Genomic DNA, 946,896 nt, shown 5'->3' with positions numbered 1-946,896 from the left:
AGAAGATTGGTGGTAACAAGAAGATTGGGCTCTAGGCCGGGCGCGGTGGCTCACACCTGTAATCCCAGCACTTTCGGAGGCCAAGGTGGGCGGATCATGAGGTCAAGAGATCGAGACCATCCTGGCCAACATGGTGAAACCCCGTCTCTACTAAAAACACAAAAATTAGCTGGACGTGGTGGTGCCTGCCTATAGTCCCAGCTACTCCGGAGGCTGAGGCAGGGGAATCGCTTGAACCCGGGAGGCGGAGGTTGCAGTGAACTGAGATGGCGCCACTGTACTCCAGCCTGGCAACAGAGCGAGACTCCATCTCAAAAAAAAAGAGGATTGGGCTCTAGTTGGATTTTTGCCTATTTGTCAAGCTTCCTTTAATGCACTCATGCTACCTTTTTAAATATCATATTTGTCTGGGTGAGGTGGCTCACGCCTGTAATCCCAGAATTTGGAAGGTGGAGGTGGGCAGATCACTTGAGGCTGGGAGTTGGAGACCAGCCTGGCCAACATGGTGAAACCCCATCCCTACTAAAAAAAAAATTAAATTAGCCTGGTGTGGTGGCACGCACCTGTAATCCCAGCTATTCAGGAGGCTGAGGCAAGAGAATGGCTTGAACCCAGGAGGTGGAGGTTGCAGTGAGCTGAGATTGTACCACTGCACTCCAGCCTGGGCGACAGAGTGAGACTCCATCTCAATAAATAAATAAATACAATAAATATCATTTTTCCTTTTACTTTTTTTTTTCTTCGTCAGGGTCTTTTTCTGTCACCCAGGCTGGAGTGTAGTGGCACGATCACAGTTCACTGCAGCCTTGACCTCCCAGGCTCAATCAGTCCTCCAGCCTCGGCCTCCCTAGCAGCTGGAACTACAGGTGTAAGCCACCACACTTGGCTAATATATGTAAAATAGAGATGGGATCTCATTATGTTGCCCAAGCTGGCCTTGAACTCCTGGGCTGAAGCGATCCTCCTGCCTTGGCCTCCCAAAGTGCTGGGATTACAGGCATGAGCCACCGCTCCTGGCCCAGGCCATCTTTATAGTAACAAATAATAACCATAAAAGACCAAGAATCCTGATCGGGCCGGGCGCGGTGGCTCATGCCTGTAATCCCAGCACTTTAAGAGGCTGAGGTGCGTGGATCACTTGAGGTCAGGAGTTCGAGAACAGCCTGGCCAACAAGGTGAAACCTCGCCTCTACTAAAAATACAAAAATTAGCTGGGTGTGGTGGCATGAACCTGTAATCCCAGCTACTCAGAAGGCTGAGGTAGGAGAATCACTTGAACCTAGGAGGCAGAGGTTGCAGTGAGCCGAGATAGGGCCACTGCACTCCTGCCTGGCGACAGAGCAAGACTCCAACTCCATCTCAAAAAAAAAAGAATCCTGATAGGAAGTAAAAAAAGACCTGAATTAGGGCATTTGTGTTGGGCCTGGGGAAGAAAAGAGAGGAATGGATACAATTCTATTCCTTACTGAGTCATAGGTGGTGAGTGGTGGGAAGGATGGATGGCAATGCTGATGTTTGAAGGAACTGGAAGGATGCCAGTGCCATGAACTCAAATGGGGATCCCCAGAGGAATCACAGCACTGTGGTTCAGAGGACAGGCTCCTGCAATAGACACCCCTATTTTGAATCCTTGCCCAACCGGGATTATAGACGGCTAACCCTGAGCAAGTTATTTAACCTCTTTGACCTTACTTCCTTCTGTCTAAAGTGGAGATAATAATAGCATTTGTTTTAGAGGGTTGTTAGGAGGATGAACTGATATAGAGAATTTAGAAAGTGTCTGGCACAGAATAAACTTTCGATAAAAATTAGGTATTGTGATACGCCCAGCAGCCCTGGGAGATCTGGGGCTAGGACTTCTCTGTCCCCAGCCACCTATCAGACAAAAAATAGTTCCTCTACCTTTCCTGGGTCAGCCAGTTCACTGCCAGGAGGTGGCCCCAGGGGATGCTCTAAAACCCACAGGAGTGAGAATAGTTGGAAGCCTGAAGTGGGACAGGTGGGAGGACTGGAGGCAGGAAGAATCAGGAATGGGATGGAGTTATGATTTAGGAAATTGCAAGTTAGGTAGGCCAGGCTAGCAGTAAAGCAGAGATGCCCTGAAGCACCCCATTGAAGCCCTCCTATTCCATGTCAGTATATCAAGATACAACCTGGCATGAAGATGGGGTGCAGGAGGGGCTGTCCTTTGCCTAATAGGTGCTGGCTAATTGGGTACATTCTTCCTCCTCCTCCACCTGGACCTAGACTTACTGAGAGAATAAACCACAAGGAGAGGACTGGGTGCAGTGGCTCATGCCTGTAATCCCAGCACTTTGGGAGGCTGAGGCAGGAGGATCACTTGAGCCCAGGAGTTTGAGACCAGGCTAGGCAATATGGCGAGGCCTCATCTCCACTTAAAAAAATTAATAATAATAATAAATGTGATAAATGACTAGGTCATCATCTCTTCTATCATTCATTCCCAAATCTTCCAACATGGTTTTGATAGTCACGGATTGTTTGGCAATTTCCACCTCAACTTCAAATATCTCTCCATCAGAACTCTGCACCTTAATTGAAGGCACGCTGTTTGGTCCCAAGGAGACTGGCCAGCTTGAGGTGGCATCAACACAGAAGACAAAGGCAGAGGACAAGGCTACTTGAAGGCCGGTTTTTCTAACTCTATTTTACACAGGAGGAAATGGAGGCTCAGAGGTTAAACGACTGAGAAAAGGTCACAAAATAAAGCAGAATTATAATGTACAAAGAGATTAGGTTCTAATGTCAATACATAGGTCAAAAATGGAATATTTTCAAAACAAACCATGGCAATTTCTTAAATCATCCATAAAATAAGTAGAGCTGGCCTCTCAATAAATCCAACTCAGTCTGGTTTTTGTCCATCATTGGAACAAATTGCTCGTTTCAGTGGTTGAGCACCAGATTTGAAGTTGGCTTGCATTAAGGGTCCCTGTTATGTAAAAAATGCTCGAATCACTAAACTCACACTTAGTGTCTCTGAGATGCTGTCTCCCTTCTTACCCTGCCAGCTGTTTACAACGAAATTGCCCTTTACTGAATGCACATAGCTATCCTGGCCCTGAGTTAAATGTGCCAGTGATGTGACTCCATTGTGGTTAAAGTGAGATTTAAACCTAAAAGCTGTGCCTCCCTCCCAAGCATTTATTTTTCTAGCTAGAGGGTCCTGAATATGTCAGTGTGAGCTTCAAACTGCTCTTTACTGAGCCTGCTTTGGGTTGCTCCCCATGACCCCTACCCCTATCCACTCCCTCAAACCATCCTCATGGAGCCAGTCTTGTTGAGGCTCTTCTTGACTGCTTACTCCAACTCAGCTTGAACAAGCATCCCAGCGTGAACTTTTTTTTTTTTTTGTGACAGAGTCTCACTCTGTCGCCCAGGCTGGAGTGCAATGGTGCAATCTAGGCTCACTGCAACCTCCACTTCCCAGGTTCAAGCTATTCTCCTGCCTCAGCCTCCCTAGTAGCTGGGACTACAGGCACCTGTCACCACACCCGGCTAATTTTTTTGTATTTTTAGTAGAGACAGGGTTTCACCATGTTGGCCAGGCTGGTCTGGAACTCCTGATCTCAAGTGATCTGCCCGCCTTGGCCTCTCGAAGTGCCGGGATTACAGGCATGAGCCACCGTGCCCGGCCTAGCATGAACTTTTGAGGCCCATGGAGGACAATCCCATCTGTTGATCCTCGGTGAGGGCTAAAGTCTGGGGGAGACAGGATAAAGATGAACCATCAGAGAGCACCACCCTTTCTGGTCCCACTGAAGACTAGTTCCACCTCACCCAGCAGGTTGGATTGGATTTTTCTGATGGGCTTCCATCCAAAGATAGAAATGCCCAGAAATAATCCCCTAGGGAGAAGGGATAGAGAAATGAGATTGGGTGGGCTGGGGTCTGGTTCCTGGGACTGTGAAGCCTAGAATCTGACACTCCTGTGGGTGTGAACCCAGGCGCTCTGGGAGACCGGGATTCTGGAATAGGGGTATGAGTAGAGCTGAGCTGGGGGAAAAGAGGGAAATTCCCAGGGGTGGAGGAAGAGTCAAGTCCCCCTCTACACCTAGAGGATGAACTTAAGGAAGGAGTGAAGGTCATATGTGTTGTTCCTGAGGAAAAGGCCGCTGTAGAAAATGGCCTCATACAGCTCCCCATTGCTTATGAAGCAGCAGATGTTCCAGTCTATGGGGAAATAAGGCAGGAGGGAGGGGCTTAGGGAACTCAAGGCTGGGTCAGAATGGGGAGAAGAGTAGAGTCAGGAGAGGAAAATGGGGTAAGGGACAAGTGGAGGGCGGGAAGTTAGGAGAGGATGATGGAGGTGAAGGAGTCAAGGATGGGAGAGAGGAAAATGGAAGAGGGATCGGGGCAGATGAGAGAGGAGGCAGAGTATGGGCAGGATTGGATTTGGGGAGTACTGGGTAATGAAAGGGAATGGTTCTCAGAGGAATGGGGCAAGGATAGCCCAGGCGGGGAACAAGACTCACAAGGTATGGAGGGGTTACAGGTTAGGATCTTCCTGAGGAGACCAGAGGTGGCTCTTGGCCTGAGGGATCAGTTTTTAGAGAGGAGGGGTGGGCTCTGGGTAGGGGAAGGCTAATGTATAGCAGGAGCCCAGTCATGACCAGCAGGAAGCAAGCAGGCAGGTGGTGCTGGGAAATGGGCTGAGGGAACACACAGCCCCTGCAGAACCTGCACAGGTAGCAGCCAGACAGCTGAGGCTGGACAGGAAGAGCAGCAGAGCAAAGGCCGGCCGCAGTACCTCACGTCTATAATTCCAGCATTTTGAAAGGTGAGGCAGGAGGATCTCTTGAGCCCAGGAATTCAAGACAGCCTGGGCAACATAGTGAGACCTCATCTCTACAAAAAATAAATAAATAAATACATTGTTTTAATAAGCAGGGCAAGGGATGGGCACAGTGGCTCACGCCTGTAATCCCAGCACTTTGGGAGGCCGAGGCAGGCGGATCACCAGAGGTCAGGAGTTCGAGACCAGCCTGGCCAACATGGTGAAACCCCATCTCTACTAAAAATACAAAAATTAGCTGGGCGTGGTGGCATGCGCCTGTAATCCCAGCTACCCAGGAGGCTGAGGCAGGAGAATTGCTGGAACCCGGGACGCGGAGGCTGCAGTGAGCCGAAATCGTGCCACTGCACTCCAGCCTGCGAGACAGAGCAAGACTCCGTCTCAATAAATAAATAAATAAATAAATAAATAAATAAGCAGAGCACAGTGGTGCATGCCTGTAGTCCCAGCTACTCTAGAGGCTGAAGTGGGAGGATCGCTTGAGCCCAGGAGGTCAAGGCTGCAGTGAGCCTTGATCACACCCTGCACTCCAGCTTGGGCAACAGAATGATACTTGTCTCAAAAAAAAAAAAAGAAAGGCCGGCACGGTGGCTCACGCCTGTAATCCCAGCACTTTGGGAGGCTGAGGGGGGCAGATCACGAGGTCAGGAGATCGAGACCCTACTGGCTAACACGGTGAAACTCCGTCTCTACCAAAAATACAAAAAAAAGAAATTAGCCGGGCGTGGTGGCGGGCGCCTGTAGTCCCAGCTACTCGGGAGGCTGAGGCAGGAGAATGGCGTGAACCCGGGAGGCGGAGCTGCAGTGAGCCAAGATCGCGCCACTGCACTCCACCCTGGGCGACAGAGCGAGACTCCGTCTCAAAAAAAAAAAAAGAGCACTGGCCGGGTGCGGTGGCTCACGCCTGTAATCCCAGCACTTTGGGAGGCCTAGGCGGGCTGATCACGAGGTCAGGAGATCGAGACCATCCTGGCCAACATGGTGAAACCCCGTCTCTACTAAAAATACAAAAAAAAATTAGCTGGGCATGGTGGCGGCGCCTGTAGTCCCAGCTACTTGGGAGGCTGAGGCAGGAGAATGGAGTGAACCGGAAAGGTGGAGCTTGCAGTGAGCCGAGATCACACCACTGCACTCCAGCCTGGACGACACAGCGAGACTCCGTCTCAAAAAAAAAAAAAAAATAAAAATAAAAAAATAAAAAAAGAGCACCAAAGGAACAATGAAGGCGAGCACCAAAGGAACAATGAAGGCAAACACCAGGCACATCAGCACATCAGGTAGCCAGCCTTATCTTTCAAGACCTGGGAGCGGCGCAGTGGGGAATGTTGCCTTGGGCTTCAGTTAGACATCTGGGTAACTGCTCATATGTCCTCCTTCCTGGGTGTGCAGGGTAGGGAGGGGAAGTGGCAGCCGTGGCCTCTAGAAGCCGGACCTGCAAACAGAGCTCTCCTTATCTTCTTGTAGATGTTCCACCTGTTGTTCTCCTTGTTTTGTTTTTGGTTGCAGGGGTGGGGTGGCATTATGTTGCCCAAGCTGGTCTTGAACTACTGTCCTCAAAGGATTTTCCTGTCTTGGCCTCCCAAAGTGCTGGGATTACAGGAGTGAGCCACCACACCCAGCCTCACTTTGTTTTTTTTTTTTGTTATTGTTGTTTTTGAAACAGGGTCTCACTCCATCACCAGGCTGGAGTCCAGTGGCACGTTCACAGCTCACTGCAGCCTCGACCTCCTGAGCTCAAGTGATCCTCCTACCTCAGCCTCCCAAGTAGCTGGGTCTACAGGCGTGTGCCACCATACCTGGCTAATTTTTGTATTTTTTTGTAGAGACGGAGTTTTGTCATGTTGCCCAGGCTGGTCCCCAACTCCTAGGCTCAAGAGATCCTCCCTCCTCAACCCACCAAAGTGCTGGGATTACAGGCATGAGCGATTGCACTGGCCCTCTGCACATGACAAGGACGGCCCTCCTCCTTCTGAGGATAATGAGAATAAAGAAAAGCGAACAGATGATATCTCTGTTTGGGACCAGGAATTCCTGAAAGTTGACCAAGGAACACTTTTTGAATTTATTCTGGCTGCAAACTCCTGAGACATCAAAGGTTTGCTTGGTATTACATGCAAGACCATTGCCAATACTATCAAGGGGAAAGCTCCTGAGGAGATTTGCAAGAATTTCAACATCAAAAATGACATTACTGAAAAGCAGGAAGCCCAGGCACACAAAGAGAACCAGTGATGTGAAGAGAAGTCAGATGTTGCGCCTGACTCTGTAGCACTGCAAGGATTGTTTCAAATACGAGTTGCACTGCTGTTTATAATCATGAATATTAGACAAACAGTAGACAAATGCAACTGCAAATCAATTATACCAGCAGAATATTGTGCTCATTGCATGCATCGTTTGAGTACAGATTCCAAACCTATGGCTGAGTTTCTTCCAGTGTGATAGAAAGTTCCTGTCTTCTTTGCTATACATAAAACTGAAATGTGGGTTCTCTAAAGAAAGTGGCATTTTGGGCTTTCCCCCTTTTTTGTAAAGTGATGTCTGCCTAGTTTATTGTCCAGTTAACTTTAGTCACCTTTTTAAAAGTTGGCATTGTAGGCCGGGCGTGGTGGCTCACGCCTGTAATCCCAGCACTTTGGGAGGCCAAGGCCGGCTTATCACCTGAGCTCAGGAGTTTGAGACCAGGTGGGCTAACATGGTAAAACCCCGTTTCTACTAAAAATACAAAAAATTAGCCAGGCGTGGTGGCATGCACCTGTAATCCCAGCTACACGGGAGGCTGAGGCAGGAGAATTGCTTGAACCTGGGAGGTGGAGGTTGCAGTGAGCCAAGATCACGCCATTGTACTCCAGCTTGGGCAACAAGAGCGAAACTCCATCTCAAAAAAAAAAAAAAAAAAGTTGGGATTGTAAGTAAAACAACTTGCAAAACATTTTCTGAAATAGAATTTAAAACAATTATCTTTTTTTTTTTTTTTTTTGAGACAGAGTCTCGCTCTGTCGCCCAGGCTGGAGTGCCGTGGCGCAATCTCGGCTCACTGCAAGCTCTGCCTCCCGAGTTCATGCCATTCTCCTGCCTCAGCCTCCTGAGTAGCTGGGACTACAGGCACCCGCCACTATGCCTGGCTAATTTTTGTATTTTTTTAGTAGAGACGGGGTTTCACTGCATTAGCCAAGATGGTCTCGATCTCCTGACCTCGTGATCCGCCCGCCTCAGCCTCCCAAAGTGCTGGGATTACAGGTGTGAGCCACCTGGCCTTTTTTTTTTTTTTTTTTTCGAGACAGGGACTCACTCTGTCACTCAGGCTGGAGTGTAATGGCACCATCTTGGCTCACTGTAGCCTCGACCTCCTGGGCTCAGATGATCCTCCCACCTCATCCTCCCGAGTAGCTGGGACTACAGGTGCACACCACCACAACTGCCGAAATTTTGTAATTTTTGTTCAGATAGGGTTTTGCCATGTTGCCCAGGCTGGTCTTGAACTCCTGGGCTCAAGTGATCTGCCCACTTTCACCTCCCAAAGTGCTAAGATGACAGGTGTGAGCCACCACACCTAGCCACAAAATATTATCTTTACTCATGAGTTGGAAACTGGAAAAAGGCTACTTGAAACAATTGATGTGAGTGGGGTTACTAGGATATCTTCCAGCCTCCTAGAGTCAAGGGGTATTACTGATATTGATTAACCTGTATGTAGCAGGGCTTTCCTTAACTGCATCTGAGGACTTTAAAAAAAAATCCTCTTAGCTTTGAGTATATTGCTGAGAGACTCAGTTACTACACAGTTTGTGGGTTTTTTTGGAGAAATGGACTTGGAAAATTTGTTAGCTTTTCAATTAAAAAAGACACCCCACCCCCACCAAAAAAAAAAAAAAAAAAAAAAAAAAAAAAGCCGCGTGTGGTCACCCATGCCTATAATCCCAGCACTTTGGGAGGCTGAGGTGGAAGGATCATTTGAAGCCAGATGTTTGAGAGCAGCCTGGGCAACATGATAAGATCCTGTTTCTACACAAAATAAAAATTAGCTTGGCATAGTGGCAAGTGCTTATAGTCCCAGCTACTTGGGAGGCTGAAGCAGGAGAATTGCTTGAGCCTAGGAGTTCGAGGTTGCAATGAGCTATCATCACACCACTGCACCATAGCCTAGGTGACAGAGCAAGACCCTGTCTCTAAAATAACTAACTAAAATAAAAATAAAGAGACTGATTTTAGCAACCCCTAAAAATCCTATTAGTGTCTCCAACTGATATGTAAAGAACTTATAAGCTTACAAATAATTTTCTCCACATTTATTCTCTCTTTTAATCCTTAAGACTGTCCTGTAAAATACTATTCTTATCTTTCATTTTTTGTGGCTGAGGAAATTGAAGCTCAGGTGTCACTGAACCAAACTGGGTTCATTTGCCCACGTGCAATGGAAAGCCAAACACCAAAGCATCAAGTTTTTGCAGTGAGAAAAGTTAATTGCAAGTCAACTGGAAAGGAGACAGGAGGAAACTCTCAAATCTGTCTCCCTGAGCTGGGGGATGGGTCAGGTTTTATAAACATAGGATAAGAAGGTGAGAACTGATTGGATCTTTTGATGAGGAGATGCCAGGAGGCAGGATCTGACTGGATCCTGCCATGGGGTGATGCCAGGGCTCCATCTTACTGAATCTTGGATCCCGCCATGGTGTCCACCTCTTAATTCAGTCCCTGCTCCTTGATCTGAGCACTTAGGTTCCATCATTGGCTGCATGCTTGGATCATCTGGTCATGCTCAGTTTACATGATCTTCAACCTGGGGTCCGTGGCAACTGAAAAACAACTCGCAACTTTGTTACATAAAAGTTGGACCAGGCTAGGTGCAGTGGGAGTGGTGGCTCCCGCCTGTAATCTCAGAACTTTGGGAGGCCAAGGCAAATGGATTGCTTGAGCCCAGGAGTTCCAGACTAGCCTGGGCAACATGGCGAAACCCTGTCTCTACAAAAACTGGCCAGGTATGGTGGTGTGCATCTGTAGTCCCAGCTACTTGGGGGGCTGAGGCAGGAGGATCGCCTGAGATGAGAAAGTCGAGGCTGCAGTGAGCAGTGATCGAGCCACTGCACTCCAGCCTGGGCGACAAGTGAGATCCTGTCTCATAAAAAATAAAGTTGGCCAGGCGCAGTGGCTCATGCTTGTAATCCCAGCACTTTGGGAGGCCGAGGCGGGTGGATCATGAGGTCAGGAGATCGAGACCATCCTGGCTAATATGGTGAAACCCCATCTCTACTAAAAAATACAAAAAATTAGCTGGGCGTGGTGGCGGGCACCTGTAGTCCCAGCTACTTGGGAGGCTGAGGCAGGAGAATGGCATGAACCTGGGAGGCAGAGGTTGCAGCGAGTGGAGATCATGCCACTGCACTCCAGCCTGGGCGACAGCAAGACTCCATCTCAAAAAATAAATAAATAAATAAAAATAAAAATTAATTAATTAATTAAGTTGGACGAGATTGGTCTGATGTGGTTATACAGAGAGGTTAAGAAAATTACCTAAGGTTACACAGCCAATAGGTGGTGAAGGAGGGATTAAATTCTCATGAATTCTTATCCAGTGAGCCTCTAGGTACACTACTAACAGTTCAGAATGCAATCCAAACAGGTCAGCAGCATGCAGAAATGCCCCAGGCCTGAGTGGGCAGCTGAGCTTCCTTCAAGAAGCAAAGACAGTCATAAAATGGAAGGATATAATTTTACATACACCTCCTTTGCTTTCTAACTTGTAAAGCTCTCGGTCCTTTGGTCACACATCTGCTTTCCCCAAGTCCAAAGTTAAAATTATGCAGCTAGGCTGGGCACAGTGGCTCATGCCTATAATCCCAGCACTTTGGGAGGCCAAGGCGGGTGGATCACCTAAGGTCAGGAGTTCGAGACCAGCCTGACCAATATGGAGAAACCCCGTCTCTACTGAAAATACAAAATTAGCTGGGCGTGGTGGCACATGCCTGTAATCCCAGCTACTCAGGAGGCTGAGGCAGGAGTCTTGCTTGAACCAGGAAGCGGAGGTTGCAGTGAGCCGAGATCGTGCCATTGCACTCCAGCCTGGGCAACAAGAGTGAAACTCTGTCTCAAAAAAAACAAAAAAAAAATTTTGCAGCTATGGCAGTCCAGCCATGGCTGGGGTCCTACTCTGCAGCTGAGAGGAGTCCATGGGGAAAGGTTCTGGCCTTAAGCCTGCAGACCCATCTTCTTTCTAGTCCCAGCTCTCTCATCTGCTAGCCAAGGAGCCAGTGTGCTGTTTGTAGCTTAGTTTTCTCATCTGTAATCTGAGCATCATAACCCCTGCCCTGTGGGCTTCAGGGATAGGAGGATCAGATGAAGTGACTGACAGGGAGGTGCTTTGAGGTATGAAATGCTCTTCAGTGTGTTAGTGGGGAGGATGGAAGTTATCCAAAGAGTCTCCAGGATTGTGGCTCCAGCTTGGCCTGGCAGAGCAGTGCCTCCTTGGGCTGGGGTCAAAGCCAAGTCATCTTTCCACTGTCAATGCCAGGATCTATATTCCATTTATTGTTCTTGACTCCTTTCCTAGCAACCAAAGCTTTGAAAAGGTTCTGCAGAGCATCAGGGACCTTGCCCTTCAGCTCACTATGGAGAGGGACCAGCTGGACCAAGAGCTTCAGACACAGGGCAGCAACATCCAGGCTACCCTGGGCAAGTAAGGGAGCTCGGCCAGGAACTGCAAATTCACAGCCTAAAGCTCAACCTCAGTCTGAGCCTGGTGAAGCCTCTCCTGAGACTCTCAGCCTTTCCCTGGCATCCTGAGTCTGACCCACAAAAGACAGCCTTTACCCAAGATATAATATCCATCCCTCCTTAGGGAGCTGCAGTTATGAGGGAGACCTCACTCTTGTACAGTAGATGCATTTATTTGGGCTGCTATAACAAATTACCACACACTTGGTTTATAGCAACAGAAATTTTCTCACAGTTCTGGAGGCCAGAAGTCCCAAACCAAGGTGTCAGTAGTGCAGGTTTGTTCGGGAGGCTCCAGGAGAGAATCTGCCTCATGCCACTTTCCCAGCTTCTGGTGGCTGTCAGCAATTCTTGGTGTTTTTGGCTTGTAGACCCATCGCTCCAGTCTCTGTCTCTGCCTCTGCCTTCACATGGCTTTCTCCTTCTGTGTCTTTGTGTTTTCTTCTTTTCTGTCTTATTAGAAATATTCATTATTGGGGCTGGGCACAGTGGCTCACACCTGTAATCCCAGCAGTTTGGGAGGCTGAGGTAGGCAGATCACTTGAGTTTAGGAGTTCAAGACCAGCCTGGCCAACAAGGTGAAACCCCATCTCTACTAAAAATACAAAAACTAGGCTGGGCACAGTGGCTCACACCTGTAATCCCAGCACTTTGGGAGGCCCAGGAGGGCAGATCACCAGGTCAGGAGATCAAGACCATCCTGGCCAACATTGTGAAACCCCATCTCTACTAAAAATACAAAAATTAGCTGGGTGTGGTAGTGCGTGCCTATCATTCCAGCATTCCAGCTACTCAGGAGGCTGAGGCAGGAGAATCTCTTGAACCCAGGAGGCGGAGGTTGCAGTGAGCCGAGATTGCGCCAGTGCACTCCAGCCTGGTGACAGGGTGAGACACTGCCAAAAAAAAAAAAAAATTAGCTGGATGTGGTGGCCGGCGCCTGTAATTCCACCTACTCAGGAGACTGAAGCAGGAGAATTGCTTGACCCTGGGAGGCGGAGGTTGCAGTGAGCTGAGATCGTGCCACTGCACTACTCCAGCCTGGGCAACAGAGCAAGACTCCATCTCCAAAAAGAAGAAATTAAAAAAAAAAGAAAAGAAATACTCATTATTGGATTTAGGGCTCTTCTTAATCTAGAATGATCTTCTCTTGAGATCCTCACTTTAATTACATCTGCAAATACCCTTTTTCCAAATAAAGTCACATTCTGAGGTTCTAGGTGGATGCCTTTTGGGAGTCACAACTTGGTTTGTAACAAGGAGCCTCCAGTTTGATGGGAGAGACCTAACCCCACTCTTGGAGAGTCCTCTAGTCTTAGAGGTGAAATCTGCTCCTACTTTAAGAAGCCCTTGTATGACAAGGAAGACCTTGATTCGCAGCCTGGTCCTCAGGAGCCTTTAAATTGAGATAGGGCTGGGTGTGGTGGCTCACACCTGTAATCCCAGTGGAGGACTGCTTGAGCCCAGGAGTTGGAGACCAGCCTGGGCAACATGGTGAAACCCTATCTCTATTTAAAAAAAAAAAAAAAAAGAGACAGGCCCACAAATGTTGATGACAAGGAACGGTCAGCACTGGCAAACATCCAGACCACTATTCTCTACAGAACAATGCGAGGACATTGGTCAGGATTTGGAAGAGTAAGGGCATTCATGTCAGAATTTGGAGGGGTTGGTTCTGCCTTGACAAGGCAAGTGAGGCAAGCCAGACATCTAGTCCTAATATATATATATTTGTGTGTGTGTGTGTGTGTGTGTGGAGATGGAGTCTTGCTCTGTCGCCCAGGCTGGAGTGCAGTGGCGTGATCTCGGTTCACTGCAACCTCTGCCTCCCTGGTTCAAGTGATTTTCCTGCCTCCCAAAGTGCTGAGATTACAGGTGTGAGCCACCGCACCCAGCCTTGTCCATCTTTTTTTTTTTTTTTTTTTTTTTTTTTTACTTTCCTCAGCTCCCAGATGTAAAAGAACAGGTATCATTGTTGAATACCTTTTTGAAAATGAACCTCCATGTGATCAACAACAAAATGGGACTGTTCTCTAGGATGGGAGGTGTCCCAATATGGGTGGGGAAGCCATCAGGGTTAAACCCCTAGGAAGATCCTTCTGTCAATTCAAGCTAGCTCCCTGAACACTGTTTTGTCCTATCTTACAAGGACAAGACCATTCAGCTGGGTTCCTTTTCTTTCCACTCTGGCGATTCCTCTCCCCTCCCCTCCCCTTCCCTTTTCTTTCTTTCTTTTTTTTTGAGGCAGGGTCTCTCCCTGTCACCCAGGCCGGAGTACAGTGGTGCAATCACAGCTCACTGTAGCCTTGACCTCCTGGGCTCAAGCAGTCCACCTCAGCCTCCCGAGTAGCTGGGACTATAGGTGTGCACCACCATGCCCGGCTAATTTTTTTTTACTTTTCATAGAGACAAGGTCTCACTATGTTGCCCAGGCTGGTCTCGTACTCCTGAGCTTAAGTGATCTTCCTGCCTCGACCTCCCAAACTGCTGAGATTACAAGTATGAGCCACTGTGCCCAACGACTCTGGGGATTTTTTTCCTGAACTGGGAGCCATATAATATCCAAATTGATAATCTGCACCCTCTTTCTTCCTTCCTACAAGCTGCAAGAGCCTCAGCCTGCTTACTGTCTACTTACTCAATCCCTGGGACTCCTCATTCCTCTAGATTGGAAGCTGAGGGGGGTACCATCTCCTCAGCTCTCCCCACACTTATTTGCCTCCCTGTTCACATCTCCCTAAAGAAAACTACATGGTACCTTTTCCTTTGAAGGATTTTACAGTTGATCATTGTGGGGAAAGAGACCCAAGGTTACCAAGTCGCTAGTCTGGGGGAAGGTGTGAAAATTTAGGAAATCTAGGAAACTTCTGCCAGCCCTGGTCTCTAGAATGAAAGGGCAGCCAGTAGTGTGGCTCTTTCTCCTCTCCTCTTAGTCCTGGCTTGAAGACACCAAGCAGGGCAACTGTTCATGTCCTCCTTGCCTCAGACATGACTGCATTTGAGCTTCTTCCAATTGGTTATTTATTTATTTATTTATTTATTTTTCTTGAGACGGAATCTTGCTCTGTCGCCCAGGCTGGAGTGCAGTGGCGCGATCTCGGCTCACTGCAATCTCTGCCTCCTGGGTTCAAGGGATTCTCCTGGCTCAGCCTCCCAAGTAGCTGGGATTACAGGCACCCGCCACCACACCTGGCTAATTTTTGTATTTTTAGTAGAGAGGGGGTTTCATCATGTTGGTCAGGCTGGTCTCAAACTCCTGACCTCAGGTGATCTGCCTGCCTCAGCCTCCCAAAGTGCTGGGATTACAGGCGTGAGCCTCCGTGCCTGGTCCTAATTTGTTATTCTCACCTCTGTATTTCCTCAGCCCCATGCGGGAACAGACCCCTTAAGGAAATATTTCTAGGAGAGCCACAAAGACTAAAGAATCTCAGTCCAAGGAGGTCTTAGTAGGGCTGACCTCCAATCTCCCTTTTCCTATAATCAGTCCCATGGAGTTGGGGTTAGAGAAAATTGCGATATTATCAGGGGACCCGTAGTCTCTCTATGGTACCCCAAAAATAGTGAACAAGAAGGCACAGATGTTGTAGTAGGTATGGGATGGGGGTATCTTCTGAGCTCCAGATCCCACTTTTACATTACCATCCCATTTCTACCATCTGCCCCCATCATTGTGAATACGCAGCTGGAAGACATTGGGATGTCAACAGAATTGATGAAACAGAAGATTTGCTGAATTCAAATTTTAAGAAATTTGGCCAGGCATGGTGGCTCACTCCTGTAATCCCAGCACTTTGGGAGGCCAAGGCAGAAGGATCACAAGGTCATGAGATGGAGACCATCTTGGCCAACATGGTGAAACCCCATCCATACTAAAATACAAAAAAAATTAGCGGGTATGGTGGCACACACCTGTAGTTCCAGCTACTCGGGAGGCTGAGGCAGGGGAATTGCTTGAACCCAGGAGGTGGAGGTTGCAGTGAGCCAAGATCACGCCACTGCACTCCAGCCTGGTGACAAAGCGAGGCTCCATATCATTTAAAAAAAAAAAAATTGGGGCCAGATGTGGTGGCTCATCCCTGTAATTCCAGCACTTTGGGAGGCCAAGGAGGGTGGATCACCCGAGGTAAGGAGTTCGAGACCAGCCTCGCCAACATAGAGAAACCCTGTCTCTACTAAAAATACAAAAATTAGCCAGGCGTGGTGGCTGCGCGCCTGTAATCCCAGCTACTTTGGAGGCTGAGGCAGGAGAATCACTTGAACCCGGGAGGCGGAGGTTGCAGTGAGCTGAGATCGCGCCACTGCACTCTAGCCTGAGTGACAGCAAGATTCCATCTCAAAAAAAAAAAAAAAAAGAAATTTGGTGTACTGATAGACTCTGTGGATTTGACTATTAATATGCACAAGTTCAGAATCCATCCCTTTGAGAGACAGGGATATGAGCACTGACCTGGGATAGATGTGAGGAAAGAAAAGGGGTGACCAGGGCTTGACAGGGTATGATGGGCAACTGAAGCTGGGCGACAGAGCTGGGAGGCACAGGGCAGACTTGCAACTGACTGAGATCTGCTGCTCTTTTGTTTTCTTTTTCTTTTCTTTTTTTATTTTTATTTTTATTTTATTTTTTGAGATGGAGTCTCATTCTGTTGCCCATGCTGGAGTGCAGTTGTATAGTCTCTGGTCACTGCAACCTCTCATTCCAGGTTCAAGCGATTCTCCTACCTCAGCCTCCCAAGTAGTTGGGATTACAGGCACATGCCACCACGCCCAGCTAATTTTTGTATTTTTAGTAGAGATGGGGTTTCACCGTGTTGGCCAGGATGGTGTCGATCTCCTGACCTTGTGATCCCCCCGCCTCGGCCTCTCAAAGTGCTGGGATTACAGGCATGAGCCACCACTCCCGGCCAGCCTTTTTTTTTTTAATAGATGAGGTCTTGCTCTATCACTCAGGCTGAGTAGCAAGATCATAGCTCTCTGCAGCCTCAAACTCCTGGGCTCAAGTGATCCTCCTGCCTTAGCCTCTTGGTAGCTAGGATTACACTGCTCCCAGACCTTTTGTTTTATTGATGACTCCTCAGCTGTCCCCTGCCTCCTTGACCCCTTGGAGCTTAGATTCCAAAACACTATTCAGAAGAGAAAAATGGATGGACCTCAAGTTCTCTTCTGGTGTTCCCTCATGCCAAGCACTGAGGTCTCTACCCCTTGTGGGTCTGACTGCTGATATTAAGGGGATGATGAACAGGCTAACAGAGTGAGAAACATGGGATCAAGAGCCCATTCCCAGCTCCAGTTAGATTTGCCATGAAAACAAAACCACAACCCTTCAACGTTTTCTGGGGCCACCTGGGAAGGTGCTGCATTCTACAAAGAGAAACTCTATCATTTATTAGAGAAGCCACAGAGGTTTAGGAAATCCAGTGTTCCCTCCCTCCTTTCCTCCCTCCCTCTCTCTCTCTCTCTCTCTTTCTGACAAGGTCCTGCTCTGTCACCCAGGCTGCAGTGGCATGATCTCGATTCAGTGCAGCCTCAACCTGCCAGGCCCAAGTGATCCTCCTACCTCAACCTCCCGAGTAGCTGGGACTACAGGTGCATACCACCATGCCTGGCTGATTTTTTGTATTTTTTATGGAGACGGGGGTCTTACTATGTTTCCCAGCTGGTCTTGAACTCCTGACCTCAAGCGATCCACCCACCTCGGCCTCCCAAAGTGTTAGGATTACAGGCGTGAGCCACCATGCCTGATCCTCGCTCTCTTTCTGACTCCCCTTTTCTGGTTTGATGCTTCCTGGCTATCCACTTCCAACCTTCCACTTTGGAGCCATTTCCATCTCTTCTTCCCAAGCAACTCTTTTTTTTTTTTTTGAGATGGAGTCTCGCTCTGTCGCCCAGACTGGAGTGCAGTGGCACGATCTCGGCTCACTGCAGGCTCCGCCTCCTGGGTTCAGGCCATTCTTCTGCCTCAGCCTCCCAAGTAGCTGGGACTACAGGCGCCCACCAACACGCCTGGCTAATTTTTGTATTTTTAGTAGAGATGGGGTTTCACCGTGTTAGCCAGGATGGTCTCCATCTCCTGACCTCATGATCCACCTGCCTCGGCCTCCCAAAGTGCTGGGATTACAGGTGTGAGCCACCACGCCTGGCTGCAATCCTTTCTTTATTCCCAGAAAAGCCACATTATGTCCTTCCCTTTCCCAATATTCACAGGGGAGACCTACTCACTAGGGAATTCACTATGGTCTGACCAGTATGGTGGAGGGAAGAAGTGGTTGCTGATGTGTCCCTCCCCACTCCTTAGGCTCCCTGTAAATTCCATACCCCACACTGACCCTCCACTATCCCAAAGAAGCTATGAGAACAACGAGCTTATCTAGTCAGTCATAAGCAGTCACTTGATTTCCCATCTGGACAACTATCTCAGTGATACCTAGATCAGCATCCCCCCTGCCCTGTCCTAGGACCTGGCCTAGGATCTCTGTGTCCCCCTGACCCAATACCTCCCCTCAGTCTACCCTTCCTTCCCTTTCTCTACTGTGGCTCCCAATAGCCTTCCCACCCCAGCAACAGGGCTCTGTAGGAAAGGCCTGCCCCTCAATTCTGAGGCTCCGGGCTGTTCCTAGAGCTTGCCTGGGGCTGTTAGGGATAAGGGCAATGCCCACCTTCCCTACTTTTCTCCAGAATAAAACAAAAATAATAGAATTTGAGATGACTGCATATCACCTTGGAATCCAAATGGCTGCCAAAGCCTGAGGACCTGAAATCTATGTAAAGCCTGAACAGTTTGCTCCTCCAGGGCCTCCAGGAGGCCCAGGATGAGATGGGTCTTCCACTTTCTTGGTGGAGGTCACCATTCCCCTTTCCTCAGCCAATCACAGCTCCTTCCCTTTTCCTCTATTCTCTAGATAATGGAAACTTCTGGAAGACCAGATCTAGCTCAGCTGCCCCATTGGCTTTATGCATTGGCCATAATTCTGGTGACAGGCCCCAAAGGACCTTCTCTCTGTGCCTTCCTTCATCCTCCCAGCATTCATACCTGAGAGCCTCCTCTGCTCCCCAGAGTGAGCAAATGTCCCTGTTTCTCCCTCCTAGGCCCCTCTCCCCATGCCCATCTGTTGTCTCTCCTTTTCATTCTCTGCATCCAGTCCAGCCCCATCTTCTTCCTCATCTCTCTGATTCTGTCTCTCCTCGCCTTTGTTCTTGCTCCTGTCCTGTCTTGCTCTTGTGCAGAGACCTTCAGAGCCAGGCCCAGGCCCTCTGTTTGGGAATTACAGGAGAAAGCACTCTAAGTCTTCTATCCACCACTGGGAGTGACCCTAGGCACTCAGTCCTGACCTCACAGCCCGATTCATTCTCTCTCCCCACCTGAATTTTTATTTAAAGCAGAAATGGGAACCCATGCAGTAATAGTGTAAGCAAAGCTTATAATTCTCATGGTCTGTGAGCCCTGAAATTGTGATTCTGGAAAATATTTTTATTGGGGGGGCTCACCTCTATTTCACATTTCGTGCATTAAGTGAGACTTTATTTATTTTGAAAAAGTCCCAGCATCTTCCTGTACTTCAAATTCATATAAAATGTGAACTTGCTATGCCCTCCCAGGAAACTCTGCTGTGTGCCCTCAACTTCCTCCCCAGTTGGACCAAATTATCTAAGTCAGGTTGGTAGCTGGAATAGACTTCCAATCCTGGAGACGAAGAATCCTGCCAGCCCAGGTCCCCTTTCTTCTGGGTGATAACCATCCTAGTACAAGTCCAGGGCCCTTTCCCTTCTCCATAATTCTGTTCCTTGAATCTCTCCTTCCCTCTTCTCCTCTCTTGCTCTAAGAGAAGCTCCATTTACTACATCCAGAGGCTTCCTCAGTTCTTAGTTAAAAATGGGCAAGTGTGCATGTTTGAGGGCAATGGGTGGAGTTGGCAGTGACAAGAGTAACCACCAGGGGGAGCCTGTGCCTAAGAAGAGACTGAGGTGGCATAGTGGAGCCACTCAGGACTTTTTCCCCTTCATTCTGGGGCAGTAAGGCTGCCAAGCATTCCAGCCCAGGGTGGCTCCTTATAGACCTGGGAATCTAGAGCTCCTTCCTCCCCCCTTTCTGGCTCTCCTCTTTTCCTGATTACCCGGGTCAGTGTGAACCAAACTGCTACATCTACACAATGTGAACACTTCCTAAGGACAGGTTAGGAAGAACATGGCCCCTGGAGGGCCTTATTATTTATTTATTTATTTATTTATTTAGACAGGGTCTCACTCTATTACTGGAGTGCAGTAGTGTGATCACAGCTCACTGCAGCCTGGACCTCCTGGGCTCAAGCAATCCTCCCACCTCAACCTCCCGAGAAGCTGGGACGACAGGCGTGTGCCACCATACCTGGCTAATTTTTTTGTTTTTTTGTAGAGACAGGATTTTGCCATGTTGCCCAGGCTGGTTTTGAACTCCTGGGCTCAATCTATTTGCCTGCCTCAGCCTCCCAAAGTGCTGGGATTATAGGCGTGAGCCACAGTGCCCAGCCTGGATGGCCATATTCAACGTAGGGATCGATCTTCCAGACCTTTGACCTCAACCCACAATTTCCACTAGCCCCTGTCACCAGTCTCTTCCTTGGAACCTCATTGACTCAGGCTTTCCTATCCCTTCTCAAACTCTCCTGGTTTGGGGATCGGGGGCACTGGGTAGTACCAGTTATGTCCATTGCTTTCACCTCCACCTCAACTCCCAAGATGGTCCGAGCTCAGTGGCTTCTTCACCCCTGCCACTGTCCTTGGTGGCTAGGTTCTGCCTTCAGATCCACCTGACTTACTGCCATCAATTTCAGGGCTGGATCAACCAAAGAGTCAGTCTGGCTTATGAAAAGAAAGGAAGAGAGCCAGAGAATCTCTACAGGCCAGAGCTTAATCCCTTCTTTTCACCCCAGGTCATAGGGCCTTGTCAGTTCCTGCATTCACAATAATAATTAGGCTGGTCGCAGTGGCTCACACCTGTAATCCCAGCACTCTGGGAGGCCGAGGCAGGCAGATCACCTGAGGTCAGGAGTTCGAGACCAGCCTGACCAACATGGAGAAACCCCGTCTCTACTAAAAATACAAAATTAGCCAGGCATGGTTGTGCATGAGTGTAATCCCAGCTACTTGGGAGGCTGAGGCAGGAGAATCGCTTGAACCCGGGAGGCAGAGGTTGCGACGAGCCAAGATCACACCATTGCCCTCCAGCCTGGGTAACAAAAGCAAAACTCTGTCTCAAAAATAATAATAATAACAATAATAATTAAACCTACTATGAACCTGGCACTGTGATACATGCTGAGGATACCAAAATACAAATAACCATGGTCTGTGTCTTCAAGGGACTTGTATACTAATCAGGGAAATGAACAAATAACTAGGCAATCACAGTATAAAAAAAGAGAAGACTGGAAGAGAAGACTGGAGAGGCAGGGCCAGACACAAAGGAAGGGATGGCTTTCTTAGGAGTTTGGCCTTTACCCTGAATGTTGGGGTAGGTGATGAACTTGATCAGATTTGCTGTAGTATACAATACTCTCGGTAACCAAGGTTAGATTTGAGGAGACAGGGATGCCAATTAGAAAGCCAGTATAGGCCGGGTGCGGTGGCTCACGCCTGTAATCCCAGCACTTTGGGAGGCCAAGGCGGGCGGATCACAAGGTCAGGAGTTCAAGACCAGCCTGGGCAACATAGTGAAAATCCATCTCTACTAAAAATACAAAGATTAACCGGGCATGGTGGTGCACGTCTGTAGTCCCAGCTACTCGGAAGGAAGGAGAATCGCTTGAACCCGGGAGGCGGAGGTTGCAGTGAGCTAAGATTGCGCCATTGCACTCCAGCCTGGGTGACAGAGCAAGACTCCATCCCCTCCCCCCAAAAAAAAAAAAAGAAAAGAAAAGAAAGGCCGGGCGCAGTGGCTCATGCCTGTAATCCCAGCACTTTGGGAGGCCAGGGTGGGCGGATCACGAGGTCAGGAGATCCAGACCACCCTGGCTAACATGTGAAACCCCATCTCTACTAAAAATACAAAATAAAATAAAATAAAATAAAAAGCCAGAGTGATGGCAGGCACCTGTGGTCCTAGCTACTCAGGAGGCTGAGGTAGGAGAATGGTGTGAACCTGGGAGGCGGAGCTTGCAGTGAGGTGAGATAGCGCCACTGCACTCCAGCCTGGGAGACAGAGCGAGACTCTGTCTCAAAAAAAAAAAAAAAAAAAAAAAATTAAAAAAAGAAAGAAAAAGGGAGGCTTGGGTCCCTGAGGCCACATAGGCAGTTGAAGGAGCCTTGCGCCCTGCTTCCTCGCCTTCACCCAGGATGCTTGCTGGGACTACTGTGCAGTACTCCTTGTGCCTAGCTTTACTGCCATGTGAACCTGAGAGAGCTCCTGAGGTGAGGCACACCTATGGAAATGCTCCTGCCCACTGGCTTAGGATCCTCCCCTCACCTTCCCAGGGACTTCAGACCCCCCTACTCCAGTCCTGCCTGTGGACCTTGGATCTGAGACCTTGTTCACCACTCAAAACCTTCAGCAGCTGGGTGCGGTGGCATGTTCCTAAAATCCCAGCTACTTGAGAGGCTGAGGTAGGAGGAGTGCTCGAGTCCAGGGGTTCAAGTCCAGCCTGGGCAACATAGCAAGAAATTGTCTCAAAAAAAAGAAAAGAAAAAAGGCAACCAAGCCAGGCATAGTGGCCTGTGTCTGTAGTTCCAGCTACTTAGGAGGCTGAGGCAGGAGGATGGCTTGAGCCCATAAGCCATTGCACTCCAGGCTGGGCAACATAGCAAGATCCTGTCTCTTAAAAACAGAAGCAAAAAGCTGGGCATGGTGGCTCATGCCTGTAATCCCAGCACTTTGGGAGGCCAAGGTGGACGGATCACCTGAGGTCAGGAGTTCGAGAGCAGCCTGACCAACATGGAGAAACCCCATCTCTACCAAAAATACAAAATTAGCTGGGTGTGGTGGTGCATGCCTGTAATCCCAGCTACTCAGGAGGCTGAGGCAGGAGAATCGCTTGAACCCGGGAGGTGGAGATTGTGGTGAGTCAAGATCGCACCATTGCACTCCAGCCTGGACAAGAGTGAAGCTTCGTCTCAAAAAAAAAAAATAGAATTAAATTAAATAAATAAATAAATAAATAAGAAACCCATCAATGCCAGAACTTACCCCTTTCTCAGGTACTCAAGGCCAAGGACTTTGGCTTAAGATCTCCACCCTCCTATTCAGAGACCTCTGTCTGATAACCCTCTCAGGAACTCCATTAAAACTCAGTCACACGGTGATCCCTGTGCTGTTTCCAAAGTCCTGCATCCCTGAGCTGTCTTCCAAAGTCCTGAGATGCAGCTGGGATCACTTGCACCCTCCACATTGAAAGGAAGGATAAGGCTAGTGTGATCAAGCACTGAGCCTGTAAAAGCAGGTAAAAGTCACCATCTAAGCCCACCTGCTCTGCTCAGAGCTGCTGGGCTGGGTGGCCTTCATCTGGAGGCCCTACTAGTGGGTGGTCCCAGGGAACTTCCTTAAGCCATACAACCTTAATGAAAAACCTGGCTTCCTTCTCTTACCCATGCCCCAGGGGCCCACTGAGTAGAATTCCTTCTCTCCTGGGCACAGGAGGACCAAGCCAAATCTCAGGCTTGGGAGATTTGAGAAGCAACAATGATTAAGCAGGATCATGAACAGGAAGCAGCCTCCCATTGAGGAGCCATGATGAGCCCAGTTTCAAGACCAAGAAGAGGAACTCCTTCCAGACCAGGAAGGGGCTGAGGTGGAGGCCAAGACTGGAACTGTCCCTACCCCTGGGCCTCTGGCAAGAACAGTAGCTTGACTCCAGGTATTGGTAGGCAGCCTGGCTTGAGGGCCAGGACAAGGGCCATCCAAGTTCTGGAGGAGGCCAAGATGGTACCTCAGGACTTGGCCATGTAGATGAGCCACCTCAGGACCTCTATGAGGCTGAAGAGTTAACACCAGCCACAGATAAGACTAAGTAAGCTACTTCTCTCCCCTGAGAGACAGGAACTGTCCCTAGTCTCACTAGTCCTAGCCTGAGTCCACCTTAAGCCCAGGTTAAGGCTACCAGAATCTAAGCTGCAGGTCCCAGCTGAGGACAAAGCTGAGCAGCAGCCCTAACCTTGGCCCCAACCCTGGACAAGGGGTATCTGGGACTGCGGATGATGCTGAGTAGCTGCATCCAGGGTCCTAACCTAAGCTAGAACCAGGGGTCTATCCTACGCTAGGCTGAGGGGTTACTTGGGTAGAAGTGAGCATGGGGCAAAGGCCTCTTCAGAGTTGAGCCTGTTGAATACATCCAGACAAGCAGAGATCTGTGTTGCAGACGCTCTTATTTCTTGACTTGGGAGAGTCAGCAGGAATATGGGGCTCTCCAGATAGCTCTGCTCCCAGTGAATTTTGTTACTGAGCCAGAGAGCTCTGCAGGCAGCTCTCCTGTCTGTGGCAAATCTTCCCCTAAACTAGAAGCTGCTTCAGAAATCCTGGTGGAGACAGGCAAGGACCCAGGGCCCAGTAAAGTTCCTACTCCGGAGCAGAGGAGTCCTGGGGAAAGGAAGGGTGGAGCTCTGTAGTCCTCCTCCTCTTAGCAGGCCAGGGAAGCTGGCATGGAGCCAGGGATGGGGAGTACATCCAAGCCCAAGCAGGTGGGAGCTACTGGGCTGTTCAGTGAGGTGGCTCCAATCTTTGAGGTGCTACTTTCTAGCCAAATGAACTTGGTCAAGTCATTTAATTTTTCTAAACTTCTATTTCCTGTAAAATGGGAATAACATCAGTACTTTCCCCACTGGGGTTATGAGAAGCTAGCTGAGGGATTATATAAAGATGAGTAGAATGCCTGGCTTCTATTAAATGCTCATAAATGTTAACTATTTTCATGATTGGAAGTGGGGACTTTAGCCAAAAGATCCAGATCCAACCACTCCCTCTATAACCTGCATCCTCTGAGACCTGTACCTGTTTAAAAACACACAACTGTGTATATATTAAACTATGTATATATTTAACACACACATCTTAAAAATAGCTCCAGATGACAGAACAGTATTGCATACACAGGTCCATACATGGGACCCTCCAAGTCCCAGGCACCCTTCCCTGATCACTGTGTCCTAGAAATGATTTCCTGTGTCAGTGACACAGAGGAACTGTCCAAGCAAGCCTCCAGTCCCAAGCAAGCCTCCAGGCCCTGAGTGTTCTGATGCCTGAAGGGTAGTCATAGGTCCCGAGGTGGAGTCGGGGGTGGAGTGCTGGGGTCCCATAGGATGTCCTCATATGGGCTTAGAACTGGGCCCGACAGCCATCCTTGAGCCCCAGTCTGCTCCAGCAGGGCTTTGAGCAAGCCCACAGTGAGAGGGGGCTCTGCTCCAGGCTCAGGGAATGGGGTTGGGGGCCCCACCTCATCTGGGAGGTATGTCCTCAGTAGAAGCAGGAGCTCAGCTGGAGCCAGTTCTGGTGGGCACAGGCGGCAAAGGAGGGGGAGGTGAGCATCAAGCCGGCGGTGCTGGGCAAACTCGGCCAGCAGCAGTTTGAAGATTTCACTTCGAAGCAGGGGACTGGAGGGGCCGAGGGCCAGGCCAGCATCCAGAGCCCGATCCCATTGTTCCTTTTGCACCAGCTGCCCGACAGCTTGGAGCACAGCTTTAGGCCGCCCACTGCTCAAGAGCAGCTCTAGCTCCAGAGCCTCAGGCCTGGTCCCCTCCTCACCTAGCACTGCCAGAGCTCGGCGATACAGGGGCAGTCCTGGGCCCCCTGCCCCCCAGCCCGGCCCGCCCTGCTGCTGTGCCAGCTCCACAAAGGGTGGCAGCCATCGAGGCTCCAGCTGGCACAGACACTGGCACAGGAGTTCAAAGGGGGGCAGTATTCCATTGGGGGGTTCCTTTCCAGCGGTTATTCCCCCTAACACTTTCTTCCACACATCAGGGGGTGCTTGGGACCTCAGCTTGCCATTCCCATCTAGCTGGAGCTGCAGGGCCCTGAGGGTGGCACCCCAGGCTGCTGTAGGAAGGGCTTGGAAAACGGTGTTGAGCTGGGCTAGCTGGTCTCCTATCAACTCAGTCCTCAGCAGGCGTGCCACTTCCTGCTCCGCCAGCTCAGTCCAACCAGCCTCCTCATCATCCCCAGCCACCAGCTGGGCCTTCAGCTGTTCTAAGCCTCGGTAATCCCGAAGCTCGGTCCTCAACATGGTCAGCAGTGCAGATGGGGGCAGGTGGCCCTGGAGGATGGAGGCCAGAGCCTGAGGTGCCCGGAATGTGCTGCTGTGTCTCAGTTCTTCTGGAGTGAGCTGGGCACCCCGCAGGCTCCGCCGCTGGTAGTACCCGCAGGCCTCCTCAAACACCAGATCCTTGGCTGAAGGCAACTCAACACCCTGTGGGGCTTCCCAGCCCACACAAAACAGACCCAAGGCTGAAAGCAGACGAAGATTCCCTCGGGTCTCCAGCTCTTCCTCATCCTCCATGCCGGGGGCTGGCGGTTCTAGCAGATGTACCCTGTCTGTACTTAGGACCTTCCTCTCCAGCAGCTGCCCACTGCCCATGTCCAGCAGTTCCAATGTGGAGCCCAGCACACAGGCCAGAGTGCCCTGAAATGTGCCTAGGGCTGCAGACCCCCACGGGCCTACAGGTGCCTCCTGCAGGGTGCCCACAGCCCGCGTACCACCGTGGGACTGCAATAGGCTCACAGTGCCCCCGAAGTCAAGCAACAGCAGGCCCTGGGGAGTTGGGGCCCAGGTGTGTACAGCCAGTGGCTCCCTGGGGGACAGCAACCCAGGAAGGCCTCGGAGCAGGGTCCGGAAGTCCCATGTGTCCCCTCGTCCAGGATTCAGACTCTTACTGTAGGAGAGACCAAGCCGTGGGGCAGCCACCATCACTTTGCCCTTGCCTGGGCTCCAGATGAGTAGAACGTGGGCCACGCCAGGCCAGGTGGTGGCAGTGGGCACCAGGAAGAGTTGTCTGCAGGAGGCCAGCAGCCCGAAGGCAGGGCAGTGGTGCAGCAGGACGTGTGTGCGGCCCAGGCTGGTGCTAGCTTCCCCGCTGGGCTCCAGAGTCCGGACGCACACACAGTGGCTGAAAGCGGCTGCTGGCGACCCTGACGGGCCCTCGGCCCGGGCCTGCCGCTCCTCGCACCACACCAGGCGGCCTCGGAGCGCCGCCACTGCCACAACGCGGGCTCCCCCGCCCGGACACAGCTCGGTGCTCTGCAGCGGCCGCCAGCCAGGCCCCACGCCCGCGCCCCACACCTCGGCCAGGCCACTCTCCCACACCAGCACCAGCGCCGGCCGCGCTGGCCACGGCAGGAAGAAGGCGTCCAGCGGGGAGGGCTGGCCGGCCGGCCAGGCCCGCTCTAGCTCCGCGCCGGGCCCTCGCGACGCGACTAGCAGCTGTGGGGCTACCGCCCCAGGGGGTCGCAGGAGCAGCAAGTGGCGGCCGTCCGGACTGCCACGGACTCGGACCGCTGAGTCCCCGGCCACCAGCTCCCGGAGCCGCGCCGCGCCGCCGAAGGCGCTCAGGTCCGAGAGCAGCCGCAGAGTCCCCGAGCGCTTCATGGCGCCGCTGCGCGGGAGCGCGCCCAGGCTTTGCCCAGGTCCAGCCGCCCAGCAGGGCGAGGCCCGATTCTCGGGGGAGCGGAGCAGGGCCAAGACTTCCGTCTCCCGTGGATGAGGTGAGCAGAGGCCGGGCCGAGCGTCGACTCCGCCCCGCCCGGCCGGCTCCGGGATGCCTCCCGCAGTCGCTGGGCCGACACTACACGCCCGCCGGGGGAGGAGCCACGGGAGCGCCCCAGGGGCTCAGCGCCTGGACCGCGCCCGCCCGGGCACGCTCTCGGCGCAGGGGGAGGCCCTTCCCCAGACCCCAGGACGCCGCCCAGTGGCCCGGAGTCCCACGCAGGAATAGGGATTCCAGCCCCCTGAGCCCCTCTCCCAAGAATTTCACCCCAATTTACTCATTCAGGAAATTTTCGTTGAGCACATGCTTTGTGCCAGGCTCTGAGTAGACAGCCCTAAACAAAATAGAAAACCTCAACCTCATGGAGATGACAATCTAGTGGAAATAGTAAACATGGCTGGGCGCGGTGGCTCACGCCTATAATCTTAGCACTTTGGGAGGCTGAGGTGGGAGGATTGCTTGAGGCCAGGCGTTCGAGACCAGCCTGAGCAACATAGGCAGACCTTGTCTCTATAAAAATTTTAAAAAGACAGAAAGAAAGAAAGAGAGAGAGAGAGAAGGAAGGAAGGAAAGAAAACCACTTCCATATCACTATGTGACAGCCTTCTCTATCCCCTAGTCCCTTTTACAGATAAGGAGGATGAAGCACAGAGAGATTACGTAACTTAACTAAGATCAAGCAGGTATTAAGTGGTGGAGGTGGGATTTCAACCACAGGCACTCTGGCTCCAGAGTCAGTGCAACAAATCACTTTATCATATCAACAACTCATCACCCAAACCAAAACAGAGAAACATAATTTAGAAGCACTGAGCCTGTGTACCGACTCTTCAGTAACACCTACAAATTTGTATGCAGGGGTCCTTCCACCCCTTGACTGCCTTTTCAGGTGAGCAGTTTTCCTCCTCTCTCCAAGGCCAATCCCTCTTTATGAGCCCTGCCTCTCCTCCCCGGCCCCTACCTTCCTTGAGAACTTGCATCCATTTCTGTTTCACTGCCCTCATTCCGTCCTCAGCATAGAAATACCCTGTCATCTCTCCTGTCTTGGAATTCGTTCTTTCATCCTCATCTCCCCACTTCCACCTCCATCACTCCCTCCCCTTTTCCTTTCTCAGTCAATTTTCTTGCAAGGATGCTACATTTGCCACCTCCACTTTCTTTCCTTCTATCCTCAACCCACTACTTCCCTGAAGTAGCTTTTGCTGAGGTCTTCAAGGACATTTTTATTTGACAGCCTTCTCATTGAAAGTCCCTCCTGTGGTTTGCACTGCATCTTTCCTGGCTGGTTTTCCTTTCCTTTTATTTTATTTTATTTTTTTATTTTTATTTTTAGATAGCACTGCCTTCAGAGTTTTATTTGCCTTTGGTTCATCTTCCTCCATCCTTTATTGATTGATTGATTGAGATAGAGTCTCACTCTGTCGCCCACGTTTGAGTGAAGTGGCACCATCTTGGCTCAGTGCAACCTCTGCCTCCTGGGTTCAAGCGATTCTCCTGCCCAGCCTCCCGAGTAGCTGGGATTAGAGGCACCCACCACCACGCCCACCTAATTTTTGTATTTTCAGTAGAGACAGGGTTTCACCTTGCTGGCCGGGATGGTCTTGATCTCTTGACCTCGTGATCCACATGCCTTGGCCTCCCAAAGTGCTGGGATTACAGGCATGAGCCACCGTGCCTGGCCTATTTATTTATTTATTGAGACAGAGTCTTGCTCCGTTGCCCAGGTTGAAGTGCAGTGGCGCAATCTCGGCTCACTGCTATCTCCATGTCCCAGGTTCAAGCGATTCTCCTGCCTAAGCCTCCCTCCCTAGTAGCTGGGATTTCAGAAGTGCACCACCATGCCCAGCTACTTTTTATATTTTTAGTAGAGGTCGGGTTTTGCTATGTTGGTTGGCCAGGCTGGTCTCGAACTCCAGGCCTCAAGTGATCTGCCCGCCTTAGCCTCTCAAAATGTTAGAATTACAGGTGTGAGCCACTGTACCCGGCCCCTCCATCATCCTTTAAATGTGCTCTTCCTCCTATATCCTGATTCCACTTTGAGCCCCTTTATTTTTTTCTTTTGCCTACAGCTCAGACGTCTCTGCTAAGCTCCACACAAAAAAAGAGCATCCAAATGTCTACTAAATATTTATTTCTGCCTAAGATGTCTCATCTCACAGACATTTCATTCTCAACATGTCCTAAACATCATCTTCCTGCCCCAAACTGCTCCTCCTTCAGTTGCTCTTAGTTGACATAGATTTCTTTTGTTTTTGTATCCTATCCTCATATTTAGAGTAGAGCCTGACACAAAGTCTCCACAGATGTTTGGTGAAGGAATCATTACGTTTTCATGGGCACATGTTTGTGTGTGTGATATCACTTAGAAAACTTTTCCTTAAAAATTACAGAAGTAGGCCAGGCACGGTGGTTCACGCATGCAGTTCCAGCTACTCAGGAGGCTGAGGCAAGAGGATTACTTGAGGCCAGGAGTTGGAGTCTGTGGTGTGCAATGATTGTGCCTGTGAATAGCCACTGCACTACAGCCTGGGCAACATGGCAAGCATCCTGTCTCTTTAAAAAAAAAAATTACAGAAACAGACCATGGCTGTCTTAAGCAAAAATGAAGTTATTTAGAAGAACATAGGGGACTCACAGAATCTTCAGGAGAAAGGAAGAACAGGTGTGGCAAATGGTCATGAACCAAGACACCCACACCCACCAAATACTAAGAAGTAGGAAGCACGACTTTTTTTTTTTTTTTTTTAGACAGAGTCTTGCTGTCTCCCCAGGCTGGAGTGCAGTGGCACAATCTTGGCTCACTGCAACCTCTGCCTCCTGGGATCAAGCAATTCTTCCACCTCAGCCTCCCGAGTAGCTGGTATCACAGGTGCACACCACCATGCCCTGCTAATTTTTGTATTTTTTGTAGAGACGGGGTTTTGCCATGTTGGCCAGGCTGGTCTTGAAGGTCCTGGCCTCAGGTGATCCACCTGCCTCGGCCTCCCAAAGTGCTGGGATTACAGGTATGAGCCACTGTGCCTGGCCACAACTGTTTTTTTAGCCGGAACAATTTGTTAAAGATACCATGATCTCTGGTGCTATACAAGCTGATCACTGCACTGGAAGACAGCACCTGTTATGAATAAATTCTGATCATACCTTCTATTGGGGTTCACCTCATTACACCTTTCTCTTACACCTGCCTACTTTTTTATATTCTATTAGGGTACAACTTTGATTTTTTTAAAAAACTGCAAATTGGCTGGGTGCGGTAGCTCACACCTGTAGTCCCAGCACTTTGGGGGGCTGAGGCAGGCGGATCACCTGAGTTCGGGAGTTCTAGACCAGCCTGACTAACATGGAGAAACCCTGTCTCCACTAAAAGTACAAAATTAGCCCAGCGTGGTGGTGCATGCCCGTAATCCTAGCTACTCAGGAGGCTGAGGCAGGAGAATCGCTTGAACCCAGGAGGCGGAGGTTGCCGTGAGCCGAAGTCACGCCATTGCACTCCAGCCTGGACAACAAGAGCGAAATTGTGTCTCAGAAAAAAAAAAAAACAAACCAAAAAAACCCCTGCTAATCATGTCTTTCTTTTTCTTTTTTTTTTTTTTTTTTGAGACGGAGTCTTGCTCTGTCACCCAGGCTAGAGTGCAGTGGTGCGATGTCAGCTCACTGCAACCTCCGCCTCCCAGGTTCAAGCGATTCTCCTGCCTTAGCCTCCCAAGTAGCTGGGATTACAGGCGCCCACCACTGTGCCTGGCTAATTTTTGTAGTTTTAGTAGAGACAGGGTTTCACCATCTTGGCCAGGCTGGTCTCGAACTCCTGACCTCAGGTGATCCACCCGCCTCGGCTTCCCAAAGTGCTGGGATTACAGGCATAAGCCCCCGCCCCAGGCCAATCATGTCTTATACTATTGTGTAAGTAGACAAGAAAAATAAAACTCTACCAAGGAAGAACCTGAACTTCTGTGTTAAGAGGTGTTTCCTAATAGATCTGGATTCAAACCCTTCTCCACTTCTCACTAACTTTACATCTCTCTCTCTCTGTCTTTTTTTTTTTTTTTTTGAGATGGGCTCTTGCTCTGTTGCCTAGGCTGGAGTGCAGTGGCACGATCTCTACTCACTGCAACCTCCGCCTCCTGGGTTCAAGCGACTCTCCTGCCTCAGCTTCCCGAGTACAGGCACCTGCCACCATGCCCGGCTAATTTTTGTATATGTATATTTTTTTAGTAGAGAGAGGGTTTCCCCATGTTGGCCAGGCTGGCCTCGAACTCCTGACCTCAAGTAATCCACCGGTCTTGGCCTCCCAAAGTGCTAGGATTACAGGCGTGGGCCACTGCACTCTCTCTCTCTCTCATTCTCTTTCTCTCTCTTTTTTTTTTTTTGACAGGGAGTCTCATTGTCACCCAGGCTGGAGTGCAGTGGCGCGATTTTGGCTCACTGCAACCTCTGCCTCCCGGGTTCAAGCTATTCTCCTGCCTCAGCCTCCCGAGTAGCTGGGACTACAGTTGCATGCCACCACACCTGGCTAATTTTTTGTATTTTTAGTAGAGACGGAGTTTCACCGTGTTTGCCAGGATGGGCTCGATCTCCTGACCTGGTGATCCACCTGCCTTGGCCTCCCACAGTGCTGGGATTACAGTCGTGAGCCACCGCACCCAGCCCACATCTCTTGATGAAGAACTAAGTGCCAGGTGCATTGGCTCATACCTGTAATCCCAGCACTTTGGGAGGCCGAGGCAGGTGGATCACGAGGTCAGGAGATTGAGACCATCCTGGCTAACATGGTGAAACCCCGTCTCTACTAAAAATACAAAAAATTAGCCAGGCGTGGTGGTGGGTGCCTGTAGTCCCAGCTACTCGGGAGGCTGAGGCAGGAGAATGGTGTGAACTGAGGAGGTGGAGCTTGCAGTGAGTTGAAATTGTGCCACTGCACTCCAGCCTGGGTGACAGAGCAAGACTCCGTCTCAAAAAAAAAAAAGAAAAAAAAAAGAAAAAAGAAATAAAGCCCTTGAAAGCTGCACCTAGTGTCTGAACCCAGGTCACATGCCCTCACTTATCTTGGTTGCCCAGGGCATAGTTTTCCATTGAGACTATGCCCAAGGAGGAATCTTCCAGAATAAAGGAGGAAGAATTCAATGCTGAATAACCTAAACAATATGACATAGGGTTTTTGTTATCCCCATTTTCTAGATGAGGAAACTAAGTCTCAGAGAGCTCAAGTAATTGCTCAGTCTTAGAGTTAGTGGGTAGCAGATCTGGGATCCCTTCTCATAGTTTTCCAGAGGTAGTGCTCTTACCTACTCAGTATATGGCCTTCTATATTTATTCTAGTCTGCATCTGTATGAAATTGACTTCCCTGGCATAGATGTGGGCAATGTATTGTGCTGCTTCATTCTCATACCTTCTTTCTTTTTCTCCTCTCCTCTAACGCTTGACTCAATCTTCACCTTTCTCAGAAAGCCTCTGGAGATTCACATGACATTTTCCCTTCTCTGAATTTTCAAGGCATTTACAACTTCAGCCTTTGTATTCCAGCTTGTATTCATTGAGATTTAAAACATTTAATTGTGTATATCTCTATCTCTGTACCTATCACTTTGTTACAATATACTCTCAGAATTGCTATTTTTCTTTTTACTGCTCCCAGGATTGGATATTCAGTAGGTGCCACGGGGAAAAGTGTTGTTTATTTTATTTTATTTTATTTGAGACAGGGTCTCACTCAGTTGCCCAGGCTGGAGTGCAGTGGTTCACTCTAGCCTCTACCTCCCAGGCTCAAGCGATCCTCCAACCTCAGCCTCCCAAGTAGCTGGGACTATAGGTGCACTCAGCTAATTTTTTAAATTTTTAGTAGAGATGAGATCTCATTATATTTCCCGAGCTGGTCTCAAACTCCTGAGCTCAAGCAGTCCTCCTGCCTTGACCTCCCAAAGATTACAGGCATGTAATTGCTGTAATTACAGCTGGGATTACAGGCATGAGCCACGGCAGCATGCCAGAAAAATAATTTTGTTAAAAAGAAATCAGATACGCCCGGGCATGGTGGCCCGGGCCTGTAACCCCAGCACTTTGGGAGGCCGAGATGGGTGGATCACCTGAAGTCAGGAGTTCGAGACTAGCCTGACCAACATGAAGAAACCCCGCCTCTACTAAAAATACAAAAACTAGCTGGGCGTGGTGGCACATGCCTATAATGCCAGCTACTTGGGAGGCTGAGGGAGAATTGCTTGAACCTAGGAGGCGGAGGTTGCAGTGAGCCAAGATGGTGCCATTGCGCTTCAGCTTGGGCAATAGAGTGAGGCTCCATCTCAAAACAAAAAATCAGGTATAGAACAGGGTTCTTTTAGCTGAACACAGGCTTCTAACTGGTATTCAAGAACTATTGGGGTTCACCTCATGATACCTTTCTCTTGCCCCTGCCCACTCTTTTATATTCTATTAGAGTACAGCTTTAATTTTTTTTTTTTTTTTTTGAGAGGGAGTCTCGCTCTGTTGCCCAGGTTGGAGTGCAGTGGCACCATCTCGGCTCACTGCAAGCTCCGCCTCCTGGGTTCACGCCATTCTCCTGCCTCAGCCTCCCAAGTAGCTGGGACTACAGGCGCCCACCACCACGCCCGGCTAATTTTTTGTATTTTTAGTAGAGATGGGGTTTCACCGTTTTAGCCAGGATGGTCTCGATCTCCTGGCCTCGTGATCCGCCCGCCTCGGCCTCCCAAAGTGCTGGGATTACAGGCGTGAGCCACCGCGCCCGGCCCGCTTTAATTTTTTTAACAGCCAATCATGTCTTACACTGCTGTGTAAGTAGACGAGAAAAATAAAACTCTACCAAGGTAGAACCTGAACTTCTGGATTGAGAGGTCTTTCCTGACAGATCTGGGTTTGAACTCTGTAGGGTCTAGCCCTACAGGGCCTGTGGGTTTTCTCTTCGTGTGTGGAGACGAGAGATGGTAGAAATAAAGACACAAGACAAAGAGAAGAAAAGACAGCTGGGCCCGGGGGACCACTACCACCAAGACGCAGAGACTGGTAGTGGCCCCGAATGCCTGGCCACGCTGCTATTTATTGTGTACAAGGCAAGGGGGCAGGGTAAGGAGTGTGAGTCATCTCCAATGATAGGTAAGGTTACACAAGTCACGTGTCTGCCGGACAGGGGGCCCTTCCCTATTTGGTAGCCGAAGCAGAGAGAGAGGGGACAGCTTACGTCATTATTTCTTCTGTGCATTTCTCAGAAAGATCAAAGACTTTAATACTTTTACTAGTTCTGCTACTGCTATCTAGGTACAGAGCGGAACAGGAAAGTGAACCAGGAGCGTGACCGCTGAAGCACAGCATCTCGGAGAGGTTTAAGCCTCCGGTTGGCTGCGGGTAGGCCTGGCTGATGTCAGGCTTCCAACAAGAGGTGGTGAAGCAGAGTGTTCTCTAACTTCCTCAGGGAAAGGCCCGTCTGCTAAGTAACAGGTGCCTTCCCAGGCACTGGCGCTATGGCTAGTCCAAGGTCTGCTAAGTAACGGGTGCCTTCTTAGGCACTGGCATTACCGCTAGACCAAGGAGTCCTCTAGTGGCCCTGTCTGGGCGTGACAGAGGGCTCACACTCTTGCCTTCTGGTCACTTCTCACCGTGTCCCTTCAGCTCCTAACTCTGTATGGCCTGGTTTTCCTAAATTATAATTGTAAAATATAAGTTATTAATAAAAGTAATGCTACAAACTAATGATTACTAATATTCATATATAATCACATCTATATTCTATTTCTAATATAGCTATTCTTATTTTAATTATTTTCTTTATTATACTGGAACAGCTTGTGTCTTCGGTCTCTTGACTCGGCACCTGGGTGGCTTGCCGCCCACAGAACTCTTCTCCACTTCTTTTTTGTTTTGAGACGGAGTCTCGCTCTGTCGCCCAGGTTGGAGTGCGATGGCGCGATCTTGGCTCACTGCAACCTTCGCCTCCCAGGTTCAAGCGATTCTCCTGCCTCAGCCTCCCGAGTAGCTGGGATTACAGAGGACTGCCAACACGCCCGGCCATTTTTTGTATTTTTAGTAGAGATGGGGTTTCACCATGTTGGCCAGGCTGGTCTCGAACTCCTGACCTCAGGTGATCCACCCGCCTTTGCCTTCCAAAGTGTTGGGATTACAGGTGTGAGCCACCGCGCCTGGCTTATTTTATTTTTTTTACTTGTTTTTTCTTTTTAATAGTATTCTTGCTGTTATAGCACATCTTTTTAAACCTTCCATTTGTGTATAAAAAAACAGAGACTCAGGCTGGGTGCGGTGGCTCACGCCTGTAATCCCAGCATTTTGGGAGGCAGAGGCGGGTGGATCACCTGAGGCCAGGAGCTTGAGACCAGCCTGGCAACATGGTGAAACCTTGTCTCTACTAAAAAATACAAAAATTAGCCGGGCGTGGTGGTACACTCCTGTAATCCCAGCTACTGGGGAGGCTGAGGCAGGAGACTCTCTTGAACCCGGGAGGCAGAGGTTGCAGTGAGCCGAGATCGCACCACTGCACTCCAGCCTGGGCAATAGAGTGAGACACCATCTCGAAAAAAAAAAAAAAAAAGAAAACAAAGACTCAGAGGCAGGGAGTGGTGGCACGTGCCTGTAATCCCAGCTACCAGAGGCAGAGGCAGGAGGACTGCTTGAGCCTAGGAGGTGGAGGCTGCACTGAGCTGTAATTGTGCCACTGCGGCACTCCAGCCTGGGCAAGGGCAAGATCCTGTCTCAAAAAAAAAAAAAAGGAAAAGAAAAGAAAATAGATTTCTGGCCAAGTTAATAGAGCTTTACACGCTACTTTGCACTTATCAGGCACACACGTATTTGTTGAAAGAATGAGTTTGTTTTCAATCTTTCACGTACAAAGTTGTAATACACATTTGGAAAATATATCTTTCCAAACTTCGCCAGTATTTCTAGAGGATACATGTATTCCTAGAAGTAAAATTGCTGAGGTCAAAGAGTCGGCCATGTTTCGGAAAACTGCTATTGCGACCCAGTAGGCCCTCAATAGACAAGTCCACTGCGAATTTATTTCTCGCGATGCCTTTCGGGAGTTGTAGTCTTTGCGATGCTTGCTGGGAATCGTGGTCTGAGCCGGTCTCAGGAAGCGGGCGTGGACTAACCCATTGCGCGCCGGGCTTTAGGACCCGGCGGGGCGCGGGGACACGGGAAGGGTCGGGGAGGTCGGGAGCGCGCCCGTGAGCCCGGAGCAGCGGCAGCGTCGGTGGCGTCGAGAGCGAGCGGGCCCGGGAACGGCGCGGGTGGTAGAGGAGGAGCCGCGGGCTCGGTAAGCGGCGGCGGCCAGGCCCGGCCCGGTCCTCGAACCTGACCAACCCTGCGGGTCCTGCCATACTAGGCCTTGGCCCCGAGGCGGTTCTGGGGGCGGGGCCTGCGCTGGCCGCGGGGACGACGAGGACGCGAGGGGAGAGGGAGGGAGGACGGCTGCTGAAGCTGCGTATGCCGGGGAGGGCTGGGCCTGGGGGCGGCCGAGCCTAGAGAGAAACGGCTTCGCTCTTCCAGCGGCCGGTCCCTCGGACCACACGGTCCCGGTCACGTCCCTCTCCCGCATCCCTGCGGGGCCTTCTGGCTTCCGAGGTGCTGACCTTTGACCCCGCCAGCTGCCCCGAGAGCTTCCTCTCCTGCTGTTCTTGGTCCTGGGGTGCGGGCGTAGGGCAAGGCACCTCTGAGAATCTCAGGGATAGAGGAAAGCGGGTTTGTGCGAAGTCTTCAGGTGTCCCGGAAGGGCTCCAGTCCTGTCCCTCTCCAGGCTCTGACAGGCTTTAACCCACTCTTCACACGGAATCAGTGAAGCTACTGTGTTTTCTTTGGGTTACTCGGCGAGAGCCCAGGAAAGGAACCTGTTCCCAGGAGGGTATAGGGAAGGAAAAAGTAGAGAGAAACCTGGTCCCCTGGAGAAGGAGAAGCTGAGGCGTGCTGCCCCTGGCGAATGGGGAAGCAGAAACTTGGGCCATACCCAAATGTATGTCACTGGATCATCCGACCCTCCGCAGTTCTTCCTCTCCAGAAAGTTTTTTATTTTATTTTATTTATTTATTTATTTATTTATTTATTTTGAGATGGAGTTTCGCTGTTGTCGCCCAGTCTGGAGTGCAGTTGCCCGATCTCGGCTTACCACAACCTCTGCCTCCGGGGTTCAAGCGATTCTCCTGCCTCAGCCTTGCGCTACCACGCCCAGCTAATTTTATATTTTTGATAGAGACGGGATTTCTCCATGTTGGTCAGGCTGGTCTCGAACTCCCAACCTCAGGTGATCCGCCCGCCTCGGCCTCCCAAAGTGCTGTGATTAAAGGCGTGAGCCACCGCGCCCGGCCTTTTTTTTTTTGTTTGTTTGTTTGTTTTGTTTTTTGTTTTTTTGAGACGGAGTTTCGCTCTCGTTGCCCAGGCTGGAGTGCAATGGCGTGATCTCGGCTCACTGCAACCTCCGCCTTCCAGGTTCGAGCGATTCTTCCCCGTCAGCCCCCCAAGCAGCTGGGATTACAGACGTGAGCTACCACGCCCGGCTAATTTTTGTATTTTTAGTAGAGACAGGGTTTCGCCATGTTGGCCAGGCTGGTCTCAAACTTCTGACCTCAGATGATTCACCCACCTCGATCTCCCAAAGTGTTCGGATTACAGGTGTGAGCCACTGCGCCCGGCCAGAAAAAGTTTTGAGCTTAGTGAGAGCTTTTTCTTTGCTATCCTTTAGTTGCTTTGTAAACTAGGGTAAATATGATTTGTGTCCCTGCCCGTAACTTAGCAGGATTGGAATTATTTTGGGTGTACCTTAAGTTGGATTTGTGTGCACAATAGCTTCTGTGTGAAGACTTTCAGGATATCAGATCACAGTCAAGGGAAAGAGGGATCCCTCTTGTTACGACTGTAAAGGGGGAATACCCATTTCAGTGACTAGAGAAGCCTTTAAGGTGTTTTCATTGGACTTTTAGGTATTACAATTTATTGTTCAACTTTTTTTTTTTTTTTTTGAGACGGAGTCTCGCTCTGTCGCCCAGGCTGGAGTGCAGTGGCATGATCTTGGCTCACTGCAACCTCCGTCTCTCGGGTTCCAGCGATTCTTCTGCCTTAGCCTTCTGAGTAGCTGTGACTACAGGCGCGCACCACCATGCCTGGCTAATTTTTGTGTTTTTAGTAATGACGGAGTTTCACCATATTGGCCAGGCTGGTCTCCAACTCCTGACCTCGTGATCCACCCGTCTCAGCCTCCCAAAGTGCTGGGATTACAGGAGTGAGTCACTGCCCCCAGCCGACTTGTTCAACATTTGGATAATTAAAACAAGGTGAAAACCTCAAAGCAGTCATTATGAAATTTGGAATCTCACACTGAGCACAGTTTAGGAATCTGTAACATTTGGGGAAAATGGCCAAAAATTGATCCAGGATATATAAGGGTGAACTGTTTATTCAACACATTTATTGAGCACTTACTATGTAACTTTGGGAGGCGGAGGCCGGCGGATCACAAGGTCAGGAGATCAAGACCATCCTGGCTAACATGGTGAAACCCCGTCTCTACTAAAAATACAAAAAATTAGCCGGGTGTGGTGGCGGGCGCCTGTAGTGCCAGCTACTAGGAGGCTGAGGCAGGAGAATGGCATGAACCCAGGAGGCGGAGCTTGCAGTGAGCCGGGATGGTGCCACTGCACTCCAGCCTGGGCGACAGAGCGAGACTCCCTCTCAAAAAAAAAAAAAAAAATTTATACAGTGTAATGGGAATACTGCCATTGCTTGGGAGAGTCAGGGAAATCTTTGCAGGGGGGAGATACTTGAGTTGGGTGTTGAAGGATGAGTAGGAGATTGCACAAGTAAGAAAAGGCATTTTTACTCGGCCTGGTGGCTTATACCTGTAATCCTAGCACTTTGGGAGGCCTAGGCAGGTAGATTGCCTGAGCCCAGGAGTTTGAGACGAGCTGGCTCAACATGGCGAGACCCCATCTCTGAAAAAGAAAAGGCATTTCATTTGGAGAGAACAGTACTTGCAAAGGCTTGGTGAGGATGTGAGAGGAAAAAAAATTATTTTAAATCTCAGAAATTTGTCCCAAACAGGATGTGTGGTGGGGAAACTGCTAGGAGGTGAGACTGAAAAGAAAGTGGGGAGTCATTGGAATTTTTTTCTCTTTTTTTTTTTTTTTTTTTTTTTTTAGCTTCTGAGGAGTTTTTTTTAAGTTAGGGAGTGACAGAAATGCAGATTAAAGTAATGAAGAATGAGGCAGTGAGACTAATTAGAGTTGTTGCAATTGACTGAGAGTCTGAAGAAAGTGTAGCTGTGGGAATGAAGAGGAGGGGATTTTGGAAATACTGTACTTCTGAGATTGATTCAACTTCTTAGGAAGAGAGTGGGCTAGGATTTCTAATTTGAGAGAGTGGATGTATGGGGATTTCATTGACAGGATATGGATTAGAAAAAGTAGAGCAGGTTTCCAAAGGTTAGGGTATGGAAAGAGGCATAGGGGATATGGTTTGGTATGCCGAGCTCAGGTTGCTTGTAGGATGTACCGATGGAGACCTTAGTAGGCAGCTGGAAGTGAGAGACCTGGTGAGCTTAATGTATTGGCACCAGCTTTGAGTGAGGGCATATATGAAAAAAGTCTTGGGGAAAAAAAAATGTTTATTTTATTTGTCTATAAGGAAGTAGCAGATTATGCACTTCCTCCACTTAATAGTGAGCTTCTCAAGGCAGGGACTGTAATTTAGTAATTTTTTGGTCCCTTTCTGTCTTACACTATGCTTATGTAATTTATAAGGTCTTAATAAGTGTTATTCAAGTAGCAGGAAATCAGTTTACTTTGCAAGATTGCAGGTACCTTTTGGGCTTCCTTTATGAAGATTATGGGGTCAGGCAAGGTGTCTCATGCCTGTAATCCCAGCACTTTGGGAGGCCGAGGCTGGTGGATTGCTTGAGCTCAAGAGTTCAAGATTAGCCTGGGCAAGATAGCAAAACCCTGTCTCTACAAAAAATACAAAAATGAGCCGGGTGTGGCAGTGTGAGCCTGTAGTGCCAGCTACTAAGGAGGCTGAGGTGGGAGGGTCGTGTAAGCCCAGGAGGTTGAGGCTGCAGTGAGCTGTGATTGTGCCACTGCATTCCAGCTTGGGCAACAGAGGGAGACTGTCTTTCGGTGGGGCGGGGGAGTGGGGGAAGAAGATGATTATGGGACTTTATCTTATAATTTTCATTTTATATTTAGGTGGTGTTCATGAGGCTTGTATAATTGAGCAGGGGAAGAAATGAGAAGATATGAGTGACAGTGTGCCGTTTGAATAAGTTCAGGGCTGGAGCAGGAGAAAGTATTAATTTACAGGAATCTCCTGCTCATTGAGAAGATCTTACCATGAATTTTCATTCTGGGATGTGTCAGAAAATGTGGTTTCTAATCAGAATTTCCTGAAATACTGTCAATTTGGAGCTGGTTCCCCCTTCGGAAGGAGGAATGCCTTCCTTCTTGTGTAGGATAATTTGAAAGGGAACCAAAGGTGGTCATGTTTATTTAAATGAACGAGAGCTCATCTTCATTGATCATTTGTAACATTAGGCAAACTGAGTAGATGCTGATGGGACCAGATTAAATTGTCTTTTGTGAAGCTAGTTGACCTGTAGTAGGTACAGACTGGCTGATACCTGGGAATAGTCCTGGTTTTGCCATTTGCTTCTTAGTCTTGGGAAAGTCTCTGAGTTACTTCCATTTTCAGGTATAGGCTGAACACCCATTCTGAGGGGAGCATTGTCTAGAGCACACAAGCTATGGACCCTGCCTTGTAGTGGTTTGTGTGCTTCCTTAATCAGTCTGGTTCTGTCCTAGCTTCTAGAAAATAGAGATGATGCTTGTCAGGTGATGTCCTGAGTTGACTGACTTCTTTCTTTTTCTTTTTCTTTTTTTTTTTTTTCCGAAATGGAGTCTCCCTCTGTTGCCCAGGCTGTAGTGCAGTGGCCCAGTCTTGGCTCACTGCAACTTCCGCCTCTTGGGTTCAAGTGATTCTCCTGCCTCAGCCTCCTGAGTAGCTGGGATTACAGACCCCCTCCACCACACCCAGCTACTTTTTGTATTTTTAGTAGAGATGGTGTTTCACAGTGTTGGCCAGGCTGGTCTCGAACTCTTGACCTCAGATGATCCGCCGGCCTTGGCCTCCCAAAGTGCTGATATTACAGGCATGAGCCACTGCGCCCACTTGACTTTTCTTTCTTTCTTTTTTTTTTTTTTTTTGAGACAGAGTCTTGCTCTGTCGCCCAGCAGGGTGGAGTACAAGTGGCACAATCTTTGCTCACTGCAACCTCCCTCTCCCGGGTTCAAGTGATTCTCCTGCCTCAGCCTCTTGAATAGCTGGGATTACAGGTGCTTGCCACCATGCCCAGCTAATTTTTATATTTTTAGTAGAGGCAGGGTTTCACCATGTTGGCCAGGACAGCCTTGAATTCTTACTCTTAAGTGATCTGCCTCGGCCTCCCAAAGTGCTGAGATTACAGGCGTGAGCCACCATGCCTGGCCTTTTTTTTTTTTTTTTTCTGAGATGGAGTCTTGTTCTGTCACCCAGGCTGGAGTGCAGTGGCGTGATCTCAGCTCAGCGCAACCTCTACCTCCCAGGTTCAAGCAATTCTCGTGCCTCAGCATCCCAAGTGGCTGGGACTACAGGCATGTGCCACCACGCTGACTAATTTTTGTATATTTAGTAGAGATGGGGTTTTACCATGTTGGCCAGGCTGGTTTCGAACTCCCGACCTCAAGTGATCCACCTGCCTCGGCCTCCAAGAGTGTTGGGATTACCGACTTGAGCCACCACATTTGGTGACTTTTCTTGGATAAAATGGGAGTGTTGATATTATGGATGTCAGTTTGGAGTTTCTATAGAAGTGTAACTTTAACTGAATCTTTTTATTTATTTATGTATGTATGTATTTATTTATTTATTTGAGACAGAGTCTTGCTCTGTTGCCCAGGCTGGGGCTGGAGTGCAGTGGCGCGATCTCGGCTTACTGCAAGCTCCACCTCTCGGGTTCAGCCATTCTCTTGCCTCAGCCTCCCGAGTAGCTGGGACTACAGGTGCCCACCACCACGCCTGGCTAATTTTTGTTTTTTTGTATTTTTAGTAGAGACGGGGTTTCACCGTGTTAGCCAGGATGGTCTCAATCTCCTGACCTTGTGATCTGCCCTCCTCGGCCTCCCAAAGTGTTGGGATTACAGGCATGAGCCACAGCGCCTGGCTCTATTTTTTTTATTTTTTGAGACTGAGTCTGGCTCTATCGCCCAGGCTGGAGTACAGTGGCGCGATCTCAGCTCGTTGCAACCACCGCCTCCCGGGTTCAAGCGATTCTCGTGCCTCAGACTCCCGAGTAGCTGGGATTACAGTGAATCTGGTTTTTAATGGTCTAGTTAGCTCCTGATGTTTTGCACTAACAGGACATTCTGATAGGGAGAAGCGCTACCAGAGAGAAAGATTTAATGGCTTTATCACTTACTAGTTGTGTTACTTTGGGCAAAGTAATATCCTCATTGTAAAAATAGGTTGGGGCCGGGTGCAGTGGCTCATGCCTGTAATTCTAGCACTTTGGGGGGCCTAGGTGGGAGGATTGCTTGAGCCCAGGAGTTTGAGACCAACCTGGGCAACATGGTGAAACTCAATCTCTACAAAAAATATGAAAAGTTAGCCAGGCCTGGTGGCATGTGCCTGTAGTCCCAGCTACCCAGGAGGCTGAGGTCAGAGGATCCCTGAGGCTGCAGTGAGCCATGATTGTGCCACTGCACTTCAGCCTTGAGACCCTATCTCAAAAAAAAAAAAAAAAAGTTGCAGGCCCTACTCTATTTTCTTTCTTTCTTTTTTTTTGGAAACAGAGTCTCGCTCTATCCCCCAGGCTGGAGTGCAGTGGCGCGATCTTGGCTCACTGCAACCTCCGCCTCCTGGGTTCAAGCAATTCTCCTGCCTCAGCCTCCTGAGTAGCTGGGATTACAGGCACTTGCCACGATGCGTGGCTAATTTTTGTATTTTTAGTAGAGACGGGGTTTCTGCATGTTGGCCAGGCTGGTCTGGAACTCCTGACCTCAAGTGATCCGCCCGCCTCAGCCTCCCAAAGTACTGGGATTACAGGCGTGAGCCACCGTGCCAGCCCTATTTTCATTTTGGATCTATAGAATCCTTGGAGTGAACTAGCAGTAGAAATTCATTAAAATAGAAAGGGGTTATTTGCTTGTCTTAGAGCCAGTCTTTTGGATGGAAGTGGGGGAACCTGTCCCATGCTACTGAAAGAAGCTGTGCTAAGGAACCATGTGGAACAGTAGGATGTGATCTAGCAAGTGAGCTAAATACCTGGGGCTTTTAGAAAAGAAGAAAGAATGATGCCCACATTCTTCACAAAGGAAAAAAAAAAAGAAAGTGAGAGGCATATTAGGAGATAGCTTGAAGGGCTGGGGCTTGGAGATAGAAAAACTGCATTCTCCTTAAGTTCTTATAGTGCTAATGTTTACCTCCAGGTAGTATGTTAGGTCCTGCAGAGAGGCTTAGGGAGCAGGTAACTTTTGCGTAAAGGTTTTTTAAAAAACCCTGTATCTAGAGAAACTAGGGAATTTTTAGGAGATCAGGACAGGAGACTTACTGGAAAGTCAGGGTAGGGGACTATTGCTGGCTTGATATAAACATGTTGTCTCAGCTGGGTGCGGTGGCTCATGCCTGTAATCTCAGCACTTTGGGAGGCTGAGGCAGGCGGATAACTTAAGATGAGTTCGAGACCAGCCTGGCCAACTTGGTGAAGCCCTGACTCTACAAAAAAATACTAAAATTAGCTGGGTGTGGTGGCATGCGCCTGTAGTCCCAGCTACTTGGGAGGCTGAGGCAGGAGAATTGCTGGAACCCAGGAAGCGGAGGTTGCAGTGAACTGAAATCGTGCCATTGCACTCCAGCCTGGGCGACACAGTGAGACACTGTCTCAAAATGAAACAAAACAAAAACGTGTTGCCTCCTTTGTATATTGGGTGAATGGCTCATGGTCAGATAATGGTAATATTTTCTTTGACTTAGCCACAACTCTTGGACAGATAGCTACATAAGATTTTCATCTCCATCACTAAGTATTGTGGATACTATAGTCAGTGTGTCTTGTAGTGATCTTCTTTCACATATGGGGAAATGGGCTACAGTCCCAAAGGAAGTGTGATTTAATGTGGGGAGAATGATATGTGATAAGGTGAGTGTTGCTTCAACGCCCTTTTTAGAGACTGCAGAGGTTTCATTTATTCTCTCAGTATCATCTGTCTAGATACTCCTTCCTTTTCCAAGTCTGGTTTAAGGCTGGGATGAGTACTTCTCAAACTTTAATGGTCATCAGAATTACTTGGGGCAGGGCTTTTTAACCTCTTTGATATTGACATGTTGGGCTGGATAATTCTTTGTTGTGGGAGGCTGCCTCGAGTATTGTATGATGTTTAACAGCATCCCTGGCCTCTACCTAGTAGGTGCCAGTAGTACCTCCTCTCCCAGTTGTGACAATCAAAAATGTCTCCAGACATTGACAAATGTCCCCTGGGAGGCAAAATTGCACCAGTTGAGAATCACTGATCTGGAGTGATTGTTAAAAATGTAGACCCAAGCTAGGCACTGTGGCTTATGCCTGTAATCCCAGCACTTTGGGAGGCCAAGTGGGCAGATCACTTGAGCTCAGGAGTTTTGAGACCAGCCTGGGCAACATGGCGAAATCTCGTTTCTACAAAAAAATGCAAAAATTAGCCAGGTGTGGTGGTGTGTGCCTGTAGTCCCAGCTACTTGGGAGGCTGAGGTGGAAGGATCACTTGAGCCTGGGATGCGGAGGTTGCCGTGAGCCGAGATCATGCCACTGCACCCCAGCCTGGGTGACAGAGTGAGAGGTTGTCTCTCAAAAAAAAAAAAAAAAGTTTGGTTCAATAGAATGGTAGGAAGGCTTAAGAATTTACATATTTAGGAGGCACCCCAGGAGATTCTGAAATAGGGGATCACAGCTCATCAGTATTAAAACATACTCCCTCCTAAGCTGAGGATTGTACAGACTCTTAGTTGACTTGTTTTCCATTTCTTTTTTCTGTCCTGTTTTATAGTATCTTTCTATTCATTATAAAGTTGAGGGAGAATTATCCTCAGAACACTGACTATACTCAATTAAAATAGTGAAAAAAAATTAAAAATCCTCAAAGATAGTGGGAGAGTTTAAAAAAAAATCAATTAAATCCTGTAGTGGACATTAGGGTGTTTTATCCTTAAAAAAATTACCATGTTGGATACATCTATCAACTTGACTAGACACTCAGATTCTTCTCCTGTTTTTCCCTCCAAGTTTTCTGCCATTCCTGTGAATTTGTCTATTTCTGTCTGTTTCACTTTACTATTACCTACATTTACAGACAGATGTATCTACATCAGACAATTATCTTTTACTTTCTACCATGGCACCTTCATCCACTGACAAACTAGAGTGGTGGCTACTCAAGATATCTAGACATTTCACAGTTTGTTCATTAAAGCCCATGAGTACATACTCCCCCTTACTCACCTAGAACCTCTTCACAGTTTCTCTGTAGGCCCTCAGCTTTGTTTATGTATAGATGACTCTGCTCCTGCTCATTCCTCTGCCTTTTGAGATACAGTATAGCATAGTGGAGAAGAACAGGAACTCTAATATCAGGCTGCCTGGGTTTGAGTCCCTACACTCACTTATCTGTACAAGTTTATTTTCTTTTCAATTTTTCTTTTTTTGAAATGGAGTTTCATTCGTTGCCCAGGCTGGAGTGCAGTGGTGCAATCTCGGCTCACTGCAACCTCCGCCTCCTCGGTTCAAGCGATTCTTCTGTCTCAGCCTCTCGAGTAGCTGAGATTACAGGCATGTGCTACCATGCCCGGCTAATTTTGTATTTTTAGTAGAGATGGGGTTTCTCCATGTTGGTCAGGCTGGTCTCAAACTCCTGACCTCAGGTGATCTGCCCGCCTCGGCCTCCAAAGTGCTGGGATTACAGGCATGAGCCACCAGTCTGGCCCATCTTTTCTTTTCTTTTTCTTTTTTTTTTCTTTTTCTCTTTTCTCTTTCTCTCTCTTTTCTCTCTTTCTCTCTTTCTTTCTCTCTCTCCCTCTCTTTCTCTCTTTTTCTCTCTTTCTTTTCCAGTTCATGCTTTAGTTTTCTCATTGTAAACTTTCTGGATCATAGGGTTGATATGAGGATAAAATGAATTAATATATATAAAGTGCTTAGAACAGTGCCTGGTACATAATAAGAGCTAAATAGACTCTGGTTGTTATTTTATTTTTATTTTTTTTGAAATGGAGTTTAACTGTTGTTGCCCAGGCTGGAGTGCAATGGTGCGATCTCGTCTCACTGTAACCTCCTCCACCTGACTTCAAGCGATTCTCCTGCCTCAGCCTCCTGAGTAGCTGGGATTACAGGAATGCGCCACCATGCCCGTCTAATTTTTGTATTTTTAGTAGAGATGGGGTTTCTCCATGTTGGTTAGGCTGGTCTCGAACTCCCAACCTCAAGTGATCCACCTACCTCGGCCTCCCAAAGTGCTGGGATTACAGGTGTGAGCCACCGCGCCTGGCCCTCATTCAATATTTTCTATGTAACTTACTCACATTGCTTCATGTATCAGTAATAGGCTCTTGTAAATTTCTATGTGGTATTCTATTGTATGACTGTATCATAATTGTCCCATTTACTGCTGATGGATATTTGGATTCTTCTTATATATTAAAAAAATTCACAAACACAAAAGACCCACTTTAATAAACTTTACAAAAACATTTCAGAAAAGGAATGTTTATGCTCTGTTTAGGCACGGTGGCATTTCTGTTTCCTGAACACGCCAAGTGCATTCAAATCTTGAGGTCTTTGCACTTGACATTCCATCTCGAACAATTTTCTCAAGATTTTTACTTGCCTGGTTTCTTCCTGTTATTCCAGATCTTAGCCCAAGTGCCATTTCCTCAAAGAGGCCTACTTTAATCTCTCAGTTGAGAGTAGTCCCCTTTGCAATTTGTCTTCAGGGCCCTTATCACTGTCTCAGTTTATCTTATTTGTTGTCTGTTTCCCTTCTACTGGAATGAAAATTCTGTGAGAGCAGGGATCTTTTCTGTCATGTTTACTGCTGTGTTCCCAGTGCTTGTGCCCAAAAGGTACTCAAAAAAAATTTGTCGAATGAATGAGTGAATAAATGTCGGATCTGTACATATTTTTCCCCCTAAACTATTTACTTTTGTTTCGCTCTTTTTTTTTTTTTTTTTTTTGAGACAAGGGCTGGCTCTGTTGCTCAGGCTGGATGCAGTGATGTTAGCTCACTGCAACCTTTGCCTCCTGGGCTCAAGACATCCTCCTGTTTCAGCGTCCCGAGTATCTGGGATTACAGGCTCCCGCCATCACGCCTGTCTAATTTTCATATTTTTAGTAGAGACGGGGTTTTGCCATGTTGCCCAGGCTGTTCTCGAACTCCTGAGCTCATGTGATCTGCCCGCCTCGGCTTCCTAAAGTGCTGGGATTACAGGTGTGAGCCACCACGCCTGGTGTGCACATTTACTTTTATTCATTTTCCTTCTTTCCCCTTCCTTTTTTCTTTTCTTCTCTTCTTTTCCTTCTATACTGGTTGAAGTATTTTAGGATGTTTACCTTAGCATCTAGCTATAACATTGTTTTTGTTTGCCTCAATGTGAAGAGAGGGTGATACTTGGTGACAGTCCATTACAAATGTGAACCTAAGGCTGGGTGCAGTGGCTCACGCCTGCAATTCTAGCACTTTGGGAGGCTGAGGCAGGTGGATTGCTTGAGTTTGAGACCAGCCAGGGCAACATGGCAAAATCCTGTTTCTATAAAAAATACAAAAAATTAGCTGGGTGTGGTGGCGCGCACCTATAGTTCTAGCTACTTGGGAGGCTGAAGCGAGAGGATGGCTTGAGCCCAGGAGGTGGAGGTTGCAGTAAGCTGAGATCATGTCACTGCATCCAGCCTGGACAACAGAGCCAGACTCTGTCTCAAAAAAAAAAAAAAAGGCCGGGCATGGTGGCTCATGCCTGTAATCCCAGCACTTTGGGAGGCCAAGGCGGGTGGATCACGAGGTCAGGAGATCGAGACCATCCTGGCTAACATGGTGAAACTCCGTCTCTACTAAAAATACAACAAAATTAGCCAGGTGTCTCAGCTACTGGGGAGGCTGAGGCAGGAGAATGGCGTGAACCCAGGAGGCGGAGCTTGCAGTGAGCTGAGATGGCGCTGCTGCACTCCAGCCTGGGCGACAGAGCGAGACTCCGTCTCCAAAAAAAAAAAAAAAAAAAGAAAAAAATTAGCTGGGTGTGGTGGCACACATCTGTAGTCCCAGCTACTCACAAGGCTGAGGCACAAGAATTACTTAAACCCAGGAGGCGGAGGTTGCAGTGAGCCGAGATTGCACCACTGCACTCCAGCCTGGGTGACAGAGTGAGACTCTGTCTCAAAAAACAAAAAAAAGTTGTATAACTTGTATCTTCCAGAGAGAAGTGACAGCAGCTCACGTGACTAACAGTCTTTCAGGTTTAGGAATAAAAGCCTTCATTGATTTACCATTCAGTTGAGGGGATTTGAAACCATTTGTAAGTTTGATAGTAGGTGAAATTAGTATTGAAAAGTTGCCTGATTCTTTTTTATAATTTGTCTATGTCTTATGTCTGAGACACTGCCTTAAAGCCTAAACTGACATTTCTGTGGGATTACTGTGCCTTTGCTGTATTTGCTTCTTTGCCAGAAGGATTTAAAAGCTTGGATCAACAGGGGTCATAGCATAGTCACAGAATGTTTCTTTCTCTCCTTTATTATCCCATAGCATTTTCTTTGTACTTCTACTCCATTTATTTCTCATGATTTGCTTTGCACTATGGGTTGTTATGTGTCTGTCTGTGCCAGTAGATTATGAGCTCCCAGAGAATCAAGTCTGGAGTTTCCTCTCTTTAATCCTATAGTGCCTAAACTAGGGCTTTAGGTGCTTTTTATATATTTGTGGTATTTCAGTGATGCTGAGAGAATCATTAGATAATAGTCTGGTTCAATCCTCTTGTTTTACTTGTGAGGAAACTGAGAAGCACAGTAACTTGTCCATGTCACCGAGTTGGTTGGGAGACCTGTGTTCTAATCTCAGTTCTGCTGGTTGCTTGTTCCATTATGCCTTGCAATTTCTCAGCTGATGGTGGTTCTCTCCTCTGGGAAGGAGGGGGATGGTTGTGAAATAGGAAAAAAGTGCTTGAGAATGTACAGATTACACTCACATTACTGATCTGCTGCAACTTTCTGCTCTACCAATCAGATATTTTACTTTTTCTTAGAGATGGAGTTTCACTCTTGTTGCCCAGGCTGGAGTGCAGTGGCGCAATCTCGTCTCACCGCAACCTCTACCTCCCAGGTTCAAGCGATTCTCCTGCCTCAGCCTCCTGAGTGGCTGGGATTACAGGCATGAGCCATCATGCCTGGCTAATTTTGTATTTTTAGTAGAGACGGGGTTTCTGCATGTTGGTCAGGCTGATCTCGAACTCCCAACCTCAGGTGATCCGCCCACCTTGGCCTCCCAAAGTGCTGCGATTACAGGCGTGAGCCACTGCACCCGGCCGATATTTTACTTTCAAAATTAGGAGCATAGGCTTAATTTCTGAGACCCAAGGAAAAAGTTTTGTTAGAGTTCTGTAGTTCTCCCAGTCTGCCACCTTAGAAACTCCCTGGGTAGGAGTGCTGGCAGGAGGAGAAGACTTTATGTTGTCATTTTCCAGTCACATTTCAGGCAGCTTGGGTGGTAAATTTCAGTTGCCTGTGATGACAGAGAGTAGTGAGTTGAGGCCTTGGCTGATTTTCCTGCTGCTCCACATGGAAGGAGTAAAATGATGAAAAGAATTTAATTTCTTAGGAAATTTGGTAGTTTGGATTGGAATTGTTTTTCCCTCCTCTCCTATTCCCTTTGCTTATTAGAAAGTATTGATTCTGAAATAGAGAAAGTGAATTTATTAGATTTGGGGTGGACATTGATTAGCTGTAACCCAATTATAAATCCTCAGAAGGGGATATTTGTAAACATGTACTTATCACGTCTAAGAACTTGTGGTTCCCACTCTTCCTGCTAATCAACTGGTTGAAGCTGAGCACAGGCAAGATCCATATCCACTAAGTTTAGAATTGCATTGCTTTTGATTTATTCTAATAGGATTCTCTTGATTTCCAATTTATTTTTCCTGGATAAAGACATCTTCCTCTTGACAACATGTTTAAAAGACATGTTGAATGGAGGCTGTATTTCATGCTTTAAGGAAAAGCCATGATCAATACAATGTAAATTGTCCCAAAGAGTCTTCTCTTTTCGTTATTGTTATTATTTTTTTCATCAGTTTTCTCTGGACCATAACAGAATTTGAGGGCTAAATTAAGCCTCAGTAGAGATATGTCTTAGTAAAATTTTAGGTCAGGCTGGGGACAGTGGCTCATGCCTGTAATCCCAGCACTTTGGGAGGCCGAGGCAGGCGGATCATGAGGTCAGGAGTTTGAGAGCAGCCTGGCCAACATAGTGAAACCCCGTCTCTACTAAAGATACAAAAAATTAGCCAGGCATGGTGGTACACACCTGTAATCCCAGCTACTTGGGAGGCTGAGGCAGGAGAATCACTTGAACCTGGGAGACAGGTTTCAGTAAGCTGAGATCACGCCATTGTACTCCAGCCTGGGTGACAGGGTGAGACTCCATATCAAAAAAAAAAAAAGTCTAAAAATAAAATAAAAATACCTAGTTGGAGAAATTTCCTGTGCTTTAGTGTATGCTCAAAGATGAATCTCCTCTCTTTGCTATATGTGTTAGAGAAGGACAATGTCTAAGATACAATCTTTTGTACTATTGGATACATCTCTTCCTTAAACAAAATTTTGATTTTGATCAGAAAGATAGTGCACATTTTCCAAAAGTCACTGATCAAAATTAGTTCTGCTGTGTCGGTTTTGTCTGGAAGTAAAATCTGGCCTCTCCCTATCTCACATACTTGTCATTGGATGAGATTAAGTTTCATATCTAGAGCGTAGGATTTAAAGGAAAGAGAGGAAATTTGTTAATAATGAAAAGAACCTGGGAGGTGAAGGGAATATGTGTAAATTCGCAGTAAAGACCTGTGGGATTTCGGGTTCTCAATTGAAAAAAAAAATCGAGAATTCCGTGAAGCAAGATGGGAACATTTGGCCATGATTCATGAAACTACTTTTATATAGAATTGAAAAATACCTTGGAGTTTGATCTGCAATAGTGTTTTACCTACATATATATATATATATATATATTATATATATATATATGTACACACAATTAAATTTGAAAGTAGTATATTACTCTATTCAGTTATTTTAAATCGGATTTTTTTGGCCTCTTAGCTGCTATTTTCTGCCTTGGGTCTCTTTCCAGAGGAATTTCTAAAGACAGTCAAGTGCAGTGTGATTTATGAGGCAGTAAAGGCCAAGTACTTTGCAGTGACGAGGACCTACTTACTTTGGGGAAATCAATGAAGCACATCAGTCTGCAGCACACTTCCTGCCTTAATGGTCCTAAGCTCGATCAATATTTGAAATTTAACTTCACCATCAGTCTGTGGGCAGTGTGTGCTTTGCTGCCTTCCTTCCATCAACCTCAAATATATGGCCAGACCTATTACAGATGGAGCGAGTTACACTTTTGTGTTTGGTTTTGGATCTGCTTTAAGCCTTGTCCACTGGCACATTTTAAGAATGTAAAATGTGTTGTGCTGTTGGCCAAGTAATGATTTAAACCTTGACATTACCTAGTCAGGGAGGGGAGTGTTGGACAGATGCACAAGCTCTGTAGCATGGTTGTTTATCAGTTCTTCTTCCTAAACGTTGTCTCATTAAGTGGTACGTCAGTGACTCCAGCACCTTGGAGAGCATTCTGGCACTGACTGGCTTTCTTTTCTTTTCTAAGATTTAATTTTTTTAGAGCTGTTTTTAGGTTCACAGCAAAATTGAAAGGAGAGGGCAGAGATAGCCCATACGTCTGCTTCCTTCACACATGCATTGCCTCCTCTATTGACAACATCCCCCACTAGAGTGGCATTTGTTATAAATGATGAACTTACATTCATATATTGTTACCACCCAAAGTCCACAGTTTACATTAGGATTCACTCTTGGTGTTGTATATTCTATGGGCTTGGACAAATGTATGACATATATCTGCCATTATAGTATCATACTGAGTATTTTCACTATTCTAAAATGTGACTTTCTGTTCACAGATTCTCTAACCATGGCACAGGTAGAGAAACGTGGAGGTTTGCTCCGGAAATCTTCAGCCTCCAAAAAACCACTGAAGGAAAAAGTGGTGCTGATGTATGATGAGATCTTCATGGTAAGGCCTGCGGCCTTGTTGTGTACAGCTTGAGTCTTTAGTTTCTTAGTCCAAGATGAGAAATACCCTTACCTCTGCCTGCTACCTTCAGGTTCCTTGGGGGATGTGGGACAGGGGAGAGAAAGAGGGTTTGAGGGCAAAAATGAAAGCTGTCAGAGTAGAGATTATAATCATGTATTAATTAATATAGGTTGTTATTGTGTTGTCCTTATAGGTTGTTGCCATGAGCCAGGTAAAACAATTGAAAGGAGGGAGGAAGGCTGGGGAAGCTCCTTTTCTGAATATTTTAAAGAAAGACTTGCTCTCCTTATGCTCTAACTTAGGGCTATCTTATCCTAGATGTCTCATGAAGTTTCTTTTGGACCTAGAATTCTATAATTCAGATACTTTTAAAGGATACATTATTATATTCCATCTCAAGTTGTTGGTGAAGGAAATAATTACTTAGGACTATCTCATTCTCCAACTATAGGGGATAACTGAGGAATTATTAGTAATTGGGTGGGGGATTTCTTTGGGTCTTCAGAACTGATTGGTCCAAGCCTATATTGTAAAATATACCCTATCAGGGGCTGGGCGCGGTGGCTCCCGCCTGTAATCCCAGCACTTTGGGAGGGTGAGGTGGGTGGATCACAAGGTCAAGAGTTCGAGACCAGCCTGACCAACATGGTGAAACCCCGTTTCTACTAAAAATACAAAACTTAGCCGGGCATGGTGGTGCGCTCCTGTAATCTCAGCTATTCGGGAGGCTGAGGCACAAGAATCACTTGAACCCGGGAGGCAGAGGTTGCAGTGAGCCGAGATTGTGCCACTACACTCCAGCCTGGGCAACAGAGTAAGACCCTATCTCAAAAAAAAAAAATACACTATCAAGGAAGATTAATTAGATATGCTGCAGGGGTACTTGCCTTCTGAAATTCTGGTCATAAGTAGTACGCATAAAGTAGAATAATACTTACAAAAAGAATTACTGGCTGGGTGTAGTGGCCCATGCCTGTAATCCTAGCACTTTGGGAGGCTGAGTGGGTGGATCTCTTGAGCCCAGGAGTTCAAGACCAGCCTGGGCAACATGGCAAAACCTCATCTCTACAAAAAAAATACAAAAATTATCCAGGTGTGGTGGCGTGTGCATGTAGTCCCAGCTACTTGGGAGGCTGAAGTGGGAGGATTGCTTAAGCCCAGGAGGTCAAGGCTGCAGTGAACTGTGATCATGCCACTGCATTCTAGCTTGGGCAAGAGTGAGACCCTATCTCAAAAAAAAGAAAAAAAAAAAAGACCATATATTGGGTTTCTATTATGTGCCTGGAGCATTCTAAATGTATCACTAAATATAGAGGAGTTCTAATTCTGACAGGAATTCTGTGAGGGCACTGGTAGTATCCTCATTTAACAGATGAAGTAATTTGAGATCTCTGCTGGAAGGTGATGGAGCTGTGATTTGAACCCTGGTGCCTGATTCCAAAGCCATGGCTAAGAATAAATAATTCAGTCCACTAAAATACCTAACTTTGGCAAGCCTTGGAAACAGAGTGCAGAAGATTAATACAGATTGCCCAGGCCAGTACAAGCAGCTATACAGAGAAAATAAGTAGGTGCTAGGATCCTATTAGGATTCTTTTGGCTGGGCGTGGTGGCTCATGCCTGTAATCTCAGCACTTTGGGAGGCCGAGGTGGGCGGATCACGAGGTCAGGAGATCGAGACCTTCCTGGCTAACATGGCGAAACCCTGTCTCTACTAAAAATACAAAAAATTAGCTGAGCATGGTGGTGGGCGCCTGTAGTCCCAGCTACTTGGGAGGCTGAGGTAGGAGAATGGCATGAACCAGGGAGGTGGAGCTTGCAGTGAGCTGAGATCGCGCCACTGCACTCCAGCCTGGGCGACAGAGCGAGACTCCATCTCAAAAAAAAAAAAAAAAAAAAAAAGGATTCTTTCTTTTTTACGCAAGCTTGGTGTATACAACTCCTGCTTGAGTGAGCTTTGGGGATGGGAAGTGCCAGTTCCATGAATTCCCTCCGTTTCATTTGTAGACAATACAGTGATATTACAGAAGTGTGAGGGTCAAACTGTGACCTCTGCTTGGGAGCAGGACTTGAGAGAAAGTGATAGATAGAATCCATTAAGTGGCTGGGTGTGGTAGCTCACACCTGTAATCCCAGCTACCCTGGGAGGCTGAGGTGCATGGATTGCTTGCGGCCAGAAGTTTGAGACCATCTCGGGCAACATATCGAGACTCCCCTCTCTAATAACAAAATTAAGTGGGTGTAGTGGTATGTATCTGTAGTCCCAGGTAGTACCAGCTACTCCTAGCTACTATAGGAGGCTGAGGTGGGAGGATCCCTTGAGCCTAGGAGTTCAAGGCAGCAGCTAGCTATAATTGCACCATTGCATCCAGCCTGGGTGACAGAGTGAGAACTTGTCTCTAAAATAAGTAAATAAATAAAATAAATAATTAATTTAAAAATGAGGACGTTGTGAGAAGGCCAGAGATGTTGCTTCTTTATGCCATTCTCCATTAAAAATCCAGAAGAGGCTAGGTGTGGTGGCTCACGCCTGTAATCCCAGCAGTTTGTGAGGCCAAGGGGGGCAGATCACATGAGGTCAGATGTTTGAGACCAGCCTGACCAAGGTAGTAAAACCCCATGTCTACTAAAAATGCAAAAATTAACTGGGCGTGGTGGTGCATGCTTATAATCCCAGCTATTTATGTGAGTCCAAGGCAGGAGAATCGCTTGAACCCGGGAGGCAGAGGTTGCAGTGAGCTGAGATCTTGCCATTGCACTACAGCCTGGGTGACAGAGCAAGAATCCATCTCAAAAAAAAAAAAAAAAGAAAACAAAATCCAGAAGAGATTATTAATATTTTATTAGATCAGGACTTAACTAGTGATGACATTAGTTACTGGTAGTAATTTTATGCTGTTTTATTTTAATTAATCAATTATTTATTTATTTATTTATTTTGAGGTGGTGTCTTGCTCTGTCGCCCAAGCTGGAGTGCAGTGGCGTGATCTCGGCTCACTACAGCCTCCACCTCCTGGGTTCAAGCAATTCTCCTGCCTCAGCCTCCCAAGTAGCTGGGATTATAGGCGCATGCCACCATGCCTGGCTAATTTTTGTTTTGTTTTCTTTCTTTTTTTTTTTTTTTTATTGATCATTCTTGGGTGTTTCTCGGAGAGGGGGATTTGGCAGGGTCATAGGACAATAGTGGAGGGAAGGTCAGCAGATAAACAAGTGAACAAAGGTCTCTGGTTTTCCTAGGCAGAGGACCCTGCAGCCGCAGTGTTTGTGTCCCTGGGTACTTGAGATTAGGGAGTGGTGATGACTCTTAACGAGCCTGCTGCCTTCAAGCATCTGTTTAACAAAGCACATCTTGCACCGCCCTTAATCCATTTAACCCTGAGTGGACACAGCACATGCCCCAGAGAGCACAGGGCTGGGGGCAAGGTCACAGATCAACAGCATCCCAAGGCAGAAGAACCCCTCCCAGTACAGAACAAAATGAAGTCTCCCATGTCTTCTACTTTCTACACAGACACAGCAACAATCTGATTTCTCTAGCTTTTCCCCACCTTTCCCCCTTTTCTATTCCACAAAACCGCCATCGTCATCATGGCCCGTTCTTAATGAGCTGTTGGGTACACCTCCCAGACGGGGTGGTGGCCGGGCAGAGGGGCTCCTCACTTCCCAGAAGGGGCGGCCGGGCAGAGGCGCCCCCCACCTCCTGGACGGGGCGGCGGCCGGGCGGATGTGCCCCCCCATCTCCCTCCCGGACGGGGCGGCTGGCCGGGCGGGGGCTGACCCCCCACTTCCCTCCCGGACGGGGCGGCTGGCCGGGCGGGGGCTGACCCCCCACCTCCCTCCCGGATGGGGCGGCTGGCCGGGCGGGGGCTGCCCCCCACCTCCCTCCCAGACGGGGTGGCTGCCGGGCGGAGGTGCTCCTCACTTCCCAGACGGGGCGGCCGGGCGGAGACGCTCCCCACCTCCCAGTCGGGGTCGCGGCCGGGCAGAGGTGCTCCCCACATCTCAGACGATGGGCGGCTGGGCAGAGACGCTCCTCACTTCCTAGACGGGATGGCCGCTGGGAAGAGGCGCTCCTCACTTCCCAGACTGGGCAGCTGGGCAGAGGGGCTCCTCACATCCCAGAGGATGGGCGGCCATGCGGAGACGCTCCTCACTTCCCAGTCGGGGTGGCGGCCGGGCAGAGGCTGCAATCTCGGCACTTTGGGAGGCCAAGGCAGGCGGCTGGGAGGTGGAGGATGTAGCGAGCCGAGATCACACCACTGCACTCCAGCCTGGGCAACATTGAGCGCTGAGTGAACGAGACTCCGTCTGCAATCCCGGCACCTCGGGAGGCCGAGGCTGGCGGATCACTCGCGGTTAGGAGCTGGAGACCAGCCCGGCCAACACAGCGAAACCCCGTCTCCACCAAAAAAATACGAAAACCAGTCAGGCGTGGCAGCGCGCGCCTGCAATCGCAGGCACTCCGCAGGCTGAGGCAGGAGAATCAGGCAGGGAGGTTGCAGTGAGCCGAGATGGCAGCAGTACAGTCCAGCTTCGGCTCGGCATCAGAGGGAGACTGTGGAAAGAGAGGGAGAGGGAGACCGTGGGGAGAGGGAGAAGGGAGAAGGGAGAGCTTGTTTTCTTTTTTGAGACTGAGTCTCGCTCTGTTGCCCAGGCCGGAGTGTAGTGGCACAATCGTGGCTCACTGCAACCTCCACCTCCCGGGTTCAAGCCATTCTCCTGCCTCAGCCTCCTGAGTAGCTGGGACTACAGGCTCCTTGCACCACACCTGGCTAATTTTTTGTATTTTTTATTTCACTGTGTTAGCCAGGATGGCCTCCATCTCCTGACCTCGTGATCCGGGCGCCTCGGACTCAGCCTGCCAAAGTGCTGGGATTACAGGTGTGAGCCACTGTGCCCAGCTATTTTTGTATTTTCAGTAGAGATGGGGTTTCACCGTGTTCGCCAGGCTGGTCTCAAACTCTTGACCTCAGGTGATCCACCCGCCTCAGCCCTACAAAATGCTGACGTTACAGGTGTGAGCCACTGTGCCTGGCCTATTTACTTATTTATTTTTATTTTTTATTTATTTATTTTTGTTTTTGAGATGGAGTTTTGCTCTTGTTGCCCAGGGTGGAGTGCAATGGCATGATCTCAGCTCTCCGTGACCTCTGCCTCCTGGGTTCAAGCGATTCTCCTGCCTCAGCCTCCCGAGTAGCTGGGATTACAGGCATGGGCCACTGCACCTGGCTGTCTCCTGGTAGTAGTTTTAAAAGGTCAGCTTAAAATAAGGTGGTAGTGGGCTATTGACCTACTTATTTTATGCCATTCCCCTTTCTTTAAAGTAGGGCTTCTCTTTTTTTTCTTTTTTTTTTTTGAGATGGAGTCTCGCTCTGTGGCCCAGGCTGGAGTGCAGCAGTGTGATCTCGGCTCACTGCAAGCTCCGCCTCCCAGGTTCACGCCATTCTCCTGCCTCAGCCTCCCTAGTAGCTGGGACTACAGGTGCCCACCACCACGCCCGGCTAATTTTTTGTATTTTTAGTAGAGATGGGGTGTCACCGTGTTAGCCAGGATGGTCTCGATCTCCTGACCTCGTGATCTGCCCACCTCAGCCTCCCAAAGTGCTAGGATTACAGGCATGGGCCACCGTGCCTGGCCGGGGTTCTCTTTTTCTTGTTTTACCCATTAACCAGCAGCTTCTGACTTCCTAGAATTTGTTTGAACATTATTGCTAGGAAATTTTGGATTTTAGCATGATAATTTTGCTTACTCTTTGGACCAATTTAAATTAAGAAATTTAGAGCACATTAAAAGCTCTGTACAGAATACTAAATGCATATGGAGGGCAAGTAGAAGCAGTCAACACAGCATGCTGTAAAAACCACTGTGGTATTACTGAGGTGATCTGAATTCTGGCTCCTGAACTTGTGTAAGTCACTTAACTTGTGTACTCTCTTTCCTAAAATGGGAGGACGGTGATAATATCTGTCCTTCCTGGCTCACTGGATTGTATTTCACATATGTGAATAGGTTTGAAAACAACACTGTACCAATGCACGGGAGGCATGTTGTGATGTGACTAACTTATTCTGATGTTTATGTTCATTTCTTGCTAGAAGATAAATATTTTAGGGAAGTTCTTTGAGCTATTATTTAACTTTTGGTGCAGAGAATATATATCCATGCACACAGTTTTCCACTTGGGAAAAAAAACACAAAGAGATAAGTGTTCTTTTTCCCCTTCTAGCAGTTTAGAATGACCAAGAATTTTCAAAGTTAATTTTGAAAACTAAGGGGCCGGGTGCGGTGGCTCACGCCTGTAATCCCAGCACTTTGGGAGTCTGAGGCGGGCGGATCATGAGGTCAGGAGATCAAGACCATCCTGGCTAACATGGTGAAACCCTGTCTCTACTGAAAATACAAAAAATTAGCCGGGCGAGGTGGTGGGCGCCTGTAGTCCCAGCTACTCAGGAGGCTGAGGCGGGGGAATGGCGTGAACCCTGGGGGGCGGAGCCTGCAGTGAGCCGAGATCACGCCACTGTACTCCAGCCTGGGCGACAGCGAGATTCCATCTCAAAAAAAAAAAAAGAAAACTAAGGTTGACTATGTATAGTATTCTTAATGCTTTTGGTGTTAGCTGGGAAGGCTGAATGTGCTTATATTCTGGTTTCAGACAGAGGACCCCAGTAAGTGCAGTCCTCGGTTTTGGGAGGAGCTCTTTCTCATGAAGGTAAGAGTTGGTGGCATCTGTGGAATTTCCTGGTAACTAAAATTGCCTTCTCATATATTCTAGGCGCTAAGCTAAAAATGCACTCTGCCCCTTATTTGTTTCCTTGGCAGGTGAATTTAGAGTACCTAGAAGGCAAGCTGGAATCTCTTGATGGTGAGGAGTTAATGAAGATCAAGGACAATATTAATTGCTTATTCCAACACTGCATCCAGGCTCTGGGAGAGGAGCATCCAATTCGGGTTGTCAATGCATTGCAGGTACAAGGCTGGGAGACTGGGGAAGTCTTGTTTAACAGGAGAAAGGAATTGTAACACATCTGTTTGAACTGAGGAACCTAGAGTTGCTCTGAGGTATGAGGTTTTCTTTTTTATTTCTGTAAGTTACCAAATATTTATGCCACGTTTGTTTAGCCATCTTTCTATTTATACAAATTGACACTTAGGAGTAATCGTATCCATTTGTATAATTTGATCTAATGCTAAAGTAGATTCTTAGACAGAATTCTTGTTTTTGCTTGAGAAAGGGAAGAAGTAGAGAGGAAACTGAGGCAAGAATGATTAGTCTTTATCAAAAATCAGAAGACTGCTGGGCACGGTGGTTCACGCCTGTAATCCTAGCACTTTGGGAGGCTGAGGTGGGCAGATCACTTGAGGTCAGGAGTTCGAGACCAGCCTGACCAACATGGTGAAACCCACCTCTACTAAAAATACAAAAATTAGCCGGGCATGGTGGTGGGCACCTGTAATCCCATCTACTCAGGAGGTTGAGGCAGGAGAATTGCTTGAACTCGGGAGGCGGAGGTTGCAGTGAGCCGAGATTGCACCACTGCACCCCAGCCTGGGCAACAGAGCGAGACTCCATCTCAAAAACCAAAGATTTTGAAAGGAATCTGTAATTCAGAAAACATTAAGAAACTGTTCTTTATGTTAGGTGGCATGATCATAAAATTCATTCAACAACTATTCCTTGAATTGTTATGTGCCAGGCATTGGGCTGGATGATAGAGATATACTACAGAGTTCTTGAGGGAAGAGACTTTGAGAGTTTCATTCAGTAGTTTGTTTCCAGTGAGTAGAATACTCCTTGTGCCCAGAGAGCAGTGCATAGCAAATAGTACTCTAGAAGTAAGTTCTTATTGAATGAATGGTGACAAAGTTTCTAAAATTTAGTCTAGTAAGTTTAGTATAGTCTAGATTGAGAGTACTTAGGGCAGTGATTGATAGGTTTAGAATATGAAGAATCCTGGGCTGGGCGCGGTGGCTCATGCCTGTAATCCGAGCACTTTGGGAGGCCAAGGCGGGAGGATCACGAGATCAGGAGATCGAGACCATCCTGGCTAACAGGGGGAAACCCCATCTCTACTAAAAATACAAAAAATTAGCCGGGCGTGGTGGCGCATGCCTGTAATCCCAGCTACTTGGGAGGCTGAGGTGAGAGAATGGTGTGAACTGGGAGACGGAGCTTGCAGTGAGCTGACATGGTGCCACTGCACTCCAGCCTGGGCGACAGAGCGAGACTCCGTCTCAAAAAAAAAAGAATATGAAGAATCCATGATAGGATACATAATTTTATTGGAACTTGTGATAGATTGGGTTTAAGTTTCTAACATACTAGTTAGGCAGATCACTTTGTGAGCCCCAGTTTTCTCATCTGTAGAATGGCAATAATAATTACCTCTTGAGTTGATGTCCCAGAAAGATGGACCATGTTTATTCTATAGCTTTGTTAACTTTTGGCACAATAAGTTCCACCTTTTAAGTTGTAGCATAGGGGCTCAATGAAAGTTGGAAATTGTACTTCCAGTAATTGCAGTGCTCATTGTGTGGGCATGAATTGTAGACTGTTTTATTTCAGTGGAAATAAGTTGACATTAAGCCACTTAGTGACCCATAAAATATTGTACATTGTTATAATAGCTTATACTTACTGAGCTCTAACAGAGTTCCAGGGACTAAGTACTTTACAGTATTATTTCACATAGCCCTCATAATGTTCCTACAAGATGGATGCTATTATTATCATTCCTACTTTATAGATGAGAAAACTGAGCCACTGGAAAGTTAACTAATGTGTGTGTCTGGGTTCTCACAGCTAGTAAGTAGTGGATGAGGATTATGAAGATTTTAAGATTTGAAGCAGTTGGCTATTATATAAGGGACTTAACTGTTATAGTTATTAAAAATAATTATAAAAACTGTTGGCCAGGCGTGGTGGCTCACGCCTGTAATCCCAACACTTTGGGAGGCTGAGGGGGGCAGATCACTGGCAGGAGTTCGATACCAGCCTGGCCAACATGATGAAAACCTGTCTCTATTAAAAAACTACAAAAATTAGCCAGGCGTGGTGGTGCACACCTGTAACTCCAGCTACTAGGAAGACCGAAGCATGGGAATCACTTGAACCCAGGAGGTGGAGGTTGCAGTGAGGCGGGATCACTCACGCCACTGCACTCCAGCCTGGGTGACAGAGTGAGACTCCGTCTCAAACAAAAACAAAAACAAGACAAAACAAAACAAAAAAAACTGTTAAACTGTAATATAAATGCCAAAATTATTATTATTATTATTATTTTTGAGACGGAGTTTCACTCTTGTTGCCCAGGCTGGAGTGCAATGGAGCGATCTCGGCTCACTGCAACATCCGTCTCCTGGGTTCAAGGATTCTCCTGCCTCAGCCTGCTGAATAGCTGGGATTACAGGCATCTGCCTCCACACTTGGCTAATTTTTTGTATTTTTAATAGAGACTGGGTTTCACCATGTTGGCCAAGCTGGTCTCGAACTCCTGACCTCAGGTGATCCACTTGCCTCAGCCTCCCAAAGTGTTGGGATTACAGGCTTGAGCCACTGCGTCCGGCCCCAAAATTAATTTTAAATAAAGGAAAACTCCACCAATCCCATGATTGAACTCAAGAACTATTTTTAATCTTTGAATATCACCTCCCAGTCTGCTTTATAATTTTTAAAAACAAGATGACAAGAAAATAAAAAATGAGGATGACAGCAGTCTCAGTTACTGTTCCTCTTTTATTTGCTGGATTTTGCACATACTGAGACTCAGACTGGGCTGGGCACAGTGGCTCACATTTCTAATTCCAGAACTTTGGGAGGCTGAGGCAGGAGGATCACTGGAGCCCAGGTGTTGGAGACCAGTCTGGGCAACATGGTGAGACCCTGTCTCTACAAAAAATAAAAAAATTAACCAGGTGTGGTGGAGCACACCTGTCATCTCAGCTACTTGGAAGGCTGAGGTGGGAGGATCACCTGAGCCCAGGAGGTCAAGGCTGTAGTGAGCTGTGATTATGCCACTGCACTACAGTCTTGGTGAAGAGCGAGACCTTGTCTCAAAAAAAAAAACAAACAAACAAAAAAACCGAACCAAACGGAAAAAACCAAAAAAACTCAGACTGTGTTTTGGAGCTCAGAACTCAGAGAAATTGAATTTATTCAGTGTCAGCTGTGTAAGGATGAGGCTGCAATGTGGGTCTACAGACCCTGAGACTTCCTCTCCAGAAAGAATTCTTTCTCTCATTTCTGCAGACCCTGTGCGCACTCATTCGAGGAGTCCATCAAAAGAATAAGTCTACCTCTGGGTTTGACATTATCAACATGCTGATGGGCTTTGACAAGGCGGAGCTGTGCATGAAGGTGAGGCATAAGCTGCAGATGTGCCTGTGGATGGCAGCTTCTGACAGCTGTTCCTGGACACTATCAGCAGACAAATGTACTCAAAGATTTGGACTCAGAAAGATACAGATGATTGAATTTGGCCTTGCATTTAGATGTTTTTATTTCACAGATTTGCTTTATCTGAATAAAGGAAAATTTTAAATTCAAATTTGAATGGAGGTATTCTTTCCCTGCGGGATAAAGACAGAATAGTTTATTTTATTACTCGTATCATATGATCATACATTCTTAAGAACATTTATGAATTTAAATAAAATATAACAACATACAAGGGTAACTTTAATTCTAAACTTTAAGCTTATTTAACACAATTACTTTGATTTTATCAGAATTTTTCTTTCTGCTGTTTGACACTATCTTTTTAAAATAACAGCCTTATAATTCATATAGCATAAATCCACCCTTTTAGATTGTACAATCTGACCAGGCGCCATGGCTCATGCCTGTAATCCTAGCGCTTTGGGAGGCCAAGGCAGGCGGATTGCTTGAGCTAAGGAGTTTGAGACCAGCGTGGGCAACATGGCAAAACCTCGTCTCCACAAAAAATACAAAAATTATCTGCGTATGGTGGCACGTGCCTGTAAGTCCCAGCTAGTTGGGGGAGGCTGAAGTGGTAGGACTGCTTGAACCTGGGAGGTGGAGGTTGCAGTGAGCCAAGATCATGCCACTGCACTCCAGGCTGGGCAACAGAGCAAGACCCTGTCTCAAAAAGAAGAAAATAAATAAAGTGTACAATCCAGTGGATTTTAGTATATTCATAGAATTATACAATTATCATCACTATTAATTTCAGAACATTTTCATCACCCTAGAAAGAAAACCTGTACCCATTAGCAGTCATTCCCCAATTCTCCACTCTTCTCAACCCTTGGCAAGCATTAATCTGCTTTATGTCTCTATGGGTTTAGCTGTTCTGGACACCTCATATAAATGGAATCATATCATATGTAGCCTTTTGAGTCTGGCAGTTACTTCACATAATGTTTTTGTGGTTCCTCCATATTATAGGATGTATTAGTATTTCATTCCTTTTTATTGCCTAATAATATTCCTTTGGCTGGAGATACTCACTATATTTTGTTTAGCCATTCCTCAGTTGATAGGTATTTGGGTCCTTTCAACATTTTGGCTATTAGGAATAATGCTGCTATGAATGTTCATGTATAAGTTTCTGTATGGATGTATGCTCGTATTTATTTATTTATTTATTCATGAGATGAGGTCTTGCTATGTTGACCCAGCTGGTCTTGAACTCCTGGCCTCAGGTGATCCTCCTGCCTCAGCCTTCCAAAGTGCTGAGATTATAAGCATGACCCACTGCACTCAGGCCACACATATGTTTTAAATTCTCTTGGGCATATACCTAGGTGTAGAATTGCTGGGTCACATGGTAACTCTATATTTGACATTTTAGGAACTACCAAACCATTTTTCCATAGGGGCTGTTCCATTTTATAATTTCACTAGCAATGTATGAGGGTTCAAGTTTCTGCACATTATGTCAACAGTTGTTTTTGTCTGTCTTTTCTTTATTTTTTTTTTTTGGAGAAAAGTCTTTCATATCCTTTGTCCATTTCTAGATGGGGGTGTCTTTTTTTGTTGAGTTATAAGAGTTCTTTTCGTATTCTGAATATGTCCCTTATCAGATATATGATTTGCAGTGTTGGACACCATATTGAATGAATGTTATTTGAACTTTGAAGAACAGTCTTCTGTCACTCATTAAATTTAAAATAAATCTGTATACCAGAGAATCTTTATAATGATTAGGTTACAAAAAAAGTTATTAATATATAATTATAAATATACAAATATTTAATACTTAGAGTTATTTTTAAATTCTGGCCTTTTGCAGTTCATATATATGTCATGGTAAAATCCCAGATAGCTCCTCATTCTCATAATTCTAACTACTGCTTGTATGTTGATGACTGCTAAGTGTCTGTCTTTAGCCTTAATGTCTCTTCATGATCTCAGAGTTGTATCCTCTGCAAGTACTTGCTGAGTGTACTCACTGACACATCCCATAAGTACTTCTTGCTTGATATATCCAGAATGGAGCTCACTGTTTCTCCTGCATCTCTTCTTCCTCATTCATTCTCTTTCAGAATGGGAGCAGCTGTCTTCACAGGCCCCACGCTGTGATGAGGGGACTTCTCATCTTTTATCTCCAGATGATCACCAAGTTCAGCTAATTTTACCTCAGTTCATATTCCTCATACTTGTCTTCTTCTGTTACCACCATCTCTATTATGCTATCTCTCACCAGAACTATTACAGTGATGCCTTCATTCATTCTTTTTTTTTTTTTTTTTTTGAGACGGAATCTCACTCTGTCACCTAGGCTGGAGTCCAGTGGTGCAATCTCGGCTCACTGCAACCTCCCTGTCCTGGGTTCAAGCGATTCTCCTGCCTCAGCCACCTGAGTAGCTGGGATTACAGGCATGCGCCACCACACTCAGCTAATTTTTGTATTTGTAGTAGAGACAGGGTTTCACCCTGTTGGCCAGGCTGGTCTCGAACTCCTAACCTCAGGTGATCTGCCTGCCTTGGCCTCCCAAAGTGCTGGGATTACAGGCATGAGCCACTGCACCCAGCCCATTCATTCTTTTGACAAATATTTGTTGGGCCCCTATATGCCAGGTACTGTGGTAGGCACTGAGGATACAAGAGGCAAATAAGACATGGCAACTGTCTCAGGAAATTGAAGTCCTCATTAGTCTCCATGCTTACAAGCTTACCATCTTTAAATCCATCATCCACACTGACACCACAACTGTGTGGCATTAGTGTATATATCTTACGCTAGTGTGTACATCTTTCCTGCTTAAAATCCTTCATTAGTCTCCTGTCACTAACAGGATAAAGACCAAACTCCCTAGTTAGACTTATAAAACTTTCAAAATCTGCACCATATTTACTTCCCCAGGCTTATATCTCACCACTGTGCCTCATTCTTTATACTCCCTTAAAAACAAACTACTTTTATTCCAACCCCACACCAGGGCCATTTCTTTCCTTATGTGTCTTTGATGATGCTAATACCTGTCTGGAATTCCTTTCCTCCCCAATTCCTATTGAATTTTCAAAATATAACTCACTCCTGAGGGGTCTTGGAATAGGTGACTTTAGAGCAAATTCCATTCCTCTGTGTATATTTCCATCATAGTAACCACTGAATTGAAACTGTTGGCTTGTTTTTCTCTCCCATAAGACTAAAAGCACCTTGAGAGCAAGGGTCATGGTCTGAGTTTTTTCGTATATTCTTTTAAAGCACAATATTCAGCACAGAGTAGATGCTCACATATTTATTGAATTGAACTGAAGCAGCTTACCTTGGCCTTCCAGCATGCTTAAATCCTTATTCTCCATCTATTCTCCTTCCTCATTTAATGTAGAATATTTCTTTTCATCTTCTCTTTATTGTAGTATACAAGGGTTTCATCTTTTGATTAGTTTGGATTTGTCAGCTGGCTTTTAGTGCAGTGATAAATTCCAATTACATTGCCAAGCGGAGACCAGGATGGACGCAAGTTAGCTTCGTTGGATAGTTTATATGGCTAGTGATAGCCTGTAATGATACTGTTTCTTTTTCATTTATTCAGTGTGCCTGAATCAAGTGTTATGCTTTCTTTACCAAATAACGAAACTTGCCAGGCATAGTGGTTCACACCTGCAGTGCCAACTCTTTGGGAGGCTGAGGATCACTTGAGCCCAGGAGTTCGAGACCACCCTGGGCAACATGGCGAGACCTTGTCTCTATAAAGAAAAAGAAAAAAAAACCTGGGTGTGGTGGCACACATCTGTGGTCCTAGCTATTCAGGAGGCTGAGGTGGGAGGATGACTTGATCCCAGCAGTTTGAGGTTGCAGTGTGCTATGAACATGCCCTGCTTTCCAGCCTGACTGACAGACAGAGTGAGACTCTGTCTCAAAAAGAAAAGAAAAGAAAAGAAAAGAAAAGAAACATATACAATTATTTAACCATTAGGTTTCCCTTTTTTTATTTGCTTCCTTGTAATCTAAACGTTTATATGGGGATGACAGACTGCAAACATTCATTAATTTGGTAGAACAGTGAATTCTTTACTCTCTTGTGCAACTGTTCTAAAGCATTTTTCTCAATATAGCTAGATTTTGAAGTCTTCCTATTTTTCTTTCTTAGCAACCCCAGCCTGAGAAAAAGGTCCTCCTTTTCTTTATTTAATCTTGTAAGTTCTGGGCCTAAGGAAATGATGTTGTTGCTTTATTGTGTGTTATTCACATTACCCTGTATAACATAACCCAGAGTTAGACAAAGGTGGGGTGTTATCTGGTATGGTTTAATGCTTATTGGTTCTCTTTCTCAGAACTTGATGGAGAGTTTGGATTCATTGCTTTGTGCAGAAGGTTCTGAAAGTCTGAAGAGTTTATGTCTGAAACTTCTCCTTTGCTTAGTGACCGTAAGTGACCTATGTTTGTCAAGGGTATTAATTGACAGGAGGGGCAATCCTGTTTGAATACTTGAGCCCAAAGATAGAAGGAAAAAGAGAAGAAATATTCTCAATGAGGGTATTACATCACTCCCTCGTGTCTGGATGTATAGGAAGTTAGCTGCATGGTCTTTTGCTTCCTCTTTGGAGCAATTACTGGCATTTTTGGCCTGCAGGCTATGTGATATTTTACTTTAGAAGTTTCACTTCAGGAGAACAAGTGTCTTCTGGGTTGTCAGACTTGTCCTTATCAGGTCTCATTTGGAAATAGTTTTTGTGATTCTGAGTAATTTTTTTTTTTTTTTTTGAGACAGAGTCTTGCTCCGTCGCCCAGGCTGGAGTGCAATGGCGTGATCTCGGCTCACTTCAACGTCTGCCTCCTGGGTTCAAACAATTCTCCTGCCTCAGCCTCCCAAGTAGCTGGGATTACAGGCATGTGCCACCATGCCCAGATAATTTTTTTTTTTTTGTACTTTTAGTAGAGATGGGGTTTCGCCATGTTGGCCAGCCTGATCTTGAACTCCTGACCTTAGGTGATCCACCCGCTTGAACTCTTGACCTTAGGTGATCCACCTGCCTTGGCCTCCCAAAGTGCTGGGATTACAGGTGTGAGCCACCGCGCCCGGAGGATTCTGAGTATTTTTATTTGTTTTGGCTTTTATTTATTTATTTTTCAAGGTGGAGTCTTGCTCTGTCGCCTAGGCTGGAGAGTGCAATGGCATGATCCTGGCTCACTGCAACCACCATCTCCCGGGTTTGAACAGTTCTCCTGCCTCAGCCTCCCGAGTAGCTGGGATTACAGGCATGTACAACCACGCCTGGCTAATTTTTGTATTTTTAGTAGAGATGGGGTTTCACCATGTTGGCCAGGTTGGTCTTGAACTCCTGACCTTGTGATCCACCCACTTCAGCCTCCCTAAGTGCTGGGATTCCAGGCGTGAGCCACTGCGCTCAGGTAGTTTTGATTTTATAACTGTAGGCTGCCTGTATTTCTAGTGGAAGGAGGGTGGGGTGTTGATTATTTACTTTAGGAGGGTCCCTTTCCCTGCCACCTCTTGAAGACTTCTGCATTCATAAACCTCCTCCTGTGCACTTGAGGAATGAAACCCAAGAAACTGTTAAGCGAATGCATGTGTGAGGATATGAGAGAAACAATGAGGAGTTCAAAGACTTAGGAAGTTTTAACTTGCTGATTTCCTACCCTTATGTTGTCTATTCAGACTCTCATGACTTAAGGGGCACTTGTGAAAGGTCAGCTAAGTTATCTAGTAGAAATATTTTAATATTTTTGTTTCTCTTAGATGTTAGGGGAGGAGATTACACAAGATATCAGAATACCTCAGAACAGACTTTAAAAAGCCTTTTATTACATTCAGGTGACAGATAACATCAGCCAGAACACTATTCTCGAGTATGTAATGATCAACAGCATATTTGAAGCAATTTTACAGGTAGGTCCCTTGTTACCTCCTCTCTTTGGGGTAAACCACCTCTTCAAATTTTCTCTGTGTTCTCAGGAACCAGGAGTTAGCAGTCTCATGCATTTTTGGTTCTTGTTACAGATACTTTCCCATCCCCCAAGTCGTAGGGAGCATGGGTATGATGCTGTCGTCCTCTTGGCTTTGCTGGTGAACTATAGAAAATATGAGGTAACTGGGCTCCTTAGTGGACAGTTGTTATCTGCCTATAATCTTCTTAAATGCGGCCCCTCCTAAAGGACTTTGCTTAATGTAGAAGACGTTCTTGGTAAATGGTATATTGATTAATTTTGATAATCCAGATTCTAAAAATCCTATATTAAATGCATGGGGCAGAGGATCTAGTTGTTTAAAGGAATCCTGTGATGCAACTTCTAATGAAGTGAGTAAGTACGCCCTAATGTAGTGATTCCCATACCAGCTTATTAGAATCACCTAAGAACTTTTTTTTTTTTTTTTTGAGACGGATTTTCGCTCTTGTTGCCCAGGCTGGAGTGCAATGGCACGATCTTGGCTCACTGTAACCTCCGCCTCCCGGCTTCAAGCAATTCTCCTGCCTCAGCCTCCCAAGTAGTTGGGATTACAGGCATGCGGCATCATGCCCTGCTAATTTTGTATTTTTAGTGGAGATAGGTTTCTCCATGTTGGTCAGGCTGGTCTCAAACTCCCAATGTCAGGTGATCTGCCCACCTTGGCCTCCCAAAGTGCTGGGATTACAGGCATGAGCCACCGCACCTGGCCTAGAACTTTTTAAAAAGAAAAAATTTCGGCCGGGCACGGTGGCTCACGCCTGTAATCCCAGCACTTTGGGAGGCCGAGGTGGGTGGATCACGAGGTCAGGAGATCGAGACCATCCTGGCTAACACGGTGAAACCCCGTCTCTACTAAAAATACAAAAAATTAGCTGGGTGTGGCAGTGTGCGCCTGTGGTCCCAGCTACTCGGGAGGCTGAGGCAGGAGAATGGCATGAACCCGGGAGGCGGAGTTTGTAGTGAGCCCAGATTGCACCACTGCACTCCAGCCTGGGCGACAGAGTGAGACTCCATCTCAGAAAAAAAGAAAAAAATTCTGGATCTTATCCTGGACACAGTAAATCAGTCTTTTGGTTGTGGGGGAAACAGGAACCTGGGAATTTTTTTTTTTTTTTTTTTTTTTTAAGTCAGAGTCTCGCTCTGTCGCCCAGGCTGGAGTGCAGTGGTGCGATCTTGGCTCACTGCAAGCTCCGCCTCCTGGGTTCACGCCATTCTTTTGCCTCAGCCTCCCCAGTAGCTGGGACTACAGGCGCCCACCACCACGCCCGGCTAATTTTTTGTATTTTTTAGTTGTTTTTTTTTGAAGTTCCCCTATTGAGTATGATGATTAGCCCAGGATTGAGAACCACTGACCTAGTTCATCTGTTTAGAAAGATTTGATTTTTTTGTGGTCATGTGTCACTTAACAAGGATACATTCTGAGAAATGTGTCATTAGGCAGTTTTGTTGTCGTGAACATGAGAGAGCGTCTTTATACAAATTTAGATGGTATAGCCTACTACATACCTAGGCTGCATGATATAGCCTATTTCTCCTAGGCTGCAAACCTGGATAGTGTATGACTATATTGAATACTGTAGGCAATTATAACACAATAGTAATTATTTATGTATTTAAGCATATCTAGGCTGGGCATGGTGATTCACACCTGTAATCCTAGTGCTTTGGGAGGCTGAGGTGGGAGGATCGCTTGAGGCCAGGAATTTGAGACCAGTCTTACTCAAATAGTAAGACAGTCTCTACAAAAAAAAATTTAAAAATTAGCTGGTTGGCCGGGCGCGATGGCTTATGCCTGTAATCCCAGCACTTTGGGAGGCTGAGGCGGGTGGATCACGAGGTTGGGAGATCGAGACCATCCTGGCTAACACAGTGAAACCCCGTCTCTACTAAAAATACAAAAATTAGCCGGGCGTAGTGGCGGGCACCTGTAGTCCCAGCTACTCGGGAGGCTGAAGCAGAAGAATGGTGTGAACCCAGGAGGCGGAGCTTGCAGTGAGTGGAGATTGCACCACTGCACTCCAGCCTAGGTGACAGAGCGAGACTCCGTCTCAAAAAAAAAAAAAAAATTAGCTGGTTGTGGTGATATGCATCTGTAGTCTCAGCTACTTGAGAGGCTGAAGCAGGAGGATTGCTTGAGCCCAGGAGTTTGAGGCTACAGTGAGCCATGATTACACCACTGCACTCCAGTCTGGGTGACATAGTGAGACCCTGTCTTTAAAAAAAAAAAAAAATCTAAGGCTGGGGACGGTAGCTTACGCCTGTAATCTCAGCACTTTGGGAGGCTAAGGCTAGTGGATTGCTTGAGCCCAGGAGTTCGAGACCAGCCTGGCCAACATGGCAAAACTCCATCTATATTTTTAAAAATACAAAAATTAGCCCAGCATGGTGGCACATGCCTGAAGTCTCAGCTACTCAGGAGGCTGAGGTGGGAGGGAGGCTTGAGCCCAGGAGGTGGAGGTTACAGTGAGCTGATGTCACGCCCCTGCACTCCAGCCTGGGTGACAAAGCCACATCCTGTCTCAAAAACAAACACACACACAAAACCTAAACCTAGAAAAGGTATGGTATAAAAGATATAAAATAGTTGTTGATCTTCATGAAACATGAAAAAAACTGTAAAAAAATCATACACCTGAATAGGGCACTTACTATGAATGGAGCTTGCAGGACTGGAAATTGCTCTGGGTGAGTCTGAGTGAGTGGTGAGTGAATGTGAAGGCCTAGGACATTACTGTATACTACTATAGACTTTTTTTTTTTTTTTTTTTGAGACAGAGTCTTAGTCTGTTGCCCAGGCTGTAGTGCAGTGGTGCGATCTCACTGCAATCTCTGCCTCCCAGGTTCAAGTGATTGTCCTGCCTTAGCCTCCTGAGTAGCTGGGATTACAGGCACCTGCCACAATACTCGGCTAATTTTTTTTTTTTTTTTTTTTCTGAGATGGAGTCTCTGTCGCCCAGGCTGGAGTGCAGTTGTGTGATCTCGGGTCACTGCAAGCTCCGCCTCCTGGGTTCACGCCATTCTCCTGCCTCAGCCTCCCAAGTAGCTGGGACTACAGGCGCCCGCCACCACGCCTGGCTAATTTTTTTGTATTTTTAGTAGAGACGGGGTTTCACCGTGTTAGCTAGGGTGGCCAGGATGGTCTCGATCTCCTGACCTCGTGATCCACCCGCCTCGGCCTCCCAAAGTGCTTGGATTATAGGTGTGAGCCACCGCGCCCGGCCGTGCTCGGCTAATTTTTGTATTTTTAGTAGAGACAGGGTTTTACCATGTTGGCCAGGCTGATCTTGAACTGACCTCAAGTGATCTGCCTGCCTTGGCCTCCCAAAGTTCTGGGATTACAGGTGTGAGCTACCGTGCCTGGCCAACTATCGACTTGATAAACATTGTATACTTAGGCTACGTTAAATTTATTAAATTTTTTCTTTCTTCAATAGTAAATTAACTTACTGTAACTGTTTTACTTTATAAACTTTAAACATTTTTTAAAGCTTTTTAACTCTTTTGTAATAACATTTAGCTTGAAACACAAACACATTGTACTATATTTTGTGATGTTTGAGATGACATGTTTGACATGTTTGAGACCAGGCTGGTCTCAAACTCCTGACCTCACGTGATCCACCTGCCTTGGCCTCCTAAAGAATAAAAAGAATATATCTTTATTCTATAAGCTTTTTTTTTTTTTTTTGAGACAGAGTCTCACTCTGTCTCCCAGGCTGGAGTGCAGTGGCGTGATCTTGGCTCACTGCAAGCTCTGCCTCCTGGGTTCATGCCATTCTCCTGCCTCAGCCTCCGGAGTAGCTGGGATTACAAGTGCCTGCCACCACGCCCGGCTAATTTTTTTGTATTTTTAGTAGAGACGGGGTTTCACCATGTTAGCCAGCATGGTCTCGATCTCCTGACCTTGTGATCCGCCCGCCTCGGCCTCCCAAAGTGCTGGGATTACAGGCGTGAGCCACCGCGCCCGGCCCAGCTTTTTTTAGTTAAACAATTTTTAAAACTTTTTAGTTAAAAACTGAGACACACACACACAAATTAGCATAGGCCTATACAGGGTCCAGATGATCAATATCACTGTCTTTCACCTCCGCATTTGGAAGATCTTCAGGGAAATAACACACATGAAGCTGTTACCTCCTATGATAATAATGCCTTCCTCTGGAATACCTGCTCAAGGACCTGCCTTCAGCTGTCTTACAGTTAACTTTTTTTTTTTTAAATAAGTAGAAGGAGTACACTAGAAAATAACAATAAAAAGTATAGTATAGGCTGGGTGTGGTGGCTTATGCCTGTAATCCCAGCACTTTGGGAGGCTGAGGTGGGTGGATCACATGAGGTCAGGAGTTTGAGACCAGCCTGGCCAACATGGCAAAACCCGATCTCTACTAAAAATACAAAAATTAGCTGGGCATGGTGGTGTGCACCTGTAATCCCAACTACTTGGGAGGCTGATGCACGAGAGTTGCTTGAACCCAGGAGGTGGAGGTTGCAGTGAGCTGAGATCGCACCACTACACTCCAGCCTGAGTGAAAGAGCAAAATTCCATCTCAAAAAAAAAAGTATAGTATAGTAAATACATAAACCAGTAACATAGTCGTTTATTGTCATTATCAAGTAGTAGGTACTATACATGATTGTATGTGTTATACTTTTTTTTTTGAGACGGAGTCTCACTCCGTTGCCCAGGATGGAGTGCAATGGCATGATCTTGGCTCACTGCAACCTCTGTTTCCCGGGCTCTAATGATCCTCCTGCCTCAGCCTTCTGAGCAGCTGGGACTACAGGCATGCGCCACCATGCCCAGCTAATTTTTTTGTATTTTTGATAGAGATGGAGTTCACCATATTATTTAGGCTGGTCTCAAACTCCTGACCTCAAGTGATCTGCCCACTTCAGCCTCCCAAAGTGCTGGGATTACAGGAGTGAGCCACCGTGCCTGGCTGATAATTGTATGTGCTACACTTTTATATGACTGGCAGCACAGTAGGTTTCTTTACACCATTATCACCAGAAATATGTGAGTAATGAATGCGTTGCACTATGTTATAATGGCTAAAATGTCACTAGGTTATAGGGATTTTTCAGTTCCATTATAATCTCATGGGACCACCATAGTATATGCAGTCCATTATGGACCAAAATGTCCTTATGCAGCACATCACTGTGTATCACATCTTCTTATGCAATCTGCTTATGTAAGTATCGCTGTTGGCCTAGAAACTCCTTCTGATTTTAATGAAAAATTGAAGACAGTGCCTTATTCATATGAGTTCTGGAGTTCTTTTTGCCCCTGAATTAATCAAGGTGCAGATTTATAGGTTTTTGAGATGAAGAGCAGAACCCAGAGATTTATACTTGGGTTGGCACATATATTTGATTCCCTTCAAAAGGCAGAATACACAGAAAAGGAAGGGGACCACTCAAGGAAGACCGGGGGCTTCATTGGAGATTGCTTTTGAGGAGTAGGAAGCATTTGGCACTGAGTCCTGGTAACTAGGAGTACATTACTGAACCCAAAAGTCAGGAGCTGCACTGAGGCAACCTGACTTTCTTCACTTAATAAATAGCAGTACTGTGAGAACTGGGCCAGCTGGAGAGAGAATTTTCTTTTTTGAGCTTCTGGATCTTCACCTAGTGATTTTTGATATGAGTCCTAGTTGGGCTTTATTTGGCCGGGTTGAAAGTGATGGGTAACACAAAATCTGGAGCTTATTCTTATAAGAAGAGATATGGAAGAAGGGGAGGCCGTGAGAAAGGAATACTTAAAGAGGGACTAGAATATGCAGAGCAATGTGAATGTGTTATAAATTCCAGGATCTGATTGTTTTCATTGTCTTGGAGGAACTGATGAATGGTGGGTAGAGCTCCTAATAAATATGAAATTTATTCCCAACACCTATTTTACTGATGATCTGGAGGGGCTGGCATGGTAGCCATTTTGATCTCTGTCATGTGTAATAGCCTCTGGGGCCTCATTACAACAGCAAGAAAAATAGCTGTGGAAAAATGCTGAGGATAGTTAAAGAGAGGTGAGGGTTATATGTGATAGGAACACACTATCATCAGTAATGAATATTTTTGGAGCATTCTACTGGATGCAGTCCACTCTGAGGCAATGGCTTGGCTTCATGATTGTGATCCGAATCCTGGCTCAGCTCAGTAGGGCTCTCTGAAATGTCAGTCTGAAATATTGGACATGGCCAAGGAACTGGAGAGAATCATATTTCTGGAATGAAGTATGCATCTCTAGTCTTTCAGAAGCCCCCAGAAGAATTAATGTAGTGGGCAAGGGCGAGCTGGTGGGCCTAATTTATCTGGGCTTTGCAGCTTTTGATATAAATCATTCACCAGAAACCATTAAGGAAGCCTGGTGATCATGGAGTAGGAAGGTTTTTGACAAGAACGTGAAGAATTCCAGATGAACACAGCAAAACCAAAGCTGGTGAAATTCTGTGCAAACTAGCATGAGGCAGTGTGCTGGGGAGAATAGCATTCTAGCCACCAGTACAATCAATCTCATGACCAATGGGGTAAGTTGTAACCTTTCCAGAAAGGTACCGAGGCACAGAGAGGTTGGGTACCCAACTAAGCACAGAGAAAGTGAAGAAGTTGTTGGACTTAAGCAATAAAAGTGATAGAAAAGATACCATGTAGTAAATGTGTAGTTCTTCCTCACTTCAAGTAATGTGTTCCATTTTAATCATTTCATCCAAAAAGACAAAAGAGCCCCCAAAAAAGGTCTAGGGAAGAGCAATGGAAAACGTTAAGTGTACCTGCAATCAAATAAAGGCAGGACCCTAGTAGAGTGATACTGTGAAGACTCAAAGATTTTGTAATTCTGTCTTGTGGATGAAAAGTAGATTTCCTCCAGTTTTAAAAAGTGACCAGTACAACAGTGGTATAGTTTAAATAATTGGCCTCTGGTAAAATAGAAATTTTCACAACATAAGATCCTGGCTTTCTAGGCTGGCCAAGTCTCCTGAGATGAAGTGACTCAGATCCCAACTGTTTCCTAGAGCATGACATTTCTCAGAAATTAACACATTGTTTGTTATGTCTAATTAAGTTGTTCCTTTTCTCCCCACACTGCCTTTTTCCTAAAGAGCTTTCCTTTGAATGTGATAATAATGTAAAAGAGGAAAACACACAGCTACCTGTACCAATTATTAAGCCTTTAGCATGTACCAGGTATTGTGCTAAGGATTTGATGTGTCTTACTTCATTTAAGCCTTTTAGCAACCCCAGGAGAAAAAATACAGGTTGACCATTTCTTATCTGAAAATCTGAAATTCAAAATGCCCCCAAATCTGAAACTTTTTGAATACCAACATGACACTCAAAGGAAGTGCTCATTGGAGTATTTCAGATTTTTGGATTAGGGATGCTTAACAGCTAAGTGTAATGCACATATTCCAAAATGTTAAAAAAAAATCCAAAATCCTAAGTACTTCTATCCCAAATGTTTGTTTGATTGATTGATCGAGACAGGGTCTCACTCTGTTACCCAGGCTGGAGTGGAAGGACGTGATCACAGCTCACTGCAGCCTTGACCTCCTGGACTCAAGTGATCCTCACACTTCATCCTTCCGAGTAGCTGGGACTACAGGCGTGTGCCACTATGCCTGGCTAGCTTTTTAAATTTTTTGTAGAGATAGGGTTTTGCCATGTTGCCCAAGCTGGTCTTGAACTCCTGGGCTCAAGTGATCCTCCCACCTTGGCCTACCAAAGCGTTAGGATTACAGGCATGAGCCACCGTGCCCAGCCCTAAAGCATTTTAGATGAGATACTCAATCTATATCCTCATTTTACAGATGAGGAAATAGAAACTTAGCTTTATGTGCCTAATTCGTCACAATTAATAAGCAGAAGAACTAGAATGCAAACGTTTGCTTGGAAATCAGATGACCCCAATTAAAACCTAAAACAGGCTGGGTGCAGTGGCTCACGCCTGTATTCCCAGCACTTTGGGAGGCCGAGACAGGCGGACCACCTGAGGTCAGGAGTTTGAGACCAGCCTGACCAACATGGAGAAACCCTGTCTCTACTAAAAATACAAAATTAGCTGGGCGTGGTGGCACATGCCTGTAATCCCAGCTACTCAGGAGGCTGAGGCAGGAGAATCGCTTGAACCTGGGAGGCAGAGGTTGTGGTGAGCTGAGATCATGCCATTGCACTCCAGCCTGGGCAACAAGAGCAAAATTCCGTCTCAAAAAAAAAAAAAAAATCCCAAAACCTTAAACAGTCTACTTTTGGGTGACTAGAACCTTCAAAAATTATGCCAAGAAATAGTGGTCTGCTCTTTCTAGTGTTACTCTCATCATGGCAGCATATCTAAGTCAGCCGATTTTGCTTGATTTTCTTTTCCAAGGACCCACTTGCATGGGAGCTTCCTTGAGGTCTGTAGAATCAGCAGAATTTGACTGTTGGTTATAGGAAGAAATGTTGAGAGCCTTCCTTCTGTCAGATCAAGTAACAAATGGAGTGGGTTTTACCCCTTAAGTTGTGTTGCATTAAACCTTATAAACATTTGGGCTGTTAAGAAAGCAAAGCTGTCTCTTTCTCTGTTCCCAGTTGACGTGCGAAAGATGCCCTCAGAAGCTTGGTTAAATAGGTCTGTGTGGGGAATGAGCCTTTCAGTTGGGTTTTCAAGTTTCTTAGTTATGAGTTTTTTTGGTAGCTGTAGAAACTGCCAGTCTGAGAACTATTGTTCCTTGCCTCTCTTGGATTAGAATTGGTGCCTGATTTATATGAAATTTTTCCTCACATCCCATAGGTGTAAGGAGAGGTCATTGGTTCTCATCCCCCTTGTAGGAGATGATCCAGTTGCTTTATGAGTTTAAATATATGACCATTTATGCTGCCCAACTGAGATTGGGTCTGGAAAAACCCAAGAACTCTTCCAGTGCTCTAAGTGATGGGACAATCATTAAATTCCAGTGTCCTGACCAGATTGTTGTTTGGGTAATTACATCCTTTTTTTCAGTTCTCCCTGCAGTGTTATTTGGGTATCAGATCTCCATAAATGACCTCTCTGGCTGTTAAGCAGCTGCCACTTTCCACCCCAAGGTGGCTTTGCTTTACGGGTGGGTGAATCAGTCCTTGCATGTAGTTTGTGAAATGGTTAGGGAGCCTTTGGGATGAAAATATAAGTTAGCAACTTATAAATATGTGCCTTATGGCAAGAAGCTTTTATGTTCCCCAAAAGACAGCTATCTGTATGGACTTAGTAAATTATTGGTAGGGTAGGACAAAATGAGTGTTGTGGAGCACTCACTTACTTTTTAGATGCAAGTAAGAGGGAAAGATCGTAGAAGTGATGGACATAAGGCCTGCACTGATTTAGCCTAATGGTAGAACAGAACTGAGGTGTGTATGTGTATTTGTGTGTACACTTGATGAATGCCCAGACACACTGAAAAATTAACTGGAAATGGGAGGAGTCAGCAGGCAATATGGATTGGGACTGTGTATCAGGAGCATCACTGTAGAGAGAGGGCCTTATGGAAGCATTTTTGTTAACACTTTAAAGATAGCTAACGGGCTTTCTTAACTAGGTCAGACTTACCTGGAGTCTCTTCTCTTATTTAACAGTCTGTGAATCCTTATATTGTGAAGCTGTCTATCGTGGATGATGAGGCCACACTCAATGTGAGTATCTGGATCCTTGTGTATTGTCTTACTTATTTGCATTCAATGGTATTACTTTCAGTGAAAGTACATTTAGAACAGAGAGCAGAGAGCTATTCTGTCAATTTCATCCGGTTATAGAGAGGGAATTAATATTTCTTTTTAGTGCGTCAGTGCTACCGTTTTACTGTCTTCTGACTTATTATCATGGAAGGAAGATTTGAGGGGACATTTGCTTGCTAATCATGATGAAGTGGTTATGTTTCATGTTATAGTGTGCTGAAGTTGATTATCCTACGATGTCAATAAATTACACATTCAAGAATAAGAAAGCTTAGATGACTAAATGATGGGAGATTCCTTCTTTTAGAACTAGCCAGATAGTATTTATAGCCTGACTTGGTGAAACTGAAACAGGGGGATGATCTGTATCTACTATATGTATCCTTGAAAGTTTGAGAAATAACATCTGATCTCTGAATATAGGGAGGAAGAAGATGACCAGGTGTCTTGCTTTATTCCCTTTCCATCATACCCTATTCCTTCTTTCCAATTTCCTTTATGGAAAAAATGCACACGTGATTCATGCTGTGGCCTTAATTGATCTTTGTGTTATGCATCACAGGTTCTGGGGGAAAGTTGATAAGTCACTTTAACATTTATTGAATGCTACTTGCCTTTACATTCCTGTGGCTTTAAAGAAAGTGGCTTATCTATGTGCACCTTCATTTAGCATGGACTCATTGTCACCTTGCTGTGACTGTTTTGGAGACATTTGAGGGCTTTTTGTTTGAAGATTCTAACTGGATCTTCTCTTTCAAAGTGAAAATGATCCCAGTGAAATTGTCAACAATCTGGGCTGGTCTGTTTCACCGCTTGATAATCCATTTTAATTGTACCTGGGAACATTAAGATAATTAGATACGAAAAGTCTTCCCAAAGAACTTCCTTTTGATGCTTTGACAGTGCCTCTCAGAATTTCTGTCCTTGTCGCCAACTTTCAGGCAGGACTTCTTGGGCTAATTAGTGTTCTTTCTGACCTTGTTCTAGCATCATCACCAACTCCCAAAGGCTACTGTCTTATTTCACCTGTGCTATCTTTTCCCTTCTAGGGAATGGGACTTGTAATTGCTCAGGCTTTATCTGAGTACAACAGGTAAGTCCACCTTTCCAGAATGGAAGGGGGTCTGATTTTCATTTGAATTGGTTGTTAGAGTTTTGTTAGAGTTCTTGGGTCAAATTCCCTTACCTAGTCTAAGAGTATTCAGATGTACAGCCCCTGGCAGATGTATTTGCTCTAGCTTTGCTTGATGGCCTTAGCAGGGATTGTTTTTAACACCAGGGGAAAAGTAGCCACCAGATTAGTGTCTCTTTAGGCAGTTAGGCACATTCCTTTGCAACTTTTGGTATTTTATTACAGAGCATTTTAACTAGTCTTCCAGCCACAAGTGGGCACTTCCATTTAGTCCAGTGTATCATACAAGTATTTTCCATGTAAAAAAGGTTGTGGAGACTGCTTTTTTGTTATCTTAAAAAATATATAAAAGGAGAAAGTATATTAGGTAGCCCTAGTTTGACAGATGTTTCTTATTTATTGGGAATGAACCTCAACTTCCCAGAGTCCCTGTTTCTCCTGGGGGCTCCCTTCATTGATGCTTGCTTTCCCTTTTGCTGGAAGGATCTGACATTAGTGAATGGAAACCAGAAGTATCCCTAATTCTGGCAAGGGCCAGGCAGGATCTTTCATGCTCCTCTCTAGACTTTTCTCACACACAATTGGGTATCAGAACTTCAAATCTGTCCCATCTCTGCAGAGAGTTTAGTTTACTGATTTCCTTCCTCCTCCTTTAAAAAGAAACAAGATTTTCAGTGTTGTAGCCCTAAAGTAATTTTACTGTCACACTTTTCAAGTAATAGATTGTTTGAGAAGTAACTGGATCAGCTATATGTTAGGGCACTTTTGCAGCCTGCTTTCTAAGTCTAAGTCTCTCCCAAAGTAGCCAGGCATTTTGGTACACACTACCTCAAGAGCAGACAGGTGACTCTTAGCTTGCAGGGATTGTCATGATGCTTGATTGTCATAATGCTTTAGTTTTCTGGAGTCAGAGAATTTTAAGAGTGCTCTGCCCTGATTACCCCAAATGTCAAGGACAAAGACATAATTGATAAACAATCCTAAAGTTGAATTTAGTTCTTTTTGTTTAGGCAGTATAAAGACAAGGAAGAAGAACACCAAAGTGGTTTTTTCTCTGCTTTAACAAATATGGTAAGTCCTGCTTTTTTTTTTTCTCCTGAAAAAAACAGAAACAGTGTGGTCTGCAGGGGTGGACAAATCGGGCTCCGAAGTTCAGATATTTGAAGTGATGGCATGATGACAAGAGAGAGGCTGCTCAGAGCAGATTTTCTTGGGGAGTGTATTTCCTTTACTGAGTTTCTTTCTTTTTTTTTTGAATCCCCACTTTTGATGTACCTTTAGTGAGATTCAAAACCAAGTGAGATGGGGAAAGGAGAGCTTTGGTTTCTCTGGCACTTAGTTTTTCCACATTAATTAATTAATTAATTAATTTTTTAAAGGCTAAAGAAAAGGTACACATTAAGCCAGAATTTGCTTCCTAAAGAGTTGGCTCCGTTTAGGCACTGACCTTGTGGAACACGGTATAGTAGGGTTTGGATCTGAGTGCTCTCCTGAATGCTCCTTTGCTGTCTGCCATGGCTGTTTGATCCTCATAGCTGGTCCTAGGGTTGAGCGATCGTGCAGTAGATCTGTGCCACTCTTCTAATAGCTTAGGGTTTGGGCTTAGAGGTCTGAATTTTAGGGAAGTTATTGGTCCAGCTGGCAAGACTCCAGGGCAAGGTTTCTTGGCATTTGGTACCAGATAATCTGGGACTGATTTTGAAGAGATAAATCTAGGAGATTCTAGAATCTAGGCAGATTCAGAAAGTCTGTCTTTCGGGCATTATTATCCAAGTATTCAGCTCTAGGGCAAGACAATTTTTTGGTTAGTTGCAAGAAGTAGTTGCCCCCTCTCCTCCTCCACTTCTGCAATTCTTTTTCCTCCACTGCTTACGAATTGTTCCTTCTGCCTTCTCAGCCTGTTCTCAGGAAGGGGCCTGATAAACTCTTTAACTCCAAAATGTAAATGAGTGAAGTCTCTCAGGGGCTAGAGAAGTATGAGTTTTGTACTGGTGTTTGATGAAATGAATTAGATACAATTATACTGCTCCCAGATATCTCTGCCTTTCAGTCAAGTTTTCAGAAAGTTTTGTACCAAACACATGAAGCTCTAGGAGCATAGGTTTGTGTATAGTTTCAAGCATAATTAAGGAGGTGGAAGAGGTATTTTTTAGTGGGTGTAGGCATCTTAGTGCTTCTGATATCATACACATTAGAGGCAGCCTACTCCATTTACTTATTCACTTGCTCTGACTAGGACACAAACTAAAGATTTTGTTATCTGAAAAATGGAGAGTGGATCTCATATAGACAGCTTTGGTCTGAAACCTGAATATTGTTCCCAAAGATAGCTTTATGTTGGTTGAAGTCAGCCTGCTTCCTGTGAAGTTTTTCCTAAGTTAGTTTCTGACTTCAAATAAGCAACTTCTAGGAAAGATACAGAGTGATGAAGATGTGTAGGTTAACTGTCAGAGGGACTAAACTTACACACTGAAAAGGAGAGTTGGACAAAAGTACTAGGCTTTTTCTTTAAAGCGAGGTGATTTAGTAGGCAAGATGATTTACTAGGCAAGATGATTTAGTAGGATTCTCATTATTTCATTTATTACTTATGAGTCTTTTAAGATTTTCAAAGTGGGCTGGTTTTGGTGTGTGTGACTTATGGCCTAGAGTTCCAAGTTCTCCCCAGGTGGAAGCAGCTTGTTTTCTTCACTGATAAAAGGCTTCCTAGGCATAAAGCTCCTCTCATATCCTCCTGCTATAAGTTTGCAATTCCCCTTTTCTTCCACAGGTGGGCAGCATGTTCATAGCAGATGCCCATGAGAAAATCTCAGTACAGTAAGTGCCTGACATTCTTGTGCAGTGACTTGGACTTTAGTGTGGGCTGTCCTGCTGGATATGAGAGTGTGCAGTGTTACCTCTTGCTAATCTTTTACAGAATCATACTTTTTTGGTGATTTTCAAATGTTTCATGGGTTTTGAACATTAATGGACCCTTAGAAATTTCTGCTTTTCATATGTATTGAGCGACAATAAGCTGAACAACTGTTGCCAGACTATCTCTGCAATGAAACAAAAGAGGGATGGGTGTCTGAGCCAGTTGAGGACTTAACTGGGTTGAGGTGGAAAAACAGAGGGAAGATAATGAAGTAGATGAGAACTGGTCCTAAGGAATTAAAGTGAAGGCCCTGACTCCTGCCTATACACTTTTGCATACGCCCAAATGGCAAGTAAAGGGGAACTTTAGAAATGCAAAGGAATTGATAATGAGGCGCTGGGGTGCAATCCAATCTTATCTTCATGGTTATACTGTTTTAACTCCCCCCACTATAAAAACTGCTCCAATTTGTTCTCTTTTTCTTTAGAACCAATGAGGCCATTCTTCTGGCACTTTATGAAGCTGTTCATTTAAATCGCAACTTCATCACAGTATTAGCTCAGGTTGGTCACATTAAAAATCCCAGTGTTTTTTTCTCTCTAAATTTCATACCGATTAATTCCATTGAAAAGCCTATCTGGCTGTACTTGTTTAAACCCTGCTTTGCATTGGTAAGTGGTAGTAACAAGGAGTTGAATCAGTTGCCTTTGTTTCCTGCTGTCCTCAAATATGTATGTTTCCATTGGTGCTGAAATGGGTCTAATAACGTGCAAAGTTAGTTTTTTTGGCCAATTTATTGATCCTGTTAACCCAAATGAATTGTCATGACTTCATTTTGCTCACTAGAAATCCCTGGTATTATCCGCTATGTGGATTTTTATATTGGGCTTTCTGCTTTCCACACCACTGTGGAATTACAACTGGAGATAAAATAGGCCAAGCCACTCACCTTATTATCTCACCAATTTCCAGAGGAAAAAAGTAAAAAATATCCTGGCCAGGTTAAGGTTAGCTGTTAACAGATAACGTGGTTTACATACATTGAAAGGAAGTCATAGAATACTGAGCGCTGGGCCCTGCGCTGTGGCTCACGCCTGTAATCCCAGCACTTTGGGAGGCTGAGGTGGGCGGATCACAAGGTCAGGAGATCAAGACCATCCTGGCTAACACGGTGAAACCCTGTCTCTTCTAAAAATAAAAAAAAAATTAAAAAAAAAATAGCTGGGCGTGGTGGCGGACGCCTGTAGTCCCAGCTACTTGGGAGGCTGAGGCAGGAGAATGACGTGAACCCAGGAGGCAGAGCTTGCAGTGAGCCGAAGTCGCGCCATTGCACTCCAGCCTGGGTGACAGAGTGAGACTCTGTCTCAAAAAAAAATAAAATAAAAACAAAACATAACAAAATAAAACAAAATAAAAAAACAAACAAAAATACCCCCAGAATACTGAGCGATGGGTCACATGCCTGAGGGATAGCCACAGTAATTGGCATAGAAGAGGACTAAAGTAGACCAAGAACTCAAGAGCTGTCCATGAAAGCCATTTTAAAAAATTGATAAAGTGTTATTATCTTAAAGCCAGACTGTTTAAAATATGTATGTAGGGTTATTTTAAGGGAAAGTTTGCTTATGCTTTTTCTCAAAGGGTAGATGTATATGGAATCTATTGATTTGAATTTTAACACAAAAATAAGGTCATGCTTAAAAAGCATCATGCTGGTTTGAGATCTGCTTCATAGAACACTTAAGAGTTTTCATGACTGATAACATAGAGACTTTAGTTATTATTTTCACTCGTTTCTTATCTGCTCTCCAAATCCTATAACTGATTGTAAAGGAAGAGGTGAGGAAGGTAAAGTGCTGGTAAAGCTGTTAGGGAAGAAAAGGGAAGTTAAAAACAGCTATCACTCAGCTTAATTCTCAAGAGCTGATGTGGGAGGGATGGCTAAGAAAGGTTAGGGACAGAAGAGTCATCTGTTTTGGTCCCTACTGGGTGTCTCACCATGTCTTTGCCTCCCAATGAAGGCACACACACTTTTGTTTGTTGTGGAACAGGAAGGCCGCCATCTGAATAGCTCTTTTGCTTTTTTTTTTTTTTTTTTTTTTTGGAGATGGTGTCTCGCTCTGTCACCCAGGCTGGAGTGCAGTGGCACGATCTCTGCTCACTGCAAGCTCTGCCTCCCGGGTTCACGCCATTCTCCTGCCTCAGCCTCCCGAGTAGCTGGGACTACAGGTGCCTGCCACCACACCTGGCTAATTTTTTTTTTTTTTTTTTTTTTTTTTTAGTAGAGACAGAGTTTCACTGTGTTAGCCAGGATGGTCTTGATCCCCTGACCTCGTGGTCCATCTGCCTCGGCCTCCCAAAAGTGCTGGGATTACTGGTGTGAGCCACCGCACCCGGCTGAATAGCTCTTTTTATAGTACCTGGTATCCCCTTGACTCATCTACATCTGCTAGTCAATTATTTGGTTATCAGAACAGCCTATTGATGTGTTTTAGGTTGATCTGATGAGATCCCAGGTCTGGATGGGATTGCAAATGTTCTCTGCTCTCTTGTAGAATAATCCTGTATATTTGTTGACCCCAGTTTTTTTTTTTTTTTTTAAATGTCTGTGGTGCCACAGAAAAACTTATGTAATGGGAACCTAGTTGCTTAAGATAAATTAGCACACAGAGCTTATTAGAGATTAGCAAGCATCAGTCGTAATCAAGTACTCATGAGAACGAAATACAGAAGTAGTCCCTTCTCAGCTTTTTTTTTCTTTTTTTTTTTTTTTTTTTGAGATAGAGTCTTGCTGTGTCACCAGGCTGGAGTGCAGTGGCGTGATATCACCTCACTGCAACCTCCGCCTCCTGGGTTCAAGTGATTCTCCTGCCTCAGCCTTCCAAGTAGTTGGGACTACAGGCATGCACCACCATGCCTGGCTAATTTTTTGTATTTTAGTAGAGACGGGGTTTCACCGTGTTGGCCAGGATGGTCTCGATCTCCTGACCTTGTGATCTGCCCAGGCCTCCCTAAGTGCTGGGATTATGGGTGTGATCCACTGTGCCCAGCCTCAGTGAGCTTTCTAATTATGAGACTAGGGGCACAGTGGCATGCATCTGTAGTCCTACGTACACAGGAGGCTGAGGCAGGAGAGTGCTTGAGCCTAGGATTTCGAGACCAGCTTGGACAACATAGCAAGATGCTGTCTCAAAAAAAAAAAATTATAAGGTCCAGAATACCAGTCCTTATTGGTATTAGGCACTTGATACTCAGGGAGAACTGGATTTTCTGTTTTCTTACACATCTGTGTATCTTTTTCAGAGCCATCCAGAAATGGGCTTGGTGACGACCCCTGTCAGTCCTGCTCCTACAACCCCAGTCACACCACTTGGGACCACACCGCCTTCCTCTGATGGTGAGCCCACCACCACTTTGTTTTTCTTGGTTAATATGATCTTAGATCTCTCAGAGTGAGCATAGCTGTGTTCAACAAAGAACCTACGTAGTTGTTAATTTTTCCCACTAAATTGGTCTGTAGTACTATCCTTCAGGCCTCCTAAATTTCCAAAGAAAACTTTGGAAAAAGACAGTCCAGTGATTTTCTCTGTAAAAGAAGCTTACATAACTCTAGCTTTTCCTCCTCAGGGAGTAGTTGTAGAGGCATGGAGTGCTAGACCTGCAAGGTCAGTAATGCCTGTCCTGCCACACTCTCAGAGTCCTTGTGAGGCTCAGATGAGATATTTTGTGAAAAATGTCACCTTGTGATTATAAAGCACTGAAATGAATGTAAAATAGTAATGTTATCTGATGTTACCATTTGATCAATGAGGGAATTAAGGCCAGAGAAATGAAGCAGTTTGCCTAAGATTAGTGAGAGTAGAGACTGAGAACCCAAACATGTAAGCAGGATCTTGTCTATTTTGTTTACTACTAAATGCCTAGCATAGTGCCCAGCATGGTACTTGCTTAATAAATATTTGTTGAATAAATGAATGAGAATGTGAACCTGGCACTCACTCACTGTTATGTGTCTATCAGCCACTCCCAGTTGGAAAGGACAGGCTTTGAGTGTATTATAATTGGGAGTTTGGTGGATACGTAAGATTTATCTCCCTCAAGACAACAACGGTGAAAATTTCCCCTTCATAAATCTTATGGCTGGAACCTAAGAAAAAGGCAACAGAAAAGAAATTATGAATTTTTGCCAAAAATTTTGAGGTCTATTATAGGCTGAGTGTGTTTGGTGGAATATTGTAACCTAAAAACAATCTATGTTAATATTTGATGTTGTAGCTCAAAGATTGACCTTGTTTTGGTAAAGAAGTACAGACAATCCAACTTTGATACTTTCTTTTTGCCTCCCCACTGTTTGTACGTGAAATGACCTTCTTTATTCTTTCTCTCCTTTAAGTTTTCATATACCACCCGTGGCAGTAACATTTCCAGGCAGTATAAACAGTACAGAACTATGACAGGGAGGTGCCATTGTTAGTTATATATATGGTAGCAAATTGGATCTGTTTAGAATTGAAAGCCAAATCCCAAAATATCTTTTTTTTTTTTTTTTTTTTTTTGAGACAGAGTCTTGCTGTCATTTAGGCTAGAGTGTGGTAGTGTGATCTCGGCTCACTGCAACCTCTGCCTCCCAGATTCAGGCGATTCTCATGCCTCAGCCTTCTGAGTAGCTGAGATTACAGGCATGTACCACAATGCCCGGCTAATTTTTGTATGTTTATTTTTATTTATTTATTTGTTTTTGAGACGGAGTCTCGCACTGTTGCCTAGGCTGGAGTGCAGGGGTGCGATCTCAGCTCACCGCAACCTCCACCTCCCAGGTTCAAGTGATTCTCCTGCCTCAGCCTCCCTGGGACTACAGGTGTGTGCCACCATGCCCGGCTAATTTTTTGTATTTTTAGTAGAGATGGGGTTTCACAGTGTTAGCCAGGATGATCTCGATCTCCTGACCTCGTGATCCGCCTGCCTCGGCCTCCCAAAGTGCTGGGATTACAGGCGTGAGCCACCACGCCTGGCCAATTTTTGTATTTTTAGTAGAGATGGGGTTTCACTGTATTGGCCAGGCTGGTCCCGAACTCCTGACCTCAGGTGATCCGCCTGCCTCGGGCTCCCAAAGTGCTGGGATTACACCCATGAGCCACCATGCCCAGCCCCAAAATATCTTACTGAGAAGGAGCAAGTAGTAAGGATTGCCTACTTGTCTCTGTTTATTCAGGCCACAGAATAACCCAATGGAAATACAGTACTTTCTCTTTAAGAATGAACCCTGCCTGGTTACCATGGATATCAAAAGCCATATATATATATATGAGTTCCATGTGATGTTGGGGTTTGGATGCTTCAGAGAACTGCCTTTCAAACTGTTCATTGTGAACACTTCCACCCACACACTTGATTATGCAATGGTAGGATTTGTGCTTACTTACCTACAACCAGTGAGCTTTTATTTTTTCTAGTGGGAAGATCAAGTCAGCCCACTTTCAAATGACTGTCTCCCTTGACAAAAGCTGCTGGGAAGAATTATGAAGCCAAAGATCAAGGAATGACTCTTCCTTAGGAAGAAGATTTTAATTTGTGAGGGATTTTATTCTGTCTCTGTTCTATTTGTTCTTTTCCCTGTCTCCTAACTCATTTCCTTCTGTAGGGTTCCTAAGTATTACAACCTTGTTTTTAATTTTTAGATCTTAATTATAGTGGTGTTCAGTAGCCCACTTATATTTAAAGGTATGTCACCAGAGCCATATTTTTAAAAGCCGGCAGTTTAGCTATAACATTTGTTCTCAGCTCAGACTTGACATTTGACAACTCAGCCTTGGCATGAGAGGACTTTCTGGTAAACTAAAAATACATATACTTCTATATTTCTACATATTATATAAGATAGTTTTCCAGTTATTGCTGTGTATGAGCAGGAAAAAAGCCCCACTTACCAGTTAGGTGCCTCCTTGTATTGGACAAAGGGATGATTACGGGTTCTGAGCTTCAAAACAGGCTGTGGTTTGAAATGACAGTCTTGGGTCATTAACCCATAACATGAATTAAAACCTTTTAGTATTTCAACATAAAAATATATTTGTCTTATATTAGCTCTTGGAGGCCTAACTGGGAAAATAGCCAGGGGTTGGGCATGCTGATTTCTTTTCATAAGGCTTTTTGTTGTGCTTGCTGTTTATTATGGGTTCATAAAATGCAAATGTTTCTCACTGTTCATAAATGTTCTCTGCATATGTCGTAATAACTCCAGAGGGATCTGTTATGGTTATGAATACATATTATGAGTAATATCCCAAAGTCAACTGAGTCTTCATGGCTGAAAATGTAGCAGAAAGCCATAGATTCTCTAGCTTTTTTGGGCCATTATAAGACTCCTTTTAACTTATATATTGTGTCTTAGGCAGTGTAAAAGCACTTAACAAGAGGTCTGAGTCTAATTTAAAGTCTTAGAATTTTGGGAAGCCTACATTAAGACTTTGTTCTGGGCCAGGCACAGTGGCTCATGCCTTAATCCCAACACTTTGGGAGGCCCGAGGTGGGTGGATTGCTTGAGGTCAGGAGTTCAAGACCAGCCTGGCCAACATGGTGAAACCCTGTTTCTACTAAAATACAAAAATTAGCTGGGCATGGTGGTGGGTGCCTGTAATCCAAGCTATTTGGGAGGCGGAGGCAGGAGAATTGCTTGAACCCAGGAGACGGAGGTTGCAGTGAGCTGAGATGGCACCACTGCACTCTAGCCTGGGCAACAGAGCGAGACTCTGTCTCAAAAAAAAAGAAAATACTGTGTTCTGTGGTCAGCCCTGGTCATTAGAGGCCAATTATCTGTCATTGTTCATTGGGACTGTGGCTCAGAGAACTGGGTGGGGGATTTCTCTTAGAAACATCAGCTAGGTATGTAAAACTCAGTTCCCAGGCTGTTCCAATCAGTAATGTTCATCTGTTTTTATTTATTTATTTATTTATTTATTTATTTATTTATTTATTTGTGACAGAGTCTCGCTGTGTCACCCAGGCTGGAGTGCAGTGGCGCCATCTCGGCTCACTACAACCTCCGCCTCCCGGTTTCAAGCAATTCTCCTGCCTCAGCTTCCCTAGTAGGTGGGATTATAGGCACCGACCACCATGCCCAGCTAATTTTTGTATTTTTAGTAGAGATGGGGTTTCACCATGTTGGCCAGGCTGACCTCGAACTCCTGACCTTAGGTGATGTGCCCAACTCGGGCTCCCAAAGTGCTGGGATTACAGGCGTGAGCCACTGCGCTTGACCTGTTCATCTGTTTTCAGTCTACTATTACTTTCAGTTCCCTTAAGCGGGGAAGGGAAGTCTGCCACTTAATAGTGGTAGAATTTGAATATAGTTCTGCCTTAACATTTTCCCCTCTCTATCATGGGTACGTCCAGCCTAAAGACTTGTTCTCAAAATTCAGCAAGATTTCTCCTTGTTAGGGAGGAATCTTCACTGATTTCAAGCAGGAGACCCATCAAAGTAAAACTCATTTATATTCAATACAGATCTTTCCTTCAGGTAGAAATCGAAGTTTCTTTAAGAAGGGCCTTAAACTCTTTGGGGATACTTGGGGCAGGAAGTGGAATCAACATACCCTTCCCAGGATGTTGGGAGAAAAAGCACCGTTCTTGGAGACTGGCCCTAGATAGGAGAGCAGGTCACTGGGCTTAATTTGGGGAATAGGAAGGGGGCTCTACAGGCTTAGGAAGAGTAGATAAAAGTTTTGTGATGAGCACTTGGTCCTCCCTCTGTTGTGGAAAAAGCTTATTTAGTGATTTTTTTGCCTGCTGGCAAATTGGCTATGTGGGTAGAAGTGTTAGATGGAATATGTTGCAGGCTAAGTGCATTTTATCTGTTCTATTCCAGTTATAAGTTCTGTGGAACTCCCACTGGATGCAGATGTACAGACCAGTAATCTACTGATAACCTTTTTAAAGTATAGCTCAATTGTCATGCAGGACACCAAAGGTAAGCCATAGCTATTTTGGGGGCTCAGGAAGTCAAAGGTGTGGCAGGCAGCTAGCATCAAAGAGCAACATTAATATTTTGAAGCTTTGACAAGATGAACTATTGGGGCCTTGTGTACATGGTCTTCATTGCTGGAAAATAGTGATGTCTCACCTAATTGCTAGATGGCAATTAGGTGGTGTTGGGAAAACCTGAAGCTGGAGGGGAGTACTCAAAAATAGAACAGGAAAAAAATTGGTCTCTTTGAAAGCTAGCAAATCTTCTTAGCAGATCTTGGTAAGTAGATGCAGACTCTTATGTGTGGGAAGTGGAGGGATTAGCACGCTTCAGGGAATTCCCTTTTGAGGACAGGAACTGAAAGCATCAGCTCGTGGTGAGAATTAGAGGACTGTCGTACACAGTACAGTAGGAAGAGGTGAGATTCAGAGGGACTCTGTTCTTGAACACTTAAAATAGAAGTGTCAATACCCATCCTAGAAATGCAAGAGTGGAAGTGGGAGAGGATTGAGTGTTGGAAAAGTTTGAGGTTTTGTTGTGTGATTTCCTGTTTTTCCTCTGTTTGTGATTTTGCCATGGCCTTTTACTTGGTGGTAGAGTAGTGGAGTAGTTGTCCTAGGATTGAGAAGGGGTTGGAAGGAGACACAGCAAATTCTATCCAGTATATATCTTAGTTTTGTTTTTTTTCCCCTACTTAGCATTTTTCTTTATACAGGATTTATGTGAGTGTTCACAATTTTTATGTTTGTTTTTATTGTGGTAAAGTATATATAACAAAATTTACCATCTTAACCATATTTAAATGTACTATTTAGTTGCATTACCTACTTCCATATTTTTGTACAACCATCATCACTGGCTGGGTACGGTGGCTCATGCCTGTAATCCCAGCCCTTTGGGAGGCTGAGGCGGGAGGATCACTTGAGGCCAGGAGTTCAAGACCAGCCTGGCCAACATGGTGAAACCTTGTCTGTACTAAAAATACAAAAATTAGCCGGCCGTGGTGGCATGTGCCTGTAATCCCAGCTACTCGAGAGGCTGATACAGGAGAATTGCTTGAACCCGGGAGGTGGAGGTTGTAGAGAGTTGAGATCGCGCCACTGTACCCCAGCTTGCATGACAGAGTGAGACTCCATCTCAAAAAAAAAACAACAAAACTATCATCACCATCCATCTCTAGAACTTTTTATTTTTCTGTTTTTTGAAGGCAGGGTCTCAGTCTGTCAGCCAGGCTGGAGTGCAGTAGTGTGGTTTCAGCTCACTGCAGCCTTGACTTCCTGGGCTCAGGTGATTCTCCCACCTCAGGCTCCTGAGTAGCTGGGACTACAGGTGTGCACCATTATACCTGGATAATATTTTTTTTGTGTGTGTATTTTTTGTAGATACGGGGTTTCGCCATGTTGCCCAGGCTGGTCTTGAACTCCTGGGCTCAAGTGATCTGCCCGCCTTGGCCTCCCAAAGTACTGGGATTACAGGTGTGAGCCACCGCACCTGGCCTCAGAACTTTTTCATCTTACAAAATGGAAACTCTATACCCATTAAACACTAATACCCCATCCTCCTCTTGCCCCAAGGCCTGACAGCAACCATTCTGCTTTCTGCCTCTATAAATTTGACTGCTCTAGGAACCTGATATAAGTGGAATATATCCCAGTTTTAGGATTGCCTGGAAGTAAGCCTTTGATTTCATGGTGACACTGAGCTAGCATTTTTTCTTCCATTTTTTGTAATGAAAAAATTCTAGTATACAGAAGTTGAAAATAATTGTGAAGTGATTTACCTATATACTCATGAACATTTTACCATACTTGGTTTGCACTTAAATTTCTTTCTGTGTGTTGTTGTTGTTATTTTGGCTGAATCATTTTATTTTATTTTATTTTTTATTTTTTTGAGACAGAATCTTGCTCTGTTGCCTAGGCTAGAGTGCAATTGCAACCAAGGCTCACTGCAACCTCCGCCTCCTAGGTTCAAGCCATTCTCCTGCCTTAGCTTCTGGAGTAGCTGGGACTACAGGCATGTGGCACAACACCTGGCTAATTTTTGTATTTTTAGTAGAGACGGGGTTTCATTGTGTTGACCAGGCTGGTCTCAAACCCCTGACCTTGTGATCCGCCCACCTCAGCCTCCCAAAGTGCCGGGATTACAGGTATGGGCCACCACGCCCGGCCTGGCTGAATCATTTTAAATGAAGTTGCAGACATCATGATTCTGCTTTACACATAAATATTTTAACATGTATCACCTAAAGTTAAGGACATTTTCCTAGATATCCAGAATACCATTATTATATCTAAGAAAGTCAACAATAATTCTGTAGTATCATGTAATATTTAGTCCCTATTTCAGTATCCCCATTTGTCCCCAAAATGCTTGCTTTTTTGGGACACAAAGCTAGCATTTTAATGAACATTTTTATTAGCATTTCTTTTGGTACCTACAGATTGATCCAGTGGGCTTCTCCTATTTAAAAGGATTTTTTGGCTGGGCGCTGTGGCTCACACCTGTAATCCCAGCACTTTGGGAGGCCTAGGTGGGAGGATCACCTGAGGTCAGGACTTTGAGACCAGCCTGGCCAACATGGTGAAACCCTGTCTCTACTAAAAATACAAAAATCAGCCAAGCATGGTGGTGGGTGCCTGTAATCTCAGCTGCTTGGGAGGCTGAGGCATAAGAATCGCTTGAATGCGGGAGGCGGAGGTTGCAGTGAGCCAAAATCATGCCACTGCACTCTAGCCTGGGCAACAAGGGCAAAACTCTGTTTCAAAAAAAAAAAAGGATTTTTTTTCCTAATTACAAAAATAATTGAAATATTCTTATTAAAAATTAAAACATTCTAGCAATAGTTAACTTAGAAAGTGAAAGTTCTTTGTAATTTAAACTCTCCAGAGTTAATCACTCTTAACAATTTGGCATAGATTCTTCCTTTTTAAGGCTTCTTTATAAGAATCTTTAAATCCTTTTTAGGAACTAACTGTCCAGTAGTTTATATTTGGGTTCTTAAATTATGGTCCACAGATGAACTTCAGATTCCTAAATAACAAAAAAACCATTTCCACTTTAGAAGCAAAATTGCTGAAATACTATGGTTTTTGCCACTTTACTTTCTGTGAGGAGAGATTAATGCCTTGTAGGTGGTTTAAGTTTCCCTTAGGCATTAAGTATACTCTAGAAGTCTCTTATTTGCCAAGTGAGGTAGGTAGGTTTCTGGTTGGAGAGTTTTCAGAAGTCTAAGAATGGAGCTGAAAGGCAAGAACTGCATAGGAGGAGAAGACCAGGATTCGGAGACTTTTAGAGTGAGAAAGAAACATTGGTAGACAGAGACAGGAGAGCTAAAAGGTAAGTATGGGAAATGAAGAATTGCCAGAGCAGAAAGGAGCCTGGGTGGGCAGAGTCTAAGATATGTTACACTCAGACATATTGTATTAGCTCTTGGAGATTTCTGCCTTGCAAACTTAGACTTTTTTCTTCCTTTATGTTTTGCAAGTGTTCTCTTTCAAGAAAGAGAGAGCTATATCAGGGATGAGATAGATTTAAGTAGTCCATGTCACTAACTCCTAACATAAAACAGTCCATTGGGAGCTGCAGAGATAGCTGAACCTCTGAGACTTGGCAAGAGAGATCTGGTAAGCAAGGATAACCAGACTTGTGTATCACTTTCTTGAAGCCATTGCTTCTTTATGGAAATGGTAACCTCTTCCTTTCTCTAGAAGTATTGCAGCAACCACAGAATAGAGACACTGCATGGATGTGACCTAGAAAATGAACTTTTAGCTTTGCCGGATATAACACAGTGAACTGAGGCCCTTGGAACTCATTTTTAGCTTTAGTGATTATATAAGCTTCTTTGTCTTGGTCACTTGCCATCCATAAAATGGAAGGCAAAATTAAAGGCTGATTAATTGTAGAATGAGTGGTCTTGGCCAACAGGCAACCTAAATATGGCAAAGGGCAAGGTTAGGAATGAAGAGTTAATTTCAAAAATGACTCCTGTGTGGCTTTATTGGCCCAGCTTTCTTCCTGCCTCAGCCCCTGCTGCATGCCTTGGCTAACAGCATCTCATTATGTTTTTAGCAGCAATAGAAGCAACTTTTTCTTGGCTCTGTTTCCACCACCGCCATGAGGATATTATCTTTTTCCTTTTTCTTATATATTTATCCTTTAAACCCAAAAAGATACTTTTAATAGATATGTATAATAAGGTATAAAGTTTATAATAACTATAATAAATAGCATAACTTATAAAGTATAATAATAAAATGAACATATGTGAACCTACCACCCAACTTAAATAAAACAACATTAATGCTGTTGAAGCTACCTGTGTGTCCCTCCCCAATCACTTCTCTCCTCTCCATTCTCCAGAATTTTTTTTTTTTTTTTGAGACGGAGTCTTGCTCTGTCGCCAGGCTGGAATGCAGTGGCACGATCTCAGCTCACTGCAACCTCTGCCTCCCGGGTTCAAGCGATTCCCCTGCCTCAGCCTCCTGAGTAGCTGGAATTACAGGCTTGCGCCACCATGCCCAGCTAATTTTTTGTATTTTAGTAGAGATGGGGTTTCACCATGTTGGCCAGGATGGTCTCGATCTCCTGACCTTGTGATCCACCCGCCTCGGCCTCCCAAAGTGCTGGGATTACAGGCATGAGCCACCACGCGTGGCCCAGAATTTTGTATTTATCATTCCTTTGGTTTTGTTTGTTTGTTTGAGACAGAGTCTCACTCTGTCACCCAGGCTGGAGTGCAGTGGCATGATCTTCTCGGCTCACTGCAACCTCTGCCTTGTGGATTCAAGCGATTCTCTTGCCTCAGCCTCCTGAGTAGCTGGGATTACAGGTGCATGCCACCACGCCTGGCTGATTTTTGTATCTTTAGTAGAGAAGGGGTTTCACCATGTTGGCCAAGCTTGTCTCCAACTCCTGACCTCAGGTGATCATCCCACCTCAGCCTCCCAAAGTGCTGGGATTAGAGGTGTGAGCCACTGAGCCCAGCCCCTATTCCCTTGGGTTTTCCCCTGCTTTTAAAGCCTTTATTACTTGGGATTTTTCTGACTTTGGTGGTGTCACCTTAAAGAAGCTTCTGCTCAACCTTTATAATAGATACTAGGCAAAAAATTGTAAAAACCATGTATATCTATGCATAGACTTAAAGTTGATTCACCAAAGTCTTAACAGTTATAACATTTGGGTGGTATGATTAAATTTGATTTTCATTGTTTTGTGTGTATATGCTTTTTTAGAGTTTAAAAGACTGTCTATAATGAAATAAGCCTAGTTTTGTATTCATAAACACTTTAATTTTAAAATTAAAAAAAATTTTAAGTGGAGAGATAGCTGCAGGCTTTTCTGTGGGAGTTGCGTATCAGTTTGTGGGAGGATAGTGCCATAGAAACTGGCTAAAGGTGGGTAGAAGAGTTGTGAATCTAGTTTTCTGGAGGCAAGGGCATTACTCTTTGGCTATATCGGGGCTTTGATGAAGCTCCAGGGAGTGTCAGATAGGGATTGTCACCATTACTCTTTTTGCATTGCCTATCTCTGAGGAGATGTGAGTATATTTGTGGATTGTAATCCCCATTATGCCATCTAATTGTCAGGTTTTAATTGATAGATCCCATTTTTGAGAAAGAAGCAGGTCAATGTCAGGGTAAATAGTAATAGCTAACTTCTACAGCACTCTAATCCATTAAGAGGTCTTCTCTCTAGATTGGACTTCATTCTGGGTCCTGTTGAAGCTAATTTGAAAATCATGAGCCATTTGTCTGTTTTGGCTATGCTGGCATGATCCTCTTCTTACTTCCTTTTCACTCCTTCACCCACAGAGTTTCTGGAAAGTAACATAAGCTTGATGGGTTCTCGTACTTGGCAGTAATGGATTAGCTCTTTTTTGTCCTTTTGTGTGTGGGCTTAGAGCCCTGCTACTGAGGTTGTCTTCTTCTTTTTTAATAACTAGAATGTGAGTTGTGAGAGACCAGGGACCTTTGTCTGTTTTATTCAGTGCTATATCTCTAGTGCCTTGCACAGTGCCTGCCACATAGTAGTGCTAAGTAAATATTTGTTGAATGAGTAACTTTGACAGGAAGAAAAATGATCAAGAGTTCACAGCTTTCTAGGGCATAAGTATACAATTGCAAGGAGAAGCGTGGGCTGGACCCTAGTCTCCAGTTAATTTCTTTTTGATTTCATTGCCAGTTTGCTATGAGCAGTCATGAAATCTTTCTAGATTTTGTGGTAGGTGGTGCTTAGAGCTGGCAGATGAGAGGGTGGGTGGAAAAGGAAATGGACCTGACTATTCAAGTTCTATCAGCAAAGGGCTGATGTGAGAGTACTGGCCACTATTTGAGCCATGACAGTAGGAACCATTGTGAGTTAGATGGCTTTCAGGAAGGTGGTTAGCCATTTAACAGACTACCAGGATATTAAAAAAATAAATCTTCTGGGGGAATTCTTTTGCCTAGGAGGGAAGCAAGAATTACTATAGTAGTACCTTGATTTTCATTTATGGATTTTGTGGGAAGAGAAAGTGTGAATGTTTCCTTTTATGATATACGTCCTTGTTCTGTATTGAAACAGATGATGTAAATCTGGATGATTTACAGAGAAGAGTTTCTTTTTTCTTTACAGATGAACACAGGCTTCACAGTGGCAAACTCTGTCTGATTATCCTTACATGTATTGCAGAGGTAGGTCTCACGAGCCTTCTGCTATTAGGCAGTCTTTTACAAAGTGCTATCTTTCCCTGCCTCCCCTCACCCCATTACTGTCTCATGACATTTAGGGTCCTAAAGTTTAGGAGAGAAAATCTTCCCCCTTTGTATTATCTGTCTTCTCCCACTAGAGTGTAGTCTTCGATGAAGCCATGGATAGACAGGGTCTTGTCTGCTTCCACGCTGTTTAGCACTGTGTTTTTAAACTGTGGAGCAGTTTGTTTGTTTGTTTGTTTTGAGACGGAGTATCGCTCTGTTGCCCAGGCTGGAGTGCAGTGGCATGATCTTGGCTCACTGCAACCTCCACCTCCCAGGTTCAAGCGATCCTCGTGCCTCGGCCCCTCTAGTAGCTGGGATTACAGGCAGTGCCACCTTGCCCGGCTAATTTTTGTAATTTTAGTAGAGATGGGGTTTTGCCATGTTGGCCAGGCTGGTGTCAAACTCCTGACCTCAGGTGATCCACCCACCTCGGCCTCCCAAAGTGCTGGGATTACAGGCGTGAGCCACCATGCTCGGCAGTGGAGCAGTTTAAAAAATAAAAAAGGAGCTCAGGTTTCCTGTGATGGGGTGAAGGGGTGGATAGTAAAGCCAGAGAGGGGAATTGGAAACTCAGTAATTGCAGTTTGCCGAGGAACAAGAGCTGAGGGGAAAAAAGAAGAGATGCTTTGGCTTTTTAAGAAGCCACTTTTGGTTGGACTAATTAGGTTCAAACTCACCATGTATCTTGGTGACACACAGGCATGGCAGAACTTGAGTGAGTTTAGAGCTAAATTTATAGCTTCAACCTCCCCCTTTACTATTCCCCACTCTGCTCTTTTCTCTCTTAAGAAAAATGGTGAAGATATTCCACATGAAGTAGAGATCTCTCTCAGTCTCTCTCTCTTCATGTTCTCTGTGGAAAGATGACCTCCTTTTCACAAGATTAGGGGTGGCTGGTTATGGAAGAGCTGCTTATTAGCAGTGGGCCTGGTATAATTGCTTTTCAAAAATCTTTCTAAGAAAATCTTTAAAGGAGTTGTTTTTCACAAATTGTAACAGTTCCTTGTAATTGGAGTCTGTAGGCTTGTCAGATCTTCAGAAAAGGTATTGGGAAAGGGCCAAGGGATGTTTATTACTAATCCATGGTAAGAGGTTTTTGATTTTCTGTCAGTCTTCAGGAAAGCCCGGAATAGACAGGGTCTTGCCTGCTTCCACGCTGCCTGTGTAGCAGTTTGCTTCTGTTGGGCTGAACCCATTCCCAGCAGAGCACAGATTTTTCTTCTTGCTCCTAAACCCTCATGTGGAGCCTGCACATGAATCCTGCAGCCTCTGTGAAAACCTTAAACTATCACAAACAGAGCCAGCTCCTTGGGCAGATGGGACGGAAGAGGGAATAGGAAAACAGATTACTCTCATTCCTCTCAGCATCTGCCTTAAGTCCCTGCGTCTTAATTTTTATTGTTTTTGCTTGGAAATTTTTGACCAGTTAGAGATACACTGGGAAATTACACTAAAGAAAAATCTCATGGCTTAAGTAGGGTTTGACATAAGGCTCTAGGCTCATCCTATTAGCTGTCCAGCTGATCCTTGAAAGTAGTTCTCAAAGTCCAAGGATTTGTACGAAGTGTGATAGATTACAGTTTCTTAAATATAGCTCTCGCTTCTTACTTTTTCTCTATATTTTTATTAGGATCAATATGCCAATGCATTTTTGCATGATGACAACATGAATTTTCGAGTAAACTTACATAGAATGGTAGGTGTTTCTTTTGCTTCTTGTTTTTTCTTAGAGGAAATTTTTTGTATGTCGGCAGGGTTGGGATGAAATTGATCTTACTAGAACAAATGTGGGTGGAAAGTTGTGCCAAAGGGCTTTGCATGACGGCTGTTCAACAGACCCATGCTTGTTGTTGGGATTTTTGTGTGTCATGGAGCTGTTTCTTAATCAAGAGTTTTGGAAGATTCACAAGCGTGGCAATGATACTGGATTTCTTTTTTTTTTTTTTTCTTTTTTTGAGGGAGAGTCTCTCTCTCTCTCTCTCCCCCCCAGGCTGGAGTGCAATGGTGTGATCTCTGCTCACTGCAACCTCTGCCTCTTGGGCTCAAGCAGTTCTTCTGCCTCAGCCTCCTGAGTAGCTGGGATTACAGGTGGCTGCCACCACGCTCGGCTAATTTTTGTATTTTCGTTACAGATGGGGTTTCACCACGTTGGCCAGGCTGGTCTCCAGCTCCTGACCTCAGATGATCTGCCCGCCTTGGCCTGCCAAAGTGCTGAGATTACAGGTGTGAGCCACCGCGCCTGGCCTGATACTGGATTTCAATAATATAGGTTTCAGCAAGGAAATGGTTCTAAGCCTTTTGTTTTCAAAATGTAGTATAATTTTTGAGTGGCTAAGACTAGCTGCTGCTCAGATTTGTTCATCTGAGAAGTGGGCAAATAGAATATGGAGGATCAGGGAATTTCTTAAAGCTTGGAGGTATGTTAAAAAATATCACATTGAGGGCCGGGCTTGGTGGCTCATACCTGTAATCCCAACACTTTGGGAGGCCAAGGCGGGATCACAAGGTCAGGAGATTGAGACCACCCTGGCTAACAGGATGAAACCCCGTTTCTACTAAAAGTACAAAAAATTAGCCGGGTGTGGTGGCAGGCACCTGTAGTCCCAGCTACTCAAGAGGCTGAGTCAGGAGAATGGCGCGAATCCAGGAGACAGAGCTTGCAGTGAGCCGAGATCGTGCCACTTCACTCCAGCCTGGGCAACAGAGCGAGACTCCGTCTCAAAAAAAAAAAAAAAATTACATTGAGGTTTAGATGTAAAACTTTCTTTATTTTTTTGCAACTACTACTGTTGCTGCTTCTATAGGTGGCACCATCACTTCCTCTTTTTTTTATTATTATTATTTATCGTCAAAGAAAAACACCAGTGTACCTCTTTTGTCGTTAGTAATGCCACTTATATAACTAAAAGCAAAGTAAAACCAACAGTTTTCCCATTGTAGTATTCTCTAGTGCCCTTTGAGGTTGTGAATTGTAATTTTGTAACAGGCGTGCATTGATAACTGAAGCATTCACAAGTCCTCCCTTCCCCGCCTCATCCCATGCTACCTCATTCCTCTCCCACCATGTGAAAAAGAGAAAGAAAAGGAAGTATCCCTGTAATAGTGATTTTATTTGCACAAGGAACATGATGATGGGCCATTGGATGTCAGTGCCGGTGTCTACTAATTTCCTTTCTTCATTTTTTTGGTGTGAAGCCTATGAGACACAGGAAGAAGGCAGCAGACAAGAATCTTCCCTGCCGTCCTTTAGTATGTGCAGTACTGGGTGAGTGAGTATCATCAACATTGACATTGTTCTGTGACAGCGATAGGCTTTCATGATGAAGATGAAGAGTAGAACCTGTTTGATGTGCTTCTTCCGCAAATAAATTATTAGTTGTGTTTTTTCCCTGGCCTAAGAATCATGTTTATTGTTGTGTTTGGTAAAGCAACCCCAGTTATAGAGTGGTCAATAAAAGGGTCCTGTTGTTCAAAGAAAAAAGTCATTCCAGTGAGACAAATGGCTGTGTCTAAACTTGATACATGATTTACAAGATACATGATCAAGATTTCAGGCTGGGCGCAGTGGCTCACACCTGTAATCACAGCACTTTGGGAGGCTGAGGTGGGCGGATCACTTGAGGTCAGGAGTTTGAGATCAGCTTGGCCAACATGGTGAAAACCTGTCTGTACTGAAAATACAAAAATTAGCTGGTCGTGTTGGCGTGCGCCTGTAATCCCAGCTACTCAGGAGGCCGAGGCAGGAGAATCGCTTGAACCCAGGAGGCAGAGGTTGCAGTGAGCCAAGATCACGGCATTGCACTCCAGCTGGGGCGAGACTGCATCTCAAAAAAAAAAAAGATTTCAAATTCTTCCCATCCTTTCTTGGTTTGAATTGATGTGCTGGCTGGCCAGGAGGCTTGAAGTTCATGGTTTACATATACAAAACTTCCCCTGAGTATATTAAACTGAGATGAGGCTGACTGAGTTGACAGGTAGGGGGCTGTATCTTGGGTAATTTTGTCTGTCCAGAATTCTGCATTTTCCTCAGGGAATTAGCTGAATTCTTAATCCCATTTCACTTGGATATTCAGCCCCAGTTTCTAAATCTACTTAATTTTAGAAACAGTAATTAAGGCTGTATAATAAGCCTCTCTTGACCCAAAGCCCCACAGCCCATTTCAGTCAATATCTGTCTAACTGAGCATGATAGTAAGATGAGATTGACTGACATAGCTTTAGAGCTGAGTCTCTGGTTACACAAATGTGATCCATAATTTCTTCTCAGAGCTTGCTTCATTGTCTAGTCTCAGAATATGATTTCCCTTTGGCAGTCTGCATTAATGCCATGGGATGAAATATCTATACAATGAAATTTTCCATTTATCTGAATTTATTGGCAGGTCAGGGTATCCTTCTGGAGGTCAGCAAGTGAAATAATTTCTTATTACTTTACAAGTGGCAGGTGGTGAACAGTGTTACACAAAATGCGTTATATAAAATAAGTGTATATGAATAAAGATGTGGTTAGTGGATGCCGTTCAGTGTGAGTGCAAGGTGTACTCAGAAGCTTTTTTTCCAACTCAAAGACAAGAAATGAATTCCATTGTAATTGATCCAGTTTTTCTCTATTCCCCTTTCAGACCTGATGGTAGAGTTTATTGTAACACACATGATGAAGGAGTTTCCTATGGATCTCTATATGTAAGTACAAATATGTACACATTTAATGTGTACAAATCTATTTTAAAGAACTGAATGTTAGAAAATTCATGGTCTGTGTAGGCCGGGCGCCATGGCTCACGCCTGTAATACCAGCACCTTGGGAGGCCGAGGCGGGCGGATCACAAGGTCAGGAGATCGAGACCACGGTGAAACCCCGTCTCTACAAAAAATACAAAAAATTATCTGGGCGCAGTGGTGGGCGCCTGTAGTCTCAGCTACTTGGGAGGCTGAGGCAGGAGTATGGCGTGAACCCAGGAGGCGGAGCTTGCAGTCAGCTGAGATTGTGCCACTGCACTCCAGCCTGGGCGACAGAGCGAAGACTCTGTCTGGGAAAAAAAAAAAAAAAAAAAGAAAGTTCATGGTCTGTGTATACTTTAAGAAAAACACATTTGCATGTGGAGAAGTGTTAGGGAACATTTTCTGGCCTGGATCTGTACATCTTTTCAGAAGAGGTAATAAGCACAAACCACAATGTGGATTCTGCACATATCCGCATGATCACTTCTAGGCACACTGCATGAAGAGGGAGCCGACACATGAATATAGTGATCGCAGGGGTCTGTTGTAATCAAAGATATGCAATACCAGCAGACCACTTAGTTGTCTCTGAGCTTTCGCATTAGGTAGGACGAATTTAGAGAGAGATAGCGCTTCTGATCCATTCTTAGCCTACATTGTCCTGACAGCCTAGCTGGAGCCCTATTATCTGGGCAGATTATGTCTCCAGTGGCCTCGCCGGGAGAGTCCTGCCTCCTGAGGAGAACTGTTTGACCATCACAGTTTTTTGTTTTTGTTTTTGTTTTTGTTTTGAGACGGAGTCTCACTCTGTTGCCTAGGCTGGAGTGCAGTGGCATGATCTCGGCTCACTGCAACCTCTGCTTCCCAGGTTCAAGTGATTCTTCTGCCTCAGCCTCCCAAGTAGCTGGGATTACAGGTGCACACCACCATGCCCTGCTAATTTTTGTATTTTTACTAGAGATGGGGTTTCACCATCTTGGCCAGGCTGGTCTCTAACTCCTGACTTCAGGTGATCCGCCCACTTCAGCCTCCCAGTGTGCTGGGACTACAGGCATGAGCCACCACACCTGGCCGACCATCACAATTCTTTATAATGAGCACAACTGGAGGCAACTCAGAATCATCATATTTTCTTTTTACTTTGTGACAGGGCCTCACTGTGTTGCCCAGGCTGGTCTTCAACTCCTAGGCTCAAGCAGTCCTCCCACCTCAGCCTCCCAAAGTAGCTGGGACTACAGGTGTGTGCCATTACACCTAGCCATTATCATATTTTAATAAAGTTTAAACCTTAAGAGTTTTGTTTCTCCTTTGCCACTCCTCCTACATTCTTCTCTTTAACACCCAAGAACAGCTGTGCCACATTAATGTGATCTCAAATATGTATATTATCTTTAGTCCTTATAAAACATCTGAATTGAGTGTGACATCAGAATTGCTCCCTCCGATTTTTGGGCAAGAGGGTAATTTGGTGAACAGCAAATTGAGTAAAGCCCATTGCAGTGCCAGGCCTGGGATCTAGGGAGGTATAAAGGATTTCAGTCTAAATAGAGTAGACCTCTAGCTTGCTTTTTTTTTTTTTTTTTTTTTTTGAGACAGAGTCTTATTCTGTTGCCTAGGCTGGAGTGCAGTGGCATGATCTCAGCTCACTGCAACCTCTGCCTCCTGGATTCAAGTGATTCACCTGCCTCAGCTTCCCGAGTAGCTGGGACTACAGTCGCGCACCACCATGTTGGCTAATTTTTGTATTTTTTAGTAGAGACAGGGTTTCACCACATTGGCCAGGCTGGTCTAGAACTCCTGACCTTAGGTGATCTGCCTGCCTTGGCTTCCCAAAGTGCTGGGATTACAGGCGTGAGCCACTGTGCCCAACCTTCCGGCTTCTTAGATTGCTTATAAACTATATAGTCTTGCTTTCGTAGGTCTGAAATAATGATACAAATTTTACTTTTAGGTAAGTAGGTTGCAGTTTGCATTTTTCCATACCTTTTGGGTGTTTAGAAGTAAGTCTGATCCTTTATTTCAATTCAAAGACCATGAACAGTTGCTTTTTATAACACTTAACAGATGAGTGTTCAGCTTATTTTAGCTGGGGTCCCTGAACTTCATTATCTTAGGGTTCAGATTTGTTTTTGCTATGGACTTTATTTCTGGCTTATTTTATATCCTAGTTTTAGGATGTGCTATTTACTTTGTAACACGTATTACTGTAGTTTCAATTTTTTCATTTTAAAAGAAAGGAAACTGAGGCTCAGGAGATTAATTACTTTGCCCAGGGTTATTCTGTTAGTAAGCATCATTGCCTAGATTTGAACCCAAATTTTCTTACTATAAATTCTGAACTGTTACATTCCCAGGTGTATTAGTTATCTACTGCTGTGTAACAAACTACCCTAGACGTAGTGGTTTAAAACAAACATTTATCACCTCACAGTTTCTGTGGTTCAGGAATCCAGGAGAAACTTAACTGGATAGTTTTGGCATAGGGCCTCTCAAAAGGATGCTTTTTAAGGAATAAAGGTAATATGCATACTTGAGGATCACATTAACGTGGCACAGCTTTTCTTAAAGAGTGTTAAAGAGAAGAATGCAGAAGTGGCAAAGAATTAAAAAAAACCTTAAGGCTTAAACTTTATTAAAATAAGATGATGACCAGGTTAGTTGGGGCAGCAAGTATCTGAGATTCTACTGGGGCTCAAAAATCTGCTTTCAGGCTCACCTAATGGTTGTTGGTAAGCCTCAGTTCTTCACCACGTGGGTCTCTCCGTAGGGTTGGTAGGCATGGCAGCTGTCTTTCCCCAAAGCAGTTAATCTAAGAGAGAAAAGGGGAGCGAGAGCCCAGGATGGAAGCCATAGTATCATGTATAACCTAATCTCAAGTAACATATCATTTCTAATGGTCACACAGACCAACCCTGTTGCAATGTGGAAAGGGACTATATGAGTGTGTGAATACCAGATTGGGGTCCATCTTGCAGGCTGGTACCACAGTTGCACAGCTAGTAAGCTGCATAACTAAGGTTAAAATTCATGTCTGACCCCGGAGGCTGTTCTCTTAATCATGTCTGTGATAAGTGATGGAGGAAAGATTTGTATAGAGTGACTATGCTGACTGGAGCATTAGAGAAGATATCGGAAGGTTGCATTTGACCTGAGTCATGAAGAAACACTAGGGATTTTCTGTGTGGAGGAGTCAGGGAAGGACATACCACGTAGGGGACCAGCATGTTTAGGTGCTTGGAGGCTAGAAAATGTGGTATGTTTGGAGAATAGAGCATAATTCCAGGTGGTTAGAGTGTAGAGTGCATGGAGGGAGGATAAGAGAGTAGAAAAAAAGCTTGCCCAAGATTAAGTGGATGATGAGGAACAGTTGAAGGTGGGGCTGATATGATAAGATTGTATGTTCATTACTGTAAAGTTACAGGTATATTATCTGTTTACCCAAACCCCCACATTTCTAGCCAATGAACCTGGTCTACCCAAATGTTCTAACTCCCTCCTCGCCCTTGTTCATAACTTCACCCTCAAAAGAGTTTTTATCTTGCCTTGCTTTCTTAGGCGCTTTTTCCACCTGCTCCTTAATTTACTGCCCTGGGGTTAGGGAAGATGGAGAAGATAACGAGGCATCAAGTTGACAGAGGCTGGGCAGAAGGTCCCACCCTCAGGCTGAATTCACTTTCTTCATTACTACCCCTGGGCATGTTTCCAGATCTTCCTTCCCCCACTTCTAGCTCCCTTTCCAGTTTTTAGAATTTGAAGCATCAAGTCCTTATCAGGTGAACTTCCTGCTTCCAGCTGGGCAGCAGGCCAGGCTGCTGCTCTCACTTCTCATTATGTACCCCTTTTCGGCAGTATACAGCAGAATGAGAAATTGAAAGCAAAATGAATTTCTGCCATTTCAGATAAGTTTATAATCTTCCTAGTGAAATATGAAGAAATATGGAGTTTGGAAAGACTTAATACTCAAAGCCAGAATCTGGGTCAGAAATGAAACAATTTCACATCTGTGTGTGAATGCTGTAGGTAATGATGGGGGAAGGTGCTTATACTGAAGAAAAAAAAAAAAAGAAAGGTCTTGCCTGGAGCAGTTAAGAGGTAGCAAAACCGAACCAATTACTTTCACCTCCTAGCTGTACTCCTTGATTCTTGCTGCCACTCTCACTGCCACCACAGGATTGGGGAGTGAGGGGATATAGTCTCTGGGAGAGTAAATTTTCCTTTAAGTTACTCTTACATCGAAAACTTGGACTCTTCTTAAGTCACATATTTCCAAACCTGTAGGTAGGCATCAGAAGAAAGGTACAGACTTCAGTGGGTCCTACAGGAAGATTTCAGGAGAAAGTGGAACTCATTTTGTGTTGAAATAGGAAATTGCTACAAGCATGAAAGAAGCCCCACAAGAAGCACTAAATTTAGAGTCATTCTGCCAGTACATACATATGTGTGTGTGTGTTTGTGTGTGTGTGTGTATTTTATTTCATTTATTTTTATTTTTTTTTGAGACAGAGTCTCTGTGTTGCCCAGGCTGGAGTGCAGTGGCATGATCTTGGCTCACTGCAACCTCCGCCCCCCAGGTTCAAATGATTCTCATGTCTCAGCTTCCTGAGTAGCTGGGATTACAGGTGCCCACCACCACACCCGGCTAATTTTTTGTATTTTTAGTAGAGACAGGGTTTCACCATGTTGGCCAGGATGGTCTTGAACTCCTGACCTCCGGTGACCCATCCACCTCGGCCTCCCAAAGTGCTGGGATTACAGGAGTGAGCCACCGCGCCTGGCCTATGTGTGTAATTTTTTTTTAGAGGCAGGGTCTTGCTTTGTCGTCCAGGATGTAATGCAGTGGCACGATTATGGCTCACTCTAACTTGGAACTCCTGGGTGCAAGCAATCCTCCCACCTCAGTCTCATGAGTAACTAGGACTACAGGCTTGCACCACCATGCCTGGCTATTTTTATATTTTTTGTAGAGATGGGAGTTTTGCTGTGTTGCCTAGGCTGTCTTGAACTCCTGGCCACAAGTGATCCCCCTGCCTCAGCCTCCCAAAATGTTGGGATTTACAGGCATGAACCACTATGCCTGGCCTCCAGTATATATATATGCACACACATATACACATGTATGTATGTATATATACGTATTATATATACATGTATACATATATGTGTATATATAAACCCATGCGATCTGTATATATATATGTATATACATGTATATATACGTGTGTATATACGTATATACACATACGTATATACACATATATATACACACGTATATATACATGTATATACGTATATATATACATATATACGTATATATATACACACATATATATTCATATATGTGTACACGTATATATACATTATATTTATATATGTACACATGTGTGTATATATATGTACACGTGTGTGTGTGTGTGTGTGTGTGTGTGTGTGTGTATATATATTTTTAGATGGAGTCTCTTTCTGTTGCCCAGGATAGAGTGCAGTGGTGCTATTTCAGCTCACTGCAACCTCCGCCTCCCAGGTTCAAGCAATTCTCTGCCTCAACCTCCCAAGTAGCTGGGATTATAGGCAAGCACCACCACGCCCGGCTAATTTTTGTATTTTTGGTAGAGACGGGGTTTCACCATCTTGGCCAGGCTGGTCTTGAATTCCTGACCTCGTGATCGACCTGCCTCATCCTCCCAAAGTGCTGGGATTACAGGCGTGAGCCACTGTGCCTGGCCTCCAGTATATATATATATTTTTAAGGCCATAGCAGTGGTTAAAATTTTCATTCTGCTTGATAAATAGTATAAATTATTGAAACCACAAGGCTAATGATGTCACCTGTTGGTGACTGTGGAGACAGGAACAGAATCTAGGAGCAGTGCTGGAGTGGATGTGGATAGATGGCCGCAGGGGTTGGGGATGTAGGTCGCATCTCATTGGTGCTCTGGAGTGGCTCAGTGTTGGTGGGATGGCGTTATCAAAGGGGGCCAAATATAGGCCGTCCAGACCCAGGCCATACGAGAGGTGCTGGCATTCAGGAATGTACTGTGTGTGCATAGGTAGTCATGTATGGGCAGCATCTAGTCACATTTGCTGGCTGCAACAAAGCCATTAGCACCAGGAACCTCATGACTCTCAAGTTCATGGGAAAATTGACAGATGAGTTTGTAGATTGCTAAGGCAAATCATGCTCAAACAAGGGCATCATTAAGTGACAACTGTATCAAACAGGATCACATCACAATTTCTAAAAATCAGCAAATTATTTGGAAACAATTAGGATGATTTATATTGCAACTTATGTCACTTGGTAAGCAATTTTGGTACAGGCTTATGAGTGTAAAAAAACATAGTGTTTTTTCTGTTTTCTCACTCAACAACGACAATCAACACAGAAGACTTCTATGACCAAATGTGGGGAGGGTTTAGTCCCTACACACCAAGCAAGCAATCAGTTCTGTAGCAGATAGCAGCTGGGTGTACTGTATTTCAATTCTGACACTATCTACCTGGAGGTAGTTTCAGATCCCATGGGTTTAGGGCTCAGTCCCTAAGACTACCCCTGGCTTTCAAAGCCAATCAGAAGCCCAAGGTTATTTTGCCTGTGTTTCTGATGGACCGGCTATAAATTGGGGTTCCTACAACCTCCTCCTTAGGTTTGATTAATTTGCTAGAGTGGCTCACAGAATTCAGGGAAACACATTTACCAGTTTATTACAAAGGATATTTTAAAGAAACATATAAACAGTCAGATGAAGAGATACATAGGGTGAGGTCTGAAAGGGTCTGGAGCCCAGGAGCTTCTGACCCCATGGAGTTGGGGTGTGCCAACCTCCCTGCACGTAGATGAATTCTTGTTCGCCTTCCTGTAGGCCTCCATGTGTTTAGCTATCCAGAAGCTCTCCAAACCCTGTACTTTTGGTTTCTTATGGAGATTTCATTATGTAGGCATGTTTGATTAAACCATTGGCTGGCCATGGTTCATGCCTGTAATCCTAGCACTTTGGGAGGCTGAGGTAGATGGATCACTTGAGCCCAGCCTGAGCAACTTGGTGACACCTTGTCTCTACAAAAATTAGTTAGGTGTGGTAGTGTGTGCTTGTAGTCCCAGCTACTTGGGAGGCTGAGGAGGGAGGATGGTTTGAGCCGTGGAGGTCAAGGCTGCGGTGAGCCGTGATTGCACCACTGCATTCCAGCCTAGGTGACAGAGTGAGACCTTGTCTCAAAAAATAAATAAAATAAAATAAAAACCACTGGCCATTGGTAATCAACTTAACCTTCAGCCCCTCTTCTCTCCCTGGAAGTCAGGGCTAGGGCTGAAAGCCCAGCTCGCTAATCATGCCTTGGTCTCCCTGGTGACCAACCCTCATTCTGAAGCTACCTAGGGGAGGCCAGCCGTCAGTCACCTCAACATACAAACAGACATCACTTTGGAGATTCTAAGGATTTTAGGAGTTGTATGTCAGGAAACAGGGTTGAAGACCAAATATATATTTTAGAACAGTGGTCCCCAACCTTTTTGGCACCAGGAACCAGTTTCATGGAAGACAATTTTTTCACAGATCTGGGGGCAGTGATGGTTTCGAGATGATCCAAGTGCATAACATTTATTGTGTATTTTATTTGTTATTATTACATCGTAATATATAATGAAATAATTCTGTAACTCACCATAATGTAGAATCAGTGGGAGCCTTAAGCTTGTTTTCCTGCAACTAGATGGTCCTGTCTGGGAGTGATGGGAGACAGTGACAGATCATGAGGCATTAGATTATCATAAGGAGCCACAACCTAGATCCCTTGCATGCGCAGTTCACAATAGGGTTTGTGCTCCTATGAGAATCTAATGCTGCCACTGATCTGACAGGAGGCAGAGTTCAGGTGGTAATGCAGACCATGGGCAGCAGCTGTAAATACAGTTGAAGTTTCCCTTGCTCACCTGCCACTCACCTCCTGCTGTGCAGCCTGGTTTCTAACCAGTACTCGTCCATGGCCTGGGTGTTGGGGACCCTTTTTACAATATCACAAGGTTAGTTTATTAGAGAATAAAAGGGAATGACTTAAAATTTTTCCATGTATGTATTGATTTATAGATTATTTTTCTGTACGGTTTGTAAAATACATGTTTTTTTCTTTTTTTGAGACAGTCTTACTCTGGCATCTAGGCTGGAGTGCAATGGCGCAATCTCAGCTCACTGTAACCTCCGCCTCCCGGGTTCAAGCAATTCTTGTGCCTCAGCCTCCCAAGTAGTTGGGATTACAGGCCTGCACTACCACTCCTGGCCAATTTTTGTGTTTTTTTTTTGGTAGAGATGGCATTTCACCATGTTGACTAGGTTGGTGTCAAACTCCTGACCTCAGGTGATCCACCCACCTTGGCTTCCCAAAGTGCTGGGATTACAGGTGTGAGCCACTATACCCGCTATACCCGGCCTGTAAAATATTTTTAATATCACTGCTGAAGGTACCCCAGTCTTTGTTTTTTTTTTTTTTTTTTTTTTTGAGATAGAGTCTCGCTCTGTCGCCCAGGCTGGAGTGCAGTGGTGCGATCTTGGCTCACTGCAAGCTCCACCTCACTGCAAGTTCACGCCATTCTCCTGCCTCAGCCTCCCGAGTACCTGGGACTACAGGCACCCACCACCGCGCCCAGCTAATTTTTTGTATTTTTAGATAGAGACGGGGTTTCACCGTGCTAGCCAAGATGGTCTCAATCTCCTGACCTCGTGATCCACCCGCCTCTACCTCCCAAAGTGCTGGGATTACAGGCGTGAGCCACCATGCCCGGCCTGTACCCAAGTCTTTTAAGAGAGTACTGTTTAAATAGTTTTTACTAAATTCTGTCTGAGAGGCTCCTGCAAGACCACTTAGGGAGTGAGAAGAACAGAGAGAGATGTGAATAATGGAGCAAGTAGAATAAGCTAATAAGGTAGCAATGGAGGCTTATTATTCGGAGTGCTATGAAAATATCTGGAGAAGAGTAATTTTAGGACTTTAGCTTATAAATTTAGTTCAATTCACTTGTATCCTTGGTACGTTGTTAGGCATTTTGTTTATTTATTTATTTTTAAGACGGGCTATCACTATGTTGGCCAGGTTGGTCTTGAACTCTTGGCCTCAAGCAGTCCTACTGCCTCAGCCTCCCAAAGTGCTAGGATTACAGGCGTGAGCCACCAAGCCTGGTCAGTTGTTAGGCATTTTAATTCCTCTACCTGGTGTCTCTGGCTCTCATTCTGCAGAGAGAGGTTAGTAGTGTTTTCTCTGCTTTCTTCTTTTCTCCTCTGGTAAGAAGCCCAAGAAATTAGCTACCCCTGTTTTTTTTCTTTTTCTTTTTTTTTCATTATTTCTTCTTAAAAAAACAAAAAAACGATTACATGTGCAGAATGTGCAGGTTTGTTACATAGGTATATGCGTGCCATGGCCTATTGACCCATCCTCCGAGTTCCCTCCCCTCACCCCCCAACCCCCCAACAGGCCCTAGTGTGTGTTGTTCCCCTCTCTGTGTGCATGTGTTCTCAATGTTCAGCTCCCACTTATGAGTGAGAGCATGCAGTGTTTGGTTGTCTGTTCTTGTGTTAGTTTGCTGAGGATGATGGCTTCCAGCTTCATCCATGTCGCTGCAAAGGACATGATCTCATTCCTTTTTCTGGCTGCATAGTATTTCATGGTGTATATGTACCACATTTTCTTGATCCAGTCTATCATTGATGGGCATTTGGGTTGGTTCCATGTCTTAGCTATTGTGAATAGTGCTGCAGTGAACATACATGTGCATGTGTCTTTATAGTAGTAGCTACCCCTATTTTAGCTTGATTCCGTCAGCTGTCAGATTGATACCCCACAGATTAATGTGGTGTCTGCTAAAGTCAGTAGGGTCTTGGGATATTCTTTGTCTCGGGTTATAGCCATAGAACTTGAAAGAGTCTCAGGCTGGGCACGGTGGCTCCCGCCTGTAATCCTAGCACTTTGGGAGGCTGAGGTGGGCGGACCGCCTGACGTTGGGAGTTTGAGACCAGCCTGGCCAACATGGTAAAACCCCATCTCTACTAAAAATATAAAAATCAGCCAGGCATGGTGGCAGGCATCTGTAATCCGAGCTACTTAGGAGGCTGAGGCATGAGAATCACTTGAACCCAGGAGGCAGAGGTTGCAGTGAGCCGAGATCATGCCACTGCACTCCAGCCACTGTGACAGAGTGAGACTCTATCTCAAAAACAAAAACAAAACAAAACCCCCGAAAGACAAAAGGAGGAGCCGGTTTCATTTACCTGAAACTAGCAGTTTACCTAGGTTCAGTTTTCTAGGAACTTTATAGCTTAGTATAATAAGACTTAAGCAATAGCATTCAGTTGGTATACAGTCAAGATTTGTTGAATGAATGAATGAAAAGGGTAGGTCTGACAGTTTCTTCTAAACCTTTTGGTTTGTGTGATGAGCCTGGAGTTCCAGAGGGGTACAGTCCAAGCCTTGGGCCTGTGGTTGACCAAACCCTCCCTTAACTAAAAAAGTCCTAATTTAAGTACTTTTAAGGCAGCGAGGATATGACAAAGTGAGACTTAGAATCTGGATTTAGTTAAGACATTGCATTTTAGGCCATTTAGAAACCTCTATACACTAGGGATTCTAAGGGCTGAGATCATAGTTAATTGAATGTTGAATTTGTGAATTTAAATTGAAAATAGGAAATATAAAAGCTAATCCTCTCAAATGAAGAGTATCAATTTATCCACCTAACATAGGCTATTAAAGTGGACATTTAATGGCTTAATCAAGAATCCAAGCATACCTAGTTATAGAATATATGAAATGAACATTGCCGTGAAAGCTGTAAATTGCATATCTTGACAAATATTTGGAAAACGTAGGCCACAGAGTTTTTTTTAAGCAGCTTTAAATTATACAATTTAGTGTTTTTAAAATATATTCACAGAGTTGTGCAACTATTACCACAAACTAATTTTAGACCATTTTCAATCGACCCTTGCATAAAGAAATCCTGTACCCAGTAGTAGTTACTCTTCTGTATTTCTTCCTCTGTCCTCTCCCTCAGGCCTAGATAACCCATGTCTACAAAAATTAAAAAATCTACTTTTTGTCTCTATGTATTTGCCTATTCTGGACATTTTATATAAATGAAATAATAGAATATGTGGATTTTTACTACTGACTTATTTAATTTAGCATACTATTTTCCATATTCATCCATGTTGTAGCCATTCCTTTTTATGGTTAATATTTCATTGTCTAGAATACAACATCGTTGTATTTATTCATTCACTAATTGATAGACATTTGGGTTGTTTAGACTTTTTGGGTATTAGGAATGCCACCATTACTGTTTGTATACCAGTTTTTGTGTGGACATATATTTTGTTTTATTTTTATTTTTTCTAGAGACAGGGTCTTACTCTGTTATCTGGGCTGGGGTGCAGTGGTGCAATCATAGCTTCAAACTCTGGAGCTCAGGCGATCCTCCTGTTTCAGCCTTCTGAGTAGCTGGGACTATAGGTGCATGCCACTGCACCCAGCTATTTTTAAATTTTTATTTATTTTTATTTTATATTAATTTAATTTAATTTTATTTTTTGAGATGGTGTCTCGCTTTGTTGCCCAGGCTGGAGTGCAGTGGCGCCATCTTGGCTCACTGCAACTTCGACCTCCCGGGTTCAAGCAATTCTCTGCCTCAGCCTCCTGAGTAGCTGGGATTACAGGCGCCTGCCACCACGCCCAGCTAATTTTTTGTATTTTTAGTAGAGACGATGTTTCACCATGTTGGCCAGGCTGGTCTTGAACTCCTGACCTCATGATCCACACACCTTGGCCTCCCAAAGTGCTGGGATTACAAGGCATGAGCTACTGCGCCTGGCCTAATTTTTTTAGTTTTTAATTTTTGTAGACATGGGATTCTGCTTTGTTCCCCAGGCTGGTCTGAAATTTCTGGCTTCAAGTGATCCTCCTGCCTTGGCCTCCCAAAGTGTTGGGATTACAGATGTGAGCCACTGCACCTAGCCTGTTTGTGTTTTTCTTTTGTATACACCTAGTAGTGGAATTGCTGGGTTATGTGGTAGCTCTGTATCTAACATTTTGAGAAACTCCAGACTTTTCCAAAGTGGTTGTACTATTTTTATTTTTATCAATATTCTTTGAGGGTTCTAATTTCTCTACTATTAACTTCCCTCTGTGATGTGAGAGCCAGAGACACTAGCTAGAGGAATTGATGTGTATTTATAATTCACCATATGAATTTTGGGGGACAGATGTCAATCTGGAACATGTGTGTAATGATTTACTTGCTCTTCTCCTGGCATCAAATGTTCTTTCCATAGTTGTTTCCAGTTTTCTTTTATTATGAATGCTGTTTCTTTGTAAGCATGAAATCTATGTTCATTTGATATGCAAAAGTAGAATCATGTTTTAATATGCCTTTTAAAAATGAAGTTGAACATTATAGAAAAATGTTGACTTTCCCTGTTCCCCTTTTTTGGGAGATGGAGGAATTTGTTGACTGTTTCCTTGGCCTATCTTTGTTGTTAGAGGTTGTCTTAGTCTGTTTGCTGTTGCTATAACTGAATACCTGAGACTGAAAAATTTATAGAGAAAAGAAATTTATTTAGGTTCACAGTTCTGAAGACTAGGAAGTCCAAGTTCTAGGGGCTACATCTGGGTGAGGATCTTCTTGCTGATGGGGACACTCTGTAGAGTCCCAAGGTGGTGCAAGGTATTGTATGGTGAGGGGGCTCAGGAGAGAAAGCCAGACTGGCTTATATAACAGACTTACTCTCATGATAACTAACCCACTCTCATGATAACCCATTAATCCATTAACCCATGAGTGGATTAATCTATTCCTGAGGGCAGAGCCCTCATGACCCAGTCACCTCTTAAAGGCCCTGCCTTTTAATAATATTACATTTGCAATTACGTTTCAACATGAGTTAGAGAGAGGGCAAACATTCAGACTATAGCAAAGGACACTGTTTTTATCATCTATGTATATAAACTTCTATATATTAAACATAGTAACTCTATTATATCATTTGTTGCAAATGTAATTTCCCATGTAGTTTGCCATTTAATTTTAATCATTGAATTTTTTTTTATTAAATTATTTGTATTTTTAGGAAGTAAGTTTCATCAGTATTTACCTTTATAATTTCGTCTGGCTTTTTAACCTTTCAAAATCCTATCTCAGTCAGAGATGAAAAAAATGTTTTTGGTAGGTTTATAATTTTTAAAAATATCATTTATCTTAACCTCAAGCTACTAACTGCTTATTTGGAAATACTCTCAGAAACATATATGTCATTGAGATGTGAATAACCCTGAATATTCCAATGATCTAGCAGAATGCTGTCCAGTAGAAACTTTTGTGATAATAGAAAAGTTCTATATTTTTTTGTGTTCACTATAGTAGCCATTAGCCACATGTAGCTATTGAGCACTTGAAAGGTGGTTAGCACAACTGACAAACTGCATTTTTAATTTAACTTTTAATATAAATAGAATTTAAATTTTACAGTTTGCAGCAAAAAAAAGAAAAGAAAGGAAAAGAAAGAAAAAGAAACAGAACTTCTGGCTGAGCATGGTGGCTCGTGCCTGTAATCCCAGAACTTGGGGAGGTCAAGGCAGGTGGATCACTTGAGGCCAGGAGTTCTAGACCAACCTGGCCAACATGGTGAAACCCATCTGTACTAAAAGTACAAAAAAAAATTAGCCGGCTATGGTGGTGCATGCCTACAGGGTGGCTGGGAGTATAGGCTTGTGCCACCATGCCCAGCTAATTTTTTAATAGATTTTATTTATAAGTAAGACTGGTATCTTAAATTATATATTTAATTAAAAATTTAATTTAAATAAAAACCACATTCAGATAGATACAGAGAGTTAAGGTCTTTACTTTTGTGTTTTTGCATTCCATGTCACTATACCACTTTGAGTAGAATAGTTTAATTGTGACCCACTGGTTTATCCTTTTCCCCTGGAAAGGTACTCAAGGGAAAGACGTCAGTGGCGCCTAATTGATTATTGACTTATAAGTAGTTATAGCACCCTTTTCCCATTGATAAGGGGAATGGGTAGCACAAGCAGTATGTGATTGCGTGTGTGTGTGTGTGAGAGAGAGAGAGAGAGAGAGAGAGAGAGATTGATTAATCTACTAGAAGAAGGCAGAAGTTCTTTTTTTTTTTTTTGAGACAGTCTTGCCCTTTCGCTCAGGCTGGAGTACAGTGGCCCGATCTTGGTTCACTGCAACCTTTGCTTCCTAGGTTCAAGCGATTCTCCTGCCTCAGCCTCCTGAGTAGCTGGGTCTACAGGCATATGCCACTGCACCTGGCTTTTTTTTTTTTTTTTTTTTTTTTTGAGACAGAGTCTCACTCTGTCACCCAGGCTGGAGCGCAATGGCGTGATCTTGGCTCACCGCAAGCTCCACCTCCTGGGTTCATGCCATTCTCCTGCCTCAGCCACCCCCCTGCCCTCCCCGAATAGCTGGGACTACAGGCGCCCGCCACCACACCCCGCTAATTTTTTGTATATTTTTAGTAGAGGCAGGGTTTCACCTTGTTAGCCAGGATGGTCTTGATCTCCTGACCTCGTGATCTGCCCGCCTCGGCCTCCTAAAGTGCTGGGATTACAGGCGTGAGCCACCGTGCCCAGCCTATTTTTTTTTTTGAGATGTAATCTCGCTCTGTTGCCCAGGCTGGAGTGCAGTGGCACGATCTCGACTCACTGCAACATCTGCCTCCTGGGTTCAAGTGATTCTTCTGCCTCAACCGAGTAGCTGGGACTACAGGTACATGTCACCACACCCAGCTAATTTTTGTATTTTTAGTAGAGATGGGGTTTCACCATATTGGCCAAGCTTGTCTCAAACTCCTGACCTTGTGATCTGCCTGCCTCGGCCTCCCAAAGTGCTGGGATTACAGGCGTGCACCACCACGCCAGGCTTTTTTTTGTACTTTTAGTAGAGATGGGGTTTTGCCATGTTGGCCAGGCTGGTCTTGAACTCCTAGCCTCAAATGATCTACCTGCCTTGGCCTCCTAAAGTGCTAGGATTACAGGTGTGAGCCACCATGCCCGGCCAGAAGTTTTGTATATTTTTTTGCATGTATACATATTCATATCCAGTGTCTTTAGTGGCCTTAGCAAAGCTGGCTCACTAAGAAGGGATCTCTGGTGAGTTGCACTATATTCTCAGGCTTACCCTCATTTTTTGCTTTCCCTGTTACAGACGCTGCATCCAGGTAGTACACAAACTGCTCTGCTACCAGAAGAAGTGTCGGGTACGCCTGCATTACACCTGGCGGGAGCTCTGGTCAGGTAACTTTCTCTCTTGAATTCATCTTCCTTTTTCTATACCTTTTTTGAGCCCCTAGGCCTGGGCTCAAGGTGGATTTTTTGTTTTTTAACCTTTTGGTTTGTTTAGGTTGCCTTTATTTTCAGTTACTCTTTTTGTCTTTTTTTTTTTTTTTTTTTTTTTTTACGTTTTAGCTTTTTTCGAATCCAGACCTGGGTGTGTCACATGTCTATTCTTTACTTTGTCCCTTGTTCCTTCCCCTTCCTATATTTTTTGTCAACTGGTAAAAACAATTGAGTATTTCTTGTGTTCCAATAAATCTTCCTTTGAGTAAGAATGAGGTAGGAGGAGTCGGTACAAACTTGGGTTCTCACTCGGTTTCATTTGATAGCCGCATATGGACTGTAGGGAGGCTTCTGTGTGTTTCTTCAGGAATGTCATAGGGAGAGATGGAGGGATGGGGACGGGGTGGGGAGATGCGGGAATCCTGTTCTTTGTGTTACATCTGGCATTATTACTGTTTACAGACAGTGTCACTTGTACCACTCCCCCTGTGCCAGAGACAAAACAGCAAATTACAGTGTTTACTTTTGTCTTTCTAACCATTTGGTAGCCCAGTAAAGTCACTGCTACCCCTGCAGGGGGGAAGTGCCTCTTCTCTAAGGGTACAATTAATGCTGGCTTGCCACCCCTTTCTTTTGTGTGACTAAGTTGGAGGTTTCAGGAAAGCAGAGGAGACATGTTCCCTGAGGCAGTTGCTTGCTACTAGGTCCTGTGGCTTTTGAGACCTGATGGTACAATAAAATCTTCTCCAGATGATTACAGTGATGAAGGGTTGCCCACCCATGGGAGAGCTGCTCTGTATTTTCAGCAGAATAGGGTGTGTTAGTGTCAGAGCCTTTATAAGAAACAGGCCAGTAACCCAGCCCCCTTCCATGGAATTCATCTCATTCGTTGTGACACATGATTTCCTCCCAACCCAGTTTGGCTTTCTAAATTTAGTCCTCCATAATGGGAAGTAGAGATCTTTAGTTAATGGATTAGCAAGTTTTTGCAGTTACTGCCTATGGTGGTAAAGGGGGAGTAGGAGAATAACATTAAGTGGCAATAGTGGCATTTTGATATTTTAGGAGAGGAGAGTATGATTGTGTGAGAGGTTGAGATTGAAAGAATGTCAGGAGAGTTAAAGAGAGATCAAAAGAGATGGAAATGACCAACAGTAGAATTTCTTAGGTAGCAACACCTCCTTTTAATATAAAGGACTATTATTGCTGCCTATGGATAGTTGTATGATTGTTAGGCTCTAAAAGCATAGGATTAAAGAGAAAACACAATAATGATGCAGATCTTCAGATGTTGGTATAGTTGTTGGATTTATAATAAGTACACATGGTTTATGTCTATAACTTGAATGAAATTACACATTGTAGTACTAAACAAGGTGGTAGTAGTAGTTGTTTCCGCCTGCATCTTCTGATTCCCTTCTGGTTTTACTTTCTCTTTCATTCTATTTTCTTTCCTTTTTGTCCTAGCTATTCTATCTCTGGCCTCTGTGATCTCTGTGGCTTTTCTCTCATTCTCGTGATCTGTTGTCCTCTTCCTCATTATCCTGTTCCATTGTCTTGTCCACATTGCCTTCTATTCTTCGTTCTGGTCTGTCTCCTGAGACTCAGGGCTTCCTGTTATTCTCCTCCTATCCCCATTTTGTATCCTCTGCTCTCTTGATGAATCGACACTTTTATTGGTATGAAGTGTTCTTTGTGTTATTATAGTCATGCATTTTACTTTTTACATGTGTCATAAACTCTAGAATACATTGCCCTCATTTTTGCTTAAACAAGCGATTATCTTTTTTCTTTTTTTTTTTTTTTTTTTGAGACGGAGTCTCGCTCTGTCGCCCAGCCTGGAGCAGTGGCATGATCTCGGTTCACTGCAAGCTCCGCCTCCCGGGTTCACACCATTCTCCTGCCTCACCCTCCTGAGTAGCTGGGACTACAGGCACCCACCACCAGGCCTGGCTAATTTTTTTTGGATTTTTAGTAGAGACGGAGTTTCACCGTGTTAGGCAGGATGGTCTCGAACTCCTGACCTTGTGATCCGCCCACCTCGGCCTCCCAAAGTGCTAGGATTACAGACGTGAGTCACCATGCCTGGCTGCGATTATCTTTGAAAGAGATTTAAAAATGTCTTTTATATTTATCTTTTCTGACTCAGCATTTTTTTCTTCTCACTAGGAAATGGTGAAGAAGAAGGCCATTCTTTATTCTGTGTTGGTCAGTTGACGTTATGTCTTTCAGAACTTTCAGCTCTATTTATAATTATGTCCTATTCTCAGGACTGATTGCATGACAGTCTAAGGCCCTTGATGAGCTGAGGGGAAGTATATATGAGTGTCCTTAGGCATGGACCATTGCTTGTCGCGAAGGCATCTAGACATTTGTACTGGAGTTCTCTGCTAAGTTGACGTTAGCTCCTTTTCCTGTATAGGCTGGGTGAGCCCTCCTGGAACCCTGGCTCCGTGTATTCATATGTGGAACATACAGTGAGATGCAGAGCAGCAGGTGTTAAGGAAAGCTGCAAAACACAACGTTGCATCCTATGCAGTCACATGTATAATATTGCATTCTGTGAATACAAGTGTGTCTATGGCAGATCCACCTACCTCTTAGCAGGCACTACCCCTCGTATGTTGGATTGCTCATGTTTTCACTCTTTCTTTGCCTTCTAGACTTATGGATTTGAGGGAGCTGTGTGAAACTCATCATGGCAAATATGCTTATGTGTATATATCCTTTGCCATACATGTGCTGCAAACTGTAATGAAATGTTATTTATAAGACTGGTAAGGCATGTGTTATTAGACTGGACACACAAAAGCCCTTGATTATCTAGGAAGCAATCCTCTAGGGTCCAGATGTAGTTTGGAATGTGGGTGTTTAGTATCACTGTACTTCATTACTGATTTTTATTTCTATGCTGTTTGACTGTATTAGCTCTTTGTTATTATTGGGGAGGTAGCCAGAGGTCTCCAGATTCCCATAATGAATTTACAGGTGTGATCTTATGGACAAGGAGGAGTCAGCTGTATTAGTTGGGGGTTCAATCTTGCCTGATAAGCTTTTCCTAGTTGGTTTTACAGATACGAGCCCTGATCTACTCCCTGCTGCCACTGTCTGTTTCTATGATGCATGTCACCATGATATCTGAGTATGTATGAAAATATATTTAGGCTAATTTTAACTAGAATATGGAAAGGAAAAAGTTCTATTGCTCTGCATTGCTCTGTTTTCAGCAATCACTGTTTTTCACCACATATAGAAAGTTTGAAAGCTCTTCTCTGATGTCTAGGCAACCCAGATCTCCCAGTCTGAGTAAAAGATTAGATCTTAAAACTCTCCACTGATAGAGGTAGAAAACTGGGTTTTGGGATAAGATCATACTGAAATAGTTCTTTACTTTTGAGAATAGAATGAAAGCTACAGTCATCTTTGTATTCAGAAAAAATGTCCATTTGCACATATATATTTTGCATATAGTTTCACAGAGTTTCTGGATCCTCTGAAGCCCCTTGTGTCAAAAACCTCTGTCTTAATTTTAAGTTCCACAGCCTCCCAATTAATCCTGTTCTCACAGAAATCTTAGTATCTAGGTAAATTATTTTATTTTATTTTATTTTATTTTTTTGAGAAAGAGTCTCACTCTGTTGCCTAAGCTGGAGAGCAGTGGTGTGATTGCGGGTTCAAACAATCCTCCCACCTCAGCTCCTGCCCCAAGTAGCTGGGACTTAAAGGCACACACCATTATGCCTGGCTAACTTTTGTAAAGATGGAGTTTTACCATGTTGGCCAAGCTGGCCTCAAATTTCTGACCTTAGGTGATCTGCCCTCCTCTGTCTCCCAAAGTGCTGGGATTACAGGTGTGAGCCACTGCGCCCGGCCAGTATTTTTTCTTTATTTACTAGTCACACTGCGCTCCTACTGGGAACTTTAGGTTAGCAATCTCCTTTGCACTTCTTGAGGCTATAGACCATTTTGTTCACTATGTCTTATTTTTGGAGTGTTTTCTATAGCATATTGGGCCCCTATTTTAGTGTATCACATTGTTTTGCTATGTTTGCTTTTTTTTTTTTTTTTTTTTTTGGAGACGGTCTCACTCTGTTGCCCAGGCTGGAGTGCAGTGCCACAGTCTCAGCTCACTGCAACCTCTGTCTCCTGGGCTCAAGTGATCCTCCCAACTCAGCCTCCTGAGCAGGTGGGACCATAGATGCAAGCCACCATGCCCCAGCTAATTTCATATGTTTTTACAATGATTTGTTTAAATATCTATATTTCCTCTCAAAAAAGTTCCTGGAGGGCAGGGCCTGTTTTTTAATCATTGTTACATCTCCAGCAGACTGCTTGGCTATTTATTTATTTTTTGAGACAGGGTCTTGCCCAGGCTGGAGTGCAGCGGCACAATCATGGCTCATTGTAGTCGCGACCTCCTGGGCCCAATGGATCCTCCCACCTCAGCCGCCCAAGTAGCTGGGACTACAGATGCGTACTACCATGCCTGGCTTATTTTTGTATTTTTTTTTTTAGAGATGGGGTTTCATCATGTTGCCCAGGCTGGTCTTGAAGTCCTGGACTCAAGTGATCTGCCTGCTTTGGCCTCCCAAATTGTTGGGATTATAGGCATGTGCCACAGCACCCGGCCTACTTAGCTTTTTAATAGGAACTCAGATAACATTTGGATGAACAAATAAATGGATGAATGGATATGTAAGATTTTCATTAATGATGGATCAACATTCTCCAAAAGCAGCACAATGTTGTGTTTGAGCCGAATAATAATAATAATAGAACCCAGTAGGATGTTGTTAATGTTTCTGTTGAGCTGACATCATCACCTTTGATAGGGCCAGCCATCCACCTTAGTTTATTTGATTTGTTGATGTGAGAGAGAGTAGTTAGTAATTTCTTTTGTTTTTCTCATTCTTCCTTACCCACAGGTGCATGGATTGCTTTTAACCAAGTAAAAATGGAAACTTTGATGGTTTCTAAGCCATTAAGCAAAGATTGAGCAGGATGTGCAGAGAGAAGTGTGTAGTTGTTGGAGAGAGAAATACTTGAACAGAGCTTCATGGAGTCAGCTTATTTTACTTCCACTGCAGGAAGAAGGGGCATTGGAGAGGCAGGCTGCATTTAAATAGTATGACTTTCCATCGTCTGAAAACATGGGTTGTTTTAAAGGCAGATTTATACTGACATTTTATATTCAACATTTATCTATGGATCACAGTTGTTACCCTCTCACTCTGCCACATCCCGGTGATAAGTCGTTATTTTTATCCCCATTTGTTGGGGAAGGGAGTAGAGATATAGAAGGGTTAAGTGACTTGCTAAGGATCATGGAACCAGACGCTAAACAGAGTCATGATTAGAACTTAGAGTTCCTGACTCCTATGCTCAGACACAGATCACTAAGCAACATTTGCTTGCCTGCAGGAAGAAAGGCCCCCTAAGCCCCCAGAACAATCTGTTCAGCTTCACTGTGCTAAGTAACATCCAAAGCATTCACAGCTTTGTGAAAAAGAAATTGTACATGGCCTGACCTTTTAGATATCTACTGGGAAAAATGGAAAACCCAGGGAGTATCACAGCGTTCTGGATCCAGCTGGCTCTCCTATTACTGGCAGAGGCCTATGACTTCTTGGTTAGGTACATCTCAAGACTGGCAATTGAGAGCCTTTCGTTGGAAGCTTGTTTTACTTTTAAGTGTTGCCATACAGGACTGAAATTTTTCAAGAGAAAGGCTGACTCAAGCCATAGATTTATCTGGCAGTTCTTGTGTAGATGTAGCTTTGATAGTTCAGCAGCCCCTCTTGATTTTGAGAAACTATGCTTTGAACTTTTCATTGTGTGCTTCTTTTAGTTTAGTTTCTTTTTTAAACTTTTAATTTTGATGTAATTATAGACTTACAGGAAGTTGCAAAAATAGTATATAGAGTTTCATGTACCCTTCACCCAGCTTCCTCCAGTGATGACATCTTATATAACTCTACAACATTGCTTCTTTTAGTTTTGAAGAGAGTATCCAGGCGGGAAAGAACATAGCAGTAAAAACTAGAGTAGATGGGAAGGGGAATTTTGGCAGCTGCTATTTCTATCTTGTTTTTAAAATTGCTCTTCCTCATTCTGCTAAATTTTCTCTGATTTAGGCAAATATGTCACAAGATATATTCTAGGCTGATGTGCCTAATTAAGACTGCTTTAGCTTCCATATGCAAAAATAGAGAGCCTCTTTTCCTCTATGGGTGATCAATTCCTCTCAAAATTAGAATGTTCTAATTCAGGGGCATTAGAAGGTATCTTTCTGGTTCTATAATGTAGTTATGAAATATTGTCTACAGCAGTATAGAAAGCCCAAGGACTAAAAAGGAATGCCAGGAAGCTTTTTTCCCTTTCAAATCACTACATTTGGCTGAATCCAAAATTTACACTATTTTGAATCTTTCTCTCATCCCCTCAGAAACTTGGCAGAAGCAAAAGATAAGAATCTCTAACAGGTTTAGCCTGTTACAGGGAGAAAAAGATTCCCACGTAAAAGCCCCCAAAAGAGCAAGAAATCACTTTGTTCTTTTCTCTGTGCATGCAGTCACTTCCTATCCAGAAAAATGTCAACTCTCATAGGCCCATGAGCATTTTGTCAAGTAAAAGGGACCAGGGAAGGATTAGCTGTGCTTTTGGTTACTCTGCCTATATTAGTTTCAAAGGGACATGTCATGTGGTTTCATAAGGTATCATCCTTCTCTGGATCTCGAGGGAGCAAGACAAGTCTGTTATTGGTCCTACCTCATTTTGGCAAAAAGTAAAGTTATTGGTTCTGTGTCAGATGGCTCCACTGAGACATGGTCTCATTGACTTTTAGATTTCTTAAAGGGTGATTTTGGCTATCACTCCTTTAGGAAACGGTGGGGGGAAAGGAGCAGGTGGTATAGGGCCCTAGAAGAAGGCAGTGGCTCCTGAGCATGCTTGGTTAGAGGCAGCTGCACAGGGACCCTACATTTCCCAAAGTCTAGGATCTGGGAACTTTCATGTGGAAACTCATTTTCATGAAAAAGAAGAGGCTGGGTGCTAATTGTGAGGTTTGCATTGTCTGCAAGAAAATGGGGAATGGAAGATGGTTGAGAACCTTATTTATTTTTTTTTTTTAGCAGATACACATTGACTGCAAGGAAAATGGTAAGGATGGAAGCAGATTTCCGTTTAAAGAAAGGATTTGTTCTATTTCTGACTCATTTAGAGGAATGTGGAGCCTTTAGTCAGTGCAGGCTGTTGACATACTGACTTGTGTGCTGTGTTCACCTGGAGAGGCTGATAGCATACAGCCAGAGCCATTTCATTTTCTTGTTTGATTCTTTGGCCTCTGTGTCAGTGAAGTGCTTAGGCTTGCATCCAGACAGATGCCTGTATTCTGAAAAGCCACCTAGAGTTGTTCCCCGCCCCCTGCTCCCCCCACGACTGAGTCTTGCTCTGTAGCCCAGGCTGGAGTGCCGTGGCGCGATCCCAGCTCACCGTAACCTCTGCCTCCCTGGTTCAAGCAATTCTCCTGCCTCAGCCTCCCGAGTAGCTGGGAATACAGGCGCACACCACCATGCCTGGCTAATTTTTGTATTTTTAGTAGAGACGGGCTTTTACCATGTTGGCCGGGCTGGTCTTGAACTCCTGACCTTGTGATCCACCTACCTTGGCCTCCCAAAGTGTTAGGATTACAGGCTTGAGCCACCGCATCTGGCTGAGTATTTTTAAATTATTCTACTGGCAGGTGTTGGCTTCAGATTCTCTCCTGCACCACTCTGCTGATTGACAGTGAGCCTGCTGATTGCTGGCAATGTCCCTGGGTAATTGGTGATTTTGTCCAGAGATGCTGGAATTGGCTAGAGTTTATAGTGCTTCCAGGGTTTTGGTGGCATGAGCTTGTTACACTAGTGCTATTTTCATCGTGTCCTTTGAGTTTCTTGACTTCTCTCCTAAGCAACTGAGATGGTAATATTATTCTTTTATTAGTCACTGTGAAATTATCCATCTCTCCTAATGAACAGGTTTTGATTTGGGTTCTGTGGTACCTAAACCTAGCTCCATGCCAGGTCACAAAATCAAGTCTGGGTGAGTGTTGTCTTTGCTGTTTGTCTTCATAGCATGTAAAAGCTGCTCAAATAGACAGCTTTCTCTGACCTGATTCTTTGGAGATATTAGTTTGTGCTCTCCTGGAGGCTGTCTCTTTCCTGTTTTTAATCTTATTTAAATGTCATTCACTTGGTTTTATAATTAAGCCTCCCCTCTCCTTTTTTGAGGCAGAGGCCTGAGCTACCACTTAATTGTGTCTTCCTGTGGTTGGCTTGTTCCTCTCTGCACCTGGTTTACCTTAATGTGGGGGACAGGTTTTAGTCCTGGAGAAGTTCTCATATCCATTATTCATTCTACTGCTACATGGCAACACAATTTGCTGCTACCTTTTTTCCCTCCTCCTGAATTCAAAGCAGGATAGAAAAAATTCTGGGAAAGTTCTCATTGTGTATTAATGCTAGGAACAGCTCTGCAAAAAAGGTTCCTTGTGGGGTGTGTGTTGGGGGCACTGTGTAAGATGGCAGGATTCTCAGATGGATCGTATTCAACTCTTCCTATTTGAAAATTAGGGTGGGCTGGGCGCAGGGGCTCACACGTATAATCCCAGCACTTTGGCCGATCACCTGAAGTCAGGAGTTCGAGACCAGCCTGGTGGAGCCCTGTCTCTACTAAAAATACAAAAATTAGCCAGGCGTGGTGGCGGGCGCCTGTAATCCCAGCTACTTGGGAGGCTGAGGCAGAAGAATTGCTTGAACCCGGGAGGCAGAGGTTGCAGTGAGCCAAGATCACACCATTGCACTCCAGCCTGTCTCAAAAAAAAAAAAAAAAAAAAAAAAAAAAACCCAAACCAAAAATTAGCCAGGTGTGGTGGTGCATGCCTGTAATCCCAGCTACTCAGGAAGCTAAGGCACAAGAATCGCTTGAACCCGGGAGGTGGAGGTTGCAGTGAGCCGGGATTGCACCACTGCACCACTCCAGCCTGGGTGACAGAGTGAGACTCTGTCTAAAAAAAAAAAAAAAAAAAGAAAAGAAAAAGAAAAAAAAATTAGATTGTCTGCTTCTATCTCTAGGAATTCACGTGGGACTTAGGGAACCATCAGAGTGCCTGGTCCTGGCTCAGCTTCCCGAACCTGTACACTCTTCTATATTCTATCTGCATGTGCATACAGAAAAGTCAGAACTCTACACACTGTTGTCATACTCTTTCAGCAGATATGATGCACAGGACTCCCCAAGGAAGGGAACATGGGCTGAAGCTGAGTGTGAGACTGATAGTTGCCTCTAGTACAGAGTCAAAAGAGAGCAGTTGTAGCCAATTTGGAGTTCCTGAAAAACAGCCCAGAAAATAAGTTTTCAAGGGGCCTGGTATGAAAGACTTGCCAATGAAGAAATGAGTGTGTATTGAGCACTCACTTCCCTACAACTTAAACGTATTTAATGTGTAATATAATACCTCAAATATTTTACTGCAGTAATTTCTCAGTTCTTCACTTGGTGCAGAGTTAAGAGTACTTGGAACCTCATTAAGTATAACAGATGAAACAGCAAGGATTAGGAATCAAACCCAGAGTCCCTGAGGATTTTGTAGGATAGTGTTGGTATTTAGTGCATTGTTAGTTTGGATGGTGAACTTTGGTGATTATTTTGAAGATTGCCACAGTGTTGCCTTGAAGGCTGCCCGGGGTTCATTTTGAATTTGCATTCCTGCTCAAGTTCATGGGCTCTCTGTTGATTGAGTATATTTGGCTCCTTTCCTTTTACCTATCAGTGAGGAAGCATCTTTGTGTGTTTGTCCCTGTACTTAGTATGGTGTACTTTGACGTGAATGTCAGCCAGTCAGTTATGCAGAGGTTACAGAAAGTGAGACTGGAGTGTTTGTGAGGCTGTTGGGAGTGTCTGTGGAAAGAAAAACATTGACCTTTTGTTTTTCTTTTTAATTGGGGTAAAATAAACATAAAATTTATCATTGTAACTATGTTTAACCATACAGTTCAGTGGCATTAAGTATATTCACATTGTGCAACCATCACTACCTTCCATTTCCAGTACTTTTTTTTATCTTCCCAAACTGAAACTCAGTACTCATTAAACAAAAACTTTTTTTTTTCTTTTTTTGAGATGGAGTCTCACTCTGTCACCCAGGTGGGAGTGCAGTGGTGCAATCTTGGTTCACTGCAACTTCCGCCTCTGGGTTCAAGTGATTCTCCTGCCTCAGCCTCCCGAGTAGCTGGGACTATAGGTGTGTACCACCATGCCAGGCTAATTTTTTTTTTTTTTTTTTGGTAAAGACGGGGTTTCACCATGTTACAGGCTGGTCTTGAACTCCTGACCTCAGGTAATCCACCTTCCTTGGCCTCCAAAGTGCTGGGATTACAGGTGTGAGCCACCGTGTCTGGCCAGCAATAATTCTTAATTCCCCCTCATGCCAGACCCTGGCAACACTAATTCTGAATTTGATTACTCTGGGTATTTCATTTAAGTGGAATTAAACAGCATTTGTCCTTTTGTAACTGGTTTATTTCACTTAGAATAATATCTTCAAGGTTCATCTATGTTGTCAGAATTTTCTTCCTTTTTAAGGCTGAGTAATATTCTGCCATATGTATATACCATATTTTGTTTATTCGTTCATCTTTTGATGGACATTTGGGTTGCTTCCACCTTTTGGCTGTTGTGAATGATGCTGCTGTAAACATGGGTGTACAAATACTTGTTTGAGTTCCTGCAATCGCTTGTTTTTTTGAGATTGTGTGCGTTTAATTATCTTAGGCCAGTGGAGTGAAGTCCTAAGACATTTAGAGACATGTACTCTGAGCTGGCCAGGAGTGATGGCTCATGCCTGTAATCCTAGCACTTTGGGAAGCCAAGGCGGGCAGATCACTTGAGGTCAGGAGTTTGAGACCAGCCTGGCCAACGTGGCGAAACCCTGTCTTTATTAAAAATGCAAAAATTGCCGGGCGCAGTGGCTTACACCTGCAGTCCCAGCACTTTGGGAGGCCGAAGTGGGCGGATCACGAGGTCAGGAGATCGAGACTATCCTGGCTAACACGGTGAAACCCCATCTCTATTAAAAATACAAAAAATTAGCCAGGCGTGGTGGCGGGCGCCTGTAGTCCCAGCTGCTCGGGAGGCTGAGGCAGGAGAATGGCGTGAACCTGGGAGGCGGAGCTTGCAGTGAGCCGAGATCACACCACTGCAGTCCAGCCTGGGCGACAGAGCAAGACTCCGTCTCAAAAAAAAAAAAAAAAGAAAGAAAAAGAGAACCCCTACTTTAACGAAAGGGAAATGGCATAAAATAAGTAGGTCAGTAGCCTACTACCACCTTATTTTAAGTTGACCTTTTAAAACTACTACCAGGAGACAGCCAAGTGCAGTGGCCCATGCCTGTAATCCCAGCTACTCGGGAGGCTGAGGCAGGAGAATCGCTTGAACCCAAGAGACAGAGGTCGCGGAGAGCCGAGATCGTGCCGTTGCACTCCACCCTGGGCAACAAGAGCAAAACTCCATCTCAAAAACAAAAATAAATAAATAAAAAATAAAAACAAATAAGTAAATAGGCCAGGCACAGTGGCTCATGCCTGTAATGTCAGCACTTTGTAGGGCTGAGGCGGGTGGATCACCTGAGGTCAAGAGTTCGAGACCAGCCTGGCCAACATGGTGAAACCCCGTCTCTACTAAAAATACAAAAATGGCTGGGCACGGTGGCTCACACCTGTAATCCCAGCACTTTGGGAGGCCGAGTCCAAGGCGACCGGATCACGAGGTCAGGAGATGGAGGCCATCCTGGCTAACACAGTGAAATAAAAAATACAAAAAATTAGGCAGGTGTGGTGGCAGGTGCCTGTAGTCCCAGCTACTCAGGAGGCTGAGGCAGGAGAATGGCTTGAACCCGGGAGGTGGAGGTTGCAGTGAGCCATGATCGTGCCACTGCACTCCAGCCTCGGCAACAGAGTGAGACTCTGTTTCAAAAAAAAAAAAAAAAATGCAAAATTATCCGGGCATGGTGATGGGTTCCTGTAATCCCAGCTACTTGGGAGGCTAAGGCAGGAGAATCTCTTGAACCCGGGAGGTGGAGGTTGCAGTGGGACAAGATCATGCCACTGCACTTCAGTCTGGGTGACAGAGTTGAGCTCTGTCTCAAAAAAAAAAAAAAAAAGAAAAAAAGACATGTACTCTGAGCTTATAGGATTTTTCCTTTGGTCACTTTGTTATGTGAGGGGCTAATCAGTGGAATTGTGATCAAAGTATGGTTTTTGGTGGCAAATATAGATATTGGCCCTAGATAGCTCCTGTATCCCCAACAAATATTTTTCAAATTGAAGTTTGGGTGGATCCAATACAGTTTCATAGACCTCAGCAGTGGGAGTTCAGAGACCTTCTTCTCCCCAGCATGATTTGTCCTTAATGCAGTTTAGCTCCAACCAGCATATTGGCTTTGGGTAATTTATTTAACCTTTCTGAATTTTGATTTGCTCATCTGTAAAATGGGAACAATAATACCTACTTCATCAGATAGTTAAGAGGATTCAGTGAGAAGAATATAATTTAAGTGCTTTACATAATATCTAGCACCTAGCAAGCACCTAATAAGTGTTACCTTTCCTGCCATTTATGACCATGGTATTTCTTACTTTGAAAAGAGGTGAATGTAGTTTGAGGAAGGTGATTTCTGTAGTTAAGTGTCTTTTTTTAAGGTATCAGATAGAGGGTAAAAAAAAAAAAAGGAAAGTTTGAGATGCTCTGTGTGAGCTTCTGGACACAGTTATTAACTTGTAGTAGTTGTCATTCTTCTGGAGGAAATGATGCATTCCTCTGTGATGTGTCTCTTCACGTTGGTATTTTGGGACAGCGCATTCCCAGGGATGTGGAGTATGGGCCCATGGGCATTATCTCTTCAGGTTTGGAAAGTCTCAACTACCAAGCTTGCCCTTACCCAAAAGGATATTCTCTGCGACAAGCTATGCCATTCTCTTTTGAGGGAGTGAGCAGCCATTGCTCACCTAATGGGCAAAGCTGTTTACACAGTGTTAAGTTTCTATACCATAAGGTCATGCTTCGTTGGAAATCTCTCAGACCAGGAGTCAGGCCTTTGGTGAAGAATCCTGTATTAGCCCTTTTGCCCCACTTCATTTTAGAAACTATTATTTAACAATGAGAAACATGATAAGGCAAAGGATTAAATTAAATGGTACATCCTGTCCCTCATATCTTCATGACTGCAACATTTACTGTACTTGATTGCAAAGTCTTACAGATGTATGACTGATTAACCGTACTATGTTTATGCAATCATCCCCTTATTTTTTAGTTATCTTAATTCTTCCCTGTATGTACTGCTACTTCTGTGAGTGTCCTTGGAACAATTTGGCTGGTCATGTGCCCAGATGACATCAAGTGGACAAGTGGATCAAGGGCAGTTTTCTAAAAATGTGTGTGTATGTAGAGGGGGTGAGTCAGGAGCCTGTTAGCATGAGCTCTGTGTTGGCACTGAGATCCTGAGTGCCAGTTCTCTGCTGTCCTTGAAACTGCTCCTGACACAGGGCATTTTCTTCTTTGGCCTAAACCTGTCTTTTTTGGCATAAACCCTGTGCAAAGCTCGGTCCATAATAGTTTATAAATAAACCTGGTTATTAATTGTTTATACCCATATTTTTTTGTTTTGGTTCTGATTTTTTCTAAAGAAAGGGGATCTTGGCTCCCTTTAATGTCCATATCCAATCATCTTCCATTGGCAGTACCTAATTTTGAAGAAGGCAACACTGACTGAGGGAATTAGGAACAGTTTTAGTTGATAGTTATGTGCTTAAAAAAAAAAAGAGAGAGCAAGCAGCCACAAGGGATAGAGAGGTGGAGGTGAGAGCTGAGATGTAGATAAGACAGCAGAGAGCAGGCCAAGGAGCTGGCAGAGAGGCCTGCTGAGGTGGCTCGTGCTGAGCAAAGCTTCTGGGAGTCTTTTTGTGTTGCCAGTGAGTGACAGGAAGGCGATAATGAGGTATTAAATACTTGTACTTTAACAGGTAGCTGAGGACCAAGGGAAAATGGGGACCAAATACATGAAAATGACGTAGAGCAGCCAACAGGTGGAGAAAGTTATAAACCAGAGTCTAGAGAAGTGCTGATAACAGTATAGTCAGCAGATCTAAGCACACCATTTATAGTAAGCTGTAACCCCACTTTCACGTTCAGCTTGATCTCGCACCTTTATTTGTTTAATCTTCTTTTTTTTTTTTTTTTTTTGAGACGGAGTTTTGCTCTGTCGCCCAGGCTAGAGTGCTGTGGTGCAATCTCGGCTCACTGCAAACTCCGCCTTCCAGGTTCAAGCGATTCTCCTGCCTCAGCCTCACGAGTAGCTGGGATTACAGGTGCCCGCCACCGTGCCTGGCTAATTTTTGTATTTTTTAGTAGAGACGGGGTTTCACCATCTTGGCCGGGCTGGTCTCGAACTCCTGACCTCATGATCAGCCTGCCTCAGCCTCCCAAAGTGCTGGGATTACAGGCATGAGCCACTGTACCTGGCTTATCTTCTTAATGGCATGGTAGAAAGAACACTAAACAGGTGACAAGGTCCTAGTCCCAGCTTAGTCACCAGCTAGTTTGGGGTGAGGGTGGAATGGGGCATGGAGTTTTCTTATCCAAAAATGAGGAAATCGGATTAAATGACCTAAGGCATTTTCTAGCTCTAAAAATCTATAATCAGCTATGTCAAAGCCTCACAGACTTAAAACTCCCATCATATCAGGTCAGAGGCTAGAATCTGTGTGTAGTGGTGTATAGGACACTGAACAGTTGATATAGTGAGTGCAAAGTCAAGGAGATTATGATGGAGAAAAGCACTATTTCATGGGATATTTGGGACATTCTCTCTTGAAGAAGAATTACCATCTGTGATGTCAGAGGCTTCATTTTAGTTGCCTATTAAATTCCCTGTAGATAGTTCTTTTTTTTTTTGGAGAAGGAGTCTTGCTCTGTCGCCCAAGGTGGAGTGCAGTGGTGCGATCTCGGCTCACTGCAGCCTCCGCCTCCCGGGTTTAAGCAATTCTTCTGCCTCAGCCTCTCGAGTAGCTGGGCCTACAGGCGCACACCGCCACGCCCAGCTAATTTTTTGTATTTTAGTAGAGACAGGGTTTCACCGTGTTGCCCAGGCTGTTCTCGAACTCCTGAACTCAGGCAATCTGCCTGCCTTAGCCTCCCAAAGTGCTAGGATTACAGGCGTGAGCCACTGCGCCCAGCCCCTGTAGAGAATTCTTACTTCCAAGTGAGAAGACCTTGGTTCTTGGGGGAGCAGAATATCTGACCTGCATTTTCAGGGGCAGAATGCAAGCCACTCTGGCACTGACTCTCAGAGTATTGTGGTACTGGACTCTCCCTTTCAATACTCTGGCTCCGCTAATGCCTGTGGCAGTTGGGACACAGGTTGCCCGTGCCAGAGTTGCTCTCTTCCTCCTCTAATATTTCTCACTTTGTCATCCTGGATTCTGAATCCCAGAGATCAAGACTAGCTGTAGTCCAGCAGAGGAGCAATAAATCATTGCTCCCACATCCTTTCCTCCAGGTTTCCTGCCCTTTAATTACCACATAGCCACTGCTGAGGCTGCATCTCTGTGCTGTGTGTCCTGGGGACAAAAGCCCTTGTTGATGGGATGTGTGCAAAAGCTGCTTTGTCTCTAGCCATTACGTTTTGCAGAGTGCCAAGCGTGCTGCCCATCCCTTTCTCTCGCCTCTATGATTTTATAGAGTCCGATTGTCAGGTAGTATATCATTAACAGGGCTTGTCTAAACTCTGGGGATTAGGTGGTGGGGTGGGCAGCCCCCACGTAGCTCACTCAGCAAGGTGATCTTCTTTAAGGAGGGAAGTTTGGGTTAGTCATTTTTATGTGAATTTTAGCTAGCCCCATTATTCCTGTGCTCCTGGTAGGAGCTAAGCAGGTTGTGTGATCCTGAATGGGCTCCCTTGGAGCCTTTTTGTCCCCCCAGTCCAACAGATACTTGATCACTTAACAGACACCATTAAAAGGGCCAGCTGCCTATCATTTGCCTTTTCATTATGAAACCCCAGAGAACTCAAGTTGGGGCCGGGGTAAAGAGTTTATAAATGAAGATGCCTATCTCCTTCATGCCTGGCAAGGCTTTTTTTTACTATTTGAGGGGAAGATTCAGGCTTTAGAAACAGAATGTGGGTGAAGCCAGCCTCTTGTACTTTCCTTGCCTGCTGTTTCTTTACTGTACCTGTGCTTTTAAAGGATTGAGAGTGAGGGGTGTTGTGTGGTAGGCAGCAAGAGTCTGGAGAGTCTCACTCCTACTCATCATTCCCTGCTGTTCCAAATCAAAGCTCACATCTCTACTTTAAGAGTAGTAAACTTCACACAAAACTCTGACAGCATGGGAGAATGAACTTCTTTGCTGGCAAAGAAGCAGATATGGTCCTAGAAAAAGAGAGGTCAAGCCTTTTCTTGGGTCTGTGGAAGGTGGGGGTTTGTGGGGGAGAAGACAGAAGGACCACAGATTGCCTGCAGCTGCTGAACCCCTTTATAGTATCCCATCAAGTAGGGGAGGTAGGTACAGGGGCATTATCTGAGATGGGCAGAGAAGCAGGACTCATTTCATGGACAAAATGTGCTAGGTGAATGAGTATAAGGTAACTGATAACTTCTTTTATGCTTAATATTTATTTGCAAAAATGTCTGAAGCTGCACTGCTAAACTAGGGACTTGGCAGTCAGTCTCTTTATTGAGGTTGCTTGGGTTTTAGGAATCTCTCCCCTCGCTAAGAATTGCCAGGCAGAAAGAGATTTCAATAAATGTTGTCACTGTAACGAGAGGTCAGCGCAAGCTTCACTTTGTTTGAATAGTTAGAGCAGTTAAGGGCTTTTTTTCTCTTTATGAGCTCTCCTCATCTAGAGGAGTACATACAGTATAGCTGCTATATCTGGTGACCAGTTAGAATGGATACATTTTCCTCTTAGCAATGATGTCTGAAACAGATACATGTCTAAAGCTTGATGACAATAGAAGCTAGCAGCTGAGGGTGGAAGGGGGACCCTCATTTTCACCTGTAAATTGAGCAAATTTGATGGGGAAATCACCATGTGGGAGTAAATTTGAAACACCAAGATGTCAGTTTTATAGTCAGATTTCTGAGCTTAATTGCTATTTAAGAAGTGGCAAAAAGAAGTAGCTATTTCAAAACCTTCCATGAACAGATAAGCAGACACGTGCTTGGGAAGGTGAGTGCTTTCCTCAAATATACCTACCTTACCTGCTTTTTAAAAGACCTTGGTGGCTGAGACTTACTCACTCTAACCTTCTGGATTTTTTTTAGAGCTAGTCTGTTTTTATTTAACTTTATTAATCATGGTTTGAATAGCTTGTTGATGTCTTTTTTTTTTTTTTTAAAGCCTTGATAAATTTGCTGAAGTTCCTTATGTCAAATGAGACTGTACTTTTGGCCAAACACAACATTTTTACATTAGCCCTTATGGTGAGTATCAAAACAAATACTTCTTTTTCTGAAGCCATATGCTAAGGCAGAAATGCACTGGTTTGAAACAGGAGCTGGTGGTCTGGGGACTAAGCCATAGAGGGAACCAGACCTATATATATTTTTTGGATCCGAATCTGGACTGGTGGTCCCCACTCTCACCTATGTCTTTGGCAAACTCTGCATGACTCTCTTTCCTTCATGAAAATATATTGTCTGGCAGGGGTGGGTATAGGTTAGATCTCTGTGTATGAATAGTGAGCCTTGGTCCCAATTGAGAGACTGCTGTATACTACTGCGGTCTCTATGTTGGTAAATAGCAAACCCTCTGAAGGTTCCATCATGGCTGCACTTGGTTTCTGAGGGACATTACAGATGCTTGCTTATCTGGCTGGTTATTTGGGATAGAAGGAGGCCATTGTGCATTTTGACTATCTTCTTAGGATATTATACAATGTGTTCTTAAATGTTCAACATTAGAGGGAAAAAAAGTCTTGATTCGTAGCATTTGCTGATTTTCATTGTAGAGCTACACCCACCATGGCCAATTTCAAGCTATCAATGTGACATCAGAGTCATGCAGAGTTGGGAAGCAATGTGCAGTAGCACACCATTATATGATGTTTGCACCACACAGATATAATAGTTATAAATCTCCAGAGCATAGGTTAGTAAAAGGTAGAAAATAATTAGGAAGTGATAAGTTTTTAATATTTATTACTTTCATTTTAATATAATTTATTTAATTATAAGTTTATATGAGTGAAATTTTTAATAATGGCTGTGTTTAACAACTGGCTTACAAAATTCCTGAAAATTTTACAGTCAACTCTTGCAAGACAGTAAGAGCTGGCTACAGCATACCACTGATAATTTTTAGTCTTCATAGCCTGATGCCTATATATGGGCCTTTCCTTCTTTTTTAGATTGTGAACCTATTTAATATGTTTATCACATATGGCGACACATTTCTGCCAACCCCCAGCAGCTATGATGAACTTTACTATGAGATTATCCGCATGCACCAGAGCTTTGACAACCTCTACTCCATGGGTAAGCTGCCTTTTCTTTTTACTCCTCTCTCCACCATTTGTCTAGCTTTTGGCATATAAGAGGAAAAGACTACGAAAGATTCTCCTCTAGTTGTTTGGTGCCCTGTGTGGCACAGAAATATAGTAGTCTCCTCTTCTCAGGCAATAGGAAGGTACATGTGGGCCTTTTTGCCTTTAGGAATTCAGATTTCATCTCAGTGTAAAGCTGGTTAGCAGCCCTTTGTTGATGTTGCTGAGAGAGAGAGAGAGAATAGGGAGGCTTGTGGATTCATTGAATGCCAGAGAGAAGGAGGTGAAAGAGTGGGTGGGAATTGACAGCAGCAAATAAAAGAACTTGGATCCCAGAACATTGTGTAATTTGCGGATGTCCAGGATTTTAAGGAATCTTAGTGTACCTATGTATTTTTAGCATAACTTACAAGTGGAAGTGGGCATTAGATAAAAATCTTTTTTTTGCAAATCTTTTGGTGATTGGCTCACTGAAAATGTACTCTCAAGCTACAGCAAGTATAACTTATTTCTGAAAGAATTCATGTGTCCCTATAAGTTTGGAATAGGGGCCTAGTTAATTCTACCTGTAGTATAAAGGTTAAGGAAAAATCTCTGTAGATTGCACAGAAACAGCCACTCAGTAAAACTATCTTATTTTTAAAGCGCAAATTTATTAGCTTTATTGAAGTATAATTGACATATAAACTGCACACATTTTAATTATACAAATTTTAATAAGTCTTGACATATGTGTACGTATGTGAAACTATCACAATCATCAGGATAATAACCATATCCGTCACCTCTGAAAAGTTTCCTTGTATCTCTTTAGAATCCTCTCATGTCTCCTTCACCACCTTCACCCACTGTGCCTCATCCCTGGGCAACCACTGATTTGCCTCTGTCACTGTAGATTGGTTTGCTTCATCCTTTGTGATGAGATTAATTGTGAAAATCCCAACCTCTCCTTGGGACTCCTGTATCATGAGGAAACTGGAGAGGATTTGGAAAAAGTACCAGGAGAAAGAATAGAAGCAGCAGTGGAAAAGAAGGATTGCCTGGGAGGAAAATATTTTTTTTTCTAGTATACTTTATTTTTTAGAGAAGTGAAGGAAAACTTTTAAGAGAACTTTATAAGAGAACCTTTGCTATAATGTCTTAGGCAGTGCAAGTAGGGCCTTGTATTAGTAGGATGTTTTCAATGGCAAGTATCAGAAAACTCGGACTTAAAACCATCTTAAAGAGTAGGAAAATTATATGACAATTCTAGAATGGTATGATCAGTTGCTCAACAATGTCTACAAGGACCCAGGTTTTTAAAATATCTCCTCTCTCTCATTGTAATAGCTTTAGCATCAAGTCAGTTGCCCATGCAACAGCAAATCTCAGTTGTCCCATCAAGACCCATCTCTTTTTTTTAGGAGCTTGGCAGCCTTACATAAGAACTCTCTAATAGACTTCACGTTGGCTAGATGTGCTCAGGTTACCCTAGTGTGGTTTGCATCTGCCTGGCTTCACCAACTTCCTGAGAATGTAGAATGTAGAATTTTCCAAGGGTAAAGAGCAGCCCCAGAGGTTTTAGCACTCATTGGTAGATGAATAAAGATGCTTTTCAACGAGAAAAGGAAAGAGTTGGAGTGGGGGAGATATTTTATAAAAGTCTGACATACCTGCTCAACTGGGCCATATGTAACTAGTCAAATGAGATAAACCCTTGTAGCTACAGCAACAAGATAAGAGAAGATACCTGTGAATGTCCAAATCTGCCAAGGGAGTAAAAATGTTAACTAGGAGGGCACAAATAGGAAAGTGAAACACAGCAAACAATAGGAGATAGCATGTTTCAGTGCTCTGTTTTATATAAAGTATAAACTTATGCTGAAAAAAACTTGTTTTTTATTAACCTTTTTGAGGTTAATAAAATTTTGCCGTAATTTACATATATGGCAAAAACCACCCTTTTAAATGTACAGTTTTGAGTTTTGACAAATTTATATAGTAGTGTAATTATCACAAAAATCAAGATATAGAAGAGTTTCACTATCCAAAAAATTTCATATGAGGTCACCTCCTTTGTCTACGCACAACCCCTAGCAACCACTGATCTGTTTTCTGTTCTCTTGGTTTTGCCTTTTGCAGAACATCTTATAGATGGAATGATATAACCTTTTGAGTCTGGCTTCTTTCATATAGTATTTCATTTGAAATTCATCCTTGTCATTGCATCTATCAGTAGTTCCTTCCTTTTTATTACAGAGTAATATTCCATTGTATGAATTGCCATCTTAGTTTATCCATTTATCAGGTGAAGGACATTTGGAAGGTTTCCAGTTTTTAGCGATGATAAATAAAGCTCCTGTTAACATTCTTGTACCTTATTGAATACAAGGTTTTTTTTTGTTTTTGTTCTTTCTTGAGACAGGGTCTTTCTCTTTCACCCATGGTGGAGTGCAATGGCACAATTATGGCTCACTGGAGCTTTTACCTCCTGAGCTCAAGCAATCCTCCCACTTTAGCCTCCAAAGTAGCTGGGACTACAGGTACATGCCACCACGCCTGGGTCATTTTTGTATTTTTAGTAGAGACAGGGTTTCGCCATGTTGCCCAGGCTGGTCTTGAACTCCTGGGCTCAAGCAACCTGCCCATCTCGGCCTCCCAAAGTGTTGAGATTACAGATGTGAGCCACTGTGCCCAGCATGAACCCAGGTTTTTATTTCACTTGGTTATGTACCTAGCAATGGGATTTTGGGGTATTGTGGTAAGTATGTTTTAACTATATAAGAAACCGCCAAACCGTTTTCCAAAATGCATGTTCTATTTTACATTCTCTCCAGCAATGCATGAAAGTTGTCGTCATTCCATATCATATCCAGCACTTGATATTCTCCACTTTTTTGTTGTTGTTGTTGTTTGCTTCTAGATATATAGTGCTACCTCACTGTTTTTAACTTTGCGTGAATAATGATGTTGAGCATCTTTTCCTGTCCTTATTTGCCATCTATATATCTTCTTTGGAGAAGTATTTGCTCAAATCTTTTGCTCATTAAAAAAAAAAAAAAAAAAAGGCTGGGCACGGTGGCTGACGTTTGTAATCCCAGCACTTTCAGAGTCCCAGGCGGGAGGATCAAGACTAGCTTGGCTAACATGGTGAAACCCTGTCTCTACTAAAAATACAAAAATTAGCCAGGCATGATGGCACACACCTGTAGTCCCAGCACTTTGGGTGGCCAAAGTAGGCAGATCACTTGAGCTCAGGAGTTCGAGACCAGCCAACATGGCAAAACCCTGTCTTTACCAAAGATACAAAAATTTATCTAGGTGTGGCAGTGCATGCTTATGGTCCTAGCAACTTGGGAGGCTAAGGTGGGAGGATCACTGGAGCCCAGGAGGCTGAGGTTGCAGTGAGCTGAGATTGTACCACTGCACTCCAGCCTGTGTGACAGAGTGGTACCCTATCTCAAGAAAAAACAAACACCAGTGCACACCAAAGTTTATAATAGCACCATTCACAAGTGCCAAAAGGTGGAAGCAACTCAAATGTCCATTGACAGATGAATAGATAAACAAAATATGGTATATACACCCAGTGGGATATTATGCAGCCTTCAAAAGGAAAGAAGTCCTGTTACATGTTGCAGTGTGTATGAACCTTGAGGATATTGTGCTAAGTGAAATAAAGCAGTAACAAAGGGGTAGTACTTATATGAGGTATCCAAAGTAGTTAAATTCACAGATATGGAAAGTAGGATGATGATTACCAGGGGCTTTGGGAGGAGACAAAGAGAGTTGCTTAATGTGTGTAGAGTTTCAGTTCTACAAGATGAAAAAGTTCTGGAGATCTGTTTTACAGCAATGTAAATGTACTTAACACCTAAATTGTATGCTTAAAAATGGTTAAGAGGGGCGCCTCCAAAAGTAGAGTATCTTAGTTATTCACAGTCAGTTAAAGATTGAACTTCTCCTCTTTTCCCCCTTCTTACTACTGCCATTGATGAGTCTTTTTTAAAAAAGTGGTTAAGCGGGTAAATTGTATGAGATGTCTTTCTTTTCTTTTCTTTTCTTTTTTTTTACCACAGTAACAACAAACCTAAACTCTAAAGTTTATTTAGATTTTACCAATTTTTCCACTAATGTCTTTTGTATTCCAGGATCCCATCCATGTTACCACATTACATTTAGTCATCGTGACTCCTTAGTCTTCTCTGGTCTGTGACTGTTTGTGTTTCCTTGTTTTTTATGACCCTGATAGTTTTCAAGAATGTTCCTCAATTTGGGTTTGTCTTGTGTTTTACTCATGGTTTGACTTGGATTGTGGATTATAGAGAAAAATGTCACACAGTCCAAGTACCCTGACTTATCACTGATGATACTAACCTTGATCACTTGGTTAAGGTAGTGTTTGCTGTGTTTCTCTACCACAGAGTTGTAATTTTTTCTACTTTTTCATAGTCTGTTCTTTATTTTGTTTTATTTTTGTTTTTATCATGTCTTATTCTTTGGAAGCAAATCACTAAATGCAGCCAACTTGAAAGTTGGGGGACAGGGAGGTTAAGCTCCACCTCCTGCAGAAAAGGGTATCTATATAAATTATTTAGAACTTTTCTGGAAGAATTTGGTTGCTGTTGCTACTGCTGCTGCTGCTGTTCTTATTCCTCTTCTTCCTCCTCCTCATCCTCCGCCCCCCTCCCTCCTTCCCTCCCTCCCTTCCTTCCTTTCTTCTTCTTCTTTTTTTTTTTTTTGAGACGGAGTCTCGCTCTGTGGCCCACACTGGAGTGCAGTGGCACAATCTTGGCTCACTGCAACCTCCACCTGCTGGGTTCCAGGGATTCTCCTGCCTTAGCCTCCCAGGTAAATGGGATTACAGGCCCATGCCTCCACACCTGGCTAATTTTTTTTGTTTTTAGTAGAGATGGGGTTTCACCATGTTGGCCAGTCTGGTCTTGAACTCCCAACCTCAAGTGATTTGCCCTCCTCAGCCTCCCAAAGTGCTGGGATTACAGGTGTGAGCCACTGTGCCTGGCTTTCTTCTTTTTTTGGAGACAGTGTCTTGCTCTGTCACCCAGGCTGGAGTGCAGTGTCAATCACAGCTCATTGCAGCTTTGAACTTCAGGGCTCAAGCAGTCCTCCCACCTTGGCCTCCTGAGTAGCTGGGGTTACAGGTGTGCGTCACCATACCTGGATAATTTATTTTTGTTTTTTTGTATAGATGAGGTTGCCCTATGTTGCCCAGGCAGGTCTCGAACTCTTGGGCTCAAGCGATCCTCCTGCCTTGGCCTCCTAAAGTTCTGGGATTACAGGCATGAGCCACTGCACCCAGCCAGTATAAGTTTTAATCAAAAGCTTACTGGAGTTTTGATTGGGATTATGGCAAATCTATAGATCATTTTGGGGAAAACTGATATCTTGATAATGTACCTTACAATCCCTGACAAAATATATCTATTTATTGAAGTCTGATTTTTCTCACGAATGTTTTGTTGTTTTTACAACATGAAAATCTTGCATATATTCTATTAGATTTATCTTAATGTATTTCATGGCATTTGGTGCTGTTAGTATTTTTGAAAATTTTAATTTTTAACTGTTTATTGCCAATATGCAGAAACACTACTTTTTAAAATTTTTTTAATATGACAGCTTTATGAGATATAATTCACCTACCTTATAATCTGCCCATTAAAGCATACAATTTGGTGAGTTTCACTATAGTCAGAGAGTTGTACCACCATCACCACAATGAACTTTGGAGCATTTTCATCACCCCAACAGGAAACCTACCCATGAGTGGTGACTCCCCATTTACTGCAATCTCCTGAGCTCTAGGCAATCACTAATCTATTCTCTGTGTCTGTAAATTTGCCTATTCTGGACATTTTATATAAATGAAATCATACAATATGTGGTCTCTTGTGACTGGCTTCTTTTATTTTGAATCTTTTCAAGGCTTATCCATGTTGTATCCATGAAGTAACAGTACTTCGTTCCCTTTTTACTGTGGAACAATATTACATTGTATGGATATACCACATTTTATTTATCCATTCATCAATTGGTAGACATTTAGGTTGCTTCTACTTTTTGCTGTTATGAATTATCCTGCTATGAGCATCCATGTACAAATTTTTGTGTGGGCATGTTTTCATTCTGTTGAGTATATACCTAGGAGCAGAATTGCTGGGTCATATGATAACTTTGTGTTTATAACCTTTTGAGGAACTGCCACACTGTTTGACTGTCCTCACTTTTCCAATGTGGGTGTACCATTTTACACAAGCAAGAAACAATGCTGATTTTTAATCTTGTGTCCTGTTATCTTGCTATTTTTGATCTTGTATCCTGTCATCTCACTTATTGGGTTTATTAGTTTTTGTAACCTTTTTGGGATTTTCTACATAGACATTCATGTTGTATGTGAATGTTGTGTGCCTTTTATTTCTTTTTCTTGCCTTATTGTACTGGTTACAGCCTCCACTACTATGTTAAATTAGAGGGTAAAGATGGACATACTTGCCTTGTGTCCAATCTTAAGGTGAAAGGATTAAGGTTATCCTCCATTAAGTGTGATGTTAGCTGTAGGTTGTTCATAGATGCCCTCTATCTGGTTGAGGAAATTCCCTTTTATTTCCTGACAATTGTTGTCATTAATGAATGTTGAATTTTGTTAAACATTCTCTAGCATTTATTGCCATGATTACATGGTTTTCCTACTATTGTCTGTTAGTATAGTGATTGATTTTTAAATGGTGACCAACCCCACATGATTATAACATCATTTTTACATATTGTTGTATTCGATTTGCTAGTATTCATGAGGTATATTGGTCTGTAGTTTTACTTTCTTACAATTTCTTTTTCTGGTTTCAATATTAGTTAATTTTGGCCTCATAATATGAATTGGGAAGTGTTCTCTCATTGCTCATCTTCTGTTTTCTAGAAGAATTTGTTTAAGAGTGGTTTATTTCTTAAATGTTTGGTAAAATTTGCCAGTGAAGCCACTGCGTCTGGAGTTTACTTTCGTGGAAGATTTTAAACCATAAGTTCAATTTATTTAATAGATACAGGACTATTTAAGTTATCTATTTAGCAGTGACCTTTGGAAGCTTGTGTCTTTGAAGAAATTTGTTTTATTTTGTTGTCACTTTTATGGGGCATACAGTTGTTTGTAATATTCATTTTTAATGTCTGTAGGGTCTGTACTTAGCTTCCCTCTTTCATTCCCTATATTGGTAATTTATATTTTCTCTTTTTTTTTTTCTTCATCAGTTTGGATAGATGTTTATCAAGTTTATTGATTTCCCCTCCTCAGAGAACCAGCTTTTGGTTTCATTGATTTTTTTCTCTGCCATTTTTCTGTTTTATTGATTTATGCTCTTTATTTTCTTCTTATTGCTTGCTTTGAGTTTAATTTGCTCTTTTTTTGCTAGTTTTTTAGGGTGCAAGCATAGTTCATTGATATGAGACTTTTCTTTTTTTCTAATATAAATATTTTGTACTATAAATTTCCCTTTAAGTACTGCTTTAGTTGCAGCTCATACATTTTTTTGTTGTATTTTTATTGTCTTTCAAGTTCAGTGTATTTTCTTATTTCCCTTGAATTTCTTCTTTGACTTTTGAATTTTTTTAGAAATGTGTTGCTTAATTTTCAAATACTTGGGGATTTTCCAGATATTCTTCTGTTAGTAATTTCTAGTTTAGTTTTGTTTTGGCCAAAGAATATTGTTTGTATTATTTCAATGCTTCAAAATTTATTGAGACATGTTTTATGGCCCAGAGTATGGTCTATCTTGGTAAATGGTCCATTCCACATGCACTTGTATTTTGTTCTTGGTGGGTGGAGTGTTCTGTAAGTTTCAGTTTGGTTGAGTTGTATGATAATATTGTTCTCTGTTTTCACAAATTGTTCTGTCTACTTATTATAAAGGGACAGAGAAGATTGTTGAAACATTCAGCTGTAATTGTGGGTTTGTCTGTTTTCCCCTTTTGGTTCTTTTTACTTTTTGGTTCATGTGTTTTGTAGCTCTGCTGTTAGATAGATACACATTTAGGATTATTATATCTTGGCAAATTGACTCTTTTATCATTATATAATATCCTCCTTCACCCAGGTAGTATTCCTTGTTCTGAATTCTGTTTTGTCTGACTTTAATGTAGCCACTTTGGCTTTTTAAATTATTAGTATCTGCATGCATACCTTAACTTTTTTTCTTTTTAGAAGTGAGTTCTTGCTATATAGCTTGACTACAGTGGCTATTCACAGATGTGATCATAGTGCAATACATCCTCAAACTCTTGGACTTAACTGATCCTTCTGCCTCAGCCTCCTGAGTAGGTGGGACTACAGGCACATACCACTGTGGCTGGCTTATATATTTTCCTGTTAGCTATATTTTTATATTTAAAGTGTCTGTCTTGTACACAGCTTACAGTTGGGTCGTGTTTATTATCCAGTCTGATAATCTCTGTATCTTATTTGGCATATTATCTATACATATTTACAATGCGATAATCAATATAGTTTCTTTCAGTTCTACCACGTATTTTGTTTGCCCCTCCCCGCACTTTTTGGCTCTTCTGTACCTGCTTTTCTGCTTTCTTTTGGATAATTTGAATATATTTAAATATTCCATTTTAATTTATTAGCTGGCTTTTGGGCTATATTTGTATTTTTTAGCAGTTACTCTAAGATTACATTGTATGTACCTTTTGCAGTCTAAAGTCAGGATTGTACCACTTCAATAAAATGTAGAAACTTTGCTACTATATAGGGTCTATTTATTTATTTATTTATTTATTTATTTATTTATTTATTTTTGAGTTTCGCTCTTGTTGCCCAGGCTGGAGTGCAATGGCATGATCTCGGCTCACTGCAACCTCTGCCTCCCCGGTTCAAGCGATTCTCCTGCCTCAGCCTCCCAAGTAGTTGGGATTACAGGCATGCGCCACCACACCCGGCTAATTTTGTATTTTTAGTAGAGATGGGGTTTCTCCATGTTGGTCAGGCTGGTTTTGAACTCCCAACCTCAGGTGATCCGCCTGCCTTGGCCTCCCAAAGTGCTGGGATTACAGGTGTGAGCCACTGTGCCTGGTCTTTTTTTTTTAGTTTTTAGGAGATGGGGTCTTGCTCTGTTGCTCAAGCAGGAGTGCAGTGGTGTGATTATAGCTCACTGCAGCCTTAAACTCCTGGGCTCAAGTGATCCTCCTGCCTCAACCTCCTGAGTAGCTGGGATTACAGGTGTGAGCCACTGCACCCAGCTGGATATAGAATTTTTAGTTGGTAATTTTTATCTTTAAGTACTTTGAAGCTATTATTCTCCTTTTTCTGGCCTCCATGGTTTCTGAAAATAAATCTGTAGTCATTTGAATAATTGTTCCATTGTTTGTAGTATGTTGTTTTTCTCTAGCTTCTTTTTTTTTATTTTTGAGACAGAGTCTCGCTCTGTCGCCTAGGCTGGAGTGCAGTGGGGTGATTTCAGCTCACTGCAAGCTCTGCCTCCCGGGTTCAAGCTATTCTCTGCCTCAGCCTCCCGAGTAGCTGGGATTACAAGTGCCCACCACCACGCCTGGCTAATTTTTGTATTTTTAGTAGAGACGGGGTTTCACCATCTTGGCCAGGCTGGTCTTGAACTCCTGACCTCGTGATCCACCTGCCTCAGCCTCTCAAAGTGCTGAGCCACCACCGTACCTGTCCTTCTCTAGCTTCTTAAAAGGTTTTTTTTTTTTCCTTATCTTTGGCTTTCAGCAGTGTGATTGTAATATATCTATGCACAATTTTTCTTTGAGTTCATCCTATTTGGGGTTTGCTGAGCTTCTTGACTCTCACCAAATTTGGGGAAGTCTTTAGCCCTTCTTTTTTCACTGGGGACAGAAACTCTGCCCCAATTTCTGTCTCCTCCTTTTCTGAGACTATAGTATCACAAAGATTAGACTTTTCCATATTGTCCCATATGTTTCTGAGGCCCTGTCCCTCCCCTCCCCCATTTGTCTCTATTCTTCGTATTTAATTATTTCTATTATACTTTATGTTCACTGACTCCTTTGTCAGTCTATTCTGCTATTAAGCCCACCCAGTGAATTCTTTATTTCACATAGTACATATTTTACTTCTAAATATGTGTCACCCTGGCTGGAGTGCAGTGGTGCACTCTTGGCTCACTGTAGCCTCAAACTCCTGGGCTCAAGTGATCCTCCTACCTCAGCCTTCCAAAGTGCTGGGATTACAAGGCATTAGCCACTGTGCCCAGCTTTACTTCTAAATATTTTAATTGGTTCTTTGTTATGGCTTCAGTTTCTTTGCTGAACTTGTATCTTTCCATTCATTTCAAGTATGTTTACCTTTTCCTCATGGAGCATAGTTATGATAACTGCTTTAAAGTCCATGATAATTTTAACATATGTGCCATCTCAGATATCTGTTTTTTGTCTTTTCTTTTGAGAATTGGTCACTTTTTTTGTTTTATTATATATTCTGGTTCTTTATGAGTAATTGTGGATTACCTCCTGGACTTTTTTTTTTTTTTTTTTTTTTTTTTTTTTTTGAGGCAGAGTCTTACTCTGTCGCCCAGGCTGGAGTGCAGTGGCCCACTGCAACCTCTGCCTCCTGGGTTCAAGCGATTCTTCTGCCTCATTCTCCCCAGTATCTGAGATTACAAGTGCCTGCCACCATGCCTGGCTAATTTTTTGTATTTTAGTAGAGATGGGGTTTTGTCATGTTGGCCAGGTTGGTCTCGAATTCCTGACCTCAGGTGATCTGCCCACCTTGGCCTCTCAAAATGCTGGGATTACAGACATGAGCCACCGAGCCTGGCCTCCTCCTGGACATTTTTAATGTTATGTTGTATACACTCAGAGATTGGTTATAATCTTCTGGATTTTTTTTTTTCTTTTTTGAGACAGAGTCTCGTTCTGTCACCTAGGCTGGAGTGTCACCCAGGCACGCTCTCAGCTCACTGCAACCTCTGCCTCCTGTGTTCAAGTGATTCTTTTGCCTCAGCCTCTGGAGTAGCTGGGATTACAGGCATGCACCACCACGCCTGGTTAAGTTTTGTATTTTTAGTTGAGGTGGGGTTTCACCATGTTGGTCAGGCTGGTCTCGAACTCCTGACCTTAGGTGATCCACCCGCCTCAGCCTCCCAAAGTGCTGGGATTACAAGCGCGAGCCACCGTGTCCAGCCTAATTTTTGTATTTTTTGTAGAGACAGGATTTCGGCATGTTGCCCAGGCTGGTCTTGAACTCCTGGACTCAAGTGATCTACCCTCCTTGACCTCCCAGAGTGTTGGGATGGCAGGCACGAGGCACTGCGCCTGGCCTCTCAATTTCTTTCTCCAGAAAGATGAGGATTCCTTTTGAGTTTTAGCCATCCACATAGTTCCACTATGCAGCTCTGGAACTGGCTGACCCTTGGGGCAAAGCTGTAAGAGAAAATAGGAAAAATAAAACCTGGAAACTGACCCTCTTGTGAGCGTTTCTCCAAGTTTTGACTTCCCTCTATAATCTGTCTGCTTTTGTTTAATTTTCAGAGCCCTCAGATAATTACTTTTCATGTTTTGTCTAGAGTTTTTAGCTGTAATCAGCAGGAGATAGAGGCTTTAGTGGGCTTACTCTGCCATGCTGGAAGTAGAACACCATTTTTTAAAAAGATATTTTTGTTTAATATAAAATTTTTCATTCATTACTTTAAAAATCTCATTTGATTATTTGCTGGCTTACATAGTTGCTAGTAAGAGGTCCGTTGTTTTCATCTTGTTTCTCTGTGCATAATATCTTTGTTTTTCTCTGGATGCTCTTTTTTTTTTGAGATGGAGTCTCACTCTGTCCCCCAGACTGGAGCATAGTAGTGCCATCTGGGCTCACTGCAACCTCTGTCTCCCGGGTTCAAGCGATTCTTGTGCCTCAGCCTCCCGAGTAGCTGAGATTACAGGTGTGCACCACCATGGTTGGCTAATTTTTGTATTTTTAGTAGAGACAGGGTTTCGCCATGTTGGCCAGGCTGGTCTCGAACTCCTGACCTCAGGTGATCCACCCGCCTCAGCCTCCCAAAGTACTGGGATTACAAGCGTGAGTAACCATGCCTGGCCTCTGAATGCTTTTAATATTTTCTCTTTATCATTGGTTTTCAACAATATGATTATCACATGCCTTGGCGTGGTTTTCTTTATTTTGCTTGGGGTTCTTAGAACTTTTTGAATCTGTACATTTTTAGTTTTCATCAAATGTGGAAATGTTTTGGCTATAATTTCTTCAAATTTTTTGACCCTGCTCTTCTGTTCTCAGTTTGGACTCTCTCTCTCTCTCTCTCTCTCTCTCTCTCTCTCTCTCTCTCTCTCTCTCTCTCTATATATATATATATATATATATATATATATAGGCTCAAGCAATCCTTCTGCCTTAGCCTCCCAAAGTGCTGAGATTATAGGCATTAGCCACTGTGCTTAGCCGTGGGTTTCTTTTTTAATATTTCCATTTCTTTCCTCATCATTTTCAAATTTTCCTCAGTCTTCCTGAATATATCGAACGTATTTCTAATAGATTTTTTTTTTTTTTTTGAGATGGAGTCTTGCTCTGTCACCCAGGCTGGAGTGCAGTGGCAGGATCTCGGCTCACTGCAAGCTCCGCCTCCCAGGTTCACGCCATTCTCCTGCCTCAGCCTCCCGAGTAGCTGGGACTACAGGTGTCCGCCACCACACCCGGCTAATTTTTTGTATTTTTAGTAGAGACGGAGTTTCACCGTGTTTGCCAGGATGGTCTCGATCTCCTGAGCTCGTGATCCACCCACCTCGGCCTCCCAAAGTGCTGGGATTACAGGCATGAACCACCGTGCCTGGCCTCTAATTGCTATTTTATTGTCCTTGTCTTCTCCTTCCATTGTCTTTCTTCACGTCTAGGTCTGTTTCTACTGACTGATTTTCCCTCTGCTTATGCTTCGTATATTTTTTTGTTTCTTATGGTTCATATGTTTTTGTTTCTTTGCATGCCTGGTTATTTTTGTTATTAGAATTTAGAAATTGTGATTTTTATGATGTGGATGCTGGATTTTGTTCTGTTTCTTTTATGTAACATTGGACTTTATTCTGGAATTTGATTATGTTATGTGGAATCAGTTGGATCTTTTCAGGGTTTGCTTTTAAGGGTTGAGGGTAGATCAAGAGCAACCTTGAATGTAGGCTAATTTGTCCCATTACAAATGCAGTACCCATTTCCAGAACCTGCCTGATACTCCATGTGTTACTAGGTCTTTCCACTCTTGCTGGTGGAAACATAAGTTATTTTCTTTGTGGAGCGTGCCGTGAGCTCCTCAGTTTCTTCTCCTTTCTAGTGGTTCTTCGCCCTCGGCCTTGGGTAGTTTCTTCTTCCATATGCATAGATCAGTGTCTGCAAGAGATGTAAGGGATCTGCAGAGCTGTCTGTCAAACTCCCTCCTTGCCAGCTTTCTGCCCCACATCCTCTAGATGTCTTGGCCTCTCCAAATGCTGATCTCTATGTCTACAACTTGGCAAGACTTCTAGCTTCTGTTTAGATTCCTCTTCCCAACCCTGCAGTGTGGGAACTTTTCTGCAGGGCAGTTGTAGGGTTCACCTTCTTTGTTTTCCTCCTTTTAGGGGATCACAATTCTATGCTGCTTGTTTTCCAATGTCTGACAACCATTGTTTCATATGTTTTGTCCAGGTTTCTGTTGTTTAAGGTAGGAGGGTAAGTTACTGCATCTTGGCTAGAAGAGGAAAGACATTTTTTTTTTTTTTTTTTGAGATGGAGTCTTGCTCTGTTGCCTAGGCTGGAGTGCAGTGGTGCAATCTTGGTTCACTGCAACTTGTGCCTCCAGGGTTAAAGCAATTCTCCTGCCTCAGCCTCCTGAGTAGTTGGGACTACTGGCATGTGCCACGGCACCCAGCTAATTTTTTTTTGTATCTTTAGTAGAGATGGGGTTTCACCATGTTGGCTAGGCTGGTCTTGAATGCCTGACCTCAAGTGATCCACCCACTTCAGTCTCCCAAAGTGCTGGGATTACAGGCATGAGCCACTGTGCCCGGCTCACTAAGACATTTTTGATAAAGGCACACACTTAATCTTCCTGTTTGGCTGCAGTGAAGCCCACTGTATGGGAAGGACTTCCACAGAAGCTACCCAGAACCATAAATGACATTATGTTTTAAGCTGTCTTTTCTTGTTTTTAAAATCAAAGGTAATTACCAATACTAAAGAAAAAGCATAGAAAATAATTAAAATCTTATAATTCCTTGGTTCTAGTACTACCACTGTTTTCACTGTTGTATATTAACCCACATGCATGCATAGTTTTACAGAGTTGTAATCATGATATCCTTCTAGCTTGTGTTTTTTAACATACAATTCATTTTTTTTGTAATTTTCATGTCTCTTTTTAAATGGCTGCATATTATTTTTGTGTACTATAATTTACTACATAAATGATGGCTTTAGTTTGAGGCTTTTAGGGAATTTTGAAATAATTTTGTGTTTCAGTTTGGTAGCTTAGAAAAGAATGTAAAAACCAATGGTGTTTCCAAAGGAAATGTAGTGATGAGGTCATCTGGGTGCCTGTTCAGTAAGGAACAGAGCTGACAGGATATTACAGAGAAGTAATCCGTGGACAGAGTTCAATACCTCTGTGAAAATGTGAGGAGGCAAAATTCAGCTCCATTTCATAAATGTCTAGGTTCTACCATCAGAGAACTTGTGATTTTTGTGGGGGATCTGGTGAAAAACCAATGCATCTAAATAAATTTCACAATTGAGGTATAATAATAATAAAATTAAAAAAATAAATTTCACAATTGAGTTGAACAATAAATGTATGGCTTCCTGAAACAATTTTGTTCATTACATGAATAAATTCTCACATGCACTCAGTGAAACCTGAGTTTAGACTGTAGAGCTCTAACTTGGAACTATACCAAATTCCCTTGCACTAAATCTTATAAATTAAAAAAGCAGCACTGTTGATGTGTTTTATTAAGTCTTCTGTCTTCTTTTTCATTAAATTGCATGAATTTATAAATGTGAGACATTGCTGGAACAGACGTAGAGCAGCCAGATGAGCTTTCTTTCCCCCATCACAGCCACAGGCCCTCCCTCTGATAGAGCTTCTGCTGCAGCTCTTCAGAATCTTGGTCAGGCGTACATAGTGATGGTACTCAGCTATGAGGGTCATATACAGATTGGTCACACATTTCTTAATGTTAGTGAGGCCCTACTTTTTTTCTTTTGGGAAAGTCCAGGTACATTCATTCATTCATTTGGGAGGTAGTCTGTTGAAATTAATAATAGCTAAAACTTATTTACTATGTGGCAGGCACTAATCTAAGAGCTTTATATATAACAATTCTTTCATATAGGTATTGCTGTTATTTTCTAGTAGGTGGTAGGGGCTGGACTTGGACCCTGACCATTGGCTTCAGAGATCTTGTAGTTACTTCTCTACATAAATGTAGGCTCTTGAGTCATTTCCCTCCAGGTTTGAATTCCAGCTCCATTACTTACAACTTGTGTGAATGACTGCAATCAGTTACCGTACTTGTCTCCTCTGAGTCTTGGTTTTCCTCATCTGTATGCTACATTACATATAACCTAAGTTGGTCCAGTGCCTGGCACATAGTAAGCTCTCTGCATATTTAGCCCTTATTAATTAGCCATTCATTAAAACATACACTTAGAGTGCCTACCATGTGCTTGCTCTTTCAAGGAGCACTTGTGCTGTTTTGTCTCTTTTCTAAAATGGCATGTGTGGCTCTGAAGATCATAGCTGATAGAGGATATATTCAGGTCTATATTTCTATTATCTTTCCTCTCTGTGTGAGTTTGGAAAAGGGAGAGAATTTGGTCACACAAGGGAAGAACGTTCTTGTAGATTCATTTTGCAGGTCAAACAGTTAAGTCAGAGGAGCAAAAAAAGGTTAATCTGTTCTCACTCATAGGTGGGAATTGAAAAATGAGAACACTTCGACACAGGGTGGGGAACATCACACACCGGGACCTGTTGTGGGGTGGAGGGATGGGGGAGGGATAGCATTAGGAGATATACCTAATGTAAATGACGAGTTATTGGGTGCAGCACACCAACATGGCACATGTATACATATGTAACAAACCTGCACGTTGTGCACATGTACCCTAGAACTTAAAGTATAATTAAAAAAAAAAAGGTTAATCCTTGATTGACACATGACCATCCTCTATGTGGATGTGTCCTGTTTGACTGAGTTTATATGTTAAGGAGTTTATGCATATACATAGAGCAGGAAGGGACATCAACTAAGCCAGCCAGTTCCACTAAATCAGCCCCCACCATTAGGGAAATGATAGATATGGCAACAAGTTTACCCTCACATCACCACCCCAGTGCAGATTGTAAATGCATGCAAAAATTAAGTTATGGAACCCGGTTAGCAGAGGGGAGGGAAAACCTAAGGCAGAGAAGGAGTAGAGTATTTTGATAGAAAGTGAAAAGAAGTTAGAGAAAAAACTGGAGTGAAAATAGTTGCGAGAATTCTATAAGCCCTTGTATTTTTATCTAAGCTGAGGATGTTTTTAACAGAAGATTGGCGCAGGCTTTGTTTGGTTATTCTGAGAGTGCTATTCTGAGATGTGTCTTCATTCCTCATGTTTGTGTTTTATGCCGGGGGTTTGACAGATCTGTGTTCTTTCCTTCTTTGCAGTCCTGAGGCTTTCTACCAATGCAGGCCAGTGGAAGGAAGCAGCTAGCAAGGTGACCCATGCATTGGTTAATATCAGGTAAGGAATGAGAAGTATCTCTTGCAGAGTTCCTTGGCTCTTCCTGAGGTTTATTGTACCTTTCTAAGTAAAGTGTGTTGAACACTACTACTATTTTAAGCCTTGATGTCTGTAGGAGTGGAAGAAAAATTGTCGTACTTGATCAAGAAAAGCAGGAGTACACGAGGCTTTTATTTTATCATATTGAAACAGCTCAAAGTGCTGGCTGTTCTGTGAATTTTTTTACTGAGAGATGGTTATAAGCCCTTTTCAGGCATGCTAGTTGCCAGAGTGTTCTCTATGTATAGGTCATCTGAAAACTTTTCTCCAAAGATTTTCAGCTTTTCTCCATGACTTCAGTGAATGATTCATGGAGATCTAGAATGTTGACCTTTTACTTTACGTGACTATTTCTATTTATGGTAAACAGAGGCAATTGGAGTCCATGGGGCTGAGTCATTTTAGGTTGCTTATGAAACAGCAAGACAATTACAGAGTGCTGTATGTATTGCATAAAGTTGTGTCAGGCATGGAGTTGGTCAGGGTCTTGAGGAGGCACCACCCATGCACAGGTGTGAGCTGTTGGTAAATGGAGAAGAGAAAGTGCTTTCACCATTGGGAAACCTAAATTCGACTTTTCTTCTGTTCGTTGCTCCCTTTGTGCCTTTGATTTTTCATTTTCTCAACAGTTATTACACTGTTCTTATAAACAATTGAAAAATTAACATTGAGTAAAAGAGGCAAACCCAACAGATGGGGAACTTGATTTAGCTCCAGATGTAAGCCTTGCCAGACATTCCTAGTAATAGTAATGCACATTTACAACTTGGTATAGATTCTAATGTGTGACAAAGCTGGTCTGTGATTTTTTTCCTATATCTTTTCTTTCTTTTTATTTAAAGGTAAAATGCCCTGTCCCTGCAGTGATTTACTACCCTGTTTGGCACATCTGGGCATAAAAGGAGAAGTGTGAAATTTGTGTGTTAAGAGGGCTGGGATGAGGGAGCATGGGGTGAGATGTGCTAACAAGATTGCAGTGAAGGTTGGTCTGCCTTACCTGTCACCAGACTCATTTTGCATCAAACACAATTTTATAAATCTCACAAATAAATGCATATCTGCACCTAGCAAATAATCCAGATACTGTGGTGAGGCCTTACGATAAATGCGATTTTCTGTAAGAATCAGGAATTACAAACTGCCTTCTCCCAAATATCTGTTTATGACCCAAGGGCAGCATGACAAATGTGGGTGTTTGAATGAAGCACCAGGTCACCAGGTTCTGGGCTAGGGTATGAAGTGCATATGGGTATAATTTATGTTGTGTTGACTCATTCATGTATTTATGTAGGCCTTCCAGGCAGCTCCTTTTCATCTGGGGCCTGTTTCCTTGATCACATTCCTTTATACTTGCCTTATCTTCTGCTTTTCCTTTCAGTGGTTTCTGGCTTGGCTGCTGTCTGTGTTCTTCCCAAGGGCCATCAAGCAGCTGATTTAAGCTTTTGACCTCTCCTTTTTCCGACAGCTAAGAAAGGACTGGGCTGAGCCTTGTTACCATGTAACTTCTTTCTTCTCTTTGCATGACTGTCAGGCATATACCTTCATTTTCATTCCTTAAATTTCTCTGATGAACTTGCTGCAATAATCACATCATTTTTACTGTTGCTAATAACCGGACTCAGTATACATCTAAAGTAGCAAAAAGATCCAGTCATGGACAGGTTCAGTGGCTCACGCCTGTAATCCTGGCCCTTTGGGAGGCAGAGGTGGGAGGATCACTTGAGCCCAGGAGTTCAAGACCAGCCTGGCCAACATAGTGAGACCCTGTCTCTAAAAAACAAAATAAACAAAGATTAGCTGGGCATGGTGGCACATGCCTGTAGTCCCAGCTACTCAGGATCCTGAGGTGGGAGGATCATTTGAGCCCAGGAGGTCAGGTTGAGGCTACAGTGAGCCAAGATCATGCCACTGCACTCCAGCCTGGGTAACAGTGAGACCCTGTCTCAAAACAAACAAATCAGTTTTCTTAAGAGATTATTGGAAAGAAGTGTTTGAATGTCACCACAGTAAGGCCAGATCAGGGAAAAATACAGGTAGTACTAAGCCTGCAAATGTTTACCCTTTTTTTTTCTGACATCTATTCTCACTTATTAAATGCCAGACTTTGTGCTACTCTTTCTTATGCTACCTTCTTTAATCTTCAAACTCTATAGGGTGTATTATGTACTTTTTAAAATATACTTTTTCCCAGTGAGGAAACTGAGTCTTAAAGATGTTGTATATTGTGGAAGGCCCCATATTTGTTCCTTGGCAAAGCTGAGAATTAATAATAGGTCTTCTTCTTCTTCTTTTTTTTTTTTTTTTGGAGACAGGGTCTGACTCTGTCGCCCAGGCTGGAGTGCAGTGGCGCGATTTCTGCTCACTGCAGCCTCCGCTTCCCAGGCTCAAGCAGTCTTCCCACCTCAGCCTCCCAAGTAGGTGGGACTATAGGCACGTGCCACCAGACCTGGCTAATTTTTGTATTTTTTTGTAGAGATGTGGTTTCACCATGTTGTCCAGGCTGGTCTCAAACTCCTGAGCTCAAATGATCCACCTGCCTTGGCCTCCCAAAGTGCTGGGACTGCAGGCATGAGCCACCATGCCCAGCCTAATCATAGGTCTTCTAAGTCCAAGTTCAGGGCTGCTCTTTCTTGCAAACCATAATGCCTCCTTCTGTAAAGCTGCATTGAAGACTTAACATGGAGGGTTAAACAGAAAACTCACCATGATGTATTGAAAGGAATATGGAAATTTGAGTTGGAAAAACTTATTTTTTTCTTTTGTCTCTACCACTTATTGTGTGACCTTGAGCAAGTTACTTAGCTTCTGTGGGCCTCTATCCACCCTCTGTAAAGTGGGGGTGCTGGTGATAGCAACTATTTCACCAGGTAGTAGTTGTGAGAATTATATAATGTAATGCATATGAAAGCTCCTAGTGAACTATAAAATACTGCTTATTTCACTTGTGTCTTCAAGGTTCATTCCTGTTGTAGCATGTGTCAGAATTCCCTTCATTTTTAGGGTGAATAATCTTCCTCTGTCTGTATGTATCACATTTTACTTATCCATTCATCCGTTGATGGACACTTGAGTTGCTTCTACTTTTTGGTTATTATAAATAATGCTGGTATGAACATGGGTATACAGATACCTGTTTGAGACCCCACTTTCACTTTTTGGGGACATATCCCCAGAGGAGGAATTGCTGTGTCATATGATAATTCTGTATTTAATTTTTTGAGAAATTGCCATAGTTTTTTTTTTTTTAGGTTTAGCATTTTGACCCTTCCTCAGAGTGTTTCCTAAGTACATCTTCATTTCTTCATTTTTCCTTTCTTTTTTTTTTTTTTTTTGAGACAGAGTCTCACTCTGTTGCCCAGGGTGGAGTGCAGTGGCGTGATCTGTACTCACTGCAATCTCTGTCTCTTAGGTTCAAGTGATTCTGCTGCCTCAGCCTCCTGAGTAGCTGGGATTACAGGCACGCACCACTATTCCCGGCTAATTTTTGTATTTTTAGTAGAGATGGGGTTTCACCATGTTGGCCAGGCTGGTCTCGAACTCCTGACCTCGTGATCCACCCACCTCGGCCTCCCAAAGTGCTGGGATTACAGGCATGAGCCACCGCACCCGGCCAATTTTTCTTTTCTATAAAAGTTAAGATATTACCTTAACCTTGAAAGGTGTTTTGCTTTCCTTGGTAGGGAGAACTTGATAGCTTTGAATGAGGGCAGTCCAGGGAGTTTTCTTTTCTCAGTCAGTATTCTCTTAGCAGAGAGCAAAAAATAGTATGACTTGGAAGTACGTACTCCAGTGAACCAATGGTAATGAGTGCTGCCTTAGGCTCCTTTGCCTTTCGCTAATAGCTTGTGTTATATACCCATGACACTACTTTCTGTGGTTTAGAAAACAACCTGTGTCAGAAAATCTGACCTGTGGTTATCCAGGAATACTGTGGGATATTTAACACCAAGTTGATGATCAAGGATAGAGATATAAACACTTAGTAGTAAAATTCTGATGTTGTGCAGCATTTGTTTCTGCTGTTTATAAAAGGTATTTGTGCTGATCCCACACCTGAAAAGGATTTTTAAGGCAGAGTGAACAAACTCTTAGCCACCTCTTCTGTAGTATGTTCTTTAATAACCATGAGAAGGGCTTGGGTTGCATGTGAAGTCTTTAGACAGCAAACAGCTGTGAGGCCTTCCAGACTAGTTTGCCAGTTGACAATAGCTCCAAATTATGTCTTTGAGATCTGGAATGCAGTGCATCTGATGACTACTGTAAGGTAGTGTCTCCCTAGCAGGTGAAAGGCAGCAGGAAGGCTGTAGACCTTTCTGTTCTAAGAATACTTAGTTTAGATTGTGACAGTGAAAGTTAAAAGTACTTCGTCACACTCGGAGCATAAATTTGCTCAAGTGTCAGTCTTTTTGCTTTTCACTTGTCTTTCATGGCTTAGTCATGCTAGTTCTTTAACTGTCAAAGTTATTTGTATTTAAACAATTTGCCTCTCCCTGTTTGATCCTTCAGTGAGATTCTTAAAATGCAGCTGCTTAGAAACTGCTGTCTTTATTGGAACACAAACAGGGCCCTGTATGTTTTCTTCTCTATAGGAGAGTTGTGTCGTTGCTTTGCTATACAAAAAATGTATATATATATATATATATATATATTGCTCCACCTTTGAGATTCCGCTTCTTGGTGTAATTGTTGCTTCAGCTGCTTCCACAGATCTAATGGTTCACAAAGGAGTACTTTGAGGGGCCAGTGCAGGGCTGCTTGGTGAACTGCAGCACAGTAAAGGAGTCTTGGTTTAGGAAATTCAGACATTGTAATTAAATAGTAAGATTTTTAGTTGGGGGCTGCTGTGTTTTAGAGGAGTGTGACTTTAGTATCTAAAACCCGTCCTAAACTTATCCTGAAATTTGGAAACTTTTGTCTGAAGACTTATATGCTAAATATTTCCTGCCAACACTTGGCAGGCAATCCCAGTGAGGTCTTGTACTTTAGGAAGATGTCTGCTATTAACCTTATTAGTCAAAAGAGAGAAAGATAGTAAACTAAAATCTGACCTTCATCTAACCAAACAACTTTCAGGGTAAGTAATTTGAGGCCCTTAATGAATCTCTTCAAATTAAAATTTTAATGCTTTTCACTTAATGAGCATTTTATTAGGACCGAGTTCAAAATCCTGTTCTCTGATTGCTCACAGAAAGAAATAGTGACTGAATCACACTGCAAGTAGGTGATTCTCCTGATCTGTAATTTTCTTAAGTGGATAAGTTTTAACTATGGTTAATGTATTAACTTTTTTCTTTATTTGGAATGCCTTAAGCTGACATTCAGTATTTCTTCAAGAATGACTTTTCAGATATTGTTATGATTAGTGACAAGCCTGGGGTTTGGAATGAGAATTTAGTGTGTTTCTTTTAAATCTCTTAATTATTCACCTAGGGAGTTTGCTTCTTGTCTTCCTGTTCACTTCATGGTCTTTTTGTTCCAGTGCCAAAGTGGTCCCCTCACCCACCCTTCTTACTTGCTTATGTAGCTGTTTTCTTTCACCCTAAAAAACACTCTTCCCCTCATACATGGGTGCGCACATGTGCACGCGCATAGACACACACACACATGGTTAAGTGTACACTGCTGGGGAGGCTGAGGAACAAGAATAGCTTTCAGCAGCCTCTGAGATAATGGGGTTATTGAGTATAACATCCTTTGGAATAGGCTGTGTACAGAATTCTGAATGTCACAGGAAATAAGCCTTCAAGCAGTAATCACTGTCGATAGCAAAGTTAGGGTTAGGAAGGGATGTGAGGTCTCCCCAACTTCCTTTGCCCACTCACCTGTTTGGGCTGAAATCTTTGCTGCATTGCTATAATTCACTTAACAAAATGGTTACCAATGAGAGAGAAGCAGTTTCATGTCCAGGCACTTCAGCTGAAGGATGCAACTTAGTCTAGTGAAAAGTAAATGTGGACTAAATTGATTAATGATAGAAGCAGAGCCATTGGGCTGTTGACTCTTGACTAGCAGGGAGTACATGAACATAACCTTCTATTCTGCAGTTGTCTGCTCTGAGGTGGCAGGTAGGCTCATATTATCTTCACTGAGTTAGAATTTATCAATCATGACCTTTTTTTTTCTGTTAATCAGACCCTGCTGATCTCCCATTAGAGAAAATGAAAAGCATTATGCAGATTAAAACAAAGCACCAAAATGAAGCTGGTATAATATTGTTTACCCAATGACTGGGAGCATTACATATCATTGTAATGGTTGCTGTACCCTAATCTCTTAAGACTACAGCTAGAATTAAAAAACCAAATACTGAATCCCATGTGGTTAATCATCTGTTTTACCTTAGTTTGGTTTATGCTGCAAAATGAAGTTTTACAATAGGTCATAGCTGGACTTGGTGAACTGCAGTGAGGTAAAGAAGTCTTAGTTTAGGAGATTCAGACATTCATAATTAAATATTAAGATTTTTAGCTGGAGGCTGCTGTGTTTTAGATGAGTGTGACTTTAGCATCTAAACCCCCTCCTAAACTTATCCTGAAATTTTCTTAGAGTCTTTTTCTATGTTTGCCCTATTTTTTATTACTTGTGATAAAAATACACATAACATAAAATTTACCATTTTAACGATTTTTTTTTAAATTGAGATAGAGTCTTGCTCTGTCGCCCAGGCTGGAGTGCAGTGGTGCAATCTCCGCTCACTGCAAGCTCCGCCTCCTGGGTTCACGCCATTCTCCTGCCTCAGCCTTCCGAGTAGCTGGGACTACAGGTGCCCACCACCACGCTAGGCTAATTTTTTGTATTTTTAGTAGAGACGGGGTTTCACCGTGTTAGCCAGGATGGTCTCGATCTCCTGACCTCGTAATCCGCCTGCCTCAGTCTCCCAAAGTGCTGGGATTACAGGCGTGAGCCACCGCTCCTGGCCCATTTTAACCATTTTTAAGTGTACAGTTTAATGGTAAGTACATTCACATTGTTGCACAACCATCACCAACATCCATCTCCAGGGCTACTTCTTTTTCTTCAACTGAAACTCTGTACCCATTAAATACAAACTCCCTATTCCCTCTTTCTCCCAGCCTCTGGCTATTATCATTCTGTTTTCTGTTTCTATGAATTTGACTATTTTAGGAACTTTATATAAGAGGAATTATAAAATATTTGTCCTTCGTGACTGGATTATTTTGCCTAATATAATATTCTCAAGGTTCGTCCGTGTTGTAGCATGTAGCAGAATTTCCTTTTTAAGGGTGAATAATATTGCATTGTATGAATATACCACATTTTGTTTCTCCATTTTCGTGTCAACGGACACTTGGGTTGCTTCCACCTTCTAGCTATTGTGACTAATGCTAGTGTGAACATGAGTGTATGTAAATCTCTTTGAGACTCTGCTTTCATTTCTTTTGGGTATGTACCCAGAAGTGTTATTGCTGAATCATATGGTAATTCTCTGTATAACATTTTGAGTAACTGTCACTCAAAGTGGCTGCACCATGTTACTTTCCAATTTCTTCACATTCTTCCCAACACTTGTTTTCTGTTTCTGTTTTTGTTTTTTGCTCTGCCTCTCTCCTGTTTTCCATTTTTTGGTTACTAGCCATCCCAGCGGGTGTGAAGTGCTATCGCATAGTGACTTTAATTTCATTTTTTTAAATAACTAGTGATGTTGAGCATCTTTTTATATGCTTATTGGCCATTTGTATATCTTCTTTGGAGAAATGTCTATTGAAGTCTTCTGCTCATTTTTTAATGGAGTTTTTTGGTGTTTTGTTGTTGAGTTTTAGGAGTTCTTTATTCTAGATATTAATTCATTATCAGGCATATGATGTGCAGATATTTTCTCCCATTCCATGGGTTGCCTTTCATTTCATTGATGGTGTCCTTTGATGCACAAGTTTTTAATTTTGATGAAATTTAACTTAGCTATTTTTTCGCTTGTTGCTTATGTTTTTGTTATCACATCCAAGAAATCATTGCCAAATCCAATGTCATCAGGTTTTCTCCCATGTTTTCTTCTAAGAGTTTTATGTTGTTTTAGCCCTTACATTTAGGTCCTTGATCCTTTTTTGTTTTTTGAGGTAGGGTCTTGCTACGTTGCCCAGGCTAATCTTGAACTCCTGGGCTCAATTGATCCTCCTGCCTCAGCCTCCCTAGTAGCAAGGACTACGGGTATACACCACTACACCCAGCTTCCTTTGATCCATTTTGAGTGAATTTTTATATATGATATAAAGTAAGCATCCAACTTCATTTTTGGGCACGTGGATATCCAGTTTCCCTAATGCCCACTGCTTTTTTTTTTTGTGACAGTTTTGTTCTTGTTGCCCAGGCTGGAGTGCAATGGTGCAGTCTTAGCTCACTGCAACCTCCACCTCTTGGGTTCAAGCGATTCTCCTGCCTCAGCCTCCCGAGTAGCCAGGATTATCGGTGCCCACCACCACACTGGCCTAATTTTTTTGTATTTTTAGTAGAGACAGGGTTTCACCATGTTGGCCAGGCTGGTCTTGAACTACTGACCCTCAGATGTGAGCCTCGGCCTCCCAAAGTGTTGGGATTACAGGCGTGAGCCATCGCACCCGGCCCCCACTGCTTTTCTGAGATAACTACAGCTCAGATTTCTTAACTTGAGTCAGGCTGAATTTGGAACTTAACTGTGATTAGAGATAGAAATGGAGCCTCTCCCGTTTTTTCCTACATATTTCCATTCCTTTTTGTTTCTTAGGTTTGCTCATTCCTCTGCTGTTTAAGAGATAGCATAATGTAGTGGTTAAGAGTGGGGACTCTAGAGTCAGGTTGTCTGAGTTTGAGTCCTTGCTGTACCATTACTTTGGACAAGTTATTTAACCATTCTTTCCTTGAGTTTTCTCAGCTATAAAGTGAGGATAACAATGGACCTATGTCATTATTGAGATTACTAAATGACAATATATATAAAGCATGTAGAATAGTGCCTGGCACATATTCAGTGCTATATACATGTTTATTATTATTATTTTTAAAAATTTGTTGTCCTGATTGTGCAAGTCTGGGAATCTTATCAGCCCCTTCCATACCCAACTTTGTTCAGTCCTTTTTCTGTACTCATCTGGGCTTAGTAGGGACCAGAGACACAAAATAATATTTATTTACAAGCTGACATCAGGGGCAATACTGGAACTTAGGCTGTCAGCCTGAGCCTTTGCATCATTGATGGGAAAATAGTTTGGGTGGGAAGAGTTTGTGTTTTCTATCACTTTCAGTCCTTTGAGGAGATGTCTGACCATGCAACCTTGGCTATATCATTGTGGTAAAAGAATGTCTCCAAAATGAATACACGTATACCTGAGAGGCTATTAACCAACATGTTCTTATCTCTGGTTGGCAGGATTATAGGTGGTTTTATAGGTTGGTGCAAAAGTAATGGCAAAACTGCTATTACTTTTGCACCAACCTAATAAGTTTTCTTTCTTGTATTTTAATTTATTAAAACATTTAGCTGTGAACTTTTTTTGTAGATACTCTTTATCAGGTTGAAGAAAGTCCTTTCTGTTCTTAGTTTGTTGGCTGTTTTTATCATCAAAGGGTGTTGGATTTTGTCAAATGCTTTTTTTGCTTCTATTGAGATGATTTTGTGGTTTCTATTTCTTATTCTATTGATAAAACGTACTACATTAATTGATTTTCAGATGTTAAACCTTGCATTCCTGGGATAAATCCTACTTGGTCATGGTGTATAATTTTTATATTTTGCAGGACTCAGTTTGCTAGTACAGGATGAGCATCTCAGATCTGAAAATCTGAAATCTGAAATGCTTTAAAATCTGAAACTTTTTGAGTACCAACATGATGTTTAAGGGAAATGCTCATTGGAACAATTTGTGTTTCAGATTTCTGGATTAGGGATGCTCAACTGGTAAGTATAATGCAAATATCCAAAATTTAAAAAAAAAATCTGAAACCTAAAACTCTTCTGGTCCCAAGCATTTTGGATAAGGGATATTCAGCCTATGTTTTATGTCCATATGCAATATCTGCAGACCAAAGAGGTATTGCTATCTCATTTTTTGTTCCTCTGATCCTTCTTTACTGCTTTCTTTTGCATTAAGTGAATATTTTCTAAAAAGCGTTTTTATTGCTTTAATTTTTTTTCACTATTTTTTGCGTTATTTCTTTAGTGCTTGCTCTAGGGCTTACCATACATATCTTAATTTATCGGAATTAGCTTCAGATTTATACTAAATTAATTCCAGTGAAATATAGAAATGTTACTCCTATGCAACTGTAAATAACATACACACACAACACCCACTTCAATAAACTTTATTTGCAGAGGACACTCTTTCCTGAGAAAGTGAGGACTCACTAGAAACAGGACTCTAATTTTGTCCACTTTATCATTTCTGGAGCAAGGACTAGATGATAGTGGGGAAAAAGTCTGTATTTAGATTTTAGATACATACATTTCCTTTGTGGGAGATTTTCTCACATGTAGGTGTTAAACACAGCATTTTAGATCCTGCTTTATTCCTTGGTGAGCTAATAGCCCACAGCTATTTCTTTTCCTTTACTCAAAATGTGAGCATTCAGTGCTCATTGGCTCTTAAGGTCTGCATATTGAGCTTTATAACAAAGTACAAGTACAAAAGTAACAGGAATAATATAATTTTGAAAGGACACAGTACTTAGATAATGTAGTCAAAGAAGGAGTTGTTAGGTGTGTTCCTTTATGTCTGGAGTCTTTAGAACTAGAGTCTAGTTCCTTTATGGTTTGTAGAAGACATTCTTGTACTGTGCTCTTTTTAAAAATTTATTTTATTGGCCAGGTGTGGTGGCTCATGCCTATAATCCCAGCACTTTGGGAGGCTGAGGCCGGTGGATCACCTGAGGTCAGGAGTTTGAGACCAGCCTGGCCAACATGATGAAACCCTGTCTCTACTAAAAATACGAAAATTAGCCGGGCATGGTGGTGGGTGCTTGTAATCCCAGCTCCTCGGGAGGCTGAGGCAGGAGAATGGCTTGAATCCGGGAGATGGAGGTTGCAGTGAGCCGAGATCGCACCATTGCACTCCAGCCTGGACAACAAGAGCGAAACTCTGCCTCAAACAAAAACAAAAACAAACAACAACAACAACAAAATATCTTATTGTATTGTATTTTTTGTTTGTTTGTTGTACTTCGAGAGACAAGGCCTCTCTCTCTTGCCCAGGCTGGAGTGCAGTGGCATAATCATAGCTCATTGCGGCCTCAAACTCTGGGGCTCAAGTGATCCTCCTGCCTTAGCCTTCCAAGTACCTGGGACCATAAGCATGTGCCACTGTGCCTGGCTTGTGCCCTGTCTTTTGTATCTCGTTTTCTCCCACTAAGGTAGGGCCTGCCGATTGTGGCCCGTTTTTATTGGCTCAAATTAGGAACTATTTCTAGAATATTGCTCCCAGGAGAAAGGGAGTCAATCTTGAGCTCAGCCCTCTGTCCTGAATCAAGCTACCTGACTATGAAAAAGATCTCTTTAGTGGTTCCAGGTGCATTCTCTGAGAGTATCATTTGAAGCCTTGTAGATATGGGGCCTCACCCTGTGTAAAGTCTCAGATTTTATAAGAACGTGAACAGCCAACCTGAGGAACCTTATAAGAACCTTTCATTATATTTGTGAGTTAGTTGGGAGAGATCTTGTATGTATCTGGTGACCTTACTTTAACTATTGTTTTGGCAAATGATTAAACATTCCTTTTTGTTGGTTAACTACACTGACATTTTCTCTTTCTTATTTTATTTTATTTTTGAGACAGTCTCGCTCTGCCCAGGCGGGAGTGCAGTGACGCAGTCTTGGCTCACTGCGACCTCTGCCTCCCAGGCTCAAGTGATTCTCGTGCCTCAGCCTCCTGAGTAGCTGAGGTTACAGGGATGTGCCACCACACCCGGCTAGTTTTTTGTATTGTTGGTAGAGATGGGGTTTCACTATGTTGGCCAGGCTGGTCTTGAACTCCTGACCTCAAGTGACCCACCTGCCCTGGCCCTCCAAAGTGCTGGGATTATAGGCGTGAGCCACTGCATCCAGCTCTTCTTTTTCTTTTTCTTTTTGTAGTGACAGGATCTCACTATGTTGCCCAGCCAGGTTGGTCTTGAACTCCTGGGCTCAAGCAGTCCTCCTGCCTCAGCCTCCCAAAGTGCTGGGATTATAGGCTGAAACTTAGTGTTCATCCTCTTTCTTAATGAATTATGCCAAATACTTACTTGAGCCTTTTGGAGGTGGCTGGGAAGGACTGCCTGTGTGACTAAGACAGTGATAATGGAGTAGCTGCTTCCTGATGTCTAGTGGTAACTCAGAGTATGGACCTTGAGGTAAATTTAAAGGGCTGTGTTCTGAGCAGACAGTTACAGATGAAATTGCCAAGAACATTGGAGAAGAAATGGATGATTGGCAGTTTGCTGCAGAATATTATAGCTCTTGGTCCCAGGTAGGTAAGTAAATGGCCCCCTGATGGCAGGAGAGTACATTCTCTCCTTCTCTTTAGGTCCACTGTCTCACTTTATTATTTCTGTAAATATGTATTTAGACAGCAGAGGCCTTGGGTTTGCACTTGTGCCATTAGTAATTGATTGGATCTCCTACCTATAATTTTATAGTATGATAAATTAACTTTAATTTTTAGTCTTAGCTTTAACTTTTTATGGGTGTCTGAAGTGAGCCATCTGACATATGCCTTTTATTCTGCTAAGCTTTTAATTAGCAGGACCTACCATATGTTATTTCCAATTTCTTTAGGTAAGCATCAAAATTATGGGAAGAGAGAGATTGAGAGGGGGAGAGTGAATGAGAAGCAGTGTAGAAGAAAGGTATTTCCAGTGGACTCATTCTATAATGGGGTCATAGGGATGAGAAGGGGCTAGAGTCTATATACCAATCCAAACCCTATCATTCCTGGGCGTTTGTTCTTTCCCGGCCAGCTCTCCCGAGCCTCTGGCTCTCTGGAGATGGGCTGCTTTGGCTGGCATAACTATCCCTGATCCTTTAGGGTTGTGCTACTCCCTAATTATTATTAATTCCAAGGTAGGAAAAAAAATTTTGTTTTCACCTGAGAAAAGGTTAATTTTTTTCCCCAAAGGAACTCTTCCTAGGAAATGTAGCCATTGAATTATAAAATACTGGCTACTAGTTATAACTTTTATAAGGTCTAGCCACAAAGTGTATAAACAGGCATAGTTTAGGTCCCTAATTCCTTTCTCTTTTCCATTCTATATCTAGGGTACTTAAAAAATAAATTATTTTAAAACCATGTGCAGTTTTTCATCTTATCCCTTATTTTTCCCTCTCCACATATCTTTCCCAAAAGTTAGAGTAGAGCTCTGGCCATATAACTCAGATATTCAATCACTCTAAATTCTCATGTTTGGCTGCATGTGGTGGTTCACACTTGTAATCCCAGCGCTTTGGGAGGCTGAGGCAAGAGGATCACTAGTTTAGCCTGGACAACATACAAAAAATAAAAAAATAATTAGCTGGGCATGGTAGCACATGCCTGTAGTCTCAGCTGTTCTGGAGGCTGAGGCAGGAGGATTACTTGGGCCCAGGAGTTCGAGGCTGCAGTGAGTTATGATCACACCACTGTACTCCAGCCTGGGCGACAGAGTGAGACCTTGTCTCCAAAAAATAAAATAAAATAATAAAAAATAAATTATCAGGTTTATATCAGAATGGCTAAGGTACCAGAGCTCGTCTTTTCTATTGGGCCTTGCCCCTGCAGGTTAGTAGTTCCTGGATCACAGAACCTTAAACACTGAAAGAACCTAAGAGGCCATCTATGTCAGTCTCCTTCCCAAAGCATAAATCTCATTTGTTGGAGATATATTCAGCTTCTGTTTGAATACTTAGAGAAACAGTGCTTAATACTTTAGGTTCCAGACCATTCATTCATTTTTTATTTATTTATATTTTTTTTGAGAGGGAGTCTTGCTCTGTTGCCCAGGCTGGAATGCAGTAGCACAATCTCGGCTCACTGCAACCTCCGCCTCCTGAGTTCAGGCAATTCCCCTGCCTCAGCCTCCCTGGGTAGCCGGGATTACAGGCACCTGCCACCATGCCCAGCTAATTTTTTGCATTTTTAGTAGAGATGGGATTTCACCATGTTGGCCAGGCTGGTCTCGAACTCCTGTCCTCAGGTGATCTGCCCGCCTTGACCTTCCAAAGTGCTGGGATTACAGGCTGAGCCACGGCCCCCAGCCCGTTCATTCTTTTAAATGATGAGTATCTCATATGTTGCAGTCTTTCTCTTTATAACCTGAACCTGTTGATTCCATTTCTGCCTTTAGTTACAACACTAAAAAATTTACCCTGTTTTCTAAATGTTAACTTCTTCAAAGGAGTAACATGTGTACTACTGCTGAACATTCTTTCTCTCTCAGCTATTCTTCATATGCTATGGTTTCAAAATCTCTGACATACTATGATTGTCCTTTGGACATATTCTTACTTCTTAATTTATCTCCTAAAATATGGTGTTAGGGTCTGCCTTATACCAAATAAGCATTCAGTGAATGTTTCCTGCATTGAATGACATCTAGAACTGGAACCTAGATATGTAGCTCAGATTACAAGGAGACTATTTATACGCATGATATGGACATATTTTATTTGCAGCCTCCAATTGCATTATGTTATTCAGCAGCTGAATCACATTGTTGGTTCATAGCAAACTTGAGTCCCACTAAAACCTTCAAATCTGCTTAAAGTGACCTGCCTTCAAGCTAGTTCTCTCCCGTCCTACACTTGTTCAGTTGATAGTGGTATTTTGTTTTGGTTTGTGTGGTGCTGCTTTTTATTTTATTTATTATTATTATTTTGTTTTGTTTTGTTTTTTGAGACGGAGTCTCTCTCTATTGCCAGGCCAGAGTGCAGTGGCATGATCTCGGCTCACTGCAACTTCCTCCTCCGAGGTTCAAGCAATCCTCCCGCCTCAGCCTCCCAAGTAGCTGGGACTACATGTGCGTGCCACCACACCCAGCTAATTTTTGTATTTTTAGTAGAGATGGGGTTTCACCATGTTGGCCATGATGGTCTTGAACTTCTGACCTCAGGTGATCCGCCCACCTTGGCCTTCCAAAGTGTTGGGATTACAGGCATGAGCCGCTACTCCTGGCCATATTTTATTTTATTTTATTTTAATGCTACTTGCTTATTATTAAGAAAATGTAAGCAGGCTGGGCGTGGTGGCTCACGCCTATAATCCCAACACTTTGGGAGGCCGAGGTGGGCAGATCACGAGGTCAGGAGATTGAGACCGTCCTGGCTAACACGGTGAAACCCCGTCTCTACTAAAAAAAAAAAGCCAGGCATGGTGGCGGGCGCCTGTAGTCCCAGCTACTTGGGAGGCTGAGGCAGGAGAATGGCATGAACCTGGGAGGCGGAGCTTGCAGTGAGCTGAGATCACGCCACTGCACTCTAGCCTGGGCGACAGAGCAAGACTCTGTCTCAAAAAAAAAAAAAAAGCAATGCAGAAAAGCACAAAGACCAAAGTAAAATAAAATTATCTAAAATCTCACCCTTCAAGATAGCTACTATTGTTATTTTGGTGAATCTCCCCTCTGAACATCTACAGTTCGCTTTTTTCTTTTTAAACTAACCTATATGCAACACTTTATTTTTGTTAAATGTATTTTGTTGGTTTCAGCCCATCATTCTAGCTTCTCAGGGTATTTTTCGAATCCTGATTATGTCATTCTGTGTATTTGTTATCTTTTGCAGCTTTGTATCATCAGCACATTTAATAAATACGCCTTCTACATCTTTATCCAGATGCTTTGATCTATTCCTGACTCTGCTACTGATTTGGTGGATAATTTGGGACTAATCTCTCCCCTTTCTGGGCTTTGGCCTGCTGTTATATGAAATGGCCTTGAAGACTGAAAAAATTCCTTACTTAAGAATCAACTGCAAAGCTCTTTGTGAAGAATGAATTTGTGAAGAAATCTGTGGGTGGGGGAATCATCAGGGCTAGACTAGAAAAATAAGACTCTTTTATGGAAAAGTCAGGGATGACAACCTTCATAGGGTGGTTTAAATCTTCCTGTAGCCTCCTACTCTCCCAAAACCGCAACAGAGGGATTCACCATTTGGATAATTTGAAAAAATAAAATAAGATTGTAGCAAGCATTAGTTCTTTTGTTGAGAAATTAGACCATAACAAGTAAAGGGCAGTAAAAAAAGACATTTTTGGAGTGAGAGTAGGTGGGAGAATTTTACTGAGAAAGAAGATGCTCTTCACTGTTTTCTCTTTTAATTAGTAGTAAGCTTGGGGGTTACAATACAGGCTCTTCTGAGTTGGGGTCCTTAGGGAGGGAAAAGTGTGCAACTCACTGCTGCTTGCAAATTCTCCCCTAAACAAGCCTTGCTAGTGTGTGCATTTCTCTGCATTCTTAAAGAAGGTGTGATAATCTGAAACTGAAACTGAGGCAGCATTTTAAGCAGGCAATTAATGACATGGTAAGATTTTTTAGCTCCAGTAGATTAATTGTTAAATGAATTGTGTCTGCATTTTACTGTCATTTTACTGTGCTATCAGCCTAATTATAAATATAGTGTTACATAGTGGAAGATAATAATAAGCAGAATTATGCACTCAGTGATCAGATTTCAGGAATTTCTAACACTGAGGCCTTTTCTTCTTAAACTGTCTCTTGCTGTTCTTTTCATGTAGGTTTTGATTAATTTTACCTCGATTATACATTTCTCCCTGGAGTCCAGATATTGTGCATGCTCTAGCAAAGTGGGCTCCTGTTGTAAGAGGTTTAATGAGAGTTTTTTTTTCTAATTGGTTTCTATATAATTTCTTTTAAAACCACTAACATGTGAGTGGGATGTCAAACATGGAGTGTACTAATGCATTTTCACTACCCAGTGTACCGAAGGACATTAATTTCTCTCTCATTAGACACCATTTTCATATGATGAAAATTCTCAATCTCAAGGAAGCTCCAAAGACAGTTGGTTCCCATTGTTCTCCCCTCACATGCATTCATCTTGGTGACACATCTGAAAAGGCAGCAGGAGTAGCTATCTGTAGTTGGATCTCATTTCTGACCAGTTTTGAATGTACTTCATCTTTCTTGTGAGATAATTTACTAGATGGGATTCAGATAGGGATGGATTAAAATCTGTTCCTTTTACCCAATTAATCTGAACTAATTTCCTACTTATGCAAAAAATGAACTATTTGATAAATTCTATTAATGAATATATATAATAAAACTTGACATAGAATGAACATAGATGAACCACTCACCTTAAGAAATAGAAGGGGCTGGGCACGGTGGCTGTATTACACTTGTAATCCCAGCACTTTGGGAGGCCAAGGCAAGAGGATCACTTGAACTCAAGAGTTTGAGACCAGCCTGGGCAACATAGCAAGACCTTGTTTCTACTAAAAATAATTTTTAAAAAATTAGCTGGGTATAGTGGTATGCACCTGTAATAGTCCCAGCTACTCTGGAGGCTGAGGTGGGAAGATTACTTGAGCCCAGGAGATCGAGGCTGCAATGAGGTATGATTGTGCCACTGCACTCCAGCCTGGGTGACAGAGTAAGACTCTTTCTCAGAAAAACAAAAAAGGAATAGAATGTTACCAACTCACTGAAACTCAATCTTTATTTCCTTTTTAATTGAGATATTGATATATGGTAAAATTTAAAAATCTTAGAAGGTGTGTAACTGGACACCTTTTTAAAATTGATGTATAATATTTATATGTTTTTGTAGGGTACACGTGATATTTGGTTACATGCATAGACTGTATAATGAACAAGTCAGGGTATCTTGGGTGTCCATCATCACCTTGAGTATTTATCATTTCTGTGTTGGGAACAGTTCAAGTCCTCTCTTCTAGCTATTTTAAAATATATAGTACATTGTTGGTAACTGTAGTCACCCTACTCTGCTATTGAACATTAGAACGTATTCCTTCTATCTAACTATATGTTATATCCATTAACGAACCTCTCTTTATCCACTCTATCTGCACCCCTGCCTTCCCAGCCAGCCTCTGGTGTCATTCTACTCTGTACCTTCATGAGGTGAACTTTTTAGCTACTACCTATGAGTGAGAACATGCGAAATTTGTCTTTCTGTGCCTGGCTTATTTCACTTAACATAATGACCTCCTTTTCCATCTGTGTTGTTGCAAATGACTTGATTTTATTCCTTTTTATGGCCAAATAGTATTCCATCATGTGTATATACCACATTTTCTTTATCCATTTGTCCATTCGTAGACACTTAGGTTGATTCCATATCTTTGCTATTGTGAATAGCTGCAGTAAACATAAGAGTGCAGGTATCTCTTTGATATACTGATTTATTTTTCTTTGGATAAATACCCAGTAGCGGTATTCTAAACAGCTTTTTATATATGTATACCACCTATGTAAATCACCATCCAGATCAGGACATAGAACCCCAGAAAGTTCAACCTAGAAAGTTCCCTCATGACCCTTCTTTTCCAGTCAGTAGTCCCTTTCCCCAGAACTATGCCCTCTCCTGATTTCTGTCACCACAAATTAGTTGTACCTGTTCTGGAACTACATATGAACAGAGTCATATAGTGTGCCTTCTTTTGTGTCTGACTTCTTTCACTCAATATCAGGTTTTTGAGATTCATCTACTTTGTGGTATATATCAGTAGTTCAATCCTTTTAAAAAACGTTTTTAAGATTTTAAATTGTGGTAAGAAATATAAAATTTGCCATCCTAATGATTTGTTAAGTTTGGTAGCATTAAGTATATTGACATTGTTGTGCAACAGATCTCTAGAACTTTTTCATCTTGCAAAACTGAAATTGTACTGATTAAACAACTCCCCATTTTCCCCTTCCCCAGCCCCTGCCAACCACCATTCTACTTTGAGTCTCTATAAATTTAACTATTTTAGATACCTTATAGTGGAATCATAGTGTATTTATCTTTTTGTGACTGGCTTATTTTGCTTAGCATAATATCCTCAGGGTTCATCCATGTTGTAGCATATGTCAGAATTTCCTTCCTTTTCAAGGCTGAATAATGTTCCATTGTATGTATATACCACATTTTGTTTATCCAGTTATCTGTTGGTGACCCTTGGGTTGCTTCTGCCTTTTGGCTACTATGAATGATACTGCTCTGAACATTGCTTGTGCAAGTATCTAGTAGTTAGTTCCTTTTTATTGCTGAGCAGTATTTTATTATTGCATAACTGTACCACAGTTTATTTATTGTTCATATTTCTTTTTCACTTGGATTCTCATAGTCTCTGATCTCACCTGTCATCTTGCCTGCCTCTTTCTGTCTCGTTTTTCTCTCTGTGCTTGTCCCCTCGCTGGCCCCTCTCATCACCACAGAAAAACATTTAAGCTCTGTAGGGTAGCCTGCATTGCCATTCTTCATCTTATTTCTAGAATCTCTGTCCTTATCTGTCACCTCACTGCAGCTATGCCAGACCACCTGGAGTTCTCTGGACAAACCAGAGACACTTAGAATTCTCTGGACAAACTGTTTTATAGTCCAGGCCTTTTGGATATACCATTCCTCCCTGCCTAGAATGTCCTTTCCCAACTTGTCAACTCACCTCCTGAAATAGTGCATTTTGAGCATCACTTCATCCTTAGAGCCAGGCCTGGCCACACTACAGCAGCAACTGTCTACTTATCTGTTGTCCTCTTGACTAGGCTGTGAGCTCTTTGAAGGCAGGAAGCATCTATGTCTCACTCATCTTAGTGACACATTGACTCTTTCTCGAAAATAGATAAACAAACATAGAGTTCCTTTCTCTTAGAGAAGTGAGGATTTAGGATATTGGTTGGGCCTGATCTAGGATTAGCTGGGAGTAATGGTACTTCAGTTATTGGGCTGATGGAGGGAGCCAACAAGGGCAATTCAGAGACAGAAGCTCAGAGAAACACTGAACAAAAATGCCAGGCGGACTCTCCAGAAGAGAAATTGACTGAAGGGCCAGGCAGAGGATAAGAATCTACGTTAAGCCAGTGGTACAGCCCAGAAATACTAGAGTAAAAGGTTTGAAGGAAAAAGGTAAGGGTTAAAATCTAGAAGAAATGCTCTGGGATAAATAGGATATCTGCAACAGCATTTCTTAAATAGTGAGCAGAGACAAGGTGGAGTGTGAAAAGCACAACTCTCCCGGTACAGTTTAGTAAGTATTGAATGTTTCGTAGGATCCAGCATTGGAGATCAAGCAGGTCAGTAAAGAACAAACCACTGTGCCGCAGCCACCAGAAGCCTGGAACTTTGCCATGTGCTTCAGCCTACAGGGGTCTGCTAAGAAGAGAAGCAAAGCCCTCTAAGAACAGCACAGAGAGAAATAAAGTCAGCGAGAGATGGGACTATTAAGGGAAAGGCTTATAAAGTGCTGTGAGCTTCGTTGGCAAAGAAAGGGCTGTTCATCTAGTCTCGAATGTAGCCAAGCAGAGAGGGAGCTGGGAAGAAGGAGATATGAAGATAGCCTTAGCTAATGTGTGTCACTCTGCCTTTGAATGACCATTCAAAACATCAGCCTGTTGGTGTTCTTCAAACTGGTGAGGCTGTTGGGGGCTCAAGGAAAATGGGTCATTGTTTAAGACAAAAAGAAAGGAAGGGACGGAGAGAAGGAGAGAAGAAAGGGAGGGAAGGAGGGAACAAAGGAATTTCTTTGAGTTAAATCTCACTGCGTTGATATGCCCCCTCCCCCTTTTTGCTTGTTCTGAAGACCAAAAGCTCTGTTTTCTTCTGCTGAGGGTCCTCCCTTTGGGGTTTTGGTAATATCTGTGATCTATAATTGTTACTCTTAATACTAAATATTTTCACAAGTCATTTAATTATCTATAGATTTGACTAAACTGACCTAGATTTAGATTTAGGTTAAGCCTTCCATGCCTAATGCCACATACCTGTGCCCCACAAACCTGAGCTCTTTGAGTGCTGCAGGACTATAACTTGATTTGAAAAGCTGGATGTTCTTTTTCATCAGAAATCAGTGTTCTACTAAGCCTGTCAATTCATTGTCTCCTAGACAATTTTGAATTGGGATAACAAATTAGAGTTAGGGATACATTACAAATGATAAATGTGACTTCCTTAAAGGGAAATCCATTTGTTTTGCTTAGTGTTTCTGTGATTAATTACTTGCCAGATTAAATTGCTCCATAAAAATGCATAGTATTTTATTCGATTGCTCTTCATGGTGATTAATCAGGCCATACTGTTGCTTCGTATGTTAATTATGCTGACATTTTATTCTGTTCTCTAGTTTAATTAATACAGCATGTATTTGAAAGACTGTTTTTAGGATGGGATACTATCTGTTTTAGGGGTAAGAAAGTCCAAACTTGCTTACAGGCTGATGTTAGGGAATTAACACTTCCAGTTTTCTAAGTGGCCACATTTTTTGCCATGATAGGCAAAAAGTAGACTAACTATGAATGAGTTGGGGAAAGCTCTGTTTGGTTTTCCTATAGTTATTAAAGATAATATACTGGATGGCCAGGCGCAGTGGCTTACGCCTGTAATCCCAGCACTTTGGGAGGCCGAGGGCAGCGGATCACTTGAGGTCAGGAGTTCGAGACCAGCCTGGCCAACATGGTGAAACCCCGTCTCTACTAAAAATACAAAAATCAGCTGGGTGTGGTGGTGCACACCTGTAGTCCCAGCTACTTGGGAGACTGAAGCAGGAGAATCGCCTGAAGCCGGGAGGTGCAGGTTGCAGTCAGCCGAGCCAAGATTGCACCACTGCACTCCAGCCTGGGCCACAGAGCAAGACTCTGTCTAAAAAAACAAACAAACAAACAAACAAAAAACCCCATGATATACTGGAGATTCTTGGCTCAATTGAAAATTGATTATTAAGAACACAGAGAAGAAGCTGTTGATGCAAAATGAACTGCAAAACGACTGTAAACCTAAATGCCAGTGTGGGGGCTGGGGTGGTTGGGAAAGATTGTTATTTCCTGGGATGCTGCAGGGTGCTGATGAGGAACAGGCATATTTAGCATTTGTATTAATGAACTAGGGCTGAAAGTAAACAAAGTATTAATGAAGTTTGTAAGTCATACTGATTTGGAGGTGTTTCCTATACCCGGGAGGGCAGAGAAATGATATTGATGGACCAGAAAGAGAAGCATCACAGAAAATAACCCAGCTATTCCCTTGGGAAATTGCATATCTGCTAAATAGAAATAGCATAAATAGAGTCAGGCAGATATTTTCCAAAGTAGACCTTCCAGCAGTCCACTCCTAAATGTTTACCCAAGTGAAATAAAAACTTGGATTGGACAAATGTTTATAGTGGCTTTATTTATACACTGTCAAAACTGTGGACAACCCAAGTGTCTCTCAACGGCGGAACAGATAAACTATGGTACATCTATATAATGAAATACTATTCTACAGTAAAAAGGAATGAACTACTGATACATGCAACAACCTGGATTAATTCAGTTGCATTATGCAGTATGAAACTATCCAGATCCAAAAGGTTACATGCTGTATGATTCCATTTATATGACATTCTGGAAATGGCAAAACTATAGGGACAGGGTATAGGTCAGTTGTTTTCAGAGGCTGGGGTTGGAAGGAGAGGTTGATTACAAATGGGCACAGGGGAACTTTTGAGGTGATGAAACTGTTCTGTATCTTGACTGTGGTGGTGATTATCTGGATGTATGCATTTTTCAAAACTTGCAGAACTGTATACTTGTATCAGGGTTTTTCAGAAAACAGACCAATAAAATATACATAGTTATACAAGAGGAAATAGGCTATGGGAATTAGTTCACATGATTATGGAGGCCAAGTTGTTTCACAATATGCTGTCTGCAAGCTGTAGAATCAGGGAGCTGATGCTGTAGGCTTCCAATTAAAGGTTGAAGGACTGAGAACTTGGGTGGTACTAGTGTAAGTCCTAGAGTCCAAAAACTGGAGAACCAGGAGCTCCTGATGTCTGATGTCTAAGGGCAAGAGAAGATGGACGTCCCAGCTCAAGAAAAGAGAAACAGAGAATTTGCCCTTCCTCTGCCTTTTGTTCTATTCAGGTGGGCTTTCAACAGACTAGATGATGGCTGCTTATATTGGTGAGGGTGGATCTTCTTTACCCAGTGTATGGATTCAAATGCTAATCTGTCTCCTGGAAATACCCCTGTCAACACACTCAGAAATAATGATTTACCATTAAGGGATCCCTTAATCCAGTCAAGTTGATAATAAAATTAACCATTACAACACTAAAAAGGGTAAGTTTTGCTGTATGAAAGTTATTCCTTAATTTTAAAAATCAGAAAAAGAATAGTTCTTCACAGGGAAGGGTAAGAGATTCAACTTCTGACCATAGTTTCCATACTTTATGTGTGGCAACCTTTTGAAAATAATTTGAATGACAGGAGTTATAATTGGAGGATTTGTATTTTCTTCATATTTCTTACAAATTCCCAGGTTTGTTTTGTTTGTTTGTTTTTGAGTGGGAGCTGGGATGGGGGTGGGGGGTAGGTTGCTGATGGTTTTCCTTAGGTGTTTGCATTATATAAATCTATATACTGATGAGAGGGTTATTTTGAGAAGGAAAGCACAATTAAGATCTTGGACCTCATTGATAGCCATCAGACATAGATCATTTCCCCACTTTATGGATTGAATCTAATTATTTGAGTTCTCTGGATTGAGCTTTCATTTTAAAGCTTTGTTATTTCTTCTGTCTGGGCCCTACTACTGTTGAACTGTGTATTATAAGACTTGGAATAGGCCAGGCGTGCTGGCTCACACTGTAATCCCAGCACTTTGGGAGGCCGGGGCGGGCGGATCACGAGGTCAGGAGATCGAGACCATCCTCGCTAACACGGTGAAACCCCGTCTCTACTAAAAATACAAAAAAATTAGCCAGGCGCCGTGGTGGGCGCCTGTAGTTCCAGCTACTCCGGAGGCTGAGGCAGGAGAATGGCATGAACCCGGGAGGTGGAGCTTGCAGTGAGCCGAGGTAGTGCCACTGCAGTCCAACCTGGGTGAGAGAGCGAGACTCCGTCTCAAAAAAAAAAAAAAAAAAAAAGGACTTGCAATAGTGCCAAGGGATATTGCTGTCCCAGAACTAACTTCAGAGACAACTTCCACTCCCCTCTGTACTTAGACTGGGGCAGAAAGCTTCATCACACTGTGGGTTTGTAAGGCAGATTTGCACAATATCAGGGACCCAGGGATAGGTGAACCATGAATGCTAAACTATTGCAGACAGCTACTGTGCCTCCTTCCTCCCTTTCTGCCACGTCTCCAGTGATCTGAACTGTGTGTATACAGTGTTTGCTTCTCATGGTCAACTTGAAATGCCTTCCCAAATGCCAAACTATCTCTATTCAGTTGCTCAGGAAGGGGGCATACATGGTGATAGTAGTATTGCATTACTTGCAGCAATAATACTGAATATTGCTCTGTGGCTGCAACTTAGTGTGCTCACTGCTGACTACTCTGAGCAGATGTGTAGCCATCATTTTGTCTCAGACCAGGTAGGTTACATTTAGCAAGATGCTGATTCCCTAAGTGACTTGCTGAACAAATGTCCCTGGGTCTTTCAGCTGAATGATTTTCAGCACTGGACCTGAAGAGGCTGCTGGGGCCCTCAACCAAGACCCCATCTGTTAAAGCCTCTTATTGATTTGTATCCCTTTTTATAAAAATCTGTCCCTTCTCCTCCTCCTAGTGTGATAAATAATGCAGATATACTAGATGAAGTCTACTATTGGAGCAGGACTTGAATCATTTTGGTTAGAGTTGAACTAAACTAAACAGAAATGAGACTCTCAAATAGCCATCTATGTCAAATGGTTTCTTATTTTCTTATCCTTATTTATCATGGTTACGAATACTTGCAGAGTGTAGAAAGTAACAAAAAGCTGTAATTAACCTTGTAAAAATAAGTTTTAATAGGGAAATAAATTATAAGAATTATAAGATGGCATTATAAGTTTGCTTTTTTTTTTTTTTTTTTTTTGAGATGGATTTTCACTGTCACCTAGGCTGGAGTGTAATAGCTGTGATCTTGGCTCACTGCAACCTCCACCTCGCAGGTTCAAGCGATTCTCCTGCCTCAGCCTCCCAAGTAGCTGGGATTACAGGAGCCTGCCACCATGCCCAGCTCATTTTTGTATTTTTAGTAGAGACGGGGTTTCACCATGTTGGCCAGGCTGGTCTCGAACTCCTGATCTAAGGTGATCCACCTGCCTCGGCCTCCCAAAGTGCTGGGATTATAGGCATAAGCCACCGCACCCAGCCCATTTTAAGTTTTTGACTGAGTAAACAGGTGATAATAAAATGCTGTGAGATAACGGTTTATGTTAGCAGGGTATCGTATCTTTTTTTTTTTTTTTTGAGACAGAGTCTCGCTCTGTGGCCCAGGCTGGAGCACAGTGGTGTGATCTTGGCTCACTGCAACCTCTGCCTCCTGAGTTCAAACAATTCTCCTGCCTCAGCCTCCCGAGTAGCTGGGATTACAGGTACCCGCCACCATGCCCGGCTAACTTTTTGTATTTTTAGTAGAGACGGAGTTTCACTATGTTGGCCAGGCTGGTCTTGAACTCCTGACCTCATGATCCTCCTGCCTTGGCCTCCCAAAGTGCTGGGATTACAGGTGTGAGCCACCACGCCCAGCTCGGGTATCATATCTTAATCCTGTGTTTTTATGCCCCTTCAGCCCAATTTACTGACTATTCATAATAGATACACAGCACTTCATCCAGCCGGGAAATGAAGGTTCATCTTGGCCAACACTTAATTAGTCATTAATTATTTATTGTTCATTTCCTGTGTACCCAACCCTGTGTCCTTAGTTTCTGACCTACATTGGTAGTACTACCACATGGCAAGATTTCATAGGGTAGAATGCCATTGCAATTAAGACTTTGGAGGAACAGCTGAAGGCCAGGGTACAATCCTGCTGTACCCGAGTTAGAATGTGACCAGAATAGCTATACTTCCATTATAGCTCTTTTGAAAAGCTCCAGGAGATGACAGACCACTGCTTACCACCCATTATTTGCACCTGGGAAGTTTCTGAAGTGTTCCCTCCCTTTTGTGCAGTCATGGCAGCTCCGGGAAGGAGGGGACCACTTTACGCACCAAACCAAACAGGTCTGCTGAGGACATTTGCTCACTAAAGTCTGGGAGCCTTTGGCTCTGGTCAAGACTGATGTGGGCCTGGTGCAGTGGCTTACGCCTATAATCCCAGCACTTTGGGAGGCCGAGGCAGGAAGATCACTTGAGCCCAGGAGTTTGAGATCAGCCCTGGCAACATACAAGACCCCATCTCTACAAAAACATTTAAAAAAGTAGCTGGGTATGTGACGTGCACCTGTAGTCCCAGTTACTTGGGATGCTGAGATGGGAAGATCATTTGAGCCTGGGAGGTTGAGGCTGCAGCGAGCTGTGGTGGCACCACTGCATTCCAGCCTGGGCAATAGAGAGAGACCCTGTCTCAAAAAAAAAAAAAAAAAAAAAAGAGAGAGAGAGAGAGAGAGAGAATGTACTTCCTTCTGTCTGTCCTTTTAACCAAGAGCTTTCTCCTAGACCAAGAATTCCTGGCCAGGTGTGGTGGCTCACACCTGTAATCCCAGCAGCTTAGGAGGCTGAGGCATGAGGATCACTTGAGCCCAGGAGTTCAAGACCAGCCTGGGCCACATAGTGAGACCCCCATCTCTACTGAAAAGAAAAGCTTAGCTAGGAGTACTGGTGCATGCTTGTAATCCCAGCTACTCAGGAGGCTGAGGCAGGAAGATCCCTTGAGCCCAGGAGTTCAAGGCTGCAGTGAGCTATGATTGTGCCACTGCGCTCCTGCCTGAGTGACAGAGCTAGAACCTGCCTCTAAAAGAATTTAAATATTTCCTTTTTTTCCCTGTCTTTGGTATCCTTTTATAGATAATATGTACATATGGAAGTGTGTTTTGACTTCAGGGTTTTGTTTATCCATCATCTGAGAAATGCAAAATCCATTTCTGATAAAAATTCTCAGCATACTAGGAATAGAAGAGAGCTTCCTCTGTATGATAAAGGGCATCTGTGCAAAACCTACAAGCTGTCATATTTAATGCTGAAAGACTGCGTGCTTTTCCCTAAGATTAGGAACAAGATGGATGTCTGCTGTCACCACCTCTATTCAGCATTATGCTGGAGGTTCTAAACAGTGCAATCAGGCAAGAAAAAGAAATAAAAGCCATCTAAATTGTAAAGGAAGATGTAAACTGTCTTTACTTGCAGCAACATGATTGTCAATTTAGAAAACCTGATGGAGTCTACAAGTTACTAGAATAAATGAGCTCAGCAGAGTTGTAGGATACAAGTTTGATGTACAAAAATCAATCAGAAATGGTATCTAATGAAATTTTTCTCTTTTTTAGTATCATGAACTCAGCATGTTATGTATTTCAGTTTATTATTCTTGTGCTCAAATCTTTTTTTTTTTTTTTTTTTTTGAGACAGAGTCTCACTCTGTCGCCAGGCTGGAGTGCAGTGGCACGATCTCGGCTCACTGCAACCTCTGCCTCCCAAGTTCAAGCGATTCTCCTGCCTTAGCTTCCCAAGTAGCTGGAATTACAAGCGCCCACCACCACACCCGGCTAATTTTTGTATTTTTAGTAGAGACGGGGTTTCACCATATTGGCCAGACTGGTCTCAAACTCCTGACGTTGTGATCCACCTGCCTCGGCCTCCGTAAGTGCTGGGATTATAGGCGTGAGCCACCACGCCCAGCCATGCTCAAATCATTTTCTTTGGACATTCATGGGTGTACATTCATACTGGATTCCATGTCTTTTTTGTTGTTGTTGTTGTTGAGATGGAGTCTCGCTCTGCTGCCCAGGCTGGAGTGCAGATACACGATCTCAGCTCACTGCAACCTCCGCCTCCTGGGTTCAAGTGATTCTCCTGCTTCAGCCTCCTGAGTAACTGGGGCTACAGGCGCCCACCACTCCCAGGTAATTTTTGTATTTTTAGTAGAGATGGGGTTTCACCATGTTGGCCAGGCTGGTCTAGAACTCCTAACTTCAAGTGATCCACCCGCCTTGCCTCCCAGAGTGCTGGGATTACAGGCGTGAGCCACTGTGCCTGGCCCCATGTCTTTTTTATGTTTTATTTTAGAGATGGGGTTGCTCTGTCGCTCAGGCTTGAGTGCAGTGATGTGATCATGGTTCACTGCAACATCGAACTCCTGGGCTCGAGGGATCCTTCTGCCTCAGTCTCCTGAGTAGCTGGGACTACAGGTTCATACCACCATGCCCAGCTACTTTATTTTTTAGAGATGGAGTCTTGCTGTGTTGCCCATGCTGATCTCGAACTCCTGGCCTCAAGCCATCCTCCCGCCTCAGTCCCCTGAGCAGCTGGGATTACAGGTACAAGCCTCTGCGTCCAGCCTACATCTTTTTGACAAGACTCTGGTAGTCTTTGTTAGCCTTCTTGCTTTCTGGCACAAGATGTCGCAGGATTATCATCTACACTTCCTGCTCCAGACCTGGAATCAACCATTTCTTCACAGAACCCTCACTTCTTTTATGTGGGAGGTTTCATTATGTTTGACAGCAGAGCAGAGAATTGCAGCCTGGCACCCATTGACAGCTTATAGAGTGTCAATAAATCCCCTCAAAATATACCCAGAACTGTGTTCACACACTCATTTTCTGAAGACTTGAACATAACATTGATCACCTTCTGTCTCTTTTTTTTTTTTTGGTACGGAATCTCACTCTGTCACCCAGGCTGGAGTGCAGTGGCATGATCTTGGCTCACTGCAACCTCCGCCTCCTCTGGGTCAAGCGATTCTCCTGCATCAGTCTCCCGAATAGTTGGGATTACAGGCGCCTGCCACCTCATCTGGCTAATTTTTGTATTTTTAGTAGAGATGGGGTTTCACCATGTTGGCCAGGCTCATCTCGAACTCCTGAACCCAGGTGGTCCATCCGCCTTGGCCTCCCAAAGTGCTGGGATTACAGGCATGAGTCACCGCGCCCAGCCCACATTCTCATTTATTAACCAAAAAAAAAACCTGAATGTGTGTGGGCATGGCTTGGGCTTGACCTGGATTGTGAGAAAATCATCCCCTTGTATTACACCTTGAGTTGTTGTTTTTTTTTTTTTTTTGAGATGGAGTCTTGCTCTGTCACGCAGGCTGGAGTACAGTGGCACGATCTCAGCTCACTGCAACCTCTGCTTCCCAGGCTCAAGCGATTCTTATGCCTCAGCCTCCCAAGTAGCTGGAATTACAGTTGTGTGTGCCACCATGGCTGGCTAATTTTTGGGTTTTTAGTAGAGACGATGTTTTGCCATGTTGGCCAGGCTGGTCTCGAACTCCTGACCTCAAGTGATCTGCCCGTCTCGGCCTCCCAAAATGCTGGGATTACAGGCATAAGCCACTGTGCCCAGCCCACCTTGAGATTTTAGGTTCTTTTTTCAAGAATTCAGAGTGTATATGGTAAATGGTGGCAAATAACACAATCTAAATAATCTAAATACTAACTTTAATATTTATTCTCCCAGTTCAGTGCTGGAAAGCTACATTTGGAGTAGCTAGGTTATCAGACCATAGGTGTTGGAAACAGAAGGGAAAAGCTTGTTCCCCTTGGTTGTAAATCTCCGGGATGAAGGTCAGTTTGGTTGTAATTCTTTCTTCAAGTGTCAGCAGCAGATGGTTAGAGACAGCATTTATTCACCAAGGACTAGGCATTTTGAAGAAAATTCCAATCTCCAGTGTTTTTGACTTGCCAGGGCCGCATCACTGTATTGATTTCCTGCATTGAAGGCCACAGGAAGAGCAGGTAGACAAGTAACAGGGAAAGCGTTTTTGCAACAAGGTCTACATAGCATAATTCAATAGAAATACGTTGTGAGTCACATGTAACTTTAATTTTGAACATATAAAATTAATTTTTAATAGTTATTTTACCCAAAGTACCCAAAATATTATTCTTCTAACATATAATCAATATGAAAACATTAATTTAATTTTAATTTTTAATTTTGGTGGGTACATAATAGGTATATATAGATATGAGATACGTGAGATGCTTTGATACAGGCATGCAATGTTTAATAATTGTGTCATGAAAAATGAGAGACTGGGCATAGTGGCTCACTCCTGTAATCCCAGCACTTTGGAAGGGCAAGGCAGGAGGATCACTTGAGCCCAGGAGTTCGAGACCAGCTTGGGCAACCTGATATTTACAAAAAATACAAAAATTAGCTGGGCCTGGTGGCACGCGCCTGTGGTTTCAGCTACTCAGGCGGCTGAGATAGGAGGATTACATGAGCTTGGGGAGGTTGAGGCTGCAGTGAGATGTGATTGTGCCACTGCACCCTAGCCTCGGGACAGAGTGAGACCCTGTCTCAAAAAAAAAAAAAAAAAAAAAAAAGAGGAAGCTTGCAACATACCTTCCTCTGGTCTCTTTTTTTTTTTTTTTTGAGATAGGGTTTAGGGTTTCACTCCTGTCGCCCAGGCTGGAGTGCAGTGGTGCAATCTCGGCTTACTACAACCTCTGCCTCCCAGGCTCAAGCAGTCCTCTTGCATCAGCCTTCTGAATAACTGGGATTACAGGCGTGCGCCACCACACCTGGCTAATTTTTGTATTTTTAGTAGAGACGGAGTTTTGCCATGTTGCCCAGGCTGGTCTCCAACTCCTGGCCTCAAGTGATCTGCCCGCCTCGATCTCCCAAAGTGCTGGGATTATAGGAGTGAGCCACTGCGCCCAGCCCTGGTCTCTTTTTTTCTTTTCTGTTCTGAACATGGTACTATCTTCTGCATTTCCACTCAATTCTGTGTCCATAGTGTGCCTTCACTTTTAAATTTAAAAATCTTTCAATACTTACTTTTTAAAACTAGAAACAAAATTTAATTATAATTAAAATAATAGTAGGGCCAGGGGTGGTGGCTTACACCTGTAATCCCAGCACTTTGGGAGGCTGAGGCGGGTGGATCGCCTGAGGTCAGGAGTGCGAGACCAGCCTGGGCAATGCAGTGAAACCCCTTCTCTACTAAAAACACAGAATTAGCCGGGTGACGTGGTGCATGCCTGTAATCCGAGCTACTCAGGAGGCTGAGGCAGGAGAATCGCTTGAACTCGGGAGGCGGAGCTTGCAGTGAGCTGAGACTGCGCCATTGCACTCCAGCCTTGGTGACAAGAGCGAAACTCTGTCTCAAAAAAAAAAAAAAAAGAAAAAGAAAAAACCCACAGTGGTAATTATTTTACTTTAATTAGCAGTTCTGATTTATGTAATCATAACTGTAACTTGGTGGTTTTCAACTGATATGATTTTACCCTCTGGGGGACATTTGCTATATTTCAGTTGGCACAACTTGGAGAAAGGAGGATGTATTACTGGCATGTAGTAGGTAGAGGCCAGCTATGCTGCTAAACATTCTACAGTGCCCAGGACAGCCACAGCAACAAAGTAGCCCCAAATGTTAGTAGTGCTCATGTTGAGAAACCATGCTGTAACTCACGTTATCACATAAAATATTAAGTAAATATATTACATTGTTAAATTAATATGTAAAAAGTAAGTCATTTTAACTGAATCCATTGACATCAACTAGATTGATGATGTATTTACATGCATTACTAGAAACAACACACCTGCCCAACACATGTACTGTAATACAGCAGTAATATCTTATACAATGCAGCAGTTAAAGTGAAATGTAGCCCTACCAAAACAATACAATTGTATTTAGTGGAACAAAATTTAAACTACTTTAGTTTTTTTCATTTAAATTAATAAAATTTAAAATTCAGTTCTTTAGTTGCACTGGCCATGTTTCAGATGCTTAGGAGCTACATGTGGCTGGTGGCTACAGGACGGGTCTAGAGGAAGATCAGATATGATGGGTTGGCTAAAAATTCCTTACACTGTAAGGCAAGGGATGAGGATGGTTGACTTGTTACTGCAGGGCTTGAAGTGCGGCATGGGAGCTGGGTTTAGCCTGGTTTCTATAGCCACTATTTTCCTATACTTGATTTCTAAAAATAGAGAAATCAACACATTGTTTTATTAGGATACTACCTTGGGTTTTAACCTTGCATTTTCCAAGATCGGTTACTGCTGAAAAACAGGCCTGACTCTGGTAGTATAATAGATTCCCAGCTATTTCTGTGTACCACTAGGATGAAACTGTGGAATCAAAACTATTATCCCGGCCCAGCACGGTGGCTCACGCCTGTAATCCCGGCACTTTGGGAGGCTGAGGCGGGTGGATCATTTGAGGTCAGGAGTTCGAGACCAGCCTGGCTGAAATGGAGTAATCCTGTCTCTACTAAAAATACAAAAAAATGAGCTGGGTGTGGTGGCGCATGCCTGTAATCCCAGCTACTCAGAGGCTGAGGCATGAGAATCACTTGAACCCAGGCGGCGGAGGTTGCAGTGAGCTGAGATTGCACCACTGCACTCCAGCCTGGGCGACAGAGTGAGACCCTGTCTCAAAAAAAAAAAAAAACAAAAACAAAGACAAAAACAGTTATCCCAGTTCCTGAGCTTCTATTCACACTTTGTTGAAATTAGGAAGAAAATGAAGATATATTATATATTCACTATAACTTCTCAGTAAATACTTTTCTTTTGCTTAAAAAATACCTTTCCATAGATCTAGAAGAGCAAGGAGTTCAAAATATAAGCAAATTATATCTATAAATGTATCTAAATAGGAACTTAAAGGAACCAAAGCTTGTTACCTTTGTCAAACAGGATGTCAGGTCGTCTCCCCGTTGGTAGACATTTAAAGCACCAGTTTGGTAGCTCTCTGAAGACTAGTGTTACGAAACTGTCTTCTTTCATCCCTGCTTGTTCCATCTTAAACTGAAGGCTTTAGTCTAGACAGGTGGAAAGTCAGATATAGAATTAGTTCAAGGGGAGGGTACCTTGTATCATGGGGCATGTAAGTGACTGTTTTTTTCCTAGAATAGAGAAACTGGTGTTAACTGGTAGGAAGTGCTGTTTATTTTGCCCTTAACTGTTTTGAAGCTACATATCTGATTCTTCACAGCTGCCTAGGTGAACAGGCTTCACAGTTTTTACTACCAGCATGGTCTTGCCTCTTGAACGTCATTCCCTACCCAGAGGTCCCACAAGTACTTCAGACTTGACATTCCAAAGAAAATGCCTTATTGCCCTACCCCTACAATTTAAGAACTTTTCTCTCCTATGTTTACCTTCCCAATTAATGGTGTCATCATCTGTTTAGTTGCCTAAAGTAGAAATCTCAGTTACTTTAAATTCTCTGTCTGCTACCCAGTCAGTAGGTTCTTTCAACCCTGCCTTCTAAATATCTCTCAAGTAAATTCTTCTTCCCCAATGCTACAACCACTATTTTATTTCAAGGTCTCATAATCTCTCATGTTATAAGAGCCTCCTAACTGTTCTTTTTGCCTTCAGACTTTTTCTTATAGCAGCCACTATTCAATTTGTTCAGTCACAAGTTGGATTTCAGAAGCATAGGTCTTTACACTGCTGGTGGGAGTATATGTTAGCAGCATCACTTTGAGGGCAGTTTGGCAACAGCTAATAAAGTCAAAGTTGCCCAAACCTTATGACCCAGTAACTTCACCCCTAGGTACATTTCCTTGAGAAACTTTCTCAAACAAGGATGTATAAACAACAACGTTGATTGCAGTATTAATCCAAAATAAATACCAAAAGAAAAAACAAAAGGAAACCAGTTACATTTCTATGAACAGGAAAATGGATTGTGGTATATTTATACAATGAAATGTGATACAACACTGAAGATGGACTAGAGCTAAACAAATCAGAATAAGTCTCACAAATATAATATTCATTAAAAAGTAAGGTGCAGAATGTAACATGTACGTAACATTTAAGAACACAAAGTGATATGTTATTTAGAGACACGTTTGTATTTAGTAAAAGGATAAACACTCTGTATAAGAATGATACTCCGGGAAAAGACGGACAGACAATCAAAAAGGGGTTCATGGAGGGTTTGAAAGGTAGTTATAATTCTTTCTACAATTAGATGGTAGGTATATAAGCATTCAGCGTATTCTTTTTTGCACCTTTTTGTACATCTGAAATATTTCATTAGGAAACCACCAGATTTTAAGTCTTGCTTGATTCTTCATCATTGATAGGGATAGGATAATGTCCAGACCTTTTTGCATGACATTTGATCCCAACCTACCTTTCTAGCCTTATTTGTTGTCACTCTCCCATCTATCCTAAGATCTGTCCCAATTAGACTTGGCCATAGAGTCTCAAATTTCATACCTCTGCACATGCTTTTACCTAGAATGTCTTCCCTCTTCACTTTTCACCTACCAAAATTCTGTTTATGCTTCAAAATCTAGCCCAGATGTAACCTTCCTTGAAAGCTTCCTGGATTCTTTGAGAGAGAATGATTCACACCTGCATTGCCAAAGGGTTTTGTACATTTCTCTCTTGTAGCATTTATCACATTGTGGTATGGTTGTTTACATGTCTGTCCATCACTAAATGGACAGAGACCATGACTTTTTTACTTCCGTAATTCCTGCCCCAGCACAATCCAATATGTTACGATAAGTGTTGAGTGAATGGGTGGATAGCAGAATGAATGATTTAATCTTCCAAGGCCTTTACATTGCCATCATTGTCTTCCAGAATCATCACCTGACCTGAGGTCTTAAGCTACAGAAATGGATATTGAGATGCCTAAGAAGTCCTATAGGACTTTGCTTCTGATTGTGTTTCCCAAATGTGTCTGTGGAGCCCCGTTATAAAAGTCTGCTTCAGATCTTAACAGACAATAGGAAATATAGTCTTAATAGCTCCTGGATTAATCCAGTATAGCCAGGAAGTATGCTTTGAAATTGTTAGAGTCCCTTTCTCAGTGATGAACTGAGTTGTTTTTTCTTTCTTTCTTTTTTTTTTTTTTTTGAGATGGAGTCTCTCTCTGTCCCCAGGCTGGAGTGCAGTGGCGTGATCTTGGCTCACTGCAACCTCTGCCTCCCGAGTTCAAGTGATTCTCCTGCCTCAGCCTCCTGAGTAGCTGGGACTACAGGTGCACACCACCACACCCAGCTAATTTTTGTATTTTTAGTAGAGACAGGGTTTTACCATGTTGGCCAGGCTGGTCTCAATCTCCCGACCTCGTAATCTGCCTGCCTCGGCCTCCCAAAGTGCTGGGATTACAGGCATGAGCCACCATGCCCAGCCAACTGAGTTTTTTTTTTTTAATCCCAACACTGTAGAATTTACTGACTTCCAATTCCCTCCAGAGTAACAGGAAGACGGCCGAAAGGCTTTAATTATCCAAAATGGGGCTTTGAGACAACTAAAGCCACTTTGAAGTAAATTATTGATAGCATTATGCATTGTTTTTCTTTCTTTTTTTAAGTAACAAGTCAAAGTAATTAGTGCTATTTTTATCTTTGCAGATTCACTGAATTATAAGGGATTTTAAGGCTGCCTTAAAAAAAACTCCTCACTGGCTGAGTGCTGTGTTGCTGTCATTTATGTAAGCTAGAGGCCCTGCTGAGGGAATGTGTGTGTGTTCTGGGGCTGTTTCACATGCCACTGGTGTAGGTGTTTGGACGCCTTACTGCTCTTGGCGGTAAGGTGTTTGCTCAGGCTCTTCGTGGCATTAAAGGTTCTCTTCTGTGTTTCTCACTGAGGACCTTCCCAAATGTATATTATTAATCTTATAAGCCAAAAGAGAACCAAGGACACTCTTATAACAGGCAGCTGCAAAGCCAAGCCATTTAGTGTCGTCAGTGTGGTTTGGTGGAGATCAGAGACTGGAGGCTTCAGTGTGGCTTTAAGTGGAACAGCTGCATCACCAGCTGGAGACTGACAGCCGCAGAGGGCGGGCACGGCACAGCTGAGATCCATCTACTCCCATGGGAGCCTGAAAGACCTGCCTCCAACTTAGAAAACTGCTTTGTGTTTACAGTTAGTTTAGGGGAGAAGAGGTAGAGAACCTGCCCTGGCCTGTCTCCATGAGCATCTTTGAGTCAGTACTGAGCAAACAGGTGTAAACAGGACCCCAACAGGCAGAGGTCTTGTGGCTTTCACAAAAGTTGTCCTGCTTCCCCTTAGATGGAAAATATTTAAAATGAGACACTGGGAAAGGAAGCTATAACTTTTATCTTTAGTTTACTGGAAAAATTTGACTATTTGTTGAAGGCATGAACCTAATTTTTAACTAGTAAGGTTTCTTTTGTTTGATTTAGTAAAAGTTCGGTATCAGTCTCCTTCCCTGTAAGAAAATGTGCCCACACATTCTCACCTTTCCTTGCCTAATTATAAACTAATTCATATTTTGAGACTCTGCTCAAGCACCCTGTCCTTCAGAATGTCCTTTCTAAGCCTGCAGGTTGGGCTAAGCACCCCTCCTCTGTGCTTCCATGATACCTTTTGTCTACTCTTTGTCTGCCTTAGCCTTTACCACATCATAATGAAATTATCTGTCTGTCGTGTGTGTCTTTTCCATTTATGAACTCCTTGATCTCTGGGATTTATTTTATTCACAACCTTCATTGCCTAGCGTAGTGCCTGCACATGATAGGTATTCATATGTTTGTCAAACAAACTGAATTATCAAGAGTCACTGGCAGTGCTGGCAAACCTTTAGCTTCAGATACTGTAGAACTTCCTTCTAGGGACAGAGATTCCTTGACTATATGAGAAAGCAGTCAATTTGCAGAGTAAGAGAGGAGAAAATATAGAAGTTCTGTTTCTAAAACAGTGCTTATAGCATAAACAAAGTTCTTTAATTACTTTAAAACTAAATTTCTCCTTTTGGTAGCGTCACCTTTCAGGAGGAAGAAAACTTACTGCTCTTTCTGGTATATTGAAGAGATGGCAGCTAATAACCTCTTTGTGAGCATAAAACAATTATACCAGCCTCCTGTGGAGACAATCTGCCAGAGCCAACCGCCTCACCCTCCGCATGGGCTTCATTTTCTTACTCTGGAATCTCATCGACTCTCCCCTAAAGACCTTCATCTTGTTGCACTATTATGATGAATGTTTGGAGCTGGCTCTCACCCCCTGCTTTACTAGCTATTACTGGAGGTGCCGTCAAAGAATCAGGCCCCAAATTTATCCTCCCATTAAGTCCTCTCCTGGGCAGCGCTGCTTGGTTCTGAGTAGCAGTCATCTAGTTTCCCCTCCTTTTCCCACCTCCCGCTGCCTTTGAATGTAAGGAAACTGCAGGCCCTGTTGCAGACAAAGAGCTGTGGTAGAAAGTAAGGTTGCAAATCACTTTCTACCACAGCTCTTTGTTTGCTCTTGTTCTAGACCTGAAGAGAAGTGCGCACGTATGAGTGCCTGTGCGTGCATCTGCTGTGAGACCTCCAACATCATTTTCTGTCACAAGCCCAGCCCAGAAGTGCCACAAGTGACATTTCTTCAGTTGGTTGGTTGTATCTGTCTCCCAGCAATGTCTTTAGGATTTCTTCTCCATAATAAGTTAGAGATGTATCGGTTTCTGGACACAGGGACCTTACCTACTTCTGTCTATTCATATCTGTTCCTCTGAGTAATAGACATATGGTCTTTGGCTTTTTAAACTAGTTATATGATTTTTTGAATTTGTCTCACAGCTACTCTTAACAGCCTTCCCCTTGTGAGAGTTTCTGTTGAATAAAAGCTTTCTGGGTCTCTGATGTAGTTGGTTGGCATTTGGTCAATTTGGGGCTTTCATTTTGACTCTCAAAATTATTTGCAGAAAGAAATAGGGCCAAAAGGTGCTTCAAGTGCCATTTGTAAATCTTAGGATAATTGATAAGTATTCATTTATTCTAGCAAGCAGTGGATTTTGTTAAATAATAGATACTGATTAGGTCTCAACAAATCTGACCCTGTTAGCTTTGGTGCTAACTCATTAATAAAGCTGATGTTGAGGCTGCCATTAACATTAGAAAAGCGATGTTCCCTAGTAATATTTCTTTCCTTGAGGAGAAACTATTTTGCAATGAAGTTTTAACTTCTTCCCTTTTCAGAGAGACTATCAACTTCACTTAGGCAGAACGGTTCAATACTTTGGGCAGCTTGTTTATTCTTTATTTACTTCTTGATTTACCAAACTATCCCATTTTCTTTACCTCACTGACATAACTGCTACCCAGCCCCCCTGCTTTCTCCCATCCTCTCTACCTCTCAAGCCTCCCTTCTGTAGCCAACCCTACCACCTGCCACAGTATCCACACCCAGGCTTCTTATAGGAAGCCATCTCTGTGAGGGTCTGTCTGAAAGCAACATAAGTCAGTGCTGGAGCAGGTGAAAGCAGCCTGCTTTTTCAGAGCTGACGAGAAGGGCGAAGCTCTCTGTCACAGTGGGTGGGTGAGCAGCTAGGGCCGAGTAACGCCACGTCTCAGTGGTTAGCACCTGCAGGCTCAGAGCTGACAGTGCACTGTAATAAGATTCATCTTTGTTCACTTAACTGATGTGGGCTTTATGGTAAATGTTCGTTTGCTTAATTACTTTGGCAGACTTGCTGATTGCCTTTCCTGAGGAGTTCTAAAAGGTCCCCCTGGGATGGAGTATAAGCCTGTTTCCGTGTCTTTTAATTTCATTCTTTTCCTGGAGTACTTGAAAACCAGTACGTGATCCATATGGCCCACCCTCTCATCTCTCCTGTATGTGAACATCAGGACCACTGCTATCTAGTATGGAATCCATATGGCCCACACTGGACCACTGGGAAATCTTGACAGGTTTCTTCCTCCTTTGTGCACATGAGATCCTCCTCCTCCACCACTGAGGTATTATGTATGGCTCATCTAGTCTAGTTTAGGATTCATATGCCTCTTTTTCTCTAACTGGCATGGGATCCACAGAATATTTCCCTCCTTCCTCAGTCTAGCATGTGATCCACTAAAATAATTTCCCTTTATTTTTAGAGACAGGGTCTTGCTCTGTTGCCCAGGCTGGAGTACAGTGGCATGATCACAGCTCACTGTAACCTCAAACTCCTGGGTTCAAGCAATTCTCATGCCTCATCCTCATGAATGGCTAGGGCTATAGGTGTGCACATTATGCTGGCTAATTTAAAAAAAATTTTTTGTAGATATGGGGGTCTCACTATGTTGCCCAAGCTGCTCTTGAACTCCTGGCCTCAAGCAGTTCTCCCACCTGGGCGTCCCAAAGTGTTGGGATTACAGGCATAAGCCACTGTGACCAGCCAATTCGCCTTTATTTTTGAAGTGACGGGAAAAGAAGACTAGTCAATTGCTCATTTTCTTGCTCTCCCATGCTTAAAATTTAAGTGTCTTATAATAAATTGATTAATTGGGCTAATGGGAATGAGGTGTAATTAAAATATTTCAGGTTTTTGTCTCATGCCAGTTTTTAAAAAGTTCTTAATTCATATTCAAGAGATTGGAATGTTCACCATTAATCAAAATTAGATCAGTTTTGGGGGTTTTGAGCTTATCTCCAGTGCTTCAGAATTCCTCTTAGGTATGTGTTAGGATTTTCTTATGTTCTGAAAAGGGACAGAACATCTAATACACATTTTCTTATAGGCCATTTTGTTCCTTTATATTCATTTGGCATTTCTGAGCGTGTAGAGGAGCCTTGCTTCTGGAAATAGGAAATCCAGGAAAAGGGAAATAGGAAAACCAATTCCAAAGATTATTAGAGGTTTTCATTCTGTAGCCCCAGGAACTCTGCCAGTAACTTCGGACCTGCCACTAGAGAACAGAGTAAGGTAGTCAGAAGCACAGAGTGATGGATCTGAGCAACGATAGGATAATCTTATAGGTGTTTTATGTTTAGGAAAGTTTTGGAGCCTCTTTTCATTTATTGAAAGATTTAATAAAAAGTAGACATAAGGGGAATGGATTAAGTGATGATGCCTTTTATGGAAATGTAGATGGTCCATTTGACTTTTGTGGTTCTTTCAACACTTGTGGTTCATTCTTCTCCATTTACATTGGATCATTGGGTAAAGTAAGCAACTAGATGCACTGGTCAGTAGTTTATCCTTCTTGCTGGTTGTCAAAATGCCTTTTATACTAACTAAGGTTCCATTTTTGTGTCTTTGGTCCTGAAAAGAATGGCCACAGGGACAGTAGTATAATTTATGGAGGGAAATAATTGTCCTGAAAGGGTTAAGACCTAAACCTTAGGGGGTAAGTTAGAAGGATAATCCTAACAGGTCAGTTGCTGATGTTTTGATTAGATAGTTTCAAAGTGAAAAGGTTAGAAGGTATTCTTACTTGAGGTTTTATTTTGTTTAATGTTAATCAGCAGAGTCTTTGAGGCTTGTAATGCACTTCTGTTAACAGGCATCAAGGGAAATTGCTTTTTTTGTTGTTGGTGATTTGGGTGGGCTGAAGATTCATTGACTCCATGAAGAAGGAAGCTTAGTACTGCATGAAATGGGAGTCTGTGAGGCAATTCTGAAGGTGAAAGAAATGTTAGTTTAAAATTAAATAACTCAACCTCAGATGAACCATTTTAACTACTGCCACATACACTCAGTCATACCTTTACCCCTTCTCAAAAGCCAGTATTTTACCTGTATGCCTGAAGGTTTCCCAGGTAAAAGCAATTACGAATATGATGGTTTTCTTGTCTTTAATCTCAGATACCTGAGAACATACTCTGTAGTATATTGCATAGTAGTATATCACTGGACTGGTCTAGGAAAAGGGAAGCTGCCTTGGGGGAAAAAAAATTCCTTAGGGCTAGTTAGATGGTATACAGGAAAACAGAGAGGAAAGTTTTGGAAGTGAAATTCAACCAAAGAAACTACTACTCAGAGAGGTTGGTCTCTTGCCCAAAGTCACACAGTTAATAAGTGGAGGAATCCAGATTTTTTCAAATCTCCTTTCTCTAAAGCCTTGCTGTTTTCTGTATGAACCATGTTGTTCGGGGAAGCAATGGTATTTTAACTGGGCCTTCAAGGAAAAAGATGACTTAGGCTTTTTAGTGGTGATAACATTCTATGTGAAGAGATCCAGGTAAACAAAAGCAAGACATCCAGGTGTAAATATTTAGTAAGCATTTGAAAATACAGGGCTACAGCTCTTAATGAGGTTGGAGCTTAAGATCCAAATTTTTTACTAAGCTTGAGAAATTCACCCACAATCAGACTCGTTAATGTAAATCTGGTAGTCTTATAAGAGTAGTTTTAGGGTGAAACCTTCAAGAATCTTCATATACATACATATATGTGTGTGTGTGTGTGCGCGTGTGCGCGTATTGAGTATAACAGTTATGTTTCCTCCTTCCTTGGAATGAGAGTTACAAAAACAACTTTTGCTTGTTTTTCCCTGTTCTGCCTGAAAGATGTACATAGCAGCTTTTAGAGATAGCCTGCTTCCTTCAGGTATCTCAGTAATGAAACAATCGCCATGTTCTGAGCTTCTGAATGAAACTATTTATTTATTGTTTCATTAAAGACTCGTAGATGCTTCTGTCCATGGGAGATTGCATTTTGGAGGATTTGCTTTAGCTTTATATTGGATATGAGGAGGAATCCACATTTTCTTTTTCTTCTTCTTTTTTTTTTATTTCTTAAGACTGGGTCTTGCTCTGTCACCCAGGCTAGGGAGCGCAGTGGTGTGATCATGGTTCCCTGCAGCCTTGACATCCCTGGCTCAAATCATCCTCCCATCTCAGCCTCCTGAGTAGCTGGGACTACAACAGGCACATGTCACCATGCCCAGCTAATTTTAAAAAAAAAAAATTTTTTTTTTTGTGCTCCTGAGCTAAGCACTTCTCCCACTTCAGCCTCGCAAAGTGCTGGAATTACAGGGGAGAGCCACCGTGCCTGGTCCACATTTTCTCTTAAGCTATATTGCCTACATTGTTAAAGGAACATTTCCATGCTTATCTTTAATGCAAGTTCGACATTAACTATGTGTCTCAGTTAACAACCACCCGGCACTTGGGAAAAGAGAGCTGCTTTGCAGAGTCATGAGTCAGAGAGAATAAGTTTACAATGGACCAAGAAATCCCCAGCCGGTTTACTGTTCATCCTTACTGTTCCATCTATCCACTTCATTTTGCTTCAGCCTGTATAAGTGACCTCTATCTTCTGCAGTCAGAAGTTGACAGTTGCATTGGAGGGTGGCCCAGATTCCTGCTCTTAAAGGTGCATTGGGCACAGTGCCATCCCTCACTGTGGCTGGCTTTAGCAATTTCTCTTTACTATGATGTTGTCTATTTATTTTTCCTTCCCCTTTGGGACTTTCTAATTCAGTGGCTTTAGAGGCCCCGTATCAGAATAAAACACATTCCCCCACACCTCACCTCATCCTCCCCACCCTCAAACAAACACACAAACAAAACCTAGGCTTACTTTTAGAAGGTATTAGATTACTTAAAAAAGGAATGCCAGAAAGCTTTCCTCTAGCCTCTTGATATGACTTAAGAGGAAGAAAAGCTTTATTGTCATCAGTGTCAACTTTTGCTCCTTCTTTGGGAGGACAGCTGTTCATGTCTGAGCCACCTTTTTTCCTGGGATGAGGATAAAACATTTTAATTTTTATTTTCATACTTTGGGAGGATAGCTAGTGATTCTGGATCTCCAGAAGCAAAAGCTACTTACAGTGAAACTGGACAAAATATTGGTGAGCAAAATAAATTTGGTACCTGCTGTCTTGGAGCTTTTAGTTCAAGTTTCAGAGAAGCTAGAGGTTTGGTTAGAAATTACATTCTCTTTTCCCACTAAGTTCTGTCTGTGGGTAGAACTCCTTTCCCCTTCCTTGGGCCTTATTACTACCCATATTTCTTTAAATCCTCTTCCCAATTCTGTTTCCCTGAATAATGTGGGCAACTCCAACTATTGCTGGAAAAATAAATTGGTAAAGGATGTTGAGAATAAGAGAAACTTTCTTCTCATCCACCAACCCTGCCACCCCCCTCAACATCCTATTCCAGCAGCCAAAAGTTGACATCCTTTGCCACATGCAGAACTTTTGACTTAAGTATATCATACATATTACCATGAGTTGGACTCTTCTCACCTCCAGGTAGGGTCAGTCCTTCCTGAGCATGTGCCCTTCAGCACCAGTCTCACTCGTCATCTCTGCCACCTTTTGTGGTATTGCACCACAGAGCCCTCTCTCTCCAGAAGCTCCTGAAACTCCAGCTTCTGTAATTTATAGGATAGTCCATGGCCCAGTGAGCTCCTTTTCCTACTGCCATCAGCATTGCTAACATATGCAAGCTTTAGAAAAGTTTTCTTGGTGAGTGAATCACCCTGGGAATCACCACATTAATTCTGTGTGGAACTGGTTGGAGAAAGCAGCTTGCTCAAAAACTGCTGGGGCCAAGGAGGCCATAATCATTTATATATGATACAGTTCATCCACTTAAAGTGTACAGTTCATGTTTTCTGGTATAATCATAGGGTTGTACAACCATCATCACAATCTAACTTTAGAATATTGTGTTCCCCCTGAAAGAAACCCTATACCCAATAGCAGTCACTCCCTATTCTTCCCTAACCCTCCTTGTAGCCCTAAGCAACCATGAATCTACTTTCTGCTTCTACAAATTTGCATATTCTGGACCTTTCCTATAAATTGAAGTAGCTGTACCATTTTACACTTCCACCAGCAATGTATGAGAGTTCTTCTCCACATCCTTGCCAACACTTGTTATTGTTTTGTTTGTTTGTTTGTTTGTTTGTTTGTTTTTGAGACAGGGTCTGTGCTCTCACCTAGGCTGGAGTGCAGTGGCTCCACCTTAGCTCACTGCAGCCTCGGCCTCCTAGGCTCAAGTGATCTGCCCACCTTGGCCTCCCAAGTAGCTGGGACTACCGGCACACGCCACCATACCCGGCTAATTTTTTTTTTGTAATTTTGTAGAGATGGGGGTCTCCCCATGTTGCCCAGACTTGTTTTGAACTCCTGGGATTGCAGGCATGAGTCACTGTGCCCAGCCTTGCTATTCTCTTTTTATCACTATCCTAATGGGTGTGAAGTGGTATCTCATTGTGGTTTTGATTTGGATTTCCCTAATGACTAATGATATTGAGTATCTGTTCTTGTCTATTCAAATAATTTGTTCTTTTAAAAATTGTATTATTTGTGTGTAATTTATTGTTGAATTATAAGAGTCCTTTATATATTCTGGTACAAGTTTCTTATCAGACAAAATTTGCAAATATTTTCTCTTATTCTGTGGATTGTCCTTTCACTTTCTTGATGGCATTGTTTGCAGCACAGTTTAAACTTCAGATTGATCCACTTTTTCTTTTTCATTTGTGCTTTTGGTGTTTTATCTAAGAAATCACTGCCTGACCTCAAGTCATGAAGATTTACTTTTAAGAATTTTACAGTTTTTAAGGGCCGGGCGCAGTGGCTCACACCTGTAATCCCAACACTTTGGGAGGCTGAGGCAGGCGGATCATGAGGTCAGGAGATTGAGACTATCCTGGCTAACATGGTGAAACCCCGTCTCTACTAAAAATACAAAAAATTAGCCGGGCGTGGTGGCGGGCGCCTGTAGTCCCAGCTACTCGGGAGGCTGATGCCGGAGAATGGCGTGAACCCGGGAGGTGGAGCTTGCAGTGAGCCAAGATTGCACCACTGCACTGCAGCCTGGGCGACAGAGCGAGACGCCCTCTCGAAAAAAAAAAAAAAAAAAGAATTTTATCGTTTTTAGACCTTATATTTAGATCTGTGATCCATTTCGAGTTGTTTTATGTGTGGTATAAGGAAGGGATCTAACTTCATTCTTTTGCATGTGGATAACTACTTGTCCCAGTACCATTTGTTGAAAAGACTATTTTTTCCCTATTTAATTGCCTTGCCACCTTTGTCGAAGGGAAACCTTAATCTTTTCATAATGGCTATGTTTTCTCATTCATTGTCCACTCAAACCTTCCTGTATTTTCTCACAGTTCTGGAGGCTAGAAGTCCCACATCAAAGTCCAGCAGGGTCAGTTTCTGGTGAGAGCTGTCTTCCTGGCTTATGAGATGGCAGCCTTCTCACTGTGTCGTCATGTGACAGATAGCAAGAGAGCTCTCTGGTGCCTTTTTTTTTTTTTTTTTTGGCAGAGTTTCGCTCTTTTGCCCAGGCTGGAGTGAAGTGGCATGATTCTGGCTCACTGCAACCTCTGGCCCCTGGGTTCAAGCAGTTCTCCTGCCTCAGCCCCCCAAGTAGCTGTCAGGTTTTGACCAGTAAAAGTGAGAGAGAAGTACTGTTAGAATCTCCCAGAAACCCCCTCCCCAAAGGTTCAGAAAAGATGGTAGTAAATCCTTTTGGAGGTGCTATCAGTGAGAAGGAAAGCCTAAAGAAAATGGAGAGATTCCTCCTTCATCTATAAACGTGGTGCCTTATCTTTCTCCCGCCAAGAGCTAGTCAAGCATGAGTCCTAGTCTAGCGCCTTGGCCAGGTGGGATGGTGTGGAATCACAACCCAGGTGAGCCTGGTAGCCGTCAGACTTCCTGGGGAAGGAGAAGCGACGTAATTCAGTTACTGCAAAGGTGTGTCACTCAGCTTGGTCTGGCTTAGCCTGGTTCCAGTCTTCTGTCATTTCTGTGCCATGTCAGGACATATTTCCATTTCACTAGTACAAAGTACTAAGAACTTTAATGGGAAGCCTCCAAGCCCTGTCTGGAATTCCTTTCTAAGAGCCTGGAGAGAGAAGAGCCAGTGTTAGACTATTTTTCTTACTGCTTAGGGCGAATACCCTCCACCTGGCATCTCCAGGACATTAGGTTAGCACTCAGATTTTGCAGATAACAGTCCCAAAGAAACAGCAAAAAAAACATAAGGCCGACACATATACTGCCTTTGTGGGTACTGAGTTAGAGACTACTAACTGAATCTAGACTGTTCCACCTTACTCAGGTTTCTAAACAGTTTCTCAGCCTGCCTGGTGGGAGACCTTAATCACCTGCTTAGATCTGAAGTTCTGAGATGAGATTGTCACAGGGCAGGTTGGAAGATGATTTTATCTTCATTCCAAATATATATTCCCAGAGTGGTAAATACCCTCAGGATAAGTTTGCCCAAACAATATCAGCATGTATGTCCTGCAGTATGAAGAACAGGTCACCCATAGAGCCAGCTGACACCTGATAAGTGTAATGGTGAGAAGGGAAGGAAACAAGTGTACATTTTGAAGGTAATGCCTTCTAGGTTTTCCTTTCTCTCCCTCACTCCCTCCCTCCCTGCCTCCCAGTCCCCTCCCCTTTCTTTCCTCTTTCCTTTTCCCCTTCCCTCTCTTCTTCCTCTCTCTTTTTTTTTCCTGTCTTATGTCCTTGCTTTGTTTCCTTGTGAAAGAACTACTCAGATAGAAAGGCAAGAGAATTAGATCCCCAGCAATTCCATTCCCAGGGATTATTTCACTGTTCCAACCTCACTAGCTCCACTGGGTTGCCCCGGTGGCTGCTAACATTCCACCCAGACAGAAGCTAGGGTACTTGGACCTCTGTATTCTCCAAACCTAGGCAAGAATAAAATAATAATAATAATAAAAAACAAGAACAAAACCTCTAGTTCAGTTGAGACAGGAATTTAAAAAAAAAATTTCCTAAGAAATGTAAGGAAAGCCTGATTTAAAAAAACAAAAAACAAAACCTAAAAAAGCATAAAATGTGGATGCATTTACAGAGTGCAAAATCTTTTTCGAAGATACCTGTGGTCTAATGGTAGATTGATTTGACTACTGAAGCTCCTTTCCTTCAATCGTGTTGGTCCTGGACACTAAACCCTATGACTCAGACTCCACCCTGAGTGAACTTTAAATTGGTGCTGCTGCTAGGATCAGTGGGATTATCAGTTCTCTAAACTTGCTTCACCTACCTTCTCATTGGGTTTAGGGTCCTGGTTTTCCTTTCTGCTTATGGGCTGTGGTCATCTCTGCCAACATCCTTGAGCCTTGCTCTCTGATTGAGAAAAATGTTTGACCCCCACTTGGTCATAAAATTCTTTCCTACTTTGGAATTAGAGCAAACCTCAGCCTTAACTTGCAGATATTATCTCCAGCTCTCTTGGTAGTTTCTGGAAAAATAAGTTGTCAGAACTCTTTTCTTGCTCCTGACTCATGTCTGTCGTATTTGGTTTATTCACTTATTGAATATTTATTGAGCACAAGCTGTGTACCAGGCATTGGGTTAGATGTTTGGCGTTGCTTTTCCAAGTTTTTATTATATGTACTATAAATGTTATATATTATGTTAGATAAATTTTACAAATGTACCCTCTAAGATTTAGCCCTCTTTCAACAAATATTTCTTATATGGCTGCAATAGACTATTCCCAGGTACTATGATAAGTGCTGGGATTGGTATTTTTTTTTAAGTTTTTGGTTTATACTTTTATTACCTGAATTAGATTAAATGGTTCTATAATTCTTTACTATCAAGAAGCTATAAAATAGTGATTTGTTATGCTAGCTCATACATACACACACACAAACACACATACACACGTGCACACATTTTATTTTTTATTTTTGAGAGAAGGTCTCGTTATATTGCCCAGGCTGGAGCGTGGTAGCACAAACACCACTCACTGCAGCCTCATCCCCCTGGGCTCAAGTGATCCTCCCACTTCAGCCTTCCAAGTAGCTGAGACTACAGGCAAATGCCACCACACCTGGCCCTGGCTTATTATTATTATTATTTTTATTTTGTAGAGACAAGGTCTCACCATGTTGCTCAGGCTGGTCTCGAACTCCTGGGTTCAAGTAATCCGCCCACCTTAGCCTCCCAAAGTGCTGGGATTATAGTTGTGAGCCACTGCACCCAGCCCACGCACCCATTTTGTTGTTGTTGTTGATTTTGGGTGGGGTTTTTTGCGGGGAGACAGGGTTTCACTATGTCACCCAGGCTGGAGTGCAGTGGCACAATCTTGGCTCACTGAAACCTCTGTCTCCCAGGCTTAAGTGATCCTCCCACCTCAGCCTCCCAAGTAGCTGGGACCACAAGTGTGTGCCACCACACCTGGCTAAATTTTTTTGTATTTTTTGTAGAGACAGGGTTTCACCATGTTACCCAGGCTGATCTTGAACTCCTGGGCTCAAGTGATCCGCTCACCTTAGCCTCTCAAAGTGCTGGAATTACATGCGTGAGCCACCACGCCTAGCCCACACTACCCATTTTAATAAACTTTCTGTTTTGGAATAATTTTAGATTTATAGAAAAAGTAAAAAGATAATCCACAGAGTTCCTGGATACCCTCAGCCTAATTTCCGTCATTTTATGTCACCAAGGTACATGTATCAACACTAAGTAACTGGCATTATTATTAACTAAATTCCGTATTTTAATTAGATTTTACCAGTTTTTCCATTAATGTCCTCTTGCTGTGCCAGGGTCCATTCCAGGATATGCATTTAATTGTCATATCTCCCCAGTGATTTGTGACAATTTCTCAACTCTTGTTTTTCATGACTTTTAGAGTCTTAAGAAAGTACTGGCTGGGCACGGTGGCTCACACCTGTAATCCCAATACTTTGGGAGACCAAGGTGAGTGGATCACCTGAAAGGTCAGGAGTTTGAGAACAGCTTGGCCAATGTGGTGAAACCCCATCTCTATTAAAAATACAAAATTAGCTGGTCATGGTGGCGGGGGCCTGTAATCCCAGCTTCTTGGGAAGCTGAGGCAGAAGAATTGCTTAAACCCGGAAGGTGGAGGTTGCAGGGAGCTGAGATCGCACCATTGCACTCCAGCCTGGGCAACAAGAGCAAAACTCCGTCTCAAAAAAAAAAAAGGAAGAAAGAAAGAAACTACCAGTCAGCGTCAGGAGCAATGGCTCATGCCTGTAATCCCAGCATTTTAGGAGGTGAGGAGGGAGGACTGCCTGAGCTCAGGAGTTTGAGACCAGCCTGGGCAATCTGGCAAAACCCCATCTCTACAAAAAATACAAAAATTAGCCAGACATGGTGGCACATGCCTGTAGTCCCAGCTACTTGGGAGGCTGAAGTGGGAGGATTGCTTGAGCCAAGGAGATGGAGGCTGTAGTGAGCCATGTTTGTGCCACTGCACTCCAGCCTGGATGACAAAGTGAGACCCTGTCTCAAAAAAAAAAAAAAAAAAAATACCAGTCAGGTATCCTGTAGAATGTCCCCTGTCTGATATTTTTCTTGTGATTAGATTGAGATATTAAGTGCCCTTCTCATCAGATCATACCAAGGGTTACATGGTATCTACATGATATCACTGGCAATCTACAGCTTCATCATTTGGTTAAGGTAGTGTTTACCAGGCTTCTTTGCTATAAAGTTACTGTGTTTCCCATTTGCTACTCTAGTCTTTGGCAATAAATCACTAAATCTAGCCCACCCTCAGGAATGAGAAATAAACTTCATTTCCTATAGGGAGAAGTATCTACATATATTATTTGAAATTGTTCTATGAGAAAGATTTGTTGGCCAGCCGCTGTGGCTCATGTCTATAATCCCAGCACTTTGGGAGGTGGAGACCTGTGGATTGCTTGAGCCCAGGCTTGAGCCTGGGCGACATGGCAAAACCGTGTTTCTACCAACAAAATACAAAAATAATTAGCCGGGCATGCTGGCACATGCCTGTAGTCCCAGCTGCTAGGGAGGCTTAGGTGGGAGGATCGCTTGAGCCTGGGAGGTTAAGGATGCAGTGAGCCATGATTGTGCCACTGCATTCCAGACTTGGTAACAGAGTGACACCCTGTCTAAAATATAAATATAAATAAATATATATATATATATGAAAAAAAGAGATTTGTCTCTCTCTATGAATCATTTATATTCATATGGACTCATGTAAAACCCTGATCTAAAACCTGTGTTCTTTTTGCTACACCAGGCAAGAAATGACAAAGACCTATACCAAGGCACTGGTTTCAGGGAAATTTATTTCAGATTTCAGAGATTTTTAAGAGGTAGATTTGATAAGACTAGGTAATTTTGGATGTGACTAAGTGATGGAGAAGGGAGTGTTTTAAAATGACACTCAGCTTTTGGGTTGAATGGCCGGATATAAAATTTTGGTTTGAAACTATTTACTAACAAGTATGAAGATTGCTTCTATTTAGCCTATATGTTGTTGGCCCAGCTTTACTGAGTGCCCTGTTCTCCCAAGTCAGACAAGACAGCTTTTCTTTCTGATTGAAGCACCAGGGCCCCCTAGTGGACAGCCCTCTGGGTTCCCTTTCTCATCTGAAGGACTCAATATTTTTGTTTGGCTTTGGGTTTTTTCCGTTAGTTCATTTGCAGAGCAGAGATGCTTGATTCTATTTTCTGTCTAATAGTAAATCCTTCCCACTTCAGAGTTATCAATTCACCCCCATTTGTGACTACCTCATGTTCAATAAGAGGAAGTTACCCAGTCACAATCGGTCCCATGCTCTAGTACTCTAAACCAGAGGGTACTTGATCCTTATTTTTTAACAGATGTATCCACCTCTTCTATCTGGCACCATATTAATACGAATTCTTTGTTTCAGAGCCATCATCAACCACTTTAACCCCAAAATTGAGTCCTACGCTGCTGTGAATCACATATCCCAACTGTCAGAGGAGCAGGTAAGCCACTACTTTCCCCAGATGACCTAGTTGGTGGCTAGGATCAAGCAGTTGCCTTCTCTCTGATGGCAGGGGGATTCTGTGACTGAGCTTTTGTGGTAGTGACCAGGGCCAGGCTGCTGAGAGGAATTAGTGTGGGGTTGGTTGATAGTACTTTTAATACAGAGTGATGCTGTCTGCGTTTGTGCCATCTGAAGGGTTTGTTAATTATATAGAAGATATGTAGGTGAAAATCTGGTGAATTATTTGTTTTAGAGTGTGATAAGGCATTTCTTTTTTTAAAATTTTAGGCAGAGAGTCATTTTGATTTTTGAAAATAAGAAATGAGAACTTAGAAATGGATGAAACTGCCAATTAGAAAAACCCTGAGTTCAGCTTAATTTGAAGCTATTTGGCTCGTTAAAACATGAGCCCTCATTGGGACAGATTTTCCTTAGTAATTGAGTTCTCTTTGCCTTGAGCAATTATTTTTGAGGAGGTTTTTCTGTGGTATGGACTGAGTTAGAGATGCAGATAGCCTTGTGTCTTTGTTTTCTTTAAATCTGGCCTGATTTCCCCTTCTCCCAGAGTGCCTGCACTCAGCTCTGCATTATATAAAAGTACAGATGAGGCGTTAGCGTGGCATGGGATTGAACTTGATGTGTCAAAATGAAACTCTTGAGTCCTTTTTTAAAAAGCACTAAATAAGACATCCTATTCACATGGTTCCCTTTCCTTTTCATCCTACTCCCAAATTGGAGGGGCCAGGGTATAGACCCCAAGCCAGTAGGAAGACCATATGTGCCCTGTTCTTCCTTTTTTGCCAGTGCATCTTTGTAACCCTTGTTTGAGCTTCTTGCTGGCAGAGCCAGCCAGCCAGCTATGATTTGACCATGTGTTTCAGTGTTCCTCAAAGCTATTCAGTTCTCCCAGTGAAGCACCAAGCAAGCCTTTTTCCTAATAGACAAGCTTCTCAGTATTCCCACCAGTGGCTCTTTTCTCAGCCAGATGGATAGGACTCTATTAGTCTGTCAGTTGTTCCCTTTGACATATTTGTTCTCTTTTGTGAGCCCAGCTGTGAGAATCCATCCTCACATTTAAAACTGCTTTTATAAATGGCCTTCATTTCCTTTTTTCCTCTCTGCCTGTGGAGCTATCCTGAATCCTGTTCTTTGATGCTGTGCTGTCTGTGAGGTGCTTTGTGATGCTACCATTTTCTTGTTGGACTAGTTCACATTAATTTTACTATATCATTTTTATGCAAAATAATTCAACATCTTGAGTTTTATGCAGTAAGAGAAGGGGTGACTTTCCTACCACAGTGAGCTCTGGTTAGTCTAAAAGCTTTTTTTTTTTTTTAAAAAAAAAAAAAAGGAGACATTTACTCTGTCAGCCACGTGCAGTATTCATCCCCCAGCAGCTTGGGAAGGTCAAGCTGAAATCTTTCTCCAGCAGTAGCTGCCACAGACCAATAATAAAAATCCTTTCTGGCACACAAGGCAATCTGTGAAAGGATGATTAGCAAGCACGTGTCCTCAGCCTCCTCCAACTTCTTTCAAAGTTAAATGAAATGATGAAAGTGCCTCTCAAAAAGAGTGCGCAGGCCAGAGACGAAGCGATTTCAATGGAGAGGGATTTCATAGGAGAATGGGGAAAGGATAGCAAGATTGATTTACTTGGTCAATATGTAATTGTATACCTGCTGGGTGCGGTGGCTCACACTTGTAATCCCAGCACTTTGGGAGGCTGAGGTGGGCAGATTGCTTGAGCCCAGGAATTCAAGACCACCCTGTACCACATGGTGAAGCTGTCTCTACAAAAAAAAAAAAAAAAAAAAAAAGAGAGAGAGAGAGAAAGAAAAATTAGCCAGACGTGGTGGTGTGCACCTGTAGTCCCAGCAACTTGGGAGGCTGAGGTGGGAGCTGAGGTGAACCCAGGGAGGTTGAAGCTGCAGTAAGCTGTGATCATGCCACTGCACTCCAGCCTGGGTGACAATGAGACCCTGTCTCAAAATAATAGTAATAATAATAATTATCATTATTATTGTATACCTTCTATAATATAAGTTGTGGTGCTAAGGTAAGTGGGGATCAGTGGTGAATAATCTTAGTCATTGCTCTCATGGAGTCTTTGTGTACTCATTACCTCTTTTAATAGTCCTTTTCACTTGGGGGTTTGGAGGAGGGTGATACTATTCTGGGACCTTCTTGAGAGCCACCCTCAAAATAGTTGTTGCTTCTCTTCTCTAACTGATTTTGAAGGGTGCTAAATGACAGCATTACAGTACACTTGGTTTATTCTCAGCACTATCAGATTAGAGGTATTTGACTGCCTTGTTAATCTCCAGCATGTGTTGGAGCACTTCTCTCCCTTCACTTATGAGCATTAATGTGAATGTCACTTAATGTTAACAGTATTCATGGCCTCTCAAAGAGCTAGTTTTATGGATTGCAGTAGGGCCCTGCAGTTGTTAGCAGCAGACTGAGTAGAGAAAAAAGTCAAGAACTTAATCCTCAATAGATTCTAAAGTACCCCTAAAATAAAACCTAAAGAGCATGGATAGATGTTAAATGGAATTTGTTACATTTAGTAAGTTAGCAGAGAAGACAGGGCACTTTCCTATGTCTGCCTGCCCAGCCTGCCATTTTTTTCTGGCAAAGAGATTTGTGAATTCTTGAATTCTGACAACCCCTAGACACATTCCAGCCTCTGTTTGAGGCATTTCAAGGTGGTACTTGTAAATCCATTATTGCATATTAAACAAAGCCCAGCCTTTCACACTGGGGTTTCTTTTCAGACATCCAGAAGGTAAATGACATTTTTTTGTTAATTGTCATTGGCTTCATCATTCGTGATAAAGTTTTTAATCAGTTGATACCCTCAATGTGACTGAAGGATCATTCTTTTTTGTTTGTTTGTTTTTGAGACAGAGTCTCACTCTGTCACCCAGGCTGGAGTACAGTGGCACGATCTTGGCTCACTGCAGCCTCTGTCCCCTGGGTTCAAGCGATTCTCCTGCCTCAGCCTCCCAGGTAGCTGGGATTAGAGGTGCATGCCACCATGCCTGGCTGATTTTTGTTTTTTTTAAGTAGGGTTTCGCCATGTTTGCCAGGTTGGTCTTGAACTCCTGACCTCAAATGAGCCACCTGCTTTAGCCTCCCAAAGTGCTGGCATTACAGGCATGAGCCACTGCACCCAGCCTGGTCATACATTTTTTTAATGTAATAAACTGTATGTATTTTTATGGTATATATGCAGGTGCTATATTTGTCTGGGGTTAATTGTGAAGCTTGTTCATTTTTACCTCTTTTTTTTTTATATGTGGTAGAATATACATAACATAAAATTTACCATTTTAACCCCCTTTTTTTTTTTGAGATGGAGTCTTGCCCTTGTTGCCCAGGCTGGAGTGCAATGGCGCGATCTTGGCTCACCGCAACCTCTGCTTCTCGGGTTCAATCAATTCTCCTGCGTCAGCCTCCCTAGTAGCTGGGATTACAGGCACCCACCACCACGCTCAGCTAATTTTTTGTATTTTTTAGTAAAGATGGGGTTTCACCATGTTGGCCAGCCTGGTCTCAAAACTCCTGACCTCAGGTGATCCACCCGCCTCGGGCTCCCAAAGTGCTGGGATTACAGGCGTGAGCCACTGTGCCCAGCCCATTTTAACCCTTTTTAAGTGTACAGTTCAGTGGCATTAAATACATTCACATTGTTGTGCAACCATCTCTGCTCTCCTTCTCTCCAGGGCTTTTTCATCATTCCATACTGAAACTCTATATCCATTAAACAGTTACTCCCCATTTCCCCTACCCTGAGCCCCTGATAACCACTGTTCTACTCTGTCTCTATGAATTTGACTATTCTAGGTACTTTAATGGAATCATACAGTATTTGGACTTTTGTGACAAGCTTATTTCACTTAGCATCATGTATTCAAGATTCATCCATATTGTACCATGTGCCACAATTTTGTTCCTTTTTAAGGTTTAATAATATTCCATTGCATGTATATACATTTTGTTTATTCATCCATTGGTGGACATTTGGGTTATCTCCACCTTTCAGCTATTATGAATAATGTTGCTTTTGAACATTGGCGTATTACAACTATGTGTTGGAGTCCCTGCTTTCAATTCTTTTGTGTATATACTCAGAAGTGGAATTGCTGGATCACAGGATAATTCTATGTTTAACATTTTGAGGAACTGCCAGACTGTTTCTCAGATTGGCTGTACCATTTTACATCCCAATTTCTCCACATCCTTGCCAACACTTGTTTTCTGTTTTTTTTTTAATAGCCATCCTAATGGGTATGACGTAGTATCTCATTGTAGTTTTGATTTGCATTTACCTAATGATATATTGAGCATCTCTTCATGTACATATTAGCCATTTGTAGATCATCTTTGGAGAAATTCTTTTCAAGTCCTTTGCACATTTCTTAATTGGGGAATTTTTTTGTTGTTGTTAACTGTTAGGAATTCTTTATATATTCTGGATGTTAATTCCTCATTAGATATCTGATCTGCAAATACTCTACTCCATTCTGTGGTTTGTCTTTTTACTCTATTGTTAGTGTCCTTTATGCATAAGCTTTTAAAAACTTTGGTGAAGTCCAATTTGCCTGTTTTTTTTTGTTTGTTTGTTTTGTTTTGTTTTTGTTGTTGTTGTTGCCTGTGCTTTTGGTGTCAAATCCAAGAAGTCCAAGAAGTTATTGCCAAATCTAATGTTATGAAGCTTTTCCCCTATGTTTTCTTCTAAGAGTTTAGTTTTAGCTCTTATGTTTAGATATTTAATCCATTTTGAGTTAATTTTTATATACAGCATTAGGTAAGGGCATTTTGACCTCTTTTTGTATTTAACATACCTTTATGAATAAAGATTACGGAGAAGATACAACTTGCTTTTCTAAGAGCTATGAAACTACTCATAGTTTATTCCTTACTGGATTTGGCTTGTTTCTGGGACACCTTTCAAAATTGTCCTTCAGGCCCCTTGTCCCCTCTTCAACTGAGATTTAGTTCCTTTCTCTCTCCAGTGTGGCTTTTTAGTAAGCATGCATCCCTACCTGGTAGAATCATTTGATATGTCCAGGAAAATTGATCAGCCAAGGAATAAGGATTCCCAAAAAGATGAAACTAAGGGGTCAGACTGGAAGATTTAGAATGCATACCAGCTTAAGTGGTTTCTGACATTAGGAACTTTGAGTCTACTTTGATTCTCTCCATTTCTAAGGCTACTTTCTCTCTGCTTCCAGTTGTGTTCATCTCCTCTAGCTCTCTTCTCTTTTAAAGAGGACCGCAAATAATGCAACCTGAGCACATCAGTCACCCTTGTAAGCCTTCCGAAATTCTGGTCTTCAGCTTGTCCCTCGCTAGTGGCCTGCACCCTAATTTTCTTTTTGTTTGCTTGGCGGGTGTGTGTGTGTGTGTGTGTGTGTGTGAGATCTCCCTCTGTTGCCCAGAATGGAGTGCAGTGGCATGATCATAATTTACTACAGCCTCGACCTCCTGGGTTCAAGTGATCCTTCCATCTTATCCTGCTGAATAACTAGGACCACAAGTGCATGCCACCATGCCTGGCTAATTTTTTAAATTTTTTGTAGAGATGGAGTCTCACTATATTTTCCAGGCTAGTCTCGAACTCCTGGGCTCAGGCAATCCACCCACCTTTGCCTCCCAAAGTGCTGGGGTTATAGGCATGAGCACCAGGCTGCACTCTGATTTTCATTCCCCTGGGAGGATAGTTGTCATACAACTTGTGTTGCATAGATAAACCCCATGACCATTTTGTCTGTACTAAATAAATGTAGATGGCAGGTATTTAAGAGAAACTTAAATACTTGGGTTTGGATGCTTTGAGGATATCCTGTCTTGATGAGGCAATGCTACTACCTTCACAGAAGTATGCTGAAATGGAAGAGCTCTCCAGGGAGGTTCTTCTGCCTACCCCATCCTATCTGACACTCTTAGATACTCCCTCTCCTCTATTCTTACTTTTATTATTTTTTTTTAGAGACAAGGTCTTGCTCTGTCACCCAGGCTGGAGTGCATGGAGTGATCATTGCTTACTGTAACCTCAAACTCCTAGGTTCAAGCGATCCTCCTGCCTTGGCCTCCTGAGTAGCTAAGACTACAGGAGCATGCTACCATGCCCCACTAAATTTTTTTCAGTTTTGTGGAAAGAGGAGTCTCAATGTGTTGCCCAGGCTGGTCTCACACTCTTGGCCTAAAGTGATCCTCCCATCTTGTCCTCCCAAAGTGCTGGTATTATAGGTGTGAGCCACTGCACCCAGCCCTATTCCTACTTTTCAAACTAGGAAAAAGATTTTGATATTATCAGCTGCATCATATTAGAAATGCATCCACGTACGTGCTAGAGGTCTGCCACGAAGTTTCTTGGAATGATACTAATTCACAGGTGATGCTTAACCTAAGGTCCAAGAATAAATAGGCTTTAGAGAGTTAGTACACACCCTGAAATTGTGTGTGAAAATATGCATATGTCCTTTTTAAAATTATTATTATTGAAGAGGGTTCATCTTTCCTAAGATCCTCAACTGGTCTTTGACTTCCCTTTTACAACATTTTAAGAATCACTAGCTTAGCTACTTTGAAAAGTACCTCATACTTAGGCTGGGTGTGGTGGCTCATGCCTGTAATCCCAGCACTTTGGGCGGGCAAGGCGGGCAGATCACGAGGTCAGGAGTTCGAGACCAGCTGGCCAACATGTTGAAACCCTGTCTCTACTAAAAATACAAAAATTAGCCGGGCATGGTGGCATGTGCTTGTAATCTCAGCTACTCAGGAGGCTGAGGCAGGAGAATTGCTTGAACTTGAGAGGCAGAGATTGCAGTGAGCCGAGATCGTGCCACTGCACTCCAGCCTGGGCGACAGAGCAAGACTCCATCTCAGTGTTGGGTGGGAAAGTAAAGTACCTCATACTTTTCTTTCCTCCAAAGCCATCAGACCTTTGAAAATGCTCATTGAGGATCTTGAGCTTTTAGGCTGTTCACCGTTTGAGTTGGTTTACAAATGCTGTGACATGGTGATTTATATCTGCTCTTACTTCCTTATAGGCAAGAGAGGGCTTCATAGCAGACCTTTACAGAAGATTTTCTAGAGCCCTGAATATCTAGCAAACATAGTGGCAACTTAGGGTTCAAAGCAAAACCTTCTTTGAACACCTTATTCCTTAAGCTTTCAGTCACATTCCTGACCAATTTTATGCCTTTGAAATATCCCACTGGAAAGCAAGTAAATTATTGGCCCATTCTTGCATTCTTCAACCTTCATTCAGCTATCAGTATCTTGGTATTTAGTGCCTGCTCTTTGCCTCTGAGTGTGCTAGGCATTTGAGGGATACAAAAGGGCTTTTGCTATCAGAGGATGGAATAGTGCAAGAGATGGTTTAAGGCAACTTGTTATTGTTAGCTTACCAGTGGATCTATTCTGTTAGGGAAAGATCTCTGCAGACAATCAGAAAAGTGGTCAGAAAAGGCCATACGGAGGAGAAAAGAATGGAGTTTGGCCTTGAAAGAGGAGTGGTAGGGATTGGATAAAATGAAGAGGCATAAATTGTAAAGTGTACTCAAAACCAGGATCTGAAAAGGACAGAAAGAATAGAAAATAGTTCTAGCAAGTCATGTCTTTGGGTCACAGAACACCCAGAGGCTGGATGATTTAAAATATGTCAGTCATTTAATCACAGCCTCCATAATCCCTATCGCACTGACTCTCATCCCTGTCCTAAGTGTACTGCCTTTGGTTCAATTCACAAGCATTTATTAGGGGCCTGGTATGAGCCAGCCTCAATGGTAGACATATGATGAGGCCTATTGGGTAAATCTTTTTTTTAAAATTGCAGTTAAAAAAAACCCCACACATGTCACTACTTACCGTTTTAATCATGTTAAGTGTATGGTATAGTACACTTAACAATATGTCCATTGTTGTGCCACAGATCTCTAGAACTTTTTCATCTTGCAGAATTGAACAACTTCCCCCCAACCCTCAGCTGCCCTGGTAACCACCAGCCTGCTTTCAGTTTTTAAGAGTGGGCACACTTATCTTGAAGGTGGTGTTCTTTTCAACCAAGTGACCCAGGAGCTTGCTAAAAATCTCTCTACATATAAATTTAGAAATTTTCTGGGAAGAGCAGAAAGGTGTTCTGCTGGTACCCTCATATGTCACAGGGCCATAGGATGGTGTAACCAGATTCCTAAGTTTAAGTCTCCACTCTAACTAGGGCTTTGGATTTTGGATTCAGAGGAGACCTGTATAATGTTGTATAAGACATATCTTCAAAAGTATTATGACAAAACAGGTTATTCATTTGTGGGAGTAGGTTAAAGAAAATTAAGGAAATAACATGCTTTATATCTGAATGAGTGAAGGTTATGTTAGAAGCTGCTAAGTATTTTCTTATTTCCATCTATTGGTAATCTTGCTAAACCATTTTTGTCTTCTCCTGATCCTAAGAGTCATTATAAATAACTGCTGGCTCTTTAGAAATACAAATGATGCCTAGCTTTATTTTCCCAGAAAGGATCGAAGCACTCATAAGAGGAGAACCCCAGTTTGTGGGGAACAACATTGTTAGGGGCCCTGGGTGGCATCCATTACGTGAGAACATCCAGGAGAAGAACAGAAAGATCTTGGGGAAAGGGCCAGAGAACACAAAGACTTATGAGGAAAATGGAGCCTGATACTTCAGCTTGAGAGTCGTTGGTCCTTGGCGTACTAGTAAATGTTTAACAATTGCTGGGGGGCCGGGGGTTGTGGAGCTGTGAGTGGTGGGAGGGGAGCTGATTGGTAGTGTTCGGTGTGAATGCTCCCACCATGGCTACTAATGTGAAGCCAGCTGGCTGTCACCATTTTTGAAATTTAACAGTCAGCTCTCACAAGCCAAGCCTCTGTGTGAGCCATCTCCAGCACACCACAGGTTGTTGAGGAAGACTGTAAGAAGGGGGCTGTAAAGCTGTGTGGCGGGGTTTTCTGAGCAGGAGGTGAATGTGACCCACTTTCCCCATGGGAGCCACCTAAGTAAAAGTTTTCCCCAGGGAAGCTTTGGATCTCAAATAGGGTAATTGAGGCCTCTCTAAGCAGCCCACTCTGAGAATTCCTGTGGTGTTTTCTCATCTTAGAACAGGACCCGAACCATCACACAAGGCAGCCTTGGCAGAGACATGTGCTGAAGAGCTGAGATGTAAGACTCCCACGACAGCCATAACTCAGTTTTCTGTGCTTGGCATCATGTTTTTCTACAACAGCCTGTATTGTAGTCTTTCACTGCCTCCCTGTAGCCATGAATGATGGTTGCTTTGCGAATTCTCGAGTGTGAGCATGTGACACCGGCACTGGCCATCCAACCCTGCCTTCTTTGTTGCCTTTGTTTAGATTCTGGCATTTCAGCTGACCTGTTTGCAGAAAAATGTTTGATATGAGTTGTTCACCGGATTCACTACTGCCAGAAAGACACGTCAGAAGTGGGGATGAGGTGGGGTTTTACAAGCTGCTTATCCTCAGTAATCATCTTTATGTTATATAGGGCATCTTGAGAAGGCCCACATGCGAGGGTCAGCTGAACAATGATGTGCTGCTAGGATGACCACTGTCTTCCCTGGACCAGGAGATAAGCTGCACTGCCAGAGGCCCTAGATAGGAGAGAAAGTGTTTCAGATTTAAAATACGTGCAAATAGATAAAAGGAAAGGAACAACTGGTAGTTTTTGAGCTGCACACTTTTATATGGGTTATTTACTTAATTCTTATGTCATAGGTCGGGCATGGTGATTCATGCCTGTAGTCCCAGCACTTTTGGAGGCCGAGGTGGGCGGATCAACTGGGGCCAGGAATTTGAGACCAGCCTGGCCAACATGGTGAAAACCCATCTCTACTAAAAATACAAAAAAATTAGCAAGGCGTGGTGGTGGGCACCTGTAATCCCAGCTACTCGGGAGGCTGAGACAGGAGAATCTCTTGAACCCAGGAGGTGGAGGTTGCAGTAAGCCAAGATTACGCCATTGCACTCCAGCCTGGGCAACAAGAGTGAAACTTAAAAAAAAAAAAAAAAATTCTTATGTAAATTATTTGGGGTAGATGTACTTATCATTTTATAGATGAGTACACTAAAGAATCTAAGTAATTTCTTCAGGGTCACACAGCTATTAGTGGTAAAGCCATAGAGTGAACCTAGGTCTGTCTGACTACAAAGCCTGAGCTTTTTCAGTTTTATCAGGCTGGGGCATATGTGACAACCTAAGTGTGTCAGATATTCTGAAGGAAAAAGTACAGGAAAGTGGAGAAAGAAGGAAGGAGAGTGAAGATAATGGCTTATTCCCGGGGGATGGGGGAAGGTCTTAGACTGGGAAGGGCCCATTCAGTTGAGGACAAAAAACACTGACGAGGCGTCTGGGGACTGTGCCTGCCAGTCAGGCAGAAATGTGTAAGTGGAAGATCCTGGCACAGTATGGTAACTTTATAAATGAGAGAAGAGACTCTTTATTCCAATCAAGTGTCTCAGAAAGGTCCCTATGAGAAATAAAGTTTCTTCTACACACTAAAGGGACGTGATGACTTAATTTTTTTTTTTTTTAATTTTTAGAGACAAGGTCTTGTTCTGTCATGCAGGCTGGAGTGCAGTAACACAATTATAGCTCACTGCAGGCTCCAATTCCTGGGCTCAAGTGATCCTCCTGCCTCAGCCTCTCAAAATGCTGGAATTACAGGCATGAGCCACCATACCCAGCCAACTTTTTTTTTTCCTTTTTCTTTTTTTGTTTTTTTTTCTTGAGATGCAGTTTCTCTCAGTCACCCAGGCTGGAGTGCAGTGACACGATTCTAGCTGACTGCAACCTCGAGCTCCTGGACTCAAGCAGTCTTCCTGCCTCAGCCTCTCGAGTAGCTGGGACTACAGGCATGTGCTACCATGTCTGGCTATTTTTTTTTTTTTGATAGAGATGGGGTCTTACTATGTTGCCCAGGCTAGGCTGGTCTCAAACTTTTGGCCTCAAGCAGTTCTTCTGCTTTGGCCTCCCAAAGCACTGGGAATACAGACGTGAGACATGATGCCTTACCTAAAATATTTTTACTTACTTATTTTGGTAGATAATATACTGTTCAAGATCTAAAAGGTAGCACACGGAATTTTTATTTATTATTTATTTATTTTTGAAACAGAGTCTCTCTCTGTCGCCCAGGCCAGAGGGCAGTGGCGTGATCTCTGCTCACTGCAACCTCTGCCTCCTGGGTTCTAGCAATTCTCCTATCGTAACCTCCCGAGTAGTTGGGATTACAGGCGCACTTACCACACCTGGCTAATTTTTTGTATTTTTAGTAGAGACAGGGTTTCGCCATGTTGGCCAGGCTAGTCTCGAACTCCTGACCTCAGATGATCCATCTGCCTTGGCCTCACAATGTGCTGGGATTATAGGTGTGAGCCACTGTGCCCAGCCAGCACAGTGAATTTTAATTGTTTTTAAAATAGCGATTCCATTTTGTTTATAGAAAAAAAAAAGACTAAAAATGAATGTCCCACAGCCAAGCTGGATGAATGCAGAGGTCACTGGCAGAGAAGAGCTCAGCTTATTATTCATCTCTATCACTGTCAGCATTTTCTCCAATTAGGTATGAATTTTGAAATGACTGTCATATAAACTTCTGGGCTTTCTCAGGCAACTGTGAAGCTTCATTGGCAGTGCATAGAAGGGAACAGTGATGGAGGTAGTAGGAATTCTAGTAATTGTCAGCTTTAAAAAAATTTTTTTTTTTTTTAAAGACAAAGTCTCACTCTGTCACCCAGGCTGGAGTGCAGTGGCACAATCACAGCTCACTGCAACCTCCACCTCCCGGGTTCAAGCGATTCTCCTGTCTCACCTGAATAGCTGGGATTACAGGCACACGCCATCACGCCTGGCTAATTTTTGTATTTTTAGTAGAGATGGGGTTTCACCATGTTGGTCAGGCTGGTCTCAAACTCCTGACCTCGTAATCTGCCTGCCTCGGCCTCCCAAAGTGTTGGGATTACAGGCGTTAGCCACTGCACCCAGCCTAAAAAAATTTTTTTTTGAGACAGGATTTCACTCTATATCCCAGGTTGGACTGCAGTGGTGTGATCATGGCTCACTGCAGCCTTAATCTCCTGGGCTCCAGTGATCCTACCACCTCCACCTCCTGAATAGCTCACTGCAACCTCGAGCTCCCGGACTCAAGCAGTCCTCCTGCCTCAGCCTCTCGAGCAGCTGGGACTACAGGCATGTGCTACCACGTCTGGCTATTTTTTATTTTTTTTGGTAGAGATAGGGTCTCACTGTGTTGCCAGTCCCAGCTGAGTAGCTGGGACTACAGGTGTGCGCCACCACACCCTGCTAACTTTTAAAATTTTTTGTGGAGACCAGGTCTCCTTATGTTGCCTAGGTTGGTCTTGTACTCCTGGGCTCAGGTGATCCTCCCACCTCAGCCTATCCAAATGCCGGGATTACAGGTGTGAGCCACCGCACCTGGCCAGTAGTCAGCTTTTGAAGAGGTTACTGGAGACAGGAGTCCTTGCTTTCTTGGTTTAACCCAAGAATTATCTTTTATCCTGGTTACTAGATGAGAGTGTTCAGGTAGGAATTCCCACTTCAGTTTTTTTAGTCACCTTTTTTCCAGTAGATCTTGGGGAAGTTCTTTTTGTTTCCACTGCAACATCTTCCCTCAGGAAGTGGCTCAGAACTCTTTAAGATGTTCTTGGAAGAACATGGTTTGTCATTACAGTAACATCAGAGGCCACATGTGTCATTATGCAAACTTGTATCTCTATTATTAACTGTGTTGATTGGAAATGTTTTTCCCAAGTACCATAACAGCATTTTGACTTTTTATAGTAATCTTGTTGAAAAGATGTGGTCTTCAAAATGACCCACCTAGTTAGAGCCCACAGATGGGATTTCTGTTAAAAGATTCTGTTTGGGAGGGATAGATAAATGAGGTCTGGCAAAGAGACAGAGATCCCGTGTTGAATTACCAGTGAGTTAGGAACAAAGACAATGTTTTCTCTCTCCCTTTCTTAGATGTGATGTTTCCAAGAAAAGAAATTTCAGGTGGGGAGGACAGAGATGTCAGCCTCTTGGTTGGAGCTAGGGAGAGTGCCCTGCATGCAACAAGCCATAGAAAATAAGTTGTTTTTTTTTTTTTTTTTTTTTGAGATGGAGCCTTGCTCTGTCGCCAGGCTGGAGTGCAGTGGCGCTATCTCAGCTTACTGCAATCTCCGCCTTCCGGGTTCAAGCAATTCTCCTGCCTCAGCCTCCTGAGTAGCTGGGACTACAGGCGCGTGCCACCATGCCCAGCTGATTTTTTTGTATTTTTAGTAGACATGGGGTTTCACCATGTTGGCCAGGATGGTCTCAATCTCCTGACCTTGTGATCTGCCCGACTCGGCCTCCTAAAGTGTTGGGATTACAGGCGTGAACCACTGCGCCAAGCCAGAAGAGAAGTTCTAATGTGATATTTGTGTATCATGTTTCCCCAGCCCCATTAGTGTGATTGGATGCCTTGCTTGTGCAAGGTAAGGACCTGTGTGTGTTGGATCTGTAATTAGTGAAAAAAAGAAAAAAGCTTCACAAGGGGTGTCTAGGGCTTCAACCAAATAAAGTCAGGGAGGTGGGGGTGACTGCCCAGGGAAATTAAAGTCATGTCACCACCCTTTTAACCAACTGATGGCCTCTCACTAATCACCCACTGTGAGGTTCATTATCTGCTTCACCTTGCTGAAGGGCAGAGTCAGCCTATCAGATCAATAAATCTGAGGGCAGTGTAGAGCTCTTTGGTAGCAGGCTTGAAAGGCATGGATGGACTGGGAGAACTGGCCAGCTTAAATTGGGTCTGAAACTGGGTTTGGTCCTGAAGTATAGGAAATGAAAATAGAAAGGGGGGAAAAAACCTTCTGCCTATTATATACAGGGTGGCTGTATACAGGGAAGTTACCTTTTAAAAGGCAGAACAACTATCTGTAGTCTAAGAGATTTGTGTCTACCTTTTGGATCATTGTTTCCAAATAATTATATTGAGTGTTTGTACCCTGGAGAGAGATTCAGATTATCTTGGATAGAAAGTCACTATAAGCACCCAGTGGAGGGAGGGATGCTCACTCGATGAGGTCTGTGGTTTTGTTACAGTTCGCTACTCTAGTTCCTGTGCTTTTGGCTATTTTTTTTTTTTCAGTCACTTTGGGCTACTAAAGTGTTGTGGAAAAAAAGAACCAATTCTTGCCTCCAAAGGAAGCTCTCAGGACCTGCTTTGGTCTAAGAATTCTCAGCTTCTAAGTATCTTTAGTGCAGTAAGGCAGAGAAGGGTTGCCCTGGCTTAATGTTCCGCAGATTTATTTTCTTCCATGCAGAAGTACAGAAGTATGTACGCTGTGCCAAGCCAGGGGCTACAAAAATGCAAAAACCATACCTGCCCTTGAGGCCTTCATGGAGTATGTATCAGGATCACTACTTTCATTTTAGACCTTTGCCTGTGTGCACACCTTAGACCTCTCAGCTGATGTACATGAACGGAGTCTTCACAGCAGTCCCACCTGACCCTTTGTAAGCCTAAGAAGGACAGATAAACCTCCCCGTTCTCCTTGAACCCCCAGTGAAATATTGTCTCTTTGCAGATCCATAAACTATTGGCCCTTATTCAGAGTGAGTTGCCACAAGCAGAGCCATGATCATGTAGTATCTCTCATTCTTGCCTCAGTTTCATAAAAAAGGCAAAAGCAGAACCCTCGTTAGGTGTCCTTAGTAATGGCAGGACCCCAGAAGTTCCTCAGCTTAGCAAATGATTGAGCTTATTAGAAAGCCCAGGTAATTACACCCACTAAAAAACCTTCCTGTAGCTAGTCCCCAGCTGAGAATAGTTCCAGGCACTGTTGTTTGCTACCTGGAGTCAATTTAATTTGTCAGGGAGGATTATGGGGTTGTTCAGGGGTGGTGGGGAAGAGCACAATGGGAGGACTCATTAGCATTGTTGAAATACTAACTCCTAGCTTAGAGTTACTGATGTATCAGTCTGAATCATTCTTGTCCCAACCCAAAATGGAATATTAAGACCAAAAATGACACAAGCTTACTGCCCATGGCCATACATTTTTTTTTTGACTAGTCCTGATTTGCTGGACTTTTAAATTTAACTTTATTGAGGTATAATTAACATATAATAAAATATGTTTATGTAACCACCACCACAATCAAGATGTAGAACATTTCCATCACCCAAAAAATGTTCTCTTATACCACTTTGCAGTCAGTCCTCACCCCAAGTCTGGGCCATAGACAACGGCTGATATGATTATTTTCACTGTAGAGTAGATCTGTCTTTTTAAAAATTTTATATAAATAAACTAATGCAATATGTACTCTTTTATGTCTTCTTTCTGAGATTCATATACATCATGACACTCCTTGGGTGTTTACTCAAGAGAAATGAAAATATATATCCACCCAAAGATCTGTACACAGATGTTCATAGCGGTATTATTTAGGATGACCAAAAAGTAGAAACAACCTAAATGTCCATTAGCAGTTGAATGAATAAACAAAGTGTGATTCATTCATACCATGGAATATTATTCAGCCATAAAAAAAGAAGGAGGTACTGATACATGTTACAACATGGATCACTCTCAAAAACATTATGATAAGTGAAAGAAACAGTCACAAAAGACCACATATTGTGTGATTTCTTTTATTTGAAATGCCCAGAAAATCTATAGAGACAGAAAGTAGATTAGTGGTTGCTTGGGCTACAGGTGGGGAGCAGGGTGGGGAGGGACTGCTAATGAGTACGGGATTTCTTTTTGGGTTGATAAAAGTGTTTTAAACTTAGATCATGGTAATAGTTACGTAACTGTGTGAATATACTAAAATCATTGAATTGTACACTTTAAGCGAATGAATTTTATAATATATAAACTATATCTCAATAAATATGTTGAAAGAAAAAAAGAAACTGCCACGCTGGGTTTTTTGTTTGTTTTTGTTTTGTTTTGTTTTTTTGACAGAATCTTGCCCTGTCCCCCAGGCTGGAGTGCAGTGGCGCGATCTCGGCTCACTGCAACCTCTGCCTCCTGGGTTCAAATGATTCTCCTGCCTCAGCCTCCTGAGCAGTTGGGATTACAGGTGCACACTACCACGCCCAGCTAATTTTTTTTTTTTTTTGTATTTTTAGTAGAGACGGGGTTTCACTATGTTGGTCAGGCTGGTCTTGAACTCCTTACCTCATGATCCGCCCACCTCGGCCTCCCAAAGTGCTGGGATTACAGACGTGAGCCACTGTGCCCGGCCTGCCACGCTGTTTTCAAAAGTGGTTCTACCATTTCTCATTCCAATCAACGAACATACGAAAGTTCCAACTACACCATGTCTTTGCCACACTGGGAATTATGAGTCTTTAATTTTAGCCATTGGGTATGTAGTATACTTATTACAGCTTTTTTTTTTTCTTTTTTGGGATGGAGTCTTGCTATGTTACACATGCTGGCGTGCAGTGGCGTGATCTCGGCTCGCTGCAATCTTCACCTCCTGGGTTCAAGCAATTCTCCTGTCTCAGCCTCCCGAGTAGCTGGGATTACAGGCGCCTACCACCCCACCTGGCTAATTTTTGTATTTTTAGTAGAGATGGGGTTTCACCATGTTGGCCAGGCTGGTCTTGAACTCCTGACCTCAGATGATCCACCTGCCTTGGCTACCCAAAATGCTGGGATTACAGGGATGAGCCACCATGCCCAGCCACTTATTACAACTTTTTAATATTATTAGTTTTAATTTGCATGATGACTAGAGCAAGTTCAAGTGATTCTCCTGCTTCAGCCTCCTGAGTTAGCTGGGTCCACAGGTGCGTGCCACCACGTCCAGCTGATTTTTGTATTTTTAGTAGAGACGGGTTTTCACCATATTGGTCAGGCTGGTCTTGAACTCCTCACCTCAAGTGATCCACCCACCTTGGCCTCCCAAAGTGCTGGGATTACAGACATGAGCCACTGTGCCCGGCTAGAGCAGCTTTTTATGTGGCCATTATATATCTTCTTTTGTGAAGTGTCCAGATCATTTACCTATTTTTAAAATTTGGTTGTTCTTCTTTTCTTAAATTGTATTATTTATGAGTTTTTATATATTTTTGATGCAGGTTGTTACACACACACACACACACACACACGTTGTTACACAGACACACACACACACACTCTCTAAATATTTTCTCCAAGTCAGTAGCTTGCCATTTTTCTTTGCATATTCTCAGTGATGTCTTTCAAATACTAGATATTTTTAAGATCAATTTTAACTTAAGTAGATATTCATGAAGATTAATTTACTTTTTAAAGGAGTCATGCTTTTGTGTTTTATTTAATAAATCTCTGCCTACTTCTGGTTGCAAAAATGTTCATTGTACTTTCTTTTTTTCTTTTTTTTTGAGAGTCTTACTCTGTCGCCCAAGCTGGAGTGCAGTGGCACATTCTCGGCTCACTGCAACCTCTGCCTCCGGGTTCAAGCAATTCTCATGCCTCAGCCTCCTGAGCAGCTGGGATTACAAGCGTGCACCACCACACCCAGCTAATTTTTGTATATTTAGTAGAAACAGGGTTTCACCATGTTGACCAGGCTGGTCTTGAACTCCTGGCCTCAAGTGTTCCACCCACCTCGGCCTCCCAAAGTGCTGGGATTACAAGTGTGAGCCACTGTACCCGGCCTCGTTGTATTTTCTTCTGTAAGTTTTGTAATTCTGGCTTTTACATTTAGTTCTGTGATTCATTTCAAATTAACCTTTTTTATGGTGTGTGGTAAATGTTCTTTCCCCCCCGCCAAATATTCAGTTATGTTGCCATTTGTTGAAAAGACTACTCTTTCTCCATTGAGGTACTTAGGCGCATTGTAAAAAAAAATCAATTGAACATGTATGTGCAGTTTATTTCTGGACCGTCAGTTCTGTTCCATTGGTCTATACGTCTAAATTTATGGTCTACCATGTCTTGATTATTGTATGTCTATAATAAATCTTGAAATCAGCTAACCCTCTAATTTTGTTTTTTTTAAATGTTTTTGAATATTCTAGGTCCTTTCCATTTCTGTATAAAATTAGCTTGTTTCTGCAAAAAGACTGGTGAGATTTTGATTAGAATTGCATTAACTCTATAGATGACTTGGAAGAGAATTGATACTTTTAATAATACTGTTTTCATATCCATAATGGAGTAAACATAATATACCTCTCCATTTATTTAGGTCTGTTAAAATTTTTGTCAGTGTTTCGTAGTGTACTTGTTTTATGCCTATTTTGCTCAATTTATCCCTAAATATTTCATTTTTATGTCATGTAAATGGTATTTTAAATTTCAATTTCCAGTCGTTTGTTGCTAGTTTATGGAAATATACTTGTTTTTTAATTGACTTTTTTTTCCTGCATCCTTGATAAACTTATTTATTAGATTTTTGGGTTTTTTGGTTGTTTGTTTGTTGTTTGGGTTTTTTTGAGACAGGGTCTTACTCTGTCATCCAGGCTAGAGTACAGTAGCATGATCACAGCTCACTGCAGCGTCAACCTCGTCGGGCTCAGGTGATCCTCCCACTTCAGCCTCCTGAGTAGCTGGGACTACAGGCTACCAGGCCTCCCAAAGTTCATTGTTTTCTTGTGATGTCTTTGTTTGGTTTGGGTATTAGAGTAATATTGCTCTTAAAAAATGAGTTGGGGAAGTATTCCTTCCTCCCCTGTTTTTAAAAAGAGTTTGTATAGGATTGGTTTTATTTCTTGCTTAATGTTTAGTAGCATAATCAGTGAAGTCATCTGGACCTATAGTTTTCTTTGTGGGAAGAATTTATACCCAATATTTTATTAGGGAAAATTTCAAACATATAGTAAAGTTGGAAAAAATTATATGGTGAATAGCCACATAACCCTCACCTAAATTCTGTTATTTACATTTCACTCTACTTGCTTTATCACATGTATAACCCATAGGATAGATCTCCATCCATCAATCCATCTTTTTTTAATGTGTTTCAAAGTAAAATGCATATATCAGTATACTTCTGTGGAAAACATTTTAATTGTTAGTTGAATTTCTTTAATAGATTTAGGAATAGTCAGTTTACTACTTGTTCTTGAACCAGTTTTAATCATTTGTGTCTTCAAGGAAGTTATTCATTTATGTAGGTTGTTGAATTTATTGGCATAATTCGTTCATAAAATTCTCCCTGTTCCTTGAAATCCCTGTAGGATTTATAGTGATGCCCTCTCAAATTCATGATATGAGTAATGTGTGTCTTTTCTCTTCTGTTGCTTATCAGCCTGGTTAGAGGTTTGTCAATTTTATTAATCTTTCAAAGAATTAGCTTTTAGTTTCATTGGTTTTCTGTTATTTTTCTTTTGTTTTCTTTTTAAGACAGGATCTCACTTCGTCACCCAGGCTGGAGTGCAGTGGCGCAATCTCTGCTCACTGCAGCCTCCACTTCCCAGGATCAAGTGATCCTCTGGCTTCAACCTCCTGAGTATCTGGGACTACAGGCTTCCGCCACCACACCTAGCTAATTCTTGTATTTTTTGTAGAGATGGAGTTTTGCCATGTTGCTCAGGCTGGTCTCAAACTCTTGAGCTCAAGTGATCCACCCCCCTCAGCCTCTCAAGGTGCTGGGATTACAGGTGTTACCACTATGCCCAGCCTGTTATTTTTCCTTTTCATTGATTTATATGGTTATCTGTATTATTTCCTTCTGTTTGCTTTGATTTAATTTGCTCTCTTTCTAATTTCATAAGGTAGAAATTTAGGTCATTGATTTTAGATCTTATTTTCTAATATGAAAAGTTAGAGCTGTAAATTTTTCCTGTGCTAACAACATCTCACAAATTTTGGTAGGTTGTGTTTTCATTTTCATTCAGTTTAAAATATTTTCTCATTTCTCTGGTGATATATAGTAATGTGTTTCATTTCCATTATTTGGGGATTTTCAAGATATATTTTTGTTACTAATTGCATATTTAATTCCCTGATGGTCAGAAAATATACTCAGTGTGATTACAATCCTTTTAAATTTATTGAGAGTTGCTTTATGGTCCATTGTACAGTCCATCTTGTTGAATGTTCTGTGTGCATTTGAAAAGAATGTGTTCCCTTGTTGTTGAGTTGTTTTCTATAAATCGCTTTTAGAAGTTAAGTATGTTGGTAGCTTTTAAATATTCTCTCTTTACTTATTTTCTGTCTGCTGGTGACCCTTAAACAACACCCAAGTTAGAGGCACTGGCCCCCTGTGCAGTTGAAAATTTGCATATTTTGACTCTTCAAAAACTTAACTGCTAATAGCCTACTATTGACCAGAAGCTTAACCTCTTTTTTTTTTTTTTTTGAGACAGAGTCTCACTCTGTCTCCCAAGCTGGAGTGCAGTGGCACAATTTTGGCTCACTGCAACCTCTGCCTCCCGGGTTCAAACGATTCTTGTGCCTCAGCCTCCCAAGCAGCTGGGATTACAGGCGCCTGCCACCACACCCGGCTAATTTTTGTATTTTTAATAGAAATGGGGTTTCATTATATTGGCCAAGCTAGTCTTGAACTCCTGACTTCAGGTGATCCACCTGCCTTGGCCTCCCAAAGTGCTGGGATTATAGGCGTGAGCCACCGTGCCTGGCCCAGAAGCTTTGCTGATAACATAAACAGTTGATTAACCCATATTTTATATATGTATTATATACTGTACTCTTACAATAAAGTTAGAGGAAAGAAAATGTTATTAAGAGAATCATAAGGAAGAGAAAATGTATTTACTATTCATTAAGTGGAAGTGGGTCATAAAGATCTTCCTCATCATCTTCATGTTGAGTAGGCTGAGGAGGAGGAAGGAGGACAGGGAGGGAGGGGTTGGTCTTGCTGTCTAAGGATGGCAGAGGCAGAAGAGGTGGAGGAGGTGGAAAGGGGAGGCAGGAGAAGTAGGCACACTTGGTATAACTAACTTTGTGGAAATCCATCATAATTTCTGTCTAACATTTTTACTTTTTTATTTCTCTGAAAAATGTTGCTATATGGTACCAGTCTTTTTCCACGATTTGCTTTAGTTCTATTGCCTGTATCATAGAATGGTTCATGTTGTAAAAGAAGTCAAAAGCAGTCTTGAATAATTGGAAACCTTCATCCAGATTGTCTAATGTCAATTTGTTTCTTGGCTCTGCTTCTTCTATGTCTTCTTCCTATTGTCTGGCACTGGTTGGGGAAGAACGCATCTCCCTCATGTCTTCTTCTGTTTATTCCTCTGATGTTGTGTCTGTTAGCTCTGGAATTTCTCCAAGATCCATATCTGCAACCTCTTTTGTAATTTCCTTGATTTGACTCTGTAGTAAATCCTGTGAAGTCATGCACAACATCTGGACACAGTTTTCTCCTGCAGAAATTTGTTGTTTTGGACTTGATGACTTTCATGGCTTTTTCCAATTCTTTTTTTTTTTTTTTAATAGAAACAGGGTCTCACTATGTTGCCCAGCCTGATCTCAAACTCCTGACCTCAAGCCATTCTCCTGCCTCAGCGTCCCAAAGTGCTGAGATTATAGCCATTAGACACCACCCCCAGCCTTTCATGGCTTTTTCTTTTTTTTTTGGGATGGGGTCTCACTCTGTCATACAAGCTGGGGCGCATTCACGTGATCACTGCTCACTGTAGCCTTGGCCTCCTGGGCTCAAGTGATCCTCCCACCTCAGCCTCCCGAGTAGCTGGGACCACAGGCATGCACCATCACACCCAGCTAATTTTTTATTTTTTGTAGAGGTGGGGTCTCACTATGTTGCCCAGGCTGGTCTTGAACTCCCGGATGCCAGCAGTCCTCCCACCTTGACCTCCCAAAGTGCAGGGATTACAGGTGTGAGCCACTGCACCTCGCCCATGGCTTTTTCTGTAACAGTGATGGCATCTTCAGTGTTGTAATCCTTCCAGATTTTCATGATATTCTCTCCAATTGGGTTTTCTCCCACAGCATTGACAGTCCTTTGCATAGAGTACCATATGTAATGAGCCTTAAAGGTCTTTATGACCCTCTGATTTGGAGGCTGAATTAGAGACATCTTTGGGGCACCCATGGTTGGTGCTGAATTCGTGGGGTCATGGGTAGCCAGTGGCATTGTACAGTATCAAAAGAACTTTAAAAGGCAGTTCCTTACTGGCAGGGTGCTTTGCGATTTCAGAGACAGAATCAATGGAACCAATCCAGTAAAAGAGTTTTTGTTGTCCAGGCCTTCTTGTCATATAACAAGAAGACTAGCAGAAGATTAGCAAGATAAAAACTAGGTGTTTTTCTTTTCCTTTCAAGACTCAGGGCTTAAAGGTTTATAGATAAGGGCACTCCTCATCATAAACCCAATTGCAATTGCACAAAGCAGGGTTACTGTTCCTGCCTTAAATCTTGTCGGTCACTTTCCTTCCTTACTAATAAATGTCTTTTGCAGAAATTTTTTTTCAGAATAGGGTACTTTTGTCTACAGTGATTTTCTTTGTTCATTCTTTTTGTTTGTTTGTTTGTTTTTGTTTGTTTGTTTTTACAGACAGACAGGGTCTTGCTATCTCAGTGATTTTCTTAATAGTGTCTAGAAATTCATCTGTTGCCTCTTGGTTGGCAGAGGCTGCTTCTCCTGTTATCTTGACATTTTTAAAGCCAAATTTGTTTCAAAATTATCAAACCATCCTTTGCTGATATTAAGTTCCCCAGCTTTAAATTCTTCACCTTCCTGTTTGCTTTAAGTTGTCATATAATGACTTCACTTTTTCTCTAATCACATTAGAGTCTATAGGTATGCCTTTCTTACAGCAATCCTCCATCCACATAAAAGCTGCATCTTCAATACAAGATAAAAAGGTATTTTGCAAAAAATGCAAGATTTTCATGCCTGCTGGCGTAGCTGCAGGAATGGCTTCATAAATTTCTTTTCCTTTTCTTTTCTTTTTTTTTTTTTTTTACACTTGTCCTTACACTGGATTCATTTTTCTTGAAATGGCAAGTGACTGCAGCTGCAGACCTCAGTCTGTGGTACATATCAAGCAATTCAGCCTCTTCTTGTAATGCTCTGACTCTTCTCTGCTTCTTGCGAGCACTTTCAGTCTCTCTCATGGCACTTTGTGTGGGTTCCATGGAGTTGTTCAAGTTTTACACTATTGCACTAAACACCATGAAAAATATATGAGAACTGCGAAAGATAGCTTTTTTTTTTTTTTCTTCTGAGATGGAGTTTCATTCTTCTTGCCCAGGCTGGAGTGCAATGGTGCAATCCCAGCTCACTGCAACCTCCACCTCCTGGGTTCAAGTGATTCTCCTGCCTCAGCCTCCCAAGTAGCTGAGATTACAGGCAAGTGCCACCACACCCGGCTAATTTTTGTATTTTTAGTAGAGATGGGGTTTCGCCATGTTGGCCAGGCTGGTCTTGAACTCCTGACCTCAGGTGATCCACCTGCCTCGGCCTCCCAAAGTGCTGGGATTACAGGCGTGAGCCACCGCACCCAGCCAAGAGATCGCTTTTTACTGCAATACACAATTTATTGGAGAGAGGAACTACTCATGTGGAGATGATTAGCGTCACAGGGCATTTTAAGTGGATAGTCACACTTGAGCTCACCACACTAGCAACAGGAGATGGCTATGAAAATATTACAGTAGGCCAGGTGCAGCGGCTCACGCCTGTAATCCCAGCACTTTGGAAGGCCGAGGTGGGCGGATCATCTGAGGTCAGGAGTTCAAGACCAGCCTGGCCAGCATGGGGAAACCCCATCTCTACAAAAAATATGAAAATTAGCCTGGAGTGGTGGTTCATGCCTGTAATCCCAGCTACTTGGGAGGCTGAGGCAGGAGAATCGCTTGAATCTGGGATGCAGAGGCTGCAGTGAGCCAAGATCATGCCACTACCCTCTACCCTGGGCAACAGAGTGAGACTCTGTCTCAAAAAAGAAAAAAAAATTACGGTAGTACAGTAGGTACTACAGTTAATTTTATACAGTTATAATTTAATACTGCCTCTTTACGTTTGCTTACATTTCTCTCAGCTGCAAATGGTGCCATGTGTGGTGTTTGTGTGCATGAGTTTTGTAAATTTTAACTTTTTATAATAGACTTGTGTATATTTTATGGTAGTAAATGATAAAATACTCTCTATGTATATCTTACGTGTTCATTACATATTTAATGTTTTCTTACTCTTTTTGTTTGTTTGTTTGTTTTTGTTTTTTTTTTTTGAGACATAGTCTCACACTGTCGCCCAGGCTGGAGTGCAGTGGCGCAATCTCAGCTCACTGCAAGCTCTGCCTCCCGGGTTCATGCCATTCTCCTGCCTCAGTCTCTCGAGTAGCTGGGATTACAGGCGCCCACCACCATGCCTGGCTAATTTTTTGTATTTTTAGTAGAGACGGGGTTTCACCATGTTAGCCATGATGGTCTCGATCTTCTGACCTTGTGATCTGCCCGCCTCGGCCTCCCAAAGCTTTAATATAATTAAAAAAAAATTTTTTTTTTTGAGCTGCGTCAGGGCTTTTAATTGAGAGTTTGTAAAGTCCTGATTTTTTTAAATTTAAGTTCTAGGGTACATGTGCACAATGTGCAGGTTTGTTACATATGTATACATGTGCCATGTGGTGTGCTGCACCCATTAACTCGTCATTTACATTAGGTATTTCTCCTAATGCTATCCCTTCCCCCTCTCCCCAGCCTGCAACAGACCCCAGTGTGTGATGTTCCCCAACCTGTGTCCAAGTGTTCTCATTGTTCAATTCCCACCTATGAGTGAGAACATGCGGTGTTTGGTTTTCTGTCCTTGAGACAGTTTGCTCAGAATTATGGTTTCCAGCTTCATCCATGTCCCTACGAAGGACATGAACTCATCCTTTTTTATGGCTGCATAGGATTCCATAGTGTATATGTGCCACATTTTCTTAATCCAGTCTATCATTGATGGATATTTGGGTTGGTTCCAAATCTTTGCTATTGTGAATAATGCCGCAATAAACATACGTGTGCATGTGTCTTTATAGTAGCATGATTTATAATCCTTTGGGTATATACCCAGTAATGGGATGGCTGGGTCAAATGGTATTTCTTGTTCTAGATCCTTAGGGAATCGCCACACTGTCTTCCACAATGGTTGAACTAGTTTACAGTTCCACCAACAGTGTAAAAGTGTTCCTGTTTCTCCACATCCTCTCCAGCACCTGTTTCCTGACTTTTTAATGATCGCCATTCTAACTGGTATGAGATGGTATCTCATTGTGGTTTTGATTTGCATTTCTCTGATGGCCACTGATGATGAGCATTTTTTCATGTGTCTTCTTTTGAGAATTGTCTGGTTTTTGTGTGTGTGTGTGTGTGTGTGTGTGTGTTTTTTTTTTTTTTTTTTTGAGATGGAGTCTTGCTCTGTTGCCCAGGCTGGAGTGTAGTGGCACTATCTTGTCTCACTGCAGCCTCTGCCTACTGGGTTCAAGTGATTCTCCTGCCTCAGCCTCCTGGGCAGCTGGGACTACAGGCAAGTGTCACCACACCCAGCTAATTTTTGTATTTTTAGTAGAGACAGGGTTTCACCATATTGGCCAGGCCAGTCTCGAACTCTTGACCTTGTGATACAACCTCTTTGGCAGCCCAAAGTGCTGGGATTACAGGTGTGAGCCGCTGTGCCTGGCCTTAATTTTATTTTATTTTTTAAGAGATGGAGTCTCACTATGTTGCCCAGGCTGGTCTTGAACACCTGGGCTCAAGCGATCCTCTCACCTCGGCCTTCCAAAGTGCTGGGATTTACAGGCACGAGCTACCATGCACAACCAATTTTTTCAAAATTTCTAAGATACACAATTTGCGAGATTTTTCAAATTGTTCCAAATCTTCAAAAACCTTTCTAATATATATGTATATTTTTAAATTTGCATATAAGTGGACCCACACAGTTCAAACCCATATTGTTTAGGGTTACCTATTTGTTCTATTAGTTACTGAAAGTAGTATGGAAACCTTCAACTTGTAACTATATGTTTTTCTGTTTCTTCTTTAGCCTATCGATTTTGTTTCATTCAAAGTTTTGAAACTGTTTTTAGATGCATGTATGTATGGGTTTGTTACGTCTTCATAATGAATAGACCTCTTTATCATTACAAAATTTTGCTCTATATTCCTGATACTATTTCTTGTTTTTAAGTTTCCTTTGTCAGATATTAATATAGCAATTCAACTTTCTTCTATCATTTTACTTTCAATCTGTGTCTTTATATTTTAGGTAGATTCTTGTTGCCCAGGCTGGAGTGCAGTGGCGTGATCTTGGCTCACCGCAACCTCCGCCTCCCGGATTCAAGCTATTCTCCTGCCTCAGCCTCCCGAGTAGCTGGGATTACAGGCATGCGCCACCATGCCAGGCTAATTTTGTAATTTTAGTAGAGACAGGGTTTCTCCATCTTGGTCAGGCTGGTCTCGAACTCCCGACCTCAGGTGATCCACCCGCCTCTGCCTCCCAAAGTGCTGGGATTACAGGCATGAGCCACCGCGCCTGGCTTAAGTGGATTTATTTTGGGCAACTTGTATAATTGGCTCTTGATTTTATGTCCAATCTGAAAGTCCCTGCCTTTTAATTGGAGTATTACATTGAACTTATTTATGAATATAACTGAGTTAAAAACTACCATCTTGCTTTCCCCCGTTTTTCCCATCCACTCATTGTTCTTTTTCTTTTTCTGCCCTCTTTTTATTTTACTGAGGGTTTTTTTTTTATGATTTCATTTTATATCTGCTATTGACATTTTAGTTATCCGTTTTCGTTTTCTTTTTTTAGTGGTTGCTATAAGGCTTACAATATACATCTTTAACTTATCACAGTGTACCTTCATGTTATTTATTTTTTTAGATGGAGTGTCACTCTGTTGCCAGGTCTGGAGTACAGTGGTGCGATCTTGGCTCACTACAACCTCCCCCTCTTGGGATCAAGCAATTCTCCTGCCTCAGTCTCCCCAGTAGCTGGGATTACAGGCATGCGCCACTACGGCCAGCTAATTTTTGTATTTTTACTAGAGACAGGGTTTCACCATGTTGGCCAGGCTGGTCTCGAACTTCTGACCTCAAGTGATCTGCCTGTCTCTGCCTCCCAAAGTGCTGGGATTGCAGGTGTGAGCCACTACACCCGGCCATAGTGCACCTTCAAAATAATGTATTATTTCACGTTACATGTGAAAACCTTGTAATAGTATGTTTCCATTTGCCCTATTCTTTCATTGGTACTATTGTTGTCATACATTTTAAATTTGTGTAAAAATAATTTCTGTTTACCCATGTATTTACTATTTCTAGTGCTCTTTATTATTATTTATAGATACAGGTGATATAAGTTTCCTTCTGCCAAAGAACATCTTTTTTTTTTTTTTTTTTTTTTTTTGAGAGGGAATCTCGCTCTGTCGCCCAGGCTGGAGTGCAGTGGCACAATCTCGGCTCACTGCAAGCTCCGCCTCCCAGGTTCACACCATTCTCCTGCCTCAGCCTCCCGAGTGCTGGGACTACAGGCGCCCACCACCACGCCTGGCTAATTTTTTTTTTTTTTTTTTTTTTTGGTATTTTTAGTAGGGATGGCGTTTCGCTGTGTTAGCCAGGATGGTCTTGATCTCCTGACCTCGTGATCCACCCGCCTTGGCCTCCCAAAGTGCTGGGATTACAGGTGTGAGTCACTGCGCCCAGCCTTTTTTTTTTTTTTTTTTTTTGAGACGGAGTCTCGCTCTGTTGCCCAGCCTGGAGTGTAGTAGTGCAATCTTGGCTCACTGCAACCTCTGCCTCCCGGCTTTAAGCAATTCTTCTGCTTCAGCCTCCCAAGTAGCTAGGATTACAGGCATGTGCCACTATGCCCAGCTAATTTTTGTATTTGAGTAGAGACAGAGTTTCACCCTGTTGGCCAGGCTGGTCTCAAACTCCTGCCCTCGTGATCCGTCCGCCTCAGCCTCCCAGAGTGCTGGGATTAGAGGTGTGAACCACTGTGCCCAGTCAAGAACTTCTTTTAATATCTCTTGTAGTACAGGACTTTTGGCAACACATTCTCTCAGATTGTTTGAAAATGTCTTTATTTTACTCTCATTTCTGAATGATGTTTTTGCTGGACGTAGGATTCTAAGTTAACTATTTTTTTTCCTGTCAGCACAAATATTATTATTACATTGTCTTCTGGCTTACATATTTTCTGGCAAGCAATGTGAACTCTTATCTTTGTTCCTCTATACATAATGTGTCTTTTTTTCTCTAGCTGATTTTACTATTCTTCCTTTAACACTAGTTTCATTACAATGTGCCTTATATCTACCATTTTTCTCTTTATTATGTTAATGGGTCTTTAAAATAATAGCTCTTTAAATGTCCTTGTTGCTAACTTCATCATCTCCCTCATTTCTGGGTCTATTTCTATTGACTGCTGTTTCTCTTGGTTATAGGTCACATTTTTCTGCTTCTTGATATGTCTGGCTATTTTTATTGAAGTTAAGTGCTAGATTTTGTTGTCTTTCTTTAAATTATATTGGACTTTATTCAGGAAGGCAGATAAAATATTTATGGAGTAGTACAATCCTTCTGACACATTTTTGAAATCTTCATTTGGGTTAGTTTAAAGTAGCCTTTACTCTAGGGCTAGTTTAGTGCCACTGCTCGGGTGTAACTATTGTGGCATCTTGTTTGAATGCCCTAGGTATTCAACAGGTACTCTTCATTCTGGTTAGTCAAAATTCAAACATCTCCCAGCCCTCTGTGAACTCTGAGAATTGTTCAGCTTACAAATTCTCAGATAATTTTTGTCTGACCTAGTTGAGTCAGACCCAACATATGCAATCCATATTATTAATATTTAGGAACAAATTCAGTAGGAACACTTTGAAAATTTCTGAAGCTCCTTCTCGGCCTGTCTCCCTTCTCTTTGATAGTCTGCCTCCCCAAACACCTATATGTCTCCTTAGCTTGGCAGGACCTTCAAGTTCTCCTTGTTTTCCTTCTCTTAGGATTCCTGTCCTGCACTGCCTGATATCCAGTATCTGACAAGAATTGTTTCCCAGTTCTCAGTTACTCTATCAAGTGGAAGTTCTGAACTACTTTAAAATACTGCATACCCTGAGTTGCCCAACTGAATTTTTTGAATTTCACATATTTTTCAGAGAACCTTCCCTTATATTAACTATTCATCTATATCTATATATCTATATCTATATCTATATATATCATCTCCACCTACTTCATTCTCTTTCTTCCCTCCTCTTTTCTCAGTTACTACAGAGGGAAGTCTCAAATGGGTGTTGGAAATGGTATATATAGTGAGCATTTTTATGTCCTTTTTAAGATAATTTACTAAAACATTTCTGATATTCCCTTTCCCCGTTTTTTTTCCATCTATTCTTGGGTCCAAGTGCTAGCCTTAACTAACATTGATCATTTACAAAGGCTCAACCTTCATATCTCTCAACAGTAAGGAGAGTTTGAACCTGAAGCTTTTGGGTCTCTAATATTTTATCCTTTTAACTGTCTGCTTGGTCACTGTGTCTCTTTGAGACCCTCCATCTGCCCATGGACCAGAGGGGTAAGCCGATAGCATTTAAAGGAATTTAACAGTCTCCTCTGGGTACTAGTTAGCATTGGAGCTCATGAATCTAATTGTTTTCCTTGTTGTCTGAGATACAACTCTTTTGGTTGCTATATGCAAACAAGTGCTAAAAATGGCTCAGCAACTCTTTGAACCTGGCTGCTCAAAGATCACCATGTTTCTCTGCTTAGATTGTTTTGGACAGTTATCTAATAAGTACACTGCACAGCTGAGCTGAATTTATGCAGTTGGAATCCATCGCTACATTGAACACACCTCAGAAAGTCATTTCAGAATGGATCAAACATAATTTCTGAGAAACCATAGCTATAGCTTGTATATTTTGAGAGTAGAGTGACATCCTCTCCCATTCGTTTCATCTTTTGCTCATCTTTTGTACAGGATTTATTTATTTCAGTGTCAGGGCTGAGCCTTGAAGAATCTGCCTTTCAGGTGATTGCCCTGATGGAGTCTAGGCTGTCAGTGTCAGTCACAGATATGTCCAAGCTAATGGTTGGTCCTTCCTGCAGCTGCTGTCTCAGGGGCCCTGCTACACTTGTGTAGAATTTTGCACTCACAATTAGCTACTACAGTAATGTAAAGAGGAAGAGGTGGTAAACAAAAGAGAAAAAACCTTGGGTTCCTTATTTTCCCAGTCTTAGAAGGTGTGACACTATCTCAATCTAGCTGCCCATTCACTGGTCAGTTAAGCAGCTGACTCCAAACCATACTTAGTGTTACTGGCTCAACCTTCTATGTCCTTACATCTGTGGGTGTGCCTGTTGATGGTGGTTTATCTTGATTCCTCAGTTTGCATGTTAGCTCCGTAAAGGCAAGACTTGGCTCTGAGGGCTTTTGAAGCCTGTCAAAGAATGCTGAGAACAGTGCAGAAGGTACATCAGGGTCTAACTCTAATCTTACCACGTGACCTTGATGAGAGATTACTTTCTTTTTTGGTTGGGCCTGTGTTACTAAATTAGTCAGCAAACATGTTGACTGTTTGTTGTTTCTTAGGACTCTGTTAGACATTATGAAAATCCATAATGTCACACTGAGCCTCCTTCAGAGTGCTAAGCATCTAGCTATGAGAGATTTCAGTGAGGAAATCAGTCGTAATGGCATGTTGTTTCTCTAGGAGAGGGCCTGCCACTCTGCCTGCGTCCACCTGCTAATGCACGAACCCTAAAGCAGTATATTCTTTCCTCCACAGGAAATCCCTCATTGGGAAACCTGTAGAATGCAAATGTCTTCCAGAAAGGGTGGGGACAGATGAGAGGAATTTTTTTATTTATGGATGGGGTTGAAAGGGAAGCTGTGGAAATAGGTCACTTCTCCCAATTTCAGGCCCTAAAAAATAGTTATTCATAGGGTCATATCAAGGCAAAAGAAAATAGTAGTAATAGCTACACTTCTTAAGTGCTTTCTGTGTGCCAAGCATAGAAAGCTTTCAATACATTGTCTTATTTAGTCCTCAGAACCAGCTATATATGATGAAGTTATTAGTATTTCCACTTTAAAGATGAACAAACAGGCTTACCCAGCTCCATCCTGCTGCTAACTGGTGAAGATAGGATATGAGTCCAGGCAGGCTAACTCTAGAGCCGTGCTCTTAACCACTATGCCATCTTGACTATCACTAGCTACTAATTGGAACTTTTCAGCACCCAGGTACAACTAGACCCAACAGTGACCTGCCAAGATCTTTACTTAGAGAACATCTTTGCAGTGCTGTGCTTCTTGTTTAGCTTTAACTAATCTTGAATTTGGAAGAATATGGGTTTTAGGGAAAGAAGAATTGGCTTTTGCTTCTCCCTTATCAGAATCCCTCTTCTAAGCTGTCCAGCATCTGACTACCACTTAACATAATTGTTACAATGCCATCAAGAGGCTCTGCCTAGGCTGCTGAAATTGCAAGGTTAGGGACAGACCTTTATTGCTTCTGGGAGAAAAGAGGGCTATTCCTCATTAGGAGACACATAACCAGTTCTGGGAAAGGCCTGGTTTTAGGAAAATAGAGGAAGAGTGGGAGGCTAAATTTAGTCCTTTCAGAGGAAATAAAAGATAAGACCTTCCATTTCTCTTTCAGTCTCTTGCCCAAGTTTATAGAGCATTTTAGACCCAATAACAAATCCAGAGAAGAGAATTAGGCAATGCCCTGAGTAGGTCATTCTCATTTTTGTAGGAAAAGTCGTCTTCCTTTGAGTTTGAGGAAATTTGCTGGGTATTAGAAAGAAGATGACTTCAGCCTTTCTGGCTGACAAATGGTATATTTGAGTTGTGATATTATTTCTCCAGGATGATGAGAGGGAGATTTCATTGTGTATTTACCATTAAAAACTGCCTGAAGCTGCTTGGACCTTCCTCTCCCCTCTAGCAGTCCATTTGCCAGTGACCATTGTTGAAGGCCTAAGGTATGCTCAGCACTATTTTTTTTTGAAGTGGAGTCTCACTGTTGCCAGGCATGATCTTGGCTCACTGCAACCTCACTGAACCTCTTGGGTTCAAGCGATTCCCCTGCCTCAGCTTCCCGAGTAGCTGGGATTACAGGCACATGCCACCACTCCCGGCAAATTTTTGTATTTTTAGTAGAGATGGCGTTTCACCATGTTGGCCAGACTGGTTTTGAACTCCTGACCTCAAGTGATCCGCCCACCTCGGCCTTCCAAAGTGCTTGCATTACAGATATGAGCCACTGCACCTGGCCCAGCACTATTTCTTTTAGGGATAAGACAATTATGCTAGGACCAGGAGGTCAGAAAGGTCAGAACAGTGAACAGCTTAGAAAGGTAGTGTGGGGAGCAAACCTGATTATTCAGTCCTTCTTTTTTTTTTCTGTATACCTACTTTGTGGTCCAGACTTCTTGCTTCTTGATTCTGTGGGCACCAGGATAGATGTGTCCCAAATCCTGAAACATCATGAGGAATAAACTCCATTACCCAACTTGCTGTGGAACAAACTCATTATTTCTCCATTATCAGCTTGCAGAATAAGTAGTGCCTGCCCAGCCCCCTCCACATTATGGGAAGGAGAAGCAAGGGCAGTGTCTGGACTTGGCCTGGTGATGCTCTTGTTTGTGTTTTCAGAGTTTGATGACTCAGGCTGTCCTTTCCTGCTTTGTGGAAGAAATGGGTTCAAAAAATCATATTCTCTAGTGAGTAAACAGCTAAAGTAGAACAGTGATCAAGAATCCAGTGGGACAGATAGATGGAAATTATTATGAAAATCCTATAAAAAGCCTTTTTATCTTTTTTTCCTTCTGATTCCATTTTAACTCCTTTATCTGTTTCAAGTCATCCAGAGATTTTTTTTTTTTTATGATTAGGAGTTGGACAGGGTTAAAGCAGAACTGCATGGAAGTGGAACAGAATGATGACAGTCTCTTTGGGAAAATGGAAGATTAGCCTTGAGATAGGAGCATTCATTGTAGAAGGGATTTATTGAATCTTTCAGCACCCCGCCCCGAGCCTGAAGACCACAGGATGGCAGAGGCCTAAAAAGCCCAATTAAAGATCAAAGACCTTTGAATTTCAAGCTTCCATCTAAAATGAGTATTGAGTAATCAAAATAGCAGCCAAAATCAGATATTGCTGACAATGAGTTTGGAGTGATCTGTAAAATTTTGTTGGTTTACACCAACTATCAACAGGGTTGAGCAGGGTGTTCAACTGCTAGTATTGAAAATTGTCAAACCCTGGAGCCCTAAGGAGCTGGGTAGTCATTAAAGCTCAAACAGCAAATCAAGGCTTCACCAGGTTACTTTCTTAGCTCTCCACAAATCATACTTCCAAACTTCTTAGGAGAAGCAAGTTTGAATTCCTTGAATCTTTGGTCTCTGAAGGCCAAGTTTAGCCTGTAAACCCAAGAATGTGCCTCAGGTTAGACCAGCCTGCACTGGGTTGAGCACAGCCTGCACTGGGTTGAGCACTAGGAAGAGCACTGGATTGAGAGAAAATTCTGGTATATAATCCCAGTTTTATGACTTTGGGCAATTTACAATCTTTCTGGGCATTTATTTCTTCCTCTGTGAAATAAGGGCCATGAACTAGCTAAGTGATTTCAAAGGCTCCTCCCAGAACTATTATTTTTTTCTTTATATATATATAATATATTTATATATAATACATAAATATATTTTATATAATGTATTTTATATAAATATATATAAAATATATATATATATTTTTTCACACCTGTGATTCCAGCACTTTGGGAGGCTGAGGTGGAAGAATCACTTGAGACCAGAAGGTCAAGGGTGCAGTGAGCTGTGATTATGCCACTGTACCCCACCCTGGGTGACAGAGTGAGATCTTGTCTCAAAAAAATAAATAAAACATAGAGATGGGGTCTCACTCCATCATCCAGGCTGGTCTTGAACTCCTGACCTCAAACGATCCTCCCACCTCGGCCTCCCAAAGTGCTGAGATTATAGGAGTGAGCCACTGTACCTGGTCCAGAACTATTATTTCTGTGGTTTTGTCCATGTAGTAGCACTTGGCCAAAAAGAGGTATGATAGCTGGGCGTGGTGGCTCACGCCTGTATCCCAGCATTTTGGGAGGCCGAGGCAGGTGGATCACCTGAGGTCAGGAGTTCAAGACCAGCGTGGCCAACATGGTAAAACCCTATCTCTACTAAAAATACAAAAATTAGCCAGGAGTGGTGGCAGGCACCTGTAATCCCAGCTACTTGGGAGGCTGAGGCAGGAGAATCACTTGAACCCAGGAGGTGGAGGTTGCAGTGAGCTGAGATCACGCCACTGCACTCCAGGCTGGGCAATAAGAGCGAAACTCCATCTCAAAAAAAAAAAAAAAAAAAAAAAGAATAGACAGTGTTGTTTCCTCTTCACCAGAATCTGCCATAGGCTGAATGAAGATGTATGAGGCCCTAGCCCCTGGCTTATCATTAGAACTATCTTGAGATAGCCAGAACTCCAAATACTCCTTGTCACCAGAAAGACTTTCATTATAAAATTAGTAACCATTATTGACTATTGATTATGTGCCAGGCATTGTACAATCGTTAATCTCATGTTATCCTCACATCAGCCTTATAAGATGTAGATGGTGTTGTCTTCATTTTATAGATACTGAAAACTGAGGCTCAAAGACATTAAGAAACTTGTATAAATTTATTTTGCTAATTAGTGGTTGACTGGGAACTAAAACTTAGGTCTCTGACCTCAATCCTATGTTCTTGATGGCTTTGCTGTCCTCTCAGGCCCCTTACCTCCAGAGGCTTCAGGGGCAGATGTTTAGGCCTTCCCAAACATTGCCCACTTTGTTTTCCCCTCGCCTAAGTTGAGGCAAAGTGTTTTAAGGCAAAGAAGAGGGCATGAGATACTTGAAACTGAGGCCATTTGTGTATTCCTTGTCTTCCACTTGAACCCAGAAGTTGTTCCTTTGTGGTGAAGAATCACTTACGCACATAGAATCTTTGGGACAGTTTGAAATAGGTAGGTACTTCCTGGACTGTGAAAGTAGTTACTTTTGAGTCATAGGAGCTGTCTAGGTAGCTGTGTAGCCATTGGGATGACAGTGTTTCCATCAATTGTATGTTACTTAAAACTTTTATTCAGGAACTTAAAAACTTTTATTCCCATGTCATTTTAGGAAGGTGAGTTCAAGTTCCATTTTATAGAAAAAAGGGCTGAGACTCACAGAGGCTAGGTGAATTGTCTGAAGTCCCATAACAAGAGGCTAGGTGAATTGTCTGAAGTCCCATAACAAGAGTAGGACTCCCAGCTCAGTTAATTTTCTTTCTTTTTTTTTGAGACGGAGTCTCGCTCTGTTGCCCAGGCTGGAGTGCAGTGGTGTGATCTCGGCTCACTGCAACCTCCGCCTCCTGGGTTCAAGTGATTCTCCTGCCTCAGCCTCCCGAGTAGCTGGGATTACAGGCACCTACCACTGCACCCAGCTAATTTTTGTATTTTTAGTAGAGACGGGGCTTCACCATCTTGGCCAGGCTGGTCTCGAACTCTTAACCTCGCGATCCATCCGCCTCGACCTCCCAAAGTGCTGGGATTACAGGCATGAGCCATCGTGCCTGGTCAGCTCAGTTAACTTTCTATCAGGCTCTTGCCAAGACCCAAGTGTCTGTCTCCTAAGGGTCATAGGTGGTGGTGTGAGGATTCCTTGGAGAGCATGTGACCTGTAGGTGACTTACTGGCTTTGAGGCTACCTTGGGCTGAGGTGGTTGGCATGATTCTAGGAAGCCCACAAGCCCAACGGCCGATGAAAGAAGGTAGCCTTGTGCTTGCGGGGGCGTAGACTGTTACCTGACGGATTGGAAAGGGATTTCAACCTGAGAAGGACCTTTAGAGTTGCCAGGAAGCAGATACTGAGGCTGCAAATTGTGGTAAGCCTCAGGCCTTTAGGCAGAGGCTCTGGGAGATGGCCCTCTCCCTAAGTGTGGCCCTCACCATGTCCCAGGCCAGTGCTGAGACTCAAATGAGACATGTTCCTTAAGTCTGAGCTACAGAAAGCAAAGTCCCAGGCCAGGCAAGTACCTGCTAGTGTTCTGAAGTCTTGGATGGGTTGGGGCCCAGGCCTGAGCCTAGAATGTCTTTTTCCTTTGTGAGTAAAAGAAAAGTGACAAGGGCAGGAGACAGCAGAGACTAGATGAACTGACAGGCAACTTTCCTCAGGTATAAGAGGAAGAAAGGAAGTAAGCCCACAAGAAAGGGCCAGGGAAGGCCGGGCGCTGTGACTCACGCCTGTAATCCCAGCACTTTGAGAGACTGAGGCGGGTGGAGCACCTGAGATCAGGAGTTCGAGACCAGCCTAGCCAATATCATGAAACCCCGTCTCTACTAAAAAAAAAAAAAAAAAAAATTAGCCAAGCATGGTGGCAGGCGCCTGTAATCCCAGCTACTCAGGAGGCTGAGGCAGGAGGATCGCTTGAACCTGTGAGGTGGAGGCTGCAGTGAGCTGAGATAGCGCCATTGCACTTCAGCCTGGGTGACAAGAGCAAGACTGTCTCAAAAAAAGAAAAAAAAAAGAAAGGGCCACGGAAGGGGGAGGTGGCAACGGGCAGTGTCTGGACAAGAGGAGAGCTGAGATCATGGGCACTATAAGTCCAGCCAGGCTTCTGGATTTTTTTCTTTTCTTTTTCTTTTCTTTTTTTTTTTTGAGACAAGGTCTTGCTCTGTCATCCAGGCAGTAGTGCAGTGGCGTGATCACAGCTCATGGCATGGCATCCTCTGCCTTCCAGGTTCAAGCAATTCTCCTGCCTCAGCCTCCAAAGTTGCTGGGATTATAGGTGCGCACCACCACTAATGTTTGTATTTTTAGTACAGATGGTGTTTCACCATGTTGGCCAAGCTGGTCTCGAACTCCTGACTTCAGGTGATCTGCCCGCCTCGGCCTCCCAAAGTGCTGGGATTACAGGCGTGAGCCACCATGTCCGGCTGCTTCTGGTTTTCTTCCAAGGAGCTAGTAGCTCAGGGACCTTTTCTGCTCTCACCTCCCTGTAACAAACTAAACTAAACCATGCTGGCAAAAGCCAGCTTTATTGGGATAGGAAGAAATCACTCTTCTAAGTGAGACCTTAGACCTTCTACCATGCCCTGGCAAGAGGAGAGAGTCCAGGTGATCAAAGCAGCCTTACCTGCGGCCTGAGGCTCTCAGGATGTAGTCAGAAGGTTCAGCCATCTCTTCATATGCAGTAACCTCTTTCGCAGAAATTGACTTTAGCATGATGTTTGTCCTTTGGCACTTGACACCGCTCAGGAAAGGCTGAGCCCAAGTTGCTGGGTCTTAAGCATTGCTGAGGCTCCCCAGATTTCAGGGCATAGGAAAACATGTATTACTCTATTCTGCCTGGTTCCTAGGGGCTGATTTCCATCTTGGAGGAATTTTGCCTTTTTCTGGGCTTGAGCCATTCACTTCTGAGCCAAGACCTTGGCTGCAGATATTCCAGCCACGAGTGCAGCCCACGTGCATGAGAGGACCAGATTACTTTGTGGGTGACTGCTGTTGCTGGGTACCAGTCCTCCTGCCTACAGAACTGACAAGTGGAATGAGAAGCAGAGGAACCAGCCTATACTACAGTCTGTGGGACACACCAGGCAAAATGATCTTGTAGAGCTGGGTGTCTGAAGGGGAGAAAGCTGGGCCAGCCCTTTGCCCTAGCTGTTCCTTCCCTCCCAAACCGAACTCGGTAACTCTCCCATTGGGACACAAGCCTTCCCTGTGCCCTCTAGCCCTTCTCTCTCCTCAGGAATTTTTGGCAGCCAGAGTGTTTGCTACCAAGTGAAGTCTGCCTGGCACAAATTTGGACTGGTGCAGGGAACAGTGCAGAGGCACCTTTGGGCCCCTCAAGAGCCTGTCCTCCATCCTGACTCTGGCTTATTTCCTCTTCCCAACCCCCAACCCCCTTCTGTCAGAGCTGTGTGTTCCTTGTCACTCACTAATTCCTCCAAGCTCCCTACTGAGCAGGGAGCTCTCCATGATGCCATAGGCTTTCCTCCAGGTCAGATCAACTTCACTCCGATGATCAGAGTGAATGATCATCCCCTTTCTTGGTCTCCCCTTTCTTCCTAGCTCACTTCTGATTTGATGTGTAGTGCCTCTCCCCTGATTGTCCTTGCCTTTGATTCATGATCTTACAAGCTGAAGTCACATCTGGCCTGGCTATGAACAGTCCCTTCTTTCTGTAACCACAGATAGTCAAGTTTCCTGGAGTCAGTGGAAGTCTGAATCCTCCCCGCATAGAAAATCAGAGAGATGTTGTGGGAGAAAAACCCCACAGAATAAAGGCTCTAGCTTAGTCTTGAAAGCGTACCCTATACCCAAAGGCTGGGATGCCCTAAAGTTCAATCCAGGCACTGGATAAGAAGACTGAGTTGGCACTGAGCAATGAAAACAAGTAGCAGATGGTGCTGAGGAACATCCCAAGACTGAAGAAATGTGGTTCCCAGAACGGGAGAAGGAAGGAGACATTGGCAAAGTCTTACTCAGCAACTGTGACAGCCTGGCCAGGGAAAGCTTCAGGATAAGGCTGAGAGCACATTTGTGGTGTCAGGGATATTGGTGAGCTGAGATGCTCACTGTTCTGTAACCTCTTCTCATGCTCTTTTGCCGTACTCAGAGTAAACAGACTTGGTGGCCAGGCTGGGCTGGTCAGGAAAGGCAGGGAATAGAAGAGATGAGAAAGTCGCGGTGGGTGCAGTGGCTCACGCCTGTAATCCCAGCACTTTTGGAGGTCAAGTCTGGTGGATCAACTGAGTTCAGGAGTTAGAGACCAGCTTGGCCAACATGGAGAAATCACATCTCTACTAAAAATACAAAAATTAGCCGGGCATGATGGCACACACCTGTAATCCCAGCTACTCAGGAGGTTGAGGCATGAGAATTGCTTGAACCCAGGAGGCAGAGGTTGCAGTGAGCTGAGATTGCACCACTGCACTCCAGCCTGGGCGACAGAGTGAGACTCTGTCTCAAAAAGGAAAAAAAAAAAAAGAGAGAGAGAGAGATTAGAAAGTTGGCCAGGCTCAATGGCTCACACCCGTACTCCCAGCACTTTGGGAGGCCAAGGCAGGTGGATCACCTGAGGTCAGGAGTTCGAGACCAGCCTGGCCAACATGGCGAAACACCATCTCTACTAAAACATATAAAAAACAGCCAGGTGTGGTGATGTGCCCCTGTCGTCCCAGCTACTCGGGAGGCTGAGGCAGGAGAATCGCTTGAACCTGGGAGGCAGAGGTTGCAGTGAACTGAGATCACGTCACTGTACTCCAGCCTGAGCGACAGAGCAAGACTCAGTCTCAAAAAAAAAAAAAAAAAAAAAAAAAGAGAGAGAGAGAAAGTGGTCCCAGAAACCTGAGGCATCGCTCCCTGTAGCCAGGCTGTTTTCTGGAAGATAAGTAATAAGCAAGGTTTCTTGGGGGTGTTGTCACAGACCAAACCCAACCCAGTAGATCAGCAGAATGGGGCTCAGGGTTGTGGGATTTGCATGGCCTAAGCCCTGCCTGGCCCTTGATGTCCTCCAGGTGCTGGAGGTGGTGAGAGCCAACTATGACACGCTCACGCTGAAGCTGCAGGATGGCCTGGACCAGTATGAGCGCTACTCAGAGCAGCACAAGGAAGCTGCCTTCTTCAAAGAGCTGGTGAGTGCCCCACCGCCTCTGCCTGTGTCTTAGGGGCCCGCCCCCAGCCACTGGGTTCTGCAGTTTATCTGCAGTTTATCTGCAGATAAAACAAGACTTGAGGGGTCTGCTGGGATGGGGTATGCAACTTCTCTCCCCCATTGTACCAGGCAGTAAGAGAAGATGCTATTCGAGGTAGTATTGCCTACTTCTCCTTTGCAGCCATGGAGACAGCCCTTGCACAGCTCCAGCTGGGCCTGGGGTTTGACGTGTGTTCCCAGCAGCAGATCTGGCTCATTATTCCTTAACCTGTCCTCAGGGCAACTAATAAAAGTAATTAATTCTTCCCCTTCTTATGGAATCACGTCTTCCTAAACTCCTAACTGGCCGCTGGTCTGAGTCCCCTCCCAATCTAGTTCTCCAGTCTCCATTCCCTGCTTTCCAATCACTTAGCTTCCTGCAGCCCCCACCCTTGGGCACTTGGAGCCATGAGCATTTGCTCTGCCTCCTACTTAAGTTCCCAGTCAGTGTCTCCACAGAGCTAGCCCTATTGATGGTCCCTTTCCTGCCCTGTACTCTGAGCTGTTCTCAAGAAAAGCTCAGCCCCCCTGCAGTCCTGTAACCCTACCAGCTTGGTTTACACAAACATCCTGGCTGGGGACTGAGACCAGGACCTGCAGGCCTCTGTACCCACTTCCCCTGTCCTTAGACCTCCCTCTGCTGGGGCTGAACTTGCGTCAGCTCAGCTTTTACTTACCCCATGCCAATTGTGGTGAAGGCACTGCGTATTAGATCGTTTGTCTTGTGCTAAACACAGCCCAACTCTGATCCTGACATGACATTCCTCAGGATTTTGGACTTCCACAGGGTCAGGAAGACATGCTCTGGGGTGAGTTAGTTTGGAACACAGAAACCATTAGTGTAAAGTGATAGCAGAGTGGAACATTTTTATGGGATGGTTGGCAAGTCTTTAAGTTGATGTGGAGGAAGTTCTGGGAGCAAATGGTTAACAGAGAGCAATCTGTGAGGAGCTGGAGAGGGTTACGGGAGCGGTGTCTCGAGGCTCTGAGACACTCACCACGGCCTTACTCAGTTCTGCTCATATTTGTTCCCCTGGCACAGGGGAGCAAAGAGGGTCTGGTCCAGTTTGGAGCTAATGAGCTCAAGTTTCCTGCTGTTTGCCATGCTGCCCTTTCCTCTGCTTCCTTCCTGATGACTTCATTAAGTTTCCTATAGCATAGCAGAAATTGAAGGAAAGCTCCTGAGACTTTGGGGCCCAGGGCAGACACACTCTCCTCCTCCTTCCCCTTTTTGTTTCTCAGGCAATCTACACAGCTATTTCCTGTGGGGAAATCTCCTTGAAGAGTCTGCCAGATTCCTCTTGGAACCCTCTCAGAGTAGGGACTTGGGCCCTCTGACCCTTTCTCTACAGGCTTTTACCCTGCTGACCCAGGCAACACTGGGTTAGGGTTCTGTGGGTAGAGAGTATGTGAGGTGAGCAGTGGGCACACAGCAAGGATACGCCCCAGACTTTCCTCTCGAGTGGGCAGGCATCTTTAGAAGGAGTGCTAGACTAGGAGTTAAGAACCCTCGGCCCTGCTCCCAAGCTGGGACTCACTAGCAATGTCACCTGGCCCTGGCCATTGAAATTGGCCTCCTTGGATCCTACTCTTGCCATCTGTGCCAGAAAAGGACTGCATCTCTAAATGCTCCTTCTAACCCCAAAATGTAAATAAATCCAAAGGGAGAGTGAAGAGACTAGAAACACATCTAAAGAGAGGTGGTGCTAGAGCATGAGTCTTCTGGCCTCAGTTTCTCCTCCTCCATCAGATCACTGAGCAGCCCAGTCCCCCTTCTGCATAGCCAAAGCAGAGACAGATGTCAGCCTCAGCCCTCCTTTCTTGTCTGTGCCTGCTTCTACCTCCCCAGGAGCCCAGATGCTCTTCTTACATCCTCCAGAGTTTGTTCCTGTCCACCCCTCTTCTCTCCTTCCCTGCTGTCAAGGAACTGTTTGCTCATTTGCCTGCAGGGATAATAGCTGTTAAGGGTTCATTTCCTAAGAGAGAGACTTCTAGTGCCCCGTGTAGCAGGCACTGTCCTCTGCCGTTTAGAACTGACTCTCTCCTGTTTTCTCTCTGGCTGCGCCCTCCCACCTTCCCCAACTACCCTTTCCCAGGTTCGATCCATTAGCACCAACGTCCGGAGAAACCTGGCCTTCCACACACTCAGCCAAGAAGTCCTGCTCAAGGAGTTCTCCACTATCTCCTGAGGCCACGCCTACCTGAGCAGCCTCTGACTGCCCTTACCCATGAGGATCATGGGCTGGAGGGGGAGCGAGGGGAGAGGGGGCTGCCCCCGAGGTTGGAGAGAAACACAGATACCAAGTTCTCTTGGTGAAGACCGCACTTCAATGGAGCTTGGGCAGCAGGGGCAGGAGGGTCAAGCCAGGGATAATCTTATTTGGGGAGGAATGGGTGGGCACAGTGGGGAGAGGCCTCCAGGAATGTGGGGACTTCCAGAGTGGGCTCCCTAAACAGCCCCTCACATTTCCAATCTTGAGGTTACAAGCTGTAGCTACTGACTAATTTTCGGGAGCTGGTGAGGCAAGCCTCAGGGTAATGCCAGCACCCTGAAAGTCAGTGGCTCTGCTCGGCTTCTGAAAACAGATCAACTCTCAGATATAGCTGGAGCTACATCCTGCTTCCTTTGGGCCTGGGGCTGTGCTTGGCTTGAAATCTGTGTCCCCTGCCTGCACTGGCACTTTGTCCAGTCATCGGGACCTTTGGCTCAGATTTAGGGTAAGATAGGAATAGGGTACCTTTTTCCTTTTTTTTCTGAGACGGAGTCTCACTCTGTCGCCCAGGCTGGAATGCAGTGGCGTGATCTCGGCTTTACTGCAGCCTCCGCTTCCTGGGTTCAAGCGATTCTCCTGCCTCAGCCTCCCGAGTAGCTGGGACTACAGGAGCGTGTGCCACGCCCGGCTAATTTTTTGTATTTTTAGTAGAGATGGGGTTTCACCATGTTACCCAGGATGGTCTCAATATCCTGAGTTCATGATCCACCCACCTTGGCCTCCCAAAGTGCTGGGATTACAGGCGTGAGCCACCACACCCAGCCAGTTTTCCTATTTTCTGAATTCAGAATTGACTTCTCTGGGAAAACTGGAGATGAGAATCTGCCCAGTGCTCTGCTGTCCAGTCACCGCCTTTTGAATTTTAGTTTTGGCACCAGGAGTACCGTTAGCTTTCCCCTTCTTCTGGCCCATTTGACTCATCAGCACAATAGGGTCACCACCTTAACTTTTAATTTCTAATCTGCTTTACTGTCTTTAGGGTGTGTATGAAATAAACATTGACAGGCTTTCTGGAGCCCTCAAGGTGCCTACTTTGCTGGTTCCCTTTCCAGCAGCTCCCCCACCTCCCTTAGCCCCCCCTCCTCTGGCAGCCTCTCCTGCCTCTGCTGAGCTCCCCTCCACGTGTTCCACCCCCTTACCCTGCTGTTGTTTACATCCAACCTGCCTGAGAATTTCCTCTGGGGAGGAATCTATTCCTGTCATGGTCTAGTGCCTGGGAGGGAGAGAACTTTCTGGGGGTAGGGTGCCCTCCATCTGAAACAGGCCAGGTGAGCATCATGCATAAGGCCTCCATTCTGTCCGCTCAGATTCTGGGTGGGGCCACAGGCAAATCTCCTGACTTATGGGGAGTTGGCTTGTGGTTCCTCCCTTGGATAGCCTCCATGGAACCACTATAGGCTTTCCCAACAGCTGCCTCTGAAATAGCTGCTGCTTCGAGATCCTCCCTTTTTAAAGCACTTTCTAAAGCCCTCAGGATGGCGGGAGCAAACAGCACTGGTATATTCTAGGAGTAAGTGCAGGAATTCAGCAGTGAGAGCATGTCTGGGACCACCTGGACTGCCATCCATTTAACCTCAAATCTCTTTGGGATACTCGCCCTCCCTGGGAACCAGAGTTCTGGCTCTAACATTGAGCAGCTATGCACTAGTTCCAGAGAAGCCACTAACAGGCTGCCATGTGTAGATGTAGGTTCTTAAGAGATCACAGGCTGGGTCATCTGATCACTGGATGGATAGCTCAGCCTGGGGCATTTAGTGTTTTCCCTGGTGATAAATCCCCAAGGCAGCTGGATTTGGAGCTGGTGGCAAGTTGAAATTATTAAAAATTGATTTGTGTGGGACTGTCTTTAGTGTTGCTTTTTTTTTCCTTAATCTCTGTTGCCCAGACTCATTCCTCAAAGATAGAGGTAAGGTAATCTCCTAGGTGCTGCTGCCATCTGGCTAGGGGACCCCTACCTGCCCTTGTGAACTCTCCTCCTTCCTCTGAGTCTCCTGGCCCTAGTAGAGGTCAGTTGGGTTCGGAGAGCTGTAACCTCTCTTGTCCTCTGGGTAGAAGGAGGGAGAAGAGAGTTAGTTCCCTTATCTCCAAACTTAGTGGTATTGAGGAGGCAAGCCAACCCATTTGGCCACTTACGGATTCCTGCCAGCCTTTCCTCCAAGTGAATGAGGACAGGTCTAGGGCATGGGGCACTAAGCAGAGGGCTCCTTGCCCTCCATTGTAAAGGCCCTTCTCTTGACCAGTTTATTCACATATACCTATCCCAGAACTCCAAACGAGAGTGCCCATTCTCTCCTGGAAATCAACCTTAACAGGAGCTGCCCAAGCACTTTCTATGCCCAGCCTCTATACCAGGTCTGTGGAGCCTCCTCCAGAGCCAAGGGAGATCCAAGCGCAGGGCATTGCTCCTAAAGACAATCTTACCCTCAGCCACTTGTCCCCCTCTTAGGCCTGAACTCCCGCCACAATTCCTGCTGGGTTGATTAAATCAAGTGGTTGGAAATTAAAGCCAATTGAAGAGATTAAGTGTGCTTGAGTCACTTTAAAGTTTTTGGTCTTAACAGGTCACTCCTTTGGACCCACCAGACAAGGTCCCCTCATCCTCATAGCAACGGGTTGGGGGGCTTTTGGGTGTGGAGCCCAGGAAGCATCCTGAGGAAGGTCAGACCTGTGACGCTCAAAACACTCAGGATCCATTCCTGGGAGATGAGGCAGCCCAGCTTCCGTGCTAGCCCTGCCTTTGGAAAGGAGCTAATCTTAAGGAAGGGGTTTCATAACAAGGGCATTTCTTTCCTACTCTGTATCCTGACTTGGATCCCCAAACCTGTCAGTTGCTCCCCATATCTGCTGGAAAACAAGGAATCTAGGACAGGACAGGTGACAAAAGAGAAGGGCAGAAAAGTTGCTGCAGGGGAGGAACAAAAGAGCAAGGATGTCTTGAGAAACTGACCTGGTTCACTAGTTTTTTTATCTTCCTAGTCGGCCTATGGGGTTCATTAGATCAGTGAAGGAGGCACCCTGAGAGTGAATAGGTTCCAGAGACGGGGTCCTGGAGTGGGTGAGAGTTGGGGTCCTTCTGGAACTTGAGAGAAGATGAAACAGTAGTCCATTGGCCCACGATGAGCCTGCTAATATTAGAGGCTGGGTTGACTCTTCCTTTGCATCCCTAACCTGCTTTAAGCACGGTGGGGACTGTCTGGGACCACGAGAGACGCATACACGGGAGGAGGAACAACAGAGAAAATACAGGCTGACATGGAGACAAACGGAGCGGGGACTCAGATATGATACCCCAGGCTCTGCCTCAGCCAGAACTGTGTTGACGAAGGGGGACGGGGTGCCTGAGAATTGGGGGCGGGGTTTCCTCCTCTCAGTGGGGCTCTTCTGTCCCGCGCTCTCCTCCTCCCCCACCCCCCCCCCCCGCCAAGCCCCGTGACTTCTGCTTTAGGGGCAGATTGCTGGGGAGCTAGTCTCCTTCCCCGCACTTTGCAGTTCACCCTTTCACCGGGTGCCTCCCCCGGGCTGCAAAGGGTGGGGGGCGGGGGTAGGGGGAGCCAATCCCGGCAGCGCCAAAGAGGGGAGGAGGCGGTGACAGCCGCGGGGAGGGGGCGGGAGGAGAGAGGCAGCTCGGCTCGGCTCCGCGCTCAGCTCCGCTCTGCCTCCGGCTCTGCGCTCACCTGCTGCCTAGTGTTCCCTCTCCTGCTCCAGGACCTCCGGGTAGACCTCAGACCCCGGGCCCATTCCCAGACTCAGCCTCAGCCCGGACTTCCCCAGCCCCGACAGCACAGTAGGCCGCCAGGGGGCGCCGTGTGAGCGCCCTATCCCGGCCACCCGGCGCCCCCTCCCACGGCCCGGGCGGGAGCGGGGCGCCGGGGGCCATGCGGGGCCAGGGCCGCAAGGAGAGTTTGTCCGATTCCCGAGACCTGGACGGCTCCTACGACCAGCTCACGGGTGAGTCAGTGACGTGGGGGTCGCGGGAGGGAGGGTGGATTCCATTCCTCCAGACCCTTCCGCCTCTCCGACCCCGGCCTGGCCCGCACCCACACTCTGCCCCATTCCCAGGCACTCTTATGGCCGGTCTGGGCGGCAGGACACTGGGGGTTCAAAGCCTTGGGTCCCGCAGGGGTTGGGGAGGAACAGAAGAGGCAGGTGTGGAGAGGCAGCAGGTGTGGGCGTATGTGACACAGGGCTGAGAGGGTGTCTGGAGTGGGAGGTGTTACGTGCGTGAGCACCTGTCATTCTGTGTGTGTGTGTGTGTGTGCGCGCGCACCTCCCACAGCTGGTTGCCATGTGCCCTGGGCTTGGTGACAGCTAGGGTGAGTGTGATTGTATGTGGCAGTGCAATTGTATGGTCTCGTCAGATGTTTGAGTTTGCGTAGGACCCTGGTTGTACTGATGAAGTTGTTTTGACCATGTGTCTCTATGTGCAACGATGTGTTGTGAGTGTGTAATTCTGTATGAAGTGGTGTGTAACTACCAGAATGTGTCAGGGCTCTACTTTAGGGTGGCTTGTCTCTTTGTAAGCCTTCATGACCATAAGCCCTCTGGGCAAGAATTTGTTAAAGTAGGTTGTGTTGTGTTTTGTGGTTGTGAGATTAGTGTTCAGTGCTAGTTGTGTACTTTCATGTGGTGATGTCTGCAGCGGGGCTCTGTGAGTGTCTATGACGTGTCTCATCCCTGCTGCCTCTCTGGCTTCCTGGTACAGATAGGGGTCTTTAGTACACCCCACTCCTTCACCAATTTTTCCACAAATAGCCCAGGTGGACCCAAGGAGGGACTTTAGTGTTCAGCTGCCCAGTCTGGTTTCCAAGAGACCTTATGGCTCCAGCACCTGGCCCCTGTAGGGAGGCTTTAGTTAGTGCTGGGTCAGCCCTCTCTCCCCACACCAAATCATGTACTGAGATTATTCTTACAACTGAATCCTTCAACCCCCAACAAACCTTTCAGAACTTCACTCAAACCCCAGGAAAACACATCCTCTTCCTTCCCCTCCAGAGACAGAGCTAGAAGCTCTAGGCCTGGGAAGTGCCATGTGGTGTCCTGCATGTCCACCAAACCACTTGGCTGCCCGGGCATCCTCTCTTTCCCACATGGGGAGGTATGTGAGGCCAGTACATCTGTGCATGTGCATGTTCCTGGGTTTGGTAGGAAGAGCCATGTGTTTGTGTAGGTGACTGTGTCACCCTGGGTACATTTCCATGTATGTGTTTGTGTCTCTCATTGTGCAGCCTGCTCTAGAAAGCCAGCAGAGTGGGAGGAGGGAGGCTGTCTCCCTGAGGCCAAAACAAAGCTGGGGAGGTGGAGGGAGGCCATGATCCTTGTCCTTCCTGAGGGGAGTGAGATTGAGACCTGGGAAGGGGGAGGGGACTAGGATGAGGTGCCTTGAGCATGTGTCTTCCCCCATCCCCCATCACTGTCCCTAGGGAGGCCCTAGTCAGGATCAGGGGAGCCACTCAGGCTGGCCCCAGATGAGAGACCATGCCAGATGTGCCTCAGAGCTGGATGGAATCCAAAGGACCCACTGTCCAGCTCTTCCATGAATTCTGTTCCCATCACCAGCTTAGGATTCTTGAGAGTAGTAAGGGCCTAGGGGCCTTCAATAGTATCACATTAGTCAGTGTTTGCTTCCAGCTTTAATGGGTTCTCACCCTTAGTGAAACCATCCCTTCCCCACTTGGCTATTTGAATGAGATTGGGTGGGGGAAGCATTTGTATTTGGAGATGCCCTGCCCCAGTTCAGTCAGGAATGGAAGTGTACCAGCTATGTGACTTTTGTTCTCTTGGCCTCACCTTTCTCATCTGTAAAAGGGAATGTTACTTCCTGCCTGCCTGCCTACCTCCCAAGGAAAATGGAAAGGTCAAATGTTGACAAGTATCAAGAATTGTGGTCCGGGTCTACAGCAGCCTAGCTGTAGATAGCTCCACACACGACTTGGAAAGTAGAAATAGGACTACCAGGAGCTCTCCTCTCGAAGGGCGGCTTATTTTATAGCGGGAGACAAATCGGGTTGGGACGCCAGTGTCAACGAAGACTCCCGGGCGGGCGGGCGGCGCTGAGCTCTGAGCGCTGAGAGATGCCTAAGCTGAAGCATGAAGGGGAGTCGTTGTCCGCGGTGCTGAAGCGCGCGCCAGGCTTCGCCTCCCCTTCCCTGCAGTTGGGATTCCTGGGATCGGATTTAGGGTAGTCTGCAGCTCCCGTCTTCCCGGCCCATCAGGCTTGCAGGGAAGCAGCTGGAAAGTTACACCTCAGGGCATCCTGGGTACCTCCGAACATTTTACTTCCCCACTCCCACCCCAAGCTCAAAAGGGAGCTGGGAGAGACTCTTTAGGAAAACAAAACAAAACAAAAAACAGTCCGAGCCCCGCCCGGACCCCTGTCTAATCCCTCAGGTCTTCCCAGCCCGGCGGGGCCGCTGGGCAGTGCGGTTCCGAGGGGAAAGGCCGCGTTTAGCAGCGGCCCTGTCTGAGCGGAAGAGAGAAAGGCCAAGAGAAGATGCGGAGAGGGTTGGAGCCTGGCTGGCTAGCCCTGAGCTCGGTCCCCCGACTGGGATCTCAGTGGAGTCCCTCCGGCCCTGAGTATTGTTGCCGGGGCGGGGGCGCCCCCGTGTGGCTGCGAGGAGCCATGCGCACGGAGCTGCTTTGCGGTGGGGATAGTCGCCGTCAAGTGGACAAGATTTGCCCAGAGTTAGGAGGTCATTCTCACCACTTAAATGTAGGGTTTTCAACCAATCATGCGGGATCCCAGTCGAAAGAGCGGGACTATATCTCTCCCGTAGGCTTTCCCAGGAATTTTAAGGCGTTAGAGAGTCCTGGAAGTGTTTACTTGGGGTCTAACCTGATAGAGATGAGTCCGGAGTCCAGGAAAGGGGCGCAGCGGGACCGAAGTGGGGGGGGGGTGCGGGGGGGGCTCTTCTCGAAGCATTCGGCTGTAGCCAGCGTATGGTGGTAGTCTGTGAACCTGCCGCACCGAGACAAACACAAATAGAAACAGTTATGAGAGCAAGGAATTTGGAGCCAGGAGACAGAAGGCAGTGGGGCACAACTCTGCTGCCTCTTCTTTGCCACCCCAATACACTGGCCTCTTTCTCCTTCCTCCTGGCTTTCTTCCATTGGCCCAGGAAGTGTGGGGAGTTGCCATGACAACTCTGTCCTCTTACCCCTTCGGCTCTTTATGCCAAAATGGTGGGGGCGGGGTGCAGGGTGCGGGGAGGAGTGCGACAGGCGGAGAAAGGGGGGCTGAAAGGGGGCAATAAAAGATACGGTTCATTCCCCATCCAGCTCTTTTCTCAAAACCCACATGTGCCTGCCTGGCCTCCCCGCCAGAACCCAGAAAAATGCTCCCTGAGAAGGCTGAGTCCGCGCCGCCCCTCCCCGCCACCCCCCCCCCCCGTCCAGGAACTTTGGGGGCGGCTGCTTCACATGATGGGGCCAGGGTGAGCTCCTCTCGTGCGGCCAGGAGAACATGGGAAGGCTCCAGGGTTTCGATCCTATGCCTGCCGGGCCGGCCCTCCCGCGCCGCCCACGCGGGCCTACCCGGGTGAGGGCGGAGACCGGACCGCCCCGGGGCCTGGGGGTGGAGCTTAGACGCCGAGCTCGCCGCCAAACCATGAACCGATGCCCCCGCAGGTGCCGGAGCCCGCTGGGGCAGGCAGCGCGATCCCTCTACCAGCTGGTGACTGGGTCGCTGTCCCCAGGTATGATGAGGAAGGGAAGGGAGGGGCAGGATCCTTCAAAAAGTGAGCGAAGTGGGTTAGGAGCTCCGCAGAGGTAGGGAGGGAAGGGCCCCTCAAATAGATGGAGGGAGCAACATCCCTCCAAGGAAAGGGCTTCCAAGACGAGATCCTGGACAGAAGCGGAGCAGGGGATGGGCCTCCTTACTGAGCAGGAGGAAGACAGCGCTCTTCAAAGAGGAAAGGAGAGGGGCATCAAGGTCCCTCACAATGGTGGAGGGGGCGGGGCTTCTCACCGAAGGCAGAGGAGGGGGCCTTAACTGAGGGGCAGGGCGCCTCCCAGGGATGAAAGGAGGAGGCCTGCAGCAGAGCAGGGAAAAAGTTCAGTCCTTTCCTGCATTTCTTGGCTGAAGGGGTCTTAAGATGAAGGGTTCAGTGTCCAGAAGGAAAAAACCCTGAGATGGGCCTAGACCAACATGAACTCAGCTAGCAAGTTCATACATGACATGGGACTGATAGACTTGTGTGGCTTAAGGATTGTATGTCTCTGTTTTCTCTCTCTCTGGGAGTGTGTATTAATGGGATTGTGCATTACTAAGTTGTGCATCACTGGGCTATGTATGGCTGAGTCTGTGTCTCCCTGGGGTTGTGATCACTGGGATTCTGTGACACTGAGACTGTGTGTACCTGGAGTTCTGTACTTTAGGACTGGGTTGAGGGTTCCTGAGCCTCTAAGTTGGTTGTGTAGCCTTCGTGAGGTTGTACCTTGGTGTGAAATTTGTGGAGTGTATGAGGTGTGGATTGTTGAGTATCCCACGGCACTGCTGAGGTGTATGCACATCTCCACTTGCATTTCCTTATGACTGCTTGGGCAGGGCCCATAGAACGCAACGTCTCCTCTGTACCTGACCTCAAACAGACCAAAACAACCTGGTCCTGTGGCATTCTGAGATCTGTCATTTTCTGGCTCTCTCCATGGGTATCCACTTGAGCCCCTGGAGTATAGATAGGGCCTGTGGCCTCTCCTTGCCATCTGTCCCCCAAAAGGAGGGTAGATGGATGGTCCTGAGCCAGAACCATACCTGGAAATCTTCTGGGGAGCATACAACCTCCAAGCCCCCTGCTTGGGCCTGTCTCCAGTGACAGATGGCTGGAGCCAGGCAGGGCCAGCTCTCAGTCATTGCAGGCATGACTTCCAGGACCCAAAATAGCCCCAACGTCTAGGGAGGTCATTAATCACTCGATGCAGCTGGGGGCTGCAGTGTCTTTGGCCTAGCTGGGAATGGTGTGGGTCTGGGGGACTGAGAGAAGGGCTTTGAGGTCTTCACTGGCTGGGTTAACAGTGGCGGTGGGGGGTGGGACAAAGCTAAACTGGGGAAGGTGGGACAGTTGCATAGAGTGGGTTCCCCCACAAGGCAGTGTTACTCACATTTGAACTGGGGGAGATAAATAAATAAATGATAGGAATATCTCTGTGGTAAGATTTGAGGGATCTGGGGAAGGCCCACCTCATGCCTCGAGATGGTTTTCCCTTGAGTTCCCACTCTGCCAAATTGCTTCCACAGAGATTTTACTTTGAGTGAAGAGCTAAATTCGTGGCACAGGGATGCTTGGGGAGGATGGATCTGGCAAGTTTCTCACTGAACCCGAGGACTTGAGAAGTCTCTGAGTGGGGAGAAGGGACAGCCTGGAAAAATAACTCATCCTTTCACTCCTGACAGACTCTGCCACAGGATGCCTGGCTGATTTAGGACCATGAGTCCTGGCAAGGCTGGGTCAAGGTCTCTGAGAGTTGAGAGTGGGAGTTAGGAAAAGGAGGGGCCAGGGCCAGGGCCAGGTCCAGGGCAACTGGCTGCAAGTTATCAGTAGCAGGGAGCAAGAAGGGGCTGTTGTGGGGCCCCTTTCCATTCAAATAGTCTGGCTTGGCATTCAAGGTTTCATGGAATTTGACCCTTTTTGATTTTATTACCCATAGCTCCCTTACCTAAACTAAGCTGTAGGCCCTAGGATTCCTTGACACCCCGCACATATTGGAGAGACTGCCTGAGGGAGCTGACAGATCACTGACTCTGGTTAAACAACTCATTATTATTATCATTATTATTATTATTGAGACAGAGTTTTGCTCTTTCAGTCAGACTGGAGTGAAGTAGCGTGATCTCAGTTCACTGCAACCTCCGCCTCCCAGGTTCAAGCAATTCTGCCTTAGCCTCCTGAGTAGCTGGGATTACAGGCAAGCACCATCACGCCTGGCTAATTTTTGTATTTTTAGTAGAGACGGGGTTTCACCATGTGAGTCAGGCTGGTCTTGAACTCCTGACCTTGTGATCCACCCGCCTCGGCCTCCCAAAGTGCTGGGATTATAGGCGTGAGCCACTGCACCCAGCCAAACTCATTCTTAATTAGCATGTCAGCTGTTATCTTGGAAAAAAAATCACTCTTTTTTCCCAAGATAAGCAGGGAGCTTATCTTGGCGGGGAGCTTCAATTCCTTCATCTGCAAAATGGGTATACTATCACTCACTCTGACCATGTCAGCTGTAAAAACAGGAATAATAGATCCTACCTCTCAGGTTTATTATGAGGACTAAGTGAGATACTACATGTAAAGTATCCAGGACACAAAATGTGCTGGATAAATATTATCTTTGTTTATTTGTTTATTTTGAGATGGGGTCTCACTTTGTCATCTAGGCTGAAGTACAGTGGCACAATCATGGCTCATTGCAGCCTCAAACTCCCCACCTTAGCCTCCCAGGTAGCTGGGACTATAGGTGTGTGCCACCACGCCAGGCTAATTATTATTATTTTTTTTTTGAGACAGAGTCTCGCTCTGTTGCTCAGGCTGGAGTGCAGTGGCGTGATCTCGGCTCACTGCAACCTCCACCTCCTGGGTTCAAGCACTTCTCCTGCCTCAGCCTCCCAAGTAGCTGGGATTACAGGTGTGTGCCACCACGCCCGGCTAATTTTTGTATTTTTAGTAGAGACAGGGTTTCACCATTTTGGCCAGGCTGGTCTCAAACTCCTGACCTCGTGATCCACCTGCCTCGACCTCCCAGAGTGCTGGGATTACAGGCATGAGCCACCTTGCCCAGCCCAGGCTAATTTTTTGTAGAGACAGAGTTTCGCCATGTTGCCCAGGCTGGTCTGGGACTCCTGATCCAACCTTTAGGGATTGGCAAGCAATCCCTAAATAGACTTTTTCCTAGGGGAAAGGAGTGGAACAGACCAAGCCTATTTGAGGCCAGACGCGGTGGCACACGCCTGGAATTCCAGCACTTTGGGATGCCGACGGGGGCAGATCACTTCAGGCCAGGAGTTCGAGACCAGCCTGGCCAGCATGACAAAACCCTATTTAAAAATATAAAAATCAGCTGGGCGTGGTGGTGCACGCCTGTAATCCCAGCTATTCGGTGGCTGAGGCACGAGAATCGCTAGCGCCACCGCACTTTAGCCTGGGTGATAGAACGAGACTCTGTCTCAAAAAAAAAAAAAAAAAAAAAGAGAAAAAAAAGCCTGTGTGAAGCGTCATCTTCCCACCTCTTCCCTGGATGGGGCAGGTCGGGGAGAAGGAAGGTGTATGGTACTGTGTGAGGTTGGACGCGTGCCCCCCGGTGGTGGCTGTATAGAACTGCAGATCAGCCAACCTCGACTGGGGCCTTAGGGACTGGCCCCCACCCCACAAATTGGGCTGAGACACAGTCATCCCAGAGCTGGACAAGAGGGAGGGCTCCTTCTGGGGCCAATCCCCCTAAATTGGGCCTCCTGGCTGGGCCAGCTTTCTAAGAAGGGAGCCAGTGTAGTGTGGTGGTTTAGAGTGAAGGCTGAGTCAGACTGGGTTAAAATTGAAGCTCTGATCTTGAAGATTTGCTTAACTTCTCTTTGACTTAGTTTCACCACCTGTAATATGAGGATAATAGTATGCCTTCATAGGCTTATTGTGAAAATTCGGTGTTACAACACCTGTAAGCACATAGTGCATTATCTAGTACATAGTGAATGCTCAGTCACCGTTAGCCAGCAGCGGTAGTAATGGTGTTACTAACCCAGAGGCCCTAGTCTTGTGGCTCATTGGCTCTGTAGGCCTCTCCCCACCCCTTTACACACACAAACACCCCACCAAGAAGAAGCAGGGAAGAGGAGGGAGGGACTCCGGGGATGCTGGCTGGGAGGGGTGGCTCCCTTAGAAGGTTCAGATTTCCCTCCTACAGCAGCTGGGCTTCTCCATCAGCTCAATAACAGTTCCTAAGGAGCAGGCAGGGCTTTAGCATCTCCCGGATGAGGTCCCAGCCACATACGGAGCCAGCACAGTCCCCCCTCCTCTCCCAAGAAGCTTGGGTTTCTTGACCCCAAAGGCAGCTGCAGTAAGTCCCCTCCCCAGAGGGTCCTGATGGGGTTAAGTGGCCTTTTTCTGCCTAGGCTACTACTGTATCTTATCCCCCCTCCCTTGGGCCTCAGTTTCACTGCCTGTGGCCTGTGGGAAGAGAGTGCTTCCCTCCTCACAGTCTCCATGGCAACCAAATCGATATTGGTGATATCCTCCTAGCAGGAGAGGTCACTGCCTTCTCCGCCATTATTCTCATACAATTCCATGCCAATACAATGACAAAACAGTAGACCCACCCTCCAAATTATACAACACATCCATACCTAACAAACTTCAGACCCACATCCTACAACCCTACTAAAACACAGGAACCTCACTCCCCATGCACACTCACAAATACTTCAACACACTCCTACACATGCAGACCATAGACACCCAGCTCACATACCCATATACGCAAGAGTCAAAATGCATAACCATACGCCAAACACACACCTCTGTGACAGGTGCACAGTCACGTGTAAGCACACAAAGACACACATAAGAGGAGACATATGCACTGCCATACTGACAAACACAGGAATATACACACAGGAAAACACCTGGCCACCACAACATATTCTGACCCATGCATCTGATTACTTATACATGTGCAGATGGTGGTTTCTCATGCACATACACCCTGCCCTTCCCTGCCTTCTCCCTAAGCTCAGCTCCTCCCTCTGCCCCTTCCCTTTGGCACAGAGTAGCCACAGGATGTCTAGGGGAAGCACTTCTCAGGGACAGAGGCGGGTCACTGCTCCCTCCCTCTGGCCCATATCTTGGCCAAAAGTTCCCAAGGAGGTGCCAGTCCAAAGGCTGAGGTGGCCCTGCGAAGAGGAAGAGGCGGCGGCTGTGGTTGGGAGGCTTGTGGGGCAGAGGCGGGGTGATGGGGGAGAGGAAGGAGATCCTGGGAGGGAGAGTGGGAGGGAGGCTGCAGGCAGTCCTACTCAGGCTGGGGAGTCTGAGGGGGAGGTGGTGTGAGGCGGTGAACCGGCGTATCTGAACCTGGGCCCTGTAGGGGCCATGCCCCAGGCCCACCATGAACCTGGAAGGGCTGGAGATGGTTGCTGTGCTCGTGGTCCTCGCTCTGTTTGTCAAGGTCCTGGAGCAGTTTGGCCTCTTTGAGCCTGTCTCCTTGGAAGGTAATCCAGGTGTCCTGGCATGTCTGAGCTGCTGGCTGGTGGGGCAGCTGCCCCACAGCACTAGGGAGGGTGTTTGTCTGTCTTCATGACTGGGGCAGGGATGAGCAGGTGAGTGATGGCACAGGGATCTGGGAGGTGAGTAGGGGTGCTTGGGGGATACAACATCTGGGAGGGGTGAAGAGGAGGCCTCAAGGAGTAGATATGGAGGGAGGAGGGAATCTGGGGGACCAAGGTGTCAGGAGGTGATGAGGGGTGCAGTGTGGGAGGACTGGGGTGTGGAGATGAGGAGGTGAGGGGATTCTGGGCGATACCAGGAGGGGTCTGGAGATAGGGAAGGAGTGTCTAGAGTAGAGGAGGGAGGTTCTAGGGATCCTGAGATAACAACGGATTTCTGGGGGGTCCTTTTTGGAGTCAGGGGCCCACCACGGTGCCTGTGCATCCTCTCCACACCTCCATCTGTGCAGTGTAGCTTATGGGGTGTGTGGGCATAGTGTGTGAGAGACACAGGGTGTGACTTTGTGTTCCTGTATGTGAGAGAGTACAAAGTGTGTAACTGTGAGCCTGTGTATGGGACAGGGATATGACTGTATGTGTGAGAGTGACAGGGCATGTGGCTTTGTGAGAAGGTGGATGTGGCCAGGCCTGAGTGGCACAGTATGTGGCTGAGCCTCTGGGTATCAGGTTGTGCATGTGGCTGTTTCCAGAATTTCCTGAGGATATACCAGCTCCATACCCAAGGCTTGGGAGGAGGTGGGTTCTGGAGGGAAGAGTGTGAACATTGTGAAGGAGACATTTATAGCCCAGCTATGATTGGGGATGAGGAGTGGATCAGATCAGGGACCCTGCTTCCCAAGTCCCCTTGCCTCTCCAAGCTCCTATCAGGATCCAAGTGCAGAGTGATCTCCAGGGCCTAGACATTGGGAGTGGAAAATCAACTCCCCTCCCCAGCCCACCCCAAAGTCAGTAGGGAGAGTAATATTGGGGTGGAGTGGGGAGCACTTCTGCCTCCCCCTTGGGAGTTTTGACCTCTCCCTCCTCTTCACGGCTAGAACTGTGTAACTCCGTAGCATGGCTGTTCCCCAGTACCACCAGGGACAGGAAGACAGACTAGAACCATGATGGAGGACTGCAGGGTAGATACCTGGAAGAACTGGAAAAATATGAAGGAAACTGGGAACAAGAGGAAGGTGCATGAATTGCCTGCTCTAGGGTTCAGTAAGAGCAGAAAACTCCTAGCTCACCCTCCATCCTCTGCTGCATTTATTGGGGTGGAGTGGGGAACAGGGAGTTGGACCTAGATAAACTGGGACAGCTGGGCTGAGCTTGTTCTCATTCAATCTGGAAAAGGTGAAGTTGATTGAGCTCTAACTTGCCATTCCTTTTAGATGGGAAAGGGGGAAGAGAGGGCATCTGGAAATCCCAGGAGTCTTGGGCTGAAGGCAGCCATTCTGTTCTCACCTTTAGAGGAGACAGAGGCTTAGAAGCAGGTAGGGGGCTGGGGTGGGGGGCAGGAGAGCCACCCCCGAGTCGGGCAACTACACCATTGGAGGCCCCAGGCGCAATCCAGCTTTGGGAAACTAGAGTCCAGGCTAATGGAGCCCTGGGCCAGAGGCCAGGAATGCCATCGATCCCCCTGCCTGGCCCACTGCCTCCCTCCCACCTCTCCATGGCTCCTGGGGTGGGAGGGAGGTAAGGATGTGTTGAAGGAGAGGAGGTGGTTACTCACCCAGTCACCTCCTGAGAACAGGGCCTGATCTGGAGGGTGAAGCCTGGATTGGGAGGGTGGGGTATATGGAGGGGGAGTAACCTTTAACTAAAGGAAGTTGGACCCCTCCAGGAATGGACTGAGGCCAACTTTAGTCACTGTGTCAGATCCAGTGGGATCTGATCCAGGAATCTGGATGCAGTGCAGCTGGGAGACACAGACACACACACACACACACACACACACACACACACACACACACACAGTAACACTGAGGGTCCTCTGGGGGTGCAATTAGAGCTGTAGAGCATGTGCAGAAATAAGGGAGAAGAGGGGAAGGGGAGCCATGATCAGTGGGCCATGGATAGCCCCACAATACACCAGAATACTCGCCTCCAAGATCTCTTATTGCCACAAAGTTTACTATTATTTCACCCTCAAAGAGCAAGCCATACTGGAAGAGACTGTGAAGGGGCCACAGTTTAGGGTAGATGAGTTAGCTGATGAGGAACCCTGCCCTTTGGCAGAAAGATTCTGGGCACCTTGGAATGAGGAGGGGTTACAGGAAAGAAAAGTGGGTGTACCCAGGAAAAATGAAGCCTCTGTGGGTGAGGTATTGAGGTACAGCCTTAGATATCTGGGTGCCATGGGGACCCAGGTCACAGTATGATATGGATATGTGTCATGACAACCTTGATATGTCTCATAATGTTATAAGGTCACAATGTCATAGTGTTCTTTGTAGACTCACATGTCATGATGTCCCAGAGGCATTGTGTGTTCTTGTGTGGTTTGATCATGCTGTGTGTGAGATGGCCTATATGGGTCTCCATGTGTATGCATCCTGTTTTACTTAGGTCACATTTGTATATGTTTGTGTTAAGGAGTTAGCAGGTCATTGTGTGTGTGTGTGTGAGCATGCATATTACGCCATCAGGTGTGAGTTACTGGATATCAAGCTGTCACTGGCACCCATCACTGTGATGTATTGTTCTACATGTCACTATACACGCCTGTCACTGTAGGTGTGTGTATGAGAGAGGTGTTCTTACCCAGGCAATCCTTGGGTTGGACATCATCCTGAGAGGTCCAGCCATGGCACTTGAGCCAAGGGTACTAGGTCAGCAAAGACACTGAGGCCACTGCCACCTCATCCTTGCCGCCTCGCTGTCACCGGCCACGTCCCATTAAACCAAGTGCCTGAGCCTCACCTCTATGGACTCACTGGGCTCCCCTAACCCGATTCCAACCACCCTTGCCATTCCTTTCCTCCCCTTAATTCCTCCCCCAGCCCGGTCCCCAGATGGGGTTGATTTGTGACTGGCGGGGAGGGGACAGGGAACAGAGGGACAATGGGAGTTAATGTGCCTTCCTGGGGTCTTCTCTCTTCCCAGGCCACCCTCCAGGGCCCACTAAAAAAGCGCTGAAGCAGCGATTCCTCAAGCTGCTGCCGTGCTGCGGGCCCCAAGCCCTGCCCTCAGTCAGTGAAAGCAAGTGCCTCTCATGTGCTTCCGGGGGCGGGGCTCGATGTGTGCGTGCGTGTCTGTGCATGAGTGTGTGCGCGTGTGCCCCAGGCCTGCGAGTGTGCGCATGCTCCAGGCCTGCATGTGTGGGGGGGCGTGCCCCAGGCCTGCGTGTGTGGGGGTGGGGCCTGCCCCAGGCCTGTGCGTGTGTATGTGTGTGCATGTGCGCGCGAGCGTGCCCCAGGCCGGCGTGTGTGTGTGGGGGGGCGTGCCCTACCCCTGCATGTGTGTGGAGGGCGTGCCCCAGGCCCGCGCGCGTGTGTGTGTGTATGGGGAGGCGTGCCGCACGCCTGCGTGTGGGGGAGGGGCGTGCCCCAGGCCTGCGTGCGTGTGTGTGTGTGTGTGTGTGTGTGTGTGGGCGTGACCAGCGTGGCGAGGGCGGGTGCTGGCAAGGCTGGAGCATAAGGGGGCGTGGCTACTGTGTGCGTGTGCGGCTGAAGCCAGCGTGTGTGGGCGTGGTCAGTTGGGAGCGGGTGTGTGTCACCGCTCCCGCAAAACTGTGGGACCCGAGAGTGTGGGTGTGACCATTGTGACCAGGCTGAGGCCTGAGCCTGTGTAGCTGTGGCGGCCTGTGTAGACCAGGCGGCCGTGAGGGTCTGTATGTGGCTTAGCTGGGTTAGTGTCTTCAACTCCGTGCGGCCGCCCCCTTCCCCACCGTGTTTTGGACCCCTGATGTGTGTTGCCTATGCCCCGACAGGATGGTGACAGGTGTAGAGGATGGCGCCTGCCCTCCTCCAGACGCCAGGGTATTTGGGTTTTCTGTGCCAGCCTGGTCCCCTGCTGAGTGATCTCCAGTTGAGTGACCTCGCTTTGTCTCTAGGTCTCCATTTCCTCAGTTGGGCCTTGCCCACCTCATAGGATCATACTGCATTTTGCAAACCATAAAGGCCCGCTTTGTAGTTATTTGAGCATGCTGTTGTGTTGGACTTAGATGGGTCCCACACGGGGGTGGATTCGGAAAAGGACAGGCGTGAGTCCCGCAAGCTTGTGTGCATGGGGTCCGTTTCGTGTGTGTCTGTGCTGGTTGGGTGTGCCTTTGCACGGGCTGGGTTGTGAGGTTTGCTCTGAGTGTGAGGGGCCAGGTGTGTGTCTGCAGTTGGCCGGGTCTTCCGCTTTCTCGGTGACAGTTCGCTCCCTTCAGCATTAGCCGCCCCAGCCTCCCTCCGCCCCCACAGACCCCGCCTGCTGGACCCAGGTGACTTACGCTCCTGGTGGGGGCGGGGCGGGGCAGGGCGGCTTTGCCATCTTGGGGTGGGGGGCACTTGCCTGGGGGCTGGACGTTGGGGGCGGGGCAGGATTGAGATGGGGCCGGGGGTGGGGTCTGGATGGAGGTTGGCTGAGCTGGGCGGGGCATGGCTCAGGCATGGCTGGGATAGATGGGGCTGGGCGGGGCGAGGGGAGGGGCTGGGTGGGACGAGGGGAGGGTTTGGGCGGGGCAAGGCTGGGGCTGGGCGGATCTGAGTTGGTCCCCGAAGGCCCGGAGCTCTGACCCTCAGACGCCCCCTCTTGAACTGGCTTTTCCCACTCCTCCCTTTCTAAAACGAAGATGCGGCTGGGGGCCTTCCCCTCCAACGAGGGATCGAGGGCCGCGGGGCGAGCACTGAGTCGGATCCCTGGCTCTGGGGCCAGGCCAGGCCTTGGCCCGCTGATAGACCTCGAAGATGGCCATCATCTTTTCTCCTTACCTCAGTGTCCTTGGCTCGGGGCCCAGGGAACTGGCAGCCTGGTCTCCGGCATCGGATGGGACCGGGGGGCGGGGAGGGGGTGAATGGGGCAGTGATTTGAAGAGGGGTCGCGGAGGCTGGGCCTGAGGCGCGGCTGTCCTCACCGCTCCCGCAGACAGCGTGGACGATGAATTTGAATTGTCCACCGTGTGTCACCGGCCTGAGGGTCTGGAGCAGCTGCAGGAGCAAACCAAATTCACGCGCAAGGAGTTGCAGGTCCTGTACCGGGGCTTCAAGAACGTGAGTGCAAGGCGAGGCCAAACTCAGCGAGGGTGGGACAGGAGGACCCAAGCCGGTCCACAGCTTCCCAGAAAGCATGGCTTGGATGCTTGAGGTGTGGGCGGAAGGGAGGCAAGGCCCTGAGACTGAACTTCTAGCTGGAGGTTCTGGGGCGGGGCCAGAACGGAAGTGGCGCCTGTAGACTGTCAGTTTCGTTCCATGTTTTTTATTTGTGCACTGGGAAAGAAGTCTTCCCTCCCATCACATGAGCCACGTGGTGAGTCCTCTGGAGGCTTGAAGATTATCCCCCTCCCTGGGAGTCTTGGGCCATGGAGGGTGGGGGCGGTGAACGGAAGGGGATTTTGTCTCTGCCCTCAGCCTGGTGCCCTCTCCTTCCAGGAATGTCCCAGCGGAATTGTCAATGAGGAGAACTTCAAGCAGATTTACTCCCAGTTCTTTCCTCAAGGAGGTGAGGGGACAAGGCCCAAGGGGAAGCAGTTGTCCTTCTCTAGGCTGAGGGAGGGAGGGATTCTGGAGGAGCTGGGAATGCCAAGGTGATGGGGGGTATGGGGAGCTCCTTAGAGGGAGGAAGTCCTCTCCTGTGTGGAAGCCAACTTCTCCACACTCACCCTGCAGACTCCAGCACCTATGCCACTTTTCTCTTCAATGCCTTTGACACCAACCATGATGGCTCGGTCAGTTTTGAGGTGAGCTGGGCGAGGTGGGCCAGGGAAGCCTGTTTCCTGGAGTTCAGGGCCAGGATCTCCAGGCCAAACCCAGAGAAGGAGTTGGGTGAAGAGTACCCGAGGACACAGCTCCCTCCTGCCTCCTTCCCAGGACTTTGTGGCTGGTTTGTCCGTGATTCTTCGGGGAACTGTAGATGACAGGCTTAATTGGGCCTTCAACCTGTATGACCTTAACAAGGACGGCTGCATCACCAAGGAGGTGCAGGGCAACTGAAGGGCTGGGGGTCTGTGGCGGTGATGGGGGTGGCGTGCAGAGGGTGATGGGAGGGAAATATGACCCACATATGCCCACAAGCAAGGGATCAAGGGAGGCTGGAGGCTCTGAGGAAGGATCCTCTTCTCTCTTGGCCTAACAGGAAATGCTTGACATCATGAAGTCCATCTATGACATGATGGGCAAGTACACGTACCCTGCACTCCGGGAGGAGGCCCCAAGGGAACACGTGGAGAGCTTCTTCCAGGTACTTGGGAGTGGGTAGGCTGGAGGGCCCTGGAGTGAAGGGAAGAAGGCCAAGAACCAGCAGGGAACTCACCTGACTTCTGTCTGCCTCTCTCTTGCCATCCCTCCTGTTCTCCCTGCCTGACCACCTTCTTGCAGAAGATGGACAGAAACAAGGATGGTGTGGTGACCATTGAGGAATTCATTGAGTCTTGTCAAAAGGTACAGCTCCCTGCCCTCTACATTACCCTGACCTGGACTCAGGCCTGATTTAGTAATGCAGGGAAAAGCTTCTTTGGGAAGAATACCACCTTCCCACCTCACCCCCATATTTCAATCCTATTCCTTTGTGGGAGGCTTACCCCTTCCCTACCTCAGGTCTCTCTGGGCATCTCCTTCCTCTGTGCTTTTGAATGTCCCCGTCTGTGACTCAGTGTCCCTCTCACTGTCTCTGATAAGCTCCTTCTCTTTCTCTCTCTTCAATCTGCCTCGCTCACATCATGGCCACAGGATGAGAACATCATGAGGTCCATGCAGCTCTTTGACAATGTCATCTAGCCCCCAGGAGAGGGGGTCAGTGTTTCCTGGGGGGACCATGCTCTAACCCTAGTCCAGGCGGACCTCACCCTTCTCTTCCCAGGTCTATCCTCATCCTACGCCTCCCTGGGGGCTGGAGGGATCCAAGAGCTTGGGGATTCAGTAGTCCAGATCTCTGGAGCTGAAGGGGCCAGAGAGTGGGCAGAGTGCATCTCGGGGGGTGTTCCCAACTCCCACCAGCTCTCACCCCCTTCCTGCCTGACACCCAGTGTTGAGAGTGCCCCTCCTGTAGGAATTGAGCGGTTCCCCACCTCCTACCCCTACTCTAGAAACACACTAGACAGATGTCTCCTGCTATGGTGCTTCCCCCATCCCTGACCTCATAAACATTTCCCCTAAGACTCCCCTCTCAGAGAGAATGCTCCATTCTTGGCACTGGCTGGCTTCTCAGACCAGCCATTGAGAGCCCTGTGGGAGGGGGACAAGAATGTATAGGGAGAAATCTTGGGCCTGAGTCAATGGATAGGTCCTAGGAGGTGGCTGGGGTTGAGAATAGAAGGGCCTGGACAGATTATGATTGCTCAGGCATACCAGGTTATAGCTCCAAGTTCCACAGGTCTGCTACCACAGGCCATCAAAATATAAGTTTCCAGGCTTTGCAGAAGACCTTGTCTCCTTAGAAATGCCCCAGAAATTTTCCACACCCTCCTCGGTATCCATGGAGAGCCTGGGGCCAGATATCTGGCTCATCTCTGGCATTGCTTCCTCTCCTTCCTTCCTGCATGTGTTGGTGGTGGTTGTGGTGGGGGAATGTGGATGGGGGATGTCCTGGCTGATGCCTGCCAAAATTTCATCCCACCCTCCTTGCTTATCGTCCCTGTTTTGAGGGCTATGACTTGAGTTTTTGTTTCCCATGTTCTCTATAGACTTGGGACCTTCCTGAACTTGGGGCCTATCACTCCCCACAGTGGATGCCTTAGAAGGGAGAGGGAAGGAGGGAGGCAGGCATAGCATCTGAACCCAGTGTGGGGGCATTCACTAGAATCTTCAATCAACCTGGGCTCTCCCCACCCCACCCCAGATAACCTCCTCAGTTCCCTAGGGTCTCTTCTTGCTTGACTCAATCTACCCAGAGATGCCCCTTAGCACACCTAGAGGGCAGGGACCATAGGACCCAGGTTCCAACCCCATTGTCAGCACCCCAGCCATGCGGCCACCCCTTAGCACACCTGCTCGTCCCATTTAGCTTACCCTCCCAGTTGGCCAGAATCTGAGGGGAGAGCCCCCAGAGAGCCCCCTTCCCCATCAGAAGACTGTTGACTGCTTTGCATTTTGGGCTCTTCTATATATTTTGTAAAGTAAGAAATATACCAGATCTAATAAAACACAATGGCTATGCACAGGCTGCCGTCTCTGCCTTTTGTCCCTCCCACCTACAAATACTACACAACCCCTAACGAATGCACCTGCAGCCTTTTAGATCCCCAAGAAAGTGGCTTTCTTTTCCATAGTTGGCCATACCTTGGCATGAGACTGAGACACAGGCTCTGGAATGGTTGGAAACCCACCCAACCTCAGGCCCCCACATGAATCTCCCTCCCACACAGCCTGAGAGGAGACAAGGAAGGAAGGACAGGACACTGATGTCCCGAAGACTGTGCCAAGCAAGCTGTTTTTTAGCTGACATTCTTACAAGTTGAATCACAGATTTCTAATTTACAGACTTTTTAGTTAATCTCAAAGTGCTTTCTTTTGAGGGGCCTCCCTTTAGTTTCTTTCTTTTTTTTTTTTTTCTGAGACAGAGTGTCTCTCTTTCGCCCAGGCTGGAGTGCAGTGGCGTGATCTTGGCTTTACTGCAGCCTCCGCTTCCTGGGTTCAAGCAATTCTCCTGCGTCAGCTTCCCGAATAGCTGGGATTAAAGGCGTGCACTGCCATGCCCGGCTAATTTTTGTATTTTTAGTAGAGACAGGGTTTCGCCATGATGGCCAGGCTGGTCTCAAACTCCTGACCTCATGTGATCTGCCCGCCTAAGCCTCCCAAAGTGTTGGTTACAGGCGTGAGCCACCATGCACAGACCTTCCCTTTAGTTTCTAATGAAAGTTCCTTTGTGTCAACATTCCAACCTTGCCTCCAGTATAGATAAATATTTTTTGTGTCCATACCCCAGCCAGGAATGATGGGGGAATGAGATGGAGTGGACCCAGCGCAGGTCACCATGAGGCAGATGGCACAAAGGATGACATGGACTTTCTGTGTGTTCCCACTCTTTCTTTGTTCTGCTCCTGCAGAGGGACCCACCAATGGTTGGTTCCTCTCATCCTTTCTCTGGGTCACCATTATGGGTGACTAAGCTTCACCATCCATAGGAGGAGTAACAGGCCTTATCCTCCCTCGTGATGAAGTCAAGGGGAGAGATATGTTGTCCAAAAAGCAAAAACTCACTTTTAGCGTCCATTGTTTTATCATCTGTGTTCCCTGCTTATATCATCAAAGAACCATCTGCTTCTTGGGCCCTTGGGTTTCTTTGAGTCATCAACATAAAGATCTGATAAAAGCTGTGGGCCCACTATCCAGAAGAAAGAAAAAGGCAAGAATTCCCATGCATTTTTGTATCCCTGAAGCTCATCTATGGGTCCTAAGTTAAGAACCTGTGATCTAGAGTGAGTGCAGCGGCTCACGCCTGTAATCCCAGCACTTTGGGAGGCTGAGGTTGGTGGATCACTTGAGGTCAGGAGTTCAAGACCAGTTTGGCCAACATAGTGAAACCTCATCTCTATTAAAAATGCAAAATTAGCTGGGCATGGTGGCGCATACGTGTAATCCCAGCTACTTGGGAGGCTGAGGCCAGAGAATCGCCTGAACCTGGGAAGCGGAGGTTGCAGTGAGCCGAGATGGCACCACTGCACTCCAGCCTGGGCAACAGAATGAGACTCTGTCTCAAAAAGAAAAGAACATGTGATCCAGTCTAACCCTCCATTTCATAGAAGAAGCAGGCTCAGAGAAGGGAGACTTGCTCAAGGTCACTCAGTGAGTTTGTAGCAGGACTGAGGCTAGACTCAATCCCTCAAGTCTGTCAACAGTGGCCTTTGGGCACAGTCAAGAGTTGTATGTGGGCCGGGCGCAGTGGCTCACACCTGTAATGCCAGCACTTTGGGAGGCTGAGGTGGGCAGATCACGAGGTCAGGAGATTGAGACCATCCTGGATAACACAGTGAAACCCTGTCTCTACTAAAAATACAAAAAATTAGCCGGGCATGGTGGCAGGCGCCTGTAGTCCCAGCTACTCGGGAGGCTGAGGCAGGAGAATGGCGTGAACCCAGGAGGCGGAGCTTGCAGTGAGCCGAGATCGTGCCACTGCACTCCAGCCTGGGTGACAGAGCGAGACTCCATCTCAGAAAAAAAAAACCAAAGAATTGTATGTGAAGAGTGGATGCTGTGCATGTTATGCATAATCCAAGCAAAGTGACACTATGACAGGCTCTCACAATGCCCTCTGCTTTTCCTTTATGGCACTTCTCAGTTTGTAACCATATACTTACTTGGGTAATTATATACTTGTCTTCTCCTATACACTGTAAGTTCCTGAGGGCTCCCTGAGTGCCTGGACTAGGGTTTTTTTCTTCACCATCTTATCCATGGGGCCTGGCACACAATAATGGATGTAAGGACATCCATTATTCAGTAAATAATAATGGATGAAAGTACATGGTGAATGTGTGTATATAATTACATAGGTATGGAGACAGTTGTTTTTTCTTTTGAGACTGGGTCTCACAATCTCAGCTCACTGCAGCCTCCACCTCCCAGGCTCAGGTGATCCTCCCACCCCAGCCTCCCAAGTAGCTGGGACCACAGGTGCACACCACCACGCCTGGCTAATTTTTTGTATTTTTGGTAGAGACAGGGTTTCACCACATTGCTCAGGCTGGTCTCGAACTCCTGAGCTCAAGCAGTGTGCCCACCTCAGCCTCCCAAAGTGCTGTGATTACAGGTGTGAGCCATCACGCCTTGCCCAGTTTCCATTTTCTAAGGTAGATTCAAGTTTAGTGGGATTGAAGCAGAGAACTGCTAGTAAGCTGAGAAGTGCCCCAGAGCCCAAGCCTACAGATGAGATCCAGAAAAAAAACAGTAGGTTGGCATTCAGATTGTCACCCAGGCTGGAGTGCAGTGGAGTGATCTCCACTCACTACAACCTCCGCCTCCCGGGTTCAAGCGATTCCCCTGCCTCAGCCTCCGAGTAGCTGGGATTACAAGCACATGCCGCCATGCCTGGCTAATTTTTATATTTTTAGTAGAGACGGGGTTTCGCCATATTGGTCAGGCTGGTCTCGAACTCCTGACCTCAGGCGATCCACCCGCCTCAGCCTCCCAAAGTGCTGTGATTACAGGTGTGAGCCACTACGCCAGCCTCAGATTATTTCATCTTGGCCATTGGTTGGGTTCTGAGTGTTGTCAGCTGCTCCATCTCAAAATACTCTCCTTTCTTGCCTTCCAGTATTTCCTACGCTCCTGGTTTTCCTCGTGCCCTTCTGGCTACCCCTTCTCAGCCCTCCCTTATAGACTCATCCTTCTCAACTTGAATTTTAAATCTTAGGCCCTACAGCTCAGACCTAAGCCTCTTTTCCAAACCACCCCTAATCCCATGGCTTTAAACACCGTCGATATGCAGAGGCTCCTAAGTTTATATCCCCAGAACTCTCTCTTCTGAAATCCAAAACCTGTCTATCCAATTGCCCCCCGCTTTTTTTTTTTTTTTCCTGTCACCCAGGCTGGAGTGCAGTGGTACAATCACAGCTCACTGCAGTCTCAAACTCCTGGGCTCCAGCGATCCTCCCACCTCAGCCTCCAGAGTAACTGGGACTACAAGTGTGTGCCACCCACACCCTGCTAATGTTTTAATTTTTTGTAGAGATGGGGTCTCACTATGTTGCCCAGGCTGCTCTTGAACTCCTGGGTTCAAGTGATCCTCCTCCAGTCTCAGCTTCCCAAAGTGCTGAGATTACAGGAATGAGCCACCGTGCCTAGTCCAATTGCCTATTTGATATATTAATGTGGACCTGTAATGGTTGAACTTAACATGTTCAAAATGGAGCTTAGATTCATGCCTTTCCAGTCTTTCCCATCTCAGTAAATGACACCAACATCCATCTAGTTGCTCAGGTCGAAATTTAGAAGTCTCCATTTCTTCCTCTCCTTCATTCTCCCTCCACCCCCATTTAATCAATCACCAATTCTACCACCAAAGGTACACCACCTCTCTCTCTCTGATGCTGTTTCCTAGCCCAAGCCACTATTGCTACTCACCTAAATTACTCCTTCCTATTTGTCCATCTGAAGTAGCTCCTCCTTGATGCAGTTGGCAGGTTTCTTCCCTTAATAGCCCTTACCACAAACTGTGAGTTCCTATGTGTGTACTGAATTTGTTATTGTCTGGTTCTCCAAACAGAATGTAAAATCTGTGAGGGCAGGGCCCTATCTCATTCATTCCGCAAATATTCATCATAGGTCTACTAAGCACTGTTACTGTTGTAGGTGTTGGGGGTGGGTGGAGAGAGGTGTGGTATGGTGAGAAAGTGTATAGCAGTTATGTGGCAAGAACCACTCTTCAAATTTGAGGGACACAGAAATGGGGCAAACCTTCCCTATGAGACTGGACTATGGAAAGTAGGAGAAATTGTGGCTGCTGACTTGCTGGCAGTGATTAAGGCAAAGAGGAAAATGTCATGAGACTAAGGACATCAGCCAGAATGACAGCCCCCAAATCTCCTGTCAACCTATAAGGAAGAAGCTGAGGCAAAATGAATACAAGTAGAGAGTTTATTATAAGCTTGAGGATTGCAACGAAAGAGCATAGATTCAAGTTGCCCTAAATAGACACTCTGATTAGCAGCAGTTACAAGTGGATTTTTATAGGGAAAGAAGAGGCAGTTCCTGAGTTATTTACCAACAGTTTACATTAAAATAACATAAGCTATTGATTGGCTATACATTGTTAAACTATAGGGTGTGTGTTAGAATGTCCAGTACAACATTATTAGGTTAATTTATAGCTACTTGTGGCAAGAGCAAGCAGTGTCAAGAGATGAATACATAGCTCAAAGGAGGGAGGCATAGGATGTGATTCTGTCATTTTCTTTTCTTTTTTTTTTTTTTTGAGACTGAGTCTCACTCTGTTGCCCTGGCTGGAGGGCAGTGGCACGATCTTGGCTCACTGCAACCTCTGCCTCCCAGGTTCAAGTGATTCTCCTGCCTCAGCCTCCCAAATAGCTGGGATTACAGGCGCGCACCACCATGCCCAGCTATTGTTTGTAGTTTTAGTAGAGACGGAGTTTCAACATGATGGCCAGGCTATTCTTGAACTCCTGACTTTCTGCCCGCCTTGGCCTCTCAAAGTGCTGGGATTACAGGCGTGAGCCACTGAGCCCGGCTGATTCTGTCATTTTAATGCCTCGCTGGGCCTATTTATTTATTTTTAATTTTTAAAGATTTATTTATTTTTTAATTTTTTTTTTTTTAGAGGCAGGGTCTTGTTCTGTGGCTCAGGCTGGAGTGCAGTGGTGAGATCCTAGCACTACAGGTGCACACCACTACGCCTGGCTTTTTTTTTTTTTTTTTTTTTTTGTTTTTTTTTTGAGATGGAGTTTAGCTTTTGTTGCCCAGGTTGGAGTGCAATGGCACGATCTCGGCTCACGCAACCCGGGTTCAAGTGATTCTCCTGCCTCAGCCTCCCGAGTAGCTGGGATTACAGGCATCTGCCACCATGCCCAGCTAATTTTGTATTTTTAGTAGAAACGGGGTTTCTCCATGTTGGTCAGGCTGGTCTCGAACTCCCGACCTCAGGTGATCCATCTGCCTCGGCCTCCCAAAGTGCTGGGATTACAGGTGTGAGCCACCACGCCCGGCCTATTTTTATTTTTTTATAAAGACTGGGTCTGGCAATATTGCCCAGGCTGGTTGCAAACACCAACACTGCGCCCAGCCATCTGGGCCTGATAATTTAAAAGGACTCTCATTCCTCAGATAAAAGTTCTTTTCGGCCAGGTGAGGTGGCACGTGTCTGTAATCCCAGCACTTTGGGAGGCTGAGACTGGAGGATCACCTGAGCCCAAGAGTTTGAGACCAGCTTGGGCAAGATGTTGAGACCCCCGTCTCTACCAAAAATGAACAAATTAAAAGAGTGTGGTGGCGGGCACTCGCCTATAGTCCCAGCTACTCGGGATGGCTAAGGCGGGAAGATCCCTTGAGAGCCCAGGAATTCGATACTTAAGCTATGATTGCACTAGCCTGCGTGGCAAAATGAGACCTCTTCTCTTACAAAAAAAAAAAAAAAAAAAAAATTGTGTTCTCAACCCCAACGGACCACAATATCCAGTAAAGCTGCTATGGCCCCTAACTCTCAGCACAGGAGGTCCCTTAAGAAAATGCTTGTCCGGCCGGGCGCGGTGGCTCACACCTGTAATCCCAGCACTTTGGGAGGCCGAGGCAGGTGGATCACCTGAGGTCAGGAGTTCAAGACTAGCCTAGTCAACGTGGCGAAACCCCGTCTCTATTAAAAACACAAAATTAGCCGGGTGTGGTGGCGGGTGCCTGTAGTCTCAGCTACTCGAGAGGTTGAGGCAGGAGAATAGCCTGAGCCCAGGAGGTGAAGGCTGCAGTGAGCCGAGATTGCGCCACTGCGCTCCTGCGCTCCAGCCTGGGCGACAGAGTGAAACTCTGTCTCAAAAAAAAAAAAAAAGTTTGCTCCTAACCCCCATCTCAACAATCCAGGACTGAAAAGAAGAGGGACCATGAAAGTCCCTGAAACTACAAGTTGGGCTACGGCTAAAGAAGGTAAATATCAGACTGAAGTGTAAGATGGACATTACTAAGTCTTAATCATCATTTCATGTTTATACCTCACAGGTTGAGATAGATTTCTCAAGCATCATAAATGTAAAGTGCATTAGGGTAGGTCTACAAGAGAGCTCTGAGAACATACAGCAAGGAGACCCAAACCCATCTAGGGCTCAGGGAAGGCTTCCCAAGGAAGCGATGCCCATGCCGAGGCCGAAGGGATCTCATGCCCCACTGCACACACCGCGCGCTCCCCATTCCCAAACAAGGCAGGCTTTTCATGCCTCCCTACCTTTGGACTCTGTTGTTCGTTCCACTTTCCTGGAGTGCTGTCTTCCCTCCCCTTCTGCTCAGTCAGGCTAACTTCACATCCTTTATAATCCAGCTGAAAAGTGAAGCCATGCCCACGGCCTCTCCCCAAAGGAGGAGTGAGTATCACCTGTTCTGAGCTCCGAAGTTCTTGGGGACACCTTGTGGGAACTGCGTGTGTGGTGGCTTGTCTCCACCACCGTACTGTGAGCTCATAGTGTTCTAGAGCCCAGCACGAGGCAAGCTCTATAGATGTCTACTGAATGAAGGAATGAACGAATGATTACATTTTAAATGGGATTAGGGGAAAATGATTCAAGGCAGAGGGGTGAGCTGAGCTCCTTGGAATGGTGTCTTTACCGAACCAAGCCTGGGTTAGGCAGATGTAATGAGCCCACCTATTACAAGAATCTCCATAGAAAGTAGGTCAGTTCTTTCCTATCTCTTTAAGAACGAGAGGCCGCGGCTCCGCGCCTGCGCACTGAGAGAATAAACACCTCTCCTTTTCACCTTCCCCCCTTCTCCCTATTGCCCCAACCGGCGGCAGCCTCCTCCCATACTCCCCTCCTTCGGGGCGGGTAATGGTCCGTCCGTCCCAGGGTGCCAGGCTTGTTTCGGAGGGTGGCAAGCAGAAATGGTACATTCCACTGCCTTCATTACCTTCTGCTTTTCGCGTCTCCTGTTCTATTTCCCCCTACCTAAAGAAGCTTAATAGGCTAGCCCCAAAGAAGGCGGGGGAGCCGGGCGGAGGGGACCGGTCTGAGCCGGTCTGCAGCGCAAGCGCAGTGCGGATAAACAGGAAGCGGGCGGTGGAGGCAGCAGCAGAGGGAGAGCTCGGGGCTTGGAGGGGAAACAGCGGAAGACCTAAGATTATCGGGAGGGCAGCAGAGGCAGAGAACGAGGACAGGACCCTTGGCCGTCTTCTTCCAGGGAACGAGAGGTCACAGCCTCGCTCTCCGCTTAGGCTTCTGGCGCCCCAGCTTAAAGCCGAGGCTGCGGCTGACAAAGGGCTCGCGCCGGTGCCGCCGCCCTTCTCATCCGGGCATTCGGGTCCCTGCGGAGAGGGAGGGGGAAGGGCAGAGGGGGAGGGGAAGGAGCCGGAGGGGCGCACACTTGGAGCTGAAGCCCTCTCCAGGGCTCCGGGCCGGTGCCCCAACGGACAGAGGTCGAGGAGGACCCGCAGAGGTGGCAGCGGCCGGGGGCAGGAGGATGGTGCAGAAGGAGAGTCAAGCGACGTTGGAGGAGCGGGAGAGCGAGCTCAGCTCCAACCCTGCCGCCTCTGCGGGGGCATCGCTGGAGCCGCCGGCAGCTCCGGCACCCGGAGAAGACAACCCCGCCGGGGCTGGGGGAGCGGCGGTGGCCGGGGCTGCAGGAGGGGCTCGGCGGTTCCTCTGCGGTGTGGTGGAAGGTGAGCGCCCTCCTTCCCTCCCCGTTTTGGCACTAACACGTTCTGTCCTCGGGAGGAGGGTGGTGGCGGGGATTTTGGAGACTCTAAAAGGCCGGAAAGCCTCTGGGTCTGAAATGTGGCCCTCCTAAAGCGAGGGGAGAGACGAGATGTTGGGCGAATCTCCTTGCACGTCTTAAGACGGCGTCGAATTCCCCCCTGGCCACTCACAAGTCTGACCCCACCCGTCTTGGGCTTGGAGCCAGGCCACCTCCTAAGGAGGCGGTGGTTAAGAGCCTGGTGTTCTGTTAGCCTCTGAGTTCTACTTCTTTGTACCTTGGGATCTTATTCCCTAGGGTTGTCTGGTTCCAGTGAAAAAATATGTGTAGTGCTTCTGTCACCACCCTTTGTGGAAAATCGGCCCACACTGACGTGCTTGTACTTCTGGAGTGAAGAGAAGCACGTTTGGCCTATAGTATTTCAAGTTCCACTTGGCTTAGAATATTTTTGTTGCTTCCCCCCACCCCCGCAAAGATTCATTTGCAACTTAGAAAATTGCCCTCTTTCCCAGCTACTGTACTTTGCTCTCGAGGGATGAAACTTTGGCTTTAATCACAGATTCTCGAAGTATCTGAGATGCGTAATTGGAATTTAGTGACCGCAGAAGCGGCTTTAAAAATGCCCTTCTCGCCTTTTTTCCCATTTACAGTCGAAAAGAACGATGGACTTTTTGGTAGTGAGGGAAAATTACCAGATGCTTGTTTCAGTTTCTGGATGAGAATGGACAGATAGTCCACCTTGCAGCTCTGTAGAGGCACGAATCGGTTACATTATTAGTCTTTCCGCAGTTACAGCATGTATTTGAATTTTCTGAAGTATTTTGGCCGATTCAGAGTTTCCTAGATGTCTGTTTTATATCTCTCTCGTATGTAATGGCGTGGATAAGGGTAAAAAATATATATATTTAAAAAACCAAAAAGGTATGGAAAAAGGATTGCTCTCGACGTTGAGAACATCAGCTTTTCTGTTTTTTTTCACCATATAAATTAGAGTATTCTTTCGAAAAATGGGTGGTGGTTATGGTACAGACCATAACAGGCTACTTTGCTGCTACAGTAAGGCATGAAAGAGTTCAGCGAAGTTAACTGTCTTGCAGAATTTGGGGGATTACAGAATGGAAAACTGCTATATAGTATTCATCAAAAATGATTGCATTGTGTGACTTATATCGTTGTATTTATTGGCTTGAGTGCAGGGAGATTTTAGAAAAAGAATCTGGTTTTTGTTATCAAAGATCTTGGAGTGGGGATGAGAGAGTGCTGGGAAATTTCGGAGCTAGACTGGAATGAGTCTAAGGAAACTTGCCAGTCCATTATACCTTCAGTTATAAAAGGAGAAAACTCATTTGGTTTAAATTCGTTTGTTTAGAATAGCATTAAAAGGCGATTCTTCCTATTTAAAGAACAGAGTTGTCTGCCATTCTCTCGTTTATTCCTCCTCCCTCCCGTGCCCTTGTATATTTTCTTAGTGACTGAGCACCTGAGCCAGCACTGATTTTTTGTGTGTTTTGTTGTTTTTGTTTTGGGAGACGGAGTCTCGCTCTGTCGCCCAGGCTGGAGTGCAGTGGCGTGATCGCGGCTCACTGCAACCTCCGCCTCCCGGGTTCGAGCAATTCTCCTCCCTCACCCTCCCAAGTAGCTGGGACTGCAGACACGGGCCCGGCTAATTTTTTGTATTTTAGTAGAAACGGGTTTCACCGTGTTGCCCAGGCAGGTTTCCACCTACGGAGCTCAGGCAGTCCGCCCGCCTCGGTCTTCCAAAGTGCTAAGATTACAGGCGTGAACTACCGCGCCTGGCTTTTTTTTTTTTTTTTTTTTTTTTTTTCTCTCTTTTTGATACCTCTTGGTTGGCACCAGCCGTAAAATGAATGAGCATAGAAATACTATAGTTACTGCTAGGATTTCTTTTTTGTTTTCTTTCCATCACAAAACTCTCTTGGTTTTTAACTTACATTAACAGCATTGCTTCCTCTTTGTGGTGCCAGTCAACCGAAACCATGAACCTGACTCTCAAAAGAGCCAAGGTAGGGTTTCTAAAGATTAAAATGTTTAATTAAGCTAGACATTTGAAAAGTCTTTTTTTATATTGGAGCAACTCTGAAAGGATGTTTAATGCCTACTCCTTAAAAAAAAAATGATAATGCTAAGTGCCGTAGGGATGCTAAAGACTTGTATAGGTCTGCCTGATCAAGAATATTTTATATTGGCCGGGCGCGGTGGCTCACGCCTGTAATCCCAGCACTTTGGGAGGCCGAGGCGGGCGGATCACGAGGTCAGGAGATCGATACTAGCCTGGCCAACATGGCGAAACCCTGTCTCTACTAAAAATAGAAAAAATTAGCCGGGCGTGGTGGCGGGCTCCTGTAATCCCAACTACTCGGGAGGCTGAGACAGGAGAATCGCTTGAACCCGGGAGTTGGAGGCGTAGATTGCATTGAGCCGAGATAGTGCCACTGCACTCCAGCCTGGGCGACAGAGTGAGATTCCGCCTGAGAAAAAAAAAAAAGAATATTTTGTATCACTTGTGAGAGGCTAACATTAGATTGTCCAGATGAAAGTGCTACAGTTATACATTGGTATGTAATGAATTTTAATTTGGTCTGTCATTGTCCTTTTTGTGGTGCAGAGGAGTCATTCTGCCTAGAGATTGGAGCTAAAATACATTGCAGAAATTTGTTTTAGACTAGTCTCTTATGTAGATTGTGTGGGTTTATGTAGAACATTTTGTGTTCAGAATGCTTTTATTAACCTTCTTCATGGTACTCTTGAGAGGCTGTCCTTATCTCTTACTGATGATTAGACTGAGACAAGTGGAAAGTAAAGGTTAGACAAGATGTAAAGTGTGTGGTTTGAGCTGTGATGAGCACACTAGGGAGTTCCAGATACCAGTTTGATGCTTATTCAACCATTTAGGTTATCGGTCTGCGAGTTTGTTTTCTGCAGTGTGTGCATAACTAGTGTTTTGTCCTCTTAGAGGATACTCTGGGGACATTCTTGAGTTTTCTTTGTTTATTCCTTTCCGTTTAAGGACCAGAAGTAATATTCTTGAATTTTCATTTGTTCAGATCTTTGCTCTGTAATTAAGATTGCGTGAGAGTTTGTTGTTTGGGCCAGTTAGGCTGTTGAATTTCTTGGGAATGTGGTTTCAGGCATTTTTTGGTCCCTTTGATTATATCATTGTATGTGGAACTTTTTTTGAGAGAGAGAGTTTTGCTCTGTCACCTAGGCTGGAATGCAATGGCGCGGATCTTGGCTCACCGCAGCCTCCGCCTCCTGGATTCAAGCAGTTCTCCTGCCCTAGCCTCCCAAGTAACTGGAATTCCAGTCCTGGCCAGGAACTTTTTTTAAAAAAGAGGAGCACGATCATAAAATTAAGTCAGATTCTTTCCTAATCCTATCTCTGATTTGTTTTTAATTGCTTTACCTGTTTATCTCCCCTCACCCTTTTGTTGTTGTTGTTTGAGATGGAGTCTTGCTCTGTAGCCCAGGCTGTAGTGCAGTGACGCAGTCTCGGCTCACTGCAAGTCCGTCTCCCAGGTTCAAGTGATTGTTGTTTCTCAGCCTCCCAAATAGCTGGGATTACAGGCATTTGCCACCATACCTGGCTAATTTTTGTATTTTTAGTAGAGACATGGTTTCACCATGTTGGCCAGGCTGGGTCTGGAACTCCTGACCTCAAGTGATCTACCTGCCTCAGCCTCCCAAAGTGCTGGGATTACAGGCGTGGGTCACCTCACCCGGCCTCCCCTCACCCTTTCTAAAGCAGTTTTACTATCATTCTAGGAAGTAATTGTTACTGTTGGCAGCTTGTATTACATTGCTGCCGTTCCCCATTATAAGATTGAGATCTCTTAAAAAATTGGAATTAAATATATTTGGACTTTATCAACAGTGGAAAGATGATAGATGTTTGTTTTAAAATAACTATCACCTAAGTAACTAATGTCATGGTAGAAAAAATAAAAAAAATTACCTAAGCAAAAATGGAATAAAAGTCACCTTGTAACGTCACCACCCAAAGATTAAAGGAACCTTAGTATTTTATTAAATATCCTTCCGATTTGGTGTATTTTATGCTTTTTACAAAATAGGATTGTATTATATGTTTTGTAACTTGCTTTTCTCAATAAAGCTTACCACATTTTAAAACTGAATATAATTTCATTCTTACTTTGAATCTAGGATTTTATGGAAGACCTTGGGTTATGGAACAGAGAAAAGAACTCTTTAGAAGGTAAATCTTCATTATATGAAGGAGAGAGGAGAACCTTAAACTCTTAACATTTTCTTTTGTTTGAAGAAATACTAACAGTGAATAGCCCAGGTGCATTTTGATGGTTTCTCAATTGCAGAAGTTATTTTACCTTGGTCCCTTTTTTCTTCACCTAGGCCTTTGATTTTCAAACTTTTCCTGGGGAGCTGAATAAGTTTTGGGCTTCACCTTACCCAGAGCTGTTGTGTTTTTTAAGAGTGTTTTGTATGTTGGCATACATTGTAATACTTAATTTTTTTAAATTCCACTGATTACAAAAAGGTTAAAAGCTACTGTCATAGAATATTAGCTTTGTATGAGATGGAGATGCTCCAAGAAGAGGGAAATGGAGATTGACAGCCTATGAATGTTGCCTGTTTATACATATGTAATTTTCTTTCTCCTTAAGGCTCCAGAAATGGGAATTAAATACATACTTGTATGCCCCAAAAGATGACTACAAACATAGGATGTTTTGGCGAGAGATGTATTCAGTGGAGGAAGCTGGTAATCTTTTTCTTTTTATCCATAAATTCAAAATCTGTGAAGAAAACGGTTATATTTTAAATGTAGTTGTACAAGAATTTTATGACATTTTATTTTTATTTTGTAGGTAGTTTCCTTTTCTTCTATCTGGTAACTATTCAGTTAGCTGAGATTGAAAGAGTGCTCTGCGCTAGCAAGGTCATGACCATATGTGTGATATCATGGGCGTGCTAGGCTGACTCCATCTGTTCTGTGGTCATAGATTGTGCTGCTTACTTCTGCCAGTGGATTAAACAGTGGGCCACTGGGCAAAGAAGTGCTGGAGCTGGGCTAGGCCCAGGGCAAGGCAAGTGAGGCACGTACCTTGGGTGCAAATTTTAAGGGACCCCCAAAAAGTAATCAACATAAATAATATTTTATGCAATTTTTTTAAAAAACCAAAATTAATGCAGAAATTCATGATGTACACAATGCTAAAATTTTAGGTAAAGACAGGATCAGCACTACTGATTGTTCCTTTTGCTTCAGGCTCTAGTATGGCTTGGCCTTGTCAGCAGTTACTGGTCCTTAAACCCTAGTCCAGGAAAGTGGGAAGCCATTAATAGGCTGTCTTTGGGTTTTGTTTTGTTTTGTTTTGTTTTTTGAGACAGAGTCTTGCTCTGTCCCCCAGGCTGGAGTGCAGTGGTGCGATCTCGGCTAACTGCAAACCTCGCCCTCCCGAGTTCAAGAGATTCTGCTGCCTCAGCCTCCCAAAGTGCTGGGATTACAGGCTTGAGCTCCTGTGCCCGGCCGGCCTGCTATGGGTATACTTAACGTTGAGTTGGTTACATAAAATTGATAAAAAGTAGTATAGCATTGAACCGCCAAATTAGAGAGGTGCTTTTCTTTGGGAACTTGTAAATGGTGAAACATTTTTGTACTTGAAATTAAATGGTATACGCATATAGCTAACAAGATATTTGGTTACAGAGCCCAGCCAAGGCACAGAAGGCTGAAAGTTTTCTTGAATTACAAAGAAGCAATTACAGCTTACCCCATCTCCATCTAGTGTTGTGGTTTACTACTCTATTTAAGTGTGCCTTCAACTTAATTACTTTCTGGTGGTGCTGGTAATGAAACTTAATGTGATCAATAATCAAAATAGAGTAAAAATGACTATCTTGAGATACTACTGAAAATTATTCAAAAATATGTCTTATAGTATATACTAGTAGTAGTTAAGTTGATTTAGGAAAATTGTCAATTGATAATTTTAAAAGGTTAAAATCTATAATTAATGTTTTTCCCATAGATAGAAACAGGTCAAGATTGTTAAGGCCATGACTTAACTCTGGTTCTTTTTCTTTTTCTTTTTTTGGAGACAGCGTTTGTCACTTTGTTACCCAGGCTGGAGTGCAGTGACTCACTGCAATTTTGATCTCCCCGGCTCAAGCAATCCTCCCGCCTCAGTCCCCCAAGTAGCTGGGACTACAAGCGCGGGTCACCACACCCAGCTAATTTTTGTATATTTTGTAGAGAGAGGGGTTTGCCATGTTGCCTGTGCTGGTCTCAAACTCCTGAACTCAAGCAGTCAACTTGCCGTGGCCTCTCAAAGTGCTGGGATTACAGGTGTGATTCATTTTTTTTTTTTTTTTTTTTTTTTTTCATTTTTTTTCATTTTTTGAGATGGAGTCTTGCTGTGTCGTCCAGACTGGGGTGCAGTGGTGCGATCTTGGCTCACTGCAACCTCTGCCTCCAGGGTTCAAGCAATTCTCCTGCCTCAGCCTCCCTAGTAGTTGGGATTACAAGTATGCGCCACCACGCCTGGCTAATTTTTGTATTTTTAGTAGAGATGGGGTTTCACAATGTTGACCAGGCTGGTCTCAAACTCCTGACCTCAGGCAGTCCTCCTGCCTGGCCTCCCAAAGTCCTGGGGTTACAGGCATGAGCCATTGGGCCTGGCCTACCCTGATTCTTAAGAAAGCATTTTCTTTCTTTCATATTATAAAGTAGTTATGTGTAGGTTTATTTAGTTAGGAATTCCAGCTGTTCAGAGATGGCAAAACAAAAAAAAAAAGCAAGATCCAGTACCATGGCTCATGCCTGCAATCCCAACACTGTAAGAGGCTAAGGCAGGCGGATCACTTGAGGCCAGGAGTTCGAGACCAGCCTGGGCAATATGGCAAAACCCTCATCTCTACTAAACAAAAATTAGCCGGGTATGCCTGTAATCCCACCTACTCAGGAGGTGGAGGTTGCAGTGAGTCAGGATCGTGCCACTGCACTCCAGCCTTGGGCAACAGAGCAAGGCTCTCAAAATAAAAAAGCAGCGGCTGCATTTTATGCCTTTCAAATGCTGCAGGAAATAGAAATGGCTTAAGTTCAGTAAGAGAATTGACAATTCAGTGTTTTTGAGAAGTGGCAATGAAAGGGAGGAAAATGTTTATTGATTTTAGCCTGTTTCCCCAAAAGGATAAGAAACTATTTGGAAGTGAAAAAGAAGGGCCTCTTATTTTCTGTTGGTTCAGATTTCAAAGGTGTGAAAACTATTCTTTTTCCCTTACTGTGACATTAAATCACTTCAGGCTTGTACCATTTTGTATGGCCTGTTGTTAAGTTGGACATGACAATTTGTAAAATGTGAGGATCTTTTCCTTTCTTGTAAGTTAGAAGAAATAACCTCTTCAGTTAAACCTTCAGTGAAGGTTCTTTTAGTTTTCTGTTCTGCTTTCTAAAAACATAGACTCTGTTCTTTAGAGCAACTTATGACTCTCATCTCTGCTGCACGAGAATATGAGATAGAGTTCATCTATGCGATCTCACCTGGATTGGATATCACTTTTTCTAACCCCAAGGAAGTATCCACATTGAAACGTAAATTGGACCAGGTAACTCCTTACTTTTTATTCATTTTTCCTGACTATGTACTTGAAACTAGAAGTTTACTCAGTTGCTTTTACGATGTTAAAAGGAAATCAAATTCCTATTTCTTTGTTTTCTTTTTTTGTTTGTTTGTTTTGTTTTTTGAGACAGAGTCTTGCTCTGTCGCCCAGACTGGAGTGCAGTGGCACAATCTCGGCTCACTGCAACCTCCTCCGCCTCCCGGGTTCAAGTGATTCTCCTGCCTCAGCTTCCCGAGTAGCTGGGACTATAGGTGCGTGCCATCATGCCTGGCTAATTTTTGTATTTTTAGTAGAGACAGGGCCTTCACCATGCCAGCCAGGCTGGTCTCGAACTGCTCACCTCATGATCTTCCCAAAGTGCTGGGATTACAGGTGTGAGTCACCATGCCTGGTTTTTTATTTCTTTGTTTCTATAAGAATTTTTTTTACTTTGAATGCTTTTTTTTTCTTTTTTTTTTTTTTTGAGACAGAGTCTTGCCCTGTTGCCTGGAGTGCAGTGGCCCAATCTCGGCTCACTGCAACCTCCACCTCCCAAGTTCAAGCGATTCTCATGCCTCAGCCTCCTGAGTAGCTGTTACAGGCACACCACCATGCCTGGCTAATTTTTATATTTTTAGTAGAGACAGGGTTTTGCCACGTTGGCCAGGCTGGTCTCGAACTCCTGACTTTAGGTGATTCACCCACTTCAGCCTCCCAGAGTGCCGGGATTACAGTCGTGCGCCAGTGCACCCAGCCTTGAATCCTTCTGATAGAGGAATATTTTCCAAATTAAGTAAAAAGAGCTTTACTGGAGGTACTAGTTCTTCTCAAATTTCAGTTTGCATAAGAACTGCCTTAAAAGAATGATTAGAAGTGAAGCTTGGAAGAATGCTGACTGCTGGACTTTATTTCCCAAATGGATAAGGTGGGGACCGGGAATCTAGGTGATTGGTGGTCAAGAACCACATTTTGAGAAATTATATATACCCTAGGCTGCTTGGCTTGAATTTACACCTGAGATTACAGAAACAGGGTTTTACCTATTAGACATTAGTTTCTTCAATTATATGGACGAAGAGATGTCTGGAAATGGCTAGTTTCCCAAGATGAGAAGAAAAACAGACTAGGTGAACCTAATTGAGTGTAAAGTCTGCTTAATGTAAAAGCTGCAGACTTCCTTTGGTCCAATGTAGGGGGCTTCCATTTTCCTTTTTTTTTTTGAAACTGAGTCTTGCTCTGTCGCCCAGGCTGGAGTGCAGTGGCGCGATCTCAGCTCATTGCAACCTCTACCTCCTGGGTTCAAGCAATTCTCTGGCCTCAGCCTCCTGAGTAACGGGGATTACAGGCATGTGCTACCACACCTGGCTAATTTTTTTGTATTTTTAGTAGAGATGGGGTTTCACCATGTTTGCCAGGCTGGTCTCGAACTCCTAACCTCATGGTTTGCCCGCCTCGGCCTCCCAAAGTGCTGGGATTACAAGTGTGAGCCACTGCGCCCGGCCCCATTTTTCTGTTATTTTAGTTTGCTGGTTTTTCTATATACATGTCTTATTTCTTTAGGCAAAGATTTATATGGGTGGCATTAAAATGTCTGGTAAAAAATTTAAGGCAGTTGAAATTTTCATGAATGAAGTTATTTTACTATTTGATAAAATTCTATTCTTTCTGATTCATACCTGGTTAGGTTTATCTGCAAAGGGATCAGTGTGCCTTTTGGGACTAGGACACAGCCTGGCTTTTTCATGTCTTAAGGTTACTTACTCATGTTTCTGTATTTTTCTGACTTTGTTGGGTCTTCTACAATCAGCAGCAGCCCATGAGGACTAGGAGGCTAGGCCACTTTGTTGGATCATATTGTCATATAAGTTGAGTATCCCTAATTCAGAAATCTGAAATGTTCCAAAATATGAAACTCTTTGAGCTCCATAAAATTCAAAGGAAATGCTCATTGGAGCATTTCAGATTTTGGATTTTCAGGTTAGGGATGCTGAATATAATACAGATATTCCAAAATCCAGGAAAAAACAAAAATGAAAATCCAAAACATTTTTGGTCCCAAGCATTTCAGATAAGGAATACTCAGCCTGTAGTGCATTCAAACCCAAATGAGAAATGGGTCCCAAAACTGTTTAACTTACGATTTTTTAATTGAAAATGTAAAAACAATAAATCTGTCTTTGAACATTCTAGTAAGGAAAATACTGGATTTTAAGTATAACTGTTAACGCTGTAATGTTTGGAATTCTTAATTTTTTTACTCTTGATTCTTTTTTTTTTTTTTCTCCTAGGTTTCTCAGTTTGGGTGCAGATCATTTGCTTTGCTTTTTGATGATATAGACCATAATATGTGTGCAGCAGACAAAGAGGTATTCAGTTCTTTTGCTCATGCCCAAGTCTCCATCACAAATGAAATCTATCAGTACCTAGGAGAGCCAGAAACTTTCCTCTTCTGTCCCACAGGTATTGTATATAATGGCTTTACATTTAACTAGTCTTCTTGGAATATATAACTTATAAAGGACCATGGGCCCCATTCTCTCTCCACTTCCCTCCTCCTTTGGTGTGTAAAAGTAGGAATCTTTTTTTAGAAGACATTTTTCAAGATCCTAAATTGGAGAAATTTTAGGAACTAATAAATGACAACTGACTAGGCAAAAGATTTTTATGTATTTTTAAGTACTGGAAGTATATGAACATTACATTGTCAATATTAAAAGAGGGATAGTATTGAAATGAAAACTGGAGAAAAACCAAATTACATTGCTTTTACCTTAGTCACTTCTCATTTCCTCCTACTTGTCCCCTTTTTCTGCCCATGCATATCTGTCCCTTTTTGCACTCCTCCCACTCCCATCTGGGCTCTTATTTCAAGTAGTCAGCATAGAAAGCTTAACAGTTTTTCCCGTTTTCCTTTCTTTTTGCCCCTCTGGTTTCTTTCATTGAAAATATTTTAGTCTCTTAGTTGCTTCTCAAAATTCAACTTACAGGAAGTTTTCCCCACACTTCCTTGTTCAGGAAGAATTTTAGATTAAATTATTTAACTTTCTTTGTGTGTATTGTGAGCCGAGAACCTTATTTTAGTTGAGTACTACATTAGTACCCAGAAGTTTTAAGATTATACTGGGAATTAATTAGCTGCAAGTTACAGTTTAAGTTGCAGTTGAGTACTAATAGCCATTGGTATATGCCTTTAAAAAAATTTTTTTTAAATTTTACTTTTAAGTTTGTATTATTTATTTAGAGACCGGGCTATAAAACTGGCTAATTTTTATATTTTTGGTAGAGACGGGGTTTCGCCATATTGCCCAGGCTAGTGTCGAACTCTTGGGCTCAAGTGATCCACCCGCTTCAGCCTCCCAAAATGCTGGGATTGCAGGTGTGAGCCACTGTGCCCAGCTGCCATTGGCATATTCTTGTATTAGTTCTATTATGATATTATCAATTCATTCTGTTTGGCGTTTAATTGTAACTGAGAAAAGTAGGCAATTCAGAATTCTGTAGAAAATGCTGCAGTTCTTGTTTTTTTAGTAAACTTGTATTTCTAGTAACTGTAGTATCGTAAGAATTGATCTGTACTACTGTTGGAGGAAAAATACCAGATTTTATGAATTTCTTAAATGAACTGCCCACTTTAGTTCCTTGTAGGAGGCCTTTTATCATTTAGATGAAAATAATTTAGAATTGGCAGACATTTTTTCCACATTCAAAAACCCATGGGCCTTTTGGGAGGCCAAGGCGGGCGGATTGCCTGAGCTCAGGAGTTTGCGACCAACCTGGGCAGCATGGTGAAACCCCATCTCTACTAAAATACAAAAAAAAATTAGCCGGGCGTGGCGGCGTGCGCCTGTAGTCCCAGCTGCTTGGGAGGCTGAGGCAGGAGAATTGCTTGAGCCCAGGAGGCAGAGGTTGCAGTGAGCCGAGATCGTGCCACTGCACTCTAGCCTGGGCATCAAGAGTGAGACTCCGTCTCAAAGAAAACAAACAAACAAAGAGAAAACCCATGAGCATTTTAATTCTGACTTTTTTACTTTTCTCCCTACATTTAGAATACTGTGGCACTTTCTGTTATCCAAATGTGTCTCAGTCTCCATATTTAAGGACTGTGGGTGAAAAGCTTCTACCTGGAATTGAAGTGCTTTGGACAGGTAAGTCTTTTAAGATTTATACAGTCAAAGTTGAATTAAGTAGGACTTGCAGAAATTGCTTGTTCTTGTTAATTGAATACTTTTTTTTTTGAGACGGAGTCTCACTCTGTCGCCCAGGATGGAGTCCAGTGGCATGATCTCGGCTCACTGCACGCTCCGCCTCCCAGGTTCACACCATTCTCCTGCCTCAGCCTCCCGAGTAGCTGGGACTACAGGCACCCGCCACCACGCCTGGCTAATTTTTTGTATTTTTAGTAGAGACAGGGTTTCACCATGTTAGCCAGGATGGTCTCGATCTCCTGACCTCGTGATCCACCCGCCTTGGCCTCCCAAAGTGCTGGGATTACAGGCGTGAGCCACCACGCCTGGCCTTTTTTTTTTTTTTTTTTGAGACAGAGCATTGCTCTTGTTGCCCAGGCTGGAGTGCAGTGGCACAATCTCAGCTCCCTGCAAACTCTGCCTCCCGGGTTCAAGCAATTCTCCTGACTCAGCCTCCCAAGTAGCTGGGATTACAGGCACACGCCACCACACCCAGCTAATTTTTGTATTTCTAGTAGAGACGGGGTTTCTCCATGTTAGCCAGGCTGGTCTCAAACTCCCGACCTCAGGTGATCTGCCCACTTCGGCCTCCCAAAGTGCTGGGATTACACATGTGACCCACTGCACCTGGCCCAGAGAACTTGTTAAAATACGCTTTCTTTTACAAAGTTTACATATTCTCTTAATATGAAAAAACATCTATCATGGTTGGGGAGCCTGAGTGGGGAGCCTGAGGTGGAAGCCCCCAGGAGTTCAAGACCAGCTTAGACAACATAGAGAGACTGTAGAAAAAATAAAAAACTTAGCCAGGTGGGCTGGTGCACACCTGTAGTCCCAGCTACTTAGGGGGCTGAGGTGGAAGGATCACTTGAGCCCGGGAGGTAGAGGCTGCAGTGAGCTGTGATCATGCCACTGCACTCCAGCCTGAGCAACAGAATGAGACCCTGTCTCAAAAAAAATTCAGTTAATAAATAATAAAGATTTATAGGGAATTGGGCTAAAAGGTATTGATCCCATCCTTAAGCAGCGTTAGGAAACTCTTCTATTTTATAAAACGAAAAAAATAAAGCTCAGTAAAAGACATGTTGTGTTTTCAAAAGAAAAATTGTGGCTGGGTGCATTGGTTCGTGCCTGTAATCCCAGTGCTGTGGGAGGCTTGAGTTGAGGTAGGAGGATCGCTTGAGGCCAGGAGTTTAAGATTAGCCTGGGCAACATAGCAAGCCCTTATCTGTACAAAAAAATTTTAAATTACTGTGACATGGTGGGGCACACCTGTAGTCCCAGCTACTTGGGAGGCTGAGGTGAGAGGATTGCTTGAGCTCAGGAGCTCAAGGCTGCAGTGAGCCATGATTACTCCATTGCACTTCAGCCTGGGTAACAGAGGAGACCCTGTCTCAGAAAAAGAAACGTTGTTATAAAATGTACATGTAAGGGGCCAGGCGCAGTGGCTCACGCCTGTAATCCCAGCACTTTGGGAGGCCGAGGCAGGCGGATCACAGGGTGAGGAGATCGAGACCATCCTGGCTAACACAGTGAAACCCCATCTCTACTAAAAAATACAAAAAATTAGCCAGGCGTGGTGGAGGGCGCCTGTAGTCCCAGCTACTCAGGAGGCTGAAGCAGGAGAATGGTGTGAATCCAGGAGGCGGAGCTTACAGTGAGCCGAGATCACACCACTGTACTCCAGCCTGGGCGACACAGCGAGACTCTGTCTCAAAAAAAAAAAAAAAAAAGTACACGTAAGGAAAACAATAAAAAGTTATATATGCAGTATATTTTAAAGAACCATGATTCTTTTTTTTAAATATATTTTTTAATTTAAAATAAAAAGATAGGGTCTCGCTGTGTTGCCCAGGCTGGTCCGAACTCCTGGGCTCAAATGATCTGCCCACCTCTGCCTCCCAGAGTGCTGGGATTACAGTTATGAGCCAATGCGTCTAGCCAAGAACCATGATTCTTTTAACGAACGGTTGTCGTTATTTCTAGGTCCCAAAGTTGTTTCTAAAGAAATTCCAGTAGAGTCCATCGAAGAGGTTTCTAAGATTATTAAGAGAGCTCCAGTAATCTGGGATAACATTCATGCTAATGATTATGATCAGAAGAGACTGTTTCTGGGCCCGTACAAAGGAAGATCCACAGAACTCATCCCACGGTTAAAAGGAGTCCTCACTAATCCAAATTGTGAATTTGAAGCCAACTACGTTGCTATCCACACCCTTGCCACCTGGTACAAATCAAACATGAATGGAGTGAGAAAAGATGTAGTGATGAGTAAGTAGCCTGTACTTGATCTTTCACCTTGGGAGGAGAGCTGGGGTTAACTAGAGCCAGTGGAAAGTATGCATTCCTTTGTCATCACAACTTAAACAGTTTTATTTATTTTTTTAAAAACGTATTTTGTTTTACTAAGGAGGAAACAAAACCAAGTGGTTTTATTATGGTATGTTGTTTCATTCTGTTGATGAAGATGTATATGATAGAAGAAAGGTTGAGTGTCTTTGGACAAGTCACTTAACCTCTTTGCCTTAGTTTTTTTTTTTTTGTTTTTTTTTTTTTTAGTATGATTCAGAAGCAGCGTGGTGGCTCGCTTATAATCCCAGGAAATGCACTCCAGCCTGGACAACAGATGAAAATCCTATGAAATAAATAAAAATAAAATATGGTTCAGTCTTTGAAGTCTGAGTACTAGAGGAGACAGTCTTTTAAGTGTTTCCATTATCTCTAGAATCATTCGGATAAAATGTATTTTCAGGCAATTTTATTGAAAAGGATATTTTAGATAACTAGATACTCTTGAGTCACTTAGATCATTTAGATTCAGCTTACATTTATCTTTTATGGAACATACTCTTTTTTTTTTTTTTTGAGATGGAGTTTTGCTCCATCGCCCAGGCTGGAGTGCAGTGGCGCAATCTCAGCTCGCTGCAACCTCTGCTTCCCAGGTTCAAGCGATTCTCCAGCCTCAGCCTCCCGAGTAGCTGGGATTGCAGGCACACCCGGCTTTTTTTTTTTTTTTTTTTTTTTTTTAAAGTAGAGACAGGGTTTCACCATCTTGGCCAGACTGGTCTCGAACTCCTGACCTTAGGTGATCCACCTGCCTCGGCCTCCCAGAGTGCTGGGATTACAGGCATGAGCCACCCTGCCTGGCCGAATGGAATACAGTCTTATTTTAGACATTGGCTTACTAATTTTTAATTTATGAAAAATCTCTAATTAATAGAGTTCTAAGTAAGGTGCTTGATAATTATTTACATTTAAATAATCTGTCATGGGGCAGATGCATGTTCATGGGCACTGAGGGGGCAAAGAATAAAGTAGTTTTTTTTTTTTCTTTTTGAGATGGAGTCTTGCTCTTGTTGCCCAGGCTGGAGTGCAGTGGCGCAATCTCAGCTCCCTGCAACCTCCGCCTCCCAGGTTCAAGTGATTCTCCTGTCTCAGCCTCCCGAGTAGCTGGGATTACAGGCATGCGCCACCATGCCTGGCTAATTTTGTATTTTTAGTAGAGACGGGGTTTCTCCATGTCAGGCTGGTCTTGAACTCCTGACCTCAGGTGATCCGCCCTCCTGGGCTTCCCAAAGTGCTGGGATTACAGGCGTGAGCCATCGCGCCCAGCCATTCCTACTTTTGAGAAACAGTCTAGTGTTGGGTAAGGCTTATAGGCAATTGTACTATAGTGTGATAAGTGTTGTAATAGTTTAATTTATAAAGTGCTGTGTGAACACGGGAGAGAGTGATTATTTTTGCTAAGAGATTTCACAGACTTTTAAGCTGGATCAAAGTATGAGGAGAGTTTGCTGGGCGTTAAAGGTTTGTGGGCTGGAGGTTAAAAACACTGAACACTGAAAATTTTTTTTTTTCTTTGAGACAGAGCCTCGCTCTGTTGCCCAGGCTGGAGTGCAGTGGCGCGATCTTGGCTCATTGCAACCTCTGCCTCCCTGGTTCAAGCGAGTCTCTGGCCTCAGCCTCCTGAGTAGCTGGGATTACTGGCGCACACCACCCCATCTGGCTGATTTTTATAGTTTTAGTAGAGACAGGGTTTCACCATGTTGGTCAGGCTGGTCTCGAACTCCTGACCTGGTGATCTGCCTGCCTCTGCCTCCCAGAGTTCTGGGATTACAGGCGTGAGCCACTGTGCCCAGCCTGAACACTGAACTTTTGAAGTTCCCTGAATTTTGGCCCATTTTGGCTACTGAAGTGTCATGATAGTATGTAGTAATATTAATAGTTGTCATCTGTTTCTCAATTCCATACCTCTGCTTTGAATTGTTTATTGAATTAATGTCTCCCTTTTGTTTGGCTCAGTCATTGTCATCCTCCTCCCCTCAATAAAAAACAAATTGGGAATATAATTTAAATGCTGTCAGCGTACATGGCACTTAACTCCTACATCTTTTAAGGCACAGCAAGGAACATACTAAGGGTGGCAGACACTATCCAAACCTGGGACATACGTAGGAAATATTAAGGAAAGCTAAGAATAGAGAGTTTTTAAGTACAAAATCAAAAAATTCAGACTTAATTTTCTCTACCACTATCCTGGCTCAGAGCTTTGTTGCCTTATGTGTGCTAATTTGTGGGTCTCTGTCGATTATCTCTTTTTTTTTTTTTTTTCTGAGACGGAGTCTTGCTCTTGTTGCTCAGGCTGGAGTGCAATGGCCCGATCTCAGCTCACTGCAACCTTTGACACCTGGGTTCAAGCAGTTCTCCTGCCTCAGCCTCCCGAGTAGCTGGGATTACAGGTGCCTGCCACCACGTCTGGCTAATTTTTTGTATTTTTAGTAGAGATGGGGTTTTACCATGTTGGCCAGGCTAGTCTCAAACTGCAGACCTCAGGTGATTTGCCCGCCTCAGCCTCCCAAAGTGCTGAGATTACAGGCATGAGCCACCATGCCTGGCCTCTTCTTTTTCCCTCAGCGCCTTTATTAATGAAGTTACAGTCGGTTGTAGTGGCTCACGCTTGTAATCTCAGCACTTTGGGAGGCCCAGGTGGGCAGATCACAAGGTCGAGTTCGAGACCAGTCTGGCCAACATGGTGAAACCCCATCTTCACGAATAATAGAAAAATTAGCTGGGCATGGTGGCATGCGCCTGTAGTCCCAGCTACTGGGGAGGCTCAGGTGGGAGAATTGCTTGAACCTGTGAGGCGGAGGTTGTAGTGAGCCAAGATCCTGCCACTGCACTCCAGCCTGGGTGATGGGGTGAGACTCCATCTCAAAAAAAAAAAAAAAAAAAAAGAAGTTACAAGGCCCTGAAGGCTATGCAATGTTTTCTTCATACGAAAAGCATGGTACTTTTGACCTTGACTTCCCAACAATTAGTACTCAGTAGACGGTTAAGATTGACTCTTCCACTGATACTAAAATTTATATTTCTTATTTCAATTGAGATTTTACATTTAACATTACGTTTAGGTTACTATCCTATATGAAGTGGTTTGGTGAAGGGTCTTGCTTTTATTTGAATTTTTATGTTTAAGGTTTGTTCTCATTCTGTTCTTTGTTTCTGTGGTTATACTGTGAAAACTAGTTGCATTTATTCTTCTCACTTGTCAGAAGGCTTTTGTAATCAAAACTATTTTTGTGCTTTTTTATTTTATTTTTTGCAGCTGACAGTGAAGATAGTACTGTGTCCATCCAGATAAAATTAGAAAATGAAGGCAGTGATGAAGATATTGAAACTGATGTACTCTATAGTCCACAGATGGCTCTAAAGCTAGCATTAACAGAATGGTTGCAAGAGTTTGGTGTGCCTCATCAATACAGCAGTGAGTTTGGCCATTCTTTGTTAAGGGGGTTAGATCACATAGTTGAGTCACAAAGTAAAGAACACTGTCTCCCGGGTGTGGTGGCTCACACCTGTAATCTCAGCACTTTGGGAGGCCGAGGCAGGCGGATCACCTGAGGTCAGGAGTTCGAGACCAGCCTGGCCAACATAGTGAAACCTTGTCCCTACTAAAAATACAAAGATTAGCCGGGCGTGGTGGCATGCGCCTGTCGTCCCACCTACTTGGGAGGCTGAGGCAGGACAGTCGCCTCAACCTGGGAGGCAGAGGTTGCAGTGAGCCAAGATTGAGCCACTGTACTCCAGCCTGGGTGACAGAGCGAGACTCTGTCTCAAAAAAAAGAACACTGTCATGTGCCTTACCTTATGCCCACTAAGCAAAGTGAAATTAAATGAAATTGGGGGATCTAGAGAATAAGGATTTTTAAATCTTACTTTTGGTCTTAAATATTAGCTTTTATTTTGATGGAATGCTAATTTCTCTTAAAAACATATTTTTTGAAGTAATTTAAGGGTTTTTAGACACAAATTTTCAAAAGAGAATGTAATAGTAGATGTTGGCATGTTTACCTCCCAACGCCCTTCCATTCCTGCATCCCTAGTAGTATAGAGAAATCTCATTTTTCTTAGAGGTCAAATTAATTTGGATCTAAAATTGAGGTTCCACTTAACAAATATGATAAAGCATCTTTCTGAATCTAATGTGTTCTATCTCTAATTCTGATTATCTGTGTGACCATTTTATTTATACATTTATTTATTTTTGTAGGTAGGCAAGTTGCACACAGTGGAGCTAAAGCAAGTGTAGTTGATGGGACTCCTTTAGTTGCAGCACCCTCTTTAAATGCCACAACCGTAGTAACAACAGTTTATCAGGAGCCCATTATGAGCCAGGGAGCAGCCTTGAGTGGTGAGCCTACTACTCTGACCAAGGAAGAAGAAAAGAAACAGCCTGATGAAGAACCCATGGACATGGTGGTGGAAAAACAAGAAGAAACGGACCACAAGAATGACAATCAAATACTGAGTGAAATTGTTGAAGCGAAAATGGCAGAGGAATTGAAACCAATGGACACTGATAAAGAGAGCATAGCTGAATCAAAATCCCCAGAGATGTCCATGCAAGAAGATTGTATTAGTGACATTGCCCCCATGCAAACTGATGAACAGACAAACAAGGAGCAGTTTGTGCCAGGTCCAAATGAAAAGCCTTTGTACACTGCGGAACCAGTGACCCTGGAGGATTTGCAGTTACTTGCTGATCTATTCTACCTTCCTTACGAGCATGGACCCAAAGGAGCACAGATGTTACGGGAATTTCAATGGCTTCGAGCAAATAGTAGTGTTGTCAGTGTCAATTGCAAAGGAAAAGACTCTGAAAAAGTGAGTATGTTTAATGTACCTGCTGCTGAAGCCTGGGTGGTTCCCCATACTGGTAATGTGGAAAAGGTTCTTAAATGAGTACACTGTAACTGACAGAAAATTGACCATGTTTTAGAATATGTTCTTTAGGCCGGTTATGATGGCTCATGCCTGTAGTCCCAGAACTTTGGGAGGCAGAGGCGGGCAGATCACCTGAGGTCAGGAGTTTGAGATCAGCCTGGCCAACATGGTGAAACCCCATCTGTACTAAAAATACAAAAATTAGCCGGGCATGGTGACGGGCACCTGTAATCCCAGCTACTCAGGAGGCTGAGGCAGGAGAATCGCTTGAAGAACCCGGGAGGCGGAGTTTGCAGTGAGCTGAGATCGTGCCATTGTACTCCAGCCTGGGTGACGAGAGGGAAACTGTCTCAAAAAAAAAAAAAAAAAAAAAGTATGTTCTTTACAGTGGATGTGGACTCTACTAAATCTGGTACCTTCAGTTTCATAGTTTGCCCTTCTAGTTAAGAATGAGGAAAGGTCATTATTTTAGGAATATTTGTCAGTTTGGGGAGACACAAAATGATACTTTAATGGTTAAGATAAATTGCCAGTACCTGACAACATAAGCAGCTTAATGTGTAACTGTGTCTCAGATTATTTTGTTAAGCTTACAGTTTTTTGAGTCTTTTTATTGATCTTCAATAGATTGAAGAATGGCGGTCACGAGCAGCCAAGTTTGAAGAGATGTGTGGACTAGTGATGGGAATGTTCACTCGGCTCTCCAATTGTGCCAACAGGACAATTCTTTATGACATGTACTCCTATGTTTGGGATATCAAGAGTATAATGTCTATGGTGAAGTCTTTTGTACAGTGGTTAGGTAGGTGCACCAGGAATAATCTCTTCTCCTCAAATATATTGTCCCTTTAAAAAAAATTATCCCACAGGGAGAAAAACATTTAGGGAATTGGCACATTTCCAAGTCTCTTCAATTCGTTGCCTAGGTTTCTTTCAAAAATAGGCATTATTGAAGACTTGAGATGCAAGTCTTAGTAAATACATCAAGCACATTAATTTTTCTCCCTTGGGCTAATTCAGCATAAGTATCTTAAAAGTATGTTAGAAAGTACTGACTTTAACTTGCTCTGACTGAATGCTTTCTGGATGGAACCCTGTATACCACTTTTATCTGATTTGGAGATGAGACACTATGAAATGTGACTCCACAAGCTTTCTGCTGCTTGCTGTGTCTTGATAACATTAATGCTATGTTTAACAGAACAATTGCTGAAATGACCTAAAGGGCCTGGCAAGAGGAAGCCATCCTCCCAGCCCTGTGCGCATGCGAGCTTTAGTGTAAGGCTATTCTGGTGCTATTCAGTATTATTTCACGTGGCTTTTTCTTTATCCTTCTACCAAGTATTGGTTTTACCAGGGGATAGAAATTGTAATCCCCTAAACATCTCTGCTACATTAAATGGACTTTTGTATGTCTCCTTTGAACACTGATTTTTTTTTTTTAAATTGTCAAACTTGGTAAAAAGCACCAGCATGGCCAAGTTTCTCTAGGGACTTCATTTCATTTTCAGGTTTTCAATCCAGCTATAAGGAATATGTAATGGACTTATATACAGCACACAGCAGGCAGCAAGGCTGACTGACATGTCATAGTTTTCATAGTAGTCACAAATACTATGATGGGTTTCATGGTCTTGGTTGTGAAATAGATATCTGAAACACCGTGAGCTTAGAATAAAAAGTAGTAGTGAGATTTTCCACTTTCTGCCTGTATACCTTTGAGCTCTTAAATATTTAAAAAAAAAAAAAAAAAGTTTCCCTGTGATACAACTAATTAGCTACTAAAAGTAGAGTCTCAGATTGTTAATTTGAAAATAGATAACTTTTTTTGGATTGCTGTAATAACAGGTAGAAGAGAGTATTTTGACCTCATGTTAAAAGGCTCTGTATAGCTTCGGGCGCGGTTGCTCACCCCTGTAATCCCAGCGCTCTTGGTGGCTGAGGTGGGTGGATCACTTGAGATCAGGAGTTCGAGACCAGCCTGGTGAAAACCAGCATGAGACCAGCATGGTGAAACCCTATCTCTACTAAAAAAATACAAAAATTAGCCAGGCGTGGTGGCGCATGCCTGTAATCCCAGCTACTTGAGAGGCTGAGGCAGGAGAATTGCTTGAACTCAGGAGGCAGAGGTTGCAGTGAGCTGAGATCACACCATTGCACTCCAGCCTGGGCGATAGAGGGAGACTCCATCTCAAAATAAATAAATAAATAAAGGAAATACTGACCGTGCGCAGCGGCTCAAACCTGTAGTCCCAGCACTTAGGGAGGCCTAGGCGGGCAGACCACAAGGTCAGGAGTTTGAGACCAGCCTGGCCAATATGGTGAAACCCCATTTCTACTAAAAATACAAAAATTAGCTGGGCGTGGTGGCATGTGCTTGTAGTCCCAGCTGCTTGGGAGGCTGAGGCAGAAGAATCACTTGAACCCAGGAGGTGGAGGTTGCAGTGAGCCGAGATTGTGTCACTGCACTCCAGCCTGGGTGACAGAGCGAGACTTCATCTTGTGGGGCTGGGGGGAGGCTCTGTATAGCTCCTGTACATGGGAGACATCTACCCTTAGGCTCAAGAGACCTCAATATTGGTTGCTGGATGACAACATTTGCCTTCCAGGTTTCTGCTCAGGTTCTTATAATTCATTCTTATAGGGATTTAAACTTAAGTTTCTAAGGCCCTTAGGAATTTTGAACCTGAAATCTGGATTATTGAGCTTGAAATGTATTACAGAAAACATTTGATATTCAGTTTTTAATTTAAGAATTATTAAAAGTTAAATTCTTAATGATACACAGTATTGTTTCTTTCTCTTCTCAGGGTTTATCTCTGCACTGAGCATTTATGGTGGTAGCTTTCCAAAATTATATAGATACCTCTTACACAATCTCAAGCTCTTACAGCAAGCTTGTCCAGCCTGTGGCTCAACACAAGTTTGTAAACTTTCTTAAAACATTGTGAGTTTTTTTATTTTTTATTTTTTTTAAGCTCATCAACTATCATTAGTGTATTTTATGTGTGGCCCAAGACAGTTCTTCCAGTGTGGCCCAGGGAAGCCAAAAGATTGGACACCCCTTGTAACATCTTAGAAGTTTTAAATAATTATCTTCATATCCACATAGCTTTACAAAAGCTCACGACAGGGAGAGTATTTTCTTGGTTCTGTAGTAATTTCAGGGGGTTTACTGATTGGAACCCTTCCTTTTCCTCCTCTCTCCAGTCCAGCTGGCATTCAGTCCTTTAAACAATGTGGCTATGCAGTACTTTTGATTACTAATGACTTCTATTATCTTCTTCCCCATTGTGTACAGATGGGAGAATCCTCAGCACAAGTGTCTACTACTATTGGATGGACAGCGGCAGATGTTCACAGCGCGTCATGATTAATTAGTTTAAATTGCAAGGTTCTATCTGTGAGGTAGCTCAGGTAGATTTAAGGGCGGTAGACATGAACTGAAGTCACGTTTGCGCAGCGACTGAGGCATTAACCATGTTTTCATTTACACAGCTCTTCGTACATGCAGCTTTTTATTGTAATAGTTGGAAGTGCTAGTTATGTTGTAGTCTCAAAGTAGGGGGTAGGGGAAATTGGCTGATCTTAAAGTTTGAGAGGTATAGTTTTTTTCCTGCAGTGTAAATTACACTGAGTTACGGAATGGGACAGGTTCTCGTATAGTCTAAATTTTGACCCTGTTTCATATTTATTTTACAAATACTACATTTTATGTTTTTTAAAAGTACCCCTACCCTTGAAAAATGACAAACCAGATACAAACTCTTAATGGGCCTGAATTGTTAACAAAAAATTGGTTTGCTTTGGGACTGTCTGACTAGCACACTATATTTGTACTGATGAGACTGTTAACTTGAACAGGAGGTAGAATGCTGTCTTCCAATGGAAAAGAACTATATTGCGCTGCTTTATCTTGTCAGAAGACTAGGCAAGTGATTTTGATTTGGCCTCCAAACATTTGCCTTTATGTCTTACTGTTAGCTAGCGTTATTGCCTATTAAGTTAGTTAACTGGTGACCTTAAATAGAGACTTCTGTATTCCATGTGTATGTTCAGTGTATTGCAAAGATTATTATAATGGCTGGTCAGAGGAACCAGATACTGTCATACTTTTAAGAAAAGTATATTTAGCTCTGGGCAAAATAACATCAATTGGCTCTCCTTAGTTCTCAGAATCTGTCAGACTGGTATTATTAGCCAAGTCTGATTTTGAATTGTTTTTGTCCAAAAAAATTTTTCTCATTATGTTTCATTTTGTCAACTTAATTTCTTGTATTTTATTCTACTGACCTTAGTTTTCTGACAAGATTAATCCTTCTCCCCCGCCCTTTTCCCTTACCTGTACCCTTCCTCAAAATGTAAAATGTGACTTCAGACAGGTTGAATTCCTTCATGGGCTGTGATAATAAAGTGTCTAATTATCAGTCATTTTAGTTAATAGTTACTATAATTTTATGACAGAGCAAGCAGCTAGCTTGATTTGTATAATATCTAGGGAATATATAAAGTTGACTCAGACAAACTTGGGACTTACTTTCCTTCCAGTAATTAAAGAGTAGAACTGATAATACTGATTATTCATTAATTGGAGGAAGGAACATTAGTATTGAAATGCCGTTAACATTTTAAAAAATAATAATTATTATCATAGCCTTGCCCTGAAACCCTGATTATTGTTAGAGAGTTATTTCCACGAAGTGTTTGTCAGTTTGTTGGACATTTGAGACCCCAGGAAATCCCCTTTCTCGTAACGTTCTCCGCTTGGATCTGATCTCAACAGGGTGTCGTAGTCATTCTTCAGCACAATTCTTAATTGGAGACCAAGAACCCTGGGCCTTTAGAGGTGGTCTAGCAGGAGAGTTCCAGGTATCAATATGAATTCACAACTGAATTGACATTTTCTTTGTTTTATGAGAAACCTTATGTTGCGCATCAGATGGCTGGAAGGATTGGTCTGCCGAAGGCTTTCTAGTCCCAAATTCAATTTAGTTACATAGCTGGATTTTTAAATCAAATTTTCCTCCTCTTTCACAGTAATTTCTGAAGGAGATGCTGCCAATCCCCCCCGCGCCTGCGAAGCGCAGCGGCTCTAGGTATACACTTCACATTGTTTCTTTGCAGGTCGCACAGCATTTTAATCTGCGCCCGCAATGCACAATGCGCGCATGCTTGTCTGCCAGTGGAAGCTCCATGAACAAAAGATAGTAATTATGCCAATAAATGGTGAAAGAGCTTTTGGATATTTATCCAATTATTTTATAAATATAATGTGCTTGAAAGAATTGTCCATTGCTGAAAATATGAACAAAATAGGAAGTTTTTTTGCTGCTGGAATTTGTTCATGGACTTTCTAGGTGCTCTACTTTTCTCCCCCCAACAGGTGCTCTGCTGCGCACAGCAAACTGAAGCGCATTGCTTTGGGGATAAAGCGTCTCCTGGACAGATAACCCTCTTCAGACCAAACCTCTCCTCCTGACATTCTGTTCTGCCATCTTATCGTAGGGAGATGGTCTATCTAAGATAGGTTTTAAAAAAAAATAGATTTGTCATAATTGGAATAGGTTTGTTTTTGTTTTTGTTTTTGTTTTTACTGTAAATTTAAATCCCCATTAATATGCCACTAAAGCTGTAACTCAGAGTGGGTAATTTCTATTCAGAAGCACTCCCCTCCCCCAGCAAAGAGGTATTTCTATTAGTAAAGCATAGTACACCCCTCTTCTTTAGGTCTGCCTGCAGTAGCCAGTTAATATAAGTTGGTAATCTGCAGTGCACACCCATTTAAAAAAATGGATACCTTCCCCAAACTAATCCATCTCCTTTTTTTTCTTCCCACAGCGTTTGCTGCCAATTGATGGGGCAAATGATCTCTTTTTTCAGCCACCTCCACTGACTCCTACCTCCAAAGTTTATACTATCAGACCTTATTTTCCTAAGGATGAGGTAATTGTCTCTCTACCTACCAACTTGGTGTATGGGTATGGTGCACACTTAAAACTTAACCTTTTAACTCACTGGTTAAAGGAATCCTTCTGTCTTAAAACTGCAAACTTTAGATGGAGAAAGTTCATTAAAACATTCAGTGTATCTTGAGAAATTTAAGGAGTTTAGACTTTTAACATCTTGTGCCAAGTTCTTTAATTTCTCCCTTGAGAAAGTCAGATGAAATGTATTCAGAGTTGGAGTTACAAAATAGTTAATGTGTCTAAATGATGTGTTGTCCTTAGACTAATTATCTCTAATATATTGGTGTTCTGTAATTTTCTTTCAATTGTGAAGTATCTACAGGCTGTTGACAATCAGCTAAAGAAAAAAGCAAGACTGTTTAAAGACAGTAACAGGGCCAGGCGCGGTGGCTCACGTCTGTAATCCCAGTACTTTGGGAGGCCGAGGTGGGCAAATCACCTGAGGTCAGGAGTTCAAGACCAGCCTAGGCAACATGGTGAAACCCTTTCTCTATTAAAAATACAAATAGGCCGGGCTTGGTGGCTCATGCCTGTAATCCCAGCACTTTGGGAGGCCGAGACAGGCGGATCACGAGGTCAGGAGATCGAGACCATGGTGAAACCTTGTCTCTACTAAAAATACAAAAAAAATTAGCTGGGTGCGGTGGTGGGTGCCTATAGTCCCAGCTACTCGGGAGGCTGAGGCCGGACAATGGCTTGAACCCGGGAGGCAGAGCTTGCAGTAAGCCGAGATCATGCCACTGCACTCCAGCCTGGGGCGACAGAGCGAGACTCCGTCTCAAAAAAAAAAAAAAATAATAAATAATAAAAAATAATACTAAATTAGCTGGGCGTGGTGGCGGGTGCCTGTAATCCCAGCTACTCTGGAGGCTGAGGCCGGAGAATTACTTGAGCCTGAGAGGCGGAGGTTGCAGTGAGCCAAGATCGTGCCATTGCACTCCAGTCTAGGTGACAGAGACTCCGTCTCAAAAAAAAAAAAAAATTAGATGAGTATGGTGGCGTATGCCTGTAATCCCAGCGAATTGGGAGGCTGAGGCAGGAGAATCACTTGAACCCAGGAGGTGGAGGCTGCAGTGAGCCGAGATTGCACCACTGCACTCCAGCCTGGTGACAGCAAGACTTTGTCTCAAAAAACAAAAAAACCATCCTCTGCAAAAGCCAATTCTCAGTATTCCTAAAACCTTGCTGTTTTTTGCTGGTTTTACAAATCTGACTCAATGAATAAATCTTTATTTTACAAAGAAGAGGTGATATTTCTGATAGATGTTTCTGACAGGCCATTTTGTTACTCCCTCCCCAGACTGACTTGTGAGTTATATTGTTAGATTCTGCTGCCATTTTTCTTGATGTGTTGCTTAACTAGATTATATTTTCAGGCATCCGTGTACAAGATTTGCAGAGAAATGTATGACGATGGAGTGGGTTTACCCTTTCAAAGTCAGCCTGATCTTATTGGAGACAAGTATGTGATAAGTATTTGGATTTGAGAGTAGACCTTTCATAGTGAGGCTTATCAGGTTGAGGGGAGGTGATGACTGGAAATATATTTATTTATTTTAAATCCCACTTTGGCTTTAGTAAAATCTGAATATGTGTGCATTTCTAGTTTCTTACACCAAATGTAGGTTCCGTAAGTTCATGCAAGTACAGTGGGTCTTGGATCACTGAAGTCTGAATTTTATATTAGCAACTGAAAAGTTTACTGTGGCCTCTTTCCTTCTGAGCAGGTTAGTAGGAGGGCTGCTTTCCCTCAGCCTGGATTACTGCTTTGTCCTAGAAGATGAAGATGGCATATGTGGTTATGCCTTGGGCACTGTAGATGTGACCCCCTTTATTAAAAAATGTAAAATTTCCTGGATCCCCTTCATGCAGGAGAAGTATACCAAGCCAAATGGTGACAAGGAACTCTCTGAGGCTGAGGTAATACAAAGGTTAAGAATTATACTATGGTAATGGTCTTTTTTATTTATTTATTTTTATTTTTTATTAAAGTACTTACTAAAATGGAAAAGTACATAGATACATCATAAAATCTTAGTGCTTTCTAAATTAATTTTCTTGCAGAAAGAATTCTTATGGCTTATTCTTAGCATGACATTTTTCACTGTTTCCCCAATATTGGGACAGTTTTTTATTTGGGAGTACTATTGTAATATTTCCTCAGGTGAAAACACAATAAAGACAAAGAACATTTTTTTCCTCTGTTTTAAAGTTTCATACTTAAAGATGTTATGGTCTTGGTCAGGCACAGTGGCTCGTGCCTGTAATCCCAGCACTTTGGGAGGCCAAGGCGGGTGTATCACCTGAAGTCAGGAGTTCAAGACCAGCCCGGCCAACGTGGTGAAACTCCATCTCTACTAAAAATACAAAAAAAAATTAGCTGGGTGTGGTGGCGGGTGCCTGTAATGCCAGCTACTCAGGAGGCTGAGGCAGGAGAATTGCTTGAACCCAGGAGCGGGAGGTTGCAGTGAGCTGAGATGGCGCCACTGCACTCCAGCCGGGGCAGCAGAGTGAAACTCTGTCTCAAAAAAAAAAAAAAAAAAAAAAAAACAAGATATTATGGTCGTTTTGTTGAGTACTCAGGACAATTTAAGTAATTTAAATCTATTTGGTGGTTTCTCAGAAGGTTAATAACTTGCCTTCTGACTAATGCATTCTACATTGTGATTTAAAAATAAGAGCTCTTGAGAGTCTACTTTGTGATAGGAGCACTTCTTAATAAGTCTGTCCTGTCCCAACTTAAATACATTTTTCATCTCCAAAAAAGTTTTATGCCCCATGTTGGCCAACACATTACGTGATTATTTTGGTTTATACATCAGTATATGTTGTTGTTGTTTTGAGACAGTGTCTCACCTTGTCACCCAGGAATGCAATAGCACAAACATGGCTCACTGCAGCCTTGACCTCCCAGGCTCAAGTTATCCTCTTGCATCAGCCCTGCAAGTAGCTGGGACTACAGGTGCAAGCCACTACGCATCAGCTAACTTTTTTGTATTTTTTTTGTAGAGATGGGGTTTCGCCGTGTTGCCCAGGCTGGTCTCAAAGTCCTGAGCTCAAGCAGTCCGCCTGCCTCGGCCTCCCATACTGCTAGGATTACAAGCACGAGCCACTGTGCCTGGCCAGTATATGCATTTTTTAGATAGTTCCTTCTTGAGGATAGTTTTTATGCACAGTAAATAAGATATTTGGACCCCTACTTGTGATACTTTTTTCTTTTCTTCTATGTTGTTTCTCTTTTCCTTTTCTAAAATTCTCTACCCCTCTCCACCACACCAAAGTATTCATAGTCTTTTTATTTATTTATTTATTTTTTTGAGACAGAGTCTTGCTCTTGTTGCCCAGGCTGGAGTGCAGTGACGCAATCTTGGCTCACCGCAACCTCCACCTCTCAGGCTCAAGCAGTTCTCCTGCTTCAGCCTCTCGAGTAGTTGAGATGACAGGCATGTGCCACCACGCCCGGATAATTTTATATTTTTAATAGAGACGGGGTTTCTCCATGTTGGTCAGGCTGGTCTCAAACTCCCGACCTCAGGTGATCCGCCCTCCTCAGCCTCCCAAAGTGCTAGGATTATAGGCGTGAGCCACCGCGCCTGGCCTCATTTTCTTCATAGTTTATTTCTATATTTTACCTTCTGCCCTTAGTCACATGGCTGTGTAACAAGAGGCTGGTTTGGTGTTGCCTCGCTTACTTGGGATTACACTGACACTATGCTGGTGATTGAGCTGCTGATGTATTGCTGTTCCACATCTGACACTTTTCAGCATAAGAACTTTTTAAAAATTGTGGTAAAATATAAATAACATAAAATTTGCACATTTTCATGTAAGGAATACGTTAATTTAAAATATTTTATGTATTTTAAATGATTTTAGATTTACAGAAAAGTTGCAGAGTTAAAACAGAGTTTCTGTATACTCCTTATCCATTTTCTGTATTGGTGAAGTCTAAGTAACCAACATGGGTATATTATTAATCAGACACCAAACTTTATTCACCAGTTTTTTCTGCTAATGTCCTTTTCCTGTTCCAGGATCCAATACCACATAGCATTTAGACAAAATTTTTTTTTTTTTTTTTGAGACGGAGTTTCCCTCTGTCGCCTGGGGTGGAGTGCAATGGTGCGATCTCGGCTCACTGCAACCTCCGCCTCCCAGGTTCAAGTGATTCTCCTGCCTCAGCCTCCCGAGTAGTCGGGATTACAGGCGCCCACCACTAGGCCCAGCCAATTTTTGTATTTTTACTAGATACGGGGTTTCACGATGTTGGCCAGGCTGGTCTCAAACTCCTGACCTTGTGATTCACCTGTCTCGGCCTCCCAAAGTTCTGGGATTACAAGTGTGAGTGAGCCACCACGCCTGGCCAGAAAACTTTTTTTTTTTTTTTTTTTTTTCCCCGCCCAGGCTGGAGTGCGGTGGCAGGATCTCAGCCTACTGCAACCTCTGCCTCCCGGGTTCAAGCAATTCTCCTGCCTCAGCTTCCCGAGTTGCTGGGACTACAGGCGCACGCCGCCATGACTGGCTAATTTTTTATGTTTTTAGTAGAGACAGGGTTTTACTTTGTTGCCCAGGCTGGTCACAAACTCCTGAGCTCAGGCAGTCTGCCTGCCTCAGCCTCCTAAAGTGCTAGGATTACAGGCGTGAGCTACTAGACCCAACCCAAACTTTTTTTTTTTTTTTTTTTTAAGACAGAGTCTCGCTCTGTTGCCCAGGCTGGAGTGCAGTGGCGCCATCTCAGCTCACTGCAAGCTCCGCCTCCTGGGTTCACGCCATTCTCTTGCCTCAGCCTCCCGAGTAGCTGGGACTACAGGTGCCCGCCAACACGACCTAATTTTTTGTATTTTTTTTTAGTAGAGACAGGGTTTCACTGTGTCAGCCAGGATGGTCTTGATCTCTGGCCCAAGCTTTTAAAAGTGAAAACGGTGGCCAGGCACGGCAGCACACACTTGTAATTCTAGCACTTCAGGAGGCCGAGATAGAAGGATCACTCGAGCCCAGGAATTCGAGACCAGCCCTGACGATATAAATAGGGAAAGAGAGAGAGAGAGAGAGAGAGCGCGTGCACGCGAGGGAGAATGCCTGCCCCTCTCCAGCCTGGCCAACAGAAGGAGATCCTGTCTCAAAGAAAGTGAAAATGCTTCAGCTAGAATTATAGGATAATCCTGTGTGAGATAATTTACATAGTGACTGGAAGAGTTATTAAATATTGCTTTCTTGTTGCTAAGTTCTGTAGTTGGGTTAGATATCTAATGCGTAACTATTGTGAAAGTCAAGAGATTCTAATTTTTCCAGAAAATAATGTTGAGTTTCCATGAAGAACAGGAAGTACTGCCAGAAACTTTCCTTGCTAATTTCCCTTCTCTGATAAAGATGGACATTCACAAAAAAGTAACTGACCCAAGTGTGGCCAAAAGCATGATGGCTTGCCTCCTGTCTTCACTGAAGGCTAATGGTGAGTACATATTTGTGGAGTTGGTGGTATTTGGGCAAGATAGGGAAAGAACTATATATTTTTGGATATAAAAGGAAAGAAGTGAATTGTAAATTTATACTGCTTTTCCCACCTTTTATGATTTGGTTTCTGAATTAATTAGTGGTGAAGAATCGCATGTGTATTAATAATTGAGAAATGCTGGTTGGGCTTAGTGGCTCATGCTTGTAATCCTAGCACTTCGGGAGGCCGAAGTGGGAGGATCACTTGAGTCCAGGAGTTTGAGACCAGCCTGAGCAATATGGCTGAGACCCCATCTCTACCTAATTTAAAAAAAAAAAAAAAAAAGGCCGGGCACGGTGGCTCACGCAGCACTTTGGGAGGCCGAAGTGGGCGGATCATGAGGTCAAGAGATCGAGACCAGCCTGGCCAACATGGTGAAACCCTGTCTCTACTAAGAGTGGTGGCAGGCGCCTGTAATCCCAGCTACTCGGGAGGCTGAGGCAGGAGACTTGCTTGAAGCCGGGAGGCGGAGGTTGCAGTGAGCCGTGATCTTGCCACTGGACTCCAACAGAGCAAGATTCTGTCTCGGGTGCGGGGGAAGCTGGGTGCAGTGGCTCACGCCACTCATTATTGAATTTTTTGAATATGAATTTTTTTAATTGTGTGAAATGTAGGAGCTGGTGTAGACAGACAAGCCCTGTTTATATTAACCATCTCGAAGATTATAGTTTTATATCTATAATTATACTAATTAAGTGACTTATTTATGTTTTGAATATTTGTTTTATTTCTAGGCTCCCGGGGAGCTTTCTGTGAAGTGAGACCAGATGATAAAAGAATTCTGGAATTTTACAGCAAGTTAGGATGTTTTGAAATTGCAAAAATGGAAGGATTTCCAAAGGATGTGGTTATACTTGGTCGGAGCCTGTGACATTTGTTGACACTGTGAACTGTCCAAAAGTCTCTTAACTGCACCTTGTGAATGGTAGTTGAGGTCTTCATACAGTTCAGCCTCTAGAATGGTAACAAATCAGCCAATTGGATTCGAAACAAAGAAGACTATGTAAAACTCACCCATCACACTTTGAGACTACTCACTGGTTGGAAGAATATAGTATTGCAGCAAATCCTGTATGAAAGAGAGATGTGGGCTTCCTTTTTGAGTCTTGTGTTAGGTGCTGAGACCTTTTACATGGGCTTATACAGGGAGAGAGTCTTCAATAAATGTAGTCAGCACTATTTTCTGCATCCAGTGTGGTTGCGTTTCTCACCTGAGAGTAATCAAGATAACATCTGTCATCTTCCTTGGTTTATTGAGTGAAATGCCTCTCAGTCTTAGGGGACATGGCAGAGATGAAAGAAAGAAAGAGTGGGTTTCAGAAGTGTCAGGGTGGAGTGATTCCAAGTGGGATGGTTGTGGCATTAGTTTAAGCTGAATAAATAATTTCAATTTGGGGCAGTTATTCTGCTTTTTGTAAAGCCGTGGCCAATTGTCTCCTGTAATGACTGTTGGTTCAGGCATGTTGTACTTTGTAGGGACAAATGTGCATTTGTTTGTGGCAAAAGCCTACAATTGACAAACTTGTAAATTTCTTTGTATATAAACTAGCTGTAACCTGACTATCCTTTGTGTTTACTGTTTTTGTAAATTTTTTTCCTCTATAAATGAAAGGGTGTTGGTTCAGAATGGCACTTTGAATAATGTAAACCAGTGAAAAGTGGATTTTCTTTACTTTTGTCTTTGGGTTTGGGGTTGTTTTTGTTCTTTTTGAAGTTTTATTATTTTTAAAGTGCCTCCCACCTAGGCGTAGGCCATGACCATTTGGGGTACGAGAGCCTAATTTTGTAGGACTTAATCTGTTGAAAAGTGCAGTTACTTCTGGAAATTAACCTCAATATTAGGTCAGCATGTGAAATGTTGGATTTGACATGTCAGGTAGGGTTCAGGGACTGATTGGTCCCATTTGCCCTCAGGTCAGTTGTTTAATCTCAAGACCTGTTACTACTGATTTTATTAAATCAGAGTCTTTAATTCTTGCATGTTTGTATCTAATTTCTGAATGAATGAGCACACTTTAACCAGTTATTTACAGTTACCTTTTTCCTTTAACCGGATTGTGAAAGCTTCATGTATTTTAATTTAGATTCTGTGTTTTTAAGGGTTCTGAGCATGAAGCTGGCAGATAGTCGGCAGGACTCATTTTTTCATCATGGCTGGCTGATTTCTCCATAGATTGATAACAGTATTTTGTTATCTTGCTTCTCTGTAGTTTTGCATCAGCTGTTTAACTTTGAGCTGAGTGAGGGGAGAGGGGTAAAGAGAAAGAAACTTAAGTTTTCTTTCACAGAACTCCACCATTGTGGGCTTTGAGAGAGCCCTAAAGCATTGTACCTAGTGGTACCTAGTGACTTCCAACCAAAGCCTTTGAGTATGCACTAAATAGGTGAGAAGAAAGGAGAGAAGGTTTTTAGGTTAGAAACCTTTAACCGATAGAAGGATATGGTATGTTGTAAAGCTGGAACCAAGTTTGCATTTTTGAGGGCTTGAGATGAAGGGAAGACTCTTACCAGATAGTAAGACAGCTGAGTTTTCCTCAGTTTTCTCGTCTTAACACTAGTGGACAATTCTAGCATTTTGTTTGGAGGATTTCAGAGTTAACCTCATGGAATTCAGGATTTTTTAGCAAGTTTGCTTTTGGTTTTATCTTGGCTTTTAGTAATCATGTTGGCTGGTCTGGTCACAGGTGACTGTGAAACAGATGCCCTGGTCTTGCTTTCATCACTCTAGGATCATGAAGTGCTATGCTATTTCCTGGTTATGAATATTAAGGTTGGAATTACATTTTTATTGATTGTTTGGATCAGAGCTCAGTTCCTGTAGAAAACGAACTGTAAAAGACCATGCAAGAGGCAAAATAAAACTTGAAGTGAATGCTTGTCGTGTTGTATTGTGTGAATCTATTTCCTGTCTGCCCCCTCCCTTTTCTCCTCTTTCATGCCTCACCTACAAGCAGGTATTCTCTCCTCTCCACAGCTGTTCCAAGTTAGAGATTGGATCTTGAAGGCAGCCCTCCCCTACCTCCATCACCAGTAAGACTTCCAGATTTTCATTAAGACAAGAGCTAAGAAAAGTAGACTAGTTTTTAGCCAAGCCACCCCACCCTCTTGCCACAGTTATAACCTGGATGTGAAATAGGGCCTCTAGTTTGAGTTTTGCCATCTATTAGGATAGAAAGCACACAGTTTGCCTGATTCTTAAAAGGCGAAAGATGGCGCGAGTAGCATAAACTGACAAAATAATCCACGGCGCAAAGATACTCCTGGATGATTTGGAATTAAAAGCTCAAAAAGCGTGGGTGGGCCAGGAACAGCCAACACACATGAGCTAACTAGTCCTCTGCTAGCAAGTGCCAGCAGCTAAGTCTCAGTGAAGGCATAGCAAGTTGCGGGGTCTTTAGAGCAGGAAGAATTAAGAGAGGCTTAGCCGAGAGGACAGACAGGACAGACGTGTTGGGATGGAAATTCCTAAGGCTCCTCGGCTCTCTTGAGGCAAAGACAATCTGAGTGCATTTCCTTTGCTTGTAGCAGAAAAGCACTGCCCTGAACCCCACCTTTGCTGGGAGGAGTAAGAAGGGTTTACATTTTTATATCTATAACTCCTTTAACGAAAGCTTACCCTGGGTTGGAAGAGTGGGAGACACTCTTCCGACACAGAGCGAGGAGCTTGGGGAAGTGGACACCCTCATGGTCGTGGAAATGAGCAAGGATGTTAACATAAACCCCAAATCCATTCTTCTGTGATGTTACTTCCTTTCTCTTCGGTCTTGATAAAATATGAGCAGAAGCTGCGGGCTCCGGGTAGGGCTGCGGGGTCTCGGCGCCTTTTCTTTTCCAGGACTGTGCGTCTCCTTTAATGGGCGGGGCCGGAACTGGCCGAGGGTCCCCGGCTTTGTGCGTGTCGGGGGCGGAGTTTGAAGAAGGCTCTTACAGCATGGCCGCCGGTACTGCAGCTGCCTTAGCGTTTTTGAGTCAGGAGAGCCGAACGCGGGCCGGGGGTGTCGGGGGCCTACGGGTCCCGGCCCCGGTCACTATGGACAGTTTTTTCTTCGGTATTAGTGAAGGGAGAGGCTGAGGGTGGTACTGGGGCGGTAAGAGGTAGGGATGTGAGGCGGGAATGCGGAGGGTTTCAAGGCGTGGGTGTGGGCGGAGGGCTGCTTCGCTGTTCCCGCAGGAGAGGGGGCCTCGCACGCACAGCCAAAGGGGGTGGCGAGATCCCTGCCCCAGATGTGTTGGGCGGGGCCCACGGCAGAGCGTCCCAGGTGTTCTGAGAGAAGAGACGGAGGTGGACGTGTAAATGACCCGTCCGCCCAAGGTTACACGTGACGGCGGGTTGGTGACATCCCCCGCTGCCCAGCCCCGTACACACGCTCAGGCATACTCACTGTTATTTCTACCAGGCTGTGAGCTCTCCGGCCACACCCGCTCCTTCACCTTTAAGGTAGAGGAAGAGGATGATGCGGAGCACGTGCTGGCACTAACCATGGTGAGGGGCAGGGGAGTGGGGTTTTAATGAATAAGCCCAGGCAGGCAATATAGGTCTCTACCCAACCTCCGGATCCCCTTTACTTGGAGACACATCCTCAGCCTAACCCCCCGGCATGGGCGGCTCCCCTGGCCAGGTGAACCGGGACCTCTGAGGCTGGGCAGGTGCTAGGGTAGATGCCTTTAGTTGTGGTGTCAACCCTCACTTGAGGAGACCCTGAGGCCCTGTGTACCGTTCCCAGCTCTGCCTCACCGAGGGAGCCAAAGACGAGTGTAATGTGGTAGAAGTTGTGGCCCGGAACCATGACCATCAGGAGATCGCAGTCCCTGTGGCCAACCTCAAGCTGTCCTGCCAACCCATGGTGAGTTCCCCAGCTCTGCCTTGGTGGTGGTGGTGGTGGTGGTGAGGGGATTGAGGACGTTAGCACTCATTACAGTGTGGGGTGGGCTAGGAGTGGGCCAGGCCTTCATCCTTGTCTTCCTCCCAGCTCAGTCTGGATGACTTCCAGCTCCAACCACCTGTAACCTTCCGCCTGAAGTCGGGCTCTGGCCCTGTGCGGATCACTGGGCGGCACCAGATTGGTGAGAAGAGGGGAGGGCCCTCTCCTTTGCTTCCAGTGGACTCTCCCATCAGGCTTCCCCCACTCCGCACTCCTGCCCCATCCCACCCTCATCTCCCAGTGCAGCCCTGTACAGGTCTGTGTGCCCTCCACGCTGTGCCCTGTGCATGACATGCCCTCTCCTTTCCGTCTACTCAAGCCTACCTCCTCCATGGAACATGGCCCAACTTCTCCAGCTCCAATAATGAAGACTCCTTTGGCTCTTTGTGACCCAGTTTAGGGTCTGAGGTTCTTCCCACCTAGCCCATAAGCACTGGGAGGTCATGGTCCCTGTAAGCCTAACACCACGGCGTGAAGAAATGGCATGCGGTGTGAAACGGTCTGGTCTTAACACCCCATCCTTCTACTGCTTGTGTGTCCACCAGTTACGATGAGCAATGATGTTTCTGAGGAGGAGAGCGAGGAAGAGGAAGAGGACAGTGATGAGGAAGAAGTTGAGCTGTGCCCCATCCTTCCTGCCAAAAAGCAGGGGGGCAGGCCCTAGCCCTCCTAGGTGAGTTGCGGGGAGAAGTGCCTAGCAGGCTCTGGGAAGGGGCAGGAGAAGCAGGTGAGGGCCTAAATGCTGATTCCTTGTTTCCTCTTTTCAGGTCAGCTCCATGTGCCATGCACCGCCATGCACCCTGTTCCCTGACAAGTTTCAACAATTGTAAATATTTCTTCCTTGAAGAGGAGAGCTTGGGTGGGGGTTGGGTGGGAGGGACTTGGGTCTTTGGTGCTAGGAGAGGGCCTGTGCTCCACACAGCCGTGGTTTTCTGATTTTCACCATGCCCGGGGCCTCCCTTCCCACCTGCCTGTGAGAATTGGAGGTTAGTGCCTGAAGCTCAGAGCTACACATTTTTAATAGTTTTTACATTTTTGGATAAAGGTTGAAATAAAGTGGTGTGGAGTTTTTGCAGCTCTTGTGTGGCTTCTTCCTGTGCTGGGTGATGTTTCCCTAGGGACCGCCAGGTGGCACTGTGGAAGCACCCAGCGTGGCCCTGGGCCTGGGGGAGGGTGGAGAACTGTGGGATCCTCTACCCTCATGGCCCTGGGCTAGGACCTGGGGCCTGGGCCCCAGTTGCCTTGCTGGAAGGGGACCTCCCAACACTCAGCCCATTCCCAGTCTCTGCAGGTGGGAGAGGGTCATCGCAGGAGGTTATCAGCATCCAAACAAGGGGTCTGGGCCTCTGTCAGCACTCGGCTGATGGGCAGGGGGGCAGATAAGCGAGCTTAGGCAGCCTGAGGAATGCGCGTCCCTAGCCCCACGAGGGTCTCTGGCCCAGAGAGGGCCTGTGAGGGCAGGGCGGGACCAGGCTTCGCTCCTCCTTTGAGCCTTGCAGGCTGTCTCTGAGCAGGGCTGGGCCCTTAGAGAAACCTGACTCCGGGGGCCAGATGGAGGGGACTGGCCAGATTGGGTGACAGGGAAACCAGAATCCGGGTGGCCTGGCATATGGGGGCAGAAAGGGGCCCCAGGGAATTTGCCTCCTGGACTAAGGGATTCTTGTCCCCCACACACCGTGGGGTCTGGGGGTCTTTGGTGCCTGGAATCAGGTAGTTCTGGCACTTGGCTGCCTTTGTGCCAGGAAGAACTGACACACCTGGTTTGAGGATGAGTGTATGTGACCAGCTCTGGGGTCAGCAGTTCAGCAGCTGTGTTGGTTGTGGGGGGAGGGTTGTCAATGCCCACAAACAAACAAACAAACAAAACATTGCCTCCCCAGACAACCTGGGGCCAGACAGGCTGAGGATAGACAGAGAACAGGGCCTGATGGGGGTCAGGCCAACTCCCACTCCCAGCCTCTAGTCAAGGGGGAGGGGCCCCGGGATATCGCGGGCTGGTGGTTCTGGGGCAGGTGAGGTCAGCTTTGAAGACCTTGCGTCCGCAGTACCGACCCGCACGCTCTTCAGCGCATCCCTAGTGAAGGAGGTTCTCCCCCAGCCCGTGGTGAGGAACTAGGGGTCCAGTTTCCAACCTCCCTCTTCCTCAAGTTGAGGACAAAGGGAGATGACGCCCGTCTGTGTTGCGGTGATCTGGGTCGCAGGCGCCTTTCTCCGATCCAGGAGGGCGCTGCTAAAAATGCTTCCCTGGGGAGCCCGGCGGAGGGGCGGCCTGGCTGGGAACCATGGGTCTCGCTGCGGAGCGCGGTCGGCAGGGAGAGGGAAGTCGGGGCTGGCGCCCTCTGGCGGGCGAGGTTGAAGCCGCTCGTGGTCGTACCGCTTCCCTGGCCTCTAGAGGCTCCGGGCGGGCGCCGTGGGGCCGGGGCCTCCGAGTCCCGCCACTGCTCTGGGCGGCCGAATCTTGGGCGGAAGGCGGGGGAATGCCACTGAGGCTTGCATGCATGCGTGCATACGTTCATTCATTCATTCGAACGACTTGAGTTGGAGTGGGGAAGTCTGGCTGTGGCCCTCACTCCTCTTTCCCTTCCTCTTCTTGGCCCCAGCCTCCAAAGTCCTCGGCACGTGCTTGGCAGGAGGAGCGGGAGACTGGCTGAGTCCTCTCTCCTGGGAGGCCTCCCTAGCTGACCCATCTACCCCCTGCGCGGCTCCGCCCCAATATTTACCCCACCCACCCCCCGCGATGCCACTGATCGCTCCTTGCATTTCTCGCCGGTTTTCCGGGTAGGTCTCCCGGTGGGCGCGGGCCTGCGCCGAGCACGCTCCTGCCCGCAGTGGGGGCCCAATCCACATCAGCCTCTCGGCCCAAGAGTTTCTCGGCCGGTTGGGGCGCCCCGCGGACACAGCTGGGCAAGGTTTATTCCTCTCTCCTCGCCCCAGCCTCTCCTCGAGCCCTCTTCTTTGCCCTTCAGCGCACAGTAGGAGCGCTGCCGGCTCACTGTGGCCTCAGACCCCTGGGGGATGAAGGCATACGCCGGGGTTTGCCGACTGCTGGAGGAAGGGCAGGCTTCTATTTGGGGGCCGAGGGAGACGACTCCCAGACAGTGGCCGAAGTGCTTAACGTAGTCTCGGCGATTTGCATTTGAACGGTCGGCAGTGAGTCCGCGGCGCTTTGAACGCCCGGCGCAGGAAGCGCGCGTCGGAGCGAGCTGCGGTCTCCGGCGGGTGTGGATTGGAGGGGCCGGGGGATGGGCTGGGATCGAGGGGTGCGTTTGGAAATAGGCTGAAGTAGTGTGTCTGGGTGCAGGCGAGGGCGTGTCTGCGGAGATGGGCCGTTTGTGTTGGCGAGGAGTGTGTGTTTGTGTTTGCAGGCGAGGGAGTTTGTGTCTGTGCGTGTGTGTGTTTGTGTTTGCGGAGTGTGGGGGCGGCCAGGAAAGGTGGCCGGGCTGTCACTCAGCGATCAGGTTGACAGGCGCTCCCTCATCTGGGCCAGGGAGCTCTGATTGCAGATTCGAGGAAACAAAATAGCAATTGTAATTACCGGGCTTTGATAAGATAAAGGAGGGAGGGAGCTGGCCGGGAGGCGGGCGAGCCAGCAAGGGAGGGAGCGGCCTGCGGGGGCCCGGCGGGACATTTGCATCTGTCAGTCACGGGGCGTGCCAGGGCAGAGCCAGGTGCTTGCTCCCGGGGTGTCCCCATCTGCTCCTCTCCCCCAGAGAAACGGACTTTTGGGGAGATGAGAATTTCAACGAACTAGGTGAGGGTCCGCTTCTCAGGAGGGTCTCCAAATCCAAATGTAAAGGAATCCTGGTCCAGCACAGGCTCCCTGGCAGAGGCTGGGACAGGACTGAAACTTGACCTCGGACCCTTCAGATCCCAGGACGCCCATCTTCTCTGGGGCAGAGGAAGAAGGGTGGCTGAAGACCATTGAGGGTCAACCCAGGGCCCTCAGAATCTTCTGGGGGTTCCACAGCTGGAGCTGAATGCTGGTCTCAGCCAGGGGCTCTGCCCCTACCCCCATTCCAGGGAGGGGCAGGTACCCAGAGTGGCTCTGGCTGTGACCCCAGGACCATGCAAACACTGTTGGATGGGCGGGTCACCCTCACCCCTGCCTGGGGCCTACTCCCTGCTCTGCTTATCTCACTGATGTTCAGAGAGTCCATGGTGGGAGAAAGCCCATTTCTTACAGGAAGTGCCTGCTCTCCATCTCTCCATTCAATCATTTGTTCATCGACATACGCAACTAAACATGCTTGAGGGCCTACTGTGTACAAGGATGAGGGTAAGACCACAAGCAAACAGACATAACCTTTGCCCACTTGAAGCAGTGCAGAGAGGGAAACAGACACTCAATGAATTGTGACTCAGGCCTTACACAGAACACAGGGAAGGCAAGGGCTGGCCTGGGCTGTGGCCACTTGTGTCCACCTGACTTGTCTCCGCCTGATGGACCCACCTCCCCATGGGCTTTAGAGGAGACAGTGCCTGCCAAGCCTGTGGCAGATACAAGTGCTCACTAACTGGTGGTGTTCCTGGTGATAATCTGTTGGGAGGAGGTGAAGGCAGGTCTTCCTGGGGAAGTTGCAAATAGGCTGAAGTCTACAGGCTCAGCCACTTCCCCCATCATTCATTCATTCATTCATTCAACGAACTCTTAATTGCAGAACAGCTCTGCCCAGCCTTGTGCCACGAGCTGTGATTTCTGAGCTCATAAGACATGGTCCTTGTGGGCAAGGTCTGTGTGGGCAAGAGCCCACTGAACAGACTCCTGGAGGAGGATGGCAAGTGTGCTCTGGAAGTCTACTTCTCTGAGGAGGGATAAGATCTTGGAACGCACCCTCTAACTGTTTTCCCATCTCTCCATTGCTCAGTGTTTGCATTTATGGCTGGGAGTTGGAAAGATGGGGCACAGGGAAAGGTGGGACACAGAGCAGGGAGGGAGGCAGGGCCTGGCTGTGCTGCTGGACTAGGGCTGCCGCTAATTTTGGCCTAATGGCTTCCTGGGACCACACCAAACCCTCCAGCCCTACCCCCAGGGGAATGGAGGGTCACTGGGGAAGGGGAGGTTGTAAGTGAAGACAGCAGTCTGGTAGGGCATCACCTGCTCCTCACAAGGCACCTGTCCCAGAGCATCTCTGTCCACCCAGGCTGCTCCCACAGAAGCAGCATGGGGGCTCAGGGTTTCCAGAAACCTCAGGGGGGAAGCCACAAGGTGGGGGGCTAGGAAAGGCTTAGACAAGTGCCTACCTTCTCCTATGCCCCAAGCCCAGCTGACCAGCCCCTGCCTAGAATACAGTAGGTGTGTAAATACCTGTGAAATGAAAAACGAGTGGGGCTTTGAGGGGGAAAGGGCTGGGTGGCCTGGATGGAAGTCCCTTCCCCCAGTAAAAGCTACTGAGAGTTTTTTTGCCCCTGCTGCCTGCTGAGGTACGGGGACAGTGGGTCCTGCCAGGGACCTCCGGACTCTCTCTTCCACACAGGTGGCTCGGGGTGCTCCTCAAGCTTCAGGCTAGTGTGTGTGTGTGTGTGTGTGTGTGTGTGTGTGTGTGTGGTGAGGGGCACAGGGGAAGGGGTGATAGTGATAATGGGATGGGGGGAGGGGGAGGCATTTCTGGCTCCCAGGGCCTCCTCGGGAGAGTGAAGGAGACTGGAGAGACCGACAGGACGGGGCACGCGGCCGAAACAGGGGAGCGGGGTCCGGGTGGCACCGGCACGCACTGCGCGAGGGCCGGGTGCGCAGCCATTCGCTGCATGGTTAGCGGCCGCTCCCAGGGGCCCGGCGGGACACACAGTAGGTGGCTCGGAGACCACTGCGTAGCCGGCGGCGGAAGCGGCTGGGCCCGGAGGCGGAGACCCAGACCCGCCAGACTCGGGCGCTCCAGGCGGTCGGGGAAGCCCAGGCTCGGGGTCTCCCGGCCCGCAGAGTTTGCAGCCCTAGGCGCCCCCATCCCCGCGCGTCCGGGACCGGGGAGCGCGCGAGGGGACAGGCCGGGGATAGGGGGAGGCGCCCAGACCGGCCGCCCCCGCCCCTCCCGCGGGTCCCCAGACCCCTCCCCTAGCCCAGACCCTCAATCCCGAACCCGTCGGCCGCCCCTCCCCGGCCGCCCCGCCCCCGCCCCGGGCTGCATCCAGGCCCCAGTTCCCAGCCGGGGGCTGCGGGCTCCCGCCGCCCGCCCCGCGCTCCCCCCTCGCGCCCGGTGCGGCGCCCCCCGCCCCCACCCCTCCCCGCCCTCCCACCTCCCCACCCACCCCGCCAGCCCGTGACCCTCCCGCCCGCTCCGGCTCCCGAGCAGCCAGCGGCCACCGGCTCCGGCAGCGGCGCACAGCGATTCGGTGCGGCGCGGCGAGCACGACGTTCCACGGGACCCGCGGAGCCGCGTCGTGATCGCCGCCGGCCTCCCGCACCCGCACCCTCTCCGCTCGCGCCCTGCTCAGCGCGTCCTCCCGCGGCGGCCCGCGGGACGGCGTGACCCGCCGGGCTCTCGGTGCCCCGGGGCCGCGCGCCATGGGCAGCCCCCGCTCCGCGCTGAGCTGCCTGTGAGTACCGCGCCGCCCTGCCCCGCCACCCGCCCCCCGCGCCCCTCGCCTCACCCGCGCCTCTCTCTCCCGCCCGCTTTTGTCTCCCACAGGCTGTTGCACTTGCTGGTCCTCTGCCTCCAAGCCCAGGTGAGGAGGGGTGCGCGGAGGCGGGGGCCGGGCGCGCCGGTGTGAGACCCGGGTGGGCAGCGCCGGTCGGGGGCACCGGGACTGACTCTGCGGCCGGCGCGGGAGGGCTGAGGGCACCTTAGAAACCCAGCCCCGAGCCACCCCGAGGAGGGAGCTGAGGCACAGAGAGGTAGCACCCCTCCTGAGGTCACACAGCGAGTGAGTGGCCAGGATAGAAACGAAGGTCTCGGAGCCCAGCACTGTCCCCCATGCATCCTCGCCGGCTGGGGGCATAGGGAACACCCAGCCGCCGAGGAAGGGGGCAGCCGCGGCCAGGGGATGGATGTTCGATGCCAGGGGAAGCCGGGTGACTGCAGCAGAGACCCTCTCAGCGCCCCTCGGGGGAGGCTTGTGGCCGATTTGGCCCAATGATCGGGTGCCCAGGTTCCCTGCACTCTCAACATTTGCTCCGTAAATTTGTCTTTATAAATGTCAGGGGTCGGGGAGGGCTGCCTCCCTACTTAAAAGCGCCCTGCTCCTCTAGGAAGGCCCGGGCAGGGGCCCTGCGCTGGGCAGGGAGCTCGCTTCCCTGTTCCGGGCTGGCCGGGAGCCCCAGGGTGTCTCCCAACAGGTGGGTCCAGCTTCTCCCTGGGGCTCGTTCATCCTGGGCTGGGTCTGCCCGACTTGCGTGGGTGGGGGATGGTGGCCTGGGCTGGCATGTTGGGGGAACCCCCAGCACCTGCTGGCGGCTTGGGGCAGTGAGGGGGACGCAGGGTGATGGGGCCACTCGGGCCCCTGGGCGGAGTAGCATTATAATGGTGTATTGTGTATTTTTCAATTTCCTAAAGGTAACTGTTCAGTCCTCACCTAATTTTACACAGCATGTGAGGGAGCAGAGCCTGGTGACGGATCAGCTCAGCCGCCGCCTCATCCGGACCTACCAACTCTACAGCCGCACCAGCGGGAAGCACGTGCAGGTCCTGGCCAACAAGCGCATCAACGCCATGGCAGAGGACGGCGACCCCTTCGGTAAGGCGCGCTGAAGGTAGCTTGTGGGATGCGCGGCGCCTGGACCACCAGTCCCAACTGCACTGGCCGGGGGCCTGCAGGGTCCCCAGCTCAGAAGGGAAGGAGTTAAGGCAGAAAGGTGTCTTGAGGGTCAGCTGGGGAAGAGAGGGCTAGGGAAGGGGCCTCGGGGAGTACTTGGCCACAGGTGCCCCCTTCCCTGCCCAGCAAATGAATGAATCTAGGAATCTCCCTTTACACCTCCCCCCTTCATACACTCCTCCCCAGCTGCAGGTGGAGGCAGGGGGTTCAGGGGGAGGGGGCCTAGGTTTAAGGCAAGCGCTTGAAAGAGGATATGTCGCCAGGGCCCACAAAAGGAGAGTGGGAAAGAGAAGGGAGAGAAATCCCCTCAACTCTCCCAGTTGGAAAAGGAGGTTGCTGGGAACCCTTAAATACTTTAATCGGATGGGTCAATTTACACGTGGAAACTGGGCTTGGAAGGGGGCTCTCCCTGCTCCATTCCCTGGGGAACCCAGGCGGCTGGGGCAGGGCTCCCGGCTCCCTGTGGGGTGGCAAGTGCGGAGAGCTACTGCCGGCAGAGAGGCTGAGGACTGATTGATTTCTAAAACATTCAATATTCCTGCCTTGAAACGGGGCCAATTTCCAGAGTCCTGGATGTACCAAGAGAAAAGCAAGCCCTCTGGGCGGCTGGTGTTGTTTTTAGAGAGCGATTATTGTGAGTTTAAAAACCTTTAAATAATGACCACGTTAAACAAGCATGAAAGGAGAGGGGAAGACTCTATTAAAATGTAATAAAAAGGTGAGGCATTTTAAGAGCTAAGAAGAAAAATGAAGAATGATATAAAACAGAAAAAGAACGAGCTTTTTTTCAGATGTGGAGTTTGAAAGGAGTTGCAAGTCTGTAAATGTTAAAAAAGAGGTTCAAGATTGTTCTCTCTGAATCTCTGGAGAGACCCCTGCGTCTGGCAGAGCGATTAAAACTCTTCTTACTTTCACCTTTTTTAACATTTCCTGAATACTTTCTCCTCTTCTTGAGCCAGTTTGGGGGATCGAGTATGTCTCGCTGCATTTTTTCTGCATCGACGTAGCTGACTTCCCTTCAAAGCTGGAGGAGACATAATTTTCCTGGGATAAATCTGTCACTGGGGTGGAAGAATAGGTTTGAAAATGTTAAGCTTTCCAAAAGCCCGGTCGGGAGAGCTGCCGTAAACTGCGGCCCCAGCTCCCCAGATCGGAGCAGATTCAACCGACATGGGAGAGAGCGGGCTTTCTGGGGTGGGGGTGGGGGCGGCCTGCCTGGTGGCCGAGCTCCCCTACTGGGCTGGCAGAGCAGGCCTACCATCCCTTTGTCCCTCCAAATTAGCTGCTTGCTGCCCTTCTCAGCTTCTAAGGAGAGGAGACGAATGCCTGGCTCTTCCAGGGTTTGCTCTGTCAGAGCAAATGGCCCAGCATCCTTGGATTTCGGGGAGGGAAGCAGAAGTCAAGCTGGTGTGGGGGAATTCATCTTCAGACATCAGAGGAAGCCTGATGTCCACTTCTCTCCGTGGCCATATAAGAGGTTTCCCGCCTTCCCTAGTCCCTGCCCCACAGCAGGATAGGAGCTGGAGGCCCTAAGAACAGAGGCTCAGGGTGTTCAGCCAGGACAGGAGTAGTCCGGGGAGAATAGCAGAGAGGTCTCAATGGCTTCTTTACCGGCCCCAGGAAGATGCAGAGGCACCTACTTCATCCCTGCCTGCCGCATCTGGCCAGAATCCCCAGAGTGGCATCCTCTCACTCCTCCAGTCAGCATCCTTCCTGGCCCTTAAAAATAGCTGCCTCTTGCTGTGGAAGGCAGAGCGGGAGAGGGATGAGCAGACTGGCTAGGTCCAGGAGGAGGTGGGCAGGCAGGGAGGTGACAGCTGCATTTCCCTGCTGACTTGGGGCCAAACCGGGGGCTTGGCCACTGGTCCCAGCACTGAGCCTGTGTGAAGCGGGGAACATTACAAGCTGAGCAGTGATGACTGACTTGCTGACCTCGATGCCCCAAACCCCTGCCATGGGTTTCAGGGACAGAGGAGGTGCCATATGTCAATGCAGGCTAAGTCCAAGAACTGCTTTCTCAGGGAGGGGAGAGGCTGGGCTCTGCGGCAGGGACGGCAGGAGAGCCAGCGCCTTCTGTCCCTTCCTAAACAGTGAAGTCACCCTCACTACTTTCTTGAGGACAGCCTATAAGAGATGATTGCACAGAGAGGTGAACAGGACAGGCTTCTGTGGCAAGTTGGCTGTCTAAGGGGAGGGGAATGGGAAAGGAGGCATAGAATTCAGCCCTGCCTCCTGGCCTCCAGTCTAAGAGGCCAGCAGGCAGGATTCTCCCTCCTCCTCACCCACAGAAGCTATTTGGTCACTGGGCTGAGAAGCCCAGCTGTGATGAGGCTGAAAGAGAAAAGACAATTGAGTTGTTGATTTCTAGACACTGGGCTGGGGACCCTGGTGACTGGGAAGCCACAGGGAAGAGGCAGGATCCTCCTGGCAGGTGTCTGAGGTTCTGGGAAAGCAGCCTGCTTTGGGCTGTGTGTTTAGGGAGAGCTGTCCCCATCCCTAGCACCTTCTCAGCAGAGCAGAGCCTGGTGATGTTGAGGGGCTGGGGGTGGCCAAAGCTGTGAGTTAGAACCCAAAGTGGCAGAAACAGGAGACAATGCTTTCATCTTTGGCCTTGGGACTGGAGGTCACCCCTTCACCCAAGTGTTTGTAATGACCTGTGAGACACGCACACATAATATTTGGAGTTGGAAGGATCCTCGGAGATCTTTTGATTAGCTATGGAACTCTGATTCAATTAAATTTTACTTAGATCCTCAATCTAAGAGACATCACTGTCTGGTTTAAAAAGAGGGTGGAAGGAATGGCACTTCAGCCTTTTCAATTTGATAGTCCCAAGACCTCTCTTGAGAACCCAGTTTGAAAACCATAATCCCGTCCACTGCCCTCTGTAAACCCAGGGGTGGGGCCCGAGGTCCAGAAAAGCCCTTTCTCTGGGTTGCACAGCATGTTAGTAGCTGGGCTGGAGCTGGAGTCCATGTTTTGGGTTCCTGGTCTTTGGAGCAGTTGCTGCTGGGCTGTGACAAGTGTGTGGGCCAGCTGGGGTCAGGGATCTGCCAATAGCCATCCTGCTACCTTCTCTGACAGCAAAGCTCATCGTGGAGACGGACACCTTTGGAAGCAGAGTTCGAGTCCGAGGAGCCGAGACGGGCCTCTACATCTGCATGAACAAGAAGGGGAAGCTGATCGCCAAGGTGAGGCCCCAGCAGGCAGGTGGGGTCCGCGGGACCTAGGGAGTGGCTTGGGCTGGCTGGACTCCTCCAAGACAGTCCTGGGCTCTGATCCCAACAAGGTAGGCAGAAGGCCACAGGGCCATCTTGGGGTTACCTCACGATTGGGTGCAGGAGTGAGGGAGAAGGAAGCTGTTTGAGAGATGAAAACTATAAAAGGCGAAGGAGGAAGAATGAAGGCTAGGGAAGGGGCTGGGGGGTGGTGGTTGGTAAATTCCATATATCTTTTTAACAAATCGCCAAATTGCTTTGCTATTATGTCCAATTACATGGTACCAGCATTTGGAATGTTCAGTAAGCCGCAGGCCCAGCCCCTCGGCCGAGCTCTGAAATGGCTCCATTAGTCACGGCTCCTCTCCAGCCTCGAGCTCCCCACTTCCTGGGCTTCTGGGGCTGGGGTCTTAGCATCTTCTCCCAGGCCTCCCCTCCCCCATAGGGTGGCTGCCCTGGGGCCAGGGAACCGAAGTCCTGGGGGGGTGAGAGGGGCAGGTGGGGAGACGGGTGGCCAGACTGGTGGGCAGGAGGCCAGAGCAGGCCAGGCTCTGGGCCCCTCTCTCTGTCTTTCTGCGTTGGGGCCCAGCCCCTCCGTAGACAACCATGTGTCACTGCTGCCTGGGAGGACAGGAAGTTGCCGGGTGGGCTGCGAGTTGTGAGGGATTAGAGAGCGGGTGCCCAGGCAGGGGGTGGGGCTGCGGCTCCTGCCCACCTCGCCATCTGCTGGGGTGCCCACCTGCTGTCTGGGGCCGCTCGCCCTCTGCCTCTGCTGGGGGGGCTCTGTAACGTGGTGTCTGGCTCCCCTACCTGCAGAGCAACGGCAAAGGCAAGGACTGCGTCTTCACGGAGATTGTGCTGGAGAACAACTACACAGCGCTGCAGAATGCCAAGTACGAGGGCTGGTACATGGCCTTCACCCGCAAGGGCCGGCCCCGCAAGGGCTCCAAGACGCGGCAGCACCAGCGTGAGGTCCACTTCATGAAGCGGCTGCCCCGGGGCCACCACACCACCGAGCAGAGCCTGCGCTTCGAGTTCCTCAACTACCCGCCCTTCACGCGCAGCCTGCGCGGCAGCCAGAGGACTTGGGCCCCCGAGCCCCGATAGGTGCTGCCTGGCCCTCCCCACAATGCCAGACCGCAGAGAGGCTCATCCTGTAGGGCACCCAAAACTCAAGCAAGATGAGCTGTGCGCTGCTCTGCAGGCTGGGGAGGTGCTGGGGGAGCCCTGGGTTCCGGTTGTTGATATTGTTTGCTGTTGGGTTTTTGCTGTTTTTTTTTTTTTTTTTTTTTTTAAAACAAAAGAGAGGCTCTATTTTTGTATTCCACTTGGCTGTGGTGTCTGTCTTCTTAACTCTCAGAAAGCTCCATTAGTGGCCTAGACTGGGATTCCGGCTGGGGGTTTGCGGGGGTGGGGGGCTTTCTCTAGCCTGTGCTGCTGAGGCCCCAGTACCTCCAGGGCCAGTTGGCTGGGCAGCCAGGGACTCCACTGCACCCCCAGGTGGGGCAGGGAGGAAAGGACTGTGACATAGGGCAGTCCTCTTAGAAGTGGGTATCAGACTGGTGGCTATTAAATGATTGAAATATTTATTTAACTTGCATATTAAAAATGTGTGCTGGAGAGTGAGTCCTGCCGGGGTCAGCCCCTCCCTCCAACCTTGCCCCAGCTGGTGGGCGGCTGGGAGACGCAGATGACCAGGTGCCAGCTCTGACCACAGCCTCCCTCCAGCCTAAAGACACCTGCCTGTCAACCATCCCCATCACTGTCACTTGAGGGGTTTTCCTGCAAGGACAGAAGCAGGGAAAGGGGCAAGAAGAGGCTCTTAGCTAGTCCTTGGAGCTCTCAGATGTGTACCTCCTAGCACTTTACAGAGGTCATTGCTAACACTTCCCCAGGCCACCTCAGGGCCAGAAATAATGGATGTGCTAGGGCTAGAGCTGTAATCATGGATTTAATCCTCTTAAAAAGTGCTTCTCTGAGTGCCTAGGTCCATGTGGGAGACAGGTTGGAGATTCCAGAACTTGCTCTTTCTGAGACTCAGGCTCCAGAAAATGAAAGAAAAGAGCAGCTGCCAGGGTCCAAGGTGGGGGCATATTGGAGGGGGACCACCAAGACTGGTGTTGACAATGGTGATGTGGGACAAGTGTTAACCTTGGGTGATATGGTGAGATAGCTGTGGGCAGAAAGCACTGAGCTGAGGTGCGGTGAGGAGCCTGGGGAACTGTCTTCCAGGAAGAGGCTGCCCACCTCGGAGGATGGGCCTGGCGGGAGAGGAGCTGGGCACCGGATGGCACCAGAAGGGAAGCTCATAGGCCTAGCGCAGAACTAAAGGCAGTCATAGCCTTGGGGAGAAGCAGGAGGCCGTATGTGGAGGGAGGGAGGGCTGCTGTGGGAGTGGTGGAGCAGGTCATGGTGTGGGCAGAGAAGGGAATGGGCAAGGGTGCAGGTGTGTGTTTGCGTGTGGACTGGTGAGACTGGTGTCCTGCCACACCGAGGGAGAGCCCAGGCCCCACGGCAGTTTCCTGAGTGCAGAGCTGGCCCAGGCTTCATCGCTGAGGCCTCCCATTAGGGCTGCTCCTGCTTCCTTCCTTGTGGATGCCCTGGGCTGGTCCCACAGCCCAGCTACTGAGCCAGTCTAGAAACCTCGCTCCTCTAGGACTCTGTCCATTGGCATCTCCTGGGGTAGGGAGCAACCCAAGGCTTCCTCCCACAGTTTCAGGCCCAAGTCCCAGGTTTAGCCCACCCCGGCAGATCAGGAATTTCGAGGCTTAGTGGGAAGCCCGGCAGTAAAGGCTGGCCTGTCCAGCCACCTCTCGTGGCCTGCCACAGGCGGTGAGGGGCTCTGGAGAGAGTGGGTTTCTGCTGGTGCGTAGACACTGGATGTAGCGAAGGGGCCCTAGATGTCTCTCTTCCAGTTCCCCCAGCTCTTAGCGCCTCCTCCTCTGCTCCCTTCCCCCTTTAATTAATTCTGGGTAAGCAGCCTGGCTTTATTGTGCAAGGAGCTGGGGTCTCACTGTGGGAAAAGTCACACCTTCTGAGCAGCTTCTGATGCCATGCAAATGAAGGGACCGTCCAGGAAACGCTTTCATCTGCACGGTCTCCTGTCCAGCCCCTAGCCCAGTAATTACCCACATTTCATTTGTTTGAGAGCAATTCCTGGGGGAAGGCACTGAGTAGGAGGGAGTCTGGGGCAGGGGGTGGAATGTCAGGCTCTCTGCCTGTGATCCTGGCCACAACGTGGGGCCAGGCTGGGCCGAGGCTGGTCACTGGCTAAAGCTAATCCTCATGCCCCCAGGTTGGGGAGGCCTGAGTCCTCCAGGGTGGTGGCAATGGGATTGTGCCATGTTTACATCTTGGAAGAAGAAGGGAGCTCTCCAGAGAGCCAGACCTGCCTTCTAGAAAGAGACACCTGAATAGGGAAAGGTGAGGTGGAGGGGGACAGAAGGGTGGGACCTGGTCCTTGAGGTTGCCTGCAGCTTTGGGAAGAGGTTGACTCCCAGTAGGACCCCAGGCCAGGGACCCATGGGAGCTGCGCCCAGAGCACTGGGGCTAGGCCAGGCTAGAGCACCCATCAACTTGTTTATCTTTGAGCCGCTGCCTCCACAGAGCCCTCACTAACGGGGTTTTACAGCCCACTCAAGCTGCAACTGGCCAAGAATCAATCATTACCGGCACTTAGTGGTTTGATAGTTAACAGCCTGAACTGAAGCCAAACTGGTTGTTAACTGTGATAACAACTGATTTCAAGGGGTTATTGCCGGCCCAATATGCTCAGCCCATTTATTTCGGGGAAAACAAGCAGGGAGCTGTTGCAAGGCCCAGAAAATGGAGGAGGACTGGGCTTCTCTCAGCCAAAAGGCCCCCTGCCACTCCGTCCCAGAGTTGGTGCTGGCTGCGAGGGCCTAGGGGCGGGCTGAGGGCTGCTTCAAGGCTTGACCGTGCACACCCACTGAGGGCCTGCGTGTGAGCCCAGCCGACCCACACACTAGGCCCTCTCCAGCCTTCCCTCTCCCCAGTCCTCACTTCAATTCTCCTCCTGCCTCCTCCCCATGACGCCCCAGAAGGACGGTCTCCATGAGGAGGAACCCAGGCCCAGTGGCCAGGCGTCTACTTGTGCCCACTCAGCAGCTGGGGCTGCACCCTCTGGCTCATTCCTTCCTCACCTAGGGCTCTCAGAGTCCTGCCAAGTACAAACCAGAAATGCCTTTCCTTTCAAAGCCAGCAAAGAGTCCACTTGGGTCTTGACTAGAAAGAATGAGCAAGAGTTCTCTCTTTCCACAGCACCAGGTCCCGCCTCTACCCCTCCCTTCCTCCCTCAGCCAAATGGAAGCAGGTGAGGCCAGGGTCAAGCATCATTCTAGAATGTTGCTGCTACAAAGGGCCTCAGGAGTTCCCCACCCTCCACAGATGACAACTGCAGCCCAGACGACCCATGGCTAGGGTAAAGCTGGTGCTGTCCTAGAAATTGGGTCTCCCCTCCCAGATCCAGGCTGCCTCCTGCAGGCTGCAGGTCTTTCCCTAATTCCATTCATTCATTCAGTAAATGTTGACTGAGTGCCTATGATGTGCCAGGCTCTGTCCTGGGTGAGGGGACAGAGCAGAAAATAAGACACAAAAATGCCTGTTACTCTGGAGCCCATATTCTAGTGGGGGAGGACACATCAGTCAGTGACAACCGCCACATAGACCAACCCAGATTCAAAAAACACCTTCTTGGATTCTTCCGTTTCTAGACTCTGACATCCAGCCATCTCAATATTCCAGAGAAGAGGATGAGTGTGAAGGGTGGTGGCGATTTTAAACAAGGTGATCAGGAAGACCTTGTGGATAACTTCGGGTCTGAGCACACTCCATCAGGGTAAGACATTCCCATACCTGGGGGAGGACGATCCAGGTGGAGGGAGCAGCCACTGCAAAGGCACACTGCATTAGGGGGACAGGAAGGAGGCCACCACGGCCGCGGCACAGCTAAGGGAGGATCTAGGGGGTGTGCAGTTGGGGGTTGGGGGTAGTAGAGAATGACAGAAACTGAGGTGAGGTCACAGAGACAGAAGGGGTGCAGAGACCTTTTGGCAAAGGGCAGATCCTGTGGGGCCATTGAAAAGACTTAAGCTTGACTCTGGATGAGACCGCAAACCACTGAGGAATTTTTTTTTTTTTTTTAAACAGAGTCCCCCTCTGTCACCCGGGCTGGAGTGGAATGGTGCGATCTCGGCTCACTGCAACCTCTGCCTCCTGGGTTCACGCGATTCTCTTGCCTCAGCCTCCCAAGTAGCTGGGATTACAGGCATGGGATTACACACATAGCTAATTTCACTGAGGGTTTTCAACAGTAGAGTGACATGATCTGAATTAAGTTTTCCCAAGGTTGCTTTGGCTGCTGTGTTGAGACTAGAAGGTAGCAGGGCAAGGGAGACCAGTTATGAGGTTACCGCAATAATCAGGTGAGAGATAGTAGTGAATGGAAGATGGTCAGGAGAGAGTGGGGTTTTGGACATTTTTCGCAAGTAGAGATGGCAGGATTTGCTGATGGATTTGGATGTGGCTTGTGCGGAAAGAGAGGAGTCTAGGAGTTTCCATGGTTTCCGGCTTGAGCAACGAAAAAGATGGAGGTGTCATTCACTGAGATGGGGGAGATTCCAGGATGGGCAGATTTGGAGGGGAAGGGTAGGAGTTTGGTTTTGCACATGTTACATCTGAGCTGACTACATACGTATTCAAGAGGAGATGAGTAGGCAGTTGTGTGTGAGTCTGGAATTCAGGGGAGAAGTCTAGTGTGAAGATAGCAATCCGGGAGTGTTCAGCACACAGATGATTTTCAAAGCCAGGAGACAGGATGGATTCCTTAGGGAGTGAGCAGAGATGGAGAAGAGGAGCCGGCCAAGCCTCAGTGTGCTCCAAAAATTTAGAGGACAGGTGAAGAGGGAGAACTGGTAAAGAAGACTGAGACTGTGTGGCCCACGAGGTAGGCAGGGGGAAAAGCAGAGAGTGCTGTGGCCTGATGACCTAGGGGAAGGACAGAAGGATTCTGAGTCCGGAGCTTTACCTGGGGCTAGGGAAAAGTTTCATGTCATCCTGCCTCCCTACTCCTTACCCCCCACTCAACCCCAGGGCTGAGAGGAGGTGGCCAAAAAACGGGGCTGGTTTAACCTGGGAGCATCACCCTTGCCTCTCATCAGCAGTTCCTGCTGGCTTGCCCTCCAGAACATCTCTCCAGTCCAATCCATCCACCACCCACCCTATCTACCTATCTACTGCTACCACCCTGCTCCAAGCCATCATCAGTTCTTGTCTGGTTTATGGCAGTACCCACCCCCAACCTCAATTGCTCTTCCTGGTTCCTGTCTTATCCCCCTACAATCCATTCTGCACTCAGAAGCCAGAATTTTCAAGACGCAAATCTGATTGTGTTACTCCCACCATACCTACACTTGAATTCAAACTCATTTTCAGGCCAGCACAAGCCTCTGCATGCTCTGCCTGTGGAACTCCACTCCTTCCCGCCCTCCCTCTTGCCTGCTGCTCCCTGGACACACTTCCTCCAGCTTCTCTAACAAGCCCAGGGAGCCTCAGAGCCTTTGCACTTGCTGTTCTTGCCACTTGGAATGTCTTTCCTCCAAATCACTGGCTGGCCGACTGCGTGATGTGGGTCTCTCCGCTCTCACTGTCTGCCTTTTTTTGAGGGGCGGGGGGATGGAATCTTGCTTTGTCGCCCAGGTTGGAGTGCAGTGACATGATCTTGGCTCACTGCAACCTCCGCCTCCCGGGTTCAAGCGTTTCTCGTGCCTCAGCCTCCTGAGTAGCTAGGACTACAGGCAGGCGCCACCCCACCCGGCTAATTTTTTTTTGTACTTTTATTAGAGACAGAAGTTCACCATGTTGGTCAGGCTGGTCTCAAATTCCAGACTTCAAATGATCTGCCCGCCTCAGCCTCCCAAAGTGCTGGGACTACAGGCAGGCGCCACCATACCCGGCTAATTTTTTGGGTTTTTTTTGTACTTTTATTAGAGACAGAATCTCACCATGTTGGTCAGGCTGGTCTCGAATTCCAGATCGCAAATGATCCGCCCGCCTCAGCCTCCCAAAGTGCTGGGACTACAGGCAGGTGCCACCACGTTTGGCTAATTTTTTTTTTTTTTGTATTTTTAGTAGAGATGAGGTTTCACCATATTGGCCAGGCTGGTCTCAAACTCCTGACCTCAGGTGATCCACCTGCCTCGGCCTCCCAAAGTGCTGGGATTACAGGCGTGAGCCACTGTGCCCGGCCTGTGCTTTATTTTCTACGTTACACTTATCACTGTCTGATCTTATCCTGTTTTTTTATTTACTTGCTTTTGGTCTACTCTACCCTTACCTCCCAGGAGAGCAGGAACTTTGTTTGAATCGCTCATTGATGAAAGCCCAGTGCCTATAATGGTGCCCAGCACATGGTGGGTGTTCAGCAAGCATTTGTGCAAGCAATCCACATAGAGCAGGTTCTGAGGCAGCTGCGGAGAAGGCAGGCTGGGAGTCCTCTGTATCCAGGCCATGGGTCAGGCGTTAGGAAATGTCTGAAGGGCAGGGAGACCTGAGGATGGTCCTGGGATGGGTGACTTCTCTTCGCCCATCCGACATGCACTGCTTACTGAAAAAGGTCCAAGGCTGTCTGGCACAGGCCCCCCATCATTTTCTCAAGCTGCAACAAATGTCTCCAAAACCTGGACAGGCAGACATCTAGGCAGGGCCTATTGGTCTGGACATCTCAGAACCTCCCCAAATTCTGCTTTCTTCATCGCCATCAGGTTTCCGTAGCAACCAGAGGACTTCACAGGAGAGAGTGAAGGGGAATTAAGAGCCAGAGAGAGCAGAGGAGAGAGGAGGAGTAAGTGGTAGCAAGACAGATGGGGAGCTGGCAGGAACTCCAGGGGGATCCCCAAGTCCCATGTTGCCGTGGAGGGTTGTGCCAATAGGTCCCTTTGGTTGCCCCCTTCCCCATCTGGATCTCTTGCTGACCCTCAAGAAGTAACTGTCCATCTGGGCAGGCCCCAGAGCTGACCCCTCATGCAAAACCCACCCCCTCCCTGCTGGCAGGCCCTGAGCGAGGCTCCGGCTCCCTCTGCGGTCTAGCTCCCTCCCTAGCCCCTCTCTTGGCAATAGTGGAACTGGCTGCAGCCCCTGGGTGGGTTTGGGGAGCGTTTCCTGCCATTCCTTCCCTGGCCGTGTATGGAGCAGTGGGTACTGGGGGAGGACAGTCAGCATTCTGCCCTGCTGACCAAGGTCCCCACCATTGGCATTTGGAGATATGGCCAGGTCCCCCAGTCATGAAGACTCAGATGGGCTGTAGGTAAGGGCCTGGCTGGAGGTGCTCAGAACAAGGGCCCAGGCCTGGGCATGGCATTCAGGGAGCACAGAGAAGCCTGAATAGAGCTCTGGCCAGTGTGCTGCCTCGCATTCCCTTGACCCCATAGGTCCGGAAGATGCCTGGCTTGGGACCCGAGAGTGGCAGAATAGCAAAGCCTGCAGCAGCCACAGCACTGTGGTCCTGAGACCCAGGCCAACTTCCTAGAGGACTGGTCGGTGACTTCAGAGGGTAGGGGTGGCCTGGGCCAACACCCAATTCCAGCTGTCCCTCTGCCCCCATACATGCAGCCCCCCGAAAACCCAGATTCCAAAACCACCTTCTTGGACTCTTCCCTGTTTCTAGCTTCTGACATTCAATCATCTCAATATGACAAATATCACCAAGTCCTGCAGAATATTTCTTCACAAAGAACTGCCCCCTGTCCCATCATAAAGACACCTGGGCCACCCCATGCTCTTCCAACCCATCTCCCTGCCCAGTCTCTCCCTGGGCTTTTTCTATACCCTCCCCCTCCCGCCCTCTGCAAGGAGCCCTTGGTAATGAAGAGCAAACTCATAAAACATTCATCCTGGGTAATACACCATGTAGGAGCTGCCTGATCTCAGTTCTGATAGAACAGGCCAGGTCAGCAGGACGCTGGGGCTTAGGCTTCTGAGGGTTTGGGCTGACTTCTCTACCTTGGGCTCAAGTTCCAGCCACTTCCCTTAAGGCAGGTCTTATCTTCCCTGGGGTGCTGGGGGTGGGGGCTCCTGAGCTGAGTGGCAGAGGGGGTTCCTGAGAAGGGATGAGAGCAGCCCAGGGAGGGAGGGTGGCTGCTAGGGGTGTCCTTAAATGAGGTGTGATGGGTAGATGGGGCTCTGGGAAAAAGAGCTTGACGACAAGGTGAGCCGAGTGACCAAATGGCTAAAGCCACAGCTTTGTGCTGAGTGTGGGGGGCGGTCAGAGCCTAAGCAGGTGGTGTTTAAAGTTGCTATTTTGGCCTGGGCAACCCTGGTATGAGTGTGTACGAGTGTGTGAGGGATGAGAGAGTCTGGTATCGGTGGCAGGCCCTGTGCAAGAACCCGGCCCCAGGAAGCAGGCCCCCATCTGGGCACTTTCATCAGACCAGCGGGGTAGGTAGACAGAGGGAATGGAAAGCAAAGGGGATTTTCCTTGTTTTCACTCCCCCCCACCCCTGGCATTTGCTCTGACACTGCTGTGGCATCCTCCAGGCCTCAGCAGAGTCAGAGAAGGAAGTCAGAGGAATGGCCACAGGGACAGCCAGAAATCAGAAGTGGCTTGGTGTGAGGGTGAGGGGCAAGGGCTTTGGAGTCCAGCAGCCCTGAGCTTGAACCCTGGCTCTGTCACTGCCTGGTCATTTAATCGGGGCAAGTCAGCTCACCTCTCCCAGCCCCCACTTCCTCACCTGCACAACAGGGAATCACTCCACCATAGGAGTTGCCAGGACTGAGTTAAAATGAGTGTGTCGAGTGTCCAGCGGGTACCTTAACAATGCTTCCTAACAGTGATGGTGGCTACTGCCGGGAAGGAATCTGGGAGACGGGGTGGGCCACCTGAGCCAAGTCCCTGGGAGCCCAGGTTTGCACAGTGGCATCATCAGAGAGCCACCGAGGAGCAGAGTCTGTAAGGAGGCTGCTTCCCTGGGGAAACAGCTCTGGCAGCCGAGGGCCTAAGGCAGCCAGGAGGCTGGGAAAGAGGCTGGGCAAGGTCCCTCATGCACACCGAGACTGGCTGGCCTCTCCCCATCCCTTCCACTCATCCAAGCAGGTGTGGCTGCCAAAGGCCCCGGCCCCTGAAGGCCTGGGAGAACTGAGATGGACGGATGATGTGGTGGCTGCAAGGGGATGGTTTCCCTGCTTATCCCGGGGGCCAGTGTGCACGTTCTTGCCTCTCTGTCCCTCAGGCCTGGCTTTGCCTCCCACCCCTCTCACTCCAAATAAGCCCAGGCAAATTGGCGAAAAGTCAAGCCTGAGTTGCTGGAGTTGGGAAAAACAGAACAAGAGAGAAGCACTGAGAACACAGCTGACATTCAAGGCTCTGACCTTTCCTCTAGCCAAATGCGAAGGCTTTCCTTTCCCTAGTGCCTTGCGTTGATTCACGAAGGGTTTACTGAGCACTTCCTACATGCCAGGCAGTAGAGTGTTGGGAAGCAATGGTGCACAGGTTGGATAGATCCCTGACTCCTAAGGCCTCCCATGTAGCAGATGGCCATGGTTAGACAGGCCTTCCTGATGAGGAGTGGGGAAGGCTGAGACAGGAAGAGCAGGGTTTGTGTGAAGACGCTGGGGTTTAGGGGATGGGGGCAGGAATGCTGAGTGTGCTGGCCATGGCTGGTTTTTAGGCAGCTGAAAACTGGTGGAAGACAGGACCCTGGGCTGGTTCTGCTGGAGTTCAGCTCCACTTGGCTCAGTCCCAGTTGAATTCCATGCACACTGAGTATTGAATTACTGGAGAGAGCAGGGTGGATGTGGCAAGGTCCCTGCCTTCAGGCTGGCCCATGTATTGGGCTTCCCAGAGTAGTGAACCTGAGTCTACTACACAACATGGCGCAGGTAACACGTGGGTTAGCACCAGGCACTGTGCTTGCGTGGCTCACAAGCGCCTTCACAGAGAAGACAGACGAGAATGGAATTGCTGTAGGATCCTCCGGGAAACTTGTCTTTTCTGAACCTTAATTTCCTCATCTGGAAAGTAAAAGGTTTGAATTAGATTATTTGCTTAAAAATTTTTTTTAGCAACAGAAACTTTTTTCCTGAGCAAAACCTGTATGGAAGCCTGTTTTATAAAATAGACTTAAACAATATTTGCTTTGGATGCCTCAGGGATTGGGGTCCCTTCAGCTTCTTGTGCCTGGTATCTCAACTGCAGCAGGTGGTAAAGGAGATGAAGGGTCTGAACCCTTCAGAACTCTCTTGGGCATCCAGGAGAGGATGATAGCCAGGACCTACCAGAGAAGAGATGGGTGGGCTCCAGGCCGGCTGCCCAGGGTCAGCCCCTGGGCCTCGATGGGAAGGTGCTTCCAGGACAAGGAGCCCAGCTCTGCTCCCTCTCAGAGCACCTGGACTAGTGGGGTTGTTCCCACTGCCTCCCAGAGAGGCTCCTGACTCTTCCTGCACTGACCACTCACACCCAGGGATTATCCCAACCAGAAACTTCCATTTGGAACAAAGCTCCCAGGAATGAAACCCGAGCTGCCACTAAGAGGCTCCCAGGCTAACTGGGAAGTGGCTGGGAAAGGGAGGGAAAACTTGCAAAGCACTGGGAGCCTCAGGGAGGCTGTGAAACCTGAAGACAAACGACCAGCCAGCGGACTGGTGCTGCGGAGCTGCCACCGCCTTCTGCAGAAAGGTCAGGGCTGAGCAGAGTGGGAAAACGGGGGTGGGGGAGAAGTGAACCCCAGGCTTTCTTTGAGGGGAGAGTAATTGGTGCACCTGTGGCTAGGGCCTATATCCCCTGTGAGGCCCTCAGGGCTGCAGTCACTCAAGCTCTCAAGCTGTCCCCTCCCTTCCCCTCTTCCCCCGACCCCTCTCCCAGCTGCTTCCACTTACTCCAATGGGCTGCTGGAGCAGTCAGTCATGGGGCCGCCAGCAGCAATGGGGGCCTGCACCCGCTCAGCCAAGGGAGGGCAGAGGAGAGGAATAGCCATGGTGACCATGTACTGAGCACCCACCAGCTGCCAGGCATGCTGAGTGTGTTATTCTGATCCTCACAATAGCCCTGCAAGGTCAGAACTACTAGCCCCATTTGACTGAAGCACTTTGCCTGAAGCGCTAGAGCTAGGCAGTGGCTGACTTTGGACCTGAACCCAGGGCTTTTGCACTCTGAAGTACTCATGCACCTTCTGCCAGGCCGCATTCTGCACACTTGAAATCCTGCAGAAGAGCCCAAGAACCGTGGTTAATTTCAAAATAAATTCTTTCTTCCCCTTCAAGCCATTATGTGAGACAAAGGCTAGGAGTGGTCATTTGTCTAGCTGGGATCCTTGTGACCTTGGGAAAGTTTTTTCACCTCTCTAGGACTCAGTCTCCTCATGTGTAAAATGGGATTCACAATAGTGCCTACTTATAGGTGGAAGGCCAACAAGAAAGCACACCCAGTAGTCAAAACAGTGCTGGGCACAGCATCCACTCAGTACTTGCTATGAGGGTTGTTGTTTGAAGAATTCCTTTTCCCCTTTTCCCCTTTTCCTAGGCAGCCCAGAGCCCTCAGAGGAAGCCCTCAGCAGGCTGAGTAGATTATCTTAAGCTCAACCCCTTCCCTGCCTGCCTCCAAGGATACAGATGCAGGTTAGAAGGTGTCTCAGAGGGGGTATGGCCTTTGAGGTTTCCAGGGATCTAACAGGGAAACTTCTGCTGCAGAGCAGCTCCAGGCCCTCCAGCGCTGACCCACCAAATTTTGCTGCATCAATGTGCTTCGCTGAGCTGTTATGTGGCCCTGGCGTGGCTCTGAAGGCCGACTGAGAATCCCAATCCATCTAGGAGGATCCTTGGAATTAAGCCAACTGGGGATGAGGGCAAAGAGAGGTGGTTGGGATGGGTCCCAGGGGCAGAGGCCTCCCTGTGCTACTGCTGAGTGGGCAGCAGCTTTGGATTCTGAGAAGGGGTCATTTTGCTGGTGCTAAGGCCGGGAGCTTATTCTGATGCTGCGGGCTCTCTGACTGGCCTTTCACCTGCAGCCCCCAAGCTCAGGCTTCCCAGAATGACCATCCTCCGGGGCTGGCACCAAGAACTGGCTCTGTGCCGCAGTTAGAGAGAGACCCTGCTGGTCCCTGCTCACTTCCTCAACATCTCAGCAGCTCAAGGCCAGGCCTCTGGCTGCCATTCGTGACTGGGGCCTGGGTTAAGAAGCTTAGGACACTATCTTCAAGACAAATGTGAAGTAAACTTGGGTGGTGATTACACTTGACCTGTGTAAAGTCAGCGAAAGTAGCAACTGAAAGGGGATAGTGGGCTTGGCTGGAGGCAGCTCCCAGCTTGGGGACTGCTCCAAGTAGAATGTGGGGCTTGTGAATGATTCTTTCCACTCACATACACAGAGCCCTAGGCTCCATTCCACTTCTCTCTACAGAGAAACCAATGATTCGTTCTTGTTCCCAGGGAGCTTGCAGTCTAGTAAGAGAAACTACATACATAAGTTATGGTTGAATGTCGAAGAGGCAATTACAAATGGGCATATTTTTCAGTTTTATTCCAGCTATTCAGTGCAGTAAGTCAGATAGTATCACTACCCTAAAGATAAGAAAACCAAGGCATAAATGCAGTATCAATACTGACACTAAGTCCACACTATATAAATGTTTTAAGCTAAGTGCTTAGGTACCAAGACTACTACTGTATGTGTGTGTGGTGAGAGGTCTATATTATGTTCACACAAATATTTTTTAGTGAGTGCCTTGGGTTTCAGGCACTGTTTATGTACTTTACTTATTTAATTTAATTTTTTTGAGACAGAGTCTCACTCTGTCTCCCAGGATGGAGTGCAGTGGCGCAATCTCGGCTCACTGAAAACTCTGCCTCCCGGGTTCAAGTGATTCTCCTGCCTCAGCCTCCCGAGTAGCTGGGATTACAGGCGGTCACCACCACGCCCAGCTAATTTTTGTATTTTTAGTAGAGACGGGGTTTCACCAGGTTGGCCAGGCTGGTCTCGAACTCCTGACTTCAGGTGATCCACCCGCCTCAGCCTCCCAAAGTGCTGGGATTACAGGAACGAGCCACCACGCCCAGCCTATACTTTCTTTATTTTTATTTTTATTTTTATTTTTTTTGAGACAGAGTCTTGCTCAGTCAGGCTGGAGTGCAGTGGTGCAATCACGGCTCTCTGCAGTTTCCACCTCCCAGGCTCAATCGATCCTCCCACCTCAGCCTCCCGAGTAGCTGAGACTACAGGTGCATGCCACCATGCCCAGCTAATTTTTGTATTTTTTGTGGAGACAGTTTCACCACATTGTCCAGGCTGGTCTTGAACTCCTGGACTCAAGTGATCTGCCTACGTCGGCCCCCTAAAGTACTAGGGTTACAGGTGTGAGCCACTGCACCCAGCCACTTTATTTCTTTTTTCTTTTCTTTTCTTTTTTGAGACAGTCTCATGCTTTCACCCAGGCTGGAGTGCAGTGGCAGGATCACGGCTCACTGCAGCCTTGATCTCTTGGGCTGAAGTAATCCTTCCACCTCAGCCTCTTGAGTAGCTGGGACTGCAGGCATGCACCACCACCTTCGGCTCATTTTTTATTTTTATTTTGTAGAGATGGAGGCTTGCTTTGTTGCCGATGCTGGTCTCAAACTCCTGGCCTCAAGTGATCCTCCTGGCTCCTAAAGTGCTAGGGTTGTAGGCATGAGCCACTGGGCCCAGCCATACTTTATTTCAATTATTCCTTCTATTGACCTTCTAATGACCCAGTGTGTTAGGTATAAATATTCCAGACTTACAGAAGAGGAAATGAGAGTTCAGATAATTAGATAACTTCTCCAAGCCATACAGTTGGTAAGTGACCAAGCCAGGATTTAAAGCTAGATTTGTTGATGCCAGTCTCTTTCCACTCTGCAAAGCACAACAATAACTAATAATGCCAAGCAGAATGTAATGACAAAAGTGACCCCAGACAGGTGCCAAACGGTGCTAGGGAATTTCTGTCAGGGGAGAGTTCCCACCTGATGAAAGGAAGTGGCACTGAGGAACAGAGATTTACTTGCCCAAGCTCATACAGCCAATTAATTAGGAGTTAGAAGGTTGGGCGCAGTGGCTCACACCTGTAATCCCAGCACTTTGGGAGGCTGAGGCAGGCAGATCACTTGAGGCCAGGAGTTCGAGACCAGCCTGGCCAACATGGTGAAACCCTGTCTCTACTAAAGACAATACAAATATTACCCGGGAGTGGTGGCATGTGCCTGTAATCCCAGTCATTTGGGTGGCTGAGGCACAAGAATTGCTTGAACCCAGGAGGCGGAGGTTGCAGTGAGCTGAGATTACACCACTGCACTCCAGCTTGGGTGACAGAATGAGACTCTGTCTCAAAAACAAACAAACAAACAAACAAACAAAACCCATAATGACATAAGTAGGCTGAAAGTAAAAGGATAAAAAGTAATACAACATGCAAACACTAAGATCCGGGTGTGGGCTCACATATGTAATCCCAGCACTTTGGGAGGCTGAGGCAGGCAGATCACGAGGTCAGGAGATCAAGACCATCCTGGCTAACATGGTGAAACCCCGTCTCTACTAAAAATACAAAAAAAAAAAAAAATTAGCTGGGTGTGGTGGTGGGCGCCTGTGGTCCCAGCTACTCAGGAGGCTGAGGCAGAAGAATGGCGTGAACTCGGGAGGCGGAGTTTGCAGTGAGCCAAGATTGTGCCACTGCACTCTAGCCTGGGTGACAGAGCGAGATTCTGTCTGAAAAAAAAAAAAAATATATATATATATATATATATATATATATATATATATATATTTTAAAGTTAAAAACCACAGAGAAAGAAGTTAGAGACACAGAGAAAGAAGTTAGAGATAAAATTCAGATTTCCTGACCCCAAGATCAATACCAGTTTTTTGTAGGGCCAAGAAGAACTTTGAGAGGATGCCACCTCAGCTCTGTTTTGTGAAAGCAAAAATTCTGAAGTCTTTGAAAGTCTCTCAGAACCTTTGTGAAATTTAGATAAACTAAGAGCACATACAAAAAGTGGAGAGGAAACTGACTTCTCCCTTTGGGAAACCAGAGCAGCAGCAGCACTTTCTCGCCTTTCTAGTGGGGCAGCATCCCCTTCCCTGTCCCAAAACTTTGGGGGCTCCTTCTGCCATCATTCCACTACAAAGCATCCAGAAGAAAAATCTCTAAACAAAACCAAGGAGCATATCAAGTCACCCGCAGGCTCAAAAATCTCGTTTCCCTCTGCCCACAAGGTAAAGTTCAAATTCCTGAGCTGGGCATAGGGAGTCCTCCACAATCTGACCACAACTTCTCAGACTTACCTCCATCCGCATTTTTTTTTTTTTTTTTTCAGAGACGGAGTCTTGCTCTGTTGCCCAGGCTGGAGTGCGGCGGTGGCGGTGCGATTTCGGCTCACTGGAACATCCGCCTCCCGGGTTCAAGCAATTCTCCTGCCTCAGCCTCCCAAGTAGCTGAGATTACAGGCATCCACCACCACACTCAGCTAATTTTTGTATTTTTAGTAGAGACGGGGTTTCACTATGTTGGCGAGGCTGCTCCTGAACTCCTGACTTCGTGATCCGCCTGTCTCAGCCTCCCAAAGTGCTGGGATTACAGGCCTGAGCCACCATGCCCGACACCACTTTTTTTTTTTTTTTTTTTTTTTCTGAGACAGAGGCAGCTATATTGCAGGAGCCCAGAACTCCTGGACTCCAGTGATGCTCCCGTCTGATCTCTCAACTAGCTGGAATTACAGGTGTGAGCCACAGTGCTTGGCTTCCTTCCTCTTTTGTGGAAGGTTCTAGTGATGCAGAACTTTTTAACATTTCCCAAATGCTACATGCTTTTCCATGCATTTGTTTTTTCATGTGCTGCTCCCTCTGCCTAGTGAACTCCTACATACCCTTCGAGACCTAAACTTTTCTACCCTCTATTATGTCTCCCAGGCAATCCTCTGGGCTTATACATTATTCTATTTACAACAGTGAGTTGTAACTTCTTATTTGTAACTATAATGTTTCAAGTAGCCTTGGAATATAGTAGGTGCTTTATAAATTTTGGTAAATTAATGAATGAAGTTGCCATTATGGGGCAAATAAGAGGGCTGCAAACATTATCTGGGGAAACTTGGCCAACCAGTCCCCAGAGTTCTGGACCCTTCTAAGATTAGAGATAGTTTGAGAAAAGATAACAACAACAAAAGCTACATACCATTTATTAAGTGCTTACTGTCTACTAGAGTTGTTCTAAGCCTTGGTACACTTCATCTCATCTCATCCTCATAATAGTACTATGAGGTAGTTATTACCTTCATGAGGGTTTTTTCCCCTGAATACATTATCTTCATTTTACATTGGGGAGACTGAGGTTCAGAAAAGCAAAGGAATTTCTTCCTTCCAAAGTTTTACAGCTAGGATTTAAATCCAGATCTGGGCCAGGCACAGTGGCTCACACTTGCAGTCCCAGCATTTTGGGAGGCCAAGGTGGGAGAATCACTTGAGGCCAGGAGTTCAAGACCACTCTGGGCAACAAAGTGAGACCCCGTCTCTACAAAAAATAAAAAATTACCTGGGAGAGGTGGTGTGCACCTGTAGTCCCAGCTACTTGGGAGACTCAGGTGAGAGGATCACTTGAGTCCACTGGATGACAGAGCGAGACCTTGTCTCTAAATAAATAAATCCAGATCTGTTGGCCTTTCAAATCCAGGTTTTTAACCCCTAAGCTTTTCTGACTCTGAATTATCGAAGTGTGAACTTTTTCTTCTATATCATGGGAGAACCAAATCCCATTGCTCCTTCTGCCCAGTCTTGGAAACTCCATTGTCAGATGGGTCCCAAACTGTATGGCAGGGGGACTGGGATTACCCAGACAGGCTGGGAGAGATCAGAAGTTCCAACCTGATCTTTGTGCTGAGATCTTGACCTGCACCCTTGGTGGGGTGGGGGGGTTACTAATCATTTACTTACTGCTTATGAACTCTGCCACCCCTGGAATGGCCAAGGTGCAGCTAAATTAGCAAAAAAAAAAAAAAAAAGTGGGTCTGAGATTGGCTGGGGTTCACCTCTTCAGGTTACAAGGCAGTTTGTTAGGAAAATAAAACCCTTCATTGGAAGCTCAGAAGGACTTCACTTTGAGGGTTGAACCCAGGTTCTAGCCTGGCTTTTGTTACTAACCAGCTGTGACCTTGGGCAAAGGGCTTAACCGTATAAGCCTTTGTAAGTGGGCAGGAAAATGGGCAAGAACACAATGCACTTAGGAAGAAAAGGGCCAGACAACACCCAGAGGATGGGAATCTGAGCCTCCAGGAAAGAGGCTCCAGAGATGCCAGTCAGTGGCAGCGTCCCAGTGTGCTGGGGGGAGTGAGAGGCCACTTAAGAGCAGCCACCAAATGGGAGAGGAGCATGGGAATGGGAGAGGCAACCAAAGACAGAGAAAGCATTCTCCTCTCCTCTTGTGGGATGCCAAATTAGGTCCTATCAATCTCTCTGGAATGTCCAGAGGTGGGCATGGGGAAAGTCCCACCTTCAGGAAAAGCCGACCTCCCCCTTTTTTGGGCCTTCTTGTACCCAATACATACTTCTAGCTCGGAAGTGTCTTCACTGCCTTCTATTTAAAATGTCGATCTTCTTAATAGAAAGTGAATTTCTTGAGGGAAGAAAACGTAACTTATCCATCTGTATTCCTCAGCTGCTACACTGCCCGACTGCCTGGTACCAGTAGAGACTACATAATTGACTGATGGAAGAATGAAAGAATGAAGGAAGGAAGGAAGGAAGGAAGGAATGGAAATCCGATGATTAGGCAGAGGTCCAATGTATGTCAGAGTAGAGTAAATCTTTAAAGCTCATTACAAAAAAGGAGGTCCTATTTGGGAAGTAGAATCCCAAATGACATAGGGAATTTGGGAGCAGAAGAGCCAAGGAGAGCTGAGAGTACCAATACACGTGGTCCCTAGGGCCACCAGTGGCCACAGAATTCTTGGCTGGGTAGGCTATTGCTTAAGCTCCTTAGAGAAGATGTAAAGACAGGTGGCACACAGAGATTGCACACAGAGCTCTCATTCATTGTCCTTAGCTAGAGTCACCATATGGTTTATACATATTTTCCCAGGGTGATTATTAATACTTCAAAAGTGTCAAAGTGGGAGGACTGCCTGAGTCTCAGAGGTCGAGGCTGCAGTGCGCCATGTTTGGGTCACTGTACTCCAGCCTAGGGAGCAGAGTGAGACCCTGTCTCAAAAAAAAACAGTGCCTCAGTCCTGGTTTGGATGACAAACTTTTTTTTAGGTGGTATTTTTTTCCTCCATCTTTTCCATTTTTGTTGTTGAGATATAATTCACATACCACAAAATTTACCCCTTTAAAGTACATAATTCATACTTTTAGTATACTGAGAAACTTTTACAATCAACAGTATTATTTAATTCCAGAACATTTTCATTTATTTATTTATTTATTTATTTATTTATTTATTTATTTTTGAGACGGGGTTACTCTGTTGCCCAGGTGAGAGTACAGTGGCGTGATCATGGCTCACTGCAGTCTCTACCTCCCAGGCTCAAATGATCCTCCCGCCTTGGCCTCCTGAGTAGCTGGGACTACAGGCGCAAGCCACCATGCCCAGCTAATTTTTTTTTTTTTTTAAATTTTTAGGAGAGTCGAGGTCTCACTATGTTGTCCAGGTTGATCTTGAACTCCTGAGCTCAAGCGATCCTCTCATCTCAGCCTCCCAAGGTGCTAGGATGACAGGCGTGAGCCGCCACGCCGGGCCAGAACATTTTCTTTACCCTACAAGAAACCCTGTATCCATTAGTAGTCACTCCCTATTCCCTGGCTCCCCAGCCCCTGGCAACTGCTATTTTCTGTCTTTATGGATTTACTTATTCTAGACATACAAATAAAATTATACAACATGCAGCCTTTTGAGTCAGGCTTCTTTCACTCAGCATAATGTTTTCAAGGTTCATCCATGTTGTAGCATGAATCAGTACACAGGACAATAAATTTTTCAGCCACTCTGTGTATAGACCTTAATATTTTATCTGTTATATTGTGGGTGTTTCCCTGGAGCCAAGGAGGAATTGAGATAGGGAAGCCAGGCTGAGATTCTCTTACTGGAGAGGCCATTCTGTTGACTCAAGGCACAGAAACACTGGTGTGGGGATGAGGCCAAGGAGCCTGATTTAGGATTCTAGACTCTTGTGTTGGAATTTTGTATTAGCTTTGAGGTCTTGTCTTCCTGATAGTAGTTACAGACAAATGACAACAGTCTAATCTACTGCCAGCTTCTTGGAGCAAAGGAGCAGTCAATGAATTAATAGAATGAACCAGGAGAAAAATGAATCAGAGACTCTACATTTGAGCCTTTGCTCAGCTACTGGCTTTGAGTGATTTAGGTCCCTTTACTTTTTCTAGTCTCTGTAAAATGAACACAGGAGGCTGGGTGTGGTGGCTCACGCTTGTAATCCTAGCACTTTGGGAGGCCAAGGTGGGTGGATCACCTGAAGTCGGGAGTTCGAGACCAGCCTGACCAACATGGAGAAACCCTGTCTCTACTAAAAATGCAAAAAAATTAGCTGGGCGTGGTGGTGCATGCCTGTAAGCCCAGCTACTCGGGAGGCTGAGGTAGGAGAATCGCTTGAACCCAGGAGGCGGAGGTTGCAGTGAGCCAAGATCGCGCCATTGCACTCTAGCCTGGGCAACAAGAGCGAAACTCCATCTCAAAAAAAAAAAAAAAAAAAAAAGAACACAGGGACAAAGAGAAAAATCCCAATGCCATCATTAGGTGTTAAGACACTTCAAAGAATCACTCAGTATTAAAATGTTATGGATGTTTCTACAGATTCATGTCTACTTGTTTCATTTCTTTTTTTTGTTTGTTTTTGAGACGGAGTCTCGCTCTGTCGCCCAGGCTGGAGTGCAGTGGCGCGATCTCGGCTCACTGCAAGCTCCGCCTCCCGGGTTCAAGCCATTCTCCTGCCTCAGCCTCCCGAGTAGCTGCGACTACAGGCGCCCGCCACCACGCCCAGCTAATTTTTTGTATTTTTAGTAGAGGCGGGGTTTCACTGTGTTAGCCAGGGTGGTCTCGATCTCCTGACCTCATGATCCGCCCGCCTCTGCCTCCCAAAGTGCTGGGATTACAGGCGTGAGCCACCATGCCCGGCCTACTTGTTTCATTTCTTCTAATGGATGGAGTTCCTAGGGCCAAGGGCCAATTTTTATACAATTCTGTCTGTCCTACAATACCTGACACAAGGCCTTACACATATAGGGGCCCAGTGTGTATTGCAAAAAAGAAAGAAGCCTGACTAAGTAACATTCATTAGTGTGTGGAAGTATTTCCTCATTTCCAGAACGATCTGGCAAGGACTCTGAGGCTAGGGTGAGGGGCCTCACACTTCTACCTCAGGCAATCAGAAATGGTTTTGAGGTGCCACTAGATTCCATACCAGGAGGGAGGCCACCGAGCAGCAGGGCCTGGGAGTTGGCAGTGCTGGAAGGCTGTCCTCAGGGGAAAACCGAGGAGGACAGGCGTGCTAGCCAGGCCTGCTGCGCTGAAAGCAGCAGACGGGTAATTTCCAAATGACCATTTCAAAGGAAGGTTGAATTTCTCCAAGATAAGAGGGAGAGCAGAGAGCATGCCTGTATCTCTAACCCCCTGAGCTCATGGCCGTGATAACAGCTGTGGGGTTGGAAACTTAATGCTGATGAAAGAGTTAAAGGGTGGCTTCGGGCAGCTATCGGTGACACTGCTAGGAATTGAGCATGCTCCTGGAGCGCGGCTGGGGACTGGTGTTACTCCATGAATAGAGGCCACTCTCAGGGAGTTTTTCCAGGAACAGAATGGGGTCAGGGAGCCGCTTGGGGAACAATGGTTGCCACCGACTAGCTGAATTTCTTACAATCACACACCATACCCCCTGATCAAATAGCTCCTTTGTCCGGCTGATATAAAAACATGTCATACAATGATGATTTGGAAGAATGACACGGGTTTGCCTTTCACAGAGATCAGAAGGGCTTGTTGTGCAGCAGGGGGAAAAACATCAGAGTCAAGGAAAACCTGGAGAATAAAAGGAACAAATGGAAACAGACAGCAACAATAAGAAAAGGGCTGGGTTGCTGGAAAGACAGACAAGGGCTTGGTTACCAGCAGGGAAACCAAGCAGCCAGGCAGCTCCAAGGAAAGGCCTGCTGGCTGCCCAGTAACCAGTTTCACAGCGCCCCCTTGAAACTCCTGAGAAACTCAAGGAGGTAAAGAAATAACAAGAAGAATGGCCTCAATTGGCTAGTGAACGCAGGGCGGTATACACAGCCCATAGGAAACGTAAAGGGACCTGAGAGATCATCCTGTCCAAACCATTATTTTATAGATGGGGACACTGAGGCCTGGGGAAGGACGGTGGCTTTGTCATCTACCCAGATTGTCTAGGTTCAGGTCTTGTTTTACAACTGCTTCTTCTATTTCTTGACTTTGAAGATGGAAATGCTGGAACTTCTCAAGCACTCTCTGTTCAGAGAATAGAAGAGATGAACATTAGGGGTTGAAATGAGACTCCTGCCTGAACCAGGGATTCCAACAAGGAACTCAAGCAAAGTACTGCACTTCTGTGTGCCTCTGTTTCCCCATCTATAAAGCGGGGCCACTCCTGAAAGCAGGCAGGTAGCCAGCCACAGGCTCAGTCATCATTTATTAAATGCCTTCTGTGCATCCCACCCTGGAAGAGGGCACTGGAGAGAGGAAGCAGGGAGCCTCGCTGAAAGATAAGACACAGTCACTGGACCCAGCCAGCCAGGCAATCTAGAGAGACTGTGTGGACACCAAACCCTGATTCTCAGCTGAGGCCTGTAATTGAGGTGGGCAGCTTTCTTGTCTGTTTCAGGACGGTCAGACTGACACTTTGTTGTTCAAAGACAGAAGGCTCATATAGCAAGATTCCTGCAGCTTCCAGTCACCAAGTAGGTTTACAGAGAAAATGACGATTGTCAATGTCACTAATTAACATTCACCTCTAGTACAGCAACTGTAAGTGGATCCCAAGCCTTTATATTAGATTTCCTTAGAACTATGTGGGGTTAAAAAGCAAGAGTATTTTGTGTTAATATATTCCCTTTTATTCACAGATCCGGAAATCCTTTACCAGCAGATAGCCAGTTCTCAATGCTACCCCTGTGGGGAATGTGGCAAATGCCACTCTCCTCGTTTTCCAGCTGGGAGGCCTGGGTCACAGAAAGGTTCTAAGTCCTGCAGTGGGGGAGGGAATGCAAGTCTGTCACCCTTTCCTTCACCACTCTGGCTTTGGACCAAAGAACAAGGTGCTGGAAGGCAAAACTGAAGAGTAAACCAACAATGGATGTGGTAAACTTCTGTTACTGGAAAGCAAAAATGCTTTCATATATATATTATATACATATTGTATATATAATACATATACACATATTGTATATATAATACATATATACATATTGTATATTATATACATATCATATAATATATTATATACATATCACATAACGTATTATATACATATATAATATATACATATTACATATTGCATACATATTATATATAATGTATATTATGTGATATGTATATTGTATATCATGTATATGTATATGTATATGTATATATGTATATGTATATCATATATATCATACATGATATATAATATATATTTTATATATTATATACTATATTATTATATATAATATAGTATATATTTATATAATATATAATATATTACATATATTATATAATATATATTATATATTACATACATATATATTTTATATATATATTTTTTGAGATGGAGTTTCACTTTTATTGCCCAAGCCGGAGTGCAGTGGTGTGATCTCAGCCCATTGCAATCTCCACCTCCTGGGTTCAAGTGATTCTCCTGCCTCGGCCTCATGAGTAGCTGGGATTACAGGCATGCACCACCACGCCCAGTTAATTTTTGTATTTTTAGTAGAGATGAGGTTTCACTATGTTGGCCAGGCTGGTTTCGAACTTCTGACTTCAAGTGATCCACCCGCCTTGGCCTCCCAAAGTGCTGGGATTACAGGCATGAGCCACCGCGCCCAGCCATGCTTTCATATTTTAAAAATTTTGCTTAAATAGATCATATGTTTACATGGTACTTCAAAGGGTACAACAGAATATTGTACCCCTCGCAATCTCCCTGCAACCTCTGTCTCTACACACAGCATTTCCTACCCTGGAGAAGACCCAGTTATCAGGTTCTAAGAACAATTCCATGTAAAGTCATATGATGTTCAGTCAACGACAGCTGCATATCGGATGGTGGTCCCATAAGACTATAATACTGTATTTTTTACTGTATACCCTTTCTGTTTCCATATATTTAGATACACACATATTTGTCATTGTGTTACAGCTGCCTACAGTATCCAGTACAGTCACATGCTGTATAGGTTTGTAGCCTAGGAGCAATAGGCTCTACCATATAGGCTATGTATGTAGGAGGCTGTACCACCTACGTTTGTGGAAGCACACTCTGTGATGTTCACACAACAAGGAAATCACTAATGATGCATTTCTCAGAACATATCCCCCTTATTAAGTGACACATAATGATATTTATAAATACAAACATAAAATACTTTTTCTTGCTCACATATGATATATAAACTATTCTGCACATACAGAACATTTTAAGATGCATATGAAATGAACAGACACTCAGGGTTGAGAGGACTATGGGAGCCCAAAGTTTGGCCCCAGGTTGAGGAGAGAATGTCCGCCACACTCAAAATGAGTTGCTGGCTTGCTGTGCTCTCCTTTACAGAAAGCCACTCATAATACCAGAGGTGTGGTGTATGAGTTCCTCTGAGCTCCTCTGTTTTGAGACAGGGTCTTGCTCTGTGGCCCAAGCTAAAGTGCAGTGGTGTGATCACAGCTCACTGCAGCCTCGACCTCCCCAGGTCAAGCAATCCTCCCACTTCAGCCTCCCAGAGTGCTGGTATTACAGGTGCCCACTGTGGAGGGCTCCTGTGAGTTTCTTAAAGAGAACTACCCCCAAATGAGGGTGGTTGTGGTCTCACACAATTATTTTCTACATAAAAAATAGAAACTCAGGCCAGGCGCAGTGGCTCACACCTGTAATCCCAGCACTTTGGGAGGCCGAGGTGGGTGGATCACCTAAGGTGGGGAGTTCAAGACCAGCCTGACCAACATGGAGAAACCCCGTCTCTACTGAAAATACAAAATTAGCTGGGCGTGGTGGTGCATGCCTGTAATCCCAGCTGCTAGGGAGGCTGAGGCATGAGAATGGCTTGAACCCGGGAGGCAGAGGTTACAGTGAGCTGAGATCACGCCATTGCACTCCAGCCTGGGCAGCAAGAGTGAAACTCCGTCTCAAAAAAAAAAAAGGAAACTTAGCCAGAGTTTAAAAATAAGAGGTCAGTGGCATCCCACCCCAGAGTCTTCCCTGCAGCAGAATCTCCTGTGATCTTCATGTAGGAATTGAGAGCCCTTGGATGTGATGTGTCCTACATAGGTTTCAGAGGTAACATTTGAGTGCTTACTGTATGTTGAGCTTTTAAAAAGTGATAAGCTCTTTTCATACATTATTTTGCTTAATCCTCATGGCTGTTATCTCCATTGTACCTCTGTGGAAACGAAGGCTTAACTAATAAATGGCAGAGCTAGGAAAACTTGACCTTTGGTCTGTGTCCTACCTTCACACTGAGTCCCATGAGGTTCTTGCCTCTGTCTAGTACCCGAAGAATTAAATCCAAACTCCTGAGCCTGGAATTTCAGCCCCTTGACCATCTGTACACATTTCCCTCCCAGGCTTCTGTCTTCTTGCTCCTCGCCATGCATTGCATGCTTGAGTCACACCAGATCACTCGCTGTCACTGGTCCTTGTGTTCTTCCAGCCTTTTGCACGGGCTGTTCTTTCCCCATGGAATCTTTTTCTCTCCTCTCTGCCTGGCAAGCTGCCAATGTGATTTTTTCCTAAAACTCAATCTGACTGTTACTTCCCTGTTTAAAGCCTCTCTGTGTTTCCTCACCGCTTTCCGTGATCAGGATGAAGTTTCTTAACTTCACACAGAAGATCTTCAAGTTGTGGGTCCTGCTGACATTGCAGGCTCACCTCTCCCACTTTTGGCTCCTGCTTAATCCTCCACACCTGATCTACTTGGAGTTCCCTGAGTGTTTGGGGCACTCGCTGTTCCAGGCCTTTGCACAAGCTATTTCTTTCCTAGAACACTCTTCGCACCTCCTTCACTTGGTTAATTTTTACCTGTTCTTATCATAGCTTGGGCGACATCTCCTCAGAGATTTTTTTCCCTTACCCTTCCAGCATATCTGTGCCCTCGCTCCTCCCCCAAGGTATCTGTTTTAAAATATATTTTTTCTATACTATGACTTCCTCAACATCAGTGACCAAATCTAATTAATGTCTGGTTTTCCAGAGCCTCCCATAGGGCCTGGTATCCAGACAGTCTCAAGAAATAAGTGATGGGCTGGGCATGGTGGCTTACGCCTGTAATCCCAGCACTTTAGAAGGCCGAGGCGGGCGGATAGCTTGAGCTCAGGAGTTCAAGACCAGCCTGGGCAACAAAGCAAGACCCCGTCTCTACTAAATAAAAATAAAAAATTAGCTCGGTGTGGTGGCATGTGCCTATAGTCCCAGCTACTCAGGAGGCTGAGGTGGGAGGATGGCTTGAGCCCAGGAGATCGAGGCTGCAGTGAGTCATGATTGCACCACTACACTCCAGCCTGGCTGACAGAACAAGACCCTGTCTCTAAAAATAAAATAAAGTTAAAAGAAAGGAAAAGAAATAAAATGGGCACGGTGGCTCCTGCCTGTAATCCCACCACTTTGGGAGGCTGAGGTGGGTGGATCACTTGAGCCCAAGAGTTCATGACCAGCCCAGGCAACATAGTGAAACCCTGTCACTATAAAAAATACAAAAATTAGCCAGTCGTGGTGGTTGCATGCCTGTGGTCTAGCTACTCAGGAGGCTGAGGCAGAGGATCGCTTGAGCCTAGGAAGCAGAGTTTACAGTGAGCCAAGATCATACCACTCCACTCCAGCCTGGACAACAGAGTGAGACTCTTGTCTCAAAAGACAAAAAATAAAATAAAATGAATAAGTGGTAAATGAAAGAATTAATGAATGAATGGAAGGATGAGCTAGAATTTGGAGCCCCTAAATGGAGCCTGGGTACTCAGTCTAACTTCAGACCCTTCCTTTTTTGCCAGCTGCCGGATAGTCTCACCATTACTCCCGTTATTTGGAACCTCTTCACTGCAACGTGACCTTGTTTATGTGAGTTTAGCTCTCTGAGACTCAGTTTCCTCAAATGCAATATGATAAGGTAGGAGTATCTGATCCCTACTGTCCCTTCCAGATAAAATATTATGCAAATCCATGCTGTTTGTAAAAAGGAAGGAATTTTCCAAGCACTGTATGGTGGTGTGTGGGGAGAGCACCAATGGTATTGGTGGTTGAAAGAGATTTTCAGAGACTCCAGCTCAACTCTAACTTGTGGGTTAGTAAACTATGGCCTGGAGGCCAAATCCCATTCACCACCTGTTTTCATATAGCCCACAAATTAAGAATGGCTTTTACACTTTTAAGTGATTGGGAAAAAATCAAAAGAAGAACAATATTTCATAATGTGAAAATTATATAAGATTCATATTTCAGTGTCCATAAGGTTGCACTGGAACAAAGCTATACTAATTGTTTACGTTATTGTCTATAGCTGCTTTTTTACTACAACAGCAGAGTTGAATAGTTGCAACAGAGACTGTATGGCCCTCAAGCCGTAAAATACTTACCATCTGGCCCTTCACAGAAAACATTTGCCAACCCTTGTTCTAATTCGAGAATCCTTAACGGCTTCCCACTATCTACAATGGCACTATCCAATAGAAATATAATGTGAGTCACATAAGCAATTTTAAATTTCCTTTCTTTTTTTTTTTTTTTTTAAGAGATGGAGTCTCACTGTGTTGCCCAGGCTGATCTGGCACTCAGCAATCCTGTTGCCTTGGCCTCCCAAAGTGCTGGGATTACAGGTATGAGCCACCACGCCCAGTTCATTTTATAGACTTTTATTTTATTTTGAGATGGGTCTTGCTATGTTGCTCTGGCTGACCTCAAACTCCTGGGCTCAAGTGATCCTCCTACCTCAGCCTCCTGAGTAGCTGGGAATACATGCATGTGCTACTATGCCCTGCAAATAAACATGATTTTAAAAAGTAACACTAATAATACATCTTATTTAACCCAATAAACCCCAAATGTTATCATTTCAAAAGTAATCACCACAAAAGTTATTAATGAGATATTTTACATTCTTTTTTTCACCATGTCTTTAAAATCTGGTGTGTATTTCATGCCTACAGCACACCTCAATTTGGGCTAGCCATATTTTAAGTGCTCAGTAGACACATATGGCTTGTGACTATTATCTTTGACAGCTCAGAGCTATAAGATGAAGTCCAAACTCTTTGACGTGAAATTCTTTGGCCCTTTGTTGTTTGGTTTCAGCTTCATTCTTAACTGCTTCTTTAAATGCCAGCCAGACTGACCCATTCTATGCTCCCTAAATTAGATATGATACCACCTCTACTTCTTTGCTCCCTCCTTTCTTTCTTTGCTTTCTTTTTTTTTTTTTTTTTTTTTTTGGTAACAGCTTTATTTGGATATAATTCACATATTTGGCTGGGTACATTGGCTCACACTTGTAATCCCCAGCACTTTGGGAGGCTGAGGCGGGTGGATCACTTGAGGCCAGGAGTTTGAGACCTGTCTGGGCAACATGGTGAAACCTTGTCTCTACAAAAAATACAAAAATTAGCTGTGCATGGTGGTGTGCGCCTGTAGTCCCAGCTACCCAGAAGGCTGAGGTGGGAGGACTGCTTGAGCCTGAGAAGCAGAGGTTGCAGTGAGCCGAGATTGTGCCACTGCATTCCAGCCTGGGCAACAGAGCCTGGGCAACCCTGCCTCCAATAATAATAGTTCCATACAATTCACCCATTTAAGGTGGGTTTTTTGTATATCCACAGCTGTGCAACCATCACCACAAGAATTTTAGGAATATTTTCATCATCCCCCAAAGAAACCCTGGACCTTTTTAACAGTCACCCTCATTCCCCTCAATGTCCCCCAGCCCTAGGCAACCGCTAATCTATTTTCTGTCTCTATGAATTTTCCTATTCTGAACAGTTCACATGAATGGAATCCTACAATATATGGTCTTTTGTGACTGGCTTCTTTCTCTTAGCATAATTTTTTCAAGGTTTCTCCATGTCGTAGCATGCATCAGTTCTTCATTCCTTTTTACTGCTGAATACTATTCCATTGCTACTTCCTTTCTGATATGTTCATGTCCTCCAATAACATTCCTTCAAGAAATTGAACTCCAGGGCCCCAGCAAAAACCCAAGAAGGAAAAAAAAAAAACCTGCCCTTCCTAGTCCACAATGTCTAAGATCAAACACAGGATCTGATCAGATTTTTTAGAGGAAAAAAGATAAAGACTGTGAAACAATTACATTAGTAACAAAATACATCTTTTTTTTTTTTTTTAACCAAAATCCTACAAACCACAACATGATTCAAAGGGAAAAGAACTTTAGATGAAACTGTTGATGACTCTGCAAAGATGTGCCAGGTGAGCCCATTCAGTGCACCAATAATCTGAATATGGCAATCCTGCCTCAACTGTAAGCTGAGACCGACACGGTTCAAGCCATAAGGAGTCAGACCTCAGTACCAGCTTCCCTCGGGCAGACATTCTTGCCATGCTGAGTAGTTGGCTGATAGCTCCATGTATAATAATCCCCGTGGTCCATGCTTTCACAGCAAGAAAATAAATCACAAACACCAACTACACTCCAACCCTTGCTCCTCAGCGCCTAGGATCACAGTCCAGCTGATTCTGACTCTTCAGAGACCCCACTCCATTTCCTTCTCAGTCTTCTCCAGGCTCACCCTCAGGTCCCACCAAGGCTCCATCCTGTCTTCTTCTCAACGGACTCCTCTTTTCCTATGGCTCCCCCTCAACGCTTCTTTGTCCTCCTCACTCTCCATCCTTTTTCAGTCTCGTCGCCATTTCCTATCTCTCTCAACCTCTTCCTTTCTCTTACCTTTTTTTTTTTTTTTTTCTGAGACGGAGTCTCGCTCTGTCGCCCAGGCTGGAGTGCAGTGGCACGATCTCGGCTCACTGCAACCTCCGCCTCCCGGGTTCAAGTGATTCTCCTGCCTTAGCCTCCCGAGTAGCTGGGATTACAGGCGTGTGCCACCACACCTAGCTAATGTTTTATTTTTAGTAGAGACGGGGTTTCACTATGTTGGCCAGGCTGGTCTCCAATTCCTGACCTCAGGTGATCCGCCTTCCTCGGCCTCCCCAAGAGCTGGGATTACAGGCTTGAGCCACTGCACCAGGCCTCTCTTCCCCGTCTTGATTGCTCCCTCCTTATCTCTCCCGCCGCCATCACCTTTCCTTCTGTTCGTATTTTCCCTCAGAGCGTTCCAAGCGCTCGTGTGGAGCTGGGGAGGCCTTCGGGGCACCTCCCGGGAGACAGCCAAGGATCTAGGAGTCAGGCCCAAGGTTGAATTTGGCTCCGTCACTTAACAGCTGTGGAACGATGAGCAAATTGACTCAACCTCCCTTAGGATTAAATGCACGTAAAGCGGCATAGAGCGAGCACTCGCTAACCATTCCTCATCCTTTTCAAGGCCACATTTTCCAAGGAGAGCGTTTTCCACAGGTCCCAGAACCGCCAGTCATCTCTGGGGTCTTTTCTACAGGTCCTGTCCTCATCTTGGTCCTCCCCAGCCCCGCACGCATTCATTCTCTCAGCCTCTGGGGCCGTCTTACAATTTCCCACCCTTTCCACAGCTCTGCCCCTCTCCCCTTCTCCTCCCACTTTCCCAACGATTTCGGGGGCCCTCCCAACCAAGAGCCTTGGGGGCAGGCACGGGTGGTACCCGGAGCCGAAGTCCTTTAGGTTACGTGGTTCCTCAGTGACCAAGGTCGCCCCAGCAACAGAGAGACCCGACTCCCCTGAGCGCCTTCTGATTGACTGTCCTCTCAGAGGAGATTTCCTAGTCCCGCTGCTCCCTGCCGCGCAAGCGCACGAGTCACACGGCCCAGTGGTTTGAGCCCCAGGATGTGTGGTTTCTCCTGGGTCCGGAGCTCAGTTTCAGTGTTTTGGGATTTTTGTTGTTGTTGTTTTCTAGACGGAGTCTCGCTCTGTCACCTAGGCTGGAGTGCAGTGGCATGATCTCAGCTCACTGCAACCTCCGCCTCCCGGGTTCAAGCGATTCTCTTGCCTCAGCCTCCTGAGTGGCTGGGATTACAGGCGCCTGCCACCACGCCAGGCTAATTTTTGTAGTTTTAGTAGAGACGGGATTTTGCCATTTTGGCCAGGCTGGTCTCGAACTCCTGACCTCAGGTTATCCACCCACCTCGACCTCCCAAAGTGCTGAGATTACAGGCATGAACCACCGCATCTGGCCTCAGCTTGAGTTTTTAAATTTCTCCCTCTCCCCTTGCTTCTCTGTTCCTCCTTTCTCATCCCTTACCCTCGACTCCTCTCCCTTCTCCTCCTCCCTCTCCTCTCCCTCTTTTGAAAGTTTTCTGTATTACCTAGTCCCCAGTGCTTGCTAAAGAAACCTTTGAAAGTACATAAAAGTGAAAATAAGCAATTTTTTTCCACAGCCATGCTGCTCCTTCCTGAGCATGTCTAGGTAGGAATGTGAGCTATATATGGATTATTGTGAAAACATTGGTATCTGGCTGTAAAAATAATAGAAATAGTGATAATAATAGATAAAATGTATCTATATTTTCTGTGTGCCAGGTACTATGCTAAGAGCTTTTCACATTCAGCACTAGTACTGTCATTGTTCCCAATTACAGATGAGAAAGTGGGCTTACAAAGGCCAAGTAACTTGCCCTATGTCTTGCAGTTAGTACAGAAATGGGAGAGCCAAGATTTGAATTTGAGTCTGACTCCAGAGCCCACGTGCAGCCTCTCCTCTGTGTGGAGTTAAGTGTTTACACACAGTGTCCATTCTCCCTCTGCTTTGGGAACAGTTCCTCTGGGCATTAACGCCACTATCAGTGATGGCCTCTGTGCAATATTTGGAGACAGGGGAACTGGTGAATATTTGGAAATGGGAAATCCCAAGTGAGGACTCGATTCACTCCTTTGGAAAAGGCCTCACTGAAGCCTGAGAGCCAGCCATCCTAACCTGTGTCCAGGGACCAAGGACTAGCCCCCAGAGAGGCTGCCCTTGGGGATGAGGGGTTTCCCTGTAGCCCCGGATGCAAATGGTCGGTTGTAACAGTGGCCATCTGTAAGACATGGGCTAGATACCAGGTGATTTATAGGCATTATTTCAATCACCTCACAATAACTGTACAAGGTGGGTGAAGTGATTTGCCCAAAGCCAGTGTTGTTAGGATTCAAACCCAGGCCTGTCTAATGCTGGAAGCTGTGGTACATTTCCATTTTGCCCTTTGATTTTCTGTAAAAGTATAACAGGCATTAAAAGTGAGCCTCTGTTACATGCCAGGTACTCTACTGGGCTTCTTACATATATTATTGAATTGAATCTATGCAGTAATCCTTTTGGAAGGATATTATGAGCTGGACACAGTGGCGCACATCTGTAATCCCAGTTACTCAGGAGGGGAAGATGGGAGGATCCCTTGAGCCCAGGAGTTGGAGGCTGCAGTGCACTATGACTTGCCTGGGAAACAGAGCGAGATCCCATTTCTCTCTCTCACTTTTTAGAGATGGAGTCTTGCTCTGTTGCTCAGGCTGGAGTGCAGTGGTGTGACCGTGGCTCAATGTAATCCTCCTACCTTGGCTTCCCAAGTAGCTGGGACCACACGTGTGTGAACCACACCTAGCTAATTTTTTTCTTTTTCTTTTTCTTTTTTTTTTTTTTTTTTTTTTAGAGATGTGATCTTGCTGTGTTGCCCAGGCTAGTTTTATTTATTTATTTATTTATTTTGAGATGGAGTCTTGCTCTGTCGCCCAGGCCAGAGTGCAGTGGTACGATCTCAGCTCACTGCAAGCTCCGCCTCCCAGGTTCATGTCATTCTCCCGCCTCAGCCTCCCGAGTAGCTGGGACTACAGGTGCCTGCCACCACGCCCAGCTAATTTTTATTTTTAGTGGAGACGGGGTTTTACCATGTTAGCCAGGATGGTCTCGATCTCCTGACCTCGTGATCTGCCCACCTCGGCCTCCCAAAGTGCTGGGATTACAGGCGTGAGCCACCGCGCCGCCCGGCCTGCCCAGGCTAGTTTTAAACTCCTAGCCTCAAGCAATCCTCCCACCTGAGCCTCCCAAAGTGCTGGGATTACAGGCATGAGCTACTGTACCTGACATTTAAAAGACTTTTTTTTTTTTTGTATTTTTTGTAGAGACAGGGTCCCACTATGTTGCCCAGGCTGGTCTCAAACTGCTGGTCTCAAGTGGGCGTCCCTCCTCAGCCTCCCAAAACGCTGCAATTACAGGCATGAGCCACCATGCCCAGAGCCATCTCTTTTTAAAAAATAAAGAGAAGCCGGGGGCGGTGGCTCACGCCTGTAATCCCAGCACCTTGGGAGGCCAAAGTGGGCGGATCACCTGAGGTCAGGTGTTCAAGACCAGCCTGGTATACGTGGTGAATCCCCGTCTCTACTAAAAATACAAAAATTAGCCAGGCGTGCTAGTGCATACCTGTAATTGCAGCTATTCAGGAGGCTGAGGCAGGAAAATCACTTCAACCCGGGAGGCAGAGGTTGCAGTGAGCTGAGATTGTGCCACTGCATTCCAGCTTGGCGACAGAGCGAGACTCCATCTCAGCAACAAATAAATAAATAAATAAATAAAGAGAAAAAAATAAGGATATTATGATTTCCCTTTTACAGATGAAGAAGCTGAGGTTTAGAAAAGTCCAGTAATGAGGTTGGGCGCGGTGGCTCACGCCTGTAATCCCAGCACTTTGGGAGGCCAAGGTGGGTGGATTACCTGAGAACCTGAGGTCAGGAGCTCGAGACCAGTCTGACCAACATGGTGAAACCCCATCTCTACTAAAAATACAAAAATTAGCTGGGCCTGGTTGTGGGCACCTGTAATTCCAGCTACTCAGGAGGCTGAGGCAGGAGAAATGCTTGAACCTGAGAGGCGGAGGTTGCAGTGAGCCAAGATCTCGCCATTGCACTCCAGCCTGGGAGGCAGAGCGAGACTCCGTCTCAAAAAAAAAAAAAAAAAAAAAAAAAAGAAAGAAAGAAAGAGACAGAAAAGGCCAGTAATTTACCCAAGGTTGCATACTCTGTAAAAAGGAATAACAAAATTCACATTGGAATTTATTGACTCCTAAATGCATGCACTGTCTTCTACCCCGTGTCAGGGGCCAAAGTTTTCAATTTGGATTGAGGATTTGGACCAGTGCTGGCTTTAACCCAGCAAGCACTTGTTTAGGGAACAGGTAAGAGCTCAGATTTGTCTGAACTTCCCTCAGGACCCCAGGTTCTTGCTTTGACACCCACTATGGGGTAAACCAGAGCAAAGCCCTGAGAGGAGGCAGCTGTTCCTCTTTCTGCAAGAGGGTCACAAGGAATCTCTGCGATGTTGCCATTGTTGTGCTTTAGTCCCCCCATCCTGTGCATCTAGGTCCTGCTGAGTCTTTGGCTCTCTTGATTTTGTTTAAAAGAAAAATACCCCATGCCACAGACTCACAGGGGTGGAAAGGACTTTGAAGGAGAGTTATTAGTACAACCTTCCATCTGATGCTTCACGGTGCCCCAGTTTCTTCCTCTGTCTCTCAAGATTTCACAAGGTAGGAGAGGTAAAATAGTGGGGGTGGCAGCATAAGAACTGGAATAAATAGTTTATGGTCCTGAACACTTTAGATCAGTAGTTCTTTTTTTTTTTTTTTTTTTTTTTTTTTTTTTTTTTTTTTTGAGACAGGATCTTGTTCTGTTGCCCAGGCTGGAGTGCAGTGACACAATCATGGCTTACTGCATCCTCGACTTCCTGGGCTCAAGCAATCCTCCCACCTTAGCCTCCCAAGTAGCTGGGACCACAGCACACACAACCACACCCAGCTAATTTTTGTATTTTTTGTAGAGATGGAGTTTTGCCACGGAGATTTGCTCAGGCTGATCTCGAACTCCTGAGCTCAAGCAATCTGCCCGCCTCAGCCTTCTAAAATGCTGGGACTGAGCCACAGTCATGAGCCCCACACTTGGCCCCTAGCAGTTCTTCAAGTGTGGTTCGGGGACTCCTGTGAATCTCCAAGATCTTTTCAGGGGTCTGCAAGGTTAAAACTATTTTCTTATTAATACTAAGATGTTATTTACCTTTTTCATTTTCATTCTTTCACAAGTAGACAGTGGAATTTTCCAGATGCTACACAATATGTGACGTTGCAACAGATTGAAGAAGCAAATATGAGAATCATATCTTCTATGGAATCAGAAACTCAATTTGCAAAAATGAAAAACAATGTGACTCTTCTCACTATTCTTTTCGGATATACAATTATGTTCAATTAAAATGTTATTTATGTCATATATAATGGTTTATTATTTTTAAAAATGAATTAACTGTCTTTAAAAGTTCTCAGCTTTAATTTCTGAGCAAATACTGATAGATATTATCCACAATAAACAAAAGCTTTGTGGTGTCCTCAATACTTTTCATGAGTGTGAAAGGATCCTTATACCAAAAAATTTGAGAACTGCTGGTTTAAATAATCATTAGCATCACATTGACATTATAGGAGACCTAACTGTGAGTGCTGAAAAAGAATTTCTAGAATCATAGGCCTCACTAATTGGAATTTCCAGTGAGAAAAACCAGTAACAGCTAGGTCCTCTCACCCCAACAGGACCCAGAGACAACAGCATCAAAGTCTAAACCTGGCTGGGCATGGTGGCTCATGCCTGTAATCCTAGCACTTTGGGAGGCTGAGGCAGGCGGATCACTTGAGGCCAGGAGTTTGAAACCAGCCTGGCCAACATGAAGAAATTATGTATTTTGTATTTCTACTAAAAATACAAAATTAGCCAGGCATGGTGGTGCATACCTGTAGTCCCTGCTACTCGGGAGGCTAAGGCAGAGAATTGCTTGAACCCAGGAAGTGGAGGTTGCAGTGAGCTGAGATCGCACCACTACATTCCACCTGGGCAACAGAGTGAGACTGTCTCAAAAATAATAATGGTAAAATAAAATAAAAGTCTGAACCAGAGTCTGGCTAAGCCCTATGATATCGAACATATCAAAGAGTACATGCATTTCTAGAAATGATTAGGGATGGGATATTTTATGCTTTTTGGGGGGAATGATTTCATTTAGAACATGATAAGGATCTGTACATTTATTCAATGTGCCAAGGATTTGCATGTAAACCAGATTCACATCACAAAGAAGATTGATAAAGTTACTCCTATGCTTTTTTTTTTATTTTTTGAAATGGAGTTTCACTCTTTTTGCCGAGGCTGGAGTGCAATGGTGCCATCTCGGCTTGCCGCAACCTCTGCCTCCCGGGTTCAAGCGATTCTCGTGCCTCAGCCTCCTGAGTAGCTGGGATTACAGCCATGCACCACCACGCCCAGCTAATTTTGTATTTTTAGTAGAGATGGGGTTTCTCCATGTTGGTCAGGCTGATCTCGAACTCCCGACCTCAGGTAATTGGCCAGCCTTGGCCTCCCAAAATGCTGTGATTACAGGTGTGACCCACTGCGCCCGGCCCCCCATGCTTTTTAAAAAATTAACAAATAATAATTTAGATATTAATTTAAATAATGTACATATTTATGAGGTACATATTATAGTGATCAGATCAGGGTAATGTTCAGCTTTTTTTTTTTTTTTTCTCCTGAGATAGAGTCTCACTAAGTTGACCAGGCTGGTCTTGAACTCCTAGGCTCAAATGAGCCTCCTGCCTCAGCCTCAGTTGCTGGGATTACAGGCAGGCACCACTGCATCCAGCTTTTTTTGTACCTTGTTTCAATCTTATCAAGATATACTTGAGGCATATTAACTTGCATATATATAACGTGTACAATTTGGTCAGTTTTGACATACGCCTATACCTGCAAAACCATTATAACAATCTTATAACAATCAAGATTATCAGCATTTCCATCATACCCTAAAGTTTCTTCGTGCTCCTTTATAATCCATCTCCCCTCTGTTCCATCCCTAGGTAACCACTGGTCTGCTTTCTATCACTATTGATTAATTTGCATTTTCTATCATATTATATACACAAAACCATACAGTACATACTCTTTTGTTGTCTGGCTTCTTTTGCTCTGCATGATGATTTTAAGATTCACGCATGTTATTGTTGGAATGAGATTTGAACTGAGTGACTTTGGGGAAATTGCTTAACCTGTCTGTGCCTTAGAAAAGAAACAATAAGGCCAGGCGCAGTGGCTCACACCTGTAATCCCAGCACTTTGGGAGACCAAGGCGGGTAGATCACAAGGTCAGGAGATCGAGACCATCCTGGCTAACATGGTGAAACCCCGTCTCACAAAAATTATTAGCCAGGCGTGGTGGTGGGCGCCTGTAGTCCCAGCTACTCGGGAGGCTGAGGCAGGAGAATGGCGTGAACCTGGGAGGTGGAGCTTGCAGTGAGCCAAGATTGCTCCACTGCACTCCAGCCTGGGAGACAGAGCAAAAAAAGAAAAGGAAAGAAAAGAAAAGAAACAATAAATAATTTCTACCTTGCATAGTTGTGAAGATAAAATGAGTAATGTAAGTAAATAAAACATGTAGCTCAGTTCCTGGTACTTACTGGGTGTTTGACAAATAGTAGCTATTTTTGAATATATGTTTGGGGTAGGAATTGAGGAGGGTAACTAGTACAGCATGGGGTTAGGGGAGAATCTTGTTTAGACTAATTTGATTCATAGCTCAGGTTTAACTATTTGTTCAGCATTTCTCACCTGCTGCACACCTAAAACTTCCACACATGCCAGCCTAACCAGGAAATTTTTCTTCAGTGAGGCCTGGGGACATGGAAATTTGTAGCTTTGAAAGCCCTGCCAATTTGGAGTTACCCTGTTGGAAAAAAAATAAAATCCCACTAGGCTGCTTTGAAAAGGGAAAAGGTGTATTCCTCCTTCATACTCATTGATTTCAAGTCCAACGGGCCAGATTTGCTCAAGCTTGGAATGAAAACTCTTTGCTTGGGGATGGAGCGAACTTCAGAAGGTTCCTGGCCAGAGGAAGTAGGAAAGCAAGGTTTTCTGTGTGACTCCTTGCAGCCAAACCTTGAGACAGACGTGGTCAAGCTGAGAAGTTTCTCAGAGAATCCAAACGGGATCCCCTGCTTGTCCACCTTTCCATGCACCAAGGGCCATGGGGACCTGTTACAATCACGTTGTGTTTGCTACAGGCAACTGCAGCTTCTTGCATCTTCATGCTACTGGGAGGTATCTGCTTTTTCCTAAGCCTGAAGACACAGCCTGAGAGAAAAAAAAACAAAAACACAAAGAGGACATGAGAGAAGAAGAGAGAAGGGAGGGTGAGAGAGGGTTGAATTGATCGCCGTCTGTTCAGGTCTAGCTGGAAAACACAATGAAGTGAAAAGGCTTCTTGGTTGGTGTGCTTCTCTTCATTTTTTTTTCCCAGGGTTTGAAGTGGGGAGGGAGGGATGGGAAAAAAAAAAAGAAAGGAAGAGGAGGAGGACTGGCATGGCCTGAGCCCAAGCAGAAGCAGCACGGAGCCTTCAGCCTTAGGAAGGGGAAAGTCATTTGGGGATTCTGGTACCCCCTTGGGTCATCCCTTATTGACCAATCCCTTCCTTCTATAAGCGACTGTGGCTGAAGGTGATGCTGCCAATATTGCATTTTAAATGAAGAAAAACCAAGTGGCTGAAGCCTACTCATCTCTGCCTTAGGAAAAAACAAAACAAAACAAAACACCATACAATTTTTCTTCCACTTGGTGGTGGGATGAGTGTTTATTCTGGTTTTATTTTTTTCCAGCATAGAGTATTTGCCAACTTTTATCATGTTCTTAGTTTGTGTTAAACATTATCCTAAGTGTTTTACATGTGTTATCTCCATTAATCCTTGCAACAACCTTGTGAGGTGTTGGTTCTATCATTAGTCCCATTTTACAGATAAAGAAACAGAGGCTCAGAAAGATTAAGGAAAGACCCCAAGGTCATGTAACTAGTAAGTGGCAGAAAAGGCTTCTTCCCCGTCAGTCTGGTCTCTTAAGCCTGCACTCTTAGGTGCTGCACCATGTGGATATTTAGATATAGTCTCTCAAATAGCTCACAGTTTATTATTACTAGGGGAGGAGGGTTGGAGCTAGGGAGGAGGGAGATGGATAGTCACACATGGAAGCAGCCACAGTACAATGTGTTATAGGCAATCCTAGCAAGTTGAAATAAGTTCTTGAAATAAAGACCAAAGAAGAGAATGATTTTTCTAGAGGCCTGGGATGATAGGGAAAACTGTCTTTTTACTTTTTAAAAGGTTAATAGGTGACTTTTATTTTCTTATTTACTTATTTTTTTAGAGACAGGGCCCTACACTGTCACCCAGGCTGGAGTGCAGTGATATGATCATAGCTCACTGCAGCCTAAACTCCTAGGCTCAAGTGATCCTCCTGCCTCAGCCTCCTGGGTAGCTGGGACTATAGGTGCATGTGCCACCAAGCCCTAATAATTTTTTTTTTTTTTGGGAGAGAATGGGCCTTGCTATGTTGGTCAAGCTGGTCTTGAACTCCTGGGCTCAAAAGTCCAAAGTGCCTTGTCCTTCCAAAGTGCTGGGACTATAGGCATGAGCCACCACACCTGGCCAATATGTGACTTTTTAGAAGGCTAAAAGTGCCAGAGAAGATCTGGGGAAGAAAAAGGGGTTCGCGGGGTGGTTAAAAGTTCAAGCTGTAGAGCTTACTGCCTGGCATCCAACTCAGCTCTGCCACTTAGTAGCTCTGTCAAGTTACTTGCCCCCTCTGAGATTCATCTACAAAATGAGGACACATGCCCATGCCCAGTGGCTCAAACTTGTAATCCCAGCACTCTGGGAGGCTGAGGCGGGTGGATCACCTGAGGTGATTTGGGAGGCTGAGGGGGACGGATCACCTGAGGTGATAACTCAACAACAAAAAGACAAACAATTCAATTTAAAAATGGGCAAAGCAAAGCCAGGCGTGGTGGCTCACACCTGTAATCCTAGCACTTTGGGAGGCTGGGGCGGGCAGATCACAAGGTCAGGAGTTTGAGACCATCCTGGCCAATATGGTGAAACCCCGTCTCTACTAAAAATACAAAAATTAGCTGGGTATGGTGGCGTGCGCCTGTAATCCCAGCTACTCTGGAGGCTGAGGCAGGAGAATTGCTTGAACCCGGGAGGCAGAGGTTGTGGTGAGCCGAGATTGCGCCACTGCACTCCAGCCTGGGCAACAGAATGAGACTCTGTCTCAAAAAAAAAAAAAAAAAAAGGGCAAAGGGGCTGGGCATGGTGGCTCACACCTGTAATCCCAGCACTTTGGGAGGCTGAGGTGGGTGGATCACTAGGTCATTAGTTCGAGACCAGCCTGGCCAATATGGTGAAACCCCATCTGTACTAAAAATACAAAAATTAGTGGGTGTGGTGGCACGCGCCTGTAGTCCCAGCTACTCGGGAGGCTGAGACAGAAGAATTACTTTAACCCAGGAGGCGGAGATTTCAGAGAGCCAAGATTGTGCCATTGCACTCCAGCCTGGGTGACAGAGTGACACTCTGTCTCAAAAAAAAAAAAAAAAAAAATGGGCAAAGGACTTGAATAGACATTTCTCCAAAGAAGATATTCAAGTGGCCAGTAAGCACATAAAAAGATGCTCAAGGCCAAGCGCAGTGGCTCACACCTGTAATCTTAATACCTTGAAAGGCCAAGGCACAAGGACGAGACCAGAAGTTTGAGACCAGCCTGGGCAACATACCAAGACCCCATGTCTACAAAGAATATATTAGCAGGGCCTGGAGGCACATGCCTATAGTACCAGCTACTTGGGAAGCTGAGACGGGTGGATTGCTTGAGCCCAGTGAGCTATGATTGTGCCACTGCATGCCAGCCTGGCTAGAGTGGTTACTATTTAACAAACAAACAAGCAAACAAACAACTCAGTGATATGGTTTGGCTATGTCCCCATCCAAATTTAATCTTGAATTGTAGTTCTCATAATCTCCATGTATCATGGGAGGGACCCGGCGGGAGGTAATTGAATCATGGGGGCGGTTACCCCCATGCTGTTCTCGTGATAGTGAGTGAGTTCTCGCGAGATCTGATGGTTTTTTTTTTTTTTTTTTTGAGACGGAGTCTCGCTCTGTCGCCCAGACTGGAGTGCAGTGGCGCAATCTCGGCTCACTGCAAGCTCTGTCTTCCGGGTTCATGCCATTCTCCTGCCTCAGCCTCCTGAGTAGCTGGGACTACAGGCGCCCGCCATTACGCCCGGCTAATTTTATTTTATTTTATTTTTAGTAGAGACAGGGTTTCACTGTGTTAGCCAGGATGGTCTGTGTCTCCTGACCTCGTGATCCACCCGCCTCGGCCTCCCAAAGTGCTGGGATTACAAAATGCGTGAGCCACCACGCCCGGCTGATGGTTTTATTAATATAAGGGACTTTAACCCTTTGCTCAGGACTTCTACTTGCTGCTGCCATGTGAAGAAGGACATATTTGCTTCCCCTTTCACCATGATTGTAAGTTTCCTGAGGCCTCCCCAGCCCTGCAGAACTGTAAGTCAATTAAACCTCTTTCCTTAATAAATTACCCAGTCTTGGGCAGTTCTTTATAGCAGCGTGAGAAGGCACTAATACACCCAGAAAATAACAAGTGTTGGTGAGCATGTGGAGGAATTGGAGCCCTTGTGCACTGTTGGTGGGAATTTAACATGGTATATATTAGATGCTATGGAAAATAGTATTTTATTTATTTATCCCTCAAAAAATAAAAAATAGCCATATGGGTACCATGTGACCTAGCAATTCCACTTCTGGGTATATACACAAACAAATTGGAAGCAGGGTAACAAGCAGCCATTTGTACACCCATGACCATAGCAGCATCATCTACAATAGCCAGAAGGTGAGAGTGACCCACATGTCCATCGATGGATGAATAGATAAATAAAATGGGATATATTCATACAATGGAATATTATTCAGCCTTTAAAAGGAAGGAAATTCTGATACATGCTACATCATGGTTTGAGGCTTTTCCTATCCAATTCTGCTTCCTTCCTCATTTGTCTTTCACAGGGGTTACTGCCCCCAACCACCAAAATCTTATTTTGTCTCTGCATCTGCTGCCCAGAGGACCCAACTGACACAAAGTTCAATAATGACTCCTTCTGCAGGATTTGTCCAGCCTGTCTGAAAATAGAAGGCCTAATTTCTCCTTCTTGTCATTCTACATCTTTCTCTCTCTCTCTCTTTTTTTTTTTTTTGAGTTGGAGTTTCACTCTTATTGCCCAGGCTGGAGTGCAGTGGCACCATCTCGGCTCACCTCGACCTCTGCCTTCCGAGTTCAAGCAATTCTCCTGCCTTAGCCTCCCGAGTAGCTGGGATTACAGGCATGCGCCACCATGCCCTGCCAATTTTTGTATTTTTAGTAGAGATGAGGTTTCTCCATGTTGGTCAGGCTGGTCTCGAACTCCCGACCTCGGGTGATCCCCTGCCTCAGCCTCCTTTGTATATGTATGTAAATCTATGTATGCATATCCCAAAGTGCTGGGATTACAAGCATGAGCCACTGCACCCGGACTGTTAAAAAAAACTTCTGACTTTCGTTCTTGATTAAAGCACTCGATTATTTAGCATTTATTAAATATTCACTGTTTAACATTATTCACGCTAACCTGTATTAGGAGGGCTTCCATTTCTTATCTCATTTAATTCTCAGGTGAGTCCTGTGAGATGAGGTGAAAGGAGAGTCTTGAAAGATTAGGTGATGTATCCAAGGTCACATTGTCAGAGGGTGACAGGTAGTTTGTTCAGATCTGGTTTTCACCCCCTTAGAGAGCCCTGCCTTCCTGTCTAGAACCTTCCCTGCCTCCATTATTCTCTATTCCTCTGCCAAATTTTCTATTTCACCATAGCATTTACCGCTGTCTGAAGTCACCATTCTCTGTGTTTATGGAGGACAGAGGGTCTGTCTTACTGACTGCTGTATTCCCAGAACCTAGAACAGAATCCGGCAAAGAGTCATTGAAAGGATGCTTAAACTCACCTTTTTTTTTTTTTTTTTTTTTTTTTTTTGAGACAGTCTCACTCTGTCGCTCAGGCTGGAGTGCAGTGGTGCGATCTCGGCTCACTGCAACCTCTGCCTCCCAGGTTCAAGAGATTCTCCTACCTCAGCCTCCCGAGTAGCCAGAACTACAGGCGCCCACCCCCACGCCTGGCTAATTTTTTTTTGTACTTTTAGTAGAGATGGGGTTTCACCATGTTGGCCAGGCTGGTCTCGAACTCCTGACTTCAGGTGATACACCCTCTTCGGCCTCCCCAGGTGCTGGGATTACAGGCATGAGCCATCCACCGGCTAAGCTCACCTTTAAGGCATGTTTATATTCATTGTTTTAAATAATAGGTCACATTTGAATAACACTCTACAGTTTACAGAAACTGTGTTTCTGCTGGCTGTCACCTCCCTTGGTCATCCTCACAGAAGCCTTTGGGGCAGGCCCAGCACAGGTTACTCCTTCTTCAGGGTCTGCTCAGACTTGCTGGTTCTTCAGCCGGGGATGCCCCCAGTTCTTTGCCTGCATCACTCTCTGCCTCCTTCTATGTCCGTTCCTCAGGAAGGCTGGCCCTGGTCTTGCAGCCCAGGTCAGGAACCCTGCGACATACTCTCTTCTCCCTTTGTAAGTCTCTTTGTGGCCCTAATCACAATGGCAGTGAAATCATTATGCCAGTATTTTATGATAGGCTCCCTGACTAGCCAGTGCTCCACGGGGACAGGGCCTTGTCATGCCTGTATACCTCACACACCCCTCACTGTGCCTGACACAGAGTAGGTGCTCATTAGATGTGTGTGTATTTGTATATGTATGTATATCTATGTATGCATATAAAATGAATTATTTCCAACAAATAGACTAGGAGATCGAAGCTCTATGGTCTCAGCCAGGGGTCCCCAACCCCCTAGGCCATGGACTGGTACCAGTCCATGGCCTGTTAGGAACCTGGCTGCACAGCAGGAGGTGAACATCAGGCATAACTGCCTGAGGTGTACCTCCCATCAGATCAGTGGCGGCATTAGATTCTCGTAGGAATGCGATCCCCATTGTGAACTGTGCGTGTGACGGATCTAGGTTGCCCACTCCTTATGAGAATCTAACTAATGATCTGAGGTGGAACAGTTTAATCCCAAAACCGGCTCCTCCACCCCATCCAAGGAAAAACTGTCTTCCGTGAAACCTGTTCCTGGTGCCAAAAAGGTTGGGGACCACTGGGCTAAGCCACTGGCTTGAAAACTTTTTGTTAGTTACCTATAGTAGAACGTTTATTGTTCATTATGACCCCAGGAATCATACATACACACGTGTACTTCCCCTTACTGTGGACTAAGCCCTGGTATTTTCTATTCTACTCAATTTATTTTATTAAAACATTTTTTAGAGCCTGGCGCCATGGCTCACACCTGTAATCCCAGCACTCTGGGAGGCTGAGGAGGGCAGATCACCTAAGGTCAGGAGTTCGGACCAGCCTGGCCAACATGGTGAAACCCTGTCCCTACTAAAAATACAAAAATTAGCCGGGCTTGGTGGCAGGAATCTGTAATCCCAGCTTCCGGAAGGCTGAGGCAGGAGAATCGCTTGAACCCAGGAGGTGGAGGTTGCAGTGAGCCGAGATTGAGCCGCTGCACTCCAGCCTGGGCAACAGAGCAAGACTCCATCTCGAAAAAATTTTTTTTTTAGTTCCAATCTATTTCATTGATTTCATGACCCACTAACATCTATGGAAGCTTAGCCAATGTGACTTGTTCAAGGTCCCATAACTAGTAGAGTGGTGGAAGCCAGTATTCTCCTGCCTATTACATTCTGGTGGGTTTCTTGCCCTAAGGCAAAACTAAAAGTTTTGTGTCAGTTTTGATAACAAAGGAAAAAATTCATTCTTTTACTTCTCAGTCACAGTTCAGGCAAGGCTGGTCTCACCATCTGCAGGCATTTCAATTAGGTTCATCGAGGTACTTCAGCTTTCTGCAATGTAGCTATCCAGAAGGTTCCTCCTAGAAGCTCCAAAGGGAAAGCTTTAGTCCTAATGGGTGGCACACCCAGACTTGCTGGAATTCTCATCCGAATTACACAAAACATTAACATATGGACAAAGGCACACTGCATATTAAATGATTTACTGGGGTCAAAGATCAAGTCAATGGCAGGCTTAACGTTAACCTGCCGCACGCAGATCCTCAGAGTCTGCTGGGCTAAGACACAGGGAAGCCTTGGCTAGGCTGGGCCCAGCAGCCCGGACCTGGTCAGTCATCAGCAAGTTAATCTACAACGGCACCTTCTTTTCCTACCAGAGGGAGGTTTGACTTGAACTTTTGGAAGACCTGCCTATTTGGAATCCAGATTCCTCTGCTTCAGAGGCTAATTTAGCTGGTGTTGGATGCAGAAGCCTAGAGAAAGCCGAAACTTATTTGTTCTTTTATTCCTGGATTTATAATTTGACCTAATATACTGTACGTCTGTACATATGTTGATCTCAGAAAATGTTTGAGCTTGCCTGCTGCTCAGGCCACGTTGGCAGACAGCTGTTAAAGCCATCAGCAATGTTTGCTTCCAGTTACAAAAGAAAACATTCTCTATTTGGGGCTATGTTGTTGTTTTCTTCTTTCCTGATTTAAAAGGGGAAGTATGTTTCCCAGTAGAGATGTGGGGCTGCCCCCATCCCCTTCTAGGGTTAAGAATGACTAAGAAAACTTTTCAGCACACCTGGCTCATCATCTTTCTAATATTCATACTCTTTTTCTCTCCCTGTGGAAGTATCCTCAGGGGCTTTGGTTTGAAATTATTTGAGCAACTGAGCAGGTTTCTCTCCTTTCCCTGGGGACACCAGTTTATGGTTCAACATCTCCCTCAAACACTGGTGTGTTTTTAGCTAAGAAAGACTCAGGTTTTGTCCCATTATCAGGTGCACTGACAAAATAACTGCTGATGGGAGTAAGAAAACACGAGTAATTCTAACTCCTGCCCAGAACCTTTGAAGGAATGCACAAACTCTGACCTTGCTTTGGTGCTTTGGAGAGACCATCTGGGGAAAACTTCATTTCCAAAAACATATATGAATTTGAGAGTTCCTCTGGCTGAGATGGAGGAAAAGCCATATGGTAAATGGCGGGGTGGGGGAGGGTCACATATGCAAATATTTGTTTCAGAGAAAACAACTCAAATCAGAGTTGTCCATGATACGTCCACCCTTGAATGCCTGACCTGTGCACTGGGGAGGAGGAGGGAAGGAGTAGAGATAAAGGGGAATGAAGAACAGAGAAGCCAGACAATGGCCGGGAAACAGGCCACAAAGGCAGGACACTTGCTGTAGGCTGGAGGTACTGTTGGAAATGTCAGACCGAAGTTCAGGAACCAGCTGGAAGCAAAAGAGGCAGGAAGGTTTGAAAATGAGGAATGGAAGTCTCTGAGGAAAATTTGGCTGCCTAAATGAAAGAGGCTTGGAGAAAAAAAAATGTCAACAAATAGTACCTCAGAGGAATCCAGTGACTATTAGGACCGCTCAAAAATCCATTTTGACTCAAAATTGAAGATGAGATCTGGGCTACTACATGGAAAGGTCTCAACAACCCCAGGATTTCTGGTTAAAGGGCACAGTCAAGTTGAAACTGCAAATCACCAAGCTAAGGTGTTCACTTGAACCACATGACGCCAAGAAATAAGGCTTATAAATGTTATCTTTTTTTTTTTAAATTTCAAATCCCAGCCAGGCACAGTGGCTCACACCTCTAATTCCACTTTGGGAGGCCAAAACAGGAGGAATCCCTTGAGCTCAGGTGTTCAAGACCAGCCTGGGCAACATAACAAGACCCCATCTCTATAAAAAAAAAAAAAAATTTTTCCCAATGAGCCAGGCATGGTGGCATGCACCTGTAGTCCTAGCTACTTGTGAGGCTGAGGTGAGGATTGTTTGAGCTCAGGAGGTGGGGCCTGCATTGAGCTATGATCATGCCACTGCACTCCATCCTGGGTGACAGAGCAAGACCCTGTCTCAAAATAATAATAATAATAAATAAAATAAAATTCAAATCCCAATTGTTCATTGCTGGTATTTAGTATATGACAGAAACTGGCTTTTGTATATTGATCTTGTAACATGGACTCTCTCTCCATTTATTTAGATCTCTGATTTTCTTCACCAGTGTTATGTAGTTTTTCTCATATAGATCCTGTATTTATTTTGTTAGATTTGGGCCTAAGTGGTTTTTGTTTTGTTTTGATTTTTGTTGGTGCTATTGTAAATGGTATTTTTTTTACATTTCAAATTCCAATTGTTCCTTGCTGGTCTTTAGGAAAGCATAAAAAACAAGGCTTTTTTCTTCTTAACTGCCATTCTGAGTTTGTACCCAAAACTACTCCTAGTGAGGGAAAGCTGGGGCAGGATGGGTCAGTAATCACAGCTGTCCCCTTCCCATCTTTCCCTCCCCTTCACTCTGTAAATGTTTGTTTATTTCATTTGACTGAATTGATGTTATGCTAAAGAACAGCCAGGGAGGAGAGGTACTGTTAAGAAACAGGGGAAAATTCTAAGTCCAAGGTTAAGATCACTGGAGAAGAGATGTTTGAACTCTTAGTGTTTGAGACAGAATGGAGGGTGTGGGAAAATTAATAGCAATAGCACAGTGAGAGAGAGAGGGTGTTTCACCAAATGAGGTGGGCACGCTGGGCGAGGTGGCTCATGCCTGTCATCCTAGCACTTCAGGAGGCTGAAATGGGCAGATGGCTTGAGCCTAGGAGTTTGAAACCAGCCTGGGCAACATGGTGACACCTCACCTCTACAAAAAAATACAAAATTAGCTGGGTGTGGTGGTGCGTAACTGTGGTCCCAGTTACTCAGGAGGCTGAGGTGAGAGGATTGCTGAAGTCCAGGAGGCAGATGTTGCAGTGAGCTGAGATTGCACCACTGCACTCCAACCTGGGTGACAAACCCTGTCTCAAAAAAAAAGATGGGGAAATAGACACCTGGTAAATATGATACCTAGGGTTACATGTAACAATCTACAAAAACAGTATATGAATTGAGTTCAAACTCCCATTTTTGGCCCAGAATAATTAGAGTATAAATAAGGTTTTTGTTTTTTATTTTTATTTTTTTAAATAGAGATGGGGGTCTCACTATGTTGCCCAGGCTTGTCCCAAACTCCTGAGCTCAAGCAATCCTCCTGCCTTGGCCTCCCAAAGTGCTAGGATTATAGGCAAGAGCATGGCCTAAGTCATTGCTGTTACTGTTTATGCCAATGCTTGTTTCAGAAAAACAAGAAGATTGCAAATGTGATAGTCTCTGTGCAACTTGGAGTTTGCTGTTGATATGAGGCTTATTGGTTGTGAGAAAGTAGGACTTTCTGTGGGATGAGAAAAAAATGAGAAGATTCACCCTTTTACTCAAGTGCCTGGCAAGTTACCTAGGAAGTAGTGTTCAATAAATGCATATTGAACGAATCTGGAAGTAACTAGGCAACTTTGATCTTAGCATCCAAGTGTGTGATGGTGGGGACAGAGTTGAGTTTAAGCAACTGTTATCAACAGAATCTACAGTAACAGCTAAGTCAGGATTCATTTGGCTTCCAAGAGTTGTTTGTTTGTTTGTTTTTAAGACACTTTTGGCCTGGCATGGTGGCTCAGCCTGTAATCCCAGCACTTCTTTGGTGGGGCAAGGCAGGAGGATTGCTTGAGCCCAGGGGTTCAAGACTAGCCTGGGCAACATAGCAAGATCTCATCACTAAAAAAATAAAAAATTAGCTGGGTATGATGGCACATGCCTGTAGTCCCAGCTACTCAGGAAGCTAAGGTGGGAGGATTGCTTTAGCCTAGGAGGTTGAGATTACAGAGAGCTGTGATCATGCCACTGTACTTCAGCTTGGGTGACAGAGCGAGACCCTGCCTCAAAACAAAAACAAAAACAAAAAATGAAACACACACACAAAGTAAAGAAAAGAAAATAATTTTTTTTTAGAGATAGGGTCTCGCCATATTGCCCAGGCTGGCCTTCAACTCCTGGCCTCATGCATTCCTCCCACATTGGCCTCCCAAAAAAGTGCTGGGATTGCAGCCTGAACCACCATGCCAGGCTGGCTTCTAATAGTTTTTAATGAGACAAAGGGTAGAGCTATACTCTGTACAAAAAGGGTGTTGCTTACTCAGTGACCAAGGAAGCTGAGAGACATGGTTCTGCCTTGGATTGCAGGTGAACTATCTGTGGATTCACACCTTCCCTAAGTCTGAAGAATGTCTGCTGAGCTGTCAGGATGAAATGTGTAGCTGGGAGGTATGCGGGTGTGCTAGAGAACCGAGTAGTGATAGGATGTCCCTCAGAATCTCTTCTAATCAGAATCACCTGTGATTCTTTTGGATTGTGTACAGCTGTACTCCAAGATGCCCTTGAGCTGTGGTGAGAGTTGTGCCCTTTGCTGGAGGGAGTCTAGTTCATGGTGACCACAGGGGGACACCTCCTGGCATGCCAGAGCCACGGCTTGGAGGAGAAGTCCCTGAGCCTTAAGGGGTAGGGACAGAAGGTCACCAAAGAGATAATAAGTGTAGCAGGGGAACCATTTCTAAAAGATCTGCTCTGAGTCACAATTAATTAAGGTGTAGGGGAAAGGGTACCTTCTTACCAAATGCCCAGGTGTCATTCTGGGCCCCAAGAAAATAATTTACACAAGTTTCTCACCTGGAGCGTTTCCCCCAAGAACTGGCATATTGTTTTTGTTCCTTTCATGCCTCCAAAAACACTGAAGAGGTTTCTTTAGGTGGTTACTATACCCAAGAACACCGGCATTTTCTTCTTAGGCAAGGACCTCAAATTCAACCATAATACTACTTTAGAGACTAACAAATGTTCATGAACAGTTAAATACAGAAGGAGGTTTTATGATGTGAGGCCATGAGCATGAACTTTGCAAGCAGTAGATCTGAGTTCAGTTTCCAGTTTTCCTGTACATTAGCCTTGTGTCCTTGGACAAATCACTTGACCTTTCTTAGTCTTCGAGAAATAGGGATGATGAGAATAATAATATCCTTTCTGTTAACTTTACAGGCTACTGTTGTAAGCTAGGAGGTGCTGTGCATTCATTTTAATTATTGTTGGGACAAACTGATATCAGGGCTCTCTGAAAACTGCCTCAGGAGAGAGTCCACTTAGAAGGACTGATGCAAGCCTTATGGACCTACTGACACAGGCAGGTCATGAAGCACAGGGAAAGTGAAAAGGGTCAGCATAAATACTTAGGGCCCGCACAGTGGCTCACGCCAGTAATCCCAGCAATTTGGGAGGCCGAGGCAGGCAGATCACTTGAGGTCAGGAGTCTGAGACTAGCCTGGCCAACATGGTGAAACCCTGTCTCTACTAAAAATACAAAAACAAGCCAGGTGTGGTGGTGTGCTTCTGTAATCTCAGCTACTTGGGAGCCTGAGGCAGGAGAATCCCTTGAATCTGGGAGGCAGATTGCAGTGAGCTGAGATCACACCACTGCACTCAAGCCTGAGCAATAGAGTGAGACTCCGTCTCAAAAATAAATAAATACATAAATACTTAGCATTTCCTATGTGGGAAACATTCTTGATACGGAGGTGGAAAAGTGGGGTTGGGGGAAGAAATAGTAGATAGTAGATAGTTAGCCGGGAGCGGTGGCTCACGCCTGTAATCCTACCACTTTGGGAGGCTGAGGCGGGCGGATCACGAGGTCAGGAGTTCGAGACCAGCCTGGCCAACATAGTGAAACCCCGTCTCTACTAAAAATACAAAAAATTAGCCGGTCATGGTGGCGCGTGCCTGTCATCCCAGGCACTTGGGAGGCTGAGGCAGGGAATCGTTTGAATCCGGGAGTTGGAGGTTGTAGTCAGCCAAGATCTGCCATTGCACTCCAGCCCGCGTGACAGTGCGAGAATCCGTCTTTAAAAAAAAAAATAGATAGTAGAAAGTTTGGCTCCTTGACAGGTCACTTGGAGAAGAAAAATACACTGTAAAAAAGTATAACCAATACTAGGTAGTACTGACCAATGCCAAATCAACGGAATAGCCAGGGAGTGCTTAGGACTGGTGTGGGAAGGCTTTCAAGAGGGATAAAACATATCTGCTTTGATGGATGGGCAGGATTCAGATAAAAGAAGACTTTTCCAGAAAGAGAACAGTTTGGAGCAAAGTTCAGAGGCCAAACAAGACCTTTGTGTTACCTATCAAACACTCAGTATATATCTGACATTGTGCTAGCTTCTTTTACATTCTGTTGTCCAGTTTAACATATACATAATAGTACAACAAATTAGGCTTTGTTATCCCTATTTTACAAATGAAGAAACCGAAGCTCAGCAAGATTCAGTATTTTCCCCAGGGTCCTAATAAAGCAATGGCAGACCCAGGGTTCAAATCCACATAGTCTAACTCCAAGTCCAAAGATTTTTCCAGAATATATGCTGCTTGTTTGGCAAAAAGGAAATAGGTCAGTTTGGATGGAATGGAAGGCTTCATGCTGGGGCAGTCAGGATGCAGAGAGGTCAGGGGAAACCAGAATACTGAGTGCTAGGCAAGACGGTTTGGATTGACCAGGAAGCCCTTGGGTGGCTCAAGCTTTCTGAGTAATAGAAGGACATAACTGAAGTTTGTTCAGGATTCCCAGGTCTAAGGCTTTGTCAGGGCATAAGCTATACCAATTAATAATTAGTTCTGGGCCGGGCATGGTGGCTCACACCTGAAATCCCAGCACTCTGGGAGGCAGAGGTGGAGGCTGGTGGATCATTTGAGGTCAGGAGTTTGAGACCAGCCTTGCCAAAATGGCAAAACCCCGTCTTCACTAAAGATACAAAAATTAGCGGGGTGTGGTGGCGCACTCCTGTAGTCCCAGTGCATGCCTGTAGTCCCAGCTACTTGGGAGGCTGAGGCGGGAGAATCACTTGAACCCGGGAGACAGAGGTTGCATTGAGCCGAGATCGCACCACTATACTCCAGCCCGGGTGACAGAGGGAGACTCCGTCTCAAAAAAAAAAAAATATTAGTTCCAAAAGGAGAAAGCTACTACCCTGTCATTTATTCTGGGATGTTTCCTCCTATTGAACTTATTTTTCAGTTTATTTTCTCAATTGTGTTATTCTTGGGTACTCTTAAATACTTCTGCAACTTCCAGCACAGAGATAGCATCATATTTCAGTAGTGGACAAAGTAAGAAGGATTTAGATTGGTCCTGGATCCAGTAGTGAACTGCAGAGATGAAAGTACTCACACACAGACTATTTTAGCACCCCAAGTACCACTGAATCTAGCCTTCCATTAAGAGGCTCCTACATTCTTTTCCTAAGCTGAAGGTTTCAATGTAGGTCAATGGTGAAAGACAAATTGTTGGAGGACTAACAGACAATGCTCACTCTTTACATTGTGTGTGGGAATTTCTCAGCTGATTCAATAGATGTTTGCTTGGGTGTTAAGCATGTAACAGCAGTAGCAATTCCTTCTGTCCTCCCATCCCTCTTTTAAACTTCATTTTAAAATGGACATTGATTTCAAAACTTTAAAAAAGTTTATGTGCGATGACGCAGCAATATCACTGTTAGGAATTTATAAGCAAATGTAAAGCAAAGTCTAAAATGTGAATATGCAGCACTCTTATAATGCCAAACATTTGGAAACACCTAAGTTTCTAATAATAGGGAATTGGTTGAGTAAGTTATGGTACATCTTATCCAGTGGAATGCTGCACAGCCAATAAAATGACATTGTTGAAGAACATTTTTTTTTTGTTTTGAGACAGAATTTCGCTATTTTTGCCCAGGTTGGAGTGCAATGGCGCCATCTCAGCTCACTGCAACCTCTGCCTCCCCGGTTCAAGCGATTCTCCTGCCTCAGCCTCTTGAGTAGCTGGGATTACAGGCGTGCACCACCATGGCCGGCTAATTTTTGTATTTTTAGTAGAGATGAGGTTTCTCCATGTTGGTCAGGCTGGTCTCAAACTCCTGACCTCAGGTGATCCCCCGCCTCAGCTTCCCAAAGTGCTGGGATCACAGGCTAAAGCCACCGCGCCCAGCCCTGAAGAACACTTAATGATGCAGAAAAATGTTAACATTACGTTAGTCACAGTTTAGGCCATTGTTTGTTTATTTATTTATTTATTTATTTATTTTGAGACAGGGTCTTGCTCTGTTACCCAGGCTGGAGTGCAGCGGCACAATCTCAGCTCACTGCAACCTCCGCCTCCCGGGTTTGAGTGATTCTCCCTCCTCAGCATCCCGTGTAGCTGGGATTACAAGCATGCGCCACCATGACCTGGCTAATTTTTGTATTTTTAGTAGACACTAAGTTTCACCATATTGGCCAGGCTGGTCTCGAACTCCTGACCTCAGGTGATCCACCAGCCTTGGCCTCCCCAAGTGCTGGGATTACAGGCGTGAGCCACTGTGCCCAGCCTCATTGTTTAATTTTTAAAAGTATATAACCACTTCACATACATTATTATAAAAACAAAACATGTGGGCAGGGGGCTCACACCTGTAATCCCAGCACTTTGGAAGGCCAAGGCAGGAGGAGAACTTGAGCTCAGGAGTTTGAGACTAGCCTGGGCAACAAAGTGAGACCTCATCTCTACAAAAAACACAAACATTAGCCAGGTGTGGTGGTGTGTGCCAGTGGTCCCAGCTACATGGGAGGCTGAGGCAGGAGGATCACTTGAGCCCAGGAGGCCGATGCTACAGTGAGACATATATTGCACCACTGCACTCCAGCCTTGGCAATAGAGCGATACCTTGTCTCAAAAACAAAAAACAAAAAAACACAGGGCTTGGTTTGTGACTCACATCTGTAATCCTAGCACTTTGGGAGGCTGAGGCCGGTGAGACCAGCTTGGGCAACATGGCAAAAACACATCTCTACAAAAAATTCAAAAAATTAGCCAGGTGTGGTGGTGTGCACCTGTAGTCCCAGCTACAGGAGGCTGTGGTGGGAGGATCGTTTGAGCCCAGGAAGTTGAGGCTGCAGTGAGCCGTGATCATGCCACTGCACTCCAGCCTGGGTGAGTGAGACCCTGTCTCAAAACAAAACAGGAAAACAGCGTGTTGGCATGGATACGGAGAAATAGAAACCCTTGTATAATGCTGGTGGAAATGTAAAATGGTGCCTCTGCTGTGGAAAACCGTATGGTGGTTTCTCAGAAAATTAAACATATAATTACCATATGATTCAGCAATTCCACTTCCGAGTATGTACACAAAAGAACTGAAAGCAGGGACTCAAACAGCTGTTTGTACGCCAATATTCATAGCAGCATACTTCACAGTAGGCAAAAGGTGGAAAAACCTGAATGTCCATTAACAGATGAATGGATAAACAAAATGTGCTAAATACATACAATGGGGTATTGTTTAGCCTTTAAAGGGATTGATCAGATACATGCTACAACATGGATGAACCTTGAAGACATTATGCTAAGTAAAATAAGCCAAACACAAAAAGACAAACATTGTATGATTTCACTTAAATGAGGTGTCTAAAATAGTCAAATACATAGATACAGAAAGTAGAACAGTGGTTACCAGGGATTGGGGGGTGTGGGGTGGAATAGGGAGTCATTGTTTACTGTGTATAGAACTTCTATCCGGGAGGATGAAAAAGTCCTGGAGATAGATATTAGTGATGGTCATACTAACAATGTGGATGTATTTAATGCTACTGAGCTGTATACTTACAAATGGTGAGAAGGGTAAATTTTATGTTATGTATATTTTACCACAATAAAAAAAATTAATTTTTGTTGTTGTTGAGACAGGGTCTCCCAGGCTGGAGTGCAGTGGCACAATCATGGCCCACTGCAGCCTTGACCTCCTGGGCTCAAGTGATCCTCCCATCTCAGTCACTCGAATATCTGGGACTACAGGTGCATGCCACCACACCCAGCTAATTTTTGTATTTTCTATAAAGACGGGGTTTAGCTATGTTGCCCAGGCTGGTCTTGAACTCCTGGTCTCCACTGGGTCTGGCTTCCTAAAGTGTTGGGATTACAGGCATGAGCCACCACGCCATTCCTTAATTTTTATAGTACATTTTAAATTTAATGTAGTACACTGAAGACTATAAAACATTAATGAAAGAAATTGAAGAAGGTGGCTGGGCACAGTGGCTCATGCCTGTAATCCCAGCACATTGGGAGGCCGAGGAGGGCGGATCACTTGAGGTCAGGAGTTCAAGACCATCCTGCCCAACATGGCGAAACCCTGTCTCTACTAAAAATACAAAAATCAGCCAGGCATGGTGATGTGCACCTGTAATCCCAGCTGCTCGGGAGGGGAGAATTGCTTGAGCCCAGGAGGCAGAGGTTGCAGTGAGCCGAGATCGCACCACTGCACTCCAGCCTGGACGACAGAGCAAGACTCTGTCTCAAAAAAAAGAAATTGAAGAAGACACGAGTAAATGGAAAGATATCCTGTGTTCACAGATTAGAAGAATTAATGTTGTTAAAATGTCCATTTTGGGGCCAGGTGTGGTGGCTCACGCCTGTAATCACAGCACTTTTGGAGGCCGAGGCGGGCAGATCACGAAGTCAGGAGTTCGAGACCAGCCTGGCCAGCGTGGAGAAACCCTGTCTCTACTAAAAATACAAAAAGTTAGTTGGGCATGGTGGCACGTGCCTGTAGTCCCAGCTACTCAGGAGCCTGAGGCAGGAAAATTGCTTAAACCTGGCAGGCAGAGGTTGCAGTGAGCCGAGATTGCGCCACTGCACTCCATCCTGGCAACAGAGCAAGACTCCATCTCAAAAAAAAAAAGTCCATACTACCCAAGTGATCTACAGATTCAATGTAATCCCTATCAATATTCCAATGACATTTTTTACAGAAATAGAACAATCCCGAAATTCATATGGAACCACAAAAGACCCTGAATAACTAAAGCAATCTTGAGCAAAAAGAACAAAGCTGGAGGCACCACCCTACCAGATTTCAAAATCTACTGAAAAGCTATAGTAATCAGCTGGGTGGGGTGGCTCACATCTGGAATCCCAACAATTTGGGAGGCTGAAGCAGAAGGATTGCTTGAGGCCAGGAGTTCGAGACCAGCCTGGGCAACATAGGGAGACCTTGTCTCTACCAAAATAAATAAGATAAGATAAGATAAGATAAGATAAAATAAAATAAAATAAAATAAAATAAAATAAAATAAAATAAAATAAAATAAAAATTAGCCAGGCATGGTGTCACATGCCTGTGGACCCAGCTACTTGGGAAGCTGAAATGGGAGGATCACTTATGCCTGGGAGGTTGAGGCTACAGTGAGCCATGATTTCGCCACTGCACTCCAGCCTGATCAAAAGAGTGAGACCCTGTTTTAAAACAAAACAAAACAAAACAAACAAACAAAACAGACACAGACACATAGACCAATGGAACAGAATAGAGAGCCCAGAAAGAATTCTATACATTTACGGTGAATTGATTTTTATTTATTTATTTACTTACTTATTTTTATACAGATGAGGTCTCGCTATGTTGTCCAGGCTAGTCCCGAACTCCTGGGCTCAAGTGTTCCTGCCTTGGCCTCCCAAAGTGTTGGGATTACAGGCACGGGCCACTGCACCCGGTTCAGTTGATTTTTGACAAAAATGCTAAGAACCACACAATTGGGAAAGGGCAGTCTTTTCAAATAAATGGTGGTGGGAAAACTGAATATCCATATGCAGAAGGATGTAATTAGACCCTCATCTCACACCCTATACAAAAATTAACTCAAAATGGATAGAAGACTTAAACATAAGACTGGAAACTGTAAAACTACTAGAAAAAAATGGGAAAAGCTCTGTGACATGGGTCCGAGCAGTGATTTTTTTGGATATGACCCCAAAAGCACGGGCAACGAAAGCAAAAATGGACAAATTGGATTACATGAGACTAAAAAGCTTCTGCACAGCAAAGAAAACAATCACCAGAGTGATGAAAGACTGTATTTGCAAGCCACACTTCTGATAAAGGGTTAATATCCAAAACATATAAGGAATTTGGCCAGGTGTAGTGGCTCATGGCTGTAATCCCAGCACTTTGAGAGGCCAAGGTAGAAAGATTGCTTGAGCCCAGGAGTTTGAGGCTATAGTAAGCCATGATCATGCCACTGCATTCCAGCCTGGGCAACCCTGTCTCTAAAAAAAAAATTAAACAATTTAAACAAATAAATAAAATATAAAGGAATTCAAATAACTCAATAGTAAGAAAACAAATAACTTGATTCAAAAATGGGAAAATAAGCCCCAATAGACATTTCTCAACAGAAGACATACAAATGGCCAACAGGTATATGAAAAAATGTTCAACATCACTAATCATCAGGGAAATGCAAATTGAAACCACAATGAGATACCACCTCACACCAGTCAGAATGGCCATTATAAGAAAATGAAAGATAATTGTTGGTGAGGATGTAGAAAAGGGAATCTTTGTACACTGTTGGTGGGAATGTAAATTAGTACAACCATTATGGAAAACAGTATGGAGGCTCCTCCTCAGAATTAAAATTGGAACTACCAGCCGGGTGCAGTAGTTGTAATCCCAGTACTTTGGGAGGCCAAGGCAGGAGGATCACCTGAGGTCGGGAGTTCGAGACCAGCCTGATCAACGTGGAGAAACCCTGTCTGTACTAAAAATACAAAAATTAGCCCGGTGTGATAACACTCATCTGTAATCCCAGCTACTCGGGAGGCTGAGGCAGGAGAATCGCTTGAACCCGGGAGGCAGAGGTTGCGGTGAGCCAAGATCACACCATTGCACTCCAGCCTGGGCAAGAAGAGCAAAAACTCTGTCTCAAAAAAAAAAAAAAATTTGAAACTACCATATATCTAGCAACCCCACTACTGGGTATACATCCAAGGATATAAAATCAGCATGTTGAAGAGATATCTGCACCCCCTTCCCGCCCCTGCCCTGTTCACTGAAGCACTATTCACAATAGCCAAGATATGGAATCAACCAAAGTGTCCATCAAAGGATAAATGGATAAAGAAAACGTGGCATATATACACAATGGAATACTATTCAGCCTTAAAAAAGAAGGAAATCCCATCATTTACAGCAACATGGATGAACCTGGATGGCACTATGTTAAGTGAAATAAGCCAGGCACAGAAAGACAAATAACACATGGTCTTACCTATATGTGGAGTCTCCATGAACTCTGAAACAGAGAGTAAAATGGTAGCTTCCAGAGGCAGGGGTTGGGGTGATTGGGGAGATGTTGGTCAAAGGACACAAAATTTCAGTTTGACAGGAGAAATAAGTTCAAGAAATCTATCATACATCATGGTGATTATAGTTAATAACAATATATTGTATACTTGAAAATTACTGGCAGGTGGCTGTAGTCCCAGCTCCTCAGGAGGTTGTGCCACCCACCAAAAAATGGTAAGTATGTAAGGTGATAACACCTGTTAAGTAGCTTGATTTAGCCCTTCTGCAATGAATACAGCAATTAAGACATGTTGTACACCATAAATATTATAATTTTTACTTGCCAAATAAATAAAGTATATATACAAAAGACTATATGGGAGGCTGGATAGTAGTTTTTTTTTCTTTTTACTTATCTTCTGTGTGTTGGTTTTTAAAATCTTTTAAAAATTGTGTTTTGGCAGGGCACGGTGGCTCACGCCTGTAATCCCAGCACTTTGGGAGGCCACGGTAGGCAGACTGCTTGAGCTCAGGAGTTTGAGACCAGTCTGGGCAATATGGTGAAATCTTGTCTCTACAAAAAATAAAAAATTAGCCAGGTGTGGTGGTGTGTGCCTGTAATCCCAGCTACTCAAGAGGCTGAGTTTGGAGTTTCACCTGGGCCCAGGGATGTCGAGGCTGCAAGTGAGCCATGATTGCACCACTGCGCTCCAGCCTTACAGAGCGAGACCCTGTCTCAAAAAAAAAAAAAAAAAGTATGTTTTAATTACATTACATGAGAATTACATAAATACATTTGCCTTATAAAAAAATAAAACATTACTGATAAAATTAAAGTCCTCTTAAATACTTCCCTCAATCCTGTATATCCCTGCATATATATATATCTGAACCCACGAAAATTATATGATTCATTTGTACATATCATTTTAGTAATATTATTTTCAACTTTTTGTTTCTCTCAACGCTATTTATTTTTTCTCTCTTTCTTTTTTTTTTTTTTTTTTTTTTTTGAGACAGGGTCTCACTGTGTCACCTAGGCTGGAGTGCAGTGGTGTGATCTTGGCTCAGTGTAACCTCCACTTCAGGGCTCAAGTGATCCTTCTGACTCAGCCTCCCTAGTAGCTGGGACTACAGGTGCATGCCACCATGCCAGGCTAATTTTTGTATTTTTTTTATAGAGACAGGGTTTCACCATGTTGGCCAGGCTGGTCTCAAACTCCTGGGCTCAAGCAATCTGCCCACCCAGGCCTCCCAAAGTGCTGAGGTTACAGGCATGAGCCACCGTGCCCGGCCTCAACGCTATTTCTTAGACATGTTTTCATGTCATTATTTTCCACTTTTGTGTTCTCTCTTTTTTTTTTTTTTTTTTTTTGAGACAGAGTCTCGCTCTGTTGCGCAGCCTGGAGTGCAATGGCATGATCTCATCTCACTACAACCTCCGCCTCCCAGGTTCAAGTGATTCTCCTGCCTCAGCCTCCTGAGTAGCTGCGATTACAGGCGGCTGCCACCACGCCCAGCTGATTTTTGTATTCTTAGTAGAGACGAGGTTTCACCATGTTGGCCAGGTTAGTCTCGAACTCCTGACCTCAGGTGATCCGCCCGCCTCAGCCTCCCAAAGTGCTGGGATTATAGGCATGAGCCACTGCACCCAGCTTTTGTGCTCTCTTTTTAATTATTATATTCTTTTAAATTATTACATGTTATTCCATAGATAAATACATTGTCGTTTATTTAGCCAGTTTCCTGCTGATGGGCATTTAGGCTGTTTGCGTTTTATGCTATTATAAATAATGCTGCATGGACACCATTTGTATTTTTTACATTGATCTGAATAAAGTGTGTTACATTTATAGAGAGAAAAAATATTTGTAAATATTTAAAAATATTTGTTTTAATTTGAACTGGAACAAAGGCCATGACTTTAGGTTTAATTCAGCGTGTGTCCCCATCTTTCAAGTGGCCAAGGTTGTCCAAGACACACATAATGCCTTTACACTGTTTATGTGTTAGAACTAAGTGATAACACTTGCCTTCCATCTATTATTTTTTCCCTCACAGAATTCAGAGCAGTATAAATCTGTCAGCTCCCCAACTTTCAGGATCCATAGGAGAACTGAAAAGACCAACCACTGCTACAGATAAGGGATTGAATCTCATTCCTTCTAAAACCTCAAGTCATAGAAACTGAGACCTGGAGAGAGATTTTTCAACCCACAGAGGGACAGGAGGTGATAAAATAGATATCTCAACCCCCATGGCAGATCAGAATTCGTAGCTAGAATTGATATAATTTGATCCCTTGGATACGCAATCACATTCGTTCCTGTCATCACTTGATCTTCAACTCTTACCCTTACACTTGGGATGCTGGAGACAATTAATGAGGAAATCAGCAAATTCCCAGCTACTTCTACTTGGTGCCATGTCATCCTTAACCAAAGGTGCAACTGAGTGTAAAATAAATAAAGTTCTTGTATTTGGTAAAATTAGTTACAACACAAAGGCTCTCTGGTAAAAAAAAAAAAAAAAAAAAACAGAGAAAAAGAAAAAAGGGAAAGAAAACACTCCCCTCCCTTCAGCCTCCCCTCAAGCCTCTAATCTCATCTGTGAAAAAGAACTGTACTTTACTGTCCACAAAACAGTCTATTTTCAAAGTGAGAGGAGAATGGCCCTGTGAGGAAAGCCATCAGTAACTGCAGTTCCCAAATTCCTGCTTGTTTATAGAAAGTAGTGGCGGAGGATAGACACTTTGAAACCACCTGTGAAAGAATTAAAGACCAAGGGGGGCAAACCCCCATCACAAACAGAATCTCACTGATCAAGTGTGAAAGAAAAGGAAGAAAGAAAAAGCCAAGTAGATCTTTGCAGGCAACCACTAGATGGACATAGAATTCAAAAACATTCTTTAGCGAGATCAAGGATGGCAGGCTTTGAAGCCTGGAGAGCTGGCGAGTCTCAGAACGGCCTGGCCGTGGCAAGCCCCGCACCGAAGCGCCCGCAGTCTTGCACTTGCTGGAGTAAAGCATTTAAATTGGAACAATGTCAAATTTCACAGCTATCTTATGTCTAGTGACCTTACGGGACCCCAAGGGGAAGACAGATAAAAAATGATTGTTCTCGACAAGTTCCTGAAAGCAAAGAAGTCAAATAGGCAACCTCTTGAAATGAAATCGCCCACAAACTGTTGCATGCAGGGTGGCCAGCAAACAGGGCTTATTTATTTATTCATCTATTTATTCATTTTACCAAGGACTCATAGCGTGTCCCTTTCTTCATAGAACACACACAAAGATAAAGTCCCATCATCACAGTATATTAATTTAGAAAGAAGGTTATTGTGGGCAAAGAGGAGGTAACAACTATTCTGAATTATTCAATCGATTTGAAACAGGTTTTACTGTTGTTTCAAGAAAGCGAGACATAACTAGTGTCTGACACACAAAAAAACTATACATTACGTGAAAGAACAGTTTATGAGGACAAAGACGAGATCTCAAACTTCTGCTGTGTTTTTTAGACAAGAATTTCAATGACACTTCACATCCCCTAACTATGCCTAAGTGAGTCATCTTAGCTTAATGGCTTTTTTTCTTTTTTAAAAAAATAAACATTACAGAGGTAGCTAAAATTCCCTTTTACTACTACCCTAAATCTCATTTGCCTGCTTCCTTTCCAGAGGCAGCCACTACCATGAGTTTGAGGTGCATAATTCTGTTCTATTTTTTGTACTTCTACGTATATATATATATATATATATATATATATATATATATATATATATACACACATATACATATCCTTAAAGAATTACAATATTGTTTTGTGTTAAATATTTTTGTATATATTGCTCTGAATGTATTTTGCTTATGTCGCTCAACTTGATGTTTTTGCCACCTATCCACATATATGTTTTGTTCCTCTTTTGGACTTAATGTTTTAAAGGAAGAAACCAAGGAGGAAGAGGTTTATTCACACAAGAACAGCTATCTGTACCTATGTTTCCGCCTGTCTCTGATTGGAGACTGAAGTCAGGAGGACTTCTTGGAAGAAGCAAGGAACTGAATTTGGTTTTTGAAAGAGACTGAGAAAATGCTGAGTGTGAATGTTGTGGGGGCATTTCAGAGATACCCCTTACAATAATTCCATAGACTAGGAATTGTGAGATTTGTTGTATGATCTTTCTTTCATTATTTAGTTATAGATTCTATGGCTTTTTAAATATTTAGGTTAGACAAATGTTTTGACTGTGGAAGATACATTTAAAAAGGGATGCTAAACAAATCAAGATTTACTAAAACTGAACAACAGAAATCCTGTAAAACACTATCATTTAAGCCCAACAGGTGGACACACAAACCAATTACAAATCAAAGAGGCTTTGATCCATGGAGTCTTTGGTGTATGCCGAATAAAATACATTCAAAATGTATTTGTAGTGTGAGATAAAGATATAAAGGTCACTTTGTAAGTGCTGCCTATGTTAGTAGTTTTAATTTTACCTTGTCAGTGCCTCTGTGTACAAAACTGAAGAAAGCAAGACTTTGATTTGTTCAGGTTTCCTTAAGGAGGGACACAGAATCCTTGAAGCATGATTTGAAAAAGATGGATAAGATATTCTACCCAAAATTCAACATCACCTTTAATCTTGCCCTCTCCTCCTCTAATCCCTAGGTAATGTTTTGTGCTTCTTTTGCAGAAAAGCAATTTTGTTAATCACTTTAGCACCAATTCTTGCATCCCTGGCAATACTCAGAACTGCTTCCATCCAAGTCTTTGATGTGGGAAAGAAACACACACACACTCTTTCGCATGTAATCTGAAAACAATTCACCTCTTGCCAATGAATGCACAGCACTCCACTTTAATAGAGAGCAAGTTCTGTGGAGGTTTCTAATCCTTTCTGCCAAAGAAGAGAAGAGAGAGAATCACTCAGGTAGCCCAACCTCATTCAGGAGTTAAAATCACTTGGAATGTTTTGTGGTGTGTTTGGGGGTTTTTAGAAATATCACTTGCTGAAGATTACTGCTCTCAGGGGAAATCAAAACAACTCAAGATCAAAAAAAATAAATAAAAAATAAAAATATAAAAAGATTTCCCAACTTAAACAGGATATTCTTCTCAACTTAGATAACTTAATCTAAGTGTATTACAATAAACCTACTTTAATCCCTCAAAGCAATGGTGTTATAGATAAGCGGTAACTGAGGTGGCTTAAATTCCAGAAATGTACAAAAGATTTGGTTAGAAACAAAACTAAAAAAGAAAAAAGCTCAATCAGCATTGCTGTGACTTAAAGAGGTAAATTTAGGGCAGTAAAAATGCAAAGAATGACCGTTATTAAAGAAATACTCATAAAAGTCCAGAATTATCTCAATGCTCTCATTGGCTTTTTATAGTGTCTGTATGTGTGTGTATGTGTTTTGGGTGTGCATGTGTTTGCGTGTGTGTCAGGGTTCTATGAAATTGAAATTTTTTTTACTGATATGTACATATGATAGGGTTCATTTGAAAATTTATTTATTCATTATACTGTGATGTTACAACATGCTGAAGCTTTATTCCATAATTTTTTGTTCTTTTTATAATTTTTGGTTGAGTTATAGTATTTTCTTCCTGTTTAGTCCATTTCCTAACATATCATTGCTTACTTAAATGCAATGAATGAATTTTGTTCTGTTTCCTTCTGTCAATAATTATCCTATTTTCACAATCTGGGTATTAATTTTGATCTACCTTCAGATATCCCAGTTAACACATTGCAAATCCCCACTCTCCCTTCTGCACTGTAGCTCTCTATTGCAAAATAAGGGCAATTTCTTTCATTATGGACTCTTCCATTTACCCAAAACATGCTCTAAAAATGCCCTTTCACTTTTTGGAGAGTCCCCTTAGAGATGAAACGCTTTTCAATAGGTAATACATGCAAATAGTTAATAAACATTTAAAAGGCATAAAATAGTATACAATTGACAAGAAATTCTGTCTCCCATCCACCCAAATTCCCCTCCTTACAGGCAAACACTGGTACTAGGTTTTTGTGTATCTTTATGGAGATATTTGGTGTACATGAGTCAAAGCACACAAATACAGTTTTCCCCTCCACAAATGGCAATATATTATACACACTGTTCTGAATTTTGTTTTTTTCTTCACTTACTGTATATTAGAGATCCTTCTCTAGTGATACATACAGTCTTTCTCATTTTTTTCACAGCTGCTTATTATTCTGTTCTACGGATATTCCATGATTTATTTAAACAGTTTGGGAGACATTTGTTCCCAACACTTCTATTCTCTGTCAGTGTCTTGTTCCTTCTCAGGTTGTTTCTATGACTCTATCTTGGATACTGTTGAATATGTGATTTTATTTATAACATGGAAGACTACTGAAAAATAATTTAAATTTTATTTTCTAAATGTTTTAAAACTTCAAAAAATTGCCAAGAGTGATGTGGGTTTATAGTTTTTAAAAACCAGCATTGTGAAAGCTGTATGATACCAAGACTTTTTTTTTATTTTTATTTTTTGAGACAGGATCTCACTCTGTCACCCACGCTGGAGGGCAATGACACCATCTCTGCTCACTGTAACTTCTGCCTCTCAGGCTCAGACAATCCTCCTACCTTAGCCTCCCAAGTAGCTGGGACTACAGGCTTGGGCCACCATGCCCAGCTAATGTTTGAATTTTTTTTTTTTTTGAGACAGAGTCTCGCTCTGTCACCTGGCTGGAGTGCAGTGGCCCGATCTCGGCTCACTGCAATCCACTTCCTGGGTTCAAGCGATTTTCCTGCCTCAGCCTCCCGAGTAGCTGGGACTACAGGCGTGCACCACCATGCCCAGCTGATTTTTGTATTTTTAGTAGAGACTGGGTTTCACCATGTTGGTCAGGATGGTCTTGATCTCTTGACCTCGTGATCTACCTGCCTCGGCCTCCCAAAATGCTGGGATTACAGGTGTGAGCTACCGTGCCCGGCCTAATTTTTGTATTTTTAGTAGAGATGGGGTTTTGCCATGTTGCCCGGGCTAGTCTTGAACTCCTGGGCTCAAGTGATCCACCCGCCTTGGCCTCTCAAAGGGCTGGGATTATAGATGTGAGCCACCATGTGGAGCCCAAGACTTTCAATTACTTCTTCTCAGTCTCCTCATAGATCCCACTTAGATTGGGTCATGACATAACTGCTTAAACACTTAAAATTCTGTTGTTCATTTATTTCTTATGTGGGCTAACATAAGACACACATAGCATCAATAACTTTCTTCTAATAGCTGATATTAACTTTAATTCTCTTACCCCTGCAAAATATCATTAAATATTATTACTTTACACATCTTTAATTAAACTCCAACATGCTATCTCATACGTGACTAAAGACTCAAATCAGAAAAATTGCAACATCTGGTTGACCTCAATTCTTTTACAGGAGTTAAGCAAGCTATTGGGTCTGACCATTGTGGTTCCTCTCCTATTGTTGTATGGTCCAAGAGATGGAGGTTTCTTTTGTTTGTTTGTTTGTTTGTTTTTTGAGATTTAGTCTCGTTCCATTGCCCAGGCTGGAGTACAGTGGTGTGATGTAGACTCACTGCAACCTCCGCCTTCCGGGTTTAAGCAATTCTCCTGTCTCAGCCTTCCAAGTAGCTGGGACTACAGGAGCCTGCCACCATGCCCAGCTAATTTTTGATTTTTGTTTATTTTTGAGATGGAGTCTTACTCTGTCGCCCAGGCTAGAGTGCAGTGGCGTGATCTCAGCTCACTGCAGACTCCGCCTCCCTGGTTCAAGCGATTCTCCTGCCTCAGTCTCCCAAGTAGCTGGGATTACAGGCGCTCACCACCGCACCTGGCTAATTTTTGTATCTTTTAGTAGAGATGGGGTTTCACCATCTTGGCCAGGCTGGTCTCGAACTCCTGACCTCATGATCCACCCACCTCGACCTCCTAAAGTGCTGGGATTACAGGCATAAGCTACCGCACCCGGCCTAATTTTTGTATTTTTAGTAGAGATGGGGTTTCACCTTGCTGGTCAGGCTGGTCTTGAACCCCTGACCTCAGGTGATCCACCCGCCTTGGCCTCCCAAAGTGCTGGGGTTACAGGTGTGAGTCACCGAGCCCGGCCAGAGATGGAGATCTTGAGAGATTATAAAGGTGCTGGGTTGTGCCACATATCTGCTGAGCTTGGTGCAGTGTAGGGAATGCATGAGCACCTGGTCAAAAATTCCTCTCTACTCATTAGTTGCTGCATAGCATTTACAGACCCACACCCTTGCCAAGAGATAATTTGAGCTCTTAGCTCTGTCTTGCCAGGGCTGATATCGATGTAATTATTGTTTGATTCTACTATAAGACTGAATTCAGTTTCAGCTTTTTAATTTGTCCATTTCACTTCTCATTTATCAGCTTCTATTGCAGATGTGAAGTTTAGCATTTCTTTGCTCACTCTTTTACTGGGAAACTCTTCTAGCGGAAAGCCTGTCATCTGTTGTGAAGGAGAGCTGGTGTTGACTTGAAGCAACAGAGTTGGTGGTCCAGTGGCCATTGTCCTGTGTTAGGAGCAGGTGGTCTCGCTAAGCTCCATGTGTTTGGAAATTTCTCTGACCAGTGCTTGTTCTGCTAAAGGAAGAAGAGCTCAAGCTGCACTCCTTGTTTCCAGGTCAATCTACTGAACCTGGGAAAATCCCCAGGGGCTAGCTTGAACTTCTTCCTGCTTTTCTCTTCATGGTGGATTTTAAACATAGGGGATTTTCCTCATTCATCTATTTGTATTTCAAACAGCTGCTATAAGAAAGGGGAAAAGGCACATTTTATAGTACATATTTTTAGAAGCAGTGACATAGTTTCTCAAAGGATAACAGTTAAATTTTGGTCCAAAGACTATAATTGCTCTTTACTTGGTGGGTGGGTGTGTGTGTATTTTATATATATATATATACATATGTGTGTGTGTGTTGTTTTTGAGTATGTGTGTATACATTTTTTACTAAAGTAAAAAACAAAAAAATTAAGATCTATTCTTATTCCATTCACATTAAAACTTGTGTTTATATTTAACAACTTAACACAATCCACCATCTGTTGAAGATACTGTATGAATGATACTCCAGAAAAGTTGTCCTGTGTGTTTTTCACATTTTTTTCCACATTTTTAACAGGACTTGAAACCTAGGACAATATAAATAAATGATATCCTGTGGTTTCATTCAGTGTAATAAATGTCTCAAATGAAAAAAATTTACTTAAACTTTGGCATTGTTAAATAGTAGTAATAACAATAGAATCAGAAATAAGAATTTTGTATTTAACCTGGCACTTTCTTCCAGAAAAACTAAAGATGCTTGGGAGCAAATTTTTTCTAGAACTTAATTCTCATTATTTTCTTGGAAAAGAACTCATAAGGTCATATTTGTACATATTCTATCTTAGTGGTGACTGATTATTTACTTATACTTTTAAAAAGAACCTAGAATCTGAAGGCAAGGTAAGAAATCCCCAGTGATCATGAAAATTTCACAAGGTTTTGTGGTTCCCTTCATCTTCAAGTTTTTTTTTATCTTCTATCATCTGTTACCAAATGACTCAGTCTTCTGACTGGCAGAGACCAGAAAAATCACAAAACCTTTTTTTTTTTTTTTTTTTTTGGAGAAGGTCTGTCTCCCAGGCTGGAGTGCAGTGGCATGATCTCAACTCACTGCAACCTCCACCTCCCAAGGGTCAAGCGATTCTCCTGCCTCAGCCTCCTGAGTAGCTGGAATTACAGGCGCCTATCACCATGCCCAGATAATTTTTATATTTTTAGTAGAGACGGGGTTTCACCATGTTGGCCAGGCTGGTCTCAAACTCCTGACCTCAAGTGATCTGCCTGCCTTGGCCTCCCAAAGTGCTTGGATTACAGGTGTGAGTCACCACGCCCGGCTTAGAAAAATCACAAAATCTGATGTCACATGGCAATGGCAATACAAGAATTTAATCTTAGATCTGAATGCTGATGGTATGCTCTATATTTTATTCAAAATCTCTTGGAATGTACACTGTTGACACAAAGAAGGCCATTGCCTACTAATAACAGCATTACTAACTGGCAAAACCCCTGGAGATCTGTTTTTTTTCCCCCCAGAAAAATTACATTGTATATTTCTATCCTGCCCACCTGCCCACCTCCTTACTTACTCTACTGTTCATTATAGACATATGGTCCTTAACTTTTGTAGACATAGCTATACATTTACATACCATATATTTAAATGCATACACATATATAATTTATATAAAAATTAGTGATGGGAAATGTCTGTTTTTCTCAGTTATAAAATTAGGACAGTGTCTTGGAATGATGTTATGTGACCCTTTGGAAAACATCTTACAGCTGTTGTCCAGGCTGGAGCATAGTGGCGGGATCATAGCTCATGTAACCTCCAACTCCTGGGCTCCAGTAATCCTCCAGCCTCAGCCTCCTGAGTAGCTGGGATTACAGGTGCCCACTACCACACCTGGCTAATTTTTGTATTTTTTGTAGAGATGGGGTTTCACCATGTTGGCCAGGGTGGTTTTGAACTCCTGACCTCAAGTGATATGCCCTCCTCAGCCCCACAACGTGCTGGGATTACAGGTATGAGCCACCACGCCCATTCTAAGATGAAACTTTAAAAAACTTTTTTAGAACAGTTTTAGATTTACAGAAATATTGTGAAGATAGTAGAGCGTTTCCATAGACCCCTATTATCACATTTTACAATATTATGATTGTTATTATTAACAAACCGATCCAATTTCCTTAGTTTTTATCTAATGTCCTTTTTCTTTTCTGTTCCAGGATCCCATCCAGAATACATTACCTTTAGTCATCATGTCTCCTGTGGCTCTTCTTGGCTGTGACAGTTTCTCAGCTTTCCCAGTTTTAATGAACTTGCCATTTTCATCAGATTGTACCAAGACCTACTATCAATATGACTTATGACTAGTGGTGCTGACCTTGATCACCTGGCTGAGGTAGTTCTTGTCAGGCTTCTCCACTGTCGAGTTGCTCTCCCCATCCCCCTTTTCCATATTGTACTCTTTGAAAGAAAGTCACTATATGCAGCCCTTCCTTAAAAATATTAAAATGAACTAGCTTAATTAAGTTCTTTCTTACATTTAGGTGTAAATACCTCTGAGGTTTTTTTCTTTTAAAAAATGATTATCTATGTAATACATACTCACTGCACAAGACTTTAAAAATGCAAGAAAAGTATAAAGCAGCAGCAAATAGAACTACCCATAATTCCATCTGTCACAAGCAACCATTTCTAGCTTTTTGTCATATTTCCTTCCAGTTTTTTTTCTTCTGCATAAAATAACTATTTTTATTTCTATTTATTTATTTTTTTGAGACAGAGTTTCACTCTGTCACCAGGCTGGAGTGCCGTGGCACAATCTCGGTTCTCTACAACCTCCACCTCCCAGGTTCAAGGGATTCTCCTGCCTCAGCCTCCTGAGTAGCTGGGACTACAGGCGTGCACCACCATGCCCAGCTAATTTTTGTATTTTTAGTAGAGACGGGGTTTCACCATGTTGGCCAGGATGGTCTTGATCTCTTGACCTTGTGATCCACCCGCCTCGGCCTCCCAAAGTGCTGGGATTACAGGCATGAGCCATCGCGCCTGGCCAAAATAACTATTTTTAAATAGCACTTGCTTGAAATTATTTCATAGGTGGTAAAAATATTTTATCTTTGAATATGGCAAAGAAGATGGATTCATATAAAACCAGAGCAGATCTTGGTGGTACTTCAAGATATAAACTACCAACCCAATAGATAATTTCTGAAAATAACATTTTAGAGTCTCTTCCTCTATTTTTGAGAAGCTTGAATATTTACAAATACAGCATTCACTGTGAGACTTCTTGTTTCTTTTCCTTTCTAAGACTTTTAACTTGTTGTTTATTTTACTATTACATGAAACACATTTTATTTTAATTTTTAAAGTTTTAGTGTTTTTTGAGACAAGGTCTCATTCTGTTGCCCAGTTTGGAGTGCAGTGGCATGAACATGGCTCACTGCAGCCTCAACTTTTTGGGCTCAAGTAATCCTCTAGCTTCAGCTTCACGAGTAGCTGGGACTACAGGTATACACCACCACACCTACCTAATTTATTCTTACAGTTTTTAGAGACGGGGGTCTCGCTGTGTTGCCCAGGCTGGTCTTGAACTCCTGGGCTCAAGCAATCTTCCTGCCTCAGCCTCCCAAAGTGCTGGGATTACAGGGATGAGTCACCATACCCAGCCTTATTTAAATAAGGTTTGAGGAAACTTGGGTAGCTGGTTAAAACTCTGGCAATGATCTAGGTTTCAAATCATCAAATTCCTTTTTGCATGGTGTATAGACTCATGACAACTCTTATTTTTTTAAAGACTTTATTTTGTACATGCTTCTTATTAAAAAATTAATACAGAAAAGTACAAAGTAAAATCCCAAAATTCTATCACCTAAAAAAACCATTATTAACATTATTCCACAAACCTTCCCTTTGCATATATACACAGAGAGATAAATTTACACAAAAGGCTCACACATACCATACATAGTTACTAAATGAGGATGAAGCAAAATGAAGAAATTGAAGAAAATGAAGCTGAAACAAAATGAAGGAATTACCAAATTTTAGCTAAATGTTCTTTTGCAAGACACTTTAGTTCCTAACAATCCCTTTGAAGTTTTGAAAAAAGATTATGAAAAGCATTAAGAGTTTGAAAGTCTACATAATTAACTTTTTTTTTTTTTTTTTTTTGAGACAGGGTCTTGCTCTGTTGCCCATGCTGGAGTGCCTTGGTGTGATCATGGCTCACTGCAGCCTTGACCTCCCAGGCTCAACTGGTCCTCCCACTTCAGCCTCCGAAGTAGCTGGGACCACAGATGTGTGTCACCAAGCCCGGCTAATTTTTTAAAATTCTTTTGTAGAGACAGGATCTTCCAGTGTTGCCCAGGCTGGTCTTGAACTCCTGGAGGCTGGTCTTGAACTCCTGGGCTCAAAAACAATCCTCCTACCTCAGGCTTCCAAAGTGCCAGGATTACAGGTGTGAGCCACCGTGGCTGGCTGGAAAACTCTTCTAATAGTGGCTGGCATGTAGTAAGTGCTTATAGTAAATGTAAGCCAATGCTATTATAGAGGAATAATGGTGAGCATCTGGGCCCACGTATGATATTGAAATCTGTCACTCACAAAATAATCTCTTTGTCTCTCATTCATCTCAGAATAATTTTCCTGTTAAATCTACCAGCTCCTGAGGGGCCCTGAGGGTATAACCAATGAGTATGTGGGCACCAATGTAATGAATGTGTGAATAGGTGATTCTGTCATCTGTTTATAAGAATGACCAGAATACAAAATTCTAGCCTTTTTACAATCCTAAACATATACTATGTGCTACCAATAACAGCAACAATCACCATCATGCATGTCACTTACATGTACACACTAACATAAAGAACTTTATATCTCTGCTTTAAAATCCTCTTTAAAAGTAAACTATTAGCCTGGGTAACATGGTGAGACCTTGTCAATGAAATAAAAAAATTAGCCAGGCACCTGTAGGCCCAGCTGCTCTGGGGCTGAAATGGGAGGATTGCTTGAGCCCAGGAGGTCAAGGCTGCAGTGAGCCAAGATCATGCTACTGCACTCCAGCCTAGGTGACAGAGTGAGACGCTGTCTAAAAAAAAAAAAAAGGTAAATTAATGTTAGTGTTTCTAAATACCCACAAAATTATGAAATTTATATTATGTCTTAAGTTTTTTTTTTTGTTTGTTCGTTTTTGAGATGGAATCTCGCTCTGTCACTCAGGCTGATGTGAAGTGGTGCAATCTCAGCTCACTGCAACCTCCGCCTCCTAGGTTTAAATGATTCTCTGGCCTCAGCCTCCTTAGTAGCTGGGACTACAGGTGTGCGGCACCACGCCTGGCTAATTTTGTACTTTTAGTAGAGACAGGGTTTCACCATGTTGGCCAGGCAGACAAGCCTGACCTCAGGTGATCTGCCTGCCTCGGTCTCCCAAAGTGCTGGGATTACAGGCATGAGCCACCACACCCAGCCAATATTGTGTCCACTGTTTTCAGTTTATTAATCTATAAATTAATTTTTTAAATAAAAAAGCTTTATGAAAACAAAGGTAGATTTCACCTCCCTGCCTTATTTCATGATGATTCCTGAATCTGAACTTCAAGGGAGTTGATGACTTTTACTTAAAGATGTTCTGGGCCGGGCGGGGTGGTTCATGCCTGTAATCCCAGCACTTTCAGAGGCCAAGGCGGGTGGATGGTCTGAGATTGGTAGTTCAAGACCAGCCTGGCCAGCATGGTGAAACCTCGTCTGTACTAAAAATACAAAAATTAGCTGGTCGTGGTGGCAGGTGCCTGTAATCCCAGCTACACAGGAAGCTGAGGCAGGAGAATCACTTGAACCCAGGAGGCGGAGGTTTCAGTGAGCCGAGATCTCGCCATTGCACTACAGCCTGGGCAACAGAGTGAGACTCTGCCTCAAAAAAAAAAAGATGGTCAAGTCCACCAAAGTCTTTCTACCTTCCTCTTTTCTGAGTATTAATATATTTATTTTCTTTGATAGAAAAATGCTATTCAGGTCCTTCATGAAGACATGCATTTACTTTTATTACAAACTCATCTTTTCAGCCACATCTTTTCAGTTGCTTTTTTATTTTTGACACTCTATCCCAAAAAAGAATTTTAAAAGTAAATTTTATGATACAATTTTTAAGTTTGGTTACATCCCAAATTGGATTTTTCTTTGTTGGCAGGGAAAGGGAGAGTTGATGAAATATTCTAGCTGCTTCTCTGAGCTAAGGCTAAAGGTTTTCTTCTTTGTTGTTTTCTTTATCACATGTTTGGTAATTTAGGGACACACATCACCACCAAATAACAGATTATATGCCAATTTTCCATTTTGGCTTTGCTTTTTTTCCTGCATAGTGAGTATGTTGACTTTTTTGGAAATCATTACATTACAAATTCTAGGCTAAGAGTTTACCTGATCTCTAGTTTGAATGTGAAAGAGGATGATTTGATGTTTTTTTTTTTTTTTTCTCTCACCCAGGCTGGAGTGCAGTAGCGCGATCTCGGTTCACTGCAAGCTCCGCCTCCCGAGTTCAAGCAATTCTCCTTCCTCAGCCTTCCCAGTAGCTGGCGCCTGTCGCCACGCCCGGCTAATTTTTTTGTATTTTTTAGTAGAGACGGGTTTTCACAGTGTTGTCCAGGCTGGTTTTGAACTCCTGAGCTCAGGCAATCTGCCCGCCTCGGCCTCCCAAAGTGCTAGGATTACAGGCGTGAGCCACCGCGCCCGGCCGCTTTAATGATGCGCCCGGCCGCTTTAATGATGACCGCTAAATGATGCTTTAATTTCTCCATTAATGAGGGCCGGGGGCAGTGGCTCACTCCTGTAATCCCAGCACTTTGGGAGGCTGAGGCGGGCGGATCACGAGGTCAGGAGATCGAGACCATCCTGGCTAACATGGTGAAACCCCGTCTCTACTAAAAATACAAAAAATTAGCTGGGCGTGGTGGCGGGTGCCTGTAGTCCCAGCTACTCGGGAGGCTGAGGCAGGAGAATGGCGTGAACCCGGAAGGCGGAGCTTGCAGTGAGCCGAGATCGCGCCACTGCACTCCAGCCTGGGCAACAGAGTGAGACTTCGTCTCAAAAAAAAAAAAAAAAGAAAAAGGCCGGGCAAGGTGGCTCATGCCTGTAATCCCAGCACTTTGGGAGGCCGAGACAGGCGGATCACGAGGTCAGGAGATCGAGGCCATCCTGGCTAACACTGTGAAACCCCGTCTCTACTAAAAATACAAAACAATTAGCCGGGCATAGTGGCGGGCGCCTGTAGTCCCAGCTACTCGGGAGGCTGAGGCAGGAGAATGGCGTGAACCCGGGTGGTGGAGCTTGCAGTGAGCCGAGATTGCGCCACTGCACTCCAGCCTGGGCGACAGAGCCAGACTCTGTCTCAAAAAAAAATTCTCCATTAATGAAAATAAAGTAAATTACACTTGCATGATTATGGATTTTAATCCTGATTTATGTTGGGTTAAAGAAGTTTTAGTGCCTCCACTAAAAATGAGATAGAATATAGATGAACTACTCAGCTTTACTATGTATCCTGAATGAGTTAAGTACTCAAACAGTAAGAAATTACAAACATCTCTAACACAAATCTAAACACAAAATGCAGGAACCATATTCCTGCTATATCATTTGTCTTCCTTCTTGATTCGCTCATAGTACACAAATGTAGCAAAATCAATAAATATTGAACTCATGACATCACCTAAATGTGAAGTATTCCTGCCTTAGTAGTCTTCTAACAGTATGGTACCTGTGAATAAGTAAATTTCTTTATAATGATCTCTAAAACATGGCTTAAATTCTTTGGCCGCATTGAAATCTATAAAATAGTGCTTTCAATAAACCACTGCCTTGAGTTTGGAAATCGTTTTCTACACAAAGTCTTTGTTGCATTTGGAGAGGGGGAGGGATGGCATTTTTTTGTAACAGGATTTGACCTGTAACTATTATTAAGAATTTTCTTAGAGGAGTTCAAAGCATTTTACAGGGATCATCTCATTTATCCCTCGAAAGTAAGGCAGAGGCATTATCTCCACTACAGATTGAGAACACTAAAAGGCCAAGATAGGTGGGGCTTTTTGTTGTTGTTTTGCTAAGATCAAAAAGTAATTCTAGGGCAAAGCCAGATTCCGGTCTGACCTTGTTACATGATGCTTCTTGCAGCACCATAATACAATGTAGTTGCTTCCCTAGGTTTCTCTTTGGCTATGCTAGGTGTTGAATAATTTTCAGGGTCAATTTTTATTCTTCCCTGCTCCCTGAAAATGAGTGTTAAGATGTAGATAAGTACAAAAGAAAACTCTCCAATCCTTCCTACCTGGATTTGGAGTACAGGATAAACAGACAGAAATTGGCATCTTCCTCCCCTCCTCCAAGTTTTACTGCCTAGCCCAATGCTAATAGAAAAATAACCCGAGCCACAAATGCAAGTCCCATGTATAATTTTAAATTTTCTAGTAGTTACATTAAAATATATTGTATTTAGCCCAATACAGCGTATCCAAAATATTAACACTTCAACACGTAATCAATATAAAATTATTAATGAGATATTTTGCATTCTTTTTTTTGTATGGCTTCAAAATCTGGTGTGCATTTCTCACTTATAGCTCATTTCAATTTGTATTAGCCACATTTCAAATGCTCAGCAGCCACATGTGACGAGGGAGGACACTGTTGGACAGCACAGGTCTAGACCTCAGTAGCTCTCCCTTCAGATTAATGCCATGTGAATCGAATGGGTGGTATGAAGAATGGATGCTGAGTCCTTGGAGAATCCACTTGCACTTGGGTGGTGACTGATAAGAAGCCCTAGCTGTGCCATTTCCTGATACATGACTGTTTTTGAAGTTATGGACTCAGGATCTAGAAGACTGCAAATCCCCAAATACGTCTAACACCCAAGCTCACGCCAGGACCGTGCTTCCGGGCCTGTGTGAGAACCTAAGCTATGGAACCTGTCAACTTCTAGGGCTGCAGATTCGTTGGGCCCTCACATGTGGCCCGTGGAAAGGAGGCATCACTCGAGGAAGAGGAGGGCTTCTAGAGGGGCAAGGCCACCCAACTAGGGGCTTCTTGAGGGCAGGTGCTCCAAATGGCCGCTTCCTGAGGGCAGCGGGTCCTCTTGTGGCCTCAGGCAGGGCCCTGAAACCGGCCTCACGTGTTTGCAGCGCGAACTCCTGTGCTTCCACCAAGCGCTCTCGGGGATGCGGGGGTGGTGTCAGCGCCCCGGCCCCAGCCCGCACCCCGAAGTGGCTCCAAGGCTGCAGGTGTGAGGGGCGTGCCCAGGGCTCGGCCCGCGCCGCCCCATGTGACCCGGTCCGACATGGTGTCGCCTCCTCCCGGGGCGGCGGCGGTGGCGGCTCGGGCTGGGCTCCGCGTCGGGCCGGCCCCGCGGCCGCTCATGGGCAGCCAGGGCCGCTCGGGGCCCCCCGGGAACGGCGGGCCCGGCGAGGGCGAGGGCGGAGAGGCGAGGAAGCTGCAGGAAGGGAGGGTGGCGAGGGGGAAGCGAAGGAAGGGGAAGGGGAAGGGAAAAGCGAGAGCGGGGCAAGGCGGAAGAGGAAGCGGGGCGGAAGGGAAGCCCGGGCCGCAGACGGCGAAGGAGGCAGCCGGGCCGGGGGCTGACGCGGGAGCGAGGGCATGCCCAAGGGAGGAAGCAGAGGGAGGCAGAAGCGTGGAGGAAGGGGCGAGAGGCATCGTCAAGGGAGTCGAGGGGAGCGCAGGGGCCGGGAAGGAGGCACAAGGAAGAGAGTATGGGAAGAAGGAGGAATGGAGGGTCAGGGCTAGGCGGCGGGAGGGCGCCAGGCCGGGAAGAGCACAGGGACGAGGGGGTCAGGCTTGGGCCGACATCGCGGGGACAGGGGTGGCCATGGCGGCGGCGGCCGGGGAGGAGGAGGAGGAGGAGGAGGCGGCTCGGGAGTCGGCTGCCCGCCCGGCCGCGGGGCCTGCGCTCTGGCGCCTGCCGGAGGAGCTGCTGCTGCTCATCTGCTCCTACCTGGACATGCGGGCCCTCGGCCGCCTGGCCCAGGTGTGCCGCTGGCTGCGGCGCTTCACCAGCTGCGATCTGCTCTGGCGCCGGATAGCCCGGGCCTCGCTCAACTCCGGCTTCACGCGGCTCGGCACCGACCTGTAAGCGTCCGCTCGCCCGCCCGCTCCCCGCCCCGAGCCGGCCCCGCGTCCCGGGAAAGGGCGGGGCGCCGCGGCCTGGTCGGCCCAGGGTCGTGTCGCACCCCGAGTTTCTAGGCCTACACCTGACCTCCGCCTACACCCTTTCCCGAGCACTCTCGGGGACCCCTTTGCCCCTCCTCCCCAAGGCCTCCATCTGAGGCAGCCTCCCGAGAGCATCCCTCAGTAGGCACCCTCCCGGGTGGGCCGCTCCTCACAATTAGCCATCTTAGGCACTCCCTACAGCTTTCGATTGTGTGTTTTTGCAGAGGTTTAGCTGCCCCGGTTCCTTCGCCCCAGAGGAGCCAGTCTGGTACGGTGCTTTGGACGATTCCTTGAGTCCAGGTCTAGGACTCAGGTTCCTTAAGTGGTCTATCATAAATTTTTGTGGACTTTCATCTTTCATCCTCCCTACCCTTTTCTAAAGGTTGTTAAGCTTCAGGGCTCGGACCTTAAGAGAAGCCCTCGGTCCCAGTGTTCAGCCATAGTTTATGACTTCATATAGGCAGAGCGACACGAAAAAGGGGGCCTGCTTGAGGCAGGAGGCTGGAGTCTGTCCAGGATGTGTACAAGACATGGTATTGCAATTTGGCCTGTTTTTGGTAGGGTCTGAGACCTGTGAATGAAAAACTTTTCTGAACCACTTAAACTGTTAAATAGGAAGGAAAAAACATGTAGGGAATTGGGGGAATAAGAGCTTTCAGATTGCCCCCTATTCCACCCATTTTTTAAAAAGTAGTTCTTTCTAGTACATTATGACAACATTAAATAACGTTTTTAAAAACATAAAAAGCCATAATACCATCACCTCTAGACAATTATTTTCATTTAAAAACCTTTTCAGTTGCACATATAATTGCTATCTTACTGATCCTAACAGAATAGGTACATAGTAAATGTTTGTGGGCTGTCGCATAATGAGATTAAAGAACATCCCTCTACTATTAAACTTACATGTAGTGTTCAGCTTTTTGTTATTATAGATAATAATGAAATAATGCATTTTTGAGTAACAGCTTTACTGAAATATAAGTCACATGTCATTACCATACATATTTTTTAAAAATCAGTTCCTTAGGATAAAGTCTCAAGGTGGCATTATAGCAAAGGTTATGGTTTGCAGAGGTGCTGTACCAAATTATAGTGGGACCAGCACAGAGTGAACAAATTTTATGTGAGAATTTAGAAAATCTTTGCCACTTTAGTGGTCATTTAAGGTACCAAAGTTGTGTTATTTTGCATCTCTTTTACCACTGGCTGGGATAAATATATTCCCATGTGTTTGTTTCACCTGGGAGACTGTCTCTTCCCACTCTTTGCCCATTTATTACTGGGGTCTTCTTGTTTTTCCTATAAATTTGGAATCTTTGTGGGTCTTAGATGTTAGAATCTAGTCTGTCATCTTTGATCCAGATATTTTTCCCAGTCAATTCATTTTACTTTACTGTTTTACACTTTATTAGGCTCTGCCAGTCTTTTGTGATTTTTTTCTCTTTTTCTCCCCAAAGCTGAGAAATTTATAATTCCTCCACAGACCTGATAAATCTGTTTCCCACTGGTTTTCTTACAAATTTGATTTTTTTTTTTTTTTTTTTTTTGAGACGGAGTTTCACTCTTGTTGCCCGGGCTGGAGTGCAGTGGTGTGCACTCGGCTCACCACCTCCTGGGTTCAAGCGGTTCTCCTGCCTCAGCCTCTTGCGTAGCTGGGATTACAGGCATGCACCACCACACCCAGCTAATTTTGTATTTTTGGTAGAGATAGGGTTTCTCCATCTTGGTCAGGTTGGTCTCGAACTGCCGACCTCAGGTTATCTGCCCACCTCGGCCTCCCAAAGTGCTGGGATTACAGGCATGAGCCATGGCGCCTGGCCTAATTTAATTTTTTAATAGTTAACACTTTCATCAATATCACTTTTGGTGCAAGAGGTGAATTCAACTTACTATTGTTGTCTACAACTTTGTTAAGTAATTCTCTTTTCCTTTGTTTTGGACAGCTTATTTTGCCATATAATAAGTTTATATATATATTATATATAATATACACATGTATATACACATAGACATATATGTGTGTATATTGGATCTATATCTGAACTCTTCATTGTGTGTCACTGATACAGTTTTCCATTTCCATACTATTTTAAATATTGTTACTTTTTGATAGAGTCTAGTAATCTGTCAGGGTAAGATTATCCTGTTGGATTTATGTGTGTGTGTCACTTCTACACTTCTGTTCAACTCTCTGTCAAAAAAAAAAATTCTGTACTTTTTCAAGGACTTTTGTGGTTTTCATGATAAAGTTCTTACATATCTGTTGTTGCACTTACTCCTATGTATTTCCGAAAATGTTATGCATTTCGTTTTTATTGCAAATACACTCTCTTCAGTATGTTTTCTGGCTGGGTATTACTGAATGTAGAAGATTACTCTACTCTTGTAAATTTTGAATTTGATGGTTTTTTATTCTAGGATGATTGTATTCATGATAATGGTTCCTTGGGACTTCTTGGGCATGCAGTCTTGTCACCTGCAGAAATAGTTTTTTATTCTCTTCCTTTCTCATGAGAATAACTCTTTCAAAGAATATTATCAGTTAACCTATAAGAGAAGTCTAAAGTGACTGTAACCCAAGCTAGCTAAGGCAAAGTTTGGCTTTCTCTCTCTTCATATAGAGATTGAGTGAATGAATGAAAGAATTGATGTTTATTTTCAAATGCTCTAAAAGAGAGATATTGGGAATGAATCTACATTCTGTAGCAATAATAACAACAAAAAAAAAGAAAGTGAATTTATGGTGTAAAATGCTTTGAGATTGCCAAATGATATGGCTTTATTATTTATTAGACATGTGTGTTTTGATTTCTCGCCCATGTCCTAGGGTAAGGTGTCCTGGCCTTCTAGGGAAGTTATTTTGCCATAGCACTTGATAAAGAGCAGGGTCACTGCTCGGGTTTTCTGGATTGAGGGAAGAAGTTATGCGTGTTACAGCAGGTGGAGAGAATGTTTACCAGTGTGGTCCGTTTCTGGACAGCTGCAGAGACTTAATAAGCCACTGAGAGAGGTGGTTGTCATCCCTGGAGGGAGAAGGCATGCACCCCAGTCCACTTAGGGAGTCAGCGAACCCGGGCCCAAAGTACAGCAAGAGTATGGCTGCTTGGATAGTGGCAGGGCTGTCGTTCATTGCTTTGGGCTAATTAACTGCAGACTAGATAAGTGAGATGAGTTTTTATCAGCATTACACAAAACTTGATTTGACCAGAAGCCACATAACCTCACTGGCCCTAGGTTTTATTACCTATAAAGAATGGGAATAACCTTGCCTGGTAAAATGAGGCTTAAGTGTAGAATGCTGGCTAGTACAGCATTAAGCACATAGTAAGCACACAATAAATTGTAAAACGGAACTTTTTAATTGTTTGGGTTCTCCTCTAGTTAGTCTGTATATAGCAAAAGTGGGGATGGTTTGACTTAGAGGTGCTGACTAAAGACAAAGGGAAGAACACGCACACACACGCACTGTGCTTCGTTTCTCTCACCTGTCCTGAATGTTTTTGGAAACATGACAGCAGAACCTGTGGACTTATGGCCTGCACTCCGGGACGAAGAGCCTCTTGATTCTCAGAAACACAAACTGCTAAGGTTTACTGACCTTCCGGCCCAGGGCAAGTCCCATTCAGTTTGGCTGTTCCTAACTGATCATAGCTTTGTTGAGTAAGATGAACTGCTTTGGTTCCTTGTGATTTGCTAATGGTCTTATACTTGTGCTTGAAGGCATTCTGGCCACTTTAAAACCACAAACAAATAATTTGCTTCCCTTTAGGCCTCTTGCCCGAACAGTGAACACTAATAGATATCCTAAGCTTACTTTTCTTTTTTTTTTAAAGGGACACAAAGATAGTTGGAGTCAGTCATCTGATTTAAAATCAGTTTTGTTTGGAGATTTTATGAAGCCTGTTGGAATAGAAATATCCTGAATATAACAATAAAAATCAAAGAAATGTTTCATATAGCAGTCTTTCAAATTTTCCCTAAAGAGTAAGAGGACAAACTAACCTAGTTCCGTTTACAAGAACAAGACAGTGGAATTCAGCTGTCACTTGATAATGTAGACTGAATGCAAGAAGTAGACATTATGACAGGGGAAGAACAGGAGCGCTATCTGCAAATTCTGATACTGAAAATTAACAAACGCAAATAATGGAAAGAAAAAGTACATCTGTGCATGTAAAGCTATTTTTAAAAGATTCTATTGCCAGTCTTATGTTAAAGAAAGCTTACTTGATCCTCTTCCTCCCGAATTAAGTGCTACATATTCTCAAATAGGAATTTTATTTTAAATAGCCTTTGAGCAGTACCTGGGTGCTGTCTTGCATTTGCCTATGATAGATTTGCCTGGAATTAACAATAGGTGTTTAGGGAGTGAGGCTCCTGAGGTGTTTGTCCTGGCATGTACATTCATTCCTGTGGAGGGGTCCTGTAGCCTTGGAGCTCTTTGAGGCTGGGGGCCTGGGGTATCTATTTCAGTGATGATTAACGTCCAGAGTGGTGAGATAGACACAGATAAGCAGAGTGTGTTTATTTGTTTTAAAATGATTGTGCCTAAGAGCATTTTCTTGACCCAGAAAGCATATAGTTTCCTAACCAGTTTCCTAACCCTGAATGGAGATGGTATTGCTAACTGGTTACATTTAAGGCCTAAACTGTGATCTTCAGAAAACAATTAACAACTCAAAGTAGCTTAGGCTTTCTCCAGTTTTCTGCCTTACCCAGGGAGGACAGTCACTTATTTGTTCTGTAATTCACGGAATGATTTCGAATATGGATGTATTTATTGTCTTCGGCGTTTGGAAAGGCCTTATTTTTAATGGTTTCTATGAGTTAATAAAATAGAGTTTAGTTTACAGGTTCAAAATAAAACAGTACACCTGTGGAAGCAGGACATGGTCTAGTGCAATCACTACCTCCAAATGCGAACTGGAAGAATGGAAGAAGCCTTCTCTAAGACCATGAGAATACAGAAGCTGTTTATATCCTTTCCAGTCTTGTAAAACTTGAATGGTAGGGGCTGAATTTTCTAGCTTTCAAGGCAGAAACATGGAGAAACCCAATGTCTTCACAGTCTGTGAGATGAGCAATCTGTAGTATGAGTTCATACTGGAATGAGAGCTCTGAAAATATTTCGGTACTCCATACTTTCATTTTTTTTTTTTGCACCTGGAACCTTCATCTAAGGTAAAGATTGTGCTTGAGCTGCTGAAATCCCCAACTGACAGTGAGGTCACTGAGGAAGTATACAGGTTTTTTAAAAAATTATTTTTGAATGTGTGACTTAGAAAAGAATTACGTGTGTGTGACAACTTAACCTTAGCTCTGGGTTGACCCTGGCACTGGATTAGTTTCTGGTCCTGACTTGTAACCATGGAACTGGGAGAAATTTAGGCAGATTCTTATTGAGACCAGGCTCCAAAAATATTTGAAAATTAAGATGAGATCAACTGTTTGAAAAAAAGAGGAGAAAATTGGGTTTTGAATTTTCAGTGAAAATTGGCAGACTCCCTTCTTTGATCTGCAGAAACTGACTTTTGCTAAGCTTCAGAATTTACCTCAGGTGTGTCAACCATGAGTCAAGGTTGAGAATCCAAAGATTTGGTTTACCCTTGAGGAAAGTCCTTCCTATTCAGTAGTCTTGCTCAGATGGAACTCCAATTGTAATCAATTGAATCAAAATGGTTATGGTAATTAAGAATATGTTTATGTACCCTGAATCATGTAAATATTTGAGCTTTCTCTAAAAATGAGTATGAGACTATCTGGAGAAAGAATTTATCTCCTGTTAGAGGTTTGGCTGCCTTGTCTCAATTTTGAGTCATTTCTTCATTTTATCCAAACTGTCCACATTGCCCTCCCTGGAAGTCTGGGCCACCCAATGGGCCCCTGTGCCTGCCGCCCCTCTTTAGCCCACAATTAATTGCCAGCACATTCTTTCTTCTTCCTCTTCTTTTTTGGTATTTGACATGAGCTCAAATTGCTGAGAAAGGTGACAACTGTGAAATGAAGACAGGGCTTGGAGACACCTTAAAAAATACATGCAAAGGCCACTAAATGACAAGAGCAGACTGCCAGGCTCTTTCAAAACATCACCACGTCTGTTGACTTTCCATTCCTTGTCCACAGCACAAAATTGGAGGTCAAAGAATCATAGGAGTTAGAGATGGAAAAGACATTTGGGGTCAGCCAGTTCATTCCTCTGCCTTCTCCTGCCCCTGATTTCAAATCATTCCTTACATTATATTTTCTCCCCCAGCTCTTGTACAGTTTTCACGGTCTTCACTCAACCCTGGCTGTCACCTTTGGGGAATGATGCTGGAGGTTGTCTCCAGTTTCTCCTCAGCAAAGAGAGATATTGCCTGTGCCCCCAGTTGACATTCATGGACTTCTTTGTTGGTGGTCTCAGCTGAGAGGCTGAAGGATAACTGGATGCTTCTCTGTTGCCTGGTGATGGGGTGTTTTTAGACAGAATTGAAGAGCATTTAGTGTATGATGATATTGGGCAAGGGATATTGGGCAAGGGCTGGGGTGTAGGGTAGCCATTGATGAATTTGTTCCTAGACTTTTGTTGTTCAAGTCTCTTGACCTGGAGGGGGATTCGTATTTGTATGAAGTGTGTGGTATTGGGACAGGTGGGCAGGGATGGGAAATTATAGTGAATAGGAGTTTGATAGGAACCCTAACTTGGAGATTGGTAGATTAAACAAATAAGAAATACTGGTCTTGTGAGGTGGTAGAGGATTGTTTTAATAGTTACATGTTAGGGGAGAAATAGAGTGGTGGTTACTGTACAGAAGCTTCAGTTTGGAGTCATATTGAGGAGAACAGATGGGCCGGAAGCAAGTATTTTGGATTAGGGTACGCTGTTGATTTTGTGGTCTCCCCTTGCTTTAAGAAAGTAGAGAAAGAGAAGTCTTATGCTCACTGGCTGTGTGGGTTGGAAGGGGGAATGGTCATTTTTAGAGGCAGCTTTGGAGGGATACCCCCAGCTCTCCTGTCTTTTTCCAGCAGCTGTTGGGAGCAGTCCGAAGGGGGTATTATATTTCTTCTGGTAACTCTGCCAAGAATGAGAGGAAATCCACAATCTGTGGGTTTTGTAGGGGGGATGAGGATGGGGTGGCAGGTGATGGGACAGGGAAATTAAATTGTTTTATAGTAAATATGTTGAGATACTTTTCCTGGAAAGCTGTTTCACTGAAAGGAATGATATTTCCCCTGCTCACTAACCCTGTAATGAGTTCATTCTCCTTAAAGAAAAGGAAATAGTCTTTGAGTACTTCTTTTCCTTTTTTCCCTGTAGTTCCAGCTTTGACCTCCCATGTTTCTTTGAGTTTTCCTTTAGAAAGTCTACATCAAAAAGTTGAATCAAGGTTCAGATATGGGTGGTATGTGTGTTTGTCCCCTCCAGAAGTGAGTTGCTAAGGGAGAACTTCATCCCTTATCTTGGATGCAGTTTGACTTTATCATAATGGCCTAGAAGCTGGAGATGTAAAAACTTGCTGGGTGACGTCTGGTTCATATTCTCCTCATCCCTTCATTCAGGCTGGAAGGTCACCAGGGATTTTGAAGTCTGGTCACTTGGGTTGAGAACCTGTTTTGATGATTAATATAGAACACAGTTTCATGATTAAAAACAATAAAAAACAACCCTGGGAAGCAGAGCAGTGTAATTATTTCTCACATTTCAGATGAGGAGTCTAGGGAAAAGTCATTTTGAAGGTATGAGAACAAAGTCTACCTCTTAGTCTGCTAGTGCCTAATTCATGACTCACTTAGAGGAAGGCCTGTTCACCGCTCCCTGCCCCCCAAAAATCCGCATCTTTCTTGCCATTGTTCATTTTTAGAAAGTACTAGATCAGCCTTTCCAAAAGTTGTATTGTGGGATTCTTGAAAAACTAATTCTGTAATCAAATGAGTGGGGAAAATGCTGTGCGCCACATTCCCTCTCTTGGGGATCACAATGTCCATTGGGGATTAAAGGCACTGACAAGTCCTGTGATAGAGGGACCTGTTTACTTTTGTTTCAGCCAGCATCATGCAAAATGTTTTGACCATAAAATTCTTTTTTTCACTGCTAAATATCTCTTTAACATCTTGCAGAACACACATACTGGTCAAGTGCCGTGCAAATACAGAACCTAACCAATGCCAGGAGGAAAAGGATGTGAACACAGCCAAGTTCTGAATCTTAAGCTCATGCACATAAAGGACCCAGGGTTATGCTTAGTGCTTCTGAAACTGTTTAGACATTTTTGACATGTGGGTGCCATGTTAAGATACTTTATCTGCTCAGATTTCTTCCCTTGAGCCTCTCTAGAATAAGAATTTAGAGGCTTTGGTTGAATTCTTGAAGATGTGGTATGTTACACATTTTAAGGAAGGGCCTTTGGAGCTACGGGTGTTGTTCAAAGTGTGACTTGCCAAAGGGAGGACCATGTTTTTGGAAACTCTTGCTTGAGCAGTTCCTAAGCAATGTCTATCAAAATACCTATTATGCTAGGACCATGGTTCTCACTTTTTGTGTTAAAGACATAGTTTTGTATAATGTTAGAATTTTTGATAGTACATTAAAGAATTAAAGGTAAATGTCATTTTTTTTTAAAAAAGCAAGTTTCAGAAAATTGAAGAACCTGTTCGTGATTATTTACACTATTGTTCACCCTCTGGTGTGTTACTGTTTGAACAGTATTGTTTGCAGCCCTGACCTTGTTCTCTTATATCCTTTGAGGTAAAGTTCATATATGTTCCTCTGAACATGCAATCTTTATTTTATTTTCAGCAAATTGTATCATGGGCAATATTTTGGCTTAGTGTCTGATAGAAATCCCTGTAAAATTGTGGATTGTTAGTTGAACAAAAATAAATTCTATATATTGTTTAAAATTTGATGGTGCACTTATTCAGGGTTACTGCTATACCACTTGTCTGCACAGTGATGGTTGAGAGCCACTTTTAGAAGCACAAAGTTGTTTAAGACTTGATCCTGTGGAATTTATGACTAAATTAGCCAAAAAAGATGATGTATAGCTGTGAAAAGCTAGCAATGCCTAGGTGTATGGTAGGTTCCATCTAACAGTTCAGATGGCATGTTTGGAAGAGTCACAGAAGTAGAGGCTTTATCTAGATTTTAAAGAATGGATGAATTTGACTAGTCCCCAGAAGTAGCAGTCAGGGGCAAAGGTAGGCTGGGGCTGGCAGTATAGGTGAAAGTGTGGGTATATGAATGAACGTGGAAGAGATTGGCTTGGTGGGAGTCCAGTTGCATAGTGTGAAGCATGAAAAGTGAGTTGAATGGGTAAAGTGGGTTGACAGCTGGGGGTCTTTCAAGGGAGCTGTGGGTCAGTTCAGTCAGCTCCATGCCCTCTTTGTGCATGGTCTTGTCCTCATGCTGGCATGTTTCCTACAGTTTCCCTTCACTCTGAATTTTGGGGCTATTCTCTGTTCCTTGGCCAAAAGGATAAGCAATTTAACATGATATAAAGATTTTTTATTAATTTTGTTTGAACCTTAATTATAAACCTCTGCTACTGAAGCTATTGGAAGATTCAGGCTAATGCAAGTATAAATGAAAAGTTAGAAGGTTCTTATCTTTGGCTGCTTAAATACTTTACACTAAAGCCAAGTTCTTAGCATTGATAGAAGAACTGGTGAGAACAGGCAATCTGGGGAAAAATCTGGAGAGAAAGAAGATAAGAGAAATCAAGAGATAGTGTTAATATAAAATTCCAAGCCCCAAGGCCTGGTGCTGTGGCTCACACCAGCACTTTGGGAGGCCGAGGCAGGTGGATCATTTGAGGTCAGAAGTTCAAGACCAGCCTGGCCAACATGGTGAAACCCCATCTCTATTAAACATACAAAAATTAGCTGGGTAGGCCAGGCGCAGTGGCTCACGCCTGTAATCCCAGCACTTTGGGAGGCTAAGGCGGGTGGATCACAAGGTCAGGAGATCGAGACTATCCTGGCTAACATGGTGAAACTCTGTCTCTACTAAAATTACAAAAATAAAGTAGCCGGGCATGGTGGCGGGCGCCTGTAGTCCCAGCTCCTTGGGAGGCTGAGGCAGGAGAATGGCGTGAACCTGGGAGGCGGAGGTTGCAGTGAGCCGAGATTGTGCCATTGCACTCCAGCCTGGGCAACAGAGCAAGACTCCATCTAAAATAAAAAATTAGCTGGGTAGGAGTGGCATGTGCCTGTAATCCCAGCTACTTGGGAGGCTGAGGCAGGAGAATCACTTGAGTCTGGGAGGTGGAGGTTGCGTTGAGCCCAGATTGTGCTACTGCACTCCAGCCTGGGTGACACAGTGAGACCCTGTCTCAAAAAAATTAATTAATTAAAATAAAATAAAATTCCAAGCCCCAAGCATTTTGTGTAACCCTGTTTTCCCCTCCTTGGCCTGGTGCCCCTTGACATGGCCTTGTTGTACACTTGGAGACACTTTCCTTTCCTGAGTTTCCTTCCAAATCAGCAGGATGTTATGCTTATGGAAATCATGCCATCCGTGCAGTTGGTCAGCATTGGTGGCTTCCAGGGGAATCAAGCTGTGAGATGGGACAGAGAGGGAAATTGATCTGTGTTCCAGGAGTTTTCTGATCTCAGAGATTATGTTGTTTAAGACCTCTTCGATATACCTACACTTCCCCTTCCTTCCCCCCAGCCAGTTTTCTTCAGACTAGGTTTATTTATTTGCTTTTGGTTTTGGGGTGTGAGCAAGGAGAGGGGAAATGAAAGGTCATTCTAGATAACTGCCTAGATTAATTTCTGTCCCTCTGGACTCACTTGCCAAGATTTGAAGGGGCCAGATAGCTTACTGTGGGTGCATGTTGTGTTGTTTTTGTTTAAAATAGGTCATATGCCCAGGAATGCAAACTCTAATGGTTACTAAGTGCCGGAAAGCTGAGAGAGAAGGGGCCTAGTGGAAAAATGAGCCTGAGGCAAGAGAAGGAGGGCTGGGAAAATGGCAGTTCAGCCAGGCCCACGGGGCCAGGTCCTCTGTGCATTAACATCCACGGAGAGATTTATTTACAGGGCACTAATCATTTTTTTGAGAGGAGCACCCTCACTTTACATTAGTAACCATATGGAGAAATGGCTGGCCAGAGGCCTCTTCAAGGATGGGAGCAAGGGTCCCTGGTGAATTCCAAGGGGTACCTGCTCCTGTCTTCTCAGGTACTTTTCTTCTGCTGCCTTGTTCTCCTGACCCCCTTTGACTGGCAGTGACACGTTCCCACAGGGATGGAGGGATACCTGTTTTCAGAGAAAGGAGATATATTAAAAATTTCTTTGGATTTTTCAGGTGCTGAAGCCAATAAAAATATAGATATGATTTGGCCAACAGCTAGGGAAACTGTAACCATCCAAGATGGTTAGACAAAAGATATGAAAAAGCTGAGTTGTTAAATTGTTTTTAACAAAGTAGAGCTTTTTCAAGTCAAAGCCAAATTGAACTTTTTTTTTTTTTCAAAGTCTAAATTTGAAGGACTACAGCCAAGTGTTTTGATTATGATATTCTTCTTGGGAGAGGATGCCTGCACCTGCTGTTTGGTAGCAGCTTCTAAAGTTCAACTTTGAAAGTTTCTTGGTGCTATGATCAAACCCTCAGGGGAGTATTTTGACCCCTAGTAAAGTGTCACATGGCAGTTAAGTGACCAGGGAGGTGAGAGAAGTGCTGTCTTTATTCCAATTCAGGAAATATATCCATTCTTTTACTTTCGTTTTCTTCCTGCTATGATCCAGAGTACTCCCTTTTTAGTTTCATCACCACTCATTAATTTTAGACCTAATTCAAGAGAAGAGATATAACTGTAAACAGTTTCTTCCTTTATATCTGGGAGGGATTTGCAGATACGAGGAGCAGACAGGGAAGTCTATTTTTTTTTTCATTTAGATTTCAGTTCCTTTGGCCCATCCTGTTAAGTATCTTTTACTGTCCTCAGCAGTAGTCTGGTAGTGTAGGTGGCTCTATAGTGATTTAAAACCAGGGACTACATTCACCCAACAGAATAATTCAGTAAAAGATTTTAGCCTTAACATGTGTATAGCCAAGTCCTAATTGTTCAGCCTGAAAAATAACAAATGTTTGATATTGGAGGAACAATTTCTAATAGTTATAACTAAACTAATTAGAAGAAAAACGAATGATTATTAGAGTCACATTAGTGACAACACCATTAATGGATATTATCTACTACCTATACTTATGTAAAGATAATTAACTTTTTTTGTAGTGATTTATAACATGTATTGTACTTCGTTTTAGGTGTCATTTTAAAAAACAATTGTGTGAAATATTATCCTTATTTTATAGGTGAAGAAATGGATAATTGGAGAAGTTAGTTACCTGGGTTGTATAATTAGTAAGCGGTAGAATTGGGATATAGATCCCAGTTTCCTAAGTCTGCCTTCTGTGCTTTTTCAGTTTTATTTAATCTGCTCTTTAGTTAAAGGTAAATAGGAAGACATAACTGTCAACAATTATGTGATATATTTTCAACAATTGATCACTTAATAAAGCACCATCTATTAACATCTTTAGACCTGTTATTATTATTATTATTATTATTATTATTATTATTATTATTTTGAGACGGAGTCTCGCTCTGTCGCCCAGGCTGGAGTGCAGTGGCGCGATCTCAGCTCACTGCAAGCGCTGCCTCCCGGGTTCATGCCATTCTCCTACCTCAGCCTTCCGAGTAGCTGGGACTACAGGCGCCCGCCACCACGCCTGGCTAATTTTTTGTATTTTTAGTAGAGACGGGGTTTCACTGCGTTAGCCAGGATGGTCTCTGTCTCCTGACCTCGTGATCCGCCTGCCTCGGCCTCCCAAAGTGCTGGGATTACAGGCGTGAGCCACCGCGCCCAGCCTAGACCTGTTAGTATTATTATTATTATTATTATTATTTTTTTTTTTTGAGACGGAGTTTCGCTCTTGTCGCCCAGGCTGGAGTGCAATGGTGTAATCTCGGCTCACTGCAACCTCCACCTGTCAGGTTCAAGCAATTCTCTTGCCTTAGCCTCCCGAGTAGCTGGGATTGCAGACGCCCACTACAACGCCTGGCTAATTTTTGTATTTTTAGTAGAGACAGGGTTTCACCATGTTGGCCAGGCTGGTCTCAAACTCCTGACCTCAGGTGGTCCACCCTCCTTGGCCTCCCAAAGTGCTGGGATCACAGTTGTGAGCCACCAAGCCCAGCCTAGACCTGTTATTTATGGAGACATAATTTTATGTAGTGTCTCCCCACCTCTACCTTTATAAATTTAACTTAGTTTTAAAAATACCATTACTTGCTATAGTTGTTGCCAAAATGTTTTGCAATCCTCACATTTGTCATTTCTAGTGGCAGTATATTCCATTGCATTAGTATACTATTCTCCTCCACAGACAGACCTTCGGGCTATTTCCAGATTTTAGCTCTAATATATAGCTGCAGCTATAAATATCTTTGTAAAAATTTTTTCTTTTGAATTATTTCTTCATGATACAGTGCTCAAAGTAGAAATGCTAGATCATAAGCTGTCATTTAATGACTTTTGTCTTAACAGAATTCCTTTCTGAAAGACTGTACCTGCTGAATGTGCTATAAGCAACATGTAACCAAATCCACACTCTTATATCAAATTAAAGCTAGTGTCAGTTTTTTCTACTTAATAGATGTGAGGTGTACTTTAAAAATTGTTTTAATGTACATGCCTGTAAACTATTCTTGGGGGATGTTTCCTCCAATGTTTTATATTGTGAACACTGTGACTGTCCTTATCCTCTGTTGGACATGGATGATATGGTATTGGAGACAGGGTGTTATCTTGATAGATTTTTATCAGCTCCCTAAAAGTTTTAGAGAGAAAACTTATATCTACAGTGTTAGTTAAAATTTTTCCCCTACTCTGTTGCTTTTAATCTTTTTTCCCTTCCTGTAGCATTTCAAATTTAATAGCATTAAACTCAAATACTTTATAATTGATACATTTCTATTGCTTCAATAGAATAATTTCTATTATCCCCATTTCAATTGGGAAATTATCTCTGCTCTTCATTGAAATATGTATATATTTTGTTTTCTTCTAGTTAAACTTTTAAATTCACCCTCATATTTTTGGAATTTATTATATTGTGGTATGAGATGGCAATCTAAATCAGTTTTTTTCTCTATTGATATTCAACAAGTTTTATCAACAGCATTTATTATTACTATTTTAATCAGTATTTGAATATTACTCAGCCATAAAAAGGAATGAAATAATGACTTTTGTGCAACTTGGATGGAATTGGAGGCCATTATCCTAAATGAAGTAATGCAGGAGTGAAAACCAAATACTACATGTTCTCACTTATAAGTGGGAGCTAAGGCATGGGTACACACAGGCGTACAGAGTGGTGTAATGGACATTGGAGATTCAGAAGGGAGGAAGGTGGGGGGGTAAGTGATAGAAAAATTACCTACTGGGTACAGTGTACGCTATTCAGGTGACTGGCATACTAAAAGTCCAGACTTCATCATTGTACAATTCATCCATGTAACCAAAAACCATTTGTACCCCTAAAGCTATTGAAAGTAAAAAAATTTTAAAAAGGAAAAAGAAAAATTAGAAAATATGTAAAAGCATAAAGGAGAAAATAAAAACACCCAAAGTTGACTATCCACAGTTAACTATGGGTGTTTTATTTTATCCTTCCAGTGTTCTTTCTAGCCATGCATATTCTTATTCCCTCTCTCCTTTCCTTCTCATGAAGTCAACTTGCTATACAAACCCAATAGCACTAATTAAAGTGATTTATTTCCTTAGTTTACAATTTTCTGTTTGTTATATATTAAATTCATATCAGTTTGGGCCATTTCTTGCTTTCTTTTTTTAAAATCAAAGACAGTTGCTTATTGCTTATTTCCAATTGAAAAGAATATACTTTCTAGAAATATAAGAATTATAATTGCTCTTTATGAGCACTTACTGATATGCGTAAGGCATTGGGCAAATGAAAACAGTGCCTGGCATATTGTGAGCACCACATTAAATGTTGGTTAAATAAATTACAATTGGAATAATGATCCAGAGAGATTTATAACATTCTGTATAATTTAAAAATAGTATTCAGCTGGCCAGATGCAGGAGGATTGCTTGAGGCCAGGTGTTGGAGACCAGCCTGGGCCAAGGCAGGAGGATTGCTTGAGGCCAGGTGTTGGAGACCAGCCTGGGCAACATGCATATATACTTATCTACAGTGAATACATAGTTGCCTCTAGAGAGGGAGAGTCTTGGCTAGGGGTTTCGAGAAAGACTCACTTTTCATTGTTAACCTTTCATACTATCTGTGTGTGTGTGTTTTTTTATCCTGTGCATTTACTACTTTATTAACCAAAAATAATTATTCTATATGAATAAATAAGTGAAATAACACCAGGAGGCAGAATATTATTTAGCTAAAAGTGAATTAGGTATCTTCTTTCTGCCTGCCAAAACCATTCTTTCTAACCTGTGTCCATTAGAATCTTGAAAGCTGGACTTGCTTGCTGGCTTTTAGTAAAATTTGGCAAATGTGACGGTATAAGTAGAGGCTCGAATAAATGAGTGTATCTCGCCGGGCGCGGTGGCTCATGCCTGTAATCCCAGCACTTTGGGAGGCTGAGGTGGGTGGATCACGAGGTCAGGAGATCGAGACCATCCTGGCTAACACGGTGAAACCCCGTCTCTACTAAAAACAGTAAAAAAAATTAGCTGGGTGTGGTGGTGGGCACCTGTAATCCCAGCTTCTTAGGAGACTGAGGCAGGAGAGTGATGTGAACCCGAGAGGCGGAGCTTGCAGTGAGCCGAGATCGTGCCACTGCACTCCAGCCTGGGTGACAGAGCGAGACTCCGTCTCAAAAAACAAACAAACAAAAAAGAAATTAGTGTATCTCTCCCTGGCCAGCAAATTTCCAGGCAGACATGGCAGTTATCACTCTTGTCCCAAGCAGTGTACCTTGTATGGGCAGTGGAGCAAGCTAAGGAGACACAGGAGATATATGGGAACCTAAAGTGGAATTTTCAAATTCTTGCTCATGATTTCAAAATTCTCTTCAAAGGCGTACTCTGTAAGGGGCTTAGAGCTCTTCTCCCTATTGCCTATTAACCCATCCCCAAACAGTGCCATTCCTGTAGCTTGTGTGCTCTCTTCTCTTATTGCTGTTAACTCAGCTCACCCAGAAAGTACTATTGACACTCGCCCTCCAATGTTTTGAAGAATTTAAAACTCAGAAAAGTTGAATGAATTGTACCATGAACACTCATATATGCACCACCTAGGTTCTACAATTAATATTTGGCTGTATTTGCTTTATCATGCATTTTAAAATAAGTTACAGATATCAGTACATTTATCCCTAAAGGCTTCAGTGTGCATACATATCATTGACTAGAGTATATTAGTTTATGGGTTTTTTTTTTTAAGAAAAAAATATATACAGTGAATTTATATTTGAGTAAACTGCACAAATCTTGTGTATCATTTGATGTATTTCTTTTCTCTTTTTTTTTTTTTAGAGAGGGAGTCTTATTCTGTTGCCTAGGCTGGAGTGCAGTGGTGGAATCACTGCTCACTGTAACCTCGAATTCCTGGGCTCAAGTGATCCTCCCATCTTGGCCTCCCAAAGTGTTGAGATTACAGTTGTGAGCCACTACATCCTGCACATTTGGTCCATTTCTGACAAATGCATATAAACTTGTATAACCCAAACCCCCTCAAGACTTAAATATAGACTATTACCTCAAAGTTTCCATATGTTCTTTCCTAGTCAGTCTCCATCCCTATCCTGGTAGTAATGACTGTTCTGATTTTTTCATCATAGGTTAGTTGTCTCTCTTCTCAAGCTTCATGTAAATGAAATCATACACTACGATTTCTTTTGTGTAAGATTTATTTCATTCAACATAATGTTTCTGTGATTCATCCACATTATGTTGTGTATCAGTACTTCTTTCCTTTTTTTTGCTGAGTAGTATTCCATTATATGAACCTACCCTAGTGTGTTTATCCACTTTCCTGTTGATGGATGCCTGGGCTGTTTACCACTTTTGGCTATTATGACTGAAATTCCTATGAACATTCTTGTGTAAGTCTTTTTGTTTCTCTAAGGTTATTCCTAGGTCATAGAGTACACATATGTTTAGATTTATAATAAACTGCCAGACCTTTTCCCAAAATGGCTGTACCATTTTGCTTTCCCACCAACAATGTAGGCGAGTTTCTTATTGGTCTTCTAAAAATATATGAACAAATACAAAGAGGACTTCCTCATCACGGTACAAATTCCTGTCAGATATACATTCTGTGAATCTTTTCTCCCAGACGACGGCTTGTGTATTCATTTTGGTGAGCAGATGTTTTGGATTTGATGAAGTCTGATTTACTGGATTTTTATTTTCTGTTATTGCTTTCTGTGTCCTAAGAAATCTATGTCTACCTTCTTAGTCTGAGAGATGTTTTTATATATTTTCTTCTGACAGCTTTATAGTTTTAGATTTTAAGTTTATGATCTGTTTTGAATTACTTTTCCTGTATGGTGTGAGGTAGGGGTCAGGATTCATTTCATTTTTTTTTTTTTTTTTTTTTTTTTCCCAATCTGGACATCCAGTGGTTCCAGGATTGTCATGCATTCTCCATTAGATTGCTTTGGCATCACTGTGAACATTTTTGATAGTTTAAAGGACAGGCTTTTCTCCTTGGCTTTCTTAGTCAAGTATGGAGAGAGAACAGTTACTCCTTCCTGGTCTCCTAATCTCTTTACTTGTATTCTGGATGCTCCTGAATCCTGACTCAGTAAGCCCATGAAATTTTCTGTGGTTGGCAATAAGTTGTAGTGATTGGATTATCTGTTCTGTCTGGACATAGGATGACCAGTGTCCCAGTGAAGGAACGAGTGAAGGTGTCTCAGAACTGGAGACTGGGGCGCTGCCGAGAGGGGATTCTGCTGAAGTGGAGATGCAGGCAAGTAGCCTCTTGACTTTTTAAAAGCTACTTGGGACATAAAAGCATAATGGAAAGTAAAAAATCTGGTCCTACATAGAGGCTAATGGGGCTATCTTGGGTGGGTGGGCACTGGTGAGCCTTTGAATAACACAAAGGGGGCATCAGAAGGACAACTTTTTCACATTTTAAAGAAGGGAATACAAGAAATGTACTTTAACAAATGACTTTTTTTATGATTATAAAGAAATCAATGCTTATTTTAGAAATTTGAAGAAAAAGAAAATTCTAAAGAAGAAAATAAAACTAACCTGTAACTCCACCACTCAGAGGTAACCTCTGTTAACATATGCCATCAAAGGAAATAAATCAAGGTTTCAATTCATCTTATTTTACAAATATTTTTATTTAAATCTTCTACTCTATGGAGTTACTTCTTCATTCTTGGCTTCCCTGAGTCCTCTCCCCTACTTTATTAAAAGGCAGGGTAGGATCTAAAGGTTTGGATATATATGTTACAGGAGTTAGAGCTTAGAGCAAGTATAAGGAAATTTAGAAAATGCCTGTGGCACTGCTAATGCTACCAATTTTTATGCTTCATTGGTGCTAAATGATTTCATAGTTATTATTTGACTCTCTACCAAAAAATTGCTCCTTGTTGATTGGTTGCAGTGGATAGGGAACATCATGATTCCACATTCCAGAGTGACCTGTACCTGTGCTGAAGACACAGGCGGCCCTCTTCATCTGATGAACCTTTCTTTCCTGCTTGCATCCAGTTTGCACTGGTTTCACTGGCATCAGATACTGTGAATAATGTGGTATTGGGTAGTGGTGGTGATGATGGTAAAGAAACTACAGGAGAGAAAGACGGATTTTTATGATGAAGGACTTTACCCTCTGCTTCCCACATTTGCCTTTTGGGGCTAGTTTCAAGCAGTTTGGCAAATAAACACACAGAACAGTTACCAGGCTGCCCTGGGATTCTCCACTGTTCACCTGGCATGAACCTGGTTTCTTGTCCTAGGCAAATGGCTGTTTACCAGATGGCTCTAAACACAAAAATTCCCACCCTCTCTGTTTGCTGCCTACTTGAGTGTGCCACACACTCACGCAAGGGGATATTGAAGAGGAATGTGCATAATGAGTGAGAGAGCAGGCATCTGTACACACTCTACACATGTTCCATGTAATATATGCACACACTTGTAAAAACCTCATGAGCAGAAACTCAGTTACTACAAAGTCTAAGCTGCATTTAATGGCCCGTCAAGTCAATTTGCAGAACTTTTCCACATTCCCATGACACTTGTACGAGTCTGGGGAAGAAACACAGCCCAGTTTACTCAGACAGGCTTGGGAATAGGAGATGGTGGCTGTTCTTGGGGATGAGTCAGCTGTCCCTGTGCTTTTCTTGGGACCTGGTAACTCCAGAACCCCTATGTAGAATAGGACAGGTGGGATGTCCACCTTGGGAAAGGGGCTTAGTTTCCACCAGAGAGCCTAGTATCTGACAGTCTTCTTTCTTCTTAAGTCTCATTCCCTGCCACAGGACTTGTCTGTGGCTTCTAGCCTTTCTTCCTCCTGTCAGATTGCAGAGGGAATCTAACTATTTGTGGATTTCTCTTATCAGTTGCCTGTGAGAGCTGACTTTCTCTGTAGCCCCTGAACTGTAGCAGAATGCTCTGGGGCTGTGTTTTTCCATTGCCACACTTACTCTCTAATACAGAAATGTAGATATCCCTGTGAGGATCTAGGTATCTAATCAGTACATTAGCATCCTTTCCTAAATGGCTTCATTCCTTTCACTTATAAATGACCCCTTAGCTCTAACAGAATAAGGGAATGGGGCTTCCCTAGGTTTATTCTTCTCTTTTCTCCATCACACCTTAACTGATCTATTGCGGAAGAGGTATGTATGGGAATCCTAGAACCTTGAAACTTCCCACTTACACTTCAAATTAATGAGGATGCAGAATGAAAGAAAGTTATTTCACTTGGCTAGAAGATTTCTTTCTTTCTTTTTTTTTTTTTTGAGACAGTCTCCCTCTGTCGCCCAGGCTGGAGTGCAGTGGTGCGATCTCGGCTCACTGCAACCTCCGCCTCCCAGGTTCAAGCGATTCTCCTGCCTCAGCCTCTGGAGTAGCTGGGATTACCGGCGTGTACCACTATGCCTGTCTAATTTTGTATTTTTAGTAGAGACGGGGTTTTATCATGTTGGTCAGGCTGGTCTTGAACTCCTGGCCTCAGGTGATCCACCCACCTTGGCCTCCCAAAGTGCTAGGATTACAGGTGTGAGCCACTGTGCCTGGCTGAAGATTTCTTTTTGACCCTTCTCACCCCTTGACCGTTGAATTTTGTAAGCTCTGCGTACCCATGAGAAGTCTAGGTAGCCAGTAATTGAAATATTAAATATTCTCCAATTAAAAGTGGTATTTAGTTGGTCTTTTAATTTTGAGTCTCTTTTACAAAGTCCAGGGAAGTTTAGATCACCACAAGGCTCAGTTACTCTAGTTTTCTGAGGATAGCTGATGGGCAGGTAATTTTGAAGGAGGGTATCAAGTATAGATAATAAGCCTTGTTGGTTATCCTTACTAAGTTGGGGATTGGTCAGCTTCTTCAAAGATTGGAGTTGAGTTTTCATACTGTATCTTGATGACTTTTAAATTTTCTTTTCCATCATTTCAGTCAGATGCCCTGGATGCAGCTAGAGGATGATTCTCTGTACATATCCCAGGCTAATTTCATCCTGGCCTACCAGTTCCGTCCAGATGGTGCCAGCTTGAATCGTCGGCCTCTGGGAGTCTTTGCTGGGCATGATGAGGACGTTTGCCACTTTGTGCTGGCCAACTCGCATATTGTTAGTGCAGGAGGGTAAGTGCTATAGGTTTCTCCTTCCACCCTTTTCCATCTTATACTTCGGGGACATTCTGCCTGCCTCTGACTTTTCTGTCTTAACTCCAAAGGGATGAGGAGGGAGACCAGAAGGGTTTTCCATTTAAAGCAGAGAGATTTTACCAAAAGGAGTTAATAGGGTTAGCTGGAGAAGGAAAACAGGAAGAGCTTCTAATGAAAAGTGAAGCTGGTTTTGATATTCTCCAGGGGAAAATATATTTTTTCTCTCAGCTCTGTTCAGCCCCAGGTGTGCTGAAGAAGTAAAGGTATCTAGAAAGTCAGCACCTTACTGGGCTGAATTGTCTAATGCTTAGCAAATTTGGATGTCACTGGAGACTTGGGCTGTTTCTGGAGAGTTGTTCTCTTTCTACAGAAAGAATAATTGGTTCTTGGGGGTCGGCTCCTTATTTCTCTCCTAGGGATGGGAAGATTGGCATTCATAAGATTCACAGCACCTTCACTGTCAAGTACTCGGCTCATGAACAGGAGGTGAACTGTGTGGATTGCAAAGGGGGCATCATTGTGAGTGGCTCCAGGGACAGGACGGCCAAGGTGAGGTGGTCTCCCCCTTACATACTATTACTCCCTCCTGTCTATAGGGAGGGGGTGGATAGATCCCTGAGTCTCAGGATTGGCTGAGAGTATCGTCTGGGGACAGGGGAGAAAACGACACAATAAAGGACTCACTTATGTGCCTCTGGCATGCAGCTTGCCATGCCAGGCGTTGTCCCTGCCAGCTGGACTGGGAAAGGAGTGGACAGTGGCTGGGAAGGTTGCCACTCACTTGCAATGTGGCGTGAACTCAAAAACAGAGGACCTGGCAGCCTTTCCTCCCTGAGTTGCGTTTCCTCAAGTTTGTGGGTTGAGTTCTGACCCTAATATTTTATTTTAAAATCTCCCTCCTTTTGCCTGCTCTCTGTTTAGGGAGGTTAATTTTTCACCACCTTGTTTATAAGCAATCAGGCTGATAATTAAAATGTGTTTTCACTGCTTCTCTGGAGAGTGATGTGGTCAGTAAGCAGCAGAGACGATGAGAGAGGGGTGTTGTTTGTTGCATCTTTGCCAAATTGCCCGGTCCACAGATATCCACCAAGGCATAAAAGAAAGTAAGGCTGATAAATAGCATGACACTGGCTTCATGGACTCATCCACATCTGGATCAAATAGGCTTCCACCTGTGAGCAGAGAAGTCTTTCTCCAGGCTTGTGCCCAACAGCCCTAGCCAGGGCCTGCACAGGCCTGGTCCTTTAGGGTTGCTGTGGGAACTTTGCTGACAATTCAGTTGGTGGTGCAGGAGGCCCAATAGTGTCTTGTTATGTATTTCCTAGCATCTAGGTTCCATAGTGCTAACAGGAAAAAAATGCTTGCTGGTGTGTCAGCAAATGGGCCTCTAAAACACATAGGGAGAGGACTCAGGAGAGGGAAATTGCAATCTTTACTCAGTAACTTCTCTGACTGCATGTACCCTCTGGTGATTACACCTCCATATAGAAATATTGCTAATTTATGTAAAAAGAAGGGCTAAATATGTTCCCTTCTTTTTATGGAAGTTTCTCCTCCCTTTACTGTTTTCTGCCTTACTTTGTACTCACACCAGCACAGGAAGCTTGAGAAAAATCCAGCATATCTTTTGAACCAACATGGAAACTGAATTTCCTGTCACTTGCTTCCTATTACCCTACTTCATACTTACTTCAGGCTTCTGATTGGTCACTGTCTTTGTACCATTCCTTGAAAAGATTCTGGCCTAAACCTGTTATACTGCTCAAAAGTCAATTTGCATAGAAACCTTTTGTGGCATGTGTGACCTAGGTACTCCTGTCTTATTCTAGCCATCTTCCTGTCATGGCTTCAGGCTTACTCAAGTTCCTCCTTTTCAGTGACACCTCTTTCTTCTATTCTCTGTGGTCTGACACCCAGAACAGTATAAAACTAAGCTTTATAACCATAGGTAGCAATCTGAGGGCATGGATTACTTACAGTTGACGAAGAATAGCAAGTTTGTTTGAGATACTGGGTTAATTTCATGTTTAAGTACTGATTTAGCCCTATTTAGTATCTTAGATTTTTAAAAAGATCTAAAATAAGTGCTTCCTTCTAAAATTGTCACCACAGTCCATCTTCTTCCTTCTGAGGATTTCTTTTAGGTCAGTGACAGAATTCTCTTCTCTGGTCCTGCAAGCTGGTCAGCTGGTTTGCAGCTCCCCTGTGACTTCTCTGCCAACTCTTCTTTCCTGGCTTTCCGGATGCTGCCTGGGTTTCCCTCCTTTCTGTTGTTGTCTTTGCATCCAGCCACCTTTGTTATCCTGAGCCATTTCTACATTACTATTGTATTCAGTTTGTCTTTTATAACTGAAACATCATTTCTTTTCAGTGGCATCTGAAATTCTACAGCTGCTTCTCCAGGCTTCTAATACACCTGAACCTTCATAAGAATTTGCAGTGATATTTGCCTGTAACCATCTATTTTTGGGGAGTTTCCCAAATATGTACTGTATTTTAGGAAAGAGATTTATTTTATGGGGTAAAGGGAAGTAAAACAATCTCTTTGCAAGACTTCTGAGCTAGGGACTGTCCAAAGAACCCTCTTCCTTCCCCTCCCCACAAGCCCAGTTTCAGGTTTATTGTGACTTAGCTTGGATTGTGTCTCTGGGCTTTAGTGGGGCCAGCCCCATCCTGAGATGTGAACAGCTGGTAGCTTATGTTCTTAATGAGCCTGGGCTGGTACTAACCATTCCTTCATTTCCTTCTTTATTTCTCTGTTCTTTCTTATGAGTGCCTACTGTGTGTGAGGCTTGGTACAGAGGCACCTGGGCTCTTCAGAAGTAAGGGAGATAAAGCCTCTTATCCTTAGGATGAGAAGAGATGTGCGTACCTGGCCAGGGAGCTGATTGGAAGTGGCTAGGACTGTGGAGTATAAAGCTCTAGGGCAAGAGCCAGAAAGTGTAGAGGGTGGAGAGATCAGATCACATCTGGCTTAGAAGGGAAGATTTATTGTAATAAGAATCACCATTATTGTTTGCCTGATACCTGCCAAATACTTTGCTGCTGTGCTAGATGCCTTATACTTATCTCCACTTTTCCACACTATAACCCTGAGATAGGCATCATTTCCCATTTAACACATGTGGACACGGAAGCTAAGAAGTTACCATTAAGATCAAAGATAATAAGTAGCAACTGGGGTTCAAATCCAGATTGATCAGATGCCAAAGCCTATGCATGCTTTCTCTGCAATTGCATGCTGCAGGGAATATTTTACCATTTAGGTTTTTCTTTTGTTTTAGGATTATTTTCTTTAGGATAGATTTTCAGCAACAAAATTACTGAGTTAAAGCCTGTGGTCATTTTAAAAGTTGTGATGCGTATCACCAGTCTGCTTTTTAAAAGAACTGTATAAATGTCCACTCCCGGCCGGGCGCGGTGGCTCACACCTGTAATCCCAGGACTTTGGGAGGCTGAGGCGGGTGGATCATGAGGTCAGGAGATCGAGACCATCCTGGCTAACACAGCAAAACCCTGTGTCTACTAAAAATACAAAAAAATTAGCCAGGCATGGTGGCAGGCGCCTGTAGACCCAGCTACTCGGGAGGCTGAGGCAGGAGAATGGCATGAACCCAGGAGGCGGAGCTTGCAGTGAGCTGATATTGCGCCACTGCACTCCAGCCTGGGCAACAGAGCAAGACTCCATCTCAAAAAAAAAAAAAGTCCACTCCCACTGAATCTTTTCCAGGGATGGATCTGTTTTGAATTTGGCCATGGAGGGCAAAGATAGGATCAGCATATTGTTGTCAACTCTTGTCCCTCAGGTGCCAGGATGGAATCTCATGTTTCTGGAGGGTGATGTGCTGCTGGGCCAAGCCAGGAGGGCCACTTTCCTAAGATCTTGCTCAGAATTGGTGGCATGCTTCCTCAGCCGCTCCTGGAGACCAAGAACCTTGTTCTGTGGTTTGCAGAATCTAGGAATCAACCTTCCCTTTCCGTGGAGGACATTAGTGAATTCAGGCCTAGGCCTTCCCCATAGATTTTGTAATCAGAGTCCTTAGTGTTTCCTCACCCCCTAAGAAAGAATCTGCCTCCCAGGGAGTTTGTGTCAGGGAAAAGGCAAAGCTGTCTTTTTAGCTGGGCTGCCTAAAAGAGTACATTGGAAATGTATCTAGTTATTGCCAAAGAGGACTGACTATGGAGTCCAAAGAGTAGGCCAGAATCATGGCACTCAGGAAAAGTTGTGGTGTTTACCTTTGTTTTCTGCCCCTCCTCATTTAGGATCCTCTTAGTATGTTTATTTTCTTTTCACTGTGTTGGGAAAAGTAACTCACACAATCATCCCATCCCCCACCCCCATCATACACACAAACTCTAAAAAACACTTTCTCCTTTTATAGGGAAGAGTTATCATGTGACTCTTAAGAAGGCAGGACCACCCCTACTCCATCACCTACCCTTTAAACTCAAGGAATGTTTCCTTTAAAGTTCTTCCATCTAAGGTCCTGCCTGAGTTTTGTGTGTTCCCCTTATAGCACTGCTGGGACCTTAAGAGGTCACTGATCCATCTGGCTGCCTCTGGATCCCTCTGTTGCTGCTGTCTTGGGATAGTCCTGTACGTCTGAGATTTCCTTTCTGTTTGGTTAGGGGCTTATGTCCCTGTGTGTGTCATCTAGGGTAGGGTGAAGTGAGGGGGGAGCCCTGTGCTTAATGGGAGATGTCTAAATGCACTGACTGCTGAGAGGGCTCTGTGAGTGTTGATTAGAGTTAAGCCCAGAGTGGCTGCTAATGTACATTCCTGACTGATAGAGACCAGATAATGTGCTCCAAGCAATATTTTTAACCTGTAGGAGATATGGAAGCTTAAAAGAGTTAAGCTTTTCTGCTACTTTTGGTGACACTAGGTGTTAAATTCCCTGCTGACGTGAATAGTATTGGATCCTGGGCATTATCAACAAACAAACAACAACACACCACCTTCCCACTTGGAAGTCTCTCTTCTTCTTCCATTCTTTCCTTCCCTTGCATGTTTCTTTTTACTTCTCTCCCTAATTCTATTGCTGTCCCCCTATACTATGCCTTGATCTTCTTCCCTCTCCCTACTTCTCCAAAGTAAAATCTTGGTGAGAGATGGGAGAAAGGAAAATCCACAAATACAGGAAAGCTGTCAAAAGAGGCAAGCCCCACCCACCCACTTCTTCTCAGTCAAGTCTCCGCTGAGGAATGTGGAACTTCTGATTCCCCAGTGTAAAGTTGGCTGGTAAGTAAGGGCTGTCAGTGGAAGTAAAAGAGGGTAGTTAGGATGGAGAGCTAGGGCCTATCTGCGGGGGTAGGTGAGCCAGAAGCTGCAGGGGCCCCTCTGCTGATACCTGAGCTCTGTGTGTGCAGGGCATAAAGGATTCCCCATTTCTCCACCTCCAACAGTCACCTCTCCCGGAGCACCTCTCCTCCCCACTGATCCCAGGCAATGCCAACGAGAGCATCTCCTCTCCTGTTTCTAGGTGTGGCCTTTGGCCTCAGGCCGGCTGGGGCAGTGCTTACACACCATCCAGACTGAAGACCGAGTCTGGTCCATTGCTATCAGCCCATTACTCAGGTAAGGGAGACATATTTGGATGTGGTTTTGTCCTGTATAATAATGCTTTTATTTTACTAGATCAGGTGAGCTAGAAAATCTTCCTGTTGTGTATTCTAGGTTGCTTTGAGTCACTGTCTTGGAGATTTTTTAATCCTCCAGAGATTTGAGTTATTTAGGCCACTTCATATATGCGTGGGATTGAGATAACCTTCTAAATGCGAATTTCCTAAGCATCTAACCTCAGAAATGTTAAGGAAAGAGTACTATATGAGAATATAACTAAGAGTCCAGCTGTTAGCCAGAAGTGTCCCTTCTGGAACAGTTGTCCTCTGGGGTCATTCTCAAAGCAGAGGCCTCTCACCACCTCTCGGAGGTGACAGCACCAGCCAACCTGCTCTTACAACTCACATGTCTGCTTTGTTCCCCTTGGAAAATGTCCTCTGGAGTATCCCTTACAGTCTTAAGTCATCAGGAGAGGCTTGGGGCCCAGATCCAGCTGGGTCCTCAAACAAAGACATGTATGTGAAGTAGTAACATTGATTATTGTAGCAAAAGTGTGAAATTTTGATGATGGCTTTACTGTACCCTTTGGTCTGATTGTTACTTCTCTTTTTTATTATTATTTATTTTATTTTATATTTAGAAATGGGGTGTTTGGTTTTTTTTTTTTTTTGAGACGGAGTCTCGCTCTGTCACCCAGCCTGGAGTGCAGTGGTGCCATCTCAGCTCACTGCAAGCTCTGCCTCCCAGGTTCACACCATTCCCCTGCCTCAGCCTCCCGAGTAGCTGGGACTACAGGCACCTGCCACCACGCCCAGCTAATTTTTTGTATTTTTAGTAGAGACGGAGTTTCACTGTGTTAGCCAGGATGGTCTCGATCACCTGACCTCGTGATCCGCCTGCCTCGGCCTCCCAAAGTGCTGGGATTACAGTTGTGAGCCACTGTGCCCAGCCCTAGAAATGGGGTGGTTTTTTTTTCATTCTTTTTTTGTTTCTGTTGTTTTTTTGTTTTAGAAATGGGGTGTTTCTATATTGACCAGGCTGGTTTCAAACTCCTGGCCTCAAGTGATCCTCCCATCTTGGCCTCCCAAAGTGCATGAGCCACTGCACCTGGCCCTGACTGTTATATCTCTAACTTTACCTATGGACAAGTGAGGTTTGCATCCCGACTTCTGCTTTCGAGGCTCTCTGGAACCAAGACAGAATCCCTCTCCTCCCCAGCAGAGTACATAGACTCTCCTGTACCTGTTCTATCACAACATTTTCCTAGGATCTTCGTCCACTTCCTTCACCCTACTCACATGGAAATGTGAAAGCTGTAGGGCTGCCACCCTCCAACATTAGGTTTAAGTCAGTTGCTTATTTTATAAGAGACTTGGTCCTACCCACTTCGTTTAGGCCCTTCAGCTTCTTTCTCCTCACCCCATGGAGCCTGCACCCCTCCTCCTACTCCCTTCCACAACTCCCTTTCAATTTTTTTTCTTTCTAAGAATTAGAGCCGATTAGCCACGTCATTAATTCTTCAATTTGACGGCTGATATAGCAGGACCTGAAACACATTGCTGACCCCGGAGAATGGAGACCCCATTCCTTAGCATATTGACGATGAGAGAAGTTAATTAAAATTCCACAGAGCAGAGGTGTCGGCTAACCTATAAACCTGTCGCTGTTCAAAACAAATCATTCTAGCAATCGTAGGAAAGAGGGAAGGAAAGACCAGCAGGGAGTGGAGAGGCTAAGTGTGTGGGAGCGGAGAGTGGAAAATGGAGCCATTGAGCTTTGTCTCCTCCTCAGTTTCTTCCTAATGCTGCCCTTTTAAAAGCCAGTTAGCCAGACCTGGGTATCCGTGGGCTGAATAGAAGGAAAGTGCTATGGCCAGTGAGAAATGACAAGTGTGCTGGTGACTTTGCCTTAATGGTTGCTTGTGGACTTCTGCTGGTTTTGGGAGACTGGAGTGGAGGTGGTGGTAGAGAGAAGCTCTCAGGGCCGGAGATGGTCTGTGCGCTTCCTTCATATGGATTGAAGCCAAAGAACACAAACAGGCTCTGCCCTGCATCCCTACCCAACATTTCTCTATTCCAGCCTCCTCCTCTGGAATGTGTTAGGCTACCTCTTAACAGAATAGGGCACAACAACTATTGAAGATGGTGTCAATAAAAGAGGTTGAGGACAGAGTCTGCCCTCATCATTAAGAAGCATTTAAGATTACAGTAAACTGATTTTGGGTTTTTTGGCCACAACTTGGAGACTGACTTTGGGGAAGGGCCTAGCTTTCTGGCATTATTACTGCTACTACATGACTGCCACTACTACTAGCAGCTAACATTTAGTAGTCATCTGCTCTGTGCCAGACCCTCTGCTAAGGTCTCGATGTGTCTCATCTTTGGTGAAGACCTAGGCCTTATGTTTTCTTCCCATTCATCTTCAGGGTCTTCCTGTCCTCTTCTTGGCCCTGGGATGATTTTTTGAGAGGGGTCTCACAGTGTTACCCAGGCTGGTCTTGAACTCCTGGGCTCAAGCCATCTTCCCACCTCAGCCTTGGGATGATTCTTTCACTCTGTCAGCTCCTGACCAACAGTTTTTAAGATGGTCTTCCCCTAACTCCAGAATTGAGGTCTTGGAGTCTTTTAAAAAATAGTTTGTGTTTGAGATTCTGTCTTTACACTAGATGACCAGAGTGTATGCCGGTGTTATCTCTGCCTCTTTTTCTCTTACCCAAAGAATATACTGGGATAGGGTCTTTTTACCTCATTATTAGATCCATTTCTTCTCAATGTGACCTTGAATTTGAACCTTTCAATAAACTCAGCCATTTTCTCAGTCTTGAGAGACACTGCCTCCCAGCCTCAGGGTCTGTTCTTTAAAGCAGTCTGGGAGATGAGTTCTGTTTTGCCTTCAACTAGCAGTGTGGCCTCAGGCAAGTCATTCCCGCTCCCAGCCTCAGTTTCGTCATATTAAATATGAATACTATTTCCTTTACAGACCTTACTAGAATATTGTGAAGATGACCTGAAATAATCTATATGAAAATATTAATACTCTGAAAAGCTAAAAGGGCTGTAATATATGTGTTATGCATATTGAGACAGGGTTTCACTTTATCACCCATGCTGATTATGAACTCCTGGCCTCAAGTGATCCTCAAAAAGGGCTATAATGTAATGTCAACCAGAATCCTTTCTTGCCTGGTGTAGCATTTGCTTAGTGGCTTCAACTGCTGTCAAGTCTGTACCCTTTTCCTGGGCTCCTTCTGGCCCCAGGAAGTTTCCCTGCTCTTTTGCAGTCTTCTTGAGGTGGGGACTCAGTAGGAATCTCTCTTCCCCCTGTAGTGTTCCTGCCCTCAATGACCACCTTCAGTTCCCCTCCCTGCCACCATTCCTGTTGAGTATGGTTGTCAGTGTCACTAATATGATATGACCCTGGACTCCTCATGGAAAATATGAGGGGATGTGGCAGCCAGTGTACTGGCCCTAGGGCAGGTACTCCTGGTTTACCTGCCAATTTCTCAACCCTTTGTTGCTCCCTTATGCAGTTAGGAGGAACCTGGACAGTTAGGAGACCTAGCACAGCTCTTTTCTCAATTTATCTCTTTCTTCTATTTAAAATAATTTGTCAGATATATTAATCTTATTTATCTCTGATGCTGGGACTTTTCTACCTTATCTTCTTATGTATGTACTCAGGCACTTGTATGAAACATGAAACCTCAATCCAGAGGCTTAATTTGAGGTCCTCACGACTGAGAGAAAGCAAGTATCTGTCTGTGTTCAAATGTCTTCTTTCCTTTCTTACTTTACTTTGAGTTCTTGATTTGTAAAGAGTCATGGAGGATCATATTTAGTACTGGTTATGTGCTTAGAGCCATGTGTAGTCAGTCAAAAAACACAGAAGGAGAACCAGCAGGCTCCAAAGGAAAGTGGCAGGCAAGGACCTTTTCTTCTGCCTCTCGCATACCCTTCTACCCATCTTATTGTTCAACACCGGTAATCCTGTTTTTAAGATTCATGACCTGGAAAAGAAGCCCTTCTCCTGTAGAGGAGGTCTCACCTGGAGTTGTTGGATGATTGATAGAAGGACAGGTTAAGATGGCCCAGGAATGAGATGCTGGAGGCGTGCCTGGGGTGGAGGGGCATATGTCTGAGTATAATTATGGGGCAGGAATACCTTCAGCTCACAGGCCTCAGAGATACAACCTCCTGAGGTCACATGGAATTCTGAGCAACTTCCCAAGAGTAACACAGAAGGGCAGACTCTTTTTTTTTTTTTTGAGACAGGGTCTTGCCTGGAGTGCAGTGGCACAATTATATATCACTTGAACTATTGGGTTCAAGTGATCCTCCCACCTTGGCCTTCTGAAGTTCTGAGATTACAGGTGTGAGCAGCTATGCCTGGCCAAAAAGCAGATTTTAAAAAATGTGTAATATGTTTTATTGCCATTTAAAAATTATTTCCAGCTGAATACAGTAAATACTAAAGTATGAGGAAATGTAGAAATACTAAACACTTAACTTCATTCCCTTTGACTTTCCATCTCTTCCCTTCTCACCCTTTCACCTCACTCCTTGTGTATTTACTGAACACTTGATACGTGTCAGCTTCCCCAAGGATCTTATTCAGTGGTGGGGAGATGATAGGCACATGGCTGTAATGATTGCCAGATTATACTAAGTGCCTTAACCTAGGCTGTCCCTGGTTGGGGAGGAAGGGGGAGTGTCATTCTCTTCTGGGGAAAGGCAAAAATTGAGGCCCAGGGAAGATCAATGCAGGGCCACATGTGGAATGGGGCAGAAGAGGAGTAGTTTGTACCCAGTTCCCTAGCCTGTTCCCATGTCCTGTGTGCTGAGGGACAAGCAGGCCTTTTGTCATTGCTGTGCCTTATTCACCAGCATCTTGGATGGTAGCTGTGGCCCATAAAAGGCTCTGTGGGGACCTGTGAACATTCTCTCTTCCTGAAGGCCAGAGTTGAGACAGGGAGTGGTGGGAGAAGGCAGCATATGATTGAGGCTTGGGCTCACTCAGGTAGCTGTGAATGCTTGCACCATTCCAGGAGTGTGAATGCATATAGATCTTCAGCTTTCAGGGTCCCCTCCAAGCCACCCATGGGGGGCATGTGGTGAAGTGAATCTACAGATCTACATACCCTGTTTGCCTGGGAGGGGAAGGGAGAGGCGCCCACAGCTCCTCGTCCCTCTGCAGACACCATATGTATTGCCCTCCAAGAAAAAAAAGGTGCTTAGCAAAACCCTTTCCCTGTCTCCAAAGGACACTTGCTATCGTGTGAGAGAGTGTGGTCAGGAAGGCTTCCCATGACACTTGGGTTTTAATCCCTTCTCTCCCGCTTCTGTCATTAGGGAAATATATGAGTGGTATAGGTGTAGAAACTTGACTTAGCTGTGTTATTAAATATACAATATAATTTTGTGTAACTTTGCTTGCTGTGGTGGCCTGTTTGTTTTTGAGGGGATTAGTCCAAGTCTGCATGAAATGTACCGATTCAAATTTGTAAAGTGAGTTGCAGCCTCTGGGGGGTTTTGATGGAGGAGCTGCCCCTTCTTGCTTCATTTCTCCCAGAGGTGAGGGAGCGTCTGGAAGGAAAGCAATCACTGTGTACTGTTCGGTAAGCGGGTGGGTTTTGGGGAAAGGAGGGTGTTTGTTCCCAGTAGCTACAGGGTTTACTGTGTGTTGTGTGTGTGGTAGATGCATATTCAGCGGCCTGTTGAAATACATCTTTCTTTAGTGAAAGGTAATTGCATCTGGAGTTTTCTCTGACAGAGAGGTTTGAAAGATTGGAAAAGGAGGCAGCCAACTTGCAGTTCAGATTCTTTTGGTTGCCAGTGGTGCTGCAGTCCTTTGGCCCTGGACTTCATAACTCGCTGAGTACTTCTAGGGGAAGAAGAATCAAAAGTAAAGATTGTGCCTCTGAGTTTTTCTTTTTCTGGCTGGCTGTGGACAGCTGGGTGTAAAGGGGATGCTTGACCTTGATAACTCGAGGAAAAACTCAGGTGGATGACTATAGTGCTCTGCATTGTAGCTGGTCCTCCTGATGGCGTGGACTGTAGCTGACTTGGGGACCTCTCTCTTCTCCTTTCCCAGGGTCAGGGGCAGAGTGGGTAGTTTCTTCTGGGTCTTGTCTAGGGAAAGAAGACCTGAAGAGCTAGTCAAAGAGTGGCTTGGTGTCCCCCTTTGCGAAACTGCAGAGTAGAGAAGGGAGCTTCTTGCCTGTGGTGCCCTGGATGAGAGAGTTGCAGGGACAAAGACACCATGGAGGGCCCAGGGCTGGCATGGCTAGAAGGGGCGTCATGACACCCGGAGAAAGATGGAAGCTCCAGGTAATTCTAGGTGGGCCCACTGGTTCAACTGGCAGCAAGCTAAAATTGGAAAGGGATCAGTGTGGGGATGTCATTGATTTGGAGTCAGGTCCTGCTAAATCTCAGTACAGTGCCCTCCACCCTGGAGTTCATTGCCCATGCATATGCAAGCCTCTCAGACAGTCATATCCATCAGTAGCAAGGACCAAATACCACAGGGGTGGGTTTCAATTCCTCAAGACCCTGGATTTCTGCCATTACCCAGGGCAGGATAGGCACAGGGAGGCTCATGTGCTGAGCTGCTGGGCTGAGACCAGCACTCTCCGAGCCCTGGCTGGCCCAGAACCCATTTGTGGGAGCAGCTCCTTCCTTGGCCAGCACGATTGGCCCACTTGTCAAGAGCCGACTTACATGAAACCCTACAAGTAGAAGCAGAGGCTCCTGCAGACGGCTGAATACTGTGGATACAGAGTTGATGTGTCCAGACTTGGCCCCCTGCTAACAGGGATGCATTTCTATCCCTCAGTCTAGTGTTTAAATTCTTTCTTTCTCCATCTCTGTCTCTGTCTTTCTTTCTCTCTCCCTTCCTCCTCAATACCCACCTTCCACTCTCTGTCTTTCTCTCTTCAGATACTCCTTAAGCATTACCATGTTCTGGTCACTAGAGAGACAACAGTGAACTAGACAGCATAGTCTGATGGGAGAGACCGACAAGTAAAATAGGTAGTAGAGTGTGGTAAGTTCTCAGATGAGGTTGAGACAGGGCCTTGGGAGCACGCTGGACGGATCAGTCATCTTTCTCTTCCTCCCACTGCCTACACCTCCTGGCTCCAGTCCCTACCTGCACCACTCTTTCTTCCACTCTGCTCATCAGGAAGGGAAATGGGAATTTTCCTGCTTTAGCTGCTGCTGACTTTTCTGGGTTGTGTGTGCAACGTGCCTGTGTTTTTCCACCTTTGATCACCGTTCTGCCAACAGATAATTTAGCAATCACATCCCAAAGTGGAAGCATGGAGTTAATGTTAAAATTAGTTTTCTTTTTTTTCTGTCTTTAAATTTCAGTGGGTGATGAGGCAGAGAGGGAGGCGGGAGGGTGAAGGGGAGCCATAAATTCTGTGGCTGGTGTAGCTGTTCTCTGAGCAGCCGGGAAGCCTCTGATGTCTCCACAGCACTTTCATTAACATTTAAATTAAGGGTTTGTTTTTCAGTCTGTTTTATAGGCAGGGACCTTTCATGGCCTGTCACATGCAGCACCCACCCCCCCTCCCAACCCAACTTCCCAAGCAAGTGTGTAATTGTAGCCACTGCTGTATCCTAATCTGTGTTGCAGTCGGAGGTTCAAAGGGAATTCCTGGAGCTGGAGTTTTGGAGGTACAAGATGTAATAGTCAGGATGTCGGTGTTACTCCTCAAATGAAGGTGCTGTGTAGGAGCTCTTTCTCCTCTTATCTGACCTGTGCTTTCTCAGCTCTTCAAGGGACACACACTTCAATCTGACTCCGACCCCTCCCGCCCTTCCTTCCTTTGGGCCATGGGGCAGGTAGGAAAGGGTGCAGTCCATTCAAGTGATTTCTCCTTATATTACAAGTTAGGGCCGGGGACAGACTATTCTAAGATACAGATTTCCATGCTTATCTTCCTCCTTTTGATTATTATTATTATATTTTAGCCTCACAAATACTTCCACCTACCCCACTGACTCTTGGAGAAGTAATAAAATAAATGGGATTACCATCTGAGAATTTGTAATTACAGTAGGGTCCTTTGGTCCTAAAAAGTGTATTCTAACATGGATATGTGTATGCATACCATACATACTAGCTCTGCATGTACCTTGTTGGAAATAGCTTACTGATTGAATTTGATAAAGCTATTCTCCCAGATCTATGTATTCAGAAGAAACTCTACTACAACCTCAGGTTTCTGAGCTTCCTTTCACACAGAAATATTTGGCAGCATTTGGGGAGGTTTTGAAAAGACATCCCTGCTCTGGTCTCCTTCCCATCAGCACCCTGTTGATCTGTAGATGACAAGAATGTGTACTAGACACACATGAAGCATCTCATTGCTTCATAACCTCTGAGGGCTTAGTTTTCCCACTGCTGGTCTCTAGGTAGCTTTCTTCTCTGGACAGTGAAGAGAGGAGCATTGGGACCTTTCTCTCTTTCTGTTCAGAGGCTGAGAGTTTCCTTTCCCTTGGAGCCTGGACTTTACTGCACGAGTCACTGCATCTTTCCTCCTTCCTCCACTAAGCCACTCAAACCATCCATGACTTATCTGCAGGGTTCAAGATGGCTGAGTGTTTTGCCCTTCTATGCCAGGTAACCTTGTGAACAGGTGGACACCCTCATGCCCTGGGGTCTTGCCGAAGGGGAGTGAGGGAGGTGCTGGGGCAACCCCTCTGCAGGTGCTGCTTGGGCTCAGATTGCATGCTGGTGTCCAGGCCCCTCCTGGTGGTGATTAATCTGGGACACGGGCCGACAGAGGCCCAGCCAGGGCTGCTTTGGTCCCTCACTGTGAAGACCTTTGGCTTGGAGACTGAACTGATCTCTATAGCCTGCTTCGGCTTGGGGTTTGATCTGTCAAGGCTAAAGAGGAACCTGATGGTAGAGCGGAAACTTGTAGCCCTGTCTGACTTATGGCACTGATCCGTTCCAGTGGCCTTGTCATGATAATACTCGTATATTTAAGAAGATTTCCCCACCTGTTAGCTGTAACACTCAGATCAGTCAAAAGAGGGATCTTCATGAAAAATCTGTGCTTTTAGTTTTTTGAGCCAATGGAGCTTACTCTTGTAAGTAGACTAGGGGCTGGGTAGGGGTTTCTAATGAGAATGAGTAAAAAAGGCAATAATGAGGTTGTGGCTGGATTAGTAACAGAATGTATGTTTTTATGTGGAGGGGGTCATATCACAGGTAGAAGGATCACTCCATCCTCCTGCAATTAGGTGGCTCTCAGGCCACTTGGAGCAGATTTTCAGATTTCAGTATCTAGAATCAAGTCTTACCTTCCTCATTTTCTTTTTCATTTCAAACCATTCCCCCCTGCCACCCAGACGAAGTCTTGCACTGTTGCCCAGGCTGGAGTGCAGTGGCGCGATCTCGGCTCACTGCAACTTCCGCCTCCTGGGTTCAAGCAATTGTCCTGCCTCAGCCTCCTGAGTAGCTGGGATTACAGGCGCATGCCACCACGCCTGGCTAATTTTTGTATTTTTAGTAGAGACGGGGTTTCACCATGTTGGGCAGGCTGGTCTTGAACTCCTGACCTTATGATCCACCTGCCTTGGCCTCCCAAAGTGCTGGGATTATAGATGTGCGCCACCATGCCCGGCCTCAAACCATTTTTTTTATTTTTAAATAGGCCTCCCTCTCCCTTTCTATGTACCAGAGTCCTGGTCCCCAGGACTTCCAAGCGGCAGTACATGGTGCCAGCTATATTTCTTCTCTGAGTTCAGGACAATCACACGTGGCTCCACTTGATAATGGGCTTAAGGCCCAAGAATAGGAATTCTGTTGCCCATGACAGTTTCTCTGAATCAGTGAGTCTTAGTGAGTTTCATCATTACGGTAGTGCCATTTGGCAGTTAGAAGCTTGGGATTAAGAGCTAGGGAATTTTCCTCATACCATGGAGAAAGAGAATAGGCACCATGTTGTACACTAGTAGAATATGTTGATACTGTTGATGTGGGAAGCTGGCTATAGAGACCCTATGAATCATAAAGGTTGTGTTGATACTGAATTTTGCTTTGCTGACTAGAATTTTACACATGATGACAATAAAGAATACATGCATCAGCAGATCAATGAATATTTTTGGCTCTTCCTTCAGACTAGTACTAAAAGGTCTCTGACTACGGATTGGACATCTGCTAATCCCTGTGCCTCTCTAGCAGTTTCTTGAACAAGACTCTTTAGAAGTTTCAGATAGTGAGCTTTTTTTTTTTTTTTTTTTTTTTTGAGACAGAGTCTCGCTGTGTTGCCCAGGCTGGACTACAGTGGCGTGATGATGATCTCAGCTCACTGCAACTTCCACCTCCCCGGTTCAAGTGATTCTCTTGCCTCAGCCCCCCAAGTAGCTGGTACTACAGGCAAGCATCACCACACCCAGCTAATTTTTGTATTTTTAATAGAGATGGGGTTTCACCATGTTGGCCAGGCTGGTTTCGAACTCCTGACCTCAGGTGATGCCATCCACCTTGGCCTCCCAAAGTGTTGGGATTACAGGCATGAGCCACCGTGCCTGGCCAGATAGTGAGCTTTTGGAAGTAGGCGTTTTATTTCTTGTCTCATGTAAGAGTTATGTGCTTGTGTGCCTCAGACGAAATCCCTCTGCCTCTGGGGTGCCCTAGTAAAATGATTACCCAAGACCCTTGCCTCATTTCCAAGCTTGTTCTTACTCCTCTCTTGGGCCAGGACATTTTCCACAGGGAGTAATGGGTAACATGGTCTGTGGGATCCTGTCATATAGGCTTGGCTCAGGCCTATCTGAGGTGCTGACAAGGGCGGGAGGATTGGAGGGAGGAGGGAAGTGACTATGTGCATGCAGAAGCCATGGTAATTGCAAAGGGAATATTAGTCCAGGAGCTGCTGGCCCAGGAAATTGCTTTCTGTAGAAGCTTTCCTTTTCATGGTTTTCAATGCAAATTGAAAACATAAATGGGCACAGAAAAGTGTAGGGGGGACAGGTGGGGTGCCAGTTGGGATGTGATAACATCCAAAATCTTCAGCAGGGTCTTAATTTGCAGAAGAGAATTTCAAGTAACAAGAGAGAACCTTATAGGATATTAAAATAATGTTAGAGCATGTTTTGCTGTGACCTTCCCACCCCCATGTTTTCCATGTACTTGTGTTTAGGCTCGTCTCTGGGCCTGCTTAGCTTGCCCTGCTGCCTCTTCCTCCGCTCCTTCCCACAGCAAAGCCATAATCCAGCTTTTAGAACAATGGCCATGGTAGTCATGGCATAGTATTTTGGTTTTCACAGCAGGCTGGGAAACAGTAGCCCCATCCAAAGTCAGTGTGCTTTAGAAAATGTACACATTGGTCCTGGGGACTGGAGCCTCCATATGTGGGCTAAAGAACATGCCTCTTGAAGGCAGGAGCTTGCCTGCTTTGAGAAGGTGTTAAAGCCAAGGCTCATTTATGTGTTCTCTCTTAAGATCAGCGGGTAGGCTTGATGAAGTAGAATGTGAGGCCACCAGGCCTTTTTCCTCTCTCGATTTCCCACACCTCTAGAGAGGTGTGACTTTCTGGTTCCAGGCTGGAGACACTTATGTCTGTGTTGCCTCTGGATGCTTTGGGGATACTGGCCAATAGGATAAGCATGGGGTGACCACCACTTTGATTATGTTGGCATAGCAAGTGATCAGGTGAGAAGCTTCAGACTGGTTTCTTTCTAGCTGCTGAGCTAGACAAGAAGACACAAAAACAGGCCAAAAGGCAGTGTGGAGGGTGAGCTTTTCCAGTGTAAATATACCCAAGTAGTAGAGAATACTATGGAACTGTGGGGGCTTCTTCGCTTCCTTTGTGTGGGGTTTCAGTGCGCAGGTGACATGCATTGGCTGAAGAAAAAGCTGAGATGTGTGAGGTAAAGTGAAATGTACCCTTTCTGCCTGTCCCCACCATGAGTGTTCCTTCCTCGCTTCTTCATTGATTGGGGAATTTTGAAAGAGAAATTAGCTTGATTCTTGCCCTGGGTCCAAGCTGTGGTGCCTGGTCAGAACTTGAGTTTCAGGAGCAGTCTCCCACTAGGATGCTGTCCAGATGTAATCAGCCACTGCTTAGCACATGCTCCTCATCCCAGACTTACGGCATCATGGCCCTTCCGGGCTGGAGAGGGTCCAGTCCAGAGCACGAGACTCACTGTCTCTTTCTCCCAAGGACTCGACTCATGCAGGGTGTTTCCTTCTCCTGCTATTTTCCGCCTTGTTGCAGCTGCAGCTTTAGCTGTCCTAGAGAAACCTGGGTCTTTCCTCCTGTGCCTGAATGAGAAGAGAACAAGTGAGTGATTAGGGTGGGGTCCTATGGTAAATGACCTAAGAGAAGGGTCAGCTGGGCATGATGGTGAGATTTGTAACATTTGGCAAAGAGGAAGACACACATGTGTTAATGCCTTTGAAGTGTTCTTTCCCTGCCAGTTGGACTCTTACTAGTATCCAGGGTGAGCTGTGGTTGAGAATTTACAAAAATTAATAGGAAAAAAAACCACAAATTATTCAAAGGATTCTTCCAGTTGTTAGAAGTCTTTGGTCCGGAAAATCCTTCTTTGCAGGCTGATAAGGATGAGTTCAAGAATAAAAAGAGGAAAAGTTAGAGTTTTTAAATTGCATTAGGTTGTCAATGAGTATCAAAATTAAAACATGAAAACCTTTTGACACAGAAATTCCACTTCTAGGAATTCATTGTAAGGCAATAACCAGACAATTCTGCAAGATATATGTACAAAGACTTACATTAAGAACACATAAATAGGCCAGGCATGGTGGCACACACCTGTCATCCCAGCACTTTGGGAGGCTGAGGTAGGAGGTTCACTTGAACCCAAGAGCTCAAGACCAGCTTGGGCAACAGAGTGAGACCCCATTTCCACAAAAAAATCTAAAAACAAAATTAGCCAGGCATGGTGACATGCTCCTGTAGTCCCAGCTACTCAAGAGGCTGAGGTGGGGGGACTGCTTGAGCCCAGGAGATTGAGGCTGCAGTCAGCTGAGATCGTGCCACTGCACTCTAGCCTTGGTGACAGAGCAAGAGTCTGTCTCAAAAAAGTAACAAAACCAAAAGAAACCATAAATATCCATGAGTAGGGTTCTGATAAAATATTTTATACTATGTTCCCTCAATAAAATGCTATGTAGCCATTAAAAGGATGACACAGATATACATTTATGGAACCAAAAGATGTCATAGCAGATTGTGGAATGAAAAAAGGTCAGAAAATAGTATGACAGTTTATTTAAATATCTCTTCAGGGTTTTTTCTTATATGGTGGATTTCTGTTGATGTTTACTTACTTTTTACTTTTAATGTATTTAAATTTTTTATAATGGTCCTATTTTATAATTAGAAAAAAGAAATTACATTTAAATGTCTATTTTAATATCAGGCAGCTATGGAGAGAATACTCCCTTTTTTTCTTACATAATTTTTAAAATTAAGGATATATAGACCTACATTTACTTTCTATTTTTAAATAGCCTTATTGAAGTAGAATTTATATATCATAAAATTTACCCATTTAAAATGTACAATTTAAGTGTACAATTCCATGATTTTTAGAAAATTTATAAAGTTGTGCAACTATCACCACAATTCCATTTGAGAACATTTCTAACACTTTCAGAAGATCTTCCCTTACATTTGCTTTTGTATCATTAAACATGGTTTCATGCTTGGGACCTTTTTTGGGGAAAGAAATAAGTAAACATACTAGAATTTTTTAAAAGGATAATATAAGCTTTGGATTTTTTTTTTTTTTTTTTTTAAGACGGAGTCTCGCTCTGTCGCCGGTCTGGAGTGCAGTGGTGCAATCTCGGCTCACTGCAACTTCCGCCTCCAGGGTTCAAGTGATTCTCCTGCCTCAGCCTCCCAAGTAGCTGGGATTACAGATGCATGCCACCACACCTGGCTAATTTTTGCATTTTTAGTAGAGATGGGGTTTGACCATGTTGGCCAGGATGGTCTCGATCTCTTGACCTCGTGATCCACCTGCCTTGGCCTCCTAAAGTGCTGGGATTACAGTCGTGAGCCACTGCGCCTGGCCCCGAGTGCCTGTCTTATGGATGTATTGAATGCTGCTGTGTGCAAGATCACATGGGAAGTATGAAACACAAGAGACTGTTTGTTTTTACCGTGTAGGAGCTTATAGTGCAATTGCGGAAACAATGCATGTACTGAAACGATAATTTATTTGGTTATATATGCAGTGTAAGTGCTAGCAACTACTGGGGTTATTGACAGGAAATCAGAGGAAAGCTGTAGCCTTGTTATTAAGTCAGAAGAGCTTCATGGATGACATGGAAGTTGAAGTGGGACTTACATGATGCCTGTATTGAAATTGCATAAGGGAACTTCAAGCAAGGGGACTGGTCTGAGCAAAGGCATACAAAGAGATGGGGAAGCTAAAGGTAGGTTTGGGAGTTCAGAGTGGACAAGTCTGGCTCGCTGGAGGGGAAATTTGGAGTCTAGTTTTGGAGGGTGTTGAAGAGCAGAGTTTGACTTTAACTTGAGGAAAATAGGGAACTTTGGACCGTTTTGGGCCAGATTGAAGCAGTTAAATGGTTTATGTTGTGCTACAGCATATAGGATTCTTTGGAGGAGAGAGACAGGCTGTTCTTTTCCAGGAATACACTTTGTTAGCAGGAAGGGACCAGACTCGTAGGGACAGTGGGAAGACAACTTTCATTCAGGAAAACTATGTAGGAAAAAATCAGTAGTCAGACATGACTGCACATCAGGGAGAGAGGGAAGAGACGAGTACCTCTGTGAGCCTGATGATGGAGGAGGCACTGGGTTTGAGAAGACTGAATTTTGTTTTATGGGACAGTCAGGTGGCAATGGCCAGAGACAGCCCAGGAATGGTTGCCTGGAACTCACACGTGGGGTTGAGATGTAGAAGGCCTCAGCATAGGGACAACAGTTGAAATAATGTGAGGGATTAGCACCAAAGGACAATTCAGAAATAAAGACAGTGGAGCAAGGAGAAACAAAGAGCCAACATGTCCAATCAGAGGCAGAAGGAAAACTAGGAGCCTGGAGAAGAGTAGATCAGCCAGCCAGAGTAGATGGTGGACAAATGAGTAATTCGGGGGCAACTTACATAAATGAATTTATCTCTGCCTTGCTTATTATGCCTTTTCCCTATTCTGATTGATAGATACCACCAATAAGGTAAAAATGTATACCCCTAATGTTGATGCATGGAGATTTATAAGCATTTTCTTTTCCTTGCTTGATTTTAGCATTTTGTTTTCAAACTATAATAAATTTGCCTTTTTTTTCTAGTTCTTTCCTCTGGCTCTTGTTGTGTTTTCTATTGTTCTACCCTGTCGTTATTATTATTTTTTTCTTCTTGAGGGTTGCCTACTTTGGGCTTGGTAATTTTTCCCCCCTCAGCTCACAAAACCAGGCAGTGGGATTTGGAGGGTCAGCAACTGAGCTAGAGATGGTAAGTGACAAAGTGAGGGAATATCGTGGATCCCAGTTGTTCCTCCATGTGTACTGGTATCCAGGGCGAAGCAAGAGAGACTGATTTAGAATCAAGAAAAAAGCTACTGACCACGGATGTTGCCATTTGGAGTGGTTTAGCATCAGAGCCATAGGAGCTGCTCAGGTTCAGGGCTTGCTTGGGCAGCTATGGCTGTCTGAAAACTTTTTTTTTTTTAAAGAGATATAACTAAAAACTTTCAAGTCCTCGGATTTTGGGGGTAGTAATTCCACAGGGCTTGTCATTTGTGTTTGAAGCTGGTGGTGAGGAGGGCGGAGTGAGGAGAAGCGAGGGGGTGGAGATGGGAAGCAAAGAAGGAATCAGAGAGAGAAATTTTATTGAGGGAGAGTTTGCTGGGTTTATGGGAGGGAATCTCTCCCCTCCTCCCCATTCGGATTTGAAAGGGCCGGTGAATCTTTGATTAGGTGCAGGTCAAAAGAATTTACACATTGTGACCTTAATAACTAGAGGTGATTGGCAGGCGGGCTGCAGGGAGAGGGCCGCGGCCCCCTTTCATCTCACTTAGCACAGAGGAGAGACAATGGGCCAGCCGATTTTCCTTGTTGTCCCTTGTTTGAAAAGGTCTGGTGTCTCTACTAGGTACCTGTGACATGGGGGTCTTGATTGGGGTCTCATAAAGGCCCCTGTCAGTATGTCCAAAGGCCAAGAGTACAAAAGCAAGCAGTGGGTGGGGGTCTCAGCTGACCACTGAAGAAGGGAGGGGAGGGCCCGGGAGGCAGTGGAGGGAGAAGCAACCCCCGATGGGAGCCCTTATAGAGGGAGGGAAGGAGGGGGGCAGAGAAGGGCCATTTTTGTCCCTAACTCATCAAGCACATCTGCAGAATTGTCCAAGCTGCTGCCTCCTGGTTTCAAAAGAAAAAAATGATTGTTTGATAAACCGTCCCTGATTCACCACTTTCTCACAACGGTGGGAGACCCAGCCCTGACCTCTGTATGATTTCACGTCAGGACCAGGCTTTCTTTTCCCACCCCCAAATTGCTAGAGAAACTTTGAAATGTATCCTGTGGCTTTCTCTCCCTTCTTTCACCCCCCACCCATTTCCCACCCTCTCCACCCCACTGGCCTCTGTTTTCTCTCTGGGCGCTCCAGAGTGTAGGCGAGTAATTAGTCCCCTCTTTCTGGGGCACAATGAAGCCAGGGTGTTTGGCGGGCCCCTTCCCACCGCTCACAGAGCTGGGGCCTGGGGGGAAGGACCAGGTGGCATGTGCAGTGTGTTCCAGGCCTGTACAATCCCTGGGGGACAGAGCTGGGGGCTCAGAGACTGGTGTGCTCCTGTTTCTCGAAGGAATGTGCAGAGGCGCATGCATTAATGGTCCCCACACAATGCTTGCATTTTTTTTCCAGGCAGAGGCATCTTCCCCGTGAAAAGGCTGCCGAACTCAGGGCCCAGGCGGGAGATTTGCCGGCATAGTGGCGTTATTTCCCACCCTGCGCTTAGTCACTTGGAGCTAACATGGGAGACCAACAGGCCGCGTCTCTCGAGAGCCCGATCTTTGTATCCGATGTGTGCTCCCCCTCTGCCCTGTCAGTTTTGTGTGTTCACGGAGTGTTGATTTTAATGCGGGCCTGTGTTGGGCTGGGAGGCCAGGCTGGGGGGCCTCAAGTCTTTGTCTTGCAGGGCTTTTTCTTCTTGGAGGGTCTTCGGCCCTAGAGGCTGGTGGCAGATTTGAGAGGTAGGATGAGATGCCAACTCTGGCTGGCAAAGGATTCCCCCATCCATGTGTCTGTCACAGACCACTGTGGGGTGCCTAGAAAACAAGAGCACCTTGGGATGCTCGAGCACACACTTGCTTGGCACCCCACCACCCCTTGAGGGGGGCGGTTAGTTCTACCCCATAGGGCTGCCAGCTTGAAGTGAGTTAAACCCCCCTTGTGACTGGGTCTGGCAGGAGCACAGATTGTGAGCCTCAGGGAGCCAAAGCAGGGCCTTGCTTGCAGGGCTCTGAGGGAGGTGGGGGCAGGCAGGAGGGGTGCTAGAGCACAGGTCAGCTGCAGAGACTACTCTGCAATCATTAAGGGACAGGAGAGAATAGAGACCAGACAGAAAAGAGGCAGAGTGTCTGGGGAAGCTTCAGGAAATCACAAATGCTCATCTCAGGCAGTTGAAGGGGAATGTCCCTAGGAACTAGGGCCTAAGTGGAGGCATTTTCCCCAGTGAGGAGAACTGGACATGGTCACAGGTAGAGCCACCAAGGACCAATGAGCAGGCTGTCTTCTGTCTTTACCACTCACCTTGCTGCAGTATAGCCTTGTGCCAGGAGCTTGGGGATGGGTTCTGGGTGGGTACCTTATCTCAAACCCTGAGTCTTGCTGTGAGACAAGATGCCTATGCATGACTCAAGGAGAAGGAGACTCTGGGGAGCCTCAGCCTGGGTGTGGTCTGCTCTGCTTCTGGGGAGAGCAAAACTTCGAGTACCTGGAGTCAGGAAGTCAGTGGATGAAGGCCTCCAGGCCCCCAACCATGGCCAGGCTGTAGCTCTGGCATCCATGTGGTCCTGGGGCTGGGGGCCATCATCTGGAATCAGGCTTTTAGAAAGGGGCTGTGTCTTCACTTTCCATATGGATCGGAAGGCAGAGATGCAGGCTGGCCGCTGAGATGAGGTGGCCCTGGGGAGGCATCCCGCCAAGGTTCACCAAGCACAGGGGCTCCTCTGTGCTGCTGTTGGCATCCTTCAGACTGTCTTGGGAATTGGCGCCAGTCACACTGCCAGGCCTGACAAGGAGAAAGAAGCTGGAGCTCCAAGGTCTTTGAGGGGCCTAAATCCCAAAGGAACCCATCAGTAAGAAGCAGCTTCTGCTTTGGGTCACTCTGTTTCAGAGGACATTTCTTTCATTGGGAAATAGGCACTCCCAGCAATACCCACCCCTCCTTTTTCCTTTTACTGTTCTTTTTTTTCCTTAATATTTCCAAATGTTGTTCCTCCCTTTCCTTCTCTTCCATTTTGTGGACAGCTCATAAAAAGCCTGAGAGAAACAGAGTTTATGTGTATGGATGTGATAATGGTGGGTGGGGCATGTCAGAGATGGTTAGGCTGGGGCTCCCGGATTGTAGAAAGCACTGTGACTTCCCTGGGCTGCCCTGCCAAGGCCTGGCTGGGAGGGCAATGGCACATCATAACCTTTAAATGCAAACTTGATGGAGGAGAGAGATGAAATCATAGAAACAAATTAGATGTATCTATAGGGGGTGTTCAACTGGAGAAAATGAGCATTTCTTACTAATTGGAGTTCAGCATGCTTCATTATTAGCTTCATTACAAGAGGAAGAGTACAGCAGCCTCTTTGGGGATTCCCTGGGCTGCCTTTTTTCCTTTAAAAATATAATTGTATTTATGGTGGAGGAAGAAGCAGGAATTGCTCTTGGTAACTTTGTGGAGCACCCAGGGATTTAAAGCAGAGTTTGGAGCATGGTAGAGGAGAGGGAGAGATGGACTAGTGAGAGGGCACTTAGAAGCCTCATTCCTTGATGATAAAAAGGAGGTGGGAAAAGCTCTGGTGGGGATGGGAACCTCCCTTCTCAGACTAAGATTGAGGAATTGGGAATGACAGGAACAATACTGATCAGAAAACCTGACTTTCTGGGAGATCTGATATTTGACTATTTTAACTTTTGTATTAAAAGGGTAAAATGGTGGAATGCAGACACAGGGTAAAGGTCTGACAAAACTTGTTTTCCAGCATACACAGGATCTTCTCCTCATGGGCCGGGGAAAGGCTGGGGTGAGTGTGGCCTTAATTGGGCCTGGTTGGATGCACATTAACTTCTGTCCAGGCAAGGCGCTGGTTCTGTCCATGAAAGATTATCGACTGAGATAATGAACTTGGCTGTACAGTTCTGACTCCTTTTCCTGTTGCCACTGCTGCAGCCCCGGAGCTCATGTTCAAAGTATAATCAGTCCCCAGAAAACTCTGATCCAGGGTGCTTGCTCAAGGAAGTGACTTACCTAAGTTCTGTCTAGTCAATCAAATCATCTGGTATTTAGTGTTCTCAGGAAAGCTGAGAAAAGATACTGTTTTGTGATGGGAGAGTTTATACCCAAGAGCAGGGGGTAGAAAATCTCAATCATCTCAAATCAATGCTTGTTGTGACTTCATCAAAGGCCCAGAATTTTTGCTTTTTTCCTCCCAACCTGTCCTTTGCTTTCACTACAAGTCTATGCTTAGTCCAACCTTCCTGAGGTACCTAGGACTTTAAATATACAGGATAAAAACAGGAAAAAACAAACAAACAAAAAAACCCAAATCGCAGGATATCTTCTTCTGGTTGGTAGACCTCATCCCTAATGGAGGCCTAATCCCTTTGCCTAGTGGACAGGGACCTCCCTGATGATTGGGTGACCTGTGATTTATGAACTCACTGAGCACCTATAGGAGGCAGCTCATTTTTATCTCCCTCCCTGCAGATTCCGAGCAAGTTATCATCAGGGTCTAAGCTCTTTGGCTTTTCCACAGAGGGATAGCAGAATATTGGGGGTGGGATGGGAAGTTGGTTTTCTCTAGTAACTGGACTTGCAGGTACCTCAAGTCAGCAGCTAGCAGTTGTCTAGCACCTGGCACAGGTACTGTGGAGAAATGAAAGCCTGAAGTAAGATGGGTCACCCAGCCATTAAATCAGGAATATATACCACTGTCAAGTGTATTTGCAAATTTGTGACCTTTCTTATCATTCTTCTGAAAGGTTTGTATCCCATCCCAAGTGGCTTAGTGGGAAAGAAAGGAAGCTTCCAATGAAATGACTTTTTGGTCATTTTTTGGTGTCCTACTATTTTTCCAAAGAGAAAAATCTTCATGGTTTTACAGTTTGGGATTTCAGAAATGCAAGACAAAAACATGCCATTGGGGGAAAAAAAATCGATTCCAAAGCAAGTGTTGGTGTGGTGTGAGTGGGTGGAACTACACTTGAGGTTGGATGGGATGGGCAGGCAGCTGCCTAGGGAAGGGATTCCCAGGCTTTAGCAACTCCTTAAGTGCCTATGTGTAAAACTCTCCTACTTCAAAGAACTACCCAGCAAGTAGTTCCTCCCCTCATCTCTCTAAGGTGGTAGTCACCCAAGGAAGGTACAGGGTCAGCACTCTGAGGCCTGGTGGAAAAGAGCTGATGGGGGCAGAACGACCTGTGGGTGAGAGATCCATTCCCTAGAACTAATGAGAGGAACAGATAAATTAAGGTCACCATTGGAATCTCCTCACATTGTAGGCATCCCTGCCCAGGCCTGGGACCCAGAAAACATGATTCTTGAGAATAAGTGGGTTCTGGCAGCCTCCATTGGGAAAGCCAGACATACACATGACTAGCAGTACTGCATGGGTGTGTGAAGACTTGGGGAACTTGAGGTCCTAGAGTTTTGTGGTATCGCTGACTGAAGCCATGCTTGCACCCCATTCCTAACCACCACCACCCACCCCGCCAGGCGATAGAAAACCTCCCTCCAGCCTCTTGAGACCAACTCCGGCTCCACTGGGACTTTAAATCTCAGAAGAGGAATAATGGGTATTAGAAGCTGTGGGATCACTGTAGGCTATTTATGATCTAAGTCCTGGGTTTGAAATTAATTGGATTATTTTTTCAAACCAACTAAATACCCCAGAACCAAAATGTAAAACCCCCAAACCTTTCATCCTTCTCCCTCTCCCTGTGGCTTTATTTGCTGGGTAGTGAAAAGTGCTCTCTCCAGCCTCCTTTGGGTTACTGTGCTGAACAAAGTGAGAAACCCAGGGAAGAAGGAAGCTGGTGCCAAAAGGGCTGGCCGCTGCCCCTCCCAGCTCTGCGTCCCCTGGCCTTCCCGGCTGCCTCACAGTCTGGGCCCCAGCCCAAGCAAGCAAAGGCGCCTTGACCAGCAACAAGCCCCGGCTTTGTTGCTCCTGTGGGGGAAATGCTTTCTGGAGCCCAGGGATCTCCTCTGAGAACCACCTGTGCCTCTCGGCCTCCTGCCTAGCCTGGGCCTTCTGGCACAGGGACCCCTGCATTTCAGCCAGCAGGCTAATGGTAGGGAGTGAGGGTTGGGAGACAGCTAAGGGGGCTGTGGTCAGTTTGAGGGGGCTCAAATTCCAGTCTGCCCCTTTAAGGCCCCTGGTTGGCTCAGAATCTCCTGAGGCCCTGGCCAGGTTAAATTTGTCCTGTCTGTCATTAGCCTTGACTGTAGCTTTCTAAAGTGGTCTACAGAATAGAATAGGGACAGGGGACCCAAGGCCTCACTTCTTACCCCATACTGCAGGGGAACAGTATAGGTTCCCTTTACTAGGCCATTTCCTTGATCAAGAATCCCAATTGATGCTCTATGGCCTGGCCAGTGATGATCACAATAATGACAAGAGTGATTAGCACTTGTAGAGTGCTGATGAAGTGCCAGGCACTATGCTGACCACTTTATACCTTATTTAATCCCCCCAGATAGGTACCATCATCATCCTCAGTTTACAAAAGGAAACTGAGACCCAAGAGAGGCTAACTAAACAGCCAGAGTCACATCTCTCATAGCCAACACAGCCAGTGTTGGAGTCCTGGCATCTGACTCCAAAGGTCATGCTTTTTCACTTCCGTGCTACTCTGTCTGCTTGCCTGTCCTGTGCTGAGCTCTCTCATTTGGAATTAGAACTTGTTGATTATCTTGAATTGTTTCCAACTTTAAAAAAAATGAATTCAAGACTTGATTCTCTGGTTGGACCTTAAGCTGCCTAAGGGCAAGCCTATATGAATTTGGTTTTTCTTGAACACCCCAGCGTCTATCACAAGGCTGGCTTGGGGAACCCCTGGGTACTTATTGAAGGAATGAAGCCCTGTCTTTGTCTGTTCCCCGCTCAGGGATTGCCCAGGCAAAATCTTGTTTTGTGAAAGGGGTGATGAGTCCCAGAGCAGGACCTTCCATTTGTCCCAGGGAGGCAGCCTGTGTGTGTCTGAGGAAAAGGTGACGGGGAGAGGGTGTCCTGTACAAGTGAGACACAGGACTGACACAGGGGCACAGGAAGATGGGAAGACAGAATCCAGGCCAAATGGGACTGGGGAGCCAAGCCAGTTGTTCTGAGCAAACCGTTTCATGAATCTTCATGGGCCTCTCATCTTGTAGGCCTGCTTGTCTCAGGCAGGTTGTTGGACTGGGCTTCCCCCCAAAAAGAAGAGGCTGTTCCATGCCGCAGGGGTGTCAGGGCAGGGTCTGGCTTCACATCTGAACTGTGGGTATTGAGACTAGCCACCCTTTTCTTTGTAGATTCTGCTATAGAGAATGACTCTGAAACTCTTGCAAAGGCTTGAGGTGGGGGTGAGGGTGTGGACAGTAGTTCTTAGCAGCCAGCCCAGGCCATTGAAGGAGCAGGCTGGGGTAGCACATCATAGTGCAGTAGTTTTCATGGCTAGATCTCAATGCCGAGCAAACAGGCAAAAAGTGTGACCTGACCACCACCTACAAACCATGTGCCAAACTGCTCCTACAGCCCATGGCCATGATTGCCCCTGAATATAGCTCACCTAGGCTGTCAGAGACTCCTCTGTATGTGGTGAGGTTTTGGGTGGCAAATGGGGGTATGATCTCATTTTTGTTGGCATGACTGGAGGGCAGGGCTGTAGAGCAGTGGCCTGTGCTATGGGCAGCTCAGCTGTGTACCTTTTCATCAGTCCTGGGTTCTGCTGGATCATAATGTTATTAGCAGAGTAGCATTGGAGAGTGCCTGGTTTTGGAGTTTCTAGACAGGGCTCTGAAAGGTCTGTGGCATTTCTGGGAGAATCTTTTTCCCTGAAGCTTCCTGACTGAGTTGCCCATGAAGGCCCAAAATATGATGTGAGCTCCAGCCCCAGGCCCTCTGGAGAGAGCAGAGCAGATCCAGCACTGTGGCCACCCTGCTGCATAGCCACCTCCCTTGGCCCATGGCTGCTCAGGTTCAGTTTGCCATCTTTTTCCTATTCCTTGCTTCATAAATGCAGGGCTGTGGTGCTAAGTACAAGTCAATTGTCTTGAGTGTCTCCACTTCCCAGAAAGCTATTTGGCCTACTGACCCTGTTTGGAAGATGCAGATTGGGAGGATGACAATGTAGGTAATAGATGGCAGCACCTTCTTTCCCTTGCCCAGGCCCCAGTCCCAGCTGCCCCCACCAGTCCTGCTCTGGCTCACCACGGGGCCCAATTCAGAGTCCTCTTTTGTTTGGCTTGCACAGAGCAGCTCCAGCTCACCGTTCCCACATGCCAAAGTTTCCCCACCATTCACTGGAAAGGCTGAAAAGCCCTCAGCTAATTGAGTTGGGCTGAAAATTACCATTTCCCTGTGTTCCCCTGCTGCTGAGGACATTTGTGTCACTGCTGTATTTAGGGGGAACAAAGGCCCCCTGTGGGGAGAGCCCAGGTACGAATGTGGGATGGGGGGAATAATTGCAGTCTCTCCAGGTGAAAGCCCCTGTTAAACTTCAGTAAGTCAATTAGGCTTTGCGGGGAGGGCAGAGACCCCCACAATAAACTGTTCCCACCAAGCAATTAAAGAAAATCATTTTAGCTTTGAGGAGAGAAACTGCTTATTAGAAATTTTGTGGGCCCCCCCACTTCCCTACCCCAGGCCCCCTTAGGGATGAAACAACAAAACGCCTTCCTCAATAGAAGTGTTTCTCCTCCTTCCACTCATTGTGTGGCCTGAAAGCACTTACCGTGGGAGGGAAGAGGGAGGGACAGAGACTGGCCTAAGGGGGAGAAAACTGCAGGGGCTTAACACCTGGGCTAGTGCAAAATCACAACTGCCCAGTAAGTTTAGGTAAAGAGACCCCTGTGGGCACAGTGTGTCTACAGGATCTGTGTGGAGTTTCCTTGTGTGGGACATGTGTGCCCACAGACCGCTATCTGCTCCTTAGCACAAGTGGAGATGTAATGCAAAGCGTGCATATGCCTGCGGCATCCTGGGTGCCCTCTTACCGAAGGGAGCAAACGCGGCTGCATGTATGTGTGTGTGTGCCTTCTCAGCAAAGGATGGCAAGGTCAGGACAACCCAGAGGGCATGTACCTCTTCCCAAGGCTGTGACTAGGCCCATGTTCTCTCTCTTCCCAGGGGCCAAATCCCAGCACCTGGGAGTTGAGCCATAGCACAGCTTTCCACCTTGGACAGTTGGCAACTGAAGGCTCAATGGCCAGCAGCCACCTACTGGGCCTGGGCTAGGAGTGATGTGTGGGGAATTGAAGGGTAGATACGCTAATCATTACAATCTTGCTCCCATGTTGTTTGGATGAGGTGAGGTGTGGAGACTCAGCAGTAAAGGAATCAGTGGCCTGGGCGGACACATGCTTTCTTGGTCTCTAGTTTGGCTGATGTGGCTCATGAGAGTCTCCTGTTGGCAAAGCCCTGCCTTCTCCTATTTCTGAGGAGTAGCACAAGTTGGAAAGATAAGGTGACCTTATTTTATATTATTTGGGGAGGATGGCAGGGAGGGAAGTTGACCTGTGCATCAGTAGTCTATAATTTGGTAGTTTACAGGTATGTATGTATGTGCGTACCCCCAGATCACAGGTAGTGTAGGCATCACGCCCAGCCCTGCCCTAAATCTTGGCACTTTAAAGGAGGGCCTGGTGGCGCTGATGGTGGGCATGGCATTGATTCAGGCACTGCCCTGGCCCCAGTGCTCCCCTGTGGCTCATGATGTGTTTGGCCTTTATTCCAATGTTCCAAAGAGGTGAAATTAAACATCGAGGGGCAGACTTTTCCCAGAAAGCAAATATGCTGTGTTATTTGCCTACCAAGGAGGCTTCAGAGGTAGAATTTGGTGCCTACAGACTGGCAGTGGGGAGGTGTGTGGGCTGTTGACAAAGTCCTGAGCAGGAGGATGGAGGGGAGGTTTTATAGAGAGTAAGAGCTGCTTGGAATTTGGAAGTCCCAGAGGGGTGTTGTAGCTTGGAGAGGAGCAGGAAGGGGCAGCTCACTGTGGCAGGCTCTGCATAGTGGCTGCCTGTAAGGAGATGGGACTTCAGAGGAACCTGAGGCTCAGATACTTGTCATGTTTTTTTTTTAATTAAAAAAAAAAATAGAGATAGGGTCCCGCTATGTTGGCCAGGTTGGTCTTGAACTCTTGGCCTCAAGCAATCCTCCTGCCTCGGCTTCCCAAAGTGCTAGGATTACAGATGTGAGCCACTGTGCCTGGCCACTTGTCATGTTTTGCTTCAATTTTTAAATGTGTATATATTCATAGACATATATCCTAAACACATACACATGTGTGGACTATTTTATTTTATTTTACTTTTTTGAGATAGAGTCTCACTCTGTTGCCCAAGCTGGAGTGCAATGGCACAGTCTCGGCTCACTGCAACCTCTGCCTCTCAGGTTCAAGCATTTCTCCTGCCTCAGCCTCCCAAGCAGTTGAGATCACAGGCGTGTGCCACCACTTATGGCTAATTTTGTAATTTTAGTAGAGACGGGGTTTCACCATGTTGATAAGGCTGGTCTCAAACTCCTGACCTCAGGTGACCCACCCGCCTCAGCCTCCCAAAGTGCTGAGATTACTAGTGTGAACCACTGTGCCTGTGCCTGGCCACATGTGTGTCTATTGATATACTATACAGTGATATGTTTATAGAGTTCTTATGTAACATCTCATATATTATTTTGATACACAATAATGTGATTTTCCATAAATAAGCTTTGGTTTCCTCGTACCTAATTTCTGATTTACAACTTCAAATGTCTTTCTGATCTGGGGCCAGGTTCATTAAAAAAAAAGAGAGTGAGAGGGTTTGGGGGGACACACTTAAGGTGTATGTGTATTGTTTTGTTTTTTTTTGAGAAAAAATCTTACATGCACTATGTGAATTTTCTGCTTGGTTTCTCTTGTGTTTTGTGTTTGTGTGCACATGTCACTCAGAGGGATTCAGAAGTAGAATATTTGAGTTTGCTCCTATAGTCAGATTTATTTTTCCCTTAGTTTTTGGGTCATTTGTACCAGGTCAGGGTGGAGAAGAGATAAAAGAAGTTGTAACAAAGGAGTTGCTTGGGGTTACAAAGAAAGATCACAGTCAATTGGTTTTGATTGTGGATGTGTATTTTTAAACTTTAATTCTGAAAATTTTCAAAGATAAAGAGAAAAATAGTAAAATTAACCCCTGTGTTTTCCATCACCATCTTAATTATTTTATGCATGCTTTTTTTCCTTTTTTCCCCCTCAAAGATTCTCCTATCCAATTGTGCATGCTTTTAATTAAAATTAGATGAATACGTGGAAAATATATTTAAATTATCTATCTCTTAAATGCCTGGCATTATGGTTGTTGAAAATGGAAGGGTTGGCTGGGCGCGGTGGCTCATGCCTGTAATCCCAGCACTTTGGGAGGCCGAGGTGGGTGGATCACCTGAGGTCAGGAGTTCGACACCAGCCTGGCCAACATGGTGAAACCCCATCTCTACTAAAAATACAAAAATTAGCTGGGTGTGGTGGCGGGTGCCAGTAATCCCAGCTACTCGGGAGGCTGAGGCAGAAGAATTGCTTGAACCTGGGAGGTGGAGGTTGCAGTGAGCCAAGATCACACCATTGTACTCCAGCCTGAGCGACAGAGTGAGACTTGGTCTCAAAAAAGGCGGGGGTGGGGGAAGGAAGAGTCTAGGTTGGGCAGGGTGGCTCATACCTGTAATCCCAACACTTTGGGAGGCCGAGGCAGGTGGATCACTTGAGGCCAGGAGCGTGAGACCAGCCAGGAGTTTGAGACCATTTGAGACCAATACAGCAAAACCCAATCTCTACTTAAAAAAAAAAAAAAAAATTAGCTGGGGATGGTAGCACATGCCTGTAATCCCATCTATTTGGGAGGCTAAGACACAAGAATCGCTTGAACCCAGGAAGCAGAGGTTGCAGTGAGCCAAGATCATGCCACTGCACTCCAGCCTGGGCAACAGAGTGAGACTCTCTCTCTCAAAAAAAAAAAAAAAAAAAAAAAGAGAAAGAAAGAAAGAAAAGAAAAGAAAATGGAAGGGTTTGAGAGTAAACCAAACTCTGCCCCATTAGAATGAGTCATGTGGTTTCCAGTAGAACATTCAGTCTCATCAGTCCATAAAAAGGGATTCAAGGGACCAAATCTCTGAAGATCAGGGCCTTGTCCCTTGAAGACTAGACTCCCATCCCTCAAGCAGCATCCTTGTTATTTTCTGTTGTCCAGACCATCTCCTCACCCCCTACTGGGAGTGGGCAGGTAGATTTTTCCTGGCACTGTTCTTAGGCATTGGTATAAGAGAACACCTCATCTCCTTTCTGAAGTTCCAGGCCAGCCTGTGTGGTTCTGTTTCATCTGCTCTCCTAGAAGACCTACCAGGTATTAATTTTGTGGTTGAAGTATCTTCTTAGGCCCCAAGGTGTCCAGTAGAGGCCTGGCAAAGCCCTTTGCTCATCTCTCAGTGAGGACATTCAGTTGGGTGAGAAGCCGAGCAGTTACTGAACAGAGGCTCTATATTACTCAGGACACATTTATTGTAAGTGACAGAAACCAAATTCAAATTCACATAAATAAAACAGAATATTTGGCTCATGAAATCCAAGGGAAAAGGTGAAAAACCAAGCCAAAGGCAGAACTGAAATACACCCTTGGGACTAGCTGAACCAGAGGCCATAGTGCTGCCATGGCTTTATCCTTCTGGGGTGCTCATCTCTTTCTTTATGGTTCTTAGCTCCTTCCTTTCTCCAAGCTGACCAGCTTATTCCATGAGGCTGCCAAGTGCTCCTGAGTTTGGCAGCTCATGGCTTAAATCAGAGAGAGTGACTGGCTTCCAAAAATCCCAGGCCAGTTTTGGGTCAGCTGCGCATCTCTTGATTAATTAACTGTGGCCAGGGAGGGAAAGTCATGTAAGAACATGGTGGATCTCTCAGGAATCACATATATGGAGGGAGAATGTGGGCACACAGAACAATAGGTGTCTACTAGTTGGATAAAGGCCAAATGACTCCATGATGTCCAGTCCCAAAGTGTCTATGTGAATGGTGACTGAGCTCAGAGACCTTGGCTACCAACTCTTAAACAAAGTGAAGAGTCTGATAGGAACTGTTGTACAGCCTTTGACCTCCTCCCCCTCACATTATTACTAGTCAGCAAATAAGGATTCCTCCTTTGTAAGCTGTTGATGGTGTCCTTAGCAAAACCCGCCATATTCTAATGTGACATGCACAGAGAAAGAACCTGGTTGCAGACACCTGAGGTTGTATGAATGAGCAGTGGCCTAGCACCCTCCCTGAGGGGCAGAGAGAGACTGGAACCAAGTCCTGGGATGGCACAGGTCTGGCCTGCCCAGGCTTCCTCCAAAGGAAAATGATTAGCAAGCTGCATGATTTGGGATTAAACTGCAGGGAGTTGACACGTGCACCAGGGCTTGCTGCTGGCACTCCTCTACAAATGGAGCACTCCTTTCTTGTGAGGGATAGGCTTTACCTATTGTGTACATAGATACAGTAGCTCTTATTGTCATGGATCCTACTTCTGTAGTCCTACTGTGTATAATTCATGACGCATAGCATCTCTTTACAAACAGAGTGGTTATGAAGCAGAAGTTTGGGGGAAAGCACTGTCAGAGCTGCCGGAAAACTGGAATTCTCATAGGCAGCTGTTCCCAGGCTTTCACCACTCAGAAAGCCATCGAGGTAAAGGGTCTCTGTCAAGTCCCGGATGGAGCCAAGATATCATGTGGTTTGTGCAATAATCAGAATCACATTTAATTCAGTGTGCTACTAATATGCAACACATCTTTCAGGTAACTTCAAAATGAGTATTTTGATTACCATTCTTTTAATTTCTTAATTTCTGTTTTGTTGTTTTATACATAAGTGATACATAAATATGTTCTAATTGTAAAAATTCAAACAATTTAAAATATATAGAATAGAAAGGAAAAATCTCCTTCAGTGACCTGTGTCCCCTCCCGTTATCCTACTCTTTTTTTTTTTTTTTTGCAGGACATCCAGTATGTGTCATTCCAGATCTTTTCATTTGAAGCAAATAGCAGATATCATATAGTTTCATCAATATGTGTACATATATAGATATATGGTTCTGCTTTGTTTTAGGCTCACATTATACATTTGTTCTGCAGCTTGAATTTCTCATCTCCCTACGAGGCTTGGAGGTCCTTTCATGTCAGAGCACCCCATCCTACCATGTTCTTTTTGACTGCAGCATTCTAGTTCCACGCCTTACAAACCACAGTTTGTAACCATCCTTCTACTGATGGACACGTAGGTTATTTCCAGTGTCTTGCTGTTACAAACAGTCCTTTGGGAAACATCTGTGTACTTGCCTATTTTTACATATGGTCAGGTATCTTTCCAGGAAAGACACTTAGAAAGATCATGCTGGATTGAGGAGGAAGCGCACCAAAAAGTTTTTAGACACCACCACATTGCCTTCCAGTTAGACCGTATCAGGTTCTATACCCGCAAACAGTGTGTACAATTACCCATTTCCTCTTATCAGTACTGGGTAATATCCGTTTTTTGAAAAATTTTGCCACTCTGATAGGTAAAAAATGATATTTAATTTGGGGAGTGAGTATAAAATAGTGATTACGGGGTCGACTTTGCAGACCACACGGCTGGGGTCAAATCATCAGTCCCTTTCCTACTAGCTGTGTAATGTTGGTGAGTTACCTCTCTATTCCTCATCTTCCTTATCTCTAAAAGGAGGAGGGTAATTTTGGCTATACAAACCTCATAGTGACCTTTTTTTTTTTTTTTTTTTTTTTGAGACAGGATCTTGCTTTGTCACCCAGGCTGGAGTACAGTGCCATGATCTTGGCTCACTGCAACCTCTGCCTCCCACAATTCTCATGCCTCAGCTTCCCAAGTAGATGGGATTACAGGCATGCACCACCACACCTGGCTAATTTTTGTATTTTTAGTAGAGATGGGGTTTCACCATGTTGGCCACACTGGTCTTGAACTCCTAGCCTCAAGTGATCTGCCCGCCTTGGTCTCCCAAAGTGCTGGGATTACAGGCATGAGCCACTATGCCTGGCTCATGGTGGCTTTTTTTTTTTTTTTTTTTTTTTTTGAGACGGAGTCTCACTCTGTCGCCCAGGCTGGAGTGCAGTGGCACGATCTCGGCTCACTGCAAGCTCCGCCTCCCAGGTTCACACCATTCTCCTGCCTCAGCCTCCCAAGTAGCTGGGACTACAGGTGCCCACCACCACGCCCAGCTAATTTTTTTTTTTTTTTGTATTTTTAGTAGAGATGGGGTTTCACCATGTTAGCCAGGATGGTCTTGATCTCCTGACCTCGTGATCCGCCCGCCTCAGCCTCCCAAAGTGCTGGGATTGCAAATGTGAGCCACCGTGCCCGGCCCATGGTGGCTTTTTAAAAATGTTTTTATAACGGAAATTTTCAAAATATACAAAAGTAGAATAATTACCAACTCTTGGCTAACCTTGCTCCATTAATCCCTACACACTTTCCCGTCCCATATTATTTTGAAGCAAATATCAGACATACAATTTCATCTATAAATATTTCAGTCTGTACTCTAAAAGATAGTGATACTTTTTAAATGTAATCCTGGGCTGGGTGCAGTGGCTCATGCCTGTAATCCCAGCACTTTGGGAGGCCGAAGCAGGTGGATCACCTGAGGTCAGGAGTTCGGGACCAGCCTGACCAACATGGTGAAACCCCGTCTCTACTAAAAACACAAAAAATTAGCCAGGTGTGGTGGCAGGCACCTGTAATCCCAGCTACTCAGGAGGCTGGGGCAGAAGAATTGCTTGATTCCGGGAGGCAGAGGTTGCAGAGAGCCGAGATTGCACCATTACACTCCAGCCTGGGCAACAAGAGCGAGACTCCATCTTTAAAAAAAAAAAAAAAGATAGTAATCATAATACCATTATCATACCTAGAAAAATATTATCAAATATGTAGGAATGTCTTGAGGGTTAAGTGAACTAATTGATAGAAAGTGCTTAGAACAGCACTTGGGCACACATTAAATACTATGTGTGTTTGTAATTATCTTTGTTTTTTCTCTAATTTGCAATTCTTTTTTGTTTTTTTTTTTTCCGTTGTTTTGTTTTGTTTTTGTTTTTTGGTTCTTTTTTTGAGATGGAGTCTTGCTCTCTCACCCAGGCTGGAGTGCAGTGGCTCAATCTCAATCTTGGCTCACCACAACCTTTGCCTCCTGGGTTCAAGCAATTCTCCTGTCTCAGCCTCCTGAGTAGTTAGGTGGTGCACGCCACCACCCCCAGCTAATTTTCTTTTTTTGTATTTTTAGCAGAGATGGGGTTTCACCATGTTGGCCAGGCTGGTCTCGAACTCCTGACCTCAACTGATCCGCCCACCTCAGCCTCCCAAAATGCTGGGATTACAGGTGTGAACCACCACGCCTGGCCTAATTTGCAATTCTTACTAGAGGCTTAACATTATTTCATATGTATTTGGCCATGTATATTTTTTCATAAATTACTTGTTCAAGTTTTCACTCATTTATCTACCTTTTTGCCTGTGATTTATAAGATCGCTCTTCCCTCCGCCCGCCCCCCCAGGGTAGGGAGGAAGTGGGCTCCAAGGCAGGATGCTGGAGGGGTGCCCCTCCATCTCTCTTTTTTTTTTTTTTTCTGAGACCGGGTCTTGCTCTGTTGCCCAGGTTGGAGTACAGTGGTGTAATCATAACTCACTGCAGCCTTGACCTCCTGGGCTCAAGGGATCAGATCCTCCCACCTCACCCTCCTGTGTAATTGGAACTAAAGGTGCATGCCACCACACTCAGCTAATTTTTTTCATATTTTGTAAAGACAGGGTCTTACTTTGTTGCCCAGGCTTGTCTTGAACTCCTGGGCTCAAGCAATCTGCCTGCCTTGGCCTCCCAAAATGCTGAGATTACAGGCATGAGCCACCACTTCTGGCCTCCCATCACCTCTTTTAATATTCTCAGTATTAATCTTTTGACTATATATCAGCAGTCCCCAACATATTTGGCACCAGGGACTGGTTTCATGGAAGACAGTTTTCAATTTTTCCATAGCCTCGGGGGTGGGAGGGGGGTGAGTCAGGGTTTGGGATGATTCAAGTGCATTACATTTATTGTGTACTTTATTTCTATTATTATTATATTGTAATATATAATGAAATAATTATACAACTCACCATAATGTAGAATCAGTGGGAGCCTTGAGCTTGTTTTCATGCAACTAAATGGTCCTATCTGGGGGTGATGAGAGACAGTGACAGATCCTCAGGCATTAGATTTTCAAAAGGAGCCACAATCTAGATCCCTTGCATGTGCAGTTCACAATAGGGTTTGTGCTCCTATGAGAATCTAATGCTACCCCTGATCTAACAGGAGGTGGAACTCAAGGTGGTAATGCCAGTGATGGGAAGTGGCTGTAAATTCAGTTGAAGTTTGCTTGCCCACCACTTACCTCCTACTGTGCGTCCTGGTTGCTAACAGGCCATGGACTGGTACAGGTCTGTGGCCTGGGGGTTGGAGACCCCTGCTGTATATGGTAATTCCTTTCAGCTTGTTGTTTTTGATGTCTTCTGTTGTGTAGAAGTTTTTGTTATTTGTAGGTTAGGTCTGTCTGATCACTACCTTCATGGCTTCAGAATTTTGTGTTTATCTTAAGAATGTCTTTCCAAGATTATAAAACTATTTTCCTATATTTTTTTCTTAGACCTTTATGGGTTTTCATACAGTTTAAAAATGTTTATCTCCTTAATCCATCTGAGATTGATATCTGCTGGGAGGTAGGCTTCTAATTTTTTTTTTCAAATGTGTATTCAGTGGACCCTATACCATTTATTGATTAGTTCATTCTTTACTCTCTTAAAGACCACACTTAGGATCTATTGATTTTCTACAAGTAGATAGGTGTGGCTTTGGATTCGTTATTCTGATCCACTGATCTATTCACCTATTTCAGCATGAATATCATACAAAGTATGTTTTGATCCGGTAGAACAACTTCTTTCTTATTGTTCTTTTTCAGATATTTCTGGGTTATTCTTGTGGTTTTCCTCTTCTAGATGAATTTTAGAATCAATTGATTAAGTAAAAATCTTGTGTAGATGGGACTGTATTGAATTTATAGATTAATTGGGGGAGAACTGACAGTTTTATAATCAGGATTTCACATCTGGGAATATGATGTTTCCAAACTTATTCAACAATTCTATTTTCTTTAGTAAAGTTTTATATTTTTATATGGATCTTTTCTAGTGATTTTTGTTTATTTGTTCATTTTTCTCTTGTTTTTTTTGTTAGATTTATTCTTAGATATTCTACAGTTTTTAAATTCTTTTCATGAATGGATTTTTATTTTATTTTTATTTTATTTATTTATTTTTTGAGACGGAGTCTTGCTCTGTTACCCAGGCTGGAGTGCAGTGGTGCGATCTTGGCTCACTACAACCTCCCTCTCCCAGTTTCAAGTGATTCTCCTGCCTCAGCCTCCTGAGTAGCTGAGATTACAGGTGCCCACCACCACGCCTGGCTAATTTATATATATATATTTTTTAGTAGAGACAGGGTTTCACCATGTTGGACCAGGCTGAACTCCTGAACTTGGGTGATCCACCCCCCTCAGCCTCCTAAAGTGCTGGGATTACAGGTGTAAGCCACCACGCCCAGCCTGGATTTTTAATTACATTTTGGTTGCAATTGGTTATTGCTAGTATATAATAACAGTTTGTTATTGCTGATATATAATAACACTTGGTTATTGCTGGTATATAATAACACTTGGTTATTGCTGGTATATAATAACACTTGGTTATTGCTGGTATATAATAATAACTAACATCCGTGGGTGTGTGCTATGTGTATATACTGTTCTAAGCATCTTTTCCCATATAATCTTTTTTTATTATACTTTAAGTTCTGGGGTACATGTACAGAACGTGCGGGTTTGTTACATAGGTGTACATGTGCCATGATGGTTTGCTGTACCCATCCACCCATCATCTACATTAGGTATTTCTCCTAATGCTATCCCTCCCCTAACCCACTACCCCCTAACAGGCCCTGGTGTGTGATGTTCCCCTCCCTGTGTCCATGTGTTCTCATTGTTCAGCTCCCAGTTATGAGAACATGCAGTGTTTGGTTTTCTGTTCTTGTGTTAGTTTGCTGAGAATGATGGTTTCCAGCTTCATTGATGTCCCCTTTATAGTAGAATGATTTATAATCCTTTGGGTATATACCCAGTAATGGGATTGCTAGGTCAAATGGTATTTCTGGTTCTAGATCCTTGAGGAATCGCCACACTGTCTTCCACAATGGTTGAACTAATTTATACTTCCCATATAATTTTTATAACAAGCCAATGCCTAGGTACTATTACTATTTCTGTCTTATGAAGAAGAAACAGGGCTGTAGAGAGGTTGAATAACTCACTCTGGATCACATGATTACTAGGTGGCAGAGCCAGGGGTCCACACCTGCACCCCTTTCTACTGTTGTATGCAACATGCCAGCTACCTCATCTGACCCTGGTATTAATTGTGATAGTTTTTTGGTTGAGTCTTTTGGATTTTCTAGGCAGACAATTATATTGTCTGCAAGTAATTACCATGTATAGCTTGTCTTTTTGCATGCTTCTTGTTGGGTACCTCATTTTGTGAATATTGTATCATCATTTCTCAGGAAGTCTGAACCGGTCAGTTTTTGCTTTAGTACAGGGACACCTTGCCATTTCTTTATTTTAGGAGCACATGGAACAGTTGTTTAAGGGGCCATGTAGATGGAAATCCAGTTTAGAAACTCTTCTCCCTGCAGCTCCCAACACCTTATTAAATTCAATAGGATGAATGAACTTATGTTATTCCACTGTACTGAGAGTTTTTGTTTTTTATTTCCTTATTTTTTCCCCTCTCTATTAATTCTGTGCTCCCATTGCTCAAGTTTATAAGTTTCTGATTCTTGAGTGAATCAGAAACCTCAGGCTTCCTTTTGTCTAGCCTGGGCTAGGCTCTCCTATCCTTGGTTAGGCTGACCTTGTACCCTTCGTTAAAATAGAGAATAATCATTTTGTGTTTCTCTGTAGGCATTCTCTGGCTGTAGGAATGCACTCCTCCGCAGAAACCCTGCTTTGCTGGCCCTTATTTGTTGGAGTTGCAGTTGGGGGGCAGGGAGCAAGCAGTAAGAGCTCCAGCCTCTGGACACTATCCAGAGCCTGACCTAGGCACCTACTTGCACCATCCTGCCCTGATGCACTTGGGTTGAGAGAGGGTTGCGTGTGTGTGTGTGTGTGTAGAGAATATGTGTGGTATGTGTACTGGGAGAGGTGTCCCAGACCTCTGCCAGCTGTGGCCTAATTGGGAGAAAGAGGCCAGTGGGGCACCTCCCTTCTGATCTGGAGCTTCTTGGCCTAACCTTAAGCTACTGATCAGTCCCATCACTTCAGGGCAAGGTGTACCAGGGCCATGGTTGCTAACACTAGCTGTACCAGGTCGCTCACCTTCAGGTCTGCCTGCCCTTGGCCCTGAGTCATGGACAGGAGTGTTATGTTGTCTTTTCTCTTATAAAATGTAAATAATGGCTGGGCACGGTGGCTCACGCCTATAATCCCAGCACTTTGGGAGGCCAAGGTGGGTGGATCACAAGGTCAGGAGATCAAGACCATCCTGGCTAACACGGCGAAACCCCATCTCTACTAAAAATACAAAAAATTAGCCAGGCGTGGTGGCATGCGCCTATATTCCCAGCTACTTGGGAGGCTGAGGCAGAAGAATTGCTTGAACCTGGGAGACGGAAGTTGCAGTGAGCCGAGATTGCGCCACTGCACTCCAGCCTAGGCGACAGAGCGAGACTCTGTCTCAAAAAAAAAAAAAAAAGTAAATAATGTGTTTTTCCCTTTAAAAAACAGCACATGCTCATTAAATAATATTTGGAAAATGAAGAAAATTTAAAAGAAGAAAGAATTGCTTATCATTCTACTGCCCAGACACAATCACTTTTAACATTTTAGTTTTCTTCCACTCTTTCCTTTTCTCTGCATAGGCTCTTTTTTTTAGTAGTTGTAACAGTGCTGTTTGTACCCTGCTTTTTTCTCTTATAATAGTATATCATAAGTCTCTTGCTTGTATTATTTGGGAACATCATTTAAAAGGACTGTATAATATTCCATTAAGTAGATGGACCATCATTTATTTAACATGCTTTGGTCTTTACCCCTTGAAGGCAAGGCATATCCTCCTTTCCCTATTAACCCATTATGGTTCAGTCATCCGTGAAGTTGGCTAAGCTTTTGAATTTAAATTTTCTGTCTGCACTGTCTCTTTGAGGTAATGGTATGCCAGTTGCTGTGTGAAATGAAACTTCTTTTTATTTGCTTTAAACTTTATTAATTCAAGCTTTAGCTAGGCATCTTGTTCTTATTCGGCTTTAGTTTGATAAAAAAAAAAAGTTGTGTTTATCTTCCCCTGCCTGGTCTTGCAGCTTTGGTCCTAGGGCCTCCCTTCCTTCTTTCGAAACAGATGCCACTGTGGATGGTAGGTTCCACAAGCATGGCCCTGTCCACTCATCACAGATGTGACTCGAGCAGCTTCTGGAGCTGCGCTCTAGAGGGCATTCAGGTGGATGTTTCCCCACCTGCAAGGTGGGATGTTTGCTGGACAGATAACAAGATTTGCCTGTTTTTTTCCCCTTCCCATCACATCTATTTCCTTATCCCTTTGGTGACCCAGGGTGCCCTGTTGGCTGGATCTTAGGAACTGGTTGTCTCACACTTTCACCTGCCCCCTGCCTGTGTCTTTCCCCTTCCTGACTTCTGTTGACCTCCTGTTCCCACTCTACTGGTCTCTCCCTCACAGTGCTGTCACTGCAGCTATGCTCCTGGCTTCCCCTCACCGAGTGAGTTTTTGTGACCTTCGCACTGTATTCATGCTTTGGGACTTACTGCTGTAATGATGTCAGTGGCGGAGGTTAGCAGATGGCGGCAGCAGCAATGAGACCTGACATGTTCTAATGACTCCCTCCTTCCTACCCTTGCTGGCTGAGCCAATGGAGGGACAGAGGTTTCCTTGAGGTATTTAAGGAGGGGGCCAAGGGAAATCGGGGGGCCCCCAGGTGCCAATGAGGCCTGTGACCTTTGCTGCTATAATATCAGTGTTTCACAAGCAGGGCGGTTCGGGAGCCCACTTGCAGCCCATCAAAAATTGATTTAATTGCAATTTTTCCTCCAATTAGGAGCACTGGAGCCTGACTAATTGGAGTAATAGAGAGTAATAAGGCTCAGATAAAAAGCCTTCCTCGGCTGCCTTTGTATCTCGTGTCAGTGCCTGTCAGAGGTCAGAGAGCTTGCATATTCTATTAGGCAGCCTGGCCTTCATTTGTACAAATTAGTTTACCCAACAGTAATTAAAATGCCAATGCGGGTTGAAGAGAACTGAATACACTTGATGGGCATGTTGGTGAATGATGTGACAGCTCTGGTGGCCTCCCTTGCCAAAGTGTGTCAGCCCAGGCTCAGAGGCTGCTGGGGCCTGGGCCAGCTGGGCGGCTCTAGGCCAGCCACGGGGCACAGCTGCTGAGCACGCCACTTGTGCTGCCCTGCCTCAGAGCCACTCAGTTGCTTCTTTCTTCTTCCAGGTGGAGTCATTTGTTCATTTGTCCATTCATTCATTCATTCAATCAATAAGCATTTGAGTTTTCAATATGTGTCAGGCATTATACTAGATGCTGGAGATTCAAACAAGACTAACTCTTGAAGTGTAGCCCACATGAGAACTTCTGGGCGAGGGGTGGTATAATAACTTGGGTCTGGAATCAAGACTGACTGGGTTCCAATTCCAGTCCACTAGTTGCTACCTGTGTGAGCTAGAGCAAATTAATTACCTCCCAAAGCCTCAGTCTCCTCATGTGTAAAATAGGGAAAGTGGGGCTGGGTGCGGTGGCTCATGCGTCTAATCCCAGAACTTTGCGAGGCCAAGGTAGGTGGATCACTTGAGGTCAGGAGTTCGAGACCAGCCTGGCCAACCTGGGGAAACCCTCTCTCTACTAAAAATACAAAAATTAGCCAGGCGTGGTGGTGCGCACCTGTTAACTCAGCTACTGGGGGTGCTGAGGCAGGAGAATGGCATGAACCTGGGAGATAGAGGTTGCATGAGCTGAGATTGCACCACTGCACTCCAGCCTGGGCGACAGAGCAAGACTCTGTCTCAAAAAAAAAAAGGGAAAGTGGTACCTACTGCATAGTGTTATGAGGATTACATAGGATAATGCTTTTGAAACATGTGCTCAGCACCTGGCACATAGTAAGTGCTCAGTAAATTACTAGTGTTATTAAGAGGGCCTAAGCTAATGCAGAAGCAGGAGGAATCTACCTGCCTTTCAGGCTGTCCGTGCCCAACTAATTTCCCTTCTTACCTTGCTTTCCTCTTTTCTATGTCTTGTTATTTTTAATCTCTCAACTTGAATACACAAACTCTAACTCCCTGGCATCTTCCTCTGGTGAGACAGGCCCCTATGTCTACTTCTGGAGCCTGATGATAGTCTGCATGATGCCAGGTTTGCCTGAGCTAGGGCCAGGGGACGAGTAAGGCAGGTTGAAGATCTGGTTAATGTCTGGGACAGGGTGAGAAATTATAGAAGGCTGGCTTCTGGTAAGGGCTTTCTGTTCCAAAAAGAGCTTATGGAGTCAAAATGACTTTTAGACCCTCTAGCTAAGAGGGGATATGTGTACTTGCATGAGTGTGCCTGACTGTGTGTGTTTTGATGTTAATTTTTAGGTGTTGGTACCTCTCATCTCTTACCTGGTTGTGGTGCTTATGAGGGACTTCTCACTCTCCTGATACTGTATGCCTGTGTCATGTGTCATTCAAGTTTGAGCCTTTGGTATTTGGGAATTATTCCTTTAGGAAGCAGAGGGACCAACTTCACAGTGCACATGACTAGCTTTCCCAGCTGTGTAGGCTTTGGGCTCTGGAAGGCCCTCTTAGTTCAGTTCCACAAATTTTTATTGAGTGCCTTCTCTGGGCCAGGCACTGTGCTAGACAGTACAGTACCCAAGAGCCTCTAAAGGATTCTGATCTCAAAGGGGAGATGGGAAGATAAACCAAAAATGCCATTTGTCCCATGAGTATGGAAAGGACTAGAAGGATGGTCAGCCTACCTGGGGAGCCACCAGCTCTTGCCTCTGTCTGTTCAGCACAGATTTGATGTCCTTGTCCCTGGAATACCCCTGAGGGAAGAGATGGGACTGAGGGCAAAAGCCGTTTGAATTTTCTTTCTTTTCTGAGCCGAGCTGGGTTTTTCATCACTTTCAAACCCAAAATTGAAGTTATAGCAAAGGCCTTTAGTGGGGAAAAGTCACTGAGCAATCCCTTGGGAGGAGCCACGGAGGGAATGATACACGTTTTCATTTCATTGATCTCCAAGTATTTATTGAGAGCCTTTGACACGCCTAGCACAGGAGCCAGCACCGTGAGGGATGTGACGAGAATCTGGTTGAAGACATCTCGCGGATTCAAATCGAACAGGTTATCAGAGCACAGCATTTTGTTTGGGTTAAATCACCTGGGTTAGAGAACTGAGGCCAGTGAGACTGCCTGTGATGCACAGATCCCACCCCACCAGCCCCTTTTCAAAGCACTTTATCCCGTGAGTCTCAAGGGAGGAGTCTGAGTGTGGGGGTAACAGGTCCTGTGTGCAGCCACAGTATTTTAAGTCCATTCATGGAAGCTTGGCCTTTGCTTCATATTCACTTTCTGCACAATGGGAATAATAATATCTATCTTGTGGGCTCATTGTGAGATGTGAAGCACCCTTTGGGTGCTGGAGAGTAGTGAATTCCTTTTCTTCCTCTGCTCCTTGTATCTGTTGTACCCTGAGATTGCATGTGCGCACGCCCTTTCTAATCTTCTGACTTTGAGTGTGGCTGGTCTGTAGCTTTTGCTCATTCTTCCTAATGACCATGGGAATAAGGGAGTGGGGTGGGGGGCAAGAATGGCTGCAGGTAGTGGGGAGTAGTTGAAGGTGTGCAAAACTGTGTCTGCACCCAGCCTGACCCCCAAGAGTCCTGGGCAGGCCCCATGGTTTGGGTGTGAGTCCTGGTGAGTGTTTGCTCAAAATCTGCTTGACTATTGATGGTTTTTTACTGAGTGTTAAATTTGATTAAACTCTTAAGTCCTCCTAAGTGCCAGGAAGACACTCTGCTTTCTCTCCCTCTTTTTTCTCCTTGATTCATAGTGGTTAGGTGAGAGAAAAGGGCAGCTTTTGGAAAGAAACATTTATAGATGTCACATCTAGGCAGTTAAGAAAGCACTTCACAGGAGGCTGAGCGCCAGTGGTTCACACCTGTAATCCTAGCACTTTGGGAGGCTGAGGCAGGTGGATCAACTTGAGCCCAGGAGCTCAAGACCAGCCTGGGCAACATAGTGAGACCCCTGTCTCTATTTAAAAAAAAAAAAAAAAAAAAGGCCCTGTACAGGGTATGAAGGTGAGGGGCACTCCTCCTGGTGGCAGATGATCAGGGCCAGATGTGGGTGGGCCAGAATAGAGGAGGATAGGAGTCCCTGGGAAGGGGATTTACATCCCCACACCACCCTCATCCCTGCCACTCCCACAGCTCTGATCTCCAGCAGGATTAAAGTTGCTCCCCTCTCTATTGATTTACCTTGATGCTAATTTAGGCCTGTGGCCAGTCAGAGGCCTGCCATAGGCCTTAAGAGATGCCTGGCCGGGCGCGTTGGCTCACGCCTGTAATTCCAGCACTTTCGGAGGCCAAGGTGGGCGGATCACGAGGTCAAGAAATCGAGACCAGACTGGCGAGCATGGTGAAACCCTGTCTCTACTAAATATACAAAAATTAGCTGGGTGTGGTGGTGCATGCCCGTAGTCCCAGCAACTCGGGAGGCTGAGGCAGGGGAACTGCTTGAACCCAGGAGGTGGAGGTTGCAGTGAGCCAAGATTGCACCACTGCACTCCAGCCTGGTGACAGAGGGAGATTCCTCTCAAAAAAAAAAGAGATGCCTGTGTCTGTGCTGGCGCCCTTCACCTGGCCCCCACTCCTCAAATCTGGAGAGTCCAATTGCCTGCTCGAATGATTTCCAAGTGGCTATTATGTTTCCAGCCCAAGGTAATTGGCTTTACCAGTTATTAATGGATTACCCTAAATAGAAAAATGTTTGGGGAGGGAGGAGAGGGCAACACCTCCTGACTTTGTAGTTTGGTTCTTCAGTATCCACTGGCTGCTTCCCAGGCTGGCAGTCACTTGGGGCATGGCACAGTGACTGTTTTGGCACTCCCACTCTATAGTTTAGTGGCTGCTGGCAGCCTTGAAGAAGCTAGGATGATGGGGCATGTCCCTGGAGGAAGTCTTGGCTTGAGTCATGAAAGCCCCAGGATAGCTCGTATGGCCTTTTTATCAGCCTAGGGCTGAAGAGCAGACACCTGCCCTGCAATTTTTATTGTAAATCAGTGGTTTGGCCAGTGCCTGCCCTAACATCTCCCCCATCAGCAACTGGCAGGCCAACCTCCCCACCCCAGCCAAAGCCACTGGCTTCTCCAGGGCCCTCTCTGTGGAAATCCATCTCCTCACTGACATGCTTGGGATCAGAGGAGCCACAGGTGCTGGGCTGGGCCACAGCAGATGGGCTGTTGCCCCCACATTGCTAATGTGTTATTAGTATGTCCAGTCTTCCTTCCCCCCCATGAAAGACATGCAGGGACATGGCCCATTCCTAACACCACTGCTTTCAACTTGCTTGCTTGCTGTTTAAGTTTCAAGCCCAGGTTTCCTGAAGGCTTCCCCTCTCCACCCTACCAAATCCTCTAACAAGAGTTGTCTGGCTCATAGGTTCAAGTTCTAGGCCAGCACTACAGCCAGCCTGGCCCACTGCGTGGATCCTTTATACCAGGCTTGTGCCTCCATTTAAAGTGAGACTCTGCAGATTGTATATGTTGAGGTTTTTAGGGCTCTAAAGGGACACTCTGGGCAACAGGGTCAGCCTGCTCCTTCTCGTGTGCCTCTCGGCGTTGTTTGTTATTGGCCTCAGAGGACTCTGGCGGACTCCCATCCCACTCTCCAGAAGCCCTGGCTGCCTGGCTTCTGGGGACTCCGCCCCACCTATGTAGTAGCATATACCCATCCAAGGGATTCACTCATCTTTCATATTTTTTCCTTTTCTCATTTTGGTGCCTTTATACCTGCCCTGTGCTTATACCACATTACCAGATTCCCCCAGCTCTTAAAACCTTCAGGAATGCCCCTCAGCTGCTCCTACTTCTGACCACGGGCAGCACCTTCCAGCCCCAGCAACCTGTTCCCTGGAGCCCTTTTCTGTGCCCTGCCATTGTGCTCTTGGGATTCCTAAACAGGAGCCCGACAGGCTCGCTCTCTCCTGGGCTCAAACTTGTCACGTCTAGAGATCTGTTTTTATGGTGTGCAGAGACCACTCAACCTAGTCTGTGCAGCAGGCCCAGCTGTGGCTGAGCTCGTGGGTCTTCTGGCCAGGCACCACTGGGGGCTACACCCCTCACAGTGCTCCAAGATGTCTTCCCACAGCTCCTCTGATGGCTCCCTTGGCCACTTCTCTCATTCTGGCTTAACCCACAATCCCCTAGGGAATGAGCACGGCATTTCCCATTGTTAGCCATTTCCACCACAGGTTCTGACAAGCCAGATCTGACTTTGTTCTCCTTTTGTTTGGCAGCTCTTTTGTGACAGGGACGGCTTGTTGCGGGCACTTCTCACCCCTGAGAATCTGGGACCTCAACAGGTAAGAGATTCATGAGCCCATGCTGGCTTCCAGTCCAGGAGGTGAGGGAAAGCTTGCTGAGCCAGCCTCTGCCTCAGTTGGCTGAGTGGTCCAGGAGAAGGCTGGGAAGTGGTCTAGTAGGAGGCCTCTGCTGTGGTGCCTTCTCACATGGAATCATTCAGGGTTAGCTGGAGGAGACTGCTGAAGTAATTTATAATAGGTAAATAGTTTCATGTAGAATTTATGATAACAACAACAATTTGGATTTATGATACTCTTTCTCTGAGGAATGCCTATGTGGCTATATAAAATCCCATCTATCCCCAGAGATGATTTTGCTAAAATAAAGAAATTTTGAAGGTGGCCTACGGACCTATAAAAAGAATTATACAGAACAGTGAAAATACATGCAGGTTTTATTCACAATTCTCTGCCTTGGCAGGCTTGACATATTCCCATCTGATTATCTGCCATTCTGGTTTTTTTTTTTTTTTTAACTTTCTAATTTTGAAATAATTATAGATTCACAGGAAGTTACAAAAATAAGATGGAAAGGTGTTTGTGTAACATCTTACATAATATGTAATAATCAAACCAGGAAATAGACCCTGGTACCATCCATGGACCTTTATTCAGATTGCACTCTGTGTGTGTGTGTGTGTGTGTGTGTGTGTCTGTCTGTGTCTATGTGTGTCTAGTCCTTTGCAATTGTATCACGTGTAGATTCAGATAACCATCACCACAATTGAGGTACAGAACTGTTTGTTCCATCAGCACAAAAATTCCTCATTTACCCCTTGGTAGTCACACCCATCCTTCTCCCCTCCTCCTCTTCCCATTGTCCCTGATTCCTGGCAACTTCTTATGTGTTCTCCATCTCTATAATTTTGTCATTTTGCAAATGTTACATAAATGGAATCATACAATATGTCACTTTTTGAAACTGGCTTTTTAAAAACCCAGCATAATTCCCTTGAGACCCACAGATGTTGCTGCATGTATCAATAGTGCATTCCTCTTTATTGCTGAGTAGTATTCCATGGTATGGATATACCAAAGTTTCTTTTCCCCATTGAAGGATGTTTGGGCTGTTTTCAATTTTTTGACTATTGCAACTAAAGCTATTACAACACGTACAGGTTTTTGTGTGGGCATACATTTTCATTTCTCTGGGATAAATGCCAAGGAGTACAAATGCTGTGTTGTTTGGTAAGTGTATGCTTAGTTTTTTTACCTGCCAAGCTATTTTTTGGAGTATCTTTATCATTTTACATTCCCACCACCAATGTATGAGAGATCCAATTTCTTCACATCCTCACCAGCATTTGGTATTTCACTATTTTTTTTTCTTTTTTAAAATCTATATTTATTTATGTTTTTTAGAGATACAGGTTCTCATTATATTGCCAAGGCTGGTCTTGAACTTCTGGCCTCAAGCAATCCTCCCATCTCAGCCTCCCTAGTAGCTGGGACTACAGGTGTGTGCCACCATGCCCAGCTAATTTTTTGTGTGTTTTTTGGAGATGGGTTTGCCATCGTGCCCAGGCTAGTCCTGGGCTCAAGCGATCTGTCTGCCTAGGCCTCCCAAAGTGCTAGGATTACAGGCATGAGCCATGATGCCTGGATTCACTATTTTTAAACTATTCTAAAGGTGTTATATTTCATCATGTTTTAATTTGAATTTCCCTAATAGCTAATTATGTTAATATATTGTCATGTGTTTATTTGCCATATATTTCATATATGAATATTCTCTTTGGCGAAACGTCTGTTCATGTCTTTTGCCTGCTGGATTGTTTTCTTTTAATGGAACACTTCATGTATTTGCATGTCATTCTTGCATAAGAGCCATGCCAGTCTTCTCTGTATCATTTCCATTTTGGTATATGTGCTGCCGAGGCAAGCAGTTTGCTTTTTTTTACCATTGAGTTTTGACAGTTCTTTCTGTATTCTAGATATTAGTCCTTTGTCAAATATGTGATTTGCAAATATCTACCCCCAATCTGTAGCTTGTCTTTTTTTTTTTTTTTTTTTTTTTGAGATGAAGTCTCACTATGTCGCCCAGGCTGGAGTGCAGTGGCGTGATCTCAGCTCACTGCAAGCTCTGCCTCCTGAGTTCACGCCATTCTCCTGCCTCAGACTCCCAAGTAGCTGGGACTACAGGTACCTGCCACCACACCTGGCTAATTTTTTGTATCTTTTAGTAGAGACAGGATTTCACTGTGTTAGCCAGGATGGTCTCGATCTCCTGACCTCGTGATCAGCCTGCCTCGGCCTCCCAAAGTGCTGGGATTACAGGCGTGAGCCACCGCACCCGGCTGCTTGTCTTTTTATCCTCTTAACAGGGTCTTTTGAAGAGCAAATGTTTAAAATTTTGATGGAATCTAAATTATTGACTTTTTCTTTTATTGACTGTGCCTTTGGTGTCAAGTCTAAGAACTCTTCACCTTGCCCTAGGCCCCACATGTGGTCTGTGTCTTAAATGCCACATTTGACAGCACTGGCGAAGATGCTCTTCTCACCTGCTTCCTCAGTTGCTGTAGCTTTGTCTTCTCCATTTTTCTCCATCTCTGTAGGAAAGCATTAGCCATAGCTTTTTTTTTTTTTTTTGAAAAATCCATTCTATAGTCAGTCTTTTCAAAATTTTTAAAACAACATGAGATGTTTTAATCAATGAATCATGGTTTTTTTCCTTCAACATTCTCTTTTGATAGTCATCCAAGAACAGGGATGGGAAACTCCCTACTTCCCCAAACAACCATTCCGTCTTTTGGTAGCTCTGTGAGTGAGAATGCCCACCCTTTATCATGGATTGATTTGCTCCCTGAAGCTGTGATCCTAGACAAGAGACAAGCAAGTTGAACCTCTCTCCTGAAGAACAGACTTTTAAATATCTGAAAACCTTGGTTCTGCTCTTCCAGGGCCTCCTCTTCTTCAGGCCAAAAGTTCTAGGTCCTTCAGTTGTTTCTCATTAACATAGTAGATAAGTTAGCCATAACTTATCTGTGCCTCTTGCTGTGATCTGGGGCCCTCTGAGCTTCAGTTTCCTCATTTGTAAAGTGGAAATTAATTATCCCTACCTAACAGAACTGGTATGAACAAAATTATCGTGAAAGAGTTTCCCATACAGTGCCTGTCACCTTGGAGGCATTCAACTAATGCAAGCTGTCTCTTTCCTGCTCTTCCTTCCCACCCAAACTAGTACCTCGGAGTTTGTGGAAGCTTCTTTTTTTCTTGAGAGACAGGGACTTGCTCTGTCACCCAGGCTGGAGTGCAGTGGCATCATCACGGCTCACCGCAGCCTTGAACTCCTGGGCTCAAATGGTCCTTCTGCCTCAGCCTCCCAAGTAGTTAGGACTATAGACATGCCCCACCATGCTTGGCTAACTTTTAAATTTTTTTGTAGAGACAAGGTCTCGCTATGTTGCCCAGGCTGGTCTCGAACTCGTTGGCTCAAGTGATCCTCCCACCTTGGCCTCCCAAAGTTGTGGGATTATAGGTGTAAGCCATTGTGCCTGGCTTGTGGAGGCTTTTAATTCTTAAAATATCCGTGTCTTAGTGACTAGTGGAGGCGGAGGTGAACCTGCTGAACTCCTGGCACAGGGAAGGCTCTTGACAATGGGCTGTGGGTCACAAAGATGGGCATTCTGATGAAAGTTTTTACTTGGTTACATAGCTGGGCCTTGTGTTTGGCATCATCACCTGCCTGGGCCCAGGATGACACACAAGCCGGGTGGCGGGCTGGGTACACCACTGTGACCCAGCATCATCTCAAATGTTGGGTAATCTTTGAATGGCCTCTTCTGCCTATGGTTGCCTTGGTGAAGGGTACTCTTCGGTACAGATTTATGGTCAGGATGGAGTTCTAAGGCACCATTTATTTGACTGTTATTCTCTTATGAAACCCCTAGATCTCATTAACCCCAAACACTGGGTCTTTATTGAAACCAGAATGGACTCTAATGAGAATAGGTATGAGACAGTGATTAGCCAGGCATGGTGGCTCATGCCTGGAATCCGAGCACTTTGAGAGACTGAGGCAGTAGGATCGCTTGAGCTCAGGAGTTTGAGAGTAGCCTGGGCAATATGGTGAGACCTTGTTTCTTATCAAAAAAAAATTAAAAACAGAACAAAACAAACAACTATGGCCTCAGTTCTTCCTGGAGCCTGAGAAGAAACAGCCCTGCCCGCTCTGGCCAGCCTGTGGGCTCTGCTGCTTGTGGCAGGGTTGCCCTGGGCACCACTTGGCAGTGCCTTCTCTCCAGCCCCAGGTTCATCCACTGGGAGGAACCAGGCTTTGTTTAAACATCTGTCCTGTCCCCAGAGAAGCTTGGAGGACCAAGTGGTACAGCGATTGAGGAAAGATGCCCTGGTGGAGGCATTTGCTTTTGGTGGGAGGAAATGGATGGACAGGATGACTCTCTAGAGCTGTCTTTCCCAGAGAAGCCCAAGTAGATAATAAAGCCATGTAGAAAATAGGATTAAGGTAATGAACAGGCAGGACAAAGTTTGATCTTTCAGTAACACCAAAGCCTGACTGACAGGCCAATCCGAGAGGTGGAGCAGCATTGCCGGCAGGACTTGGGGTTGGGCGGTGAGCGGTGCTGGATGGATTCTTTGCTTTTAACCTGTCACTGCTGCAACTTGAGGAGCGCCTGGATTTTCTCTTTTATGTATGTGCTGGGGCTTGGGCAGAGAGCGGGGAGTACTGGAGGGGCAGTTTGCCCTAAGCATTGCTATACCCTGGATGATGGTGGGGGCTGGGACACATTCAAAGCTGTAGCCACCCACTGGGCACCAGCGCTCCCATCAGGGGAGCCATCACCCACGTCTATGTGTGTCTCTCAGCTACTCACCCTCAGACAGCCAATGCTGCTTCTCACAGAACCTGGACCCCTTTCAGGGTCACCATTGTTCCCTCAGCCCCTCATTCCATCAAGACCACTAGAGACTGTTCTCCTTGCAGGCTGGGCTGGAACAGGGATGGAGGGGCAGTTGCTAGCTGGAGCACACAGGTCAGAAGGCAGCCACAGGCACACAGCCGTTGCCTAAATGGCAAGGAGCTTGGCTGTCCCCTTCCCCCTTCCTCTTCTTTTTTTTTTTTTTTGAGACAGAGTCTTGCTCTATTACCCAGGGTGGAGTACAGTGGTGCTATCTCGGCTCACTGCAAACTCCGCCTCCCGGGTTCACGCCATCCTCCTGCCTCAGCCTCCCGAGTAGCTGGGACTACAGGTGCCTGCCACCGCGCCTGGCTAATTTTTTGTATTTTTAGTAGAGACAGGGTTTACACCGTCTTAGCCAGGATGGTCTCGATCTCCTGACCTCGTGATCCACCTGCCTCGGCCTCCCAAAGTGCTGGGATTACAGGTGTGAGCCACTGCGCCTGGACTTTTTCTGCCTTTCTGTCTTCTGGAACTGGGTACCATGGGGTTAGGCCCAAGGACAGAGGATTACTATCTAAACGAGAAAGAGTCCTTCACCCAACCTCAAAGTGCCAGAATATTTCTGCTTCTGATGGTAGGTGGTCTTCAAGCCCATTCCCTAACTCCCAAGTGCCAGGAATTCCGGTATCTTCATCTTGATTGACCAACCACTGAAGTATCCCTAGCTAGGCCCTGTGATCCCATCAGGCCCTGAGGAACTATGCCAAAGCCATCCTGCCCGAGCCTGGAGTTTGGAGGAATCAAGGCTCATCTTGTGTTCTCTATGTTTGAGCAGGACCCTTCCTTGGCTAGGCCCCAGGGAAGGTGCCTTGTGTTGACTGTCTGGGGCCCAGCTCCTGGCAGCTGGAAGGCCCAAGTGGGTCTGACTGGCCTGACATCACAAATACCCCCTTCCTCCATGGGCTTCCTCTTGCTGTGGGTTTTTTTTTTCTGCCAAGGGGCATTTGAGATGGACCTAGCACTGGTGCCCTGAGCACAGGGCACAGCTGGGCCCCTGATAGCCTGTGGGCAGGTGGGCTTCAGGATGGAGAGCCCTTTAATCCCAGACCTGAAGGTGTCATAGTAGGTCCAGCCACAGTCACAGCCCTAAGCCCCACTGGGATTGTGGGGTGGGGAAAGGGGTGGGGAGGTGGTTGGTGACCTGGCTGCTCCTAGGGTATTGAGTCCTTGGCCAGGTCCTGTGCTGCCCTGTGTGTGTGGCAAGCCCTGCACACATCCCATTGATTCCCCTTCCCCTTTGGGCCAGGGTCATCCCTGGTCCCATGTTACACCTCCACTTCCACCTCAAAGCTCCCAAGTTCCCCTTTTCTCAACAAAGGCAGGGGCAGAATAGGCTTCTCACCCATCCTAACAGATGCCCTAGATTTTTCTCCTCTGAGCCTGTGCTCAAGCCAACCCCATGCCCAGAATACCCCCTCTGTGCCTAATGAAACCCTGCTCGCTCTTCAATATAAACAGCACCTCCACCACGAAGCTCTCCTTGATCCTGACCCCTGTGGCTGGAGTTGGTGGCCCTTTCCACTGAACACAGTGTTGGAACACTGATAAGGGCCACCTGGTCAGCCATGGCTGTGGCCTGGTAGAACTCTCCCTCTGAGCTGGGAACTGACCTTGGTATCCTGAACTGAGCACAGGATATGAGTGAGTATCAGGGCATCTAATGACATTTGGAATAAATGGTAAGGGACATTTGGCTGGAGCCCCTTCTGTCTGGAGAAGGAAGCCGTGTCCTGCACACAGGCTGGGCCACTCTGAGAGCACTGTTAGTGCCCATCCTGCCCAGGTGTGGCTTTGTCTGCCCTGGCCCTCTGCCCCCACCTTGTGCAGGGGCCTGGCCCACAGTCAGGGTGATTACGGGAACTGCCCCTCTTTAAAGTACCTCCCTTCTCCTTTGAAAGCATTACTGATAGCTTTTTTTCATTCTCTTTTTTCTTTACCTCTTTAAGGAACCCTGTAATTTCTTTCTTTCTTTCTCCCCCCTTAACTTTTTCTTTCTTGTCTCCTCTGTCCCCCTGAACTCTTTGAAATTGGCTCTCTGCCTGCTGACACCAAACTGATACTTTGCGTTTCACTTCTCCTTATCCCTTTATGGCAACAGATGTTGAAATTTTGTATCCTTTTATCTACGCGGCTGCCCCTTCCTGTAATTATGGCCCCCTTGTTAGCAGTACAAAGTGGGCTGCCTGGCCTTTGAGCCATTGTGTCTGAACACATGTGCGTGGGTGGGTGCTGGGGGTGTGTGCACACAGACACATGCATGTGAGAGGCTGTATGCTTGAGAAGGCCCTTCCTTCTCACCTGATGGGGCTGAGGCAAGTGAAGCTTCCATAGCTCCTCCATTGTTAATGTTTAGAACCTATCTGTCCCCTTGATTCTCTCACTACCTCCACCAGAGGGCAAGCCTCTGGGCATCTGTGAGGTGGAAAAGCCTGCAAAGAGCTGGAAAGGGCTGGAGGTGACCCTGGGTAACTCTTGGGGCAAGTCCTGAGGATGTTGAGGGGCCAGTGATGGAGTGGCTGCATTGTCTGTGAAGGTGGGGAGTGCCACCACCCTGAAGCATATAGATCTAAGATTTACTAGGTGCGTGACCCCTGCGCCTTCATTTTCTCATCTGTAAAATGGGGTTAAGAAACTTACCTCCAAAGCCTGTTGTGAGGATTAAATGGGCTGATACGAGTAAAACACTCAGCACGTTGCCTGGTACACAGTATGGACTCAGGATATGTGAGCTGTTGCTGCGGTGGCTACTCTGCCACCAGGTAACCTAAGCAGCCGTCTCATCTGGCTCCAGCAGACACAAAGAGAACAACAGGCCCTTCAGCTTACTTCCCTCTGTTCCCGTCATCCTGAAAGCTGCTACCAGACGGGATTTCCAGGAGCTCTGCCTTTATCATGGATTCAGGCTCTGCCTTTCCTTGCTATACGACATTGTCACTTTTTGTCTGTGACTCTTGGTTTCCTTATCTACAATCGGGGCCTGGACTAGGACAATCACTGTTTGTTCAAAAGCCTCATGGCTGTCTGCCACTCACGGAGTTTGTGCCAGGTGAGGGATGTGCACCCTAAGGCCCACTGTGGCCTGGAGGCCAGACCCTGCCAGCACACTCCCAAGCCTCCAACCAAACCAGATTGCCAGCTGCCGCCAAAACAGCCTGGTTGCCCTAGTGCTGCACCTTTGTTGTTGCTGCTCCTGCCACCTGGGCCATCTCCCTATCTTGTCATTGCCTATGACAGCCCTGTCTGTCAGTGAAGAATCAGTCAACACCCCCAGCCAGAAATGCTTGCTTTTCTTAGCTGCCCCCTTGTAGAACTTTCCGTTGTTCTCTGTGGTACCTACCAACTCACATTTTGATTTGTTAGTTGGATATATGTTGCAGACTTCTTTCTCTCCCTGGATTGAATACTCCTTGAAGGCAGGGACAAAGTCTTCTTGATCAAGTCACAGCTTACATCTCCCTGTAGTTTCCATTAAGCACAATGCTTTGTATACAGAAGATGCTCGACTGAAGGAAGGAGATAGAAGGGAGGAAAAACCTCCCATTCTCTTTGCAGCCATGTTGGGCCCAGCTTATACCTTCAAGCCATCTGTCCCCTAGGCAGCAGAGATGGAAGGTGGTCAACTCTTTTGTCACCCTTCCCTCCTCTCTCTCTCTCCAAAAGCCATTGTTGCATTTCAAGGTAGCACATGGCAGACAGGTGCACAGGTAGGCACAGACTCAAACAGATGCAGGAATGAGCATCTGGGTCTCCAGAGCATAGGTCTCTGGAGCATAGGGTCTCCAGAGAACAGCATCAGGAATTCAGTATGTTAAAAATGACTGAAAAATGGTGTGGGAGCCACGGACATGCTGAGCTGTGGGTTGGGAGGTGGAGGAGGTGGTGACTCAGGAGTGCTCTAGTACAGGCGGCTGTTGGGGAGGCTGGGAGAAGTGCAGCAGGGCACCAGGCTTCCTAGCTCTGCAGACTTGGTGGGCAGGGGTAGGGTGCCAGGGACTGCCCCCTGTGCCCAGTCCAGCTTAGCACTCAGGGCCTGTCCCTGGCGGGCTATCCAGGTTTTTAGGGCCAGCCCCTACCATCAGTTAGCTGCCCCCACAAAGATGGTGATGGGTGTCAGCATTTCATGTAAATGTCCCTCCTCTCTGACTGGCAGGAAGTTCTCTCCCTCCAGCTGCAGTAGAGTCACCTGGGCAGCAGGATGGTTTGGGCCAGGGGGCCCTGACCTCTCAGGGGTGTGGCCGCACTCTGCTTGCTTCTTCTTGTCCAGGTAGTGGGGTTCCCAGGAGCAGCCTGCACACGGTCAGAGCCAAGGAAACAGGTCTCCCCCAGGTTGCCCCTCCTCAGCCTGTGTCTCATTCATCAGGCTCACACAGATGGCCCCATCTGTCTTTATGTTTCCCTGGGTGGAGAGAGAATTGCTGGACTTGACTCGGCGGAGGCTAGGGTGTGGAGGCCCCCAGCCCTTAGTGGATCCTGGAGGCCTGGGCTTTGTCCACGGGAGTTGGAAGGGAATGGACTTTTTGTCTGGCCCTCTATAGTGACAGGCTGGCCCTTGCTCCCGTCTTGGCCTGGGGCTCTGAGCAGCAGCCCTGTTCCCACACAAGCTGTGCAACAGCCAAGGCTCTGCACCCCCCTCTCGCCCCCCACAGTGAGAGGCCGAGAAGCATTCTTAACATTCTTTCCAGAGAAAAGGGGTGAAATGTCTGAATTTGGGGGGTCACCACGTTATACAAATTGCAATCTAATCGTTTTTATAAGAACACACTTGCAGTAAGAAAAGAGCCCAGGAGGAGGGGATGAGGAGACAGACAGCTTGTTTTGTCCCCTTTTCCCCCAAAGTTTGGGGCTATTGTCGGGCCAATCTCTCCCTCTACCAGAGCAGTTGAGCTAGAGTTTTCTAGTTAAATAGGTCTTGGGGTGGGGGCCGAGAAGGGCCCACGGTGCCATTTCTGTTTGTTTTCCCAAATCAAAGCCCCAGCAGGGCTCCTGTGGCACTGCTGGGTTGCTATTAGAAGAGATGGGCCTTTTCCCAGAGCCTGGCGTGTCAGTTTATGCTCTGAACTTAACCTCACGGGCACCACACAACAGAGCCTTGAGGGTCCTGGGCCCAGGGGCAAAAGAAATTGTATCTTTTCATTGGCCCATTTAAAGTGTGTGTGGCCATTTTAGAGAACCAGAGAACAGCACAGCAGAAAGAAACTTCTCAGCCCCTGCCAGGCTGTGCGGGCAGAGCAGGGGCTCTCAGGACTTGTGCTGGCCTCCAGGGCCTGGTGCTCACTGGGCCCTTGGCTCTCCCCCCGAGGGCAGGGACCCCTTGGGCTGTCCTGTATTTCTGACTGCAGATACTTACGGCCATGACATTTTCCAGTGGTGGCATGAATGCTGGGGTAGGGGCCCAGCTTGGCAGCCCAGTCTGGGTGGGCCTTTTATACTGCTGTCCCTGTGCAGCCCCATGAGTGCCCAGCTCTCCTTCCCTCTGAACCCAGGGACCAGGGTGGGCAGGTAGAGCCATGCTGGGCTTCAGTCCTCCCAACCCCCACTGCCTTTCATCTTCTATTTCAAACAAACATGAAATTACTTCTATAGATTAAAGGGGAGAGCTCCTCAATCATTCCTTAAGGCCTCACTAATGGAGGGGGCAGGGCCCCCAAATCTGGAAGAGGGAGGAGAACTGTGGAGCCAAACAGCCCCTACCCAGCATGCACCCAGTATACCTGTGAAAGAGAGAGAATGACTCCCCTACAGGGCTCTGGCCTGCCCAGGGTGGCTGAATCTTGGCTGGTGGCCCATCTGGGAAGGCAGGGCTTCTCTGGGAGCCAAGGTTAGCAGTCTCTAAGGGATGCTGATCTGGGGAGAAGGCCTTCTGCCTGATCCCTCTCAGGAGCCCCCCAACAGACAGAGGCTTGCCATCTTCTCCCCGCAGGCCCAGCTCTGGGCTACTGAGAGGAAGACCAGAACTTCCCTGAGGAGGCTGGTAGCAGGGGTGCTGCCTTGGGGATTAATTCCCCCCTGGCAGCAGCAGTGCTCCTGGCCAGGGCCCACTGCCCAGGGCTCAAAGGGGAAAGGTGGAAGGGGCAGAAAGGAACCCCCAGTCTCCTCCTTTGATTCCTTCGGCCTTCGGGAAGATGGCAGCTCTGTTGGGGAGAAGGGAGGTTGTGGGTCAGGGTCTCAGTGAGGTGGAAGGACGAGAGCTGACATCTGCATTCAGACATGTGGCTGGCTGCCTTGTCTGCCTCAAGCCCTTTGCTGACATGCTACTTGGGCCAAAAGGGCTGGTGAGCCATGAAGTCCCCTCACTCCATGCCAGGGCCTCTTACCTGGACATCCCTGTGAAGTGTCCACGGCCTTGTTTCTCCTGTCATGGCATGGGGAAAGCCCAGCGTCTCACGGGTAAAGGAAGCTAAGGCATCAGGCCTGGAGGGCGCCCCTTTTCCTTCATTTCCCCCAGTCATTCTGTGGAAACTCCATACTTGCACCCATCCCCTGGCTGCAGGGATTAGCGGGTGCACTTGATGTTGAGGGGTAGTTGCTAGGGACAGGAGGCCCCCCTACATAGTTGCTAGGGGTCTGGCATCAGGGCAAAGGGTCTGCCCACTGCCGCGGTCACGGAGGGAATTACACAGTCACAAAGAAATTGTTCTCAGTAATCTGCTCTCGGCCCCCGGGTGGGGTGAGGGTGGGGGGAGCAGGCTGGAGCCCCACAGGCTGGGGGCTGTGATCACGGAGGCGTGCTAGCCCCGGGCTGGGGGCCAGCTAGACCAGGAACACCAGGGACAGCTCGCTAAGCTGCTTTCTCAGCGATTTTTCTCCCCAGACACAAAGGTGTTTACTTGTTTTAACATCTCCTGGGACTCCCCTTCTCCCTTTGTGTGGTCTTTATCCCCAATGAGGTTTGAGCCCCAGATTACAGGCAGGAATTAAGGCATTGGACTCAGGCAGCTCAGAACTGCATGACCTGCAGGATCAAGATGTATAAAGTAACCAAGTGTGTGTGTGTGTGTGCATGTGCATGTGAATGTGAGGGGGGCCGACCCCTTCAGCAAGCCCCCCCATTCATTGTCCTGAGGAGGAGTGGCTGGGTGGGTGGCAGCCGGCACGCAGGTGTGATGGAGGGGCTGCTGAGGGCTGGGATGCTGGGGGAGGGGTGGGGCCTGGGACTGGTTGCAGAGGCCTCATGGCAGGGGTGAGGTGGGTAGGAATTGGGCATCTCCTCCCTGAGCCCCCTTCCTTGAGTCTCATTCTAGCTGAGGAAAGAGAACATTTCCCCAAGGTCTGATGCCTTCTGAAGGTGGAACGAATGTGTATGACCCACGTGGAGCAGCCTCTCACTCCGTCCTTCCCTTCCCAGTGGGCAGCTGATGACACACTTGGGCAGTGACTTTCCCCCAGGGGCTGGGGTGCTGGATGTCATGTATGAGTCCCCTTTCACACTGCTGTCCTGTGGCTATGACACCTATGTTCGCTACTGGGACCTCCGCACCAGCGTCCGGTGAGTGTGCTGGGCAGGGAGGACAGGTGGTGGGGGCCCTGCACCAATCCTGGTCCTTCCTCCAGTCCTGGGTTGGCCCATGGGAGAGGGCACAGAGACTCCATGTCAGGGCTGGGAAGGAAGAGGCCTGCAAGGTCACTAGACTTCCTACATTTGGGCAGCCCTGGTCCCAGTGGCTTGGCTATAGCCAACAGGCCTTGGCAAAGGCAGGCGTTTCCCAGAGCCTCTGGAGCCGTCAGGGTACTGTCACTCAATATTCTCTCCCAGCCTTTCTTGAGGCCTGTGTTACTTCAACCTTTCTTGAGTCCAGTGACAAGTAGCTGGCCATGTGAAAACAGAAGTGCAGGCATAATCTGCTGTGTCGTCTGGGCCATGGCGAGAGCCCTCTACAGAAGATGCTTTCTCCCATGAAGTTCGGTTTTTGATGAATCTGATGATTTAGGCTTCTTTCTCTTCCATCCCGGAATGGCTCCTTAACGCTCCCCTCAGCCACTCTAGGCCCAAGAAAGCTGGGGTAGAGGTGGAGGGTACCCTAAACCTCCCTCTGCTTCTCCTCTTCCTGGACAGGAAATGTGTCATGGAGTGGGAGGAGCCCCACGACAGCACCCTGTACTGCCTGCAGACAGATGGCAACCACCTGCTGGCCACAGGTTCCTCCTACTACGGTGTTGTACGGCTGTGGGACCGGCGTCAAAGGGCCTGCCTGCACGTAAGTGTCCTGCCCACCTCTTCTCCAGCATGCCAGGACTCATGATTATGGGCTGCATTTGGGAGAGGGTGAGGTAGCCAAGGACGTGCCTAGAAAGGGTTGGAAGAAGCCTACAATGGCACACGTCCCTCTTCCCCTGGGCCTGGGGATCCTGGGTTAGGGCACACCCATGTCCCACTTGGAAAGCTCTTACCACTTCCTGTGCCCTCCCTTCCAGGCCTTCCCGCTGACGTCGACTCCCCTCAGCAGCCCTGTGTACTGCCTGCGTCTCACCACCAAGCATCTCTATGCTGCCCTGTCTTACAACCTCCACGTCCTGGATTTTCAAAACCCATGACCGTCAGGGCCACCCCTGCCTCTGGGCCAGGGAAACCAGCTACTCAGGGACTTCTCTTGCCTGGAGGGTGCAGTGATAGCTCCTCCTCACTGCCCCACTGTGCTCCTGGGCCTGTGACCCCAGTGCTCAGGCACCTTGCACTAGAGGCTTCTGACTCCTGGGACTTTGGAGCTTACCAGAGATGCAGTCCCTCCCAGGAACCTGTTGGAGAGGCAGGACCTGCTGCTTTAGAGTGCGGCTGAACCCGGGCCTTGCGTCCCTGTTTGGCCAGAGCAAGGATCTGGCCTGGAGAGGCCCATCCTATACCCCTTATTAGAGCCATGACAGCCTACAGAGTGAGGTGAGGTGCTCCCACCTTCCCAGATGGTTCCTTTCTGCCCCTTCCTGGAAGGAAAGGTGAGGCTGCCAATAGCCTCCTGGCACCAGCCAGACCTCACCCTTGACCAACCTCTCGGGGCTGGGGGTTCATTCCTGGGGCACTGTGGCCTGGTTTTGCTTTGAAACCAAGAAAGAGCAAAGGGAACCCAGCAGTTCTGAGTGAGTTCTGAGCCAGCCCTACCTCAGGCTGGCTGTTGAGACATGCTACAATTTTCATTTTTGTAAAAATAAAGCTTGATTGTTCACAGATCTGGTTCCTCACTGGCTGAGTAGTCCTAGCAGGCTCCAGGAGAAGGGAACAGCAGACCCAAGCTCAGGGTTGTATGTGCTGCTGAAACGACAAGACCAGCCTCATGGCTCTGTGTCCCAAAGAACAAAGGTTTCTTTTTTTCAGGAAGAGTTCCCATTGATGACCTATCCCTTACCCTTTGGGGTATGGAGGGTCACCTGTGGGTTTGGAGAGGGGACTGTGGAAAGGGTACAGGCTGCTGGAAGCTCAGTTGTTGCCTGTGGTGACCCCTACCCCAACACACACCCTTGGCAAAATTATGACCCTGATTCTGGCTTTTTACCCACAATGCCTTAACATCCTGTGTTCTACTTCCAAGGTTTCTGTTTTGTTTTTTGTTTTTGTTTTTTTGTTTTGTTTTGTTTTGAGACGGAGTCTTGCTCTGTTGCCCAAGCTAGAGTGCAGTGGCATGATCTTGGCTCACTGCAACCTCCGCCTCCCAGGTTGAAGCGATTCTCCTGCCTCAGCCTCCCGAGTAGCTGGAATTACAGGCATGCGCCACCATGGCCGGCTAATTTTTGTGTTTTTAGTAGAGACAGGGTTTCACCATGTTGGCCAGGCTGGTCTTGAACTATTGACCTCAGGTGAGCCGCCCGTCTCGTCCTCCCAAAGTGCTGGGATTAAGACGTGAGCCACTGCGCCTGGCCGGTTTCTGCATTTTTAAAACTTTTCCCTTGCCCACACATCTTCAGGAGTTTCCTCTGAGCCACTTCTGCAAGCTACGGTAGCACAGGGTCCCTCCAGCCTGGTCTTCCTCTGAGTTTGTGTAAACAGGTTGCAGGGAAAGGCCAGCCCTGCCCTGCTAGGGCCATGTGCTCCCACCCTATTCTCCCTTTTTGTGGAAAGCTTTATGTTGTAGGTCTCCGGGATAGAGAAAGGAATGTCATCACACCCTCCCGAGGGAGGCCAGTGGGGTCTGGGGCCAGGCAGCATACAGAGGGGAACAAGAGGGCAGTCCCTGTGCAGTAAGTAACTCAGAATGACTTTACTCAGGAAATATGACCATGACTCACTGGCTAGGAGTGCCCCATGCCCAGTTCTTAGAGACCCTTGATAGCTCCTAGAAGACAGGAGGCTGCCGTGGTCAAGAAGGGCCAAGCCTTGAAGTCTCACGGCACCCCCTGTGGTGGAGGTATAAGGCTCAGGGGCCAACTACTGGGTCTTGCAGTCCCCATCGTTGCTGTGGGCTGTCTTCACCTTCTTTAGTTCCTTCTGTAGCTCAGACTCGGCCACCACAACCTCCTTTGGCTTCTGGTACTGTGGATGCAGCCAGGAATAAGAAAATAATTCAGTCACTGTCCCATCTCCTTCCACACACACTTGGGGCCCCTTCTCCTTCTGATCCCCTTATTTGCACGAGAAAATTGAGGCCTGTAGGATTGAATGATTTGCTCAAGGTCATGTGCCTGAGTAGGAGCAGACCTTGGACCAGAAGAACCCAAGTTCAGCAATTTCCACCGCTTCCCTTTCACCCTCTACCCTCTTCTAGCTGTGAATTATATGGTCAGGCTCCTTCCTGAGCCCCCTCCCTGCTCTCCCCCATGCTGAATTAGAGATGCCTATTCTCCCACAAGCATACCCTAGGGCTTGGGGCTAGAACTGAGGACTCTTATGGGATGGGAAGTGGGCAGGGAAAGAGGAAGACTCTCCCTGATGCAGTGTCCAAGAAGTCTGGGTGAATCTTACAGAGATGATCAGGGTGCAGTTGGCGTGGGCAAAGCTCAGCAAGGCGTCATCCAGAGGTAGCTGGTGTCTATCTAGATCAGGAATGGAGAACTTCTTGTAGTACCTGTGGGGACACCGAGAGGCCATTGGGGCACTCGGCAAGGTGACCCAACAGCCAGGCGTCAGGCCCTCTGCTGCCTAGCTTCTACCTAGTTCTTCCACACCTTCCACACACGCAGAGAGGGAGAAGGGAAACCAGTTAGAACACCAGTATTTCAGAGCTCAGTGGCCCTGGAAAGCATAGAATGCAAGCCTTATGTCCAGTCCAGTGGCAGAAGAGCAGAACCTAGTTATAATTCTGTGATTAGACCAGGGGTTGTAGTGACTCACATCTCAGAGCTGGGTCTCCCAAAGACAGGCAGAAGAAGCCTGGAACACACAAATAGCTCAAGCAGCTTGGGACTCCTCTACCCCCAAAGCCTCATGGAGACACCAGAAAAATGGGACGTGTTCTAACAAAGGACAGAGTAAGGACATTCAGATCTGTCTCCCAAAGCTGGGGCCCTACTGTTACCATTTACATGGGAGGTCCACTGAAGGCCTCAACTACCTCTTCCTCTTTTGGGGCCTTTCAAGGCCTTGTTAGCCTGGCCTTGTAGGCCAGAGGGAAAAGTATATCTACTAGGAGAAATCTCTTTGAGAGGACGAACCATGTTACTCATCACGGAAGCTGGACCTCTGGACTACTTGGCTGGCCCCAAGTCCCTACTCCTCCATTTTTACATATCACACATGGTCCTTATCATCTGCAGGTGCCGGTTCAGCGATTAATGATGCCTTTTAATTAAAAAAAAAAATAGAACAGATGGCAACACCCAGTCTGTAATGTGTATAACTAGACTTTGCAGGAAATTTGACCCCCCTTACCTAAAAGGGAACTCGGGCTCAGAGAGATGAAATATCTTGCCTTGTTTCACGGCCAGTTGTCGGTAGGGATGGGAGTCAAGATTAGAGTAAGATTCCTTGTCCTTGGTCTGATCCTTACTACACCAAAGCACAATGAATGGCCTCCTCATCTCTAACAGTACACCAATTTGGCATTTTCCTTGGTGGAAATGTGGCTTAGGCTCTGGCCAGGGGCTGCTAGACCTGTCACTTGGGCAAGGCATCACTTTCTGCTGCAGAGGTTGTATGGGCTGTGAAGGGAAACACCTCAGGCAGGTACAAACAAACTCAAGTGAGAGGCCTGGGGAGGATGGGGCTTTTAGTACTTCAGAGGGGCCTGGTCCTTGTGGTGACAGCTACCCTGAGTCCACTTCAAAAGCCCCTATGCCCTGGGGACTCAGAGAGTTGACATCAATGCAGCACTTCTGCCCCCGTCCTCCCTGCCCAAATCCCTCCGTTCAACAGAGGCTCTCGGGGCCCCTCTCCTCCCAGGTTCCCCACTCCCCACCAAGGTACTGGGACCCATGGCAGGAAAAGAATGTTTACTTAAAGGCTGACAGTTCAAAAGGAGTGGGGGCTGGGGGATCCTAATGGCATTGCAAGTTGCTTTATTTTCCAAAGCTCTGCCCCAGGGAAAGGCGATCCATCTGCCTGCAAACCGGGGATGGAATGCCTGCCTCATCCTCTTCCTAGCCAGCTCAGGCTGAGGGCTCTTCCTGGGGCCTTTGGTCTGGCCAGCAAAGGTGGCAGACACTGATAATAGGGGAGAGTCAAAGGTTAAACAGCAGAGATTAGATGAACACAAAGACTTGTTAGGAAGTGTTAACATCTTCCCTGCAAATATACACAAAAAGCAGAACCAGGAGGGAAGCAGCCCAGCAGAACCATTCCCCCAGGCTGGGGCAGTGGGACCGGAAAATGAATCCCAGGGCTTGGCCACAACAGCAAGGACAGGATCAGAGGGAACTTTAGGTGCATAGCTTGCACCTGCTTTCCTTGAACTACTCCTACCACCAGGCAAGAGGAATGGAGGCAGAGCAGGTGGAGGCTCAGCTTGGTTTTGAGTCTCTTGTAATAGATTTAGTTTATTGGTCGAGGTTAACCAACTTCTTAGAAGCTCCCGATAGGCTCAAGGGAGTAGGGAGCATCTGCCTTTTCTCCTCCTGGGGAAGCCCACCCCCTTCTCACACCCATTCCCCCAGACATAGGGTTTTTCCATGATAGGTACTGTACTTGACTTTCTCACCAGCACCTGGACAAGAGAGAGACCCACTGTGCTTCTGGAAGGGTCATAACGTTCAGCCTCAGGCAGCTGTAGGTAGGCAGCAAACATTTATTGGGCATCAACTGTGTCCCAGACCTTGAGCTGTGAGCTGGGGATTTAAGGATGAAGAAGAGGGCGGGCCTGGTGACTCATGCCTGTAATCCCAGCACTTTGGGAGGCTGAGGTGGGAGGATCACTTGAGGCCAGGAGTTCAAGACCAGCCTGGGCAACATAGCGAGACCCTGTCTCTACAAAAAATTAAAAGAAAAGGATGAAGAAGAAACAAGGCCTCCAGATGCAGTGGCTCACTTCTGTAATCCCAGCATTTTGGGAGGCCGAGGTAGGCAGATCACTTGAGGCCAGGAGTTCAAGACCAGCCTGGCCAACATGGTGAAACCCTGTCTCTACTAAAAGCACAAAACTTAGCCAGGCGTGGTAGCAGCACCTGTAGTCCTAGCTACTTGGGAGGCTGAGGCAGGAGAGTCACTTGAACCCAGGGGGCGGAGGTTGCAGTGAGCCAAGATCGTGCCACTGCACTCCAGCCTGGGCAACAGAGCCAGACTCAATCTCAAAAAAAGGAACAAGGCCATATCCCTGCTGATCAGACCTTGTTTTGTTTCTGCTAAAAGATGAACCCTTACAGCAGGATAGTTCCCTGGCTTCCTGCAGATGCCCCGCTCTCCCCCATTCCCACCTCCCTTCAATGTTCTATTTCAGCCATACAATGAAAGATGACATTTTAAGAGCTTATTCTGTGCCAGGTTCTAAACACATTTAATTGTCAAAACAACTCTCTCAGGTTGGTTACTTCTATTATCCACTTTTAAACAAAAGGAAACTGAGGCCCAGAAAAGTTAGATATCTTGCCCAACTCACAAAGCTGGTAAACAGAGAAGCCCGTATTAAAGTGAGAATTCCCCAAATCTCCTGACACCTCCATGTCTCCACATTCTCACCACAAAGTAATAGCCCGCCATAGTCTAGATTATTTGCATTTGTCCAATGATGGGGCAGATATTGAGGTGGGAGGTGGGGATGTTCAACAATGAACAGGTTGTCTCCCCTGGGGTCCGAACACTCTGCGGGTCCCCTGGGTACTCTCTCCAACACATCAGTGGCCTTCCTTTCTGAATGTCAAAAGTCTTCAAAAGATGTATGTGGAAGTAAAGGCTTGTAGCAGAACTCCTGGCCCTGCCTTGTGACCCCGGACAGGTCACTTAATTTCTGGGCCTCAGTTTCCACATTCCTTCTTCGAATAAAAGAGCTGCACTAGATGAACTTGAAGTCAATGTCAAAGGGCCCAGAACAGGCCAACTCTGTACCTGTCTTCTCCCTGTTTGACAGACGACTCCTCCATTTTGACTATTTCAGTAATGATCTATTGCCTCCCACCACTCTCTACTGTATCCCCTCCCCAATCCAGCCTTTCAACCCAAAAGGGCACCAGAGGCCAGGCCCTCAGAGGGAGAGAGACTCTGGAGGCTGAAGGCAGGAGCAGGGCTGCTGTGGACAATCACTTGGGTCATGCCTCACATACCTCAGAGGGGGTGCCATGCACACCTGCACACCGCATGGCCAGAGGGGTCCAGAGAAGCCTCCAACCAGTCCGCCTTTAGAAAAGCAGCAAGCAAATCTTCTTAAACATCAAGGCTCTGGGCAAACTTGGCACCCCCACCCACAGTCGCCCCCTGCTAGACAGTCACAATCACACACACATACTAAAGGCTCTCGGCCCCACCAAAGAGAAGCCTGTTTAATCCAGAGTTTCTTAAATTTATTTAACCACAGAATCCTTTTTTCTAGTGAAGCCTATTAACACCTCCCACAGTGTTACTATCACCGATGTCAAATCAGCCAAGCTCTCCTCAGATTCCAATTTCCAAAGAACTGTTGAGGACCTGCTTCAGGCCAGCCGTTGTGCTGGCCTGTACATATATGATTTCATCAAATTCCCCAAAATCTGTGAAGTAGCTGTGAGTCTTCTCTGATAGATGAGGAAACCTTGCCTAAATTCTACAGCTAACAGTGGCAGAGGCCAGATTTAACCCAACAACTTCTCACTCCTGCACCCTGGCTCATTCCACCTACAGCGGCCAACTTCCAGGCTGAGGCTAGGAGCCCTCTTTCTGCACAAACGTTATCAGGAATAGATGGTCCAACACTGGGATCCTGGAAAAGCACTTTTTTCCTTCCCTGATTCATCCCTCACTAATATGTGAGGCCAAGGACATGATACACTGCAATCAATTCCTTCAAGTAAAGTCACCAACCCAGCTCTTCAGAGACAAGGCAAGTATGGGTAAAGAAACTCTGGCTTTGGTTAGTAACCACATTCCAGAATATTAGAACTGGGGCAGGTTATGGAACCTCCAGGTGAAGGAAGAGGTCAAATCAGAGAGAAATGCCATGATGTGCATTTCTGAAGTGCAGATGTCTGAGTATCAGGAGAGACAGTCACTAACTTTCAGCAAGCTGGTTCATCATGCTGACTTTATATATACATTTATATAATCATCTATAACACAAGAATAAAAGTATGGATCCTGTCCACCTCCTGACAGAATGATGATCAGAAAACAGATTTTAAATGTACTATATCCTTAAAAAGCTAAACACTGTGGAAGGGAGTAGCCATTGAGTTTTTGGCTTCTGGCCAGAGGCCACACTTCCCCACCTGCCAGAATGGCCACCCTGGTCTGGGTGTGGTGGCTCATGCTTGTAATCTCAGCACTTCAGGAGGCCAAGGCAGGAGGATCACTTGAGCCCAGGATTTTGAGAGCAGCTTGGGCAAAATGGAGAGACCCTCAACGCTATAAAAAATTGTTTAAACTTGGCCAGATTGGGTGGTATGCGCCTATAGTCCCAGCTTCTCAGGAGGATGAGGCGGGAGGATCCCTTGAGCCCAGGAGTTCAAAGCTACAGTGAGCTATGATTGCAAGAAGTGGACTCTAGCCTGGGCAATAGGGCAAGACTCCATCTCTTTTTTTTTTTTTGAGATGGAGTCTCACTCTGTCACCCAGGCTGGAGTGCAATGGCATGATCTTGGCTCACTGCAACCTCTACCTCCTGGGTTCAAGCGATTCTCCTTCCTCAGCCTCCCGAGTAGCTGGGACTACAGGCATGCACCACCACGCCTGGCTAATTTTTGTATTTTTAGAGAGACAGGGTTTCGCCATGTTGGCCAGGCTGGTCTCAAACTCCTGACCTCAGATGATCCACCTGCCTTGGCTTCCCAGAGTGCTGGGATTACAGGCGTGAGCCACCGCGCCCAGCCAAGACTCCATCTCTTAAAAAAAAAATAAATAAATAAAAATAAAAATAAAAAAGAATGTCTATGCAGGCTGTAACCCCTGATGAGAAATAAATCTCTCCCTTCCAAATTAATAATAATAATAAAGGAATACCCATTGAGTTCTATATAATTAATGGGAGTAAAGGTATAAAATACATTCTTCCAGGTAGAAGGTAAAAATGCCACTAGGTTCGGGAACGATCTGGCTAAGGGTTCAGCGGCCTCTAGGTTACCTCCCAACAGAGAGACCTGAGGAGGGCAGGGATGAGCCAGGCTGGGACACTGGACCAGAGGCTCAGTGTGGGTTCCAAAGTGGGCCCTGAAACACTCCTCTGTCCTCTATGGGAATCCAACCCTCAGCCCTGCCCCTCCAGGGGCATCACTCCCATCCCACCTGGCCTCACCCATCATTTCAAAAATGTCCAACAACCCCTGCTTGCCTTGAGAGCTAGCCTGGGCCTCCAGCCATGGAGCTCCTGGCCAACAGCGCCACCTATGGCTGGATGTGCGCAGGAGATGGGACCCAGAGGATATGCTGGCAGATGAATTTTTTGGTGAGCTAGCTAGCCTCTTTCCTCACTCCCTGGTAATCACATTTCTGTCTGATATCTGTATTCGACAGTGACCTCTGGGGGACAAAAAAGAGGCAGCAGCCAGCTTCACAAAGTGCTGGGCTGCAGATTCAAGTGCTATCAGAAGCACTTTTGTTCCCAGTTTGGACCCAAGGCCTCTTCCACCAAGGAATGCTTGCTGAAGCATGGAGTTTGTTCTCCTACAGGCAATTTCTCTGTTGTCTGAAATTGCTAAATTCCACTTTAGGCAGTGACTCCTGTTAATGATGAGAACAATAACGGGAATAAACTGCCTCTTATCTGAGGGCTTCAAAGTGCTTTATAAACACAAACCCTTATTATTATGACTTTATATTTATAGACAAGGCCCACTGCAGGGGCTGCTGGCTGCATGTACAGCAATAATCCTGAAATTAATTCATCCATCTCCACCCTTTCCCCTGTCCTCTTAACCCTGCCAAAGCAATGGGATATGGGGGTCACAAGAGGATGGCAGCACCCAGGGCTGCGATGGGGGAGTCTGGGAGCTACCCTGCTTCCCTGTGGGCCTCGTGAGCCTGAGGGAGATGGAAGGGGAGACTGGCACCACATCACCTGAGGAGATGCACAAGGAGCTGTGTCCCCATTACTGCATGTAAAGCAAGAGATGGGTGGGGGCATCCCCATGAGGCATGTTGAATGGCTTCACAGCTTGCAGACAGGTAACTTATAAAACCTCCCATCTCAATGCCCAAATCTATTTTGTGGGAGTTGTCCCTAGACTGTATTCTCTCTAGCCCAGGTCAAGATTGATTCATTTCAGGGTCATTCCCTTCAGGCCTCACACAGGGCATTGTTCTCCTGTGATCAGTCAGGGCTCCAGAAACCTAAATGAGATCAATGCATTTCCAAAATGGAAATGCACTGTGGCCACCTTCTGTCCTTTCAACCCCTGCAGTTTGCCTCCCCTCTAGGGGACCACAAAGGGAAGTTGAGTACCCCTTTTGAAGCATTATGCAAGAGACTTCCAAGCGGCCCAAGCATCTGCCCCACTGTCAGTCTGGGGAGGGATTAGGTTTACTGCTGCCCAGTCTGCTTTAAACTGCTGTCAAGTACTGCTTTAAAGGACTGTCACTCCCACTTCAGACAGGGGTGCCTTCCAAGCTATGGCTCCCTGCCAGCTCTGACAGTGATGTCACCAGGCCACCCTTACCAAGGCCTGGCTCCAGTCAGGAGACCAAGGTCATAATAACCTTTCAGCAGAACCACCTGAGACCACAAGTTAATGGTCCTGTGATTTCCCTCATCATCTCATTCATTCAACAAATATTTACTGAGCCCCTATCTATGCCAGGTACTATACTAGATACTCATTCAAGTTTCTCTTCCCCGATGGAGCTGATTACATTATTCAGGCCGGTCCTGCAGAGAGGAAGCCCTTCCAATACCTGTAAGCAGAAGGGCTTCCTCTCTGCAGGACCGGCCTGAATAATGATCCTAACGCCAGATCAAACCCCACCCTACACCCCGCTCATACACAAGCACACAGGGTGCCTTCCACGCTACTCACTTCTTGTTGGTTGTTCTGACAATGATGCAGCGCTCCTTCTGGTCCACAGAGACACTATAGACATCCTTAGGATAGGGGAGGTTTCGAATCCGCCACTGGAAACTCATCTTGGTGTCCTTGCGCATGAAGATAGGCTGCAGAAGGCAAATCCAACTCGAGGACTGTTCCTGGGGAAGGGAAGGCTCCACCCTCATCAGAGCGCTACCCCGGGGCACAACAAGACCCTCAGCTCTTCTCCACTGCTCCCCTCTGACGCTGCTATTGCTACAGCACTCCAGGCCCTGAGCCCCCGCCCTGGGACGATCAAGCCAAAATGTCTGTATTCATTCAAACAAACATTTATAGAGTGCTGTGTCCAGGTGGCACACTGGAGGCGAGGAGGTGAACAAGACATGGTCCCTGCCCTCAAGAGCCAGCAGCCCACAGCCCACCCCCACCTCAGTCCGTGCAAGACACCTGGACAGATGGACGTACATTGGCATTGCTTTCCTTGATGAGTTCAGGCCCCAGGTTCCCTGCTCCTAGGGGCGCTGGGTCTCCTACTTCAAGCTGCCACTGGCCCATGGCTCCCAGGGCACTTTTCACACGCCACTTTCTCACTGGGGAGAGAAGCAAGCATCGGGATGAGAAGCAAGCATCAGGATGAGAGTGAAGAGAGGGTCTCTGCTCTTTTCTGCTGAATCACCGGCACCACACTAGGTAACTAGCACAAGATGAAAGTGGGAGTGTTGGGCCTTTACTCTCAGCTTTGTTAATCTAAGGAGGGACCTCACAACTTCTGAAATTTCAGTAGAGCATTTCAACATTAGACAACCCTCAAAGCGCATCTCATGGGTGCTCAGGCAAAAGGAACTGGAATGAAGCTCTGAGAAGAGCCAAGTGGAGTCAAGAAACCCTCAGGTGTGGCTTCAAGCAAGGAGAAGATGTGAAGATTAGGAAAAGGGTTGTTTCTGGTAATGGAGAAAATTTGGATCCCAAAAAGGAGTTGAAGCACACTTTTTCCCTCAAAAACATGCAGAGGAAAAAATAATTAAGAGGGTGAAAGCTGTTCGGCAGGTCTGTATCATGATTCAGAAAGTCCAAATATAGAAATTCACTCTTTTCAGGTATACCTTGCTTAAAAAAAAAGAAAAAAGCAAAAACAAAAAAACGCTCCAAAGCTGCATTTAAACAAAATCGTAGGCACATGCCATATTTTAAATGCACGGTTTATAAAAGATCTAATGTGAATTTTTTGTAAAAGGGAATCCTTCTAGAATGCAAATAACCATCTCTATTTTACCTTGTTTCATAACCCAGATGCTTGCATAAGATTTTAAGGCACATATATTATGAAAATTATAAATCAAGAAACTAGTTGAATGGACTACCTGAAAACCCCTGCTGAGATTTTCATTTTCAGGAACCATGCGGTCCATCACTGCAGGGGGATCTTTTCTGAGCCATGACCTCCTATCCCCCAGTTCCTTTCCCTTCCTGCTGCATTTGGAATCCGGGGCTGCCCACTATGGTATCCTCCAGCCTGAGGAGCCCAGCTGGTGCTAAAGACCAGCAGCCTCTGTAGCTGTTTAAGGAGCTAAACAACTCAAAAAGTGCACAGTACTCAGTTACAGTTGTTTCTGTTTGTGTCTTTTTCCAGGTAGGAGTTGAGAGCTACAGTCAGGTTCTCAGCACTAGGCAGCCGGCGGTTTTACTTTAGACCTTTTGAGCAGCTGTGTCAAATCCAAACGCCCTCACCGGTATAAGTAAGGCACACAAGCTGAACACAAAAGTGTGCTGTAAAATTAGAATTTTCCCTTAAATATGTGCTTTTATAAGGTCTGCTGCATTCTGCAGTGTGATTTTATTACCTCTTAGGGCCAAAAATTCTCCCTAGAAACACATTTCCAAGTTTATAATGAAAATTAATAAGGAAGAGTAAAACTTGGAAATATGCTTTATAGGCAACTTTTTTCCCCCACAAATACTTCTCTCTTAAGTGAACGGACTGTGACCAGGAGTATATCCAAATCTATTCAGTGTTAATACCTCACTTCACTGGAAGCAGCCTTCTGGGGGCCTCTGACACAGTTGCAAACTCAGAAGTGACAAATGCCTCCGAGCAGCAGCTTATTGTGAAAAGATCCATGTACCCTACTCTATACTATAGGAAAGATCACTCTCAGATTCTCGCTCAGACTAGGTATAAAATGCTGTGTGTAGAATAAGGCAGGAAATTACTTTTTTTCTCAGGCATATTGACAATGGTATCGGGGACAACTCACACTGGACGGCAGTGTCAGAACCACATAAACACTTGGGACCATTTAGTGTAAGGGCAAACAAGCACCCTTAGACTCCAATGGTGCCACTTTATAATAGAACACAACCATCACAGATTTTAAAGGTGGAAGTTCCTTTAGAAAGCATCTACTCCAGGCCGGGCGTGGTGGCTCATGCCTGTAATCCCAGCACTTTGGGAGGCCAAGGCGGGCGGATCACCTGAGGGAGTTCGAGACCAGCCTGGCCAACATGGAGAAACCCCGTCTCTACTAAAAATAAAACATTAGCTGGGTGTGGTGGCACACGCCTGTAGTCCCAGCTACTGGGGAGGCTGAGGCAGGAGAATCGCTTGAACCTGGGAGGTGGAGGCTGTGGTGAGCTGAGATTGTGCCATTGCACTCCAGCCTGGGCAACAAGAGTGAAACTCCGTCTCAAAAAAAAAAAAAAAAAAAAAAAAAAAAAAGAAAGCATCTACCCAATGTCTGTATTTTTAAAATGAGAAATAGCATTTTTTCCCTGACTGCTCTCTTTCAACCCTTGCCACTACTCTCTAGGAAACAGACTATGAAGAATTACTGAGGCTCAAGGAGACAATCTTACAAATGCCACGGCTAAACTCCAGGTCTCCTAACTCCAAATCCAGAATTTGAATTATTAATAAAACTTTATTCTGAAAGTGTTCAATAAGCACATGTAATATTTTGAAAGGTTTCTGTTTTTTTTTAAGTAGCTCAATTTATTTTTTATATTTGGCCTTTAAAGGGTAAGCTTTGATTATCTGAAAAAGTAAATTATGAGGACTACCTCACGACCTAGGGCTGGATAAGTGAGGTGCCCCTGTAAGTCATGGGCCTTGCTAAAATGGGTGTCCTAATGCATAATAATGCACCAAGGTGGCCTGGAGGGACGACAACCACCCCAGGGTTTTCTGTGCACTTTTACTCCAAAAAATTTTGAGTTTTACACAGAAAACTTCCCAAGAAGTACTCAAAGAAGGAAGAAAGTCAGCTGCTGATTTCCTTACTTCTGACCTTAAAAACCACTCAGGGAACTTGACACCTCTGGCTGCTTCACCTTTATTTTTTGTTTAAACACCTTGAGAATTAAATTCTTTGTTAGAATGTAGAAGAAAGTCTCCTTTCCCATTCCCTCTAGAGATAAGACCCAATAAAAGATTTTGGGGAAGTCCTTCTTATTTTTCCTATGCACAAGTGCATGGGTGTGAACACACATGTACAAATGCACACTTTGTCTTGTCTTTCTTGCCCCCGTCTTTGTTTCTGAACTCAAGGACGGCTCCTGCGGCAACAGAAGACTGTTTCCATCTGCTGTCACTCTGATTTGATTATATGTTAAACCCAAACTGGTGTGAGGCAGCTTCCCGGGACGCTGTCATATCTTCCCAGCTGAGCCCCAGCCAGACCTTGGAAAAGAGACTTTCCACCCCGGTGAAGAGTCTGATGGGGAATATATAAAGGAGGTGGCGCCTGGGGGCTTTTTCCTAAATCAGCAGGAAGCAGGCTGATGTCCCAGACTGCTGAAAGGAGGCCCCATCTTTCAGGTGGGCTGGAAAGTAGAAGTCCTAAAGGCCTCTTTCCCCAAAGCTCCAAACCCTGGCCCACTTCCAATGTGGATAATTACATTCCCCTTCCCTAAATGTTCCCTGCAGCTTCAACTGGATGCAGGATTCTTCTTTTCTGCCTTAAAACACTGCAACATTGCTATGTGGCAATTAAACAGCTGCCATGTCCCATCCCAGAGGAGGCCGAAGGGAATCGAGTGGGTCATTTATAAAGCCAGTGAAGTGCTTGGGGATGAAAGTGCTCAATATCCTCCAAATGCAGCCTGGGGTGGTTAGGCTGGCGGTCAAATACCAAAGCAGATTAAGTCGGTAATCCGAATGTAATCGCTGGGGGATGGCCTGCCCTTCAGCCTCAGCCCCCTTGGACATGCTGTGTTCTTCTCAGGCTGGTTTGATGTTCCGATCATTGTTGTGGGGCCTTCAGTTTTTTCCTCTATGAATACATGCAGCAATCATTGTGGGGGGTGGGAATGAATAGCACTGAGAGGGTAGGAAAAAAACAGGACACTAACATGCTTATTAACACCGACGGGAGGAACTCTGTCCCAGACTGACGCACACCTATTGGCAATTCTTCCTCTGTAAATTACTTTGAATTTTTCTAACAGAAAACTGGTTTGGCTAATTATCAAATTTGTATACTTAGCTAGAAAAATGGAAACTATTCCTATTTATTGCCACAAAAACCATGTCCCTACTTTACTTCATAGAATGCACAAGCAAAAGCCAGCTCAACCCCTGGGATTATTTATACTTAAAAATTAATAATGGAGAGTATTTTGCCAGGGCAGCAGTGGTGGATAGGAAGAAGAGTAAGAAAAAGATCTGCTGTTCTAGAGCTGGGCCCAGTGGCTCAAGTGAGGTCCTCCTGTCTGCCCATCAGTCCACACTCAGGCCTTTCTGGGGAAAGAAAAACAGTAAGAAGAAAAGAAAGTTGGATTTAAGTGTTCTCAACTCCCAGCACTATGTTGTTGAGGACTAAAGCATGGGCTCTTAATTGGACAGAACTAGGCTTAAATCCTGGCTTAGAAACTAGCTACATAATTCTCAACAAGGTGCTTAACCTCTTTGAGCTTCCATTTTTTCCAAATGTAAAATGGAGACAAGAGTATCTACCTCATAGGGCTTTAACGAGGACGAGTAAATGAGGTAATTCACGTAGAGCACTTAGCATGGTGCCCAGTAAGAGTCACGCTATTAATATCATTATTAGGTCAACTTTAGCCAAACAGTGTTCTCCTGTGAACAGTCTTCTCCATTTCTGCTTTTAAGAAAGAGGAGTTTGGAAGCCATGGTCTATTCCCCACCTGCCACTAGGAGAAGTGACAGGTTAATAAGGGATATCAGGGCACATGGTGCTACAAATGAAGAAACCTGGACTTGTTTTTAATTTCAGTTTCATATCCAAGCACAACAAAGAGGCCTGGGTTTTATTTGTTTGTTTTTACAGCCGCAGCAGCTATAGCTGTTTTATTTGCTCTGTGTGGAGGAGTAGAGAAGTGGCACGGGGGGCTGGGAGTGAGGAGCTGCGGCTATTCTCTGGCCTGGTTATGGTGGTGGCTAGTCCACGTGACCTCTGCTTTCATAAGTTCTCCCCTGTTAGGCATTCCAAGGCTGTCATCCCCTGGGAGCACTATAAATTACAATGCATTGTGAGGATATTACTACTGTATTGGTTTCCACCGAATCAGTGTCATATGCTAAACACATCAAGATTTTTAATAGCACCAGACTAAACCAACTGGGACTGGAGCCCAAGCAGCTCATAATAAGGAGGGATCAACACTTCACTGTGCGACTGAACATGCGCAGGACAAACATTTTAAGACTGGAGACTGAGGGAATGCAAGCCCGTGTAATCCATGTTGTCGGTTCTAGACATTTATGAGCTGTCAGAAAAAAGGAAAAAGAAATTCCCTCACCAATACTACCTGTCGATCAGGCCCAGGAAGAAATTAAAGCCAAGAATAATGACAAGAAAATAAACCAGCCTGTGATTCCATCATTGGTCTTAGCATTTCAGATGGAACTTAATAAAGAGACCAACTCCCACTGCTGACAGCCTTGGGCCCTGGGTCAAAGAGCCAGCCACCTAGCTCTGGGAAGCTGGTTAATGCTGATGTGCACACCTGGGAACAGAGTGGACAAATCAAATAATTCCCAGAAATCTGAGCTGGAGCCCCTACCCATGAGCCTGTTCTTAGAGGAAAGGCGCTGCAGGAATGAAAGTGACCACGCTGCAAAATCACTGTTTTGACCCTCTTTGACTGAGATGTTCTTCAAAATAAGGACCATATTTTATAGTGTTGCCTTTGAGGCAAGCTCAGAAGCTCTGCCTCTGATACTCGCTTGCTCCTGGTGTGGCTTTAGAAAACAAAACAAACAAACAAAAAAACAAGGAAAAACAAATTGTGAAAGTCTGCCCTTATCCCTCCTAAACCTACAAGGCTCACTTCCAATACCACCTCCTCTGTAAAGTTTTTTCCCAACTGTTTCTCTACATCTTAGAATTACTCCCTCTCTCATTTGTCTGGGGTGAGGGGTGGGGATGAATTTTACTGGTCAAAAGGACTCGCATTCCACTTTTGGTGCCCAGATTATGCTCAGGAACGTTGTTGTCTCGAGGGCTTCCGTCTCTCCCAGCCTCTACATTTGATCTGGGCTCCTACCTCAAGCCTAAGGCTAGGAGTGTTCATTGTGCTTATGTCAGCCCCAAGTATTACTAAAGGCCCACTGGGAGCCTCTGTCACTTACCAAGTAGTTCACTCGTCTTCTCGTCATATTCTTCAGCCATTTCCTTGCCGTCTGGGAATAAATAGTGAACCTTCCTTCTCCCTATGCACAAAACAGAGAATGCCTTACCTCAAAGTCTCCCCTTGCCCTGTCCCTTGCAGATCAAGGGGCCTACCTGGGAAACAGTGCCAGCCTTGGGAGTACTGAGGAACCCAGCCAGGACCTCCCCAAACTCCTTGCCAACCACCACCCACCATTACTTTAAAACGTGTCCTGAGACTCTCTCCCTTTCTGAAGCTTTCCTTGAACATCTTTGCCCTGCTGTTTCCTCTACCAGCAACAGCTCCATATTTTTTCCTATCTGTGGAACTCTTCTTTGCCCTTCAAAATCCAGCTCAAATGTCACTTCCACTGGGAAGTCTTCCTCCACTATCACCTCCAGCCACTTTGGTAGGATTAATCACATCCTCATGTGTGCCTCCCTAATGTTTTACTCGTATCCATAGTGGAGCATTTACTACATACCATGATACTTTTAAAAGCATTTGTCTTCCCATGAATGACATCGTATTTATCTCTCTATGTGTTCAGGACATTGAATTGGGTTTCCTGACCAAGCACTCCCTCTAGCCATGCCAGTGCCCTGCCTTCTTCTGCATATCTCCAGGCCATTCCTATCACACAGTAACACAATGTTAAGTCCCCATGTATTTTCTTCATGGCACTTAATTTGGTTATGATTTTACATCTTTTTATGTGACTCTTTGATTACTGCCTATCTCTTCTACTAGATAGGAGGGGTTTTATCCCCATGCTATGGTTTCCTAAAGACCAAGTGTGGCTCCTGGCATATACTAGGAGCTCAACTAAATACTGATTGAAAGGATGAATAAACACTGATGCACTATCCGTTGAAAGAACAGAAGAAACTAAGGGAGGCCAGGAGTTCAAGACCAGCCTGGCCAACATGGTGAAACCCCATCTCTACTAAAAATACAAAAAAGTTAGCTGGGCATGGTGGTAGGTGCCTGTAGTCCCAGCTACTCAGGAGTCTGAGGCAGGAGAATTGCTTGAACCCGGGAGGCGGAGGTTTCAGTGAGCTGAGATTGTGCCACTGCACTCCAGCCTGGGCAACAGAGTGAGACTCTGTCTAAAAAAAAAGAAGAAGAAGAAACTAAGGGAGTCTCCTAGCCCAATTCCTCTACCCCTGGAGCATTTGCTTAAGAGTGGCTATGTAATTTCCCCTTTCTTTTTATAGGTAGGGAAGTAGATACAGGCAGACTCCTCAGTAAAACTAGTAACAGAGCACTAACATCCAGTAGACAAGTACCCTATGTATGCTTGATGAATAAGAGCCCCAAGGTGCCTTTTTCCTGTCCAATTCACTTCTCTGGGATACAGTTCCCTTGAGCCATTCCTAATCTGTATTCTGCATAAACTCACCCCTAAATTTGCAGGGCCTCTAGCAGAGCCCTAGGTAATACCACCCTTAATCATTTGGATGGCTCACAGGCATTAGAAAGGGCTCTCCTGTCAGGAGCGGGATCCAAGGTACTGCCTGGGAGGAGCTGAGGGGGTCTTGCCTGACCATCTTCTCCCCTTGGCATCCAGCCTTGAGTCCAGGCAGGATGCAGCGCTTACTAAATCCAGGCATTTCACATGTCTTATCAAATTTAATTCTCACAATAATCCTATGTGTTTTCATTACCTGTATTTCATAGATGAGGAAAAGTGAGGGTTTTTTTTTTTGACAGAGTCTCGCTCTGTCGCCAGGCTGGAGTGCAGTGGTGTGATCTCGGCTCACTGCAACCTCTGCCTCCCGGGTTTAAGCAATTCTCCTGCCTCAGCCTCCTGAGTAGCTGGGACTACAGGTGAATGCTACCACACCCAGCTAATTTTTGTATTTTTAGTAGACACAGGGCTTCACCATTTTGGCTAGGATGGTTTCAATCTCCTGAGCTCGTGATCTGCCCATCTCAGCCTCCCAAAGGGCTGGGATTACAGGCATGAGCCACCACGCCCGGCCAACTGAGGCTTTTTTTTAGAGTGTCTTGCTCTGTTGCCAAGGCTGGAGTGCAGTGGTGTGATCTCGGCTCACTGCAACCTCTGCCTCCTGGGCTCAAGTGATCCTCCACCTCAGACTCCCGAGTAGCTGGGACCATGGTTGCACACCACCATGCCCAGCTAATTTTTAAATTTCTTTGTAGAGATGGGGTCTTACTATGTTACCCAGACTGATCTCAAACTCCTGAGCTCAAGTGATCCTCCTGCCTTGGCCTCTCAAAGTGTTGAGAATACAGGTGTGAGCCACCACGCCTGGCCCTTAACTTTGTTTAAAGTGGGTTTTCCCAAACAAGTGTTTTTGTTTTTTAAGAGTGTCTGGCTATGTTCCCTAGGCTGGAGTGCAGTGGCTATTCACAGGCATGATTATAGCACACTACAGCCTCAAACTTCTGGCCTCAAGTGAGCTTCCTGCCTCAGTTTCCCCAGTAGCTGGGATTACAGGTACCCAACACAGGTGTTTAGTTTTTATAAAGCCAACTATATATTTTCTTTCTTTGTGGTTACTGCCTTAGAAGTTGCACTCAGAGCATCTTCCCTTACCCAATGATTATTCGATACTTATCTATACTTTGTTTTAATAGTATATTTATTCTAGAAATAAATGTATATATAAATTATTAAGTATATTAGTATATTTTTGTAAAAGAAAAATAACTGTGAGTGTATGCATGAAATAATATAGAAGTTTATGTATAAAAATATAAATTATGGGCTGGGCGAGGCGGCTCACGCCTGTAATCTCAGCCCTTTGGGAAGCCGATGCAGGCGGATCACCTAAGGTCTGGAGTTTGAGACCAGCCTGGTTAACATGGTGAAACCCTGTCTCTACTAAAAATTAAAAAAAAAATTAGCCGGGCTTGGTGGCGGGCGCCTATAATCCCAGCTACTCAGGAGACTGAGATAGGAGAATCGCTTGAACCCAGCAGGCAAAGGTTGCAGTGCGCCGAGATTGCGCCATTGCACTCCAGTTTGGGCAACAAGAGTGAAACTTGTCTCAAAAAAAAAAGTAAATTATGATTATCTGGGTGGTAATATTATATTTGACTTCTTTATTTTTCATATTTCCACAATGAATGTAATTATTTCTTAAAAAAACAAAAGTAAAATGGAGTCTCATTATCCAGCCCAAGATATCAATAGCCATGATTCTTGGTGGAAGGGAGTAACCTCCCCCCTACTCCCCACACCCCTCCTACACACCCAGGGGTAAATCTGCAGGTTTGACAAGGCTTAACCACATATGCAATACTGAGTTGTTTTTCAGTCTGGGGATAGGGTGGAATCTTAACAATATCATTTTGTGATGCTACTAACAAAAGAACTTAACAAAATCCTGGCTGATAAAATATTTGTTTAAAAACTTCTGTGACCAAAAACAGTGAAAGCAGGGACTCAAGTGGATATTTGTATACTCATGTTCAGAGCAGCATTATCCACAATACCCAAAAGGTGGAAGCAACCCAGGTGTCCATCAACAGATGAATAAATAAACAGAATGCAGTGTAGACATACAATGGATATCACTCAGCCTTAAAAAGGAGCAAAATTTTGACACATGCTACAATATCCATACCTCTGTGCCCACCTCTTCCAGGCACAGCCCTTGGTCCTTGCTCTATCTCCCCTAAAAACACAGGGAACATTTAGAGGTTTACTTTATGAACGATATTACAGCTGGAAAGGATCCAAACAAGTAAAGGGGCCAACTAGAGATCCTGTGGTGAATTAATGGCACAGCTGGAAGTATCCAACTGTGGCAACATGGATGAACCTTGAAGCGTTACACTAAGTGAAATACACCAGTTACAGAAAGACAAATATTGTATGATTCCACTTAGACGAGGTTCCTAGAGCAGTCAAATTCATAGACAGAAAGTAGAATGGTGGTTGCCAGGGGATGGGAGGAGGAGGGAATGAGGAGTTGGCATTTGGTGGGTACAGAATTTCACTTGAGCTGAGTGTAGTGGCACATGCCTGTAGTCCCAGCTATTCAAGAGGCTGAGGTGGGAGGACTACATGAGCCTAGGAGTTCAAGGCTGCAGTGAGCTATGATCGTACCCCACAGCCTGGGTGACAGAGCAAGACCCTGTCTCTAAAAAAAAAAAAAAAAAAAGAATTTCCGTTGAGAAAGATTAAAAAGTTCTGAAGATGGTGGTGATAGTTGCACAACAATGTGAATGTACTTAATGCCACAGAACTGTACACTTAAAAATGATTAAAATGCTAAATTCTGTTATGTATTTATTACCACAATAAAAACAAAAACCACTGTCCTATGAGAAAATGTCCTAAATCTTTAGCAAGGCATAAGAGATCTATCACAATATGTCCCAACTTATCTGTCATCTCTCTTCATTTTCCACAACTTCCCCTCATTGCTCCTTGAGAAAAGGGACCTTTTTATTCTCGCTTCCATCCTGGCACCTAGAATAGTACCTGACATAGTTATAGGTGGTTTGTTCTGACTGAGTGACTGCTTTAACATTACTAAACATTTTGTTATTCCTCTAGTAATCAGGCACGTACCTTCACACCTTCACATAGGGTCCTTATATGTGAGTTGTTCTTTGAATAGCTATCCCCTCTTCTTCACTCAGCAAACGCCTATTAATTCTTTTTTTTTTTTTTTTTTCCAGTTTTTTTGAGACAGGGTCTCGCTCTGTCGCCCAAGCTGGAGTGCACTGGCATGATCTCGGCTCACTGCTGCGTCTACCTCGCTGGCTCAAGCGATCCTCTGGCCTCAGCCACCACAAGTAGCTGGGACTACAGGCATGTGCCATGATGCACGGCTTATTTATTTTTTTGTCTGAGACACAGTCTCACTCACTCTGTCACCCAGGCTGGAATGCAGTGGTGTGATCTCAGTTCACTGCAACCTCCATCTCCCGGGTTCAAGCGATTCTCCTGCCTCAGCCTCCAGAGTAGCTGGAATTACGGGTGCGCACCACCACACCTGGCTAATTTTTTTGTATTTTTAGTAGCGATGGGGTGGTTTCATCATGTTGGCTAGGCTGGTCTCGAACTCCTGGCCTCAAGGGATCCGCCCACTCGGCCTCCCAACATGCTGGGATTACAGGCGTGAACCACCACATCCGGCCATAATTTCCGTATTTTTTGTAGAGATGAGGTTTGGCCATGTTGCCCAAGCTGGTCTCGAACTCCTGAGCTCAAATGATCCGCCCACTTTGGCCTCCCAGAGTGCTGGAATTACGGGCGTGAGCCACTGTGCCTGACCTTATTAATTCTTTAGGACCCAGAAACATCATCACTTCTGTTGGGTCTTCCTCCAAAGAGATGTCACTTACACCTTCACTCTTTCCTACCATTTTATACAAGACTACAACCTCTATTTAACGCTTCTTATTATTTAAGTACATGTTTTTCCCAACCACTCTGAGTCCTGGGACAACATATCTTTTTCTTTCTGTTCTAGTTTAGAGCTTGGCACATAGTAAAAGTCTTCCTAAATGTTGCACGAACGAGTAAATGATTTTAATTTCCACAAACTCCAGGCTTCCCTGATTGGCCCCTGCCTGTGAACATGAGTCACCAGTTGTTATCTTGAAAGCCTCAGGAACTTCAGACGCAATTCATCCTGGCTACCCAGTGGGTCCAGAAAGGACCCAAGTGCACAAAGGGGCCGGCATCGGCCAATCCTAGGGTGGGGAAAAGTTAGGTATCCATGCCCCTGTGCCCACTTCTTCCAGGCACAGCCCTTGGTTCTTGCTCTAGCTCCCCTAAAGACACAGAAAATATTTAGAAGTTCACTTAACAAAAATATTACAGCTGGAAAGGACCTCAGAGATAACAATGGTAGTCCATCCACTTCATTTTATAGATGAGGAAAGTGAGGCCCAAACAAGTAAAGGAGCCGACTGAAGCGCCCGTGGTGAATTAATGGCACAGTCGGAACTAGAGCCCAGGCCTCTCTCCTCTCTAAAGTCTAAAACATTCTTGGATTTCAGTTTCCTCTTCTGTAAAACGGGGTGAAAATTAGCCTCTCAGGACAGTGGTGAGGAGCAAATGAGATAATGAATGTAAAAGAAATTACTATATTAGCAACAGAAATCAGAGCGGAGCGAGATGGTGTAGAGGAATCTAAGGGGTGTCCGGAGACATGTGTTCCAGTCATGTCATCTCTGTGAACCTCAGTCTCCTCATCTGCAAATGCAGGACCTGGCCCGGCTGACCGCCGAGACCCTTCCAGCTCTGCCGACCCAGGCCCTGAGGCCCTTCCCGGAGGGCCGGACCCTGAGGGAAAAAAACGAAGGAGCCCGTGGGGACCCTCGAGTTACCGTCCTGCAGCAGCGCAGTCTTCTGGGCTGTCCGCAGACTCTCCAACCAGCCCGTCACCGCCATCTTTCCCCTGCTAAGCAGCACGCCCAGCCGCTGCCATGGCAACCGTTCCAGAGGGTCACTTCCGGCTGACTCGGAAGCTATTCTGGCCATTTGCCCTCCTTCCCCCCTTCGTCCGCTCTCATTGGCTCTGCTGGTAAGTGGTCTATTCCTGCCCACCCCCGGGTGACTAGCTTGGCCAGTAGTCGACCCCACCCGGGGACCGACTCTGGGGGTTGGAGAGACTCTTGGGGCCGGGGTCGGGCACTCCAGCTTTCTTCTAGCCCCGAGCTGGGATTCCCTGGCCTGCGCCAGCTGCGTACACGGCGAGTACACCGCACCTGCCCGGGACTTCACCCGCAGCTGCGAGACTCCTCCATTCCCGGAGGGCTCCCCACACCTGCTGCGGCCGTGCCCCATCTCCCCGCAGCTGCGGCGCTGAGCACCCCCATGTCGAGAGGCTGAGACCAGGACAGGTGCAGGGCGTTCCCACTCACCCCCGAAAGTCCTCCTCCTTCCTCTGCGAGTCTGTGTTGGAGGTAGAGAAATAGTATGTGGGGTTTATGTGCAGGTCCTCCCCAGGCTCCGCTCCATCCCCTAAAGCTCCATTTCCTAGCCCAGCATCCCATTTGGTAAAGCCCTTCGAAGTGGGCCGCAGCAGGGCTGTGCTGAATCTTTAGCGCAACCCCTCTGAGGAATGGTGTCGTTTCCTACTCCTCAAAAGTACCCCCGATGGCACCAGCCTTCCCCTCATTTCCCGTAATACTCCAACTTCGAAAGGCTGGGGAGTGTGAAGCTAGGCTAAACCACTGAAGTTTAACCGGGTTTGAAGAGACCCCCTCCCCCGACCCGCTTCCCCAAACTGGGCTGCTACCCCCAAAGCCTGGTCAGGAAAGACCCTACCTCCATAGGCAAAGGGGTTGGAGGGCCTCAATTCTGGATTTCCACGTGCAGCAGCCCTGACCAACGCTCCAATAGGCCGGGATCCAGCCATACTTCAATGGATCCCAGGGGTATCTTGAAGGCATTTCCCAAGCGGCAGAAAATTCATGCTGATGCATCATCAAAAGTACTTGCAAAGATTCCTAGGAGGGAAGAGGGAGAAGAAGCAGAAGGTGAGCTGACCCAGTCTCAGAACCCTCGTGTGCTTGAACCCACAGCCTTCATGTGCTTCAGCCCTACGTTGTTTATGTCCAGAATCAGATATTGGAGCTGACTCTGCCTGTCCAGGGCCTGCAGGTCTGTTTGTATCTACCTTGTGCTAAGCTTGGTCCTGGGTCTTGGACAGGCTATTTGCTGTGTTACCTTCTTTTCTACCCGAAGACCTCTATCCATCAGAAAAGACTCCCTGGGCCCTCAGGGAATGACCAGTATAATTTTTGCCCTGAGGACTGGGACAGAAACCCCCCTCCATTACCCAGGCTTGTTGTTAGTTGTTTTGCAGCCAAATTGGCAAATAAATGGCAGAGGCTTTGGAGGCAGGGTTGTCGGGTCTGTCAGACTGTAAGGGCAAGAAACGCGCTTTGTTGAAAGAATAAATGATAAAGGATTCAAAGTATGGAGAGAGGCTGGGCGCGGTGGCTCTTGCCTGTAATCTCAGCACTTTGGGAGGCCGAGGCAGGCAGATCACCTGTGCTCAGGAGTTCGAGACCAGCTTGGGCAACATGGCGAAACCCTGTCTCTACTAAAAATACAAAAAATTAGCCAGGCATGGTGGCACACGCCGGTAATCCCAGCTACTCGGGAGGCTGAGGCATGAGAATCGCTTGAACTCGGGAGATGGAGGTTGCAGTGAGCCAAGACGATGCCACTGTACTCCAGCCTGGGCGACAGAGTGAGACTGTCTCCAAACAAAAACAAAACAAAAGAAAACAAAACAAACAAACAAAAAACAAAGTAAGAAGGGAGGAGGCATTCATTAAACAAATATTTACAGGTTACTTACAATGTGCCAGACACTTCTAGATTGCACCAAGGAACAGGACGTATGAAAATCCTTGTCCCTTACATTCAAGTGCTGGCCTGTGAGAAAATTTGCTATATGTAGAAGGAAAGCTGTCTGGATGGAAGGGAAATGCTTATTTTCAGGGTAGGGGACTGTGAACACGTCATTCAGATCATGTTAGAAGTTATGTCGTGGCCAGGGGGTGGCAGATAAAAATTAAAAAGTTACAACAGTAGTCATCTGGATGTTCCTTCCACAGAGTGGCTGAGCTCCCTTCGGGCCCATGTTGTGCGCACTGGCATTGGACGAGCCCGGGCAGAACTCTTTGAGAAGCAGATTGTTCAGCATGGCGGCCAGCTATGCCCTGCCCAGGGCCCAGGTGTCACTCACATTGTGGTGGATGAAGGCATGGACTATGAGCGAGCCCTCCGCCTTCTCAGACTACCCCAGCTGCCCCCGGGTGCTCAGCTGGTGAAGTCAGCCTGGCTGAGCTTGTGCCTTCAGGAGAGGAGGCTGGTGGATGTAGCTGGATTCAGCATCTTCATCCCCAGTAGGTGGGCTGATCCCAGTCTTTTTTTCAAATGTTTTCTAGTAGCATCTTGAGCTCTTTTCTTGAATTATTAAAAATAACTATCATTAATTAAAAAATTAGCCAGGCATGGTGGGGTGTGCCTGTAGTCCCAGCTATAAGAGGTTTAGGTGGGAGGATTGATTGAGCCAGGGAGGTTAAGGCTGCAGTGAGCCTTGATCGTACCACTGTACTCCAGCCTGGGTGACAGAGCAAGACCCTGTCTCAAGAGAAACTCCAAAAACCTCAAAAAACTCGTTTTCTTAATTGGACACACTGGGAAACCAAGTATTTCAGAGTACAGAAGGACTGGGGACAGATACAGGGTGAGACCTTTGGTGTCTTAACCTCCCATCACCATCCCCACAGGTACTTGGACCATCCACAGCCCAGCAAGGCAGAGCAGGATGCTTCTATTCCTCCTGGCACCCATGAGGCCCTGCTTCAGACAGCCCTTTCTCCTCCTCCTCCTCCCACCAGGCCTGTGTCTCCTCCCCAAAAGGCAAAAGAGGCACCAAACACCCAAGCCCAGGTCAGGAGCCTCCCATCCCTCAGAACTCCCTTCCCCTAGGAAGCAGATCACAGAAATGGGGTGGGCCTGGTGGCTGTTCAGAAAGTCCCAGGCCCCTGAGAGAGGAGGGCTCTATTGTGAAGCCATTTAGCTCTTCCCAACACTCATCACTGCTGCATTTATCTAGGCCATATCTAACACATACCACTGGGGATCCTAGGGCTAGGCACTGCGTGGAGCCAAAGGGAACGTGGCCTCACACCCAAGGAGATCCAAGTCTGATGCAGAAGGCCCCGCCTCATTCTTAGGTCTGACTAGAAGACCCTCCCCCCGCACAAAGAAGATGACCCCCACCTTTAAGGATCCCTTCTCTTGGAGAACAAGAATTTATTGTTTTCTTTTCTTCTCTATCCCAAGCCCATCTCTGATGATGAAGCCAGTGATGGGGAAGAAACCCAGGTTAGTGCAGCTGATCTGGAAGCCCTCATCAGTGGCCACTACCCCACCTCCCTTGAGGGAGATTGTGAGCCTAGCCCAGCCCCTGCTGTCCTGGATAAGTGGGTCTGTGCACAGCCCTCAAGCCAGAAGGCGACCAATCACAACCTCCATATCACAGAGAAGCTGGAAGTTCTGGCCAAAGCCTACAGTGTTCAGGGAGACAAGTGGAGGGCCCTGGGCTATGCCAAGGCCATCAATGCCCTCAAGAGCTTCCATAAGCCTGTCACCTCGTACCAGGTACCCAGGGGCTAGAGTGGGAGGAGGGGTCTTTACTGGCCAGTGGTTAGTAACCCCAGTGGGGTTCAGGTACAGTGGTGAAGATTTTATGGGGTCTAGGACTTGCACAAAAGAAAAAAAAGGAAAATTGATGAAAGCAGATTGGCAAAATCTTGATAGTTGTTGAAGCTGGGAGATGTACGATACTTGGGGGTTATATGGATCTCTCTACTTTTGAATTTTTTAACATAATTAAAAGTTTTTTATTTTTAATTTTGTTTATTTATTTATTTATTCATTTATTTAGCAGAGATGGTGTTTTGCCGTGTTACCCAGGCTGGTCTTGAACTCCTGGGCTCAAGCAATCTACCCTCGGCTCAGCCCTGCAAAGTGCTGGGATTACAGCCATGAGCCCTTGTGTCCCGCCTAAAAAGTTGTTTAAAAGAAGTTTGGACTCTGAAGCCTAACAGACCAGGGTTTGAACTCTGGTTCCTGTCATTCACTAACTGTGTGACTCCAGACAAGTTACTTAAACTCTCAAAGCATCAGTTTTCTCATTAGTAAAAAGGGGCTACTATTAAATGAAATGGTCCCTGTAGCACAGGACCTGACATAGAGTAAGCCCTCAGTAAATGTTAGCTCTTGCTGTTGGAATGATGATGATGGTGGTGGTGGTGGTGGTGACTAATATCATCATTATTTTCTACTTCTTACTGCTGGTCTCCATCCTTCTGGGAACCAAAAGACAAATTACCCAGCCCTCATTCTATCCAAAATTCTCATCTTCAACTACACCCAAGCTTTACACAGCCACACAGTTGCCAAGCAGCCAGGCTGGCTTTTATGTCAGCATCTGCTAGAGGAGTCAGCTTCCTTTCCACTGGCTCTACCTCTTCCATCTCCTCACTCTTCTTTCTTGCCTCTGCCTCCTCCTCCTCTAGGAGGCCTGCAGTATCCCTGGGATTGGGAAGCGGATGGCTGAGAAAATCATAGAGATCCTGGAGAGCGGGCATTTGCGGAAGCTGGACCATATCAGTGAGAGCGTGCCTGTCTTGGAGCTCTTCTCCAACATCTGGGGAGCTGGGACCAAGACTGCCCAGATGTGGTACCAACAGGTCACACCCTGGCTCAGCCCCTACTTCAGTTTTGCTGTGTCTCAGAGTTCCTGCCCCAGATGTGTGCTGTGCTCTGCCCCAGATCCCTATGCTGTGCTCTGATGGGAATGCACCCACAGTATAGGGAGACCATTTTTCAAGCGGACCAGGACTCATATAGACCCCTCAGCTCCCAGAACAGCCTTGTTGCTTGGTATCCTTAAGAAGGAGTAGACAGGGACAAGAAGTATGTTTCTCAGTCTCCCCAGACCAGCAAGGGCCTTCCTGAGGAGGCCAGGCCTTGACACTGCGTGTCTAGAGCAGTGGTTCCCAATCCTGGCTCTGCCCACAATCACCAGGGCAGCTTGGTAAGGATGAAGATGACAAGGTCCATCCTCAGACTGATGGAATCATGAACGAGCATCTTAGGATAGTGGCAGGGCTGGATGATGGCATGTTTCCCATGCTCCCTGCCTTTCCCAAGTCCTGCTGAGTACAGACCCAACTGCCCCTAGGTTGGTCCTGCCTCTAGCCTTCCCTAGAGTCTGGGGCGATGGAAGCCTTGTGTGTGTGCTCACTCATGCCTCTTCATTGGTCCTGGATCCTTACAGCTTCCCATCTGGCTGCTTTTTTCCAGGGCTTCCGAAGTCTGGAAGACATCCGCAGCCAGGCCTCCCTGACAACCCAGCAGGCCATCGGCCTGAAGCATTACAGTGACTTCCTGGAACGTATGCCCAGGGAGGAGGCTACAGAGATTGAGCAGACAGTAAGCAGGTGTCCCAGAGCAGTGAGGACAGCCAGGTCCTGCTGTAAGGTCTTGGGTCAAAGCCAAGAACCCCCAACTCCTCAGCTGGGGAGGACAGCAGGCAGAGGAAACTGTGGATCACCAGAGGTTGAGCACAGAGCAAGTTAAGACTGAAGCTCCAGGCCCAGAGGTGGGGGTGGGGAGCTTTGGGAGGAAAGAGCTGTAACACCAGCCCTCTAGATTCTGGTTCTCAGTAGTCAGGCCTATTAGGATTGGATTCAATTCTAGACTGATTGGTGTTAGGATTGGGTTAATGTTAGGGTTAGATTACAGGTGAATTATATCTGTACTGAGGTTAGGGTGGGTCAGGGCAGAGGGTTTTAATATTTTATTTTATCTTTTTTTTTTATTTCACCAACTTCTTTGAGAACCTGATGAAAACTGTGGACTGTTTTCTCCCCAAAATGCACAAATGTGCAAAGGTTTATGTCTTTTTCCAGATGTATGGACCTTCTAAAGCCCACGCAAGGCTGGCTCAGGATTTGGGGTAGAGTTGGTGTAAAAGCACAGTGTCAGTAGGATTTGGTTTGGGGCTGGAAGAAAGCTCCATCAAGATGGAGTTAAGACCAGGCACAGTGGCTTATGCCTTTAATCCCAGCACATTGGGAGAACAGGGTGGACAGATCATCTGAGCTCAGGAGCTCGAGACCAGCCTGGCCAACGTGGTGAAACCCTGTCTCTATAAAACATACAAAAATTTCCAGCCTGGCAAACATGGCGAAACCCCGTCTCTACTAAAAATACAAAAAAGTTAGGCGGGTGCCGTGGCTCATGCCTATAATCCCAGTTTCTTGGGAGGCTGAGGTGGGAGATTTGCTTGAACCTGGGAGGCGGAGGTTGCAGCGAGCCAAGATTGTGCCACTGCACTCTAGCCTGGGCAACAGAGCAAGACTCTGTCTGAAAAAAAAAAAAAGATTGAGTTAAAGTTAGGCTTTAATTAGGCGTAGGATTTTCTTAATGTTGGTTGCTTTTAAGTTAAGATTTGTAGTTGTCCAAGAAATAAGATTTGGGTTTGGTTTAGAGTTGGGTTAGCGATTAGGTTCATGTAAAAGCTAGATTAGAGAGACACTGGACTGCATTTAGGGCTAGATGTATCATTTGTTCAATGGGCATTAGGATTAGGAGCTGCTTGTAATAGGCAAGTTTTGCTCACTTTGGTCAGGGATTCTGATAGAGTGGGATCCCATGGAGACTGGCCTAGTTTGATTGAAATCAGCCCCCAGCTCCATTCCAGGCCACAAGGCTATGAGGCCGGTATGAGATGGATGGACAGGCCTCTTTGTCTGCCCATCACCAGGCCTTGGTGCTAGTGATGACACCGTCACTCAGCCATGGTGTCCGGGCATGGAGAATGCCTCAGTCAGTACCCAGCCCATTGGAACAAAAGAGGCTTCCCACCTGGCCTCCTGTGCCCCCATTTAAGGGCTCCAGCCATAGGAGTTTTGATGGGATTACTCACGTGGACCTCCTCCTTCCATTCTCTTGGGAGGCTCAAGAAGGGAGTAAGGGGATTAGCGGAGCCCTCCTGTCAGGATACTTGAGGTGTCCGGGGCCCCAGAATTTTCAGTGTCCTGGGGTGGAGGCAGGAGGCCATCTGCATATGAAAGAACCTCAGTGTCTCAGGGGTGGAGGCTAATGGGTTTATTTTTCCTCAGAGGGACAATCCTTCAGCTGGCAGTTGCTGTCTCAGCTCCCTCCCCACCAAGAAAGGATGTGGGTGTTGGCTCAGAACTGCCCCCTCTTTGCTTTCTTTCCTCTCCTTTCCCACAGGTGCAGCTGTATTTCTGTGCTCCACTTTCTCCTGGGCCTGGGCCTGGCGCATGCTGCCAGCCACCTGCTCAGTCCTCAAACCCCAGCTCACATATTCCAAACCTTTAGCTCCAAATCAGTAGATATCTGGGGCTGCCTAGACCTGGCTGAGGGCTTTCAGCACCTGGCCCCTTGTCCTAAGTGGAGTTTCACAGACCTGGGCACGTGGGCTGGGGCAGGGGCAGAGAGAGTCTGTGTCTCCCTACTCTTAAAGAGCTCCACAGGGCAAGCTCAGTGCCCACTCTCAGAAGCAGAGCCGGCACCTTCTCCCGTCTCTCCTCAGGCTTGCCTCCTGCACAGTGAGCTTTTTCTTCTCTCCTGTCCTAGCGAAGGGAAAGAACAGCAGCTCCTCAGGGTGGATTCCCCTGGGCTTGCAGCAGGCATCTGGAATGGGCATAAGCTGAGGGTGTGGGCCCGAGTCTGGGAAGGCCCTTGTACTGCTGTGGGAGAGGAGCTCCCCACGCACAGCCCCTCACCTGTCACCGCTCTCTTTCCCAGGTCCAGAAAGCAGCCCAGGCCTTTAACTCTGGGCTGCTGTGTGTGGCATGTGGTTCATACCGACGGGGAAAGGCGACCTGTGGTGATGTCGACGTGCTCATCACTCACCCAGATGGCCGGTCCCACCGGGGTATCTTCAGCCGCCTCCTTGACAGTCTTCGGCAGGAAGGTATAAGCTCCATCTCTGGGTGAGCAGGTTGACAGAGGGCAGCACAGGTCTGGGGGCCCCCTCAGAGGGAGAACCTCAGAAGTTCCAGTCCTGAGGCAGGAAGCAGGGGAACAGTGCTTTGCCAGCATCCCATCTCTCTATCGGGGCCGGAATCCTCTCCAGGGAGAGATGGAACAGCCCCGCCACACCTATGTGGAGGTGCTCAGTGAACCCTGCAGGCCAAGTATCTCATCTGATCTTTCTGTGACACTATGGGGGAGATGGGAATTACTATCCATGTTTTACAGAAAAGGAGAAGGGCCCAGAGAGGGTAGTGTCACCCAGCTAATACCTGGGCAAGCCCCAGCTTAGACATCAGGAGAGACCTGGGAGGATGGGACAGCCCAGGCCTGGTTCCCTGCCCTCCCAGCAGTCCCCTCTGTTGGGCCAGGGTTCCTCACAGATGACTTGGTGAGCCAAGAGGAGAATGGTCAGCAACAGAAGTACTTGGGGGTGTGCCGGCTCCCAGGGCCAGGGCGGCGGCACCGGCGCCTGGACATCATCGTGGTGCCCTATAGCGAGTTTGCCTGTGCCCTGCTCTACTTCACCGGCTCTGCACACTTCAACCGCTCCATGCGAGCCCTGGCCAAAACCAAGGGCATGAGTCTGTCAGAACATGCCCTCAGCACTGCTGTGGTCCGGAACACCCATGGCTGCAAGGTGGGGCCTGGCCGAGTGCTGCCCACTCCCACTGAGAAGGATGTCTTCAGGCTCTTAGGCCTCCCCTACCGAGAACCTGCTGAGCGGGACTGGTGACCCATGGCTGGGGGTGCTGAGGAGAGCCGAGTTGGACTGGCTACCCCTCCTGGCCACCCAGTACTCCCTCCAGCCTCAGCTGGCTGAACCTCGCCGCTCCAACCACCAGCTTCCTCAGCGAGCAGGGCCCAGGGCTCTGGGCCTGAAGCAAGAGCCAGCCCGGCTCCCAGTGTCTGCCCGGCTCCCAGTGTCTGCCCAGCCCTCTCCCAGACAGGAGCAGGCTGCCACCCCTTCTACCTCACCACTGCCCCTCGAAGAATTTTGCAAATGGCCCCTTGCCCCATTTTAAGCAGGAGCAGGTGGCTGGTTTGAAGCCCCAGGTATCCCCCTTCCCTGCTATGGGAAAGGCCAAGCTGCTGGGTGGGGACAGAAGCTGCAGGGGAGAGGGAAGCAGCCGTGCTGTCAACATCATCCGGCACCCTCTGGGGTAGGAGAACAGCCATTCCACATGTGTTCCCTCTATCCGTCCTGCTTCCTGGGCAGCTGGTGGTGCTGGGAATGGGGTGCCCCAGCCTTGGTGAGGACAGTGTTGGGAGGCCCAGGGGCCCAGTAAAGTGCATTTGACATTGAACCTGCCTGGTGTCTGAGCTGCTGCAGCCTCTGGCTACCTTGTTCCACCCAGGCAGGGACGACAGAGATGGGAACTGAAAAGAGGAGCCCAGAAAGGCTGTGTTAACTGCCCTCCAGACAGGACTGGCCTGAGTCAGCTCCTAAACTCACAGCAAGGACAGCAGTGGCTGTGACCAGGGAGAATGTTGGAGCCAGGCACCCAGAGCTCCTATCTAGTCATCAGCATCTTCTGCAGGCCCTACCTTAGACCAGGCTATCAGGGGACATGAGCAAAAGTGACAAGACTCAGGAAACCATTAGGAACAACTAAATGGTGACCGTGTACACAGGGATGGGCGGCCAGGGAAGGCTTCCCGGAGGAGGAGAGAGGCAGACTGGCAGGGAAATTGCCTCTGAGAGGAGTCAGCAGGCTCTGTTTGGGGACAATTAAGGAACAGCTTTAGAGAGGACACTGTGTGCTGGGAGTCAGGAGCAGGCTGGGCTGGCAGAGGACTGGAAGCAGAGCTTGGTTTGATAGAGCAGACAGGAGCAGGTCCCGCTGGGGAGTGCGGGATGTCTTCCTGAGGCTGTTTCACAGGGCAGGGAGACTTGGTGGGGGAGTGGGGTCATGGAAGGAGCTTCAGGCAGCCCAAGTATGAGGAGGAGTGGGCACAGAGTCAGAAGGAGACTGTATTGGAGGAGGAGCCTGGAGAGGCCCCATGCTGGGAGTTGGGTGGTGACGCGTGAGGGCAGCTTTGGCTCCACAGGGGGATCCCACCTTGAGTGTGCTGGGTGGGCTACATTTCTGTTGGTAACTTGCAGAGTCCCGGAGCCAGCCTTTGTCTGCCTGGTCTCGATCATGGGATCCTAGCAGCCTGGGAGTAGGCCCCCCAACTCAAGCTCATACCCCTGAAGTGTAAGTCAGGGGGTCTTCCCAGCACTGATCATGTTGGGAAAGGAATCAGAAGCCCACAGGACCTGGAGGGCCCTTTCGCAGCTCAGCACCAACCCAAGAGATGGCCAATCAAAAGCCCAGAAGCCTTCTAGAGGGGCGAGCCTCTCCCCTGAGAGTGTCTACTGCCAGGGACACATGGCTGCCAAGAGCCACAGTGGGGGCCTGGGTAGATAGGAGAGGGGCTGGGGAAAGCCTGGGCCCCCGGGTGTGAAGGCTTGCTTTTGGTCCCACTCTGGACTGGTCCCTCAGTGCCTGCTGCTGTCCCCAGCAAGAGTTGGAGTCAGCAGAAGTCCAAAGATGCGTGTCTGGGTCCAAATGTGGAAGTTGCTTCTCTCCTTTTGCCGCAGCCTGCTCCAGGCCCAAGGAACAGGACCTCCAGGGCTGGGGGTGGAGGGAACCAGTGTGCAGCAGGCCATAGAGTAGCTCGCCCAAGTTTTCCTACACACAGGGAGGTCCCAGAACTGCAGGGAGGGATGCCGCTTACTTCTTTGTCTGAAATCAGGGTCTGACCTCCATTCTTGACATCCCTCCCCATCTGCCTTAACTCCTTCCCCCAGGAGACTCAGAATTCAGAGACTGCCTTGAAACCATGCAGACTCTTGGTCCCACCTCCTGGCCAGGGCAACACAAAGTCGTGGGATAAAGAGGGAGCATGCCCCACCTCCAGTGACCCATCTGGGTGTCCCTTCAGCTGCCCAGTCTGACACAGAAGCCCAGGAGAAGAGCCACTGAGGCAGAGGAGCTAATGGAGGGATTTCTGAGTCTTGAGAAAGGCTGCCCAGTTTGGAGGTAAAATGAGGTGAAATGAGGTTCTCTGAGTCCAAGTAAGCAAGGAATATGAATATTGGGGGTTCCCAGGCACTTTAGCGCTGAACCAGGTTCTCGAACAGGCTTTCAGCCCAGTCTCCCATTCATCCTGAATGGAGAGAGACTCCATTTCAGGGCCCTGGTGGTAACTGGGGTCCTGTCCAGCAGCTGAGCACCCCGCACACCTACCACCCAGTCACCACCTGGCCTGGAGTAGGCAGAGAGACCCCACAAGCCTGCTCCCTGCTCCAGCCCAGTTCTTCATCACTCTGTCCCTGAGCCAGGGTTGTCCTTGGACAGGCCACGTGTGGCAGGCAGAATAATGGTCCACTGAAGATGTCCATGTCTTAATCCCTGGAACCTGTGAATATGTCACCTTAGTTGGCTAGAGGGACTTTGCAGTTGTGATGAAGCTTAAGCATTTTGAGATGAGGTGATTATGCTGAGTAATCCTGTGGGCCCAGTGTAAACATGAGTTCTTAAGAGCTACAGTCAGGGCCGGGTGTGGTGGCTGACGCCTGTAATCCCAACACTTTGCGAGGCCAAGGCGGGTTGATTGCTTGAGCCTGGGAGTTTGAGACCAGCCTGGTCAACATGGCAAAACCCCATCTCTACCAAAAAAAAAAAAAAAAAAATTCAAAAGTTAGCTAGGCATGGCCAGACCTAGTGGTGCCTATAATCCCAGCTACTTGGGAGGCTGAAGTGGGAGGATCACCTGAGCCTGGGAGGCAGAGGTGCAGAGGTTCCAATGAGCTGAGATTACACCACTGCACTCCAGCCTGAGTTGTAACAGAGTGAGACCCTGTCTCAAAAAAAAAAAAAAAAAAAAAAAAAGCTACAATCTACAATCAAAGAGAGACTTGACGAGGAAAGGTCAGAGAGATGCGAAGTTTCTGGCTTTGAAGATGGGGAAAGGTCTCCAGCCAAGTGTGAGCAGCCTCTAAGAGTCAGAGAAGCCAAGGAACAGCTTCTACTCTAGAGCCTCCAGAAGGATGGCAGCTCTGCTGATGTCTGGCCTTATCTCAGGGAGCCCTGTTGGATTTTGAGCTGGTGGAACTGTGAGATAATGACTGTGGTGTTTAAGCCAGTAAGTTGGTGTAATTTGTTAATGTGACTGCAGAAACCCAATAGACCGAGTGCGTGTTGGGCTCTCCCTGTACAAAGGCAGAGGGACAGCAAGTGTGAGCAGGCCCTGCTGTGAGGTAGAGGGCATCCTCTGAAGTGTGTGGGGAAGGGGGAGCCTCACATGAGCCCAGGGCTGCCACATGTTCAGTCTGAGCCTCCCTAATTTCAGTTTCTTCTTGACACTGTGCAAGATGCAAGTCCCCGCTGGGCTGCTCTGCCCCACCCCTACTGAGCTTGGAGCTTCATCTTTTCCCAGGGCCTGGGGTGGGGACCTCAGTCTTGACCTTAGACCTACACTAAAAGGGGAGCAAGACAGGCCCCGGCCTTTCCTCCTGGGTTCCAGCTGCTCACAAGGCAGACGTGGGCACCGGGAAAGGGGAGCGAGACAGGCCCTGGCCTTTCCTCCTGGGTTCCAGCTGCTCACAGGGCAGGTGTGGGCATGGGACAGGGGCTTCCCAGGCATCACCTGGAGTGGGCATGACAAGGTAGGCAAGTCTAGCTGTGTCCCATCCTACAGTTCCAATGGCTGGGAAAGGCAAACCCAGGCCCATTGTCTTGCTTCTCCAGGAGAATCATGGAATTACTCTCCCTTTAAATGGAATGGGATGCCTCTTGCCAGGATGGAGGACTGTGGCTTGGAGAAGACTTGGGCTCCCCAAACAGGGGCGCCCCTTTCCAGGCCCTCCCCTGTTATCTGAGGGAGTGGCCTCCCATGCAAGTTACTGCTGTTGGGGCACCTGCTGCTACCAGGCTTGCAGGCCTTGATGGGCTCAGCCGCAGGTGCCTTTGGCCTTATGTCTGCTCTGCCCTTAGTTTTCCAGAACTCTTGAGCCACTGGGGAGTACTGCTTCTGAGCTCTGGAACTGGGGAGTCCTCAGGGATGAAGTCCCAAACTGGCCTGAGGCTCTGTTCGGCAAGACCTGGTCCCCACACTGCAGGGAACATCCCTGAAGAAGGCCCCAGGCCTGGAGATGAAGCAAGGCCCCAGGGGCTGAGGGGCCATGGGTAGGGGCCCGAGGTTGCCCCTGGAGGGCAGTACGGACCCCAGGGAAGGCAGGCTACTGGCCGTTGCTTGAGTGGAGCCTCTTAGCAATGGTGGCACCTTTGCCCTGCTGGACTCAGCCTGGCCCTGATGGAGCAGGCCCAGAGCCCCAGACACAGCGCACCTCCCCCATCCTTTGCTCCGGTTCCCTCAGCTGGGTGGTTGTTGTTGTGTGTGTAGTGCCCCTGCATATGTGTGTTCATGTTCCACTGCAGGGGCATGTGTGTGCCTAATGCACATTCCCGGCCCCTGCGTCTGTGCTGTATGTTCATGATTTTGTATCTGAGTGTGTGTGTGCTCAACCCTGGGCATGTGACCGTGTGGCCCTGTCTGTTTAGGTCTTGGTGGAGGCCCTGCGTTGTTAAGGGCTCAGGCAAGGCCTTGGGTAGAAGGAGGTGGGGGGTCCCTGGAAGTCCCCAGTGGTGCTGGAGTCCCTACTGCAGGTGGAGTCCTGGCTGGGCCCCCGGACCCTGTGTCCTCGTGTCCATGGAGGAGGCCGCAGGGTGGGCCGCCTGCGTCAGCCTTGAGCGGCCATCAATAGCGCGCGGTTAATTAATTTGATGGGAACAGCAGGGACCGCCGTTTGCATTTAGTGAAGTTCCAGGAACTTCCAACCTCATCTTCATAATTGGCCTCATAAATTGTAAGAAAGAGAGAGATCAGCAAAGCGGGAGGGAGGAGGGGCTGCCCGTCCGTCCTTATTTAATTTTATTGCTGAAATTCATCTTTTTAGCCTCCTCCGCCGGAATCGGCTCTCCCTGCCGGATTTGCCTAATCATGATAAATTAATATTCATTTCCCCGCCTCTTACCCAGCTCCCGCGCTTGGATGGAGTTGGGGAGGGGCTCCTTCCAGCCCCCTCTGCTGGGCCTTGGTGGGAGCCTGGGGGAATGGGGACCCCTGAAGGGCAGCTTGTAGGCAGAACTGAAAGTGGCACCTGGGGAGGGTAGGAGGGGCCTGGGAGAAAGATGAGGAGTGAAGCAGGTGGGGCTGGATGATTGGGACTCTCAGAGGGCCTAGGATGCTGAAGTCAATGCCCCTTGTCCAGCTAGGGCCAGGTGGGAGGGGCAGGAGGAGCCTGAGAAGGCCCTTTTGGAGATGCAGAAGCTGAGATCAGGACTGATGAGATGGATCTGGGAGAGGAGCCTGGAAACCAGCTTGAGTGGAGAGGTAGGAGGGTTGTTGCCCACCCAACATGGACTTTGCCCCACCCCACTCCCAAGTACATCCAGCCCACCTTGCCCTGTGCAGGCTCCATAATAGACCCATCATGGTCTATGGGGCCTCACAGGCACTGTGGTCTCTGGCTACAGAAGCAGCCTCTCCACTTGCCCACAGCTCAGCTCAGCGGGGGAGCTGGCCGCCTTATGCTGGGCACCTTTGCTGTGCTGTGTGGCTGTCACCGATCCTGCTGTCCCTAGCAAGGCCCTGTGGGAGGTTGGGATGGGGGTGCTGCTGGAGGGCAACACAGTCCTGCTCTTCCATGGTCAGTGGGGCCCCCCAGTCAAGGGATCTGAATTCCCCATCCCCTGTGTCACAGTTAGTATTTGGGACCTGGGAGGAATTTTAGATGCCATCCAGCCCCCTTACCCCATTTATAAAAGAGGAAACTGAGGCCCAGAGATGGGATATGCCCTGGTTCAAGGTCTCTCAGAGGTCAGGAGGGCTGGACCTAGGAGTAAGGCATGCTTCCACCCCACCCCAGAAGCTAAGTGTGCTGGGCAGGATTCAAAGGATCACCCCCAGTTATCTTTGCCTTTGGATTATCTCCCGTTTGAGTGTGGGTATGACTGTGATGAGGTGTCACTCATGTGGTCATGTCACATTATACGGCAAAAGGACCTAGTCTAATCACATGAACTCTTTAAAAGCAAAGAGCTTTCTCTGGCTGGTAGCAGAAGGGCAGTCAGAGAGATTTGAAGCAGGAGAAAGGCCAGAGAGCATCCTTGAAAAGCAGCCCTGGCTGACAGCCAGCAGGGAAACAGTCCTACAGCCACAAGGAACTGAATTCCACCAGCAACAAGAATGTGTGTGGATGCAGCCTTTCCCAGAGCCACCAGCGAAGAGCCCAGGCTGGCAACACCTGGATTTCAGCCTTGTGGGACCCTAAGCAGAGAACTGGGCTGAGCCTGCTCAGACTGCTGACCTACAGCACTGTGAGATCATAAGTTGGTGTTGGTTTAAGGGGCAGAGTTTGTGATAATCTGTTATGCAGCAGTAGGAAACAGACTCATAGGGCCTAGGGGAAGGGTGTCTTAGGAAGCTCCTAGGAGGTGGGCAGGGGATGAAGTTGGGAGAGGGCTGGGTGCTCTGTCCTAATGCCATCCTTCCCCTATATTCCCACATGGTAGTAACTGACTGGACCCAAAGTCCTCACCACTCCCTACTGCTGTAACTGGGACCGAACCCTGTAAGCATTTACATTTGTGACTCTTGCCCAGGTGGAGTCTGGGCCCCTGCGTGGTAAGCAGTGAGCTTCCCTCTCACAGGAGTGGGTCCTTGACAAGAGGAGTTTCTGTGGCATTGGCTCAGGTAGAGCCTTCTAGGTTGTGGGCACTCCAGGCAGGCTAATCTGATGCCCTTTCAAACCAGAGTTCCCTTCCTCCTCCCAAACCAGAGTTTTTCAAATGTATATATTCATGGTGCCTGGATTGGTGCCAGTAAAAGATGTTTTTTGTTTGTTTGTTTTGAGATGGCGTTTCGCTCTTGTTGCCCAGGCTGGAGTGTGCAATGGCGCGATCTCAGCTGACTACAACCTCCATCTCCCGGGTTCAAGCGATTCTCCTGCCTCAGCCTCCTGTGTAGCTGGGATTACAGGTGCATGCCACCATGCCCAGCTAATTTTTGTATTTTTAGTAGAGACAGGGTTTCACCATGTTGGTCAGGCTGGTCTCGAACTCCTGACCTCATGATCTGCCCGCCTCGGCCTCCCAAAGTGCTGGGATTACAGGCGTGAGCCACCGCACCCGGCCAAAGATGTTTTTGATTCCTACTAGATAGAAGGCAACAGCTTCTATGGAGGTTGGAGAAGACCAAGGCACATTTTTCAGGTTATGAAAGGAGCCTCCAGTGAGGAGTTAGCTGTACCCTATTTCTGGTTTGTTTCAGCAGAGTTTCACCGTCATTTATTGACTCCTGAGCCTGGCCAGTCCACCCTTAACCCATTCTGCACATGGATTATATCATGTAGGCTTCCCAACAGCCCTCTGATAGTTGTATTATCCCCATTTTGCAGATGATGAAAGTGAGGCCCAGAGAGGTTCATTTACTAGTTCTAAGTCACACACCATATGAAGAACAGAGCTGGGTTTCAGCTCAGATCTGTGTGACCTGGGAAGCCCAGCTGGTTTTCCTGGCTCCTCTCTGGGACTGGTTCGATCCATCCCAAATGTAACTGGGCTTTCTGTCCTAACCTCTTTCCCTCCTTCCCCCTTATCTGAAGCAAGGAGCCTGAGCTTTTCAGTCTGTGGAGGGTTCCTGTGCTGATGTTGAAGGACACAGTCCCCGGCCCTGAAGCCTGGGGTTTGGAATCAGCAGTCGCCCGCTTGCCCTGAGGTGGGGTCTCCTGACCTCTCCACCTCCATTTGGGAATTAGTGGTGTCGAGGGCTCCAATGCCTGAGCACTCCTAAGCTACAGCCCTGCTGGAGGCAGGGGTCCGGGCTCTGTAGCTCACAGACATCCCTACGTGTCTGCCCTGTCCCCCATGGCCCCAGCGGGCCTGCACACACCTGACCCTTTCCCCTCAGCCCTTGGCCTCATGTCCCTGCACACACCCGGTCCGGCCCCACAGCCCACACATGCCTCACTTGTCCCCATGCCAACTCCACCTCAGGGCCTGATGGGGGCCTCGCCTGGCCTGAGACGTCGCCTCCCCACAGCTCCAGGCGTCCGCTGAGGAATCCTCCCTCATCATCCTGACCTTGGACCCAGCATTCTGTGGAGCACTTTGGGGCCAGTTTGAGCATAGCCTCTGGTCGAGCTACCCTCCCTACCTGTCAGCCAGACAGCACCTTGTAAGGGGATCATCCCCCGGCCTGTTCCCCTTCCTCCCGAGCTGCCTAACGGGGAGGGAGCCGAGGGCCCTCGGGCGTGGCCCCAGAGGAGAACCCAGAGGCCATGCTCTTCCCCTTCCTGCTGGCAACAGTCCTGAGCGCCAGCTTCCCACCTCAGAGACTCTGAGAACCAGGGTCCACCCACCTGAGGGCCTCCTTGGCTCTCCCTTACCTTGTGCCCACGGGAGCCTCAGGACCACCAAGCGGAGGGGCGGTCTGCAAGGAGATGTCCCCTCTCTACCTCCCTGCGAAGAATAAATTCGGGCTGCAGATGCCCCTCGGGCTCCGCAGGGAGGAGCCTCACTCGCCACTCTAGCTTCAGGCTCTGCCTTCCTGATCCTAACACCCTCCACCCTCTGGGAACAAACGGGCCTCTGGGATCCGAAATGGGAGCGGCCGCACTGAAACGGGGATGGCGGGATGGGGAGTGCTCCGTGGGGCGTCCTTGGGGACGGGTGCGGGGCCTGCCGGGCTGCGGGGCCTGGCTGGGGGCGGGGCGGGTATTGGGGGCCACGGGCGCGCTTCCTGGAAGCCGCCAGCAGAGGGCGCGCGAGGACCGGCGAAGAGGTCCGGCCGCGCGGAAGGCCTGGGTGGGGTGTGGTTGAGGGTGCGGTGGGTGCGGGGCAAGAAACCCGCGGCCGGGCTTCTCTCCGATCTCGGGCGTGAGAGTGGAGTGGGGTGGAGTGGGGTGGGGCGGAAGGGTCCCCACTGCGCTGCTGCAGCGCGAGCCCCCGCTCCTCTCTGCAGGAGGCGGCCCGAAGGGGCCTGGCGTGCCCTTCGAAGGGGGTAGAGCCTCCCCGTCACCCCGCCGGGAGCTGAGACAGCGGAGCTGGGACTGGTGACTTTGGTGCTGAATCCGGTGGGACCCCATTCCCCACACTCAACCCTGGTCAGGGCTCTGTGCCTCAGTTTCCCCGTGGGTGTGTTCTGTCCTTGATCCTGGATGTTCTAAACTGGGAGATCAGGTGGGGTGAGAACACCGAGTGGGCGGGAACCAGCACCTCCCCAGGTCCCCACCCCATCCCTCTTTCCCCGCCCACCTTGAAGGCAGAGCCTGAGAGAAGAAAGAGATGGGGAGAGGAGAAAGGCGTGAGAGACGGAGGGAGGGGCTGCCTGGAGCACCGTGGGGAAGTTGAGAAGGTTCGCGGAGGAGGGCCGGGATGCGTGGACACGAAAGCGGGCCCAGCTCCCCCGGGGAAGCTCTTCCGAGACTTGCTGAGGCCGTCTGCGCCTCCTCCCGGGCTGAGCTGGGGGCTGAGCTCTGGACTGCATCCCAGGGACCATCGCTCCGCCTGTAGCCCACCTCCAGCCGCCGTGATTTATGGCTGGGCCAGGCCCGTCGACCTTGGACGGATAACTAATGACAGGTCAATAACGCTACAGAAGAAGTGAACTGGTGAGGGGAGGAGGGACGAGGCCCATTAGCCGGCCCATCCCCTGCCTGCCGGCATCTCCCCTCTCATCCTGGTGCCTTTCACTGCAGTCCCCTTGCTGGGGGCTTCCCAAGGACCTCCTGACAGGTCTGAGAGGTGATGGTTAACACCGCTGCAATGGGGGTGGGGGTTGGGGTAGAGGCGTGACCAGAACACATTGGAGAGACCCAAAATGGGTCACAGGAAGGTGAAGGAGACAGGTGGGGGTGGTGGGGGTTCCTGGGAACACACGCCTTTTCCATTCTCATATTGGGAAGCCAGCATTGATTGAGGGGGGAGGGAGCAGTCCTTGCCGTTGGAAGGCAGGGTACCCTGGCAGAGGAACCCTGGTGCCCCCCACCCCCCTCCACCGGGCTCCCTCCCCAGGCCCCTCTCTCTGGTGTCCTCTGCCTCCTCCCACCCCAAGCTACCTGAGGTCAGAGTGTTTACTGTAGTCTTTGGGGGCCACCTCATTTCTGTGCCTGCTTGTATGTGGGTTGTACAAGGCACTGGCTGGGGTCTCAGTTCCTGTATCATCTGGTTTCTACTGGGAGTGGACCACTCCTCCTCTCAGGAGTGCCAGCCTCCCTCCCCTTGTTTGAGATCACCTGGGTCATCCCCTGGGCCCCTCATCCACTTTCAACACCGCAGGGAACCCAGAGTTGGGGGTAGGGAAGCAGCCTTCTCAAAGCCTGCCTCGATTTACTCTATCTCGGTGTCAGCAGCCAGGTGTCCGTGTGAATGCCTTTCTGCCTGCCATCCCCATTTTGCAGATGAAGAAGTTTGAGCTGAGAGAAGCCAGGGAGGAGCTGAGACTGGAATTCAGTCATAGCCTCTATTCTGTCCCACCTTCCCCCGGGTCCTGGCCTTCTCCCGCTCTCTGCTCCTCCTTAACTCCTGCCCAACTCTGCCTGCAAAGGAGACACCCAATGAGAGGGCCACTGAGGCAAGGGCATTCCGCCCCCAGGTTAGACACAGGGTAACAGAAAAGTCTTGGAGGAAGTGTGGGGCAGTGACAGTGGGATAGGGGAAGATATTCGGTCGTGCAGGTACCCTTCGTGGTGGGGACAATGGATGCCCCGTGAGTATGTATGTGGATTCATATGTGCACATGTATTCATGAATACAGTTATTCATTCAACAAACAGGTACTGAGTGGCTACCATGTGTCAGGCCCTGAGAATGTAGGGGCAACACTGGGAGCTTGCGAGTGCTGTATTCTAGCAAGGGGCGCGCGCACAGGATAGGTATGTCTGAGGGCTCTGGTGGGGCGCGGACTCACTGCAGAATAGAAGTGGACTTGGGCGCTGGCAGATGCGAGGCAGCAATTCTCACTTTGTGGACGGAGACATGGAATCTTCCCCTGTCTCCTCAACCCCCATTCCACTTCCAGCCTCTCACATACCCCCCGTCCCAAATCAAACTCACCAGCTCCTCTCCCAAACCTACTCCTGCTGGCCTGTCTTACTAGCTCAGCCTGGAAACCTCAGGATCCAGGATGGGCAACATAATCTTCAAGGCCTGGTGCAAAATGAAAACAAGGAGCTTCTTAATAAAAAATTAGAATTTCAAGACAGAGACAGTAGAATGTACAATCAGGCATGGGGCTCGTGTAAGTGCAGGGTCCTGTCAAGTCAGCCTGCCTGGCGCCTCCCGCCCGCTTACTCTCTGGTTCATTGACTTCCTGATCCTCTCCTTTCCTTTCTAGGCTAGCCCAGGCCTCACGGGTCTTAGGCTAGCCCAGGCCTCATGGGTCTCTCAGGTGGACAGGCTCCACCCTCCTCGATTGCCTCCTGGCTTCCAGCCTCCCAGTCCCAGTCTGTCTGAGAAGTCTCATTCCCACCACACTCAACCAATGCCATTCACCTGGATTCCTGTCCTCTTAGACTTCTTGTCCTCAAACACTCCCTACATTTCCCCGTTTCCATACCTTTTGTTCAGAATTCAGTTCCTCTAAAAAATTCACTCCTCCTTTAGCCACCTCCTCCAGGAAGACTGTCCTGATTTTCCAGTTGTAAATCTTATATCACAAACTATTTGGGTCAAAGCACATAGCAACTTTCTGCCTTCACTCACAGCCATTCATCTGCCCACTCCCATAAACTTAAGATTCTAGAAGACAGGGATGGTGTTACCTTCATCATTATAACTGCCCCAGCACCTAACTGACAGGTGCATGGTATGACTCAGTCAATACTTGTTGATGCAGCTGTGGGCATCTTTTACATGTGTGTGGGTGTTTAGACACCCTGAATTGTGTGCACAGAGCAGTGTGTAGGGCTTGTGTTCATGTGCAAGCATTTCTGCTTATATGTATACATATTTCCATATCTATGCATGAGCAATCATGTTAGGCGCATACATGTGTATGGACATAGTGGTTTCTGTAGGCTTGTGTAAGAATTGAAGGTACACGGGTGTGCACGGTGGTGTGTGCATGGATTTACATTGGCGGGTGTATACCCAGGTCTGGTGGCAGATGTATGTGTGTGCGTGACACAAAAGGATGTGTGCATGGTCCCATGAGGTCAGGGTTGTGCCTGAACAAGTGCTGCGGGTGCACCGTACAAGGATATAGGCGCCTGGCGCGTGTGCAGGCCATGTGTGTGCACAGCTGCACGTCCTGGCCGCAGGCAGGCCAGACGCCCGGTGAGCCCCCTGCGGCCGCTGAGCGCAGGGCTTTGTTCCTCCGCCGAGAAGGGCCGCGTGGTTTCACGGCTCCTCGGTCTGGGCGTCTTGGGCCCCGACGTGATTGGCGGCCCGGCGGCAGCGGCTGGGCTCCCTCCCGGGGCGGGCGGAGCAGGATCGGCTCCCGTTACCGGCACGGGGTGGGGGTGGGGGGGCTCCAGGCCATCCATCTTCTGTTATTACAGCGTAATGGGGCTGCTCGGGCGCCCGCCCATTTGTCATCGGCCTCGTTCGCTGATAACGGGCATTTGTCATCACTTTCCTCTGCGCCAATGTCATCAGCGCGGCTGACAGCGGGAGGGGGGGCGTGCATGAGCACAGGCGCGCACACATGCACATGGGCCTGCTGGATACATGCTCGCGCACACACACACATGCACGCGGAACCTGAGAGACACGCCGATGCTGGGGGACACATGTCCCTATGCAGGGATCAAGGTTCCCTGGAGAGGACACACATGCAGACACACACTCACAACAGCCTCGTCTGTCAAGATATTCCCAGCTGGAGATCCTCTTCCCCAGTGGAAGAGCTGTATGTAGGGGGGGCAGGGGAGAGGATATTCCTGGTTAATGGCAGCTTGCATGCAGGTGGCCCTCTGCCAGCTTCGTGTGCACACGTGTGACATCAGCCACCAACATTTACTGCGCTCCCCACAGGCTGTACAGGCCTGAATGTGACTGTGTGTTCCATTGGCAGCACAGGGACAGCCAGAGAGTCACAATCAGGCCGGGCGTGGTGGCTCACTCATCCCTGTAATCCCAGCATTTTGGGAGGCCAAGGCAGGCAGACCACAAGGTCAGGAGTTTGAGACCAGCGTGGCCAACATAGTGAAACCCCGTCTCTACTAAAAGTACAAAAAAAATTAGCTGGGCGTGGTGGTATGCGCTTGTAATCCCAGGTACTTGGGAGGCTGAGGCAGGAGAATCGCGTGAACCTGGGAGGCGGAGGTTGCAGTGAACCGAGATGGCACCATTGCACTCCAGCCCAGGTGACAGTAGGAGACTCCCATCTCAAAAAAAAAGAGTCACAATCAGGGCTCCCAGGACTCTCAGATACAAGGATGTTGGTGGAGTCTGCATGGCTGGCTGGGGGGTGGTGATGAGGTGGGGGCATGATGGCTGCTGGCTGGTGGGTGGTGGGATGACTGATCCCCACAATGCCTTCCTCCCAACCCTCCAGAGACAGTGTGGCATGGGAGTCACTCTTCCACTCCTGGCCCTATTCAGGCTCTGAGCCTAGGCTGATCTGCAGCAAGAGGGACTTAGGAAAGACTCCAGAAAGAACTTCCTGCCTGAAAGGGGTGTGAGGCAGATTAAGGACAGGGTAACACTGGTAGTCCAGGGAAGCTTGGAAGGGAAGGAACCTCCCCCACTTGTCTGTGTCCTATGCCCTCTAGGCTGGGTCAGGGGCCAGCCCACTTGGGGCACGGATATGTCTTTCTGATCCACATTCACTTCAGGATTGCAGAGGGGACTCCATTAGCGCTTATTAGAGAGAGACACCCACCCCCCCCTCTCTGGTTCCTGATTGTTTGGCACATATTATGTGCTCAATAAATTGCTGTGGAATGAATAAATGATTGAAGACAGAGTGTATGGGGGAGGTGGGAGGTCCTCCTAGTCCCTCCTAGAATGGCCACCAGCCTCTGATGGCCAAGATCTCATCTCATGCCCTCTCCCTAACTCCCCTTTTCACTCCTGCAGTCCCCCAAATTCCCCTTCTCCCCCAGCCTCTCCTCCTGGGTTGAGCGGGGAGGGCTGGGGGGAAGTTCCCCTGGCGGAGCAGGGCTCGCTTGTTCCTTGTAAATGAAGACCATAATTAACATTAAATTAAGGTAATACAAATGAAGGCAACATAGAGGCTGACAAGATGAGCGTTTGGGGAGGCAGTGGGGAGAAGTGATTCATATTTTTAATTTACTGTATGGATGGGCCGTGTGGCTGGGGAGCGGGCGGCTAGTGTGGAGGGGGTGTCGCCCCGCGATGTTTGCTGGGCTCTGAGTGAGCACACAATGACTATTAAACTCAACTGTCCATATAATGGGACAGACTCGACATGACGCCCACCGGAGCACCAGGAACCTGGCTGGCCAAGCTGTAAATCCTGACCACACCGCGCCCGCCTGCCCACCTGCCTGCCTAGCCAGCCTGGCCCAGGCCCAGGGCAGGACAGATGCAATCCCCAGGGAGCCTGAGAGGGGTCTTGGACCTGGGGAATCGAGGGGGCCAAGAGGGTCTGGGTTCTGCCCCAGAGTTGGGGGACACAGCAAAGTCAGATCCTGAATGTGCTGGGGTGAGAAGGGCCCTGGCATCCCAACCTCAGCGCAGCGCCTTGATGCCAGGATGGGGCTGGAGCTTGGGCCCCCCCACCCCACCCACATGGTCCATTCCAGGAATTGAACAGAAGACAATGATGTCCCATCCCAAAGAGGGGAATTAATCATTGTTGTCACTATCATTATCATCATCACCACTCACATTTGCCAAGCACCACCCCCGAGCACTTTCTTTTTCTTTTTTTTTTTGAGACAGGATCTCACTCTGTCGCCCAGGCTGGAGTGCAGTGGCATGATCACGGCTCACTGCAGCTTCCACCTTCCTGGGCTCAGGTGATCCTCCCGTCTCAGCCTCCCGAGTAGCCAGGACTACAGATACACACAACCAGACCCAGCATATTTTTGTATTTTTTGTAGAGACAGGTTCTTATTTTGTTGACCAGGCTGGTCTGGAACTCCTGGGTTCAAGCAATCTGTCTGCCTTGGCCTCCAATGTGCTGGGATTGCAAGGCATGAGCCACTGCGTGCAGGCCCCATCACCCCCAAGAACTGCTAATCCATTCACCTCTCCCAGCGTCCCCACGGCCATCCTATGAAGATATTATCCCTGTTTTACACATGTATAAACTGAAGCTGAGAGATGGGGAGTAACTTGATCACAAAGCTTGTAAGTGTCCACTGCCTTATGTTGAAAGAGTAAACCTCAGAGCCTGGGGCAGCCCCTGGATCCGGTAAACTCTGTGCAAGGAACAGAGGCCGGCATCCCAGTCAGCCCTCATCCATGGGACCCTGAGGCCTTAGACACGGAGCTCTCCAGGGACTTGGGGTGTGTGTGTCCACATCCACCCTCACTCCAGCCAGAAGAAAGGTGCCACCAACTCCCAGGCAGGCAAGGAGGGATTCCTGCTTACTCACTCTGCAAACGGGGCTGAAAGATGCTCGTCCCTGGGATGAGAGACGCAAGTGTAATTTAGGTTTTGATATTATGAAAGTCTCGCTGCTCTAAAACAGCAGGGCACTCGGTGCCTCATTAATAAAGGATAAACTCAGAGTCTATTTACAAGGCGCTTTTTGGGGTTATTTACTCTCCAATATACATATGTAATGTTGCCCATACTTACCGCTAGGTACGACTCTTCCTTCCAGCCTGGGCTTCCACCCTGGGAAGGGGGTCCCTGCGGGGTGGAGAGGGTTGCTGGGGAAGAGCGGGGATGCTGAAAGGCCATCCCTGGGAGTAGAGAGGCTCCATGGAAAATGACAGTCCCCATGGAGGGATGGGAGTCACAGAACTGTAGAGCTGGAAGTAGAAAGGGCAGAGGGCACAACCCATCTGCATCCCCTCCTGCCAGCTACCCTTCCTGAAGCCACTTGTGCTAGCCTGCCCTGCTGTCTCCAAGGCCAGTACCTTAAAGGTACTACAACGACCATGTATCCATAAACACTGACACAAAAGAGATGCAGTCCATGGGCTCCATGTCCCTGCTGGCATTCAAAGCTGTCTCTCCAACACCCTTCCCTCTGTGCCAGGCTGGAACTCCTGGACTCAAGCGACCCGTTCTCCTGGGTCCTCCCAACATGCTGGGATTGCAAGCATGAGCCACTGCGCCTGGACCCCTGATGATTGTTTTTTTTTTTTTTTTCCAAAGAGTCTCACTCTGTTGCCCAGGCTGGAGTGCAGTGGCATGATCTCGGCTCACGGAAACTTCCTACTCCCGGGTTCAAGAGATTCTCCTGCCTCAGCCTCCCAGGTAGCTGGGATTACAGGCGCATGCTACCACGCCCGGCTAATTTTTTGTATTTTTAGTAGACCATGTTGGCTAGGCTGGTCTTGAACTCCTGACCTCAGGTGATCTGTGCTCCCAAAGTGTTGGGATTACAGGCGTGAGCCACTGTGCCCCGGCCTCTGAGCACTTCTAATCCATTCACCTCTCCCAGTGTACTCATGACCATCCTATGAAGAAGATATTATCCCTATATCCCCATGGCAGCCTCCCTCACCAGGGCCCTGCCCTGACCAGATCATGCCCACGCTGGGAGGAGCTTCCTCAGCTTCTGAAAGGAGGCCCCCGCCGCAATTCCTATCAACAAGTATGTCCTGTGCAACTACTGTGCACCCAATCCTACGCCACCCTTGTCACAGCCCTGCCACCCCCGCCTCCCATTCTGTGCCCAACAAAGCTTGCAGTTGTTGAGGTCTTTTTCACACCAAGGTGTGAGGTCCCTCTCCCAGCTCCTTGTGGCCTCAGCTGCCCTGCACCCCCCTTCCTTTGTGGCTCCCACCTTGGCCTGCTCTGTTCACTTGGCATGCAGTGTTGCAGTGAAAATCCAGGCAGCCATCTCTTGTGGGGGAGTTCTGTTCTCATCCCCCTCTTATAAATGAGGGAACACTTAGAGGTTAGGGGACACACCCAGGTCATACAGCCAGGAGCATGCCACTTGGGGCTTTAACCCAGATTAGGGTTCTCACCTCCACAAGCCTCCTGGGCCTCCATGGCCTGTCCCGGCCCCTCTGCTTACCATAGGCCCCAACCAGCCCATGATCTCCAAACAGGTGCATGGATTTCCTCTCACTGATGGATCCATTTGCTCATGGAGTCACCAAACATCCACCACCTGCAGCTTTGGGCCTGGGCACATGGCCTGGGTGCGCATAGGCATGTGGGGGAAGGGAGGCCTCGCCTTGGTCAGAGACCCCATTTCATTCACAGGGGAGCTTGGAGTTAAGGCTGCCCACTCACCCTCCAGCTTGTGAACTGCAAGCCTTTCTTTCTGCACCTGTCAGCTCCTGTGATGAGGAGCGTGTGGCCCAGGGACGAGTCTGGGCGTGGTGATGTGGCATGTGTGTGGTGGGTGGGAGTGAGGCAATGTCAGGCTACCCCCCCGGCCTGGCCAGTTTGGACCAAGGAGACATCTGGTGGCTGTGAGATCTGCAGCCTTGCTGCAGGGAGCCCTGGGTGAAGGTATCAGGATCTGTCGAGTCCCTTGGGAGCCCCCGGAGGCCCAGAAGAACATCATCACCCTTGGGGGAGAGCTCACGGCTGCTTCTAGGCCTCAGGGCCTGGGACTCGATGGGAGAAGAGCCTGTGCTCATGTATCCTTCCCAGCCCCAAAGCTGGGGGAGAGCTGACCTGGAGGGTGCTGGACAGGGAGGATGGCAACCAGGAGGACCCATTCATCATTGTTGGTGAACAATGAGCCGTCACCACCCTAATTAAAGATGTAATTACAGCAAATACATTCTGGGCTGCGAATGAGTGACGGATGGCAGGAAGGCACCTTGTGGCCCACAGCCAGGAGACGCTGCTCCCCTAACGCTCCCCTCTCCAAGCTGGGGAACCCTTCCCTCAGCATCCCTCCAAGCAGATTATAGGGTGCCCTGGTGCCTCCAGAGAGGAAGGACTGAGGTTGGAGCTGGGGGCTGGTCAGGGGCTGGGGTCTGGGGCCTGGCTGGAGAAATGAGTGGGAAGGAGGCTGTGCAGCTGGGGTGAGAGGGCCTGGGCTGATGCCTGGGTCTCAGCCAGGAAGAAGTGGGTGTTTCTGTGTGAGCATAAGAGAGCACTAGGTGGGATTTCAAGGCACTCATGCGTGGGGGTAACTGGGCCCTTGCCAAGGCCTGGGTGGGGGTGTCTAAGAGCCAGACCTAGAGGACTCAGCCTGTGGACCAGTAACCACAGCAAGGCTCTGGTGTGCCATACTGGCTTTTTGTTCTGGTCTAGGCTTCAGAGACTCTCCTGAAGGCTGATTTGTCCTTAGCTGGGGGTCAGGATACAGGGCAAGGGTCTGGCCACCTGGAGGGAGGAGAGATGGGCTCCTGTGGCCGACCTGGCTTCTGCTGCTCTCCCCTTCAGCAGGGCAGGCCTTCAGCCACCCCTTGCTCCACAGCTCCAGCCTGGGACCACATCTGAAGTTGCAGGCATTGGTTGTCCTTGGGAGGCCTGGGGCTTGGGACACCTCTTCCTCCCCTGAGGATTCCAAGGCCTGTTTGCCCTGGGGCCCCCACCCCCACTTACCCTCAGGGGACAGGAAACACTGAGCACAGGGTCAGGTCACTCTGAGGCCAGCCTGCACTGTGAACCACTCCAGGGCCAAGACATGAAAACCTGCCCCTTGGGAGCTTGGTGGCCTCAGCCTCTTAGCCCTACCTGCTGTGGTGGCCCCTGGCCAGGTCCTTTGGGGTGTGTGGGCCAACCCCACTGGGGAAAGGGATGGGTGGGGAATGGTGGGAGCCCAGGCAGGCAGGCAGAGGGGCGGGAGGAAGGCCCCTGACAGCAGGACAAATGCTTGTAATTTTATAACCAATCGCAGTGTGTCCATGGGGGGCCGTTTGTGCCTCCACTCAGGACCAATCAGCCTGACAGAGCTATGAGTCCGCCTGAGTGAATGTGAGCAGCTCCCCCAACTACTTACTGCAATCTCATTACCCGGCCAACTCAAGACTGGCCAGAGCTGTGGGGCTGCAGGGAAGGGGGAGCCACCCAATCCAAGCAGAGCCAGGCCAGAGCCAGGGTGGGCCTGGGACCAAGAGGGCAAGGTGGGCAGGCCTTGTAGACCCAGCAGCTCAGAGGAAGGGGGAGGAAGGAGTTGGAGTCTCAGGAAACAACAAACAGTAAACACTGACTGGGTGCGGAGCATTTAGGATCCAGAGAGAGCCTAAGCCCCTGCCCTCAAGGGGCTTGCAATCTCCTCAGGGCAGATGGAAGATTACAGATAGATGGGCCCTGGGGAAAGGGCGGCTTAAGATGGAAGTGTTCAAAGTACAAAAAGGAGGCTGAAGGCAAGGAGACGGACAGCGTTCTAGAGCCAGGCTGGTACTGGGCAAGGGGCTGGAAGGCAAGAGTAGGTGAGACAGGGAAGGGGAACCAGAGACAGCTCGTGAGTGCATGTAGAGCCCGGGCAGAGAGAGACAGGGGCTGGGGAGAGAGAAATGCCCACCCACGGGAGGGAGAAGGGGGTGGCCAGGGGAGGGTTGGGCTGGCTGGTGGTGGATATTAAAGAATGGCCTTGCTGGATCTGGATATCTGGCTCTGGGGATGGCTATGTGCCCATTAGTCTCTCTAATTGTCAAAAATCTAATTTAGTGTCTGGAGCCCGGGCCGGCCTCGGGTTAAGTGGAGGGAGGCAGGCCTAGTCATAAATCTGCCCTCACGGCCGGTGCTAATTCTGCAGTTAACTGAGGGGTGAGGTGGGCACAAGATGGGACAGGCAGGGCTCTGGAGAGGGGGTGTCCCTGCATGCCAACCCCCACGTGCTAGGTCATAGCCAGGCTCTCCTCTCTTGCAGGGGGCTCATTCGGACCGTCCAGGGGAAGCGCCTCACATTCGACATGAGCTCAGGGACAGGAGTCGCTCAAGGGTCTGCATGGCCGGGATTGTAAAACTGTCAGCCCCCTCTCCTCCAGGACCCATTCAGGGTCTACGTGGGCTGTGCTCTTGTTAAACGACCAGGGACTGTCCCTCACGGGTGGGAAGGGCACATTTCCTCCATGAAATCATGAGTGTTTGTTGAGGAAAGGAGCATGAGGATTCACACTATGTGAACAAGTGACTGGTTATCCAGTGACTGCTAGGGATGGCCCCAATGATGAGGACCAGGTGACATTCACCTGAGCTGCTTGGGGAGTCATGCCCCATTCCTTAGTGGGGAGAGCACACTCCCCATTGGGCTGCCCAGCCTCTCCTTCCCTGGGCCCGGGTTCATGAGGTGCCTGGGGGTCTGGCCAGCCCCTGAGGACCGCATGCAGCCTGAGGTGGTGCTGGTGGTGGTGGGGGGTTCCAGCTTGGGTTTGGTAATCACCTTGCTCCCCTCAGAGTTGCTAATTGAAAGCAAGGGGTGTTGTAGGCGCAGCAGGAGAGGGTGGGGACTGAGAGCTTCCCTGAGAGGCTCTGCTTCCATGGGGGGACGAAAACAATTTCTCCAGGCTTCACCTCCGTCTCACCAGGCACCCACTTGGCCTCTCCTGCTGCTAACGAAGTGCCTTTAATTAGCAGCCTAATAAAGTGCTCTTAATTGGCAAGAGCCAATCAGGAAGAAGAGAGATCTCCTCCCCTTAGTCATTGCTGATGGTGGCACAGCTATAGGTTTAAAGCAGGGAGGGATTCCTGGCCCAGCCTGGGAGTAGGAAACCACGGCTATAGGGTTGAGACTTGCCAGGGCAGGCCCTAGACCACACCCTTCCTGGGGAAGAGATCTGACACAGTTTGAGGGTGAGGTCCACAAACTCTTAGGCTCAGCCTCTGCTCAGGAGCCCAGCTGGTGAGGAATATTAACTGAGCAGATACCAGTGGCCCCACAGTGGTTCCTCTGACACCTCCCTCCCTTCCTTCTCTCTCTTGGGTGCTGCCTGCCCTTAGTTGTTAGGGAGGATTCTTCAGTGTAGTTTTGGGCAATGTGGGTCCCTTTTCTTTCTCCTCAGTTTCCTCATCTGCCAAGGGTTGGGTGGACCTGATGCTCTGACATTCTTCCAGCTCTAGTAGGGAGGGTTCTGCACAGCGGCCCTGATATTGACCACAGTCTGAGATTGCTCATGGCCAGTGGTCAGTCCAGACAAGACAATGAGACTACAAGGCTGATGGAAGCCAGAGAGCCTTGGTCATGTGGAAGGGTTATTAATACAAAAAGCCCATAGATCTAAAAGAAGGATGGGTCAATTTTGACAAGGATCCTGTTTGTGACACTAGAGAGGGGAGGGGTACAGGGCCAACGGGGAGAGATAGTCCCATTCGGCCACTGCCTGCAACCTTGTACCTCTCCAGGTTTGGCTGAAGGAGGGAAGGGGGGTTTCACTCAAGAACTGCAATGTCATATCCCAGATAGTCAAGGGTGCCTTCATTCTTACAGCTTGTTGGAGCCCCTCTGGAAATTGCTCCCAGATGTGAGCTTGCTTGCCTATAAACTGATCAAATGGGATGTAGGGGAAACTCAAGTCTTTTCACAGCTGAGGGGCAGAGAAAAATGTAAATTCTGCATTCAGGTTGGGCTGTGGTTGGCTAAGGTGACCAATGCACAAATGAGACATGACTTTGGCTTCAATTTAACTCAACATGGAACAGTAGGCGTAAGCCAGGGACCCCACACTCATCCACAGCATCCAGCCCTGCTTTCTCTCAATCTTGTTTTCTCATGTCAGATTATCTGCAAAGGTATTCTATCTCTGCACTCCCTCAGTCTGTATACTGAAAAGTGTACTGCCCTTCTGGATGCTGGGGCAAGGAGACAAGACGCTTAGAAAATTCACTTTAATCTTATATTTGTAATTTACTTTTTTTCTGAACAGTTAAAAAAAACCCAAAACACACTCCATTATCATGATCCTAGGTTGTGAACATATTGGTACACTGACTACACATCACCATAACATAATCACAAAAGTCAAAGCAGTCAGTACTTAAGAGTCTAGAGAACAAAGAGGTGAACCAGCTGAAAGCTCTCGGGGAAGCTTACATGTGTTGTTAGGCCTGTCCCATCATTGGAGTGCACTGGCCATCCCTCAGATTTGTCTGGGCTGGCCTGAGTGGTCACCGCTTTGAGAAAGCTGTTAGTTTCCTTGGTGCCCAGAGGGCTAACACCCTAGTTGGCCTTTTCCTTCAGTGTCCAAGAAGGGGAAGGGTTAGGAGGGGAGGTAACACTTTAAAATACGACTTAACTGCACTGATCCTTAATAAAACACACAACCAATCAGGAGCTAAGAGCGCCAGCTGTGCTGGTTGGAAAGCACATATTTTAGATGTCATCTGCCTCCAGGACATTTTAGATCACAGGTACTCAACTTCCAACAGAAGGAGCTTCTAAAGATCAATGCATTAAGTTCCACCTGAAACCAGGCAGCCATCATCATGCTCTTTTGATTTCTCTCTTCAGCTCCAAGGATTCTGACACCACAGATGAGCTAAAGAAGCGAAACTGTTTTATTCCCCTAAGAAATGGCTCTCTTTCCGATACTATGTTGACACTGTGGTTAAAGGAGGTCTGGTCTGTTGGTGAACAACTGTGTGGAGGAAGACCAGGGAGGCTGCACCCTAAGCCTCCGGGCTGCACTAATCTGGGTTGGACTGCTCTGCTACAGACTGGAGGGTGTTGCCATCTAAGGCAAAAGGGAGATGCTGAGAAGGTCAACAGTACCAAGGTATCTAGTCCAATTATGGGAAAGAAAAAAATTGCCCTGATTATTTCCAGTATTCCCCACCCCTCCCACCTTTGTTTCCCCACACAATCAAGTGCTAAGTAAGGAGTAGACCAACTACAGCTGTTCAGACCAATGGTACCAGGAGCCGGCAAGGGAAGAGTGCATTTTTTTTTCTCTGTAGCTTTAGACTGTACAGAAGAAAAATAAAAAAGGATTGTTCTTACTCAAGCAAAAAAACCAGAATGATGTAGGGGTCTCACAGACTTTTCTAGTTCGGAAACAAGTTATGAGGGCCAGACTTTTATTACTTGTCAATAGAGATCCAAAAAGAGTCCCTGTCTCTGAAGTTAGGAGACACCAGAAAGAATTTTGCCAAGGGACATGTACAAATGGCCTTCCATCCATGATTCACATCCTTTCAAATTGCACACCAAGTTAAAGGATGTTCTCAGCAGTGAAATACACACACGTGCAGCAAGGCATGCTGGTCTTGTCCAAGTAGCTCCAGTGTGCACCAAAAGGTCACGTGTCTGTACCTCCTCATCTGCCTTTGAAGGGGTTTCAGCCTGTCTTTAAGAAAGGTTTCCTTTAGGCCCTACGTTGGAAAGTAAATTTTAGTGAGAAGAGACTAATCTACAATGGGGACACCTTCAGCTCTGTTTCTACCACTCCTTGGAATGTGCTGAGACTTTGTCTCTCTTTTCGTTTTAAAAAGGTCAAACTTTACATTTATTCTAGCCCAGTTGGGGATTAGTGATAATCAATTCCCACTGAAATCATGCAGAGATGGTAAGTGGGGTTTACCTTCTCTGGAAATGAACTTTTAACTTACCTGATTATTTCTTCTACAACAAACTGGTAAATGACCCCCAGAGCTGAGAAATGTGAACGATTCAAGTTTTTCAGACCACTTAACTTCATTCCCATTTCCATCAGCAGGAGAGAGGACAACTTGGAGAATATCCTCAACTGGGCTAATGGCTCCACATCTGCAGGGGTCGCCCCGATCTCCTTTGTGATGTACTGGACATGTCTCAAAACAGTCTTAGAAACAATATTCCTTCAACTGAACCTAGATTGGAGAGCAAAACCCTGGGCACCAATAAACATTCAACAGCTTCCACTTTGTAATAGCAGCATATGACAGAAAGGCTGGTAAAATTATGGCTATTGGGCAATATTTTGAGACAGCTCGAAACCCATGCCTTTTAAATGTCTGACCTGTGTGTTTTTCAGGGCTGACAGCCCTCTACCTTCATCTATAGCAAAATCCTTACCCAATCAAAAAGCCATTAATAGTCAACACAATAGATGACGAACCCTGATAGTGGCCAAGTAGAAAACATTTCTCTGTAGCATTTGGGTAGCTGGGAAGGGAATTACATTGAGAAAATATTTCTTAGGCTACGATGTATCATTATACTGGGAAATATTTTCTGAATATAACCTTGAACTAAAAGCTTAAAAATACTCATAAAGCAGGAAAGGTAGAATGCATATGCATAAAATGACTCTCAATATGTAGTAACAACATTCAGTGGGTACACCTTGGGAAGAGGATACCTTCTTGCCTGGGGAGACCAGCTGGGTGCACATTAATAGTATTCTGTGTGCTCCCAGGTTGGTGTGGCACAGGTACCCTTGCACCTGAAGCCCACTAGCTTGGCAGCTCACACAGCTGCCTTCCGAGTGACTGGGTTTGCCTGACCCTTGCTGAGGTCCAGCTGTTTATGCTGTTCACCAATCGCCACAGACGCTTTATTGGCTGGGGAGAGTGAAGAGCAAAATAAGGTCAGGAGGAGGAAGAAAAGGCAGTTTTTGCCCCATTAATAAACCCTGTGTGCCAAACTTCACCCTGATCCTCTCTCTTAAGCAGCTTTGCCCTTCTGCAAATACTGGGTGTGGGAGAAGCAGAAGGAAGGTTGTGCAGTGCAAGGTTGACACGGTGAGATCAATATTTGAGAGATGATATTTAACTGGCCAAAACAAAACAAAACAACAAAAAAAACAAAAACAGTGTTTTCTCCTGACCATCTCTCTTAAGCTACCTTGATCACGGTCTTGGCAAAGATACAGGCACCTGGGTATTCACAGGCCCTGATGAGGAAATCGGAGATGGAAACCATTACGCAGAATGCACCAAGCGATTGGCTCTGGCCATTTCAAATCTTTCTGTAGGCTGAGCCTTACCAGTGATTTAAGATGAAGTACAATGCTTTTTATTACACACCCAATTGTTAATGAGAGGAAATGCAATCAGCAACTCCTTTCCACACTCTACATGGAATCAAGGAGACTGCTGAGTCCAGAAAAGATGCAGCCATTGATGGAGCCCAGGAAACTTCTCCCCACCCCCTCTGCCTGCCCCCTACCACCAATCCTCCTCTTGGGTGTGGGGAAGAAAGAGAGAGAAGAGTTGCAAATATGATGAGAGTATCATGTCTGAGAATCCACTGTTGCCACAGGGTCACTTGCAGCAAAGGCCTGGGGCTGAAATCTTCACTGAACAGCATTTAACTCTTCCAAGTGTTGCATTTTCTGGCTGATCTGGCTCATGTGAGAGGAGGACACTCTCTTCGTACACTTTCTTCTCAGGTGAAGCAGACAGAGAAAAAAGGTTGAAGGGGCGTAGGGGAGTAGATGGGAAGAGGAACAGAAACAAAGAGAAGGCAGGCAGGAGGCCCAAATCTTCCAGTGTATACATTCTTGTGTTTTCTTTTTCTTGTCCCAGAGGCTATACAGAGGGAACTCTGTCTCCTCCTAAGCATATTGGGGCTGGGCTGCTCTGGCCAGGTGCTTGGCATTCCTGCAGTTAACAGGGAGACACTGGGCACTGGGCTTGAAGCTGCATCCCCCATACCCTAGAAGTGGGTCTCTCCCAGCAGGCTATACAGGGAAACTAGTTCTTCTGCTTAATGGCAAAGCAAGAGAGATTCTGGCAAAACACTAAATATATTTATAAGTCACCTTTGTCTGGAACCAATGGGAAAAAACTAGGTGCAGAGGTGAAAGGAGGAGAGGAGGGGAGGTTTAAAAGTTCCAATCATTCACAAAAGATAGAAGACATCTTCTGATAGCAGCACTGAAGCAGTCAGTTGTGCTGAGTAGACCGTCCTGGGCCGACTGCAGACCAACTGTGTCCCAACAGGAGTCTCAAAGCCCTGCTCCTCGGCTAGTCCAGGGAAACTGGGCAGTAGTTTGATTGTTACTGTTGTTGCTCATCCTGGTATTGGCAGATACGTTAAATACCGCAACTTTAATGGGTCCTGTGTGAAAACAGAGCAAATAGTCATTAGCCCCTTTTTTGATATTTCTTACTTGCTTGAAGACAAAAGAACATTCACTTAGCTGCCAATGGGGAAAAGGCTTAGGGGTCCTTCCTAATGCCTGCTCTCTGCCTATGCCATGCAGGAGCTTCTGTCAAAGGTGACCTGGCCTGATGGGGGAAGTTATACTAAAGGCAGGGCTTGCTGACATGCTCAGGGCTGTGGTGTTCAAGCAGAGTGACTCTGATGTCTTGAGGCTGAGAGTGCCCACGGTTGGCATAGCTTTCACTTGCCCTGTAGAATGGCAGGGCAGGGGTGGGGGATGGTCTGTGGGCCCTGCCTTTTGAGTGGCCATGAGCATGGCGGTGCCAGTAACAGAAGTGGGGGAATCAAGGAAAGCTGGCCTGGCTGTGTGGCTGCAGGGTACCAGCAGTGTAAAGGAGGGGACAGTGCAGTTGAGGATGTGAGCACTAGAAGTGCTCTTGCTATCTTCAAGGACAGCTGTGTGGATGGCAGCTGGAAATGTGGCCTGGAGATTAAGGCAGAGGCTTGGACTGGAGACAGAAATTTGAGTCTTCTACAATGAGATGAGATCTGAAGCCTTGGGAATAGAGAAGGCAGCCTAAGAAGGAACTCAGATAAGGAAGAAAAGCCAGAGACAGGCCGGGTGCGGTGGCTCACACCTGTAATCCCAGTAACTTTGGGAGGCCAAGGGAGGTGGATCACTTGAGCTCAGGAGTTCGAGACCAGCCTGGGCAACATGGTGAAACTCCATCTCTCCAAAAAAAAAAAAAAAATACAAACAATTAGCTGGTCATGGTGTTGTGTGCCCGCGGTACTCAGGAGGCTGAGGCAGGAGAATCACTTGAGCCCAGGAGGTGGAGGTTGCAATGAGCTGACATTGTGCCACTGCACTCCAGCTTGGGTGACAGGAGTGAAGCCCTGTTTCAAGAAATAAAATAAAATAAAATAAAATGAAATAAAATAAAATAAAATAAAAATAATAAGAAAAGCCAGAAACAGACTCTTGGGAGTGAGGGGGAAAGAAGCACAAATAATCAGAGAGTCAGGAAGAATATTAAAAATGGCAAAGTAACACGGAAGTCTAAGGAAGAGAAAATTTTGGGCAAAGGAGGGGGTAGGTATATGGAGATTGCAATATTAATACTCATGACCAGTTTTTCCTGAGGGCATATTATGTATTCGCCACTGTGCTAAGCACTAGGAATTTTCCATGCAGTATCTCCACACAGCCTTCACAGGGTTCCGTGAGGTGAGTGCTGCCCCTCACGTTACTCATCAAGAGATTCAGGGTCTGGGAAGTTACTTGTCTAAGGGCACACAGCCTGTGCGACCTGGCTGAGGAACGACGAACCGTGTCCTCTGTGAGAGAAAGAGAAGCTGAGGACAGCCCAGCTGGGCGTGAATCACTGTCCTCAGCGGAACACTGCAAAGAGAGATGCAGAAACGTGTAGCGAACATGTACTTCCGCCACGAGAACTGAGGCACACGTGGCAAATCCTGACAGCAACGCTCCTCAGCAGCTAGGGCAGCCTTCTCAAACTGGTAACAACCTAGTGTATTCGAACTGGTTAGAACAGCAGGTATGATCTGAATATACCACAATATGTATGGACCACCTGGGTATTTTAGGATCTTCCCCTGCCTGAGAGAGAGGTTGGAGACTTGAGTGGGAGGACATGTGGAGGTCAGAGGTCAAAAGACAGGTCCTCTTTTTGGAGGGTTGAGGAATAGGGATAGGGATATAAAAGCTACTTTTTATATTCCTTTTAAAATCTGCCCTTTTATTTATATGTCAGTGTGAACTTTCACCAAGAGATGTTTCCATTCACACATTAGACATCAGACTGTTTACTTGGCTTGAAAGGTCTCTATTGTAGGTATTGTTTGATCTGGGAACTTAAACATCACAGGCCTTTGGGTCATTACAGTACTTAGTTTTCAAACTGATTCAAATCTCATTTTATTTTCATAACAGTACTACTAGATAACTAGGGCAGGAATGACTAGGCTTACCACACAAGTAGGACCCTAGAATCATCTAGAACTGAGGCTGGCTACCTTGGTGAAAGGCACTGTCCACACTGTGGCAGCTTCAGCCCTGTCTCACATTGTCTGCTTCCTCGGCTTTACAGGAGTTGGTGACCCAAACGGCAGGAGAAAGTTCCATGAACTAGCAACACCTTACAGCTAATATCCCGTCTCCTACCCACAGTGTTATGTACATAATCGATTTCGATACCTGGGCAAGTATGAGGTCAGTGTATGGTTATTTATCTGGAGATGTAGGTGTATGTTCGAGAAGGGGAACGGGGGGGTTCAGCTTGGGCAGCTGGATCATTTAGGAAGTCCCAGATGAGGATTGTGTCATCATGTGAACTACTGACAATCTGGAATTCATCAAACTGTAGTCGAAAAACTCTTCCGGAATGCTCCTAAAGAAGTAGAAACAAAAAGGGTAGGAACTTGAACTACTCAAAATCAATAGGACACAAATTCAGCAACATGTCAAAAGGAGTCTACGGAAAGGCTATGGTTTGCTGTTATAAAGAGGCCAGGCGCAGTGGCTCACACCTGTAATCCCAGCACTTTGGGAGCCTGAGGCATGCGGATCACGAGGTCAGGAGATCGAGACCATCCTGGCTAACACAGTGAAACCCCATCTCTATAAAAATACAAAAAGTTAGCCGGGCTGGTGGCATGTGCCTATAGTCCCAGCTACTTGGGAGGCTGAGGCAGAAGAATTGCTTGAACCTGGGAGGTGGAGGTTGCAGTGAGCCGAGATCACTCCACTGCACTCCAGCCTGGGCAACAGAGTGAGACTCTGTCTAAAAAAAAAATAAAATAAAAATAAATAAATTAAAAAAATAGAGAAAATTTACTTTGGCTAAAGGCAGCATGGAAAAGTCAAATACTAGGCAGCTGTAAACAAAGCAATACTCTTTGGCCAAGACATGCTAAATAGCATGCTATTAATAGTTTCTCATGGCCAACCCTTTTTGGCGTAGGGTGGATGAGAGCATTCCTTACTACCTCCCTGGTTTTTATCTTCTAAGTTCCTTCTACAATCAGAGGTCAAGGATTGGTGAGCAATAAGAAGCAGTATGCTGATAAATGTTTATCAACCAAACTTTGCTACTTTGTAAAACCATCGGTAGATTTCCACGGCATTAAAAACTCCTATCATGGCCAATTATAAGCTAGTCATAGTCAACCAGCTGGCAAAATTCATGAATATCTAATAGTTGGCTCTCATAAGTGAGTATGAGCCTGTTCTAGCACACCACTGGCAGTTACCACCCTGATGAAGATGTAGAATGTTCCCAGCATACTGGAAAACAATCTCACACCCCTTACTAAACAATGTTACCTCCACTCCAATTTTATCATCATCATCTTTTTTTTTTTTTTTTTTTTTTTGAGACAGAGTCTCGCTCTTTCGCCCCTGCTGGAGTGCAGTGGTGCCATCTCAGCTCACCGCAAGCTCTGCCTCCCGGGTTCACGCCGTTCTCCTGCCTCAGCCTCCCGAGTAGCTGGGACTACAGGCGCCTGCCACCACACCTGGCTAATTTTTTGTATTTTTAGTAGAGACGGGGTTTCATCGTGTTAGCCAGGATGGTCTTGATCTCCTGACCTCGTGATCCACCCGCCTCGGCCTCCCAAAGTGCTGGGATTACAGGTGTCATCATCATCATTTTTTTTAGAGACAGAGTCTTGTTTTGTCACCTAGGCTAGAATGCGGTAGTGTGATCATAGCTCACTGTAACCTCAAACTCCTGGGCTCAAGTGATTTTCCTGCTTAAGCCTCCCAAGTAGTGAGGACTATAGACTCATGCCACCACACCTGGCTTTTTTTTTTTTTTTTTGTAGAGATTAGGTCTTTTTGTTGCCCAGGCTGGTCTTGAACTCAAGACCAAGCAGTCCTTCTGCCTTGGCCTCCCAAAGCTCTGAGATTATAGGTGTGGGCCACTGTGCCTGGCCCAATGCTGTTATTGTTATTAATTTGTTTAGTCTCTTACTGAATTTCATATAAATATAATCATATAGTATGTATTCTTTTGTGTCTGGCTTTTTTTTTTTTGAGACAGAGTCTCGCTCTGTCGCCCAGGGTGGAGTGCAGTGGCGCGATCTTGGCTCACTGCAACCTCCGCCTCCTGGGTTCAAGCGATTCTCCTGCCTCAGTCTCCTGAGTACCTGGGATTACAGGCACATGCCACCACACCCAGCTAATTTTTGTATTTTTAGTAGAGACGGGGTTTCACCATGTTGGCCAGGATGGTCTCGATCTCCTGACCTCGTGATCTGCCCACCTCGGCCTCCCAAAGTGTTGGGATTACAGGCCTTAGCTACTGTGCCCAGCCATGCCTGGTTTTTCTTTTTTGGAGATGGAGTCTTGCTCTGTCGCTCAGGCTGGAGTGCAGTGGTGCAATCTCGGCTCACTGCAACTTCCGCCTCCCAGGTTCAAGCGATTCTCCTGCCTCAGCCTCCCAAGTAGCTGGGACTACAGATGCCCCCCGCCATGCTTGGCTAATTTTTTGTATTTTAGTAAAGACAGGATTCCACCGTGTTGCCCAGGCTGGTCTCCAACTGCTGAGCTCAGGCAATCTGCCGGCCTCAGCCTCCCAAAGTGCTGGGATTACAGACATGAGCCACTGAGCCCAGCTCATGCCTGGCTTCTTTTAGTCAACATTATAAGATTCTTCTATGTTGCTGCATGTAAAACAGTAGTTCATTCTTTTTTATTACTGGTTGATATTCCACTGTATGAATATACTACAATCCATCTATTCTCTTGTTGGTGGACATAGGGGCTGATTATAGTTTATGGCTATTATAAAACAAAGCTGCTAGGAACATTTATGTACGTGTCTTTTGCTGAATATATGCACCCATTTCAACTAGGAGTAGACTTGCTGGGCCACGGGGTAGGTGTATGTTTGGCTTTAGAAGATACTATGAAACAATTTTTTAAAAGTCATGCCAATTTATACTCACACCAACAGTTTATCAGAGTTTGTTACTCCACATCTTCACCAAAAATTGATATTACCAATCTTTTACATTTATTTTGGTAGGTTTGTAGTAGTATTTTACTATAATTTTAATTTGCATTTTTCTTTATGAAGTTGAGGAAAAGCCTCTCTATCCCTTGTTTGCTGAGAGTTTTTATCATGAATGGGTGTTGGATTTTGTCAAATGCTTTTACTGCATCCATTGATATAAGCATGTGATTTGTCTTCTATAGCCCCCTGATGTGATGGATTACACTGATTGATTTCTGAATGCTGAACCAGCCTTGCATACCTGGCATAAATCTCACTTGGTCACAGTGTATAATTCTTTTCATACATTGTTGGATTTAATTTGCTAATATTTTGTCGAGATTTTTTAAAAAATTTCAGAGTTACTACATTTTATTGGCACATTATTACATTTTAAAATATTTTAGAAATCATGAAATTGCTAAACATAAGGGCAATAATAAGACCATACATGGCCGGGTGCAGTGGCTCACGCCTATAATCCCAGATCTTTGGGAGGTTGAGGCAGGTGGATCATGAGGTCCGGAGTTTGAGACCAGCCTGGCCAACAAGCAGAAACCCAGTCTCTACTAAAAATACAAAGATCAGCTGAGCGTGGTGGCAGGCACCCGTAATCCCAGCTACTCAGGAGGCTGTGACAGGAGAATAGCTTGCACCCAGGAGGTGGAGGTTGCAGTGAGCCGAGATTGCGCCATTGCACTACTCCAGCCTGGGTAACAAGAGTGAGACTCCGTCTCAAAAAAAAAAAAAAAAAAAAAAAAAAGAAAAACCATATATTTACTTATTTATTTTGAGATGGAGTTTCGTTCTTGTCACCCAGGCTAGAAATGGTGTGATCTTGGCTCACTGCAACCTCCGCCTCCCGGGTTCAAGCATGAATCAAATAGTTTAAAATACAGATGCTCCTCAAATTACAATGGGTTACATCCTGATGAACCTGTTGTAAATGAAACTATCCTAAGCTGAAAATGCATTTGATCTGCCTAACCTATTGAACTTCATAGCTTAGCCATTATTAGTCTGTATTTTTCTTTTCCTATATTGTGTTTGTCTGGTTTTGGTTTTAGGGTAATGCTTCATAGATGAGTTAGTAAGTTATTCATTCTGTTTTTATCTTATAGAAGAGATAACAGAAAATTGATATAACTTCTTCAAATGTTTGGTAGAATTCACCAGTGGATCTGCCTAGGCTTAGTTTCTCTGTTTGGAAAGATAATTATTAAGTATTGATTCTGTGAAGATCTGGGATCTCTTTCATTTCTGATATTAGTACATTATGTCTTCTTTGTTTTTCATAGTCTGGCTAGAGACTCATCCATTTTATTGATCCTTTCAAAGAACTAGCTTTTGGTCTTGATGTAATCCATTGATTTCCTGTTTTCAATTTCACTGATTTCTGGTCTAGTTTTTGTTATTTCTTTTCTTCTACTTACTTTGAATTTAATTTGCTCTTTTCTTAGTTGGCTCTAGTAGAAGCTTAGACTATTGATTTTAGACCTTTTCTAAGATATGCATTCAGTGCTATAAATTTCCCTCTAAGCACTGCTTTCACTGCATCCCACAAATTTTGATAGCTGTGTTTTCATTTTTATTTACTTCAAAATACTTTTCAAAACATCACATGTTCCCCATAAATATATAAACCTACTATGTACCCACAAAAATGAAAAGTAAAAATTAAAAAAAAATACATTTCAATTTATCTTGCAATTTCTTCTTGACCTACGTGTTATTTAGAGGTGTGTTGTTTAATCTCCACATATTTTGGGATTTTTCAGCTATCTTTCCATTAGTGAATACCACTGTAATCTGAGAGCATATGCTGTATGATTTCTACTCTTGTAAATTTTTTAAGGTACCTTTTATGGCCCTGACTGTGGTCTGCCTTGGTGTAATTTCCTTGGGAGCTTGAGAAGAATGTGTATTCTGCTGCTGTTGGATGAAGCATTCTATAGTTGTCAATTATATCCACTTGATTGATGGTACTGCTAAATTCAACTATGTTCTTACTGAATTGGCTGCCTGCCAGATCTGTCCATTACTGATAGGGGGTGCTGAAGTCTCCAACTATAACAGTGGATGCATCTATTTTTTCCTTGCAGTTCTATGGTTTTTTGCCTCATATGTTTTGATGCTCTGTTGTTAGGTGTGTACACATTAAGGATTGTTAGGTCTTCTTGGAGAACTGGCCCCTTTATCCTTATACAACACTTCTCTTTATCCCTGATAATATTCTTTGCTCTGAGGTTTGCTCTCTCTCTAATTAATACAGCTACCCCAACTTTCTTCTGACTAGTGTTAGAATGGTCCATCAGGGCTAGGGGTGCCATAACAAAGTATGGCATACACTAGGGGGCTCAAAAAATAGAAATTAATTTCCCTACAGTCTGGAGACTAGAATTCTAAGATCAAAGTGTTGGCAGGGTTGGTTTCATTCTGATGCTTCTTCCTTTGACTTGTAGATGGTCATCTTCTCCCTTTATCTTCACATGGTCTCTGTGTGTCCCAATCTCCTCTTGTTTTAAGGACACCAGTCATATTGGATTAGGGCCTACTCCAATGACTTCATTTAACCTTATTTACCTCTTGAAAGCTCCTATAACTCCAAATACAGTCACATTCTGAGGTACTGGTGGTTAAGACATCATATAAATTTTAGGGGAACACAATTCAGCCTATAACATGTGTTATATCTTTCGCTAACCATTTACTTTTAAGGTGTATGTGTCTTTATAGTTAAAGTAGCTTTCTTGTAGACAACATAAGTTTAGCCTTCTTCTTCAAATTGCTCTGACAATTTCTATTTTTTTAATGTGAAGTAGGAAAAATACAAACAAAACCACACCAAGACACATCATAAGCAAATTGCTGAAAACTAATGATAAAGAGAAAATCTTAAAAGCACCCAGAGGAAAAAGATACAGAATGGAGATGAGTGACTTCCAACTTCTAGTCAGAAACCAAGCCAGAAGAAAATGGAATGACATCATTAAAGTGCTGAAAGACACTGTCAATCTAGCTTTTTTTCTTTTTTTTTTTTTGAGACAGGGTCTCATTCTCACCCAAGCTGGAGTGCAGTGGCATATCTGTGGCTTACTGCAGCCTCAATCTCCTGGACTCATATGATCCTCACACCTCAGCCACCCAAAAGTTGTTGCACTGGGCACGTGCCACCATGCCCAGCTAATCTTTGTATTTTTGAAGAGAAGGGGTTGCCATGTTGCCAGGCTGGTCTTGAACTCCTGAGTTCAAGCAATCCACCGCCTCAGACTCCCAAAGTGCTGGGATTACAGGTGTGAGACACCATGCCTGGCCTATATAGAATTATTTAGCCAGCAAAAATATCTTTCAAAAATGAAGGCAAAACGAAAACTTTTTCAGAGCCAGGCGCAGTGGCTTGCACCTGTAATAATCTCAGCTACTCAGGAGGTTGTGAGGCAAGAGGATTATGTGAGGCCAGGAGTTCAAGACCAGTCTGGGCAACACAATGAGACCCTATCTCTAAAAAAATAAAGAAAATTAGCCAGATATGGTGGCACAAGCCTGTAGTCAGCTATGTGGGAAGCTGTCAGGAGGACTGCTTGAGACTAGAAGTCCAAGGCTGCAGTGAGCTATGATCATGCCACTGCATTCCAGCCTGGGATATAGAATGAGACCCCATCCCTTAAAAAAAAAAAAAAAAAACTTTCCCAAGTAAACAACAAGTGAAAGTATTTGTCACCAGTGTACCTGCATACATGAAATGTTAAAGTAAGTTCTTTAAGCAAAAGGAAAATGTATCAGATGGAAATAGAATTTATACAAAGGAATGGGAGGCAATAGAAAAGGTAAACGTGTGGGTAAAAATAAACTCTCTTTTTTCCATTAAAAAATTTCTTTAAAAGGCCAGCTGCGGTGGCTCATGCCTGTAATCCCAGCACTTTGGGAACCTGAGGCGGGCGGATCACGAGGTCAGGAGATCGAGACCATCTTGGCTAACATGGTGAAATCCCATCTCTATTAAAACTACAAAAAATTAGCTGGGTGTGGTGGCGGGCGCCTGTAGTCCCAGCTACTCTGGAGGCTGAGGCAGGAGAATTGCTTGAACCTGGGAGGCGGAGGTTGCAGTGAGCCAAGATCACGCCAGTGCACTCCAGCCTGGGTGACAGAGCAAGACTCCGTCTCAAACAAACAAACAAAAAAATCTTAAAAGATGGTTGATTGTTTAAAGCAAAAATAACAAGTGCTGTGGGGATGATAACATATTTAGAAGTAAAATCTGTAGCAACAATAGCATAAAGGATGGGGGTGAAAAATGAACATATAGTGTTTTAAGTTTCCTACATTATACATGAAGTGGTACAATATCATCTGATAGTAGACTGCAATAAATTAGAGATAACTATTGTAAACCCTAGGTCCCTCCTCACCAAATTAGTGAGATATAACTAAGAACCCATAATAGGAGCTAAACTGAGATAAAAAAGAAAAAAAAAAGAGCATGAAAACAGGAGGTAACAAACAAAAGCAAAAAATGGAAAATAAATAGCAACATGATAGATTTAAATCCAAACATACAAAAATTACATAAATGGTCTAAACATGACAAAGGCAGAGATGGTCAGGCTGGATTAAGAAAAAAAAAAAACAAAAAAAAACATGGCCCAACTATATGCTGAATATGAGAAATTCATTTTAAATATAAAGACACAGGCATATTAAAAGTAAAAGAATATAGTAAGATACACCACACAGACACTAATCATAAAAAAGCAGAATGTTTACATATAATATCAAAGTATTAATTTCCCAAAACAAAGAATACTATAAACATCAAAGAAGGACATTTCATAATGTTAAAAAGTCAGTTAATCACTAAGACAAAAATCCTAAGCACGCAGGTACCCAATAATAGAGCTTAAAAATACAAGAAGTGGCTGGGTGCGGTGGCTCACGCCTGTAATCCCAACACTTTGGGAGGCCGAGGTGTGTGGATCACCTGAGGTCAGGAGTTCGAGACCAGCCTGCCCAACATGGCAAAATCCTGTCTCTACTGAAAATACAAAAAATTAGCCAGGTGTGGTGGCAGGTGCCTGTAATGCCAGCTACTTGGGAGGCTGAGGCAGGAGAATGGCTTGAACCCAGGAGGCAGAGGTTGCAGTGAGCCGACATCGTGCCACTGCACTCCAGCCTGGGTGACAAGAGAGAAACTCCGTCTCAAAAACAACGACAACAACAAAAAAAACCATGAAGCAGGCCAGGTGCCATGGCTCATGCCTGTGATCCCAGTACTTTGTCGAGGTTGAGCCCAGGAGTTCCAGACCAGCCTGGGCAATGTGGCAAAACCCCATCTCTAAAAAAAAATACAAAAAAATTAGCTGGACGTGGTGGCGCACGCCTGTGGTCCCAGCTACTCAGGAGGCTCAGGTGGGTGGATTGACAGAGCCTGGGAGGTTGAGGCTGCAGTGAGTCATGGGTGTGCCACTGCATTCCAGCCTGGGCGGCATAGTGATACCCTGTCTCAAACAAAAACCACGAAGCAAAAGCTGTCACAACTGTAAGGAGAAATAGACAAATTCAAAACTATAGTGGGAGACATAAAAATTCCTCTCTCAATAATTGGTAAGGACGAATAGAAAAATCACTAAGGATACAGAAGACCTGAATATTATAAACCAACTTGACTTAATTGACATTTTTTGGGATGTGGCTAAAGTAGTGATTAGAATTACTTCTAATAACATTTATAGCTTCAACTGATTATATTTAAAAAAAGGTTCAAAGTCAATGATCTTAGTTTCTACCTTAAGAAGCTAGAAAAATAAAAAAAAAAAATCAATGAAACCAAAAAAGGAAACAGGACTATGCTCCTAACAGGCATTAAAAGGATAATAAGGGAATATGATAACTTTATTTCAATAAATTTCATAATTTAGATAAAACGGCCAAACTGCTTGGAAGACAAAAGTATTAAAGTGGACTTCAAAAGAAATATTAAATCTGAAGAGTGCTGTATTTATTAAAGAAACTGAAGTTGTAATTAAAACTTTCCACAAAGAAAATTCCAGGTCTAGATGCTTCACTAGTGAATTCTATCAAGCATTTAAAGAAGCATAATATCACATATGCAAACTCTTAGAAAATAGATGAGGGAACACTTCAAAATTTTATAAGGCCAACATTATCATGACAGTCAACCAGAGACACAGAAAATAAAGCAACAAACCAATATCCCTTACAAACACAGATACACACACACACAAAAATCCTTAAAAAGATATTAGCAAGGTGAATCCAACAACACATAAAAAGAATTATACCTCATGAACAAGTGGTGTTTATACCAGCAATGCAAAGGATTTAAAGCTAAAAAAAATTCAATGTAATATACCAATTAACAGAATAAAAGTGAAAAACCATATGATTATCTCAATGGATGTAGATAAAGCATTTCACAAAATCCAACATGTGTTCCTCATTAAAACTCTCAGCAATCTAGGAACAGAAGGGAACTGCCTAATCCCCTGATAATGGGTCACTATGAAAAACCCTAGGCCGGGCGCGGTGGTTCACGCCTGTAATCCCAGCACTTTGGGAGGCTGAGGTGGCTGGATCACGAGGTCAGGAGATCGAGACCATCCTGGCTAACATGATGAAACCCCGTCTCTACTAAAAAATACAAAAAATCAGCCGGGCATGGTGGCACGTGCCTGTAGTCCCAGCTACTCAGGAAGCTGAGGCAGGAGAATGGCGTGAACCCAGGAGGCAGAGCTTGCAGTGCGCTGAGATCGCGCCACTGCACTCCAGCCTGGGTGAAAGAGCGAGACTCCGTCTCAAAAAAAAAAAAGAGAAAAACCCTATAGCTGACATACATCTATATATACACATATGTGAAACGGTGAAAGACTGAATGCCTTTCGCCTAAGATCATGAACAAAAAAGGGACATTCACTCTTACCAATTGTTTTTAACATTGTACTGGAGGTCTTAGCCAGTGCAATTAAGAAAAAAAAAAAAGAGGGAGAGAGAAATAAAAGATACATAGATTGGGAAATAAGTAAAAGTATATTTCTATGTATTTGCAATGAACAATCAGAAACCAAGGTTTAAAAATACCTTTTCCAATAGCATTAAAAATACAAAATATTTAGGGATAACTGTGACAAAAAGATGTGCAAAACCTTTATACTAAAAGCTACAACGTGGCTGAGAAAGTTAAAAAGACCTAAACAAATGGAGAGATAAAGACTCAATATTGTTCAGAAGTCAATATTCTCCAAACTGATCTACAGTCAACACAAGTCCAACAAAAAACCCAGCAGATGGAGTGGCTCAGGCCTATAATCCAAGCACTTTGGATGTCTGAGGTAGGAGTACTATTTGAGGCCAGGAGTTTGAGACCAGTCTGGGCAACACACTGAGACCCCATACCTATTTATTTATTAAAAAATTAAAAAACATTCCCAGCAGACTTTTTTGGTTGAACTTGGCAAACTGATTTTAAAATTAACATGAAAAATCAAAGGCCCCAAAAAACTTTGAAAAAGACAAAGCTGAAGGACTCACATTACTTGACTTCAAGAGTTGGTAAAAAGCTGCAGTAATCAAAATAAAATTATACTGGAATCAAGACAGACAAAAATCAATGGAACAGAACAGATTCCCAAAGAAGACTCACACATATATGGTCAATTCATTTTTGACAAAGCTGCAAAAGCATTTCGAAAGGACAGTCTTTTGAATAAATGGTGCTGGAACAACTGGATATTCATGTGTAAAAAAGCCCAACCCTTTGATCTACACCTTGTACCATATGCAAAGATTAACTCAAAATGGATCATAGACCAAAATACAAACTGAAAATTATAAAACTTAGAGAAGAAAACACAGGGAAAAATCCTTGTGACTCTGGATTAGTCAAAGGTTTTTCTGAGATACAACAGCAAGTAACATAGGCCATAATAGAAAAAGTCAATGCAGTAGACTTAAAATTAAGAACCGCTTTTTGAAAGACACTTTTAAGAAAACAAAGAAACAAATTTTATGAACGTGGAGAAAATACTTGTGAATTACATCTGATAATGCATTTGTAACTTATAATATATAAAAGAATCTCAAAACTCAATAACCACTCAATTAAAAAATGGGAAAAGATTTGAACACACTTCACCAAAGGAGATATACAGATGGCAAAGAATAGATGCTTGACATTATTAATCATTAGAGATACACGAATTAAACCACAATGAGAATGACTAAATTACAGACTGTGCTCAGTACTGGCAAGAATGTGGAGTAACTGGAACTCTCATACACTGCTATATACTATAATGTAAAAGGGTAAACCACTTTGAAAAACAGTTTGGCAGTTTCTAAAAATTTTAAACATACACTTACCATATGACCTAGTCATCTGCTCCTAGGTATTTACCTCAGAGAAATAAAAGCAAAAAGCATACATTCATCCCAAGACTTCTACATAAATGTTTATAGAAACTTTGTTAATAGCCAAAAACGAGAAACAATCAGTGAATGGGTATAACCATACAATAGAATACTACTCAGCAAATTTTCAAAAGAAATGAAATATTGATATACATCAGCAACATGTAGTGCCACTTCACTATAGCCTGGGTGACAGAGGAAGACCCTGTCTTATACATACACACATAAATCCAACAAGGAAGACAAGAAATGTAACCTCTTTCTCTTCTCCAGAGCCAAGAATGCCTAAATGATGACAGTCAGGATTTAGAACACTGGGCTTCAAATGCTTGCTCTCATCTTTTCTCCGAGTGGTGTCTGTCCACCCTGTTGCTCCAACTAATTTTCTAATGGAAGCAGCATTTATCAATCTGGGCCCTTGGCTAACAACATGATAAATAATTTAGTGCATTCCTCCTTTTGAATCACTTTTTTCCCCAAATGTCAAAAGGGGGTATATGGGGAACAAAAAAGATGGGCTCAAGTTGCTGGAGGCACTACCTCATGAATAGGCTGCAGAACTAAGGGGTTGACCAGGGGGATTCATGCAGATTCCCAGGGCAGTTTTTTTTTTTTTTTAAGACAGAGTTTCGCTCTTGTTGCCCAGGCTGGAGTGCAAGCATGATCTTGGTTCACTGCAACCTCCGCCTCTCAGGTTCAAGTGATTCTCCTGCCTCAGCCTCCTGAGTAGCTAGGATTACAGGCACCTGCCACCATGCTTGGCTAATTTTTTTTTTATTTTTAGCAGAGATGGGGTTTCACCGTGTTGGTCAAGCTGGTCTTGAACTCCTGATCTCAGGTGATCCATCTGCCTTGACCTCCCAAAGTGCTGGGATAATAGGCATGAGCCACCGCACCCGGCCCCCAGGGCACTTTTTGAAGGCACAGGTGTACAGGTCCTCAGATTTTGGACAGGTTCCAATTTGAATAATTATATTCTCTCTCCCTTAGTACCCCCTGCTGTTTCTGGTGGATACAGAATTCTTATTCACTCCCTGCACTAAACTGTTGTGTAGAGTTGCTGTGCAGCTGTTAAACAGCTGCCACATTTCTCTCCATATATAGTCTCTAAAGCATTTTTGGATGAAAGGAATTATATAAACATATTTTATTGTCATGTACTGGTTGCCTTACCACTTAGTTGTAGGTTTTGTGAGGTTGTAACTATTAAATTCAAATCCATATTCCACAGCACATCAACGTTTAATTTCTTCCCCCACCTGCTCTCCAATGCTCTCTAAACAGCAAGGCTCTTACCACAAGGGTCCGTAGACAGAGTGTCCCTGCAGGAGCACGGGGGTCCAAAGCAGCCACAAGATCCCACACTTTAATTTTTCTAAAGATCAAAAAGGGGACAAAAATGTTAGTTAAAAGCAAATGTAAGAGAAGGCAGGGAAGAATAGCAGAAATTCATGGCAATAAATATGGATGGTGAGTATAGTTCAAATGTACGTGATTAACCTACAAATGAGAAACAGGCTAGCTTTAACCAAACTGAAGACAGTTAACAGTAAAGTTATACCATACTTTGGGATCAAGAGGAGATCTTGTACATTAGACCTTTTAATGATATTACACAGACCTAGAAATCTACAACTGTGAAGCATCCTCTTCCTGGGCACTTCTAAGAGTGGCCCAGGTCACATGTACTGAGGGACTGGGGTCCATGTAAGAGCAATGGAGTTTATATAAGCAAGCCCTCATCTTTTGATTTAAATAAGATAAGTGTAGCTCTTCCAAAAATCTTTTAATAGGCCATGTTTCCTCAAGGTACATAGCAGACAAATTCCAAGACAGGTGGGTACAGATCAAAGCCAGGACAATAAGAAAATATTGTCTTGACCAAGCTGGAACATGTCACCACACTCTGAACAATTTCCCAAGGTTGTAACAGTGATGGCTGTCCCAAAGCAGAAGAAGTGAGCAGTCTACACTTCCTGCTGCTTGCATTGGCTAATGAATGTATCAGTGTAGTTAACTCATGAACTAAAATAATGTTGTTAGTTTCTGATATTTAAAAAGCTGCCAAAATCAGGCAGATTGACAAAAAGAAATGATAAGAGTTCTTCCTAAGTGAATAACTATTTTTTTTTCTTTTTTTGAGACGGAGTCTCGCTCTGTTGCCCAGGCTGGAGTGTGGTGGCGCAATCTTGGCTCACTGCAACCTCTGCCTCCCTGGTTCAAGCAATTCTCCTGCCTCAGCCTCCTAAGTAGCTGGGATTACAGGCGCCCGCAACCACACCTGGCTAATTTTTGTACTTTTAGTAGAGACTGGGTTTTGCCATGTTGGCCAGGCTGGTCTCGAACTACTGACCTCAAATGATCCACCTGTCTCGGTCTCCCAAAGTGCTGGGATTAAATGCATGAGCCATTGTGCCCAGACTACTTTTGTTTGAATTTACTCTGTGTTTAGGATTGGTGGACATGGGGTCCATTCACAAAATTAATGGATTCCATAACCACTAGAAATTAGAAGAAAATAAAGATGACTAAACTCATAAATGAAATGCTAGGATGACAAGTGATGACAAGAGAACTGTACTCTTAAAAATTACTCAAAGAGATAAAAAACCCAAGAAATCAAAATTCAAGATCTTACCACACTAAGTCCCCAAATACTGCCCTCTAGTGTTTCTGTTTTGTTAACAGGTTACCCTTTTACATGGGTAGCCTGTTAACACTGGGTTTTTCTTGTTCTTTGCTTTACAGGGCAAAACAGTCAAATACATAACCAAATAACCAAAATATGAATGACAACCATGTGCAAACAAGTATAATAAAATGAATGGGAAGAATATTTCAGGACACTAAACCAAGGAGAGGTAAATACACGGATTAAAGAAATATGGTATCAGATATTTTGTGTAAAATCTATAAGCTTTTAGAAACAAGGAATGGTTATGTTTAACACCATAAACATAAGGAAGGATTAAGACGTAGATTTTCTCTTTTTTACACTCTGTTAGCACACTCACCCATCATAGGCCCCACTGACTATCCTCTTGTTATCAAATCGAATACAACGCACCAATTCCTCATGGCCTTCTAACACTCGTAAACATGCACCACATTCTATGTCCCATAATCTGGAAGAGAAAATTAAGTCAGGTGAATTTTCACGTATTCTTTTCTAAGCCTGGAATGTTATAACAATACACCTCATATGCCTTCTAAAAATTCATAAAATAAAATCAATCACCACCCACACAGATATGTACTGCTTTCAATGTAATTTATTTCCTTTCTGCTATATAACTCACACAGAAATATGTAGGTTTAAGTTCAAATGTAAAATGTATTTTCAAAGCACAGGGCTTTACATAATTCTGTAAACAGGTTCTTCCAGGCATAAAAACGAATTCAATGCACGCAGTTGCCTGAGAAGGAAATGACCAAGCTAAGAAAGCAGTTTCCTGAAGTCACCAAACTGAAAGAGATACAGATTATCAGTGATGTCCTGTTCTCACAAAGCACCTCCCCCTCTGCCACGGCAGACACTTCTTTCACCACTGTCCAGGACAGCTCTTCTCAGAGAATAGAAATGCAAAGTCAGTTCTCAAGAACTTTTGTGTACTAATTATAAAAACTGTACGTTTTCAGAGCAATTCAAGTGATTTCTAGGAATAATTTCCTTAGATATAACAAACAGTAGCTCTTTTTTAATGGCCTTTTCATCCTTTTAATACTTCACTGAAGGGAGAGGATGGATAAATCTTCCAAATTATAATCATATCTATGTCATTCATCTTTGTGAAGGGAAAACCCCAAAAAGGACTTCCAACTGTGAAATCTTCATAATTTCAAAGACAGGTAACTCTCTGGCCAATTATGTAATGCTAAGACAAAAATTACATAATTTCTAGTAAGGAAACAAATCTTTCTTTTCATTTCTTAAAAACAATGGCAAAGAAAAGGCTGTTAGCTGTTTATTAGCACTTTTCAACGGTAGACAGGAGAAATTTAAAAAGAAGGGCAACAAAAGGCTTTGCTGTGCTGCTTCTCTGCCTGGGGCAAACTTCTGACCTGTAAGAAGCTACAGAAAGGAAAAACAGTTGATTATAAACATAACAAAATTGAAGACTTGTATGATCTGTGCATTAATAATGAATGGGAGCATAATATTGATCCCTTATGATACAAGGCACTTGCTGCTCACCTGATAGTGTTGTCAGATGAGCCACTCACTACCAGCCTGTCCCTGTACTGCAAACAGGCAATGCCTCGTTTGTGTCCATTTAAGGTCCTTACAAATTCACAAGTACTTGTGTTCCATACCTGAAAAAGAAAATGGCATTGAGCAGTTGATTTGGTGCTTTTATTGGTAAAATCTATGGCAAATGGAGTCTTAGAGAAGCAGAAAACAGGACTGAACCATTAGAGGGAAGTCTTCTCAAACAAATAAAACAAAGGACAATTTAAATTCATGGTAACAGAGGCTAATTTGCAGTTGGCTGTTACCACATGAGAATTCCTCAGATTGATTTACTCTTCTAGGGTTAGTCTCTTCTCACACTCACCACTATTTATAGGAATAAAATATCTAGGATAAATTGTCACACAACGTCTCACTTATTACACCTTTTCACTTGTAGACTAGTCTCTGAATTAAATATTACATTTTTCTGTAGCAACGTTTAAATATGAAATTGCCCTTGATCAAATTTTCATATGAATTCCCCCATTCTAAGTTGGAAACTTACTGAAAAATGCCTTATTACCTTTATAGTTCTATCCCCAGATGCAGAAACAATGTACTTGTCATCAAAGTCTACAACATTGACAGCAGCTCGGTGTCCGACCAGCACCCTCCGGAGGGTAATGTCAGTTGGGGAGGCCATATCCCATACAGCAATGGAACGATCTTTGGAGCAGGTCACCATCATGCCATTATTGAAACGCAAGTGCAGAACTGCTTCACAATGGTGAATCAACGTGTTTAGCATTTCACCTGTATTTACATCCCACACTCTGGAAGTGATAGATGAGATTTAGATGGTACTCAAGCTACAATCTGTTACCTATATTTGACCATCATGCGCCCTTCCACCCCTTATATTTAGAGAGAGGGCCAGACTGGGAGAGTGGGAGAAGGAAGGGGATGGGATGCTGCCAGTGTGTCCTTAAGACATACTGCTTGAAATATGGGCAAGTTGTGGAGGGCAAGGATGAAGTGGCAGCCACTGTCACCTAATAATTTGGCCCAGACTTGAAGACTGTAAAACTTCTCACATTCAATTTGATACCATTAGTAAGATACATTTTAAATGAGGAATCTGATTAATAACAATAGCATTAGTGCCCATTCCAATGATAGCCCTCAGGAGCCAGAAATGAAATAGGCCAAGATGCTTCTGTCACATACTTAGTAATGTGAATTTGAGTTTGATTACCCTGGATCTCAGGTTTTATCATAAAGGTCAAAGGCCAAGATAACCATGACTCTAATTCTAAGCCCCCATTTCTGTGTTCTGAAGTGGGTAGGGGTTTAAAATAGACCCCCCATTGTAAATATGGGCTTCACAGCAGAGTGTGGGGCCCTTGGATAGCTTGAGAATTTTGTGTGATTATATATTTTGATTATTCTATTTTTGTGTATTTACTTAAGGTTTTATAACATGTTATTTCCTTTTTTCCAGTTTAGCCCCCTTTTATAGAATATCATTTTTTCTTTATCTTATAAATGATGTTAGCACCTGCAGTGTTTTAGATTCTGTGGGGCACTCACTCCACAAGCACCAATAAATGTTAAATGTCAGTAACTACAAGGGCCAAGTTTGCTATGCCTTGCTATGCCTTTAAGTCAAAAGACAAAAAACAGGAACCGTCTTTTCTATTCACAGAGGATAACTTGGAATGGTAAACATTTAACTTCAGAGTATCTAACAATGCACTTAACCGCTTTTTTCCTAGGTCTATTTTTTTTTTAAAGTTACTTTTGATGCATTATGTTTGCTAAATCCTTTAGCTTACGGCAAAATTCCTAACAGAGGTTCCCAGCAGTGCTGCTGGTACCCAGAACTCAAGCTATCCTGGACTCCAGCAGTATAATGGCTGTGTCATCAAATCACTAATGCCTCTGGAAATTGAGGGCCCCTACCTGAGTGAAGCTTGCAATTAAAAACTGCAGGGATGGCAGGGGAGGGGCTGGCAAAGAGAGCACAGCTCACCTGTACATGTTTCAAAGGAGATAATACAGACCTGCACTACAGTTACCACTACCTGAAAGGAAGGCTTCATTGCATTCATATCATTCCCCCGTGAGGTGGTTTTTGTAAGGAATGCAAAGTTTACCATAAGGATAAGAAAAGTTTCTGTAATAGATGATCCTCCAAATTAAAATAGAATGTGTAGTTTCTTCAATGTGCGAAAATGTAAACTTACCTCAAGCATTTCTAAATCAAGTTTTCTAGTTCTAGACTGACAGAAATGATGGGGACCTGGTGGTTTATTCTTCTTTAGTTTCAGAACTGTGCCGATATATACAAAATTACTATCTATGACAAAGAACAGAGCAGAGCTGATATTTCAGAGTTCAAAAAAGCATTTGAAATTTTCTACCTGACCGTGGAATCCGATGATCCTGTTATGATCACTCTCTCATCATACTGGAGACAGAGGACTGAACCTGTATGGCCTGTGAGAATTCGCTTGCATTCCAATGTGTTTTTATCCCAGATCTAGGATGGCAAATAAGATCCTTTTGATCAATGTGATGATGGGGTGCTGTGGAGACTTGTTGGTCCTATTACGTGTCTGATCCCCCAAAATAATCAAAGCCCAGAGTAGTGTGGAATGCATTTTCTATAGGTATAGCTAAGCGCGCGCGCGCGCACACGCGCACACACACACACACACACACACACACACACACACACACATATAGCTTCAGTACTAATGCAAACTTTTATCCTTTTCATTAAGGAACAGGGTAGTCTATAATTATGTGATGGCCAAAAGAGTAACAGCCCATTCAGTGCATTTCAAGAAGAGAATTTAACCCTAGGACTACCCGTTTGTATAGTGGGGAAGCTGATGTCTGTCCTTTAAGGAAATGATTTTGGCTTTGGGACTGGAAACAATCTAAAATCTTCACTTACTTTCTAGAAATAATGCTTAGAGTTTATGCTTTAGACTGCGCTATGAATGTGGTCACTCTTGCTCCCTCTGCTACCTTTCTACAACTGAATAGACCTCACCTTGATTGTGTTGTCTCGAAGGCCGCTTACTATTTTCTGATCATCATACTGTAAACAGTAAACTCCTTTGCTTGTTTCACTTCGGCAGTGAATTCTCTGTAAACTATGTCTTCCACATCTCCAATTAGATTCTATTGTCTGAGAAGAAGGAATGGGAAAGAGGCAGTGTTAGGAAACACCTAGAATCAAACTCTTTTTAGGCTTTAATGACAATCAATGGCTCAATGCTTTACTCTATGGGATATACACAACTTAGGGAAAACTAAAAAATGTCTTTAAAAGGCTACTATCTATATTTATAAAATATTCTTCCTTTTGCAAGGTAATTAAAGGTTGTTTCCTAGAACTTCCCTGCCTATAATTTGTTCAATTAAATAATAAATCTGGTGGAAAGAGACTACTCATCAAGAGAAGAAAAGCTACGAACTACGTGAGGTTATACACTCAGTGCTCTTACATATGTGATGGCCATTGCTACTGATTGCTACTGATGAACTTCTAAGGAGGTTCAATTCAGAAGATATTTAAATATGAGCTTATGAGTACAAGTTTACCAGTCACACTGCTATGTATGAAGGGATCAATCTCTTTAACTCTCTCATCTACTTATTAGTAAACCATTTTTTAAAGCTTTAAAATTTTGCCTAGCAATTTATTTTACCTACCCTACTCGCCTGTAAAGAGATTGATTTTCTTTTCCTTTTCTTTTTTTTTGATGGAGTCTCGCTCTGTCGTTCAGGAGGGAGTGCAGTGGTGCGATCTTGGCTCACTGCAACATGTGCCTCCCAGGTTCAAGTGATTCTCCTATCTCAGCCTCCTGAGTAGCTGGAATTACAGGTGTGTGCCACCATGCCTGGCTAATTTTTGTATTTTTAGTAGAGACAGGGGTCTCACCATGTTAGCCAGGCTGGTCTCAAACTCCTGACCTCAGCCTCCAAAAATGCTGGGATTACAGGTGTGAGCCACCATGGCCAGCTAAGAGATTGATTCCCAACTCATGTCAATAAACCTTAATGGGCTTGCTGTAACCATACTGTGACTGAAGAATGCTGATAATTCTGTGCCCTTGGGCAATACCCCAAAATACATAGATTCTTACCTCAATGTCTTGTATAATTTTAGGATAAAGTGCTCTATAAAAAGAGTTGGGAGGAGCATTCCCGTCAGGAGGTTTGTTTTTGAATAAATACTGTCCCCTAAAAAATAACAAATATTTCCCAGTGAAAATCATGACATTATATATTTAAATACATATATATTTTGAGACAGAGTCTCGCTCTGTTGCCCAGGCTGGAGTGCAGCAGTGTGATGTTGGCTCACTGCAACCTCCGCTTCCTGGGTTCAAGTGATTCTCCTGCCTCAGCCTCCTGAGTAGCTGTGATTACAGTCATCTGCCACCATGCTGGCTAATTTTTGTATTTTAGTAGAGATGGGGTTTCACCATGTTGGTCAGGCTGGTCTTGAACTCCTGGCCTCAAATGACCCGCCTGCTTGGCCTCCCAAAGTGCTGGGATTACAGGCGTGAGCCATCACACCCGGCCGACATTATATATTTATAAGGAACTTCATATATTTTGAAAGTGTTTTCACGGTTACCATTCCATATACTCTCCATAGCTGTCTGCGGAGGAGCAAAGGTAAGCCTGATTTCAGGAGTCCCATGTCAAAGAGTAACCTTCTGGGCTCTAAAGAATCTGACCAACACTGATTTGCTTTTGGGTAAAACATGATTATTTCCAGTGTAGAACATCGGAGTACCAAGCCTTTAGGAATATTATAATATCAGTAAACAAATGGAATATGTACAATCAGAATTCATCTATTGCTCTATTAAGACTACTGCTTAGATTCACTGGCCTCATCTTTTGGAAATTTTGTTAGTAATGGTAACTATTACCTTTGAACTAGCACATGCCCTATAGGTTTTTTTTTTTTTCCCTTTTACTGTGTCAGTGGTCCCCAGCATTGTAGACAGCAGCAATGCCTCTGGCATGGAGATCACTTTTGCTAGGTCTTTATTTGTACAGGGTAAGGTGTGGTGGCTGCTCAGTCACCCAGGCTGCTGCTAATCAGTGCAACTATGCTTTGAAAGGAGCAATTCAGTTCATTTCATCAGAAAACAAAAGGATCACAGGTGTGTCCAGCAGCAGCTAGGGAAGAAGAAAAAAAAGAAATGCCTAAGAGCACTGCTATCAAGTCTAAGGCATGAAACTGACTTTCACAGGTGTGTTCCTGGCTGTGTACATACACATGTACTTAACTGCCTTCCCTGATTCCAGTGAGCAACATTTGTTAGTATCTCCTTCCTTATGACAGCACATCTCTGGAATACTCGTATCCCAAGCTAGATCTTTGCTACAAAAAAAAAATCAGTAAATGGCAATCACTTCCTGCTGGGTAAAAAATTTAATTCCTCATCCGGAAGTTAAGAACCCACCAAACACGGTGTGGAAGCTAGTAAACCCCACTATGGGTGTACTAACTGCTGTTCTCACTGGCACCGTGCCTTGCAAAGTGGAGAGAGGCAGAAATGCCTCTGAGTGTAATCCTGGCACCAGAGAAATCATGTTTTCTCTGGGCCAGTCATCCACTCCTCCCTCTATAGCTCCATTACAATATAATTAATTGTTTGGTGTCTCCAGGAGTGTTTCTCCCCTGCCCTCTCCCTGTTATATACCCTGAAAATTAGTTGAGAAAATTTCCTATCAGGAAGGTAGATGGCTCTAACTTCTGTGTTAATACAGAAAAGAAAATCTGAAATAGAGAAGTGAAAATAATACTTATAAAAAGGGGGATTAATGAAACATGATACACCAGCATAAACAAAAGGGGAAACAAGATGCGTTATGAAAGAATTCCAGATTAATGGTACATTTCTCTGTACAATATTATTCTACAAACACTTTGCAGGCAAATAATAGATTTTGAATGTGAAGATTTTAAGTCTGACTCCTGAGCCCACCCACATTCTTAACTACTTTATTGTTTCTCAATGCCCACCATTCCTGAGATTCCTGTCTTCTTTTAATCTCTAGCACTCCAAGACTTTCTTCCTATGCAATGATACTATCTACATTCTAAGGAAAGAGAACTCACATAAGCTTCTGATCTTGTTTTCCACCTCACTGCATTTACCATGTCTTGGTAAAGTATCTGAATTTCTTCAAATCAAAGTGTTACAGAAAGAGGTGGCTAGGTACTGAAAACTGGCTTCTGTCTTTATGTTTTAAGTCAAAACCTTTTATGATGGAAGATCTTTGAAAACAGGGACTACTTCTATGTGAAATGCCTAGTACCTACAAGAATGTGAGTACATGATAAACGTTAAATATTAAATTCAGAATGTTATCATAAAATGTGATCTGCTGATTAAGAAAATTGACTTTTCCCAAGTGGTCTTTTATTATACTTTTAAGAGTTACCATTACTGAGCAGACAGCATATTCAGTATTATTCAAGAGAGAAAACTACAGAGTTCATGTCCCAGGGGAAGACTGTCAAATCCATCTAGATATAAAATACAACATCAAATACCAAGTTAAAACTTAGAGATAAAAGCTTTATTAGAAAACTGTATTTACTTACTATTTTTGGTTAGTAGAAATGGAAGAACCTTTCAAAGCTAGCATATGGGGAAAAGTATAACACAGAAAGACTTTATTGACGTATTAGGCTTGGTAAGACAACTTGAAAGAAGAAAATGAGAAACTGATGGAGTAAATTTTTTTTTAAAAAAGGGAAGAAAACTGACACAGGAATAAAGTCAACATGTAAAAACAGAAGCAGCAACAAGAAAGTCGAGGGAATAATGGAGGAAGTTGACACGGGATGTATAAGTATTTGGAATTTCATGGGTTTATCATGGGATTAAGAGGATAAACATGCCCAAAGACAAGGGGATATAGTCAGAACTCTGAAGGATACTCAAAAGAGCGGGAATGGGTTTCTGTGGATAAAGAGATAGGGGAAAAAAGTGGTAATTAGTGCTGGATCCTGGATTACTTCACCTACCCTTTAGAAAGGCTCAAAAGCCATCTTCTCAATGATTGTTTTTTCTTTGTAACTAACATAAAAGATCTTGCCATTTAGTGCCAATCCCAAGCAAAACTGTGGAGCCTTTTACCTTTGGCATTTTCACATCCATCTGCCAAGAACTGCCCACTTACTTCTTGATCTTTCTGCCTTCAAAAAAGGACTCAGTAAACTCCCAATTTATGATGAAGGTTTACTGTCATTTACAGTCCAAATGGGAACACAATGTATTTTAACAGGTAACAGAACCTTTATAGCTAAAGGAATGAATCTCCTTAACTGAAATTTCAGGAGTTATTTGGAGACGAGATTCTTTTTTTCTGAGGGATACAGAAATCTTCTCAGCTGCCCTAAAATTTTCTCATGTAAGCAACTGCCTGCTGTATCCCCAAGGCTGGTCCCAGCACTCTTAGCAAAATGATGGACCCCGAATACCATATAACTCCATTTTTATTTGCTTTGTTGTACTATTAAAGAGTTTATTTCCAAAGTATGAAGTAGGTTATGAAAGATTTCTATTTTTCTATGTAGCGAAATAAGAATTAAAAAACATATTTGAGAAGTAGTAATAATATTCTTTTGTGTGTGTGTGTGTGTGTGTGTGTATGTGAGAGAGAGAGAGAGAGAGAGAGAGAGAGACAGAGAAAGAGACAGGGTCTTGCTCTGTTGCCCAGGCTGGAGTGCAGTGGCATGACCACAGCTCACTGCAGCCTCAACTTCCCAGACTCAAGCCATCCTCCCACCTTAGCCTCCTGAGTGGCTGGGATTACAGGCATGCGCCACCAGGCCCAGCTAATTTTTTGATTTTTTTGTAGAGATGAGGTCTCAATATGTTGCCCAGCCTGGTATCAAACTCCTGGGCTCAAACGATCCTCTTGCCTTGGCCTCCAAAACTGTTGGGATTACAGGCGTGAGCCACCCCACCCGGCCAACAATATTCTTTGTTACACAGCCTAAAAATTGCCTAGTTTTTTTGTTCCTTTAATTCAATTTGAGAGAAAAATTTAAACAGTCTTCCTAATAGCCAGAATGATAAAAATCTGAGGCATTTGGTATAATATTTATAGGTCATTGTATTTATTATGTGTTAATAAATTTCAAAGATAGAAAAAAAGAAAGAGAGCCAACTACTTTTTCATGAAAATTCAAAGGAAAGCTGGCCCATGAATATTTATCTTTTAAAAGTGTTCTCTACTTTTAACTGTTTTCCTCTTTATGATCCAAGATAAACAACTGATAAAATTAATTTGGAAGGACATCACTAAGCACACACATGCCTATTATAATTTTTTCTGTCAATGAGAATATTTAATATGTCACCTTTATTTGTGAACTATTACTACGTAGCTTTCCTATAGTGACATTCTAGAGACATACTCTGAGAGAAAAGTATTTAAAGAAAGATATCTTTCAGAAGTTCTAATGAAATAGTACTGTTAAGAGAACAACAAAAAAATTAGTGAAGTCTCTTAGACTGCTAACTATATGATGCTTTGGGGAATTCGGAATTAAGTCAGAAAATCTTGAAAAACAGAAGTCTTAAGAAGAAACAATGATTTATACTTAATTTCATTTTCACTTTTTCTGATGGCTAGAGTTCTTATTCCACTTGGGCTTAAAAATAATTTTTGATTACAAAGGTGACAAAACACCAGAGGCATAAGATAAAGGCAAGAAATTTTCTGAAAGAAACCTAGGGTTCATGCGATTCTCCTGCCTCAGCCTCTACAGTAGCTGGGATTACAGGTGCACGCCACCATACTCGGCTAAATTTTGTATTTTTAGTAGAGTTGGGGTTTCGCCACGTTGGCCAGGCTGGTCTCAAACTCCTGGCCTCGAGTGATCTGCCCACCTTGGCCTCCGAAAGTGCTGGGATTGCAGGCGTGAACGCACTGTGCCCAGCCACAGGATACCAACTTCTGCCCAGATAACAGAATGTTTTAAACAGGAGGGCTGATCAGCTTTCCATTATTTTTTGCAAAGCAGTATTAATACAATATCATGTCATTTTGTGAGTGACAGGTAAGAAGAAAAACTGCTGAGTATATGAACATTTGTTCTCTGTTACATTTTAAGCTAGAAATCAACAAAATCACCATATTAAATGAGAAGTGGTCTCATTGGCTCCCCAAAAATCTTTCAGTGACTGTGAATGGCCAGGTCCTGAAGCCGTATAAGAGTAAGAAAAGTTAAAGGCTCACCATCCTCTTCGTTCTGCCAGGCCTCTCCACAGAGAATCTGTCCTGACCATTCTCTCGATAAGCTTCTTCCACAGCATGCCATCAGAGGTCACTCGGTACCATTCCTTGCACACAAGTTCAGCAGCACATAGTGATTTGGCATCCAGGTATGACAGAATGTTCTCAGCAATATGATCCAATCCCCGAGCTTTCAGTAGGGGGAGGAGGCAAAGAAAAAGAACACAGAAGGTGGCGAATGATTTTTTACAAAAGGTCCTTTAAAACAGAACAGCATTTGTTCTGCTATGAAGGCACATCATTGTCCCTAGTGTGGTCCAGTTTCTTTTTCAAACAGAGGCTTGGGTAAAATGAGTGTCAATAATTTTTCCATAAGGTTACAGAAATGAACAGTATTTTCCATCTTCCTTTAGATAAGGAAGTTAAAGCTAACAACCAGCAAACCCCCCAAGACATTAAAAATAAAAAGGATTCCAGAAAACAATTCACATCTATCTATATGGATTTCAGCACTAGGGGATGTTCTATGGATGGCATCTCAAACTCTATGATTCAGACCCCCCCAAATCTCTATATTAGGTCCATTTCTCATTCTGTTTCTATTACTGCTGTAGTTCCAAAGCTGTTCGGTAAAAGAAATGTCCTTTAAATGTACTAGGGGAGAGGCACTAAGTCAGAATGTGCTGGGTTATAGAATTTTGGGCATGCAGAAAGGAGAGAAGAAGGAAATACAGAATGGCATGGAAATATCCCAAGAGAAAGACAGAGATGTATGTTTAAGTTCAAGAATGGGTTTAATTTCAGATTTAAAAAAACTATATTTGAGAGTAGCTGCTGCTATAAAACCTAAATGACAGTTGGGCAAAAATGAAAAAAAATTCCAGACCAAAAGATAACTTGGTTAGCATTTCAGAGAATATTTTGTAGGAGGTGCAGAGGAAAACAGTGGAGAACAGATCTTGGGGAGTGTAAACCAGAAGGGCTTCCCAATTAAAGTTCTCCACCACCCAAATCTGTACTGAGGTCTCAGAAGAAAAGATCCTATAAAATAGGATGATCTCACTAAAAAAACTTCTTTTGCCTGCTGTTCTACATTTACAACTGAGATAAAAACATTCAAAGTTATTTCTGTTTACAAAGTACATATCAGAGGTTTTCTACAGACTTAAATAGTTCAGAAGGATTCCTTCATACTCTCACTCCCGTAGGCACAAACTTAACAAGAAAGAGAACATGGCATTTCATTTTGGGCCTTTCCCCTGAATCATATCATTTTAATTATAAAGATTGTATGGATATCAGTCACACTTTTCAGCAGACTTGAGAAAGAAAGCATTAAATGGATTTTGTTTGGCTGGCATCACATGTTCGTATGTAAGCATAAGCAGATGGAGACATGCATTACCCAATTCTTATTAAAGGAACATGAACAAAAGCCAATTAAAGATATAATAATTAGTTCTTCATGTTAAATACAGTAATGGTACAATTTATATTAAAACTTTCTACACCATCAGAAATTTCCAAAATGCAGTCCTGTGTTTTTAATGGGTGCCATCAAATTGTTCCTGATCATTTCACCATGTACCTATAAATAAGTCTTTGGAAGTAATTTCACCTAACACTCCAAACAAACCCATTACATTAATGGACTACAGGCACTTTTTGAAGTAGTTTGGTTTACTAAACATAGCCAGATGGTATATAGGTTTATAAGTTTAAATGGCCATAAAGCATTAGATTGATGATTTAATACCTCATAGAGTGGTCAGTGGATACAAACCAGGGATCAATATTAGGTAAAGGATACACAGGTCTAATCAACTCCTGTTCAATTCTTAGTGGTATAAGCTTGAGATAGTAACATGTCTCAGTGACTGGGGAGAACAAAGTAATGAGGTACACACAGACTGTTTTGTACAAAGAAAACTATTTGCCTATGGCTAAAACAAAATCCAATGAGTAAAGAGGGGGCAAAAATCTATTCTGTTTAACAAAAGATATAGGTAAAATTCAGTTTTTATAGTGGTTATTCCTAAGATATAAATAGGTACTTCTTTTGTTTTAAACAGCAACTTAAATTCCTAGTTTAGAAAAACAAAAATTTTAAAAAGGTATAATTGGCAAATATAAAACAAAGTAGTATTAATAGTTGGGAGGCTATGAGCTGGTATATTTTTATTAGGGGATAGTTTGGCACCATGTATTAAAAGCCTTAAAATGTTCACATTCCTTAATATATAGTGATTCTATGTCTGTATTTTTTCCCCTAGGATTCCTACAAGATTAATGTATAAAAATTCATCATCATATGGTTTATAATATGAAAAAATTTTGAAACTACCTAAATGTTCAATAAAGGGGTTAAATAATATGTGCTTCAACCATTGTGAAGAATATTATGCAACAACTGAAAAGTATGTTTTGAGAACACAAATTTAGAAAAATACATTAAGAGAATGTATTAAGAAAAAATGGTCACAAAACATTTATGATCAAAGCTTTATAGGCAAATACACATACGTAGAGAAAACAGGCTACCTGCCAAAATATTAATAACTTAGCAAATCAGTAGTTCTTTCTGAATGGTGGGGTTCTAGGAAATGTTTTTAAATATTTTCTAAGTTTCCTATAACTTCTATAATTGGAAAACAACAACCAAAACCCCTCCCCTAACAAGGTAATGATATTTAATATAAGATTCATTCATGCTGGTATGATTTTTTTCTCTTAAAATAAACTTTGAATACACAAGACTCCTATTTTCCTGAAATAGCATTCCCCCCAAATACTGACACCTTGGCAGTGTTCTTGTCTGCCCTTAAGCATTCAGAAAAACCACAGCATCCTCCAAAAAAATGATTTTATGTATCATTTTATATTTATTTAACACCACAACAAGGCTTATGAGATATCCTTCTTTCTAAAAACTTCAACTAAAAACGTTTCTTAGTCATCTGTAGAATTTATTTATCTATTTATTTATTTATTTATTTTCTGAGATGGAGTCTCGCCCTGTCGCCCAGTCTGGAATGCAGGGGTGTGATCTCAGCTGACTGCAACCTCTGCCTCCTGGGTTCAAGCGATTCTCCTGCCCCAGTCTCCCAAGTAGCTGAGATAACAGGTGTGTGCTACTACACCCAGCTAATTTTTGTATTTTTAGTAGAGACAGGGTTTCACTATGTTGGTCATGCTGGTCTCGAACTCTTGACCTCGTGATCCATCCACTTCGGCCTCCCAAAGTGCTGGAATTACAGGCCTGAGCCACCGTGCCCAACCCATCTGTAGAATTTAAATATTCTGTTGATATATTCTCATAGAAATACAAATCCAAGTACATAAACATGAACTAAGACGTGTTATTATAAAAGACACATCTTACACCAGGTAACACCTCAGAAAAGATTTTATTTGGACCTATGTATGGGTAAAAATAGGTTGAATAGAAGGGCATGAGTAAGAAGATAGGTAAAAGGAGTCTTGGCTGGGTACGGTGGCTCACACCTGTAATCCCAACACTTTGGGAGGCCAAGGCGGGTGAATCATTTGAGGTCAAGAGTTTGAGACCAGCCTGGCCAATATGGTGAAACCCCGCCTCTACTAAAAATACAAAAATTAGCCAGGCATGGTGGTAGGTGCCTGTAGTCCCAGCTACTCGGGAGGCTGAGGCAGGAGAATTGCTTGAATCTGGGAGGCAGAGGTTGCAATGAGCCGAGATCGCGCCACTGCACTCCAGCCTGGGTGACAAGAGTGAGACTTTGTCTCAAAAAAAAAAAAAAAAAAAAAAAAAAAAGGAGTCTTTATTTCTAGAGTTTTTTTTTTTTTGTTTTTTTTTGTTTTTTTTTTTTTTAAAGCTTTATACCAGCTGGGCGTGGTGGCTCACGCCTGTAATCCCAGCACTTTGGGAGGCCGAGGCAGGTGGACCACGAGGTCAGGAGATCCAGACCATCCTGGCTAACATGGTGAAACCCCATCTCTACTAAAAATACAAAAAATTAGCCCAGTGTGGTGGCGGGCGCCTGTAGTCCCAGCTACTCAGAAGGCTGAGGCAGGAGAATGGCGTTAAGCCGGGAGGTGGAGCTTGCAGTGTTGCAGTGAGCTGAGATCACACCACTGCATTCCAGCCTGGGCGACAGGGCAAGACTCCATCTCAAAAAAAAAAAAAAAAAAAAAAAAAAAAAAAAAAAAGCTTTATATCAAAAAGGTACAGTTAAGGAACTTAATTTGTAAAAATCAAGCCAATAAAGACTTTTAAAGAGAGATATATAGCTGGAGATCTAGTTCTCTTATCATCATAGCAAATTAATGGTTTACAAACACTTGTAGACATACCTGGCAGAGCAGTTATGAAATCTCTCTGCAACATAGGTTTAAGATACGAGTTTATGTGCCCATGTTGGTAATGACACATTTGGGATATAAGATGTTCCACAAATTCCACTTGATCTGACTCTGACCACTGCTCAAAGTATTTGACACACAGTTCCTTTTCCTTTTCATAGCTTGCTGAGAGTTTCCGTTGCTTGGGCACAATCATACTGGAAGTGCCATTGGCAAGTTTTGTCTGTAGAAGGGGGTTAAAAGAAACATAAAATGATTAGTATTGAAAATGAGGGAAATATATATGATTTTCTGGTATGGCATGCTATATTATGTCTACATGATTGAGCCCACTCTGTTATTCTATTAGCAATTACGTGGAAAACCACAGAAATACCATAGAAAGTTGGTAAATCAGCTATAATACTAGAAGACTAAGCATCCATTTCCAAAAGTTTGCAGAAGACATTCTTAATATTTGAAGATACACAAATAAAAACCAAAAGCTGAAAGCATGTTATTACTAGCAAGCCAAAAATCTAATTTGCTTTTTCTTGTATACAACAGTTGTTGGACATTTATACAATTACTTGCTCACAACTTTTTTTTGAGACAAGGTCTCACTCTGTCACCCAGGCTGGAGTGCAGTGGTGAGATCATAGCTCACTGCAGCCTCCAGCTCCTGGGCTCAAGCGATCCTCCCACCTTAGCCTCCAGAGTAGCTGGGACTATATAGGTACACACTATCATGTCCTGCTAATTTTTAACATTTTTTTTTGTAGAGATGGAGTCTTCTTTTGTTGCCCAGGCTGGTCTCAAACTCCTGGCTTCAAGCAATTTTCCTGCCTTGGCTTTCCAAAGTGCTGGGATTAACAGGTGTGAGCTATTGTGCTCCGTCATCACAACTTTTTTTTTGTTTTTGGAGACAGTCTTGCTCTGTCGCCCAGGCTGGAGTGCACTGGCATGATCTTGGCTCACTGCAACTTCCACCTCCCAGGCGGAGAATCAAGCGATTCTCCTGCCTCAGCCTCCCAAGTATTGGGACTACAGGTGCCCACCACCACGCCTGGCTAAGTTTTATATTTTTAGTAGAGACAGGGTTTCATCATGTTGGACAGGCTGGTCTTGAACTCCTGACATCAAATGATCTGCCCACTTCAGCCTCCCAAAGTACTGGGATTACAGGCATGAGCCACCGTGCCCGGCCAACAACTTGGTTTTTAATTGTCAAATAAGAAGTTCCTCATGAAAAGAAACCAATGAATATTCTGAGACTCTGTGGTACCTTTTTGGACATAAAGCTAAAATAACACTCATATGCTCAATTTACCTTTTTCCATAACATAAAATATTCCGTATTTCCCATGAAGTCTTTTTTATTAATTGATTCATTCAATAAGTATTTACTGAACCTCTATAATGTGCCAAACACTGTCCTTGGTACTAGGAATATAACAGTGAACAAAAATGACAGTCTCTAACATCACTAACATATACTCTTAGTGTGAAAGGCACATTAAAAACAGAAGCAGCCAGGTGCAGTAGCTTATACCTGTAATCCCAGCATTTTGGGAGGCAAAGGTGAGGAGAACACACCTGTAATCCCAGCTACTCAGGAGGCTGAGGCAGGAGAATCGCTTGAACCCAGGAGGCAGAGGTTGCAGTGAGCTGAGATTGCACCACTTCCCTCCAGCCTGGGCAACAGGGCGAGACTCTGTCCCCCCAAACAAACAAACAAACAAACAAAATACAAGCAAATACTTAGAAAATATAATGTAGGTAGTGCTATGAAGAAAAAGCAGGATAAGGGGACAGGAAAAAAGTATGTTATTGTGGTAGGCAAAATTCTAAGATGGTCCCCAAGATTCTTTTTTGTTTGTTTGTTTTGAGACAGAGTTTCAGTCTTGTTGCCCACACTGGAGTGCAATAGCGTGATCTCGGCTCACTGCAACCTCTGCCTCCCGGGTTCAAGTGATTCTCCTGCTTCAGCCTCCTGAGTAGCTGGGATTACAGGTGCACAACCCCATGCCCAGCTAATTCTGTATTTTTAGTAAAGACGGGGTTTCTCCATGTTGGTCAGGCTGTTCTCGAACTCCCAACCTCAGGTGAGCTGCCCGCCTTGGCCTCCCAAAGTGCTGGGATCACAGGCGTGAGCCACTGCACCTGGCTGGTCCCCAAGACTCTTGGCCCCTGGTGTACACATACCTTCTCTGAGTTATTCAAACAGTAATGTAGGTATTGCTGTCATTAAAAGAGGGATCCAAATCAGCTGACCTTAAGATAAGGAGATTACTCAGGTGGATCTGACCTAATCGTATGAGGCTTTACAAGCACAGAGTTTGCTTCAACGGGTTACAGAAGAGGAAGGGGGACAGCTGGCAAGGAATGTGGTCAGTCTCTAGCTGCTGAAAGGAGCCCCCAGCTGACAGCCAGTAAGAAAATGGGGGCCTCAGTCCTACAACAGCAAGGAACTGAATTCTGCCTACTACAAGAATGAGCTGAGGGCCGGGTGTGGTGGCTCATGTCTGTAATCCCAGCACTTTGGGAGGATGAGGTGGGTGGATCACCTAAGGTCAGGAGTTTGACAACAGCCTGGCCAACATCGTGAAACCCTATCTCTACTAAAAATACAAAAAATTAGCCAGGTGTGGTGGCGGGTGCCTGTAATCCCAGCTACTTGGGAGGCTGAGGCAGGAGAATCACTTGAACCCAGGAGGTGGAGATTGCAGTGAGGAGAGATCACGCCATTGCACTCCAGCCTGGGCAACGAGAGCGAAACTCCATCTCAAAAAAAAAAAAAAAAAAAAAGCTGAGAAGAGGATTTTCCCTCTGAGCTTCCAGATGAGAACTCAGTCCAGCCCAACACCTTGATTGATTTAAGCCTTGAGATGCTCTCAGCAGAGAACCCAGCCACTATGTGCCACACTTCTGACCCTCAGAACTACACACAGAATTAATAAATACGTATTGTTTTAACTTGCTAAGTTTGTGGTGATTAGGCAGCAATTAACAAAAAACTAATAGGATTATTTAAGTGGTTAGAGATCATTTCCTGAAAAAGGTGACATTTTAACTCAGACATGAAGGAAATGAGGACTAGACAGCGAGGAAGAATGGTCTAGGCAATGGAAATTTTGAGACCCTAGGTCCTGGGTGGCAGTCGGCCTGGGATGTTCAAGGAACAAGAGGGCCTGGTGTGGCTGGAACAGAGTGAGCAAGGAAAAGTTAAGGCTGGAGAAGTAGCCAGGGTCAAATCATCCTGGTCATTCCGGTGGTGGTAACTAATCTCCACAGATTGGCCCCAGCAACTCCAGCCCTCCCTCTACATGAATGCTACTCCTCCCATCAAAAGGCGGAGATTATGTCCTATTCTGTGAATCTGGGCTTTGACTAAGAGAATGGGGAGAAAGTTGCATTCCATTCTGGGACTTCTAAGCCCAGGCAACTTCTGCTTACTCCTTAGAGCGCTGAGCTACCATGTAAGAAACTCAGGCTAATCTGAGAAAGAGACAGGTATGGAGGATGAGAAGCCATACAGAGGGGCCACATGGGCAAACACCCAGAAGCATAATAGCGACACAATCTGACACCGTTTAAAAGGACCACTGCTATGTGGTCCTTTAAAACTATATGGGACATAAATAGAAGGAGGCCAATTAAGACACTACTTCGGCCGGGCGCGGTGGCTCACGCCTGTAATCCCAGCACTTTGGGAGGCCGAGGCGGGCGGATCACGAGGTCAGGAGATCGAGACCATCCCGGCTAAAACGGTGAAACCCCGTCTCTACTAAAAATACAAAAAATTAGCCGGGCGTAGTGGCGGGCGCCTGTAGTCCCAGCTACTTGGGAGGCTGAGGCAGGAGAATGGCGTGAACCCGGGAGGCGGAGCTTGCAGTGAGCCGAGATCCCGCCACTGCACTCCAGCCTGGGCGACAGAGCGAGACTCCGTCTCAAAAAAAAAAAAAAAAAAAAAGACACTACTTCAACAGTCCATGGAAGACAGAACAATCTCTTGGACCACAGTGGTAGCTATGGAGGTGGTGAGAAATAATTGGGATTCAGTGTATATTCTGAAGACAGATCCTACTGAATTTGCTGATCGACTGGATATGAGTATGAGAAAAAAGGAGACAAAATCACACCCAAGTTTGAAGCTGGGGGACACTGGGAAAAGATTCAGAAATCAATAGAAACTTTTGCTACTCTGAAGAAAGTATTTCTTTAAAGGATAATCACAAATGGGTACAACTGGGTACTTTTCAAAGTAATTTGATGGATCTTTGGCATATTTACTTAAGGCAACCCAAATGTGGCAGAAAGACCCATGTTACCATAGAGTTCATCCCTGCTCAGACATACTCAATGTGGAACATGCTATAAAACTGTACCACATTTAGATAATTCATTTCAAGGCTCAGGCTTGCCTTATTTTCTTTTATTTATTTACTTTTATTTTTAGAAACAGGGTCTTGTTCTGTCACTCAGGCTAGAGTGCAGTGGTGTGATCATAGCTCACTGCAGCCCTGAACTCTTGAGGCTTGCTTATTTTCTAGATGTTAAATCCTATACACAGGGCTCTTTACAAAGTAAAGATACACAGCTGAAAGCATATTTTCAAGAATGGCATTAGGCCATTTTATATACACAGAAGGAGCTGACACCTGTAATCCTGGTGTGTTGAGGTGGATGTTTTCTAGCATAAATGCCACTGTTGCCTATGATACAGACTAAAAATGATTACTAAGAACCTTGTTGGACACAGGCCTTGGGGGAGTTTAGGGCTGCTTTTTGTGTAAGTTATTAGTTTGTATCTCAGAAATGAAAACTCATGAAATGTGAAGATTTAGAGAACTAACACACAGGCAGGCTTATAAGCTTGACTAAATGCCACTTCTAATCCCAATAATGAAAACCTCCCAAACTCTATCATTTTTTATATATTTGCCTTTTAAAATGCACCCTTTGTCTTTTAAAAGGTGGAAATGGACATGAGTTGGGTGCTACTGGAGTACTGTTTTCTGGATAAAGACCAGAATGCCAGTAACAGAGAAGAACAATCAGCAGCTTAATGAAATTATTCCACTTATACATTAAATAAACGAGATATTGCTATAATCATAAGGAGTCATGCTTTGATCAGTGGCTATCAGACTGTTAGGTAAAACTGCCTAAGGATTTAAAAAGTCTGGGTATCCTACTGCAGAAGCTAAAGATAAGACTTTGTGATACTTTCAATGATCAAGTCATAAGTGGGAATTACACATTTGGTTATTAGACATAAAGTATAAACTGAGATTTCACGTATTTATCAACTGTTCTGGGCTATTCTAGCTGGTATACATTTTAGTCACCACCCCTCAAAACGAGTATTTTTTTGATGAGGCAGAAAGACACATACCTGAGATCCATTAACAAATGGGTTACTCTCAACCACTACCCCATACTGTATTGTTTTAAAAGCTTTGGCCCTGGAGTAAAAAGACCTGGTTTCAAATTCTAGCTCTTCAATTTAGCAGCTGTGTGACATGGAATAAATAACTTGATCCTTCTGAGTCTAATTCTCTCATCTATAAAACTGGGAAAATAATATAATAGGTTCTATTTCATTGGGTTTTTGTAAGGAACAAATTAAAAAACCCTCATGAAAAGCATGCTTAGCACACCACCTAGCATACAGTCAAGTGTTCCGTCAATCAACACTCTTAATGAGCTTATAACACTGTTGGAGCTGAGCCTTCCCTCTCTTTTTGAAAGTACATTCTTCTTTTTCACTATATATTTTTTCTATTTTAATTTTCATTAAAGTATAACATAAATAGAAATGCTTAATCTTAAATGTACTCAACTAATTTTCACAAGGTGAACATACTCACATAACCAACACCCAGATCAAGAAACAGATCATCACGAGACTCACTAGCCCCCTTTGTGTCCCTTTTCAGGTCACTAGTCACCCTGAGAGTGACTCCTACACCTATTAAAAAAGAATACATTTTTTGAAAACCATCCACCTATACAATTTGTAGTACCATAAAAACATAAAATTCTCAGAAATAAATTTGATAAAGTTTAGCCTGGGAGCAGTGGCTCACGCCTATAATCCAAGCACTTTGGGAGGCAGAGATGGGCGGATCACGAGGTCAGGAGATCAAGACCATCCTGGCTAACAAGGTGAAACCTCGTCTCTACTAAAAGTACAAAAAATTAGCCGGGCGTGGTGGTACATGCCTGTAGCCCTAGCTACTCTGGAGGCTGAGGCAGGAGAATCACTTGAACCCGGGAGGTGGAGATTGCAGTGAGCTGAGATCACGCCACTGCACTCTAGCCTGGGATACAGAGCTAGACTCCATCTCAAAAAAAAAAAAAATGGATAAAATTTGTGTAATACTTATAAATTGAAAACTATAAAACATTGCTGAGGGAAATTTTAAAAAGACTTAAATAAATGGAGAGATACACTGTATTCAGAAATTGGATCTATTAAGATGTTTATTCTTTCCAAATCAACCTATAGAGTTAGTGCAATATCAAAGTCTCAGCAGGCAAATTAACTCGCTGATTCTAAAATTTGTAAAGAAAAGCAAAGGACCTAAACTTAACCAAAATATTCCTGAAAATAAAAAAAACGGTTAGGTGTGGTGGCTCACACCTGTAATCCCAGCACTTTGGGAGTCTGAGGTGAGTGGATCACTTGAAGTCAGGAGTTTGAGACCAGCCTGGCTGACAGGGTAAAACCCTGTCTCTACTAAAAATACAAAAATTTGCCGGGTGTGGTGGTGCATGCCTGTAATCCCAGCTACCCTGAAGGCTGAGGCAGGAGCATTGCTTGAACCCGGGAGGTGGAGGCTGCAGTGAGCCGAGATCGTGCCACTGCACTCCAGCCTGGATTACAGAGTAAAACTGTCTCAAACAAAACAAAACAAAACAAACAAAACCCTAAAAAACCACAAAACCCTTTGAAAAAAGATGGAAGACTCAGACTAGTAAATTTCAAGATATGTAATAGTAATCAAGATAGTGTGGCTTTGGTGTAAGGACACAAGTGTAGATCAATGGAAAGGAATAGTGAGTCCAGAAATACATACAGCCAACTGACTTTCAAGAAAGATGCCAAGATAATTCAATGGGGAGGCCAGGCACGGTGGCTCATGCCTGTAATCCCAGCACTTTGGGAGGCTGAGGCAGGCAGATCACCTGAGGTCAGGAAATCGAGACCAGCCTGGCCAACATGGTGAAACCCCATCTCTACTAAAAATACAAAAATTAGCTGGACATCATGGCACACGCCTATAATCCTAGCTACTAGGGCAGCTGAGACACAAGAATCACTTGAACCTGGGAGGTGGAGGTTATAGTGAGCCTAGATTGTGCTACTGCACTCTAGATTGGGTGACAGAGCTTTCTCAAAAAAAAAAAAAATTAAATAGGGAAAGGATTGTCTTTCAACAATTGGATATCCATAGAGGAAATGAAGTCTGTTCCTAACTTCACATCATATACAAAAATTAACTTAATTCTAGATTTATATATAGGAGCTAAAACTATAAAACTTCTAAAAGAAAACACAGGAGAAAACCTTGACGTTCTTGGAATAGGCAAACATTATAAAAGGAAAAAAAAGTCAGTAAATTGGCATGTTCAAAACATGATTTCCAAAAATGATTTGTCATTTTTATTAACATTTGCAATAAATGTATTTCACAAAGGACTTGTATCCAGCATCTATAAAGAACTCTTAGAACTCAATAATAATTTTTAAAAAATCCTGTTTTATTAAATAGGCAAAAGATTTGAACAGATACTTCACAAAAAAAGATCCACAGATGCCAATAAGCATATGAAAAGATGTTCAACATTATTAGTCATTAGGGAAATGCAAATTAAAATATCAAGACATTATGACACACTTATTAGAATGGCTAAAATTTAAAAGACTGACAATACTAAGTGTGGACAAGAATGAGGAACAACTGGGTCTCTCACACATTGTTGGCAGTCACGTTTAATGGTACAACTACTTTGGAAAACAAGTTGACAGTTTTTTGTAAAGTTAAACATATACTTACCAAACAACCCAGCAATTCCACTTTAGGTACTTACCTCCTTAAAACGAAACACAGTTCAACACAAAGACTGGTACTTTAATGTTTTTTGCTTCCATATTAATAAAAATCCAAAATGGTAATAATCCAAATGTCCATCAAAAGATTAACTGGTAAACAAACTGTGATGCTGCTGTAGAATGGAATAGTACTCAGCAACAAAAAGAATAAACCACAGACACACAAAATGGTAAAGATGAACCTCAAAAACATGCTGAATCAAAGAAGCCAGGTACAAATGAGTCCATTATGATTCTACTCGTATGAAACTCTAGGAACAGTAATTCTAATTGTTAGAAAAACAGATCAGTGGTTGCCTGAGGCTGGATGTAGAGATGGGACTGACTGGGGAAGGGTACAAGGGATGTTTTTGGGACAATGAAAATGTTCTCTAACTTGATTGTTACGCCAGTTGCCAACATTCATTGAACTATATACTTAAAATGGGTGTATTTTATTGTATGTAAATTATATTTTAATAAAGTTATTTTAAAAAAACTTCTAAGAGTACAGTATTCCTACTGATAAATCCACTGTAATATGAATTTTATTTGTAACTAAGGTATTATGTTTGTAGAGAAATCTAAAGGTCTTTGTTGTCATGCCCCTTTCTTCTACCATTCTCCAATACAGATTTTTCTACAATTATCTAAAGTAAATTCAGCAAAATTCCAATTTGAGAACTTCTGAAAATCTACAAGGACACAATGAAAAAGTTCAATTATTAAAAAATCAAAAGGTTGTATATTAGAGTGTATGAGAGATATAATGGTTACTGGTTGCAGTAGAATTGATTTGGCTTTCCCAACAAAAGCCTGATGACTCAACCACTACTGTTCAAGTGTCTTGGAAAGCTGACAAACAGCCTCAGCTTAATGGTAACACTAAATTTCTGCCACCCCTGCACATCTCCCTCTTCTTTTTTGTTTATAGTGAACAGTTGTCTCCACAAGAAAGAAAGAAGCTGTCAGGTGACAAGCACACAAAATGAAAGGAGTTAAGTATTTCTGGAACTGTCCTTCAGCTTAGTTCTCAAAGGCTAGGGACTAGTTTCCTCTCCGAAAACATATTTCACGTACCACTTTCAAAATTACCATGAATTTCTCTGAAGCTGCAGCCTGGGCCAGGAGGGAAAAATAGACACTTGCAGACACCAACTGGCTTGATCATCAACTATCATTGTAATACTAAGTATGCTGACTTTACTAACTGTATTATGTATAGGTTGGGAAATACATAGTGGACTGACTGAACTTTATGGTGAAATGACAAGTATTTCTAGTTTGCATCCAAATCTGCTTTAACCAAAAGGAAGGGTATAGTAAGTAGAGAAAGACATTCCAGACATAGGACACTCTTTAGTACTGGGGTTGCAAGGACTAGATGAACAAAGTATTTATGACAAGAAAGATGCAAATGATAAAAGATATCTAAGGATTCCATTTGGCTTTGAGAAAGGCTTTAAGGAAAGGCTCTGGCATTGAGAACTATGGGGGGAAAGGGGATATAATGATTAAATGCTGAATTAATTTAAGAATAAAATAGGCAAGGGTTTTGCAGGGGATAAGGCTGTAGCCTAGGAGGGGCAGGACAACAATTTTGACTAAACCTGGAACTTTAGTGGTATCAATCAACCAACAACAGTTTATTGAGTGACTACTCTATGCTGGGCACTTTACCAGGTAATAGGGAAACTGCTGTGAACAGGCATACAAAGTGTCTTTGCCTTCTCTGAAGAGGAGTGGAGAAAGAACATATATAAATATGTTAATTTCACAAACCAGTAAGGATTGTGAAGAAAACAAAGAAAGATAAAATAAGGAGTAAAGGCAGGCATGGTAGCAGCTCATGCCTGTAATCCCAGCACTTTGGGAGGCTGAGGCGGACAGATCACTTGAGGTTAGGAGTTCGAGACCAGCCTGGTCAACATAGTGAAACTTCGTCTCTATTAATACAGCCAGCACGGTGGCTCACGCCTGTAATCCCAGCACTTTGGAAGGCCAAGGTGGGTGGATCACTTGAGGTCAGGAGTTCAAGGCCAGCCTGGCCAGGCATACATAGCGAAATCCTGTCTCTATTAAAAATACAAAAATTAGCTGGGCTTGATGGTGTGTGAACCCTCGCTTGAACCCGGGAGGCAGAGGTTACAGTGACCTGAGATTGCCCACTGCACTCCAGTCTGGGCAACAGAGTGAGACTCTGTCGCAAAACAAAACAAAACAAAACAAAACAAAAAACCCAAAATACAAAAATTAGCTGGGCATGGTGGTGCGCACATGTGGTTCCAGCTACTTGGGAGTCTGAGGCACGAGAACTGCTTGAACGCCTGGGCAACAGAGTGAGATCATGTTTAAAAAGAAAAGAAAAAGAAAAGAAGTAAAGAGTGCAGCCTACTTTAACTGGAGTGGTCAAGAAATGCCTCTAAAGGAAGTGACACCTGAGCTGAGATTTGAATGACATGTCAGTCTTGTGAAGATCTTGGGGAAGATCCTTCTAGATAGAAGGAAGAGCTAGTGCAATGGTATGTTCAAGTGAAAGACAGAAGGCCAATGTGGCTGGGCAGAATGAATAAGAAAATGGTGGGAATTAAGGAAAAATGGTGGGAATTAAGGTGGCTGGGGCTAAGATCACATAAGGCCTTCTAGGCCATCCTACAGAGTTTAGATTTCATCTGAAGTGTAAAGGAGAGCCCCTGGAGGTTTTGAAATAGTCACATATGGCATTGTCTGATTTGTGCCTTACAAATATTTATACTAGCTGCCACACAGAGAATGGAGCAGGGGCTGGAAAGGTGGGGAGGGGATAATAAGAGCAAGTTGCAAAAGCAGAGGAAGAAAGATCAATTAGAAGGCTGATAAAATAATCCAGGCAAAATGTGACTATGGCTAGGATTAGATTAGGCAGATTAGGAAATGTTTAAAAGAAAGGTATTTTAACTCTCATGACAGAGGATGAAGGAGGAGAAACCAAAGGAGGAGAAATCCCCTGTTGAGAATTGTAAGTCTGGGTCATAATATACATTTATTTTAGTATAATACTTTACTACCTCATTAAGGCTGATCCTTTAGATATTTAGTCTGGTACATTAATCTGGATGGGGATACAACAGTGTTCTTGCTCCTGCGGCCAGGAGAAACAAGGCAAAACTTACAAGGATTTTGAGGGGGAAAGGAAGAGATTTTTTAAAAGTCTATATTATACTCTCTAGAGGCTGTTGTCAGGTTTTAATTAAATAAACATCTAACAACGACTTTTTTTTTTGTTTTTTTTTAAGATGGAGTCTCAATCTGTCGCTCAGGTTGGAGTGCAGTGGCGCGATCTCGGCTCACTGCAAGCTCCAACTCCTGGGTTCACGCCATTCTCCTGCCTCAGCCTCCGGAGTAGCTGGGACTACAGGCACCCACCACCACGCTCGGCTAAATTTTTTTGTATTTTTAGTAGAGACGGGGTTTCACCATGTTAGCCAGGATGGTCTCGATCTCCTGACCTCGTGATCCACCCACCTCTGCCTCCTAAAGTGCTGGGATTACAGGCGTGAGCCACTGCACCCGGCCAAAAATAATGACTTTAAAAGATCTTTTTCCGATTATTTTCCTTTGATTTCTTTGTAAAAGCATCTTTCTTTTTCTTTTCTTTTTTTCTTTTTTTGAGACAGAGTCTTGCCTGTCACCTAGGCTGGAGTGCAATGGTGCAATCTCGGCTCACTGCAACCTCCGCCTCCCAGGTAGCTGGGATTACAGACATGTAACACCACGCGCAGCTAATTTTTGTGTTTTTAGTAGAGACAGGGTTTTACCATGCTGGCCAGGTTGGTCTCAAACTCCTGATCTCGTGATCCACCTGTCTTGGCCTCCCAAAGTGCTTGGATTACAGGCATGAGCCATCGCACCCGGCCAAAAGCATCTTTAAAAAAAAAGCCAGTCAGGCATGGTGGCTCATGCCTGTAATCCCAGAATTTTGGGACGCCAGGGCAGAAGGACTGCTTGAACCCAGGAGTCTGAGACCAGCTTTGGCAGCATAGTGAGACTCCATCTCTACCAAAAAAAAAAAAAAAAAAAAAATTAGCTGTGTGTGGTGGTGCATGCCTGTAGTCTCAGTTACTTGGGAGGCTGAGGTGGGAGGATTACTTGAGCCTGGGAGGTTGAGCCTGCAGTGAGCCGTGGTCATGCCACTGCACTTCAGCCTAAACAACAGAGAGAGACCTTGTCTCAAAAAAAAAAAAAAAAAGGCTGGGCGCGGTGGCTCACGCCTGTAATCCCAGCACTTTGGGAGGCCGAGGCGGGCGGATCACGAGGTCAGGAGATCGAGACCATCCCGGCTAAAACGGTGAAACCCCGTCTCTACTAAAAATACAAAAAATTAGCCGGGCGTAGTGGCGGGCGCCTGTAGTCCCAGCTACTTGGGAGGCTGAGGCAGGAGAATGGCGTGAACCCGGGAGGCGGAGCTTGCAGTGAGCCGAGATCCCGCCACTGCACTCCAGCCTGGGCGACAGAGCGAGACTCTGTCTCAAAAAAAAAAAAAAAAAAAAAAAAAAAAATCCACATTGCCACTGTCATGCTTGAATTGAGAGGAAATAGGATTGTTTACACTTTGATTAGAATGGAAAGAGATAAGTAAGCACACCTAGTGATGAAGATGGTGATAGCAGGGAGACCTAGATTTCTAAAGAGCTAGAATGGAAAAGAAAAGGAACCCCGAAGGGCTAGCGCCCATTGGCACCTGAGCATCCTTTTACAAGGAGATTTCAAGATAAACTGAAAGAATTTAGCTACAAATTGAACATGCAGAAAAAAGGAAATTAATGTTCAAAAGTGGGATAATAACTTTTAACATTCTACTTTTAGTTTTTTTTTTTTTTTTTTTTTTTAAGATGGAGTCTTGCATTGTTGCCCAGACTGGAGTGCAGTGGCACAATCTTGGCTCACTGCAAGCTCCGCCTCCTGGGTTCACGCCATTCTCCTGCCTCAGCCTCCCCAGTAGCTGGGACTACAGGCGCCTGCCACCACACCTGGCTATTTTTTTGTATTTTTAGTAGAGACGGGGTATCACCGTGTTAGCCAGGGTGGTCTTGATCTCCTGACCTCGTGATCTGCCCGCCTCGGCCTCCCAAAGTGCTGGGATTACAGGCGTGAGCCACCACGCCCAGCCTACTTTTAGTTCTTAAACTTTATAACTCTCAGTGATCAAAGGAGTAGTCCATTCCTTTTTTTGGAGTAGGGTGGGAAGTGGGAGTGCAAATGAAAAGAAAATGGTACATATAGAATGGGGCACACATTTCAACAGAAGTAAACATCATATTTCTCAGTGGGATTATTATATTAATATTTTAACAGCCTCTACTAAATATGATTACATATTAGGTGAACTCATAAACATGTCAAATCTGATTAGTGAACATGGAAGACAGGAAGGGGCAGATTTGTCAGTAGAGGGAAAGTTCACATTATGAATCTGAATGATTTCTAATAACCAACAAGAAAAAGCTTGCAGTCATTCCAATTCCTTTAAATAAAGCCCAGTAGGAAATGAACTGACATTGCCCAGTATATATGATTATTTAATGACTGGACACTTGCCAATCTTTTTTTCCTATTTACTAACTATAGGAAAAGTCATATATAAAATTCATCAAATTCAGAACAAAGCAGTTTTTCATTATTTTCTGATTTCTGACATAGTTAAAGGGACAGGATAGTCATTTAACATTTTTAGGTTTCAAAACTGAAACTCAAGCTTCTTTATTGGCCCCCTCATGCAACTTTATAGCTTCCAGGGTGATAGGTTCTTTTGTTCTAAACCAAGAAATTCACAGCAGTTTAATTTACTGTTGCATTATTATAGCTACTAACTACACACACCTCCAAGGCTGGTAAACCCACTGATGTAGATAGTGCCACCTTAAAAGGATTTTTGGATGGGTCCTAGTGGTGAGGGAAAAAAAAAGGACATAATGTTTAATTATAAGAAATGATTGAAATAGGCACAGACATACCCGGGGTGCCTCTGCACTGCAGCAAGCTCTAAACTTGTTATCGTTAATGGTTTAAATTTCACTGTGCTAATCATTTCAGGACACAGCCTTTCTTGATAATCTAATGAATTATTCCAACATCCTTCAGCAAAAAAAAATCTTCCATGACAGCACTAATTACAAGACATTTTCCCAGTGCTTATGTAAAATATGACAGAGCAGCAGCTTAGGGAATTGCAGAAAACTGCTTCTAATTTCCACTGAGAAGCTGACAAACACCTCTCTTTCATCTCTCCCAGCTCTCAAGTAAGATTTAACTTTCTCATTTAGTTAATTACCGAGTGAGGATCATCATTTCCCCGGATCGGAGCGGCACAGAGCCTTTATCGTGTTAACTTGTGAACTTGATCGATGGCTGCTGCTAAAACTTAATAACTTCACCCCCTGGCAAATTGTAAGATAAATATAATAGGAGAAACTCTGACAGTAAAAACCTGCCAGAAATGAGCGCTGTGTTTATGTTTCTTTGCAGGCAGCAAAAAATCAACCGACAGCTTATTACTGGTTGCGTGTTACTTATATTTAAAAGACTCCAGGCAGTTAACTTTCTACGTACTGTTAAAACTTTGCTCACAAGATGGGAAAAAATGGGAAAAAAGCCCCAGTGATACAGACTTGGGGAAGTAAGAGAAGAAAAAACAGGGAGAAGGGCAATGCAAGGAAACAAGTACATTGTATAAAATCTTTTAAAATGTCGTGGTTATCTTATTAAATGTTCAGTCAGCATATATAGGCATAAAATCCTTCAAAAAATAATTCTGGATTCCTAAGACATGGTATGAACTATATCTAGGAGCAAAGCAAGAGAATTTTGCTCACTCAAATTTTTTCAGAGACCCTGAGTCCATGCCTGAAGAATTCAATTAACTGCAGAATTCCTAGATCTCTTTTCAAAAACCCCTGCAGCTAGAAAAGCATTCACTAACTACATAATTTAACCCTTTGTGAAACAATGAGTACACTATAGCTAGGAAATAAGTAAACTTCAGTTGTTTAGAGCACTTCATCTAGCCTTGCCATCCACCTTGCATACCTAGGGTTAGTCAACTGAGATTGAAATAGTCTGCTGAAAGATTTCCTTTCAGTCAATTTTGAATCTGAGCTTGGAATTTTAACATTTAACTATGGCAGAGTTGGCATCTTGGCTTGGTACAGCATGACTGTTACACTTTTTATAACCAACACTACCAAGGACAATAAACAAGGTATATAATAGAACTGCTGCTCATCAATGCCTGTCCTCCCCACCCCCAAGACTGATAACAGGGCTGAAAACAAATCTGTATAAAAATTGCCAAGTCTATCAGACTGAACACTCTAATATTGAAATATTACAAAAAAACATGAGCTAAATTTTGGGAGGACAGAGAAAGGCAGGAAAGGTCTTATAGGACTTAGAGTTGAAGCCTAACTTGAGCAACTGTATTTAACATTCACCATGTGCTACAATAGTGCCAATGAGCTGATGGCTTCATGCTTCAGTTCAAAGGGCCACCCATTTTGAAAGGTAAAAAAATTTGGAAAACTAGCCAGGCGCGAAAACTACAGGTGGCTCACGCCTGTAACCCCAGCACTTTGGGAGGCTGAGGCGGCGGATCACCTGAGGTTGGGAGTTCGAGATCAGCCTGACCAACATGGTGAAACCCCGTCTCTACTAAAAATAGAAAAATTAGCAGTGCATGGTGGCCGGCACCGGTAGTCCCAGCTAATGGGAGGCTGAGGCAGGAGAATTGCTTGAATCCTGGAGGCGGAGGTTGCAGTGAGCTGAGATTGTGCCACTGCACTCCAGCCTGGGCGACACAGCGAGACTCCGTCTCAAAAAAAAAAAAAAATTGGAAAACTGAACATCAAAATAGCAAACCAAATTCATCTTCAAAAAGGATCAAATCTGAGTCATTTTGTTTTCACTTTGATTAAATAAAGATCTATGGGGGGGGTCAAGCAAAGAATGTTTAATTCATTTTCTAAAAATAGCATTTACAGTAGACACATTTTAGTAAATATGAAAAATTCAGATACACAAAAAACATGGAAATTGCCCATAATTTCAACTATCAACAAAGACATAATGTTCACATTTTGGTGGGTATATTTGTTTTTTTATTATTATTTTTTTTTTTTTATTTTTTTGAGACGGAGTCTCGCTCTGTCGCCCAGGTTGGAGTGCAGTGGCACAATCTCTGCTCACTGCAAGCTCCACCTCCTAGGTTCACGCCATTCTCCTGCCTCAGCTTCCTGAGCAGCTGGGACTACAGGCGCCTGCCACCACGCCCGGCTAATTTTTTTGAATTTTTAGTAGAGACGGGGTTTCACCGTGTTAACCAGGATGGTCTTGATCTCCTGACCTCATGATCCGCCCGCCTCGGCCTCCCAGAGTGCTGGGATTACAGGCGTAAGCCACCGCGCCCGGCCATCTTTCTGTTTATTTAAAAATGTATTAGTCAACGGCCAGGCATGGTGGCTCATGCCTGTAATCCCAGCACTTTGGGAGGCTGAGGCAGGCGGATCACTTAAGGTCAAGAGTCTTAGACCAGCCTGGCCAACATGGTGAAACCTCGTGTCTACTAAAAAATATATATATATATATATATACATATACATATATATATACATATATATACACATATATATATATAAATATATACTCAGGTGCAGTGGTGCACGCCTGTAATCCCAGCTACTTGGGAGGCTGAGGCAGGAGGATTGCTTGAACACGGGAGGCAGAAGTTGCAGTGAGCTGAGATTGTACCACTGCACTCCAGCCTGGGTGACAGAGTAAGACTTCATCTCAAAAAGAAAACAAAATTTTTTTAAAATTTATTAGTCAAATATTTGAAGAATATGGGGGAGGGGGAGTGTATCTGTGCCATCTAGAGAATTCTTTGTTCATAATATCAAATTGATCAGAGCAAGCAAAATTAATCTTTGCTGTTAGAGAAGTCAAGATCTGATCCTGGAGGACAGAGAATTATAGGTTATTGTGATGAGGGGAGCTGAAAGGAGGGGAGGAAAGAGGAGAAAAGAAAGAGAGTCAAAGGGAGAGAAAGTGAGGAGAGAAAGAAAAGGGAAATGGAAGGGGGAAAATGGGAAAGCAGAAGGAGGAACGCAAGGAGAGGAAGGGCTAGGGCTAGAGAAGAGGGTAGAAGAGGAAGAGGAATGACAAAAGTGACCGAGGATTGGGGAAAGGACAGTGGATACTAGGCAGTGGGGTTGGTGAGAGATGGGATAAGGATGAAGGAAGAGGGATAAGCAGGTCTAGGGGAAAGATAGGGATGGGGAGAGATGATGAGCTGGGGAAGAGATGGAGGGAGATGGCTACAGGAGAGATGAAGTGAGAAATAGGTGGGAAGGGGGAGAATGAATATAACCAAATGCAAAAGGGACCCAGCATTACCAAGCTCACCTGCTCTAAGAGGAGCAATATGCTTGTTGGACAAACATCCTCTCCCACACAATAAACATCAAGAGGGAGAGGAGATAAAAAACTATTTTTTAAAACCACTACTTAATGTTTCAGGCGGAGTAATAAAGTTTAATTGTCTGGAATCTGGTTGTTCTTTCTGTGTAACTTCCTCAGGTGGAGGTTGTTCACCTAGATGTCAAATTATGTTAAGATTACCAGAATAAAATTTCTGTGATGCTGAAAGTTGAAACTGAGAGTCTTCTGCCCAACTTACCCCCAACACCCTTCTCCCTTCAGTTAGCATCAGAAAATTCAGTTCTAACATTAGCAGGGAATGCATCAGATGTCAGAGCAAAACACAGAGGCACATGTAAAACAGTTAAAAAGTGTATGGGAAAAATACAGTCGGGTTTAAATAAAGAAGGAAAAAACTACCCTGCTCTTCTTTGTGCTCTAATCCTTCAATTTCTGTGTTCTATAAAAAGGCCTCAACAACTTGGTAAAACTTGCTCCTGAAAAAAGCCTTTGAGAAGGCTTTATCTAAAACTGGGATTAGGAAAATACAAAGTTTTTTGGATAGGATCTCAAGAAGCCAACTCAACTTTCTAGAAGAAATTCAACTCTTTTCAAATGCTTGTTAATGCATGTTAAATGCAGCAAGAAATAATTCTATGAGGCAGCAGCACAAGCTTCTCTTAGCTGCAGTGAATGAAGTAAATGACTTGTAATTTCTGGAAGTCTTGGTTATCTTCAGGTAAAACTTTAATAACCCTGGGAACATCAAGGGACTGAAGACATTTCTCTCTGGAATACTTTGGTAATTGTTTTCTTAATTTATCCAGGAAAAGCTTAGTTTAGATGCAGCATCTGTTTTTTCAGCACAGGTGATCAAAATAACTTGCTCAGATTCACACAAGTTAGTAAAGTTCAGATTTCAAAATGCAGTTATTATATAAGCTGAACAGTTTTTCTAAAATGAAATTCTGGTCCTCTTCCTCTTTTCAATGACAATGAAGCTCCAAGTCAATGACTATGACTAAATGTAGAAGACCAGGACTGCTTTGCATAGATGGATAAATGCATTTCTATAACCAAAAGAGGTTTACATATGCACTGAGACTCAAAGTGCCACACTGAAGCAAGCTTAAATGTCTTTCTGAAGGAGTTTATGTAATAGAATATCATTAAAAAATCATAATTTGACACTGATTCTATCCCAGCTCTACTATTTACCTGGAGTGTGATCTTCAGTAAATTAATTAACTTCTCTGGGCTTCAAATTCCTCATCTATAAAATGGTGATAGTTACAATACTTAGCTAGAAGGGCTAATGTTAAGATTAAAATAATACATATAAAGGTATTCAGAAAGAGTACCTGGCACATAGTAAGGGCATAAGTTGTGATGAGTTTTAACTAAAAAGGATTGTAATCTACATAGTTACTTATTATAATTAGCTTAATGCTTCACTATATTTAAATATACTCTTCTTTGCTTTTACAATAATATTATGTCCAGAAACTTTCACTTTAAAATAGATTATCACATAAGTTTTCAGTATCTATATAACAGCAGCTCAAAAATATTTGATAAACTGAACTGTTAATCTAAATGAACGAGGAGGTGGGTATTGCTTTTTGTGAGTACAGTGGTAAAATGTCTTGTGGTGTAAACATATTTGGAGTCCCCTTCTCTCACCAAGAAGGATGCTACTATCACTATATTGATGCTTTGTCCATAGGCACTCAAATTTGGCAATCTAATCCATTTTCTAAGATTGGTATGCAAAAATTTAAGAACCAAAGTAAAACTGAACTCCCAAAAGGAATGAAGACTAACAGTAGGTTAATGTTTCATGAAACTTAATAATTGAAGACAGAAAAGAGCAAAAGGAAGCCCTCAAAGATCTTCTACAATATGGAATAAAAGACATTTGCCATTGATTTTTTTTTTTCATTTTCAATCTTTCAGAGCTATTGCTACAATGTTTTCCCATAACACCCAACTTCAGGGAAGGAAGAACAGTAAGGAAATTATCAGAATGGTAACAAGACTCTCAGTGCATTACTCTAATTTTTAAAATCCACTTGAACAATTTCTACCAAAGAGCTAACATCCTGTAGGGCACAGAGTATATTTTGCTTCCTTCTGATTTGTGGCATTGTTTTAGAATCAGCAAAGACAAGAGCCAGGGCAGAAACCAGACTAAAATTCTGGCTGTTGTCAGCATCCACTTTCCTTTCTCTCAGAAATAGGCAGAAAAACTCTACTACCCTGTAACTTTGGAGGTTATTTATATGTCCCCTACATGGGCACCATTTTTAATGGGGTTTCATAGACCAGAGATTGCAGATTTTTGGTCTTTCTGAGAAAAGACATAGAATTTTGAGGGTCACTAAAAATGGTTTGTTTGTTTGTTTAACCTAGAATGGGACAAACTTCCACCAGGGGTTTTGTGTAGGTGTTTTCTGGGAAGAGGGGTTGTAATAAGAAAATGAAAATCAGGAAGACAGTCACCTCCATAAAATTTATGCATCTGATTTAAAATTAGGACTTGTATCCTTTCTTTGAAGAACTTGGCTTTTCTTAGAGCATGAAATAGTTTCTATAAAGACATTTTCTGGTTTACTACCTAACCTTTTTATTTTACCTGGGAGTGGTTTAAGTTCATATGGAGCACTATAAATACGAGGCTCAAGAGTACTAATAACTCTTTCCCATGGAATTTTTCTATGTATCAAACACTGTAGTTTATTTCTATTTTCCATTTAAGGAATACATACTGAACTTTGATGCTCTGGAAACAAACCATTCATCAAAAAGTTTTCTTATAGTTGACATAAATGTTTTAATGTAGCCTGAAAGCAAAAGTGAGGCAACACGATGCTAAAGAGATTTAGGCCCAGTCTAAATCACTAATTAGCCATACAACCTGGGGGAAGTATCTGCTGGCATGGGAGTTCATGTGTAACATGAGTGAGTGGATGGGATTATCTGAAGCTCAGTCTGGCTCTTAAACTTTGAGTCTATAATCCAGTTCTACTGTAAGTTAAAATAAAATTGCGTACATAAATTTAAAAATAGAGATTCATTCTTCACATGTTCTTACTTAAAACCCATCATATTGGCGTTTAAGCATACACCTCTTTTTTTTTTTTTGAGACGCAGTCTCACTCTGTTGCCCAGGCTGGAGTGCAGTGTACTCCACTCACTGCAACCTCTGCCCCGCAGGTTCAGGCAATTCTGCCTCAGCCTCCTGAGTAGCTGGGACTACAGGCGTGTGCCACCATGCCTGGCTAATTTTTTGTATTTTTAGTGGAGGCGGGGTTTTGCCATGTTGGCCAGGCTGGTCTTGAACTCCTTGACCTCAGGTGATCCACCTGCCTTGGCCTCCCAAAGTGCTGGGATTACAGACTTGAGCCACTGTGCCTGGCCCTCGAATTTTAAAAAACATTTTTCACAATATTATTTGGGCAAGCAAGATATTCTATAACCCCAAGAATAGGTCAAACTTTTCTTAAACAATTGAATTTTTAATGCAAAGAAATGCTATCATTCTGAGTGACAGGTACACAGGTAATATTATTATTCTCTGACTTTTCTACATGCTGACTTTAAAATTAATAATTTAAAATCTTAAAAGCTTTAAGGTTTTAGCCTTCTTCATGGCTGACACTAGGATCTGAAGCCCTAGTAATGCCTTCTTGAAGTTTTCTGTTTCAATATGCCTCATTTCTTTCACATCAACTCTTCTGATAATTACCCCAACTATCCCTCCCCACAGTTTCCAGTATTTAATAAAGGCTTTCAGAAAACTGTCTATACATGAATCTATCTCTTTATTAATAATCCCTTTGCTTCATAAGAAGGCAAAAAGTTATATACACCAACTGGTCTCCATTAGGGCCAAATCAAAGTACAGTCATGCACCATGTGATGATATTTTAGTCAATAACTGCATATACAACTACGGTCCCTAAGATTATAGTATTGTATTCTTACTATACCTTTTCTATGTTTAGAAATGTTTAGATACACAAACACCATCATGTTATGATTGCGTACAGTATTCAGTATGCTGACATGGTGTACAGGTTTGTTGCCTAGGAGTAATAGGTATACCATATAGCCTAGGTGTATAGGAGGCTGTACCATTTAGATTTGCGGAAGTACACTCTATAATGTTTGCAATACAACAAAATTGCCTAATGACACATTTTCATACATATCCCCATCATTAAGCAGTGCACAACCACAGTAGGGCCACAAGAAAAGTCTGCAACTAGATATAAAAAACCCATTGGAATCCTCTCAAAACTTTATTAAGAGCTCATGATCAGATGGCCACTGTTCTTTGCCAGTTGTATTTTCAGCATTATAGTCCATAGCCTGCTGTATTGCAGAGAGCTTTTTCTTTCAGATTCGAAAGTCCATCAAGTGCCCTCAAGACCAAGGTGGCATACTAGCTATTGTAATAACTAAATGAATATGGACAAGCACTGAGGCTTGATTTCCATTTGAAAGAATTAAGTTTCAATGGAAGGTAGAAGCAGAATTTGTAACCTCATCTTTCTGTGGTGATAGCATTTTTTGATAGTGAGCAATCTCGTAGGCCTACATAGTAAGGATGGAAGAGTGGGCTGATATCAGAATAGACATGAACTAGGAGAGCAGCAGTGAGAATGGGGGTTAGGGGTGTGACAAAGACAGAATCAAGACATTTTGGAGGGTATATTCTTAAATATAATATGAAGGACCCAGGGCTTTATTTATGGAGGTGGTAAGATACATAATTATTTAAAAGGTAGTACTGCATAGTGGCCAAGCATGGTGGCTCATACCTGTAATCCTAGCACTTTGGGAGGCCGAGGTGGGCAGATCACTTTGAGGCCAGGAGTTTGACAGCAGCCTGGGCAACATGGTGAAACCCCACCTCTACTAAAAATACAAAAAAATTTAGCTGGGCATGGTGGTGCATGCCTATAATCCCGGCTACTCACGAGAATTGCTTGAGCCCAGAAGGCGGAGGTTGCAGTGAGCCCAGATCGCACCACTGCACTCCAGCCCGACAGAACGAGACTCCTGTCTCAAAAAAAAGGTAGTACTGCATAGTGTCAGACAAGCCCAGGTACAGGCCAAGTGTCTGCCATGTACAAGCTATATAGACCTGAACAAGTTAGTTGCCTTCTTTAAGCTTCACTTTTTCCCCCTGTAAACAAAACTAATACCACCTACTTCCTACAATTGTCATATGAAATAACAGATTATGTATATGAAATACTTGGAACAGGATCTAGCATGTACATGGTTACTAAAGGTGGCTATTATTATTATTTTTTTCTGTTTTTTTTTTGAGACAGAGTCTCGCTCTTGTTGCCCAGGCTGGAGTGCAATGGCATGATCTCAGCTCACTGCAACCTCCGCCTCCTGGGTTTAAGTGATTCTCCTGCCTCAGCCTCCTGAGTAGCTGGGATTACAGGCGCGCACCACTACACCCAGCTACTTTTTTTGTATTTTTAGTAGAGACGGGGTTTCACCATGTTGGTCAGGCTGGTCTCGAACTCCTGACCTTCGGTCATCTGCCTGCCTTGGCTTCCCAAAGTGCTGGGAATACAGGCGTGAACCACCACGGCTGGCCTGCTATTATTATTTTCTAGCACCAAGAAACCATCTCAACAATTCAGGCTGTATTAGGACGTGCCCACTAAACTTTAAAACTGTAGTTTTAATAGAAACTTAATGCCAAATTCCCCAGGAGGGGAATTATGACTAAAATACTTTAAAAATGTGCTAACCTGTGTGGCCACCATTAGCTTATGGGACTGAGGATAGAATTGTGAAGAAAAGAAAAAAGAGTTATGATGTGATTTAGATCGTAACAGCAGCTTCGGAGGCCGGGTGTGGTGGCTCACACCTGTAATCACAGCACTTTGGGAGGCCAAGGGGGGCAGATCACCTGAGTTCAGGAGTTCGAGACCAGCCTGGCCAAAATAGTGAAACCCCCATCTCTACTAAAAATACAAAAATTAGCTGTGCGTGGTGGCACATGTCTGTGGTCCCAGCTACTAGGGAGGCTGAGGCAGGGGAATTGCTTGAATCCAGGAAGCAGAGGTTGCAGTGAGCTGAGATCACGCCACCGCACTCCAGCCTGGGCGACAGGATGAGACTCCATCTCAAAAAAAGCAGCTTAAGAAAGCCAGGTTAAAAGGCTCTGGGCAAAATCAGAAGAAACTACAACTTAGGGAATTTTTGTGTGTATATGTCACACAAAATCACTCTCTCTGTATATGTCAATATATATCTCAACTTTAATTAATTAATTAATTAAGAGACGGAGTCTCGCTCTGTCACCAGGCTGGAGTGCAGTGGAACGATCACGGCTCACTGCAGGCTCTGCCTCCCAGGTTCAAGCAATTCTCCTGCCTCAGCCTCCTGAGTAGCTTGGACTACAGGCACGTGCCACCATGCCCAGTTAATTTTTGTGTTTTTCGTAGAGATGGGGTTTCACCATGTTGGCCAAGATGTTCTTGATCTCTTGACCTTGTGACATGCCCGCGTTGGCCTCCCAAAGTGCTGGGATTACAGGCATGAGTCATCACGCCCAGCCAACTTCGTTTATTTATTATGGGTTGATTGACTGATAGACAGGGTCTCACTCTATCACCCAGCCTGGAGTGCAGTGGCATGATCACGGTTCACTGCAGCCTCAACCTCCCAAGCTCAAGTGATCTTCTCACCTCAGCCTCCTGAATAGCTGGGACTACAGGTGCGCACCACCATGCCTGGATAAATTTTTTTTATATTTTTTATTTGTAGAGACAGGGGTCTCACTTTGTTGACCAGGCTGGTCTCAAACTCCTAGGCTCAATCCTTCCACCTGGGCATTCCAAAGTGCCAGGATTACAGGCATAAACTACCATGCCCAGCTTTAATATATTCATATTTAAACAAATATATGAAGACTGTTCCACGTTCAAGTGCTGTAGTACACAAGGCGTGGATCACACAGCTGGTAAATATTGGCGATTCTAAAATTTATATGGAAATGAAAATAACCAAGAATAACCAAGATAATCTTGAAGAGTAACAACAAAGCTAGGGCACTTACTATCAGAGTTCAAGATTTTGATAAAGACCTATAAGCATATGGTCAAAGAAAACAATCCGGTATAATGGGAACTACACATTTCAATAAATGGTGCTAGGTCAACTGGGTATCACACTGGAAAACAAAGAATTCTCACCTCTACCACGCATCATATACAAAAATCAAACGAATTAAACATGAAATGTAAAACCATAAAAACTAGATAAAACAATGTCTTTAAGACATTGGGACAGGCAGATTTCTTAAGTAGAATGTAAAAACACTAATTGTATAAGGCAAAGATCCATAAATTGGACTCTTAAATTAAGAACCTCTGTTCATCACAGACATCATTTAAAAAGTGAAAAGGCAAGTCACAGTTTAGGAGAAATATATGCAATACATACATCAGACAAATAACCTGTATCCAGAATTTATAAAGAACTCTTATAAATCTTTAAGAAAAATACATAAAACCCAATTAAAAAAAGGGCAAATGCGTTGAACAAGAACTTCACATCCAAATGGCCAATCAACATAAAAAAAATGCTCAATTTTAATAGTGTTCAGAGAAATGTGAATGAAAAACAATGTGACAACAATGTGAATACACTTAAAGCTAATAAACTGTATACTTAAAAATAGTAAGATGGTAAATTTTATATTATTATTATTTTTTAAATTGCAATTTTAAAAAAAGTCAGTAATTCCAGCACTTTGGGAGGCTGAGGCAAGAGGACTGCCTGAGGCCAGGAGCTCGAGGTTACAGTGAGCTATGATTGCGCTGATGCACTCCAGACTGGGTGACAGAGTGAAGCCATGCCTCTAAAATAAAAACTTAAAACAAAATCCAAAATGTCATACATAATACTACTACGTATCACCAGAATGCTACAATGAAAAAGGTAGACAACACCAAGTGTTGGTTGGTGAGAAAAAGGAATGATGGAACTTTTATTCACTGCTGTATAAAAATTGGTGCTAGTTTGGAAATTCCAATTCCTCTGCTGGTTAATATACCCATTCAAATACACTCATTGTATATATTCAGGAAAATATATGTAAAATAATTTTTTGTAGTTATGAAAATCTGAAAGAAACCCAATGTTCACTTATAGTAAAATGGATAAATTATGGCATATATGTATAATGAAATATTACATATCAATAACAAATTATAACTATACATACATAACAATATAAATGACTCTCAAAAACAGTGAAATAATTCAGACAGTAAAAAAAAAAAAATACTATATGATTCCATTTATATGAGGCTCAAAACCAGGCAGAACTAATGTATGGTGTTAGAAGTGAGGATAATGTTTACCCTTGAAAGGGTAGTGACTTAAAGAGGGTAGTAGTGGGCTCCGGTAATGGTCTTTTCATTTCTCTTTTCCTATTAAAATCTGGGTGGATGTGAACTTAATCTGGAATTTTTTAAAAATAAAAATAAAATCTGATGGTAATCACACAGGTATGTTCACTTCGTGAAAATTCACTATGATTGTATTCACAGAAAGGGCAATAAGGATGAACACAGTTCTGTTTGGCTATAGATAGACTGTCCTAGCCCTTATTTTCAGATATAAAGGAAACAGGGACTTCTAATAAAAAAGATTTAAATTTTTGCCACAGAAGAGCCTGAGACTATATCTTCACTTGCAAACCTATGGCCACATACAGACAATTGTTCCCATATGCCACCACTCTGAACAAGGTTAGAGCTCCCTCTAGCACTTTTAACTAAGGAAACACCACAGGCCCTTACAGAGCTGACACAGTTTGGTGCTGCCCACGGTTAAATGCAATACGGTGATTTTTATTTTTAATTTGCTTTAATTGTTGCTATGATATGAATAATTAATAGGCTGCCTATGCCAGTTTTGCAAAGTTCACAGCACAGGAAGCCAGGAGAGAAATATCTACTTAGAAAGGAGGCTTAAAAATGGTTATAACTGCTATAATATTAGATAATTCAGAATATTTATTCATGGTTTGTGGCAACATTATGTTCCACCAACAAAGCAACATGTTACCAAACACTTCCTACCAAAAAATCTTTCTGGTCTCATTTATTTTTCTCTTCATGGATGTATAACCACTGTACCTGTAGTATTGTCTAAGAGCAAAGTAGGTCAGTATTAGGAGAACCCTGCTCTTTGGTAGAGGAAAATAGAAAGTTTTGGCTGTAAACACTTAACCTAGTTCCATCCATTCCAAAACAAGTATTTATTAGCATTAAATAACCCCCTGGATGACAGAGACCTTTTTCAACGTAAAGCCTGTGTTCTCTTCCTATGCTTGTAAACTCCCTTTACCACTGACACTTTAAAACATTGAAAATTATGATGATGTCACTGCCTCCACACAACAATGTCTATTTCACATTTGAATATTATCAGAAAGTATAATTTAGATGTGATGCTGTAATCCTCTGCAATCCAGACAGAATTTGAGCAGGTATTAAAAGTTCAATAATTATACTACACACAACTATTCTGGGAATGCAGCCAGAAATACAAGGGGCTTCATTTTTCATGGTTGGATTTCAAATCTTTCTCATCCTGAAAGAAACATGGCTTTTCCATATTCTTGTTAAAATCAATACGTGTATAAAACCAGCTAATTAATAAGTTCCTTGAATCAGGGAGGGAAAATGAGAGAAAGAAAAAGAAGAAAATGCAGAGTCACCTTAAAAGTAAATTCATTTTAGGGAAGATAATTATGTCTTGCTCAATATTCCGCATTCTCAAAATTAAGAAAATATTTTTTGAGTTATGATATAGCAAACATTTCCTATCAACTTATTTAAAGCATATGGATCCCTCAAAAAGTATGTCTATAAAGTCAGCTTTAGCAATTTCCTAGAGAAATGGTTGCCATTTTGTTTTTTAGCATATGAAATGAAGATTAATATAAATCAGTATGACTTCCTCTCTTGTACTCTGGTTATGGACAAGCACTCTTCTGCCAAAGACAGTATACCTCTGACACCAGTCCTGGATCTTTCCTGCATGTGCAACAAAGCCAAGATGCCAATTTACCACCTTAGTTTGGTTTTGCATTATGTCTGCTGGTCACATTAACCTGGCCACATTCATTCTAAGAGCAGCTCAAACTAGGGGTGAAATGTTGTCTGAAAACAGTTATTCATTAACCTGCTGATAGCCTCAATCAAGAGCTGTGTTTTTCCTAAGACAGTATTTTCACTACAGCTCCTCTTTCAATTCACCAAGTGAGTATCTGGTGGGAGCTGTACATCATGAACTAGAACAAGACCGACAGGGCTAAATTAACATGACAGAAAAGCTATTTGATGCTGCCCCTTGGTTTCTCCACTTCACTCTCTTTTGTGGCATCCAAAGGCTTCAGAACCCTGGCATTAATTAAGCCACAGTTTTATTACACACAATCAAAGCTTGAAAAGAAAAGCCTAACAGACAGTAAGAGATTACAAGGTTCAATTAACAGTTTTACTTTTTTGTGGCTGCTAATTGAGGCGTTTTTAATTTTTATCATCTCATATGGAATGCTAGAAAGGAAAATACTATAAGTGCAAGAGAAGAAAAACAAACCTAAGATGTATTACTCTATCATAATTTTATATAACCAATTTGCATACTTCTGCGATTTCCAAATCCTGGCTAGTTGTTAGTAAATTGTTAACATTCAATAGACACCACAGAGAATGTTTTAGATAATCCCCCCATTTGCTACATCTACCCTAATTTCTATGTATTAAAATTCACAAACACAGTGGTTTGAAAGCACAAGGCCATGGGGCCAGATGGTCTGGGTTCAAATTCCAGTTCTGCAACATACAGTATGACCTTGGGCAAATTACTTAATCTGAATTCTACTTCATTTGTGTGTAAACACAATGAGACTATTGTGATGATTTCAGTGAAAATGTATATGCCTAGTACATCATAAACATTCAATAAATACCTGTAATGGTGCAAAAAGGCTGTCAAATTTGATGACAAAATCTTTGGATTTTAGTACTTTTTAAAAATTTTTCACTTTTTTTTGTTTGAAGTCATTCACATTCAAATACATTTTGAGAACCTACCCGTGCAAGTGAAAATAAATCCTATACAAACTCTATAATAAGACCATTTAGCTTTGGATACAATTAGTCTTTTATAAATAACCTTTACTACACATTTTCTATTGAAGGAAAGCAGGGAGTAACTAACAATTGAAACCTCCAACTTCAGAAGTTTCAAGGGCACTAAATAATACTAGTAATTTGCAATCAACAGCAACCTAAACTGCTGACTAAAAAATCAGTTTTATAAAATCTCACTTAGTACTTACCTTTATTGCATGTTATAATGTTATAATGTTGAGACAGTAGCTCCTCTAGTGTCCCAGGCTAGATGTATTCAAGTTTATATTAATTAGTACCTAAACCTTTGAAAAGCATACCATATCCACAAAACTATCACTGCAAATGGAATCTGCTATAATCTGGACACTCGTGGTATCTATACTCCATCTTTCGTAAGAAAAACAATTAAAAATAGCTGTATTTTATGAATTCAATACATTTCAGAAACTACCTTGTCTCCTTATTATCTAAAGAAAGGGTTAAAGAAAACGCCTTCAATCTATCAATTTTAAAGTCCAAAATGACACTATATTAATACTACAAAAATAAATATGGAGCAAGATTCATGGAAACAGATTTTTTAAAAAATCAGTAGAAAGTTCCGTAATTAAAATGTCAGATTTGTAAATACTATAATCACAAGAATAAGAGAAAAATATACAAACTGAAAATGAACGTCACACATAGATGTAAATAAAAGCACTCTTTAGGTTGCCCATTAATCCACAAGTGGCATATTCATCTTATTTACAGTATTATACCCCCTGCCATGATATTCCATTACAGAGTCACGCTACAGACTCCATAGTTAACACTGTAGGAACCATTTCTTTTTAAACATGGTTTTCTCTCTATATTTCCCTTTTGGCTTGCTCCCACATTGAAAACAAACAAACAAACCCAAAACTGTATAATTAAATTTCTTATGCTCTTAGATACTCCTAGAAAATGTGGATTAAATTAGAGAAGTGATGTTTGAGGTATAAAACATAAATTTATGTTCATTCTTCTAGAAATATTTTGCTGTTCCTGTTTGTCATGGTCTTAGTGCTCCATGTTGAGCAAGTGTTTCTTACATACTTTATGAGTCTGTGTGAAAAATTTATGCCACCCTTAACTGTCAAGCATTTCTAACCTTTCCATTAGAGAATATCCAGGGAGTTAAAAAAAAAACAACAACAACTACACATACACACAAAATAGTAATATTGGTGTTTGTCTGCTTTGTTTTCATTTGCTTTAAAAAAAACCTATTTCTTCTAATCACTCATCCCTGTCCCAAGCCTTTTCTCCGAGACAGAGGATTTCAAGGTCCAGCTACATTCTCATGACCTCATCATGTCTTCACAATCACCGAACCATCTAGAAGCATGAATCAAAATATAAAAATATTTACTGAAGTGTAATCAGACAGACCTGAAGCCTTAAGAGACTTTTTTTTTTTTTGAGATGGAGTCTTACTCTGTCACCCAGGCTGGAGTGCAGAGGCGCGATCTTGGCTCACTGCAACCTCCGCCTCCTGGGTTCAAGCAATTCTCCTGCCTCAGCCTCCTGAGCAGCTGGGCTTATAGGCGCCTGCCACCACACCCAGCTAATTTTTTTGTAGTTTTAGTAGAAACTGGGTTTCAGCACATTGGCCAGGCTGGTCTTGAACTCCTGACCTCAGGTGTTCCTCCCACCTCAGCCTCCCAAAGTACTGGGATTACAAGTGTGAGCCGAACCAGGCCAAGGGACACATTTTTAATTGACAAAATTAATAACCAAGTTTAAGTGGGAAAAACAAATGTGTTGGTATGAAAGGACTGCCAGTGCATGCTTACACTACAAATTGTGACACAGACAACAGGATAAAATCTGTATTCCAAAACAACTTCTAAAACAATTACTAAAGTAAGTCACCACCCTGAACCAGTTGTCTAATATTATCTCAGTCATTTTATATACAGAACAATGTAATATGGAGCCAAGAAGTCAACTTAGATCCTTGAAAGATCTGTATACTATGTTAATAAGGCAGGTGACTATTTAAGTTACATGGAATTACTGACTAGGTAACCCAGAAAAGAGAGTTTTTTTTTTTTTTTGAGACAGAGTCTTGCTCCTTCACCCAGGCTGGAGTACAGTGGCGCAATCTTGGCCTACTGCAACCTCTGCCTCCCAGGTTCAAGTGAGTCTCCCCACCTCAGCTTCCTGAGTAGCTGGGACAACAGGTGCAGCCACCACATCCACCTAATTTTTGTATTTTTAGTAGAGACAAAGTTTCATCCTGTTGGCCAGGCTGGCCTTGAACTCCTGACCTCAAGTGATCCGCCCACCTAGGCCTCCCAAAGTGCTGGGATTACAGGTGTGAGGCACCACACCCAGCCGAAAAGAGATAGTAAGTTTTCTGAATACACTACTTCTCTCAGTTCAGCCTGAACAAGATATTTATACAAGCAGCAAGAGGTAGGAAGAGGAGGAAGATGAGAAAATAACATTTGCTAGATGTCAAAGTGCTATAGAAATGAAATGGAGAAAAGCTACACAATGCGATGGGGGAAGTATCCTGGTAGGAGAGGTGCAGAGGCCTCCAAATACTACCTGAAAGGCAATCTAGTGAGCAAGAACTCTGAAGTCAGATCTTAGTTCAAAACTTGACTCTATCATTTAAAGATGTGAAAATTTGGAAAAGGTTTAACTTATCTAAGCTTCTCGTTCCTCGTTTGTAAAGTGGGATCCAGTCCATCTCACCAGGTTCACATGAGAATCCAAATAAGTAACACATAGCTAGCACTATATAGTGCCTGAACACTGGGGCTGAATACATTTTAATGTATTCTCTCTCCTCCTCAAACTTCTGAGTAGTATAAAACTGAAAAGGAAGGAAGGAAGAAGAAAGGAAGGAAGGGAGGGAGGCAGGGAGTGAGGGAGGGAAGGAGGGAGTGAGGGAGGGAAGAAGGGAGGAAGGAAGGGAAGGAAAAGATCTTCCATCTTGAAGATACATGAAAAGAAAATGGACTTTTTCGATCTTTATATGGAAACACACCCTGAAAAAAAAATGGGGGTGGGAGAGAAAACTTAGAATTATGATAATCTTTATAATAGATACAACTGGTCCCATGCATAAGAACTTTAATTAAGGGTGTATTGGGTAAGTGCCAAAGGACTAGACTAATGAAAATTTCTCCAAGGTGAACTTAATTGGAATTAGTAGACTTTAAGGTGACTTGTTAACTTTAGCTCTATTAGGAAATTACAAGGGAGTTTCTTGGCCATTCAGCCAGTTGGACATTTTTGGGATTACAGTATAAACAAAAAAAGATGCCTTCAAAAACAGGATGTCTATTTTAATGCTAATCTTAAGAAACAAATCTTTTAACAATGGGAACAAATACCGGCAGAAACACTAGTCAGATGAAACTTTCCTTTTAGGAAAAAGGAAAAAATACAATTTTATTTTCATAGAAACTTGGTATAGAGTAGAAGAGTCATTTAAATTCATAGCTCATTTCCCTCATAAGCTGAAGTCATGACGCAAGAATAAAATTTTGCATGTATGGTTCCTGAGCTCATGGGTAGTAAAAGGTTCAAAAGGAAGGCTCAGGTTTCACAAGCTTTGTAAGCGATCTTTTTACATCACATGACTAAGAACATATTTATTCATGGAGAGCTTATGAACCTAGGCTTTTGAAACTGTCAAACGAGAGAGGAGAATATTTACACCCATAAAAAGCCACAAAAATCCATACAAGTATTAAGAATAAAAATCTCTCTTTCAGATTAAGGAATGCAGAAAAGGATCTGCAAAATAATAACAAGTGGACTTTAAATATTAATATGCACAGTAGCATCAGACTATTAAAGAGTTGTCTGGGTTGCTTTTATTCTTGATTCTGGGAAAGAAAAAAAAAGAGTTGTCTGGGGGGAGTCCTAGATACTATTTGGTATTACATCACTGATTCTAAAATATTGGTACATACAAGTCTAAATGAATGTTTTCAGGAAAAGCTCACTATCAGTCAAAATAAAACATGACAAAAAATCAGATTTCTGTTCTAACAGAATCCTAAGTTTTTTCAGGGAAGAGGGTAGGGAGATGGTACTAGGGGGAAGTGAGGTACTTTTGTACAATGAGTTTTAAGTAGAGGCATAATATTAGAGACTTAAGTTTCTGTAAATGCAGTATCTTAGCACTGAAAGCCTAGAGAGTTATACCTATTATGATACATATAATCTACATTAGTTATAAATATTGTGAAAAAAAGTCCTATGAGAAAAGATCACCTCATACCTAACCTAAATATTTCACACTAACTTTAGGCTCTTTCCTACCAATTCTGTACCCAGGTGGGTACCTGGTAACCAGCTTTTGCATATTAGTACTTCAAATAAATGCCTAATTATTAGTATCAAGAAAAAAATATTTTGTGTATCTTTAGAAGATATTTGAATTCATTTACATAGCCTATAACATATTACTTGCTTTTACAGTAAGCCACTAAGTCTAATATGTAAAGACTAACACGCTGCAAATCATGATGGCTTCATATACTTTCCCAAAATTAAAGCCTTCCAAAAAAGGTCTAGGAAACAGAAGCTGATTTGGCTCAGAAAATTTTGCTCATTTATGTCTTCTATAGCCTAATACCATTTGATTAACAAGGTTACAATTTTAGTATATCTGAGCTTTGAATGGATGAATCAACCTTTAGTCTCAGTTAATGCCTAGATTTTCTCCTTCTTCCTCCTATAAACACCTTACTTGATTGATATTCAGTTCTCAATTACATAAATTGAAATAACACAGCCCAACACTGAGAAGTCAATAGCACAGGTAATAGAAAAACAAAACAGCAAATTTCTAATAAACAGAATCAGGAAAGGAATATAATTTAAATATGACATAGCTGGCTGCCTGGATTTTGCTCCTCTTTTAAATAACTCAAAGTGACAGAAATGCTCCAAACCAGAAAACTCTCATGTTACTTGCAAGGAAAACTCTAAATTGGAGTGATGAGGAGAGAGGAGGCTGACAAGGCAGAACTTTAAAAAATGTAATTCCTCTGGTTACCTGATTTTTAGAAAAATCAAGCTTAAAACCCAGAGTACAATGCCAAAGAAAGTATGCTGGTAATCAAAATCAAATGACTCCTGATAGAATTACAGTCTATAGATTATTAATATATCAACCATATTTGTGGCATTACTTTGGAAAGTAGGCAGTATTTCTTAAGCCTGCAACCAGCTCTAGAATGGAAAGATAATGCCTGTACACAGCAAGAAAAAAAGTAACATAAAACACAGATTTTTTTGCTTTCCTTTTCAGAAACTGAGCCTGGCATTGTGCAGCTGTGGTGCTCCCTTCATCATTCCCTCTGTTTCCACTCTTGCTAATTAAAAGGTTGATCACAGAACACTGTTCTTCTCATTAATTTCAGTGTTCCGACTGGGTAGGATCCCTGCTTACCCCACCTGATCTTTTCACACTGTTGAAGTTAATGTGACAGGAGTCCAAAGATGGATTACCTGCTGCCATATTGCCCATCGCCTCCAATCAGGAGCTATCTGTGTAAACTGATTGTTCTAATTTGCTCTCATTATTTTTACAATATCAGGAGAAAATAACGCACACAGCTCACTGTCAAAGCCATGAAAATCAGCCATTAGTTAAACCCAGACACTGAGTGGCTTTATTAGAGGCACTGCAGTTTATTGATGTAGCTCCAGTCAAAGAAGGCTGCATTTGTTTCAGCAAAAGGAAATGTTTAAGTCTGCAAGTAAGTATTTATTGTGGTAATACCCACAGCAACAGGATATTCTGAAAAATCCTGTTCTTCATATAGTTGGTTTTGACACAAATTATATAGCAATGAAGAAATGGGTTGGCATAAGAAAGTAGGTAACATTTAATAAACATTGAGTAGCATGAAAATCTATTAACTCAAATCCATAAGCACGCTTCACCTCCTATACCTTATATAACAAGAAACCCTATTCTGTGACTACAAATGCTAATCAATTAATAAGGGTGATTTTATTTTGTCCCATATAACAACAAATATTTTTTCCAAAACAGAAATTTTATTACTTAGGAATCAAAATTATTTCTATAATGATCACACAAGTATAAATTTAAATGATATGTTCTTATAAAATGTAATGTTTCAATAAGATTGATTACTAATCCTAGTATCATAGATATTCACAATATGTTTCAGAATGAGAAAAGAAGCAGTGCAGCTAAGCAAACAAGCTGAGATTTAAACCCTTCAGTAAGTGACAGTTTCTTAAAGCAGAAGTCAGAACACCACAGAAAGGTCTGATATTCAGTGAGATAATATCTTCAAAAGATTTGTCCTGGTCATAAAGAATATATATTTCATGTTGTAAAGAAAATGCTAACTCCAGAAGAAAACAGATTTTAACTTGGCATTTCTAGGCTTGTCTTGAGTATGACCATTTTATAAAAATGTTAGCTAAACCCTGCCTGAACAGCATTTTAGGGGGCTGGAGATGAAGGTATAAATAATAGAAACCGATGCCTTTTAAATAAAGAAATTTAACTAATTCACACACTCTTTTCCCCACCTCCCCTCTTTAGTATTAGGAGGAAACATGGCTTCCTCCTGTTTTCTTTCTACACTAAGATTCCTAGGTAATGTGACGGCAAGAGTATGCCCTTCTTGCTGTTCCCCTTTTAATGGCCACTTTTTTTTTTTTCCCTGAGAAATGTGCCACGCTTTTCTCCTTAAAATTCCTGCACTAAAAGACTGCACCATACTGCACTCCGCAAAACGTGCTGATGGCGCCAATTACAAGCCCCCAGCCGAATGCTCCAGCCCCCACCATTCGGGCAGATTTATGCGGACTCTTGCCGACGTTATTACAAGTCAGAGTTTATTGGGAAATTGTTACATTATGCGGAGTGTCTAACAAATTGCTTATGCTGCTATAATTGGATTACAACAGCCGCTTGCTCCCACCGGTAAGATTAGGCAAGTAGGACTCCTGCCGATCTCTGAGCGTTAGCAGTAATTTTATTTGCCTTGCCTCTCTCTTTCCTAACAACATGCCTCTCTCCCTGCCAGCTGTCTGCTGAAAAGGCACAGCCTTGTTCCTTGGCCCTAACAATGCAATTACAGCCCCGCAGATCGCACTGTTTGTGCATTAAGTACAGAGCCAAAACGAGGCGAATTGATCGTTTGACTTTTGGAGAAGCCATGTGATCTCTCTGTGCGGGTGATCCGACATGCATCAGCAGGCAATACTGCAGTCAATTCTTGATGAAGAACTTTCTTCTTTCATCCCTCTTTCCCCTAACCTCTCCCTTTTCACTGAGGAAGACACTGACTGGGCTCATTTCATGCTAATCTAGATCAATCCACAAAGACAAGCTCGAGCCTATTAGCTCCCTGGCTAGATAGAAATATGAATAAATTCTAGCATCTTGAAGTGCCTCAGTCAGATATATCAGTGGTTCCCAACAGCTGAACCGCTGCTATTTAAAAACAAAAACAAAAACAAAAAAAACGGTTCATAGAGTTCACTGAAGAAATTTACAGAAACACGGTAGTTCAAAAGAACTACCGAAAGTTTTAGATTTGTAAAATAAAACTGCCTTGGAATGGCTTTGTTATAAGCTGTCTATATTCTGTCTATATTCAAGGGCCATCCAGAATCAGCACTAAAACCTGGGTCCTGCCTTTCTCTGCAGATCTGCTCTGCTGGAAGATGCTGATGGCCAACGTGCCTAATCAATGCGGCTGGACTTCAGGCTTAAAAACAGCCAGTCTGATGCCCACTCAGGGCAAAGTTTTAAACACATTTTGTTGACAGCTTTCAGTTTCTTGTTTCTTTTTCTTGTATGTTTAACAATGAGTGCCGGTAGCAAGAAGACTGCACAAGCAATTACTCTTATTTTAGGGCATAATTCATAAAGATTCTGGGCTGGGGTCTGGACTTTTTTTTTTAAGTCTCTTTTTGGTTGAAAATGGTTTAAATTTTACCAACTTTAACACAGACCAAGATTCCTGTTTACACTTTCCTCAACCAATGGCATATGCTACTTAGGGTTCCTGAAGCTGATTACACAACAAATGTGCAGTCAATCTGCTGATCCGTTTTGGTGCCCCATGTCTGTATTTTTCTTAAACGGCACGCACATCTAGAAGAAAATGTATTCTTACATCCTTAATCTGACAAACACACAAACTCTTGTCTATAAGAGGGGTCCTGGCTTCTCTTATTAATGCAAAGTGAACTTGGAAAAGTCATTTAACTGTGTATATCTCTGTAACCCAATTAACACATTAAGCTCATATGAATATTAAGATTTTCAAAAAGAATATTACATCTGAAGTTCCTTCCTATCTTTTTGAAAGAGCAATAAGCCCAATGTGTAACACATTATACTCCACAGTTTTTCCAACCACATCAGCCTCAATGACGTGGTTATATCTTAGTATGTTCTCTGTAAAGCTAATGTTTAGACCTGACAGAGGCGCCTGTGTGAAGAACGGACCATATGACATGCTACTTGTGGAACAGTATCTTAAAGAAGCCTGTTAACATGTAGTTTAAAACTCAAAAGAAACTCTGAACAGCTGAAATGCCTTATAAATAGCACAGACCCAGAGGAAGTGCAAACGTCTGCATTGTGAATTGTAGATCTTAATTACCGACAATGGCTGGTACAGCAAGTAGCATGGAAAAAAAGTGAAACAGTTGCACTGTTCATGGTTGGCAATAATTCTTCAGGAAAATATTTACTATCAATCAGTTATGAGAAAAGGGACTCTGTGCTCGTAAAACAGCACGTTGCTTCTCATACCAGGACCATTTTGCTTCAGCATAATCTGAATTTAAACAGCTTGTTTCCTGCGGATATAATTTTGGAAATAAATAAAACAAGTCTTCTATCAAAATCTGGAGTGAGTGGAAAGGAACATCACATTTTTCTGTCTCAGTCAGTTTCAAACAGATTATTAGTCTCAAATAAAAAAACAGTGACAACAACCAATAACAACTAAAATACAGAACATCCACAAAGGGCTACTGAAGGGGTTTATTTCCCAAACATAAAGAGGAAAAACTTCTCTTATCTGGGCCAGGAATCTGGATAGATGTATTCAAACAATTCAATTTTAACTGCATGTATTTGTGTATCTGTGGGTGTGGGTAAGGGTAAATTAGGGAAAAAAACCTAAGACCAAAATTTGCAGTAATAGTTTAATAAAGCCAATAGCAAGATAACATAAAAAAGTAATGCTTTTCAGCCTTCCAGTGAGTTTTCTTTACCAATTAAAAAAAATCATGAAGGTTGACAAGTAATAAGCACAATGTGATTATGGATTTTAAAGACTAAGTTGACAGTTAATAATGACTGTCCATTTAAAGCTACAATAAACACAGAGCTCATCATGCTCCAAACACAAATCTCATGAAACACAGGGCCATAACCAGGAGAAAGAATTCTGAAAAAAAACAAAAAGGTATCTCAATGCCTCCAAATATTACTTGGATTAAGTTATAGGGATAAAATAGACCCTCCTACATTTTCAGTTTTTTTTTTGAGACTGAGTCTCACTCTGTCGCCCAGGCTGGAGTGCTGTGGCACGATCTCAGCTTACTGCAACCTCTGCCTCCCAGGTTCAAGTGATTCTCCTGCCTCAGCCTCCTGAGTAGCTGGGATTATAGGCATGTGCCACCACGCCCAGCTAATTTTTATACTTTTAGTATAGACAGGGTTTCACCATGTTGGTTGGGCTGGTCTTGAACTCCTGACCTCGTGATCCACCCGTCTCGGCCTCCCAAAGTACTGGGATTACAGGTGTGAGCCACCGTGCCCGGCCATTTTTAGTTTTAAATTTTTTCTTAGGCCTCTTTCTTCAAGTTAAAGACTAACAAGATTATTGCCAACTTAGGGTGGTTGTAATTTGTTTTACAGCTTTGTTTCTTGTATTCTACAGAGGACTAATTGGTACCCTTCGTATAGAGCTATCATAAGACTATGATATTTCTGGCAAAGAGTTACAATCAAGGTATTATAGGGGTCCAAACATAATACCATTGCTGCTTTTAGGGAAATAAATAGTATTAATGTCTTCTCTAAAACTTACATGAACCATATTCAATAAATAATAAGGTTTTGGCCTATAATTAGTATCTCTAGCCAAGCCAAAGTCACTCTTTGAACTAAAGGACAAAAATGGTTGATATCACAATATTACAGTTGTTCTCACATGGAAATGGTTACAGATTCAGGCCACAATGGAGTACAATCTGAATCAACAACAGACACTTGTACCAAGTTGAGAAAACACTGCAGCCATATCAATGCAGCAGATGAAACTATTCAGTTAAGGGCTAAAGGTGAAGAACAGGAAATAGGGACAAGCTTGCAGACCAACAAAAATAATGACAAGTCATTCCATTCAAAGGTCAAGCAATAGAGGCCAATAGAAACAGTTGGCCGGATGCGGCAGCTCACGACTGTAATCCCATTGCTTTGGGAGGCTGAGGCAAGCGGATCACGACGTCAGGAGATCAAGACCATCCCGGCCAACGCGGTGAAACCCCGTCTCTACTAAAAATACAAAAAATTAGCCGGGCGTGGTGGCGGGCGCCTATAGTCCCAGCTACTCAGGAGGCTGAGGCAGGAAAATGGCGTGAAACCGGGAGGCGGAGCTTGCAGTGAGCCGAGATCATGCCACTGCACTCCAACCTGGGTGACAGAGCAAGACTCCGTCTCAAAAAAAAAAAAAAAAAAAAGAAACAAACAAACAAAAAAGAAACAGGGATCATGAGACACACAAAACACATGTAAATAAAAAAGAAAAAACTTGGCCAGGCACAGTGGCTCACACCTGTAATCCCAGCACTTTGGGAGGCTGAGGCAGAGAGATCACCTGAGGTCAGAAGCTCGAGACCAGCCTGGCCAACATGGCGAAACCCTGTCTCTACTTAAAAATATAAAAATTAGCTGGGTGTGGTGACACACTTCTGTAATCCCAGCCACTCGGGAGGCTGAGGCAGGATAATGGCTTGAACCCAGGAGGTGGAGGTTGTAGTAAGCCAAGATGGCACCACCGCACTCCAGCCTGGGTGACAAAGTGAGACTCCATCTCACAAAAAAAAGGAAAACCTTTTTCAGTATTCTCATGCTATGGGTACCTCACTGGAGACTGTTGCAAGAAAGAAAATTTTTCAGCTATGTGTTTTTATTTGACATTGACCAACTGATTATTTGGCTCAAATCTGAAGCAATGAACCAGAAGACAGGATGTGGGCCAATAAAAGGAACCAGTGATTTAACTGGGTTCCAATAGGAAATGATAGACATCATCATTAAATTAGATTATTTAAGAGGATGACGAAAGGATATAGGTGTCAGAATAATGTTAAAATAAGCAACAATGCAATGAGAAGGTCACCACCTGGGAGCAAGTGAAACACACTGATGAGCAGCAATGAGCAAACTTACTTTCTCACTCAAGATCCAAAAGCATGGAAGAAATTAAATAATTGTGCTAGATGGCAGAAGATTTTTAACCATGTACCAATAAAGCAGAGGGTGGGAGAAAAAAACAATTAAAAAAAAAAAACTCCACATCATATAGACACACACCAACCTATTTAGATTAGAGATCCTGGCTTACAAAGTATGGAGAAAACAAAAGGAACAGATGCTCACTTGGCCAGCTCTCAGTGAAACTCATTAAAATCATCACCCTGTCCTTGGATTGGTGCTCATGCTAAAATTTTACCTTATTTAGCCAGAAGTCACCCACTTGTGATGAAACTAAGAGCAGCATGGCCAAAAACAAAAAAAAGAAAAAAAGAAAGAAAGAATATTTTTAAAGGCCCAAATAACTGTGTATCCCTGTTTCCATGCACAAAAGCAGGATATAAAGTAGACTTGGGCTGGGTGCAGTGGCTCACGCTTGTAATCCCAACTCTTTGGCAGGCCTAGTGGGGAGGATTACTCGAGGCCAGGAGTTCGAGACCAGCCTAGGCAATACAGCGACACCTCATCTCTACAAAACAAAACAACTCTAAAAAACCGAAAACCAAAAATTAGCTGGGTGTGGTGGCATGCACTCATGTTTTCAGCTACTCGGGAGGCTGAGGCAGGAAGATCAGGGCTTGAGCCCTGGAGGTAAAGGCTGCATTGAGCTAGGATTAGTGCCATTGCACTCTACCCTGGGCAACAGAGCAAGACTCTGTCTCTAAAAATAAAATAAAACAAAACAAAATAAAATAGGGTCAATTAGCACTTGTTAGTTGTGACTAAATGACTGAAAAATATGTAATTTATAATTACATTTTATAGCAAAATATTAACATATTTGGATTTGAGACATTTAACTGATGAACTCTACCTTTTTAAACTGTAATTTTAAATAAATTCTGATATTTCTTATATGTATGATTTCGATGGTTATATTTTGTGTGATACATTTCCAGTTGATAGAGCAGGCCCAGAGACTACTGCATGTTTTAAGGAAAAATAAACAAAAACTCTGCTTTTGCTATGGTCTGAACGTTTGTGTTCTCCAAAATTCATGAAGGCAGACCCCTTGTAAGTGGGATTAGTGCCCTTAAAAAAAAGAGACCTCGGATATCTAGCTAGTCTCTTCTATCATGTGAGGATGCAGTGAGAAGGCACCATCTATGAGGCAGAGAGCAAGCCCTCACCAGACACTGAATCTGCTAGTGCTCTCATCTTGGACTTCTCAGCCCCTATAAGAAAAAAATTAGTTTTGTTTATAAGCCACCCAGCTTACAGTATTTTTGTTATAGCAGCTCACATGGACTAAGACAACTGTCATTAGATTTTTGTAGCAAAGATAGCAATGACATGACACCAGTCCTAAGCTCTAATAATAACAGTAAGAAACTGAGGGCCTGGATCTATAATAAAATAGGTTAAACTAAAATAGTTCAAGTTGGGAATGTTGTAACAGTAGCAAATCTATGAATAGATATAAAGGCAATATTTTTGCAGATAATTCAAGTAAAAGAAACAAAGCCCATACTTAATAGTACTTATTCCTAAAATGTCTGACACTTGAATTTTAGTCAAAATTCCTCAGTAATTACAGATATTTGGAAAATGTGAGTTATGATAGATATAAAAAGCATCAGATCTCTAATATTTAAGATTAATTTTACATCTAGGCTATAGAGATGACATATATACATGAAAAAGAGGTAGCCCATACACATGACTAAACATACTTGTCCATGTGGATCAAGATCAACAAAAGCAGTATTTCCAACATTAGCCACTCAATAAATAATAATAGTGATATAATAATTGGGTTGTCTATAGCATATTTCACAGTCCTTGCAATGATGTGATGTACTCTATACGTAACTGTATTTAAAAACCATAAACTTATCAAAACAATTGTACATTATCTTATACAAATCCTACTGATATGTGATAATCTACAACTAGTGTCAAGAAACAAATGTGAATCAGTCTAAAGAGTGACCAGAATTCATAAGCAAAACATTCTGTTGCAATTAAGAGGTGGAGAATCTAACTTGCAATCTGTTCTAGATAAAATGATGCCTGTTTGTATTTTTTTCTTAACTATATAATCCTGTAATAATCCTTAAGCAATACTGAGTAAAGATGCCTACAGATATGGCACTGTTATGGTGTGGTGTAATATACATTGATGAGCAATATTACTTACTTTGGCCACACAATTCTCAGTCTTCATAGCAGTGCTTGCTAAACATACTGTTTCTTGGTTTAAGCAGAGTCTGGCACAGCTGTTGTATGTCTGTAAAGAGAATTTGTTGGAAACAGGTTTTTAAAATATTGAAATACTGCCATATCCTGTTTTCAAATTCTGCTCTATTTCTCAAGTCAAAACACAAATAGATTTTATCTATAAGTTAAGACTTATGGGAACTGAGAGGTAAGTTAGAAAAGGAGGAGGGCAAAGATAGAGGCTACAAAAGCCACTGATGTGCCCATGAACAAGTATGTAAGCAGCAGTGGCTTCACTGTATTAATGATTAATGGAAGCTGGGGGTACTGATTATGTAGCATTTTAAAATGCAAATTGGAAGAGCTTAGTTCTGTTTAAAACAGCAGTTACCGTTCTGAGAAAAGATTTATTTTTGTTGTTTTTCCTTCTAAACTTTCAAAACCATCAAGATCTGAAGGTAGTTAGAGGGCATGTTTCTTTTTTTTTTTTTTTTTTCCCCAGATGGAGTCTTGCTCTGTCACCCAGGCTGGGGTGCAGTGGCGTGATCTCGGCTCACTGCAACCTCCGCCTCCGGGGTTCAAGCGATTCTCCTGCCTCAGCCTCCCACAGAGGACATGTTTCTTTCTCTTTTTTTCTTTTCTTTTTTTTTTTTTTTGAGATAGGGTCTTACTCTGTCACCCCAGCTGGAAGTACAGTGGTGAGATCTTGGCTCTCTGCAATCTATGCCTCTGGGACTCAAGTGATCCTCCAGAGTAGGTGGGGGACTACAGGGGCACGCTACCACGCCCAGCTAATTTTTTGTATTTTTTGTAGAGATGGGGTTTTGCCATGTTGCCTAAACTGGTCTTGAACTCCTGAGCTCAAGTGATCCTCCTGCCTCAGCCTTCTAATGTGCTGGGATTACAGGGACGAGCCATTGTGCTCAGCTGACATGTTTCTTATTCAGAACAATAAATGAAAAAATTTTAAACCATCCAGAAAAAAAAAATTATTTTAAAACTAATCATGAAATATTTTTATAAAAGAATCTCAATACAAGCTTTGACTTTTGGCTTTAAAAAGAAAAGAGAAATAAACCAAAATTGAAAGAACATTGAAAAAAGATAAACCAACACTTACCTATTTTTTTTTTTTTTGAGATGGAGTCTTGCTCTGCTGCCCAGGCTGGAGTGCAGTGGCACAATCTCGGCTCACTACAACCTCCGCCTCCCAGGTTCAAGTGATTCTCCCACCTGAGTCTCCCGAGTAGCTGGGCTTACAGGCGCCTGCCACCATGCCCAGCTAATTTTTTGTATTTTTAGTAGAGATGGGGTTTCATCATGTTGGCCAGGCTGGTCTTGAACTACTGACCTCAGGTGACCCACCCGCCTCGGCCTCCCAAAGTGCTGGGATTACAGGCAAGAGCAGCCTCACTGGGCCTATCTAGACCTTAGAAGTTATCCCTTAAGTACATCTGGTAATGTTGAAGAGATAAAATAGAAAAATCAGGCCAGGTGCGGTGGCTCATACCTGTAATCCTAACACTTTGGGAAGCCGAGGTGGGAAGATCGCCTGAGCTCAGGAGTTTGAGGCCACCCTGGGCAACATGGTGAAACCCTGTCTCTACTAAAATACAAAATATTAGCCAGGCATGGTGGTGGGTGCCTGTAGTTCCAGCTACTCAGGAGGCTGAGGGACGAGAATCGCTTGAGCCCAGGAGATGGAGGTTGTAGTGAGCTGAGATCACGCCACTGCACTCCAGCCTGGGCAACAGAGCAAGACATTGTCTCCAAATAAAAAAGAAAGAAAAAAATCATAGGAAATGGATTTTAAAAACTGGTGATAGCTGGGCACAGTGGCTCATGCCTGTGATCCCAGCACTTTGGGAGGCCGAGGCAGGGGAATCACTTGAGCCTAGGAGTTTGAGATCAGCCTGGGCAGCACAGCGAGGCCCTGTCTCTACCAAAAACAAAACAAAACATTGGTAATACTATAGTTATACTTTATGAAAAGCAAACTTATTAATTACTGGACAATATATTAATAGAAATGTTTCCTTTTAGTCTTAAGTTTTTACTGATGGTATAAATTATGTTTATCAAACTTTAGTGCGCATCAGAATCATCTGGAAGGAGGGCTTGTTAAAACACAGATCACGGTGGGGCCTGGTGGCTAACACCTGTAATCCCAGCACTTTGGGGGGCGAAGGCAGGAGGATCACTTGAGATCAGAAGTTTGAGACCAGCCTGACCAACATGGTGAAACCCCGTCTCTACTAAAAATACAAAAAAAGAAAATAAAAAAATAAAAAAATTTAGCCAGGCGTGGTGGTGCATGCCTGTAATCCCAGCTACTCGGGAGGCTGAGGCAGAAGAATCGCTTGAACCCGGGAGGCAGAGGCTGCAGTAAGCCTAGATCGTGCCACGGCACTCCAGCGTGGGTGACAGAGCAAGACTCTGTCTCAAAACAAAACAAACACAGATTGCTAGGTTTCCATCCCCAGAGCTTCTGAACATTTGCATTTTTAACAAGGCCCCAGTTGACGTTAGTGCTGCTGATCCAGGAACACTCTTCGAGAACCATTGCTATAAATACTTGTGTTGGATTTAAGAAGAAAAATCTTAAGACACTCAAAACCAACAGTAACAAAGAATTCAATTTTTTAACATTTTGAGATAATTTTAGATTTATAGAACAAGTACAAAAATAGTAAAGTTCAAGCACAGTGGCTCATGCCTATAATCCCAGCACTTTGGGAGGTAGAGGCAGGAGGGCTACTTGAAACCGGGAGTTCCATACAAGCCCACATTTCTATTTAAAAAAAAAAAAAAATTAACTGGGCGTGGCAGCACAGGCCTGTAGTCCTGGCTACTCAGGAGGACTGACTGAGCCCTGGAGTTGAAGACTGCAGGGAGCTATGATTATGCCATTGCACTCCAGCCTGGGCAACAAATCAAGACATCATCTCTTTAAAAAAAGAAAGAAAGAAAAAGTAAAGATTTCCTATATACTTGTCACCCAGCTTCTCCATATGTTAATATCTTACATAATTACAGAACATTTATCGAAACTAAGAAATTAACTTGGTACTATATAAAGTACAGAACTTACTCAGGTTTCACCAGTTTTTCCACTAATGTCCTTTTTCTGTTCAGCATCTAATCTAGGATCCCACATGGCATTTATTTGTCATGTCTCTTAGGGCTCCTCTTATTTTCAACAATCCCTCAGTCTTTCCTTGTCTTTCATGACTGACACTGCTAAACAGCACTGATCAGTTAATCTACAGACTGTGCCTCAAGTTGGGTTTGTCTGATATTTTCTCATGATCAGATTGAGGTTATTTTGGGGAAAGATACTTTAGAGGTGATGTGCCCCTCTCACTGCATCAAATCAGAAGGTATGCTGGTATTTCTGGTGATGTTAGCCTTGATTATACAGCTAAGGACATGTCTGCCAAGATTCTCCAGTATAAACATTATTTTCCCCTTAGGAATTACTGAATATATATATATATATATATATATATATATATGGCAAAATACTTGGAGACTATGCAAATATTCTGTTTCTACTTGCATCTCAGCTTGCTAATTTTAGCATCCATTGGGTGCTAATCATGCCTATGGTAATTTTTACTGTGTATTCTAATAGTGAATTTATTATTTTTGTCTTTCCTTCCACATTAACTGGAATTCTTCTGTAAGGAAAAGATGTGATTTCACCCCTCATTTATTTATTTACTCATTTGTTTATATCAGCATGAAGAGATATTTTAAAGAATCTGATTTTGGTCAACTATCATTCTTTGGAAAGAAAATAGATAAAATTTAAGAAAAAATGGGGAAAATAGTAGAGATATATAACTCCCCATCGATATTATAAAGTCAGTTCTGTTTTTGTTTTTGTTTTTGTTTTGAGACGGAGTCTCACTCTGTCTCCCAGGCTGGAGTACAGTGGTGCAATCTCGGCTCACTGTAACCTGCACCTCCCAGGTTCGAGTGATTCTCCTGCCTCAGCCTACCAAGTAGCTGGGATTACAGACATGTGCCACCACGGCCGGCTAATTTTTGTATTTTTAGTAGAGACAGGGTTTTACCATGTTGGCCAGGCTGGTCTTGAACTCCTGACCTTAATTGATCCACCTGCCTTGGCCTCCCAAAGTGCTGGGATTGCAGGCGTGAGCCACCACGCCCAGCTGTTTTTCTTTTAAACAGGCTAAACCTTAAAAAATTTACCAACTTGTTTTATTCTTATAATTTAAGTAAAAATTATTTCAAAATATATATGAAAAAATAGAGCATTAGAAATTAGTGTACAGATTTAAATATTGGTGCATGTAAATTCTGGGCTCTAGATTTGTTATTTCTTTTGCGTTGTCTAATTCCACAAACATTTACTATTCATACACACACAAACATAAATATTTTTAAAATAAAATTCACTATGTTTTAAAGATAAATTTATGAAGTAATCAGTATTTGCTGAAAAAAATATAACTTGACTCAAAGAGTTCCGCTTCCAGTAATGGCAGAAATGTTTGTATCAGATAAACCCTCTTGCAGATAGGAAAAACATTTTAAAGCTACATAAAGGCACTGGAGATCGACTTAAAAAAGACGGAAAATGGGGAAGGAGTGGCCTGATCTTGAAAGAAGAGAACCACACTGGGTGAGATGTGTGTTTATGTGCTTTTCCCCTGAAGGCACTCACGAGTCCACTTGGTGCAGGGTGACTAGAATTCAATCTGAAAGCCACAGTCTATTGGCTTGAGATATCAAGTGATAAGAGTTCAAAACTGCCATAGTGGCTGGCAATAGAGAACAGAAATCCCAGAAATGAAAGAGAACCACAGGGGAAGGAGGAAGACTAAAAAATTACATATAAATTCCCCTCAAATCTATGGCTAACACCCAAACTACGTACATGAAGGGGAGATTCCAAGGATTTCAATGGAGAGCAACAGCTGGAGGGTTGAAAGGCCTGTGCAGATATTCCAGCTGCTGCTCATGGGGGGAGAAAGAGTTTAGAGTTTGACTTCTATCAAGTTAGAGGGATGTAATAACATCTTAGGCTTTCCATTAAAAATTCAAAGAGACCATGAGTTTAGATTCAAGAGTATGTCTTAGGACTAAGGGCAAAACCAAAATACACCTGACCTTAACAAATACAAAACCAAGCCTCCACAAGGTCATAGTGATCAGCCAGTAATTTAATCAGAGGAAGAAAAAATGAATTCAGAGTTTCTGCAATGTACCATTTATAATGTTGGTTATATGATCAAAAATTACTAAAAATGAGAAAAAGGAGATAAATGGGATCCATTGTCAAGAGAAAAATGAACCAAAAACCAACCCTGAGAAGACCTAGTTGTAGAAATTAGCACATATTATAGCTCTAAAGAAGCTATAATAGATATGTTCAAACTTGAACATAGCAATAAAAGATATGATCACAATGAATAAACAGATGAAAAATTCTACCAGAAAATGAAAAACCAAAAATAAACTAAATAGAAATTCTAGAACTGAAAAGTGCATTATCTGAAATGAAAAATTCAGGCTGCGCATGGTGGCTCATGCCTGTAATCCCAGCACTTTGGGAAGCCGAGGCAGGAGGATAGCTTGAGCTCAGGAGTTCAGGACCAGCCTGGGCAACGTAGTGAGATCCTGTCTCTACAAAAAATAGAAAAAATTGGCCAGGCCCAGTGACTTACACCTAGCACTTTGGAGGCCGAGGCGGGCAGATCACCTGAGGTCAGGAGTTTGAGACCAGCCTAGCAAACATGGTGAAACCCCATCTCTACCAAAAATACAAAAATTAGCTGGGCATGGTGGCAAGTGCCTGTAATCCCAGCTACTTGGGAGGCAGAGGGAGGAGAATCGCTTGAACCCGGGAGACGGAGGTTGCAGTAAGCTGAGATTGCACCACTGTTCTCCAGCCTGGGCAACAGATTGAGATTCTGTCTCAAAAAAAAAAAAAAAAAAAAAAAGAGAAAAAAGAAAAATTAGTTGGGTATAGTGGTGCACACCTGTAGTCCCAGCTACTCAGGAGGCTGGGGTGGGCGGTTGCTTGAGCCCAGAAGGTCAAGGCTGCAGTGAGCCATGTTCATGCCACTGCACTTCAGCCTGAGCAACAGAGTGAGACCCTATCTCAAAAAAATCAAAAAATTTACTGGAGAGGCTTAAAAAGCAGACTGGAAGTGACAGAAGAAAAGGTCAATGAAGACAGATAAACCGAAAAAAAAAAAGATAGATAAACTGAAATCATATAAACTGAAGAACAGAGAGAAAAAAAGGAGATTAAGAAAAGAAAAAAAAAAGATCGGTCTTAGTCACTGTGTGGGACAATTCTGGATTATCTAGAATATATGCGTGGCTGGAGTCCAAGGAAGGGAGAAGAGAACGGTACAGCAAAGAAGTTATAAAAATAGTGATCAAATACTTCCCCAAATTTTGTGAAAACTAGCGGCTTTCTGATTTCAGATCAGCAAACCCCAGTCATGTTAAAAATACAAAGAAAACAACACATATAGGCCCATCACAGTCAGAACTGCTGAAAACGAGTGATAAAGATAAAACCTTGAACGGAGCCAAGGAAAAAGGGGATGTTAGGTATCTAGGAGTAACGATATAAATAATGTCAGGCTTTTCATAAAAAAATGAAGGCTAGGAGACAAGCGAATAATATTTTTATTTCACCGCAACCTCCGTCTCCCGGGTTCAAGCAATTCTCCTGCCTCAGCCTCCCAAGTAGCTGGGACTACAGGTGTGCGCCACCATGCCCAGATAATTTTTGTATTTTTAGTAGAGACAGGGTTTCACCATATTGGCCAGGCTGGTCTCGAACTCCTGACCTCAGGTGATCCACCCAACCTTGGCCTCCCAAAGTGCTGGGATTATAGGCATGAGCCACCACGCCCAGCTGGGAACAATATTTTTAAAGTGCTGAAAGGAAAAAAATCTTAAACCAGGTTTCCTATGTTAGGAAAGGGGTGGGGTGGCTCATGCCTATAATCCCAACATTTTGGGAAGCCAATGCAGGAGGATTGCTTGAGCTCTGGAATTCAAGACCAGCCTGGACAACATAGGGAGAGACCCCATCTCTACCAAAAACAAGAAAGAAAGAAGAGAGAGAAGAGAAGAGAAGAGAAGAGAAGAGAAGAGAAGAGAAGAGAAGAGAGGAAAAGAAAAGAAAAGAAAAAGGAAGGAAGGGGAAGGAAGGAAGGAAGGGAGAAAAATGAAATATGGAAAGAAAGAAATCTAGAACAAACCCTGTGGGGTTGAATTAGAATTGGAGTTATCAATGTGAACTAATGGTTTCAAAGTATATAAATATAGATGTAAAAGAAAAGTCAGTGTTTGAATCTTGGTTTTTAAATACCATTCTGCACTAAAGGGAATCATACATTCATGGAAATATGGTTGACTCCAGGACTGACCAGGGAAACTATAAGATGGAAATACTCAGAACGATGAAGATACGTCAAAGGGGGCATGGAAGCCTGCCGAAAGAGGCTTTCAGTAGCCCAATATGAAACAATCACAGTATTAAAATAAAAGATATTAACATATTATAATCTGTTGAATAAACAGGAAACATTTCTTCAAAAACACAAATTACCAAAATTGACACATGAAACAGAAAATCTGAACAGCTCTATACCTCTAAAAGAAATTCAAATTGCTCTAAAACATCTTGCCACATAAATTTAAATAATAAGTTTAAAAAATCTTTCACAAAGAAAACTACAGGCCCAAGTGGTTTGTGAATTCTATGAAATCTGAAGGAAGAAACACCACCAGGATTATACACAAGTGCTTTTAGAAAACAGAGGAGGATGGGAGGAAGATTTCCCAATTCATTTTATAAGACCAGCATAACTCTGATACCAAAACCTGGCAAACACTTAAAAAAGAAAACTGCAAACCAGTACCTCACATGAAACAGACACAAAAACTCTTAACAAAAATCAAGGTAATTTGTCGTATTAACAGAATAACGGGGGCAAAATCCTATATATCTCAGATGAAAAAAAAAGTAGTTATCTATCTGTCTGTCTATTTTTGGAGATAGTTTCTCTTTCTGTTGCCCAGGCTGGAGTGCAGTGGTGTGATCATAACTCACTGTAGCCTCCAACTCAGTGGGCTCCAGCGATCCTCCCACTTCGGCCTCCCAAAGTGTTGGGATTACAGGAGGGAGCCACCACACCCAGCCCCTCACAGACTGCTTTTTAATAGAAAGTGCAAGGTTGATTCTAAAATTTATATAGAAATGTGAACTATCTGGAATAACAAAAAATAAAACAACAAATCTAGAGAACTCACACTACCTGATTTCATGGCCCATTATATAAAATGACAATAATCAAGACACTATGGTATTTGGTGCAAGGATAGACACCTATCATTTTTCTTGTCCGCCTTGTCTACAGGGACATAAAATAGGGATGGGTCAGTACCTTAGGCACTGTCACCCACTGCTCTGGGTCCAGCAGCAACGTTTTCTTCAGGAGGTTTGAGAATATAACTCTTATATAACTAAATGGTTTGGACAAATGAATTCATGTAATTCAATGGGGGAAAAGAAAGTCTTTTCAACAATGGTGCTGAAACAACTGAATGAAATTACGGCAAAAATAATGAAGCCCAAACTCTACTTCATGGCACGTATAAGAATTAATTTGAGATGGATCATAGAATTAAGTATAAATAGTAAACTTATAAAGCTCCCAGAAGAAAACTTAGAAGAATATCTTCACAATCATGGGGTAGACAAAGATTTCTTAGGTAGGACCAAAGGAAGTATCCCTTCTAAAAGAAAAAACCGGCTAGGCGCGGTGGCTCGCGCCTGTAATCCCAGCACTTTGGGAGGCTGAGGCGGTCGGATCACCTGAGGTCTGGAGTTCGAGACCAGCCTAGCCAACATGGTGAAACCCCGTCTCTACTAAAAATACAAAAATTAGCATGTGGTGGCGCATGCCTGTAATCCCATCTACTCAGGAGGCTGAGGCACAAGAATTGCTTGAACCTGGGAGGCAGAGGTTGCAGTGAGCCGAGATTGTGTCACTGCACTCCAGCCTGGGCGACACAGCGAGACTCCGTCTCAAAAAAAAAAAAAAAAAAAAAGAAAGAAAAATTGGTAAACTGGATTTCATCCAACTATTAGAAACTTCTCATCAAAACATACCATAAACAGGCAAACCATAGACTGTGAGATATAATCAGAGTACATATATCTGACAAATGAATGGTATCCAGAATTCAATACAGTTGAGTCTACAACTCAATAATAAAAAGGCAAACAATGCAATTTTTAAAAATGGCTAAAAACTTAAAAGATACTTCACAAAGAAAATGTCTGAATAACCAATAAGCACATGAAAAAGTACTTAACATATGCTCACCAAAAACCTTTATAGAAGAACGTTCATAGTAACTTCACTTATAATGATGGAAATGGCTCAGATATCCACCAAAAGGAGACAGAAAACAAACTGCGATATATTTATTCAACTCAATGAAAGAGAATAAACTACTGATATACACAGCAACATAGAGGAATCTCACAAACATTATGCAAAGTGAATGTCAGACCCCAAAAATATAGCATTCCATTACACAAAATTCTAGAAAAGGCAAAATTACAGTGACAGTAAGCTGATCAGTATTTGATCCATTGGTGGTGCAGAAAATAAGTAGAAAGGAGAACAAGAGACATTCCTAGGTTATGAAAATATTCTATAGTTTAATTAGGGTGGTGGTTACACAGGTGGTTAGATTTATCAAAAATTCAGACTTATACAATTAATATCTGTAAAATTCACTGTATGAAAACTTCCAATAGAAGTATCTTAGGAGTAAATTTTTTACAGAGGTTTGTCCAGTCATCAATAAATGTATCATGCTATTTTTCTGAAAATACTAAGTTATAAAAAGAAAATTTATTTTCCTTCAAAATTACCCTCTTTTCCCTTCATGAATGAATATGTAATAACATATTTAGGGGACCATTAGATAGATTCAGAAACTCTGTGCCAGGCCTGAGGGAGTTTCCAGAGTAGGGCTATATATAGGACTTTATTTTCTAGACATTCCATCTGTAAAATGGGTAAATGACTTTGCTGATCTCCCAAGGAAGTAACACAGATCAATAAACTAAAATTTGTCATAGTTCCTTTACCACTCTGCAATTAAAAGGCTAAAACATTCAATATTTTCCATTCAATATTTTCCTGTAAGACTCTCTCCAGTTTGAAATCCAACTAGTGAATATAATAGCCACAGGCAAGATAGGTTCTGTCCCCATGCAACACTTGAAAAGGTAGCTTCATTGCTGAACCAGAGGCAGAGAGTTTTGCGTTGGAGTACTTTAATACGTTTTTATATCGCATATAAAGCACATAAGCATAAACTAGTAAGATGCCTTGCTGAAAACTACCTTCTTTGTGAAAGCAGGCTGTAATTCTGAACAAGTTTTCAATTTTCACACTGCTGCTAGGGTAAAACATTTTAAAGAGTTTAATTTTTTACAATGGATTCAATGACATAGGATTATCTAACAAAGTAATGGCTAATCAATAGAAGGTTTAGTTGTCAGGTGAAACATATAACACACTAAAAGGGATTGATTGCCAGACTTGCCCTTATTTACTAGAAGGTATATATTTAAAATTACACAAACTTGTTACTGGGCTGCATTGTTTTAACCTTGCAAAAAGCTGCTTAGAAATCTGTTCAGCAGCCCTATAGCATAACAAGATATAGTATAATGAAAATCGTTAGTGACTGGGAGTGGGGGTATAGGAAGACAGGGACTTCCAGATACATGGTAACATCAAATCATGTCCCACACAAGAATATGGTATAGAAAAAGCAAACCAAAAAGCAATATCTAAGGAAGCTGGAAGTGGGTTTTAAAAATGCCACACAGATGCTACTGAATCTTGTTCAATAGATGCAAAGCTGCATCTGCTATCATTCCGTGTTGTTTTTAGGGCAGATTTTTTTTTTAGGGCTCATGCAGATGAGCACAACAGGCTTCCTCCCACCCCACCCCCCGCCTTTTTTAATGGTACATCCAGAGTAAGCACTGAAAACAAAATGAATTGGGCCCATATGGACTTTGACCAGCATATAAACTGTTTCCTTTATAATTTATTCCCAGTATCACAACTCTCTATATGAAAATACACTCTTTATGGTCATTGCAACCCAGGAGTTCAATAATATTTTTCCTACTAAGTCAGTGATTACACAATTTATCAAAGAATGATTACATTAAAATACAAATAAAACAAAGCACCAACCCCCCATACGGTCTTCCTTCCTCAAAGTAATTTTAAGAAAGCCGGTTATTAAATTGCTCCTTTTTGAAGAAGGGTTTTTGTAGCTAGGCACAAATTGCCAAACCGTGTTTTCTTAAAAAAGTTATTAGACTCTAAAGGATTCAACAGAAGTGGGAAGTTATATAAACAAATCACTTCGTCAGATTTGGAAAGATCACTTTTGTCTTACTTAAGAGACCTACATTAATTACCTTTAAGATCTTTTACATGGACTATTTAAAATAAGTACAATTTATTTATTTATTTCAAATGAGGTGCTTCTTCCAAAGTATTAAATAATGTCTACAAATGCAAAGGCATTTTTATAAATAGGTAATTAAAACAGATGACTAAAATTAAGTCAAGCTGCAAAACATTACCCAGAATGCATTGTGATTTTTTTTATTAATAAACATCTCAGGCAATTTTTTTTTTACCCAAAGCCCAAAGCACTTTAGGAGGGCAAAAAGAGGTAGCAAGTTTTATAGAGTAAAAAAAACCAACAACAACCAACCACACATATATAATGAAATAATGCAAACCCCAAACGAAAGTATTTACAAGACAGTCCCTTAAGCATAGTTTGTCATATTGCAATTACACCTTGCCTACTGCCAAGCCAAAGTGCTTACTATTGCCACTAGAGGGAGAAGTGTCTTAACACAAAGCAACGGCAGATAGGGAATGGGTTTTCTCGAGCAATTATCAGAACAAAGCTCCCTTGGCTGTGTGTACCTTCTAATTACTCAATACAATTAAAGTGACTAACCTAAAACAAATAGAGAGAAAAAAAAAAAAAAAACCCTGCCTGCCTGATATCAGGGACTTCATTAAACCTTTTTCCCTCATCAATCAAATCAGAAAGAAGGGAATGCCATCATATATGAACATTACAGAGCTATTAAAGGAAGCAAATTCTGTGTTTTTTTTTTTTTTAAAGGAAGAAAAGGAGCTCTCTTGAAAAAAGAAATGTCTTGGTATTTACCCATCTGGATGCTGCTTGAAAATAAATTGTCCTCCAAAGAACAGAAATACAGTATGTTTTCTCTCAGTTCACTGGCTTATGAATGACTTTTTGTTGTTGTGGTTGTTTTGTTAATACACACTATAATGTCATTTTCTGTGTCAGTGATGTGCTTTTTCCTCCTACTCATCCAACTGTATAAAGGAGCTATGCCCATCAGACTTCCATGCTTATACTGGCTGATTTAAGTTCTTCACTGCTGTTTTTTGTGGATCTACTCCAAGGCAATGTTTAGAACGCAGGAATTTTTTCAGGGGAGGGGAATATGGTAGAAAAGGAAAACAGCTACTTATTCCTTCTAAAAGACTTATGTAGTTCCTTTTATAAGGCCCAGTCATTAACAGAAGATGACAACACAGTCATTTTTCTTTCAGCTGACAATTGTGACATTTTTCCAGCAGCGTGCAAGGTGTTGAAAACCTGGCAGCTGTTACCTCCTGGGATGAAGATACTTTTTTATCCTCCCTTGACAGTCTAACTCAGTGGGTCAGCACCTTTAAAGACTGCAAAGTATCCTTGAAGAGGATGGAAGCTTGAATTACTGCTCCCTCCCTAATCAATGTAAACCCTCACTGCAGGTGAAGTCTCCATCTATAGAGGTGCATGGGGGAGGAAAATGTAATGCCCTGAGCCAGATGGTTTTTATCTTGTTTTTAAAGAATAAAGGAACAAGCTAACAAGGGAGACAGCTACTTTGTTAGCTTCTTGGCCTCTCTCATGGCTTTGCATCCCCAGGGTTCCAGCTACACAAGAGAAAGAATACAGAAAAACCTAAACACTTAAAGAAATATAACTAGAGGGCTGGCATCATGCTGCTTTCAGAGAGTTGAGAGAGCTCTACTCAATGCTTTATTTATCACTGCCCACGTTCTCAGGATGGTAAGTGGACACATACACAAAGGAAATGGGGGATGGGAGAGGGATTAGACAACGGTCACAATTTACTCAATTACAGAGAAAGGCAGGGCTGACAGATCCTATTAGCACCAATGAGAAGCAAAGAGTTGAACGTTGTAATGCCACAATTTTCAAAAAGTAATGAGTACTTTCATGTATCCTCCCAGGCCTTTGCCCTTGATTGCAGATAGGAATAAAAGGTAGGAAAACAGTGGCTATCCTTTCCTTGACTTCACATTTTTAGGAGTAAAACAAAAATTGTAGCTATTTTGTACATCCTTTAAATAAAAGTTCATATTTAATGCCAAGAAATGAGATTATTCTGAAACTAAGAAAATTAACTTTCTTTACAAGGATACACTGCTCTACTTCCTCTCCCTACCCCAAACTCTTCCATCTTCAGATGCTGGAAATGAAACGAAAAAGCAGGTATACAAAATGACTTGGTGACAGACACAGGGAACAGTGTCTCTTAATTTCCACCTTCATTATTTCTTGTTCTGGTAATATCTTTGTCGGGTTTTGGAATTACTGTTATGGTGGATTTTTAAGTCAAGGAGTGTTCTTTCCTTCTCTATTCTGTGAAAGGGTCTGGCATAAAATTCGTATCATTTCTTCCTTAAATATTTGTTGAATTCACCAGTAAAACCACATGTCCCTTCTGATGATTAATTAAATTTATTTAATAGACATCAGGCTATTCAAATTTTGCTTCACCCTGTGTTAAGAGTTTTGGTAAGTTGTATTTTTCAAGGAATTTGTTCAACTTGCCAAATTTTTGGTATAAAGTTGTTTGCTCCTCCAATATTTAAATAGCTCTCCAAATTAACATGCAGTAGTTATGTCCTATCAACAATGGCAAAACGCTATTTTTGAATAATATATGTCAACTATAATATTAGTTAAAAACAATGTTAAATTGCTAGAAGATAACTGAACTTTTTATAATCAATAGTGAGTTTCTGAAATCCCATTAGAAATATCTGCAAAAGAATCTCAAGTTAATGAGATGCAAATCCTACTTGTATCAATACTAGGTATAAGGCGGCCTTGACATCTTTTTGTCTACAGAAGTTGACTACAGGAAAAACAAAACAAAACAAAAACAAAAAAACAAAATAGCAAATGGCACTTCATTATTGTCATATGCAATAGAGAAAAGAGGGAGTTTAAACAGCTTATATACTATGTCCTACCTTAAAAAAAATCAGCAATGGGGTAATCAAGTTCAGGGCAGTCCTGGACAGCTGCCCTGTGACCCGCTTCTATTGACCCCTGCTATTCATCACTCTTCCCTAAGATAGAGAGGGCAAGCTCCTAGGGAGTGACCACCACAATAGACAGACACAAGCCAACAGTAATCTGGTTCGAGCAAAAAACCAGATGGCACTGCAATAAATTTACAAATCTGCATTCATGGGGCTGCTAAAACACCCAGAAGCTAAAAGACTCTGAGGGCCCCAGGAGGATCTCCTACTTCCCTGTTTCTAAAGGCCATTTCTCTTTCCAAGAACATTGAGTTCATGCTCTTCACAAAGAGAATGGAGATAAAACCCTTTACAAAGAAGGGAGGAGAAAAAGCCTCATGACCTAATTAATCTCCAGAGCTTGGATCTCAACACTGAATGACAGATATTAGAAAAATCATTTCAAAGCACCATGGGGGGGGTGGGGGGGAAGGTTGTTAAATTAAAGTGGGCAGGGGGAGTGGGGAAGAGAACCTGCTAAAACGGCAATGAAAAAAACAACATTAAATCTCTTTCGAATATTGCACACAACAGATCTTGCAAGTAGAAAATGATTCAATAATGTATGCATTTATTTTTAAAATGAATCAGATTAGTCCCATGTGTGACCTGCTGGTCCATCTGTATGTGCTGGACTTAATAGGCATGATTCTCTCTCTTGCTTCAGTTTGAAGTATGAGAGAGATAAATTTAGTTTAATTTTCAACAGATCAGCCTATCCATTTTCCAAATGGACCATCTGGATCAGCCTATTAAAATTAATTTATAACTTTGCAGAGAGAAAATTCGTTTGTTAGCTTAAATAAAGTTGCCAAAACTTTTGTTGTGTCATTGTTTTCCGACAGTTGTTTCTGTATAGTGGGCAGAGTGTTCCTACTTCCCAATTTATCTTATTCAGTATTGTCCTATTGGTTTAGATGAACAGATCAGGTGTTGATTCTCCAAACAGTTAAAATTGTAACTGTCTCAACATCAATTACTGATCATTTGTGGATTTTTGTTTGTTTTTTTTTTTAAAGCTTCCTGGATGATTCAATTCTATTTACTAAACAATTATTTTTATAAAAAAAAGAAGTGTTCATCCAAAAAACATTTAACATATAGTAAATTAAAAAATGAATGTGTCACAGTTTCAAGTACTTTCCCTCTAAACACTATATATAAACTGAAGTCAGAAGGCACAAGTAGAAACGCTTTGGAAACACTGAGATCTGAGTATCAAATCACTAATTAGCTAGACAAGTCATCTAACCTCTCTAACCCTCCATTTTCTTCATCTATAAATTGGAAGTCACATCATATCTAAAAACTTTACAGGGTTATTGTGAGGGTTAAATCAAATAAGCATCATGTTCACGGTGGGTGCTCAACAAATATTAGATCTCCTATTTCCTAGAACAATGCTATAAATCCAAGTAAATTAGAATTATTTTTACTGCTGCTCAGGCTCATTGTATCCAATTTTATATTAAAAATGAATACAGGGCCAGGTGTGGTGGCTCATGTCTGTAATCCCAGCACTTTGGGAGGCCAAGCTGGGCAGATCACCTGAGGTCAGGGGTCTGAGAACAGCCTGGCCAACATGGTGAAACCCTGTCTCTACTAAAAATACAAAAATTAGGTCGGGAACAGTGGCTCATGCCTGTAATCCCAGCACTTTGGGAGGCTTAGGTGGGCAGATCACAAGGTCAAGAGTTTGCGACCAGCCTGGCCAACATGGTGAAACCCCGTTTCTACTAAAAATACAAAAATTAGCCCGGTGTGGTAGTGGGCACCTGTAGTCCCAGTTACGCAGGAGGCTGAGGCAGAAGAGTCGCTTGAACCCTGGAGGTGGAGGTTGTGGTGAGCCAAGATCACACCACTGCACTCCAGCCTGGGCGATAGAGCAAGACTGTGTCTCAAAAAAAAAAAAACCCCAAAATACAAAAATTAGCCAGGCATGGTGGCAGGCACCTGTAATTCCAGCTACTCAGGAGGCTGAGGCAGGAGAATCGCTTGAACCCAGAAGGCAGAGGTTGCAGTGAGCCGAGATCACGCCACTGCACTCCAGCCTGGGCGACAGAGTGAGGCTTTGTCTCAAAAATAAAAATAAAATAAAATAATAAAAATAAAAATGAATAGGTGGCACACTTATTCTCTGGCAACATCATAAGAACTTGCGTTTCTTGTTTTTGCCAAGGACATTCTAATTTTTACAAGAACACAATGGTATTGAACTTTCACAAGTAAAATGTGTTACCTTCTATTGGGGCACAGTGGTGAGCTATTTTTTTTTTTTTTTTTTGAGACGGAGTTTTGCTCTTGTTGCCCAGGCTGGAGTGCAATGGCGCAATCTCAGCTCACCGCAACCTCTGCCTCTGGGGTTCAAGTGATTCTCCTGCCTCAGCCTCCTGAGTAGCTGGGATTACAGGCATGCGCCAGCATGCCCAGCAAATTTTTGTATTTTTAGTAGAGACTGGGTTTCTCCATGTTGGTCAGGCTGGTCTCGAACTCCCGACTTCAGGTATTCGCCTGCCTCAGCCTCCCAAAGTGGTGGGATTATAGGCGTTAGCCACCTTGCCCGGCTGCTGTTTTTTTAAGTTATTATTAACAATGGCCTTTTCTTCTAGAAAAAGCAAACAAAATATTGCTCATACTAAAAGGGCTAACTTTATTACAGGCAGATCTGTTTTTATACTTTTTTAAAAATGCCAACCAGCTGTCCTGTACATGTATACCTAGAATGTTTTTTAAATAACTGGGAAAACCATGTCACCTGATTGAAAGTGATGGCTATGGCCAGGCCAACGTCCGAGTACTCTTAATATAAGCTCCAGTGCTTAAAGAATGGCAAATCAAGGGTTTCCTCCTGTCTTTTGTTTTGCTGTTGGTAGCTTTTTATTTTAAGTAAGGCTGAATTTCATACCTGTCTAAGTGAATTCTTCTCTGGTATTATCTTCCTAGGGGGTTCGCCATTATTACAGTCTTCTCTCTCTGAGGAATTCTGTGAAAGAAAGTAAGCTTTAATTCAGTTCTCATTATCTTCAATCTTATCCTTTGGGAGTAAACTGAATTACATTTCTAATTCTGTAAGTTAGAACATACATATATTTATACAATTATTCACTTGAAGATTTGTATACATACAGATATACACATATGTAAAAGAAAACATATGCCCATGTATATAAATAAATTATGTAAGGATTTAGATGGGAAGTATTTCATGTATCTTTAAGCATTGTGTAGGAGATCATATTCATTAGATCTCTAGCTTGCACTTTGACACAGGTTGACACTGGATACAAGAAAGTTCCAGCCCACACTTAGCTGATGACAACTAAAACCATGATTATTACCTTCTCTCGATTATAGTAGATGTTTGGTTGGCACAGATCTCCAAGTCTGGGTCCTAAAAATAGTTATTTCTCTTCCCCCTCTTCTCAGATTTGATTTTATTTTCTTTGATAAAAGTAGCATAGGACTTAAAAAAACATTTACTCAGTAGTTTAGGATTAGAGTCCATTCCTTGGCACTGTCACCTCAAACAGCAGCTAGAGGCCCTAAAATGTCAGTGGGGTTTTTATATACTTAGGAGGGGGAAAAAAACAACAATCCAACTGAAAATGAGTTCATAAGTACTAAAAATCTGCTAGTCAATATATGTAAATCACTATCTACAAGGCAAAATACAGAAAATCCAAATTACATATTATTTGAGTTCCATTTTCAGCAACAACATTAGTAACATTAATAACATTAATATTTAAAACCCTGCAGTTGTGCTAGGTGCGGTGGCTCACACTTGTAATCCCAGCACTTTGGGAGGCCAAGGCGGGCAGATCATCTGAGGTCAGGAGTTTGAGACCAGCCTGGCCAACATGCTGAAACTGTGTCTCTACTAAAAATACAAAATTAGCCAAGTGTGGTGGTGGGTGCCTGTAATCCCAGCTACTCGAGAGTCTGAGGCAGGAGAATCGCCTGAACCCAGGAGGCCGAGGTTGCAGTGAGCCGAGATCACACCACTGCACTCCAGCCTGAGTGACAGAGCAAGGTTCCGTCTCAAAACAACAACAACAAAAAACTTACAGTTAATATATTCCTTACATTACATATAGTCATAACGTTCTAACAGGAGGGTTAGTTTATTTGTAGGTTCAGAAATTATTTTTAACATGAGAGTTTATCTGAAAATTTTCATACAAGCATGAAATTATTAATATACAATCATTACTGTGTTCTAAACCTACATGTAAATTTCACTTTTTTGGTTTCTATTAGATATTACATTTTGAAAGATACTGAGAGATAAAAAACGTACTGTGTCATTCTGAGGCCCTTTCACCTCTGTGGCTGACACCTGTGTGTCACCTTTAGTAAGCCTGACAGGCCAGTACCCTAATGTGTTTCTTTTGGGCAGAAATATCTTATGAGGTTTAACTTGATATTTTACATTTGTGATGATCCCTTGTAAAAGTCCCTAAAATTAAAGAAAAAGCATGCTATATTACAAAGAAAGGGACAGAGACTCAAGAACTTCAGAGTTCTAACTTCTTTTCCTCCCTGTTTGGAAAAAAAGGAATGGAGATCATCTACCAAAAAATGGAGGAAGGATATAATTGAATTAATGACTACAAAGCTTGACAAATGAGGCGACTGGCAATACATGCTATGTAAGAGTATCAAACAAAGAAAGGGAAAGGTCAACATTTATTTACCCCATAACATCAAGTTGTATGTTTAACTTTTTTTTTTTAAATGTAAAGATCAATGTTTTAAATACCAAAATTAAATGCCTTATATAATAGAAGCTTAAGCCAGTATCCAATTATAAACTTAGAATTTGCAAGTAACTCTCTTTCAGGTCATGAAATTCCTCCTTTAAATAAATAAATAAAAAGATCAGATAAACTAAACCTGTTTAATTCAGTGTAAGATCCTGTATTTCAAAATTAATTATGTTTTTTGAAATGTTATCATATAACTTGGAGCCTAATTACTTTTTGCTGGAAGTTTGTCATACCAAAGATACTATAAATCACATTTTTATTATACAGGTACTTGGGCTGATACACAATTGCTGGCAAACTCCTCTATACTGAATTATAAAGTGAAAAATAGTCATCTCAACCTTAACAGCCTGAGTATTGACTAGCCCATACTCACAATTTTCTTTTTACTGACCCTCTATTTTATCAGATTTAGATGGATAACCACTGGGTGGGTATTATGAAAATGTCTAAAGAATGAAAACACAAAGGGAGCTTAAAGGGTGTTACTAACCTAACATAGAACACAGAGCTTCTTAGGAGTTCCTTTCCCCTTTCTATCCCACTAGGGCAAAGAATATTTAAATGGTATTGTTAAAAATAACTCTTAAACAAAAAATGGGGGAAACCCATAAACATTGGTATGTTCTTTTAATACAGATTAACCCAACACTTTTACTCTGGGCCATCCATCATGAGAAATCAAATCAAACAAAAAATCCAACTTATAATGTTGTTACAAAAAAATAGAGGTAGGGACATTAAACAGTCATGATATCAGGAACAAGGATTAGGAACCCTCCTAATACTAAAGAGTAGAAGCAGAATGCCAGTGAATGAGATTACTAGGTCTACAGTCTTGAGGGTAAGGGGTAATGATGAAATAGCCATGTATACCTAAGTAGTCACCTCAACAGTTCTCAAAGCCTGTCCAACATCACCCAGGAAAGCTCAGCAACACAGTTATTCCTTGCATCTTTATCTATGAGGATTCCCAATAAGCTATGTGCATAATTTTCCTAGATCATCAGGCTAAATTATATCCAATAAATTCTATTTAAGGATAAGTGATTAATATAAGGAAGAATCATCATTGGGTGCTAAAATTAGCAAGTGAGCCTAGTACTTTGGCATATGCGTGTAATCCCAGCTGCTCAGGAGGTGGAGGCAGAGGGACTGCCTGAGTCCAGGAGTTTGAGAGCAGTCTGGGCATCACAGCAAGACACCATCTCAAAAACCTAAGTAAAATTTAAAACTACAATAAGTGAGTGAAAGTTTGACAAGTTAACAGGATGGTCACATAATCTCAAAATATTTTTTCTATAAGATACTTGATAGTTACAATGAAAAAAGAGTAACCTCATAGTGGAGAAATCCAGCAGATGCCACCTTAAGATTATGTGCCTTTTAATATGATGTACTGAAAACAGCACATCACTTGTGAGGTATCCTTGTCAAAACCACAAAACTTAAATCTACTTATAAGAAAACATCAGGCTAACCCAAAAATGAGTATTTCATTCCATAAAGTTACTAGTTTGTACCTAAGAAATGTCAAGGCCATGAAATAGACTAAGGAATTGTTTCAGATTAAAGGAAACTAAAGAGGTATAGCACACACTGTTGAGGCAATTGGAAACTTTTTAGTAAGTTCTGTAGGTGAACTAATAACACTGTATCAATATTAATTTCCTGATTGTTTCCCCACCATTAAAATTTACATACAGAAAAATTTACCCTTTTTGGTATACAGCTCTGTAAGTTTTGACAAAAACATACAGTTGTATAACACCGCCATTAAAAAATGAAAAATTCCACCACTCCCAAAATTCTCTTGAAATTCTCCTTAATAGTCAACCCTCTCCCCACTGAAAATCACTGATTTGTTGGCTCAATAATTTGTGCCATTTTCAGAATGTCATATAAATGGAATTATATCGTACGTAACCTTTGAATCTGGCTTTTATCACTTAGCATAAAATATCTGAGATCTACTCATGTTGTTGTAAATACTAGTATTTCTTTTCCTTTTATTGCCAAGTAGTATTATCTACTGTATGGATGTGCCACAGTTTTGTTTATCCATTCAATTTCCTGGTTTTGATAATTTGTACTGTGATTATTTTTATTAAAATGTCTTTGTTTTTCTGGAAACACGCACTGAAACATTTAGGGGGGATGGAACATTACGTCTGTAACTTTCAAATTGTTCAGAAAAAATAATACATAAATGGATGTATGTGCGTGTGTATATGTATTTATAAGCAGATATAATACAAATATGGTAACATGTTAACATTAGGTAAATCTATGTGAAAGGGTGTAAGGAGATTCTTTGTGCTATTCTTTTCACTTGTCTATAAATCTGAAGTTATGTCAAAATAAAAAATTAATTAATTAAATCCATAATAAAATGTTAAGAAATGGGAGAAAAGTTAAGTGAAAAATAAATTTTAGGGGGAAAATTCCATCAAATGTAATTAACGTTATATTCTACTGCTTAACTTTAAACCAACCCTAAGCAAACTTGACTGCTCAGAACAACAGATTCCCAATACTCAGATGGAAAGTTTCATTATAGTAAATAAATTGCAGAATGTGTTTGTAGTCCTTGAGTAATAATAGTCTATGAATAGCATTACAGTAGTCCTCCCTTATCCACAGTTTCACTCACGCAATTTCAGTTACTACAGTCAACTGAGGTCCTAAAATATTGAATGGAAATTTTTAGAAATAGTTTTCAATTGTGCACCTTTCTGGTAGCTCTGTCCTGCCCAGGATGTGAATTATCCCTTGGTCCAGTGTATCCACACTGTACATGCTACTTGACCATGAGTCATTGACATTGTCTGCTCCTGACATCCCACCACCAACATCTTCATGGCTCAATAATCCAGGATCACCTAAAGCAGGTAGCATGCTGTCAAAGGGTCAGTAGTAACCTAATGCTGTGTCACAATGCCTAGGTCATTTACCTCACTTCATCTCATCACATAGACATTTTACTGTCTCACATCATCATAAGAAGGGTGAGTACAGTACAGTAAGATATTTTGAGAGAGCATATTCATGTAACTTTTATTACAGTATAGTTATAACTGTTCTATTTTATTCTTATTGTTGTTAATCTCTTACTATGACTAATTTATAAATTAAACTTTATCATAGGTATGTGTCCATAGGAAAAAACATAGTATACATGGAGTTCAGAACTATCTGTGGTTTAGGCATCCACTGGGGAACATACCCCCTATGAATAAGTGGGGACTATAGTATATTAAAATATTTTTGTAAAAGATTCTACACAACTTGTTACCTTTTATATTAACTCAAATATTTATTTCTTAGCCCAGTGCACAACTTGTTACCTTTTATATTAACTCAAATATTTATTTCTTAGCTCAGTGCTTACTAGCTTAGAATTGAAAGGGCAGAATGAAAGTCTCCCTGTCAACTTTGAATTTAACTCCAAACTAGATGCATTTGGGCTGTAACACCTGCAGATACAGTAACAGAGATTTGGGTAGGAAAAGGTCAATAAAGGAAATACTGCTAAAGCTCCTGCATTAGACCTCAGGGATGCATTTTGGATAAAATGTTTCCACAACCAAACTGGGCGAATAAAAAAGAAAGTAATTATATTAAAAAAGTATTCAGGTGATAAGCTTAAACTGTCTCAAAATCAACACATCTAAATTTAAAGCACTCTTTTACCATCTCCACTCATTTCTAGGTCAGCTCTTTTCCTCCCAACTTTTCTTTTTATCCTAGACTTAAATCCTCAGAGTCAGTTTTTACTCATTCCTTTTTTTTCTTTGAACATATCTAGCTAATTTTCAGTCTATAAACTTTTTCTTTGAATCATCTATTTTAATACATCTGACCCTACTTTTGCATTTCCACTGCTTCTACTCTAGTCCAGACCCACAACACCTCTTACCAGTGCTATTACTATTGAGACAGCCTTCTGACATTGACATCCTTGCCTAAATCCAAATGATATATTCTATACACTAGAGTGGCAATCATCATTCTTTTTTTTTTTTTGAAACAGAGTCTCGTTCTGTCACCCAGGCTGGAGGACAGTGGCGACCTCGGCTCATTACAACTTCTGCCTCCTGGGTTCAAGTGATTCTCCTGCCTCAGCCTCCCGAGTAGCTGGGATTACAGGCATGCGCCACCATGCCCAGCTAATTTTGTGTGTGTGTGTGTGTGTGTGTGTGTGTGTGTGTTTTTAGTAGAGACAGAGTTTCACCATGTTGGCCAGGCTAGCCTCGAACTCCTAACCTCAAGTGATCCACCCACCTCGGCCTCCCAAAGTCCTGGGATTACAGGCGTAAGCCACCATGCCCGGCCATTAGAATCATCATTCTAAAAAGGTTACTTTCCTGTTCAAAAGCCTTTTATAGCTTTTTGGCAATAACAGGATAAACCCAAACTTCTTAGTACAGCATCCATAAGACAGCCAACTTAACACTTCATCAAAGTCTCTGTACCATTTACATGACATTATTTATCATTCACCAAAATAAGGAAACCACTCTTTCATCTCTGTGTTTTTGTTAATTCTAGTCCCTTAACATGTAACAGGCTTCTTTCCCAATCTCTTTATCTACTAAAAATCCTGATTCAAGAGTCAGCTAAAATGATACCTTCTCTGAGAAGCCTTTATCCCCTTACGCCTAACCTGCAGTTAGAATTAATTACTCCGAAGAAAAACTTCACTTCCAATTGGCACTTAATTCTTTATATCTCTTTATATCTCTACATGAACATGCTTCCCACCCCACACTACTGTAAATTCCTTCAAGGCAGGGCCAGTTTCTGTTTCATCTTATATTTCAGAGGTTCAGCACAAAGCTAGAGAATATAATGTGAATTTTAAAATGTTTTCTTGTCGGGAGGTAGAGACAGGAGGATTGCTTGGGGCCAGGAGTTCAAGACCAGCCTGGGTAACATAGCAAGACCCTACCTCTACATAAAAAAAAAAAAAAAAAATTAGCTGGGCATAGTGGCACATGCTTGTCGTCCTAGCTACTCAGGAGGCTAAGGCGGGAGGATCGCTTAAGCCCAGGAGTTTGGGGTGTAATCATGCCATTGTGCTCTAGCCTGGGCGACAGAGTGAGACCCTGTCTCAAAGAAAAAAAAAAAAAAAGTTTCTTGGATTGAATATTATTGCCAGGTTAATCTTTCTTAACACTGCTACTGTCGTAATGGTCTTTCCCTAAAATATTTTTAGTGGCTCTTTATTTCTATGAAATCAAATATGAAGTTCTAGGCCTGGTTTTCAGGACCATCCAGAATTCCCTACTATATTACACCAAGTTATTTCCCACAACACATCTTTTCTGCCCCAGTTAAGCAAGTTTCTTCATAGTCTCACCAACAGGTGATATGATCTTGAAATTTCGGGGTTGAAAGGATTGTTTTTTAAAGACAGGGTCTTGCTCTATCACATCAGGCTGGAGTGTAATGACATGATCATAGCTCCTTGTAACCTCCAACTCCTGGGCTCAAGTAATCCTCCTGCCTCAGGCTCCCTACTAGCTAAGACTACAGGTATACGCCACTACACCAGGCTAATTTTTCTGTTTTTTTGTAGATACAGGGGTTCTCACTATATTACCCAGCTGGTCTCAAACTCACAGCCTCAAGCAATCCTCCCACCTCCGTTTCCCAAAGTGCTGGGATTACAGGCATGAGCCACAGAGTCTGGCCTGGAAGGATTCTTAACTCCAGTCTAGTTCACTCAACAATTATAAACACAAGATTATCTCATCTATTCAAGTCTTACACATTCTTAAAATGAGGTTTAACTGTCATCTTCTCCAAGAAACCATAAAACTACTCCACCTTACTCTACTGGAAATTCCCTAACTAAATTTTAATCTTGATCCACACAACAGGCACTTAATTAGATAAATGTCTGCACTGTTACTTTCGACTAACCAGTAAGATTGAAAGATTACTGGGAAAAGTCTTTGTAGCTCCCTCTACCCACTAACACATTACGTAAGTATACAGATAACAGATGCTCAATGAATAATTGAAACCCTAAACCCAGACTGTCCAGCTAGCTTAAAAAAAAGTTTTGTTTTGTTTTGTTTTTAATAGCAGAGGAACTTCAGTGGCAGCCCAACTGCAGTCCTACTGTCCCACTACTTATAATGCCAGTATGATCAGTTAACAGCACTTACAAGCTCTGGCCTGACACATATTTTTGCAAATAAAGTTTAACTGGCCCATAGCCATGCCCATCCATTTACGATTTGTCTGTGGCTGCTTTCACACTACAACGGAAGAGGTAAGTGGCCACAAGAAAGATCCTATCTCCCACAAAGCCTCAAATGTTTATTATCTGCCCCTTTACAGACAAAGTTTGGCAACCCTTAACCAAAGCATTCCTAACTTTGAGGCTGTTTGTATTTTTGACTGTCCAATTCAAGAAGTAAAGATGTTTTGATGGCAGCACACAGCAGGTTCATAGCTGGGGCAATATTCCCCATGACCTAGTAAGTGGCTTATTTACTATTTTCAGTTATCTATTTGAACACACAACTCCTGATAAAATGGATAATTAAGAGTTGATTATATAATCAAATAAAAAATTAAACTAATTTACACAGTGATGAAAAGTCAAGCCACTCATAATGACTTACAATAATCTTTGAGTAAGCATCTTGCTCAAGGTTGGATGGTGCAACAGAGCCTGAACCTGTTTGAAGAGACATCTGTTATAAATAAAATAACCAGCTCCAAAGCTACAAGCGAACATTTCACACCAATGCCACATACTTCACTAATTTACCATTGGAGGATTTGAAGGACTCTGTAACTGGGATAATTCTATCATTTTAGCAAAGCAGGTAAATTGTGGTGGATTATAACTGATTTTGAACACATTTTAAAAATGAAATCATCTGCTCATCATCGTATAGAATGACAACCCACCTGAAGGAAAAAATCCTGAGACCGATTTCTAGTAACTAATTGCAAACACAGTATAGTGAACTTCAATGGTAAATTAGTAATTGGATTAATACTTTTTCCCATTAACTTATTATGTGACTTGGAGCTAATTTAGCTTCCAAATATAAATTTACAATTTACAAAAACAGAAATTATTATTTTACAAGGTTAACAGATATTTTAGCTACATGGACAAAATCACTCAAACTCTTGTATGAAAGGTGACATTAAAAAAAAACACTGTGTGTGTGTTTAAACAAATTTTAATTAATCCTTTTAGGATACAATGGGGAAAACTTAGGTCATTTAAGTTCAGAAGCTGTTCGGAAAATCCTATTCAAGGACTCATTTTAGGGAGGACCTAAAGTGTCCTCCTAAGATATTCTCTGGCATGTTTTCATGCACATTGCTTCTCCAGCATGTTTATCATTTGACATACTCTATTAAACCACAACCACATCAAGGCCTCCCTATACTGCTAAACTCAACAGATTCACCAGTTAAGGCTTTCAAGGAGTGCTCTTTTCTAGTAATATACCAATTCCAAGCACAGTGCTAACAACTAGATAGAATGGACAACATTCTCTGGGACAACCAAAGAGGACTTCCATTAGCACTGCCTTACTCCCTGTGACAGAAGTCAAAAAACTGCCAAGCAGGCTTTCTCCCCGCCACACTGTCCGACACTAATCATATAACACTACAGATGCATCCTTTCTCAAAATGCAGAGGGATTGTGTATATTTGCAAAGAACAACTATTTTTTATGCTTCCAAATTCTTAATCCTGTTTGGAGCTGTCAGTGGGGGTTAATGGAAGCCTTGGATAGGAGAATTCCAATCTGGTTGGCAGATGGATAGGTTGGTTATAGCTGCATAACTATGTCTTGCCTGCAGGCACAATTCAGAACACTGTTAAAGCAATATAAAGTCTCTGTCAAGCTGAACCATTTGGATCAGTAGCAAAGAGAAATAATAATAAAAAAGAAGTTCATTTCTGGGCCTTGTGCATTTATGCTAGTATGCAGAAACTGATTAATTGTCATAGTGCACTGGTCTTCTACACCTCAGATTTCTACTTCTGGAGTAGATTTTGCATGCTAATATAATCATTCTCCCTCTTGAGACATTAGCAAATAATCAAATGAAAAACAGGATCATAATTTACTGAGATTCGAGCAATTCTCTATGCAAATTTGACTTGTTATTGCTGCTGCCTCGTTAATCTGAATGCCTTTGACAAACTCCTTTGATTTATGAACTCGTGACAACTCCAATGTGTATATATTTTGCTAGATTGACATTATCATTAAGAGTGGGTGGACTGAGCTCACATGAATGGCTGATTTTATTCGCTGGTGTCTGCTGCTCAACAGCTGAGCATCTCCTCCTCACAAAGCCCCTGAGCGGCAGGCTCTTCCCATCTTCCCATCCATTCATCATCTCGATGTTAATTGGCCCAGGCTTTAAGCAAATTTTCAACACGATTTAAAGGCACGATGACACTGATTACTGACCCTCTGCCATACGGTGCCTATTGATTAACCTGACAGAGATGATGAGCTTGAGGGAAACTAGGTGTGTGGGGACCTCAGGGGGGAAAAAATATATTGTCTATGCAGGCAAACACTTGTCATTACCTCACAAGCCAGAATTTGCACAGCACACATTCTTAAAACACACTACTGCTTTAACACCTACAGCTAACACAGAAAGTGCTTTCTGTATTCAGAGATTACAGATATGTTATGTCAAAGCGCATGACACATTCAGTATTTAGAAGAACTCCCTAGATAGATGGCTGCCTTTCAACCAATTATGCTTGTTCTGGCTGATGTATCTAATTTAGGTTAAATTCTAAGAAAGTAACTGGGTGGCCTGGTAATGCTGTAACAGAAAAAAATAAGAATGAGAAAAATCAGATTCTTGAAAATAGAGGAAGGAAGAAAGGAAGGATTAAAATTATTTGCTGCCATTCTACCACTATTAAAAGGAGAAGTGCTCTTAAAGAGGAAGAAAACATCAACCTGATTATACGAATTTTGTTTTCTGTTCTTTTAATACTGCTACCTGATTACAACTGTCAAACTATTCCTGGCACAGAAATTATACCCACAACTGAATTATTTTTAAATAAAGTAATATTTTAAGTCTAACAAACATTCCCTTTAAATTCTTGCTTGCCCATTTTCAAAAACTGCTGTGCAAACTGCTATACTTAGGCAAATTGTGCAGGATCTTTGACATTAAGCTTCATAAAAACTAAATGTTTCATTATCAGAGAAAAAAATGAAAGTTCATAATTAATAGTTACTGAGCACATATATTAATAACAAACAGAAATCTGCCTTAAAATATTGCTAGGTCTGCGAATTTACACAACGTCATGCAGCACCCACTATCAGGGATCAGACAGAAAACATCTTTAGATAGGATCAGTTATTATCTAAAACAAAGCCAACAAATACCCTCCCCTCTGGCCACACATATCACCTTGTTTACTTACGAGTCCTGGGGGGCAGCCAATATACAATTTTATACACGAAGATTTTGGGGCAGCACTAACAGTTATTTCAAAGCTAAAATAATAGAAAACTGAACAACTCGGCTGTACTACCTATTACAGTGACATGGGCTGTTAATGTAAGAGATCAAATGTTTTTCAAGTCAAACAGCATTGGTGCCTGTTATACTGGAACATGTAGCTTATTCCCTAAAAGCCTGCCTCCTGCTCTTTTAAGATAAACAAGCTCAACTAAGCACTGAGATACTCTGATAAGAAGGATAGAAGAGATGAACTGCACCAGGGAGTGACAAGGCAAGGGCATGAATGAGCAGTGCTGCTTTCTCTTAACTTTCAAGTCACCGAAAATATCACAATACAACATTTTAATGTTTCACCATTAATTAAAAGTCTAGCTATAGGAGAAAGACAAATTTGTAGCAATAAATATGGGGACCAAAAAAGGGAGGGGGCTAAAACAGTTATCTGTTTTGTGAATAGGAGCGATATTACACAGCTGTCTGAACACAGTCAGCTTTGTGACTTCTTAATCAAAGGTTTGAACATCAACTTAGCAATGACTATGAGTATATAAAAGAGTTTGTAATTATGCTAATATGCTCCACATCAGAAGTAATAGTCCATTTAAACTTTACAGGTTTTTTTTTTTGGCTCTAAAGCCTTAATTTAAAAACAAACAAAAAAAAACACTTCCTACCTTACCCTTTCAAGTAGTTTTTTTTTTTTACATTTTTATCCTGCTTAATGTACGAATGCAATTACAAAACTACATCTACTTATTAAAATGTGGGTTAATATTTTAAAATCCCAAACAGGCTTGCAAAGCAGGCATCTTATACCACTGTAGGTTGTGTTTTTCGTGATGGAACTAAAAGGACAACCATTCTTTCAGGGAAAAAAAAAAGCAATCCACACATACGTTTACACTGTTCAAAATGCAACAACAATGTACAAAGTAGAGAAATACGCAAGGCAAAATGAATTAAAATTCACCAGGGGGATTTCAGATAGAAAGACATACATAATAAAAAGCCAAGAATACGTATCATGTAAACCAAAATATAACTAGCTTAACTTACCTTTTACCTTTAAATCTATAGGAATCTTTTAAAAAACTGCTTTCCTCTTTAAGACATTACCTTCACGATTATGTGTTTTGGACAGATTTTTTTGTGCCATGATTTTCTTTGCTGCCATATTTACAAAAATATTTCATCCAGAGATCCTCTGCATATAGTTTTGTGTAAATTAAGAGGCAAACATTTGCTTCCACTAATAAGGACATCTGGTTATTTTTGTAACTCGACCTCTGTAGATTTTCTTAAGTAGTTTTTTTATCAAAATAGGACTGAGAACTATAGAACCCTTAGGACGTATGACAAAATTCTTTCTCTCTGATGAATTTTTTTTTTCTGTCATCCTTGTTTCCTGGTTTTTTGTTTCTTTTTGCTAAATGACTTTCATCCCCTTGGATATCTTCCTTGCTTTGGTATTACCATTTTATTACAATTCAACAATATCTTGAAAGAAATTTAAGATTCCTTTAAACTTGATAAAAGCTAATATCCCGAGACGTAAAACCATCCCAAGTAAATAAACTACATTTCTGAAAGCTAGACTGGGCTAGATTAAGATCTGTGTTTAGGTGTATGTCTCTAATATGGACTGGTCTTGTTTAATCATTATTTTTTTTCCTAATTAAGAAATTATTATATAGGCTTATTATTATACTGTGTCCTTCCCAACTAATGATACTGCCTTAATGTCTCTTCGGGTCTTTAAAATTACAAATACCATTCCTCTCACTTATTTCTATAAATTTTTGGTTCCCAAGGCTGAAAAACATGTCTCAGCATAGATATTGAAGGGTATGCCTTAAAGAAAAGTAATATATAGGGAGAAAAAAAAAATTATACACCATACATTATATCCCTTGCTTTCCTCTTAAAATGGTAAGCAGACTAATTATACTCCTTATTTGGGATACTTGAGTTTAATCTGTAACTTCTGCTGTAAATCCTGCTTTCCATTTTCTGTTCATCTCCACCACAGAAATGAAAAAACTAGAATGAGAGAAAATATGTTTTTAAACAGAAAACAGCAAATATAACTCAGATTAACTGCATTCTCATGGGTCTCTAAGTAGCCAGACCCTAAGGTAGTATTGGCTTAAGGATTTAAAATTTGAGTGAGAAGTCTTCTATTTCTGAAGGGTCAAAGGTTATACACACCAATTCATGTCTTCAATTTTTCATTTGTTAACATCACCAAACAACAAAATGAAAATAAAACCAAAACAGATTAGCTTGGAGTTCTACCAGGGGTAATTTAATAAATTTATTGGGAAGGATGGCTAATTTTACTGCTCCAGGGATAAACAACCTTGTTGAGTTTTTGTTGTTGTTGTTGTTTTAAAGCAATGCTCTTTGATGTGTAAGTAACAAATTTTTAAAAGATGTTTTTTCTCCAATAGAAGGAACTGCCTTTTTCTATAGCAATGCAAATAGTTTCTACTTAAAGAATACCAAAATTATTTCTCTTAAGCCTAAGGTCTTAAGTTACTGGAATGCTAGAGAATGGCTGTATACCTCTAATCTACCACTTTGCTAACTATGCAGAATTTTGTGCATTTCTGACAAATCCTACAATTAATTTGATTATGCTGCCATTGCTTTCCACACCGTAACTATCTTCGATTTAAAGAATCACAAGAAATGTACATTTTCTGTTCTCAAAATTACCCCACAAGTCACTGAATTATAGAAAATTTTACTATCATTTAGCAGAAATTGGTTTTTTTTGGAAATATTAATAATACTTGGTTGATTAAAGAAAAAAAGTGATAAACAATCAAGATGTTTCCAACTTATTCTGTCTTTGACCAGAACCTAATTTTAAAGTGGCCTTTTAATTTAATAATCGTTGTAGCACTGAAATTCAAATTAGGCTAATTTTAATGAATGATATTTTAAAATCTGTTATTAGCTATCATCAATGGCATTTTGTTATTATTACTAATCTGTTACTATAATTACTATTAGTAATTAATAATATACTAATATCTGTTATTAGCTATCATCAATAGCACTTGTTGCGTTATGGAATGGAAAATACCACTACAGAGTTTGGTAATAGATAATTGGTTTGACAGATATCAAACATTAATTTTAATATCATAGTAGTTGTTCTTACAGTACAGAATTAGTGAATACCATAATAGCTAATTGTGGTATTAAAGTATCTCCTGCCAAAATACCCTCTTGTGGAAACCAATGTATAATGCATCTTTTGCTCCTATATACAATGAAGGAATAGTTGACTTCAAAACCAGTTGCCTATCACTGCTGTACAAAGGACATTCTGGGTAGTGGTCAGTAAAGAAAACATGGCCATTTCTAAATGCCAGTGGTTCCCAACATCTCCTTTCTTTCTGAGTGGAATCAAGTCTGAGAGCACTGACTTGTGGGTCACTTGACCCACGAGGGCCTGGATAGGTTTCAAGAATAACAGAGGTCATGTAATTGCCAAAAGAGCATTAGCCACTCAATCATAATGGATAATTAAATGACCTACATGATTCCTGAAATAGCTGCTCTATATTTGGTCTATTACTTGCGTCCCTCAAGATAAGCTACTCGTCTGGTCTGCCTTGACCCGCAAAAAGTCCAACCTGCACGCGAACACTAGCTGCATGCTTCTATTGCTTTGTAACCGGCCCCCCCACCACCCCCCACAGTATTCATGCCCCAGACTCTGCTTTCAAGAGGACACACATAAAAAAATCAATCTTGTATCCTTCTCCCTATTGTGCTCTCTGGAATACAAATGACTAAAGCAAAGAAAAAAATTAGTAAATTCCTGGTTTAGATCTTTGGGGGATAGAGGGAAGAAACATAAGAACTACAGAGAAGGAAAGTCATGGTTAATTTTTTTTAAAGTTTTGCTCATATGCCTTCAATGAGTTTTTACATTCCATTATAAAGCTAGTCAGGGATATTTTGTGGGCAGCAAGTCATTAAAACTCCAGTTGCCTAGACTTCATTTTTGATGGTGTTGAATATTGCAATCTTTCCTGGCCTAATTTTTTAGTCCATATAGAAAGCAAAGTGCCTCTCAACAAAATGAAATATACACAGCATCAACTGTTTTTACAATAGCAGTAGCCAAAAAAGCAAGAATTTGTAATGCCTCAAATTTTCATCTCTCTGAATAGTTCAACAGTCTCATTATAATTCTTAGTCACAATTACAACCAAATAGAAGCCAGGTATATCAAATAGCAAAAAATGTACTGGATAATTTGCTTCTTTGGGAGGAAAAGGTCTGCCTTTGGCCCTAGAGGTAGCTGCACATCTAGCAAACACTACAGAAAAAGGCAAGAGACAAGTAACCAAAGACAACCTCACAATAATGGCAAGGGACACAGGATGTGAGGGACAAAAGAGCTCACATTTAGAATACCTTAGAGGCTAGTAGGATTTTTCCGTTTCCACAGGAAATTATGTAGCTTGAGGCTACTGGCTATCCTGATCTCTTACTAGTACATGGATGGCTTAATAAACCTAGAACATATCTGTTTTAGTTAACTTCTGAGCACGGAGGGGGTTGGGGGGGTGGGGGGGGAAGAGAACAAAATGTACTTAAATGCTGAATTTTTTCTCCAGGCTGAATGCCTTTCATCCAATAAGACATTCAAAGCAGTGACCCAGCAAATGGATTGAAAAAGCAATCTTCCGTCCCAGTGCCACATTATCATTCCTATTCAGTATTCTCCATGAGATATCTCAATCAGCTGTGTGTAAGTGACAACGCAGCCCATTGCTGGGTTAATTAAACATTTGACTTTAACACCCTCCCCGTCATTAAGCAAATAAAAGCAGATAATTCAAACTGCACTTCATCCTCAGGGTACACAACACACATGTCAAAATTAAGAGAGTCCAAGGCCTCTGGGGAATTCTGCTGGGGCTATAATCAGTTTAAATCTTATCTGGTTTATCAATTATTCTATTGATTAAACCAAAGCGATTATACACAACTCCTCTGCCACATGGGATTGATGTCAGTAGAGCAAGAAAATAACTCCAGGAGGTTCCAAACTGATTTAAAAAGAGACCAATAGACAGACCGATAATAGTCGATTATTACATACCAGTGATCCATACACTGAAGAGTTGATTCTTAGTTTCAGGCGGGTGAAGTGAACTGTCTCCAATCACTATGTCCCTGCGCTATACCTTACAGTTGGCTTGAGTAAATTTATGTCTTGAAAGATCAACATATTTTCTACTGATTTAAACAGAAGCTAGCATGCTCAGCAGTTGAAATATATTTTATAGATACTGACCCTAAGCTCTAACAGAGAGAATCTCAAATAGGGAAAACAAAATTTTTTTTCTAATCTTCTTACCTGTATGCATGTGACCAGTAAGATGCAGGAATGAAAAGGGACATATTTGAGAGCTGATACTCCTACAAATATACAATCAGCTATTCCAATGTCCTAAAACACCATTATTCTTGAAAAACAGAATCTAAGAAATCAGAAAGATCTTACCAGAGAGTCATGACTCCTTTTATTAATTCCAAGGGCACCATCTTCAATGCCATTAATAACACTGAAAATATATAGTCGTATCTTCAAATGAAATGTCGATAACTAAACCCTAACATATCGAGTTTCTACCAGAAATTTGTAACCACAATTTAGTTACCCTCCTGCCCCATTCATTGTGTAATATCTTTCAAATGTCTAGAGCCCCTATAACCTCAAGGCCATGCCCTACTATATATGAGAAAACCACTAATAAAACCTAACAAAATGAGGGAGGGTGGTTAGACTACTCCACACCTGAAATCTGTGCACTTACAGCCATGCTCTTGAGAAAGGAAATTTGTTCACTGCTATGCTGGCACCGCATGTGCATTCAACCATAATTTATCTCCTTCAGATTTTTTGTTTTCAGGCGGACTAGTAAGAAACTTGCATTAGCATGCTGTATTCTACACTCACCACTAGAAATACTGAGGGTGCTATTTGTAATTGTATTCTTTTTAAGAGGTTTATTCTCTGCAGCTGTTTTCTGCTTGCAGTGTATTTTGTGTAATCAGCACATCATCATAAATACATTGGCTGTTCCCCTGAGGGTAGCTGTCAGTGTTTAATTTACAGAACAACCTGGCCAATGTGAATTTTAACACTACAGCACTATGGCAAGGAGTTACCACACTCTGTGAAAAACAGGTTTCTATGAATTTTTATATCAAGAGCTGGTCCCAGGACAATTTAGGTTCTAGAAACAGACTGTTTAAAGAAGCACTTTATACCTTGTATGCAATAGACTCTTTCTCAGTTATAGCCTCAGTAGAAGCCCCAAACTATCAAATCACCAGTGGGAACTACCAGTTCTGAAGACAACAAGGATTGAAAATCTATGATCAACCAGTAGGAGGCATTGTAACAAATATTATCATCTCTTTTTAAGCTACATGTACAGCTATCACAAACATCACTGTTCCCTTAGAAGGTATGTAAAGGCAAGAGAAAACCATTTAAGACACAGACTAGTCTGAAATATACATTATCACTTTTTTGCTGAGATGAGATATATCTGATATGAACATAAGTATACCATTTCCTTAGGACTGCTACTAAGCCAGACCTCTAGCTCAATAAATCAGAAAAAAATACATATGACTAATGGTTAACACTAGTAATTATATGCACAGTGACTGGTATATAAGTACTTAATACATGTATAACAAATAACTATAAGCTCCTTGAGGATAGGTTCTGAATCTTAATTTATGCCTAAGACTTTGTACAGTAATTGGCAAATAAAAGGTACTCTGTGAATCGAATCGGAGTTGTGGCTAGTTGTGAATGGCCATGTTATTTGTAAAGCCTTACATCTACTTGATGTCAAAAGGATTTTCTAAATCAGTAAAATGTCCCTAAGGACAATATAAAAAGTACAAATTATAGTCATTTTAGTGAGAGCTATTCATACAAGAAATCTAAGTACCTCAATCTCACAATGAAGAACAAATTAGCCTACAAAATAATGGCATATTCAAACATATTTTAATAATGAAGATTACATAGAAGAAATTAAAACTTTTCTATGCTATATACTTGTTTCTATATCTTTAATATGATCAAATGGAAAGTGATCGTTTTAAATGCTCAGAATGGTAACCAACAGCACTTTTACTGAAGTGGTTTTGTATGCACACATACACATTCTATAAATCAAGTGATTATACATATGTATTTTTCTGTTAAGGGCCATTTTTACAAGTTAGAATGCCTAGAGTTAAACTGAATCAAAATATATTTCATGTTGAGTTGTCCTCAGTGTATTTATTTGCTTTTAATGTTGCGCAGGACTACATTTGCATGTTTTACAAAAATCAGTAAATTGTGACTAAGATTCTTTTTTTCTTTTAAAGGAACAAAATAACTGACTTCACTTAGGAGGGTTTAAAACTTGCCCAAATTTGTGGTAAACTTAATTTTTAAACTATTAAGTAGAACAACAGAGGCCAGGCACGGTGGCTCATGCTCGTAATCCCAGCACTTTGGGAGGCCGAGGCAGGCGGATCACGAGGTCAGGAGATCCAGACCATCCTGGCTAACATGGTGAAACCCCGTCTCTACTAAAAATACAAAAAAATTAGCCGGGCATGGTGGCGGGTGCCTGTAGTCCCAGCTACTCGAGAGGCTGAGGCAGGGGAATGGTGTGAACCCGAGAGGCAGAGCTTGCAGTGAGCCGAGATGGCACCACCCTGGGTGACAGAGCGAGACTCCGTCTCAAAAAAAAAAAAAAAAAAAAGAGCAAGTGAGATCTGTACAACTTACTTTGATACTGCTATAATTAATATAAGCATAATCACATACAAGCAAAATCTGGTAACACCTTATTTCTAACAACCAGGAAAAAAATTGTATTTAAAAATATGAACAAGCCCTGTATCATTTATCCTTTCTATGATGCTAAGACATTTCAAAAACGTTAATTCCTTTTTACGTTTATGTCACTGAAGGACAAAATGAGAAAAAAGATGACCCACCAACTCGATTTTTTTTCACCAGTTAAAGGAAATTTTTAATTCAGTTGAATATTTGTAACTTAGTACTTAAAAACTTTATGCCTAATAAAATATATCTTAATTTTTAATACAGAAATTTATCACATTCTTTCCTTTTCAATTTAGAATTACAAAATTACATCCTGGGACCTTCTGAACTAAACTGGATGGGGTTAGACTGAGGTCACGCTGTATTTTCTCTTCCCTGGAGACCACGTAGTAGTTCCATAGGCTGCCATTAGATAGCAGCACAGTACACACCATCAGTCATGTCTCTCATAGTCTCTCCCGTTAAGGTTGGAATTATCTCATTTACACACACACACACACACACACATACACACAGAGACAGAGAGAGAGAGAGAGAGAGATTCTAATTCAATTAGTGCAGTCGCAACTCCAGAAAAGAGTAATTCAATTAGTGCATTGTGGAGCTCTACAGTACCTCTAAGCAGATGTTCACCATCTTCAGGAACTGGAGCTAGGTTTAAAATACCTGTGCCACTCTGATATGCCGCTACATTATGTCATTTGTCAAAGTGCTTACATATGCTTTTCTATGCTTTTCTGGCTTCAAAGAAAAGATGAGGAAACAAACCCAGGCTAAGTTCCTAGAAATTTTTCCATCATTCAAATCAAAGAAGTATATGCAATCTTAGGCAGTAATTAAATTACATTATTTAAATTGTGTTCAAAACAAGACGTGTCTACATTGTATTCTGACTTATTACACTTTTTTTTTTTTTTTTTTTTTGAGACAGTCTCACTCTGTCACCCAGGCTGCAGTGCAGTGGGTGTGATCTCGGCTGACTGCTATCTCCGCCTCCCAGGTTCAAGCGATTCGCGTGCCTTAGCCTCCCAAGCAGCTGGGATCACAGGCATGTACTACCACGCCTGGCTAATTTTTTGGATTTTTAGTAGTGACTGGGTTTCACCATGCTACCCAGGCTGGTCTCAAATTCGTGAGCTCAGGCAATCCGCCCGCCTCAGCCTCCCACAGTGCTGGGATTATAGGCATGAGCCACCACGCCCGGCCAAGAAAAAACTTTCTAGTAGAACCAACAAAGTAAAAGCAAGATGCTTCAAGAAGTTTGATTCACCAATAATGGTAGTGATCAGGGAGAGATTAGATGACTCCCTTCCAAACACATTTCATAAAGGATTTCTACATTATGAGACGTATGTGACTAGATGGCCTCTGATGTCTGGTCCAATGCTGAAATTCTATGGTTCTATGAATACACTGATGTTTGCTCATGAGGCAAGCCTGGAGTTTAAATAATAAAGCTAATCATTAATTGTGAAGGTGTGGTTGTAAAAAGCCCATAAGCTGTGAGGCATTTTCACTGTATTGATGCATAATACATAAGAAGAAATTTTGTAGTTTCTTTGTACCAGATTTAGAAAACTCCATAAAGCATATTTCAGTCTCATTTCTTAAACACTTGCATTCCTCTTATTCTTCTAAGACTGCAAAAAATGGTTTGTTTTCATTCATCCTGTAGAAATCAGCCAATGAGAAATCAATTTCTACAAGAATGATTTTTGAAAACTCCCCCACTGAGTCAAGACAGTGGGTTCTCATAGCTTAAATGCAAATCTACATCAATGTTTATGCTTTAAAAATTCAGAGCAATACTTAAAAACAACAATAACTAGTTCTTAATATCCCTCCTTTTGGTATTACTTTCTGAGCACAATATTTTTAAGTAAGGACAAAAATCTGGCTACAAAGGAGCAGGACTTATATTTTACAAGTATTATCTTCTCTCTTTCTAGCATGACCTCAAAGCAGGAATTACCAACACCATTTTTCCAGTGCATTTCACTAGACTGATGCAGAACAGCTCTTGCCTTTCACATTTTCAGAGGAGAGGGCTAAGCTAAATAGTTGCCTTTTTTTTTCTTTTTTAGATGGAGTCTCACTCTGTCAACCCAGGCTGGAGTGTAGTGATATGATTTCGGCTCACTGCAACCACCACCTCCAAGGCTTAAGCGATCCTCCCACCTCAGCCTCCCGAGTAGCTGGGACCACAGACTGGCACCACCATGACTGGCTAATTTTTTGTATTTTTGGTAAAGATGGGGTTTCACCATGTTTCCCAGGCTGGTCTCGAATTTCTGAGCTCAAGTGATCCACCCACCTCAGCTTCCCAAAGTATTGAGATTATAGGTATGAGCCACAGTGCCCAGCCATTGAGGAACTTTCAATACAAACTCTTTTCCATACTCCAGAAGAACTGCAAAAGGCCATTCATTCTCAGTTAAAACTTTACTTGTAAATTCAATGCCCCAAAAGGGATGAAAATGAAAGCATACATCAATAGTGCTTCCTTAGAAGAAAAAATATATATGTTGTTTTAAGATGTATTGTAATTTATAAACTCCTACTCATAGCTTGAAAAAAAAGATGTAATTTAAAACATAATAGAAAACTCATTTTATTACTACAAAATATTTTCCAAGAAATATATGGTGGTTTTATAAGGAAGATTTTCTATTCATTTGGCATAAGCTGGACTAATATAAGCATAATGTTTCTTCCATATTACCTAATGAGCTTTCTTACTATAAATACACATTTTCCACATTAAAAAAATATTTTTCTTCCCCAAATTTTAAAGTCTTCTATAATTTCACCACTTGTTAAAGACACTGGATAATAAGAGCAATAAATAAAATAGCTGGGTGAATTCTGATTGGCCTGGCAATACTGCCATATAGTAGGCTATCAGTTTAACAAACTATGTCACTGCATCTCTTTACCCAATACCACCTTCCCAACTTCCTGCCTCCACAAAAACAGAAATGGGACCTAACCTGATTCTTCCTTACAATAGGGTGTTCCATAAATTCCACTATTAATAATACACTAACCCAACTTTATCTCCTTTGCCCCACAGCCTGCATTTATTTTCTAGTGTTAAGTTTGTTTGGCTCCATCAGCACCACTTCTCTTTAACACTGTCCCTTTTCATGCATTTAAGGCAACTACTTCCAACCCTATCAATGAAAGCAGACAAATGGGGGAGAAAGGAATGAACTGCAAACACCTCAAACAAGAAAGGTTGCTTAAAAAACCAAGTGTCACATTCTGACAGTTCAATATTTCATAGCCAATACAAGGAATGTGCAACGATACTGCAACTTTAAATCTTTTCTTCATAGTATGTCAGTCTCTCTTTCTCTCATTGTAATGCCAAAGGGAACAGCAATCAGAGTGGAGATGTTCAACGTGATAGAGGTCAGGACACCATCGGATCAACGTACCAGAAACACGACCTTGTTTATTTTTTTTCCACAGTATTATTGTTTACAGGGTGCTTTGCTCGTGTACCTTGTGGTTCTTAGCTAAAAGATGAAATTACAGCCCAGGATGAAGCGCTCAGGCACACATCCAATTTGTGTTTCCATCTCAGAAAACAAAAAGCTTCTAAGGCCCTCAGGCTGCCATTCAAACTTGGAGGCTGACATTTTTAACAGCATGAACCAGAGACTGGCAGAGAGAATGATCTAATGCATTTCTGACTTGTCAATCAAATATCTCACCTCTGCTGTCTTGTAAACAGTTGGGGACCATCTAACTACATTCATAAACCTAGGGAGAGCTTACTGCCAGCTGGGGTGCTGTAGCCACATGCTCTGGCTTCTATTCACCAAAATCATGATTCAGTTTTATAATCTCACTGTAAATAGTCCATAGGCACATTTCCAGGACTACTGGAATTGAACCAGAGTAGGGAATACAAAAGAGATTTTGGTCAAATATTGTGTTATTTTCAAGCTGCTGGAATCCTGTACTAATTTTATCCTCATTTTACCAATTCTCCCCAAAAGATTGCACTGTGCTGCAGTTGAAGTGCTTAAAAAAATAATGACCTGCTTTTTAAAAATCTAGGGGAAATATACTAATATTATATTACAAATTTCCCTTGTAGTTTATTACCAGTAACAAAACAAGTACTCCCCCAAACAATGGCTCATATAAAGGGTAGAAACTACAATGAACAGTAGCAACTATATTTTGGTAAAACTAATTATGTACTTTCTTTTAAATAGAAAACTGAAATTCATACACAAAAGTTTTGTACTTACTAATTTGACACAATGTAGTATATATGTATGTGTATGTGTGAGACATAAAAACATAAAATTAGATTACTTATATTGCTAATGAGAAGACTTTTTTTTTTTTTTTTTTTTTTTTTTTTGAGGCAGTCTCGCTCTGTCGCCCAGGCTGGAGTGTAGTGGCGCGATCTCGGCTCACTGCAAGCTCTGCCTCCCGGGTTCATGCCATTCTCCTGCCTCAGCCTCCCGAGGAGCTGGGACTACAGGCGCCCACCACCACGCCCGGCTAATTTTTGTATTTTTAGTAAAGACGGGGTTTCACCGCATTAGCCAGGATGGTCTCAATCTCCTGACTTTGTGATCTGCCCTCCTTGGCCTCCCAAAGTGCTGGGATTACAGACGTGAGAAGACTTATATTGCTATTCTTTCCCTTCTGTATATGACCATCTAATCCAACACACGTAAAAAGTTAGACCCAATCAGGAATTTTTTGTTAAAGAATCAAGTACGAAAATGAATACTCCTTTTCTTCATGTCAATTTTACAGGGCACAGAATTCCATGCATGCTCTGGGTACAGATCCTCTGACTAGTTTAAGAGAGCAAAGATAAAGATCAGGGAAGACTTTAATTCTAGCTCAGCTTGAGCTGAATCTTGAAGATTAGGTAGACAAAGGCAGAGAGTGGGTAAGGGACAATAGGTGTTTGTGGAGGGGTTTTTTCAGGTAAGCAGAACGGTATATGCAAAGACACAGATATATAAAAGAACACACTGCACCTTTGGGGAACTGCAAAATTTGAAATGACTAACAATTACATGAGAGGGAGGTGGTGGTCAGATATAAGCCAAATTCAAACTTTGTTCAATTCAAAAACATGTGAGCAGCTATCTATGAGATAAACAGTGACCAAAATCAGTATTACCAGATGATGAATGTAGAATTTGAGCAATATGATATAGGTGAAATTCAGAAATTACTAGTATCACTGAAACGGTAATCTCTGGGAGGACATTTAAAATCCTTCCTTCTTTCTACTTCTATTTTCTACAATGAATATTAAATGTTTTAACTGTATATCTCATAATTTAATTAAATGTAATAAAATACTTAAAAATGAAACCATTATTTGGGCGTGTGTGTGTGTGCACGCACAGGCACACATGGATGGATAAGTCATTTCAGATCAAAGGACACTAACATGTTAATCTAGCAATAATTATCTTAAAGTGGAAGGCATATGGGTGATACTCTTGTTTATATATTTACCAAATAATGTACATATTCCATAATAAACAATAATTCATTTTATTAGGAGAACAAAACATTTCTGCACAAACAAACAAAAACATGTTTGATTTGTCATTCCCTGCAAACCCCTAAGGTGAAGGGTGTAGCTGGGATAAATACAAGTCAAATGTTAACATATACATAAAAAATAACTACATTTATTATACAGAAATTGTGCTACACAGAAATTATTCATATACAATAGAGAGGGTATCAGCTACAGAATGAGAAGCATTTCTGTCACAGGATAATTTTCCTTATGGTATTGTTTTGTAATAGAATTTGAATGTTAATGTATATTCAATTCGATAATCCATATTCCTCTAAAATCTCAAATGTAAAATTAAGTTTTCCATATATATAATGAATAATGCCTAATTTTCCTGTATTGTTCCATTTTAACATTTCACTTTGTACATGGTAAAATTCAGTAGACTTGTAAGCATTCTTAAGGAATAAAATACAACATCTCTCCTGAATTCAATACAATTTCAACCTTTGACATGGAACCCTAGCTAATGTTAAAATATCACGTTTCACTTAGCTCAAGATTTTCCTAAAATTACTGGTTACACTTGATAGCTAAAGTATTCTAGGGCCATATAAATCTATCTATCTATCTATCTATCTATCTATCTATCTATCTATCTATTTTTTTTAATTGAAACAGGGTCTCACTCTGTCACCCAGGCTAGAATGCAGTGTCGCAATCATGGCTCACTGCAGCCTTGACCTCCCACCTTGGCCTTCCAGATAGCTGGGACAGGTGAGTACCACCACACCCAGCTAATTTTTTGTAGAGACAGGGTCTCACTATGTTGCCCAGGCTGGTCTCGAACTCCTGGGCTCATGTGATCCGCCAGCCCTGGCCTTCCAAAGTGCTGAGATTATAAGCGTGCATCACCGTGCCCGGCCCCTTACTTATATTCTTACAGTCAGAATTTCATTTCTCTTCTCTTTCAATATCTAAAGCAAAATAAAGAATCTTAATTACTCAGCTATTTTTAATTACTTTAACTCTATTGCTCATTCTCATTTAATATTATAGATTATAGGATCACCATTTGCTGGGAATGAGCAAATGATTCCATCAAATATATCTACTGGTAATCAACAGAAATCTTCTAATCACTCATACACTTTCCAGGATAAATCAATGGAATGATGAAAATAAAAATATCCTCAAACTAAACATATCCCCATAGAATTTATTCTAACAACTTTTTTCAGCATCTTCCCTGTCACTAGTTTTCAAACCATCTCAATGCTGTGGTTTCAATTTGAGCTACTGGGAATAATCCAACAAATTCAGCAATGACTCCATAGCTTCTCCTTCTTTATTGCCATAAGAATTTTGACTTAAGATGCTTCAAACTTACTAAAAGAATCCAATGATCAAAAAAAAAAAGTCATGAAGCCATTACATTAAATGAGACATTTCATTAACATATTTGTCAATATTAGTAAAAATGGGTATTCCTGTGACAACCACTTTGAAGAATTGCTTCACTGTCTCTTTTAAAGTTAAAAATACACTTACTCTATGACCCAACAAATTCCATTCTTAGACATGTACCTAAGAGAAATAAAAATACATGCCAAAAAAAAGACTTATACAAAACTGTTTATAGTAGCTTTATTAATAATAGGCCAAAATTGGAAACAATCCAAATACCTATCAATAAATGAATGGATAAACAAATTGTGGTGTACTAATATAATGAAATATATTTAACAATAAAAGAGAACTACTGATATACGTAACATGGATAAATCTTAAAAACATCATACTGATTGAAAGAAAACAGACACAAAGAATGTACACTATATGATGGCATTTATATGAAGTAAGTTCAAGAATAGGCAACACAAATTCTTGGTGACAAATCAGAACAGTAATTGCATATGGGGGATGGGTACAGACTGGAAAGGAGTATGAGGAAACTCAGATTATGAAACTGTTGTGTATCTTGAAATTGAAGGTTACACAAAAGTATGCATTTGTCAAAACTCACCTAAGAGTACACTTATGATCCATGTATCTCACTGTATGTAAATTTTACCTAAATAAAAATCTAAGTAAATAATTTACCTAAATAAAAATCTAGGTAAATAAAATAAAACCTAAACCAGAAGGATGCAAATGCACTAAGACTGCTGTAATTCCAGTAGGTGGGCAGAGAAGATACTAGATTCAAATCCAGTTTCTGCCTATTAGTCAACCAGTATTATCAAGCACCTGTGTGTGCTGAACCTGACATAGAACAAATTATTGAATTGATAGGGTAAAACCAGTACATAAGCCCATTTTTGCTACATAAGACATAATAATAATCTTGTTGAGGCCAGGTGCAGTGGCTCATGCCAGTAATCCCAGGACTTTAGGAGGCCGAGGTGGGCAGATCACCTGAAGACAGGAGTTTAAGAACAGCCTGGCCAACATGGCTGAAACCCCGTCTCTACTAAATTTGCGTTTTTAGTAGAGACGGGGTTTCAGCCATGTTGGTCAGGCTGTTCTTAAGCAGTGGTTTTTCACAGGCACTATAGCCCTGAACTCCTGGGCTTAAGCAATCCTCCCGCCTCAGCTTCCTGAGTAGCTGGGACTACAGGCATGCACTGCTGTACCTGGTTCCTGCTCATTTTTTTAAAGTGTCTTTTGAAAAGCAGAATTTTTAAACAGTGATGAAGTCCAATTTATCAGTTATTTCTTTTATGGTTCATATTTTTTGTATCTTAGCTAAGAAATCTCTGCCTAACCCAAAGTCACAATGATTATTTTTGCCACATTTTCTATTAGTTTTATACATGTTAACTCCGATTTAGGTCTATGATCCATTTCAAATTAATTTATGTATATAGTGCAGTATAACCGTTGAGGTTCATTGTTTTGCACAAGGATATCCAATTGTTCCAGCATAATTTATTGAAAAAAACTGAGACCAATGGATTTTAATACAATAACAGAGGAAGTTCATTGATAAGGCTTCAGATACCATACTGCAACTAATCTTCAAGAAACTGCAACTACCTGAAAATGGTATTAAAATATCTTTCCCTTTCAAACTATATACCTATGCCAGGTCAGATATTACTCACATATGTCAACCAAAATAACAAACCACAATAGATTGAGTGCAGAAGCAGACATGAGAATCCAGCTGTCTTTTCTTAATCCAGACATTAAAGAGATTCATAAAAATGTAATACACTAGTCTTAATTTTTTTTGAAAAATATATTTTTCATAAAAATGTTATTTGCATTATATGCCACAGGTTTATTATAGTCTTTAGGTGAATTAAAGAATATTTAATTTTTTTTTCTTAATTCCTATTACAAATATAGTGAATATCAATAGATATAAGCCATATAAACAAAAGCACTTTGGGGTCCTCAATAATTTTTTAAGAATTTAAAGATCCTGGGTCCAAAACCAAGCTGCCATCATCTCTCTCTTCAACTACTGAAATTATCCTTTTTATAGCCAGAGTAACATATCTAAATGCATCTTCTTATAGCCAGAGTAATGCAAATCAGATCAGGTAAAACTTGTGCTTAAATCCTTTCAGTGACTTACTATTCTTAGAATCAAGACTAAACTACACACTTTGAATGGCCCATAAGACCTCAGTGATCAAGCTTCCCCAGTCTTTTCTCACTCTATTCTCCCCTTTCTCTTTATTCTCTGAAACAACAGTCTTGTTTTCAGTAGGGTCCTTAAATGCACCAAGCCTCACTGGCTCTTGGGGCCTTTGCACTGACTCTTCCTTAGGCCTGAAATGTCCTCCTTCTCCTCCATTCCTCCCTGTTATCGAGTTAATTCCTATTCATCCTTCAGCTCTTAAACATTGATTACCTGATCTTCTTTACCTCAAACTTCAGGTTAGATTGGGTCCCCCTTTTATATATTCTTACAGCTCCTTGAACATTCCCTTCCTAGAATTTATCAGCTTGGGAGATTACACTTTCAGAATTATGTGATTTAATAGCTCTCAATCATTTCACAAAATAGAAATATAATAAACATCTATATATGTATGTAAAGTATTCAACACAATGTTGCCAAATACCCAAGATCAATAGTTCTCATCAGATTCCCAAAGAGATCCATGACCCCTGTGTAGTGAAGAATTACTCTTCACCAAAGAAAGGAATGGCCTTTCCTCTTGGCTACTGGAAAGCGGTCTCTGGGCCCCTGGAACTTCTTGTCTGGTGAGAGTATCTCTGCTTGCCTGAGAGATTTAGCGACTGGACAAATGTGATTCATGTTGGGGGCACTAAACCATACCTATAAGTTTCAACACCAGGAGGAAATAAGAGACTAGAAGTCAGCCATGTGAGCAGTATGTGATAGAGCCCCAGTGAATACCTGGACACCAAAGGCTCAGGTCAATTTCATGGTTGGTAATACTCTGTGAGTATTGTCACACACTGCGGCTGGGAGGCAGTAATGCCATCCATGACTCCATGGGGAGAGGATGACAGGAAGTTCTACAATTGGATCCTTCCGAGATTCTGCCCTATGTGTCTCTTCTTTTGGCTAATTTTAACCTGTGTCCTTTTCCTGTAATAAACTGTGAGTATAATTGTTTTCAGTGAATTCTAAGTCCTTTCTAGCAAGTTATCAAACCTAAGAGTGGTTGTGGGGGCCTCTAAACATGAAACTAGTTTCTGAAGTAGGAGCAGCCTTTTAGGCACTACAATTCCCTCAGACTTTGCAGATCGCCTAAACTAACTGCAACCCCGAAAAGGTTAAAAAACAAAACAAAACAAAAAAACCAACAAACTAGACTATGGATTCTTCAATGGCAGAACCTTGTCAGTATGATATGTAGTTAAAAATATAGGATATAGCCAAGTGCAGTGGCTCACATCTGTAATCCCAGCACTTTGGGAGGCTGAGGCAGGCAGATCACTTGAGCTGGGGAGTTCGATACCAGCCTGGACAACATGGTGAAACCCTATCTCCACAAAAAAAATAGAAAAATGAGCCAAGTGTGGTCGTGTGCCTGTAGTCTCAGCTACCCGGAAGTTTGAGGTAGGAGGGCAACTAGAGCCCAGTAGGCAGAGGTTGCTGTGAGTCGAGATTGTGCCACTGCACTCTAGCCTGGACAACAGAGCAAGACTGTCTCAAAAAAAAAAAAAGGAAAAAAAAGATATTTCACTTTGAAATAAATAAGCAGTCTCAGGATATCAATTACTCTCCAATAATAGCAATAATGTTTATAACGATCATGATAAAAGCAGCTACCATCACTGCATGCCCTTACTATAGTATCCATTTACAGATAAGGAAATAAGTTCAGGATCATACCACTAGTGACAAAGACAATATTCAAGACTTGATTTAGCTAATTTTAGAACCTGCATGCTTTACTATATTGTATCTCATAGTATAAGCCAAGGAAGTTTAATATTAAATTTTGTAAAGGAAAACTGAAAATCTTAAGATATTAAATTTTGTAAAGGAAAAATGAAAATATCCAGCTTTATGATCACTAAATAGTATCATTAAAAATTAACAACTCTTAGCATAGGTTAGGAATGTGGAAAACCTAAGTTCCCCTCTTTTAGCTAAAATTTAGTCACAAGCCTTCTGACACTTACAGCCTATCTTTGAAATTCTTCTAAATAGATATGAACAACAGGTTAAAAGCAGGCAAATATTAATATAAAAACTAATTTGTTGTGTATTACTATAAAATGCTAAACACAAATTCCAAATACCTGAGGTACGCAGATAAGACTCAGTCAAGAAAACAATCATGTATGGTACCCTAATCTGTAAGCAATGAGCACCAAACTCTTTCCTACGTTTTTGTCTACAATTTTCCACATTATTTCTCTATAAGTTTCTCGCACATCCTGGAACTGACATCCTGGCCTCTAAGAAAGGCTGAGGGGTCTGTGTGCGGTGGTTCTTGCCTGTAATTCCAGCACTTTGGGAAGCCGAGATGGGTGGATTACCTGAGGTCAGGAGTTCGAGACCAGCCTGGCCAACATGGTGAAACCCAGTCTCTACTAAAAATACAAAAATTAGCCAGGCGTGGTGGCGCGTAACTGTAATCCCAACTACTCAGGAGGCTGAGGCAGGAGAATTGCTTGAACCCAGGAGGCGCAGGATGCAGTGAGCTGAGATCACGCCACTGCACTCCAGCTTGCGCCATGAAGCAAGACTCCGTCTCAAAAAAAAAAAAAAAAAAAAAAAAGAAAGGCTGAGGGGAACTGGAATCTGTTAATTCATGAAACACTAGCTAGAGTGTCTCAAGGTGAATACTGTACCTAAAGGTCTCAAAGGTTTTTCCACCTAGAAATTAGAAATGTTAATCAAGATATAAATAAAACAGTTATAAAAAATATATACTTAGTAGTATAATTACCAGGAGATACTCTGAAGAGGGCACTTTATACTTTGAGTAATCATTTAAAAAAAATAAGAAAATGTTCAGGAAACTGATTGTAATTAATTGATTGATTATACTAATTGGCTTTATGTAGGTCCAGAGCAAATATTACGTATTGAACTGCTATTTATTGAGATTACTTTAAAATCTACTATCATACTTCTACTTGATCTGAAAGCCAACAGTCAAGCTGTACTATGTCAATTTTTGTAACCAATCATGATGACATTGTCTTAAGAGTGGATCAGTCTGGGTCTACATTATAAACTAATCATTAAAGGAGTACTGAGTGATGTGAGATACAGGCAATATGAAGGAGAAAAGATGAATATAAGTAAAGTATGGGAAAGGAGGAGGCACATACTAATGAATTAGACACATACACTAATGCCCGCAAATAACCCACAGAGACAGAGAAAGTACCTGGAAAGCTGTGAGTGCGCCAGTCCCTGGGTTATACAGGCATCGCAGCGAAGGCATGCTGTCCGCCAGGCTGGAGCAGCCCAGCCACAGAGACCTGGGCATAGAGCACTGCAGAGAGAGGACAACTATGAGATGGGACAGTATGAGACAGGATGGCACAGATTACAGGAATTTTTAAGGCTTGGCTGAACGCAATATTCCAGTTGCAGCTGACCTTTATGATAGAAACATCTTTAAGAAACACACTACTTACTGGCTTTAACCCCAGAGAGAATCCCAAAAGGGGCAGTAGTGGCCAAAAGGAAAGGAGGTAAAAAAAGAAGTTATCGTTCAAAAAACCAAACATTTAGTCAAAAACATTTTGTCCCTATTCTTCTATGTATCAGTCTAAAGGAAATCTACTTCTTAATCCAGTTGATCAATTATTTTCCTCTATGCACCTCAACTCAGCTCCCATAAACTCACCACAGGGTGTAATACTGTGCAGACTAAGCAGAAAGAGGAGGAGTTCACAGAAACATTACAATATTAGGAATGGTAAATTAGAAAACAAAACACCACAGTTAAGAGAGTTTTTTTTTTTTTTAGAAGGAAAAGAAAAAGTATTGTATCCCTACGGCTTTGACAGCAACAAACTCTGCACAGTTTGCGTATGTTTTATGTATCTTGTTAGTCTGCTATTCATTAACCAAAATGCACAGTTACCATAGCAGCTGCCTCTTCATCTTTCCAGATGGATTGGGGTCTGTGGGGGGTGGGGGGTATAAGGCGAGGGGAAGAAACAACCCAAACAGAAGGGAAAACAACAACAAAGAGAGACAGGGACACAGAGAGAGAGAAAGGAGAGACAGAGAAAAAGGAGAGAGAAAAGAGAGAGAAAGGAGAGAGAGAGAAGAAGAAGAAAAAGGAGGAGGAGGAGGAGGAGGAAGGGAGGGAGGGGAGGGGGGGAGGGGAGAGGAAGAGGAAGAAGACGACACCTAGAAAGCTGTTGGTATTAAAACCTTCTAAACAAACAAACAAAAATACCTAAGAATGTACATATATATAATACATATGGTATATTCAGTAGTCAAAAAAGGTAGAAATTACACATTTCTAGTAGCTCTAAGTAACTGACATTAGTATTATTGCAGCTACAGCTTTGTAAGAAAGAAACCATACTTTTCAAAACTATTTTTATATTCTTCATGTTTCTCTAAAAGTATCCCAGGATGAAATTTTATCCATCAACTTGAGTGCTATTACAGTCTAATAATAACTAAAAAACTAAATACCTAATCATGGCACATATAAAAACAGGGATACATATTTTAAAATATAGTAGTCAATATAGGTAACATTAAACCTTAAAATTACAGACTTTGAAATATTTTATATTGTCATAGACTTTTTTCTCCTTAAAACAATATAGTTGTAGAAAGTAATATTGGGAAACAAAATATGGTATTCACTGTTTACACCATCTAAAATTGATAAATGGACAATGAGAGCCATGCAAGAGGTTTGTGCCTGTGGTCCAAGCTACTCAGAAGACTGAGATGGGTGGATCGCTTGAGCCCAGGAGTTCAAATCCAGCCTGGGCAGCACAGCAAGATCCCGTCTCTTATCTAAATAAAGATAGATAGATAATGGGCTGCAAATAAATCCAAAGGAGATCTATGTATATCCCCTGATTTTAGATTATTATCCTCATTTTATTTACCACCCATAGGACTACGCTTAATACATTATCCTCATTTTATAGGTAAGGTGACTGATGCCCAGGAAAAATTAAGTATTTATCCATGATTATGAATTTACAAAGTAGGGAAGTAGGGACTAGAATCTTGGCCTGTTGCTTTCTAGTGCAGAATTCTTCCTCCTGCCTCCATCCATCCCTCAGTCATAAAGTGGACACTGGGCTTCAAAAGAAGGGTATCTGCTAAAGGCATCACCAGATAACATACCAAGCAAAACAGCTAAACTGCTTTGAATTACTCCAACAATCTCTGAACTTTGTTCACTGTTTTCAACGTTTCCTCACCTCAAGCTACGATCCATTTTATAAACAGCAGCTAAATAGAAAAATAATTGTCTTCACTTTGTTATCATGTCACTCTCATCAATAATTCATGATGAGATATCTACTGTATGAAATCCAAGCACTCTGTCAATCTGACATTTCCCCCACTGCCAACATCAACTCACCTTCTCTAATCTTCTAATTGGCCCTGGCACTCTAGCTAACTACCTACCTTGATATTTTGTTCAAATACTCATCTTACCCCTGTCTTTAAACTTATAATTTCCTTCTCCCTGTCATCCTGCCAATCCATATCGACCATTTACATCAATATCTCCTTAGAATTATGTATACTAATTTCAGTCTCTGCCAGCGGTTCTTAATAGCAGAGATTCTCACATTGGAAGGAGAAGGCAACAGAAAGAGAATGGAGAAAATAGGGTAAAAAAAGCTTCCTTGCTGTTGAGAATCACATTCTACTCATATTACTTCTTTATACGTATTAAGAATGCTTTGCTAATTTTTTAAGTAAATGATACTAAAATTTTCTTAAGGCTAATATTTTAATCATTTATTCAATAAATACTTATTAAATGCTGTTCTGGTAGTAGACACTGTCCTGGAGCCAGATGTGGTGGCTCAATCCTATAATCCCAGCACTTTGGGAGGGCGAGGCAGGTGGATCCCTTGAGCCTAGAAGTTCAAGACCAGCCTCAGTAATGTGGGAGACCCCATCTCTACAAAAAATTTAAAAAATAGCTGGGCATGGTGGCACATGCCTGTGGTCCTAGCTACTTGGGGAGGCTGAGATGGGAGGACTGCTTGAGCCAGGGATATCAGGGCAGCAATGAGCGGTGATCATGCCACTGCACACCAGCCTGGGCAACAAAGCAAGACCCTGTGGAAAGAAAGAAGAAAGAAAAGAAAGTAAGAGAAGAAAGAGAAGAAGGAAGGAAGGAAGGGACCCGTCTCAAAAAAAAAAAAAAAAATCCTTAACATAAAAGTAACTCATTGTTATAAGAAATGCTGTACACAGGCTGGGCACGGTGGCTCACGCCTGTAATCCCAGCACTTTGGGAGGCCAAGGTGGGTGGAACACAAGGTCAAGAGATCAAGACCATCCTGGCCAACACGGTGAAACCCCATCTCTACTAAAAATACAAAAATAAGCTGGGTATGGTGGTGCACGCCTATAGTCCCAGCTACTCAGGAGGCTGAGGCAGGAGAATCGCTTGAACCCGGAAGGCGGAGGTTGCAGTGAGCTGAGATTGTGCCACTGCACTCCAGCCTGGCGACAGAACAAGACTCCGTCTCAAAAAAAAAAAAAAAAAAAAAAAGAAAGAAAAAAGAAATGGAAATGCTGTACATACGCAATTGGTTAAGTTTCTGTGTGTGCTGGGTAGAAAAAAATCTCACAGTCATTCGGAAGGAAAGATTGAATCTGAGAAAAAAGAGAAGTCAGAAGTGGGTGTAAATAAATAGAGCATGAAAACACAGGAAAAGGACAAAGGAAATAGTGGAAGAAAATCGAGGAGGCACTGGAAGGTAGCTTGTCGCTTCTCCTGCTTCCCTTCACAAGAGGGCAGGCGACACTTTTAACCATACTAAAGCCACCTGCATGGCATACAGCAAGCACAGCTGGGTCTAGAAACCAACCAGAACCCTTTCATTCACAGACTTGGGGCTCTTTTTAAAATTAAAATATACATATTTATTTTTGTGAATGCTCCTTGGTAAGTTTTTAAGGCTTTCCTCTTGTGAATGATTTGTCTCCTCCGTTTTACATAAAAATCTGCGTTATTTTTGTAGTATGTACTTGATAAATTATCTGAGTTTACTTACTCGTTCTAACACACTTCCTCATTCATTTATCCCTATCCTCCATCAAAACTACTAACAACAAAGAATTTGAAAGTGCTTACCCCATCCCCTTAAACTAAAATTCCCAAAGAAAATTATAATCAGTAATGAGCCACATACACCCAGGAAAGCCACTAGATATACCGGTGTGATTTCCAAAATAGCATTAATTTGCAAACACCACACAGAGGATGCATTCCCGATTATTACAAGACAATTGGTATGGGTATGAAAACTATACTTGAATATAGTCAGATCTGCACATTACCATAAGATTTTATATATTATGGCTCAATTTAAAAACTAATCTTCAAATTGGTTTGTTTTGTAACAATTAATCTTATCTATACTGGTAAATGCCACTTAACACTGAGAAAAAATATTATTACAAAATAAATGGAGTGGGCTATAACTTTTACTCTACCTGTTTCCCTTCTATCTTCACATTTAGAAGCATTTCGTAAAAGAAGGAGAAAATAGCAAATTTGGGCAATGAGGAACAAAGTGGAAAGGACTGTCATTTTGGTTACTATCCTTATTAAGTCTATACATTTCAGGGCCATTCTGATTGGTCAGTTTCTGACAAATATGTAAGATGTTTTCTGTCCTTCAACATTTAATAAATAATGCCCTTTAAAATTTACCTTTAAAATACCTGAAAAGCACATAGTTTTCTACTTAAAGTTTGGACTGTTTTTGTTGTTTTTCCTTGCAAATTATATTTAAATTCCTAAAATTTTCTTTCTATACTTAATTTTTTTTCCCTTTCTTTCCTTTTATTGAGACAGAGTCTCACTCTCTTGCCCAGGCTGGAGTGCAGTGGCACGATCACAGCTCACTGCACCCTTGACCTCCTGGACTTAAGCAATCCTTCTGCCTCAGCCTGCCCAGTAGCTGGGACTACAGGCGTGCACCACCACGCCTGGCTAAAAAACATTTTTTTTAATTAAAAAAAAAAAAAAAAGCAGGTTTTAAACTAAGCAGCAACTACGCATTCTCCTGTTTAAATATTTACCTTCTGTTAACTGTTAAATAACTTGCAAATCACCTACTCCTTACATGCAGTCTCAAAAGCTATGACAAAGTTAACAGATAATGACTGCATCCTACACAAATCCAGCCCTGCACAGCACATATTAGTTTCTTCAGCTCAGTTCCCACCTAACGTCACCCCAATTGACTCTCCTTTGCAAAATCAAAGAAAGTTGAAGAGTATAACAATGTATTATAATTGTTGTTATCCAACTGAATGACTTCACTAGCCTTTAAAAAGCATACACAGCACAGAAAAAAATAAGACTGAACATGTTTTCTACTACCTGAATCAGAAAAAAAATTGAAATGCTGCAATGCGATAGTAAAGACACAGAATCAACCCAGGTACCCATCAACGGAAGACTGGATAAAGAAAATGCAGTACACATATACCATGGAATACTAAGTAGCCATAAAAAATAATGAAATCATGTCCTCTGCAGAACATGGATGCAGCTAGAAGCCATTATCCTAAGCGAACTAATGCAGAAACAGAAAACCAAATGCCACATTTTCTCACTTATACATAGGAACAAAACCTTGAGTACACATGGACATAAAGAAGGGAACAGACACTGAGGAATACAAAAGGTGGGAGGACAAAGGGGGTAAAGCTTGAAAAAACTACCTATGGGTACTTTGCACTCTCTACCTGGGTGAGATTCACTCAGACTCCAAACCTCAGCATCGTGCAGTATATCTCTGTAACAAACCTGCACATATACCCCAATTTTAAAATAAAAGTTGAAAAAACAAGATTGCAATGAAGGGCCTCCAGTGCTTCAAGAAGAATATAGTATCTAGTGCCCATCAGGTTCAATGGCACAATTCATTTACACAGAGAACACTGAAAATCTCAACTCTTCCCCCTACACTTGGCTGTCTGGAGTAATGTCACAGATCCTCTTCACTGATAGCCCTGCAGGCAAAGGGCTAGCCTCAGCATTTACTATACGAAAGCTGAATGACAAAATCTCCTAAATTAAGGTCCCTGTTGGTCAACTTCTAGGAGTAACAGAAGCTATAATAATCAACAATAAAAAGATTGCTGTACTGAGAGTTTACGTATCCTTAAGCCATGGAATAGAAGAATTCCCTTTTCACTACTATATCAACTAAGAAATTCAGAGAAATGCAGTATACCATAATCATGTAATACATTCAGACTTTACCTACAAATCCAATGATTGCCTCTTAAGAATCCCAATTTAGTTCACTCCAAAAACAAAACTCCCACCTGTCAGATAGGATAATCATATCTGCCCAGCCTTATTGCACAAGGTTGTGGTAAAACTAAAACAAGGATTCTTTTTTTTTCTTTGAGACAGAGTTTTACTTTTGTTGCCCAGGTTGGAGTGCAATGCCATGATCTCGGCTCACTGCAACCTCCGCCTCCCAGGTTCAAGTGATTTTCCTGACTAAGCCTCCTGAGTAGCTGGGACTGCCGGCATGCACCACCACGCCTGACTAATTTTTGTATTTTTGGTAGAGACAGGCAGGGTTTCTCCATGTTAGCCAGGCTGGTCTCGAACTCCTGAACTCAGGTGATCCACCTGCCTTGGCCTCCCAAAGTGCTGGGATTACAGGCACGAGCCACCTCACCCGGCTAAAATAAGGATTCTAAAAGCTGCAAAGTGCAAAAGAAAAAAATATAAATGGCATCATCACCAGGAATAGGCTTCTGTGAATGCCACTTGCATTTCAAACTGTTCTGGGAAGCCATTTATTTTTTCATTACCAAAGTGGGCACAGGTGGAGTACAAAAAGAGGATAAGTAAAGTTTACCGGGAATAAACTGTCTGCCAGGCATTGTACTAGATCCCTTAAGTACATTATTTCATTTAAGCATTACCTTCTTGTCAAAGAATTATTAGTACTTTTGCCTTAACAAGAGAGTACACTCAAGTTCAGTGAAGTTATAGTGCCTAAATGACAATGGCAGAAATAATACTCAAATGTGTTTGTCTCCACAAATCCACAGACTCAAGTAGTTTACACTCTATTTCAAGGAGATAAACTACTAACAAATAGTAACTACAAGAAAAAATTTAACAATGTACTAAATTGCATTAGACAACAGCTACTATAAGTTTAGGTAAATTTTCAAATATTTAGAAAAGCTCAGTCACAGACTTTAATTTTATTGTAGCACTTGTTACTATATGTATAACAAACTAACAAGCTGCATCTGTATAACATTCTCTGTATAACAAACTAACAAGCTTTGTTAGTTAGCTTTGTCAGTCTAACAATTCATTGTTTGGCAATGAATTGCGGAACAAGCTCTTCCCCAATTCATTCACCTGTATAATAAACTAGTAAGGTAAATAAGACCCAGAGAGGGTCAGGCAAGGTGGCTCATGTGTATAATCCCACCACTTTGGGAGGCCAAGGTGGGAGGACTGCTTGAGACCAGGAGTTCAAGACCAGCCTGGTCAACATAACTAGACCCCATCTCTATTTTTATGAAAAACTGGAAAATAAAAAAAATTTAACTTAATTAAAAAAAACTCATGGATAGGAAGAATCAATATCAATACCAATGACTTTCTTCACAGAATTGGAAAAAACTACTTTAAAGTTCATATGGAACCAAAAAAGAGCCCGCATTGCCAAGTCAATCCTAAGCCAAAAGAACAAAGCTGGAGGCATCATGCTACCTGACTTCAAACTATACTACAAGGCAACAGTAACCAAAACGGCATGGTACTGGTACCAAAACAGAGATATAGACCAATGGAACAGAACAGAGCCCTCAGAAATAATAACACACATCTACAACTATCTGATCTTTGACAAACCTGACAAAAACAAGAAATGGGGAAAGGATTCCCTATTTAATAAATGGTGCTGGGAAAACTGGCTAGCCATATATAGAAAGCTGAAACTGGATCTCTTCCTTACACCTTACACAAAAATTAATTCAAGGTGGAGTAAAGACTTAAATGTTAGACCTAAAACCATAAAAACCCTAGAAGAAAACCTAGGCAATACCATTCAGGACATAGGCATGGGCAAGGACTTCATGTCTAAAACACCAAAAGCCATAGCAACAAAAGCCAAAATTGACAAATGGGATCTAATTAAACTAAAGAGCTGCACAGCAAAAGAAACTACCATCAGAGTGAACAGGCAACCTACAGAATGGAAGAAAATTTTTGCAATCTACTCCTCTGACAAAGGGCTAATATCCAGAATCTACAAAGAACTCAAACAAATTTACAAGAAAAAAACAAACAACCCCATCAACAAGTGGGTGAAGGATATGAACAGACACTTCTCAGAAGAAGACATTTATGCAGCCAACAGACACATGAAAAAATGCTCATCATCACTGGCCATCAGAGAAATGCAAATCAAAACCACAATGAGATACCATCTCACGCCAGTTAGAATGGTGATCATTAAAAAGTCAGGAAACAACAGGTGCTGGAGAGGATGTGGAGAAGAGGAACACTTTTACACTGTTGGTGGGACTGTAAACTAGTTCAACCATTGTGGAAGACAGTGTGGCAATTCCTCAGGGATCTAGAACTAGAAATACCATTTGACCCAGCCATCCCATTACTGGGTATATACCCAGAGGATTATAAATCATGCTGCTCTAAAGACACATGCACACGTATGTTTACTGTGGCACTATTCACAATAGCAAAGACTTGGAACCAACCCAAATGTCCAACAATGATAGACTGGATTAAGAAAATGTGGCACATATACACCATGGAATAGTAGCCAGCCATAAAAAAGGATAAGTTCATGCCCTTTGTAGGGACATGGATGAAGCTGGAAACCATCATTCTCAGCAAACTATCACAAGGACAAAAAACCAAACACTGCACGTTCTCACTCTTGGTGGGAATTGAACAATGAAAACACTTGGACACAGAAGAGGAACATCACACATCAGGGCCTGTTGTGGGGTGGGGGGAGGGGGGAGGGGGGAGGGATAGCATTAGGAGATATACCTAATGTAAATGACGAGTTAATGGGTGCAGCACACCAACATGGCACATGTATACATATGTAACAAACCTGCACGTTGTGCACATGTACCCTAGAACTTAAAGTATAATAAAATAAAAATAAACAGACCCAGGGAGGTTAAATAAATTACACGTTGATGAGTAGTTAGTAAGCAACAAAGATGGGAGTCAAAACTAGATATTCTGACTATCTAGAATAGTGTTACATTAAAATGGCACTTTAAAAGTTAAACATGGAGTTACTTCACTCATTAAGAAATGGGAAGCCAAAATGGTTTAGGGGCACAGGAATGACTACACAAACTAAATAAAGAAATCGCACCCAAGAGGTTATTATATTCATTAAAGTAATGGCCATGGAGAAGATAACGTACATCAAAAGAAGGATCAACAGGACTGGATAACTGATCATAAGGAAAAATGAATTAACTTCAACATTTCAAACTTGAATGACTAGAAGAACAGTAGTGGTAGTGACAGACACTGGTAAACTGAAACTCGTTTGGAGGGTGCAGGGAGTAACCAAGTTCAGAAATCATGAATCTGATGTGATAGTAAACCTCTATCTAGTATGTAAGAAAAATATGGCATGAAAATATGAGTATAAACCTGTAGCGATTACAGAGATGTGGGAGTAACTGACTTCTATGTAAGTAATAACAAACTAAGTTAAAAGCATTTGTTGTAAAAATACCAGTGAGTTTTTCAAAAATAAAATTTAACTGATACCTCTCCCTCTTCTCCTTTCCTACCTGAACAGTTCAATAGGTGAGTACAGGCAAAGGAGGCATCAAGCTAAGTGGCAGAGAGTTGACTACAGTGGCCCAAAACAGGCTTTTGGAGTCCAAGTAGTAGGAAAAGGGTATTCCCGAGAGGGAAAAGGACAGGGCACAGAGTTTCAGGGACTAAGCAGAGTGATAGGAAAAAATCTGCTGGGAGGGGGACCCAGCATGAGGTGACAGAGCCCTAATGGAACAAGGAAGGCTACCACGTAGGAACTGTAACAGCAGTGAGCAGAATGATGAGGATGTCCACATCCACACAGGGCAGTGGAGGGTGGGGGGATGGCAGTGAGGGTTGCCCATGTCGGCAGAAGAAGGCATGCATTAAGAGAGGGAGAGGCAGTGGTCCAGCAGTGAGTTTCAGACCCAGTGGAGTGAGGAGGGTGGAAGGGGCAGCCAAGTGCAAGCTGTCGGATCCCAAAAGGGTGAGGGAGGCATGCATATGAAGTATGGGGTGAGAAATGGAGCGAGAGATATGTCAGCAACAGGAGATGGATTATACAGGAAGATTGATCAAATAAAGGTGGCAGATCAAATACAAAGGATAATAAGAGCTAGGTTTCTCATAATCAGAAAAACAAGTTACAAGTATAGAAAGAAAGAAAACTAGAATGAATATTACATTGCTGAACTAGAATTGAGGATGTTGTTGTAAGCTGAAATCTTACAATGTATTACACCGAGAAATTCCTAGGTAAATAATATATTCATGATATATATATATATATGTACACATATACCCACAGACACACACAGACTGACTACCAACTGAGAGGGCCTAGGAGCAACCTAATAGCAACAAACACATTTAATGATTCAAAATATCACTCTCCACTAAAAGGAACCAGAGCTCCTTAGAACAATGCGAGGGCTTGGACAGGAAAGTTTAAGAGGAGCTTGGAATATCTTCTTGAGGTGCTCAATGAATGACAGAGACATGTCAAAATAATACAGGGGCCAGAGTGAAAGACTGAGGCAGGCTACATTTGAGAAAATTAGAATATCAAACTAAATAATGATAATAATGGATAACGGTAGCAGGCAAACTCTAACATGCCCCCCGATGTTTCCCACCGCTTGGTATGCATGCCCTTGGTAAAGGTGATGTGATGCCATTTTCCTAATTAGGTTAAGACTGCAACTTCCATCTTGCTAACAGACTCTATTGCCTTCTTGGTTTGCACGCTTTGATGAAACAAGCAGTCATACTGTAGATGTCCCCATGGCACAGACCTGGCGGTGACCCAGTCAACAAACAACTAAGAATTGAGGCTCAGTCCAACAGCCCTTGAAGAAAAGAATTCCACCACCACCAACAACAATAAGCTTGGAAGTGGCTTTTTCTCGAAATAAAACCTTCAAATGAGACCTCAGCCCTAGACACCACCTTGATTATGGCCTTGTGAGAGAGATTCTAAAGCAGAAGGCCCAGGTCAGCTGTGCCCAGACTCCTGATTGAAAGAAACTGTGAGGTACTGGCCAGACGAAGTGGTTCACACCTGTAATCCCAGCACTTTGGGAGGCCGACGTGGGTGGATCGCCTGAGGTCAGGAGTTCGAGACCAGCCTGGTCAACATGGTGAAACCCTGTCTCTACTAAAAATATAAAAATTAGCCAGGCATGGTGGTGTGTGCCTATAATTCCAGCTACTCCAGAGGCTGAGGCAGGAGAATTGCCAGAACCTGGGAGGCAGAGGTTGCAGTGAGCCAAGATCGTGCCACTGCACTCCAGCCTGGGTGACAGAGCGAGACTCTGTATCAAAAAAAAAAAAAAGAAAGAAAGAAAGAAAAGAAACTGTGAGATGTTACATGTATGCTAGGTTACAGATATGTTAATTAGCTTGATTGAGACAAGCATTTTACAATGAATATGTATATGAAAACAACATGTTGTACACCTTAAATGTAATTTTTGTTTGCCAGGAGGGCGGGTCAGGGGAGAGCATTAGGGAAAAGAGCTGATGCATGCTGGGCTTGATACCTAGGTGATGGGTTGATAGGTGCAACAAAACACCATGGCATGTTTACCTACGTACCAAACCTGCACATCCTGCACATGTACCCCAGAATAAAAAAATAATAATAATAATAATTTTTGTTTGCCAATTATACAGCAATACAGCCAGGGAGAAAAAATATAAACATATATATGTTTGGCAAAAAAAAAGCAGATGTGAGAAAATTCTAGAAGAGGTCTAAACTATTGCCAAGGTATATCATGCTGTCATTTTGGGAGGTGGCACTCTGAAATACTGGAGCTCATAAAAATTTATTGAAAATAAGTATTAAGTATTCATTTTTCTATATATTTTTGAAAAATTTAATATTGTAATAACTATTCGCCATTTAAAGTTTAAATACAACTCACTTGTAAATCACCCCCCCAAAAAAATATAAATGTCTGTGTTTTTGTTTTTTTTTGAGACAGAGTCTTGCTCTGTCACCCAGGCTGGAGTGCAGTGGCACAATATTGGCTCACTGCAACCTCCGCCTCTCAGGTTCAAGCGATTCTCCTGCCTCAGCCTCCTGAGTAGCTGGGACTACAGGCACCCGCCACCACACCCAGCTAATTTTTTGTATTTTTAGTAGAGATGGAGTTTCACCATATTGGCCAGGCTGGTCTTGAACTCCTGGCCTCAAATGACCCACCTGCCTCGGCCTCTCAAAGTGCTGGGATTACTGGTGTGAGCCACTGTGCCCAGCCTAAATGTATGTGTTATTATAAGCCACTCAATTTGAGGTAATTTGTTATGTAATAATAGATAACTAATAAAATAAGCCACTGAATAAAGTTGAAATCTATGACTCCATTAATGACATAAAAAATAAACTGGGGACAAGTGTGGTGGGTCACACCTGTAACCCAGCAGATTGCCTGAGGCCAAGAATTAGAGACCAGTCAGAGCAACATTTTGAGATCCTGCCTCTACAAAAAGAATTAACAGGAAAAAAAGAAGCCATGGTGACACGCATCTGTAGTTCCAGCTACTTGGGAGACTGAGCAGGAAGATCACTTGAGCCCAGGAGTTACAATGAGGATCACGCCACTGCACTCCACCCTGAGTGAAAGAACAAGACCCTATCTCTAAAATGAAATAAAATAAAATGAAACAAAATATAAACTGTAAGTTTGATAAGGAGGAGGATACTTAAATAGTCTCAAAATACCTCCCCACAAAATACTACTTCGTTTTAATTGGAAAAATATAAAGTTAATTCTATAGTGGGAAAAAAACCCTGATATCTTAATCAAGTAATCAACATTAATATCACTAATATTGGAAGAAATTCACATTATGTGTCACCTGATACTATTCAATAAAAACACAACATCACCTCTGTGATATTCCTGTCGAAGATACCTAATTTGGATCTAATCATGAGAATACATCAGAAAAACCCAATTTGAAAAATGTTCTGCAAGATACTGGCGTGTAATCCTCAAAAATGTCAATGTTATGAAAGCCAAGGAAAGACTGAAGAACTGTTCCAGAGTAAACGAGACTAAAGAGGTATGACTACTAAATGTATCATGTGATCCTGAACTAGATATTTATTCTATTATATAAAGGACATTGACTGAGATTACTAGAGAAACTTGAATGGGATCTGTGGATTAGATGACAAAATAATATGCCAATAATAATTTCCTTAATTCTGATGGTTGTTATTGGGTTATATGGGAGAATGTTCTGGTTTGCAGGAAATACACAGAGAATTCAGAGGTGATGGGACATCATGTCAGAACCTTATTCTCAAGTGGTTTATGAAAAAAAAACAATTTGCATTTTACTTACAACTCTTCTGTAGTTTGAGAATGTTTAAAAATAAAACATGGAATATAAATTAATAAAAATACATACTGGGATTTTGCTTTTGGTCATAATGTAGTAATTATTATCAGACTAAATTTCATGCAGAAAATTATAGAAGCTAAATAAAATATAGAAAATGGAAGCCATGAGAGAGAGAACAACTAATACAGCCAAAACTTTAGGGGCAAAGATCCTAGGCAGAAGGGAAATGCATTACGGTTAACCTGATATTCTGGGTATAATTTTTCCCCTACGGCATTTCCTGACTCCTAAATTTTACACGCAGAGAGTAAGATGCTGAAAAACTAAGTCTGAAGTGTATTTCAGCAGTCTCATGATGCTGTGGAGCCAAAGACTGGAGTATAGGGTGCATATAGGACAAGGTACCCTGGTAAAAAACAACAACAACAATAACAACAACAACAACTCAGGCTTTCAATTGACACCATGGAAGAGTCACATGAACCAGAACAATGAAGGGCACCAAAAACAGAGATGCCTCAACTGAACCAAAGGGATATGTCTGTGAAAAGAATATTCAACACCCTGTGAAGAATGATTTCAGAGTCTCTAACATTTTCATTAAAAAATATCTAGCTCTCAATGAATAATTACGAAGCATTCAAAGCAAAGGGATCAAATGGCCAAATTAAAAAACAAACAAAAACCAGGGGAAAAGGCAAACAATAAAGTAGACAGATTCAAATGGCCATCAACAGATGGGTAGATAACTAAAATCTAGTATATGCATACAATGGAATATTATTCAGCCTAATAAAGGATGGAAAATCTGACACATGCTGCAACATGGATGAACCTTGAGGACATTATGCTGAGTGAAATAAGCCAGTCACAAAAAGACAAATACAGTCATGTGACACTTAACAAAGGGGATACATTCTGAGAAATGCATCACTAGGTGATTTCTCGGCTGTGTGATCACAGTGTACTTACACAAATCTAGAAGGTACTACCACACGCCTAGACTATAGGTAGAGCATATTGCTCCTGTGCTACAAGCAGGGACAGCATGTTACTGTACCGAATACTGTAGGCAACTGCAATATAGTGGAAAGTATTTGTGTATCTAAACAGAAAAAGTACAGTAAAAATACAGTATAAAAGATTAAAAGGGCCAGGCGCAGTGGCTCATGCCTGTAATCCCAGCACTTTGGGAGGCTGAGGCGGGCAGATCGCCTGAGGTCAGGAGTCCCAGACCAGCCTGGCCAACATGATGAAACCCTGTCTCTACTAAAAATACAAAATTAGCCAGGCATGGTGGCGCATGCCTGTAATCCCAGCTACTCAGAAGGTTGAGGCAGGAGAATCGCTTGAACTCAGGAGGCAGAGGTTGCAGTGAGCCGAGATCACGCCATTGCACTCCAGCATGGGCAACAAGAGTGAAACTCTGTCTCAAAATAACATAACATAACATAACATAACATAACATAACATAACATAACATAACATAACATAACATAACATAAAATAAAATAAAATAAAATAAAATAAAAGTGGTGGCTGGGTGTGGTGGCTTTGGGAGGCTGAGGTGGGCAGATCCCTTGAGTCCAGGAGTTCAAGACCAGCCTGGGCAACATGGTGAAACCCCATCTCTACAAAAAATACTTAAATTAGCCAGGCATGGTGGCACATGCCTGTAGTCCCAGCTACTCGGGAGACTGCAGCAGGAGGATCATTTCAGCCTGGAATGTGGAGGCTGAAGTAAGCCGAGATCTCACCACTGCACTCCAGCCCAGGCAACAGAAGACCTTGTCTCAAAAAAAAAGACAAAAAGATAAAAAATGGTACACCTATATAGGGCACTTAACCATGAATGGAGGTTGCAGGATTGCAAGTTGCTCTGGGTGAGTTACTGAATGAGTGGTCAATAAACGTGAAGGTCTAGGACATTATTGTACACTACTATAGACTTTATAATGGTTAAGATGGCCAATAAACTCTGTGCACTTAGGCTAGACTAAATTTATTAAAACATACTTTTGTCTCTTTAGTAATAAACTTAGCTTACTGTGACTTTTTCACTTTATAAATTTTTTTAGTTTTTAAAAACTTTTTGACTCTTTTGTAATAACATTTAGCTCAAAACACAAACATATTGTACAGCAGTACAAAAATATTTTTCCTTACATCTTTATAAGTTGTTTCCTATTTAAAAAATATATATTATATATATTATTTAAACATCTTTGTTGAAAACCAACACATGAACACACACATTACATTAGCCTAGGCCCACAGAGAGCAAGGATCATCAATATCACTGTCTTCTACCTTCATAGCTTATGGCACTGGAAGGTCTTTGGGAGCAATTAACATCTATGGACCTGTCATCTCCTATGACATCAATGCCTTTTTCTGGAATACCTCCTGAAGGACCTGCCTAACGCTGTTTTACAGTTAATTTTTTTTAATAAGTAGAAGTAGCCCACTCTAAAATAACAATAAAAAATACTGTACAGTAAGTACATAAACCAGTAACATAGTTGTTTATTATCAAGTATTATGTACTGTACATAATAGTATGTACTACACTTTTTTATGACTAGCAGTGCAGCAGGTTCATTTACACCAGTATCAACACAAACACCTGAATAATGCCTTGCATTATATGACGTTACATTGGCTACAATGTCACTAGGTGATAGGAATTTTTCAGCTCCATTATAATCTCAAGGGACCACCATCGTGTACACAGTCCATCACTGACTGAAATGTCATTATACAGTGCATGCCTGTACTGTATAAATCCACTTATATGAGTTACCTAGAGTAGTCAAATTCAGAAAGTAGGATGGTGGTTGCCAGGAGCTGAGAGGTGATGGGTAATGGGGAGTTGTTATTTAATGAGTATAGAATTTCAGTTTTGCAAGAGGAAAAAGTTCTGAAGACTGGTTGCACAATGATGTGAATGTGCTAAAACTACTGAATTGTACACTTAAAAATGGTTAAGATGGTCAATTTTATGGTATGTACATATTAACACAGTTAAAAACAACAGCCCCCAATGTGATAAGTAATCACAGACTTTAAAATAACCATATTTAAGATATTCAACAAAACAGATTAAAAAGTTACACCAGAAAATTGGAATCTAAAATTTAAAATATATAACATGAAAATCCTGTATATAAAAAAACACGAAAGTTGAAATTAAGAATTCATTAGATTGGTTTAAGAGAAGATTAGAAACAAAGCAAGGTCACAATCTAACATTTTATCCTTTGTACTTTCAATTTTGTGAAATATCTCAAGGTCTTTTAATATAAAGTTTTTTTTTCCTTTAATGTAAAGATTTCCTCTGGGACATCTTCATCTTTTGCATCAAAACCACTTCCCTCAGGCTGGGTGCAGTGGCTCACACCTGTAATCCCAGTACTTTGGGAGGCCAAGGCGGGTGGATCACCTGAGGCCAGGTGTTTGAGACCAGCCTGGCCAAGATGGTGAAACCCCATCTCTACTAAAAATACAAAAATTAGCCAGGCGTGGTGGCAGGTGCCTGTAGTCCCAGCTACTCGGGAGGCTGAGCCAGGAGAATGGTGTAAACCCTGGAGGCGGAGCCTGCAGTGAGCCGAGATTGCACCACTGCACTCCAGCCTGGGCAACAGAGCGAGACTCTGTCAAAAAAACAAAACAAAACAAAAATTAGCCAGGCGTGGTGGTGGGCACCTATAATCCCAGCTACTCAGGAGGCTGAGGCAGGAGAATTGCCTGAACACAGGAGGCAGAGGTTGCAGTGAGAGGCAGAGGTTGCAGTGAGCCGAGATTGCACCACTGCACTCTAGCCTGGGCGACAGAGCAAGACTCCATCTCAAAAACAAACCCAAAACAAACAAACAAAAAAACCACTTCCCTCATTTATGTTAATAAGTTCACCTTCAATAAGTTCCTCTGGCTGCATATCTAGAGTCTATCAAATGGTGACAGTGTCAATTTTCCTATGGTCAACTATTTCTTCTATAACTTCATTTACATTTCTCTCAAATTTCAATGAAAGGGTTATCATTTTTTGTTACTTTGTTTCATATCTGTTGGCCAATTTCCACTTTTGATTATCTATTTCTATAAAATATCATGTGGGCTTAACATTGGGAAAGACAATACAACTAGACACTTTATTGTCTGTATATAAACTTAATCGCCAACAGACCTTGAAGTAAATAGACTAGTGTGTATCTGTTTTTCACATAGTCATGTGTGGACTGGAGTACTAGCAATGAAGTTTGTACTTTACATAGTTACTCATAGTTAATATACTATGGTAACTGAAATTGGAACCATGGTATTGGGTGACTAGTGTCACTTAACTAAATTGTGCTAACTGAAATTTATGCACATTAGAAATATGTAATATGAGGACTTCTAGTACATTAAGTTTAAATAAAATTAAACTCTAAAGTAAAAACAAGCACTAGACTTTAGATTCTACCATAAGGCAATAATTGGTATCAAACTTATCTTCCTACCATCAAGAAACTGAACAAAATATGTGAAACATATATTTCAAGACACTGAACAACAAACAATGCCAGAATGTAATCCCTGAATGACGGGAAACAAATAAGGTGACCCTTAAAATTATCCTAGTCTTCTACCCGAAGGTACTGTCCAGGCTGCTGCACAAGAAAGGGGAACTCAAACAGAGTACAATGGGACCACTTACTTGAGGAAACAAAATACATGAAGGCTAAAAAGAATTAGTGAGGCAGAATACTGAAGAATGAATTATGTAGAAAAAGGTTCCAAATACCTGAATAGGACACCCCTGACTCAGTTCCTGAATACTAAGTCCTGTATACATACAGTGAAATTCCACAACACTAGGCAAAAAACTACAACAGAACTATAAGCTCAGCAACTAGAAACTACACAGACCTGGGGCACATTTCTGTTCTGACTGGTCAGATTTCAGAAGCCTAATGAATACTTATGACATTCACTAGGAGCCTTAGAAAGCTCACATCTCAGTTGCTGGGATGAACTACACTAGAATAAAAGCTACACTAAAACTATCAGAATAAAGCTTAAAATCAGCCACAAGAGCATCAAGTTGATCTGCAAAAAACTTAAGAGCACCAAAATAAACTCAACATCCTTTTAAAAAGATTTTTAAAATACAAATATTCAAAAATGTAATATCACAATGTCTACAACTAAATCTAAAATTACAAGACAAGAGGCACAAAATATGATTCATAACTAGGAGGACTATCAGTCAATGGAAGCAGACCCAGAAAAAAACTGACAATGAAATTAGCAGACCTAAAAATTAAAACAGCTATAATAACATGAACATAGTGATGTAGGGTATAAAAAAAGAATGAAATAAAAAGTTCCAGAATGAAAAATACAATGTTTGAAATGATAATTTCATGAAATAGGACTAGCAGCACATTTAAACTCTGTAGAAGATCAGTGAACCCGAGGAAGCAAAAATAAAGCACTAAGAGAAAAAAGACTAAGGAAACAAACTGAACAAAGCTTCAGTGACCTATAGGAAATTGTAAGTGGTCTAACACATGCATATCTGGTGTCTCAAAAGAAAATTAGAGAACAGGGATGGGCAGAAGCAGAAAATATATTTGGAAAATGCATATTTCCAAATATATCTGAAGAATGATAATAGACCAACCCATACAAAACTATAAAAAGTGCCAGAAATGGCCAGGTGCAGTGGCTCATGCCTGTAATCCCAGCACTTTGGGAGGCCGAGGCAGGTAGATTTCTTGAGGTCAGGAGTTCGAGACCAGCCTGGCCAACATGGTGAAATCCCATCTCTACTGAAAAAACAAAATAGCCAGGCGTAGGGGCCTGCACCTGTAATGCCAGCTACTCAGGAGGCTGAAGCAGGAGAACTGCTTGAACCCAGGAGGCAGAGGTTGCAGTGAGCTGAGATTGCCCCAGTGCACTTTAGCCTGGGCGACAGAGTGACACTGTCTCAAAAAAAAAAAAAAAAAAAGTGCCAGAAATACAAATGTCAATATTTTTAAAATTGTTTCATTTAAAATTTTTTTAAAAAGTAAGCAATTTAAGCAAAAATAATAAGTTACAGTGTTCATAATATACATGAAAACAAAACGTATGACAATAATAACACAAAGGATAGGAATGTAGAAAACTGAAAATACAGTATATGTGAAGTGAAATATTTCCAGGCTGTGTTAAGTTAAAGATGCATATTGTTTTGTAAATCATATCTCTAAGAACAGTTGACTATCCAGAATATACTTTTACAACTCAAAAAAATAAAAAAAGACAACTCAATTAAAAAATGGGCAAAATAACTGAAAAGATATTACTCTCAACAGCACATTAAAAGGGTACTCTTCCTTTTTTTTGTCCAAGACAGAGTCTTGCTCTGTCACCCAGGTTGGAGTGCAGTGGCATGATCTCGGCTCACTGCAATCTCCGACTCCCAGATTCAAGCAATTCTCCTGCCTCAGCCTCCAAGCAGCTGGGATTACAGGCACGCATCATCGTGCCTGGCTAATATTTGTATTTTTAGTAGAGACGGGGTTTCACCATGTTGGCCAGGCTGGTCTCCAACTCCTGACCTCATGATCCGCCCACCTTGGCCTCCAAAAGTGCTGGAATTACAGGTGTGAGCCACCCTGCGCAGCCAGGGTACTCTTCTTGACATCAGCGGTCATTGGGAAAATGAAAATCAAAACCACGATAATGTACCCTTCACACCCACTAGTATGGTAAGTTTAAAAAAAGAACTAAAGAAAGCTAAAAAGCAGCCATCCAGATATATTAGGAGAGAAGCATACCAGGAAATCCAGATGTACTAGAAGAAGCTTTATCAGTAAACTCCTGTCCAGTCTCAAAAGCTTTTGACGTTACAATTAAAACAAGAAAACCCACAACAGAAAATAACAAGTGCTGACAAGGATGTGGAGAAACTGGAACCTTCATACATTGCTGGTGGGAATATAAAATAGTTCAGTAACCACGGGAAACAATTTGGCAGTGTCTCAAAAAATAAAACACAGAACTACCATAGCAATTTTGGTATATACCTACTTCTAGGTATATATCCAAAGAATTAAAAACAGGTAAACAAATACATGTATACACATGTTCATAGTAGCATTATTCAAAATTGGCAAAAGGTTGAAAACAGCCCAAAAATACTTATCAACGAATAAACAGATAAACAAATTCTGGTAACTCACGCACTGCACAATGACATTTTTAGTCAACAATGAACTGCATATACCATGGTGGTCCCACAGATGATAATACCAACATTTTAACTACATCTTTTCTATGTCTAAGTATGTTTAGATACACAAATACTCCCTATTGTGTAACAACTGCCTACAATATTCAGTACAGTAACATGCTGTCCAGGTAGCCTGGGAGCAACAAGCTATAACATATAGCCCAGGTATATAGTAGGCTATACTACCTAGGTTTGTGTAAGTACACTAGATGACGTTCACACAATGTTGAACTCACCTAATGGCACATTTCTCAGAATGTATCCCCATCAAGTGACACATGACTGTATGTACATACAATGGAATATTATTCAGCCATAAAAATAAACTACTAATAAATGCTATAACATGACTAAACCTCAAAAATATGGTAAGTGAAAGAAGTCATACACAAAAAGTCACATATTGTATGCTTCCATTTATATGAAATGTCCAGAATAGATAAATTCATATGGGCAGAATGCAGATTGGTGATTGCCAAGGGCTGAAGGAAGGGAATAGAAAGAAACTGCTTACTGGATAAAAGCTTTTACTTGGAATGATGTAAATGTCTTTCAACTACATAGAGGTAGTAGTTGCTAAACTACACAGAATTGTTCACTTTAAAATGGTTAATTTTATATTATGTGAACTTTACCTCAATGTTTTGTGTGGCTTTTTTTGTTTTTTGTTTTTGTTTTGAGATGGAGTTTTGCTCTTGTCGCCCAGGCTGGAGTGCAGTGGCACAATCTTGGTTCACTGCAACCTCCGTCTCCCCGGTTCAAGCGATTGCCCTGCCTCAGCCTCCCAAATAGCTGGGCTTTCATGCGCCCACCACCACGCCCAGCTAATTTTTTTGTATTTTTAGTAGAGTCAGGGTTTCACCGTGTTGGCTAGGCTGGTCTTGAACTCCTGACCTCAGATGATCCACCTGCCTCAGCCTCCCAAATGCTGGGATTACAGGGGTGGGCCACTGTGCCCGGCCAACCTCAATATTTTACCATGCAAATTGTCACCTCTAAAGCAATCATTAAAACAAAACAAAGGTACCTAGTAAGCCAATAGAAGGCATAAAATGGAATACTTAAATAGTAACAAAAAATAAATCCAAAAGAAAGCAGGAAAATTTTTTTAAAGGCAAAAAGGGCCAGGCCCAGTGACTCATAACTGTAATTCTAACACTTTGGGAGGCCCAGGTGGCAGATCGCTTGCGTCCATGAGTTGGAGACCAGCCTGGGCAACATGGCAAAACTCTGTCTCTGTAAAAAATACAAAAATTAGCCAGGCATAGTGGTGCATGCCTATAGTCCCAGCTACTCAGGAGGCTGAGATGAGAGGATCACTTGAGGCTGGGAGGGCAAGGCTGCAGTGAACAGAGATCACTCCACTGCATTTCAGCCTGGGTGACAGAGTGAGACCCTGTCTCAGAAAAAGAAAATAAATTTAAAAAAAAAGAAGAAAAAGAACAGATGGGAAAAAACAAATAAATAGCAAAATGATCAATTTAAATTTAACCATACTGATCACTACACTAAATGTATGGTCTAAACATACTCTCCAATACAATAACCACTAGTCACATACGGCTACTGAGCACTTGAATGGTGGCTAGTCCAAATTGAAATATGTTACAACTTTAAAATACCCATTGATTTTTAAAAACTTAATACAAAAAAGTGAAATATCTAATTCATAATTCTATATTAATTATATTTTGAAATAATGTTTAGGCCAGGCGCAGTGGCTCACGCCTGTAATCCCAGCACTTTGGGAGGCCGAGGTGGGCAGATCATGAGGTCAAGAGATCGAGGCCATCCTGGCCAACATGGTAAAACCCTGTCTCTACTAAAAATACAAAAAATTAGCTGGGCATGGTGGTACGCACCTGTAGTCCCAGCTTCTTGGGAGGCTGAGGCAGGAAAATTGCTTGAACCTGGGAGGTGGAGGTTGCAATGAGCCGAGATTGCGCCACTGCACTCCAGCCTGGCGACAGAACGAGACTGTCTCACAAAAAAAAAAAAAGAAAAAGAAAAAAATTAATGTTTAAACTACACTGTGTTAGGCTGGGCACAGTGGCTCAGGCCTGTCATCTTGCACTTTGGGAGGCCAAGGTGGGCGGATTGCCTGAGCTCGGGAGTTCAAGACCAGCTTGGGCAACATGGCAAAACCCCATCTCTACTAAAAATACAGAAATTAGCTGGGTGTAGTGGCGCATACCTGTAGTCCACGAGAATCACTTGAAGCCAGAGGCGGAGTTTGCAGTGAGCCAAGATCACGCCACTTCACTCCAGCCTGGGCAACAAAGCGAGACTGTTTCCAAAGAAATAAAAACAAAAATAAAAAATTACGGTGTGTTAAATAAAATACATTATGAAAATTTCAACTTTCTTTTCACTTTTTTGTAAGAGACATGGTCTCATTGTCAACCAGGATGGAGTGCAGTGGTATGATCACAGCTCCCTAGAACCTCAAACTCCTGAGCTCAAGAGATCCTCCTGCCTCAGCCTTCCAAGTAGATGGGACTACAGGTGTATACCACTACGCCTAATTTTTTTGGTACAGACAAGTTCTTGCTATATTACCCAGGCAGGTCTCATACTCCTGGCCTCAACTGATCCTCCCACCTCGGCCTCCTAAAACGCTGGGATTACAAGCATGAGCCACCTTGCCCAGCTTCATTTCACATTTTCAATGTGGCTACAAGAAAATTTAAAAGTATATACTTGGTTGGCATCTGTGGTAAATGTTTCTATTGGACAGTGCAAGTATAAACAAAGAAGGACAGATGATCAGGACAGATGATCAGGACAGATGATTAATTTAAAAACCGACACAATTATCTATTAATGTATACCAATAAATTAAAAGTAAAAAGCTTAAAGAAGCTGTATCATAAAAACAGTCATAAGAAAGCTGAGGCCGGGCACGGTGGCTCACGCCTGTAATCCCAGCACTTTGCGAGGCTGAGGTGGGTGGATCACCTGAGGTCAGGAGTTCAAGACCAGCCTGGCCAACATGGCAAAACCCTGTCTATATTAAAAACACAAAAATTAGCTAGCTGTGATGGCACGTGCCTGTAACTCCAGCTACTTGGGAGGCTGAGGCAGGAGAATCACTTGAACCCAGGAGGTGGAGGTGCAGTGAGCCAAGATCACACCACTGCACTCCAGCCTGGGTGAAAGAGTGAGACTCCGTCTCAAAAAAAAAAAAAAAAAAAAAAAAAAAAGAAACCTGAGATGGCTATGTTAACATGAAAGTTTACCTCGGAACAAAGAGTATAAGCAGTAGGCCGGGTGCAGTGGCTCACGCCTGTAATCCCAGCACTTTGGGAGGCTGAGGCGGGCGGATCACGAGGTCAGGAGATCAAGACCACGGTGAAACCCCGTCTCTACTAAAAATACAAAATGTTAGCCGGGCGTAGTGGCGGGCGCCTGTAGTCCCAGCTACTCGGGAGGCTGAGGCAGGAGAATGGCATGAACCCGGGAGGCGGAGCTTGCAGTGAGCTGAGATAGCGCCACTGCACTCCAGCCTGGGAGACAGAGCGAGACTCCATCTCAAAAAAAAAAAAAAGTATAAGCAGTAATAAAGAGGACTATTTCATAATTATAAAAAGGTTAATTCATCGAGAATAATCCTAAAAGTATATGTACCACTACTAACAATTTCAAAATAAGCAAAAAACTCAGAACTAAAGGGAAAATACACAAATCTACATAGTTTGAGAGCCTAACATAACTCTCTCAGCTATTGATAGAATAAGCAACAAAGAAGTGACAAGCACAGTAATAATAAACTTGATGTAATGATTTATCTAGAACACTTCACCCAACAACTGCAGTATACACACACATTCTTTTCAAGCACACTTGCTACACTTTACCAAAACAGACCTTAAGATGGGCCATGAAGGAAGTTCAAAGGACTGAACTTGCAGTGTATGTTGTTGACTAGCATAAATCAATATCAAAAGGATAATTAACTAGAAGGGGTTCTAGTTCCATGTAAGATGGAGTAAGTGCACTCCATCCTGTATTTCCCACTGAAGGCAACCACTAAGAAATGGACAGAACATATAGAACAACTATTTGAAGACTCAAAAAATTAAATACTAGCAGGTAATTGGAGAAGACTTTTACATAACACTGAACCAATAATGAATTTATCTTTTTATTATTCCTCCAGTATCCACCAGCCTGGACTGCTGCCTGAAACCCACAAGTGGGTATTGGTGTCAGTAAAGAGAGCTCCAGGAAAAGCCCTCTAGTTCTAGCTTAAGGAGTGCAGAAGGAGTATCGTAACACTCAGAGAGAATGGCAAAAATCTCCCATTTTTCTTTAAAGTTCTTGCTATTCTCTCAAAGCAATTCCATGAGGAAAGCCACAGCAGAAGCAGAGACCCAAAGAAGGCTAAAACTCTGAAGTAAGGAAACCTTCCTCTCTGATCAGAGGAGTTGTGATCCTAAAAGGGTGAGACAAAACCTCATTGCTTTTTTTTTTTCCTCTAGCCTCCCATTGCGTAGCCCCATATGCAGTAACAGATGCAGGATTAAATAAAGTCCTAGCTTTCTGGCTGGAGGACTGAAAAAGGCGGCCCCAGGGAACCAGATAGTACTGGGGAGATTGTACAGAGGGAGGAACTCAAGAAAATGGCCCCATAAAGTGGTTAATGAACTCCTATGTTCACCCCCAAGCTGCACATGGGTGGATATAACCCAAAACAGTAAGGCATAGACTTTTTTTTTTTTTTTTTTTTTAAGATGGATTCTAGCTCTGTTACCCAGGCTGGAGTGCAGTGGCACCATCTAGGCTCACTGCAAGCTCTGTCTCCTGGGTTCATCCCATTCTCCTGCCTCAGCCTCCTGAGTAGCTGGGACTACAGGCACCCGCCACCACGCCCGGCTAATTTTTTGTATTTTTAGTAGAGATGGAGTTTCACCATATTAGCCAGGATGGTCTCGATCTCCTGACCTCGTGATCCGCCCACCTCGGCCTCCCAAAGTGCTGGGATTACAGGCGTGAGCCACTGCACTCGGCCAGGCATAGACTTTGAGAACTGAACTACAAGATGGACTATCATCCAGATTCCACAATGGCCATCAAGTGGCACACGCATGGAATATATCTCAATAGAACTGCAAAGGCTTTCAAAATGTAACAGACATTGAAACCACAATCCTACAGAAATCTCAACTTGTAGACTGAAGCCAACTGGGTTGAATGCCTGACAAAAATATCAACATTTTCAATACAATTTAAACAAAACTGAGTTGCATAATATTAAAAAAGCCAAGGATATAACGCAAAAATTACTTGGTATACTAAAAAGGGGAAAACTTCAACTGGTATCAACAGATGCCAATACCAAGATGGCACAGACGGTGAAATTAACTTTAAAGGCAAAGACTGTAATATAGCTAGGATTGGCTGGGCGCGGTGGCTCACACCTGTAATCCCAGCACTTTGGGAGGCCGAGGAGGGCGGATCATAAGGTCAGGAGATTGAGACCCTCCTGGCTAACACGGTGAAACCCCGTCTCTACCAAAAATACAAAAAATTAGTCAGGCATGATGGCGGGCACCTGTAGTCCCAGCTACTCGAGAGGCTGAGGCAGGAGAATGGCGTGAACCCGGTAGGCGGAGCTTGCAGTGAGCTGAGATGCGCCACTGCACTCCAGCCTGGGTGACAGAGCGAGACTCTGTCTCAAAAAAAAAAAAAAAAAAATATATATATATATATATATATATATATACACACACACACATACACATAGATAGGATTAAAATGTTCCAATAACTAAAAACACTCTTGAAAGAAAGAGAGTACCAGCAAAGAAACAACAGATATAAAGAACTAAATGGGCCAGGTGCAGTAGCTCACACCTATAATCCCAGCACTTTGGGAAGCCAAGGCAGGAGGATTGCTTCAGCCCAGGAGTTCCAGACAAGCCTGAAAAACAGGGTAAGACCCTGTCTCTACAGAAAATTTCTTACAAAATTAGCCAAGCCTGGTGGCACATTCCTGTAGTCCCAGCTACTTGAGGGGCTGAGGTGGGAAGATCTCTTGAGCCTGAGAGGTCGAGGCTGCAGTGAGCCATGATCATGCTACTGCACTCTGGTTTGGGCAACAGAGCTAGACCTGTCTCAAAGTGGGGAAGTAAAAAAAGGGGGTCAGGGGAAGAACTAAATGGGAATGAGAAAACTGAAAATAAAATTTTTAAACTCACTGGATGGTCTCAACAGCAGAATGGAGATTACAGACCAATATCCCTTATGGCCATATAGGCAAAAATCCTCAACAAAATAATGGCAAATAAAATCCAGCAACACAGAAAAAGGAATATACACCATGACTAAGTAGGATTTATCTTAGGAATGCAAGGGCGGCTGCCTTGTGTCCTAAAGGTATTCCAATGCCTGGTTCCAAGTCCTTATGGGGCCTTACTGGCCATCTTTTTCCCTTTAGTTCCATGAGCTATCTCTGTACCCTTAAAATACTCTCCCTTCTTGCTTAAAGGGGGAATGAAGCAATCTGTTACTTGAAATGGAAAGTACTTGATGAAAACAGAAATACAATTTTAAAATGTGTATCGTCCCCAGAGAAGACACCTCAGGAAGCTACATTTATTCCAACAATGCCATCAATGCTTAGAAATTTTAATTTAAGTCTTTAAAAATGAAACTGGATTGACTTTACAAAAGCTAAATGAGTCCCTGCTTTTAAAGAGGTTATAATCTAGTAGAGAAAAAGAGATTTAAAGGTTTAGCCACCACACATTAACATTTATAAACATTAGAAAACACCAGATAAAACTGAGATTCAAATGTAAAATATTACTAGTCTGATATCATTATTGTTAGACCATATAAACTCACACTATTGTTATAACCTCTGGATGCTTAGCCCACTGTTGTACACACAGCAGTGTTCAAGGAATCCCTGGTGAAATGAACTGCTGAATTATCATGACAACTGAGAAGGCATGACATATCAGGTTGTGGAACAGACTTGTCCTCAAACCAATTGTATGACTTTGAGAAGTTCACTTAATTTCTATACACTTCACCTTCTTTGCTGGTAAAATGGATAGAATAAGATATTTCTAACTACCTTACAGCAATAAAATTCCACAATTCTGTAATTTAAGTCCATCTATAATACTTCTAATATAGAATTTTTAAGATAGGAATTATTTTCTCCACGAAACTTGGACTAAAGGGATGAGAATCCCTTTAAACAAGAAAGCGAAGAGGGGGAGCAGCTCCTAATGTTTATTTACAATTGTTAAAATTTGGGTGCCTTCTAAAATAAATTATATTCATTATTTATTAAGTAGGCAATTAGTCAAATACAACACTGATAAACTAGAATTTTGAACAAACAAATGCTTTAAAATTCTAATAACTATGCATAAGCAGTAAATTATTCTTACTTGAATTTCTACTGCTTTGTAGAGCAGGGTTACTAAGTATATAATTACATAAGAGAGTCACCCAACTTCCAAAGGAGCCATTCCAGTGAATTGTGTAAATAATATGCTTTAAAAAAACATAACCTCCTCACATATGAATTTAGATTTATCAGATATGAAGTAGCTGTGTACCTGTGAGACTAGCATACAGCCTTAAAAAGGCCTTCCTAATTATGAATTTACCAGAGAGACTAGAATGACCCAAAGCAAATTAATATAGACTTTTTTTCATAACTTCCTATAAAAACATTTTCACTATTCTGCTTCAGTACAGAAAACAACAGATCTTAAAAGTCACTGGCTTGAGGTAAGAACTCCAGAGCATAAGACAATAACCAAATTTTTCTAACATCAACATTCTGTTTTTCTTTTTTCCTTCTTTTTTTGCCCTGCTAAGCACTCTAGAAAGAAACATTGTTTTTCTTTTTCTTTTTTTTTTTTTTTTTGAGATGAGGTCTCGCTCTGTCACCCAGGCTGGAGTGCAGTGGCATAATCATAGCTCACTGCAGCCTCAAACTCCTGGCCTCAAGAGATCCTCCCGACTCAGCCTCAGAAAGTGCCAGGATTACACGTGTGAGCCACTGCAAGCAGCCTCTTTTTCTTAATTCACTCAATATTTGTATTTTATGTTTCTTTCATTTGTATCAGCATAATAAATTCTAAATATTTAGTCTATGGCTGCTTTTACTATAAGATTGTTGAATCTGAAAGAGTAAGATAAAAACAATTGTTTTTAATCCCATAAAATATTCAACATCAGAAGACAGCAGGGCATCACAACACTGCTTTGATGCTACATGTTTTCTATACCAAAAAAGCCACTTTTAATACCCACCTAAAAGAAATCAATCAACCATCTTAGTAAGCAAATTTATACATACAGCCAGGTGGTATCTTTATTCTCCCCTTGACAGAACAAAAAGTTAAGGATGTTCACTTACACTCTTTGCCACACTGTTAAAAATCACCTTATGCTAAGTAAAGAATTTCTGTATTTTTGAATGCTCATTCACGTGATAAGAGTAAAACTGCAATTTACCTCTGATTAGGTTTTACAAACTCAATCACCTATACCTGTACTTAAATACCCTTTAAATCATGCCACAACAAAATTACTTGGCTATTCTGAAACTTCATTGTATTAAATTCAAGTCAAATCTCATTGCAATAAGTTCGAAGGGACTGTCCAAATTCTTTTATTGCCATAGAATTTATTGTATTAAATATTATTTGAAATAACTACACTACCAGCTGAGGCCTGGGAATCATGGGGTTACACAATTTCTGATGATGTGAAGCTGGCCTATACACAAATTTCAAATGATTGCAGTGTTCGGTGGGAAGATTCAGCTTTTGATATTTCTGAAAGATGGAGGATAGTGGGGACGGAAAAAAGGAGGGAAAGAAAGGCAGAGGAAAATGAAAAAAGAAAAAGCTTGGTTATAACAAGAAGAGCAAATAGAAGTTGAAGTAGTCTTCCATTTTGATGAAAGGCATTTGCAACACTCTTTTCTTCCCCTAGATGGATTTACATGTTTGTTCATAGCAGTTGCTATGACTCAACAGAGGCTGGTATCATGTTAATAATCTACATATTAAGGCCAGGCTGGCCGTCATAGGAAAGATCAGAGCTCTTGCCCCTCACTTCCCAGGCAAAAACAGCCAAATAAGCCAGAGTAAAATCCTTTGACAGGGAGAGGAGGCAAACCCTTCTCATTGATAGGGAGAGGAGGCAAATCCTTAGCATTAGACTTATGGATCATCTTCCTCTACAGATGTGTTTGCTCTAACAATGAGTTCAAAAGGGAGCTATCTGGAGCTTTCTTCTTAAGGAGAGGGAAACTCCACTCATGAAAGGATCCCGATACTCAGCAGTATTTCAATGACTGCAAACCAAGTTTCCCAGCCCTCTTGGGTACTCCTTAATTTAACTTTTGTGTAGAAGTAGAGAAAAGAAAATTACTTGCTCATTAAGAAAGAGAATAGATGCCTACATAAATAAATGCAACCATATTACATCTGATTTCCCGCACATCACAGATCAGCACAAAGAAGAAACTCATTTTCAGCAGTGTATTTACTTTGCTATTTGCAAATCACTGACTGATTGGCAGCTACAATATATGAAATAAATAACAATTTCAAAGACCAAGTGTCATGTTCCCTGGTAAGTAACAAAAATGAACATTATCTACCCTCCCCATCCAGTTTATGGAATTTAGCAGGAGAATAGGTTATTGGCTATTTGATTGCCTGATACATTGTGAGGCCTTCTTTTGTGATGGTATGGTTATTACTGAGGTTAGACAAGAAATTCTCCTTTCTCTCAGGACATTAGTATTAAGAGTTACATATTCACAAGAAGGATCCAAAATGAGTATTTCTGAAGCAAGTGAGATATGACAAGAAATTGTGAAATGGGAATGATGAATATACCTAATTTTTTTTTCTTCCAGGAAAATAAAGTACCTGATCTTCCAATCCAATTTATCATAAGCCAAGATGTAAACTGGTAAATCTCAAATGCACAACCTGATGATATTGCCTACTTTAGACACCAATCTAAAAATCAGTGCATCAAATTTTAATGTAAAACATTTTAACAGATTTACAAACTTCTGCTTGCAAACTTCTGTTTGCAAATCTATTAAAATCTGTTAGCTTTAAAAACTTCTGTTAGGAGAAAGGGAGATTCACATCCTTGCATTGTGACATTCCAGTGGGGCAACAACAGCTAGGCACACGGAATATAGGTACTGACAGTCTTTCATTTTGAACTCCTTTACAAAATGTTAGCTAGCTTGTTAATGCAATCTTTGAACTGTTTGCTGGGTATCTGAACCATTTAATATCCTAAGTTGTATGACCTAAGTCATGAGTCATACATGACCTGCTACCATTAAATAACAGCAAAAGGGAATGAGCTTTTTAAAAATTCTAAAAAAAAAAAAAAAAAAAAAAAGGTGATTCTAGTTATAGTTCTCCCTTCTCCTCCTCCATCTTTTTCTTCTTTTTAAAAATAGGTTTCTGGATAGGCATGATGGCTCACGCCTGTAATCCCAGCACTTTGGGAGGCCGAGGTGGGTGGATCATTTGAGGTCAGGAATTCAAGACCAGCTTGGCCAACATGGTGAAACCCCATCTCTACTAAAAATACAAAAAAATTAGCCGGGGATGGTGGCGCATGCCTGTAGTCCCAGTTACTCAGGAGGCTGATGCAGGAGAATCGCTTGAGCCCAGGAGGCGGACGTTGCAGTGAGCCAAGATGGCACCACTGCATTCCAGTCTGGGCAACAGAGTGAGACTCTATCTCAAAAGAAAAAAAACAAAAAAGGTTTCTTCTCTATACCTACATGAAAGGCCAGATTTCGGTTAGCCAGGCAAAACCAGGCAATGTATACAGTGAAGAGGTTATTGATGAAGACCAACTTATGCTCAGGCAAAATCAACCTGGATTTTCATGAAAATATTCAACGGATTACTTTAAAACACTGTTCCTATGGTCAATATTATTTCTTATAACTGACGAGTTTACAACACAGTTTTCAACCACAACACAGGAACATCAAATATAAAATCCTCCACTAAAGGGCAAAGGATGATGGTATTAGTGTACGCAACTCACACTCAGATAATGTTCAACTATGTGCAATTAAATATGAATTAAAATAAGAAAATTTCAGCTGGGCGCAGTTGCTCATGCCTATAATCCCAGCACTTTGGGAGGTCAAGGCAGGCAGATCACGAGGTCAGGAGATTGAGAACATCCTGGCTAACACGATGAAACCCAGTCTCTACTAAAAAATACAAAACATTATCTGGGCACAGTGTCGGGCACCTGTAGTCCCAGCTACTCGGGAGGCTGAGGCAGGAGAATGGTGTGAACCCGGAAGGCAGAGCTTGCAGCGAGCTGAGATCGCGCCACTGTACTCCAGCGACAGAGCAAGAGTCCGTCTCAAAAAAACAAAAAAAGAAAAAAAGAAAAAAAGAAATTTTCAACACACATTTTTAGATAAAATACTTAATTTTATGGATATTTATAGCATGTGTCCGGTCTTACAGAACTCCACCTTCTTCCACCTTATTTGTAATATAAACTGCTCTTAAACCACTTAATACATCTTTACTAGAAGACTTATTTTACACAGTACCTACCAAGCAGCAGATCAATACTCTAATACAGAGATGCCAATGCCATTACCACAAAAACCTGTGCAAGCAGCCAGCTGCTGAACAAAGACCACGGTTTTCATCAGGTTTATTCCTAACATGTCTCCACTCCACTAGGATGAAATATCTTGCTGTGATGAGCAAGTGGAATTTGGGAAGGAAATAATGGCATTTTTAAAAACACTTAAGAAGCTTTGATTACAGAGAAAGTTTGAAAGATAGAGCTAAAATAAATTTATTCACACTTACAGGATGTTTATCATTTATCATCAAATCCATCTGTTCATAGGCAATCATAATGCTGCATGTGATGCCTTACCAATTGCCATGGTATTAGATATTTACATTACAATTCAACACTTAAGACTAAAATGATACAGTAACAGGGTATGAAAAAAATGAAAATTAAGCACTGGGTGAGAAATGGGGGAAAGAGGAAAGGAAAACACCCTATTTTTTAAAAGTCATTTTCAATAAATAAATTTCCTAACTTTGCTTTCTAAATTTGCTACCAAAAAAATCATTATTCACAAGCTTTTCATAGTTATTACATTTCTTTCCTCCATAGCACAATTATGATCTGAGGCAATAAAATTGAGTTGAAACACAATTAGAAAGGACAGAGATCTGTCTACACATGGTGGTACTAGCAACTTGTGGCACCAGAGGGATTTAACTTTTGTCAAAAACCAATTCTCCCTGTCTTTTCTTACACTATTTACTTTCAGTGGACTAAAGCTGCAATACATCCTTTCTAGGCTAGCTTTAATCATTTCCACAACTGTGGTTGCCATGACAACAGGATGCAGCTTATCTGGGCTGTTTTCATTTTCCCCATTTGAGTTGCCATAACAACACAATCACTCTGCCTTTCTGCAATATGTAACAACTTTATTTTAGGATTGTATTCTTAAGGATACTGGATTTCCCCACTAACAAAGTAAATAAGAGAATTTATATAAGAATTTTATTTCAATAACATAACACCCAACTTTAAAATCTTTTGGACAGGCTGGGCGCAGTGGCTCATGCCTGTAATCTCAGCACTTTGGGAGGCCGAGGCGAGTGGATCACCTGTGGTCAGGACTTTGAGACCAACCTGGCCAACATGGTGAAACCTCGTCTCTACTAAAAATACCAAAAATTAGCCAGGCGAGGTGGCAGATGCCTGTAATCCCAGTTACTTTGGAGGCTGAGGCAGGAGAATTGCTTGAATCCGGGAGGCGGAGGTTCCGGTGAGCCAAGATCATGCCACTGCACTCTAGCCTGGGTGACAGAGTGAGACTCTGTCTCAAAAAAAAAAAAAAAATCTTTTGGAGATAGAATTACTTTGATAGGGACTTTCATCATGTAAAAACAAACATCAACAAACCCTGACGAATATCTGCTGAAATCTAAAGACTGTCTACCGTTAGTAGTGACTGATGTTTCCACAGACTTTCACAAACAAGAGACAGCAATACCAACATGATTATGAGCTATGAGAAAGTGTCCATTAATACCTGTCCTAAGTAGATCAAAAATGAAAATAGTTCTATACCACATATTTTGCTGTCGTAATCCAACATTATTTGTTAAGAGTACCACAGAACAAGTGAGTAGTGGGCTTAATACTAGCTGAACTCCATTTAAAATCTTTACCTCGCTCGAGACCAGCCTGGGCAACACAGTGAGACCATGTCTCTACCAAAAAAAAAAAAAAAAAAATCTTCACCTCCCATTCAAGTTTTCGCATAGTGGCAGAATCTTGCAGAAATTCATAAAGTTCAACTACTTTTACAGTATAAAATGAGCATTTATAAAAACTCACATTCATTGACAAAAATTAAAGAAAAGCATTATTCTAATTGGCAGTATAAAAATTTTAAAATATTCTGGCTACTAGATCACCATATCCATTACTAGGTCCATCATGTTGGGAAATGAGAGCAAAGACAGTGTGTTTTTTTAAAGAACTCTATTGTTATGACTCTTTGTTGTACCAGTATTCGCTATAACAGAACTTTGTGTATGCAAAGGTTATCTTTAATAGCTTAAATCAATAAGTTCAGATCCCTTATAACTTTGATCAACTACAAAGATATATTAAAAACCTCTCCCTAGAGCTGGGAAAAGCTGAGGCAAAAAACAAAAATACAAAACCTTCTCCCATCATATAAAAAATACCTATGAATATATATATACATATTTGTCGCTTACAAACAAAACATGGAAATATTACTACTATTTAAGGAAAAAATATGCAAATATTACTAAATTTCCCATTAGTCCCCTACAGGCATGTAAAAGATTATTCATAATATGGTAGTATTTTTACAGGATAGAACTAATTTTCACATACTAATGTAACAAGATACATTTTAATTTTAATCACAGCTGAGATAATTTAATAAATTTTGTAGTATGCAATGAACTGAAAAATATAATTTATTAATCAAACCTGAGAACCAAAAATAAATCTAAGATCTTTCATAGCATGATCATTTTAAGTTCATTTTTTAAAGAAAAAAATCCACTGTTATTTCAAATTCTGAAATAACAATTTAACAATTTGTATTTTAGCCATTTTTATTAAGGAGAGGAAGGGTCTGTAAATGTTAAGAGCAAAATTAATTACTGGATCAAGGTCTTTTCTTTAGAATCTTTTCCACACTCAGGAAAATGAGGAACTCCTAGACAATAATAATGAAAATAAAGCAGCTGGAGCAAAAGGGAGGGTTACACTACTTACAGTCAAGGGAGGAAGAACAGCAGCACAGAGGGTGTTGGGAAAAAAGGGGGGCAAAGAGTCAGACAAAATAATTTCCTATCCTAGCCTGCCTGGCTAGACTCTCACACGAAAATTAAACCAACGGAATGGGTTGAAATAATATACAAAACCCCATCTCTCTCCAACCCTACCTTCTTCTTTCCTTAGAGTTTGCTGTATTGGTAGGAAACCTCAGGAAAATCCCTCTGTGTGAGGCCTCAACTCCCCAAGCAAATGCCACCTAGTGATAATGACTTCTACATTAGCTGAAGCCAGTAGATCCTAGGCTATACACAAGATGATACAATTTTGTTACAGTGCAATAACGTGAATTTAGGCGCTACTGCTGTTGGAATCATGTGAGACTGGATTTTTGTGATGCATGTTGACAGGATTGGTGAATTATCTGTGCATGCATGTCCTAGCATTCTTGGTAACTGCTATGACTCATTCAGAACACCTCAGACCTCATCTCAAGGGCTGTCCGCTATAAGCAGACATGCATTACATGTATGTGTAAGAAATCTGTGCTTTTGCTGCTACACCTGCTGGAACTCACTGGTCAAATTGCTATTCTTGCCCTAATCTGACAAGTCTAGCCATGTACTACTCTACAGGGAACTGCAGGCTACTGGGAAAGCCCTTATCACTCTTCTCAAGAGTGTTATACCCTGCCCCGACTGCTAAGAATTTTAACCCTTACTCTCTCTGAAATAGGGACTTCTTTATTTCTTCTCTGTTCCTAGATTAAGAGGCAGTTTGCTTTTGTTTTACTCATTACTAGTCAGTCTGTGACTATGTATTTTGTGGAGTAGGGAAGCGGAAGAAGGACCTGCTTTAAGCTTTACCTTTGAAACTAGACAACTGAGTCTTTAAATAGACAAAAATCCTTATTTAAGAAACAAACTAATATCCCCAGCAGAAACAAGGTGAAATCCACAAGCCAGGCAAGCAGGATGCTGCAAAAAGAATACTTTTTCAATGATTTTAAGCAACATCTACATGTCCCCCAACCTCCAAGATACAAAATAGTATTTTTATAAAGATTCATTATATTAGTCATCGGCAATTAGATCTAAAAATATCCCATTTCCAAAATTTATATTTGAAAATAATTGAGTTCGTACTCGAACCATTTCCAAATTGAAAGAATACATTATCATAAAAAATTAATTACCAGAGTCCCCTTCTTTCATAAAAAAATTCAACATGCCCTTAGTCATAGATCTCCACCTCTAGCTCCATAATATCTTCTAAATAGAATTGAGATGGAAATATCTCTTTTTAGCTAAACAATGTCTGCGTTCTATAAAATCTATCATTTAATTACTAAAAGCCCTGGAAGTCCTAGGTACAGACTCAATTATACACTCAGTTTTAGAGGGACATGCTCTACAGTCTACGAAGTCTGCATTACACTGGCTATGCTTGTTTGAAAGATTAGTTTTCTCATTCAACTGCTTTTCCACAATATATGAAATCTGGAGAGAAAATGAGAAAAGACAAAGAACTCAATTCTGCCACAATGCATTTTCATCCCTTGTGTGAGGCAAGGTGGTTTCCAAAGCAGGGTGTGCACATGCCAGGAGGTAGGCAAGATGATCCTCCAGGGTGGGGGAGTGTGTAGGGAAAGACTCTTTCCAACCTCGTGTTTTTCCACTACTCTCATACTACAATAATCATCAACACAGAAGACTTCTCTGTGACCAAATGTGGGTTGTTTTTGTTTTTGTTTTGTCTAACTTCAACCCTAACCCCAAGACTGAAATGCTGTTGGAATCATGATACTGGATTTTTGTGATGTACTTTGACAGGACTGATGAATTATGTGTCCCTGTATGTCCTAGCATTCTTGTTAACTGCTATGACTTATCCAGAACACCCCTTAAAAGAGAGCCTCGGGCCTCATCTTGAGAGCTCCAAGATTGTCCCCCATATCCCTAGATATCAGTCACAACTCTGGGCCTCTGGAGCTTCTGACTGACTGGCTTCAAGTTGGGGTTACCATGATCCCCTCTGTGGGTTCAATTAATTTGCTGAAGTGGCTCACAGAACTGAGGGAAACACTTACTTATATCTGCTGGTTTATTATGAAGGATATTGCAAAGAATACAAATGAAGAGACCCATAGAACAAGGTATGGGCGAAGGGGCTCAGAGCTGCCATGACTCCCTGGGCACACCACCCTCCAGGGATCTCCATGTGTTCAGCTATCCAGAAGCTTTCCAAACCCAGTCCTCTTGAGTTTTTATGGAAGCATTCCTTCCTCCCACGAGGGTATGAGGTGGGACCCTCTCAGTGGAGGGTCTTAAGATCCACAATCAGAAAGGAGGTGGTGGGAGATTAGAGTCCTGCCCTGGGGCAGGTGAAAGAAGGGCAGGAGACAGACTATTTCCTGAGGTCTGCGGCTGAGGCCTAACACACCCAACATTATTAACAAAAGACCATAAAAAGGGATATGGGAGTTATGAACCAGGACCATGGATGAAAACCTATGTATACATATATAGCACCACAGGGGGAATATTAAAACTTTTAATTGGTCGGGTGCGGAAGCTTACACCTATAATTCCAGCACTTTGGGAGGCCGAGGCAGGTGGATCGCCTGAGGTCAGGAGTTCGAGACCAGTCTGGCCAACATGGTGAAACCCTGTCTCTACTATGGTGAAACCCTGTCTCTACTAAAACTACAAAAAAATTAGCCAGGTGTGGTGGTGGGCACCCGTAATCCCAACTATTTGGGAGGCTGAGGTAAGAGAATCGCTTGAACCTGGGAGGCGGAGGTTGCAGTGAGCCAAGACCATGCCGCCACTGCACTCTAGCCTGGGCAACAAGAACGAAACTCTGTCTCAAAAAGAAAACAACAACAACAACAAAAAACTTTCAATTAATTTTTAGTTTAAAAAATAATCTTTAAAATTTTTTTTGATACGTGTTCCCTTAATCTGATGTTAAATGGTTAAATGTCACTTACTGAAGATTGGGAATTCCACAACACAAAGGGGTTGCCAATGGTTTCTTCCCTCATTCATTCTCTTTGGGCATATTGCAAAAAACTTAAGTGTGCTCAGAATTTAAGAATGTTTTCACTGGGTGCAGTGGCTCATGCCTGTAATCCCAGCAGTTTGGGAGGCCAAGGCGGGCAGATCACGAGGTCAAGAGTTTGAGACCACCCTGACCAACATGGTGAAACCCAGTCGCTATCAAAAATACAAAAATTAGCTGGGCGTGGTGGCGCACGCCAGTAATCCCAGCTACATGGGAGGCTTAGGCAAGAGAAACACTTGAACCCGGGAGGCAGAAGTTGCAGTGAGCTGAGATAGCGGCACTGCACTCCAGCCTGGGCGACAGAGCAAGCCTCCGTCTCAAAAAAAAAAAGAATATTAGTTAGTTTTAAGTAAACTGTCAATTGACTCTTCTCTAATTCTTTGCACAAGCCCTTCATTAGTCACTTTACAAGGTAAAAATAATATTGAACTAACCATATGTGAATAAACCAAAGACATTATCATTACAACTATCTGGACACAATTTACACATATATATTTACTTATTTATATTTATTTACCCTAAGTGTATATATTGTGCCTTAATATAGTAGCTAATGATGGCAGGGCATGAGTACAATTTGCAATTTGCAAATTAAGAAGTAAAAATATTTAGGATAAATCCTTAAAATGTTTCTGATGGGTTAGGAGGCTACTGTTCTAGAGAGCAAATTTCCCAAATTTATTTTTAAAAGAACATAGCAAATTAAGGTACATGTCAACATTGCCATTTTTATAAAGAGTCTCTCCAACATACATCAGATGAACAAAGAGCATTTTGGGAAGGCTGAACTACGAAGGTTGTGCCTATGCTAAGAAATGAAAGCAATTTTTCCATTTGGTATTTGTTGTAACAATTGACTCAGAGACAATTTATTAACCTAAGACACAAAAACAAAGAATTTTATTTGCAAACAATACTATATTTTAGTATTATAAACTCCATTTGCTGGTAAATTAGATCTCTACTTCCAAAGATGACCAAACTTTATATATTCCAAAGTAATAAATTTCAAAAAAGTAGTTCTCCCAGTTGAATATATTTATTTAGAGAATTCCTTTTCTAATTCAAAAAGATGTTCCAAGGGCTTCAAATTACACTATTCCCCAAGCCTAATATAACTGCTTAAGGGCTGAAATATTTGAATCACAGCAGGAGCGGTAGTTACCACACAGGATAAATAGTAACCTGTACAAGTTGTTTTAAAAGACAAATCAGATTGTATTCCATATCAAGAAATCCTGATTATATACAGGCTAGTTTCAAGAAAAGTTCTTTAGGCAAAATTCTTATAAAAACTTTAATTATCAAGAGTAAAATTTCTAAATTTGATAAAGAACCATTTGTATTTACTTCTTTCCACGCAAGTTTCAAAATACATAAATGAATTCCCTACAAGTCTTAAAAAGTATAAAATTAATCTATCTTAACTGATGCACCTCCTTAAAGTGTTTGGAAGCTGCTTGGGACAGGAAAATTAGAAAGAAGAGAGTGCTGGACAGTACATTCACCCTTAAAAGTTGTTGTTTTTCTTTCTTTCTTTCTTTCTTTTTTAAGACAAACAAAATTAAATAAAAGTGGTTGTGTGGGATGGCAGGCTGCTTTTTTTTTATTTTGTACTTTCTCAAATTTGCTCTAATGTCTTTTAAAAAACTAAAGCTCATTTATTGAAAATTATCATACCAGGCCAGGCATGGTGGCTCACGCCTGTAATCCTAGCGCTTTGGGAGACCGAGGCGGGAGGATCACGAGGTCAGGAGGTTGAGACCATCCTGGCTAACATGGTGAAACCCCGTCTCTACTAAAATACAAAAAATTAGGCGTGGTGGCGGGCACCTGTAATCCCAGCTACTCAGGAGACTGAGGCAGGAGAATGGCGTGAACCCGGGAGGCGAAGCTTGCAGTGAGCAGAGATTGCACCACTGCACTCCAGCCTGGGGAACAAAGCGAGACTCCGTCTCGGAAAAAAAAAAAAAAAAAAATCATACCAGGACATCAAAACTGATAAACATTGTTTGATTTATTCCCATAAACATTGTTTGATTTATTCCCTACAATGACTCCAGGAAGCAGGATGGGCAGTTTATCATCAGCTTCTATTTTACAAAATGAAAAAAAAGAAAGTGAGTGACTTCACAAGTATTTATTGTCTACCACATGTCATGCACTGGGATATACTCAAGAGTAAAACACAAAATTTTACTATCATGGGCTTTATTTTCTTTTCTAGTAGAAATAATAGACAAATAAGGAAAGGGGCATTTACTTTAGATAGGGTAGGCTCTAAGTAGGTGATTAGAACTGAGATATAAAGGATAAACGAAGGACTCAACCAAAAAGTCAGAGTTGGAGAAAACAGCCAATGCAAAGGCCTTATAGTGGTCTTGCAAGAGTTTGGCAAATTTAGCTCATACCTATAATCTCAACACTTTGGAAGGCTGAGGTAGACAGATCGCTTGAACCCAAGAGGTCAAGACCAGGCTGGGCAACATAGTGAGACCCTGTCTGTACAAAAAATTTAAAAATTAGCCAGGCATGGTGGCGTGCACCTGTGGTCTCAGATACTCCAGAGGCTGAGGCAGAAGGATCACTTGAGCCCAGGAGGTCAAGACTGCAGTGAGCTGTGCTGTGTTTATTCCATGGCACTCCAGCCTGGGCAACAGAGAAAGACCCTGTCTCAAAAAAAAAAAAAAAAAAAAAAAAAAAGGTGTTTGGCAAAAGGCCAGTGTAACTTGACTGTAACTGAAGACTGGGAGTAATGACCTAACAGGGTCAAAGACATAGGTGGGAAAGGACCAGCTCTGCCAGGCAAAACAACAAAGTTTACCATGCATAGCTTTAGTCCAAAAGGAAGATATTAGAACATTTTAGATCTCTGAAAGATCACTCTGGCTATTGTGTGGAGACAGACTAGATTTAAAGGGGAGAGTAGCTAGAAAACTGTTAAACTTTTCCATAAAAGAAATGATAATAACCCAAAGTAAGTTGATAGCAGTGTAGGCAGAGAGGGGTAGACGAATTTGAGATGTATTTTGGAAGTAGAACAGATAAAATCTTGTGAATTGCATATCGGCATAAGAAAAAGTGAGGAGCCAATGATGATTCCAGGTTTCAGGCTTCAGTAACTGGATAAATGGTGGCACCATTTATTAGTATGGGAAGATCAGCAAAAAAAAAAAAAAAAAAAAAAAAAAAAACACACACAAAAAATCACAATTATGCAACATTCAAGTGGATAATCAGTTGAATACATAAAGGTAGAAGTCACAGTAAAAGGATGGGTTAGAGACTATTAGCCCATTAGAAATCATCAGCCCACAGATGGTATTTCAAAGCAAAAGGAATAGATGATCATCTAGGAACAAAGTGTAGACAGGAAAGAGAAGAGGGCCAAGGCCCAAGGGCTAAGAAACTCTAACATAAATAAAAGACTTGTCTAAAGGTCAAATGCTTAAGTGATCTGGCTCAATAAAGTGCTCTTTCATCATATCCAACTATCTCTTAACATTAAGAATAAAACAGGCTGGGCTGGGTGCAGTCGCTCATGCCTGTAATCCCAGCACTTTGAGAGGCTGAGGTGGGCAGATTGCTTGAGGCCAGGAGTTCAAGACTAGCCTAGGCAACATGGCAAAACCCCACCTCTACAAAAATGCAAAAAAATTAGCCAAGCGTGGTGGTGGGCACCCGTAGTCCCAGCTACTTGGGAAGCTGAGGTGGGAGGATCACTTGAACCCAGGAGGTCGAGGCAGCAGTGAGCTGAGATCATGCCACTGCCCTCCAGCCTGGGCAACAGAATGAGACCCTGTCTCAATCAATCAATAAACACAGGTGGGGCGGTGGCACCTGCCTGTAATCCCAGCACTTTCGGAGGCCACAGCAGGAAGATTGTTTCAGGCCAAGAGTTCGAGAACAGCTGGGCAACAGAGAGAGACCCTGTCTCTACAAAAATAAATAAATAAAATAAAATAAAATAAAATAAAATAAAAATTAGCTGGGTGTGGTGTGGTGTTACCTGTAGTCCTAGCTACTTGGAAGGCTGAGGCAGGAGGATCACTTGAGCCCAGGAGGTTGATGTTACAATGAGCTATGATTGTACCACTACCCTCTAGCCTGGGCAACAGAGCAAGATTCTCCTCTAAACAAAACAAAAGAAAGCCATCTTTCCTAGCTAAAAGTTCTCAAATTTTAGTTTTTAATTTTGAAGTAACTCCATACTTTGGTTTCTATCAAGAATCAACTAACCTGAATCCCAATAGGTTTAGTATATTTTTGCCTTTAGATATTTGTTGCTTTTGAACTTGACAAGCTATCTATAAAAATTTCCAAAGGCCGGGCATGGTGGCTCACACCTGAAATCCCAGCACTTTGGGAGGCCGAGGCAGGCAGATCACCTGAGGTCAGGAGTTCAAGACCAGCCTGACCAACATGGCAAAGCCCCGTCTCTCCTAAAAATACAAAAATTAGCTGGGCATGGTGGCACACACCTGTAATCCCAGCTACTCAGGAGGCTGAGGCAGGAGAATCGCTTGAACCTGGGAGGCAGAGTTTGCAGTAAGCAGAGATCGCGCCACCGCACTTCAGCCTGGGCGACAGAGCAAGACTCCGTCTCAAGAAAAAAAAAAATCAGCCGGGTGTGGTGGTGGGCACCTGTAATCCCAACAACTCGGGAAGGTGAGGCAGGAGAATCGCTTGAACCCAGGAGGCAGAGGTTGCAGTGAGCCAAGATCGCACCATTGCACTCCAGCCTGGGCAACAGAGTGAGGCTATCTCAAAAAAAAAAAAAAAAAAGTCCCATGAAGGTATAAAAAGCCACAAATAGCCAAGAAGAAAATAAGGTATGAGACCTTAACTACCATAAAAAAGGTGTATTATAAAGCAGTGTGAGCTATATAGGAGGAATAAGTCCTAGTGTTCTACAGCACTGTAGAATGACAATAATTAACAATAAAATACTATATAGTTCAAATAGCTAGGAGAATATTGAATGTTCCCAATACAAAAAAAAATAAATGACTGAGATACATACACTAATTACTAATCTGATCACTATATGTATCACAATATCAGTATATACCCCATAAATATGTACACTTATTATGTTAAATTTTTAATATGAATTTTTTAAAATAGAAAAGATTTGCCCAAAAAAAAGCTATATGAATAAGATAGTATGGCACTGATATAAATAAATGAACAATAGAACAGAATGAGTCCAAAAACTGATCAATGCATGTAATGACATGATTTATGAGGGAGATAACACTGCAGATTGATGGAGAATGCATGTTCTTCCAATAAATGATGCTGGGGGCCATTGTAAATCCATATGGAAAAAAGTGAAACGGAATCCCTTCGTCACATCAAACCCAAAAATCAATTCTAGAAAGACTAAAATTCTAAACGTAAAAACCAAAACTCAAAAAGTCTCTAGTAGAAAATATGAGGCTATTTTCATGATCTTAAATTAGGGGAGGCTTTCTTAAACAAATCACAAAAGTACTAATTAAAAACACCCCCCACCAATTCACCTATCAGTAGAAGAAACACAAGCTAAACCACAAACAAAACAAAGACTCGGAAAAGCACCAACTAGACTTGGACTTAGGAAATGTGGGCTCTAATTCAGGCTGTCATCAATTGTGACACTGGCAAGTCAAACAAGTCCTTGGTTCTTCATGTGCTCATTTTTAAAAAGAAGAAGTATTCCACAATACTTTTTATCGATATCTCATAAAAACTCTTTTTCTAAGTAGCATGTGGGATAACATAAGATAAAATCCAAACCAGGTTTTCTGGCCAAAGTGTACTGCTGATCTAAAATTATCACAAAAAAGTCTTTCTTGAATGAGCTAATTAGATAGATAGCATTGTCAGTGTTGATACCTTAAGAGGATGAAGAAAAAGAAAAGAAGATAAATGTTTCCCAGGCCTCCCCAGAACTGCAGAGCATAAATAAGTGAACATGTTGACAATGTTTAAGGCTGACCTTGACAGAACAGAGTTTATTCCACATGCTTCTAGATGCAGAGTGTACTTACTAGAGTAAACTGACCTTGCTGGGCATTTGCTTGGTTATACCACATCTTTAATAAAACTTATAAAAATAGAAAGGTCCTGGAAATATCAGTAGAATAATAATCAAAGGATTTAAGTGTATCTGTCCATATATCCTGAAAAGTAAAATTACATCATCATAGACAGGGATTAATTGTGGCCCCTTGCCTGAATAGCTAGGGGAATGAGAACAGGATGTTCTGGGAGGATTTTTGATAACTACCAGCCAAGTCATCTCTGTACCATTTTTCCTGACACTACTAGGCAACATACTCAACATTTCATTAGCTTCTCAAAATGGCACTTTATGATGAAGCTCAAGTTTTACAGTCAGACCCTTATTAAAACAGGTCACAACTTAGTTATATTAAAATAATAATTATCAGCAAAACCTTTTAAATAAAAATATACTATGCAAGAATCAAAAAAAAAACAAGCTAGATCAGGGTTCTTAACCCAGGGTCCATAGATAGGATTCAGGGATCTCTGAACCTCCTGAAATTTTGTACAAAACATATGTGTGTGTGTGTGTCTGGGAAGAGGAAGGATCCTGTGATACCAGATTTTCAGTGAAGTCCATAACCAAAAAAAGGTTAAGAAGCCTTGAATTATCAAGTAGAAGAACACACAAAAAAAAAAAAAAAGAAGAAGAAGAAAGAAAGAACAAAGAAAATAGAAAAACTAAATTAAAAAAAAAAGCCTTGAATTAGATGGTCCTTCTAGACTCTTAAATCCTATGACTCCATGCAAATTTAGTGACATTTTAGATAAGACAAATGATACATTTATTAAGGAAACAGTATTTTTCTTCCTTCTAATTCATCTCATCTATCCTTCATCCAAGTTCAAAAAAAGTCAGTTTCACTTTTTTTCTTTTCTTTTTTTTTTTTTTTTTTGAGACAGAGTCTCGTTCTGTCACCTAGGCTGGAGTGCAGTGGCGCGATTTCGGCTCACTGCAAGCTCCACCTCCCGGGTTCACGCCATTCTCCTGCCTCAGCCTCCTGAGTAGCTGGGACTACAGGTGCCCGCCACCACGCCCGGCTAATTTTTTTTTTCTTTTTTTTAGAGACAGGATCTCACTCTGTGTCCCAGGCTGGAATGCAGCGGAGGAATCATAGCCCACTGCAGCCTCAAAGCAAGTAGCTGGGACTACAGGTGTGCACCACCATGCCACGCTAATTTTGTTCTGTTTTGTTCTGTTTGTAGAGACATGGGTCTTGCTAAGTTGACCAGGCTGGTCTCAAACTCCTGGCCTCAAGCAATCCTCCCACCTCAGCCTCCCAAAGTGCTGGGATTACAGGTGACAGCCACCAAACCTGGCCCCAGTTCATCTTAAAAGTTTTTAAAACTCCATAGTTTCAATTAAGCAATTAAAAATTCAGTTAAGTAGTGTCCCACGATTTCAAAACCTTCTATGTCTTGTCCTCAGTTGATCTTCCTATCTTTTAAGCCTCTCAAAGGTCTCAATTTTTAACTACAATGTATTTTACTTCTCAATAAGAAAAATAATCTCTCCTTAGGTCTTTTCCATCAGAAACCACTCTTTCTAGGTCCTGTGTATATTTTCAAATCAACTGAAAATAAGATCTCACTCTTTCCTACTGCTAATTGGCTGGACTGTTAGTCCAAACCTGAGCCTTTGAAAAAAGCTGTTAGTCAACTGCTAGTCTGGCCAAAATTTAGTGACTGATTCCTACTCGTATCTAATAAATACACACTTTAAAAAAACACACAGAACTTACTAACTAGAACTATAATTTACCATAAACTACTCATAAGAAACTATAGTTCTGCTGACTGGCAAGTAATTTGCAAAGGCACATCAGTTTAGCTACATAACATAAGTATCTACCTGCACGTACTGGCACTAATCAGGGCGTGAAATTAAACTTTTTATTCGGAAAGAAATAGCTGCTTCAAGGCTGTGATTTAGCCTGGGAAGCAAATATTAAGGTCATCCTCTTCTCTCTGATGTTTATAGTATTTCTAATAGGAGACTCAAAGAAGGAGGGCTGATGGCCAACTTCTGTAAAAGTGAAAATAATCTCTATGACGTAACAAATTTGCCACTTGCTTTACTAATTGCACAGACTTAACAAAACCAGTTGCTAAAGTATAACAGAGATTACTTAAATACTGAAAGCACAAACTGATCACTATGGATACCTAATTTGGTTACTTCATTGAGCAAAGTAAAGAAAATTCGACAAATATAAATGCTACAAATATGTTTTACAATAACCTAGACAGGGCATGGTGATACAAGCCTGTGGTACCGGCAACTATTTGGGAGGCTGAGACGGAAGAATCACTTTTGAGCCCAGGAGTTTGAGTCCAGCCTGGGCAACATAGCAAGACTCCATCTCTAAAAAATAAATAAATAAATAGATAAAATACCCTATAACCATTTTCATTACAACATAGATAATTTTGAATTAGCTAGGTTAATGAGATCCTATTCAGTAATTTAGCCAATTGCCAAAATTTTCCCAACATTCATCAAAATCCCCTAATACAAACTTCAATTTACTCTGCTATACTATATCCATATTATTCTCATATCTATTAAAGAAAGCAAACAAGTAGAAAAGTATCCCAAGGTCAGCACAGTGGCTCATGCCTGTAACCCCAGCACTTTAGAAGGCTGAGGCGAGAGGGTTCCCTAGGCCTAGGCATTCAAAGTTGCAATAAGCTAGGATCGAACCACTGCACTCCAGCCTGGAAAGAAGGAAAGAAAGGAAGAAAGAAAAGAAGAAAGGAAGAAAACGGTCCAAATAATCATGAGCAAAATATCTGCTCGAATGGCAAGTGCAGGTGTTCACAACCAATTGCTTCAGAACTTGACTAGCCTTTTTTTTTTTTTTTAAAAAGGAAGACTTATAGAAGCCACAGCAGTCCTCAAAGTGTAGTCCCAGAACCAGCAGCATCACCTATAAACTAGTTAGAAATGCAAATTCTCAGACCCCAACCCAGGCCTAAAGAATGGCAAACTCAGCATGGGCAAAACCCTATCTCTGTGAAAAATAAAAAAATTAGCTGGGCGTGGTGGTGCACGCCTGTAGTCCCAGCTACTAAGGAGGCTGAGGTGGGAGGATCACTTGAGCCTGGGAGGTCAAGGCTGCAATGAGCTGTGATAGCACCACAGCACTCCAACCTGGGAGAAAGAGTGAGACCCTGTCTCAGAAAAAAAAAAAAAAAAAAAAAATCTCCAGGGAAGGCCCAACAAGTCCTCCAGGGAATTCAGACATACTTTTTGTTACAAAAAGCCCTTAAAAACTTAACTCAATTCTCTAAGCAGCTTTAGTAGTGTGTTGCACTAAAGATAAAAGTTATCTTTATCTTTTTTACAATGTAAAAAGTACACTTTAATTGGTCTAAGTTCAAAAATGAAATAAAGAGGATAAAGCCCATGTAATGTCTTTCCAAAATAGGAAACACTCACCATTTCAAAATTGAGAAAGAAAAAAATTATTTAGAACTACCTAAAAATAAATAGGTTGATTTTACAACTACCACAGAAGAATCACCAATGGATGGTAAAACTACTGCGTGAAACAATGTTGTGAAATAAGATATTTACACAGTCTCCAAGTTTGCTCCTCTGAATACTTACAAATATACCTTTACAACAGAGAAATCTAGTGAATACAACCTTAATAAATGATCAAACAATATCTCCAATAATGGAACAAACTGACATTATATGCCTTCTGATGTAGTAGTGCACTAAGAAAAAAAAAACACAGCATATATTATACTCCTGCCAAATTTTTTACCCTGATCTAATCATGGAAAAACAATCAGACAAAAACAAATGAGGGACATTCTGTAAAACTACCTCAAACTCTTCAAAAATGTCAATTTCATGAATAAAAACCATTAGGGAACTACTGTAAATTAAAGGAAACTAAAGAGATATTATATATAACATGATTGGATCCTGGATTTTTTTTTAAAGAGCTGTAAAAGACATTCTTAGGGGCCGGACGCGGTGGCTCATGCCTGTAATCCCAGCACTTTGGGAGGCTGAGGCAGGTGGATCACCTGAGGTCGGGAGTTCGAGACCAGCCTGGCCAGCATGGTGAAACCCCATCTCTACTAAAAATACAAAAATTAACCGGGCGTGGTGGCAGGTGCCTGTAATAACAGCTACTCAGGAAGCTGAGGCAGAAGAATCACTTGAACCTGGGAGGCGAAGGTTGCAGTGAGCTGAGATCACGCCACTGCACTCCAGCCTAGGCAACAGAGCAAGACGCCATCTCAAAAAAAAAAAAAAAAAAAAAAAAAAAAAAAAAAAAAAGACATTCTTAGGATAACTAGGGGTTCTGGATATGAACTGTATATTAAATAATAAAAGGTTATCAGTGATCAGTGTTAAATTTCCTGAGTGGGATCTTGTATTGAGGTTAGGAATAAGGATGCTCTTGTTCTTAGAAAATACATGCAGAAGGTAAAATATCATGTCTGCAACTCTCAAATAATTTAGAAAGAAAGTATATACTAGGAAAAGTCAAATGTGGCAAAATGTTAACAATTAGATAATTCAGGTGAGGGATATATGAGTTATCATCGTGTGTTTCTCATAATTTTTCTGAGGAGTTGAAAAAAGAATGACACCATCAACACCTCTCTTCAAAATTATATTTCTCAAAAATAAGTCAAAAGATAACATCCCTCACCCACCAAAAAACTATAAAATACCTACTCTAAGGTGCATGCTAATTCTACAGTTCACATATAACTTCTATTTATGGTACACTGTGATGTCAAAGTGCTTTTATGTGTACTCTCTTACTGGATCTTCAACCCAGTAGATAGAACAGTTATTGTTATTCTCATTTTAGAGAAGAGGAAATTAAGGAACATGGTTAGTATAGCACAATGATTAACCACACTCACTCTGGAGCTAGAATGTCTGAGCTGGAATACCAGCTGTGCCATTCACAAACTGTTTGATCTGGAAAAAGTAACAACCTGTCTGTGCCTCAGTTTCCACATTTGTAAATCAGGATGATAATAATAATACACACCTAATAAGATGAGAGGATCAAATGAGTTAATATATATAGTGTCTAGAATCCTGCACGGTATATACTGAGCTACAAGTGTTGGCTGCCATTATTATTGTTATTATTATCACCACCCAAGAATAAGGTCAGAGAATAAGTAAAAATACAGTCATGCACCCCCTGACACTTCAGTCAAGTATGGTCAGATATGCAACAGTGGTCTCATAAAATTATAACACTGTATTTTTACCGTACCCTTTCTATGTTTAGATATACAAATACCATTGTGTTACAATGGCTTACAGGATTCAGTGTACAGTAACAAACTGCACAAGCAACAGGTTATATCACATGGCATTTGTGTATAGTAAGGTATACTATCTAGATTTGTCTATGTACACTCTGTGAAGCTCACACAACCACTTAATCACCTAACAATGTATTTCTCATAATGTATCACATATTGTTAAGCAATGCATGACTGTAGTTAAGACAGGACTTGAAACCAGTTCTTCTGACTCCAATTCTTGTGTAATTTCCACTATGCCAATAGTGGTTTCAATCACTTATACTTAGACAAGGAAATGGAAAAATAAGTGTCATTTCAAAAAGGATGTACATGTATGTACTTGACAGAATGCATGAACAAGAGAAGGAAGTTTGCTAATTAAAAGAGGTTCTTAATAGCCGCTGCCCTGTCTGGGAAGTGGGGAGTGCCTCTGCCCAGCCGCCCCACCGTCTGGGAAGTGAGGAGTACCTCTGCCCGGCTGCTGTGCAACCCTCCAAGTGTGAAGGCACAGCCTTGTGTGTGATCTTTCTGCCCTCCCCAAGTTTGCATTTTTGACATTAAAGTTTACTTTTTAATTAAAAAAAAAAAAGAGGTTGTTAAATCTAATTCATCTTTAAGAGACACATGATCTGGATGCTTACAGTCCTTTATAATTTCCAAAATATTTGCTCTATTTATAATAATTTCATTTACTCCTCATAACAGCTCTTTGAGGTACAAAAGTAGATATTATCTTTGCTTTCTATATGAGGAAAGTGAGACTCAAGGAGGTTAAGCAACATGCCCAATATCTATGACATCTAGGAAGCAGAACCTGAAAACCAGGTCTTGTTTTCACTATGGTACAACGTAAAATTTACCTACCAATCTAAACTAATTACAAGGTATTTCAAAGAAGACACACTAACAAAACAGGTAGAATTCTCGTATTGTCAGTTATAAACAAAAGAAGTTATAACTAGTCCATTCAGCAAACAGATGTCACTTTGCAAAGCTTTGATATTTTTCTTAAATACCTTTGAAAACAAGGATCAAAAAATATGAACTCTTATAAAAAGGGCTTTATTGTATTTTTATAGCTTATTACATACCTTGTAACAATCATTTTGTTAAATGTGAATGTCAGTTTTATTTTCTGTCCCTTTTTTCCTGGCTATTTACAAGCTTTGTAAGAATCGTTCCTTAATTAAGTCTAAACATAGTTTTATATAAATGGATTCCTGGAAATAAAACGTTCAGACTTAAGAAATGATTGTTACAGAGACTGTAACAGGCCATAAAAAAACGAGTGCCACTTTAAACAAAGATTTCTCATTTTAATTAAAAAGATAATCATCAGAACATTCCTACACTTAACAGAACCATTTAAATAAGCTTCTTAGGAAAAAAAAATATGTAGTATATTATGCAGGCCTCCATACTATAATTTATAACATATTTAAATCAAAGTCTCAGTTGATCCTTTAGTATGAATTCTTATATACTGTACCTACATTTTAAAGACACATTGAAAAAGAACAGGTCTAAATGAGATAAATCACGTCTAATTCTTTTTAACACGAATGCTTTCAAAAGATTATATTTTTCCACAAGACATTAGTAGAACACATTTAAGAGTACTTAAGAAATCCTTTGTAACATGACCACATATAAACCTAAGAATTGTATGTAGTTTATTGATGAGGTGCATATGTGTCAGGTAAGAGGACCATATTCAGAAGACTACCATATAATCAAAGGTGACCCATACCTACATGAAAAGAGTTTCTACTTTCAAACTCTGATATAAGTGGAAGCAATCCTTTCTGATTTTCAAAATGCCATGTCTGGATATGATTACAGGCAAAATTTGATAAAGCAGGATTCTTCTCAATTAATTTGACTAGCTTTTAAATTGTTTTTAAATTATGTGAAATTTATAGTCAACATTCCAAGAGAGAAGGAAGGAAAGAGATCTTGTAAGTTGTCATTATAATTAGGTGCAATTTAAAAACAGATACATCAATGTTCTTCAACTTAAGTCACCTTTTCTTAATTACACTGAACACTAAACCTGAATCACTGCTTGACCGCCTATTTCTCATTTCAATATATTACTGAATACTGCTTCAAAGCGGATGTTTTCCCATGGAAACAAGTTATAACTGGGGCTGGGCACAGTGGTTCAATTCTAGCACTTTGGGAGGCCGAAGTGGGCGGATCACTTGAGGTTGGGAGTTCGAGACCAGCCTGGCCAACATGGTGAAACCCCATCTCCACTAAAAATACAAAAATTAGCCGGGCGTGGTGGCTCATTCCTGTAGTCCCAGCTACTTGGGAGGCTGAGGCAGGAGAATCGCTTGAACATGGGAGGTAGGGGTTGCAGTGCACCAAGATCGCGCCACTGCACTCCAGCCTGGGTGACAGAGTGAGACTTCGTCTCAAAAAAAAAAAAAAAAAAAAAATTATAATTGGGAGCCTATTTCCTAACTGAGAACTCGGTAGCAAATAAAGTACTGACATGACTAACACCACCAAAACAAAGATTAAATAACTGTAAAACTCACAGTCATTAAAAAGAAGGAAATTATGTTCCAGCTTCATAAAATGGGAGTAACATACCAATGATCAGCAAGTATGCATTCCAAATGTGAAAAACATAATTCTTCCATATTTACTCATTAAACAAATTTAACCTCAAGCTAATAACCAACTCAAAAAAAACACTAAACATTTAATTAGCAATCATTTAAGTTTGCTTCTTATAATACAGACTGCTGCTTGGGATGATCTACAAAGGAGAAGAGATAGATGGGGCCAAATTAATATATTACTCAAGGGAAAGCCTTCCTTGCCTCCATCTAAATTACTTCCCTGAATAAGAATTATTAAAATCATACCATTGATCTATGCTACTAGGAACATGAAATCAGTAAATGTAGATCATGATCTTGTTCACGATCTTGATCACAGTGTCCATAAGCGTTTCTCACTTATTTCTGCTTTAAAAAAATTACAGGCATATAAAAAAAATTTTGGTCATCCTATCTCCTCAGTTTATTAAAGGCCACAAGTGTTCTACACACCAAAGGTCACCAGAAAAAAAAAAAATGCTCTGAAGTCACTCTCTTATCCACACTGTCACATGGCTTACTTAAAACTTTGTAGATAGGCTTCAGAGTACCTCAAACTTCACTGAAAAACCATGAATATTCAATAGTACAAACTCCTTTTTAAAAATATTAATGAAGTCTTTCATAGAATGTTAAAGTTAGGCATATCAAATATTTTGTTCTCATGACCATGCATTATCTTTTGTGTTGGATCCTCCATCAATAAAAGCATCAAGAATCGAGGAATGCATTAGGGAAATACAAATTGAAACCACAATAGGATATCCCTATACACCTATTAGAATGGCTAAAATTAAAAATACTGATAATCCCAAATGCTGACACGGATGTAGATCAACTAGAACTCTCACCCATTGCTTGTGGGAATGCCAACTGGTACAATCACTCTGGAAAATAGCAATTTCTAAAAAGGTTAAACCTACATTTATCACGCAATTCTCCCTCATGGGTATTTAGAGAAATGAAAATGTTCACACAAAATCTATACACAAGTGTTTATTTATAGCAGCTTTATTTATAATCACCAAAACCAGAAACAACCCAAATGTCCTTCAGGAGTGAATAAACAGTCTGGTACACTACACAATAAAATACTAATCAACAATAGTAAGACGTGAACTCCTGATACATGCAAAAACATGGATTAATCTAGCTCAAAGGCATTATGCTGAACGGAAGAGGTCAGTAACAGAAGATTTCATATTGCACGGTTCCATTTATATGACATTCTCAAAAACATAAAATGAAGTGAGGAAGAGGGGGTTAGAGGTGGAGGAAGAGTATAAGAGTTTTTTGCGGGGGAGTGATACAATTGTTCTTATCCTGATTGTGGTTTACATGAATCTACTACACATATTAGAATTCCTAAAACTGTGTACATTAAGAAAAATCCATTTTACTGTATGTCCATTAAAAAAATTGGAATCAAAAATTTGCATACAGCAGGCATGAATAAATATATATTTAAAGAGTAAAATGGAATGAGAGTGGAATGCCTATTCAATAAACTTTGGGAGTCTGTATGAATTGCTTTGTGTTAGAATGTTGTTGTGAAAGCACCACCACCACCACCACCTTACCCTATGACCTACAAAGCACCTTTACATTTACCTTATTTAATTGTACTGAATTACATCCTTTTCCTCTATGTAAAGATGCCATGGCTGATGGTGATTATGAGCTGAGGGACCAGCCACAGCATCTTTAAAATAAATGAAGATGATACACAATCTGTTCATAGTACTAGGAAAAACTACCAGTTTTATTGTGATGTGATTTTAATGTAGTACCTCAGTGGCCACATTCTGGGATGTTGCTATTGTCCTTCCACTAGATATACCTCTTCTAAGTGTCACAGCTTGCTTATATTCCTACTCCCATGGTTCACTATTTCTCTAGCTGCAAACAGCCTACAGAAGTAAATTGTTTTCTGAAACCAACTTACTACCAACTAGTTGGAATTCAGAGAGTCCAAGCCTTGGCCATGAGATTTGTCTCATTCTGCCATCACTTGTTGTTGTTGTTGTTGAGATGGAGTCTTGCTCTGTCACACATGCTGGAGTGCAGTGGCATAATCTTGGCTCACTGAAACCTCCGCCTCCTGGTTTCAAGCGATTCTCTGGCCTCAGCCACCCAAGTAGCTAGACTACAGGCCTGGGCCACCATGAGCGGCTAATTTTTTTATTTTTAGTAGAGACGGGGTTTCACCACATTGGCCAGACTGGTCTCAAACTCCTGACCTCAGGTGATCCGCCTGCCTCAGCCTCCCGAAGTGCTAGGATTACAGGCGTGAGCCACTGCAACTGGCCTGCCATCACTTTTGATTCCAGTTAATTCAGCTCCTTCCTGCTGTGTTTCCCAAGTACAAGGCCTCACCTTTTACTCTGGTTCTAGCCACATCATTTCCCCCACTTCCCCTGTGTTGATACACTGGCCAGCACACAGTGGACTAGATATTTTGTCAAAGCATGATCCTGAGAAACACCAGCATCAGAAACATCTGATATGCTTGCTGAACATGCCAATTTTTTAGGCGTACCAAGTAAAAGGGAAGAGGGGGGAAAAAGAACTAAGAATCTGTACTACATTTTAACATGCATTCCAAATAATTCCTATACAGGGTAAAGTGTAGAACTATTACAATAGACACTAATCAGTATAGGCTGAATGAATCAATTATTTAGTTCCTTGCTAGGTTTCCCAGTTCCACTTTTGAGTTCAAGCTTGAAGCAACGCTTTGCTACCTGTTTCTAGTATTCACTGATGCTTTCTGCCTATTGATCTCCCCAGAATATCTGCCCCAGACTCCCTGCCATTATTCTCCTGCTGAATGTATACCCTTGTATATGAGTCCATTTTTGCACTGCTATAAAGAAATGCCTGAGACTGGGTAATTTATAAGAAAAGAGGTTTCATTGGCTCACGGTTCTGCAGGCTGTACAAGAAGCGTAGTGAATTCTGCTTCTGATGGTTTCTGCTTCTGGGGAGGCCTCAGGAAACTTAAAATCACGGGAGAAGGCAAAGGGGAAGCAGGTGCATCTTATATGGCCGAAGCAGGAAGAAGAGAAGGGGGGAAGAGAGGGGGGCAGAGAAGGTGCCACACACTTTTAAACAACCAGAACTTGTGAGAACTCTATCACGAAAACAGCACAAAAGGCGGAAATCCGCCCCCATGATCCAAACACCTCCTACCAGGCCCCACCTCCAACACTGGGGATTATAATTAGACATGAGATTTGGGTGGGTACAGAGCCAAATCATATCACCTTCCCTTGCTAAGTTCCCCTGCGTCCACACACCTGGTTGAGTTGCCAACAGACACCTAGTCAATTTCTTTTCCCCAACTCCTAGCCACCCTGCAGCACCTGGCCTCTGTAGCTTTGTGCCTCCTTAACTGGCAGATCTTGATAAAACTGTGTTCCCAATAGACAGCGGTTATGAAATTACTCAAAACCAAATCCTGATATTTCTCTCACATAACAATTTGAGTACAGCTGGTCCAGAGATCTTCAATCTTCAGTTCAGCCTACTTTTTATGCGGATAAACTTTTCTTTTTTTTTTTTTTATTTATTATACTTTAAGTTTTAGGGTACATGTGCACATTGTGCAGGTTACATACATATGTATACATGTGCCATGCTGGTGCACTGCACCCACTAACTCGTCATCTAGCATTAGGTATATCTCCCAATGCTATCCCTCCCCCCTCCCCCCACCCCACAACAGTCCCCAGAGTGTGATATTCCCCTTCCTGTGTCCATGTGATCTCATTGTTCAATTCCCACCTATGAGTGAGAATATGCGGTGTTTGGTTTTTTGTTCTTGCGATAGTTTACTGAGAATGATGATTTCCAATTTCATCCATGTCCCTACAAAGGACATGAACTCATCATTTTTTATGGCTGCATAGTATTCCATGGTGTATATGTGCCACATTTTCTTAATCCAGTCTATCGTTGTTGGACATTTGGGTTGGTTCCAAGTCTTTGCTATTGTGAATAATGCCGCAATAAACACATGAAAAAATGCTCATCATCACTGGCCATCAGAGAAATGCAAATCAAAACCACTATGAGATACCATCTCACACCAGTCAGAATGGCAATCATTAAAAAGTCAGGAAACAACAAGTGCTGGAGAGGATGTGGAGAAATAGGAACACTTTTACACTGTTGGTGGGACTGTAAACTAGTTCAACCATTGTGGAAGTCAGTGTGGCGATTCCTCCGGGATCTAGAACTGGAAATACCATTTGGCCCAGCAGATAAACTTTTCTTAACCTCTTATCATGGATACTTTTAAATATACAAAAAAGTACAGAATAATATATAATCTCCATCTAATCATCACCCAGCTTTCCACCTTCCAAGTCTCATATATTCTATCACTTTGACCATCTTTTTTTTTTTTTTCTGTCTTGTTTGTTTTGTTTTGGAGATGGAGTCTTGCTCTGTCACCCAGGCTGAAGTGCAGTGGCACGATCTCGGCTCATTGCAAACTCCACCTCCCTGGTTCATGCCATTCTCCTGCCTCAGCCTCCCGAGTAGCTGGGACTACAGGCGCCCACCACCATGCCTGGCTAATTTTTTGTATTTTTTAGTAAAGACTGAGTTTCATCATGTTAGCCAGGATGGTCTCGATCTCCTGACCTCGTGATCCGCCCACCTCGGCCTCCCAAAGTGCTGGGATTACAGGCGTGAACCACCGCGCCCGGCCCTGCCCATCTTTATTTATACGAATATATCTTAAATTCAAAGTCTCCTTATTATAGTTAGGGACCATCCCAATATCTTCACCCACCAAACACTCATTTTCCCTTACCTACCTACTGCTTTGATAACCCTCTAATTGCCCTTAACATGACTGATGCCAGCTATATTTTACTCTTTTTCTTCATTTGTTCTACCCTACTCTCAGCAACCTTCTTCATTCTGTCTCCAGAATATCCTTGAATGTCTTTCCTCCTTTTCCATACCTACTGCCCTAGCTCAAGCCCAGTCTCTTGCGTAGACTATTACATACTTTAAATGGCCTCCCTGCCTCTCTGGTACCCCTCCCTAGTCTAATCCACTCTAAAGCACTAAGTGCTCTTTCATCTTTGTTGTTATTGCTCCCAGTGGGAATCAGATTCAAATGTAAATTACAGATCTTTCAGGAAAAAGTATTCACATGTTTATAGCTTGTACAGGGGCCACAGACCACAGATTTAAAGCCTCTGCACTATCAGCAACAAAGAGGATTAAATTTTTTAAATAACACCTAAAAACATCTGCTTCCTAGGAATAATTTAACAAAAGATATATAAAGACCTCTAAACAGAGAAATTCAAACCTAAATAAATGGAAAGACACATCATTTTTGTGGACTATGAAACTCAATAGTGTTAAGATCTCAGCTCTCCCAAAACTTATATATGGATTCAATGCAATTCCAATAAAAATCATAAAAGTATGTTTTGTGGAAACTGACTAGCTAATTCTTTTTTATTTTTTTGGAAACAGTCTCGCTCTGTTGCCCAGGCTGCAGTGCAGTGGCATGATCACACACTGCAACCTCTGCCTCCCAGGTTCAAGCGATTCTCCTGCCTCAACCTGGAGTACCTGGGATTACAGGCATGCCCCACCATGCCCGGCTAATTTTTGTATTTTTAGTAGAGACGGGATTTCACCATGTTGGTCAGGCTGTTCTCCAACTCCTGACCTCAGGTGATCCGCCCGCCTCGGCCTCCCAAAGTGCTGGGATTACAGGTGTGAGCCACCGCAACCGGCCTAGCTGATTCTAATACACATGAAAATGCAGGCCAGGCACAGTGGCTCACACCTGTAATCCCAACACTTTGGGAGGCCGAGGCGGGCAGATCACGAGGTCAGGGAGTTCGAGACCAGCCTGACCAACATGGTGAAACCCCGTCTCTACTAAAAATACAAAAATTAGCCGGGCGTGGTGGTGTGTGCCTGTAATCCCAGCTACTCGAGGCTGAGGCAGGAGAATCACTTGAACCCAGGAGGCAGATGTTGCAGTGAGCCAAGATTGCGCCACTGCACTGCAGCCTGAGTGAAAGAGCGAAACTCCATTTAAAAAAAAAAAGAAAAAGAAAAAGAAAAAGAAAACGCAAAAGGCCAAGATAGCCAATGCAATCTTGGGGGAAGGGGAAGCTGAGGGGCATATACTATCAGATATCAAGAAATGTTATTATATAAAAATATAGAAATTAAGACAGTGTGGTATTGGCACAAGAATAGACCAATGGAGCTACTGAGAAAATCCCAAAAGCAGGCCTACATACATATATAGACATTAATATGACAAAAATGACCCTGCAATAGAAAAAGAACAATCTTTTCAATAAATAGTGCTGAATAAGCTGGCTATAGAAAGAAAAGGAAAAAAAGAATTCTGATCCTTTTGTAGTTTGTAAGCATGACGATTGGGTTTTCAGCCTCATGTGTGAGGTGTGCCTCCCTCAAACCTTGTTACATAGGCACATTACCTGTCTGGCATGGAGAAAGAAAAAAAAAAAGAATGCTGACGTCTACCTCACACCATATGCAAAAATTAATTCCAGATGGATTGCAGAGCTAAATGCAAATGGTAAATAAAACTTCTCACGGACTTGAAGAGGTACTTGTAACATATACAAATAGCAGCATTATTCACAAAGGTCAAAACGTACAAGCTTCCCAAGTGTCCATTGACAACAAATAAAATGTGGTATATACATACAATTAAATGTTATTCAGCCTTAAAAAAGGAAGAACATGGATGAAACCTGAGGACATCAAGTAAAATAAGCTAGTCACAAAAAGGCAAACACTGTATGATTCTACTTAAATGAGGTATCTAGAGGAATCAAATTCATAGGAAAAAAAATAGAAGGCTGGGCTCAGTGGCTCATGCCTGTAATCCCAGCACTTTGGGAGGCCGAGGCGGGCGGATCACCTGAGATCAGGAGTTCAAGACCAGCCTGGCCAACATGGTGAACTTCGTCTCTACTAAAAATACAAAAATTAGCTGGCATGGTGGCACACACCTGTAGTCCCAGCTACTCAGGAGGCTGAGGCAGGAGAATTGCTTGGCGGAGTCTGCAGTGAGCCAAGATGGTGCCATTCATTGCACTCCAGTCTGGGCAACAGAGCAAGACTCCGTCTCTGGGGGAAAAAAAAAACACCAAACAAACAAAAAAAAAAGAATAGTGGTTGCCAGTGGCTGGGATAAGGGAGACATCGATAGTTTGTCTAATGGGTATAGAGTTTCAGTTTTGCAAGACAAAAAAGTTCTAAAGATTATATATGCAAAACAGTGTGAATATACTTAACACTACTTAACTATACATTTTAAATAGTTAAAATGGTAAATTTTACATGTATTTTACCACAATAAAAAATGTTTAAATGAAGCTTATATGTGTGTGTATGTATATAGGTACATATGTATGTGTGTCTGTGTGTGCAGATAAATAAAATCAACATCTTGGCCCAGTGAAGTGGTGCACACCTGTAACCCCAGCATCCCAGCACTTGGGGAGGCAGAGGCAGGTGAATCACTTGAGCCCAGGAGCTTGAGACCAGCCTGGACAACATGAAGAAACCTCATCTCCACTAAAAATGCAAAAAAATTAGCCGATGTTTGGTGGTACATGCCTGTAGTCCCAGCTACGGGGAAGTTGAGGTGGGAGGATCGCTTGAGCCCAGGAGGTCAAGGCTGCAGTGAGCCTAGATGGGAGAAAGGGAGGGAGGGAGGGAGGGAAGGATCTGTATGATCTTGGGATAAGCAAAGAGAAAAAGTGCTAACCATAAATTTAAAAATTGAAAATCTTGACTACATTTTGACTACAATAAACCTCTACTCATTTTGTCAGGGCCAGGCAAAACAGACATCTGCAGGATCAGCAGAGGTCTTAGTACAGGATGACAGAGTACCATCAGGATAAGGAAGAAGGGGCGGGCCCGATGGCTCACACCTGTAATACCAGCACTTTGGGAGGCCGAGGCCAGAGGATCACTTGAGTCCAGGAGTTTGAGACCAGCCAGGGCAACATGGGGAAACCCCATCTCTACAAAAAATTAGCCAGGCGTGGTGGCAAGCACCTGTAGTCCCAGATGCTCAGGAGACTGAGGCAGGAGGATCACCTGAGCCCAGGAGGTTGAGTGAGGCTGCTGTGAGCTGTGATTGTGCCACTGCACTGCAGCCTGGGCAAAAGAGTGAGACCTTGTCTCAAAACAAACAAAAAAACAGGATAAGGGATATGTCCATACAGAAATATGGCAGGTAACATGGCAGCCCTGCACAGAGTGTTGAAGTCCAAATGTGATGTGAAAAGCAATCTAGCACAGGTATCGGACAAGGGTGTTCATGGAAGGGTGTAGGCCAGCAATCTGACATGGGGTTTTGGAGCCTAAGTAAGTCAAGGACGGCATCTATATAGTGGGTGTGGGGAACAGCAGCAACATGAGAGTGGTCACATAGAAAGGGGCTGATTGACTAAGAAAATATTTTGAGGATAATGAAAGCCAAGTTACTCACTGTCAGAAAATGGAGTTACAATTATGAAATTATCGAACGAACCCTGTGGTATTAGACTGGAATTGGGGATATCAGTGTGAACTCATGGTTTTAAATAATATGTAAGATAAAATAACAACGTAAATGTGCAATGTGCACCTGTGTGTGTGGTGTGTCCAGTATGATGGCTTGTGAGCAGTGACACCCCAATAGCAATGAGCACGCTTAACACCCAGATCTGGACTTCTACATGTCATTCTCTACTAAAAGAAACTTCTAAAAGAGCTTCTCAGAGAAATCACTAATTCCAGGGCTAGGGCAAAAAAAGTATAAGAAGAGCCTGGAGTATCTTTCAGTAAACAAGAAAATGCTCAATGACACCAAAAAACAGAGGAAGCAGTTTGAATGCACTTCCCACTGGCCAAATAGGGAACAATTCAAGCATCAAAATAAATAAGGAGTCCTGGCACACAAAAAATAATGAGGCTCATGCCTCTCAGCACTTTGGGAGGCCCAGGTGGGAGGATGTTTGAGCCCAGGAGTTGGAGGCTGCAGTGAGCTATGATCACACCAGTGTACTCGAGAGCCTGGACAAGAGGGCAAGAACCCATCTCTTTAAAAAAAAAAAAATAATAATACTCCAATAGGGGAAAAAAGGCCAAGACTTGAATAAACACTTCAACAAAAGACTATGTCTAAACAGTCAACAAACCTAAAAAGGTGCTTGTTTACAGTAGTCATTAAGGAAACACAAATTAAAACGGTGGGATAGTACCATCATCCACTACAGTGGCAACAACGAAAAAGACGATGTTATTATTATTATTATTTAAGATGGAGTCTCGCTCTGTCGCCAAAGCTGGAGTCCAGTAGTACCATCTCAGCTCACTGCAACCTCCGCCTCCCAGGTTCAAGCGATTCTCGTGCGTCAGCCTCCTGAGTAGCTGGGATTACAGGTGCCCGCCACCACATCCAGCTAACTTTTGTACCTTTAGTAGAAGCGAGGTTTCACCACGTTAGCCAGGCTAGACTCGAACTCCTGGCCTCAAGCGATCTACCTGCCCCAGCCTCCCAAAGTGCTGGGATTACAGGCATGAGCCACTATACCCGGCCTCAAAAAAGACGATATTAAGTGAGCACTGCAAGAATGTTCAGCAACTGGGACTCCCATACACTGCTAAAGAAAGTATAAAATGAAAAACATTGGCTGACTGTGGTGGCACATGCCTGTAGTCCTAGTTACTCAGGAGGCTAAAATGGGAAGACAGCTTGAACCCAGGAGTTCAAGGGTGCAGTGACCCATGATCATGCCACTGCACTCCGGCCTGGGCAACAGAGTGAGACCCTGTCTCTAAAAAAAAAAAAAAAAAAAAAAAAAAAAAAAAGAAAAACAGTTGCATAGGTTCTACTAAAGTGTCTTAGTCCATTTACGTTGCTATAATGGAATACCTGAGGGTGGGTAATTCATAATAAAAAAAGGTTTATTTGGCTCACAGTTCTGCAGGCTGTACAAGAAGCATGGTGCTAGCATCTGCTCCTGGTAAGAGTCTCAAGCGGCTTCCACTCACGGTGGAGGGCGAAGAGGAGCTGCATGTGCAGAAATCACACGCCAAGAGAGAAACCAAAAGAGAGAAAAGGGAGGTGCCAGACTCTTAAACTACCAACTCTGGCAGGAACTAATGGAGCGAGAACTCACTTATTTCCAAAAGGATGGCACCAAGCCCTTCATGAGGAACGCACCTCCATAATCCAAACACCTCCCACCAGGCCCCACCTCCAACACTGGAGATCAAATTTCAACATGAGACTTGGCAGGGCCAAACAAGCTATATTCAAACCATAGCATAAAGCTAAACATTTTCATACCCTGTGACCCAGCGATTCCATTCTCAGGTACCTACCCAACAGAAATATGTACATATGTTTAAGGAAAAACTGTACAAGATTATTTATAATAGCACAATTTAAAGTAGCCCAAAACTGGAAATAACCCAAGTGTCCATCAAAAATAGAATGACTAATCTGAATGATTAATCACAGTGGAATACATTAACAAGAATAAACACACCACACCTCCCACAACAACCTGAATGAATCATCTTACGAACAATGTGGGACAAAAGATACCAGTCACCAAAGAATACACCCTGGAATGATTCCATTTAGATGAGCTTACATACCAATAACAGTAAAACTAATCTACAGATATTATAAGAGAGTGGTTTCCCTTGGGATTAGGGAGTTAGTAACTAAAGGGAGCATGAAGGCAACTTGTGGAGTGCTGGCAAAGTTCTATTCCTGATCTAGATAATGGTTACGAAGATGTGTTCACTAGGTAAAAACTCACTGAGCTATATATAATTATTTGTACATATTAAAAATATGTAACTATTTGTATATATATTTTACTTTAGTAAAAAAGCTCACATTAACACATACATAAAGTACACTAGAACATTCTTCTTAAATATAGACCTAGGCCAGGCGCAGTGAGTGGCTCACGCCTGTAATCCCAGCACTTTGGGAGGCCGAGGCAGGCAGATCACAAGGTCAAGAGATAGAGACCATCCTGGCCAACATGGCGAAACCTTGTCTCTACTAAAAATACAAAAATTAGCTGGCGTGGTGGTGCGCGCATGTAGTCCCAGCCACTGGGGAGGCTGAGGTAGGAGAATGGCTTGAACCTGGGAGGCAGACGATGCAGTGAGCCAAGATCGCGCCACTGCACTCCAGCCTGGGCGACAGAGCGAGACTCTAGCTCGAAAAAAATATATATATATATATTTATATTTATATATATATATATTTATATATATAAATATATAAATATAAATATATATATAAATATATATATTAATATATATAAATATATAAATATATATTTATATAAATATATATATAAATATATATAAATATATATAAATATATATAAATATATATTAATATATATAAATATATATAAATATATATAAATATATATTAATATATAAATATATATTAATATACATAAATATATATAAATATATATTAATATATATAAATATATATATAAATGTAAAAATATATATATATATATATATATAACTAGATTAAGTCCAAACTCCCTGGGCCTCCAATTTATATTTTCCTTATCTGCTATACTCAAATTATATCTATCTACCCACCTATAACTCACTGCACCTGCCCAACTTCTGATCTCCTGGCCTTTACCCAAGTTACTTCCTATTCTTGGAATTGCCCACCTCAGACACAAGTCTGTCAAAATCTATCTACTCTTCAAGGTCCAATACAAAACTTTCTTCTTTAAAGCTTCTAAAAAATCTCTCATTAAAACTAATTTCTCCTTCCTTTAACTCAATTTACTTTTTTTTCCTGTCGCCTCTCTTAAATTCTATAGCTCTTTGTGCCACTATTTTAGCACTTAACAAAGTGCGCCTTAAGAGATATTTATAAATGCCTATCTTATTAGATTGTGAAGCTCTAGAGAAGTTTTATTCAACTTTGTATCTTCACCCCCCTCTGCCCCCATAATGTCTTCCCCTATATGTAACAATGCTTTGCAATCAGTTCAGGCTCACATTTTTTATCAAATTACATTACAGGTACACTATCATGACCTCTCTTTGTCAACCCACTGATTTTTTTTTCCTATACTTTATTGCCAAGTACTACTTAACAGAAAATGTGGTACTCCAGCACAATTTAGGATCATACAGTCCTAAATTTCCTATGAAAACCTTGGATACATAAAGGGGTTTTATGGTGTAAATTGACAACCCCTTACTTATACATGGCAATTTAGAAATTAACATGAACTGAAAGGAAAAATAGAGAGAGACCCTAAGTAGGTAAAATTAACAATAGCTGATTTTCTGGTTAAGAAAACTGGAGCTCAGAGTAAGGAGTCGTTTAAGCAGCCACTGTCAGCCCACTGGCCAGTACACTTGCTACAATGTAGTCCATGATCATTTTGTTTTATAAATGCATATACTCAATATACTAAATTTTACTTTTTCCGATTATGATATATATTCACTGTAGAAAATCCGTAAAACATAAAAGAATTGAAAGAAGTCTAGGCATGGTGGCTCATGCCTATAATCCCAGCACTTTGGGAGGCCAAGACAGGTGGATCACTTAAGTTCAGGAGTATAAGACCAGCCTGGCCAACATGGTGAAACCCTGTCTCTAATAAAAATCACAAAAATTAGCTGAGTGTGGTGATGCACACCTGTAGTCCCAGCTACTCAGGAAGCTGAGGCAGGAGAATTGCTTGAACCCGGAAGGCAGAGGTTGCAGTGAGCTGAGACTGCACCACTGCACTCCAGCCTGTGCAACAAGAGCGAAACTTCGTCTCAAAAAAAATAAAAATAAAAATAAAAAATTTTTAAAAAGAAAAAGAATTAAAGAAAAGAAATATCACCCAGCCTGGGTGACAGAGTGAGTGAGACTGTCTCAAAAAATTAAAAAAAAAAAGGGCCAAGCGCGGTGGCTCACGCCAGTAATCCCAGCACTTTGGAAGGCTGAGGCGGGCAGATCACCTGAGATCCGGAGTTCAAGACCAGCCTGGCCAACATGGAGAAACCCCATCTCTACTAAAACTGCAAAATTAGCTGGGTGTGGTGGTGCATGCCTGTAATCCCAGCTACTCAGGAAGCTAAGGCAGGAGAATCACTTGAACCCGGGAGGTGGAGGTTGCGGTGAGCCGAGATCGCGCCATTGTATTCCAGCCTGGGCACCAAGAGCGAAACTCCATCTTAAAAAAAAAATAAAAATAAAAAAATTTTAAAAAGAAAAAAAGAAAAAGAATTAAAATCACTTCTCGGCCTTTTGGCTAAGATCAAGTGTAGTATCTGTTCTCATCAGTTTAGTATCTGATATGTCCTCTATCTGAGGACAATATATTAAATAGATTTTTGGAGCAGGGAGATGGAATAGGAGCTTGCTCCGTCCACTCCATGCATCGACCTGGTATTGCAGTACCTCCAGGAACGGTGCACTCGCTCCGGGGATACAAAAAAAAAAAAAAAAGAATTAAAAGAAATATCACCTAAATAATGCTTTTCTGTGTATTTACTAGTATATTTTCAGAATACCATTAAATATTTTGAAATATTACCCATAATTCAGCAACTCACAAATAACCACATTAACAGTTTGGTGTAGTACTTCCTGCATACAAGGATTTATGAATCTGTGCTACAAAAATATTTATCCACATGCTATAATTCCTGGATATCTGTCTCTATGACTTTTCAGTGAAAGCATGAAAGTTTTCCAGACATCTAAATATATCAGCACCTGATCTTTGCAACCTTAAGTTTAGGTGCAGCGAAGAGATGGAAAGCTGTTAAAACTGTTAACAAAGGAGTTGTTGGGTTATTATGTATGACCTTGATGTAAACTCTGTTACAGTTCAAATTCTGTTACAAATGCCATTCCAGTGACATCAAGCTTATCAGTCCCAAAGATAGAAGAATAGCACCATGATATTGCTGAACTTTTCAGGGCATCACTGTGGAATAGTCAAGATTCTGATTATTTCTTTATGCTTTTTTTCTACATAACATGAAGAGAAGAAATCTGCTGTATTACATTATGATTCTAGGAGTATCCAATCAACAGGTATTATTCAGCAACCAAAATGAAAAAGTGCTATCAGGAGAGTGTCAACAATAGAGAGCAGAAAGAAGAAAGCACAATAGTTGTCATAATAAGCATCTTACCATTCTTCTCTAAATCAACTGTACTAGATCACTGCAGTAGATTACTGTCACTATAGTATTGTGCAAGTTACTCCCTGCCCTGCTTGACTTTGGGCTTTTGACTTTGAGTAAGCCAAGTTTAGATCATCCACTACCCAGCAAACCCACAATTTCAAGAGAATAAATACCTATCACTGTAAGATGCTGGTATTTTGTGATTCTAAACGCCAATAGCTAACTGAAATGATACTGTGACAACAGTAGAGTCTTACTGCACTTCATCGGTAATTTAAATAATCAGGAAACCTATATGTAAATCTGGACAGTAATTCTTCCACTCTGGCCACCGCTTGACTGCCTACCTCAGAGAGATATCTGTCAAAATCTATCTATTCATCAAGATCTAATATGAAGCTTTCTTCTACAAAGCTGCTAAAGAGCTCTTCAGTTAAAACGAACTTCCCGGCCAGGCACAGTGGCTCACACCTGTAATCCCAGCACTACTAAAAAATACAAAACTTAGCCGGGCGTGGTGGTGCACACCTGTAGTCCCAGCTACTCGGGAGGCTGAGGCAGGAGAATCACTTGAACCCGGGAGGTGGAGGTGGCAGTGAGCTGAGATTGCGCTACTGCACTCCAGCCTGGGTGACAGAGTAAGACTCCATCTCAAAAAAAAGAAAAAACAAAAACAAAAACAAAAACGAACTTCCCCTCCCTTAAATTCTATAGCACTTTGTGCTTCTATTTTAGCATTTACCAAAGTGTGCCTTAACAGATATTAAGGAAACATGCCACCATATCCCACAGTTTTCCTGCTCTTCAAAGAGGAAGTATACTGCACGTAAGTAAGGCTCTCAAGTCAGACTGCCTGGATTTAATCTCAGGATACCTGCTAGCATGACTTTGAGCAAGTTACTTAACCTCTCTGGAATAATTTTCCTTAAATGAGAAATGGGGATAATAATAATACTGAATCTATCTCACAGGATTACTGGGAGGATTAAATGAAATAATATATATAAAGAGCTTAGAACAGTATATTTAGAACAGCAAATAGTACATGCTAAATAATTATAGTCAAACCTCCATAGCTGCAGGGAACTGGTTCCAGGATCCTCCCATCGGATACCAAAATCCACAGATACTCAAAAGTCTCTTATAGTGCCTTAAACGGCACATAACCTACACACATCCTCCCATATATTTCAAATCATCTCTAGATTACATATAATAATGCAATGTAAATGTTATGTAAGTAGTTGTTATACGTATTGTTTTTAATTCCCACTTTTATTGTTATATTGTTATTTTTTATTGTGGTCTCTTTTTCTGAATATTTTCAATCAATGGTTGAATTAGCAGATATGGAACCCACAAATATGAGGGACCAGCTGTTAGCTGTTAGCTATTCGTGGCTGACTGTATTAACAAAACACAAAAAATTTCTTCTGGCCGGGCGTGGTGGCTCACACCTGTAATCCCAGCACTTTGGGAGGCAGAGGCGGGCGGATCACCTAAGGTCGGGAGTTCAAGACCAGCCTGACCAACATGGAAAAACTCCGTCTCTACTAAAAATACAAAATTAGCTGGGTGTGGTGCCGCATGCCTGTAATCCCAGCTACTCGGGAGGCTGAGGCAGGAGAATAGCTTGAACCCGGGAGGCGGAGGTTGCTGTGAGCCGAGATTGTGCCATTGCACCCCAACCTGGGCAACAAGAGCGAAACTCCATCTCAAAAAAAAAAAAATTTCTTGCACCTCTGCATTCTCCTGTAATTGACAGCATCAGGTCAGGTCACAAGCCTAGGAGCAGGAAGGCAAAATCAGATACCCTGAAAGGAAAGCCAAACTACAGAAAGGAGCAAGACTTTAGAAAGAAATTCCAACTCAAGGCCGGGCACGGTGGCTCACAGCTGTAATCCCAGCACTTTGGGAGGCCAAGGCGGGCGAATCACAAGGAGGAGATCGAGACTGTCCTGGCCAACATGGTGAAACCCCATCCCTACTAAAAACACAAAAATGAGCTGGGTGTGGTGGTACGTGCCTGTAATCCCAGCTACTCGGGAGGCTGAGGCAGGAAAATCATTTGAACCAGGGAGTCGGGGGTTGCAGTGAGCTGAGATCATGCCACTGCACTCCAGTCTGGCGACAGAGTGAGACTCCGTCTCAAGGGGGAAGAAAAAAAAATATCCAACTCAGAAGGTTCATCTTAGGCAGGCAGAAATTCTCTCTCCCTTAGCTCTAGGGCTTTTGCTCCCTTGCTTCCCAATCCCCACCTTGGCCACATATAAAGGTAATCCAGGAACTAGCAGGTAGTGCCTCAGAGAACAATCATATTCTTAGTTCAACATTAATCTCAGTTATCTTTTTCACTTGTTTATCTCTGAGTCTTCTGTACAATGTTATAGCTGGTCTTATAGCTCTATCTCAATCAGGCTATGGGAAACTAAAAGGAATAAGCCTCAGACTATTCTAATTATCCAGAAATTCTCCCCAAGTACAGCAGAAATATTGTGGAACACTAGTTGAAACTGTTAAGATCCAGTGGACCCTTCCCATAGAGATTTCTTCCCCCCTCCATTGCCTATTTTAGAATGCTGAGATTGACTTATTACGGAAAGAGAAAGTTTTATTTTTATTGACTAAGTTGTTAAACTTTGGTAAATATTTTCTATTTCATCCTCAATGGATTCTCACTATACACATTTAGAAAGGACTTCTGTGCTATATTAAAATATTGCTGGCCAGGTGCGGTGGCACATGCCTGTAATCCCAGCACTTAGGGAGGCTGAGGCGGTTGGATCACAAGGTCAGGAGATCGAGACCATCCTGGCTAACACGGTGAAACCCCATCTCTACTAAAAATACAAAAAATTAGCCAGGTGTGGTGACACGTGCCTGTAATCCCAGCTATTTGGGAGGCTGAGGCAGGAGAACTGTTTGAACCCAGGAAGCTGAGGTTGCAGTGAGCTGAGATCGCACCACTGCACTCCAGCTTGGGCAATAGAGCGAGACTCCGTCTCAAAAAAAAAAAATTGCTAAAGCTGGGCATGGTGGCTCAAGCCTGTAATCCCAGCAATTTGGAAGGCTGATGCAGGAGAATAACTTGAGGCCAGGAGTTCCAGACCAGCCTGGGCAACACAGCAAGACCCCATCTCTACAAAAAAATAAAAATATAGCCAGGTGTGGTGGCACAAACCTGTAGTCCCAGCTACTCAGGAGGCTGAGGCAGAGGCATTGCTTCAGCCCAGGAGTTTGAGGCTGCAGGGAGCTCAGCCTACTGATGGCAGAGCTGCGCCCAAATAAAATAAAATACTGCTAGAAAGTAGGTGAGATTTAAAAAGTATTTTAGGCTGCGAGTGGTGGCACGCACCTGTAGTCCCAGCTACTGGAGAGGCCGAGGCACAAAGATCACTTAACCCTAGCCTGAGTTCAAGGCCAACCTGGCAACAGAGCAAGCAAGATCCCATCTCTAGAGGCCAGACGCGGTAGCTAATGCCTATAATCCCAGCACTTTGGGAGGCCGAGGCGGTCGGATCACCTGAGGTCAGGAGTTCAAGAATAGCCTGGCCAACATGGTGAAACCCCGTCTACAAAAATACAAAAATTAGTCAGGGATGATGGCAGGTGCCTGTAATCCCAGCTACTTAGGAGGCTGAGACAGGAGAATTGCCTGAACCTGGGAAGCGGAGGTTGCAGTGAGTTGAGATCGTGCCATTGCACTCCAGCCTGGGTGACAGAGCAAGACTCCATCTCAAAAAAAAAAAAAAAAAAAAAGCAGATCCCATCTCTAGGCCAGGCATAGTGACTCACGCCTGTAATCCCAGCACTTTGGGAGGCCAAGGTGGGCGGATCACTTGAAGTCAGGAGTTCGAGACCAGCCCGGGCAACACGGTGAAACCCTGTCTCTACTAAAAACACAAAATTTAGCTGGGCGTGGTGGCACATGCCTGTATTCCCAGCTACCTGGGAGGCTGAGGCACAAGAATTGCTTGAACCCAGGAGGTAGGGGCTGCAGTGAGCCAAGGTTGCACCACTGTACTCCAGCCTGGGTGACAGAGTGAGACCCTGTCTCAATTAAGTTTTTTTAAAAAAAAGAGATCTCTTTTGAAAGTTTATTTTCTAATTTAGCAATAAATAATTTCTAAAACTACTCAAAGTTGAATTTTTACTCCACATCTAATAATTCACTTTTGATAATTTATGAAAATCTACTATAAACATAAATTTAGAAAATTAGCAAAAAGAGGCCGGACACGGCAGCTCACGCCTGTAATCTCAGCACTTTGGGAGGCCAAGGCGGGCAGATCACCTGAGGTTGGGAGTTCGAGACCAGCCTGACCAACATGGAAAAGCCCTGTCTCTACCAAAAATACAAAATTAGCTGGGTGTGGTGGTGCATGCCTGTAATCCCAGCTACAGGGGAGGCTGAGGAAGGAGAATCACTTGAACCTCAGAAGCAGAGGTTGCAGTGAACTGAGTTTGCACCATTGCACTCCAGCCTGGGCAACAAGACCAAAACTCCATCTCAAAAAAAAAAAAATACAACAAAATTAGCCAGGCAAGGTGGTACACGCCTGTAATTCCAGCTACTTAGGAGGCTGAGGCAGGAGAATCATTTGAACCCAGGAGGCGGAGGTTGCAGTGAACCGAAATTGTGCCACTGCACTCCAGTCTGGGCAACAGAGCGAGACTCAGGGTATCTCAGACAAAAAAAAAGAAAATAGGCAAAAAGAATTACCACTAATTTCATACCCCAACACCTATAAGAGTACCCAGAAAACAAACTGTTTGAAAGCCAATTTAAACTGGGAATAGGTAAAGTATACACAAAAACTCAGACAACTTAAACTAAGAACTAGTTTCAGATGTTCATCCCACTACCTGGTAATCAATTTCACTGATGTAAAGAAAATTCCATTACAGTGAAACATCTGACAATTTATTTTAAAATGTAATCTGTTTAGATACCTCTGTTTCCTGAAGTAAGTAAGCAAGTTTACTTAATCACATTAATTCACCCAGTATTATGTCAACAGTGACATCATTAAGGGAAGTCACGCAGGAGATCATGTTAGTGCCTTCCGAAGTTAACCTCAAAAAAAGAGATGCCTCCTAAACATTCCTAGCATTATGACCCACAAACTTGGCCGATACCATTTTTATTTTTAGCCTTAACATCCAACTAGCATAGCACCTACGGTAGCAAGTCTCAAAAGGTGGCCCCCAGCAATTCCCCCTTCCTTGTTTATGCACGCCACCCTTCCTATCAATAGGTAGACATTATTTCTCCTCCCTCTGTAGTTGGCCTTGACTGGCTTTGACCCACAGTGACATTCTTGGACTTCCAAATCTAGGATTTAGAAGACTGGCAGTCTCTACCTCCTGTCTCCTGGAATGTCCCTTCTTAGAACCTTGCCACCACACTTTAAGGAAATCCAAGCAGCCAGGTAGAGAAAGGCCCATATAGAGGAGAAGTGAAGGTCTTTCCCACACCTCAGCCAATACCAAGTGAAGCAGAAAAACCATCAGATTTGAGGGGAAAAATAATTGTTTTTTTTAAGCTAAGTTTTGAGGTTGTCTGTTAAACAGCAAATATTTACCCTTTATACTGTTTCATTTATCTATCAGCTCTATAAATAAAACAATACATTCTAAAATTATTTCATCTATTTCAAGCTACTGTACTTGATTCTGGGATTGGCTGGACAAGAATATATTTATCCTGTTTTTAAAAATAAACGTGGCTTGGCAAGGTGGCTCACGCCTGTAATCCCAACAATGGGAGGCCAAGGCAGGAGGACCCCTTGAGCCCAGGAGTTCAAAAACCACCCCTGTCAACAAAGGGCGACCCTTGTCTCTACAAAAACAAAAAAGAAAAAAAAAATAGCCAGCATAGTGGTGTGTGCCTGTAGCCACTTGAGACGCCGAGGCAGGAGGATCATGTGAGCCTGGGAGTTTGAGGCTGCAGCAAGCTATGACTGCACTCTAGCCTGGGCAACATAGTGAGACCCTGTCTCAAAGGTGAAAACAAAAATAAAGTTCAAATTCCTCCTCAGTATGTCTTTTCAACCCCTATCTTAAACGTGCTTGTGTGTGTGTGTTTGTGTGTTTTGGGGTCTATATTCCCTCAATCATTTTCATTTCTCTTCTTAGGTTCTCTTCAAGTTTCCATTTATACTTTTGTTAACCAAAAAAGTATTAAGAAAGGTCCTTGAGGACCTGCTAAAGCTGAATGAGAGACATTAGCACGTAAGTTAATGTAAACCGTTGCTTTCAATATCATTTATTTGTTTTTAAAAGTTAAACATTCTGCTTAAACTTTTTTCACAAGTAAAACAATAAGCTTTAAGTCTCGATCACGTGTGAATTATGGTCATCTCTGAATCAGCAGTCTTATTAACAGGATTTTATTGTAAAATTCTTTATCAAGGCACTTTAGTATAGCAATGAGCAAATTTGTGAGAGTATCCATTTCATTCTGGCATTTTAAACTAATTTTACATTTGTTTAAACCATGGAAATCATGACATCTGTATAAAAGTTGTCATTAGCGATTCACAATTGAGGGAAAGGTTAAGACCAGAACAAAGCCAAATAGTAATAAAAATGCCCGTTTGATTAAAAGGATAGTTCTTCCATGTGTACTGTGCACTAATTATTTGATGCTAGCTCAAATAGCTTCCTTTTTTTTTTTTTTTTTTTTTGAGACAGAGTCTCGCTCTGTCACCCAGGCTGGAGTGTAATGGCACGATCTCAGCTCACTGCAACCTCCACCTCCTGGGTTCAAGTGATTCTACTGCCTCAGCCTCCCGAGTAGCTGGGACTACAGGTGCGCGCCACCAGGCCTGGCTAATTTTTGTATTTTTAGTAGAGACAGGGTTTCACCATGTTGGCCAGGATGGTCTCAATCTCCTGACCTCGTGTTCCGCCCGCCTCAGCCTCCCAAAGTGCTGGGATTACAGGCATGAGCCACCACGCCTGGCCAATATCTTCCTTTTTTGTTTGTTTGTTTTTTTGAGACGGAGTCTTGCTCTGTCGCCCAGGCTGGAGTGCAGTGGCGCGATCTTGGCTCACTGCAAGCTCCACCTCCCGGGTTCACGCCATTCTCCTGCCTCAGCCTCCCGAGTAGCTGGGACTACAGGCGCACGCTGCCACACCCGCCTAATTTTTTGTATTTTTAGAGAGACGGAGTTTCACCATGTTAGCCAGGATGGTCTCGATCTCCTGACCTCGTGATCCGCCTGCCTCGGCCTCCCAAAGTCCTGGATTACAGGCATGAGCCACCGCACCCGGCCTATCTTCCTTTCTTAAAACTGACTCTGAATAAACAGACATGTTATAGCAGGGTAAATGGCACCAAAGGGAAGTTGTGACTTACTCAGATTCATAAGACTGTTACTGCACTGAAAGAGAATACCCAATCTCAAACTCTCCATTCTCTGTTTCTTTTATTAAGGTGTCATTCTGGTGACCCTCTTCTAGTTGACCTTTTCTCAAATGGCAGCCAAAACAGCAGGCAAGGTCAATAATGAAAGTAACTAAAATTAAAAGAAAAAATTGGCTTCTCCCTATGAAAACTGATTCAAGATTTAATAATGTGTGGTGCTCTAAAAGCTGCAACTACTATATGGTCATCTCCAAGTCCACTTTAACTCAACCAGGGAGGCCATTATCAAAACATAACTCACTGGTACAAAGCAGAGATTAAGTAGCTGAGAATGTTACTAGGCTGAAGTCTAACTGAGAGTAAAAAGGATGATCTCATAATGTCTCTTTATGATCTGTAAATCACATTATTCCATAAATCTGACACAAATGTCAGGATTAGGATTAAGAGTCAACCCTCTGCTGGGCGCTGTGGCTCACACCTGAAATCCCAGCACTTTGGGAGGCCAAGGTGGGCGGATCACGAGGTCAGGAGATGAGACCATCCTGGCCAACATAGTGAAACCCCGACTCTACTAAAAATAAAAAATTAGATGGGCGTGGTGGCCCACACCTGTAGTTCTAGCTACTCGGGAGGCTGAGGCAGGAGAATCGCTTGAACCCAGGAGGCGGAGGCTGCACCACTGCACTCCAGCCTGGGCGACAAAGCAAGACTCCATCTCAAAAGAAGAAAAAAAGGAGTCAACCCTCTAAGTAGGAAAACAAAAATAAGCAGTAACAGTTTTCTAACTTAAGTGTAGTAACTTTCACTTACTTCTAAAGTCCAGTAAAAGTTCAAGGTCTCTTCTTCATATTTAGAATTTTAATGTTGGGCAGAAATCCAAGAACCTTCTTCAGGCTCAATGAAATTTTGTTAATGATACCCCTGAATTTTAATTAGGTGTTTTCGAAAACACTAATGCAAGATAAAGTTTTAGTGAATTTGACTAGATTCCAAAAAAGTATTCTTATAAATGGGGCAGTTTAAAGTCTAAAATTCAATTTTGTTAGTATCCATGTTTATCTGGATTTGTTACGGTATTTTAGGCAAAGATACAAAATAGCTATTTTTTTAAGCAAAGGAGTAAGATTTGGAGTGACAAGTCACAATAACTTCTGAAAAAGCAAGACTGGACTGCAAATAATATCAATGTCCCTAAGGCCACCTGTTAAGCTTAAAATCTATGCATTCCATCATTCTTTAGTTGTAACCACAAAGTCTGGTTTTACACCTAGGAAATACAAAAAGCATCAGATTAAAAGCATCAAATATCAGACTATACGAGTTTGCCAAAGATAAGCACAGCAAAAAGAAAAGCGTGATACAAAGTTAAAGAAATATGTTCCAAGGGGTTTAAGCACACCCACAAAATCCAATCTTTGCTCACACTGTGCTTCAACCTAAAACTGACGGGTAACCACAAATCCTGACTTATCCCTGACTTACTTCCCTCTACCAACCTCCACCCTTTTTATCTCCTAAATTTCTCAACTGATCTCATCACTTCTTATGGGTCTTTGCAACTCTCATCTCCACGGCCTTTCCTTTCCCAGAAAATGATACAAAGCACCTGGCCTCCACATTTTACCGTCCCACAATTTACCTTTAAATTTTGTTTTGCTTACCCTATTAGATACTCATTTTGCCCCAATCTCCTGTACCCATGTTTCCCTGACAATCTGCTCTTACTTTTCATCACCTTGTCCTTATTACAGTATTTAGCTTCTCCTTTCAAAGTAGCGTTATGTACCCCTCCCTGACATTTGTAATTCTAGCTTACAGTCAACACCCTTTTCCCCTCCCAGGGACTGTCATTATAGCCCTAGGTCCTCATTCCCAGTCCTTATCTTCTTTAGTGAGGCCTCTTCCCTTCCAGAGTTTGTCAACAGTAGTTTGGCCAAGCTGGGATTCCACCCTCAAGGCAAAGGCTATCCTCCCTCCTCATTCTACAAAACTATAAGCCTCTCACCAGCCCTAGCGTTCCCTCCTCCACCCTTAAATCCATCTGCATCCAGCCCTGCCCGTTCCCCTCTACCCACCGTATCTGTCTTCACTCTATCCCGCGCTCCCTTCCCCAGTCGTGAATGCACCTCCTCTCCCGGGCCTTACCGGTAACCCTGACACCAGGAAGGCCCCGCCAGCGGCCTCACGGCGTTTCTCCAGAGAGCTTCCTCCGCTTTTCAGTAACAGTCCCCACGCCCCTTTCCCTCCAGGGCCCCGCGCGCCGCCTGGAGCCCCCTCCTCGATTAAGCTCCCGCTGTCACTTGGCCTCTCATCCACAAGATGGCGGAGCCGCTGCCCCCACCCCTGGGTCCGCTCCGCAACCCCCAGCCTCCTTTCTGGAGCTCCCATCCCATCCCTCCAGCCGCTCCGCCGCCAGCCTCGGCCCAGGGTCCCGCTGCCCGGTCCCGCAGTGGGCGGGCGGCCCAGGCCAGCGACGCCGCCAACGCCAGCGCCTCCACCGTTCCCCGGCCTCCACCGTCTCCTCACCATAAACTTGAGTGCCTTCTCTTGCAGCACCGCCTCGGCCGGGTCCATAATCGCCGAGGCCACTGGGTCCGCTCTCCGCCGGGGCCGCCCCTTTGGTGCCAGGCCGCAGCCAACGCAGCGCCCGGATCCCGCCTCCTCTTCCTTCCCCCCGCCCTCTCTTACCTCTCAGGCGCAGGCTGAGGGGCCAAGGAGAATCGGCTTCTCCGTGCGCAGGCGAAAGCCCACTGGCTCACGGGATTTGTAGTTCTGGAACTTCCCCCAGGAAAAAAACTGAGGCTACGCCGTGAACCGCAACTCCCACAGTTCACTGCGGCAGCGTTGCGGTTGCCCACAAGCCAGATTTAGATAAGTTGCCATTACGCAGAGGAAATCGGCTGATGGGAATTGTAGTTTACAGCCTCTAAGGATGAGAAACGGGAGGGGCACGGGTGTCTCCGTGGTTACCGAGCGACGCCAGTAGCGGCTTGCCTGGCATTTGATATCAAGATGGCGGCCAATGCCTCACTTGTAGCCCAAATACTAAGAAAAACTGTGGCAAGAATCACGGGTCCTAGGACCTGCCTAACTGTGGTTTTAGGAAGCTGAACGTCCCCAAATTTCATGTATCTGGCATCTGCAGGTTTGCGACCCAGAGTAGCTGGGCCAATGGGCACCTGGCAGCAGCTCACAGACAAATGCGGAATTTCAAGGTCCTCCTAAGCCATCGCCACCCACACTTCTCCCGAGGAATCTTTTCTCCCCCACAGCAAGTCAGGGCCGAATAGAACTCGGTTCAAGAAATTCTCAGTGTTTAGAGCTCAAAAAGCACATAACTTGCTATTGCTAACTGTGGGATGTAAGCCCTGCACTAAGGGTCAAACAGGTACTTAACAAAAGTCCTTCAACGGTGGAATATAATGGCCTCCAGCAAATAAAGCATATAAATATTTTCTTTGGCCTGAAAAGGTACAATATGGGTTTATTTTGGAAATTGGGTCTACCTTAGGAGGAGAAAACTCTAGGGTTTGGTTAAAAGTGATTTAGGTTGTTTTAAGCTGCTATGTTTGTGATAATTGGTTATACAGCCTAAAAAACTGACACACACCCAAATGCCCCTCAGCAGGTGGTTGTATGAACAAATTGTAGCATATTCCATATGTAGCACAGTGGAATATTACTTAGCAATGAAAAAGAACAGTATAACAACAACAACAACAACAAAAGTGATTTAGGGCCAGGCGCGGTGACTGACGCTTGTAATCCCAGCACTGTGGGAGGCTAAGGCGGGTGGATCACCTGAGGTCAGGAGTTCGAGACGAGCCTGGCCAACATGGAGAAACCCCCGTCTCTACTAAAAATACAAAAATTAGTCGGGCCTGGTGGCACGCGCCTGTAATTCAAGCTACTCGGCAGGCTGAGGCATGAGAATTGCTTGAACCCGGGAGGCGGAAGTTGCAGTGAGCCGAGATCACGCTACTGCACTCCAGGCTGGGCAACAGAACGAGACTCTGTCTAAAAAAAAAAAAAAAAAAAAGTGAGTTAGATTGTGACAGCCTTGTACAAAATATCTGAATTTATAAAATAAATGAACTAGGAAAATACTTTTTGACTTATAGGAAAAAATCTCCATTTTAAACTATCTTATTCACTCAGTCATCCAACAAATGGTAAGCATATAACCGTGTGCAGACATCATCTCAAGAAATAGGGATTCATCACTACTTGGGTGGCTAAAATATCAGACTTCACCACTATAATTCATCTATATAACCAAAAACCACTTGTACCCCAAAAACTATTGAAATAAAAATAAAAGTAATTAATTAAACAAAAAGAAAAAGGAATGGGGATTCATTAATGAACAAGACAGACCCAGTTATTTCCTCGTGGAGCTTACACTTTTACTCTGTTGATACTTTGTCCTAGCCCCTATATCCACAAAACTCAGCATGATACTTAATACATAATAGGCTTTCAGTTAATAAAAAGTTTTGTTCTTGAATTTTTAAAAAAATTCTACACAAGTGCAAAATGGAGAAGACTTCAAACGCATTCGTATGAAAACTAGCTGGAGGTTTTCAGAGGACTAAGGCAGTAACAGGATGGAGTTACAAAAAAAATAAATAAATAAATAAATGAAAAGATAAGGTGGGATGATGGTGCAGCCACTGGAAAAGAGTATTCCAGGCAAAGGTAACTGCATTTTTGGTGATTGATTCTGAGAACCAAAACAAGATCAGTGGGACTTTAGAGGAAGAGTGGCCCTAGATGAGACTGCAGAAGAGTATGGGGCTCTATAGGCAAGCCATTATTTAGCCGGCATAAACTGGTCAGATAAATCAGCTGACATGCTTTCTAAACTGGCATCAGGGCCTGTACCTTACCAGATATAAAATACCTTGACTTTCACTCCAGCTTATAGGCCAAGTTCAGTCATTTAGACTGTATCCTGAGAGCTGTGAGAAACTAGCTGAACAATTTAAAAAATGGTCAGATTTGCATTTTCAGAAAATCACTCAGAGTCCAGGGTGGAGGAGAGATTAAAATGGAGCACAGCTGGAAGCTTGGGGAAAGGATTATGAGGTTGCTGAAATATTCCTGGGAGAGATGATGGCAGCCTGAATGTGGTGGTGAGAACAGAAAGAAGTAGATGGATTCCAGAGATACTAAGAAGATAGAATCAGTGGAGTATGGTGATTGATTAGATGTGTCATGGATGATGTCAAAAGGATGTGTCAAAGATGACTTCTATGTATCTGGCTCAGGTAATGAATGAGGGATGCCATATATATGTATTTTTTTCTTTTTTTTGACAGAAAGCACAGTAGAAGTGGTAGGAGGATAATCAGTTCTCTTTTTGGACATATTGCTTCAAGGTGCCTGTGAGATTTCTAAGTGGATTCAGATGTTGAGGAGGCCATTGGAGATTTGAAACTGAAGTTGGAGGGAAAGACCTGGGCTACAAATAGGGATTCCAGCATGTAGGTGGTAAATGAAACTCCACTCCCGCTTCTTCCCCCGAAAAGAATGAAATCATCCAGGGAGCTGGGCATGGTGACTCACACTGGAAATCCCAGCACTTTGGGAGGCTGAGGCAGGTGGATTACCTGAGGTCAGGAGTTCGAGACCAGCCTAGCCAACATGGTGAAACCCCATCTCTATGAAAAATACAAAATTAGCTGGGTGGGGTGGTGCTCACCTGTAGTCCTAGTTACTCAGGAGGCTGATGCAGGAGAATCGCTTGAACCCAGAAGGTGGAGGTTGCAGTGAGCCGAGATCACACCACTGCACTCCAGCCTGGGTGGCAGAGCAAGACTCTGTCTCAAAAAAATAAATAAATAAAATAAAGAAAGAAAAGAAATCACCCAGGGAAAGCATAAACAGTGGAAAGAGCAACAGGACTAGGACAGGGTCCTAAAGAACTGTAAGATTTATAGGACGAGCACAGGAAGAGGAGCCTACAAAGTAGCCCAAGAAGTGACCAGAGAGGTAGCAGGAAAGTCTGGTGAGTGAGGATCATGAAGGGGTTAGGGGGTGCAGATGCCACACTGCAGCCTGTTGAAGAGGGAGGTGAGGATATGAAGACTGCTGAGTCTCTTCTTTACAAAACGTGGCTATCTAGGGAAGGAGAGAAAAGCTAGCACAGTGGTGGGATGTAGAAGTTGAGAGTCTAAGGAAAGCATTGTTTTGTCTGAAAGAAGGAAGATTTTAGTTCAAAGGAAATTGAAGAAGCATGGCAACTAAATGCAATGAATGATCCCTGATTGGACACAGGAACAACACACATACACTGACACTGATACACAGCAGAGAAAACAGCTATAAAAGGCATTAATAGGGCCAGGTGCAGTGGCTTACACACAGGTGTGGGAAGCCAAGGCAGGAGGATCTCTTGAGCCCAGAAGTTCAAGACCAGGTTGGCAACCTGGCAAGACCTTGTCTCTCTCTCTCTTTTTTGAGACTGAGTCGCGCTCTGTTGCCCAGGCTGGAGTACAGTGGTGCGATCTCGGCTCACTGCAAGCTCTGCCTCCCAGGTTCACGCCATTCTCCTGCCTCAGCCTCCCAAGTAGCTGGGACTACAGGCACCTGCCACCTCGCCTGGCTAATTTTTTGTATATTTAGTAGAGACGGGGTTTCTCTGTGTTAGCCAGGATGATCTCTATCTCCTGACCTCATGATCCACCCGCCTCAGCCTCCCAAAGTGCTGGGATTACAGGCGTGAGCCACCGCGCCCAGCCTAATTTCTGTATTTTTAGTAGAGACAGGGTTTCACCATGATGGCGAGGCTGGTCTTGAACTCCTGACCTCAAGTGATCCACTCGCCTCGGCTTCCCAAAATGCTGGGATTACAGGCGTGAGCCACCATGCCCCATGCCCAGCTCTTAAAAAAATAAAATTAAATAAATAAAGACATTAGTGAAACAGTCAGGGAAAAACTGAATATGGGCTGTGTATTAGATAACAGTATTTTATCAATGTTAAGTTTTCTGAGTGTGATAACTGTGAGAATAAGAAAATCAGAGAATGTCTTAGATGATACATGCTGAAGTATTTAGGGTGAAATGTTATGATACCTGCAGCTAACTCTCAATTGGTTTAGGAAATAAGGAAGGTGTCTATGTGGAGTGAGAGAGAAAGAGGGAAGGAGGAAGGGAGGGAGAAAGACAACTAAAGCGAACGTGGCAAAATGTTAAGAATTGATGGATCTGACTGGGTGTGGTGGCTCACATTTATAATCCCAGTACTTTGGGAGGCCAAGGTGGGCAGATCACTTGAGGTCAAGAGTTCCAGACCAGCCTAGCCAACAAGGTGAAATGGTGTCTCTATTAAAAATACAAAAAATTAGCCAGGCATGGTGGTGTGTGCCTCTAATCCCAGCTACATGGAAGGCTGAGGCAGGAGAACCCCTTGAACCCGGGAGATGGAGGTTGCAGTGAGCCGAGATTGCACCACTGCACTCCAGCCTGGGTGACAAAGAGAGACTCTGTCTCAAAAAAAAAAAAAGGAAAATTGATGGATCTAAGTGAAGGGTTGTAGGAATTCGTTGTACTCTTCTTGCAACTTTTCTGAGGGTTTGAAATTTTCCAAAATTTAAACTTGGGGAATAAAATGAAGTGAGATACTTGAGCATATTTAAATGCTGATAGAAAGGATCCATTAGAGAAAGGCTAAGGATGAAAGAAAGAGGATAATGATGGCAACAGTTCCTGAGAAGACAGGACAGAAAGGGATCTAGGAACAGATGGAGGGATTAGCCTCCTCTGAGAGACAGGAGGAGGAGCGTATGAGGACAAATAAAGTTAAGTTTAGAATTGGCAGAGAAAGGTTAAGGTAGTCCCTTCTTCTTCTTCTTTTTTGAGATGGAGTCTTGCTCTGTTGCCCAGGCTGGAGTGGAGTGCAGTGGCACGATCTCTGCTCACTGCAACCTCTGCCTCCCTGGTTGGATTATCCTGCCTCAGCCTCCTGCGTGGCTGGGATTACAGGAACACACCATTACGCATGGCTAATTTTTGTATTTTAGTAGAGACGGGATTTCACCATGTTGGTCAGGCTGTTCTCAAACTCCTGACCTTGTGATCCACCTGCCTCAGCCTCCCAAAGTGCTGGGATTACAGGCATGAGCCACTGCGCCCGGCCAAGGTAGTCCCTTCTAATAGGTGTCGCAATAGGCAAGTAACAATTTCTGCCATACAAAGAAATAAAATTTTTGTATTTTCTGTTCTTCTGGATTATGTTTTTCCCTTTTCTTTTATTAGCACAATTAGTGGAAAAGTCGCTTTTCTTTTTAAATTAATATTGTTTTAAATTGAGAGATCGTAATTGTATACATTGATGGAGTACCATGTGATGCTTTGATATATGTATAGGATGTGGAATGGTTAAATCAACCTAATTAACATATCCATCACCTCACTTACTTGTCCTTTTTTGTGATGAGACATGTGAAATTTACTCTTAGTTATTTTGAAATATACGATACATTACTATTGGCTATAGTTATCCTACTATGTAACCCAGCCAGAATTTCCTTCTTTTTAAAGGCTGAATAGTATTTTATTGTGTATATATACCACATTTGGCTGGCCTGTTTGTAATCCCAGCACTTTGGGAGGCCAAGGCAGGTGGATCACAAGGTCAGGAGATCGAGACCATCCTGGCTAACATGGTGAAACCCCGTCTCTACTCAAAAAAATTGGCCGGGCGCGGTGGCTCACGCCTGTAATCCCAGCACTTTGGGAGGCTGAGGCGGGCGGATCACGAGGTCAGGAGATCGAGACCATCCTGGCTAACACGGTGAAACCCCGTCTCTACTAAAAATACAAAAAAAATTAGCCGGGCGAGGTGGCGGGCGCCTGTAGTCCCAGCTACGCTGGAGGCTGAGGCAGGAGAATGGCGTGAACCCCGCGGGGCGGAGCCTGCAGTGAGCCGAGATCGCGCCACTGCACTCCAGCCTGGGTGAAAGAGCGAGACTCCGTCTCAAAAAAAAAAAAAAAAAAAAATTAGTCGGGCATGGTGGTGTGTGCCTGTAGTCCCAGCCTCTTGGGAGGCTGAGGCAGGAGAATCGCTTGAACCCAGGAGGCGGAGGTTGCAGTGAGCCGAGATCATGCCACTGCACTCCAGCCTGGGTGACAGAGCGAGACTCAGTCTCAAAAAAAAAAAAAAAAAAAAAAAGGGCCGGACATGGTGGCTCACGCCTGTAATCCCAGCACTTTGGGAGGCTGAAGTGGGTGGATCAGGAGGTCAGGAGATCTAGACTATCGCGGCTAACGCGGTAAAACCCCGTTTCTACTAAAAATACAAAAAATTAGCCAGGCGTGGTGGCAGGCCCCTGTAGTCCCAGCTACTGGGGAGGCTGAGGCAGGAGAATGGTGTGAACGTGGGAGGTGGAGCTTGCAGTGAGCCAAGATAGTGCCACTGCACTCCAGCCTGGGCGACAGAGCGAGACTCTATCTCAAAAAAAAAATAATAAAATAAAAAATATATATGTATATGTATATATGTGTTTATGTATATGTATATATGTGTGTATATATAATCACATTTTCTTTATCCATTCATCTGGTGATGGATACGTAGGTTGATTTCATATCTTGGCTATTATGAATAATACTGTAAGGAATATAGGAGTGCAGATATTCCTTTGACAGACACACTGATTTCAATTCATTTGGGAAGTGGGATTGCTGGATCCAAAAGTAGCTTTCCGGCTGGGCGCAGTGGCTCATGCCTGTAATCCCAGCACTTTCAGAGGCTGAGGTGGGTGGATCACCAGAGGTCAGGAGTTCAAGACCAGCCTGGCCAATATGGTGAAACCCCGTCTCTACTAAAAACACAAAAATTAGCTGGGCATGGTGGCGGGCGCCTGTAATCCCAGCTATTCGGGAGGCTGAGGCAGGAGAATCGCCTGAACCAGGGAGGCGGAGGTTGCAGTGAGCCAAGGTCATGCCACTGCACTCCAGCCTGGGCCACAAGAGTGAAACTCCATCTCAAACAAACAAAAAAACAAGTAGCTTTTTTTAGATTAGTGCTATTCTAGATAGTAATTCTCAACTGGGGGCAATTTTGTTCCCTGGAAGACATATAGCAATGTCTAGAGATATTTCTGGTTGTCACAACTAGGGACAATGGGAGCTGCTACTGGCATCTAGTGGGTAAAGACCAGAGATGCTGCCGAACATCTTATGATGCACAGGACAGCCCCCCACAACAAAGAATTGTCCAGCCCAAAATGTCAATAACCCTGAAGTTGAGAAACCCTGTTCTAAACCAAGGCTGTCCAAAATATTATTAATCGTATATTGGAACTCAAATATAACTCTGTTCATGCCCTAGGTGACTTTAAGTAATAAAACGAGTAATTATGAGTCATCGTTCATTTATCCATTCACTACAAACTTATTTTATACAGTACAATATACCACAGTGTTTAACAGCATTGGGCTCTGGAGGCAGACTACTTAGGTTCAAATCTGACTTCTATTCCTGTGTGTCATTTTCCTTATCTGTAAAATAATGATTATCACAGTAACTTCTTCATAGGATTGCTCTAAGAATGAAATCAATTTATAAACATAACACACTTAGAGCATTGGTACATACTAAGAACTCAGTAAGTGTTAACCATTATTATTGTAATGATTAACTCTCTGCCATGAAGGGTACACAGAGAAACAAGAGACATTTCCTTCCTCACTGTCTATGAGAAAACTTGGAAGAAAAAAAAAAAAACCAAGACTACAATGTATTGTGATTATCGCTATGAGTGAAGAGTGTGGGAAATGCTATGGTAGCATCCAATAGGATGTTAACTAGCTCTGCTTGGGAAATAGAAAAAGACAAAAGCAATAATATTTGAACTGAACTGTAAAGGATAAAGACTAATTACACTTTGTTTACTATTTCTTTGTTAACACTTTGTCTTCATAGGCGTGAGCACCTGTTTTGTTTGTTTTTAGTGTGGCAGCCTATTATTAAGAAATGTGTGGCCAAGGCCAGGCATGGTGGCTCATGCCTATAATCCCAGCACTTTGGGAGGCCGAGGCAGGCAGATCACCTGAGGTCGAGACTAGTCTGGCCAATATAGTGAAACCCCTTCTCTACTAAAAATACAAAACTTAGCCAGGTGTGGTGGTGGCCACCTGTAATCCCAGCTACTCGGGAGGCTGAGGCAGGAGAATTGCTTGAACCTGGGAGGCGGAGGTTGTAGTGAGCCAAGATGGCATCATTGCACTCCAGCCTGGGCCACAAAAGCGAAACTCCATCTCAAAACAAACAAATAAAAAGAGAAATGCAGCTGGACGCAGTGGCTCACACTTGTAATCCCAGAACTTTGGAAGGCAGAGAGGCAGGATGATCACTTGAGCTAAGGAGATCAAGACCAGGCTAGGTAGGCAACATAGCAAGACCTCATCTCTACCAAAAATTACAAAAATAGTTAACCATGCATGGTGGCACATCCCTGCAGTCCCAGCTACTCGGGAGGCTAAGGCAGGAGGATTGCTTGAGCCTCAGAGGTCGAGGCTGCAGTAAGCTATGATCCACGGCACTCCAGCCCGGGTGACAGAGTGAAACCCTGTCTCAAAAAAAAAAAAAAAAAAAAAAAAGAAAAGAAAGAAATGCGAGTACGTGAGAAGTTACTGAAGGTACAGTCTGGTCTGCACAGAGGCCTGTCAAACGTCATCACCTGCACTTCCTTCCATGGAGTAAAGAAAAGCAGGCAAGGGGCCGGGTGCGATGGCTCACGCCTGTAGTCCCAGCACTTTGGGAGGCGAGGTCGGCGGATCACCTGAGGTGGGGAGTTCAGGACCAGCCTGACCAACATGGAGAAACCCGTCTCTACTAAAAATGTAAAATTAGCCGGGCGTGGTGGTGCGTGCCTGTAATCCTAGCTACTCGGGAGACTTAGGCAGGAGAATCGCTTGAACCCGGGAGGCGGAGGTTGCTGTGAGCCGAGATTGCACCATTGCACTCCAGCCTGGGCAACAAGAGTGAAAGTCCGTTTCAAAAAAGAAGTGCAGGCAGGTGAGATTGAGAGAATTGGATTTCTTTCCTTCTTTCTTTCTTTTTGAGACAGAATCTCGCTCTGTCGCCCAGGATGGAGTGCAGTGGGGCGATCTCGGCTCACTGCAAGCTCCGCCTCCCGGGTTCACGCCATTCTCCTGCCTCAGCCTCCCAAGTAGCTGGGACTACAGGGGCCCGCCACCACGCCCGGCTAATTTTTTGTATTTTTAGTAGAGACGGGGTTTCACCATGTTAGCCGGGATGGTCTCGATCTCCTGACCTCTTGATCCACCCGCCTCGGCCTCCGAAAGTGCTGGGATTACAGGCGTGAGCCACTGCGCCCAGCCCTTTACTTTTTTTAGACAGTCTGGCTCTATCGCCCAGGCTGGAGGGCAGTGGGGTGATCTCGGCTCACTGCAAGCTCCTCCTCCCAGGTTCACGCCATTCTCCTGCCTCAGCCTCCCGAGTAGCACGCTGCCACGCCCGGCTAATTTTTTTTTTTTTTTTTTTTTTTTTTTTTAGTAGAGACGGGGTTTCACTGTGTTAGCCAGGATGGTCTTGATCTCCTGACCTCGTGATCCGCCCGCATCGGCCTCCCAAAGTGTTGGGATTACAGGCATGAGCCACCGCGCCCAGCCTACTTTAGTATTTCTTACACTCGAATACATTCTATGTTACTAGTATACAACCGCCAAAATTGGGAAATTAACATCGATACATACCTACCATCTAATCCTCAGAATCCACTCAAGTTTTGCCAGTTGTCCCAATAATGTCCTTTATTGCAGAAGGATCTAGTTCAGATTCACAAATTATATTTAGCTGTCATATCGCTTTGGTCTCCTTCAATATGAAACAATTCCTTCATCTCTTCTTTAACTTTCATGACCATGACACTTTTGAAGCTTACAGGCCAGTTATTTTGTAGAATGCTCCTTAATTTTGATTTATCTGATGTTTCCTTTTTTTTTTTTTTTTGAGATGAAGTCTCACTCTTGTTGCCCAGGCTCGAGTGCAGTGGCCCAATCTCAGCACACTGCAACCTCCACCTCCCGGGTTCAAGCGATTCTCCTGCCTCAGCCTCCTGAGTAGCTGAGATTACAGGCACCTGCCACTAAGCCTGGCTAATTTTTGTATTTTTCATACAGACGAGGTTTCACCATGTTGGCCAGAATGATATCAACCTCCTGATCTCAGGTGATCTGCCCGCCTCGGTCTCCCAAATTGCTGGGATTACAGGCATGAGCCACCGTGCCTGGCTGTGATGTTTCTTCATCATTAGATCCAGGGTATGCATCTGTATTAGTTATCTATTGTTGCATAACAAATAACCCTGAAAATTAACAGCTTAAAACAATAATAAGCATCTTTTTAAATCTGACATGCATTAGAAATTAAGGAACAATTTAGCTGAATGTTCTACCCAGTGTCTCACAAGATTGGAGTCAGTGTTGGCCAGGGCTCTAGCCATCTGAAGGTTTAACTGGGGCTGGAGGATCTCCTTCCAATATGGCTCACTCATGTGGCTGGCAATTTGGGGGTGACTGATCGCAGAATACTTTATTTCCTTGTCATGTGAACCTCTCCATAGGGCTGCTTATGGGACCTCACAACATGGTGGCTAATTTTTCCCAGACTAAGGCAGAAGCCCCAGTACCTTGTATAACCTAGCCTTGGGCGTCACCTTCCATCATTTCTGTAATATCTTATGGAACCAGGGTTCTTTTACAGGTAGTCTAACTCCAGATCTTAAATGCAGTGACAGTTTTTTATTTATTAACACATGTATCCAAAGCAGGAATTCATGTCTAAACAAACAAAAAGAGTATTCACCTTGGTTATAAAGATATACTTCATATATTTGCTACATATGTTTCCCAGGTTGGGAGATTAATCAGTTTTTAGTCTTCAGTGCTGACAAAGCTATCTTTCCCTTGCTTTCTGTGCCTGGATTTCTTAGACACTTTTTGACCAACATTGTTTAACATACTTTATTTTGTATAGTTTAGTCAAAGTTTGAACAGGTTGTTTTATCTTTAACTGGCATTTGTCCAGACTCCCCCACTACCATGTCTTCAAGCTGGTGATTTCCTTTATCTGGCTGCTTTAATTTCCCAGACATTTACATCGTCTGCAGCTATATTTCGTTGGATACCCCTTCCCTCCTAAAAAATGCCTTTTGAGGAAGAGGTGATCGAGGTCAGGATTACTTCTAAGAGTCAGTGTTAAAAACTCACTATTTTCCTTGTGTCTATCACTCTGCAGATAAGAGATGGGCCTTGCCTTCAAGAAGCTTTCCATTATGTGAAGGAAACAAGACATAAAAATAGATACTAACTAGGGCTCTTTTGACAATAGTATGGATTTGTATCAGTCACAGTCCTGGCATATGTAGACTTGATTAATTTCAGAAGGGTTTAATTAAGGACCTATTTGCAAAGGTGTGGACAGAGTGAAGGGAGACCAACAAGGGCTAGTGCATACCCCTCAGCTAGCAACAGCAGACAACCATATTACTCCTAGGCCCCAAGGGCCAAGGGAAGGGCATAGTTACCAAGACCCTGAGAAGGTGGCTGTGGGGAAAGGACCACTTGACCATAGCTATGGCATTCAAAAAGGGATGTAGCCCTTTCATGGCAGCCCAGCAGGGAGGGATCTGGAAGAATCATATACCAGCATCCTCCTGCTCTTTAATCTTCTGATATCTCCTTTTGGTTAAACACAAACAGAAGCCAGAGGACAAGAGAGCCTTTGATGCAGTCCATTTGTGTTCATCTCCCAGGTCCAGAGAGGGCTGGGAAAGGATGGAGAGTGCCTCTAGAAAGGCAAAAGGAAGAGTTTAGCATGGGACTGGTTTGGGGGTGGATGAGAGCTGGCAGCTGGACAGAACTTCAGGGCAGGGCAGGTCATTGAGGGAGGCCCCAGAAGCAGGTACCAGGAAAAAAATCAAGGGGGGCTTTCAGTGGGAAGGATCTTTGATGACAAGCAAATTAGTAGGCAGAGAGAAATCCAGATAGCCAGGCTATAACCCCAGGAGGTCTGGGAGCAGGTTGGGGCAGGAAGTGGGGAAAAGGCAGGACTTTCTTATCAGAGAATTGCCTCTTAAATTAAATGCAATGTCATTCATGCATCAAGAAACATATTTTGAGAGGAACAACCCTGAGAAGGGGCAGCAAAGGGAAGGAGAGAACCAGGGCAGCTGTCCAAAGAGGTCTGGACTCCCACCCCAGACTATTTGTCTTCATGGGACTCTCCTATGAATGTCCCCTTTATAGGCACCTGGATATTAGGAACCCATAACTATCTTTTTCTTACTGGCCCAAAAAAACCATTTGACTTGGTTTGTCCTTATCGCAACTAAGATAGGCTATTTTTTAAAATTTTTAAATAAATGATTGATTGCTTGTTTATTCATTATGTACGTTTCTCTCTCTCTCTCTCTCGTTTTAGAGGCAGGGTCTCACTATGTTGCCCAGGCTGGTCTTGAACTCCTAGGCTCAAGTGATTCTCCCACCTCAGTCTCCTAAGTAGCTATGCCACTGCACCCAACTGGCTTTTTTTTTTTTTTTAAGATAGAGTCTTACTCTGTCGCCCAGCCTGGTATGATCTCGGCTGACTGCAACCTCCACTTCCCGGGTTCAAGTGATTCTCCTGCCTCAGCCTCCTGAGTAGGGATTACAGGTACCACCACGCCTGGCTAATTTTTTTTTTTTTGTATTTTTAGTAGAGATGAGGTTCCACCATGTTGGCTAGGCTAGTCTCAAACTCCTGATCTCAAGTGATCCAACTGCCTTGGCCTCCCAAAGTGCTGGGATTACAGGCGTGAGCCACCATGCTTGCCTGAACTGGCTATTTTTTTTAAAGCACCTTAATTCAGAATAACAAAACAACCAGGAAAAAGAAAACAACTAAAATTAAACACACACACACACACACACACACACACACACACACACACACACACAGAAAAGGAAAAAAGGCATGGAAGAATATGGATGTGTGTATTTATTTATTTATTTTTATTTTATTTTTGAGACAGGGTCTCACTTTGTCACCAGGCTGGAGTACAGTGGTGCCATCTTGGCTCACTGCAGCCTCGACCTCCCAGGTTCAAGGGATCCTCCTGCCTCAGCCCCCAAGTAGCTGGGACTGCAGGTGCTGACCACCACACCCAGCTAATTTTGTATTTTTAGTAGAAACGGGGTTTCACCGTGTTGCCCAGGCTGGTGTCGAACTCCTGAGCTCAAGCGATCCACCCCCCTTGGCATCCCAAAGTGCTAGGATTACAGGCGTGAGCCACGGTGCCCGGCCAGGGTATGTATATTTAACTTTGAATTTAACATTCAAACATATAAAAAAGTAAAGAGAATAATACAATAAATTTCCTTTTACTCATTACCCAGCTTCAAAAATACTGACTTATAGTCAGTTTTGTTTTGTGTGTGCCCTTACCCACTTCTTTCACCCTTTTCTGGCTCATATGGATGCAAATGTCTGGTATCATATCATTTCATAACTATAAAAGCAGCTTACAGTATATTAAGGTCACGAAGTGCTGTACTGATCTGTTTCTGATCTCAAAGCTTTCCTGAGCATAGAGTTCCCTTATCCTTAGCAAGCACTTTTCTACATAGTTATTAAATGGACGCATGACCAAACATTACTCTTCAGTCTCTGTCAGAGAACTGTCCCAAACCTGTCTCAACTGTCAGCAATCTGTCTAAACTTTATGCCCAACCCCTGGCTTCTCCCTGCTGATTCCAGTGCTGGTCTGAGAGTCTGCCTCATTCACAGCAGAGCCCCGGAGACTGACCCTCTGGTTTAGACTCAGTAGTCCAGATTTAGCTGGACCAGGAGGAGACAATCTATGGAAAGCAGTTTGCCCAGGCCCCAGCTCATGGTAAGGACTCAGTAAACATTAGATGCTAGTAATGATGATGATGGTGATGATGATGACAACGATGATGACAAGGGCCTAACAAAGAATTTTGTCAAGGACTCAGGCCCAGAAAGGACACAATGAAGCTTCATTTGGCCGGGCGCGGTGGCTCACGCCTGTAATCTCAGCACTTTGGGAGGCTGAGGAGGGCAGGTCACGAGGTCAGGAGTTCGAGACCAGCCTGGCCAACGTGGTGAAACCGTCTGTACTAAAAATACAAAAATTGGCCGGGCACAGTGGTGGGCACCTGTAATCCCAGCTACTCAGGAGGCTGGGGCAGGAGAATTGTTTGAACCTGGGAGGCGGAGGTTGCAGTGAGCTGAGATCGTGCCACTGCACTCCAGCCTGGGTAACAGAGCAAGACTCCGTCTTGAAAAAAAAAAGATTCATTTACCAGAATTCGGCTTTGAACCTAAGTACAGCAGAGTAGATTTTTGTTTGTTTATTTGAATTCTCCAGACATAGAGAATTTAACAGGAAGGAGACATTCTATTACCCAACATGGAGATGTGCAAAGGATTGTAAAGCTGGGCTTTTGAACATTTTTTTTCTTTCTTTTCTTTTTTTTAAGATGTGGTCTTGGCTGGGCACGGTGGCTCACACCTGTAATCCCAGCACTTTGGGAGGCCCAGTCGGGCAGATTAGCTGAAGTCAGGAGTTCAAGACCAGCCTGGCCAACATGGTGAAACCCCATCTCGACTAAAAATACAAAAAAGAAAAAAAAATTAGCTGGGTGTAGTGGCGGGCACCTGTAATCCCAGCTACATGGGAGGCTGAGGCAGGAGAATCACTTGAATCTAGGAGATGGTGGTTGCAGTGAGCCAAGATCGCACCACTGCACTCCAGCCTGGGCGATGGGAGGCTGAGGCAGGAGAATCACTTGAATCTAGGAGATGGTGGTTGCAGTGAGCCAAGATCGCACCACTGCACTCCAGCCTGGGCGACAGAGTGAGACTTTGTCTCAAAAAAAAAAAAAAAAGTGGTCTTGCTATGTTACCCAAGCTAGTCTTGAACTCCTGGGCTCAAGTGATCCTCTGGCCTCAGCCTCCCGAGTAGCTGGGATTACAGGTACGTACCACTACACCTAGACAAGCTGGGCTTTTAAAGAACTAATTATTGTGTTATGAGGGTTTGCTTCCCAATGTTCTCCCCAGTTCAATCACCTGTCAGAGAATCCAACAGAGGGAGTCCTTCAGAGAAAGGGCCCAGACCGTGGGAGCCAGGAATAAAAGAGGGTCTGAGGATGGACCAAGGTGGAGGTGGAAAGGAAGAGAAGAGGCAAATGGAAGGTCATGCTCTGCCCCTAAGTAGGGTCAAGGGCATGAAGGACCCACACTGACTGAGCAGGAGGAGGAGCCAGACAACAGAGCTAAAGAGCCACTCTTGAATCTTCAGGTCTCTTTGTGGCTACAACAGGTAAAACAGGCTGGGTGCAGTGGCTCACGCCTGTAATCCCAGCACTTTGGGAGGCTGGGGCAGGTGGATCACTTGAGCCTAGGAGTTCAAAACCAGCCTGGGAAACATGGTGAGGCCCTATCTCTACTTTAAAAAAATAAAAACATATACAATTTTTTTAAATAAAAAATAGGCAAAACATTTGCATTGAGTTAATCAGTACTAGGTGAGAAATTGAATGGCTCACAGGCAAACTCTTTGGGGCATGGACTGTTCTGACCCCGCCCTTCAATGCCGGGGCATCATCTTCGCCAGTTCAGGAACAAAGCAGTGTAGCTACTAAAACCACCAATGAGACTCTTGATTCTAAACCTCCAAGCTCCAAAACAGAGCTCCTTTGTGATTCTTCCAGTGATAACTGTGAGAAACCAGAGAAAAAAGGCAGCTCAGAGGCTTCCTGTAGGCTTAGTTCAGGGACAACTCCATTGAGGATAGACTGAGGGTTGATTTCAAATTTGTGTTGAGAGAGAGGAGACGCCATACTGGCTACACAGGTGTATCTGCTTTTTAAAAATTAATTGAGCCATATCCTTATGCATTCTCTGCACTTTTCTGTATATTATACTTAAGTAAAAATTACATTATAAAAGACAGCGAGAGGCTGGGCGCGGTGGCTCATGCCTGTAATCCCAGCACTTTGGGAGGCCGAGGCGGGTGGATCACCTGAGGTCAGGAATTCGAGACCAGGCTGGCCAACAAGGTGAAACCCTGTCTATACTAAAGATACAAAAAAGTTAGCCAGGCATGGTGGCAGGTGCCTGTAATCCCAGCCACTTTGCAGGCTAAGGCAGGAGAATCGCTTGAACCCGGGAGGCAGAGGTCGCAGTGAGCCAAGATGGTGCCATTGCACTCCAGCCTGGGCAACAGAGCAAGACTCTGTCTCAAAAAAAAAAAAAAAAAAAAAAAAAAAAAAGAGAGAGAGAGAGAGAGTCCTACACCAGGCCCAGATGTGTAAAACACAAATATAGGCTGGGTGCTGTGGCTCACCCCTGTAATCTCAGCACTTTGGGAGGCTGAGACAGGTGGATTGCTTGAGGCCAGGAGTTCGAGACCAGCCTGGCCAACATGGCGAAACCCCGTCTCTACTAAAAATACAAGAATTGGCCAGGCATGGTGGCGGGTGCCCGTAATCCCAGGTACTGGGGAGGCTGAAGCAGGAGAATCACTTGAACCAGGAGGCAGAGGTTGCAGTGAGATTGGCCCACTGCACTCCAGCGTGGCAACAGGACAAGACTCCATCTCAAAACAACAAAAAACAACAACAAAAAAAACCAATCGGCAAGGCGCGGTGGCTCACACCTGTAATCCCAGCACTTTGGGAGGCAGAGGTGGGCGGATCACCTGAGGTCAGGAGTCCAAGACCAGCCTGGCCAACATGGTGAAACCCTGTCTCTACTAAAAATACAAAAAAAAAAAAAAAAAAAAAAAAAAAAAGCTGGACGTAGTGGTGTGCACCTGTAGTCCCAGCTGCTTGGGAGGCTGAGGCTGGAGAATCACTTGAACCCGGGAGGCAGAGGTTGCAGCGAGCCAAGATCACACCACTGCACTCCAGCCTGGGTTCCCTTCAGATATTTGTCAGTTTTGATGAACATCAGATATAGTATCAAAGTGAGCATGTTATTATTGTGAAAATTAAATAAATTAATGCATGAAAGCACTTACCACAGTGCCTGGAACATGGTAACTCTGATTAAATGATAACAAGTGTCATTATTTCCTTTGTAGTCCTCCTCTCCTAACCATTCCCTCTGCTAGCTTCTTCCCCAACACTGAGTAATAGAAATAACTGGTGGCTGGGCACAGTGGCTCATGCCTGTAATCCCAACACTTTGGGAGGTCAAGGTGGGAGGATAGCTTGAGTCCAGGAGTTTGAGACCCCATCTCTACAAAAAAAAATTTTTTTTTATTAGCCAGGCCTGTCCCAGCTACTTGGAAGGCTGAGGTGGGAGGATCACTTGAGCCCAGGAGGTTGAGGCTGCAGTGAGCTGTGATCATAGCATTGCACTTCAGCCTGGGCAACAGAGAGAGATCCTGTATAAAAAAACAAACAACAACAACAAAAAAAACACCCTTCCTTCCTCCACCCCTCGCTGGCTTCCCCAGTGCCAGGGCAGCAGCCAGTCAGGGAGAAGTCTCACCTCCACAGACCTCTATCAGCATCTGTGTGGGAGGGGGTTTTCATTGAGACTCTTAGTCTTATCTGTCCCAAATTTTGCTAATGCTAGGTCTAATTTATTTTAGGTCTTGGATTTGTGACATCAGGTTAATTAATGAATTGATATAGTTGTGCCTTGTGAGAATATAGGTCTCCTTATCTTGGATTGTCTCCAGCAGGAGGTTGAGAAATCAGTAGAAACCAGGAAAATTTCTAAAAGGTGGTAGGAGAACAGGTGTCAGGATTGTCATCTTTTAATTTTTTTTTTTTTTTTTTTTGAGACAGGGTCTGGCTGTCACCCAGGCTGGGGTGCAGTGGTGCAATCTCAGTTTGCTGCAACCTCCGCCTCCCAGGCTCAAGCAATCCTCCCTCCTCAGCCTCCCAAGTAGCTGAGACTATAAGCACACGCCACCATGCCCAGCTAATTTTTGTATTTTTTGTACAGACAGGGTTTGGCCATGTTGCCCAGGCTGGCCTTGAGCTTCTGGGCTCAAGCAACCCGCCCACCTTGGCCTCCCAAAGTGCTGGGATTACAGGCATGAGCCACCACACCTGGCCCAAAATTCTTTATTTAGGAGCAAGCACAGCAACCATTCCTCATCACTTCTCCACCGGAGCAGCTCAAGTACCAGCAGCCCAGTGTTTGCTAGAACTTACGAGCAGGGAATGGCCAGACTCACAGAACCACCCTCCCTTCCATGGCCAGGCTTCAACTAGCACATCTAGCAGTTATTTGTCAATATTATTTGTTGTTAGCTTAATTGTAGGAAAATTGAGAAGTGTAATGCGTAGCCATGAAACCCTTAAGGCTGGTTAATCTTTTTGGATTGTAACCAATGTAATTTTTTATTAGCTGATCTCATCTTGATTATAATATGCAGAGCCCTGGAAAAGTTGCTGAAGGCTCCAAGTCATGGTGTGCACAGAGAACAGGCAGCCTCCATCATCTGCATTTTCTACCAGGGAGACAGAAAGGGCAGAGGGGGCTGAATGAAAATAATTGGGTTTGGGATGCCAGTGGGGAGAGGAAAGCAGTCTCCAGGATGGACACAGAAATGATCCTGGCAACCTGATGAGGATAGGGGCTAGGCCAAGCCAGGTTAGGTTCTGTGCCTTTATATGGTAGGGGTGCTGAGGCCCAGCAGTGTGCTGAATGCTGAGATGAGAATATTTGAGTAGGGGCCATATAAGCTCAGAATTAGGTTTTAGTAGAGGAAACCAAGACAAATCCAAAAGGCCAAAGAAAACATTTTCTTTCCATCAGCACCGGTTTATTTATGATTGTTTGGAGAGACCCTATTCTTCAGATCAGGCACGGTGGCATCCAAAATCACAACTATATTTGTGACTTAGAATTTGGAATTTGGAGGCCGGACACGGTGGCTCATGCCTTGGCACTTTGAGGGGCCGAGGCAGGCGGATCACTTGAGGTCAGGAGTTCAAGACCAGACTGGCCAACATGGTGAAACCCCATCTTTAGTGAAAATACAAAAATTAGGCCAGACTTGGTGGCTCATGCCTGTAATCCCAGCACTTTGGGAGGCTGAGGCAGGTGGATCACCTGAGGTCAGGAGTTTGAGACCAGCCTGGCCAACATGGTGGAACCCCATCTCTACTAAAAATACAAAATTAACTGGGTGTTGTGGCACACGCCTGTAGTCCCAGCTACTCGGGAGGCTGAGACAGGAGAATCACTTGAACCCAGGAGGCAGAGGCTGCAGTGAGCTGAGATGACGTCACTGCACTACAGCCTTGGTGACAGAGTGAGACTCCATCTCAGAAAAAAAAAAAAAAAAAAAAAATTAGCTGGACTTGGTGGCTCACGCCTATAATCCCAGCTACTGGGGAGGCCAAGGCAAGAGAATCACTTAAACCCAGGAGCCATAGGTCTCAGTGAGCTGAGATGTGGCCACTGTACTCCAACTTCAGCGACAGAGGGAGACTCTGTCTCAGAACAAAACAAAACAAAAAAAGAATTTGGAATTTGTCCCAGCACTTTGGGAGGCCGAGGCAGGCAGATCACTTGAGCTCAGGGGTTTGAGACCAGCCTGGACAACATGGTGAAACCCCATCTTCACCAAAAATACAAAAAATTAGCCGGGCATGGTGGTGCATGCCTGTGGTCCCAGCTACTTGGGAGGCTGAGGTGGGAGGCTCACTTGAGCTCCGGAGGCAGAGGTTGCAGTGAACCAAGATCGCACCACTGTACTCCAGCCTGGGTGACACAGTGAGACCCTATCTCAAAAAAAAAAAAGAAAAGAAAAGAAAATAATTTGGAACCTGTAAAGGATGACTGTAACAGTCTTTGGTACTTCTCTGGACTTTGATTTTCTGCACCAAAGAATGGGCAACAGATGTTGTCATCCATTCTAACACTCCTTTCTTGACTCTGACATACGAAGGGGCTTTCTTTTCTGCTTTGACATCTCCAGAGAAGGAAGGAGATTTGCCCACTCTTGGATGCTGCTCAGTACCCAATCCAGGAATGAGACCCCCCCCCCTTTTTTTTTGAGACGGAGTCTCGCTCTGTTGCCCAGGCTAGAGTGCAGTGGCACTATCTTGGCTCACTGCAAGCTCTGTCTCCCGGGTTCACACCATTCTCCTGCCTCAGCCTCCCAAGTAGCTGGGACTACAGGCACCTGCCACCACGCCCAGCTAATTTTTTGTACTTTAGTAAAGATGGGGTTTCACTGTGTTAGCCAGGATGGTCTCAATCTCCAGACCTCATGATCCGCCCACCTCGGCCTCCCAAAGTGCTGGGATTACAGGCGTGAGCCACCATGCCTGGCCGAGACCCTTTTGAAAGGTGAAGTTGGGGGCCAGGAACACTGGGATCCTCCTGACACTTGACTTGTACCCTTTACTCCCAACCATAGACCCCAGCAAATAAACCAGCAGCCTATTCTAGATGAATGGGGAGCCTAGAGGTAGCATGTGGGCATTTTTTTAGCCCTTTTATGAATATAAATATTTAGTGCATGGTGTTTTGCAGAATTAAATCTCTGAGTCTAGCCTGGTAATATCATTATGTAGATGCCAGGGATGAGATACCTGTGACTGCTGTGTGTCTTCTCATTCAACCATGCCTGTGATGACTTGATGCACTTTAATTTGCCAGGGCAATCATTAATTGCATATGAAACAGTTGGTGTTTGGCTTTAAGGGAAGCTGATTGGGTCAGTCACTGAGTGTTTGGCTCAATGATCTACAGCTGGCTCTTTGCTCCTGCACTCCTGCTTTCTTTTCAAAAGCATTCCCACTCAGTGTTTTTGGGACCCCCTGAGGAAGAGGCCGTGAAACATTGGGGGTTTTCATCTGTGTTTTCCTTTGGGCATTATAGCTCTAATTTTAATATTTTGGATAATAAAGAATGATTTTAAATTAAATTTGCAAGGCTGCCATCTGTGATTCTTTGGACATTTTCCTCCTCTCTGGCGGTTCTTTGACTTAATTTTTTCTGCACATTAGCAAAAGTGGGTTGAGGGCAGGAGGGGCAAGGGGCAGCAGAAGAACAGGTCAGCCCGAGAACTGAGAGAAATGGGGCAAGGCTTCGATCCCTGGCCTTTGGCCCTGGAGGGTGGTGTAAAAGCTTGATGCCCAGAGTCAACATCACAAAAGTCAACTCAGAAGTAATTGCAGCTGCCTGTCATGACCTCCTGATTTGAAGTTTAGAAAGGAGTTTCCTAAGATTATACCTCAGTTTGCCCATCCGTTAAATAGAGAAGTGACTTTAAATAGAGAAGTAACCCCCTGAGTGCCATTACACTTTTGATACAGTTCTTCATCCAAGGACAGCCTACTCAAACCCAGCGTATTTTCATTATCCACTGAAGGCTAAAGGGTCTGAGGGCATATGTGTGTTTCCAGATCTAGAGCTAAATCTGAGAAATCTCTCCCTAAAAATGTGTTCCCTGTGTTGTCAGTGAAATCCAAGAAGCAGAATTTTCTACCCTTCGGAGAGAAGTGAGGACACATCATCATCACCACTGCAGACCATGGCATTAATGAGTCAGACAGACAGCGCCACTGAGCACACAAATGCTGAGTGAATGCCAGAATAAAATGAAAAAGCACCTGCCAGCAGAGGGGCTGGTATGATGAGTGGGTTAGCTAGGGAAGACAAGAGTGTGAGGCTTGCACAGCAAAGCAAGTAAGTCTCCCTTCTCTATTTAGTAGAAGGAGGCTTCTGGGAGAGGTCAGATTTTGCATTTTGGGAGAGGGAGAGAGTCTGAGGAGCTTGCCCTGGCAGAGCATGGGTCCATCTGAGAAAAAGCCTAAAGACAAGAAAGTGAGATGATGAGGGAGGCTAAGAGGGTGAGTGGAAGGAGACAGACCAGGGAGGGAGATAAAACGGAGGATGAGCAATGCCACATTAAATGCTTTCTGAAAGAAGAATGGGTCAGACACAGAATACCAGGTAGCTGCTGGAGGCCTTAAGTTGTGTGTAGGTAGGAAGCTTTGCTAGCATCAGAGCAGTTTCCTTTGCAACTGCTGATTTTCCCACCTTCCCCCCTCCCTCACCCCAAGTCCTGCTTTTATCAAATCCAGGTGGGGCTCTCCCAGCCACCTTCCTACACAGAGAAGGACCAAATTCATTGTTCCACAGGTCAGAAGGCAAAGGTTCATCAAATGACCTTGAAGGTCAGAGAGGCAATATTCATGGCTCTGGGCAGGATCAAAGCTCAGGTACACAACAAGTATTTATCATATTTTTAAGAACTCACAATAGCATCCTTTGTCCCACATGACTAAGAGATAAGCTTGCAATCTCAATCAATCTGTCTCTCCCTCTCTTTCTTCTCTTTCTTCCCCCCACAACACACACACACACACACACACACACACACACACACAGAGAGAGAAAGAGAGAGAGAGATTCTCTCTCTCTTGCCTCTTTTTCCTCTTTAAAATCCCTGGTTCTCCTAAATACAACCTTGGTATCCCCCCAACAGTAGAAAACAACCCCAACAAGTGCCTATGAAAAAAGCCTTTAAGACTCATGAATATTTAGCTCGTCCTCATGTAAAATATATGACTTTGTGTAAGGATCAGGCGAACGAGGTGCATGATTTTTTTCTGATTTATGGGCCTAGAGACGGATTATTCATAGCAGAGCAGCTGTGTGGAAAGATTCATCCGCTGCAAAATGTGATTGTACATCAGGCAGTGTGTGGGAACGGAGCTATGACTAATGACTGCTTTACATATAAATGAGAAGGTTTGTGCTAGGAACTGTAAAAAAATACAATCACTCAGCTGACGAGCAGGCTCCTTATCGTGGGTACACGAGAGGGACCACAGGAAAGGTAGGCAAATGAATGCTTCGCCCCACTCTGAAAAGCTGAGCCAGGTGGTGGTGAGAGTCAGGGAGCAGGAGAGAGAGAGAAGGGGGAATGTTTGGAGATACAGCCGATTCTCCCGATCTGGCCATAGTCAGTTTCTGTATTTATAACTCCATCTTCCAGGCCCCACTGTGACCTCTGAGAATCTGTTGGGGCAGAGATACGGCCCAAGAGAAGACGCTGCATTGCCATCACATCCAGGGGTGATGACCAGGCCCCAAACCCTCCAGAGCTTGCCATTGGGCTGCTGATAATTCGGGTCAATTTTAGAAGCCAGCACAGCAAGCCTTTGGGTAAACCTCTGAAGAGAAAAATTGTATGAATCTGAGACTTCTCTGCCACTCTTCATATCTCCCTCGCTTTCCCTCATTTGTCTCTCTTCTCTCTTGTAGCTGAGACAGGCTGTCTAGACATTGCAGATGTGGACAGATGTTGGGTCTGTAATTTATAACAACGGCCTCCAGAAGGCAATTCCAATTTGTTTCGGTAAGGCTTTGAGTTACAGGCAGAAAAAATATCCTGTAAATACTGTTGACTTACATGGTAACTACACCAAGGGTTTACTTAGTGAACAATCACTAACTACAGCATAATTACATATCCCTGCAGATTACCAGAAAATTTAGTGGCACCGAGCAGGCAATGACCACTAAATTAAGCTTCTGGCTTTAGGAGGGCCTGGAGAGCAAGGGATTTGACCCACACTTAACAAATTTATGCCTATTTCTTCAAATCATCTATTAGTCTCCATTTTGAGGGGCCTTTCAGTTTTATCTATATACTAGACATCCCCTCACCATCATACTGAACTCCAACCAGGGTGAATGCTGGTTGTTGCTTTTCACCAATGGAGTTTTAAACCATGCGGTATCTGTAGGTACTCCCAAAATCTGCAGACAGCCCAGGATCCTAGAAAATTATCTTTGCTGTTATCATAATGGGTCATGCACTGAGTGGCAGGGCTGAGCTGCACTGATCCATCCTCACTTTCTCCTGGTGACCGATGACTAAACAGCTGTCCAGGCCAGCAGTAAAGCTGACTGGCCCACCCAAGATCATGTTAATCCTCTTGAGGACTATATTCTGATCTGGTAATGATAGTGAGAAATATAAAGGTGAATTTCTAGAATAGTATTCCACGAAGTTTAGAATGCTTCTTGCTATTATCTGGGGTGGTGTGTGTGGAGGGGGAGCAGGAGGCTGATACTAAGGCCAATACACAGAGAAGTTCAGCCATCTGACCATGACCAGAGACTGTTGGTAGCAGAGGCCCAATCTGCACTGGGGTCTGCCATCCCTGAGAACTCTGACCAGCTGGTCTCTTTGGGATTAGGGGATCAGAGTTGGGTGGCAGCTGGGGAGCTCAGGCTTCCCTAGATATATAGGGTTGCAACTGAAATAGCCATCAAGGTATCATTTATGTCAGTCTGGGCATGGGGAAAGGGGAGTGGGAATAAAGGGGGTAGGAAAATGTGAAAATCAAATAAACACATCAACAGGGTTGGATTCCAATTTCTAATCCATCACCAACCTCTTCTAGTTTATTCATTCCATATAATCTTCCTTAACCCTCTTGCTTATCCAAAGACAATCAAATAAAACTTAATCTTAATACACTTCTAGGCACAGACCCCTGGGTTTATGCAGATCCTGCAAAAAAAAAAAATGTCTTATGCCAATTTCAGGACAGATACTGTCTGGAGAATCCTGATTTTTTTGCAATGATTGGTTGTGTTATCTCTCTTCTTTCCCCTCTCCCCTGTACCTGCTTACTGAATGCTCTGTATCTGTCCAACTTGAATGATATCTTGCTTCACTTGAAGAAGCAGGTTTGGTTTGGAATGTCAGCTCCTGGCAGAGCCAAAGAACCTATCATTAGCTAGGAGGATAGGCCACTTGGGCCAAAGGAAAGGAATTAGGATTATCAAGTGTGTATTAGTCCATTTTCACGCTGCTAATAAAGACATACCTGAGACTGGGAAGAAAAAGAGGTTTAATTGGACTTACAGTTCCACATGGCTTGGGAGGCCTCAGAATCTATGGCAGGAGATGAAAGGCACTTCTTACATGGTGGCAGCAAGAAAATGAGGAGGAAGCAAAAGTGGAAACCCCTGATAAGCCCATCAGATCTCATGAGACTTATTCACTATCATGAGAATAGCATGGGAAAGACTGGCCCCCATGATTCAATTACCTCCCCATGGGTCCCTCCCACAGCACATGGGAATCCTGGGAGATAAAATTCAAGTTGAGATTTGAATGGGGACACAGACAAACCATATCATTCTGCCCCAGCCCCTCCAAATTTCATGTCCTCACATTTCAAAATCAATCATGCCTTCCCAACAGTCCCCCAAAGTCTTAACTCATTTCAGTATTAACCCAAAAGTCCATAGTCCAAAGTCTCGCCTGAGACAAGGCAAGTCCCTTCTGCCTATGAGCCTGTAAAATCAAAAGCAAGCTAGTTACTTCCTAGATGCAATGGGGGTGCGGGTATTGGGTAAATACAGCCATTCCAAGTGGGATAAATTGGCCAAAACAGAGGAGTTACAGGGCCCATGCAAGTCCAAAATCAGTGGGGCAGTCAAATTTTAAAGCTCCAAAACGATCTCCTTTGACTTCAGGTCTCACATCCAGGTCATGCTGATGTAAGAGGTGGGTTCCCAAGGTCTTGGGCAGCTCCGCCTCTGTGGCTTTGCAGGGTACAGCCTCCCTTCTGGCTACTTTCACGGGCTGGCATTGAGTGTCTGTGTCTTTTCTGGGAGCACAGTGCAAGCTGTTGGTGTATCTACCATTCTGGGGTCTGGAGGATGATGGCCCTCTCCTCAGAGCTCCATTAGGCAGTGCCCCAGTAGGGATTCTGTGTGGGGGCTCTAACCCCACATTTCCCTTCTGCACTGCCTTAGCAGAGGTTCTTCATGAGGGCCCTGCCCCTGCAGCAAACTTTTGCCTGGACATCCAGGCATTTCCATAAATCTTCTGAAATCTAGGCAGAGGTTCTCGAACCTCAATTCTTGACTTCTGTGCACCCACAGGCTGAACACCACATGGAAGTTGCCAAGGCTTGGGGTTTCCACCCTCTGAAGCCATAGCCTGAGCTGTACATTGGCCCCTTTGAGCCATGGCTGGAGCAGATGGGACACAGGGCACCAAATCCCTAGTCTGCACACAGCATGGGGACCCTGGGCCCAGCCCACGAAACCACTTTTTCCTCCTGGGCCTCCTAGCCTGTGATGGGAGGGGCTGCCATGAAGGTCTCTGACATTGCCTGGAGACATTTTTCTCATGAGGATTAACATTAGGCTCCTTGCTACTTATGCAAATGTCTGCAGCTGACTTGAATTTTTCCCCAGAAAATGGGTTTTTCTTTTCTACTGCATCATCATGCTGCAAATTTTCTGAACTTTTATGCTCCATTTCCCTTTTAAAATGGAATGCTTTTAACAGCACCTGAGTCACCTTTTGAATGCTTTGCTGCTTAGAAATTTCTTTTGCCAGCTACCCTAAATCATCTTTCTCAAGTTCAAAGTTCTAGAAATCTCCAGGGCAGGGGCAAAATGCCGCTAGTCTGTTTGATAAAACATAACAAGAGTACCTTTGCTCCAGTTCCCAACAAGTTCCTCATCTCCACCTGAGATCACCTCAGACTGGACCTTATTATTCATATCACTATCAGCATTTTTGTCAAACCCATTCAACTAGTCTCTAGGAGGTTCCAAATTTTCCCACATTTTCCTGTCTTCTTCTGAGCCCTCCAGACTCTTCCAACCTCTGTCTGATACCCAGTTCCAAAGTTGCTTCCACATTTTTGGGTATCTTTTCAGCAATGACCCATTCTACTGGTACCAATATACTATATTAGTCCGTTTTCATGCTGCTGATAAAGACATACCTGAGACTGGGAAGAAAAAGAGGTTTAATTGGACTTATAGTTCCACATGGCTGGGGGAGGCCTCAGAATCATTGTGAGAGGCAAAAAGCACTTCTTCCATGGTGGTGGCAAGAGAAAATGAGGAGGAAGCAAAAGCAGAAATACCTGATAAACCCATCAGATCTCGTGAGACTTATTCACTATCATGAGAATAGCATGGGAAAGACCAGCCCCCGTGATGCAGTTACCTCCCCCTGGGTCCCTCCCACAACACGTGGGAATTCTGGGAGATATAATTCAAGTTGAGATTTGAATGAGGACACAGCCAAACCATATCAAAGTGCCATGACTGAAACTATAGTTCTCTGGTAGACATTGGCCAGTGTGTCTGGTCTCAGGTCTCACCTAGAAAAAATGTCAGCTGCAGAAGGATGGGTTTAGGAAACAATCTGTGTCTTAGAAATTTAAGGTTTTGGATACAATGTCTACAGAAACCCCTGAGACTTATTTTATAGAGACTTTAAAAAATATGAGTGAGTCCTGCCTGACAGGGATGTGTGAGATTTTCATCCTACTGAGAGATATGGATGACAATGGCTGGGAGCCATCTAACCAGAGGAGACCTTTACAAGCGCACCAAGCCTCACATAGCTCCCTGGCAGGTGTAGCTATGGGTAATTGTACTTCCAGACCTAGCAGGGCTATGATAGAAGGAGGGACGCCCTCTGGTCAGGGAGGACAAATGAGCTATAATAATGTTAATAGCTAACGTGAATTGAGAGGTTACTGTGTGCCAGGCATATATTATTTCTTTGTTGATACATCTATGCATTAGCATTTTGATAAAGAAAAAGTTAACTACTGCCAGGGAGTAGAACTTTCCTCAAAATAAGAGGAAGCAAATAGCACTGTATCCCACTCTGTGGCCCGTGAGCATTAGCTGGAAGGTCACATACAGTTTCTAGGAGTGGAGGATAGAAGCAAAGAGAAAAGGCAGGTCCAGGAACACCTGTCCATGGATGTCTGTGGGGAGGGAACCTCAGGGTGCAGACATGGGGTCTGCATACACAGATAGTAGATACCATTGAACTATAGGAGAACTAATGAAAGGATGGATTTACTAACACATATGTATACATACATGAACACATGTCTACACACAACATGCACACACAACTATGTATCATCTGGTGAGTAAACATCTCTGAGTTAATGAGAAATGGTCACATAGCTTGGGCACAAGGGACATGGGTTGATTCTACCCATGCAGGAGTGATGGTCCATCTCCCAGACAAGTGTCTTGCTCAGTCCTTTTGATAAGTTAACCCAAGTTTGGGGCATTGAAGGAAGACTGGACAGGATGGGGGAGGGTTCATCTTATGGACATCTTCCAGAGGGCTTAAGTTCTGGTCTTCTCTAGACCTAAACTTCCTGCTCTGGCCAGGCCTGGTGTCTGGGGTGCCATGTGCAGCTGTGGGAAGGCTGTGGATCCCAGATGAGAGAAAGCACAGATCCAGAGCCCAACATCAGATTATTTTTCTAATACTGACTCTGAGAGTTCAAAACTAATTGCTTGGAATAAAGAGTAGAAAGAGATAAGGGCTTTGGAGCCAGAAAGTCTAGGTTTGAGTCCTGGCCTTTCTGCTTATTAGCTTCTCATTCATTCATTCACTCAGTAGATATTTAACAAGTATCCACTGTATGCCAGTTGTGTGACCTTTTGGGGGGCAAGCTATTTAAACTCAGTTTCAGTTTCCTCATCGCCAAAACAAAAATAATATACCTAGATATCACAGTTGTGAGAATGACATGAGATGAGGTGCTCAGCACATAGTAGATACTCACTAAATGCTTCACTAGGAGGAGAAATCTAGTTATCGCTCTTCAACAAAGTTTCTTCCATCTGTTGGTATTTTTACCCCACAAGTAGCTAAGCTATGTATTGGGGAAGTTCAAGGAGAATTCTCTATGGTCCCAGAGAATCAGCCACATTTTGTAGGTGACTGTGCCAGTGGGCAAGGATGTGGCTCTTCTCTGGAGTAAGGAAGCACAGGACAGGTTTAGCCCCATGGCTGTCTGTCTCCCTCCCCTCATGAGCTCCTCATGGGCAGGGACTGTATCTTCACTTGTTTAGCACTGCAGCTACTGTGCCTCTGACAGTGCCTGGCACTCAGAAAGCATTCAGTAGATGTTTGTGGAAAGAAAGAACAAAGAAAGGAAGGAAGAAAGAAGGGAAGGAAGGGAGGGAGGGAGGGAGGGAGGGAGGGAGGAAGGAAGGAAGGAAGGTAGGTTCTCGCCTTGTAATGGTTGTGCATGCCCCTAATTTCTTCATTCAACACATTTTTTTTTTCCATCAGCTGCTTCCACATGGCATCAACAAGTATTTATTTATTTATTTATTTATTTAGAGGTGGAGTCTTTGCTCTGTCGCCCAGGCTGGACTGCAGTGGCACAATCTCGGCTCACTGAAAACTCTGCCTCCCAGGTTCACACCATTCTCCTGCCTCAGCCTCCCGAGTAGCTGGGACTACAGGCGCCTGCCACCTTGCCCGGCTAATTTTTTTGTATTTTTTAATAGAGACGGGGTTTTACCGTGTTAGTCAGGATGGTCTCGATCTCCTGACCTCGTGATCCGCCTGCCTCGGCCTCCCATAGTGCTGGGATTACAGGTGAGAGCCACCACGCCCGGCCCATCAACAAGTATTTATTTAGCACCTACAATGTCCCCAGGTACTGTGCCAGGGGCTGGGGATATAATGGTGAGTAAAACAGGCATGGTCCCTGCCCTCATGGAGTGCAGAGTCCAGTGGGAGAATCCAGGCTATAATGAAACAGTCACAAAAAGAAGTAAATGATGCCAAGAAAGTGTATAAAAGAGGAGAGAGCTACATGAGTGAGTAGTCATAGAAGGCTTCCCCTGAGGTGCAAGGCTTCAGCTGGCATCTGAAGTGGGAGTAGGAGTTAAGACCATGCTGGACAGGGTCTGGTGATGCTGCCACTGCCAAGGGGAGTCTTCCAAGAAGGAAAGGCGTGTGCACAGCCCCCATGGCTTCTTAGAACACAGCACCTTATTCAGACTATGGGAAAAGGCCAATATGGCTGGAGCACTGTTGTGACTGGGAGCATGGGACAAAGAAGCTGAAGAGGTAGGGTCTTAGGGGACAGCCTGCAATGGTATCCCCTAAGAGCAAGGGGGCACCATTGCAGGGTTTTAAGCTGAGAGATGGTAGTGATGACATGATCACTACCTGGCTGAGTAGAGGGAGAAAGAGGGGCCAGAGGGGGCAAGAGGGCTCATGGAGAGATCAGTCAGGAGGGTACTTAGGTATCTAGGCAACAGATGGCAATGACTTTGGACTGGGATGGGGGCAGGGTGCTGATGGGTGGAGAGGAAAGAATGGAAGAGAAGAACATTTTCAAGTGGCGTTGAAAGGGCTTGCAGATGGCCGGTTGGGTCATGCAATTGCTGAGGGTGGGGGAGTAGCCATGGAGAACTCCTAGGTTTATGAAACTTGCTCCTTGTGTCTGTCTGCTCCTTGTTCACTTTTATAAATGGGCTTCTTTCTTGTTCACTGGAGAGTTTTGTTCTGATAGTCTTCAGAGGTGGCTGGGTTTCTACTTCCAGAGGATGGAAGAGACTGTCAGGGGCCCTGCAGTAACTGGGATGCACCCAGAGGGTCATTTCCCCAACCAACCCCTGGCCACTTAGGCACTCACATTCATCCTCCCAAACTCACCCAAACCCACAGACTTCCAAACATTCCCTCCAGACTACTTCAACCTACCGTTATTCATCCTCACCTCCCCAAAGCCCTCTGTGCCCCTCCCTTACCCTCTCTCCTCCTGACCCCCGCCCAGCCCCTACCTCCCTCTGCCTCCACTTCACCCTATTAAGAAACAACAACCCCACAGAAACCCCTGCCCCCGGCTGCTACTCCCTGAGCCCCGCCTGCCCTCCCTCCTCCTGCTCCTCTCCCTGACAGATGCCTCAGAGCCCCGGGCCGCAGTTAAGGTGACGAGATGCAGCAATTCTTTATGAACATTTCATTCCTGCTCGCTACACGACGTAAATTAGATGGTGTGTTACATTCGGGCAATAAGAGAGATATGTCACCACGACGCTGGCCCATTGGATGGAGAGGGTAATCCTGCCGTGAATTTCATTACTGCTTTTATATAGACAGAATTAGCTCGGTGACAGCGAGCCTGATTGTCTTTCACTAGGGGTTTGGCGAAGAGCTGAAAGGATTTCACCCTGATGTGCACACTACTGAGTGACCCCGCTCACCAGCGGCTCCGCTGATTGCTTTGCACCTTGCAGACGCCGCAATTGGCTCAGCCTCTCTGCCCCCCTTGACTCCCTCCCTGGTCCCCAGCCCTCCCCGCCTGGCTTTTTCTTGAATCAAGAAGAAAGGAGACCTAATGGAGTCACAAGGTCATGAAGGGAAATGGGGTGGGGTGGGGAGGAAGGTAGCAGAGTGAAAAAACACCACCTAAAGCAATCCCTTTCTGATAGGGGTCTCCAAGACAGAGGCTGTGGCCACTCACTCTTTTGCCCCAGAAAAGGGCAAGAAGGACCCTGTGTTCCTGTGATCAGGGGATGGTCTATTCCTGTGAGTCTCCCTGTAGAGACTCCAGAGCTGTCATGTTCCTGTTCCTTTGCCTCTTGCATGTCTGGGTCCTCTCCTTGTGACAGCTCAGGCTTCCTTTCTCATCTCCTAGTCAGCGAGAGTTGAGAATAAAAAGATCAGGAGGCCGGGCACGGTGGCTCATGCCTGTAATCCCAGCACTTTGGGAGGCTAAGGTGGGCAGATCACCTGGGGTCGGGGGCTCAAGACCAGCCTGACCAACGTGGAGAAACCCCGTCTCTACTAAAAATACAAAATTAGCCTCGCGTGGTGGCACATGCCTGTAATCCCAGCTACTCAGGAGGCTGAGGCAGGAGAATCACTTGAAGCCGGGAGGTAGAGGTAGCGGTGAGCCGAGATCGTGCCATTGCACTCCAGCCTGGGCGACAACAATGAAACTCCTCAAAAAAAAAAAAAAAAAAAAAAAAAAAAAAGCAGGAATAGCAGTCCCTCCTAGCCTGTGCTGTGGACCCAGTGGTTCCAGTGTGAAAGCGGTGGACTCAGGCAGACTCCCTTCACTCCATTCCCCACACACATCTGATGGTGGCACTGCCTCCACCCCAGCCCCATCACACACACACACACACACACACACACACACACACACACACACCCCGCTCTTCAGTGACCTTCCAAATCCTTAATAGACCCCGATGCCTGGCCCCAGCAGCCCGAAAACAAGCCCAGACAAGGGTCTCTCTCCCCTGGGTCAGTTTCTGTGGGGGTGGCTGGTCCTGAGGGGGTCAGGCCCCTCCTGTTCCTTGGCCTCTGCCTCACTGACTCTCGCCTTCTGTCACCTTGTCCTCTCCCTCCCTCACCTCTGCTGACACCTTGGCAAATGCCTTCCGCCAGGCCTTTTGGAGGCAGCCTGGGGCTGGCCAGGGAAGCTGACCATTGCTGGGCCCCTGCTTAAAGCTCTGACCCTTTCTAGAAGCCACCAAGGATGCCCTCTGAGCTTCCATTTCTTGAGGCTTAGGGGCCAAGTATCGAGCAGACAGCATAATCTCCGCAAAGCCCCTTTTGGTCTTTTGGTCAATCCGACACATCTGTCAGGAAAGCTTCTCCTGTGGCCTGGAGCAGCCAGCACTGTGCCTCTGTGATGGGAAGGATTAAGATCACAGTCTCTACTTTCCAGTGGGGGAGGAGGCTCCCTGGACCTCAGCAGAGCTCAGCAGGCCCTCTGAAGGCCTGGCACAGGGTCTCTGCACCCTGACTCTTCGGCCTGGGGGAAAGCACACTGAGTTCCTTCTCCCAGCCCCTCAGTCAGGGCACCCTCAGCTCCAACTGCCTGTCCTGCATGGAGCTCAGGGAGAGGGCGTTTCCTCAGCAGTTGACTCCTGTGGTTATACTGGAGGAATTTTACACTGAAAGCCCTTCTTGATGCTACAGCCACACTCCAACCTTGCCAGTATGATAGCTGCATAATATGGTAGGTCATTACATCTCTCTGAACTTCAGTTTCCTCACCTCCAATATGAGAGTGGTAATTGCTATAGTAGGTGCCATGGTGTCAGGCCGCATTCCCCTTCCATACTGAAGGACGGTCCCCTAAGCTGCCACCCTTGCCTGTCAGCCTTCCTTGGATTTGCCTCTGCTGAAGAGTGCTGCCCTGCCTAAGGTCATGCCCCTTTTCTGGGGCAGCCTGCATCCAGTGACTGGTCACCAGGGGTGTGTGAAGGCCCAGCTGCCTCTCTCCTACTCAGGATGGTTCTGAAGGGCCGTCCAACTTCAGAGCCCCCTGCAGTCAGTCAAGGCCTTTTTTGAGACTGCAGCACAACCCCACTTCTCCATTGCCCAGTCCTGCACTTCTAGCACCTTCCCAGAGCACTCTCCAGTGAAGCTCCTGCACAGTACTTGCCATCTCCAAGTCTGCTTCCAGAACCACACCTGGGGACAATTCCGGCCCTACTTATCAAAAGAGCTACCACGACAATAAAGGTATTTGGTAAAGTACAGTGCCATGAAAAATATAGCTGCTATTTATCATTGTCAGCATCATCATTTTCATCGTCTTCACAGCAGGGCCTACCCAGCTGGTGTGGAGGCTTATCATAGTTTGGCCAGGAAGTTCAACAAGTGAATGCCCAGTATTCTCATTGTACCCTAAGGACAAGGTCCTTTGCATTCTGCCTTTTATCTTCTGATTAGAATGACCTTCCCAAATTGGCCAGACTTGTCCCTTGGGAAGCCTAACATGATCTCAAGGATCTAGGGGTTCAAATTGCTGCAGTTTTGTTACTCACATCTCATTCTCTGCTCCAAGAAAGAATCTGTGAGCTACCGCTCATTGGATTGTCTCCGCTACACTCTCCAAATGCATTCCTTGTTGGCTTCCTACTCTTATTTAAAGTGTATACTTTCCTCTCATAAACCAAAACATACATCCTTTCCAGGGGGCAGACAGAAAGGTCTCAAGTGAGGCCTGAGAGCAGCATCTCCTCCCCTTTGAGCCAAGACTTCCTTCCTTCTGGGCCTTGTTTACAGGTCCCCCAAAGAAAGAAAGCCTAAGATCTCTCCCTCCTAGGCGACAGGGAGGAGCATGGGCAGTGGTCCCCAACTACTGTTACCCTTCTAGTATGCCTACACTGTCTCACTGCTGGACCCACAGGCTTATCAGCATTTTGGAATGCGGTAGCAGGTAGGGACACTGCCAGATGAATCAGATCTCCAACATAGTCCCTATTCCTGAGCCCTGACCCAGAAGTGTACTCTCAGGAGGGCAATGCCCTCTGTCTTTTCCTCTTTTCAGAAGTGTTCCCTTCAAGGCTGCAGAGACTGAGCTGGGAGCTAGGGATATGGGGGATGGCAGTTTCTCCACCCACCCCCTATCCTTGCCTGACGTCACAGCCCTCACTTTCTGACTCTAATTGGTTGCCTTGGAAACAAGTTCCTTAAAGTACATGATGACTTGAGCTGGTGGGAGGGAGAGCCACAGGAGCCAGGCCTGCCATCAAGAGCTTCAGATTCTTTGTCATTCATTCAGCAAGTACTTGCAAGCCTCTGCTATGTTGTAGACCCTGTGCCAGACTCTAGGGATATATCCAGGAGTTGGCAGGGCCCTGTTCTTACAGAGTTCACAATTAACATCTTATACCACCTTCTTGTACACTCACATGTTCATCCCGTGACTAAGTATCTCTGAATTTTCTTCTTGCATTCTGGTTCTCCAAACCTTGAGAGCTCACTGGTTTGGTAGGTGGGGTGCAACTTACATGTTATCCCTTCTACTCATGGGCTTTCCAAGAGTTCAGAACCTTGATCCTGTTAATGCACATCCTTGCTTGGCACTAAACCCCAAGATTTGGGGCTCTTCAAGCTCCCTTGTCACCCCATTGGTTTCTTTTTTTCTTTTTTCTTTCTTTTCCTTTTTTTTTTTTTTTTTTTTGAGACAGGGTCTTCTCACTCTGCTGCCCAAACTGGAGTGCAGTGGCACAATCTCGGCTCACCGCAACCTGCACCTCCTAGGCTCAAGCGATTCTCCTGCCTCAGCCTCCCGAGTAGCTGGGATTACAGGTGCGCACCACCACCTCCCGGCTAATTTTTGTATTTTTAGTAGAGATGGGGTTTCACCATCTTGGCCAGGCTGGTCTCAAACTCCTGACCTCAAATGATCCACCCACCTCGGCCTGCCAAAGTGCTGGGATTACAGGCATGAGCCACTGCACCCAGCCCCTATTGGTTTCTAACTCCAAATTACAGGAAACAGCTCCCAGTGCCAGCCTTCCAAGGATGCTGGATCCTTTCGTTCCCTTTCAAAGCCAAGGAGCAGAAGAATGGTTGGAACTTGAGAATGAGAAAAGAAAGGTGTCCCTGCTGTGTGTCCACTGGAGTTCATGCACGGGCCAGACACACAGCCATGCTTCGACACACCTGTGTCCTGCCATCACATGTGTATTTTGTTGGCTAGTACCAGTATCTGTGACTTCTCTCAAATTGGCCAGTGCAGGGGTGTGAACGTGTGTGTGATTCGACTTATGAGCATGAATGAGCATGTGTTCACAGGAAGGGGAATTTAGGGGGATGTCTCTATGTGTGTTTTTTCCAAATGCTTGGCTTTTTTCAAAATGGCTTAGAGCACTACTGTCATTTATGGGGTTTAAAATGTCAGAACAGGGCCCGCGGGGAGGCAGGGGAGATTAAACTGCAAACAGTGAAGGTTATAGATGACGTTTCTGATAGGCTGACAGGCGGACTCAAATGATGCTACACTTTAACAATCATTTAAACACACACACACACACACACACACACACACAAACACACACACCAGATCATCTTTCCATATTTTAATGGCATATTCTGAAGGCTAAAAACATAAAAGACCATGACTAGAAAACCACAGTTCTGCTTTCAAAATCCAACCAGCAACTCTCTGTGAGGTGTGTGTGTGTGTGTACTCACTCAAGTGCCTCTACCTGTGCAAAATGAACACAAGTGCTTATTTGTCCTTTTGTCTGTCTGAGTTAATTCCACCTACTTTCACACAGTACCCTACATAATTAACAAAGTATATCACATCCAAGTCTACCTCAGCATCATAACAATCTGTTTAAGGTAGGCATGGTGGACATTACTATGCCCATTTTACAGAAATGAGTAAGAGAGGCTCAAAGACGTCTAATGGGTTGCCCAAGACCACCCAGCTAGGAAGTGATAAAGTTGGAGTGTAGAACCGTGGTCTTTTTGTATTTATTCAGAGCTCTTTTCTCCAGGCTGCTGTTCTCAGCGCTGGCTACACATTAGAATCAGCTGGGGAACTTTTAAAAACCATCAGTGCCTGAGCTCCATTCCCAGAGATTCTGATCCAATTATTCTGGAGGTGGCACTTTTGGTATATTTTTAACACTCCCCTCTCCTTAATTCTAACAGTCAGGCTGGTTGAGAACCACTGCTCTGGGGCCTGGAGGCCGCACTTACATCACCTCTACTGTGAATGTAGATTCCAGTCTCTTTCCTCCTCAAAATCTTCCTGCATCACTTCTCAGGAGACTTAACTTCCCAGGAGGATCAGATCCTTTTCCCTCTGCACCCCTCTCCCAACCCCCCACCCTCCTAGACTCTGGAGACTTCAAAGGGTGCTTGCTCGCTCAGGCTGATGAATGCAGGCTCACTGTGGCCATCACCTAAGGGTGGACTTTGTTGTCCCTCCAAGAGTAAGGGAGGAGAACCAGCTCCACTTAGCCCAGTCACCAGGAGAAGGCCAGGGAGGTGAAAAAAGCTGCCTTAGGGACCTAGACTGAGAGGAAGGAAGGAAGGAAGGAAGGAAGCAAGGAAGGAAGGAAGGAAGGAAGGAAGGGAGGGAGGGAGGGAGGGAAGGAAAGAAGGGAGGGAGGGAAGAAAGGAAGGAAGGAAGGAGAGAAGAGAAGAGAAGAGAAAAGGAGAAGAGAAGAGAAAAGGAGAAGAGAGCTGGGCCGTTGGAAGGCTACACTGCTAAAAAGCACGAACGGTGTGCATGTCACTTGGCCCTCTGCAAGAGAGGTGGTGTAGCACACATTTGGTAGTGGCCTGCCTGGGCTTGAAGCCTGGTTTCTGCTTACTAGTTGTATGAGCTAGGGCAAGTACCTATGCCTCAGTTTTATTATGTTCAAAATGGCAATGATAATAATACTTGCCTCATAGGGTCTCAGGAAGACTCAGTGAATTCACGTAAAGCCAGGATAAGTACTGGGTAGGTGTTAACTACTATTATTCTCCATCATTTGATGCTTTTGAACTCTCCCTTCTTGAAACTTTGTCCTCTCTTTACTCCACAACACCCCTCTTTCCTGTTTCTCTTCCTATCATCCTGAACATTCCTTCTCAGTTTTCTTTGCTAGCCTGGGTCCTCTGCCCTCCCTCCAAGCCTTTTTCTTTTCTTTTCTTTTCTTTTTTTTTTTTTTTGAGGGAGGGTCTTGCTCTGTTGTCCAGGCTGGAATGCAGTGGTGAGATCTTCGCTCACTGCAACTTCTGCCTCCCAGGTTCAAGCGATTCTCACACCTCAGCCTCCTCAGTAGCTGGAACTACAGGCATGCAGCACTGTGCCTGACTAATTTTTTTATTTTTATTTTTATTTTTTATTTTTGGTAGACGGGGGTTTCACCATGTTGCCCAGGCTGGTCTCGAACTCCTGGGCCCAAGTGATCTGCCCGCCTTGGCTTCCCAAAGTGTTGGGATTACAGGCGTGAGCCACCGCCTCCTGCCTCCCTCCAAGTCTTTGATTCTCAACCCCAATGCCATGTTAGAATCACCTGAAGGACTTTTACAGCTCACTCCCAGAGATTCAGATTTAGTTGGCCTGGGGAGGGGCCCAGACACTGGTGTTTTTCTTTTTTGTTTTTTCTGAGATGGAGTCTCGCTCTGTCGCCCAGGCTGGAGTGCAGTGGTGCCATCTCGGCTCACTGCAAGCTCTGCCTCCCAGGTTCACGCCATTCTCCTGCCTCAGCCTCCCAAGTAGCTGGGACTATAGGCGCCCGCCACCACAACCAGCTAATTGTTTGTTATTTTTAGTAGAGATGGGGTTTCACCGTGTTAGCCAGGATGGTCTCGATCTCCTGACCTCGTGATCCACCTGCCTCAGCCTCCCAAAGTGCTGAGATTACAGGCGTGAGCCAACCGTGCCCAGCCGACACTGGTGTTTTTCAAGCTCCCCATTTCATCCAAATGTGCTACCAAGGTTGAAAATCACTCTTTTAAATGTACACATTTCCTAACACTCCACTCTTGGGCCTCTTCAAACTTGTCTTTCCCAAGTAAATAACCTCCTTCCCACGGCTTTAATTACCATCTATATGCTAGTAACCCTCAAATCCACATACTCTGACTAAACTCTTTTTTTTTTTTTTTTTTTTTTTTTTTTTTTTTTTGAGACAGAGTCTCACTCTGTCACCCAGGCTGGAGTGCAGTGGCGCGATCTCGGCTCACTGCAACCTCTGCCTCCCTGGTTCAAGCGATTCTCCTGCCTCAGCCTCCCCAGTAGCTGGAACTACAGGCATGCACCACCACACTCGGCTAATTTTTTTTTGTATTTTTAGTAGAGACAGAGTTTCACTATGTTGGCCAGGCTAGTCTTGAACTCCTGACTTCAAGTGATCCACTCGCCTTGGCCTCCCACAGTGCTGGGATTACAGGCATGAGCCACTGCACCCAGCCCAAAACTCTTTTGAATGCCACACATGTATTTCCAACTCCCTACCAGACTCCAGATATATGGAGATAAAGTTCTTCAATTCTCTTAATCTCCTGGATATCTTTATTGAGACATACCCCAGACTCTCAAAGTATGTGTCTCAATCAGATCTTAGTATTTTTGAACTCTCCTCAAAGCTATTCCATCACTTCTATTCTCCATCTCTGTCATCATCTCACCATTCACCCAAGGCAAGAACCTGGTTGCCATCTAGGAATCTTCCTCTCAGTCACCTCCCACATCCAATCAAGCACAAAATCCTGTCCATTCTTTGCCATGACTGGTGGCTCACGCCTGTAATCCCAGCACTTTGGGAGGCTGAAGTGGGTGGATCAGGAGGTCAGGAGATCGAGACCATCCTGGCTAACACAGTGAAACCCTGTGTCTACTAAAAATACAAAAAATTAGCCGGGTGTGGTGGTGGGCACCTGTAGTCCCAGCTACTCGGGAGGCTGAGGCAGGAGAATGGCATGAGCCTGGGAGGCAGAGCTTGCAGTGAGCAGAGATCGCGCCACTGCACTCCAGCCTGGATGATACAGCAAGACTCCATCTCAAAAAAAAAAAAAAAAAAAAAATCCCGTCCATTCTTTCAGAGGCCCTCTCTAGTCTGTCACTCCTCAGTGTCCCCACCACCACTGCCATAACTCGGGTCCTCCATGTCTCTTGCCCGCACAGTTGTAAGAACCTCCTCCCTCGGCAGGGCATGGTGGCTCATGCCTGTAATCCCAACACTTTGGGAGGCTGAGGGGGGTGGATCACCTGAGGTCAGGAGTTTGAGACCAGCCTGGCCAACATGGTGAAATCCCGTCTCTACTAAAAATACAAAAATTAGCCGGGTGTAGTGGCGCATGCCTGTCATCCCAGCTACTCAGGAGGCTGAGGCAGGAGAATCGCTTGAACTTAGGAGGCAGAGGTTGCAGTGAGCCAAGATCGTGCCACTGCACTCCAGCCTGGGCCAAAGAGCGAGACTCTGTCTCAAAAAAAAAAAAAGGCCAGGCATGGTGGCTTATGCCTGTAATCCCAGCACTCTGGGAGGCTGAGGCAGGTAGACCACCTGAGGTCAGGAGTTCGAGAGCAGCCTGGCCAACATGGTGAAACCCTGTTTCTACTAAAAATACAAAAAATTAGCCAGGTGTGGTGGTGGACGCCTGTAATTCCAGCTACTCGGGAGGCTGAGGGAGGAGAATATCTTAAACCCAGGAGGTGGAGGTTGCAGTGAGCTGAGATTGTACCATTGCACTCCAGCCTGGGGGTTGGGGGGAGCCTCCTCCCTGGTCTCCTGGTCTCCAATGTTTCCGGTTGCACCCTCCCCCCATTCTCTGTATCATCCTCAGAGTTATTTTTCTGAAATGCAAATCACTCCATGTGAAAGCCCGTCAGTGGGCCCCTGCTCACAGGGTGAGAGCCTAACTCCTTGGCACAGCCCTTTACTCTCTTTCTCCTTCTGCTGGCCTCTCTCCCAAAGTGCCCTCCCTATGCCCTCCCCTGTACTTCAGTGGAGTTCTCCAGATGTGCCAGGCTGTTCCACACCTTAAGGCTTTTGGATGTGCCATTCCCCCTGCTTGAATGCCTTTCCTTCTCTTTGCCCTCCCATTTTGCCTATATTTACGTTAGCTGGAGCACCATCTCCTCTATGAAGTGTCACCTGGCTCTTCAGACTGAACTTACCACTCTTTTTCTGCCCTGCTGCACCCTGCAGTTATCTCTATATGTGTCTCTCACTCTGTGCTTCCCTTCCATGTTCTCATGCCTGTCCCCCAATACTGGGCAATATCACCTGGAAGCCATGGACCCTGTCTGTGAGCAGTGGAGTTAGGCATAGGGAGGAGACCAGACTCCGCATTCTGTCATGAGTTTACAGGTGATTCAGTTCCCTTAGCTACAGCACTTGGTTAATAATGTGTTGCTTGGCTGGGCACGGTGGCTCACGCCTGTAATCCCAGCAGTTTTGGGGGCCCAGGTGGGTGGATCACCTGAGGTCAGGAGTTCGAGACCAGCCTGGCCAACATGGTGAAACATGGTCTCTACCAAAAATACAAAAATTATCTGGGCACGGTGGCACAAACCTGTAGTCCCAGCTACTCGGGAAGCTGAGGCAGGAGAATCACTTGAACCTGGGAGGCGGAGATTGCAGTGAGCCGAGATTGTACCACTGTACTCCAGGCTGGGTGGCAAAGCGAGAATCCATCTGAAAAAAAAAAAAAAAAGTGTTGGCTTATGGCTCTGGATTTTGAAGGGTAGCTTCTTTCCTCTTGGAGCCAGGGGAGAGAGGCTAAGTATTAAGGAAGAGACCCAAACCTGCCACTAGCCAGGCACTCTACCCCTAGCTTCCTCCCTGAGTCTGCCTCAGTGATACTGGCTCTCTAGGTCCCAGAGCTGGGAGCTCTCACTGCCATACTCCCGAGGCCCCTCCTGGCTCAGCTGAGGTGAGTAGAATCTTCTTTCCCCTCTTTCACATGAAATCAGCTTGGAATGGCTCCAAAGGAGCCTTCAGAGAGAAACCAAGAGAAACTAAAAGCAAGCAAGCAAACTGACCCCCAAACACTTAGAGCTACAGAAATGGACAGAATGAGGATGTCTGATTCTAATTTGTCTCCCCTGCCTAAGAGAGCAGATTCAAGGGTCACCTTCTCTCCTCAACCAGGAAAGGGGCTGGGCAGGAGTCCTAGCTCCAACCGCAGAAAGGAGGGCAACTGAAAAGGTGCAGTTCTTATAGCTAGGGAAATTGAAGCAAGTCCTCATCCTCCACAGGAGTGAAAAGACAAGGCCATTAATGGACACTTGCCTAGAAAAAGTCAAGGGCCCAGACAATAACCCACAGAGAGGGTGTGGTCTACAGGACAGCCAGGACAGTGTTGGCCTTACTCATGGCTGGATACACAGTGACCCTTGAGAATATTCAAGAGCTCTTGTCACATATCAACACTGTGCCAAGCACTAGATGAGCTTGAGTAACCCTCACGACAACCCTATGAAGTAGGGACTATTATTATTCCTGTTACAGATGGGGAAACTGAGTCTCAGAGAAGCTGTGACTTTTCCAAGACCACAAAGTTAATAAGCGTTAAGCCAGGATTCAAACTCAGATCATCTGTCTCCAAACCCCAGGCTCCTAACCTCCATGGTGCCCTGTGTCAAAGACATAGCAGATGATTATTCAATAATTGCTGATAGTAATAATTGCTAGCATTTATTGAACATTTAACAATGTGCTGAGCACAGTGTGAAGCACTTCACATACATTATTTTATTCAGTAGGTATATTATTATGCCCGTTTTATAGATGAGGACACTGAGGCTTAGGGAAGATAAGAGCACTGTCCATGATCCCAACGCTAGTTTAAAAGAACTGGCATACAAACTCAGGGGGGATAGACACATGAGTGACCAGAGGCACAGAAAATTCCCCCGCCAGAACCACTACCAACCTGGAGAATGTCCATGAAGGAAAGAGAAGCCCTTTCCAGGAGCTCCGACAAAGTGGCTGACACCTTGATCAAGGATCTGCGGGCCTTTATCACATGTCCTGGCAAAGGCAGCTACAGCCTGGACTGCCGTCAGGCTCAGGACCGAGCCGTACTCAGAAGTGTCTCTAGGAGGCTGGGCCAGTTTCCTCTCTTTTCTGCAGGCGTCTCCAGAGCACCCTCTCACCAGCTGTATCTACTCACAATCGTCTGGCATTTGGAATCTGGTTGAGTTTGGGTCCCTCAATACCCAGAAAAATCAGAGCCTCCAGGACCCGCCCCTAAGCAGGAATTTTTCAGATCTCCCTTCTGGGTCCTTTGGTCCCTAAGTCTCTGGCTTTGGCATTCCTGGTGGGAATCCTTGCAGAGAGCCATCCTGGTACCTAAGGAAAGAGGGAGAGAAAAGCGAAGGAGCTGAGTCCGCTCCAAGCTCCTCACCCTCTCGGAAAGCCTAGCTGGCCACCCCACCCCCACTCCGCAGTTTCTCACCTTCAGGCAAAGGCAGATGATGGCAGAGCTGGGGAGCAGAACTTAACTGAGCCATGGGGCACAGCAAATCCCTGCCATTAGTATTTAGGGAATGTGAGTCCCAGAGGATGAGGGGGAGAAAGAGGCAGTGGGAGAGGAAGGCGGAGGTGCTCAGAGACTCAGAGATCACCAGGAGGGGTTGCAGAGAGACAGAAGAGGAGGGTGTGAAGGAGGAAAAGAAAGACTGAAGTGGGTGGGAGAGAGGCAGAGAAAGGGGGGAGGGAAGAGAGAGAGAGAAAGAGCCAGTTGCTTTATTCATGGCTGGTGATATTATAGACTGAGTGAAAATCACATTATCGTAATGGGAAAGTTAGAGTTGCTGAGATGATGCCCTGAAGCCTCTGCGCTGATTGGGGTGTGATTGCTATCTGTATTTATATGTAGAAAGCAAAGTTCACTGCCAGTTCAAGATGGTGGCGGCTGCTTTATGCAACATAATTCTTCAGTAGGGAGACGCCCCGAGCAAGCTGAGCACACCGGGCGGGGAGTGGGAACGGGAGCCAGATCGGGAGCCAGCGATGGAGCAGGCGACAGAGCAGGCGATAGAGCCTGGGGTGGAGCCGAGCGGGGCTCAGCTGCGGAGGACGGAGGCCAGGAACCAGAGAGGGAGCCGGGGCAGCGCCTGGGGCCCGAGCCCAGCCCGAGGCCTGACGCGGGTCGGGCAGCGGGGGGCTGGAGAGCTTGGGGACTTAGGGGTCAGAAGGAGCCCCTCCCACCATCTGCCCCCTCTCAGGCCCGCCCAGAGTTAGACTCCCCGGAAGGGAAAAGAAGAGAAGCTGGTGCCCCAAATGCAGGGCTGGGCTAGACCTTTCTAAACCTTGAGCAGATTGACTCCAACCTCACCCGCACGGTCTAATTCAGTGCTAAATCGTACAGTGAATGCCAGGAAGGTTTCATCCTTTCCCATGCGGACAGCTTGAAATTTTTTTTTCCTTTTTTTTTTTTTTTTTTTAATTGAGATGGAGTTTCGCTCTTTTTGCCCAGGATGGAATGCAATAGATCTCAGCTCACTGCAACCTCCGCCTCCTGGGTTCAAGTGATTCTCCTGCCTCAGCCTCCTGATTAGCTGAGATTAAAGGCGCACGCCACCACACCCGGCTAATTTTGTATTTTTAGTAGAGACAGATCTCCTGACCTCAGGTGATCCGCCTGCCTCAGCCTCCCAAAGTGTTGGGATTACAGGCGTGAGCCACCGCGCCCAGCCAAATGTCTTGATTTTTTTCTTTAATTTTTCATTTCTTTTTCGGAGATCCCTGCTGTGCTGGTGCACCACTTGTGGTTTGCTTGGTCTGTTGAGCAGCCTAGTACTGGGATGAAAAATCCCTTTTGATTGATTGGTAAATGGGTGTGATCTCTGACGTCCTCAGCACAGAGCCTGGGAGGCTGGACAGGGTAGCCTAGACTCCAAGCCCTGCCTTTTCCTAGCCACACTCAAGAAGGGAGAAAAGGGCTGTCAGCCCAGCCTGCACAATCTAATTGAGCTCAGACCATCCCTTACTTGAGGCCTGTACCCCTCAGGACTTTCTTAGGAAACGGGGGCAGAGCTGGGCCAGGCTGTCACCCCACTTCCCGCCAAGAAGTGCCAGATAAAATACAGGACACCTGATTAAATTTGAATTTCAGACAGACAATAAATTTTTAGTATAAGTATATCCCATGCACTATTTGGGATATACTTAAGTATTTGTTGTTTGTCTGAAATTCAAATTTAATTGGGCATCCTGTATTTTTATTTGCTAAATCTGGTAACCCTACCCTACCCCCCACCTTGCCCATTGACCTCAGGTTTTGTATTGATTGAGGAAGGGAGTGCCCTTGAGTGGAAACAGCCAGATTCCCCAGTTAATAGCTGTGTTGTTCTGGACTGGTTTTTAACCTCTTAGATTCTCAATCTCCTTATCTGAGCAATAGGAGATAATATCACTTACCTCACCGGATGGTTATAAACATTTAATGAAATAAAGTAAGTAAAAGGCTCAGTTCACTGTCTGACACAAAATAAATGACCAAAAAAACTCAAAAAAAAAAAAAAACCAAAATCTAACACTCAGTAAACAGCAGCTATAAAAGATCAGCTCCCTTACAAAGTTCACCCTTTCTTACATTCCCATTGCCATCCTAAGCTTCTTAGAAGCCAAATAAAAGGCTTATATCAAGATTCTTGTCTTAGAAGCTGCTGCCTACATGGGGGCATCCCAGGGATAGATATGGTCTTAGTATGGGTCCCCTGTGGTAGAGCCTGACCGTATAAGCTCCACTGAGAGTTCTGGAAAGCTGATTGCAAGGATGAAGCAGATACTAAGAGCCAGCCCTGTCCCCAGCCTCAAACCAAGCCCCACATGTTTCCAGCTACTCTTCCAAGCTTCCAAAACAAAATAGAATTGATCCTCCTTCGGGCCTCCAAACTTCCTTTTCTCCCAGGGAGATGGGGGATGGGGCAGTTTGGTGATATGACACTGGGCAGGAAGGAGGGCTCTGCCTACCTGAGAGGCTACACAATGGACTGAGCAAGCAGTCTACCCAATGCCCATCCCAGCAGCATGTCAGGCCAAATCCCTTTCCATCCTCTGGCAGAGGCCCATGTCCAGGACACACCAGTTGGAAACAAGTGTGTCCCTCAGGGTCTCTGGGCTTATTCTCCTTCTAGCTCTCATATCTCAGCCTCAGCTCAAACCCACTTGACGAAGGCAAGAGGCAGTGTGCAAAATAGAGGTTTTGGAGTCCCACAGAGGCAACCTGGAGTCTAGTATCACTGTATGATCTTGGACCCCTCTCTCGTAGAAGGTTGGGACTTGTTTGCTTCTCTTATACAGATGTCTTTGACTCAAGAAAAAAAGTGGCTTCCAGTACCTTTAGTCCCAGAGAAGCTGGTGGCTGGACCCCAGCCATTATCTCTGAGGGAAGCTAATGACTCAGAAGCCAACTGATGGGCAAGTAGGGGCCTATCTCCTTTTCTTCAAGAGATCACAGAGTCAAGGCTTTAGTGCTAGGCAGATTATATAAGTGACGCAAGTAGTGAAATGCAGTAGAGTGGCAGGGTCTATGGCTGCACCTGAGAAGCACATGTTTTCCTACAGGTATTCAATTTCATGTTTGTTTTAAACACTGTGCTCATCAAACCAAACACCCAAGTGCTCTATGGGCAACCCCTAGTTTCTTGTTCTTCACACAGGTATCCTCAGCCACATGGTCACCAAGCATTATCACAGAGTAGAGAGATACCACATGTGCAGATACACTGACCTATGAGGATGTGCAGAGCAAATACCATACTCCAAATGAGTAGAGCATCTGTAAGGAAAGCACGAGGACACTCACAAGGGAGTGGCCCATCTCCAGGCAGCCTGCCTTCCTGTCCACCTCCTGCCAGCCTCCCACCTCTTGCCTCCTCTTCCTTGTTTGCTCACTGGCACCCAAGTCTGCTACTCACACCATCTCATCCCCTCACCCCTCTCTCTGGGAGTGGAACTCTCTCTTGCACCCTGGTGATGCACCATTCCTGGAGGTCCTGCAATACCAGGTTGATGCATAGGAGTGGATGAAGCAAGCTCCTTTTCCATCCCCCTGCTCAAAAAACCCATTTAATATATTGTCCTCAGATAGAGGATGTATCAGATGTTAAGCTGGTAAAAACATACTACATTTGATCTTAGCCAAAAGACCGAGAGGTGATAGGAGTGGAACTCTATAGAACCCAAAGGGTGTGAATGGAAATGGTGGGGGTGGGGGTGCTCTGCACAGCTGACCCCTGTAGTAGCAGCATCACACATGCATCTGGGGACCTCAGGACATACCCTCCTGCTCTTTTGATCCTCACAACAAGCCTGTACTGGGGCTTCAGGGGAAAATTGATTCCCCTTTCCCCTCTTTAAGGCACACCTTTCACTCTGGAGCTCTGGAGTGGAACTTAGCTCCTCTACTCAGTCACCAGCTACAAATTCAGAAATTCTACAAAAGCTCCTAAAATCTCAGGGTTCTAGAAATGGTCACTGAAAGTTCATCTCTGCCATTCTCCTGCCTCCAGGCAAGGGTGGTCCTCTTCATGGAGACACGTGGCACGGAGAGTCTACACACTCCCTTGGCCCTACTTAGCCTTGATATCAGGAAGTTGAACTCTAGTCCCAGTGATTTAATCCATGTTTGTTAATAACTCCACCAGGATATGTGAAGCTCCTCTCCCAAGGAATACCTAGGCATCCGCAAGACCTCCTGGGTTCCTCCCCGGGGGACCATGCCATAAATCAGAAGCCCCAGGTACTCAGGCCATTGACCCCAGAAGGATCCCAAGAGGGGATGTAGAGTCTGGGGTTTTTCCATGCTCTTTCTGGTACACTTCCTCTTTGGCCATCAGTGCTAGAACCTAAGCAACCTCTTCCTAGGCTTAGTCATTTCAGCAAAACAGAAGTAGATCAATCAGTTGCAATAAATAAAAGAAAATAAATTGAAATCCAAGACTCTTGCAAAGATCCTGATAACTGATTTCCGAATGATTCACTGGAGTTTTCTGTGCTCCTGTCCCTTTCCTTTTCATGATTATAAATAATGTCGATCATCACCAGCATCTTTTTGAAGCTGGGATGTCACCACGTTAGAGAATGAGTACCCAATCACATGGGGGTGGGCCAGGAGGCAGTAGAGGGCCCAACAAATAAGGTTTTGTCATCTTAGAGGTGAGGAGAAAGTCCAAGGACCTCTGTCTTGTCTTGGAGATGTGAGTCTTTGAGGATGAAAGTGAACTATCTCCAAGGGCAAGAGGTTTGTCCGGCAGCTCATTTATTCAGATTCCTCTGAGGTTCCTATTTTATGTCCCATTTGGGCTGTGTCAGTGCAGCTATGTTTGGGGACTGTGTATGTGTCCCTGATGCCTAGAGTGACCCAGCAAGAGGAATTGAGGTTTGACGGAGAATATACTGCTGTGGTAGAGGAAAGATGAGGCACCTGCCCCAGAACCACCCCCAACTCCCCTCATTGGCCAGAGAAGAGAGAAAAGAATATAGCCCCGTGCCCCTGGGACAGAGAAAGGCTAATCTACTCAAAAGCTGGAGGCTGGATAAAATGACCCCTGCCTGGGATGGATGTCAAAGGAATGTCTCTGAGGAAATGTCATTCTACTCCCCCAGAGGGCCCTGGAGGTGGTTGGTAATCCACCCGTGCTCCCCCCACTCGAGTCCCCCCAACAACCCACTCCCCTGCAACACACGCACAGGTATGTGCACTTACACACACACGCATACACATAAATCTTAATTGTGTCCAGGGCTTTTTACAGCGTTAATTAATCATATTTAGGGCTGTTTCCAGCTGTTGCTGAGGGAAAGAAGGTCCCACACGCCTGTGACTTAGGGTAAATCCAATCAGACGGAGGAATTCTTTGATTTTGGAGAAGCCAAGCATGGGAAAGACACTGCTAATCCCAGAGCCTCTTCGACCCCTGCCTGCCACCTCCCCATTGCTGCCTTTGGAAACTGATCCAAGCTGAGGAAGGGGACGGGAGGGGGATGCAGAAGTGGGCACAGGGTTTTGCTGAGCTGAGCTGACTGCCTGGAGCCCTGCTTCAGATGAGAGGAGGGTTGATGGGAAGGAGGGGTTAGGGCTTCGGTGCTGACCAGGAGCTTCTGCCCCTGTACTTAGGCCATTTAGTGAGCTCGGGAGAGCCCCTGATTCCTGAATAGCTACTGGCTGGGCCCAAGAGTTATTACAGGAGGCTGGGCCTGGAATAGCAGACCAGTGGGTGGGCAGAACTGACCTAATTACAGCTCTGCACAGTCCGTGTGGTCTGAGAGGGAGCCTTGCCCAAGCCGTTCTTCTTGCCTGTGACTTCTCCCGAAGCCCCAGCGGCAACACTCTCGGCTCCCTCAGGCTCTGATGTGTGTCTCATGTGTCAGCTGGGCCTGCTTTATCTCTCTCTTCCTAGGGCTCTGCAGCTGGATTTCTGACTCTTCTACTGATCTCTGAAATCCTGGGGCACCACCTCTCACCTTCATGGAGACAGATGAACCTTCAGACAGGGGTGTCTTCAGGGGAGGGGCAGCCCGGCAGGTGCTAATGACCTCTTCTTTGGTTTATGCCAGTGGCCCATTGGGTACTCATGTGGAGCAAATATGGGATGGAAGGGGAGAGAGCTGCTGCTGAGGATGGGGGCAGGAAGGGACTGTCTTGCTCCTTAGAGACCTACATGTGTGTGAGGTGGGGAAGGGGGTCCCAGGGTGGAAAGTGAGAGGGTAGAGGGCTATAAGGCCAAACAGGGACCAGGTAGTTGCTGCCCTATCCTCCCCTCTACAATGACTCCACCCCAGCATATCCCCTTGTCAAGGCTTTCTGGGTCCTGGCCTACCTGGGCCTAAATAATTGAGGAGCCCATTATAGCCTTGCTGTTTCCTCACTGTCAAGTGTAAACGCTGCACTGGTCGGGTGGGGAAATGGGGCTAATTTGAATTGATAATAGGAAACGCGGGGAAAAGTCATCTATGGTGAGTGAGGAGCGAGCGATCCCTGAGCAGATGCTAAATCTTGTATAATGAAAGAATCTGCCGATGTCAATTATGTACGAGCGTCTTTGCAGTGGTTGGAGGCGGTGGGCGGGTGAGGGAATGGAGGGACGGGTGCATCCCATAAACCCAAACACCCATCAAAGGCTCATACATATGGAGCGGTGGAGATTACAGCATAAATTTGAATGTTATGAATGTGGATGAGGGACAGGCAGGAAGCCCACCTCATAAGGGGGCTGTTTTCAGCGCACATGTACAAGGGAGCTTTTGTCCTCTTGGTTCCTCAGCTGTGTTTCCTCCATGTCAGCTGTGCTCCCTCTGCAACCAGTTGTGTCTCAGGATGAGAAAGAAAGTCAGGATATGGGGGTGCTGGGACAGGGTAAGATCAGCTGTTCTTCTGGGGCTTGGATGTGAGTCCCTTGGGAGCTCTGGGCCCAAACTGCCCTTGACCCATTCAGAGTGCTGCCAGGATGTTTAGCTGGGCATGGTGGTGCACGCCTTTAGTCCCAGCTACTTGGGGGAGCTGAGGCAGGAGGATCGCTTAAGCCTAGGAGGTTGAGGCCGCAGTGAGCCAAGATCGTGCCACTGCACCCCATCCTGGGCAACAGAGTGAGACCCTGTCTCAAAAAAAGAGGGCTGCCAGGATGAGATCTAGAGATCAATGTGACCAAAGATCCAGGGGGATATCCTGAAATATCTCTGATGTGACCACAGCTTTCCCTCCCCACTGATGGAAGAGACGGGAAAGAGCAATGTAGACCATGATGCCAACCACAGATTGGGCAGGGAGATCCTGGAAGACAGCCTGGAGGAAGAGGTCAAAAACTGTGCTTATAAAGGGGGCTAACAACTCAGAAGGACAATATCAGCAGCACATCTTTCCATTCCTAAGTACAAATCCTCATCACACATGGGATCGGGTGTTTGTGAGTATACACATGCATGCACACCCTGTAACAGGGCCCAGACCCCTCCATCAGTTCCCAACCTGCAGCCTCTCCCTGAGCAGACTTTGTGATTTGTGGTGCAGACCACCCAGGGACTTTAATCTTCACCGTGACAAATGCAATAAAAGGAACAATTTGGAGATCACAGCTAAGGAAGACACATTTACAAACCCTTCCCCAAAGGTTGGATGTGGCTGTCACCATGTGATTTGTGCTGGAGATGAAGCAGGGAGGGGGAGAGGGGGAGACAGAGAGCTGGAGAAGGAGGGCTGGGGAAAAGGAAGCATCCCCAGCTCTCTCCTCCTCACCCTCTCTGCTGGATCACAGTGGAAGGGGCTAAGCTAGCAGAAGGATGACTGGACCCACCGGCAGCCACTGCCACCCTCCCCCATCATGACTAGGGAGCACAACTCAATTACCAGGAACACAGCCCAGAACCACAAAGCTGCAGAGATTCATCTCAGCAGTTCTGGGGCTCTATCTAGAGAAGGGATGGCAGGTGGGGGTGGAGGGGGTAGGGTTTGGAGAAGAGCGAGAGAAAGGGAGAGGCAGAGTGGAAAAGACATTTTAATAGAAAGACAGTGACATCTCAAGTTGCAAAGGGAGCGCCCTAAGAAGCTATATTCTGAGACAGGGAAGGGGAGGGGAAATTTTCCAATCAGGGCTCCTCCATCAGGCCTATCTGGAGGGGTCCAAACATAGAGCAACAATGTGGGTGGAGGGGAAACTTAATCTAGGGACAAATCCATTGGGCAGGCAGGTAAGCCTGGAGTTCCACAGGATGAGGTCAAACTGAGATCTTATAACTAAGCTAATAGATGACTTGAGATGGTGGGTGGTACAGTCAGGCACCTTCCTATCCCCTCTGAGTCTTCTTTTCTCTATCTATAAAATGAGTCCTAGGCCAGATGATCTGTAAGGTAGCTGCCTACCTTGCATCTTGGACTCTCTGAGACCCAGATGTCTTGGAGTCAATGACAGGAGACTGGATAAGAGAGACCAGTAGTAATCCACCACTCCCTGACCCTGACTTTCTCGTGGCTTATAGTGGTTATTAACACATGGGCTCCTTTCTGTTGGGATCTCAGCTGTGCCCCCCAGGGTTCAGGTCTACAGCTCTCTCAGCCACTCCCATCCCAGTAAGAGTTCAGAAGGAACCCATTGGCCCTCTTTGGTCTCAAAAAAGCTGGTCACTCTTAGCTTCCTTTTTGATAAGATCATCCTCAAACCAAGGCCATTCTGTCCCTGGCTCCCTCTACCCGATGCACAGGAGATGTTCTCTCTGCTCCAGGATTTAACTTTGAAGCCTCTAGGTTGCTTCCAGTTTTTGAGCTTTGAAAAAATTAGATATTTGTTCCCTTGACCTGTGCCCTCCCACCCCATTCCCCACCTTCCATCTACCTGTGCCCCCCAACTCCTCACCACCCCACTTCCAACCAGGCTGAGGGACCACAGAGGTGCCATGTTGGCAGGGAGGGGAATGTTACTAGGCTATGAGGCACTGGTTTTTCATCGCACTCAAGGCCACACCTCAGAACTCCTCCACCTAGCTGCTGCCCCTATGCTAGCCTGGTCCCCAGCACAGGACCATCTCCCTGTGCACTTCCAGGGCCAGACCTGGTCCTCATATCCAGGAAGTAGGCCTGGTGAGTGACTAAATGGGGGTAGGGAAAAGAAGACATTAGGAGTATGGGCCCTCACTGGAAACTCCCTAGGGATGATGGGGGTCAGATGCTAACAATGTCTAGTTGTCACAGTCATGGCTCAGCATGGCCACAGGGCAGAGATACGGGCCTCTCCAGGGCAGTGAATCTGGGCTGGATCATGGCCTCCAAGGGCGTGTAGGAGGTAGGGAGCTGGGGAGGTTGAGAAATGTAAGGAGGTGGGGAGTGGACAAAAGTATGTTCTCTAAGTTCTAGACACAAAGGAGAGAAGCCTCTACATAGGAATGAAGAGAGGAGCTTGGGAGGGACTAAATCAGGGCTGACTTTCCCAAGGCATCTCTCCTTGGGGCAGGGACTAAAAGTGTAAAAACATTCAAACAAGGTGAGTCCCTAGATATGGGCTCCATGGTAGACAGTGAAGCAAGGGGAACTGAACTGCTAATGCTGGATGGGGCAATTCCCATGGTCCTCTGCTGCCTCCCTCTGGAGAGGGCATAACGGTGAGCTCTGCTCTGCTGCCAGCCCCTCTGCAGGTCCTCCTGGCTTCTCTTCACTGCACCTCACCTCCATCTAGGTCCTCGATTTCTCCCCAGGTCCTCATACACTGTATTAGTCAGGGTTTTCCAGAGAAACAGACCAAGAAAGAGAGAAAGAGAGAAAGAAAGAAAGAAAGAAAGAGGAGGAAAGAAGGAGAGAGAGAAAGAGAGAGATAGAGATAGAAAGAAAGAGTGAAAGAAAGAGGAGAAAGAAAAAAAGAAAGAAAGAAAAGAAGAAAGGGAGAAAGAAGCAGACAAGGAGAGAAGGTGAGAAAGAGAGGAAGAGAAAGAGAGAGAGAAAGAGAGAGATAGAGAAAGAAAGGAAAAAGAAAGAAAGAAAGAAAGGAAAGGAAAGAAGAAAGAAGGAAGGTAGGAAGGAAGAAGGTAGATAAAGGGACTTATTATGAATGATTGAGTCACCCAATTATGGAGGCCAAAAAGTCCCATGATGTGCTGACTGCAAGCTAGAGGCCCAGGAAAGTGAGTGGTATAGTTCCAGTCCAAGCCCAAAGGCCTGATAACTGTGGGGGCCGGGGAGGGGCTGGTGTATAAGTCCTGGTCCAAGTCTTAAGTCCCCAAAACCAGCAATGTCAAATCATAAGACAAGAGGAGATGGATGGCCTAGATCAAGCAGAAAGCAAATTCACCCTCCCTCTGCCTTTTTCTTCTATTCAGGCCATCAACAGATTGAATGATGCCCACCCACAGTGATGAGTGTGAGTCTTCCTCACTCAGCCTACTGATTCCAGAAACTCCCTCCACAGACACACCCAGAAATAATGTTTTCCCAGCTATCTGGGCATCCCTTAGCCCAGTCAAGTTGGCATATAAAGTTAAGTATTCCAGGCTAAGCGAGGTGGCTCACGCCTGTAATCCCAGCACTTTGGGAGGCCGAGGCAGGTGGATCACCTGAGGTCAGGAGTTTGAGACCAGCCTGGCCAACATGGTGAAACCCCATCTCTACTAAAAATACAGAAATTAGCTGAGTGTGGTGGTGCATGCCTGTAATCCCAGCTACTCAGGAGGCTGAGGCAGGAGAATCGCTTGAATCCAGGAGGCGGAGGTTGCAGTGAGCTGAGATAGTGCCATTGCGCTCCAGCCTGGGCGACAGAGCAAGACTGTCTCAAAACAAATAATAATAAATAAAATAAGCATCCCAGACACCATCTTCACATCTGACAATGCCTCCTGATACCCCCTCTCCCACCACAGAGAAAGCACTAGATAAAAAATACACTATGAGACCGGTGTAGTGGCTTATGCCTGTAAGCTGAGTACTTTGGGAGGCTGAGGTGGGCAGATTGCTTGAGGCCACGAGTTCAAGACCAGCCAGATCAACATAGTGAGATCCTGTTTCTACAAAAAAAAAGAAAAAAATAGCCAAATGTGGTGGTGCATGCCTGTAGTTCTAGCTAGTCAAAAGGCTCAGGCAGAAGGATTGCTTGAGCACAGGAGGCAGAGGCTGCAGTGAGCTATGATCATGCTGCTGCACTGTAGACTCTAGCCTGGGTGACAGAGTGAGAACCTGTCTCAAAAAAAAAAAAAAAAAAAAAAGAGAAGACTAGTAGGTGGCAAAAGGGGCTCTGTGACATCTTCTCTATTCTCTGTCTCTCTTCTTAGAGAAGGGACTTTGACTTGGCTTACTCATTTGCATCCCTGTCCCCAAGGATAGGCTGGGCTGGGACGGTAGGAGAGAGGAGTAGACCAAGAATTGGTTCATTCCTTGTGGCCTCCGCCTTTCCCTATATGACTTTACCCAAGGCCGAGACCAAGCCCAAAGCCAGATGGGAGTCTCTGTTGACTGAGTGCCCTCCCCTGCCAGAGGACCAATCCCAACTGAGCAATCCCTGACCCTCAGCTCTGTCTGCCTCTCACCAGGCTTAGTCTAGTGGTGAGGGGTTTGAGACCCCAGATGGTGGAGGTCGGGGAGGGGGGCTGTAAAAGAGGGTCAGAAGTGGCCAGTGGGTCACATGGACTCTAAGAGCGACATTTCCCTCCCTAAGTCCTTAGACTTAGTCCAGCAGACTGGAGGTTGATGGGAAAACAACAAAAAAGTCAAGGAGAAAGCCATTCTGGGTTCCCCCCTCCTTCATGTTCAAAACTGTTTGGCACATTCTTACACATGCAGCCACAAACATGCATGCACGTGCACACAGACACACACACACATGCACACACAGAGCTGAGCTACATATGACACATCGTGGAGTGGGGACCAGTGTGGTGGGCTTGAGGGGAAGAGCAGAGCAGGAGGCTGTAATAGTCAGCTGAGGGCACAGGTGCAAAGCAAGGGGCACTTTGTGGGGAGCGGTAACGTGAGTACACATGGCGGGCTGGAGGTCCAGAGAAAATAGAAAGGGAGATGAATTGAAGCAGAGGGTCAGCCAGAGGCTGAGGAGAGGGTGCCTCTAAAGGGAAGGATCTGGCCTATGAGCAGTGCTAGCAGAATTCCATGGTGACTGGGCACCCAGGCATTGGGTAAACCAGTGCACCCTGTTCTGAATAAGAGGTGAGCCATTCAGGCCTCCAAAGGCACCCCCAGAAGGAAGCCAGAGGCCAGGAGTGCTCCAGGTCTCATTCTTCTTCCCCTCTGCTGTTAAGTGGATGGGGTAGGTGGGAGTTGGGCTGCTGATCCCAATTTCCCCTCTCCCTCGAAAGCCTGGACTCACCCACTCTCTCCAAATTCAATTGTCCTTGATGAGATCCACTCTCCCACACTGAGCTTCCCTACCCCCTCCCAAAAGGGGCCAGGGAGACTAAAACAGGTTCTCTCTGTTTTGCTCTATTGTTTTTCTTCTTTTCCCCCACCATGTTCCAGGACCCAGGACATGCTCTGCCTTGCTCTAAATCCTAAACTGGACAAGCTTAGGGTAGGAAGAGTCAGCGGCGACTGTGGCTTCCTACCCATTTTCTTATTTGCGTGAGCCTGGCCTTTCAACCTGTTGTGAGGAGGTAGGATGTCAGGACAGTGGGGGTGGGAGACTGAGTATTTTGACCTTGCGAGGCCTGCCCCTGTCTTTACCCATTCCCCGCCAGCCCTCAGTGCCCTTTGAAGGTTTATAGTCATATAAATCGCAGAGTCCCATGCCAGGCTTGGAATTTGCAACTATAAATAGGCAGGAGGTAAACAAGGTGGCAGATGCAGGGGCTTGGGACAAGACGGAAAATCTGCCCCTCTTTGCCTGGGCAGGGGCCAAGGCACATCCGTGGAAAGGGATATCTTCCCTCCCTTCTCACCTCTCCTCCCCTGCCTGCTGCCTGCTGGCTGCCTGTGCTCTGGGCTTCTAGTCTTTTCCCTCTAGGCATTTATCCTCCAAGGCAGCTTTCTGCTCCAACTCTCCCTGGCCACCTGCCCTGTTTCATCTTGCCCTGAGTCAAAACAGGGCGGAGGGATTGCCTCCATTAGGCTCTGTGCCCCTCGGCCTCCCTCCAGCTGCTTCACACTTTATCCCGTGCTCCTCTAGTGAAGTCTTAAGGAGGTGCCGCTTCTGCCAACCACCAGCCTCCACCACTAGGGGCGCCCTGATCCCCTCTCCATCCAGCCAAGGTGATGCTAACATTTCTCAAGCAGGAAACCGTATTAGGAAACTCTGGGGAAACAAAGCAAAGACCCTCACCTCCCACTCATTCCCTTCTAAAGCACAGAACGTGAGAGTGCACAGATTTTATGTTGCTTAGGCTGATGGACACCTGCCTGGCCACTTGGAGTTTCTACCCATGATCTCTGGGCTGTATGAGCCAGATTCTGAGCAAAGAGTCTGAGTTTGAAACAATTTAGGTAGCATGCTTTCTAGATCCATCCCTGCCTTCTCTCTGCCCCAGGGTCGGGCTGATTTTATGCTCTGTTTTGTCCTGGCCCTGGCAGGTTCCCAGCCACCAACAGTCCTCTGATGAATGTCAGGCCCCGCTGGCCCTGCAATTACCTCTGTTCATCCCTCTTGTAAGAATCTGGATCTTCAGCCCTGAAATTCCTTCTTTCATCCTAAACCTGGGCTCTCCAATCACACTCACCCATCGGTTTAGAATCACAGAAACTAGAACGGAAAGAAATCTTATTTTTTCTCATTTTACAGATGAGGAACCTGAAGCCCAGAGTGGTGAAGTGACTTTCACCTCAGTTACACAGCTCAGATTGGCTTTGTTGCTAAAGTTGGAAACACTCCTCTGCCAAGCTTGGCTTCTCCACCTAGACCTTAACTTCCCAGCTCCTGCTGGCTTCCTTGGCCCCCCAGAAGCAGAGTAGCCACCTTTCAAAGGTTCATTCTCCTTTGCACCCTACATCTACCTGGCCTCTACATGGGGAGAGAGAAAGGACAGATTCCAAATCTCAAGAAATGGTTGAATTATATGTGGCTCCGTTTTCCAGTACCTTCAACCCCCCATTTCCCTGAGTCCTCTCTGATGGCTTATCGGGCAGATGTTCCTGGAGGAATGACTTCCCAGAAGCCCATCTTCATAAAGCCTTGAGGAGCATCCTTCCTGCTGTGGGAAGCCACTTCCCTGGCTGCTCCTTTATTTTTCTAACGAATGTCAATTTCCTAAATTGGATGGCAAGGTGAGACCGAGTGCGGTTCCTTGAATGGTGTCACTTATTCCCTGGGTTTGCAATGCTCAAGGGAGCACATGTGCATGCACACACATGTATATGCATGCACTCATGTTCTCATCGCCATCCTGTTCAAGGGGTCTGTCTTTTTTTTTTTTTTTTTTGAGTCAGAGTCTTGCTCTGTTGCCCAGGATGGAGTGCAGTGACACGATCTTGGCTTACTGCAAGCTCCGCCTCCCAGGTTCACGCCATTCTCCTGCCTCAGCCTCCTGAGTAGCTGGGACTACAGGCACCTGCCCGTTAAATTTTTATATTTTTAGTAGAGACGGGGTTTCACCGTGTTAGCCAGGATGGTCTTGATCTCCTGACCTCGTGATCTGCCCATCTCGGCCTCCCAAAGTGCTGGGATTACAGGTGTGAGCCACCGTGCCCAGCCAAGGGGTCTGTCTTAATCTATTTCTGCAGCCATAACAAAATACCTGACACTGGGTAATTTATAAATAATAGAAATTCAGGCCAGGCATGGTGACTCATGCTTGTAATCCCAGTACTTTGGGAGGCCAAGGTGGGAGGATTGCTTGAGCCCAGGAATTTGAGGCCAGTCTGAGCAACATGGTGAAGCCCCATCTCTACAAAAAATACAAAAAAATTAGCTGGGTGTAGTAGCAGGTGCCTGTAGTCCCAGCTGCTTGGGAGGCTGAGGTGGAAGTATCGATTGAGGCCAGGAGGTGGAGGGTGCAGTGAATTGAGACTACGCCGCCGCACTCCAGCCTGGGTTACAGAGTGAGACTCTATAATAATAATAATAATAATAGTAATAATAGGAATTTGTTCTTCACAGTTCTGGAGGTGGAAAGTCCAAGATCAAGGGGCCAGGAGATTTGGTGTCGGGTAAAGGATATCTCTCTGCTTCATACGTGGCACCTCTTGCTGCATTCTCACACGGCAGAAGGGGGAAAAGTGGCAAACAACTCCCTCAAGCCCTTTTATAAGGGCACTAATATTGTTTGTGAGGGCACGACCTAAGCATCTCCTAAAGGCCCCACCTCTTAATGCTATTGCGTTGGGGATTCAGTTTCAACATGAATTTTGGAGGGAAACAAACACCACAGCAGGGTCTTAAGCTAGGAGCAAGACCAGAATCTCTGCATCCATGTTTCAAATGAGTCACAAGGAAAGGAAGACAAATACAGGAGTTGATCTGGGAGACAGATAGGACATGAGTTCCTGTGGTTCACTGAGGGCAAAGGGAAGGAGGTGGCACAGGTAACTAAGGTAAGTGGGAGTGTTCTGGCTCCCTGATGGGTGGAAAGGGGCTCCCTTTCCACTGGGCTGTCAGGATGAATGAAATCTGTAGGTGAGAGGGAAGATGCTGATGGCAGTCAGACAGGGAGAGTTCTGAGAGGGAGTCCAGTTACCGCAGAATACTCCCATCCTACAGCTGGACTGGAGTTCCCAGTGTGCCATCTGGGAGTGCCTGGGATGTGTGTGGGGCAGCTGGAGGGATGGCCATCATCTATCCAGCACCTGTCCTGCCCCCAAAGCGGATGATGTAACAGTATAACAATGTGGCAGAGGACAAGGGGGGTTTTGTAATGTTTCTCTGGGGGAGGAACAGTCCAGCTTTCAGCGATATGGCTGGGATAAGGCAGCTGTTGTCTGTGCTGTGAGCTCAGAAGAAGCCCCTATCCCTTCAGTGAGCAGTCTGAGCCTGGGTCCGCTCATCTTCATTCCAGTCCTTTAATCATGGGATGGCTCATGACTCTCCTTCCAAGGAACAGAAATGATTTGCGCTGCACCTGTCAGCCACATAGACTCTAATCAGAGATCAAACAGGGCACAGAAAAGACCCTGCCCAGGAATGAAATGTAGACCTTCCTATGGGGTAGGGGACATTCAGGCCCTGGAAGAATCTTTTTTTTTTTTTTTTCCTTTTGAGATGGAGTTTCGCTCCGTCTTGTGCCCAAGCTGGACTGCAATGGCACGATCTCAGCTCACTGCAACCTCTGCCTCCCAGGTTCAAGCGATTCTCCTGCCTCAACCTCCTGAGTAGCTGGGATTACAGGTGTGCACCACCATGCCTGGCTAATTTGTTGTATTTTTAGTAGAAATGGGGTTTCACCATGTAAGCCAGGCTCGTCTCGAACCCCTGATGTCAGGTGATCCACTCTCCTCGGCCTCCCAAAGTGCTGGGATTACAGGCGTAAGCCACCATGCCCGGCCAAAAGAATCTTTATCCTAGGTCCCCAGGCATTGCCTCCTCCCGCTCCACACCCACATCCCATCTCCCTGGTCTTCTGATGCCCCTCATTTGCCCAAGTGCCTTCAATTTAGGCCTCCCGCAAAGGTCCTCTTCCCACCTTCTACCTGGTCTCTCTGGAGGGCCTCACCTTGGTCTTCAATGATCCTTCATCTTGGCCCTCCAGAGAATCTCACCAGGATTCCTTGCAAACACTTTGGATGTGATCTTGCCTATAGATTCATTGTCCACCATTGTCCAAGTTCCCTAGATGCTTTGCTAACCAGGCTCAGAGAGCAGACTGGAGAGTTAGGTCCTTTATCGCCCCAATCCGACCACTTTCCCTCCTGCCTCTTCATTCAAGCTCCCCAGCTGGTCATGCCCTAGAAAAGCAATCTCAGCATCTGCTTTCTCACTCTCCCTTTCCTTATCCATAACCAGAAACCCTAGATGGGAGGCTGAGACAAGAAGATCGCTTGGGACCAGGAGTTCAAGTCCAGCCTGGGCAACATAGTGAGACCCTCATCTCTGAAAAAAAAAAAAAAAAAAAAAAAAAAGGAAACCCCCAGTGTCATTCTCCAAACTATTAGACTGTTCTTGAAGGCAGCAGCCATAACTTACTCACTCCTGTGCCTCAAACTCAATACTTCAAAAGTTAAAGGTTCAATAGATATTTATTGAAAGAATCAGTCCTCGGCCGGGCACTGTGACTCATACCTGTAATCCCAGCACTTTGGGAGGCTGAAGCGGGCGGATCACCTGAGGTTGGGCGTTCCAGACCAGCCTGATCAACATGGAGAAACCCCGTCTCTACTAAAAATACAAAATTAACCAAGTGTGGTGGCACATGCCTGTAATCCCAGCTACTCGGGAGGCTGAGGCAGGAGAATCACTTGAACCCGGGAGGCGGAGGTTGCAGTGAGCTGACACCATGCCATTGCACTCCAGCCTGAACAACAAGAGCGAAACTCTGTCTCAAAAAATAAAAAAGAAAAAAGAAAAGAAAAGAAAAAGAAAAAAAAGAAAGAAAAAGAATCAGTCCTCAAACTTCTCCAGTATATTTCCTTCTTTTCTCAGTATACTGTCCTGTCAAGTTCTCAACAACTACACTCTTTTATTCCCAAGGCAGCTTTTGAGGAGCTGTTCAGAAGCATTAACCTCTTTCAGTCCCAGATCATGAGGGGGAATGCGCTGATATCCAGGTCTGGGACCGGGAGCTGAGCACATGGCCCGCCTGCCTCGCCTGAGCCTGGAGGCCCCAGGCGGGATTGTCTGTCCTCACTCATCCTTGCCGCCAAGGCCTCCTCGCCTGTATTTATATACACTAAAGCCTCTGCTCGAATAAAACATCCATGTAAAATCCAATTTCCTCAGAATCTCTTTTGGAGCCTGGGCCTGAGATGGAGTAGGTAACCCCGGCGGTAACTGCCTGAACCACTCCTGCCGGCTGCAAAGGTGAGGCCCATTTTTCAATTATCTATCTGCTGTGACAGCAGCGGTCCAGCCACCGAGCCAAGGCAGGGGGAGGGGAGAGGCAGAGCTGGGGAGGAGGGACAAAGAGGGCAAGGGCACGGTGGGGGAGAGGGGGAGGGAGAAACCTAGGGAGAGGAGGCACAGGGAGAGACCCTTGCGCCTGGCACCCAGTAGGTGCTCAAGAATTATTTGGAAAATGAGTGATCAAAGAGTGTATAGGGAGGGTGGGGGTGAGATCTCCTCCTCGGAGAGGGGGAGAGCTGGAGAGACACAGGGTGGGTGGAGACAGAGAGAGGGCGGGAGAGGTAGGGGGAGGGGAGGCGAGCGTGGATGGAGCCAACAAGAGGCTCCTGTGTCAATCCGTGGAAACGGGAGGCAGAGTGATGCGGTCACAGCTCCTGCCATCAATATCCTCTAATATAAATGTCAGTGATGCTATTTTCCGCGCAGTCATTTCGCACACTGCTGATTACATTAACGTATAATGGAGGGGCGCCGGCTCCACTGCTTTCTCCCCTAACCCTCCCCCCGGTGATGTGTCAATAGCCGCCTCCATGAACAAGTCAATTTTCTGCAGGCTTGGCAGCGGAATAAATCTGCCCGGCTATGGGGAGAGCTGGAGATATTTATATACCCGGCGCCTGCCTTCCGTGTGCGCGCGTGCGTGTGCGCGGCGGGCGCGGGCGCGGCCGCGGGCCGGAGCGGGGGTAGGGGGTGGTTCTGGGGCGCGCCGCCGAGCTGAATGATTTCCAGCCCCTACTCAATAAGAGGAGAATTTAGAGCGGTCCCTGAGCTGGGCTCCCAGAAACAGCCTTACACGTTTATTTTCCTTAGCTGAACAGGAAAGAGGAGAATTATATGTGGATTTATAGGACAGGCGCAGCTCAACCCAAATGCTCCCGCTCCAGGGGGCGGGGACGAGGGGGAGGGAGGTGGCAGGCCGGGCGCCGGCCGCTGGGACCCTCGCTCGTGCCTGCGTTGGTGGGGGCACACCCCCCTCGCCGGTCGCTTTAATTACATTTGTTCTCGTCCTTCGTGAGGGCGAGACTTCGGCGCGGCCCGCGTGGGGGGCGGGAGGAGGCGCAGGCCAGGACTGCCTGGAGGGGGGCGCGGGGAATGGGAACGTGGGGAGCCCGGGAGGGGGTGCTGTCAGCTTTTGCTCAGAAGCGGATCAATAGTACGAGATCTAATGGGCTAACTGCCAAGCGGGTGCACCGAGGCGCTGCCCCGCGGGGGCGGGAGGCGGTGGGCGAAGGACGAGAGAAAGGAATGGGGGTGGGAGAGGGAGTGAGGACGGGGAGGGGGGAAGGGCAGGAAGAGTGGAAGAGGTGGGGGGAGGAGGAAGAGAGAAAATAAAGAAGGGGAGAGAAGGCGAGCGGGAGCGGGAGGGCAGGGACAGGACAGGACAGTCTTCGTAGGGGCGTTTCTTCACAAGGGGGATCCTTTCCTGGAGCTGCCAGACGCCGCAGTCGCCAGCCGCCGGGCCTCAACTCTGTCATTGAGCCGCCAGGGGGCGGCGCGACCCTGTGCTCTCCCCGCGGATCTCAGGGTCTCCTCGCTGGGGCGCGAGTGACCGGTCGCCGCCGATGATTGGTCCCTGCCCGGCGCCCTCTGCCCTCTCCCGGAGGCCTCCCGCGTGGCAGGGTGGGCGTACGGCGACTCCCCCCAACTCCTGCCCCAAAGGAAGGAACCTTCTGGCTTTCCTGGTGTTGGCCCTGGCGCCCTGGGACCCTAGAGCCCCGGGGAAGCGCCCAAAGGCTAGGTCACCGGCCCAGGGCTGGCCACTGTCCCCGGAAGACCCCCAAGGCCGCGGCCGACGCGGCATGGAGGCGCTGGGAGATCTGGGCCTTCGCAGCCCGGCTAGGGAGCGTGGACGAGTCTCCGGGACATCCTGCGCGAAGGGTCCTTCTGTGCGTGCTGCGCGGGCGCTAACGAGGCCAGCCAGAGTCACCAGGGATGAAGGCTATAGGGCCCGGTTTTAACTCATTCGGTTCCTGGCCATTGACTGTCCTTTTTTCAGTTCTGGGGCCTCATCCCTTCCCAAACTGAGAAAATAAAATACAGCCCAACACCCTCAATGGCAAGTTTAGCCACCCTGGAGAGGGGAGCCTGGTGGTGACGGCTCAGTGTTCTCGACCTGGCAGGATAGCAGAATTACTTGAGGGAGATTTTTAACATAAGCGTGTTTACCCGCACGCATGCATTGTAAGAAGCTTGTATGTAGAGGCAGGGCTTCCTGGAAGCATGCCCGGTGTCAGAGCTCCCCCAGATAACGCTGATACAGAGTCCCACATGAGCATTACCTGAAGAAACTGCCTGGAGGTGCGGCACTGGGAATGGGAACATGGGGAGACCAGGAGTGGGGCACTGTCAGCTTTGGCTCCAAGCAGATCAATAATAGTACAAGATATAATGGGCTACCTGCCAAGTGGGTACACTGAAAAATGTCACATATTTTTTCATGTTGGATGTGGTAGCTCGGCCTGGGCTATTTGCCCTCATGGATGTGTCTGTGTGTCGCTGCATGTGTATGTTGCTGGGTACCTGCACCACTGGGTAAGCATTGCTTTATGCATCTTTTTATGTATCCTCTGTGTGCGGATGTCACTGGGTATGCATCATCCCGTGTATCACTGGTGTTATCATCAGCGTTTACTGAGAGCACCTATTGTGTGTGTGTTGTCGTACATGCCTGTCCTGATGAGAGTGAGTGCGGATCCTGGGGTGTGTTTGTGTTGTATCGAGCACATCTCTGTGGGCTCCATTGTGGGGCACAGCCATTGTCTCCATGTCATTGAGAGTGTGTGCTGGCAAGAGCTCGTGACACAAATGGAACGAAGCTGATCTGCCCTAGAAGCAAAGGAGGCAATGACCTTCTTTTTCCAATTATATCCTGGTCAGAGGTGAGCGACCTCTCTCCACCGAGGCCACTTCTTGTCATGCAAACTGAGCAGAAGGATGGAGATTAGAGGAATGTGACCGAGTCACGTGTGAAAACAATCAGCTATCAATGGGCCCCGATCAATGCCCCAGATTATAGATGAGCCCAGGGCAAGCAGTCACTTTGGAGTTTTTCCTGAGGAGGCAAAAATACACAGCACACAGCCATACACGTCACACGTCCCGAGAGACCCACAGCCTGGGGACAGGTAGGAAGTGGGTTGGGGAGAGCTGGGCAAGTGAATGGCCACCCACTTTGAAGTGGTCGGCAACTATTATTATTAGTAGGTGGTTATGTTGTTTTTGTTAAAGATGCAACCTTTATTCCGCTGGTAGCGGGAAGTGTAAAAGCTTGTGTTTGGTGTTTTCTATTTTAAGTCCAGAGAGTTAGGTCTCTTAAGTGGGTCACAGGAGACAGTGTGGGGATTTGGAGGAAACTTATATCAGGAACGGGAGCAATAGAGGGCTTGTATTGAGAGAGTGGCAAAGGAAAGTCTTTGGTCAGCTGTGGGCAGGGGGCAGGTGTGAAGCAGAGTGGCTCCTGGGGCCAGGGCACATGTCCTTAGGACAACTTGAAACCAGGCTGTGGGGTGAGAGGGCTGAGCTTCTGAAAGGCAGGGCCAGCCCTAACCACAAATATGCTCCACGATAGCAGGAGAGTGCCGGGCTTGGGGAGTAGTGGCCTCTGAAGGGCATGACCATGAGGGCCCTCATGAAGTGTGACTAGTCTTTGGAGACAGGTGGTGCAGGCCCTTGAGGGGCTATAAGGATGAGCTGAGGGGGCCAGGACTGGGTCAGAACCTATAGGGTCAAGGGAGACCAATGAGAAGATGGAAGAGTTCTGGAAAGGCTAGAGGACCTCATCAGACCTGGCTCTGGATTCAGCTAAGCCTGCTTGTGGCCAGCAGTCAGTGTGGCTGAGTCTAGCACCCATGCTAGCCATGGCTGAGGCAAGGGGAAGGATCATGTCCTCTGTGCCCACTGGGGTGTGTCAGGCAGTCCTTGGAGGCCTTTAGTTGTCTTGGAATCCCTTTGGTGCACATTTATGGTTGTCCCACTTTGCCTCACCCTGTGGGAATGCCATGATGGGCAAGAAAGCCCTTAGAGAGCCTACAGTCTAATGTGGAATAAAGAACTTAAATAAAGACTTAAATTTTTTTTTTTTTTTTTTTTGCTTTGGAAAAAGTAGTGTTGCATAAGCATATACCGCCTGGATCAAAATCCCAGCTGTGCCATTCACCAGCTAAAGTTTGTGAATTCTCAGGCCCTCCTTTCCTCCGTCTGTAGGATAGGGGTACCTATCTCTTAGGATTGTTGTGCAAATCTTAGGAAAAGTCCTTAGAACAGGGCCTGGCCATGGTAACATAAGTGTTGGCTCTCCTAGTCTTTCCTTCAGTTTTGTAGTACAGAGCCTTTGGAAAAGTCTCCCTCTTGGTGTTAGCAGAATTAAGGTAAACAAGGACTTATTCACACCTTGGACAAGATAAGGGGGTGGTTAGAAGACCCTGAGAGGTTGGAGTGTGGTGTGGAGTAGAGGCAGGGAAGGGGCCAGCTTGGGGGTGTGGGAATCCTGGTGTGGGACCGATGGAGCAGTGAGATAGGTTCTTTCTAGGTAGAGCTGAGGGGGCGTACGACAGAAAGGCCCTCTGCAGAGCCCAGCACACTTAGGACAGTTCAGTGCTGCTAGCTCTGCCCCCTCTCCCTGGAGGGACAGCCTCTGCTGGAGCTGCTAGCCCATAGATGTCCAGGGGGGCTGCACGGGAAGATGTCCACCACTACAGGATAATCTCCCTGGAGGGACACCCCCTGCTGGAGCTGCTAGCCCATAGATGTCCGGGGAGGCTGCATGGGTAGGTGCCCACCACTACAGGATAATCAGCACCTCCGCTCTCCTGAGATGGGCCTCTCTAAGCTTCCCTCTCCCACCACTTGACCTCAGGACAGTAGCCCCCTCTGCTGGCCTCCACAGAGCTAGACTGGGCTTGCCTTGACCCATGTCCTTTCTTTCCAGCTGGCTCGCTGGCTCTGATATGAGCCAACTTCATGCTGTGGCAGGACTGAAAGCCTCTAGGGGTCTTAGCCCTTGACTATGGACTTCTGGGGACCTCACTGTCCCCGGTTTGTTTATTCAAATCCCATTGCACCAAATGACTGAGCAGCTGCCAGAAGCTGCCGCTTCTTTATGGGACTGGGTGGGAGGGATGAAATGGGGAAACCTTGGTTACTGTCCAGGGAACAAAGGGTTAAGGCAGGTGAAGGGTGCTGGCATGGGAGTGGGTCACCCCCTCCCCTTCCAGTGATTATTCTCCTCTCCAGGTGTTTTTGTGGCTTTTTTCCCCTCCCTTGGGGTGGGAGTGGGGGCTGCTGGGTCCACTTCGGGCTTAGTTATTGTTTTAATTTTGGTGCTGGCTCCCTGGTGCCTGGAGTGGATAATGAAAGAGGAAAAGAGAGGTCAGGGTGGTGCCCAGGCAGCAGATTTCTGCCCGTCAGCCTGGGCTAGGGCGGGTGGGGAAGTGGCGGGCGGGGGAGTGTTAAGTTAATATCAATAAAGCAACTGGAGTCTCAGAAGTGAGGAGCTGCAGAGCCAAGCACAATGTCTTCATGCTAAGGGAGCCTGAAGGGGCACTTTTCCTGTCCACGATGAATTCTTAAAATGGGGCTGGACAGGGGGCAGGAGTCCAGTGAGCGCACAGGCTGGGTGGGCGCAGCTCAGTGGCAAAGGAGTGACAATGAAACCAGGGAGGAGCTGAGCAGAGAATAAGTCTCGGCTCGGTCTCACGCTCAGGCCGCTTGTCAGCTTTTCCTTCTGCATTGCCCTGTATCTGTTCAACCCCACACAGGGCGGATTTGAGGGGGCCATGCTGTGGGGTTACTGGAGATGGTGATAGATAGAAAAAGGAGGCAGGAAAGTATAGGGGTTGAGATGACAAGCTTTGCTGTCAGACAGACTTGGGTTCCTGGCCAAGTTCTGCTTATTGGCTGTGTGACCTTGGGCAAGTTACTGAACCTTTCTGGGCCTCAGATTCCTGTTCTGTAAGATGACACTAATAGTGATGCCAGCTTCGCAGGGTCATTAACATTGTACTCACCGCAGGGTCATTAACATTGTACTCGCCGGGTGCGGAGGCTCATGCCTGTAATCCCAGCACTTTGGGAGGCCAAGGCAGGTGGATCACCTGAGGTTGGGAGTTCAAGACCAGCCTGACCAACATGGAGAGACCCCTTCTCTACTAAAAATACAAAATTAGCCAGGTGTGGTGGCACATGCCTGTAATCCCAGCTACTAGGGAGGCTGAAGCAGGAGAATCGCTTGAACCCGGGAGGCGGAGGTTGCAGTGAGCCAAGATCGCACCATTGCACTCCAGCTTGGGCAACAAGAGCAAAACTCCGTCTCAAAAAAACAAAACAAAAAAACAAACAAACAAGAAAACATTGTACTAAGTGAATTCAGCACAGCGCTTGGCATGCAGTGAGCACTCAATACATGCTAGCTACCCTGTGAAGCCTGTTTCCTCAGCTGTAAAATGGGGATATCCGTTGTAACTTCCCCATAGGGGTCTTATGGGGAGCAAATTAGATAAAGCCTGTAAAGTGCTTAGCACAATTCCTAGTACATAAATAAGCCCTCAATACATGTTAGCTGTCGTTATTATATTATTTTTATCTTTATTATTCCCTGCTGTCTTGGAACTGGTGATTTAGTTGAGGAGACTGAGGCCAGGCCACTCCCTTGGCCATCTGAGGTATTTGGCTTATATCAAAAGGGCTTTCTGAAGCCCAACCCAACTTGGAGAATACTTCTAGTATTTCTTTCATAATCCTGTGGACAGACAGAAAGTCCCCAGGAGCTGAGATGACTGCTGGATGTGCAGGAGAAAGAGACCCACTTGCGTGACCACATTTGGCCCCAGGCGAAGCGTGCCCGCAACATGGCTGTCCATGGGCAGGCCAAGGGCCTCACTCTGGCCCCCACCCCAAAGTTGAAGACCGTGGGCTGGATGAGGACGCTCACCTGTTTTCCTGTGGGGAGGCTCAGTGGGCATGTCAGAGAGAATGTGGGTCTCAGAAAACCCCCACCCTTATCCCATTCCTTCTCCTCCAATTCCTTTTCTTCTCTCCAGTCTGGGGGTGGGGGTGGGGGCTGAGCAGATAGGAAAAAGAGGGTAGTTAATGCTTCCCACTTGACCTTTCTTTCCCCCACCCCCCACCCCCACCCCCAGCGGGCGGGCAGGCTGAGGAGATGAATGGGGTAGAGGGCACGATTTTCACATTAATGGCAGCATATGTTGTGTTTATTGACACTGCAGCGTCGGTGCTTGTGGTGGTTGTGGTAGGGGGGTGCCTAGGAGGCCACAGGCAGGAGGGGGCAAGGGAAAGAGGAGGCAGAGGGGAAGGTTGCCGGCGGGCGGGGAGGGGGAGAGGGAAGGGAGCCTGGGGCCTGGGGGGAGGGAGGCAGGAACAATATTGTTGCAGGAGCACACCAGGTGCTCGCTGTCAGCCCGAACAAAAAGGAAGAGTCAGCAACTCTTGAGGGGGGTGGTGAAGAGGCGGGAGCCACCGCCTGCTCCAGCCTCGCAGCTCCAGCCTTGCAGCCTCTCCCTGTTAACCCCTGCTCTGCCATGCAGCTGAAGAGGGGAGCGACATCTGGGGCTCTCCCCGAGGCCAGGAGCTCCCCCCACTGAGCCCAGGAGCTCCCCCCACTGAGCCCAGGAGCTCCCCACAGTCCTGGTCTCCTCAGAACCATCACTTGCCTTTAGTCACCTGGAAGATGCGGCCGTCTCTGGAGTGGGCAGTGGCAGGAATTGCCTTTGCCTTCCCCAAAGCCGAAGGAAAAGAAGCCCCTCTCTCTGGTCCACCCTTTCCATAACAGTTGGGCCTATGTGGTCCTTGAGGAGTTGGCAAACCAGAGTGGCAGGGCCAATGACCTTGGGCTTCTGAAGGCAGCTGTGGGTGGAGGGATGTGAAGAGGGGATGAAAATGGAGGATGGGTTCTCTGCTGGAGGTGGTCTGTACAGACCCCCACAGCTCCTCTCTCTCTGACCTGGCTACAGACTCCTTGCTTCCTGGATGTCTTCCCAGAGTCCTCTTGCCTGGGGCATGGGGAGGAGGAGGAGTTGGCCACATGGTCTGTTCTGTAGACATGTCTCTCAGTTGACTAAGAAGACTGGGCTCGCTGAGTTAGCCTGGAAAGCGCTGGAGGCCCATCCTAAAATATTCAGGTGTGGGGAGGATAGATGGCAAATGAGTTGCCCACCCCAGAACCCCATTCTGGGGGTCTGGGAGGGCCTCCTGGGTTCCTGGCCGGGGAGCAGAGCTGCAGGTGATGTCTACAGCTGTCACCGTACCCTTCCCTGCCTCCCTTCCTCTTCCTGCAAAGCCCTGCATGGAAGCAAGGTACTTAGGACTGCTTGGATGAGCTTCTCCAATTCGCTTTTCTTGTAGCTCCTCTAGGGCTGAGAGGTTACTATGTAGGGGAGGATGGGTGGGAGAGTCCTCCCAGGAGGGGTGACTGGTCTCCTTTCAATCCAAAGAGTCAAGAGGCTTCTACCTCCAACCCTGAAGGCTGGTCTTCTCGTCTGTGATCTGACATTCTGGAGCCGTCAACTCTTGTGTTGGCTATTCTACAGTACATGTCTTGGTCACGCTAGACGCTGGACGAGGGTGCTAGTTCCCCACCCTTGCACAGCGGGCGGGGCCCATAGAGGGGAAGGGTGTCCTTTCCGTATACCCGCCTCCCGCCCCAACTCTGTCTGGCCACCTGAGTTTAGGCGCAGAGGCCTCCGTGGATCTCCTTACCCCGGGCTGGAGGCGAGGCAGGCACGCTGGCCTGGAACCCTCCTCGACACCCTCATCCTGCAGACAGTCAGGGCCAACTCGCGGTACTTCGACCCGCGGCGCAGTGCGAAACCCCGGGGCAGACCCAGCCGCGCAGTGCCCCTCGCCGCTCGCCTCCCGGCTCCTCCCCGGGGTCCGGCCCCGGTTCGCACCCCCCTTCCGCGGCCCTCTCGCCGGGCTCCAGCTGCGCGCGGAGCGGTCCCCGGCTCGGCTCCAGCTCCTCAATGGCCCTGCTCCCCCATTACCCTGATGTCGGCCCTTCTCCCCCTCGGCTTTATCGGCTCTCAGCCGGCTCCGCCAGGGTAATGAGGGCCCTCCTAATTACCATTGCAGAAACTCCACTTACATTAACAGCTCCATCCGAGGAGCGGCAACATCTGCTGTGCGCAGGCAGGCGCCCCTCCCCCGCCCCTCGCTCCCCGCTCCCCTCTTTCCCGGTCCTTTCCCCCGACCTTCCTTTCCATCCTCTCTGGCCCTTCTCTCCCATCCTCCCCTTCTAATCTCTTCCCTTTTCATGCCCTCCCTACCACCGTGGCAGCCAGGTCCTTTTCCACTTCAGCATCCCAGGATGAGAGAGATCCACATGGGGACAGGGCCCCAGAGATACTGAGAGGAGGAGACACTCAGAGGGGCTGGGCCAGAACTCCAAGAGACCCATAATACTCAGGATCCCAGAAACACAGCCAGACAACCCAGGAACAAATAGAAAGTGGTAGCAGCAGAGACTGGGAAGGAGATGGGCTGTGGAATGGGGCAAACTGCCTGTGTGTGTGTGTGTGTGTGTGTGTGTGTGTGTGTGTGTGTGTGTGGTGGTGGGGGCTCTGACGTCTATCGATGTGCAAAGGTATGCGTAGCGTGCATATGTGTGTATGCACTTGTATCATGGACTTTGCATGCTCATTTATTTAAGCATCATGCATACGTGTGCATGTCAGTGTATCTTTACTTGCATATGTATCTTGTGTACATATGCGAATACATCTATTATGCATTTGCATCATGGGTGCAATAATATATATTTATCGATATGTATCTGTGTGTTTGCATTTTGCAAATCTGTATCTGTGTATATGCATATACTTGTCTTTCATATATGTAATTTTGTAGGTGTATCATTCAAGTGTGACTTGTGTACATGTATGACCCAGGTTCAACGTTATGTGTGCACCACGTGTGGATGCATATGTGCCTCTGGGTGTGTTTGCATCTCTGTATGCATGCCTATGCATGTGTGTATCATCTGTGTAATTATTTGATGAGAGAGGGAGCATGTGTGTGTTCCTGCTCCATGGGGGATGACAGGCAGTTGGGAAGACGCTGAGCCCATTTTATCTGAGGTTAACAGGGGTCACATTTCACTCCTGGAAGTCCCCCACCCTCCTCCCCACTGCATACAATTAAGCCTCAGTGTGGTGGAAAGACAGCCAGTAGACATTAAGAAAGGTCAACAGTATTATCGGCTCCTAATCCAATTAGTTACTGTTTATTTGGGAATCCAGCTCCAGGTCAGCTTCTAGGGAGGAGGCCTGGGAGAAAGGAGGGCATTTGATGGGATGAACTGAAAGAAACTAAGATGGCCAGGGCTGTGGATGGCGGGAGCTGTCCCCAAAGCATCGCCAGTTAATGCACCTCCCACTGGCTATTTTGAAGCTGGGTAGGGGTGGGGATGGGCCTGTGCTTCACAGGAGGGGCTGAGACCTGGGGTTTCATCTCTAGAGATTGGAGTATAAAGGAAGGGGAGTTCTCTCCCTCACCTTGAGAGACTTCCTGCCTCTTTCCACCCTAGCAGGTGGACTGAGAGCTGGGCAGCCTGCTTTGGGGGTGTGGGCAGGTTCCCTTGGGATGGGAGAGTCAGAGGAGGAGATGTTGGGAAATGCACTATTAGTTTTTGAAGCCACTTCATTAATCCTGCCCTCTATTTTATTTCCCTTTTTCTCTTCCCACATCCTTTTCTGAGCCCTAGCCCTCTACTCACTCCCACCTCCATGCCAGGACATGCAGGGACCCTAGCTTAGTCCCATAGAGTCCCCCTTACTGAGTATAAAGAGTGGAAGAGACCTAGAACTTGGCCTTGTGGCCTTGGATAGAGAGTGGCCCAGGAACTGAGGTCTCTGGGCAGAGGGGAATTGGTGGGTTGGTCTTTGCCATGCTCTAACCTCTCAGAGATGGACAGTACCCTGGGATACCCAGGTTATGGGGGAAAGTACTAACAGGAGGAAGAGAGTTGGCTGATGGACTCTCAGGCCAGATCCCAGGGGGCTCTTCATGAGCTCAGCAGTTACGGGTCTGCAGGAACTGACCATCCCCACAAGCAGACCATCCCTACATGCAAATCAGAGTGACAGGATTAGCCATGCTCCTCATGGAGCTCAGTGGGGCCACTTTCGCTTGTTTCTTATGGTTAAGTGCATAGGCCTGAGCCCCTAGGAATCAGACTGCTTGTTCTTCCTGGTTCCAGTAGCTTCCTCTCAAGACAGAAACCCCTCATAATCTGCTTTCTTCTCATTGCCTTTTCCAAGCACATATTCATGAAAACACATACACACACACTTATGAACCTGCCTCTGAAACCCCAGGCCAGAGATGACCAGGGAGCGAAGACAGTGACAGTGGTCCTTATTTAAGGACTTACAATGGATCTAGGTGTTTATAGACTTCTCTAAAGGGTGTTTCCCCACTTTCATCCTCCAAAAGATAACTACAGTGATGATCATACTGAAACAATAATGATGATCATACACATTTTTACCCCAGCTGTTCTCACCATTAGCTGAGCATTGAAATCACCCAGAGAAGCTTTTTAAAAATGTACATACCCAGGCCCCACCCTAGATCATGCCAATCTGGATCTTCAGGGCTGGGTCCCTGGAATCCATATATTTTAGAAAGTTCCACAGATGGTGGCTATGGTTAAATAATTCTATCAATTTACAAATTAAAATTTACAAACGGTAAAGCACTGCCTCTCATTCTCTCATTAGCCAGGGCAATATTATTATCTCCATTTTACACAAGAGGAAACTGAGGCCCAATTGATTAATAGCGGCGTTTTGGCTGGGTGCAGTGGCTCACGCCTGTAATCCCAGCACTCTGGGAGGCCGACGTGGGCAGGTCACCTGAACTCAAGAGTTCAAGGCCAGCGTGGCTAACATGGCGAAAACCCAACTCTACTAAAAATACAAAAATTAGCCGGGTATGGTGGCGGGTGGCTGTAATCCCAGCTACTCAGGAGGCTAAGGCAAGAGAATGGCTTGAACCTGGGAGGTGGAGGTTGCAGTGAGCTGAGATTGAGCTACTGCACTCCAGCCTGGGCGACAGAGCAAGACTCCATCTCAAAACAAACAAACAGACAAACAAACAGTGGTGTTTCCTTCCTTCCTTCCTTCCTTCTTTCCTTCCTTCCTTCTTTCCTTCCTTCCTTCCCTCCTTTCTTTCCTTCTTTCGTCTCTTCCCTCCTTCTTTCCTTCCTTCTTTCCAAAAACAAGATCTCCTGATTGCAACTAAATCTAGTCAGTGACTGGAATTTATTTACTTATTTATTTTAAAATCTATTTATTATAATTCAGCGCTCTACATATTCAGAGAAACTTATCTAGTAATGAACTAAAGAAATGATCCCTGAAAGTACAGTCTTAGTCGCTGGAATTTAGAGCACCTGGATGGGCCTGCCCTGATGCAAGAGCACAGCCTCTTCATGGACACCAATTCATTTAATATAACAAGCCTTCTTAAGCTCTTACTTAAGCACTGTGGAGCATCTCAGAGGAGAAAGACAAGGCTCTTGCTCCCTACTGTGTGGCAGGCAAGGGGCAAACAGGCTTTTGTTGTCAGAGGATTCTGCATTGGTGTTCTGGTTCTATGACTTACATCCATGTCACCTTGTTCAACTATTAGTCACCCAGAGCCTCGCTTGTAAAATGGAGATAAAAATATCTACTTTCTAGAGTTGTTAATATTAAAGGCAATGGATGCTAAATTTCTAGTGCCAATAGGTGGTAAATATTATTAATATTAATATTATTTTAAAATATAAATAAATCATGATCACATCTGCTGAAATGGTTAAAATTAAAAAGGCTAGGTGGGGGCTGGGCATAGTGGCTCATACCTGTAATCCCAGCACTTTGGGAGGCCAAGGCAGGCAGATCACCTGAGGTCAGGAGTTTGAGACCAGCCTGACCAACATGGAGAAACCCCATCTCTACTAAAAATACAAAATTAGCCGGGCGTGGTGGTGCATGCCTGTAATCCCTGCTACTCCGGAGGCTAAGGCAGGAGAATCGCTTGAACCTGGGAGGCAGAGGTTGTGGTGAGCCGAGATCACACCATTGCACTCCAGCCTGGACAATAAGAGTGAAACTTCATCTCAAAAAAAAAAAAAAAACAGGGGGCTGGATGGGACATGGTGGCTCATGCCTGTAATCCCAGCATTTTGGGAGGCCAAGGAGGGTGGATCACTTGAGGCCAAGCCTTCAAGACCAGCCTGGCCAACATGGCCAAACCCCATCTCACTAAAAAATACAAAAATTAACTGGGTGTGGTGGCGCATGTCTGTAATCCCAGCTACTTGGGAGGCTTAGGCAGGAGAATTGCTTGAACTCAGAAGGCGGAGGTTGTAGTGAGCCAAGATTGTGCCACTGCACTCCAGCAGCCTGGGCGACAGAGCAAGACTCTCTCTCAGAATAAATAAATAAATAAAAATAAATAATAAAAAGACTGGCTGGGCATGGTAGCTCATGCCTGTAATCCCAGCACTTTGGGAGGCCAAAGTGGGATCATCTGAGGTCAGGAGTTTGAGAGCAGCCTGGCCAACATGGCGAAACCCCATCTCTACTAAAAATACAAAAGTTAGCCGGGTGTGGTAGCATATGCCTGTGATCCCAGCTACTCGGGAGGCTGAGGCACAAGAATCACTTGAACCTGGGAGGCGGAGGTTTCAGTAAGCCAAGATTGTGCCACTGCACTCCAGCCTGGGTGACACAGTGAGAATCTATCTCAAAAAATAAATAAATAATAAAAAGACTGAAAATATTGGAGCAACTATAACTCACATACATTGCTGGTAGTGTAAGTTGGTAGCATCTCTGGAAAACTCTTTGGAAGTAACCACTAAAGCTAACATATGTGTATTCTACAACTCAGCAAATCTACTCCTGCATATATATGCTCATGAGAATGAATACTTATGTTCAGCAAAAGTCAAGTACAAAAATGGTCACAGCAGCTGATTTTGTACTAACCCCAAATTGGGACAACCCAAATGTCTATCAATAATAGAATGGGTAAGTACATTTTGGTATATTTCCACAGTGGAATTCTACAAAGCAAGGAAAGACAACGGACTATTGGAAAATGCAATAATGTAGGTAAATCTCAGAGATACAATGTTACATGAAATAAGTTGGACACAAAAGAGTGTATATTGTATGCTTCATTTATCTAAGTTTCAATAACAAGGCCCTATATGGTAGCTCACACCTGTAATCCCAGCACTTTGGGAGGCTGAGGCAGGCAGATTGCTTGAGCCCTGGAGTTTGATACCAGCCTGGACAACATGGTGAAACCTCATCTCTACAAAAAAAATAAAACACAGAAAAATTAGCTGGGCATGGTGGTATACACCTGTAGTCCCAGCTACTTGGGGAGGCAGAGGTGGGAGGATCACTTGAGCCCAGGAGGTCAAGGCTGCAATGAGCTGCGATTATACCACTGCACTCCAGCCTGGGCAACAGAATGAGACCTTGTCTCAAAAAAAAAAAAGCTTCAATAACAAGGAAAAAATATATATATTTTTCAAGACAGAGTCTTACTCTATTGCCCAGACTGGAGTGCAGTGGCATGATCTTGGCTCACTGCAACCTCTGCCTCCTGGGTTCAAGTAATTCTCATGCCCCAGCCTCCTAAGTAGTTGGGATTACAGGCCTGTGCCACCACGCCTGGCTAATTTTTGTATACTTTGTAGGGATGGGGTTTTGCCATGTTACCCAGGCTGGTATCCAACTTCTGAGCTCAAGCGATCCGCCTGCCTCAGCAACCCAAAGTGCTGGAATTACAGGCGTGAGCCACTGTGCCTGGCCCAATAACAAGGAAAATTAATCTATGATGATATAAATTAGAATAGGAGGTACTGGAGGCGGGGCGTGGTGGCTCACGCCTGTAATCCTAGCACTTTGGGAGGACGAGGTGGGCAGATCACTAGGTCAGGAGATCGAGACCATCCTGGCTAACACAGTGAAACCCCGTCTCCACTAAAAATACAAACAAAAATTAGCCTGGAGTGGTGGCGGCGCTTGTAGTCCTAGCTACTTGGGAGGCTAAGGCAGGAGAATGGTGTGAACCCGAGAGGCAGAGCTTGCAGTGAGCCGAGGTCACACCGCTGCACTCCAGCCTGGGCGATAGAGTGAGACTCTGTCTCAAAAAAAAAAAAAAAAAAAAAAAAAAAAATAGGAGGTACTGGATTTTCCAATGAAGGATTTATTAAGGCATAAAAACTTATTTTAGCAATTGCTCATGCCTGTAATCTCAGCATTTTGGGAGACCAAGGTGAGTGGATTGCTTGAGCCTAGGAGTTCAAGACTAGCCTGGGCAACATGGTGGAACTCTGTGACTACATGTGGCATGCGCCTGTAGTCGTAACTAATGGGGAGGTTGAGGTGGGAGGATGAGCTGACCAGGGAGGTCGAGGCTATGGTGAGCTGTGATTGCGCCACTGCACTCCAGCCTGAGTGACAGAATGAAACGGCGTCTCAAGTAAATAAAGAAATACATATTTAAAAATAAAAGTTATTTCAAAAAAAGAATAGGAGATCCTGGGGAAAGAGGCAAAAGGATCCTTCTGGGACGCTAGAAATGTGCTGTATCTTCATCTGGTTAGAAGTTACAGTGTGTGTATAAAAATTCATTTAAAATTCACTTAAGGGCTGGGTATGGTGGCTCACGCCTGTAATCCCAGTACTTTGGGAGGCTGAGGCAGGCAGATCACCTGAGGTCAGGAGTTTGAGACTAGCTTGGGTAACATGGTGAAATCCCATCTCCACCAAAAATACAAAAATTAGCCGGGCATGGTGGCGTGCGCCTGTAGTCCCAGCTACTCGGGAGGCTGAGGCAGGAGAATTGCTTGAACTCAGGGGGTGGAGGTTATAGTGAGCTGAGATCATGCCACTGCACTCCAGCCTGGACCACAGAGCAAGACTCCATCTTAAAAAAAAAATTCACTTAAGATTATTGTACTTTACTGTACATGTTATACCTCAATTAAAAAATAATTATGCTACAACCTGACAGATAAAAAACATTATGCTATCAGGCAGCCTAAGATTAGTGCCCAGGAAGGAGTATAAAGGACTATGGACCTCAAAGGAAGAGATATGCCTGGTGGTCATTGTGCTTGGGGAGGATGTTCAGGAAAGATTTTGTAGGAAGAGCCATTTCCTATAGGACTTGAAGGAAAGGTGGGGTGTTAATAAGGAAGAGCTGTTGAGAAGGAGTTTTCCAGTTGGGGTGTAATTGTGAGCTGGTGGGCAGCAGAAAGAAGGCTGCAAAGGCAGTTTGAGTTTAGATCAGCAAGACCCTCTCTGAATGCCAGCCAGCTGAGAAGTTCTTACTTAACTGAGTGCCATTGCTTTTGAGCAGAACAGGGACAAAATGGAGTCAGCTTTAGGTGATTCATATGGTCACTGGTGGATTGGCTGGATGGAGGGCAGAAAGGCATTTTGGCTGCTACAATGATCCTGAGAATGAGCTTGCAGGCCTGCTGCAGCCCCAGGGCTGTGGGATCCAGGGTCTCAGGTCCTTTGGGTATCAGGGCCATGCCCCAGGAAGAGATAGAATGCAGTGATGGGAGTTGGTGGGAGAAGTGGGCATTAGGTGAGGGCTCAGCTGAGAGTAGAATCCTCAGGGAACCTCCTTCCCAAGCCCCTGCTGGCAGCATCTCTTGCTGCTTCTTCTGCATTGATTTATCCCTGGGCAATAATTTTGTTCTCTGGTCCTTGCTCTAAAGGACTGCTGGCAGCTGGGCCCTGGAAAGCTTCTCTGTAGCTGCCTCCTGCCTCCCAGCAGGGCCCAGCAAGATGCCCAAGACAGAGGAGGTGAGCAATAAATATTTGTAAAGTAAAGGCTAGAGATCTGGCTCAACTAAGACAGCAAGAGGCTATAGGAAGCCAGCAGGAAAGTCCTCAGAAGACAGAATAGCTAAAAGACCGGAAGGAAAGTGGAATTTGCCCAAGTCACATCCTTCTTATATCACTTACTAGCTGTATGATCTTGGGCAAGGTACCTTCCATGCTTCAGCTTCTATTAAGTGGGGATAATCATGGTACCAGTTTCCCTGGGTTATTGTGAGGATGAAATGAAATAAAGCATCCGAAGCATTTGGATACAAAACTTGATACAAAGTGGCACTGAAGAAATGTTAGCAATTTTTATAATTGCCTCTGAGTGGTGGGATTAAAGGTTTTCTTTCTCCTGCTTCTTTACACTTATTTTCTACTTGGCTAAGCAGGAAAAAATAAAGTAAAAGAGAGAAGAAAAAAGAAACTGGTGATAGAAACATGCTTGGAGGGGCAGCCAGAGAAACAGACACCGTTATTCAGAAACATTTCTCCAGCCCCAGAGCAGGGAGAAGGAGCTGTACCCACAAGCCTGGGTAGGAACAGGCTGGGTTTTAATCTTACAGGGTGGGAGAGGTGTAGATTGATTGGCAGGTAGATGATGTAGATCTACGAACAGATTCAATGTCTTTTTTTTGAGACAGAGTTTCACTCTTGTCACTTGGGCTGGAGTGCAATGGTGAGGCCTCGGCTCACTGCAACCTCTGCTTTCGGGGTTCAAGCGATTCTCCTGCCTCAGCCTCCCGAGTAGCTGGGATTACAGGCATGCGCCACCACACCCAGCAACTTTTGTATTTTTAGTAGAGACAGGGTTTCACCATGTTGGCCAGGCTGGTCTCAAACTCCTGACGTCAGGTGATCCGCCCCCCTTGGCCTCCCAAAGTGCTGGGATTACAAGCATGAGTCACCGTGCCCAGCCTTTTTTTTCTTTTTTTGAGACAGAGTCTCTGTCTCCCAGGCTGGAGTGCAGTGATGCAATCTCAGCTCACTGCAGCCTCGACCTCCAGGGCTCAAGCGACCCTCCCACCTCAGCCTCCTGAGTAACAGACTACAGGCGCACACCACCATGCCCGGCTAATTTATGTATTATTATTATTGAGATGGAGTTTCACTCTTGTTGCTCCGGCAGGAGTGCAATGGTGCAATCTTGGCTCGCTGTAACCTCCGCCTCTGCGATTCAAGTGATTCCCCTGCCTCAGCCTCCCAAGTAGCTGGGATTACAGGCACCCACCACCATGCCCAGCTAATTTTGTAATTTTTAGTAGAGTTGGAGTTTCACCATGTTGGTCAGGCTAGTCTCGAACTCCTGACCTTAAGTGATCCACCTGCCTCGGCCTCCCAAAGTGTTGGGATTACAGGTGTGAGCCACCATGCCTGGCCTATAATTATTATTATTATTATTATTATTATTATTTTGTAGAGACAGGGTTTTACCATGTTGCCCAGGCTGGTCTTGAACTCCTGGACTCCGGCAATCTGCCTGTCTCAGCCTCCCAAAGTAGATCCAATATCTTTAATAAAACATCATCATTCATTGAGTGCTTCCAAGGTGCCAAAGTTTTTATATGTTACTACTGATCACCACAACCCTGCAAAGTAAATATTATTACTCCAATTATTGCACTACTCTGAGAAGTAACTTGCCCAAGGTCCTACTGCAGAGCTGAGATTTGAACTCAACACTGAGATGACTTATTTCCACTAAACTTCAGGGCCATTTTCCACATATGAGATGCACGAAATATATGGACCTCATATATAAGGGTCCATATATGAGACCCCTAAAAGAAGAGAGGCTGTGCAGCCACGCCCTCAGGCCCGAACTCCCTGCCCCAGGCAGGACTGAGCTGTATTGGGCATTCCCTCTCCCCATCCCTTTTCTTCTCTCAGGTTATTGCAGAGAACGGCCAGTTCCTGCACTTGTCCCCAGACCTCCTCTCTGAAAGTGGGCACCGGACACCGGTCCCTGCCCCCAGCCCAATCAAAATTCCCTCTTCTGTTCCCTCTCCACTGCTGGTGACACCTCTTCTCTCCCATGCCTGCCACCACCATCTATCAGCAGCACTTTAAGCTCTGCCACAGCCTCTCGAAGTTGCTAAATCCCCTATTTGGTTTAGTTCCACTCCAACTCCCCCTGCACAGAGGGAACCGATGGGACGCAGGGAAATTATACACATAATAAAGAGCCTGTTTGCTCCAATAATTCTGATAATGATACACACCTCACTCCTTCCCATGCACACACAGCTGTACACACATGCACATATCACACCCTATACCTCCCAATCCTCATGTCCACCAAAATACCTTCCAACCTGCTGACATGCAGCTCACATCCCAGAGGCGCCCCCCAGACCAGTGTCTATACTCATTCACTAAGGTACACACCCTGTTCTTGGGAAATTCTCTGGGTCACTTTGCCTGTTCCCAGCTCCCATAGTACATGGCATTCCCCCTTCACGGCATTTCCCAGCTATGTCCTCAGGGCCTGTCTTCTCTGGAGCTCATTAGATTGTGAGCAGTGATAGTGTCTATGTGGTTCACTGTTTAACCAAGTGCAGTGCTTGGGACATGGTGGCGCCTCCATAACCTGGTTGAGTGAATGATGGAATGAATGAATGCACACTTTACTACATTCATCCCCTTACAGACACACATCGCATCTTGGGGTATCCCCCATCCCCACCCACCCACACATCACCCCTCTGAATTGCATCTTACATAGATACACACACATCGTGGGTAATCACACACATTCCTGGAGATCCAGGACTATTGTGAACAGCTTCCTAGGATTCTCCTGGGTGTGTGTGTGTGGTTGGGGAGTGGCAGGGTAAGAGGGAACATGTGTTTAGGAGGGATGCCAGTATGAGTATGTGTGCGTGGCAAGGGAAGAGGCATGTGAATGAGGGCTGTGTGAGCATGTGTTCAAGAGGATGCGCGTGTGAATCAGTGAGTGCAGGTGTTCAAGTCAGCACAGGTCTATGTGGGTACCTGCATGCATGTGCGCCTGCGCACACGAGCCTCGGAGTCCACAAGCTTACCTTATTCCCCGCCTGCTTACAAATGTTGAAAAGCACGATGGGTGGCCAGGCGTGGTGGCTCACGCCTGTAATCCCAGCACTTTGGGAGGCCGAGGCAGGCGGATCACGAGGTCAGGAGATCGAGACCATCCTGGCTAACACGGTGAAACCCCGTCTCTACTAAAAATACAAAAAATTAGCCGGGCGTGGTGGCGGGCGCCTGTAGTCCCAGCTACTCGGGACGCTGAGGCAGGAGAATGGCGTGAACCCGGAAGGCGGAGCTTGCAGTGAGCCGAGATCTCGCCACTGCACTCCAACCTGGGCGACAGAGTGAGACTCTGTCTCAAAAAAAAAAAAAGAAAAAAAAAGAAAAGCACGATGGGGTTCCTGTTCAGGTTTCCTCTTCTCTTCTCCCTCCAGCCCCTAAAGTCTGGCTCCTTCTAGAGAGAAGTTTTCTTCTCAGTCTCCCTATTTTTCTAAAGCCCAGGGATGCTTAGAAAGAAAAGGGGGATGATGTAGGGGTCAAGTGAGGGGTCCTCACTTTCAGGTCAGCTTCGTTCCACCATCCTGGTCAGTGTTCTCCCACCGGCCTCCACCAACCTCTACTACCACTGTCTCGCCCGTTATACCCAGGAGAAGGTGAAAACAAAGCATGGTGTCTGCCCCCTGCAGACTTGGGGGTTGGACTTGCGGAGCCTCCAGGCTTGCCAATCACCCAGGTGGCTGTCCCTTCTCCGTCCCCACTTACAAACCCTGTCACTGCAGCTCTGTGCTCTTCCTGGTCCCCTTCCTGCTCCTAACCTGGTGTCTTTGCTCGGTCCATCCCCTTCCAGCTTGCCCTCAACCACTGTCCCTGGCTCCTTTTCCTCCAAGCATGCCAGGAGTTCCCCAAGGCCTCGTCCTTGGACATCTTTTCTCCAGGGGACCTCAGAGACCATTTGAGTCATTCAGACGTAGCCATTTTGCCAAGGTGGAGCCCTCTCCTGGGCAAACTTAGTTACTGCCGCAGCTTTGTGCCTCTGGGAGTGACTCCAGCCCTGCCTTCTCTTCCAGGCTCCAGCCTCTGCCCGCACTGCTTGCAGTACCCTACTCATGTGTCCTCTTCATGTGCCCCTCCCCGGTCATATGGGTCCCTTCTGGCCCCTGCCCAGCTTATACTCTGTCCGATCCTCACAGTCACCCTGTCCCCTTTGCTTTTCTTTGCTGCCACTGCAGGCCCACCTCAGCCTCCTGCACACTCTCTTCAGATCAGCCTCCCAATCTCCAGCGTCTGGAGTGTTCTGGGGCTGCCTGAGAGAGAGACATGAATACATGTCACCCTGCCTTCCTCACATGTACCAGAAGGTTTGATTTTTTTTTTTTTTTTTGACTGAGTCTTGCTCTGTCACCAAGCTGGAGTGCAGTGGCACGCTCGGCTCACTGCAACCTCCACCTCCCGGGTTGCAGCGATTCTCCTGCCTCAGCCTCCCGAGTAGCTGGGATTACAGGCATGCACCAGCATGCCCAGCTAATTTTTGTATTTTTAGTAGAGACAGGGTTTCACCATGTTGGCCAGGATGGTTTTGATCTCTTAACCTCGTGATCCGCCCGCCTTGGCCTCTCAAAGTGCTGGAATTACAGGCGTGAGCCACCATGCCCGGCCCTGATTATTATTATTATTATTTTAAACAATAATCTGGGCCAGGCACAGTGGCTCACACCTGTAATCCCAACACTTTTTGGGAGGCTGAGGCAGGAGGATTATTGAGCCCAGGAATTTGAGACTAGCCTGAGCAACATAGTGAGACCCTGTCTCTACAAAAAGTAAAAAATTAGCCAGGCATGGTGGCACATGCCTGTAGTCCCAGCTACTCAGGAGGCTGAGATAGGAGGATCACTCGAGCCCAGGAGTAGAGGTTACAGTAAGCTGTGATCTGGTCACTGCACTCCAGCCTGGGCAACAGAGCAAGATGCTGTCTCGAAATGTAAATAAACACTGAACTGACCATGTCACAGCCCTTTCAATGGCACCTCTCTTCTAGGATAAACTCCCAAACCTTCCTAGAGCCTGCGGGGCTCCAGCCTCTCTTCACACCATGTTCCCTGATACCCAGCCACAATGACCTTTTCCCTGATCCCCTCCTGCCCTCCTGGGGCTCCTGATTCCCCCAGCTTTCCTCTGCAGGCCACAGGGCTTTGGGGCATGCCGCTTTCCCTGTCTGAAATGCTTTTCCCTCTTCTCTTCACCCATGTAATGCCTCTTATCCTTTCAATATCAGCTCAGCTGTGGCTTCCTCAGAACAGCCTTGCCCTGACTCCTAAGGCAGGTAAGCCTCCCCACTGCTATATGCACTCCTGGCATCAGGAGCACCTCTTTAGTTGGACTTATCGACACTTGGAATTTTATGTTTGCGTGGTTACTTCATTTAATGCCTGACTCACACACTAGAGGATTGTAGGATGAGGAGTATGTTTTTGTGCATCACTGAATTCACAGGGCAGTGCCTGGTACACGGGAAGCCTTTGATAAATATTTGAGAGATAAATGAACTAGTCAGCAGTCTCAGGCTGGACAAGGAGGAAATTTTCACCAAAAACCAAGTGGTACCTGCTCAAGATCTGAGTCCCTTCATCATGTCACTTACCTGCTCAAGAACTTTCCGTGACTCCCTATACCCTCACAACTAAGTCTAAAGTCCTCAGATTTTTTAGATTTTCCAAATTATTTTCTTTTCTTTTATTTTTTAGAAATGGGGTCTCACTATGTTACCGAGGCTGGTCTCAAGCTCCTACGCTCAAGTGATCCTCCCGCCTTGGCCTTACAGGTGTTAGCCACCATGCCCGGTGATTTCCTTTATTTTCTATCACTATCCTTTGCTTCCACCAGGCAAACTTATTAGCCCTTAAGCATACCTTGGTTAGTTTGACCTTCATGTTATTTTCTTTGCCTGGAAGAACTCTGATTTCGTCTTTATCTTCACTTAAATCCTACTCGTTCTTTAAGACCAAGATCATGTCCCACAAAGCCTTCCCTGTCCATGTTAGCACTTGCTGAGCTCCTATGACCTATACTGTCTGTACATCCAGAATATCAGACATTGTTAACCTTGGAAGGGTCTCAGAGATCACTGGTTCAACAAGAGTCTGAGCAACCTCTAAATTCATGTTTCCCAAACTTTCCACATTCGAGTACCAGTGTCACAATTCATGCCAAATCCATATTCTACCTAAAATGTTATTTACTTGATATTTTTCTTTAAATCAACTTACTATTTCTTACTCAAGTATGTTTATTGTTTTTTTAAAAAAGCCTTCTAGCACTACAGTAACTGCGAAACCACCCGTTACTTGCCAAAATAAAAAGTAATTATAAAAATAAGTAAAACAATAACAATGTGTTTCGATTCTAGTTGGACACCATTGCCTGCTGAAAGCTCTTGCAGTTGAATCTTCCTCTCTGTTAAAAAGGGAAAGAAGAGAAACACACGTTAGAGAGGTGTTAAAGACATACTAGCACCAAACTGAGACATTCTCTTCGAGGAAACTGGAAGAATCAAACAACCCAAATGCCCATTGATGGGAAAGATATGTTTTTGTTATTATAAAATATACATAACATAAAATTTTACAATTTTTAACCACTTTTTTTTTTGATAGGAGTCTCGCTTTCTCACCCAGGCTGGAATGCAGTGGCGTGATCTTGGCTCACTGAAACCTCTGCCTCCCGGGTTCAAGCAATTCTCCTGCCTCAGCCTCCGGAGTAGCTGGTACTACAGGTGAACGCTGCCACGCCTGGCTCATTTTTTGTATTTTAGTAGAGACGGAGTTTCACTGTGTTGCCCAGCCTGGTGGCGAGCTCCTGAGCTCAGGCAATCCGCCCGCCTTGGCCTCCCAAAGTGCTGGGATTACAGGCGTGAGCCACCGCGCCCGGCCCATTTTTAACTACTTTTAAGTGTACAGTTCAGTGGCATTAATTACATTCACATTGTTATGCAGCCATCACCATCATCCAACTCCAGAACTCTTCCCAAACTGAAACTCTGTACCTATCAAACGATAATCCCCATTCCTCTCCCCACCCCAGCTCCTGGCAACCACCATCCTACTCTCATCCCTGGGCATTTATTCTAGGCACCTGATGTAAGTGGAACCATACAGTATTTAACCTTTTGTGACTGGCTTATTTCACTTAGCATAATGTCCTCAAGGTTCATCAATGTTGCAGCATGTGTCAGAGTTTAAGGCTGAATAATATTCCATTGTATGTGTATATACTACATTTTTTTAAAGTTTTTTTTCAAGACAAAGTCTCATTCTGTTGCACAGGCTGGAATGCAGTGGCACGATCACGGCTCACTGCAGCTTTGACCACCAATGCTCAAGCAATCCTCTTACCTCAGACCCCTGAGTAGCTAGCACTGCAGGAGCACACCGCCCTGCCTGGCCAATTTTTTATTTTTTGTACAGACGAGGTTTCACTATGTTGCTCAGGCTGGTCTTGAACTTCTGGGCTTGAGGGATCCTCCTGCCCTGGCCTCCCAAAGTGTTGGGATTACAGGCATGAGCCACCTCACCTGGCTATTTTGTTTATTCATCTCTTGCTGGGCACTTGGATTGCTTCCAGCTTTTGGTGAGTGTGAATAATGCTGCTGTGCTCATGAGTGTAAGGAAAGTGATATCTTTATAATAGCCTGAGCTAATCTCACACAATGGAATATTATACTGTAGTCAAAACAAAGGAACTTAAGTGACATGCAATAATATGGATGACTCTTAGCAATATAATATTATGTGAAATACCAAGTCAAAAAAAGTTATATATAGCCTGATACTATTTTTTAATAAAGAACAGTTAAAATTTAAAATAAACTTTTAAGGAATAAATAAAAGTGCTATAAAACTATTAAAAGGAAAGCAAGGGAATGATGACTATGGGATTCAGGGTTGTGAGTTGGCTGAGATGGGAGGCAGAGAATGGGATGTGGTACCATTTGGTTAGTTGTCAGTTATTGTCAAGGTCTGAGATTTTGTTTTGGGTGATAAAGTCATGGATGCTTATGATAATATTTTAAACTAATTAAAAGAAAATCTAGGCTGGGCGCTGTGGCTCACACCTGTAATCCCAGCACTTTGGGAGGCCAAGGCAGGTGGATTGCTTGAGGCCAGGAGTTTGGGACCAGTGTGGCCAATGTGGTGAAACCTCATCTCTACTAAAAATACAAAATTAGCTAGGCAAGGTAGTGCACATCTGTAATCTCAGCTACTTGGGAGGCTGAGGCACGAGAATCGCTTGAACCCAGGAAGTAGAGGTTTCAGTGAGCCCAGATTGCGACACTGCACCCCAGCCTGGGCGAGAGTGAGACTGTCTTAAAAAATAACAATAATAAAAGAAAAAGAAAAGAAAACCATGCAATGACCAATGGTGAGAGTGTATCATGAAGCAAGGAATGTGATTAATCCAGTTCTGTAAACCCAAGTTCCAGTGGAAAAAAAACAGGGAAATAAAGAAAGAGAATTGACAAGGAAATAGCTTTCTCACTATGAAATTCAGAGTGATTTAATGTCTTGTCAATGCACCATTGAAAATCATCTGGCATTCTGTCAGAGGTCCAGGTCCCCCACTTGGGTAAGTAGTTCTAAAATATCTGTACCATGAGGCCTCCTGCTTCCTCTGCGGCCTTGCTTACCTCCAAAATGAGGGAACTCAGAACTTCTGGGGTACTTGCCTGGACAGATACTTGTGTCAGGAAATTTTTCCTTGCAGAGAGACAATTCAGCTTCTCCACAACTTCTGCCCTGCTGTCTTATTCTCGTCTTGGTGCCCGGCACAAGTTTGGGCGCACAGGAACCTGGAATTTACATATCAATTGCTTCATGCTTGACCCTGCAGCCCTGGAGCAGCAGCCAAGCCGGAATTTCTAACTGAAGACGAAAGGCCCCCAAGCTTGTCTGGGACACAGCCTTTTTGCCAAGTGTAATTCATTATTTCCTTCTGGGAGGAAATCAGCCTTGTTGTTAAAATGCTTAAGCAATTTTCCGATAAACTTTTAACAGGATTTAGATTTCTTCTCAGGAACCAGTTTCCTATCCACCCTGCCGTTTGGAAGAGTTTTATATATTTTATTCAGACATTATTTTTGTATGCCCATTTTAACAATGCTGCTAACCACTCTTCTTGCCTCTAAATGTATCTACCAAGAAGTCATCTTGAAGCGGCTGGCCTTTTATAGGTCTCTTCACTTGTAGCAAGATTGAAATAAAATTTTGACACATGCTCATAAATAAATAGTCTAAAAAGCCTTTTTTATGTGTGTGTGTGTGTGTGTGTGTGTGTGTGCGTGTGTGTGTGTGTGAGTTTTTCCTTGAACACAGCTGAATACTTGAAGGTGGGCTAGAATTTCTTAGCCATATTTTTACTAAACCCCAGCTGGGATTAACTGAGACTCCTTGGTCCAAAACCCTGGGCCCAACCCTGTAGGACCCCCTCCCAACTCTGATTAGTCATTCGTTCCCTGAGTCCACGGTCTTGGGAGGCCTGGGGTGAGAGAGGGAATGGGGCAAATCTAGGCCTAAACACAGCTCCATAAATCCTCACTGAGCCTCAGAACTGGGGATATGGCCATCTTCACCCCCTCTCCTGTATCTGTGGGCCAGAACCAGTCACCGGGGTAGTGGCTGGGGATCCTCTGGGCAGAAGCTGACTCTGAGGCCTCTGTCCTCTTTTTAGGCGCAGAGGCTGGGGAGGAGCTGTGAATACCGGTGCCCCAGGTTGCTGCTTGGCCCTAGACCTGGCCCCCATCCAGCTCGGAAATGAGCCCCCCACCTCCCATTGGACACGGATTGTCTCCAGGCACAGCTGACTCCCAGCTGGCGGGCCTCGGCCTCACGGGCTGCCCTAGAAGGGGCCAGCCAGGGATCCCCGAAGCAGACATAGGACTAGGCAGAGGGCCTGGGGTCTGCCAAAATTCTGGGTCTACTTTTAGGGTGTCAGCTTAATCCCAGAATTATCTTCTTAATCTTTTAAATAATTTCTTAATTATAAATGTAAATGTTGATGGTAGAAAATTTGGAAGCTATAGAGAAGTATACAGAAAATAATATCATATGAAGTCTTACCACCCAGAAATTATCACTGTCTGTATTTTGCTGGTTTTATTCCAGTAGTTAAAAAAAAAAAAAAAAAAAAAAAAAAAAAAGCTAGGCATGGTGGCTCATGCCTGTAATCCCAGCACTTTGGGAGGCCGAGGCGGGCAGATCACGAGGTGAGATTGAGACCATCCCGGCTAACACAGTGAGACCCCGTCTCTACTAAAAATACAAAAAATTAGCTGGGCGTGGTGGCAGGCGCCTGTAGTCCCAGCTACTCGGGAGGCTGAGGCAGGAGAATGGCGTGAACCCAGGAGACGGAGCTTGCAGTGAGCCAAGATCGTGCCACTGCACTCCAGCCTGGGCGACAGAGCGAAGACTCCGTCTCAAAAAAAATAAAAATAATAAAAAAAGTAAATATAAAAAAGGCTGGGTGTGGTGGCTCACGCCTGTAATCCCAGCATTTTGGGAGGCTGAGGTGGGCAAATCACCTGAGGTCGAGAGTTCAAGACCAGCCTAACCAACATGGAGAAACCCTGTCTCTAGTTAAAAAAAAAAAAAAAATATATATATATATATATATATATATATACACACACACATATATATACACACACACACAAAAAAAATTAGCCAGGTGTGGTGGCACATGCCTGTGATTCCAGCTACTCGGGAGGCTAAGGTGGGAGAGTCGCTTGAACTGGGGAGGCAGAGGTTGTGGTGAGCCGAGATCATGCCATTGGACTCCAGCCTGAGCAACAAGAGTGAAACTCTATCTCAAAAAAAAAAAAAAAAAAGCAAACTATAGGATTATTTTTGCTCCATAAATGGGATCATTCTATACCTAGTGCTTTGTATCATATTTTTAATTTTCTCTAAAAATGTTCCTGTGTGATTAAAAGTTTGAATTTTTAGTGGGCATTAAGGTGCACAAGCTCCCCTCTCTTCCAACTGCAATTCCCTCTCCCCCGACAATCCCCCAGCTTTCAAGGGCTCCTAGTACCTGGTCTATGGAGCTGTAGCTGCATACTCTTCCAGGGGTTTGGGATCTCTTTGGGGGCAAGAGGAGGACCAGAGCCAGGCCACAGGGACTCTCAAACTCATGGTGGGGGCAGACCTTTTAGCTCTGACTGGAGCCTGCTGCACCCACTCCCCATACCCAGGCACAGAGAAATTGGAGAGATTCTTTGCTTTGGGTTCATCTTCCCACCCTAGTCATGCAAGAAATATTACCCTGTCTCCTTTCACCTCCCATTTTCCTTGGGAATTGGGTCTCCAGGGTTTCTGAGGCTGCCCAGTAGCTCCAGGCCACTTTGAGCAGCCTCAGCCATTCCCCACTACCTCCCCACTTCCCCTTGGCTCTGGCAGCCCTGGGCTTGAGCTGACTTTCCTGGGAACCATTGGTGGGAACAGTTAAATGGAAGGAAATGGTGGGTAGGGGTCAGAAGACAAAAGGGGACTTAGGGCTAATGTTTGATGTTTGAGGTTAAAGAAAAACTCTCACCCCTCCCCTTCTGGGGAGCTGCTGGGAGCCTTAGAATGGCCCCTGCAATGACACAGGGTGGGATGGGGAGGGAGAATTGGTAAGACCTGGAAAGAAAGGGGGCACAGCTTTGGTGCCTTGACTTGGTTAAGCAGAGACAAGGGGCCCTTCCCTTCAAAAGCTCCTCCCCTCCCAAGCCCCCTTCCCAGCCCCCAGGCCCCTGTCCTTACTGTGCATGTCCACCAGCCCAAAGCCTTTCCTGGAGTCATCTCCACATTGTGGATCCTTTGCACATCTGGCAGCTGAGAGAAATGTGCAAATCCCTTTCTTATTCCATGAGGAATCTCTAAGCTCAGACTCCAGAGGCAGGCCAGTGACAGTCGCCCATCCTTGTCGTCCAGTTTAACCTGACCCAGAGAAATAATGGGGCTTTGAGAGTTGTTCCCAGAGCTCCTTCCTTCACCCAATTCAGTAATAATTTTATCCATAGCTCATCTTGTGCAGTACTTTATTTTATTATTATTAGTTTTTGAGACAGGGTCTCACTCTGTCATCCAGGCTGGAGTGCAGTGGCATGATCTCAGCTCATTGCCAACCTCCACCTCCTGGGTTCAAGTGATTCTCCTGCCTCAGCCTCCCAAGTAGCTGGGATTATAGGCGCCCGCCACCATGCCCAGCTAATTTTTGTATTTTCAGTAGAGAAGGGGTTTTGCCATATTGGCCAGGCTGATCTCGAACTCCTGACCTCAGGTGATCTGCCAGCCTCAGCCTCCCAAAGTGCTGGGATTACAAGCGTGAGTCACCGTGCCCAGCCTTGTGCAGTATTTTAAACCGCGTGTTCACATGTATCTTCTGACTTGATCTGCTAACCTTGCTCTCAGGTAAGTAGAACTGGTCTTATTTTCCTTATTTTATAGCTGAGAAACTGAGGTCTGAAGTCTGAAGTCAGACTGTTGGTAATGTCAAAACGTGGATCCCCTGATCCTCAGACCCCAACCCCAGCCCTCCTGCCTCTATACTCAGCTCTCCTGGACACTGAGAGGTCAAGTTACCTCTGTCTGTGGTTTCCATACCTGCAGATTTCAGAGTGAGACAGCCTCTGGCTCTTCCAAATCTAAATGCTGCTGAAATCTCCACCCAGAAAAACCTTTCTGTCTCCAGACATCTCTGTCTTAATCCGTTCCCCTTGGTGGATCGTGGCTGGGAGGAGGGAGGAGGAGCTCTCGTTGTGAAGCCTCTCCTAATTGATTTCTCTCTGATGAGGTGACATAATCCTTTCTGGCTGCCCTTACAGCTTCTCCAGTTTCTTGAAACAGCTCCATATTCTTTCTTCTGGCCTCCCACATATTCCTTGGGCTAGAAATCTCTTTCTTGATTTTAATCTTGGCAGCCACCCTCCATGACAGCCTTAGGTCTGCACATTCATCGAGAGAGCCTTGCTTCCTTCCCAGCACCCTGCACACGGGTGTACATGGGTACACATACATGCACACACACATGCACACACATATGCACACACATGTACACACATGCACGCGCACACACACACACACATATACACACACGCATCCTTTGTTAGGAGTGAGTTTACTACTACATTCTGGCCTGTCTCCCACGTTCGAGTCAGGCGAAGGGGAACAGCAGCTTTGAAGATGAATTTAACCAGTTCTTCCTGAGGTGAGGCCTTTCTTGCCAGATCTATCAATGGCTTGTTGGGGGTCAAGGGAAGGTTCGAGGGCTGCTGTTTGTTCTTTGCTCAGTCTTGGGACAGCTCGGGGAAACAGGCTTGCCTGGGCAGTCCTGACCCCACGGCTAGGAAAGTCGACACCATTCTCCTAGACCACTGGCTGCCTTTTCCTTCAAGACCCCCAATCCCTTTGCCAAGCCCCTCACCAGGAGGAGAGCCCCAGAGACCAGGTGGGCTGAAGCAGAGGCCTGTGGCCCCAGACCCTCTGAGCCAAGCTGGGTCAGAACTCAGGCCTCCCACCCTATCATTCTTGTCCCCCACTTTCATCCAGCCTGCTCTGGGGGAGGGAAGAAGGAGATTGGCTGGGTGCAGTGCAGTGTTTCTGGGGACTGGGGGGGCAGGGGAGTCCATTCAAATTGACAAAAATAGAACATCAGCCTCATATCATTTTTCTCAAAACAAGATTTATTGAAGTTCTGTCGGTGAAAATCGCTGCTGTGTGGAACGCTTAACTTATAGATTAGATTACTCAGTCGTGCCTTACTACATTTTTCATTAGAAAAATATTGGCTGGGAGACTTTGACCTCATAATCTCTGCATTTTAAACAATAACCAGAGGAAAACCAAATAGAAGGCACAAGTTAACGGTTTTCTCCCCCCAGCATTTCCCCCTGGGAGAGATCGGAGCGAGGGCCTGGGAAGGGAACAGGAGTGGAATCTGCTGTGTGAGCAATTCCCCATCTCCCGGCCCAGTCCCCAGAGGCTGCGGGAGGCGGCTGGGGGTGACAGCAGGCGGTGGGCTGCCCTGAGTCCTTGGGGCTTGGGCCCTGCCAGATCCCTGCCTCAAGTGGTCCAGAGCTCTGCAGGGCCCCAGCCCAAGGTAGGTTAGCGTACATGAGGGGAGGAGGGGCTGAAGCATCAGGAGGGAGAGGGCATTTTTTCTGTCCCCCAGGGAGAGCTCAGTCTAGGTAGGGACACAGGAGCCATAAAGATTCGGGTGAGTGTATCATATCCTCACATTGTACCCTGTGAATATGCTCAATCTTTATTTGACAATTAAGTACTAAAAAAAAAAAAAAAGTAAAGACCCAGAAGAATCCAGAATCCCAGGGCAACTCCGGAGCTCTATAGGAAGCTGCAGGAGTGGAGAAGTGAGGACAGAACTACCCCTTGCTCCTCCACCAGAGGGGGAGAAGTCTCCTTACAGGGGGATTTTATGAAGGAAGGAGCAACTCCAAGGTGAGGCTGAGCTGGTGCAGTCTAGGCTGGCCTAGGGCATTCTGACCATTCCTCTCAGCCCAGGGGCAAAGGTACCTAAGGCACCCTAGGCCTGAAGCCCCCAGGCTGAGCCTGCAGGTGCTGGCTGCTGGCTCCAGGGAAGGGAAGGGGGCCATCCAGGTGCAAGCAGATCCCGGGCCACTTTACGACTGCTGATCTGATTCCTTGGAGAGTGGAACCCCCACCCCCTACTCGGTTTCTACTTTCCGAGGCTTTGGTGATTTCCAAGTTCTGACACAGTCATTAGTTACAAAGAGCAATTATTTTTTCTTTGTCATTAAGTCATTTTTTAAATGGCTCCAGGCGACATCACAGAACAAAGAAACAAAATATCCATGAAAAGGCTTAATCACAAATTACTAATTATTTAACCCCCCCCACAAATCGTGAAATCTGAACCCCATGAAAAAAGAGAAGGTCTCCCGTCCTTAAGCTCGCCATGGCTCTTAGGCACCTAATCCATCATGATGGGGGGGGGCACTTCCTGGCCCCCTCTGAGCCCCGGGGGAGGGGGTGGTAGGGAGTCCCCCATTGCTGACCTTTGAAGTCACCTTCTGCCCATAGATACAGCCCTTCAGCCAATGGGGGGGCAGCTTGAAAATGAGTGGGGTACCCAGCCAGAGCCCCCGTACCTTGGGCTTGCGATGCCTCCACCCCTCCTCCCAGGCCAGCAGCCTCTGGCCGCGGCATTCCACTCTGGGCCCTTTGAAGCCTTTGGGCCACAAGCGGAGGAGCCGCCCCCTGCCGTGGGGCTCCTAGAATCTCCAGCTGGAAAACAAACCGGAGGAGGAAGTAATCCTGGAGGGGAAGCTCCAGGGTCCCCAGACGTGAGGAAATAAAATGTGTTTGACACCAAGATATATGGGAGGAGGGGGGACGTCCGGGGTTTGGGCCCCTCTATCGGCCAGGCTTTCTCCTAGGGCGGATTGCGGTCTCCTTATCTGACCCTTGCTGAGAGAGAAGGAGCAGCGTGGAGGAGGCGGCAGTCAGGGAAGCCTTGTCTCAGTCCAAGAGCAAAGGTGAGTCTGCCAGGGCAGTGGGTTCTGAGGGAGGGCCGGCCTCCGAGGAAATGCCCACACTTGCCTCACCTTTCTGCCCACTACCTCCAGTTTCCCTAGAGCAGCCTATCCCGAGCTTGAGAGACCAGCAGTCATGGAGAGAAAGAGCCTGGGAGGATGGGATTGAAGGTTCAGAAGCGGGCCATGGAAAAGGAGGGGTAGGTGGGAGGGCATGGTGGAGCCCCAACCTCAAAACCCACATAATCTCTCCTCACAGCTCAACCTCGAACCTGACTTCAGAGAAAGCCCACTCCTCTTCATTCATCTGTTCAGCAAACTCTTACCAAACGCTTGTTCTGTGCCAGGCAACAGGAATACATTGGTGGACACGATAGAGCTAGGTCCTGTCTTCATGGAGATCAACTTTACTTGAGTATTTTTTTGTTGAGATCTGGGTCAAAGAGAAAGTCAGAGCTATGCCCAGTGTGTCTGTCCCAGCCTTTGCCCACTGTGGCTGTCTGGATAGTTGTCTTTGGCTGTTTTCTGACTCCCAAGTCACACTACTCTCTTAAGTACAGGTCTTGTAGGTCTCCTGGGTTCACTTCTGTGCCTGTCCTGGGCACCTGATAGAGAGGTGGGGAAGGTCAAAAGTGGAAGGAAGAAGGTAGGCAAGCAGGAGTTTAATAAACAGAACCTACTTAACAAATGGTTGGAGCCATTGTTTCTATATCACATGACCTATGAAGACCTTGAGTATAAACGTCCGAAGTACTGGAATCACAGGCGTTGTCCCAGCAAGAGAGCTTACAACTCAAACAATAGTCCCCAGCCATGCACCGTCCTCATTCTCCCTCTTTCATTTTCTTGTCAAACTGTCTCCTTTCTTCCCTCTCTTAAAATCATGCTGATCAAGGAACATCTGAAAATATGCTGGGACTTGGGCTGTCTTTATTTATTTATTTATTTATTTATTTATTTATTTATTTTTTAAGATGGAATCTCACTCTGTTGCCCAGGCTGGAGTGCAGTGGCGCGATCTCAGCTCACTATTCATTTATTTTTATTTTATTTTATTATTTTTTTTTTTTAGATGAAGTTTCACTCTGTTGCCTAGGCTGGAGTGCAATGGCACGATGTCGGGTCACTGCAACCTCCGCCTCCCGAGTTCAAGTGATTCTCCTGCTTCAGCCTTACACGTAGCTGGGATTACAGGTGTGCACCTCCATGCTTGGCTAATTTTTGTATTTTTAGTAGAGATGGGGTTTCACCATGTTGGCCAGGCTGGTCTCGAACGCCTGACCTCAGGTGATCTGCCCTCCTCAGCCTCCCAAAGTGCTGGGATTATAGGTGTGAGCCACTGTGCCTGGCCTATGTATGTATGTATGTATGTATTTATTTATTTATTTATTTATTTATTCTGAGATGGAGTCTTGCTCTGTCGCCCAGGCTGGAGTGCAGTGGCACAATCTTGGCTCACTGCAACCTCCTCCACCCCGGTTCAAGTGATTCTCCTGCCTCAGCCTCCCGAGTAGCTGTGATTACAAATGTGCACCACCACGCCCAGCTAATTTTTGTATTTTTAGCAGAGACAGGGTTTCACTATGTTGGCCAGGCTGGTCTCCAACTCCTGATCTCAAGTGATCCACCTGCCTAGGCCTCCCAAAGTGCTGGGATTACAGGTGTGAGCCACCGCACCTGGCCTATTTATTTACTTTTTTTGAGAGAGCCTCACTCTGTTGCCCAGGCTGGAGTGCAGCGGTGTGATTTTGGCTCACTGACACATCCGCCTCCCAGATTCAAGCGATTCTCCTGCTTTAGCCTCCCACTAGCTGGGACTACGGGCTCAAGCCACCACCACACCTGACTAATTTTTGTATTTTTAGTAGAGATAGGGTTTCTCCATGTTGCCCAGGCTGGTCTTCAACCCCTGACCTCAGGTGATCCACCCGCCTTGGCCTCCCAAATTGCTGGGATTACAGGTGTGAGCCATGGTGCCAGCCCAGGCCATCTCTACTAAAAATACAAAAATTAGCCAGGCATGGAGGCAGGTGCCTGTAATCCCAGTTACTCAGGAGGCCAAGGCAGGGAGAATAGTTTGAATCCAGGAGGCAGAGGTTGCAGTGAGCTGAGCTTGCACCACCGCACTCCAATCTGGGCGACAGAGCAAGACTATGTCTCGAAAATAAATAAATAAATAAATAAATAAATAAATAAATAAATAAATAAAAATAAATCTCTTTAAACGGAACAGGCTTTTTCTTGGAGATTATCTGCTCCATCCTCCTGCTGCCAGTGATGGCAGCCACTCCTCAGACCTGTAGTAGGTATGAGCCTTGGGTAATAGCCCTCCTGTCCCCCAGCAGCCATTCTCCCTTTCTTCTTTTAATAATAAAATCCCCAAGTGTTAGCTGGAGCATGGCCACCTGGTTTAGGACTACATTTCCCAGACTCCCTTGCAGCTAGGTGTGTTTGGGTAACCAGATTCCAGCCAATGAGATGCAAGCAGAAGTAATGTGTGCTTCTGGACTCTGCCCATATGAAGGAGTTGACACCCTTTTCTCCCCTTTTCACTGAGTGTAAATGGTTATAGAAACTAGAGCAGTCATCTTAGACCTCAAGATGGAAGCCATGTGTTGAGAATGGTGAAAGCATAGTAAAGAGAGACCCTGGAGCCCTGACATTGGAATGGAGCTGCCACATCTGCCCTGCAGCACTTCTGCTTAGATTTTATGGTAAAGAGAAACAAACTTATTAGGTGCTTAACTTACTATAATTTTGGAATTTGCTTTATTTCTTTCCTTTTGTTTCTCTGAGCAAACGAAAAGCAAATGAGCTAAGGCAGCACCATCCGATATAATGTGAACCACATATGTATTTAAAATCATCTAGTAGACAGCACCACTGCATTCCAGCCTGGGCGACAGAGCAAGAACTTGTCTCAAAAAAAAAAAAAAAAATCTTCTAGTAGACACATTTAAAAAAAAAATAAAAAGAAACAGGTGAAATTAATTTATATTACATTTAACTCCATATTTTCAAAATATTACTTCAGCATGTGAACAATATAAAAATTTATATTAAAGAGATAAAGAGGTCCAGGCTCAAAGGCTCACACCTGTAATCTCAGCACTTTGAGAGGCCAAGGTGGGAGGACCACTTGAACCCAGGATTTTGAAACCAGCCTGGGCAACATAGCAAGACCCCGTTTCTACAAAAATTTTAAAAATTAGCTGGGTGTGGTGGTACGTGCCTATAATCCCAGCTACTCAGGAGGCTGTGGTGGGAGGATCACTTGAGCCCAGGAGTTTGAGGCTGCAATGAGTTACAATTGCACCACTGCGCCCCAGCCTGGGCGATAGAGGAAGACCATGTCTCAAAAAAAAAAAACCAAAAAACAAAAAAACAAAAACAAACAGAAAGAAAAAAGAGAGATAAAGAGTTTACATTCTTTTTTTCATGCTAAGTCTTCAAAATCCAATGTATATCTTACACTCACATCTGAATTGGACTAGCTGCATTTCAAATGCGCAATAGCCACATTTGGCTAGTAGCCAGCGCAGATTAAGGGAATTGCCAGAGGTTGAAACCAATTAGAGATTGAGGACCAGCCATGAGTTAAGAATAATAGTTACAGTAACCACTGTTCCTACTGCTGCAAGGGCCTTTTGGCAGCATTATTCCTTTTCCAGCCAGATGCTTGGCATACACAGAGTGCTCTGGCTTCAGCCCACGAGGAACAACTATGCCTTAGTTTACTATATTGGACCCTGGAGAAGGACTATCTTAGGAAGCAAGTAGGCCCCTAGGAAGATGGAGAAACAAAAGGAAAAGCTAGGGTATGGGTTACCCTCCAATCTCCACTTTGGCTTCAGTCAGAATGGAGTGGACCAGGAAAAACAGTGCAGGTCTGATCACAGAGGTGTTATGTTCAGGGAGACCCAGGGTCATGACATATGCCTCCTGAGCTCCTCTAAAGGATCAGGCTTATCTCATATATTATGTGGCTTAAAGAAAGAACAATGATACCACATGAAGAGTCCATATTTACCAATGTAATATTTATCACCTTATCACTCCCTCATCTGGATAACAAGTCAACTTCTCCACAACCATCACAATCACCTCTTCACTTGTGACCATAATTATTGTCACTATCATTCACTGATACTGCCATCACCCCTAAAATGATTGTTTCTGTTACTCTAGCTTCAATATCACCATGTCCTTCCCCATAACAATAGTTATCATCCTTACTCCTTTTATCCCCTTGGCAACAACCATTAACCATGGCAACACTATGACCACTCATCACCCCATTCCTGCTATTACCATAATTACTGCAATCTCTGTCACTATCAATCTCACTACAACAACAACTTCCACCATCACCATAATAATGAAATTAGGCCCTGCAGCATCTCCACCAGCTCAGTATTGTAAGGACACCCCCAGATCCCTTTTTCCTGTCTAGAAGTCTCCGAGTATACCCAAAATTTCCATCTGGTCAAAATAAGCTCTTGAACCGCTTGTCCCCTTGCAGCCCCCTCACTCAATCATTCTTGCCTCAGGCTCAAGTTTGCATTGCTGTTTGACCTTTTAGATTCTGGACTCCTTGCCTATCCTGACCACAGTCCATTGAAATCTGCACTGTCTTTCTGCCTGCTTGGATGCTCTGGCTTTGGGGCCCTTAGTTGATAACTAACTTGTGGCCACTTAGCTGTAGGCATTCTGCCATCAGTTATAGATGCCTGCCTGGCTGGGCCTGGGGAGCTCAGCAGTGCCTTGCCCTCTCAGGGGGACTAATATCCTGCCAACAGTTTTTCTTGGATTTTTGCTGAGCACAAACAGGCTGGGTTTGTCTAGTTGATCCCTGAAGGCAGGTTGGTCCCTGAAGCCCAAAGGAAGCAAGGAAAGGGTATTTCCTGGCAGGACTTACCAATATAGAAAACCTGTCCTTGTTAGTATAGTGGTGAGTAATAAAAAAGAAAGAAGGCCAGGTGCGGTGGCTCATGCCTGTAATCCCAGCACTTTGGGAGGCCGAGGCGGGCGGATCACAAGGTCGGGAGTTCGAGACCAGCCTGGCCAACATAGTGAAACCCCGTCTCTGCAAAAAAATACAAAAGTTAGCCAGGCATGGTGGCACATGCCTGTAGTCCCAGCTACTCGGGAGGCTGAGGCAAGAGAATCGCTTGAACCTGAGAGGCGGAAGTTGTGGTGAGTCGAGATCATGCTACTGTACTCCAGCCTGGGCAACAGAATGAGACTCCATCTCAAATAAAAAAAAAAAAAGAGAGAGAAAGAGAGTAAAGGAAAAAAAAAATCCTGATGCATGGAAAGTGCCACAGGAAGGAGAAGAGGTTAGGGGCAGGAGATAAGCTCTGCTCCCCTCCTGGCTTGTCCAGTGGAGATCACAATGGTCTTGTTCTGGCTTATGTATTTTCCAGAAAGGTTATCCCCAGAAAGAATGGAGATACGTTGCTCTTTTGTGGAAGGTGTGCTATAGAGAGAGACCTGGATATCCCACATCTCTTCCACGGACAGTGAGATCTTGGGCTCTGAAGCATTTGGGGAGAGGGACCTCCTCCAAGGTTAGCGATGGTAGTGACCATGTTAGAGGCAGCAGGAACTGTCACCTCTCCCCACCCCTGGACTCTGGCCAAAGCCCCTCCAGTCACTCTCTTGTCCTCTCAGGGATGCATAGGCACCTATGTTTTCTGCAAGCAGTCAACTCCTCCAGTTACACATGGTTTGAGTCCCTGCATGGGGAGAGAAAGGACCCAGTATATGCATCTGGATTGAGTTCAGATCCCAAAGCGCATCTCTTGACCTGATCATGTAATCCAAAAGGAATTGCTCTCCAATCCCCAGATCTGAATAAATTTTACCAGAGTGCTATGGCATGGAGGGGTGAAGTAGGAAGAAGGGAACTGGATTCTTGTTTGATGTTTTGAGGCCAGATTCCTTCTCAATGCCTGGCACAAGGCTCTGCCCAAGGCAGAGACTATCTACAGACAAAATCGGGTTGGAGGCTCCCTGGCATGTGCACAAGGCTGCTTACACTTTGAGGACAGCCCAAATGCTCAGTAGTTACCCCCTACCTCACCTCCAATGCTGGGCAAACGGATGATGGAGTGACCCTGGGAGGTGGCCAGGTGGGAGGGAAACTAGTAGCTTCCGCTTGCCACCACCAGAAGACATAATGACCATAGACATACCAGTTAATAAGCACAACCTCTCCCCACTTCCATCACCAGAGAAAAGGGATACAGTCCTCCCTTTCCCCCTCTTCCTTTCATTCATTTGTTCCATTTTTAATTTAGTGACTACCGTGTGCTGAGCACTGGAGCTTGGTGACCCAAAGATGAATAAGACTCGACTCTTATCCTTAAGGAGCCTGCAGTCTGATCAAGTCATTACTGAGAAGAGAGGAAGGAAAAGATACCCTTGGCCTTTCCAACTTGTCAAGGGTCAACTGAATTCCTGAGCCGGTCCCCCTGAGAGGGCAGTGGGCGAGATTCCAGCAGGTAATGGATGAGCACAGCTATGCCCTGACAGGGACATTGCCTGCAATTGGTTCCAGTCATATATGGAGCCAAACTGCTTTGAAAATTGGGGGGGATGGTGACAGAAGAGAGCAGGCCCACCCCTCCCCCATCCCCTAGGAGCCTAGGGCCCTGTCTTGATCCCCCTTCTGGGAGATGAAACGTGTGGTTTCCCAAAGCTAGGAGCAGAGCAAATATCTTCTGCCTCGGAGGGGTTGGTCTCTGCACAGGCTGGGAACCCCCAGGGAAGCAGCACTGAGGGCCCTAGGAGAGAGGGCAGAGGCCAGAGGCAGGGTACTGCCTGCTCAGAAGGTCAGATTCCAGAGCAAACAGCAAGCTGTCTGCCTTTTCAGACTCTGAAAGGATGGGGGTAGGGGCAGGAAGGGAGGGTGAAAGTTTAGAGCCCCTGTGGGTAGGGAAGGGGCCTCTAGGGTCTGACAGGCACCCCCAGGACACTGTGTCTGCCCAAGTGTTTGCTGAGAAAGTGGAGGCCAGTGCAGCCACCGGTTGAGTGCAGCCACTGGGTCAGCGCAGCGGCCGGGTGAGTGCAGCCCTCGGATTTTGCCCCAATAACCAGAGTCCCATTAGCACAGTCTGAGCAGGGGGCCTGGCAGAGCACTTCGCCCTCCTCTGTCATTTAGCGGGGAAACAGTTCACACAGGGACAACTACCATCTTGAGTCTCTTCTGTCAACTGCCCTGTGGTCTCTCTGGCCACACTGGGACAGAGCATCACTCCAGTAAACCCTCTGAGCTCATTTCCCTAGCTGAGCAGGTTCCCGCCTCTGTTCCTAGAGCACCAGCATGAGTGAGCCTCAGGAACCACCCCAGATTTTAGGAGTTAGGAGTGGGTCTAGCTGTGCTGATGGCCACCTGGGGCTCTGGTGAACTCTAGCCTCCTCCCATCCGCCCATCGAGGGCATCGTCAGGCCTCTGTGCTGAGCCATTTGCCTCCTGCTCTGCCCCAAACCTGTTCAGCCCCCAACATTCTCACTTTCCTGTCCCCTTCATGCTTCTTAGGTCATTTCTCTCTGCTTCTGCAAACCTCCCTGCCAAATGTTCCCCCACCCCAAACCGACCCTTTTCATCTCTATGTCCCCCCGTGTACACCTCTCTCAAAATGCAGGGCCACGGGGCCCTCCTTCTTAGGGACTAGGCCATGCCTAGGGGTAGGGCTGCTGTGGCATTAGTGACAAAAACTGCTATGTCTACCCACGTAAATCACATAAATATACAAGCAGGGGCCAGGCGTGGTGGCTCATGCCTATAATCCCAACACTTTGGGAGGCTGAGGCGGGTGGATAACTTGAGGCCAGGAGTTCAAGACCAGCCTGGCCAACATAGTGAAACCCCGTCTCTACTAAAAATACAAAAATTAGCTGGGGGGGTGGTGGTGCACGCCTGTAATCCCAGCTACTCAGGAGGCTGAGGCAGGAGAATCGCTTGAACCCAGGAGGTAGAGGTTACAGTGAGCCGAGATCTTGCCATTGCACTCCAGCCTGGGCAACAGAGTGAGACTCTGTCTCAAAAAAAAAAAAAAAAAAAAGCAAAAATTAGCCTAGCATGGTGGTGCAGGCCAGCTACTTGGGAGGGTAAGGCTGGAGAATTGCTTGAACCCGAGAGGCAGAGGCTGCAGTGAGCTGAGATTGCGCCACTACACTCAAGCCTGGGCGACAGAGTCAGACCCTGTCTCAAAAAAAAAAAAAAAAAGAAGCCGGATTGGTGGCGTGAACCCCAGTGTGGAGCAAAAAAAAAGGGCTGGCCCTGGGACAGGCCTGAAGAACATGGACCGGGTTCTCTCCTGAGAAGTGCTGCCAAGGCCTGTCTAATCGCAGGTGCCTGTGGCCCAGCTACTATCCAAGTGTGTCCCTTCCAAATTCATGTGGAACCCTAATCTCCACTGTGGTGGTAATAAGAGGTGTGGCCTTTGGGAGGTGATTAAGACTCGAGGGCTCTGCCTTCATGAGTGGGATTACTATCCTTAGAAAAGAGGCTGAAGGGAGCTCTCTAGCCCTTCCCCCGACATAAGGATGCAGCAAGGAGACATCAGGCTGGGCGCGCTGGCTCATGCCTGTAATCCCAGCATTTTGGGAGGTGGAGGTGGGCAGATCACTTGAGGTCAGGAGTTCAAGACCAGCCTGGCCAAAATGGTGAAACCCTGTCTCTACTAAAAATACAAAAATCAGCTGGGTGTGGTGGTGCGTGCCTGTAGTCTCAGCTGCTTGGGAGGCTGAGACACATGAATCGCTTGAACCTGGGAGGTGGAGGTTGCAGTGAGCCGAGATCTTGCTACTGCACTCCAGCCTGGGTTACAGAGTGAGACTCCGTCTCAACACAAAAACAAAAACAAAAAAGAAGAAGACATCATCTTTGAAGCAAGACCTTACCAGACACTGAATCTCTTGGCGCCTTGATCTTAGACTTCCCAGACTCCAGAACTGTAAGAAATAAATTTCCAGGCTGGATGCGGTGGCTCATACCTATAATCCCAGCACTTTAGAAGTCAGAGGTTGTACACATAGCTTAAGCCCAGGAGTTTGAGATCAGCCTGGGCAGCCTGTATCTCAGAGAAACCCCGTCTCTTAAAAAAAAATACAAAAATGAGCCAGGCATGCTGGCATATACCTGTAGTCCCAGCTACTTAGGAGGCTGAGGTGGGAGGATGGCTTGGGCCTGGGAGGCAGAGGTTGCAGGTGAGCTGAGATTGCACCACTGCACTCTAGCCTGGGTGACAGAGCAAGACCGTGTCTTAAAAAACAACAACAACAACAACAGCAACAACAAGAACAAAACAAAAAAAATTCCCTTGTTTCTAAATTACCCAGTTTAAGCTATTTTGTTAAAGCAGCAGGAGCAGATGAAGCTGTCTTCATCTGCTCCTCCCAATTCCCAGAACTCTTCTCAGGACCTCAAACAGGCCTGGACAATGAATCAGGAGAACATCTAGGGTGGAGTGGGGAAGGATTTGACCCCTTGCTGTTTCTCCAGCCAGTAAACCCAATCTCACTGCTCCTGCCACTCTTGCCCAAACACAGTGCAAAGAGGGAGCTGGTCTCCTTCTCAAATGTCCTCCTGTCTCCAGGCCATGTCTGTCTGTAGCCTATCTGGGGCTGAGGGCTTAGCAAATAGGAGAGGAGCTGGGCACAGTGATTCATGTCTGTAATCCCAGCACTTTGGGAGCCCAAGGTGGGAGGATCACTTGTGTCCAGGAGTTAGAGACCAGTGTGGGCAACATAGTGAGACCATGTCTCTACAAAAAAGAAAAAAGGCCAGCCATGGCGGCTCACACCTGTAATCCCAGCAATTTGAGAGGCTGAGGCAGGCGGATCACCTGAGGTCAGGAGTTCAAGACCAGCCTGGCCAACATGGCGAAACCCTGCCTCTACTAAAAATAGAGATTAGCCGGTCATGGTGGCATGTGCCTGTAATCTCAGCTACTTGGGAGGGAAACCCTGTCTCTACTAAAAATACACAAATTAGCCGGACATGGTGGCGTGTGCCTGTAATCTCAGCTACTCGGGAGGCTGAGGCTGCAGAATCACTTGAACCCAGGTGGCGGAGGTTGCAGTGAGCTGAGATAGCTCCACTGTACTCCAGCCTGGGCTACAGAGCAAGACACCATCAAAAAAAAAAAAATAAAATAAAAAAACTAGCCTGGCATGGTGGCATGTGCCTGTGTTCCCAGCTATTCCGGGGCTGAGGTGGGAGGAGGGAGGATCACTTGAACCCAGTGGGCAGTGAGCCATGATTGTGCCACTGCATCCCAGCCTGGGCAACAGAGTGAGACTGTCTCAGGAAAAAAAAAAAAAAAAAAAAAAAAAGGGAAACAGGAGAGGGAGGTCTTCTGGGAATGACAATGACACTCACTCACAGGCACACACATCCAGCGAATGCACACGGACGCCCTGGCTCAGGTCCACACTTCTATATGCCTGTGCACTCACACTTGTATGTGTGCACCCTGTCTTATCCATTCAGTCATCCAACAAATATTCATGGAGCAACCGCTCTGCCCCAGGCACCGGGCTAGGAGCCGGTGTGACAACAATGAACGAGACAGACCTAGACCAGTGGTCCCAGCCTCCATGGAGCTTACAGCCTAGCAGGAGAGAGATACATATATTAAATGAATATTTACACAAAATTGTTAAAGACAGTCAAATCATAATAAGGGTCATGGTAGAGAAAATTTCACTGGACTCTAAGAGAGCAGGGGCTCCACACAGGGTCTTCACTTAGAGTTACGCAGGCTGCACCACACAAGAGGGCTCCAGGAGAGCATGACCAGTGTCTGTGTCTTTGTGACAGAAGGGGTGCCTCTTTTTAACTCTCTCAAAGCCATCTCCTGCGCTGGCGGTGTCCTGAGGTGGCGGTGGCTAGCTTAGTCTGGGGGTCAGTTTCACATCTACTATCCCGCATGCTCAATCTCATAAGGTCTCAAGCCCAATTTCAGGATCAATCTTGCTTTCATACAGAGTATTGCAGAACACCCTATCGTACGCTCGCACAATCATCCACACTGCTCGACATCACACACAGGCTCCAACACCCTATTACAGACATAGCTTTCACATACACTTGAGGATGCTCACAATCACACGAAGATCCTCACACACGTACTGTCACATGCATACACAGCCTCGCGAAAGTCACACATAAGCCTTCATATCCCATCACACATGCGGTTCCTTACACACCACATCACCCGTATACCCTTTGCTTCATTACAGCCACACACAGTTCCTCACACTCTGTTACACACACACACATGCGCACACACAGTCTCTCGTACACGCAGACGGTCACGCTCCTGTTAGGCTTCTGGAGACAGGCATGTGCAGACCCTGATCACAGCTAAATGTCAGCGAGTCCCTCTCCTACCAGTTAGAGATGAATTGTTGCTCGGGAGATATTTCATCCTTAATGCCTCCTGCTTGAACTGGAGCATGCATCTCGGGGAGGTTACGTTTCTCCCGATCCGTCTGCTGTCCCCCGGCTGGCTCAGGGAGCTGCCCTCCTGCCTCTCAGCTTTCACGAGGGGAGAGGAGAGCTCCCCCTCTCCTTACAGCCTCTGCCCAACCCAACCCTTCCCTCCGGCCAGCTCAGCTCCAGGAAAAAGACCAAAGCCCAGGCAGCCGCCCAGTCCCCCTTCCCAGCTCCCAGCTTAGGAGATGTCCCCAGAGCCCAGGGGCCATAGCCTGGCCACACCCAACCCCTACCCCAGCTGCTAACTGCAGTCCGGGCCAATACAGACTCCGTGGCTTAGAGAAGAGTTGAGGATAGAGAGATAGGATGTGGTATCGAGAAGCCTGGCATTGAGAGACAGCCACTCTTAAGAGTTGGTCTGCACCCACATCCCTCCTTGTCATAAACAAAACCAACAAAAAGCATGATTGATGCCAATATGAGGGTAAATTAATACAACCTTTCAGGAGGAAAGTTGGGTAAGAAGTATCCCCAGCCTCCACAAAGTATACCCCCTTATCCCTAGCAATGTCTAGGACGGTATTGTAAGGAAATAAACAGGAATAGTCCAGACGATTTAACTTCAAGGGGCTCATTCCTGCCTTGTTTATAAGAGTGAAAAATTGGAAACAACCTAAACATCCCACAGTAGGGATTGGCAATGGTACAACCATCAACAGAATACCATGTAGCCATTAAAATGATGGCGTGGAAGAATGTTTAGCATCATTGAAAGACATTCACAATGTAACGTTGAGTAAAACAAGCAGGTTGCAGAACAGTATGTATACTAAATGCAATGTGGTAGCCTGGATTGGATCCTGGAATAAGAAAAGGACATTAGTGAGAAAACTACCGAAAGCCAAATAAAATCTGAAGTTCAGTCAATAATAACATACCAATGCTGATTTCTTAACTCTGATAAATATACCTTGGTAATGTAAGATGTTAACATTAGGGGAAAGTGCATAAGGGATGTATGGAAACCCTGTACTAGCTTTGCAAGTTTTCTGTATATCTAAAATTATTCCAAAATTACCAAAATTCCAAAATGGTTTATTTTTAAAACCATTATGTCTATATAATGTAATCCTCATTTTGGTTTTTAAAAAAGCATGTATAGCCCTTCCTCCATGTGAAGACACAGCTAGAAGCCTCCATCTCCGAGAAAAGGCCCCTCCCAGGCACAGTGGCTCATGCCTGTAACCCCAGCACTTTGGGAGGCCGAGGTGGGCAGATCACTTGAGGTCAGGAGTTTGAGACCAGCCTGGCCAACATGGTGAAACCCCGTCTCTACTAAAAATACAAAAATTAGCCGGGCATGGTGGCAGGCACCTGTAATCCCAGCTACTCAAGAGGCCGAGGCACGAGAATCACTTGAACCCAGGAGACAGAGGTTGCAGTGAGCTGAGATTGTGCCACTGCACTCCAGCCTGGGCAATAGAGCGACACTGTCTCAAAAAAATTAATAAATAAAAGAAAGAAAGAAAGAAAGAAACAAAGAAAGACAAAGGGCCCTCACACAACACCAAGTCTGCCAGTGCCTTGATTAGAAAGGATACCTGTATCAAGATCTGGGAGAGTATTCAACAACATATTACCATTGGTAATTTCTGAGGAGTAGGATTACGGGCCATTATTTTAATTATTTGAATGTTCTTTGTGTTTAATAAAGGGACATATACCACGTGCATGAATACAAAGGAAATCAAACCCGAATGTCACTAGGGATGCTGAGATTGGCTTCATGCCCAGCCACCCCAGCCAGCCTCCTTTGCCCCCCAGCATGGGGTTACTGAAGACCTGAAGGTCTTGAGCTATTCTGGACAGGATCTTTCACTTCCTGTCCAGCCACTAATTGGCATGACCCTCACTCCCTTCACTCCTTGGAAACTCCAGAATTTCAGGATCTGAACTTCTCTTATTTGAGCCCAATCCCTTATCTTCTCACCTCATTCATTCCTGTTGACTTGCTCTGTAGTCCCTGAAACTGTCTGCTTTCTCCCAGTCCCTCACCCCCATTCTGGCTTTACTTTCTCCCTTCTTACCCTGGTTCTGTATCAGCCACTTCAACCCTGTGCTTGCTTCCATCCTGCCCACCCTGCTCCAGCCCTAAGCAACACCATCAATTACTTTTCTGGCTCCCATTCCTGGGCACTCTAGAGCAGGTGAAAAAACTGACTCATTCATGCTGCCTCAACTAATTCCTTGTCACCATGTGGAAAACACTTTCTCTGCATCTGTAAGTGACTCCCTGTTACAATTCCACAACCACTACAGGCTTCCTCCATGAGCTTTCAACTCCCTGCTCTCCTCTCTTAGAGGACTGTCCCTCTTACTTGACCAAAAATATGGAGCCCATTCTTCAAACAATGTGCCCCACTCTACTTGTCCCCAAACCTGCCAGTCCACCTCAGAATCTCCCTGGATCATCACTTATCCTTTCTTCTCTCCTGTCTCTGAGGAGGAAGAGTTCCTTCTTCTTACCAAAGACTCAACATCTCGGGTGCCTTTCCAGAACTTTCTCCATCAAGCATCTTCTCCTATACCTTGTCACTCTTGGTTCTCCCTCCCTCCTTTCTCCTGGACTTTTTGTTTTTATTTATTTATTTTTTAATTTCAATTTTAACTTTTTCAGGCAGGGTCTCTCTCTGTCGCCCAGGCTGGAGTGCAATGGTGCCATCTGGGCTCACTGCAGCCTCCACCTCCTAGGCTCAAGTGATTCTTGTGCCTCAGCCTCCCAAGTAGCTGGGACTACAGGCACATGCCACCATGCCTGGCTAATTTTTTGTATTTTTGGTAGAGACGGGGTTTCACCATGTTGCCCAGGCTGGTCTCCAACTCCTGAACTCAAGTGATCCTTCCGCCTTGGCCTCCCAAAGTGCTGGGACTACAGGCATGAGCCACCACACCCGGCCTCTCCTGGACTTTTTGAATGAGTAATCGCCGTAATCACCTCTAGTTCTTTGCCATTCAACTCTTCATTCAATATCCCCACCACACTGTAGTCTCTTACAGTCGTCTGCGACCTCCAAATAACCACCCACTGGCCTATTACTCTGTCTTCCTCACTGATTGATCTGCACAATTTGATACTAATTCCCTCCTAAAAAACTTCTATTTGGGAGATTGAGGTGGGCGGATCACTTGAAGTCAGGAGTTTGAGACCAGCCTGGCCAACATGGTGAAACCCCGTCTCTACTAATAATACAAAAATTAGCCAGATATGGTGGTGTGCACCTGTAATCCCAGCTACTCAGGAGGCTGAGGCAGAAGAATTGCTTGAACCTGGGAGGCGGAGGTTGCAGTGAGCCAAGATCGCACCACTGCACTCCAGCCTGGGCAACAGAGCAAAACTGTGTCTCAAAAACAAAAACAAAAACACAAAAAACCCAAAACTGCCATGATCTCCAAGCCACTCACTCCCCTTCATTTCCTCCCTACTTCCCAACCACTCCTTTTTAGTCTCCTCTGACTTCTTTCCTTCCTCCAACTTCCTAAATATAGGGATCTCCCAGGATTCTGTTTCCAGTCTTGAACTACCATTCCCTCTCTCCAGCAAGCTCATCACTTCCCTGGTTTCAACGAGCTATCTGCTTGGAAGAATCTCTAACTGACAGCTTCTGACTTCCACTCTGGAATGTCCAACTTCCTGTTGGGCATGTGTGAGTGAACGTCCCTGGAGCACCTCAGACTCATCGTAAACATAATCATGATCTCTATCCCCTAACCCTAACAAGCCCTGCCTCCAGACTTCCACCTGCTTTCAAACAATCAAGCCTGGCCAGCCATGGTGGCTCATGCCTGTCATCCCAGCACTTTGGGAGGCTGAGGGAGGAGGATTGCTTGAGCCCAGGAGTTTGAGATCAGCCTGGGCAACATAGTGAGACCCTGTCTGTATTTAAACAAACAAACGAACAAACACACAAACAAACGAACAAAGAACAATCAAGTTTAACACCTAGGAGTCATTGGACTTCACCCTTCTCCTTCCTTATTTCCCAAGCCCATTCACCCACCAGGTCTGGCCAACTTTCCACTAGCCTCAGCTCTTGCCCACGCCCCTTTGTGTTCTGTCCTCTCTGCCTGCTCTGGTTCTGCCCTTCCTTACCTGAACTGTGGCAATACCCTCATCCATGACCCTCCTGCCTCCAATCTTGTCCCACTCATGCTATGTCCCACTCATGCTATTCCTACCATAGCAACAGCCCATAGCCCCTAAAGCTAGGGTGACCATATACTTTAGTATTCAAACCAGGAGGAGTGAAAGGAGGATCTGTAAAATAATAATAATTTAAAATAAAAAAACAATGTCAGAGGAACAGCAGGCATAAACTGGAACTACCTTGGGCATATGGTTATCCGAACTAAAGCATGTGCCTGATCACATCCCTCTCCAGCTCAGAGACCTTCCATGACCCCCACTGAATTCAGTTCAGACTCCTTGTGCTGGCATTCTAGTCCCACCTTTCCAGCTCTGTTCTACCTCTCTCTCCTAGTTTATACAGAGGCCTTTGAACATGACTCATGCAATCCTACTCTTGTGCCTGTGTTCATGCTGTTTCCTCCTTCAGAAACTCCTTGGCTCCAACTCTGCCCCTCAAATCCTATTCTTATTTCGAGACTCAAACCACAAACTATCCTCCATGAAGCCTCCTCTCATCCTCTTTTTGCACCTCACATTTCTTCCTGTAACCATTCGCATTTCCTCCTTACTGTATTATTTCTGTGCTTTGCTCTTTCAAAGATGCTGATTGGTGACTGCACATGGCTCCACTCCCAGCCAGCTCTTTGGCTGGGCAGCTGTTTACAATGTGTCCTGGCGTTAAAAGATGAGCTGGGCCAATCCGATTTCCTCTCCTGGGAATTTGAACTATGAAATACTGAGAGACTAGAGCAGTTAGCAGAGGTGATGTAGAGAGAGACTCAGAGAGGCCGGCTGGTCAAATGCAAGTCACGGTTATGAGAAATTATGAGGAAACCCAGGAAGCTCTCGGTGCTGCACGGGGGTCAGAAGCAGTTATGAGCTGGAGCTTGGGAGGCTGACCTGAGTGAGAATCCTTACTCTGCCACTTCCTGGCTTGAACCTGGAGCAGCTTACCTAACCTCCTTGAGCCTCGGTGTTCTCATATGTAAAATGGGGGTAATGATATTAACTAACTGCACGGTGTTCTAAAGAGGATTAATGGAGATAAGCATGGAAATCAATAGATCTGGCTCAGAATTTGTTAACAATTATTCTTCCTCCACTTATTATGATAATAATTATTAATTTCATTAATAATAATGAAGAAAGAGATAAAGAAGAAAGAGACCCTGTGGGGTTCCCTTCCACCTGACCAGGAGAGAGAAGTTGGTCCCCAGAGCTTCTTTGGTCCCTGCGTGCTTTCTGGGCCCAGTTCCAATGACAAGCCGTGTTTTTCAATACAAAAGGCCTTCCTTTTTCTTGTGATTACTCAAGTGAACCTCTGTTTCTTGCAAACAGAAGGACCCCTGCCCAGACCCCTGTCTTCCTCTCATGTCTGGACTTGAGCTTCTCGAAGTCCAGCACAATAGTCTGTCTACCTCAGTATCCTGCCTGGGCGTTGAAGACAGCTGATGCCCAATGCTTGGTAAATAAAAGAATGAATGAATGAATAAGGTTCCAAAGCCTTTGTGGGGAGCCTACAGAAATGCTGTTTTTAGGAGACTCAGAAGTCCATTGGGTAGACGGTTAGGGGAGAGTTCGTTGACAGCCCTGTCCCTCAACGCAGGACAGAAGGCAGGCCAGGACTGGAGCACTCTGGACCACTTGCCTACACCCTGCTAGGACTTTCCTTCCCTGTGGCACCAGGATAAGGGGCAGAAGGTGACAGAAGGGCCAACTGGGGGAAGACACCTGCTGGGTCAGGTTGCCAGCCTGCTGAAACAGGGTTAGGCCTGCCCCCTCCCCTGCCCAGCCTCATCCCCTCCACTCCTTCTCCCAAATCCCAGACCCCAGTTCCACTCACATCTTTTCAGACACTTCCCTTCACCATGTTTTCTTACCATGTCTTTGCTCATGCCATCCCTTCCCTTTCCGATGCCCTTCGCCCTCACCTCCCATGAAAACTCCTACCTGTCTTTTAAAACCCAGCTCAGAACCAGCCCCCTACTGGAATCTTCCTTGGATCTCTCAGGCAGTTAAATGCTCTTCTTCTGTGCTTCCGCAGTCTTTTTGGAGATTTTATGGGCCCCAGTTCATTGCTCCAATTACCCGTGTACTTGTCTGTCTTCCCCCAAAAAGGTCTCAAGGACAGGAATTGTGTCTTATTCATCATTGTGTCCTCAGTGCTTAATAAAAGTCTTAGCTCACAGTAGGCTTTCACTAAGTGTTTGTTGACTGTACAAATATAATAATAGATTAATCCACAGTTTCTCTCAGCTCTGGGATCCCTGGCTCCTGCTGTTTTCTCTTCTTCTTAGGCTGTCTTGGGCATTTCTTGAAGCCTTTCACAGTCCTGTGACTATTTCTCAATGGCATCACTACCCACCCCCAGTCCTGAGCAATGTCTGCTGTCCATAACACAGGACACTACAGGGCTATAGATCCAAAGCTTCTTGAAGCTAGAGATCTGGGAGTTAGGTCCTGAGCAAGGACCACAGGAGAATGAGGACACAGTGGAGTGAGTTGGCACCTTGATGTACTCATTGGCCATGTGGGGTCTGATGAGTGGTTTCAGGCTCTCCCTCCCAGGTAGGCCTCTGACCAGGCTCCAGGCATGGCTGCCACTTGCCTGACCTCCTACCTCCCCAGGCCGATGGCTGAGCGGCTGGCGGAGGCTGCACTGGGCCAGCCTGAGCAGACAGCCTTGCGCAATTGCTGGCTCCAGGCCTCCCAGCCCAGCTTGTAGCTCCCCCCAGAGTGACGGGATTGATTGGCTGCAGCCGGAATGGGCACCAGTCTCCCTGGCTTGGACAGAAACGGGGCCATCTGTTACACCTCTAGTTAAAAGTACATAAAGTTGAGCATTTGTGCGCCGACAATACCACCCCTGACACCCTCCACGCGGCACAGCGCTCCGGCTCCTTGGCAGGCTTGCGCCCCGCGACAGGCCGGCGCAGTAACGCCTACACGCTGGCTCGTTTGGCACTGCTGCAGGCACCATGGCTCCACCCTCCAGAGGCCTGCCCCAGCTGGGTCTAGCCTAAAATCTCAGATCCCACCTGTATTAGAGAATAAAAGGGAGGATTGAGGGGTGTGAAGGTGTATATTGGTAGGCAACACCTGTTCCAGCTCAGGGTGCTTGCTGGGCTGCAGATAATGCCAGGCTTCAGGCTGTGATTTGGGAGGACCCAAGACAGCTGCTCATGCCAGTCCTGGAGGGCAAGTCTCAGGCAGACCCAAGTTGCTCCTGTGCTTGGGTCAGATCTCTGGTTTCCTGGACTAAGCCAATTAGAAGAGTCCACTTTGTTTCCCAATAAGATCATGCCCCTTGAGTTTGGAGTCCCCAAGGCATCCTGTTACAGCAGCTAATGGGACTGCCCTAGACAAGACTGGGTCCTGAACTTTGCCCCTGCTTTCTGAGTTCTAGGCTTTGGTTTCTAGGCTCTAGGATGTGGATTCTGATTTCTGAACCCCATTTTCTGTTCTCTGGGTCTGGGCCTGGAGATTCAAGGCATTCCACAAATGCCTTTTCCTACTTGTCTTCTTCTGGTACTCTAGCCAGGCTAGCCTGCCTGCTCCCCAAAATGATTGTGGCCATTCCTGCCTCTGTCCCGTTGCTCTTGCTCCCCATCCAACCTAGGATGGTCTATTTCTTTTCTTCTTCTTCTTTTTTTTTTTTTTTTTTTGAGATGGAGTCTCACTCTGTTGCCTAGGCTGGAGTGCAGTGGTGCGATCTCGGCTCACTGCAACCTCTGCCTCCCTGGTTCAAGTGATTCTCTTGCCTCGGCCTCCCAAGTAGCTGGGATTACAGGCATGTGCCACCACACCCAGCTAATTTTTGTATCTTTAGTAGAGACGGGGTTTCACCATGTTGGCCAGACCAGTCTCAAACTCCTGGCCTTAAGTAAACCTTGGCCTCCCAAAGTGCTGGGATTACAGATGTGAGCCACCACACCCGGCAAGAATTGTCTATTTCTTCCCTCCAACCACTCAATTCTTCTCATGCTTCAAGGACTAGCTCTAGTCTCAGCTTTGCCAGCCAGGCTTCTCTGGCTATAGGCCCTTCTCTGCTCTGATCTGCAGAGGCTTCCCTCACCATCTGAATGGTTTCTTAAGAGATTTGTCCAGTATGAGTCTTGAGATCCTTCTGCACAGGCAGAACCTGGGCTGGCCCTTGTCTTATCCACAAACTAGCAAAGGGCTAGGCATGTGATGTCAGGGGAGGCTCTAGACATGCCCACTTGAACTCAGCTCAGCTGTAGAATAAGGGGGATAATGACTGCAGAGGTGGTTCTTGTTCCCCCAGTGGCCACCCTAGTGGCTCTGTCGGTCACAGCCCGGAAAGCAGATGGCCAGGTAGGCAGACAGCTTTTAGACACTGGTTTACTCATGTGTTTGTTTGATACACATTTATTGAACAGCTTCTATGTGCCCCAGGCCCGTGGTCAGCATGGAACAGGAGAGGGAATCATTTAAAAAAATGTGATTAGACACAGTCCCTGCCCTCAAAGTCTTATCCATTAGTATAAGACTATAAGTCCACAAATAATGACAATGCATCAAACCAACAAAAATCAACAGAAGTGCTCTTTGTCTTATGCAACAATGGACTCTTGGAGCTGGAAAGGACCCCAAAGTCAGAGACTCTGATATCCCATATTCAGCTAAAACATATTTATATACATTAAATGAAACAATGTGATGACAGCTTTTACTTGACACAAAGTGATGGTCAAATGAGGACAATATTGGTGATGACAATAAGACCGTGATTATTTTCCTTCTTAGCAAGCGCTAAGCCCTGCTTGCATACTCCATGTGTTGGGGGAAGCTCATTCCATTGTTTCCACTTTGATCCTTCAGAAAGCCATTCTCAAGGATGAGCTGAAATCAGCCTCCCTGTCCCCTCTCAGCAGTTCACTGGACTTGATTCTAACTCCCAGACCACACAGTAGAGCTGGGACTAGGGTGAGGCGAGTGAGATGCCCACGGCACAAAACCTAAGGGATCACACACAGAGCTGAGAGCAGATGCCTTCCTTAAATATGGCACCTCACATGCCTCACCCTAGTCCTAGCCCTGCCACACAGTCTGTGCCTCCTCCCCAGCCAGCCCCAGGGGGGAACTGTCAGATTTCTCAAGTAACTTAAGTCTCCAAAGGAGCTCTGACCAGCAGCCTACAGGATGTGTGTTGAGCTTGTGCAGCCCCCACTCCCAGGGATGGGGTGATGGGGGCAGAGGAAGACTGAGATTCCTAGGAGAGTATGGATTCTAGCCAGGGAGACTCACCTGCCCACTTCAAGCCTGTCCTGCATGACTCCTTCTGCCTGGCTTTGCCTGGTTACAGCCAACTCCCTCTCCCCTACAGCACAGGTACAAGCAGCCTAAGTAAGAATGGTGTGCCCAGATCTGGGCCCTATAAGAAGCCAGGTGGTGGGCTCTGAAAGACACTGAGCAGTGGGCCTGGATATAGAAAGTAATGAGGGTGTTTCTCCTTCCCATGGGCATCTCCAGGTAGGGATGTGTGTGTGTGTGTGTGTGTGTGTGTGTGTGCGCGCGCGCGTGTGTAGAAGGCAGAATGTAAGGTTTACAGAAAAACCCTGGAGAATGGGGGCGGGGAGGGGCATGGAGTCTGGAAGACAGTGTGACCAGCTACACTACTTCCTAGTTTGTTCACCTCAAACAAGCCACGTGATCTTTGTGAGCCTCAGTTTGCTAGCTGTAAAACTGGACTTAAAAAGACTATTTTCCTACCTAGAGGGAGGATTATGAGAGGGCCAACTGTGACAGGCCGAGATCCTGACTAGGTTCAGCTGTCTTCGTGGGCTGGGGTGAGGCCCAGGCATGCCGAAACCTCCTGGGTTCTGCCCAAACTGGAGTTGCACCCTGTCTGCTCGCCTGGGGTCCAGCTCGCTCTGTGTTGCCTGAAACCACTCCTGCAGCCTCTCTATTTCTCTCTGGCCCTCATTGATCCTGACCTTACAAATTCTCGATTTTTTCTTTCCTGTTTAAAAAATCCTGTCCACCTTCAAGGCATCTTCGGCCTCTCAAGATCCCTGAGAGGGAGGCAGTGATGGAATTCTTCCCATTTTCATAGATGCAAGCCAAGGCCCACAGCGGATTCGAAATGCAGGGTGTGGCAGGGGAGAGGAAGGGTGCTTGAATTCGGCTCTTCCAAACCCCTCCTCCCAGGCTGGCGGCCGAGAGGTCACAGAGAGACGCGCTAGGATGGGCGTGGGGGCTTCAAGGCGCAGGCGAGAAGGGCACCCAGGGCGTTGGACCCGCGCGGGGAGCGCGGCGGCCAGGGCCTACGCTTCCCGCGACCCGCCGGCAGCAGGCGCTGTGGCAGCGGCGCCCTCAGTCCAGGAGCATTAACTTAAGGATAGCTCACACTAATATCCCTGGCTGTGTGGAAACAGCGTTTTATTAAATGCTTCACACAGATTTGGTATAATAAAGATGAATATATTATATCCTTTGCCTCCCCCAGAGTGAGACAATAATAAGGGAGGAGGAAAAAAAAACTATAAAATGAAACATAAATACAACGTAATGGGACTTGGGGAGAGGGACCCGTGGCCTGTCCGGGCCGCCACAGGCGACCCCACCGCTGGCACTGGGGACGGGGTCACCGGGAGCCGGACTCCAGTCCCTCCTTGCCCAGCCAGAGGGTCCCAGGCCCTGGCTTCCACTCTGCTGCCCTGCAGGAGGAGGACCCGATCTCAGAGAGAGGCCCCTACAGAGGGAGAGAGTGGGGGACTGGCTAGGGCTGCTGTGGGTCCCGGGCTGGGGGTGCGCCCTCTTCCCCCAGCCCCTTCTCCCGTTAGGTCCAGGACTGCCGCTTGGGGACTAGGCCCCACAGGACAGACGCTTGAGGAAAAACAGATCCAAGAGCGATGGCTGCTCCCTTGGCCTGGGGAAGGCTGCCCTCGCCTCCTCGCCCCAGGGGCTCTCCCATAACATGCGGAAAGTTCCTCTTTAGGTCTTACTTCTATCTTTCTCCGGGCACTGCCAAAATCGTTTACCTGAAAATAAGAATTTCAAAGCTTTCCTAGGGCAGAAAGAAAGGAACGCCTGGAGATTCAGCCCAGCTCCTCTCGGCTTAGGTCACTCCAGGCCCTGCGAGGGCTGGATTCACCCGTCTAACGTCAGACTGTGTGGCTTAAACACAAGAGCCGCTCCAAACCCCATCTGCGTTCGAATCCCACCTGTGATGCTGGCCAGAGCATCGCGACCTTAACCTCAGTTTCTTCTTTGGCAAAATGGAGACATGGTGAGGATTGGAGGGAAGGTTTCTAATGCCTGGCACCCCATCGGCTGTAAAAAATAAAAATAAAAATAAAAAGTTATCAGCTGCTCCCAAAATACTCGTTAAAACAAACGGCCATTTCAGATCTAGAATTCTCAAGAACCTCACTTCCTCCTTAGGTCCCAACACAGGCGACTCCCTTTCTCAAACGAATGAAAAGATTTAGTCTCCCAACACCTTCTCTAAATCTCCTGCCTTTTACCAACGTCAAGACTCAGAGAGGTTGAAAGACTTACCCAGGATCACAGAGCTGGCTGGTGGCAGAGCCATCTGAGGCTAGGGAATCGCCAGCCCACCTCATCTGTCTCTGCGAAGACACCCGAGCTGCCTCTCGGAAGCCGCTCGAGACTCACAGTCCGGGCTAAGGCCACGAGGACGGCAAAGTTAGTCCAGGCCTCTCCCTAGGGGACAGGGCTGTGGCGGGTGGCACCTCACCAAACGAAAAGAAACGAATAGAAAGAAATACGTAGAGGCGGAGGGAAGAGGAAAGGAGACGGAGGAGGAAGAAGAAGATGGGGGAGGGCTGGTGGCCTCCCTGGAGGCTTGGGATCTGGCTATGCGGAATTCCCGTGAAGATCCCTTTTGAGGTCTGGTGCATGCCGGCCCCCGCAGGACTGGCGGAGCCAGGGCGGAGGTCTTGGCCCGAGGCTCGCCGCATAGGTGTAGGGAGGCTGAGTGGGGACAGGAGGGAGCGGCGAAGGAAGGGAGTCGACCTAATTAATGGAAGTGAAGGGGCTGGGGAGGAACTGGAGGGATTGAGCGTTGGTGGGTGTGAGATGGGATGAATGCAATCCCTCAGGATCGGGAACCCAGGGACTTGTGGGAAGTGGGAAGAGCCAAAGGGGCCGGGTTTCGCTCAAACGAAATAAGGTTTCGGAAGTTACGGAGTGTACCTAGGGGGCCGCGGGGAGACAGGGGAGTCTGGTCCTGCAGGAATTGCTTCCACAGGTCCAAGAAAGGCTGGGAGAGGCCCAAGTACGTGGGAGTTCAGAGAGGGCGGAGGGCCCTGCAGCTTCCCTGGCGCCTCACTTCAGGGCAAGGAAAGTCCTGGCCAGGACGAAGCAGCCCGGAGGGATCCCGGCTCTGAGCACAGATCCGAGCCTGGCGTCTTCACTGTGCTTGGAACCACGCCGCCCACGTTCCCTGTGCGGCTGGGCACTGCAGATGCTGGGTTTTCCACAGGTCAGACGTCCGCATCCCTTATTCTGGCTCCGTCTCGCCGCCTGTCTTCCCTTGCCCGGAGTCTCGGGACACCTGAGCGGCTTAGCTGAGGTAGCACTTCCCAGCAGGCGGCCCCCTGACCCATGGGGCCCGAGGGGGTTGGGACCGGGGAGGCTCTCTGAACTCGACCTGGGTAAATCCAGGATACTGGTGGGCGGGGGATCTTCCACCCGACTCCCTTTTCAAGTGCCTTAATTGGCTACTCCCCTCCGCGGGGAATTGGGCGCCGCGCGGCGGCGGCGGCGCTGATGCAACCGGCCCCCGCGCGACTGCTGAATTATTCACGTGCAGTTTATTTATTATGAGAAGCCTGACTCAGGCCTTTCCTGTGTCCATTTAGCCGGGCGGGCGGCTCCTCGGTCTCTTCGTCTGTCCCCACTAGGTCCTTCCACCTTTCCACCTGGCCTAAGCTCAGGCCCCATGCCCGGCCTGCGCCCGGCGCCCCCCGACAGTAGTGAGACCTCTGTGAAAGGGAGGGAGCTGACTACCATTAACGGTTTTTGGTCAGACTTTGATGTTTCTGGGCCGTTTGAGTTAGTAAGACAGAGGGTCAGCTCTTGGAGTTTCTGGGGATGGCAAGGAGAAGGGAACTCCAATTGTAGGCCCAGGAAAGCAGCCTCTCTCATCCCATCCCCACCCCTCACCCCACCCCATAAATAAGTAAATAGCCATCCCAGGAGTCCAGCAGCCCCTGGCTCTAGGCTGCAGACCTGCTGCCGATAAACAAGAGACTAAGGGTTTCACCCTTACCCAGTAGCTCACCGCCAGGACAACAGAGGGAGGAGCTATAGGGAACTCTGGAACCTCTCTTAGGGTGGCATCTTCGGGCTTGTGCTCGGCTGTTCCCTTTGCCTCCAGGATGGTCCCTGCTCCTGCACCTATTTACATGCTCCTGGTTTTACAAAGTTCAACTCAAATGCCACCTCCATCAGGAACAGAACCAGACTCTCCCCCCACACCGCGCCCCCCCCCCCAACACACACACACATGCTCACTTAGGTTCCTTTATCCTCTTCACAGACCCCTGGGCTACTGGAGTGGCGTGTGGGTGTCTGTTTCCTGCCACTCCTGCCTGCCCATCACCTCCCATCTTCTGTCCATTCTTCCTCTCTGCTTCTGGGCCCAACGAATGATGGGGGGGTCAATCCTATTTTCTTTCTTTCCTTTCCTTTTCTTTTCTTTCTTTCTTTCTTTTTTTTTTTTTTTTTTTTTTTTTGACAGCGTCTTGCTCTGTCACCCAGGCTAAAGTGCAGTGGTGCGATCTCGGCTCACTGCAACCTCCAACTCCCAGGTTCAAGCAGTTCTCCTGCCTCAACCTCCGAGAAGCTGGGACTACAGGAGCATACCATAACACCCGGCTAATTTTTGTATTTTTAGTAGAAACAGGGTTTCACCATGTTCACCAGGCTGGTCTCAAACTGCTGACCTCAAGTGATCTGCCCTCTTCGACCTCCCAAAGTGCTGGGATTACAGGCCCAGCCACTGCGCCCGGCCTTAATCCTATTTAAAAAAAAATCCAGCCTGGGCAACATCATGAAACTCCATCCCTACAAAAAATACAAAAATTAGCTGGGCTTGGTGGCATGCTCCTTTGGTCCCAGCTACTTGGGAGGCTGAGGTGGGAGGATCACTTGAGCCTAGCAGGTCGAGGCTGCAGTGAGCCCAGATTGTGCTACTGCACTCCATCCTGGGTGACATAGTGAGACCTCATCTCAAAAACAAACAAAAAAAGCAAATGAAGGAAGTTCATTACTAAGTCAGACCACACCACCACAGCTGGGTCCACAACCCAGGAAACTCACTCCATAGCCAAAAAGCATTAGAGAATGAGGCTTCTGGGCCCCTCTGAGTATATTGGTGTGAGCAGTAGGAGCACCGCACGCATCTGCAGGCAGCTGGCAAAACCAATACACCTACCCCTGGTCCTCTCTCTGAGGCACAGGCTAAGTTCCCTGTCTGGCTCCATTTTTGTCCCTTGTTTATTTATTTAGTTTATTTACTCAACAAATGCTTGGACCCCTTGGTGTATGCTGGGCTGGCATAGGGGCATGGAGAGGTGATTCAGGTCCTTCCTTCCCAAGTTCACAACAGATGGAGAGAGAGAGGCAGGACAGACAGACAAAGCAACACATTCTTGGCAATATGACAGTGACATCCAGGGGAATGTGCTAAGGAGCGCAGAGGAGCTGAACAGGGCAGAGAAGGTTTCCCCCAGGAAATGAGTTGAGCACTAGAGACAGAGCAGGAGGTGCCAGGAAAGGAAGGGACACAAATCATCCCAACCCTTGGATGAGGGGAGCAAAAGCTTGGAACCAAAAGAGAAGGCTGTTCTAGAGGCTGCAGAGAGTGGGCACCCAGGACTTGAGCATCTCTGGGAACTTGTCTCTTCTCCTCCCTTCCTGTCTCTGTCACTCAGTGGTCTGTCTATGTCCCCCAGTACTTCCAAAGGGCAAGCACTCCCCGCTCCTTCCAAGCAGGATTACAGTGCCTGGAGGAGGCTGGTGCATGTGGTATGGTCACCTTGTCACAGTGCTCTGAAGGAATTCAGCTCACAAAAGAAGTAGGGAAGGGGAGAATCAGGGAGGGGACCAAAGGAGTGTCCTGCCCTCAGATGGTGCCCCACGTCTTCCTGCCAGCTGAGGTCCTAAGAGCTGGGTGTGGCCAGAAAAAGCAGGGCAGGTCCAGGAGCAGGCTTGGAGCCCAGCCTGAATTTTGAAGCAGCTGCCTCCCTGCTCCCCAGGCCTGGGAGGAGGCCGCTTCCATCCCCCTTCCCCAGTGGCTTGCCTCCCTTCCCTACAGTGGCCTGATTCCAGCCTTTACCTTTTCTGGATCCCCACCCGCTTTGAGAATCCTGGGTGTTATATAATATTGCTCCCAGAAAAATGTGCCCACCTGGGTACACATATAAATTTCTGAGATTTACAGAGCCCCTGAAGCCCATTCAAAGAGCCCTTGGGGGACCTCTGGTTAAGAACCCCCTGGTTCAGGAATTAAGGGGACAGACTTGAATAAGAAACAAAACAAAACAAAAGGACAGTGTTCCAATCCTGATCACTCCAAAACAGGCTGTGTGACTTTGGATGGGTTACTTAACTTCTCTGGGCCTCATTTTCCTGTTATGTAAAATCGGGGTAAGAGCATAGCTACCTAGAAAGATTGTGAGTAATAAATGAAATGAATAAAACTCTTAGCCTGGAGCCAGGCACAAGGTAAGGGCTTATGGTATTTATTGTCATGGTTATTGTTGCTGTTACTGCAGACAGTGGCCCAGGGCAAAATGTAAAAACCAAGTGGGCAGTCCTGACTTAGCCTGGGTGGCAGGAGGCCGTTTATCATAGTCCACTTCCATAGGAGAAGAAACACTCTGAATTCCACACAGAGTGTCAGAGTAGCAGGTCTTCATGGGACAACAACAACAACAGTAAAATGATCCGCACTGCTGGCCAAGTTAACTTGTTTCAAGCAGTGTCAGACCCTTTTCTCTAAAGGAACTCTGGCCTGAGAGTCAATGCTGGTGCTTATACAAATAATCTGGAAATGAATGGGGGTACCAAAACAATCCAGAGTGAATCCAATGGAGTCTTTGGGGGTTTAAGCGAATTCTTCTCCTGTGTTAAGGTTTAACCTGTTTTGTTTGGGTCTGCAGGGTCCCCTTATTGTGGCAATTCATGAAATGCTGTTTCCCTCTTCTTTGTCTGGAATATTCCCTAAACTGAGGGAAAGCAGATTTTTGGCAGAATGATCCCTTCCCTATCCACTGAGAAAGAATAAACCTGGACCCTGGCTGTTTAAGCAGCAAACAGGAATTGAGGATCATGGTAGCATATAGATTATGCTCTGAAGACAGGTATTCCCTCTGTGGAGCAGACTCTGGGAATCAGCTGCTTTCAGCTCCAGGTGAGAAGATGCTGGCCCAGCTGACTGGGGGTGGGGAGACCCCCAGAGTGTCTGCCTTGCCCCAGCATGGGGGCTCAGTAGGGGATTGGGCAGAAAGATTGGAGCCCAGAATGTCAGGGCTGGCTCTACCCCCACTGACCCTGTGTTACTCATTTCTGGAATCCTCCTAATCTCTAAACTCCTCTGAGGGGCCCAAACCATTCCCCTCCACATTGCACAATCATGTATACCCCATTTGCTCTATGGAAAGTCATTCAACCGATATTCAGCGGGAGCCCGGTGTCTCCTAGGACTTCGAAGGTCCGAGATGAACTGGAATACCCAGAGGAAGGCTCCTGCCCTCAGGTCTGGCAGAGGAGGCAGGTAGGGGTCAGTACACAAACCCAAAACATACCTCATTGCTCTGCAAGAGGGGTACAAGAGGCAAGCGGATTGGGGTCCCAGGAGTCCAGAAGATTCCAGACCCCCACACAATGCGGTTTTTCAGCAGCGAAGGTAGGGGTGGGACCACGGTGTTGGGAAAAGGTTGGTGTAGCAGGTGGGCTGGTTTCCAAAGGTGGCCTGGATAAGGGGATCTGGGTGAATCAAAACAACAAAACACAGGGTGATACCACAGACTTCCCCACATCCCTGCACCTCACACTGCACTCCACACCCCAGCCATATGGTGTGCCCAAGTGTGTTTAACCAAGAGGCCAACCAATTAGGTCAAAAGAGCCAAGCCATAGGATTGGACAGCAGGTACAGGTCAGCCAGGGAAGAAGAGGTTTGGTGTTGGTGGTGGAGGTAACTCAGCAGATGATTGTGAGACGTCGTGTTCCTTTTGACATGGTGTGGCTGAAGACTAAAGATCTCAGTACTAGCCAGCAGGATAAGACATTAAGAACACGCCAAGCAGAGGGACCCCTCTGCTCCCCAGTTCATGTTCCCCTTCCTGTCAGCTTCCCAGTAACCCTGAACTCCGCTGGTCTTGAGGATCTGGGAGATGGGCAACAGCAGGGGATTGGCTTGTCCTTAAAGTCCTATCCTGTGGGCTAGTACCAGATGCGATGCAAAGACTGAAGAGGACAGGAAGGGTGTGGAAGTATGGGAGGAACTCTCTCTCTCTCTCTCTCTCTCTTTCTCTCTATTGGGATCCAAGGGTCCTTGTTCCTGGATCTAGAGGGGCCTCCCTGCCTCCCTGCTAGCCTCACTTGCCTGAGGCTCTGGGTCAGGGGGTTGGGGTTATGGCAGGAAAAGGCTGAAATGGGATCCTGAGGGCAGGAAGTGAGAGGACTGACCCCTCTTGGCCCCAGAGCTTCCAAGCCACCCAGATTCAGCTCCCCAACGCCCTCTCCCACCGGTCCGCCTCTGCTGGTCTCTAGGCTCTGACTCCTCTGTTGCTAGGCCCAGCAGCACCTCGTGGCTCCCAGGGCAGCGCAGAAGAGTAGAGACAGGTCTGCCCTGGAGTGGGTCTGCAGCTCTGAGGGAACTGTGATTCCCATTCTCACCAATCCTGCCTCTGAGCATTTGTCTTCCCCCCACTCGCTTACTGCCACCCCGAAAATGCAGGACAAAGATGAGTTAGAGGGTAGGGGTTCTTCCCAACATTCACAGAACTGGGGCACCAAACAAGAACCCTTTCTCCCTACACTGTCCTTTTTACCCCAGAGAGCTGCCAGCCACAATTCCAAACAAACAACTGAAGGTGAGATCATGAAACCTATCTCTGCTGTGCAGAGGCCCCCTACGCTGAGGCATCCAGAGAAAGAACCTGCTTCCCGCCCCGGAGCCCAGCTTAGCTCACTCCCTCTCTGGGGTTAGATATGAGGGGAGAGGGGGCAAGAAATCCTAATCTTCCCATTCCAACCCTTGGCCTGGGCCACAAATCCTCACTTTGGCCTCTCTGGGCCCTTTTCTGGTCCAAGCGGTGCTGCCCAATGCCCAACCTCACCGCCCACCCAGGAGTTTACAAACAAAGCCAGGGCCAGGGCTGTGTGTGTGTGGGAGGGGAACAGCCCTTCTCCCTGGACTCCAACCCCCTCTAGGTCCTCCCCTCCTTTCTCCAAGGGCAGAAATGGAAAATTAGTAAGGAGGCCAGTGGCCCCACATAAACAGAATGGGGTAGCAAGACAGGAAGGCCTGAGGGCACAGCCCTGCTGGAATGCCTCAGGGAAATGAAAGAAATAGCTGAGTTCAAACACACCTATATACCCACAGGTTCACACACATTTACACAAATATACGCATGGAGAAACACACACAAACACACATTCAAAAACACAAACACCTTCAAGTAACAATGCACACAACATGTTCTCCCGATATTCACAGATCCCGGGCCCTAAGGTCTTTAGCCCCAGCCTAACTGGAAGCCTGGCCTCCCTGCGAGTTCCTGAGAGCAAAGCCCCAGCCGCGGCCTGGCTCCCGCCGGGCCCCCGCCCCGCATCCGGAACAGCTGGAGTCGGCCTGGCCATGCACTCAAGCCGGGCGCTGGGCTAGGCGGGGCCGGCAGCGGGGCCCCGGCCGGGGCCCGGGCGGAGCGCAGCAGGGAGGCACGGAGCCGGCCCCGTTAGCCCCGGCACCTGGCCTGGCTACTCTTCAGACGCCCATCATCAGGCCGTTGGTGGCCCCAGCCAGCCTGGGGAGCGGCTGCCGGAGGAAAGTGAGCAAGATTGCCGGAGGAGGTAGGGCGGCCGCTTCGGAATCAGGCCGGGGAGAGGCGTCCAGAGCCGCCAACAATTCCCTCCTCCGCCTCTCCGCGTGGAGAAGGCTGAGCTCTCCGACTAGCCCCCTCCCCCAACCCCTGGGGTCCTCCACCCCCTTCCCGCGTCGCCCACCCAAGGCTGCGCAGCCGGCTCTGACCTCCTGCGGGCCAGCGCAGGAGGGCTTCAGATTCCCTCTCCCCAGGCGCGTCGCCCAGGCAGTGGGGTGAGGGGCAAGAGGGTCAGAGGTAGAGGCGCTGGGCTCTTGATCTCAGCTCCGCAAAGTCCACTCTGGGTGGCAGCGGGGCCCACCCGGGCTCCTGGTCCTACCTGGCCCGAGCGGCGGCCGCGTCCCTCCCGGGCTGGGGTTCCCACCACTCTTTCGGGCTCCACATCCCGGGTCGGAGAGACCGAGACCTTCGGGCCGGTGCGGTCATTGCAGCTAGGCCGGCGGGAGGCGGGTGCGCCAGGAGCGCGGCTCGCAGTTTGGGGTGGGGGCGGTGGCTTTTCAGTCGCCCGAGGTTCGGGTGCAATAAAGGAGCAGCTAATGTAATTTACAAACAGCTCGGGCCGAACGCAGCGCAGCGCCCGGACTGACAGGCGCATTAGGCAGGCTAATTCCAGCCGGCTCCTCCTACCCCCGGCCCGCTAATTAATGAGCTTCCCAACTTACAGCCGCCTGCATTGGACAGACAGAGAGTGAAAGAGAGGGCGAGGGAGAGGGAGAGAAGGAGAGAGAAGGGGGGAGCAGAGAAGAGAGAAGAGAGAGGGAGGGAGGGAGAGCGAGAACAGGAGGAGAGAACAGAGGCAAAGAAGAGAGGAAAAAGGGAGAAAGGAGAGAGAAAGAGAAAGAAGTGCCGCTGCAGATAATTGATTACACCGCGATCAAGGCTAACTTGTTAGCAATAGTCAATTGCCCCGTCTCTCCGCCTCCCTCGCAGTCCGGGATCGGCGCCCTCGCCTCGGCTCTTCCAACTGCGGCCGCCAGGACCCGGGGCCAGGAGCCACTGCCGAGCCACCTGACACCTTTAAATAGCACCGGGGTTGGCGAAACTGGAGCCCCGCGCAGCGCGCCCCGGCTCCGGCCCCGGATTGCTGGAAGCCCCAGCAGCAGCGGCGCCCGCGTCAGCGCCCTCTTCCCGGGGCCCCGCGCTGTTCTCCCCTCCTCAGCCGCCGCGCTAATCGGCCCCGCGCCCGGCCCGCGCCCTGCCCAGTGCGGCCTCCTTTCCACCCGCCGCTGCCTGCCCGCGCCGTCCGGCGCCCGAGCTGCCCGCGGGCTGGGTCCCCGCGGCCCGAGCCGCCCCGGCCGGGACCCCGAACAAGGCCGAGATGACTTCCAAGGAGGACGGCAAGGCGGCGCCGGGGGAGGAGCGGCGGCGCAGCCCGCTGGACCACCTGCCTCCGCCTGCCAACTCCAACAAGCCACTGACGCCGTTCAGCATCGAGGACATCCTCAACAAGCCGTCTGTGCGGAGAAGTTACTCGCTGTGCGGGGCGGCGCACCTGCTGGCCGCCGCGGACAAGCACGCGCAGGGCGGCTTGCCCCTGGCGGGCCGCGCGCTGCTCTCGCAGACCTCGCCGCTGTGCGCGCTGGAGGAGCTCGCCAGCAAGACGTTTAAGGGGCTGGAGGTCAGCGTTCTGCAGGCAGCCGAAGGTAGGCGCAGCTGCTGGGTTCCCCTGCACCCAGCGCCTCGCGCCCTGTGCCCTGCGCGCTTCGTCCCCTATGCCTCTGCTCGCCTCTGCCCTCTCCGGCCGCCAGGGCCTTCCAGCCTGAGCAGCTGCTTATGGGAGTGAAGATATGTGGGACGGGACCCAATCCTTATTTCCCAGGGACCTCTGGGTAGGCCAGAGCTGGGGGGTGGCAGGAGAAGGGTGGCCAAGCTCTTTCCGCAGTCTGCTTGCTTTGCCGGGCTCCCTTGCGTTCCCAGTGTCCTGGGCGCTCTTAGCCCGGCTACTCGGCGTGGGGAATCGAGAGTCTTTTGCCGGGGACCTTATGGGTAGGGTAGAGTTGAAGTGATTGGGAAGGGATGGAGAACCAACATTCACACCGCAATTAGGGTGTCTCTGTCTGGCTTTCTCATACCCTTAGAGACTTTGGGTCTTTCAAACCAACTCTTAGGTAGGGGGCAGAGACCAAAACAATTTTTCCTAGGGACTTCTGGGAGACCAAAGACAGGAGATGGTTTGCCATAGCCAAGACTTGCCCTGGTCCTGGAGGCTGAATTAAATCTGAGAAGGGAACATTGGTAGACTGCAGGCCGGACAGGCCTGGGTGGGTTACGGAGTTACGGGGGCGAGAGCCAGGGTGGGCTTCCTCTCTCCCAACGCGAGCCTACACTGTCCTTTCCTCCCAGGCCGCGACGGTATGACCATCTTTGGGCAGCGGCAGACCCCTAAGAAGCGGCGAAAGTCGCGCACGGCCTTCACCAACCACCAGATCTATGAATTGGAAAAGCGCTTTCTATACCAGAAGTACCTGTCCCCCGCCGATCGCGACCAAATCGCGCAGCAGCTGGGCCTCACCAACGCGCAAGTCATCACCTGGTTCCAGAATCGGCGCGCTAAGCTCAAGCGGGACCTGGAGGAGATGAAGGCCGACGTAGAGTCCGCCAAGAAACTGGGCCCCAGCGGGCAGATGGACATCGTGGCGCTGGCCGAACTCGAGCAGAACTCGGAGGCCACAGCCGGCGGTGGCGGCGGCTGCGGCAGGGCCAAGTCGAGGCCCGGCTCTCCGGTCCTCCCCCCAGGCGCCCCGAAGGCCCCGGGCGCTGGCGCCCTGCAGCTCTCGCCTGCCTCTCCGCTCACGGACCAGCCGGCCAGCAGCCAGGACTGCTCGGAGGACGAGGAAGACGAAGAGATCGACGTGGACGATTGAGCGGCGCCCCGGGTCTTCCGCCGCCCTGGGCTCCTAGCGCTCGAAAGCCCAACGCCTCCCGGACCGGACCGCCGAGGGGAGCTGGGACCTCCTCTGCCAACTCCCGCCTCCTCCCCTGTCCCCGGCCCCGGACTCGGCTCCTGGCAGCCGCCTCTTCCCTCTCGAAGCAATAAACCCAGGCTGGCCGGCCGGGCCGGCCGCCACCAGCGGCCTCCGCCGCCCCGGAAGCCCTCGCCGTGCAATTCTGTATGGCTTCTATATAAATATTTAAACCTATATAGCGGGTTCTTCCCACCGCAGCCTGATTTTTCCTTTCTTTTATTATTATTTTTTAAATCTCGGAGATTTCGATGTTTTCAAAGCTCTCGGGCTGCCGGGTTTGCTGAGGGCGAGACAGAAACCAGGGCGGGGAACACTAACCCTGCGGTCTAGGGGAGTGGCAGCTCCGGCTGTTTTGATTTTTCTCTGCATGTGGCGAATGCACCGGCCCGCTCCTTCCTCGCCTCCCTCGGCCTTATTGCAGTTGACTTCTATTTCCTCGGGCCTTTTTTCCTCATGTGGGAGGGGAAGAGGTGGGCAGTCAGGTCCTGACTTGCAAGTTTCAAAATCGATCTTTCCTCCCCACCCTCTGAGAGAAAAGTCTGTTTTCGATGCCATTTCTGCCTCCTAATGCCCACTAATGCTGTTTTTAAGATTCCTCCCTCCCTCCCGCATTTCCTCGGACTGACTGTTGGAGTCCGGCTCTTAGGGACAATGCAGGGGGAAATCCAACCAACCAACTATCGAAAACAGAACCCAAAGCCCTATAATTATTTTGTACTCTTTTTAGAATTTTTTTGCATGTGACAGAGACAGAGAGGAGGCCGACCCAAGCCCTCACCTCACCTCCTCCACAGCTCTGGGTCTCTCTTGCCACTTCGAACACCCCACTCCTACCCGACTTGGCCAGAGGAGGGTGGCTGGATGTGAGTGGGCTGCGAGTGCCCCTTCCCTGCTCCTCCCTTCCCCTCTCCTCCCTAGACTGTACCCAAGGCCTCTTTCTCCAATAAATAAAGTCTTTGCCATTTTACTAGAACCGGCGGCGACCGTGTCTGAGTGGTGGGCCCGTTTCCGAGAAGCAGCGGCAGGCTGGGCTTCTTGCCGCTCTTCGTGCCGGTCGCCCTAGCCTTGGAGATTTGGGGGGGATTTTCAGGACAGGCTTAAGAGTGAAGGGCGAGGGGGAAGCAGCAGGAGGAGGCGCCTCTTGCCCATAAACCTGAGGCAGCTGCTAAATCGGGAGAGAAGCGGGCTTCGCCAGGTCGGGGTAAAAAACGAGCCGTGAAATGCTGGGAGAAAATGCCTGTGTATGTGGGGGCACACCACAGTACAACATTAATTTGTGTTGAACAAAGGGTGGGAGGGGGTCTTGCCCTGCATTTCCTGCATCCCACCCCAGACCCAAGGGCATTCTCCCTGCACTCCCCGAAAACAGGGCTGAGCCCCGGGAGCGCTGCAGGTATCACTCAGTCAGACGCGGGGTGGAGCCTTGGGTTCCCAAGTTTCGATTCTAGCCCCGAGGGCCTCATCCTTGGGGAGTCGGGGGCCAAAGGCTAAAGGCATCAAGGCCAGGCTGAATTTCAATGTGGGCACCTGGAACTGTAAGCCCAAGCGTCTGGGAGCTGGTGTGAATTTCTGGCAACATTAACCAATTCTGCCTCCACACCCCGGCACACCGCTGGGGGCAGAGGTATGGATCTTGCAAGGACTCTCTCGGGTCTGCGGCGCCCCAAGGCCGGCTGGGGCGGGGGCTGAGGCCGCTTTCACTTTCCTGGACAGAGCGGGTTTCTCTCCGGGCTTTTGTTGTCGCTGGGCTGGCGAGTAGCCGCTGTCACCGGAGTGGGGTCCCGCCTCCGGGCCGCTGGGCTCTCTTTCTCCGCAAAATTGATGTGAGAAATGCGCATCTGGTCTCGGGCGGCGATGGGGCCCCCGGGCCCGAGCCAGGAACGTGCGTGTCCAGGAGGAAACGAAGAGACAGAGAGAAACAGGAAAAAAAAATAGGAGCACAGAAAGACACTCCAAAAGCAGAGAGAGAAAGCGGAGAGCCACAGAGACAGGACGGAGAAAAAGAGGAAAAAGAGAGAGAAACAGAGAAACGGAGAAAGGGAGACAGAGACAGAGGGAGAAAAAAAGAATGGGAAGAGAGGAGAAGAGAGAGAAGGAGCAGAGAAGGAAGGAGACGGCAGGGCAGCGGGGCAGGCGTGCGGCTGGTTCCTCCCGGGCGACAAAAATTGCCCTCTCTTAGGATGGATGGGTCTGTAATTCGGAGCGCGGACCATGAAGGCCGGGACGAATGGGCCTGGGCGGCCGCTGACAGGCGACAATAGCCGGGCCCAGCCCCCCGCGGCTCCCGGTGCGGGCACGGCCGCGGCCCTCCGCAGCCCAGAGCGCGCCGGCGCTGGCGACCATATGGTTTTTGAATTTTCTTCACAATTTGTAGACAATTTGATGGATTAGGTCCCCGCGCGCGCCTCCTCGGCACAAAGGCGGCGCAGGGACCACGGCGGGTCGGTCACCCGGGCATCTGCGCCCGCCGTGCGCACCCCCCCACTCGGCCCCCGCCCCGCGCCCGAAGCCCCAGGCCGCCCGCCCAACACGCTCATGAATCCCAATGAAGCGGCCCTGGCACCTCCGGCCGCTCTCTGCTTCGCGGCCCTGGGCCTGGCCCCGCTGGGTCCCTTTGGGCTGGGGGCGGCGGCCCCAGGGCTGAGCCCACCCGAGCTGCGGCGCCCGCGGGGCGCGCAGCTAAGCAGGCGCGTCGGGGCTGAGGAGAAACGGGGCCATTTATCCGCCCGTCTAGTTAAAGCGGGTTATTTGTTTGCTTCTCCGGCCTGCCCCCTCCCCTCCCTTCCCCCTCTCTCCTCCCCCGCCCTTCCCCTTCTGCCTTTTATTCTTTTGTCTCTAAATGGATTTAATGAGCCTGAAAAACATGACAATTGAATATAACCAAGAAATAAAAAATAACGAGGGAGGAAGGAAGGAGGAAAAGAAAGAATGAAAGAAGGAAGGGGAAGGATTAATAAAATAAGGAGAAAACGCAATTCAATTCAGCAAATGTTTATTGCGCGTCTTTTCTGCGCCAGGCCGCGCAGGGGGGCTGGGAAAATGGAAACGAATCAGATTCGGTTCCTGCCCTCAAGGAGCTCCTAGTCTAGTGGGCAAGACTCGCAGCACCCCCAGCGCTAGTAGAAGCGGACCGAGGGACAGGGCCGTGCCAGTTGCAAAACACTGAGAGGCAGCTACCAGGGTGTTGGCGGCTTCACAGAGGAGGTGGCTTGGGACCCGGGCCTTGAAAGGCGAAAAGTAGTTCGTTGTTTCCATAGGCCAGAGAAGAGAGCCAGTGGAAGGAAGGACCAGAGCTGCGGCGGGGGGAAGGGGTAACGAAGTGTACGTGAGAGCCTCGGCTGAACCCGAGCTAAGGAGGCCACGCGAGAGCGCCCTGCGCGCTCGGTCCCGCACAATGTGGGAAGTGGATTCGAGCCTCTCCGCAGTGTCCTCTGCTCTGAGGAATTCGCTGCCTCCATCAGGTTCCGGGTGGGCTTCCGGAGCCCAGCCGACAGCTCTGTTGAGGCCGCGGACTAGCACTGGACTCTGCCTGGACTAGCACCCGACTCTGCCTGGACTAGCACCCGGGCTTGGGGCTTATCTCTAGGTCCCATTGCGCAGGGAGGCGGCGAGGAAGTCAGCAGCTCTGGGCAAAAGCTGAGGGGCTTGGCTGTAGGCGGAGGCGAGGATCTGGGATCCAGGGAGGCCTGGGCTCTAAGCCCACTCTCTCTTTAGCTCCCCCAGTTCTGAAGAAGTCTGCTACCTGCGCGCGGCCCGGGGACCTCGGATGGTCTTGGCTGTGCCTCAGGCGCTGCCGCTGGGACCGGCGATGTGAGAGAGCCTCAAATCCCAAGTTCGGGCCCGAGGCCTCTTAGCTCACGCCTGCCGGGCCTGTCTCGGGATACTGCAAACAGCAGTGGTGTGTTCGCCCAAGTGTAGGCTCCAAGGGAGCGGGGCTTGTGTATTGCGTGTCTGTTTCTTCTCCTGGTCTGAGTGTACGAGGGAGCTTGGCCTGGGTTGTGTGAGGGGCTGTGGGCCCTACGCCCATTCTTCTGGCGTAGTTCGTTAAGGCTTGGTATCCTGTGGGCTGCCTGCCCTTCGGGCCTGAGTTCCATCACCTCCTAGAGCCCTTTGCCCATCTGTTCCCCCAGGACTCTGGGCTCTCTACGGACCCACTTTCGGTTCCGGGCTGGCCAGGAGAGGCGGCTCGGCTTTGTCTCTCCCTTCCCCGTTGTGTCCCGGGGCTCGACGGGGCTTGCCAAGTCCCGGGACGCGGGTAGTTTCTGCTCTCCAGTCTAGGAACCCCTCCGCGCGCGGACGGCCGATCCCGCTTGTTCGGCTTCCCCTCGCTCCGCCTTTCCCGGCTTGGTGGCCTGGCGAGCGGCGCGGGGTGAGGCAGAGAGGCGCAGTTCCCTATTTTACGAGGTGTCGGGCCGGTGTCAGACGCAGCTCCGATAAGTAATACTCCAGTCTGAGGGACCAGAACGTGGTAATTAATCCCAAAGACTTAAGTGTATTTTAGTTCAGGAGAAAAAAAATCACTAATTCAATCGTCCGGAAAATTGAAGTTTGATGCATGAGTCCCCCCTGAAAGGGACGAGCTGGGGCCGCGCGCCTACCCTCCGCCCCTTCCCGTCGCCGCGGGGACCCCCCCCCCCACCTCTCCATCCCTCTGAGCCGCCAAGTCCGGGGAAGTCCACTCACCCTGCCCTGGCTTTTCCAGTCACCTGAACCCGGAGGCACCTGGGCTTGGCTTCCCACCGGCAACAACTAGCCCCTCTTGGAGCGCAGAAAGTGATTTGTGGGGACAATACATATGCTCCCCAAACACATGCATCTGAGAGGGCACCACAGAAAGCCCGGGGATATAGAGAGGGCAGCCAGATAAGGGGGCAGGTTAGTAAGGTCAGGGGCTACAAAGCATGTGGAAGAAGGGACAGAGAATCTGAATGGGCTGGAGTCACAGGGGTCAGCGAGTAGGAGGCTGCTGTTGTAAAGTGAAGTACATGTGGCTTTGAAGTGGGTGGGAATGGAGGGGAGTAGAACTGGTTGTGCTGGGTAGTGGTGGTTAGGCTGTAGGTGTGCAAAGGGGTGTGTGGGAACTGGCTGCATCCCTGGACTGTACATGTGCGGAGTGGAGGTCCCTGGCAGACACTGACAGGTCTTGGAGAGCCTAGAATCTGACTCCCGGGTGTGTCCACAGGCCACATCTCCTAGAGAACAGGCTCCTGGGACTGGGGCAAAGGAAGGTGGGGGTTCCTGGGGACCAGCACCCTGGAGGGAGGAGCATTCCCACCTTGAGTGTTCCTGGGGCCCCACATCTGCACTTCCAAGTCCAGGACTGCCATCTGCAAATCACCCCGTCTTCTCCTAACAGCTGCCAGTTCTGGGAGAGATTTGGGGCTGTGGGTGTGTGTGTGGCAGGCTGCATGGGGACTAGCAAGGGCATGTTCCTGAGTGTGTCATCAAGTATGTGCAACTGAGAAACTGAGCATGTGCGGCTGATTGATGGAAACGGAGCGTGGGACTGGGTGTGTGATGCTGCGTTCCTGCAACTGATTGTTGCAAACTAGTGTGTGTGCAGCTAGGTGTGACTAAATTTGCTCAATGGAGAGGAAAAGAGTAAAGCTGTCACTGAGTGGGTGTAACCAGCAGGTAAACGATGCCCAGGGTGTGTGAGGTGTGCAGGGAGCTGGTGTGAGCAGATAGCTGGGAGAATGAATATTGATGTGGAATTGAAGCTACAGGCAGACAACCAGAATCCTAGCTCCAAACATTTTAGCCAAGCTGGCTACTGAAATTTACATTTACAATGCTGGGGGCAGGGACCACATGGCCTGACAGGAAGAGGACTCAGGAGAGGACTAAGTAGAAGATGGGATGGAGAACTTTCAGCCTGGGTTGAAGTTTATTCTGAGGGCAGCTGAGGCCGTCGAATAGGCACTATATAGGCATGGACTCTGCTTCTTTGAAAACAGGTTGCGGGGGTAGGGGCATCCTCTGTTGTGCAGTTGGGTGATGGCCAGGCTGCCCTGCCTGCCTTCTCCCATTCAAGCTGGTCACCGGGCTGAACCTTTGTCTTTGGAGTGACCTGTAGACCTGCCCTTGGCTGCTCCAGTTCCAGGTAGCGCTTGAAGGCCTAGCTTCCCCCAGCTCAGTCAAAGGAAGTTCCTCCTCCCCGTGGGGGCTCAGCCCTGCCCAAAGTGGGGAGGGTACAAATGGCAATATGCGCATGGCTGCAAGCAGAGTTGGGAGTGAATGAGTCCTGCCCACTTTGGAATCTGGTTTGTATGTGTGCAAGTGTGTGCAAGGATTGCTGTGCATTGGTGTGTGCATGTGGGCATGTTCACGCTTCCCCATGGAGAGCTGGATGTAGCTATTTGTCTGTGAATGGGGGTGGATGAAGTGGGGAAGGGAGCTTAGTTACCTGAGGGTATCCATGTAACCAATGGATCTGAGTGTGGACGTGACATCTGAGCACATGGGATGGAGGCATCCCTGAGTGTCTGTACCCCAACCCTTCCCAAATTCAGGGGCCCAAGGCTCTTCAGAAAGGGAGATCCAAGTTGGGAGCCTCCTCCAACAAGAAATGAGAGCCTTCTTCTCCCCTTTCTCACACACCTCTGCCAACCCAGAGCTGGGATACGGACCAAGGTAGGGAAGAGGTGACCCCTTCCATCTCCCAGAGGCTGTTCAAGGTGAAGTGTCTGGGTCTCTATAGGGACTGTCTCCTCTCTCCTGATGTCTATAATGGGGCCTATTGATCCATCTGCCTGAGGTCTCCCTGGGACTGCATGTCCACATGGAAATGAAGGGTAAGCCCAGACAGGCCCACAGGCCCACACCCAACACAGGCACACCTCAGAAACAAACCAAACACACACAAGGCAGGCACTCAGTTACACAGACCAACACTGCAGAAACCCGATACACACCCACAGTGACCCACAGACACACAGGATGCCTGGAAAACACAGTGCAGTCACATAAGACACAGCAAACCTGCCCAAATATGGGCAGCTAGTAGCATACATAAGAATTAAGCAGATAAACCTTGGCTGTTAAACATATACACCATCCCCACTTTATACATACAATACAGGCAAGTGACAGAGTCACAGCTCACAGTTGCCACAAGCACACAGGGCACCGGCTTCCAGACAGTTTATGCAAACATGGGAGTAGGGCAGGGGCTAGCTGGTTTAGGTGACTTCAGTGGAAATGCTGCTCGTGTTCTGATGTTCTGAGAAGAGTCCATTTGCAGAGAGGGCAGCCAGTAGCAGACAAGAGTTGGTGGGAAAGGGAGGCTTCCACTGTCTGGGGAACCTCCAAACTGGTGCCCCAGTGAAAAACCAAGTCCCCAACCACCCCGAAATGCAATCAAAGCCGCGGCCGCCCACCCGCCCTGCACAATGGCTCTGGCTGGAGTCGTTATCATTTTTGTTAACTTTTTATCGACTGTTTGCTAGATGGCGTGTCAGTAAAGTGTATGATTTGAGATGAAAAATTAGGCAGATTAACCTGAGGGGAGAGCCTGATTGATTACTAAATAGGATCAATTTGAAAGTTTTAGTCCTGGCGTTTCTGCAGAGCCTCTTAATACTTCAAACTTCAATTTTACGGGCGATTGAACTAAGCATGTTTCTGACAAAATTGATATATGTATTAATTTGCTTTAACTGGTGATTAATTACTCTCCACTGAAAGAATTATATGGAGCTGTTTGCCTGCGATTTGCATATTAATCAAATTCTAGTTGATAATTCCTCTGGTGTTGGAGGGCCGGGGCGGGGTGTGGGGTCCAAAGGTGTGAAGGAGTGTTTGCGCCTGTGCCGGTGTGTGCGCCCGTGTATGTGGGGGGGGGGGCTTCCCACCCCCCTTTTGCTCGCTCCCTGCTTAGCTGCCAGTTTAGTGCATTAAAACCAAAGATGCAGAACGAGTTTGCCCGGCTATTTGGCGGGAGCAGAAATTGCCTGTCCGGTTTTATGATCTGCTCAGCCTGAGCAGCCGGGTCCTTAATGTCCCCTGTCAAAGTGTCCGCGATTTAAAGGGAAAACGGCCCCCGCTTTAGCGCCGCGCGGGGCCTGACAAGGGACGAGGCAGGGACAAGCACCCCCTCAAATAACTCCCTCCCCTCCAGGACCATGGTTTCCCGGCGGCGTCCCAGCTCTGGGGACCCTGGAAACCGAGCCATGTCCTTGGAGTAGTCCAGCTCCTGGGATGCCCCAGCCATGGACCCCCACCCCGCCCCACAACATTCATCTACATGGGGATATATGCAGAGACCCAGAGATGTCACTGTCACTTGAGCTGACGGGCAGGAAGCCACCGTCTTAGACACCACAGACACAGTTACCCAGTCACATTGCTGTTCACTTAGACCCCTGCTCGGGCCTGTCTATAGACACACTCAGCTACCCATATGTACACCCAGACACAGAACTACACACAGGCAGGGAGCACACATAGACACCCAAGTCACGTCTACATGGCCTCTCAGCCGCACGTGGTCACACACACGCAGACACACGGAGGTCCATACACACACACCCAGGCATGGAGACACGTCGCAAAGGGATTCTTGGCCGGATATACACCAGACTCCTGCCCACACCCTCCCGGGAGCAAGCAGTCCCCATGCAGCCCCTCCTGGTCCCCTAGCCAGGCCGACCCTTTAAGCTCAAGGGGGCGGCGCCACCAAATCAACTTTTCCCATCTCTGGATTCAAAGGGTAGGAGTGTAATTAAAACCAGATAATTAATGAGACAATATTCCTCCAGCTACATCTTTAATGAACAAACCCCTTCAGGGCAGCCTCTTCTAGGCTCATTAAAGAGAAGAAAGTTGGGCGGATTGCGGACTTCCCAGCGCGTTAATAACGAACCCGTGGTGGGTGCTTCGGCCCGAAGAGCGGGAGCCACAGCGGCCCTCTCTGGCCCTGGTTCGTCCACCGCCACGTTGTCCCTTTGTCCGCCCCCACCACCACTCCTCACCCCCCAATCCCTTCAGTCGCGTGGCCTCATCGTCTCCAGCCGCCCCCCAGCGACCCTGAAAGTCTCTGTTCAGTGACCCCCGGCTCCGCCTGCGCTTTCTCTGGCGGCCTCTCACCGGTACCAGGCCAGCCATGCGCTCGGCTGCAGCCGGGTGTTGGGCCTCCCAGTTCCCCCGGCTGGGCGCTGAGTGCTCCAGGCCGTTTGGCTGGATGGAACTGGCTCTGTAGAAGGGAATTCGAGGCAAGGTAGGGGCCCGAGTCTCCCTCTGAAACTCAGTGCCCTAGGTGGGTGGCCTAGGACTGACGTTTGAGCGTCGTCCTGGGAACCGGTGGGCTGCAGGGAAGGGGAGGATGGTGATCAGCTCGTTTTCCACGCGCCCCTTCGCCCTCTCAGGAACGCGCACTAGCAACCATACTCCTGTGCACTCGCGCGCACGTGAGCGTGCACACACACAAGCGCCCACTCGGTGGTGCACACACATGCGTGGTCGCAATGCCTGGGGTCCAGACGGCGCGGCCCCAGCCTGGAGAGCCTAGTCTGGGCCTTCCCCAACCGCACGAGGTCGCTCTGGCGTCACTCGTCTCCAGGTCTCCAGGATGGAAGCCTTTTCGTTCCGTGTTCAGCGTCTGGGGCCTGGAGCGGACAATTCGGGCCGGAGAGACTGGGAGCGGGCAGCGCAGGAGGGGAGGGGGGCTCGGGCGGGCAGCGGCGGTAGCTGTGGCAGCGGCTCCGCCGGCGGCGCCTGCTTTCGCCTGCGCCGGCTTTTAGGGATGAGTTATGTGGCAATGAGCGAAGTAAATCTGCATGCGCAAAAGATGCTAATTACTCTTAATAGCCTACCCAGACGCCCCGAGACTGGAAACCCAGAAACGTAAATCTGCTCCCGATAAATATTTTTAATTGTGAAATTTCCTGGAAAGAAGGCTTTTGGTTCGCGGGCCCGAGGCATCTGGCTTTGGAAGGAGGAAAACGGCTCCCACCTGGGAAGCAGGGTCAGGAGTCAGGGTCCCGCTCGAGGGCGCCAGGCGCTGGCCGAGCGACCTGAGCCGGGCCGGCCTGCGCTGGGTAAAGTTAGTGATGTATCGCATTAATTACCAGTGTGAGCTGCAAATGGTTCGAGGCCCAAGGAAAATTAATGGGAATCCAAATTCTAATTATGTAGCTGTTGTTAAAGAGTTTAACTAGATAGTCACGGAGAAAATTGGATTATGCATAGAAATATGCAGCCAGCGCACGCGGGCCGGGCAGGCGGTCAGGGGACTCGTAGCCAGCACCCACCCCCCTTGCCTTAGAGGACGCTCCTCCTCTGCGAGGAAGGAAAAGACCCACCCCAGCGTATAAATAAAGATCCCGCGTGTCCCGATGGCAACGGCAGGGCGGGTCTCTGGCTGGCAGGAGAGGCCGAAGGTTTCAAAGGCGCGCGCTTGGATGCGGGGCTGGTGTGGAAGTCCGGGACTTCTGGGTCCCTTGGTCTGAGTAAGCGTTTGTGCCTGCCCGTTTCTCAGACTCTAGGTCGTTGCTCGGCTAATCCATCCTGCACTCCTTTTGATAATCATATAATTACATCTGAGCGCTGTGAGTTTACATTTTTTTCCACTCTCAGTTTAAGGAAATAGCCACCAAACGGAAGCCCAATTACACCGAAGCCTCGTCATTCACTTTATTAAGGACCCTGGATATGTTTCCATTTTCGCAGGAAATGAGGTCTGATCAAGCAGCACTAATACCTTGGGCCTCGGGGAGGGGGCGGGGACTCTCAGGGGCTGGCTAGATTCCGCGCGAGGCCGCGCCGCCCGCAGAGCCGAAACTGCCAAGCGGATGGCCCCACCTTGGGGCGGCAGATACCCAACTCTTCACGTCTCCCAATTCCTCCCAGGACCTCGGATTCGTTCTGTCGGGGCCACCCACTGGGCAGACCCACACCTTCCCACATCTCAGCGTGCTAGGCTCGGGGCTACCACACGCTGGCGCGGGTGGGGGGCGGATGGGAGGGCCAGGAGAGTTGAGGGGACTTTGCATTCCCAAAGAGAGACCCAGAGTCCTTTCAAGCTCCACCTACCCCCTTCCCAGGTGTTTGGCAACCTCCGAGGATGCTGCTAAGACCTCCGGAGCCGGGCAAGCAGGCCTGGAACGTCTGGGAGGCATCTTCCGGGGTCCCATGCCCCGCCTCCTTCAGTCTCTGATTCCAGTTTTCCATCGCCCCTTCAATGGGAACGTATCCTTTCCCCGCTGCCACCCTGTGCTTTTGAAGGAGAAGACGGTGGGTCCAGGTCTCACCAAGGAGCTCGGGTCCACCAGGCCTGACCCCGGCGCCGGCGGCTTTTGCCCCTCCTCGGATCTCGAGTTCCCAGACGGCGGCCAGGCAGGATCCATGCCTGCGCGGTGGCAGTGCAGCCACTTGGTCTCTCCAGGTTTTCCTTTCCCTCCACACAGGCCCCCGACTGAATTCAGGGGGTGAGGAGTGGCAGGGATGGTGCCTTTAGGCCAAGCCTCGGGAGAGGGGGATGAGCTGGAGGCAGGACCCCACAAATTTGAGGCATCAGAGTCTCTAATTTGCAAGCGCCGTGGAAGCCAGTCGAGGCCCTATGGATCGGTCCAAGAAAGGCCCCAGGCAGAGAATGGCCCGCGGCGCGGAGGTGTCCGCGAGAAACTAATTCCGATCTGGATAACGGGTCTGAATTAGACACGTTTACAGCCCCATTCCCCTTTCCTCCTGGGCGCTGGGGGGCAGTTCCTCGAAACTTGGGGGCAGATTCCCCAGGAGCAGCTGCTGTGGGTGTCCGAAGGAAGAGCGAGGAAGGGAGCCCCGGGACGCGGGAGTCTACACCCTCTGCCCTCCCAGTCGCAAGCTCAGAGCAGCTGCTCATACACAGACCCGCGTATCCTGGGAGAAAAACAGATGAGCGTGCCCTTGTATGTTTGACTCCTGGGCCAAATGTGGCCTCTAAGACCCCGAATTCTTCTCCTAGCAGCCTCAGAACGGAATCCATAAATTCAGAGAGGCAGGTGTGCCGACGACAGTCTCCCACCCCTCCAGGTCCTGGGGAAGGCCGGGGGATGCCTCCTCTCTCCCTCGCAGCGCCTGCCACGCTTTTGCCCCCCTCTTCACCTCGCCCCTTTTAAGCCTCCGGAGAACGATGGCTGCCCAATGGCCCCATGTACCCAGGCCATCCCGCTGTTTCAGGGAGGATCCTAGGGTCCAGGCTCTTTCTTCCTGCAGCCCTCTCGGGTCTCCAAGCCCGCCCCCTCTTGAGCACAGGTGTTCGAAAGGCCCCGCTTCTCTGTGACGCGGGCTTCGAGCGCCACCTAGCGGTACTTGACGCTCAGCAGCAGTGCCCGCCCTTAAGCCACCCCTTTCCCCACCCATCCGGAGCCCGGATAGCCATCCTGACGCGGTCCCACTCCCAAACTACAAGCTCCTGAGTGAACACGCTTCACCCCCACTTTATTATTATTATTATTATTACTATTATTGAGACTGTATCGCCCAGACTGGAGTGCAATGGCGCTATTTCGGCTCACTGCAGTCTCCACCTCCCAGGCTCAAGCGATCCTCCCATCTCAGCCTCCTGAGTAGCTGGTACTACTCAGACGCGCACCACTACGCTTGGCTATTTTTTTTTAACTTTTAGTATAGACGAGGTCTCACTATATAGCTCAGGCTGGTCTTGAACTCCTGGGCTCAAGCGATCCTCCCACCTCGGCCTCCCAAAATGCTGGGATTACGGGCGTGAGCCACCGTGCCCGGACTTCTTTTTAAAAATAGAGACAGGGGTCTCTGTCTGTCACTCTGACTCAGGCTGGAGTCCAGTGACATGATCATAACTCACGGCCTCCCAAAGCTGCCGCATTACAGGTGTGAGCTACCGCGCCCGACCTCTCACCCTCACTTCTTGGAACGGAGCCTTTAGTAGAGGGCCGCAAGGAATTGCAGGGGTGTGGCTAGGGGACTCTCACTTGGACCCGGCAGATGTGCGGGACACTGTTTCAGGGTTTGGGTTTGGCGTGGGGTTGAGGAAGGGACCACCCCATGTCTCTGCTGGCGGGGAGCAAAAAAAAAAAGGGGGGGTTCTCTGGCCGTGTGCGGTGGCTCACGCCTGTAATCCCAGGAGGCAGAGGTTGCAGTGAGCCGAGATCGCGCCACACTGCATTCCAGCCTGGCGGCAGAGTGACACTCCGTCTCAAAAAAAAAAGGGGGGGGGGTCTACTTATGAGCCCCTCTCATCCCTATTCCTACCCGAGCCCGGCCCCCAGCTCAATCCCCGGTACACTGCGGGCAAAGATCAGAACACTGCGGAAAAAAATCAGAACTTTCTCGGCTCGCAAAGTTCCGGTCCTCGCACCCTCCGCGGCATGGGAAAGGTTAGGTAGGAGCGCCCTCTGCCGTCTGTTATTTGGCACTGCGGCGGGCTGCGGGGCTGGAGGCAGCGAAATTCCTCTAACTGGCTCGCGGTCATCTCAGCTACCCTCCTGCCTATAGGGAGGAAGTCCCTTTCCCAAAGGCGCACAAGGGTTCCTCCGATCTTCATGGGATTGCACAGGGAAGGGAGACTCAGTGTTGCTGAGTTCCACCCGCACTGTGAGTTCTGTGCTAATCTTACCTCTTTCCCTCCTGCTGTGGGGTCAGCTTCCTCCCAGCTGATAGGATACCTGGGAGGTTAGAAATTTCTTCCCCTGCACCACAGTATATACATCATATTTCACAGCATAAATATATACAATGTTTACTTGTCACTTAAAAGTAACAATGCAGAAATTGCCGGTCGCGGTGGCTTATGCTTGTAATCCCAGCACTTTGGGAGGCCGAGGAGGGTGGATCACCTGAGGTCAGGAGTTCGAGACCAGCCTGGCCAAAATGGTGAAACCCTGTCTCTACTAAAAATACAAAAATTAGCCGGACGTGGTGGTGGGCGCCTGTAATTCCAGCTCCTCGGGAGGCTGAGGCAGGAGAATCACTTGAATCAGGAAGGCAGAGGTTGCAGTGAGCTGAGATCATGCCATTGCACTCCAGCCTGCGTGACAAGAGCAAAACTCCGTCTCAAAAAAATAAATACATAGGCCAGGCACAGTGGCTCATGCTTGTAATCCCAGCACTTTGAGAGGCTGAGACCGGCAGATCACCTGAGGTCAGGAGTTCGAGACCAGCCTGGCTAACAAGGAGAAATTGCCTCTACTAAAAATACGAAAATTAGCTGGGTGTGGTGGCGCATGCCTGTAGTCCCAGCTCCTCTGGAGGCTGAGGCAGGAAGATCACTCAAATCTGGGAGGCAAAGGTTGCAGTGAGCCGAGATCACGCCACTGCACTCCAGCCTGGGTGACGGCGTAAGATGCTGTCTCTAAATAAATAAATAAATAAATAAATGTAACAATGCATAAATAAAAATAAATTTCTTTCTCTACAGTGTGATCATCAGGCCTGACGGACGGGCCACGTTCCCCAGCTAGCACACTGCAGATGGAAAGGTCAGGGGAAGAGTGAGTGCCAACCCAGGCTCAGTCCATGGGTCTTGCGCGAATTGTTCAGAGTAGATAAAAAGTGGTAAGAGGTGGCGACAGCCCTGCCTGGCACTTCTAGAAGGGCCAGAGATCCCTGAGCTTCTGGTGACATCCTGGCAGAAAACCTAATAGGTAGTGAGTGCAGCAGGAAGTTCTATGCCCCATGAGGGCCCTCACATGCCTGACATACACATGTACTGACTCTGTGGTGCACCAAACACTCCCTTACACAGGCTCAGGCTGCCACCATGTCTTGACACTGAACTCCTGACCCTGCAGAGCCACACTCACCCAAGACCCACTCCTGAGACCTGCTCCCACCCAACTGCAGGACCTTCTCCAGCCCTGAACGTTTAGGAGAAGCAAGGATCAGAGTGGGAAGAACCCCTGGGCAGGTGTGGGAGGAGGCAGTCTGTTAAGGTCGCTTTAGGTCTTTGTCCTCGATTTTGAGACTGTCCTTAGAGAAAGGGGAGTACTGTGTCTTACTGTGTGACAGGAGGGGTACTGGGCTTCAAAAGTCCCTTGCGACCTGAGATCTGGTGACAGCCTTTCATTCGAGGCAATGCTCTGTGATTGTTTATAAGTCTCCCAGAACTCTGTCCCCAATCCCCTCTTGCCCACCTGCCATGTCCAGAGAGCGGGAATCCCCCCTAGACACAGATTAGCCACAAGTATTGGGAATTTCCACTTACTGTAAGTAGCAGGAAAATGAGAATCCTGAGCCCCAAGCCTTAGGTGGGGAAAGAGGTGAAGGAGATCCTCTGTCCCCCTTCCATCTGTTTCCATCCTTTTTCTCTTGGGGTCTTAAGTAGTTTTCCCTGGCAGAGTGTCCTCCCAGAATGGACATCTTGGGGTCCCTGGAGTCACTGCACTAGAGCCAGGATACCTCGTGTCCCTCTTCCCTTCCCCCAGGATGGGAGGGCAGCAAGGGAGAGCTGTTGATGGGCCCGGCTGGCTAGTCTGAGCTTGAAAACACAGATTTCAGGTCCTCACTTCATAGCCACTGAAATAGAATCAGTGGGGCCTGAGAATCTTCCCTTTATGAAGCAGCCTACTCCTTCTTTCTCCTTCTTTCCCTTTCCCAGACTCTTCTGGGAGAACTGCAGAATCTCTCCCCTTCCCATCTACTCCTCCCCAGCGTGACTTCCAAATGAGGAAATCCACCTGATATGTGGGATCAGATATCCTGGGCTTAAGTCTGTAACTTCCTAGCTGTGGGACTTTGGCAAGTCACTTCATCTCTCGAAGCCTCAGTTTCATCATCTGTGAGTTGACCATAATATTCCCTGTCTCAGGGGGGTGCACTCAGGGTCAGATGAGCTAATGTCTTCACAGGGTGCTTTGCAAAAGGCACATTTTAGTCCAAATGCTGGTGACTATTCAAGAATTTCAGTGCCAGATGTAGAGGTGTTGGTAAGCCCAGGGAAACCTTCTCCTGGCCTGAGCAGTGAGCTCTGGAGACAGAAGGGGGAATGATCCCGAGATTGGAGTCCAGGCAGGGCAGTCCCCTCCCTCAGAGAGCTCATCCTTGTGGGCATGTGAGGGTCTCTTATTTGCAGCTCCCCAGGGCTCCACACTGAGTGGGCTTTTCTTCCCAGCTCACCTTTCCCACCAAAGATATGTAACTGATCTCTGTGGGGGGAAGAAAGAAGGAAAATACCCATGCCAATTACCTTCTTCAAAAAGAAATTGGGGCCAGGCACAGTAGCTTATGCCTGTAATCCCAGCACTTTGGGAGGCTGAGGCGGGTGGATCACCTGAGGTCAGGCGTTCGAGACCAGCCTGGCCAACATGGTGAAACCCCGTCTCAACTAAAAATACAAAAATTAGCCGGGCATGGTGGTGGGCACCTGTAATCCCAGCTACTCGGGAGGCTGAAGCAGGAGAATTGCTTGAACTTGGGAGACGGAGGTTGCAGTGAGCTGAGATTGTGCTACTGCACTCCAGCCTGGGTGACAAGAGGGAAACTCTGTCTCAAAAAAAAAAAAATTGGGCTTACTTAATATCAGTTTCAGTCACTGAGAAACTCACATCAAGTTCTGGGGAACGTGTTAAAAATACACAGGCTGAGCTGTAGTACATTTCTGTCATGGTCTCCAGCTATTGGGATTTCTTTGTCCCTGGGGGTGAGACCTACTGCCTTGGAATACCTAGCGTTACTGATCATAAGCAGACAGTGAGGCCTCCCAGAATAGCCCTCCCAGAGATGCCCCCTCCACATCCCTGGTTTTCTTCCAAAGATGGGGCAGGGAGCAGTGAGCTGGGCAGACTATGGGGACAATAAGCTAGAGTGACATGGACTTAGAATGACAGGAGATAGGTCTAATAGAAAGAGCAGGGCTTTGAACTGTGGGGCAGGGGAGCAAAGCACGGGTCTCACTCCTTCTAGCTGTTCCTCAGCCTCGCTAAGCCAGTTTCCTCATCTGTAAAGGCGGGTGATACTAAGACCGGTTCCATCTCCCACGGTGGTTATGAGCAGCCACTACTTCCACAGACAGAGCTGCATTTTTGCAAACATATAGATGTGTGCATATATGTGTAGAAATAAGAACAGAGCATGTGTCCTATTCTGAAATTCACTTTTTTCACTTAATAACATTTCTTGGTTACTTTACCAGGCCCTTTTTCCATGGCGATAGCTTGTAAACCGCAAAACTATTGAAATGTTAGTTAATTTAAAGAACTCAGAGAAAACACTACCCTTTGGAGACGAAGGGCTGTTTTCTCATTGGGGTGTAGTGTGTGTGTACCCATGTCTTTGTGTTGCTAGGTTGGAGGAAAGGGAGGGCTTGTGAGTGTGCATGGTACTTCAGCAGCTGGAGACCCAAGTGGGATGAAGACTTTTCTGATTTTTAGGAATATAGAGTCTGGAGTGAAAACAAATTGAACCAATTAGGAAACTTCATCCCCTAGGGAGCCCTCTCAGAAGCCTCCCAGGAGCCTGCCTGCTTGGTTACTGGCCCTAGGGGGAGTGTGGAGAGGGGGAGACCTATGTTTGCCTCTGGGGTGACACAGAGGGTATGTTAAGGTATATTTAAGCTGCTGTGACAAAGAGGTCCCCCAATACATAGACTAACAGGGATAGGTGTCTATTCTTTTTCACATAACAGTTCAGTGTATAGATCTCTGTTCTATATGTTGTCATCACTAAAAGCATGGACTCTGGAACCTGGTTGCCTGGAATCAAATCTTGCCCTTGGTGACCTTATAGCAATTACTCAACCTGTGTCTCAGGTTCCTTACCTGTAAACTTGGTTGGACTTCATAGGATTATTGTGAGGATTAAGTGAGTTAGGACCCTCCAAAATTATTTATTGAGCACCTACTACAGTCAGTCATAGTCAGTCATTGTTTGGGGCTCATGGTAACTCCCACTGGTGGGCTCAAAGTGGCTGCTCTAGCTTCTGCCATCATGTCTGCCTCCCACTCAGTGGGAAGAAGGAAAGGGCAAAGGGAGCACACACCCATTCCTTTAAGGTCATAACCCAGAAGTGGCATACATCTGACCTCGTCCTAACCATCAATCAGAATTTGGTTGTATTGACTCAATAAGCTGCAAGGGAGGCTGGGGAGTGTAAACTTTAGTCATGTGATCATGTGCCCAACCAAAACTCAGGCATACTAACAAAACAAGGAAGGAATGGATACTGGTGGGAAATTAGCAGTTTCTTCTCTCTTCCCCGGGGCAGCTGCATCATTCTCATATACAATTGTTATGAGCCAAAGGGGGCTGTCTGCTCAATGTGCCAGGTTTTGAGAAAAGAAAGGCTTTTATTGCAAGTTGACTCACAAGCAGACATGAGTGTGAAGCTCAAATCTGTCTCCTCGTCTTGGCTTCAAAGCAGTATTTTTATTAGAAAAGGTTCAGGGGGTGGATTCTGAGATGAGCAGATCATTGGTGAAAGGAAAGGGGAGATCTGGAAAGTCCCTGGGCATGCGCAGTTATCTCTTCCTGGGATCTCATGGGTCGCATGTGCAAATTCAAGGGGAGTTAGTATGAAACATGCAGTGGAAATTCAGTCGGTGCCATCAGCAAGTTCATCCTGCGCAGACTCCAGTTGTCCATGTTGGTTCCAACCAGTGTTAGCCAGTTCTTTTGATCTCATAAGCAGAGGGAGTTTCAGTTGTTTCTTTTCCTTTTTTTTTTTTTTTTTTGAGATGGAGTTTCTCTCTTGTTGCCCAGGCTGGAGTGCAATGGCGTGATCTCAGCTCACTGCAATCTCTGCCGGGTTCAAGTGATTCTCCTGCCTCAGCCTCCTGAGTAGCTGGGATTACAGGCGTGTGCCACCATGCCTGACTAATTTTTGTATTTTTAGTAGAGACGGGGTTTCACCATGTTGGCCAGGCTGGTCTTGAACTCCTGACCTCAGGTGATCCACCCACCTCAGCCTCCTAAGGTGCTAGGATTACAGGCATGGCGTGAGCCACCACGCCCGGCCGGTAGTTGTTTCTTTTTTTAACCTCCATTCTGCAAACTCAAGAATTTCTGTTAGCCAGGCGCGGTGGCTCATGCCTATAATCCCAGCACTTTGGGAGGCCGAGGCGGGTGGATCACCTGAGGTCAGGAGTTCGAGACCAGCCTGACCAACAAAGGAAAACCCTGTGTCTACTAAAAATACAAAAAAAATTAGCCGGGCGTGGTGGCACACACCTGTAGTCCTAGCTACTTGGGAGGCTGAGACAGGAGAACTGCTTGAACCCAGGAGGAGGAGGTTGCGGTGAGCCAAGATTGCACCACTGCACTCCAGCCTGGGCGACAGAGAGAGACTCCGTCTCAAAAAAAAAAAAAAAAAAAGAATTTCTGTCATTGGCTTCCTTAACTCTTTGGGGCATGGTTTTACAGCTCCTGAGGACAGGGACAGAGGGAGGAGTGGCAGAGACTATGAGGAAAAAAGCAATAAAGGTCTCATTTAAGAAGGAGGGGCCTGAGACAGGGACAAGGAGCTGGGAGAGGAAAAACCAAGACCAGGGCTGCCAGCTTGTGCCAAGGATCTGCGGTCAGGGAGAGGTCCTGGGTGCAATGGACCATTTTTATGCCTTTGGATCTTCTTGGGTTTTTGTTTTTTTTATAAATAAAGATGGGGTCTCACTATGTTGCCCAGGCTGGTCTTGAACTCCTGGCCTCAAGTGATCCTCCTGCCTCAGCCTCCAAGTAGCTAGGACTATAGCACTCCCACAGTGCTGAGACCACAGGTGGGAACCACAGCACCCGGCCAGGATCTTCTTATTTCCTTCTGCTTCTTCTGAGATCCCAGTGAAGGTAGGTGGACTTCTGTGCTGAGACAAAATGTGCATTATTTTTTTGTCCTGGCCTGAGCTCAATAGGATGAAGGCTCAGAATAACCCTGTAGGGCACTCAGGAAGTCCCAGGCAGTGACAGTGGACCAAGGCTGCTCTGCCTCGGCTGCAATAGCTGAGATTCCTGAGGCTCCCAGAGAAGCAGCTGAAAAGGATGCCCTGGCTGGGGGAGCCTGCATGCAGGCAGATGGAGGGTGGTGCACAGAGTGCATTCCGAGTGGCCTCTGATGGAGCTCAGGACTGTGGGCACAGGGGCAGTGTTGCTGACACTGAGAACTGGGAACATCAGCCCCACCCACCATCTTCCCCTGCTGTCTGCTTGTGTTTTCCTTGTATCTTTAAGCTTACAGGAGCCTCTAGACCTGGCATGCTCAAGCCAGTGTCCAGAGTCCTCTGCAATTGGGAGCAGAGTTGTGTGACTATATGCTTAAGTGTGTTTTCTTTTTTCTTTTTTTTTTCTTGAGACGGAGTCTCGCTCTGTCACCCAGGCTGGGGTGCAGTGGCGCGATCTCGGCTCACTGCAAGCTCCGCCTTCTGGGTTCACGCCATTCTCTTGCCTCAGCCTCCCGAGTAGCTGGGACTACAGGTGCCCACCACCATGCCTGGCTAATTTTTTGTATTTTTAGTAGAGACGGGGTTTCACCGTGTTAGTCAGGATGGTCTCGATCTCCTGACCTCGTGATCCACCTGCCTTGGCCTCCCAAAGTGCTGGGATTACAGGCGTGAGCCACTGCGCCCGAACTTTTTTTTTTTTTTGAAACAGAGTCTTGCTCTGTAGCTCAGGCTGGAGTGCAGTGGCACGATCTCGGGGTCATTGCAAATTCCACCTCCCGGGTTCAAGCAATTCTCCTGCCTCAGCCTCCAGGGAACTGGGATTACAGATGTGTGCCACCAAGCCTGGCTAATTTTTATATTTTTAGTAGAGACAGGGTTTCTCCATGTTGGCCAGGCTGGTCTTGAACTCCTGACCTCGGGTGATCTGCCTGCCTCAGCCTCCCAAGGTGCAGGGATTACAGGCGTGAGCCACTGCACCTGGGCTTAAGTGTGTTTTTCTGCGTGGTGGTGGCATAGCTTTTATCAGACTCCTAATGTATCTATGACCCAACAGAGGTCAACAGCATAGACTTCCTTCTCTTTTCCTCACATCTGCTGTGAAGAAACCACCTTAATTTGATTTTTAAGCTCCTACAACTGTGCTTATAGCCAGGCGTGGTGGCTCATGCCTGTAATCCCAACATTTTGGGAAGTCAAGGTGGGAGGATCTCTTGAGGCTCAAAGTTTGATACCAGCCTGGAGAACATCGTGAGACCTTATCTTTACAAAAATAAAAAAATAGCCAGGCATGATGGTGCATGGTCTGTGGTTCCAGCTACTTGGGAGGCTGAGGCAGGAGGATCACTTGAGCCCAGGAGTTTGGGGCTGCAGTGAGCTATGGTTGTGCCACTGCACTCCAGCCTGGGTGACAGAGTGAGACCCTGCTTCTCAAAAATAAATAATAATAAATAAATAATTTAAAAAGCAAAATACAATCCTCATAAAGCATTTGAAACTATTTTGGCAGGTGCCTCAGTCATTTCAACAAGCAGTTGCACAGAGTGCAGAGCCCCTTGCCTCTGATTCCCTCCTTCAGTCCCCAGAACAACCTGGAGATGTAGGTACTGGGAGTTCCGATGCCCATTGTACAGACGGAGGCAAGAGACTGGGGTGCGGGGTGAGGCACCTGCCTGAGTGCAGGTCTGTGGACTTCTGTGTGGAGACAAAATGTGCATTATTTTTTTTGTCCTGGTCTGAGCCCAAGAGGATGAAGATGGAGAGTAACACTGTAGGGCCCTCAGGGAGTCCCAGGTGGCGAGAGCAGACCAAGGCTCGGCGTGGACCTAGGTTTACCTGAGGCTGATCGCAGATGACAGTTGGCAGTGGGAGACCAGAATCGAGCCTGTTCTCTGAGGCTGTGGAGCCTGTGCTCTGCTCTCCTTCGGGCCGCTCGCCGGGAGCTGGGCAAGGTAGGGCATGTGCGACTTCAGGGTGGCAGCCTTTCCTTTCAGCATCTCTTCCCCTACCCCCAGGGGAGTGGTGACATCCAACTCCCCAGTTTTTTGCAACTCAGAGTGTGGTCCTGGGACCGGCAGTATCAGCAGCCCCTGGGAGCCAGTTAGAAAAAGTGGAATTGCGGCCTGGCGCGGTGGCTCATGCCTGTAATCCCAGGACTTTGGGAGGCCAAGGCAGGCAGATCATGAGGTCAGGAGTTTGAGACCAGCCTGACCAACATGGTGAAACCCTATCTCTACTAAAAATACAAAAATTAGCCGGGCGTGGTGGCGCACACCTGTAATCCCAGCTACTCATAAGGATGAGGCAGGAGAATCACTTAAACCCGGGAGACGAAAGTTGCAGTGAGCCTAGATTGTCCTACTTCACTCCAACCTGGGCGACAGACAGAGCGAGACTCTGTCTCAAAAAATAAAAAAAGAAAAGAAAAGTGGAATTGCTGGGCCCACCTAGGCCTGTTGAGTCAGTATCCACATGTTAATGAGATTTTCCTGAGAGCTTCTTGCCTGCATTGAAGTTGGAGAAGTTCGGCGCTAGACCTCTCCTCTATCCACAGGTATGAGTCTCATTCATAGGAAGACACTTCCTCAGGGATGCGGGGGGCAGGGATGCCTGTTTTGTTCAAGACCTGCAGCTTTGAGCAGGGCTCAGTGGTTCCCCAGGCCTGTAATCACAGCTACTTGGGAGGCTGAGGCAGGAGGATGGCTTCAGCCAGGAGTTGGAAACCAGCCTGAGCAACACAGCAAGACCCTATCTCTAAAAAAAGAAAAAGACGGCCAGGCGCGGTGGCTCACACCTGTAATCCCAACACTTTGGGAGGCTGAGGTGGGTGGATCACCTGAGGTCAAGAGTTCAAGACCAGCCTGGCCAACATGGTGAAAATCCAAAATACAAAAAATTAGTTGGGCGTGGTGGCAGGCATCTGTAATCCCAGCTACTCAGGAGGCTGAGGCAGGAGAATCGCTTGAAACTGGGAGGCGGAGGTTGCAGGGAGCCGAGATCGCACCATTGTGCTCCAGCCTGGGCAACAAGAGGGAAACTCCATCTCAAAAAAAAAAATAAAATAAAATAAAGAAAGAAAAAGAAAAGAAAAAGGAAAAGCTCCGCTGGGGCTTCTGCCTTCCCAACTTTCCTTCCCCTTCCAAACCAAAGCCAGATCCTCCTGCCCTCCCCCATGCCCCTGCCTTACCTTTTCATTTTCTTTTATTTTTTTACCTTTTTATTTAATTTTTTTTTTGAGACAAGGTCTTGCTCTGTCGCCCAGGCTGGAATGCAGTGGCGCCATCTCACTGCAACCTCCTCCTCCTGGGTTCAAGCGATTCTCCTGCCTCAGCCTCCCAAGTAGCTGAGACCACCACGCCCAGCTAATTTTTGTATTTTTAGTAGAGACGGGGTTTTGCCATGTTGGCCAGGCTGGTCTCAAACTCCTGAGCTCAAGTGATCCACCCGCCTTGCCTCCCAAAGTGTTGGGATTACAGGTGTGAGCCACTGCACCTGACCTCCCTTTTTATTTTAAGTAACCCTTTTCTTTTAGAATAGTTTAAAGCTTATAGCAAAGTTGCAGATAGTACAGAGAGCTGTCATGTACCCTCACTCAGGAGCCTCTGTTGTTAACATCGACGTCACCATGGTACATTTGTCACAACAAGCAAACAACATCAGTACATTGCTACTAACTAAACTTGCCACTTTATTTAATCAGATTTCACTAACATCCTTTCTCTAAAGGATGTTTTTCCACTAACATCCCTTTTCTGTTTCAGGATTCTATCCAGGATGCCACATTACATTTGGTCATCACATCGTCTTAGTCTGTGTCTGTGACAGTTTCTCAGGCTTTCCCTGTTTTTTATTCCCTTAACAGTTTAGAGGAGTACAGGTCAGGAATTCTGTAGAACGTCCCTCAATCTGGATTTTTCTGTGGTTTTCTCATGGTTATGTTACCCGAAAGGGGTCCCTACCCAGACCCCAAGAGAGGGTTTTTGGATCTTGCACAAGAAAGAATTTGAGGTGAATCCAGAAAGTGAAAGCAAGTTTATTAGGAAAGTAAAAGAATAAGAGAATGGTTACTCCATAGGCAGAGCAGCCCTGAGGGCTTCTGGTTTTTTTGTTTTATTTTTGAGACGAGTCTCGCTCTGTCGCCCAGGCTGGAGTGCAGTGGTGCGATCTTGGCTCACTGAAAACTCCATCTCTCGGGTTCAGCCATTCTCCTGCCTCAGCCTCCAGAGTAGCTGGGACTACAGGCGCCTGCCACCACGCCTGGCTATTTTTTTTGTATTTTTTTAGTAGAGATGGTGTTTCACCGTGTTAGCCAGGATGGGGGCTTCTGTTTTTTACGGTTATTTCTTGATTATATGCTAAACAAGTGGTGGATTATTCATGAGTCTTCCTGGAAAGGGATGGGCAATTCCTGGACCTGAGGGTTCCTCTCCTTTTTAGACCATATAGGGTAACTTCCAGACATTGCCATGGCATTTGTAAACTGTCATGGTGCTGGTGGGAGTGTCTTTTAGGATGCTAATGCATTATAATTAGCATGTAATGAGCAGTGAGGACAACTGGAGGTCACTCAGGATGATTCAGGAAATTGTATTTTACTCGAGTTGAAGGAGAACATTAGTGTTAGATTAGAGCGATGGGGAACCAGGTGTGGCAGCTCACACCTGCAATCCCAGCAGTTTGTGAGGCAGAGGTGGGAGGATGACTTGAGCCCAAGAGCTGGAGACCAGACTGGGCAACATGGTGAGACCTCTTCTCTACAAAAAATAAAAAATTAGCTTGGCATGATGGCACACACACACCTGTAGTCCCAGCTACCTGGGAGGCTGAGGTGGGAGGATGATTAGAGCCCAGGAAGTCAAGGCTGCAGTGAGCTGTGATGGTGCCACTGCACTCCAGCCTGGGCAACAAAGTGACATTCTGTCTCAAAAAAAAAAAAAAAAAAGTGCTGGGGAAGGGAACAGGGCTGTGCTGAATGTGTGAGGAGACACTACTCAGGTATGAAGAAGGCTTACTGTTTGTATTTTTTTTGTATTCATTTTAAATTCTGAATTATCCCTTTGTGTTAGTCTGTTCTTGTATTGATATAAAGAAATATCTGAGGCTGGGTAACTTATGAAGAAAAGACATTTAATTGTTCATGGTTCTGCAGGCTGTGCAAGAAGCATGGCACCAATATCTGCTCAGCTTCTGGTGAGGCCTCAGGAAGCTTCTAATCACGGCAGAAGGAGAATAGGAGGCTGGCCTATCACATGGTGAGAAAGTCAGTGGGGGACGGAGTGGGTGCCACACACACCCCTTTTTTTTTCTGAGACAGGGCTGTCCCCAGGCTGGAGTACAGTGGCACAGTCATACCTCACTGCAGTCTCCACCTTCCAGACTCAAGTGATCCTCCCCCATCAGCCTCCTGAGTAGCTGGGACCACAGGCTAACACCACCATGACCAGTAATTTTTTCATTTTTTACAGAGACGGAGTCTTGCCATGTTGCCCAGGCTGGTCTCAAACTCCTAGGCTCAAGTCATCCTCCTGCCTTGGCCTCCCAAAGTGCTGGGATTAAAAATGTGAGCCACTGTGCCTGGCCACCATACCCTTTTCAACAACCAGATCTCACGTGAACTCAGAGTGAGAACTCACTCATTATTGTGAGGACAGCACCAAGCTATTCATGAAGGATCCGCCCCCATGACCCAAACACCTCTCACCAGGCCCCACCTCCAACACTGGGGATTACATTTACTTACTTACTTTTATTCATTTACTTTTTGAGATGGAGTCTAGCTCTGTTGCGCAGGCTAAAGTGCAGTGGCACAATCTTGGCTCACTGCAACCTCTGCCTCCCGGGCTCAAGCAATTCTCCTGCCTCAACCTCCCAAGTAGCTGAGACTACAGGCGTGTGCCACTGTTAGGCCTCTGAGCCCAAGCCAAGCCGTGGCATCCCCCGTGACTTGCATGTATACGCCCAGATGGCCTGAAGTAACTGAAGAATCACAAAAGAAGTGAAAATACCCTGCCCTGCCTTAACTGATGACATTCCACCACAAAAATAAGTGAAAATGGCCGGTCCTTGCCTTAGGTGATGACATTACCTTGTGAAAGTCCTTTTCCTGGCTCATCCTGGCTCAAAAACTCCCCTACTGAGCATTTTGCGACCCCCACTCCTGCCCGCCAGAGAGCAAACCCCCTTTGACTGTAATTTTCCTTTACCTACCCAAATCTTATAAAACGGCCCCACCCCTGTCTCCCTTCGCTGACTCCCTTTTCAGACTCAGCCCGCCTGCACCCAGGTGATTAAAAGTTTTATTGCTCACACAAAGCCTGTTTGGTGGTCTCTTCACATGGGCGCGCATGAAAGCCACCATGCCTGGCTAATTTTTACATTTTTAGTAGATGGGATTTCACCATGTTGGCCAGGCTGGTCTTGAACTCCTGAGCTCAAGTGATCTGCCCGCCTCGGCCTCCCAAAGTGCTGGGATTACAGGCATGAGCCACCATGCCCGGCCTGGGGATTACATTTAAACATGAGATTTGAAAGGGACAAACACCCAAACACCTGTTCAATACAGGTAGTATATATATGTGCCTCTGCTTTAACAAGCCAGACATCCTTTCATTTTAGCATAGCAACATTGAATGGGAAACATCCCGTCTTTCCCACTTTTAGCCTTCAAGCTGCCTGTGCTCTGTGAGGCAGCCCCTGTCCCCACCCCAGATCTAGGAATGCCTGTTGCCAAATGAGGAGGAATGAGAACTTAGAGAGATTCCACAGGGGCTCTGCCAAGCAGACGTGATGCTCAAGAAAGAAAACTCTGGCCTCTGGGTGGACTCCATGTCTTTTGAGTCCTAAGTGCAGAAGGTGAAGAGGTGCCTAAGACTCTCACTGACCCGCCCACCTCTGCAGCACGACCTTCCAGCCCCAGTGAAATCTGTAGCACTATGTTCAACTTCCAGAATTCTGCCTTCAGTGTCAAGCGTGCAGGGTTCCAGGATTGTCCAGGCCTGGTGAAATATTGATATTCGTCTTCCCTGAAAGGATAAGTTGCGATCAACGTCATACATCTGTCAGATAGGAGTCAGCCCTTGGAACTTTCCGTAGGATTCTTTGCCACCCTCCACAGAATGCATGGTGGGTCAGATACTGTGACACTGGCCAATTCTCTCTCAGCAATGGTGGCAGGAGGTGGGTGAAGAGAGGGACAGTCGGTTGGCATCACCGTGAATTCTAGTTGTTTGCAGGGGATACAGCGTGGAAGAATATTCTCGGCCTCTGAGAAGAATTGGCCCTTCTATCCAGCTGGAGATACTCTTGAGGCACACAATTCCAACAGAGAGAGGGGCAACAGGTACCCCAAAGCTACCGGCAATTGCTTCAGTCAGCTCTGTTCAGTGGCAGGGAATGGGATCCTACCCAAAGTAGCTTGATATAACAGCTGCAGAGGATTCCTCTTTTTAGAAAAAGATTTTTATTTTCAATTTTTGTGGGTACCTAGTGGGTGTATATATTTACAGGGTACATGAGGTATTTTGACACAGGCATACAATGGGTAATAATTACATTAGGGTAAATGGGGTATCCATCACCTCAAGCATTTATCTTTTCTTTGTCTTATAAATAATCCACTTATATTCTTTTAGTTTTTTAAGTGTATAATAAATTATTGTTGACTGTAGTCACTCTGTTGTGCTATCAAATACTAGGTCTTAGTCATTCTTTCTATTATAACTAATATGTTTTTGTACCCATTAATCATTTCCTGCCTCCCTCAACCACTACTCTTCCCAGCCTCTGGTGACTATTGCTCCACTGTCTGTCTCCATGAGTTCAATTGTTTTAATTTTTAGCTCCCACAAATAAGTGAGAAGATGAGAAGTTTGTCTTTTTTTTTTTTTTTGTGAGATGGAGTCTCGCTCTGTTGCCCAGGCTGGAGTGCAGTGGCACAATCTCGGCTCACTGTAACCTCTGCCTCTCAGGTTCAAGTGATTTTCCTGCCTCAGCCTCCCAAGTAGCTGGGACTATAGGCATGCACCACCACGCCCGGTTAATTTTTTGTATTTTTAATAGAGACGGGGTTTCACCATGTTGGCCAGGCTGGTTTTGAACTTCTGTCCTCAAGTGATCTGCCCGCCTCGGCCTCCTGAAGTTCTAGGAATACAGGTGTGAGCCACCACGTCTGGCCAGAAGTTTGTCTTTCTGTGCCTGGCTTATTTCACCTAACATAATGATCACCAGTTCCATCCATGTTGTTGCAAATGACAGGATCTTTTTTTTTTTTTTTTTGAGATGGAGTGTTGCTCTGTCATTCAGGCTGAATTGCAGTGTCATGATCTCAGCTCACTGCAACCTCCACCTCCCAGGTTCAAGTGATACTCCTGCCTCAGCCTCCCAAGTAGCTGGGATTACAAGTGCATGCGACCATGTCTGGCTAATTTTTGTATTTTCAGTAGAGACAGGGTTTCACTGTATTGACGAGGCTGGTCTCAAACTCCTGACCTCAAGTGATCTGCCCGCCTCAGCCTCCCAAAATGCTAGGATTACAGGCATGAGCCACTGCGCCCAGCCAACAGGATCTCATTCTTTTTCATGGCTGAATAGTACTCCGCTGTGTATAAGTACCACATTTTCTTTATCTATTTGTCTGTTGATGGACACTTAGGTTGTTTCCAAATCCTGGCTATTGTGAATAGTACTGCAATAAACATGGCAGTGAAGATATCTCTTTGATAAGCTGATTTTCTTTCTTTTGGGTATATACCCAGCAGTGGGATTGCTGTGTCATATGGTAGCTCTATTTTTAGTTTTTTGAGGAACTTCCAAACTGTTCTCCATAGTGGTTGTATTACTTTACATTCCAACCAACAGCATACAAGGGTTCCCTTTTCTCCACATCCTCGTCAGCATTTGTTATTGCCTGTCTTTTGGATAAAAGCCATTTTCACTGGGGTGAGATGATATCACGTTATAGTTTTGATTTGCATTTCTCTGATGATCAGTGACTGAATACCTTTTCATACGCCTGTTTGCCATTTATATGTCTTCCTTGAGGACTCCTCTTTGACCCTTCCCTGGAGGTGGGCTGTAGCAGACAATGGGACCCCCACTCCACCAGACCTGGCTGGTTGGAGCAGGTAGGTACTGACCCAGACTGGGCCTGCCAGAGTCTTTCTCCTGGGCATTCGGACAAGGGCTAGACATCTCTGTGGCCGGACATCTCTGTGGCCACTTGAACTTGCATAATCTGGGGCTATTGACAGCCATGTTTAGCCTCATGCACATGGAGAATTGAAGGAAATTGGTCTCAAATAAGATACTTGAGACCATAGGCCCATTTAGAGAAGGTCTGCCTGGCTTTCAGGTCATCCTGAGACCCAGGTGTGCCACCTGTCCCAGGGTTCCAGGAGACACCTGCCATCCTTATAAGGACTACCCTTTTAAAGCCGGGTGTGGTGGCTCATGCCTGTAATCCCAGCACTTTGAGAGGCTGAGGCGGGTGGATCACCTAAGGTCAGGAGTTCAAGACCAGCCTGGACAACATGGTGAAACCCCGTCTCTACTAAAAATATAAAAATTAGCCAGATGTGGCAGCAGGTGCCTGTAATCCCAGCTACTCGGGAGGCTGAGGCAGGAGAATCTCTTGAACCTGGGAAGCGGAGGTTGCAGTGAGCTGAGATTGTGCCACTGCACCCCACTCTGGGTGACAAGAGCTAAACTCAATCTCAAAAAAAAAAAATAGACTACCCTTTTTGCGTAAGTTAGCCTGGGTGGGTTTCTATCAGTTATACCTCCAGAAAAGCCTAAGACAGGGTATATTATACGGGTTCAGAGAATGTCACAGAAAGAAGGGCAGGAAGCACACTGGGGCTCAGGAATTAGGAAAATTCTGTCTCTCTCTCTCTCTCAATTTGCTCATATGGTTCTCGTCTCTCCTATCTATCTCAGCAGGCTAGCTTTCTTCTTTTTTTCCACTAGTGAGTCCCCAACCAAATTGTTGTCCTAGTCCTGAATCTATACAACCTTCAGTTCCAGCCATCAGACTGTAATCCCTCCCTCTCAGTTGAAATATGAGGGAGAGGCCGGGCGTGGTGGCTCATGCCTGTAATCCTAGCACTTTGGGAGGCCGAGATGGGCAGATCACCTGAGGTCAGGAGTTCGAGACCAGCCTGTCCAACACGGTGAAACCCCATCTCTACTAAAAATACAAAAACTAGCCAGGCGTGGTGGCAGGCACCTGTAATCCCAGCTACTCGGGAGGCTGAGGGAAGAAAATCGCTTGAACCCAGGAGGTGGAGGTTGCAGTGAGCTGAGATCATGCCACTGCACTCCAGCCTGAGTGACAGAGCAAGAATCCATCTAAATAATAATAATAATAATAATAAAGAGGGGAAGAGGGCGAGAGAGAGAGGTTGATTCTGCCCTATGTCTTGGTTCCCCTTTGGGTCAAGTATCCACTCCTGCTCACACCGACCGTGACTGGAGGAGAAGGAGGCTCACACAGCACATTAATCAGTGCCCTCTCCCCGGCCTTTAAAGAAGAGACAGAAGTTTAACTCAAAGTAGCCCAAGGGGAAAGGCAGAAATGGCTTAGCTCCCATAAGTGATACGAACAGAGCAGGGAGGGCTTCTGGAACAACTGGGTCCAGAACACCAACCATGTCACTGGGGCTCGGCTCCTTTCGCTGTGCCGGCCTCATTTCCTCATGTTGGACCTTCGTGTGGGACATGGGAAGACTGACAACTCGAGGATTCTGTCACCTCAACTAGTGACTTTAGGGTCAAGAAAGACCCTCCGCCTCCTATGGCCTGTATGTAAAATCCCCGTTAAGGAGCTGATCAGCCGGTCTGAGTCAGGGACCCCTCCCTGGGCTGATCTTCCCTGAGCCAGGGGTGCAAGAATACGGTGATCAGCAGCCCCTCCGTGCCCACGTTGTGGTGGGGGGACTTTCTCAAAGAACGGAGCTGGTCGGGAGGGTCCTGGCCGCTGTGCTTGGTCTGTAGTGTGACACCCCTGTCAGGGGCTGGGGCTGTGGCAGAGAAACTAGCAGGGAAGCCAGGTGAGGAAGGTGGCAGTTAATGGCTCTGGAGGCTCCTCTTCTGTGGTCCTGATCAGCTCTTACTCCCAGGCCTGGCTTTGCAGACCTGAATTATTCTGCTGACAGCCCTTTGGCCTCCTTTATGTTCTTGTTCTCCCTGGAACTTTAGTGTCCTGCTAGGACTCATTCTGCCTGGCCTCAGCCGATGGGCTCCGGAGCCTGCTCCACTCTGGGGGAGGATTCCCAAAGCAGGACTCTGAGCCAGAGCCTGCCACTCCCCCGTCATGGGTTGGCACTGCCCATTGGGGCTGGAGGCCTTGGCTCCCAGGGGCCACTGGAGCCAGAAGAGGTCACTGTATGGAGTTGAAATGGTGTGCACCCGCTACGACATTACCAGCCCAGGCATTTGGCCTGGAGGATCCCAAACTGAGCTGGCTTCTGCCCCATGGAGGGAGGGTCTTACTAGCCCTTCTAGTAGCAATGATGAGCCCCTCTCTGTGTTGACTTCTGTCTTAAGCAAAGTTTTGTCAATTGCTAACAAGAATAGAAGGACGTTAGAGGTCAGAGGCCTGCAGGCAAAGCCTGCCTTCAAAACCGAGACATGGGGAGACGCCAGGATTACTTCACAACTCCAGCTGTCTCTCAAACAAGTCTGTTCAGACATCTTCAAATAAGCATCTAGCACTTCTCTCTGCCAGAATGTTGACACTCAGGCTTGCTTTCCCAGGGCTGAGTGATGCCTCCGTGGCTCTGGGTAGAACACCCTCCTGGGCTCGGAGGCGCAGCCATTGCCAAGAGGCAGGAGAGTAAAGCGGGGCATTCCTGCTTCTCAATCAGTACCTCTTCTGTCCACAGAATCCCTCAGCACAAATCACCTGATACATTGGACAAATCTGTCTGGACTCTTCAAAGATCCCATTCTTGGGAGTGAGGAAAGAGGAAGGACTGTTTTCCTTTCCCCCACCATCCCTTCCTATTCCCCACCTCTCAGCTCTGGCCGGGAGATCCCGAGAGTGGCTACAAAGGAGGCTGAAGCTTGGAGATTTCAATAGAGGCCTAGGATGGGGAAGGAACTTGACCCCTGTCTCACTGGGCAGCCTGGGGTGTACTGCTCCCGGGACCTACAGTCCTGCAGAGGTGGGAACTGGCCTCAGTTAAGGTCTAGTAAGTGCCAGGATGGACGTACCACTTGTGTGAATTCAGGAACTCCCTTTTAACAACCTTCTTATTTTGAAAAAATTTTAACGCACTGAAAAGCTAAAAGAATAGTATAATAAACTCTCAAATACCTTTTCACTGATAATGAATATTTTACTACATTTTATTCTCTCTTCTTTATAAAAACACATGCATTTCATGCATAGATGTAATCATTTTAGTTTTTGTGTATGAGCCATCATTTGAATATAAGTTTAAGTTTCAGACATCATAACCCTTTATCTGTGAATACTTTTTACCATATATTTAAGTTTTGTTTGTTTGTTTGTTTGTTTTTGAGGGTCTTGCTCTGTCATCCAGGCTGGAGTGCAGTGGTGCAATCACGGCTCACTGCAGCCTTGACTTGCTGGGCTCAAGCGATCCTCCTGCCTTAGCCTGCTGTGTAGCTGAGACCACAGGCACATGCTATCACACCCAGCTAATTTTTTAATTTTTTATTTTGTGGATACGAGGTCTTACTTTGTTGTCCAGGCTGGTCTCCAACTCCTGATTCTTGACTTCCTGGGCTCAACCTCCTCCCGCCTCAACCTCCCTAAGTGTTGGGATTTCAAGGCATAAGCCACCACACCTGGCCGGCCCATATCTCTTAAGAATAAATACATTCTCAGGCCGGGCTTGGTGGCTCAAGCCTGTAATCCCAACACTTTGGGAGGCCAAGGTGAGTGGATCACCTAAGGTCAGGAGTTCAAGACCAGCCTGGCCAACATGGTAAAACCCCATCTCTACTAAAAATACAAAAATTAGCTGGGCATGTGATGGTGAGCGCCTGTAATCCCAGCTACTCAGGAGGCTGAGGCAAGAGAATCGCTTGAACCTGGGAGGTGGAGGTTGCAGTGAGCTGAGATTGCGCCATTGCATTCCAGCCTGGGTGATAGAGCAAGACTTGGTCTCAAAAAAAAAAATAATAAATAATAAATATATTCTCTTACATTTCCTCAGAACAATTACCAAGTCACGGACATATCATTGATACAATATATTATTCATCTATTACATGATCCACATTCAAATTTTACCCTTTGTCCCAATACTGTCGTTTAAAGCATTTTTCTTTTGACCAGATCCAGGGTCTGGTCCAGGATTCTGCGTTGCAGTCAGTTGTCATATCTTTTTAGTTTTCTTTAACCTGGTAAAGTTATTCTCAATCTTTGTTGCCTTTCATTATATTGACATTTCTGAAGAGTTTGGCTGTCTGGCAGTTTTCTCATGATTAGATTCCGTTTACGCATTTTTGACAAGGATGCTGCATGAGCAATGCTGTGTCCTTCTCGGCGCATCAATGGGGAAGCACAGGATGTCGGTTTGCCCCATTATTGGTGATGCTACCTTTGATCACTTGGTTAACATGGTTCCTGCCAGATCTATCCATTGTAAAGGTTATTGTTTTTCCCCTTTGAAGTTAATCAGTGCTCTGTGGAAAAATACTTTGAGACTGTCCATTCCCCAGCAAATTTTTGCCCAATAGTTTTAGCATCCATTGATGATTCTTTTCAGAATCAATCACTACTGTAGTGGTTGCAAAATGGAGTTGACTCAACATCTAGAATTAGCTGCCATTATCTCACTTTCCACTTTAAGTAATTAAGGCTCAGAAAGGTCAAGAACTAGCCCAAGACCACAAAGCAGTGAGATTCAGACTCAGGCTTGTCTGACTCAAGAGCTTGCTGCAGCGATGACTCTCCAGCTATGGGACCTGGGATGTGATGAGATGTTCACCCACCAACATCTCCCCCACTGCACACTCCACCCCTTGCTCCCCTCCCTAAATGTGAGGCTGAGGCTCTGGTCACAGTTGGATGGAGAGAAATGGGCTGCAGGGTCAGCTTTGCAACTCCCCATCCTCCAGCCTTCCCTCTAGTCCCCGCCATGAATCTTCCAAAAACTGATATCCAGAGCAGAGGTCTCACCAAGAAGTCACCTCGATTATCCTGCCCTCTCCCCCAACACACACACACACACACACACACACACACACACACACACACACACACACACCCACACCCAGAGCTGAGAGGCTCTCTCTTCTCCTGACCTTGGAGAAGAGGGAGTATAGGGAGAGTATGTGCTTGTTATGGGTTGAGCTTTGTCAAGCAAGTAAGTGTGCATAATTGGAGCGGAGCCAGAACTCAGAGCTACAGGGCAACTGCACTTGGAAGAGATCCTGAGAATGCAGTTTGCACAGGTGTGTGAGTGTATGTGTACGTGTAGTTGAGAATTCTGTAAGGGAAAAAGAGGAGAGAGGGAGGGTGATAGGTAGTGCTTGAAAGTATGGACTTTTGCTGGGACCGGCAGTATCAACAGCACCTGGGAGCCAGTTAGAAAGGTGGAATTGAGGCCGGGCATGGTGGCTCATGCCTGTAATCCCAGCACTTTGGGAGGCCGAGGCGGGCGGATCACCTGAGGTCAGGAGTTTGAGATCAGCCTGGCCAACATGGTGAAACCCCATCTCTACTGAAAATACAAAAATTAGTTGGGCATTGTTGCACACGCCTGTACTCCCAGCTACTCGGAAGGCTGAGGCAGGAGAATCACTTGAACCCGGGTGGCGGAGGTTTCAGTCAGCCAAGATCGCGCCACTGTACTCCAGCCTGGGTGACAGAGTGAGACTCTGTCACACACACACACAAAAAAGTACGGACTCTCAGCCAGGCGTGGTGGCTCACACCTGTAATCCCAGTACTTTGGGAGGTCAAAGCAGGTGGATCACTTGAGCCGAGGAGCTTAAGACCTGCCTGGGTAACATAGTGAGACCCCATCTCTGTAATGATAGAAATAAATACAAATGTTTTTAAAACTACTGACCCAGGCTGGAAGCAGTGGCTCCTGCCTTGTAATCCCACCACTTTGGGAAGCCAAGGTGGGAGGATTGCTTAAGCCCAGGAGTTTGGACCAGCCTGGGCAACATGGTGAGACCTCATTCTACAAAAAAAAAAAAAATTAAAAAATCAGCTGGGCATGGTGGTGCATGCTTTTTGTTCTAGCTACTTGGGGTGGGAGGCTGAGGTGGGAGGCTTGCTTGAGCCCAAGAGGTCAAGGCTGCAGTGAGCTGTGATTGGGCCACTGTACTCCAGCCTGGGCAACAGAGCAAGACCCTGTCTCAAGAAAAGAAAAGAAATGGGAAGAGAAGGGGAGGGGAGGGGAAGTGGGGGCGGGGGAGTGATTCTGGAAACAGACTGCTGGAATTTTTTTTTTTTTTTGAGATGGAGTCTTGCTCTGTCGTCCAGGGTAGAGTGCAGTGGCACAATCTCAGCTCACTGCAACCTCTGCCTCCTGGGTTCAAGCAGTTCTTCTGTCTCAGCCTCCCAAGTAGCTGGGACCACAGCACCTGCCACCGCGCCTGACTAATTTTTGCATTTTTAGTAGAGATGGGGTTTTGCCATATTGGTCAGGCTGGTCTTGAAATCCTGGCCTCAGGCAATCCACCCGCCCCAGCTTCCCAAAGTGCTAGGATTACAGGGATGAGCCACCGCGCCCAGCCTGACTGCTGGAATTTGAACCTTGGGCCCACTACCAACCTGTGTAACCTTAGACAGATAAGTTACTTCACCTCTCTAGGCCTTGTTTTTGCCACCTGTAAAATGGACATAATAGTACCTACCTCATCAGGTTGTTGTGAGGAGTAAATGAATGAATCCGTGTCAAGTGCTTTGCTCAGGTGAGTTACCGCTTAGACAATGTTGGGGATGTGCTGAAGAGGAAGATGAGGTAGGTGATGTTGGCGGGCGGAGGAGCCTTGGAAGGCCTGGGCTCCAGGACAATCCCCACATTAGGAGAGAACCCAGGTTGGTTATTGCAGAGACTGTGGGTGAGAGAGAGGCAGGATGGATGACAGGAATATCCAGGCAGGGAGGGCCGGATGACTCACTCATTCACTTGTTTACACTTTTGTCTCTCACCTGCTTCCAGAAAGGCTTTGAAGTGGTTCATAATTAAAATGAAAGCCTCAGGTGCCTCAGCCTGCTGAGTCAGGAAAGACCGCGTCCTGGCTGGGGGGTGGCTTGGGCGAGGCTGGCACAGTGTGGCAGGTCCTGGGCTCACCTGGAGGGATCGGGGAGTGCAGAGTGAGGTGCAGAAGATGCCGGGGGAGAGGCCAAGGAAATAATGCAGACTGAGCCTTGACTCTGTGACCACCCAGCCCTGGGCCAGACAGAGAGGAGGTTTCATCTAAAGATTGGGCATCACCGGGTGCGGTGGCTCACGCCTGTAATCCCAGCACTTTGGGAGGCCGAGGCGGGTGGATCACCTGAGGTCAGGAATTCGAGACCAGCGTGGCCAACCTGGTGAAACCCAATCTCTATTAAAAATACAAAAATTAGCTGGGTGTGGTGGCGGATGCCTGTAATCCCAGCTACTCGGGAGGCTGAGGCAAGAGAATCACTTGAATCCTGGAGGCGGAGGTTGCAGTGAGCCGAGATCATGCCACTGCACTCCAACCTTGGCGACAAGGCAAGACGCCGTCTCAAAAAAAAAAAAAAAAAGAAAGAAAAAGAATAAAGATTGGGCATGTGTAGATTAAACCAGGGCATGTGGGAGAGAGGGGCACCAAGAAGTGGCCAGGAAAGGTCTATGGACTCTGGCTGGGCCATTGCCAGTATTTGCTCCATTGGCCGTCTTCGGGCACAGTTCATGCTGTTCAATATTGTTGGTGTCCAGGCCTGGGCCCTCCAGCTGCCAAGGCGCCAGTTTTCTCCTCCAGGAACCACCAACTTCTCTCCTCTGGAGGGAGAGCCTTTCCTCTCCAGGTCCGGATGCCTCTGGCCTCAGGCTGAAACACTTGGAGGAAATCCTGTCCAACCTCCTCCTCCCTACCCACCTTCTACCCCCACTCCTGTTCCAACAAGAGTTGGGCCCAACCTGGCCACCCTAATGCAGTCTGGGTGTCCTGGTGACCCATCTGCCTTTGTCTGGCAGCACAATGACGAGGAAGAAGTCCCCGGCCCCCACCCACTGGGAGTCCTTCTCAGGCCACCTGGGGGTCCAGCGCTTTGGCTGCCCCTCCCCCACACCACTTCCTGCCTCTTACCTTGAACATCCTGCCAGCCCCAGCCTCAGCTCAGCTCAGGTTTCCCTAGGAGCACGTTGACAGAGTCCCCACATCACACCAAGTTTTGGCAAGTCCAGCCCCACTCTGACAGACTTTCTGTCACACTTCCTTACAGCTACTTAAACTGCACTTTAGCATGTAATGGAATACCTTCCATTTAGGAAGGTGGAGGGGGTCTCCCCCAGGCAGGATTAAACATGATGACAGTTCCTAAAAGGAGGGGCTGGGATTTAGGCTAAAAAGGTAAGGCAGTCAGACCGGAGGGAGACGATCAGGAGCTTCAGGGCCAGCCTCTGCCAGCCTTGGGGGTGGGGCTGCTCAGGCAAGAGAGGAGGAACACAGGGCTTCTCTGCTGGGAGGACCCCGGCCTCCATCCCTGCTCTGCAGAAGGGAAACCCCACCTGAGGTCAAGGAAGGCGAGGTGGGAGGTAGCTGGACCAGAAAAGAAGGGAGCATCCGGGCTAGGAAGGCACTGGCCTGGGATCCTAAGCCCAGAGGCGGTCAGGCTGGGGAAGGAGAGGGAAGGGGAAAGGCAGGAGGTGCCTGGACAGATAACCATTGGGCCATAGGCTGGATAAAGGCGTTTGTATAGTCTGAGGTGCATCTATGTGGGTTGCAAAATTCCCTGTTATAAGGAGGAATCATGGGCTGCAAGGAGCAAAAACTTAGACTTGCTTAACAAAAAGCGGGGTGCTTCCTGGAAGGAAACAGGGTCTTGTCACAGTCTCGAAGTTGCAGAGTTAGAAGTGGACCTTCTAAGGGCCTAGATCTAGGAGCTTGACAGTGATAAACTGGAGTTGCTCTCCTCAACTCTCTTTCAAGCTTTCCCAGTTGCCTGCCATTCTCCTGTCTACCCTACCCCCATACTCCTGACTGGCTTCATTTGCCTCTGTCTGCATTGTGCAGTAGATAGTTGTCATTTTGAAGTGACTCAGCATCTATACCCCTTCCTAACAGCACCCAATTTCCGATGGAAGACTATTGTTAACTGTACCTGGGATTCTGTTTTTATTCAGGTATAGTGAGGCTAACAGATCAGGAGATGATTGCTGTTGAAAAGATAATTTGTGCGGGGCACAGTGACTCATGCCTGTAATCCCAGCACTTTGGGAGGCCGGGGTGGGCAGATCATGAGGCCAGGAGCCTCCTGGACCATCACAGACGCTTTGGATAACTCTTACAGTGGAAGGTAAGTCCATCCCCTTCTTAATCAATATGGAGGCTACCCACTCCACATTACCTTCTTTTCAAGGGCCTATTTCCTTGCCTCCATAACTGCTGTGGGTATTGACGGCCAGGCTGCTAAACCTCTTAAAACTCTCCAACTCTAGTGCCAACTTGGACAACATTCTTTTTTTTTTTTTTTTTTGAGACGGAGTCTCGCTCTGTTGCCCAGGTTGGAGTGCAGTGGCGGGGTCTTGGCTCACTGCAAGCTCCGCCTCCTAGGCTCATGCCATTCTCCTGCCTCAGCCTCCCGAGTAGCTGGGACTACAGGCGCCCACCACCATGCCTATTTTTTTTTTTTTTTTTGTATTTTTAGTAGAGACGGGGTTTCACCGTGTTAGCCAGGATGGTCTCCATCTCCTGACCTCGTGATCCAACTGCCTCGGCCTCCCAAAGTGTTGGGATTACAGGCGTGAGCCACAGCAGCCGGCCAGACAACATTCTTTTAAACACTCCTTTTTAGTTATCCCCACCTGCCCAGTTCCCTTATTAGGCCGAGACATCTTAACCAAATTATCTGCTTCCCTGACTATTCCTGGACTACAGCCACATTTCATTGCTGCCCTTCTTCACAACCCAAAGCCTCCTTCATGTCTTTCTCTTGTATCCTGCCACCTTAACCCACAGGTATGGGGACACCTCTACTCCCGTCCTGGCAACTGATCACATGCCCATTACTATCCCATTAAAACCTAATCACCCTTACCCTGCTCAACACCAGTATCCCATCCCACAACAGGCTTTAAGGGGATTGAAGCCTGTTATCACTCGCCTGCTACAGCATGGGCTACTAAAGCCTACAAACTCTCCTTACAATTCCCCCATCTTACCTGTCCAAAAACCGGACAAGTCTTACAGGTTGGTTCAGGATCTGTGCCTTATTAACCAAATTGTTTTGCCTATCCACCCTGTGGTGCCCAACCTGTACACTCTTTTGTCCTCAATACCTCCCTCCACAACTCACTATTCCATTCTTGATCTTAAAGACACTTTTTTCATGATTCCCGTGCACCCCTTGTCCCAGCCCCTCTTTGCTTTTACCTGGACTGACCCTGAAACCCATCAGTCCCAGCAACTTACCTGGGCTTTACTGCCACAAGGCTTCTGGGACAGCCCTCATTACTTCAGCCAAGCCCTTTCTCATGATTTACTTTCTTTCCACCTCTCTGCTTCCCACCTTATTCAATACATTGATGACTTTCTACTCTGTAGTCCCTCCTTTGAGTCTTCTCAACAAGATACCCTCCTGCTCCTTCAACATTTATTCTCCAAAGGACATCAGTTATCCCCCTCCAAAGCTCAAATTTCTTCCCCATCCATTACCTACCTCAGCATAATTCTTCATGAAAACACGCATGCTCTCCCTGCCAATCATGTCTGGCTGGTCTCTCAAACCCCAACCCCTTCTACAAAACAACAACTCCTTTCCTTCCTGGTCGTGGTCGGATACTTTCGCCTTTGGATACCTTGTTTTGCCATCTGATTAAACCATTATATAAACTCACAAAAGGAAACCTAGTTGACCCCATAGATCCTAAATTCTTTCCCCACTCCTCTTTACATTCCTTAAAAACAGCCCTAGCAGCTGCTCCCATACTAGCTCTCCCTAACTCATCCCAACCCTTTTTCATTACACACAGCTGAAGTGCAGGGCTGTGCAGTTGGAATTCTTACACAAGAGCCAGGACCACACCCTGTAGCCTTTCTGTCCAAACAATTTGACCTTACTGTTTTAGGCTGGCCCCCACATTATTCCAGATACCACACCTTACCCCCATGACTGTATCTCTCTGATCCCCCTGACATTCACTCCATTTCTGCATATTTCATTCTTTCCTGTTCCTCACCCTAATCACATTTGGTTTATTGATGGCAGTTCCACCAGGCCTGATTGCCACTCACCAGCAAAGGCAGGCTATGCTATAGTATATTCCATATCTCATTGAGGCTACTTCTCTGCCCACCTCCACTACCTCTCAGCAAGCTGAACTCATTTCCTTAACTTGGGCCTTCACTCTTGCAAAAGGACTATGCATCAATATTTATATTGACTCTAAATATGCCTCCCATATCTTGCACCACCATGCTGTCATATGTGTTGAAAGAGGTTTCCTCACTATGCAAGGGTTCTCCATCATTAATGCCTCTTTAATAAAAACTCTTCTCTAGGCCGCTTTACTTCCAAAGGAAGCTGGAGTCATTCACTCCAAGGGTCATCAAAAGGCGTCAGATCCCATCTCTCAGGGCAATGCTTATGCTGACAAGGTAGCTAAAGAAGCTGCTGGCGTTCCAACTTCTGTCCCTCATGGCCAGTTTTTCTCCTTCTCATTGGTCACTCCCACCTACTCTCCCACTGAAACTTCCACCTATCAATATCTTCCCACACAAGGCAAATGGTTCTTGGACCAAGGAAAATATCTCCTTCCAGCCTCACAGGCCCATTCTATTCTGTCGTCATTTCATAGCCTCTTCCATGTAGGTTACAAACCGCTAGCCTATCTCTTAGAACCTCTCATTTTCTTTCCATCGTGGAAATCTATCCTCAAGGAAATCACTTCTCAGTGTTCCATCTGCTATTCTACTACTCCTCAGGGATTGTTCAGGCCCCCTCCCTTCCCTCCACATCAAGCTCGGGGATTTGCCCCCGCCCAGGACTGGCAAATTGACTTTACTCACCTGCTTCGAGTCAGGAAACTAAAATACCTCTTGGTCTGAGTAGACGCTTTCATTGGATGGATAGACACTTTCACTTCACAGGGTCTGAGAAGGCCACCTCCGACATTTCTTCCCTTCTGTCAGACATAATTCCTTGGTTTGGCCTTCCCACCTCTGTACAGTCTGATAACAGACCAGCCTTTATAGTCAAATCACCCAAGCAGTTTCTCAGGCTCTTGGTATTCAGTGGAACCTTAATACCCTTTACCATCCTCAATCTTCAGGAAAGGTAGAATGGACTAATGGTCTTTTAAAGACACACCTCACCAAGCTCAGCCTCCAACTTAAAAAGGACTGGACAGTACTTTTACCTCTTGCCCTTCTCAGAATTAGAGCCTGTCCTCCAGATGCTACAGGGTACAGTCCATTTGAACTTTTATATGGATGCACCTTCTTGCTCGGCCCCAGCCTCATCCCAGACACCAGCCCTCTAGGCGACTATTTTCCTGTCCTTCAGCAGGCTAGACAGGAAATTCACCAGGCTGCTAATCTTCTCTTGCCTACTCCGGATTCCCAGCCATATAAAGACACCCTAGCTGGACGATCAGTTCTTGTTAAGAATCTGACCCCTTAAACTCTACAAGCTTGATGGACTGGACCCTACTTAGTCATCTATAGTACCCCAACTGCCGTCTGCCTGCAGGACCCTCCCCATTAGGTTCACTGATCCAGAATAAAGCTGTGTCCATCAGACAGACAGCCTGATCTCTCCTCTTCCTCCTGGAAGTCACAAGTTCTCTCCCCTACTTCCCTTAAGCTCACTCGCATTTCTGAAGAACAGTAATAACCCTTACGAGCCTAATACATCCCTTCATTCTATTAGGTCTATTCGTCCTTACCCTACTTTTTGCAACAGGGCTTTACACAGTCACCCCCAATACTTGGACTGTGCCCCAAAAACTTGTCATCCCTACTGTCTTCTGTCTAGTCATACTCTTATTCACCATTCTCAACTACTCATAAATGCCTTGCCCCTGTTTACACTGCCGGTTTACATTTTTCCTCCAAACCATCATAATGGACATCTTCTGGTACTATCCCCAAACTGCCACTTTAACTCCCTCTTGGAGTGGGTAGATGATCTTTGCTGGCAGGGCACCCTCCAATACTTTCACCCTGATGAAGTACTATTCTTTACTTTTATACTCACTCTTATTCTCTTTCCTGTTCTTATGCCACTCTCTACCTCTCCCCAGCTATCTCCACAACACTATCAGCCTCACTCACTCTCTGCAAGCCGTTTCTAATCCTTCTTTAACAAACAGTTGCTGGCTTTGCATTTCTCTTTCCTCCAAAACCACCAAGGCCTCGACTTACTCACTGCTAAAAAAAAAAAAAAAAAAAAAGGAGGACTCTATGTTTTTAAATGAAGAGTGTTGTTTTTACCTAAATCTGGCCTGGTATATGACAACATAAAAAAACTCAAGGACAGAGCCCAAAAACTCAGCAACCAAGCAAATAATTATGCTAAACTCTCTTGGACACTCTCTAATTGGATGTCCTGGGTACTCCCAATTCTTAGACCTTTAATACCTACTTTTCTCCTTCTTTTATTCAGACCTTGTGTTTTCTGTTTAGTTTCTCAATTCATACAAAACTGCACCCAGGCCATCACCAATCATTCTATACAACAAATGCTCCTGACAACCACACAATATCACCCCTTATCCCCAAAATCTTTCTTCAGTTTAATCTCTCCCACTGTAGGTTGCCACGCTGCCCCTAATCCCCTCAAAGCAGCCCTGAGAAACATCGCCCATTATCTCTCCATACCACCCCCAAAATTTTTGCTGCCCTAACACTTCACCACTATTTTGTTTTGTTTTTCATATTAATATAAGAAGATAGGAGTGTCAGGCCTCTGAGCCCAAGCTAAGCCATCATATCCCCTGTGACCTGCACATATACATCCAGATGGCCTGAAGCAACTGAAGATCCACAAAATAAGTGAAAATAGCCAGTTCCTGCCTTAACTGGTGACATTCCACCATTGTGATTTGTTCCTGCCCCACCCTAACTGATCAATTAACTTTGTGACAATACACCTTCCCCACCCTTGCAATAATGTACTTTGTGATATTCCCCTGCCCTTGTGAAGGTACTTTGTAGGATACACCCTCCCCACCCTTAAGAAGGTACTTTGTAATATTCTCCCCGCCCTTGAGAATGTACTTTGTAAGATCCAACCCCTGCCTGCAAAAAATTGCTCCTAACTTCACTGCCTATCCCAAACCTATAAGAACTAATGATAATCCCACCACCCTTTGCTGAGTCTCTTTTTGGACTCAGCCCACTTGCACCCAAGTGAAATAAACCGTCTTGTTGCTCACACAGAGCCTCTTGGTGGTCTCTTTACACGGACGTGCATGAAAGCCAGTGCATAGGCAGAACACCAGCATGGGCTGCTCACTGGCTATTTTTATGGTTATTTCTTCATTATACGCTAAACAAGGGGTGGATTATTCATGAATTTTCCAGGAAAGGGGTGGACAACTCCCAGAACTGAGGTTTCTTCTCCTTTTTAGACCATATAGGGGAACTTCCTGACGTTGCTATGGCATTTGTAAATTGTCATGGTGCTGGTGGGAGTGTCTTTTAGCAAGCTAATGCATTATAATTAGCATATAATGGGCAGTGAGGATGTCCAGAGGTCACTTTCATGGCCATCTTGGTTTTGGTGGGATGTGGCTGGCTTCTTTACCACATGCTGTTTTATCAGCAAGGTCTTTGTGACCTGTGTCTTGTGCCAACCTCCTCTCTCATCCTGTGACTAAGAATCCTACTGAGAATGTAGTCCAGGAGGCCTCAGCCTTATTTTACTCAGCCCCCATTCAAGATGGAGTTTCTCTGGTTCAAATGCCTCTGACAGTTGCCTGCTACCTGGCCCTGGAATGACTAAGGGAGAGGATTATTGCCCGATAGATTGTAAGAGTCAGACAGAAGAGGTGGTGAACAGTATGGGCTCTGGATTGGTTCATTTGCATATGAAAGGCATACTCCCCAGCTAGGTGAGTCCCTGGCTCTCTCTAAGAATCAGCTAGGCTGAGTAGGGGCACTCCATCTCCATTCAGCTAGGCCTCAGATGCCAGAGTATCAAGAACACAGAAAATAAGACAATATATTAATGCGGGGAGACCTGACCCTCTCACACTGGATGTGACCTGTGTGGGATGGTAAATCCAGGCATTTTCCTGCCTCCACAGAACCAGAGGGATGGGAACAAAGCTGGAGCTGTGAATGCTCTTCCTTTCCATGGTGTTTAAGATTTTATCTTTTTTTGCTTTTTTTGACAGAGTCTTGCTCTGTCACCCAGGCTGGAGTGCAGAGGTGTGATCATGGCTCACTGTAGCCTTGACCTCCTGGGCTCAGGTGATCCTCCCACCTTAGCCTCCTGAATAACTGGGACTACAAGTGTGCTACTGATACAGAACAGCTGGGCTCCCACCTAAACTGCACCCTCAAGCCTCAAACCTCGGCCCTAAGTGAAAACAGCTGACCCCGCTTTTCCATCCAAATGATTGCCTTTTTGGCCTGCCATGCCCCTATCCTGTGCCCATAAAAACCAGACCAGCTGGCAGAAGAAAAGAGCAACACAAGTGGCTGATGCATATTGTTGGGGATGCAAGCTGCTGAGCCTTGGGGATGTAAGTGGCTGAGTGGCAAGCAGAGGAGCAAGCAACTGAGCATCGGAGACTACAGATAGACACAGCTAACTTCAGACAGTGTGGCTTCAGGGAAAGATCACCTTCTTCTTTTCCAGCTCCCCTTCCATCAGGAGCCACTTCCACTGCTCAATAAAGCTTTCTGCATTCATCATCTTTCAAACAATTCGTGTGACCTGATTCTTCCCGGACACCGAGCCAGAACTTGGCTGTCAAAAAGGGCAGGTGCAGGAGGCTGTCACCCTGACCCTTCACTGAGCTGTTAACACTTAGCCATCCATGGACTGCAGGCTAAGTGAAAGGAGCCACTCCAGTTCCTGCCCATGAAGGGGGTCAAGGTCAAGGGAAAGAATCCTGTCTCACTACCATGCTTAGCTAATTTTTGTATTTTTTGTAGAGATGGAGTTTCACCATGTTGCTCAAGCTCGTCTCAAACTCCTGGGCTCAAGTGATCCACCAACCTCCCTAATCAGATTTGTTCTTAAGGAAATGAAAACTTAATTTTTCAAAATGTGAAAAAGACCATCTTGTGCCCTACCCCCCACCCCCTCAGCTCCTGCAGCACAAGTGCCCAGCACACCACTGTTTGTGGGATGCACTCCACACAGGCATCTCACCTACAGCTACAGGCTGGGAGGGAACCCCTGCACCAACAGCCCGGGTCATGGCATCCTCTAGTATTACTATTCCAAAACCCTCAAAGATAAGCCACTCTTACCCTACATGAGGTACAGCAGAAATGTCTGGGCCAGAGTCAAGGCTTCCAATACGGACCTGAAATTGATGGAAATTGGCAAGATTATTGGTGGAATGTGGGGAGTTGTCACTGATGAAGAAAAACAAGAATATTTAAATGAATATGAGGTAACAAAGATAGAGTACAATGACTCTATGAAGGTCTATCATAATTCCCCCACACATTTTGCTTACATAAATGCAAAAAATTTATGCAGAAGATATTTTATTTTATTTTATTTTTTGAGACAGTCTCACTCTGTCATTCAGGCTGGAGTGCAGTGGCAGGGTTAGGGCTCACTGCAACCTCCACCTCCTGGCTTCAAGCTATTCTCCTGCCTCAGCCTCCTGAGTAGCTGGGATTACAGGCATGCACCTGCATGCCCAGCTAATCTTTTGTATTTTTAGTAGAGATGGGGTTTTGCCATGTTGGCCAGGCTGGTCTTGAACTCCTGGCCTCAAGTGATCCACCCGCCTCGGCCTCCCAAAGCGCTGGGATAACAGATATGAGCCACCACATCTAGCCGTAGAAGCTGCTTTAGAGGAAAGAATTTGACAGAGGCCGTCTCACATGGAGAAAGGAGAAAGCTTCTCCTTTTGATAATACCAAATGCTGGCGAGGATACGGAGCAACAGGAACTCTCATTCATTGCTAGTGGGAATGCAAAATGGTTTGGCTACTTTGAAAGACAGTTTGGCAGTTTCTTGCAAAACTAAACATACTCTTACCATTCAATGCAGCAGTTGTACTCCTTGGTATTTACCCGAATGAGTTGAAAATTTATGTCCATACAAAAAATCTACACATGGATGTTTATAACAGCTTTATTCATAATTGCCAAAACTTAGAAGTAATGAAGATGTTTTTCAGTAGGTGAATAGATAAATAAACCTCCAGACAATGGACTACTACTTGGCAGTAAAAAGAAACACACTATCAAGACATGAAAAGACATGAAGGAAACATATTCATATCACTAAATGAGAGAAGGTGATCTGAAAAGGACTGCATCCTATATGATTCCAACCATATGACATTTTAGAAAAGGCAAGACCACGAAGACAGTAAGAAGATCAGTGGTCACCTGGGATCACCAGGGATTAGGAGGGTTGAAGGGATGAATAGAGCACAGAGGATGTTTAAGGCAGTGAAAATACTCCGCATGATACTATAATGATGTATACCTTTCATTACACATTTGTCCAAATCCATAGAATGTGCAATGCCAAGAGTGACCTTGATGAAAATTCTTGACTTTCAGTGATAATGGTGTGCTAATGTAGATTCATTCACTGTAACAAATGTACCACCATGGTACTGAATGTTGATAGTGGGAATGCTGGAGGGGACAGGAATGTGAGGGAACTCTGTACTTTCTGCTCAGTTTTGCTGAGAACCTAAAATTACTCTTTAAAAGTCTGTTAAACAGGCCGGGTGTGGCGGCTCATGCCTGTAATCCCAGCACTTTGGAAGGCCAAGGCGGGTGGATCACCTGAGGTCAGGAGTTCAAGACCAGCCTGGCCAACATGGCAAAACCCCGTCTCTACTAAAAAGACAAAAATTAGCCAGATATGATGGCATGTGCCTGTAATCCCAGCTACTTGGGAGGCTGAGGCAGGAGAATTGCTTGAACCCAGGAGGCAGAGGTTGCAGTGAGCCGAGATTGTGCCACTGTACTCCAGCACGGGTGACAGAGTGAGACTCCGTCTCAAAAAAAAAAAAAAAACCTGTTAAATAAATAAATAAGCCATCATCATAAACATCTAGATCTTCAGCAGGCTGAGAGCTCTACAAACAAAACAAAACAAAACAAAACAAAAACCCAAGGAGTACAATTGCTGAATTATGTGGTAAGAGTACATCTAATTTTGCAAGAAACTTTCAAACTGCCTTGCAGCCTCCTCAGGAGGCTGAGGCAGGAGAATCACTTGAAACCGGAAGGCGGAGATTGCAGTGAGCCAAGATCATGCCACTGCTCTCCAGCCTGGGCAAAAGAGCGAAACTCCGTCTAAAAAAAAAAAAGAGAGACAAGATCTTGCTCTAATGCCCAGGCTGGGGTGCAGTGGCATGATCTCAGCATGGGGAGCATGACATTGGCTCGCTGCAACCTCCGCCTCCCAGGTTCAAGTGATTCTCCTGCCTCAGCATCCTGAGTAGCTGGGATTACAGGCACGCGCCACCATGCCTGGCTAATTTTTGTATTTTTAGTAGAGACGGGGTTTCACCATTTTGGCCAGGCTGGTCTTGAACTCCTGACCTCAGGTGATCACCAGCCTTGGCCTCCCAAAGTGCTGGGATTACAGGCATGAGCCACCATGCCTAGCTAAAGTTGTCTAGTTTTATGTGTTCTAAATATGTTTATAAATGGAAAAAAAGTTTTTTGAGTGAAGGGAGAAAAATACAGGCAGACTCCTCTCACCATCGCCATATATCCAGGTTTGGGCACCTGAGTGAAGTTTGACTGGTCAGATGCTCTTGCCCAAGACTATGAGTCCCACAGGAAAGACACAGAAGAGGGAGAAATGGATGGAGGTCATTCACCCAGCAGTGGGGGCCTGACCAGACTATTCTGACTATTCTGGTGTGAGTCTGTTCCATTGCTCCTCCTCCTTTCTGGCCCCCTGGTTCTCTGGCTTTCAGAGACTACTTCCAATACATTCCATTTTGCTTAAGTTATCCATTTACATTAATATTGGTTTCTGTTGCTTGCAATCAGGAAACCTAACTGAAACATGTCAGCCACTATTCAACATTTTCTTCCAGTGCAATGATGACAAGCTGGAGTTGCTTATCCCAACTTCAAATTCCTGGGAGAACCAATCTGATTGGCCAGCTTGAGTGGGATCTCCACTGCTGGTCCAATCAGCCTGGCTTCCAAGGAAGGCAAGGTCACATGACGCTAATAAGGCTAATGGGAGGCTGGCAGGGCAGTATCCACATTTGGTTATGCAGGCTGTGCAGTGGATAACTCCAAGGGTCCCATTCACATGAGAGACACTGTAAATACCTGTATTCATAATGAAACCACTTTAGCAGATGGCAATAAAGTATGCTGAGAAAGTACACTTTTTCCTAACACTCATATAAGTATTCCACAGGATAGCGGTGACCCCAGGCTGGGCCCACTCCTCAGGAGGCTGAGGCAGGAGAATCACTTGAAACCGGAAGGCGGAGGTTGCAGTGAGCCGAGATCATGCCACTGCACTCCAGCCTGGGCAGGAAAGGTGTTTGGTAGGCAGTTCTTAGAGAAGATAGCAAAGGTTGGGTATGTCCCAATGCTGTGTTCCACATGTCACACATAGCGGGGTGGGTCTGGTGGCCTTGATGTCTGGAGCACACATACCATATCCTCTTAATGTGCAGTAACTGGCTATGAGGCACCCAATGTTTAGAAAGTAGCTCAAGGCTTTAAAATGAAAGAGCATAAGACATGGACAAGCCAGGCCCTGCTCAAGGAATTTAGAGCTGCTGTACAGACCAATCTCAGCCAAACCCACCAAAAGGTTTATCTTCTCTGTAGCTACCTTAAAAAAGGTTCATTCATTCAATGAATTGCTGTGTGTCAGTTCTGTGTTATGGGCTGGGAGGAGAACAGGAATAAGAGTCAGGGTTGGGGCCAGGTGCGGTGGCTTATGCCTGTAATCCCAGCACTTTGGGAGGCCAAGGTGGGCAGATCCACTGAGGTCAGGTGTTCAAGACCAGCCTGGTCAACATGGTAAAATGCCGTCTCTACTAAAAATACAAAAATTAGCCGGGTGTGGTAGCACATACCTGCAATCCCAGCTACTCGGGAGGCCGAGGCAGGAGAATCGCTTGAACCCGGGAGGCAGAGGTTGCAGTGAGCCAAGATTGTGCCACTGCACACAAGCCTGGGAGAAAGAGTGAGATTCCGTCTCAAAAACAAAACAAAACAAAACAAAACACAACAACAACAAACGAGTCAGGGTTGCTGGGCGCAGTGGTTCACACCTGTAATCCCAGCACTTTGGGAGCTGAGGCAGGAGGATCACCTGAGGTCAGGAGTTCAAGACCAGCCTGGCCCACATAGCAAAACCCCATCTGTACTAAAAATACAAAAAATAGCTGGGTGTGGTGGCACTTGCCTGTAATCCCAGCTACTCAGGAGGCTGAGGCACAAGAATTGCTTGAACCTGAGAGGTGGAGGTTGCAGTGAGCCAAGATTGTGCCACTGCACTCCAGCTTGGGTGACAGAGTGAAACTATATCTCAAAAAAACAAAAACAAAAACAAGGAAAAAAGAGTCAGGGTCTAGTCTAGTAGGGGAGACAGTCATGGAGCAAATATTTCCTAAGTGATGGGTGTTCTGCCCAGGGTATTGGGAGACTGCTGGCACAATAAAAGGATCAGACTTATCTAGACGTCAGGAAAAACCGAAGAGTGAGTAAAATACAGCCAAGTAAAAAGTGAGGTAGAGGAAGTGGGATTTACTTAAGCTATAAGGCAAGTTCCTGTTAGAAACTAAAAAATGCAATGTGTCAGATAAGGTAGAAGTTCTTTCTGTCTCCCATAATGGTCTAGAGGAGGATAGGGGTTCAAGACCAGTGGCGGCCTGGCTCCAGGAAGGCAGACCAAAATAACAGTGGATGACCCAAGACAGAGATGTACTTCTCTTTTCCACGTAGAGGTCCAGAGGTAGAGAGGGCAGGTTTGGTGCAGAAACTGCTCCATGAAGTTCTCAGGAACCGTATCTACCAGGGCTCAACCAGGGAAGTAGAACCACTGCAAATATCATGGAATGAATGATTATTATAGGAATGAGATTTTACACAATTGTTGGAGGAGACGGAGAAGTAGAGGTCACAAAGGGAGTTGTAGGATGGTGGGAAAATCACTTATCGGCCCTTGGAAAGCACTGGTTGGGGGTGGAGGGGAGACAAGCTGGAGCTTGCTGGAAAATGAGGAAGATAAGTTTATCTTGCTTCCTGCAGTGGAAGAGAGAAAGGGAGCCACTGTAAAAAGTCAACAGAAGATTGTTGCTTCTTCATAGATTCTACTTCTGTGAGTTCTCACCTGGTGTCTAGTGGTAGGCCTCTGCTGGTGATAAGAGATGTCAGTGAGGAAAAAGAGCTGATCACAGAGTCGGGAAGAAGAGTAAGAACGAAGTAGAGACCAGGTGCAGTGGCTTATGCCTGTAACACAGCACTTTGGGAGGCCGAGGTGGGAGGATCACTTGAGCCGAGAAGTTTGAGAACAGCATGGGCAACAAAGTGAGACCTCGTCTCTACCAAAATAAAAACAAAAAAATTAGCCAGGCATTTTGGTGCCCGCCTGTGGCCCCAGCTAAACAGAAGCCTGAGGCAAGAGGATCGCTTGAGCCCAGAAGGTCAAGGGTGCAGTGAGCCATGTTCATGCCCCTGCACCCCAGCCTGGGCAACAGAGTAAAACCCTGTCTCAAAACAAACAAACAAACAAACCAAAACAGTTGGAACTCTGGAACCTTTGCATTGCTCTCTCACTGCCTGTAGCCATGACAACCTTCAGAAGCATAAAACCTTCAGACTTGCTTTACTTCTAACTTCCAAATCTTGAGCAAATTTCCTTAGGCCAACTCCAACCCAGAACCATGCAGGGAAGGGTATTCTGGGAAAAGTAGTCTCAACTTAACCAAGGCGACACAATACAAAACCACCACGAGGACCCAGACCCTGTAGTTCACCACTTGACATCCCCTCCTCCTGCTAATTCCTCCACTTTGTGCCTACATAAGGGAGGAGTCAGCCTTGGGAAGTGGTATTTCAGGAGCAGCAGAACCTGGAGACCCAACAGGTTCATCCAAAGGCACATCCTCTTCTGCTTAAGTAAACTGGGAGGGAAGGGATAGGAGAGGAGGTTGAGGGTGTGGCAGAATTAGACCCAGATAGTAACTCTCTCCCCAGATACCTATCACCAGCCAAGAGAATGACACATCCAGAGTAATATGAGCTCAGAAAGAAAAATAATACATCCAAATAATGTAATCCTTTTAAAAGAGGACCCCGAAAATGAAGAACCTATATGAGAGGAAGCGGAATTAATGGACCAGTGAGAACAAGAATTTAAAATAATCCTTATAGGCTGAGCACGGTGGCTCACGCCTGTAATCCCAGCACTTTGGGCTACCAAGGCGGGCAGATTGCCTGAGCTAAGGAGTTTGAGACCTGCCTGGGCAACATGGTGAAAACCTGTCACTACAAAAAAATTTTAAAAAAATTAGCCGGGTGTGGTGGCACACCCCTGTAGTCCTAGCCACCTGGGGCTGAGGTGGGAGGATCACTTGAGCCTGGGAAGTTGAGGCTGCAGTAAGCTGAGATTGCACCACTGCAATCCAGCCTGAGTGACAGACCAAGCCCCCATCTCTGAAAAATAAATAAGTAAATAAAATAAAATAATCAAAATAAAATTCTTCTAGGAAATAATGGAGAATGTTACACATTTTAAAAAAATTATTATCTAATTTTTTTTATACAGAAAGGGTTTCTCTCTGTCATACAGGCAGGAATGCAGTGGCACAGTCATAGCTCACTGAAGCCTCAAACTCCTGGGCTTAAAGGATCCTCTTGCATCAGCCTCAAGTACCTGGGACTACAGGCAGGTGCCACCATGCCTGGCTAAAGTATATTGTAAATTTGAAATAGGATGAGACTGTATAAAAAAGTTAACAAGTGTAAAAAATATAATAGCTGAAAGAAGGAAGGCAATATACAAGTTGAATAGTGAAATAGATTCAGACTAAGAATGAATTCATAAACTAGAAGATAAGGATGGCGAACTCTCCCAGAAATTATCAGGAAGAGATAAGAAGATGAAAGATATAAGGCTAAAGTTATTAAATATGGAAGATATATAGTTAAAATGGGAGTTCCAGAAGAGAAGAGGGATGAGAAACCTGGAAGGAAATGCTTTAAAAAATAATGAAAAAAAGAATTCCGAAGAATCCTAAAATTTCCCAGAATTAGAGAAAAGTGTAAGATTTCAGACAGAATATCAACAAGATAGATTTGGAAAAATACTTAACACATTAAAGAAAAATTTAAGAGAGACAAAAATTCCAAAAGCTTCTCAAGAATTAAGACATACAAGCAAGAAAACAAACATAAAAAGAAATCCCCATATGCCATTCATTAGGAACAAGTATCATACTGATATTAGTTTTTTCAATAGCAATGCCTGATACAAGAAAAAGAACTTTAGAACTAGAATTTTTATATCCAGCTAAACTATAATTCTGGTACAAAACTAGAAAGAAAGATGTTCTCAAGCTTTCAAGTTCTCAGAAGATTTACTACCTAAAGACCCTCTTTGAAAAACACTTTCGGGCTGGGCATGGTGGCTCACGCCTATAATCCCAGCACCTTGGGAGGCTGAAGTGGGTGGATCTCTTGAGGCCAGGAGTTCAAGAGCAGCCTGGCCAACATAGTGAAACCCTGTCTCTACTAAAAATACGGGTGTGGTGGTGTGCACCTGTAATCCCAGCTACTCAGGAGGCTGAAGCACAAGAATCACTTGAACCTGGGAGGCGGAGTCTGCAGTAAGCCAATGCACTCCAGCCTGGGTAACAGAGCGAGACTCCATCTCAAAAAAAAAAAAAGAAAGAAAGAGAAACTAATAAGAAAGGAAAACACTTTTGGAGGAAGTTCATTAGCAAGAAGAGAATTAAATCTCAGACGACACTACAAGATATGGGAATGAAGGGTGACTAAAGTACTTAGAAACATATATGGTAGTATAAGTAAGTCTAAAAAAACCCTGTATTCATCATTAGCATTGAAATTCTAGATGAAACAACATGATAGAACTGTGTGTGTGGAAGTGAGTGGACTGAAGTCCAGTGGGAGGTGAGCACTTGCTTTTTTGGTTAGAAAGATATAGCTATAAATAAGCTCAAAATTGATGAGGATAAATATACATAAACATGGTTATAATAAGCTAGGAGTGACACCCAGAAGAATAAAAATAAAATGTATAATTTTCAAACCAACAAAAGAAAATTCTATTTATGCAATAAAAGTATGAAAGAAGAATAAAGGGAAAAATTAGATATTGAAAATAGGAAATAAGATGGTTGATAGGAGACTGACTATAACAGCAAATGAAATAAGTGTAAATGGGTTAAATTTATAAATAAAAAGAAAAAATAATCTCTTACATTAAAAAATGTATTGAATTAAAATATAGTATTATTTTAAAAGGGGATACAGAAAGGTTGCAAATAGACAAAAAAAAAAAAAGATAAACCAAAATATTAACCAAAAAAAGCCATTGTTGCAGCTTTCATGTCAGATCAAAAAGATTTTAAGGGTTGGGCACGGTGGCTCATGCCTGTATTCCCAACACTTTGCGAGGCCAAGGTGGGTGGATCACTTGAGGCCAGGAGTTCAAGACCAGCCTGGCCAATACGGTGAAACCCTGTCTTTACTAAAAATTAGCTGGATGTGGTGGTGGGCACCTGTAATTCCAGCCCCTTGGGAGGCTGAGGCAGGAGAATCGCTTGAACCTGGGAGGCAGAGGTTTCAGTGAACTGAGATGGCGCCACTGCACTCCAGCTTGTGTGACACAGCGAGATGCTGTCTCAAAAAACAAACAAACAAAATCAAACAGGACTTAGAGGAAAATTTCGGCTTCAAGTATATTTATCAGAAAATATAAAGAATAGTAACAAACGAGCTGAGTATTTAATGCAAGAAGCCAAAAAAGTAGCAGAAACATACACAAATGAAGAAAATAATAAAGATAAGAGAAAATCAATCAAATTGAAAATTACAACAAAAAATGTAAAAGGTTAATAAAACTAATACCTGCTTCTTTGAATAGATTGACAAGATATGGAATGTCTGAAAGACTGAACAAGAAAAAAGAACATGCCAATAAACTAAGAAAAAAGCAAGTAAACTAAATAAAAAACAAAGTAGGGGAAACAAGTACAATCACAGTAAAGATTACAAAAATAGTAAAACCAGTTAATACACTGTGGTATAGATTAGAGATGTAAATAATCTAGTGGGACAGAATAAAGAGCCTGGAAAAAGACCCATGTGTAAGTGGATACACACTAAATAACAGAGGTGACAGCAACAACAAAAAAGGAAAAACATTACTCAACTAATTTTACAACACGAGTATAACCTTGATTCTAAAACTGATAAGGGTAGTATAAGATAAAGAAAAGACAGACTCATTTTACTTATAAACACAGATACAAAAACTATATGTAAGTGCAAACCAAATCCAATATCGCATTTAAAAATATATCATGATCATATAAAAGAATCAAATGATGTTCTTTGCAGCAAGATGGATGCAGCTAGAGGCCATTATCCTAAGTGAATTAATGCAGACACAGAAAACCAAATACTGCATGTTCTCACTTATAAGTGGGAGCTAAACCCTGGATACATATGGACAAAAAGATGGAACAATAGACACTGGGGACTCAAAAAGGTGATCCACCTGCCTTGGCCTCCCAAAATGCTGGGATTATAGGCATGAGCCACCACACCCAGCCTCAGAATTTTTTTTTTTTTTTTTTGATCAAGATGGGCCGGAGGATGGGAGTTTGAGGTTTAAGGCTGCAGTGAGCTATGGTTACACCTCTGCATTCCAGCCTGGGTGACAGAGTGACACTGAGTCTCTTAAAAAAATAAAGGGGAGCCGGGCATAGTGGTTCATGCCTGTAATCCCAGCACTTTGGGGGGCCGAGGAGGGTGGATCACGAGGTCAAGAGATTGAGACCATCCTGGCCAATATGGTGAAAGCCCATCTCTACTAAAAATACAAAAAATAGCTGGGCGTGGTGGTATGAGCCTGTAGTCTCAGCTACTTGGGAGGCTGAGGCAGGAGAATTGCTTGAACCGGGGAGGCAGAGATTGCAGTGAGCTGAGATTGAGCCACTGCACTCCAGCCTAGAGACAGAGACTCTGTCTCAAAAAAAAAAAGCTGTAAAAGAATTTTTGGTAGAACCAGAGAAAACAGAAAACAGACTAGATAATATTATGGAATTATGGTGAATTTTCTTAGAAGTAATAATGGCATTGTGGCTATGTATAAGTTCCTTATTTCTAAGAGGTGCATAGTGACATATTTAGGGGTAAAGTGTCATGAGTATAAACTATTTATTTTTGAGACAGGGTCTTGCTCTGTTGCCCAGGCTGGAGAGTAGTGGCTCCATCTTGACTCACTGCAGCCTCGACCTCCCAGGTTCGAGCAATCCTCCTGCCTCAGCCCTCCAAGTAGCTGGGACTACAGGCGCGTGCCCCCACGCCCGGCTAATTTTTGTTTTTTTTTGTTTGTTTGTTTTGTTTTGTTTTTCAGTACAGATGGGGTTTTGCTGTATTGCCAAAGCTGGTCTTGAACTCCTGAGCTGAAGTGATCCATCCGCCTCTGCCTCCCAAAGTGCTGGGATTACAGGCATGAGCCACTGTGCACGGCTTAAACTTACTTTATATATGAATGTGGGTATATAGGCAGGAGGGAGAATGTGGCAAAATGTTAAAGTGTTGAATATAGGTGGAAGCGAAACAGGTGTTTATTGTATTATTCTTTCAATTTTTCTGAAGGTTTTCAAAATAAATATCTGGGGGAAAATTAAAACTAAGAAGCAAATTCAGCGAGGTTGTCAACTTACAAATTTGACAGTTCTTACCACAGTGTTCATCAGCTATAAATAATATACCTCCATGAGGCGGGCCTGGGGGCTCACACATGTAATCTCAGCACTTTGGGAGGCCAAGGAAGGAGGGTCACTTGAGCTCAGGAGTTCGAGACCAGCCTGACCAACATGGCAAAACCCGACCTCTACCAAAAATACAAAAAATTAGCCTGCGTGGTGGTGCATGCCTGTAGTCCTAGCTACTCAGGAGGTTGAGGCGGGAGGATCACTTGAGCCTGCGCTGGGAGGAGGAGGTTGTGGTGAGCCGTGATCCCGCCACTGCACTCCAGTCTGGACCCTGCCTCAAAAAAAAAAAAAAGTAATAATAATAATAATAATAATAAATTAATTTTTTAAAAAGTATACTTCCATGAAAACAACAGAAAATGTAAAGTATGTAGGGGCTGATTTAGAAAAGAATGCATAGATCCTTTATGCAGAAAAAAATTGTAATCTCTTAATGACTTCAAGGAAGACTTCAACAAACAGACACGGATGGGATAACTTAACATTGTAAAGTTAACAGTTCTTCCTAAATAAGTAAATTTGATTCAATTTCAACCAAATTGCAGAAGATTTTTTTTAGGAATTCAGCAAACTTATTCTAAAATGTAAATTGAAGAATAAGTGTTCATAAATAAATAAGTTTTAAAAAGATAAGGAAGTATAAGAGAGAGGACATACCCTTCCAGAGATAAGGATATACTAAAAAAAGTAATAAAAAATAATATAGTCCAGGCTCGGTGGCTCACGCCTGTAATCCCAGCACTTTGGGAGGCCAAGGCGGGTGGATCACCTGAGGTCAGGAGTTTGAGACCAGCCTGGTCAACATGGTGAAACCCTGTCTCTACTAAAGATACAAAAAAATTAGCTGGGAGTGGTGGTGCATGCCTGTAATCCCAGCTACTTGGGAGGCTGAGGCAGGAGAATCATTTGAACCCAGGAGGTGGAGGTTGCAGCGAGCCACGATCTTGCCACTGCACTCCAGGCTGGATGACAGAGCGAGACTCCGTCTAAAAAAAAAAAAAAAAAGGAATCCAGATAAATGTAAAGTTACCATAGTGATAGGACCTGGTGCAGTGACTCACGTCTGTACTCCCAGTGACTCGGGAGGCTGAGGCAGGAGGATTGCTTGAGCCCAGGAATTCAAGATCAACCTGGGCAATATAGCGAGGTCCCGTCTCTACAAAAAATACAGAAAAAAAAAAAACAAAAAAACTCAGCTGGGCGTGGTGACGCATACCTGTAATCCCAGCTATTCTGGAGGCTGAGGCACGAGAATCACTTGAACCCAGGAGGTGGAGGTTGCAGTGAGCTATGATCTTGCCACTACACTCCAGCCTGGGTGGCAGAGCACGACTCTGTCTCAAAAAAAAAAAAAAAAAAAATACAAATATAAGATTTTTAAAAATTGATGGATTTGACTGCATCAAATTTCAGGATTTTGTTCCTCTCTTATACTATATATATTTAACAGATAATAGATACAGACAGGGAGAAGATTTTTGCAGTGTCCAAAACTGACAAGGGACTGATAGCTAGAATATACAGGACACTCCTGCAAATCAACAACAAAAAGACAGAGAACTTAAGAGAAAAATGTGGAAAGGAAATGAACCAACAATTTACTGAAGAGAACAAAAGACTAACACATGAAGTGATGCTCAAGCTCACTTATAATCAGAAAGTGTTGAATTTGACTGGGTGTGGTGGCAGGTGCCTATAATCCCAGCTATTCAGGAGGCTGAGGCAGGAGAATCGCTTGGAGCCGGGAGGCGGAGGTTGCAATGAGCCGAGATTGTGCCACTGCACTCCAGCCTGGGCAACGAGAGTGAAGCTCCATCTCAAAAAAAAAAAGAAAAGTAAAGAAAGAAAAAATGTCAAATTTAAGCTGTACAATAGCATTCTGAATTCATAAGATTGGCACAGGTTCTAAGGTTGGGTAATAATAAGTGTTGGCAAGGGTGTGGGAAATGGGAGACCTCATACATGCTGGTAGGAGTGTAGATTGCGGAGTATCCCAAGTGTGACATTAAATACGTGGATACCCATGGCTCCTCCTAGTTATAAAGCTCAGAGCAACACAAACTGAGGTCCATGAGGGGACATGTATGATGTTCCTTCACTGCAGTGCTGTTAGCCACAGCAGAGAATTAGAGGCATCATAAGTATTCATCATCAGAATGGGTAAGCAAAACTTGATAGATTTATTCTGCGGAGTAAATAGGCAGCAGTTTAGAAACAATGGATTTGAGGTATCCATATTAATATGGGTAAATCTTAAAAAGTATTGAAAAAGTAAGGAATAGAAAGAGATCTAAAATGCCTCCATATACAATACACATTATATTTTTCAAAGATTCATATACAATCCTGCATCACTTAGTGACAGGGATACATTTTGAGAAATGCATCATTAGGTGATTTTGTCATTGTGCAAGCATCATAGAGTATACCCACAGAAACCCAGAGGGCATAGCCTCCTACACACCTAGACTATATGGTATATCCTATGGCAACTAGGCTACGAACATGTACCGTGTGTGACTGTGCCAAATACTGTAGGCAATGGTAACACAGTGGTTACTATTTGTGTATCTAATTATGTCTAAACATAATAATCTTATGAGACTTCCACTGTATATGTGATCTGTTGTTGACTGAACCATCATGATGTGGAACACAACTGCACACCCAAGGACATATGCCAAATACAAGATAGTAGGTGTCTATGGAGGAAAGGGGGAATATGAGCGATGATGGAGGTACAGGGAAGGATAATACACATGCCAGAAAGCAAGGGAAGGGTTTTTTTAAGTTTTATTTTATTTTAAGTACTGGGATACATGTGCAGAATGTGCAGGTTTGTTACATAGGTAAACGTGTTCCATGGTGGTTTGCTGCACCTGTCAACCCATCACCTAGGTATTAAGCCCTGCATGCATTAGCTATTTATCCTTATGCTCTCCCTCCTCCCACCCCCAACAAGCCCCAGTATGTGTTGTTCCTCTCCCCCGTCCATGTGTTTTCATTGTTCAGCTCCCACTTATGAGTGAGAACATGCAGCATTTGGTTTTCTGATCCTGTGTTAGCTTGCTGAGGATGATGGCTTCCAGCTTCATCCATGACCCTCGAAGAGACATGATCTCATTCCTCTTTATGGCTGCATAGTATTCCATGGTGTATATGTACCACATTTTCTTTATCCAGTCTATCATTGGTGGCTATTTGGGTTGATTCCATGTCTTTGCTATTGTGAATAGTGCTGCAATAAGCATACGTGTGCATGTATCTTTATAATAGAATGATTTATATTCCTTTGGTTATATACCCAGTAATGGGATTGCTGGGTCACATAGTAAGGAAGGTTTTATATGAGCCCAGCCAAAACAGACACCACACACAAAAGCTGCATCTTCTACCAGACCTATTGGGTTCCAAGGCAGCTAGCAGGAAAAGACTCACACCTGGCTGGGTGTGGTGGCTCATGTCTGTAATCTCGCCTTGGGAGGCTGAGGCAGGAGGATCATTTGAGCTCAGGAGTTCGAGACCAGCCTGGTCAACAAAGCAAGACCCCATCTCTACAAAAAAATAAAACAATTAGCCCAGTGCGCTGGCATGCACATTTAGTTCCCGCTACTTGGGAGACTGAGGCTGGAGGATCATTTGAGCCCAGGAGTTCAAGGTTGCAATGAGCTATAATTGCCAATGCACTCCAAGCCTGGACAACACTGAAAGACCCTGTCTCCAAAAAGCAAACAAACGAACAAATAAATGTATCAAAAGCCATTTCACACTTGCAGCCAATAAGATGTGTGTAGCAAGAGGAAGACGAGGTGTCTCACATCTTCCCCATCTCTACCCACTCACCCACAGTTCAGTTCAGGACTGAGGACCCATCCAGTCCTGGTGGCATCAGGAGAAGGATCTGGCTGCAGGGATCCTGGCAAGGGGGTATCTGGGTGTCACCTTCTGCAGTGTGAGGGCAGCATCCCCAACAGCAGCACGTTCTTGGGTAGAGGCCACTCTTAGAGCCTGAGCCTGACCTAGCAGCACTCAACCTTCCAGTCCATTGAAAACATCCCCGTTCTTCCCAGAGAGGATTACCAGCTTCAAGGCTGAAACAACTTCTGGCTTCATCTTCCGGTGCACCCAATCCAGAATCTTTGTATATTCAGAATTCTTTCTGTAGCAAGAGACAGAAATCCAACTCAAACTGGCTTAAATGAAAGTGAGAACTGATTGGCTCATGTGATTTCAAAGGCCAGACATAGAGCTAGCCTCAGGAATTCCAGGTCCAATTAAGCAATGAAAAGCTACTCGATCTCAAAAAATAACCTGGAAAGTGCAAAATAAAGCTATAATGAGATGTCATGACACACCCACCAATTAGGCTAGTACTAAAAAAACCCAACATGATTAATATTATACTCATGCAATAAAAAGTATGACAACATCAAGTGTTGGCAAGGATATGAAGCAATGGGAACTCTCATTTATTGCTTAGGAAAATAATTTGGCATCAGCTAAAGGATCTGAAGATATTCACTCCATGACCTGCGATTCTTCCCCTCATTACATATCCTAGAGAAGCATGTGCTTGTGTGTATTAGGACTCTGAACCCCAAACTGGAAATGTTTATCAATAATAAAATGAATAAACATAGTATATTCAATGGAATATTATACAATTAATGAAAAGAAATGAATGGCAACTACACACAACATAGGAGAATATTAAAACACAATGTTGACAACTTTACACCTATTAGGATGACTACTATATTTACTTTTTTTTTTAAGCTAGACAAGCTTGGTTATTGGGGGAAACAATGTTAATCAGCTTAATAATAACCCATAACCCTTGGACCAACTAAGATGGCTACTATATTTAAAACAAAACAAAACAGAAAATAAGTATTGGCAAGGATGTAGAGAAAGCATTGCTGGTGGGAATGTAAAATGGTGCAGCTACTTTGAAAAGTTAGGCAGTTCCTCAAAAAGTTAAACATAGAATTACCATTAGATCCAGCAATTTCACTTCTAGATAAATATCCAAAAGAATTGAAAGCAGTGACTCAAATAGATGTGTGTACTCCAATGTTCATAGCAGCATTATTCACAATAGCCGAAGGGTGGAAACAGCTCAAATGTCCATCAACAGATGAATGGACAAACAAAATGTTATACACATACAATGGAATATATTCAGCCTGAAAAAGGAAGGAAATTATGACTGGGCATGGCGGCTCATGCCTGTAATCCCAGCACTTTGGGATGCCAAGGCAGGCAGATCGCTTGGGGTCAGGAGTTCAAGACCAGCCTGGCTAACATGATGAAACCCCATCCCTACTAAAAATACAAAAATTAGCCGAGCATGGTGATGGGCACCTGTAATTCCAGCTACTCAGGAGGCTGAGGCAGGAGAATAGCTTGAACTCTGGAGGTGGAGGTTGCAGTGAGCCAAGATAGTACCACTGCACTCCAACCTTGGTGACAAAGTGAGACTCCGTCCCACCCCCAAAAAAGGAAGGAAATTCTGACACATGCTACACCATGGATGAACCTTGACAACATTGTATTAAGTGAAATAAACACTTCCCAAAGACACAAAAAGACAAACATTGCATGGTTCCACTTTTATGAGGTACCTAGAATAGGCAAATTCATAATGACAGAAAGTAGAATGGAACTTACTAGGAGGTGGGGGAGGGGAGAATGGGGAATTATTGTTTAATGGGTACAGAGTATCTGTTTGGGATAATGGAAAAGTTCTGGAAATGGATAGTGATGATTGTACAACATTGTGAATATACTTAATGCCACTAAATTGTACAACATTGTGAATATACTTAATGCTACCAAATTGTACAACTAAAAATGGTTCAAATGGGATTTTAAAAAATGTTATATATACATATATATAATATAATATACATATATATATGAATGTTATTTAACTTTAAACCAGAAGGAGAGCCTATCATTTGTGACAACATGGATGAACCTGGGGGACATTATACTAATGAAATAATTCAAGCACAGAAATAAAAATATGCTATGATCTCACCTACATGTGGAATTTAAAATAGTCAAATTCATGGCAGTAGAGTAGAAGGGTGGTTACAAGGGGCTGGGGGTGGGGGAAATGGGAAAATGTTGGTCAAGGGATACAAAGTTTGAGTTTTGCAAGATGAATAAGTTCTGGAGATCTAATGACAGCAACGTGACTATTCTTAACAATACTGTATTGTATACTTGAAATGTGCTAAGGGGCTAGATCTTAAGTATCCTCATCACTCACACATGGTAACTATGCCAGGTGATAGATATGTTAATAAACTTGATTGTGGTGATTATTTTACAATGTATATGAGAAATAGAAATGAAATCCTGCAGACCTCCTCTTGGCCAACCCCCTGTTGGCCAAGGGGACCCCAGAGAAAGCTTAAAAACTGAGTTCCTTTTCATGAGAGGCGGGGAGGTCAGATACACTTTGTTACACCCCTTCCCTCACTAATCAGCATTAGGTTTTCTTCCTTAAGGGTTAAACAGAAACCAGCCTGTTTGGAAGACTCCGCCAGCTGATATCAACTAACTGCCTGACGCTGCCCCTCACTTTCTGTGGTCTGACACAATAACCAACCAATATCCCTTCCTGATCAGAGACCACTGACCACAGAGTGGTTCTGGCCAGTCTGCGGAGGAAACAGTGAGGGTTTTCATGTCCTCTGCTTCATCTTTTGACATCAGAGAGCTGAAACTCCACCCTGGGATCATGCCGGTTTTTTTGAACATGGGATCCATGAAGCTCAATTGCACATGCACATGTTTCTCTTTTCGTAAATATTCATGACTCCTCCCAGAGCTTATTGAATATGTATATTTGGCCACCCTACTCAGCATAAATTCTTGTCTTATTCTTCCCATCCTTGACCCTTGAAGTGCCTGTTTCTGGCTTCTGGCCAGAGGCTACACTTCCCAGCCTGTCAGAACGGCTGGCAGGCTGCAATGCTCTATGAGAAATAAAGCACTCCTTTCCAAATGTCTGAACCTCTTCATTCTTCAGTTGACATATACATATATCAAAACTTCAAGTTGTACACCTTAAACATATACAATTTTTATTTGTCAATTATTCCTCAGTAAAGCTGGGAGAAAAAAGGTTCACATGGTAAGCTTATGTGGTGTCTAATTTTCCACAATAAAAAAAATAAAATCATCCCACAATGTCAAAGGAAAGGAGGAAGTCATAAAAGAATATATGTAGTATAATTCCTCTTGTAGGAATTTTGAAAACATACAAACACACTATATTCAAAAAGAATGCTTCCGCAAAGAGTAAAACTATAAAGAAAAACAAGGAAAACTTCACCATAAGTGAAGATCATAATTGTATGTAGGGAGAAAGGAGGGGCTGATGGGGAAGGGATATACAGAGAGATCCTGGGGTGCAGATAATGTTTTCCTTCCCTCCCTCCCTCCCTCCCTCCCTTCCTTCCTTCCTCCCTCCCTCCCTTCCTTCCTCCCTCCCTTCCTTCCTTCCTCTCTCCCTCCCTCCCTTCCTTCCTCCCTCCCTTCCTCCCTCCCTTCCTTCCTTCCTCTCGCTCTCTTTCTAAACAGGGTCTCACTCTGTCACCCAGGCTGCAGTGCAGTAGCATTATCATAGCTCACTACAACTTTGATGTTCTGTTTCTTGATCTGTCTGATAATGAAAATATTCATTTTTTAAAAATTTTAATTTATTTTTTATTTTTGAGAAGGGATCTTACCATGTTGCCCATGCTGGACTTGATCTTCTGGGCTCAAGTGACCGTCCCGCCTCAGCCTCCCTAGTAGCCGAGACTACAGGTGTGTGCCACCATGCACTGCTTGCAACTCAGTGAAGTAATTTTTACTGAGGGGCAAACTGCAGTTCATATAGGGCACCTTTGGGATGGCCTCAGTCCCCTTCTAAAGGTGGATAAATCATCAGTTGGTTGTAACGTGTTCCTGATGGAACCCATGCCAAGAAGATGAAGGCCCTGGTCACTCTTGGCCCAGGAGGCTGCCCTCTATCTGCCATGTACGGAGCTGGGCACACGGGAGGTCTTGATCCTGCTTCCTTGAGGGGGCAGATGGTGACCCAGTAAATGACTGGAGAAGCCCTCCAATGTCTGTGCTTCCCCACTGGAAATCCCTCCCCTGTCCCTTTTCTGACCTTGTCAGTTCTCAACCTCAGCCAGACTCCTCTAGGGAGAGAGTTAGAAAGGGAGTGCCTGACTTCCTGCCAGCCCTGCCTGAACCCAGGTTTATCTCTTTGGCTTGAAGCCATCTGTCAGGAAACAGATCCCTCTCCTTTTCGGAGTTACCTGTATGTCAGCCTCAGTATGCACTTAAAGATCTTCCATGGGTGAGGGGAGGAAAGGAATAAGGTCGTTTGTGAGTATTTTTTTTTTTCCTGGGACACTGGTCCTTTCAACCATCCCATCAAGTAAGATGGTAGATCTTTTAATCTTTATATTTCATGGATGACAGCCATGGAGGTTATGTGGCTTACACAAGGTCAACAACAGAGTGAGGACGGGACAAAAGGTCTGTCTCACTCCAAAGCACGTGGCCATCAGATCCTTTCTGGAAGCCACTGGGGCAGAGATCATGGGGTTCAAAATGACAAGAGCACATTCCTAACTCAGGAAAGACATTTGAGGGAGAATGCCCCTTTATCCCATCTTGGAAAGGACTAGGGGCTTGGCTGGGGGTTAGCAAGTGCAGAGAAATGAAGCCTTTCTGGCCTGGAGGGTCCAGACGTGTCAGTAGCCAGTGCTCCAACCCCATTGGTGCTGCTCTAGGGGATGGGCCCTGTGGATGCCCAGAAGGAATGGGAAGAACCAGGAAGGATTAAAAGGACATGATCGGTGGCTACTTGGGTAATTGGCTCTATTCCCGAGAATTTAGAGGAAAGAATCCTCGGCTTTACGAGAAAACACTAGGACAAGGCTATCAGAGCCACTTAGGCTCTGGAACACACTACGCTTAGCAGGGGCTGCAAATGTCCGGGAGACGCTTCCTAACAACTTTGTAAGATGCAAGTAACCGATCTTTAGTGGAAACAACTGGTACCTTGCGGCACACGGCACAGGCGCTGAAACACACAATTACAGGGCACGAGCTCCCCCTTGTGGCCATTCAGGGTGATAGCAGCCCTGAACTCAGGCATCTGGGGGAATTCCTTCCTCTGAACACTGGGAACCGATGGAGCACACACAATGTGTTGGGCCCTGGCTAAGCCATTTACATCCCACCTTCACAACAGCTCCTTTTCACCGGCGCTTGCCTTCCACTCTCCACTGTCAGGTGCTAGCTGAAGCTAGCTTACTTCCTCCCAGACGTCCCGCTGACCCCAGCCCCTGGGTCAAGTGCTTTGCACTTCTACAAAGGTTGGCTGTCTCTCCAGCACGTGTTGCACTTTAGTCTGATGAGTTTATTTAATTGTCTTCACCTATGGACCCTCGTTTCTTCAGGCAGCTTGGCTCTCCTTTACATACCTAGCAGAGAGAAGGGGCTGAATGAATGTTTGTCAAATGAATAAATGATGAATGAGAGAGCATTCCTGCATGCAGAGCTTGGTTACAGGGGCACCTAAATGAATAGCCCAGAGCATGCATTGCCCAAGGCTACACTCACTTTAGAGAGAATGTCTGCAAAGATCACTAACCTCACAATCACAAGCAGTTTCCCTTGGAAAATACCAAATGACTACAGGTTATATTCCTTCATATTTCTGCCCTTCCCTTACTGGTAAGATATAGAGAGAGTGGAAACATGGGGGAATTCTGTGCCCTGTGTGGTGAATTTTATGACATAACTGTCTGGAGTCCCTGCAGGTCTTGGGTGTGGTCACTGAAGTCAGGAAAGAGGGTCCATTGGATAACATCACCCAGCAAGTGAACCCTGAGAGGGTGTGTGAACCTGCTGGCTGACTTGGGGCCAACGTCAGTGGGGTCAGGGGTCACACTGTCTGTCTCTCAGTGTGTTACCTTCTGTGAGGTTTTAATGAGTGACCTTGGCCTCTCCCAGCCAGAGGTTTCTCCCCATTCATCATCTGGTGGAGATGGCAGCAGTACCAACAAAACTCCAGCTCCCCAAGTGCTACAGAAGCAACTTCTGCATCCTCTCAGGGCGCTGGGAAGACGTCCAGCAGTCATCGTTACAGAGGAAGATGGATGTGGCAGGGCTGGGATGGCAGTCCAAGTCTGCAGTTCCAAATGTGTGCTCTTAAGCTTTTTTGAATAAATAATATATTCATGCAATTCAAAATTCAAGCCATTCAAAACAGTAATGAGTAAGCCTTCCTTCCACCCCCTCTCTTAGGCACCCTATTTTCCTCCCAGAAAATGCCGTCATTTTCTTGGGTGTCCCTGCAGAGATATTCTATACAAACAGACATACATATTCTCCCCCCACCAACATACCAACACACCCTGTTCTGCATCTCATTCTTTTTTTTTTTTTTTTTTTTTTTTCGAGACAGAGCCTCACTCTGTTGCCCAGGCAGGAGTGCAGAGGCACAATCACAGCTCACTTCAGCCTCGACAACTCCCGGGCTCAGGTGATCCTCCCACCTCAACCTCCTGAGTAGCTGGGATTACAGGTGTGCACCACCATGCCCATTTAGTTTTTGTATTTTTTGTAGAGACAGTGGTTTACCAAGTTGCCCAGGCTGGTCTTGAACTCCTGGGCTCAAGCTATCCTCCTGCCTCAGCCTCCCAAAGTGTTGGAAGCATCAACACAGGCATGAGCCACATTGCCAGCACATCAACAGTATCTCAGAGTTTGTTCACATCAGTGTGGACTCATCCTTTTCATGGCTGCACACGATCACACTGATGGATTTATCTTCATGAATTTTCCCAGTCCTCTACTCATAGACATTTAAATTGTTTCCAATCTTGGCAAATATCTTTATAAATATTAAGTTGTTTCTAATCTTTACAACGAATGCTCCAAATGAATATGTTTTTACACAGGTCCTTTGACACACATGCATGTATATCTGGACCAAAGCCTCGTATGTGCTAAACCTTGTTGGTTTGCTCATTTTTTTGCCCATTCGTAGATGCAGGCTCTGAGGACACAGAGATGAATAGCACAGCCCCTCCCTGCAGGAGTGTGCACTTGGCAGAGATGGAGAGTGGGCCCAGGGAAGGGCTCTGACCTTGGGTGCTGGGACTCACATAGACCACGCTGTTCTTCATACTGCCCTGTGCCCTCCCCGTCTCTTGCTCTGTGCAGCCATCTTCTGTCCTGTCAGCGTCCTCTTGGGTAGCTTCTGGAAGGCCCGTTCAGAGATGCTAGCAACAGGTGCAGCATGGGGGGGTGCATTCTGTGGATCTCTGTGGGTGCAGTGTGGGAAGGCCCAGGTTGCCTGCCTCTGCTGGCCTCAAGACCCCCCCTTTACCTAAGATCTTGAAAGCAGAGGTGAAAAGTCCACCCAAATCCCACCATCCCTGACTAGAGAGTGGAGGCCCAATTTGGGGGGTACCCTGTGCCCTCAGCTTTAGAGTGTAAAATCAAGAGGAGTCAGAGAAATGAGAATCTGAAAAACAAAAACAAAAATGAAGGGAGGAATACAGATGGAGAAATGGGTCCACCAAAATGTGATGAGGCTACCTCCAGAGAAAATTACCAAGACCATTCTGTTAGTATTTTCCAGCTCCACAGGCCTCTGGAAGTTCCCAGACACCCTCCTCTTTGCAAGTAAGACAGTGATGCTCTTACCAGCACCAAGGCAAGGGGGTCTTAAACTCAGCCAAGTGGGGCAGGGCCAGCCCTTCAGGAGGGCCAACCCTGCAGCCTCTGCCCATTTGGGAAAGACCGTGAGTTGGATTTATGGTCTGGTGTGGCCTTGTCCCACTGACCAGCCCTAGTGATGCAAGGCATGTGAACCCCAAACTTGGGGCTTAGCCTAGGAGGGTTCTTGGCTTTGCAGAGCAAAGAATTCAAGGGTGAGCCAGTAGTGTTAGATAGCATTAGACAGCAACTGTTATTGAGATGGCAACGTACAGCAGCAGGAGAGGTACTGCCCCTTGCAGACCATGGCTACCCCATAGGCAGTGTGCCCAGAGTGGCAGCTCAGAGGCAGCTCTGCAGTCATATTTGTCCCCGCTTTTAACTATATGCAAATTAAGTGGTGAGTTCTGCAGAAATTTCTAGAAAAAGAATGTTAACTTCTGGGTCACTGGGTGGTTGCTACAGAAAGAGGTGGTAACTTCTGGGTGTTGCCATGGCAACACTGGTGGGTGTGTCTTATGGAAAGGTGCTTCTGCCCTGACCCTGTTTTAGCTAGTCCTCAATTTGGTCCAGTGTCCAAGCCCTGCCTCCAGAGTTGAGTCCTGTCTCCTTCCTCACTAAGACAGACAATGTCCCCAGGCTCTAGTCTGGCCCCAGGTTCTCCTCCATACCTAGCATGTCTGTTAGCTAAGGACAATGGCCAGACCCAGTACATCTATGCATTCCATGAGGCGGGGCTTCTGAGTTCTGGGTCTCTGTCTTCTGAGACTAATGTGCTTCTGAGGCTGTCCTGGATCCTCACTCGGGAAAGGCAGCCAGGCTGTGGCTTGCCTGGGCAGAGTCCTAGGGGAGAAAGTGGGGGTGGAGATGGGGAAAGGAAGGAGTTGCCCCTGCTGCTGGGGCTCCCATAGGTGAGGGGTGTGGTAGGCAGTCTCTGAGATGACCCCCCGTGACCCCTGGTTGCTGTGGAATTCCCAAGCCCTTGTGAAATCTCCTCCACTCGAGCGTGGGCTGTACCCAGAGACTTGCTGAGAATGAATGGCAGAAGTGATAAGATGTGACTTTGGAGATTAGGTGACTTAAAGACAGGACTTCTATCTTGCTTGTTTTCTCAGCCTCTCTTGAGTACATGCTCTGAAGCATTTGCCATGTTGTGAGCTGCCCTATTGGGAGATTCACATGGCAAGGAACTGGGTGAGGCCACCAGCTCACGGCCAGTGAGAAACTGAGAAACTGAATCCTGCTAGCAACCATGTAAATGAACTTGGAAGTAGATGCTTCCTTAGTCAAGCCTTAGATGAAACTGCAGTCCCAGTTGAAACCTTGATCATATCCTTGAGAGATCTGGAGGCAGAGACACCCAGCTAGGCGGCCCCAAGATTCCTGACTCACAGACACTGTGAGAAAATAAATGTTTGTTGTTTTAAGCTGCTAACTTTTAGAGTGATTTGCTATGCAGCAGGAGATAATGGAAGGGTGTTCCTTTCCCGAATTCTTGGAAGACCAAATCTTATTCATCACTAGTGGCCTTCACCAGAACCCTAATCCTGGTGTCAATCACCCTGGAGCTCCACACATAGAAGTTCCCTTGAAAAGCTGCTAGATAGCAAATCAGCACCTGCAAAGCAGCGCAGCTTCCCTTACAACTTTTGGTTTGGGGTTTGCATTTTAAGCCACTGTTGCTTTCTCTATCTACTGCCCCTCTGTAGGTGAGACATAACATGCCCCATGGGTGGACATACAGACCTGTCGTATGTCAGTTTGGGTCACTCTGGAGGATGACTTCCCATCTCTTTAAGGTATCTCCCCAGGGATCCCCCAAAATGAGTTTTATTCATGTCATATAACTGTTTTCGGTTACACCATCATACCGTCCAAATCCATGAAACCCTTCCAGCATCTTCGTGTAATATGGTGGCTGGCAGGTGGACAAAAGCTTGATTTTATTAATTTGAATTGCATCCTTGGTACTCAGTACAATGCCTGGCACGTAGTAGGCATTCAGGAAGTATTTGTCAAAGCATCAGTTTGCTTAAAATGTTCCAGACAAGGAAAATCTGAGAGTGTAGAAATGAGGGGGTAAGGAGGATAATTCACTACTTGGGAGGCCTGGGGATCCTCCGGTCAGACCCCAGGAACAGAAACGGGGGAAAATCCTGAGACATTCCCTCACCAGACCCATCGAAGTCTGTGGCTACCCTGATAGCAAGAACCTACATGCAATACCAACTTTTACAACAATCTGCACCGTTTTATTATTATTATTACATATTTATATAATTCTATCATTATGTTATTATTATTTACGGTCACTATTTTACTGATGAGGAAACTGAGGCACAGAAAGGCAAGTCACTTGTCCAAGGCCAGACAGTCACTAGGCAGAAGAGTTAGGAGTGGACCCAGGCCAGCTGAGTGAAGTCGGCCTGACTTCCACCCACCATACTGACTCTCAGAACTTAGCAAAAATAGGACTGAGTGTGGTGGCTCATGCCTGTAATCCCATCACTTTGGGAGGCCAAGGTAAGAGGATCCCTTGAGGCCAGGTGTTGAAGAGCAGCCTGGGCAATGTAGCAAGACCCCATCTGTACCAAAAAAAAGAACTTAGCAAAAATACAGTACTTCCGTCACAACTCCCCACGTGGACCCAGACTTGCAAGGACAGGGCATCCCTCAGTCAAGGAAGTCTCTGTGACCAGATGTCCACAGCTTGGATGGAACATGGCAGGAATGAAGGTGAACACAGATGTGGGAGTCGTGAGGGTGGCTGAGCCAGACAAAAACCAAATTGAGGCTTCCCAGAGCTCTCCCCATAGAGGAGGGAACTTCCACACTCAAGAGCAGCAAAAAGAAGCCACTGCAGACAAACCTGGAAAATACCCCATGAAAGGAGGAGGAGGTGGCTAAGGAGCTACCCCATGTATCAGTGAGGGTTTCAGTGAAGGCAGCAGAGACCATGTAGCTAGACAGGAAGGGGTATGTTACCATGTATTAAATGATGCTTCGTGCTGTACTCCTCTCTCCAGTTAACTGAGCCCTGAATCTAAGCCTTGCATAAATATGTCTTATGAGTGCAACCTAAAAGTCACATCTGGCACTCTAGCTGCAAGGAAGTCTGGGGAATGTAATTTTTAGCTTTCTAGCCCCTGCAGTACAGGAATGCATACCAGAAGAAGGTTGGATGAATGCTGAGTGGACCAATTCACGGTATTTCCTGCACATTCCAAGCAATAGTGGAGGTTCTATCTATCCTCCTTTCCAGAATTCCATCAACTCAGCCCAGCTAGCCACACCCACCACCACCCCCATCTTCCCCAGCCCCAGCCTGACTGTCTCAAGAGGAAGGAGCTTCCCTACCCCATCTACCGTAGAGGTGTCTTACCTGTTTTGGCCCAAATATGACCGTGTGGCAACTCTGGGCACACTGCCTATAGGGTAGCCTTGCTCTGCAGGGAGCAGTTGGAAAACAAAAAATTTCTCTCTATATAATTTTTTTAATGTGACCTTGTTTTCCAGGTAAAACTAGTGTTCAGTAATTCTCACTGCCTGCCCCTGAAATGCCAAGGCCAGGCTGGTGGGCTTGGGGTCATTATTATCCTTGTCCCTCACTTTACTTGTCAACATTCCTTTCCTCATCCAACAGGTCCCAGTGGAGAGAGTCTTGGCTCATTTTAGCTCAGAGGATCTCCCTTAATGTCAGTCAGCTTTGGAGAATCTCAGACTTCAGGTTTTTTCCAAGTCTTGTCTCCTGGTGTCCTGATGACCAAATAATGTGAGGAGGGCTATGTCCCTACATTTCTAACCCCCCAAGATGACCTTGATCTCTGTGGATGATAGAAGGAGCCCAGTAACAACTATTTATTTATTTATTATTATTTGAGAGACAGGATCTTACTCTGTCACCCAGGCTGGAGTGCAGTGGTGTAGTCACAGCTCATTGCAGCCTTGACCTCCTGAGCTCAAGTGATCCTCCCACCTCAGCCTCCCAAGTAGTTGGGACTACAGGCATGTGCCACCATGCTTGGCTATTTAAAAAAATTTTTTTTGTAGAGATGGGATCTCGCTACATGGCCCAGGCTGGTCTCGAACTCCTGAGCTCAAGTGATCCTCCCACCTCAGCCTCCTGAAGTGATGAGATTACAGGCGTGAGCCACCACAAAAATCCTTGATTAAGAACCACTCTGACTTTGCCCTGAGGTAGACGCTGGGACAAAGCTGGTTATAACTCGGCGGGTGGCCTCCAGAAGCTTGAAGTTTAGTGGGAGAAGAAGACAAGTAAATAAGCATTCATATTTCAATGGCAAACAGGAAAAAAAAAAGAGCACTCATAAAACTCCATGATGAATTAGCCGGGCGTGGTGGCGGGCGCCTGTAGCCCTAGCTACTCGGGAGGCTGAGGCAGGAGAATGGCGTGAACTCGGGAGGTGGAACTTGCAGTGAGCCATGATCGCACCACTACACTCCAGCCTGGGGGACAGAGTGAGACTCCACCTCAACAAAAAAACACAAAAAAAAACAAAACAAAAAAACCTCCATGAAGAGGCCAGGTGTGGTGGCTCACACCTGTAATCCTTCCCACTTTGAGAGGCTGAGGCAGAAGGATCACTTGAGGCCAGGAATTCAAAACCAGCCTGGGCAACATTGCAAGATCCTGTCTCTACAAAAAAAATTTTTTTAATTAGCTGGGTGTGGTGGTGTGTGCCTGTAGACCCAGCTACTCAGGAGGCTGAGGCGGGAGGATCGCTTGAGCCCAGGAGTTCAAGGCTACAGTGAGCTATGATCCCATCACTGCACTTCAGCCTGGGCAATAAAATGAGACCCTGTCTCTTGAAACTAACTAACAACTCCATGATAAGTATGATGAGAGGAATGGGCATTTTGGGAGCTGGGAAGAAAGCCTAATTTGGCCCCAAGCACAGGAAAGCTTTTACAGCAGATGAGTAAGAATTCATGGGTCCCATAAAAGAGAAGCTATTCCAGACAGAGGAAATGACATGTACATGGCCAAGGAGTTATGAGAGGGTACAGTGCACTTGGGTAGACACAGAACTCGAGGTGAGAGAGGAAGACAGGGGCCACCAAAGGATTTTTATCTTTACTCACATGGAAAGACATGAAAGATAGGTCATCAAATGAAAGGCACAAGTCACATGAGACTGTGTATAGGGTGATCCCTTTGTACTCTGTGTTAAGGTTATACCTGCATATGTACATGCATGTGAATGTCTGGGAGATGACTGGGAGAAAAATGCATGAAATTAACAACTGGGGCCGGGTACGGTGGCTCACACCTGTAATCCCAACAATTTGGGAGGCTGAGGAGGGTAGCTCACCTTGAGGTCAGGAGTTTGAGACCAGCCTGGTCAACATGATGAAACCCCGTCTCTACTAAAAATACAAAATTAGCTGGGCATGGTAGTGGGCATCTGTAACCCCAGCTGTGCAGGAGGCTAAGGCAGGAGAATCGCTTAGAATCCAGGAGGCAGAGGCGGCAGTGAGCCAAGATCGCGCCACTGCACTCCAGCCTGGGCGACAGAGCCAGACTCCATGTCAAAAAAACCACAAACAAACAAACAAAAAAACAATTGGCACTTCTTGGGAGGCAGCCTGAACCAGAAAGAAGAGGGGAGAATAAAAGGGAGAGCGGAAAAAGGGTGATCCCTGTTTTGACTCCAAACCACTTTGTACTGTTTGCATTTGCATATTTTACAGTATTTATATATTATAATAATTTTTTTGAGATGGAGTCTTGCTCTGTTACCCATGCTGGAGTGCAGTGGCACAATCTCCGTTCACTGCAAACTTCATCTCCTGGTGAAGCGATTCTCCTGCCTCAGCCTCCCAAGTGATTCTCCTGCCTCAGCCTCCCAAGTAGCTGGAATTACAGGCACCCACCACCAGGCCCAGCTATATTTTTGTGTTTTTCTTTTTTTTTTTTTTTTTTTTTTAGTAGATACAGGGTTTCACCATGTTGGCCAGGCTGATCTTGAACCCTTGACCTCAAGTGATCCGCCTGCCTTGGCCTCCCAAAGAGATGGGATTATAGGTGTGAGCCACTGAGTCCGGCAATATTTATATAATACTTTAATGAATGAAGTGATATAATTATATTTGCCTTACAGAAAGATCTCTTTCACAAGATTTGGGGAACAGGTTTGAATGTGGGCTGGATACTAGATGCTATTAAGTTACTATTCTGAATTTTAGCCATGTACAAAAAGGTTCTTGGTTTTTAGAGTTAATATTATGATATTTGACTTAAAAGGGTTTCTAAGCCCTGGTGAGGTTCAACAAAAGCTGGACCCCATGGGTTTACCTGTCCTGCCCCTGTGTGAATTTCTCCAGCAGTGCTCTGTGACTTGACCAAGAGAAAACGTGAGGTGGTGATGTGGCTCCACCGGGGTCTATTGGGGCATGAGGTGGATGAAAGGACAGGTGAGGGGTTCTAGGCTGTATGGAGAAAGAAAGGAAAGCCAGGAAGTCCCCAACTGTAGTGAACAGCTGTGTGTGTGTGTGTGTGTGTGTGTGTGTGTGTGTGTGTGTGTGTGGCCGCTCCACATCTAAACACCCTTACCATCCAGGAAGAATCTCCCGCGTTGTGTGTCTTGGAGGGAGGGAGAATCTCATCGGCCACCACAGAAGGAAAAGGCCCAGGGTTTCCTCTCTCCACCCCATCAGCAGCAGCTTATGGACACATGACCCAAGTTGAGCCAATGCGTGATCCTGCCCAGGATGACTCAAAAACACAGGGACAGCCAAAAATATTATTCAACATGGGGGCAATGGGGTTGGGATCACAGTGCCAGCAACACTGAGTGCTCAGTGGCAGAGACACCAGTGGAGACTCCTAGCCAGGATGGTCTTGTGATTTGACCTTGGCTGTATTTGCTGCCTTCCCAGTTCTGCACAGCGATTCTTTGGCATTTAGATTCTATGAGCTACTTAAAATCTTTCCCCAAAACTCCCTTTCTCTTTTATCTTTAGGTAAGCCAAGATTAATACTTTTTGTGCTTACTGCCAAGAATTCTAACTAGCATAAAAATTATACCAGAAAAACGATACCAGGTGAAAGATTATCAGAGAAATGGGGGAAATTGGAATTGGTTATTTGGCTTAGTTAGGGCTGTAGGTCTACTGGGATTCAAGAATGGGAATTTGGTAGCTTATTCCATAGGATGAAAACCTGGCTGGGTGCCTTTAATCCCAGCATCCCGGGAGGCTGAGGCAGGAGTCTGAGCCCAGGAGTCTGAGACCAGCCTGGGCAAGATGGTGAGACTCTGTTTCTACAAATAAAATTTTCTAAAAAATTAGCTGGGTGTAGTGGCGCATGCCTGTAGTCCCAGGCTACAGACACAAGGCTGAGGCAGGAGGATCCCTTGAGCCCAGGAGTTCAAGGATTTACTGAGCTGTAATCACGCTACTGCACTCCACTGCACCCCAGCCTGGTTGAGAGAGCTAGACTTTGTCTCTAAATAAATAAATAGGTAAAATAAAACGACATGTCCACTGAGGACCACGCTTTGGGAGACCATCTTGGATTAGAGTGCTGCTTCTAATGCTATAGGACAGCTTATAGAAATTGGATAACAAGCTCAAACTCTACATTAGCTCAAAGTAATGAATTAAACCCATGGACTTTCAATCATGGCTGAAACTAGACCTTATCTCTTGTAGCATCAGGGCTGACGTAAATGAAAACCAATCTTGAAATCTGACCCTAATGGCTCTTAATGTTAGACAAATCACAGTCCTATCAAATTAGAACATGGATTAGAAAAAAGCAGGACCTCGAGAGTTGGGCTGGGGATATATAAGGGATGTCCAGAAGATTCAGACTAACTCAGGCCCCCCTGTCACTGAGCTTCCCTTACAAGCTTATGCAACTTCTCCCCATGTCGGACAATGCTCTTCGCTTGTCTGATAAGGCTGTGACTTTTTCTGGAGTGCCCTTGCAAGGGGACATCATTTATCCTCATGCCCCACCCTCCAACCCAACATGTTCTTCAGACTTACCAAATCCCAGCGTGCCAACTGGAAAAGCAAGCCTGAGAAGAAAAGTCCCCCATATCAAAACAATTCAGGTCTTTAAAACAGGAACGGGGAAGGCGACAAAGTTTAATTTTCACTGAATTTCATATGTAGGAGCACCTGCCAAAGAGTCTAAGATTGGTTCTAGCATCTGGAGGTGGTTCTGTTTGAAGGAGCAGATAAATGAAAGAAACCTGGACTCCCATGTGCTCAAACTAAAACACCAACTTCAGAGTCTTTGATAAGTGCCCTTACATCATTAAAATCAGCCTGATCTAAAGTTACAATGTCAGAAACAGTATACCCTGAAAGGAACCTGAAAAGTTTTTGTTTGTTTGTTTGTTTTTTGTTTTTTATTTTTTTCAGAAACGGAGTCTTGTCCCCCAGGCTGGAGTGCAGTGGCGCGATCTCAGCTCACTGCAACCTCCGCCTCCTGGGTTCAAGCAATTCTCCTGCCTCAGCCTCCCGAGTAGATTGGATTAGAGATATGCACCACCATGCCAGGCAGATTTTTGTATTTTTAGTAGAGATGGGGTTTCACCATGTTGGCCAGGCTGGTCTTGAACTCCTGACCTTGTGATCCACCTACCTCGACTTCCCAAAGTGCTGGGATTACAGGCATGAGCCACCATGCCTGGCTGAAAATTTCTGAAGACAGGAACACTGGAGAGGATTTATCATGGGCCACTTCACCCAGCCACAATGTCTCTGGAAAGGATCCCAGAAGATGTCTCCTTCTCAAAAAACTTGAAAAATACTTTGGTCAAGGCAATAACAGAACCCCTAAAAAGTGCTTTAGTAGACTGTTCACTGCAGGCCACAGGTCTGGGTAAAGGACATGGTGGGAAAAAGTATAAAGAATAATCTTTTGGGATGGACATAGATTGTAAAAATATTTGTGTTTTATGAAAATGATCACCAAAAATACCTGATTTAAAAGGTTTTTCAGCCAGGCACAGTGGCTCAGGCTTGTAATCCTAGCACTTTGGGAGGCCAAGGTGGGCAGATCACTTGAGCCCAGGAGTTGGGGCAACATGGCAAACTTTATCTCTACCAGAAAAAAAAGGCGGGTGTGGTGGTGTGCAACTGTAGTCCCAGCTACTTGGGAGGCTGAGGTGGGAGGATTGCTTAAGCCCAGGAGGTTGAGGCTGCAGTGAGCCATGATCCTGCCACTGCACTCCAGCCTAGGTGAAGAGTGAGACCTCATCTCAAAAAATAAATAAATAAATGGTTTTTCAAAATCAAGTGGACAAGATAACCTACTCTGGATCTCAGTCAGTCTCCTTCCCGGGCACTGCAAGTCCTGCTCAATGTGCTCTTAAATAAATGGGCCCAAGATCAAGAAGAAAGAAAGCTGTGCATAAACTCAACATCTCCCAAGTCTAAGCTTACTGCAAAATTAACCAATTTGCCAGCAACTGGGATCAGCTTCAAGGCCCCTACTGTGTAGAAACTTACCACAAGATACCTCACTGGTGCCTCTATACCATAACGCCAGCGGCACCAATGAGGTATCTGGTGGTAGGCTTGTATATGCCTTTTCTGAGCGTCAAGCTTCAGCTAATACATTCATTCAAGGCCTTATAATTGTCTAGTTTTCCACACAACATTGCTGTTGACAAGAATACATTTTGCAGTTTTAACAATGGGCTAATATCCACTAGATTCACCTAGAGCCTACATTTCCCAGCCTCCCTTGCAGCTAGCTCTTCTCAAAGGAATGTAAGTGAAATATGCACAACTTTGCAGTCATCTTCTTAAAGAGCTTGCCTTGGAGTTGCTGCCCCCTTTCCTTCCTCTGTCAAGGATTGACACAAGTTTGGAAGGTGGCTGCGGAGAATGGCAAAGCTTCCTCACTAGCCTGGGCCTCCCGATGCCTTCACAGAGCAGAGCTATCTGTCTTTCCTAGATGCAAGAGAAAAAATAATTTATATCTTGTTTGAGCCACTGTATTCTGTGTTATTAGAACAGCCTGGTTTGTCCTTTACGGTAGTGTGGTGCAGTACTTCAGGATGAAACATATGCTATGAGCTGGTACTTAATATTTGCTGCTATTTCCCCCATAGCCTGATTGTATGACCCCAAAAAGAGAGGGCAATACCTTCTACAAGTCCCCAGTGACACCCTCACTTTCTGTGACTCTTGTTTCTACTATATTAGAGTTAGAGTCCCCAAGAGAAGAAAGTTCCCACCAAGAGAAACAATGTTTTCACTGAAATGGGAGCATAAATTCTTACCTGGTCACTTCTGGTTGCTCCTGTCAATGGATGAGCAAGGTTAAAGGAGACTATGGAATTGGCTAGAGCGGTAGCAAGTTCAAGTAGAATGTTTTCCTATACAATGGGGCAAAAAGGAGTATTCATGGAATCACAGGGCTCCCTTGGGGTCCCTTGTAGTGCTGTTATGTCCAGGGGTAAAAGTTAATGGAAGACCACGACAGCCCTTTCTAGGCAGGACCATCAAGGGCTCAGATCCCTCAGGAACAAAGGCTTGGCTCTCTCCAGGATAAAGAACCCAAACCAGCCCAGGTGCTGCCTGAAGGCAAAAGAAACAGAATGGAAAAGGGAGGAGGAATGTCATGAATACGAAATATGCAAAAAAAAAGACAATGGTTTTTACGTCCTGACCTGTTGTCATATTAGACAGTCTATATTTTAACTTCATGCATTTTCTTCCATTCTTATTCCCTTGTAATTGTATTATTATTATTATTATTATTACTATTTTTTTTTTGAGATGGAGTTTCACTCTTGTTGCCCAGGCTGGATTGCAATGGCATGATCTCAGCTCACTGCAACCTCCGCCTCCTGGGTTCAAGCAATTCTCCTGCCTCAGCCTCCCGAGTAGCTGGGATTACAGGCAACTGCCACCACATTCGGTTAATTTTTTTTTTTTATTTTAAGTAGAGACAGGATTTCACCATGTTCACCAGGCTGGTCTCGAACTCCTGTCCTCAAATGATCCGCCTGCCTCAGCCTCCCAAAGTGCTGGGATTACAAGCATGAGCCACCATGCCTGGCCACTACTATATTATTATGTGTGATGATTATTAGCTTTACAATTTAGTCTAATCCACAAGTTGCACAATATTGAGACCAGATTCCAACAGAACTAGAGAAGGAAGAGAACAAAGGTATTGAACTTAGAGCTATGAGGCTTTGGATTGTCAGGAAAGTTGAATATATTTTCTGTCATGAGTGACAGTAACATGTTAGGTGGGAGCATTTTGTGGAGGAAAAGCCTGTAAATTTAGGAAGAAAGGCATATGTGAATATTGGGCAGCCAAAGGGGTGGGTCCCCTCGAGTGGGTCCCCCCACCCTTTTTTAACCTAGCATCTGAACACTTCCTGATAGGGAGACTGTCCTCAAACAGGGTAAATATTGGTGGAACAGTTTTAGCTTTTAATATGGAAGTCTAAGGGACTATGCTCTTCCCTCCCATCTCTGACAACTAGTGCCTGGACACATGTCCTACTCTTAGTGTCGTTAAATGATACTCCATGAGTTTTGAATCTTGAGGGAGTGAAGTGAAGATGGAGGAAAAGTTGGGAAATTACTCTCAGTGATGTTCATGCCGGAGTCTAGCAGCATGTGGTGCTAGCAGCAGTGCCTTAACGAAGCATTCCTGTGTTTCCTGAAACTGATGTTCCTTAATTCCTCAGCCTTCCTATTGATCCTGTAAACTACCGAATATCCCTGGAATCAGTGCATTTTTCTTCTCGGGTTAGCTGGACTCAGACTCCACACACTGAGGGACTGCAGAAAATCAAAGACTCAAGGGAGGAGAGTATTCCCTGCAGTCCAGGGTGGAGAAGCACTCTCTAAACCTTATACAGAGGAGAGGGCTTCTGGCTCCGTATTGGTTGGAGGGGACACTGTTTCCTACAGGCCCATTTTATGGACTCTGATCACAAAGCAGACCCGTTTGTCAGGACAACTGGGGTGGTTATTGACTTGCCAGACCAGTCGCCCAGAAATCCAAAGGAATCAGTCCCCTGAACCCCTACCCTGCCTCCAAGGACCATAAAGTCAGAGAAGTATAGAAGTTTCGGCTCCCTGGGGAGGAGGAGCCAGGGCTGGGTTAGCTCCTCGCCCCGCCCCATAACTCCTGGAGATTCCAAAGATGTGCAGAGGGAGTTGCAGGGCCGACTGTGATGAAGCTTACAGCACTGCCACAGGGAATTTCCAAGTGACAGGGACCCCAGGGTGCTTCTCCTCAACGGAAATTAACAGCACCTGAGCTCTCGTGGCCTTGCCCTTGCCCCGATCCTTCAGGGAGGCTGCGAGCTGGGCAAGAGAACTCCAGGGGGATGGCAGGGGGAGTGTGTGTTTCCCCTTCCAGGTTCTCGCCTTCGAAGTCCGCGCCTTGGAATCGTGCGCCCCATCCTCCGGTCGCAGGGCAAATCCTGACCCAAAGGACCCAGCCCTTTTCACGCTTTTCCTAGCGCCTGCCCTTCTGCTGCTGGCAGCTCCGGATCCGGGCGCCGCGCGGTGCCGGGTCGGCTTCAGCCCAGCGCTGCTCGCCAGCCTCTGCCGCGCAATCGTCAGGCGCCAATTCACTACCGCGACGGGCCCGGGTTGAGCTGGGAAGGGCCTGGTGCCCTGTGCGGTGCCCTCGGAGCCCTGGGGCGGCCTCCGCGTAGTCACGAGGTCTCCCACCTCATTCTAGAAATGAGACTCCGGGAGCCCGTCGGGAAAAGCAAGGGGTGCAAGACCCAGGCGTCCTGGAGGCCGTGGCCCGGGTCTGGGGTCCCAGGAAGGGATCGTCCACAAGCGAACCCCACGGCAGACATCATCGAGGCTCAACCCGCCTGAGACATGTGGCCCTGAAGCTCAGGAATCAAGAGACAGCCCCTCTCTGCCAGGGACGGGGACACCACCACTCAGGCCGCCTCCGCAGTCCAGGAAAGCGCGGCGGGGCCGGTTCCTTGTCCACGCGGTCTGGCGGAGCCCTCGCCCCTGGAGAAAGAGTCAGGTTTGGCCGAATTCTCCAGCTGCTGTGGCGACCGTGGGGTTAGAGTCGCACCACCCCTCGCGGAGCCCTGGTCTGGAGTCCGAGCTGACTGGAGGCTCGAGTCTGGGGACTCGTCAGAGCCAAACAGATGGCTACGGGCTGTGTGTTTTTCCCTGCACCCCTGCCGCGCCCTTCCACACCCTAGAGGGCCAGATTTGGAGGGCGACGGTGCAAGATGTCCCTGCCCTCCGGAAGAGGTTTATATTCGGCCTCCTGGATGCCGGCGGGGCTGCGCTTCAAAATGAGAGCAGATTTCTCGTCTTTTCACAAATCTGGTGAATTACATCTCGGCATCTAGCCCGGCCCGGCCCGGACAAGTCCTTGTGGTGGGGTGTGGGGTGGGGCGCTTCTGGGTCATTTACTAACAAGCCCTCCCCCCGCCCCCCACCAGCTTGCCGCAGGGCACAGAGCGGCCTGGGCACAGTGAGGCTGGAGGGAAGCGAGTTTTTCTCACTTACGGGCTGTCTCCAGCGCATGGCCTGGCACCTCCATGCAGGTGTCCCTTGGCAGCTCAGGAGCTCAGTGGATCTCTGTGAACGTTTGTGCTTGGCTTCTTCTGGAGGTGACACCCCAAGACAAGCCAGGACATCAGGCTGCTGTGTGGAGGGGACAGTACAACCCACCCCAGGGC

General features: G+C 45.0%; 11 protein-coding genes, 11 long non-coding RNA genes, 3 other non-coding genes and 6 pseudogenes across 139 annotated transcripts, besides 96 other annotated features; 15 read left to right on the top strand and 16 right to left on the bottom strand.

Moving 5' to 3' along the window:
- HPS6 (HPS6 biogenesis of lysosomal organelles complex 2 subunit 3) lies at window positions 24,499-27,186 on the bottom strand. Its single transcript, NM_024747.6, has one exon. It carries the CDS (start codon window positions 27,058-27,060, stop codon window positions 24,733-24,735), a length of 2,328 nt encoding a protein of 775 aa, NP_079023.2. The 5' UTR covers window positions 27,061-27,186; the 3' UTR covers window positions 24,499-24,732.
- Window positions 26,765-27,434: a silencer, noted in NCBI's record as "silent region_2738". NCBI's record gives its function as "represses an Ori minimal core promoter by ATAC-STARR-seq in GM12878 lymphoblastoid cells {active_cell/tissue: GM12878}" and the evidence as "EXISTENCE:reporter gene assay evidence [ECO:0000049][PMID:35858748]".
- Window positions 27,645-27,694: an enhancer, noted in NCBI's record as "active region_3921". NCBI's record gives its function as "activates an Ori minimal core promoter by ATAC-STARR-seq in GM12878 lymphoblastoid cells {active_cell/tissue: GM12878}" and the evidence as "EXISTENCE:reporter gene assay evidence [ECO:0000049][PMID:35858748]".
- Window positions 36,273-36,662: a silencer, noted in NCBI's record as "silent region_2737". NCBI's record gives its function as "represses an Ori minimal core promoter by ATAC-STARR-seq in GM12878 lymphoblastoid cells {active_cell/tissue: GM12878}" and the evidence as "EXISTENCE:reporter gene assay evidence [ECO:0000049][PMID:35858748]".
- Window positions 36,362-246,936, top strand: ARMH3 (armadillo like helical domain containing 3). Of its 20 annotated transcripts, none has more exons than NM_024541.3 (26): window positions 36,362-36,450; window positions 52,410-52,522; window positions 59,196-59,252; window positions 59,363-59,509; window positions 62,790-62,897; window positions 67,287-67,379; window positions 68,786-68,860; window positions 68,972-69,058; window positions 78,511-78,567; window positions 79,659-79,702; window positions 80,752-80,812; window positions 82,512-82,558; window positions 83,086-83,161; window positions 85,902-85,995; window positions 90,463-90,564; window positions 97,180-97,238; window positions 98,932-98,997; window positions 100,497-100,566; window positions 101,924-101,984; window positions 117,235-117,323; window positions 134,803-134,885; window positions 135,812-135,938; window positions 152,597-152,672; window positions 203,045-203,123; window positions 242,643-242,759; window positions 244,915-246,936. In NM_024541.3, the coding sequence occupies exons 2-26, from the start codon at window positions 52,421-52,423 to the stop codon at window positions 245,005-245,007; spliced, it is 2,070 nt and encodes a 689-aa protein (NP_078817.2). In that variant the 5' UTR covers window positions 36,362-36,450; window positions 52,410-52,420; the 3' UTR covers window positions 245,008-246,936. The 20 variants fall into 20 exon arrangements, 17 of the variants coding, with proteins under 17 accessions (NP_078817.2, XP_011538453.1, XP_047281689.1 ...); XM_011540151.4 differs by having other exon boundaries at window positions 36,362-37,143; XM_047425733.1 differs by lacking the exons at window positions 242,643-242,759; window positions 244,915-246,936 and adding exons at window positions 212,251-212,312; window positions 214,612-214,677.
- Window positions 56,397-57,204: an enhancer, noted in NCBI's record as "H3K27ac-H3K4me1 hESC enhancer chr10:103795088-103795895 (GRCh37/hg19 assembly coordinates)". NCBI's record gives its function as "activates a minimal SCP1, AML or CMV promoter by ChIP-STARR-seq in naive H9 embryonic stem cells {active_cell/tissue: H9 hESC(naive)}" and the evidence as "EXISTENCE:reporter gene assay evidence [ECO:0000049][PMID:30033119]".
- Window positions 82,619-82,688: an enhancer, noted in NCBI's record as "active region_3920". NCBI's record gives its function as "activates an Ori minimal core promoter by ATAC-STARR-seq in GM12878 lymphoblastoid cells {active_cell/tissue: GM12878}" and the evidence as "EXISTENCE:reporter gene assay evidence [ECO:0000049][PMID:35858748]".
- Window positions 87,960-88,009: a silencer, noted in NCBI's record as "silent region_2736". NCBI's record gives its function as "represses an Ori minimal core promoter by ATAC-STARR-seq in GM12878 lymphoblastoid cells {active_cell/tissue: GM12878}" and the evidence as "EXISTENCE:reporter gene assay evidence [ECO:0000049][PMID:35858748]".
- Window positions 118,779-118,928: an enhancer, noted in NCBI's record as "active region_3919". NCBI's record gives its function as "activates an Ori minimal core promoter by ATAC-STARR-seq in GM12878 lymphoblastoid cells {active_cell/tissue: GM12878}" and the evidence as "EXISTENCE:reporter gene assay evidence [ECO:0000049][PMID:35858748]".
- Window positions 152,727-153,926: an enhancer, noted in NCBI's record as "CDK7 strongly-dependent group 2 enhancer chr10:103698366-103699565 (GRCh37/hg19 assembly coordinates)". NCBI's record gives its function as "activates an origin of replication core promoter dependent on BRD2, BRD4, P300/CBP, MED14 and CDK7 cofactors, with strong dependence on CDK7, by STARR-seq in HCT116 cells {active_cell/tissue: HCT116}" and the evidence as "EXISTENCE:reporter gene assay evidence [ECO:0000049][PMID:35650434]".
- LOC124902492 (uncharacterized) lies at window positions 182,164-187,889 on the bottom strand. The gene is made up of 2 exons (XR_007062269.1): window positions 185,385-187,889; window positions 182,164-182,450 (listed from the first exon to the last, which is right to left on the bottom strand). It is a non-coding gene; the product is annotated as an uncharacterized LOC124902492 (long non-coding RNA).
- Window positions 183,826-183,875: a silencer, noted in NCBI's record as "silent region_2735". NCBI's record gives its function as "represses an Ori minimal core promoter by ATAC-STARR-seq in GM12878 lymphoblastoid cells {active_cell/tissue: GM12878}" and the evidence as "EXISTENCE:reporter gene assay evidence [ECO:0000049][PMID:35858748]".
- Window positions 189,406-190,069: an enhancer, noted in NCBI's record as "OCT4-NANOG hESC enhancer chr10:103662223-103662886 (GRCh37/hg19 assembly coordinates)". NCBI's record gives its function as "activates a minimal SCP1, AML or CMV promoter by ChIP-STARR-seq in naive H9 embryonic stem cells {active_cell/tissue: H9 hESC(naive)}" and the evidence as "EXISTENCE:reporter gene assay evidence [ECO:0000049][PMID:30033119]".
- Window positions 190,069-190,228: an enhancer, noted in NCBI's record as "active region_3918". NCBI's record gives its function as "activates an Ori minimal core promoter by ATAC-STARR-seq in GM12878 lymphoblastoid cells {active_cell/tissue: GM12878}" and the evidence as "EXISTENCE:reporter gene assay evidence [ECO:0000049][PMID:35858748]".
- LOC101927445 (uncharacterized) lies at window positions 212,679-240,589 on the bottom strand. Its single transcript, XR_946261.3, has 3 exons — window positions 240,260-240,589; window positions 235,500-235,561; window positions 212,679-212,760 (listed from the first exon to the last, which is right to left on the bottom strand). It is a non-coding gene; the product is annotated as an uncharacterized LOC101927445 (long non-coding RNA).
- Window positions 248,513-248,762: a silencer, noted in NCBI's record as "silent region_2734". NCBI's record gives its function as "represses an Ori minimal core promoter by ATAC-STARR-seq in GM12878 lymphoblastoid cells {active_cell/tissue: GM12878}" and the evidence as "EXISTENCE:reporter gene assay evidence [ECO:0000049][PMID:35858748]".
- Window positions 248,718-249,223: an enhancer, noted in NCBI's record as "H3K4me1 hESC enhancer chr10:103603069-103603574 (GRCh37/hg19 assembly coordinates)". NCBI's record gives its function as "activates a minimal SCP1, AML or CMV promoter by ChIP-STARR-seq in naive H9 embryonic stem cells {active_cell/tissue: H9 hESC(naive)}" and the evidence as "EXISTENCE:reporter gene assay evidence [ECO:0000049][PMID:30033119]".
- On the top strand, window positions 248,735-266,561 carry KCNIP2 (potassium voltage-gated channel interacting protein 2). Of its 12 annotated transcripts, none has more exons than XM_006717812.3 (10): window positions 248,735-249,039; window positions 261,368-261,463; window positions 262,638-262,691; window positions 263,336-263,460; window positions 263,839-263,908; window positions 264,076-264,146; window positions 264,277-264,384; window positions 264,542-264,646; window positions 264,784-264,846; window positions 265,265-266,561. In XM_006717812.3, exons 1-10 carry the CDS (start codon window positions 248,967-248,969, stop codon window positions 265,325-265,327), a joined length of 828 nt encoding a protein of 275 aa, XP_006717875.1. In that variant the 5' UTR covers window positions 248,735-248,966; the 3' UTR covers window positions 265,328-266,561. The 12 variants fall into 12 exon arrangements, with proteins under 12 accessions (XP_006717875.1, NP_775283.1, NP_055406.2 ...); NM_173191.3 differs by having other exon boundaries at window positions 265,135-266,561; NM_014591.5 differs by having other exon boundaries at window positions 262,593-262,691; window positions 265,135-266,561.
- Window positions 252,509-252,698: a silencer, noted in NCBI's record as "silent region_2733". NCBI's record gives its function as "represses an Ori minimal core promoter by ATAC-STARR-seq in GM12878 lymphoblastoid cells {active_cell/tissue: GM12878}" and the evidence as "EXISTENCE:reporter gene assay evidence [ECO:0000049][PMID:35858748]".
- Window positions 255,579-256,079: an enhancer, noted in NCBI's record as "H3K4me1 hESC enhancer chr10:103596213-103596713 (GRCh37/hg19 assembly coordinates)". NCBI's record gives its function as "activates a minimal SCP1, AML or CMV promoter by ChIP-STARR-seq in naive H9 embryonic stem cells {active_cell/tissue: H9 hESC(naive)}" and the evidence as "EXISTENCE:reporter gene assay evidence [ECO:0000049][PMID:30033119]".
- Window positions 256,249-256,543: a silencer, noted in NCBI's record as "tiled region #3638; HepG2 Repressive DNase matched - State 12:CtcfO". NCBI's record gives its function as "represses a minimal TATA promoter and a strong SV40 promoter by Sharpr-MPRA in HepG2 cells {active_cell/tissue: HepG2}" and the evidence as "EXISTENCE:reporter gene assay evidence [ECO:0000049][PMID:27701403]".
- Window positions 256,249-256,543: an enhancer, noted in NCBI's record as "tiled region #3638; K562 Activating non-DNase unmatched - State 12:CtcfO". NCBI's record gives its function as "activates a minimal TATA promoter and a strong SV40 promoter by Sharpr-MPRA in K562 cells {active_cell/tissue: K562}" and the evidence as "EXISTENCE:reporter gene assay evidence [ECO:0000049][PMID:27701403]".
- Window positions 256,290-256,419: a silencer, noted in NCBI's record as "silent region_2732". NCBI's record gives its function as "represses an Ori minimal core promoter by ATAC-STARR-seq in GM12878 lymphoblastoid cells {active_cell/tissue: GM12878}" and the evidence as "EXISTENCE:reporter gene assay evidence [ECO:0000049][PMID:35858748]".
- Window positions 261,179-261,695: an enhancer, noted in NCBI's record as "H3K27ac-H3K4me1 hESC enhancer chr10:103590597-103591113 (GRCh37/hg19 assembly coordinates)". NCBI's record gives its function as "activates a minimal SCP1, AML or CMV promoter by ChIP-STARR-seq in primed H9 embryonic stem cells {active_cell/tissue: H9 hESC(primed)}" and the evidence as "EXISTENCE:reporter gene assay evidence [ECO:0000049][PMID:30033119]".
- Window positions 261,831-261,910: a silencer, noted in NCBI's record as "silent region_2731". NCBI's record gives its function as "represses an Ori minimal core promoter by ATAC-STARR-seq in GM12878 lymphoblastoid cells {active_cell/tissue: GM12878}" and the evidence as "EXISTENCE:reporter gene assay evidence [ECO:0000049][PMID:35858748]".
- Window positions 262,701-262,800: a silencer, noted in NCBI's record as "silent region_2730". NCBI's record gives its function as "represses an Ori minimal core promoter by ATAC-STARR-seq in GM12878 lymphoblastoid cells {active_cell/tissue: GM12878}" and the evidence as "EXISTENCE:reporter gene assay evidence [ECO:0000049][PMID:35858748]".
- Window positions 262,921-262,970: a silencer, noted in NCBI's record as "silent region_2729". NCBI's record gives its function as "represses an Ori minimal core promoter by ATAC-STARR-seq in GM12878 lymphoblastoid cells {active_cell/tissue: GM12878}" and the evidence as "EXISTENCE:reporter gene assay evidence [ECO:0000049][PMID:35858748]".
- On the bottom strand, window positions 263,646-273,467 carry KCNIP2-AS1 (KCNIP2 antisense RNA 1). Its single transcript, NR_045118.1, has 3 exons — window positions 273,287-273,467; window positions 264,596-264,675; window positions 263,646-264,354 (listed from the first exon to the last, which is right to left on the bottom strand). It is a non-coding gene; the product is annotated as a KCNIP2 antisense RNA 1 (long non-coding RNA).
- Window positions 263,750-264,949: an enhancer, noted in NCBI's record as "CDK7 strongly-dependent group 2 enhancer chr10:103587343-103588542 (GRCh37/hg19 assembly coordinates)". NCBI's record gives its function as "activates an origin of replication core promoter dependent on BRD2, BRD4, P300/CBP, MED14 and CDK7 cofactors, with strong dependence on CDK7, by STARR-seq in HCT116 cells {active_cell/tissue: HCT116}" and the evidence as "EXISTENCE:reporter gene assay evidence [ECO:0000049][PMID:35650434]".
- Window positions 267,449-267,743: an enhancer, noted in NCBI's record as "tiled region #4495; K562 Activating DNase matched - State 5:Enh". NCBI's record gives its function as "activates a minimal TATA promoter and a strong SV40 promoter by Sharpr-MPRA in K562 cells {active_cell/tissue: K562}" and the evidence as "EXISTENCE:reporter gene assay evidence [ECO:0000049][PMID:27701403]".
- Window positions 273,983-274,558: an enhancer, noted in NCBI's record as "NANOG-H3K27ac-H3K4me1 hESC enhancer chr10:103577734-103578309 (GRCh37/hg19 assembly coordinates)". NCBI's record gives its function as "activates a minimal SCP1, AML or CMV promoter by ChIP-STARR-seq in primed H9 embryonic stem cells {active_cell/tissue: H9 hESC(primed)}" and the evidence as "EXISTENCE:reporter gene assay evidence [ECO:0000049][PMID:30033119]".
- Window positions 274,062-274,181: an enhancer, noted in NCBI's record as "active region_3917". NCBI's record gives its function as "activates an Ori minimal core promoter by ATAC-STARR-seq in GM12878 lymphoblastoid cells {active_cell/tissue: GM12878}" and the evidence as "EXISTENCE:reporter gene assay evidence [ECO:0000049][PMID:35858748]".
- On the top strand, window positions 274,091-308,085 carry OGA (O-GlcNAcase). Of its 8 annotated transcripts, none has more exons than NM_012215.5 (16): window positions 274,091-274,711; window positions 278,929-278,980; window positions 279,408-279,505; window positions 282,221-282,351; window positions 284,634-284,805; window positions 286,392-286,490; window positions 288,516-288,800; window positions 292,135-292,293; window positions 293,080-293,693; window positions 294,381-294,555; window positions 298,537-298,622; window positions 299,592-299,696; window positions 301,096-301,181; window positions 301,447-301,639; window positions 305,012-305,171; window positions 305,948-308,085. In NM_012215.5, exons 1-16 carry the CDS (start codon window positions 274,513-274,515, stop codon window positions 306,082-306,084), a joined length of 2,751 nt encoding a protein of 916 aa, NP_036347.1. In that variant the 5' UTR covers window positions 274,091-274,512; the 3' UTR covers window positions 306,085-308,085. The 8 variants fall into 8 exon arrangements, 7 of the variants coding, with proteins under 7 accessions (NP_036347.1, NP_001135906.1, XP_047280471.1 ...); XM_047424514.1 differs by lacking the exon at window positions 274,091-274,711 and adding an exon at window positions 276,583-276,770; NM_001142434.2 differs by lacking the exon at window positions 292,135-292,293.
- Window positions 274,332-274,391: a silencer, noted in NCBI's record as "silent region_2728". NCBI's record gives its function as "represses an Ori minimal core promoter by ATAC-STARR-seq in GM12878 lymphoblastoid cells {active_cell/tissue: GM12878}" and the evidence as "EXISTENCE:reporter gene assay evidence [ECO:0000049][PMID:35858748]".
- Window positions 274,472-274,531: a silencer, noted in NCBI's record as "silent region_2727". NCBI's record gives its function as "represses an Ori minimal core promoter by ATAC-STARR-seq in GM12878 lymphoblastoid cells {active_cell/tissue: GM12878}" and the evidence as "EXISTENCE:reporter gene assay evidence [ECO:0000049][PMID:35858748]".
- A 1,003-nt stretch (window positions 308,086-309,088) lies between the features above and the next one.
- NPM3 (nucleophosmin/nucleoplasmin 3) lies at window positions 309,089-311,210 on the top strand. Its single transcript, NM_006993.3, has 6 exons — window positions 309,089-309,262; window positions 309,611-309,696; window positions 309,938-310,057; window positions 310,184-310,277; window positions 310,681-310,808; window positions 310,903-311,210. Exons 1-5 carry the CDS (start codon window positions 309,145-309,147, stop codon window positions 310,797-310,799), a joined length of 537 nt encoding a protein of 178 aa, NP_008924.1. The 5' UTR covers window positions 309,089-309,144; the 3' UTR covers window positions 310,800-310,808; window positions 310,903-311,210.
- Window positions 309,522-310,161: an enhancer, noted in NCBI's record as "H3K27ac-H3K4me1 hESC enhancer chr10:103542131-103542770 (GRCh37/hg19 assembly coordinates)". NCBI's record gives its function as "activates a minimal SCP1, AML or CMV promoter by ChIP-STARR-seq in naive H9 embryonic stem cells {active_cell/tissue: H9 hESC(naive)}" and the evidence as "EXISTENCE:reporter gene assay evidence [ECO:0000049][PMID:30033119]".
- Window positions 311,089-311,383: an enhancer, noted in NCBI's record as "tiled region #2932; HepG2 Activating DNase matched - State 8:EnhW, and K562 Activating DNase unmatched - State 12:CtcfO". NCBI's record gives its function as "activates a minimal TATA promoter and a strong SV40 promoter by Sharpr-MPRA in HepG2 and K562 cells {active_cell/tissue: HepG2 | K562}" and the evidence as "EXISTENCE:reporter gene assay evidence [ECO:0000049][PMID:27701403]".
- Window positions 311,089-316,616: a biological region, named in NCBI's record as "FGF8 5' regulatory region". NCBI's record gives its function as "regulatory_interactions: FGF8".
- Window positions 311,229-316,616: a promoter, noted in NCBI's record as "-5406 to -18 promoter fragment". NCBI's record gives its function as "drives FGF8 expression in pharyngeal endoderm and ectoderm, cardiac outflow tract {active_cell/tissue: cardiac outflow tract | pharyngeal ectoderm | pharyngeal endoderm}" and the evidence as "EXISTENCE:reporter gene assay evidence [ECO:0000049][PMID:12054865]" and "EXISTENCE:transgenic organism evidence [ECO:0001131][PMID:15469978]".
- Window positions 311,262-312,112: an enhancer, noted in NCBI's record as "VISTA enhancer hs513". NCBI's record gives its function as "enhancer in: dorsal root ganglion[6/7] | cranial nerve[6/7]" and the evidence as "EXISTENCE:transgenic organism evidence [ECO:0001131][PMID:17130149]".
- Window positions 311,926-311,946: a protein binding site, noted in NCBI's record as "DR2 DNase I footprint". NCBI's record gives the evidence for it as "EXISTENCE:protein binding evidence [ECO:0000024][PMID:12054865]".
- Window positions 311,960-312,857: an enhancer, noted in NCBI's record as "NANOG-H3K27ac-H3K4me1 hESC enhancer chr10:103539435-103540332 (GRCh37/hg19 assembly coordinates)". NCBI's record gives its function as "activates a minimal SCP1, AML or CMV promoter by ChIP-STARR-seq in naive H9 embryonic stem cells {active_cell/tissue: H9 hESC(naive)}" and the evidence as "EXISTENCE:reporter gene assay evidence [ECO:0000049][PMID:30033119]".
- On the top strand, window positions 312,166-322,426 carry FGF8 (fibroblast growth factor 8). Of its 5 annotated transcripts, none has more exons than NM_033163.5 (6): window positions 316,421-316,666; window positions 316,759-316,795; window positions 317,319-317,405; window positions 317,623-317,803; window positions 320,966-321,072; window positions 321,916-322,426. In NM_033163.5, the coding sequence occupies exons 1-6, from the start codon at window positions 316,635-316,637 to the stop codon at window positions 322,204-322,206; spliced, it is 735 nt and encodes a 244-aa protein (NP_149353.1). In that variant the 5' UTR covers window positions 316,421-316,634; the 3' UTR covers window positions 322,207-322,426. The 5 variants fall into 5 exon arrangements, with proteins under 5 accessions (NP_001193318.1, NP_149353.1, NP_149354.1 ...); NM_033164.4 differs by having other exon boundaries at window positions 317,656-317,803; window positions 321,916-322,404; NM_001206389.2 differs by lacking the exons at window positions 316,421-316,666; window positions 317,319-317,405 and adding an exon at window positions 312,166-312,239 and having other exon boundaries at window positions 317,656-317,803.
- Window positions 312,190-312,319: an enhancer, noted in NCBI's record as "active region_3916". NCBI's record gives its function as "activates an Ori minimal core promoter by ATAC-STARR-seq in GM12878 lymphoblastoid cells {active_cell/tissue: GM12878}" and the evidence as "EXISTENCE:reporter gene assay evidence [ECO:0000049][PMID:35858748]".
- Window positions 312,540-312,619: a silencer, noted in NCBI's record as "silent region_2726". NCBI's record gives its function as "represses an Ori minimal core promoter by ATAC-STARR-seq in GM12878 lymphoblastoid cells {active_cell/tissue: GM12878}" and the evidence as "EXISTENCE:reporter gene assay evidence [ECO:0000049][PMID:35858748]".
- Window positions 312,858-313,755: an enhancer, noted in NCBI's record as "NANOG-H3K27ac-H3K4me1 hESC enhancer chr10:103538537-103539434 (GRCh37/hg19 assembly coordinates)". NCBI's record gives its function as "activates a minimal SCP1, AML or CMV promoter by ChIP-STARR-seq in naive H9 embryonic stem cells {active_cell/tissue: H9 hESC(naive)}" and the evidence as "EXISTENCE:reporter gene assay evidence [ECO:0000049][PMID:30033119]".
- Window positions 314,680-314,695: a protein binding site, noted in NCBI's record as "-1946 to -1961 DNase I footprint". NCBI's record gives the evidence for it as "EXISTENCE:protein binding evidence [ECO:0000024][PMID:12054865]".
- Window positions 314,771-314,786: a protein binding site, noted in NCBI's record as "-1855 to -1870 DNase I footprint". NCBI's record gives the evidence for it as "EXISTENCE:protein binding evidence [ECO:0000024][PMID:12054865]".
- Window positions 315,522-316,340: an enhancer, noted in NCBI's record as "H3K27ac-H3K4me1 hESC enhancer chr10:103535952-103536770 (GRCh37/hg19 assembly coordinates)". NCBI's record gives its function as "activates a minimal SCP1, AML or CMV promoter by ChIP-STARR-seq in naive H9 embryonic stem cells {active_cell/tissue: H9 hESC(naive)}" and the evidence as "EXISTENCE:reporter gene assay evidence [ECO:0000049][PMID:30033119]".
- Window positions 316,777-317,515: an enhancer, noted in NCBI's record as "H3K27ac-H3K4me1 hESC enhancer chr10:103534777-103535515 (GRCh37/hg19 assembly coordinates)". NCBI's record gives its function as "activates a minimal SCP1, AML or CMV promoter by ChIP-STARR-seq in naive H9 embryonic stem cells {active_cell/tissue: H9 hESC(naive)}" and the evidence as "EXISTENCE:reporter gene assay evidence [ECO:0000049][PMID:30033119]".
- Window positions 317,516-318,254: an enhancer, noted in NCBI's record as "H3K27ac-H3K4me1 hESC enhancer chr10:103534038-103534776 (GRCh37/hg19 assembly coordinates)". NCBI's record gives its function as "activates a minimal SCP1, AML or CMV promoter by ChIP-STARR-seq in naive H9 embryonic stem cells {active_cell/tissue: H9 hESC(naive)}" and the evidence as "EXISTENCE:reporter gene assay evidence [ECO:0000049][PMID:30033119]".
- On the bottom strand, window positions 320,959-325,399 carry LOC105378457 (uncharacterized). Of its 3 annotated transcripts, none has more exons than XR_007062268.1 (3): window positions 325,263-325,399; window positions 321,839-321,978; window positions 320,959-321,038 (listed from the first exon to the last, which is right to left on the bottom strand). It is a non-coding gene; the product is annotated as an uncharacterized LOC105378457 (long non-coding RNA). The 3 variants fall into 3 exon arrangements; XR_946253.3 differs by having other exon boundaries at window positions 321,910-321,978; XR_946252.3 differs by having other exon boundaries at window positions 321,839-321,909.
- Window positions 321,625-322,402: an enhancer, noted in NCBI's record as "H3K27ac-H3K4me1 hESC enhancer chr10:103529890-103530667 (GRCh37/hg19 assembly coordinates)". NCBI's record gives its function as "activates a minimal SCP1, AML or CMV promoter by ChIP-STARR-seq in naive H9 embryonic stem cells {active_cell/tissue: H9 hESC(naive)}" and the evidence as "EXISTENCE:reporter gene assay evidence [ECO:0000049][PMID:30033119]".
- Window positions 323,899-325,099: an enhancer, noted in NCBI's record as "VISTA enhancer hs511". NCBI's record gives its function as "enhancer in: tail[5/6]" and the evidence as "EXISTENCE:transgenic organism evidence [ECO:0001131][PMID:17130149]".
- Window positions 323,899-325,547: a biological region, named in NCBI's record as "VISTA enhancer hs511".
- Window positions 324,866-325,547: an enhancer, noted in NCBI's record as "H3K4me1 hESC enhancer chr10:103526745-103527426 (GRCh37/hg19 assembly coordinates)". NCBI's record gives its function as "activates a minimal SCP1, AML or CMV promoter by ChIP-STARR-seq in naive H9 embryonic stem cells {active_cell/tissue: H9 hESC(naive)}" and the evidence as "EXISTENCE:reporter gene assay evidence [ECO:0000049][PMID:30033119]".
- Window positions 325,505-356,644, top strand: LOC105378458 (uncharacterized). 5 transcript variants are annotated; one of them, XR_946255.3, is made up of 4 exons: window positions 325,505-325,609; window positions 325,833-325,957; window positions 348,318-348,433; window positions 356,461-356,644. It is a non-coding gene; the product is annotated as an uncharacterized LOC105378458 (long non-coding RNA). The 5 variants fall into 5 exon arrangements; XR_946257.2 differs by lacking the exons at window positions 348,318-348,433; window positions 356,461-356,644 and adding exons at window positions 328,881-328,960; window positions 329,547-330,152; XR_946256.2 differs by lacking the exons at window positions 348,318-348,433; window positions 356,461-356,644 and adding an exon at window positions 328,881-330,152.
- Window positions 334,052-334,553: an enhancer, noted in NCBI's record as "H3K4me1 hESC enhancer chr10:103517739-103518240 (GRCh37/hg19 assembly coordinates)". NCBI's record gives its function as "activates a minimal SCP1, AML or CMV promoter by ChIP-STARR-seq in naive H9 embryonic stem cells {active_cell/tissue: H9 hESC(naive)}" and the evidence as "EXISTENCE:reporter gene assay evidence [ECO:0000049][PMID:30033119]".
- Window positions 362,230-362,729: an enhancer, noted in NCBI's record as "H3K27ac hESC enhancer chr10:103489563-103490062 (GRCh37/hg19 assembly coordinates)". NCBI's record gives its function as "activates a minimal SCP1, AML or CMV promoter by ChIP-STARR-seq in naive H9 embryonic stem cells {active_cell/tissue: H9 hESC(naive)}" and the evidence as "EXISTENCE:reporter gene assay evidence [ECO:0000049][PMID:30033119]".
- On the top strand, window positions 362,393-390,558 carry LINC03046 (long intergenic non-protein coding RNA 3046). Of its 11 annotated transcripts, none has more exons than NR_186550.1 (4): window positions 362,393-362,782; window positions 384,134-384,370; window positions 387,830-388,082; window positions 390,240-390,558. It is a non-coding gene; the product is annotated as a long intergenic non-protein coding RNA 3046 (long non-coding RNA). The 11 variants fall into 11 exon arrangements; NR_186548.1 differs by having other exon boundaries at window positions 362,393-362,818; NR_186551.1 differs by lacking the exon at window positions 384,134-384,370 and having other exon boundaries at window positions 387,894-388,082.
- Window positions 368,570-369,289: an enhancer, noted in NCBI's record as "H3K4me1 hESC enhancer chr10:103483003-103483722 (GRCh37/hg19 assembly coordinates)". NCBI's record gives its function as "activates a minimal SCP1, AML or CMV promoter by ChIP-STARR-seq in naive H9 embryonic stem cells {active_cell/tissue: H9 hESC(naive)}" and the evidence as "EXISTENCE:reporter gene assay evidence [ECO:0000049][PMID:30033119]".
- Window positions 397,196-397,475: a silencer, noted in NCBI's record as "silent region_2725". NCBI's record gives its function as "represses an Ori minimal core promoter by ATAC-STARR-seq in GM12878 lymphoblastoid cells {active_cell/tissue: GM12878}" and the evidence as "EXISTENCE:reporter gene assay evidence [ECO:0000049][PMID:35858748]".
- FBXW4 (F-box and WD repeat domain containing 4) lies at window positions 397,240-481,869 on the top strand. Of its 3 annotated transcripts, none has more exons than NM_001323541.2 (9): window positions 397,240-397,295; window positions 416,099-416,194; window positions 418,862-419,047; window positions 419,488-419,620; window positions 424,555-424,649; window positions 467,725-467,790; window positions 480,058-480,198; window positions 480,766-480,907; window positions 481,125-481,869. In NM_001323541.2, exons 2-9 carry the CDS (start codon window positions 416,100-416,102, stop codon window positions 481,242-481,244), a joined length of 978 nt encoding a protein of 325 aa, NP_001310470.1. In that variant the 5' UTR covers window positions 397,240-397,295; window position 416,099; the 3' UTR covers window positions 481,245-481,869. The 3 variants fall into 3 exon arrangements, 2 of the variants coding, with proteins under 2 accessions (NP_001310470.1, NP_071322.2); NM_022039.4 differs by lacking the exon at window positions 397,240-397,295 and adding an exon at window positions 397,365-398,154; NR_136613.2 differs by lacking the exons at window positions 397,240-397,295; window positions 424,555-424,649 and adding an exon at window positions 397,365-398,154.
- Window positions 397,506-397,555: a silencer, noted in NCBI's record as "silent region_2724". NCBI's record gives its function as "represses an Ori minimal core promoter by ATAC-STARR-seq in GM12878 lymphoblastoid cells {active_cell/tissue: GM12878}" and the evidence as "EXISTENCE:reporter gene assay evidence [ECO:0000049][PMID:35858748]".
- Window positions 397,836-398,295: a silencer, noted in NCBI's record as "silent region_2723". NCBI's record gives its function as "represses an Ori minimal core promoter by ATAC-STARR-seq in GM12878 lymphoblastoid cells {active_cell/tissue: GM12878}" and the evidence as "EXISTENCE:reporter gene assay evidence [ECO:0000049][PMID:35858748]".
- Window positions 398,606-398,685: an enhancer, noted in NCBI's record as "active region_3915". NCBI's record gives its function as "activates an Ori minimal core promoter by ATAC-STARR-seq in GM12878 lymphoblastoid cells {active_cell/tissue: GM12878}" and the evidence as "EXISTENCE:reporter gene assay evidence [ECO:0000049][PMID:35858748]".
- Window positions 420,685-420,764: an enhancer, noted in NCBI's record as "active region_3914". NCBI's record gives its function as "activates an Ori minimal core promoter by ATAC-STARR-seq in GM12878 lymphoblastoid cells {active_cell/tissue: GM12878}" and the evidence as "EXISTENCE:reporter gene assay evidence [ECO:0000049][PMID:35858748]".
- Window positions 447,696-448,543: an enhancer, noted in NCBI's record as "OCT4-NANOG-H3K27ac-H3K4me1 hESC enhancer chr10:103403749-103404596 (GRCh37/hg19 assembly coordinates)". NCBI's record gives its function as "activates a minimal SCP1, AML or CMV promoter by ChIP-STARR-seq in naive and primed H9 embryonic stem cells {active_cell/tissue: H9 hESC(naive and primed)}" and the evidence as "EXISTENCE:reporter gene assay evidence [ECO:0000049][PMID:30033119]".
- Window positions 448,249-448,543: a silencer, noted in NCBI's record as "tiled region #8306; K562 Repressive non-DNase unmatched - State 24:Quies". NCBI's record gives its function as "represses a minimal TATA promoter and a strong SV40 promoter by Sharpr-MPRA in K562 cells {active_cell/tissue: K562}" and the evidence as "EXISTENCE:reporter gene assay evidence [ECO:0000049][PMID:27701403]".
- Window positions 448,544-449,390: an enhancer, noted in NCBI's record as "OCT4-NANOG-H3K27ac-H3K4me1 hESC enhancer chr10:103402902-103403748 (GRCh37/hg19 assembly coordinates)". NCBI's record gives its function as "activates a minimal SCP1, AML or CMV promoter by ChIP-STARR-seq in naive H9 embryonic stem cells {active_cell/tissue: H9 hESC(naive)}" and the evidence as "EXISTENCE:reporter gene assay evidence [ECO:0000049][PMID:30033119]".
- Window positions 469,570-469,676, bottom strand: RNU6-1165P (RNA, U6 small nuclear 1165, pseudogene; annotated as a pseudogene).
- Window positions 472,594-473,095: an enhancer, noted in NCBI's record as "H3K4me1 hESC enhancer chr10:103379197-103379698 (GRCh37/hg19 assembly coordinates)". NCBI's record gives its function as "activates a minimal SCP1, AML or CMV promoter by ChIP-STARR-seq in naive H9 embryonic stem cells {active_cell/tissue: H9 hESC(naive)}" and the evidence as "EXISTENCE:reporter gene assay evidence [ECO:0000049][PMID:30033119]".
- Window positions 473,141-474,053: an enhancer, noted in NCBI's record as "H3K4me1 hESC enhancer chr10:103378239-103379151 (GRCh37/hg19 assembly coordinates)". NCBI's record gives its function as "activates a minimal SCP1, AML or CMV promoter by ChIP-STARR-seq in naive H9 embryonic stem cells {active_cell/tissue: H9 hESC(naive)}" and the evidence as "EXISTENCE:reporter gene assay evidence [ECO:0000049][PMID:30033119]".
- Window positions 478,434-478,967: an enhancer, noted in NCBI's record as "H3K4me1 hESC enhancer chr10:103373325-103373858 (GRCh37/hg19 assembly coordinates)". NCBI's record gives its function as "activates a minimal SCP1, AML or CMV promoter by ChIP-STARR-seq in naive H9 embryonic stem cells {active_cell/tissue: H9 hESC(naive)}" and the evidence as "EXISTENCE:reporter gene assay evidence [ECO:0000049][PMID:30033119]".
- Window positions 478,968-479,501: an enhancer, noted in NCBI's record as "H3K4me1 hESC enhancer chr10:103372791-103373324 (GRCh37/hg19 assembly coordinates)". NCBI's record gives its function as "activates a minimal SCP1, AML or CMV promoter by ChIP-STARR-seq in naive H9 embryonic stem cells {active_cell/tissue: H9 hESC(naive)}" and the evidence as "EXISTENCE:reporter gene assay evidence [ECO:0000049][PMID:30033119]".
- Window positions 480,659-481,159: an enhancer, noted in NCBI's record as "H3K4me1 hESC enhancer chr10:103371133-103371633 (GRCh37/hg19 assembly coordinates)". NCBI's record gives its function as "activates a minimal SCP1, AML or CMV promoter by ChIP-STARR-seq in naive H9 embryonic stem cells {active_cell/tissue: H9 hESC(naive)}" and the evidence as "EXISTENCE:reporter gene assay evidence [ECO:0000049][PMID:30033119]".
- On the bottom strand, window positions 482,873-504,214 carry DPCD (deleted in primary ciliary dyskinesia homolog (mouse)). Of its 6 annotated transcripts, none has more exons than NM_001329745.2 (7): window positions 504,135-504,214; window positions 497,797-497,877; window positions 491,673-491,797; window positions 491,199-491,332; window positions 487,323-487,395; window positions 483,598-483,700; window positions 482,873-483,168 (listed from the first exon to the last, which is right to left on the bottom strand). In NM_001329745.2, exons 4-7 carry the CDS (start codon window positions 491,260-491,262, stop codon window positions 483,064-483,066), a joined length of 345 nt encoding a protein of 114 aa, NP_001316674.1. In that variant the 5' UTR covers window positions 491,263-491,332; window positions 491,673-491,797; window positions 497,797-497,877; window positions 504,135-504,214; the 3' UTR covers window positions 482,873-483,063. The 6 variants fall into 6 exon arrangements, with proteins under 6 accessions (NP_001316674.1, NP_001316673.1, NP_001316671.1 ...); NM_001329744.2 differs by having other exon boundaries at window positions 483,598-483,668; NM_001329742.2 differs by lacking the exon at window positions 487,323-487,395 and having other exon boundaries at window positions 491,199-491,365.
- Window positions 483,617-484,332: an enhancer, noted in NCBI's record as "H3K27ac hESC enhancer chr10:103367960-103368675 (GRCh37/hg19 assembly coordinates)". NCBI's record gives its function as "activates a minimal SCP1, AML or CMV promoter by ChIP-STARR-seq in naive H9 embryonic stem cells {active_cell/tissue: H9 hESC(naive)}" and the evidence as "EXISTENCE:reporter gene assay evidence [ECO:0000049][PMID:30033119]".
- Window positions 489,490-489,649: a silencer, noted in NCBI's record as "silent region_2722". NCBI's record gives its function as "represses an Ori minimal core promoter by ATAC-STARR-seq in GM12878 lymphoblastoid cells {active_cell/tissue: GM12878}" and the evidence as "EXISTENCE:reporter gene assay evidence [ECO:0000049][PMID:35858748]".
- Window positions 491,038-491,118, bottom strand: MIR3158-1 (microRNA 3158-1). Its single transcript, NR_036114.1, has one exon. It is a non-coding gene; the product is annotated as a microRNA 3158-1 (primary transcript).
- MIR3158-2 (microRNA 3158-2) lies at window positions 491,038-491,118 on the top strand. Its single transcript, NR_036115.1, has one exon. It is a non-coding gene; the product is annotated as a microRNA 3158-2 (primary transcript).
- Window positions 494,969-495,537: an enhancer, noted in NCBI's record as "NANOG hESC enhancer chr10:103356755-103357323 (GRCh37/hg19 assembly coordinates)". NCBI's record gives its function as "activates a minimal SCP1, AML or CMV promoter by ChIP-STARR-seq in naive H9 embryonic stem cells {active_cell/tissue: H9 hESC(naive)}" and the evidence as "EXISTENCE:reporter gene assay evidence [ECO:0000049][PMID:30033119]".
- Window positions 503,929-504,258: an enhancer, noted in NCBI's record as "active region_3913". NCBI's record gives its function as "activates an Ori minimal core promoter by ATAC-STARR-seq in GM12878 lymphoblastoid cells {active_cell/tissue: GM12878}" and the evidence as "EXISTENCE:reporter gene assay evidence [ECO:0000049][PMID:35858748]".
- POLL (DNA polymerase lambda) lies at window positions 504,265-513,653 on the top strand. Of its 36 annotated transcripts, none has more exons than NR_033406.1 (9): window positions 504,265-504,331; window positions 505,335-505,413; window positions 506,379-506,673; window positions 507,057-507,219; window positions 507,616-507,933; window positions 508,854-509,027; window positions 509,644-509,772; window positions 512,119-512,287; window positions 512,718-513,653. NR_033406.1 is itself a non-coding variant. In XM_011539655.2 (9 exons), the coding sequence occupies exons 2-9, from the start codon at window positions 505,175-505,177 to the stop codon at window positions 513,080-513,082; spliced, it is 1,452 nt and encodes a 483-aa protein (XP_011537957.1). In that variant the 5' UTR covers window positions 504,265-504,331; window positions 505,129-505,174; the 3' UTR covers window positions 513,083-513,653. The 36 variants fall into 36 exon arrangements, 35 of the variants coding, with proteins under 35 accessions (XP_011537957.1, XP_011537956.1, XP_011537953.1 ...); XM_011539655.2 differs by lacking the exon at window positions 505,335-505,413 and adding an exon at window positions 505,129-505,289 and having other exon boundaries at window positions 507,616-507,657; XM_011539654.2 differs by lacking the exon at window positions 505,335-505,413 and adding an exon at window positions 505,129-505,289 and having other exon boundaries at window positions 507,616-507,657; window positions 512,697-513,653.
- Window positions 504,359-504,638: an enhancer, noted in NCBI's record as "active region_3912". NCBI's record gives its function as "activates an Ori minimal core promoter by ATAC-STARR-seq in GM12878 lymphoblastoid cells {active_cell/tissue: GM12878}" and the evidence as "EXISTENCE:reporter gene assay evidence [ECO:0000049][PMID:35858748]".
- Window positions 522,101-522,400: a silencer, noted in NCBI's record as "silent region_2721". NCBI's record gives its function as "represses an Ori minimal core promoter by ATAC-STARR-seq in GM12878 lymphoblastoid cells {active_cell/tissue: GM12878}" and the evidence as "EXISTENCE:reporter gene assay evidence [ECO:0000049][PMID:35858748]".
- Window positions 530,834-531,334: an enhancer, noted in NCBI's record as "H3K4me1 hESC enhancer chr10:103320958-103321458 (GRCh37/hg19 assembly coordinates)". NCBI's record gives its function as "activates a minimal SCP1, AML or CMV promoter by ChIP-STARR-seq in primed H9 embryonic stem cells {active_cell/tissue: H9 hESC(primed)}" and the evidence as "EXISTENCE:reporter gene assay evidence [ECO:0000049][PMID:30033119]".
- On the bottom strand, window positions 535,222-738,487 carry BTRC (beta-transducin repeat containing E3 ubiquitin protein ligase). Of its 15 annotated transcripts, none has more exons than XM_006718054.3 (15): window positions 737,926-738,370; window positions 662,083-662,190; window positions 630,477-630,554; window positions 613,078-613,167; window positions 570,665-570,896; window positions 566,336-566,522; window positions 561,202-561,298; window positions 560,103-560,240; window positions 559,465-559,583; window positions 557,625-557,874; window positions 557,063-557,181; window positions 555,882-555,992; window positions 554,164-554,242; window positions 541,644-541,836; window positions 535,222-539,380 (listed from the first exon to the last, which is right to left on the bottom strand). In XM_006718054.3, the coding sequence occupies exons 1-14, from the start codon at window positions 738,352-738,354 to the stop codon at window positions 541,675-541,677; spliced, it is 2,199 nt and encodes a 732-aa protein (XP_006718117.1). In that variant the 5' UTR covers window positions 738,355-738,370; the 3' UTR covers window positions 535,222-539,380; window positions 541,644-541,674. The 15 variants fall into 15 exon arrangements, with proteins under 15 accessions (XP_006718117.1, NP_378663.1, XP_016872360.1 ...); NM_033637.4 differs by having other exon boundaries at window positions 738,307-738,370; XM_017016871.2 differs by lacking the exon at window positions 737,926-738,370 and adding an exon at window positions 685,002-685,088.
- Window positions 584,320-585,643: an enhancer, noted in NCBI's record as "VISTA enhancer hs326". NCBI's record gives its function as "enhancer in: limb[4/7]" and the evidence as "EXISTENCE:transgenic organism evidence [ECO:0001131][PMID:17130149]".
- Window positions 650,776-651,276: an enhancer, noted in NCBI's record as "H3K4me1 hESC enhancer chr10:103201016-103201516 (GRCh37/hg19 assembly coordinates)". NCBI's record gives its function as "activates a minimal SCP1, AML or CMV promoter by ChIP-STARR-seq in primed H9 embryonic stem cells {active_cell/tissue: H9 hESC(primed)}" and the evidence as "EXISTENCE:reporter gene assay evidence [ECO:0000049][PMID:30033119]".
- On the top strand, window positions 720,583-720,683 carry LOC124902576 (small nucleolar RNA U13). The gene has a single exon (XR_007062409.1). It is a non-coding gene; the product is annotated as a small nucleolar RNA U13 (small nucleolar RNA).
- Window positions 727,500-727,685, top strand: RNU2-59P (RNA, U2 small nuclear 59, pseudogene; annotated as a pseudogene).
- Window positions 738,147-738,326: a silencer, noted in NCBI's record as "silent region_2720". NCBI's record gives its function as "represses an Ori minimal core promoter by ATAC-STARR-seq in GM12878 lymphoblastoid cells {active_cell/tissue: GM12878}" and the evidence as "EXISTENCE:reporter gene assay evidence [ECO:0000049][PMID:35858748]".
- Window positions 740,595-741,794: an enhancer, noted in NCBI's record as "MED14-independent group 3 enhancer chr10:103110498-103111697 (GRCh37/hg19 assembly coordinates)". NCBI's record gives its function as "activates an origin of replication core promoter dependent on BRD2, BRD4, P300/CBP and CDK7 cofactors, and independent of MED14, by STARR-seq in HCT116 cells {active_cell/tissue: HCT116}" and the evidence as "EXISTENCE:reporter gene assay evidence [ECO:0000049][PMID:35650434]".
- Window positions 770,926-771,426: an enhancer, noted in NCBI's record as "H3K4me1 hESC enhancer chr10:103080866-103081366 (GRCh37/hg19 assembly coordinates)". NCBI's record gives its function as "activates a minimal SCP1, AML or CMV promoter by ChIP-STARR-seq in primed H9 embryonic stem cells {active_cell/tissue: H9 hESC(primed)}" and the evidence as "EXISTENCE:reporter gene assay evidence [ECO:0000049][PMID:30033119]".
- Window positions 781,359-781,887: an enhancer, noted in NCBI's record as "H3K4me1 hESC enhancer chr10:103070405-103070933 (GRCh37/hg19 assembly coordinates)". NCBI's record gives its function as "activates a minimal SCP1, AML or CMV promoter by ChIP-STARR-seq in naive H9 embryonic stem cells {active_cell/tissue: H9 hESC(naive)}" and the evidence as "EXISTENCE:reporter gene assay evidence [ECO:0000049][PMID:30033119]".
- Window positions 781,888-782,417: an enhancer, noted in NCBI's record as "H3K4me1 hESC enhancer chr10:103069875-103070404 (GRCh37/hg19 assembly coordinates)". NCBI's record gives its function as "activates a minimal SCP1, AML or CMV promoter by ChIP-STARR-seq in naive H9 embryonic stem cells {active_cell/tissue: H9 hESC(naive)}" and the evidence as "EXISTENCE:reporter gene assay evidence [ECO:0000049][PMID:30033119]".
- On the bottom strand, window positions 784,817-785,006 carry RNU2-43P (RNA, U2 small nuclear 43, pseudogene; annotated as a pseudogene).
- Window positions 794,188-794,257: an enhancer, noted in NCBI's record as "active region_3911". NCBI's record gives its function as "activates an Ori minimal core promoter by ATAC-STARR-seq in GM12878 lymphoblastoid cells {active_cell/tissue: GM12878}" and the evidence as "EXISTENCE:reporter gene assay evidence [ECO:0000049][PMID:35858748]".
- Window positions 794,298-794,367: an enhancer, noted in NCBI's record as "active region_3910". NCBI's record gives its function as "activates an Ori minimal core promoter by ATAC-STARR-seq in GM12878 lymphoblastoid cells {active_cell/tissue: GM12878}" and the evidence as "EXISTENCE:reporter gene assay evidence [ECO:0000049][PMID:35858748]".
- Window positions 800,536-801,075: an enhancer, noted in NCBI's record as "H3K4me1 hESC enhancer chr10:103051217-103051756 (GRCh37/hg19 assembly coordinates)". NCBI's record gives its function as "activates a minimal SCP1, AML or CMV promoter by ChIP-STARR-seq in naive H9 embryonic stem cells {active_cell/tissue: H9 hESC(naive)}" and the evidence as "EXISTENCE:reporter gene assay evidence [ECO:0000049][PMID:30033119]".
- Window positions 801,076-801,615: an enhancer, noted in NCBI's record as "H3K4me1 hESC enhancer chr10:103050677-103051216 (GRCh37/hg19 assembly coordinates)". NCBI's record gives its function as "activates a minimal SCP1, AML or CMV promoter by ChIP-STARR-seq in naive H9 embryonic stem cells {active_cell/tissue: H9 hESC(naive)}" and the evidence as "EXISTENCE:reporter gene assay evidence [ECO:0000049][PMID:30033119]".
- Window positions 805,606-806,513: an enhancer, noted in NCBI's record as "H3K4me1 hESC enhancer chr10:103045779-103046686 (GRCh37/hg19 assembly coordinates)". NCBI's record gives its function as "activates a minimal SCP1, AML or CMV promoter by ChIP-STARR-seq in naive H9 embryonic stem cells {active_cell/tissue: H9 hESC(naive)}" and the evidence as "EXISTENCE:reporter gene assay evidence [ECO:0000049][PMID:30033119]".
- On the bottom strand, window positions 806,432-808,612 carry LOC105378453 (uncharacterized). Of its 2 annotated transcripts, none has more exons than XR_001747306.2 (3): window positions 808,532-808,612; window positions 807,211-807,375; window positions 806,432-807,113 (listed from the first exon to the last, which is right to left on the bottom strand). It is a non-coding gene; the product is annotated as an uncharacterized LOC105378453 (long non-coding RNA). The 2 variants fall into 2 exon arrangements; XR_946247.2 differs by lacking the exon at window positions 808,532-808,612 and adding an exon at window positions 807,966-808,076 and having other exon boundaries at window positions 806,564-807,113.
- Window positions 806,514-807,423: an enhancer, noted in NCBI's record as "H3K4me1 hESC enhancer chr10:103044869-103045778 (GRCh37/hg19 assembly coordinates)". NCBI's record gives its function as "activates a minimal SCP1, AML or CMV promoter by ChIP-STARR-seq in primed H9 embryonic stem cells {active_cell/tissue: H9 hESC(primed)}" and the evidence as "EXISTENCE:reporter gene assay evidence [ECO:0000049][PMID:30033119]".
- Window positions 808,613-811,558: 2,946 nt separating the features above from the next.
- On the bottom strand, window positions 811,559-811,638 carry LOC124902597 (uncharacterized; annotated as a pseudogene).
- Window positions 825,357-825,895: an enhancer, noted in NCBI's record as "H3K27ac-H3K4me1 hESC enhancer chr10:103026397-103026935 (GRCh37/hg19 assembly coordinates)". NCBI's record gives its function as "activates a minimal SCP1, AML or CMV promoter by ChIP-STARR-seq in naive H9 embryonic stem cells {active_cell/tissue: H9 hESC(naive)}" and the evidence as "EXISTENCE:reporter gene assay evidence [ECO:0000049][PMID:30033119]".
- Window positions 828,985-839,714, top strand: LINC02681 (long intergenic non-protein coding RNA 2681). Its single transcript, NR_120621.1, has 3 exons — window positions 828,985-829,360; window positions 831,570-831,668; window positions 837,968-839,714. It is a non-coding gene; the product is annotated as a long intergenic non-protein coding RNA 2681 (long non-coding RNA).
- Window positions 831,398-832,185: an enhancer, noted in NCBI's record as "H3K27ac-H3K4me1 hESC enhancer chr10:103020107-103020894 (GRCh37/hg19 assembly coordinates)". NCBI's record gives its function as "activates a minimal SCP1, AML or CMV promoter by ChIP-STARR-seq in naive H9 embryonic stem cells {active_cell/tissue: H9 hESC(naive)}" and the evidence as "EXISTENCE:reporter gene assay evidence [ECO:0000049][PMID:30033119]".
- Window positions 834,037-834,237: a silencer, noted in NCBI's record as "peak1078 fragment used in MPRA reporter construct". NCBI's record gives its function as "represses an SCP1 promoter by STARR-seq MPRAs in K562 erythroleukemia cells {active_cell/tissue: K562}" and the evidence as "EXISTENCE:reporter gene assay evidence [ECO:0000049][PMID:32103011]".
- A 13,961-nt stretch (window positions 839,715-853,675) lies between the features above and the next one.
- Window positions 853,676-862,941, bottom strand: LBX1-AS1 (LBX1 antisense RNA 1). Its single transcript, NR_029380.1, has 3 exons — window positions 862,721-862,941; window positions 860,101-860,281; window positions 853,676-854,596 (listed from the first exon to the last, which is right to left on the bottom strand). It is a non-coding gene; the product is annotated as an LBX1 antisense RNA 1 (long non-coding RNA).
- Window positions 855,575-856,497: an enhancer, noted in NCBI's record as "H3K4me1 hESC enhancer chr10:102995795-102996717 (GRCh37/hg19 assembly coordinates)". NCBI's record gives its function as "activates a minimal SCP1, AML or CMV promoter by ChIP-STARR-seq in naive and primed H9 embryonic stem cells {active_cell/tissue: H9 hESC(naive and primed)}" and the evidence as "EXISTENCE:reporter gene assay evidence [ECO:0000049][PMID:30033119]".
- LBX1 (ladybird homeobox 1) lies at window positions 863,072-865,541 on the top strand. The gene is made up of 2 exons (NM_006562.5): window positions 863,072-864,044; window positions 864,745-865,541. Exons 1-2 carry the CDS (start codon window positions 863,720-863,722, stop codon window positions 865,263-865,265), a joined length of 846 nt encoding a protein of 281 aa, NP_006553.2. The 5' UTR covers window positions 863,072-863,719; the 3' UTR covers window positions 865,266-865,541.
- Window positions 865,920-866,421: an enhancer, noted in NCBI's record as "H3K4me1 hESC enhancer chr10:102985871-102986372 (GRCh37/hg19 assembly coordinates)". NCBI's record gives its function as "activates a minimal SCP1, AML or CMV promoter by ChIP-STARR-seq in naive H9 embryonic stem cells {active_cell/tissue: H9 hESC(naive)}" and the evidence as "EXISTENCE:reporter gene assay evidence [ECO:0000049][PMID:30033119]".
- On the bottom strand, window positions 868,343-870,183 carry LOC124902491 (uncharacterized). Its single transcript, XR_007062267.1, has 2 exons — window positions 870,051-870,183; window positions 868,343-869,817 (listed from the first exon to the last, which is right to left on the bottom strand). It is a non-coding gene; the product is annotated as an uncharacterized LOC124902491 (long non-coding RNA).
- Window positions 869,196-869,845: an enhancer, noted in NCBI's record as "H3K4me1 hESC enhancer chr10:102982447-102983096 (GRCh37/hg19 assembly coordinates)". NCBI's record gives its function as "activates a minimal SCP1, AML or CMV promoter by ChIP-STARR-seq in primed H9 embryonic stem cells {active_cell/tissue: H9 hESC(primed)}" and the evidence as "EXISTENCE:reporter gene assay evidence [ECO:0000049][PMID:30033119]".
- Window positions 874,072-874,663: an enhancer, noted in NCBI's record as "H3K27ac-H3K4me1 hESC enhancer chr10:102977629-102978220 (GRCh37/hg19 assembly coordinates)". NCBI's record gives its function as "activates a minimal SCP1, AML or CMV promoter by ChIP-STARR-seq in naive H9 embryonic stem cells {active_cell/tissue: H9 hESC(naive)}" and the evidence as "EXISTENCE:reporter gene assay evidence [ECO:0000049][PMID:30033119]".
- Window positions 875,256-875,847: an enhancer, noted in NCBI's record as "H3K27ac-H3K4me1 hESC enhancer chr10:102976445-102977036 (GRCh37/hg19 assembly coordinates)". NCBI's record gives its function as "activates a minimal SCP1, AML or CMV promoter by ChIP-STARR-seq in naive H9 embryonic stem cells {active_cell/tissue: H9 hESC(naive)}" and the evidence as "EXISTENCE:reporter gene assay evidence [ECO:0000049][PMID:30033119]".
- Window positions 877,548-877,597: a silencer, noted in NCBI's record as "silent region_2719". NCBI's record gives its function as "represses an Ori minimal core promoter by ATAC-STARR-seq in GM12878 lymphoblastoid cells {active_cell/tissue: GM12878}" and the evidence as "EXISTENCE:reporter gene assay evidence [ECO:0000049][PMID:35858748]".
- Window positions 877,698-877,747: an enhancer, noted in NCBI's record as "active region_3909". NCBI's record gives its function as "activates an Ori minimal core promoter by ATAC-STARR-seq in GM12878 lymphoblastoid cells {active_cell/tissue: GM12878}" and the evidence as "EXISTENCE:reporter gene assay evidence [ECO:0000049][PMID:35858748]".
- Window positions 877,758-877,827: an enhancer, noted in NCBI's record as "active region_3908". NCBI's record gives its function as "activates an Ori minimal core promoter by ATAC-STARR-seq in GM12878 lymphoblastoid cells {active_cell/tissue: GM12878}" and the evidence as "EXISTENCE:reporter gene assay evidence [ECO:0000049][PMID:35858748]".
- LINC01514 (long intergenic non-protein coding RNA 1514) lies at window positions 898,388-916,213 on the bottom strand. Its single transcript, NR_120620.1, has 6 exons — window positions 915,838-916,213; window positions 915,433-915,546; window positions 910,790-910,845; window positions 901,323-901,464; window positions 901,025-901,225; window positions 898,388-898,837 (listed from the first exon to the last, which is right to left on the bottom strand). It is a non-coding gene; the product is annotated as a long intergenic non-protein coding RNA 1514 (long non-coding RNA).
- Window positions 901,620-902,226: an enhancer, noted in NCBI's record as "H3K27ac-H3K4me1 hESC enhancer chr10:102950066-102950672 (GRCh37/hg19 assembly coordinates)". NCBI's record gives its function as "activates a minimal SCP1, AML or CMV promoter by ChIP-STARR-seq in primed H9 embryonic stem cells {active_cell/tissue: H9 hESC(primed)}" and the evidence as "EXISTENCE:reporter gene assay evidence [ECO:0000049][PMID:30033119]".
- Window positions 909,130-909,751: an enhancer, noted in NCBI's record as "OCT4-NANOG-H3K4me1 hESC enhancer chr10:102942541-102943162 (GRCh37/hg19 assembly coordinates)". NCBI's record gives its function as "activates a minimal SCP1, AML or CMV promoter by ChIP-STARR-seq in naive H9 embryonic stem cells {active_cell/tissue: H9 hESC(naive)}" and the evidence as "EXISTENCE:reporter gene assay evidence [ECO:0000049][PMID:30033119]".
- On the top strand, window positions 910,541-911,332 carry SMARCE1P7 (SMARCE1 pseudogene 7; annotated as a pseudogene).
- RNY5P7 (RNY5 pseudogene 7) lies at window positions 926,252-926,326 on the bottom strand (annotated as a pseudogene).

The sequence above is a fragment of the Homo sapiens genome, chromosome 10 (assembly GCF_000001405.40).
Source record: "Homo sapiens chromosome 10, GRCh38.p14 Primary Assembly".
Lineage (NCBI taxonomy): Eukaryota > Metazoa > Chordata > Mammalia > Primates > Hominidae > Homo > Homo sapiens.
Note: the sequence above shows the minus strand (reverse complement) of the source record. Positions and strands in the feature narration are given on the sequence as shown.

What these genes read in the sequence shown, in the direction of transcription:
- HPS6 (NM_024747.6), bottom strand. Translation starts at nt 27,060, where the DNA reads ATGAAGCGCTCGGGGACTCTGCGGCTGCTCTCGGACCTGAGCGCCTTC.
- ARMH3 (NM_024541.3), top strand. Translation starts at nt 52,421, where the DNA reads ATGGCACAGGTAGAGAAACGTGGAGGTTTGCTCCGGAAATCTTCAGCC. An exon ending in TGACAACCTCTACTCCATGG is followed by an intron (nt 135,939 to 152,596) that starts GTAAGCTGCCTT and finishes CCTTCTTTGCAG; the next exon opens with TCCTGAGGCTTTCTACCAAT. An exon ending in CATGCATTGGTTAATATCAG is followed by an intron (nt 152,673 to 203,044) that starts GTAAGGAATGAG and finishes TCTTTGTTTCAG; the next exon opens with AGCCATCATCAACCACTTTA.
- KCNIP2 (NM_014591.5), top strand. Translation starts at nt 248,967, where the DNA reads ATGCGGGGCCAGGGCCGCAAGGAGAGTTTGTCCGATTCCCGAGACCTG. An exon ending in ACCCCGCCTGCTGGACCCAG is followed by an intron (nt 262,692 to 263,335) that starts GTGACTTACGCT and finishes CCGCTCCCGCAG; the next exon opens with ACAGCGTGGACGATGAATTT. An exon ending in ATGGCTCGGTCAGTTTTGAG is followed by an intron (nt 264,147 to 264,276) that starts GTGAGCTGGGCG and finishes CCTCCTTCCCAG; the next exon opens with GACTTTGTGGCTGGTTTGTC.
- OGA (NM_012215.5), top strand. Translation starts at nt 274,513, where the DNA reads ATGGTGCAGAAGGAGAGTCAAGCGACGTTGGAGGAGCGGGAGAGCGAG. An exon ending in TGTGCCTCATCAATACAGCA is followed by an intron (nt 292,294 to 293,079) that starts GTGAGTTTGGCC and finishes TTATTTTTGTAG; the next exon opens with GTAGGCAAGTTGCACACAGT. An exon ending in GTCTAGCAGGAGAGTTCCAG is followed by an intron (nt 298,623 to 299,591) that starts GTATCAATATGA and finishes TTCTTCCCACAG; the next exon opens with CGTTTGCTGCCAATTGATGG.
- NPM3 (NM_006993.3), top strand. Translation starts at nt 309,145, where the DNA reads ATGGCCGCCGGTACTGCAGCTGCCTTAGCGTTTTTGAGTCAGGAGAGC. An exon ending in ACGTGCTGGCACTAACCATG is followed by an intron (nt 309,697 to 309,937) that starts GTGAGGGGCAGG and finishes TACCGTTCCCAG; the next exon opens with CTCTGCCTCACCGAGGGAGC. An exon ending in CACTGGGCGGCACCAGATTG is followed by an intron (nt 310,278 to 310,680) that starts GTGAGAAGAGGG and finishes TGTGTCCACCAG; the next exon opens with TTACGATGAGCAATGATGTT.
- FGF8 (NM_033163.5), top strand. Translation starts at nt 316,635, where the DNA reads ATGGGCAGCCCCCGCTCCGCGCTGAGCTGCCT. An exon ending in AGAGGACGGCGACCCCTTCG is followed by an intron (nt 317,804 to 320,965) that starts GTAAGGCGCGCT and finishes CTTCTCTGACAG; the next exon opens with CAAAGCTCATCGTGGAGACG. An exon ending in AGGGGAAGCTGATCGCCAAG is followed by an intron (nt 321,073 to 321,915) that starts GTGAGGCCCCAG and finishes CCCTACCTGCAG; the next exon opens with AGCAACGGCAAAGGCAAGGA.
- FBXW4 (NM_022039.4), top strand. Translation starts at nt 397,430, where the DNA reads ATGGGCAGCCAGGGCCGCTCGGGGCCCCCCGGGAACGGCGGGCCCGGC. An exon ending in ACGCGGCTCGGCACCGACCT is followed by an intron (nt 398,155 to 416,098) that starts GTAAGCGTCCGC and finishes GTCTGGACATAG; the next exon opens with GATGACCAGTGTCCCAGTGA. An exon ending in GTCAAAGGGCCTGCCTGCAC is followed by an intron (nt 480,908 to 481,124) that starts GTAAGTGTCCTG and finishes CCTCCCTTCCAG; the next exon opens with GCCTTCCCGCTGACGTCGAC.
- DPCD (NM_001329742.2), bottom strand. Translation starts at nt 504,198, where the DNA reads ATGGCGGTGACGGGCTGGTTGGAGAGTCTGCGGACAGCCCAGAAGACT. An exon ending in TCAAGGAAAGCAATGCCAAT is followed by an intron (nt 491,366 to 491,672) that starts GTACGTCCATCT and finishes TCCCTTCCCCAG; the next exon opens with GAACAGTCCTCGAGTTGGAT. An exon ending in GTCAGAACAACCAACAAGAA is followed by an intron (nt 483,701 to 491,198) that starts GTGAGTAGCGTG and finishes GTGTCCCCACAG; the next exon opens with GTACTACAAGAAGTTCTCCA.
- POLL (XM_011539650.2), top strand. Translation starts at nt 505,175, where the DNA reads ATGGATCCCAGGGGTATCTTGAAGGCATTTCCCAAGCGGCAGAAAATT. An exon ending in AGCATCTTCATCCCCAGTAG is followed by an intron (nt 506,674 to 507,056) that starts GTGGGCTGATCC and finishes CCATCCCCACAG; the next exon opens with GTACTTGGACCATCCACAGC. An exon ending in CACCAAACACCCAAGCCCAG is followed by an intron (nt 507,220 to 507,615) that starts GTCAGGAGCCTC and finishes CTCTATCCCAAG; the next exon opens with CCCATCTCTGATGATGAAGC.
- BTRC (XM_006718054.3), bottom strand. Translation starts at nt 738,354, where the DNA reads ATGGACCCGGCCGAGGCGGTGCTGCAAGAGAAGGCACTCAAGTTTATG. An exon ending in TCCTGGTGTCAGGGTTACCG is followed by an intron (nt 662,191 to 737,925) that starts GTAAGGCCCGGG and finishes CTCTCTCTGCAG; the next exon opens with TGCTCTATGCCCAGGTCTCT. An exon ending in TCTGTCTACGGACCCTTGTG is followed by an intron (nt 541,837 to 554,163) that starts GTAAGAGCCTTG and finishes CTACTTCTTTAG; the next exon opens with GAGCATTCCGGAAGAGTTTT.
- LBX1 (NM_006562.5), top strand. Translation starts at nt 863,720, where the DNA reads ATGACTTCCAAGGAGGACGGCAAGGCGGCGCCGGGGGAGGAGCGGCGG. An exon ending in CGTTCTGCAGGCAGCCGAAG is followed by an intron (nt 864,045 to 864,744) that starts GTAGGCGCAGCT and finishes CTTTCCTCCCAG; the next exon opens with GCCGCGACGGTATGACCATC.